Source organism: Schistocerca piceifrons, chromosome 2 (assembly GCF_021461385.2).
Source record: "Schistocerca piceifrons isolate TAMUIC-IGC-003096 chromosome 2, iqSchPice1.1, whole genome shotgun sequence".
Taxonomy (NCBI): domain Eukaryota; kingdom Metazoa; phylum Arthropoda; class Insecta; order Orthoptera; family Acrididae; genus Schistocerca; species Schistocerca piceifrons.
In genome coordinates this window covers 704,515,025-705,668,457 of record NC_060139.1, presented here as the reverse complement: position 1 = coordinate 705,668,457, position 1,153,433 = coordinate 704,515,025, and the positions used below count along the sequence as shown (strand labels likewise).

The 1,153,433-nt window shown below is 40.4% G+C and overlaps 3 protein-coding genes and 3 non-coding genes across 8 annotated transcripts in view; 2 read left to right on the top strand and 4 right to left on the bottom strand.

The window, feature by feature from the left end:
* Window positions 1–24,383: 24,383 nt before the first annotated feature.
* On the top strand, window positions 24,384–24,456 carry Trnam-cau. Its single transcript has one exon. It is a non-coding gene; the product is annotated as a tRNA-Met (tRNA).
* A 168,197-nt stretch (window positions 24,457–192,653) lies between these two features.
* Window positions 192,654–244,367, top strand: LOC124777342 (transcription termination factor 3, mitochondrial). Its single transcript, XM_047252706.1, has 5 exons — window positions 192,654–193,184; window positions 213,495–213,677; window positions 213,776–213,899; window positions 239,360–239,450; window positions 244,032–244,367. Exons 1-5 carry the CDS (start codon window positions 192,700–192,702, stop codon window positions 244,310–244,312), a joined length of 1,164 nt encoding a protein of 387 aa, XP_047108662.1. The 5' UTR covers window positions 192,654–192,699; the 3' UTR covers window positions 244,313–244,367.
* A 33,532-nt stretch (window positions 244,368–277,899) lies between these two features.
* On the bottom strand, window positions 277,900–972,693 carry LOC124774939 (obscurin). Of its 3 annotated transcripts, XM_047249630.1 has the most exons (66): window positions 972,562–972,693; window positions 946,917–946,986; window positions 929,785–929,880; window positions 778,951–779,043; window positions 731,534–731,698; window positions 729,796–729,933; window positions 720,769–720,931; window positions 705,910–706,536; window positions 704,442–705,686; window positions 699,049–699,249; window positions 694,678–694,923; window positions 693,021–693,162; window positions 692,582–692,766; window positions 677,432–677,559; window positions 673,173–673,296; window positions 665,841–665,976; window positions 661,686–661,861; window positions 650,498–650,603; window positions 650,071–650,355; window positions 649,666–649,950; window positions 640,425–640,600; window positions 635,911–636,016; window positions 628,070–628,251; window positions 623,985–624,179; window positions 621,576–621,731; window positions 605,553–606,608; window positions 594,408–594,516; window positions 593,405–593,577; window positions 580,125–580,245; window positions 571,005–571,185; window positions 554,877–554,998; window positions 541,203–541,381; window positions 516,413–516,521; window positions 509,539–509,656; window positions 493,304–493,479; window positions 477,576–477,751; window positions 477,103–477,217; window positions 476,656–476,946; window positions 475,899–476,077; window positions 449,639–449,832; window positions 444,290–444,448; window positions 441,513–441,757; window positions 438,720–439,021; window positions 433,394–433,627; window positions 427,053–427,173; window positions 424,842–424,982; window positions 390,197–390,382; window positions 389,804–390,041; window positions 387,326–387,608; window positions 387,084–387,240; window positions 360,372–360,510; window positions 360,156–360,261; window positions 355,814–356,180; window positions 345,939–346,166; window positions 330,096–330,240; window positions 329,810–330,004; window positions 328,520–328,632; window positions 328,258–328,413; window positions 315,680–315,825; window positions 310,798–310,962; window positions 305,910–306,093; window positions 303,413–303,701; window positions 295,149–295,329; window positions 283,477–283,702; window positions 279,036–279,141; window positions 277,900–278,940 (listed from the first exon to the last, which is right to left on the bottom strand). In XM_047249630.1, the coding sequence occupies exons 1-66, from the start codon at window positions 972,657–972,659 to the stop codon at window positions 278,800–278,802; spliced, it is 13,776 nt and encodes a 4,591-aa protein (XP_047105586.1). In that variant the 5' UTR covers window positions 972,660–972,693; the 3' UTR covers window positions 277,900–278,799. The 3 variants fall into 3 exon arrangements, with proteins under 3 accessions (XP_047105586.1, XP_047105587.1, XP_047105588.1); XM_047249631.1 differs by lacking the exons at window positions 929,785–929,880; window positions 946,917–946,986; window positions 972,562–972,693 and adding an exon at window positions 800,066–800,234; XM_047249632.1 differs by lacking the exons at window positions 605,553–606,608; window positions 621,576–621,731; window positions 623,985–624,179 and having other exon boundaries at window positions 972,562–972,685.
* Trnat-ugu lies at window positions 319,178–319,252 on the bottom strand. Its single transcript has one exon. It is a non-coding gene; the product is annotated as a tRNA-Thr (tRNA).
* Trnat-ugu lies at window positions 319,574–319,648 on the bottom strand. Its single transcript has one exon. It is a non-coding gene; the product is annotated as a tRNA-Thr (tRNA).
* Window positions 972,694–1,139,094: 166,401 nt separating the features above from the next.
* LOC124775041 overlaps window positions 1,139,095–1,153,433 on the bottom strand; it is a 16,935-nt gene continuing 2,596 nt past the window's right edge. Inside the window, exons 1-2 of the mRNA XM_047249819.1 lie at window positions 1,149,535–1,153,433; window positions 1,139,095–1,141,063 (exon numbers count right to left, since the gene is read on the bottom strand). The exon at window positions 1,149,535–1,153,433 is cut by the window's right edge and continues 2,596 nt beyond it. Of these exons, the coding sequence (XP_047105775.1) occupies window positions 1,140,944–1,141,063; window positions 1,149,535–1,153,433 (4,019 nt within the window). The 3' untranslated portion in view covers window positions 1,139,095–1,140,943. The remainder of the gene's footprint in view (window positions 1,141,064–1,149,534) is intronic.

Sequence of the window (1,153,433 nt, the reverse complement as noted above, 5' to 3'; positions counted from 1 at the left end):
CTAACTTAAACTAATTTACGCTAAGGATGACACACACACCCATGCCTGAGGGAGGACTTGAACCTCTGACGGGGGAAGCCGAATGGACCGTGACAAGATGCCTCAGACTGCTCGGCTATCCCGCACGTCTTCGAGGTAAGTGTGGAGAGACAAAAAATGCAAAGGAAGACGAAGGCATGATTACACTAAACAGGTCAGTTGCAGTAGTTGTGCAAGATGAAGAAGCTTGCACACAGTAGACTAGTTAGGGGAGCTGCATCAAACCAATCTTCAGACTGAAGACCAGAACAACAAGCTGTTTTATAACTATTGGCCAATTACAACCCAATGGTCATTTTTATAGGTAAATGTATGTTTGTATAAGAATTCGAAGATATGGAGAAAACGTTGAGGTGTGTTCCATATATATCATCAATCCAATTGAATACCAGCCACACCATAGAACATATCAGCAGGTACCTGTGTTCATACTGTTGTCAACTCAGCTGTTCAGGGAGAATCCGAAAACCGCAAAAAAAAATTTTCGGAGGTTATTGACGAATATTTCCAGAGTATTTCGATGTAAATGGACTACTAGTATCTGGTGGCGTTTACAAAGTAATAGTGTAATACGTTTTATTCTGTTTGTCACCCCCATTTACCTTACTTTCTGCGAAAATACCTTTACGAGAGCAAAAAAACCCTACAGTATGCAACCACAGTGTAATCAAAAACTCCATAGAGATGCGGGAACAGCTCAGCATAGCGTCGTTGCGCTGCTCGTCCACTGCATTCCATGAACCCATACATCAGGTGCCACCACATCATCAGTAAACCCATCCATGCTGCTGTGCATCGCTGTTAACGTTCAATTAACGCTGCTGGAAAAACAAACCCGAAACAGAACACAGCTGTACTGAAAGCAGTTTTGAGGACGAAAAGTAATATGGGCAGTAAGGCTATCAGCCCAAGTACCATACAAGACACACAGCATATACCTCCAAACATTTACGCTGTTGTGCAGGTACATTGTAAAAAAAAAAAAAAAAAAAAAAAAAAAAGGACTCATCATGAAGGAATTATGCGAATGGGACGGAAACGGATAGATGTGATGTACAAGTAAAGACAAACAAAGAATTACTGTTTCAGAAAAGTTGAATGATTTGTTCAAGAGAAAGAGATTCACAAAATGAGCATGTCAGTAATGTGTAGGTCCATCTCTGGCTCTTATGCAAGCAGGTATTCGGTTTGTCATTGATTGATATCCTGAGGGATATTGTTCCAAATTCTGTTCAAGTGGTGCTTTTCATCGTCAAAATCCCAAGAAGGTTAGAGGGCCTGTCTATAATGATCGAAACATTCTCAACTGTGGAGAGATCTGGCGACCTCTGCTGGCTGAGGTAAGGATTGGCAAGTAAAAAGAGAAGAAGGAGAAAATCTCACCATATGCATACGGACACTATCTTCATGAAAAGTAAACTCAGTATGGCTTGGCATGAAGGACAACAAAATGGGGGGTAGAATATTGGCTATGTACTGCTGTCCTGTAAGTGTTCCAACTAAATGGGTCCTGTTATTTAAAAAAAATGGCATCCCAGACCATTGCTCCTGGGTTTCAGGCCGTGTGGCAGGTCACAGTCAGGTTAATATGTCGCTGCTGACCAGGGCATCTCCAGACATATCGTGGCTGGTAATCGGGGCTCAGTTTGAAGTGTGACTCACAACTGAATACAATTCTAATCCAGTCAATGAGATTCCAGGCCCCAATGACCAGTGAAGACATCTCTGGAGACGCCTGCAACATCGGTGGGGTGCCAAATTGACTCTCGTCCTCCCTACAACTTGACAACCAGGAGTGATGGCATGGGGTGCCATTTCATTTCATAGCAGGACCCCTTTGGTTGCCATCTGTGGCACCCTTTCAGCACAGCGGTACGTCGACGACGTTCTACGCCCCATTTTGGTGCTCTTCATAGCAAGCCATCTTGGGCTTTCTTTCAGCAAGATAATGCCCACTCACATATGGTGAGAGTTTCTGCTGCTTGTCTTAGTGCTTGCCAAACCCTTACTTGGCCAGCAGAGATCGCTGGATCTTTTCCCAGTTGGGAACGTTTAGACCATTATAGGCAGGGCGCTCCAACCAGCTTGGGATTTTGATGATCTAATGCATCTTTTGGACATGAGGATATCCAACATCTCTATCAATGCCAAGCAGAATAAGTGCTTGCATAAGGTCCAGAGGTGGATCAACGCATTATCGACTTGCTCAATTTGTGAAGCTCTTTCTCTTGAATAAATCATCCAATTTTTCTGAAACTGCAATTATTTGTTTGTCTGTACATGTACATCATATCTATCGATTTTCGTTCATTTCGGATAATTCCTTTGTGATGCGTCATTTTTGTTTTTTCTTTGAATGTATTTTGAGTTTAGTGCAGATACGAAGGTAGATGAGGTTAAGGAATCAACCCAAATGCAATTGCTCTGTAATGATGTACTAGTGATCACATACTGTCTGATCAAAATGATCCAGACACTTAATAGTGGACGTCAGTAGGGGGTGTGTCCACTCTTCGTCTTTATGACGGCCTGAACTCTGCTGGGGACACTTTCAATAAGATGTGTGAATGTCAGGACAATCTGCCGGAAGAGCCAAAATCGAGAAGGCAATGATGTTGGATGCTGCAGTCCAGGATGAAGCCGACATTATAACACCCTAAAGTTGTTCCTTTGGGTTGAAGTCGAGAAACTATGCATACTCGTACATTTCAGGAACGTTACTGTCCACAAACCTCTGCTTCTCGGATGCTGCTGTATGACTGGATACATTGTCATGCTGATACAGTCAGTTATCATCTCCAAACTGTTCCTGTACCGAACAGAGTACACAATGCTGTAAAAGGTGCCCATGTCCTTCCGCATTTAGCGTTTTCTTAAGAGCAATTAGGGGATCATGATCCACATACGAAATGCATCACCATAACCTAACACCACCGCCTCCATATTGAACTGTTGGCATTATACATGATGGCAAGTAAGGACTTCCACGCATTCACCAAACCCAAACTTTTCCATTGGATTGGCACGGGGTGTAGGTTGTTTCATCACTCGAAATCGCTCATTTCCAGTTATCCACTCTCTAGTGGTGTGTCGCTCTTTACACCACCTCAAGAACTGCGTAGCATTGACTACAGAAACCTATGGCTTATAACGAGCAGTGTGGCAATTGTACCTCATTCTTTTAACGCCCTACACACAGTCATGTATTAGCTGGACTGATGGTAGCAGTTTGGAACACATGAGTAATCCTTTCCGCTGATTTCATGCTAATTTTTGCAATCTCACTTCACAGTGCTCGACAGTCCCTATTCGGCAGCTCCTGAGGTCTGCCTGATCTCGGTTTACCTATAGTTGTCCCTTCACATTTCCATTTCCTAATCACATCACCAATAGCCAAGTTGTGCAGCTTTATAAGGGTGATGTCCACTGACGTAGTATACATTCAAAGTTACTGAGCTCTCTGGACTGAGCCATTCTGCAGTTACTGCCCCTCTACTCATAACACAATACTCCTCGCTTCATTTTACTATACCGGTTCCCTCTTTCTGACATTTAGTGGTCAATTATGCATTATGTAGGGACGTCTGGATACTTTTGATCAAACAGTGTAGGTTCTTTACACCAAAGTATTCAGAAAATACAGGTAAACAACCTCTGAAATTTTGTCAGGAGTTCGTGTTCACCCTATATAGCATAAATAAATTATCCTATAATATTGTGTCGTCATATAGACAGAGACATGCTGAAGGTACGCAGTGCAAATTTCTCGAACACACACTGAGGAGGGAAATTACCGAAGTGTAAGAAATACTCAGTCCTTGCTAATCCAGCACAACTTGTTTCTTTCACTGCAGTATATTCGGAACCCTCACAATACGACGGAAATTGTGTTAATTTGCGAGAAACAGTGATGTCAAGGAGCAGATTGGTGGCAGGCAACTCTGGAGACACATCTTTGCAGCTTTCTTTTCATTGCTTGGAACTCATCTGCCTTCAGCTTCCAAGAGACTGGGACCCCATTTCTTGCTTTGTTACTCATTAGTTAAGTTTTGAATCACATTTTCTAGAAGTAACAACTACCCAATCACACCATTCCCGTTGATTCTTCTTGTCAGTCTACAAAAAATAAAAAATCTGCTTGTCAGTTGGAATATTGTAAATTTTATCTCCGTATCTGTGTAACTGGCTCGAGGCCTTAAGGATTACCCCAGCAGTAAATGGCCACCCTAAGTGGGCGGCCCTGTGGGACAAAATATTGTTTTACCCTGGTGCTTATCAGAATGAGGAGTCGTTAACATCATCCATTTTGTACACCAGTATTGCCAACTGCAAACAAAGCACACACCACATGAAATAAAATCTTGGTTCTGTGAAGTTCTGTCATTTCTGTAGGGTTCTTCCACTGTCAGCTACTTACTTAATAAAAAATTTACCTTGTTGCAAGTTGTATGGCATTATTGGCTGGGAGATATTGAGGGTATATGGTCCTACAAGCACTGATGATTTATGCCGTCACTCTCATCCACCCTTTTATCAGTGATTCACGAACCCCTCCTCTGCACCTGTATCCCATTAAAGCATCCTTATCAATGATTTGTTAGCCTGATCTGTTCTCATATGAAACATCTCAAGTGGCTGCCCCCAGAGTGAATCTTTACGTTTAATTTAAATATAATGTTTGTTGAGTATTTTGTAATATTTTTGGAGGCAATAAGTATCGAGAGTATCTTTGACTTCACATGTCTTCAGCACATAAGCATTGTTGTCAGTGCTGTGCAAGTTGGAAAAGGTGGAGGAGTTGTGATCATGGTATGGAAAGTTGGTGATATTGTTACTGCTTCTGTTGTACAAATTTCTGTGAACAAGAGGTGAACAATAAATATCTTGAGTTGAAATTTAAATTTGAGTTGGATTATATTGCAGTAGTTTTGTATAGAATTTTTTTGCAAATTAATTATGTTAAGTGTAGTTTTCCTGTGAGTTTTGAACTCTGCAAATGGTTCTTCCGTTGCTAAATTCACAATGTGCAGTCCACCCCTTTTACATACAATGTAGCCATCCTTTTTAAGCAGAATCAAATGGAATATATGCTTATAAACAGTTTTTGTGTATCTTTTCATATAGTAAATGTCCTTGAATCCCTCATTTTCTGCAAGCACTACAACATGTAACAACTTACCACTGCTGTTTATAGTAAATGCTGATATTTTGTATTCCCCACCCGTATCCAACTTTCTTTATAAACTGTTTTTAAAGTAATTTGTAGGCCTTGCTTACAGGTCTGCAGTCTGTAGTGACCTGCTCCTTTACCAGTGGCAATTCCTTTGGGGCAACTGATCTTACCAAATGCTCCAGTTTTCTAACTTTGAATTCTTTCATTTTCCCTTTTTCTTCTGCACTTAAAGGTGTAATTCTTTTAATGGACCATAGCTTAAATCTGTTCGATATATTGATTCTTCATCTTAAGACCTGGAGAATAACTTTATTCATGGGGACCAGTCCCAGTTCAGCAACATCTTTACCCGGTGTTGTTGTGAAGAACGGTCAGTATTGAGAAAAATATGGCTGGCCACTGTGGCGAGAGATTCTAGGTGCTTCAGTCTGGAACCGTCGACCGCTACGATCGCAGATTTGAATCCAGTGTTGGGCATGGATGTGTGTCTGATAACCTCAGGTGTTAAGTCCCAAAGTGCTCAGAGCCCTTTGAAACTTTTTTTTGAGAAAAATATGTTCCTTCAGCTTTAATATGATACTTACGTATAATACTTTTCTCGTCTTTGTTCCAGTCTGTATAAAAAATTGCCAAATAGTTTACAGTCAAATAATTGAAGCTATAGACAGAATATTGTTTATAAAATTTCATTGCTTTTGATTGTATGGAAGCTTTACTTGTGCACCAGCCAACATTTGGGCATTCTTATTGGCTCGGTAGACAAATTGTACTAAAACACTGTTAAACACAACATAACAGCTGTTTTGTATGTTGTTCGTTAGTTGACACAAAAGAAGTGACTAGCACAGAGTACAGTGAAGCACATTGGAAATACTGAAGGTTGGTGTTTAATACACCTAGACAGTCCTCCACAGGATCAGGCGGATTCTTTACTCTGTAGCTGTATGTCATAGCTTCCAGTCTATCACTTTCTTTACCTAAGGAAGACATAAAAGCTTCTTAAAGTCCAATCTCTAGATGCTTTATAAAATCGATAAGGTGGTTACTTAAAACTTTGTTCACTATTGGGCTTGTGATGTGACATACAGAGTTTAAAAAAAAGTATAAAATATTTTGGAAGGTGGTAGTATCCACCAAAACACGAAAAAAGTCAGTAAACATGACCTATAAAACGCATAACATAAGAGCTATGAGCACTTGTTCATCTTTGATATTGTGAATCACTTGTCTTCTAAGGCAAGCTCTTTCCTTTCCAAATTTTGGATAGAGGTAGTACAGACTAAAACAAGAAAAATATGTCCAGTAAACACAGGCTCTAAAATTCATACCTTAACAACTGTGAGCACTTATTCAATAGAAAAGATGTATTTCACAGTAGCAAAGTACCCATATCTCTTAAGATATGCGTTTTGGAGCCTATGTATATCAAAATATATGACACTTTAACACCTTGTATAAATTTATTATATGTCTTCATTCCACTTTTTGATCTCAGCTACTTTAAACAATGTTCAAAAATGTGTGTGAATTCCTAAGGGACCAAACTGCTGCGGTCATCAGTCCCTCGATCTACACACTACTTAAACTAACTTCTGCTAAGAACCACACACACACACACCCATTCCTGAGGGAGGATTCGAACCTCCGGCGGGAGGGGCCGCGCAATCCGTGACATGGCGCCTCAAACTGCCTGGCTACTTTAAACAATCTATTCCAACTTTCGCAATAATTTATGTTATCAGGTTCAGTAACAAGACTGTCCACGTTCATCAATAACAACCACAAACCAAAGCGTTCATTTGTTGATCTCATCTTCTTCACTAATAACTGAGGGATGTTAAACAGTTTGAAGAGACCCTTATTGATACTTCCTGCTACCACAGAAGTGGCTACTCCTTATATACTCTAAAGATTCAGAATAGCAGAACTTCCCATCACATGATCATTTGTCACTTCAACTTTTCGTCAAAATTTGATTGAGCTTGCAGTCCAATTGTAGGCTACTTTTGTGTGTATGTGGGGGGGAGGGGGGGGCATGTGTGCATAGCCGTTACCCCCCAAGGTCCTGGGTACAACTTGCAAAACATCTGCTATTCTGTGTTTTGAGTGTTTCACATTTGTCTGGAAGGTTTACCCATACACAAGCACACAATCAAGAACAAGAAAAGATTGTAATCTATGTTCTGTCTGTATATAGTTTTAATTATTTGTCAGTGGACTATAACGAAATTGTTAATACGAACTTCAACAAAGATGATATAAATATCATACACAAGTTTTATAGTGAAGCTGGAGAAATATATTTTTCTCAGTCCAAAAATTGTTTCCCTTAATACTGTCAGATACAGATATTGTCGAATGATGACTTCTTCCCATAAATGACATCATTTCACAGCTCTTAAGAAAAAGAACCAATGTCCCCTATTAAAAAATTATTCGTTTAGGTGCACATAATTTCTCATGAATATGCAAAAGAAAACTGAAAATGGAAGGAAACAAAGTCAGAAAATGGAAACTGGAGTATTTGGTGAGAACAATTGTCACAAAGACTATAAACTGTTACGAGGAAAAGAATGTGCCATTGTAGATATGCAAGCAAAGCTTAAAATTGCTTTAAATGCAGTTTATGGAAGAACATAGATGTGAGTGTGGGATACAAAATATCAGAATTTACTATAAATAGCAAGTGATCATATGTTAGAGTGTTTCCAGAAAATCATGGATTCTAGAACATTTGCTATATAAAAAGAAACACGAAAAATCTATTCATACATCTCCATTCACATTTGGTTCTGCTTACAAAGGATGGCAATAGTGTATTTAAACGTGGTGGACTATACATTGTGCATCTGATAGAAGAGCTGTTTGCAGAGTTTAAAACTTACTTAATGGCTACATTTAACAGTAATTCATTAGTTAGAGATGTAGCCTGGAGTTCTATACAGAAATTCCGGAAGAATGTGAGAGAGAAGAGTTGAAAGTGTAAACACAAGAACATATGGAATGCTATAACAGTAGTGTAATGTTGGAAATAAAAGGCAAAATTAAAATCACTGAATGCACTTAGGTAGAAGAATTGAAAGAAGGTGTGGAGCTAATTGTTATGGCCTTAAAACAGATAGTTTACAGGGACTTAATTATGTACTTATTAGAATTTGGTAACATGAATTAGTGATTTTGCAGTAGCTTTCTATTGCAAGTTAGAAATTTACCTGGATGTTATTAAAACTACACCAAACAAAAATAAAGGAAGAATTATTTTAGGTGTGGGGTAAATGTACACATGTAACTCAATAAGGATTATGTACAAAAATACTTGTTTTTGTATTCTTCATCTTGCCAAAAATCTTAAAAGTACCTTATTATGTGTGTCTTTCAGATCGTGATCTTTAAAAGTTGTTGACAGTGAGTAGTTGGGTGACTGAGAAGTAGATGAAAATAGGTAGCTGAAAATACAGTAGTCTCATTTTTTGCCTATATGAATAGTTACATTTCATAGGAAGTAATAAGGTGTCACTCCAATGCATTTGACGTGTCTGGATATGCAGCTGATAATCCTGTTGGTATAAAGCCTGCCAACAACAAGATTATCAGTCTAATGAAACACAAGGTGAATGTGTCGCAGATTGAGCATTTTGTAGGTCTTACATCGAAAATGTTCACATACCACACAATGAGCCAATCTATCAAACAGACTTAAGCCATTCCTCATTAGGTATGAATGTGCTATATGTGTAGTGAAAATGCGAGCCCGTGGACGTGCATTTTCACCACAAATGCAATAAACTGACTTAAGTTCTGTGGAGTACTGTACAGATTGCACTCAAATCAACAGTATTGTTTGAGTCTGGAGGTATTTGTACAGTTTTCCTATCGCCTGGTCATAGTTTATTATTTGACTCAGTGATGTGAGAAATACTGTTACATGTTTTCAAGTCAATCAATGCAATACTCCATTCATCCTTGCTTAAATCAGCTGGTGGAAAATAATTAAGGCACACAGCTCACAATAGTTTTTTGAAAGTCAGCGAGTATGACATCACACCTAAACCTCAACTGATGCAGTGACTTGTATGGTGCTTATTTTTAGGCAGCTATCAGAAGGAACATGAGACTTAAACGTTTACACAGCTGTGTACTAGTGTTTTTGGTAGTGTAGAAAATTGTAGAACACATGTTTTTTGTGCTGTAAAGGTGCAATTTTGCATGTGGGTAACAAATGAGCGCTACTGTACTTTGTCAGCTATCTACTTTTCATATAGCTGGAAGTGGGTACTTGGGTGACCTGCGAAAATTGCCAAAAGTTTAGAAACTCTCATTTATTATGTGTATAAAAAGTAGCGAAAGTAGGTAGTTGTTACCTTGGAAAGTGGACAAAATAGGTAGCCAAAGGTATAGAAACCCTCATTTGGGGAGCATCATTTCAAAATGTATTAAATGCATCTGAGGTCAAAATACAGTTTGATGAGTTTTCACCCCAAATGTGGTATGCTCTTTAATTCTGTTAAGTCAGATTAGGTCATTTCATAGTCTTTCCCATAGTAATTTAGTGCTGAAAAGCATGAATCAGATCAAAACTGTTATGTACATCACAACTGACAGTTCAAAAGGAATTGTGTTCAAAACATATTTCCTAGTTTGAGTTATTTGCCTGCTGTCTTGTTTCTTCTCCCACTACATTGATCTTGCTGTTCACATCTAGTGTTGATTGCACAACTGTACTCATTCGATCACTATCATTACTTATGACATAAGGATACACATTTTGCTTTAGGTACTTCAACTGAGATCCACATTTAAATAATTTTGACCCTCTCAAAATCACAAAGAAGGTAGATTCATATGTATTCTGCATGGTAAAAGCAAAAAATTAAGTTTACAGCATACCGATCAAAGTGGAACAAGATCACTGACTCAGTTATATGATAAAAGTTACATCTCCAACACCATGAACAGCAAAACATTATACACAAGAGTGCAGTCGAAATTCTATTGTTGTGTCATGTAAGGTAGATTACAGTGTTATTTGTAACACTGCTCTAAAGCATTAAATTGTTATGTTGTTTCTGAGATGTCATCATCATTCTGCAGTAAAGAGGTGAGTAACTCATTACTGTAGAACAGCAAGTGTCTGGCACCTGATCCTTCACTCGCACGAGGAAGAACGACTAAGTGCAATACTGTAACACATCCATCTACCGTCAACAACATGTTAATAATTTCATTTTCTTATGTCATGGCCTACACCAAATAATAAAATCAATGAAAAACTGACATTAACATTTCAAACCACATTATATAGAAATGTGATTGTATCAAAACACATTTATTTACCATATTAGATCAAAACATAGTAAGTGCAACTTAAAAATTAAAGCAGTGCCTTCATGTATTGGAAAATGATTTCAGTCATGACTAATTCTGGAGCATAATCTAAACACCCTGCTCCTACCATCACAAATGTTAACGAATTTTCCTTTTCTAGGAAGCAAAACTTTTTCCACACTTCCTGTAACTTTATGATCTGTAAACTTAATACAATTTGAAACGATGGTTCTCATTTCTTACCTATATGAATAGTTTTGCTCATATCTGTAAGCCCATTCACTTATTTGGTTCTCAGGGTAGCATGCATTAGCTTGTGTGAATGCACCATGCAACTGCATTTCTCCATGAGATGCGATATGCTGACAGTTATGTATTAGTACATCATCTTTAAAAAGAAATTCCTGGAAATTTCTTCTATATCACTCGTAATTCAATTTTCTTGTTCTAACAATAAACAAAAGTTCTGTGTGCAATCCTAGCAATTGGTGCATGTGGTTATAGATTCAATGAGCGTCATTTCAGTTCCTTCATGAGCTTGATAAATGCATTTTAAATTCATATTCTCTTGTTTGAAATTAATAATGTATGTGTTATCCCTCGCCACCAACTTCAGAAACAGAATATATCTGACTCAAATAAAATACGCCAAACCATATATGACGATGAAAACGGAAATAATTCCGTATTTGTTCCTGGTTTTACATAGCAATGTCACCAATTATGAACACAGTGTTTGGCATTTCCCTTTCTGGTGATGCAATACTGTTGCTATTGCTGAATATCATATGTTACACCATTCATGTCAGACAATATCATCTTTAATTGCTGGTATTTGGGTTGCAATGACGTATCTGAAAATAAATACACATGCTCAAAATGAATCCCATCAGGGTGTGTTGGCAGTGACATAGTAAGATTCATCTTGCCACTATCTGATTGTCCAACAATTATCGACTGCATGCTGTCGAGAAGGTTTCAGTAGTATTGCAGAACCAGTCAGTTACTACAAAGCACAGTCTAACATAACCGTCGCGACACGCTCGGCTGCAGAAGTTGTTACCGTTTGACAGCTGGAGAGACACTAGCGCTCCAAGCGGCGAGAAAGGAGAGCGTTAGATGCGTCGTAAGCGTAATGTTTGTTTTGCACCCCTTTGCTACGTAATTTACGAAATATTTGAATTATTTTTTTGTCTCCAAGAGTTTGTGTAATATCAGAAGACAGAAATGTTTCTAAAAATGATTCTAAAATTGGAGCAAGTAGCGATAAAAATCATGAATCTAGTGGGAGGCTACAACACATGCGCGAAAAAACACTTTTGATGTAGGATGGACCTGCAGCTTACCACATTGATATTAAAAGAATGTAAACACACAGATGCACTCGTAAGAAGCACAGACACGTACCTCTAAGTTCAAAAGTTATCAACACCCTATTTGTTGTTCCGTAGGCCTACTATGTTTTGCTCATTGTCGCCTGTTGCCCAAGGACGACCATCATCTTTATATTATTGTTAGTGGGAGAAGCTATGGCCAACAGCATCGACAGGAACTGTCAATGACATGCCTCACCCAGGCCACCCAAGGGTTACTACTGATGTGGGTGACCGCTACCTACAGATTTTCGTGCAGCGACAGGACATCGTGTTACGACGTAAACTGTGCGCAGTAGGCTGCATGATGCGCAACATCACGTCCGACGTCCATGGTGAGGTCCATCTTTGCAACCACGACACCATGCAGCGCGGTACAGATGGGCCCAACAACATGCCAAATGGACTGTTCAGGATTGGCATCACGTCGTCTTCACCAACGAGTGTCGCATATGCCTTCAACCAGACAATCGTCGGAGACGTGTTTGGAGGCAAAGATAAAATTTTTCTTTGACAAGATGACAATTGATAGTTAGGTTTTATCTTTGACAAGGACTATTGTAAGTAGGCTGTTTATGCTTTCTTATTGGCAACGTTACGTAGCGCTCTGTATGAAAATCACTGGCTGTGCTGTGTGCAGTCTGTGGATAGTTTGCATTGTTGTCTGCCATTGTAGTGTTGGGCAGCTGGATGTGAACAGCGCGTAGCGTTGCGCAGTTGGAGGTGAGCCACCAACAGTGCTGGATGTGGGGAGAGAAATGGCAGAGTTTTGAAATTTCTAAGATTGGATGGCATGAACTGCTATATACACTCCTGGAAATTGAAATAAGAACACCGTGAATTCATTGTCCCAGGAAGGGGAAACTTTATTGACACATTCCTGGGGTCACATACTCACACTGACAGAACTACAGGCACATAGACACAGGCAACAGAGCATGCACAATGTAGGCACTAGTACAGTGTATATCCACCTTTCGCAGCAATGCAGGCTGCTATTCTCCCATGGAGACGATCGTAGAGATGCTGGATGTAGTCCTGTGGAACGGCTTGCCATGCCATTTCCACCTGGCGCCTCAGTTGGACCAGCGTTCGTGCTGGACGTGCAGACCGCGTGAGACGACGCTTCATCCAGTCCCAAACATGCTCAATGGGAGACAGATCCGGAGATGTTGCTGGCCAGGGTAGTTGACTTACACCTTCTAGAGCACGTTGGGTGGCACGGGATACATGCGGACGTGCATTGTCCTGTTGGAACAGCAAGTTCCCTTGCCGGTCTAGGAATGGTAGGACGATGGGTTCGATATCGGTTTGGATGTACCGTGCACTATTCAGTGTCCCCTCGACGATCACCAGTGGTGTACGGCCAGTGTAGGAGATCGCTCCCCACACCATGATGCCGGGTGTTGGCCCTGTGTGCCTCGGTCGTATGCAGTCCTGATTGTGGCGCTCACCTGCACGGCGCCAAACACACATACGACCATCATTGGCACCAAGGCAGAAGCGACTCTCATCGCTGAAGACGACACGTCTCCATTCGTCCCTCCATTCACGCCTGTCGCGACACCACTGGAGGCGGGCTTCACGATGTTGGGGCGTGAGCGGAAGACGGCCTAACGGTGTGCGGGACCGTAGCCCAGCTTCATGGAGACGGTTGCGAATGGTCCTCGCCGATACCCCAGGAGCAACAGTGTCCCTAATTTGCTGTGAAGTGGCGGTGCGGTCCCCTACGGCACTGCGTAGGATCCTACGGTCTTGGCGTGCATCCGTGCGTCGCTGCGGTCCGGTCCCAGGTCGACGGGCACGTGCACCTTCCGCCGACCACTGGCGACAACATCGATGTACTGTGGAGACCTCACGCCCCACGTGTTGAGCAATTCGGCGGTACGTCCACCCGGCCTCCCGCATGCCCACTATACGCCCTCGCTCAAAGTCCGTCAACTGCACATACGGTTCACGTCCATGCTGTCGCGGCATGCTACCAGTGTTAAAGACTGCGATGGAGCTCCGTATGCCACGGCAAACTGGCTGACACTGACGGCGGCGGTGCACAAATGCTGCGCAGCTAGCGCCATTCGACGGCCAACACCGCGGTTCCTGGTGTGTCCGCTGTGCCGTGCGTGTGATCATTGCTTGTACAGCCCTCTCGCAGTGTCCGGAGCAAGTATGGTGGGTCTGACACACCGGTGTCAATGTGTTCTTTTTTCCATTTCCAGGAGTGTATATTATGACTATTAAGGTAAATACATTGTTTGTTCTCTATTAAAATCTTTCATTTGCTAACTATACCTATCAGTAGTTAGTGCTTTCTGTAGTTTGAATCTTTTATTTATCTGGCAGTATTGGCGCTCGCTGTATTGCAGTAGTTTAAGTAACGAAGATTTTTGTGAGGTAAGTGATTTGTGAAACATATAGGTTAATTTAGTCAGGGCCATTCTCTTGTAGGGATTAGTGAAAGTCAGATCGCGTTGCGCTAAAAAAATTATTGTGTGTCAGTTTGTAACGACAACTGTACATGTAATAATTTTTTTCTTTATGAATTTAGATAAATTAATGTAAGCAATGGTTTGAACTTCTTTTTCGATTCGTTTCGTTATGTTAAAGAAACTGTGAGCAACTTTTGAAATGAATATTATTATTTATGTTAGATTTCAAATAATGTGGTAATCAAAGGGAAGTGTAATTAATGTTAAAACTATTGTAAGATGCGAAAATTGTAATTTATACACTTGGTCCATACGTAGGTAATGCAGTAGGATATGTGTAGTAGAAAACCTGTGGTGAATACCCTACCTGTAGGGAAGCGGGAAAAGGTGGATGCAGGCGACGCGGGAAAACGCACACTGGGCGCGGTTCGGCACAACGGGCTCAGTATTACAGTCGGAGGCGAGCAACAGTCGGAGTTGTGAATCGGTCAGAGGAGCACGTACTGTACCGAGGCGGCTATCCAGGAAAAGTGTATTCCATTGAGCCTCGGATGAACCGATTCCGACGACTACGTGGCATGGCTATATTCTGAGGCACAAAATTGGAAAGATTACGACGCTAAGAAGATGGAAGGTGCCGATGTAGTGTGAGCCTTAGCCGTGCTTGTATGTGTGCCGTGCTGCCCGCTATCTCGCTGCCCGCCAACCGCCGCACCGACTAGCACAGGTCAAACATTTATTTCATCTTTAGAAGTGTATCTGTGTGGACCAGTGTCGAAATTGTTGCTAACTGTTCAATAATAACGTGACTTTTACCAGAATTGCCTTAGCCGTGACTTATCCTGATCACTGACCTAGACAGGATCCTTACCTCGTATTGTGCAACCCGAGTATCCTGAACTGAAAGTATAAAATTAGTGTCAATAAGAATTATCAGCAGTCAAACCTTTGCTATAAAGAAGTTAACAGTTCTGTGTGTTATTACAAATGTTGGTAAAGAACAAAAGTATGACTAAATTGGAAGAGAGTTTTTTTTTGGATTGAGTTAGCGATGTTATTTAATTAATTTGAGACAGAAATAATGACAGTTAAATTATTCAGAAGTAAGACAAAATAGTAGTTATCCATAGATTGATAATTTTGAGTGTTAATTTGCCTTCAGTACTTAATAGTTTCAGTATAACGACCATAACAGTTTCAGGGCCCCTCCCTTCTCTTGTCCATTTTTTCAAACCTTGAAATGTGCTGATCAGATTTGACCAGTAAAGCTAAATTCTATATTAATCCTAAGTGTATTAGTGTTTTTCCATCCTTAATAGTGACATTGTGTGTGTACTTTCAAGATTGTCGATGCCAGGGCAATCTATGCCCGATTTCAGTCTGATCTATATACAAAATGCAGTTCGTAGTAATCATTGCTGTGTGGTGTTGCGTAAATTCAGCTCGTCCAAATTAGTAAAAAAAGAGAAAACTTTAGTTCAGTGGATTTTTCTGGTTCCAAACTTTGCCATATAACGCACCATTACTACGTGTTACTATGCTTGTACATACACCCACTTGTACAAGGAAAAACTCATTCATTGCCTAAGTAGGCTGGCGACCGAATTATTAATTATAGGTAACATCTACTGTGTGTACTTCTTGTCCATGCGAAAGAATAATTATACTTTACATTTGCTTGATGCATCACTGTAGTTATTGACTGAATATAAGTCCGATCTTGCTTCTATTAGGTACACGCGGTCAACTAATGTACTAAAATCCTTGTTTAGAAGGTGAAGCCCATGAACTTATTACAGTGCAGGCTTTATAGAGCTAATGTACGTCCGAGCAGGGCGGTAGCGTTACAAGTTTTAGCACAGTCATGTATAATTTTTCTAAGGGGACGTTTCATATGTCGACCCTTAGCCGAGAATACCTCACTGGAATCTTCTGATTTTTTTCTTGTAGTTTGTGCAATTAGTGCAGCCTTTGTTTATTGCTAGCGCGTAATTGTAGAGAGAATTTCCTTTGTAGTTGTAGTTTTTCATTATTGTACAGTAAAACAGTTGTGGCATGCATGTAGATTTGCACCAATTATTTCGCAGCTGCGCTTGCAATTAACGAGATATTATTTTCAATGTTATGTTAATGTGTTTTCTTGTTTTCTTCTTCAAATTGTGTTTTTCTGTGTTGTCGTGTGGCAATAATGGCGTGTGAAAAACGTAATACTAGGCTCCAAAGTGAACTGAGAAATGACAGTGAAGACGAAAGCAGTTTGTTAGCGCCGCCGAGTAATGAATTAACTAATGTTCAAAGTAGTAATTTGGTAATTGTGCATAGGGAAATGGAGCGGGCTGCAAATAATGGTGTAGGCAGTGAAACAATTAGTGAACAGGGAAGCATTATCGATCGATCGGTCGGCAACAGCTCGCCTCAGCAATCCGAAATGACAGAACACAATATTGCAAATACTGTAGAATCAGGTTTTGCGTCCTCACCATTTTCTCAAATAAGTCAAGACACATTTTCTGCTTTTCAAAATGCGAATATTGCAGGTTCAAATGCATTGCTGAATAGCACTGAGGAACATGTTTCAGACACCAGTGCATTGTTATGACAATTAATGCAACAAATGGGACAAAAGCTTCAAAAGTTAGACACAATGGAACAACACCAGAGACAAACACAGCAACAGTTAGACACAATGGAATAAAATCTTCAGAAGTTAGACACAATGGAACAACACCAGAGACAAACACAGCAACAGTTAGACAAAATGGAACAAAATCTTCAAAAGTTAGACACAATGGAACAAAATCAGAGACAAACACAGCAAAAGCTTCAAAAGTTAGACACCGCACTTGAACAAACACGTGAAAATTTAACTACTGAGTTACATAACATTGAATCGAAATGTCAAAAAGTCTGTAATGACGTAAAAACACAAATTTGTGAGCATTTTCAACCTATTTTTTTCGCGGCATGAAAATGCATTACAGAATCACGAAGCAGCCATAAAAGAACTGCAAACCATTGTTCATGAAAATCATGAGACCTTGTGGACTAAAATTGACTCAGTTGCATCTACCGATTCGGTTACGCTACTTGCAAAAACACAGGAAAACTTAAAGGACACAGTAGATACGATTTCAACACAAATGGACACTCTGAAACTTGGTTCAGAAAAACACTCTGAGGAAATAAGTACACTATCGGAGAAAGTAGCCGAACTTACCACATTGATATCAAAAGAATATAAACACACAGATGCACACGTAAGAAGCACAGACACGTACCTCTAAGTTCAAAAGGTATCAACACCCTATTTGTTGTTCCATAGGCCTACTGTGTTTTGCTCATTGTCGCCTGTTGCCCAAGGACGACCATCATCTTTATATTACTGTAAGTGGGAGAAGCTATGGCCAACAGCATCGACAGGAACTGTCAATGACATGCCTCACCCAGACCACCCAAGGGTTACTACTGTTGTGGGTGACCGCTACCTACAGATTTTCGTGCAGCCACAGGACATCGTGTTACGACGTAAACTGTGCGCAGTAGGCTGCATGATGCGCAACATCACGTCCAACGTCCATGGTGGGGTCCATCTTTGCAACCACGACACCATGCAGCGCGGTACAGATGGGCCCAACAACATGCCAAATGGACTGTTCAGGATTGGCATCACGTCGTCTTCACCAACGAGTGTCGCATATGCCTTCAACCAGACAATCGTCGGAGACGTGTTTGGAGGCAAAGATAAAATTTTTCTTTGACAAGATGACAATTGATAGTTAGGTTTTATCTTTGACAAGGACTATTGTAAGTAGGCTGTTTATGCTTTCTTATTGGCAACGTTACATAGCGCTCTGTATGAAAATCACTGGCTGTGCTGTGTGCAGTCTGTGGCTAGTTTGCATTGGTGTCTGCCATTGTAGTGTTGGGCAGCTGAATGTGAACTGCGCGTAGCGTTGCGCAGTTGGAGGTGAGCCGCCAGCAGTGGTGGATGTGGGGAGAGAAATGGCGGAGTTTTGAAATTTCTAAGACTGGATGGCATGAACTGCTATATATATTATGACTATTAAGGTAAATACATTGTTTGTTCTCTATTAAAATCTTTCATTTGCTAACTATACCTATCAGTAGTTAGTGCCTTCCGTAGTTTGAATCTTTTATTTATCTCGCAGTATTGGCGCTCGCTGTTTGCAGTAGTTCAAGTAACGAAGATTTTTGTGAGGTAAGTGATTTATGAAACATATAGGTTAATTTAGTCAAGGCCATTCTCTTGTAGGGATTACTGAAAGTCAGATTGCGTTGCGCTAAAAAAATTATTGTGTGTCAGTTTAAGCACAGTCATGTATAATTTTTCTAAGGGGACGTTTCACTATCTCTGCTCATCACGTATTACTTTGACCACGCCTCCATTCCTACAGTACATAAGTCACTCTCGGAAGTACGCTCTCCTCAATGGAGGAGCGCCTAGAGGATGTCCAGCGCAGTCCTTGACGAAACGTCAGGAACAGAAAGCTTTACCAGCAGCTATGTCATCAGGTCGTGAAAGCCTTCATTCTATTATATTGGGTGAGTTCAGTACCATAATTTCACTACAATTTTATTCTTCTGCTCTTACTTCACGTTATAGCATTATTGAAGCATTTTCACATCACTAATATAAAAATATGGATTATTTCTCCGCAGTCTTCCGACTTGTTCTTATTAAACTCCCGATATAATTTTTTTCCATCTGATACCACTGCACTGGCAGCCAATCCACTGTCTTGTTCTGTGAGTGAACTGACACACGGGACATGGCACACTTGGTTATTCACATACTCCTCTTGCTGGTTATATACATGATTGTACTTTGTGTCATGTGTTTCCTTGTAAGTTAGCTTGTGGGCTAAGGTAAGATGAGCAGTGCAAGAAAAATAACTATTTTACCTGTTCTCCTGCATCTAAAAAGCGAAAACTTTCCAATGATACAAGTGTGATCACGTCAGAAATTTCGACTTAGGTACGAATTTCGTTTATGAAAGACAGACATCTTGCTGCTGATACCAAAGGTAAAAGGTACGAAGACAACAGCAGCCATGAACTGCTGACAATTTGGAACCTGTTGTAATGCTAGACAAAGTTAATTACAGTGAAGTTTTATACAAAAGTAAATAATCAGCTATGGTGAAAACTCCAGTAATTGTGGCTGCATTATATTTAGTGTGAGAGTAACCTCAAATATTTGTTTAGAAAAAGAGTAATGCATACAAATATTTAGGAGTAACAGTGTCCACACATATTAAGTAAAGCGACTGCATAGGAGCAGTTTACTTAAATCACATGGAAGGCCACGTTTTACCTGTAACATTGCCGACTTCCTACAAAGGAGACTACATACTTAGCACTTGGATGGACCGTAGTGGAATTTTGATAAAGTGTACTGGACTCAAACTCAGCTGGACTCAGAGGATACGGAATGTATATGAAGAAATCTGCGCGCGTTGTCACAGGCTACTTTGGCGACAGAGTGTGAAAAAGAAAAAGGGTGAAAAACTATAATTGGCCGACTCTCTGAGGCAGACATCGTACGTACGAGAAAAATCCGAGAATCGGCTTTCTGAGCAGAAATACAAATATTATTCAGTCCCCTACATAGCCTGTCTAAACCTTAAAAGCCTTGAGGATAAAATTAGGCAAGAAACAGCGCACAAATCAATCATTTTTCCATGCCTCATTCGTGAATGGAACGGGAAGAAACCTTAACATTTGAATCGGTCTTTTTAAAAGGGCGTAAATCACTACTTTGGATAAGTCGCGTTTTATAGTGGTTTGTGTATTATGAGGGTAGATATATCATTTGTGTTTAAAACGGCGTCTGTAACACACTCGGTTGCCTTGTGACATGGAATTGAAAATCACAGTTTGCTTGAAATGGGCGTAAGTCACTGACAGGAGCCCTTATAAAACTGAGCAATTAGCAAAGGTGCGTTTAAGAGTTGGGTGTTGCGTGTATCGTGTCTTCCGAGTTTGTGGTATGTGTGGTGATGAATGTGTTTCTAATGATGCTGAAAATTAGACCCGAAAAAGAATAAGATGAAATCTACTTTGTTACAAGAGGATGAAAATAATCTCGCTTGAAAGGCGTCTGGACATTTCAAACTTACTTAACAGTATTTCCACTGAGAGGACACAGCTTTCAGCTTCGATAGAATATATGATATTATATTCACTGTTCGCCAAATAACACATAGTCTACATAGCAGTACAAAACCTGGAAAATTTATAGTTACAGAAGTTGACAAATCTGACATTCTAGCTTTTAAATGTTGGTGGATAAAATATTAAAGAAGATGACGGCTTCTGAAAAAACAAGGAACAAGCCACGATGTGACAAATATGACTTTGCAGTTTCTTTCGCTTTGTGTACTCAAATGCCAGAGTCGGGTTCGACGTTTATCTACAGCTTAGTGAGTGACACATTCTTCATGGCCCATTAGCGATAATCTGTTCCCCCACAAACAAACCCCACCTACTCAGCAGGACCTTAAACTGACTGGTGATTCACTCGATTTACTGAAGGCTTTCTGCAAGAGAACTCACGAACAGTACTAACTTAATTTATAACTACTTACTTTAGCACAAGTTACGACAAGTACTGCAGATGATACTCGCTTGCTGCGATGTCCACCTGGCCAAAGGTAGTTTGCCAAATGGGAAGTAGTCAGCAAAGAAATTAGTATTTTATTTTTTATTCTAACCTCATTGGTGGACAGAGATGGACAGTGGAAAATAGATGCGGCCTATGGTTCGCACATATACTGTGACAGGCTACTTTGATATGGAAAACACTCCTGCTCTTCCTTGGATGTGTGATAGATCGCTTTGATGGCCTAGCTAATCAAGTTCCTTGCGACATTTTCGGGAACTTCCCTTTTTTCCTTAAATTTTCACTGGCATTATACTCAGAAATCCATCAGAGCAGGCTGCTCCACTTCATGAATAATTGCTTCATTTGCACTTACATTGTTCATTAATCAATCTCACAGTTCAGTTCATGGGGTTTATCCTTCTTCAGCATGATTAATTCTTCTTACACATAAGAAATAACTGGAAGTTAAAACTATTCAATATACTGTATTCACTAGCATTACTTAGTAAAGACTTAAGTAAATCAATATTTAGTAATAACTCATGCATTTATAATGTGTTATTCTAGAGTCAGCTGAAAAAAAATGGATCATAGCAGTAAATATGTTGACTTGAGAAATGTAACAGATTCTGATTACCCAGTTTTCGTAGCAAAATAATCTTTTGAACTGTACATCAGCAGTGAACACACGCTGAAGTTGCCAGCCAAGACCTATTTTTTAGCCTTGCTTACTTTATTTATTAATTTCGAATGTTATGACTAACATTATAAATAGAAAGGCATGTAATATAAATAAAAACGACAGTACAAATTTACAAAAAAATTATTGATTAACCTACATATAGTCCTCAAGAAAGAACAACAATTTATCCATGAGGTATTTTATTAATTCAGATTTAAATGTGGATAGGACATTAATGTGGACTTTAATATCTGATGGAAGAGAATTAAAAACTTTTAATGTTGTACAGATTCTGATGTCACAAAGAATCAAGAATTTTTATTCACCAGTGATTATTTTACTGTGAAACAGACTTCCTCATTGCTGTATAATACAGGATGTAGTAATACATACAAGTATATAATAATAAACTAAAGCGAACAGCTAGTGTACATAAGTTACACTCTGATGCAGTATGTTACAAAGACTGTGCAATAATAATGGGATAGAAAATACTGGACATAATTATACAAAACGTAGAAGCACAATTGTACAAAAATAAATGCACCATATAATGATACAGTAGAATATAGAAAAATTTGTTAAATGTTGATATGCTCCGCAAGCATCGTAGAGAATTCTTTAACATGTTTAAATGGGTAATCTGATACCCAGCTGTGCCATTTAATTAAAAAAAAAATAGATCGATAGACTGATCATAGAGTGGTAATTTGTTGAAAATTTTGAATGGGTTCACTTTGTGATAATTTCTAATTCTTGCTGACCTGTGCCTCAGTGTATATAAATTAGCTTTAGCTCTGGTGTCGTGTCTGTGAGTTTCTCCCCTAGCAGCAAAATCTGAAATATTATTTTTAATGTAGATCATGGACACACAAGTATAAATTTGTAATTGTGAGTATTTTGAGCCTTGAAAAAAAAGAAGAAAAAAAAAGGACGACAGTGCTCCATGTGTCCTGTTTATCACAATACATGTAGGACTTTTTTCGTATTTTAAAAATATTCTTGATATTAGGGTATTGTGCCCATACTATCAGATCATATGACAAGTGTGACTAAAATAGTCCAAAGTACACCACTCTAAAGTAATACAAGCTCACTAAATCCATTATCTTCAAAATGGTGTTTGACACCCAAGATATTTTTTCACACACACGACTGATACGTTCCTCCCAGCAGACTTTTTTTTGGAGTCAATGTAAATATCTAAAAGTTTAACTGACATATTTTCTATTTTGCTAGAAATTCCCATTAGGAGTGGCTGATTTTTTTCGGGATTACACGGGAGTTGATTAGCTGCAAACCAGTCCAAGGTTGCATCAAGGGTTTCTTTTGTTACCTATTCAGATCAGGGATTCTCCTCTGTGTAGTAAGTAGCGCTGTTTCATCTGCATAACATGGCAGGATGAGCTATGTTATTAGTAAAATCATTGATTGCTGCAATGAAGAAAATGTCTGAGAATAGATCCCTGTTTAACGCCTGTGCTGATTTCCATCAAGGAAGAATTTACGTTTCTGACAGAGAAAAATTGTTTTCTGTTACATCAAATTTCTTAAAGATAAATGTTCAATAGGCTGTGGTGAAAACAGTAGTTCAATAATGAAATGTTGTTCAACTGAACTTAGTAAAACATTGAGTTGCTTAAATAAGAATGCATCATAGCTAATGTGCTTCCATTCACCGAATGAAACTCCAGCTTCCTTTTTAGTATGTCAACAGGAATGAAATCTAATGCTTTGCTTAGGTCACATAACAGCAGTGATACCATGCCTTTGACTTCAAGAGTTGTTAAAGTTTGATCCACAATTTCCGAAATGGCTACTGTTTTTCTCCCCTTGCAAAAAACACACTGATTGTTACTTAGGAGATTGTGTTTTCCAAAGTAGCTGCTTATTTGTATGTAGAAGTGCCTACAATATCTGTGAAAATATTGGCGCAATTGAGAGCACTCCACAGCTTTGTTCCCTTTTTTAAAAAAGTGGAATAACTTGATACCTTGAGTGATTATGGAAATACTGCAGATTCTACACATTTATTACAAATAAAAGCTAGTGATATGGAGACAGAGTGTATTGTCTTTTTAACGATGTAATTCGACAACTAATAGCAGTCCATGTTTAAATAATTTGAAAATTTGGAAACAATTTCCCTATGGAAATTAATCACAAAACTACAATATTGCCTATGCAGGCATTGTACAATAAAGGACCAATGACCTTGGAACATTCAAATATGTCCTTGTGACTTGCGCCTCTGTGTCTGCAATTTCCATGTTAAAAACGTCATATTTAGCAATTCTCGACTTATTCTCCAAGATTTTTTAGCCATTAACTCGTGGTTTCCAATAAACAAATTTACATCTCCATCTGGAAGTTCGGAGAAACTGTCCGTGCAGTTTGTGTGTGTGTGTGTGTGTGTGTGTGTGTGTGTGTGCTAAAATTAGTTTAATGTGTTCTATACGTAATAACTCCTATACAAAGTATGTTTTTTGGTCCAAAGAAAAAACTTACCGACCACTGGGGTGCAATAAAAAAAAACGATTTGCCTTCTTGGGAAAAAATATTGAAGTATACTCAGTATATATCGCCTTATAAACTATGTCCGTAAGTGTGTAAATAGTAACCATAGCTCCCATAAACCAAACATAAACCAGATAATAAATATAATTATTAACAAATACAAAAATAAGAGCTAAGAATGCTTGCTCCGTAATATACATTCAAGAAGCCCTCGTGACGCATAGCCTCGGTAGCGCAGTAGGCAGCGCGTAAGTCTCATAATCTTAAGGTCGTGAGTTCGATCCTCACCCGGGGCATACATTTTTGTTAACGAACGTTATTTTCGTGATATCCGGGACGTAATTCTTTTTCTTAAACATGATGGTATGAAAGGTAAATTTAATTATATGCGTGTGTGTGATATGTTGTAAACTGTTCTTTTAATTTTGATTATTTTTTGGATTTAGTAACACAATCGGCAGCATCAGCCAACTGTAAAGCCATCTTAATATGAAAATGGATTTTCTAAATAATTTTTTCGTGAGTAATTCACTGACGGATGCGGATTAAATGGAACTAAACCGTGGATTGCAGATGTGGTCAGAGTATCATACAAAACCACAAGAAGACTAACTGGCAACAAGGGGTAAGTGATGACACGATTAAATCACATTAGAAACTGTACCGTACCATATTGTAGAATGAAGGCTTTCACGACCGGGTGACATGGCTGAAAATCAGAAAAGTTCTTGGACCACGACCTCACATCCTGGAAAGTATATCAACAGCCATGTACCGTACCATAAATTCAAGCAAAATCGTCAACATATCAAAATGTATGTACTTTCAAGAAAGAATACGCTCCTCCAGCAACGATAGTAAAAAATTAGCTAGGAAAAATTAATCAGGAAAATGAAGAAATTTCTTTAAACAAAACTGGCAGTAGGAGATAATTTAGGTTTGAGTACTTCCTTAGAAGATACTCTACAGTTCTGAAGAAACTCCTTTCGAAGCAAGTTTGAGAAAAAGTAACTACACCCAACAGGAGTTTTCAGTTACCTCAAATTTCTTAAAGATAAATGTTCCACAGGCTGTGATGAAAACAGTAGTTCAATAATGAAATGTTGTTCAACTGAATTTAGTAAAATATTGAGTTACTTCTGTAACGAATCTTTTCACAGCAGAACTTTCTCAAAGGGATATAATACGGTGTTTTCAAGCCACTTCACAAAAAAGGAGACAAAACGTTAGCAGACACAATATTAGTATCGAATTAGCAATCCATCTCATTACGTCAGCATTATTAAAAATTTTCGAGAAGATAAAGCACTTAGCACAGAAAATGTACTAAGTAACAAACATCAGGTGCAAAAAGGGCTGTCAAGTGAAAAGGCTGCGTTAACTTTGATAGACAATATACTGTGTGAACCATGTTACCCTAATACAAAATTTAAAATATTACAGAATGTTAGGCGTAGCAAGTTAGTGGTTTTTATTTTATCTGAATTACACAAAGCAGTCACATAGCGATGCTCAGAATTTGAAGCAATGACATGGAGTACCACAAGGTTAATTTTGGGTCCCCTGCTATTTCTGTGATACTTAAATATGATATTTCACTTGCGGTTTCAGAAGAATGTTGTAGTTTTTGCAGATAAAAATACAGAAAAACTAAAATAGTACCAGTCCCCTTACTGTAAAAGCAGCTATTGAAATATTTGAGAAGTCATAGATGGCATAAGGCAATGGATAATCATTACATTTGGTATGTCCTAGGACGTTAAGTATTTCTCACAGAGCTGCGCAAGTTGTAAATATAAGTTTCTCACTCAATGAAAAACTCGAACATGAAAGTTTTAAATTTTTGGGATTATTGCTATAGAATCGCCTTGTTACACGAATCAAAGAAAATTACTGGATAGACGTTTCCCTTGTGGTCATACTGGATAGACGGTTCCCTTGGGGTCATACTTTTCAGTATCGATTCCTGTATTCCAATAACATGCCAGACTAAACAGAGAAATAGTATAAAGATGAAGAACATTCTCTAAAATCTCTAATTTCTCTTAAATTTTGACAGTACTGGTAATGGTTTTAAGTTTTTCTACATCTTGGAATTTCAGTTCATAAAGCTGCGGGTTGATGAAACTCTCCAATGATTTATTTCTTCCACAAACACCTACTTCTACTTCTGAGACTTTGTTGTCCAAGTTTTGATAACCTCTATCTCTAATTCTTGGATTTTCTCTTTAGCATTACATTCCACTATTTCAATCTCTACATTCACTGACTGGTCAAATGCTGAAAAAACTTCGACTTCATTGGCAGTAAGTTTCTCATTTATGTCTTATTTCACATCGACATGACCTCTAAAGAGTGCAGCCATCCCTCCATATTTTTCATACTACAACTACAGTCTGATAACATAAAACTCCCATCTCACTTAATAAATATGCTAAATTATTTCCTGACAATTGCATTTGAATCTTTTTGCATCTAACTTTCTGACAGTTTCATTTCAGAACTGCGTGGGTCTACTTTACTGTTCCTTGCTAATAGTACTTTCATCAGTTCATAGATTTCACCGTTTGACTCGTTCCCGAAACCGTTTTTGCATTCAGTTCACATTTTTGATCCATTACTGAATTTTCAGTTCCCTTTGATCAAAGTAGTCACTCTCTATTCCTTTGTTAATCTGTAAGCCAACCAGTTTTGTAATTTACGTCTTTGCAGTTTTCTGTACCTCAAAAACCTTTTTGTTGTAGACCTATATCACCAGTTATAATTGTATTTTTCCTATACAGCATACATACATTCTGCCATGCCGCCTCCATTGACGCTATGCCAGACACTATCGTCGCAATCAGTTCATATTTCATATATTTGTCGTTGTGTAAATACACTCCTGGAAATTGAAATAAGAACACCGTGAATTCATTGTACCAGGAAGGGGAAACTTTATTGACACATTCCTGGGGTCAGATACATCACATGATCACACTGACAGAACCACAAGCACATAGACACAGGCAACAGAGCATGCACAATGTCGGCACTAGTACAGTGTATATCCACCTTTCGCAGCAATGCAGGCTGCTATTCTCCCATGGAGACGATCGTAGAGATGCTGGATGTAGTCCTGTGGAACGGCTTGCCATGCCATTTCCACCTGGCGCCTCAGTTGGACCAGCGTTCGTGCTGGACGTGCAGACCGCGTGAGACGACGCTTCATCCAGTCCCAAACATGCTCAATGGGGGACAGATCCGGAGATCTTGCTGGCCAGGGTAGTTGACTTACACCTTCTAGAGCACGTTGGGTGGCACGGGATATATGCGGACGTGCATTGTCCTGTTGGAACAGCAAGTTCCCTTGCCGGTCTAGGAATGGTAGAACGATGGGTTCGATGACGGTTTGGATGTACCGTGCACTATTCAGTGTCCCCTCGACGATCACCAGTGGTGTACGGCCAGTGTAGGAGATCGCTCCCCACACCATGATGCCGGGTGTTGGCCCTGTGTGCCTCGGTCGTATGCAGTCCTGATTGTGGCGCTCACCTGCACGGCGCCAAACACGCATACGACCATCATTGGCACCAAGGCAGAAGCGACTCTCATCGCTGAAGACGACACGTCTCCATTCGTCCCTCCATTCACGCCTGTCGCGACACCACTGGAGGCGGGCTGCACGATGTTGGGGCGTGAGCGGAAGACGGCCTAACGGTGTGCGGGACCGTAGCCCAGCTTCATGGAGACGGTTGCGAATGGTCCTCGCCGATACCCCAGGAGCAACAGTGTCCCTAATTTGCTGGGAAGTGGCGGTGCGGTCCCCTACGGCACTGCGTAGGATCCTACGGTCTTGGCGTGCATCCGTGCGTCGCTGCGGTCCGGTCCCAGGTCGACGGGCACGTGCACCTTCCGCCGACCACTGGCGACAACATCGATGTACTGTGGAGACCTCACGCCCCACGTGTTGAGCAATTCGGCGGTACGTCCACCCGGCCTCCCGCATGCCCACTATACGCCCTCGCTCAAAGTCCGTCAACTGCACATACGGTTCACGTCCACGCTGTCGCGGCATGCTACCAGTGTTAAAGACTGCGATGGAGCTCCGTATGCCACGGCAAACTGGCTGACACTGACGGCGGCGGTGCACAAATGCTGCGCAGCTAGCGCCATTCGACGGCCAACACCGCGGTTCCTGGTGTGTCCGCTGTGCCGTGCGTGTGATCATTGCTTGTACAGCCCTCTCGCAGTGTCCGGAGCAAGTATGGTCGGTCTGACACACCGGTGTCAATGTGTTCTTTTTCCCATTTCCAGGAGTGTACAACAGTAAATTAATTTTTGTGATCTCTATACAGTCACCACTATTTGTAATGTGGCCGTTGGGTTTTTATGTTACTCATCTCCCCTACTAAGCAATGTGGATTGGAGGTCGATGCAAATTTTGCAACTAACATAAATGCAACTGCAAGCAGTAAAAACTGCTCTATTTTAAAAATGGTTCAAATTAGAAAACACGATTCAAGGTTGACTGAAGAGAGATCAAAGATTTTTACTAAGCCTAACAACACTTCCTTTTATGATACAATACATGCAACACGGTAGTATTATGGAACACATTCAAACACATGCACACAAAATATAAGAAGGGGAAGTCCATAAGCAATATAATAATGAAGATATTTTGTAGTCAAAGCGGTCCCAAGAAACGATTGTGCTGGCGTGAAAACACCGATTCTTTGAAAATTAATTTGGTGGCAATAGTTGTAGGCAAACCAAAATTTGAGAACGAGATAATTGTAGAGGAATTTGGTGCATTGTCGATATCCATGACGCAGTTTGTGCTGGCGTACTGATGTGTGTGTTTTGCTAAATGTTAACAAAAAATGTTTATAAATGAATATCGTCTTTAATACTACGCATTTTACTGATTTCATATTATTTAAATCGTTAATAAAATAAAAAAAATGTTCAAATGTGTGTGAAATCTTATGGGACTTAAATGCTAAGGTCATCAGTCCCTAAGCTTACACGCTACTTAACTTAAATTATCCCAAGGACAAACACACACACACACACCCATGCCCGAGGGAGGACTCGAACCTCCGCCGCCACCAGCCGCACAGTCCATGACTGCAGCACCTGAGACCGCTCGGCTAATCCCGCGCGGCCCATTAATACAAAATCGTAAATTTATCATTGACAGGTAATAAAAATTGTAACTTAGCATAGATAATACAAAACTTGGAACAGTTTCAAATGCCACTAACAGGTGGCTTTGACACACACACACACACACACACACACACACACACACACACACAGGCGTTATTAAATTAAATAGGGCTTTCTGCATTGCACAACACACGTTAATCCAAGTTCTTTAGCATCCTTTCTTTCTGTTTCTGTTAATTTTTAACGTCTACCTTATGACTGAAAGTGTTACCCGTCTGCTTGTTACATGTGTCCCATAGTCTTTGAAATTTCATTTCCATGTTCGTTGTGTGTCCTCGTTTCTGAATATAATGACTAATATTTTTTCTTTCGTAAATTTATATTTGTTATTAAAATGTTTTATTATTGCTTGAGCACTGTGATAAAATAAATCTGTGCATTTAAATGGCAATGACAGATCTGAACGGTCTGCCAGCAGCTATTGCTCTGGTCTATGCCCATATATCCGTGTTTTCCGTAAAAAACAAACTGAAGGAGATCACCAATAAACCTAAGTACACATTTAAGTAAGAACATTAATTAGGAGACTGTACAGGAATACCTTAGTGCTACAAGACATTCCTAGTGTGGTTATATGGGGCTGAAGTTTGACGCTGGCGATTTACGAATTCAGCAACAAAACGAAACCATAAGTAGGGTCACAAACCGAATTATTAACCCAGATTTGTATTTGTAGGAGAGCCCTGTTATCAGTAGCAACATTTAATTTGCGTGTGTTACTGAATGTACGAGCATTTGCAATGTGACATGTAAAGACACTCAGAATCTTCAAGAAACTTGCCATAAAAGCTCAAAAGTTGAGAACTACTTTCATAACGCAGTTTGGTGTCACTGTATCTTTCCTTGAGCAACAACAAATAACTGCCACAGTACGATTAAATGGCTACAATGACACTAGTTACGGGATATAGTGCCGACACGCTTTACAAGCCGTCGAACAAAGTAAACATGACTCGAAGTCGAGGTCACGGAGTAATAAACGTTACCAATCACGCTGGACGAAAGAACGCTATCACAAAAAAAATTGGCTGGCAAAAAAAGCACATATGGTGGCACATTGTTCCTGATCACAAGACTGACTCCAGTGTCCTGTGATACATCCCAGATCTTTGCGCTGTGTCTCGCGAAGTGAGGGCGTGTTGTTGAAGGCTATCCATCCATAGTATGGGACATCGGAGCGCTAGGTTTGGCAGCGCCATCGGCGCTGTTCGTGAAGAACAGACTGTGACATGGCGCTGGGTTTTCACCTATTCCTTCCTCTTGTTTTGATAATAGTCTGTATCAGAACAAACACGCCAATGATCTGAACAATAAGAACCGACAACCGTCCTTCATAGGAAATGAACACAAGCTTGACCAGTGATTAACTTATCACATATGTACTTTAACTGATACTGAAAACCCATCTTGGGGCCGTTATTGCATTATGTGGACGGCAATGCCTAAGTTCCGTATAAATGTCATGCTTGAAAGAACTCTGAAACCATTTTTGTGCCGTGCTCTTTGCTTTATTATCGATGGGAATGTTCTAGCTCGAAAAATCGGGACGTAATGATCTTCGAAGCGTGCCCTAAGAATGGTGGACAGTTGCCTAGTAACGGCCGTTCTGCACGAGTCACTATCGACGTTTGCTGCTCTACTCGTTTTGAATTACCTGAGCTAGTTCGAGAAATGTGCATCGTTCGTTGTGTCGCCGAATGTGCGCGGTCTTGCATCAATAAGCAGCACCACGTTGCTCATACAAAATTTTTAATGATAGGACGTTGTCCTATTATTATTCTCACCTATCGGGATTACACCAAGACTGTTACCCGATCTGTGACGAGGATGTAAGCTCTGGGCCAGGTTTCCAGAGCAAGAGGAATTCGCAATACTAGCCACGGCTTTGACCAATGGCGTATGGTAACTGCTGATGTGAGTTCTTTCTTGGTGCGTATTTTGAATTGACATTTCTTATAGTGTTATTGGTTGGCTAATTTTTGTTGGTTTCCGGAATTTTTTTTAAATGTCTGTTGCCTATAAGAAAAATATTATCTCTTCTGTTTCAGAAGAGTGTTTCATCTATTTATCAGTCTTTCCTCTTTGTGTTGAATATTCTTTTTTTTAATTCGTAGTGTTTATAGTGGTCCCTATTAGACTTGTACGCTGCGATATTCGATTTGTCTTCTTTCCTGTAAGTACAACTTATTCTTGTGATTACCATTTCGATTAACTCATGATATACAGATGTATCCATAGCTCTGTTCGTTTTCTTTCCAATAAATAATTAATGATCTTATGGAAATAATTTCGATTTACTGTCGATACATATATTCGTTGCCACGTATCGCAATCTCCATTTGAACTATACAGCTTAAGTGTATTTTATGATACTACATTCGTTTGCTATCCTTTTTTTTTAGTTTGTTCCAGCGTTGCCAGCCTTTCAATGTTACTGGATCGTGCAACTGCATCGAAATTATCGTACATTTCGTTAGGTGATCACATACACAACATAAAAGTAGGCCTGTTCTAATTAATTCACGCAAACTTCTCCGCATTTCAATGTCATCGACATTGAATTAAGAACTAATTTATTAAAATTAAATGTTGTTCATTAAATTATTTTAAAATTACTTCGTTATTTGCTTACCTTGGAAGAAGACTTCAAAATGTAAGCATCATGATCATCATTCCGAGCGTCAGGAACATAAGAACTGGAAGTTGATGGCCGGGAGTACAACTGTGTTTTATTCAAGCTTCTGAGCTTATTTTCAGCACTAACAATATTTTTGCATGAGCTGCTGCTCCTCACACATTGGCTGGCAAGCAAACTTTTGTGGCGGCGTTCGTAGCGACAAACAATTCGCTGTAGAAACGGCTTACGAAGTCACCGCCACACTTTTAATAGCGGGCCGACCGGTCCGCTGGAACAGTGAACAGAAAGATGAAAACCCAAACACTCTGATTAAATAAAAGTCGGTACTTATCTTTATTAACGAAGATAGAGAAACACAATAGTGAACTCCGTGTCTACAGAAATCTGTCTAGTTCGAGTCGGAGCGGCTAGGTCAGCGTCGGCTGACGACAAACAACAACTCTGCTGCGATGAACACACAACTGACTAGCAAGTACACAATTCGGTGTCGAGTATACAACTGAGCGGCGAATACAGAACTGTCCTAGCGCTCGCGACTCCAGCGCTTAAGAAACCAGAAGCCAGCGGTGGCGCGCGCAGACTTGCGGCGATTTCCCGTCTCGCTGGCGCTGCTTATGCGGATGGCGTTCGGACTTTGATGCTGCCAACCTTTTGGCAGCGGGCTCGGGTGGCATTACTGGCTAGGATATAACACAAACATCCATTCACTGTAGTTGTAACAAGCCTATTCCTGTTTCTCACTATCATAAAGATTCATCTTACTATAAGCTCTTTTGCAGTCAGCATTTGAATGCGGAAGGGGTAAACACGAGAGCACAAATTCTGGTAAAGCCGGCAATTCTACCTCCTGCCGGATAAAGTTTTTGTGTTCAATATGTACCCCCAAAATACGCTTACTTCTGAACAGTTCTTAATATTTTCGTCTATTTTTGCATTAGGCAGTTTCCACCACAGATTTGACGTAGGTGATTGTCATCATCGGAAGAGACTATTTTTGGCAACTTTGACGTAAGAACGAGAGAGGGGCTTTTCCCTTTCTTTGTTTGAAAGAGATCTTTTAGGCGTTGAAACTGCAAGCAATGGCAATACTTCATCATCAAAGTTATACCTCTTTCTCAGCTTTGAAAATCCTGCATTCTGAAATCCCTCCATTTGCGGTGAGAGTCTTTCACAGTATCCCGTTTATTATACATATCTGCTTTCTGAATGGCCTTCAGACCTTCAACTGCTTAGGAGCTTTGGCTCTCAGGAAGAAATTTCGACCTGTTGTTGGGGTCAATGTCAATCACTGATTGACATACTGCCGGTCCATGTAGAAAAGCAGCATTTCCTTGTACCCCTCTACCATCTTTTCACGTTGTTGTTGTTGTTGTGGTCTTCAGTCCTGAGACTTGTTTGATGCAGCTCTCCATGCTACTCTATCCTGTGCAAGCTCCTTCATCTCCCAGTACCTACTGCAACCTACATCCTTCTGAATCTGCTTAGTGTATTCATCTCTTGGTCTCCCTCTACGATTTTTACCCTCCACGCTGCCCTCCAATACTAAATTGGCGATCCCTTGATGCCTCAGAACATGTTCTACCAACCGATCCCTTCTTCTGGTCAAGTTGTGCCACAAACTTCTCTTCTCCCCAATCCTATTCAATACTTCCTCATTAGTTATGTGATCTACCCATCTAATCTTCAGCATTCTTCTCTAGCACCACATTTCGAAAGCTTCTATTCTCTTCTTGTCCAAACTATTTATCGTCCATGTTTCACTTCCATACATGGCTACACTCCATACGAATACTTTCAGAAATGATTTCCTGACACTTAAATCAATACTGGATGTTAACAAATTTCTCTTCTTCAGAAACGCTTTCCTTGCCATTGCCAACCTACATTTTATATCCTCTCTACTTCGACCATCATCAGTTATTTTGCTCCCCAAATAGCAAAACTCCTTTACTACTTTAAGTGCCTCATTTCCTAATCTAATTCCCTCAGCATCACCCGACTTAATAGATTACATTCCATTATCCTTGTTTTGCTTTTGTTGATGTTCATCTTATATCCTCCTTTCAAGACACTTTCCATTCCATTCAACTGCTCTTCCAAGTCCTTTGCTGTCTCTGACAGAATTACAATGTCATCGGCGAACCTCAAAGTTTTTATTTCTTCTCCATGAATTTTAATACCTACTCCTAATTTTTCTTTTGTTTCCTTTACTGCTTGCTCAATATACAGATTGAACAACATCGGGGAGAGGCTACAACCCTGTCTTACTCCCTTCCCAACCACTGCTTCCCTTTCATGTCCCTCGACTCTTATAACTGCCATCTGGTTTCTGTACAAATTGTAAATAGCCTTTCGCTCCCTGTATTTTACCCCTGCCACCTTTAGAATTTGAAAGAGAGTATTCCAGTCAACATTCTCAAAAGCTTTCTCTAAGTCTACAAATGCTAGAAACGTAGGTTTGCCTTCCTTAATCTTTCTTGTAAGATAAGTCGTAAGGTCAGTATTGCCTCACGTATTCCAGTGTATCTACGGAATCCAAACTGATCTTCCCCGAGGTTGGCTTCTACTAGTTTTTCCATTCGTCTGTAAAGAATTCGTGTTAGTATTTTGCAGCTGTGACTTATTAAGCTGATAGTTCGGTAATTTTCACATCTGTCAACACCTGCTTTCTTTGGGATTGGAATTATTATATTCTTCTTGAAGTCTGAGGGTATTTCGCCTGTTTCATACATCTTGCTCACCAGATGGTAGAGTTTTGTCAGGACTGGCTCTCCCAAGGCCGTCAGTAGTTCCAATGGAATATTGTCTACTCCGGGGGCCTTGTTTCGACTCAGGTCTTTCAGTGCTCTGTCAAACTCTTCACGGAGTATCATATCTCCCATTTCATCTTCATCTACATCCTCTTCCATTTCCATAATATTGTCCTCAAGTACATCGCCCTTGTATAGACCCTCTATATACTCCTTCCACCTTTCTGCTTTCCCTTCTTTGCTTAGAACTGGGTTTCCATCTGAGCTCTTGATATTCATACAAGTCGTTCTCTTATCTCCAAAGGTCTCTTTAATTTTCCTGTAGGCGGCATCTATCTTACCCCTAGTGAGATAGGCCTCTACATCCTTACATTTGTCCTCTAGCCATCCCTGCTTAGCCATTTTGCACTTCCTGTCGATCTCATTTTTGAGACGTTTGTATTCCTTTTTGCCTGTTTCACTTACTGCATTTTTATATTTTCTCCTTTCATCAATTAAATTCAGTATTTCTTCTGTTACCCAAGGATTTCTACTAGCCCTCGTCTTTTTACCTACTTGATCGTCTGCTGCCTTCACTACTTCATCCCTCAAAGCTATCCATTCTTCTTCTACTGTATTTATTTCCCCCATTCCTGTCAATTGCTCCCTTATGCTCTCCCTGAATCTCTGTACAACCTCTGGTTCTTTTAGTTTATCCAGGTCCCATCTCCTTAAATTCCCACCTTTGTGCAGTTTCTTCAGTTTTAATCTACAGGTCATAACCAATAGATTGTGGTCAGAGTCCACATCTGCCCCTGGAAATGTCTTACAATTTAAAACCTGGTTCCTAAATCTCTGTCTTACCATTATATAATCTATCTGATACCTTTTAGTATCTCCAGGGTTCTTCCATGTATACAACCTTCTTTCATGATTCTTAAACCAAGTGTTAGTTATGATTATGTTGTGCTCTGTGCAAAATTCTACAAGGCGGCTTCCTCTTTCGTTTCTGTCCCCCAATCCATATTCACCTACTATGTTTCCTTCTCTCCCTTTTCCTACACTCGAATTCCAGTCACCCATGACTATTAAATTTTCGTCTCCCTTCACAATCTGAATAATTTCTTTTATTTCATCATACATTTCTTCAATTTCTTCGTCATCTGCAGAGCTAGTTGGCATATAAACTTGTACTACTGTAGTAGGTGTGGGCTTCGTATCTATCTTGGCCACAATAATGCGTTCACTATGCTGTTTGTAGTAGCTTACCCGCATTCCTATTTTCCTATTCATTATTAAACCTACTCCTGCATTACCCCTATTTGATTTTGTGTTTATAACCCTGTAGTCACCTGACCAGAAGTCTTGTTCCTCCTGCCACCGAACTTCACTAATTCCCAGTATATCTAACTTCAACCTATCCATTTCCCTTTTTAAATTTTCCACCCTACCTGCCCGATTAAGGGATCTGACATTCCACGCTCCGATCCGTAGAACGCCAGTTTTCTTTCGCTTGATAACGACATCCTCTTGAGTAGTCCCCGCCCGGAGATCCGAATGGGGGACTATTTTACCTCCGGAATATTTTACCCAAGAGGACGCCATCATCATGTAATCATACAGTAAAGCTGCATGCCCTCGGGAGAAATTACGGCTGTAGTTTCCCCTTGCTTTCAGCCGTCCGCAGTACCAGCACAGCAAGGCCGTTTTGGTTATTGTTACAAGGCCAGATCAGTCAATCATCCAGACTGTTGCCCTTGCAACTACTGAAAAGGCTGCTGCCCCTCTTCAGGAACCACACGTTTGTCTGGCCTCTCAACAGATACCCCTCCGTTGTGGTTGCACCTACGGTACGGCTATCTGTATCGCTGAGGCACGCAAGCCTCCCCACCAACGGCAAGGTCCATGGTTCATGGGGGGATCTTTTCACGTAAGTCAATGATAACAACTTTACCATTCCGGAAATACTTACTTAAATCTATGAATTTAGATAAAATATAGTCAAAAAATAAATAAAATAATTTTAAAACAGTCATTGAGAGATCAGCGAATTTCTGCCGCAACCAGCCTCTCCTCTAGGTACATAAAATAAAAAATCAAAACAGAGACACAAAGTGTTCCAATGTTCCACAATCCCCACTACAACGGTCTGCCAATATAGCCCTGTTGTCTTGGTGCATGCAACGTTTTATGAATTTTGAGGTCTAAAAAAAGTTTGAAATTCATGCAATTGTGTCTCTTAGCGCTAGCTTCGAAATGGTTATAAATGTTCCTAGCCACAGTAGACATTTACGAGCTTCATTGGCACATACGCGAAGCGAGTAACATATGAATTTGAGAGTAATTAATCCAGGACATTTTTCAGTTAACCGAGTAGCAACAGGTTCTTGATCCCCATCACAAAATTAGAACCATCAGAAGCAAATCCTTTAATATTGTTTTCACGAACAATGTACTCAGAAAATGAAAGCATTAGATCTGAGTAAAGGTGTTTGCTAATTTCACCTTCGTAGATTTATCACGTTCAGGAAGATTTCAAAATTTACTTTCAGTTTTGTTTCTTTACCAAAATATCTAATTACGGTATAGGATATTTTGAGAGAACTTATATCTGTTGACTCATCACTAATAACACTGAATTTTGTATGTCTCAGATTTTCTGTGGGTTCGTTCGTTCAGGAAGATTTCAAAATTTACTTTCAGTTTTGTTTCTTTACCAAAATATCTAATTACGGTATAGGATATTTTGAGAGAACTTATATCTGTTGACTCATCACTAATAACACTGAATTTTGTATGTCTCAGATTTTCTGTGGGTTCGTTCTAACGGCTCTCTCCTGTCACGTTCTTTACGATCTGGACACATTTAGTGCGACGCAGATGTACAGCCGGCGATTTTAGAATCAGTAAAGACACTTTTAACTACGCCTCCAGGTGATGAAAAACACTGTCACGAATCCTGGCAATTTAATTTCTGCACTGTGAGCCTGATTATTTGAAGAGGTATCAACAGTAGCTGGTTTCACAAATTTGCTAAGAATATCTAGCTTTTAGATGACACCTCCTACATTTTTTGCCGTGATTTTCACTTTTAGAATGTTGGTAACGCATTCCTGTTCGTACACAGAAGTTATGTTACAGAATCTACATCTAGCTCTTTCAGTGTTCGATTCATCAGCGCGCAACCAACCTTTAGATTCGGAGTTTGTTTCCCAGAATTTTCTACATTGTTTTCGCCTCTTATACTGTATTTAAATACGCCCGCTGTAGATTTCTTGGGAATACTAGGACTGCTATCGCTAATTTCTGTTTCCATTCTCAATATTTTTCACTACTTAACACTTTTATTAACTGCTCACTGCCACTCACTGTCGTCACCTGAGTCAACAAGTTAACTGTAAGACTTTTAACATAACGTATGAGCACTGCGCATGGTTAACGCAGTCTATTCGGTGAATCCCTACGACGATTCATATCGGGGAATAACCCAAGTTGAGTTATGCAGCTGCAGCGTAATGAAACTGGGGAATCCCACAGCTGAACAGGCTGGCATGAAGGCTGCTCAAAATCGTATTTGTGAAATAAATTGCCAAAGTTAAAAAACCATAAAAATTAAAATAATAAGAAAGATGAAGTCTTAATAATAGCAAGCGTTTCATCCGAGGTGTGGATCGTACGTTCGTAAATCATCTTAAATTATCGTACATGTACGATCAGATCATACGGTTGGCCACTCTGGTTCATTCTATGTATCGTGGTAGCTGGATAGCTTTTAATGCAAATCTAGCTATTGAAACAAAGATGGCGACTAGCAATTAACGCCAAATGACATTAAAATGTATTACAGGCTTGGACGTATAAATTTTCAGTATTTCAGCACAACCACACAAAGTAAATAAGAATAAAATCACCTATATTCTGTACACAAGGAAAGATTACACAGCAGGTTTCTTATTCAGAGATCGGATCTGAATGTTGTTCGTTATGCTAATGAGCGCGTGGCAGTTTGCTACATAAGACTGCACCCGCCATCTACCGGCAATATTGCATAACAGGTCCACAGTTGCACATTAGCTACGCTTAATGGCAGCACTACCGTAAAACTCATGGATTTAATTACTTGGTGACTGTTGAGAACAATATTTGAAGCATCGTTCATTTTAATATGGTGCTCTGTACCTTGTAGTAGTAGTTGATAACCCATATTGATACAACTTCATATAGTCGTTAATCAGTCTCAGAAATAAAGTATTAGGGTTGCAATCCCCCAGTTCTGACTAAGGTTCTTCGGGAGGTTTCCCTTGATTGTAAGGCGTATGCCGGGACTGATAAGCCCCTCCCGTTTATTTACAAGCGGGATCCCCAATTTTACCCCACTATCAGTTTGTCTGATAATTGGCTGAACAGAACCGCGACTCTTAATGGGCCGGATTCCCATCAGCCGCTCCTCTCCTAGGAGTGGGAAAAAAAGTTCTTTTTATCCATTCAATGCGTCCCTCTCCTTACTGTTAAGGGCTGGTTTGCCAACCAGCTAGAACGTTTGTTGCTGCCGCATATACTTAATTTGTCTCCACTCTTCCAAGGTGTAGGGAACTTTCCAAATGAGGACCTCATGTTCTGCCTAGACAGAGATAAGGTTCGCTGAAACGACCATCAAGCCGAAAACCCACCCGAGCTTAGGAAGGTAGGTAGCGGGCTGCTGTGGCCAAGCGGTTCTAGGTGCTTCAGTCCGGAACTACACGGCTGCTACGGTAGCAGGTTCGAATCCTGCCTCGGGCATGGGTGTGTGTGATGCACTTAGGTTAGTTAGGTATAAGTAATTCTCAGTCTAGGGGACTGATGACCTCAGATGTTAAGTTCCATAGTGCTTAGAGCCATTTGAACCATCTGAAGGCAGGTCTGAGGACTCGTTGGAGTCACAGGGAGGGGACTCAGCAGAAAACCATCAAATACCACATATGTTACGGAAATCGACATAAAACTACGCGGCAACTAGCAGCTCTTCGAGGTAGCCTGGACTGCTCGCTGCTCTAGCGCGACATAATCATCACACACAACCTGTGAAAAACCAACAGACAAATATTCTCTCAAGTCCGCCACCAGTAGCGACCAAAAGTTATAAAATTCCGCTAGTCATAGCGGAGTTTCTGGAATCGTACAAGGCTCTACATGACCCCGCAAAAATCACGTTGAAAAATAGAGATTTCAGCGCCAAATCAGCTGGGGAGGCAGGACAAAAATCACCCTAAAATCTACCAAGGACTACATCACAGTGAAAAACGCGCTGCAAGAAAAGAGTATTCCATTTTTTCATTTAAACTTGCTATATCTAAGCCAAAGTAGTTTTTAGAGGAATCCCACTGTCAACATCTTGGGAGAAGGTAACTGTGAAGGCAAGCTTTCGACGTAAACATAGTAAGACTAGTGAGAAACAAAGGGCCACTCATCACAGTGATTCTAATAGATACGCCACAAAAGAAGAAGCTTTTGAAGTAAAAAAGAATAATGTCGCTGGAAATTACAGTCGAAAATCTGAGAGAGAAAAACCGTTTTAGGGAACGCTACAATTCTCAAGTGGTATGCAATGTAGCCAGGGACAATACCAGGCATCCACACTGTGTGCACTGTGCAGGGAAACATGCCTCCAAAGACTGTCCCAAAAAGTCGGAAGGGAAGGGGTTGGGGGGGGGGGGGGGGAGCGAAATATTTAAATTGCATGGGGCTCCGTCTAGAAAGCTATCAGGGATGTCCCTCTGACAGAAGGCGATATAGTAGAGCGTCAGCAGCGGCAAAAACCCCAACAAAAGACCTTCAAAAGGGGAAAAGTTATCCAAAATGGTAATAAGGGACAGTATAAACTACCACCAGACAACAGAACAGGCTAGAAGGTAGAAAGAGGCTCTTGAGACAGCAGCACAATGTCACTACAACACAGGTGCGACACACAGCATATCTATGCACAACAGTGACAACCACAACGAGGTACGCCACATAAAAGTCCAGCGCCGACCCATCCAGCCTTGTAACGGACGAATAGCGCCATTCCGCGAACGTGACAGGACCTGCACCCAAAAGCCTGCCAAGAGATGCAGAAGGCGTACAAAGCTGGCCACCAAAACAAGGGCAAACTTGCGTGCTGTGGTCACATATCCACACGCCAGTGCGACATTGCACTGTTAGCAGTTTCGATAAACCAGCTCATGAGGTAGTCAACCACACACTCTCCATGATACAGCAGCTAACAGGGCAATTTACAGAAACTATGCCACTTGTCCTTGCTAATAGCTGCAAGAAATTCCGCATCACCCAACATCCCCCACAATGAATAGATGCCTACACTTACAGGAATTAACCATGTGCATTTTTAATGCAAACATAATCCGCAAACAGGTACAGGAATTCATGGAATTCCTGAAAGACGAGGACACTGGCGTTTTTTTGGTGTCTGACACGCATCTCAAACCAGGAGTGAGGGCCTTAGCACCAAACTACAATAGCTACCTTATAGATAGTCTTACAGCAAGATGCGTGGTTGCAATATTTGTAAAACGAGGCATCCCACACCACCAGGTGAATCCCTGCCAGATGTATTACTGACAGTAATGGTAGCTATTGAAAGACACATGGCTAACGACCCCCTGATGTTTGTGGCAGCGTACAGACCACCCACGAACATCTTAAAGTGAAGATGACGTAACGACACTAGCACAGGTGATAGGTAAGCTCCTAACTGGAGGAGACCTCAGCATTAAACACGTAGACTGGTACTCAAGAATAATCAACAGCAATGGCTGCCAGCTACAAAGCCTTGTGCACACGTCAGTGTGTGGTGGTCAGAAGAATTCACACACTTCCCTCCGGTGGTAGGAGAGTTGATGTGCTAGACATAGTTATAACCAAGCTGATTACAGGCATCGAGGCTGTGAATTCATTAAACAGAACAATACCGTGCTTCTAGAAATAGATGTGGGAGAATGGCTCCCAATCTCCATCAGCACTCCTTGTTCAAACGTATAAATTAGGAGCAATTCCGAAACGAACTAACAGCAGACATCACCCTAACCCCACTACAAATTGAGGGTAATACGGAACAAGCTCTAAAACAGCTGATACAAACAATCCAGTAACCAGCAGAAGAGGCAACACCCAGGCCTCCAGAAAGCGCTCCTCATAGGAGGCAACTCCCACTACATCTGCTTGCACAGACACACTACAAAAATAGGATTGTGAAAGAGTGGAAGTTGATTCGAAATCCAGGAACCAGGAGACTATTCAACAGATTGCTACGGGAGCTGAGAGCAGTACTTGATGAGCACAAAACCTGGAATGGTCTGCTTGTCTGTCTGCCATTAAGGTGGAAGACAACTGCCTGTGGCTTGCGACCAAGCAGTTCATAAGAAGGCATGCATGAATGCCGCCTGTACACGGCGAGTGAGGCTTCACGTTTAGCGTTGCTGAGAAGGCTAATGCACTCGCAGACATCTGTGAAAGAGAATTTCGAATGTCAGGGCCACAGGACAGGGCCCACGAAACCAACACCAGAAGGCAACTCGAGACCTTTCTTGCAGCAGAAGATAATGAACATAATGCATCACCACCATTCACAGCAGAAGACGAAGCAGGCGACACAAAAGCATTACTCACCAAAAAGATGCTAGGCCGTGATGTTATCATCAACGAGATACCAAATAAAATCTGTCACCTGTCGCAACTGAGCACCTTGTGAATACCTTCGATAAGATTACAAGATCATGTAAGTTTCCAAAAGCATGGGAGCATAAAGAAGTTATCGCGATCACCAAACCTGGAAAGGACCCCCTATTCCATAGAATCTATTTCCCACATTGAGCAAATTATTTGAGTGCCTTCTGTTAATCCCCATACAGTAGCACACCAGGAAGGAGCAAATACTACCCAAACAGCAGTCTGACTTCTAGAAATCACTCTGTGACAAGGCAACTAATAGGGGTGATTGAGGCTGCCACCCTAGCATTCAGTTTCAAAGGCTACTGCGGAATGGTACTACTAGACACAGCCAAAGCTCTTGAAGACGACATCTGGCACACAGAACTACTTTACAGGTTATGCATCCAAGACTTCCCAGAGCTGATAGTAAAACTGCTGCAAAGCAACATTTCTGGGAGAAGCGTTGAGGGGAAAGTAGATAGTGCACACTCCACTAAATGATACAAATGTACGGGAGTCCCATGTAGATCAGTTACATGGATCATAGTCTACAACCTTTATACAGCTGACATCCTATAGATGCATATGTAAGAAATGGACAACACACGCAATATCATGTTCTTTGCACTCAGAGGGAATTATAAGATCACTACCCTATTCCTTCAAGGCATCTTAAACCAGACAGAGACATGGGCAGAAAAATGGCGAATAATACTAAATGCAGAGACAACCCAGGCTATCATGTTTACCAAAAAGTTAGGCAAACAACTCCCCTCATCACCAACTACCACCAGTACTGACCTTCCAAAGCAGAAATGAATGAGGGTTGCCCAGAAAGTAATGCACTGCACTTTTTTTTGTCAGCCAAAAACAATGCTACAAATGTGAAACGTTATGTATGTATTATTTGAAGTCTCCTGAGTGAGCACGCCAAGTTTCCGTCACTTCCGACAGATAGCATAGCTGCAGGTCAATTTCAAAATGGCATCTGTAGGTGGCGCACGATACAAGCCGTGTGCCATCATTGAATTTCTCACTGCAGAGAAAGAAACTGTGGGAAATATTCATAAATGTTTCTGCAAAGTCTATGGAGCATCTGCTGTTTACAGAAGTGTAGTTAGTTGCTGGTCATCAGAAGGCAGTTCGGTGGAGCTCCTTGATTTGCAGCAGTTGGGGAGGCGATCCACAGCTGTCACACCTGACACATCTAGCTTACCACCCTCAGACTTCCACTTGTTTGGGTTATTGAAGGATGCCATTTGTGGAAGACATTTTGAGGACAAGGAGGAGATGATTCACACAGTGGAGCACTGGCTCTACCATCAGGACAAGGATTGGTACCGACGGGGCATACAAACACTTGTTTTGCACTGTAGGAAGGATATACAATGGGATGGAGATTATGTAAAAAAAACTAGGGTGTGTAGACAAAACACCATATTTTTGTGTGTGTATTTCTCATTAAGTTCAATAAAGAATTGTTGAAGAAAAAAATGCAGTGCACTACTTTATGGGCAACCCTCGTATAATGGAAGTCAACACTTAAGTATCTAGGTACCACAATGAATAAAACAACCTGCATAGCAGGTCCACATTGTGAATAGAAGAAAAAAAGCTAGTGCAAGGCTGAGCACACTTTATCTTATATTAAATCTGAATAGTGCATTACCTGCTGAAGAAAGAATTAGAGTGTACTGCAGTTTTATACAACCTATGTTAGAGTATGTGTGTATTGTGTGGGGATACACAGCAAGGACAAATATAAAAAGGCTCCAAGCCATACAAAATAGGACCCTACTGACTTCCAACAACTGATTTACATGAAGTCAAAGGAGTAATGAAACTGGAGGAAAAGTTTAAAGCGATATCAAAGGCATGCTATGCACAGGCACATTGATCCCCAGATCAACTGATCAATATGATCCCAAGCAATTCATAAGCAAGTGACCAAAACTGCTCGTCTGGATTAGTAACAAAAACAAAGAAAATAAAACAAAAAATAAAATATAATAAAACAAAATAAAAAATAAAACCAAGAGAGCAGTATAAAAAGTAAATTAATTAAACAGGCACTTTTGCCTGCCAATTTATATAATAACCAACACTTAAATGCCAGGATAATCCAATACAATAACAGCACCAAACAAATTCACCCCATTAGGAAGGAGGAAATATCATTCAGACAATACCATCCACAACACACAGGCACTTTAAAGACAAAGAGCCAAATATTAGTGATCAGCAGCGTCCACAATACCAAAAATTCAGTGAAATGTACAGCTCAAGATATGCACTATTTTCCATTTTTATTTATTTATTTATTTATTTATTTATAATATTTTCATTCCCTACCCCAAAAGATAGAGAGGATTGTCCTAGTAATGACCCACTGAAGAGCCAGGGGCTTTCCAGCCAAATACCAGATGAACTGGTAGTAGGGTGGTGGGAGTCCCAATTGAGAATAGATGGAGGGGCTTATCAGTTCTGCCATATGCCATACAACAAAAGGAAACCTCCCAAAAAACCCTTGGTCAAAATCAGGAGGATTGGAAATATTTTTATCTATTTCTGAAAAATCATCCTTCGCAGTTGACATCATCCCAGCCAAAAATTTAAATGTTGTGGGCGTGAACTGCATATCCACATTGTATATGTGTGTATGTGCTACTCAATGGCATGAAGTGTTGTGATAATGATGAGTTATACATGTCACTAAACGTTCTACATTGTGGAGGGTTTATACTGAGAAGGATCTGGGGTGGTAATTTACATAATGTGTTATACGGTCATGTACTGTTTTTATGCTATTTTGTCTTGACAACAATGAAAGCTTCACTAGTTTATGAACTGCCTATCCAAGAAGTGTGAAATTTATGGCCTTGACAGATGCTGTAAATGAGAAAATATATCAAGCGTTAAGAATGATATTTTGCTTTATTTTGTTGTCAATATCAGTTTTGGAGTTGTGTGATTGAGATCCTCCTGAGGGGCAAGTGGCATGGTGAAATGTGAGCAGTAGAGCACAAATTATGGTTAAATATTTCAGTTTGAGGTGACTACTGCTGGCCACTGACCACACAGATTGACAGTGATAATGAAACAAAGGACCTAGGTGGAAGACTGGGAATACTTTAATGGCTAATTTTTCATGTAAAATAAGTAATTAGTCAGTCATGAGTCATTATACATTGCAGTAGTATGAAACTGAAGAACTTACTTGCTTTTGTAGCATTCTGTGTCTGAACCTATGCTAAGGTTGTACTTCAGTGTGCATGTACCCATAATTTCCATCAGAAAATGCTTAAAGATCTGTTGGTTTAGAATTAAACAGTATTGTAATATGGAAATTATTTGTGAAGTTAAAAAATTCCATCCTAAACCGAACTACCAAAAGGATTGAAAGTGTCACTGGATCAGATTCCTTGTATTCTAGCACAAGGAAAATTTAAAGTTGAATCATTCATAGTACTCTACTATTTTTGTGTCATAATCAACAGGATACTAAACCACAGTGAAAAATTAGACATGTCTCCAGCTTTCATGAACATGAGAAATTTAATGCTTCAAGTGGCAATAAGGTATCAACATGCTGCACAACCTTACAATCATCCTGACACATACCTGAACTAATGTAGGAAAATTTTTGATAATTTAAATCTGCGTGGCCAGACAAGACTTAAAAATAATTTCTCCCAAATGTGACTCCAACCAGCTTTCAGGATAACAGTTTTATTCCCCATAAATTAAAAGAGAAGTTAGGAAGCAATGTTGCATGAGGGAACTTAAATAACAAAGAGAATTTGCTGAGAGAATTTCCAGGTAAAACAGGAAGATAAATAAAAATGTGACAACAGGACTTTTAAGGACAAAGTGGTAAATTATATATGATGAAGACAGAGCAGAGTTCAAAGTTTAGTTGCCCTGAACACAAGCAAATGCATAAAACTTATTTTTATGCACAGGATAAAAGATGAATGAAAAAAAGTAAATCAGAATATTAAGAGGACATAGATTTTAAAAAAGATAAAAATAAACTAGTTTTTCATTTCTGATGCAGACATGGCAGAAAGAAAACACGTGACCTGGTATAAAAGGTGCGGTCGAAAAGTTTCTAGCCCAAGATAGTTACCGTAATGTTTTGCACAAGCACCACCACCTACTTTTGTGGTGACCATTTGTGGATATGCAAGTCAAATTTTGCAGCTTGAACTTTGTTAGGTTTGCCACTAGGATGTGTTGCATACCATAGTGTAAGCAAAGTGGCAAATATGGAGAGAATCAAGAACTGTGTTGTGATTGAATATCTTCATTTGAAGGGAATGACAACCAAGGAAATTGCGGAGGACATGTGGAATACACACAAGGAGAGTGCTCTGTCTTATGCAACAGTGAGTAACTGGGTGTCTGAATTCAAACATGGAAGAATGGGTGTGGAAGACGCGCCAAGGAGTGGAAGGTGTGTCATCATTGCCACTGATGAAACAGTAACTGCAATTCACTATACAATATTGCAGGATTGTCGAACAACATTGCAGCAAATTGAAACTACATTTGGAATCTCCCATGAGTATGCTCATGATATTGTTGTGGATATTTTGGAAATGCAGAAAGTTTCATCTCGGTGGGTTCTGAAGGACTTGAATGCAGATCAGAGTCAGGAGCATGTGCAGTGTTGTGGAGGAATCATCTGCCAATTTGAAGCAGATGAAGATGGTTTTCTCACAAGGTATGTGACATGGATGAAATGTGGGTTCACCACTTTGATCCTGTAATGAAACAGCAGTCACAACAATGGAGACATCCTTCATCCCCTACCCCAAAAAAATTCCGGGTGCAAAAATCAGCTGGTAAAGTGATGGCATCAGTCTTCTGTGATGCAGAAGGGGTAATTACGTTGGATTACTTGCAAAAGGGCATAACTATCAATGCATCATACTATTGCACCCTCCTGCACCGTCTGAGAGAAGAGAGAAAGAAAAAAAAGGTGCAGAAACTTGACACACGAAGTTCTTTTGCATCAGGACAATGCACCCGTACACAAAGCCTTCGCAGCACTGGAAACTCTGTGTGCCCGCAAATGTATTTGTGTACACGGGTAATATATTGAAAAAGAAATTGGTATTATGAAATTTCTGTCATTCTTTATTTGTTAGGCTAGAAACTTTTCAATCCCCCTCGTGTAATCAGAGCCAAACATATCAACAATACTGATAAGGAAAATTTGAATTCCATTAGTGGTAGAGACAGAAATAACTCTTCTAACCATTTTCACAAGTGTTCTCCTCACAATTTTCTGATGATGTATTGAGGCACCATGTGACTCACCTTTATTTAGTATTTATGCTCAGAGAAAAACTAAAGGGCCTCACAGTAGAAAGAGTTCCCCACGCATATGAGTGGGGAAAAGGTTTTTCAGGTATGTAGCATTTTACACTGTCAGTTAATAGCTGTTAAAGTCTCTTTTAAGCAGTATGTTCTACTTGTCACCCACATACACTTCAGTGAGTTCACCATTATTATTTAAAAAATGGTGAAGACTACATGTGCAATATCATGGAAAAACATATTCCTGCTTGCACCAATGGCACTGGTTGCCGCAAAATGTAATGTCTGATGATCTGCTATGATTCACATATTTTAAAAAAATTCTGTAATGGAAATAAAATCCAGACAAAACTTACTTTTATCAAGAATAAACAATCAAAAACAAAACAAATCATAGTCTACAGAGAAGTAACTGCCGAAGGAGATTAAAGAGTAGATTGAAACACAAATACTTTCTAAGTCTGTTAAATCATTTTAATGCTTCTTAAATAACTCATACTACAAAATCAAAAGTTTTGTAAGTAACACAATGTCAGGAATAATAAAAATGTAATATTATTGAACAATACATGGCTGTCATTCTACAGGCAACTGTCAGTGTGTAATGAATCTTACCGTAAAATCTTATGCCCAATATCTGTGAGATAATTCTTTCCATTTTCTTTAGCCCAGCTCCTCATTAATTGTAGTGAGGCAACACCAAGAGGAACAAGAGGAAGTATCATCAAAGTTGTTATGTCAGGGGAGAGGGGGGGGGGGGGAGAGAGAGAGAGAGAGAGAGAGAGAGAGAGAGAGAGAGAGAGAGAGAGAGAGAGAGAGAGAAGGGTGGGGGGGAGGGGTTCTTCTAAATTACTAAGAAGAAGTTTTCATTTTGTTGTTATTCCATCCTTGACTGTTTTCTTTTCAATGACTCATTCGAAACATGCAAATAATGAGTTCCTTAAAAATGGAGATGTACCTCTCTCTGCAAGGCTTCATGAGACTAAGGCTGATGCACCCCTACTTCCCTACTTTACTGGAATTCTTTGGTATGGTAATGTATTTTCCACTCAGAAATTATGGACTATATCAATCTTTTATCTCAGGCTGGATTATGTGTACAATCTTGTCATTCATGTATGCAACATAAATACTTTCTTTCTGTGAATGTGGCCAGAAACTAAATCAACAGGGACTTCAGTAAAAATGTCTGTTAGAGTTCAGTTTTGACAGCACTTGGTCACAACAGTCAAGATTAGGTATTTTGTGTATGATAAATTTATTAAAAGTGCATAACAACATTTTATTCTGACAATGTATTAATTTTGTAAATATTAGCAGTTCCAGGTTACTGTGATGTATTCACCTATTTTGACAATCTCCTGACAATTGATCAGGGAAGTAAGTATTATATTCAAATGTTTTATGTCTCTTATGTTATAATTTCTGACATGTTCCACACACGAGAATCATCTCATTTTGGAGTCTATGGAACAAAAATCTAATCTAATCTAATCTAATCAGTCCGAGAGTCTTCAGAAAAGACATCCTGCATGCACACCATAGTGAAAATAGCAGGAAATGCAGTTTATTAAAGGAACTTTTATTTTTGTGTTCATGTTCAAGACAGAATGAAAAATCACAATCTTCAAATTATATTAGATGCTTGTTTTCTAGGGTCTGTATGATGACTCTCATACTATGGTGTACCTACTTAACTAGTAACACAGACTTTTGAATGGCTGAAAGAAATAAGATGCAGAAGTTGTAATTATACACCAGTCCAGTGATATAAATTTGATTGCTGCAAATTACGAAACCATTCACCTTTGTGGATGTGAAGTGAGATTTCTGGAAATGTGAGACCATGAACCAACAAACAATAGAAGGTAAATGCAATACTGAGTTTGCACTACCATTATTGTGCCCTGAAAGACGAGACATTTCTGCAATGGGACTCTGAAATTTGGAGTCCATGTGATCTTTCGTCCCATCAGTTTAACAATCATTTTACATATTTTTAACTTCAAACATATCAGATCCCACGGGATATGCTGAAGAAATTTAATATTGGCCATATTATTTGTATGTTAAAATGTTCTAAAATATTTTAGGTACTGCACTTTGAAATTACCCATTTGTAACAATGATTAAATTTCCTAGAAATCAAATTTGTGACAAACGAAGTAAACAATATTTTCCAGTGTGTTATATTTTACAGTTATCTACAAAATGCAGAGGACGTACTCAACTTATAAGCTTTCTTAACAATATGATACTTTTTAACAAAAATAAATTCTAGTAAAGCCTTGTTTATATCATTTTTATTCATCTGTGGGGTAACTTCTTCTGATATTGGTCCCCACATCAACTGACTGCTAATCTTAGTTACCTTTAGTTTCTATCAAATTGAGAAGGGGGAAGGAAGCAAGTGCACCCATACCCAGGGGCAAGGGGGCTATGCACCTCCCTACCCCCACGTCCCCCCAATCCCAGCCCCCTCCCCACAGCTCTCAGGGAAAGGAAAAAAATATAGTGTAGCCAGGTGTTTTTCTTTCAAGAAAATGATATAACATCCATGTTTCGGAACTGCATCTATTTTATGGCTGCTTACAAGTCACCATTCATCTTCCAAAATATTAAAAATACTCCATACTACAGTTCGAGCCCCCTTTTGGGGTGGGGGATTCAATTGAATGAGGAAAAAAATGACTTGGAGATTGATCTCACTTCATGATATTTTGAATGGTACCACATGTTAGAGTTTCTTGCCTTTCTAAATGCATATTAAGCACAGAAAGAATGACAACTTAAATGCCTCTGTGCATGGAACAATTAGGCTGATCTTCTCTTCACAATCAACAAGGGAACATTACATCTGAGGCTGCAGAATATCTTTGGATTTTCCAGTTAATACTGGTTCTTGAAACTTTGTAACTAGGCTTACACAGGATAACTGGCATCCGCCTTAATCTACAGCTCAAATTTTTCAGCATTTCCCTTGCACTCCCCCATGGGTTAAACTAATCTTTTCCTGTTCATGCCACCCTTCCTTCTATACATTCAATATCCCCTGTTAGACCTATTTGGTATGAATCCCACACTCTTGAATAATCCAGTCACAAATTTCCTATTGTATTGCATATAATTGTTAATTTTGTTAGTAAATTTTGGTGTGATATTGAGTCAAATGGTTTTTGTAATTCAGGAAATACTGTATCAGTGGACTGAGGATGACTGTGTGGCAAGAAGAATTGTCACTACAACATCACTAGAAGATCATAGCACTGATTGTCTCAGGTGAATGGACAGGTGGCAACAGCTAAAATCTGGGCACGGGTTACAGGTAATATGCCACAACAGACTTTCAGCTGCAGATTACTGGAACCTAGGTTGAGATCGTGCATTGTTTACCACTGACACAACACTGCAGATAATAAAGACAATGCACAGAGCCTAGTCAGGGTCATATGGGATACTGGGTGGCATTCTGTGGTTTTCAGTGATGAGTCTCACTTCAATTTTTGGTGGTCATATTGAGACCCAAGTGTCTGCACAAGAAGGTGCGATGTAAGAGGCAGTGATTCTTGAGAACTGTCTGCACCTTCCCAACATCTGGAATGATGTTATGGGATCCTATTTGATATAATAGGACTGATTTAAAATATAAGAGGAATTCCACCTTATGCAAGATACTTTTGTAGTTTTGTTTTCACCCAGACAGGTTTCAGCACTTTTTGTGCTATCTTCCGTGGGTCTGCTTATTTTACTTCTCACATGGAGCAATTGCGTATTTGTACCAGTAGCTTTGGCCTACTACACAATCTACAGCTTGTCATAGTTTTTTGATGGTATAAAAAACTCTGTGCTTGGCAAGAAATCTTATAAAACGAATGTGTAAGTACAAAAACAAATGAAATACATGTGCTATCTTGACACAAAGAAGTAAAAACACCACAGCATAAAAAAGCTGATAAGTTGTAGATTGCATAGTAGACCTGTTATGTACATAGTTCTGCGTAGTCAGCACATACACAGCTTTCCCACTAGAGCGCACCCCGCTAAGCACAACAGCACAGGTGCAGCGCTCGTCCATCTCCGCACTACGAGATGGCGCTATCTTAGAGACGGACCAAATTCTGCTTCCGCCGATCTGCGTATTAATAAGTAACGCAGCCAATGAGATTGCTGCTAACTTAGAACCTTTTCTCCTCGCGGATCACACTCGCGCAGCGTTACCTGAATGGGTGAGGTATTATAACGACTGTACAGACCTCCAATTACTCGGTCTGCATCAGTCTGCATTAGTCTGTACCAGTCTATAGTTAAGTTTCAGTCTGCGCCTAATAAGATTATCATATTCCTGTACATAGCCATGAAGAGAAATGTATAGACACTTTGTCAAGTATCAGAGATATGTGAGAATAAGATTAACGTACCAAGACCAAAGGAACTTCAGATTGTCACTTGTAAATAGCATCCAGAATCAAGTTAAGTAAGGTTTATGACTGTTATTATTTTAATAAATGTGTGTGAAAATTAATCAAGTTCTGTTTAAAGTTGGTCACCGTCAATCCGCTACTCTAAGCGTGCAAGTGGCATTTCTATCGTCTGACCTAACGGCAGAAGATAAACACGCCACGATAAGACCACGAGACATATTGCTAACACTTGCCTACTTCGTTAGAGTGACAAGTCAAATAATCTGATGGTGTGTGTACCAAAGGTCTTACAGTATGCGCACCACAAGACCTAAAGCTACTAACATACTTACTCCGTAGCTCCATGTGAGAAGGAAAATAAATAATCCCACTGAAGATAGCACAAAAAGAACTGAAACATATCTGAATGAAAACAAAACTACAAAGGTGTCTTGCGTAAGGCAGACTACCTCTTAAATTTTCTTAGTAAGCACAGAAATATGAACTGCAACATTCACACAATGATTAGGACTGATTTAGTAGTTGTCAAAGGGAGGCTGAATGATCACCAGTATTACACATGAATGTTTGTTGTTTGTGATAAGATAGTGTAATGCATCATGTAAGAAGGAGAAACTTCTGTCCCCTGTGTTAGAATTCGACAGTAGCAGGATTGTTGCCTGAAGATATTGCAGTTAGTCCTTCTGTGGCCTTGCTTCTCACATTGATAAGGATCCAGTTACTTCCATGAGAATATGGAATCTAAGAGTCCAAGACGGCCATAGCTAATGCCATATAGGATGAGGGCACAGATGTATTGTTCACTTAGCCATGCAGGATTGTACAGTCAGGAAATGGACTTGTTTACAGCAAGGAAAGTATCCACATAGACAGTTCAATTCGATTCAATCTATTACCATAAATTTTAGACCTGTCATGGAAACTCTAAGCAAGTCACACATATTGATGATAAAATACGTGTTTATATTGTATATATCATTATAAGGTATGTTAACAGTAATTATTGTTATTATTAATGTAGAAATAAAACAAAATCTTGAAAATATAATCAAATAAAAATTCAGTGAAAAATAAAAGGAATTTAACTAAAGTTCTGAGTGAATAAGTTCAGTCCTATATTATTACATCTGTTACTAGCAACCTTGGAAGAGCTTAAGGTTTGCCGTCTAACTATAACTACACTTTACTCTAGACCTATTGCTGCTGCATTATTCTATATTGCCCCCACTGGTATGTTTGTGCCTCAGCAATCGTTGGGTCTACACATACCTATGTTTGTGGTGATCATATTTTCTACTTATTTTTTTAATTTTTATTTTATTGTTTCTCTTAGTAGATTTTATTCACACCTGTCATTATTCTATTAAGGAAGTAACACTTCTTGATAGTCTTCTAAATTTGTTCTTCTGATCTGTTTTTATTTTAATATTCTTAGTGTCCACTTAATCTTAAAGACTAAAAGTTGAAAGGTTTCTTTTTAGATATTCAATGTGCAGTCATACTAAGTATAGCCCATAATTTTTTTTTCATTTACAATTGTTTGCAAATCACAGTCTAATTTTATGCATTACCTCTTTACTTGGAAATGGGAAGAGCTGAAAATGAAATGATCAGCAGAACCTTTTTCTCCACACTGGTGTGTGTGTCCGTCCCACTTGACATAGATGTTTGGGATATGGACCACAATATGTTAATAGGTATATCATATTTTGAGTAGGGTCACTGTCGGGCATACTGAGCCTGTTCTTAATTCTTGGGAATATGCTATGTACCTGCCTTGCAGTGCTTCTAGTGCTCCAATCATACTGCAATTCATCTTACCAGCTGCTTTAGATTTTTTAACTAACATCTGTATCCATAACACCATAGTAAACGTCTGACACATATGTCTGTGTCTTTTTATGTCATATTTGTTATGGATGTTTACAAAAGAGTCACCCAGAAACTTTTTAAGGAATCCGTGTAGCATGGGGGTGGGGCAGGGGGGGTGGGGGGGTGGGTGGGGGGGGGGGGAAGGGAGGGGGAAAATATCAGTGTCAAGTACCGTGTCAATAACATGATGGTCATTCCAAGATTATCATGCACAAATATCCATCACAAATCAGACACGAAGCAATTTACGATAGGTTTCAATATTGGCACCACTTAGCATTTGGTGCTTAAGTCATTGTGGTGAGGCTAAACGAATAAATTACTGGGTTTGGAGCTTCCTGTGCAGTGTCCACCAAGAAAGGAACCATTTCTCATGGGGAATCAATGAACTACTGTTTCTGAACTGTGTTCTTACAGTGTGTCAATTGCATGAAAGTTAATTAACTGAGTCGAGGAGCAGTTTGCTATAACACACTCATATACCCTGCTGGAAGGCACAACTGATGGAACTCCTGTGCAGCCTCACAGAAATGAAAGGCAACGACGTTTTCAGCAGTGGATCTAACAAATGCAAAACAGTGTTTATGCAAATCAATCCTACTTTGAGCTGGGCACAATTAATGAGATACCTTCCTCCTCTTCCTCCTCCTCCTTAAAAATCTACCGACCTACATTACTTCTCTGCTTTTCACTTCCAGCCTCAGACCTCCATTTGGTACAGTCAGCCAACACATTTCCAGACATCGTGCTCTTGGTTGGTCCTTCCTTCATATACAACACAATCTACTTTTCATTATTCATTTGGACATCCAGTCAACTATCATCATCTCCATATGTCCTAATCAACATAGTCTCTGAGATTTTACAGATATCACTATATCTTTTCCATGTACAAGCTGTTGTATTTCATGGTTGAGTCATACTGTCCAACCTTCTCCCTCTGTCACAGGTCCATAGATTTTTCACAGGAGTTTTCTTTCAAATGGCCTTAGGTTCTTTTTATATTCATTTCTGTCATCCTTCATGTTTCCTTATCATATGTACAGCTGGTCATACAAGGGAATATTATACTCACGGAACTACTTTGGTGATTCACAAAACCTCTTTCCTTAGTGTCTTGAAGTCTGCAGCTCGAAGCTTCATATGGTGGCCTGATTTGAATACAGAAATAGAACAAATCACAGCTGTTTGCTGCGGATGTTCTGGAGTGAGTAGGGCACCAGCCAAGGCCCCTTACCACCCATGGGAATGGCCTAGAGAGCCATAATATGGATTTTGCAAGAGTTTTGTGGCCAGAAGTAATCAAGATACCCGTCTGCTTTAGTGGATGCATTAATCGCTTCATTTGCTCAGTTTGGTTTGCCTAAAGTGATTGTGTCAGACAAAGGACCCCGAAACGTAAAGACTTTGCAACATTTTGTGTAAAAAATAGACTTAGACATTTAACAATTGCAGCTTGCAATCCCAGTTCAGATGGCCAAATTGAGAGAAATGTCCAAAGTTTTAAGCAGGCTCTGAAAGCCATTATCATGAAACAGTAAACCTTGATAAATTGTATAAATCGTTACTTGCGTTTCAGAATGCAGAACATGCCTTCAAAGGCCAAAGTCCAGCCATGCTTATGTTTGGGAAGTATCTAAGGACTTCATTAAGCCTAACCAAATCATCTGACATCCAGCTCAAGTTCAGACTCAAATTAATACTTGAGAAGAGTTGTACATTCAGTGTCAGACATTTTGTACGCATGAAAAATGGTATTAACCCTGATACATGGGAAAAGGGCGGGGTTTTTGAAAAGAAAAGGAATTGTTATGTAGTAGTAGTAGTAGTAGTAGTTTATTCATCCAGAGACAATTTACATTGCATGGATTTCCTCAAAAAATACATAGTATATATATACACACATATAGGGTGAACAATACTATACAAAATACAGATGTGCATAGTGGACTACATAACATCAGACCACATTGAAATAGCATGTACAACTTTGATTATTTACATTGATGTATGAGAAAGACTTTTTACATGGAATACACAGTTGACATTTAGATATAACACATACAATTCTAGCACTTTTGTACATATTATTTATTTAGATCATAGCAACAGTCAGATAAAAATTACTATTGGCACAGAGTACATCACTATAATTGTTTAGTATGAAGCTATTCCAGGTATTCTTTTACACTATAATAGCAGTTGGTCATTAAAAATATGAATACTGCTTCTTTAAATGAAGACAATTTTTTTATTTCTTTTATCTTTGCCGGTAGTTTGTTATACAGTCTGCTTTCTTGTATGTTTTTTTGTTTCTGCGCCAAAGCCTTGTTAACTCTTTTTATATGAATGTCATTGCACTTTCTTGTGTTGTATGTATGTAGATCCGAGTTGGATTGGAAATTGTTAATATTTCGTTTTACATTAATTACGCTTTTCTGTATATAGAGGCATGGTAGGGGTAGAATATTCAGCTGTTTAAATAATTGCTTTGAAGGAGTTAGCCTTGAACTGTTGGTAACTATTCTAACAGCTCGTTTTTGTAGAGTGAAGATGGTTTTGAGATTTTTCTTACTATGACCCCAGAATATGAGGCCATAGGTAATAGCAGAATGTATATAAGCAAAGTAAACAGCTCTGCTACATTCCCTACTGCACACAAAGCTAATAACGCGTAAAGCAAAGCAAGCAGAGCTTAACTTATGCGAGAGATACAGGATATGGGATTTCCAGTCTAAATTTTCATCTATATGTAAACCTAAGAATTTTGTAGTAGCAACTCTCACAATTTCCTTATTTTGTATTCTAAGATCTAGATCAGAGTGTGACTTTGCTTTCCTGTAATGGATATAATTAGTTTTAGAGATATTTATGGTTAATTTGTTCACTTCAAACCAATTTTGCAAATATTCTATAACTCTGGTTGCAGATGTTGGCAATACCCGGTTTATGTCAGTTACTACAATGTTTGTGTCATCCACAAACAGGGTTATATGAGTACCATTTACTGGAATCATGATATCATTTATGTAAAGAAGAAATAGGAGAGGTCCTAGAACACTCCCCTGTGGTACCCCTATTGGCACAGTCTGAATATCCGATCTGTAAACAATACTTTGGTTTTTACTGTTTGTTGTTGCAATTTCTACTACCTGTTTCCTATTATGGAGATATGACTGAAACCACTTTTTAGCTACTCCTCGTATACCGACATATTCTAATTTGTCTAGCAGGATATGATGTTGGACAGTATCGAATGCCTTTGAGAGGTCCAAATTTATTCCTATTGTACTGTTGTTCTTATCTACCCCCGTTACAATATTTTCAATGAATTGGGTGATGGCTGACTCTGTACTCATTCCTCTGCGAAAGCCGTGTTGGTTTACAGACAATAGATTGAATTTCTCGAGGTAATTTGTAATTCTGTTTTTCATGACTGTCTCTATTACTTTTGAAAATACCGATAATAAAGCTATTGGTCTATAGTTTCCCACTTCATGTATATTGCCCTTTTTATACAATGGTTTTATTTTTGCAATTTTTAATCGTTGTGGAAAGACACCTTCTGAAAATGATATGTTTATGATGTGTGAGAGTGGGTCTGATAAGACACTAGCACATCTCATCATGAGTGAGCAAGGTATCTCGTCAATCCCTGAGAACATTTTATTCTTCATTGTTTTTATTATTCGATTAACTTCCAATTTGTTTGTGGGAGGTAACAATAATGAATTAATACTTTGTTCTTCTGGGATTGATGTTCTACTAATCTTAGAACAATTTTTATGCAGATTGATGGGACTATTTATGAAGTAGTCATTAATGTAATTTGCTAAAGTACGATCTCTGACTAGCACACCTTGATCATCTTTTAAAACAAAGTCCTCTGGATTTCTAATATTTTTGCTTGTGCCTATTTCTTTTTTTACTACATTCCATATAGCTTTTGATTTGTTTGCTGACCCAGCAATTACACTGTCATTGTGCATTGTCTTGGATTTTTTGATCACCTTCCTGTAAATTTTCTTGTATGTCTTAACATAATCTGTGAAGTGTTCATCTTTGTTATCTTTTTTGAGCTGACTGATATGTTTTAGTGTTTGACTAGATACTCTAATAGCAGGTGTTATCCACTGGCTTGTGTTCCTAGGCATGACATTGATCTTTGTGAGCTTTTTTGGGAAACACATCTCAAATAGGGACATGAATGTACTAGAAAAAGCATTGAAAGATTCCTCGGTTGTTGTTTGTGCAAAGACATCTTCCCAGGTTTCATTAGCTAACAACTGGATGAAACTATTTACTTTTTCTGTATAGAAGTGCCTTTTGTATCCCCACTTATAATTTACTGCCTTGGGGATAGAGTAATTTATGTAAGTTAATAGTGTATTGTGATCCGAAAGACCTAAGTTTACGTTTAGTGGCTCAGTGATACCATTCTCCATATTTGAGAAAATATTGTCTATAAGAGAAGATGACAGTTCTGTTATTCTGGTGGCATCTGTAAAGAGTGGTTTCATGTGGAAGCTGCTGAGTATACTCAAAAGCTGTCTTTCTTCATCACTTTCAATTAAATATCTTAACGGTAATATTTGGAGAAAACATGTGGACCAACTCTTGTCATTCATTTCTAGTGATAAGAGTGGCATTTCTGAAACTAATGAAATGCCAGCAACTGCTGACCAAGTAGCTGATTTCAACTCTGATTCTGAAATCGACAACATTCCTGAGAGTTAAACATTACCAACCTCAATTGTAACTGCACCACCTGTAGGCATGCAGAATAACGAACCTGCTGTGACACCAGCCCAGGACGTCTAATGTTGCGCCGTAGCTCCCAGATTGTTAAAAAAACAAAGAGATTTTATCTTAAGTTGTCCCTGTCTTAGATGGGAGAATTGTTATATCTGCTATTTAAGATGACAATGGTACCTTAGTGTAAGTTCTTTCCTATGTTCTTTGCTACGATATCGTCATGTGTGTCGTAGCCTTTTGTTTGTGTACAATCATTTAGTTATCAAGATAAAACGTGTGGTTTTTATATCTGTGTATTACTCCTAGGTCGGTACGACATGTCCCGCGATAAACACAAGCGCCCTATGACGATCTTCGACGATTAAGTCGAAGAGAAAATCCCAATACCCAATCCCTAATCCAGTTCCTTCCCATACATCACCAATCATCTCGCCTACCTCAGGCAAGTCCCAGACACACTCACAACAATTCATCACATATCACAGACACCAAAAATATATAGAAAAATCACACACACATGTACACAGGGGAGTAAAAGCCAAACGGCTACAGACTCCCCCTTCACACTTCCCCAAAGAGGGGAAAGTATTAGATGAAAGCAGCATCTGTGTATTACTGAACAATCCAGTACAAAACATAACAGTAACAGCGAGGACTGTGCAACGTGCCTACAAGTAATGGTATACTTCTCACAGTCATGAAACCTGGAGTAACAATAGTGCTCGCAAAAATATTCTAATCTACAGGGATCAGAGATGAGTGTCACCCCTTGTCTAAGGCAACTAGTTTCAAAATCGACAAAAATTACTGACGTCAGCGAATGCAGGTCCATTTCAATCAGTTTAGCAACAAACATATGGAAGGGAACTGCATGTAGAGGACATTAGAGGTCGGATACATGGCAAAGGCAATGGGCCATACTATACCGAAATTAAACAGTAGCTGACTGGAAGCGTGAAATATGGTCCCCTTCTCAAATGATGCAAGATCTCAGCTGCACTGACAGCCCAATGAGGTGTTTTACCCATTTTGTGTGCGTGTCTGTGTCTATGTGTGTACATGCGTGGCATAGGAATACGAAATTGATGCCTAGCAAGCTGTAAAGAGGCCAGCACCGGTTCAACATTTCTCTTGTATGTGTGGTGTCTGTTCTTACCGACAGTGCGGCGCTAAGGAAATAAAGTGTGCGACAAAACGGGAATTGTGGGTTGAATGTGAAGCATGTTTGGATACTTAGTTTCTTTGGTCCCTATGGTGACACATGGCATCCAGGAGAACTCGCCATCTATCTCTGTCTTTCGCCATTTCTCTCAGTTCCGCCTACGTCTCCCCGACTCTTCTTGCTTCCCATTTCACAGTCCTCTTCCACGTACCTGTAAGCGTGCCTCTCTTTCTTGTTCTTAGCGGGTTTCCTTTCCAATACCTTCTTTCCGATTGCTCCATTTGGCTTTCTCAATGTGTGCCCCAACCATCTCTACTTTCTCTCATATATCCCTTCTTCTATAGGTATCTGCTTTTTCCCCAGAGATCCTCATTACCTATTTTTTCTGGCCACCAGGTATTCATTATGCGCTGGAGACACCTATGTATGAGACTCTGCAACTGTAATGTTATATTTTTATCTACTTTCCAACTTTCATTGGTGTAGAGAAGAATAGACTTCACATTTGCGTTAAAAACACGAATTCTGTATCTACATTGGAATTTTAGTTTTGAATATGATGTTTCTGTTTCTCGACGCTGGATACAGTTGTATGAAAGCAGCTCAATCATTTTCTGTCACCACACTACCCAATAAAGGAATAAATTGACAATTTACACTTGATGCTCCCATACAAGCTATGGCACTTCCATGTTCCCAGAATTTATTCTCATTTCCTTTGTTTTACCTATATTTATCTTGAGCCCAACAGCCTCTGCTTCTCTTTTCAGAGAGTTTAATTTAGCTTTCATGTAAGTCAGTCTTTGAGCTAGTAAAATTATGTCATTTGCGAAATCCAAATCCTCCAGACGTTCATGGATCCTCTGTTAGATTCCTCATCTCCTGCCTGCGTGGACTCTTCTCATGACTGTGTCAAGGACAAGTAGGAAAAATGTTGGTGACAAAATACAATCCTGATGCACTCCGGTTGTTACCTCTTCTTGTTCTTTGATATTTCCCTTGTGGAGCACACGACTTTTGTAGCCGTCATACAGATTCGTAGCCATTATGCAGCTCTTTGATGATGTTTAGAATCTTCTGTGGTATACCATACTTTCGCAACACATGCCGCCATACTTTGATGTTTCACAGAATGAAGACTTTTTCAATATCAATGAATGTCAGAACATGGTTGCGTGGAATTCTTTGTATTGGTGTAATATGATTCTAAGAGTATTAATAAGATCAACAACTGGGTTGTGCCCAAAAACCAGCCTGCTCTTTATGCAGTCGATTTTCAACAGAATCTTTAATTCTATTTGAAATAATTCTGGTGAGGACCTAACTGGGCACTGACAGCAAAGTAATACCATGCAAGTTGCTACAATTCAATGAATTTTTTTTTCTGGGAGCTTTACCACCATTCTACTTTTCCACTTCTTTGGGGATGTCTCTTCAAGCCAAATATGCTTCAGCAACAGGCGGAGCATTTTAACAGTACTTTTGATATCGGCTGTTAATAGCTCCGGTGTTATGTTGTCTAGGCCTGGAGCCTCTGCGTTTTTTGGGCTTCTCAAAGCACTTCTAATTTCGTCCATTGTGGAGCACTCCAGATGTATACCTTGATCTGCTTCAACTTTGTCTGGAACATCCCTTATCTGTTCCTCTTGGTTCTCTTTCTGGTTTAACAACTTCCTGAAATGTTCCTCCCATTTCTGTATCTGTTCCTGTTAGATTGTAATCATCACCCTGTCCCTGCTGTTAATTGGTCCAAGGGGAGTCGTTTCATGATACTATACATTTACTTTATATTTTTCTGTCTTGCTGTCCGCTCATCTATCCATTTCCTTTTATATCGCCGTACCCCCATTTTGAGTCTTTTGTTTGCATCTTCATATTCCTTATGCATTCCGATCTTCTGCTTGAGGTACACTCAGTGCCCGAGACGTCAATCTATCCGACTTTCCTTGAACCATAACATCTAAAACGAAAGTCGGATGGACGTCTCGGCCACTCAGTGACCGCAAGCCGACGCACACTGATTTATATCTGAGCGCCCAGAGTTTCCACTATTTGGTACAGATGAGGGCGGCTTTAAGTGTACTGGTACAAAGATCAAAAACCGTTTCTGTCAAAGACCAGTTGGATCCCGATATCAATCATCTGAAATACGTGAACCCTAAAAACGGATACGGGTCACGTGTATCAAGTCAGCATTCACCAAGAAACGGAAACATGAAGATGTTGAACATTCACGTGATGAGCCACCGATCGCATTCCTTCCCTTCTGTGGAGCTACATCTAACAATATAGGCAGAGTCCTGGGAAGACGAGGTATCAGATCTGCTTACCGACTTCCTAAAAACATAAAGCAGATGCTGTGCTCTGCTTAGGACAGTCTCGGCCTCGTGATTCCTGGAAGTTACCAGATTCAATGTGAATGCGGAAGCAATAACATCGGGCAGTCCATCCACACCATTTCCGACTGCTGTGCAGAACACCAATGGCACATCAAAATTCGCGAGCTGGAGAAATCCACACTTGCTGAGCACAGCCTCAAAAACAAACATAAAATACTGTTTGACGGAACAAAAGTTTGCACCCACGTACTGGGATTCTATAATTAAAGAGGCTGTAGAAATAAGACTGTGTGGGAAAACCAACTGTGACGGTGGATATAATCTTAGCCGTGCATGGAAGCGAACTATCAATGCAGAGAAGAGCCGTAGATATTTGTCGTAATGTTTACGCTACGGAGGGAGCGATAGCGCCACCAGCGCACACGTTGACAACATCTGCGGAAGCATGACGTAATACCGACCAATCGGAAGCCATCTTTGGTCTATAGAACACCACCATAGCAGCGATGTTGCCAGGCTGTTGCTTCGGACGATGACGGTGGAAATCGTCGGAAGCTTGACGTTCTACCGCAAATTGAAGCGCCAAGAAGCGCGAAAACGTTATATACGAATATTCACTTGTCGCCTTTTAATTATTTCAGTGCCCTCATGCGGCTGACGTCGCTATTTCTTCATCATGTTCAGTATTTACTAACAATAATGCTTTTTAAACCTCACACCATTAATAACCATAATAACCAATAACCATATTGTCAGTTTGCAATGCGATTTTACAAGGGTAAGATGTCGAATACCTAAAAGAAATGCGTGCCGCGTTTATATTAGCTATAACAACAGAAAACAGCGAAAAAGACGAAATTGGTCAGAAAATGACTACAAAAGAGTAGCTTGTCTACATGTTAATTTTCTGACTGAAATCAGAACCGCGTTGTAGCGGTTTAACCCCCCTCACTAAATAATTAATTCAGTTAGGATGAACTACTGAATATACTGCTGTCGGGACCCATTACTGCTTATGAGATGCTAACATCACAAGTTGTCCTTTGTGAATTGTTGCACGTGGAGGGCTACGTTAAGCCATTCATGAGAAAAACTCACGAGGTATCTTGTCGAGGTCTCGTTGCCCCCTAACACGCGTACAATAAACAACGAATGATGAAATGGTTAGTGGGAAAGCCACCGTTACTACAATAAAAGTCTCGAAATAAAAGGGTGCCGCCAAAATTTTTTTATGGTATGAATATCAAAAATCAGGAAAAATTGTCTTGAGCAATCTAACGGCAATACTTCCATCTAAATTCACGGAGTCTAATCTCCATTTATGGAGCACCGTGGCAAGTTCACAACATTATTTCCCCACGACTTTACTGACCATAAGTAATCTTACACGTGAGAGATCGCATATAAAAGTTTTCCGAGGCACTATTATTCACTAACTACTTTTACGTGGAAATAATATCCATCCACAGCAGATAAGTGTTGTCTCTCCAAAACCTAGTGCAAGACTGTGTGATAAACGTTTCCCAAGGCTAGCTAATACTTTCGCTTAATCTAAATAACACTACATAACAGAAACTGTGCGAGCCTATGGTTTCGCGCGTGTCCGCACAGGACACATTTCTAATTGGTCGATTCAGTCGAATGGTTCAAATGGCTCTGAGCACTATGGGACTCAACTGGTGAGGTCATTAGTCCCCTAGAACTTAGAACTAGTTAAACCTAACTAACCTAAGGACATCACAAACATCCATGCCCGAGGCAGGATTCGAACCTGCGACCGTAGCGGTCTCGCGGTTGCAGACTGCAGCGCCTTTAACCGCATGGCTACTTCGGCCGGCTCGGTTCAGTCGGCCAACGACTGACAACATAGCATAAAATTCTAATATTTGAGCTTGATTTTGGAGTTATTTAAATTATGGTTAGAGCGGTGACAGCTGGAAGCATATATAAACATTTAAACAGTAAATTTTAATAAACAAAATTGTGTGTTTGCCGCCAGATGAGTGAATCACATACTGCAGTATCTATACTCACCACTACTGACACGGCTACTACCCACACCTTCGTTCTCACACTTCGTGACGATCTGTCGTTTAGTGGCATGGGGAGTGCTACTGAACTGCTTGATGACTTGCAGTAGCGTGAACCTTTCTATCCTGTATGATGAAACCTGCTTCCAATGTGGCATAAATACCACAACGTTCCCGAAAGGGAACCACTGCTCAGAAAGACTGAAGATTTGAACAGCATCTTATTGACGCCGGGGGAAACGTCATTGAACACAAAAAAATTAAAGCAAATTTGACCAATAGATGGCGCTGTAAGGCAAGATGAGACGCAGCCCCGTGAGGTGACGCAGGGGGGCTCACGCCAAATTCCTCACGGCAGCGTGAGTCACGGCGACAATCATCGCAAGTTGGATCGCAGTTCAATACGCAGTTTGCTGAGGAACTTTGGCTCTGGCAGAGATGGTGACTACTTCTGCTATGTTAATAGATATAAGTTCAGAATCGGATTCCGATTCTGAGGTTGAGTTCGAAACGGTTACATCGCGTTGATGAAACAAAAAGCAGAAAAAAGTGCGTACATGAAGAAATGTACTCAGACGACAGTGTCGATTCTATATTGATATCAAAGATGTAGTTAAATCCATCTATTCCGTTTTCACTGGTAGATATGGAGGGCTACACGCTAGTAAGGAATGATATTGTAAGAAACCTAGGCATCTTTTTTGATAAACATTTAACCAGGACAGAGCACATCACGAAAATTTGCTACAGAGTTTTAACAATGTCAATGCAGAATGTTAATAACGAATTAAAATGCAACTTACCATTTCGTATGTCCGTTTTCTTGGCTACTTCCTCCCACTTCTCAGCTTTCAGCATCGTTTTCAAGTAATCTTCATGGCTTGTATCATACAGAACTTCGCGAACACGGACGGCTTCAATTAGCTTTTCCTCCATTTCGACCTACCAACAGCCAGAACCACCGTGAGCCTCGCAGTAAACTGCATACAGGAGGCTGCAGTCCGCAGGGTCACCAAGCGCAGGAATAAGAGTCAGAATATGTATATCAACAAAGGCACGGCGCACAGGTTTCCTCAGTTTGCGTGCGAGGCGAACAACACGAGTGTCTCCATGAATGATCGTGCTGCTGGTAGAGAACTTTTACAAGAACAGTGACTATGCGTTAGAAGCTCTGCAAGAATTTCAGACATCAAGGGTATGAAAAAAAGGAATTTAGTCCGATATCTGCTAAGGTTCTGGAGAAAGTGATTACAAAATTCGGTAAGACATATTCTTTTGAACCGTAATGTCACAGAGAGAAGAAAGAAGTTGATCCGACGTCTGTCGAAGATTAGGCCACAGCGCTGCAGGAGGGGTCGAACGGTGGTGTGCAAACATGCAATGCACAGGGAGTTGGAGTGAGTTGCTTCCTGCTGACCTGCTAGTAAAGCAAACGTTAGCTCTCGAATCTCTTGCTCGTATGGAAGTGGACAATGAATGGCCATGGAATATTCTGTGAACAGATGAAGTCCATTCCCGTTTCCAAGGACACATCAATTTGAATAATACACTACTGGCCATTAATATCGCTACACTAAGAAGAAATGCAGATGATAAACGGGTATTTATTGGACAAATATATTATACTAGAGCTGATATGTGATTACATTTTCACGCAATTTGGGTGCATAGATCCTGAGAAATCAGTACCCAGAACAACCACATCTGGCCGTAATAACGGCCTTGATACGCATGGGCATTGTGTCAAACAGAGCTTGGATGGCGTGTACAGGTACAGCTGTCCATGCAGCTTCAACACGATACCACAGTTCATCAAGAGTAGTGACGACCAGACGTTTTCAGTTGGTGAGAGATCTGGAGAATGTTCTCGACAAGGCAGCAGTCGAACATTTTCTGTATCCAGAAAGGCCCATACAGGACTTGCAACATGCGGTCGTGCGTTATCCTGCTGAAATGTAGGGTTTCGCAGGGATCGAATGAAGGGTAGAGACACGGGTCGTAACATATCTGAAATGTAACGTCCACTGTTCAAAGTGCCGTCAATGCGAACAAGAGGTGACCGAGACGTGTAACCAATGGTACCCCATACCATCACGCCGGGTAATACGCCAGTATGGCGATGACGAATTCACGCTTCCAATGTGCGTTCACCGCGATGTCGCCAAACACGCATCCGACCATCACGATGCTGTAAACAGAGCCTGGATTCATCCGAAAAAATGACGTTTTGCCATTCGTGCACCCAGGTTCGTCGTTGAGTACACTATCGCAGGCGCTCCTGTCTGTAATGCAGCATCAAGGGTAACCGCAGCCACGTTCTCCGACATGATAGTCCACGCTGCTGCAAACGTCGTCGAACTGTTCGTGCAGATGGTTGGTGTCTTGCAAATGTCCCCATCTGTCGACTCAGGGATCGATGCGTGGCTGCACGATCCGTTACAGCCATGCGGATAAGATGTCTGTCATCTTGACTGCTAGTGATACGAGGGCGTTGGGATCGAGCACGGCGTTCCGTATTACCCTCCTGAACCCACCGATCTATATTCTGATAACAGTAATTGCATCTCGACCAACGCGAGCAGCAGTGTCGCGATACAATAAACCGCAATCGCGATAGGCTACAATCCGACCTTTGTCAAAGTCGGAAACGTGATGGTACGCATTTCTCCTCCTTACACGAGGCATCACAACTACTTTTCACCAGGCAACGGCGGTCAACTGCAGTTTGTGTATCAGAAATCGGTTGGAAACTGTCTTCATGTCGCCGGCCGCGATGGTCTCGTGGTTCTAGGCGCGCAGTCCGGAACCACGCGACTGCTACGGTCGCAGGTTCGAATCCTGCCTCGGGCATGGATGTGTGTGATGTCCTTAGGTTAGTTTGGTTTAAGTAGTTCTAAAGTCTAGGGGACTGATGACCACAGCTGTTAAGTCCCATAGTGCTCAGAGCCATTTGAACCATTTTTTTGTCTTCATGTCAGCACGTTGTAGGTGTCGCCACCGGCGCCAACCTTGTGTGAATTCTCTGAAAAGCTAATCATTTGCATATCACAGCATCTTCTTCCTGTCTGTCAAATTTCGCGTCTGTAGCACGTCATCTTCGTGGTGTAGCAATTTTAATGACCACTAGTGTATATTGTTCGTGCAAGGGGGAAACGTCATGCAAACAAAAGAAAATTAACGAAAATTTGACCAGTAGATGGCGTTGCAAGGGTCAGAATATGCTAAATAAAGGCAACGAAAAGTCTGCACGCACATCAACCGATACCACTTCATTCTGCCAAGGTGACTGTATGGTACGGACTGAAGGCATTGTTTATGGGTGCAGGGCCATAGTTTTTCGGGACGAGTCCCATGGGCCCTGTTACCTGTACCGTCAATGGTGAACGCTGTGACAGTCCGAACCATTTCAATGCAAGATAGTGGCCCTCCGTACATTGTACAACCAGTGAAGCGGCTGCTGCAGAGGCGCTTCGGAAATGCTACGGTTATCAGTCGTCATTTCCCTATAACGTGGCCGTCCAGGTTACCTGACCTTAATCCGTGTGACTTCCGGCTGTGGGGTTATCTAAAACATGTTGCGTCCAGCGCTCCAGTAACAAGCGCAACTGAGCTGAACGCCCCACTGTGCACCGCATTCTGAAAGTAACTCCTGAGACACTCCGATCTGTTGTGGAACACGCTGTTTCTCCATTTCAACTTGTGGCAGGAAACGGTGGGCAACATACTGAACATGTCTTGCGCCAGCCTCACGACAATGAAAGTAGATCTGCCTTTGTCAGCAATACATTTCAACAAATTAAATATATCTAATCACCACACTCTTTCAGGATACTCCTACTTTCGTAATAATACCGATCATTTTTTCATTTGTGTAGCCTGTTGTATAATTAGTTTATTAATGCTGATAATGTGTACGCAACAACTGAAATGCTTTTTCTCAACACGGCGAATCAATTAAAACATTGTTATTTGTGACAACTTTTTGACTGTTTGTAGCTTGCAGTGGAAATGTGATGTTCACATGTACATGTATAATGTCTCTTATTACATCTATATCCAAGTAACGATAGTGAAACTTACGTACTTCATTCCTTGGACCCTTTTTACCAGATGCACAAACGGGTCATATCTGTGGAAATTACGCCTTTTCGACTTTTTGCAACAGATTGTAGAGATACGTCAGCATAACAGGCAGCAAGTAGATAACCTTGTTTTACTCTACTGCCTTGCTTCTAAATCATGTGATTTTATAATATTCCTTACTTCCTTATTCACTACCTTCGCAATGAATCGTCTGTCCCTTCTTACGATCTGAAAACATTGTGGAGGCAGAACATATAATACCAGTGCCTAATGGCTCACCAGTCATTGAACTGTGCATTGTTCTTGACAAAAGAATAAAAAAACAATAGAACTGTACACATATATGTAACTGAAAACTATTATGTACAAACGAAAACAGATGGAGCGCTTAAGTGGTGAAAAACGAAACACTACGCAGTGATAATAAAATTCAGTATACAGTAAGACCGCATTTTTCGGATGGGCAACACTTTCACTGCCCATACGCACCATGCCGAAGTGAACACATGGCAGGGCTGCCTTCCCGCTGCCCGCCTCACCCCTCCCGCAGTGCTCGCGTGGTGCGCGGAGCGAGAAACTGTACCGCAACCACAACGCCGCGCGACCTGGAGCAGGGGCGTGTCGCGTCCCAGTCGCGTCGCGTCGCAATTTGCGCGGTCCCATTTGAACCAGTTACTAATGCGCGCTGCGCTGCGTCGCGCCACACGCGTCTCAATTTGCGCCTAGCCCTTTGGTTGGTATTCCTACGGCAACGGCAGAGGCCATTCAGCGGGCTGTCCTGCCTCCTATGCAACATCCCGCAAGTGCTAGTACCATTGGCAGGCTGCAGCACGGCGCAGGGCTCCCAGCACGCCGATCATTACGATGTCTGCCTCTCATATCCTCGTAATGTTTGGCCGATTCGCCTGGTGTAGGTAATGAAATTACAATGAAATCCAGACCTTTAGTTGCTTATAAGAGTTGATAAATATCAACGGGGACAGTTGAAAATGTGTGCCCCGACCGGGATCTCCTGCTCACATGGTAGACACTCTATCCCTTTGAGCCACAAACGACACAGAGGATAGTGCGACTGCAGGGATTGATATCTGGCACGCTCCCCATGAGACCCACATTTCCAACTTACTGTCCACACACTACATTTGTAGTGCCCCTGCTCACTATACTCATTAATCGCGGCAGTCAGTTATAATATTACTGGATTTCAGATACTTTGTAAATGAGATAATTGCCATAAAAGAAAGGAACAGCCATCGGGCTGTAGTTCGTACAGTTATTAAGCATCACAGCGCATGTGTAAAGAGACGAAATGCTTTATAATGTGCGCCTACACCAAGACGCGCGTCCAGCGTTAAAATATTTCAGATAAACACTATGACCCACTGGGCGCAGATATTTAAATCATTGCCACAGCGCTCGATAGCAATAAGCTCCGAAACATTTGAAAGAACAATCCAACATTTGTTAAGAAATGTTCTAGGGACTTCATTAGCTTTTTACATTTGGTCGCCGACTTGTTAAGACGTGTTGTGCAGCACCGCTACAAGTTATATTTTATTTAGTGTCAAAAACCATGTAAATTACCAAGCAAAACGCTTCGGTAAACCGTATCACGCTAAAAAGTACTTATGCGCACGCCATAACATAGGGTATAAAGATCAGTAGATAGACAGAAAAAAGCAGACGAAAAAGACATTAAACTTGAAATAAATACCATTGTGCCCACTACGTAGGAGGCAGATCATGATATTAACGAAAGGTTCTATTTAGAAATCCTAAAGACACCAGAGGCCAACTGCCTTACCGCAGTGGTAACCGGTTCCCGTCACATCACCGAAGTAAAGCGCTGTCGTGCTGGGCTAACACCTGCATGGGTGACCATCCGGTCTGCCGAGCTCTGTTGGCAAGCGGGGTGGACTCGGCCCTTGTAAGGCAAACTGAGGAGCTACTTGACTGAGAAGTAGCGGCTCCGATCTCGGAAACTGACATACGGCCGGGAGAGCGGTGTGCTGACCACATACCCCTCCATATCAGCATCCAGTGACGCTTGGGGGCTGAGGATGACACGGCGGCCGGTCAGTACATTTGGGTCTTCGTGGCCTGTGCGGGAGGAGTTTACCCATCCTACCAATGCAAGACGGCAGACGGGAGCTGTTGGCGCGAAATCCCAATATGTTAAGTGGTAGAAGCAGTTCGAACTAGGTATTGGGAACGGAGCAATGAAATGCATGTCCCTATCAGTGAACGGACTACCCGCGTTCTGCATAATATGTCTACAATTTTTGCGTGAAGGGAACTGGCCCCTCTCACGGAAAGTGGATTTTGACAATTAATGGCAGAGAAGTCATTGTGGATCTGTTAAAAACGAAAGCGCGGCATGGCAGAAACTGCCATGGTAGTAGGTTGAGAATTATATAGAGGAAATTGCTGTATATTGACGACATCCAGTCTCACGATTTTGATGATGTAAAGTCAGACACAAGTGGTGTGAATGTGGGATGTAACACGAGTCGCATTCATAACTAGATAAAATAATCGCGGTGCCTCGATCAACACAACAAAACGAACTAGTTGATCTGTTCACAAAGTACACCCACATCTTTTCTGTCAAACCCAGGGTTGATAAAGATTATCAACACAAACCCTACTGCTTATTTTCTTGTCCTCAAACCGCGGACGAAACACCATGGTATAAGAGAAGAGATTAAGAGGATATGCGGTGGAGGATCAGAAAGAAGATACGTACAGTAGTGAAAAGAGTTTTATTTTCCTTACGTTGTTTGATATGTTGTCATGTTTGTTGTTCTTTTACTGTAAGCTACAGTTAACGAATCAGATTGGCAGTACTTTTGTGCCTAATGATTTCCCGTGGTAATAATGAGCAAAGGAATGATACAAGCATGGATAGGTATTAGTTACCACGAATAATGAAGAGACATTTTTCAGTTGGAATGATTTACAGTACAAGGGGTACGATACTAAGTTGCAATGTTCAAAGGAACCATTCAAATTAGTCTTGGTAAATAAGTAGTTGAACAGTGAAAGATGAACTATTAAGTGTACAAGAGATCATGAACTATGAGCAAGGACTAAGTTCACTGCGTGTCAAGAAGGAACATCTGGTTCACTAATATCGTAAGTTACCTGTAAATGGAGTAGGACTTTGTTAAGGTATAAGCATAACGACGAACAGCCACCAATAATGTGACGTCAGGACACTAACGGGAGTGGAATCAAAAATCGAACTATATAAGCAGGGAATAACACAAGTGAACCCAATCAGATATTGTCAAGGCAATGGATTATTAAGGACAAGTTAATGGAAGAAGCAATTCTGAGTAACATAAAGCACAGAAAATTAAAAATACACTTATATATAAACTAAGTGGTTGAGTAAGAAAAGAAGACTTTCACAAGTAGCTAATAGGTTGTTTCTTGATTTCTGTTCTCGTGTAAATGCAATTTCGCATACGGACTACGATGGTCACGCTTGTGTTAATGCGGTAGCTTCCGTCTGTGTTTTGCAAGGTGTTTGTTTACGTTTGTCAGTCCCGGGGAAATGAAACCACTTGGGATGTTTTGGAACTAAAAAGGATGCCTTACTAGGATTATATGTAATATAAACAGACAAAGATGTAGATACGTGCATTTAAAACACAATTTAAGAATAAAAAGAACAGTCGAAGACAAAATCTGTATCAAACCCTTGGCTACATACTGAAGACACGAAATTATTGTACAGGTGGTAAATTATCAATGGAAATAATAATGTTACACTAATTAATGTAGAATATTCATGAAAACTTTAATTATTGTAAATAAAAATGAAAATTTCCGATCCGTTGAGGATATAAATTACACAGACCACAATAGCACTAAATCATTAGAACACGACGTGTATACGAATGTAGGAAGGATGTGTCACAGTGTGCACGACAGTACGGTTGAAGTATTCGTGTTAGCACGCGTAGCACAATTGTGGACGCTCATGTGAGTGATAATCATGAATGATAAGTGTACAGTGACACTGTAAATCGAAAAAATATAGTGAAGTGGGTGGTCGCGGACAGTGAACTGTTGAGCAAATCTTATGGCAAATGATGCAGCGCATTGACTCTTCAAATAAAGTACTTCGGAGATCACAACGTTAGTCATTCCGGAGAGGTGAATATCGCGCGCGCGAATGGCAACGCCGGATTGTGGAGAGCGCGAATATCCGCAGCGACAATACGGCTCGCGACGACGGGCAATTGTCATTTTTAAAATGTACGCGAATGAACAGTGCAGTTATGAACTAATTGGTGACCGTGATTAAATCCAGCCATACAAGGATATTATAAAAGTAAGACACTGACTTCTAACATGTTTGCTAATGATCGTAAAGAAAAATAAAAATCCCCAGTAATTAATACGGATCGAACAAAAACAGCTATTTTAGACTATTGTAGAGCAAAAAAAACCTATCAAACTATGTACTGTAGAGAGCTAACACTGGCGTACCAATGTTGCATGAAACCAACTCCGATATGCAATCGTTCAACGTGATGGAGAAGAGCAATCGGAAGATGCAGCAGGGACAGACAGAAGACGGCGCCACCGTACTGAGGCGACGATGCAACACCCGTCCCACCTAGGGTTGTCATATTTAGCTGCGACCTCGTCGGGAAACTCTGAGATGGGGGGCATAGAAAGGAAGTAAAAGAATTAATCGATATGGTTACTTTAGAACACAATTACATTGAACTTGTTGCGGCAGAAGTTGTTGGCACACCATATTTCTCGGAAGATTTAACCTTTTTCAGCAAGTCTTTTTTTTTCCTTTTACGTATTTATAAAACTCCCATACAAGTCAGCATGTAGTTAAACTGGCTCTGTAAGACTGATTCCACACTCCCTGGCAGCAGTCGAATTCTTTCATCAGTCCACTGGGCCGACATCAGCGGAAATACTCTTTCCAAGGTGTCGTTGTGTATGGGAATAGAAAACAAATATTCGCGTAATTTTAGCAGTTGGCATTTGCGTTCAGGATTTTCGGTTTCCTTAAGAAAGTAAATCCACCTTTCTTACACGGAATGTTGAAACTTCCATTATTCCTAGTCACCCTTCGTTTCCAAAAAGCTCTTCAGACACTTATACTCTTAAAAACAATTGTCGCCTGAAATCTTAACGCAATTTTTAGTCAGGTATATAATAGTGTTTTCAGCCGTCACCCAATCTAGGGTTTCAGATAGTGTCACCCAATCAAATACTTGATACTTATTAAACTAAATAGCCCATTTCTCTAAGTAATCAAATGCTATGGTATAGACAGCCATTGTCTCTTCCTCAAATTTCGAAATCAAATTAATTGGTTCTTGGTTAGGGTTCTCAGTACTTAATTTGTTCAAATTCATCTCGGTTTGTATGCCAATAAAACTGGTAGTCTTCCTTTTATTCTTTGCTTTATGCTTTGAGTGTCGATTAATATATTTTTTATTTCGACTATGGAGAGTTTATTCTTCTCAACGCTTTTGTATATTTTCAAAGAGATCCAAATTTGACTACAGAAACACAAGTAAGTTTCACTGGTCTGACAACTGAAAAAATGTAAAATTATATTAGGGGGCCTGTCTTCGGCGTCAAATAAATGTTTTAATGGAATCCAAAGCTTACGAATTCTCTCAACTGCGGCCTTAAAGATAGCCATGTTGTTTTTGAGTGAGATATAAGAGTCTGATGATTGACATCAACGTAGAAGGAGAACTCTTTCAGCTTCCATGTTATTGCCGTGTATATTGAAAAAACATTAAATATTTTCATGACGATTATTTCAATGTCGACAGTTAAGACTACAGCAGCGCTTCTTCTTTAATTTGGTGAAACATATTCCGCTGGCCGCGTCGATGGAGCTCTCCGAAGCTGGTATTGTCTCCACCAAAAGCGATTAATTTATCTAATGGAATTTTCAGTTGTCTTGGAGTGTCTAGACAAAACTTTGCAAATGCCTTCGATGTTTCGTTATTCAAAGAATCAAACTTCAACAGCTTCTGCTGGATTCCTTCAGTTTCAGTAAAGAATTGAAAAACTTAAGGAAACGTCTTTTCAGCCTTTTGGTTCGATGCGTCGGTGCTTTAAGGAACCATTTGCACTCGAGCACAGACAATATTTAATTTAGTTAACTTAGATTATATGTATCGATTTTTTAAGACAAGAGACTGCAAAATAAAGCAATTAACACCGCTCTCTTGTCACAGCCAGTAGGCATCAACACTCTCATGTCATTCGTTGTCCTAGAAGGACTTAATATTTTGTGCGGCTCCACAGTTAGCCATATTGATATTTATTAGCAGAAAAGAGGCGCAGAATTAATAAGTCGCTTTCATTTGTGAATGATCTGCCATTATTTATCTAGAATTTTACGTAAGTGTAATTTATATCGTAATGTATATGTTAAAATGAATATATGTTTTATTTAATCGTATGCTTTTCTTTGTTTTAGTAGTTTTAGTCACTCCATTTTCATGATTGAAGCTGAGGTCAGATATGAGACTTTGTCTACAAAAAAAAAAATGCATAATGAGCCCTGGCTACGTTCCGTACATCTTCGGACGTGCGAAGCTCGATAAATTCACGGTGTAAAATTTTAATCCCTCAATTACTTATCCAAACTAACAATTATTATTATTACAAATTATTATTATATATTTTATTATTATTATATTTTTTATTTGTTACAGTGCCTATGCCGTAAAATGGAACTTCTTGCAATTATTTTGTGCATTCAGCCGCCGAGTGTGGCGAGAGAATATTTTCAACAATCGCTGTAGCCCTGGTCCTGGCTGCAGACTGTTGTGTCAGGATACACTGCGGCATTCAGTTTTACGGTACGCTCAAGAGATCTGAAAGACTGATGACGCTTAACAACTTTATAAGTTGTTGTTAGTTCTGCAGCAGCAACGAGCAATTCTTCCTAGGTATCTTCTTTAATCATGAATGTAGAAATAGGCTTTGATGTCGATACTACCGCGAATCTGTTTCTATGATTCTTCGTAGAAATGTGGTGCCTCACATCTGCCTTACCTCCTTGAGTTAGACAAAAAACCACTCCTTTGTGTAACCATCCGAAAAGCGACACTTTTTCTTTCTATCCTTAGGTGTTTTCATAAGCTGTGATAAGTTTATTAAACGGTAAACAGTTGACAATAACACTTCAGTCATCAAAGTACATTTCATTACACACTTAACGACCTACATACGCGCAGTAAGCACTTAAAATATTACTAATTAGCACTCGTTGTGCGTATTACTTACACCTGGCGCTGCTTAAATAGTTCCAACCCCGTGCTACTGGGGAAGTCTGGTATTTTCTCGAATGACGGCGCTAGGTCTAGAAGGTGCTTTATCGGCGCTATAGCATACGTAACATGCAACGCCATATGTGAGACGACGTTGTCAACATAAACTAGTTAACATAAATAAAACTGAGGCTGCATTTACGTGGGCACTGACAGATGGCGTTACTTCAGGACTTAAGCCAAACTTGGAACAGTATTTTGAAAAATCGGGTCAAAATTGGGAAATGTCGGGAAAAGAAGATCCATAACGGTGACGGACAGCAACCCTAGTCCCACCTCGCTGATGTCACTGCAACCCAGCCATCAACAACGGTCATCTCACAGCCACGACTTGAACTTAACACCACGTCACTACTTTATTTAAGGGCAACGGCCTTGCCGCAGTGGATACACCGGTTCCCGTGAGATCACCGAAGTTCAGCGCTGTTGGGTGTGGCCGGCGCTTGGATGGGTGACCATCCAGCCGCCATGCGCAGTTGCCTTTTTCGGGGTGCACTCAGGCTCGTGATGCCAATTGAGGAGCTACTAGACCGAATAGTAGCGGCTTCGGTCAAGAATACCTTCTTATGACCGGGAGAGCGGTGTGCTGACCCCATGCCCCTCCTATCCGTATCCTCCCCTGAGGATGACACGGCGGTCGGATGGTCTCGGTAGGCCACACGTGGCCTGAAGACGGAGTGCTACTACTTTATCAAAAATTGTGCTACGAAAGTAATATTTATGTAAATAAAAACTAAAAGCAAAGTTACATTATACAGTCAAGTTGGAAAGAAACACCAGTTTGTTAACCTTGCTGATAAAATATTATAAAAACCTTATGCTAGGTACGGACAATATATTAGAAACCGTAAACATTGAAATGCAACGAAATACGTTAAGATACTGTACAAACCAAAGCAAATGTGTCAAAAAGTGCCTCAGTCAAGCTTCCTTTTATTTGTCACAGCCAGAGCGTTTTCTGAAGTGAGAGTGAAAAGGTACTTTAGTTAATGGCTCTGGTTCCTTTACCCAATGTTGCCACACTCGACCATTAGTAACGCTGCAAATTTTTGGGGATACATTAACATATAAGCTCATTTCCTGTGTATAAAACGCACTATGCATCTGATACAATTGCTTCACGTATCTGTAATCTGAACTGTCCATCAAAAAATATATGACTCGTATAAGGTAAAACAGCTTGGTGCAAATACCAAGTATGAGATTTTTAATACATAGTTTAAAAAAATTTTATCTAAAGTTCCGAAAACCACAAAGTAACATCTGTTTTTGGCGAGGAAAAAGGAAGGTGTGAATATGTTGTCCTCACTTACAGGACACTGTGAAAAGAGTCGAGCCTGCAGAATAATGGTGTACTTGAGGTTAGCTAAACAGTTCACATCTGCTCTTAATGAAACGACTTAAAAAGAGTAAAGAAAATGAAAACATCTTAGGCCCTATATTTGACTGTATGTAAAATTTAAGTTTATCGAAGATTCTTGTTTATGAAATTTATTGCTTGAGTGAACTTTTTTTGCATTTTCAACACTAAAACAGGTTTAGCCCATTACTTCATCTACCTCGAAGGGCAGGCCCACAAAGGACCCGTCGAAGCCGCTTCGTTCTTGTTGGACTACATTAAAAACCATGTACAGTTACCGAGTTAAACATGTTTTCAGATAATTGACCTAGTCAAAACAAGAACCATACATTGTCAAGAGTTTGTCTTACCCTAATCGATACGTGCAGTTTTATCCTTTACGTGTACCTAATTGTAGGTCTATGTACATATTTAATTACATAATTTTACCAAAGCACTGTTTAGTAACACACAAGAAAAATTAGTTGTTTTGTTTTTATGAAAACTGTGAAAAGTGACTTAGGTACAACCGTCCTTTCATATACATATAATACGTATTACGTAAAGTACTCTTTATTTTTAACAAACTGAAGAATTATTCTGTATTGTTTATCATTTTCTGTAATTGTATCATTTCTTAAAGAAACTTTGTAATAAAACATTATGGGTAATATGGAAGTCTGAAGCTTCATATGGGGGCTTTCCAGGCCGTTTTCCCGCGATAATTAGATCGAATGGGTTAATGACACAATTTATTCGGCCCACAGCTAATGCAATTCCGGACTTCCTGAGCGAGCCAGTAAACGCTCAAAACTGCTGCACAAAAGTCATTTCTATCAATTTGTGAATCAGAGTGCAACTGAAATAAAACATTCGTATTTGAATTAAACGACTGTGCCTCAGTACTGTTAGTTAACTTCAGTGGTTTTCTGGAAGTGAGATTCCTGCTAACCATAACTTCCAGGATTCAAGAGGGCAATGAAGTGTAAGGAGAATGTAAATTTTTACATTTTTGTTGTTGTAAATTTCAAAGATAAATTTAATGTTAGTGAGAAGCTTATTTAGTTCTTAGATTGTGTGTAGCGAAAACTGGGCAAGGCCATATCTAATCATTTTTCATTAAAAAAAAGGAAGCATGGACCTTCTCATCTTTTCTTCTTGTGATGCAATAGTGAATAGAGGTACTTTTAATTGCTGAATTCACTTTCTTCTCCCTGAAGTTGTGCGTTGACCCAGTCCTCTAATAATACCCCTCGAAGCAACTATAAGCTTTTGAAAGGCTGAAATGAACATTCTGGACCGACAATACCACATGTGCCATAAAAATGCTTATAATGCGAGACAACTCCAGTTACGGGTTAAGCTACTGTTCTTTAGACAGCAGGCCGCAATTTCTGTACTTTTTTGGCTACTTTTGAGAGAATGAGCTATGTGCGTGAACGTGATAGTGCAAGCTGTGAGAAAATATGTGATCGTGCATCAAGAATTCTACGTTAGGGCAGATTTAGTAGTAACGAGAGTATCATTCAAATGTGAGTATAACGCAAACATTTTATGTCATAACTCGTTTCATAGAGTAGCTTTAGCTAGACCTATGACAAAGAGCCCTCTTGCAGCAGGAAACTGAACGTTTCACGTACCCCGTTCTCACACACAGTGCAGTCTGCATTTCAAACAGTTTTTCCAGGCTGCTTGAGGGCAGGCCGTGATTCTATGGAAACTCAAGGAGGTAAGTGAGTAAATTATAAAGTTGCGTGTGAAGGATATACTTCCGGCCTGAGAGTGTTCTGCGATGTTTTGGGGCTATTTTTTGTGTCATAACTAGGCTCCACTCATTGAGGTCACTGCGAATGTGAACCATGATGTTCGTTCCAACATTATTGGTAACCAAATTTTATCCCGTCTTCGACATCTTGACGAAAAGTATATTGTGAACAGTCCAGTCCTCCAAGTTAATGACAACTGTGTTGTCAGGGCTGCGCGCATACGTTGTTGGTTTTACGAAGACGTATCCTATTGTACTTCGACTTCCTCACTCAAAATAACCTGGTCGTAATTCAATATGGTCTACGAGATGTATGAGACATGCGAAATACCCTCAGACTTCAAGAAGAATGTAATAATTCCAATTCCAAAGAAAGCAGTTGCTAACAGGTGTGAAAATTACTGAATTACCAGTTTGATAAGTCATGGTTGCAAAATACTAACACGAATTCTTTACAGAAGAATGGAAAAATAAGTAGAAGCCTACCTCGGGGAAGATCATTTTGGATTCCGCAGACATGTAGGAACACACGAGGAAGAACTGACCCTACGACTTATCTTTGGAGATAGTTCGAGGAAAGGCAAATTTACATTTGTAGCGTTTGTAGACATAGAAAAGTCTTTTGACAATGGTGACCGGAATACTCTCTTTGAATCTCTGAAGATAGCAGTGACAAAAGACAGGCAGCGAAAGGCTATTTACAACTTGTACAGAAACCAGACGGCAGTCATGAGTCTAGGGGAATGAAAGGGAAGCAGTGGTTGAAAAGAGAGTGAGACAGGGTTATAGCCTATTGCCGTTGTTATTCAATATGTACATTGAAAAAGCAGTAGAGGAAACAAAAGAAAAATTAGGAGTAGGAATTAAGGTTGAGGAAGAAAAAACAAAAACTTTGAGGTTTGCCGATGACATTGTAATTCTGTCAGAGACAGCAAAGGACTTGGAAGAGCAGTGTCTTGAAAGGAGGATATAAGATGAACATCAACAAAAGGAAATCAGGGATAATGGAATGTAGTCGAATTAAATCAGAGATGAGATTTGATATTTGGGCAGAAAAATAACTGATGGTGGCCGAAATAGAGAGGATATAAAATGTAGACTAGCGATAAGAAGAAAAGCATTTCTGTAGAAGAGAAATTTGTTAACATCGAGTATAAATTTAAGTGGCAGGAAGTCTTTTGTAAAGGACTGGAGTGTAGCCTCATATGGAAGTGAAACATGGACGACAAACAGTTTAGATAAAAAGAGACTAGAAGCTTTCGAATTGTGGTGCTACAAAAGAATATTGTAGATGGGTAGATCAAGTGGCTAATGACGAGGTACTCAATAGAATTTGGGAGACAAGAAATTTGTCCCACAGCTTGACAAAAGAAGGGATCGGTTGGTAGAAGACGTTCTGTGGCATCAAGGGATCGCCAGTTTAGTATTGGAGGGAAGTGTGGGAAGTAAAAATCGCGGAGGGAGACCAAGAGATGAATACAGTAAGGAGATTCAGGAAAATGTAGATTGCAGTAGTTATTCGGAGATGAAGAGGCCTTGCACGGGATAGAAAAGCATGGCGAACTGTATCAAACCAGTCTTCGGACTGAAGACCGCAACAACAACAATAAAAATAATAATATCACAGAAAATATTTGGGGTTTCTTTGAAGCAGCGGGTGACATATAACAATGACATTCCGGCGTTTTCGTAGATCCACGGGATTTAATCGTCAATGAGTGGCTACAAGTGGATACGGCGTACCCGAAGAAACTTGTGAACTCTCTTCCTCACTTAATTGAGTCCATTATAAAGGCTGTAGGCAGTGTTACACTCTGTTAGTATGATGACTCCTGGAGATGAGGAATTTTCGTCCAACGTACTCAGTTGCTTAATTAAAATGTCAACCATCCTATTTTTCTTAAATTTTTAGACTTCATATGACAATCTTTCATTACACAAGCCGTGAAGAATGTTATTCAGTTTCAGTGCCACTAGAAAATACACAGGGTGAGAAAAAAAGTGAAGCATTCACAAGAAATTCCCGAATGTCAATATAATTTTGCACACATAGACACCATCGACAAGTATATTACAATTCCTTGAGACATGTAGAATGGTTCTAATGGCTCTGATCACTATGGGACTTTAACTTCTGAGGTCATCAGTCCCCTAGAACTTAGAACTACTTAAACCTAACTAACCTAAGGACATCACACACACCCATGCCTGAGGCAGGATTCGAACCTGCGACCGTAGTGGTCGCGTGGTTCCAGACTGTAGCGCCTAGAACCACTCGGTCACCACGGCCGGCGAGACATGTAGAACAGCCACCAAAGTGCATGAGTATTGTTCGTGTTTAGTGTTGTTATTAGGCTTTGTAGCGTATAAAAGTGGCGTGAGTAACGTCACATACTGAGTGATCACTGTGAAGGATACGGAGACGGCACGTACTCACGTGAGACAGCATTATCAGTACCTGACAGAGTTTGAAACAGGTTTGAATGTAAGTCTAGATTTGGTCAGCTGATCGAATCGTGGAATATTCAGATTTGTGGGGCATTCGGATGTGTCAATAGTCCGATGTTGGACAGCCTGGGGACTTGATGATGGGTTCTGGTCGATCATGTCTGGCCACCAGAAGGGAGGATTGCCATGTTGTGCAACATGTACATCATAGATCCTTCATATCTCTGCCCGCAAGCGAAGAAGAATCTATGACTCCCCGCAACATTCTGCGTCATGCCCCATCACTGGTCAGGGCGTAGCAGCATCCACACTTGAGAATTACCGTTCCATGCGTAGGCTGCGTTAACACCACTACACGAACGTCTGCTTTTGAATTGGTGCTGTGACCATGAAGTATGTACTATTGATGAAAGGCGTTGCCCTGTGTTCAGTGATGAGTCGTGATGCTTCACTACCTGGGATGACCATCGTTGGCGAGTATGATGGCGACCTGTGGAGAAGTCCCATTCATCTACTGTTTTGAAGCGACACAACGGTGTACTCCTGGCGTCATGGTATGGGGAGCCATACGGTACGAAACCAGGACACGGCTGCTAGTAACGGAGGGAATTCTGACGGCACAACGGTACGTCACAGTCATCCAGTACTCTCATGCACTGCCTCTCATACGATACTATCTTGATGCCATTTTTGAAAGGCAGTCATATACACATGGCACATGTCTCTATGACCTATCTGCATTACGACGTCCCCAATAGAACTTATTTCGACAATCTTGGACTACAATTCTGTCCTAGCACCAGCATCCAGGATATGAAGGACCCTTTACTACACTTGTCGCTAGTTTGCATCAGAAGAGGATACAGTGGCTTAATGACATCCTTCCCAACCGAATCAGAGCACATCCAGGCCAAAGGGGGTGGAAAATCACACTGATAAGTAGCCTTATACTGGGACAAGCTGTTTGTAAGTTTGACTCGATTTTGTAATCACTGAGATAATGTCACAGACGCTCTCAACCAATAAAGTTTCATTTTGTTTCCTTCTTTCATGTGGTTGCTTCACCTTTTTTGTTAGTCAATGTATATACTCTTAAATGCGATTAGAGTTAATTGCTGTGTTAATATTTTAATATGGATTTCGCCTTATGTTTCCAGCATCCAGCGATTTTGTTCAGTAGAAACCGATATGGTCTTCCTGTCTGAGCAGACATTCGTGAACGTGTATGCAGTCCCTTCTTTGACTGTGTACGTTCTCCAGATCGAGGGGCAAACCACAGTTACCCACCGCCAATGGCACAGGTGACGTATATCTCTTTTTTGTCATTGAAGACTTTGCACTGGCAGAGAGCAGTGTCGTGGACGAGAGTGCAGCCAGCCAGCAGCAGCCGACAGACAGGTGGCCGGGCAGGCGGCCCGCCACGGTCAGAGGTCGACGTCGGTGTAGGAGGAGACGTCGGCGTTGCTGAGCGAGTGCGTCAGCATGACCAGCACCTGCTGGTGCGGCAGCCCGCCGTCGTACAGCGGCCGCTCCAGGCTCATGCTCATGCTGAAGCTGTAGCTCCAGTCCGCCTCTGTAACACACCAGCTGCGCGTCACAGCACTGTGGTGGTTGTCAGTAGTAGCGCAACAAGGGCATCAGCGCACATTGCCAGTTGCCTACATTCAGGAGGAAACCTATTATTCTTCTTTGATTGACAGGTCCTTCAACCACTGTTCTGCTAAGAGGATTATGACCCCCGGGGGACAATCCAACCTTTTGATTGACAGGTCCTTAACCTGTTGTTTGGTTAAGTGGTTTTCTGTGTCACCCCTACCCCTCCCCACCCTCTCGGAAACTTGGCACCACTTTTGAGATCAAATAATTGACTAATTAATGAAATTAATTGAAACAATTGGCGGGAAATGGCTCAGTTGTACCGCTTTCGCTATTCACGAGCTGCTTCAGGTTATTCGAAGCAGCTCGTGAATGGTGAAAGTGGTACAATTGTGCTATTTCCCGCAAATTTTTTCAATCGATTTAATTAATTAGTCAATTACTTTGGTGTTTGTATGAATCTGAATGTGATCACTTCCAAAGAAATGATGAAAAGATAATAGTTTACCATATAAGCTGCAATAAATGACTGCAAGTTTCACAGTCGCACAGTTTTCCCTGTGTTCTATCGAAACATATGTTTTTAAAGGTTTTGTAGTTTTCCACATGTAAACCATCAAATTCTGTCCATGTCCAATCAAATCTGAACATGTCATGGAATTTTGGAGAGTGCAGTTGATTCTGTGTGTGAGCTTGAACTTTGATAACAGACACACGATCACGAAAACAATAGTCCTCTTTGTATCTGTGCATCTCTGCAAAATCTGGCTGCACAACAGGTATACAACCTGTAGGAACAACAGGTATACAACCTGTAGGAATGGAATCACATCCACCCCTACATGAAAACTGTACAATGCCTGATTCTTCTGTCTTGTATATCCTTCAAGGAGTAAATCAAAATCTTTGTTCGCGCAGAAGGATGATAGACATGTCAGTGGCTGGACGGACAGTTCATAACTTTTGAAAAAAAAAAAGAAGATTGGGCATGAGGGAGATTTAAACACGAATCTCCCGCTTTACAGTCTAACGCCGTGGCTCTGCCTATTCACTTGATGTTGTGCATATTGAGCTGGGACCCTTCATTGTTTCCATCTTGCTTCTTTTTTCACAGTTCAGTACACCTTCTTCCTGTTTTTATGCTTGATATGTGTTCAGTTTTTGACGGGCTATCCACTGGGCCATCTTACCACTGAATCTGAGGGAGTGGGAGGGAGGGGGGGAGTTGTGATGAGGAGATTCCCTTGTAAGAGTGTGCTAAAAGACGTTCTGGACCCTACTTGCACATCATTATATCTTTAAAAAGTTTGTTCTTAATAAAAGTCAACAACAGTTATCAAAATTTTGTTTTATTTTTTATTTTTTTGGTTGTCATAAGTATCCTCCCCTGCGTTAATACATATTCTTCAAAATATGTTGGTATTGAGACAGTTAATGCCTAACTAAACTCTGGGATGAAAAAGAATTTTCTTTGAACTCTATTACTATGTAGCACGACAGTTTACTCAAAGTTGTTTTGGAAGGGCAGTCACTTACACATTTACTTTTAGACCTCACCCCCCCCTCCCCTAAAAAAAAACCTGGCTTGAGAACAGGACCCCCTTGGAGACTAATGGTGCAATGCGTTCTCTATATGGCCGACCCATCGTTACAGCAGTTCATTGTTAAGAGATGCTTTTGTTTTTATCTTTGTCTTATTTCGCTGGTAGAGCTTGTACTATATTTATCCGCCAAAAAATCCAAATTTTCATTACATTCGTACTGTGTGGAGAAAATGCATAGATGTATATTTATGAAATTGAAAGCTCAAGCTGTCAAATTATTTCCGCAGTTAATTTTTAACAAACAGTAAGTAAACTAGACATTTTTGTGTTATCAATTCTCTCTGTATCTTAAATTTAACTATTCGTGATACACAGAAATGAAAACATTAGAGGAAAAAACGAGCTGCAGGCTGTAAAATGAAAACCGCTGAAGGGATCGTTATGTCACTACCTACAGGAGAAGGTGTGGTCGCTGAATGAGCGCTGAGGACCCAAACTCGCCACGAGAGGGACGCGGGCGAACACCCACGTGACGCCAGACCGAGCACTGAACGCGTCCATGGTCCACTGCACTCAGTCGTGCTGAAAACAGAGAGACGGAGGCTTCGGAAGATTAGAAAAGGGGTGTAGTACGTTACCTCACAGCGGAAGAAGCGCGGGGAACGTAAATTTATCGAAGGGTGGCACAAATGTGCGGAGAGCACTGCATGTCCGTTGCAAGGGTTTATGCTCAGGCACAAGCAATTTAAGGACGGGTGGATGTCATTGGCAACTGACGAACGATCCCAATATCATAGTCCAGCAGGTGGATGCCTTTATTGTTGAAGACCGGCGAATTACGGGAGCACCCATTACCCCAGACACTGGAATGAGCGTCGGAATCGCACCGGACATTAAGTTTTTTCCCTGTATTTGTGCTATCCTTGAATGAGTTTCCTTTCCCCACACTCCTTCCGCTGTACGGAAATGCATTACGCCCCCATGCTGTTGTTTTTCAAGCCTCAGTTTTCCTGTTTCCAGCCTATTGAGTAAAGTGGACCATCGACGAGTGCAAGTGCTCGTGGTGTTCGCCCGTGTCCCTCTAGCGGAGAATTTGGATCCTCAGCGCTCTTACAGGTACCACACCTTCTCCCGTAGCTAATGGTATTATGATCTCTTCAACCGTTTTCATTTTACAGTCTCCCACTCGTTTCTTTTTGAATGAACTTAATATGAATACTATTAAAAATCACGGATTTTTCCCTATACTCTTAAGGCAATTAATTACTAAAGACATTCGCCTCGATATTCACAGAAATCTACGTGTTGTCGATTATCACTAAATCGAGACGTTGCCTATAGTAATCAAAATGAAAGAATTTGAATGGGGAAGGTGGTATTCTACAATCACCAATGACTACAAAAATTTCAAATCAAATTTGGGACGCGAAAGCAAGATGTAGTTTACATCAGCTTCTGACTCACCACTCACATACAGGAGAAAATATTGATTCTACGTACGTGCAGAGAAAATGAGGTACGGTTAAAACAGTCTAATGACGGTGGAAATCGTTGAGGAGGAGGAGGAGGAGATTACTGTTTAACGTCCCGTCGACAACGAGGTCATTAGAGACGGAGCACAAGCTCGGATTAGGTAAGGATGGGGAAGGAAATCGGCCGTGCCCTTTCTAAGGAACCATCCCGGCATTTGCCTAAAGCGATTTAGGGAAATCACGGAAAACCTAAATCAGGATGGCCGGACGCGTCCTCCCGAATGCGAGTCCAGTGTGCTAACCACTGCGCCACCTCGCTCGGTGGAAATCGTTGATCAGTGCAAGTGAGTCCTCGTAAACCACGGCCTTCTAGAAAATGAAAGGTTGTAATGGTGCATATTATCCACCTTTCGTTTGTTGTAACACGTCCCACATTTCTTGCCATTGATGTTTTCCATGGCGCTACACATCGCGTAAGTAGTCTGTATACGGCAATTTCAAATGGGGGGACAGTTACCGTGGATGCAGCTTGCATCGCTAAGGCAGCAACTCTAATATTATAGCGAATGATAGCGCCAGAATGCACGCGCAGCAGATGGGTTGTCTGCTCTCTCCGTTTACTGCGAACCTATTACAGTACCGCATCCAAAACCTAAATGTTAGTTGTTTTACTCCATCTCCGGTGTCGATTATTTTCATGCACACTCTGGGTGTCGGACACGGTTAATATCTTTAAGAAGGGAGTTACATGCCAGTGCGGCCACGTTCCCTCCTGTTGAAAAATAAAATGTTCGTCGCGTTCTTGCTGTCGAGTGAAGTGCCATATCTCCAACATATCGACGTAAATGATTCCTTTAACTATCTTTTCTGAAAAAAAGAACGTGCTGTAAATGTTTTATCAGGAAGCGGCACAAAACACACGAAGGTTTGAAGAATCTCTCTCTGGCTCGACTGTGACATGAAACTGCTGTGTTCCGCATGTTTTTCACAGTGGCGGTTCAGTTTACCACTTACGTGGAAAGTAGCCTCATCACTGAACAATAAACGGGAAAGGATGTAGTTTCTGCCATCTCCACGTCCAGAATGGATTCACGTTTTGCCGTTTATTACCAGCTTGAAAAACTCGTAACACTTAAATCGTGTATGACTTGAAAGGCAAACGTCACCGGATAGGCATAGTATCTGCTTGAATCTGATTGTACTATTGTCGAATGCTTTGAACTGAGGCGATGCAGTACGATTCTCCCGAGAAAAACACGCCGCACAGGTGTAACGGAATTACACTAGTTGAAACGGAGAACCCAAAACGTTTTTTGTTGCTGTGTTGAGCGGCATCCTAGCTCGATGCACACCCGGCGAGGCCCTACGTGCTGTAGCGGAGAGGTGAGCTAACTGTTCCCGCAATGAACCCGCCATTTGCAGGGACAAATATGAATGTTGGCCTAGTGACTTGAAGGGTATGAGAGACAGCGAAAGGTAACTGAAGAACAAAATAAAATGATGTTTACTTCAAACTCCTATTGAATAATAAAGTCTGTCTTAAATGAATGTAGTTTCCTAGCTTTCGAAGCATGATGAAGGCTTGTTAGACAGATTAAGGCAGAAAAAGCTTCGCAATGCTACCACTGCTCCTGCCTCAGCAGCCAGATACACTTGTGACAATTGCGGCAAGAGATGCCGTGCTGCCATTGGCTTGACAAGCCATATGAAAAAATGCAACCCATAAACACACAGACACTGCAACAATCATCTACCAAGATGTCGTGGCCAATATGTATCACGAGGGCGCGCTGAAGAGTAACGCCTAACAATTTTTTATGTCAAAACACTTACAGCCTTTTTAGAAAAGCAAACATTATTAAAACTCTACATCTTTATTCCTCATGTCTACATATTCACAGCGCTTTGGCGCTAGAGGGCTCCGAATTACAGCTTTTAACATATCGGTGTGTAACGTAACTACATCGGCTCGTGAGAAACAGCGTGCTGTAATAGACATTCGAATTATAAAAGTTCGTTCACACATCGAGCATCCTCTCCTTCAGCATGACAATGGCAGACCACATACGAGCATGGCGACATCTACAACAATTCGCCGTCTTGGGTTCACTGTCATAGATGATCCTCGGTGGTAATGCCGGCACGGTAGCTCAGCGTGCTCGGTCAGAGGGTTAGATGCCTTCTATAACAAAAAACTGAGTGAACGGATCAACGAGGAACCTGAACGGCTGTCATCGGACGTCCGCCCGGAACAAATTCAACGAACAATATAGAACAAAATGAGATCTAACAAAAAAAAAAGGCGGTTCTAGGCGCTTCAGTCCGGAACCGCGCTGCTGCTACGGTCGCAGGTTCGAATCCTGCCTTGGGCATGCATGTATGTGATTTTCTTAGGTTAGTTAGGTTTAAGTCGTTCTAAGTTGTAGGGGACTGATGACCCCAGATGTTAAGTCCCATAGTGCTCAGAGCCATTTGAACCGTTTTTTTGATCATCGTCGGTACTGCCGCAACTTGGTCCCATCCGATTTTCATCTGTTTCTGCATCTTAAAGAACACCTTCGAGGACTTCACATTGACAGAGATGAAGTGATACCAGCAGAGGTGAGGTTGTGGTTCTGTCAACAGTGCCAAATGTTCTACAGTGACTGTATCAACAAACTGGTCTCTCGTCGGAAGAAATGTGTTCGTAGGAAATAAATATGTAGACATGAAAAATAAAGATGTGGAATCTTAACAACGTTTGTTTTATTTGAAAAACTTTAAGAGTTGTCACAAAAAAATTTCGACGGCATTACTTTTCCACATCAAAAGACGGGAAGTTATACTGTAGATATCTACTCAAGATTAAATGAGTCGTTTGTTACAAGTATGAGTCAAAATGCGGCAACTTATCGGTCCTAGATAGTTTCATGAAACTTACGAAATAGCGGATAGTGACTAAGTGTTCCACTTTCGATTCTTCCTTAATATGCCTTTACACTTCCTATTCCTCTTATTTTCCAATTTTATTTTTGTACAGCACAATTTTATCTACCTTCCTTCGCACAACTTTATCATATTTTTCCTTCAACTAGTTTGGACTTGAATAATTGTAATCTCCAATATAATTTAAATTAGCTATTTCATATTCACACTTGTTTCTAACAGGGAAACAAAGTCCTTATGAACTTTGTTTGCATGCTGTGTATGCAACTTTTAATCAGATATTCGACATCATTAACTAAATGCAAACACAGTCTTGCCCTCCAAATGTCGGAGATTGGAAATGCTACACTAGCACCAGTGGGCGGTCTTTTATTTTTAGTAAGTCTATGAGTGGGCAACGAACGAAGGAGCGAACGAGCTGCGCGAGAGAGACCCCTCGTGGCAACTGCATGAACCCGCGACTTGGCGAAGGGAACCAAGATACGCTTATAGTTTCGATACGTAAGCTAAAATTCACCAAAAGTTTCTGTCTTCGTTGGTGTACAAATTGAAAGTATCTTTTTGAAACAGCCTGTATTATTAATGTAGAAACACACACCACTAAGAGGGGACGGAGAAAATTTCTTGCGCTAGTCGTGAAAAGCTGCTTTTTAGCTCACGAAGACCACATTTAGCACTGCGGTCTACTTATCAAACTCCATCTAGAGGGTTGGATCCCCTCCTTCGAAAGCGTCAGATTGCAAAGCCTGGGCTACTCTCAGGGTGGAATCTCCGTCTTCGAAGATTGTGTGTGTCTGTCTGTCTGTCTGCCGCTGCTGTCGCTGTTCGTTCGTTCGTCCGTCCGTCCGTCCGCCTGCTGGCTGTCCATCGCCGTCGTCGCAACCGCTGCCGCCGCCGCCTGCTGTTCGTCCATCTGTTCGCCGCCGACGCCGACGCCGCCTGCTGTTCGCCGCTGCCCATCGCCGACGCCGACGCCGCCTGCTGCACGTCCGTCTGTCCGTCGCCGTTCGTCTGCAATGAGTACTCCCACCTCCACCGTCATCTACACCTCCCCCTCCCCCTCTCCCACAGTCACTTCCTGGAGTGCCGCCTCTGGCCTCCCTCCTTCCACCTCCCCTTCCCTTCCTCCACTTACCCACCCCCCTATCTCCTCCCCTGCTGTATACCCACACCTCTACACCCTTCCTCCAGCCTCCACACCCTCAACAGCTCCCGCTACTACCCCCGCCCTCACGTACGCCTCTGTTGCCGCCTCTGCTGCCGCCCCTCAGGTGGTTGGCTTCCCCTCTCTCACCGACCCCGTCGCGTCGTCTTCTGCATCTCCCGCACGCATCACGTTGCGCCGAGCCACCATCGCCACCACTGAACCAGCTGCTTCTCCCGGTGCCTCCACTACGCCACAGGGATCTGCCACCCGCCACCTCCCTCTCCTCCCCGTCCCTCTCCCCTCCTCCCAGCCTCCAGTCTCCAAAAAACCCCAAAAGCGCGTCCTTACCGACTCTGCTCCCGCCACTTCCCACAAAAAATCAACGTCACCTCCCCCTCCCCCTGCCGTCACCATGGACACCACCCCTCCTCCTGCCACCCCTACCTTGGCCCCCACCCTCCACACCTTTGTCCTGTCAACTCCCGATCCTAAGTTCCTCGACGCTCGTACCCTCACCAAGGAAATACGAAAGTACTTACCTGGTGCTCCCATCTCCCAACTCATTCCCCGCAGGGACTCAGTCCTTATCAAGTCCCCGTCCCCATCATTTCACACAGACCTCCTGCGAAAACTCCCACGAGTTATGTTTGGCCCCCACGCCTCTCTGACACCCTTCCTTTCCGCTTCCACTCCTTGTCAGCCCCAGCCTCCCCGTCGCCCCCCCACCTACACCGCTGTGATCACCAAGCTCAGCCCGGTGATCACAGAGGATGAAGTGTTGGTAGAACTGAACTCCCACCCGGACTTGGAAATCCGCTCTGCCCGCCGTATCCACAATGCCTCCGGTCCCACCTACCTCATGCAGGTATTCTCAGAGTCCGCCCCGTCCATAGACCATCTCCTCACCCAGGGTGCCCTGATATACCACCGTCGCCACCCTGTTGAATCCTCCAAATCCCCTCCCCAATCCTACCGTTGCCAACGGTGCCTGATGTACAATGACCACCTGACTCCCAACTGCAAAAACCCCCCCACCTGTCCCCATTGCAAGGCCTCCCACTTTCTCAAGAACTGCCCCAACCTCGCTGCTCCTCCTTCCTGTAATACCTGCAATGGCCCCCATCCCACATACTCCCACAAGTGTAAAGCTAAACCCCCTCCAGCCACCCCTGAACTTACAGTCCCAGTTCCTCCCGTCGATCCTCCTGTCCATCCTAACAATTCCCTCCATCCACCCCCCACGGCCGAGGACATCATCCGGTTCATTACCGTTGTACTCCAAAACATTCACCCTTTTCAGCGCCCACACACCTTCCAACAAATATCCCTTGCTGCTCGCTCTGTTTTCCACCTGAACACCTTCGCCACTTACTCCCACAACCAAGCCCACTTCACCTTCACCCGCCTCGACACCCTAGTTTAAGTCTCTTCCCTTCCCTCTCTTCCCCCCCTCCTTCCCGTCATGGCGCGGCACGAGTCTCGCATCCTCTTCCAGAACATTCGCTCCTTCCGCTCCAACAAATACCTCCTCATGCACACCCTCTCCCACCACCAGGTCGACACCTTCCTCTTGAACGAAACCTTTCTCCAGCCCCACCATTCTATCCGCACCTCCCCCTATATCCTCCACCGCACTGATGCTCCTGGTCCTCGTGCGCAGGGTGGAGTCGCGATTGGCCACCTTAAGCATATCCCCGTCCGGCCACAACCTCTCCTCAATGACCCCACTGAACACCTTATCCTTAGCGTCTTCTTCCCCTCCCTCACCATTACCTGTGCCACCATCTATGTCCGCTCCACTGCTCCTCTTCCTTATGACTTCATCTCACACATTGACCACACCTTCTCCACCTATGTGATTGCCGCCGACCTCAACATCCATAGCCGCACTCCTGCTGCCCTTCGGCGGTGGCATCAGTTCCTCTCCACAATCCAGGGTGACCTTGTTCCCATTCCCCAGCACACCCGACCCGAAAGTAACACCACCCCCGATGTTGTCATTGCCTCCGCCAACCTCCTTGGGCGTATCACTGTCGCCGTCCTTGACCCCACAGGTAGCGATCACCTCCCTGTCCTTCTCACCATAACGTCTGCAAACCGCCCCCCTCCGGCTCCGCAACCTGCACCCCCTCCCAAGGTCGTCCATGACTATCGCCGTGCCAACTGGGATGCCTACCGGGACTCCATCTCCACCCAGGTCGAAAGCCACCCTCTTACCTATCGCCATCCTGACGACATCATCCGCGCCTCGTCCTTCCTTCAGACGGTAATTACTGACGCCGTGGAGGCCCATGTTCCTACTAAAACCATCCACCCACACCGTCCCACTCTCCCTCTGCGGGCTGTCCTCCTCCTCCGTGAATCCCGCCGCCTCTATCGCTCCTTCCTCCGCACTCGTGACAGGGATACACTCCAACGCCACCGGCAAATACAGCGACATGTATGGAACCTTATTACAGCAACGAAACGCCGGGACTGGCGCCAGACCTGCACACGACTCAATGCCACCCTCCCTATCAACTCCTCCAAGTACTGGTCTGCCTTCCATCGTCTTACTGGTTCCCTTTCCGCTCCCCACTACCCCCTTCTCCATAACGATCGCCCCCTTCCAGACAACCTCAGTAAGGCCAACCACTTCGCTTCCCACCTTTCCGAGGTCTTCTCCATCCCCGATGATCCCCACTTTGATTATTCTCTTTTCCCCACCGTCATGGAACGTGCTGATACCTCAGTCGCTCCACTTGCTCCTAGTCTCCAGTACTTGGGGCAGTTGCCCCCCTCCGACGTCAACACTCCCATCACAGCACAAGACATTAAACTTCTCCTCCAGTCCAAACGCAACACGGCCCCTGGTCACGACTGTGTCACCTACCGTCACCTTCGAGAAAGCCCCTATTCCTTCCTAACTGTCCTCGCCCATCTCTATAATGTCATCCTCTCTACTGGCTTCTATCCTGACCAGTGGAAGACCTCCCGCGTCCTCCTCTTCCTCAAACCCAACAAACCCCCTTCTGCCACCTCTTCCTATCGTCCCATCTGCCTCACCTCCGTCTTCAGTAAGGTCCTTGAATCCATCCTCTCCCACCATATCCATCGGCACCTTGCTCAACACCACCTCCTCCCCCTTACCCAGTGTGGCTTCCGACCCTCCTTCTCTGCTGACGACCAACTCCTCAACCTTGTTCACCTTCTGTCCCTCCAGCTCAACTCCCGTCGCTCTGCCATTTTTGTTTCCCTTGACCTCCAAAATGCCTATGACCGTGTATGGCATCCCGGTCTCCTCTTTAAACTCCAAACCTACGCCTTGCCTATCAATTTTGTCCGTCTGGTCGCTTCCTTCCTCTCGCACCGTCCTTCCTATGTCACCCTCCACAACACCAACTCCCGTATCTTTTATCCCACGGCTGGCGTCCCCCAGGGTTCTGTCCTCTCCCCTCTCCTTTATCTCTTGTATACAGCTGATATGCCCAAACCACCCCCACCAGTTCACCTTCTCCAATATGCTGATGACACCGCCTTCCTGGCTCTCTATCCTACCCTTCAACGGTCTCAACGTACCCTCCAAACCCACCTTAACCAGTTCACCACTTGGTGTAACCAGTGGCTCCTCCGTCTCAACCCCTCCAAAACCCAGGCAATCATCATAGGCCGTACCACTCGCTCCTTTCGCCTCCAAGATTTCTACCTCACCCTTTATGGTCGTCCTATCCAACTCACCCCTACCCTGAAATACCTTGGCCTCACCCTTGACCGACACCTCACCTGGACCCCTCATCTCCTGACCATCCAGCAGAAAGCCCATTCCCGCCTCCGCCTGCTGAAACTCCTGTCCGGCCGGACATGGGGATTGCATCCTTCTACCATCCTCCACACCTACAAATCCCTCATCCGTCCTATCCTCTGTTATGCCAGCGTCGCCTGGATCTCCGCCCCCACCCGCTTTTACAAGGCTCTCCAAATCCTTGAACGCCATGCGCTCCGCCTTGCCTTCCGTATCCGCCTTCCTTCCCCCACACGGCTCCTGTATGAACTGATCCCCTTCCCCCACCTCCTCTTGTTCCTCCAACATCTCCGCATCCTTTACATTGTTCGCAGGGTTGATCCCCCCCACCCTCTGGTTTCCTCCTTCCTCTCCACCCCCCGCCCGTTGCCGCGCCTCTATCGCTGTATCCCTCCCTCTCTCCACCTCCACACCCTCCATCTCCTTCATCAGGGCAATTTCCAACGCCTCCCCCTCCCGGATGACGAACTTCGCCGTGACATATGCCCTTTCTTCCAACTATAACCCGGCCTTGTTCCCCCCCCCCCCCCCTCCTAGGGCCCCCTTCACCTCTTTCCTCCTTCTCCCAGAGCAGATTTTCCTCCATCCCCCCCTCCCCTGAGACCCTGCACCCCATACTTGCCTCTCTCCTTCCCACATCCCTCCCTACCTGGCCCTCTTCCGAGCGCCCCCCATTCCCCTCCCCCATCTCTTCCCCTCCCACCCTTCTTCAGGTCTCCCTCATCTCCTTGAACCTGGCAGATCCTCTGTATTGATCATCATCAGTGTGCCACGTCAGTGTTGTGTTTCGTGCTGTTTCTCGTGTGCATCAAGAGGTGTGATTTTAATTGTGTACTGCCTTGAGGTTCGCCGTCAGTGTTACGTTGTGTGCTATGCCATCCGTCAACACCTTTATGCACCAGTCATACTGTGCCTTGTGTTCTTTTAATCGTCACAGTGTGTGGCTTTTTGTGTGTGCTACTTTTAAACAGTTTTTTATCTCCATTTTACAGTCACCCCGTTTTTTGTATATTGCCTTCCATGATGTTCTCCCTTTTTTATATCTATGTTCGCCTTCTTCTCTCCTTTGCTGTTTTTAAATGTCTTCTATTGTTTTGTTCTATGTCTTTCGGCTGAAGAGCAGCGCATATGCTGCTGCCAGCCCGCCCCGATGGGGAATTGAAATACAATAAAGAAAAAAAAAAAAAAAAAAAATTATCAAACTCCAGACTTACGGAGTTCCAGTTAATTATGACCGCCTTATTGGATCCTTCCTCTGTAATCGCCCATTCGTTGTCACCATTAACAACACCAATTCCCGCACCTTCCATCCCACTACAAGCGTGCCCGAGGCTCCGTCCTCTCTCCTCTCCTCTGCCTCCTCTACACGGCCTGTATGCCTAAACCACCTCCACCAGCCCACTCCTTCTGTACGCTGATGACACCACCTCCCTCGCTCTCTATCCTACACTCAGCAAATACTGCGTGAAGAGTTTGACAGAGCACTGAAAGACCTGAGTCGAAACAAGGCCCCAGGAGTAGACAACATTCCATTAGAACTACTGACAGCCTTGGCAGAGCCAGTCCTGACAAAACTCTACCATCTGGTGAGCAAGATGTACGGGACAGGCGAAATACCCTCAGTCTTCAAGAAGAATATAATAATTCCAATCCCAAAGAAATCAGGTGTTGACAGGAGTGAAAATTACCGAACTATCAGTTTAATAAGTCACAGCTGCAAAATACTAACGCGAATTCTTTACAGACGAATGGAAAAACTGGTAGAAGCCGACCTCGGGGAAGATCAGTTTGGATTCCGCAGAAATGTTGGAACACAGGAGGCAATACTGACCCTACAACTTATCTTAGAAGAAAGATTAAGGAAACGCAAACCTACGTTTCTAGCATCTGTAGACTTAGAGAAAGCTTTTGATAATGTTGACTGGAATACTCCCTTTCAAATTCTAAAGGTGGTAAGGATAAAATACAGGGAGCGAAAGGCTATTCACAATTTGTACAGAAACCAGATGGCAGTTATACGAGTCGAGGGGCATGAAGGGGAAGCAGTGGTTGGGAAGGGAGTGAGACAGGGTTGTAGCCTCTACCTGATGTTATTCAATCTGTATATTCAGCAAATATTCAGCAAGCAATAAAGGAAACAAAAGAAAAATTCGGAGTAGGTATTAAAATCCAAGGAGAAGAAATAAAAACTTAGAGGTTCGCTGATGACATTGTAATTCTGTCAGAGACGGCAAAGGGCTTGGGAGAGCAGTTGAACGGAATGGACAGTGTCTTGAAAGGAGGACATAAGATGAACATCAACAAAAGCAAAACGAGAATAATGGAATGTAGTCGAATTAAGTCGGGTGATGCTGAGGGAATTAGATTAGGAAATGAGACGCTTAAAGTAGTAAAGGAGTTTTGCTATTTCGGGAGCAAAATAACTGATGATGGTCGAAGTAGAGAGGATATAAAATGTAGACTGTCAATGGCAAGGAAAGCGTTTCTGAAGAAGAGAAATTTGTTAACATCGAGTATAGATTTAAGTGTCAGGAAGTCGTTTCTGAAAGTATTTGTATGAAGTGTAGCCATGTATGGAAGTGAAACATGGACGATAAATAGTTTGGACAAGAAGAGAATAGAAGCTTTCGAAATGTGGTGCTACAGAAGAATGTTGAAGATTAGGTGGGTAGATCACGTAACTAATGAGGAGGTATTGAATAGGATTGGGGAGAAGAGAAGTTTGTGGCACAACTTGACTAGAAGAAGGGATCGGTTGGTGGGACATGCTCTGAGGCATCAAGGGATCACAAATTTAGCGTTGGAGGACAGCGTGGTGTGTAAAAATCGTAGAGGGAGACCAAGAGATGAATACACTAAGCAGATTCAGAAGGATGTAGGTTGCAGTAGGTACTGGGAGATGAAGGAGCTTGCACAGGATAGAGTAGCATGGAGAGCTGCATCAAACCAGTCTCAGGACTGAAGACCACAACTACAACATACCTTCCCTTACAAGATCTTTTACCAACTCATCAAATTCCCGCCTGTCTTCACTCACACTGAACAGCTCTGAACCGTCCACAAACTCGACTTCAACAATCCTGCAGTTTCCCCTCTCCTCTCCAATCTTCTCCTGCTGCCGCGCCTTTAGCAACACATCCCATCAACCCTACATCTACATACTCTCCATATACGCTCCCAAAAAAATTTCGACCATCTCTTCCTCCCAGATCATGCACTCCACCCCAGCGTTTCCCCAATCTGCCAGCTATAAGTCCAGCCAACCCATTCCACTTCATCAGGGCTATCTCTCCCTCCACTTCCTACATTTCCCTTTTTGTCCCGATCTGCCTTTCTTTCCCCACCTCATTTCTCCATCAACTATTAGCCTCACCATACCTCTCTCTACTCCATCACCTTTTCTAAGCCAACAGTCATTCCTAACCCATCGATACTAACACCAGCCCTCCATCCTTAAACCACCACATTCCTACCCATCTTACCGCAAACCTTTTTCCCTTCATTAACAGACTCCTTATCCTACGGCATGTCCTCTCAGTTTTAGTGCCAGGAAAGCGCTTCTTTTATATATCGGTTTTTCAGCATCATGTTTTATAATTGCACTACAAATTCAAGAAGTCATATTTCTTTATTATAAAAAAACGTTCATTTTATATTCACCTCAAAGTTTGAAATTCATTGTAAATATCTCACTTTTCTGCTTCTTCTTTTTTTTCTCATTTAGTTTTTGTTGTCATTTGGCTGAACGCTGGTTGACTATACCGCTAACAATGCCTCCCCCCACGCCCATTTGGGGAAGTGGGATGAAATAACAATAAAGGAAAAACATTTTATAAGTCAACGCACTTTGTACAGTCACGATCAAAACTATATGTCGGCGACAAATAGTTCGAATCGCAACTGTGGACTGCCTTTCTGCCTACCTGGCCTTCTCAAGAAACGCGAACTTTGCGGACTAATTACTTGCGACAGTGCGGCGAGAGATTTTCGTAATTATTACGTGAGAGTTGCGAACAGCTACATAAAGACGAAGAAATTATAAACGCCAGGTAGTCTGCACTACCTAAAGAAAGTAAAACACCCAGAAAACAGCCACTAGAGTGCATAAGTGTTGTTTTGTTTAGTGTTGTTACCAGCCTTGGTACAGTGTTTAAGGGGCGTGAACGGCGTCAGATGTCGAGCGATCACTGTGAAGAACACGTACCAATGTAATCCAGTGTTTTTCGCACCTGACAGGAAGGTACATTTCCGTTCCTCTGGATGGTTGAATAGAGTAAAATCCAGACTTGTGAGGCATGCTGTTGTGACAGTGGCCCGATGTCAGACAGTGTGGGAACGTGAGGGCAGGTTCCGGTTGAATGCGTCTCATCACCACAAGGGAGAATTGCCATATTGTGCACCAGGCACATCATAACCCATTCTTATCTGCACCTGCCATGTGAGAACAAGCAAATGGCTCCATTGACTCCATGCAACATTCTGTGACATACAACAACATTGGCCTGGGACTAGCTGCAGCCTGACAGTCCCATGCGTACACTGTCGTTAACACCACAACACAGATGGCTATATTAGGACTGGTGCCGTGAGCGAGAAGCATGGACGGCTGATGAGAGTCGTCACGTCATGTTTGCTCATGAATCACAGTCCTGCGCTTCTTCGGGTGATCATCATTGCCGAGAACAGTGATGGCTTGTGAAAGGTCCCAATTTTCCAATTTTTTGGGGAGTTACAGCGATATTACTCATGGCGTCATGGTGTGGGGAACCATCAGGTATGACTTCAGGTCATGGATGGTAACGATCGAGGGCACTCTAATCGCACAACGGTACGTCACAGACATCCTGCATCCTCAAATGTTACCTCTAATGCGGCGGTATCGTGGTGCCATTTTTCATCAGGATAGTGCTCGTCCACATATGACACATGTCTGTATGGAGTGTCTGCGTGACGATGAGGTACTCCTACGGCCTGCATGATCCATGGATTTGAGTATTTCATGTGAGAAAAGAGCGAGTTGGCATCAATGCTGGTTGGCATGAAGGAGGTCATTCTGTTAAATACGTCATTAAATTTGAGGTCAGAATATGTTCTACGATTTTACATCAAATAGTCATGAAGGACACTGGACAGTAGTCTTGTGGATCACTCTGCTGCTCTTCTTGTAGACAGATGTGACCTATGCTTTCTTCCAACCAATGGGCACGATTTTTTATTCGAGGCATCTGCGGTATACCATGGTTAAAAGAGAGGCTAACTCAGCCACAAATTCGATGATGAATCTAATAGGGATTCCATTGGGCTCCGGAGCTTTGTTCAGTTCTAACGATTTTAAATTTTTCTCAACGCCACTGATACTAATATCTATTTCACTCATCATTGCAGTGGCAAACGGCGAAGTCTGTTGCGCTCATCCCATGGAAGCGCAACTTGCCTGGCTGCAAGTAGAGTGCAGCCTTTCGTTCGCCGCGGCACTAGGATGGGGAGGGTGGCGAGCCCATCGGCCCGGTGGCATTTTATCCCCGAGAAAGATCCCCAGTACACAATCTGATAGCGGTCTGAGTGGATCTTGAGCTGTTCTGGAAGGAGTGGAATGAGAAGAATGCCTGCTCCTACCCGGGATTGAATCGGGGACCATCTTCGCGAGACTCTAGCGCTCTACCCGGTGGATTCTCAAAGGCGAACTATGCAGTGGTGTGAAAATTAAATGAGAGCAATCCACCTGGATGCTCTTTTGTGAAGGAACATTTGAAAGTGTAATTTTTTAAAAATTTTACTATGCTATCATTAATTTCAGTTTCTATCTTGTCCACGAGTGAGTGACCACAAAATTTCGCGCCGCTAACAGTCTTTACATGACCAGAATTTCTTCAGGTTTGTGAAAGATCTATACATTCCTAGTTTGTATCAGAGTATATCGTGGTAGGAAATACTGTATTATTTTTAAAGATAGACTGCCCACTAGTTGCATATTTTTTGTATTGCAGATCTGAAGATGGTCATTACTGACTGAAACCGGTCGTCGTCGAATGACTTTAAATTGTGATCAAAGACTGGAAGAAAAAACGTTTGAAAAATCTATCGATAATACTCCGGTAAGGAAGTCACTGATGGCTTCACGCATTGTCCTCTAACAGCCAAATGGGAAAAGGAATGTAGTTTATTTTCAATTTCTCCTTTTAAATTTTTTATCATTATTTGATAATTTCGAATCATTAAAGTACACCCACGCAAACTATTTTATCTACTCGATTTACTATCATAACTCGAGACATCTCTCAACAACAAAGAAAAATGACACATTTTCTCTTTATAATTGCACACTTCATCTCACTAACTCTAGAAACCATTTGAAAGTTTCTTGGTCCAGTCTACGTTGTACAGGATTATCTAACGTGTAAAACAGGCATTTGATTACTGGAGAAAAATCCAGCAACTAGTCACTTTTAAGAATCCTGTATTTTAAATGCTTTGTCAGTTCTGTGGACTTTTGACTAAAAATGTCTTCTCATTTTCAGAAGTGCTTAAAATTTAAAAAAGTGGATCGAAGAGTCCACGAGTGTACAGCCGGCTCTAACGTCCAACGAGCACAAAATTTCGGCGATCAGACATGGCACCATGGTGAGGTGCACTGACAAGCGTTTGCACATTTGACGATGGCGTCGTGTCTAACTGGTGAAATATTGTGTTCGCTGGACACTGTGAATAGACCGTACACCGTGGAAGGTACATCAACTACTACTACGGGAGAAATTTAAGAATTTAAAAAAGATGTGTATATGAATCATTACAAACATATTTTCATGTTCTTTTTTCAACCCTGTTACGTCATTTTCTCTAAAAATAGTCTAATATAAAACAATGATACATTAAACTATGTACCTGAATTTTTATCTAAAAACTCGTAAAGCTTTTTAAATGAAACAAACGTCAGTTATTATTGTAGCCAAGATAGACACGAAGCCCACGCCTACCACAGTAGTAAACGTTTATATGCCAACTAGCTCCGCAGATGACTAAGAGATTGAAGAAATGTATGATGAGATAAAAGAAATTATTCAGATAGTGAAGGGAGGCGAAAAATTAATAGTCATGAGGGACTGGAATTCGATAGTAGGAAAAGGAAGAGAAGGAAAAGTAGTAGGTGAATATGGAATGGGGGAAAGGAATGAAAGAGGAAGCCCCCTGGTAGAATTTTGCACAGAGAATAACGTAATCATAGCTAACACTTGGTTTAAGTATCATGAAAGAAGTTTGAATACGTGGAAGAGGCCTGGAGACACTGAAAGGTTTTATATAGATTGTATAATGGTAAGACAGAGATTTAGGAACCAGGTTTTAAATTGTAAGACATTTCCAGGGGCAGATGTGAACTCTGACCACAAAATACTGGTTATGAACTGTAGATTAAAACTGAAGAAACTGCAAAAAGGTGGGAGTTTAGGGAGATGGGACCTGCATAAACTGACAGAACCAGAGGTTGTACAGAGTTTCAGGGAGAGCATTAGGGAACGATTGACAAGAATGGGCGAAAGAAATACGGTAGAAGAAGAATGAGTAGCTTTGAGAGATAGAAATAGTGAAGGCAACAGAGGATCAAGTAGGTAAAAAGACGAGAGCTAGTAATAATCCTTGGGTAACAGAAGAAATATTGAATTTAATTGATGAAAGGAGACAAATATAAAACTGCAATAAATGAAGCAAGCAGAAAAGAATACAAACGTCTCAAAAATGAGATCGACAGGAAGTGCAGAGCAGGGATGCCTAGAGGACAAATGTAAGGATGTAGAGGCATATATCACTAATGGCAAGATAGATACTGCCTACAGGAAAATTAAGGAGCCCTTTGGAGAAAAGAGAACCACTTATATGAATATCAAGAGCTCAGATGGAAAACCAATTCCACACAAAGCAGGGAAAGCAGAAAGGTGGGAGTACATAGAGTGTCTACACAAGGGCGATGTACTTGAGGGCAATATTATGGAAATGGAAGAGGACGTGATGAAGATGAAATGGGAGATACGATACTGCGTGAAGAATTTGACAGAACACTGAAAGCCCTAAGTCGAAACAAGGCCCCGGGAGTAGACAACATTCCATTAGAGTTACTGAGAGCCTTGGGAGAGCCAGCCCTGACAAAACTCTACCATCTGGTGAGCAAGATGTATGAGACAGGCGAAATAGCCTCAGACTTCAAGAAGAATGTAATAATTCCAATCCCAAAGAAAGCAGGTGTTGACAGGTGTGAAAAATATCGAACTGTCAGTTTAACAAGTCACTGCTGCAAAATACTAACACGAGTTCTTTACAGACTGGTAGAAGCCGACTTCGGGGAAGATCAGTTTGGATTCCGTAGAAATATTGGAACACGTGAGGCAATACTGACCCTACGAATTATCTTAGAGGAAAGATTAAGGAAAGGCAAACCTACGTTTCTAGACTTAGAGAAAGCTTTTGACAATGTTGACTGGAATACTCTCTTTCAAATTCAGAAGGTAGCAGTGGTAAAATACAGGGAGCGAAAGGCTGTTTACAATTTGTACAGAAACCAGATGGCAGTTATAAGAGTCGAGGGACATGAAAGGGAAGCAGTGGTTGGGAAGGGAGTGATTCAGAGTTGCAGAGTTGTAGCCTCTCGCCGATGTCATTCAATCTGTATATTGAGCAAGCAGTAAAGGAAACAAAACGAAAAATTGGAATAGAAGTTAAAATCCATGGAGAAGAAATGAAAACTTTGAGGTTTGCCGATGACACTGTAATTCTGTCGGAGACAGCAAAGGACTTGGAAGAGCAGCTGAACGGAATGGACAGTGTCTTGAGAGGAGGGTATAAGATGAACATTAACAAAAGCAAAACGAGGATAATGGAATGTAGTCAAATTAAATCAGGTGATCCTGAGGGAATCAGATTAAGAAATGAGACACTGAAAGTAGTAAAGGAGTTTTGCTATTTGGGAAGTAAAATAACTGGTGATGGTCGAAGTAGAAAGGATATAAAATGTAGACTGGCAATGGCAAGGAAACCGTTTCTGAAGAAGAGAAATGCGTTAACATCGAGTATAGATTTAAGTATCAGGAAGTCGTTTCTGAAAGTATTTGTATGGAGTGTAGCCATGTATGGAAGTGAAGCATGGACAATAAATAGTTTAGACAAGAAGAGAATAGAAGCTTTCGAAATGTGGTGCTACAGAAGAATGGGTAGATCACACAACTAATGTGGAGGTACTCAACAGAATTTGGGAGAAGAGAAATTTGTGGCACAACTTGACTAGAAGAGGGGAACGGTTGCTAGGAGACATTCTGAGGCATCAAGGGATCACCAATTTAGTACTGGAGGGCAGCGTGCAGGGTAAAAATCGTAGAGGGAGACCAAGAGATGAAAACACTGAGCAGATTTAGAAGGGTGTAGGTTGCAGTAGTTCCTTGGAGATGAAGAAGCTTGAACAGGATAGAGTAGCATGGAGAGCTGCATCAAACCAGTCTCTCGACTGAAGACCACAACAAAAACAACAGTTACTAACTTTCTTCATCTTAATTCTTCGTGTCTACATACTTATTTCTCAACGTAGCCACAATGACTACGAACACATTTCTCCCAATGAGAGGCCAGTTTGGTTATAGCGTCACTGTAGAATGTTTGACTTTCTTGACGGAGCCACAACATTACTTGTGCTTGCACCGCTTCATCACCATCAAAGTGAAGTCCTCGAAAGCGTTCTTTAAGTTCTGGGAAAATGATGAAATCAGATGGAGCCCAGACCGGACTGTATGGAGCATGATCGGTCACAGTGAACCCATCGCGTCCGATTGTTGCAGATGTTGCAAAGCTCGTATGTGTTCTGGGATTGTCATGATGAAGGAAAGGGTTCTCCAAGTGTAAAAGAACTGGTCGAATTCGTACTTTCGGTTTTCTGAGGGTCCTTCTCGCAGCGACTCTGTTACGTTACACACTGCCATGTTCGACGCTGCCCTGTAGCGGCAGAGGACTGCAAATATGGATATATGAACGTAGAATGTTAAGAACATTTCTTTTATTTATAATTCTTGTAGAGTCTTCACACAGAACATTCGGAGGCATTAATTTTCAGCAAGCCTTCCTATTTTGGAGGGCATTCGCCAGATAACCAAGTAAAACTGTCGAAAACTCCGGTCGGAAGCAGCAAATTAGTATTATTTTACTCTTTTCTGGGGCAATCTTGTCCATTGTCTCAGCCAGCAGATCTGACGGCTGCACATTGCAGTGCACCAAGCCAAATGTGGTTTAGGGGTTGGATTTTTCATAATGAGTAAATACCAACCATGAAATGCTATCCTCGAATATCTGCAAAATCCACGGCACGGTGTGGCCCCTTTCTAGAACGCAAACAAAGTCACAGATTTCTTTAGGAGTGGAAATAAGTGCTTGCAGGTGTCAAACCTAGACAATAGTGTGGTTGTTACAACAACTCATGCTTCAAAGCTCCCAGCTTTCCTATTGCCAAAACACCTTACATTGCCACGAACAAATATGAGTTAGGCGCCAATCGCGTCCTTTTCCATCAGACGACTTCCATAATACTTATCACTTTTTTTTGTACCTTGTGCAAAATAATGTATAAGAAGATTCTATTTTCTATACAAGGAACAACTGGCCGTAGCCATTGCAGCAGCAGATGAAACTGATTTGGCTTTTTCAAGTACTAGTCTTCTACTCGCTGCTTTTATTTAGGAATATATGTAGTTTCACGCCTGAAGGGGTGAATGCACATTTCGTCTACAACAGCAAATCAACGCACAAAACGGTCCAAGTGATGCAGAGTAATTTCCTTTTCTCCTCACTTAAAACTTAGTAGATGCACTGTTGGTACGGAACCTATGTCCAGAAATGTACCGTTTGGATGTAAAACGCCTTTTAGGATCGGATCATTTTCAGACCCTCCACTTCACGGTATGCACGCAGCGGAATGAGCTCTGAGCTATGTCCTGTAGGAGCGCATGCCTCTGGCAATGTTTCGACTGCTTGCCCATGGGATCTCTTCTACTGTACGATGGCGCAGCGCGCCCATTGAGCTCCACAGCGAATTACTCCAGTTTCTCACAGCCGTTGTTGCAGTCTGGTAAAGGTGTTACATGACGTCGTAATTACAACAGGGACTGACGACGGGGCCCTCTTCTCAGCTTGTGTACGTACCGTGAAGTGGGAGATTTGAAAGTGATCCGATCTTCAAACTTATTTTATATCAAACGATACATTCTTTGACATGCGTCCCTCATCAAAACTTCGTGTACTAAGTTTCCTCTACAACTCCTAGAAGCCTGGAAGAAAACTACCCTTCCAGCTGGTCCCAGCTTCCGGTTATGATTCAACAAATTCAGCAGGAAATAGAAGGGGGTCGGCGGAAATAAGCGCTGACACTGAATTTGGTAAGGACTGGACTGGTCATTTTATTTGTTGTGTTTTCGAATGTAATACATGCAACTACACTCCTGGAAATGGAAAAAAGAACACATTGACACCGGTGTGTCAGACCCACCATACTTGCTCCGGACACTGCGAGAGGGCTGTACAAGCAATGATCACACGCACGGCACAGCGGACACACCAGGAACCGCGGTGTTGGCCGTCGAATGGCGCTAGCTGCGCAGCATTTGTGCACCGCCGCCGTCAGTGTCAGCCAGTTTGCCGTGGCATACGGAGCTCCATCGCAGTCTTTAACACTGGTAGCATGCCGCGACAGCGTGGACGTGAACCGTATGTGCAGTTGACGGACTTTGAGCGAGGGCGTATAGTGGGCATGCGGGAGGCCGGGTGGACGTACCGCCGAATTGCTCAACACGTGGGGCGTGAGGTCTCCACAGTACATCGATGTTGTCGCCAGTGGTCGGCGGAAGGTGCACGTGCCCGTCGACCTGGGACCGGACCGCAGCGACGCACGGATGCACGCCAAGACCGTAGGATCCTACGCAGTGCCGTAGGGGACCGCACCGCCACTTCCCAGCAAATTAGGGACACTGTTGCTCCTGGGGTATCGGCGAGGACCATTCGCAACCGTCTCCATGAAGCTGGGCTACGGTCCGGCACACCGTTAGGCCGTCTTCCACTCACGCCCCAACATCGTGCAGCCCGCCTCCAGTGGTGTCGCGACAGGCGTGAATGGAGGGACGAATGGAGACGTGTCGTCTTCAGCGATGAGAGTCGCTTCTGCATTGGTGCCAATGATGGTCGTATGCGTGTTTGGCGCCGTGCAGGTGAGCGCCACAATCAGGACTGCATACGATCGAGGCACACAGGGCCAACACCCGGCATCATGGTGTGGGGAGCGATCTCCTACACTGGCCGTACACCACTGGTGATCGTCGAGGGGACACTGAATAGTGCACGGTACATCCAAACCGTCATCGAATCCATCGTTCTATCATTCCTAGACCGGCAAGGGAACTTGCTGTTCCAACAGGACAATGCACGTCCGCATGTATCCCGTGCCACCCAACGTGCTCTAGAAGGTGTAAGTCAACTACCCTGGCCAGCAAGATCTCCGGATCTGTCCCCCATTGAGCATGTTTGGGACTGGATGAAGCGTCGTCTCACGCTGTCTGCACGTCCAGCACGAACGCTGGTCCAACTGAGGCGCCAGGTGGAAATGGCATGGCAAGCCGTTCCACATGACTACATCCAGCATCTCTACGATCGTCTCCATGGGAGAATAGCAGCCTGCATTGCTGCGAAAGGTGGATATACACTGTACTAGTGCCGACATTGTGCATGCTCTGTTGCCTGTGTCTATGTGCCTGTGGTTCTGTCAGTGTGATCATGTGATGTATCTGACCCCAGGAATGTGTCAATAAAGTTTCCCCTTCCTGGGACAATGAATTCACGGTGTTCTTATTTCAATTTCCAGGAGTGTATACTGTAGTTCCCTGCGTGTCGCTAGAAAGCGCTGTCGAAGAACCAACTCTGATGGAGGTGTAAGAGGCAATAAAAAGGCTAAAAAATGGGAAGGCCCCTGGCGTAGACATGATATCAGCAGTGTGCATCAAGGAAGGGAGATAGAAGATACATGAACGGCTAGCCGAACTGATAAAAGGTGTATGGAGAAAAGAGGTAATGCCGGAGGAATGGAAAACTGCTGCTGTATGTCCCATATACGAGAAAGGAGCGTTACATAGCGCTGTCTGGATACTTGTAATCAGGTTGTGTATATAGCCATGTAGTCAGGTAAATTAGCTCTAAGATATTAATACTTTATTACAAGATGCCTCATTTTTGCAGACATGAAACGCCTCTTAGTAGTAAGACAGTGATAATTTGACTTTTTTTGTACTTGTCTATGTAAAGTAACTGTTCGTCTCTGACGTGCTTCGATTTGCGACTGTGGCAGCAATCATTCTTCATCGTAGCTAAAAAATAACTTTTTAAAAAGAGGAGAAATTCGAGACAGTACACAAGGCGAGTAGGACAAGGTAACCAACGCAGTACAGCCTCCTCGAAGACCTGTGTCTGGTGGTCTGTGCGCTGCGGTGTAGCGTGGCTAACACCAGAGCACTCAGAACGGCCACTGGAGCTGCTGTGTCCGATCAGATTGTAAGGATCGGGTTACGAGAAAGGATCTTAAGACCCAGACGTCCTGCGCGACTACCCCGTTTGACAGAACAACATCTTCGACCTCGCCCTCAGTTCAGCCGTTCCCACCTAAACTGATGACTTCATCACTGGTGAAACGCGTTATCCACAGACGAGTCCAGATTTCCTCTGACGCAAGGTGATGGCCATGTGAGTACTTGGAGACGCTATGGTGAGCGGGACCTGCCAAATGTAGTCCACAAAATCGACAGATTCGGCAGATGTACTGTGATGGTGTAGGGAGGCATCGGTGTTGACAGCTGTACGTATCTTCTGGTTGGCCATGGTCTTCTTGCCGCTAGGCAGGACATCGAACAGATCCTGTGAGACCGTATAGTGGCTGATTTGTACGATGGTGGCCTTCACATGCACAGTAATGCCAGGACCATGTTGCGGGCTCACCAGGGACGTCTTTCGACGTCTGCACATTGAAATAGTGGAATGGTCAGCGGTGGGTCCCGACCCAAATGCCATCGAGCATGTGTGGGGCATGCCTGAAAGTCGCGTTCGTGGCCACTGTGTTCCACTGCAGACTCTCCAAGAACTCTCATAACCTCAATAGACTTATACGGAGCATACCACGATGTGTCAGGCGGTGCTAAACGCTCACGGAAGGCATACACGTTTCTGAAGCTCTCGAAGTCCACTGAAAAGCTCCCAGCATGAGGGGATGAATGGTTGTTCCCACTTTGTTTTCCATACTTGCCTGACAATTCAGCCCTTGTTATGTAAATGGATGAGGGTAGAATGATATTTTGTCGAGTACTTAATTTGTGAAAGATAAAGGTATACTTCGGTAACATACCCAGTCCTCAGTTATTGCTCAGTGGAGTATGGCAGACGTCCAAAGTCATGTTCCTTAGTTCGTTTGAGCAGTGTAAAGCAAAGAAGTTACACAAACGTCACTCTACGATCCTAGCCTGGCGCTGTCGAGAGGTGCAGTACACAGCACTCACTCCACAGGCAGACACAGTACGCACCTGTGGGACAGCTGCTGACGCTGTCCTCCGAACCGGCAGACTGCAAGAGGGTATCTTCGAAGACCCTGTAGGCGCCGTCCATATTGTCGTTGCTACCGCGCAAATACAGGAGGTCGTTGGATGTCTGCACACCGACTTCTTCTGTGTTGGGTTCGTCTCCGGAAACGAGCACTGTGTCGAGCACCACGTCTGACAGCAGGCTGGCCACGACGTCTCTGGCTACGGCGGCGCTCTCGGAGTCAGTGTAGGCGCCGGCGTGGCGAGGGTGCGCCTGCTCGAAGCACGCGATGTCGCCCTGCTCCTGCTGCGAGCGCGTGCTGTCGTCAGACGTGGCGCCGACCGACAGCCAGGAGGCGAACGGGCGCGCGGCCAGCTCCTCGCAGCTGCGGTAGGGGCGCCGGCCCGGCGGGGGCGGCGGGGGCGGCGCCAGCGGCGGCACGTCGCCCGCCAGGTGCTCCAGGTCGAGCGGCAGGTGCAGCCGCGCGTCGCCCTGCAGCTGCACGTCGCAGCAAAGAATCGAACCGTCCCCCTCGCGGCTGCCCTCCCGCGAGAACACCAGCCTGCCGGAGACACCACCTGCCATCTACCACTTGCTCCTACTGCAGCACTTACACGATCTAAGCGGTATTTATTGCATTCTGGAGACTGTTCTCCTATGCCTCTAAAGCAGATCGCACAATACATTCACAACAATGAACATTCTATAGAGGGTGATTCAGTTGCCCCTACCTATGAGTTTTCTGCAACCCACAACACCTTCAAAGCCCACGCTCCAGATTTTCGTATTCTCTCACTCGCTACTTGCAAACGATTAGTCCCATAGAAAAATGAACAGTATATATACTAAGATGGTATCTGTTCTTTTGGACATGTCCGTAAGAACAGATACCATCTTAGTATATATATAGTTAAGGTTCACCAGCCACTTGACCACCTTCTTCTTCCGTGCGAATGCACAAACAGTGCCCGAACTCTTACGGGAATCGACAACGCGCCGCGAGTAATGAGTATAATGGGCGGGGGCACTACGAATGTAGTGCGGGACAATACGATGAGAATGTGGGTTTCGCGGGAGGCGTGCCAGAGATAAATCCCTGCAGTCGCGCTATCCTCTGTGTCCTCGGTGGCTCGGATGGAGCCGGCACGGTAGCTCAGCGTGTTCGGTCAGAGGGCTAGCTGCCCTCTGCAATTAAAAAAACTGAGTGGCTGGATCAATAATGAACTTCAATGGGCGTCAGGGGACGTCCGCCACGAACAATTGCAACGAACTATAGCGAACAAAATGAGATAAAAAAAAGATGGATAGAGCGTCTGCCATGTAAGCAGGAGATGCCGGGTTCGAGTCCTGGTCGGGGCACGCATTTTCACCTGTCCCCGTTGACGTATGTCAACGCCCGTAAGCAGCTAAGGGTGTTCATTTCATTGTAAAAACGAACAGGACATTTTTGTAGGAAATTTAATGTTGTTAAATTTTGTACTGGGATATGTTTTCGCTGGAGGCCATTGTTCTCGAGTTATTGGAGAAAAACGTGATTGAAGGTCATTTTTGGACGTTTTTCTCGAATAATTCGAAAACTACGGCCTCTAGCGAAAACGTATCCCTGTACAAAGTTGGAGTACATTAAATCTGTTACAAAAACATCCCACTAATTTTTCCCGTAGACTAACAGTTTGCATATAGTGTGCAGGAAAATATGAAAATTTTGCACGTGGGTTTTGGAGGTGTTGCAGGGTGTATAGAATCCATTGGTAGGGGCAGCTGAATCATCCTGTATATACTGCCGAATGATTTCACGGTGATATCCATACATATTGTAAAAGTATTTGTATGCATGTATCTTCCACATCTTCTCCTAAACCAGTGGGCCGATTTGAAGCAAAATTGGTACACATATCATTTACTGCCTAGAAAGAATCACTGTGGCGATAAGAAACGCCTGCCTGTCAAAAGAGAGGGGATGAGGGTGAAAAACTAGTGTAGATCACGACGCGCGAATTTCCAGATTTTATTCATCCTGTGATTGAGAATGAGAGCACTTAATGACTTGCAAGAAACTTTAAATATGGTTTCAAACCTTTAAGAAACTTTTTCTTGCGGACACTCTGCACAAAATGATAAAAGAAAAAAAAAACTTTATCACTTACTACATCTTCGCTGTTCATGCAGTAAAACTGCCACATCAGGCACGATGTTTTCATTTCTTTTTCTACTTTTTTTCTGCTAACTGGTGAATGTACCGACAAAATTATATCATTGTATGACACATAGTTCAGGAGCTATGACGTCATAAACAATTCCGAATTGTGGGCAAAACCATGTAAATTTATATACAGTTAATAAATAAGACAATTAAAAAATATAATCTTACAAACTAAATGTTGTAGTTGGCGTATAATCATGTCTACCGATACATACTGCCTTGCTGTTAGTGTGTCTGTCTTGGATAAAATCGTATGCTGATTTTAATTAAAAGGTTTTCAGAGATTAATTACTTATCTTATGTAACAAGAGACTAGCTCAATTAGGTGCATTGATGAGCGCTACAAATTGATAATTCGATCTCTTTTGTGTAATGAAAATTGTAAAAATTATTACTTATTTACATGGATTTCAATTAAACAAATCTGCTCACCTCTTTATCTTCATAAACAAATAATCCGCAAAGAATATCTTCATATCAACAGAAACGTCTTTACTTCATGTTTAACGTGCTTTTCTGTATCCAAAGAGCTTACGCTGTGCATGCGCAAAAGTGAACTACATGAATCTGCTCTTTGTTCTCGCTAGTGGGAGGAGGATCTGACATCATGTCCAGAGGGTTCAAATGTGACGGAAGCACATGGTGTGTGCAAATCAAATGCTGCGTCCAGCCTGAATCGAACGTCAGTATTCAGATATAAGTAGATTGGAACTATTTTAATTTGTTGCTGACACAACGTTCCCCAAGAAAAAAAGTAGGCCCTACATAAAATATTAAGTATTGTTTGTGATTGTGTAGCAGTTTGTGTATGTCAAATTGTAAGATCAGTAACTTGCTCAGCAAGTGCTACAGTGTACCTACCATGCCAGCCAACATCAAAAAGTGAACCTGCGTGTCATTCACTTCAAATGACAGTTTTGGGTGCAGAACACAAATCAGTATGAAAAGACTGGCAAGTGAACTAGCAGAGGGACTAGCTTTGCGTTTGCTTCATGAGCTAGCCTGTGTTAGTGCACTTCGTGAATCGCTGGCTACAGGCTGTATTGTAAATAAAATTAAGTGTTCGTCCTGCTTGCTTCAGTGACCTTGATGCCTTTACCCGAACTCTAGCATCCTACCGGCAGGAGATTATCTAATTACCAAAAGGACGAGATAAATTTTTTTATTTTTTATTTTTTGTACACTACAATCACCTTAGTATTCGACAAAGCTGGTTTCACCAGCCTGTGGTCGTTTTCAGACCATCACTAGATCGAAAGAGGACGCGAAGAACCATTGTAGCGTTCATGAAATCTGCTAAGAAAGTGCTGTGTAATAATATGAAAGTTAATGTGCCAGGCTGGCGTAGTAGTCAGTGCATCTGCTTAGTGAGCAGGAGACCTAGGATGGAATCCCGTCCTTGGGTCAAATTTTCATTTGTTGCTTTAGTCTGCATGTATACATCATAGATGTTTGAGACTTGAAAAGGTCTCTGTGTAAGGTGGCAGAATAAATGAAGGTCAATTTCGCACCTTACATAAGAGTTTTATACATCGTAATGGGAAGGTAAATATGACACCTAACTTACTTTGGCGGTAATGAGCAGATTTGCTTATAAGTATGCAATGCAAAAGGGATGACACTCAGTCGACAGTATTAGCACGCCGCTCCTATATAATGCATGTCAATGAGTACAAGGTGAAACAAGCAGCGAGAGGAAACGTTTTATGTGGAAGCAGGTGCAGGCAGAAGCAGAGGTCGCACCAAGGGAGGCACCACGAAAACCTCTTAGGCGGCGTCCCGCAGCGGGAGGCAGCGACTGGACAGGTGACGCATACTGGAGAGCAAGTAACGGGCCACCAGAAATAGGACAGAAAGAAGCTTTAGAAATCCGCATTTCGGTATTCCAAATGGATAAGAACAAAACCAGTGGCTCAGTCGATCACGTGAACAGCGAGTGGTGCACATGTGATGTACGCATGTAACTTTTAGGCGTCTAGAGCGGGCACAAAATGTCCCATTGGCGGAAACGAACTAGGAACGAGTAAAGTGCCGAGATTTCGATGCAGTTTAATGGTAGAGCCCTTGTGATTGGCAGAGAGAGTTTCCACAAATATGAGGAACTTTCTTATTGGTCGAAAAAAGCTGTGACGTGGAGAACGAAAGAACCCAGGTGGGGAGACAGTTCGGCTACGACAAAGACAAGAGCGAAATTTTTGGGGACTCGTCTCTGAACCGGCGTCAAGTGCAGAATGGGGCGCATAACGCTCTGTACAACGCAGGGGAGAAATTACTGTGAACACTGCGTTCACTGCGGCTGACATTCAGCTAGATATTATCTGGAGCGTCGTTGAGCTCCAACTGTGGAGAAACGAACTAGCCAGTTAGTTAAGTTCTTGCAAGGACCGAGAAGGCATTTTAATATGCTAGCTGCTCAAACCATTCGTGTGCATATCGCCATGTTCCAAGACTAGGGATGAGTACATGTTTTCTCGCATAACAAGAAACATGGGGAGAGTTTCTGCTGGAAAAATCAGCAAAGGCTTAATTAGTTTTTACAGGAATTTCGGAGGATGACAGTAGTCCTGCAGACGACAGCTCATCGCAGCTAAGGCAAATACCGTGGGCAGAGGCATAAACTTGTTGGTTCACCAGCTTGCGTCCACTGTAAACTCGAGCGACCTTGGATAATCTTTTGCTCAACTTGTCACAAAACTAACCATCCTCCATGGACTTGATTGTCATCCTATATAGTACCGAACTTTGAACTGGAATTGTATGATTTGTCATAGCACTGGCCAACATCAAGATGTAGTCGTAAGAATAATTTTGTAAGGAAACTTATAGTAAAAATTTACCATTGTTGTGTTTAGGATTAATTCACTTTCTGAAGATGAGATGCGTTCGTTTGACAACTAAAAAATGGTTCATATGGCTCTGAGCACTATGGGACTTAACTGCTGAGGTCATCAGTCCCTTAGAACTTAGAATTACTTAAACCTAACTAACCTAAGGACATCACACACATCCATGCCCGGGGCAGGATTCGAACCTGCGACCGTAGCGGTCGCGCAGTTCCAGACTGTAGCGCCTTGAACCGCTCGGCCACTCCGGCCGGCGTTTTACAACAGTTGTAACCTTGTCACATTGTAAACTGTATAAATGCGGGTATTTCTGTGATAATATTGCAACATTAAACCAAAAATATTTACAGCTTACGCAGCTGTTGTTCCGTCCTAAAAAGCTTACACCTGGAACCATGTAATTTCATTTGATTGAAAGCACCCAAACCTAGATTTCAGGGAGGATCCCCATTTCGTTCGATGCTCAGGTACTATTCCAATACAGTTGGAGAGCTTCTGCAATGCTGTTCGAGCTTAAGGAGAATACCAAGTGGGATGAGGTGTGACTGGGAATTTGGATAGAGGAGAGAAGTATGCTAGGGTAGTCCATGCAGCACTTCAGTCTGCACACACACACACACACACACACACACACACACACACACACACACACATATATATATATATATATATATATAGCCAAGCCTGATCCGGAATACTTGAAGATAAACAGGGACAAAATTGTTGAAGAGATTAATCGGCGTTCAACAGACAGTTGGACAGACTTCGCGAAGACAATTCAGAAGGCAATGCTTTGGGGGCAACCTCCTAGGAAACGAAAACATAAATGGTGGAACGCGAATTGTGATCTAGTCATTGAAAGAAGAACACAGGCAAGGAAGAAATTCAGCAGTAATAGAACATCAGAAACATGGAAGGAATTTCACGAGATTCAGAAACAACCAACAAAGGAAATCAGAATAGATAAACGGGCATACGACAACAACAGGTTGAAAGAAATTGAGGAAGATTTCAAGAGAAATAACACTAGAAATTTTTACAGAACATTCAACGAAAATGTGAAGGTTTATCAACCTCCTAGCCTCTGCTTCCGAAGAACAGATGATCCCTCGAAACGAACACGAAAGAAAATTGCAAAATCCTCAAACAATACTTTGATGAACTTCTGCATTGAAAGAGACCCACAGAAAAATTAACCTTCCAAAAGGCCACAGACAACCCAAATTCTAATCCACCCACAATAGAAGAGATAGAGAGAATTATCAAATAATGAAAAACAACAGAGCAGCAGAAAAAAAGGTATTACTGACGACATCTGGAAGCTCCAAGATGAAAACATCACGAAGCAAATTTGTAACATTATCTCATAAATTTGGGTGACAGAGAAGTTGCCAGAGAAATGTAAATGTGCTTTGATCTATCCCCTACATGTTGTAGTTGTGGTCTTCAGCCCTGAGACTGGTTTGATGCAGCTCTCCATGCTACCCTATCCTGTGCAAGTTTCTTCATCTCCCAGTACCTACTGCAACCTACATCCTTCTGAATCTGCTTAGTGTATTCATCTCTTGGTCTCCCTCTACGATTTTTACCCTCCACGCTGTCCTCCAATGCTAAATTTGTGATCCCTTGATGCCTCAGGACATGTCCTACCAACCGGTCCCTTCTTCTCGTCAAATTGTGCCACAAACTCCTCTTCTTCCCAATTCTATTCAATACCTCCTCATTAGTTATGTGATTTACCCATCTAATCTTCAGCATTCTTCTGTAGCACCACATTTCGAAAGCTTCTATTCTCTTCTTGTCCAAACTATTTATCGTCCATGTTTCACTTCCATACATGGCTACACTCCATACAAATACTTTCAGAAACGACGCCCTGACACTTGAATCTATACTCGATGTTAACAAATTTCTCTTCTTCAGAAACGCTTTCCTTGCCATTGCCAGTCTACATTTTATATCTTCTCTACTTCGACCATCATCAGTTATTTTGCTCCACAAATAGCAAAACTCCTTTACTACTTTAAGTGTCTCATTTCCTAATCTAATTCCCTCAGCATCGCCCGACTTAATTCGACTATATTCCATTATCCTCGTTTTGCTTTTGTTGATGTTCATCTTATGTCCTCCTTTCAAGACACTGTCCATTCCATTCGACTGCTCTTCCAAGTCCTTTGCTGTCTCTGACAGAATAACAATGTCATCGGCGAATCTCAAAGTTTTTATTTCTTCTCCATGGATTTTAATACCTACTCCGAATTTTGATTTTGTTTCCTTTACTGCTTGCTCAATATACAGATTGAATAACATTGGGGAGAGACTACAACCCTGTCTCACTCCCTTCCCAACCACTGCTTCCCTTTGATGCCCCTCGACTCTTATAACTGCCATCTGGTTTCTGTACAAATTGTAAATAGCCTTTCGCTCCCTGTATTTTACCCTTACCACCTTTAGAATTTGAAAGAGAGTATTCCAGTCAACATTGTCAAAAGCTTTCTCTAAGTCTACAAATGCTAGAAACGTAGGTTTGCCTTTCCTTAATCTTTCTTCTTAGATAAATCGTAAGGTCAGTATTACCTCACGTGTTCCAAGATTTCTACGGAATCCAAACTGATCTTCCCCGAGGTCGGCTTCTACCAGTTTTTCCAATCGTCTGTAAATAATTCGTGTTAGTATTTTGCAGCTGTGTCTTATTAAACAGTTCGGTAATTTTCACATATGTCAACACCTGCTTTCTTTTGGATTGGAATTATTATATTCTTCTTGAAGTCTGAGGGTATTCCGCCTGTCTCATACATCTTGCTCACCAGATGGTAGAGTTTTGTCCGGACTGGATCTCCCAAGGCCGTCAGTAGTTCTAATGGAATGTTGTCTACTCCCGGGGCCTTGTTTCGACTTAGGTATTTCAGTGCTCTGTCAAACTCTTCACGCAGTATCTTATCTCCCATTTCATCTTCATCACGTCCTCTTCCATTTCCATAATATTGCCCTCAAGTACATCGCCCTTGTATAGACCCTCTATATACTCCATCCACCTTTCTGCTTTCCCTTCTTTGCTTAGAACTGGGTTTGCATCCGAGCTCTTGATATTCATACAAGTGGTTCTCTTTTCTCCAAAGATCTCTTTAATTTTCCTGTAGGCAGTATCTATCTTACCCCTCGTGAGATAAGCCTCTACATCCTTACATTTGTCCTCTAGCCATCCCTACTTAGCCATTTTGCACTTCCTGTCGATCTCATTTTTGTATTCCTTTTTGCCTGCTTCATTTACTGCATTCTTATATTTTCTCCTTTTATCAATTAAATTCAATATTTCTTCTGTTACCCAAGGATTTCTACTAGCCCTCGTCTTTTTACCTACTTGATCCTCTGCTGCCTTCACTACTTCATCCCTCAGAGCTACCCATTCTTCTTCTACTGTATTTCTTTCCCCCATTGCTGTCAATTGTTCCCTTATGCTCTCCCTGAAACTCTCTACAACCTCTGGTTTAGTCAGTTTATCCAGGTCCCATATCCTTAAATTCACACCTTTTTGCAGTTTCTTCAGTTTTAATCTACAGTTCATAACCAATAGATTGTGGTCAGAATCCACATCTGCCCCTGGAAATGTCTTACAATTTAATACCTGGTTCCTAAATCTCTGTCTTACCATTATATAATCTATCTGATACCTTTTAGTATCTCCAGGATTCTTCCATGTATACAACCTTCTTTCATGATTCTTGAACTAAGTGTTAGCTATAATTAAGTTATGCTCTGCACAAAATTCTACCAGACGGCTTCCTCTTTTATTTCTTTCCCCCAATCCATATTCACCTACTATGTTTCCTTCTCTCCCTTTTCCTACTATCGAATTCCAGTCACCCATGACTATTAAATTTTCGTCCCCCTTCACTATCTGAATAATTTCTTTTATCTCATCTCTAGTTGGCATATAAACTTGTACTACTGTAGTAGGCGTGGGCTTCGTCATCAGTTAACCATACAGTAAAGCTGTATGCCCTCGGGAAAAATTACGGCTGTAGTTTCCCCTTGCTTTCAGCCATTCGCAGTACCAGCACAGCAAGGCCGTTTTGGTTATTGTTACAGTGCCAGATCAGTCAATCATCCAGACTGTTGCCCCTGCAACTACTGAAAAGGGTAATAAGTCAGATCCAAATAATCACAGAGGTATTTCTCTAGCACCAGTCACATACAAAATTCTCTCAAAGGTGTTATGAAACAGACTAAAACCACAAGCAGATCCGCAAGTAGGGGAATACCAGGTAGGCTTCAGAAGAGGGAGATCAGGCAAAGAACAGATCTGGAACTTGAGAACACTTTTGAAAGTCAGACAGGGAAGAAACACTGTAGTTACCTTTGTTGACTTTAAAAAAGCGTACGACTCCATAGACCGACAAACGCTCTTTGACATACTGGAAGAATTTGGCGTCGACAGAAAAACCAGGGCAATTATACAACAGACGCTCATAGACACTACCTCGAAGATTAAGTTCATGGAAGAAATTTCGGAACCCTTCCAGATACACACAGTCGTCCGACAAGGAGATGGGCTTTCACCAATCCTGTTTAACATAGTCCTAGACAAAATTGTCAAACAATGGGTAGAACAAGTTAAAGGAATACAGCTAGAAAGAACACATGAAACAAGAACAATCATAAAATGTCTGGCATTTGCAGATGACATAGCCATACTTAGTAATAACCCACCTACATAGGTATAAATGATCATCACGGTAAAATTAGAGAAACCAGGGCTCGCACAGAAAAATTTAAGCGCTCGTTTTTCCCGCGTGCCGTTCGAGAGTGAAACTGTAGAGAGACAGCTTGTAGGTGGTTCATTGAACCCTCTGCCAGGTATTTTATTGTGAATAGCAGAGTAATCACGTAGATGTAGATGTAGGAGGAAAAGGAAGCACTGGAACATCTACATGAAATAGCTACCAAAACAGGTCTACAGATATCGTATGAGAAGATTCAATACATGGAACAACAAACCAACAATGTACACATGACGCAAACGATGTATGGATCCGTAAAAAGAGTCGAAAAATTTAAATATTTAGGGGAATACATACAAATAAGAGTATCAAACAAGGCATCCAACATAGAACGAACAGAAAGATTTCAGACTCACATGGTCACATTATAATAAGAAAAGCATATCAAGACAGGCCAAAATTAGACACTACAAAACAGTTGTATTAACGGAACCACTATATGCGTCAGAAACGACCACAATTGGAGCATCAGCCATTATAGAGACAGAAAAAATAGAACGCAAAATTCTCAGGAAAATATTCGGACCAATACACAAAGATGGCATATGGATGAAAAGACCTTCCAATGAGTTATACCAAAACACTGATAGACCCACAGACATGATCAGAAAATGCAGACTAAATTTCTACGGACACATACAGAGAATGGATAGTACCAGACTTACAAAGAGAATCTTTGATGTAGTAAAACATTCAAGCCTTAAAACAAATTGGTATCATGAAATAGAGGAAGACATAAGGCAGTTGGGTATCAACAAACAAATGATAAGAGACAGAAAGGAATTCAGGAACAAAATTAGGAACGCAAAATTTATGGTAAATGGGAAGAGGAAGACGGGAGCATTATGGACGGAACAAAGGAAACAAGAGCATAGTCAAAGGATGAAGAGATTTTGGGAAGAGTAAAGGAAGAAAGGAAAAAAGTGAAAATTGTGTCATCATGAGATATTTGAGTTCAAACACTGTCCATAAGGGCAAAAATGATATGAATGAATGAATGAATATTGAGAGTTCAAAAGGTCTCTGGAGCCATCTAGTTTCATTTAGTTAATAATAAAGTATAAAGTTACGTAATATACAAATTGTGTAGTTTTTATTCTTTTTCATCATTACAATTCACTGATGAACCAAAACATCATGAGACTGAATGGCATTGATGGCATTTCAGACAAATGGAGAAATCCACAGACATTTTTTGGCAAAGGGCAGAATGTTATGGCACAGTGCCTGGGGAAGAGCATCTCGGAACTGAGGCAGCTAGTCAGCTGTTCATATGCTACTGTCATGAGTATCTATGGAAAGTGGTTGAAGGACAGTGAAACCATGAGTTGATGAATAGATGTTAGACGTTCGCAACTTACCACAGAAAGGGAAGTCGGACATTTGACCCATATGTAAAGCAGGATAGGTGCCGATCTGTGACAGATTTGACAATGGAGTACGAAGCTAGGTCAGGCATAACTGGAACATTGCTCAGCTGTCTAAAATACGGAGACCGGCAAGGGTTACCCATACATTTCGCATGTTGGCCCAACGACATCGTCTATTGTGGTTGCAGTGCCACAGGATCATCGAGATTGGGCTGTGCATCAATGAAATGTGCCACTTGCTCGATGAGTCATGTTTCTTGTTACACCAGGTCGTTGGTTGTGTGTGAATACAAAGGCATCTAGGCGAATGGCTGGTCACACAGGCCAGTGTGTGTAATATAATCCTATGGGGGACATTCACCTAGGGTCACACGAGTCCTGTAGTAGTAAACGAAGGCACTATGACATCTGTTGAGTGCATGACCATTATTGCAGACCACCTGCGTACCTTCGTATTTTATGTCTGCCCCAGTGGTGATGGAATCTTCCATCACGATGACCACCCATAGCAAAAGGCCAGAACCGCGCTACAGTGGTTTCCGGAGCGTGATAGTGAACTCATTTTGATGTCTCAGTCACCAAATTCGCCTGATCTGAACCCTATGGAACATCTCTGGGACGTTCAAGGGCGCCAGCCCCATGGTCACAAACGACCAGTCTGTAGACATCTGGTGCCACATACCTCTGGAAACCTAACAAGGAATTATCAAATCCATACTACGGAGAAACGCTCGTGATTTTGTTTCAGTGGTGGGTCGACATACTATCAAGCGGGTTGTCATAATGTTGACTTATCAGTGAAGATGGTTTCATGGCAGATTTTGTGGATTGTATAATTATTTTGATCTCCTCTTTTTAGCAACTGAGAATCTGCAAATGACCACTGACTTGTTGGAACCTGGTACAGCGTTGTAAAACATCATGGGGTTGTGTTACACAAAATTTTTAGTAAGAAAATAATGTAATTAATCTATCACTTATTATCCACGGGCATCGTTAGTTTTATGTATATATGCAGACTGAAGCGACAAATGAAAATTTGTACCAACACATCGATTTCGACACAGGTCTCCTGGTCATTTAATTCAAGCACCTATGCCTGGGTTTCAGGTAGCAGCCCTCGTTTTGTGCGTTGCTTAGGTGCTATTCCAACACAGTTGGGAGAGCTTTTGCAGTACTGTTCGATTCTAGAGGGGATAACAATTGAGCTGAAACGTAAATGAGAATTTGTATTGAGGAGCGAGGCATGCTAGGGTAGTCCGTGCAGGTGTGCAAAGCCACTGTGGTATGGTGATTTACTGGTTAACACATCTACCTAGAGTGCAGGAAATCTGTATTTGAATCCTGGCCTTAGTACAATTTTTTTATTCTCCGCTTCCATTTGCATATATATGTCATAGATGTTTGAGAATTGAAAAGGTTTCTAGAACCATGTAGTTTCGTTTGATTACGTTGGCAAGGGTCTTATCCAACAAACCCCTGCTCTAAGAGCCCTTTCCATTGATTTCTGTCGAGTGCACTCCATTTGGTGTTGAGGTCCATCCTAGCTACGCCTTCCAGATGTTATCTTGCCACCTAATTCTGGGTTTCCTCTGCCTCTCGCTCCGTCTTTTTTTCTGCAGAATGCTAATCTAGGTAGTCCGTTCCCAAAGGACGTCATAACCAGGTAAAACATTTTCTGGGGCAGGGTGCTCTCAGCTTAGACAGGCCGAGTGAGAAATGGCGAGGCTGCCCCCACCTGATGGGCGTTCCTGGCAGAGCGGCGGCCGGGTCGAGCTCCGGCTGCGCCTGCCTGCGGTGCGCCTGGCTGTACGGCGGCAACGGCGCGGGCCTGCTGGCGCCAGCGCCGGTGCCGGTGCCGGCGCTGTTACTGGCGCCAGCCAGCTGCGCCGCGTCCTCGTGGTTCCAGAGCTCGCGCACCGTGCTCAGCACGTCGCCCCAGCCCACGCAGCCGCGCACGTAGCGAGACACCGCCTGCAGCTTGAGCTCCACCGGCGCCGAGCTGCGGCACACCACGGGCGGCGCGTCCCGCACGCAGCTCATCTGGCGCACCACAACACAGGCCGTGCCCCACCGTCTCGCAGCGTACACGCACACATACTCACGTTCTACACCTACGGTAACTGATCAGAGGTATCTGTACACGCGTTAGGTCACATTAATATGGCTTCTTCCGTGCTGGGGACACTGAAGCATCAGAGTGTCTGTGGAGCAATGGCAGGCCACTCTTTCTCAAGAGCTGAACCCAGAAAGGGCAATGATGGGGACCTTCTACATCATCTCAAAAATGTTTCGTTGGACTCAAGTTGGGACTCGGGACAGACCATTCCATTTCAGAAATGTCCATGAACCATTGCTTCACAGGTGCTGCTTATGATAGGCTGCATTGTCATGATGATACAGTCAATCACCATCTCTGAACTGTTCGTCTACTGTACAGAGAACACAGTTATGTATAAAGTGTCCATATCCTATCGCAATTAGAGTTCTCTTTAGCGCAATAAGCGGACCACATACAACGAAAACTACCTTCATACCGTAACACCACCTCCTCCGTGCTTCACTGTTGGCACTACATGTGATGGCAGATAACGTTCTCCAGGCATTTGTGAAACCCAAACCCTTACACCAGCGCCGGCCGGAGTGGCCTTGCGGTTCTAGGCGCTACAGTCCGGAACTGCGACACCGCTACGGTCGCAGGTTCGGACCCTGCCTCTGGCATGGATGTGTGTGATGTCCTTGGGTTAGTTTGGTTAAAGTAGTTCTAAGTTCTAGGGGACTGATGACCTCAGAAGTTGAGTCCCATAGTGCTCAGAGCCATTTGAACCCTTACACCAGCTTTCCACAGCGATAACCTGATTCATCACTCCAAATTACTCGTTTCCAGCCATCCACTATGGAGTTTCGTCGCTCTTTACCCTACCTGGAACGTCTGCTTATCACCGACAGCAGATATGTCTGCCTTGTGTGGAGTTGCTCGGCCATTGTGCCACATTGGTCAACTCCATGCGCACAGTCAGTGTACTAGCTCTTCTGCTGGTAGCAATTTGGAAATCACCACTGATTCCTTCTGCTGATTTCATTTGATTTTGTAGGACCAACAACTGCAATGCTCGACAGTCCCTGTCCACGAGCACATGAGATACGCCTGTTTTTAGTGTAACTCTGGTTGTTGTTCCGCGTTTCCACTTCACAGCTACACCACCAACAGTACACTTGAGCAGCTTTAGAACGGTTGAGATGTTCCTAATGGATTTCTTTCTCACGTGACGTCCCAAAAAATGGTTCAAATGGCTCTAAGCACTATGGGACTTAACATCTGAGGTCATCAGTCCCCTAGAACTTAGAACTACTTAAAGCTAACTAACCTAAGGACATCACACACATCCATGCCCGAGGCAGGATTCGAACCTGCGACCGTAGCGGTCGCGCGGTTCCGGACTGAAGCGCCTAGAACCGCTCGGTCACATCGGCCGGCTGACGTCCCATGGCTAGTCCACGTTGGAAGACACTTCTCTCTCCTGGCCGAACCATTCTTCTGTCACTCCTTCTCCACTGACAACACAGTACTCATCGTCACCTCTTATACCGGCTAGTCTGCGTCACGCGACATCTAGAGCTTAATTTCGCATAACATTCGGGAGTCCGGATACTTTTAATCGGATAGTGTACACACATTGTGAAAAACGCAACTCTGAGGAGGATACACTGATGACAGTGTTACTCTATGTTCAGAAAGTGAGCAGACGCTGAATGAAGTGGAAACGTGACAGCAAGTGACCATCTGCACATCAGTTTCTTTTGTTATTTGAATTCCCCATGAGAGGGCGGACTGGATACGGATAGCGCCACTCTTCAGCCTAAGTATTTTATGTTTTACCTAGCTGTATAATCCGAAACAAACTCTAAAATGGGTTTAATATCCCCAACATCGGACAAACATATGGATTAAGATGAGCTGGAGTGAGTCTCGTAGTAGAGTAGTGTGGAAAGCTATCAGGGACAGCGTAGGAAGAACATAATATGAATAGAATTGTTGATCCAGGAGTTTATTTGCCGGCGGCGGTATGCTGGGCGCAGTCGTCTCTTATACTGAGATCGACTCACATGGACCTAGGTTTCACATCATGCCATACTCTCGGTTCTGCCTGTTAGTCATTTCAGTCATTCGTGCCAGTTGTGTATTGTACTTCTCTCCATGCTTTTCCGTACGCGGTATTCAGTGTCTCTGCTACCCTGTCGACTGCTCCAAATGTTGAGTTTCTCCTCGTCCTGAATCCAGCTCGCCAGATTCCGGGGTCAAGCAGCCACCGTCGGCTACAGTAGTGACATTTGTGCTCATAGAACAGTTTCACGGCGTTGTTGTGTTGATATGGATACAACGCAGAAGCAAAGGAGAAATCAGTTGCTGTACATAGAGATTGCAGGGGCAAGTGAGCTGACATGTGAAATGAGAAAAATTGGCTAAATTTAGTCGGGCATATCCGTAGAATGAGCGACAGAAGATTGTGCTGGAGCATCTAGGAGTACAGGAAGATATGCAATAGCATCATGACATGGATGAAAGAAGTTAGAAAAGACTCAAAAGAAGTAGGCGTAAGCATAGAAGACATGACGGTCAGGAACAGTAATAGACACTGCATAATTTAGGAAACTCGGGAAATAGCGAAGCGCACTAACTGACCAACAGAGGGAGGCTGGAAGTTGGAGTATAATAGGCAGGGAACAGAAAAGCATAAGCTAACCGTGGTCCACAGAAGACTCAAACGAAGAGGAATACTACACTTGTTTCAAACAAATTGGTAATCTTTCCTGTAATCCATTGGAATTCCTTCAATTGTTATTAATTTGCAGGACATCATTCCCGTCCGCGCACATTTGCTCGTCTTGTTAGCTATTGTGGACGCCAGAGCTGTTTTCCGTTATCCAGGTGTGCGGGCTTTTGTCCAGCCTGGAGAGTCAGACATTCAGTAACACTTATAAATGGGCTATGGTTAGGGCTTATTATACTGTTCTTTGGAGAGCCATTCTTCCACAGTGGCCGATATTTTCCGATACCTGTTGGAAAAAAAAATTCTGAAAATAGTGGCAGGAAGCAGTCTTATCAGAGTGGTCCTATTAGAAGCAGCAGGAAATGGTCAATGAAGGTGCTCGCATTCGGCTCTTGAAACTGGTTGGCAGGAAAGCTTCAGTGTTAAATAAATGTCGTGTGACTAGGGCCTCCCGTCGGGTAGACCGTTCGCCGGGTGCAAGTCTTTCGATTTGACGCCACTTCGGCGACTTGCGCGCCGATGTGGATGAAATGATGATGATGATGATGAGGACAACATAACACCCAGTCCCTGAGCGGAGAAAATCTCCGACCCAGCCGGGAATCGAACCCAGGCCCTTAGGATTGACAGTCTGTCACGCTGACCACTCAGCTACCGGGGGCGGACAGCTTCGGTGTTGAAACAGCTTCGTGGAGTAATCAGGAACATACCAAATCATGCCCCCACGAGTTTTAGGAGGAAAATCTTGAGCCCTCTGCGACAGAAGTATGTATTTCTGAAGACAATAGTCAGTGAACCTAGTATTTATATATTTTTCAGGTATGAAAAGCCTACAAGAATCTGAAACTTTGTTCCCGTACGTGGGCACGGAAATGTGATTGAGGCACATGCTGTTTATTGGGTGGGAGTAGTGTGATTTAATGAGCTTTCACGTGCTCTTTAACCAGTTCACGGATCCAGTAGCCAGCTGGATGACGTGTTCAGTGAATGAAGCACGCTTGGCGGGATATAATTGAAACCAATAAACACAATTTGTTTCTCTGTAAACCGGAGTAAGATATTTTTGTGTGTAACTTTTCCCTTACTGACTTAAAACTGTCATGCTGTTTTCTTTTTGTGGGGGACTGTTGGGGAATGCTGCTAGGAGACAGCTGGAGGCGGTGCACTGAACACTGTGTACACGTTGAGGTCCAGCGATGGGATCTCGGAATTTTTCACAGAGCAGTTGGATAGCTACGCTGATTGGATTATTGAGACTGGAGTACTGAGAAGTTTAACCCCGTCTCACTGGTCAAAGTGATGCTGGCGACCCTTGCTTTTACCGATTTAACAGTGTAACAGCACTGAGAATTAATCCGAGTCCGCTAAGAAACGTTTCTGTGCAAATCTGATGAGCTATAAGTCACATATTCATAGCGTGTAGACTCACCTCAGATGATGTTGCCCGCAGTTGGCAACGAAACGTCAGGGAGAAGTATTTCTACTATAGGACCACGGCCTCTTAGCCCGGAAGTTTTAATTACTATAAGTCACATAATTTGTCTCGCACGCCGCACAACGATAAAGCTCCTCCTATGCTATCAGTAATACTGTTTAATAATACCGTACAATATATTAAAGGTTACCTCAGGCAGCGAAATGATACTGCGCAATTTTCATATGTGGGGTATGCAAACATGGCGGATATGGACGCCAGTTGGTATTTGAAACTTGCGCTCATGGAGAGAAAAGAGAATGGTCAGATGGCTGAAGGAATGGTATAGGAAGAGTGGAAGAAGAACGCATGTAACTTTAGTAATTTTTTAAAATGAAATCATCCAGCTTTGGGCTGCTAAAACATTATTCATTGCGACTGCAATTTCGACACGTGGTCATTTTCAATCACTCTCCAAACAATCAGTCGTCAAATGTAACACACGCAATTATGAAATTGACAAATGTTGAACTTGAAAATTTCGAAGCTACCTACGTGAGATATTGTAACGCACTCAATTTTCTAAAGCTGTGATGTACTGTGTGAGAGCTGTTACATGTGATATTGTGGATTTATATGCTTTTCCTTATACCACACACGTTAGAAAGCTGGTGAAATAATGATATAAGCACTTAAGTTCAAATTTCATGTAGTCGATATCACGTGGGCTCTGAAATGCGTGCGCAGAAAGGAGAAAGTGACAGAAACATGTATTAAATAAAAAAGGAATCCACAAATGATACTGAGGTGCCGGCGCTTTCTGAGGGTGACGCTCGCTCATTTCATGTACCCATACAGTTAAGCAAAAAACACCCATTTCCGAGACGGTGTACCTGTAAGAAAGCCCCCGTAATTTTGTTTATGTTATTTGGCTACAGGAAATTCATTTGCACACTTAAAGTATCATTGCTGCCAATAAGCCTAATCGTGATGAAAACGTGTGCAACAACAAAGTTTGAAACAATACACACAAATAAAGAAGGGAGTACATATGTATTTAATGATCAGATTGTAGTTATACTTGAGTCACAATGCATTCCTTGCCTTTGCGGAAAGTTAATGGCAACGAGGCACCATAGTGTTGGCTGCAGCTGCAACTCCTTTTTTAGTAGCACTGGTGCTTTTTCAGTTACTTTCTATAATTTATCTACAATTAATTTAACTTCGTTATTAACTCAAGCTTATCTGCTTCGGGATACATTCCCCTATATTTTTAGCGCGTTGTCAGTTGACACTAGCTGTTTGATGTTCTGTTGTTTATTATTATTTGAGAAACAATTAATAGAAAGTGTATTTGTTTTGCAAACATGGTGGACACATGACCATAAATGGAATGACATTTGCGATTTGTTTGTGAAACGTTTCCCAAACATCCAACCTCCACCTTGACAAGATATTTGCACATTAAATTTAAGATTTGAAGAGCCTGGTTCGGTAGCGAAGATCCTTTTCAGGTAAGCCAAAGTCTGCTACAACAGAAGAGAACATTACCGTTTTCGTGCAATATTTTGTGCAACCGCCGATTAAAAAGTCTACGAAGGATTCAGAGAAAGAAAAAATTCAAACCATACAGGTCTACTTTACTTCAAGGTCTGACTGAAGATTGTCCAGAGAGGTGTATGGATTTCCCTGAGATGTAAACAATCCGACAAGAAGAGATCCCAAGTTTTACAAAAGCATTTTTTGTTGCGACGAAGCGACTTTCAAGGGGAATGGCAGAGTGAACAGACCACAACTGTGTCTACTGGTATTCTACCAATACGCACGTGAGCGTTTGAGAGGGAATTTCGCGGATGGATAATCAGGCCTTATTTTTTTTAAAAGTACTATCGTTCTGTAAATTAATAAGTGTTGTTAGAACAGTAAAAGAGTCCACTTTCTCAGCATATGCTCATATGGCAACAAGATGGAACACCCCTGTATTATGGAGTTATTGTGAGAGCCTTTCTGAACGAAAACTATGAGGAATCCATTGACAGACGGGGTACTATAGAATGGCCTCCACGGTCCCCAGATATCACACACATGGATTGTTCAATCTGGGGTATACTTGAGTGACCGGACAAGCGCGAGGAGGACTCGCAATCTGAGGGTTCCATACAAACTTAACTATGCATGTAGATAGTTCTTCTATAGGTTTTGATGAGTGAATACTCGAGTCTCAAAATATGTGGCTTAAATGGCCGTATCTTCTGATTGCATTGTCTTAGAAGGTTAAATTTCTTACACCGCCAAGGGACCATAGACCCTGTTAGTTGACATAAATTTCAACTCTATACCTCTAACAGTTCCTGAGAAAAAGAGGTCTTAGCAGATAGAGAGACGCAAACTCGGGCGGCGTAACACGTGTCATCATTAGATGGCAAAAGCACCGTTTGCACAACGTCAGCGGACTTGACATCATTGTAGTTCAGCCAGCTAACACGAAATATTTCTAAATTATACACACAATCCTTCCTGAATTTATCTACCTATTGTTGAATACCAGATCATAATCCCTTCAGTAATTACTGAAATTTTAGACGTATTACGAATGCAATGTAAGTCTGTAATGGCAAAATAATAATAATTTTTATGTGATATAAAAACAAATTAACAGTTTTCGGATTTTTTGCTTTTGCTTGTGCTGTGAAACTTTGCTTCTTGCCAAATTTGATGATTTTAGGCCAATGGGAAGTACCCTACGGGTTTAGAAGAGTGAGTGCGCGAGTGCCAATAAATGGCCATATCTTTAGATTGCATTAAATTTTTTGCACGCCCAGGGGAGCGTTGGGGTTAGTATTTCACATAAATTTGAACTTGATACGTCTACCCGTTGCTCATAAAAAGGGGTCTTAACAGTCGGACAGACAGACAGACGGACGACAAAGAGATCCTATAAGGATTCCGTTTGAACCGATTGACTACCGAAACCTAAGAAACAAGGGTTATTCCGTCAAGATTCGTGATGTTGAGCATTTCAAGGAACGAATCCATTCAACATTTGAAAATCTACAGTCCTTGTCGATTTGCGACAAAATTTGGAAGTCAGTTTTGGAAAGATGTAATGTTTGCTTAGAACAGCATGGAAACCACATTGGACATCTTTTGTAGGCTAACTGACCTCTACATGTATTTCTGTCTTGAAAATAAGTTCGTGTTTTCATTTTTTTGTATTATTACACCAATCCCATTTTCAACAACTGACTCATGGTCTTTCCTGCATTGTTGACATTCTAGGGGCCTTTAACTGCTGTGGGCGAGTTAATTCCACTGCAACACAGGTGCTATGGACATGTTTAAATGCAACCCATAGGTTTTTCTGAAGCGCTATTGAAATGTTTACCTATAGCATTCTGCCGATCTCTCATTGCTTCGGACGAGTTACTTCCATATCTCGGCGAATAAAAAAGTTCCGTGTATTTATCATACAACATGCGTGCTACCATTTGCAAAAAACCTCGTTTCGATATCTTGAACTGTTTATGAAATATGACGATTGTTACGACCACACGATTCCCGAAGCGCAGGAATGGAAATCGGCGCATTGTGCACTGTTGCCTGCCAAATACAAAAATCAATAAATCGACAGTGAATTGAGATATCGTTCTGCTCTCAATTTCAAATAAAATTTCAATATCTTATCTACATTTCATGCACAGCAATGTATGAACAAAAAGCAACCACATGGAAAGTTCATGCAATGATTTTTTACCTCCGCAGATCCTTTAAAATTTCGTGCAACGTTTTATTTAACGTTATGCAGCACGGTAACTACGATGTATGACTAAAAGACATCGAATCCTTCATCGATCGAAGGTATCACGCTGTAAGACGTGCAAACCTCAATTTTTTTCAACGAGTAGTTTCCTTAAAATCACATGACAAGTACTGGGTGAATCAAAAAGAAACATCCGAGTTGGCACGTCTATATTTTTGAAACCTATAAACATATACAATGAATTCTGTTTTTTAATTAATGAGAAACTCAAAAAGTTGTTTTTCATACCTTTTCATAGGTCTTCAGTATGATCCCCTTGAGACGCATGGCATATGTCAATGCGGTATTCAAATCGTTCCCACACTGCAGTGAGCATGTCTTGAGTCACAGCTTCCACAGTTGCTGTTATGCGATGTCTCAGTTCATTGATTGCTGTTGGTAACGGTGGCATGTAAACAGTCTTTTATAAACCCCCACAAGAAATAATCACAAAGTCAGGTCCGGTGACCTTGGAGGCCAGTAATGTAAGGCTGAATCATTTGGGCCAGTGCGACCGATCCATCATTCAGTAATCCTTTGATTTAAAAATTCCTGCACTTCCAGATGCCAGCGTGGTGGCGTCGCACTTGTTGGTAAATAAAGTCGTTCGAATCAGTCTCCAACTATGGGAAAAGACAGTTATCAAGCATATTGAGATATGTGCTTTCTTTAACAGTGTTCTCGGCAAAGAAAAATGGACCATACACCTTTTCCGGTAAAACTGCACAAAACACATTAAATTTTCGAGAGTACCTCTCATGTTGTATAACTTCATGTGGTTGTTCCTGCCCCATATTCTCATGTTATGATGGTTCACATTTCCATTTAAATGGAAAGTTGCATGGTCACTAAACACTAAGCGTGGATGAAAACTGTCATCCTCCATCTTGCCGAGAACGAAATTACAGAACTCCACACTTTGTTGTTTGTCACCTTCATGAAGAGCTTGCAGTAGGTGAATTTAGTATGGTTCAAAATGGTTCAAATGGCTCTGAGCACTATGCGACTTAACTTCTGAGGTCACCAGTCGCCTAGAACTTAGAACTAATTAAACCTAACTAACCTAAGGACATCACACACATCCATGCCCGAGGCAGGATTCGAACCTGCGACCGTAGCGGTCACGCGGTTCCAGACTGAAGCGCCTTTAACCGCACGGCCACACGGCCGGCTGAATTTAGTATGGTTTCGTGTGTAAACGTGGACGCAACAGACATCGGGGGTATGTTGAGCTGTCGATTTCTGCAGACTCCTTGTGAAACTGGCGGATGCGTTCGACGTCTGTGTCAGACACTCGGGGACGGCCCGGCGATTTGCCTTTACACAAACTGTTTCTCGGAATTGTTCACGCCATAGTTTAATGCTCTGTGCTGTAGGAGAACCCACACTGTACCTAGTACGAAGGTCACGCTGAACGGTTATTACTGAACCGAACTGCGCAAAACGTAGAACGCAAGACGCTTTCTGTTGTCCCGACACCATTTTTACTAGAACTGAAGTAGACGCTCACTGCTGCTACCTATCGGGAACCATGTAAAATTCGAGAGTTTCCTCTATTCAACAATACGTTGTTCACTCACATATCTCAAATAACATAATATTATGATTTTTTTTTAAATCGGATGGTTCTTTTTGATGCACTCTGTATTTCATAGCGACAAGAACGCCGTCTCTCGGCACAGGCAGTAGCGTTTCGTAAGCAGTACAACCACAAGAAAGCCGTGTCGAGCACAGAATGCTGAGAGCACATATGTAAAGAGGAAACAAGCCAGACACAGGAGCAGGCAATCATCGTAGGTCGTACCACTCACTCCTTCCGGTTCCTGGATTTCTCCTTACCATCTGCGCCCATCCTGTCCGCCTCTCCTCCACCCTCACCTACCTTGGCCTCACCACTGACCGTCACCTCACCTGGATCCCTCATCTCTGCTCCATCCAATCCAAAGCCCACAACCACCTCTGACTCCTCAAACTCCTCTCTGGCCAGACATGGGGGTTGAACCCCTCTACCATCCTCCACACCTACAAATCCTTAATCCATCCCATCCTCTGTTATGCCAATCCCACCTGGATGGATATCTCCGCCCCCCCCCCCCCCAAATTCTATAAGTCCCTCCAGATCCTCGAGCGCCATGCACTCCGCCTCACCTTCCGTATATGCCTCCCGTCCCCACGCGGATCCTCTATGACCTGATTCCTTTCCCCCATCTGCTCCTATTCCTCGAACATATCCACATACTCTACAACTCCCGCCACCTTGATCCCCCTCATACCCTGGTTGCTCTTCTCCTCTCTGACCCCCGTCCTCTGCCGTGCCTTCACTGTTGTGTCCCCCCTACCTTCCATCTGTACATCCTTCATCTCCTTTCCCAAGGTGGCTTCTGTCAACTCCCCCTCCCGGATAATGCCCTCTCTCCCTCCATTTATCCCTCCTATCAACTCCGATCCTCATCTCCCCCTCCTTTCCTCTGTCCTCTCCCTGTGCTCCCTCTTCCTCCCATTCCATCCTGTTTTTTCCCCAGCTACCCTCTCTCTGCTTCCCTTCCCCCCCCCCCCGAATCCTTTTGCAATCCCTTCCTCTGCCTTTCCCCACTCCCTCTCTCGTCTGCCCAGCCCCCTCCCCCCCTCTTAATAGGTCATCATCTGCCATTGGCTCCTTCCCCCCTCCCCCACTTCGTTTTTGCTCTCCTTCTCCCCTTTTTCTTTCCCATCATCTGTCCAGGTCCCCCCCCCCCCCTCCGTCTGCACTCAGCTGTGGTGTGTCATATTTGTGCCAACTTTTTAGTGCAGTGTTCAAGTGAGTGTTCAGTGTCGTGCATCTTTCCGACGTGTTGCGAACAGAAATCGTGCTGTCGCCGGGCGTGATTTTTATATCTCTTGCAAACAGAAACCAGACTGTCGTCGTGTTTTTTAATTCTCTGTCTACTACATTACCTGCCTGCTTCGTGTGTATTTTATTAGCATCACCAACCCTTTGTTTTACGTTTTAAGTTCCACAATTTTCCGCCATTTTACCATTAAGTCACCGATTTTATCGCTTGCTTTTATTATTTATTATCTTCATTTTTTTAAAGTAAATTCTGTAGGCCGAAGAGCGGCGTACTAAGCTGCTGCCAGCCCGCCCCTCCTTCGGGGGTAATCGAAATTCGATAAAGGAAAAAAAAAAGACACGGGAGGAAGTGAAGTTGGTGCGTGTGACGTACCTGGTACCTGCCGGAGAGGAGGAAGAGCGGCTGCCCGGCCTGCCTGGTGAGCACGAGGTGGCAGGCGGCGGTCTGGCTGCAGTCGAGCAGGTCGACCAGCTTGACGCCGAAGGGCGTGCGGCGCGCGGGCAGCGCGGGCTCGACGCGGCTGTCCAGGTGGTCGAGGAAGTCGTGCGCGCGCAGCAGCAGCCGCGCCGCGTCGCCGGGGTCCACGTGCGGCAGCCGCGGGCCGCGCTCCACCGCCAGCGCCAGCAGCGACGACGCCTCGTCCAGCAGCGGGCCCGCGCCCATGCACAGCGGCCACCGCTCGCGCCGCATGTACCTGTGTGCCCGGCACGCCCACACTCAGCACCCCACGTTGCTCCACTGTGACGCGTATTCGACAGCTGAAGCAACTCAAATCGCTTGATACGGGCAAGTCTTCAGGTCCAGATTGTATACCGATTAGGTTCCTTTCAGATTACGCTGATACAATAGCTCCCTACTTAGCAATCATATACAACCGCTCGCTGACCGATAGATCTGTACCTACAGATTGGAAAATTGCGCAGATCGCACCAGTGTTTAAGAAGGGTAGTAGGAGTAATCCATCGAACTACAGACCTATATCATTGACGTCGGTTTGCAGCAGGGTTCTGTAGCATATATTGTATTCAAACATTATGAATCACCTCGAAGGGAACGATCTATTGATACGTAATCAGCATGGTTTCAGAAAACATCGTTCTTGTGCAACGCAGCTAGCTAGCTCTTTATTCGCACGAAGTAATGGCCGCTATTGACAGGGGATCTCAAGTTGATTCCGTATTTATGGATTTCCGGAAAGCTTTTGACACCGTTCCTCACAAGCGACTTCTAATCAAGCTGCGGGCCTATGGGGTATCGTCTCAGTTGTGCGACTGGATTCGTGATTTCCTGTCAGGAAGGTCGCAGTTCGTAGTAATAGACGGCAAATCATCGAGTAAAATTGAAGTGATATCAGGTGTTCCCCAGGGAAGCGTCCTGGGACCTCTGCTGTTCCTGATCTATATAAATGACCTGGGTGACAATCTGAGCAGTTCTCTTAGGTTGTTCGCAGATGATGCTGTAATTTACCGTCTAGTAAGGGCATCCGAAGACCTGTATCAGTTGCAAAGCGATTTAGAAAAGATTGCTGTATGGTGTGGCAGGTGGCAGTTGACGCTAAATAACGAAAAGTGTGACGTGATCCACATGAGTTCCAAAAGAAATCGGTTGGAATTCGATTACTCGATAAATAGTACAATTCTCAAGCATGCCAATTCAACTAAGCACCTGGGTGTTAAAATTACGAACAACTTCAGTTGGAAAGACCACATAGATAATATTGTGGGGAAGGCGAGCCAAAGTTGCGTTTCATTGGCAGTACACTTAGAAGATGCAACAAGTCCACTAAAGAGACAGCTTACACTACACTCGTTCGTCCTCTGTTAGAATATTGCTGCGCGGTGTGGAATCCTTACTAGGTGAGATTGACGGAGGACATCGAAAGGGTGCAAAAAAGGGCAGCTCGTTTTGTATTATCACGTAATAGGGGAGAGAGTGTGGCAGATATGATACGCGAGTTGGGATGGAAGTCATTAAAGCAAAGACGTTTTTCGTCGCGGCGAGATCTATTTACGAAATTTCAGTCACCAACTTTCTCTTCCGAATGCGAAAATATTTTGTTGATCATCAAAATAAAATAAGAGAAATCAGAGCTCGAACAGAAAGGTTTAGGTGTTCGTTCTTCCCGCGCGCTGTTCGGGAGTGGAATGGTAGAGAGATAGTATGATTGTGGTTCGATGAACCCTCTGCCAAGCACTTAAATGTGAATTGCAGAGTAATCATGTAGATGTAGAAGTCCATTTTGCAACGGGCGACTTTCAGGTCAAAATCGACTGCTCGAAGAGCCTGTGTGTAAATCGGCAACCGACAAATGCGAGTGTGTCTGTGGCGTCAGTCACTTATTGACTGTGCTTAATGTGGAGCTCTAAATTTCCGAGTTTGTTACACACTGCGCATGCGTAGAAACGAGGGACTATTGACCGCGTCTTGCAATATTTCTGGCTTAGTCAGCCATCATATTAGGCTCCAAGAAGCTGTTCCCAGAGCAGTGGAGATGTAAGAAGTATATAGATGACGAAATGTGATGTGAGGTACCTGTGACAGATGTTAGATTCGGTACCATTCCCGTGAGAAAGACCGCGTGCATAATGCTACTGCTCTGTGATTGGCTGCTGTGTTCAGAGCAAGGGCGCCAAAACGTTAAAGTATAGTTATTATTAGTAGTTAAAATACTCATTGGAATGACTTCACTTTTTAATATAAATATCTCTCAACAGCTATCAATCAGTCATTTTAGAATTATTAAAAACAATTAAAATAAAAAACAAAAGACTGACGAAATTGCAGACGAAGCACTTTGGAAACGTTCGGGTCACGCCTTTTCTGGTATGGCACGCGAAGTGCTTCGGGCTGTTCGTCACTCTGGATTAGGCAGTAGAGATGTACAGTCATGTTGTCTGTGGCAGGATGTTTTTGCCTGTATTCAGTATTAAAAGATTCGCTCCAGTAGTCATGAGGCACAGACACGCGACACAAATAATGTAAAGATACGTTTTCGTAAACATTGTGTTTGATCATGTAGTTTGCTGTTTCAGAAGGTGTTGTATTAAGATCACGTAGTCTTCTCGTGTGGCTATATTAAAATACGCGAGTGGCATCCCAAAGAAGTGATAAATTATTTCAGAACAGAACCTCCCTAAAAGTCAGTTTCAGCCTCAAGATATAGAACCTACGACCTGCGTGCTGTTTTCTGCGCTGGGGACATCAGCTTGAAGACAGCAGGTTAGTGAACTATAACAGAACCTTCGTATTCCACACAGTGCAGTGGAACCAACTGGGCACCTCACATGTACTGCATGCACAGAACAAATGTGCTCAGTGACACGTCATCTGCAGAGGAGGTAAAGGAGGATGATCGCTATTAGCACCAACAATCAATTCATTCTTCCTTTCTTGCCGTAGTCTGCCAACATCGAAAGTCAACCTTCTCTGGCCGAGCCAATTCCTGTTATAGATATGGATTTCGTGCTTTCGTTTCTTCTTAATCTCTATTGTATTGTTTGCTTTGTCTTCGTGACACACTGAAAAGTTACACAAAATCTTCGTCTTTTCTCCTACTAGTGTACTTCTACAAGAGAGATGAAACCTCTGATAGCAAATGGTACTTACGTTTACAGAGAAAGGCCTCCACTATGCATAACTAAGAATGTAAACAGATACACGTGTTTTAATGAAAGTTATTTAAACAGTGGAAAGTCGGAATTATTTGACGAGAAAAATAATTTTCGATGTGGTTTGGCATTTAGCAAGGAATACACAAAGGATACAGCAAAAAAAAAAAAAAAAAAAAAAAAAAAAAAAAAAAAAAAAAAAAAAAAAAAAAAAAAAAAAAAAAAGAAAAAAAAAAAAAAAAAAAGGGAGGCGCTGTTTACTGCTTTCTGGGTACTGTTTTATGTGTTTGCAGCATATATTTTATCAAACAAATAAATGCATATGTTCTGAAACGTTTGGATTATACTTTTCCTATTCAATCAGATCTGAATAGTGTAAAGAATTCACCACATGGATGACTGCAGTGCATGACCGCTACCTATGGGTTATGGCTCGGAGGAACCCTGACAGCAACGCCACCATGTTGAATAATGCTTCTCGTACAGCTAAAGGACGTCGTGTTACGACTCAAACTGTGCGCAATAGGCTGCATGATGCGCAACTTCATTCCCGACGTCCATGGTGAGGTCCATCTTTGCAACCACGACACCATGCAGTGCGGTACAGATGGGCTCAACAACATGCCAAATGGACCGCTCAGGATTGACATCACGTTCTCTTCACTGATGAGGGTTGCGTATGCCTTCAACCAGACAACCATACTAGACACACTGTGCAGCGAGTGCAGTAAGGTGGAGGTTCCCTGCTGTTTTGAGGTGGCATTATATGGGGCCGATGTACACTGCTGGTGGTCATGGAAGGTGCCATAATGGCTGTATGACTCGTGGATGCCATCCTCTGTCCATTAGTGCAACCATATCGGCAGCATATTGGGGAGGCATTCGTCTTTATGGAAGAAAATTCGCGCCCCCATCGTGCACATCTTGTGAATGACTTCCTTCAGGACAACGACATCGCTGGACTAGAGTGGCCAGCATGTTCTCCAGACTTGAACCCTATCGAACATGCCTGGGATAGATTAAAAAGGGCTGTTTATGGACGACGTGACCCACCAACCATACTGAGGGATCTACGCCGAATCTCCGTTGAGGAGTGGGACAATCTGGACCAACAGTGCCTTCATGAACTTATGGATAGTATGCCATGATGAATACCAGCATGCATCAACGCAAGAGGACGTGCTACTGGATATTAGAGGTACCGGTGCGTTCAGCAGTCTGGACCACCACGACCACCACCTCTGAAGGTCTGGCTGTATCGTGGTACAACATGCAATGTGTGGTTTTCATGAGCAATAAAAAGGGTGGAAATGATGTTTATGTCGATCTCTATGCCAATTTTCGTGCAGGTTCCGGAACTCTCGGAACTGAGGTGGTGCAAAACTTTTTTTGATGTGTGTATGTTGCTTCTGGGGTCGACCAATGGCCGTCTTCTAATGTGCCTGATGTAATGTCATGTCACCAGGGACGCTACGAGGGACACTCTCTGTCCCCCAATCTATTTGCCATCTCTCTCTCACAATCCAGTGGCAACATATTGCCCAGCATTGTGTAATCTTAGGTATAATTCCCTGAGTACTCCCTGTCAACTTAGTCTTTATACAGAGGGAGTGTTTTATATTGTGTATGTCACAAGTCCAGAGTAAGCGATCCTTTTGTTCAGTCAAGCTACTTAGGCAGTGTGGAAGACTGAGAGAAGTGGATGTGTGTACCTGGGAGTGGGCGTGAAATCCTACTTAGCACTTTCCTGTTTCTCTCTGCGAGTATTGCGGTTTAAGGACTGTTTTTTTTAACAGAGGTCTAAGATCCCATCGTGGAGACATTAGCTGGCTTTAGGTGTTTTGATATAACTGATGGACTTGGCTAGGCTTAAATCATACCAATAAATTTCATTTCTTTCTGTCCAAATTTCAACGTGATTTTTTGAGTGACGTTTTCCCTCTTTGACTTCGAACTGTTTACCTGTTTTGTTGTTATGGTAATTGTCAACGACAGTTGGTAATAGCCTGTTAAAGGCGGTGTACTGAACTGTTAACGGTGAACATATTGGAGTCCAGTAGTCGGATGCCAGAATCTTTTCCAAAAGTGTAAGGGGCAGTCAAATAAAAGTCTAACACGCAACACAACGGGACCATGGAATGGTTCCATGCAAGAGTAATCACCATATACGTTAAGATAGTTGTCCGACTGAGAGACAAGACTATCAATTCCTGTTTCGTAGAACGCGTCGGCCGTTGACGGATCCACAACCGCACCCACTCTTGCACTTTCTAGTCCGACTGAAACCGACTTCCACGCGGGCTTTTCTTCAGGTTGCCAAAGATATGAAAGACATACAGTGTAAGATCCGAGCTGTAGAAAGGTGTTGCAAAGTTTCCCAGCCAAATCGCTGAAGCATAGCCTTCGCCCGATTGGCAGTGTCGGGCCGTGCGTTATAGTGCAACAGGATGATTCCATCCGACAGTATTTCTGGACTTTTGACTTTACGGCGCATCACAGTTTCTGCAAAATGTGTTCATAACATTGTGCACTGAAATTGGTTCCACGCTCGAGCAGCTCGAGGAGCAGAAGGCCCCTGCAGTAGAAGAAGAGGATCATCATGAGATTACTGAAACTTGTGTGAACGCCTTTGGATTCCTCTGGCCGGGAGGATGTGGGATGTTCCCACTGTTGGCTTTGTCATTTGTCCTAAGTTTGTCGGAATGCTGTAGGACGGAATCATCCTGTTCCTCAATAAACGCTCAATGATACTACCAATCGGACGAAGGCTATGTTTCAGCGATTTGGTTGGGAAACACTGCAACATACTCCGAGTAGCCTGAAGCTTTGACAGTCTGATCTAAAGAAAGTCATGCGTGGACCTCGGTTTCAGTAGGACAGGGAAGAGCAAGAGTCGGTGATTGTGGATCAGTCAGCGGGCGACGTGATCTACGAAATAGGAAGTGACCATCTCGTCTCCCACCGTGATAAATGTCTTAACGTGTGTGGTGATTACTTTTGAATGGAACCATCCCGTGATCTCATTGTGGTGGCTGTTCCATTTTCATTTGACTGCTCCTCATAGTTAGCTTTTAATTACTGACGTTTAGTGGTGAAGTTTAACCCTGTCTCGTGAGTTGAAGCGACCCTCATTTACATTGAATTGGGAATGTAGGAGTATAGACAATTAATCCGGGTCTGCCAGTAAACGTTTCCAGTTAAATGCGCGGAGCAGTGCGTCGCGTAATTCGCCTCGCGCACTGCACATCGCCAAGAGTACTGTGGGTTGATATCGCAGCCACGAGGGTGACTTCGTGCGACGTTATGGAAGCTCCGAAAGACGGACGAAGGGAACTTTTCAAAATGACGAGATTTTACTTATTCGGCGTATACAGTATCGATGGAAGAATACACGACTAAATCTGTAGTTGATTGGGGGTGGGGGTAAATACATTATGGAATATAGTACACAGAGCTTGCCACCTCTGCCAGCAGCGACGGCTCTGGGCAACGAGTCGAACTGAGCTTTGATGACATCAATCAGTGCTACATCACCTCTATAGCAAAGTTCTTCAATCGTAGTGGCTGGCGGCGACTGGTGGTACAAATCTGATAGTAATTAAACACTTTATTTGCATATTAAAACATTATATTTATTTTGCTGTCAACGGCCTTGCTCCAGTGGTAACATTGCTTTCCGCCAGATCACCGAAGTTAAGCGCTCTCGGTCTTGGCTAGCACTTTGATGGGTGATCGTCCAGGCTACCGAGCGCTGTTGGCAAACTGAAGAACTATTAATTTAGAAGTAGCGGCTCCGGTCTCGTAAACCGAAAGCTGGCAGGAGAGCGGTGTGGTGACCACATACCCCTCCATATCCGCATCCGGTGACTCCTGTAAGCTGAGGATGACACGGCGATAACAATCTGTGATCCCTCCAAGATACGAATCCCTTACCTGTGCCTGTCCAGACCGCTGGCGACTAGTCGCTAATAGAATTCCGTTCGTGGTGACAATGTCAAGTTGCTCTGAACAATGCGACCCTGTACTTTAAAACGTCCAGGTATGTCCTCTAGCATGTGAACAACCGAAAGTTACTTGTAAATGCTACTTCTGCAAAATCCGAAATTTGTAAAAGGCCCCATAAAGTGGACTTCCACAAACGGCTGCCGCAAGTTAATGGGAACAGTTTCTTACATACTGGTACAATTACTTGTCGAACTTGGCGATTGCTAGAAGCTTTTCTCAAATCTGCGGAAGTTATTTTCAGTACTGGTATGAAATTATCAGTGTGGTAAAGTGAGATATACATGTGGACCAATGAAAGAACGCAACTATTAATTCAGAAAGTGCACTGACTTAGCGACACGAAGAATAGGTGATCCACTGGAAAACACTGCGGCAGATTTTGAGACAACACTTGCCTATCCAACGCCGCGAGCATAATGGAAACTTTACGGCAAGTATTTACAGCAAGATACTGAAGTTAAAATTGGACAAGAAACTAATAAAGTGTATGTTGAAAAATTCAATATGCAGGCCTCTACATCCATTTTTCACTTAAATACTTCTTTCTCCTTAACTTCTGGTTTTTAAAAATATTTTCCTTTGATAATAATCAACTGTACCAACTGCTCTATTTCTTAAGAACGATGCTGTAAATTCGCCACTTGCGTGTCTCGCGTTGCGACCCTAGTGGAAGCACTTGAGCAAGAAGTTGTAGCAAGTTCCTCAAAACTAAATTGCCCAACCTCCTTGTCGGAAGCTTTTATTGGACTATAAACTCCTCAGCAAGTACACTACAAAAAGGTATCCGGTCAGGAGAGCACAGTGACTTCGAACGTGAACGAGTCACTGGATGACAGCTGCGTAACAAATATATTGGGGACATTTCAACCTTTCTAAAGTTGCCCAAGTCGACTGCTGGTGATATGATTGTGAAGTGGAAACGAAAAGGGAGAACCACAGCAAAACCAAGACCAAGAATACCTCATGCGCTGACGGACAGGGACCGTCGAACATTCAGAGGGTAGTTGTAAAAAGTCAGATGAAATGCGTGGAAGGAATCAGTCGTGAGTTCCGAAGTGCTACCGGCGATCCAGCTAGCACAATGACTGTGCTTAGGGAGTTATAAAGAATGCTGCACAATGGACGAGCAACCTCTCTTAGCCAAGCTTTTCTGTAGTCAGTGCTAAGCGATGCTAGAGGTGGTGTAAAGAGCGACGCCATTGGACTTAGGATGACTGGAAACGAGTGATTTGGAGCGACGAATCACGCCATATGCCGTGGCAGTCGTATGGATGGGTTCGTGTTTGTGGAACGCCTGTGGAAATTTAGCTGCTATTATGTGTAGCGCCAACAGTCAAGTATGGATGAAGTGGTGTTACGGCATGGTTTTTTTTTTGTTATGGTTTTAGGGCGCAAAACTGCTACGGTCATTAGCGCCCGGTCTGTGACTTAGGAAAAGGTAAAAAAACGAAACTGGAAACCGGCAGCAATGGGAGCGAAACTCAAAAAAGTGGGGAAACCAAAACCAGAAGGAAAGCTTAAAAAACCACTATAGAAGGGAGGTTGTTTGTCCCCAAAAAGAGCTTCAAATGACTGACGTCATCTCATTGGCACTAATAAACTCGAGGACGCGATCAGCTGAGAGCGTGTCATCTGCTAAAATGGAAGATATATCAGGCGACAACTGTAGACGGGCGCGTAACGGAGTAAAATTGAGGCACTCAAGTAAAAGGTGTCTCACCGTCCACAGTTGAGAGCAGTGGGGACAGAGTGGGGGAGGATCGCCGCTTAAAAGATGTCGATGGCTAAAAAGACAGTGCCCTATCCGGAGTCTAGTTAAAATTACCTCCTCCCGACGAGTTCGGGCGGAAGAGGTTCAAGCACAGGGAAGAGCTTTCATGTCCCGCAATTTATTATTGGTAAGTGTTGGCCAATGTGCGTGCCATAAAAGAGCAACACGACGACATAAAACACTCCGTAGATCGGCAAAGGGAATTATGCGAATAGCTGGCTGAAGAAGAGAGACTGCAGCCTTGGCCGCTATATCGGCCGCCTCATTTCCACAGATACTGGGGGTGTTTTTCGTGGTTAAGGTGTGGTCCCCTTAGTGATCTTAACAAAATGCTGTTTGCAGAAGGATACGAACACATTTTATAGCATTGTGTACTGCGTGCAGCAGAGAAACAGTTCGGATGACTACAGCAGAATGACTGTTCGCCCTGTCATAAAGCACCATCTTTGAGGCAATGGTCAGTGGAGGATAACACTCCTGAAATGGAATGGCGTGTACAGAGTTCCGACCTCAGCCCAATGAATCACCTTCGGGATGAGTTCGGTCGTCGATTTCGCTCCAGACCCGAGTGTCCAACATCAGTACCTCCTCTAATTTGGGCTCTTTAGGAAGATTGGGCTGCCATTCCTCCATAGACATTCAGACACCTCACTGAAATTGTCCCCAGCAGAGTCCAAGAGCCGGCCGCTGCGGGCGAGCTGTTCTAGGCGCTTCAGTCCGGAACCGCGCGTCTGCTACGGTCGCAGGTTCGAATCCTCCCTCGGGCATTGATGTGTGTGATGTCCTTAGGTTAGTTAGGTTTAAGTAGTTCTAAGTCTAGGGCACTGATGACCTCAGATGTTAAGTTCCATACTGCTTAGAGCCATTTGAACCGAGACTCCAAGCAAGCGAAGGGTGGGGACACTTGACGATTATGTCCACTAATACTTTTGAGCAGATAGTGTACTAGCGGACGTTTCCTGCTAGTGGACGCACGCTTCGAGACTACGTCGGAGCGAGTGGGGCTCGGCGTACCTCCAGCAGCAGGCGCGGATGACCCTGATGACGGCGAGCAGGAGGCGCAGCACGGAGTGCCGGCGCTGCACGTGCAGCAGGCCGCGGCCCGCCTCGCGCCCGCCGGCCAAAGCCGCCTGCGCCGCGCGCCGCTCCAGCGCCGACATCTCGAGGCGGACGGTGCGGCACAGCCGGCCCAGGCGCGCCCGCAGCGCCGCCGCCGCCGCGCGCCGGAACGCCGCAGACACCGCGCCGCAGCGGCTCAGCTCGGCCGCCGGCAGCTGCTCCAGGATCAGCGCCAGCAGCGGCTGCGGCACAACACACCACTCCCGTCACGGTCGCCAACTGACTCCAGCCTCGTGGACCGTCAACCGAAGCACTACACCTGGGGGCAGTCGCTACGAGCGACAAGCCGCGGTTCCACACCAAACTAAAATGACGTCACAGAAAGTGACGGTTGACATGGCAGTGTCTGAGCAGTACACCCGTGTAAGCAGACAAATAAATTTTTATCCAAAACACCACAACAGTACACAAGAATTACGACTTTTGTAAATCCATACAAATATAAGAATAGATGTATGTACAGTCGTGGACAAAACGAGCGAGACCCCTCGCCTTTTCGTTATGCTGACCCGCACAGCTTTAAAGTCTGCTACACAGCATAACAGGCAAGATGACGAAGTGCTACCAACATACTATGCACAGACGTGAAATGGAAAAACTATCCGAAATTTGTCAGATTGTTTAGAGTCATATGTAAGACTCTATTAATGCTGATTAGTTTGTTAACCACAACACCTAAATATAAGATGTAAATGAAAGAAGAAACGCTAATTAGTACGAACTATACTAATAAAAATGAATTTCAGCTTATCGAAATAGCATAACTGTTTTAGTAAAACGAAGTAACCCAGATTGTTACGAATTAGCTAAATATTATGCGCATTCGGCCGCAAAATGGTCTGTGTCAACGTTCAGACCAGTCATACTGGATTACCGTCGCTGACTTACCAGTGAGCAAATTTAGCAATGCGTGAAGATTCATAAAGAAATTCAGTTAAAAATCATTCAGTGCCACAGTTAAGTCAATTCAATTACTGACAGAAGCAGAAAAACGTAGGCAGTAACAAGTATGAAATTCTACAAGAGTTTCATATCGACATCTACAGGGCGCCGGTACAGAATAAAGGTAGGAATAAAACGTAATGGGGGCGCTAGAATTTCTTAAAACTGCTTTACTGATAGTCTATCTGCCTCCATCGAGATTAGAACCGAAAACGAGCCAGACCTCCCTTGCAGTAGTAAACACCTTTCACTACGCTAGCAGGCAACCCAGGCAAACAGCCCTCTATTATTACCCCAGACGTGAATAAGCCGGCAATTTCGCGATGAAAATGACAAAATGATCTGCAGTTTCTGTTGCATAGAGCTTTCTGGACTCAAAAACATGAATTGTCTACCTTTATGTCACCAGTTATGTGACAATCATTCGAGATGTTTATCGAAATAACAAAAAATTGTTATTAGCGAGTAAATTTAGTAGGATAATTCTGCACCACGCCAAGAAATAAACGGCGAAGTAGCTGTCAAACGTATACTACAATGTTTAGAATTCTCCATTAGACGTGCCACAGCCAGAAAACATTCATTAGCCGAAGTGTTCCTTAAGGTAGCTAGCAATGGGAATGCTCGCACATCTAAAACGTGGTGGCATTCATAGTGAGATCTGAATTACCACGTGTATAGGCAAATGGATTTTATTTGCATTCCTGTAAACGTGATTTGGATCGAAAGCGTAGCAACGATTAATATGCTGATGTATCGACTGCAAGTGGAACATGTCGAATAAAGAGTAGGGGAAATTATTATGCGGCCATCATCTTCAGTAACTGTGGTAGCTATTTTCGTTGTTAGGATTTCGTCACGTAGATCGGTAAAAATGAAACCTTACTAGTCTCACTTTCTTGACCGTCTATTTGTCTACCCAACCCTTAAAACCCGTTTACCTCCAGTACAGGTGGACATAAGAAGCAGGAATGTATCGCACTTCCTGCGGTATACGGTCCCTTGATAGTGTAGAAAAGTGAGCTATGTCAACGTAATCAAAAGATACGGCCGTTTATGTAAAGAAAATTTACGCGAAAGGTCAAAAAATGGCTCTAAGAACTATGCCACCAAACTGCTTAGGTCATCAGTCCCCTAGACCTAGAACTACTTCTACCTACCTAATCTAACACACATCCTTGCCCGGGGGAGGATTCGAACTGACGGCGCAAGGAGCCGCGCGGTCCGCGATATGACGCCGTGGATTGCACGGCTAACCCGCGCCGGCAAGCTGTTAATATCTCAAGGTGTTACTAAAAAGTTATTCACTTCTGGTGAATGATTCTCTGCGCAGTCCATTAAAGAAAGAATAACTATAATATATTTGATGTTACGGAAGAGGAAGGGTGCCTAATTCATTTCCCCTTGTCTTTATTCATGATGTTAGATTTGCAATCTGAGCATACGTACTATCCATAACCACACTTTAGATCCAAGTCATAGTCACATATATGCGAACACAACACATTGACATATACTTGAGGTATTTCGTTTCTCACGAAGTGGTGGCAGACGATGCTGTGGTTTCTTCGAAGCGCGAGTTTCTCCAGCTGAGCGAACTTGCATAGTATGTTGGTAGCACTTCGTCGCCTTGCCTGTTATGCTGTGTAGCAGACTTCAGAGCTGTGCGGATCAGCATAACGAACAGGCGAGGGGTCTCGCCCGTTTTGTCCACGACTGTACATATGTATGTCTCTATGTATGTAAATATATATGTGAATATACAGAGGGGTCCAAAAAAATGTATCCACTGTTTAAAAGTCCATAACTTGCAAACTAACTGACGGAGTTGTCTCATTTTTGGTGAAAGTGTAGCTTAAAGTTCAACTGTAGGTGTTCGAAATGGCCACCATTAACATCCACACACAAACGATGCCGTCGAACTGCAGCACAAACTACTGACTGCAACGTGTTCAGTTGGATATTTGCACATGAATGTACGATGGATTCTCGAAGTTCATCCAATGTGCGTGGCTTTTGTCGATAAACGACGTCCTTTAGTGTTCCCCACAGGTAAAAGTCCAGAGGAGTTAGGTCTGGGGAACGTGGTGGATACTCCACAGCACCTCTACGGCCTGTCCATCTTCCTTGTAGATTTTCGTCGAGATACGCCCTGACACGATTTTGGTAGCGGGCTGGGGCACCATCTTGTTCAAAGTAAACTCTTTCATCTCCATACAAGTCTCGGATGGCAGGTAAAATGGATGTCTGAAGCTTCTGAAGGTACACCTCACCGGTAACTGTGCCGTCAAAGAAGAATGGCCCAATCAAGCCCCGGTAAGACAACCCACACCACACATCTACTCCTGGCAAATTCACGGCTTTGTCTACATGGATGTTCGGATTTCCGGCGGCCCAGTAGATGCAATTGTGGCGATTTACTGTACCATTGATTTTGCACTGTGCCTCATCAGACCACACAATCATCTCTGCAAACTCTTCATCGTTGCGCACCATGTTAGTAAACCACTGGCAGTACTCCCTTCTACAATCTGGGTCGTCCTCGTTCATTGAGTGTAGCAATCGTGGGATGTGGCACTTCCACTTTGCTGTCTTCAAAATTCGCCGAAGACTTGAGCGGCTCACTCCAGTTTCACTGGCACACTGTCTCACAGACTTCTGTGGTGAGCGAGTGAATTGTTGTAACACACGACGGGAGTTAGCTGGACTTGTTACTGGTACAGGTCGTCCAGATCGTTGTTTGTGTACATCTTTAACACAGCCTTCGGCTTCAGATTTGTCTCGAATGCGACGAATCGTTAAACGTGTCGGTGGCTCTGTTTGATACTCATTTCGCCATTGCCGTTGAACCTCATTAATGTTTTCGTACTTAAAATACCACTTAAAAACTGACTTCCTTTCATCGAATGTAAGCCTTGCGCCAGCCATGTTTACCTGAGTAACTAGGTGCAACCAAGAACAAAACACTGACTATGTGGCGACTGTCATCTGACAAAACAAAACAACGCAATACAACGCTTGTGTGGCGATTGCCGGAACTACAAACTATTACACTACCAAAGATGAGACAACTCCGTCAGTTAGTTTGCCAGTTATGGACTTTTAAACAGTGGATACATTTTTTTGGACCCCTCTGTATATGTATGTATAAATTTACACACTGGTGTCCAAAATTAAAGCAAGAAACCACTATCTCCCCATCCTGTGTTTAATTCACATTATAATCATGCAATCCGCGCGGGATTAACCGAGCGGTCTAAGGGGCTGCAGTCATGGACTGTGCGGCTGGTCCCGGCAGAGGTTCGAGTCCTCCCTCGGGCATGGGTGTGTGTGTTTGTCCTTAGGATAATTTAGGCTAAGTAGTGTGTAAGCTTAGGGACTGATGACCTTAGCAGTTAAGTCCCATCAGATTTCACACACATTTAAACAATCATGCGAACTGTCAACAGATGTCTGTACAATTGTGTGTTGCACGGAAGATGGCATTTGGTCAATGGACAACCGTGCTGACGATGGTGTCAGGGCACCTCTCAATCAGGGTAGTGTCTGCCAGATAGTCCCACATCCACAATCGTCGTGAGCACAGTCACAGCCGGTGCAGTATGGCACAGAGAAGACTCCTACCAGACTCTCTGTGGTGGAAGAATGGAAAGAGGACAGTCGCACACTGATGTAACATGATAGCTCAATGTGAATCGTTATGTTGTTTCTCGGATGTGACGACAGTTTAGAGAGACCGAAACTGTATCTCAAAGACCAGGGCAGGGCCGACCACGTGTGACATCAGAAAGAGAGGACCATTATCTGGCTGTAAGGGCATAACGGTACCGCCCTAGTACTGCACAGCAACTGGCATCTGACCTCGCAGCTTCCACTGGATGTGTTGTATCGAGGCAAACCGTGTACAGAAGGCTTCGGCAGAGAGCCCTTTATTGTCAGAGACCGTCTGTAAGGGTACCTCTGATGCGTCTGCATAGAAGAGAACGTCTAGAGCAGAGTCGTCAACATGCCACCTGGATGGTCGAACAGTGGGCCAATATTCTTTTCACGGATGTGTCCCGACTTTGTCTGCAGAATGATTCTCGACAGATTCGCATCTGGAGTGAACGTGGAACGCCATTTCGGGAACCAAACATTATGGTAAAAGACCGATATCGAGGAGGATCCCTAATGGTATGGGCAGAGATTATATTGACCAGACAAACACCTCTTCATGAAATTGTCTGGCTGAATCAGCAAGGTTTTACCGCTGTCAGGTATCGTGACGAGATCTTGGGGCCTCATACGTATATACACTTGTGTCCAAAATTAAAGCAACAAACGGGAAATTTTGCAAGGTTACGTTTATTTTGCCGCAGATCAGTATAAACAGGTTGTTGCGAGGAGCTGACGCCCCAGACTTCGTTCTGATGTATGATAATGCTCGACCTCATAGAGCACAGGTGATTGACGTTTTCTTTGGAAACGGAGGATCTTGCACGGAGTGTGGCCTGCTCGCTCTCCCGATTTGAATCACGTAGAGCATGTCTGGGATGCACTAAGAAGACGCGTTGCACCACGTCAGCATTCACCAACCACTCTCCAAGACTTGCGAACAGCTCTGCAGGAAGAACGGGCGATGTTGCCTCAACATCAGACTGATGACATTATTTACAGCATGCCCCATCGTTGTCAGGCCTGTATTGCTGTCATAGTTGGTCACAACCCACACTGATCACATTAATCAGTTGCCAGAATGTGTGTGCAAATCTGACAAGCTGGAAAAAAACAAAGAACATGATAGTCTACCGTTATGCACGATGGAGTTGTTTACGTTCTGTATTCTTACGTTGTTTTCACTTTACTATCACCTGTTTATACTGATCTGCGGCAAAATAAACGTAACCTTGCAAAATTTTCAGTTTGTTGCTTTAATTTCGGACACAAGTGTATATACGTATGTGTATGTAATTATATACACTACTGGCCATTAAAATTGCTACACCACGAAGATGACGTGTTACAGACGCGAAATTTAACCGACAGGAAGAAGATGCCATGATACGCAAATGATTAGCTTTTCAGAGCATTCACACAAGGTTGGCGCCGGTGACGACACCTACAACGTGCTGACATGAGGAAAGTTTCCAACCGATTTCTCATACACAAACAGCAGTTGACCGGCGTTGCCTGCTGAAACGTTGTCGTGATGCCTCGCGTAAGGAGGAGAAACGCATACCATCACGTTTCCTACTTTGATAAAGGTCGGATTGTAGCCTATCGCTATTGCGGTATTCGTATCGCGACATTGCTGCTCGCGTTGGTTGAAATCCAATGACTGTTAGCAGAATATGCAATAGGTGGGTTCAGGAGGGTAATACGGAACGCCGTGCTGGATCCCGACGGCCTCGTATTACTAGCAGTCGAGATGACAGGCATCTTATCCGCATGGATAACAGTGTGGAGGATCTGTTAGGGCTTCCCAGAGAAACTTGTGCAGTGTTGTCGAAAAAACAGACACGCCAGCTCCTGGAAAGTCATGATGACCGTTTTCTCTGACTGCAATGGCCCTCTGCTCACTGACAAGGCGCCACAATTACCGCACAGGAGCACGTAGACATTTCGCGAAAACTGAAGCCCGCTGTCAACTCCAAACGCCCTGGACTGTTGACGGACGGCGAGCGCACCAACAAGTATGAGCTGTAGCAGTCTCCGACGAATTGCGAATATGTACCTCAAATGCAACGTAAACTATTCTGAACATCCAGAACATCAACTTATCTTCTACGCCCTCCGTGTCCAAAGTACCACATAAAATAAGGTGCATTTAGTTAAGTGTTACTGTTTCAACACGCTCCTGTCAAAATCCTAGTGGCACCGTTTTCAATATAGCGTCAGCTTAGATTATCCGGACGGCCACTAGTCTTGGCATTCAGGTTATGGCATTACAAAGTTAACGACGCCGTTCCTCACAAACTCCTAATGAAATTGCACGCCTATGGAGTATCGTCTCAGAATGGCTATTCGGAAAATAAGGTCCAGTCGGTTACGAAATGGAAACCATAGTGAAAATCCAAAACGTTTTATTACCTACAGATAGCTACGCCTTCCAGCTACTTCTCTTCATAGTCGCCGCTCCGACTGAGACATTTGTCGTAGCATTGTACCAACTTTCCAATACCTTTGTCACAGAAGGCACCCGCCTGTGCTTTTTGTCAATTCTGTACGCTGATCTGCAGCTCCTTGCCTGTGCCAAAATGTTGTCGTCATAGCCAGCGGTTCATGTGAGCAGGGATGAAAATCAGAGGAAGCCTAGTCCAGGCTGTATGGTGGGTGATCAAACAGTTCAATGAGAATCGGCGCAGGGGCGTCTTCATTGCTTCTGCAGTGCGCGGTCAAGAATTGTCATGAAGGAGAAAATACATGACAGCTATGTTATATGGGGTTGCAGGAATCAGGCGAAATCTCTCAGTGGGCACCCATACTTGGCGGGAGACACTATTTTCTAGGCATCTTTATGTGCTCATTGTACACTTTGAACTAAGAAGAGCGACGTGAGGAGATCAACAAGCATACAAATACGCACTCTACACCACATCTATGCAAAGCTTATCCGGATTTTCACTGTGTGTTTCACTTCACAGTCTATCGGATCTTACTTTCTTAATAGCCTTCTAATAGGGGGGGGGGGGGGCTGTGGGAAATGAAAAGTAGACTGAAAAAGAAGGAAAAAGCTTATGTATGCATAAGACCATTTTTTTCATTTTCTTAGTTACTGACTTTTTCGTTGTTACATATTGTTGTGACCAGACGAAATTACAATCGTACGGCCGTAACTGTCGGTTCTTTGACTACTCTTGAAGATGGCTCATTGGAAATACAACATATGAAATATTACTTCACTTTATTACGTGAATGATAAAAAGATTTTCTTAACTTTCCCACAGAGGTGCTTGATAATTTACAACTGATATTGACTATTAAAGCATCACTTGATATGCTAATTAACAAATTTTTCTCTTGAAGTACAATGTTCAACATTCACAAAAGTATACTTCCAACTGAGACTTGACTAACACTAGCGTGTGTCTGGGACAGGACGTGAGTACAACCCCGGTATTTATCTAGTTGGGCGCCGGAGACCGCCCATAAACCAGATCTAGACGGACCGGCTCACTAGCCCTCGTCGTTAATCTGTGAAGTGGATTCTACCCAGGGCAGGCTCGCCATCCCGAATCCCTGAAGCGAAGCGGTTGTGTCCTCGGATACGAAGTCGATTCAGCCACCATCTGTTGGACTCGTTTTTCTCTAATGCAACAAAAGTGAGTTGTGGTAGGATCCTACTAAACTGACCTATGGGCTATTGGTTTCCAGCACCTACTGAAAATAAATTTGTTATGAGCCCTGGCATGAAGCAGCACTTTCCAAACGAATGCAGCAGGCAATAGAGCCAAATGCCCAATGAGAATACTTGTGTCTGCTGAGGCAGATCATCTGAAAAATCTTTGTATCTCCATCCTTGTGATAGATGGTTGCAAGGACTTCGCTTGTTCAATGTGAAATGAAAATTAAAACCTCTGCAGCTCTCTCCTTTTCATATAATTCATTTACTTTACCAGTTCTGGTGTTCCATTACACTATCTCCAGGCCTCTTGACCAACGTCGGTTGGGAGGAGTCCAATCTTGTATGCTGTTACAACGGGAGCCAATATTAAATTAACTGTGTCCGAAGACCTCTGGTTTACACGACACTTCACCTAGCTTATCAACTGACATGAGTTGTCAGTTTATGAACGAAAGGATTTCTACCATTGACTTTTACATTAATCTTAAGCTACCTGTAATACTTTTATATGTTAATTTGTACATGTCTCTATGTGCTTGAGTAGAGTCATTCATTCTTTCTCTCTCTTCCCCTTTCACACACACACACACACACACACACATATATATATATATATATATATATAGGGTGGTCCATTGATCGTGACCGGGCCAAATATCTCACGAAATAAGCGCCAAAGGAAAAATCTACAAAGAACGAAACTTGTCTAGCTTGGAGGAGGAAACCAGATGGCGCCATGGTTGTCCCGCTAGATAGCGCTGCCATAGGTCAAACGGATATCAACTGCATTTTTTAAAAATAGGAACCCTCATTTTCTATGACATATTGGTAAGGACGGCAGCAGACAGCTACTCACTTTTTCACGCAGCAGGACATCTGACGTGTGGGGAGGGGGGACGGGGGGATGGGGGGCGGGGGGAGGGGGTGGATGATTGACTCAATGCTCACGGCGAGTTTGCCTGATTGGCACACCGATTCTCGAATGTACAGCCTTTTTTTTTTGTTCAGCCCTTATAAGTTGAAATCCTCAGCTGAACAATGTTATGATAGCGGATTTTCTGCTTGAAAAGTGTTACACTTTTCTCCTACCTTTCCCATACCTTTTAACGTCGACACCGAGATCATTAGAGATGGAGCACAAGCTTGGAATGTTTCAAGAATGGGGAAGGAAATCAACCGTGACTTTTAAAAGAAACCAACCTGTCATTTGCCTTGAGCAGTTTAGGGCTATCACGGAAAACTTAGATCAGGATGGCCGGAGATGAGTTTTCTCCCGAAAGCGAGTCCAGTACGCTCTCCGAGCAGGACACGTTGACCCATGGGCACAGATCAGTTTTCGTCCAGAGCTCTGAGCTAGTTCTTCCGTTTGTTTAGAATGGGAGGCCGACATTGTCTGTCACTTCTCGGCCGGTTGGCGGCGACAAAATCGAGGCGCATGCCCAGCAGTCTTTCTCAAACGATTTTCGGAAACTATTTGGTAAAAAAATTTAATTTTTTGCTTAACTTGTAGCTGTATATGTCAGGTTCATGATGACGCGCCCATCTCCTAAATCGTCACAGTTATTGTGATATTTACGTTGATGTAAAACGCTGCGCAAAATTAGAAAAAAATTGCAGTGAAAAATAATGGTCGCTACAAATTTGCGTTTGATGCATAGTACATAATATCTTACTACGTATGAAATTTAGCTAAAATATTGAATCTTACTTTAGACTTGGGTGGAGGTCTCTATCTTTCACCAATCTCGAGAAAAATGATTTGATGTAGCACACTCATTTCCAATCGCACCGCGGCAGCGATGATGCCAGAGTGAAATGTCCACAACATTCCTCGTATTTCATAAACGGTTTGAGATATCGAAGTGGGATTTTTCCAAATGGTAGCAGCTGGCCGCTGGTGGCCGACCGGTTCTGGCGCTACAGTCTGGAACCGCGCGACCGCTGCGGTCGCAGGTTCGAATCCTGCCTCGGGCATGGATGTGTGTGTTGTCCTTAGGTTAGTTAGGTTTAAGTAGTTCTAAGTTCTAGGGGACTTATGACCTCAGCAGTTGAGTCCCATAGTGCTCAGAGCCATTTGAACCATTTTTGAACCAAATGGTAGCAGAAGAGGAGAATATTTTGCTGTATGGTTATTATGCAAAACTTCATCATCTGTCGAGTTATTCCACTAACTATCGACTTTTTCGCTGAAAGAATGTAATTTTTAAGGGCCATCGATAGCTGGTGAAATGAGAAATGCTGTGAGTTTTGGAACAACATAAGTGAAGACATTACAAATTTATTTTGTATCGAGGATGTGCTTTTTCATATGATACTGACCATACTTTTCTTCAGTTCCTCACTTAATAAACTTAATAAACCACTGTTTCAGAATTCTCTTGCATTTGCTTCTGCACAAAATGTTGGCGAGGTGAGACTGTATAAACTCCGCTGTGTTTTGGCAAAAGAAGTAAATTTTAACACTGCAACAAGAGATATGTGTAGGTTTTACTCAAAATTCGCCACTTCCAACTCTGAAAGTTACAAATGGTTAACAAGCTAAGGAAATAGTGCGCATATAGTATTAGGAACGGAAAGTTGGTTAAAACCGGAAGTGAACAGTAACGAAATCCTAGACACAGAATGGAATATATACCGCAAGGATAGGATAAACGCCAATGGTGGAGGAGTATTTATAGCAGTAAAGAATTCAATAATATCCAGTGAAGTTATTAGCGAATGCGAATGTGAAATAATCTGGGTTAAGTTAAGTATCAAAGGTGGGTCAGATATGATAGTCGGATGCTTCTATAGACCACCTGCATCAGCAACCGTAGTAGTTGAGCGCCTCAGAGAGAACCTGCAGAACGTCGTGAAGAAGTTTCGTGATCATACTATTGTAATAGGGGGAGACTTCAATCTACCAGGTATAGAATGGGATAGTCACACAATCAGAACTGGAGCCAGGGACAGAGACTCTTGTGACATTATCCTGACTGCCTTGTCCGAGAATTACTTCGAGCAGATAGTTAGAGAACCAACTCGTGAAGCTAACGTTTTAGACCTCATAGCAACAAATAGACAGGAACTTTTCGACTCCGTGAATGTAGAAGAGGGTATCAGTGATCATAAGTCAGTGGTTGCATCAATGACTACAAGTGTAATAAGAAATGCCAAGAAAGGAAGGAAAATATATTTGCTTAACAAGAGTGATAGGGCACAAATCGCAGAATATCTGAGTGACCACCATCAAACGTTCATTTCTGAGGAAGAGGATGTGGAACAAAAATGGAAAAAATTCAGAAACATCGTCCAGTACGCCTTAGATAAGTTCGTACCGACTAAGGTCCAAAGCGAGGGGAAAGATCCACCGTGGTATAACAATCATGTACGATAGGTACTACGGAAACAAAGAAAGCTTCATCATAGGTTTAAGAGTAGTCGAATCATAGCTGATAAGGAAAAGCTGAACGAAGCGAAAAAGAGCGTAAAGAGAGCAATGAGAGAAGCATTCAACGAATTCGAACATAAAACATTGGCAAACAATCTAAACAAGAACCCTAAAAAGTTTTGGTCATATGTAAAATCGGTAAGCGGATCTAAATCCCCTATTCAGTCACTCGTTGACCACGATGGCACCGAAACAGAGGACGACCGAAGAAAGGCAGAAATACTGAATTCAGTGTTCCGAAACTGTTTCACTGCGGAAAATCGTAACACGGTCTCTGACTTCAGCCGTCGCACGGACGCCAAAATGGAAAATATTGAAATAAACGATATCGGAATTGAAAAACAACTGCTATCACTTAGTAGCGGAAAAGCATCCGGACCAGACGAGATACCCTTAAGATTCTACAGTGATTATGCTAAAGAACTTGCCCCCTTTCTATCAGCAATTTATCGTAGATCGCTGGAAGAACGTAAAGTACCTAGCGACTGGAAGAAAGCGCAGGTCGTTCCCATTTTCAAGAAGGGTCATAAATCAGATGCGAATAATTATAGGCCTATTTCGCTTACGTCAATCTGTTGTAGAATAATGGAACATGTTTTGTGTTCTCGTATTATGACGTTCTTAGATAATACAAATCTCCTTCATCATAACCAACATGGATTCCGCAAACAGAGATCATGTGAAACTCAGCTCGCCCTATTTGCCCAAGAAATTCACAGTGCCGTAGACACTGGCGAGCAGATTGATGCCGTATTCCTGGACTTCAGGAAGGCATTTGATACGGTTCCGCACTTACGTTTAGTGAAAAAAATACGAGCTTACGGAATATCGGACCAGGTTTGTGATTGGATTCAGGATTTCCTAGAAGAAAGAACACAACATGTCATTCTTAACGGTTCAAAATCTGCAGATGTAGAGGTAATTTCGGGAGTACCGCAGGGAAGCGTGATAGGACCTTTATTGTTTACAATATACATAAATGACTTAGTTGACAACATCGGTAGCTCCGTGAGGCTATTTGCAGATGACACGGTTGTCTACAAGAAAGTAGCAACATCAGAAGACTCGTACGTACTCCAGGAAGACCTGCAGAGGATTAATGCATGGTGCGACAGCTGGCAGCTTTCCCTAAACGTAGATAAATGTAATATAATGCGCATATATAGGGGCAGAAATCCATTCCAGTACGATTATGCCATAGGTGGTAAATCATTGGAAGCGGTAACGACCGTAAAATACTTAGGAGTTACTATCCGGAGCGATCTGAAGTGGAATGATCACATAAAACAAATAGTGGGAAAAGCAGGCGCCAGGTTGAGATTCATAGGAAGAATTCTAAGAAAATGTGACTCATCGACGAAAGAAGTAGCTTACAAAACGCTTGTTCGTCCGATTCTTGAGTATTGCCCATCAGTATGGGACCCTTACCAGGTTGGATTAATAGAAGAGATAGACATGATCCAGCGAAAAGCAGCGCGATTCGTCATGGGGACATTTAGTCAGCGCGAGAGCGTTACGGAGATGCTGAACAAGCTCCAGTGACGGACACTTCAAGAAAGGCGTTACGCAATACGGAGAGGTTTATTATCGAAATTACGAGAGAGCACATTCCGGGAAGAGATGGGCAACATATTACTACCGCCCACATATATCTCGCGTAATGATCACAACGAAAAGATCCGAGAAATTAGAGCAAATACGGAGACTTACAAGCAGTCGTTCTTCCCACGCACAATTCGTGAATGGAACAGGGAAGGGGGGATCAGATAGTGGTACAATAAGTACCCTCCGCCACACACCGTAAGGTGGCTCGCGGACTATAGATGTAGATGTAGATGTAGAAAATAAATCGCTGCATTTTCGGGCGGAGTTCATTTTAGGTATTAACCAAAGCAGAGGTGACAGGTCTTTTCGAATGGTCACAATGTAAGTGTGGGCATGGAGGGGCCCTGCTTAATATTTATAAAAATTGTGAGCATAGGCTTCAGTTTAGAAAGATACATCCTCTCCAGAGCTCAGCATTTCCCCTACAGTACCTACCCACAGCCCCCACCACTACTGCAGTCTGCGCACCTAACGGCCATGGTATTCTGTACACACAATAACCACTGCACCAACTTGCAAGGTGGTTCAGAATGGAATTCTATATTCTGGTCAAAAGACTATAGCAGACTGCAAGCAGACAACAAAGAGGAAATTGAAATATTTAAACACAAAGTAAAAGAGCAGTTCTTTTACTGATCCTCCTACAATAAGTCAGAATACTTGAACTCATAAATGTAAATTCTACCTAACTGTAATACTTGTGTAACATAGATCCTGATTTTACCATTACACAAGGTGTCCCAGAAGGAGTGGTCAATGTTCAGGGACTGGCTCGAACGATCGTTTGAAGCAAAAAACTTCATCTGGCCATATGCCCTATTCTGACTGGTTTTCGAAACAGAAAACGTTTAAAGTACATTGTTATTTATTTTCTATATTATTCAATACTTTGTCAAGTTTGCACATGTACAGCATTTAGCAAACATTACAACACGCCTATAACAAAGTATCAATTGAAAAAAATACATAATTTTAACACATCACCGCTGTGCATTGTCATACAAGTCACATTACAGCTTTTGAACAATTCACAATAAATGTTCGAATATCCCACCGTCAACTTCAATGCATTTGTGCACTCTTGGAGGAACATGTGTTCCTTGTCTGAGTGCCTCTACACGTTTCCTAGTGAGGTCAGCAGTGTCCATGATGCATCCAAACAGTTCATCTTGCACATTCACCTTTTGTTTGTACACCTCACACTTCATGCAACACCATTAACAGACATCTAGTGGCGTTAAGGTCTGGCGATCTTGGTGGCCAGTTAATTATACTGCGACGACCAATCTAGCGGTTAGGGTAAGTGCGGCCGCGATGTTTTCTCACACGTCTGGTAAAATGTAGAAGGACCCCGTCATGATGAAGGTACATTACAGTCAGCGTTGACAAAGGAACACCCTCTAGATGCCAGCAAATGAAGTTTGCAAAAAATGCAACTAATTCTGGCCTGTCATTCGCTTTCTAAAATGACTCGACCCATCAACATGTTACCGATCACGTAGCACCAAACACTGAGCAAGAAACGAAATTGAAAATTCGGTTCCGCTGTAGTGAGCGCATTTTCCTGCGATCGCCGTTGATTATTACGTATGTTGTTGACTCAATTCTGTGTAAACACGACTTCGTCAGTCAATAGGATTAATTGAAGCAAATGACAGTGTCGTGTAACCACTGACAAAATTGTAGTCGTGTGGCATTGTCGCCAATGTGATGATTGTGGACACGCTGTTTGTCAAATGGGCACAAGTTTTCCGCATTTAATGTTCTCCGTACACATATTCGTGGGACAATAATATATGCAGAAAGTCCCCATATGCAGGCAGTAGGACCACTCTGCACCATTTCAACGATGTGTTGCTGTCCATGAACGGGTCGTCGAGCTACACATTCTGAAGAATGTGGGGACTTGGAACATTGCCTGTTGCACGGAATGCGCTGAAAACTTTTGTATACACTCCACGATCAGGAATTCGGCATGTCGGAAAGCGCCGACGGTATTCTTCGACAGCGGCAGGAGCACTACCACCTCAGAAGCCGTAAACGTACACCATAACTGCATATGCTTCATTAGTATAGATGTGTGACATGTCAGCGAGCGCGTTGTAGAAACCAGTTAACCGATGCTTCTCTTTGACACACTCCCAGTCCCCCGTACTACTTCACTCACAACGCACCGCTGACACCCGCGCGTGCAAGGGCTGGTTTAATGGCAGAAAGACGTTTCCCAGCGAAAAGATTTGAAAGCAATGAGTTACACTGGGCTAGAACAAGACGTCAAAGAGGCTTGGATGGTAATACATATACGCGAGCGTCACTAGCCCAAAAACAAATGTACATCAAATGTGGTCTATCACGGAAACCATTCGGTACGAGGCTTACGTCCATGTAGTTTTTTGCTTCAGATGAGCATCTGATGTCGTATCCCTGAATACTGACAATGCCTTCTGGGACATCCTGTATAGAGAGCTAATATTGTAACATCAGAATGTTTTCGTCGAGGTTTTAAATATTTATGGTAGTTAAGTAGCATAAAACGTGGAGAGGTGGCTCTTTCGAAGTAACTGTTTTTCTCCCAACATGCATATGTTCAGTAATCTAGAAGTAATTACCATAGATATGAGTTTACATTGATTGAAGCAAGTCACTAATTTGATGTTAGCACTCTTTACAGAAGTAGTCAGTAGTGATTGCCTCTGCTTGTTAATATACACTGTCTGACAAAAAAGGTGAAGCGCCCAGAAGTGGAGGAGAAAACAAAGTGAAACTTGACTATTTGAGAGGGTATGTCATTCTATTCCTGCCATCCCGAAGTCAAGTGTAATTTATAAAGAACTTGGCAATATGAACTCACTTATCAGTCTATATTGCACCCCATCTGGTCTGCATGTATGCACTGGCGGTTGGAAAGGGTGTCGTCAAGCCATTGTATTGTGTCAGGAAAACTGTCCTACAGCTTTGTAAGTGGTAACTGCTATCCTGGATACAGATACTGTGACGAAGTTACCGTCGGAGCTCCTCGGACATACGTTCTACGGGTGACTGCTCTGGGGATCTTGCTGGCCATGGAAATATCTCAACTTCTCGGTGACACTTCATAGAGACACGTGCCGTGTGTGGACGAGCATTATCCTGCTGACAAATGGCATTACGATACTGTCGCATGACAGGTAACACATGAGGTCGCAGGATGTCATTGACGTACGGTTATGGCGACAGACTTGCCTCAGTCATTACCAGCCGTGACCTTAAGTCACAGTTGATGGCTTCACACATTAAGACACCAAGAGCAATACTGCTGCATCTCTCCAAAACATTGGAAGAATAGGACCTCTCCCGAAGTCGCCACTTTACTCGCCGACGATAGTCATCCGGCGAATTGTAGAACCGTGATTCATTGTTGTACACACAATGCTGTTCACACGCCATTTAGGCCTATCAGCAGTCGGTGCTTCCGGATAGATGCACCACTTCAAACGCAAACGTTTGTGCTCTCTACACGTGGGAGTGAATTCCTCAGTCCAACTGTTGTTAGTCGTGGACCAATGGCGGGGTGGTGGTAAGTTCCTATGGGACCAAACTGCTAAGGTCATCGGTCCCTAAGCCTACACACTACTTAATCTAACTTAAACTAACTTACGCTAAGGGCAACACACACACCCATGCCCGAGGGAGGACTCGAACCTCCGAAGGGGGGAGCTGCGCAAGGCGCCTCAGACCGTGTGGTTACCCCTCGTGGCCCAATGGTGCGGGATAGCACAGAATGTTGCAGGGGTCCGTCACTTGTTCTCGCATGGCAGGCACGAGTCTGTTACAGTCCTCCCTTGCGGTAGTCAGACATTGTCGAGCAGATACTGTCCTTACGCTGTCATGCAGTCCAACGGGCTACTGTTGCGTTCTAAAGCCCCCAAATCTGGATACTGCACGATTCGACCAGCCAACCAAACGGAAATGAAATGAGCGTTTGGCGTCATTGGTGAGGAGGCCCCTTGCGGGGCAGGTCCGGCCGCCTTGGTGCAGGTCTTATTACATTCGACGCCACATTGGGCGACCTGAGAGCCGGATGGGGATGAAATGATGATGAAGACAACACAACACCCAGTCCCTGAGCGCAGAAAATCTCCGACCCAGCTGGGAATCGAACTCGGGCCCGTAGGACGGCAATCCGTCACTCTGACCACTCAGCTATCGGGGCGGACAGCCAACCAAATGTAGACCCACAACGAGACCCCTTTCAAATTCTGTCTGGCGCTCGTAACGCTCTCACGCGAATGCGTAGCATCTCCGTGCCCTTCACAGCGATCACTCAACACCTGATGCCGTCTGTGCCTCTTGTGTAGTCTGCTTGGTCTGGTAACAGCAGCTGGCCGTGGTGGTCGAGCGGTTCTAGGCGCTCAGTCCGGAACCGCGCGACTGCTACGGTTGCAGGTTCGAATCCTGCCTCGGGCATGGATGTGTGTGATGTCCTTAGGTTAATTAGGTTTAAGTAGTTCTAAGTTCTAGGGGACTGATGACCTCAGATGTTAAGTCCCATAGTGCTCAGAACCATTTCGGTAACAGCACTAAACGCGGCCAGCGCTAATGCACTGTGGTCGCTCTTCTACCTACACTGTGAATTGCAACACTGAACGTATACATACTCACTGATAACGTGTATGTGTACCAAGGTACACGGTCATCCGACCGTGCCTTATGGGCGCTACACTTTTTTGTCAGGCGATGTATAACGTGACTCGCTCCCTATCCGTGAACGCTGTCCTTCTAAGGGGACTGGCGGAACACGATGAGTGAACGACTGAGAGAATGAATGAGTGAGCGCAGCCGTCACCTGTGGCAGCGCCTCGATGGCCGCGAGCTGCTGCGGCGCGCTGGGCTCCTCCTCCATGGCGGACCGCTGCAGCCGCCCGCTCGCAGGCCGGCCTTCGCGCGGTCGCCTAGCAACGAACTCGCGGCGAAACCGCTATTACCGTGACGTAAGTCGAGGCGTCGAGCGATGGGACTACATCTCGTTACAGATTTCTGAAGGAAACGTCGACAGTGATGCGCCTCCGGAACATCTGTGTGAAACAACCTACACGACTTAGTCTGACCGCTAGCAGCCTGGACTGCGCAGAACACAGCGTGTTATTCTGAACTGAGAGAAGTCTTCAGAAATTAAAATAACTTCGGCCGTGCCCCAGGGGAGAGTTACAGGACCATGACTTTTCACAATATACACTCTCAGTCATAAAAAAAAGAACGACGCACCACGAAGAAATTATTCGAATGCGGCGGAAATTGGTAGATGTGATAGGGTCAATCCTAGTGTCCGATACCACCCGTGGGCTTTGACCAATGACGTAATGTGTGATGTTATTTTGTTTGTGCCGCAGATTGCTGTCGATGAACGTTAAATGATTTCTCTGGATTTCAACGTTACGTGCGTATATTAAAAATTCGATGTAGATTGTTTTATATTCATCTCGTAATTTGTTTTAGGCATCTTTTGTTAATGAAAGTAGTCGTGATTTATAAGTAGTCGTGATTTATAAGGTCTTCACGCTGTTCGTTATGGTTGAGTCAGTTGTTTTCACTGCGAAAATTCTGCTTCAGAAAATGAGTGACCGTAAATCAACTATAAAATTTTTGCAATCATTAGGCGTCATTGCTGAATTTTGCAAGTGCAGTGTCTGCGGAAATTATATGGTTTTGACGAAGGTTGCGTTATCACGAACTTCCGACGAATACATGTGGAGGTGCAGAAATAAGAACATATGGAGATCCATACCCAGGGGGACGTGATTCGAAAGATCGAGGCTGAATTTAGAAGTAATTGTCAAGCTAACCTACTATTTTTGCTATGAATATTCTTGCAAATCTGTCATGCAAGACGCATGGGTTTCGTGTGACACTGTAGTCGACTGGTTCTCGTTCTGTAGAGAAGTCCGCAGGGAATTTATAAAGTATAGGAGGTCACTGGTGGGAACCAGGGGCCATAGTTGAAGTAGATGAGTCACATTTTGGAAAGAGAAATTACGAAAGGGGGCACGAGATTGTTGGGCTTTGGGTTTTTGGAGTAGTAGTTTCTGGAGTAGATTATGCTCATGTTGTATTTAGGGTTGTACCAAATTGGACAAAGGCAGTCTTGACATCTTTAATAGAAGAATATGTGTAAGAAGGTTCTATAGTCATATCGGATGGGTTTGGTTCGTACAAGGGGTTATCATCATTTGGCCGTGAATCACAATGTTCATATTAAAGATCATAAGACGGGGGCATGTACTAATACTATCGAGGGGTATTGGGGGGCTGTAAGATCTGTTGTCTGGCGGGGAAAGCGAAGGATTTCAGTGTTGCAAGGCCATTTGGATGAATACCGTTGGAGGAAGAGTATTCCTAACGGTTATTGTTTATTTCTTGCATTTATGAAAGTAGTCAGCAAAATGTAGAAGCCTCGTTTTGTTCATCTACATCTACATGGATACTCTGCAAATCACGTTTAAGTGCCTGGCAGAGGGTTCAATGTTAGTTACGTGTTGGTGGGTTCGATACTTTTTTCTTGTTTTACGTCGCGTTTTTTTATGTTACTGTATTGTGCGTATGCTACTTTTTTGGTTTCAATTGGGGGAGGTTTTTCTGTCGTGTTAATATTTTCTGGTTACAGTTGTGGGCCGCGAGGTACTGCTGTGTCTTTGCCAGAGGGTTTATGTGATTGGCTCGTAGTTTCATTTTTTTAAATTATTGTTTTAAAATTTTGCGTCTGATTGAGGCCGGATGGTAGGGAAGAACTGATTTGGGTGGTACCTCATTCGTGTCTGGCAGTTTGTGTTTTTTATCATTTTTTCATTAGTTATTCTGGATTTTTCTTCTTCCGTTACAATTTGGCCTTCTAACATTATTATTTCTTGTTATGTCCTTATTTCGTTCTTGTCAGCCTCGATCTTTGACTCCTTTGGAAGTTCATATGTGGAAAGTTTCTTTTTATGTAGTCATTTTTATGCTTTTCTTTTCGATGTTTCTGCTACAGTTCTCTTATTTTTACTGTCACTTCTGGTGTATCGATTTTACTGAGTGTTACTTGGAGCTACTGTAGCTGGTGTGACTTTCGTGTAGTTCAGTTATCGGTTACAAGGTTTGGTCATTTTTGTGTTTTATTTCTTTGAGTGTGCAGTAATGTGTGTAAAGATTTTCGTTTTTTGAAAGTCTCGTTGTATTGTGTAGTTCACTAACAAGATCATTTTTAAGCACATTTCTGATATGTTATAAGATTTTTGCGCAACGAACAGTGATATTGGAATCGGTAACTAGAAATGACCTCCTACATAGGTTGCTTCTAGTTACCGATTCCAGCTATTCGACGGTTCATTATTCAGATCGTTTTTGCACTACCTGTGGAAAATATAATATAATATATGCACTCGTAATTGTTCTCGTGTTCTTATTTATTTCAGTCATCTTCAACACGTTTAAATGAAATTCGCGCGTAAATAATAGTCGCCTTAAATGTATTATTTTATGGCATGCTACATTCGTTTATTTACGAGTATGATCCGTTCCATTCGTAGATTGTCCATTGCAGCATGTTTGCCTCACGTATGACGTCATTGGTCAAAGCCGACGGGTGGTATCGGACACTAGAATTTATCCGATGTGATATACACGTACAGACAAGCAAATGGTTACAATTTCAGAACAATTGGACGATTTTTTCGAGAGGAAGAACAATGGTAGAGTTTGGCAAGCACAAAGACAAGCAGTAGAATCTCTCACCGTGTGCAGACCGGCACTATATTGCTGAAATGTAAGCCCAGGATGGCTTGCCACAAGGGCAATGAAGCAGGCGTATAATAATGTCGATGTACCGCTGCGCTGTAGATGTACCGCGGATGTCAACCAAATGGGTACTGCTAAGAAAAAAAAATGGCCCTCCAGACCACCACTCCTGCTTGTTGGGCCGTACAGCGAGCGACAGTCAGGTTGGTGTCCCACCGCTGTCCGAGGCGTCTTCAGACTCGTCTTCTCTGGTCATTGGGGCTCAGTTCGAAGGGGAACGTTGAAGACGATTCTGCTCCAGTCAATGAGACTTCAGGCCGAATGCGCCCGGCACCACTGCAAACGGGCTTGTTGGTGTACAGAGGTGAACGGTAGTCGGCGCAAGGATGCCGCGAGGTCAGCCCCCTTTCTGTGAGCCGCCTGTTGCTGCTCCTTGTGGTCACTGAAGCACCACTTGCACGTTGTGTAACGTAGGACATTATTAAGAGTTGTGTTGAAAACGTAGCTTGCCGTGGAGCCGGGAGTACAGATGTTGGTTCTCACGCTCGCGCAGCTGGCGCTGGCTACTGACCCGAGCGACCTGTGTGCTTGATGAACGCTGCGTGCAATACGTTACACATACTCTCTATGAATCTGAAGAAGTACTATTAAATATTACTAGATATTTTTCATATTTTGTACACAAAATTCTATGGATAACACAATAATGCTATCAAAATTTCTAATAAATAATTTCAATAGTTTTGGAGATATAAATTTTTATCCAAAACACGTAATAACCGGGCTGGCAGTGTAAAACCGAGTTAGGGATTGTAAAGTATTCATCTACGTATCAATTAAAACTGCAGCCAAGAGGATAGGTTCATTCATGTAAGCTAATTTTCTGGAATTTTCTTTAGTTTCATTGCCACAGATTCCTGACATACTGAACAGTACATTGGAAAATTATTATTTCATTGCGTTTTGGTTGTGTGAGTGTTTCGAAGAAACTGATAGAATGAATCGAGGACATAGGTAGAGTAAGAATGTGAGATTTTATTAAAACTATGTAAATGTAAGCACGACAAAGTTGTGTAATTGAGGAATTTGTGACGTATGGTCGAGTGTGCTCGATGTTGTAAAAGGCAGCCAGAAGGGCTTTGCTTATTAAATGTATTAATAATTTATTTTGTGGAAAGGAATCGTATTTTATTTTCATTAAATTTTATATAGCCTAATTGATTGCTTGACGTCAGAAATACCGCGAGTATAGATGTGCTCGAGATGACCTGATTGGCTGCTTAACATACTAGCCAATAGGAAGTCAACGACTGAGTAGGGCTTTGTGCCTCAGCTCTATGATTCGAGATAGTCGCTCGGGCGCCGTCTCCTGGTAGACACTTTTGTTAAATTGCGTTGATCAGATTTGTACCAAAATGAAGAAATTCGCGCGTTTGATCGGTTACTGTGTGGTTGATGAAAAGTGACTACAGTTTTGAGTGTTTTGAGAAAGTTTGAACTTGGTGAGTAGTTTATTTTAGGAGATTTCGCGTGTGAACATTTCAAATCGCGCATAAACTCCACGTACTGTGTTTCGTGCAAATTACGAGACTTTAGGGCGAGCACTTCTTCACAAGAAGGCTACTGAATGTGTTAACTCGCAAGTACTTGTGGATGAGTGACTGTTTAGGACGTTTAAAATATCGTGTCGGACTAAATATCTTCTGGCTGCTTTTGGGTGTGATCTTCAGAGACAGTCAGTAACATTGCGTAATTAGTATCGGAATATTAAATAAGAACTTGATAGCCATTTTCTGTGGTTTAAACACAATGAACCAGCTTACAGGAAATTTTAGACATTTTTCAAACGAGTCATGCAAGAATCCCGAACGTCCGATCGTTTAACTAACTTTCAGATGCTGTCCAAGGACTGGTGTTATGTGGCCTTTGCGTGGTAGATATTTAGTCGAATTTTTGTCAACGCCGCTTTTGTCGTCTAAACCAGTATCTACCACCGCAGAGTGAAGGGGGAGACCAATCTGAAGCCTATCCAAGTAGGTGGACAGATTGTTTAAAGGATAGTGAGAGAGAGACCCGACCCTCTCAGTCGGACCAATGATGATGATGAATCCGAGGCTGTGGAAACCACCCTGACGACTCACATTCTGTCATCTTCTAGGTCGACCTCTTCCTTGTTGACGCTTTGTTCGGCCGTTCTTCATCCACTCCTTCCAATATCGTCGAATAGTGGCATCGCTCCTATTGAAAGGCCGAGTGATTCACCAATTTGTCCAACCGACTTCTTTGGGTCTAACTACACGTCCTGTCTCAAATGCTGACGTCTGGATATATTGTTCACGCTCCTAGCTGCGAGGCATAGTTACTGTCCAACTAAGTACGCGAAATGAAATTCGCAAAGACTTTATGCCCTGGTATCAACGTGTTCCCGTTTACCATCATTGCCAGCTGCGTGGTGAAATCGCGCTGCAGCGTCACACATTCATCCATGGGTCGTCAAAGTTTACAGTTTTGGCAATTCCAGTGGCAGACGCTGCAAAAGAGGCTTTCTGCAACACGGTACGATCTGCTGTTAAAGCTCCGAGAGCGTATATTACTCGAAGAATCAGTAAATATATTGCTTCCTCCGACGAATGTGTCGTGGAAAGATCATCAAGATACAGTAAGAGAGATTGGAGCCCAAGCGGAGGCTTACCAGTAACTTTTCTTTTCGCGAACCATATGGACTGCATCAGGAAAAGGGAGGAAGTGACAGTGGTACCACAATGTGCACTTCACCACACACCGTCAGATGGCTTCTGGACTGTAGATGTAGATGTAGATGTCGGTGTAAAGTGGCACCGTCACCAATACACCAGTGTGCCGGCCGGAGTGGCCGAGCGGTTGTAGACAGTACAGTCTGGAACCGAGCGACCGCTACGGTCGCGGGTTCGAATCCTGTCTCGGGCATGGATGTGTGTGATGTCCTTAGGTTAGTTAGGTTTAAGTAGTTCCAAGTTCTAGGGGACTGATGACCTCAGTAGTCCCATAGTGCTCAGAGCCATTTGAACCAATACACCAGTGAGAGGCTGGCATTGTCGGCTGTCACTGCGTGTCTGGTTCCGCTGTGCAGATTATTGCGCCTGCCAGTTCTCAAGCAGGAACCGAGCGAGGTGGCGCAGTGGTTAGCACACTGGACTCGCATTCGGGAGGACGACGGTTCAATCCCGTCTCCGGCCATCCTGATTTAGGTTTTCCGTGATTTCCCTAAATCGCTTCAGGCAAATGCCGGGATGGTTCCTTTGAAAGGGCACGGCCGATTTCCTTCCCCATCCTTCCCTCACCCGAGCTTGCGCTCCGTCTCTAATGACCTCGTTGTCGACGGGACGTTAAACACTAATATCCTCCTCCTCTCAAGCAGGAAGCTTTACTGCACGCGAAAACTTTTCCCATTTCAAGAAGAAAATAACTCCAGTCCTAATTAAGAGCAGTTTTTTTCATGATTATTTTCGTTATAGAGGTGTAGAGGGGAGAGAGTTGTATCCGTGCAGCTGGAAAGGATAGTAAACAGGAGAAATGACAACGCCAGGGCACAAAGTGTTTGCGAATTTCATTTCGTCCACTCAGGTGGAAGGTAACTACGCCTCGCAGACAGGTGCGTGAACAATATACGCATGTGTCAGCTTTTGAAAGAGGACGTGTAGGTGGGCTCAAAGTAGCCGGTTGGAGTAATCGGCGAATCGCTCGACTTTTGAATAGGAGCGATGCTACTATTTGACGATGTTGGCAGGAAAGTGTGAACCGTGGGCGAGTAGAGCTTCAAGAAGGCAGGGTCGACCTAGGGAGACAACAGAACATGTGGTTCGAGCAGTCCTGAACAACGAATTTATCATTATCATCGATCGAACATGCAGTGACTACAAGGTCCATAATACGCTTCTCACAGGAAGAAGGCTGAGCTCACGGCGTCCTTTGTGACGACTCCCATTGACTTCTGTCCATCATTTGCAGTGGTGTGTAGCACATTCGGCCTGGAGTTGAATTGCTTCGGTGATGAGTACCACTTCGACAGAGTCCCGATGACCAGCGAAAACGTGTCTGAAAACGCCTCGGACAATTGTGGGATCCCAACCAGACTACAGCCCGCCATACGGCCTAACAGCCAGGAATGATGGTCTGGGCCGCCATTTCATTTCATAGCAGGTCCCTTTCGTCGTCATCCGCGGCGTCCTTAGAGCGCATCCGTACGTACGTTTCAGCAAGATAATGCCCACCCGCACGCGATTAGAGTTTCTACTGTCCGTCTTCATGCTTTCCAAAACCTACTATGGCCAGCAAGTTCGCAAGACCTCTCCCCAACTGAGAGCGTTTGGAGCATCATGGGAAGGGCCCTGCATCTAGCTCGGGATTTCGACGATCGAACGCACCAGTTGGACAGAATTTGACACGATATCCCTCAGGAGGACCTCCAACAACTGTAGCAATCAGTGCCGAGCCGAACAGCTGCATGTATAAGAGCCAGAGGTGGACCAAGGCGTCAATGACTTCCTCTTTATTTTGAATAAATTATCCAATTTTTCTGAAATTTTAATCATTTGTTTGTCTGAACACGTACAGCACATCTACCGATTTCCGTCCATTTCGGGTAAGTCCTTCGTGATTCGTCGTTTTTTTTTATTACAGTGTACTTTCTTACTCCACTGTTAAACGGTGATATTCAGTTTTCATGAGCTGCAGTCTTTTCCTGAACTTACAAAAATTACACCGGAGAATTAAGGCTTTTGCAAATGTCAAATGTTCCAAGGTAGACATGGTCATGATGGTTATGTACCTAGAAACAAATATTCCATAGTAATTTTAAAGCGTTGCGATTGAGAAAATCTTCTCGATACTGTAGTTAAGTCTGTTTCTTACATTATTACTCTTCTACACACCAATAATCAGTAAGTAAAATCAAATTAAAAAAAAATCGAAAACCACTTGAAAGTTAAATGCATTTTGAAACAGAACCTATTGAAAACTAACACATATCTCCATTTTCAAGACAGGCGAAATTGTTAGGACGTTGAAGAAACTCAGTTCATCTGCAAGCATCACGCCTTCCATGTTAAACCTTTTTTTTGATTCAAGATAAGAGATGGTGCACAATCGATGAGCTACATGTCACAAAAGCAGTTCTAAAATTATCTAGCATTCTATATATATAAAAGCTGTATAGTATATTAAAGCTATTTAGAATATATTGTTAGTTCCACAGGTCCCGAATTTTATGGTGGATAAAATTATTATTTTATTTATTTTCGTATGAACATGTCAAGAGATGTGAAGTTCCTTGATCATGACAGTTTTGAGCCAAACAAATTTATGTGGACTTCTATGAAGATGAACCAGATTATCACCAAGGAAGAATCATCAACATGAATTCCTTGGGAGGAGTTTTCAATGATGATTCAAGCACTGAATCAAAATCTTTATCAGGTGAACCATTCTACAGATTTGAATACTACAGAGCAAGAATCAATCCTCAATGATTACTTATCATGTGATGAAGACAATAATTCTTTAAGCATCACTCCTGCTCAACAGTTTGTGCCAGGTGTAGACTGATCAGATGTTTCAATTCATGATGTTAACTTCATTTCAAATGCAATAGAGGCCAGTGCATTTGTGAACCACATCATCAAGAGTGATTTGAGGCTATATATGACGAAAACAGATCGATGGTGAAAAATGATACCTGAGACATTGTAAACAGGTCAAGAAATGAAGGGGTAATTAACTGTATGACTGTTTTGAGGAATAAGTGCAGAATTGATGGTCTTGGTGAGCAGAAAATCAAGAATAATTGCACGAACATTGACCTAACGACCTCGGCTTGCCTTTGTGGAAGCATTCTCTCCAGTTGCACGAACCAAATCATTTACATTACTCTTGGCTTTGTCAGTAAAATTTGACTTGCTTATCTCACAACTGAAGATCACAAATGCATTGCTCAATGGTGAAATTGACACGGAACTACTCATGAAACAGCGGAACTCGCTAGTCGAATTCTAACAAAAGACGAAAGATGTGGAGAAAGTTAATTATATAATCAAGAAAGCTAGTGACATGCCCCAGACACTGAAATCCGGTGATAAATTGTTTAAACTTCGAAAAGCCATTTGTGGGATACGCCAATATATTCGACAGTGGTGCGCCAAGTTGAATACAATTCTAACATTAATTGGATTGCAATACACAAATCAGATGCACGTGTTTTTTTGTAGACAGTGTAGGAAAACGCCCAGTCTTCCTACTCGTTTATGTAGATGACATTATAGTCACTTCAGCAGACCAAGAAAGGACAAAACAAAACAATTTGATTATCTGCCAGATTTGATGTCGAGTATCTTTCTTGATGCCTTAAGCTTTTATCTGGGCATCGAGGTAAATCAATCTGTTGACAAAATTAAATTATGTCAAACTGGTTATACCAGAGTAATTTTACTTCGATTCAGAATAGATCACTGTAAACCAGCAAGGATGCCATTGGCATGAGTGGCCAGTTATATGCAACAGCTATGAATACCAGAAAATGGAACTCATTATCCAGTGAGGGAACTGAAGGAGCACTGATGTACATCACCATCGGTACTCAACCCGAGTGTGCTATGCAGTCACTAAACTAAGCCAGTACATTAACAGTCATAATTTGATTCACTGGCAAACTGCTAAACGAATCCTTAGCTGTCTAAAAGGTGCCATAGACAAGAAACTGACCTACATCAAAGATAAGAGAGGAATCTTCAGTTCTGCAGATGCTTTATAGAAAAGTTTCGATGCTAATATTTATCTACAGGCTACAACTTCAGTTTATCCAAATCAGCAATTTCATGATGTATGAAGGCTTTCACGATCAGATGACATATCTTCTGGTAAACCTTCCGGGATGTAAGGTTAGGAGCTGAAGAGTTTCATGGACTGGGATGTAAGGTTAGGAGCTGAAGAGTTTCATGGACCACGACCTTACATCCTGGAAGGTTTACCAGAAGATAATTTCATGATGTTCACTCACATGAAGAGCCGTTGTTCTTTCATCAATTGAAAGAGCTTCACCGATGCAGTTGAGAACGTGATCCACCTGTCAACATTCATGTAGGAGCTGGACTTAGGAGAGCTGTCATACTTCACCTTATTTAATGACAGTAATTCAGCTGCAAAGGTAGCAGGTAGCACATAACCCTGTTTTTGACTCACATGCTCAGAATATTCATATAAAATATCACTTCATACATCAGTCTCTACAAAAGTGTCTGCTGAAACTGGAATAATTGCCAATAGAAGATATTATAACAGATGTTTTGACGAAGGCTCTCCCTGAACCAAAGCATGAGGAATGTATTGAAGGTTGTGGACTTCAGTCCTAGAGCCACGAACTTAGGACACATTTTTTTTTTAAATCTTTACTGTCGATAGATAGCAGTATGCACATACAATTCGAGTCTATTGTTGTTAGCTTTTTCTCATTCTCCACCCAGTGAGTTACAAATAAAGTTGTGCAGTAATTCCAAGTTGTGCCTGTAATTTCAAACCACATCTCAACAGTGTTAATAGGTCCACTCAATATTTTGTTCAATGGAGATTCTTTGATAGTGAAAAAGTAAACATATTGCATTATTACATGCAAAATACAGCTTTCATGTTATCAGTATTATTATGGAAGCAACTCTCTTCAGTTAATAATCTGAAAACACATCCTCACACGATTAAATCTAGTACATCAAATGAGTTAGAAAATAAAGATAGAAAATACTCACAAAAATATTTTACCATATACTAAGAATGTTACTTGCCCAAAAAATTATAAATTTGTAACACAGAAAATCTGAATGGCTGTAAAAATCTTGTTTTATCTCGGTAAAAACAACCAGTAAACCGTTCCATTGATTAATACTGTTTAAAGTATAAATCTCTTCCTCAAATTTGATGTGTTTAATATTGTGCTTGTTTACAAATTTTCGTATTTGATTGTGTAATGGATGAATCTCGTTATTTTCACATCTTCTATTTTTAAAATACTGTCCGGGAGAAAGGATAGACCTATATTAAACATGACGCTAGGTAGGGAGCAGACGGTGTAAAATTTCTAGCACCTGGAAAGTATAACACTGTTCTGAAAAAGTTCGTATCTGCTAGAAATCGCAGCCGCAGCAAGTAAGTGGCTTAGTTTCCAGTGGACAGTCTGACATCCAAACAAACACAAGTTATATAAGTGATCGCTGTTATATAAGTGATCGCTGTAACCTCAATATTTATCGTCGCACTTCACACTAAAACCATAACCGCGGACCTGAAAGATTTCATAAACTGTTTTCAGGCGAGTCTTGCATCTTGCGACAAACTATTTACGTTGATAAGACATAAAACAGAGATGCCAAATACGTCTGTGAAAAAGCAAATCGCATTCGACGAGGAGTTAGATGTATCTGTGAGATTTCTGGCGACAGGCAGGTCATACGAATGCTTGACGTTTGCTACTGTAATATCAGCAAACACAATTAGCAGATTTGTTATTGGGACTTGTTGAAGTAATTATTTTTTCCTGCAATGTTATATATGCAGACAATTAACTTTTTTTTTTAATTTTGTGATAATGCGGTGAGTCTGAAATGTATTTTTCACACACGAAGTATGCTACAGGAAGTGTCACCAGCTCCCAACACTTCCCGCGCCGACGCCGAGCAGTCCACACGATGAATGCAGCGATTTAATATTCCTTTAATGTTAAGTTTACGTTCAAGTTAGTTCATTATTAAACTTAACGGCTTGCCGAAGTGCTGCCAGATAGGCGCAGGACCCATGAAGAGTCGGTTTTGTGTGTGCCTAAAGCGTGCAGCACTGAATGCTCCCGCGATGATGGAGAGCTTCATGGCAACATTACTTAGCACCAACCTGATGGTTTCATGACCTGAGCGTGGAGCATACGGTTCATGGAGCCCTTTAAATGATAGCGAATGCGTTAAGATTCAACTTCCTTTTGTGAACTAAAAGCAAGCCATTGCGGCGTCTCGTGTGCGGCCGGTAGGGATTGAAATCCCCAAGTGCGTTAGATCAGCTTCACCTACGATGTCTCAAGTTCTTTTATTTTTATTTTATATTTGCTGTAGCCACCATGCTAGATTAGCTTCACCTATGGTACCTCAAATACGTTTCTTTGTATTTTATATTTATTTCAGTCACTGTACTAGTTTAGCTCCACTTACGATACCCCAAGTTTGTATATTTGTATATTGTATTTTACAATGATCGTCCGCAGCTCGTGGTCATGCGGTAGCGTTCTCGCTTCCCACGCCCGGGTTCCCGGGTTCGATTCCCGGCGGGGTCAGGGATTTTCTCTGCCTCGTGATGACTGGGTGTTGTGTGATGTCCTTAGGTTAGTTAGGTTTAAGTAGTTCTAAGTTCTAGGGGACTGATTACCATAGATGTTAAGTCCCATATTGTTCAGAGCCATTTTGCTATGATCACTGTGTTAGATTAGCTTCACTCAAGGTACGTCACATTCGTTTATTTGTAATTGTATTTTGCTTTGGTCACTGTGTTAGATTAGATACACTCAGAGCACCTCCAAGTTCATTTATATTTATTTGCGTATTTTCTTGATCACTGTGGTAGATTAGCCTCATTTACTATACGTCAAAGACATTAACGATGTTCCTCATGCTGTCTTAAAAAAGCTGTGTAAACTGATTCTCCACAAACAAACGATGGCCACCCCTAGAGTGTACTTGCAATGCCTTCATGAGTGGTGGGATTACCAGGCTGACTCGACTGAGAGTTTTTGTTCATTGACATTTTTATAGCAACTTGCCTTTGTGAATGCTTTATGCATTTAATTGTGCCTGTTAATGTTCCAATAAAGGAACTGTTTTGTATTTGGACATCTTTTTGTACACCGTTTCCATGCTTTATCCATTCCTTTTACCCTCCAACCACGGTATCCACCTATTGCGTTCAGTGAGGAACACAGTTCCCACAACTGCATATATACGATGTGCTTTTCGAAGTACAAGCCCTTTTCTACACTGTTTTGTAGTGCAAGAAGCTAATAGGCCTCCTATGTTTTCAAATTAATAAAGAAATCAGTGCCATAGTGAGTCCTCCTTTGGACACCCTAAAGTAGTAAACACAACGACTACCCCCATATAGACCAATTAAAACTCTTTAACGTTAAAAGATTACTTAGAAAACTGAATCGGAAGAATGATGAGCACAAAGAGGAATTGAAAACTAAACAGTGCACGCTGACGCTGTGGTATCCGTGTCACGAAGCTCTGTTGAGATCTGAATGGTCAGTGTTGTCAAACTGTCAATTCTCGACATCAAACGCTCAGTACGTATTGACACAATTGAGAATATTTTTAGGGCCAGTAATCATCATCATCATCTTGGACAGTTTCCAGCCACTGGCTGGGTCTGTCGGGAACACAAGCCTCTCCACCGTGTTCTGTCTTTCCACCATTCCCCCTCTTCCACCTTCGTCCAGTTCTCTCCTCTTCTCACCACACATTCCTTCACTCCCTTCACCCATCTATCTCTTGGTCTTCCTCTGGGCCTCTTCCCCTCCAGTTGCAGATCAAACATCCTCTTTGGAATTCTTCCCTCATCCATTCTCTTCATGTGTCCATACCACTGCAGTCTTGATTTTTCTATCCTGTCCTGTACTGGTTCCTCCTTTAGTCTTTCCCTCACATACAAATTTCGCAATCTGTCTCGTCTTGTTACACCCAACCTGCTCCTCTGGAACTTCATTTCACTAGCCTGTATTCTACTTTTGTCGCTTTTGTGCATTACCCATGTCTCACTTCCGTATGTCAATATGGGGACAAAGTAGGTTCGGTATATAATTCCCTTGGATTTCTGTGGCACCTCCTTGCTCCAAATAAGCCCCCTAATGCATTTGTAGAACTGCCCTGCTTTTCTGCATCTTTCATTTATTTCCATTGCGTTTCCCCCCTTACTTTCAATCACGCTTCCCAGGTACTTGAAGTTCTCTACCACTTGTAGTTTTTCCCCTCCACAAGTTATATCCACATTTGGCCTATTCTTCTTCCTTGTTGTGACGATTATTTCACTTTTCTTTGCAGAGAAATGCATTCCATATTGTGCTGCCGTTGCCTCCCATGCATCTAACTGCTCTTGCACCTCCTTCACGCAATTTCCCCATAACATCAGGTCATCGGCAAAAAGCACTGCTTTCATTTTATGATCTCCAATTGCATCTGATACTTGCTGTAGGATTTCATCCATAACAATAATAAACAATAAAGGCGAAAGTGCACTTCCCTGTCGCAGCCCATTTTCCAGCTTGAACCATGCAGTACGTTCCCTCCCCACTTTCACACAACTCTCACTTCCCTCATACATTTTTCTGACTTTTCGTGTAATCTCTTCATCTATCCCTTTTGCGTTCAGCACATCCCAGAGCTTGTCCCTACAGATACTATCATACGCCTTCTCAATATCCAAAAAGGCCATGATTAAGTCCTTCCCGTACTCATAGTGCCTTTCCTGCAGTTGCCTTACCGCAAATATGAGGTCCGTTGTTGATCTTCCCGGTCTGAAACCGTACTGCTCCTCTTGCAGTCTACTTTCAATACTGCTTCTTATTCTCTTCTCCAGCATCTTTTCATAGATTTTTCCACAGTGGCATAGCAGGGTGATTCCTCTGTAGTTCTCACATCTCCTTTTATCCCCTTTCTTGAAGATCGGGACTATAATTCCTTTCTTCCAATCCTCAGGAATTCTGTTCTCCTTCCACACCACCCTCAGCACTCTGTATAGCCACTGGGTTCCTACTTCTCCTGCTGCTCGTATCATATCCACTGTTACTTCATCCCAACCTGGTGCCTTGCCCCCTTTCATCCTCTTTATGGCTTCTTCCACTTCATTCCAAGTTAGATCATCAATTTCCCCACTATTATAATCGTCTGCTGCCTTAGGCTCTCCATCGCTGTTAGTTACCTGCTTGGCAGCATTCAACAGATCTTCAAAGTACTCCTTCCAAATCTTTTTGAGCTCATGCATTTCCTCCACAACTCTTCCATTATTATCCATGATCCTCAGGCACTCGCTTCTGTCATTCCTCTTATTTCTTACCATGGTGTAAAGTACTTTTTTGTTCCCTTCACTGTCCTCTTCTAACATTCTTGTCCATTTTTCCATCCACTTCTTCTTCTCCGCCCTTACTATGGTCTGTGCCGCTTTCTTGCTTTCCTTATATTTTACCCTAGCTTCCTCTGTTCGGGTCTGGAACCATTCTCTGAAGGCTTTGTTCTTTCGAAGTACTGCCTCTTTACATATGTTGTTCCACCATGGGGTTTCCCTACTTCTCCTCTTTGTGCTAGTTCTTCCGCACACAGTCTCAGCTGCCTCAACTAGAGCCCTCTTAAAATCGCCCCATTCTTCTTCCACTGTTCTCTGATCTTCCTTTGGCAGCTTCTTCCTGATCAGTGTCTGGTACTGGGTCCTCCGTTCATCCTCTTTCAGCATCCATGTCTTCAACCTTTTCTCCTGTATATCTGTTGCCCTCCTATCTTTTTTCTCTCTTAGGGTGGCTACCAACAGCCGATGGTCGCTGTCTAAGGCCTCAGATGGTATGACCTTAACATCTGTGAGGCTGCTCATCATCTGCCTATCCACTAGTACATAGTCTACTACTGAAGTTTGGGACCAGTCCCCACTGTACCAAGTTATTTTGTGACTACTCCTCTTCTTGTACCACGAATTTGCGATCGCCAGCCCATTCCTCTTGCAGAATTCCAGCAACAATTTTCCTTCTCTATTTCGGTTCCCCCAGCCCTCTGGTCCCATTATCTCCTCGAATCCTTTCCTGTCTGTGCCAACATGTGCATTGAGGTCCCCTATTATAATCTGATTTCCTCCATTTAGCTGCTTTTGCATGTCATCTTCAAATTCCTCCTTCTCCTTTTTTGTACACCCCACCTGTGGGGCATATGCTTGGATGATTTCATTGCTTTTTCCTTTCACCCGTACTCTGGCTTTTATCATTCGATCATTGATACCTTCCACCTCCTCCTGCAGACCCTCTCTGACCACTATTGCCACTCCATTTCTTCCCCTCTCATTCCCTATCCAGTACAGTTTACATCCTTTACTTAGTGGTTTTTCACCAACTCCTCTCCACCTAGTCTCAGCAAGTCCCAAGATGTCCAATTTCCTCCTTTCCATCATTTCTACAATTTCTTCTAACTTCCCAGTTAGAGTCCTTATGTTTAAGGTGCCCAGCCGTAAACCATCTCGTAATCCTTTTCCATTGCTTGGTCCGTTTCCTTTAAATCCGTTCCGTGATCCGAGGCATGTTCCCTTTTTGAAAGCAGTTGATTTATCCACTACTGGCTTGCTAGGCCTATCGCAGCTTCACCAGAGCCCCGTTAGCCGTCACGTTTCAGGGTTCCCATAGGGCCTTCTCAGCTACCGTAGCGGTCCTGGGGCACACGAAGTCCCCGCTGTACATCGCCCCTAAAGGCAATCCCCTACTTTGTGCCGTTGCCCATCTCCCACGACTTGGACGAGGGGTTGGACTTATGGGAGACTTAGGGCCAGTAATATTGCTCGTTAATATTTCTAGTACTGACAGTACATCAATATGTGCCAACAGATGGCCAGTATATTGAAGGTTTGACAGTATTATTCAGAATGTGAGGACGTCTTGTCACTTCTTCTTTTGACATAGTTGTATTTCAATTGACCACTGCTCTTACTAATAAATAATGCTTACACAGCTTTCTCTTCTTTCAAGACTAGTTTTGAAATAAGTTTCCAGAGAAACTGGACTGGGACCATTCATGTAGGACCACTAAACATAATACCAGCATTACATCTGGCATTAAGATTTCCTGTAGGACTCTAAACAGTCTCAGTTCTCAAATAAAAAGTTCCGAATATCTCCAGTTCATAGAATATGTAAAGACTTACAGGGGAGCGACATGAAGAGCAGGAAATTACGCTTATAAGTGCTGATAACAGTAATATTGGTAAAAAAGACCTGCCTTATTAAATAAATGATTCCCAAATACAAAATTTAAATCTCACCAATCAGGCTAAACTGAACTATCGTGCACTGTCATACAGCATGAGATTAGCTCCTATTAGTGAACATGAAGTACGATGGTAATCCCAAAAGTAAGGTCTCCTATTTTTTTATAAGTACAGAACTTTGTTTGTGTGGCATTTGGTCACACTGTTATGAAGAGTGCTTCACGCGTTATGTGTAAACATGCGCACGCCGCGCCGAGGCGCTCAACCTTTGCCTGGTAGCCGTTGAGAATGGAGCTGCCGTTTGATGTTACCATCAAGTGCGAATTGCGCGCAGTTAGTCGGTTTCTGAACGCAAAAGGGCACTGCGCCGATTGAAATCCATCTCCAATTGACGGAAGTGTATGGTGAGTCGTGCATGAATGTCAAAAATGTTCGTCAGTGGTGAGAGAGTTTGCAGCTGGTCGGACCGAAATTCACGACGAACAAAGGAGCGGAAGAACGTCAATTTCTGAGGAGACAGTGTTGAAGGCTGAGCAAAGCATGCGTGTAGATAGGCGGATCACCCTGGATGATCTCTGCACGTCGGTTCCTGAGGTTTCCCGAAGCACCGCTCACAGCATTTTAACGGAAACATTGAACTACCGGAAGGTGTGTGCAAGATGCGTGTCATGCAAGCTGACTGAAGACCACATGCGGCAACTAGTTTCTTCACCGACTTGCAGCCTAACAGGACAACTTTCTGGACTCAATTGTCACGGGTGACGAAACCTGGGCATACCACTTTACACCTGAGACCGAGCAACAATCACGCCAGTGGCAGTATCCTTCTTAAGCCGCGGAAATTCAAACAAAAATGGTCTGCGGGTAAAGTCATGACAACGGTTTTTTGGGATCGGAAAGGGATATTGTTGGTCGACTTTATGCCCACTCAGACCATTATTAACGCTGACAGATACTGTGAGACTCTGAAAAAACTCAAACGGGCAATTCAGAACCGGAGAAGAAGAATGTTGAGCAAGGGCTTACACATTCTGCATGACAGCGCTCGCCCACACATCGCTCGGCAAACCGTTGTTCTCCTGCAACAGTTTCAGTGGAACATAATCACACACACACACTATAGTCCTGACTTGGCGCCCAGTGACTATCACCTGTTCCCCAGGTTAAAAGAACATTTGGCCGGAAAGCGATTCAGCTCCGATGACGAGGTGAAAGAAGAGGTTCATAACTTTCTGAACAGCATGGCGGCGAGCTCGTATGACATGGGCACACAATAACTGCCACAGCATCTACAAAAATACATCGACAGAAATGGTGATTATGTCGAAAAATGGCTAAATGTTCAAGTTGTAAACTGATGTAAACCATTGTAGAAATAAACAGGACTATGTACTTATAAAAAAAAATTGGAGACCTTACTTTTGAGATTACCTTCGTAATAAAGACGATAAAAAGCGTCAAATTCAAAATGTCGGCAGTTGTAAATGAAGTACCAGTGTCAATTGTAATCTGTACTGTTTCACAAATTGTAAAGCCCTTGGCACACACTGTCACTTTATCGTTAACTGATGGAGTGTTCTCTGACTGATTAAATATTTCAAAAGAGATATCTCTATTCGATAGTGGTAATAGGCATAAAACTGAATACTATACACCCATATAACTTCTCTCAATACCCTTAATGAAACAACAAATCGCCAAGTACTTAAACATGAGTTGCTGTATAGTAGTTAACTTTGTTTTCGAACAGGTAGAAGTACAAAAACATTGATAATGGATTACACAGATGACGTATTTAGAATCTAGATAGCAGCAATAGCCTTGTAAGAGTTAATTTAAGTCTTCCTAAGGCTTTTGATTCTGTTAGCCATGAAGTTCTGTCAGTTAAGTTTTAAGCAGTCGGGGAGAAATGGGTTGTAGACAAGTAGTTTAAATCATATTTGCAAAATAGATCATACGATGTGGAGCTTAGTTCAGCTCATTTTAATCACAACTCAGATTAGTATGATGCACAGAAAGTCGAAATAGGTATATTACAGGGTAGGATGTTAAGTCACTTCTGCTCCTTACTTATGTAAATGACACAAAGAACTCAGAAAATTGATCTCAGATCATATTGTTTGTAGACAGTACTAGTACAATAGTGTGTGACATTAAAGAACATCTGTGTGTAGCAACTAATCCAGTCCTCATCTATAATTCACTGCCTGAATGCTGACTGTAATATGAAGAAAATAAATTAGATTCGATTTGGAAAAATGAATCAAAACCAAGATCTCCAACTGGTATTGAGTGGAAATGGCTTAGAAAGGATGTAACAAACAAACATTTTAGTAATGTATGTTGGCCAAGGCTTAAACTCGATGATCATATAACAAAATTGTCCCAGAGACTCTATTCTACATGTTTTGCTCTGAGAATCATTTCTAAAGTTATGTTCCTCAGAGGGTGCTAGAATAGTTACTTTCGTTACTCCTTGTCCCTTGTAGCTTATAGAATAGTTTTTGTTGGGTAAAACTAATAGCCATTTAAATGAAATCATTACATTACAGAAAAGGGCTATTCGAATATTGTCACATAGCTTTTCAATGACTCACTGCAAGTCCACATTTAACAAGTTGTGTGTCATTAACTCATTACAGTACCTCCCTATACATATACAAATGAGTATTTATGACAAGAGCTACCCCGGGGACCTGCAAACTAATAGTGGCTACTATAGCTTGTAACACCATAGCTCTAATGCTGTACTGATTTATTTTGCTTTTGTTTAATTTAATGTTACATTGCTGTGCTTTTTCTGCTACTTTCCAATGCCTCGGATGGAGGGATAAATAGCTGGAACTATTCTGGAATTTGTATCTATATTCGCCACCAAGAAATGACAGAGTCCACCAATTCTACCTACCAACATGCAGTTGCCATCACATTGCGCAATCATTGCATCAGAATACTACAATGATGTACAGTGAAGGATCAGCTTAATGGATGTGTTAGTGTGCTCAAATATAAGGTAATTTATATCTGAATTTATGTAACTACCCTGATTTTTCTCCTCATCATAACACCTCTCAGGTTCCTCTCCATTTGAGCTAAAGTGATATCCGAGTGTCCTTACTAAAAGAACATTAAAGCCCAGTATTTTGCTCATTAATGCCTCTTGAACATAGTAAAAAGAAAGTTAAAGTTAATGTAGCTTGCTGAAAATAATTTTCCCAGTAAAACTGCTTATTAATGTGCTGATGCCAACTTCAAAATTAAAAGTTCTTAAGATTGAGGCTTATAAAGTTTTGCTTGATGAATGATCACATTACTGCCTGTTGTAAATTCTAAAAGGTGAGTCAGTTTCTTGCAATTTTGTCAACATTGTGTTTCGTTGTAGTAAAAGTGGGAAACTGCAATAGTAGAAAATTATATGTTCATGATTGCTAAGTGTTTGTCTCTCTTGTGTATTGGAAGTGCATATTAATAGTATAACAAGATACATAGTTTGTCTATTGTATTAATGCTGGGTAACAAGTAATGGGAAGACCACTAATTATAAAAACCATAATTTCTTTAAAGCCTGAAAGTAATAGGGTGATTCGGTATCTCTTATAATTTTGCAAATAGTTTGTGCTGCTCCAGTTGTTAGCTTCAATCTTAAAACATATGTATGTGTCAGAGTTCATTGCACTCGCGTGTGGCCAAGTATAGGTTGTGTTTATCCATTAGACTTACTAATAACTACTTTCTTAAACGAGAATGTTAATCATTCCCTTGCCTAGTTAGGCTGGCGACCGTTTTCTTTATCCATTAAACAGTGCAGATAGGCAAAATTTCGTTTGTTACTGTTCAAATATTTACGTAATTCTGACTTTCATTTCCGATAAGCCACCTCCGTTAGGTACAACACGGTCAACATAACAAAATTCCTCTCAGAGGGTAACACTGCTCTGTTGCTTTATACCATAATTGCTTTAACAAAATAGTTTTATTTCACAACCTGTTCCCAGCTTTAAGGTTATGGTGTAGCAGTAGCAGACGGTAGTGTTATACGTGGCTTTTCCGTGACAAGACTGATTTGTTCTGTTGGGGCATGGTATGCACTAAACCAAACTTTGTATTTGATCGAATAAGCTACGTAAATGCTGTTGTAGTGTTATAAGCTATAATACATGCAGTTGTGGATCCCTCCATTTAGAGTGAGCAAAAACAACTCACTTTCAAGGACATGTGAAACACTTTGGTGTTTTTTGTATAGTGCATTGTCAACATACATAAAGAGGTAGGAGAAGGAAGCAGATTTTAGAGCAGAGTTAAAATAATTTCTTGTTGAGAAGTGTTTTTACAGAAACACTAAGTTCCTGTTTATTTGAGTACTTTTTAATCTGTGTACAGATGTACTATCTCAGCTGTGTTTGTCTTTACACAAGAAAGCTTCTGCTATTTGTTTGCTGTTTTCTCCTTTTCAAGTCTGATGCAATACATCTCTTCAGGGAAGATTAGTTGTGATGGAAATGATGTTGGCAGATGTTCATGTGTTACACTTTTCAGCAGTGCTATGTAATGTGTTCATGTGTTTCCATTATTCAGAAGTGTATTATATCTGAGTTCATGTTATAGTTATAACAATGATTTGATTTCCCATTCACTATGTATGAGGGGGGTTTGAAAAGTCCATGCAAAAATAAAAACTACTTACGTGTTTGGGGTAAACCTTTTTTATTTTTCTACGTAGTCTCGTTTTAGACTTATACACTTCGTCCAATGCTGTTGTAATTTGTTGCTTCCTTCCGAATAAGTGGAATTGTCCAAGTCTGCAAAATAGCTATTAGTTGCTGCAATCACTCTTCAAATTGAGGAACAAATGGTAGTCCAAGGGACCCAGTCTGGAGAATAGGGGGGATGTGAAACGAGTTGGAATCCTATTTCCATTTATTTTGTGACCACAACTGCTGAGGTGTGCTGGTGCACTGTTGTGATGGAAAAGGACTTTTTTGCGGTCCAATCGCGGCGTTTTTCTTGCAGCTCGGTTTTCAAACGGTCCGTTCATGATGAATAATATGCGCCTGTAATAGTTTTACCCTATTCCAGTTAGTTGATGAGCATTATCCCTCGCGAATCTCAAAAGACAGTCGCCATAGCCTTTACAGCCAAAGGAATGATCTTCGCCTTTTTTGGTGCAGATTCTCCCTTGGTAACCCACTGTTTAGATTGTCTCAGGAGTATAGTAATGTATCCATGTTTCATCACAGTGACAAAACGACGCTTAAAGTCTTGCGGACTCTTCCTGAACAGCTGCAAGCCATCTTTGCAACACTTCACACGATTCCGTTTCTGGTCAAGTGTGAGCAATCATGGAACCTACCTTGCGGATTGGTTTCTCATGTCTAAATGTTTATGCAAAATATTATGTACCAGTTCATTCGAGATGCATGTAGCACTAACAATCTCACGCGCCTTAACTCTTCTGTCATCCAAACCATATCACGGATTTTATCAGTGATTTCTGGAGTCGTAACCTCCACAGGGCGTCCAGAATATTCAGCATCACTTGTGCCCATATGGCCATTCCAAAAATTTTGAAACCACTTATAAACTGCTCTAATCGAAGGTGCAGAGTCACTGTAATGTTCATCAAGCTTCTCTTTAGTCTCCTGAGGAGTTCTGCCTTTCATGAAGTAATGTTTAATCACCACACGAAATTCTTTTTCGTCCATTGTCTGACAATCACTCGACTTCCTTGATTCACTCGAATGCCAAACACAAAGAAATAGACCAATATGGCTGAAACTTGGTGTGCATTCTTTACAAAGAAGCTGCTAACTAAACATGACCTCGATCCACACCGGTGGTGCCATCTCTCGGACTTTGACGGACTTTTCAAACGCCCCTCGTATTTCTGGTCTTCCTTCGTATCATGTACCAAGAGAGGCAGTTAAGCCAATGTTAGTGAACCAGACCTGCATTTGGGAGAATGAGGGTTTGTACATTGTCCAGACTTCCTATCCTACTTTTCATTCATTTACATATATACATACTATTTTTGTAATTTCTCTGACATGTTCGATGTTGTTGTGCCAAATAGTCTAAGGGCGAATAAGTAACTAAAAAATGATAAAATAAATGAATGTACAAAAACATTGTTGGTAAGTGTAACATTAAAGTTTCCGTATTAGTGTAAAATGTAAGCAAACCATGTTTAATGAAGTTTGATGTTGGTCCAAGGAGAGTTTTGCCTCCTTGTGTTGGTCACATGCATAGCAGAGAGCACTGGCAGTGTGTTTAACTTATCGTGTAGATCAGTAGAGGTCCTTGGATAGCGACCAAAAAATTGGAATTGTGTGCGAAATTTAGAAGATAGAAAAGAGAAGAGAAAATTACTTTTATCTTGATCTTTAAAGGACTATAGTGCTCACTCTGTTAAGGATAGTGGAGACTACCCGAAAATCGTAAAACATCATCGACTGTTGCCAACATTGCACAAAAGGAGGTTAGAATAAAAGGAGCTGAACATTTTAATTTTTAGTCGAATTATTAGCTGTAATAGTCAACAGTACAAATGGCACAAGATTATTCTGATAATTTCACTATCAGAATGTACAATTTTCGTAATTTAAGCACTGACATAATGTTTATTAATCAGGGGAACATTACAATATTGTACAAAAATTATTGACTGAACTTAGGTTCAATTAAGCATTGCCACTAAAATTAAAAGCTTACACTTAATGTCAGGTAAAAATTATCTTTGCCTCTTTCAGACATTTTCCCTCCCTTCCAAGAATGTTTAGGTCATTCTACACACTGTCAGTTTCGTTTGATATTTTTAAGCAACTGGGAAAATATATTTCAGTCATGGTTTTAACTTACTGTTGCAATCACTAGTGCACATATATTCAGTTATGATGTCTGTAAAAAGGAGTCTTACGACAAATGGGCTATGCACATAGAAGAGCAATTTTTATTCAACAGAACAAAGGTTATTCTTTTATTCAACAAAAACAATACTCCAGTGCTTAGTGAAATTACCTTTTTTCACTTTCACAGATAAAACGAACTTGCAACTCATCAACCAGTGAATTTTATCAAAAATCTAGTTTACTGTCATCCAAAGGTAATTGGATTACTTTATTTGCATTCACTTTTATTTATGTGAGAATAAGACTTTCAGAATTCTCATTGCATGAGTCATATTAGAGTGTAACATCAAGTAAACATTGATGTCTCACGTGAGCACTGAAGTTCATAAATAAAGTGATGATATGATTCTGAAATCAACTTACAATGCAGGCAATTCGGAGGAATCAATAATCAACAAACTAACCTTGACCCATTAACATTAATTTTACTGAAGTTAGCAGAGAATGAAGGATGGGAAAAACGCAAAGCCAAGGAAAGGGAAGAATGGAGAAAACTTAGGGAATGAGAGAAGGAAGAGCAGAGGAAACAGAAAGATAAGAAAAGGGAAGAATGAGATCAGAAAATCTTGGATGATCTAGCATATATGAACCAAAAGTTAGATGACATCAATAAAAAATATGAAAATCTGCCTAATCTAGTAAGTCAAACAAATATGTCAGTAGATGAGATAACAATGAAAGAATCTAGTCTAAGTAAGACTATAGAGTCATTGACTGAAAGAATCGACGATATAGGGTTAACGGATCGGAACCAGATTGAGGAACACATAACGAAACAAGCTCAAAAGTGGGAAGAAGAAGTTTCTGATTGGTTGGAGGCAAAGAGTGGCGCAATAAATGAAAGAGTAGACTCTATAGTTTCAGAATCAGTGAATAAAGTGTCCAGTGCTAAACCATCAGACAATGTCGATGCCTGTAAAGAGGAATTTTGTAAGATTAAAGACAAAGTAATTTCAGAACTACCAAAGTGGCAGAAGGAAGTTAATCAAAAATTAGACTCGTTGGCAGACTAAACATCCATTAGAAGTGAAAGAGGTGTTAGCTTTAAGAATAGAGAGAACAACATTAATGATTCAGTGGGGGTTTGTGAATCAGCTGAAGGGAAAAGTAGTAGACATTATGTAGAAAATGATTCGATACATATTTGTCCAGCATTACCTGTTCTAAAAATAGAAAAAAAGTATTATTAAGAACCAACAGTTTCAAATGTACTCTTCAGAAAAAGATTTACCATACCCAGTAGTCTTTATTAAAAGCTTTAGGAATATATTTCCAAGAACATAGAACGAAAGGCACAAAATTCAGATTGTGATTTCTCACATTGTAGGAAAGACAGCTTTGTGGGCAAATTACACTGCTGTTTTCTGTGGTTCTTGTCAGGAGTTTGAGTATAAATTCATTAATAAATTTAGGTCGTTTAGCAAATGAGACAAATTATGTAAAGAAGTTAGTAATCCAGAGCATTATGATCCTAAAAAGACTACTTTGGGAAACTGTTAATAAAACTAGGTACTGGGATGAATCCATTGCACCTAGAGAGTTCATTCGTATTTTAAAACCTAAATTACCCCCTTGGTATTAGAGATAAGTTAATTTATATACCAGAGAGTGATTTGGAATACTTTCTGTCCGTAATAGATTCTATTGATCTTATACAGGAAGATATAAATCAGTTTAGCAAAAAAGGGAATGGGAATGGTTCGAAAGGGAATCAGTATGGAAATGGGTATTATATTAATGGGAATGCCTATCACTGATTTAACGGTAACAACGCGAAAAGAATTGGAAATGGGAACGTTTATGGTAATGGGAATGGTAATAATAGTTATACCACCAAGCCAAATAATCCTGAAAACTTTGTTAATAGCATGAGAAACGATAATGGTCAATATCAACCTAATTATGTACCACATAACAATAATAGTAATCATAAAAGAAAATATAATAATAACCATATGGATCTAATAATAATTCTCAAAGTAATTGGCAATCCCAAAGTAACAAAAGAAATAACACAAATAATTGGCAGAATAATAGCCAGAGTGCTTGGCAGCCTTCTGCTGCAGTTATTAATAATGAACAGTATCCTCAGATGTCCAACACCATTAATAGTCAGTGTGATTCAATCAGGTATGACCAACTTATCATATCAAAGGCGTGGTCAGGACAAAATCATTCTATTAGGATAATAGATGTTACCAATGAACCACCTAATGGGACTAACAATTCAGAAAACTTATAACGACCAAGCTTAGCCTTCTGAGGCTGGGCACACAGCAGGAGAGAGACAATTCACAAAACCTGTTGCTTTGCTAAGATATAATGACGGCAAAAAGATTGAAGACGAATTAGGTAAAGAGAATGTTGAGGATAAATCTGATAATAACATAATCCAAGATGTAGTTAAAGCTCATATATATGATATACCTGTTCACATTACTGTTGATGCCAGTGCTACTATATCTTTGCTAGATTATGAACTATATAAGCAATTGAATATGCTAAGAAAGATTCCAAAATTGCCTGTTCAGAAATGTAATGTTACAGGCGCATTTCTAGGGCAGATTCAATTCACTAAGTTCCAGATCATGCTCAGCAATAAAGTCCAGAAGTATGACATACAGTGCAACTTCTTGGTCATGAATAAATTATCAGTACCATGTATGTGGGGATGGGAATTTTTATGTAAAAATGCAAGCTATGATAGACCTAGGTGTAGGTACTATTACATTAGCTAATTGTGGTAATGTAATTACATTAAATCTGGTGAGCAATGTGGATTGTCTTTTAAAGTATGGTAATGGTATAAATATAAGATATATTGTACCTAATATTGTAAATTGGTACAATGAAATGCATACTCAGTCCATAAATACAATGGACATAGAGATTAGTGAACTTATGAAATGCATACTCAGTCCATAAATACAATGGGCATATAGATCAGTGAACTTATTAATGAAAAAATAGCTGAGTTTACTGATCTTATGGACACAACAGATTGAGTTAAGGCATTCATTACAGTGGTATATCAAGATTTTTTAAAGTAAACCAGGCACAATATGAGGCTGTGTCTGTTATCTGGAAATATATCCTCATAAAACTTTTTATATGTCATCATATTTGATACCTTGGTCTAAGAAAAGAGCCATATCTAAAAAACTTCCTAAGGTATTGGAACAATATTATGGAACCTTCAAATCACCACCTATAGGAGACCTTCGTTAGCTGTTAGCAAACCAGACGGCAGCATTAGACTCGTATTGGATGCTCGAGATATAAATTAAAATTATTGTGCCTGTTACAACCCAACCAGAGAACTTAGAAGAGTTGTTAAAAAAATTTTATGGTATAAAACATTTTACTTCCATAGACTTAGGACAGGGTTCTGGCAAATAAATTTTGATAAGGAATCCAGAAAATATAGAGCTTTTATATTTTCTAGAAGAAGCTGCCAGTTTCTGGTAATGCCTTTTGGGCTAAATATAAGTGGTGGAGTGTTTATAGCAGCCTTGGATACAGTGCTAGGACCTGAATTACTAGACAGAGTTATGTTATATGTAGATGATATTTTAGTCACTACAGAAACATGGGAAGAACATATCGAAGTCTTAGAAAAGGTATATAAGACGTTCAATGATTATAGTGTAACAGCAAATTTAAAAAGTCTAAGTTTGGTAAGAATCAAATTAAATTTTTAGGTCACATTATATCAACTATGGGAATCAAACCAGATGTGAAGAAACTGGACACATTGAGAAATATGCCATATCCAACAAACAAATAGCAATTAAAATCGTTCCTAGCTTTGGCCTCATTTTTTAGAAAATTCGCACCCAACCATCTATTGGATAACGATCATTTGCTAAATTTGATGTGGAAAAATACTCCTTGATACTGTCATTTATTTGAATAATTTCACTGACTATGTTGCAGCCACCTCTCTGACTTTCAGCATGTAATCTGACCAGAAAACTTAATAATGACGAATACAAAGACTTGTGAATAAACAATTTACCACGATATCAAGCTACATTACATCTGCTATTACTGTTTCAAGAGATTTTAATGAAGTTTGTGAATCATCCCACCTGTTTAAATAAAAATAAATGCAACACGAGCCTGGAAAGCGAAGACATCATCACGCGCCAACTTAATAAACTAAAATTTAGCACCCACGAAAGACTACAAGAAGGAGGAGGAACCACACCATGTAATTTTGAGGTTTTGCTTCACAGCTGATACATCCACATTGTCATATGCTCCACTAACATCAAGGAAGGCTACTGTTAGATATCTTTGTACTATAAATGTGCGTTTGATGTCCAGTGTTACAACATGAGATTTACCATGATTCATCTTCATTTCCATAAACCATATCATCTCTGTAGTAAGAGGGCATATTTTTCTAGCCACCATTCCAAGAGAGTGTTGATAATCCATTGAAACGTCTTACATACGCAAAATAACAAGGAAATCGATTGACAGAAAGAAGCCATATATGGATCCCTTCCCAGTTTCAGGACAGGAATAGCTAAAAGTGTGCTCCACCCCATAGGAAATGTAGCAGTACTCCACAATGCATCACATATTTCGGTAAGCAGTTTTTTAGCAGGTCGCAGTAATCTAAGGATCACTGAATATGTCAGGTGATCGATCACTGGTGGGGCATTATTCCTTTGCTTCAATGTTTGTTTGACCTCTGCTGTAGTGAATGATGTTTCCAATATTTGTGCTGGTTCTCTGTGAGTATTAAATAACTGAAATGTAGGCATCCTATAGTCAGTCATTGTGAGTGCAAGTCCGTCAATGAATTCCTCTCTACAATAGCTTAACAACGATGCTTATTTGATTTCTACTTCTTTGTTTGACTATAGACTGGATGTCAGACAAAGGAGTGTCTTTATTGATCTTCTGTGTGTAATCATGCAAACTATTTCTCTTTAGCTGCTAAAATGTGTGTTTCGCTTTAGTATGTCATTGTTTATACCTCATGAATATGAGGTTAGAATATTTTAACAGCTACTTCCCACTTTCTAGGAACAAAGTGTCACTCTTTTTCCGCCTGGGTGCTGATGTTCCTCTTTGTATGTGGGGTGGATTAATTGTAGGAAATTATGCAATCAGTGCATCACTGATAATACTAAACAATTTTTAATAACCTTCCACTAGTGAGGACAATGTTGTTAGCATCTTAATCTGGTTCTCTATTAATTCTTGATATTTTACCCATTCTACTTTCTTAACCTTCCACATTCTTGAAGGGCTAGTGGGAGCTGACTGATACTCTTGAGGTGTGTGTATTTCTGTAGCATACTTTTCTGGTCCCAAAGGATAGCTGATGATATACCATTGGTAAAATGGAAATGAGCGTTTGGCGTCATTGGCTGAGAGGCCCCGTATGGGGCAGGTCCGGCTGCCTTGGTGCAGGTCTTATTATATTCGATCCCACATTGGGAGACCTGTGAGCCGGATGGGGATGAAATGATGATGAAGACAGCACAACACCCAGTCCCTGAGAGGAGAAAATCCCCGATCCAGCTGGGAATCGAACCCTGGCCCATAGGACAGCAATCCGTCACGCAGACTGCTCAGCTATTGGGGTGGACATATACCACTGGTGATCAGTAACGAGATTTGAAGAGCACAAACCTATGTCAACTGAAGACAGTCGTTTATCTAGTTTCAAAATGAATGTTGGTGATCCACCATAATGACTAAACACTGCAACATAAAGACTAAATTCATCTAAAATTTCAGGTAAAGCTGCTCTGTAGTCGCATGCAAGGCTGGGGCATTCAATTGACGGTTGTATCTGGCTCAATAGATTGAGCCATTCCCTTTCTGAAACAACAGATCTCAGTGTCAATACAATGATACCATTGATATTTTTTGTCGATTATTTTGGCCCTAACAGCAACCTCCTGCAGACCATTAAGGCCATCACACCATCATTTCACAACATGTCAAAACGTTCCACAGTGCATTTCAAATGGCGCTGTTCACACTGGCCATAATGTCGCATCACAGCACTGTAAGAGTTTCTTGGGAACAAAGTTTTTGTGGGTGAATCATGGTCCATTGTTGATAATGTAATTCTCAAACACATTTCCACCCGATACACAGCCATGCTCTATACCTCATACTTCATTGTGGCATTTACATTTCTTGGTTCATCTGTGCATAATCCTGACGCCATGCAATGTTGTAGCTATGTGACTTAGGCTGGTTTTTAGAGTTGCTGACAGTCTCACTCACATCATTTGCCGGTCTCTACACTGTTGTTGCTCTAGGTGTTGTAGACTGTGCTGTATTTGCTGCTGTTGTTGCCATTGTTGTTGTGTTATTGGCTGGATTACGCAGCCAATAGATCTTGAGCTACTAGACTGCCATGCCAGTGATTTTAGGGATGGGAATTTCGTGTAACTGTTAAATGCAAACGGCTTATTTAAGATTTCAGCTTATGTGGTCTGTTGTTGTAATGAATTTCTCACTACTTCTGCGATCTTAGCCTGGGCCACTTTGTGTTTTATGTCTTATTGGTGTTTGCAAGCTTGGAATCATTAGTTGGTGGGGAGATGTGGGGTGCAACAATATAAACGACACTGAGACTCTTCCATACAAAAATCCATTCAATGTGGCCCACCACATTTATTGTGCCTGACATGGCATCTCCACTGCTAGGTCGATGGTTATATTTTAACCAATTCCTGCATTGTATTCCTAGAGTAATATATGGTTCTACAGACCATCTTGTACTCAAGATTATTAGGTGAAGGAGTAATATTTGCGACCTAAATGCGGTGCTGCCTACCAGTGTTGGGACACCCCTTTCTGGGTTTGTACCAACTTTTCGTGTGTATTGTTTGATACTAATATCTGGGTTTCATTCTGTATTTCTGTGTAGATTTCTTTATCTGTCAAAACTGTATCAACATCATCTATGATCCCATATTATGTAATGAGAAATTGGTGCTGTACACATCTAGCTTTTTTTCTTTAAATATAGTTAATTCCAGTAAACTGTCACTATGATTACTGACTTCAGTTTCTATTTTCACTCTCTTCCTGTCTAACTGACTTTTATTCATACCCTTTTTAAGGTGGACACTGTACAAATACATGAATTACCTGTAATCATGAGATGTAACTTTCCGATAGTTTTGTCTAGAGTTTTCAGAAAAACAAGGAAAGGACCCAGATCTGTCCTGCTATATCTGATACTACTTTTGAATTAATACATATTTTACACTGGGGAAGGTCGCTAATCCCTCATCCGGTTAGTTACTTCTTGAGTGGGTTCAGCGGAATGTGTATCAGTTATCTCCACTTGCCGTTTTTCTCCAGATTTTTTATTTGATATCCTTTTGTCGCTTTAAAGTTTTATTTCAAAGTTTTCTATCATCTACTGTAAGTTTATAACGCCTGTTTTATTCATTGGATTAGAAGAAGTCTTCTCGCGCTGTGAATGGCCGATATCGTGTGCTTATCTGGTACAAACTTTTTCGACTATCTTTATGTTCCTTGATGTTAACGGATACTGTGTTTCCATATTGAGGTTACCTTTGCAGAATCTGTACTACATTAGTAACAGTGGCCAATGTTTTAAGATTTTGTGATAAGTCACGTTGGTTTCCCTTGCTGTAGACACCGCTATGCATAGTGAAGTGTCCGCTGTAAACCATTAGATGCCAAAACATAAGTAATTTCACCTTTTCTAGCTACTAAATTTCACCCACACTTCGATTTATCGGTTGCTAACCAAAGATGATACCTACTCTATGTTCGGTACTGTGTATTGTATTGTGTAGTGTTGAATATCTCTACGGTGCAAGGCACGTAGAAATCTGTGATGTAAATATTATTATTGTACATGTTGAAAATGAAAGGCGTAACTGGTTTGTATAGGAAAGTATATAAATGTATAGTGGAACAAAGTCGGTGTTCAGTTTGCTGTTCGCAAAATAATGACCTATGTTTACAAGTTCCTAAGTACACTCTCCCATTTTTATCAAGGAACATCAAGTGCTTTTCCTCAGCTGAAGTCGAACAACATACAACTTATGATGTTTTGAATGTGTGTGATAGAAGAGATGGGGACACTGGCGCTGAAGATTCTCCGTCTGAAGTAAATGGAGAAACTAGGTACCCACTTTCGAATTCGTGTACAGAAGATCTCTCAACCTACGCACCATATTTCAAGCCAGCGTTTAACTTCGCTGCTTATGTCAACAAATCGCCGACGTTGCAGCAGTTAGTCAAACTCGGTGTCGATTTACATCGTATTGAGAAAAGCAGAAACAGCCCGGAGTACATACTGCAACTGGATTTTGAGAGAGATATGAGTAAGCATATAAGGTACAATGTTGAAATTTTTTTATGCCTTCTCCCTTCAGTAAAAGTTACTTCTGTGGGTCTCTGTCCAAGATATTTTCTATGTTTTGATTCTGAGTAAATTGTCAGTGAATTTCGAGTGGGTATTTTTTATGAATGTATTTTCATTAACAATAGTAGGTGGGGCTATGGTGCTGAATCAGAAGCCTAACTATTGACTTGGACAGCTGAAAACGTAATATAACTCTGTAGGATCAGTTCTCGTGCCTTTATTTAAGTGACCTGTATCAATTTCCAGTCACGGCAACGATTTGTTCCCTGAAACTTCTGTAGTGAACCGAGATTTAGCTGCTGATCTGTCTCACTGTAATTATCTCATCAGTGTTTCAGTTCTATTGGCACTGACATTTACCGTAATGGAATGTGTACTGTATGCGTGGATTGTTCGTTTAAGGAACAAATTTCCCAAATAGCATGTGACTCAAAGTATTGTTGGTTTAGTGTGATTAGGGTATGTCGATTTTAAGCTGATTAATTCCCGGCACATGGGCAGAATGTTAGTCAATTCCATTAAATAGTGTTAATTGAGGTGTGTACAGCTCTGTGTTGACATGTTGAATTAGTGTAACGGAAACGTCCGATTCCACCCGTCTGCTTTGACCAGTGACGTCACCAATATGTCGGAAACGACCATTCACAACTACTCCCATGTCGCGACTATGGTGTCATAACGTAAACAGGGCAACAAACACAAAAATAGATCGAAAAACCAAGTACATATTCCTCCAAAAATATAATGAAAGTAACGGAACAAGCGAGTGAAATTGGGGGTAAAAATAAACACAAGCCAGTAAACCAAACGACAAAAACGATAAAAGAAAAAGACCACAACCTTCCCAAAATCAACTAAAAACAATATCCACTGGAATCGAACACTTCCCTTGACCTATATAGGTCAAACTGTTGACCTTGTCAGTCATATCCACACCTACCAAAGACATAAACAAACCGATTTACCAAAATTCACACACGATGAACAGAAAAAAAAAACTTGAATAACGTCGACATAACAAAACCAAAATCGTTGACTCACTGAAAAATATTCCACTGAAAGCACAGTAACCACCGATACCACACACGTGCAACGCTACCACGCAAATGAACCCCATACGCTACATAACATGCTAACCATGGACACACCACCAGAGAGAACCACCGACCACAACAATACACCACTTATAAACACGCCACACGCGCAAACTAAACCAACATCACCTAACACACCACCAGAGAGCACCACCAGTCATATCAAAATGACAACCAGAAATACGCCACTCTCGCACACTAAGCTCCGCACCATCGTGATGTCACACACCACAACAGTCTTACGTCACGGGACTAAGCCGATTGTTGGAATCGGACGCTTTGGTTATCTCCAGTTGCGTGGATGGGTCAAAGGGAATGTTCAAAGCAAGTCATCAGCTGCACTGGCCTCACATTTTGATTCATATATTCACAGCCTTGTAGTTAGATGGCTGTTGTTGTTATGGTCTTCAGACCAGAGACTGGTTTGATGCAGCTCTCCATGCTATTCTATCCTGTGCAAGCTTCTTCATCTCCCAGTACCTACTACAACCTATGTTCTTCTGAATCTGCTTGGTGTATTCATCTCTTGGTCTCCCGGTTCAATTTTTACCCTCCATGCTGCCTTCCAATACTAAATTGGTGACCCCTTGGTGCCTCAGAACATGTCTTACCAACCAATCCCTTCTTCTAGTCAAGTTGAGCCACACACACTTCTTCTCCCCAATTCTATTCAGTACCTCCTCATTAGTTATGTGATCTACCCATCTAATCTTCAGCATTCTTCTGTAGCACCACATTTCGAAAGCTTCTATTCTCTTCTTGTCCAAACTATGTATCGTACACGTTTCACTTCCATACATGGGTACACTCATTGCAAATACTTTCAGAAACAACTTCCTGACACTTAAATCTATACTCGATGTTAACAAATTTCTCTTCTTCAGAAATGCTTTCCTTGCCATTGCCAATCTACACTTTATATCTTCGCCTGTCTCATACATCTTGCTCACCAGACGGTAGAGTTTTTTCAGGACTGGCTCTCCCAAGGCCGTCAGTAGTTCTAATGGAATGTTGTCTACTCCCGGGGCCTTCTTTCAGCTTAGGTCTTTCAGTGCTCTGTCAAACTCTTCACGCAGTATCGTATCTCCCATTTCATCTTCATCTACATCCTCTTCCATTTCCATAATATTGTCCTCGAGTACATCACCCGTGTACAGACCCTCTATATACTCCTTCCACCTTTCTGCTTTCTCTTCTTTGCTCAGAACTGGGTTTCCATCCGAACTCTTGATATTCATACAAGTGGTTCTCTTTTCTCCAAAGGTCTCTTTAATTTTCCTGTTGGCAGTATGTATCTTACCCCTAGTGAGATAAGCCTCTACATCCTTATATTTCTCCTCTAGCCATCCCTGCTTAGCCATTTTGCACTTCGTGTCAGTCTCATTTTTTAGATTTTTGTATTCCTTTCTGCCTGCTTCATTTATTGCATTTTTATATTTTCTCCTTTCATCAATTAAATTCAATATTTCTTCTGTTCCCAAGGATTTCTACTAGCCCCCATCTTTTTACCCACTTGATCCTCTGCTGCCTTCACTACTTCATCCCTCAGAGGTACCCATTCTTCTTCTACTGTATTTCTTTCCCCCATTACTGTCTGATACCTTCTAGTATCTCCAGGATTCTTCCATGTATACAACCTTCTTTCATGATTCTTGAACTAAGTGTTAGCTATGATTAAGTTATGCTCTGTGCTAAATTCTACGAGATGGCTTTCTCTTTCATTTCTTACCCCCAATCCATATTCACCTACTATGTTTCCTTCTCTCCCTTTTCCTACTCTTGAATTCCAGTCACCTATGAGTATTAAATTTTCGTCTCTCTTCACTGCCTGAATAATTTATTTTATCTCATCATACATTTCATCAATTTCTTCATCATCTGCAGAGCTAGTTGGCATATAAACTTGTACTACTGTAGTGGGCATGGGCTTCATGTCTAACTTGGTCACAATAATGCGTTCACTATGCTGTTTGTAGTAGCTTACCCGCATTCCTATTTTCCTATTCATTATTAAGCCTACTCCTGCATTACGCCTATTTGATTTTGTATTTATAACCTGTATTCACCAGACCAAAAGTCTTGTTCCTCCTGCCACCGAACTTCACTAATTCCCACTATATCTAACTTTAATTTATCCATTTCCCTTTTTAAATTTTCTAACCTACCTGCCCGATTAAGGGATCCGACATTCCACGCTCCGATCCTTAGAATGCCAGTTTACTATCTTCTGATAACGACGTCCTCTTGAGTAGTCCCTGCCCGGAGATCCGAACGAGGGACTATTTTACCTCCAAAATATTTTACCCAAGAGGATGCCATCATCATTTAGCCATACAGTAAAGCTGCATGCCGTCGGGGGAAAATTACGGCTCTAGTTTCCCCTTGCTTTCAGCCATTCACAGTACCAGCACAGCAAGGCCGTTTTGGTTAGTGTTACAAGACCAGATTAGTCAATCATCCAGACTGTTGCTCCTGCAACTACTGAAAAGGCTGCTGCCCCTCTTCAGGAACCACACGTTTGTCTGGCCTCTCAACAGATACCCCTCCGTTGTGGTTGCACCTACGGTACGGCTGTATTGCTGAGGCACGCAAGCCTCCCCACCATCAGCAAGGTCCATGGTTCATGGTTAGATGGCTAAGGCATTGAATGTGGAAAAAAAAAAGAACTGGTCATGGTCGCAGACTGATCTGTAGGTTAGCCTGTGGTTTAGCTTGTTGGAAGGTGACAGTTTCCGTGGGGGTTGGCAAAGCCAATGAATGTGAATTTAAGAAAGTGTGGTTGTTGTGGCTGAGTGATCTGTAGCTTTGTCCATTTGAAAACATTGATGCTGATATCAGGTTATAGTTCCCATGTTGTTTATGCTGCTCCTCACATTTCCTATATTCATGTAGAATATTCCTCTGTAGCCAAGTGTTGTTGTTGATGTAGTGTGAAGATGTAGTGTAGGTAATAATTACTGAGCCCCCTTTAACCAGGGTAGATATAGGGCCCATTTTGCAATTGACTTAACTATGTGCATACAGGTACTGAGTGAGTTCATGTATTGTGATCAAGATTTACTGACACAAGCTGCTGTTGATAGGCGGCAGTTCTGCAGGCATTTAAGTTTGTCTCAGGATGAGGAAGTTTTGATGGAGAACCCTGAGTTGTGGTTTGATAAGATGAATTTTGGATGCAGAATCAAAGAGACTGGGAGATGAGTGTTTGCAGTCATGGAGAAAGTTATGTATAAATACTTTTCTTAGGTTGTGTCTAGTTGGGCAAAGCTGTTCTGTATTATCCACCAACACAACAGTAATTTTAAAATATTGTGCAAGTGTCACTCCAATGTAGGTTTCTTATATGAGTGAGAACAATAAAATTACATTTAAAGATGCTGTCGTAGGTGCTCTCATGGACACCATAGAGAGCACTTGAACAGTCACTAAAAGATCACTACACTGCACATAACAGCCTGAATGCTTTTGGGAGAACATATTTCCAAAATGAAACAGATGTATCCACGTATTTTGTGAAGGCTGCTGGCTCTGTTTGTAATCATACTGAATAAAATTGCTTTCACCGTCATTATTTCTTCCCTCATATATTGTAAACTGGTATTTCTAACAAAGATAGCCCAAGTTGTGTTGATTTTGTGTCACGAATGTTCACTTTAACTTGCTACTGCCACAGTTTTCATGATATTTATACTGTAGTCCTTTTACCGAATAAATGTTGAATGTATGTGTGAAAAATTTGAGTAACATAGGGCATTCAGTACCACCTGTTGGCTTTGATCAGCGACATTACCCAAAGCCTCAGAGACAACGTGAACATGATTTCATAAATGTAACCATGATGGGAAAATATAAACATAAAACAACAGAATCACACAAATTCTTAGTAATAAATATTGGAGTTAATGGGACTATCTCTGGAAAGTGGGGTTTTGGATGGAGACAAACTAAAATATAGCTTAATGGCACCAAAACCACATTAACAAAACAATAGTTTTAAAAAACACAGTAAGGCAAATCGAAAACATCTGTTGACCTGTGTACCTCAACTTGAAATACTGGTGCCACTACAGAAATATTAAAACAGACTGCACTACAAAAAAACAAGATGATTCGCATAACAAAAAATCTTGAAAACTATGAAAGATAGATCAGCAAGGTAAATTCACCTATATAGCTTAACATGAAAGACCAATACTAATAGAAATATCGTACAGTGTGTAACAGTACATAAAGCCCATAGGCGAGACCAACACACATAGCTGAAATTAAGAAAAAGGCAGCATCGAGATCAGTTAACTTATCCACAGTACTACAAAACCAAAACGTGCTTGTATACCTAATATTGAAAACTTAACCTTACCAATGTAGTAAAACGAGCTCCACAATACCTGCCAATCACAATTCTACATAATTACCAACAACACAAAGCAAAAATTCATAAATAAATTTCATTAACACCAGTTTTGATATATAAGAAAAGCTCAATTGTGCACATAAACCTGCAGGTTATGTACTACAGTAAAACAACATAATCATAAAAAAACATGCTAACCAAACAAAGTCAGCTGACACATAAATCTAGCAATCACAAGAATATAATGTCATCAATGCAATCTCGTGAATAACAAACCAAGAACTGGTCCAAATAGAACGCCATTTGTGGTCATGCCACCATCCTCTGGCTTTTCTGAGATGCAGCACCTTTGCTTAGTGTCGTATCTTCTACACAAATGCAACACTCATATTCTCAGCAATAAAAACAAATAACTGTTGGACTTTAATTGTGCTCAATGTGTTGTCACCTACAGCAGCATGCAGGTACCTGTGTGTGAACTTTGAAGTCACATACATAACTAACAAAAAATGAAAGAAAGTTAAATATCTGACCATAAACAAAACATCTCACTAATAATATCAAACCCAAAAGTTAATCTCAATTCAAATACAACGTACAACCGTTATGTCTGGCATCACACAACACAGTTATGTCATGCGTCATTGTGGTGTGTGATATCAAACACTGGACTTCACCTCAAAGTTCTGCATGCTTTAAATCCCCAAAAAACACAAATTTAATAATGTATTCTTTCTACTATACTGTGTAAGTACTACAACTTAAATTTCATTTCTATCATTGCTGCTGTTGCAGTTTTAACGACCATTAGTGTATTAAAGAAAACCCCAGCAAATTGACCTAAGTCATTCTCTGCTGCTCAGAGATTCTTTTTTTTTTATGTCTGGTGTGAACTTTGCAGCAGATTGAGCAGTTTGTAATCCAGAAATAAGAACTAGAAAATGAACTAAACATTGTGGCTCCCAGGGACTTGCACTACTTTGTCGAGGTCAGTTAATCAGGAGCACAGAGAGATTAATTGTCAGAATAGAGGCCTCCAAACATTCTCTGATATAGAAAGAATACACAATTAAATACGTATGTGATTTGAGGGTATACGGGGGTGAGCAATTTAGTACACAGGCCTGCAACCTCTTTTGTCATTCCGGTATCCAGTATCGTTGTTGGGTGCACCACTACAGCCATGTCAATGGAAGCCCAACTATAGTTGCCATGCTAATGGTCTGTGATGCCCTAGACGTTGTCACATTGTCCGCGTGTATACTTGTCTTGCTGCGACCAAGTCAGTTTCCTGATTCGAGGTACATGACATTACTGTTCAATCCTGCACAGCTGAGTGAACAATGTCTATCCTCTCATGTGCTAGTTATGCTGGGCTGACGAAATCATGAACAGTATTGAGTGTGGCCATCCTGAAACTATTGATTCGTTACTCTCATCACAGTTGTAAGATCCTGAACAGTGCTAGCAGTCATATTGAGAGGCCATGATCCTGCCGCATTTGAATCCAGACTGGTGCTGGTGAATGTTTCCCCTTCTTACATGAGGCATAACACAATCTTCTCTCGCTATGCAATCTGTCTGTAAATACCAAAATGTGTGATACTGTGTGTCAGCTTTGATCTGTGAATACCACCATTTCACACTTATACAGTATGGTGACCATGACAACACATTTTACAGATGCGAACAAACAAAAATTATACCAAATATAATCAAAATAATGTGAAAAAGAACATGAATCTAATGGGACAACCACAGTAATTAGTAGGTTCTGAGCAAAGACAAACAATGATGTTAAAAATACACTAAAAAAAACCTTACTAAAGAATCTAGCAAAGGAAATCCAAAAAAACACAATAAACATAAATAAAAGAAATGAATTCTACAATACTAACAAAATTAACCTGCAAAGACCTGAGATCAGAATAATGTTCACGAACCACACATCATTCCAAAAGCTGGTATCAGAAATTTCACATTGCTTATATTGCTCAAATGAAGTCTAAAATACCTAGAAACCAGAACTCCACATCCAGCTATCATTAAAAATCTAATCTGATTGAAATAGGTATAACAAACTCCACGGTATCCTCCAGTCACAACAGTTGGTAGTAACTTCAACTAACAATACAACCCAAAGATTCATAAGGAATTACATTAACATCAGTTTTGATATATAAGTAAAACACGGTTATGCACATAAAAACATATACTATACAAAAAAGAACAAATAAAAACATACTCACCAAACAAAGTCAGCCAATACACAAATCTGAGGTGATTCAGAGACAAACACACAACAATCACCTCCAGTACCTGTCCCCAACATAATATCCAAAAAAACAGATAATTAACAAAAATTATTCATTTCTTTGGGAGAGGAGGGAGGGGAAGCTATCCAAACAAAATAAACTAGTGCAATCCCCCCTCCTCCCCCCCCCCCCCCCCAAACCTTCTCCACTCCCCACAACAGAAACAACATCTACATGACATCCGAAAATTAAGCCTAAAAAAATAATGTGAACCGAATTAAACACTCTACCCTCCACACATAAATTCAGCTCAGAACCTTTGGTCCATACATGTTCCAAGTAATTTCTTCTTCTTCTTCGTCTTCTTCTTGCATTACAGCCTCTGTAGGACCATGGGTAGCCCCTTCGTGGACTGCATTTTCCTCTCTTCTCCCAGAACCTCTTCATTCTCTCTCTTCTTCTCTCCCGCTTTTCTTCCGAGATCTTCAGTTTCTGTTTCTCCTGTCAGCTCCACTGGTGACACTCTAATCTTTTCCTGTATTCTTCTGTCATTGATATCCGGCATATTGGTCAGTGTATATTTGTTCCTCCAGTTTTCCTTTCCTTCGACCTTGATCCCCAATTCTAACCAATCCTTCCGAAATTCAACAACCTGCTTGGTTCCTGTCTTTCTCCTTGTCCTCCCTGTTGTTTCCCACACTCTCTTTGTCATTCTGACCATACTCATCCTAACTACATGTCCGGCAAACCTTGCCCTTTTGAGTCTATTTTCCCTGTGTATTGTTCTCATGTTCTGGTACAATTCTTCCCTAGGTCTTCGCATCACCTCTCTCCATCTCTTTTTGGACCTAGTATTTTTCTCTCTCCTTTCTCCAGTTGTTCTGCCCCATTTCTTCCTAGTGTCATCGTCTCAGCAGCATATAATACTGCATTCCTCACTGTTGCCTTGTAGTGGCTTATCTTTGCCTCTGTGGATATATTCTTTTTATTGTATATCTTTCTCATCGTGCAGAAGGCTGACCTCATCTTCTTTATCCTCTCTGTTATTCCCTCCTTGCCCCTGTTCCTTCCTGTTATAAATGCTCCCAGGTATTTAAATTTGTCCACCACTTGCACAGTGCCTTCCGGTGTTTCCCGGTCTGCAGTGATATTTAATGTCTTTGTCTTGTTATAGGCGATCCTCAGTCCCACCTTTCTGGCTACCTTACTTAAGTTGTTGAGTTGTGTCTTTGCATCTTCTTCCGTCTCACTTACTATTGCTATGTCATCTGCAAAGGCTAGGCAGTCCACTTGAGCCCTGTTGTCCTTTTTGTCCCCCACACGGGTCTTTGGTATTCCCATTTCCTCGTTTATTGCTCTCCACTGCCTGATCACTTCATCCAGTGCTATATTGAACAACAATGGTGACAATCCATCTCCCTGTTTAACACCAGTCTTGATCTCAAATTCTTCTGACAGTGCTCCTCTGAATCTCACCCTTGCTTTTGTGTCTGTCAGAATTTCTTTTATGAGTTCTTGTGTAGTTCCATCAAGTCCTCTGTTCTTCAGGATCCTAACAAGAGTGTGTCTGCCGATGGAGTCATATGCCTTTGTGAAGTCCACGAAGGTTATTACTGTCTTTTTGTTTTTTAAGGCCCTATGTTCTATCAGTTGCTTCAGGATAAATATCTGTTCTATACAACCTCTTCCCTTCCTGAATACCACTTGGTAGTCGCCAACTGTACTTTCTACCTGTTCTTCTACTCTCTTGAGCAATAGTTTTGACAGCACTTTGTATCCGACCTCTAGTAGCGATATTCCTCTGTAGTTGTTGTATCTCTCTTGTCCTCCTTCGTATGTATTGATACTACAATTGCATTCTTCCATCCTTCTGGCAACTTCTTTGTTCTCCAGATCTGTTGAATTATGTTCGTCATGTTGTCTATTGCTTTGTTGCCTCTCCACTTTATCATCTTGGCTGCTATACCATCTTCTCCAGTTGCCTTATTATTCTTTAGATCGCTTATGACATGTGCGACTTCATCCCTGGTTGGAGGGCATGGCTCTCTCTCTTCCATGTCAGTCCCCAGTTCCAGCTCTCCTCCAGGTGGTTCACAGTTCAGCAGGTTGTGAAAGTACTCTGCAAAAATCCGACAGTTCTCCTTCGCACTGACAGCCAGCTCCCCTTTCTTATCTCTTATAAATAGTTCTCTACCCTTGTATCCAATCAGAGTCTTTTTGAATTTCCTGAAAAAGTGTCTGCTGTTGTTTTTCCTGAAGTTGGTCTCAATCTCATACAGTTCCTGCTTCATCTTCTGTCTTCTGGTCCATCTTATTGTTCGGGCCGCTTCCTTTCTTGCTCCTATGAAAACTTGCCATTTTTCCGGGTCGTTCTTGCTACTCCAGTCTCTCCAGGCTTTCCTGTGAGTCTCTACTGCTTCCTCACATTCCTTGTTCCACCACCAGTGCTTCCATTTATTTTCTTCCTTTCCCCATAGTTCAGCCTGTTTCATCATATTTCGCTTCATGTTGTCCCATTCATTGAATGATTCAATTCCTTCCTCATATCTGGATCGATTGTGTCTTAATTTTTCTCTGTCTACCTTTATGTTTTCTGTTCTTCTATTCGTCTGTGGCAATCTGTCCCTGTTTGGAATCCAAAGGCACTTAATTTCTGTAAGATAGTGATCCGATTCTATTCTTGTGTTCTTCCTGACCTTTGTGTTCATGATCTCTTTAGCATTTGTCCAACTGATTGCTATGTGGTCAATTTGAAATTCCCCAAGGCAGGTGCATGGGTTTGCCCATGTCTTTTTCTTACACGGTTTGGCCCTGAAGTGTGTTGTCATCTATCTCATTTTGTGTTTTCAACACCGTTCAGTTAGTCTTTCTCCATTTTTGTTTGTCCGCTGGTGTGCAGGGTACTCGCCCACTACTCCTTTATATTGCTTCTCTCTTCCAATCTGTGCATTATAATCTCCTACAAGTATCTTTACATGTCTATATGGTATGTTTTTTGTGTATCATCTAGCTCTTCCCAGAAACTATCTGCAACTTTCTTGTCTTTTCTATTCTTGTAATTTGTAGGTGCATGTCCATTTATTATTGTATACTTTTTGTTCCCTGCTTGAAAGGTCAGTGTTGATATCCTTTCTGACCTGCTCTTCATTTCAGTTATGCCATCCTCGTATCTCTTGTCTACTATGAACTCCATACCAAAGCATCTAGGTGCATGTTTTTCCTTTCCCACTTTAACTCCTGGTTTCCCCTTCAGTATTATGAAGCCTTCTGACTCCACTGTATCTTCGTCAGTGTATCTTGTTTCCTGCATCGCTAATATCGCAATGCTTCTCTCTTTCATCTTATCTATTACCTGTTTAAGTTTACTAGTCTTAATCATTGTCTGTACATTTATGGTTCCAATTCTGAAAGTCTTTTTAGTTTTAATCTTCTTTGAGGTTCTTGGGAGCTCCGACAGGCAGGTCCCCCAGAATCCGAATGCCTGCTTGCGTCGACCTTGGTCAACAGGGTATTGTCTCCCTGGGGTAATCTGGATTCTATAGTGCGATCCATTCCACGAGCTAAAAAAAATTTTGATGGGATGGCTCATGTCCGTTCAGTTATACAACTGAAGTTGTTAGCCCCAGAAGACGTGTTCAGGCCGCCCCTGACATGGGGACACAGACGCCTTTGGTAGCCGCCCCTAACATGGAGTTTAGCCGCTACCTGATATGTTTCAGTGGCTCTTCCACTCTCTCTGCCATTGGGAAGCGACGTTCCTCTTCCACCTTCGAGATCGTTGGCCAGGCTTCGCCTGTAACCCTAGGTAGGAGCCCTGACTTGGTGCTACCATCTGGAGCCAGATGGACCCAGGTCTTTTTACGAGGTTGTTACTCCTCCTCCTCCTCCTTCTTCCCCATGACTTGCGAGATGGGGCCCTGGGCTTGGAACTGGCAATGATGGAGTTATGTTCCGTAACCTATAATGAACTGTGATTCAGACAAAAACTGTCTGGTAAACTCTTCCTCCAACGGTACCCATCTAAAGAAGAATGCAAGGTGGACATTTCAATCAAGACATGCAAAAGTTAGGTATTTGTAAGATAAAGTAGGATTGTCAGATGCAGCTATAATTAGGACTGTCCAAAATTGATAAGTGTGTATTTACTAAGCTAAGTGGTAGTGTTTGAAATATCACCCTCAAGATCTGTGAAATGAAGAAACTTTATTTATTGGAATAAACACACTCAAATGCATAACTCAATGCAATGAACAGTTTAGGAGACACTATATGTGTTTAACATTAGCTCGTAACAGGGAAAGCTCTGTAACTATGTGCACATTACAATACAGGAAGAACATAAAATGAAAAGTCAAAGAATAAACTGTCAGTGCTTGTGCTGCATACATCATCACTGGTTGGTGCATAATTAAATCTGACAGCCACAACAACGTACGTAGCAGGTGATCTGACACTAAATCAGCCTCCTTGGTGAAACGGAATGTTGTTGAGAAAACACGCAAGGAAATTCATGTGATGTCCGTATCGAGTCATGCACCCTAGTTGCAGTTCTGCATTGGGCAGTGGTTGCAGTTGTGTCTGTGGTGCTGATAGTGAGAGACGAGGATGCTGGTAGTGCATCCTGGAAGATGTACATTGGCTTGATGTGATTGAAATAAATGGTTGTGCTCTTGCCATTCGCTGCAGTGTCCGGCCTCCATGCATCTCGTCTTAAAACGTGGTATGGACCAGTATAAGGAGGTTGTAATGAAGATTTCACATCATCCATATGTAGCATTAAGCAAGACAGTTGCCCAAATTGTGATGCACAAAACTGGGAGGTGTGCCACATCTGGAAGCTTTGCAAGGATAATATGAGCAATGTTGTCCCCTAGATGAGGTATGAAGTATGGTTGGTCATGAGTGTATGACTGCAGAGAACTGGCATCAATAAAATCTCCTGGGAGATATAATGTTTCATCATAACCAAGTTCCACTGATAAGGAATCTGTCTCGCTTGTACGTGTTCTGCAGACTAATTAGCGATCATCCAGTTGTATGTCATGACACATGAGTACAGCTTTAAGGGAATGATTACCATCACTTGATCATGCCATTGCTCACCGGATGATGGCTGGTAGTCTTATGGTGCACATATCCATAGAACTTGGTGAGCTGACAAAATCAAAGCCAGATTAGCAGCTGCAGTTGGTAGTAATGTGCAGTGGGCAATCAAAGCCAGATAACCATGCCAACACAAAAGTGAAGGCTATCTTCACCACCAGGCAAAACGTTGGATGGGCCCCAGTGTGACACGAGTTATGTAGGGTATTGGAGGTTTGTCTATGAAATGCAGCTGGTATGAAAGGATGAGATGTTCCCTGAGAGACATTGGTGTACAGCTTGACACCTTCACCACAAATGTTGAAGAGCCTCAACGGTAATGCATATGTAGCATCTTTAGGAACCTATGGAGCTCCTGGTTATCTTGTTGTGCCATGCGAGTTCTGTGAAAGGACTCGATACATTGTTTATGCATGAAAGCCATTCAGCAACTACATTGTCAGTTCTGGAAATGTGCTTGATGTTGGTGCTAAATTGAGCTATAAGTTCTAGGTGATTATACTGACAAGGTGAGCAGTTGATGCTGTTCTACTTGAAGGCGTAAATCAATGCTTATGATTTGTGTAGATGATAAATTCGTTTGCTTCTATCTGCGGCCAAAAGTTCTCAGCTGCTATGTACACAGTAAGAAGTTCACAGTCATAGATACTCCACTTCTGCTGTGACAGTAACAGTATGTGAGAATAGTAAACAAGTGGTTACCATGAGACATCTGAAGATTGGTGTAACACGGCACCAATAGCTGTCTGACTTACACACACCACTAATGCTAAGGGTGCGTCAAGCTTATGGTATGTGAGAAGTGCAGCATTCACCGTACTCTCTTTTGTGGCACCAAAAGCAGAGGACATCACAATAGTCCACTGTATTGGAGTATTGCCTCTAACCTTCAGGCCAGTAAGTGCTGCAGTTAGTGGTTCCTGCAGTTTTACTTAATGTTGTACATGGCACCAATAGAAATTCAGCATTCCTAGGAACTGGTGTAGTTCTTTAATGGTGTTCTGCTCCAGTATCTGCAGAATGGCTTCAACCTTTTCTGATAATGGGAGGGGATGTGCAGAAGATATCTGATGACTAAGGAAAGTAATCTCAGATTGCCTGAACACACATTTATCCATCCTCGTTTGAGACCACACCATTCTGCTCTAAGCCTCTGAGTGCTTCAGTAAGATGTTGTCGGTGTTGCTTCTCAGTGACCAAAAAGATAAGAATATCATTGAGGTATGCAGTACAAAGTGGCAGGCTTTGCAGAAGTGAATCAGTTAATCACTGCCATGTCTGAGCAGCATTGCATAAGCCAAAGGTCATGTACATAACCACAGATAACCCAAATTGTTGTCTTTCCTTACTTCTGGGATCTAGGTATAAGCTTTAGCACAATCGACTACACTGTATAAGGTTGCACCTCGCAAGTCATAATTATAGTCCCACAACAGTGGCATCGAGTAGCGGTCTGGCACAGTTCTGGCATTAATCATACGATAATCTCTACAAGGATACCACGCTTCGTCCTTATTACACACTAGGTATAGATGAGATGACTTGGAGGCACCTGATGGTCGGATAATGCCTCTTTGAGCATGGTGTCAAACTTAGCTTTAGTGATAGCCATGTGATCAGGTGCCAAATGCGTAGGCATGTTTTATATTAGTGGGGCATCAATAGTTTTAATATGGTGCACTGCATTATGTAGCACTTGTTTTGGAGTGCCTGGAGGTCTTGTCAAAGTTGGGAATTGCTGTAACAAAGAGGTGAACTTCCAGTCAGTCGCTTGTGTTTGCTGTCACTGCTGTGCTGCGATAAGATCCTGTAGTAGTCAGGCTGGTGCCGCAGTTGTAACACTGGTTCCAGTCAGATCACAGAAGTTAAGCACTGTCCAGCTGGGCTAGCACTTGGGTGGGTAATCATCCAGTCTGCTGAGTGCTGTTGGCAAGTAAGGTGCACTCAGCCCTTGTGAGGCAAACTGAGGAGCTACTTGATCGAGTAGTAGTGGCTCCAGTCTTGTAAATTGACATACTGCCAGGAGAGCGGTGAGCTGACCTCATGCCCCTCTATATCAGCATCCAGTGACACCTGTGGGCTGAGAATGACATAGTGGTTAGTCAGTACTGTTGGGCCGTCATGGCCTGTTCCGACAGAGAGTAGTTTTTTAGTCAGGCTGGTAGTGCTGTTGACAAGTCGAGTGTTCGCCACCTCTGGCAGTAAATTGTTATAAGCCAGAAGATTAGCAGCTATTACTGCTTCCAAGATGTCCCATACGAAGAAGCAACACAGTCCTAAATCCAGTTCCATTCATTGGGTTCCGTAGTTAGATATCAAAGACTTGTTCATTGCTGACAAACGAAATGCTGTCGGCATCTGCATTAATTCGCTGAAGTTGGTGGCAATATACTTTAATCAGAACAAGTGTCCACCAAATATTGGTCTGATTTTCTATCGCTTAGAAACAGGCACTGCAGCGTTGACAGGCAGTCGGTTGTGCCTGTGACTGATGGTCGCTGGTGTTTGGGAAGGAACACAATGCATTACAGTTTTACACCTGCCTGCCAAACTTGCAATGGTACTAGCATATGGAATGCTCTGCATTAGCAGATATAGTATTAGTCAATAAATGACTCCTTGATCGTCTATGGTATTGCCCTCTTATCATTGCTGGTGCTCTTTTGAGGCAACAGCTTGCTTAATTTGTGTACACAGTAAATCGACCTTTTTGCCATTGTAGCGTCATAATCAACACACAAAAATGGTGCTGTCACTGTTGTACTGCTGCACAGCTCTGTTACTGTGCTAATGTGAGAAGGAGAAATGGCTTTTTGAATTCTGTCTGCAAGGGCATCACGCTACTATTGCCTTGGCTTGTGGTGGCAGGCAGCTGCTCCAAATGGTGCATAGCAAATTATCTGGAACAGTACCAGTCTCTACCTTGTTGCTTAAGTTCTGTGACAGCTTGTGGTCTTCAATATCCTCCTCCATCAGCACTTGACAAATTCTGTCTTCCTGTGAGGCTATGACCCTTAGAATTAATTCTGTCTTGATCTTGTCAAAAAAATTTGCTGGTGGTGGTGCAGTTGTGATGTCCTGTACTTCCACAGTGATCGAGCTGGATCACTACTAGGGCAAACTTTGTTGAATAAGCCACGATGGCAACATAGAAGAAGCTCTCTTAAACCACAGTACAGAGTTGAGCGGCCAGAAAGGAGGTAAATGTATTACTAATCTTGATACAGCTGGTTTGTCTTGGTTCTTGTGAATTTTTTTCAAATTATGGTTGTGCTTAAAATCAAGTTGTGGTCACCTCTTGTCAGGCACAACTAGAATAAGGGCTGTTTGAATTTTAATAAGCATGTATTTATTAAGCTGAGTGGTAGTAAGCCGAGTGGTAGTGCTTGAAATATTACACTCGAAATCTATGAAATGGAAACTTTATTTATCAGAATAAACACACTCAAATACATAACAGCTCTGAGCAATGAACAGATTAGGAGATGTTAACTGTGTGCACATTACAGTACAAGAAGTATGTAATGCAGGAAGTCAAAGAACAAACAGTCATTGCTGCTGCATACAGCATCATTGGCTGGCACTTAATTTAATCTGACAGCTGTGACAGCAACACACAACACATGTAGTGGATAACAGCAGTCTGACACCACAGGCCTCTTAAAAGCAGGTGCACAGTGAATTCCGTGCAAATGTGGCATGTGAAAAGACTTTTAAAGGTCAGTGAGAGGTGCAATAAGCAACAGTAACATACCCATCTGATACAACCAATAAGTCAGCTGTCTCTCAACATTGCTATTAAAAAATCCTGCATTTTGTGGTTTGCTTTTAAATCAATTCAGTAAGAAATGTATGTGCATCTGATTCATTTTGTGAACATCAACAGACAATTGTGACTCTAACTAGACTGACGTGTTGTTTGTGTTGTATTGCTATTTGTATTATATCGGTGGTTCAGTTCAGGTACCCATCAAATCCTTTGAAATAATTTGTACATCTGCATTCCATGAGATACAACCCTGTGCAACATGTATCGTTATTGATATTAGAGATGAATTAAGTGTCAAGTGTAAAGCATTGCTTTATTTGACCTGTTTACCAAATACTTTGACAGTCTTATTCAGTAGACCCATTGATTATGCTGTCAAAGAGGCTTGGAATCTGCACTTTGTTGCTAATCTTGTTACTTCGTGATAATACTTCAGGCAGTGTTTGGAGACAGCTGGTTTATAGACTGTATCAGTTGTATATGTAATTACTGTTTAATGCACCACTCATTGACTTTTATAATAGTGTGTTTACTTAAAACAAGATACTTGACATGGAAAGCAGTATGTACTTGCTTTTAGGAGGCTTGTTCATCTTAAACATAACTAATTTTCAATTTCTTTACAATATGTTGACTGACAGACATTTCAGGTAACAAAAGGCAATGCCACTAGTGACCAGAAGTCCCTTAACAATGGCTTTCATTGGACTAATATCCTAGTCAACTGGACATATACTTCAAAGGCAATTGCCTGGCTTGTAACAAACATCCTCAGTACCTTGGAGTTATACTTGGTTGAACACTGTCAGTTAAGCAGCATCTAATAAAGATGGCAACTAAACTGATTTCAATAAATGATATGCAAAAATTGCTTGTTACAACATGGGACTCTGCAGCTTCAACCCTACGATCAGCAGCTCTTGGCCTTGTCTACTCAGGGGCAGAATAGTGCAGCCCTGTCTGGATAAACAGCAGCCACACAAAGATGGTGACACAACTTAATCAAACAATGCAGACTGTTAGCAGTACACTTAAGACCACTCCGGTATTCTGGTTACCAACCCTGAGCTGTACTGCACCACCTAACCATTTTGAAGAGATATAGGAAAATCTATAACCACCTCAGCTACCAGTTCATAAGACTCCACTCCAGGCATCCAGAACAGCTAGCAACCGGGTGAACCATAACTTCAGCCTTTGTGTTTGCTAGCTTGGATGTAATAAGCTTCATAGATTTCTCCCACTCAACAACAAACCATAGCAACGTGATCTTCCCCGTAGAACATGGAGTGCACCTAGTGGGGTCCATACTAACTATGGCACATGCAGTGATCTACTATACAGATGGGGAAAGGTTAGCACTGTGGAGTGCACCTGTGCTGTTCTAAGGTGGGTTGACAGACATATTGCTGAAGAATGCCCTCAAAATTCATATCCTGGAAGCCCCTTGGCCTTCTTGGACATTACAGCAGATGTGATCAATTATGTTTATTAAACATTGGTAAATTTGTAACTTATGTACATATTTTATTTTCATTTCTAAAGTGAAGTGTAAATTACCATATGATTAATAACAGTAACAACAATAATAATAACAACAACAACAACTAACTTTTCCCTTTGTTGGTGGGAATGAACTGTATTGGATGGTGTGTTTCTGTAGGAATTAAAAGTAAATTGTTGGATATTGACCAGCATAGGACAGTTAACCAATCAAGTTCTGTGTTAGGAATTATGCCTTCCATCTGGTGCTGTAGATTTTAGCTGCAACATTTTTATTGATTTATTGCTCTAGTACCAGTTTCTCTTGAAAACAATTTATGTCACAATTTTTGAGTGTAGCTCTATAAGTTTGATATAAAAAAGGCAGTTCAAATGCACAAAATACAGCTGACAAAAATTTTATATTTCTCAAGTCACATGACATCAGTGTGTTATTCCAACAGTGGAAATGTATTGGCATGAACTTAATAGGATCTACTGCCTTTGCCTCAGGATATTCCATGTATAGCATTACCATACTTTCAGGATTAGACTGAGCAGTCCTGGTTTTTTAGTTCTATCCAGGGTAATGTCTGGAGTTGCAAAAATGTGCAAGGTTTAAGAATTTTATGACTGGTGAGGATTTTTTTTTTTAAATTTCTGACTTGTATATTCAACTTCATGCTTTTAAACATTCTCTTTCAGCTGTGCTTGTCTCGGTTGACCTTGCAGCAAGTGATGATGTCAATGAAGAGGTATAGCTGCAGGTTTCATCATAACTTTCTACTTAGTCAGTTCACAACACAACAGGTGCATTGTGTTTACATTGTTTTTGTGTGAGAAGTAACTCATCTACATGTTTTTCATGATTTTATCTCTATTTCTTTCCTGTCTCACCATTCTGCAGTGGGCAAAAGAAAGTGTTTATGTGTATAAAGTGTTAACCTGGAACAGGAATATAACTTTCTTGTTGTGAATTGTATGATGTAATTAAAGGAAACAAACCATTTTTGAAGAGAGTCACGTCTAGTGAAAAGTATATCTGTTTAAATAAAGTTAATGTTTGAACAAACTGTTAAGACTTTTAAGTAATTTCAAAAATATGCCCTGGGTTGGACCCAAAAAAATATGGTAATATGTTCTGTGTTGGACGTAAAAAAAATTTGGTAAGCCTATCCATGTATAAGTTCTTGTAACTGGCGGTAACAGCCTGTTCATTGCTTCTCCACTGATTTGTTCATAAAATGTTCCATTAAACAGAAAATAAGCTTGTTTCAGGCACTGTGTGAAGAGTTCGGTAAAATATTTGTCTAATTTCTCTCTTAGCCTAGAACTCAAAAAGTGGGACTCCCGACAATGTCAGAACTGACCATAATATCCACGCCGTAGAAGCACAATTGATTGAAGCAGTGTACAAAGTCAGTGGAGTTGTGCATATCATGTTTCAACTTTCCCCACTTGTTGGCTCTGAGACTGCTCTTAATGTGATGCCAATTGTAAATACTGAAAGTTACTATGAAGTGAAGCAATGCTGCATGTGAAAATTCCAAGCTGTTCATAAGTGCTGTACCAACATTACAAACAACTGTATTCTACACTCAGTTTTAATGAAATTAAAACTTGTCTCTCTTTATTTCTGTTTTACATCTCTGTTTTATTTCACTTGCATAGGTTTCAAGCATTCTTTGATAGCAGCAGATAATCCTAAGGAATTCTAGCTCACTCTTGTTGCACTCATAAGGAAAACACAAATTTTGAGACTTCTCACTTTAATCACCACAGGACTCAAAAGTTTGTAAAGGTTTTCCTAGTTACAGTGTGCATTGGTCACAGTCCTTTAGCTCCAGTGATTTCATTTGAATTTTTGTTGTTGTAAAGGCCGTTTACTATGCTATCTAACAGTAATATGTTAATGTTCATGTGATTGGAAACCTTTCCAAAACTGAAAGCCAACAATAAATTAAATATCTGAAGTGTGCTTGTGTAATAGAAAAAAATATGTTAAAAACATAAAATATCCAGCTTTTCAACAAAGCCTTTAGTAACAGGTTTTGCCTACAGAAATTAGTGCTGCCAATTACAGTTTGAAAATGTGCATTATAGTTAGTACCACAAATAAAATAATAATTACTTTCCAGAAGAACAGTGAAATTAATTTTTCAGAATTGCTGTTAAGAATTCTTTTTTGTTTGTTATATCTTAGATAAAGCAGTTTCATTCCACAGGTTTCTGCATGATGTGGGTGTGCCACCAGATGCACTTGGTGCATTCATAACAAAGAATCCATACATATTTAAAGAAAATCTTGATGATTTGTCAACAAGACTAAATTATCTGCAGTATAAAAAGTTTACTGCTGATGGCATAGCCAGAATAGTAACTGCAAATCCATATTGGCTTATGTTTAGGTAATTTATGAAGATAATTTTCCTTCTTGACACACATTGTTCTGTATAAGTGTAACATTCCTACTGAAGCTGTTTGTAACATTGTTTTCTTTCCAAAGCACCAAAAGAATTGATCGTCGACTTGGCCACTTCCAGAAGACGTATAATTTGAGTGGATCAGAACTACGCATGCTTGCTCAGAAACAGCCAAAATTAATCACGTACAACTTGCACAAAGTGAAGGTAATATTTATGTTGTTTTCCCTGCATTTCAAGACTTTGTACATTATTATGTTAGTTTGTGTGAGTTGATCCTGGTATGTCTAATGGGTTCATTATTCAGATCTTTTATCAGTGTACTTCAGTATCTTGTCAGGAAACCAGCTGGATTCCTAAAATGTGACAGAAATCCACAGATATGAGTGATATAGTTGTTCCCCTGAGACAAGAGATGAGACTTGTAACAGTGCATTGTTCACAGTGAGAGCAATGCATGAAAGTGCGTTGTTGATACTAGGAGATAACAAAGGATTGTGCTCAGTACATCACATTGTGTAGAAGTCATTAATGGTATGGGCAATATATCCTCACTGATACTCGTGTAGTCTTGGATCACAGGGGCAGCATTACATCATTTACATTTGTGGATTGATTTGGTGTATTAAGTGGCAAAAACAAATGGTAATATTGCCAGGAGCTTGGATTTTTATAACAATTTGATATGACAAGCTTGTCAAGAATATTCAGGACAAAAAATTCATTGTTATAGTTTCAAAACTAGGCACCTGATTTCATTGTGTTGTAAGCAACAGGTGCATGTGACAAAGGTATCATTTGAGTGCTATCTTGCCATTCTGTTTTTGACGTAAAACATGTGTCATATTCATATATACCTACTCCTCTGTTAACTTTATACTTACATGCAATGCATTGGTGATATTTGGACAGGGCATCATGAATGAGTGAACCACACAGAAAACACATTACCTGTCATTTTGACTCTTCAAAGAGAAGTGCATATATTTGTGTCAGACAATTGCTAAGCTGTGGCACTAGCAGTAAGCAGGACTTGTGGGCTTAGGTGTAAGCTCTCTACACAATAATGGCACTTCACTTAAAAATTTCTCTTTTCCAGCTTTTCCAAAACAGGTACAGTCCGATTTTCACAGGGTAGTGGAAAAAAAATCATGGTATACAGTAATTCCTGATACATAGAAAGAAAATATCAGCACTTTTGATATTGTTCTGTTCATATTTGTTCTTGCAACCAAGTGAACAACAAGAAACACAGCACCAATCTTTTTTTTTCTGACTGGTTTGATGCGGCCCACCACGGATTTGTCTCCTGTGCCAACCTCTTCATCTCAGAGTATTCCTTGCAACCTACGTCCTCTCAAGTATTTGCTGGATGTTTTCCAATCTCTCCTCTACAGTTTGTACCCTTTGCAGCACAGTGTAATACCATGGAAGTTACTCTGTGGTGTCTTAACAGATGTCCTGCCGTCCTGTCCCTAATTCTTGTCAGTGTTTTCCATATACTCCTTTCCTCACCAATTCTCCAGAAAACCATCCCATTCATTACTTTCTCTGTCCACCTAATTTTCAACATTCTTCTGTAGTGCCAGTTTTCCCATAGTCCATGTTTGACAACCATACAATGCTGTGCTTCAAACATACATTGTCAGAAATTTCTTTCTCAAATTCAGGCCTATGTTCGATAGTAACAGACTTCTCTTGGCCAGGAATGCCCTTTTTGCCAGTGCCAGACTGCTTTTTATGTTCTCCTTGCTCTGACAGTCATGAGTTATTTTGCTGCCTGGGTAGCAGAATTCCTTAGCTTCATGTCCTTTGTGATCGCCAATCCTGATGCTAAGTTTCTTGCTGTTCTCATTTCTACTACTTCTCATTACTTTTGTTTTTCTTCAGTTTACAAGTCAGTCCATATTCTGTACTCACGAGACTGTTCATTCCAATCAGTGAATGCTGTAATTCTTATTCACTTTCACTGGGGATGGCAATATCATCAGTGAATCTTATCATTGATATCCTTTCACCTTGAATTTTAATCCCACTCCTGAACCTTTCTTTTATTTCTGTTATTGCTTCTTCAGTGTCTTGATTGAACAGAGTGGCTGAAAGACAACATCCCTGTCTTACAACATTTTTAATCCAAGTACTTCATTATTGGTCTTCTAGTCTTCTTGTACGTACCATGTATTACACATCTTTCCCTATAACTTACCCCTATTTCACTCAGAATTTTGAACATCTTGCACCATTGTACATCGCTGAACACTTTCCAGGTTGATAAATCTTGTGAACATTTCTTGATTTTTCTGTGGTCTTGCTTCAATTATCAACCACAATGTCAGCACTGCCTCTCTGCTGCCTTTATCTTTCCTAAAACCAAACTGCTTGTCATCTAACACATCCTCAATTTTCTTTTCCATTCTTCTGTATATTATTCTTGTCAGTAACTTGGATGCATGAAGTGTTAAGCTGATTGTGCAATAATTCCTACACTTGTTGGCTCTTGCAATCTTCGAATGGTGTGGATGATGTTTTTCCAAAAGTCTGATGGTGTATCACCAGGCTCATACATTCTACATATCAGCTTGAATAGCCATTTTATTGCTAATTCCCCCAGTGATTTTAAAAATTCTGATGGAATGTTACCTAACCCTCATTCATTATTCAATTTTAAGTCTTCCAAAGCTCCTTTAAATTCTGATTCTAATACTGGATCCCTTATCTGTTCTCTATTGATTCCTGTTTCTTCTTCTGTCTCATCATCAGACAAGTCTTCCCCCTCATAGAGGCCTTCAGTGTACTCCTTCCATCTATCCACTCTCTCCTCTACATGTAACAGTGAAATTCCTGTTTCACTATTAAGAGTTATCACTCTTGCTTTTAATATCACTGAAGGTCCTTTTGACTTTTCTACATGCTGAATCAGTCCTTCCAACAGTCATTTCTTTTTTGATTTCTTCACATTTGTGCCAACAAGTACACCGTAGCTTCCCTGTACTTCCTATTTGTTTTGTTCTTAAGTGACTTGTATTTCTGTATTCCTGAATTTCCCTGGACATTTTCCTACTTTCTTCTTTCATCATTCAACTGAAGTATTTCTTCTGTTACCTTTTTCGTACCTATGTTTTTCTTTCCAACTTCTATGATTGCCGTTTTTTTGCAGATGTCCATTCCCATTCAATGGAACTGCCTACTGAACTGTTCCATATCGCACCATCTATAGCCTCAGAGAACTTAAAGCATATCTCTTCATTCCTCAGCACTTTTGTATCCCACTTCCCTGTGCATTGATTCTTTGTGACTAGTCTCTTAAATTTGAACCTACTCTTTATCACCACTAAATTGTGATCTGAGTCTATATCTGTTCTTGAGTACACTTTATAATCCAGTGTGTGATTTCGGAATCTCTGCCTGACCATGATGTAATCTACCTGAAATTTTTCTGTATTTTCCAGGCTTTTCCAAATATACCTCCTCCTCTTGTGAGTCTTGGACTGAATATTCACTATTACTAACTAAAATTTATTACAGAACTCAATTAGTCTTTCTTCTCTCTCATTCTTAGTACCAAGCCCATATTCTGATGTAAATCTTTCTTTTGCTCCTTTCCCTAAAGCTGAATTCCTGTCCCCCATGGCTATTAGACTTTTGTCCCCCCTTATGTACTGAATTACCTGTTCAGTATTCTCATATCCTTTCTCTCTCCATCTTCAGCTTGCAACATCGCCATGTTTACCTGAACTATCATTGTTGGTGTTGGTTTTCTGTCAAACTTGATGAGAACAACCCTATCACTGAACCGTTCACAGCAATACACTCTCTCTCCCCTACTTTCTTATTCATAACAAATTCTACTATTGTTATACCATTTTCTGCTGCTGTTGATATATAATCTATACTCATCTGATCAGAAATCCTTTTCTTTCAATTTCACTTCACTGACCCCCACTGTATCTAGATTGAGCCTTAGCATTTCCATTTCCAGATTTTCTAACTTCCTTACCATGTTGAGATTTCTGACTTTCCATGCATTCAGCTGCCATTACTGATAATTTTTATTCAAAATTTAAGTAGTGACAGGATTTGAACTAGAGACCGAGCACATTTTCATTCTTAATCAAAATGCTACACCTGTACCATGGGTACAACAATTTTATATGAGTTATATGAAACTAGTTGACCAACAGCTGAAGAGTTTAAGTGCTTCTTGTCAACACATTGCAACTTATGGAATGAACAGCAATACTGGATTTATAGTCGTGCTTCTGCAGAGAGACTTTCCTGCAACTGCTGTCCCCTCAGATGCTGTCACAAACCAAAGCAGTTTACTATGTATTAAGTTCAGCAATTGAGGTGAACAGACACCTACAAAAAGGTAACTCATTAATAAATTTATGTACAATACATACACTTCAAGACTGGGCTATATACAATTTGATTTGCTGTGAGTTCTTCAGCAGTGTTGAGTTATATACAAGGAGAGCAATATTCTTGATGGAATCAAATAGTCTTGAATGCCGATAGAATCTAAGAAATTATTGACAAGTAATAATGCTTAGTTGCGTCATGCTACATTGATGTACTTTTTCACTGCATTCTTTACATTAAGGTAGATACAGGTCTGAAGATACATTGACTCTTCTGGCAAAGCTCTGAGTGTGGCTGCTTAAAAAGACGTGCCAGCCAGTCAGAGCACCGAGATAATTTGAATTCAGCAATGTCCATTACTGCAGTTCTTGATGACAGTGGATATGCAGGCAGGCAGGTTTGAGCTCTCCAGCAGAGGCATTGGAAGACCCATGCACCAGGATACTAAGTGCCAGCAAGGGCTGCTGAGGGACAGCATGTTGGGTTACAGGCAATGTGTCTGAAAAGTGAAAATCTTCAGTGGGATCACTTTAATCATGGAAGCAAAGTTGCTTATGATGCTGTCAATGGGTGCCTGACACACTACAATTGGTGTAATGAGCAAGGCCAGATGTCTTGAATGACTACACCAGATAACCAGTTATCAGGCTTGTTGTAGACACAACCTCATCCCTCACGTGGAACTTGGTTGCAAAGTTAGCATCCGAAATAGAGTGGCGAAGGTGAAAGAGATGCAGCAAGTGCAATGGTGATGACCATGTAAGAGTTCTGCTGGTAAAATGGCGTGTGCAGGCATTGTACGGAACATGCTAAGGAACTACAATGAAGCATTTCCCTTGTATGCAAAGCACTAAGTTTGGATATCTGAGCCATAAAAGTGTGAACGGTGCCATACGGATACATTGAATTCTGTTTTGTTGGCAAAATTGCTAAAATCTCAACAAAGAAAACTGAGGACCATTGTCCAAAGCAATTGTTTATGGCAAAACTTCAAAGCAAACAACAGAAGCAAGTGCTTTGGTAGTGGTAGCACTAGCAGTCAAATGCATTGAAATAACAAAAATATATTTGCTGCATGCACTGACAATAATGGGCCATCATGTTTCCATAAAGGACCTGCAAAATCAGTATCAATATGTTACCAAGGACATCAGGTGGAGGCCATTTGTGAATTTCTTGGCCTGGTTATCTGCACAGGTCTGGCAGCAGGTAGTCATTTCTTCTGTCTGTTTATCAAGCCCAAGCTACGAACAATGTTGGTGCACTAGCTGCTTAGTTTGAACGATTCCCCATTGTTCTCTTTGAAATAGTTTCAACACATGTTGTTGCAAAGATGTGGGAATCAGGACTCATATTTGTTCATTAGGGACATGGAATAAAATTACTCTCTTCTGAAGAGAAAGGCTGTTGCATTGTGCGTGGTATTTGGGAACTGCTGCACTCGAGATTGATTTTGGATTATGAAGCCAACCCAAATGATTGTAGTACTTGAGCAATTATACTGATTGATCATGTGTTATCCACCAAAAATCAGTGGAAAAAGCTTGCAGTGCGTGCAAAGCAGAACGATCAGTTTGGAGGCAAGAAACTTCTGATGTGTCGAAATCCAGATCATTTCCCATAGGTAAGTGAGACAGAGTGTCTGATTTGCATGCCGTGTCGTAGGATGATAAAGAGCTTAACTTTGATAATTGGAAACAAGTAATGATCAAAGTTGCTGCTTCTGTACTGTATGATCAGGTATCTCTACTGCTGGATGAAAAAGAGCAGCCAGCAGCTTATTATCAGTCAGGGTTTGTGTTTTTGTTAGTTTCTTTCTTTTTTCTTTTTCTCCCCCCCCCCCCCCCCCACACACACACACATACACACAGATATTCATGAAACCTGGTGACACTATAAATTATGGCTTTTCCACCTGACTGTAGTTGACATGGGCCTTGTTCAACGTCTTAGATGTAAATGCTACACGTTGTTCCATGTTGCCAACCTTGTGAGATAAAACTGCCTCTGTTCCATGTGTGATGATGCACCTGCTGCAAGCAGTACGTTTTTGTGGACGAAAATGGGTAAAATATGGGTAACTAAACAGCTAAACAGTGCTTATTTCAATTTCTGAAAAGATTGTTCGCATCCTCTAGTCCATTTGGAAGGAACAGTTTTACTCCAGAAGCAATGTGAAGGAGCAGTTATTTGTGCTGCATTTGGAATAAATCTTATGTAGTATGTCAGTTGCCTAAAAACAACTTGGAGTTCTCATACATTTGTAGGAGAACATAATCTCCTTATGACCTCTAAATGCTTAGTCAAGGGATGAGCACAGTGGGCACCAATGACACTTCCCAAATATTCAATTTCGGCATTGAAAAATGAACATTTCTCTAAGCTACACTTGACCCTTGCATCAGGTAAATCTTGAAAAAGAGACTCCAAAGTTTTGAGGAGCTGTTGTGGTGTTTCTCCAGATACAGTGACATCATCTGAAATCATTTGAACAGGGCAGAACATCAGATATCACATGTTCAAGAAAGTGTTGAAATAATGCAGAAGCAGGGACACTTCCTATGGGAAGGTGCTGGTAATGATACAAGTTGATTTGCGTGTTAAACACCAAAAATGTTTTTTGTTACTCATCCAGGGAAAGCTGGAGATATACATTAACCAAATCAATTTTTGTAAAGAATCACCCACCTGCTAGGCAATCCAGAAGTTTGTCAGTACTTGGAAGCGGGAAAGAATCAGTCGCTGTTTGAGCATTAGCTGTAGCTTTAAAGTTAGCACAAAGCCTGATCTTCCTGTTTGCTTTTCCTGTGATCATAAGGGGAGATGCCTATCGACTTGCAGAAACAGGCTGTAAAACGCCAATTTCTTCTAACCTGTTGAATGAAGAGGCTACTTCATTGCGAGTGGTCTGGTGTACTGGATGGGTGTTGTTAAGCTTATGTTTTGATTGTCCTTGAGTAACATATGCGTGAAAATTTGCCACATGTCCCAGTGTGCTGCTCAACAAGTGTCCACATTTTTCACGTGGCTGATGAACAGTGGCATGGAAAAGTTGCATATCAATGGCATGCACAGTGCTCTGAATATCTAAATCAAATAAATCAAAAGCATACATGCTAAAAACAATGGGACTACAACATGACTGACCTACTGTTAAAGGCACTCATGTAGTCGAATTTCTTTATTTTGCTTGCAAAGTGCATGTTCCAAGAACAGAGATATTTTAACTGTTGTAGGTTGTGAGGTCCAGGCATCATCTTTGTAGTTGAGGGTGTTCCAATTGCTCATAAGTATTTTGCTTAATCAGTGTGACTGAAGCACCATTATCTGACTGAAAAGGTACATATTGATTGAAAATCTGCTGAGAGATGAACAGTTTGCTGTTCATCCTCAGAATGTATTTATTTGTTCTGACTTGTGCAAGACTGTCTTTGTCTGAATTGTGATTAACAAAGTGTTTAGCTGTACATCTATTAGAGGAGAGCTGGTGAAAAGGTAAGTTTTGGACTGTGTGATATGTTGTGCGATTCTGTTGCTTTTGGTGGTGATTCCAGTGTGGATTGCCAGGAGGAATGGGTACAGAGTTAGACTGATAAATCATACAGGGTGTATCTAGAATGAATCTAGAAAATGAGAGGGCTGGTAGAGTGGGTCATAACAAGCATATTTCATGTAGCAGCCCATGTCCGCATCCCTTAGCATATGGTGCCATCGTGGTAGCAGGTCTGCAGGGCAATGATTTCAATGTATTTGTGACATAAGGTAAAAAGAAACATCGGGTTGAAGTTTTACGACCTTTATTTGCAAGTGCTGCTGTCAACAAAGTTGCAGATATTCCAGATGGAACAACACTTTGGGTTTTCTCCCTCTTACTGGGATATAAATGGATTGCTTTTGGCTGTGTAAATGCCTGTTTGATAGGTGTTGCATAGAGGGCAGCACCTGTCCACACTGCGGAGTCTAGTTTGCCCTGTGTCAGTTTGTCTGCAAAAGGGAACAATATTGTGTTTGTGCGGATAGAAAATATACCGCTGTTCTTGGGGGGAGAGGGGATACATGCACTGTAGAAGGCAGATGGAAATGCTCATGCTGCACAAAGTTTGTTCTTCCAGTAGTTTCCGAATCATTGAGTGCCAGTTCCATGCACATTTACTACCATCCACAGGTCCCTATGAGAGACAGGTTCACTTGAGGTACATTTTCCACTGCAAATCTCTTGTAATGGAACATGTGCGTTTGAGGCCTTCTTTAAAACCTGGTGTATGCGTTTTGTGTTGCATGGAAAATAGGTGTAAATCATTCCTCAATTTGGTGTGTGTGTGTGGTGGTGGTGGGGGGGGGGGGGGGGGGGGCAGGAAGGTGATTTGCATCCCTACCACCTACAGAAGGTTCACGCCCTTAACCCAGATGATTTTCCACATCGAATTGGGTTCTGCCACTAGTTTTGGCAAAGGTGTGCCATTCAACCACACTTTCTGAACTGTGTACTTTCTATGGATGGGGCATCCTTTACACGAGAGGGTATGATCAACAGTCACAATCAGCTCATGTGGGCATTGGAAAATCTGCACACTGCCTTCGTTCATGGTCACCAAGATTGCTTCACTGTCAACTTTTGGTCTGGCTTTGTAGGCGATAACCTGGTTCGTCCATACATGTTTCCCCAGTGACTGAACGCAAACAAATACTTAATATTTTTATGAGAAACTGTGCCAGAGTTGTTGGAACATGTTCCAATCAGTGTCTTTTGATGGCGAATGTGGTACCAATTTGATAGTGCACCTTTGCACTTTGCACATGCAACCTTTTGTGGGAACTGACTAGGGTGCTGTGGGCCAGGTGGGGCCATCTGAAATCTGTTGTCTGTGAATCACCCATTGAGAATGATAATGAGCTGATAGCGTGCATTATGGCAGCCTTTGTTGCAATTTCCAATTTGCCAGGAGCATTTGAAAGAATGCAACATCACTCCAACATCATTGCGCAGCATGCGTACAAGTTGGAGGGCATAATTTTAAGCACTTCTTGTAACTGTTTTCAAAGAAAGGATGCAAAACTTCAGCCCACTTCCCATTTACTTTGATGCCACAAATACATTGAAATGTTGCCATGCAGACCTGCTACCATGATGGTTCGGATGGCATGATGTGTGCCTACCCTCCTGGTGGCGCGTGACGTTGTTCAATGACATTTAGTGCTGTATGCTAAGGGATGCAGACATGGTTTCAATAACACCTAACCCGTATACTAAGGGATGCGGTGCGGACATGTGTTGCTACGTGAAATATGCTTGTTATGGCCCATTCTATCAGCCTCTCATTTTGTACATTCATTTCAGATACACTTTATATTTATTTCCATTTTATGATATCCATATGCATTTCTTTTGCATGCACACTTAATGTGTTTGTCCTGATTTATGGGGTTATCGGCATTGCACATGGTGGAGAAAGCAGTTTTTGCAGTCAAGTGCTACATAACTTTTTCATACAAGACTTCGGAAAGTTTAAACTAGCTGAGGAAGTGGTGGAAGTGTTACGCTGTGTTTGTGCTGTTGCCTGTGGTTGCAGTTGTCTCAGGCCACATGACTCAGGGGCCACTCTCAGCTATTCATGGTCATTGTTGCAACAACAGCCATATTAAAATTAAGTTCAGTGAATACTTACTCTTCCTGAATTTCGGTTACTTTAAGCATGTCCTTGAGACCAGGTTTGCGATGCTTTAAAATGTTAGCCCATATTCTGTTATCAGCAGGTGTTTGAATAACGGGATCACAAAACATTTCATCTTGAAATGAGGCTGCACAAGAGTAGTTAAATTTACAGTTCGTAGTCATGACATTGAGTTAAGCAATCTATTCCTTGTAAGACTGATTATTACGATGACTCATACAAAAAAATTGAAACAAACAGCAGCTCTATGAATCTGAGCTTTGAAGAAATAACCCAGTTTGCTAACAATGTCTTCATATGGCTGACACTCCTCCCTAAGAAAAAAAGAAAGAGCATCATAAATCACCTGATATGTTGTACGCTGCTCAAGCTTGAGGTGGTAATCTGTTCATTCCTCTTGTTTTGGATCAAAACAATGGAAGGGAGGAGGTGGGACCTGGCTGCTGTCATTCTGTGCTTCTGTGATTCTTGTTTGCTGGATGTGTTGTGCGACCCTCAATCTCCAGTAGTTGTTATCAAGGAGTTAAATTGTAGGCTCTGAAACTAAATAAGTGCAGTGAGTGAGTGCTCTCCAGAAATTACCATTGCATACACAAATTAAGAAGAAGTAAAATATATTCCACATAAAAATTATGAAAATTTAACATGTTTCCAAGTGCCACACTCAAAAAAGCACCAGATGTATCACCAATGTCTGATGTGTCAGTAATTCAGGTGGCCAAGAAAGGCAATCGGACATCTGCAAAGAAGTAACACATTAATAAGTTTATTTACAATAACTACAGTTAATAATTGAGATATACATAACTTTGACTTGGTGAATGTTTTTCGGTGGTGCTGAGGTGTATAGGCTGTTTCGAAAGTGATAGTCAGTGTTCAGGGATATGACAGGAATGATCATTCGAAACAAAGTCGAGTGAACGTGTGCTCTAAAATGCATATCTTATGAGCTGCGAGTACTTGTCCATTAGAAGAGTTGTGTTTTAAAGTAGCAAGTGTTCAAAAGTAGCAAAGGTGAAAAGTGCTCATAGCTCTTAAGGGAAGCATTTTAGAGCACATGTTTACCAGACCATTTTTTTTTTTTTTTTTTTTTCTTCTTTTGGTCCATACTGCCACTTCCCAAAATTTGGAAAGCAAAGAGCTTGCAGTAGAAGAGATTTGTTTCATAGTATAAAAGATCAAAAATTGCTGATAGCTCTTAAGGTATGCATTTTAGAGCCCATGTTTAGCTGACTTTTTTGTTTCGAGTGGTCATTCCTGTCCTATCCCTGAATACTCACCATCACTTCTGAAATACCCTGTGTACAATGAGACTAACATTCTTGATAGAAACAAGTAGTCTTGAATGATGATGCAATTCAACAAGTCACCAGCCAGTAGTCATGGTTCTTCAAAGTATTTTCCCACTCCAGCCTTCCACGCTAATGTTGATACAAGTTTGAAGATACACTGATTTTGCAGGCAAAGCTCTGAACTTGCCTGCTTAAAAAGATACGCTGACCAATTAGAGTCGCAGGCAGTGAGGTCATGTGAATTCAGCATCCTCTGTCTGGTGGTGTGTGTATATGAAGCCTGTTTTCAGACTGCCGCAATGTCTTGTAGGACTGTCAGGCAGTCTGTTTTATATGGGCCCTAATCAAAGGAATGTCCATTTCTTGATGCAAGGCTGTAGTTGGGTAATTTTGTGGAAGGCTCTAGACGAGTAGCTGGGCTCTATCTTGCGTACCTTGGAGCCAACATATGTGGCAGTTGGCTGCATTTCCACAATCTGTGGATGCATATTCTAACACTGAACGGATCAGTGGTAGATATAATGTGATCCCACAGTATGATGCAAGCATCTATTCTGGATTAAGTAAGGGGCAAAGTGCTTTTAAGTGGGTATATGCTTTTTCTTATATCTCTTGCATATCTGGCTTCCACATGAGAAGCCTATCGAGGTTTACCCCGAGGTGTTTCACCATGCAAGACCAACGAATGGGGACTACCATAATTTGCAGCAGCTGAAGGTCCCAGGGCACTCTACGTTGCATGATTATGGCAGCCTGGCTTTTCACAGCATTAAACTTAAGATGCCATTTTGTGGCCTAGGCTCCTAAGATATCACATGCTGTCTGCAGATGGTAATGAATAACAACAATACTTCGGGAGCATGCGTAGAGTACGGTGTCATCTCTCTGACTTAGCTACGTCGGGAGTACAGAGGGAGTGCAACAGAGGGCCGAGAACAGACCCCTGCAGCACTCCCACTCATATAGGCCTCACAATTGAAATGCCATCATCACCACAAACATGGAAAATCCACTCTCAGAGGTAGGATATGATGATTCTGATGTGTGGTCTTGAAAGCCCCAGTACACAGAGTTTGTAGAGGAGGCTCTCATGGCACACAAAGTCAAAGGCGTAGGTGACGTCAAGGAGTACTGCTCCAGCATACTCCTTATTCTCCAAGGCTCCCATTCGCATCCTCAGCAACGTGCAGCAGCTGGTGTTGTGTGCTGTGGTTGTGCTGGGAACCGAATTGCTCTGGTGGTAGTAGACCCTCTCTGTCCCCATGCTCCATGAGCCTTTGTGTGTGTGTGTGTGTGTGTGTGTGTGTGTGTGTGTGTAGGCCTTGCATTTTTTCCTTCTTTCAGGATATGTTTCCATGCAGAGAGGTAGTTGCCAGTCCTCAAGACATGTCTAAAAATGTCTATAATGGGCCATAGTGCATCAGGTGGAGTTGCTTCAGCATAAGAGCCTCCACCTGGTCGCAGCCACCAGCCTTCCTGGCATTGAGAGAGCGAAGTTGGAGTCAACTTTTTCCTCTGTGATTGGTGTGATAACAGCTCCTGCATCATCCACAAAGAGGACGGACAACTTTTGTCGTACCGTTTGCATGTGTTGTTCATCAGTGTCATCTGCTATCAGCAGTCACTCCGCTGACTTGCAGAGGAGGGAAAATGTTGCCCTTTCCTCAGTAGTCTTCTTGTGAGTTTCCGTGCAGAGCCATCTTCAACATGAAGCATGGCTTCCTTGCCTGCCTAGTCCTCATTCCGATGGTTTTCCACTGCCACCTTTATTTCAAGGTGTAGCCGGTTTAGATGGCACTTGGTGGCAGGATGTCACATAATTTCCCACTCACAGAAAGTCCTATTTTTCTCAGTGATAGCCTGTAAAATCTGTCTGTAGGCCTTTGTGCTCCTCTAGGAGTGGCAGCATCTACAGCTCATAGTGTTTCTGCTGTGAGCTGCCACAACGATTCATCTGTGCCGATGGCATTGGGATCTGGAGTAACAGCAAGAGTGTCTCGTAGACCGTCTCTTAACTGTTCCCAGTTCACCTGTCCTAACTGTCAACATCTTTTAGGTGGCTCCGCATCTTAAAAATCCATGTCAAAAAGACCAGTAGATTGTCAGATGAAAGAGCCTCTCTACTCATTGCAGCAGTAGTGACGTGTATTGACCCCCATAATTACTATGATATTGAGCACATCAGGACAGCAGTGGACATATTAGGGTAATGTGTGAGGTCACACGGTCCCAGTAGGAGCAGCTGAAACTCTCCGACTTAGGGGCATATGGTGTATACATTCTATGTGCATACTGTTAATCTGTGGATTGCATTAAGAATGGCACATTGGTGTTGCCTTTTGGTAATTGGCCACACTGGCCAATGCACTGCTATCCCAAGCACATGCAGAAGATTTTGGAGCAATTCTCTGATGATTTCAGTAGAGGGCAGAGCTCATCTGTGAAATCATCTACATTTGCACCAATTATTCGTTTACAGAGATGTTTGCATGACAAGGGCGTTCTGTCGTCGGTCCGCTCCTGTGAATGTCTACTGCAGCTTTATGTCAGCATGCGACCCGTGACCGCTAGCTCACTTTTCCACGTACAGCTGTACCAGTTTAGTATGAGGGGCGGACACAGCAGCCCTTCCTCTCGCTACATTACTAAAACCAGACTGGGTGTTATACATGTCGCCAGAGTATTATTGGTATGCTGTTTAGTGTCAGCCTTTCAGAATACTTCACAGCCATGATAGCTGGCAAAATGTTTTTGCGTACAGTTACAGCATTTGAGCATCTCTTCTTGTTTTGTGCTGTAAGTATGACTTCCATGCAGCCCTGCACATTTCATGCATTTGAGTGGCGTGGTGCAAAATCTCATGAAATGGTTTAAGCCTAAGGTGTTACATGGACAGACGCATGTAATTTCATATAAACTTTATGTCACAAAAACCACAGAAAGCACGAAAATGCACACTCATCTATTTATTTACTGTAAATAAATTCAGACCTGAATAACTTATGTAAATTAATTTTGTGGAATGTAATTATTATTTCCTAGATAATATTTCAAAAATATAGTGACAGTCAGCCTGTGACTGATTGCAATCCATTGTAATATGTTTTTTCTTTTTGGTTTTAGAAAGGAAGTGAAGAGCATTCCTGGTCGGATCTCTCTCTCTCTTGTTGTTAGCCTCTATTGATAGGATGCACTATAGCTGCACTCCTTTCGTATCATTAATTAATCTTTCTTTCGCATAGACAAATGTGATGTAAGTGTCATGTATTAGTTTTAGAACCATTTGCAATTAAAGTAATTTAAATTAATTAAAAATCTCATGAGTTCTGATTTTAATAGTTCTCCTGGTAGATACGTGATACATAAAATGTTTTAATGCTTTATTGTTATGACCATTGACTATTACAAGCTTAACGGATCGTGACGTGGAGACACAATGGCCAAATACAATTAGTATTCTGCCATTTATCCATTCGCAACTTGCTACTGCATTCCTGAGATTAATTGCCAATCATCACAAATCATTTTGCAAACTTCAGTGCAACCGTAGGACCTTAAATGATCTGGACACAGTCTCCTAGCTATGATTCCATTTCACCCATAAATAACAGATACTGACCTTGCAAAACTAATGGGGGTATTTCTAAATCTTGTGGTATTATTCTGGAAGTCAATTTGGCCACTAACAAAGGTGCGTCCATCATGAACAATGGCCATCTGCTCCAGTTAATTTTAACAGTTTTCTTTCCAGTGATTAATTTACATTTAAAGTCAAATTACCACACATTTTAATAATCTTGTGTGAGCAGATGCATCAGGCCCTGGCACCAGAAACATTGTGCCTGTTGGCCCTTACTGCGAAACTTTTGTACTTGAATACTGGTAAAACTCACAATGCCTTTCAGCTGGATTATTTTCCTATTCTCCACATTATCCACTAGTATCACCATAAATAGTGGAGTTTGCTTGTTTTTGGGGCTTCTGCATATGAGAGACCACCCTGAAGCCAAATCCCAGGCCCTCAAGCTCTTCTTTGAAGTGACCTGGGTCCATTTGGAAAGGTAGTTTTTCAGAGAACTGCCTTGAGTAATTTTAGTGGCTCGGATGAGTGTGTGTTGTACGGTAGACCGTGGTCATGTGTCACACCCATTACTGCATCATATTCCTCTTTCAGTTTTACTGCAGTCTCGTATGTGTCTTATCCAACTGTTTTAATTGCAACAGAAGACTTTGACTGTACCCTACAATTTAAGAGTTTCTGGAAACACTTTTAAAATCACTTGACCAGTGTATGACAATGAATGTAGGTGTGGCCATCTCTAGTCTACTTAACTGTATATTACTGTCATCTGGCAGCACATCTGTGATGCTGATGAAGCTGTTGGCTGTCAGTTGTGACTGAGCCTGAGCAAGCGCAGTTGCCCTGACAGTGTGCTTCTTGTTAGGCACTAGGAAGCCATTCCCACTGGGCAGCTCACACACGGAGGCCTTTTTCTATGTGCACACCCTCAGTGCCTTGCCTGTTGAGGCAGCTGGTTTATTGGTGGAAACCTCACTGTAAGACACCGCTGGGTGCTTCCTAGATGTTTCCATGTCAGGTTGACCCCTCGCAGTCGCACCCCTATTTCTGTCTGGTTCCCAGCCAGGATTAACCCCTTCAGGAAAACTGGACTTTCCTGACCACAGCTATGGTCGTAGCTGCCTCAGGAACACCAGTGCAGCTAGTAACTGCGCCTTTCGCATGCAAAATAGGTGTTTCGCTGTGACGCAGCTTTTGCTCGCACTAGCGGCACAGGTGGCAGGTACCACTGGAAAATTGCAGGGTATGTCAGTGGCCTCCCCCCCCCCCCCCCCCCCTACATCAAAAGCGCATACTACAGTGTTTGGGAGCAAGCCCGGACCCACCACTCTCGCTGAGTTATGGTTCATGTCATTGGATGTGCACAACTGAAGCTGTGTCCGTCGACATAATGCCCCCCTCATTTGAATCCATAACTCACACTGTGTGTGTGTGTGTGTGTGTGTGTGTGTGTGCAAGTGGGAGGGGGGGGGGGGTCTGATATGCTTGTGAGACTCTTCTAACACGTACTTATATCCATTATTTACTATTCAGTGGGGAATAACACGAAGAAACTGACAGTGTAGTTATAGGCCATCCTTTGTCATCCTTGGTTGTCAATCTACTCATGGAGCACACTGAGATGTCTGCTCGAAAATTGTTGGCATTGAAACCAGCTTTTTGCTGCAAATAAAAAGGGTGAAAAGTGAGTCATCTTGTTTTACAGGTTCTCACCTTTTTCACCCTTTTTTTGCTCTTTTTAAGAAGAAAATAAGTTATTTACTTTTGTTTCCAAGTTTCTTATTCATGAATTTTGCTCTAGTAACAAAACTGCTGCTGTGATACTCTGTTCTGTTTCATAAATAAACTTTTTGAGATGGAAAAATGCAAATTCCGAAGTGATTGGCATGAAAAGAGAGTGAGTTTGAAAAGTAAAGTTTCTGCAAATGAGTGAAAGTGAACTATTTTGCAGTGTTTGTTCTTGCTCTGTTAGTTTTGAGACTAAAGGTTGTAGTTAATTTTTAATCAGTCACTTTCAACAAAATATCAGTACAATTTTGAAATTAAATGTGTGCCACATACGTTACAGTTAGAACTTTCAGATCAGGTACAACCTTCAAGCTTGGTGCCAGCAGTAAGAATGTTAATTACCAAAGATAGTTCAATAACCACTGAATTGCCTGATTTTAGGCCCAAAACAAAGAATAAGGAGCAGAAGCTGCAGTGAAATATTAAAGATTTGCAAAAATTATGCTTTTTGATGTCTGGCAAGATACTTATTAGACGAGTGGGAGGTTCTACAGTTTGAAAAAGATGATCCAGCTTTAGGTAACAAAGGTATTGACAATTACTGGCAGCAGCACATCACAGCAAAAGACTCATCAGCTATACAACTGATGCACCCAAATGTTTCAAGACTTGTTAAAGCTTCTTTTACATTGCCTTGATGGAAATATGAAAATAGAGAGAAGGTATTCATTCCATTTTGAAGCACACATTAGGAGAAGACTAGGCAGGAATGACAAAAAGATTTTTAAACAGTATTTTGACTGTGAGGGATGCTTTGGGAAAATACTCCCATTTTCTTTCTGTATCCATTGCCTCACATTGCTTAGGGATGGACAGCAAACACATAAAATTTATACTGCTTATACAGAAGAATGTAAAAGGAAAAGAAAACCTGAATTAGAAGAAAAACAAACACATGAAACAAACGAAAGGCATCTTGAAGAGGAGATTGAAAGATGAACAACAACAACAACAACAAAAAAAAAAATCAGTTTACTATGAGACAAGTGTCCAAAACTGTTTTGTGATCTTTTCCCAGTATTGAAATTTACAATGTTATTAGCTGCAAAAATGTGATGTAAATTTTGTATGTGAATTATGATTACCAATACCGAAATACCGTTAGTGATGTGGGTTGAGTGGGGCCACTGTGGTGTAGAGGTGTGTGGAGTGACGCGTTGTGGAAGTGGTGGTGCTGGCCAGAGGTGGCTAGGAAAGCCCTGCTGCAAGACACAGTATATTTTATTTCATCTTGAGGTTCAATTTTGAAGAGCTGCAGTGGCCCTGCACTGGCCCTGCATACGTGCCTGCAGGCAAATAGTCCACTGGCAGGGCCGATGATGTCAGAAGATCGCAGCGGCAGAATGGCTGTTTGTTGTCCACGCCCTGCTTGGCTGACACTGTTTGCCCCACTCAGCAGCATGTGCCCTGAGGGAGCAGTGCCAACAATGTGTATATCCACTGAATTCTTGTCGGTATCTCTTGCTACTGTGTTAGAAACTTGACCTGGTGTGGAAGGATGGTGGAGTACCATCCTGACTGCAGTCCCCTGCCATCCAAGGCAGACGTTTGGTGCTGCCATGGAGCCTGGGGAACAGCTCATCCATTGTGTCGTTCATTTTAAGTCCTTAGGTGTGGACTTAGAACAGTGAGCTGTTCTGGTGGAGCTGGCTGTTCAGACCGTTGTTGGCTGCTGGCTGGCCCGTAGCATGATGGAGACTCATCTTGACACACTGTCACATAGGGTGCTGCCAGAGTATGCATAATTGTGCTAGAATCAGAGGGTATTTATAGTGCTTAATAGCACACTTGTTGTGCCGACACATTGCTTACAGACATGTACAAATCAGCTCCCCTGTGTCTCCATGCTGTGAAAAGACTCTGCAGGTTGGCTCGTAGTTGCACAGCACTTCTGCAGTGTCACCATCATTGTGTGGCTTGGCTCATCTGCCTTGCAGTGTAAAACTAGACTTGTGTGTGAAATTTTATGTCAGTGTATCTGTGTCTGCCTACTTGCTTCACACATGGATGCAGTGGAGTTGATTTTACGAGGGTTGCCTAGAAAGTAATGTACTGCATTTTTTTTCTTCAACAATTCTTTATTGAACATAATGAAAATTACACACGCAAAATAATGGTGTTTTATCTATACACCTTGTTTTTCCATGTAATCTCCAGCGCGAATCACTTCAGGCAAATGCCGGGATGGTTCCTTTGAAAGGGCACGGCCGATTTCCTTCCCCATCCTTTCCTAACTCGAGCTTGTGCTCCGTCTCTAATGACCTTGTTGTCGACGGGACGTTAAACACTAACTTCCTCCTCCTCCTCCTCCAGCGCGAAACAAGGGTATGTACACCCTGTCAATACCAGTCCTTGTCCTGGTGGTGGAGCCAGTGCATCACTGTATGAACTTCCTTTTCTGATTGACAGTTGCAGCGCCACCTGCTGAGTTGTAATGCATCTGTCCTCACGAATGACAACAGCACCTTGCTGCAACATGTCAAGTGTGACAGCCGTGGATGGTCTCCCTGACCACTGCAAATTGTGGAGCTCCGCCGAACCGCCTTCTGATGTCCTCACTCTCCATGCCCAGTGACCAACTGTACTTCTGCAGATGCTCCATAGACTTTGCACAAGTGTTTGTGAATATTCTCCACAGTTTCTTTCTCTGCAGTGAGAAATTCAATGACGGCACATTGCTTGTAATGTACATCACCTATAGACGCCAGTTGACACCAGTTTGAACTGTCCTGCAGCTATGCTACCTGTCAGGAGTGACAGAAACTTGGTGCACTCACTCAGGAGACTTCAAATAATACATATGTAATGTTTCACATTCGTAGCATTGTTTTCGGCTGAGGAAAAAAATGCAGTGGATTACTTTCTGGGCAACCCTCATAATTAAGTAACACCCAAAATTTAGCAGTGGACCTACATAGCTGTCCTCTGAACGCATGATCAGTTTGCAACAGAAGATGTCACATACAGAGCTACGGCATAGATTATTCACAATTTTCCTCTAACGTTAACCAAACATGGGGCACATACCCTCTACAACTCTCAGCCCATCAGCTTGTTCATCCATCCTTACATAACTACAAAAACCTCCATTCTCATTTGAGCTACCTCTTAACATTAACCCCTCAAAAACACTAAACAACTGTTTGTATAAATATCCCTTCATCGTGCCCTTATGGTGTCTCGTAGTGTCAACAACAGTGCTCGTTTAAACACCGCTCGAGGTTCTTTCACATCACAATTAATTATATACTACAATACACTTTCTTATTACTATATCAAGTGTCTTGCATGCTTCATACCTTCTCATGTATCAGATGTACTGGAGAATCACATTGATGAGTGGCCATCCACTTAAGGCTGCGCAAAATGAAGTCAACACCGGCCTGGTGCTTATGATCTTAATCATGTGCTGCCACTCCTCCCAGCATTTCTGTACATATGAAAGCATTTGCTCTACCAAAACATGTCCCTCTTGCATGTCTGTTAGCAGGTTTAAAGATAGGACTAGATTAGGATCTTGTGTTTCATTCAGGTAGGTCAGATTTCTCACTGGAAGGATTGCTAGTGACTTCTCTGGCCAGTCCAACATTGGTTGCATAGTGTTCACTTATAGGAGAGGCTTATAGGTGAAAGGTCTGCTCTGTTATATCACAGTCTTCCATGTTAATAAGTATTTGATTATCATGGAGTTCCAAAAGTTTTGCTCCCACGAGCTTCCTTGCTTGTAGCAGTTCACTACTGTACTATTAATAGAACAAACCCCCTTACATCCCTACTTTCTGAAAATATGATCATAGCTCCAGGACATCATGTGGACAATCCTGGCCTACTTTACCTAAATATAATTGCATTCGCATGGGCCAGTACCTGTATGTTGTCCAGTATCCCTTGTTCCACACTAGTTAACTGTGTAGTGTGCTGTTCCATGATATCTTTTTCCTCCTTGCTCATCTATCCACTTGCTCTATCATACCATTCTGTTCCCAGATGTCACCAGCATCTGGAGTCCCAAAAACTGTTTTCAGTAACCTACCCTCCTACATCCAACGAACCTCGCTTACATCACTATACCCTTGTGGCACTACTTCCACTATCTGCCACATTTGCCCTTGCAGTTGCTCGTATGACGGATTTGAACCCGTAAATGGGTAAAAGTTGGAACAGTTCATGCTGTATCTCCTTCCGCTGCCAAGCTCTACTTGATGTGCCTTATGGGAGCAACTAGGTGCATTCAAGTAAAGATATCATGACCAATCAAAACCATTTCCAAACTGTCTGTACTGTGCATATGTAGTTTTGTGGTTTTTGTGATCATTGTGACACCTTTGTCAAACCATATTTAGTGTATTTTGTTGTTTGGCCACTAGTAGAGCTAATTGACACCTTCACTCACTTTGCACCACTCAAATGTTTTTGCTCTAAATACAGTGCAAAATACGTAGTTTTTTCATGCTGATCAAAATGTATTTCAAGTATTTAGTCTCGTTCTGAAGTGCAGTATTTACATATGTACATTTTGTAATGTTTACAAACAATGTGCACAATAGTTTGTTTGTGTGTGTGTGTGTGTGTGTGTGTGTGTGTGTGTGTGTGTGTGGAGAGGGGGGGGGGGGGCGCTTTCTATGTAACTCAGGAGGCACCATTACCTGATAATCTCAAGAAGATGAGTGCAGTGCAAGAGATGCAGAACTACACATATGCAAACACCACACAAAATACTTACGTAAATATTTGCGCTCAATAATGTGCAAAATTCTCTAAGCACGTAGTGCTAAACATGGAAAAATACGTAACTGGTGCAATGTGTCATTACTTAAATAATGAATGAGAGCTGCAGGCTTTTGAAAAATATTAATTATGATGTATGAAATTCAGTCAAACGTTTCTATTTCCCAGACAGTTCCAGTTAAATCAGCTGTTTTTATTAGATAATAATCCTTATTAGATAACAAACAAGTCTCTGACAAGTATTTTGTTGGCTATTAAGTACATATCTAATACATGAATTGTGAAAATGCAAGGGGGTATCCCATATGTAACTTTTACAGCTAAAAATGTTATTGCCCACATTGTACACCACTTTTTGAAGTCCCTTGAAAATTGTAAAAGCGAGGTTTCACCGTACGTAATTTCTTGCAATGCAAAGTGACATTTTTCCATGCTTAGTGCTAAATTTGCTGCTTGTAATCTTCTAAAAGCATCTGATATGGTCTGTCACACACAAAAAAATAAAAAAATAAATAAAAAAATAAAAAAATGTAGTATCTAAATATACCATGCACATGTGAAGTTTCAGTCTCCTCAACATTCCATCCAGCAAATGCCGAAATATTGCCAGAGCATTCCAAACAGCAACCTGTAACACTGGAAATGGTCCCAGGGGACCAAGAAACCTGTTTTGAGATGGTCTTCGATGTATACCTTTATCTGCTGGTACCCTCTCCTCAGGTCTAAGGTAGAGAAGTACTTACACTGCCCCACATTGTCTTTGGTTTCAGTGATGTTTGGGATTGGATATGCATTGGTTATGGTTTTGTTGTTAAGATGTCTGTAGTCACAACAGACTCTACAGTGCTTTCCTCTGTTACCCCATCCCCCATCCACTAGCTGTTGATGAATGAGCTCTTCTAATACTGGTTGCAAATATTGTGGTGTACAGTAAGGTCTAGAATATACCAGTGACATAGTTCCTGTAGGGATACAATACTGTATTATAGGTGTTTCTGGTAAATGCCTTCATGGATAAAACTAAGTCTCAAATTCAAACAACAATTTCTCCATTCCCAATCTATCTCTACCTCTAAGATGCTCCAACTTCCTATGCAGTGCCCTGGTGCACACTGGCTTTTTCCTTGTGTCCCTAGCCACATCACCCAGGTCTTACAAATTAGCTACCAACTTTCATTGTGCCCAATAAAAACTTCTGCTTTTTACCCTTCACTTTTCCCACTATACTACATTCCACCTCTACATCTTCATCAATTGCATCAACATTTATTGAGAGCTCCGCACGGCAATCCTGGGGTTCCACTTTGCTTTTAACACCTGCTTAATTATCCCTGTTTGCCTTACCATTTCTATATTCAAGTTGGTGGTTTCCAGCCACACCACATCTATCACACTGAGCTTAGCAACATTGTCTCTGCTATGTCCCTTCCTCCCACACTTCATGTTAGCAAAGAATACTCCTCTTGTCTTGTATTCCTCTTAGTATATTGATCTCTTCATACTCCATGGCTAATCTGTCTGCAGATTATAAATACTCTGGGTTACCCATTCTCACTCTTCCATAGATATCAGATGGCAACCCCTTAAAAATGTGTCCACTGCCCAGTCCTGGTTGGGGACAATTTTTCATATGTTGCGTTAGGTAGTACAACTGTACCTATTAGAGTTGAATTTCCAGAATAAATTTCAGTATTTCATTTCATCTTGTGTTACAATATTGGAGTTCTATGATGCCCCTGGATATGACCTCTGCAGGTGTAGTCCACGGACAGTGCTGATGACGTTAGAAAGTCGTGGCGTCGGGATGACAGTTTGACGTACATGTCCTACTTTGCTGTCACTGTTTATCTAGCTCAGCAATGCATACTTCTGCTGAGTTCTCTTAGGCGGCTACTGATACAGGACTAGAAGTTTGCCCTGGTGTGGAAGAATGGTGACAGCATCGCCCTGGCCGTGAAACGCTGCCCTCCAAAGCAGAAGTTTGGTGCTGCCACAGAGCCTGAGTGATGGCTCATCCAGTGTGTCATTCTAAGTCGATGGGTGTGAGGCTGCTGGCAGACTGTGCATAACTGTGCTAGAATCGGAGGTTATTTATTGTAGTTAGTAACACATTTGTGCCAATAAATTGCTTCTAGTCATGTTCAAATCAACTTTCCTGTGTTTCCATTTTGAGAAATATTCCACAGACTGACTTGTAGTTGCACAGCTTTTTTGCAGTGTCATTATGATTGTGTGACTTGGCTCAGCCACCTTGTGGTGTACAAACAGGATTGCTTGTGAAATTAGATATTGGCACCTCTGTGCCTCTATGCACACGGTTGCAGTGGAGCTGATTTTAATTTATCAACACCCAAAATTTATTGCCGATGTTACATACCATACCCTATCCAGGATCATAATAGAGAAATTTCTTTGGTCTTAACTGGCCATTTTGGTAGAGGATAATCAAAAATTAAAACAATTCATTTTTTGATAGCTGTTTATTGAAATAATTTGTAACCTTTTAAAATACACCTTTTCAGAACGCTTTATCACCTTTTTCACAATTTTAAAGTGCCACCATGGCTCCTCAGCCTGCAAAGTGAAGTGGAACCACGTAAATTTTTTGGGTCATCATTACTCTATACATTCTAAATCAGGTTCGCCATGGAGTATGGTAAAGACAGTCAACTACCATTTGTGGACATTCTGGTCACACACTGATCCGGCAACAAAAAACCATGTATGTAGCATACATCATGCTCAGGACCTATGTATGTTGTGACAAAAAAGTCTCTATCCAACATGAGTTGCAACATCTCAAAACTGTGTTTGAGAAAAACTGGTGTAGCAATCGCCAGTTAAGAGGAACAGTCCTTTCCGGATCAAGGTGTCAAAATAGTGTGTCACCACAGGATCAACCCATCACACCACATCCTTGCTACCATATGTCAGCCCTACATCACAAGAATATCAAATGTGTGTGTCCTCTGGTCCCTTTCAGACAATACTAATAGTAGCCTCAACCTTTTGAAAACACATCAGTTTTTTATAATTAAATGCTGTCTGAAAAAAGTGCACAAATATTCAGTCCTATTTTGATAAGATTTTAAACATGTTCAGAGATTGGCAACCTGCTTTAAATATTCGTAAATCCAAAATTTTGTATTTCTCTTAACAGAAAAAAACTTAGTATGCTGTGACTACAATACGAATGAGCCACAATTGGAAACAGTAAATTTATTCAAATATTTAAATGAAACAATTTGTAGTGCTATAGAATCTGTTGTGGGTAAAGCAGGAGACAGACTTCAGTTCATGGGAAGAATACTACGTAAATGCAGTCAGTGTACAAAGTAGATTGCTGACAAAACACTCATGCAATACATCATAGAATATTGCTCAAGTGTGCAGGACCTATGTTGAATAGCACCAGCAGTGGACATTTTGTACGCAGAGAAGAGCAGTTAAAATGTTTACAGATTTGTTTAACCCATGGAAGAGTTTATGGAGACACTTAAGAAATGAACTGGCAAATGCTTGAATACAGAATGTGAACTGTTCAGTGAAAACCTATTTCCAAAGTTTCAAGAACCAAATTTAAATGACGAACCTAAGAATTTACTATGGCCTTCAACATATCAATCCCACATTGATTGCAAAGACAAAGCTTAGACTAATTACAGTGCACACAGAGATGTTTAGGCAGTCATTTCTCCCACGCTCCATATGTGAATGAAACAGGAACAACACTTGTTGACTGGTACAGTGGGAAGTATCCCCTGCCATGCATTTCACAGTGGTTTTCCATATTATGGATGTAGATCCAGGTGTGCTCCTTGCCACAGTTAAAGATGATCTAAAACTCCTTGCAGACAGACAATAAGAATAGTGTAAGAGAGGCTGGATGAAAAACATGCACCATAATGGGCTGCCCCTGTCCAACGGATCAGCTGTTTCCAAACAAACACTCCCATTAAACACACTATACAGTCCCATGATGAAAATTCAAGGCACGTGTGTTATGCTATTATGTCAATGTCCTCAGGGAGGCTGTGGAATTCTGCCTTTCACAAAAACTAATGACCCTGGCCAATGGTGATCACTAATAGCAATTTAACGTTATTTTTGTCAGCTTATAAACCCATATACTCCTGCCCCCTCCCCCCTTTCCCAAAGCCATATGACAACACTTAAAACATGTAGTTACATTGTTTTTATAATGTCTCTCATTTGTGGTACTTTCACTAACAATTTGTTTTCTAGGAGAGTACATTTGCGATTAAGGAAGAAATGGGGTTCAGTGATGAAGAATTAAAGAAAATGTTGCTTTCAACACCCAGGCTCTGGATTATAAGTAAGTTACTTGGCTTTCTCTTAACCCAGTTGTGTAATTATTAATATTCCTATTCAAGAAGTTATACAATTTTAATTTTAATGTTATTCTTCTCGTGTAATATTAAACACAAGAAATAGTTTTCCTCAGAAGTGTGCCTATAAGAAAAGGGTAGGTTCTCTGCAGAATCAGTGAAGAAAGCAACATACGGAAAACAGTGATGAGGAGGAGGGACAGGATGACAGGGCTTCTGTTAAGGCACCCAGGAATAACTTCCATGGTAGTGGAGGGCACTGCAGAGGGTAAAAACTGTAGGGAAAGACAAGATTGGAATATATCCAGCAAATAACTGAGGACGTAGGTTGCAAGTGCTACTCTGGGATAAAAAGGTTGGTACAAGAGACGAGTTGATGGTGGGCCACATCAGATCAGTCAGAAGGCTGATGATTTAAATGTAAGGAGGGGGAGGAGGAGGAAGAGGAGGAGGAGGAGGAGAAGAAGAAGAAGAAGAAGAAGAAGAAATTGACCTCCAAAGAAGTTTCTAGAAAGATAAATATAATGTTTTACTTACAAAGGAGCCACAGATTTGGGCACAAACATCAGCTTTTATGATGGAATTAGTTCCTCTGCAGACAAAAGGTAGGTTAGGAAGCAATTTAACTATTAGGGATTAAATACTATGGTCACATTTAACTCTGGCTCAAAAGTGGCAATGCAGGGCGGAGTGAGAGAGAAGTCATCAGTCATATGCTATTGTGGAAAACACGTTATTTGATAAAATGAGATGCTGAAAGTGACATTGAAGGCAGTTCACAGGTCAGAGAGATATAAAAAAGATTGAAAAAAAAAAAGAATCGGTTAAGAGATGGGGAACAGCAATGATAAAGAATGGTGTAAAAGCAGCACCTGAGAAAAGAAAAGACAATGCAGGCTGCCTTATGACAACAGAGAGACAAAAAAAGAAGAAAAGTATGAATGGAGAACTTTGAAATTGATGGCAGAAATAAAAGGAAGGATACACAAAACAAGAGTTACCCACTGGTAAGAGTAATAAATACAATTTTAGTCTAGGTGGGTGCCAGGAAACTATCTCTCTCTCTCTCTCTCTCTCTCTCTCTCTCTCTCTCACTCACTCACTCACTCTGTGTGTGTGTGTGTGTGTGTGTGTGTGTGTGTGTCTGTTTTTAATTTCAACTGATAGGGAGTTATGTCAGAATCTGTCTGCCTAAGGGCAACTTGGTCGCAGCTATTAAGTTGCAAAGTGTGAAACTTTTTTCATTTCATTCCAGAGTTGGTACAGCAACCAGTATGTATGATATGAAGAAACAAGCAGTCTTGGTTGCAGTGTTGAATTTTTTTTATTTATTTACTAATTGGGACATAATAAATTTAACACTGCAGCCAGTATTTCTTGTTTCTTCATATTGCTGCAAAATGTGCTCTATGACAGGGTACTGTATGCTACCAGAAGAGCTGCCTCTATGTTTCTGTTCATTGTCACTGATAGCCTTTGTTGAAAGGAGGTATTTGACATGAGTTGTGTTTCAGTCTCACCGTGTGAAAAGTTTGTCCTATCTTAATTGGAGCAGTATGTTGTTGAAGGATGAATAAAATATATTTACTACTAGTGGATACCAATGGATTTTGCTGTTGTAGATGGTAGCTACCTTGAGAGTTTTTCAGTGTTGTATTTAGTTAATATTGTTGCAATTTTGCTCAACTGCACTTGTGTCACGTGACAAGATGGATTTATTGCAGCATGTATAGTTGAAGGTGTGGCTCGGTGGCGGACTACGGATACGCATGTCTCAGGTTTGATTCTCGGCCCATTCTAGGATTTTTATTCACTGCTTATCACTTCTTTCCCCTCTGCCAATATTAGCTAATGTGAAAAATGCTGAGCCACATCTTGGTTTAGATTCCAAGATAAACTGTAAGTCACACTGTAGCTAACTGGGTAAGTCAGTTCGAAGGAAGGCACGGGTGAACCACCTCCAATTATAGTGATGTGATGTTCAAACAGTTTTACCTTTTTACCTTATATGGCTGAGAGTAATTGTCAGAACTTTGGCTTGTGCAGCTTTAAATCCAAGATTACAAACCCATGTTAGTTCAGTATAAGAATACTTAAGTTTTCCTTCAAATGATGACAGATGATCAATTACTAAATGAAGTAGTACAGTTAACATTGTGGGACTAGCAGAAAGATTTTGCAGTTCCTAATGCAACTGTTGCCTCTAGTGACAGTTCAAATGCATCTGAATAGTTAGTAATTTAAAATCCAAGACACTAATTGTTATCTGATGTAGTTTACAAGTTGATATGCCATTCTCAGTGAAGAGTACTAATCCAATGTTGAGTGATGGTGACTAATGGAGTTGCTGACAAGGTAGGTGTTCAGTAATGACTGAGGTGAGCTGCAGAATAGAGTGCTTTTTGATCGGTGGTTGGCAACTGGAACAGAATCTCGTGATTGGTGTTGAATGTATTATTCGGTTATGTTGTGTTGCATCTCTAGGATTTGTTGCACAGTGACATTAAATACATTTGGTGTGTGCAGTATGAGTCCAGAAAATGTTAGTTGTGTGCTCTGTGTGAATGTTGCATTTCTCTTCAGCAAGTCCCAAGTTGAATGCTTCAGGGACCTCTCTATTGTTGATATATAGCCTTCATCAATTCCACCGTCACTGAAATTTCATGTAATTGCTTGCTTCGCAGTGGAGCAAATAGTCTTGAACTGAATGTGAACAACAAGGCCAAGCAGGACTTGCCAGAACATAATGTGGACAGTAATGGAACATTGAACTGACCAACATCCTAGTCAGAAAGAAGTCTCGTTATCTTATTAGATTTATAGATATACTTGTACTGCATACAGTTTTTAAACACGTGTTTTATAGAAGTTTATATTGTTGGATCTAAACAGGAATACATTGCTGCTCTGTTTTACTTCTTGAAAGTTATTTCAAGACACACTTACCTAGAGAACTTGTAGTTTTTACAACAAATGATGAGATCTTTAGAAAAATGTAGTAGATGAGATGCATGTACCACAGGACAACTTTCTCCACCTGTAGAGGTATGGAAAGGCTGTGTCATTCTGCTGGATACCATGACTTCTGGAAATCACCTCACTGTTCAGGCAGAGGCACATACATGTATGGAAAGGGCATTGGCAGAGGTTGATTAACAAAAAGCAGGCTAGGTGAAGCAAATGATTCCTCTATAGTGTTCATCTTACTGGCATCTGAGGTGACAAAATAATTCTTACTTGCCTATGGACATACCATAGTTCTACAAGACGTGTTCCTGCTGCACCCAGAGGTTTTATTAGCATACAATATATTTGTGATGTACAGTTATCTTTATACATTTTATATAATGACAAGTGCAGCAAGTAGATTACCAGCTGCTCTAACCTCTATTTTTGGTGATAAAAAATATGGTATGGATTTTAGTATTTTGTTTTTGGTTTGGCTATCTACCTAAGTTATTAGGTAAAAGAGTGTAATGTGTTTTCTAAGTTATTGCCTCATCCTTTTTTACCCAATGATCAGCTAACTATAGTACATGTTACGGAATTTTAGCTCTCTCTCTCTCTCTCTCTCTCTCTCTCTCTCTCTCTCTCTCTCTCTCTCTGTGTGTGTGTGTGTGTGTGTGTGTGTGTGTGTGTGTGTGTGCGCGTGTGCGTGCATGCGTGTGTGCACATGCGAGCATGACTGCATGTTAGAGTTTTATGGAAGGGGATCAGACATCAAATAGGGATTTTATATCTTACTCTTGAGTATAAATTATCATAATCATATTCCTCTCAAAATATTTTAGTAAGGGTGCTTATATGCTATCAGCTTTGATTGTCTTAATCATAACATCATTGTACCTCTGCTACCACATATTTGTGCTATACAGAACTAATGTGTGCCTGGTCAAGGCAAATATGGCATAGCATGGAAACATACCCAGTCTGCCTGAGAATCCAATGTATTATTTGAACAGTGGAATAATGACAACATTATGAAAAGGGTAGACTGCTACTCACCATATAGTGGAGATGTTGAGTCACAAACAGGCACAACAAAAGAATGCTAAGCATGTAAGCTTTTGGCCAAAAGGCAAAAGGCCTTCTTCTTGCCACACCCCCCCCCCCCCCCCCCTGCCCCACCAAACAAACATATATCCAGGCCAGAGTCTGGCCTCAGTAACCAGAGTCAATGTTTTACTTCAGAAGACAGGAGAAGGCCTTTTGGCCAAAGCTTACTTGTTTAGCAGTCTTTTTGTTGTGCCTGTCTGGGACTCAACATCTCAGCTATAAGATAAATAGCAATCTAATCTTTTCATAATAATGACAAAGTATTATTCAGTTTTTATGAATTATCCACTAAGGACTATCACAGTAAAGTGGCTGGTAGTATTTATATGACTCCATGGATTTGGGGAGGGGGGTAAATCTTTGCACTTATGGAATAACTCTTATTACAGGCTAATAAGTATTATATGTATAATACTTCAATAATATCCTGAAACAAGACAGTAATCAACCTAATATTTGTCGTAAATGTGAAACAACTGTTTGTGTAAACAGTAGCTTTTGTTTCATTTCAGGTCAAAAATCTTTACTTTCAAGATTCCATTTTGTACATAACGTGATGAAGGTTCCGCATGAACAGATTGCTGCCTCTTCAAAAATACTGACATGTCGTGAATTTAGAGTACGGCAGAGGCACCTATTTTTAGTGGCTCTAAATCGGGCTCAGTACAACCCTAAAAAAGAAAGTTATGTTTCTTTGGAGAAACTAGTCTCAGGCACTGATACTGAATTCTGTGATACTGTAGCAAAGGCATCTATACAAACATATAATGAATTTTTGAAAACATTGTGTTAGCAGAATTTTTTGTAATACACTTTTACTGTCTTTGTGAATAAAGTACATATCTTTGTTTTGTTGCAAATGTGATTTTCCTTCCCATTGTTTTAGAAGTTGACAGTGTTATTTTACTTTTTAATTTGTGCATTACTGTTACTTATTTTGCATATAAAGCATGTTTAGATATTTTACAATGTGGAGGCAACTAGGCTTTCAAACATGTTTCATTTTTTAAAATTCAAAACATAGAATACTGGTACACAATTTTTGACACTATCAAGAAAGACAGTTTGGTACACAGAGATGAATCATGTCAATTTAATGTGCTAAAAGAAAATAAATAATGACTGTCTTCTTTGCCTTCAAAAAGTGAACTAAGATATTATAGGGACTGACTTCCATATCACTCTTAATGTGCACCTATTTTGCATTTGGGGGTAATGCTTACTGCATCCACATTGTTCATTAAGTTACACAAGTCCCTTGGATCATAGAAAACTGGGAGCTCTTCAGGGAGTTCTGTCATTTTTGGCTGGGTACTGGTTTGGTTCAGTGGGAACATGAGAAATTAATATTTGTAATTGTATGTGTCTGCAGAATGTTTGCCATGGTGATGCTGGCATAATAGCATTATCATCCTTGGCATTTAACAAAAAAAAAGAAAGTTGTTACTCTTTTGTTGTAATTCAGTTTTCGTTGTGTGTGAGATAAATTATAAACAATTGGAAAGGTACACATGAAATTGAGTCTTTAATGAACTAAGTGTTTAACAAATTGGTGACCATGATGTGACTGGCAAGACGACAACATTTGCAACATAATTTGTGGCAAAATTTTAAACGTAATTTTTATTTGATTTGAATTTTTCGTGTAGTGTGTTTAAAAATGCAAAGTGTGTCAACAGACAATGAACTGGAAAGGAATAATGAAAGGTTTAAACTGGAAATTGGTAAGGTAAGTGTTAATCTGCCATCATTTTGGATTGAAAAGCGAGACATATGGTTTTGTCAAGCCAAAGTGCAGTTTACAGACACAGAGTTGACTACATTTAACTATTTGCTTGCCCAGCTGGAGCCAAAATTAGTTGAGAATGTATGGAATTTAGTGATGAGAACAATAAATATTATTTTGCGAAAGGCTGTTTTTTTTAACTGTATTTAAAGAAAGTGAAGAGTGTCAAAAACTTTTGAGTGGTTGAGAACGTGATGCTGTGAATCCTAGCCAATTAAAATGGCTTGAAAAATTTCCTAGTAATATTCAAAGTATTTTAGTTATATCTGATGAAACAGTGGATAAGATAGCTCAAATGGCAATTGTATAGTCAAAATTAACTCTGTTGAGGAGGTTCAAATTGCATCACTTCATTCCATTCCATCAATATCATTGTCACCGTCTGTGTAAAACCTCCTAAGAATTGTAAAATGAGGTTAAGATGCTTTGAAAACCAAGTGGGTGAAAATCGCAGAGTAGAAGTAGAAGCAGAGCAAAATTCGATAAAAATGGTAAATATTGCTATTATCTTTCAAAATTTGTCACATGATGTAAGCCTGAAAAATGTGTTTAGCATTGACAATGGCAAAATAAAAGTTGAAATGCCAGACATATACAATTCTGAATGACCAGCCATTGTAGTAGATGTATCAAGAGGCATATTGCGGGCTGATTATCTTCATCATTATGGTTTACTCATTGGTCTCAAAAATATAAAGTTGTTAGACAACATCACCAAATTACAAATTTCAGCACAAATAATCACTGTAAATGCCAAAGAGTAAGTAAATGTGCTCTATGCAACATGCCAGTTTTCCAGTCTCTTGGAGAAATTTCCTGAACTAACAAAATCATCCATAGTACCAAAAGTGTTGAAGCATAAAGTGCTGCATTGTATCACTATGTCTAGTGGTCCACCAATATATAGTTAAGGCTCATAGAGTGGACCCAAAAAAATTGCAAAATGACTGAAAATGAGTTGGTAAATAATGTTATTATACATCAATCACAATCGCAAGTTTGTGGAGATTATCACTGTTTGAATGACAGGATTCTCCCTGATTGATCTCCAGTTCCACGAGGTGATTTAAATTTTATGCTTGAAAATAAAAATGTATTCGCAAAGACCTATTACCAAATTCCATTAGGCAAAGAAGGTAAACCAAAATCAGCTATTACTACATCTTTTAGTCTTTATAAATTTAATTTATGCCCTTCAAGACTTTCCAATGCACCTAGCACATTTCAGAGGTTTATAAAGAGAATTAAATTTATGTTTCCCATATTTAGATGGTTTTTTTAATAGCATTTGGATCTCCAGAGCAGCTTGTTGAGCATCTGAATTTACTCTTTGAACTGTTGAATAAGTATGGCCTTATATTAAATGTTAGAAAATCAGTATTTGTTCTACAACAGCTAACAGTCATAGGACATTTAATTACACTTGCAGGAACAAAGCTGCCAGATCCAGGAAGGGTTGCAGCAATAATGAATTACAAATGACCCAAAACAGTTTGTGAACTTGGAGCATTCTAAGGAATCATCAGTTTTTATCATTGGCATTTGGAACATGCTTCTGAAATCCAAGCTTTGCTGATGATTGTTTAAAAGACACACTAAACATGACTGAAGACATATTGACAGGACAGAAGAAACAATCGATCAGTTCCAAAAATGCAAAAAAGGTATTGCAGTTACCATGATTTTGACATTTCCTGGTTTGTACAGCCAGCTCACATTATTTCTGCTTGCACATTATTTTGCTGCAGGTGCTGCATTGCAACAGCGGCAAGGTAAACAATGGAGACTGACTGACTGTATATTTTTTTTCCAAAAAAAAGCTCGCATCAACATAGTGGTTGTATCCCATATAGGATAGAGAGCTCTTAATTTATACATGGCTGTCAAATATTTCAGGTATCTGTTAGAAGGAAGAGACTTCATTATTTATACCAAACATTCTCCCTCTAAAATACGCATTTAAGCACAAGATGAGAAAGCAATGACAAACCATTGATGTTAACTCGAGTATAGTTCACAATTTACTACAGATCTGCAACATGTATCTGTTAAAAAAGATAATGTTGCTGATAGCTTATCAAGGCTTAAAGAATTAGTTCATATTAACTATGAAGATACAGCCGAACAGAAGAAGATGACAAAGAGCTTCATCACCTACTGTCCAGTGGTCACACAGCACTTAAATTAAAATTCCATTTGACACATGGAGGAAAACAGTATTGTGATGTGATGTGTAAACACAAACTATATGTTCTTATATTGCTGAATCATTTAGATATCCCATTTTCCAACACTATCATAATTTGGCTCATCCAAGCATTAAGATGACTGGGAACATGATCTCATCAATGTTTGTCAGTATAGAAAAGGATGTCCCATATTGGATGAAAATGTGTAATGCTTGTGAGAAAAACAACATATCATTATACATTTGTTGAAGCGACATTAGCACACTTTCCTATTAATGGTGAACCCATCGAATAATTCACATTGACTTGATAGGGCCAATGCTGATGTGGTAATGTTGACATTATCTTTATTATGTTATTATCTTGAGAATTTTACAGAAAAAGGAGGTTGTTACTCTGTTATTGTTGTTGTTGCAATTCAGTTTTCATTGTGAGCAAGATAAAGCATGAACAAATGGAGAGCTACATGTTAAATTGAGTTTAATGACCTTAGTGTACAACAGTGCTTTGCTTTATCTGCTGTGTTGAAATGTTTGTAGTTGCTGGCTGCTGACTTGTAGGAAGCCAGTTCAGGTAAGACAAAGTAATGGCCATAACAGATCGTCTGATATTGCGCATTAATAGCATGAGATACTTCTACAGAATTTGCCTGTATTGCAGAAACTTGATGAAATAATGTAAACGGATGGATAAAAAATCTACTAACCAAGCAGTGGCAGGAAAACATGCACACAAAAGTGTTCGACTTTTACAAGCTTTCAGAGTCAGTGGCTCCTTCTTCTGGCAGAAGAGTTGAAGGGGAATGAAGAGGGATGAAGGAAAAGGACTGGAGAGGTTTAGGGAAAGGTGAACAGTTCTGAAAGTTCACCCAGAACCCCTGGCCAGGGGAGACTTACCGGACAGGATGAGAAGGAAAGTCTTTCCTTCACATCCCAGCTGGTAAGTTTACACTGACCCGGGGTTCTGGGGGACTTTTCTGAACTGTACCCCTTTCCCTAAACCTTTCCAGTCCTGTGCATTTTCGACTTCTTGCGGCGTACTGAATAGTCCATTAAATTACAGGCATGCAACTGCACAAATAAAATTTCCTCCACTGATATTTCGGCCACGTATCGTCCGGCCATCCTCAGAGGGAGTCACAAGACTGACGACAAGATGTCAAACATTTGGCAGAAAAATACGCAGGTGAAAATATTTAGCTTCCTTATTGAAACCATTGGTAGGAAAATGTAGTCACCACATTCGTAATTCTATGGATTTTATTCAGAGACTTAGCAATGTCTGGCTAAATAGTACAGATGTGCGTGTTAGTTTTGATGTGGTATCATTATACACTAAGGTACCTTTAAAGGACTCTTTATCTCTTATCGGTCAACATTTTGATAAGAACATTACGGCCTTATTTGAACATGTGCTTTTATTATCTTATTTTCAGTATAATGGTGAATTTTGTGAGCAAATTGACAGTGTTGCCATGGGAAGTCCCCCCTCCCCTCTGGTAGCTAATTTATTCATGGAAGACTTTGAGGACAAGGCACTGGACTCAGCAAGTTTTAAACCAACGGTCTTCTGGAGGTACGTGAACAACACATTTGTGTTATGGCCCCATGGGATGGATGAGTTACATCACTTTCTTGAGCAATTGAATTCCATCCATGCTAGCATTAAACTTACTATGGAAATAGAAAAAGACGGCTGCTTCCCCTTTTTGGATGTTGCCTTTCGCCATAAAGGTGATGGCACATTAGGACATGCCGTATATTGGAAACCAACACACACAAATCTGTATCTTCATGCCAGTAGCTGCCATCACCCTTCACAGACCATAGGTGTCCTTAAGACCTTAGTGCATCAGGGGCACTGTATATCCAATAAAGACAATTTGCAAGAAGAGTTCACATACCTCAAGAGCATTTTTAAATTGAATGGATTTCCTCCGCAACAAATTCGTAGAGCGTTCAATGCAAAACCTAAAATGCAGGTATGTGATGGGGAAGAAGAAAGTAATTTCTTCAGATCTAGTGCGTTTTTGCCCTATGTGGGTGCTCTTTCCTCGAAGATAGGCCGTATTCTTGAGAAACACTGTGTTAAGGTGATCTTCCTGCCCCCCACGAAGACTGCAGCTTTACTCGGCTCTGTGAAGGACAATTTACAGCTTCGTAAAGTGGGTGTGTATCAGATTCCTTGCAGAAATTGTGAGAAGTCGTAGATAGGTCAAACAACAAGCACCGCTCCTGAGGGGTGTGTGGAGCATTGAAGATACACATTCTTATTACAGCCAGACAAGTCAGCTGTGGCCAAACATTGTATTGATACAGGGCATTCCATGAATTACAGTGCTGTGAAGATTTTAACATCCACATCTTCTTTTTGGGAATCTGTCTTAAAGGAAGCTATAGAGATTAGGTTAGCTAATAATTTAATAAATAGAGACAATGGTTTTAATTTGGACAAAGCAAGAGACAATGGTTTTAATTTGGACAAAGCATGTAATCCGGCTCTTGGGGTAATTAAACTGCAGAGAAGTTGTCATGGTGTCACTGCCACACCAATCATACATCAATAAGCAAATAGAATGTCTGTACGCCTTTGCCACAGGTGGTGCATGTGTAAACATATTTCTCTGCTGCCGACCAGCATCCGTAACCCGCATGCGCAGTACCACCACGGTGGAGCATATAAGGCCGCGCTTGGCATCTTGTCATCAGTCTTGTGACTCACTCTGAGGATGGCCAGATGATACGTGGCTGAAATATCGTTGGAGGAAATTTTATTTGCTCGGCTGCATGCCTGAAATTTAATGGACTCTCCAGTCCTTTTTCTTCACCCCTATTCCTTCCCTTTTAACTCTTCTGCCAGAAGAAGGAGCCACTTGTGATGAAGCAAGCTGGGATATATTTACGTTCCCTCTTGTTTTGTCATCTAACTCCTTAAAATTCATTTTTTCATGATTGATTAATTACCATTAATATACGTGAGGATAATCTGCATTTTCATAAAAGAGAAAGATTGGCCCTCAGTTTTAAAGAATATAGCACCAGATCTAATTTTATGCATAGTTTTGTGTGTGTCAGCAATTTCCTAATTTATTTTGACTATTTCTAGTTAATACTTTTGTTAGAGGTTGAAATCCATAATCGTTTCGTAACTTAACTTCTATTGTTGACTTATAAACAAATATAAGTTCTGTACTAATTATAAACATTTTGAAGAACAACTAATAGGATTCTTAAAGTATTTATTTGGCTCTATTTGAAAACATATTAGCAAAGACAGCTCTTCATGAAATCCAAAGTAATTACTAGTTTTGTCAAAAGTATTTTTTGCGTAACTATATCGGTTAATTTCATCATTTAAACAAATAATTGGGCCTAACTCATGTAGTAGAAAAAAACTGTTAAAAGACGCAATTTTTTTTATGTATTCAGTTAATTTAATGAGTGAAATTTTAATTGTAGTTTGTGTAAATTAAACATCAAACAATGTGTAGTTTCAACGCCTATTATTGTGATGATATATAAGGGCCTCATTTTTGGTCCTGAGACAGTCAGTCCATGGCCGAGTTTCAGACATGAAACCTGTGTTGGTTAGAACAACAACAATGCATCGTCTTAACCATGAAATTAATGTAACAAAAATAGGCCGTATGTTAAAACAGTGACAGTGACTGTTAAATTTATTTGAAAGACTGTGAACTGTGTGGTTTTGTTTTACTGCTCATAGATGTTCAACAGCAAACTATTGTAGTAGTATGTTGATGTTTGCTTGCAACCTATTAATGAGACTATTGAAAGTTAAACAATAGTGCACTGCTCATATAACTGTGTATTACTGGAGGGCTGTGAAGAGTGAAAGTAAAAAACTGTGAAACACAACTGTGTACCTGTCGGCTGCATCATTTAATGTAGTCAGTGTTGAACTTCTATCCCCCCTATTTTTCAGCCAGTGTAGCAACGCAGTACATAGACACTGAGGACAATCACTGAGGAAATAAAACAGATGGATATCACAAGCTCACCCTTCTCTCAAACGATACACTGCAAATTATGGATGAAGGGCAACAGGTACATTCCATAGTCCTATATTTCTGAAATGCATTTCAGATGCCTGCTGCAGCCTTTTAACAAAGGTACAAGCATACATAATAGGTTCCCAGATATGTCAGCCTCTCGAAGCCTTCTTAAGTAATAAGACCTGGTACGTTCTCCTCAATGGCGACTGTTCATCAGACTTTAATTTTACTTTTCCATGTCCAGAAACCAGGTCACAATCTTTCAGCCCAGTATAGGGCCACGTCTAAGGCTTCTTGCTTGCCCAGCCATAAATCATTGGGGTTGCACCTATAAGGGCTGTTTGGGCAGGCGAGCAGATGCTCCATATCCTGCACAGTGCCACAGTCACATTTATCATCCATGGTTCCAAGCCCCCACCTAATCATATTTGTCTTCACTGGGGCCACCACTGTCCTTATTCGGCTCAGTGTCTTCCTCCACGCCTTCCAGTTTGTGCTGAATCCGCTGGGCACTTTCTGTACAGGTGAGCAATTAGCTGGTGGTTCTTCTATTACCGTGGCTAAGAAACTTTTAAGGGATTTCAATCACCAGGGGTTTACACTCAGTGCCAAAGGGCGATGCCGATCATCAATAGTTTGGCTGAGCCTGTCTGTGAAGTCATGTGATGTTCTCTGAGAGTTGGGATTTGCAAATCTGGCAGCTCTGTATAGTTTTGATAGGGAAGTAGGTTTCCTGCATCCCATTGTTAATCGACATGTTTCATTAACACTTATGCTGACCTCCTTTGCAATGGTTGATCTGAACCATACTGGGCAGGCATATTCGGCTGTAGAGAAGCATAAGGCTTGTGCGGTGGTTCTTAATATGGAATGTTTAGCGCCCCATTTGCTGTTAGCGAGTTTCCACAGAATATTATTTCTGCCAGTTACCTTTTGTCGCATCTTTTCGCAATGGTACCTGTATGTTAGAGATCTATTGAGCACCATACCCAGGTAAGTTGGTTTGTCGGTATGCTCCAGTATGGTATAATTCCAAGAGACATTAAGTTTATGGTTAGCTTGCCAGGATCGAAGGTGGAAGGTGCTGAGTTGTGTTTTGGACGGGTTTGGCTTAAGAAAGTTGTTTTTATAGTACTCTGACTTTTCCCTAAGAGCTTTCTCCAGCTTCTGTTCTACATCCTCAAAGGTCCTCCCCTGTGTTGTAATTGCCAGGGCATCTGCATACAGAAAATGTTTTGTATGCTTAGGCATTGGTTGGTCATTGGTGTACAGATTAAATAAGGGGGGCACCAAAATGCTTCCTTGAGCCAGACCACTTTCCTGGTTTGTCCACCTGCTCTTTTTCCCATTGAGGACAACATAAAATTATCTATTTTGTAATAGGGACTTGATAATCTTAACAAATCAATAGTCTCTTAGTTCATTATACAGCTTCTGGAGCAGCAGCCTGTGGTTAATTTTATCATATGCAGAGCTAAGGTCAACCAGGGCTAGCCCTGTTATCTTTTTATTTTCTTATCCTTCCTCTTTGTGTTCTGTTAAGCACAGAATTTGGCTAGTACATGATTTTCCAGGTCTAAAACCAGCTTGTTGAGGATTAAGTTTCATCTCAATAGATTCTGTCATACGATTTAAAGTAAGTCTCTTATACAGTTTGTAAAGATAACACAGAAGAGATATTGGGTGATGGTTCTTTGGCGAATCAGATGCCTTCCCAGGTTTCAAGAGTGCCACTATCCTTGCCTTCCCCCACAACTTGGGGATGTTTCATGACATTGATTGAAAAGTTGCAGGATCCAGTTCTTTCTGCCCGGTCCTAAGCATTTGATCTGCTCCCTGCACATCATCCCCCCCCCCCCCTCCCCCCAGCTGCTTTGCCACTTTTTGTATTGCTGAGACACTTGTTGAATTCCTTCATTGTAAAGGGTGTTAAAAACCTATTAGTTTCTGACTGTAAAATCGTGTTAATTTTTACTTTCTGTTGTTTTGTATTAGTCTTTCCATTCAGGAGCAGTTGACGAGCCACTTGATTAGGTGTTACCTCAGCACACTGTTCATCAGAGACTGAGGTATTATCAGGAGTGCTCCAGGGAAGATAGGACCACTATTATTTTCTATTTATATAAATGATCTGACAGATGGGGTGGTCAGCAATCTGGGGTTGTTTGCTGATGATGCTGTGGTGTACAGGAGGGCGTCATTATTGAATGACTCTAGGAAGATGCAAGGTGATTTATACAATATTTCTAGCTCATGTGATGCATGGCAGCTAGCTCTAAATGTACAAATATGAAAGTTAATGTGGATGAGTAGGAAAACAATCTTGTATCGCTTGAATAGAGCATTAGGAATGTGCTGCTTGGTTGGGTATTGATTAAATATCTAAGCGTATCATTGCAAAGCAATACAAAATGGAGTGAGCACATCATGTGGGGAAGCTGAATGCATGTGTTTATTCTACACTCCTGGAAATTGAAATAAGAACACCGTGAATTCATTGTCCCAGGAAGGGGAAACTTTATTGACACATTCCTGGGGTCAGATACATCACATGATCACACTGACAGAACCACAGGCACATAGACACAGGCAACAGAGCATGCACAATGTCGGCACTAGTACAGTGTATATCCACCTTTCGCAGCAATGCAGGCTGCTATTCTCCCATGGAGACGATCGTAGAGATGCCGGATGTAGTCCTGTGGAACGGCTTGCCATGCCATTTCCACCTGGCGCCGCGGTTGGACCAGCGTTCGTGCTGGACGTGCAGACCGCGTGAGACGACGCTTCATCCAGTCCCAAATATGCTCAATGGGGGACAGATCCGGAGATCTTGCTGGCCTGGGTAGTTGACTTACACCTTCTAGAGCACGTTGGGTGGCACGGGATACATGCGGACGTGCATTGTCCTGTTGGAACAGCAAGTTCCCTTGCCGGTCTAGGAATGGTAGAACGATGGGTTCGATGACGGTTTGGATGTACTGTGCAGTATTCAGTGTCCCCTCGACGATCACCAGTGGTGTACGGCCAGTGTAGGAGATCGCTCCCCACACCATGATGCCGGGTGTTGGCCCTGTGTGCCTCGGTCGTATGCAGTCCTGATTGTGGCGCTCACCTGCACGGCGCCAAACACGCATACGACCATCATTGGCACCAAGGCAGAAGCGACTCTCATCGCTGAAGACGACACGTCTCCATTCGTCCCTCCATTCACGCCTGTCGCGACACCACTGGAGGCGGGCTGCACGATGTTGGGGCGTGAGCGGAGGACGGCTTAACGGTGTGCGGGACCGTAGCCCAGCTTCATGGAGACGGTTGCGAATGGTCCTCGCCGATACCCCAGGAGCAACAGTGTCCCTAATTTGCTGGGAAGTGGCGGTGCGGTCCCCTACGGCACTGCGTAGGATCCTACGGTCTTGGCGTGCATCCGTGCGTCGCTTCGGTCCGGTCCCAGGTCGACGGGCACGTGCACCTTCCGCCGACCACTGGCGACAACATCGATGTACTGTCGAGACCTCACGCCCCACATGTTGAGCAATTCGGCGGTACGTCCACCCGGCCTCCCGCATGCCCACTATACGCCCTCGCTCAAAGTCCGTCAACTGCACATACGGTTCACGTCCACGCTGTCGCGGCATGCTACCAGTGTTAAAGACTGCGATGGAGCTCCGTATGCCACGGCAAACTGGCTGACACTGACGGCGGCGGTGCACAAATGCTGCGCAGCTAGCGCCATTCGACGGCCAACACCGCGGTTCCTGGTGTGTCCGCTGTGCTGTGCGTGTGATCATTGCTTGTACAGCCCTCTCGCAGTGTCCGGAGCAAGTATGGTGGATCTGACACACCGGTGTCAATGTGTTCTTTTTTCCATTTCCAGGAGTGTATTTGGAGAATTTTGGGAAAGTGTAGCTCACCTATAAAGAACGTGGCATATAGACGGCTAGTGCGACCTATTCTTGTGTAGTGCTCACGTGTTTGGAACCTTCACCATGTCAGATTAAAGGAAGACATTAAAGAAGTTCAGAGGCTTGAAGTTATATTTGTCACCAGTTGATTTGATCAGCATGCAAGTAATATGGAAATGCTTAAAGAACTCAAATGGGGATGCCTGAAGGGAAGATGACGCTCTTTTTGTGAGGCACTATTGCAGAATTGTATCAAACCAGCATTTGAAAATGACTGCAGATGAATTCTACTGCCACCAATGTACATTTCGCATAATGACCACAAAGATAAGATGAGAAAAATTAGGGCTCATATGGATGCACTGAAAATCAATGAAAGGGGACATTCTATGAGTTGGGGTGTGGAATTTCAGAAGTTTGAACTAGATACGAAATATAGAAAATATGAAAAGGGAAATGCAGAGGCTCAATATAGATACAGTTGGGTCAGTGAAGTGAAATGGAAAGTTGGTTGGTTGGTTTGGGGGAGGGGACCAAACAGTGAGGTCATCAGTCCCATTGGATTAGGGAAGGATGGGTAAGGAAGTCGGCCATGCCCTTTCAAAGGAACCATTTCGGTGTTTGCCCGAAGTGATGTAGGGAAATCATAGAAGACCTAAATCAGGATGGCCAAATGTGGGTTTGAACCATTGTACTCCCATATGTGAGTCCAGTGTACTAACCACTGTGCCACCTTGCTTGGTGAAATGGAAAGAAGACAAGGATTTCTGGTCAGATGAGTACAGAGTAATGTGAACAGCAGCAGAAAATGGTGTAACAAGAGTAGGTTTCATTATGAATAGGAAGGTAGGGCAGAAAGTGAGTTACTGCTAACAGTTCAGTGACAGCATTACTCTCATCAGAATCAACAGCAAACCATCACCAACAACAATAGTTCAGATAGACATGCCGATGTCGCAATCTGAAGATGAAGAGACAGATAAGGTATATAAGGATATTGAACAGGTAATTCAGCATGTAAAGAGAGACGAAAATGTAATAGTAATGGGGGACTGGAATGCGGTCATAGGGAAAGGAGTGAAGAAAGGGTTAGGGCACAATATGGGCTCGGTAGTAGGAATGAGAGAGCAGAAAGATTAATTGAGTTCTACAATATATTTCAGTAAGTAATTGTGAATACTTCGTTCAAAACTCATAAGAAGAGGAGGTACACTTGGAAAAGGCTGGGAGATATGGGAAGATTTCAATTAGATTACACCATGATCAGGCAGATATTCCTAAATCAGATACTGGATTGTAAGGCATGTCCAGGAACAGATAGACTCATATCACAGTTGGTAGCAATCAAGAATAGGCTGAAGTTTAAGAGATGAGTGAGGAAGAATCAGAATGCAGTGAAGTGGGAAATGGAAGTACTAAGGAATGAAGAGATATGCTTTAAGTTCTCTGTAGCTATAGATAGTGCAATAAGGAATAGCTCAGCAGGCAATTCAGTTGAAGAGGAATGGACATTGCCAAAAAGTGCAATCACAGAAGTTGGAAAGAAAAACAGAGGTACAAAGAAGGTGACAGTGGGTAACAGAAGAAATACTTCAGTAGAGCAATGTAAGAAGGAAGTACAAAAATGTTCAGGGAATTTGAGGAGTATGGAAATACAAAGTCTTTTAGGAAGGAAACAAATAGGGAGCGCAGGAAAGCTACGACTGCATGAAAAATGTGAAGGAATCATAAAACAAATCATTGTCAGACGGACTGACTTAGCAAATAGAAAAGTCAAAATCACCTTTGCTTGGGAATTCGTGTTAAAAGCAAAGGAGAGAGCAGGTAGGTGGAAAAAGTACATTGAGGGTCTCTATGAGGGGAACTACTTGTCAGATGATGTGACAGCAGATAGAAGAACAAACATGGCTGGATATAGAAGAGATAGGGGATCCAGTATTAGGGCCATAATTTAAAAGAGCATTGGAAGACTTAAGATCAAATAAGGCAGAAGGGACAGATAACATTCGATCAGAACTTCTAAAATCATTGGGGGATTGACAATAAAACAACTGTTTATGTTGGTATATAGAACGTACGAGTCTGGCAACATATTTTTGGAAAAAAAGCATCATCCAAACAATTCTGAAGATTGAAAGAACTGACAGTCTCCCATAAGTCCAACCCCTCGTCCAAGTCGTGGGAGATGGGCAACGGCACAAAGTAGGGGATTGCCTTTAGGGGCGATGTACAGCGGGGACTTCGTGTGCCCCAGGACCGCTACGGTAGCTGAGAAGGCCCTATGGGAACCCTGAAACGTGACGGCTAACGGGGCTCTGGTGAAGCTGCGATAGGCCTAGCAAGCCAGTAGTGGATAAATCAACTGCTTTCAAAAAGGGAACATGCCTCGGATCACGGAACGGATTTAAAGGAAACGGACCAAGCAATGGAAAAGGATTACGAGATGGTTTACGGCTGGGCACCTTAAACATAAGGACTCTAACTGGGAAGTTAGAAGAAATTGTAGAAATGATGGAAAGGAGGAAATTGGACATCTTGGGACTTGCTGAGACTAGGTGGAGAGGAGTTGGTGAAAAACCACTAAGTAAAGGATGTAAATTGTACTGGATAGGGAATGAGAGGGGAAGAAATGGAGTGGCAATAGTGGTCAGAGAGGGTCTGCAGGAGGAGGTGGAAGGTATCAATGATCGAATGATAAAAGCCAGAGTACGGGTGAAAGGAAAAAGCATTGAAATCATCCAAGCATATGCCCCACAGGTGGGGTGTACAAAAAAGGAGAAGGAGGAATTTGAAGATGACATGCAAAAGCAGCTAAATGGAGGAAATCAGATTATAATAGGGGACCTCAATGCACATGTTGGCACAGACAGGAAAGGATTCGAGGAGATAATGGGACCAGAGGGCTGGGGGAACCGAAATAGAGAAGGAAAATTGTTGCTGGAATTCTGCAAGAGGAATGGGCTGGCGATCGCAAATTCGTGGTACAAGAAGAGGAGTAGTCACAAAATAACTTGGTACAGTGGGGACTGGTCCCAAACTTCAGTAGTAGACTATGTACTAGTGGATAGGCAGATGATGAGCAGCCTCACAGATGTTAAGGTCATACCATCTGAGGCCTTAGACAGCGACCATCGGCTGTTGGTAGCCACCCTAAGAGAGAAAAAAGATAGGAGGGCAACAGATATACAGGAGAAAAGGTTGAAGACATGGATGCTGAAAGAGGATGAACGGAGGACCCAGTACCAGACACTGATCAGGAAGAAGCTGCCAAAGGAAGATCAGAGAACAGTGGAAGAAGAATGGGGCGATTTTAAGAGGGCTCTAGTTGAGGCAGCTGAGACTGTGTGCGGAAGAACTAGCACAAAGAGGAGAAGTAGGGAAACCCCATGGTGGAACAACATATGTAAAGAGGCAGTACTTCGAAAGAACAAAGCCTTCAGAGAATGGTTCCAGACCCGAACAGAGGAAGCTAGGGTAAAATATAAGGAAAGCAAGAAAGCGGCACAGACCATAGTAAGGGCGGAGAAGAAGAAGTGGATGGAAAAATGGACAAGAATGTTAGAAGAGGACAGTGAAGGGAACAAAAAAGTACTTTACACCATGGTAAGAAATAAGAGGAATGACAGAAGCGAGTGCCTGAGGATCATGGATAATAATGGAAGAGTTGTGGAGGAAATGCATGAGCTCAAAAAGATTTGGAAGGAGTACTTTGAAGATCTGTTGAATGCTGCCAAGCAGGTAACTAACAGCGATGGAGAGCCTAAGGCAGCAGACGATTATAATAGTGGGGAAATTGATGATCTAACTTGGAATGAAGTGGAAGAAGCCATAAAGAGGATGAAAGGGGGCAAGGCACCAGGTTGGGACGAAGTAACAGTGGATATGATACGAGCAGCAGGAGAAGTAGGAACCCAGTGGCTATACAGAGTGCTGAGGGTGGTGTGGAAGGAGAACAGAATTCCTGAGGATTGGAAGAAAGGAATTATAGTCCCGATCTTCAAGAAAGGGGATAAAAGGAGATGTGAGAACTACAGAGGAATCACCCTGCTATGCCACTGTGGAAAAATCTATGAAAAGATGCTGGAGAAGAGAATAAGAAGCAGTATTGAAAGTAGACTGCAAGAGGAGCAGTACGGTTTCAGACCGGGAAGATCAACAACGGACCTCATATTTGCGGTAAGGCAACTGCAGGAAAGGCACTATGAGTACGGGAAGGACTTAATCATGGCCTTTTTGGATATTGAGAAGGCGTATGATAGTATCTGTAGGGACAAGCTCTGGGATGTGCTGAACGCAAAAGGGATAGATGAAGAGATTACACGAAAAGTCAGAAAAATGTATGAGGGAAGTGAGAGTTGTGTGAAAGTGGGGAGGGAACGTACTGCATGGTTCAAGCTGGAAAATGGGCTGCGACAGGGAAGTGCACTTTCGCCTTTATTGTTTATTATTGTTATGGATGAAATCCTACAGCAAGTATCAGATGCAATTGGAGATCATAAAATGAAAGCAGTGCTTTTTGCCGATGACCTGATGTTATGGGGAAATTGCGTGAAGGAGGTGCAAGAGCAGTTAGATGCATGGGAGGCAACGGCAGCACAATATGGAATGCATTTCTCTGCAAAGAAAAGTGAAATAATCGTCACAACAAGGAAGAAGAATAGGCCAAATGTGGATATAACTTGTGGAGGGGAAAAACTACAAGTGGTAGAGAACTTCAAGTACCTGGGAAGCGTGATTGAAAGTAAGGGGGGAAACGCAATGGAAATAAATGAAAGATGCAGAAAAGCAGGGCAGTTCTACAAATGCATTAGGGGGCTTATTTGGAGCAAGGAGGTGCCACAGAAATCCAAGGGAATTATATACCGAACCTACTTTGTCCCCATATTGACATACGGAAGTGAGACATGGGTAATGCACAAAAGCGACAAAAGTAGAATACAGGCTAGTGAAATGAAGTTCCAGAGGAGCAGGTTGGGTGTAACAAGACGAGACAGATTGCGAAATTTGTATGTGAGGGAAAGACTAAAGGAGGAACCAGTACAGGACAGGATAGAAAAATCAAGACTGCAGTGGTATGGACACATGAAGAGAATGGATGAGGGAAGAATTCCAAAGAGGATGTTTGATCTGCAACTGGAGGGGAAGAGGCCCAGAGGAAGACCAAGAGATAGATGGGTGAAGGGAGTGAAGGAATGTGTGGTGAGAAGAGGAGAGAACTGGACGAAGGTGGAAGAGGGGGAATGGTGGAAAGACAGAACACGGTGGAGAGGCTTGTGTTCCCGACAGACCCAGCCAGTGGCTGGAAACTGTCCAAGATGATGATGATGAAAGAACTGACAAGTGTGAGAATTATTGCACCATCAGTATTACAACTCATACATCAAAGCTGCTGACAAGAATAACACACAGAAGAATGGAAAAGAAGTCTGAGGATGTGTTAGGTGATGACCAGTTTTGCTTTGCAAAAGGTAAAGGCACCAGAGAAGCAATTTTGAAGATGTGGTTGATAATGGAAGCAACACTAAAGAAAAATGCAGATGTGGTCATAGGATTTGTCAACCTGAAAAAAGTGTTCGACAGTGTCAAATGGTGCAAGATGTTCAAAGTTCTAAGAAAAACAGGGGTAAGCTATAGGGAAAGGTGGGTAATATACAACATGTCTGAGAGCCAAGAGGCTACAACAAGAGTGGAAGACCAAGAATGAAGAGTTATGGTTGAAAAGGGTGTGAGACAGTGGGAAAACCAGAAAAGGAGAGAATCAGAGTGTTTGAGATGTGGTACTACAGAAGAATTTTAAAAATTAGGTGGGCTGATAAGGTAAAGAATAAAGAGTTTATCTGGAGAATTGGAAAGGAAAGGAACATGAGGAAAACACTACCAAGAAGAAGAGACAGGATGTTAGGACATCACAGAATAACTTCTATGGTACTAGAGGAGCTATAGAGGGTAAAAGCAGTACAGGAAAACAGAGACTGGAATACATCCAATAAATAACTGAGGACATAGGTTGCAAATGGTACTCTGAGATGAAGAGGCTGACACAGGAGAGGGATTCATTAAAAAAGAAAAAAATAGTGAATTTTACCTCTCTCTATTTGCAAGTGGAACAGGGAAAGGAAATGACTAGCACTGGTACCCTATGCCATGCACATTACAGTGCTTGCAGGATAGGTAAATAAATGTAGACAATTACAGTTCTTACATGATATATCCAATTTAAATATCATGCTGCTAAAACATTGTAAGAATTTAGAATGTATTTTAACTGATGTTGATTCTGTTGACATAAATGAGGTATGATTAGTCAGGGAAATTTCAGCACTGTCTGCACTTTTTGCCCAAGTAATGTATTGAGCTTAATTACAAAGTTATATTTTGCCCCAAATCTTACTACTGATTTAAGAATATTGCATATGATAATGTTAGCAAGTGGTAAAAGGAGTTTGTCAAAGTTAAAATTAATTAAGAACCTTTTGCATTCAACTACTAAACAAAATTGTTTAATGGTTGGCCATTTTTACAATTGAGCACCACATTGCTCATCAAGAACATTTAAAAGATGTAATAAATAATTTGCAAAACTGAAAGTAGAAAAAAAAGTATTTTATAGCAATGAAAACAACCAATTATTGACAAAATTATTTAACTGGATAGATAAAAAATCTACTCACCAAGCAGCAGCAGAACACACACATAAAAGACTGTTGTGATAGGCAAGCTTTCGGAGCCAGTGGCTCCTTCAGGCAGAAGGGTTGAAGGAGAAGGAAGAAGGATGGAGGAAAAGGACTGGAGAGGTCTAGGAAAAGGGGTAGATTTTGGGAAAGTCACTCAGAACCGCAGGTCAGGGAAGACTTACCATATGGGACGAGAAGGAAAGACTGATTGTTGGGGACTGCACTGCATGAGATTTGAAAACCTGAGAGCTTAAAGGTGGAAGACAGAGTAGTATGCAAGACAGAGATTTTACTAAAATATGGTGCACGAGATAACAAATGTGAGAGGCTAAGTGCATTGTACGTAACAAGAGTTGGTAGGGGGCAGTGAAAAACTAAAACAGAGTGAGGCAAAGAGTAGTAACAGTGAAGAAAAGCTGAGATGGAAGAAATTAACGTAAATTAAGGCCAGGTGGGTGGTGAGAATCAAGGACATGTTGTAGTGTTAGTTCCCGCCTGCAGAGTTCTGAGAAACTTGTTCTGGGGGAAGAATCCAGATGGTGCATGTGGTGAAACAGGCGCTGAGGTCTCGAATGTCATGTTGTAAAGCATGCTCTACAACTTGATATTGCGAGTTGCCAGTATATACCCTCTGCCTATGCCCATTCATCCTAATTATAATTTGGTGGTTGTCATGTCGATGTAGAAGGCTGAACAGTGTTTACATAATAGCTGGTATATGATGTTTTGTTTCACAGGTGGCTCTCCCTTTGATAGTATATGTTTTGCCAGTTACAGGGCTGTTATAAGTGGTGGAAGGGGGGGGGGGGGGGTGCATAGGGCAAGTCTTACAGCGGTGATGGTCACAGGGATAGGAGCCATAGGGTAGTGAGATTGGTACAGAAGGAGCATAGGGTCTGACAAGAATATTGCAGAGATTGGGAGGGTGATGGAAAGCTATTATAGGTGTGGTGGGCAAAATTTCAGATAGAATGGATCTCCTTTTAGGGCATGATTTTAGGAAGTCATGGCCCTGATGGAGTAGCTGATTAACACATTCCAGACCAGGATAATACTGAGTCACCAAGTGTGTGCTCTGAAGCTGTTTTGTGGAGGGAACAGCAGTACCAGTATTGGATGGGATGGCCCGGGAAATCTGCTTTTTAACTAGGCTGGTAATTACGTGCAGTGAAGGCTGATGTGAGAATGGTGGTGTATTGCTGTAAAGAGTCTGCATCACAACAAATACATTTGCCTTGGATGCCAAGGCTGTATGGGAGGGAACGTTTGACATGGAAAGGATGGCAACTGTTGTTTGTTGGTAGGTTTAATGTGGACAGAAGTGTGTAGCTGGCCTTTGGTGAGGACGAGATCAACATCAAGGAAAGTGGCATGGGATTCGGAATAGGACCATGTGAAATTTAACTGGGAGAAGGTATTCATAGATTCCAGAAATTTTAGCAGGTCAACCTCACAATGAGTTCATATGGTAAAGATGTCATCAATGTATCTAAATCAAACCAGGGGCTGAAGACTTATGGATACCAGGAAAGCCCTTTCCAAGCAACCCATGAAAAGGTTGGCATAGGAAGGAGCCATCCTGGTTCCAATGGCTGCACCCCTGATCTGTTTGTATATCTGCCCCTCAAAGGTGAAGTAGTTGTTGGTAAGTACGAAGTTGATTAAGATGAGTAGGAAGGATGTCATAGGTTTGGGTGGGTTGAGAATTTCTATGGATTGAGGTGTTAGTCCTTGTGCGGCACCTGAGGTTTTAAGGAGGGACTGCAGGTCAGTTTGAATCACAGGGATGGGATCTTGATGACAGATGCTGTATGTAGAGGTGTCAGACAGCTGGCGTAGACCTTCACTAACATACTCCTTTCAGTCAAGTACTACAGTGGTAGATCCTTTGTCTGCTGGGAGGATAATGATGGAGTCATCAACTTTTAGGGAACATAGAACCTGGAGTTATGCAGAGGACAGGTTAGGGTCATGTTGTAGGGACCTGAAGAAGGGTTGTGAGGCAATGCTGGATGCGAAGAATTCTTGGAAGGCTTGGAAGGGATGATTTTGAGGTAGTGGTGGTGGATCAAGTTGGGATCATGGTCAGAACTGTTTAAGGCAAGGTTCAATGTCAGGTTTGCTATTGGAAAGGTTTTGGGGTTGGGTTGCAAAGTGATATTTACAATGGATATTATGTGCGAAGGAAAGAAGGCCCTTTACCAAAGCAGCATGATCAAATGCAGGTTTAGGACTGAAAGTGGGGCCCTTAGATAATATAGATAATGCCAGAGGGGAGAGTGCTTTAGGTGAGAGGTTAAGGACACTGTGCTGTTGTGACTGGTTCATGGGATTATGGGTTGTTCTTGGTCTGGGAGGCAGTGGTGAAGGCTGTGGGATGTTGATGAGAGTTGCCATGCTGAGTTTGTAGGAGAAGAGTGGTGGTTGATGGTGTGGCTGTTTGGGGATCCGCAGAGGGGCAGGAAGGGAAATACCACTGTTAAGGTAGTTTAGGAGAAGGTGGGGTAGCTTTTTGAGGTGAAGTCTGGCATGTTGTTGCAGTTTGAGGTTGGCTTGGTGGATGATACCATTCAACGAACTGTACGATTTTGGGAGAGAAGTTTGGTAGAGTGTAAATTTGCTGATGAGGCATATAGGTCATAGATTAGTCAGGTAAGAGCAAGAGACTGCTGTATTTGAAACTGTAAAAGAGCCTGTTGTAGGATAGGATTGAATCCAGAAACGGGGACTTTAATGTTCAGCCTTTTGGAGTAACTCCAAGGGACAAGCATGTTTCAATAAACAGAATGTGGGACCTTAGTTTTGATAGTGAAAAGGTTTTCGAAAGGAATGGATGTAATATGAGATGAGATTCATCATGGCAAGAGAGGACAATTTGGAGAGTTAAAAATCGTGAGAGTGGCAAATAAATAAACAAGCAGAGGGTGGAAAAGATAGAAAAATGGAAGAAAAGCAACGAAAAAAGTCGGAAAAATTAGAAAAATTCGTACTGAATCGTTAATAAGACGTAATGAATGGGCGATATATACTGATACGAAAAAAAAGATAAGAGGAAAAAAAGTATAAAATCGATCAGGAGAGTCGTGAAAACAGCCAAAATTTCAGAAAATGGGTAAATGGAAAGCAAAGTCATACTACTTAGCTTGGCAATTAAAGTGACGTAAGAGAAGGCAAAAAAATGGATCAGAGCGATTTGCCGAAAGGCGAAAGCACAAAAACTTGAAAGAATTACGTATAAACAAGATCAGTGGATGGTGGAAAAGAAAACAGCTGTCAAATATGCGAATAAATCAGTGAAAGATGATCGGAAGAAGGCCATTCTGTGTAATGAACCGTAAATTGTTGTACGCAAGTTCGTAAATAAAAATGGAATTGTTGTATGCAAATAAAAATGAAAATGAACCTGTCTACTATGAGTGTAATCCCAAAGGTAAGGTCTCCTATCTTTTTTATAAGTACAGAGCTCGGTTTGTGTGGCAGTTGGTCAAACTGTTGTGAAGAGTGCTCCACACGCTCTGTGTAAACATGCGCACGCCGCGCTGAGGCACTCAGTCTTGGCCTAGCAGCCGTTGAGAAAGGAGCCATCGTTGGATGTTAACCGACAAGTGCGAATTGTGCACAGTTATTCAGTTTTTGAACGCAAAGGGCACTGCGCCGATTGAAATCCATCGCCAATTGACGGAAGTGTATGGTGAGTCATACACTGATGTCAAAAATGTTTGTAAGTGGTGTAGAGAGTTTGCAGCTGGTCGGACTGAAATTCACGACAAACAAAAGAGCGGGAGACCGTTAATTTCTGAGGAGACAGTGTTGAAGGTTGAGCAAAGCATGCGTGAAGATCAGTGGATTACGGTGGATGATCTCTGCACATTGGTTCCTGAGGTTTCCTGAAGAACCGCTCACAGAATTTTAATGGAAACAGTGAACTACCGGAAGATGTGCGCAAGATGGGTGCCACAAATGCTGACTGAGGAGCACATGTGGCAACGAGTTGATGTTTCTCGCGCATTTCTTCACCGCCTTGCAGCCGAACAGGACAACTTTCTGGACTCAATTGTCACGGGTGACGAAACCTGGGAATACCGCTTTACACCTGAGTCCAAGCAACAGTCATACCAGTGGTGGCATCCTTCTTCGCCAAAGCCACGGAAATTCAAACAAACACAGTCTGCCGGTAAAGTCATGACAACCGTTTATTGGGATCGGAAAGGGGTATCGTTGGTCGACTTTATGCCCACTGGGACCACAATTAATGCTGACAAGTACTGTGAGACTCTGAAAAAACTCAAACGGACAATTCAGAACCAGAAAAGAGGAATGTTGAGCAAGGGCGTACACATTCTCCATGACAACGCTTGCCCACACATCGTTCGGCAAACTGTTGCTCTCCTGCAACAGTTTCAGTGGAACATAATCACCCACCCATCCTATAGTCCTGACTTGGCACCCAGTGACTATCATCTGTTCCCTAGGTTAAAAGAACATTTGGCTGGAAAGCGATTCAGCTCTGACAACGAGGTGAAGAAAGAGGTTCATAACTTTCTGAACAGCATGGTGGCGAGCTGGTATGACATGGACATACAAAAACTGCCACAGCATCTACAAAAATGCATTGACAGAAATGGTGATTATGTCAAAAAATAGCTAAATGTTCAAGCTGTAAACTGATGTAAACCATTGTAGAAATAAACAGGTCTATGTACTTATAAAAAAGTGGGAGACCTTACTTTCGGGATTACCTCATAGCACGGAAGTCGATGTTAGAAAGTATGTAGGGGTAAAGTGCTGATTAATCTTGGCGATATTGATAAATAAACGAATGGATTAGCACATAAGGTAGAAAACAGATGACAGTTTGAACAAGACAGATGACAACAAAGACTGACAAGACGGTTAAATAAGAAGCAATGATGAACTCATAGGCTAAAATAACAACAAAAACAATCAGTTATTGATAAAATTATTTACTTGGATAGATAAAAAAGCTACTCACCAACTGGTGGCAGAACACACACATAAAAGACTGTTGTGATAGGAAAGCTTTCGGAGCCAGTGGCTCCTTCTTCAGGCAGAAGGGTTGAAGGAGAAGGAAGAAAGGTGAAGCAAAAGGACTGGAGAGGTCTAGGAAAATGGGTAGATTTTGGGAAAGTCTTTGTGATATTAGTGTAATTGATGTTAAGTTGTTTTCTTTTGAAAATAATGGCATTTAAAAATGTGAAAAATTATATAGTTAAAAATTTGTGGTTAATTATAGATATTTTTAATTAATTTTTACTATTTTGTATTGCTTGATCATCAGTTTTATCTTATGTTTTATGTTTCTTTCTAAATATATGATTTTATTAAAATTTAAATAAAATTATTTTAAATATTATTGAAAATAAAAAATATATATCCATGTATGTATGTATGTGGTGTCTCGTTGGAAGATAACATCATAGACATCTTGAGTACAGGGCACAACCACTTGTCTTACCAAGCCAGAAACATAACAGCTGCTGTCAAAATTACTGGCTATGTGAACTAGAGGCGAACGTATTGTGTACTCAATGGCACCACACACCATCACACCAGGAAATCTCGCAATGTTTGTTCTTCTTGGAGCCTCCACATATAGATATGTCATAACCTGACATTAATCACGACATACATTAGAAGCTCACTCTCACATCAGAGGTGACATGGGATTTTGAGATCATTCATTCCTTAGTATAAAAACAGCTGTGTACACAAGTGAATTGGGCATGGGGTCAGCTAGAGATTTTTCATGTCTCTGTGGTTGGAGACAATACTGAAAGAATTGGATGTCAGGCTATAGGAGGTAGATATGGTGTTGATAGTGGAATGAGACATTGGGTTGACTTACTGCTCTGCTTTTTAATGCTTCTTTATGTGTTAGCAATCAACACGCAAAAGAGCACAGACATTGGTTTATGAAAAAACAGGCTTACTACATTCTCCAAGCCCTTACCAGAACAAATGGCCACCCTGCCCAACAATTTTGCTAAGATTCTGGTATACACAATAAGGTATGGTAATACAGACCATAAACCATGAAAGTGCCTGATTCTATTGTTCCTTAGACTCAAGTACCCATCATAATGAAAGTGACACAAAGACCAGGTACATGAAGACAAATGTGTGATGGAAACCAGTAACCCCAGTCCAGAGGTATGTACAGGCAAGTTCTTTGCAAGTCTTTCTTAGTGCACAAAGTTGATTGATTATACTGCTTACTCACATAGCAATGACTATAGGCTCATTCATCCGAGGCTACTGTCACTGGATCTCTTCTGTTCACTGACCTCTGCCTTGCTTAGCATACTAGGCCTCTCTATATATGGCATTTGATGCTGTTTGCTTATAGATGATACATGACTGGAATCACTTTTCACCTTCAATTTGCAGTCAGTGAGCATTATATCAGTGGTTTCTCAATGTTTGGATAAAATGACTTCATAAATCAGCAAATATATTACTCATATTACTCCAACAGATTCAATCATTTTTTATAATTATGTAACAATATAGGTTGCAATGTATTCCAAACACATTTTAACAAAAGAATAAGAGCGGCAAATAGCTTACTACCTAAACCAATAAATATCATTTAACTTAAAATAGGCGTCTTATTATTTATTAATACACATCTTTTACCCTGAACTCCAAAACAGTTACCAAAAACTACTGTAAGCAACACCAAATTTTACCAATTTGTTGGTAGAGGACCCCAACTCTGCTTTTGTTAAGTGATATTCCATTCCCCCCCTCCCCTTAACCGACTTCTAGAATTGCCCCTATATGAAACTTGTTTTCCACACACACATTTTCATCTATCCTCAGTGTTAACATCACGAGTATACTTGTCTCTATTGCTTCATTAATGATCCTTTTAAGTTCTATTGTTTTGTTGCAGTTATTGCCCATCATAATCTTCAATGCTTATTCCTTTATTACATTCACTTGGGTGGCACTGTCTACAATGAAACTCATGGTTCCCACACTTCCCTGCATGCATCTTATGTTTATAAAACTATTCCAGCTCTCACAGTGTACTGAATACAAATTTGCAGTATGTGTCAACAACATAATCATGCCATTTCTTCAGTACCCAGTTTCTGAGTCTCCATATTTACTACCCTAACAATGGCATTACATTTTCGGGCTAAGTCTTCTGGTTCCTTACAAACATAACATATCACAGATCTCACTTGGTCACATGACTTTGGATGCCATTGAAATGTAATCCAAAGTCCGTTTTGATTTATAGTTCTCCAGTAAAATTCCTTTCACATCTGCCCAAGTGGTGAAATTGTGTACATGTAATTCACTTTGAGCTGTACCCACAATCTTAGTTTTAACAAATTTTAATAGCACACAGTTGCGTATGAATTATCTAAGATCATCTTTATTTCCATCAAAAGCTCTCAGGATTAACTGAAATGCATCAGATGAGACTATATTCTGAGAGGGGACCTCATTATCTTCCCGATTCATATTAGGTAATTTTTTTCGTCCTTTTTCACAGCTGTAGACCTTGTTTCCATACTATGTTGTGATACCTGCCTCTGAGGCTAAGGTTGCTAATTCATTCTAGTGTGGTGGTGCTTGACCCAGGGGTAAGCAGGTTCGAATCCTGCTGGTGGAAAAAAACTGCACTGCCAGTATTTGGCCAGCAAGGGGAGGAGAGGTGGTAGTGTAAAGTTCTTGATCACCAGACTCTTATGCCAATGTCCTGGTTTAAATACCAACACACACACACACACACACACACACACACACACACACAGACATAGTATTACAAATATTGTAATTCAGCATGTTGTAAATACATAAACAAAAACAGACTGTTGTAACCCATTTACCTCATTTCTCAATCAAGTAGCGGTGCTGTGTTGACATCTCATGTAGGTGTAAGTTTGTGCTTTCAGCACACACATACCCTGCTCTGTCTTGTTAACTGTTGTAGGCTGATCCCCGTGGTCTCATAATTCTTTGACATGAGACAGTGTTTGCTTCTTCTTTCTTGCTTCTCTCTACTGACCACTAAAGGGGACTGGTCTGCCTGTGCACTACACCTGATCTACCTTGAAAGATCAAGTGGGTCCATCCTAAGATGAGGCTTACAAGTTTTCCTAAGAGAAAATCCTATCTTCCGTACTCTAAGGCACATTACCTCTTAATAAAGATACTCAGCCAGGAATCAAAGCCCGGACCTCACATCAGTCACCAGTTTTATAGGCTGTAACCTGATGATGGTCGCAACATACTCACTTTAAAAGCTCACTCTCAGATTAGAGACGGCATTGGATTTTGAGGTCATTCATTTCTTGCTGGATTAATAGCTGTGTGCATGAATGAAATGGCAATGGGGTCAAACTGAGATTTTTCAGGTCTCTGCGGTTGGAGACAGTACAGAAAGACTTGAATATCAGGCTAAAGGAAGTGGATATGGTGATGATAATGAAATGAGACTCAAGATTCGCTTACTGGTCATCTTTTTAATGCTTCTTCATGTGTTAGCAATGAACATGCAGAAGAGTGCAAACACTGATTTATAAAAACATAGTTCCTATGCTCTTCAGTCATTTACCAGAGCATATGGCCACACTGGCCTATAATTTTGTTAAGATTTGGATACACACCGTAATGTATGGTACTACAGATCATGAATTGTGGAAGTGACAGATTCTATTGTTCCAATCGAGTCCTTAGGCTCAAGTACTCACCACAATAAAAGTGACACAGAGACACAGATCATGAAGACAAATGTACGATGGAAAACAGTAACCGTAGTCCAGAGGTATGTACAGGCAAGTCTTTTGCAGTTCTCTTAGTGCACAAAGTTAATTGACTATACTGCATAGCATCAGCTATAGGGTCATTCATCAGAGGTTGCTGTTGAAGGATCTCTTCTGTTTGCTGTAACTCTTGAATTCTGTGTTGCATGGCTTTGTAGCTCTCTATATATGGCATTTGGGACTGTTTGCTTGTAGATGATAATGACTGCATCACTTTTACCTCCAATTTGCAGTCAGTGAGCATGAAATTAACTGTTTCTGAATGTGTATGACCTGTTAATGGGCTGACAAAAGTGGCGTGCACTGCGTGTCTACGTTACAAGGCTTACAGCTAATATTCATACTTAGATGATTTTTCTCTTTTTTCTGATTCTGTCATTACAGAAATATCAATTGTGATGCTGTTTGCAGGGAAAGGCTTCTTTTAGAAAGATGCAATGGTAGCACTCTTGTCTCCAGTGTTGTTGTTGCATGCACTGCTGTTTGTGAGCCTTTCCCTATCGCTACATTTGGGAAGCTACAAGAATGATTTTTATGTCGACGCCCTGATGCTCCAGTGTTGCACTATCCATGTCATACTTCTCTTGCTGCAAACAATCCCATTTCCTGACTCAAGGTACATGACAGTAGGTGTACACCATTGCATGGCCAAGTGAACAACAGGTCTGTCCTCTTGGGAGCTAGTCAATTGCGGCCTTTGAGATCTTGCACAATTTTGGGTAAGGCCCTCCTGAACCATATCAACATGAGTGTCATGGGATCCAAAATAAAGCATGTAGTAATATCAAAGAACTGTAAAGGGTGGTATCAATAGGTCATGATCCTGCTGCTGTAGAATTCCAACACATGCTTCCTACAGTGTGCATAACGAGATCTCACAACCATCAATGCTCAAATGCAATTTCTGAATGAAATATCCATTAAGTAATCTTTCCTTACGTACAAAATGTAGATCTTGCTACTCCTACCTGCACTGTGTGGTTAAGCTGCTATGCTAACCATTTGCATATTGAATCGTGTAGTACACTTTATACTAATTTAACATTTCTTACATGCCACCACCTACATGATGTCACAATTTTAATGACCAGCATGGTCTTAGGTCTAAATGAGTAAAGTGAATGGACATGGGAACTTCCTTGAACGCTATATAATTCAAGCAAAGTATCTGAATAAAAAACTTAATGAATTCTTGACTTATCCATAAACTACTAATGGAGTGCCCCTTGCCTATTATCCTCATTACTCGTGGCCTTTCGCCGATTCTTGTAAGAGTTGAAGTCTGATGGCCACCCACACTGAAGAGATTATTGGGTGTCCTTGCCTGAATTATGTATACGTGTTGTCTGTTCTTTTGGACATATCAAAGAGAACTCCTTTGTGTCTTAATTCATAGTGGCTGCTGGATAAAAACGGTGTCTGTTCTTTCGGACATGTCTGAAAGAACAAATACCACATATATCTAATTCAGGCCCGTACGGCCAGTGAACTTCTCCGTGCAGATGCACACCAGGCTCAAACTCTTACAGGAATTGGCAAAATTCCATGAGTTATAATGATAGTGGGCAAGGGGCACTACGTTAGCAGTGTGTGTATAAGTTGAGAATTTGGGTCTGACAGAAGAAGGTCTAGGGTAGAACACGCAGTTGTGTCGACCACTGTGTCTGGACGGCTTAGTGGTCAGATCTTCTGCCTAGTATGCAGGAGATCCAGGTCTAAATCCCAATTTGGCACAAATTATCAACTTTTCTGTCCGAAAGAGGAGGTGCCAGATATATATAATTCAGGTGAGGACAGCCAATGATCTCTTCAGTGTGGATGCACACCAGGCTCGAACCCTTATGGCAATCGGTGAAATGCTGTGAATAGTGAGGATAATGGGCAAAATGAACTACATTGGTAGTATATGTCGATAAACAGAGATCTTGGGTTTGATGAGAGCCATGCTAGGGCAGTCCAGCAGGTGTGATGACCACTGAAACAGGACAAAAGATGTTGTACCTTAGTGTAATGGGTGGTAGCAGTAGTTCACCACAACAAAGTAGATTTCACTGCCCAGTTGTAAGTACAGCTAATAAATAAGTTATCTTTACCAAGGCAAAGTGCAAAGAAAAACAGATATGAAATTCTGTGTTTGTGTAATATAAGGAGGACAGTTTAAGAAATAAGCATTTGGAAGAGGGGAGCAATGTTAGTCACATTGATTAGAATTTCTGGGAGAGATTAATGGACTGAAAGTGGATGATAACGGCTTACAAGGAACCCTTTGAGTGCGAGGTCGCAAGTTCAGTCTTTAGTAAAGCTCATTTGAAAATTTTGTGTTACCAATTATTAAAGGAAAAATATAAGCTACTAATGACTCATCATGTGCATTAGGAAAGGACAGAAGGTACAGAGATCAATCTCCTATGGGATACATGTATTACACTTCACAAAATTGACATTGTCAACATTCAAGAAATGTTCTAAACAAACCATTAACTTGCACCATGAACACTGAACAAAAACTGTCACACCACAGTGATCAAAAGGTACATACCATTAAGATCGAAAGTGAGCTCCTTGTAAGCTACGAACTGTGCAGGACTTCGGCTCGGTATCCACCCTTAAGGAATTCATATAGAATTATATTGGTGTAACAAGGTGATGAGAAATGATGTAATGTGATGACATGCACCCAAATGTGAAACAGCCTGTCGTGGAGCTTATCATGAAACTGGCTATTCTTTAAGGCATAGCTGCAAATAGTTGGTTAGTATGTTTTATAGGCATGGGAAAAACTAAAACGCAGAGGCTGAATTTGTCCAGTGGTTCCAAGTGGTATGAAATGCAATGTCACACTTTTGAGGAGGGATATTTGATCTAAAGGAGTATGATTTTTATGCACAGATTAGGAATCAAGCAAAAGCAAGTTATTTTGAACAGATATTGGCTAAAAGCAGTACTTCTATCATAGTTGTAGTTATCTTATGCCCATTTTCTCACTCTTGCTTGCTGCGATGTGAATATTCCCTACTGTAAATGCACACATGGGAAAGACTCACATGAGGTTGAGCTCCTCCAACTTCTCACAGCACAATGAATAATTTTCCAGCCAATTTACCATCAAGATTAGCAGTTGGCATAATTGTATACAAATTTGTTGAGGCACTGATGTTAGTTGATTTTGATACAAATCTCTTGGAACCTCTAATTTCCAGGCATTCCTTCATATGCATTTCCTGTTCAAATCCTTGTTGGTCTGAGTTGAAAACAAATTCCTTACTGGATGACAAGATAAGTTTATACATATCATCTACAAATTTTTGAGCTGATTTCACAGTATTGTCAAGTTGACGCTTTGTTTGAAATTTTGTTATCTTAAGTCTTCCCATTCTGTAGCACTGTTTGAAGTTATGCATCCATCCATTGCTTCCCTTGAAATCACTGTAATCTGTGTCATGAAATTTAATGTGCATCACATAGTAGGTAGCTATCACGCAAATCCTGTAAACTGTACCAAGCATCCTTGAAATGCATACACACCAGTTGTCGTAACAAGTGCGCCTTATCCCTCCTTGAATATCCATAGTTTTTCTTGTGCACTACATGATCATATTGCTGCAGACTTATTCGAAATCTGTTCATAATTTTTTTTTATTTTTATTTATTTATTTATTTATTTTTTTTTTTTTACTAAGTTCTTGTTGATCTTCCATGCATGTAATTGTGTTTCAACCTGCTCATTGGACAACGATTGTCCTTTCCTACATTTCACTGGAGACAGGATTTGTGGCTCCCTGTGTGACAAGGATGATGTACTACATGGCTTGACACCTGTTTCAAAAGCACTTTCACTTGTTAAGCATGTATTGTCATCACAGTACTCCTCATGTACATTATCCACATAGTTGAGCTTATATGACACCACACATTCTACTGACTCATCTTGCAGAAATGCTAACATTTCACTTGCCACTTCTTTTTCACTATGTGAAATTCGTTGGGTTCCTTTCTGATGAAATGTCAATATTGGAAACTGTTGTTGTCAATATAAGGCAATGCTTGCTTTGTTTATTGTAGCCATTGCTCTGCTTTGTATCAACACCACTAGCACTGTATCACTGATGTGGGTTACTTGTCGACTAAGTAGCACAATTGCATTCCATACCCTCATGCTATGCTCACCGTTGGATACCTCACCCCATGCTGCAACTAGGAGCCAATTTTGTTGTTGCTTGGTAGACAATATGTGGAGCCTTGAATGGCATGAACATTATTGGCCTTTCGCAGTCTTACACTCAAGTGGTTGCTGTGTGGGTAGAAACATATACGAGCTAGGGCTCATGAATTTTCAAACAGAGGATATGGGATTCTAACAACTCATGTATGTGTAGCTAAAATTAGGTACAACTAATTTTCTAGGCTTAGACTGATTCAAAAATGAAAGGTGAGTATAAATTGTGAGTGGTGGGGGAAGTAAAACAATGCACCAACTCTCTGCAGAGCATTCCAGTCAACAAACTGGGACACTGTCCTGAATGGATAATAACAATCACATAAAACAATAATAATTGTTACTACTGAACATATGTAATCTAAACAGATGAGAACACATAAAATTGACATAATTTTCAACATGAAAGTAATTATTATTGCAGATATTTGCATTGGCATGGGCTTTTATCAGCAAAGTAGATTTTACTGCAGCCCAGGTTACCCGGTTAAGAAATACACCTTTTCTCAGGTGAAAATACATTTTCCCCGTGTTAAGTGACAGTATACATTCCCATGGAGCTGTAAAACTTATCACTCCTGAGCATGGTTAATGTTTTTATGCACCAGCGTAGGCATTTTAGAAAACTGAGCCCAGCAAGAAAAATGTGTTTTGGGAAGATCTTTGATGCATGGCAATGTGTACACTGCATTTTTTTTGTATTATGAAAGCATAAATTCGACTTCCACCAAACACAGCACGTTAGTTTCCGAAGGATTGAAATCAATTTTTTTCCCTTTATTGTGTTTCAATGCCCCATTTGGGGCAGACTGGTGGCAGCAGAGCTGCTCTTCAGCTGAAAGACAGTAAGTATTCAAAGAAGACATTTAAAATAACAGAATGGAAAAAATAGGGTGTACACAGATATGAAAAATGGGGGCGACTGTAAAATGGGGATAAAAACAGTAAAAAAGTAGTGCACACAAAAAAAACCACACACTGGGACAATTAAAGAACACAAAGTGACATATGACTGGAGCAGAAGAGCATTGACGGACGGCGTAGCACATAACAATCACTGACAGTAACACTATGTACAAGACCAACACACAATTAAAATCACAACTCTTGACGCATGGGAGAACAGCAACAAACACAAAACTGACATAGCACACTGGGTACGATGAGCATACTGAGAGGATCTGCCAGGGGCATAAAGATGAGGGAGGAGGGTAGAAGGGTGGGAAGGGTGGAGAGGGAGGGAGAAGGGAAGAAGGGACGGTGGGGAGACGGTCGGGGGGCATGTCATAAAGGGCCGGGGAGAGAAATGTGTGCGTGTGTGTGTGTGTGCGTGTGTGTGTGTGTGTGTGTGTGTGTGTGTGTTTTAGAGAGAGAGAGAGAGAGAGAGAGAGAGAGAGAGAGAGGGGGGGGGGGGCTTTAATTACCGGATAACTACTACCATTAGCTCATTCCACCATTGCTGTATTTTGGTTCACAACTATCACTCAGTATCCCTTCAAAATGGAAAAGGGGCATCTAGAATACAGTGAGAATGAGCAGACATGGTGGTACTTTCTTAGTGGTAGATGTAAGTAAAATCTTCTTGGCTTTCTAAATAAAATTCTCACATTTTTTTATTTGTAGAGGCAGCTGACAAATGCTCAAGAATTTTACCTGAAATGATGCAGCTAGAAAACTGATAATATTTTATTCACAAACAAGTGCTATTCTTATCTGAAACATAAACAGGATTGAAGAGGTAAACAAAGAATGCGCACAATCATTAACAAGCTAATAGGGCTGTTGACCCAGTGTTAGGTGGAAGTAATGGGGCCTCCTTGTTCTTTCACAATTTTCACAGCTGACTCACTTCTACGTGATGATGACATATAGGCAATCTCTCATTTAGTTTCATCTCTAAGTGCTAGTGGGATTAAGAATTTGAATAAAATTATTGACATGATTTGGATATATCTTGACATGGATCAGCAATTAAAGTTTACCTACCAGTTTCTGTTCATTCACAATGTTATCTTCCTCACTTGCCACTGTCAAAAAATCACAATAATTAATGTAAAATTCTGTTTTATGACTTAGTGCACAAATTCTCTAAAATATGCATACTCTCATCATCAGGAAGTTTATGCTGCTAATAGACTTACATATTCGAGTCATTCTTACACAAAATAAAACACCGTAACACTCGTACATGCAGTGTAACTAATCACAACTATGTTGAATGAACAGTTTAAATTTCCATAATGAGCTTGATGTCTAATACCAGTCTCAAAAGATGGCTTTGATTTCTTGTGCAAATTTTATATCATTATTTAAAATGGAGCAGATCTCTAATTGATTGTTTGGCACCATATTCAGTTGTGAGATGGATTTCTCATTGTTATATTTCTATAGAGCTGTGGAATTCTCAAGCTATCATGGATTCTATAATGAAATATATGGCCCTTGTAAAACCACAGTAAACGACTTTTGTCTGTGTATGGTTCCTAATTGCTGCCACTTCACTACAGGATTATCCAATGCAATTAACATTTTAGTTACTTACCATAAGATAATATTTTTTTGTGATTGTATTCAGAGAAGTGCCGACTGACACATTCTGTCATTACAAATTGCCACAAGTCATTGTAAGAAAGTCGAAGAATAAAGAAAATCCATGTAAATCATTATATATAACTAAAGTGCTACAGCCATTACTGACATAAAAATGTATATTAGGATTCAGTATGATGTCTTCTGATGTTCTAGTATTGATGTGGCCAAAAATATTTTTGTGGAGAAAAATGAGAAAAAGAGACTGTTTTATTACACAAATATTTTATTTAAATAACTTTATACATGATTATGAAGCATTAGTGAATGCATTATCACAGTCATTTACCTAATTGCATCAGTAAACTATGAATATTGATTTACACTTTACATGTATAAAATTGTTCTTTCTATACAAATTTCTTTAGCTGTTACTTTTAGTGTTCCCCTTGAAATACATATTTATGACAATATGTAGATAAGTAATAGATTTATTTGCCCATTTCCACTCATCAGCATGGAGTGTAATGAACAAATCTTTGTGAATTGCTAGCACCATTTGATGTGTTTTATTATGTGATGGATTCTGTGAAGGATCCAAGGAACGCACAATACAAATTGAACCAAAAATTCCCTACTGATGAGAGCAGTAGGAAACTTTGGCACTATGTCCTTATGCGCATGATTAAACAAAAGGAAAATTTTGTGCACTTAAAACTAAGAGGGATGAAAATTAAATACTCAGTTTTCCCAGTACATGCTATCACAGACTTGCACTTATCAAGGATGTGCTGAGATAACCAGCACTAGTATCGAGGGTCACATTCCTGAATGGCACATTTGGCAAATGAATATGAATTAGTACATCCCAGCAAGTCAGATTTGATGATGTGGAATGTACAGATAAAACAGTAATGCACACGAGTCTCACACTGCCACTTCGGCTCACAGTGACTACTGATGAAGGCTGCTTCATGAAGCCTCTATTTGTGTCTTACAAATGATTTTCATTATAAAAATATGACTATATTTCCCACAAAATGTCAAATACAATTTGCACATTCTGTTTAATTATTGTATATCAAAGGCAGAATAAGGGATGGTCACTCTCAAGTGTCTATCCCACTTCTCCAGAAATTTGTCCAAAAAACTGTAGCACTTGATGTATTTAAAAGGTGGTATACAATTCTTCTTGGATGCTGCTTGAACGAGTTAGGGCAGCTTTCCCACTGCCTCCAAATGCTCCTGTCAGGGAGTCTGACTTTATGGAGTCCTGAGTTTTCTTTGAATGATAAGCTTCCGAAAATTCCTGTGAAAAGTGCCAATGAAAATAATTATGAAAGTTTTTAAAAATGGATAAACAGATACATAACACATAATAATTAAACAAACATGGGAGATTACCTTTAATCTGTTTCCAAGAAACACAGCTCTCTCTCGCTTCTTGATTGTTATTTCGGAAGGTAAAAGCCAACGATGCTCGTGACATTCCTCTGCTGTTGGTCGTTTGCTGCAGAGACAAGAGATTTTTTTTTAATTTGAGTGATTACATTATTTGGCTCCAAAGTATAAGGAAGAACCATGGACTAAAATGCTTTACATTGCATAAAATGAGAAATGCCTTTTTTTTAAAAAAAGTGAATAATGTATGGGGACTACACTCCTGCAACCAGTGCTCAATAAATAAGGTCTACTGTATACCTTGGGAAGTACAGAGATGAAAGAAGTCTGAATGGATGCATAGAACCAGAAATTTACAAAGATGACCTACCTGTTGCATATTACCAATAGTATATAAGCTGTTACTAACCACTTCTAGTATAAAACCAATACTGTTGCCTTATATGGGGAATGTACCAGATGGTTTGAGCATAACAAAAAATAGTGTAAACATTGTGATCCTGCTTGCCTATCAGTCAGATGTAACTGTAACTGGATGGAGAATGGCTGTAGGGAACATTACAACAAATTCAAAGAGACTGCTATAAGGTACAAGGCAAAAATCACAAAAAGTTCTGAGGAGAATCATGAAAAAATTAGAATTCACTTGAAATTGAAAGTGAACAAGATGATAACTGAGAGTATATACAAATATTACATTCAAACAAGAAAATTCAGCAATGAAGTTAAAAGCAAGATTTAGGTATATAAAAATACATCACTCACTCACACAAGGATCAAGCTCTGGCATCCAGCGCTAGAAACTAATGTAATGTATGAAGAAAGTGAACATGGTATATGCAAGTGAAAGCACTCAGATATCTAACTTAATATATTATTTTGTGGAATGTCAACAACATACTATGATTCAGTTCTCACAACTCCAGTTACAAATAGGAAAAAAAGAGAAAATATCCTATCAATGTAAAACATTAATGGTCAAGAATTTGTTAACAGAAAAGTTCAGATAATTACAGTGGTTTCTGTGTTTTCTGGTTCAAGGATTTTGATTCATCAGATCATCAGGGAGGGGAGCACATGTAGGAAGATTTAGTGACGTAAGAATTCTGTATTAAAAGGGATAACTCATGAAACAGTAGAAAAACGCAAGCAATGTAATGTAACAGACAACATTATAGATACACGATATTAATGCTAAACTGTAAATAAGATTTTTTACCACAAAATAAATACCAGTCATGTAAATTGGATATTTAGGTAAATATAAAGAAAATCATGATTAAAATAACTGAAGTCAAACTGACCAGAAAATGTGTATTGCTGGAAGAAAATAAATAAAATAAATAAAAGATAGCTAAGATATATGCTTTGGAGCTGTTGATGGCAGAAACTCTTGTGTACTGATCTCCAATGATATAAGCAGCAGTAATTTATCTGCTGTTGCGTTGATTGCCAGATTAGCAAGAGCATATTGAGTATGAATATCAAATATTATTTATTTGTATCCATTCACTCTCAGAGTTCTGTGGTGGTTACCAGTAATAACAATGCTTGCACTGGCATTGACTTGAAGATAAGGAATATTATTCCTACCATTATACAGGAAATTAGCAATCTGGCAGAAAGCTGGTACATAAACTTTACCACAGGATATTGGTGGATCTTGAAGAGACTCTTCTTCTGACTCTTGGGTTATGATCTGTTCCAGTGATGTAGTGTCAAGATTATGCAAGAAATATAACCTCATCAGACAAAATATCAATCACCCATTAAAATAACATACATGTCACTTTGGAGCACTGTAGATGGTGTGGAACTGGTACCAGGCAGTCATACGACCATTCACCACTGAAAAAAGGCAGGGCAATGAAGTGGAGTAAACTGTATGTGCCAATTGGTTGTATGGAACCAGCGCAGTAATTTAGATTGACATGAAAGTGTGACAGAATAGCAAAAAGGAGGTGTTTTCTTTGAATGTGCTCATGACCAGGGCATGAATGAAGTTGCCCGGCTTGCTGCCTACAAAGAATGGTGTACCACTTGCCACATAATACAGCCTGAAAACAATGCTTGTAAAAAGATCTTAACTGACAGGAACTGGAGGTGAGTGTCATCACACCTTGTCAACAACAATTGGTTTCAAATCTGACAAGAATTACTGCTCTCGGTGAATGCAGCTCAGTCACAACCAGCTTATGAGAGCACATTGAAAATGAAACTGAATACAATGGACATTTGCAGCACCTTGCAAAAGACCATTGCTCACAGCGACACATAAAGCTGCTTGTGTTTTACTGGACCGAATGACACAGAAACATGGCAGTAGCTGACTGGAGATGTGTATTATGGTCCTACAAGTCACAATTTTGCTTCTTTTCAAATGATGCAAGGCACTGAGTGCACTGATGTCCCAATGAGGCATTTAACTCACATTCTGTGGAGAGTATAGTTCAGGCCAGAGGTGGTTGGATGATGGGTTTTTTGCACTATGACTTACGCCTGTTCATTCAGTTACCATGAACCTGAGTGAAGATGTTTATTTCCACATTCTCAGTCACAAGTGTTGCCTTTCTTCTACATTGTCATTACATGGACTCTCCCACCTTCCAAGGAGATTAGGGCCACTTTCATTAGTGTGATGTCTCCTGTAGGTGACTATGTCTGGAATGCTCATGCACAGTACATTTAATAATTACTAGAGAGTGAGTGCCAGATCAACTGCAAGTGATTGCATAGCACATGGTACAGGTACCGTAAGTCAACATTAGACATTACCTCTCCTATGCTATTCACACATGGAGCAAGAAAAACATGACTGTGTGTGCCCTAACGCTGTTGCCATCTGAAGTAGTGCACAGTGTTTGTTTTACAAAAGCGCTGATACTGACAAAGAATTGGGGCAAAGTTATTTACCTGGCAATGACAAAATAAACATTAAAGTTTCTGAGGTTGCTAATTTCTGCTAGCAAATAAGATATTCATGACCACCTTAAAATACTATTCGTCTGGGGCATTAAAGGTGTAAGTGCTGCAATAACTGGCAAAAACTACCACAAGACTATATAAATTAAAATAATTAGATGTCTGAAATGCTACACAATGCATGACCAGGGCATGAATGAAGTTGCCCGGCTTGCTGCCTACAAAGAATGGTGTACCACTTGCCACATAATACAGCCTGAAAACAATGCTTGTAAAAAGATCTTAACTGACAGGAACTGGAGGTGAGTGTCATCACACCTTGTCAACAACAATTGGTTTCAAATCTGACAAGAATTACTGCTCTCGGTGAATGCAGCTCAGTCACAACCAGCTTATGAGAGCACATTGAAAATGAAACTGAATACAATGGACATTTGCAGCACCTTGCAAAAGACCATTGCTCACAGCGACACATAAAGCTGCTTGTGTTTTACTGGACCGAATGACACAGAAACATGGCAGTAGCTGACTGGAGATGTGTATTATGGTCCTACAAGTCACAATTTTGCTTCTTTTCAAATGATGCAAGGCACTGAGTGCACTGATGTCCCAATGAGGCATTTAACTCACATTCTGTGGAGAGTATAGTTCAGGCCAGAGGTGGTTGGATGATGGGTTTTTTGCACTATGACTTACGCCTGTTCATTCAGTTACCATGAACCTGAGTGAAGATGTTTATTTCCACATTCTCAGTCACAAGTGTTGCCTTTCTTCTACATTGTCATTACATGGACTCTCCCACCTTCCAAGGAGATTAGGGCCACTTTCATTAGTGTGATGTCTCCTGTAGGTGACTATGTCTGGAATGCTCATGCACAGTACATTTAATAATTACTAGAGAGTGAGTGCCAGATCAACTGCAAGTGATTGCATAGCACATGGTACAGGTACCGTAAGTCAACATTAGACATTACCTCTCCTATGCTATTCACACATGGAGCAAGAAAAACATGACTGTGTGTGCCCTAACGCTGTTGCCATCTGAAGTAGTGCACAGTGTTTGTTTTACAAAAGCGCTGATACTGACAAAGAATTGGGGCAAAGTTATTTACCTGGCAATGACAAAATAAACATTAAAGTTTCTGAGGTTGCTAATTTCTGCTAGCAAATAAGATATTCATGACCACCTTAAAATACTATTCGTCTGGGGCATTAAAGGTGTAAGTGCTGCAATAACTGGCAAAAACTACCACAAGACTATATAAATTAAAATAATTAGATGTCTGAAATGCTACACAATGCATGATATAAGTTAAATATTAATAACAATAGTACAAATGATGATAATAAACATTCCATACAAGATTTTGACAACAAAAAACTGAACAAATTATTTATTGTTTCCAGAAGATCACTAGAAATAATTTATGATGTGTAAAGTTGTTTCCTCTTATTAGGGGAGAAGGTAGTTAGATAACAAGGTAGTTAGTAACTATGTATGCTATTCACTTTCAATTGTTACCTTGGTGTCCGTTTGAAGATAAGCATAAGAAATCTTGTGGCCTCTTGAGTAATTTCCTTATATAAGTGTTCAAATCGATATCGTACAAATGTGACATTTTGACGAGTCTCTTCAGCATCTTTACCCACAAATGGTGATACTCCAGATAAAAGAATGTAAGTAATTACACCCACACTCCAGATGTCGGACTGTGGATATGCTGGTTCATCATTGAGTATTTCAGGAGCTAAAATGACAAAAAGAATCATTACAGGTACATTTCAGGTACCAATATCAATGTGCAAGGAAATACAGTAGAAATTAACAGTAGAGAAAGTTGACATCACAGTTATGAATGAAATGCCTAAGATGTAAATCTCAGCTGTTAATATTCATAGTTATTCTTATATTTTCATTTGCATGTGCGCCTATGTTTTGTGTCCACTGTCTTGTACTGCTGAGATCCAACTGAGACATTCCTTTATTAATACCAAACAGCTTGATGTATTATCATAATACAGTTCATCAACCATAGCCTTGTGGAAATAGTCTTTACATGTGTGTCAGATTTTGTACTTACTCTTTAGAGATGTCCATATAAAAATACAAAGCTACATACACAAATATGAAAGCTTCAATGGCACACATGCTAACCAGGAAAGGGGCATCTTCAGGGCAGCGATTTACTTCATACTATGGTAGATTACCTATTGTACAAAAACCAGTCTGCACCTAGCTCATGATCTGGTCAGGCAGGAGTTCCAACCACTATTCTCTATATAAATTAAACTATCTACTGCCAAATATCATCCTAAATCTATTTGTACCCAAAAAGTGGTGACCTCAGTGTGAGAACAGAGACAAGACAGTACACATGAAAGTACCAAAAATCTGCAAGACATGAGTACTGAAAATCCGCAATACACGAATACCGACAAGCTGCAAATCCACACATTCAAAATACCAACACTCTACAAGATGTTAACATTGAGAACCCATGATACATGAATGTAGATAGCCTGCCATCATCAAACACAAATTTGGAGCAGCTGAGGGCACAGCCACAACAGTTACATCAGTGCCAGAGCTACAAGTGCAGAAACAGCTACTGTACTAACAGCGAGAATTCTTCTGGGATAAAGTGTGACTACTCTAGCTGGAGGCTGCTGTTTATATAAGAAATACCACAAATGGCAACAGATGTCACTAGGACACGGTAAAATTTTTACAGTCCAGTAAACCTGGTTGCATCTAAGGAAACAATGCATTGTGATAATTGCAAGACTAGTTGATATAACAATTGTCCACTTGATTAAGCTGCTGCTTGCCTGCAACAGTAATGCCAGTCAACTTTTTGGGGCATACAGATGCAGGGGTTTGCTGTGTAGTTTTCAAAGCATCACTGCTGTAAGATAACTGCCCAATAATTTCATTGCTGCTGAATAACATTTCTTTACATTAATACTTGTTGCATAGACCATGACTACAACATTTCGTAATTATGTGGTACATGTCATTTTAATATAAGGTAAGAAACAATAGGTATAATCACCCTGTGGCACTTTCAAGTCAGCTGAAACACCCTCAATGTGAGTGATGTGGTCCTGAAACCCATAGTGGCAGACTTATATGAATGTCTGAAAGAAGAGATCATTGGCAACTATCACTTAAACATAAGCAACAACCGCAGCAGCTGCTGTACCAGGAGGGCCTGGGAGACAGAAAACCATCTCAATTCCTATGCTACCTCCACCTATTTATGAGTTACAACTTGCTGATGAATTTCTTAATTTCATATGGAAGTTACACTAAATGGAAATGCACCACACATTATTGCAAATGGCACAAAAACTGGAGCTGAACAAGATTTTAGAGAACACAGACACAAATTCAGAGGTTTCGTACCAACATTTGTTTACCAGGTGCAGTGATTTCCCTGGCAAGTATGGGGTAGAGGGGGTTCTGATTGTTAAGTCCTGGTGCTGCCTGTCTATTCCATCTGCTGCATCCATCACTTCCACATTAAAGTGTTCCTGATGGATTTTTGCCTGTGCCACATCTCAAGCAAACTCAGTTGGAATCCGCTGTCCCAGTTGACGAGATTGTCATACACTCTTATTTCCACTACCTCTTTGATGACTGAATCCCAGAACCCATTGTTGGAGTGCAGCACCTTCGTCTGTTCAAATACAGAAGCAGAAACCAAGCACTTGAAATTTCTTCCTACATAGGACTGCCCACAGCCAAGATTGCACAGATAATGGACAAATGCAACACAAAAACCCTCTTCCATTCAATGATTAAAATAAAGCATATTCTTGGGTCTGAGCATTCACCTCAGCCCAACTTACAAGTCTGCAGTGTCAGAGCATAGTATCAATGAAGGAGACATGTTTGTTTTTTTAATAGATAAGGTGCTATGACACACCAATAGGTTCTGAGATTTGATCATCAAAGAGGCTGTAGAAATAAGATTATATGACGATCTTGTGAACTAGGACAATGGTTTCAAACTGAGCTCTGCATGGGATGTGGTATTACCAAAAATGCATTAGGAAGACTGTGACATGAAAGCAGCAGAGGCAGTAGGTGGCATAGACAGAGAGCAAAAGGACTCAACACCTGGACTCCCCTCAAATGCACTGGGTGGGGTGGGGGGTGGGGGGCATCACTGGCTGCAACATTTCTTCCAGAGGAATGTAACTGGCCTACCTGGTGGGCATTTAAGTACAGGAGTTTGTGGTCCAGTGGCTATATAGCAATGGAATGGTTATGAACCTCACACTTTGTCTGCAGATGATGAATAGGAAACTCGTGGAAACATTGCCACAACATGATGCCATGGTTCAGCTGATAACCCTACAAGATCTCATTAATATACAAAACATTTATCACTATGCAGTTTGACCTATTTGAAACCCAATAAATGTTGTATGAGCTGCACAACACTGAACACACTGTCCAAAGACTTATCGATGACGTGCTAAGTGGCCTAGACTTCTGTTTCACCTACATTAATGATGTGCTGGTGGCATCTTCACAAGACAAACATGAACGTCATCCACAAGAAGTTTTTCACCACTTTGCTGACTACAGATTACTACTGAAACATGGCAATTGTGTTATCAGCACAATGGAAGTAATATTCATCAGATTCAAGATATCAGTGGCCAATGTACACCCGCACAGAGCAGATTGCCACCCTGAGAGAGTATCCAGTGCTGATAACAGTGCAAGAAATGTTTCGATAACTATGCATGATAAACTTCTATTTCTGTTTTACACCTTCTGCTGAGGTCCAAGTGCCACTTCATGTATTCCTAGCTGACCACACATGTGTGGTTCCACATTTCCCACACAGACTAATGACCTAAAGGAGGTGTTCCAAACATTTCAGGTGAGCCTCGTGCTGGTTGCACTGCTTGCACATCCTGTTGCTGAAGCCACTTCAATAATATTTTCAGATGGCTCAGTCCTAATCTGTGGGTGTGATTCTACACAACATATCAATGGAGCCTGGGAAGCTTGGGATTGTTCTCCACAAATCTGACAGAAAAAACAATGCTCTTGGCCCCCAATCTATACAGAGCTTCTTGCTGCCTATACTTCAGATTTATGGTCAAAGGCCATGTCTTCAGCGTATATACCAAGCAATGCTGCCAGTTGCTCACATTTTCACTTCTCTGGAGCAACTATATGGCACTACAACTAAACCATCAGAAATTCACTGCCTAGTTCATGACTGACATATGGCACATCACTGGTGTCAAAACTGTCCAGAGTTGCAGCATATCGCAAACATCAGATTTCAATGAGTTGGCAACAGGTCAAAATAATGACACACCTAAAGGACCACCTGCAAGGAACATCCGCCCTCCAATTGTGGTGTTGTACGAGGGTGGTCCCATAAGTACTAGACCCCTCCCCCCCCCTGCTACCCCAAAAAAAGTATTTATTTATCATCATAATCTTCTTTCAGATCTGTACACTTTTCCCATCGATGTTCAATAAGTTCAATATCCTTTTTATAATAAGAATTGTCGAACTCCTCAAAATGGCCATTAACTGTCGACATCACGTCTCCATTTGTTGAAAAGCTTCGACCACTGAGCCACTGTTTTCAAGTTTGGGAACAGAAAATAATCCGAGGGGGCTAAGTCTGGTGAATAGGGTGCATGAGGTAGCAATGCAAACTTTAATTCATTAAAATGCATTGTCCTGAAGAAACAACACATTCTTCTTGGCCAAATGTGGCAGTTTTTGCTTGATTTTTCCACCCAAACATTGCAATAGGTTCACATAATACTTGCCATTGTTAGTTTTTTCTTTTTCAAGGTACTCAATGAAAATTATCCCACGTGCATCCCAAAAAACCGACAACATGATGTTATTTGCAGATGAAACGATCTTCACCTTATTTGGAGTCGTTTCTATAATTTGTTTTCATTGTTTTGATTGTTCTTTTGTCTCAGGAGTGAAGTGGTGGACCCATGTTTCATCCATGGTTATGAAATGGCACAAACAATCAGCTTTGTTGCTGCAAAACTTCGCTAAAATCTCAATTGAAACACCTTCATGACACTGGTTTTGCTTGAATGCGAGGAAACACAGCACAAACCTTGCACACAGTTTTCCCATGTCCAAATTTTCAGATAATATGCAATGTACCACACTTTTTGAAATGGGTACTATGTCTTCTGGCTCATGCACTTTCAGTCGACTATTATACAGTACCGCTTTGTGGATTTTCTTCAACATTTCTGGAGTCATCACCTCATTTGGTTGACCACTGCGATGCTCATCTTGGCAGCTCGTACAGCCTCATTTAAACTCAGCTACCCAATATTTTACTGTTGTCAATGAAGGACCATTTGCACAAGTTCACTATTGATGGCTGCCAAACAAATACTAAACAATGTGGCGGCTTCAAACTTGAAACATATGCTTCATAGATAATATACTTTCTAATTCAGTGATATTTCAACAACAACTGCCATCTCTCGGTCAGGTCTGGTACTTGTGGGACCACCTTCATAAGGTTACAATGTTTCCCTTACATATGTCGATTTTATATCCATGTTGTGCAGCTTCAAATAAATGAACAAGCAGAACGAGTTGAGAGTTAGAATATTTCTTGCTAAGGAGATAACTATCTTTACTTTATTTTTTTAATTGTTTCATTTTTGTAGTCTGTGGTTGTTGTATTCTTGTCTGAAGTATTCCTTTTGAGCTACATGTAGCACCAAGAGCATTCGGGCTGCCCGTGATGTCATCATTATTAGCAGCAAAGAGACCCCAGGCTGTGTGCAGCTCCCAAGGAATACTGAAGACCAGAATGTAGAGCTGACAAGAAAGTCAATGAAAAATTCAATTGTTTCTGGTTTGAGAACAAGACTGGTCAGTCTTGCTTGTCTGTATTTATCCACGTTTGTGAAGAAATAATAAATTGTTATTCTGTATTTGAGGAATGGTGAAGTAGTGTTATACAAAATAAAAAAGGATTTTGTCAAGAGTTAGTCAACGTTGATCCACTAAAGATGCAAGACAGTTGAAGACCCTTGACTGTGGCAATCATGACACGACTTTGTACCAGATGCCGTATCAAGACTACCTATTGGCTTACAATCAAACCAGGATGTAAAGGACAGAGGAACATTTGCTATATATTTCTTGACAATTAATAAATACGAAAAAGATCCTGAAACACTCTGTCATACATTAACAACTCTACAGCAGCAAGATAGTTGTTTAAATACACAGGTTTGAAGTATACAATAAAACAACTCGATGAGGTTGAAAACTGGAAGATACACAAAGCAATTTTGTTTCATGAGAACAACAAAACAGGTAAATGGTTACTATGCATCCCTAAAAGACAGCACAGAATCACTTATGTGGTATGTACACTTAGATCATGCACACTTTGGACCAAAGAAATTTATCATGCATATGAAACAGTACTACCACTTTGAAAACATGAATTGACAGCTAAACAAAATATTATGCTCCTGTGAGAATATTAGTCAAAGTTGGTAAAGTTATACCCTCTAAGAAAAGCTACAACCAATAGCATAGTAAATAAATTATGAGATCAATATTATGAAAAGGAAAGTTGCTACTCACCATATAGCAGAGATGTTGAGTCACAGATAGACACGACAAAAAGACTGTCACAAATAAGCTTTTGGCTGCACTGAGTGTGGCTTCAGTTGCCAGTGACTGCCTATTTTTGACAAAGGCCATATTGGCCAAAAGCTTATTTGTGACAGTCTCTTTGTTGTGTGACTCAGCATCTCTGCTATATGGTAAGTAACAACTTCCCTTTTCATAATATTGTTACATTCCATCCAGGGTTTTCTGTTGTTTGAAATTATAAGGTCACTGTTTTAAACAGGTTGGTAGACCTAAGAACCAGTTAATGGATAGCGGGAGCCAATTTATATAACTTCAGAATTTTTTGCATAACAGAATGTAAACTATACTTTAATTTTGTGGGTTAAGTGGCCAGAAGAAAATTCTGCGCTCCAGCCAACATCAACAAGGAATATTAAAGAAGAGATGACTAGGGAATCAGAAAAACAGAAAAAAAGATGGGAAAAAGGCACCCCTATATTATACAGAGTGGGAGATGTAGTCTTGTTCAAAAGTCACAAGAGAAATGACAAGTGTGGAAAGACAACAAGCAAGTTGTACCCACTGTATGAGGGGCCATTCATGATAACCAGGATTCCACATGCAAAGGCAGTAATACTAACTGAGTCAACAACTGGCAAAGAAAGGGGCATGTATAATACCCAGGATTTATTATCATCCATAGAAATTAAAGAGCGATTAAGTAACAGTCAATTTTTTTCCAAAATTGTTGAGTGTAAGAAGCTTATTAGGCAGTTACTAACAAATTAAATAATTCAGAAACAGTTTGCAGTTAGTGCTCAGCATGATTGATGTAATGATGGTAACCCACCATTTATAATATTGGGGGTAAGAGGTAAGGCTAATGTATGCTAACACTACTATGGTTTTAATAAAATGATGTATATTGTTTCAAGTCCCCTCATTGAGGGGCAGCAAGAAGAAGGTGATTACATCGTGAGTGGTGATGTTGAGAATGTTAGGATTGAACTGGTGATGTTGAGAATGTTGGGGTTGAATTCAACATGAGATATTAAGTTGGGCAGTGAACCCTTCAAGAAAAACAAAAATTTTTTTGTTCCCCATAAGTGTTTCCACACTGATAAAGGTATTTGATATTGCTGCACGTAAAGAGTTAAGTAGCAGCTCCAAGATAAGGAGTCTGTTCTTGATAATGCTATGGGTATGCCAAAGGTGTACATTATAATGAAAAAGATGTAGAATGTCTACATTAGTATGAATACTGACTGCATTATGATTGAGCAGAACTTAAACCTTTCCTCAGTTCCTCCACTTATAACCATGTTACAAGCCATTAAATATTATATTATCTTTCCTTCTCATCCTGTCTGGCAAGTCTCCCCTGACCTGCGGTTCTGGATGACTTTCCTGAAATCTACCCCTTTTCCTAGCCTCTCCAATCGTTTTCCTTCATCCCTCTTTGTTCCCATTCAACCCTTCTGCCTGAAGAAGAGAGCCACAGGCTCCAAAAGCTTGCCTAATTATAACTTCCTATTTGTGTGTGTTCTGCTGCTGCTTGGTGAGTAGATTTTTATCTATCAACTGTATTAATTATTATACCTGATGTAGAGAAGTTTATTGGGAATGGATTATGAGAAATTAATATTCACATAACTTAAACTGTTTATGACACATTGTTCCCTTTTGTACATGACATTTTATTTGGTTTTGGTTGGGATTATAGTAGATCTTATAATGGAAACTAAGCTTCATAATGACACCCCAAAAAGTGTTATATAAATGAGTCTTTGCATACAAATACAAACTGAGGTCCTTGGGTTCTGACATTTGTTTAATGGGTTTATAATGGTAATTGTCATGACTGCTGTACTATGCAACTATTTTAAGTGATATACTGATTGATCAACTTACATTGTAAATGTAAAAACATTTCAGACCGCAACTGCAGCAGTTTGTTACTACTTTAAGGCATAAAAAAGTAAAACACATAAATAAAAGGTTGACTTATCGTCTTTGAAGACAAACTGAAAAGTAGTTAAAGAAGAATCTATGGTGTTCATAACTTGATTTATTGTTTTACAATATTGTAAAAGTATTCTCTTTTATATATGTTTGTTTGTTTTTTTCTTTACTTCCTTTCCTGCTTGTTCATTTATAAGGGGCTGCCTGCATATGTGAGGGTATAAAGTCTCCCTTACATATGTTGATTTTATATCCATGTTGTGAACCTTCAAATAAATGAACAAGCAGAACGAGTTGAGAGTTAGGGTGTTTCTTGTTAAGGAGATAATTATCTTAATATCATTTTTTGAACTGTTTTGTTTTTGTAGTCTGTGGTTGTTGTATTATTGTCCTGCCTCCTTTTTCTTCAATTGGCACCTTCTCCTGTCTGTTTCTCCTACTGTCACCGTCTTCATTCCTTTCTCTCCCTCTTCCTTACCACTGTCTCCTTCTCTGCCACTTCCACTGTCTCTCTGTCTCACTGCCATTGTCTTTGTCTTCATCTCATTCTTTTTCTTTCCCATTGCCACTGTCTCTTTCTTTCTCACTTACAGTCTGCTGTCTTTCTCTTCAACCATCATTGTTTTCTCTCCCTACATGTACTTGGAGATGGTTTGTTTCAGATTTTGACCCTCAGGCTGATAAACTTAGGTATAGAGAATGGGGGAAAGTGGACAAAATTTTTTATGTTGTACTTTGCTGGCCAGGGGCATGGAGAGTGGTGGGTGTGGGTTGCTGGGATCCAGACCCCAAAGGCAATGTACAGCCTCTACACATCTCTCTTTTTCATTTCCAGTGTCTTCTCTCTCTTCTTTTCTCCCACTGGCACTGTCTCCCCTCTGTTCCAGCACCACTGTCTCTCTGCTCCTCCCTTTCAACACAAAATAGTGCATATATGTTTGCACACTAAAATATTTGGCAAGAAAGGCAGAATAAAGACTGAGGCAGCAGGTACTCCCACTTTCTGTCAGAGTCTTTTAACGAGGAGCATATTTGCCTTTTTTGTGCTTCAACAGGAGCGTTTTTCAGCTGGTTTCCTTGTTTTCCCTGTTATAGATGGATGTACTACTTACATAAAATGAATTCTGTAGGTCAATAAAGTTCTGACAACTTATTTGTATACTTTGACACTCATACTTTTACACAAAATCATCTCTCATCCAATACTAATTCTCTTCACACTATTTTACATAAATATGCATAGCATTTTTGGGTTGCACCTACAGTTAATCAAAAAATATAATATATGATTTAAAAGTACAAATAATTTCTTATGACAAAATAACATGCTTATACTGCAAGGTGGCATCGTCAAGATGGTCTGATAGACGCAAAGTGCCCACTGCAGAGAGAGTACCCCATAAAGTTTTATTGGTAGGAAAATGGTGATTAAGAACATAGTTTGAAGATCTCAGAACCCTTGTGATGACCCCAGAAACCTTGCCATGTGTTCATTATGAGAGTTAAAACTGCATGTATGCCTCAGAGGGGATATTAAATGCATATTTTACATGCATAAGTACAGTAAGTTTGAATCTCTAGATCTCAGTAATGGATAATGTTATTGAAAACATTTTCAAACTTCCCTTGGAAAATCATCTTAAGAACAAACAGTAAACATTTCGATGTTTTACCATGAATGGAAATTACAGAAGTGGTTTTCATGGCTTTTCCAAGAACCACTCATGAAGAAATGGTGCTTTCATAAACCTTAGACCACACTTAATGTGAAACAACCAACCAATCTGCTTAATTTGATTGGGCTGGAGGAGGTCTGTAACATATAAATTTTGCATGTACCAAAGGATAACTACAGTATTCCCATTCTCTCGGTACATTTACAAATGATCACTACACCAAAGGCTGGACTGATCATTAATTTACTAATGGAGGAAGTGGGGGGAATAAAAATTTTAGGGGAGAGCAAAGCTTCACTACAGTAAAAATGTTCAAACAGATGGAAGTTAAGTTGCAGCAGTTATGCACAGGTGAAGAGACTTGCTCAGGATAGATGAATGTGAAAAGCTGCATCAAATCAGTCTTTGAAATGAAGACCACAACAATAACATCCCCTCTAGCTTCTGCACCTAATAAATCAACAGCTAGTTCTGCCTGTAAAATACAAGAATGCTTTTTATGAGCCATAGCTGATAAGTTATGACCTTTTTCACAAGTTTTTTGGAGCAAATCTGTATAAATAAACATGTAAATGTTGATTTGTTCAGGGTCTCAAATCTCCAAATGTACTTTGCCAATTGTTTTGCAATTTTGATACAACTTTGCATTCAGATTTGCATGTGTTGTTATACACCTACAGGAGTGCTTTTTATAATATGTAAAGAGGAAATATTGTTTTCAGAATGAGATTTTCACTCTGCAGCGGAGTGTGCACTGATGTGAAAGTTCCTGGCAGATTAAAACTGTGTGCCGAGATGAGGTACTGGCAGAAGTAAAGCTCTGAGGATGGGGTGTGAGTCGTGCTTGGGTAGCTCAGTTGGTAGAGCACTTGCCCGCGAAAGGCAAAGGTCCCGAGTTCGAGTCACGGTCCGGCACACAGTTTTAATCTGCCAGGAAGTTTCAGGAAATATTGTTAGCAAAAATCTTGAAAATGTCTTGACTGATTTACTTCAAATTCTTACACAACACACTAATAAACATTTGGGAGGACATAGCCTGTATACTTTTAATATAAATAATATATGACTATGTACACCAAATACAATAGAAAAAAAAAATAGAAAAAACAAAAAAGGTTCTTGAGCAAATTAATTAAAATTTTTGCCTGATATTCTAATAAAAATTCAGACTGACATTGGCTATATATTTTTTAAGCAACAATGTACAAATTTTGTGTTAAAACCAATTGAGAAAAAGAAAATGCTGTGCCGTAAAAATGTGCTGTTTTTTTTTCCCCCCTTGCAATTGGGTTCCACAGGAAACACGAATATTGTATTTATGGCTTCTCAGCATATGATTAGAATACTAGTACAGGATCTGAATTGACTGAAACTTTGTAATTCTACCTGTTCACAGATTAAAATTATATGAAATACCGTCACTAAGCTACTACCCTCAAAGATCCAGCTGCAGGGGAGTTCTCTCACACCCTGCATACAAATGATCCCAACTGATTTACCTATTCATTTTAAGCTGCTTCAATTCCCAACTGAGGTTTTGTTGGCAATAACAAGGCTCAATCAAGATCAAAGTGATGGGTTGTGACAAATAGGCAGGGGGTGGGGGCAAATGGACATACAGAGGAGATAGATAGAGAGAGGGGGAAGAGGAGGTTGAGAGAGAGAGGAGGGGGGAGGATATGAACAAAGAGAGGGAGGGAGGAGGTGATGGACAGAGAGAGAGGGGAGGAGGAGATGGACAGTGAGAAGTGGGAGAAGGCGAGTAGAATGTATATCCAGTTCCTACACATATTTAACAACTGCAAACCATTGCCTGGTGCACTAGAACAATTAATAAATTTAATTCATGTATTCCTTTTAACTGTAAAGTTAAGAACAGCTGGAAACAGATAATAGTACAAACAACTTTGTTAATATGTGGCACTGAATTTAAACATTTACCTGTATATTCTGTCTCACCAACTCTTTGAATAACAGTTCCCAATTTACTGACTCTCTGAGCTGATCCAAGGTCAACCAGCTTCACCTGTACACTTCTTACTGAAGCCATGACTATATTGTCAGGCTGGAGATCAAGATGACAGTATCCTCTCCAATGGAGATACTGAAGTCCATCCAACACCTGGTCACAAAAAAATTCAGCAGTGTTAAGACACTGGACAAATTACATAAAAATCGTTATAATCAGTTTGCAAGTCCATGGAAGATCAGTCCTCTACCACACATAAAGTTAAAAATGTACAGTGTATATATAAATGACAGTACACACAAAAGTTGTATATTGGGTTCTACTCAAATACTGTCATTCAGACACTGCTGGTCTACCTTCCACATTTGAATGTGAGATGCCCCTAATGAAATATCTCATATATTACGTAAGAAGCAGTGCTGAACAAGTGTATAATACTTTAATAAATATCATAATTAATAACATGGAAATTTAAATTTTATGGCAAAGAAGTGACTATGAATGTCATCAAGGTAGTAATCAGATTAACTAATTTGTAAAGTGATCACAAGTTCGAAGCTGTTTCAATGATTTGTGAGTTTACTGGCACACAACTAACAGAACTATCTTGGGTTATATGTTGTGAATGCTAAAGTATTTTGTATGGATGGGGATTTGGGTGGTATATTATAGCGCTCACTCATCTGCAATAAGATCCAGTGACAAATTCACTGATACTGAGTGAGGTGACACACTGGTTAGCACACTGGATTTGCATTTGAGAGGATGATGGTTCAAATCCCTGACTGGCCATCCAGATGTATGTTTTCCTTGATTTCCCTGAATTGTTCCAGGCAAATTCCAGGATGGTTCCTTTGAAAAGGGCACAGCTAATTCCTTCCCCATCCTTTAGCAATCTAGAGCCTGTGCTCCCTCTTTAATCACCACCCTGTCGATGAGAGATTACAATCCCATCTCCCTTCAGTTTTAAATTGCTTAGAAGAAATAAATTATCAAGTGAATTCAGAGAAGATGCTTAAGTTGATATAAAGATCAAAACATTATTACATACATCAGCTAAGCACTATTTAAGGAACCTTGTCCTATATATTGAGAAAGTTATCTGTAATTAAATAAAGAAATGCAGAATATATACCTGATGGCATTTATGGATGTTGTTGTTGTTGTGGTCTTCAGTCCTGAGACTGGTTTGATGCAGCTCTCCATGCTACTCTATCCTGTGCAAGCTTCTTCATCTCCCAGTACCTATTGCAACTTACATCCTTCTGAATCTGCTTAGTGTATTCATCTCTTGGTCTCCCTCTATGACTTTTACCCTCCACGCTGCCCTCCAGTACTAAATTGGTGATCCCTTGATGCCTCAGAACATGTCCTACCAACCGATCCCTTCTTCTGGTCAAGTTGTGCCACAAACATCTCTTCTCCCCAATCCTATTCAATACCTCCTCATTAGTTATGTGATCTACCCATCTAATCTTCAGCATTCTTCTGTAGCACCACATTTCGAAAGCTTCTATTCTCTTCTTGTCCAAACTATTTATCGTCCATGTTTCACTTCCATACATGGCTACACACCATACAAATACTTTCAGAAATGACTTCCTGACACTTAACTCTATACTCGATCTTAACAAATTTCTCTTCTTCAGAAACGCTTTCCTTGCCATTGCCAGTCTCCATTTTATATCCTCTCTACTTCAACCATCATCAATTATTTTGCTCCCCAAATAGCAAAATTCCTTTACTACTTTAAGTGTCTCATTTCCTAATCTAATTCCCTCAGCATCACTCGACTTAATTAGACTACATTCCATTATCCTCATTTTGCTTTTGTTGATGTTCATCTTATATCCATTCCGATCAACTGCTCTTCCAAGTCCTTTGCTGTCCCTGACAGAATTACGATTTCATCGGCGAACCTCAAAGTTTTTATTTCTTCTCCATGGATTTTAACACCTACTCCGAATTTTTCTTTTGTTTCCTTCACTGCTTGCTCAATATACAGATTGAATAACATCGGGGAGAGACTACAACCCTGTCTCACTCCCTTCCCAACCACTGCTTCCCTTTCATGTCCCTCGACTCTTATAACTGCCATCTGGTTTCTGTACAAATTGTAAATAGCCTTTCGCTCCCTGTATTTTACCCCTGCCACCTTCAGAGTTTGAAAGAGAGTATTCCAGTCAACATTGTCAAAAGCTTTCTCTAAGTCTACAAATGCTAGAAATGTAGGTTTGCCCTTCCTTAATCTAGCTTCTAAGATAAGTCGTAGGGTCAGTATTGCCTCACGTGTTCCAACATTTCTACGGAATCCAAACTGATCTTCCCCGAGGTTGGCTTCCACTAGTTTTTCCATTTGTCTGTAAAGAATTCGCGTTAGTATTTTGCAGCTGTGACTTATTAAACTGATAGTTCGGTAATTTTCACATCTGTCAACACCTGCTTTCTTTGGGATTGGAATTAGTATATTCTTCTTGAAGTCTCAGGGTATTTCGCCTGTTTCATACATCTTGCTCACCAGATGGTAGAGTTTTGTCAGGACTGGCTCTCCCAAGGCTGTCAGTAGTTCCAATGGAATGTTGTCTACTCCAGGGGCCTTGTTTCAACTCAGGTCTTTCAGTGCTCTGTCAAACTCTTCACGCAGTATCGGATCTCCCATTTCATCTTCATCTACATCCTCTTCCATTTCCATAATATTGTCCTCAAGGACATCGCCCTTGTATAGACCCTCTATAGACTCCTTCCACCTTTCTGCTTTCCCTTCTTTGCTTAGAACTGGGTTTCCATCTGAGCTCTTGATGTTCATACAAGTGGTTCTCTTATCTCCAAAGGTCTCTTTAATTTCCCTGTAGGCAGTATCTATCTTACACCTAGTGAGGTAAGCCTCTACATCCTTATATTTGTCCTCTAGCCATCCCTGCTTAGCCTTTTTGCACTCCCTGTCGATCTCATTTTTGAGATGTTTGTATTCCTTTTTGCCTGCTTCATTTACTGCATTTTTATATTTTCTCCTTTCATCAATTAAATTCAATATTTCTTCTGTTACCCAAGGATTTCTACTAGCCCTCGTCTTTTTACCTACTTGATCCTCTGCTGCCTTCACTACTTCATTCCTCAAAGCTACCCATTCTTCTTCTACCGTATTTTTTCCCCCATTCCTGTCAATTGTTCCCTTATGCTCTCCCTGAAACTCTGTACAACCTCTGGTTTAGTCAGTTTATCCAGGTCCCATTTCCTTAAATTCCCACCTTTTTGCAGTTTCTTCAGTTTTAATCTACAGTTCATAACCAATAGATTGTGATCAGAGTCCACATCTGCCCCTGGAAATGTCTTACAATTTAAAACCTGGTTCCTAAATCTCTGTCTTACCATTATATAATCTATCTGAAACCTGTCAGTATCTCCAGGCTTCTTCCATGTATACAGCCTTCTTTTATGATTCTTGAACCAAGTTATGCTCTGTGCAAAATTCTACCAGGCAGCTTCCTCTTTCATTTCTTAGTCCCAATCCATATTCACCTACTACGTTTCCTTCTCTCCCTTTTCCTACTACCGAATTCCAGTCACCCATGACTATTAAATTTTCGTCACCCTTCACTATCTGAATAATTTCTTTTACTTCATCATACATTTCTTCAATTTCTTTGCCATCTGCAGAGCTAGTTGGCATATAAACTTGTACTACTGTAGTAGGTGTGGGCTTCGTATCTATCTTGGCCACAATAATGCGTTGACTATGCTGTTTGTAGTAGCTTACCCGCATTCCTATTTTCCTATTCATTATTAAACCTACTCCTGCATTACCCCTATTTGATTTTGTGTTTAAAACCCTGTAGTCACCTGACCAGAAGTCTTGTTCTTCCTGCCACTGAACTTCACTAATTCCCACTATATCTAACTTTAACCTATCCATTTCCCTTTTTAAATTTTCTAACCTACCTGCCCGATTAAGGGATCTGACATTCCACGCTCCGATCCGTAGAACGCCAGTTTTCTTTCTCCTGATAACGACATCCTCTTGGTTAGTGTTACAAGACCAGATTAGTCAATCATCCAGACTGTTGCCCCTGCAACTACTGAAAAGGCTGCTGCCCCTCTTCAGGAACCACACGTTTGTCTGGCCTCTCAACAGATACACCTCCGTTGTGGTTGCACCTACGTTACGGCCATCTGTATCGCTGAGGCACGCAAGCCTCCTTACCAACGGCAAGGTCCATGGTTCATGGGGGGGCATTTTTGGAAGTACATCCATTTATGGATGTACTGTATAATACTTGAAAACACAAATTATTATTTACTTCAGTTGTTGTGTATTAAATGGTGATAACTATATAGTTTCATAATGAAACTAACTCATGTGGGTACTGAGGAAGTCAACATTTGGTATATGCAAATGGAAGTTTAGTTGAGATATCAATGGAATAATTTTTTCCTGTATCTTTCTACATCAGTTCATACTGTAACCATGATATTTTGAAAGGTGTATACTCTGATCCCACCTTCAGGTGAAGTACCAAAAGTCCGTGGAAATTTTTAATATTTAGTGTGTTCTGGTTATGGGATATCCCATAAGAAGCACTACTGCTGCTGCAACACATTTTAAGGCAAATTATGAAAATAAATGATCATGAATGAAGTCAGTTCAGCCATGAATAAGAAAGTTCATGATAAAATTATTAATTTTTAAGACTGAGAGGAAAGAAAGCGTCCCTTTATTTTACCCTGTGAAACAGTGTTTCATGAAGATAACAACATTAATTGCTCAAGACATTACTCTGCATGAGGTGAAACATAATGTAACAATAGTGCCAAATAATGTACCGATTGGTGTCAGGTAAATAACAGTGAACAGAGGAGATTATATTTGTTTTAAATACTGTCAAACATGTCAGTAAATCAGTGAATCTCCTTAGGTACTATGTTGACCACTGACTTAGATGGAATATTTATACAGATCAATGATGCACTAGATAATCTCTCATGTGATTGATTTATCCTCCAAACTGAGGGCTCATTTGAGGGAAATATTCTTCCTGCAGGGATAGTTTGCTTTCTTCAATTCCTTTATAGATTGTGTAATTCTACTGCAGGGGAAGCTCCACTTGATCAAAAATTGTGTTTCAATGCAAGAAAAAATAAAATAAAATAAAATAAAAAAGCTAAATGAAAGGAAGAGGATGGTAGGGGAAATAAAAGCTTACCGGACTCACACCATGAGTGTGTTATATGCAATACTCTAAGGAAATGAATATGGCAACAGTCTTTAGCTTTCAGGTTTATAATTGTCAATGCATTAAAGAAAATCTTAATAACTTTGAACTTGGGACGTAATACGCCAGCAAAACACAAGAAATGGACATTCAATAAAAAACTGTATGAAAGGCCAGCAATGATTCACAGTAATTGTAAATATCTTAGTCCCATGTATTATGGCAAACATCTAGCTTTGCATAACAAAATATTATTTATAAATATCATATTTTGACATTTGTTTTATAATACATACACACATTGGTTGTCCTCACAATGAGCTATCAGGTGCATTTTCTCTCATGTTTCAGCAGATATTTGCAATTTCAATTTTGCAATGAACAACTGCATTTAGCTCGAACAAATACTGCTCATCACATCTTTCATGTGATGCTCAGTGTCACTGGCAAGTGTTTGTTTGTTTCCTCTTACAAACAAAATAATTTTTAAAGCAGAATTTTATGGTGCATTTGAAACAGAATCCCCAAATTAATCTAGTGTGATATTCGTTTAATCGGTATGTATTAACAGGGACAATACAGCATGAAGAATAATCAGCACTCCAGCAGTGATTGAGCAGCGCGTGGTGGTACCAGTCAGTACAGGCCAGGATGGTGCTGTCGTTGCTACAGTACAGGTTATTCTTCACGTTTTACTGTCTCTGCTAATACACATCGATAAAACAAATATCATGCTAGACTAATTTGGGAGTACTATGTCAAATTGGCAGATAAAATTCTGCTTTAAAAAAGTTTTGTTTGTAGTGGGAAGCAAACTGATAAGGCATTGACACTTGGCATCACATGAAAGACATGATGAGCAGTAATTGTTTGGGCTGACTCCATCTATACACCGCAAAAACAAATTTGCAAATATCTGTTGAAGCACCAGAGAAAAGTACCTGATGCTCCTTAGGAGGGACACCCTGCATGTGTAACTACTGTTACTAAAAAAAAAAAAATATATATATATATATATATATATATATATATATTTACTGGAAAATTGTCTCTGACTGAAACCAGCCACACAACTAAGAGTAAATTATGTAGCATCTTCAAGTGTTACAATATGTCATTTGTAACATAAAAGTGCACACCTGGTGCCCTCTGAATAAGTTAAGAAGTGAACTGTCAAAATGGATGAATAAAACAGTTTACACATTGTTAGGATATCTAGATCACATAACAAATTATCTACAATGCTGGTGCTGAACGACATAAAAGTGAAATATTGAACAGTATTATTAACTGTAATATCTTTATCTAAATAATGTGACACAACACATAATGTTTGTATATAAAAGAGACTGTAGCGTCACACTACATTCTTTCACATGTTTCCAACAGTAGAACACAATGCACTAACACTGACACTGTGATCACTGGTAATGTCAATGGTAATCTGATTTTACCTTTAGTTAGATATGATGCCATGTAGGCTAATATTATCATGGTATTGTCACAGTCATACACAGCTGTGTAGGAAATTTGCATGATAACACCAATTAAATGTAAAATGTTTGAAGATTGTTAAATTTTACATGGGAGTACAAAATACCTAAAGAAACAGCTATTTTAATACACACACTTTTTGCCAGTCATTTGCATGTGCAAATGATCATAACTGACAAAATTGTTCATCAATAAGTTAATTATATGAAAGTAATTGCTTTTAAGTCTTAAAGTCAAATGAAAAATGAGTAGGCATTAAGTTATTAATGATATTTACAATATAAATAAAAAATATTTATTGTAGTGTGGTTGTTTTTTGACCAGGGTACAATACTAAGAAAGAAAGGGTGAACATAATTAACAAGACAATAGGTTAATCAAAAATCTCAGTGTTATGTGAGGGGATATTAAATACAGCACCAAAAGAGAAATGGTGTCACCTAAAGCATGTATGTGTGACTGAGTCCTCTCATTCTGTTAAAAAAAAAAGAGAAATATGGAAGTGGACACACAGATGCCAAGCATTGCTGCCACATTTTAGCCACATGAACTAGAAGTAGTTGTAACCCTTCCCCAAAATGGGAGTTACTTCCAACTGCACTTGCGTATATGAACAGATGAGCACTGAATTACGGTATTTCAAAACTAGATTATTGGCAGGGAGAATGCTGCCCCAAGAAATTTGTGATTAAAGCATATTACAGTGGTTTGGTGTAATGCTGAAGGTATTATTTAACAGAACAAGTATTTTAAGTACAGTAACATTGCAAGATGGAAGTAATCTCACAAATGTTACATCTTATTTAGAGTGAGAGTAAAGAGCAATTGGATATTTTGCATGCTGTTAGGACTGAATGCCTTTTTTATTTTATTTCACCTACAGCATAAAGAATAACAACAAATTGTGAACAAGGTAAAAACATGAAAATCTTTTGTGGAAAAGAGAAATGTGGTGACAGCTTATATAAATTTAATGTTAGGATCTTTTAAATGAAGATATCTGTTTCAAAAGTAGCCTTATAAGTAAGTGAAATGTGGATGATAAACAATACAGATGAGAACCTTTTGAAGTATGGTGCAATAGAAGAAAACTGAAGATTAGGTAGGGCAACTGATGAAGAGGCACTGCAATGAATGAGAGGAAAAATAAATTATGGCAGAAAGTGACTACAAGAAAGTATGGGTTGACAGGAAGCATTCTGAGGCATCATGAATATTTAAGTAAATGTGGGAAGGGGATGAAAATTGTAGACAGAGACCAAAGCTTGACTTCAGAATGCACAATCAAATGAACTTCATCAGGATAGACTAACGTGGAGAGCTGCAAGCAGGGTGTTCAGTTATGAGCTCCAGTACAGTACAAATCCAATAACTTTTGTTCTCCTGGAGGTGCACATGTTCAATGTTTTAACAAAATAGCACACTTCACAAGAAAGGTAATAAGTGACAAAAGTAATAACATTAGTATGTAATGTTACTATTAGTTTGATATCTAATCTATAACTGCAATTTCATGTCACTCTGAAACTTACTTGTGTTATTATTGTAGCAACTTGCTGCTCAGTATATTCATGTTTACTTGAGAGATATGTCAACACATCTGCTCCCTGAAGCTTTTCTTCAACAAGTGCAGCCACACCAGATCCTGAGATCTTGTACGCTGTTTCCAAACAAGCAATGCGTTCATGCCTCAATGATCTCAAAGCTTCAAATTCCCTGTTCACCTGCTCTTCTGTCTCAGGCTTTAATTCTAAAAGTTTTGCAACAACTACCCTGTCAGAACTTTTCTCAATTCCCTTGACAACAATGGAGAAGCGCCCCCTGTCAAATTTTAGAACACAAAAAATAGAAATTGTCTAACATTCTCTCTGTAATAAATCATCAGATTCTAATCTGACTATAAGTAAAATATCCATTAATTAAAAACTCACATTAGGTTTTAAGAAATGAAAGCAAGAACTTACCAGTCATAATATACAGTGTTGTCAAAAACAGCTTGAAAAGCTTTAAGGGTGCTACAAGATAAGTTGTGCTGAGAAATAATAGTTAAGAAAAAATTTCAATACACTGTGCCATTTCAAAGTTAATTAACACTGAAGTTAACAACTGGGCCACTGAGTACATAAATTCAAGGGGTCCAACACAGATAATGTCACCAGACATATTCTTCATTTGGCTTCCTCAAACTGAAGGAACAAACCCAAGCAAAAGGGTGAGCAGTGTTGTGTGGTATCATCTATGCTGTGAAAACCACTGACACTAAGCGTATTTGACAGGCTGTTTGAATTTGCGCATGCAACAGCCTGACTGACTAGCTACAGTGCTAATTAACTTGGACCTGGAGCAACTTACAGAATTTTTTTCTTAACATTTCTCAGCATAACCTATCTTGCAACATCCTTATAAGCTTTTCAGGCTGTTTCTGATCACCGTGTATATCTACTCCACCATTATAAAAAAACTCAGCCATATGTATATTCTCATTAAAAAATTTACTTCACTACGAATAAAGTAGTACAGAATGAAACACTGTGGTTCATTAATTTCTGCCCACATTAAATTTTTAGAATCATACACACTGCAGAGACAAGAAAATAACAAGACATATGACAAAGCACAGGCTGCAAATAAAGCAGCGAATCATGAATGTAATAATAACAATGTTATGTATCACATGTGATTCAAATTCTATGACACACTGGATACTCTTTCTTCTTACTCTTAAATAGTTGAATGGAAGCTCAAGTTTTAAAGCTCATGATTTGTTAACTTTTATGTCCTCTCTGTGATGTTTCATAATGCGAAATTCACCACATACCTGTCTTTATAAGTTAATTTAAATACCTACTGTCAAGGGTACTTTATTTTTAAACAACAGAAAGTACAGGCTGGAACATCAACAATGTTATGAAAAGGATAGACAGCTATTCACTGTTAAGTTGACATGGTGACTTGCAGACAGGCATGATGATGCTAAAAAGGCTGTTACAAATAAGCTTGCAGCCAAAGACTTCTTTAGAAAAGAAAAATGCATACACAATGACACAAACAAGCATGCCTCACACACAAAGGACTGATATCTCTGGCTGTTGTTGTGTGTGAGGTGTGCTTGCATGAACGTGTGTGCATTTTTCTGTTTTGAAGAAGGATTTGGCCATAAGCTCAGTGTGTAATAGTCTTTCCATCATTCCTGTGCGCAACTCAGTGTGTTATTTTTATGCTGGGTAGCAATTTATCCTTTTCATAATATTAAGCAATGGAAAACCCAGGATGGAACAATGACAATATTATGGAAAGGACAGATTACTACTCACCATGTAGTAGAGACTGAGTCACTGACAGGCACAACAAAAAGGCTGCTAAACAAGAAATAGAGAAAATACACACACACACACACACACACACACACACACACACACACACACACAGTGGTCATGTGTGTGTGTGTTTCAGAAGAAGGCCTTTCGGCTGAAAGCTTACTTGTTTAGCAGTCTTTTTGTTGTGCCTTTCTGCGACTCAACATCTCCACTATGTGGTGAGTAGCAATCTATCCTTTTCATAATATTGTTGATTTAATTTTTGTTATTAATATGATATATATCTGGTTGGTAGAAGTAGCTTGAAAGTAAGCAAGAGAATAAAATATTTTTTGTTGACTGTGCTCCCTAACTTTTATAATTTGTAGAAATGACATTATGTAGCACCTTAAGCCAGTCTTCAATTTATTCTTTATTGAGCTACTTAAGGAATAACAGCAGCTTATGGTGTTACATAATGTGATATCTACAATAAGCAAAATAAGACTGTGTTTCATGTCATGACACATTGTGTGTACATAATACATTACTCAAACTACAGAGAATGAAAACATGCTAGTACTCATCAAATCATTTAACAACCATCAATTTTCTTTCAGTTGTAATTTCTGTCTCAGTTTTGATTTTTTCAAGAAGTATCTATGCTGGCATGCTCTGTTCACCACAGATGAGAAATAAATGACATAAAAAAAGCATGCCCTTGCTTTCTTACCGGGCAAGTTCTGAGACAAAACTGTATTTCTCAGTCAGTGATCCCTCAGTGGTCCACTCGACAGGATTCTTTTCAATTGAGTAGTCAAGTTTTGGCTTAGAATCTTCAATTGTGATGGCCTGTCCTGATTCTGTGATTTGCTGAAGATGCTTCATTGCACGTGTGACTTGAACCTTTGGTGACCCTGCAATGGATTAGGAAATTAACACTGGTTGTCAATATAAGTATGTATCACATTAGTAGTCACAGTAACATCCTTTTTTATTTCTAAATCCACATCATACTAACTTGATAAACTTATCTAAAAACAAAGATGATGTGACTTACCAAACGAAAGCGCTGGCACGTCGATAGACACACAAACAAACACAAACATACACACAAAATTCAAGCTTTCGCAACAAACTGTTGCCTCATCAGGAAAGAGGGAAGGAGAGGGAAAGACGAAAGGAAGTGGGTTTTAAGGGAGAGGGTAAGGAGTCATTCCAATCCCGTGTGCGAGTGTATACCCGTCCTTTTTTCCCCCTAAGGTAAGTCTTTCCGCTCCCGGGATTGGAATGACTCCTTACCCTCTCCCTTAAAACCCACTTCCTTTCGTCTTTCCCTCTCCTTCCCTCTTTCCTGATGAGGCAACAGTTTGTTGCGAAAGCTTGAATTTTGTGTGTATGTTTGTGTTTGTTTGTGTGTCTATCGACGTGCCAGCGCTTTCGTTTGGTAAGTCACATCATCTTTGTTTTTAGATATATTTTTCCCATGTGGAATGTTTCCCTCTATTAATTCATAACTTGATAAACTGGGAGATTGAGAGATACTAAGCTAATGGTTGAAAAATAAAGTATCCCATTGTGTTAACAATGGGATACTGATAGAAATTTCTTTAATGTTTGGCTAGTGAAAATAACTATCATTGTTACAGAGCTCTTTTTTGATAAAGTCTGACAATTAATAGGTAAAATTAACTGATGCCTGGACAGATTATTAAAGCAGAAAGTTCAAATATACAGCTTTGCAATAACTATGTTACAGTGGCTCCCACATGGAAGCTTTGACAGTGCAGGTGTCGATCAATGTAACACCTCTGCACCTTTGAAATATATACATATGAAATTAGAATAATGTTCACATGCAACAGATCACTTTTATTGCCTCAAGTGTAGCATTAATATTTTCTTGCCCAGTTTTTTCTCTATGGTGAACACGAAGAAACAAATGAGCTGTCTAAAAAACCTACTGAATTACATTACAATTTAACAAATACTATCTTTAATATTGTCATTTTGTATAAACATACCAGACAAAAATTTAGTCATCTGCAGGAGACATAACACTAATACCATGAGGCACCACCTCTGGCCTTTATACTGGCCGCAGTTTGGTGAGGAAAAGAGTCCACAACTGTTTTACTTACGCCAAATCCAGCTGCACCCACCCATCGATGACTACATCCAGCAGTGCTAAGTAGGGGATGTTTTGATGGCTAAATTTCACCTGATGGTCCAAATAGTTCCATGTATTTTCTATGGGATTAAATTCAGGTAAGTTAGTGTGTCAGTCAAGTTGGAATATGTTGCCTGTGTGTTCATCAAATCAGGAATGTATGCATGCTGCCCTGTGAATATGACTGTTGTCATCTTAGAAGATGGAAGTTCCCACAGTATACCCCAAAAGAAGATGCAGAATAAAGGACAAAATCTGATTGCCAAAAATAGTTAAATATACTTCCTGGTTCACGTTCACGATAACATGAATGAATGGACCCATGTCATGTTACAAAACTCATCTCCAAAACATGCACAACTGATTCAAGCCAGAACTGTACTCTCCAAGTATTGCAGTTTAAACACCCCACAGGGCCATCAGTTCACTGGATGCCTTGCTGTGTCATTTGAAAGGAAGATATAATTGTACACTACATGCCTACAGTCAACTACTGTCCAGTTTGTGTTGTTTGATGCACTGAAGATCTGCCACTTTATATGCCACTGTGAGCAAAGGCGTTTTGCAGCGTTCCCAGATCCAAAGGTCTATTACAAGCAGTTCTCATCCACATGTTAGCTTGGAAGCTGGATGAGATGGGCCATCATTCACTGGCTGCAGCAATTCTTGTGTGGTTTGAAATTGACTGTCATTGGCACTCTATGACACTTGTCTCTGGTCCCTGTTGGCTAGGATCTTTACGCAAACATTGTTCTCCTGCCATGTTACATGGGTGCAAAAAGTACACCGTTCCTTGTAGACTTGCTGTACAGTCAACACTGATACAGCAGCAAATTGTGACACTTCATTCAGATGAGTGTATTAGCTTATTATAAAAGCCAGATATGATTAACACTAAATGATATCTAATTGTCTACCTCAATTCTGTTTTTGATGCCTAATTTCATACAAAACATATAGTAGCAAACAACATTTTTATCTTCGGTGCCTGAATTTTGCATTTCACATTGTTATTTGTTTCTCACTGTTGGGATTTACTACACTGCCAACACATAATTTTCCATTCCGTACATATACTGTTTTGTTTTGTCTTACAATAATGTGTGTTTGTATTTTATTTATTTGAAACAAATTAATGCAGGACACTATATAAACTGCAATATGCCTCAAATATCAGTGTGATGAAGAGTACCTTTAACATTTAATTATGACCCAGTTGTAATTTAGAAATAATGAAGTTAAAAAACCTTTTCCATTTTTAAGGTTTGTTGTCATAATGAATGCTGTCAGATATCAAGCAAAGTCAAGGCATGAGAAGTCTTGGACCAATAAATAAATGTGAAATACAAATTGTGATTTTGAAGATCAGTGTGTGTCATAAGGAATAAGGGATTTCATGGCACAGGAAAGTCAAAACAAAAAATATTTTCAACTGGCAGCTGTTCGATTAAAAAAGTATCATCTGTAACTATATTTAATAGAATACTTTAGTATTCAGCTGTGGCTTTGTTTCCCCTTTTTAACACACTGTTAAGCATCAGTACATATAGCACACCAATGATCATTTGTTCTAAGATCATCCTACACATCTTGCAAACACTAATGATTTTTAGATATTTAAACCATATTCTTTGTTCACACCTGTAATATATTTTAGTAAAAGTGATTTATGTGCCTCTTTCTTACACAGTATTATCTCTGTTTCTTATTTACATATTGTGCCAGAAGCAAACAACAACATGGATATAAAACACTGCTCAGCCCCACATCAGTTGTCTTGAGGAAACTGTTGCTCAGCTTCAGTTGTGAATGTGCTTGCTAGCAGCTAAACAGAAGATGAGCTTCTGAAATTGCTTAATCTTCTTTTACTGGCTACTATTTCTCATCAAATATCGGAAAGTATGGGTCTAGAGTAACAATGAAGCTTTCCTGTAGGAGTGGACTGCAGACAACCTTTACTGTTGCAACATATCTGATTATTAGTCACTCCTACAACTTTGGTATGGTGGGATCTGTACCATACAGGGCATTTGTATTCACTTGTAGAGTAGAACAAAATTAGTGAAGAAGTCCTTACAGTTTCTGTTTGTGCTCTCCAGCTTGTTTCTATTGACTTGCACTCAACATTATTTTTAGCAGATACTTTAAAATTGGTATCTGGACAATGCTGCTTAAAACACAAGGCACAGTCCAGTGTAAACCACAGGTATTTTGGAATTGCACAGTGTTCCTGTGTTATCTTCTAAGTAGATTTTTAAACTATTTTATGCCCTCCCAGGTCCTCAAATGAACACATTAGCTCACATTTTAGTGGGTTCAGTTTGAGTTGATTCTCATCACAATATGTGTAGCAGGTGTAAAAGGTTCTACTGTTTCGAATTTCCTGCCTTGTGCAGTGACAAATTAGTATGGGTGCTAAACAAAAATGGTGCTAGCACACTTCCTTCATCTGCTTCTCTGGCCCTTGAATTCCATGCAGAAGATTCTATTCTTGGAGAGATTTGAGATAGTTCAGGTTCATAAATAAACTTTTGTGATGATATAAACATTTTCCAATAAAAAACAATGGTTCACATGATTGTAAACTACTGTAAGCTTCTGTAGCAAATACAAATACACTACAATAGTAAAGAAACTTCCTCGCAGATTAAAACTGTTTGCCGGACCGAGACTCGAACTCAGGAACTTTTGCCTTTTGCGAGCAGGTGCTCTACCATCTGAGCTACCAAAGCATGACTCACAACCAATCCTCACAGCTTTACATCCACCAGTACCTCGTCTCCTACCTTTCAAACTTCACAGAAGCTCTCCTGCAAAACCTGCAGAACTAGCACTCCTGGAAGAAAGAATATTGTGGAGACATAGCTTTGCCACAGCTTGGGGGATGTTTCTAGAATGAAATTATCACTCTGCAGTGGAGTGTGCACTGATATGAAACTTCCTGGCAGATTAAAACTGTGTGCCAGACCAAGATGGTAGGTCTCTTGCCTGTGAAAGGCAAAAGGTCCCGAGTTTCAGTCTTGATCCAGCACACAGTTTTAATCTGTCAGGAAGTTTCACACTCCACTAATCACTGCATCACCTGTTCTGATCAAAATTGAGTTTCACATCAATGTGACAAGATTAATTTTGGTGCACTATTATCTGCACAGTTTATTAGAGAGAGAGAGAGAGAGAGAGAGAGAGAGAGAGAGAGAGAGAGAGAGAACAAAAACCCTTTTATGTAAAGGCCACACTCAGTATAATATTCTGAACATCGCTGACATTTATTAACTACTGCAATAACATGTGCAGAAAGGATACATTCTCTTCTTTTTTAGGATAAACATTGCAGTTGTATTTATTAACCATGTGGCCTCTAAATGAGAATTGTTTTTTAACCACGCAGCGTCACATGTTTGTACGGCATTTGTTGCCTTAATTTTTCTAATACTGTTTACACTACATTTACCTGATTCCTTTGTTTTAATTAGCTCTGTAGGAATGCCCTTTTCACTCCAACCAATGCGATTTCGAGCAGAGAGCCTAAATTGATAATTTGTTGTTGGTTTTAAGTCATGCACAAGGAAAAATTCATGATCAATGTTGTTTGCAACATCCAGCCACTCAACATTATCTGTAAAAGAATACACTGATGAAAACATATAAAACATCTTGTGTATAGAAAATAAAAAAAAAACGACAAAACATTTTCCATAAAATTCTTCTGATATGTTGTCTGTGTCATATTGTAAAATTATGAACAGGTTTGGCCACTATTGTAAGTATACTACTGAGGCAAGTAACTCTGATATACTGTTGCCACTCTTGCCCATTTAAAAGAAGCACAAATAAAATTCATTATATGATTGAAAGATATAGGAAGTGATTGAGATAGTTAAGTGACCCTCAAACATGAACTGCAAAGATGGTTACAAGCTTCCTTCATCTTTGCTGCCAGTGGTAGCCACTATATCTTTAGCCACCATAAGGCCAGACTAGATTCGTGAGACTGCCCCAACAAATGTGGCTGTAAACACTTCTATGGAAGGCACACAACACACTGACACATCCTAATTGTGATCAAACTCCATGGCATCATCTACACATCATGAAAGCAATTGCTCTTGATGGGCCAATAAAAATCTTTCTCATCTTAGACACAATAAAACAATCAGCTTGCTTCATCTCCACTTGTGACATTCATTTATGTGATTACTCTTATCCATATTTCTTTTAAGGAATTAAATAGGGTCACAGGTGAAGATAGTACATTAGAGCTGAAAGTTTCATTTCTTTAGTAGTATTACATATCGTGATGAAGGCTAGTTGCAGTAGTGGTAGAAAGGTAGAGTCTCATTTTACGTAATGTCACAGAATACAACCTACAAGAATTTTATGGAAACTGATTTCAGCCATGAAAAGCTATGAACATACATGAGAGAGCTTACAAGGAAGAAAATACTTTTGGGAACAAGGTAAGAATTGAATATACTATGTGAAGCAACACATGCCATAAACTTTCCGATATGAAACTATTTCCCATAAGCAAAGCATAAAAAATATTTTTTTAAAAATCTATAGTATGAAACATGTCAAACAGTCATGTCTCAATAACATACAGTGTGACCCAAAAGTCTGTTAACATTTGAAAATTCAATACTTCATGGAATAATGTAGGCAGAGCGATAAAAATTGATATGGGGTTTTGTTGAAACAAAACAAAGTTAAAAAATGATCAACAGATGGCACTTCATATGATACGAAAGCAATAATTAGCCTAACAACTGATTTTTAGCAAAAATGATGTGGGACAGTGTTGTGAACAGCTCTGTGTAGCGTATCAGTAGGTATGGTGAGAAATTGCCTTCTTATGTTGCCTTTTATCATACCTAATGATGTCAAACGATCATGGTATACTTGTGACTTCAGGATAAGTCCACAAACAAATGGATTGTGATCTGTGGATCTGGGAGGCCAAGCATGATGGAAGTGGCAGCTCAGCACATGATCCTCACCAAACATGTGCACAAGAGATCTTTCATATGTGTAGCAATATGGGGTGGAGTGCCATCCTGCATAAAATTTGTACCTTTCAGCAGATGCTCATCAGCCAGGTTAGGAATGATGCAATTCTGTATCTTGTCATGTATTTTGCTTCTGTCACACTGATATTTTGAAAAGGAGCACCCCACATTTCCTTGGAGAAAAAGGGTCCAATAATGAATGATGTGGTAAGTCCACACCACACCATGACTTTCTTGTCATGCAATGGTGGTTTCCATGAAGGTTTTAGGATTCTTGGTAGCCAAAATTCAGCAGTTGTGGCTGTTGACAGATCGTAGGCATGTGAAATGGTCTTTAGTGGTCCACATTATGTTAGCCAACCAATTGTTATTTTCCCCCATTTTTTGAAGTGCCCACATCGCAAATGTTGTGTATCATAAAATTGGTGACTACCAGTTACCTTATGCTCTCCAAATGGTAGTGCCTGGAATGCGGAGCAATGTGCAACTTCACTATATGGAGATGAACCTACTTATGTCTCCATTTCTATCCAAGCAGCAGGAGCACTTGTGTCTGATTGCCCACTATGGGGCCAATTGCATTATCAAACCTTAACTTCAAATTTCATCATCATTTTCTTCACAGCGACACTTGTCACAGGATCTTTAGCTGTTGAAATACCTTTCTTATGGTGATGGGATCATAAAGCTGCACCAGCGGATTCTCTATTCTTATAGTAAAGCTTCACTAATAATGACTTTTGTGGTAAAGTCAAGTTGTGATGATTTTGCTCGCACATTTGACTCTCACTACAGCTCATTTTATGCATAATTCTTATGTGGCATCACCGATGTGTTACTGTCCAGCACCATCTGTTGGCCAGTTTTTGCAGTCATTTTGATTTCAATAAAACTTCATGTCATTTCAGGCTTGTGTGTCAATTTTCACCTCTCTACTTACATTATTCCATGAATTAGTGCATTTTCAAATGTTAATAGTCTTTTGAGTCATCTTGTCTTCTTAAAAATTATTTATGAACTAAATGCACTCTCCTTATAATTCAGTCTACAATATTACATACAACTAACAAAAACAAACAAAAATGTTATTAAAAGGAAGCAATGTTATATTACTATTTCAGGAAATAACTAAAAATGCTTACACATGAACATTCACACTTCTGGGCCAATCTAGTGATGGCTTTGAAAACTGCAGTAAAGAGGTAGTTCAAAATTAAACAGAAAATGATATACTGTGAATGGTGAGCATCTCAGAGAATTTTGTAGGTGTGGGATTTGAGTAGTTTATACTGGAATGTTCCCAGAATGATCTTTCGGTTAAAAACCGCAAGCACTATCTATTACACTCAAATGTGCTATACATTATTCCTTTTTAAGTGATTGTCATTTTCTCTGGTGCCTATTCTTCAACCTGTTTCTCGTTGTTGCCACACCTATCACTGTCAGAGAATGGAACAGTGTGTAGCTACTATGTTTTGCTCTAATATGGGAAAAGTGTTTTGGAAATATTTGAAATGATGAAGAGGAAAATAGTGATGACTGTTTGTTGTGGTGTAAAAATAATTTTGTGAGGGACCACAGCTGTTCATATTGGCCTAAGGAGTGGTCATCAACCCACAAAGAACAAGAACACGCACTTCTGAAATGTGCAGGATCTTACTTGGCAGGACTAAAAATTGGCATTCCACATAATAGAAAATCAGTACAACATTAAGAAAACTTGTTAATGCCATTTTTCTTGACATCCTAGGGAAGCAAAATATATATGTGAAAAATTTGAACAACATTTCCTCACCAATGAACAGAGACAATTATGGATGAAGGTGTGTGCAAATTTTATTGAAACGTAAATATGATGAATCCACAAAATGTCAAACGAATAGCAAAGTTGAATGAATAAAAGTTTTTGAAGATTTACATGTGCATTTTATTCACCTATTCCAGAAAATTCCTGATCACACTGTGTATGAACATTAAGATTGCTTTAATCATTTTTACTTCAGACTTTATTTTTTACTCCAGACTTTTGATGCCAAAAGAGTGCTTGAAAAGACTTGGTAAGGACGTGGGCTTTGCATTTGGGCAAAGGAGTTCACTTGCACTCTCTGAATGATTTATGAAAACAAAAGGAAATACATGAAAGCGCAACATCAGATCCTCTCTGTGTGGCATATACTTTTATCATAGCAGAGCAAGATGGCAGTGTTTGAGGAAAGACAGAATATCTTAGTTCTGGAGATACTTACAGAAATTGCAGGAAGGAAAGCAAAAATAAATTAGATTGCCCATGTCACACATAAAAATAATATATATTTGGTTTAGTAAATCGATTTACAGAAGTCTTTTCAGTTCTGGGTTGTGTAAGATCCCTTTACTTGTCATTTTGACACAAATCTCTTTTCCCTCAATTGCTTACCAACTTATGGATAGAAATTTGATTAGTATGAAGATGAATCAAATATAAATGGGATCTTATTAAAAAACATATTGTAGAAGAAAAGGCAGTTACAATTTATTTTTTGACATAGTGCCTCATTTTAGAAACACATTTTCCCTATGAGAAGGAAGGTTTTCAATCACAGCATCATAGATTGAAGCTGGTTGCACCAAGAGCCAACTACGCAAGAATTCCTCCATGCCCTCATCATCTTCAAATCAGTGCCCTCCTAGAGCTTCTTCAAGTAGACCAAACAAATGGAAATTGCAGTGAGATAGGTCCAGGATGATCAAGTTGAGTCCATCTGGAACACATTTTAGGGAACTGCAGTTCATTTGTGATAATAGCTTGACAGCTTCCATAACTTGCACTGACTTGTTCTGCAATGTCTGATATTCTCACCCATTGATCACCTTCAAGAATGTCTCGAACCACATCAATGTTTTTGTCTGTAATGCTAGTCTCAGTATGGTGATCATACTGCTGATTTTCCACACATTCTCACCCTTCCTTGAACTCTTTATGCTATGTAAACTCACACATCCTTGACAATGTATGGTCACCGACCTGTGTAGGCAATCTCTGGAAAATTTCCATGGCTTCAACTCCTTCATGAGCAGGACATTTTATAATTATGCATTGCATAGTGGAGAGGTGCACCTGTTGCTCCAACATTGTGAGGGTTTCTGACGAAGCTGATGGACGTATGTAACAGCTGGCTCTCCCCACTTCTAACAGGCCCACCCAACAATACTAGAAGCAAATGTCGAGCCCTACCAACTGTTGATGCTCAGGAACAAAAATCCCATTTATATTTGTTTCACCTTCGTATTTGATGATTTCCATCTTTTATACTTTTGTGATAAATCTGGAGAGTATGGCCATCTCACCTGCTTCTTTGTACTGTAGGCTGTAACATAAAACAGCAGAATTTCCATCATCTTTCGGCTGTTTCCACCTCAGCAATACCTCTGTGTCAGATACTTCTGATGCTTCAGGAGAATCTGGAGAGGATGGTATGCTCGCCAGAACAATTCTGCAATAATAAATTTACAGTTTATATAACAAATGTCATCATGATTGTATACATTGTTGGCTTTAGTAACATGTGCACTTAATTATACTTTCTACTGCATTACATTGTATTTCTTTGTCTGTTACTCTTACATGCCTGCAACGCATGTGTGTTCCAGGTGAATCAAGCATCTATGCTGGACAACGTGTCCAGCATTGCAATAATAAATTACATGCACAACCCTTCCTTGTGAATTTACATATTAGTGAAAAACATATCAGAATCCCTACAGTAGTTTCTGAAGTTAGCCTGAATGTATAGACAAAAAAATGCCATGGGGAACTTTGTGGCATGATGGCCTGAAGCAAGTCTTTCAATGGAATGCCACATCAGCAACCTGCCCCAGTTATCCAACCAGGGAAGGGGAACCTACAGTTTAACAAGGAATAGGAACCATGTACTGCTTCTGGCAATCTTCACATCATTGAAAGATGAATGCAAGTTAAAAGACAGACTAAAACCCATGGTCCAACTGGGATTCAATCATCAAACTTTCAATTTCCAGGCATGTGCTTTACTGATAGGCCACCAGGCCTGACACAGACTCATCAAGTTTCACTGCTCTCTGAACTTATGACAACTGTTTACTACTTTTCCTGACAGATACCATTTGTAGCTGACCAGCTCATAGCTCTCATCATTACCACAAGATGTCACTACAAGTGCCAATTACATATGGAAAACATAACAATACCAATATTACATCCTCATCATTATTTAGGAATAAAAATTACACACAAAAACTTTCATTGTGAATCAGTCTACCAACTAGAAAAAAAACTACATCAAAATCCCCACAGTAGTTCCTGAAATTAGCCTGAACATACAGACTGAAACTGCGGTAGATGGCTTTAATTTATGATACATAAAGCTGCTTGTTTTCTTTATCACTGGATTTCTGAGATGGGCTGTCTGTTACTAATTGTGGTGGACATGGGGATGCAAGGAAATAGTTGGGCAGGAGTAGAGTAAATGAAAGAATTTTAGTCGAGGACAGAGCAATTTAATATACTGTACTGTAGTTTCTTTACAGTAGAAAAGATCTGATAGAATGTAAATACTTTAGGAGTAAAGTAGACCACTTACCGAAAAGCACAAGTGCTGAGTCACTGACAAGCAAACACAAAAAAGAAAGAAAACCTGCTAGTTTTTGGAACGAACCTTTTCTTGAGCTAGAGTACAAATGTGAACTAGGGTAGGTTGGGATAAGGTGGATTTTATGGGGTGAGGTGTGTAGAGGTAGTGACAGGCAGGAGGAAAGGAGAGGGGTGGGGGTGGGGAGCTAGCATTTCAGAGAGAGACAGCTGATTTGCTGGATACGAATGCAGAAGGGAGAGGTGGCAGGCGCACAGGCTAGGCATGTGATACATGGATGTCTGAGCCAGTCAGGAGCAGACCACGATGAATGTAACATGGAGACATGAATTGGGAGGGGGTGCCAGGACAGAGGAAGGTGAAACTGTTATGTGGAGAGTGTGGCACAGTTGGTTAATGGAGACTGAGGCCAGGAGGGTTGTGGGAGCAAAGAATGTGTTGCAGGGATAATTCCCATCTGTGTAGTTCAGAAAAGGCGGTGGTGAAGGGAAGGCACCAGATGGCCTAGGTTGTGAAAGAGACACTGAAATCAAGCATATTTGTGCTCAGCTGCATGTTATGCCACCAGGTGGTCTATTTATTCTTGTCCATAGTTTGGTGGTGACCATTCATTCTGGTAGACAGCAGGTCAGTTATTATGCTGACATACAAAGCTGTGCAGTGATTGCACCAGAAGGGATATATGACGTGACTGCTTTCATAGGTGGCCCTGCCTCTCATGGAGTAGGATAAGCTTGTGACAGGACTGGAGTATGGAAGTGCTGTGTGGGTCGATTGGGCAGGCCTTGCACCTGAGTCTTTGACAAGGATATGTCTCCTGTGGCAAGGGGTTAGGGGTAGGTGTGGTTCACGGATGGACTAGGATGTCAGGTAGTAAGTCCCTCATATCAGGGCATGATGATAGATGACCAAAGCCCTGGCAAAGAATATGGTTCACTCATTTCAGTCCAGGGTGATGAGGGGTTGCTCCTCTTGGGGGTTGCATGAGGAATTGTGGGGTTATGCCTGTCTATGAAGGCCCTCATAAGACCTTCAGCATACTGGGCAAGGGAATTTCTGTCACTGCAAATACGTCATCCAGAGGTGGCTAATCTGAATGGGAGGGATTTTTTTTTCAGCACTGAAGAGATTACAGTTTCATGATATAGGTACTGTTGTTGGTTAGTGGATTTAAATGTGGATAAATGTATGGATGGAACCATCAGAGAGCTGGAGGTCAATGTCCAGGAAGGTGACACGTTGGGTTGAGGAGGACCATGTGAAGCGAATGGGAGAGAAGGTGTTGGGTTGCGAAGCAGTGCAGACAGATTGTCCTGTCCATGAGTCAACATGATGAAGTTATCATTAATGAACCTCAACCAGACAAGGGGTTTTGGGTTTTGGTAGGCTAGGAAGGTTTTCTCTAAATGACCTCATTAAAAAGTTGGCATAGGAGGGTGCTATGTGGGTGCCCATAACGGCTCTGCAGATTCGCTTTAACAAGCGATGTTGATGCATCCAGTCTGCTTGATCCTAAGGAGAGAAGCCCAGAAAGTTGTGGCACTGGCTGTAGGGTGTGCCCACAATTCAAAACAAATCTTGTATTTGTATATGGAGTGCAAACAAATTTCTTACTGCTGCTTAATGCTTATGGTAATCTTATTGTTATACCAGATGGTCCCATTTTTTATTTTTCCTTACTGATTCATGTTTTTTTGTGTTATTAAGGAATCAGTTTGAATAATCAAAGGACTGGTTCTTTGTTCTAGTGGTTACATAATTCTTATGTATATGCAGCAGTTGTCACATTTTTTTCAGCACCTCTGTTTAAATTGGAGCGTTGGTGCCAGTCTCTCATTAATCTATATTGAATTCATTTTAATAGTTTTCCAATGAGTTAATTGTTTGTATCAAATAGGTACCTTATATAAATGTGTATCTAAACCTGTGTGTCAACTTACATTCACGTGTCACCACAAGTACATATCACCAAGCATTTTCTGCATTTACTCAAGTATCCTTTTATATTATTCCTGTATCATGGACAGGTTTGCTTATGAAAATAAATGGATAACTGAAGTAAAAAGATGCTTAAAATATTTTATTTTTACGGCAGGTTCCTTTGATGATTTTCCAATTGCCGAAGTGAGATGCTTCTTTTTTCGAAATTAGAATTATATTAATACCATCAGCTGTGCATGGGCATTCATATAGAGCAACGGGGACAGGTGAAAATGTGTGCCCCGACCAGGACTCGAACCCGGGATCTCCTGCTTACATGGCAGACGCTCTATCCATCTGAGCCACCGAGGGCACAGATAATAGTGCGACTGCAGGGACTATCTCGCGCACACGTCCCGCGGGACTCACGTTCTCACCTTATATGTCCACACACTACATTCGTAGTGTCCCACCCCAACACACTCATTACTCATGGAAGACATTGTTCCAAGTCCCGTAAGAGTTTTGGGAATTTGTGTGCATCCGCACAGAAGAAGAAGGTCATGGCCGGTATCACCAGAACTATATACTTATGTGATGACCTGGAGCCGTCTAGAACAAAATTAGAATTATATTAATACCATCAGCTGCGCACGGGTGTTGATATAGAACAACGGGGACAGGTGAAAATGAGTGCCCCGACCGGGACTCGAACCCAGGATCTCCTGCTTACATGGCAGATGCCCTATCCATCTGAGCCACCGAGGGCACAGATGATAGTGCAACTGCAGGGACTATCTCATGCACGCCTCTCACGAGACTCACATTCTCACCTTGTATGTCCACACACTCATTACTCGTGGAAGACATTCTTCCAAGTCCCGTAAGAGTTCGGGGCATATGTGTGCATCCACACAGAAGAAGAAGGTCATGGCTGGTATCGCCAGAACTATATACTTATGTGGATGTGGTGTCTGTTCTTTCGGACATGTCCGAAAGAGCAGACACCATATCCACATAAGCTACTTTATTCATCCTATTCCAGAAACAGAATTTGTCAAATTCTGCAAATACACTCTGTTCTAGTGTCAGCTCCTTCTCCTATGAAGTAAATTTCTTTCCAGCAAGCATGACATACAGAATAACTGTGTATTATTAGAAGAAGGTGAATGAAAGATCAAACTAAATTTCAGTGGATACACTGTTACAATTATCAATGATGATGTGTTGTTTAGGATATCTTCTTCATGAAAGAAAGCTTTTCTTGTACTACTCCTTGACATTTTGCACCCTACTTCCAAATAAAACTATTTATTATGGACAGCAACACGGAACAGTTATCATTTTGTCCACGTAATCTTTGAGGTTTGTACTCAGAGTGTCTGGCAAAACAGTGACCATGAGTTTCCAACAAATGAAACTGTTCTTTGGTGAACACTCAATCATCTTTGCCCATGATTTTGATTACTGTTTGTGTTTGGACTTTCGCGTGATGTGATGGCACCCATCAAAATGGAAAACTAAATATATGTGATGTAAATGATGTTTTACATAGTAATAAGTGTAGGAATTGCAAAAAAAGACGATGAAAAGATTGAAGTGTTCACAGTGCAGCGTTTGGCTGCATGAAAAATGTGCAGGAGTCAACCTTAAATACCTGGAAGAAACAACAACCTGGCTATGTGCTTTGTGCACCATGGAAGCCACATTGGTGCAAACTAGACTTAGAATGGAGAAGTTAAATAATTAAAGACATTCAAATGCAGTCGCACCTTCAAAAACAAACACATGATCAAACCAACGAGCACTTATTGAGTATTGGCATGAGTGATGATCTGGTGGTGTCATCAGATTTGAATGAAATGAATTCTCAAAATGACAAGTCTGATTTTGTGTTTCCTAAAAAAATATGGCAGAGTCAAATCCCAGGAACATAACAATATCTTACTTTCAAATAAATTTGAGGTGCTAGTCTTTGCTGAAAATGGCAAAAACAGCAAAAGTCTGTTCCAGGAAATGTGTGTTGTGGATAACAGACATACAAGTATACAATCTAAAAGTGGTAAGAATTGTGAACAGAGGACTAAATGAGTGCAATGGCAGATGGTCATGGTTGTGGAATTACTCATCTTCTCAGTGAACAACCCACAGTAAATGCAAGCACCTTCATAAAGCCTGGTGCATCTATGTCCGAAATATGTAAACACACATGGTTCACCGATGTAGTAAGTTTTTCCTCACAGGATTATGTTGTGCTCTGCGGTGGATCAAATGATGTAAACAAAAACACAATGCAAAAAGCAAAACTGGAATTAAAAAAGTGCTTAGCACAGCTGACGCACACAAATGTTTCATGCTGAACATCGCACACCAACATGCCTTACTAGCGTGGTCAGGGTTAAACAAGGAAATTAATGCTGTCAATGAACAAATATCAGCATTATGAAAATATTTCAAAAATGTAAAAATCCTGGATGTTAGCAACATCAGCTGCAGATTCCACACCACACATGGGATACACCGTAATAGCCAAGGGAAAAAACTGATCATTAAAAATATAAATGATAATATCAACAACACGAATCAAATAACCAAAAGCACAACCCTCTTAAGCTGGCACCCTCACAGCACAGCTGAGACAACACCAACATTTTTACTACGAAGAAACCTCAGAATTTTTATGGTGAATCACACAAGGGATGTGCAGCATAAATCATCTGATTCATTTTACCTGGGGCAGCCAGATGAAAGTAGTCAAGAATTGTGTGTGTCCAACCAGCCAGGCATCAAAACAAAAAGAGTGTTTTTCTTGCATATTAATATAGAGTCAATGAAAAATTAACTTGAAGAAATTGAACACTGGTTGGAAGAATTAAATTGTGATTTTTTGCTAGTAAATGAACACTGGGTAATTCATAGTGAACTTTAATTAAGTGTACCTTATTGATACCAATCAGCAACATATTACTGTAGAACAAATTTGAAGCATGTTGGTGTTTCAATCTATATGCGAGAAACAAATAATTTGGAATCTGAAGCGATACATATAATTTTTCTATGTGTAGAAGCAGTTTTTGAAATTTCATCAATATTGACAGCAAGTCAAGAACTAATAGCTGTATCAGTGTACCACTCCCCAAGTAATAATGAAGAATTATTCATAGAAAATATTGAAAAACTGATAATAATGCTCTTAAAATATAAAAATTGCAGAGTTCTGATATTTGATGATATAAAATAGACATTAGGTAAAAGACCACAAGCATCTATTACACACATTAAGATCACGTAACTTCTGTTGTCTAAATGATACACCCATCAGGCTCAATGCATGCTTAGATAATATAATCTGCAACTTTCAGCTACATAAAACTGAATTTGGTACTGTAAACTTCATATATCAGATCACGCAGAACTGTAGCTTAGGCAGCCTCTAATCAACAAACCACACAGTTCTTCAGCTGAACTAGGAAGAGTAATCAGGCCACTCAATTAACATAAACTGAATCAGTTAAAAACAAATCTTAATCACATAAACTGGGATACAGTACCCACTTATGATGTGTCTGCTAATGAATCAACGAAGAAATTTCTAGAGTTGCTAGTAGAAAACCTTGACCCAGATTGTCCCAAATATAAAAAAATACATAAGGCAGCACCAGAGTAATAAACCACAGAAAGCAACAAATCAAGCTGAGAAAAAAACTTACACAGCAGTGAGGAGATAGTATTGATCTGAAATTAGAGCAGCCAAGAGGTAACCCAATGCCAGTTACATAACAAACTCGACAAATAAGTGTAAAGCAGCACAGAAAGTTATCAAAGCAGAGATAAGCTTTGAAAATATGTATAACAACATTCCAATTCAACCAAACATCTTGAGTGCACACTTTACCAGTTCTGGCTCAAATTACAAACTCACTGAAGATGCAAATAAAACTGAATTTTTGCGTTCTGCTCTAGATAGTAAGCAACATGACAACTTCTGCTGGTCTCATGTAACCTACAGACAAGTTAGAGAAGCAACTGCTAAACTTAGCAACCCAACAGCAGAAGACTTCTATGAACTTTCAAGTTATGTAATAAAAAAATTTAAAGAAAGACATTATAGTGCCACTAACTAAAAACATCAACCAAATGCTACATGAAGAAATCTTCCCAAATTGCCTAAAAATTACTATTGTAAAACCTATCCATAAGAAAGAAGATGAAACATCTCCTGATGTCATCTTTGGTTTTGGAGGAGAAGTAACTGGGGTCGCATTCCTGGATCTCAGTGCTGCATATGACACAGTTAACCATAAGTTGCTTACCCAGAAAGTGTATAATGTCACTAAGGACTACACCCTTTCTATGTTCGTGCAATGTCTGCTACAAAACAGACGCTACTATGTAACCTTACAATCTAAAAACAGCCGTTGGAGGACACAGAAAAATGGACTTGCACAGGGTAGTGTCTTGGCTCCAATATTATTTAACATCTATACCAATGATCTTCCCATCAGCCGCCGGACACGAATGTTCATATATGCTGATGATGCAGCAGTGGCCACACAGGATAAAACCTTTGAACAAGTGGAGGAGAATCTCACAGGAGCCTTAACAGAACTTGCTACCTATTACGACGGCAATAATCTCAAACCAAACCCTAGTAAGTCTCAAGTATCCGCCTTCCATCTTAGGAACAAACAAGCCAAACGGAAACTCCGAGTCATGTGGCAAGGGGAAGAGCTGAAACATACAAACAGCCCAAAATACCTGGGAGTAACATTGGACAGAGCACTTACTTTTAAGCAGCACTGTCACAACACTAAAAAAAAGGTCTGTGCCAGGAACAACATACTGCGGAAGCTAACAGGTTCATCGTGGGGAGCTCAACCACATGTTTTGCGCACCACGGGTCTGGTGCTGAGTATCTCAGCAGCGGAATATGCGGCGCCAGTTTGGAGGAACTCTGCTCACACTAAGCAAGTTGACGTCGCCGTAAACGAAACTGTACGTATTGCCACAGGATGCCTCAAACCAACTCCCACAGACATCATTTACCCCATCATAGGCATAGCACCACCCACTATCCGCAGACAAGTAGCCGCCGAGATCGAAAGATCAAAACAAAAGAATGATCCTCGACACCCGTTGCATATGCACCGAAAACAACGTGTCTGGCTGAAATCCCGCAGGAGTTTCATTGAAACTACTGAAGAGCTCGTCACCAAACCCGCCGCAAGGCGGCTATCTCTTTGGGAAGAAATGGTGCCACACTCCACAATGGATCTACTTGAGGAGGGATCTGCAGGATTTCAACTACCTTTTACAACTTGGAGGTCATTAAACCGGCTGCGCACTGGAGTAACTGGGTGCAAATCAAACCTATTTAAATGGGGTTACAGTGATGGCGACAGGTGTGAATGCGGAGCAATACAGGACTTGGACCACCTACTGATCTGCCCAGATATGTCTATGACATGCACTAAAGATGATATTTTGAAAGTCAATGACAAAGCAATCTACGTTGCTAATTTCTGGGAAGGGAAGATATAATTGGTGCATCCGGACACGGAAGAAGAAGAAGAATCTCCTGATAACTATATCCCAGTTCACTCATACCAATCATATAAAAAATAATAGAATATTGTATGCACAAACAGATTAACCAGCTCTTTGAGAAAAATAATCTACTTAGCTCCTCACAATATGGTTTCAGACCTCATCTTTCCATTGTCAAAGCAGTTGAGACTCTCATCACAAAAGTATATGATTCTTTAGTGGCTAAGAAAACAACCTGTACAAATTTTCTAGATTTGAGGAAAGCTTTTGATATTGTCTCCCATAGTATACTTATCAAAAAGCTCCAGTACTACGGAGTTGGAAAAAATGTTCGTCACCTTATTGCACCATACCTAAGCAACAGAAAGCAGATGGTAACTATAAACAACCAAAGATCAGACTTATTACCCATTACAAAGGCATTGCATAGGCTCAGTAGGGGGTCCATTCCCATTAATTGTACATATAAATGTCTTACCCTTGCCATGTCGGGTAGTATTATATGCAGATGAAACAACTCTAAATCACACAAGTTGATGATCTAGAGGAGCTGTGACATAATGTAAATGTAATAATGAACCAATGCACTAACTGGTTCCAGGCAAATTATTTACAAACTAATAACAATAAAACTGAACACATTATTTTTGATTTAAGTGTTTCCAATGAAGATAAATTCCAAGATTCTCTTGGAGTAAGTGCTGCTATACACTGATTAGCCAGAACATTATGACCACTGACCTGCTATCAGTGTAAACCCATCCAGGTGATGGCAGCGTTATCTGGCAAGGAATGACTGCTAGTCAGACACAAACACGGTGCACGTAGTATCAATGAGTTTGGTGTCCGTGTGTAGAATGGGAAAGGCATGTGATGTATGTGAGTCCGATCAAAGGTGATTGTGATGGCCCAGAGACCTGGCATTAGTGTTTCAGAAACTGCACAGCTTGTCAGGTGTTCCAGGAGTGCTGTGGTGGGTATCTTCGGCACGTGGCAAAACCGAGATGGAACCACGTCCAGACATTGTGGGGTCGGGTGCCCACCCATCATTACAGATGTTGGACATTGTAGGCTGGGCAGACTGGTTAAACAGGACAGGCTGTGAACTGTGGCAGAATTAACATTAGACTTTAATGCTGGGTAATGATGGGCCTCCACAGCCAATGAGCCATGTGTGTGCTAATATTAACACTATGACATCAGCAACTATGACTGAAATGGGCACCTGACCATTGGCACTGGGTGTTGGTGCAGTGGTACAGTGTTGCATTGTCTGATGAATAATCCAGATACCCTCCTCATCATGTCGATGGGAGGATGCGAACCCATCATCTTGCATGGGAACAGCTTCTTGACACCTGTGCTGTGGGATGGAGACAAGCTGGCAGCAGTTCCATTGTGCTATGGGGAACATTCTGATGGGTATCTATGGATACAGTGGAGCTCATGTAGTGTACCATGATGGCCAAGGAGGATACACTTGCTCCTACCAAGGCTTCTTTGCTTCTATGCCATGACATGTCACCACTGTTATCCATGCCAAAGGTGTACATACCGACTACTACTTAGGGGTCATAATGTTCTGGCTGATTAGTGTACATCTGATAGCCATTTTTTTGCCATTTCAATACAATGTTTGAGCTGGGGCACTTACCCCATAGAAGAGTTCCATAGGTAAGGTGGGAGTTGAAAAATGCAAAATGTGCATATACTAACAGGGTTTTGCTTACATTATTCCTAGGTTTGTACAGCAAATAAATCACTAAAGACAGTTTTGAGCACAAATCTTCTGTGTGACCCATCCAGCCCATTACACCAATAACATTTAAAACATTTGAAGATGAATAAATTGCATTCTATTCTACTTTATTCTACTCAGGTTTCATTCACATTCACAAACTGCACAAAAAATCCTACAGGCTGCACCTAAATATCTGTTTGTCAAAAGCCTGTAATTTCATTTCTCAGCATATGCAAGTTTTTTTCATGTGCAATTTCTTCTTCTTCAAAAACAATCACATGATCAAACCAACGAGCACTTATTGAGTATTGGCATGAGTGATGATCTGGTGGTGTCATCATATTTGAATGAAATGAATTCTCAAAATGACAAGTCTGATTTTGTGTTTCCTAAAAAAAAAATATGGCAGAGTCAAATCCCAGGAACATAACAATATCTTACTTTCAAATAAATTTGTTTAAATGAAGTGAACTCATTCCACTGTGATGTCTACAATATCAGCACAGTGCATACATTCATTCTATGATCTTCTATTAGTACATCATGTTGATCTCTTAATGGTGTCATTAATAGCAGAACAGAGATTACATCAACTTGTGAGATAGTGCACCCATGTTTAAAATCATTAACTCAGAAGTACATATTTTGCAGTATCAGAGCAACATTTGTATGAAATTGATTTAATTTGGTTTTGATTTGCACAGCTACTAAATCCTTCAATGAAAATGTTTAATTACTACATGACACTCAATTTCCTCTGTTTTGTGTGTTATCAATCACACTAAAAACTTCAGATTCTTTCCTCTTGAAACTTTCAATACAAGCATTACAAGAGATGAGGTTACTAACTCTGAGATGCAGTTTAAGAAAATTTCCACATTTGCTTAGTAATTTACTTCATTTATCTATTTGTACTTGTAAGCGAGTAAAAATGCTTACATGTTATAGTATACATGATGATTATGAGTGAAAGTACCACCAAATACAATTGTTATGCAATTATAACATATAAACAGTAAAATAAACTTGAAGGGTTTGGACCAGAAAATCCCAATGAGATATTTCAGTGCAATGGGCTCCCCAAAATTAAAACCTTGTATGTAATATTCTGATGAAAAGTTGACTACTTGTTACTCTTCACTGAAGAAACAGTGAGCAGAATGATTCATTTAGGTATGTTACAATTGTGATTCCCCGCCCAAGTTGAACCAGAGAACATCATTTGTAACAAGATGGTGCATCTTCTTAATGGTATAATTCTGCACATCACTCAGTACATGAAATTTTTTCCTGTTACTAAGTTTGCCATAATGAACAGGCTAATCTGTTGGCTCACAAATATATAGTTGACTAAAACACACACAGTTACAGATAACCATTTGTATATGGAGCTACAATGCAAACGCTCATACCAAGATACACTTTCTTATTGTGGGTAACTGTCTGTTTGTGATTAACTGGTTTCATCCAGCATGCAACATGTGAAATGCTCTTAGAGCTTCATCTGTTGTTAATGAAGGAGTCGGCACTTCTGTCTATCAAACACAAGATACATCTTGAGAATGACTAAGCACCCCATTTTGGACACCTCTTATTCCACAATTCTCTCCCAGCAGTTACAATGATATCTGCACCAAACACAGGACTCCCAGATTTCCTTCCACAGTGTGAGAATACTAGATGTAATTGATATCTCTGATCAATGTCCATAAATCCCTAGACTTCTACCACTTTCCTGGTAAATTTGTTCATCATTATCCCTTACACATTGCCTTCTTCTGTTTTGCAGGCACATGCTTTTATTGATGGCGATTCAGGTTTTTCACATGGTTATGAGTTTGTATCTCCTCATTCACTATCATTTTGGCCTTTTACCTGACATCTTTTGTGATGCCTTGATATTTATATATTCCGATTTTTATTTTTAGTATTTCTTACTATGTTGTATACCAACACTCAAGCTATGAATATTTAAAACTGAGTAACATACAAGGTTTTTTGACATTTTTTTTAAAAGCCAGCAACAAGTACAGGAAGCAGTATTACGAACATGTGCCAACAGCAGAGAAATATTATGATCTAATACCAACCGTGTCCTGCTGATAGCTTGTCCTACTCTGTTACGAGCAACAACTTTGTAGATTCCCACGTCAATATGTAATGCAGGTTCTAATCGCAAAAATGAACGTCCTTCTTCATCTTCTCTCACCTTAACACGGTTGCTCTCTAATACCACCTGATCATTCCTGGTAACAAAACATAAAAATCAAATTGTACAATGATTCTACAACTACTACTAAAATTTTTATAATATTTTCAATGAAAATAATTAATAACAAGCAGGTGACATACTTGAACCACTGAACAACTGGTTTTGGTTCGCCAACTACAAGGCATGATAATTCAGCTGGCTGATCCTCAAGAATTGGCAGAGGAGTCTGTGGTTTTTCTCGGAAGAATGGAGGCTGCAAGACATACCAAAATTACCATTACTTTAAAATACTTACTTAAGTTAGTAAGTGTTATAAAGTAAAATTGTTCTATGGCTGTCGTAAATCTCTCACCAAATCCAGTAAAATATACATATGACAATGGAAAGTCCTAGGTGGAACACAAATAATAGGAATGAAGCTCACAACTTGCTGTATAGCTGAGGTGTTGAATGTTCGGTAGGTACACAAATAAGACTGAAATTCAGTTTTGTGTATGTGCTTATCAACCACTCAATGTCTCATTTACATGGTACATTGTTACTTTTATTTCTTGCATTCGTTATATTTCACCACTACAATCTACTTCATTTTAAATAACCAGAGAATTATTTTTCTTACTCCTAAGACTTCATAAAGACATTATCAATTGGTGAAATCAAACAATAGAAAGTGTAGGATCAAATATCAACAATATTATGAACAGGATAGATTGCTACTCACAAGACATGTTGAGTTGCAGACAGGTACTATGAAAAGACTGTCATATTTATGGTAATATTAATCTATCCTTTTCATAATATTATTTACTGGTGAATTATTTCCAAGTGAAAATAAGGATATCCTGGGGACTACTGGGCAAAAGTAGTAAGTAATGTTGGTATTTCAGTTGCTGCAACTTAGGGAAACTTGGGAGTCAGAAAAAGATGGAAAAACTTGAAGCCACATAAATGTTTCCTTAGTTACTTGGCATAATGAGAATGTTGTAAGAAAAATATATGAAGCTGAAAGATTCTACCTACAGCTCTAACTTGCGCAAAGCAGTTAGTCTGTTAGGAGAAGGAATCAGGATGTAAGTAAAATGAGCAAGAAAATTTTGCTAAATATAAACCTCGAGAACATACAAACAAATCTTCTGTAGAAAAAGTATTTATTCATTTTTCAGGAAAGCAGTTCTTCAGAAAAGATAGGTAAAAAGTTCCTTTCACTTTCAAAATGAATCTGAAGCATTTGCCACCTGATGAAATGGTAAAAAAGGATTTTTAAACAATTATGGAGAGTTTTAGAGAACAGACCACTTAGTGCAAGAGATAATGGAAAATATGTACACAATGAACAAGGAATATTTTTCCTATCCCTTTTAAGCTAACAGTCACTAACTTCTCTAATTATTAAGCAAAAGCATGCTAAAGGTAGTACTTGTTTTAGCTACCTGTCCTTCTCTCTTGTATTCAATTATGGCCTCTGCTTCTGCATGCCCATCCAACCTAGTTCCAAGCTCATGTCTTAAACGCCGAAGTGAATACACTTCCCCTGAGCCATATTTATTTATGCGTTCTTTTCTTTCATCATCTATTTCTTCATCCATAACATCAGTGAAACGACGCCGTTCTCGTATTACAGGTGTCTGTGAACAAAGTTTATTTTTTTTATTGTTAACAAATATGAATATAAAGGGACTCTTTTTCTTACACATCTATAAGAATGTAGACACTGACCCTCCAGTCATATGGAGCAGTTTCTGTCAAGTGTGCTGAATAACCAGGAGCCCTGTTTGCTGCAACTTTCATGTATTCTCGCAATCGCACGGGAAAGTCGACATCACGCAACTGAAGCAGATATGTATCAGGACCATACTGGTAGCTGTAACAGACAATGTACATAAGCAGGAATGCAGAAAATGATGCAATTTATGTATGAGTATGAAAGTGAAGCAAAATGAAGGTACACATGGCCCAGTAATATTCATATGTAGGTGTTCTTGGTGAGTTGTAACTTTAGATTTATTGACGCATTACTTTTTGTACAAGAATGCACAAAAGCAATTCTTATTTGGAAATCTAATACAGAAGCGAAACACTAAGCCATTTGCAAAATGTCCCCATAGTCTGACACTTTGCATTGCCATCTAAATCAGTAAACACCATGGAATATCAAAATTTACAATGACATGCTTAAAATGCCACAGGTATTGACAGTCAACATGAAGTGTGAGGCCTAAAGGATGATGGTTACTTTTTTCAGTGATGCTGCATATGGAGAGAAGTCAAGCTTTTAAATGTGCACAAAATTCCATTCTCTTTGGTGTTAGTCACCCCCATGCGTATGTGCATTTGTCGTGCTTTACATTTCACATTGTTTTTGTGTGATACAGTGAAGTTGCAGGGTTCAGTTTTAGCATGATAGTGCAATGGGAGGTACAAAATTAGCTAAATTGCAAAACCTGCACATTTCTCATGTTTATACTTATACTTATGTATATAAGGTGACTCCCAGCATTTCCTTCGTCATCGAGTAAAATCAAGTGCATCACATAAATTCATTTTGAAAACTTAGGTACAAAAACTTCACACAAAACTTAAACATGTTTTTCATGTTATGTGATAGATTGTGTAGTATTGAATAGTCAGTTGTCAACATAGCCTGTGCTTTTCAGGAATGTGATAATTATATTGTGTACTGTAGTATTATATCACAAATTGTAAACTTAACTGTGCTTTTCAGAAACTACGGCTGTAGTATTCTCATTTACAACTAGCAGTTCCCAAATTTTGTAATATATTTATCTGAGAAAGGTATATTTTTTAGAAGTTTCAGACACTTGCAAAAATTTTGGTAAGTTATGAGTGTTTTGCATAACTCTTTTGTAGTAAATTTGTGTTTGTGATTTACAGTTACTGAAAATAAGTAACATCTCATGTCACACCAGTTCTCTCTTTTAATAGGAGAGTATATTGTCTGCATTTGATGTAAATTAATGCTACTGTTGAATTTTGCTAGTGAACATAATCTGAAAATCATTTCAGAGAAACAGTAAAATTTGTACTCATCTGGACCCACTGAGTTTATACCTCATATCGAAATACTATACCAAACTTTTTACCTTCCAGAGATAACCTGAAGATGGCAATCACACTGAAAGAGGTCTATTGTAATAAACAATATAATTGAACACGTTAGTGTCTTGATCTCATAGCGTAATGGTAAAAGCACCCACCCAACTAACCAATAGGTTCACAGTGCTGTCTTCCACCAAAACTGAAACTGGGCCAGCGAGACTCGCTTCACCTGTTAGGAACACTTGCTGTGTTCTGTGTCAAGGGGCAGTGAACATAAAGGGGTTTGGGTCTATTAATAGTTGGTAGTTAAAACGTTTGTTGAATAGTTGTATGTCTTAGGGAAATGATAGCAAGGAATGGGAAAGAACACTGGCTGCACTTAGTGAGTGTGCCTGTGGACCTCATTCAGCATTTTGAAAAGGATATTTCAGTAGTCATTGAAAGAACAGGGTGCAACCAACTGCAGACTGTGTTGCATCTTGGAAAAAATGATGCCTGTTGTCTGGGCTCTGAGGTCACACTTGGATCATTCCAGCAACTAGCAGAGAAGGTTGAGAAACCCAGTCTTCCTCATGGAATTTCAATAAAGTTCACATTCTGTGGTACTGTCCCCAAAACAGACTGTGGCCCTTTGGTTCTGAGTGGAGGGGAATGCTTTAACCACAAACACCAAAAGTTCTGTGTCAAGCTAGGCTGTGACTTCTTAGACTTGTGCAACAAGGTTAAGAGTTGGAGGGTCCCCCTAAATAGTTCAGGCATGCAATGCTCATCAGAGGCAACTCAACTACCTGGAGGGGGGGGGGGGGGGGGGGGGGGGGAAGGGTGCATACAAGACTTTTTTTTTAGATTAGCAGACTCTTCATCCAATCCAGATAAAAACAACTATAGGAAAACTTAGAAGTATTAGGGTAAGACCAAATGAAATGCCTCCCACAGATCAGAGTATCAAAATCCTAGTGCTTAACTGCTAAAGCATTTACAATGAAGTGGCAGAGTTTGAACTACTCATAAAAAGCATTGAAACTCATATAATACCAGGCACAGAAAGGTTCTTAAAACCTAAAGTTGACAGTAGTGAGATCTTTGGGGAAAATTTAAGCATACACTGAAGAAAAGGGGAATGGGGAGATGGAGGTTATATTTGCCACAGTAAACAAGACATTGAAATACATAGAGAAAGCAATTAAAGCTGCATGTGACACGGTTGGGTCAAGCCTCGGCATCAAGAATGGGCATACAATAATAACAGGATCCTTCTATTAACCACCAGACTCACCTCCTGATGTAAGCAAGAACTTCAGAAAAACCTCATTTTGTTTGTACATAAATTCCCTAATCATACTGTAATCACTGGAAGAGACTTTAATCATCCAATGATCAATTGGGATAATTATAGTTGTGTTAAAGGTGGGTGTGACAAGACATCCTGCCATGCTCAGCACATGTCACACCTGTCTACAAGAAGGTTACTAGAAGTGGTCCACAAAACCACCCTCCATTACCCTTGACATCCATTTCTCGTAGAATCTTAGACCATCTTCTGAGCTCAAAAATAATGAGGTTTCTTGAATGGAACAACCTCCTCCCTGGCAATCAGCATGGATCTTGAAAACACAGATCATGTGAAACCCAGCTCGCACTTTTCTCATGACATTCTGTAGCCAAGGATCACAGCAGTCAGGTACATGCAGTATTTCTTGATTTCAGAGAAAAATTTGACTCAGTACCATATATACACTTATTGTGTAAAGTACAATTGCATAGGGCATCAGGTGAAACTTGTGTCTGGATTGAGGATTTCTTGGTAGAGAGGACACAGAGTATTATCTTGGATGGAGAGTCATCGACAGATGTAGAAGTGACTGAAGGAAGTGCATAGGGTCCCTTGGTGTTCATGTTTCATATTAATGTCCTTGCAGACAATATTAATAGTAACCTCAGCCTTTTTGCAGATGATGCAGTTATCCACAATACAGTACTATCTGAATGAAGCTGCACAAATATTCACTTAGACTTTGATAAGATTTCAAATGGTGCAGTGTTTGGCAACTTGCTTTAATTGTTCAGAAATGTAAAATTCAGCAGTTCACAGAATGAAAAAAAACATGGTATCCCATGAATACAAAATAAGTGAGTCACAGTTGGAGCCATTAAACTCTCCAAAGAGCTGGGTGTAACATTTTGTAGGAATGTGAAATGGAATGATCACATAGTCTCCACCATGGCTAAAGCATGCAGCACACTTTGGTTGATCAGAAGAATACTTGGGAAATGAAATCAGCCTACAAAGGAGATTGCTTACATATCATTACATATCATATTCTATAATATTGCTTAACTGTTTGGAGCGTGTTATCAGATAAAAGTGATGGGGGATACTGAACATATATAGAAAAGGGGAGCACAAATGGTAACAGGTTTGTTTGACCTGAGGGAGAGTGACACACAGATGTTCTCTCAAAACTGAACTGGCAGACTATCTCAAGAATCTCAAGACAGCCTTCTTACAAAGTTTTGGGAACTGACTTTGAATGATGACATTAGGAATATACTACAGCTCTCTACGTATTGCTCCCATAGAGATTGTGAGGAAAAGATAATACTAATTACAGAATGCATAGAGGCATTTAAACAATGATTCTTCCCACATTCCATAAGTGAATGGATCAAGAAAAAGGTCTAATAACTGGTATGTTGGTGTGCACTCTCTGACATGCACTTCACAGTCATTTGCAAAGTATAGATATAGATAGGTAAATTTGTCTTAGAGGGAATGAGAGATTACCAACAGCCAGCCAGAGTGGCCGTGCGGTTCTAGGCGCTACAGTCTGGAACCACGAGACTTCTACGGTCGCAGGTTCAAATCCTGCCTCGGGCATGGATGTGTGTGATGTCCTTAGGTTAGTTAGGTTTACGTAGTTCTAAGTCCTAGGGGACTGATGACCTCAGTAGTTAAGTCCCATAGTGCTCAGAGCCATTTGAACCAACATTACCAACACTTACTTCCTTATGTAGTTTAAGGGGTATAATTAAAATTATTTAAATGAATACGGATGAAAATAATCATTCAGAGATTACACAGCAGTTGCAATCAAATCTTTATCAAAGATCGGTTTTAAAAATTTAAGCAAATAAAACTTGAGATGATGTCAAAAACAATACCATAAATACACATGGCTGATTGATTGCACACAATATAGATTAATTACACACAATGTACTCACATCAAAAAAAAGTTTTGCATCACCCCGGTTCCCAGAACTCCTGAAGATAGACGATGACTATGGATATTGTATCACAGACACAGTCCCTTTGACTGTTCAGAGACATCACTAAACCTGCCCAAAGACGTAAACAACCATGCATAAGCAGCACCTATTAGATGAAGGGGGTGAGACAGCCGATCAGTCCCATTCATTCCACCAGGAAGGAGGTACATCGCTCATGTTGGCTGTTGTTCAACCATGCCTAGACAGTCAATACCACGGTTCGATCACGTCCACACTGATACTTTGTGCCAGGAAGGGCTCTCAACAAGGGAAGCATCTCGGAGTGAACCAAAGTGATGTTGTTTGGACATGGAGGAGATACAGGGAGACAGGAAATGTTGATGAGATGCCTCACTCAGGCCACCCAAAGGCTACTACTTAAGTGGATGACTGCTACCTATGGATTATGGCTCCAAGGAACCGTGACAGCAATGCCACCATGTTGAATAATGCTTTTCATGCAGTCACAGGACATTATGCTATGACTCAAACTGTGCGCAATAGGTTGCATGATGCGCAACTTCACTCCCAACATCCATGGCAAGGTCCATCTTTGCAACCACGACACCATGCAGCGCAGTACAGATGGGCCCAACAACATGCCGAATGAACCACTCAGGATTGGCATCATGTTCTCTTCACCAATGAGTGTCGCATATGCCTTCAACCAGAGAACCATTGGAGTTGTGTTTGGGGGCAACCCGGTCAGGCTGAACACCTTAGACACAGACACACTGTCCATAGAGTGCAGGAAGGTGGAGGTTCCCTGCAGCTTTGGGGTGGCATTATGTGGGGCCAATGTCCACCGCTGGTAGTCATGGAAGGCGCTGTAATAGCTGTAAGGTATGTGAATGCCATCCTCCAACCAACAGCACAACCATATCGGCAGCATATTGACAAGGCATTCATCTTCATGAACGACAATTCATGCCCCCATCATGCACATTTTGTGACATACTTTCTTCACAATAATGAAATCACTCGATAAGAATGGCTAGACATGTTCTCCAGAAAGGAACCCTATTGAGCATACCTGGGATAGATTGAAAAGGGCTGTTTATGGACAATGTGACCCACCGACCACTCTGAGGGATCTATGCCGAATTGCCATTGAGGAGTGGGACAATCTGGAACAACAGTGCCTTGATGATCTGGTGGATAGAATGCCACAACGAATACAGGAATGCATCAATGCAAGAGGACGTGCTACTGGGTATTAGAGGTACCGGTGTTTACAGCAATCTGGACCACCACCTCTGAAGGTCTCGCTCTATGGTGGTACAATGTGCAATGTGTGGTTTTCATGAGCAATAAAAAAGGTGGAAATGATGTTTATGTTGATTTCTATTCCAATTTTGTGTACAGGTTCCAGAACTCTTGGAACAAGGTGTTGCAAAACTTTTTTTGATGGGAGTAGAATGAATAATCACCCATAAAACATATTTAACAGTTCTATACAATCAAATTAGGAGCCAACCCTAGTAACAAAGAAGTTTTAAAAACTCATGTAATCAAACACAGTGGATACACTCTTTGTTATGGTAAAGGTTTTCCTCTTCTCAGTACAAACATGATTACAATGTTAAAATGTGATGTACTAAGTGTGCTTGTTGCACTACATGTAATATTTTCTGACAGGTCCCCTTTTTAGAATAGATATATGTCTGTCAATGGACTGTTTTTTTTTTTTTCCACCTCCTCTCCCAATGCTTAAGATTAGGTGGGCAGTGGAATACCATTTCAGGAAGACCAGGAGACACTGTGGGTAGGATGTTCCTCATTTCCAGGCATGATGAAAAATGGGCAAAGCTCTGGCAAGGTATGAAACCAATTGTTCCACTCCTAGACTAGTAAAATTTATTCATGTTCTTGTGAGTCTTCTGACTATTTATCATTGTACCCAGAAATGAGGAACATCCTACCCACAATTCTTCTACCCTTCTTCAATTAGTATTCCATTGCTCAACTAATTTACACAATATCCTGGTCCCTTATTATGCCACACTCCATGCCAATCCCTTTCCACATGGATAATTTCCCTGTGGAAGAGCCCTGTCCAATTCACCCACCCAGCACACCCTACTCCAGTCTCATTACAGGCTTATCCTATCCACTGTACTCTGCTATGCATTTTATGGTGGTTTGCACAGTACAGATGTAGATAGGTGAATTTGCATTACAGGGAATGAGAGATTACCAGTGCTGGCAAACTGGGAAAGCAGTCATGTCACGTATCAGCTATGCTACAATTTCTGCACTGCATTTTATGTGGGTTTGACCACCAAATAGCTGTCCACTTGAATGAAGGGTCACTGTCAAACTGTGGCCAAGAACAAAGCTGACCACCCAGTGATGGAACACACTGCTGGGCAGAATATGCTTGATTTCAAAGGCTGCTTCACAAACCACGCCATCGGGATCCTTTCCAGAACACCTGGATCCTTTCCAGAACACCTGGTTATTTGAACTATGTAGGTATGAGTTGTCCTTGCAACACATCTTTCGTTCCCATAACCCTTACAGCCTCAATCTCCGCTGACCCCCTGCCCACATTCAACTTTACCTTGCCCAAGGGCGCTAATTTCAATCATCATGCATCCAAATACATCTCCCTGTAGTTTCCATCCCAATTCACTCATCCACATCATCATCATGTTGAGTACACTTGGAGGTGCTGGTGGTGGTATAGTAGTCCTATCCTGAAAACCTGCACCCTCTCCCTCCTGCATTCTTATCCCCTGAACCTGCTGCCTCCCTCCCAGGCATTAAACCCATCAGCTGCCCATCTCCAACCTTCCTTCCCACTCCCTGCCTTCTTTCTGCTCTCAACCACCCCACCCGACACAACCCCACACGCCAGTCACGCTACAGAATTGCAGTCACAAGACGAGTTCTGTAACACAGCAGCAGATTATGGCACAAGTCAGTGTACTGAGAGATAGTGTCTTCTTTAATTGAGAGCTGTGCAGCTGGTGCTATTCTGACCACATTACCATGTCTGTAATTTCAGCATAGACAGCAAGTTAGAACAAAAAATGAATGAGACATTTCATGTGAAACTGGGGAAGCCCTCCATAGTGACACTTGATGTGATTCAACAAGTGTACAGAAATGCTGCAATTAGTTGTGTGTGAAGTGTTTTGAGTGGCATGCAAGCTTCAAGAACAGAAGAACATCCCTGAAAGAAATGAGACGTCAGGACGAACTTCTCCATGCAAAACAACTGAAAATGATGAAATAATTCAGCAACTTGTTCATGAGGATCATTTGAGAACAATCCACAACATTGCTGCCAGTGTCAGTGTGTTGTATGGAACAGTTTTAAGCAATCCTCATGTGTGATTTCAACGTGGAGCATGTTGCTGCCAAGTCCGTGCCCAGGCTGCTGATACAGGAACAGAAGTCTGCCACAGACTCTGTCAGCGTGCTTCAGATGACCTGTCTTTCATATCAAGGATCATTATGACTGATGAAATGTGGATGTACAGCTATGACACTGAGACAAAGTAACAGCTTTCACAGTCAAAGAGTTCATCATCTCTGTGACCAAAAATAATGAGGCAAGGCCGCAATGCAACTAAGTGCACACTTATCATCCTTTCCAATATTTGCAGCATTCTGCATCGCAAATTTGCCCCTATGGATCAGACCACCAGTAGCGAGTTCTACTCCAAGATTTTAAGGTGTTTGAGGAAAACCATACAGTGAAAGCGGTCAGACCTGTGGTGCATGAAAAACTCACCACTCTGTGTCAACAACATAGCCTGTCACCACATTTTATTCACATATGAGTGTCACTCCAAAAACAAAATTATTGTGCTTCAGCACCCAACTTATTTGCCAGAATTTGCTCCTCTGAGCTTTGCCATCTTCCTGAAGATGGAGATCCAGCTCAGAGGTTGCCTTTTTGCCAACACTGCAGAGATCACGAGTGAATCGCATAAGGTGCTCGACATTATTTGAAAAGAAGACTTCCAGGGTGCATTTCAGCAGTGGAAGAAATGCAGGAAGCACTGATTGCCTTACAAGGTGACTATTTCGAATGTGATAAAATGTACATGTAGGTAAGTAAATACAGAACTTTCTCGTAAACACAGCTAGTCTCAAAACTTTTTGATGCCTCCTTGTAGCTCACAAAGGGTTTCATGCAAAACCTAGCAAAATTATCAGTCTTGTTTATACGCCTGTCGGTGACTCAGTTCCCTTACTATTTAGTGACTTGTTACCTTTCATCCTGCATTATTTACATTAATTACTTTAAATGCTTTAAGGAGTAAAGATAACAACTCACAAAACAGTTGTAGTCTGAGTTGTCATGAGGCAAATAAATAAGACTGAAAGTTTTTCTAGCTTTTGGACAAATCCTTCTTCAGAGCAAGTGTTATTTTCCACACCTCCATTAACCATTTTAAGGCAGCTAGCAGCTTTTGTTGGAGAAATAGATATTGTCTAGGCTTCTGAATTCTTGTAGTGCCTCAAGAGATTGTAAGGCAACAGAAGAATTAAATTACATGAATGAAGAAAGTGAGTGTGAGACATGTTCAGATAATTAAATGGTCTGAATACTCTGTGCATATAAACCTACAGAATTCCTGGAAGTACTATAACAAAACTGTGCTTATGTAAGTTACAGTGTCTCATAGAAAATTCACAAAGATGGTAAGAAAATAAAATGATGTGATGGATCATACTTTGACTTGAATGTGTTAGCTGAAAGAAGTGGATCTGAAAAATGTCATGATTTAATTTGTGAATTGACTTTCATGCTAATTTTTCTGAATGTACTAAAGAAAACAGCAGATTGGTGATCTGCGTTGGTAACATTATTACAGACATCAAATGCAAATATCTATCTACTGCTTACACCACAGTATTTCTGCTGACTCAACTACCAAAAGTAGACAAAGTCTCAAGAAAAGTACATAAAAAGAACTTTCAGAAAGGGTAAGTTGGACTTTTTCCACAGTTAACTGAATACTCTAAGCTGATCTCTAGACTACTACTGGTCAAGCAGCAGAAACTATAACTTATTAAATTGCTTTTCAAACAGATTTAATGAATATTTTCTACCCAAAACTTGACAAAGAAAGTAAACAGTGAACTGAAATGAATTATACAAGCAATAAAAAATCTCTTGAGCTAGAAGACATGTTTCCTTAATGAGCTAAAATCTAACAAGAGCTCTGATTTTCTTATTTATGTATATACATATGGGAAAGTTATGTTGGTAGCTAAAAATTTGGTAAATACAATAGAACTCCAATTGCCTGGATGATTTGGGACCAGATGTGACCCAGATAATCAAATCTCTGGACCATTTCAATCAAATCAACTGTGGGTTCTTGGTAGAACATTGTAAATTATCTAAACAAACACTGTTTTTTGCTTTGCTTCACAAATTTTATTACGATCACTGCACATCCTAGGTTTTTGGCTATAAACCCATTTTCAAGCGCATTACTGATTCCAAAGGTGATAAAGCAAAGATAAACATGACGATACGGCAAAGATAAACATCTCAACTTCTTAATGTATTGATCCTTGGTTTAATGTAAAATTACTTCAGTGACCGTTTTCTGACATGTTACATATGGAATTACACCATTCTTCAATTACACTAACATGACTAACATACCAAGGAATAAAGTTACGCATCAGGCTAGAACTTTTTATCTACTTGTAGACTGAGGCCCAAAGTTTTACTTCTCTACACACACACACACACACACACGCACACACACACACACACACACACACACACACACACACACCTGTTATTTTTTTTTAATTTCTAGAATTTCTAGCTGGCTGAGTTTTCCTAATCCTCCTCTGTGTCTAAGATTTCTACTCTTTAATGTATTTGTGGTTTTTGTTAAGGCAGTGTTCGGTGCAGATTGACCTCCCAGTCTGTCCATTGTAGCAAGATTGATACTCTTGGCATATCATCCCATAAACTCCACTTTTTGTGATGGCTGGTAGTTTGTCTTTTGTATTGAACAGGCAACTACCTATTGTCTGAGGGACATAGAAAAGTATGGAGAATCCTTTGCCTTCAGAATGTTGCTTATCCTGCTTGACATTTCCCCTATAAAAGGTAATCTGCACCATTTCTTTTCCAGTTTGTCTGTGGTGTTCATTGGGGACAGTACAGACCTGGCTTGCAGAAACAAGCTGGCTTGTTGCTTAGAGTTTTGTCAATGATGTTGGGGTCGAATTCATTATTTGTGGCCATTCAAAGTCATCCTGGGACACAGGGACAGAAACCAGATGGTTGATCATGTGGTGGAATGCTGCATGTTTATAGGCTATTGGTAAGAAGCTGGGACAAATGCATCAGTGAAGTGACTTTTTGATAAACTTTGAATTTATGGTCATTGTCTTCTGTCTTTAAGGTAATGACCAGGAAATTTATGCTTGGTACCCTTAACTCCATGCTGACCTTTATGTTAGTGTGCCACTGATTCATATTCAGAAGGTTGAAATGCATTTCAGTTTATTCCAAGCTCTTTTTAATGTGGCTATCTTCACTAAATTTCATGCTTCTGCCAATTTGTAAGAGCAGTCTTTTAAATTTAACTTTTAATGAAGAGCCACAAACACCTTTTTAATTTCCATCTTCTACCAAAAGCTTCCTCAACAACTGCCTTCTGTAATGTCACTTCATAGTGTCGATAAATGATTAGTCCATTGTCTGCAGGAAGAGTGTTTTGAAATGTCTATTTTCTCCACAAAGAAGGATTTCTATGGAGTGTGTGAGTGTGTTGTCCAGAATTGACAAAACTTTACTGCTTTGTTCTCCTGTGGCTTTATGGTACTTTTAATTTCAGGTATGAAACTTGAATCATGCCATTTGAAAAGAGAAAAAAAAGAAAAAGAAGAAGAAAGAAAGAAAGAAAGAAAGTAGCTGTCACTAAGACCTTTGAGCCTATAAAAGATGGAAAGTTTTGTAATAGTTTTGAAAGCCTGAGGTTTTTGTGGCTTTCCTACCAACATAAGAGGGTTTCCTGTAGAGTTAGCACATTTAAGTAAGGTAACATGGTCTTTCCTAACCTTATGGCCAGAAGCACTAGTTTCCATTTCAGAAGCTAAAGTTGTTTCAGGTAAAACCTTCCAAAGAAAGCCGAAGAACTAGTTTCCATTTCAGAAGCTAAAGTTGTTTCAGGTAAAACCTTCCAAAGAAAGCCTGTCTCTTTTGTGTTGGATAAAAATTCATGTTCATAAGGCTATGCTTCAAGTTTGAAATTCTCAATAAATTTTCTGCTCCTTTTGGGTGTGCTGACAGGTTATTACCACCTAACTCCAGCTAACGAATACTGTGGCCTGGCTTGAAATTATGTAGCTGGAGATTGCTTGGTTTAAATGAAGACAAACTTTCGATTTTCTTGGCTAAAAAATTTGCTTTTTCGCAATAAATCAGTTCTAAAAGGGGGTTTCCCAATGCTTGCTGTTGCAAAAACCTCTTGAATATGGGCTCTGCAAGCTCTTTGTTTACTGATTTTTTTAATGCCTGAAATTGTTGATATTCCCATGCTAAACATCTAAACTAACTGCTTACACTCACTATAACTATTGAACAAAACCAACATTTTTTTAGCATACAGTACAAATATCTTTTTTCTCCAAGCAATCCAGGTAATTGCTGAACCGGGTAGTTGGAGTTTAGTTAACTGGAGTTCTAGTTTTATACATTGTTCTCTTGTACAGTAAATGATTTGAAAGTTGTATTTTGCATCATCATGAATGCCAATAAAATATGATACCAGAATGTGAATCATTAAAATACACATAAACAACATTTTTCTGTATAGAACTTTATGCTGCTTAGGTGGTAGCTGATACATGTGAGACAACTGGCTATATGAATTAGAGTAGCATCTATGAATAAAAATTTCACTGGCACTGATCTGGAAGAGCAATAGGCCTAATATGAAAAATAGCTACACTTTGCACACAGTAGAAAATAAAAGAATTGTAATTCAGCGGGTCAAGCACTATTAGTGTTGTGAGAAATGGCCTGGCATGTGCCAAACTACAAGACTTGACCCTACTTCAGTTAAGAAAAACACAGCTTAGTGGTGTGTTCTGATTGGTATGACACTATATGGCTGTAACCAGTGGTATGTCATCTCACTGCCAGGCAACTGTTCCATGCTCCACATATTCCAAATGTCGGGTCTGTTCTCCTTTAATTGTGTGAGTGTATCTGTGCTAGGAAGATGAGAACATATGCTGAGTTCAACACCGATTTCATTCATATTGTGGAGAAATACACCTGTATTTATGATAATAAGAATGCTGAATACAGCAATAGAAATGCTTCACACAAAGAAGATGAGTGACTGCTGGTGAAATACCTGAGACAGATATTTTAATATATTTGCACAAGAGAAAGAAGGATTAGAAATAACTAGAAATATTATTCCGGAGGCTACAGAAAACAGGCCCCACCTTTGCGCAGCATCATCTGGAAATTACACACAATTATGTAGTTGTTGTTGTTGTTGTGGTCTTCAGTCCTGAGACTGGTTTGATGCAGCTCTCCATGCTACTCTATCCTGTGCAATCTTCTTCATCTCCCAGTACCTACTGCAGCCTACATCCTTCTGAATCTGCTTAGTGTATTCATCTCGTGGTCTACCTCTACGATTTTTACCCTCCACACTGCCCTCCAATGCTAAATTTGTGATCCCTTGATGCCTCAAAACATGTGCTACCAACTGATCCCTTCTTCTAGTCAAGTTGTGCCACAAACTTCTCTTCTCCCCAATCCTATTCAATACCTCCTCATTAGTTACGTGATCTACCCACCTTATCTTCAGCATTCTTCTGTAGCACCACATTTCGAAAGCTTCTATTCTCTTCTTGTCCAAACTATTTATCGTCCATGTTTCACTTCCATACATGGCTACACTCCATACAAATACTTTCAGAAACGACTTCCTGACACTTAAATCTATACCCGATGTTAACAAATTTCTCTTCTTCAGAAACAATTTCCTTGCCATTGCCAGTCTACATTTTATATCCTCTCTACTTCGACCATCATCAGTTATTTTACTCCCTAAATAGCAAAACTCCTTTACTACTTTAAGTGTCTCATTTCCTAATCTAATTCCCTCAGCATCACCCGATTTAATTTGACTACATTCCATTATCCTCGTTTTGCTTTTGTTGATGTTCATCTTACAGCTTCCTTTCAAGACACTGTCCATTCTGTTCAACTGCTCTTCCAAGTCCTTTGCTGTCTCTGACAGAATTACAATGTCATTGGCGAACCTCAAAGTTTTTACTTCTTCTCCATGAATTTTAATACCTACTCCGAATTTTTCTTTTGTTTCCTTTACTGCTTGCTCAATATACAGATTGAATAACATCGGGGAGAGACTACAACCCTGTCTCACTCCTTTCCCAACCACTGCTTCCCTTTCATGCCCCTCGACTCTTATAACTGCCATCTGGTTTCTGTTATGTAGTAGGTGCACAAATACAGAAATCTTGCTACAATGGGCACAAACTGTCACCATTTGAAATACTGGATCTCATGAGGCACTATAAAAACCATCCTGAAGAGATATTGAATGTACAAACAGGCTACACTTACTCTTCACTTACTGACACTGCTCAATCTGACTAATTACCAATTCAAATTTTAAGTTGTGTCCCAGTTTACCAATTATTTATTTATTTTAGCGTCCTGTAATTATGAAAGTATTATTTTGTATACATGGTATTAAAAATTAATTTCTTTTATTAATGCAAATTCTTTCCTGTTGATGTTTGTGCCGTTATGTGCAACAGTATCTTTGTCAGCAGCACTAGACAATGGGCTAATAACCTCAAAACTTGATTTATTTTAAAGGGAAAGAAAGAAACAACAAGGTGGCAAAAAAGTGTGGTTTTCCATATAATAGTGTTTCAAGAAGTACACAGAGTGAAATCAACAGAAATTATAATTAATGATAGCCAGGAAACTCTCATTGTGTTATATAAAAGAAATATCTATTTTCTCTGTTAAACAATGTTGGAAAAAGTTTACAGATTTCTGTGATTTAGTGCTATTTCAGATCATTTCAGTATGTAATTACGCATTTAGTTCAGGTGGTTCTTCACTTCAACTATGAAAAGCATTGTATACCTGACTCCTTAACTTCACTGTCTCAGCTGGTTTCCTGGATTTTGATGCGAGTTCATAATAGGGTGCTTTACATGGGTCTACATCACTCGCATTCCAGGGATGTGCAAGAGAAAAGCACAGTGAGAAACAGAACAGAAATTATTGTCTCTCTATCTCATGTGTTTTTCACTTGTCTTTTGAGTAGGGTGCTGTAATATTTACAAGAAATATCATAGCTGGAACAGTAGCATACTGCATGCGTTCACTAACATTTCATATACCACAAGTGATAACATTAAGTAATAATTTATTACTTACACTTCTAAATGAAGTTCAAATGAAATTCATATTCTGCACATTAGGGGGGCCTATGAGTAGGATTTAAAATGCCAAATATGAATAAATTTTAATATTTTAATTATGAAAATATAGACAACACTGTAAGCTAACCTTTTTCCCATGGTTCAAATAGCATCAAACTAAGGAGAATGCAGCATCTGTAATAAATTTTGAAGTCTCTTTTCCATTTACATGCTTTAATGTGACCAGAAGAGTACATAAATTGCTGTGATTGTATTTGATACGGACGGTGTATGTTCGATGAGCATCACCAGTCACTGTTCTGTGAGTGCCAACAAAGGTGCTGCACTCTGCTGCAACTATACTTCGGGTCAACTGCCACTGCCCAAACTGCAATGCCCCATAAAGATGATCCAGTAAGCTTTCTTCAGCCAGGTGCTATCTGAATGCCATTAGTAAACCATTCTTACTGTGACTATTGCCATGGAATTGTTTACAAACTGGACATTGATTCTGGCTGGACATGCTCATTGAATCTGTTGATGACCTGGCTATTGTATGGATATCAGTGTTGGTATACTTTAACCAAAACCTTCAAATGAATTTTTTCTTGTGTTCAACAAATTGTGTTACACTGGCACCACTACAGCATAATTAACTGTTTTAAGAGAATGGATGGTGAACATAATTTGCCATATATCATCAAGGCAACTCATCTTTTTGTGATACCAGGCCATTTAGATACAACAAAGCTCCACGAAGAGCATTAAAATCAATTCTGAAGAACAGACATAAAAATATTGTCGCCCTCATACTTACTGACTCTCTGACTTGGGCATTCCAATCTCATAATCAATTGGCTCTCTTGACGGTACATGGTCTTCCCACGTTCGGCGCTCCTTGGATTCTCTACGCTGCGGTTCTGGGGTTGGTTCTGGTGTGTATATGTGCCCTGGAGGATACACCATACGTGATGGATGTGAGAAAGCACCAGCCAAAGGTTTGCGCCGGTACCAAGTACGGCAAGAAGCATTGTTGTACCAATCCCTGAAACACCAACCGTATTTTATGATACAATTGGACTGATAAAAAATTACTCACCAAGTGGCAGTGGCAGAAAACACATACAAAAGTTAAGAAAACATGCAAGATTTCAGTGCTTGTGGCTCATTTTGTGACGTAAGAATTGAAGGGGAAGGAAGAGGGATGAGGGGAAAGTACTGGTCAGATTTAGGAAATGGGGAGGATCACGGGAAAAATCAACCCCAACGTCGCATCAGGGGAGACTTACCAGGCAGGGTGAGAAGGAAAGTTCTGAAAATCCTTGACACTTTGTCCACACACCTTGCAATATAATTACAGAAAAAATTACTTTACATATAGACAATTTACTTAAAATGACAAACATTGTACTGATGATTATAAGGGCAGTTTCCCGTTTATGAATACTGTGTCATTTATGATTATGAATTTTGTATTGGTATCACAGAAGCAGAATTTTAGTGGGATAGAAAATAAAAATTAATGACAGATATACATAACAGAGGAGAAAACTGCATAAAAGCAATTCCTGCAATTATAACAAAGGCAGGTGGGCTAACAGAGATGAATGGCAAAAATCAGGCAAGTGTGAGTAGGACTTGTGCTTTGTGTGCTCCCTAGAAACTTAAGTACATACACAGAAATTAATAATAATTTTATGTGACTCAATGACATAGTGAAAGTCTTTTTACTGGATGTCACTTTTTGACCTGTCCCCTCCCCCCAACTTACCCCAATTATCCAAATGGGGAAAATGGACCTACACTTTAGCATGAAATCTGAACCATGTGTTGTTTATGGCAGCTCCTCACATTGTTCAGAGACGAAGGCAAGGTTAGAACAAAGACTGAAAAAACCGCAGTCCAACTGAGGTTTGATCTTACAACCTCTGTTTCCAGGCATGTACTTTATTGTTGCACCACATGGGCCAACAGGTATAGAAATACTTAATCTTGTGAAAAGGAAAGTAGCTGCTCACCATATAGCGGAGATGCTGAATTGCAGATAGGCACAACAAAAAGACTGTCACAAATACAGCTTTCAGCCAGGATGGCCTTCGTGAAAATTAGTTGCCTGAGACTGCAACTATTTGTAAGCGAAAGAACTATGTATAATGATGATATCGACAGACTGAACTGCATGTGAACATACATACCATGGTTTGAGAATGACAGCTTTTCTTATGATAGTTTTGCTGCTGACTTCCAACTACTCTTGTGATGCCACATACCCAGTTGGAGCCACAAAAGTTAAACAAATAAAAAAATTTAAACAAAAGCATCTGGGTAAATAATGGGGTCGCAGAATCACGGGAAAAATTAAAACTACACCTTAGTGCAATGTTAAGTAATAGAGAAAACTTCAAGCTAAAGAAGGCCTTCAAAATTTATCAAGAATACTATCAAGATTTATTGATACAGATCAGGAGCAACTATGTTGCGAAAAGCTTCAGGCTTCACACAATGTTACATCTGGTGTATGGGGAGTGATAAACAGTTTTAGAACATGCAGAGACAAATCGTGTATGGACATTACTACTGACATAGTGGGATGTTCATAAAAGACCAACTTGAAGTTTCAAATATTTTCAATTAATATTTTTCCTCAGTAGGGGAAGCTATCAATGACAAACACAATAACATACAGTATAATTTTAAAGGCAATCTATCTGGGCATAGCATGTATCCAGCCCCCACAAACTGCAAAGAAATAATAAACATAATTAGCTCTTTAAACTCTTCCAGTTCTGCAGGGCATGATGGCCTCAGTACTAAAGTATTAAAAGTGTGTAGACAAAATGTCTATGCACCTTTGCCTGTAACAGTAAATAATATAATAGACTCAGGCACCTTTCCAGGAGGACTAAAAATAGCTCAGGTAACGTTGATCTTTAAAAGAGGTGACAAATACAAAATTGAAAACTACAGACCAAGCTCAATAAATCCTGTCTTTTTCAAAATAGTTGAAAAAGTCATGTATAATAGAATTATAACCTTTCTCAATAAGCATAATGTAATGTTTGAAAATCAAAATGGATTCTTAAAATGTAACTCAACTAGCATAGCAGCTGTTCAGTTAATTGAAGAGATAATAAGTGGCATCAAGAACAAGCAACCTCGACCTCAAGAAAGCTTTTGACTGTGCAAATGCTACTATCTTATTATATAAGCTATGACACATTGGCATCAGAAGCGCTGATCATGACCAAGTCTTACATGAGTAACCAAAGACAGTTTGCACTGCTTAAAACTGAAAATGGTTTTCACAAATCCAAGATCACTTATATAAAATACGGAGTACCCCAGGGCTTGGCATTGGGTCCTCTTTTCTTTTTGATTTCTGTAAATGACATAAAATGATGCACTCAAAGTTCCAAATTAGTTCTGTATGCAGATGATATGTCCATTGTGTGTAAAATGGAATCATTTAATGAACTAGAGACCCATTGTAATAACGCAACAAGTGAAACTGTTCAATACTTTAATGAAAGCCAGTTAAATGTAAGCATCAGTAGAATATGTCTTATGGAGTTTAACAATAGTAGTTTTAATGATGAAAGTAAACTATACATTGGCAATGAATTAGCAAAAACAGAGTTTAAAGTAAAATTCCTAGATTTAACAATTCAAAGCAATCTCAAATGAGACACACATGTTGACACTCTAGCATGTAGGAAAATGATGAGAAAGGAGGACAACACTTTTAATTGCATGGAACTATGTAAGATAGAGCAACAAAGCAGAAAGGAGAGAGGCTAAGTGGTAGAAGCATCACATGCAGCTTCCTCCACACCATTATGCAATGAATCAGCAACCTCAGTGGAATAAATAAAGGAGTCTGTTAATTTTTCTGTTACTTCATGTGATGGGGGCAGTGATGCAGTATTCAGAACCGCTGAGAAGGAGATGCAAAAATGGGATACAGGAAACTAAGATGCCAAACAGTGGAAAGTACAGGATGGAAGAATAACAATATGGAAATGAGAGACTGCTGTTCATCACTTAGAGGAAGTGCTCAGCCACACACAGGCATAATGAAAAAGAATGACAGCATTCTTCTTCACTGGCTTGCCTGCGACTAAATGCCTCCTCTGTATGGCAAGTAGAAATTTATGCATTCTGTTCTTGTCATTTTTTTTAAAGAAGCAAAGGTTTCATACTGTGTGTTTCCTGTGCTTTCAGCAAAACTATGAAAGAAATTTAAAGGAAAAAACAACACAAACATAGTATATTGTCATTTTCAAAAGTTTGAAATTACGTAAATGGTATGTTGGAAATCAGAAAAACCTAAAAGAAAGTATGGAAACATCTGTAAACGGAATCATAGTTCAAAGAAATGATGTAATCCTTGAAGTTCACTTTCTGACAGTCTTTTTGTTGTGCCTACCTGCAACTCAGCATCTCCACTATATGGTGGGTAGCAACTATCCTTTTCATAATAATCACTATAGATAATGTCTTCAGTATATGATAAATTACAAAATACTGTAATTTAATTTAATTGCTTAAATAAAAAATCTACTCACCACGTAGCCACTGGTTGGTGAATAGATTTTCTTGTCTATCCAATTACATTACTTTGTCAAAAATTGTTTACTTTTGTTGTTATAAAATACTGTAACCCCCCCCCCCCCCCTCCCCCAAAAGAACCATGGACCTTGCCGTTGGTGAGGAGGCTTGCATGCCTCAGCGATACAGATAGCCGTACCGTAGGTGCAAGCACAACAGAGGGGTATCTGTTGAGAGGCCAGACAAACGTGTGGTTCCTGAAGAGGGGCAGCAGCCTTTTCAGTAGTTGCAGGCGCAACAGTCTGGATGATTGACTGATCTGGCCTTGTAACACTAACCAAATCGGCCATGCTGTGCTGGTACTGCGAACGGCTGAAAGCAAGGGGAAACTACAGCTGTCATTTTTCCCTAGGGCATGCAGCTTTACTGTATGGTTAAATGATGATGGCGTCCTCTTGGGTAAAATATTCTGGAGGTAAAATAGTCCCCCATTCGGATCTCCAGGCGGGGACTACTCAGAAGGATGTCGTTATCAGGAGACTGGCGTTCTACGGATCGGAGCGTGGAATTTCAGATCCCTAAATCGAGCAGATAGGTTAGAAAATTTAAAAAAGGGAAATGGATAGGTTAAAGTTAGATATAGTGGGAACTAGTGAAGTTCAGTGGCAGGAGGAACAAGACTTTTGGTCAGTCGAATACAGGGTTATAAATATAAAATCAAATAGGGGTAATGCAGGAGTAGGTTTAATAATGAATAAAAAATAGGAGTGCGGGTAAGCTACTACAAACAGCATAGTGAACACATTATTGTGGCCAAGATAGACACGAAGCCCACACCTACTACAGTAGTACAAGTTTATATGTCAACTAGCTCTGCAGATGACAATGAAATTGAAGAAATGTATGATGAAATAAAAGAAATTATTCAGATAGTGAAAGGAGACGAAAATTTAATAGTCATGGGTGACTGGAATTCGGTAGTAGCAAAAGGGAGAGAAGGAAACATAGTAGGTGAATATGGATTGAGGCTAAGAAATGAAAGAGGAAGCCGCCTGATAGAATTTTGCACAGAGCACAACTTAATCATAGCTAACACTTGGTTCAAGACTCATAAAAGAAGGTTGTATACATGGAATAAGCCTGGAGATACTGACAGGTTTCAGATAGATTATATAATGGTAAGACAGAGATTCAGGAACCAGGTTTTAAATTGTAAGACATTTCCAGGAACAGATGTAGACTCTGACCACAATCTATGGGTTATGAACTGTAGGTTAAAACTGAAGAAACTGCAAAAAGGTGGGAATTTAAGGAGATGGGACCTGGATAAACTGACTAAACCAGAGGTTGTACAGAGTTTCAGGGAGAGCATAAGGGAACAATTGACAGGAATGGGGGAAAGAAATACAGTAGAAGAAGAATGGGTAGCTTTGAGAGATGAAGTAGTGAAGGCAGCAGAGGATCTAGTAGGTAAAAAGACGAGGGCTAGTAGAAATCCTTGGGTAACAGAAGAAATATTGAATATAATTGATGAAAGGAGAAAATATAAAAATGCAGTAAATGAAGCAGGCAAAAAGGAATACAAACATCTCAAAAATGAGATCGACAGGGAGTGCAAAAAGGCTAAGCAGGGATGGCTAGAGGACAAATGTAAGGATGTAGAGGCTTACCTCACTAGGTGTAAGATAGATACTGACTACAGGAAAATTAAAGAGACCTGTGGAGATAAGAGAACTACTTGTATGAACATCAAGAGCTCAGATGGAAACCCAGTTCTAAGCAAAGAAGGGAAAGCAGAAAGGTGGAAGGAGTCTATAGAGGGTCTATACAAGGGCGATGTCCTTGAGGACAATATTATGGAAATGGAAGAGGATGTAGATGAAGATGAAATGGGAGATCCGATACTGCGTGAAGAGTTTGACAGAGCACTGAAGGACCTGAGTTGAAACAAGGCCCCCGGAGTAGACAACATTCCATTGGAACTACTGACAGCCTTGGGAGAGCCAGTCCTGACAAAACTCTACCATCTGGTGAGCAAGATGTATGAAACAGGCGAAATACCCTCAGACTTCAAGAAGAATATACTAATTCCAATCCCAAAGAAAGCAGGTGTTGACAGATGTGAAAATTACTGAACTATCAGTTTAATAAGTCACAGGTGCAAAATACTAGCGCGAATTCTTTACAGACAAATGGAAAAACTTGTGGAAGCCAACCTCGGCGAAGATCAGTTTGGATTCCGTAGAAATGTTGGAACACGTGAGGCAATACTGACCCTACGACTTATCTTAGAAGCTAGATTAAGGGAGGGCAAACCTACGTTTCTAGCATTTGTAGACTTAGAGAAAGCTTTTGACAATGTTGACTGGAATACTCTCTTTCAAATTCAAGGAGCGAAAGGCTATTTACAATTTGTACAGAAACCAGATGGCAGTTATAAGAGTTGAGGGGCATGAAAGGGAAGCAGTTGTTGGGAAGGGAGTGATACAAGGTTGTAGTGTATCCCCGATGCTATTCAATCTGTATATTGAGCAAGCAGTGAAGGAAACAAAAGAAAAATTCAGAGTAGGTATTAAAATCCATGGAGAAGAAATAAAAACTTTGAGGTTGGCCGATGACATTGTAATTCTGTCAGAGACAGCAAAGGACTTGGAAGAGCAGTTGAATGGAATGTACAGTGTCTTGAAGGGACGATAAAAGATGAACATCAAAAAAAGCAAAACAAGGATAATGGAATGTAGTCAAATTAAATCAGGTGACGCTGAGGGGATTAGATTAGGAAATGAGACACTTAAAGTAGCAAAGGAGTTTTGCTATTTGGGGAGCAAAATAACTGATGATGGTCGAAGTAGAGAGGATATCAAACGTAGACTGGCAATGGCAAGGAAAGCGTTTCTGAAGAAGAAAAATTTGTTAACACCGAGTATAGATTTAAGTGTCATTAAGTCGTTTTTGAAAGTATTTGTATGGAGCGTAGCCATGTATGGAACAGAAGAATGCTGAAGATTAGATGGGTAGATCATATAACTAATGAGGAGGTATTGAATAGGATTGGGGAGAAGAGAAATTTGTGGCACAACTTGACTAGAAGAAGGGATTGGTTGGTAGGACATGTTCTGAGGCATCAAGGGATCGCAATTTAGTATTGGAGGGCAGCATGGAGGGTAAAAATCATAGAGGGAGACCAAGAGATGAATACACTTAACAGATTCAGAAGAATGTAGGTTGCAGTAGGTACTGGGAGATGAAGAAGCTTGCACAGGACAGAGTAGCATGGAGAGCTGCATCAAACCAGTCTCAGGACTGATGACCACAACAACAACAACAAAATACTATAATGGGGACATATATGTGCGTGCATGATCAAAATGCCATGATTACTTGGGTGACAGTTTATTTTGACTGTCACAGGGGATTCTTTGCGATTTTTCTTAAAAATTTTCAGAAGTTGGGGATTTGTTTCAAGGTTCTGTATAAGCAGGCATTGAGTATGATGAGCCACTATCAGCAAGTTTCAAAGCTGGTTAGTTGGCACACGACATGAGTTTGCATCCTACAGCTGTCTGAACTGGGGAAGATTATGTTAGATTGTGAATCAAAAATTTTGACAGGGAGAACATTAAAACATAAAATGTTAGTTGAGATTGTTCAAGTTGCAAAAGGTAAAAACAAAATGTCCAATAAAAACTTAAATTTCACCAGTTTTCCATTATGGTACACTGTAAGAATGTTAGCCTAAACATGGTCTACCCAGAAGTGGAACTATCTTTTTTGAAAATGTTTAATGTGTCTTAGGTTTTTGGTGTCACCCATACAGAATAAATTTTGATCAGCTGCTGCACCATGGGGCTACAAACATTCATTCCACTTGGGTTATTCCAGCCCTGTTACACAGCAATGCAGGTATGTGGGGCTTGCAATTCACAGAAGAGGGACCACATGAACATCTTTTAATTGGTATCTTGAACCAAGACCAGCAGTAGTTAAATGGTTGCGTATGAGTGTTAACCACAAGTTTCAATTCAACTGACATTGCCAATTATGGACACAATTATTAGTGATATAAATTTATTTATGAATGTCTAATGTGAAGCAAAATCTACATACAACCTGAAATATTCAGTAAATGAATCGTGGAACAATGACTTGTGATTTTTGAAAGGAATGTTGGAACAGTGGAATATTCTTAACTTATCTGATTTTAGAGAACACCCTACTTTCATTTTTGAATGGCAAGACATAACTCTTCTATTATTTTTGTTGAGGCACATTGCTTTTTGAGTAATTCAATGAGTTTATTAGAGCAGGTTTCTCATATTTAAAACTGAAAACAAAAACTGTTTGATATAATGCAAACGCAGGTCAAATTCAGGAACTGAAGGCTTAAGTGAGCAAAGTTTTAAGTATTAAAATGGATGAGTGCTTCAATCAAGTAAGTGGCTTGGTGGATAGGAATTGTTAAGAGTTGCTTGAAAGGGGTTTTAGGCAAGTGGAACAACCAAATGACTGAATATATGTTACAGGAACAAGGTTCTTTAAGAGCTACAGATGTTGCACAGGAATACAGAAACACCAACACAAATATGTGTGCGAACATAAATGTAGATGCTAACAAAGCCTGAATATATGTTATAGCAACAAGGTTCTTTAGGAGCTACAGATGTTGCACAGGAATACAGAAACACAAACACAAAGACATGCTCAAACATAAATGCAGAGGCTAACCGAGCCTGCAGGTGGCACTGTTGTATTTCCCACTCCACTCTACTATTTGCTCCACCCCATCCCCCTCCATGCATCACTTCCCATACCTCCTCGTTACCACAACTACCAACCTGCTGCTCCTATTAGGCACAGTTATAACTCAGGTGCAGTGATCAGAGACAGTAATGTGCATGTTGGATGTGTGTGTAAGATCAGTTTAATGCTCCTCCACACATTGCACAGCCAGTGAAGCAGCTACTGCAGAGGTAGAAATGCCAGACTGATTAGCTGTCATTTCCCTGCAGCCTGGCTGTCCAGATCACCTGATCTTAATCTGTGTGGCTTCTGGATGTGGCATTATCTGAGAGATGTTGTGTTTAGTGAATTGAATCAACACATTCTGAACGTGATTGCGAGGCACGTGCTGTTTCTCAATTTCAACTTGCGCCAGAAAATGACGGACAGCACATTGAACATGTCTTGTACTAGAACCATCACAATTAGAAACTGATCTCATTTTACTTTTTATGTGGTTTTTGGCCCCAGGACAATAAAAAACCAATTTTATTTTTTATGCTGTTTTTGGTTTGAGGACAATTGCTTTTTATGTTGTTTCTGGCCTCAGGACAATTAAAAAAAGATTTTTCCCATCAAGTGTGAGTGGGTTTACCTAACTAACAGTGCCACAATGGTTGACTTCCAAAATTGTGCAGTTATGCTCATTGAATGGTACAGATGGTGTAATGTGCAACTCAAATCATAGTCACAGTATCGCAATTCAGCTGTCATTTGTGGCAAGCCCATTTACGTTACAATGCCATCTACTGGATTTTTTTTTTTTTTTTTTTTTTTTTTTTTTTCATGACATTTCCCACCGAGTCAATAACATGCTGTTCAATTTTGACACCATTCTGAGCAGTGGTTCTCTTTCTACAGTGTTTTGCAACTGGATTTTAATTCTGGACACCCTATAAGAATCAGTCTCTATCATATGCGCAAATGGAGGGAGGTGGGAGGAGGAGGAGGAGGAGGAGGACGAGGAGAGATGTGGGGTGAGGTCTTAATCTATTATTATTTTGTCATTTCTTTGCATGCATCCACCAAAATGCTGTTTTCAAATGTCTTTCTGATTTATATCCAGTTACTTTTTTGTTTTTTACTATCTGCAATTCATTATTATTACTGTGTTATGGGAAACTTATAAGTTACATATGTAGCTACTTCAGTCCTAGTATACATAGTTTTTGTGTTTGTGACTGACTTTAATTCTTTTCACCAGTTATCCCCATTTTCTTAATCTTTTCCTCTCTTTCTATTTTGCATTTTGCTGTCTTTCCTTTTGTGTTTCTGCCCTACTCCAGATACTTCAGTTTTAACACTGATGGTTAAATTTGTCATTAGTAATCAATTAAAAATTACGAAGTAGGTTGTAAAGTCTACCTGTAGCTGTCATAATATATTTTGAGACGGTCTGTTGTTATCTGATATTCATCTGCTGGCATTTTATCAGCACGCAAAAGCCATGGATGCTTGAGAGCAGCTTTGACGTCCATTCTCCCATCAGCTTGATAAACTAGCAGCTTGCTGATGAAATCTCTAGCTTCCATGGATAACTTGGAAAACCACTCTTCAATAAATTCCCATTTTCCTTCTTTTATACGTGTCAGAGTCTCCCGATCATTAACACCTCTGAATGGAGATATTCCAGAAAGCAGAATGTATGTGATAATACCAACAGACCACATATCAGCACTAGTACTGACACCATCACCATTCACAACCTCTGGTGCAACAAATTCTGGCATTCCTGGAATTGAAAGAAACAACTATTGCAGAAAAAAGAAAGAAAAAGTAGATCTTACATTTATTAGCTTTTCATATACTGGTGACATACACTGCATAACATTTTGTATAATATTACTACAGCAGTATAACAGAATACTTATGTAACATAACTATAATAACCAGCTGTGTGAATCCCTGTTCAGCTTGCAAATGTCACAATAAATGGGGGGCATAAGAACTTTTATATTTTGGTTCAAAAATAAATTGTGTGTGAATATTCAGCAATAATTTCCAGTAATTATTTTATTATGATGTAACTGAAATTATAAAAATATTATCTCCAAAAGTTGGATGCTGCTCTCACAAATTATCAGACACACATAACTCAAGCAGTTAGAGATCATAAGAACAAAAGACAGTTTTCCACAAGGAAGGCTTTCGGGCCGTAAGGCGTTTGTCAAAAATAGATGACACACACACACATCACACATGCATGACTGCAGACTCAGACAACTGTAGCCACACTGCGAGCAGCAGCACCAGTGGATGATGGGAGAGGTGACTGGGAGGGGTTAAAGAGAGGCTGGGGCAGGGAACTGGAGGATAGTAGGGTAGGGGTGGTGGGCAGTGCAGTGCTGCTAGGGAGTGCACAGGGATGAGGTGGAGAGAGGGTAGGACAGCTATGTGCAGTCTGGAGGATAGACCGAGTGCAGGGGACAGATCTTTTTTTTTTTGAGGGGGGCGGGGGTTCAGAAAAGGAGAAGAGTAAAAACATTAGGTGCGATGGTAGAATGAGGACTGTATAGTGCTGGAATGGAAACAGGGAGACTGGATGGGTGAGGGCAATGACTTATGAAGGTTGAGGCCAGGATGGTTATCGGAATGTAGGATATATTGCAGGGAAAGTTCCCGCCTTCACAGTTCGGAAAACCTGGTGTTGGTGGGAAGCATCCATATGGCACAGGCTATGAAGCAGTCATTGAAATGAAGGATGTCATGTTTGTCAGTGTGCTCAGCAACCAGGTGGTCCACTTGATTCTTGGCCACTGTTTGTTGGTGACCATTCATGCGGACAGACAACTTGTTGATTGTCATGCCCACATAGAATGCAGCGCAGTGGTTGCAGATTAGCTTGTAGATCACATGACTCATTTCAAAGGTAGCCTGCCTCTGTTGGGATAGGTAATTTTTGCAATCGGACTGGAGTAGGTGGTGGTGGAAGGATGTATGGGACAGGCCTTGCATCTACGTCTGTTATGGGAGTATGAGCCATGAGGTAAGGGGTTGGGAGCAGGGTATGTGTAGGGATGAATGAGTATATTGTGTAGGTTCAGTGGACAGTGGAATATCACTGTGGGAGGGGTAGGAAGGATAGTGTGCAGGACACTTCTCTTTTTGTTGTGCCTATCTGCGACTCAGCATCTCTGCAATATGGTGAGTGGTAACTTTCCTTTTCATAATATTGTTACATTCCATCCTGGATTTTTCATTTTTTGATTTCAAAAGACAGTTCTGAGAGATCTGTGAAGTATATCACAGTGCAACATTAGTACAGTTTCCTAGCTGAAGAGAGCATGTCCAATGAGCTGGGAAACATGTCAGCAACATGAGATAACCCTCCATCAGCAGGATATTACTGACTAGGATTGCAGAATTATTGTGAAAGAGAGCACTGCCGCCACAATTTGAATCAGATACAACACGTGAAAATCATGCAGCTGTAATGGAATCACCCACAAGTAGTGAATGCCAACGGCGACAGATCATAAAATTTTCACATCGTCTATTGAATCTGATTACCAACCAATGATCAAGATTCTTTTAGTGCAGTGCAAAGAATTTCTGCTGGAAGTTGGTTCTCCTTACCCTTGCAACCTGGAATCTGATTGATCTTTCCCTCATTTCAAACCTTCCCCAACCAATCCCTCTTTCATCCCTACAGAAGAAACATGTAAGTTCCGAAAGCAGTGTTTTTTCATTGTCAGTTCTTGGAATTTTGCCTCCTGAAGGCAAGAAATGGACAGCCACTCTATTTCCCTACAATTTATGGTATAGATTTCTCAACTGTATTTCATTTTCATTACAAACTATTCTGTATGTGTGCTTACCCCTTAAGAAAATATTGTCAATGAAGACAAACTATTGCAGATAAAGGAAATATTAAATTTTTTAGTGAGCACAAAGAATCAAGAAATATGGCAAACAGTAAAACACAATATTCCACCAGCTTATTTCAGTCTCTGCTTTCCACATAAATCTGTGTAAAAAATTATGCTTTTTGTTTCACTAGTGCATTTTCTTCAACATAATCTGAATAATTCCTCACTTCCACACGGCTCTGACTGTGGAACTCTTACTAATGTTTCTTTTACAGTTGTTCATGGCTGAACTCTTGTTCAATAGCAAACCACTTAGTTATTTATGTTTAATTCTTCCCACTATTACCCATCTCCTGTCACTTCTAAGAATAGTTCTCTAAATACCAGTCTACAAAAATGTGTTGGTATTCGAGACTATAAAGACAAAAGATGCACAAGTAACACAATGGTCATCAGATTACCCTCCTGTGACTGTAAATAATCCAGATAAACAACAAAATAAATGTAATAATCATGATTTTCAATTTATGTAGCTATGTTACAGAAATATTCAGTGAGATGAAAAAGCAGATGATAAATGGTGATCAATAGCTTGTAAAAAGCTGCTTACAAAATGTTTAAATATTCAGTTGCTGATGAGGAAGCAATATTACATCAGTCTCAGTAATTATGTTGAGAATGATGATTATAGAAAACTGTGAGGACAGAAACATGTTGTTTATAATGCCTGTGCTATAACTGAAATAGGAAGCTTAGTATTCACTCAATAAGAACTACTTAATTCTGTGGTGCCCACAGTGAATTATGCAGCAGCAGTGCAGACAGATTCAGATATAAATATCAAACAGAATCATCTATCTTTAAAGAAATCATCTCTGCAGGTAAATAAGTCATTAACTCAAAATACAAGAAAAAATAATTTCTTTCTGGAAATCACAATGGTGACAGCAACATATCAGATGACTACACAAGTGTTTATGTCATGTGAGCCAGATTTTGCATACAGATACATAACCCCAATTATGAGTGATGTGGATAGTTCATCAGTGTATGTAGTCTTCTGTCATGTGTTTGTCAATGACTGCCTTGTTGAAGGAGCTTTTACCCCCTAAGTTATGTATCCATCAATGTGTGCTTAACTTTGCTGTTATCACAATTTTTTGTAATGCTGAACCAGTCAAAACATAAAGACAAAGATAATCTGATAAACTGTTGGAAGATGAACAACGTTACCAATCATGGTTTGTTTCAGTATTTTGTGTAAGTTTGGGTTATTGTGAGGCATGGGGACACAGCTTCTATTAAAGTAATGGATCCTAAGGATAAAGTAATAGAGGAGTTTGAGTACCTCATCAGCATGTGATTGTTTTTGTCACTTATCAGTGTGCAACAAATGATGTCAATCAGTGAGAAACACTGCTAAACACCACCAAAAATAACTGATTCATTGCAATAAAAAATGAAGGTGATGCATACTAATCAGAAGTGTCAATTACATCCAACTAATGGTTTGAATATATAGGACAAATAAACAAATAAAATAAATGTATGTGATTGTGATGTTACCCAGTAAGATAGAAATACAGTATCTTGGAATCATACCAAAGAGGTTGTAAATTTTACCAAGTACATCAACAGTTGAAAATTAACATTGGTAGCCGGTGGTGTCACATAGGTGCCAAAATTTATCATATTTTATTTAATTCAATTTTAAAAATCATTTGCATCATTCATAACAAGAATTAACAAAAACATAGACTGCTGCTCAATGCTATCTTTGTAACAAACCCAATTCTATTTCACACAATAGTAATTATTAGTGCAAGAAAAAAAGGAAATCTAGTACAAGTATTTAATATAATTAATATGGTGATTGATATACCACCATTTCATCTTACCATAATCAAGAGATGCTAGTTTTCCAAAGTTTATTCTCCTGCTCAAACCAAAATCACAAATTTTTAAATCATCTCCACCTTGATGTGATATAAGGAGATCACCCACCTGAAAAATCAGAAATTTTCTAGGTGATAAAATACATTGTAAAATTGTACATAAAGGTATAAAAGAAGAATTTGGATTTTAAGATGTAGAAAGTACTATCCTGTACTTACAGTCAGCCCAAGATGTGCAATGTTTTGGTCATGCATATGTTCAAGCCCCCATAGCAACTGTCGAATATAGCCAGCTATGTCTGATTCTGTTATATATCTTTCCTTTGTTAAGTTTGTCAGTAGTTCTCCTCCTCCTGCTCTGTGTATTTAGTTAAGGGAAGTACAAGAGGAATTTAATATTTACATTATATTATCAGCCACTTAAATGAAAGGTAAGACATTCAAAATTAATAATAATGTTGCTCAAAAGTACAGAAGTTGTTGACAGCACTGAGCTTGTTGTATTGAGTTTTTTTTTTTTTTAGTGGTTTCATTTTCAGTTTTCATGGTGTGAGTGTGCCAGATATTTATGTTCATTCTGTGTGTGGCCATGTTCCATGACATTACAAAATTATATCTTTGTTTTCTGTTTTTTTGTTACAGTAACGGTGTAACTTTTGGTATTTTGCTCTGTGATTTTCTGCCAAACATAATGAAAGACCTCAGTTTATTGGACAATGCAAAAGCATACATACGGTATCTGTTTCTGTTCTGTAAATTCATTGCTTTTGATCAGAGTTTTATTCATGTGAACCATGAGCTCAAGTTCTGGAACCATCGCATTTTACTGGTCTATTGTGGAAAACCTTTGTTTTTGTTTTGAACTGAGTATTGTTAAGTTTGACTTACATTCAGCCTACACAAAGATGGATAAACTGAAAATGTATAGTATCCACAAATTTGATGGTAAAAATTTCCAACTGTGGAAATATCAGTTGCAAATTATTTTTGTACTGAAAAAGTGCTCCATATTGTTGAGGGGAAACCAAGGCCAAATGAAGCTGGTGAGAATCAAACTGCTTGGGATGACTTAAATGCGAAGGCAATGCTCATTCTATCTACTGTGATGGAATTTGACAAACTGCAATTTGTTATGATGTGCACAAATGTGGCGGAAATGTGGGCCAGACTAAAGACTATTCATGAACAGCGATCTGTAGTTAATAAAATGGCCTTGAAGCAGAAATTTTTTGATTACAGAATGTCGTTAACAGACACAATTGCACAGCACATCAGTCAAGTTGAGTCCTGGGTACAATCATTAGCTGATATTGGGGAACCTGTTACAGAAGTTGACAAAATAGCTAAAATTTTGGAAAGTCTGCCAGCAAAGTTTGCAATTTTTTCAACTGCCTGGGACTCATGTCCTGAAGATCAACAAACATTTGATAATTTGACTTTAAGGTTACTGAAAGGAGAACAAAAACTCTTACAATGTTATGAAAAATCAACAGCCTTCACAGCAATTAATGTAGATAAAACATGCAAGTTCAGTTCAAATACTGGTAACAACAGAGCATCTAACATGATCAGTAGAAAAAACGTTGAATGTTATTACTGTCACCCAAAGGGACTTTTCAATCTGAGTGCAAGAAAACTTTTAGCAAAACTTAATACAAAAACTGATACATCTGAGCACCAAGCTTTGAGAGTGAAACATGCTTATGTTTTTGCTCCAGGTTGTGAAAACATCTGGTTAGTTGGCAGCGCTGTGTCAAAACGTGTGATGATCCACACAGAGTGATTCAACACATTTAAGCCAATTCAGTCGGATGACACATTTGTTCAAATTGGAGACAATTTGATAATCAAAGCAGAAGACATTGGATTAACTGAAGTACTGTCACTAGTTGAGGGCAAATGGCGACCTCACACTTTGGAAAACATATTACATATTCCTAAGTTAAAGAAAAATTTATTTTGAGTGGGAGCAGTCACAAAAAGGGGAATGAAAGTTATTTTTGATGACAAGAGAATGGAAGTTCACAGTTCAGGTCTAATTGCAGCACAAATTAAGATGGGCAATCAGTGTTATCAAATGTTTTTTAAATGTCCAGACGGACTACAAGGCAAATCTTGCTTCCCTGAATTGCACCATGATCTGGCATGAGAGACTTGGGCATATTCATTTCAGTGGTTTCAAGAATATGGCTGATCTGAACTTAATACCTGGTTTCAATATGAAGAAAGTTGAAAATCTTCATTATGATCCATGTCAGTATGGAAAGATGAAAAGAAAAGCTTTTAATTCAAATTTGGAATCGAGATCAAAAATTCCTGGCAAATTTATTCATGTAGATTTGAGTGGATGGATGAGAAAACCATCTCTTGAGGTGCACATTTGTACATAGTTTTCAAAGATGATTGCACCTCATACAGGTTCACGTCTTTTCCTAAAAGTAAGCATGATACTTTCTCCTTGTTTTTAGAATTTCAGGGACTGATTGAAAGACAAACTGGAAACAACATCAGAGTTCTGAGAAGTGATTATGGAACCGAATTCATAAATAAGCAATTTGAAGATTATTTCAAGCAAAGTGGTACAATACTGAGAAAACAAGTCCCTATACACCATAGCAGAATGGCTGAATTGAACGAGAAAATAGGTCAATTGCTGAGTGTGAATGCACTATGTTATTAAGTACTGACTTGTCTCTCAAATTGTTGGCAGAGGTAGTAAATTGTGCTGCATATATCTTAAATCGCTAACCACATAAAGCAAACGACAATGTTATGCCACATGAAAAGTGATTTGGAAAACCTCCTTCTTTAGGACACATGAGGAAGTTTGGATCAGCAGCATATGTATTCCTGATAAGTTTAGATGAAAATAGGATAGTAAATCAAATAAGTTGATGATGGTTGGCTATGATGGGTATAGTACCAATTATCGCCTCTACGGTCCTGTCATCAAAGAAAATGACAATCTCCTGCAATGTCTCTTTCAATGAAGAACAAATCCATAGCTTAGACATAGAACAAAGATATACTGAATTTTACCTGGGAGACCATGCTGCAGAAGATGTTCAAGAGGAATCTGAAGAGGATAATACTGGTTAACAAATGAAATAAAATCAAAAACATGTTCAAGAGGAATCTCTAGAGGATGATACTGGTGCACAACAAATGAGAGAAAAACAAAGGATGAATCTGAGAGATAGGTCAAATTTGTGAGCACCTGCTTGTTTTTGGGACCAAGATATAGCTTGTTCTGCCATTATCTTTGAACCTCAAACTTTTGAAGAAGCAATGGCATCGAGAGAGTCATCAAAGTGGAAACAAGCAATGGAAGAGGAAATGACATCATTGAAGAAGAACAAAACTTGGGATCTAGTACCATTACCACACAACCACAAGTCAATTGGATGTAAGTGGGTGTATCATGTGAGGCGGAATTCTGAGGGAAAAATTGACCACTTTAAAACTAGATTATGTGCAAAACGTTATTCACAACAAGAAGGTGTTGATTTTGAAGAGACCTTCTCTCCTGTGGTCCAATATGATTCAACCAGAGTCTTAATAGCCATAGCAGCTTCAAGAGATATAGAAATTAGGCAGTTTGATGTTAAGGCTGCATTTTGAAAGAAGAAGTTTATGTGGAGCAACCAAAAGGCTCAAATAATGTTTGCAAACTGAAGAGTCTACATGGAGTCAAACAATCACCACGTTGTTGGAACCAAACATTTGTTCAGTTTCTGACAATGTTTGGCTTTATGCAACTGAATGAAGAAAAATGTGTTTCCCATGCTTTAACAGATGACACTGATGTTTACCTGTCACTTCATGTGGATGATGGCTTGCTTATTTGTAAGTCTCCAAAAATACTGGAAAATGTTTTGACAACACTGGGATCAAAGTTTGAAATTACTGTGGGCAATGGAAAATACTTCTGTGGATTGGAAATTGAACAAAGTCCTTCTACATTTGTTGTTGTGGTCTTCAGTCCTGAGACTGGTTTGATGCAGCTCTCCATGCTACTCTATCCTGTGCAAGCTGCTTCATCTCCCAGTATCTACTGCAGCCTACATCCTTCTTAATCTGCTTAGTGCATTCATCTCTTGGTCTCCCTCTATGATTTTTACCCTCCATGCTGCCCTCCAGTACTAAATTAGTGATCCCTTGATGCCTCAGAACATGTCCTACCAACTGATCCCTTCTTCTGGTCAAATTGTGCCACAAACTCCTCTTCTCCCCAATACTATTCAATACCTCCTCATTAGTTATGTGATCTACCCATCTAATCTTCAGCATTCTTCTGTAGCACCACATTTCGAAAGCTTCTATTCTCTTCTTGTCTAAACTATTTATCATCCATGTTTCACTTCCATACATAGCTACACTCCATACAAATACTTTCAGAAACGACTTCCTGACACTTAAATCTATACTCGATGTTAACAAATTTCTCTTCTTCATAAACGCTTTCCTTGCCATTGCCAGTCTGCATTTTATATCCTCTCTGCTTCAACATAATCAGTTATTTTGCTCCCCAAATAGCAAAACTCCTTTACTACTTTAAGTGTCTCATTTCCTAATCTAGTTTCCTCAGCATCACCCGACTTAATTCGACTACATTCCATTATCCCTACATTCCATTCTATAAAAATAATCTATATAGGCCAGTAAAGATACATCAATTGTTTACTTCAGAAATTGAACATGGATGATTCAAAGCTGAACTTCACTCCTATTGATGTTGGAACCATGTTGCACAGCAGGCAGTCTCCTGCAAACCAACATGAGGTAAAGGAGATGGAAAGCAAACCGTATTGGTAGGCAGTCAGCACCTTAATGTTTGCAGCAACGGTCTCACGGCCAGACATCATGTTCACTGTGAGCATGGTGAGTAGGTTTTTACATAATCTGGGTCTTGATCCTGGCATTCTGTTAAAAGGATTATTAAGTATCGACAAGGGACCAGGGTCCTGACCATAAGGTACAAAGCTGACTCTACTGGACTGGTGGTCTCCTCAGATGCCAACTTTGTTGGTGACTGTGACACTCTTCGGTCAACAACAGGCTATATGAGCTTGTTAGCAGGTGGGTCTGTGCCACGGTGTTCACATCGGCAGTAATTTGTAAGCAGATCAACAACGGAGGCCGAATACATAGCAGCTTCAGGTGCTGCTACTGAAGTTGTTTGGTAGTGTGGTTTCCTCAGTGAACTTGGTTTTCAGTTAGACATACCAACAATACTCCATTTTGACAATCAAAGTGATATTTGCCTGATTAAAAACAGAACATCACGAACATACCAAGCACATTGACATCAAATATCACTATATACATGAACATATTGAAAATAATGAGATAGAAGCTTATTATGTTTATTCTGATAAAAAGTTGGCAGATTTATTCACAAAACCTTTAACTAGAGACAAATTCATATCAAACAGGAAAGCTCTGTCAATGATCTAAAAACTGAAGTATTGTACTATGTATGTTAGCCCAGTACTTAGCCATATCTGTAACTTTGCCTTTAGGAGTGGTTGGTTTCCTGACCGATTAAAGTACTCGGTAGTGAAGCCACTTTATAAAAAGCGAGACAGAGATAATGTTGACAATTATAGACCTATTTTTATGCCATCGGTGTTTGCTAAAGTTATCGAGAGGGTTGTATATACAACGTTACTGGAGCATTTAAATTCACATAATTTGCTGTCAAATGTACAGTTTGGATTTAGAAATGGCTTAACAACTGAAAATCCTATATTCTCTTTTCTCTGTGATGTTTTGGATGGATTAAATAATAGGTTGTGAACGTTAGGTGTTTTCTTTGATTTAACGAAGGCTTTTGACTGTGTTGACCACAAAATATTACTGCAGACGTTGGACCATTATGGAGTAAGGTGAGTAGCTTACAATTGGTTCGCCTCTTACTTTAAGAACAAAAAGCAGAAGCTAATTCTCCGCAATATTGAGAGTGGTAGTGATGTTCAGTCCCAATGGGGCACTGTTAAGTGGGGCGTTCCCCAAGGGTCAGTGCTGGGGCCACTGCTGTTTCTTATTTATATAAACGATATGCCTTCTAGTATTACAGGTGATTCAAAAATATTTCTGTTTGCTGATGACACCAGCTTGGTAGTGAAGGATCTTGTGTGTAATATTGAAACATTATCAAATAATGTAGTTGATGAAATAAGTTCGTGGCTTGTGGAAAATAATTTGATGCTAAATCACATTAAGACTCACTCACAATTCAACAAGAACTGATATTTTGATCAGACAGAATGGGCATATTATAAGCAAGATGGAACGGTTCAAGTTCCTAGGCATTCGGATAGATAGTAAGCTGTTGTGGAAAGCCCATGTTCAGGATCTTGTTCAGAAACTAAATGCTGCTTTAGTTACCATTAGAACAGTATCTGAAATAAGTGACATTTCAACATGAAAAGTAGTCTACTTCGCATATTTTCATAGGCTTATGTCATATGGTATTATTTTTTGGGGTAATTCTTCTGATTCAAAAAGGGTATTTTTGGCTCAAAAATGGGCTGTTTGAGCTATGTGTGGTGTAGGTTCGAAAACCTCTTGTCGACACCTATTCTATAGACTGGGAATTTTGACATTGCCCTCACAGTATATATTTTCTTTAATGTCGTTTGTTGTTAGCAATATTAGCTTATTCCCAAGAGTTAGCAGCTTTCACTCAGTTCATACTAGGCAGAAATCAAATCTGCATGTGGAATGCACTTCCGTGACTCTTGTGCAGAAAGGAGTGCAGTATTGTGCTGCATCCATTTTCAATAAGCTACCACAAGAACTCAAAAATCTTAGCAGTAGCCCAAACACTTTTAAGTATAACCTGAAGAGTTTCCTCATGGCTCACTCCTTCTATTCTGTCGAGGAGCTCCTGGAAGAGCTAAAAAATTAAGCAAATTCCAGTGTTACATTGTTGATTTTATTTATTTAAACTTACGACTTGCTGCCTGAATATGTTTCTTATATTTCATTTTATTTGTTTCTACAATCGTGTTATATTTTCATGTATTGACTTGTTCCATGACCACGGAGACTTCTCCTTAATGTGGTCCCACGGAACAATAAATAAATGAATAAATAAATAAAATAAACAAACTCAATAAAACAAGAGTGGGAGTGTTGACAGCAGTGAGCTTATTGTATTGAGTTTTTTTTTTACTGTTTTCATTTTCAGTTTTCATGGTGTGTGTGTGCCGGATATTTATGTTCATTCTGTGTGTGGCTGTGTTCCATTGTTGTTGTCTTCAGTCCTGAGACTGGTTTTATGCAGCTCTCCATGCTAATCTATCCTGTGCAAGCTTCTTCATCTCCCAGTACTTATTGCAACCTACATCCTTCTGAATCTGCTTAGTGTATTCATCTCTTGGCCTCCCTCTACGATTTTTACCCTCCACGCTGCCCTCCAATGCTAAATTTGTGAGCCCTTGATGCCTCAGGACATCTAGTCAAGTTGTGCCACAAACTTCTCTTCTCCCTAATCCTATTCAATACCTCCTCATTAGTTATGTGATCTACCCACCTAATCGTCAACATTCTTCTGTAGCACCACATTTCGAAAGCTTCTATTCTCTTCTTGTCTAAACTATTTACTGTCCATGTTTCACTTCCATACATGGCTACACTCCACACAAATATTTTCAGAAACGACTTCCTGACACTTAAATCTATACTAGATGTTAACAAATTTCTCTTCTTCAGAAACGCTTTCCTTGGCATTGCCAGTCTACATTTTATATCCTCTCTACTTCGACCATCATCAGTTATTTTGCTCCCCAAATAGCAAAACTCCTTTACTACTTTAAGTGTCTCATTTCCTAATCTAATTCCCTCAGCATCACCCGACTTAATTTGACTACATTCCATTATCATCGTTTTGCTTTTGTTGATGTTCATCTTATATCCTCCTTTCAAGTCACTGTCCATTCCGTTCAACTGCTCTTCCAAGTCCTTTGCTGTCTCTGACAGAATTACAATGTCATCGGCCAACCTCAAAGTTTTTATTTCTTCTCCATGGATTTTAATACCTACTCCAAACTTTTCTTTTGTTTCCTTTACTGCTTGCTCAATATACAGATTAAATAACATCGGGGAGAGGCTACAACCCTGTCTCACTCCCTTCCCAACCACTGATTCCCTTTCATGCCCCTCGACTCTTATAACTGCCATCTGGTTTCTGTACAGATTGTAAATAGCCTTTCGCTCCCTGTATTTCACCCCTGCCCCCTTTAGAATTTGAAAGAGAGTATTCCAGTCAACATTGTCAAAAGCTTTCTCTAAGTCAACAAATGCTAGAAACGTAGGTTTGCCTTTCCTTAATCTTTCTTCTAAGATAAGTCGTAAGGCCTCACGTGTTCCAACATTTCTATGGAATCCAAACTGATCTTCGCCGAGGTCAGCTTCTACCAGTTTTTCCATTCGTCTGTAAATAATTCGTGTTCGTATTTTGCAGCTGTGACTTATTAAACTGATAGTTCGGTAATTTTCACATCTGTCAACACCTGCTTTGTTTGGGATTGGAATTATTATATTCTTCTTGAAGTCAGAGGGTATTTCGCCTGTCTCATACATCTTGCTCACCAGATGGTAGAGTTTTGTCAGGACTGGCTCTCCCAAGATGGTCAGTAGTTCTAATGGAATGTTGTCTACTCCCGGGGCCTTGTTTCAACTCAGGTCTTTTAGTGCTCTGTCAAACTCTTCACGCAGTATCGTATCTCCCATTTCATCTTCATCTACATCCTCTTCCATTTCCATAATATTGTCCTCAAGTACATTGCCCTTGTATAGACCCTCTATATACTCCTTCCACCTTTCTGCTTTCCCCTCTTTGCTTAGAACTGGGTTTCCATCTGAGCTCTTGATATTCATACAAGTGGCTCTCTTTTCTCCAAAGGTCTCTTTAATTTTCCTGTAGGCAGTATCTATCTTACCCCTAGTGAGATAAGCCTCTACATCCTTACATTTGTCCTCTAACCATGCCTGCTTAGCCATTTTGCACTTCCTGTCGATCTCATTTTTGAGACGTTTGTATTCCTTTTTGCCTGCTTCATTTACTGCATTTTTATATTTTCTCCTTTCAACAATTAAATTCAATATTTCTTCTGTTACTCAAGGATTTCTACTAGCCCTCGTCTTTTTACCTACTTGATCCTCTGCTGCCTTCACTACTTCATCCCTCAAAGCTACCCATTCTTCTTCTACTGTATTTATTTCCCCCATTCCTGTCAATTGCTCCCTTATGCTCTCCCTGAATTTCTGTACAACCTCTGGTTCTTTTAGTTTATCCAGGTCCCATCTCCTTAAATTCCCACCTTTTTGCAGTTTCTTCAGTTTTAATCTACAGGTCATAACCAATAGATTGTGGTCAGAGTCCACATCTGCCCCTGGAAATGTCTTACAATTTAAAACCTGGTTCCTAAATCTCTGTCTTACCATTATATAATCTATCTGATACCTTTTAGTATCTCCAGGGTTCTTCCATGTATACAACCTTCTTTCATGATTCTTAAACCAAGTGTTAGTTATGATTATGTTGTGCTCTGTGCAAAATTCTACCAGGCGGCTTCCTCTTTCATTTCTGTCCCCCAATCCATATTCACCTACTATGTTTCCTTCTCTCCCTTTTCCTACACTCGAATTCCAGTCACCCATGACTATTAAATTTTCGTCTCCCTTCACAATCTGAATAATTTCTTTTATTTCATCATACATTTCTTCAATTTCTTCGTCATCTGCAGAGCTAGTTGGCATATAAACTTGTACTACTGTAGTAGGTGTGGGCTTCGTATCTATCTTGGCCACAATAATGCGTTCACTATGCTGTTTGTAGTAGCTTACCCGCATTCCTATTTTCCTATTCATTATTAAACCTACTCCTGCATTACCCCTATTTGATTTTGTGTTTATAACCCTGTAGTCACCTGACCAGAAGTCTTGTTCCTCCTGCCACCGAACTTCACTAATTCCCACTATATCTAACTTCAACCTATCCATTTCCCTTTTTAAATTTTCTAACCTACCTGCCCGATTAAGGGATCTGACATTCCACACTCCGATCCGTAGAACGCCAGTTTTCTTTCTCCTGATAACGACATCCTCTTGAGTAGTCCCCGCCCGGAGATCCGAATGGGGGACTATTTTACCTCCGGAATATTTTACCCAAGAGGACGCCATCATCATGTAATCATACAGTAAAGCTGCATGCCCTCGGGAGAAATTACGGCTGTAGTTTCCCCTTGCTTTCAGCCATCCGCAGTACCAGCACAGCAAGGCCGTTTTGGTTATTGTTACAAGGCCAGATCGGTCAATCATCCAGACTGTTGCCCTTGCAACTACTGAAAAGGCTGCTGCCCCTCTTCAGGAACCACACGTTTGTCTGGCCTCTCAACAGATACCCCTCCGTTGTGGTTGCACCTACGGTACGGCTATCTGTATCGCTGAGGCACGCAAGCCTCCCCACCAACGGCAAGGTCCATGGTTCATGGGGGGGGGGGGTCCAAACACTACGAACCGATAATACAGTTGACCATGACCCAACATGCTGACAATGAAAATCTTGCTTACCACAGTAATGGTATGTTAATTGATCAGTAACTGTGTGTATAGTCTGCATTTTCTGCTTTGTTCCAAGGCTGGCTTTGAGCAGGAATATGGTGCAATTTTTGCAGAAATCTGTATGAAAGTAAATGTTACAAGTCGTGATAATGTCAAAGAAAACTTAAAATGTGGGAAATGTTGTAACACAGACTCATAAATGATGGGAAATCAGAATATTGAGATATTAGGACTTGTGTTGGGTCCAGCAAAAATGAATGTAAAAAGTGGGAAAATGTAAAAAAAAGGGGGTTTTACTGTAGTTGCAGTGTATCATGAAATTGTGTTTGTGAATGGTAAGAGGATCTACAATGTTGAAGTTTACAGTTTTTTAGTTCTCCAGCAAGTAACTGCAGTAGATTCGGCAGTTGTAATGAACTTGATACAGCTGCTTCATGTATCTACCTCAACCAGTCAAGTAAGCAGTTGTAAGCTGTCAATAGTGCTACTAGCTGTCAGGGTCTTTCTTTCCCCGATCAACTATAGTAAGTATGTAATTCAACCCAATACTTGGTGGCTAAGCTGGGAAGCTGGGAGTCAGATAAATATTGAGAAAGACAGTAAGTAGAGAGTACTATTCTTTAGTGAATACTCTATTTGGTGAATAGTGCTTTTCCAGTTGAATTAATCCATTCTTCATCTCTACCCTCACTCTTTTCTTCCACTACCCATTCTGCAGATATAAGGGAAATGAATTTCCTTCCTCTCTCCTCAATTAAGATGTAACCATAGTTTTAATAAAATGGAAGCAAATATTATTTCAGTGAAGTTAAACAAAATGTTTTATTTTGTCTTTTGATATTTAGTAAAAATGAAATTTTGCATAGATTAAAGAATCCTTTCAGGTGAAAATAATACAAATTGGAGGAAAGCCCAAAGAAGAAAGAATGTAAAGTTTATTGAAAATATAACTGGAACATTAAAGAATCTGTAAGTATGCAAAATCCCTAGAAATTTATATAACCATACTAGAAAAATTTTTCAATAATTGATTCCAGTGTCAGTTGTATTTGAGAATACTGATGATAGTTCAGATGCCTGTGGTAATGCGTATCACTGAAAAATAAATAACATTGCATGAAATATGATTATGATTAACTTTTTGTTTGTTTTGTCTGTTATGCAAATAAAAGTAAGGCTTGGTCAGCAACGGTTATTATTATTTGTACCTGTGAAGTGTTACTCTTTAAAGTAATGTTTTGTGAATAAGTGGAGATTCGATGTTTAATGATTACATGAGTTTTTCATGAAATTATGAGGGATATGAAGTAATGAAGACAACTGAATATTATGTGGTAGGGAGCCCAGTCTTTGTATTAATTAATTTGTGGGAACATGGGAGTAGCCAGGGATGCATGCTTCATTTACTCCATGCAAGTGCAGTGAACATTAGAGTTAAGATTTTACTCTTTGACTGTAAGTCAAGAGTAGTTTTCTTTTACAAGTCAGAAAAATAAAGTATTTTGTGCAAAGCTGTATGTGGGTTTAATTTAATGCCTACATAACTGGTGAGCTCAGGAGAAATAAGAAAAGCTCTCGCAACTTAATATTGTGCAGTAGTTTCGCCAAAGATGGGAGAAGCTAACAAAATTCTACAAGCATCAAACGACGAGATACGATGGCTAAAGCAAGAGACTGGGCTTTTGGAGCTTGCAACACTGAAGAACGATAGCAAAACAGAATCCATGAATTTTCAAAATCTGGTAGTAGCAGCCACACCACGAGCATACTCACATGCTGAAGATTTTTCATGGACGAATGCGCCGTTATCAACCGCACCACGGTTGCAGTTAAGAGTGCCTCCATTCATGCCTACACAACTATGCGTACGGTTTGCGATAACAGAGAATATCTTTGAGCAGCAATGCATAACCGAAGACAGTGAAAAATTCACTCTTGCAATTAGCAACCTGGATCACAGGGCAGCAGTAATAGTTTCTGATATGATCATACATCTGCTGCTCCAACTATCATAAACTACACTTAAAATGGCGTTGATTGCTTGCTGCATGAAATTACCTGAACAGCGTCTTTCCCAGGTGATGTAGCAGGAGAAATGCGGGGACATATGTCCATCTGAATTTTAGAGACATTTACGCATTGTAGTTGACACAAGCATGATATCCAATGAATTATTACTGCACTGGCACATGGCATCCCCGTGGCGACTGCTGCCAACTGAACATGAGAACAATCCCAGACAAATACCCCATACCAAACATTTAAGAGTTTACCTATGCTCTAGCGGGAGTGAAAGTATTCTCAGTACCGGACTGTTGTAAGTCATACAATCAGATTCCTGAAGGTCTGGCTGACATGGCACAGACAGTGGTGATCACACCCTTTGAGCTATTCAAAATGCTGTATATGCCATTTGGACCAAAAAATGCAGCCCAATCCTGGCAAAGATTCTTGATGAAGTGCTCCACAGATTACCTTTATGTTATGCATATCTGAATGGTATCAAAATATTCTCTGAGGATATGCATTCATATGATAGACATATTCAGAAGGTATGAGAGAGGTTTGATAAATAGTAGTGTTAAATGAGTACAAATGTGTCATGGGCAAGAGTCAAGTAACTTTTCTCACCTATGTAGTCTTAGCCGACAGTATACAGCCATTACTGGAGAAGATCGACATGTTGCACAACCTACCCAAACCTACAGACTATGAACAACTTAGGCATTATCTCGGTATGGTAAAATTTTACCAGCGTCATTTACCAGTTACCGCTGAAACACAGGCCCCGTTTACAAATCCACTGGCTGGCAATAATACCACAGGAAATCAAAAACTGCAATGGACACCAGAATTGACCAAAGCTTTAGACGACTTACAAAGAAGCTTAAAGGAGGCAGTGTTACTCACGCACCCCATACCTGCAGCACTGTTGAGTATTGTTGTAGATGCCAGCCAGGTTGCAATTGGTGCAGCTTTGCAACAAAAAGTCGATGGACATTGGCAACCTCTTAGTTTCTTCTCAAAGAAGCTACAACTCCGACAGACAAAATGGAGTGCGTATGGCACAAGTTGCTGGCAATATATGAAAGCGTCAAACATTTCTGCCCATATATTGAAACCAGGCCAGTAACAATTTTCACTGATGATAAACCTGTAGTGTCAGCTTTCAGCAACATCAGTGATAAGTGCTCACCAAGGCAGTTCCGGCACATAGAGTTTGTTCACCATGGATATAAGGCACATCAGAGGTGTGGAGAATCTTGTTGCAGATTACTTTGCTTGTGTTTGTGGTGTGACCAGCACAATAAACTATGAAGAACTCACAACACTGCAGGAAGTGGATCTGGATCTACAGAAGCTATTGACGGATGACACAACAGGGTTACACTTACAGACAATACTCATGCCAGGAAGAAAGCTTAAGTTATGGTGTGATATATCATGGCAGAAGCTGTGTCCATACATTCCACAACAATTTCGTAAAGTGGCAGTGGCATTTTACAGTGTTCATGGCCTGGCACACCTAGTGGCAAATGCCATGATCAAGTTACCGACAGCATGTTTTGTCTGGCCATCAATTAAAAAGAATGCCGGGGAAGGGGCTTGCACATGCCTGCAATGTCAGCACTGCAAAGTAGGATGACACGTTTGCACGGAAATTGGAAATTTCACAGATCACCAGCAAGATTTTCCCATATCCATCTTGACTTAGTGGGTCCACTCCCAGTTTTGGATGGCTATAAATACTTGTTAACAGTCGTAGACAGATGCATGAGATGGGCGAAGGCCATTCCAATCACTGACATAGCAGCAGAAACAGTTGCAAAGGCATTTGTCTCTCAATGGATAGCTCACTTTGGGTGCCCCCTTCATATCACAACAGATCAAGGATGCCAGTTCAAGTGTAGTCTGTTCAACAAGCTAGCTAATTTATGTGGGTTCCAGCACCACCATACAACAAGGCATCATACAGCAGCAATGACACGGTGGAGAGGTGGCACAGGACATTGAAGGCAGCTCTCATGTGTCATTAGAGAAGCTGGACATAAGCATTACCATTGGTTCTCCTTGGATTATGGACTGCCTACAAGACAGACATTGGTGCCCCAGTGGCAGAATTGGTGTATGGGGAACTACTGAGAATCCCGGCAGATTACCTAACTGCTGCAGCATCACCGATGCCAACAAACCTCGCATCACTGATACGTGAAATCCGTCAGCATGTGGAAACAATGAGAAGTCCTACAGTATCTAGACATGGTGACTGACCAGTTTCTGTGCATAAGGTGCTGATGGTGATAGACCAGTTTCTGTGCATAAGGTGATGGCAGGCTGTACACGTCATGCTCCACACAGATTCAGTCAGAGCGCCACTACAATCTCCATATACTGGAATTAATCAAATAGTACAACGCAACACCCATTCTATGGACATCTCACAGAATGACAAAACTATTAGAGTGCTCACAGAGAGGGTAAAACCAACATGGGTCTTACCAGAACTGGAGTATGATGACAGTCAACAGGATGAGAAGGACCAAAATTTGGAACTCACTACGCATGACATGGCAGAAGAGCCCATGGCAAGAGGACAAGGAACCACAACGCAACAGCCCACACCCGCTCCCTCCCTCATACTCACAGCAAGAAGTCATCCACACGAGAGCGAGGAGACAAGTCAAATTTAAGAACACATTTGTCCCAGATGTTCCACATTTTAAGGGGGAGAGGGGGGGGGGGTGTTGTGTTTACTGTGTGGAAACACGTTATTGCACAATAGGGGTGAGTGTGTCACTGATGTAATACGTGAGGTGGGGTGGCAGTCATTAAAACAAAGGCAGTTTTCTTTATGGCGAGATCTATTTACAAAATTTCAATCACCAACTTTCTCTTCCGAATGCGAAAATATTTTGTTGACACCCGCCTACGTAGGGTGAAATGATCATCATAATAAAATAAGAGAAATCAGTGTTCAAAGGGAAGGTGTTTCTTTTTCCCAAGTGCCATTCCAGAGTAGAATGGCAGAGAAGTAGTATGAAAATGGTTCGATGAACCCTCTGCCAGGCATTAAGTGTGAATTGCAGAGTAACCATATAGATGTAGATGTAGATGTAGTTGCCAGTGATGCATGCTTTGTTTACTCCATCCACGTGCAGTGAATGTAAGATTTAAGTCTTTACTCTTTGACTGTAAGTTAAGTTTAATTTTCTTTTCTGAGTTGGAAAAATAAAGTGTTCTGAGCAAACCTGTATTTAATTTGTTGCCTACATATTAATTAACTGCATCCATAAAATTATAAATAAAGTAATCAAAAAAAGTAAAGAGACAATGTCTTTGGCAAAACAGATATTAGTAAATGTCAAGATACTGTTGTGTAATTTGACACAACATTTGGTTTATTTATGTAAAAGACGACAGTCAAGTTAAAATACTGTTCCGCTATTTTTCTAAGATGTAATGAATTTGTGAGTAACCTAAGAAAATCATTACAGACAGAGTGTGAAATAATGCAGGTGTGTCAGTTAATAGAGTGATAATGAACTATGAAAATGTTTGTGCCTGTCATCAAGCTGATTGGACAGAAAAATGAAAAGAAACTTGACACACATTAATAACAGATTTCAATAACTTTAAAAGTATTAGGCTTTTGAAAATTAATTAATTGCTCTGCTTTTGATGTTATCTGTGTGAGAATTTATAATCTATGTCTCACTAATGTAAATACCTTTGCATTGCTACAAAAGCTTTATGTCTTTATTCCATGTACTGGACTATACAAGAGTCCTTGTAACAGTTTTTAATTTGTTAATACCATTCCAATGAGCTACCACCAGCAAATTAAGTCTGCTAACAGGTTACCAGGCCCAGGTAATATAATTTAGTGCAACATTCTAAAAAATACAAAAACACTGCCTAATAGAAATTGGCAGCAGCACACAGCAATTTGGGATGATGTAATAGCCAATATAATAGTTTCTTTAAATACCAATTCACTGTTTCCAACTGAAACACTGATGAGATGAGAAAAGTATAGTCTGTGGCAGTTAATTATGCAAACATATCTAGAACATTAACAATTCTGGGATTGCATCAGTGGCTAAATAACCGACGTAACTAAAGTGTGCACAGTGAAAACCAAAATTATACTCTCCATCTGTCCATCCATCTATCCATCAGTGGGTGTTCTTTTGCAAGATACATCTACAGATAAAGAAGCATGGGACAAGCTAAAGCAAGGCTATGAAGTTTGTGGCCCCTTCTGATGAATAGGTCCACTAAAGACACTACTGGCAACCAGACTATAAAACTGTTAATTAGTAGAAGAATACACACCAAAGATAATTTTTGCTTTGAAGTTAAAGAAGAATGGATTGTGTGTATTTTCCTAGCAGAACCACCAGAGGAAAATAAACCTATGGTATGAGTTAAGAAAATTCAAACTTGCCAGTCGCAGGAGATGCAATAAAAAATAAATTATTGTAAGAAATAAATGACAATGCCTGTAATAAACCATTGGGGAATGACATTGCTCTGCAAAATGACAAGAAGAAGAATGAAATTACATTCAAAAGTGGTCCTAGCTGCTATAACTTCAACAAGTTTGAGCATCTGGCTAAAAACTCTTGCAGGAAGAGGAAAAACAACGGAAAAGCTTTGGCAAAGACAGCAAGCTATCAGACGTTCTTTTCAAACACTGCTACAGGTAATGATACGCGGACAGAATGATATGTAGACTCAAGCGTGTCAATGCATGTATCTAAAAATCCACATGTTGAAAATAATGTTAAAACAGTGATAGGCTCCCAAGTTATAATGGTAAATAACGACAACCTATCTGTGAAAGCAATAGGATCTTCATTTGCAGTCATTCACATGGGTAACAAGAAAGGTAAAATTAAAGTTCAATGCCTCAACTAAGCACAAATCCACTACGTGTTAGCAAAATAGTAGATAATGGCCATTTGATTTTATTTCACAGGCAAGGCTGTTGTAATTATGAGACAACCAAAAATGTGGTTGCTGGTATGTCATTAGTAAAAGCAATATACAGACTATAAACCAACAACATGATTGAAATTTTTAAGCAAAGTCAATATTATACTCAAATAGCACAGACTTGTGGCATAAAAGACTACATCATCTGCATTCTGAAGATAAGCATGCACTTTGCAAAGGGCTGGCTTGTAGAAATTCATATGTAGGAGCAGTTAATACTGCATGTGCATTTTGCTCAGAAGCAAACAAACAACACTTCATTTTTCAAGATATAGCTAAGTCACAGAAATTCTTCAGCAAGTTCAGTCAGATTTGTGTGAACCGATGCAAACTAGGTCAAGTGGAGGAACCGAATACATTACTACTTTACTTGATGATTAGAGGTAGGATTTTTTGAAACTTTCATCATACTGGACATAAATGTATATGTGCATATTTAGCTAATTTGTGAATGTTTATGTACATACATTATTCTTTCAGCAATGATTCTTGAAATTCAAAATTTCTCTAAAGTAATTTAAGAAGAAGAGAAAGACCCGAGCAAATTTCTCTTTCATTGCTCTGTTTTTGTAGAATGGGTGTTATCTACCACATTTCTCAATGCATAAAAATGGAAACATAGCCATAAACAATGAGCAGTTCCTGATACAGAATGAAAAATATGCTCCTCAACAGCTTAATATAAACTAAATAGTGTTCAATAATAATGCAGCAAATCTTTGAAGTTTGGTGCAACAATTGCATCACAAAACTAGATATGTTTTGTACTATGTTACAACAGAAGCTGTCTGCCACAATGATAATATTTCCAAGAATTAAAAAGTACCATTTTCTGTTAACTTTAAAATTTTTAACTAGCTTGCTGTTTAGTTTGAGTAGAATGAGAGAGGATATTACAATACTGAAGGAGAAGAGCAGTAAAGCTTATTTGCTTCAGCAGTGGACTGATGGAAATCCTACTCTAACAACAGATGGAAATATAATGCAAAGGTACTGTGCAAAGTGTGTGAAAAACATGTAAGTTTTATTTCTGTATTATTAGAACATATTAAAAATCAATGCAATTTTTGAGTTACTTATTGTTGTTTTCATTTAACTAAAATAAACTCACATTATTTTTATACCACTGTTACAGGTGGCCTGCAACAAAAAATTCCATATTACACAACATTTATGAACAGCTACTCACAGAAATGTTGTTAACAAGAATGGCTCCAAGATCCAAACAGCTCCACCAGCAGCGTTTTCTGTGAGCAGACATGGAAATGATGGCAGCAATAATTTTTTGTAAGGTATCTGCACAGCATCAGTATCAGACAATGTCCTTTGATTGTACTAAATAACATAGAATTTCAAAAGTTCCTGGGAAAATATTCCAAAAGAAAAGGTCCTGATGAAACTACAATGGGAAAAACTACCTTGGCAAAGTTTATGAAGAGGTAAATTTATCTAATTAAATTAGTTTTGTGTCAACTAACCGCTAATATTTTGAATTTGATAAAACTTGTCATTTAATTAAAACTTTAAAACATATTATACAATAATATGTTGAAATGGGAACACAAAATCATTTATGGCTTGCAGAGCCACGAGGTTTGATTTAGATCAAGAAACATGTTTTCCATAAATTTTTTAAACTTGTTCCTCACTAAAGTGAGACCTCAAAACAATTACACCACTGATTTTTACTAATTTTCAATAAAATAAATCTTTTCAAGTAAAGCAAGAAATAAGAGAAGACATCGGCGACTCAAACTTGTGGTTATTGGTGGATCAAAAAACTGACCTGTGTGGGAGATTTATTGACAATGTCATTGTAGGAAAACTGATGGAATCCGAACAGGAAACACCCCATCTTTGTCTCCAGGGTACTAGAAGAAACAAACCATTCAACGATTGTTAGGATTGTTCTCGATGCATTATGTGTTTTGTGGCCTGCTAAACAAAATTAGGAAAAACTCTTGGTGGTAGTTTACAGGTGCAACAACATAGATTATTAAGGGTGCTAAAGCTTTGCAGGTATTTTATCCTAATGCTGTTCAAATGAATTATTTAGAACATGCTCTTCACTGATTGGAGGAAATTTGAGTGAATTTTCCATAAGTTGAAGCCTTAATTTCCTCTGCGAAAAAAGTGTTTGTGAAGGCAACATCAAGATAGAAATTACTTACTGATATGACACAAAATACTCGCACCCCCCCCCCCCCCCCCCCCCCCCCCCCGAGCTAATCTTCATGAGGTAGCGAACACTGAAGCAGTTCTATATTACAGTAATCATATAGAAGATGTGAAAAAGGAACGAGAAGCATCTCCAGAGAAAGTTAGCATTTAATAAGACTTATTTTTGTGATCTCTCAGGTGCAATCACACATTTGGTTGGAAAAGGGATACTTCTATTTTCTGTCCTGCAAGTATATGACACACCTGTTGCTGAAGACATTACAGGAAAAATAGGGAAGTATCTTCATCACAAAATTGAGAAAATAGATGCAAGGAATACAGGTATAATGTTTCTTCTGGATATGAATAAGGTGCTACAAGGACAAACTGAAAAACAACTTAATGGTTACTCTGTAAGTCACACAGCCTCTTTTCAGTACTGTCCTGTGACTTTGTGTGATGTAGATCTCTCTCTCTCTCTCTTTTCATAAAGAAAAAAGAAAGAAAGAAAAAAATTAAGTGATAGAAGGAAATTGTTTCTTCCAGAAAGCTATGAAAAATATTTAACTGTTTACTGCAATAAAAACAATGAATGATGAAATGATGAAACAGAGAAAGGGGGGGGGGGAAGGGAGGGAGAGAGAGAGAGAGAGAGAGAGAGAGAGAGAGAGAGAGAGAGAGAGAGAGAGAGAGATAGTAATGAATCTAATTTTGTTGATGACTTAATTAAAAATAAATTTACATTTAGATTACGCCAACAAAATTAATAAATGTGAGAATGTTAAAAATACTTTTCATTTTTATGCATATCTGAAAGTTTTTAGAGCATATTTATCACATTATTTTATAGCATATTTTATAGTGTATATAAATGAGCTCTACTGATGACTACTCCAGTAAAGTATTTATATGTTGTTGTTGTTGTTGTTGTTGTTGTTGTTATCTTCAATCCAAATACTGGTTTGTGGTTTGATGCAGCTCTCTATGCTACTCTATCCTGTGCAAGAATCTTCACCTGTGAATAGCTGCTGCAACTTACATTCTTCTGGACTTGCTTACTGTATTCATCTCTTGGTCTCTCTCTACAATTTTTACCCCCCCCCCTCCCCCCCCCCACACACACACTTTCCTCCAATACTAAACTGATAATCCCTTGATGTCTCAAAATGTATCCCATTAACTGACCCCTTCATCTAGTCAGGTTGTGCCACGAATTTCTTTTCTTCCCAGTTCTGTTCAGTACCTCCTCATCAATTAAAAGGTCTGTCCATATAATCTTCAGCTTTCTTCTGTAGCACAACATTTCAAAAGCTACTATTCTCTTCTTGTCCCGTCTGTCATCTATTATTCACTTCCACAAATGGCCCCACTCCATACAAGTAATTTCATAAAAGACTTCGTAACACTTAAATCTATATTTGATGTTAACAAATTTTATTTCTTAAACAAGTTTCTTGCCATTGACTGACTACATTTTATATCCTCTCTACATTGGGCATCATCAGTTATTCTGTTGCCCAAATAACGAAACTCATCTACTACTGTAAGAGTCTCATTTCTTAATATAATTCCCTCTTAGAGATCATCTGATTTAGTCTGACTACATTACATTAACTTTGTTTTGCTTTTGTTGATGTTCATGTTATATCCTTCTGTCAAGACACTGCCAATTCTGTTCAACTGTTCTTCCAAGTCCTTTCTTGTCTTTGACAAAATTGCATTACTGACAAACCTTGAAGTTTTTATTTCTTCTCTCTGAACTTTAACATCTACTCCAAATTTTTCTTTTTTTTTCCTTTACTGCTTGCTCAAAGTACAGATTGAATAACATTGGTGATGAGCTACAGCTCTGTCTCACTGCCTTCTCAATCACTGCTTCCCTTTCATGCCCCTTGACTCTTATAACTCAATATTGTCTCTCATGTTCCTACAACTCTCCAGAACCCAAACTGACCTTTCCCAAGGTCAGTTTCTACCAGTTTTTCCATTCTTCTATACACAATTGGTGTCAGTGTTTTGCAACCACGACTTATTAAACTGACAGTTCGATTATATTCACACCTGTTAGCACCTACTTTCTTTGGAACTGGAATTATTACATTCTTTTTGAAGTCTTATGGTATTTTGCCTGTCTCCTACATCTTGCACATCAGATGGAAGAGTTTTATCATAGCTGGCTCTCTCAAGGCTGTCAATGGTTCTGACAGAATGTCATCTACTCCTGGAGCCTTGCTTGGACTTCAGTGTTCTGTCAAATTCTTCTTGCAGTATCATATCTCCGATTTCATCTTCATTTATGTCCTCTTCCCTCTCCATAATATTACTTTCAGGTTCATCTCCCTTGTATGGACCCTCTATATACTTCACTTTTCAACTTTTTCTTCTTTGCTTAGGGCTGGTTTTCATTTGAGCTCTTGATACTGATACACCTGCTTCTCTTTTCTCCAAAGGCTTCTTTAATTTGTGTATACTCTCAAAAATAAAAAATCAAGTACCACAGCTGATTCAAGAATTTAAAAATCTAGGTGAAAGAATTGGAAAAAGGGTCTACACTCTAAGAACAGATAATGACACATAATACGTGAACATATTCTAATAATTTTTTCAGACAAGAAGGGATCTGACAACACACTACAGTGCCTTATACACAAGAACAAAATGGAATAGCTGAGTGTTTTAACTGTACAATAGTAGATGCCTACTCTTCAAAGCAAATAAATCCTGGGGAGAAGCAATCTACTTCATCAAAAGCTCTCTGACTACAGCACTTAAAAGCAAGACTCCAGAATCAGCTTGGACAAACAAGAAGCCAGATCTTCGACATCTTATAGTCAAGTGACTCTGAGCCTTTGTCACTGGAATAGGCAATGATGTATGATAGTGCTGAAAACTGGTCGAAAGCAATAAAAGAAGAGTTACACTCTCACAGAGAAACATACAACCACGCATGGGAGTCTGCTGCTTTACCTTCAGATGCGAAGGCAATAAATGTGAAATGGGAGTTTAAAATGAAGAAAGATTTGAAATGCCATACTGTACACTATAAAGCATAGCTAGTAATGAAAGGTTGTGTTCAGAATCAAGGTCTTAATTCTGATTATTTATTAACATATTTACTTGCCATGTCTGCAAAATGTGATCTTGACACTGTTCATCTAAATGTTGTCACAGCTTTATTACAAAGTCACTTACATGAAGCGATTGGTGTGAAAGTTCCAGAAGTAGACCCAGTGGCAAAGATTAAAACAGGCATTAAAAGATGGAAACAGGCAGTATATGGACTGAAGCAAGGTGGTTGCTGCTGGAACTTGAAATTAGACACTACACTGTTGAATCTAAATTTGAAATGGTCACCAGCTGACACAAATACAGGTACAGACATTTTAATGGTCACTGTTTATCTGGATGATACATTAATTTTCAGTAAAATTTTATGAGAGAGAGATATTTTCACAAACAGACCAAGAGAAAAATTCAGTCCGAAAGATCTTGGTGAATGTACAAACTGTTTAGGTATCCAAATTACTAGGAATTTCAAAGAAGGCTATTTGTGGGTGGACCAGACATACCATGTGAAACAAATTTTCTACAATTTAATATGAAAGAATGTAGCCTGATATCTTTGCCCCTGGACAATAACCAAGTGTGTACTTATGATATGAGTCCAAAAACAGAATAAGAGCGAAGAAGGTATGAAGAATATACCATGTTATGAAGCAACATAAAGTTTAATGTATGTTTTAGAAAAAAGCTGGACTTAGCTAATCTGATAGGTATTGTCAGATGTTTTTGTAATTATCTGGGCATCCACCTCTGGCAAGCAGTCAAAAGGATCTTTAGATGTCTAAAAGGTACCAAGGACATGACGCTTGGTTTAGGCTTGAAAGCAGTATATATCTGCTCAGCTGCTGACTTGCTAGGCCTAACATAGGTGTGGATTTTCTTTCAGGATTTACTCCATTAACTTTTGAAGATCTCTCTTCTCCACAAGGCAGTGACTTTATCTTCTAATTATCCCCAGGGAGGACTGGTTGCCTCATTTGCCATTTTGAAGGTCTACTCTGCTGAAGGTGCTGTTAAGGTCTTCACCCGTAACCCTAAGTATGGGTTCCACATTATCCTCTGTGAAGGAGCCTTCACCGCTCTGTTCAAAAAGGGCAATTGATGAAAATTTGGGAATTATAAGAGTCATCATTCTGCTGTCACACACACTGAAGCTGTTAGGAAAGCTCACAGAAATGGGACTTAGAATGACAGTAGAACCTTTGCTTGAGGAAGAACAACATGAATTCAGGAAAGGCTGACATACTGTGGTTCTTATTTTTGCAGTAAGAATACAGACAGAAAAGTATTTGGAATATGGAATAAATCCTGTGATTGTATTTGTGGACATTGAAAAAGCACATGACAGAGTTCCTCGAAACATAGATTGCAAACCAAATGTCCTGGTTTTTGCTGATGATTTGATACTATGGGGAAAGACAGGTTGTAACCACATGACTAACGACATAAGGAGGTTTGGGTTTGGCCACGGGTAGTGCTCAGATAGCCTGATGGTAAGGCGACCACTTGTGCTAAGTGGAAGATCTGGGTTTGAGTCCTGGTCTGGCACAAATTTTGATCATCATCAGTCCATTATAAAGCTAATGGTTGTCCATATTTACAACTGTGAATACATTTCATGCATGTCCAGAGGAACATTGTATTGTAATGGGGAATCACAAGGGCACTGCAATATCATATTTACACATTGACACCGTACAAGTGACTTTCAAGTAAAATGTCTCGCCTGTATTGGAATATACATAATGGATGTATGAGTACAGGACGACATATGGAAGTACGGGACTGGCCATGAGTCATGCTCAGATAGCCTAATGCTAAGGCGACTGCGCAATAAGTGGGAAATCTGGGTTCTAGTGGCCCCCGTACAAATATTCACTCCATTATACAGTTGATGGTTGCCCATATTTGCAATTGTGTATACATTTCATGTAATCAAAAATGGTTTGCACTACTGTTCTACAAGTATATAAACTCCCCTTTACAGATGAAACATACTTTTCTAAAATTCATCCAGTAAGCAAAGTCGACCATTCACCTTCCCCACTACAATCCTTATATGCTTGTTCTATTTCATATTGCTTTGCATCATTACATCTAGATATGTAATTGATGTCACTGTATCAAGTAGCACATTACTAATGCTTTATTCAAACATTATGGGTTTGTTTTCCCTACTGATCTGCATAACTTACATTTTTCTACATTTAGAACTAGCTGTCATTCATCACCCCAACCAGAAATTTTATAGCATATTTTATGCATATTTTATAGTGTATATAAGTCTGAGCTCTACTGATGACTACTCCAGTAAAGTATCACTCAATGATGACACTTTCCAGTAAACCACAGCATCATCAGCAAACAATTGCAAGTTGCTGCCTACCCTGTCCATCAGATCATTTATGTATATAGGAAATAAGAGTCAGCCTATAACACTTCCTCGAGGCACTCCTGATGATACTCGTGTCTCTGATGAACACTTGCCATCCAGGATAACATACTGGGTTCTATTACTTTGTAAGTCCTTGAGCCACTCAAGTATTGGCAAACTTATTCTGAATGCTCTCACCTTTTCTAACAGCCTTTAATGGGGTCTTTTAGGAAAACTACGAATATGGAATCTGCTTGTTGTCCTTCAGCCATAGTTTGCAGGATATTATGTGAGAAAAGGGAAAACCGAGTGTTGCACGAGCAGTGCTTTCTAAAACCATGTAGATTTGAGGACAAAAGATTTTCTGTCTCAAGGAAATTTACTATATTCAAATTGAGAATATGTTCAAGAATTCTGTTTAAATTTCAAGTAGCAGTGATATCCTGGCAGAGTAAGAAACACCGACAGTATCCTTATCCACAACTGAGGCAGAATTTATGGTCCTGTCCTCATGAGGCTCCATGGTTTCAAAGGTTGGGAAGTGAAATATCTTCAAACCCAAAGAAAGATTCTATCAGACTATTATGTGACTACGAAGCAGCAGTTGAATTGTCTAAGACTAGTGGTTACAAGAGTCAAGCCAACCACATAGACATAGACGTCATTTTGTAAGAGAAAAAATAGAGTCAGCCTAAGTTACTTCGGAGCATGTACCTTCAGATCAAATGCTGACAGACATGAAGACAGACCTTAGGCAAAGTGTCTCCATTGTCTGATGCTACAAGTTATTGGACTGAAAATTTAGTTTTTTTTGTGTATGTTTGTTTTTACATGCATAATTTAATGAGTGTGATGGAATTTAGAATCTATACTTTGCTTGTGTAAATATCTTTTGCATTGCTATGGATGCTATATGCCTTTATTGTGAGTACTGAATTGTACAAGTGTTCATGTAACAGTTTTTAACTTGCAAATCTGTATACTAAATCTTATTGTTCTAATCAGATACTGCCAGCAAATTACTGTGCTAACAATTGCTGTCTACAGCATAGTTTCCATTGGCTTAATTCAAATTTCATGGTTCAAATGGCTCTGAGCACTATGGCACTTAACATCTGAGGTCATCAGTCCCCTAGAACTTAGAACTACTTAAACCTAACTAACCTAAGGACAGCACACACATCCATGCCCGAGGCAGGATTCAAACCTGCGACCATAGCAGTCACGCGGTTCCAGACTGAAGTGCCTAGAACCGCTCAACCACAGCGGCCGGCCAAATTTCATGATTCTGAATTACAAAATATACTGCAGATATTCATTACATATTGTTAGGTACACTCTTAATTAAGGTACTTTACATCCTTTCATGAAAATATGTACAACTATAATGTGAAAGTGAGTAGCATTATAGTTGAAGTATGAGTATAGTTCCTACTGTAGATTTTTCTATTATATTTTCCTTGTGTGACAGAGAAAATGAACACTTGCATATGTTAATTTTGTTAAATATTTGCATAGCAAGTGCACGAAACTAACAGAATATCAGTTCACGTTGTAAACCTTTGTCATCAACCATCTAAAAAAACATTCAGTAAAACAGTAATCATTATAAGTGTTAAATATATCTATGAGTATATGAGGTGGTTGAATTATGTTAACTAAAAACATACTTGGCTGCAAGGCAACTTTCTAAACTGATTTTTCTTGATAAATAACAAGATGAACTACAATAGCAGAAACAGCTTGTCTTAATGAAAGGATACAACTCTGTCACCAGAGTCAAGGAATTCCTTGTTTCATAAGCATCGTGCAACCGAATTATCTTTGGATGATTTAACACATTCAGTATATCAAGCTCATTGTTCATAAATGGACGAAGGTCAGACTTTCCGTGCATTATTTTGGCAGCGTAATTTCGACCTGAGAAGTATATTCAAAAGATGCATTAGAACCACCAAAAGCAAGAGCTGTTATTAGAGTGCTGAATTAAGTAACTGGTTATTACCTGTCAATCGCTCAACTGCATGATATGTAACACCTTGAGTGCCTCTTCCAAGCTCATTCCCAATGTCATACAGATCCTCAAATGGTTTTGCCTTTGGCTTGATGTTCCTACCTTTGCTATACGTGAGGTAACCATATTCTTGTTCACTTTCCTCTATGCGTATCATGGCAGAGCTTGACACACTTCCTGCTACATTACGAGCACTGATTGAATACAGCCCCTCATCTTTGTTGATGGCATCATTAATAACAAGTATGCATGTATCTGGTTCGCGGAACTGTATCTGTTAGAATCAACAACATAAATTATAAGGTACATGAGATTGATGTCAATAAACAAATTTTCTATATATGTTTAACATGCTATATTACAGAGCAAAAAATACAACCATAAATTTAAGCTATTTAGTGTGAGTTCCTAACAGGAACATATTCAGTTGTAAACACTTGAAATGCATTCCATGTGAACTGCATTTTTATTTCTAGCCTTCAGTTTTAACTTTTTTGCAACAACCATCGAGTAGTAAACAAAAACTAATTTTTAATCATATACAACACCTGCATTTTTGGAATTACCTATTTTTAATACAAAAAATATGAGTCTTTGCATATATGCAGCATATCCTCAAAAAGAAACATTTCAGAATGCATGTTATTTGTCTTGGGTAGTTAGAATTGAATGCAAAGTATGCTGATAACAAAATATTTCTATCTAAAATGTTTGGTTGATGGTTGTCAATAATTCTTTAATTATTTCAAAATGCCACAGGAAAGAACAACAGCAAACCTAGGATGAGTACTAATATCTAAAATTCCTTTTCTTATGCTATGTCAAAACATGCTCAATATCCAGGATGACTGTGCAGAGACAGAATTCATCTGAAGAGTGTATAATTCAGGATGTAAATCTGGTTATGTAATGATATGCAGTACTTGAATGTCAAAACTAAGTTGATTTTTTAATATCTACATTGAACAGAATATTTTCATAACACTATATATTTTTTTCTACAGCATAATATTGTAAGTTAGACTCCTCATCTCTATGTAACATTACTGATCAACCAGAGCTCTCAACACAAACAACAAAAATTTCTCGTTAACCCAAAACTTTTATATTTAATGTATTCTTTCACTGGAAGCAACAGTAGCTAATGCACAGGAAACGTATCCATGCATGGGAAACAAATTTCGCGAACTGTAACTACATTTTTAACACTTAAAAATAAATGCTGAAACCAGAAATGAATCTTATTCTTTATACACAATCACAAATCATGCAAAATTCTTTAGTTGGAGTATTATATGAAAAACATGTGAATATGACTGAAACACAAAGTGTCCATAAAATGGTTCAAATTTCAAAAATGCTGCAGAAAGACACCATGACCAGAGTGATATAAAAGTTTAACAGCATATTATTGATTCAATAGAAAGATGATGTTCCAAAACAGAAAAGCTGAACAAGTGCTCATAGCTCTTAAGGTACACAAAGCACATGTTTACTGAACAATTTCCCCTGTTTTGGTCCATACTACCTCCTCCCAAAACATGGAAAGCAAAGAGCTTACAGTAGAATAGATGTGTTTCACAGTAATGAAAATGAACAAGTGCTTATAGCTCTTCAGTATGCATTTTAGAGCCCATGTTTATTGATCTTTTTTTCTTGTTTAGATTGTTGCTAACAGCAAAACTCAAATTATTTGCCACTTTTTAAAACATCCTGTATGTATACATTTCTGTAAAATAATGACTGGTTTTCTTTCATGCAGTTCCCATGTCCTAAATGTAATTATTTAAGGATAACCACTTTGCACAGCCACTTAAAACAAGAAATGAAGATAAGGTTATGCTCTCTTCATTTAAGTTATATACTCACATCCTCAAATAAATATCAATGAAAATCTATAACAAATTAAAATGTAAGAAAGAATATTCAAAGCTAGGTGCATAGAAAAATGCTACATAACATCATGCTTTAAAGATGCTACTACTCAATAAGAGTTCGAGCATGATCTAGTTCATCATTATTTTCTGTTGCTGAGGTAACAAAAAAGTCACACTTATTAAAATACTGCTGCCTAACATTAGCTATAGTTTTATACTAATGAACTTTGTTACACATTTAATGCATCTCCTGTACCCTGATCATATGATCAGTAAATTTACATTATGAGACAAATAAACAAATAATAAAATATCACTGCCTTGCCCCTTACCACTCATCTGTATTCACTTATTCACTATTGAGACATTTTGCTAATGTTGGTACCTAAATGATGTATCACCATCTTCATTCTTATCATATATTTGTGACATAATTTCATTCACAGCAATGAACATTTTTCATGTAGTCTATGATACATCTCTGTAAGTTTAACTGAGCAGAACTTCCATGTGATGAACGAATATGCCTATCATTCAAATATCTGTTTGGTATCAAACACAGAGACTTGTCACTTTTCTAACATCACTTTACCTTAATTCTGCTGGAAGCTGTGAGAGGTTGCCAATCTTTGTACCACTTTATTTCAGGATATGGTACTCCAGTGACCCTTGCTTCCAATCGACCACTTTTCCTTAACATAACAATTGTTTCCTCTGGACGTTTTATGAATGTAGGATATTCTGCAATATCAAGCCGAACTCGCTGTCTTGCTTCACCATGTTCATTTGTGGCTACAGCTTCATACATCCCTACATCACGATCTAACATCCTTCAATCAAAGAAATAAAATAATAATTAATGTTAAAAAATTTCAAGTGCAATCACTTTTAATGGAATTAATCTCATTACAATATTAACTGATATAATAACCTTTAATATGTAACAAAATTTGAGAGGAATAATTAAAAATACACTTTCATTTACCGATTAATGAAAAGCGTAGCTTGTCCATTCCGTGTGTAGCTGCTGTCGTACCGTCCCCCCATCTCTATTATTTCATCATTGAAGTAGTATGTCATTTTGGGCTTAGGATAACCATATACAAACCAAAATAAATTGGAGTTATGATTTTTGATACCATATTGGGTATCATGCTCTTGTCGAAGGAATCTGTAATTTTGAACCGTAATCGTTAATTAATTTTCTATTTAAAATAAAATGAATGACTGCAATATTTGAACTATAATTGATTTCATGGTATCTGTAACTTGTAATTACATCACAATGAGAATTTTCAAGCACTACTAACAAAGTCATTGCTTAAAAGTAAAATAAATGTTGTCCTTTGTTTGGTACAGAAGAATATATCTTTTGGTTAACAAGGAAGGTGTGGTGTGTGGGATAAAGAAGATCAGAATTCAACAATCAAGATTTAATCACCAGAGTTAGAAAAGTCTTTCCAGAGAATAAATTCAGAAATTTCAGTGACATTTGTGAGCCAGAATAGTTAAGCCAAAAAACTGACAAAAATACTGCAGTACTGCGAAGACTATATTAACTCACTTGGACCAGTAATAATAAAAACATGTCTATCTCAGAAGGCTAAACCATGACAAAATTACTTGAATATATTGAAATTAATTAATACATCTGCAAATAGACAGCTGATAGTAGATATTAAATCAAAAACATCAACAAAACAAGAAAGAATAATTCTGGAAAATGAAGTTCATTGGAGAAGAAATAAAAGCAAATCTACCAAGTTGTAGAAAATATCACAGTTACAATAATGAAGCAACAATTACAATTTTATGGTTTATTTAGAAAATATCACAGATACCATAATGAAGCAACAATTAAAATTTTATGGTGCTTAAATAGAAGGACTATACCAAGAGACTCACAAAGATATTTAATTATAAGAAAATCAGACTTATAAAAACATAAAAGTTATAAATTTAACAAATTTGTTGGAACCCCATCAACAAGCTAAGGGTGGACATAAAAATGGAGGATACATGGTTAATGGATCAAGAAGTAGTGAGAGGGACAGAGAGAGAGAGAGAGAGAGAGAGAGAGAGAGAGAGAGAGAGAGAGAGAGAGAGAGAGTTCAAATGTGCTCCTGGGTTGGGCACAACGAATAAAAAAACAAAAACAAAATCACAAGGTGGACTGATGCAGATGCCAAAAATTGTACAAAACTGTCTTGGGATGGAACATTTTCTAAATGTACTTACCTGGAAAACATAAATCAAAATAACAGTAAAATCTTTAGTGAAAGGAGGGTTGGCGGAAAACTCAAGGTGAAATAATTAGGTCAAGGTCACAGACTGAATCTTACAATCCTCTGTTCACAAAGCCAGTATCAGTTATTAGCAAATAATGACCACAATGTTGTTTGTATAAGAATCCATGGCCAAAGAAGTAGGTCAAGGTCATTGACTGAATCTTTGGCGTTTCCCAAATGATCAGACATATACTGAGGAACAGTCCAAATATCTGGAGGCATGTAATGAAGATGTCATTATTGACATAAATAGCATGTTTATGTCAATAATCTGTTTAATATGATAGGAATTTATTTTTGAAGTGATTCTGAACCTAGTGTCTTTCAAAGAAACCTTGTGAAAATCATTTTTCAGTTCAGAGGCAGTAATGATATCAACACATTAGATGAGTAGATTGTTGGCTTCCTAAATGATCATACCACACCAATAGAATGTTTAAAGTTATATGCAGGCAATTTTCAGTACTACATTTATGGTATGTATGAATCCTGTAACGCTCATGCAAATATACAAACGCGATTTTTCTCAAGCAAAATAAAATAGAATCTATATTTCTATCATCTAGATATGCTACCAAGTGAGAGGGCAAATTGCTCCAGCCTTAAACAAGGATGTGATGGGTCTTTGTCAAATTTGAGTAATTTTTCTACTGTCCTTGGCTACACTAAAATCTGGAAATTAAATCCAGATAAAATTATTTAGCATGGGAAGACAGTTCCCTAAATCATCAAGAAGAATTATAATGAACTGAAATATGACTATATCCCAAAATCTATATTCATAAGACTTTATAAATCGGTAACTGGTGGCTCTGATCACAATAACATTCAGTCAAACAATAAGATAATTATTTTTTCACAGAATATTGGACCCAAATGAAAGACTGTGTCCTTTGTTGAATGCTCTCCCTAAGATGGGTTAGGCAGAGAGCTTTGTTCATTAAACCACAAACTTCTGCTGATTCCAGGAATGAATTTGTAACTTTTGCTGATTCCAAGGGTGATGCTATAAATATCATACTGGTACACATAAGGAATACACTGTAAGTGATCCAGTATTACAAAAAGGAGGATGTTCTGGTATTCTTTGTAGTCTTATATTGAGAACATTGCCCCATTGCTTTTAAGTCTCAAAGATTCCGCACTTATCAGTCAGGAGGTTAGTTTGGGCAAGAGTGGTGCTACTTAAAATTCTTGGCTCATGAACATTAACCTGAGTACAGAACAGAAACTGATTTTATAGCACAATTTTCTTAAATAGCTAGAGAAATGATGTGAAATGGATATTTACAAAATTTTATGAGGAAACTTAGGGTTGGTTTTTGATTCATGGGAAAAAACTATGAACTAATTGTGGTTTATCTACAGGTGTCATCTCACTTTAGTACCATATCTTTTATATAACTGACTGAATGAGTGTAAGGTAGGAGAGCACCTTTCCTTAGATAACTCTCACTGATAGATTTTTCTATAATTTTATTCCATAACTATAAATATACATCCAACAAAAGATTTAACTGAATCAGAAGTTTTGCCATGTCTGAATTTCATAAGTCACTATATGAATTTAGATGAGGTAACATGATTAAGTCTGGATGCAAAATCAGGCAACATTTGAAAATCAATGCTTAATCACAAATGATGTGATACCATCTGAAGTTGATTAAACAGTGCCTTAGGCTAAGGGTATGTCACATGCTCAGTTATGGGGCCACAGGATTCCATGATTGTGTGTTGACACTAGCAACATGTAGGCAAGAACATCCGTGAAGTTGACAAGTATTTGCTTTCTGAGTAAGAGCATGTACATTACTTTCCCCACCAACTATCTCTGAATCCTGACAGTTAGTTGATTGGTTGATCTAAGCACTGTGGATGGTGTAGTGAGTAACTGCTACATCAGGATATAAAATGCTGTAATAAATATACAGTTATCACAGATCATCATCTTTAGTGGCACTGTCCCTACATTGACCCAAGGGTGCGTCAGTGTCAATGCAAAAAAGTCAGGTGTAGCCTCTTAAGTATCTTCTGCTAATGTTAACTAAGACCTGCATGAAAGTATACATTTTGTTTCTGGTCTAATATGTATGCTATATTAAACAAACTGAAATCTAATTGTGTCATGGATTAACAAATCCTGGAGGAGCATGTATTATGAAGATTAGAGACACCCTACAATATATGAGAACTTCAACACTTTAGCAGAAAAATGTAAATGACACGAGACATACAAGAAGAACTTAACATCATGTATCACTACAAGTGTTTAATATCTTAAGAGAGCTGATACCAAATATCAATACTGAATTGCATCTATTGCCCATGTGATCAGGTCTGAACAAGAATTAATAACCGTACTTCACAAATCAAACAGTGGAAACTCCAGGTTGGAATATCAACAAATATTAGCAAAAGTATAGGTTGCTACTCACCATAAAGATTGAGTTACAGACAGGCACAATGAATAGACTGTTACACATTATATCTCTCGGCCACAGCCTCCTTGAGGAAAGAAAACACACACATTTTCACACAAGTAAGCACACCTCACACACACACATGGCCACTACCACCAGCAGTTAAATCAGAATCTGTTTGGAGGTTTTGGTGGTGGCAGCCATGTATGTGTGAGGTGTGCTTGGTTGTGTGAATGTGTGTGTGTGTGTGTTTTTATTAGGGAATTTTGGTTGTTGTGAAGCACAAGTATTCTCAACAATCACATTTCATGATGCAGTTGTAGAAACTAAATCAGTATGCTTCCTTCACGCTTGCATTTGTGCTCTAACTGGATAGTGATAATCTACATTCTGCAAGGGACACAGTCATGTGCTGTTTGATTTTATGTGTTGATGTGTAGAGAGTGTATTTATCAGACAGTAGGAGAAAAGTGGTTGTATCCTGTTAAGTTGTCATGATTGCAAAGAAATAAGTATTGTCCAAGTATAATCAGATAACAGCATCACTTGTCTGTTGCGCTAAATGACATTTTCAGAAGAGATGAAGAGTTTCCATGCACATTCCGTGAAGAAGATTTATCACCATGCAGTAATTCTGACAAAGCTCCGCACTTTTGTGTAGAATGGTGGATTTAATTCTTGAACAATGTTTGCAATTAAAAATAGATATTAGTGTAGGACACTGTATAAAATCTGCACTTTTATCAAAATGTTAAAATATTTTTTCTGAATGGTGTTCTGTACCCTAGACAATCTTTTAAAACAGCTGTTTGCCATTAGATAAATATAAGAAAGGAAACTTGGTATGTTTGACATTAAGTTAAAGCAGTACTCTTTAAATATTTCACCTAAGATAAATCTGAAGTTTTGAAAATTGGAATGATAATATCCTAGTAGAGCTTCCTTCTACCATTTGAATGTGTGAAATGCGTTTAATGAGTGTCTAGAAGCAAGAACATTCACCCTTAGCTTCCTTACATATCAATGTGTGAAATACACTGATGAGCCAAAACATTAGGACTACTGCCCATTGTGAGACTGTTGGGATCACTGGCAGGTGATGCAGTAAGAAAAGTATAAGTGGAACTGAGGCAAGTGGGAAATCATTCTAGCAATGATATGGTTCACAAATGGGGAAATTCACTGACATAATGGAGTTTGACAAAGGCCAGACTGCTGTGCCCTGGAGTCTGTGAAAAACCATTTCAGAAATGGTGAAGCTGGCGAGGTGCTTGCGTGCTACTCTCACGAGCATCTATGGAAAGTGGTTAAAGGACAATGAAACACAAGTAGGCGATGGGGTGTTGAACATTCACACCTCATCAGAGAATGTGGATATCAGAGGCTTGCTTGCTCTGAAAAGCAGGTTACGTAGGAATTTGGGTCAAATTTGAAGGCAGAGTACAATGCTGATGCAGGTAAAAGGGTTTGGGAATGCACTGTTGAACATAAGGCTCTGCAACAGACAACCCCTATGTTGACCCAATGACATTATCAATTATATCTGCAGTGGGCATGGGGTCATTGATATTGGACCACGAATCAATGAAAACGTGTCACTTAGTCAAGTGAATCATGTTTCCTGTTACACCAAATCGATAGTTGTGTCCACATATGACACCATCCAGGTGAATGGCTGCTCAAAAATTCTCCACGAAAATACAATGAAAAACAAGTTCTGAATACATCAAAGTATAAGATAAAGAAGGCTACACAAAGTAAAACACACTAAGTTTTATTTCTGTTAAATACTGGATAATACACTAACAGTGTTGATTAAACTAAGTATCACGCATTTCAGTCAATTCTATACCTTTTATATGTCCTTTTATCCTGCCCTTCCTCTCCCCTATCCACTCCATCAAATAAATCTGGATTTTTCTGGTGATTTCTGTTTAACTAGCTTTAGGCAGAAAAATTATGTCGTACTTACATTTTCATTGTCTTACAGTAGGCTTGGTTATTTCAGTAAAAAATGGTATGTTCTCCAACAATAGCTTCCCGTTAACAATTATAATGCTGAATGAACAGTTCATGGGTGTACTGCTAGTTGAACACATAGAACCAACAGTACACCTGCAAACTGTCCAATCAACTAATAAACCGAGATAAAATGAAGAACCGCAATTATCATTTTTATTTATATGGTTAAAACATGATTTTTTACACTTGGTATCACATTATATTTTGTTAATTTTTTCATGTGAATAATCCTAATTACTTTTCCTTGACCAATGAGTACAATTTACTTAATGTATAACAACTATTCTGGAATCGCATCTGTGTACAATATTAGATTTATATGCTCCATTTGTAGTCTACAAAGGCATTTTCCACATTATTTTGACTAAAATTGTGCAAGTAATCTATGGAACGTGGAGTTAGCTGGTGAACTACAATATTCTGGCATGTCTTTGGATGTAATAAGTCCTTGGCTGACACTTCCACTCTGCCAGAGTGGTCTAGTGCACATCCAGTATACCAACAATATGTTGGATTAGTGTCAATATTAAGTTCTAGATCCTTTATATTCTGTGAATGAAAGTTAAAGAAAATACATCACACCAAGGGAATGAGAAAGTGCCTTTGCCAATATTGTGTCCAGACCAAAAGTGTTTAAATGGGGCAATTATTATGGCTCTTAACATTCATTAAATAGGCATTGAATCAAACCTGTATCTTCACGTTGAAGAGTAACATGAAAAACTGGCATAAATAAGTGTGACTTTGTAACAGACTCCTTGTGTAGCCTTCGTAACTTCTCAAAGTTCCTGTTCATTCCTCACTACTGTGACAGAAGACACAGCATATTTAGCATTATTGTCAATTTCTTTATTTGGGAGGAATTAATCAAGTACTGTTTCATGTTTTGTTGGGAATGTTTTTACTGCTAGTAGTAACAGTATTTTGCAATTATCTTAGCTCTCTGTTGACTGATAGCAACCACTCAGATATAGTAAGGCAGTACCATGATAAGGCAAAGAACTTAAACTCAGGAGAACAGCAGATCAAATCCCTATCGAACCATCCAGATTTACGTTTTGCATGATTTGCTTAAACTGGTCAAACAAATAGTGGGATGGTTGTTATGAAAGGCTTTTGCTGATTTCCTTCCTAATCCTTCCCTAATGCGAGTTTGTGATGGGTCTCTAATGGTGTCACTGTCAACGGGATGCTAAACCCCAATTGTCCAATGTTAAGTCCCAATCTTCCTTTCTATTTATATATGATATTTTCAATCCTTAAAGTAAAGTCAGTTGAAATCTATACAGGAGCATCTACTTACCAACTGCTGAAACAGAAACAAGTGGTGAAGCAAGCCAGTCTTCAGGGTAACCTTCCCTATACTCCAGTACCAGTACATAGTTTATTCATTTTTACATTGTTTTTATTCAATTCTTAGATGAAGAAACTTCTTAAAAAGTTTTAAAATCTTGAGAGAAAAAAACCAGTCTCTTCATGTGTGTAATCCCTAGCTATTGTCCAGTTGTTCTTATTTTGGCATTGGATAAGTAGATGCTCTGTCCTAATTCCATATAGAAAGTTAAATATCTAAAATGTATGAGAAGCAAATTGATATGAATGTTAGTTACATCTACATAAAATTGGAGGTAAATACAGCAACAGCCCAGTACTGTTGAGTTGCTGAAATCTGGCACTGGGCATCAGCAGTAGATTGACTGTCAAACAGTTTGTTTAAAATTAATTTGCAGTCAAAGAGAAACTCAGTTTTCCAGCATAAATCTGAACACTTGCACTGGAAATGCATCAGTGATAACCTTATCTGTGTGTTTCCATGAAGAGTGACTATCAAGATAAATTTTTTTAGGTGAGGGCTCTAATAGTTTAGTTCAGTCATTACCATTGTTAAGTATCTCAAACCCCCTGGACAAACCTGATAATTTTCACTATAGTTAAGAATGCACCATTACCATGCAATTCAAGGTTTATATAAACTTTCAGACACCTCCATTGTTTAGTCTGCTCCTATTTCCACGAGAAAGTCTTATATGAACAAATAACACCAAATACTTTAATGTTGATGAAGTCATATGTGTGTGTTTGGCGCTTATGGGCACTCAACGGTGAAGTTATCAGTATCCTCACACTCATTAAAACAAACAAATGTGGCTAAAATACTGAAAATTGTTCCACACTCATGCACTCAAATCGGCCACACAAGTACTCTATCTCATATGCTCCAAAACAATGGAGAAAGAGTAAAAGTAGCTGTGCATGAGATTAAAACACAAGTAAAACGACAAAGGAGGTAAAAGGAAGATACAGGCAAATGTCACTGGCTGACTACTTACAAAAAAATATGGGCGAGCCAGTCACCCTGTTAACACATTAAAACCATCTCCCTGAAATCTTGGGAAAAATGTTGGACAATTCACAAAACTTTAAAACTCTAACCACATTCATTTGAAAGTTACTTATAATAGAGGACAGATCCACTGCTAAATTTGCCAGAACCCACTGGTCAGAAAATAAAACACAGTCCAATAAAATGTGATAAGCAGTGGTCTGAACACCACAAGCACAACACACTGGAGGGTGCTCTTGATGGAGCAAGAAACCATGCTTCCTAGGGCTGTGGTCTATGGGAAGACAAGTAAGGAGGGCCTTCTCCCTTTAATGTGGCTGGAAAGAGGTACACAATGGTCATGCTGTGGGCTTTACTATATGGAGCTTACAGCCTGTTACTTCCAGCCATTCATACTCCCATCGATGCATGACTTTGGAGCCCAAAAGCGAGACTATAGCATGCAGTGGGATGACACACTGAAATATCGGCAGAGCACAACATGCCTCACTGGCTGCTAGACCTGCCCTTTTATCCCCTGCAATACCCATGTGTCCTGGTACACAGCAGAAAGACATCCCATTCCCCAGTCATTGTAGTTGGAGGAAGGCATCCTGGGTATTTTGGACTACTTTATCTGCCGGGTACAATGGTTCTAGAGAGTGAAGGGCACCCAGAGAATTGGAACAGACAAGAGATTTAGCATAGGGAAAATGCCTCGTCTGCTCCAGAGCATACGAGATTGCATATAATTCTGCATCGAAGATGGTAAAGTCTTGAGGCAGTCGAACCTTGAAGACACAATCTGGGAAAACAAAAGAGCAGCCAACAGAGTTCCCTTATTCTATTCTTCTATTCTATTCTTCTATCACAAGATTTTTTAAATTTATTCTGAGAGGCGCCTATTTGAAACTCCAGTAAATAGCTCCACTGAATATGACATCTACCATGTCGACCACTATAGGTTAAATGTATAACAAAATCATCAGGAAGAAACAATGTGTAAAGAAGTAGGGTACAGAAATATTGAGGGGTGGTGAAGTGCTTTTAAAACTCTCTGAGGCTGAAGACACTGTGATGATGAATACTACAGTAGGCAGTGCACCTGAAGGGAATGGACATCCTTAAAAAGGGCAATCGCTGAAGTTGGCCTGACAAATACAAGTAAAAGTAAGCAGCTGCGAAGTAACATTGGGTAACAAAATAAATACTTCAATTGATCAAAAAGAATAAAACATAATTAAATGTTCAATAAAAGAAAGAAATACAGCAATATAAATATTTGAGAATGAAATAAATAGAAAGAGCAAAGATTATAAATTGAAATGACACATGCAAAATGTGCAGCAATCCAAAAGAAAATGGTTAGTCAAAATGATTTTTGATGGAACTAGAAGCAAAAACATCAGCATTGAGTGTTAAAGGAATTCCACTGGTAAACAATGAAAAAGGAACAGAGAGATAAAAAGAACATTGAAAGCTATTGCAAGGAGGAGAAACTGTCTGCTGATGTGATACAAGAAGAAATGACTGGCAGTTTGGAAGTGATAGGGGATTCAGTTTTAGAGTAAAAGTTTGGCATAGGTTTGGAAGACTTGTAATGAAAAAAAGCAGAAGGAATAGATAACACTTCTTCAGAACTTCTAAAATTATTGGAGGAAGAGGTAAACAAATAATTATTCAAGTTAGTTTGTACAATATTTGACACTGGAGACACAACATCGGACTTTTGGAAGTATGTGATCCACACAATCCTAAAGATAACAAACATAGATATACAGTAACTATCACAAAATCAACTAAAAGTTCTTACATCTGAGGTTCTAACAAGAGTAATATGACAAATAGTGGAAAGGTAAAATGTGGATCAGTTTGGCTTGAATAAGGGTAAAGGTACCAGAGGCAGTGCGGCTGTTGTGCTTGATAACAGAGGCAAGATTCAGAGAAAATCAAGAAGCTTTCATAGAAACTGACAATGTGTAAAGGTGCAAGTTGTTCAAAATTCCCAGAAAAATAGGTGTGAATTATAAGAAATGATGGGTAGTATACAAAATTTTCAAGAACCAGGAGGGAAGAATAATAAAAGAAGGCCAAAAGAGAAGATCTTGGATTAAACTAGACGTAAGGTGGGACTCCAGTCTTTCCCCCACATTGTTAAACTTGCACATCAAAAGAAGCAATAATGAAAATAAAGGAAGATTCAGGAATGGAATTAAAAATCAGGGTGAAAGGATACTGATGATAAGATTCACTTATGGCATTGGTACCCTCAGTGACAGTGAGGAAGAATTACAGGGCATGTTGAAGGGAATGGCACATTCCGAGCACAGAATATGGATTCACAATAAACCAACAAAGGTTAAACTAATAAAGAGTAGCAGAAATGATAATGACAATAAAGTTAACATCAATACTGGAAACCTTGTAGTAGAAAAAATGAATGAATTATGCTATTTTGGAAGCAAAATAATGCATGATGGATGAAGCAAGGAGGATATAAGAAGCAGACTAGTGCAGGAAAAAAGAGATTTCCTTAGTAAAAGACGTCTTCTAACGTGAAACAAAGGCCCTTAACTCGAGGAAGAAATTTCTGAGAGTGTACATTTAGAACACAGGATTGTATGGATGTGGATAATGGACTGTATGGAAATGGTAAAAGAAGAGATTTGAACATTTGATGTGTGATGTCACAGAAGAATGTTAAAAATTAAGTGCTCTGATACGTTACAACAAATCCATATAAGAGCAAGTAGGACTGATGCATCAAGAGTTCTGTACACATTTAATTAAGTGTATAGATAGTGCATCCATCCTTAGAATTGAGAATCTCTATGATTGTTGCCTATTATCGATATTTATACTGGTCAGATATCAGTCTCAGGTATTCCAATACTTTACAGAATGTTTTAATTTTTAAGTTTAAATTTTTTGTGTGATTTTGCATTTGCTATTGTAATTTTTCATACACTTTATTTATTTTGGAGTTGTGCAATTCTGCATCAGTTACCAGTATTATTCTGATTTGAAACATTACAGATGATGTATGTGCAGTAGATACAGACTGTCAGAGCGGTAGTTGGGCTGCCTTTTGCATAACACAGCTAGATGGAAAAGGTATGGTTTTCACAGCAGTTGGGGATTTTGCTATATGATTCTACATACTAATGAAAACTAGATCACAATCCTTACACTAGTGCCTGAGATTTTTGACAAGTTATGACTGCAATGTAAATTTTGAATAGCAAAAAAATATTTTTTTATGTGATATAATTACAAATTAACTATTTTCGGATTTTTCCTTTAATTGTACTGTGAAACCTAGCTTCTTGCCAAATTTCATGACTAAGTCAATGGGAAGTATCCTATAGGTGTTGATGTGTGTTTGCAAGTAAGAAAAAAATTGCTTTATCTTTTGATTACATTGAGTTAGAAGCTTAAACATTTTACACCACCAAGGGGTGACAGACCTTGACATAAGTTTTAACTTGACACCTCTTCCTGTTTGTAATATAAAAGAATCTGAACAGTCAGACACATAGACTCACTGTGAAGTGATCCTATAAGGGTCTCTTTCTCACCAACTGACATACAGAACCATAAAAATGAGGAGTTTTGACCAAAAAATTGGTGAGGAAAGGAATATGTGGAAATCACTGACTAGAACAAGAGACAGTATTTAGGACACATGTTAAGACATCGGGGAATAATTTCCATGGTACTATAAGGAGCTCTAAAGGGTAAAAACTACACAGGGAGACGGTGATTGGGACATATGTAACAAACAATTGTGGATGTTGAGTGAAGTGCTACTCTGAGATGTCAGAAAGATGGTAATGGAATTCAGAAAAACTGAAGTAACTGGAATACTCTTCAAGCTCAAAGACACAAAATAACCTGACCTGGTGGAAATCCCAAACACTTGAGCAGGACTAAAGAATGTGTCCTATTAGTCATCTTAATGTGGTCTACTTTACAGGTGAACCACACTTCCCTAAAATTTGCATCATAACTGGAATTGACCATTTGCCTTCCCTACTACCATCCTTACATGCTCATTCCATTCCGTATCACTTTGCAGTGTTACATTTAGCTATTTAATCTATGAGCCTGTGTCAAGCAGTACATACTAAATGCTGTATTCGCACATTACAGGGTTGGTTTTTGCACTCATCAGCACTAACTTATGTTTTTCTACATTTGGAGCAAGCTGACACCAACTAGAAATTTTGTCTAAGTCATCTTTTATCTTCCTACAGTCAATCAATGATGACATATTCATGTACACCACAGTATCATCAGCGAACAGCTACAGATTGTTAGACAACCTGTCCATATGGTCATTTACATATTCAAAGAGTAAGAGTGATCCTATCACATCTCCCTGGGGCAGTATTGATGACAGCCTTGCCTCTGGTGAGCACTCACCATTGACAACATACTTCTATTACTCAAGACCTCTTTGAGCCACTCACATATTGGGGAATATAATCAGTATGCTCGTACCTTCGTTAACTGTCTACAGTGAGGCACCATTTCAAATGCTTTCTGGAAACCTAGGAATATATAACCCAGACACTGCTCTTCATATATGGTTTGCAGGATGTCATGTGAGAAAAGGGCAAGCTGAGATTCACACAAGTGATGGTTTCTAAATCCATGCTGATTTATGGGCAGAAGCTTTTTCTGTCTCAAGGTAATTTGTTATATTTGAACTGAGGATATCTCCTAGAAATCGGGAGTAAAGCAACGTTAAGAATATTGATCTGCAATTCTGTGAGTCCATTCTTTTAATCTTCTAACATAAAGGAGTCACTTGTACTTTTTCCAGTCACATGGAACCCTGCACTGGGTGAGAAATTCACGAAACATGTGATATACATCCATCCTAATTCCACTTACTCAGCATATAATTCTCCAGAGTGCAATTTACAATCCATTTAAAACTGGCCCATAATTGCTCTACATCCATCACATTGGAACTGCATGATATTCATTCACTGTGTAAATGGGATGCCAACAAAAGCTTATACCGTATTTACTCGAATCTAAGCCGCCCTTTTTTTCCAGTTTTTGTAATCCAAAAAACCACCTGCGGCTTAGAATCGAGTGCGAAGCCAGCGAAAATTCGGAAAAAAGTTGGTGGGTGCCGCCACAACTTACTTCTGCCGTCGAATATATGTAGCGCTACACAGGCATGCTATGTACGCACAAAGATAAATACTGGCGCCAAAACCTGTGCGTCAGTAAATAAATTTAAAAAGAAAGGTGGAAGACGAACTATTTTCTCCGCCCCGAGTTTCGACCACTGCATTTTCATACATTATCCAACGAAGTAAATACAAATTCCGCATGGTTCATCTTCGAACGTAGCAGCATTTCAATATACTACGAAAATCCGACTGGAAAGACCGTTTGGGATGTTTGTCAATATGGCCAACTCGTTCTGAATTTTTTCCTATCTGTGAGAAGAGATGGTTGCTATAATAGGAACTTTTATAAATTGTGAATCACATGCAGTATTCTCGTCACCATAAGAATAATACGCAAATAAACATTTTGCCATGTATTGTTTCATGTTTGTTGCTATCTCATTTAAATCCGGTCTGCCTAATAAACTGCGAAACTAGAGTGAGACAACAGCAAACGCGGAAGAATATACATATCATGTCATGTTTATATTCGTAATATTCTTATGCTTAATAGTGATACAGTCAGAAATGAAGCACGGTAATTGACTTGATTTTTAAATCTAAGATGACTCTAATTTCTGTGTAGAATGTAATATACTAAAGAGGGGCCTGCAAAGATTTTCAAACGGAGAAAAATTGTCGCTAAACTCTCGTTCAGAACATCTTCTATCATACGCAGTCTATTATTTGGTTCTTGTTGATCATTATCAAAGAAAGCAGCAGTGTAAAAAAAAAAAAAAAAAAAAAGCGGCGGTAGCGCGTACAAAAGCAAGCCATGCCGCGAGCGGCGACAGGTCGTAAACACGCACTATCAGAATGCGACAAACAATGCATGACACAGTACCGTAACGCATTTTCAGCTTAGAGTGACGGAAACACCTTTAACAAAGAAAACTGCGCTTATCAGATCAAAGAAAAATAAGCTATCAATTCAAACCAGACGAAGCACGTGGAAAAGGAAGGGTACCCGTATAAATACGGACGGAGCGCCTGACGCATAGCAATGGCTACCTGGTAAAGCTTAACGGCTAACTTACGACTCGAACCAAACTACTGTGGCTGTATCGTCATTCATTCGACCTAAATTGTGTCTCATATTACAATGGACCAACTTTGTTTCGATTTGGAGATGCGGCCTATAATTTTTCTCTCCCCTTGAATTTCGATTCTCAAATTTCAGGTGCGGCTTAGATTCGGGAAAATATTTTTTCCTTGATTTCGAGTCTCATTTTTCAGGTGCGGCTTAGATTCGAGTGCGGCTTAAATTCGAGTAAATACGGTATGCTCTTTCCAGCAAAAATATTCTCCTACCCTTCTTGATGCATTTATTAACTGTAGTATCAATCATTACTATAATGATATCATCATCACTAATCCCTGTGTCTATACTGACACCATCAATAGGTCTGTTTGGAGCTCGAAGGTCCAGAACATTTCCATTTCAAGTGGGCTTTTGAAGTAGCTGATCAGGACACCCAGCTGAGTTCCTGTAACTTATTTGAAGATGTTCAAAAGTACTTCACAAGACTGGCTGTTTATACCACCTGCAATGAATCCACAGACATCCCAGGTTGAAGTCATCTCCTACTACTTTGCATGAACTAGGTATTTCCATGCTACTGAGTGTAGACTTTATTTGAATGATTCTAAAACTGTCATGGAAGAATCAGGTGGCTAATAAAACATCCAATAATTAATTTAAGCCCAACTAGATCTATTATATGTGTCCAAATCACTTCAAAGTCAGACTCAGTATCGATCTCAACAGACACAATATTTTTGTCGACTGTCATCAACACTCACCTTCCTAAAGCATCTAATCTCTCTTTTTGACATGATTCATGCTTCACTAAATATTTCAGAGCTTTCTACTTAAGGATTTCCAGCCAGCTACCAGTTCCATAAATAATTTGAGTGCAGCAGCTTTCCTGGAGGGCAGTAAATTCAGAACTTCATTACAAATACTTTGACAATTTACTGTTAAAATTTTGACTGTCAAAGCGTTTTTAGTTTTTATGCAGTCTGATTTTGCTCTCTGTATATCAACTGGTAAGTGTTCGTCAGAGGACCTCAAAATACTGTTTAGTCTAAAAAAAAACCACGTGCACTTCTGAAATACTCTGCTAACCATGTAACTGTTCCTTTGTGTAGTGCATCCCTGACCTATCGAGGGGAATGTTGCAGTTCTTCACATCCATAAAGCAGGTCCAGAAATCTGCAACCAACAGTGTCACAGAACTGACAGAGCCTCCAGTTGAGACCTACCACTTGGCTCCAAAGCAAAAGACTGATTCTGGGAATGATGCTACAAAACGTGAGTTCTGCTTGTACCACATGCACGTGGCCAGCTGTCTTTACCACTTATGCCAGCCACCTGCATGAACTAAGGATGGCCTCAGCACCCAAGCAACATTCATCATTGGTGTATGGATGAGGCCCAACAGCCAGGTCCACATACACACTCTATTTCTAGTGACGTGAACATATTAAAACCCATGTTAACCCTATGGTGAGGGCGGATACACAGCATCAGGTACACTGAAAAGTGCTTCAAAAGCAAAGTCCAAAGATGAGGAAAAGCAACACCTGAGGTATCCCATGCGACAGGCCAGAGTATTTCCACCACTATACCCTGAGGCAGTGGCCTGAAGATGGCTGACAATGGCCAATACTGTCTTCAGCTGTTTGTGAACTGTGGCCAGATCATCCTCCAGATTACTGTATTCTGTCCAGAATGTGTGTGTGGTCTTCAGTCCAGAGACTGGTTTGATGTATCTCTCCATGCTACTCTATCCTGTCCAAGCTTCTTCATTTCCCAGTACCTACTGCAACCTACATTCTTCTGAATCTGTTTAGTGTCTTCATCTCTTGGTCTCCCTCTCTGATTTTTACCCTCCACACTGCCCTCCAATACTAAATTGGTGATCCCTTGATGCCTCAGAATATGTCCTACCAACTGATCCTCTCTTCTAATCAAGTTGTGCCACAAATTTCTCTTCTCTCCAATTCTATTCAATACCTCCTCATTAGCTATGTGATCTACCCATCTAAACTTCAGCATTCTTCTGTAGCACCACATTTTGAAAGCTTCTATTCTCTTCTTGTCTAAACTATTTATTGTCCACGTCTCACTTCCATACATGGCTTCACTCCATACAAATACTTTCAGAAACGACTTCCTGACACTTAAATCTATACTCGATGTTAACAAATTTCTCTTCTTCAGAAACGCTTTCCTTGCCATTGCTAGTCTACATTTTATATCCTCTCTACTTCGACCACCATCAGTTATTTTGCTCCCCAAATAGCAAAACTCATTTACTACTTAAAGCGTCTCATTTCCTAATCTAATTCCCGCAGCATCACCAGATTTAATTCAACTACATTCCATTATCCTCGTTTTGCTTTTGTTGATGTTAATCTTATATCCTCCTTTCAAGACACTGTCCATTCCTTTCAGCTGCTCTTCCAGATCTTTTGCTGTCTCTGACAGAATTACAATGTCATAGGTGAAGCTCAAACTTTTTATTTCTTCTCCATGGATTTTAATACCTACTCCAAATTTTTCTTTTGTTTCCTTTACTGCTTGCTCAAAATACAGATTGAATAACATCAGGGATAGGCTACAACCCTGTATCACTCCCTTCCCAACCACTGCTTTTCTTTCATGCCCCTCGACTCTTATAACTGCCATGTGCTTTCTGTACAAATTGTAAATAGCCTTTCACTCCCTGTATTTTACCCCTGCCACCTTCAGAATTTGAAAGAGAGTATTCCAGTCAACGTTGTCAAAAGCTTTCTCTAAGTCTACAAATACTAGAAATGTAGGTTTGCCTTTCCTTAATCTGATGTCTAAGATAATTTGTAGGGTCAGTACTGCCTCACGTGTTCCAACATTTCTACAGAATCCAAACGATCTTCCCTGAGGTCGGCTTCTACCAGTTTTTCCATTCATTTGTAAAGAATTCGTGTTAATATTTCACAGCTGTGGCTTATTAAACTGATAGTTCGGTAATTTTCACATCTGTCAACACCTGCTTTCTTTGGGATTGGAATTATTATATTCTTCTTGAAGTCTGACAGTATTTCGTCTGTCCAGAATATCTTATGAATATGATGTTCGTTTTAAAACATCTTGCAGACATATCTTGAAAAGGTTTGGTATTTTGACAGCTGATTAATACTAAACAAATACGCTACTGGTCATTAAAATTGCTACACCATGAAGACGACATGCTACAGATGCGAAATTTAACTGACAGGAAGAAGATGCTGTGATATGCAAATGATTAGCTTTTCAGAGCATTCACACAAAGTTGGCGCTGGTGGTGACACCTACAACGTGCTGACATGAGGAAAGTTTCCAACTGATTTCTCATACACAAACAGCAGTTGACTGGCGTTGCCTGGTGAAACATTGTTGTGATGCCTCGTGTAAGGAGGAGAAATGCATACTATCACGTTTCCGACTTTGATAAAGGTTGGATTGTAGACTATCGTGATTGCGGTTTATCGTATCGTGACATTGCTGCTCGCACTGGTCGAGATCCAATGACCGTTAGCAGAATATGGAATCGGTGGGTTCAGGAGGGTAATACGGAATGCTGTGCTGGATCTCAATGGCCTCGTATCACTAGCAGTCAAGATGAAAGGCATTTTATCTGCATGGCTGTAATGGATTGTGCAGCCACGTTTCCATCCCTGAGTCAACAGATGGGGACGTTTGCAAGACAACAACCATGTGCATGAACAGTTTGACGACGTTTGCAGCAGCATGGACTATCAGCTCAGAGACCATGGCTGCAGTTACCCTTGATGCTGCATCACAGATGCTGCATCAATGGCGAACCTGGGTGCACGAATGGCAAAACATCATTTTTTCGGATGAATCCAGGTTCTGTTTACAGCATCATGATGGTCGCATCCATGTTTGGCGACATCATGGTGAACGCGCATTGGAAGCGTGTATTCGTCATCGCCATACTGGTGTATCACCCGGCGTGATGGTATGGGGTGCCATTGGTTACATGTCTCGGTCACCTCTTGTTCGCATTGACGGCACTTTGAACAGTGGACATTACATTTCAGATGTGTTATGACCTGTGGCTCTACCCTTCATTTGATCCCTGCGAAACCCTACATTTCAGCTGGATAATGCATGAGAGTTTCAGGGAGAGCGTAAGGGAACAATTGACAGGAATGGGGGAAAGAAATACAGTAGAAGAAGAATGGGTAGCTCTGAGAGATGAAGTAGTGAAGGCAGCAGACGATCAAGTAGGTAAAAAGGCGAGGGCTAATAGAAATCCTTGGGTAACAGAAGAAATATTGAATTTAATTGATGAAAGGAGAAAATACAAAAATGCAGTAAATGAAGCAGGCAAAAAGGAATACAAACGTCTCAAAAATGAGATCGACAGGAAGTGCAAAATGGCTAAGCAGGGATGGCTAGAGGACAAATGTAAGGATGTAGAGGCTTGTCTCACTAGGGGTAAGATAGATACTGCCTACAGGAAAATTAAAGAGACCTTTGGAGAGAAGAGAACCACTTGTATGAATATCAAGAGCTCAGGTGGCAACCCAGTTCTAAGCAAAGAAGGGAAGGCAGAAAGGTGGAAGGAGTATATAGAGGGTTTATACAAGGGCGATGTGCTTGAGGACAATATTATGGAAATGGAAGAGGATGTAGATGAAGACGAAATGGGAGATAAGAAACTGCGTGAAGAGTTTGACAGAGCACTGAAAGACCTGAGTCGAAACAAGGCCCCGGGAGTAGACAACATTCCATTAGAACTACCCTCAGTCTTCAAGAAGAATATAATAATTCCAATCCCAAAGAAAGCAGGTGTTGACAGATGTGAAAATTACCAAACTATCAGTTTAATAAGTCACAGCTGCAAAATACTAACGTGAATTCTTTACAGACAAATGGAAAAACTAGTGGAAGCCAACCTCGGGGAAGATCAGTTTGGATTCCGTAGAAAAGTTGGAACACGTGAGGCAATACTGACCCTACGACTTATCTTAGAAGCTAGATTAAGGAAGGGCAAACCTACATTTCTAGCATTTGTAGACTTAGAGAAAGCTTTTGACAATGTTGACTGGAATACTCTCTTTCAAACTCTGAAGGTGGCAGGTATAAAATACAGGGAGCGAAAGGCTATTTACAATTTGTACAGAAATCAGATGGCAGTTATAAGAGTCGAGGGGCATGAAAGGGAAGCAGTGATTGGGAAAGGAGTGAGACAGGTTGTAGCCTCTCCCCAATGTTATTCAATCTGTATATTGAGCAAGCAGTAAAGGAAACAAAAGAAAAATTCGGAGTAGGTATTAAAATTCATGGAGAAGAAGCAAAAACTTTGAGGTTCGCCGATGACATTGTAATTCTGTCAGAGACAGCAAAGGACTTGGAAGAGCAGTTGAACGGAATGGACAGTGTCTTGAAAGGAGGATATAAGATGAACATCAACAAAAGCAAAACGAGGATAATGGAATGTAGTCAAATTAAATCGGGTGATGCTGCGGGAATTAGATTAGGAAATGAGACACTTAAAGTAGTAAAGGAGTTTTGCTATTTAGGGAGTAAAATAACTGATAATGGTCGAAGTAGAGAGGATATAAAATGTAGACTGGCAATGGCAAGGAAAGCGCTTCTGAAGAAGAGAAATTTGTTAACATCGAGTATAGATTTAAGTGTCAGGAAGTCGTTTCTGAAGGTATTTGTATGGAGTGTAGCCATGTATGGAAGTGAAACATGGACGATAACTAGTTTGGACAAGAAGAGAATAGAAGCTTTTGAAATGTGGTGCTACAGAAGAATGCTGAAGATAAGGTGGGTAGATCACGTAACTAATGAGGAGGTATTGAATAGGATTGGGGAGAATAGAAGTTTGTGGCACAACTTGACTAGAAGAAGGGATTGGTTGGTAGGACATGTTCTGAGGCATCAAGGGATCACCAATTTAGTATTGGAGGGCAGCGTGGAGGGTAAAAATCGTAGAGGGAGACCGAGAGATGAATACACTAAACAGATTCAGAAGGATGTAGGTTGCAGTAGGTACTGGGAGATGAAGAAGCTTGCACAGGATAGAGTAGCATGGAGAGCTGCATCAAACCAGTCTCAGGACTGAAGACCACAACAACAACAACAACAACAATGCATGACTGCATGTTGCAAGTCCTGTACGGGTCTTTCTGGATACAGAAAATGTTCGACTACTGCCCTGGCCAGCACATTCTCCAGATCTCTCACTAACTGAAAACATCTGGTCAATGGTGGCCGAGCAACTGGCTTGTCACAATACACCAGTCACTACTCTTGATGAACTGTGGTATTTTGTTGAAGTTGCATGGGCAGCTGTACCTGTACACGCCATCCAAGCTCTGTTTGACTCAATGCCCAGGCGTATTAAGGCCGTTATTATGGGCACAGGTGGTTGTTCTGGGTACTGATTTCTCAGGATCTATGCACCCAAATTGCGTGAAAATGTTATCACACGTCAGTTCTAGTATAATATATTTGTCCAATGAATACCCGTTTATCATCTGCATTTCTTCTTGGTGTAGCAATTTTAATGGTCAGTAGTGTATACTCCTTATAATAGTATCAATTTCAAGTGGCTCAATGGTATGGTGCACGACCTTCAACTGGATGCCACTTCAGCAGCTTGCTTGCCCCTAACATACCACAGTCGTCCCACTGAGAAAAGGGGACCTACAGTTTAACACTGACTCTCAACCAGGTGTTGTTTCTGGTGAATCCACTCATCATCATTGAGAGGTGAGTGCTAGGTTAAAAGCAAACTGAAAAATCCTTGGTATGACCAGAATTCCTTCCTGCAACCCTTCAGTTTCCAGGCATGTGCTTTATCACTAGATTACCAAGCCCAACTATTAATGAACTTTGTCAATTTTTATTTAAACTATAATAAATTTTGCCCATTTTTATTCACACTATTTTAAACATTACATACCTATAATGCAGAGTATGTAGAAGAAGAGGAACAGATTTGTGTCATGGAGTGCATAAACCAACTGGGCAGACTTACTGTACAGGGTTACTTAACATGACCTTTGACACAAGTTCCTAATGTCTGTCATCATCAACACCACCTCTGTCTGTGAGCTCTAACATGTTGTGCAAGGCCTCATAAAGTGAAGCAACGATATTTTTGTTGATGACTGTATTTTGAAGTTTTGAAGGATCTCAAAAAATGCAAATGGAAATCTCAAAAAGATATAGACACACACAGAGAGAGTGCTGTAATTTTAGCTTTCATATAATCTTTACAAATGCCCATGCTCTTCATAGTGAATGGACAAAAGATGTAGAGAATGAAAACCGTCATGATGTAAAGCTACTGACTGAGAGTGAAGGCAATAACAATGAATCATAGTTCTATGTTCAAACCAGAAAGTACCTCATCACCTTACGTAGGTGGGGAAAGAAATTTGAAAACTAATAAATCTGTTGTCATGAGAAGATATAGATAAATACAAGTACATCTTCCAGTAGACAGTCACTGCTAAGATATTGTAGATTACCGAGCCTGATCACAGAGCAGGAATTGGAAACCAGGAGTAGAACTTTCTAGGCTTACAATGATGATAAGAAGTGAGAATGTATAATTCTAAAAGGACAATTATGCCATGAATTATTCACACAAATGACAAAGACAAGACAGACTCACCAAGCAATGTTCCTTGGAAGGTTTTCAAACACACCCAGCAAGTGAAATGTTGTCGAAAAGGGTTTAAAAATAGAGTCCTAAACTGGTTTCATAACAACTTAAATTCAATTACAAGTGATCATTTTTGTGTTGTGCACTATATTAAGAAAACCAATATATCCCATTTCATGATTTATTGCAACACTATGATTGTTAATATAGAAATTTCTGATACATGTAATATGTTGCAGCATGTAAAAGTAAGTACTAAAAAAATTGTGTAAGCAGAATTTAGCAGTTCTAAAATGAATTTTCACTCTGCAGTCGAGTGTGTGCCAATTTGATACTTCCTGACACACTAAAGCTATGTGCAAGACTGAGATACCCAGACTGGGAATTAGAATTTAATACTCTCTTCAGCTATCCAGCAAAAGTCATACTTTATAATTGAATTCTGAAAAAAGCCTTTGACAAACAGGAATTTAACACCACTCATTCTTCTTCCGTGTGGCTCATTTGTCAAATCACACAAATAAAATAACTAAACTTCTAGATTTTGATTTAAGTTGATAAGAATATGAAATAAAAGCTCTTCACAGAGATTTTGTTTTATTACTGAGTTATTTGTAATAGTGAAAACTGGATTCTCTGTTTCTCTCTGTTTGGGGAAGTTCTCTTTTTCAGTCAAATTTTTGGCTCAAAAGGCAAAAATATGTTTTTTTCATGCTTCTAAATTTTTTAGAATAACTGTTTTTCATTTTATTCATGGTATTCCCCAAATGAAAAGCCCCAGCTTTCATGCTGACAACCAGTTGCCTATATTTCTGTGATGTCTAATCATATAGTAGTGGCTTGATATTACAGAACAGTTTTTTGTATGAGGTTTAGTACACCCAAGCTCAAAATAATGGAAATTGCAAAAATTTGAAAAGTTAGCTGCAGCGAGAATGTGATGACAGCAGCAATTAATAAAAAAATATGAGCAGAAGATAACTGAGGATTTAGAACAGTAACACTGAAGCAGGTAATTTGTATAACAACAACACACAGTCACAAAATAAGAATACAAAGAAAAAAAATCATTAAATAGTAATTATTATTACGAGGGTCAGTTTTAAAGTAAGATCCAATTTGTAATGGAGTAAGAGAAACTTTATATATGAACATAAGTTGTATCACAAACTACAATATGCATATTTTTTCACTTTTCAACATAGTTGCCATGAATACTTAAACATTTATCAAGTCATGGTACCAGCTTTTGGATCCCAGCATCAAAGAACTCTGCCACCTGACCATCAAACCTGTTAGTAACAGTTTCTTTCGGCATGTCATCATTTTACAAGCGCTTTCCACAAAGAAATTCCTTCAGTTTTGGAAACAGATGAAAGTCTAATGGATGTAAGTCAGGGCTGTATGGTGGATGATCCAGTCATTCCCAATGAAACTTGCCCAGTTGCATCTTTGTTCTTGCCGCAATGTGAGGCAGAGCACTGTCATGAAGTACAATGATGCTGCTAGACAGCAGTTCCCGTCAGCGATTTTGAATAGCACACCTAAGCTTTAATAATGTTTCACAGCACCTCTCAGTATTTATTGTCATTCCTCTTGGAAAAAATTCTAATAGAAGAATGCCTTTCTTATCCCAAAAAACCGTGGCTATGATTTTCCATGCTGAAAGTTCTTGTTTGAATTTTTGTGGTTTTGTTTCGGGATTTTGAATTATGCTACTCAGACTGATGTTTATTCTCTGGAGTGTACTGTGTAATCCATGTTTCATCACCAGTCACAGTGCTACTCAAGAACTCATCACCATCCTTGTGATAATGCTCCAAAAAGAATGTGCCATTCGCTTCGTTCAGTGTTCGTCTGTCAACGTTTCCAGCACCCATCTCACACACAATTATTTTGTTGTTGTTGTTGTGAAGTTTGTCAGAAACAATGTGAAAAACCACTGATCTTGAAATTTGTGGAAATTTCTCATTGAGCTCGTCAATAGTGAAGCGCCTGTTTCGGCGAATTGCCTCTTCAACTTTTTGTGTAAAGTCTTCATTCATGATAGTAGGCTGCCTAGATAATTCTTCATAGTGAACATTTATCCTTCTTTCATTAACAGCCACTACCATTTATGCATATTTCCATCATTCATTACACCTGTACCATAAACTTCAACTAGCTGCCATTGAATTCAGTAGGACAAAATTGTTTTGCATTTAAGAATCGAGTAATCGAGTATGCTTCACAATCAGCATGATTACTGAGTAACATGGTGATAAACGAAGCATCAAACATAATGACGGTGAAGTGAGAGACTGACCAAGAGTGGCCGACCATGAATGGACGTCACGTGACAGGATGCACAGAAATGATGCGCTATCGATTCTTACTTTAAAAATGACCCTCATATGTAAGTAAGGGATACTGCAAGCCTGAGGTACATTCACAGGCCAGATAGAAAATTATGTTAATAGCAGGTAGAATGTCTCAAAACATATTAATAGACAGAAAAAATCAGAGAGAGAATATACACAACAGAATAAATACATGTAATAATAATAATAGTAATAATTGAGGGAATATCTGTAATAAGTTGGTTGCACACTAGAAAGACTAAAGTGTTCAACCAAATGATGGAGAATGTTTGAAGTTGGCCCTGAAATGAAAATAAGACAATTATCCTGAAAAGATTAAAAACCTAGAATTATTGTAAGATTTAGTTGTTTGTTGTATAGAAGACCATAAAAATAAAATCAACACTGTCAAGAAATTTGAAAGGGTGGGATTGTGCAAAAAAGGTGAATTTTTTAAAATTAAGAAACCAAAAGAAAGGTTGCAAATATTATAGAAACAATTTTTTATTAATTCTGCATAACAACAGTATGGAAAGGATAGATTGCTACACACCAGATAGGGGATGCAATGAGTTGCTGATAAGCACCATGAAAAAAATGCTAGAAATATTCAGGTTTTGGACAAAGTCCTTCTTAAGAAGTTCAAAATTCTCACACATTCACACAAGCACAGCTCATACACACATGGCCACTGTCACCTTCAGTTACTAAGGCTTGACTGCAACAGCATCTGAGATGAACAGCAATCTAGTGAGGTGGGCAGTGAGGGAATGGAACAAGTATGGCACAGGGAAGAGAAGGGATAGCAGGTAGTGGTGGGGGAAGATGATGATGATGATGATGATGATGATGATGATGTTTGGTTTGTGGGGCACCCAACTGTGTGGTTATCAGTACCCATACAAATTCCCAATCTTTGCTCAGCCCAGTCTCTCTGCTTTCGTGAATGATGATGAAATGATGAGGACAACACAAACACCCAGTCATCTCGAGGCAGGTGAAAATCTCTGACCCCACCGAGAATCGAACCCAGGACCCTGTGCTCGGGAAGCGAGAATGCGACCACAAGCTGCGGATGTGGGGGAAGAGTTAATACTGCCTGTGGGAGTGTGCAGCACATGGTGGATCATGATAGGGCTGCTAATAGGTGCAGCATCAATAGCAGTGATGCAGGGGGGGGGGGGGGGGTGAGGGAAAGGGGGGAGGGAGGAAAGAGGTAGAAAGGAAAGAGAAGATCAGTAGAGATAGGGGGGGATTAAGTAGATGCATTGGCAAAATAGAAGGTTATGTGTAGTTCTGGAGTGGAAGCAGGGAAGTGGTAGGCAGGTGGAGGTCAGGAGCTATCGAAGGTTGAAGCCGGGGGCATTAGGGAAACAAAGGATATGTTGCATGGAGAATTCCCACCTGTATAATCCACCACATAAAAACTGATCAGACCTTATAATCCTACCTGGCAATAGAGGCTCCACTACTGTGCTAATGAACTGCAGCAATTAACTGGTGAAGGTACTATGCCAGCTGTCAGATGTGTCCATCAACAAACTCTGCCTGGTGACTCTGTTCCAGAAATTCACCTGGTCCTCCAGTCCCTCCTGACATCCTTAGGTCCTCCCAGAGTCTCTTTCTTGAGTCTCTCTCTCTTCTTACCTCCATCACTCTTTGCACACCAACTTCCCACATGCTTCCTGAAGCAAATAACCCAACCACACAGGACGCAACATTGTGACTCTTTCCTGTGCCACCCACAAAGAGTATCACTGTCCTTGAGGATCAACAAGCTTCAGTCTATCACCTGTAACATATCCTTCTATATAAAAGACACCAACCATTCCCTCCAGTGACTTCACAGTTCCTGGTTCTTTACCACCTGCTGCCTTAGTTGAAGCTGTCAGTGTCAGCTCCCTCTTCACTAACACACCCAATGACCATGAGCTTGCTGCTAGTGAACACCACTGTTCCAAACACTTGACTGACTGCAATCCTACAACCATCTTCCTGGTCATCATGACCAGCTAAATCCTCACATACAATTATTTCACCTCTGAAGGCATCACCTGCAAACAAATCTGCAGTATACCAAAGGCACCCCATGGCACTATCATATGGTGACTAATTCATTGGCTACCGAGAGGAGTCCTTCCTAATCACCTAGAATCCCAAACTCCTCTCCTGGTGCAGATTCACTGATGACATATTCACGATCTGGACCAAAGGTGAACACATCCTAGCCACATTCCTCCAAAATCTCAAACTTGCTCCCCCATTTGCTTCACCTGGTACTCCTCAGCCCAAAAGTCATTTCCTCAATGTCAACCTCTACCTCAAGGACAGCTACATCACTACCCCTGTCAAAATAAAGCCTACCAACCACCAACAATATCTCCACTTTGACAGCTGCCACCTATTCCATACAAGAAGTTGCCACATCTGTAGTGACAAGCAGTCCCTCTACAAATATGCCATGAGTCTCACCAATGCCTTCACAGACCAAAATAAACCTCTTAAACTTGTCCAGGGCCTTGTCTCCCCACTCATCTATCATCTCCACATACCCACTGTCCGGCCACAAATGAACATTCCTCTTGTAACTCGGTACCATCCAGGACCAACAGAATCACATTCTCCATTAAGTTATTGACATCCTATCATTGTACTCTTAGTCGACCTGCTTAACTGGGTAGTAATGTGCTTGCCTCCCATGCACTGGGCCCAGGTTTGATTCCCAGTTGGGTTGGAGATTTTCTCCACTCAAGGACTGGGTGTTGTGTTGTCCTCATCATCATTTCATCCTCATCATCGGCCGCAAGTCACCTGATGGGGCGCTCACTGAAATAAGACTTGCACTTGGTGGCCGAACCTGAGTCAGACCTCCCAGCCAACAATGCCAAATGGTTGTTTCATTTTATTTCATTGTGCTCTTAAATTAAAAATATCTGCCCCCCACCCCCACCCCCATACACACACACTGGTATTCCATTGTCCACCCTACCTAAACAATATTCTTGTCTATCCCTACTCCACACCTATCCCAACCACTTGCCTCATGGCTCCTATCTCTTCAATAGACCTAGATGGAAGACCTGTCCAATACCATCTACTCCTAGCACATTAAAGACAGCACCACCTGTGATACATGCCATGTGATCTACCAACTTAACTGCTACCACTATGCAGCATTTAACGTGGCCATGACAACTGACAAGCTGTCTATCTGCATGAATGGCCACTGCCTTTCCCACCAATTTTTCTGAACTGCACAGGTGAGAGCCCTCCCTGCAACATATCCTTCATTCCCGTAACTCCTTGGTCTCAACCGTCAACAGCTTCTGTCCTCCACCTGCCTACCACTTCCCTGCTCCAACTCCAGTACTACACATGCCTTCTATCCCACCAATACATTTACACTTTCGCCTTCTCTACTTTTGTCCTCTCTTCTTTTCCCCCAAACCTTCCTCCTTCCTCCAGCACAGCCTCCAAATGCTGCACCTAGCAGCCCTATCATGTCTTCAACATGCCGTTGCATGCTTCTACAGGTAGCAGTAATTTTTCTCCCACCCCTACCCTGGTATCATTTACCTTCTCCACCCCAGGCCTGTTCTGTACCCCACCTACCCGTAACAGCTAGATTGTTGAAGAAGTAGTCTTGTGTGTGTGTAAATTGTGCTTGTGTGAATGTGTGTGTGTTTTCTACTTCAGATGAAGGAATTTGTGCAGAAGCTGAATATTTGTTACATCTTCTTCATCGTGCCTGTCTGCCACTAATCTATCCTTTCCATATTGTTGTTACTCCATCATGGACTACATTATGAAACAAGTGAATCAAATTAATTTTAGAAATAATGACTGGAAGAAGAGTACATTGGAAACTAAAAATGGTATACGAGGGTCATCCAAAAAGTAAGTTCCATTTCTATTTCTATCCATGGCAGTGCTATGATTGCAGTTCTGAGCATGTACAGCAGTTACTCTGACTCAAGAAGAAGATATGTATGCCATTTTCAGATCACTGCTCCAACGTTTGCTTTGTAGTGCTTCTTTATAATGTCAGCTGTAATTCAAAATGCCACCGTGTGTGAAATAAGATCTGTGATCCATTTCCTAAATGCAAAGAAAATTAAACCAAAGGAAACTCATCAACAAATCTGCAAGGTTTATGGACAAAATGCTATGAGTGATTCAATGGTTAGAAGATGGGTCAGACTGTTCAACGAAGGACGTGATCAAGTAAACGATGAAGAACAAAGTGGATGCCCGTCTGTGGTTACTGATGAACTGGTTCATACAATTGAAGAGAAGATTAAAGCACAACCACAAATTTACATTTAGTGCCATTGCTATGGAAGTTCCGCAACTCTCACGATCACTAATTCATGAAATTGTTACTGAAAAACTGAAATTTCAAAAGCTTTGCTCATGTTGGGTACCCAAAATTCTTACTGAACAATACAAAAAACAACGGATGGATGGTGCACTTCAGTTTTTGACACGCTACAATGAATAAGGTGATGGTTTTCTTTCTCAGGTAGTCACAGGGATGAAACCTGGGTATCCTACGACACCCCTGAAACAAAATGGCAATCAATGGATTCGAGGTACACTTTATTCCCAACAAAGGTCAAGCCTAAGCAAATCTTGACACCTTAAAAAGTCATGTGCACCATTTTTTGGGACAGACAAAGCATTTTGCTGATTGATTTCTTACTGCGAGGCCAAACAATCAGTGCCCACGGTTACTGTCAGACCATTAAGAAATTGCCCCATGCAATACAGAACAAGCACCGAGGATTACTGTTTTTTTCCACGATAATGCATGACCTCACACGGTGAATGTGACCAAACAACTCTTACAGAAATTTCACTGGGACACATTTTATCATCCTCCGTACAGCCTGGACCTCTCTCCTAGTGACTTTCATCTCTTCTTACACCTAAAATCTGTCCTTGGTGGTCAACACTTCAACGATGATGATGAGCTGAAAGAACATTTTATCACATGGTTGAATACGCAGGCGACAACCTTCTATGAAGAAGGCATACAAAAACATGTGCCACACTATGACAAATGCCTACAAAATTTTGGAAGCTATGTAGAAAAGTAGTTTAAAAGTTGTAGATTTTTGTACAATAAATATTTTTTCTGTATCTGTACATGTTTGTTTTATATAACCAAATGGAACGTACTTTGTGGACATACCTCATATATTGCAAGAGGTTATGTAAAGAAAGACTGTAATTTTATACAACCATGGCCTTCATAAAATTTATCTAAATACTCTATATTTTTTCATAGGACTTAGCTTTTGCCAAGAATAATAAGTAATAGTTATCCTAATAATATTATAATGACCATAAACAAAGTGCATGGATACAAGTATCACAACTGACACCGGCAAGAGTTTTGAAAATATAGGACAAAAGGAACAGCCTTCGCGGCTAGATTCAGTCTAAAATATGTAGATTTATATAACTTGTTTTCAGATCATTTATAATTACCCATCTACTTGGATTACTAACCAATAGAAATAATGAACCAGAGACTAAACTTTTCTGATGTGGGCATACATGTGGTATCACTATATAATACAGAATCTATCAGACTAGATGCTAGAATAAAGTTCTATAGAACAATTATTCTCTTAACATACTTAACTCAATATACAGGGTGTCCTACTTATCTTGACCAACATAAATAACTGTTTCTCCAGATGCAAACTAAAATGTTTCAAGCAAATGTTCTTTAGCCATCAGGGGGACATCAATCAGCATGATTGCCTTCATTGTAGCTTTTACAAAGATATGAACAGCGGTATGACTTTTTTAAATGGCACCCTGTATTTTTCATTCAGTAATTCATTTTCTCTCCTAAATACCTATCCAAAAATGTATCACAGTGTACCATTCACTGAAAGTTATTAATTATATAACACAACTTTGATGTTGACATTCCCATGGCTTAGTGCATGTACTCAGGGTTATGGAACACATCCACGTGCTGGTGTTGACAGACGACAAATACAAACATAAGTAGAATACACACCCGTCATTTCGTCAACTATCGTCAGTTGAAGAGTTGTGCAAGTAGAATGTACACCGACGAAGATACTCATCTATGGGAAATGTAAGAACAGTAATTGCAGTACTGTTTTCTTATGTATGGGTACATTTAGTACACTAGTTTAGTCCTTTTAAATACTGTTGTGTACAGTAGGCATACAGTAAAGGCTGTCCTTCCTACAATCTACATCGATATAACGTTCCATTTATTGTTGTCGTTGAAGGCAGGCGAAATGCTACACAGGCAGCGGAACAGAACAGAGAGTGATATCCTGATGAGAACCCACCTCCCCAACGGATGTTTTCTCATCTTGTTGCAACAGCTCAGGAAGCGGGAAGTTTCAACCCACGACAACGCAATTGTCATAGCACTCGCACAGTCGAAGCTGCCGAAGTTACTGTTTTTTCTTCCGTTGCTATGAATCCACATGTGAGCATACCAGAGCTTGAAGACCAGATGGGCATTCCTAAAACCACTGTACATCATATTCTTACACATCACTGGTTCCATCCTTACCATGTACACCTACATGAAGAATTGCACAGGAATGATTTCCAGAATCGTGTACAGTTCTGTCAGTGGGCACAGCAGCAAATCCTTGCCAACCCGAACTTCTTCCCCAATGTTCTATTCACTAATGAATGTTCCTTCTCAAACAAAGGACAGGTAAATACAAGGAACATGCATTATTGGTCCAGTGACAACCCACAATGGCTCAGACAGGTGGAACATCAGCATCAATGGAGAGTTAATGTCTGGTGAGCAATGCTTGGCACTACAACTATCGGCCCTTATTTCATCAATGGTAGTCTAAATGGCACAGCGTATGCCAACTTCTTCAGATAAATTCTTCCTCCTCTGTTGAATGAAGTGCCGCTAAGAATCAGAATGCTTATGTGGTATCAACACGGTGGATGTCCAGCACATAATGCCTTGTGTGCACATAGTGTTCTGAACCGAAGCTATCCTGCCAGATGAATCGGTCAAGGAGGAACAGTTAATCGGCCTGCTAGGTCTCCTGATTTAAATCCTCTGGACTTTTTTCTTTGGGGATGCATTAAAGATGTTGTCTATCGCAATATTCCAACAACCCCAGAGGACATGCGGGAACGTATCATGCTTGCTTGTAATTCCCTTCAGCAGGCGACACTGGAAGCAGTAAATAATTCTTTCTTTCAATGAGTGCACCCATGTATCAGTAACCAGGGTCACCACTTTGAGCACCTTTGAATTTTCTATCCAGATGCAAATTTTGTAATTTTTATCTGGACAAACAGTTATTTATGGTGGTCAAGATAAATGGGACACCCTATATAAGCTAGGAGGCAACAAGAGTGCTTTATGGTGAATACAGAGTGCAGATATTGAATCTCTGAAAAGAAATAAGAATTATCTTACAATGTATCAAATGTGAAATACAAAAATGTGAAAAACTGGAGGATGAAGCTACTGAAATTATAATGGTTTGTATCATAAGCACTGCTATGAAAATACACAAAGGAGAAAATGTAGGCAATTTGAGCCCTGTATCTCAACAACAGAAACAGGATTTCAACTCTGAGATTTCAAATTGTTTCAACAAATATCAAGTGAAAAGTTAAGATTTGGTAACCTAGCACAGCACACACATTTTAACAATTTTGTTGGTGAAATTACAGCAACATGAATATGACACAACACTGTCACTGAATAAAGCTGAAGAATTAATGTATTAAAACCAGTCTTTGTAAGAGGAAAAATTGTTACACTATAATGATAATTCATGAAATAAAAAAGTTAATTCAAGCATCCAAGTTATCATTACATACAAGCAAAGCTGGAAAGCTGGATTATATAGGAACATGCTTTTGAGATATCTGTGATTTAAAACACAATATTTGGAAGGAAGTCTTTATGTTGTTATAAGAATGTGAGAAACAGTGCACCCCCCCCCCCCCCCTCCTGATCAAGTGCAATACAAATAAATTTCACTGTTAGTTAGCAAGAAATTCTTTCTAGACAAATGAATGATCATGATTCCAGTTCCAAGTGGTATAGTGATTTTAAACATATGAAAATTGTACAGTGCAAATTAGTCTTTACAGCAGGAAATATCCTCTCTCATTGGTTCACAAACAGATTTCCCATGCTATTTCTTCTCATGATACAAACGAACTCATTGCCACTGTGAACCAGTCCCCAGTCCCATAGCAGTACCCCCCCCCCCTCCCCCCTTTTTCGCCCTCCTCAAAACACCAATGTCTTGGAAAACATAACCACATTCTTTGCCAATCTGTGATTGCCTCATGTCATCTAAGATCAATGATATTTTACACAAAATCCTTCAGTCTTCCCGTAACACAGAACTTGGTCATCCACTGCACCTATGCAATATCCTAGTCTATCCATAAACCCTTACTGATTCCAGCCCTACACCCACAAGTCATTTATCTTTGATTGACTCAGGTGTGAAACCTGACCTATGTAATGATCTATTACCTCCTACTGCATTTCCAAGTGGCACTTCCTACTGAGTCAAAGTTAGTGCCACATGTGGAAATCGCCATGTCACACATCAGCTGTGTTGCAGTTACTGTGCAGCAATCTATGTGGCTATGACCACTAACCAGCAGTTTATCCACATGACTGGCCATTGCCAGACCTTGGCTAACTGCATATTCAGTCACTATATTGCAGAAGAGGCAAACAAAAACACTGGCACCTCCTTCAATATCTACACCATTTGGTCCTCCTGCCCAGCAAGAGCTCCTCTGCACTATACAAGGAACTGTTCTTCAAGCACATATTATATTTTTACAATTCCCCTGGCCTAAACTTTTACAAATTTCAATTGTCACGTCCCCATTTCCACACTCTTTCTACTCCATTACTCTGTCACTTCCACATTGCAAGGCCTTTTCCCTTGTATCTCTTTCTTTCATACTCAAGCTGCAAATCAACAGCTTTGCTATTGTTAATATAATTAATCCTAATTTTGCCACTGTCAATGACAGCCACTAGTACAACCATCTCCTGTCTTGCAGTATTTTCTATAGTCCTTTCCTCTTCCTTGTCACACACCCATCAGTCCGGGAAAAGAGTCACTGCCTTTTCTAATTTTGTTCGTTGAAAATGTATATTAAATCAGACATAATTATTTTGCTGCAAGTAATAGAGTTAAAACTATTTTCCAAAACAATCACAGAGAAAATTAGTGTGAATGATTATTAAGAAAATTGGAATGGAGAATTTACAGACAGACTGACCACTAGTTCTCTTCAATGATGATGATCCAGCTGAATGTAAATACTCTAATAGCTCATCTGAGCATGTTCAGCTGATTTTTTTTTTACATCTAGTTACAAAAATGTTAGTGTATGACAATAAAAAATAGACGAAAGAACTATAATCAAGGTAATAGCATATGATTTGGTTCAGCATAGTAACACTGTACGTCCAATAGAAGGATAGGGAATTTTGAATATCAGACCAAGATTTCTGGAATAAAGGACTGCTGCTCAATATTTTTTTTTTTTAAATTAAATGCTGTGGAGTACTACTGACATTGGTCCAACCCTTTCATATCATGTCTGTCATATTAAATACATATGTGGGGAGATATTAAAGTTTATGTACAGTGGTATGTTACACTTCTTCAAAAAATCCTAGCTCTATATAAGTAGAGTGATATGATATATTTACTCCTGAAATAACCAGGGTATGTTATTGCATACAGCTGTTGATAAAGGCTGAAAGTGAACAAAAACACAAAACCAAAAGACAAAAATAAAAAAGTAAATTCAAAATATGCACAAAAATCAAAATGATTGATAAAAGCAAAAAAATTATGCATATTTACAACTACAAAAATCAAACATTAAGGAACAAATAATTAATTTGTTAGTCCCAACAATCAAGAGCACTATTAAATCTTTTCTGTGGTGCTGGAGCTCTCTAATAGAATAAATTTATTTCTTGACTTATATGAGTCTGCAGATATCACTTTCAATCTAATTTTCTTCACGTGAAAGAGTATAACCAAATAATAATACTGTTAAATCATTAGTGTTATACCAGAGCACGAAGAGACAAATCTACAATACTGAAATCTTTGTGAAATATTTCATATGTATGTTCTAGAGCTGTGTATATTTTCGTGATTGGACTTTTACCATGCAAGAGAACATTTAATAATTATTTGTTCCTCTTATTGCAATAATGTGTATTGTGTGAGATCTTTTATATGAGATATGAGTGAAGAGCTATTGAGTCTTTTACAAATGGTCACATTACGTGTCTACAGAAATGTGCTCTTTATTACAGGCTTTTTGTCGCACCTTGGGGCTTGAGCATATCCATCATGCGGTGGCTTCTCAATGTCAAAGTCCTTTGGAAAGTAGGGGGACGTCTCAGGACGGAAGTCGATTCCCGGCTCCAAGTATGGGAAGAACTTCGGGGGTTCCGGTTCAAGACGTGCTCTGGGAAAAACAATCAGCAGTAAAAGTTTTCAAGTTTATTAGCTAATAAGTTTACATTCACCTGAACTTCAATTACATGTTGTAAAACACCATACAGCTGCTTTGAGGCTATCTAACTTACAGTTTATGACTCTCCTTGGGATACAAATTTTCATCTACTTAAGAAACAATTTTATATATGTTGGCATATACAAATTACTTAAGGATTTTATAAACATGATAACTCAGTTTATAAAGCTATGTATAAGCCTTTCCTTCACATGTAACACACTTGACAGCCACAAATACAACACAGTGACAGACAAAAACCAATGACAGGTAACATATAACATCTTGAAGCAAGACTTTTGGGGGCAAAATACAGCAGTTGCCATGTGTGTTTGTGTACATAGAACATTAATTATCTGTATGAATAATTTTCAGCACATCATATTTGCAGACGTAATCTGACCATTCAGTCAGTTTTGTAATGTAGTAGAGATGACATACAAGTGTAAACTGAGGTCAAATTTACATTTTCTACAAATGATTTTCACTTTTCTTAACACAGAAGAGTTTACATAAGTTTTAGTTTCTCCCAAAACTCTCTCAGAATGATAGACGAAGTACAATATTTATCAATGACTGTTGCCCCACAGTATATCTTAAATTTTGTCTTTCAAGAGAGCTTCTATGGAATGCTAGTCTTCATACACTTTAATTTATTTCACATACGGTATTTCAAAATACCACTTGGTTACTAAATGAATTCAATGATAACTTTGAAGTTACAGTGTTTCTTTCTGTAATTATGACATATTTAAAAAAACATAAGAACAACTAAAAAATAAATACAACAGCATCAATTGCTTTCTCAATAACTGCTACAGGCAGCTTTTAACTACATACTAGCTGACAAAGCAAAAATGGTAGTTTGTAGTATTTATCTAGTTTTATCCATCTGCATACAAATTATTTTTGTTGAAATGTACATTATGTATAATAATGTTAAATTTTTTACACAAATGAAAGACATCACATAGAGTATACAGCAACTAGATAAATAATAGTTAAAGAAAGAAGCAATGTTACTGAGAAAAGAGCTAAATGCAGTGTCACACAGTAGATCTTTGAGTATCTTGAAGCAGTTACAACTCAGGAATTAGCAGTATCTACAGATATAATAATATTCCATTAGGAATTTCCTGTGTTACAGCAGATATACATAACAGAAATAATGGAAGAATACAACTCACAACAATATACAGCAAGTATATGTCTTTTGTGCTTCTATCATTGCTAACAATATATTGTTAAACTCTACTCCAAGCACTCTACAGCACAAAAATTTTAAAAAAGATTACAACAGCAAAAAGTGCATGCTCCTTTGTAATTCTCAAATGTTCTATGTTTTGTGATTATTATTGCTAATAATTACATCTACAGCAGAAAATTACTGTACTTTACTTATATGTTTGCAATTTCATTTAGAAATTTTACACTGTGACATTGATATTTTGTTTCACACTCTTACACAAAAGTCTAAAAGTTGCTTGAAAGATAACAAATCTACTATGCATGAATCTCCTTTAATAATTAAATCAATTAATAAAATGACACGACGAGGAAGAATATGCATGTAATGTATCCTATTAGTTATTCAGGATTGTGGTAGGCATGGAAACAGGCAAAGGAAATGAGAAAGCAAACATAAGCTATTGCCAAGGTTGTAGCAGCAGTGCCTTAAGTGTAACTTACCTCCTTTCATCATCACACTCAAAAATAATTTAATATGGATATTGTGATCAAAACTGATACTATTTTTTTATACTGTGAGCACATCTTTCAAATTTTAAGCATGTGTAACTATAACTATTACTTCAAATGCTGCTGAACTTTATCTTGATGTACACTACAATAAAAGAAACTTCAATGTCATACATGAATGACAATAATATCATTTATGTGTCCTAAATTTTATGTTTTTATTTGTAATAACTAAATCTAAAACTTTAAAAATTCGCTTAGATGACCACTGAATTTTCTGTAGAGATTTTCAGCTTCTGTCACCTGCACAACTACTCATCATACCTGTAAGTTACAGCATATGGTGAAGGATCACTGATGCCATATCTGTTCTCCACCCGAATTCTGAATTTATAATCTTGGAATGGTTGCAAATTGTGAATGTCACAAGCACACCCAAGAATACCTAAAACAGATTGACAAACAAGTTTTAGTCTGCCACGTATGTTACCTGAGAATTAAAATTTTTGAAATTATGCAACTCTATATTTACTGAAATATTGAAAACAAATACAGAAATTGTATTCCAACATCTAGTAATTCCAAGAAGTATGCATCTATTTAAGAGTCAACTGATGTGTAAGTAATAATATCAGCAAGTAATGACTCTGTCAGTCATGCATTTTAAACTATATTGTATTTACTTGATCATCAGATTCATTACTTCGGGACTTATAATATTTGTCTAACTGAAACATTAATACAATCTGCAGGCAGATGCTGTTGTAAACTGGGAACACAAACAAAACAACAGCTCAGATAACAGTATGTACCATGACCATTGAGAAACAAATTTTTGTATGTATCACACTTTACTTTGCTTCTGCTAAATCACTTCATTTTGATGACAAGGAATGTTACAGTAAAACATAACTGTTTCAAAATATCATGATTCAGTATTACTCTAGTGTTTAACACATAATGATACTGGTTTAGATTGCACTGTGGTCTTGCCTTTCCTTCCTTACTCTGGAAATTTTTACCTTCACAGACAAAACATTTATTCAGGAAGCTGATGATAACCAGAAACTGAATTCTAGTGATCATTCCAAAAATAAGACTTTAAGTGTATATTCTTTCAGGGGAAGTTAAGAGTCTTATATCCGTGTTAAAAATATTATGATAGCAGAACATTTGCAATTGTGACCATAAACAAAGATCACTCTGTAGCTCCCCTTTTAATTGGCACATGAATGACAAAATGACAGATATCAAAATAAGAGACCAAGAAATAGAAAAGCAACTGAAATTGCTCAACAGAGGAAAGGCCACTGGATCTGATGGGATACCAGTTCAATACTACATCAGGTATGCAAAACAACTGTCTCTCTTCTAGCAGCAGATTACTGTAGATCTCTGGAGGAGTGAAGCATTCCAAATGATTGGAAAAAAGCATTGGTTATTCCCATTTTGAGAAACAGACATCAATCAGATGCATATACTATAGGCCTATACCTCTGACTTCGGTCTGTTGTAGAATTTTGGAACAAGTTTTATGCTAGCATATTATGACATGTTTGGAGGCCAAAAATCTTGTCTCAAAGCAACAAGTACTCGAAACTTAGCTTGCGCTCTTTGTTCATGATAGCAGTAGATACAGGCACCCACGGAGATGTCGTGACCCTTGATTTCGAAAATGCATTCGATGCAGTTACGTATGGGGGATTTACTCTTGGTGTAGGGAGAGGCAATTGAGGTCAACACAAACAAATGTAACATACTCATATTACGAATACATAGACAGAAAAACCCTTTATCGTATGGTTGTATGATTGCAGAACGATCACTGGAGGCTGTTACTTCCATAAATTATCTTGGAGAATGTGTACAGAGCAATCTGGAGTCAAATGACCACATAATCAAGGGCAAGGCAAGTGTGAGGTTGGTGTCACTGGAACCAACCACAGGAAATGTAGTCCATCAAGAAAGGAAATAGGTTACAAAACGCTAATTCAACCAATACTTGAATATTGCTCATCAGTCTGGGATCCATAGCAGAAGATCCAAAGAAGAGCAACACATTTCATAGCAGCTTCATTTAGTAACCACAAAAGCTTCAAGGAGATGCTCAGCAGATTTGAGAGGCAGATGCTGCAAGAGAGGCATTCTGCATCATGGTGTAGTCTACTGTTAAAGTTCCGAGAGCATATGTTCCTAGAAGAGTCAACCAAATGTACTACTTCCTCCTCATGAAAAGACCCTGAAGATAAAATTAGAGAGATGCAAGCCCACACAGAGGCTTATGGGTAATTGTTCTTTCCCTGAACCATTTGTGAGTTGAACAGGAAAATGGGGGAGTAACACTGGTATATGAAGTAGCCTCCCCCACACACCATAAGATGGCTTGCAGAGTATAGATGTACATGCAGGTGAAATTAGGAAAGGCTATGACTTCCACACAGCTGACTTATGAACGCTGTACAGACACACCTAACACATTTTCAGCTGTAGGAAAATTGCTGGCTATTCTCTTTTTTTGTCTGTTTACTGTTCAAAGTGATTTTTAAAAGGTGGTAACCAAATTAAATTGTGTATACACATTCTTCTCTATAGATCTGACCACTCTTGGGACATTTCAACTATCCAGACGTGTTACACAGTTTTCACACATCAGTCAAGAGAATTAAAAACATATTTAACTCCCAAATCATTATGATGTAACACTGACAAAATTCAAGTTACAATTCCCCCTCCCCCCTTAAAAGATGTGTTCTTATAATTTTCTAAATTTTGTTTAATATGTATTAATTAAATTATGAATGTAGTAATGTTCAGTTCATTGTTCTTTACGCAGCTGCATGGTTCAGAATAACTTCTTCCTATTTGTATCCTTACTGCTGTGCTGATAAAAACAGTGTTTTTTTCCTTACTTTCAACTGAATTTTAAATGATAAAAAGAGGCCTCTTACAAATTTGTGCTTTCTGGAAATGCTACAAATTCAGGCATCCCTTTGCTGGCAGTGATCTTTAATTTTTGCTGACGGTGTTTTTCATTCTTCAGATTCAAACTATTTAAATCCATTTATCATCTAATCTAGTAATTGCAATCAACTTGCTTCATTGTAAGTTTCTCCCTTGAAAGTATCTGTATTATATCAGTGGACAAATGCAATAAATCAAATTTATTTTTCTAATTTAGTTCCTTCGATATGGTCAACAACTACAAAAACACAATCAGTTTTTTAACTTTTTATTTAGATGTGAATGTTTGTTTTCCTGATTGAGGAGCTTTTTTGAGCTTTTTTTCAAAACTCAATAAAAGCAATAAACACAGTTTTTAATAAAATGAGTTTTTCTATTTTCACATAGATAGATATGTTTCAGCATTTCAATTTTTACATGATTACTACATCTCATGACATTAGTAAAGCATTTTATGGAAATGTATTAAAATTTAATTTTTATAACAGTATATTAAGGTGTGATTACTTCAGACTTTTTCAGAAGTTGATAAATGCTTATATTTATTGCTGTTATCAGTTGCACTGGCTTCTTTAATTCTGTGTATTTTTTCCACAACTAATTTTCTTATGTGCTGTAGTGTTTATTACATGTCTCCATTGTTGCAAAATGCATATTTTTGCTTGTATTATTATTCTACAGAATTTTTTAAATTTATCGTTTTTGACTTTATTGAGAATAAAAAATAAAAATACAGTGACATAATATAATGATGATGATTTATGGAGGAGGGTACTTAACATCAAGGTCATCAGCACCCCATAATATAACAATAGCAATGATAGTATTATGAAAAGGATAGTTGCTACTTAAGATATAGTGGAGATACTGAGTCGCAGATAGAGACAACAAAAGAACTGTCAAACGTAGCTTTCAACCAGACAGGTTTTCATCAGAATAGACAATGGATTTTCCATTATTTGAATAGCAATGAGCTGACTATTTTAACACAATCATCGAGCTTGTATCATTATCAATACCAGATGAAGAATGAAATGAATAATACAAAAAGTATTTCAAGTTACAATCACACTATTATTATCAACGTATTCCACTTACATTTATACATTATTTATCTAGGACATCTTTGTAAAACTCCTTTGCATCATCTGGAATTTCAAAATACTTTAGCAAGGCAGACACATCTTTTTTTCTTTTCTTTGATTGCCATATTGTGTTTTGGTAAAGGGCTAGCATAGTTTCTTTTGTCTCAGGATGTCAACTTGTGCTCGATCTCCAGAGAATATATCATTTACTAACACACTAATAATTTTCTTTGCTTTGTTGTGATTGCTGGCTTTTCATTTTGAATGGTAGCTTGGATTTTAATACTTTCTGTGCACTATATTTTAGATTTTTAACAGTCCAGCCTATGTTTAGAACTTTGAGAGTACTATGCTCTTCTAAAATATGATAATATTCTTTATGAGACAAGATGCTTTCTTTTTCTCTGTAAGACATCACAATTCTACCACTTGGTCTGGAGGCTTATAGCTATGGCCACGAACAGGGAAGAAGTGATGAATATTATTGAATTTTGTGCTCTTTTACAAGAACACTGTAAGCATAGCCATCATACAACTGTTTTTATTTTGGCTGCTGCAATAATCTGACAAGAGCTGTACAGTATTGGTGCTGTCATTTGGTTGTTTTTATGTAAGTCAGAAAGAAAGTCCTGCAAAGCTGTCTCCAACCAGGTGTAGAAAATGATGTTTTACTTTTTTTGCTCCTTAGCACAGATTACTATGCACGGACTGTATATCAATATTTGTCTAGCACAGAAAACCTTACTTATAGGCTTGGAATAAGCTGGTTCTGCTGCATGTCGAAACAAATCTTAATGACAGTTGGATTACCTTCCTTCATTATATCAGTATGAGGTATCCCAGATGATAGAATTGTTTCTAAAATATGTGCTTGTATCTTGATAAGGAGCATTGTTTCAGTCCTAAAATTTTTCTTTCTTCACAGAATCTCTTGAACATTTTACTGACTATGAGATCTGAAAGCAAATAAGCTCTCATAGCTTTCCCCCTTCCATGGTGGCTTCCTCTCTGCATTTATATTTTTATATCATTCTTAATGACAAAAGTTACCTCCTTATGATCCTTTCCTGACCTCCTTATGATCCTTTCCTGTTGTGTTGCCTTCTCTCCTTTCCTTTGGCAAAGTTCCTTACTCATGGAGCCTGCTTGTTAAATAGAGTAACTTATTCTCTGCCATGCCAGATACTCCTTGGAAACTGGCAGCACAAACAGGCACTACTTCACTGTTCCTTTTTCTGGTAGTATACTTCACTGTCACTGTTTTCTTCCTTTTTGCATTCTGAGTATCTACTACTCTGCACTGGAGTGAAGAAATATTAGGAAATTAACAGAAACTTATCTCGATCCATTTTATTTGATAATGTCTCGTGGTGATGAATGTGGGAAATATCTTTGTAGCAGAGTTCAGCAGCTTTGGATTCTTTCGCACATTTAGCTTCTGAAGCTGAAACCTCAAATCCGTGATTACATTTAATGACAGGTTCCCTTTAACACTTTTTTGCTTTGCATTTCAGGTCAATGTAATGTCTTCTTGAATCAGGATTTTCTCCCATTGGAACATTCCTTGACCTGTATGCCATTTTCAGAATCACAAGAATCATCACCCATTCTGCTTCTGCTTGCAGCACTTCTTTGTAGACGCAAATGAGAGCATCACAAGTAAATACTTGTCTAATAGTAAACTGCAAATATTCTAACAATGAAATCTGGTAGAAATACTATTTCCACCACTAAATATTATTACAACAATGATTAACACCACTTACATCAACCGGTATACTCCTTTATTGTTAACTGCTTGCTGCAGAAAGAGAGCTGAGGCACTAGAGGGTAATTATATTTCATTTGTCAACTTTTGCTGTAACTGTAAGAATGCATGTATCATGCTTTGCTGCAACACTGTGACATGGAGTATTCATACACACAGCAGCAGTTGACTTTTGCTAAAACTTGTTTAAGGAATTGTTGCAAAATGTCACCATTATGCCAATACTATTTCTGACTCAATTTTGAAATATTCTGCACATATCGAGTTTTGAAAAAAATGCTACTAAATTACTCTACTGATACTGTGTTAATTTCACTCTGTAGATCTTTTGTCTGTGAACTTTAATTTCATCTATTTTTTAAATACTAGTTGCATAGAGCTGTAGATGAGTTCTGATATATTCTTGTCAGTCTCTATACAAATAGATTTTGTTACACTGTTGACAATAGTTATCAGTAAAAACTGAGAAAAATATACTACACAGTACAGTAATGTGTTTTGAAAATAAGTCTTCCTACTAGAACTCCTTTCCTTCCCAAAGTTAAAAATCTTTTTATTCTGAAAACAGCCTTCTCCAATCATTGTCACTATTACCCTTGATAAATGACAATAAATTAAAAGAAATAGGTTCAGATCTTCCAGAATACTCAGTGTAATGTATTCTGAAGATTTTTGCTTTCAAAGATGCTTGTTAGTAAGAGAATTTTCTCTTTGATCTGCTTTGTTTTTATTGTAAATGCTATCTGCTTATTTTTCTGAATTTATTGGGATTTGAAGACTAGTTCACTTGACTGAATAATACCATTAATTTATAATATTAACAAAAGTATATGACATTAAATTTCACAAACCTGTTCTGGCAGTAAACCATTCTCCATCAGGTTGTTCACTCATTTCAACACGATATGTGACTGGCAATGTCGGACCTATGGGTATCGATGGTCGCCACGACAGTGTCAGTCTCCTGTCACTCATTCTACAAATAATGGGTTTATCTGGCAATGGAAGAGGTGCTGCAGAACTTTGATATTTATCAAAGTCAGTGTACAAGTAGCCCAGTGGACGCTTTGGATGTGTATCCAGTGCTGAAACAATTGTACAGTTTATAACAAACAAAATAATTTAAATCTCACTATACATTTACAAATCTGCAGTCTGTTACATAGAAAGGTTGTGCTCAGAAGCCTTCAGTAGAAATGACCCCAGATGGACTTGAGTAACTACTGCAGATGTCACACTTCATTACATTATCAGAGATCTGAGAGGCCACTAATAGTTGAGTCACTATCATCAGCTCTCCTAATAGCAGTCATTTGGAATTCTGCAAATGGGAATAATTCATTAAAAGGTATTCTAATTTCAGTGAGTCCTATTTCCATACTTACAGAATTTTCTTCCTTGATGCACACCTTCATTATCATTTACCTTCTTTTCATTAATTCACTTCCAAATACTTTCCACTGTGCTATAGCTGTTTTCACCTTAGCGTTTCCCAAGTCTGACACCTTTCTACACCCTGTTATGTGCAGTTTTTATATTGGTTTCTAACAGTGAAATGGATAATAATAGCCATTCATAAGCTATGATGGCTCTTGATTATGGATAGGCATATTAACAAGGACTGGGATGTAGTAACAAATCTTAAAAATATTTGTTCTTTTCCTAAAACCCACTAATTATACACAAGAAAGTACACTGTTTTGTTCTTAAGATCAAACTGAGATGAGAACTTTTAGTGAGTGGAGGGAGTAAATAGAATAAGAAGTACAGGAACGAGAGGAGGAGGAGCAAGAGCTAAGAGAAGGAGGGGACAGTCAGGGAAAGAGCTAAGAATACAGAATTAAAGGAAGCTCAGACTGGTGCAAATAGGGGCAGTAGAGTGAGGCACATAATAGTATAAGTGATAGGGTTGAGAGACAAGTGGAAGACCATAGTGGAGGAGATTGGAAGGGTGTAAAGAATGATAATATTCATTTCAGGTGCAGATGAAAGGAATGTGAAGCTCATAGAGGATGTGATTTGGCTAGAGGATGTGATTTGGCTGTTTTCTTGAAGAATGATATTGTATTGTAAGGGAAGTAGGGAGTAGGCCTTCATGGTTAAGTAGTGTGTGGGTGGAGTATTAACAGTATGGTGTGGTTGATATACTTGCGAACAAAATTTTGGCATTAGATCCCATCTGTGAAAGTCTGTTCATTCAATTTTAATTTTTCATGCCTGGATTAATCATGAATTTGTAATTTAATGTCTAACTAGAGACTGGTCAGATTTGTCATGCTGAAACACATTTTGATTTTTTTACCTGTGTTAGTTATTTGTGAAAAAGGTCTGCACACAAAACTGTAGCTGTCGACATGCACTAAAAGTCACCTACATAAAATCACAAAAATGGCTGTTTTTCTTGCTTGATTCTTGCAGTGAAGGGTGACCACCCATGGAAATCATGAATCACAAGCTATTGGTATGGTGAGCATTTCGTGCATGTTAGGGAAGTGCAGCGATCTTAGTGCAGCATTTGCTAAAGAGGAACATCATTGCAAGGTTTTGGTGAAAAAGGGAAGCTAATATTTATTTCTTTGGGATGCGCGTTCTTTGGATTTCTGGTACATATTTAAAAAGGTATTATCCTGATGCTAATTTGAGTTGTGAAAGATATTCTGCACATTTACATCTATACTGCAGAAGCCACTTTATGCTGAACATTCAGTCTGCCCTCACATATGATGGCAAACCCCGTAAATGTTTTGCTGCTTGCTGTGGAGATGTACAACAGATGCCAAATGAAGATACAAACAGAAAACATGTGTAAAGACTATGTGATGTGTGAAATGGTAGTTAAGCTTCTGCACAAGCATGTAAATAATGCAGACATGTGGCTAGAAATTACTAAAACATTTGATATTGCGTGTTGCAAATCCACAAACAATGAAGAAACGGAAGAAAGTTGTATCTGTGAAGACTCTTCAAGTGATACTGCCAACGTATAATTATCAATTATCTCCAAAAGCAACACCAGGAACTGAAATTACCCTATCAGCCAAAGAAAAAGCAGTGATGTATTGGCTCAATGAAAGTGGTAAGAAATGCCTGTGTTAATACTGCTCGAAATAAATATCACTTTCTCTGTTCTGAATGTTAATTGTATAGATGGAAAAAGGAAGTTGCTGGATGACACAAGAGATGATTGGATTTTGAGTTAAATGCATGTTTTATGAGCTATTTATCAAAGCCAGACAAAAATCATTTAGTGTCAGTGATATAACTTTATGTGATTGGCCATTAGATATTGCCATCACAATAGGTGCTGCAGAATTTACAACTTCTCAAAGTTTGATCAGTCACTTCAAAAGCTCACATAAAATTGTGGCACGAAAAATAACAAAATTTGTATTGAGAAACAGATAAGTAAATGAAGTGATTCAAACAGATCAGTAAATGAAGTGATTCGAACAGATTTGTAAATGAAGTGATTCAAACAAACATGATAGAACCTTTTACTACGAATGTGAAGCATAAGATCACTAGTTTTAGTGAATCTTACATTTACAATGCATATCAGTCTAGTTTTCAAAAAGAAATGTGTGCTAAGAGAAGACTGTCATTCAAAGGGGAAAAACATACAGAGGCGACTGCACAGTCCATGACTGCACCCGCACACTCATATAAAAAAGAAGTGTGTGCCAAGAGAAAACTGTCATTCAAAGGGGAGAAACATATAGAGGTGACTGCGCAGTCCATGACTGCACCCGCACACTCATACACTCTTGCCCATAATTAGTCTGGATGGTTCACTGCTGCTTGAACTGTATGTGTTTTCAAGGATCAATTGAATGTTTTGGACCACTTGTCAAAAGAACAATGTTCTACACAGACAATCTTGTGGTAGATGCATCGAGGGCAGGAAAAATAGGAAATGAAACATTATGGGTTCATGCATCGTGCTTTCTTCTGTTCTGTGGCAACAAGTCTCTTCTCCTTCTAGATTCATGGTCAGTTAACAAAAGTTCTGATCCATTGAAAGCTGTATTTTGAGCTCACCCTGACAAAGAAGTAGAGATGCTTCAGATTACACCTGGCATCATGACTGTAATTGAACTGTTAGACAGAGAATTTTTATGTCAGTGGAAAACATTTTACAGAAAACTTAACAGAGAAAATTATTGTGTGCAGATCACTGCTGTTTCTGGTCTGCCACTGTGACAACATTCTCATGCTGCAATAAGACAGGGGATCTGGGTAAAGAGACCAACAAAGGAATTGTACAAACAGGCAGAGACAATTACAGACAATATCAGAAAAAGAAGGGCAAAATTCTATGGGCACATTCGTAGGGTGAATGAAAATAGGCTGACCAAGAAGATTTTTAACATAGTGGTGATGAATAAGGTGAAAACTAACTGGGTAAAGGAAACCATGGAAGACCTCAAAAATCTAAACATCTCCACAGAAGAAATATCAAACAGAGGAAAATACAGAGAAAAAATCAACAAACAGAAATTTGAAGAAACACCAAAAGAGAAGAAATCAGGAAAGAAGTGGACAGAAGAGAGGAAGAAGAAACACAGTGAATTTATGAGAGGTTTTTGGGAAGAGAAAAGAAAGAGACAGAAAAAAGTGCCATAAATTTGAAATGTACCAATTTATGTACCATATTGTCATTGTGAATATTGATTGTGTTTTAACACTCTCCTTAATGGGGAATTAACGATAATAATAATAATAATAATATATTATCAGTTTTCCTGTACATGGTTTCAAAATATGATTAAATATGTGTGACAATCCTTGAAATATACTTATATTAGGCCTCACCCTGTTTTACCTTAGGATGTCTAATAATGTCTGTAGCTCGTAGGACTGTCATACATTGTCATTACCTGTATGTTCTTGGTGCACAAAAATGTATGTTTATTGTTTCAATATTTTGCATTTTTGCAGTGGTTACAACAAATAAAATTAATTTTGACATGTTCTAAACCATGTATTTAATTGTGTCTATTCCATAGCAATTTGGAAAGAATTCTGTAGATACATATCAGTTGTACTTCTCAATGATTTTAATTACCCTACAATCGCTGTGACTGGGTGAATCAGCTCTCTCATTATTGTGCCAAGAAAGCAGCACATAGATAACATCACCTTGTCCCAAGATGGCACTGGAATATCGTAGCAAAAAAGAGGCCAAGGCTGTGCAATAGGCAGTTACAAGCACTGAAACCATGCGGCAAATGTCTTACTTCATAAAGTTTTTGTAATGACTTTCAGGTTGTTCTCACAGCTAAAATATTGTGAAAGGACTTTTTTCAATATTAACTCACAGTGGTAGAAAAAGCAACACAGATTTCGACATGATAAGTGTGACCATTCCTTTGTAAGTGAAAATTATGTTGGACTACTTGATGTATATATTTGAATTTTTTGCTAGGAACCTCAAGTTATTTCTCAACATGTGCAGAAGTTATGTGCCCTAGTGTTATCTATATATTTATATCTTGATGTCTACAATTGCATAACAATTTTAACTCATATTGAAAGATGGGACAGAGCATTCAAAAAATTGTAATTATCTGTTTTCTCTAATATTATAGATGGACCAATAAAATACTAGCTAAACTTCACTGAAGACCAGCACTGCAAGATGTAAGGTTCACATTTCTGACAGACCAGCTTCTTACTACACTTTTCTATTTTACATATACTCCAAGATTACATGTTTTATGTTACTGATTATGATCATTGATGATGTACATAAGCAAATTGATTCACTCTTTTCCATTTATACAGTTAATTCTGCAGGTATGGTTTCAAAGGCTCAAGATTTCAAATTAGTATAGCATATATCTGCACAGCATTTTAATGAGACTTAATGTTCAGCTCAATTTTGTTAACACCTTCATTGTGCTATTACATAATACAATGTGTCTTCTACAACAACATCCCACTAAAGGCTTCTTATAGTATAAATATTCTTGGAGATGTTTAAAAAGATTACACTGACAATTTTAATAACAAATGGCTTTAAAAATTTAAGCTGCCTATTTGGCAAATAGAAATATGTTGTCTAGCTTTTTGAACTGACTGTAAAGGTTCTAAAATAAACTCCTGATAGAGAGCTACAACAAAACTCTTTCTGTTCCTTATAGATTGTCTTCATAATGACAGAAAAATACCACTTACAATCAAATGCAAGTTCCGCTTCACAGCTTGCTTCACCATGGGGGTTGAAAATTTTAAGACGGTAGCGTCCTATGTCAACAGGATCAACAGAGTCTATAATAAGTCTCAGGAGTCCAGAACCTTCTCGCTCCATTCTAATGCGGTCACTTGGAAATAGACGCTCATTGTTGCGATACCATTCAAAATCAGGTTCTGGAATGCCAGCAGCACATGCAGTAAACTTTGCTGTCATGCCTTTGTATACTTCAGTGTCACCTATTTTCTTCATGAAAGAAGGTGGTTCTGTTCTCTGTGTTTCTCCACTAGAATATAAAGTATTTTACAAAGTTAGTGATACACATATCATCATAGGTGAAGAATTACCTGAAAATATCAACACAATCATCATATAAAAGATCACCTTAGGAGTGCAACTACTTAACTACCATAAAGGGAATTATCAGAAGAGGAGATGCTGAGCTGCATACAGGCACAACAAAGAGAATGTTAGCAGGTAAGCTTTCAGGCAAAAAGTCCTTCATTGGAAGTAGACATACACTCAGCAGCCAGAGACTGTGGTCTCGTGTGTGTGTGTGTGTGTGTGTGTGTGTGTGTGTGTGTGTGTGTGTGTGCGCGTGCGTGCGTGCGTGGGTGTGTGGGCGCATGTGCGCATGCATGGGTGCATGTGTGTGTGCATTATTCCATCCAGGATTTTCCATTGTTTAATTATCAGAAGGGGAAACACAGGTGTAAAAATAGTGAGGGAAACACTAACATTGAAAACCGACAAAATTATTGAGACTGTCATGGCCACTTGTTGACACATTGCCTGCTGACTTCTGTCTCAGGTTCTTCTGTTGGTATCTGTATGACAATTTTTCTGATGTTTTGCCAATATGATTGGCATTGTTGAAGCTTCACCCTTTACTGTTGGTGGCAGACTGGACTCTAGCCCATGCCCAATTTCTGAGGGCTTCTCCCCAGTCATTTCCACTGACTCGGAATGGTCATTTACCACAGTATGAGAACCCAATCCATTCAGCTTGGGGCTTTCCTGCTTCCTATTGAAGCTGTTGTCATGTTTGAGGACTTGTGTGGCTTCCTCAAATAAGCAATGATGATAGCTCTTCTCCACAGCATGTCAGCGAATTTTATTTTGGCGATGTTATAATGCAGATCTCCATAAGTTTAACATTGTTAACAACATTCACATAGGAGAGTTTTAAAACAAAGGTTTTTGAATAAGTACTAGTCCAAAAATTCAGCTCATAAGTCTGTCGTCTTGTATACATTCTCTACTGCTCAATGACTTGTTTATTCAGTGAGCAGTGGTTTATTTTCATGTAAATGTTTATTTTTCATCCAGTTTTCCACTGTTTTTATGTATACAGTATAGTGTTTCCTTATAATTAGAGAGTAGATTATTGCATGTGGGGATATATGCAATGTGTCAAGCAAATGAAAGTCCAGGATAGAATAAATAACAACAATGTGAAGAGGCTAGATTGCTATGCTAGAATAAATAACAATAATATCATGAAGAGGATAGACTGCTATGCTCCACACAGGGAGGTGCTAAGTCACATACAGGCACACACGGCCACTGTCTCCATCTCAGACCACACCAGCCAGAGACAGTCGCCATTTTTGTGTGAGTTGTGCTTATGTGAATGTGTGTTTATGTTTTCTATTTTTGGAGAAGGTTTTTTTGTCTAAAAGCTTAAATGTTTAGCAGTCTTTTCATTGTGCCTGTCTGTGAATTAACACATCCTCTAAGTAGTCAGTAGCAATCTAACCTTTTCATAAAACTGTTGGGTGCAATATTTTAAAATCTATACTTTTAAGGGCTTATCATTTCTTATCAATGCACAAATTGCAAATTTTACCAAATTTGTCTCATTTTCATAGAGAACATGGAAACAGGCATTGTGTATGAAAGGAAACTAGCTACAAAATGCCCTTGATGTGGACGCAAGAGTGAGCTACTGCCATATTTAGTTATATGAAAAGAACCTGTTCAAAACTGGAAAAAGTTTTGGCAAATGGAAGGAAGTCATTTATTCCACAGAATTTGGACACACATTTAGAAGTATATAGACACAGGCACAAATAATAACAGCCAGCAACAAAAACTGTTGATGGTAGAAATTTCTAACTGTCTAGCTCTGTAAGGAGTTCCTATTTTGCCTTGGTTTGTTCCTTTTAGGTGTAAAACTGATGTAATTTTAGTGCATATTTCTGTAACTTCTAGTTCATAAATGCATGCACACTTTGATTGTTTTTAGTGCATATCAATCTGGCACATACTGATAGCCTACAATTTAAACCCTTCCAGAGAACAATGTTACATTAACAAACAAATAACAAATAAAATAGTCATGTGCATTGTTATCTTAGGAATCCACAAATAAATTTTTTTCAGCTGAAAATTCAATTTAAAAAACTATTAAAACTACAAGCAGACAGAATGATTCACCACTATTGATCTCCAGGAGATAATATTTCTGAAGTTAAATGCCTTTGTTTCCTGTCACTCACAGTAAATAGATCTCTCTCAACCCTTTTACAATTTTCCCCAATCAGCCCCTTCTTCCTAGATAAAAAAAAGGCAAATATAAGCTCTGAAATTTAGAATTACTGTCTTCCAGCTCTGAAAGCTAGGGCAAATCTTTTCTATTTTAAATGTTCCTATTATTTGTAGTGGGGATTTCACTTTGTGAAAGTAAGTATAGGGTTACCACTTTGCCACCTCTTAATGTTAATAGAATCTTCTAGCAGGTAATTCATAAATTATAAGTGTTGTTAAATGCTTACATCTTCTCGACTACATCCAAATTTGCTTCACATGAGTCTTCACCATCTCTGTTTATTGCCTTGCATTTGTATCGGCCAGAGTCAGTAGGCTGACAATCTTTCACAAACAGACAACACGTTTCACCATCCCTTTTAATTTTATATTTATCTGATTCTTGGATTGGTTTATCATTAAAATACCATGTAATATCTGGTTTAGGAATACCTGTAACCCGTGCAGGAAATCTCGCATCAAACGTTGGTCTCTGCAATGTAAAAGTAAAACAATTTTAATTTTCAAAGGAATAACATGCAAAAAAATTATCAAGGTAATAAGTTCACGAATGGTAATTATGAACAGCCTCCCAGAGCATCACTTATGATGAAATCACAGAAATGCAATGCAGAAATGATCTATTTCTTAAAATAGGACTTGTAAATTAAGAATCTAAATAATGAAATTTATCTGGGAGTGAAAACTTATAACAATAGTATAGTTAGTTCACTTTCTTTAAAGAAATATTCATGGTATACTGTGTATGCAAGCCACATGAATGTGAAATTTTCATTGAGCTAAACGTTGTTTGTTTCAATATTGGTTGTGTGTTTGTTGCTGTGTTTTTCAGTCCGAAGACTGGTTTGATGCAACTCTCCATGCTACTCTATCCTGTGCTAGGCTCTTTATCTCTGAATAACTACTGAAACCCACATCCATTTTCCCACTTACTATATTCATCTCCTGGTCTCCCTCTACAATTTTTACTCCCTACACTTCCCTCCAACAATAAACTGATGATTCCTTTATTTCTCAGAATGTGTTGTATCAACTGATCCCCTTTTCAATCAAGTAATGCCACAAAATTTATTTCTTCCCCAACTGCAGTCAGTGCTCTCTCATAAGTTACACATTCTATCCATCTAATCTTCAGCCCCCTTGTTGCATCCCATTTCAAAGGCTTCCTGTTGCTTCTTATCTGAACTGATTATTGTGCACATTTCACTTCCACACAATTCTTCATTCCAGACAAATACCTCCAGAAAAGACTTCTTAACACTCAAATTTATGTTCAGTGTTAACAAATTCCTCCTCTTCACAAACACTTTTCTTGCCAGTACCAGTCTACAATTTATATCCTCTCTACTTTGGCCACCATCAGTGTTATTTTACCGCCCAAATAACAAAACTCATCACTTAGTTTTAGTGCCTCATTTCCTAATCTAATACCCTCAGCACAGTCATTTGACAAAAGTCCATTACACTTATTTTGCTTTTGTTGATGTTCATCATATCTTCCTCTTAAACTGCTCTTCCAAGTTCGTTGCTGTCTCTAACAGAATTACAAAGTCATCATCAAACTTCTAAATTTTTTATTTCTAAAAGTGGATGATGACGCATGGTCTGCACTGTGTCATAAACTGGTTCTGTAATACATACTTCTGTTCAGCCTGTCTGGTCTCTCTGTACCTGGCTTGTGGTAACTGGCCCATCACATCACCCTACTAATATGATGCCCCCCACCTCTTACCCATGCTCAATTGCATGTAGAAACAAGTGTGTAAAACCCATGTATGATGCACAATTAGATTAAAAAGAAATAGTGAACAAGGAAAAAGGAATGTTTCCCAAAAACTTGTTTGATCACCAGTAAACTAGTTCTCAAAGATAAACATGTCTGCCCATCTCTAATTCCCTTTCAAATGCTTCATTGCTGTATTTTTACATTTTTTCATTAATTAAATTCAGTATCCAGAGTTATTCTGTTAGTATTGAATGGACATCTTCATATTTATGAATTTTCACTTTGTGCACAGTTGTCATGAATATTGTTCACTCTTTCATACCAAGATGTTGGTTTATGACCAGAACTGCTAGTAATAACAAATGAATACATTGCAACTCTGTGTAATGCATTTCTTAAAACACATTACTGCTGTTGGCAATTGTCTGAAGAATATGTTTCAAAATTTAATAGTCACTTTTGCCACATCCACTATAGAGCTCATATCTAGTAACATTTGATTTAATCTCTTGTGGCCATTTTGGAGTAAACACTTCTGAAATAGTAAGCTGTTTAAGTTCATAATACACTAGTGGCAGAAGAAGCAGAACTTTCATCGTGCCACAGCCTAGTAGATAATAGAATGTGATTACTTGATGTCATGCACTCAAAAACAAAGTTCCCACCACATTTTATGTAAATTTTGCTTACACTTCTTGTAAGTTAAAAAATATAAAAATGGCACAATACTTTTTAACCAATGCTAAAACAGTGGCATCGTTGTAAGGTCTTTCTTCTAAGAAAACAGTGTTACTTTAAAATCTCCTCTTTTCTTGGTAGATGATATGACCTGTTGTCTTCTAATACCATATAACAAAACCTGTCTCTTTACATTTCAAGCAGGATTTTGCAGTCTGGTTATCTTCTTGTGGTGTACACTCAAAATAAAGCAGCATCTGTTGTCATTGTGATATGAAATAATGGGACAAAATAACTAAACAAAATTTCTATGCAAGTTAATGAGTCAAATTTCACTATTTCTGCATCCTAGAAATGTCATCACTTACATTTCAGTGCAAACTGGTCAGTGGGCTGCAACATAACCAATGCAACTTTCTGAGATACACTCAAAGCTGCTTTGTTTCAAGTGCCAGAAGTAAATTAAAAGTTCTTAAAATATAGGTAAAACTGTGTAGTCGACTTTGAAACAATTAGACAGCGGCATTTTGTTGAACTGCACGAAATATAACTGGTTATTAATAGTAAGTACAACAATAAAAAAATATGTCTCGTAATTACCTGTTGGAGATCTGTGAATCGCTGAGTGAAATTTGGCTTTTTATAGATCTTTCTAATTGTTGCAGTGCCTGTAGTTTCATCTTCACCCAAAGGATTTACTAGTTTGCATGTATATTTACCACTATCATCAAGGGATGCTGGATTTATTTCCAAACCAACCTATGCAGATCAAAGAATGCACTAAATATGTGTATGTATTAATCATCATCTATATTATAAAGGCTGATCAAAAAGTTTCCATTTGAGGGCATTGCTGCAGCATATATACAATGTACTGCAGTTCCAATACAGGTATATAAGCAATGACACTTAGCCACGGGATAAGTGTGGTGTTCGTGTCTTCCTGATGAGCATGCACTTAATGCGGAAATGTGAACTATGGCGACGTTATAACCAAATTGGGTGAAACAGGACCAACAGGCTGTTCTCTTTACTTGGCTGAAGAAAGACAAATAGTTGAAGACATCCATCAGAGAATGAAGAATGGGTATGGGGCAGCATGTCTGTCAAAAACACCACCATTGTGGAATGGTGCAACAGGGGAGTTGCTGCTTCATAATAATGCAAGTCTCCATATCAAAAATGTAATGCAGAAGTCACACAAACCCAAGAAAGAGACACTTGAGTGCCTGGTCTAAGGTCCTGATCTCTCCCTGGATGATTATCATGCATTCCGTTCCTTAAAAGAAGCCTTGAAGTGTCAATCATTCCTGTCAGATGAGAATGTGCAGCAGACAGTTACAGACTTCTTCACACAACAGGACATAGTGTTTTACCAAACAGGTGTCTTCAAACTAGTTCATCGATGGGATGATTATCTCAATGCTCAATCCAGTTTTGCCTAATTGGTATACTGATTCTGGACTGCATGGCCTTCAAATGAAAACTTCTTGAATGCACCTTATAAATGTACCACATACACAGTACATGACCATTTATAATCTTGTTAAGGTGCCAGTTCTTTACATGCTGGTCACTCAAATGGCCTTTTGTTAATTTTTATAAAGATAGCATATCAATATAAGAGCTCTGCACTTAGAAAACTGGATTTACACATGAATATTATTAAATAATTATTCCGTATAACATAATGCTTCTGGTCGCTTACCTTTCTTCTAATGACAGCTACAACTTTAAGAGCAGCAACATATAATTTCTGAAGATTTATACAGATACTTTACATTGATTTGAAACTTAGAGCCCTATAATATCAAAAGTTTAATAGTGGTTTTAATGACAGGTGTTAATACTTGATACTAAAAATCAGTGGCAGCCAATAATTATCCCATTAGTATTATACAGTCCTACCTTTATTACAAAGTGTTCAGCATTCTATGTCACCATTAGTTGTCTCTCAATACCTCAAAAGCAATTTATTCTGGATGCATCGCTCCTGCAGTCTTCTGATAACATTTACAACAAAATTTCACCTTTGCTTGGAGTTCCTGAAACCTGATTTCATATTTTGTCAGATTCATTTCATTTTATCTCATGTTGTAGCATCAGGTTTCAAATGCACCTGACATGAATTTTTTGGGTTCAGTTTTCTCCATATTTCATTTCATATATCGTTCTTCCAGTTGCAGGGATTCACAACCTTGCTAACACTGTCTCTCTCCCATCCTGCCATCACAAACCCAGAACACTGTCTATCCTATGAAGTGTCACTGCAGTCTATGGTGCCAGTGAACTTAAATTGAAAGTGATTTGTATTATCAGTAACAGTAGATTATTTTTGTTACTAGCTAGTTTTATAATGGAAAAAATAAAAGGTATTTACATGACATGGGCTATAAATTGAAGGTAACAGCATATGTAGAAGAACATGGAAACAGAACAACTGAGTGGTATTTCGGACCTCCACCAACAGAAAAAGCCATTGGCAATTGGTGGGCTAGTAAAGAAGAACTGAAAGAAATGAGGATGACTAAATATGAAAATAGAGGACTGAATGCAAAATGGCCAAAACTAGAAGAAGATGTATTGAAATGGATTCAAGGACACTGTCAAAATAGCTTTGAAATTAATACAAAAATGATTCAAATACATGCTCGTAAGCTAGTGCTACAGTGGAATTTAACAGACTAAGGGTGGAGTTGGTTGGTGCTACAGGTTTATGAAGCGTCACTGATTTAGTATGCCAACCAAAACCAAAATATCTCAGAAAATGTCACAAGAGTATGAAGAGAAAATATTATATTTCCAGCACTTTATTATTCAATATAGAAAGAAAACCAGTTTGGAACTAAGCCAAGTATAGAATATGGACAAAAGTCCTCTGACATTTGATGTGCCGAGTAATAGAGCTATTGCCATGAAAGGTGCTAAAACTGTAACTATAAAAAAAAAGTGGACATGAGAAAATGCACTACAATGCTGTCCTTTCATGTTGGGCCAGTTATCATTTTCAAGCACAAAACAATACCAAATCCTTCAGAAATACTGCCAGGTGATGTTGTTCATGTACATGATAAGGGTTGGATGGATGAGGCTGGAATGAAATTATGGATTAACAGAGTGTGGGGGAGAAGTAAAGGTGCTTTATTGAAAAAGAGTTCTCTTCTTGTGCTAGCTCAATTTAATAGTTATATCAAAAATTCTGTGAAAGAGAAACTGAGACAGGGAAACATAGAGCTTGCTGTTAAAACTGAGACAGGGAAACGTAAAGCTTGCTGTTATTCTGGGATGACTTACTTCACACTTGCAAACTCTTGATCTCATGATAAATAAACCATTTAAAGCGTCTATGAGAGAGGAATGGAACAAATGGATGACGGATGAAACTCGACATGAATTCACACTGAAGGGAGCTTTAAAACGATCTACCATCAAACAAGTGTGTCAGTGGATAACACAGTCGTGATCTAGAGTGAGAAAAGAGATTATTGTCAAATCTTTCAGGAAGTGAGGCATAAGTAATGCTCTCAATGACCATTTTATATATGGAGAGGAAAACAATGATGACAAAGAAGAAGAAGAAAGTTCAGGGATTTCAAAGGTCAGTTCAGTTTTATATAAAAAAAAATAAAAATAAAAAAAATTGCAAGGATTTACAATCTAATAATAAAAATGGTAAAAAATGTTATTTAAAAAATGCTTAAAAATTAAGTTGCATCTTCAGAGTTGCTACTAGTTTCCCCAAATGAAATTTCTTGATATTTTCCTGATTTCCAGACAAGTTTTAGCACTTTTCCCTGACACGTTTGAGGTCTCAAGGGTGAATAAAGACTTTTGTTGACAAAAAATTAGAGGGACTCTTGTATAAATGAAAGATGTAGAAAACTAAAATGGAGTGAAGAGAGGGATAACTACTGTGAAGAAATTCTGAGCTCAAAGAAATCAATGTAAATTAAGCCCATATGGGTGCCGAGAAGCAAGGACATGTTGTAGCACGAGTTCTGAGAAACTGGTGTCTGGTGGAAGAATCCTGATGGCATGTGTGGTGCAACAGGCACCAAGGTCATAGCTGTCATGCTGTAGCACATCCTCTGCAACAGGATATTGTGTTGCCAGTTGCCCTCTGCCTACACCCATTCATCCCAATTGACAATTTGGTGGTAATCATGCCGATGGCCATTAAATTTTCCCTTCAGTAGTAAATCATAAGATTCTTTTCCTTCGTCTTCCACATTAGAAAGCTGCTGTCACTATACTGCAATAGGGCATGAAATTTCCATGAAGATATTAGCAATAGTGCTACATTACTCCTGCCCACACCTGTTTCTCTAATCAGCCAATTGCACATTTCTTCATTAGCATATTACATTATGCATAATTAATGATTAACACAAAATGTATTGTTTATTGTTCAAATTGTTCCTTCTCATAAGATCAATTCAAGCCACACTTTGACTCAGTAAAATCCTGTATGCCCCAACATACAATGAATTTGAAACTTCCTGGCACATTAAAACTGTGAGCCGGACTGGGATTTAAATCTTTTATCTTTCACATGTAAAAGCTCTACCAACTGAGCTATCCAAGTGCGATTCAATACCCAAACTCACAGCTTCACTTCCATCAGTACCTCATTTCCTACCTCCCAAAATTCACAGAACTTCTCCTGCATGTCTTACAGGACTAGCCCTCTTGTAAGAAAGAGTATTGTGGAGACATGGCTGATCCACAGCCTGGAGTATAGTTTACAGAGTGAATTCTCATTCTGCAGTGGAGTATGTTCCAATTTGAAACTTCCTAGCAGATTAAAATTGTGTGCTGGACCAGTAATCGAACCTGGCATCCTTGCTTTTCATGGGTAAATGCTCTGTGGATTGAATTACTCAAGCATGACTCATGACTGATCCTCAGAGCTTCACTTCTGCCAGTACCTCAATTCCTTGCTAGGTATTCTAGATACCTTCTGTTAAGTTTGGAAGGTATGAAATGAGGTACTGTCAAAGGAGAAGCTGTTAGGGTGAGTTGTGAGTCTTGCTGGGGCAGCTCAGTCGGTAGACTATTTTCCGTGAAAGGCTAAGGTCCTACATTCAAGTACATGTCCAGCAGACAGTTTTAATCTGCCAGAAAGATTCAAATCAGCACACACTTTGCTGCAGTATGAAAATTCATTCTGGGCATAATGAATTTCTTCACAGTGAAACTTCAGGTATATTATAAACATGGCACAAATGATTAAACATACCATAATCTCAAGATGGGTGCAATTTCATCCCTATTATATTTCCTTCTCATCCCATCTGGTAAGTCTCCCCTGACTAGGGGTTCTGGATGACTTTTTCAAACTCTACCCCTTTTCCTTAACTTATCCAGTCATTTTCCTTCATCCTTCTCCCTTCCCCTTCAACTCTTCCGCTGGGAGAAGGAGCCACTGGCTCTGAAAGCTTTATATGTGTCCTCCTGCTGCGACTTGGTGAGTAGATTTTTTATCTGTCTGCTTATATCCTATTTTATTGAAACGCATACATCACAGAATCTGCATCTCAGAGCACTGTTGACCAAATGGGTGTGTTAGTTTAACTAGCTTTTTGGTGCGTAACTATTAATACCCAATATGGAGCCAAACTAAAAAAAATAAGCCTAGAAAATACTAAATACAGTAAATAATATGATGTGTGAAAATACAGATCCTCACAAAGCAATGGTCCTATACGTGACTGGTCTAATAAATCACATCTTACCTGGATTAAAAAAATAATAAAAAATAAAAATAAAAAATAAATAAATCTTGTTTCTGCATCTTACAGCAATCTTTTCACATTAACACAATGATCATAAGTGAGAGAACATGAAAATGTATGTTGTTTTCATGAACTGAGTTTAATGTACAGCATTTTATAATACGCAGTTTTTCCAAGTGCGGGATGATATAGTTGGATCAAAAGTTCTAATTACCTTTCTTCCATCACATGTTAACAGAATGCGATCAGATGGTGAAAGAGACGTTCCATCTTTGCTCCACGACACATCTGGTATTGGATTTCCAATAAATGGAGCAGTCAAAGTGAGACTGTCACCTTCCTCAACTGTAACATCTCTCAGACCGTGTAGGAATGCTGGTTTTTCTTCAGGTGCATCTCTTGCCCTTGCTACAAATAATAAAGCCCAAAATTGGTTAATTCTTTGCATGACATGTCTTCCAAAATGGAAAAGAGGATAAATATATATACAATTGAATGTTACATCATATTTGACTTTATCTATAGGTTTTTGGGGAACTGAATCTTCATATTGTTTTGTAATGAAGGTACATACATTATACTCACATCTATTTTCTATTTTAAAGCGCTGACAAAAGGATGTGGATGTGCACATATACTGATGGAACATATGGCATTAATATTTCTGAGAGGTACCTCATACCTTGTAAGCTGCACATAAATACTTAATTTCTGCACTAGTTTTGATGAAGATATCTGAACATGTTTGTAACTGCTTAGCTTCCTGAGTGTGGCATTTTTGCACACTCTGTCAAATGACTGACTTATTATAGCGTCATATTTTGTGAAACACAGTAAATAATTGCATTAGAATATCAATAAACTGGATTACATACAAAATTGAAATTAATAATATCAATAAAGAAAACTGTATCCCTACTGACTGTGATACATCCAATGAATAATTTATGAATATTGCCAGGACTACCACTCCACTCAATCATTCTGCATTAGATGCTCAAGCCCTGTTAACTTATGCAAAACAAACAACTGAGAAATTTACATAGACCCCAATCACTTTAAATGACATTCATAAATCGATGCACAAACTAAGCAATTCCAAAACAGAAGATTATTTTGGACTCAGTAATTTCATCATAAAGTGTATAGCAAAGGAAAACAAAATGCCACTTCTTTCACTGTCTAACAGCGTACTAGATGAAGGAATTTTCCCAGAATGTCTCAAGCTCACAGTTGTATTATCTGTAAATAAAAATTGTGATAAAAACTTCCCAAATAACTGCAGACCCATTTCAATACTACCAATCACATCCAAGATACTAAAAAATTATATGCATAAACATCTATCAACCATGAAAGCAGTCGAAGCTTTGGTAAATAATGTTTATGAAGTGTATGAAAAAAATCTATATATATTTTGAGCACTTACTGATTTAAGCAAAATATTTGACTCAGTGTCACATGTCATAATCATCAGAACGTCTGAATATTATGGCACAGAAGGTAAATCACTCAGTTTATTCAAATCTTATTTAGCTAATAGATTATAGATTGTATATGCGAGTAAGCAGAGGTCAGAAATACTCCCAATAAAAAGAGGAATACCCCAAGGCTCTGTTCTTGGGCCTTTCCTGTTTGTTGCCTACATTAATGACTTTTCAAATAATATACCATGTAAAAACGTACTATGTGCTGATGACATGACATTAATATCAAAAGGAGAGACTTTACTAAGTGTACTAGCTGAGAACACGAAAATGATGCAAATGACTAATCACTGGTGCCATGCCAATCAGCTGCGGAAAAAAACCCCTCCCTCTCAGACACACATACACACAGAAGAAATAATTTTTAATTTAAACATAGCTGAAAATGAAAATAAAACAGTAAAACTTCTAAGACTAACTGTTTGATGTATCACAGAGAAAATCTGGAAAAATTCAACATAAGATGGGATGTGCATGTACACAATACCAGAAATAAACATTTATTGGATTTGCCTTCCTCAAGACTTGCTGTAGTCCATACTAACTATAAATACTTGAGTATAAGGTTTTTCAATAAGCTGCCATACTCAGCTCATACAGTACTATCAAATAAATATAAGAGTGTATTACAAACTTGGCTCAACACTTACAGCACAGCGCCCGTACGCCATACGGGCGCGGCCGCCCTGACGTTGGCGACGGCGCCCGTATACCGTACGGGCGAGCCTTTATTTGGCTCCGCAAGCGCGTTTAGCGCGTCTCCGAAGCCGTTTCGTCAACTAATGTGGAGGTAGTTTTTTCTTCTTCCGCAAGAGGTTACCATTTATCGGCTATCTCATCGTGGGAGCCGTTGTGAGCACTGCAAAGACGAAGTTATCTGCAGTTCATTGACAGGTGTTTACGATCGTGAAAATGGCGCGCAGCGAGTTGACGGAGGCCGAGATCTTAGTTATACTATATGGAGATGCAGGATCTGAAATTGGTGATTCTGACAAAGAGGATTCGTACTCTCCAGACGAAAGTACAAGTGATGATTGAGGTATGTATGTGTCTCAATTGCTTATAAAGTGAAGATTTTATTACCGCATTTTGTATTGTGAGTAGTGTTCATTACTTCACTTGAAGTTAGTACCTCTTAGTGCCAAACTTAGCTTTATTTTTTTCTATGCAGACAGTGGTACAGTCCATCAGTCACCATCTGTGCTACCTGGTCGTATGTGCCTCACTGAGCACAAAGAGCAACATTGGTCGGAACTAGACTGTCAGCTAGCACTGCCGGATTTCAAGGAAGTAGTCGGCGTAGAATCGCATTTTTCAGATGCCACTGAGGAGCTTCAATATTTTAGTTATTTCTTTGATGACGACGTTATTCGGCTCATCAAAAGTGAAACGAATTGGCACGCTGGTAACGTTATTGGTCTTGGCGTTTCTTGATCACTAAGAAAGACAAGCAGATCAAAATACCATAACGTTGGCTGGTATACTTGATCTACTCCTACACCAGATCTTCTAGATTTCTCAACTTTGGATAACTCTTTTCGGTAAACAATTCGCTGACAGACTTAATTTACTTGACTTGCCTTGATGAACTCATCCTTCAGGAAAGCGTAAATAGCTTCACATCTGTTGGGTATTATTTCACTCAATGCTTGTTTCGACATTGCAGATGAAAATTCCAAATCCTTGTAGCTCCTTCCTGTTGCTAGGAATCTTAATGATACCGCCAGCCGTTCATGAGGAGAAATTGCCCTTCTCATACAAGTATTTTTTTCTTATAATATGAGGGGTTACAAGCTTTAAGAGATAATTTTAAGTTTCGACATCCATCCGCAAATAATTTCGCCAGTTCGCAACGAATTTTTTTATTTTTTATTACCGTTTCTCTGTTTGCCGAGACGTCAACTGCTCGCAATTTTTCAATTAGAGCATTGTATGCGGCTGTCTTTTTGTCTCGGTCACTATGTTCTTTACTTTTAATCTTCCACAAACCTGGGTGGTTTCTATATATTTCAATGACGAGTACCAGCCATTTTAATGCCCTGTGCGCCCAAATATAAACACTAGACTGAGCAAACAGCTGTTTCTCGCCAGTTTTGCGGCGATCTCCTGTCCACACGCTCCAACTTGTCTGCGCAGATGTGGTTTGAACCCACAGATTTGAGAGGTTTCGCTCAAACCTCCAACTCCAACTTCCAGGTTTGCACACACCTCAGGTTGGTGCAAATCTTCTGTCCACACGCAACGATCTGTCTGCGCACATGTGATGTGCGCAGACATTTGCGCAGACAGATCGTTGCGTGTGGACCAGCCTTTACGGCAATGAAACGCCTAGGTAGCCTGAAAATAAACTCTATTTGGCATAAGTGGTCTGCAGTAAAATTGCAAGAAATTTACTGGTTTTTCAGTATTATTTTGCATATGTGCGTCGTCAAATTGCCGAAAATCAGTGATTATTGGTCAACAGACCCGCTTTTACAGACAGGATTTGCGAGTAAATCGTTGAGTCGCGATCGATTTTTCGCTATGTTGTCGATGTTACACTTGAATGACAATGCTACGTTCATTAGCAAAGGCAAAGAAAAACATGACCCACTTCACAAAGTGAGGCCTTTTTTTTATTTCTTTGTGAATAAAAGCAAAAGTAGTTTTCATCCAGGCTTGAATCTGACAATAGATGAGGCAATCTGTCCCTTTCGTGGTAGAATGGGTAGCATTCATTTCACGCTGGGTGAGGAGAGCCCTACGTCATAGTGACGTAGGTTCGCGTCATCGTGACGTAATTAACCTAATTCGTTTCACGCTGGGTGAGGAGAGCCCTACGTCATAGTGACGTAGTTCGCGTCATCGTGACGTAATTAACCTAAATCGACTACATGAGCATGTATCGATCTCTGCAGTTGTATCGATAACATCGAAGGTAAATGTAAATACATGTGTGATGTCATCTTCAACTTTGGTAGTCCTGTCTTCCTCAGTTGCTTGTAATATTACGGTATATTGATAATTTTTACTTATGGACCTTAAAACAAGCGTTCAGTGCATAGTGCTGTGGAATGTGGAAAAAACCGCAAATTGGCGTTCATAAGAAGTAGAGACCTTTGGAGATAAGAGAACGACTTGTATGAATATCAAGAGCTCAGATGGAAACCCAGTTCCAAGCAAAGAAGGGAAAGCAGAAAGGTGGAAGGAGTATATAGAGGGTCTATACAAGGGCGATGTACTTGAGGACAATATTATGGAAATGGAAGAGGATGTAGATGAAGATGAAATGGGAGATATGATACTGCGTGAAGAGTTTGACAGAGCACTGAAAGACCTGAGTCGAAACAAGGCCCCCGGAGTAGACAATATTCCATTGGAACTACTGACGGCCGTGGGAGAGCCAGTCCTGACAAAACTCTACCATCTGTGAGCAAGATGTATGAAACAGGCGAAATACCCTCAGACTTCAAGAAGAATATAATAATTCCAATCCCAAAGAAAGCAGGTGTTGACAGATGTGAAAATTACCGAACTATTAGCTTAATAAGTCACAGCTGCAAAATACTAACACGAATTCTTTACAGACGAATGGAAAAACTGGTAGAAGCCAACCTCGGGGAAGATCAGTTTGGATTCCGTAGAAACACTGGAACACGTGAGGCAATACTGACCTTACGACTTATCTTAGAAGAAAGATTAAGGAAAGGCAAACCTATGTTTCTAGCATTTGTAGACTTAGAGAAAGCTTTTGACAATGTTGACTGGAATACTCTCTTTCAAATTCTAAAGGTGGCAGGGGTAAAATACAGGGAGCGAAAGGCTATTTACAATTTGTACAGAAACCAGATGGCAGTTATAAGAGTCGGGGGACATGAAAGGGAAGCAGTGGTTGGGAAGGGACTAAGACAGGGTTGTAGCCTCTCCCCGATGTTGTTCAATCTGTATATTGAGCAAGCAGTAAAGGAAACAAAAGAAAAATTAGGAGTAGGTATTAAAATTCATGGAGAAGAAATAAAAACTTTGAGGTTCGCCGATGACATTGTAATTCTGTCAGAGACAGCAAAGGACTTGGAAGAGCAGTTGAATGGAATGGACAGTGTCTTGAAAGGAGGATATAAGATGAACATCAACAAAAGCAAAACAAGGATAATGGAATGTAGTCTAATTAAGTCGGGTGATGCTGAGGGAATTAGATTAGGAAATGAGGCACTTAAAGTAGTAAAGGAGTTTTGCTATTTGGGGAGCAAAATAACTGATGATGGTCGAAGTAGAGAGGATATAAAATGTAGGCTGGCAATGGCAAGGAAAGCGTTTCAGAAGAAGAGAAATTTGTTAACATCCAGTATTGATTTAAGTGTCAGGAAGTCATTTCTGAAAGTATTCGTATGGAGTGTAGCCATGTATGGAAGTGAAACATGGACGATAAATAGTTTAGACAAGAAGAGAATAGAAGCTTTCGAAATGTGGTGCTACAGAAGAATGCTGAAGATTAGATGGGTAGATCACATAACTAATGAGGAAGTATTGAATAGGATTGGGGAGAAGAGAAGTTTGTGGCACAACGTGACCAGAAGAAGGGATCGGTTGGTAGGACATGTTCTGAGGCATCAAGGGATCACCAATTTAGTATTGGAGGGCAGCGTGGAGGGTAAAAATCATAGAGGGAGACCAAGAGATGAATACACTAAGCAGATTCAGAAGGATGTAGGTTGCAGTAGGTACTGGGAGATGAAGAAGCTTGCACAGGATAGAGTAGCATGGAGAGCTGCATCAAACCAGTCTCAGGACTGAAGACCACAACAACAACAACAAAGAAGTAGAACAACACCAAAAATGCAACCGGAGCGTAATATGTAAGAAATTGTCCACGCAACCTGCCACTGATGATGCCTTGCAGAAAATAAAGGCGAAACGCGTATGGCACTAAAATTGTGTTTTATTCAGTTGCTGTCAGACGGTCCATAAGTAAAAATTATCAATATACCGTAACATGTGTGATGTGTACAATCAAAGTGACAGGAGTTGTGTGATATGCATATCCTAGCTGAATGAATGTCTGAACGAAGGAACCATAACGAAAGTATAAAAATCGTGTGTTGTGAAACGTGTGTGTTTCATGAACATAACGAATGTCTGAAGGAAGGAACCATAACGTAAAAAAAACTTTTTTTTTAATCCGATAAATCGTGCATAAATCGTGTGGACAGAAACGTGAAATAATTATTAAGCTGCAATCCAAATAAACTGGAATTTTATTGTGTTTCATGAACACAACGAATATCTGAATGAAGGAATCATAACCACAACGAAAGTTAAGAAAAGTGTCTAGTCATTTTTAAAAATCCGATTAATCGTAAGTAAATCACGTGGATAAAAACGTGAAAGAGGGAGAAAGTAAAGTGTTTCGTATTTTTTAGAAAAGCCAATGAATTGTACACAATTCATGTGGGCAGAAACATTAAACTGAAAAATTGTGGTGGTTCCGATGTTGGTGGAAATATTACACCATCTAGTTCCATTTAATTTTGTCTTCATGTTGTAAATCAACTAAGAAAATTTTGCTCTCCAGAAATAAATGTTTGCTGCTGATCATAATGTACTGACCTTTTACAACATACATCATTATTTTTGTTTGTAAGCTGTATATTGTGAAAAAACAACGACAAGTAAGTCTCATTCATCAGCATTTTAAGCATCTGAAAGCAGTGAGTACTGTGCCATTTTTAGCTACTTTTTGTATGACTTTCACTCAGCATGGAAGTAGCTACAGTAATCATGCCATACACCCACAAAATGTATGCCATGTCTATTGAGAATAAACACAGTATGCCACCATCACATATGAAATATCACATAGTACAAGAATCATTCACAAGCACTCTTTGGACACAAACTTTCTTTAAAAGGAACTTCTTCCTTTGTGTATTGATAAACAAATGTGCAGTTACTCATAAATTTTCCTATTAGGTGTATGACTGACATTCATATGCTTCTAAGAAAATTCTTAATGCCTCTGCACATTATCACATTCATCCATACTACAAACAATCGGAAATTTTTTAATGGGAAAAGTGTGACTGAAGCTGAGAAGGTTCAAGGAAACTTTGGGTGTTGTGCCATTTATTTGGTTAAAGATGCAGTGGGTACCTGATGCTTAAAGGTGACAGACATCTCAGTATTTGGATCTAGCAAGTGGACCTATCCTCTAGGTGATTCTCAGGCAAGTCAACAATGGTACCTTGATACTTTTGTTTTTGGCTTTCAGATACTGTGATAAAAATGGCATTGCAACAGAAACTTGACCTTATCTCTGATTTCCTGGGGAAGTTTGTAATAAAATGATAATATATCTGCTTGCTCTGAGTACTTGGGGAAACGCCATATACCTGCACATCGAACAAACTTCCATAACATGTATTGTAAGTGGTGTAGAGCCAGATCTGCCATGATATAGGTATCACAAAGGCAGTACACCGTGTGAATTGCTTTAAATTTTAGTCTGGATTTTATACTTCAGGGAAACATACCAAACACAATGGAAAATTGAACAGTGAGTAAGAAAAGTGTGAGGGCCACACTCATAAACGTTAATTCAGCGCCTCGCCTACCAGAATGCTATCTCAATAAATTATATCCCATGATATACCTTTTCAAGAGCACATACAGATCACCACTCATGAAACCTATCAAAATTAGCACTAGAATACAGGAAAACTTGTTTGGCAAAATCTGTTATGTCAAACATACAAACTCTGACCTCAGCCAATTGGGAAATATGAAAGTCACATGACACGAAAACAGCGCATTTGTTGCAGAAAATACGGAACTGCCAAGACACCTAAGTGAAATTTTCATACTTTCTGCGTTATGATTGGCGCTCTCACACCTCATTTGTGTTTATGAGACAATATTTATACAGTAGACACCCAGTATGATATAATGTGTAGGCCTATACAATTATAAAACACAAACTGTTTCACTGTTTCGAAACATTATATCGTACTGTCTCATTTGTTTCGAAACAGTTGTGTGTTTCAGTTTGCCTATGTCTAACACAAACAAATAGCAATGCATATCGAAAAGGCACACAACAGTCGATCGGACATCTCGTGAAACATCATGACGCGTGCCCACGTCACTATGACACAGGGCTCTGCTCACTTAGCGTGAAATGAATGCTATCCTGGTAGAATTCGCTTCAGAGTATACATGAAAAACAAACCCAATAAATATGGGATAAAATTTTATGCTGCCTGCGATTCATCAACTGATTATATGTTGAACTGTGATGTATATACATGTTCTGCAGGGAATGTTGGCAATAGTATCCAGGGCTTTGCAAAAAGGTTGTGTTCACAGTACTTCGGCAAAGGACATTGCATTTATATGGATGTCTTTTGGGCATATTGTGGGAAAATAAAACTCTTGGAGTGGGAACTGTAATGAAAAACAGGAAAGGTTTGCCGCGAATATTCAAAACACTAAAACTAAAAAAAGGTCAGATAGTTCTTCAAAGGAAACACCATCTCTTGGCAGTGAAGTCGAAGTCAAAACGAGATGTTTTTTGTCTTTCCACAAAGCATAAGTCTACCAGCACTAGTATTCAAGTGCAGGCCAAAGGTGGAATAGCAGAAATTGTAAAGCCAGACATTATTATTGATTACAATAAGAATAAAGCTGGGGTTGACAGAGCAGATCAGTTCTCCAGCTATTATCCGTTTGCCCGAAAAACTTTGAAGTGGCGAAAAAAGCTGATTTTCCATTTGTTTATTATGTCAACTGTCAACAGTTTTATTTTATATAAAGAGAAGACTAGGAAGAATGTATCCCTAGTAGACTTTGTTCACAAAGTGGGGAAGTGGCTGAGAAGGGCGGAAATATTTTTCAGCAACAAGCCGCTTCATCCTCACAAATTGAGAGGACATTTGCAAGGCCCTTACAGAGAAGGTCCCACCCACTGCGAAAACAAGGTGAATACTACTAGGTATTGCTAAGTATGTTCAGACACGGGGAAGAAAAAGACGGGTAAGCACCTCAGGAAGAAAAGTAGATGGTGGTGCAAGGACTGTGGCGTTAGCCTTTGCGTCCCACAGTGTTTCCAGGGTTTTCACACAAAGGCAAACTACATCTGAACTATTAAAATACTCTATACAGGTACCTGCAGTTAGACATCCCAGTGATATTTTTAAAAAAATTTAGATTCAGTATAATGGCATTACTCAAGAGAAAGATCATGTAAAACTTTTTGTTCACGACATTTTTGTGTTTCCTTTCTTTAATTATAACACCTATTTGTATTTTATATTGTAAAATAAACTCACATTCATGTAAAGCTCTTATTTTTTCCTTTTAAATAATGCAAGAACCGTATTCCTATTATTTTTCTGTTCTTTGCCATCTAATTTCAGACATCCATTAAATATGCCAGTTCACAGCCAAGTTCCGAGTGTAAAGAGGGCAGTGCTGAAAGTGTTAAATACAGTGAATTCTATTCAACTGAAGAATCCCTACAAACTAATCACTGAAGTATACGTTTTCCCTGACTGACGAAGAAAATCTTTCAGTTCTTAAATAAGCTTGCTATTTTCTGTATATGTAATTGATTATTGCATAAAACTTGACACCACCCTGAATTTTGATAAAGCCAGTTGTGTGAAAAATACTAAAAGGCAAATAGAAATATTATCCTCTATTCTATTTTTTGCCCTGAAAAGACTAATGGCTTGATCCATTTCATGCTACAACTACTATGAACAGCAAGTTAAAATTTACTGGGTTGAAATACTCCAATGTGAAACAAAAAGCAACACAGCTTCTAAAAGGCCATTAAGGCCTTTGTCAGCAGTAGCCACGGTTCTCTTGTTGCCTTACAAACTGCACTGCACTCTCTACTTATGAGCCACACCGTATCAACCGTCTCGGCCGTGCGCAGCAGACAGCTTCAAGACCACACTGATTGTTAGTGCAGCATCTTAGGTCCCACAATACTTCTGCCGATATAATGAAGCCTATACCTTCAAACTGATCATGCTCCCTGTGTTAATTACCGAATTTTTGCGTGTTATCTCCTGCACTTTTCCAGTGCCACACGATCTTACATCTCTGCCTACGAACCTCTCCCCATCCCCCACACTTTCCCCATTCTATCCCTGTCTGCACCCACTAAATCCACGACATCCAGTCACATCTGCCGTCCCCCTTACACTTATCGGCCCTCAAACCTGATACCCACAGTAATATACATAAATTTATTATTGATTAGTAACTCTCTACTTTGACCCTTGTGACTCCTCGCCAATTTTAGTGAGTTTTTGCTTTCCACTATCGTCGTCTTCCTCAGATTTCATCTCGTTTTTTCCCCCTTGTGCATCCATTTCGTCCTTTTTGTACTTTTCACATATATTTGGGTGTATTTTTGCGTAATTTTTTGGACGTAATTCTACTTTCTTACGTAATTTTTTGTTGCACCACCATGGATCCTTGCTCCTTCCATCTGCGTCAATACAGAAAAGTTTCCTTATCCCTAGCCAGATCCCAGTCCCACATACTGTTCCTGCATTGTTGCTTGGCTCACGAAAGCCCCCCCTAATGGCGTTACCATCAAATTACCTATCTCTGGTTGCCACCCCTCCTTCAGCAATGACCTCCACCTGTTCATATTCCGCCAATCCTTAGCCCTCATCAACGTAATCCTCAAAACCATGTCAACCAAGCCCAATCCTTCTTTCAGTACCTTCTCTCCATCCACAAAATTCTCCTGCTGTTGTTGTTGTTGTGGTCTTCAGTCCTGAGACTGGTTTGATGCAGCTCTCCATGCTACTCTATCCTGTGCAAGCTTCTTCATCTCCCAGTACCTACTGCAACCTACATCCTTCTGAATCTGCTTAGTGTATTCATCTCTTGGTCTCCCTCTACGATTTTTACCCTCCACGCTGCCCTCCAATGATAAATTTGTGATCCCTTGATGCCTCAAAACATGTCCTACCAACCGATCCCTTCTTCTAGTCAAGTTGTGCCACAAACTTCTCTTCTCCCCAATCCTATTCAATACCTCCTCATTAGTTACGTGATCTACCCACCTTATCTTCAGCATTCTTCTGTAGCACCACATTTCGAAAGCTTCTATTCTCTTCTTGTCCAAACTGGTTATCGTCCATGTTTCACTTCCATACATGGCTACACTCCATACAAATACTTTCAGAAATGACTTCCTGATGCTTAAATCTATACTCGATGTTAACAAATTTCTCTTCTTCAGAAACGATTTCCTTGCCATTGCCAGTCTACATTTTATATCCTCTCTACTTCGACCATCATCAGTTATTTTACTCCCTCAATAGCAAAACTCCTTTACTACTTTAAGTGTCTCATTTCCTAATCTAATCCACTCAGCATCACCCGATTTAATTTGACTACATTCCATTATCCTCGTTTTGCTTTTGTTGATGTTCATCTTATATCCTCCTTTCACGACACTGTCCATTCCGTTCAACTGCTCTTCCAAGTCCTTTGCTGTCTCTGACAGAATTACAATGTCATCGGCCAACCTCAAAGTTTTTACTTCTTCTCCATGAATTTTAATACCTACTCCGAATTTTTCTTTTGTTTCCTTTACTGCTTGCTCAATATACAGATTGAATAACACCGGGGAGAGGCTACAACCCTGTCTCACTCCTTTCCCAACCACTGCTTCCCTTTCATTCCCCTCGACTCTTATAACTGCCATCTGGTTTCTGTACAAATTGTAAATAGCCTTTCGCTCCCAGTATTTTACCCCTGTCACCTTCAGAATTTGAAAGAGAGTATTCCAGTTAACGTTGTCGAAAGCTTTCTCTAAGTCTACAAATGCTAGAAACGTAGGTTTGCCTTTTCTTAATCTTTCTTCTAAGATAAGTCGTAAGGTTAGTATTGCCTCACGTGTTCCAACATTTCTACGGAATCCAAACTGATCTTCCCCGAGGTCCGCTTCTACCAGTTTTTCCATTCGTCTGTAAAGAATTCACGTTAGTATTTTGCAGCTGTGACTTATTAAACTGATAGTTCTGTAATTTTCACATCTGTCAACACCTGCTTTCTTTGGGATTGGAATTATTATATTCTTCTTGAAGTCTGTGGATATTTCGCCTGTCTCATACATCTTGCTCACCAGATGGTAGAGTTTTGTCATGACTGGTTCTCCGAAGGCCATCAGTAGTTCTAATGGAATGTTGTCTACTCCCAGGGCCTTGTTTTGACTCAGGTCTTTCAGTGCTCTGTCAAACTCTTCACGCAGTAGCGTATCTCCCATTTCATCTTCATCTACATCCTCTTCCATTTCCATAATATTGCCCTCAAGTACATCGCCCTTGTTTAGACCCTCTTTACTCCTTCCACCTTTCTGCTTTCCCTTCTTTGCTTAGAACTGGGTTTCCATCTGAGCTCTTGATGTTCATACAAGTGGCTCTCTTATCTCCAAAGGTCTCTTTAATTTTCCTGTAGGCAGTATCTATCTTACCCCTAGTGAGATAAGCTTCTACATCCTTACATTTGTCCTCCAGCCATCCCTGCTTAGCCATTTTGCACTTACTGTCGATCTCATTTTTGAGACGTTTGTATTCCTTTTTGCCTGCTTCATTTACTGCATTTTTATATTTTCTCCTTTCATCAATTAAATTCAATATTTCTTCTGTTACCCAAGGATTTCTACTAGCCCTCGTCTTTTTACCTACCTGATCCTCTGCTGCCTTCACTACTTCATCCCTCAGAGCTACCCATTCTTCTTCTATTGTATTTCTTTCCCCCATTCCTGTCAATTGTTCCCTTATGCTCTTCCTGAAACTCTCTACAACCTCTGGTTTTTTCAGTTTATCCAGGTCCCATCTCCTTAAATTCCCACCTTTTTGCAGTTTCTTCAGTTTCAATCTGCAGTTCATATCCAATAGATTGTGGTCAGAATCCACATCTGCCCCTGGAAATGTCTTACAATTTAAAACCTGGTTCCTAAATCTTTGTCTTACCATTATATAATCTATCTGATACCTTTTAGTATCTCCAGCATTCTTCCAGGTATGCAACCTTCTTTTATGATTCTTGAACCAAGTGTTAGCTATGATTAAGTTAAGCTCTGTGCAAAATTCTACAAGGCGGCTACCTCTTTCATTTCTTCCCCCCAATACATATTCACCTACTATGTTTCCTTCTCTCCCTTTTCCTACTGACGAATTCCAGTCACCCATAACTATTAAATTTTCGTCTCCCTTCACTACCTGAATAATTTATTTTATCTCGTCATACATTTCATCAATTTCTTCATCATCTGCAGAGCTAGTTGGCATATAAACTTGTACTACTGTAGTAGGCGTGGGCTTCTTGTCTATCTTGGCCACAATAATGCGTTCACTATGCTGTTTGTAGTAGCTAACCCGCACTCCTATTTTTTTATTCATTATTAAACCTACTCCTGCATTACCCCTATTTGATTTTGTATTTATAACCCTGTAATCACCTGACCAAAAGTCTTGTTCCTCCTGCCACCGAACTTCACTGATTCCCACTATATCTAACTTTAACCTATCCATTTCCCTTTTTAAATTTTCTAACCTACCTGCCCGATTAAAGGATCTGACATTCCACGCTCCGATCCGTAGAACGCCAGTTTTTTTTCTCCTGGTAACGATGTCCTCTTGAGTAGTCCCCACCCGGAGATCCGAATGGGGGACTATTTTACCTCCAGAATATTTTACCCAAGAGGACGCCATCATCATTTAATTATAAAGTAAAGCTGCATGTCCTCGGGAAAATTTACGGCTGTAGTTTCCCCTTGCTTTCAGCCGTTCGCAGTACCAGCACAGCAAGGTCGTTTTGGTTAATGTTACAAGGCCAGATCAGTCAACCATCCAGACTGTTGCCCCTGCAACTACTGAAAAGGCTGCTGCCCCTCTTCAGGAACCACATGTTTGTCTGGTCTCTCAACAGCTACCCCTCCGTTGTGGTTGCACCTACGGTACGGCCATCTGTATCGCTGAGGCACGCAAGCCTCCCCACCAACGGCAAGGTTCATGGTTCTGCTATGTAATCCCAAATTCCTGGAACCCATAACACATTGAAACTCTTGCACTGCAGGAACTTGAGCAACATGCACAACGCCACCTCAAAAAGCTCTCCATCCTATTCACTTCCTATTCCCACCTTGGAGTACCACTGTCCACCACTTCTACAACAACCTCCCCCATGCCCCCTCATAGCTGACAAACCCTGTCTTGTAGACCTACTACACTTACCTCACCCTCCAAAACTCCCTCCCAACACCACACAGAACCAAGAACCTAAACAGACCCGCAACACTGTTATGAACCTTTCCTCCAGAAGCCTTAGTCCCACAGAAATATCAGTCCTTTCCAAATGCCTCACCTTTTGCCCCACTCCCAAATTCAACCACGCAGGACTAGTTAAAGACCTTCTCTCCTTCTCCCGGTCCCTACAGTGGAAACACTTATTCACCAGATGCCCGACCAATCAGGCTCAACCAAAGACCAATATTGAACCTTGCCTAACTCAGTTCACTCCTCTATCCAACTGTGATCCACCCCCACTGCCTCTAAACCACTGCCTGTTAACTTTCCAGAATTTCTTAACCTCCAACTTTGCCTTAACATCATTCCCCAAATCCCCCAATATGCAAACTAACCTTTCATCCACAGTCCACCATCTAAAAACTGATCCTGACCATATAATCTTACCTACTGACAAAGGCTTCACCACTGATGTTTTGAACTGCAAGGATTACGAGACAGAAGACCCCATCAGCTGTCAGATACTTCCATCTACAAACTATGCCACAGTGATCCCAGTCCAGTAACACAGCAGGATCTCCGGTCACTACTCAAATCCTTAGGCCCATCCCAGAACCTCTCCCCCGAGTTCATCTCTCTACTTACCCCTACCACTCCCCACACTCCCACCTGCTACGTGCTTTCTAAAGTCCATGAAACCAATCACCCAGGACGCCCCATTGTGGCCGGTTACTGTGCCCCCACTGAGAGAATCTCTGCTCTCATAGACCAACACCTTCAACCTATTACCCGGAACCTATCCTCCTATATAAAAGATACCAACCATTTTCTTGACCAACTGTCCACAGTTCCTGTCCCTTTACCACATGGAGCCCTGCTCATCACTATTGATGCCACCTGCCTGTACATTAACATTTCTAATGCCCATGGCCTGACTGCTGTCGAACACTATCTTTCCAGACACCCTATGGATTCCAAACCAACAAACTCCTTCCCAGTCTCCATGACCAACTATATCCTCACCCACAATTACTTCTCCCTTGAAGGCATTACCTACAAACAAATCCACAGTATGGCTATAGGCACCCGCATGGCACCATCCTATGCTAACCTATTCATGGGGCACCTGGAGGAATCCTTCCTAAAAGCCCAGAATCCTAAACGCCTCACCTGGTTCTGATTCATTGATGACATCTTTGCTATCTGGATTGAAGGTGAAGACACCTTATTCACATTCCCTCAGAACCTACAGAGAAGTTGCAGCATTAGAAAATTGTAGCGAAATGCAGGAAGACCTGCAGCGGATAGGCACTTGGTGCAGGGAGTGGCAACTGACCCTTAATATAGACAAATGTAATGTATTGCGAATACATAGAAAGAAGGCTCCTTTATTGTATGATTATATGATAGTGGAACAAACACTGGTAGCAGTTACTTCTGTAAAATATCTGGGAATATGCGTGCAGAACGATTTGAAGTGGAATGATCATATAAAATTAATTGTTGGTAAGGTGGGTACTAGGTTGAGATTCATTGGGAGAGTCCTTAGAAAATGTAGTCCATCAACAATGGAGGTGACTTACAAAACACTCGTTCGACCTATACTTGAGTATTGCTCATCAGTGTGGGATCCATACCAGATCAGGTTGACGGAGGAGATAGACAAGATCCAAAGAAGAGCGGCGCGTTTTGTCACAGGGTTATTTGGTAATCGTGATAGTGTTACGGAGATGTTTAACAAACTCAAGTGGCAGACTCTGCAAGAGAGGCGCTCTGCATCACGGTGTAGCTTGCTCACCAGGTTTCGAGAGGGTGCGTTTCTGGATGAGGTATCGAATATATTGCTTCCCCCTACTTATACCTCCCAAGGAGATCACAAATGTAAAATTAGAGAGATTAGAGCGTGCACGGAGGCTTTCAGACAGTCGTTCTTCCCGCGAACCATACACGACTGGAACAGGAAAGGGACGTAATGACAGTGGCACGTAAAGTGCCCTCCGCCACACACCGTTGGGTGGCTTGCGGAGTATAAATGTAGATGTAGATGTAGATGAACCTCAACAACTTCTCCCCCATTTGCTTCACCTGGTCCTACTCAACCCAACAAAAAAATGGCTCTGAGCACTACGGGACTTAACATCTGTGGTCATCAGTCCCCTAGAACTTAGAACTACTTAAACCTAACTAACCTAAGGACATCACACGCATCCATGCCTGAGGCAGGATTTGAACCTGCGACCGTAGTGGTCACGCGGTTCCAGACTAAAGCACCTAGAACCGCTTGGTCATCTCGGCCGGCCAACCCAACAAACCACCTTCCCAGATGTTGACCTTCACCTCAGAGATGGCTACATCATTACCTACATCCATATCGAACCTACTAACCACCAGCAATACCTCCACTTCAACAGCTGCCACCCATTCCATACCAAGAAATCCCTTTCGTGCACCCTAGCCACCAATGGTCGTTGCATCTGCAGTGACGAGCAGTCCCTCTCAAAATATACCGAGAGTCTCACAGAAGCCTTCACTGACTGTAATTATCCTCCCATCCTTGTACAAAAACAAATCTCCCGTGCCTTATCTTTCCAGTTTTCCAACATCTCCTGAAGTCCCACAGTCCGGCCACAGAGGAGCATTCCCCTCATAACTCAGTACCATCCAGGACTGGAGCAACTGAATTACATTCTCCGCCAGGGTTTTGATTACCTCTCGTTGTGCCCTGAAATGAGAAATGTCCTGCCCACTATCCTTCCCACTCCTCCTACCGTGGTATTCCACCATCCACCAAACCTACACAATATACTCGTCCATCTTTACACAACCCCTGTTCCCAATCCCTTACCTCGTGGCTCATACCCCTGTAATAGACCTAGATGTAAGACCTGTCCCGTACATCCTCCTACCACCATCTACTCCAGTCTGGTCACTAACATCACCTATCCCATCAAAGGCAGGGCTACCTGTGAAACCAGTCGTATGATTTACAAGCTAAGCTGCAACCACTGTGCTGCATTCTATGTAGGCATGACAACCAACAAGCTGTCTGTCCGCATGAATGGCTACTGACAAACTGTGACCAAAAAACAAGTGGACCAACCTGTTGCTGAAGACGCTGCCAAACATGATATCCCTCATCTCAATGTCTGCTTCACAGCCTGTGCCATATGGATTCTTCCCACCAACACCAGCTTTTCTGAATTGTGCAATGGGAACTGTCCCTGCAATACGTCCTATGTTCCCGTAACCCTCCTGGCCTCAACATTCATTAGTCACTGTCCTCACCCATCCAGCCCCCTCCCTGTTCCCATTCCAGCACTACACAGCCGTCATTTCACCGCCACACCCAGTCTTTTAATTTCTTTTTATTTCTCTCCTTTCCATTACTTTTCCCCTCCCCCCTCTGCACCTTCTCTCCTGCCCTCCATCTAAACTGCAACACTTTACTGTTCGCTACTCCCACTATACTATCCCTCCCCCTCCCCACCCCAGCCTCCTCCTTGCACCCACCCAGTCGCCACTTCCATCATGCACTGGTGCTGCTGCTCACAGTGTGGTTTCAGCTCTGTGAGACTGCAGAAGTGTGTGAAAGTTGTGTGTGTGTGTGTGTGTGTGTGTGTGTGTGGGTGTGTGTGTGTGTATGTGTGTCTGCTGCTGACAAAGGCCTTAATGGCTGAAAGCTATAATTGTGTGAATCTTTTTGTTGTGCCTATTGCGACTCAGCATCTCTGCTACATGGTGAGTAACAACTTTCCTTCTGTGGTATTGTTAAGTTTCAAACAATGGAAACTCCAGGCTGGAATATCAATGACATTAGAAAAAGAATAGATTGCTACTCACTGTAAAGATGGCACACTGAGTTGAAGACAGGTACAACAAAAAGACTGTAACACACTTAACTATTGGCTAAGGCCTTCTTCAGAAAAGGAAGCAAACACACATTCACAAAAGCAAGCACATTCCAGTCCGAGCTACCGGAGGTGGCAGTCACATTTGCATGAGGTGTGCTTTCTTGTGTGAATTTGTGTTTTTCTATGTTTTGCCTTTTCTGAAGAAGGCTTTGTCCAAAAGCCATCTGCAACGCTTATGTGTCATCTTTCCTAAAAATTACAATTTAAAAGCTATGGGTATCACTGAGAAGTACATTTCTGAAATGTTTCTCCAGAAGTATTGTGATCTTCTCTTGTCATGAGAAGAAAGAAAACTTGTTTGTCCACATTCATATTAACTGGCCCTAGAAAGACTAAGAATACCTGCAAGTTCAATGTCTTCAGAATGGAAATGTGCAAAGACAATACAATTTTGTAGAATGTGACCATCAAAACTTTGACAAGTAATATTCATCAAAGTCAGTGTTTAAGTTTGTACCCATATATTCTAAGAGTTCTTACAAAATAATATTTTAAAATGCAATTAAATAAATTTATTTAATTAGCTCCCTGCATGAATTTCACTTCTCAGCTTATGAGGCACACGTGGTAATTCTTTGGAGGGATTACTGAGCAATTGGACACTCTTTTTTAAATGGAGTATGCATTACAATAGAAAGAATTATTGTTACAAACATTTTACAAATATTGAGTTTAAAATTTTTTTGCTAATATTTTTATCAATATTTTAAAACGTGGTTGTCAAAGCGCACGAATGTACCTGGGGTGCAGCAAGAGGGATGGGTGGGTGGTGGAGGCTGCAGATGCCAATCCCCAAGAAAAAAATTATCTTCAGAAACCAGACTTACATCATGCCCTACCACACACTCAGACATATCAATCCAGTATCAGTTTGAAGAAAGGCAGAACATGTAATGGATACTAATTAATGGCAAGTGTATTCAGAGTCATTTGTCACGAAATCTCAATACTGTCTCGTCTTTCAACATGAAACTAATGTGGTGCCCCCCCCCCCCCCCCCTCTCCCCTCCCCTACCTCTAGCTCATACCTGGGGTATGCTCTTATTATTAGGTATAGTACTTTTGATTTTCATCTTTATTTTTAAGCTCATCCAGCATTACACAATTAGATCGAAAATGGGGAATTGTGAGCAAGCAAAAATGAAAGGGTCTCAAAAAGAACTGATCACCACACAATTTGTTGCCAAAGCTGTATGAGTTTGCCAATCTCTTGTCTACATTTGCACACCATAAGCTACCTTACAGGGTGTTATGAAGTGTACTTTGGTTACCACTGACATTTCTCCTTTACTCTTCCACTGAATGAGTATTTCCAATTTCCATTGTATGACATTGAATTTTTCTGGTTTTCCTGACATACTTAATTTGCTTGATGCATGTAGCAAGACAAAATACAACCACTCAAATGATACTGCTTAGTAGCAGATGCTAACTGTTGGGTTCCACAATATTTTGCACAGTCATGGAGAACTAGCAGTTAATGTAAATGTAGGTACAGAAGAAGGCAGACATGTATTGTTAATGAATGCTAGTTGCAGCAGTTGAATTTTGCTACAGTGCTCAAAAACTTTGGTTACTTTTTGCTGTTTCACATTTCTCTCTGTGGAATGAGAGAACAGAAATTAGAATAATGTAATAAATTCAACATTACAACATGAACTTTCACTACAAATTGGAATTAATTTGTTTAATGTATAATAGCTTCTAAGACTGTTACATCCCAAGATGTATATTTTAATGCTGTAAGCTATTATGATTCAGGTCATAGGATAGAACTGAATATGTACTGTTGTAAATGAAGCATGCAGCAATAAGTCTTCTACAAGTACAAAGTGTGAATAAGGGTAAACTTCTTTGTACAGGGTGAAGCAGAGGAAACACATGTTTTTTGAACCGATAGTATGCAGCAATGAGAGGGGGTATTGACCTAGAATTAATGTTGGCAGACTACCCATACAATGCAGTTCAGTCACTATGGAGCGTTGGAGCATAGAGCATCATGTGTTCGTTGTCGAGCAGTACTTTAGAAACAATGATTCCGTAGTCACAGTGCAACGTAGTTTCCGTCAAAATTTTAGAGTTGGATGTTGAAGTGCAGTGCTTGATCAAAATACTGTACTCTGATGGGTTGCACCGTTTAGAACTACTAGATCTGTGATGAAAAAGAAACTACCAGGTCTTCCCCATTCAGTTCGTAGACCGAGTGAGAATGGCAGTTTTTGCTAGTCTTAAACTATCGGCTAGACGACAGGCTGTAGCGCTGAGTATGTCACGTTGTTCACTTCACTGCATCTTATATGATGATCTTAAGTTTCACCCGTACAGGGTCATGATCGTCCAGCAGCTTAGTGAAGGGGATTTTGTGCAGTGCAGACAGTTTTGTCGCATAATGGACGAAATTTTTACAGAAGATACAGATGCTACCGTCTTCATGAGTGATGAAGCACATTTTTATGTAGACAGTTAGGTCAATGTTCAAAATTGTCGGTACTGGGTGCTGGAGAACCCACATGAATTACACCAAAGACCTCTCCACCGTTTAAATGTAACAGTGTGGTGCTGCATTTCAAAGATGGGGATTGCTGGACCCTATTTTTTTTGAAGAGGAAGGAACTGCAGTTACTGTGACATAAGCACGCTATATTAAAATGTTAAACAACTTTCTTTGTCCAGAACTTGAGAGGCGTCAAGTGAACATGAGAGAAATATGGTTTCAGCAGGACAGTGCCACAGCGCACATGGGAGAGCATTCATGGAAGTGCTTCAACAAATGTTCCCAGGACATGTTATTTCGAGATATGGTGATGTTTACTGGCCCCCTCACTCACCCGATTTGTCGATATGCGACTTCTTTTTGTGGGGATGTTTAAAATCAAAAGTCTACATGAACAAGCCTCACACAATCAATGACCTAAAGAATTCCATTTGTCAGGAAAGTGAAGCCGTGGCAAATGAAACCAAGATATTATTTTTTGAACCTAATTAAAGTATGTTTACTTCAAAACTGCATTAAAAATCTATCACTTAATGATTGTTTTTATTGTTTTTATCAAACCAAGTCCCAGTCATTCAATAGTGAAAAACATGCGTTTCCTCTGCTCTATCCTGTACATAAAGACTAATGAGGCCCAATTTCCTTTGGATACATGATATGAGTAAAAGGGATGGCATAATGATTTTTTAAAAAAATCTGGTATATGGGCAATATTTGTGCCTTTGCTGAAGTTATTATATTGAAATATCACATAAGAAAATTCTGTAAAGCTACTAAAATGCCACACATATCAAACAGCACAGTTCATGAAATCATTCCATGTCCAAATATGTAAAAACCAACCTATATGATAATTATGAAACTCAGGATCACTGTTGACATATAAATGCAGAATTTAACAGACGGCCATGAAAATCCCTTTCAAAGGACTCACCTTCAATCCCTCACTCAAATTCTATCATGCTGTACTACTCAAGAATATACTCTCTCCCACCTGTTCCCTACAGTGATAACACCACCTATCTCATTTCACATTTAGTATACTACCAGTATACCAAATAATTGTTTTTATCTACCATGGCCCAAAATATTGTTGAAGCATGTAACCTCTTTAAAACAAGTCAAAGGAGCTATTTCTACAGAAACAGAACAGCATTATGTTTCCTTTTACAGTTTCACTATAAAACATGTATAGATAAAACAGAAATGTACACAGGAAAGACCACATAGAAAATATTGTGGGCAAGGTGAAACAAAGACTGCATTTAATTGGCAGAACTGTCAGAATATGCAAAAAATCTACTAAACAGACTGCCTACATTACACTTGTCCATCCTCCTACAGATTACTGCTGTGTGGTGTGGGATCCTTGGCAAACTGTATCGATAGGGACACTGAAAAAGAGCAAAGAAGAGCAACTTGTTTTGTGCTACCACAAAATAGGGAAGAGAGTGTCACAGACATGACACACAAGTTGAGGTGGAAATCATGAAAACAAAGGCATTTCTCAAAATCTTGTACATGGCTGCACGTTCAGAGACCGTGAATAGTCACAATTGAAAGAAAATCAGCCCTCGGTCACTATTTTTAACAAATTAACCTGGTTTCGACACTGCTAGGAGGGTCTTCCTCAGAATTTAAAACAAGGACTTGTCTATATTCTATAACATGGTCACAGAATTATGACTAAAAATGAATGATAGAGTATAAGTACGGAATCGTCGTGAAAGACTGGCAGTACTTATATGTCATTTATAAAATAATAATTATGCCAAAAGGGCATTAATCACAAAGATATTTAAGATAAAGAAAACTGTGATGGCGAGCCACTAAGGGCTGCTCGTTACTTGCGTGGTGCAGGTTGCGAAATGGACTCTTAGAGAATGAAATTTTCACTCTACAGCAGAGTGTGCACTGATATGAAACTTCCTGGCAGATTAAAACTGTGTGCCAGACTGAGACTCAAACTCAGGACCTTTGCCTTTCGTGGGCAAGTGCTCTACCGACTGAGCTACCCAAGCACGACTCACGCCCCATCCTCACAGTTTTCATTCCGCCAGTACCTTGTCTCCTACCTTCCAAACTTCACAGAAGCTCTCCTGTGAGAAGAGCTGTGAGGACGGGGCGTGAGTCGTGCTTGGGTAGCTCAGTCGGTAGAACACTTGCCCGCGAAAGGCAAAGGTCCCAAGTTCGAGTCTCGGTCCAGCACACAGTTTTAATCTGCCAGGAAATTTCATATCAGTGTACACTCTGCTGTAGAGTGAAAATTTCATTCTAGAAACATCCCCCAGGCTGTGGCTAAGCCATGCCTCCGCAATATCCTTTCTTCCAGGAGTGCTGGTTCGCAGGAGAGCTTCTGTGAAGTTTGGAAGGTAGGAGACGAGGTACTGGGGGAATTAAAGCTGTGAGGATGGGGCGTGAGTCGTGCTTGGGTAGCTCAGTCGGTAGAGCACTTGCCCGTGAAAGGCAAAGGTCCCGGTGGACTCTTACAAGGGGAGGCCGCCAATTGTGAAATTCAGATCCGATTCATACTGTGCATAATAAAAGCTCATGGCCAGAGGTGTAATGTGGCAAAGCACCAAGATGCACTTCTCAGCCGTTCTCGAGAAAATCGACAGTTAAAAGAAACCGTTGCGGTGAAATACTCTCTACGATTAGTAATTTTCTACAGCGTGGTGGTGCAGCGGTAAGCGCTCGGGTTCGTAATCTGAAGGTCGCCGGATCGAAGCTCGCTCATATATATATATATATATATATATATATATAAAAAAAATTCCCGGCAATCAGTTGCAACAATTATGCATATAATAAGTTGTTGAAAGTCGTTTGTCGTGGAAAAACTGGCGACTTCGAACATCATTATGTTTTCCGCAAACAAAGTTGTATTTCACAAATGTTACTAATTGTCTTCATAATGTTAACCACATATAGTTAACGGAAGATGTAGAAACGAATACGTATAGCGTAAGTCAAACGTTCGAATTAGAATAGAGACCCCACGAACACAAACTTGCTGTGGCAGGTATCACATATAAACTCCGTTACTCGCGCGTTACACTTGGAGGACAGATGTTGAATGGGCCGAAACGAGCTGTCCCATAACAGCGTAGTTGCCTGCGAACTTCGAAAGAAGGTAGATGCGGTCCCTAGCGCAACTTATAACATCGTCGAAAATCAGTGCGGACGGGGCAGCTTTGGTACACCCTGTTAAACAAACGGAAAAATGGAGGCGGTAACAAAGATGATGTGACTTACCATACGAAATCGCTGGCAGGTCAATAGAAACACAAACAGACACATACATACACACAAAATACTAGCTTTCACAACAAACTGTTGCCTCATCAGGAAAGAGGGAAGGAGAGGGAAAGACGAAAGGAAGTGGGTTTTAAGGGAGAGGGTAAGGAGTCATTCCAATCCCAGGAACGGAAAGACTTACCTTAGGGGGAAAAAAGGACGGGTATACACTCGCACACACACACATATCCATCCACACATATACAGACACAAGCAGACATATTTAAAGACAAAGAGTTTGGGCAGAGATGTCAGTCGAGGCGGAAGTGCAGAGGCAAATATGATGTTGAATGACAGGTGAGGTATGAGTGGCGGCAACTTGAAATTAGCGGAGATTGAGGCCTGGTGGGTAACGGGAAGAGAGGATATATTGAAGAGCAAGTTCCCATCTCCGGAGTTCGGATAGGTTGGTGTTGGTGGGAAGTATCCAGATAACCCGGACGGTGTAACACCGTGCCAAGATGTGCTGGCCGTGCACCAAGGCATGTTTAGCCACAGGGTGATCCTCATTACCAACAAACACTGTCTGCCTGTGTCCATTCATGTGAATGGATAGTTTGTTGCTGGTCATTCCCACATAGAATGCATCACAGTGTAGGCAGGTCAGTTGGTAAATCATGTGGGTGCTTTCACATGTGGCTCTGCCTTTGATCGTGTACACCTTCGGGGTTACAGGACTGGAGTAGGTGGTGGTGGGAGGGTGCATGGGACAGGTTTTTTTTAATATATATATAAGAGGGAAACATTCCGCGTGGGAAAAATATATCTAAAAACACAGATGATGTGACTTACTGAACGAAAGTGCTGGCAGGTCGATAGACACACAAACAAACACAAACATACACACAAAATTCAAGCTTTCGCAACAAACTGTTGCCTCATCAGGAAAGAGGGAAGGAGAGGGAAAGACGAAAGGATGTGGGTTTTAAGGGAGAGGGTAAGGAGTCATTCCAATCCCGGGAGCGGAAAGACTTACCTTAGGGGAAAAATAGGACAGGTATACACTCTCACACACACACATATCCATCTGCACATACACAGACACAAGCAGACATTTCAAAATTTAAAAAAAAAAAAAAAAATATATATATATATATATATATATATATATATATATATATATATATATATTTTAATTGCAAAAAACTAATAATAAAAAAAATATTGCATGGCGCGAGATTCGATCCGGCGACCTTCGGATTACGAACCCCAGTGCTTACCGCTGCACTATGACGCTGTAGAAAAATCATTAATCGTAGAGAGTATTTCACCGCAACGGTTTCTTTTAACTGTCGATTTTCTCGAGAACGGCTGAGAAGTGCATCTTGGTGCTTTGCCACATTACACCCCTGGCCATGAGCTTTTATTATGCGCAGTATGAATCGAATCTGAATTTCACAATTGGCGGCCTCCCCTTGTTAGAGTCTGTTTCACAAACTACACCATGCAAGTAATGAGCAGTCCTTAGTGGCTTGCCAACACAGTTTTCTTTTATCTTAAATATCTTTGTGACTAATGCATATTTATTATTTTATAAATGACATATGAGTACTGCCAGTCTGTCACAACAATTCCATAGTTATACTCTATCATACATTTTTAGTCATAATTCTGTGACCATGTTATAGAATATAGACCTGTGTCTGTTTTAAATCCTAAGGAAGACACTCCTAGCATTGTTGAAACCAGTTTAATTTGTTAAAAATAGTGACCGAGGGCTGATTTTCTTTCAATTGAAAGGCATTTCTTGTTGCGACAAGATCTTTCCACAAAGTTTTAGTCGCCACGAAAATACTTTGTTGAGTCCCACTCACTTACAGAGAAAAGGCCATCATAATACAAAGTAAAAGAAAAGAAAACAAAGCTTGTATGGAATGATTTAACTGTTTGTTTTTTCCACAAACCATTCAAGAATGGAATGAAGGGAAACAGTCTCAAAGCAGTAGAATGAACCCTCTGCCAAGTACTTAAGTGTGAATTGCAGAGTAGTCATGTAGATGTAGATGTAATATACACATGCTTCAGTACATACCAGTAACATCTAACTGAGCTTTTGATGGGACAGATCCTTTCTCATTCGTTGCTATTACTTCATATTCTCCAGCATCTTCTGGTTTAGCTTTGTCAATAATTAGAGCACTTGTTCCATCAGGCAGCTGCATTATTTTTGCATGTTGTCCATCAGGTACAAATTCTTTCCCATTGTGAGTCCTATAAAACATGCAAAAACAATTATCTTTAGAAACAGTGTTAAACTGTACCTCTTAAATAATACCTAATACACAGCTGAAGGTTATATGACAGGCTGAGACCAAAATTTTGTGGAAAAAAAAAGATGTGTCTATCATGTTCCCGTACAATGACTGGCTATAACGCAATGATCAGAAAACCTGTCTAATATTTATAAAGCTTAGTACTAAATGGTCCAACCTTTTCTGAATTCAACATATGAATTATTGAAAGTGAATGCTGCCTCAGTTCTAAGGATGGTGAAAGAGTACAATAATTACAGTACACCAATGCCTGCAACAATATATATGAGCATTTGTGTAATGTATATCGTGTGTGTAGATCTCTAGTGTCACAAAACTGTCTATTAAGAATCTAAATTTAACGTTATTCCCAGAAATATGTATGAATAATTTTATACATTGATGAGTAATGTGTTGTATTTAACAGTTGCTGTGTTTTAGAATTATATTTAACAGTTCCCAAATTAGTTGTTACTGTGTGAATGTGAAATATAAATATATGGTGATATTCAAAGACATTCACACTTCATTCCTTACCATTTCAATGTAGCAGGTGGATGTCCAACCACTTTAACTTCAAATCTAGCAGGAAAACCTTCAACAACAGTTGCTGGCAGCAGAGGTACTTGGAATGTTGGCTTTTTCTCACGTGGTTCAACTTCAACCTTGGCAGAGCCCGTTATATCACCAAGCCTATTACTTACACTGACAGTGTAAACACCAGCATCTTCAGGTTTTACAGAATCTATATGTAATCCAATTATACCACCAGGTTGGTTCACGAAATTAACTGCCTGAGATGGACGAACTGGCTGACCATCTTTGAACCTAAAAATTAAATATTTTCACATTAGACAGTCCCATTGCTTCTCATCCTGAACGCATCATTTCTGTGGTTCTAATCCACTATAAGTCTTACAAATGGAGACATATAAAAATTAATATTATATCTGCAATTAATGAAGAAGTAAAATCCAGACTTACCATTTAACCTCAGGTGCTGGAAATGCTGCTACTTGAGCTTCCAGCTTCAGTGGCTCACCAACTACACATTTAGCACCTTCAAGTGGCTTTGAGAAACTAGGCTTGCGGTTATTTGCTGTAAAAAATAAACAAAGGGGTACTGCTAAACCTCAAAACTTCAGTAACATTTCTTGGCTGAAAGAAATTAACATCTGAAATAAAGCATTGAAATATAATCCAAACTAAGATTTATGAGATGAGTAGTGCTGTTTTCAGCCTACTGGATGTAATGTTCCACAAGAAAACATTAATTAATTTCATCTGTTGCATATCTGCCTTACTTTTTATTTATTTTAGTATCAAGGAAGGGAAATGAAGCAAACTAAATAACCAAATAATAAATCAGATTTAAATTGTAGTAGTACATCTCACGAACTAAAATTGAATTTAGTGTTCATAGTGTCATTACATACAGAGGTGGGAGGGAGACTTACGTTTAACAGCAACAGCACATAATGCAGCATGTTCTCCATTCTTATTTTTGGCTACAAGTTTGTAAGCACCACAGTCAGTAGGCTTTACACCTTCAATGAGTAACCGCACAGTCCCATCAGGAAGAGCTGTCAATTTCACATGATCATCTGCATGTAGAGGCTGACCGTCTTTGAACCTAGGTAAAGACAGAGTACGTTTTTATAAATTTATAGATGGTATAATGAAACATACATCGATAATAAGTGGAAGACCCTCATGGCAAATTCTCTTATGAAAATACAATATATGTAGCCAGAATATATAATAATTCAATTAGGCAACTATTTACATTCTACCCGCCTGAGGGCATTTTGGGTAAGACATTATAACACACAGTAAATACACACATGAAGTATTGTGCAGCTAGTTGAGTATGTATCTTGGTACTTTGTGCAGATTACATACATTATTACTGCTGATTGAATATGTGTAACAGAGCAAACAAACTTGGCAGCAAACAATAATGTGAAGTAAGTCAAAATTTGAAGAAATTTACTGCATAACAATGAAAAAGAAACCCTGACATTGTTGAACACCATAAGCCTTGCCCAAGTAAAGATTTCTGATGATGACCACAACAAGTTAGCTGGCTGGCTGGACGGTTGGTTTCAGTCATCTTCTGTAATCTTTTAACGTTTGATTCCTCTTTATCTATTTTGTCTCAAATAAAATGTGATACATCTTATACTTAATCCATTAACTTAGATTAATTTTGTCAAGTTAATGTTCATACAACCAGTAAATAAGTAGGACAATGAGCCAACAATCACTTAAAATCGTGAACTTTGACCTGAGAGAGGTTGGCTTGAACATTGTTGGTGAAATATTTTTCATCAATGGCTAAGGTCACAGAAGAGAAGGTGTTATGTGGCACAGTCCCCAAATATTATATTATCTACAAAATCTTTCAGTCACTCATGAAATCTTTTTGCAGTATCAGGCAATGAGGGCATGAGAACTACTGTTTTCCAGTGAGAGGTGGTGTTAAGCCTAGTGATCCTCTGGAATTTCTGAAATGCCTTGACTTTCCTTCTCTTCCCTCTTGTTTCCATATTCACAGACACTATACTAATTTTATACGTACTTATGGCAGCCATCAAAACAGTCAACAACATACTATACGCAATCATTACAGCTGTCAAAACAATGAAGTTATTACTTTATGCAATCAGGTTAGAGGAAGGTACTGACAAATCATTAAACTACCACTGTGCCATGATAGTAGTATGCCACAATCAACAATGATCTTGGACAAATTAAGTAAATAATATAATACTGGTACTGCTTAATTGTAATGGTAAGAGAAATATTTTCTAAAATCTACTGGACTGTGCAACATATAATAAAAACAGGCAGAATAGAAAAAAAATCAGATTATTCAAATGTATAATTTTTGAAGAGTGAAAAGCTACTTTTTCAATTATGACTCTCATTCTGGGAAAGTTATTTTTTCACACATATTTGGGACAGATATAAAGAAAAATTAAAATGTAGAAAATTTGATGCCAAGCCCACCTGGGTGGATGGAGGGAGGAAGTATTTTCCATATGCTTTTCATAAAGCTGTTAAACAGATTACTTTTCCTATCCTAGTGAGTATGATGTAAAAACGTTAGTGCTCCACTTAATTGTGCTATGGAGTTCCCCAGCTCCACCTTGGCTATGAAATACTTTTAAAAATTGAATCACTAGTGTATTTTCTCCTCAGTGCCATTTGTGTGTCACAAACCAAGTTATTTTTACCAGTTTAAGGAACTCTTTCTCAAAACAACTGAAGCAATGAACATAATTTAGATCAGAGTTCAGTAAAATATGACTAATGTTACAGGTGAGGAAAATTGCAGAAGTTTAAATGAATCAGCTAGTTGTGTGCACACATGCATTCTGTAGGTGTGCACTAACAATTCGATGAGAACACCACTACTGCTGCCACCAACAACAACAATAGTAATATTAATAATAATAAGTGTAAGCTGTTATCCAACATCAACAATGGCCAGTTCAAAAGTTTTGCACACTGTAACACAGAACTGAAGAAAATAATTTATTTTACAAAATACTTTACAGGCCTTCAATGTAATCTCCATTCTTGCTTGTGACAGCTTCCCAATGCTTTGGTAACTTCCGTATTCTAGACAACGTAACTCCATTGCAGAGTTGCCTGATTTACTCACGCCACCTCACTGGAAACTTCAACAATTGTATCAAAATGTTTTCCTCGGGGTTGTTCCTTTAATTTGGGAAATGAATCAAAGTCTGATGGCCTCATATCAGGACTGTATGCTGTGTGGAGAAGTATTTCCCATCCATATTTGTTGAGTGTTTCTCTCACTGGGAGGACAGTATGCATTCTTGCATTATCATGCAAAATGAGATCACTAGCTGCAAGCATGTCAAGCCATCTTTGATTAAATTTCAGGTACAAAACATTCTGCAGAAACAGCTTGTAATATGCACCTGTTACGAATGTCCTCTGGGGCACTGTATTTGCAGCTATGACTCCATTTATGTCATACCAAAGACCATCATCAGTTTTACCTGTGATTGTTGGTGGTGGAATTTTTTCAGGCACAAAGAGTCGGAACTTTTAAATTGTGATGACTGAGACTTCAGTTCTGGTTCAAAATCTCGTATCGAGGTTTCCTCAGGTACAACAATCTTTTTCAGAAAATGTAGCCCTTCTGTTTGATAATATAGCGAAGAGCCAAAGAAACTGGTACACCTGCCTAATATCATGTAGGGCCCCTGCGAGCATGCAGAAGTGCCGCAGCATGGTGTAGCATGGACTCAACTAATGTCTGAAGTAGTACTGAAGGGAACTGACACCATGAATCCTGGAGGGCTGTCCATAAATCTGTAAGAATGTGAAGGGATGGAGATCTCTTCTGAACCACACATTGCAAAGCATCCTAGATATGCTCGATAATGTCTGGGGAGTTTGGTGGCCAGCGGAACAGTTTAAAATCAGGAGAGTGTTCCTGGAGCCACTCTGTAGCAATTCTGGATGTATGGAGTGTTGCATTGTTCTGCTGGAATTGCCCAAGTCCATCAGAATGCACAATGGACACGAATGGATGCAGGTGATCAGACAGGATGCCTACGTATGTGTCACCTGTCGGAGTTGTATCTAGACATATCATGGGTCCTATACCACTCCAACAGCACACACCCTACACTATTGCAGAGCCTCCACCACCTCGAACAGTCATCTGCTGACATCCAGGGTCCACAGATTCATGAGGTTGTCTCCATACCCATACACGTCCATCCACTCAATACAATTTGAAACAAGACTTGTCTGACCAGGCAACATGTTTCCAGTCATCAACAGTCCAATGTCGATGTTGACGAGCCCGGCGAGGCATAAAGCTTTGTGTCATGCAATCATCAAGGGTACACGAGTGGACCTTCGGCTCCAAACGCCCATATAAATTATGTTTTGTTGAATGGTTCGCACATTGAGACCAGCATTGAAATCCACAGCAATTTGCAGAAGGGTTGAACTTTTATCACACTGAACAATTCTCTTCAGCCATCGCTGGCCCTGTTCTTGCAGTATCTTTCTCTGGTCACAGCGATGTCAGAGATTTGATGTTTTACTGAATTCCTGACATTCACGGTACACTCATGAAATGGTTGTATGGGGAAATCCCCATTTCATCACTACCTCGGAAATGCTGTGTCCCATTGCTTGTGTACAGACTATAACAACACATTTAAACCAACTTAAATCTTGATAACCTGCCATTGTAGCAGCAGTACCTGATCTAACAACTGTGCCAGACACTTGTTGTCTTATATAGGCACTGCTGAAATTTATTGTCAAGAACAGAGACATATTGCAGACACAATTCAGGAATGAAGACCAGGAAGACTGTGTGAAGTGATGCTACCTGATGATAATGCTTGCCCACATTCTGCTAGACTTACAGAAAACACTATACAGCAGTTGTGTTGGGATGTCATTCCATACCCAGTTTATTCACCTGATTTTGTACACTCAGATTTTCACACTTTCCAGTCTTTTTCAAACAACTTTCAAGGAACTTCATTTCTGGATGAAAATGCACCCCAAAAAATAGCTCAACAAGTTCTTTCCCTCAAAACCACATTATTTCTACAGTTGTAAAATTGAAAGGTTACCCCAGCCCTGGCAAACTGTTGTAGATACTGAAGGAGAATATATTATTGTTGACTACAGTTTCTGTTATGTGTATCTCTTGCATCCATTAAATCTATGGAAAAATGCTATGAACTTATGCACCAACCCAATTTATGGGGTTTCAATTCACCATAGAATCGGGTGTGAGTAAGTTACTGGTAATAATATAAGTGATGAAAACTCCTGTCTTATTGTACACATGTAATACATAAACAGAGTTGACATGGGAGTGGTATCCTCTTAAAAGGATTGATGCATTGAATACATTAAAATGCACTGATACCCTCATTGGTGAACTTCTACAGCCATTTGAGTTAAAAAAAGATTTCCAATAAATGGTATGGTCATACATTCAGAGCAGCATTAACAGTTGGACAATGCACTGTATTGTACAGCCAGCACATATGTACTGATCACACCATTCTGGCACCAGACGAGGGTTACACTCTGAACAGTTAAAAAGTTGTGTCCCGTAATTGGCATGTACCTCCTAGCTGACAGCAACAACATCAGTAAAGAAGAGATCAGAAACTGAAATATAGTGAACTGAGTACTGAGGTTAGCTGAGGTCATCCTTGTTATAACTTTGAACTTGGGAACAGAATCCCATAACCGCAAGTATTATCTGCCACAGCAACACTAGGAGCATGGTAGTATCTGGAACAGCTCAGAGTTACTAAAAAGAATTAATGAAATCGCCTCATGCACAGGACAAGAGCTGCAGTAGAACACAACTGAATCCAACAAATCAGAGTAATAATGATAATAATAATAATAAGGATGAAATAATAATAACAATAATATGCATAGGTATCAAGAAAGATAAAAGCTCCAGTCAAGATAAGAACTTATGGAACCAAGGATAAATGATGATAAGGTGTTTTACAGGGAAATTAGACAGCAAAATTATCATCTGTAGCTGCAACATTCTTAAACCCTTGAGACTCTGCATATTTAAACATGTTGAACTACACGTAATTTTCATTGAGTCATCAATAGACACACACAAAAGGAGAAATTGCTAGCTTTAGGACATATCCTTTGACAAACTGGAGCACGTGTTCACACGTGCACACGCACCCCCCCCCCCCCCCTTCCCCTCCCCCACACGTGCAAGTGCGCATGCGCGCACAAACACATAGATGTGCCTATACCGCTACATTGTGCCTTTAAGACAACAATGAAAACTGAAAGATGCAAAGTAGTATAGTGGTACCAATACATCAGTGACAATTTTCTTGTAGATAAATAACATGTCCATATATGATAGTTACTCAGACATGTCAACAAAGCCTAATTTTCTGATAGAAGTTTTACATGAGGGCACCTATGTGTTATAAAGCACTCTGCATTTATTGTAGATCTGTGACTGAACTGGATACAGTCTTACAAACAACACAATGTAGTCTAATGGTAATACACAATCAACAAACATAATGTAAGCATAAAATGATTTAAATGTCTTGAAATAAAATGAATGGACCAATGGGGATGAAGTTAATGGCTACACAATGACATGAAATGATATCAGGATGAAGCAAACAAACAAATAAACAAACAAACAAACAAACAAACACACACACACACACACACACAGACTGCTACAATGGTAGTGAAATATATTTGAATACATTTGTCTACTGCTAGGAGATGAATCCTGTTGATCATACACAGTCTTACAAAGATCTAAAAATATGCCTGTGACACACCCATCTTTGTGAAGAGCATCAAGTACTGCTTTTGTTAATTCTACTATGGCTGACTCAATATTTCTACCACCTTGGAAACCATGCTGTGATTCAGTTAAAAATTTGCATTTATTCAAGTAATTCATTAATCTGTCTTTCATGACCAATTCATTTAGTTTTGAGAATGGTTACAGCAGAGAAAATGACTGGTAATTTTCTATGTCTTCTATATTACCTTGCTTTAGAAGGGGTACAACTCTTACATGTTTCAAATACTCTGGAAATTTCTCTGACTTGAAGGATTCATTTTATTACGTTTGTTAAGGAAGCTCGTATACTATCTATGCATTGCTTCAGTATACACACTGGTACTTTATTTAAGCATTGTGACTTTTCATTTTTTTTAGTTTTTGACAGTTTTATTGACTTTATGCTCTGTGGTTGATAGTAACACTGTTGTATTTAGTGCATAATAATTTACAGGTGTCATATTTGTTTTTGGGAACTTTTGTTGTTGTAAGTTATCTGCAGTACTTGAAACTGCTCACTCACAAAATTGGCTAGGTGGTGTGGATGATTTACTACTTTATCCTCCTTCCCGTATGAGTATGTTATTATGCCTTTGTTTTTCTCTCCCCATTTTCTTTTTTATGACATCCCTGACTGCTTTACTTTTATTCTCTGCATTGTGTATTAGTTTTTCTTTAAAAGACTTTTTTTGCAGCAATTAGTACCTTCCTATAAATCTTTTTGTACCTATGACATAAATTAAGAACTCTGGCTAATTATGACTCTCTTTTATGGAACTGCAGTACTTGAGGGTACAGGAGGACTTCTTAATACCTTCTGTCATCCACTTGTTTTGGTGAGACATTGCTTCTGATATGAATACTTTTGGAAAAGTATTTCAAAAGTTCAGTTTAAAGAATGTTAAGAATCTGAGATACTTAATGGTTCAGGAGGACTTCTTATTATTTGCTGTTATCCACGTCTTTTGTGTGACATTGATACTGATGTGGTACTTCCGGAAACATATTTTCAAAGCTCAACATTAATAAGGCACATAATTTAGAAAATTTCAAATTTACATCTAAACACTTCATCCCAGCTGTAGTTCGGTAACTGTTTTGAAAAATCTTCCATTTTGATTTCTGATAAATGTCTTTTGTAGTCCTGCAGATTAGGGAATTTTTCCATACGCAATTTTACTGTTATTATTTTCCAGAAATGATCTGACAGTCCGAGACCTTTCACAGTTACATCACACTTTTCCCTGTCTACAGATGTGGTCACATGGTCAATTACTGATGCAATAATTGTAGTAACACTTGTTGCACTATTGAGTATGCCAAAACTCTGAAGGATACTTATGAGTGTGCTATTACTTCATTTGCGATATTTATGCTTATGTCCATGTCTCCACTCAAAATTATGTTGGTTTTTGTACTTGACACTTTATCTAGAACTTCTGTTTATTTATACTGGGAGACTGATACACACACAAACTGATTAATTTCTTGGTGATATCATGCCCTGTTATCTCAACAGTTAGTATTTCATAGTGTTTGTCTTCAATTACTGAACTAGGGTCATGTACTGATTTGAACTGCATTCCTTTTCTGATATAAGTGCATTTTCTTCTATCCTTCGAAGTAGTATAACAGTAAGAGTGTCCTGTTTCATACAGCGATAATACTACATGTTGATTTCTATGTCTATACTCCAACACTCAGTGACACAAACTACTGTGCAGTTCAAATATTAGAGCTCAACTTTAAGTTGCTGTATTTTATTTTTTATTGATTGCATATTTTGATGACAGACTGCCAAGTGTGTCAAATGTCTCATGACACTTTTTCTGATGGTTTCTTTTTCTATATGACATGTAGTATATGTGTAAATTGGTATGTTAGAATCTATCTTATGAGTGATTGTTTCAGAATTTTTTAAACAGCTGAAGATATCCTTTAGACAGGGGATCCCATTGTCTGGGTTTGTCCCATAGAAACCTACTTCTCCCACCATTGACACCAGGTTTTTGAACATGCCTGGCCCAAGATCCATCCCTGATACTTTCATGAATCAACTGTACCAATCCTCCTTTTCAGTCCTGTTTAGGTTTAGGCCTTGCCTAGAGAGACTCCACCTACTGACAGTCCCAACAGGTGGCACAGCAACAATGGCTCTGAGCACTATGGGACTTGCACAGCAACATGTGCAAAGCCAGTTGCCATTAGTGCCATCTCTAACCCCATATCAGTTCACCTCACAATTCTATTAAGATGTGGCTGATCATGACTCTGAAACAGCTCAACAAAGTGCACAATGGTGCCATGAGTCAGGGAAGCTATCTTGTCCAGGTCACCTCCTATGTCATATGTCCCACCCCCATTAAAGCTGTTTCCTGCCCCACCCACTATATTACATGGTCCTGTTTTGAAAAATACACTAAGTCCTCTATCACTTGACTTAGTCCGGCATTTGACTTGAAAATACTGTTGACCTGGTACGCTGTACTTAAGTTTTCCTGTAATTGGAAACCTACACATCACTCATGGCTACTACCTAGGAGCAGCACCTTCTTCTTCCTAATACTTTGCACATTCCTTGGCTTCCTGATCTCACTTGGAATGTGCTGCTCATTTCCTGCTCCTAGTCGTATGTGAGGCTTTTCTCCACTTAACCACTTAACTCTGGCAGTGGTATATACTTATTTTTAGTGTTGATAATAAAAATATCAGACCATGTTCTCTTTCTCCTTATCTTCCTACCAACTCCCAGGTTCCAACTACCTCCTCCCCTCTATCTCACTTGATCCTGATTTATTCCTTACTTGTTTCCTCCAGCTGCCCTGAATGACACCCCCCTCCCCCTGCCACCTCTCCCCCAGTGAAAATATTTCCTGCAAGACTGGCAACAAATTCCACTACACACTATCCTATAACAACTCTCACATATCTAAATCATAGCTTTGAATGGAATAATAAGTTTAACATTACAAAATGTATCAAGTTTGTCAGAAATACAAGGTTAGCCATAGGTAAAAAAAAAAAAAAAAAAAAAAAAAAATGACATGTTCTGGGCTGTTGCTGTTGTTTTGGTGCTGATTCAGAGTTACAGTGACAGAATAATGGATTGGTAGTCATTTTGTTTTTGGAGAATTTGTGTTACCAATATGGTCTGTCTACGTTTCTAACCATTTATAACTTGGAAAATTTAGGCCTAGATCACAGCTATCTGACTAGTAACCAATATGAATCAGCTGCCTTGTTTCAATGAAATTTATGCTATTAAGAAAATTTAAACAAATTTTCAATGTTCATATCATGCAAAATTTCAAACAAGAGTTTTATTTTGAGAAAAAGCACAATAAGAATGTTACATATACAGTTGTGTAACAAGAACAGACACTACAGCAAGTATACAAAACAAAATAAACTTAAATTTATCACTATTTACTCTTAAATAAGTACTTTATATGGAAGAAATATACCTGTGTACCTCACTTGGTAGCTCTTTTGAATTGTGGGAAAGGTTTTGAGTCAGGAGTGGTATCAAAGCTAATTTCGTGTTGCAATCTACTCACAGGATGACAGCTGCCTACCACCCACAGAAGGATGGCCTCACACAATGCATTAATAAGACACTGGCAGCTATTCTCTCAATGTATGTAGATATAAAACAGAGAGACTGGGATATAATACTGCCTGTTGTGACATTTTCATCCAACACTGGGATGCAAGACATTATATACCTCACTCTCTTCTTCCAGCTCCATGGTCAAGGGGTTGAAATGAAAATGAATACGCTACTGGTTTTTCAGACAGATGATACTCAGGATGACTTTGAAACACGTCATTACCAGAATCAAAGTAGCAAGACATCTGGCTCATATATGGATCCTGGAGCCCAAGAGCAAGACTGAGAGCACTATAACACCAAGTGCCAGCTAGTGAGATACATTATGGGAGACTTGGTACGGATTTTTGCACCTGTGCAGAAAGTGGGACTAATGGAAGAGTTACTAAAGTGCTCTGTGGGCCATATTGTACCCTTCAACACTTGTTGGACATCACTTAAGAAGTTAAGCATTCATCCATGATCTCCCTACGAAACCCTATAACAGACCTGAGGTGCAGATCAATGATGTGGGCTGCTCAATCAACAAAACCAAATACCAGTTCAATGACTGTGAATCTCTGATGGGAGCGGTCATCTTCAATGCAAACCATAGTGAAGAGGATGTGACAATATGATCAGACTACAAAGATCTGCTAGCACTGTCATACAAATGACCACTGACAAGATCTAGATCCAGGATGCTGCAAGCAACTCCAATGAGAACTTACGAAAGAGCAGATCACTGTTTTCCAGGAGAAGGAGCAATTTCACGAGCTGTGGTGCATGCAGTATGGCAAACGGGTTAGTGTCACTGTCTGGTGTGCTGTGTTTTGACAGTTCAGACCTGACCACCATCAATAATTTGTTATTTATTATTTATAATTTCTGGAAGTTTCTTGAAACTTCTTATGTTTGTGATGTTTTTGCACTCTGGAATACTTGATGTATGTATAAATAGCAGTACTCTCCATCCAGGAATTCAGTTCTGTTCTGGCTGTATGTTAGTCTTCGTAATAAACTTGCTTTCAGTGTTAAGTGTTGTACTTCACTGATGACCCTACTTACAGATCTGGACTTAAGTGTGGTTGCGGTGTGACAATATGTTCCTTTAAACTGTGGGTTTCTGGAGGAATTTTAGGATTCTTTGTGTAATCTGATGTTCTTAGATTTTTGTACCACTAAACATGCCCAATTAAGACTCTGGTTAAATATTTCATAAAAATGGTCCCTTTTTATTAATACCATATGATTTGTGTGCCTGCTGCCAGTCTCTGTGTGCAAAGTGCTCCTAAAGCCTATAATGGTAAATTTTTCCTTTATGAGTGAGTATGCCACTACATGGAACTATTTTGTGATTTGTGTTAATCTCTACGGATAGAGAGAGCTCTATGGTTCAAGGGACAGTTTTCTATATGTCTTACCACAAATTCTTCTCCATTATAACCTGTAACAACATGATCAATGCAAGACTGTGAGTTTAGTGTTGTTCTGGTCGGTAAATAATTTATTTAAATGTGACTACAGCATTGTAACAAGTCAGAATAGTTAAGATATTTACATTATATCTCAGAGAATGTTCACATTTCCATAATTGTAACATATCTTTTGTTTCTTGGTGGTTTATCCAGATATTCTTGTAAAATAGAAGAATTCATCTCTCTCATTATTTGGGGATATACTCAATGTTGAAAATATCATTCATGTATAAGTACTTTTAAGTCTGCTTGTTGTGGCAAACTGTTCCATGCAATGTAAACATCATTTCAGCAGAAATACCATGACAACTTCCCCTTTCATACATTACATCAATTTTTGTAATATTATGCAATTTCTTATTTTGTATGTTTATTTTATGGTTATTTTCAACATTGTGATATTTTATATTGTTTCTCTCCTTTTAAAAAGTTAAGAATATACAATAATTTTATAATCCTATTTCCTGACACAGAGGCTGAAACAATAAATAAACAGATAAATGTGTCCCCTGGGAAAAATGCTAATGAAAGCCAAGGACCTGTGTTCGATTTCTGGTTTGATACAGATTTAATCAAATCTTTGGAGTGGAATGAAAAAGGAAGATAGGGTTTAATGACAATGAGTTCATTATCATAATCTCAGATTTTTGCAAGGATGGGGAAGGAAATTGGCCATATTCTTTCGAAGGACTCTTCCTGGCATTTTCCTGGAAAAATATGAAAAACAGAAATCAGTATGATCGGATGTGAATATACATATAAATTCAGAGTGTTCAGCATTGATGTCTGCAGGACTGACAACAATGATCAAAGGTTCTAAGCACAGTATACGGAGTATGTGACCGACATCCAACATCAAATGGAAACATGCATGTGATGCTAGTATGACACTGTTGTTGCATTTTGCACTATGACACGAACATTAATATTCCACATATTTACTCTGTTTTCACATAAGTGCTTGTTAGTAACAGCAACTGAGCTGAATTGTTGTTATTACTGATGCAATTCAAAATTTGTCAAAGGAGGATAAGATATTTATCAAAAGTTAATATTGTGCCACAAAATTCTCAGTCCAGTTATCATACTAATATGAGCAACTTTATGTGCTGATTAATATTGAGACATGGTGTAATAAAGAGCTAAAACCATAAGGCTAACTTATGTGACCACATGGCCACAGATTTAAGAGACAAAAGCTAGATCAATTCTGTAGTGTGGGATTGTGTACCAGTCAATCTGTTGAACATATACACATTTTCAATAATTTTTACTGCAGGTAAAAATAACATGAGTCTGAACCTCCAGGTTATAGTGGTATCCAAACCACTGTGCTTCTTTTAAAGTAGTCACAATAGGGAAATGTAGTACTGGTGCCTATGGCACGGAGAAGGAATATATACCATTAACATTTTAGTTTTCCTATGACTGAAGGAAGACTAAAGATGTAAAAACACATAGAGAGTAAAAACGGAGCAATCTGCTGAACATCATAACTCCAAAGTTGATGTTTTCAGGACAAATAAAGATGGTGTTTAAAAATGCTGCTGCAGCATAACTGATCAAAACAGATGCACATTAATATGATAAAGTGTAGTGCAAATCTAAGAGTAATTGGCTCTCCCTTCCTTTCTTATAACAAAAAAATAGTGACACTTGTAAACTCTGACCTGGGACACTTGTCACAAGCAAGCAAAATGTTCTTGCATTTATCTCTTAAATGCACAACACTTAGTCCATTACAAATATCAAATGTGAGTTATTAAGATGCCAATGACCCATAGGTAGAAAATAGAAGGTACTTCTGAGCAGGATCTGTATGTACTAGTGATATACACTGATCAGCCAGAACATTATGATAACCTAGCTAATACCTGGTACGTCCACCTCCGGCATGGTTAACAGTGGCGATGCATCATGGCATGGAAGCAATGAGGCCTATACACTGATCAGCCAGAACATTATAATCACCTAGCAATACTTGGTATGTCCACCTTCAGCATGGTTAACAGTGGCGATGTGTCATGGCATGGAAGCACTGAGGCCTTGTTAGGTTGCTAGTGGAAGTTGCCACCACATCTGCACACACAGGACACCTAATTCCCATAAATTCCAGGGAGGAGGGCAATGAGCTCTGACGCCACATTGAACCGCATCCCAGATGTGTTCGATCAGGTTCATATCTCTGATTTGGGGGGCCAGCACATCAATTGGAACTCACCAATGTGTTCCTCAAACCCATCCATCACACTCCTGATCTTGTGTCATGGCAGATTATCTTGCTGAAAAATATCACTGCTGTTGGGAAACATGATCATCATGAAGGGGTGTACATGGTCTGCAACCACTGTATGATACTCCTTAGCTGTCATGGTGCCTTGGAAGCCCATGGAAGCCCACGTAAATGGTCCCCACAGCATAATGGAGCTGCTGCTGGCCTGTCTCTGTAGTTCAGTGCCATCCATGTGTTTCTCCACAAGTGCAGTAGACCATTTTAATGAAAACTTATTATACTTTAATTTTTGACAGTGCTTGGTTGTAACAGCCAAGTAACTACATACTGTGTGAATGTTGGATGTATGGAGAGCAGATGTAAGTCTTAAGTCTGTAAATAGTGGAAGTTTAATTTTAAATCTTGTACATAACCTGACTGTTCTTAACTGAGGATCACTGGAATGAATAATTTAATTTTTGACAATACTTGGTTGTAATAGTCAAGAAACTAGCAAATATCTGAATGATGGACTTAATGAAAGCAGATGTAAGTACTAAACCTGCAAATATTAGAACTTTAAATTTAATTCATGTACATAATTTTACTGTTTATTGACTGAGGATCATTAAAATTAATGAAAATCAAGTTTTTCTAATTACATTTTTGTAATGTGTTTATCTGACATGTTCCACACCCAGGATGATTCCCTCTTTTAAAGGTCTATGGAATGAATAATTAATCTAATCTAATCTAATCTAATCTAATCTAATGGTCACAGGCCCATTTCAGTCATAGTTGCTGTTGTGGTGGTGTTAACATTGGTACATGCATGGGTCATCAGCTATGGAGGCCACCATTAGGAGTGTTTGGTGCACTGTGTGTTCAGACAAGTACTCTGCCAAACTTTAAAGACTGATGTTAGTTCTACCACAGTTTCCCACCCGTCTTGTTTTACCAGTCTGCCCAGCTTATGACGTCTGACATCTGTAATGAGGGATAGCCAGCCCATGATGTCTGGACATGGTTTCACTTTGGTTTCACCAAGTTTTGAAGATACTCCTCAAACACCTGACAAGTCATGCAGTTTCCAAAATGCTCATGCCAGGCCTTGGGGCCATCACAATCTGCCCTCGGTCACACTCAGATAGATCGATAACTTCCCCATTCTACACATGGAAAGTATGCTCACTGATACTACATGCACCATGTGTGTATCTCATTAGCAATTATTCCTCACCAAGTGACACTGCTATCACCTGCACACATTTATATTGAAAGCAGGTCAGTGGTCATAATGTTCTGACTAATCAGTGAATTCACATTCAGAAACTGAAGAGCACTTACAGGCAACACTTATGACACACCATGATCACATGAGTGTTGAGGTCAATGCATGTTAGTGAAGACAGTTCTTTTCCTGCAGAGCTGAATGCTCACTCCACATATATCCTTATTATATGGTACTAGTTATTGTGTTTAAGTAATTCAGTATGTAAATACTGAATGAGTAATAGTTGCAAATGAAACAAATAAGTGTTAGTATGATGTTTTGCCAAGAAGTTGTACTAGAGAAGTATTGAGAGACAAGATAACAGCAGAGTATTTAAAGTATTGTAACTACAACTGATTATTAAGCAGAGAGGCGCATTAGTACTTAAATATTTATTTTCTGAAGTATTACTATTAAGTGATAGAAGATATTAAATACATGGTCTTTTAGTAAAGCATCTTTGGCTGAATAGTAAACTGATTTGCTTCTTAGACTTAATCCTACAAGACAGTTCCATGTACTGTGCTCAGTACTGATCCATGTGTTATAACTAACCACATTTGTTTAATGGAGCTAGACAAATCAGTGAAACACCTATATTTTCAAATAGTATTGCAAATCAACTACATAGCATAAATAGTTACTCCCATTATTAAAAATGTTGTTGTGACATATTTCAACAGTGGGTGAGAGCAGCAACTATTTTTTCATGTTGCAGTGAAGCTGTAACCTACCTTTTCTAATTTCATCTGCTAAATTATCATAATTAAATGAACTATATCATATGGAAAAAAATAAGAACACAGACACAAGCTAAGTTTAAGATAATACATAGAACAGATAAATTTATATTGCATATGTCCTATAACAGTCCCTCTATTCCATGTTCTTACTGATTAATTGCTAAATTCAATTTAGAGAAAGTAAGTATTATTGTATTGTACATATGTAGTTGCTGGCCGCTGTGGCCGAGCGGTTCTAGGCACTTCAGTCCAGAACCGCGCTGCTGCTACGGTCGCAGGTTGGAATCCTGCCTTGGGCATGGATGTGTGTGATGTCCTTAGGTTAGTTAGGTTTAAGTAATTCTGAGTCTAGGGGACTGATGACCTCAGATGTTAAGTCCCATAGTGCTTAGAGCTATTTGAACCAATATGTAGTAATTACTAAATCAAAGTGTGTAAAGAGTTACTTAAATTCACAATTCACGTAGTTACTTTATGCAGCAACCATTCTGTGTATAATTTCTAATGATACTCACCACTGGACACTTGGAATTGGACTACCATCAAGTTTGCACTTCAAGTCTAGAATGTCTCCCTCATCCACTTCAGCAGCTCTATCAAGAGGACGAGCAAATGATGGTGGTAGCTGTGTCATTGAAAGTTTGGAGCTGCTTTCTGCTTCTCCAACAAGGTTTGCAGCTTTCACTTTGTACTGAAAAATTAAGTATATGCTTTATATACAGAACAACATAACAGAAAACAATGTTTGAAACTGAACAGTTCATTACATAACAATGAAATGTTTTAAAATTAGTGAGATGCACAGGCATGTGCATTTGGGAATCTGTGCAGTTGTGTGTGTACATGTCAACTAAAGAAAGAACAAGAGCTCAAAAGCCAGTATAAATACTGTTCTGTTGCATGTTTCTAATGCCACAGTCAGCTACTGGTGAGCGGTTACCGTTCCATTATTTCACATGTTATTCCATCCAAGAATTCCACTGTTGTTAAACCACAGAGTAAGATACTCAAAAATAAACATTTCTTGTTAAAATTGGCCTAAGTATGTATTTGATTACATACTAAATCAATACTAAACAAATAAGACTACTCAAATTACTAAATATCTTTTTATCATGGTATTGTAGCGACAAAGATCATCAGTCACTGTTGGCGGCTGTGTTTAAGTGTAACTGTCAAAGAGATCATGCTCCAGCTGCCAGAGGTGCTGGATTTTGGTTTGTTCACTGTGAGCAGTGTGAAGTTTCAAGAATGTTACAGAGGACAGTAATTTTTTGGTGATTATAGACAGATTTTTCAAGCTCTTCTCTAGCACTAACCAGTCTCAAGTATTCGCAAGTATCTTTTCTGTGTTTATTAGCTGATAAATGTTATTTGTTCCTGGTACACTGGAGTTAATATTTCATACAATTGCCTCAGAATATCAAATGCACAGTTACAGTTGTTTGGGTTGCTAACACCTAGTTGTGCTGACATTGGTGGCCCAAACATGATCTCAGCCTATGTGATCAGTCTACATAATCAGAAGAAGCAGGCCTAACTTTCAGGATTGAATAAAGAATACTCACAAAACGACAGACAGACCAGATGTTAAAGTATTATCAGTATTATGACTCACTGCGCAACTGCCTTATTCTGGCTTCATAAACTTGTCTTATGACCCATACAGGTAGAGGTAAGCTTTCATGACACTACTCAGTCAAATCTGCCTTGTGGTCAGCCAGGTCATCATTACGTAGCTGAAGCCAAAGATATAACTGCATCTCCTGGGTGAGATACCTGTGACAAACTCAAGGCGAAATTAATTTGCAGGGTTTTCACCTAACAAGGAGGGCATTTATGCCAAGTCCTAATGGAAGAAAATGTTGGTGACAGAAAACTGTCACAATATCTCAGGCACTTATGCAGTAAAGTAGACACAGGCACTGCATCTGATACCTTACTATGTACATTGTGGAGCAGCCATCTTCCAGCCCAAGTGAAGGCTGCAATAGTGTGTCAGATGGAAATGCCATTAGATGCTACCACTGATCTGGCCTATAGGATACAAGACACAATGATGCTGACTTTGATCAATACAGTGGCAGCACCAAGCAATAGTACTTTGTTATCAGTGATAACTAACTCAGATTATAATTACCTTGCAGATAGGTTTGACAGTCTGACCAAACAGACTCGACAACTATTGTCTCATCACAACTGCAGCAACAGCAGGGGACACTACTGCAAGAGACCGTGTAGTCATTCCTCATCAAACTTCCTGCCCTGAGTGATGCAGAGCGGCCCCCTTCCATTTGCTAGCACCACAGGAAGTTTGAATATCAGGTGCTGAAGTGCATCTCACCTTGTGCTTACCCAAATCCCAGCAGCAATTGCCAATCACAATCTCAGTCATTCATTATCAGCAATAGGAAGACGGGACCAAAATTTGTTGTTTAATCTGGTTCAGACTTGTTTACTTATCAACGTACCTTAAAGTACAACTGCTGGCCACAACCTTCATTCTGCCTCACTGTAGCAAACAATTAACCATGGAGACTTACAGCATTCACCAATTTGTGTTGGACAAAGGACTGTGCTGTGCCCTCCTCTGGATTGTCATTGCCACTGATGTCACAGAACCCATTATTGGAGCAGATATCCCGGTGTATTATCATTTGCTACCGGATTTGGTGAATGTAAGACACATCGACAGTGTAATAGCCCTTACAACTGCTGGCTTTTGATGCAGTGCAGCGATACATGGTGTCGAGCTCATACTGTCCATTCCATTAAAATGACTGACGGCCCACCATTTTCATGCAGACATAAGTGATTAGCTCCTGACAGTCTGACTATTGCAGTAGACTCTATGGTCAAAGAAAATATATTTTACCTTCTAGCAGTCTGTGGTCATCAACTCTCCATCTAATACCCAAGAAGTATTACATGTGGCACCTATCTGGTGATTACCATGCACTTAATGCAAGGACAGTGCCATATAGATACTCAATCTATACAATGCTACCCAGTCTTGCTGAAGGTATACTTAGTACATGCCACTGCAGAACAGCACCAGCACCAGAAGTCTTTAAACGCTTTGAGCAACAAGGTGTGATTTGAATAATGCTAAGTGCATATTTGGCCAACCACAGATTATCTTTTTGGGCTATATGATTTTGTCAGCAGGGTCACTACCACTTCCTGAGAAAGCAGAATCTCTAACAAGATTTCATGGCCTGAAACTATCAGGGAACTACATTGTTTCCTAGGAATGCTAATTTTTATTGGTGTCATCTGCCCCTCTTGGCCAAGATGCGAGAACCACTGACTGAAGCACTTCCTAGACTTAAAATTAAGGAAAATTCATTTATCCAGTGGAAAGATGCTGGAAAGCAAAGCACAGAAAATACCACACTTTTGGCACACACTGCACTGGACGCATCTATTCCATTTGTGGTAGATGCTAGCCAGACTGCCACTGGTGCAGCATTGCGACAGTTAGTTGATGTTTGCTTGACAACCACTTGTCTGTTTTTCATACTAACTCACACCTATGCAGCAAAAATGGAGAGCTTACGATTGAGGACTTCTTACTGTTTATGAATCTATCAAATGCTTTTGCACCTAGCTGGAAGCCAGAGAGTTCACAATTTTTACCATTCACAATCCATTTGTCTATTCTTTTGGATACAACAACAACAAATGCTCATCACATTAGTACAATCATTACAAATGCTCATCACATCAGTAAAATCATTTTAGAGTTCATTGCCCAACTCAGCACTGACATCAGTCAAATTTCAGGCATTGACAATGTGTTAGCAGAATATCCATCTCGAGTTAGCAATGTAAACAATGTTACTGACTTTGCACAACTTGCAAAGGCACCAAAATTTAACCAGATTCTCCAGTATCTACTGAAAGATTTATCACCCAACCTGGTTGATATTCCTGGTGCAGATATGAAGCTGTATTGTGATATTTGTAGTCGAAGGCCTTGTCTTTTTCTGCCACCCACATTCTGCAGCCATGCTTTTGATAGCCTGCAGAATTTGTGTCACCTTGGTTTAGATCATCAACTCACCTGATATCAAAATGTTTTGCATGGAGCTGCACATGCTTTCAGTATCAGCACAGCAAGATATCTTGTCATGTGCATGCACTAGTGGGAGATTTTTCCATTATGAACACATGATTTGTGCATGTGCACATCAATATAGTAGCTCTGCTACCTCTGTAAAAATGGTTGGCACTATTCGTTTACAATCAACTGTTCACTAGATGGCTGGAAGCAATATAAGCTGACAATATTTTTGCAGAAACCCTAGCCTTTGACTTTGTGTCGAATGGGATTTCACACTTAGGTTGTCTGCTGCATATCACCACAGACCATCGCTAACAGTCTGAATCAGAGCTATTTGTGTCATATGTGTCATCACACTGGCTGGTCAATAATCTTACCCATGGTCCTGCTTGGTTCGGTGAAAACATTTAAACCAGACTGATTCTTCATCGGTGGAGCTCATGAATGGTGAAGCACTACGACTCCTGACAATAACCAAACAGACTTTGTTTGTCACATGAAGGAACATATTGTTTGCATTCACCCTCATGAAGCATCATGGCATGGCATGAGACTAACTTATTTGCGTCATAATTTACAAACACATACACGTCACACTACACACAGATGTTGTAAGACCAATACCGGACAGCACTGTGTCATCAAAACAGGAGCACTTACTAAGAAAATTCTGGTGAATTACAAAACTACCACAAGACATTATATGAAGTAGAATCATCTTACAAGTCCACAGAAATACCAGAAACACATTTACCACAGAATCAGCCTCAACCACATGCTCAAACACAACTGCACAAATGCAGAACATGCTCCGGACATCATGTCCATTTTCCAGCAAGATTTCTGGATGACATTCTGCTTCCCCAAAGGGAGTTGATGTAGTGACCAAGATCATCAGTTACTATCAGCTGCTGTGTTTAAATGAGCTGTCAAAGAGTTCGCACTCCAGCCGCCAGAGGCACTGGGTTTCGGTTTGTTCTCCGTGTGCTGTGTGATGTTCCATGAATGTTACAGAGGACAATAATTTCTTAGTAATTATAAACAGTGTCGTTGAGCTCTTCTCTAGTGATAACTGGTCTCAAGTATTATCTAGTATCTTTTCTATGTTTATTAGCTAATAAATAACTGGCTGCAATTATAGTTGTTCAGACAGCTAACACCTAGTTATGCTGACAGTATGTTACCTACCAGCAAATAGAAGTTATACATTACTGGAATTTGCTGACAAAAACAGTATGTTTCCCTTCATCCAATAAGTGCCTATGCTGTTATTTTGTGTATAAAACTTAAGTAATTTTTTGATCATTATAATCATACATAGTTATAAATACATTGGCATTCTGTCTAGTTATGTGACTGAAGTTTTTAGCATCTGATCCGTATATTTTAAAATACTGTGTGACATTTGTATTGTGTGTATACATTTATGACAATTTTTTTCTCTACAAACAGCTAAAAATTTTCATGTAACAGAATTTAATCTGTCCTGACACTATTGACTGTACAGGCAACATATCATATAAATTAAATGTTTTTTGTGATCTGTTGTACATAAAGATTAGTTTCAATTAACTGGCTCAGATTTCAACATTGCTTATAAAGAAATAATATTGTGAAGCATTTTAGCTGTCATGGAGAAGGTAGTTCTGGAGTGATATTCAGTTGTGATAGATGGCTTCATTGTGATGGATGAAGTGACAAGGGGAAGAATGAATAAAATGAGACTCTTCCAAAGCACTGCAGAGTTTGTTAACAGGTGAACAGCAAGGCGGAACTGATGGTTCTAGGATTTAGCAATAAAAGTATTTGTGAAAAGAAGGGTAGAGAGAAGTGAGAAATGTCAGCAGGAAATAGATGCCACAGAAATTTGACAATTTTGTCATTGGCACAAAATATGGCTTTGCCACATTCCCTCAATTAGATACAAAAATGTCTCAGGTAGATGTAGTTGCACCCAAGGCTCAACATGCATTCAATAAGGAACCACTGCTTTCAGAGGAAATAAGAGCAAAGTTCTACTGTCAAATAGTAGCCACAGAAGATGTGCCTGACAGCAAATGCAAGCAGAATGAGGAAATAAATATGGTGAAGAAACACTCCTTAATTTCCTCCATAACCTCAACTCCTTTTCGAATCTGAATTTCACCTGGTCCTTCTCAAAAACCCAAGCCACCTTCCTGGATGTTGACCTTCATCTTGTTGAAGCTCACATCCACACCTCTGTCCATATCAAACCCACAAACAAACAACAGTACCTTCACTTTGATAGCTGCCATCCATTCCACATCAAACGCTCCAGAGATGTCCAATACCCAGTAGCGGAGCATGCCCTCCAGCATAATTCTAGGGACCTAGGAACCTGCTACACTGTATGTGCCATTTGGCTTCTCCCACCCAACACCAGTCCCTCTGAACTGCGGAGATGGGAACTTGCACTCCAACACATCCTTTCATCCTGCCATCCCCCTGGACTGAACCTACGTTAAACCACCTCACTCCCATTTACTCTTCAGTCTTCTCCTCTTTCCCTTTCCCCTTTAGCCATTCAACGCATCTTTTCATCCTACATAGTTGTGTTTATATTTATACTATATACCTCTTTACTTCTGTATGCATCCTCTTTGGTTTGAAGCTGGCACAGTACTTACAGTAGAATATCTTCGGCTTCCCTCTGACAACCATGCCTCCATCCTTGCTACCCTCCCTGTTTTCCTTTCCCTGTTGGTTCATAACCTGGGTTGTGAGTAACTGAATCTACTTTCCCTTCTTCCCTTTCTTTCCCCTCCCTCCTCCCTGATGAAGGAACATTTGTTCCGAAAGCTAGGAACGTAAATTTTTGGTTCTGTTCTTTGTGTATCTGTCGGCTGTACTGAGCTGAGGTAAGTACTGGCCAGCCCCTCTATCTCCTTGTTAGTATTTGTTTCACATCTTTATATGAGATTTTCCATTAATCATTTAGAAATAAATATCAGGTCACAAACTTCAAATCAAGTGCATGTCTTGGTCAAATGGAAAATGGAATAGGCTCTTTGTGCAAGGATTTTGGAAAGGAAGCTCATGTTGTGGTAATAGGTGAGGCAGGAAATAATATTGATAGAATTGGAGCTACAATATTCAGTTATACATTGATCATTACACACAGATTAACAGGTATTTACATACAGGTGTTAAAACTATTAAATATGAAAAAAAAACTGAATGAAAAGCCCAATAATCTGTTGTAGCTGCATTTATTTAAGTCAATTGGAGACTCATACAACCAGTTTCACAACTTTTAAGTTGCATCTTCTGGTGCATATAAATGGTAAGTCATATGGTACAGGAAGTTGTTGCAGAATACCACAGAGTAGCAGTTGGTGTGGCTAGATCATGTTCTCATCCTCAATTAAAATATGTTTCTGTGGGCTGTACTGGCTGCTCTGGGGAGAACAATGTTTATTCATACGGAATTATGAACAGTGCAATGAATTAAGACTTTTATGATTCTTGAAGAATGTACATAAAAATGTACAGAAGAAACATTTATCATTCAATATAACTGTATTTAAAAACAATATTTACTTATTGTGTATATTACTCTTTGTTATATGTTAAAAATATTAATAACTGTGAAATAGTTGAATGATTTTATGTAATTACTTACTATGGTCTTGATCTTGGATGAGGATAGATGTGAGAGTGTTGTAAGTGTACTTATGTTGCATTTTGGTTAAATAGGTGTGTTCATTTCCTCTGAAAACCTTTATTGGTCCACCTTTAGTATCCCTACATGTTAGGAAACTAATGACTTTTTTTCAGAGTATCAGAACACGCAATACAGTGTGAGCTTATGCTTGATTATTGTCGGGAATTTGCACAACCGCAACACTTTAATTGAATATTGCCGATATTAAATGGCACAGAGCCAGAGAAATAATTTACAAAGTTTGCACTTCAATTATATTATCTAACTTCAATGTCATTTTGATTTATTTGCACAGATTAATAGCAGTTTCATTTAATTCTTGTGGTTGCCGCATAACTGCTATCTTCTGTTGCAGCTAAGTAAATTCACAGAAATTAACTTAATCACAAATTATCTGTGATAAATATGCCACACAATGATATTTCTCTCTGTGTACCCATGATATTAAACCAGTATTAATTTCAACTTAATTGCAATGCAAAAGCTACCCGAGAGATTTTGTTAACAAATGAGCTAGTACGGTGGTTCACACTGCTCTTTGTGTGTGTCATATTGTGGGCATAAAAACCTTCAAATAATATTTCCATAACAAAAATTACTGTAATTTGCCAGTGATAAGTTATGTTGTTACTTTAGTGTGTGTGGCATCATTTGATGTTTTCTTTCATGTACCACATCAACTACAATAACGAGATAAATACTGATTGGGAAGGATTCTACAAGAGAGGAGGAGGCATTACTAATCCATTTCTGAGAAAATTCAAGATAGGAAGATGGTTGTATGCCCACCAAGCTTCAAGGATACATGCATCTAGTGTCTTGGGGGCATGCAATAAGTGATTTGTGTTTGTACATTTTTTCTAAAAATGTTTCTTGTTGCTGGACATACTGCAGTGCTGTGGGAGATAATTTAATTCATGGATTTGTTCCAATAGATTATAGTAAACAGGTTTAGTAAGGGGGGAAACAATTTTTATTCAGTTTATTGTAACATTTTCAGTGTCATACAATTTTTTGTGTTTTGTTTGTTATATTTGAGTGTATCTAGTGCATAGTTTGTACTTAGTCATCAAAGATGGAGGAAGGTGACAGTATTACAGATTTAAAGGAGACTGAGAATATCAGAGAGTTACTGTGTACTGATACAGATGATATTAGCCTGGAATTCCAAGCTTTGGAAACCGAAGAGCCAGAATTTGGGAAATTAACATTTGGTTCTAAAGTGGAGACTTTAGAACCACTGACAGGTGCCAGATCAGCTGACTCCAAGGTCAATACTGAACACACAGTAAGGCAGGAAATGTGATACGGTCATAGGAAATGACACTCTCTCTCTCTCTCCCTCTCCCTCTCTCTCTCTCTCTCTCTCTCTCTCTCTCTCTCTATGGTAACCCATTCTGTAAAGGAAATGCTAGCTGACAAGGAGCTAGAACACAAGGAGAAAGAGAAGGCAAAAGAAATGGAAAGAGAAGAAAGGGAAAGGATTAAGGAGATATAAACCATGAGGAATTTTTAATAAAACAATGCCAGTTACAAACCTTCTCAGAAAAGAAGAAAACTGTGCATTTCATGATATTTATTAAGAATTTCTGGAATGTACTGCCTACACATGGACTGAAAGGCAAAAGATCAAATTCTTGATATCATTTATGCCTGGCAATGCAGCTCTGTGGGTGATGGAGATTGCTGATACCTGCCAAATATTTTTCGAATTTGAGAAGGCATTCATGTGTCACTTCTGGTCGAAGTGTGCACAAGAACACTTACGAAAACAAGTTTATAAACCTGAGCCATACAACCTAAAGCAATTAAACCTGTGCAAGGACTCTGAAAAGCACTTGAACAAAATGCGGTACTGCGATGAACCCATGTCTTTATGTGACATGTTAAGAACTTTGAAAGGTAGATTGCTGACTGCTATATGCGAGAAACTATTCCACGTTGCTCGACATGGAGCTGGAATTTTTTATGGCCACAGTTGACTTGCTCAATCTTATCCAAGAGGATGCAAAGCAGAGTGAAGCAATGAACAGTGGTCAAAACAACCACAATAAAAACAAAAACCAAAATGGCAATAGCCTAAATAAGAATGGTCAAAAGGGGAGTAATGATTACTGTAAATGGAATAACAGTAATCAACCAAACGGACCTGTAAATCAGCCTAATTATAATGACAATCATAACAACCATTCGAATGGTAATCAGTTTTGCAATTAAAAGGTGATATTAAATGAAAAGGGTGGAATGGAGATGGTTATAAAGTTCAATTTCAACCTAAAAACATGCATGAGATGAATGACTCTGGACAAAGAACAGGCCCAATCAACTGGCAGTCAAATCCATCATGGGACAGAAACCATCATGTAAATGATGTCAATGTGATACCAAAGCCACCTCCTAACCAGTAAAAACAGTGGATACAGTCACAAACTGAGATGCCACTGCACATGCGGCAGCAATCTCATAGCATTAGGATTGTTAAGGTTGTTGACGAACCCCAGCCCAGCATGTCACAAGCATTAAACTCCACACAACCCATGTAATCTCTGTGCATGTGGTTGTGGGGGCACAAAGGGAGTGGCAGTTGTCAAATAAATTTTTACATGCTCTGGTACAACAAGTGGTTGGACCTGAAGGAGGAATTGTGTGCTGATACACTTAAGTATGTTCAGCAGAATACTGAATTGGTGCAGGCTGCGATTAAGGGAACTATTCATGGAATGCCCATGAATATCATTATTGACACTAGTTCAAGTGTATCTGTGATGGATTATGACTAATTCATATGCATAAACCAGGTAAATAAGTTACTGTCATTGCCTGAACAGAACTCAAAATTGTTGGAGGCATACGTGGACAAATGTGAGAACCCAGAACCAGGTGCAGGCCATTACACAACTGGAAAATGAAGCAATTAAATACTCATTCCTAGTTGTAAGGAATTTGGTGGTTCCCTGTATCCTGGGGTGAGGATTTTTGAGAGAGAGATATACAAAAATAGATCTTTGTCGGGCTGTCTGTTCACTAAGGAATAAAGGCAGAATTGTAGACCTGGCAATGATAAAGACAACCATCCTGCGTGGACAATATTTTAGGGGGTTAAATGTTACTTACGACCAGCCAAAGTTATCATACATCACCTGTGAGTATATGTAGAAAGACAACCCACATATATGTAGGAATGGCGAGAGTGAGATAAACATCATAAAAACAGAGATCGATACGAAGATCACAGAGTCAAATTGTCTCAATGAAAATCAGTAGTAACAACTCACACACCTGCTAAAAAATTATGCAGCAGTATTCTCAGAGCAGGCATAATAACAGAATACATTTATGACAGCAAGTTAAACTGCATGAGACATATTACCAAGCTACCTACTCTGTTCCTTGGAGCAAGAAAGAGAGTCTATTCAAAGGTGTCACAGTAAATCTTAAAAAGTCAAAAATTGAACATGAGGAAATGAAGTTTTTAGAACACATTGTCACACCTATCGGGATCAGGCATGACCCAGGGAAGTGGGACGCAATAAGACATGTGCCTTGTCCCAGCACGAGAAGCAATTAAAAGTCTTCTTAGGCCTGGCATAATTTTTCAGATGCTTCATGCCAGCACCAATGTTAAACAGCGACGCATTACTGAGCCTGTTGTGGAAAAACACGTCATAGTTTTTATCACAGGAATTAAAAAATGCATTTGACAACCTCAGGGAAGCACTAGTCAATTCCGGGATACTGCACCATCCTGATACGAACACAGACTTTTACCTTGCCACCAATGCTTCAACCTGTGGGTTGGGTGCATGTTTGTTCCAAATTGACAGTTCATTGGGACAGACAGAAGTAAAGATCATCGGATTCAATAGCCATGCGACTTATGGCCACGAGTGTGCTTACTTGGTATCGGAACTGGAAATATTAGCAGTAGTGTGAGCTATAAACAAGTATCACTATTTTGTCTGTGGCAGGCATGTAGTGGTCCTCTGTGATAATCAAGATCTCAGCTTCATTTTGACATGCCAATTATTGCATATTAGATTGACCCGGTGGATTTTAGCATTGCAAGATTACGATTTTGAGGTAAGGCATGTGAAGGGTGAAGATAATGTAGTGGCTAACGCACTGTCATACTTGCCATGCTTTCTGTAAGCCATAGAACTGGTTGAATGGTCAGTGGAGCACTAAATTCTGTTATTACAAGATGCAGGGTGCAGACAAACATATCTGTGTATGTGTAAAAATATTTGGGACCTGCAAGAAGCAGATCCCCACCACAAAAGACTAATAGACTTATTAAAGAGTGGTATGGTCAGTGACCCGAGAAAACAATATCCAATACAAAACGGTATCCTCTTCCATAGACAATAACTGGATACATAGATAGGTGTGTACGCATTCCTACATAGTGCACAGACAACATTATCTGTTACACACACCACACCTGGGGGCATTTTTTTTTTAAAGAAATGTGCGAACAAAACTGCAACATATCGTTATTTTCCTCACTTGGAGAAGTGGGTTAGGAAGCTAAAAAGAACCTGCATGATTAGCCAGAGGATAGAGCCCACAAACTGTAGCATATTCAATGAATTTCATGCCATCATCCCTCCAAAACCCCTACAATTAGCAGCAAAAGATGTTAGGGTACCCCTTCCAACAGTTGGGAGGGGGCTACCAAGTATTTAGTAGCTGTGTATGATGGATATTCCAAATTTATAAAAATCTATTCTGTCAGAAACTCCACTTCTGCTTCCACAGTAAGAAAACTTGTGAGTAATTACACACTGCAGGTGGGGAAACCTGCCACCTTTCTGTCAGATAATGCCACCTATTTCAGATGTAATAGATGGAAAACAAGAAGTAAAACACATTTTGATATCAATGTTCAACCCCTGAGCCAACCCAGTGAATGAATCTTCCAAGAGCTTTACTGGTTTGTTCAAACATATGCATCAACTCAGCATACTAAATGGATACGGTATGTTCAGCTGCTCGAGAACATCTATAACAAACCTGTCTCATGAGTCAACAGGCTTTATACCCACTGAACTCATGTCACCAAACCTGAGTCAAATTAATGACTTAAACAATTACTGCAGATACCAAGACAGACGACAATAGAGGAAAAGTTTGAGTAAGCTTTAATACCTTTAGGCAAGCAGGCATAAATCAGAAGACACCAATGTAACAAACAACAAAAGGCTATTCATGAGTACCGAGAGAGCAATCTTGTCTTGCTGAGGACTAACCAAAACCTCTAGTCTAAAAAGAGCCAATAAAAGGTGGCAATTGTTATACACAGGGCCACACTTGATTGTAAAGATACTGCATGAAGGTTGAAACCTTTCATTACTGCAGAACAAATGAACATTAATGTGTCATGGTGTATGAAAGAAGAAACAAAAGTTTTATTTGTGTAAATACTAGTTTAAGTATGATTTCTGTGCTTTATTAATTGCTATCTATGTATGTATGTCAGCAGTTTTAATTTTTTCCTATGTTTGTAATTGTATGTATGTAATGAATGTTTTGCTTGACTTTGAGGTGGTAACTAAAGCCCCAGAAATTTCAATGTTTTTGACATAGGAGTCACAATGGTATGATAATCATATTAACAATTTTAAGCAAAATGAGCCCTCCGTAAGCAACCATAACAAGCTACATGGGAATTTTTTGCTTTTATGATTTTGACTTACTAATCAGGCTGATGTGATCATAAGTAACGAAAGCTCAAACCATTATAAATGAAAAATGTAACATGTAAATGTAAGTCACATTTTGTGTATAAGCTCATGAACTACAGAAAATTATGTACTTATAGTGCTTCCTTTTCATCATGTACACTGTACTGACTGAATAATGTGAAAGACATTTTAAGTATGAATTTGTGAATATAAATTGTGCTTTAAAGGCAAGAATGCTCTATTTGAGTGCTGCACTGTGTGTGCAAAAACAGACAAAATCTGTGTAATCACAGAAATCAAGTGACTGATTTAATTATCAGTGAGTTCAATTATTCAGTTGAGTAATGCTTCACGTCACATGCATGTATCCTTAGAATTGTTCATTATGAAAAAGAGACAGGCACTGTGTCACGTGAGTGGAAATGAGATATGTTTACTCACGAGGCAGACAGTATCAGATAAAAATAATGCACCTGAATGCTGTAATGCCAGGTGCACCAACCATGAAAACTAAAAGCACTGCAACCCGACAAGCCTGTGGTGAATACTCATCACAATGCCTACAGACGATGCGGGATGTTAGAAATGCTGTGCCACAATAAAAAGTGATGCTTTATGTAGGTTCTTGAAAACAATGAGTGCCTACAACCAAAATATGTTCAAAAACTGGACTGGCATATAGCTTCATATTACATACAAGAAAATTCACATACAAGGATAAATGTGGAATGAATGCAAACTAACAAAGCTTCTTTACAGCTAAACTGCCATTGCTGTAACACATTAATCCTGTATTTGGTGCTATTTCATGTACTCGCGGTAATCATCATGGTAACAAAGTGAGCATGCAGGACCAGACCAGCTGACCGCCTGTGGGGTGGAGCCAGATGCAACAGCTGATTGCCGAGGGAGGCATGCACCTGACCTTGAGCCAATGCACTGCACCAACCAACCACATGTTGAACCATGGACTTCTGTTGCAGTGTACCACACCCACATTGCCACCACCAACACAACTAATGAAGAATTAGTTATGTATTCACAAACTAAGACTGTGAAAACTTTGTACTTCTGCAAACATTATCAGCATGAACTGTTTATCAAACCTTTTTTTGGCAAAGACTTTTGAATTAATTCATGTTTCTGATATACAAAAAACAATCTTTCAAACGAATGCCGTAATGTCCTTTATGTAACAAATATGTTTTTGTCAAAAATTATTTAATTGGATGGATAAAACCTTCACCCCTCTTTCTTCCCCTCCAACACTTCTGCCTGAACACGGAGCCACTGGTTCCAAAAGATTGCCAATAATAGCCGTCTTTTATATGTGTGTTCTGCCACCGCTTGGTGAACAGATTGTTTATCTATCCAATTAAATAAATACATTTTTGTGAATTTCATAATCATAACACAATAATTTTGATTACTAACTACATTCTTTGTAAGTGGAGCAACGTAATCCGTAAAGGACTTGGTAACAGTCTTAATACTCTGGGCTTGGTTTTTAGGAGTATCTGGTTTTTCCCATTTGTGGGCCAATGATCCCTGGAGGCCATTGGACTGTTTGCCATGGGGAGAACAATATTCATATACAATTATGAACAGAGCAATGAATTAAATCTTTTATGATTCTTGAAAGACACATGTAAAAATGTACAGGAAAAATATTTATCATTCAACTTAATTGTATTTAAAAAGGATATTGCTTTATTATGTATATTATTCATTGTTGTATGTTAAAAATATTAATAACTGTGAAACAGCCAAATGATTTTATGCAATTACTTATTCTGGTCTTGATCTTGGATGAGGATAGACGTGAGAGACATTGTAAGTGTACCTATATTCCACTTTGGTTAAATAATGTGTTTATTTGCTCTTAAAATGTTTATTCATGTATATTTAGCATCACTATATGTTACGAAACTAATGACTTATTTTTCCAGAGTATCAGAACATGCAATACAGCATGAGGTTATAATTTATTGTTGTCAGCCATTTGCATGACCACAATATTTTATTTGAATATTGCCAATATTAAAGGGCACAGAGCTGTGAAAATAATTTACAAAGTTTGCATTTTAATTACATTATCTAACTTCATCATCATTTTAATTTATATGCAAAGATGAGAAGCAGTTTCCATTAAATTCTTGTGGTTGCCGCATAGCAGCTCTTTTGTCTCAGTTACATGGATTCACAGAAATTAACTTACCCTGAAATGATCAGTGATAAATGTACCACACAATAATATTTCTCTACGTGAACCCACATATTAGTTTCTATGAAATTGCAATGCAAAAAGAACCTGAGATATTTTGTTAACATATGTCTTATTATGGTGCTTCACACTGCTCTTTATGTGTTTAATATTGGGGGCATGAAACCTTCAAATAATATTTCCATTTTAAAAGAGACCGTGTAATTTGTCTGTGATAAGTAGTGTTGTCACTTCAGCGTGCGTGTGGTGTAATTTGATGTGTAATCATATGTTATGTGCCTAAAATCATACAATTTAATGAACTGCACATGTACACAAAATTAGAACACACCACTTGACACACAGAACAGAACACAACAACATACATATTGAAAACAACACAGGGCCTATGTCAAGCAAGAGACGACACTTGTGTTATCAGCTGCTATGATTACTATTATGTTCGTGACAAACACACATAAGCGTGCTGGCTTCTGGACCCAATAGTTTCCTGGGTAAAATTTACATTGGGCATCATCTGTTGCCTGACATAGTACCACAGGAACATGTAAAGAGGCCAGAATGATTCAAGCCTAAGCCACAAGAAGGAAATTTTGCAGGACAGCAAGATAAAGCTTTGGAAAAATCTATAAATCAAGTTAATAAATAAATCATCTGTACAGTATTGAGAGTGACTTGAGAAAGACTTCCTCAAGAACAAGCAATACAAATGTTGAGCTTGTTCTCTCCTCAGGCATTATGATTGGCCCAAGTTGAGTAGCTCCATGAATAAGTTAAAAAAAGAGTAGGTAGATTATAGCAAAATCTTTAAGTGGAGACAATGTCTCTTAACGAAGTGCCCCTGTAATGATTTAGTGTGAGGGCATCAACTGTTTAGACAAATTTAGATTTCTTGTTACACGTTATGTAATTCATTTTCCAGTTGTAGTAAGAATGTGTACTGTATAAAAATAATGTAACAGACATGCTCCAAATCAGTTTTCCAGAAACATTTTAAGTGTCGTAAGTTTCTGGAGTCACATGCAATGTATGTAGAAATATGAAAAAAAGACCTGGTTCTAACAAAAAGATGCTGAAGCATATTAACTTACCACACCAACATCAGATTCCTGAAAATGCTGAATACTGAGACTGCTTACTACCAAAGCCTCTGAATCTGTTTCTATCACAATATGTTCACCACTTTGCAGTTCCTTTCCATCTTTGTACCTGGAACACAAGTAACTTATACATGGAAACACAGCTGTAAGAGAGAAGATTATGTATATAAAGTTTAACTTACAAGTGTAGGGCAATTTTTGTTGTAATATGTGTAGCAAAAAATCAGTATTTAGCATTTTTTTAAAAAATCTTCAAAAGTTCTAACACAATCTAAAAGTAGACAAATCACTTTTAAATTCTGAGAGTTTAAAATCTTTTGTTAAAGTGTCTTTTTGGTTGCTTTGGTGTAACTATGAGCACTTGGTGTTTTTTTTTTACTCAATGTTATAATTTGAAATAGAATTTTCATGTAATAGTTTTATCTTGTTAACATCTGAGCAATAAATGTCTGTTCCAATCAGATACCATCTGTAAAATTCTCTGCTAACAGATAATGGGCCCAGACTATGTACTTCAGTATAATATTCCAAAATCCTATTAGCTGCTGGAGGAAATTAGTGGTAGGATGTGGCACTTTGATATAACATAATTCCTAAAACAATGGTTTCTCTGAATACCAGTTCATTGCTTCCTCAGCAGAAGAACTATAGTACATGCCAGTTTGCTGTGGAATTGTGCCAATGGCAAAATAATGGATGTAACTAAAGTGTGCACAGGAAGAGCCAGAATTGCAATCTCCACGCATCTGTTGATATGTGCTCATTTGCAAGATATGTCTATGGGACAATACACTGTGAATCATCAACTGATTAAAAATATTGCTATCTCAAGAAGTTTGAAAATATGCATTATAAAGAGATACGTTGCACAGGACTATTATAACAGGCAATTTGAATGTGGCTTGAGAGAATACTATTTTGAATTTGTTGGAGAATAAATGCCACACATGCTGAAAGGGATATGTGGTTTCATTTTCCAGAAAAAATTAGACAATGGATTTTAGAAGATTAGTTAGCGATAGTATAACAACTGAAAAAGCTGAAACTTGCTTTTTTATGACTGTTCCAGAGTACTTGCACAGAAAGGAGGGAATCTCTTGTTATGTTAGCATTTAACAAGGGTTGTCACATACAAAAGAACAATATCTGGCTAGGAGAAAGGGCTAACTATTTATTGCCTTATAAAGGAACTTTCCTATCATTCAAATAAAGCAGCTTATGCAAACCATACAAAGTCTCAGCAGCATGTTCAAAATCCAGAACGTGAATCAGTTAATATTGGTTTCGAACAACAAACAGGACTAACCAATATTAGTATTTTATAGCTTTGATTACAAAAATAGTGATTGGAAATATGCCGAGAGTCTCACAACTGCAACACTATACAGATAAATTATGTGTATTCTGAAATATACATGAGAGGCCATCTGTTTTCTTAATTATGCTGAAAAAAAAAATAACAACAAAATTTATGGAAGGTATCGCAAATCACTTCTCCACCGTAAAGGAAACACTTTAATTCTTAGTTTAACACAGCAGCTATTTCATTAAATAAAAAATTAATGAAGTTCTGAAGAAAGAAGTAAGAAGGCTAAGAATCAAAGTGTTAGGTAATGAGAATAATTAATTAGAAACAAAGACTGGCATAAGTTAGCTACCAGTGATCAAAAGCATGAACATTATTAAGAGCATATGTTCATTGCAGAGGGAAAAGTAAATGAAATATGAAGAGGTGAATGCTTCAACTGGTATAATCTGTATCACTTCAGGCAGAGAGGTTGCTTCATAGTCTCGGATGTTATTGAATTTAGCATATGTTAAAATTCGGGAGTAACACATATTTTTTTGTTTTCTCTAAAAAAATTCCTGCCCCGAGATACAGGCCTCCAAAGATGACACAGCGAACACCATTTTGAAGATGTGAATTAAATGCTGTATAACTGTAACAGTTCTAGATATTTTGTTAGAGTTTTTTTTATTTGAAAGATAATTGCTTCATCATTACAATGGTAGCCTCCTTTTGGACAAATCTTTCAAAGTTCTTTTACTGTTACTTTTTTATAATTTACAGAATTTTTTTTTTCAGGATGCCAATCCAGAAAAGTTAGATTATTATCTGTTAATTAGTACCATGTAGTACTATATTCTCTGTAAAGGAGAGCTTCCACTTTTACATTTTTTATTTAAAAAAATAATTTTTTTTTAACTTTCAGTGGTAATGTATGTTTTCACTGAAGTTGTTTCTTACTCATTTCTTTGTTATAATGTTTATTTCTATTGTCTTTGTTGCTGTTATTTCTTGTCACTTCCTTTGTTACAGTTATTTCTTTTCACTTTCATTGTTGCAGATATTTCTTACACTTTGTTGTAGTTTCTTCTCAGTTTCTTTGTCATGGTTGTTCATTGCAGGTTTCTGTATAGTACTTGTTCAGTGCTAATTTGTTTACTGAAGAGGCTTCTAAGAAATCTGAGAACACCGAGTGAGTTCTGTGTTCTTGTGAGGAATTTGCCAGTTGACACAGTTGCAGAGTGTTTTGTGAAAAGGACTGTTTGGAATGTCTTCTGACTGGGGCCACAGGAGAGTGAAGTGTGCTGACTATTTGCATATCCATAATAGAGTGATGTATAAGACAAACAAAAAAACAGACTTTGTTCAGGTTGGGAATGACTGTTCTTATTTGAAGATGCTGTTTCAAAGTAAAACTGTTTCCAGTGATGACTTTTTGTGTTCTATATGTTTTGACAGAATAACCACAATGATAGTATCTGAACAAGGTGAAGCCTTCCTTGGTGCAAATGATGCAGATTTTGCATCAATAGAGGAAGAATTAAATACCTTGAATCAGTCAGCTACAGAGGTAGGTGTTAGTCCTGTTAAGAAACCACAGTCAGTGAAGTCCAGTCATAATATCTATGCATCAAGAAAGTGCAGAGAAATTACTAAAGCTATGGATGAATACACTATAGCAAAACTGACCACACTTTCAAAGTAAAAATTAAATCTTCAGAGGAAAATGAACCAAAGTATTCTCACACCTCTTGCCAGGAATTTTTCACGAATATTAACTCAGCTGCTGAATACTGTGCAGTGAAGAGGTGCAAGATTTAACTATTATTCCACAGAAATTTTCAGAGAAAACAATTTTGAACCATGCTCCATCACTATCAAAGTACATAGTAGACAAATCAAGAAATGTGAGGTCTGTTAAACGAGTCTTTGGAAGACCAGATCCCTATTATGGCCATCCTGTAGAAGCAGCTCAAGTTCAAATATCACAGTCATTTCATCTGGAAGATAAATGGGACTGTTCTCACCAGAGTGTCAACAAAAAAGACACTATAACTGTAACAGTTGAAGGTCAAAAATTTGTGAAAGTGAAGAGGTACATGACTCGAGCATTAAAGAAACTTTTGCAATTTGTAAGAGCAACTACGGTATACAACTTCACATATTGGAAGATCAAAATTTTATACACTGCGACCTAAGTGGATAGTTCCACACCCACCTAGAGATGTCTCTTTATGTGTCTACTGCATGAATTTTGAACTTTGCATGGTAACTTTGAAGAACTTACTGTAGCATGCAACATATGAAACCTCCATTGGTCATGTGAAGTCATTAGTAGTCTGTGACATAAAGCGAGAGACTTGTTTGTTTCAAGAATATGGTGACTGCCCTGGAAAGGGAGGACTGTCTTTGCAGACATTTGGCCTGGAAGATGTAGCAGATAACTCTGCAGAAATTATATACATGACATGGGAGGAAAACAAACTAATTATGAAAACTGTTCCCTTTAACAGTTTCATTGATGAACTTGGTGAACGGTCAGTGAAAGCAATAACACCAACATCTGAATAAATTGCAACAACAACACATTGCACAAGTGACAGGTTGTATACAGGCCAAAGAACTATGCTTAGTGCTTCACTGTGATTTGCTGAGAACTGGTCTGTAATTGTCCCACAAGAAGTACAAGGGCATCATTGGAGTAATGACTAGGTTTCAAATTTTACAAGAGTGACATATTTTCAAAAAAAGATCACAAGTGTTGCAGTTATAAGTGATGACACGGGACATGACTCAGCACATGCTTTGCTAGCAATGTGCAAAATTCTTCAACTGCAAACAGGGGCAGAGAAGATCATCATTATTTCTGATGGTGCCCCTGCTCATTTTAAAAATTGTTACCAGATGTTTGAATTGAACAAGTCACTAGTGCCAACTGAATGGGTATACAGTGCTACCAGTCATGGGAAGGAGCCTTGTGTTGGTGTAGGAGGCCTGCTGAAACACCATGCTACAAAACATAATCTTTCCAGACCAAATTCAGCTGCGATTCAGAATGCTGGGGATTTTATGAGAGTCATGAAACTTACACATCCACAGCCCTCATTCTTTTGTTCGAAGAGAAAGTTTTGTTCGAAGAGAAAGTAGAAGAATTCAGTGAGCAGAAAAGAGAAGAATGGTCCAAACAACTACTCCTGTGAGGGCATTCAGAAGACACATTTTTGGACTCAAAGTGATGGGCGAACTCAAATTACATGCACTTTAAAGAGCAAGAAAGAAGAAATTTTGTTCGTTTGGCCAACACCTCAGAAACAGCAGGATAATATTCAGATTCACAACTTGAGAAGGGGGATGTTTGTGGCATGCATGTATGACTGACTGGTGCATTGCAGAGATTATAGACAACAGTTATGAGTTAAATGAAATTGCAGTGAACTTTATGCTACCACAGGGACCAGGTGCTGGATATAGATTTCCAGCTGAAGGACAGCAACAAAGCCATCAGTGCTCACTTCCTGTTCACAATGTTTTGAAGACTGTAAGTGCTCCAGTTCCTGTTGGTCAACAGGAAGGCATCACTCTATATCAAAGGAAGATACTGAAGCAGTGGAACACATTTTTACTTCACTGAATGGCTAATTTCAGTACAAAACAGAGAGCACAGAAGTTGTGTAAATTGAAGCCTTTAAGTCTTTGGACCTTTCACATACTTTTGGAACCATTTAAAATGCTTGAAAAATGGGTCTCTTACTCATCTTTCAAAACTAAAATGATTTTAAATAGGCTAGGTTTTAATTTTTATGTGCCTGTTATGTGATAATGTGGTAATAAAACATATTTTATATATGGCAAAAATTTCAATTGTTCATAAAACCTGTTAAACCTAAAAGTGAAAGCTCTCCTTTTCAGGGAATGTAGACCTACATGGTATTAATCAACAGAAAAAAAATCAAAATTTTATGGCTTGACATTTTTAAAAAAAATTTTTTTCCATAAATTATAAAAAAGTTCAGAGTGCTATAGTAAAAGAACTTTGACAGATAAGTCCAAATGGAGGATTTCTTTGTAATCATAAAGCAATTATCTTTTAAATAAAAAAACAAAAAATATCTAGAACTGTTCTAAAGGTACAGCATTTTAAATTTTTTTCCAAAATTCGCATCTTCAAAATGGTATGCACAGTGCAATCTTTGGAGGGCTGTATCTCGGAGCAGAAATTTTTTTGGAGAAAACAAAAAAAGTACTTGTTCCTTACTTGGTCCTTCATTTTAACATATGCTAGATTCAATATCATCCAAGACTATGAAGGTAAGATTGTTTCCTAGCCTGTCTGAATTAATATGGACTATGCCAACACAATATGCCACTTAAGGCATTAGTAATAACAAGAATACTGTAAGTACAAGTGCAGTTGCACAACGAAGTGTACCACCAATTGGACACACAGTGACCACATTGCAACAAAATTCTTTTATTATATTTCTGAGCCTCAGATTGCACAAACTGTTCCATTATTGGTTTCACCTTGGTACTGGGTCACCATTGGGTGAGCTGTTTAAAAAGAAAGAAAAATCAGGATAGTAAATTACTAGGATATGATTTATGTGACCCCAGACAATGAAAGAATTTAGACAGAGCAAATAATGATATACAGAGCATCATTTTCTGTGTTTAAAACTCACAAGTTTTAATGAAACAGAAGATCCAGAAAAGTTAATGCTAAAGGAATGAGTTGACTTAATGCAATAAAATATTCTGCTCTGTAACACCCTGTGATGTGTTTTACATAAATTATTTTAAAAAAATCAATATTATAGAACAGAGTTTTAGAACATCCTTCATTTTCACTTTGAATATCCTAAAGTCTGTTAAACATGAAAATACCTAAATGTTTTGGAAATGTGAGAAAAACCAAACTGTCAGAATGTTAAATGGCTGCTTGCTCAGGACTGTTTGACATTATAACACAATATCATCATTATCAGCTCATTACATTTTGTCCAAGTAACTGTAAAGTTCTCAGCATATCCTTTTAACCATACAACTAACATTACTGAAATTAATGTCACACAGATAGTCAACATTACATATATGGACAATACCATTATTCTTGTGGGAAAAAGCTAAGTAACCTTACTGTTCTTGTAGTAGAAAGCTAAGTAACTTTACTATCAATAGAAAGTGATAAAACATGAGTGAAGGTAAGTGAAAAGTTGGTCTCATCAAAATGAATAGTTTAACAAATGTGTTGAATCTTCATCAGTCAGACTGAAGTTTACTTCTTCAGTAGCTACAGAGAAAACCAGGAAGTCATATCCCATGTAAAGAAGCACAATATGTAGAAAGTGAAGCTACATTTCTTTTCAACTGAAAGCAAAGAAGCTACAATCATTTTTAAGCAAATGCGAACGAAAATAGGAAAGCCAATTATGATGGAGAATGTATTGCACACCTTTGTAATCTATGTTAGTAGTAAGATCAGTGCAACATTAATATAAATTTTAAGGACAAAGCTTCTTATTACATAGTCCATCATCAACTTCTTAAGACTATAAACTTGATTTTGCAGATACTTACCACGTTATCTTTGGTTTTGGTACACCATTCACTCTGACTCTATATTCAATTTCTTCATAGTCTTTAACTGAACGATCTTCAAGATTTTTAACAAGGGATGGAGGCTCCGCTGCAGGAGAAACAAGACAAATGCAATCATGAAGAAATTGTAAAAAAATGAAGAAATCCTGGAATGCACTATCAATGGTGCTTTATACTGATGGTGATAGGTTTGTGTAATGTAATTCAGTTTTTTCATGTTCAAAGTTACTTTAACTGTATTTTAACCTACTCTAATGTTTTTGGAAATCCTCCAAAATGGTAGAAAACCAAACCATGATAGAACTATGGCTCCAATTTGCAATGTAATGCATGATACTAATATTTTCATATCTTTCTGTACAATTTATTAAGACAGTTGACACACTTATCTGTCATTTGCTAGTGGGCCATCCTTTCGCAGTATTGCTGCCTGCTACCATCATAGACCAATACAGTTAAAATACTGAATTACGAGCAAGTTAAACAGAAGTGCCCTATGATGGTGACAGGTAACAGTGCACACACACACACACAAACGCGCGTGCGCGTGTGCGCGTGCATGCGCACTTCGGTAATACTGTGCAGATGACACACACTACCAACTGATTTGATACATTAACAACCTTGATTTTAATAGATCTGAAGAAGCTCTCCCAAAAGGTGCCATGAAATGATAAATAAATTTATTTTGGTAATCAAGACGAGTGTATTACCATTTACCAGCTACGTGGTTGCAGATCTTGTTAACAGTTTTTGTCTAAAGTTGCAACAATCATGTTTCATTTAGGATGTTATTAAAATTTTACTGAATTTTGTTTTCATGACTAATGATTGTGCAAGGTGGTAATACATAAGCCAATCTTTGTTGTGGGTTTGGTGGGATGTCCAAGAGGTGGAATGTTTCACAGAGCCAACTTTTGGCGGAGGCAGTGATTAGGGCAACTGGAAATTTGAATGTAAAGCTTACAGGGAATAGAAAAAGGATTTGGAAGAATTGAACTAAAAAGTAAATTAAAAAGAGACTGTTAAATTATACAAATTATTTGTATAACATATGCCAAGATTATTTAGATAGCATAGAACAATACCTACTGAAAAAAAAAGTTAGAAGCATGCCAGAGGCAGTGAAAGCAACAGCCAACAGCTGAAGGGCCTCGTGGCATGGCAGACAGAAGTGGAGAAAAGGGATCTTGGGAGATGGTGGTGGACCACAATGAGTGTCAGAGGTGTTGCCTCACAAGGTAATGGAACAGCATCATGGCATAAACTTAATTAATTTTTCTGCCAATCAATGTGAGACTTGATACAAGTGTTGTAATTCACAAACATGCACACAACATACCTTTGTAAACACTAGGAAAATAGCGAACAGCGGAAAATGTTCAACTAACTGTAAGTCGGGAATCTATGCACTGAAGTGGTATGGCAAATGTTAGAAGAGTGACTAAATTCTATAGCTTGTGACTGGGGATGTGAGTAATGAAGTGTCACACTTTCGAAAGTGCACAAGATTAATATTGACTTTGTGTATCAATGAAATGAGCTTAACAAGGATGGGCTTGAGTGGTTATTACAATAGTCATGAATTTCCAGAATGAATTTTTCAGCATACAGTGGAGCATGAACTGATATGAAATGTCTGGGCAAATCAAAACTGGGATCTATGCCTTTTGCAGGCAAGCATTCTGCCAACTGAGCTACCTAAGAATGAATGACAATCCTCCTCACAGCTTTAATTCTATCAGAACCTCTGCAAGAATAGGTTGTGAGTCATGCTTGGGTAGCTCAGTTGGCAGAACACTTACCCAGCAAAGGGAAAGTTCTCATTTTGAGCTGTGGTCTGATGTACAGTTTTCATTTACCAGGATGTTTCAGTCATGAACTGTATCACAGCTGTGGTATGTGGCAAACAACTGCATGAAGGAATTCAATGAAAACAATGTGTAGCTTGCTTCATCACACTGATCAATGAGATGATTCTGTATAAATGGTGAACTGTACAATTGAAGCAATATGTTCAGTTCAAGACTTGATTTAATTCTTTGCTTGCCACAAACATTACTCTTTAGTCATCTGAGAACATACACTGTTTTTCTATTTCCAAACTAGCTCAAAGCATTTTTTAGTAAGCAGGGGATGTATAGTAAGCAGGGGATGTAGAAGTCAAAAAGTAAGGATTAAAAAGTACACCACCCACTGTAGATGCTCACATCGAAAAGATGTCACATGTGTAGATTATTTAGAAGTGGTTAATCTACAAATAACAATCCAAAACCCAGTAAGCCCATACATAGTGCATCACATAAACAGGCAGGCATTTCAATAAAACTAATCCAATTTCTGTTCTAAAACACAAACTTTAACAGAATAATATTTCAAAAACAGAAACTCAAATTCTATTCTAAACTATACCCTCAGCTTTTACTGTTATTTTTGGAGCCTCATGACCACTGCAACAGTTTGTAGTTTATTTTAGCATTGTAGCTATAGTACAAATGCATATATATGGATCCACACTCTCCAAGTTTGGAGTCATCTTTCACTGCTGTTACCCCACAGGAGAATATAAGTCACTGTAAGAGCATGGTGACATCACTACTCCACCTACACACATCAAAAAAATTTTGCATCACCCCAGTTCTCAGAACTCCTGAAGATAGATGTTGACTGTGGATACTGTATCACAGAAACAGTCTCTTTGATTGTTCAGAGATGTCACTAAATCCGACCAAAGATGTAACAAACCATGCATGAGTAGCACCTATTAGACGGAGGGGGCCCAATGGCCAATCAGTTCCAGTCATTCCACCAGGAAGGAGGTATACGGCTCATGTTGTCTTTAGTTCAACCATGCCTAGACGATCAGTACTGTGGTTCGACCGTGTCTGTATTGTTACTTTGTGCCAGGTAGATCTCTCAACAATGGAAGTGTCCAGGCATCTCGGAGTGAAGCAAAGTGATGTTGTTCGGACATTGAGGAGATACAGAGAGACAGGAAGTGTCAATGACATGCATCGCTCAGGCTGCCCAAGGGCTACTACTGCAGTGGATGACTGCTACCTACGGATTATGCCTCAGAGGAGCACTGACAGCAACACCACCATGTTGAATAATGTTTCTTGTGCAGCCACAGGCCTTCATGTTATGACTCACACTGTGTGCAATAGGCTGCATGATGTGGAACTTCACTCCCGGCGTCCATGGCGAGTTCCATCTTTGCAACCACAACACCATGCAGTGCAGAACAGATGGGCTCAACAACATGCCGTATGGACCATCAGGATTGGCATCACGTTCTCTTCACTGATGAGTGTCACATACACATTCACCCAGACAATCGTCAGAGACGTGTTTGGAGGTACCCAGTCAGGCTGAATGTCTTAGACACACTGTCCAGTAAGTGCAGCAAGGTGGAAGTTCCCTGCTGTTTTGGGGTGGCATTATGTGGGGTTGATGTACACCACTGGTGGTCACGGAAGGCACCGTAATGGCTGTACGATACGTGAATCCCATCCTCCGACCGATAGTGGTACGTTATAGGCGGTACACGGGGCATTCATCTCCATGGATGACAATTTGTGCCCAGATCATGCACATCTTGTGAATGACTTTCTTCAGGATCACAACATCACTTGACTAGAGTGGTCAGCATGTTCTCCAGACATGAACTCTATCGAACATGCCTGGGATAGATTGAAAAGGGCTGTTTATGGATGATGTGACCCACCAACCACTCTGAGGGATCTACGCCGAATCGCCATTGAGGAGTGGGACAATCTGGACCAGCAGTGCCTTGATGAACTTGTGGATAGTGTGCCATGATGAATAGAAGCATGCATCAATGCAAGAGAATGTCCTACTGGGTATTAGAGGTACCGGAGTTTACAGCAATCTGGACCACCACCTCTGAAGGTCTCGCTGAATGGTGGTACAATGTGCAATGTGTGTTTTTCATGAGCAATAAAAAGGGTGAAAATGATGTTTATGTTGATCTCTACTCCAATTTTCTGTACAGGTTCCAGAGCTCTTGGAAGCAAGATGATGCATATCTTTTTTTGATGTGTGTAGTGTGGGAGAGTATTAACTCTCAATAGTTAAATGCCTAAAGAGACAGCCATGCCTGCAGATCACATGGAGGTCACATTGCATGGATGAAAAAATATGATGCAGGCCAGTGGCGGTGTGGGATTACGCAGTAGCCCAGAGCAGCAAAAGTAAAATGGCCAGTCATAAGCCACAACAGGGCCACATGCCGGCAAACAGAATAGCAAGGGGTCGGTCAGAAGCAACTGAATTGTTGTTTCATGAGGAGGCATATAATTATTCGAAAAAGAATTAACTAGTACGTTAATCGATTATTTAACTAATATTGTTCACAATGTTTGCCACAGAGCAGCAGCAGCACTTGTGTGATAAACTGTAAATTAATTTAGCCTTTGTTTTTTGTTCATGTACTTCTGCAAAGAAGTGTAATGTATGTGTGTATTTTACTGTGAAGACTAGAGGTTAGAAAATTAATTGTAGTTTTTGTTGTTGCATATGTCTTCTGAATATCCTTGTGTAGGGCAGCTTCCTAGTGTAAATTTTCCGTGTAGAGAAATTTATTTCTGTTTAATAGCTTGCAGTCTCAGAGTACAGTGAGAAATCTTCACACCAACTTTTAGTGCTACATTATTCTCCTTTGATATATTTTCAAACTCAGTAGTGCCATTTGAGACCTTATATCTATTTTATACACAGTATGATATGGCTACTAGGGACTGTGCTTGTTGTGAGCAGACACAAGGAGAGTTGGCCGCTGTCCATAAACAGCTGGAAGCTGTGTTGGCTACTGTTGACAAGCTTCTAGCTAATGCTCAAAGTTGTGGTAACGTCAGGGTGCCAGTGCAAGACCTGCGATAACACTGGTGCCACTTGTATCCCCTGGTGATCTGGACATCGCTGCAGCTTCTGATATGCAACATCTGACCGGTCCGTCCTCACTCCAGAGTGGGTGGCAGACAGTGGTGGGTTCACGTGTCACTGGGCGGAAGGGAAAAGAGGCAGCAGGCTGTGTGGCTGGTTCCATACATCTTAGCAATGGGTAGGAGGTGCTTCCCAGTGTTGATAATAACTATGAGCCAGCATGGGATGCCTCTCCTGTTGGGCCAGCAGTCAATTTTCCTGCCCAATCTGGAAAAAAATAAGTACAGAGGGTGGGTGTGCTAGTCATTGGGAGCTCCAATGTTAGGTGGGTGATGGCGCCCCTCAGGGAGACAGCACACAAGTCAGGAAACAATTCCAGGGTGCATTCAGTATGTTTGCTGGGAGGTCTCATCCATGATGTGGAGGAGGCCCTGCCAGTGGCTGTCAAGTGCACTGGGTTCAACTGACTGCATGTAGTGGCACATGTTGGCATGAATGATGCCTGCTGCTTGGGTTCTGAGGCAATCTTTGTCTCCTTCCAGTGGCTGGCTGATTTCGTGAAGGCAACTAGCAATTCACGCAGGGTGCAGGCTAAGCTGTCTATTTGTAGCATCGTACCCAGGGTTTGATCACAGTCCTCTGGTTTGGAGCATAGTCAAAGATCTAAACCAGAGGCTCAGACAGCTCTGTGAGAGTATCGCATGCAAATTTCTCTACCTCCACTATCGGGTGCAGAATTGTAGGTTTCCCTTTAATAGGTCAGGCATGCACTACATGCAGGATGCGGCTACTAGGGTAATGGAGCACTTGTGGTGTGCAGATGGGTCTTTCTTAGGTTAGAGGACCTCTCCCTTGGGAGCAAAGATGAGTTGCCTGATCAATCAGCCACAGTGATCTCAGAGGATCTTGGTCCTCACAGATCAGAGACAGAAAAGATTAATATGATATAAGTAAACTGCAGGAGCATCCAAGGAAAGGTCCCAGATTATTATCACTTACTGCAAGTTATAATGCATACATAGTATTGGGAACAGAAAGCTGGTTGAAGCCAGACGTCAATGACAACGAAATCCTAAGTTCAAACTGCAATGTCTGTCGTATGGATAGGTTAGTCACCAATGGTGGCGGCATGTTAATTGCAGTAAAAAATTCTATAAAATCTAGTGAGGTCATCACAGATTCTGAATGTGAATTAATCTGGGTGAATTTGAGTATCAAAGAATGGTCAAAAATGGTGATCTCATGCTTTTATAGACCACTTGGGTCAGGATCTGTAGTTGTAGAGCACTTCAGACAGAACTTGCAGAATATCATTAGTAATTTTCCTGACCATGCCGTTGTAATATGGGGTGACATCAACTTGCCAGGTATAGATTGGGTGTGTTATGCCATAAAAACTGTGGCATTGTTCTGGATGTCTTGTCCAAAAATTACCTTGAGCAGATAGAGAACCAACTTGTGAGGGTAAAGTCTTAGACCTCTTGGCAACAAACAGACCTGAACTTATCGACTCAGTTAATGTAGAAGAAGGTATCAGTGATCATGAGACTGTGACATCATTTATGATGATGGGTACTATAAGTAATGTTAAGAAAGGTTGGGAGATATATTTGCTCAGCAAGGGTGACAGGATACAAATTTCAAAATATCTCAGCAGTCAGCATCAAACATTTAGTGATAAGATGAAGATGAGGAGAACAAATGGAAAAAATTCAAAGGCATTGTTCAATATGCCCTACACAATTATGTTCTGAGTAAGGTTTTAAGGGATGGGAAAGATCCACCATGATTTAATAGTTGTGTTAGAAAAGCACTAAGTAAACAAAGAGCACTTGATATCAGATTCAAGAGAAGTAAAAACCTAGCTGACAAACTAAAGATGAACGAAGCCAAAATGAGCATAAGGAGAGCAATGAGAGAAGCGTTCAATGATTTTGAAAGTAAGACGTTGTCAACCAACCTGAGTAAAAACCCTAAGAGATTTTGGTATATGTAAAATGAATAACTGGGTCAAAATCATCTATTCAGTCTGTCAGTGACTACACTGGCATGGAAATGGGAGATAACAGAGAGAAGGCCGAAATACTGAATTCAGTCTTCTGAAGTTGTTTCACTGCAGAAGATCGTAACACTGTCCCTCCTTTCAGGTGTTGTGCAAATGTTGAATTGGCAGATATTGACATTACCGATCATGGAATTGAAAAGCGGCTCTAATTGCTTAGTAGTGGAAAGGCTTCAGGACCAAATGAGATACCTATAAGATTATGCTAAAGAACTTGCTGCCCTTGTAGCAACGAAAGGTACCTAACAACTCGAAAAAAGTGTAGGTCATTCCCGTTTTTAAGAAAGGCCATAAGACATATCCACACAATTATAGACCTATATTGTTGACGTCAATCTGTTGTAGAATTATGGAACATGCTTTATGCTCAAGAATTATGACGTTCTTGGAAAATGAACATCTCCCCTATAAAAATCAACATGGATTCCGGAAACAGAGATCCCGTGAAACTTAGCTCACTCTGTTCCTCCATGAGATACACAGCTCAATGGACAATGATATACAGGTTAATGCCATGTTCCATGATTTCAGTAAGGCATTTTACACTGTTCCACATTGCCGTTTTTAAAAAAAAAAAAAAAAAAAAAAAAAGAGAGAGAGCTTATGGAGTATCAGAGCATACCTGCAATTGGATTCAAAACTTTCTTGCAGACAGGACACAACACGTTGCTCTTAACAGAACTAAATTGACAGATGTAAAGGTAATATCTGGAGTACCACAGTGAAGTGTGATAGGAACTTTGCTGTTTACAATATATATAAAAGATCTATTGAAATTTCGGGACAGCACTCTTCAGGGGGAGTCAGACAACATATTACTTCCCCCCACATACGTCTTGTGTATTGACCATGAGGAGAAAATTCGAGAAATTAGAGCCAGTACAGAGGTTTACCAACAATAATTCTTCCCATACACTATTCATGAGTGGAACAGGATTGGAGGGATCAGACAGTGGTACTGAAAGTACCCTCTGCCACACACCATTAGGTGGCTTGTGGAGTATGATGTAGGAGTTGATGTCTGTCAGGTAATTTGCAATGTGACAGATTATGCTATATAAATGGGAAAATTACTGGTCTCTTGGCTGATAATACTTTACCATAAATGAGGTCTGACTAGCTAAAATAAATATGGATAGACTGAGGGGACCTCACAGAGTGATAAGGTATTAAAACAATGTCAAAAAGTAACATGTCTCCAACTGAGTTGTAGAGAATTTCAGATGATATCCTATAAAATAAATGTCTATGACAGGACATAAATGGCTATGAAAACTAAACTCCACGAACGCATCAGAGATATCTAATTGTCTTACTTTTTTCTGCAATTCTGAAGACTGATAAGCAACTACATCTGAATTTTTCCAACTGAAATTGCTTGTTGCTTTCATTATTATGTATAAATTGTGTAACCACCTTGAACACCTTGCGTACTTCACTACTGCTCCCAACACCTTGTCTCATGGCTCATGTCCCTGCAACAGACATAGATGCAAGATATGTCCCCTACATCCTCCCGGCACCACCTTCTCCAGACCAGTCTCATGCATCTCCTATCCCATAAAAGGCAGAGCTACCTATGAAAGCAGCCATGTGATCTACAAACGAAGCTGCAACCATTGTGCTGCAATCTGATATGTGCATATCAACTGGACCCTTCTGTCAGCCGTGTAGTTGTATTGATGTGTCTTAAGTCAGAGTCATACTTGTTCCGAGCATAGCAAAAGCCCTCTGTCCATGCGCTTGAACAGTGAGCTGTGAGCTGTCAACAGGAGAGGTTCCTTGTGACAAAGTTTGACGGAATCACATGAGGTGGACGTGACCGCACCTTGGCAGTCAGTATTTGGCAGCTGTTTTGATGTACTGGAGAGCAGTGGAAGGGGACAATGACATGTTTATGTTTGACTGTGAGCACACCATGAGTGCTTGAGTTATTACTGTGTTCTACTTTGATCCATCGCATTAACTGCATGTCGAAAATTTTGTTTGCTCATGCTTTGAGAAGTGTGGTGGATGTTGTCTTTCATGCTCCAGTGTGGATTAACATTCCTTTCTGTTATCTCTTGCAGAACTGGGAACTTTACATGTAATCAACAAAATGTCCTGAATGTGATACTTGCTTAACATTATCAGCTGATGGCTTGTGTTTACCAATGGCTGGTTTCTATGCTGACAGCAAAACGCACTGTAAACTGACTGCAATGGAATGGGTAATATAATTTTGATTCCCTAGTGCTGAAAAGGTGACCATCGGCTCAAGGTATAGTAAATGATCATGTTTTCTTGTTTCATCATTTCCTAGAGTAAAGTTGTTGATTATTCTTTGGATGACAAGTACATAAAGCTCAAACTTACGTGGTTAAAATTTAAAAGGAAGAAACAGTTGTCAGTTGCTTCATTGTGTTGTTGAGTTCATACTGTAAGATCCTTCTCTTTAATGACAAATAATGAAATCACCAATTTAAGTGTTAAATTTTAAGGGAACTGACAGTTGTCATGTTGCTCAATTGTGTTGTTGATTTCAAACTGAAAGTATCTTTACTCTTGTTACATATGTAATAGCACTTAAGGAAAATTGGTCTATTAACCTGTAGTTCAAACTGGCCAGTGCCAGAGTTTGAATAACCACATTGTGCCATAGATCTGGGCTACTTTGGGTAAAATTTCAAGAAGGGCTAGAGCCTGCATCTAAATCTGTGTGTTGCAATTTGTCCTGGTTCAGTATGGGTCATGTATCTTGTAATTTTAAAAGGGTTGGATCCCAAGTCATTTTGGAAAAACTTGCTAAATTTGAGATTTAAATTTTAGGTTTTTAATTTCCAAGGACTAGTGCCAATGTTCGTGTAATTTTGGTATACAAATTTTATTTGCTATAAGCAAATTGTCTTTTTGCTTTCTATGCTTTGTTGAAGGGGCTAGTACCCATGTTGTGTAGTCTACAGATTTTGCTCAGTTAAATAATAAGTTTTAAAGGGGGTTAAAGTTTGGCATTGTGCAACCATTATAACACATAATTATTATCTAGTCGAATGCACTCATGGCTGTTGGTTTTGTCTTAAGTTGAAGATAATACACTTCATAAATCTAACTCTGTACCATTTGGCTTTAGTTCAAGATGCCATTGTATGTTGTTATTACCTCATTTCTTTTACTTTTTTAAAAAATATGTGTTATTAGTGCCTCAAAGTAATTAAAGAAATCTTGCTAGTTTTGCTAAGAACCTTCTACGTGGCTTTGTACCACCTATCAGCAACGTTAACTGTTTTTTTTCCTTTATTTTTGTTGAGTAAAACAAGTTATGATTTGGAATCACAATATAAGTAATCCTGTTGGATACTCTTAAGTTCCAATGTATGTTCATTAAATGAAGTTAATAAATTTTATAAATCTATCATCAAGTGGCTTTACACTCAAGGATTACTGTATCCAAGCCATCCCACCTAAAGCTAATGATCGTTAGTTGCAAAGTATTTCCATCTAACTTCACCAGCCTCAACCCACCCCTCCTCCTTTCCTACCAATCATAGGAGTTAGTATGGTTTTTGTTGAATGGCTGCATACCTAGGTAGTGGCATTCAAAATCTGATTTTAATTAAATATTTATGCTAGTGAAGTACTTGTATATTTTATGTATTATATACTGGTGTGTTTTCAGTGTTCTCAACCATGATAACCAGCCCACTATTCAGTCTTAAGTATTTACGCAAGGACATCTTACAGTATGAGCTACACATACGCAGAGAGATGGAGGAGGGCAGCAGCATGCTTGAATTGTGTCATTGGTTACATGGCACGTTAGATAAATCTGTCACTGTCATGACTCAAACTGTGGGAGAGGTGAATACCACTTCCACTGCAGGTACGGTCCTGCTTGGTGTAGAGACAGAGGGTGTTGAATTATTAGAAGGTACTTCGCCATCTCAGGCTCAGTTACTGCATCTGCACACGATGATGGACCATGTTGCCAGGGCGAAGTCATTTCTGTGCGAAGGCAATTAACAGCCCTGAAGTGGCAGGAAGGAAGTGAAGGTGATGGAGAGGTAATACCTACAGAGCAAATAGTCACAAGCAGAGTAGATAATTTGTCAAGTCAGTCTAATATCCAAATCCTCTGCTGGCTGTAATTCTAGGTATTAGTGTTCTGTCAGTTAAAGACACTGTACATATTAAAGAAATGTTGTGGCTCACCATTCGATTGTGAGAACAAGCCCATGAGTTGGAAGTGTCATATGAGCTGACAGGCAATTAAGAAGGTTAATTATCGAAGTAATAGAGGGAGAAAGGGCCTATTTTTTGTGTAAGAGAGTGTATTTTAAGTGAATGTTTGGGTCAACTGAGGCAGAGAGATTTGGTTGAGGAAGGCTTTTATAGGGTGCAGAATGAACATGTTGAGCAAGTAAGGATAGCTATGTTAGCTTTATGCATGGATATTTCTGAAAAAGGGGGGGGGGGGGCAATGGTTATCATGCTTGAAGGAATGCGTCTGCAAGACCAATCATGGGTCATGTTTATGTATAAGCCAAAGTCAATTGCTGATCTTTACCATTTGACAGTCAGTGTAGAAAACATTATGCAATGAAATGAATTAAGACACAGGGTTTGCTTGTGCACAAAGCTTAATCAAAGCATGGTGACTAACCAGGCTGATCATGGTGGGAAGTGAGGCACGTGCTTTTGGTGTGGGAGTGGGCACTATTTTGTTACGGATTGTAAGGGACCATATGCAAATGGTACAGATAGCTGATGCCGAGGCCACTCGCGGGAACAGAGGGCTCACTTGTCACCTCACGGCTGCTGAAAGGTATGTGCAGTTAACAAAGGTCCACTGCAATTCGTATGCGCCGCCATAGGAACAGAACTGTGTGTGGATTGGTTGATTCCGGCAGTAGTGTGTCATTGCTTGACTATGACTGGTATCATAAGCATAAGGGTATTGCCAGCCTGCTGCCACTGCAAAATGTTAAAGAGGAGTGTCATTCTGTCACAGGTGATATGTTGGAGGCCAAAGGTCAGTCCAGGGCAAATTAAGGGTTGGAGAATACATTTGGCCATGGAAATTTGGGTCAGTAAGAACCTCATGGTGTAATTGTTGTTGGGGTGTGATATTTTGGTTCACAGTCACTGTGTTTTACATTACTCTAAAGGAGAACTGTGTTTTAAGTTTTCTCCTTGGGTCAAGGTAATATTCTGTTGCCACCTGGTTTTTCCCAGTGTTGGTCATGGTGAGAATTGTGATGGAGATTTGTTGTTAAGCAGTTGTCAGTGGATAAGGCTAAGCCAATAATGAATTTGTTGCAACAATTTCCTTGAGGTTCTAACTGAAAAGTGTGTAATGGACATCTCAGGGAGGTTTTGACTCAGCTAATCAAAGCAGGTCTCACTGTCAAGCATAGCAAGGTAACATTAACCAGGCAGGAAACATCCTTTTTAGGGCACTTAGTGTCTGAGCATGGAATAAAAATCGACCAATCAAGGACTAGTGGTTTACCTAACTTTCCTGTATCTTGTAAGAAAAAGGCTGTGGCTCATTTTGTCAGTACGGCAATTTTTTTTAGAAATTTATTTTTAGAAAATTTGTGCTGAATTAGCCTTGTCCCTTAACCAGCTGAGATATAAATGAGTGAAGTTCAAGTGAGGTGAGAGCCAACAGGCAACTTTTGACTCAATTAAAGAGACTTTTTGTAAGGCACCAGTGCTGGGAATTTACGATTTTAAGTCTCCCTTTGTTGTCCAGACTGATGTGTCAAACTTGGGCACAAGAACAACATAGGGAATGTAGATCTTTGGCCTATATTTATAGGGCAATAGCAAGTCCTGAATTGAGGTAGTCTGTGTATGAAATGGAGGCATTGGCTGTGCTATTTTTATTAGAAAGGTTCAAATCCTATCTGTAACATCAACAGCTTTTGTTAGAAACTGATAATCAGGCCCTTAGTTGGGTACTGAGGCCTTGTATAACTGGTAGAACAGCGTATTGGGCGGTACGTATATCAGCCTTTAAGTCTGACTTAAAATAGATTGGGGGTACACAGAACCAGGTGGCACATGAGTTAAACCGTATGCCCGAGCAAGGAGCTGAACAACCATCTCATGTCAATCTGGAGGCACTGGGAGCTATTGAGGATGAGGAAGTTCTTCCTAGTTATGTGGCATTGGCTGCCTTAGGGAAAATACAGGCATTATTTTCAGTCATTAAATAAGATCAGGAAAAGGATGATGATCTCTGGGACATCCTGAAGGAGTTGAAAGAAGAGTGACAGGTAAAGGCATATTTTATCAAAATAGGGGTACTGTGCTATCGAACCAGGTATGAAGAAAGATTAAAATCTGTTTGCCTCACAGTATAGCGCTGGCAGATTTAAATATTTCCATCAATCACTATGCTGAGATCACCTGGGGGTGCATAAGACCTATGTGAAAATCGAAAAACAAATTGACATAGAAGGGAATGGTTATGGAAATCAGGCAATGGTGGGCGAATGCCAGGAGTGTAAGTGGTGTAAGCCCAACACAACCATGAAAAAGGAACTGTTGCATTCCATCGGGGAGTTCGGCCATTAAATAAGCTGTTCATTGATTTTATTGGCCTCCAACTGTGCATTAGAGAAGGCAACTGATTTTATTTGGTAGGGGTGGTGGACACTTTCATGCATTTTAATTGGTTGATTATGAGTAAAGGAATCACTACTGAAATAAGCAAATGGTTGTACTCATCAATATTCATGAGTTTTGGTCCCTCTCAGGAAATGAAATGTGATAATGGTCCAGGATTTACTTCCCGAGAAATTCTGCAGATTTTGTTTTAATCAGGGCATAAAACATGTGACCACTTCACCATACCATACAAAGCCATCATTTTCTGAATGCATTATTCATTATCTGAAGTTGGCTCTCATTAAATATCACTCCAGGGATCAGAGGAGGTGGGATCAATCCCTCAGCTGAATGTCTTTAGCATTTAATATGGCCTTACATGAGGCTCATAAGACAATGCCAGCTAAGTTCATGCTAAATTACCAAATTAATACCCCATCGAGCAATGCATGGTCCATGAATGATCTATTGCCTGAGGGCTTAAATGTGGATGATCTCAAGTACAAGTGGAGGGCTGCACAAAAGAATATCATCCATGTGCCCATCAATGGGAAGCTCAGAGGTACAATGACGGGAGACACGAAGTATCCTTGACAGTGGGTGATATGGTGTATGTTCAGAATGTTTGGGGCCAGAGCAAGAAGTAACAGGGGATGACAGAAAAATTACTGCCACGGTATGTAGGTCCATATGCTGTTGTCAGAGTTCCCTCCCATGTCAATTTCTTGGTTTAGGACTTGCAGTTGCAGCGGCGGATTAGACCTCATTTAAACCAGATTAAGCTTAATGGAAATCAAAAGGTGGGAGGCAGCAGGTGAGTAATGCCATGGGTGGTTCTTACACCTTCCCCGCCCCTTCCAGGGCTTTGTTTTTCAGAGGGAGGGGGGGGGGGGGCAGACTGATACGTGCATATCAAATGGATCTGTCATTCAGCCATGTAGTTGCACCCACCTGGCTAAAGTCAGAGGTCATACTTGTTCTGAGCATAGAAAAAGCCCTCTGCCCATGTGCTTGAACAGTGAACTGTGTGCCATCAATATGAGATGTTCCTTGTAAGAAAGTCTGATGGAATCATGTGCGGTGGATGCAGCCACACCTTGGCTGCTAGTATTCAGCAGTTGTTTCAATGTACTGGAGGTGGAGGAAGTGATCTAGTGAGGTGCCTGTGTTGGACTGGGAGTGCACCAGGAGTGTTTGAGATATTACTGTGCTCTACTTTGATCCACCACATTGACTGAAAGTTGAAAGTTTTGTTTGCTCATGCTTTGGGAAGTGAGGCAGGTGCTATCTTTCATGCTCCAGGGTGGATTAATGTTTCTTCCTGTTATCTTTTGTAGAAGCAGGAAGGTTTATATGTTGTTGTTGTTGTTGTTGTTGTTGTCGTCTTCAGTCCTAAGACTGGTTTGATGCAGCTCTACATGCTACTCTATCCTGTGCAAGATTCTTCATCTCCCAGTACCTACTGCAGCCTACATCCTTCTGAATCTGCTTAGTGTATTCATCTCTTGGAATCCCTCTACAATTTTTACCCTCCACGCTGCCCTCCAGTACTAAATTAGTGATCCCTTGATGCCTCAAAACATGTCCTACCAACCGATCCCTTCTTCTGGTCACGTTGTGCCACAAACTCCTCTTCTCCCCAATTCTATTCAATACCTATTCATTAGTTATGTGACTACCCATCTAATCTTCAGCATTCTTCTGTAGCACCACATTTCGAAAGCTTCTATTCTCTTCTAGTCTAAACTATTTATCGTCCATGTTTCACTTCCATACATGGCTACACTCCATACAAATACTTTCAGAAATGACTTCCTGACACTTAAATCTATGCTCGATGTTAATAAATTTCTCTTCTTCAGAAACGCTTTCCTCGCCATTGCCAGTCTACATTTTATATCCTCTCTACTTCGACCATCATCAGTTATTTTGCTCCCCAAATAGCAAATCCCCTTTACTACTTTAAGTGTCTCATTTCCTAATCTAATTCCGCCAGCATCACCCGATTTAATTTGACTACATTCCAATATCCTTGTTTTGCTTTTGTTGATGTTCATCTTATACCCTCCTTTCAAGACTCTGTCCATTCCATTCAACTGCTCTTCCAAGTCCTTTGCTGTCTCTGACAGAATTACAATGTCATCGGCGAACCTCAAAGTTTTTATTTCTTCTCCATGAATTTTAATACCTACTCTGAACTTTTCTTTTGTTTCTTTTACTGCTTGCTCAATATACAGATTGATTAACATTTGGCAGAGGCTACAACCCTGTCTCACTCCCTTCCCAACCACTGCTTCCCTTTCATGTCCCTCGACTCTTATAACTGCCATCTGCTTTCTGCACAAATTGTAAATAGCCTTTTGCTCCCTGTATTTCACCCCTGCCACCTTCAGAATTTGAAAGAGAGTATTCCAGTCAACATTGTCAAAAGCTTTCTCTAAGTCTACAAAGGCTAGAAACGTAGGTTTGCCTTTCCTTAATCTTTCTTCTAAGATAGGTCGTAGGGTCAGTGTTGCCTCATGTGTTCCAACATTTCTACGGAATCCAAACTGATCTTCCCCGAGGTTGGCTTCTACCAGTTTTTCCATTCGTCTGTAAATAATTCGTGTTAGTATTTTGCAGCTGTGACTTATTAAACAGATAGTTTGGTAATTTTCACATCTGTCAACTCCTGCTTTCTTTGGGATTGGAATTATTATATTCTTCTTGAAGTCTGAGGGTATTTCGCCTGTCTCGTACATCTTGCTCACCAGATGGTAGAGTTTTGTCAGGACTGACTCTCCCAAGGCCGTCAGTAGTTCTAATGGAATGTTGTCTACTCCCGGGGACTTGTTTCGACTCAGGTCATTCAGTGCTCTGTCAAACTCTTCACGCAGTATCGTATCTCCCATTTCATCTTCATCTACATCCTCTTCCATTTCCAGAATATTGTCCTCAAGTACATCACCCTCGTATAGACCCTCTATATACTCCTTCCACCTTTCTGCTTTCCCTTCTTTGCTTAGAACTGATTTTCCATCTGAGTTCTTGATATTCATGCAAGTGGTTCTCTTTTCTCCAGAGGTCTCTCTAATTTTCCTGTAGGCAGTATCTATCTTACCCCTAGTGAGATAAGCTTCTACATCCTTACATTTGTCCTCTAGCCATCCCTGCTTAGCCATTTTGCACTTCCTTTCGATCTCATTTTTGAGACGTTTGTATTTCTTTTTGCCTGCTTCACTTACTGCATTTTTGTATTTCCTCCTTTCATCAGTTAAATTCAATATTTCTTCTGTTACCCAAGGATTTTTACTAGCCCTAGTCTTTTTACCTACCTGATCCTCTGCTGCCTTCACTACATCATCCCTCAGAGCTACCCATTCTTCTTCTATTGTATTTCTTTCCCCCATTCCTGTCAATTGTTCCCTTATGCTCTCCCTGAATCTCTGTACCACCTCTGGCTCTTTCAGTTTATCCAGGTCCCATCTCCTTAAATTCCCACCTTTTTGCAGTTTCTTCAGTTTTAATCTACAGTTGATAACCAATAGATTGTGGTCAGAGTCCACATCTGCCCCTGGAAATGTCTTACAATTTAAAACCTGGTTCCTAAATCTTTGTCTTACCATTATATAATCTATCTGATACCTTCTAGTATCTCCAGGGTTCTTCCATGTATACAACCTTCTTTCATGATTCTTGAACCAAGTGTTAGCTATGATTAGGTTATGCTCTGTGCAAAATTCTACCAGGCGGCTTCCTCTTGCAATTCTTAGCCCCAATCCATATTCACCTACTACGTGTCCTTTTCTTCGTTTTCCTACTGTCAAATTCCAGTCACCCATGACTATTAAATTTTCATCTCCCTTCACTGCCTGAATAATTTCTATTATCTCATCATACATTTCATGAATTGCTTCATCATCTGCAGAGCTAGTTGGCATATAAACTTGTACTACTGTAGTAGGCGTGGGCTTCATGTCTATCTTGGCCAAATAATGTGTTCACTATGCTGTTTGTAGTAACTGTATATAGGTCCCCATCAGGAAATTTTCATCTATTTCTGAAAAATTTGGACTCCTTGTTGTGCTATCTGTCAGACAGGGGGAAGCAAATTATTATTTGTGGGGACTTCAATGTAGATTCTCTGAAAGAGGGTAATAGGAAAAATGACCTTGAAGTATTACTCGGTTCTTTCAATTTGACACCCGTTATTGATTTTCCTACTCGGGTGGTAAAGGATAGCAGCTCACTGATAGATAACTTCTTTATAGACCAAGATAAGTTTAACCAGATAAATGCTCAGCCTGTTGAGAATGGTCTTTCTGATCATGGTGCACAGCTAGTTACAATATATGACATAGCTCCATTCAGCAATACTAAACAGTCCTCCAAAGTAGTACGTTCAGTCAACAATTTAACAATTGCAAATTTCAGGGAAAGCCTACAGCAGTTAGACTTGGATGAGGTATACCGTGAACCTGATGCCAATTTAAAATATAATTTATTTCATGACATTTTTGTAAATGCATTTGAAAACTGCTTCCCCAAGAAAATAGTTAAATATACTCGTAAGAAACCTTGTAACAAACCATGGCTTACTAAGGGTATAAAAATATCTTGTAACCGGAAAAGGGAAATGTATCTGACAGCAAGAAAGAGTAGTGACCCAGAAACCATCAAAAATTATAAAAACTACTGTGTTATATTAAGAAAAGTTATTAAAAAATCCAGGAGTATGTGTATCATGTCTGAAATCAGCAACTCTGATAATAAAATTAAAACAATTTGGAATATTATTAAAAGAGAAACAGGTCAACCAAGAGCAGAGGAAGACAGTATTACCATCAAATTGAATGAAAACTTTACGAACAAAAAGTCAGAAGTTGAAAATATTTTTAATAATCATTTTCTAAATGTTGTGGATATAGTAGGATCCAGGTGTTCATTAGAAGATGCTAGGCTGTTAATGGAAGAGGCCACTTCTCCCTCTGAAATTAGGAAAATAATAAACTTGCTTAAAAGCAAAAACTCACATGGAATTGATGGCATTTCCAGCAAAATACTAAAAGCTTGTTCTCAACAGATAAGTAAGATTCTCAGCCACCTGTGTAATAGCTCTCTGGAACAGGGCATTTTCCCTGATAGACTGAAATATGCTATTGTTATACCTTTGCATAAAAAGGGGGATAGATCTGATGTCAACAATTACCGTCCAATCTCCCTTCTAACAGCTTTATCCAAAATTTTTGAGAAAGTAATGTATTCAAGAGTAGCTTCACATATCTGTAAAAATGAAGTACTAACAAAATGTCAGTTTGGTTTCCAGAAAGGTTTTTCAACAGAAAATGCCATATATGCTTTCACCAGTCAAATTTTGAATGATCTGAATAACCGAACACCACCCATTGGGATTTTTTGTGATCTCTCAAAGGCTTTTGATTGTGTAAATCATGAAATTCTGCTAGACAAGCTCAAGTATTGCGGCATGAGTGGGACAGTGCACAAATGGTTTAATTCGTACCTAACTGGAAGAGTGCAGAAAGTTGAAATAAATAGTTCTCGTAACATGCAAAGATTAGCACATTCCTCAAACTGGGGAACTATCAAGAATGGGGTTCCACAAGGGTCAGTCTTGGGTCCTTTGTTGTTCTTATTATATATTAATGACTTGCCATTCTATATTCATGAAGAGGCAAAGTTAGTTCTCTTCGCGGATGATACAAGTATAGTAATCACACCTGAGAAACAAGAATTAACTGATGAAATTGTCAATACTGTCTTTCAGAAAATTACTAAGTGGTTCCTTGTAAACGGACTCTCACTGAATTTTGATAAGACACAGTACATACAGTTCCGTACAGTGAATGGTATGACGCCATTAATAAATATAGACCTTAATCAGAAGCATATAGCTAAGGTAGAATATTCCAAATTTTTAGGTATGTCCATTGATGAGAGATTAAATTGGAAGAAACACATTGATGATCTGCTGAAACGTTTGAGTTCAGCTACTTATGCAATAAGGGTCATTGCAAATTTTGGTGATAAACATCTTAGTAAATTAGCTTACTACGCCTATTTTCACTCATTGCTTTCATATGGCATCATATTTTGGGGTAATTCATCACTGAGGAATAAAGTATTTATTGCACAAAAGCGTGTAATCAGAATAATAGCTGGAGTCCACCCAAGATCATCCTGCAGACATTTATTTAAGGATCTAGGGATATTCACAGTAGCTTCTCAGTATATATACTCTCTTATGAAATTTGTTATTAACAACCAAACCCAATTCAAAAGTAATAGCAGTGTGCATAACTACAATACTAGGAGAAAGGACGATCTTCACTATTCAAGATTAAATCTAACTTTGACACAGAAAGGGGTGAATTATACTGGCACTAAAGTCTTTGGTCACTTACCAAATAGTATCAAAAGTCTGACAGATAACCAACAAGTATTTAAGAAGAAATTAAAAGAATTTCTGAATGACAACTCCTTCTACTCCATAGAGGAATTTTTAGATATAAATTAAGGAAAAAAAAACCAAAAATATTTAAAAAAAATAAAAAAATAAAATAAAAAATAAATAAAAAATAAAGAAAAACAAAAAAAAACACAAAAAAAATAAAGTTGTTATATTAACTTAAGTATGTTGTTAAATTAACCTAATTATGTCATGTATTGGAAAATTCGACTCGTTCCACATCATTACGAAATATCGTATTCATGATCCATGGAACTAGTATTAATCTAATCTAATCTAATCTAATCTACTCCTATTTTTTTATTCATTATTAAACCTACTCCTTCATTACCCCTATTTGATTTTGTATTTATAACCCTGTATTCACCTGACTAAAAGTCTTGTTCCTCCTGCCACCGAACTTCACTAATTCCCATTATATCTATCTTTAACCTATCCATTTCCCTTTTTAAATTTTCTAACCTGCCTGCCCGATTAAGGAATCTGACATTCCATGCTCCGATCCGTAGAACACCAGTTTTCTTTCTCCTGATAACGATGTCCTCCTGAGTAGTCCTCACCCGGAGATCTGAATGAGGGACTATTTTACCTCCGGAATATTTTACCCAAGAGGATGGCATCATCATTTAACCACACAGTAAAGCTGCATGCCCTCGGGAAAAATTACGGCCGTAGTTTACCCTTGCTTTCAGTCGTTTGCAGTACCAGCACAGCAAGGCTGTTTTGGTTAGTGTTACAGGGCCAGATCAGTCAATCATCCAGACTGTTGCCCCTGCAACTACTGAAAAGGCTGCTGCCCCTCTTCAGGAACCACTTGGTTGTCTGGCCTCTCAACAGATACCCCTCCGTTGTGGTTGCACCTACGGTACAGCTATCTGTATCGTTGAGGCAAGGTCCATGGTTAATGTAAGCAACAAAATGTGCTGAGTGTGGTGCTTGCTTAACATTATCAGCTGATGGATTGTGTTTACCAACTCTCTAAGTGGCTTAGTACCACCAATCAATAGCGTTAATTGTTCTTTTTTATTTGAGTAAAACATGTCATGATTTGAAATCGGGATATAAGTAATCTTGTTGAATGCTCTAAGTACCAATGTATGATCCTTAAATGATTTGTAAATTTATCGTCCAGTGGCTTTTCACGCAAGGATCACTGTATCCAAGCTATCTGACTGTACAGGTTTTAAAAGGGTCATTAGCTCCAAAGTAATTCCATCTATCCCCCAGTCCCCATCCTACTACTTTCTACAGGGACGTGGTAGCTAACAGGCTATCTGTTCGTATGAATGGCCACTGACAAACTGTGGCCAATGGGTGCCTGAACTACCCAATTGCTGAACATATTGCACAACTTGATGTACTTCACATCAATAATTGCTTCACAGCCTGTGCTGCTTCACAGCCTGTGCCATCTTCCTACAACACAAGCTTTTCTGAATTGCACAGGTGGGAACATACCTTCCAATATACCCTATGTTCCCATAACCTTACTGGCCTCAACCTTTGCTACTCCCAGTCCTCCACCTATTTATCACCATCCCTGCACCCATTCCAACACTATACAGTCTCCAATTCCACTAGTGAACTCACTAGTTTTTTCTCCCCTTCTCTACTTCTCTCTATTCCCACACCCCCTCCCTGCTTCCCTTCCCCACCCAACCAAACCTCCTGACTGCACTTAGCAGCGCTACACTGACCACACCACTTGCCTGCACATTCCCATGAGCAGCACCACATTTCCCTCCACCCTACCCTGCCTTCGCTTCCTCTTTAAACCTCCTCCTTACCCCCAACACCCACATGAGATTGCTGATCATGTCAGGTACAGCTGCAGTCCACAGGTCAATCAGAGCCAGTGGTTATGCATAAGTGAGTTGTGCTTGCGTGAATGTGTGTATGTTTTCTATTTCAGAAGGCCTTTTGGCTGAAAGCTTAAATGTATAGCAGTCTTTCCTTTGTGCCCATCTGTGACTCAGTGCCTCATCTGTATAGTGAATGGCAATCTACCCTTTTCATAATATTACTGGAATTTCATCCTGGACTTGTTGTCAACTTTGAGTGATTTCTCACATGCTGTGAATGTTCCTTGATTTTCTTAATAACTTTTCTTTGCAGTTTTGAGGAGTTTTTGCAGTGTGCACCTACTGTAGGATCTTTATTTGTTCTTGTCAACAGATATATTTCCCTTTTCCTTTCACAAGATAGTTTTATCCTTCTTATGATCCATGGTTTTTTTTACATGGGTGTTTAATTTCCTTTCTGATTAGTAAATCTGGTACACTCTACTTAAATTAAGATTTGAATTTATCATGGAATATATTAAATTTCACATCAGCATTTGGTTCATTACAAGTTTCATCACAGGTCAACAGCCTTGCTGCTATTGAACACTTCTTTACCAATGCCTGACAGATTCCAGATCTACAACCTCTTTCCTGGTCACCATGAGAAACTTTATACTCGCCCACAATTAATTCTCATTTGGAGGCATCGCCTATAAACAAATCTGGGGTATGGCAATGGGCACTCACATGGTGCTGTCCTACGATATCCTTCTCATGCATCGCCTACAGGAATCCTTCCTAACCATCCAGAGTCCCATACCCCTCACCTGGTTCATATTCACTGGTGACACCTTCATGATCTGGATCGAGGGTAGTGACACCCTATCCACATTCCCCTAAAACCTCAACATCTTCTCCCCCATTCTCTTCACCTGGTCCTCCTCAACCCTACAAGATATCTTCCTTGATGTTGACCTCCACCTCGAAGATGGCTATCTCAGTACCTCCATCCATATCAAACTTAGCAACCACCAGCAATACCTCCACTTTGACAGCTGTGACCCATTTCATACCAAAAAGTCTCTTCTATGCAGCCTAGCCACCCATGGCTGTTGCTCTCTGTAGTGATGAATAGTCCCTCTCAGAATATATGAAGGGTCTCATTGAGGCCTTCACAGAGCGAAATTAACCTTCCAACTTTGTAGAGAAACAGATCTTTCATGCCCCATCTTCCAGCCACCCAGGACCTACCAAAGTCCCATCGTCCAGCCACAGAGGGGTACTCCTCTCATTGCCCCAGTCTGGAGCAACTGTCCACCAGGGTTTTTTGACTACCACTTGTCATGTCCTGAAATGATGAATGTCCTACCCATTATCCTTCCCACCCTTTCTACAGTGGTACTCTGCCACCCACCAAACCTGCACAATATTCTTGTCCATCCCTACTCTACTCCTGTCTCCACCCCCTTGCCTGATGGCTCATATCACTATAATACACCTATGTGCAAGACCTGTCCCATGTATCCTCCCACCACTACTTACTCCAGTCTGGTAACAAGTATCACTGGTCCCATAAAAGGCAAGGCTACTTATAAAAGCAGTCATGTGATCTAGAAAGCTAAGCTGCAACCACTGTGCAGCATTCTACATGGGCATGACAGGGGCAAGGCAACCAACACCCCAGATTGCTTCTCTCATCAAGTGCTTTTGCTCGCAGTCTGACCTCAGTAGCCAGAGTCAGTGGTCATGTGTGTGTGAGTTGTGTTTGCATAAATGTGTGTGTTATGTTGTCTAATTCAGAGAGAGGCCTTTCAGCTGAAAATTTACTTGATTAGCTGTCTTTTTGTTGTGCTTGTCTGCAACTCAACATCGCCACTATATGGCAAGTAGCATTCTCATAATATTGCCATTATTCCATCCTGGGTTTTCCATTGTATGATTGTGTAATCTTAAAAATATTTGCCTTGGAGCTTCATCAAAGAAAACCTTGGTTAGGATCCTACTGTGTTTTTATATAGAGGTGGGTCGGAGAGAGAGAGACTGGATGGCAGCAAAAAAAAAAATCAACAGAAGAATAAAAATGACATGGATTGCTTTCTTGTAAACTAAATAAGGTTTTCAAAATGAAGCATCCAATGTGCCTGAAAAGGAAAATTTACAGTCAATGTGTATCACAAGCTTTTGACTTAGGGTAGTGACATAGGGACTGTTAATGCAAAAATCATTCAATGAGCAACAGTGAGACGTTGGGAATTACTAAAACAGACACAAAAAGTCCATGAAAATGGGCAGTAGATGGCCTAAATGTGTTCTTCATTGGGTTCCAAGTGATAAGAAAAGGCCCAGATGATGACCCAATGGGAGGCGGGTAGATGACATTTTGGGAACGAGTAAGAGCTACATGGATCCACAGGATACACCTGAATACCAAACTTTCTGAAATTTCTGCAGGACACCTTTGCCCAGCACTGGATGTCAAATTGCTGATGAACCCCACAAAATTACTTCTCCCAAAATGTGGACTGGAAACTACAGAAAATAATTTTACATGTAACTCCAAGTAAATGGGGACATATTGAAACACATTACCATATATCATTAATATGTGTCTGAAAGAAAATGATGAAGTTTCACATGTGAATGGAGACACAAGTAATGTGCTCACTGAATATTTTTTTTTTTTTTACTGAGGACAAAACAGTGTCTTTACAATTTCTATATAATTTCTTGTTTTTTTTTTTTTTTTTTTTAATTTTTATTTTTATTATTTATGTCTCTTTATAAGCTGTAAATTTAATGGGGGAATAGAGTCTTTCATGCTGTAACTAAATGAACTTCTGTAGTCTACCAACTTGTACAACAAGATTTATCAATAACTCTATTAAGTTTCCGTGAACATTTAAAATTATAAAAACTTCATAGAGTTTAATTATTTTATTTTATATAGCACATACTTACTGTGCACTGTCAGTTTGGCCTGCTGACTACGTTCACCTTGGCTGTTACTTGCAGTAACCACATACACACCATCATCACCAAGGCCAATATTCTTGATTTCTAGTTTATAAACTTCTTTTTCCACATTCTCGGAAATAGTTGTGTGATCTGAACTGGATAGCTTTTCACCATTTCTTGTCCTACAGAAAATACAAAATTTTAGACACACAGTTCTTAGAATAACCTGTTATAAATACCATACAAAACAATATCTTTGTTTTACTAGGCTAAAGGGCCTGGATGCTGATGTCTTACATAATTATTGTGCAGTCCAAAGCATGAAAACATGCAGTATAGTAAGACTACAATGCTCATGAGATACAACTGGAATCATTCAACTTTTACAAATACCTGGTTTTAGCAGTGGGCAGTTATCTGAAATGGAATGATCACAAAGGCTCATTCATAGGTAAAACATGTGGCAGACTTTGGTTCATTGGCAGAGTACTAGGGAAATGCCGTCAGTCTACAAAGGAGATTGCTTATGAAACATTCATACAACCCATCCTAGAATATTGTTCAAATGTATGAGACCAATACCAAACAGCACTAAGAGACCATACTGAATGTATACAAAGGAGGAGAGCATGAATGGCCACAGATTTGTTTTGCTATGGGAAAGGATAATTGAGCTGATGAAGAAACTGAATTGCTAGGCAGCTGAAGATAGATACAAACTATCCTGAGAAAGCTTACTTATATTGTTTCAAGAACCACCTTTAAGTGATGATTCTAGGCATATATTACAACCCTTATGATCAGTCCCATAAGCATCACAAGGACAAGATTAGACTAATTGCAATGCACATATATACATTGAAGCAATAATCCTTTCCCCCATACATGAATAGAAAAGGCAAGAAGTACTAATAAGTGGTACAATGGGTAATACCCTCCCCTACACATTTCACAGTGTTTGCAGATTTGGATATACATGTACACATAGTCAACAATTGTTGGAGATAAAGCTTTTCATGTTAATCCATTTGTCATCTTTTGCCTTCCATATATAATTATCAAGGAAAGTAAATCAGAAGACATATTCAATACATCCAAATTACGTTTTTCTTTCTTATTTCAATCAGTCAGCATAATTTATCAGTTGCATGAAGGAAAGTACTGGGTGGTTATAATTAAACTTTCTCTATTTAACTCTTTATAATACAGAAACTAGTTATTGTACAAGTACCAAACTTGGTAGCATTAATGTCTAGACTATAGGGTGCATGATTTGCATGCATCACAGTGCCACCGTCCAGTTCCAACTAGGGCCACAGGTGCCATGGTCAGTCAATGTGATTCATAGTGTCATACACCTTACCAGTCACAGTGCACTTGTTGATGTGTCAACATGAGCTTGGACAAAAGGAGGACAGCATTACTGGTGAATCTCTATTATCAAAACAACAGTAATGCTGCAGCTGCAGTTCGAGAATATTGCTGACTGAAAGGATTATGGAAGGGTTCTCTTTCTCCACCTGCTGTGCCAAGCATGAAGAAGTAGTTCGAATCAACAGGAGAACTGGGTGTCACTCTGGGAAGAGGCCAATGACCAGTTACACCACAGGTGGTTGATGAAATGGCTGTTGCTATGGCAGACAACGCAGCACACAATTCACGATCATCAGGTAGTGTGAGTACTATGTCCCGACAGTTGAACATCCCGTGGCCACTGTATGGAAGGTGATTCAAACAATTCTCAAGTGATATCCATACAGGATCCTTATCATGCAGCAGCTTGCACCAAAGGACGCAGAATGATGTGCTGACTTTGCTCTCCACTTTCTCGCAAGGACTGAAGTTGACAAGGGCAGTCCCTAAACCGTCCTATGAAGCTCGGTTTCCTTGACAAGTGAGGTGAACATACAGAATTGCCAAGTGTGGGGATCTTCACCTCCAGTCACTGTGCATTAAGTTCCTCTGTATGCTGAATGTGATACCGTATGGTGTGGCTTCACAGCTATGCTAATCATTGGCCCATTCTTTTTTGAACAGGTCAGCACTCAAAGCCCAAAGATGTGCAACATGACTGGCCAGCGTTACTTGATATGCTTTGCCAGCAGGCCATACCCACACTACAGGAGAGAGACGCACTGAACTCAACAGTTTTAATGCAAGATGGGGCCCAACCGTACATCGCTCATGAAGTTCACCTGCTTCTCGGAAACACATCTGGAAATGATCAAATAATCAGCTGATCATTTCCAAATTCTTGGCCGGCATGATCACCTGACCTCACTCCCTGTGATTTCTGGTTGTGGGACTACCTGAAGCACACGGTTTACGAGGGGAACTTTCACACATGTGAAGAGAGGTAGCCAGCATACCTACAGATATGCTTCATTCTGCTGTGCAGAATGCAATCCTGCACTTTCAGACTCGTCTGGACACTGGTCGATGCTGTACTGAGCCCCTCTTGTAGCAGTAATGGTACTGATATGTAATTGTATGATGTACTGTAGCAAGTGAATTGATTCCGCGTTATTTCTCTTCCCCATGTTCTTGACATTAATGCTACCAAGTTCGGTACTCATATGGTAATTAGTTTCCATGTTATAATGTGTTAAATAGGGAAAGTTCAATTATAACCACCTGGTATTTCTTCTGCAACAGTCACCATCCATGTTCTTGTCATTCGTTCAAATGATGTTTAGTCTCACAAATACACACACACACACACACACCAATGGCAGACAGAATAGGCAAATAGGCAAGGGAGGTCAGGCCTCCTAACTTTTCAGTAGTGGTGGTGGTGGTGGTGGTGGCGGTGGTGACAGTAGTAATAGTAGTAGTAATAATGATTTTTAAAATAAACCTTTATGCACCTTTGTCAATGAGCATGAAGGACATTAGCTTGTGTTACTTCCTCTAAACCTCCAGCAGTAGACAGTGGCATGAAACATTTGATGAGGAGGCCACACACATACCAGACCACCTGTAAATATTCTGTTGCTGAGGTAATCATGACATCACTACTAGGAACAGAAATGGGGGTACAGGCTGTTGTAGCCATGTTTCCATGCACTTCCATGGCAAGGGAGACCAGTAGTTGTGGTGCCATCTCTCTACGCTTCCTGACATTATTTGCCCAAAGTGCAATGAATAGGGATGAAGCCCAGCCTTGTACCGATATGGATGAAACAATTTTGACTGAGGACATCATTACTCCCTTGCAGGAACTTTCATTTTCATAGAGATGTGAAACTGAACAACATTACATCTTGAAGAAAGGACATCCAACTCCAGCACTACACTATGCATTCCTAAGTTTGTTGTATGAGCAGCACAGGTGTTCATGGGCTTACTCTGCAAAACGAGAATTTTTCTGCTGGACATGTTTGCTCTTAAGCACAACAAAATTTGTATAATCTGCTAACACTTTCAGCAGTCTCAAGAATCTGTTAGAGGTGTAGCACAGCATGCTTCTACTAAAGATCATCTAAGTAGTTTTATTTTGTATAAAGAACTATTCAAATAATTGTTTCGTATTTCAGAGCTACTTAATGAACATTACAAACTGATGAAAATCAGACACAATAATGAAGTGAACCCTAACAAAGACATCATTAAAAATTTAAATGAGATCACAAATATTTTATGCAAGCAGGAGGTCATGATGAGACAGAATCCTGGAAATTTTAGAACCATTTTCAAACGTGTGCTGAACAAAGATGAAGATCTGAAAGTACGCTGGAAGAAAATGTGCTATTTTCAAGGATTCTCAAAAACTATACAGAATGAACTGATTGAATATATCAATTAGGAGATTTGTGAATATATACCTTCAAATGTGTATAGAATCTCATTTTATGCCTGTAGTGTGGACAAAGCAACAGATGTTTCAGACGATCACAATACACTAGTGCTGTGAGACTAGTGGACTCCAGTGGCAACATTCAAGAACATTTTCTTGGTTTACATGATGTTGCTGCTATATTCACTGGGCTGAGTGGTGTGCTTTGAAATTATGACGTGAACAACAAACTAGTCACCCAAAGCCTGCTCTGGTAGGAAAATTAAATGCCCTCCAGGCAAAGGTTCATGAAATTCTCTCCTCCTAAGTTCCTTTTACTCACTGTTTTATTCATTGTTTGAATTTAATTTTGCAGCAGAGAAGTTCTTGCATAAAACTGTTTGGGACTTTTTTTTCCTCCACCCTTCAGGGCATTTCTGTTTTCTTCCACGAATCTTCCATACACGCAGCAGTTCTTGACAGTATTGTTGGTAAACACATTCCTTTGAACAGTGAAATGAGATAGAACTGTAATACCAGAATGATACCTAGCATTCACAAAAACTGTCTAGGGCTAACTGATGTTTTAAATGAAACAACTGACAGTGCAGACTCTAGTGCAACAACCACAAGAAAGGCCTATGGTTTCAAATATACCCTCCTAGACTCTGACTTTGTTTTTCTCTTTCTCAATTTTCAATGCATATTTTTAAAGACTGAACTGCTTTTCAATGTTCTTCAGAAAAAAACCAATGATGCGCAGTTTTGCAACAATGCTGTCTTAGAATGTATAGCTTCCATGAAAAACTTAAGAAATGAAGATAAAGTGATTGACTTTTTACGTTCTATGAAGTGCTTGACTAACTTTCAAGCTGAAGCTTCCACGAATAGAGCTGAAATTATGGATGAATACATTGGCAATCCACTGATGGTAAAATGCAAGCAGATGTAATTCCAGATACTGGATAATATTGTAAAACAACTGGAAACAATATTTTCACATTGTGATAAACTGCTCTTCCTTAAATTAGGCAATACTACACAAGCTGTGAATAAGGAAGTGGAGCAGACCAACAAGGAGTACAAAGCTATCTGTAAGCACCTTAAGAACGTTTCCTTAATTAACACCAGTAGCTGTAGCAGAGAATGGCATAGCAAGCAGGGTCAACATTTCAGTAATCTAGGTAAATGTGTTTTAAGTGATACAATTCTCGGAATAGTATTGGATAAGCTAGAGAATCAAAAAGGACAAGTAATGTGTTTGGATTATGTTTCAACTGAGATTACAAAAAACTTGTGTGTATAGACCAGGCTGGGTGTTGTAGTAACATAAGGACACAACGTACTCAACTTTCATGTGGTAACTAAGGTCATGTCAACTAAGAGAATATGCAAAAAAAGAAATGCCTAAAGTAGAGTTTAAAATATGCTACCTCAATATTCAGGGTATGGCAGATAAAAACTTAATAGTCAACAAATTTTCAAATGAAAACGTGGTAGATATTCTATGTTTAAGTGAACATTGGTGTAAAGAGGATGAGCTTGATTACAAAGTATTGGATGATTACACACTACTTAGTTGCTATTGCAGAAAACAGCACTTACGTGGTGGGGTAGCAATATATGCAAAAACACCTCTTGCACCAAACTGTGGCAGGATGGATCTCAATACCCTTTGTGATGAAATGCATTTTGAAATATCAGGTCTAGTAATTGAGAACCTTAAGCTAATGATAGTAGTAGTGTACAGGCCACCTAGTGGTGACCCCCATATCTTTCTGGAGACACTTGAGGAACTCTTAATGTACATATGTATAGAGAAATGGACAAAAATACAATATTGTCATTGGTGGAGGTATTAATTCAAGTTTTGATGTCCTGAAGGACAGAAAAATCGTGACAGAGCTCAAAAATGTGCTTCAACAATTTAACCTGTACTATGTTAACTGCAAACCTACCAGAGGCTCATCCTGTCTAGACAATATATTTACAAATATTAAGAGAACTTGTATGTCCACTGATGTAATTAGTTTCCTTTACTCAGACCATGATGCAGTATATCTTAGTGTTAATAATGTAACTTCAGACTGCGCCAAACCAGAATCTAAAATTGTGATTACTAGACCTGTGAGCAGAGAGAGGATGGATAGTTTCAGACATGCCCTCACTTATTTCAGTTGGGACACACATTTTATTAGGCTTCAACACTGTTCACCAAGTTTTTCTCTATATTTTTAAATACATTTAAAAATAACATCCCTCTGAAAAAATGTACAGTGAATATTAGTAGTAATTACAAGAAAAGGAAAACGAAGGAATGGTATACTCCACAGTTAGGGCAACTGAAAAATACTGTTATGCTGTGTTCTAGTCTGTACAAAACCAGAAAACCAGAACTGTATAAAGAATTGTATGCTCAAGCCATATACAAGTATAGGAAGGAAATAAATGAAGCAAAGAAACTGCATAACATAGTAAACATTGAAAAATCTAACAATAAATGCAAAAAGGCCTGTAGTGTAATAAACTCCATTGCTCACACTAAACACAAGCAGGAAATCGCCATTACTCCAGAAGAATTTAATAAATATTGCATAAGTGCATTGAAGAAATCAGTAGCTCAATACACAAACCCCCTGAAAATACACTTAGTATTATGGACAGCTGCTTTGAAAAGTTTCCCCCAAGCACCTTCACTTTCACAGAAGTGAGCCCAAATAATATCCTAAAAAAAGTGAAAAATTTCAAACCTTCAGTTAGTGTTGATTATTATGATATATCATGTAATTTGTTGAAAGATGTTATTGATTGTGTGATTTATCCCTTAACTTTTTGTATGAACAAATGCCTAGTTGAAAGTAAGTTCCCTGACATTAAAAATTTTTTGAGTTGTGTCCATATATAAAAAAGTGGAAAAGAACAGTCCCATTAGTTACAGACCTATATCTATAACCTCAGTTTTTTCAAAAATTTTAGAATCAATTATGTATGAGCAAGTTAGTGTCTACTTGGGCAATCTAAATATAATTAGTGATAAACATTTTGGATTTAGGAAAGGTAAATCCACAACAGATGCAATGGACTCCCTCGTAAAATTAGTATTAGATGTCTTCAAGGCTAGGGACTACACCCAGGCTACATTTTGTGACCTTAGCAGAGCCTTTGACTGCGTAGAGCATGACACTGTGCTGAATAAGCTAATATGCTATGGTTTTGATGACAACAGTATAAATATGTTCAGGTATTTTCTAGAGAACCATCAACAAGTTGTGTGCATTGGTAGGGAGAATTCAAATTTGGTTAATGTTAGGTATGGAGTGCCTCAAGGGTCAGTGCTTGGACCTTTGCTGTTTATACTAATGATTAATGACCTGCCCTTGTTCATAAATTCTCACACAATATTGTATGCTGATGACACAACTTTTATACATAAAAACTCTGATCTAGGTACACTGAAAACACTGACTGAAAATACCCTTGCTCAGTCCTCATTATGGTTCAAAGCTAATAGCTTCTTACTAAATGAAAACAAACACCAGACATCTTACTTTAGCCTCAAAGAGATTCCTAATGACCAAGAACTAGAAACTGTCAAATTTTTAGGTGTTATTATTGACAATAAATTGACATGGGAACCACACATTAAAAATATATTGGCTAGGCTTTCAAGAGTTATTTATCTAATTAGAAATTTAAAAAGATATGTTCCCAATGACTGTGTGAGATCAGCATATTTTGCCTTCTTCCATAGCATCATTTCTTATGGAATCTTAGTGTGAGGTAGTAGCTGTCATGTAAATGGCATTTTACTTTTACAGAAGAAAGTAATAAGAATAATAACAGATTCTGATAAAATAGTACATTGTAAACCTCTGTTTATTAAATTGCAGTGTCTTACAGTAGTAAAATTATTCATCTACAATGTTTTATTGTACATTAGAAACAATGTCTCTAATTTTGTGTTGCGAAGTGATATTCATAGCCACAATACTAGAAACAGAACATCTGTAGACATGCCATATCATAGATTATCAAAATCGCAGAATTCCTACCTAGTTCTTGGACTAAGGATGTTTAATAGACAAAGTGCTGACTTTAAAGAACTGCCTGTAAATATGTTTAAAGCTAAATTATACAAGCTACTAGTGAACAATCCGTTTTACACCACTGATGAATTTTTTGAAGATGAAAATACTGCATTCTAATGTGTACCTATTTTATATAAACCAGTTTACATAAATATTGTAGTTTATGTAGAAATATATGCTCTTGACTTCGTCTATTACTGTAATCAGCCGAATGACAATAAAATTTTATTATTATTATTAATACACCAATTATGGTCAGTATTTCCTTCAAGACAGTGTGGATTCATCGTTACAAATGTATGATGCACCCTTCAGCCACTTGCAATTGGTTATAGAACTGGAGACCATATTTCCTCCCCAGCATAAAGAGACATTTCACTCTGTCAGTTTAGGTCACGTTATCAAAGAATGATTCAGAATGGAACAAACCAACTTCCTCCACAAGCTTTCAGACTATTTTGTCTAATTTTTACCATTCCTGCAACAAGTGCTTCATTTGAAAGGAGTTTTTCTTGTCTTAAATGCATTTTAGAAAAAGTATGCATGGATTGCTTTTCAGCTATTGCTTGTACCTCAACTGAGAAACCAGTATGTAAACACTTGAAAGCCGAGGCACATGATGCCATCAAGAGATTGAGGAAGAAGAAGGATCATTGAGTTAAACTTGTTTTACAAGTAACAACGCTGAAATGACTATCTTCTAATTCATTTGTAAATCAAAGTAAGTGTCTTTAATATTATGATTATTACTGTTATTATTATTATTATTATTATTATTATTATTAGTAGTAGTAGTAGTCTCCATCGTCGTCGTTAACATCATGTTAGTTGAAGGATTAGTGATGGTCATTAGGAACACTAGGTATGTGTACATTAAAATGGATTTTCCAATATGTTTCCTGGCATCCACAGAATTTAGGCCCATGACCCACCACTGACATATGCACACATTGTGCATATGTCACTTGAAAATGGGTAAGCCTAAAATTGGCAAAGAGTAAAAAATGAAAGCAATGCATATACAGTGGGGACATGGAGATATCATTTTATTACTGACAACTGACTTAAATCATAGTCCCATATACTGTTAATGTTGCTGTTTCCAACATTGTGGTAACATTACGTAAGGCTGTGGATAAGACAACATTAGCAAAACAGAAAAATATAATAAAAAATAAATGCTACTCTAAAAATAAATATTTACTTGCAAAGCTAAGGATAAAAATTTTCTGAAGTTGTCTTACAAAACATGTTAATAACTTTTATATTTTTATTTCCTTCGATCATGCTCATCTCACAGTAGAAATCAAGGTATTAGCAATATAATATAATGCAACTTAATCTTGAATAACACATCTAAAAAGGCACTGCTGTTCCCCATACTTACTTTGCACAAGAAACTCAAGTGAATTCTAAATATGGAAATTGTGTAGAAGAAGGTAAATGATCCAATCGACTTTAAACAAGGATGTTCAATACTTACATAAAGTTTTCTGGTGGCATGTCATATTGCACAATAACTATCACTGTATGGCATTAATGCCAAGTTGTGGGGCATGATTTAATCTCAATATAGTTACACCCACTGCTACAGCTGCGCATGTTAGAGTAGACAGACAAGTTACCACTCCACTATGACATATGGTCAAGACACCTAGACCAAGATTGTGGGAATGTTTCAGTCTGTAGGAGACATTGTCTTTGAGCTACTGCAGATCACAGAAACTCCTGTAGAAAATTGGTGGCACTATGCAGAACTTCAGATGATAATAATTAATAAATAACTTATTAAAATACCAAGTTGGCCACACTGGAATCCTTACCCATATTGATGTTTAATTATTTATTAAAAATTATTTTCAAGAGATAAATAAAATCAGATTAACATAACGAATGTTGGCAGAAATGGCTGATCTATGACCATAATGCACCCTGCACAGGGAGTTGAGAAATGGTTATGAGTGGTCATGAAGCAGTGCAGCTCGGTGCACAATGATGTGAACATGTAACATGTTATCCAATCAATCACTTATACTTTTGTAGTTCAAAGTAAAGTAAATGTTAAAAGTGCCTCAGGTTATGTTTGATTCAATGTTAAATTACTCTTAAGAAAAGACTGTGACATTAAACATAATAGCTGCAGTGCTCAGTCTTGACATTAGGCACTGTGATCATAACATTGCCTTATGGGTTTTTGTTGGTACTTACATGGCATTTATTCTACCACATCTCATCAGATATAAGTCTTTTCTTATTTTCAGTCAACTGCACAAATAAGAAAGGTGATTCTCCCCCACTCATTCGAAAAACTAAAAATAGTGATAAAAAATAATTCTAAGTGTTATTGTAGTGACAATACTACAATCCCATTGACCCCCCTTCATTCACTGTTGTCAGAAATGACAAACTATGGTGAATAATTCCAACCAGAAAAATGAGATGTTTTGAGAAGACATGAGGTAAGTAGGCCTCTCTTCCAATAATCAGTGAACTACGGAGTGCAGTCTGCTAGGATTTATTTTTACAGGTTACCCAATGCAGCCGTCCAAATACAACTTTAAAAAGGGGACAACTTACAGAGTTAGCGTGTTCAAATGCAGAATTACATTGTGGCAGAGATTCCATTTTCTTTTTACAAGAACAAGGAATTGCTACAACTGCATAAACTGATGTTTCAGCCACAATTACAGTGGCCTCCTTCTGTGCCTATTGACATATTTTGCTGTTCATGATACATTATATTTCACCATTATTGATCTATTAAGCATATTGAGACACAATTTTAAAACCATTGATACATTGGCCTCTTGTGCCACAAGAAGTGGTAAACTACTCTGAAGAACCAAAGAAACTGGAAAACCTGCCTAATATCATGTAGGGCACTTGTGAGTATGCAGAAGTGCCACAACACAACATGGTATAGATTTGACTAATGTCTGAAGTAGTGCTGGAGGGAATTGACATCATGAATCCTGCAGGGCTGTCTGTAAATCCACAAGAGTGTGATGGGTGGAGATCTCTTCTGAACAGCACATTGCAAGGATTCCATGATATGCTCAATAATGTCCATGCCAGGGGAGTCTGATGGCCAGTGGAACAGTTTAAACTCAGAAGAGTGTTAGTGGAGCCACTTTGTAGTAATTCTGGAAAGCTGGTGGAGACTCTGTAATGGTGTGGGGCATGTGCAGTTGGCAGGGTCCATGGATTCATGAGGTTGTCTCCATACACATACACGTCCATCCACTCGATACAATTTGAAACGAGACCCATCTGACCAGGCAACATGTTTCCAGTCATCAACAGTTCAATGTCAGTGTTGATGGGCCCAGGTGAGTCATGTAGCTTTGTGTAATGCCATCATCAGGGGTACACGAGTGGGCCTTCAGCTCTGAAAGCCCATATTGATGATGTTTTGCTGAATGATTTATACCCTGACACTTGTTGATGGCCCAGCACTGAAATCTGCAGCAATTTTCAGAAGGGCTGCATTTCTGTCACACTGAGTTATTGTCTTCAGTCACTGTTAGTCCTGTCCTTGCGGGATCTTTTTCTGGCAGCAGCAATGTCAGAGATTAGTTTTTTTACTGGATTCCTGATATTCACGGTACACTCATAAAATGGTTGTATGCGAAAATCCCCACTTCACTGCTACCTCGGAGATGTTGTGTCCCATCGCTCGTGTACCAACAGTAACACCATGTTCAAACTCACTTAAATCTTGATAACCTGCCAGTGTAGCAGCAGTAACTGATCTAACAACCATGCCTGACACTTGTTGTCTTATATAGGCATTGCTGACTGCAGCACTGTGTTCTTCCGGTTTACGCATCTCTGTATTTGAATACACATGCCTACACCAGTTTCTTTGGCGCTTCAGTGTATATTGTAATTTGTTTCCTGTGGTGCGTGGGGAGGGAATGGGGATCTGCTTTTGCCTACTGTCCATGCAATATGTGTTACCACTGGTAGCCTTTGGCAAATGTGGTTGTGACCTTTATTTTTCCTTATGAAGGGCTGGGGCCAAACAGCTTCCATTTCTCAAAGGTAGCACTTGCATCTCAAGTTATTTGTGTGGTCTATTGGGTTATGATGGCTGGCAGCCAAGATGGTGCAAGGCCAATACCATCCTCTCTATTCATGTTATTAAGATGTTTTAATATTTCAGTGGCCTCTCTGAACTTGCGTTTCACCACACCTATATTGCTGATGTTTAGCTTCTGTTGATTTGATGTGCCACCGAAGTTGATTGTAGCACTCAAGCTCCTGGGTGAATGTTGCAACTTGTCTGCAGGTTTTGCTGATGTGTACTTCTCACTCGAAGTCCACCTTGTATGTGCCCACAGTGTGCTGAGCATCTACTGTGGCCTTGTTGCAGCTTAACACATCCTGAATCTTGTGGGTGCTATAGACGTTGGGCTGGACACCAGTCCAGTGTAGGTATTACCATTTCAGTCAGCGACAATCTTCACATAGGGTAAGAGTGCTGCTGGCTGTGGTTTCTCAATATCCTGCTTGTCTCACATTCATTTAGTCATTGCCATGGCTGTGAGGATCAATATGTGGTGGTAAACATTGGCCAAGAATGTTGTTCACAAACTTTCAAGATCATATGTTGTACTGTGAGCATCACTTACATGTTGCATGTGAACAGTCACTGAATGGCTGATGGATCTCTTCTGCACTGGTTGATGGAGGTATTTGGCATGTAAATATCTGTCCATTGTGTGCTCACTTCTGATATACTCTGTGTCCTTGTGTGCCATCCTTTGTTGTATACACTTCCATGTCTAGAAATGGAATTTCCCCATTCTTCTCCACTTCGAGTGTGAACTGGATCTGCATATGCATCTTATTGAAATATTTGTGAAATGTGTGTAGGTCTGTCTCACCACATAGCCACACAGCAAATGTCTCATCTACATCTGCCCCAGCAGTGTAGGCATAAAGAATCTGAACAAAGTGCAGTTGCTTCAAAGATATCCATGACTATGTGGGCTGCTAACAGGAATATGTGAGAACCCATTACTATGTCATCTATCATTCCATAGTCTTTTTCCTGTCATTCTAAGTATTTAGTTGACAAACACAGATCAATAAGGTTGCATATGTCTGACAGGACAGTCTCCTGGAAGATGTGAACAGTTTAATTTAATGGCACATTTGTAAATAATGACTTTAAGTCAAAATTGACTGTAGTACGTAAAACTGACTCTCCCTTCTGCAGTCCATAGAGTGGCAGAATAACCATGGCCAAAATGTTATTTTTATCAACTGACACTTATAATGTGACACCTTACCCAGGAAACTTTTTCCTAACTTAGTTGGGTTGGGTTGTTTAAGGGAAGAGACCAAACAGCAAGGTCATCGGTCTCATCGGATTAGGGAAGGATGGGGAAGGAAGTCGGCCGTGCACTTTCAAAGGAACCATCCCAGAAACTGCCTGGAGTGATTTAGGGAAATCACGGAAAACCTAAATCAGGACGGGCAGACACAGGATTGAACCATTGTCTTCCCAAATGTGAGTCCAGTGTGCTAACCACTGCACCACCACACTCGCTTTTCCTAACTGACTCTGGCTGCAAAAGCCTACACAGTTATTTCATGTTTAACATTTTTTTTTGAGCAGACATTCTAACACAATGGTAAATCTCACATAAATTATGACCTCTTACTTTCAGAAATATAGGCACTCTTCTAGGAAACAGCCACTGACCCGTATAATCTTCTGGGGAATGTGAATGCATTATGCAAAAAGTAAACATTGATATTTGAGTTGTGTTATTTCTTGATTTATATGGTACCAAAGTGGCTTACCAAGTTACTTTTGGCTTTGGATTTGCCAGTATTTGAACTTCAAAGACGGTGTCTTCATATGGAATCTTGGTAATATCACTCAAAGCATCAATTTCAGGAATCAGCAGGATATCCAAGCGAGCCTGAAAACAAATGAGTTGTGTGAATTAAATCACTAGTATAAGAAGGCATAAAAAAGGAACTCTGTCAAAATCACATTCATTCTTTTATTTTATTTTTTAAAAAAAGGTAATTAATTGGGAACTCTGTTAAAATTACATTCACTGTTTTCCACATTTACTTCGAGTCACATGTACAATCATACTATCAGTCTGACTGTAAACATAGTCTCTTTTGCAAAAGCTGTTAAAGACCCAGGCAGGACAACAAAGACAAGGCTAAAATAAGAAAGATAAATGTATTTTAACAGAGGGCAATTCATTCTGGAATCTAATTTCTGCACTTTTCATCAAATATAAAGTACAGTCAATTAATGCTTTGTGTCCTGAGCTCTAGTAAAAGAACTTATACTTAAAAAGGTGGGTGTTTTTACCATAATTTAAAAAAACTGGAAATTTTTGAAAAGAATATTTTTGTAGTCTAAAGTGGTAGGTAATAATTAGTTCTTTAATTAATACAAAATTTCATAAAGTGATTTATTATAACTGTGTTCTAGGTATGAGGGAAAAATTGGGCAAGGATTTATGTACAACTTCAGAATTCAATTTTATTTTTACAGGGAGAATTATCCAGTGATGAAGTGCACAGTGATCTTTTTGGAGAGCTTTACCACACAATTTTCTGCTTTGTGAGATACATTTGAAGCACTTTAATTTTCACATTGCTATTGTGTTCACTGTATTGGTAGCTCATGACTTTGTGCCACTCTTCTATAAACTCCTTATTGCCTCTATAAAAGAACACAATATATATTTTTGTTTCTCTTTCAGCCCTGTTACTATCTCAGCAGCTTTCAGGTGAGATGGTTTCCAATCAATAACCTCGAGAGTTCAAATACAACAGTGATGGTTTGTGATTTTTGATTTCTGCAAGATCTCCACAGATGCTTGCCACTAACTGAAAAGTATCTGGATATTTAACTGTTACCTTATAATAAATCATGCTGTAGTTTATCAGTACTGGATAATTATTTGGAAAACCAACTTCCACCACTTCATAGTTTGCTGCTTCAGTGCACTGTAGGAAAGCTGCTCATCATGCGAACCCGACACCCAGCTTTCATATACAAGGTCTCTCCCTACATCGGCTATATACCGGCCTTAATTGCCGGGAACGTTCACATTCACTGTGAGGATCTTGCTTCAATTTTACTAGTATCCATGCAGATGAAAGAGAATTCATACAATATAATGTTTTCTGTTTCTAGAAACATACTGTCATGTGTATATTCCTTCCTCAGTCAAAGACCAAAACTTTGTAAAGTCCTTAATATTCACATAATATAGCCAAAAGTCACATTAAATTTGGTTTAATACAACTGGTTTTGCTCATAATGTATGAGCATCATCAAATAATCATTACTCCGGTGACAATGTTTAGCCCATTAACAGTATTACTAAGTACCAGTGTCAAACACAATACCATGAAGCTGTACCTCGTCCATCCTGAAGACAGAGAAAGCAACTGAGGGTCAAAGTTCACGCTCCAAAAGTGCATTTCTCCTTGCACTTTGCCAATGCATCTGCCACTAGTCTCTAAAATGCCCAGTGTGAGGGCACAGATATATAATTATAAATACAACAGTTTTCTGCATAAATCACTTATTTATTTTGTCAGTATTCATTTTCATGTATCACACCATCATCTTCACATGGATAATTGTTCAGTTACATAGTTGGTGTCAGTGAAGACCACAGATGCCTTTCCACAAAAGCAGACCAAATGCACGACACATTATGCATCTTTTGAAAGAAAGTAGAGTGAAAAACTGGATGCATGCTGCTACTTGTTGCATGTGCCCTCCAAACATTACGTTATGTTTACCTAAACATCAATGTCAGGCTGGTTGTGTTAAAAGTTTCATCTACATCTATATTCTGTGCATCACTGTGAAGTGCATGACATAGGGCACTTCCCAGTGTACCATTTATTGAGTCTCTATCTTTTCTATTCACATATAGAACACAAGTACATGGGAAGGATGACTACTTAAAAGCCTCTCTATGTACTATAATTAGTCTAATATTGTCTTCATGTGCCCTACAAGAGATATACATAGGGGTTTTAGTCTATTCTTAGATTTATCACTTAATACTGGCTTTTAATGGATGGCTGGTAACTCTCTTCAAGTAACTGCCAGTTCAGGTATGACAGCATCTCCTAGATGCTCACATATGAGTTGAACACACCTGTGACCATAAGAGCTGTCTTCCCTTGTATGGGTTCGATATTCCCTGTTGGTCCTAATTGATATGGGTCCCAGTCAATTGAGGATTATTCTAGGATGAATAGTGTGTTGTAAGCAATCACCTTTGTAGACTAACTGATAAACTACAAAGGTCTGCCACCTGTTTTACCTATGTCTAAGACTATGTGATCGCTGCATTTTATGGTATAAACCCACAAACTATAACATTCAAATACTTGTATGAGTTAACTACACTCCTGGAAATAGAAATAAGAACACCGTGAATTCATTGTCCCAGGAAGGGGAAACTTTATTGACACATTCCTGGGGTCAGATACATCACATGATCACACTGACAGAACCACAGGCACATAGACACAGGCAACAGAGCATGCACAATGTCGGCACTAGTACAGTGTATATCCACCTTTCGCAGCAATGCAGGCTGCTATTCTCCCATGGAGACGATCGTAGAGATGCTGGATGTAGTCCTGTGGAACGGCTTGCCATGCCATTTCCACCTGGCGCCTCAGTTGGACCAGCATCGTGCTGGACGTGCAGACCGCGTGAGACGACGCTTCATCCAGTCCCAAACATGCTCAATGGGGGACAGATCCGGAGATCTTGCTGGCCAGGGTAGTTGACTTACACCTTCTAGAGCACGTTGGGTGGCACGGGATACATGCGGACGTGCATTGTCCTGTTGGAACAGCAAGTTCCCTTGCCGGTCTAGGAATGGTAGAACGATGGGTTCGATGACGGTTTGGATGTACCGTGCACTATTCAGTGTCCCCTCGACGATCACCAGTGGTGTACGGCCAGTGTAGGAGATCGCTCCCCACACCATGATGCCGGGTGTTGGCCCTGTGTGCCTCGGTCGTATGCAGTCCTGATTGTGGCGCTCACCTGCACGGCGCCAAACACGCATACGACCATCATTGGCACCAAGGCAGAAGCGACTCTCATCGCTGAAGACGACACGTCTCCATTCGTCCCTCCATTCACGCCTGTCGCGACACCAGTGGAGGCGGGCTGCACGATGTTGGGGCGTGAGCAGAAGACGGCCTAACGATGTGCGGGACCGTAGCCCAGCTTCATGGAGACGGTTGCGAATGGTCCTCGCCGATACCCCAGGAGCAACAGTGTCCCTAATTTGCTGGGAAGTGGTGGTGCGGTCCCCTACGGCAGTGCGTAGATCCTACGGTCTTGGCGTGCATCCGTGTATCGCTGCGGTCCGGTCCCAGGTCGACGGGCACGTGCACCTTCCGCCGACCACTGGCGACAACATCGATGTACTGTGGAGACCTCATGCCCCACGTGTTGAGCAATTCGGCGGTACGTCCACCCGGCCTCCCGCATGCCCACTATACGCCCTCGCTCAAAGTCCGTCAACTGCACATACGGTTCACGTCCACGCTGTCGCGGCATGCTACCAGTGTTAAAGACTGCGATGGAGCTCCGTATGCCTTGGCAAACTGGCTGACACTGACGGCGGCGGTGTACAAATGCTGCGCAGCTAGCGCCATTCGATGGCCAACACCACGGTTCCTGGTGTGTCCGCTGTGCCGTGCGTGTGATCATTGCTTGTACAGCCCTCTCGCAGTGTCCGGAGCAAGTATGGTGGGTCTGACACACCGGTGTCAATGTGTTCTTTTTTCCATTTCCAGGAGTGTAATTTCAAAAATGTCTCACTAATATTGTAGCCATAGGATACCAATTTTTTTCATTTTGTTAAGTGCACAGCTTTACATTTCTGAACATTTAAAGCAAGTTGCCAATCTTTTCACCACGTCTGAATATTTGTGTAGATTTTTACAAACATTACTTCATTAAAGATAACTGCATCATCTACAAAAATCTTAAGTTGCTATCAATATTGTCTACCAGGTCATTAATATACAACATGGATAGTAAGTATCCCAACACACCTCCCCGGGACCATCTGACTTAATTTCTACTTCTACTAATTACTAACCACCTAAGATAACATGCTCTGTCTTCCCTAATAAAAATTCCTCATCCTATCACAAATTTATTTTGATTTCCATATGCTCATACCTTCAGAAATATGTACTAATATGATACTGAATTAAAGGGTTTTTATAAATGAAGAAATTATGTATCTACTTGTCTTGATTCATGGCTTTCAGCAAGACACGTGACAAAAATTTAAGCTGGGTTTTGCATAACCATTGTTTTCAGAATCCAAGGTGGTTGGTGTGCAGGAGGTCATTATGTTCATGATACTTCCTTACACTTCAGCTCAGGATATATTCCAGGATTCTATAACAAATGGATGTCAAGGAAATTGGTTGGTAGTTTTGTGGATCACCTCCACTACCCTTGCCGGCCGAAGTGGCCGCACGGTTCTGGCGCTGCAGTCTGGAACCGCGGGACCGCTACGGTCGCAGGTTCGAATCCTGCCTCGGGCATGGATGTGTGTGATGTCCTTAGGTTAGTTAGGTTTAACTAGTTCTAAGTTCTAGGGGACTAATGACCTCAGCAGTTGAGTCCCATAGTGCTCAGAGCCATTTGAACCATTTTCCACTACCCTTCTTGTAGATAGGTGTAACATATGCTTTCTTCCATCTATTGGGCACTGTAATAGTTCAAACACCTTCCCCCACAGCAGTAGGAATCAGTTTGTTATAATTTTATTATTATTGGGAGACTTAGTTTCATTCAGTGTATCATCTGAATAATTTTAAAATCCCTGGCTTCCTCTGATGAAACAAATGATATAATATCTGATTGCACATTTCTTCTTTATCTGTTGTTAAGTGATGTAGAAGCGTCTTGTAATGTAAAAAAAAATATTTGGGAAGCAATAATGATAAACCAATGTTTGTAAAAGAAAACTAATAATAAAAAATGAGTGTGTTCAAAAAGGCTGTCTCAGCTAAATTATGCGTCTATTTTATGTTTAAGGCACCACCCACCTAGTATTGGTAATGTAACACAATTGTAGGAAGAAGCTGTGATCCTATAAAAAAAAGAGTCATAGTTGTTTAAACCAGAAAGGAATAGAACAGCAATCCTGGAATGTGAAGTTTTGTGCAAGTTATTTATACATATATACAATACTTGTATGCATACTCTGATGAGGATGGAAAAAAACTGTAGAAGGCCACAAGGTAAAAGGAAGTAACCAGAAAACCAAATGCACTATAGAGAGTGGCACCACCAAAAAACACGCAAGTGATGATAACTTTACTTTCATAATATAGGCTTTCACAGGGCAGTACTTATTTGGTATTTTATTAGTAGTTTAGTTTTTTTCTTTTGATTTATCTCTGGAGTATGATTAATGCCTGGAAAGCACAACCTTATTTATTTATTTAAGTTTATGTAAATGCATAATGATGTACCTGTTATACTAGCAAGCATGTGTAGGAGAGCACTATTGGATTGTCTGTCATAGTATAGCATCGGACTGGTCAAGTGAGCACTTATGTACAGTTGGTAGCTGCTAGACTAGCCAGTGTAGTATTGTTTCTATGCCCATAATTTCTTAACCAGGTGGTGTATATTTGGTTTATTAAGTATTATAGATTTTTTATATTGTAAACTTTTGGTGTGTCTGTAATAATGGTCCATAGCAGTTATCAAACAAAATCTAAATAACTGACCATCAAACCAAGCTGAAAAATACAATCATAAATTTAAAGAACAAGGGGATAAGCTTTTGTTGATGAAAGATTAATTGTCAAGTTGTCAAACCTGGAGTTAATGAAGGTTAATGTAATCAAAGGTGTAGCTGGTGAAGTATCTAAGGTTCAGTGCCAAGCACAAAGTGAACTGCACACTACGCAAATTGACGTTAACAAAATGAAATTACAATATGAAGATGTTGGAGGAGATAATACCCCCATTGTCGGATCTGTAGTGAGAAATCTGCATACAGAATTCACTGATCTTTGCGCTCAAGGTGAGTGAGCAAATTCCATGCATGCCAATATCATCACGCCACTACAAATAAATAAGGGGTGCAGTTAGCTGGAGAGGTCCTTGTAGAAGATAGCGTCTTATGCCACCAGCAATTCCCTTTCTTCATGCCTAGGGGGAGGATAACCACCCAGCAGTTTTTGTCAAGTCGTTCATTGTGTTCGTCTACCCGCTGGAGTGAGGAGCAATGAATCCAGTCTCTGCAGGTCCATTCCAAAGCAACACCCCTCTGTGGGTGGCAGATGCTGCACAAAGAATGGAAGATGCTGCACAAAGATACCAAGATTTTGCAACCTTTCAACAAGAATTATCGGCTAAATATTGGTTGGCAGGAATGCAGATGTGTCTCTTCAATCGAGTATTACATATAAAGAAATATAATAGTTGGATTGGTAGTTTTTGAAGGTACTTTGAGCAATATCTGAATAAAACAAAGTGCGGGGACCACGAGACATTTTTCAGAACGTATGAAGCAAATTACCAATCGACTTTTGTAAGACATTGCTCACAGTACCAAACAATGACGTTGAGAAATTTCTGGCTGTAGCAAACAAACTCAATTTGTTATTAGAGAACTGATAATTGGTGCAAAACATGCACCCACCTGACAGAAACAGTGACAGCTGATGTAACTGAGGCTGTAGGACACCTGTTCATGAATACAACAGAAATACCACAGAGGTGAATGACACTTTGCACTTTGGGTGCAATTACTGATGTAATGAGCAGTGGTGTAACAATTGATTTGATGTGACCCATTGAGGCAAGAGGTGCGATGGATACTGCAGTAACTCTGATTGATTGAGAGCAAGAACTGAAAGTGCAGCTGACACAGATGGAGCACCAGCTAATCAAACAAATGAGATCCAGTCAAACTGACACAACCATTGGATGTTCAGAACAATTGGCCAGTGGTGAGAGAAGGGGTGGCTCCAAACAGATTCGATTTGTGCAATACCAGCATAGGACTAATCTAAGTGAACAGCTAGTCAATGAGACTGAATGAATAAATAATTTATCACTATACATATTGAAGGAATATCAATGGAAGCAGTAACTGACGTGGGCACAGACCTTATGTTAAGTGTTATGTTGCCAGAATTGTGCAGCAAAGTAAAGGAGAGCCAAAAGATTTTAATGCTTTTCATAAGTGGTTTGAAGGTGTTAGGCACACTGGGGGTGCACAGCTAACTTGTGAAGGAGCTGGTTCACCTAGAAATGGTTGTAGGCATAGCTAATGTGATGCATACTTTATTGTGGTCCAAGGGTTTGATAGCATATTGCGCTGTGTCCAGCTACTAGTGCCTGTGAATATGAATGCATTGAGTGTAATGTTGCCATGCATGTGTACCGAAATCAACTGCTAATTGTATCAGCATGGGCCAGCCACTAGAGGCCACCTGTAGGAAGTGGGCACATGGCACGGTCTCTGCTGCATTGTACTCATGCCTATACATGTACAGAGCAATGCAGACTCACTCCTGCCATGTTTTTTACCTTGTACCACTCACATAAATTGTACTGTGTATTGTTTATGTTGTGCCTGCTGTACGATTCTTTGCTCTTGCTAAGTGTGGAGTCATGAGAGGCTTATTTCAGTTATTGTTCAGAGGTTTATGACAAAAGTCAAATTTGTGTTATTTGGATCGGTTTCATGTATTACTTAGTTAGTACATGATTGGTGACAAGTTTGGACTGGTTCCAACGTGTCTTCTTTAAGTGTGGTTTCATCAGGTTTAGTCATTATGGATGCTGTGCTACCAGCCCTGGTTGAACAGCTTACTTTGCCACTGACCACTTTATCGGCTACCATTAACAGAGAGGGTACTGTTCCACTGGTCTATCCACACACTTTCTCCCATATAATGATTCAGCTGAGGATTGGGAAGCTCATGAAAAAAGACTCAGACAGAATTTTTTGGCTTTTGGTGTGACCGCATCGAATTTGTGCAAAGCCTTATTCTTCTCGTGGATTTCACATAAGGTGTATCAACTACTGTGTCATTATACAAGAACTGGCAGCTCTTACTTTTGATCATATGTGCAGTTTATTATCCACCTCCCATTCCAAAGGAATGCATGTCATGGAGGCACAAGTGGAATTCTACTGATGCCGCAAGAAACCAAACCAATCATACAGGGCCTAGGCAGCCGAATTTCATGGCTTTAGCCGTAAGTGTCAGTTCATTACCTATGCTCATAATGACTCCTGGAGCATGACACAATTACCTTTTAAGCTCCAGACAAGGAAGTGCACCAGTACGCTTTACTCTGTGAAAACATCCCATTGGCAGAAGTTTTGCAAATAGCACAATATTCTGAAGTTTCTCTGGCAACAGATGATAAAATTGCAACATGGAAAAATGTGGCAATAGTGTTACAAGATGTGCCCTCTAGGGCAACAGATAGCTTGCATGAGGAAGGGGCAGTTTTGGTGGAAAACAAGCAGTCCCAGAGCCGAGGAGAACAAGGCTGGTCCTAGCAGTCATGACTGCTTCAGCACTAGTGTCAGCATTCTCTGTTTCTGCCTCGACCTTTTTTTTTTTCCTCAGCTATTTGTAATGCTTGCCAGAAGAAAGTCCATATCATCTCCATCTGTCATTCACCAAGGGCTGCTTAGGGTATGGATATGGACACAAAGTGTGTCATTCCAACACTTGTGACTTCTCCCAAGTTGTTTATTGAGTTAAATGTTTTTTGCCAAGTGCTCCAACTACAGGTCAACACAGGTACTGCAGTCACATCCTCAAATCTATGTGAGTTTAGACTCACAACCACTGCCACTGGTCATGCGGAAGCTGGTGTTAGTTATAACAGACTGAACATTGTGCTGTTGGGACAATTTACGGCATCTGCCTCTTACAAGTCAGTGGTTCATTCCATTACATTTCTGTTGGTTGCTGATGCTGGTGTTGAGAACTTGTTCTGGATGGATACATTTCAGGCATCTGGATTTTCTATCACCAACGCAGTTCATCTTGTGTCCAATCAGGTGCTTTCAATTGGAAACAGCATGTGAGAAGGTTTTGGACTTGATATCAGAAGGTAAAGGGTGTGCTACAAATTTTTCTGCTCATATTTGTTTGAAATCCATGGCTCGGCCTTGTTTTTGTCCTGCACATCCTATTCCTGTCAACCTGACAGATCAAGTGAAAGCAGGATTGGACAGACTTCAATCTCTCCGTGTGGTAATACCTGTTATGGCTAGTGAGTGGTCATCTCTGCCGGCTGTAGTTGGGAAGCCATCGGGTAAATTTTGCCTCTGTAGCACCTTTGGTACTACTGTCAATGAACAGTCAATCTTGGTTAATTATCTCCTCCCATGCCAGGAGGAACTGTTGGCAAAAATATCAGGTGGACAATACTTTTCTAAAACTGATTGTCTGAAGCAGATCTGCAGGTTCGTGTGGATGAAGAGTCTCAGTGAGTTCTGGTTTAGAATACTCCCTCTGGTCTCTATCAATATTTGTGCCTTCCTTTTGGTGTGTCTAGTGCCCCTGCTATTTTCCAGAAATTTTTAGAGCTACTGGCTATGCCTGTCCTGGGTTGCATTAATTATTTGGATGATATTGCTCTCATGAGCTCCTCCACAGATGATCACTTGAAAAATTTGTGCACTTTGTTTTTTGTTTTACAGTCCACAAGCTAACGGTGTAACGTCGCAAAATCTCAATTTTTTCAACCTTCTATTGCTTATTTGGGATTTGAGGTCTTGCAGGACAAGGTTCATCCACTGCCAGACCACACCTCTGCTGTCACATCTGTGCCTGACTCCTCATCCACAAAGGAGCTTCATGCTTTTTAAGGGAAGATAGCCAGTTATCAAAAATTCCTGCCAGGGTTGCCGCATTGGCCAACCTGTCACTTGCCTGGTATACAAGAATGTACCTTTTTGCTGGTGCTCAGATTGCAAACGTGCTTTTGAAAAGAAATCCAAACTGCTCTTGGTCACTTGTTTAGTTACATTCTCTTCAGACCAGCACATAGTTTTGGCAACTGACACCTCACACTACGGCCTTGGTGCAGTCCTAGTCCACTGATATCCTGACAGCTCTGAATGACCTCTTTCTTTCACCCCTCAGTCTCACAGTCTGGCCCAGCAGTGTTACTCTTAGGTAGCCTCATTGTCCATCAGGTGGTGGTTTGTTCAACAGGGATGGCCACATAAACCACTAGAGGCTCTTGCCACAGTCTATGCTCTCCAGAAATTTCATGTTTCTTTGTATGGCTCGAATTTTCACCTTATTGACCATAAACCCTGGGTTTCCTTGGTTAACCCTCACACTTCCTTGCATGACAAAGCAGCATGCTGCCTCCAATGCTGGGTACTGTTCTTGTCTTGATACAATTACAAAATCCATTTTTGACCTATGTCCAAATGTGCCAATGTGAACACCTTGTTCCACCTTCATGTGTGTCCTGATCTCAACTTTGATTGCCTTGCTTCCATCTTCATACAGAAACACAGGCCGCAATTGAGGGTTTCACAATTATTAGCTCGTACTTAGCGGCTGCCGTTACCACCAACCTGGTTCTCCGCCAGGTGGTTCAGTTTGTTCAACAGGGCTGGCCAGATAAATCACTAGCTAAACTTTGGACTCCCTGTGCAAATATTTTTCCTTATGTATTGCCTCTCTGTTTTTTGCAATATTTGTTACTGTCCATGGAAGACCTCTCCCCCAGAGTAGACATTCATCCAGCATTACAGCACGAGGGTCTATGCCTACTCCACCAGGGCCATTGGGAAGTTTCACGAACTCAACTGTTAGCTAGGAGACATATGTTTTGGCCACAGACTGAAGGCTCATGAGCAGTGTGCCCAACAACATGCAGCTTCCAGAGCATTTCTGTCCCCCTGGCCCACTCCACATCAATCATGAGAATGCATTCATGTTGCCTTGTACCTTAGTTTCCGATAATGGGACCAGTTCATTTCTGATATTTTTCAATTCTTCTCTTCCCGTCATGGCATTCATCATGTTATGGATATGCCATTCCATCTTCAATCAAATGGCAGGGCAGAATCACTAGTCCAAATGTTCCAGTCCCAAATGAAAAAGTTTGTTGTGGATTCTTTGCTGGTCGATGGGTCTCTATTTTGTGAGTATCTATCACTTCACGCCAACAGGGAAGCAGAGCCCGGTTGAATTGCTTCACGACCAGCAGGCACGCATACACCTCCACCTTCTGCAACCTGTGTTGCACCTGTCGTGATTGGGTTCATCTGGCCATTTCACAATGGGATTGTTGGTGTGGGCACAAGGTTTTGGTTGCTGTACCAAATGGATTATGGCCACTGTTGTCTGCCACCGGGGTTGCCATCTTTGTGACATTTGTATAGGCGACAGGCTGGTGGGGCGTCACTTTGATCAGTTGCGCTCCCATTGCCGGCACAACCCTGTCGCTGCAGCCCACCCTGCCCTCCTCCACATCGAGCCCATCATTGTCTGCTGTGGCCGCCTCCTCCATTTGCAGCATCCTGGGGTTCCAGCACTCTGGTGCTGGTCACTGAACCATCTCTGGTCCGTTGCTGCAGCCTCCTGTTCTGGTTGAGCTGCCTCCACCAGTTCCCTCGCTATCATCACCTCAGCCATCATCACAGATGGGTCAAGTCCCATCTCCTCCACCGATGGACCTGCCTGCTGATGACGATGCAGAAATGGCGATAGCACCCTCCTCCTTGGTGTTGTCGTCGGGCACCACATCCAGCCCTATGCTGCAGTGCCACCCCGGCACATCATACCACCCCTGTGGTCGGCACTGGCTGCTCCAGCTCTGGATCCAATGGATGTGTCTCTTGTTGGGCCACTGATGTCTCCTCCATTGCCTGAGCACCCTCTTTGCATGAGGGAGAAAAATGCTATATCCTGAGACTAAAATGTGTTGTGAGAGTGAGTGCACTGAGTGTAGTGTTACCACTTGTGTGTACTTACATTAATCACCAACTTTAATGGTGGAGGCCAGCCACTAGAGGTCACCTGTAGAAAGGATGCACATGGCACAGTCTCTGCTGCACTGTCCACCAGCAACTTGTGCCTATATACATATGCTCTTTTAGTTTGTATTGCTCACATCAGTTGTTTTGTGTATCACTTACGTTGCACCTTCTGTATAATTCTTTGGTCTTGTTACATGTGGAATCACGCAAGACCTATTTCTGTTGTTGTTCAGAGCTTTACGAATAAAGCTATATTTGTGTTACTTGGATCAGTTTCATGTATTACTTACTTATTGCAGATTGTATCTTTGATACTGATTTTGTGTGGGAGGTGGATGGAATAACCGACTTCCCCAGGTGTAGATTTTTGACACAGGTAGAGGGCTATGAGGTCACAACAAAATTAATTATGTCACCACTTAGGTACTATCAATTTTATTGACAATTAGAAGTACGTATGGTAGGTACCAAGTATGGGCCACCACAAGAGATAGGCAGCACATGTTCCATGAATTTGACACAAGCAATTGTCAACAAGATAGAGTAATATAGTAGCCCTTCAGTACCACACAGAGTTGAGATTCTGCAGTATACTGATGTATTTGAAGAAAACTTGGAATCACGAAAAATTCTGGTTGCAAGTTGCAAGTGAAGTTTCATTGACCATTTTGTTTAAACCATAAAGCATAGCACTGGATAAAAGCTCAGAAGTCGACAAGAAATAAAACAAAACCTCGACTCAGGTGTCACTGAGGTGTCCACCATTGATGAAAGACATTATGCAATACATATATACATATTTTTAAAAACAAAGATGATGTGACTTACCAAAAGAAAGCCCTGGCAGGTCGATAGACACACAAACAAACACAAACATACACACAAAATTCAAGCTTTTGCAACCAACGGTAGCTTCTTCAGGAAATAGGGAAAGAGAGGAAAAGACGAAAGGATGTGGGTTTTAAGGGAGAGGGTAAGGAGTCATTCCAATCCCGAGAGCAGAAAGACTTACCTTAGGGGGAAAAAGGATGGGTATACACTCGCACACACACACATATCCATCCACACATATACAGACACAAGCAGACATATTTAAAGGCAAAGAGTTTTCAAACTCCTTACCCTCTCCCTTAAAACCCACATCCTTTCATCTTTCCCTCTCTTTCCCTATTTCCTGAAGAAGCTACCATTGGTTGCAAAAGCTTGAATTTTGTGTGTATGTTTGTGTTTGTTTGTGTGTCTATGGACCTGCCAGCACTTTATTTTGAATAAGTCACATCATCTTTGTTTTTAGATATATTTTTCCCACCTGGAATGTTTCCCTCTATTATATTTATATACATACTTTGGTAGATATAGGTATTTGTTTGACTGTTGGTCATATGTTTGAATTGTTGTAAAGGGAATTACGTTAACAAACAATGAGTAAAATGGGTAGTGATTCAATAGTATGTAAAGTGCTAACTATTTGCATAAATCACATTCACCGTAATCATGTTAAATCAACAACAAACACATACAAGCACAAAGATGGAAAATCATTAATATGGGAATGTCCTGGAAATTTACAGTTTTTATCTGTAAAAATGGATAATTATTTCTGTTCAAGAATTCCTCTTTGGTACAAAAGAAGTTGTTAACGAGAGACATCTGTTTCTTAGATAAGCACGAAACTAGGTATGAGATGCACTATATATTCTATAAAAACTTACCTTCTCTAATAGAATATTACGACTGAAAAAATCAAATTTCTTTAATAACTCACACAGGCTCCCAACTGCAGATATCATTTAAAGATTTTATTATGTGCTCAGTAAATGTATAAATAACTAACTCAGTAGTGTGGCCATTCTGGAACCAAAATTGTGATTGGCTAAGTATTTAATTACTATGTGCGTGTATTACAATCTGGAGTACACTAACTTTTCAAAAATTTTTCAAAATTGTGTAAGGAGTGACGCTGGATTGTAGTTATTGACATCTGAAGAGTCATCCTTCTTATAGAGGAGCCTAACAACGCCCTACAAAAGCGATTAAGAACATGACATATGACAGGGTCACAACTTTTCAGTATCGCGTTAGCGATAGTGTCCACCCAACTCTGGCACCCCACATGAATTTTTACTGTTTAGACTAGAGGTAGTGAACCTTTTTTACCTATCACTCACTTTTATATCTCTGGTAGTAGTAAAATTTTCTAACCGCCCACCAGTTCCATAGTAATGGTGATTTATAAAGTAGGGAAGTAAATTTACTTCATAAAATTTATACAGCAGGGTTAAAGCATGTAATAATATATCCTTACCAAATACTTCACATCAAAATTTCATGAAAACACAATGAAAATGTTTCAAAACACTTACCACCTATGGGCAGAAGGGACCATGTTGATTAACTCTGGTTTAGAATCATGAAAATCTCCCTTACTTCAGGTGGGGATGGGAGACTAATTTTTATTACACTGAATGTCCTCCATATGGCTTCTTCAGTGAATTGTTTTATTGTATTTTCTGAATTATTTGCACAAAATTTTATCTACTTTTTAAAGTAGTAATTAAAAATATCTGCTACAGCGTTTACACTGCTTCTATTCGGCTCAGCAGAAAGAATATCATTTTCTATAGCTTCTTTAACTGCCTCTCTTTTGACAATATTCCATATTGATTTTATTTTACTATCTGATATGTCAATTTCAGATTATTATGAGCAAACTCCTGTATTTTTTAAAAAACTTTTCTTAATATTTTACAGTATATACAGTTTATAATATAGAAGTATGTCTGGTTTATTACTTGTTGTGGCTCTTTTGTACAAGTCCTTTTCTCATTGTGAAGGGATTCTAATATCCGTAGTGTTTACAAGTTTCTTTAATGACTTCCCATTAAGACAGATAATTATATTTTCAGGACAGTTACTTTCAAAAATGGATACAAACTCTTTCATAACACAGAGGGGATCTTAATTTATAATGTATATGGATGATTCCAACAAGGAGTTGTGTGTTTCACCACTAGATGACAATGGCATCATTTTCACAGAAGTAGGGGGACTTTAATTCATCATATTTCAGCCAATTTGCACAAAATATTTTTATGTTATGCACAGAAACCTTTCTTGTGAATCAATCATTTCTATTTGTGGAAACCATATCAAAATCCCTGCAGTGGTTCCTGAGATTAGCCAAATACACTGAGGTGACAAAAGTCAGGGCAAACCACCTAATATCATTTCGAACTTCCTTTTGCCTGGTGTATGCAGCAACTCGATGTCACACAGACTCAACAAGTCACTAGAAGATCCTGCAGAAATAATGAGCCATGTTGCGTCTACAGCTGTCCATAATTGCAAAAGTACTGCTGGTTCAGGTTTCTGTGCACAAACTGACCTTGCTGTTGTGTCTCATAAATGTGCATTGGGATTCACATCAGGCAATCTGACCAGGCCATGGTCATCTAGGATCCAAACAATATGGGCACAAGCCCAGGAGAGGCACTGCAGGTGATGCTGTGCTGTTACCAAAGGCATTCATGCCAGTTGTCTGCTGTCATAGCCAATTACTACCAAATTTTACCACACTGTCCTAATCGATATTCACTGTATGCCCCACATTAATTCCTGTGGTAATATCAGGGAGTGTTGCTTGTCTGTTAGCACTGACAACTCTACAAAAACATGCTGCTCTAAGTTATTAAGTGAAGGCCATCAGCCACTATGTTTTCCATGGTGAGAGGTAATGCCTGAAATTTTGTATTCTTGGCACACTCTTGTCACTGTGGAGCTTGGAATGTTGAATTCCCTCACAATATCTGAAATGTAATGTATCATGTATCTAGCTCCAATGCCCATTCCCCAGTCAAAGTGCTGTGTATCTACATATTAACAAAACATTAATACTTACACTGCTTTCATCTTCTCCAAATTTGTTTGTAGCCTTGATTTTATATTGGCCTGTGTCACCATGTTGGCCAGATGGAATTTTAAGGGTAAATGTAGTCTCTTTTAATCCATCTCCAATGTCTTTTGTTGCAGCAGTAAATACGTGCCTCTCATCTTCTTTTACTTTTTCTCCATTATGGAACCTACAATAATGGAAAATTCAATTTAGAAAACCACTATAACTTTAGTTTCCCAAGTCCCTACAATGATGTGTAACAAAGTATTTCTACTACCTCCATTTTATGTCCAGTGACTAATTTTTAAAACTTAAATTTTAATAATACTAACATTCCTATTATTAAACTGTAATGGAGACACTGAGGTTCATCATGTGCTCATTCGATTGATATTTCTGTCAGTAGCTATTCCTTACAACTTAAACCTCATGTAATAAAGACACGAAAACTTTTTAAAAAATTGATGTTATGGGTTATGACAAGGTATCTCATTCATAAATGGGAAAATAGAGAAAAATGATTACATTGCACAGTGTACCAGTATCTGCCATATGCCACACTGCAGCTTGCAGAGTACAGACTTAGAGAGGGGGAGAGAGAGAGAGAGAGAGAGAGAGAGAGAGAGAGAGAGAGAGAGAGAGAGAGAGAGGATGTGATCATTTAAATATGTTCAGTATATTAAGTAAATTCAGTTTTAGTTTAGCTGCACTGTTTTCATGTAGAGGTGAATACAGCCTGAAGCACAGAGAATCAATAATTTGTAAAGTTTGAATAAACCATATTATCTCACCTTTCTGTGAAGGCACCTTATGTTTACATTGTGCACTACATATGCAGTAGTTACTTATTTTCTGCCTCAAGATAGATACGTTTGGAAAGTATGTTCATAAAAAGATGAGTATTAATTTATCTGAAATAATACAAACATTGAATATTCTTTTCCAGCTAAAAATTTGAAAAGGTTTTGTTGAATAGTAGGTTATACTGCCCAATATTATATGCACGCAATCTCTGATAATATGTGGTTTTATTTGGATAACCATGAATGGCCTGAAACTATTTTGTAAGCGACTTCAAACTCCTGTTCTCCTTTGAACTAACTTTACGAGAAGCGGAAATTTACTTTTATTGTGTTCACTGGTTTTTGGGTTACAAGGCCATCTTCAGACATTGGTTAAGTAAAAAGGGGGAATTTATTTTCAACATAAACTCAGTTTTATAAAAACTATTTTATTGTATTTTTCCGTCTTTGGTCACACACATTATGTCATAACTGGAGTTGACATCTTAAAAAACCATCATTAGACTGTCTCTTTCAAAATAATGAATTGTACAATATTAAGAAATTTACTTAATAATGCAAACTAACATCTGTATACACCTAATTGTAACTGAAACATGTAACTGACTGTAGACATTAGTCTAGGCTGTATGCCTATGCCAGAGACATATTAAATTGTATGGCCTAAAGAGAGCACCATGACTGTCTTGTGAATAAAAGTCTTGTGTGTGTGTGTGTGTGTGTGTGTGTGTGTGTGTGTGTGTGTGTGTGTGTGTGTGTGTCTGTGTGTGTGTGTGCGTGTGTGTTAAAACCAGGACAATAGGATTAGTAAAACGCAAAAAAACTAAATTATAAACTCAAATCAACATCTGTATACACCTAATTGTAACTGAAACATGTAACTGACTATAGACATTAGTTTGCATTTGTAAGTAAAATTAAATATGTTCAGTATATTAAGTAAACTCAGTTTTAGTTTAGCTGCACTATTTTCATGTAGATATTGTGCTAAATAAGTGAATACAACTTGAAGCACAGAGAAAATATAAAAATGAATGAACATGGCAATTACTGAATCATTCACAAATGTTTACTACCTATTAACAATATCTTAACAAATCCTCTCATTGCATTATTCTGTGAAATGCTATTAGTGAAACTGATATATATGTTTTAAAATCTCTATACTGTTGCACAGACACCAGTTTCTTCGAATGTATTGAAACTAAAATATATGATCTTCAGTATGAAAATTTACTTGAATAATTCAACTTCAGGTGTATTTAATTTTTCTTATCACAATTTTCCAAAGTTTACATCTTTTTTTTCCAGTAGAACACACAACTGTAGCTTTTAGCAACCTTGTAATACTCTGACCTATAATTAAACATAAAACACACTGACCTGCAAATAGAATTATTCTATCAATTGATTTGGTGAATAATCAAATGTTGGTGGTGTTTATCATTAATATAATAAATGTTTTACTAGTGTCTTCATTCTTCAAGGGTCTCCAAGTATTTAACTGTTTGGAAAGGTAAGAATCACACGATTTTTGACAACATACTGTGCCACAATGATTAATGTGATAACAGTCATTGACATACAATATGTGTTCACATATTTCCATAATGTGTATCAACCACAATGGTGATCAACCCATTATCAAGACCTGTTACTCAATTTCATTCTTCTATATTGCTAATTTTCAAGTCACGGGATGTGTTTACTGACTACATTACAAGCCTTCCAATACACATCTTGAGTAAATGATGACTGTCATTCACGATACACTGTTGGTAGCCCCTTGGTTCATCTGGGCCAATGGTTCCCAACAGGTGGTCCATGGATCCCCAGGGGTCCACAAACTATGCCAGAGGGGGTCCGCAAGATGCTATTAGAATAAAAAATATATTTCATATGATAACAGATTTTTTGTTTTGGCCGCTTTTTGCATGAGCAGAGCTTTAGCGAATGCTAACTTCTGTGTCTAGCATCTTCCTAGAGCCAACTGACACTAGTACACTCTAGTGGAAAACTAGAATTAGGTAGAGACAAATAGTTCCGCTGTATGCTGTTAGACTACGCTTGCTGCCTCTTTGTAACTGATTTTTCAATAATGAATATGTCAATGTTTTTTCTAAGTACCAGAAATAGAAAACGTATAAAAAGACTCTTAATTTGGCTTTTTTTAGGACCTTGATACTGTGATATGACAAGGTACCAATCATGCTCGATGAGGGGGTCCTCAAGAAAATTTTGCTGGGAACCCCTGATCTGGGCAGTCTGTTGTTCAACAGTTGCATGTACATTTGCCCGTATACAGCTTCGCAGCCATTGTTCACCCCTATCATCTATTGACCAATGTGCACCATAGTCGTCCCAGCACTAGCTTCGGATAGCACTATTTTGCCATGCACAATATACCTTAACTATGGCAGCACGCAAACAGTTTATGAACTATGCCATTTTGGAAATGCTTCCACCCTTGACCCAGAAGCCAACAATCATACCCTTTTGGACGTCAGATAAACTGATCTCTTTCTGCATTATGACAATTACTGCACTGTTTTCCATGTCCCCCAAACACACTTTACATACCCTTCACTACCATCTGTGAGAGGTTATTGCGTGTTAAAGTCAAACACAGGTGGTGGTCACATTAATGAGACTGGACTGCGCATCTCAGCTAGCATAGTCACTCATCTGTCTAGTGAGACTAACGTTATGTATTGTGTCCTTTTTCAGTTTTGTCAAATTATTTATCGTCTTGCAAACGAGGAACACAAACTTCAAATGCCACTAATTCAAGAGTGATATTTCTCATATTACATTAAGTTTGTTGTTTTGTTCCCTCCATCAGGCATGCTTTTTAACCTGTTATTAAACTGTTCTATGATATCTTCTTTAATGTAAAGTTTTTTAAACTTATTTGAGTCAATAACTAGACTGAATGTAACTTAACACTGTGCATAAAGGCCTGCCATTGCAACAGTTGGCACTTAAATAATAAAATAAAGTAACAGATCATGTACTATACTGCAAATCACCAACAAATACAATGAAATTGAACTAATTATTAAAGCAATGTGAAACAATAAAAAAAATTAAATGAAATGATCATGTGGCATTATCAGGTGGGAGGTCCCACCCAGCGAAGTTTGGCTGCCGGGCTGCAAGTCTTATTTCAGGTGATGCCACATTGGGCGACTTGCATGTCAGTGACGATATGAAATGAAATGATCGTATGGCATTGTTGGCCTGGAGGCCCCATTTGGGGAAGTTCAGCCACCGTATTGCAAGTTGTTTTTAGTTGACGCCATTTCGGCGAGTTGTGAGTCAATGATAATGAAAATGATGATGAAGGACACACAACACCCAGTCCCCTGCTGGGAATCGAACCCGGGCCCCCTGCGTTGTAGGCAGTAACGCTACCGCTACACTACGGAGGCGGACATCAGTGATGATGAAATGAGGACAACACAACATCCAGCCCACAAGTGGAGAAAATCTCCAACCTGGCTGGGAACTGAACCCGGGCCTGCTGCATGGTAGACAAACACTTTACCATTCAGCTAAGCAGGCAGACTTGTGAAACAATAGTTTATTAAAATTAAGACCATTAAACTGGAAGCTCTCAAAATGGGTAATGATGAAATTAAACAGTTATCAAGACAACAAGGGGCACAGCAAATATGTGTTTGCAAATAATTAAAACTCTAGATTTTAAAATGGAGCTTGCTTCCTTCAGTCTCTTTCATACTTCTTTGGCATAGTTCACCAAGACTGAGTTAATAGGTCTTTCTCACCATCACACATCAGAAATTCTGTATGTTTTTAGATGAGATGGGTTACAAAAATTACAGAAATTCTAAGACATTCTGCAAAGACTCTGGTATACATGAGAGACAATACCACAATAAATATGTGTAAAGACACAATGTACCTGGAAGGCTGGTGTCAAAAACACTACATATTTCCAAAAATTATACACAAACTTCATTTTATTTGACCATCAAATGAGAAAAATACTGACTTCACGAAAGAAAAGCAGAAAATATGAACTTTGTAAGCACGAAAACTTTTGGCAACATAAGTTTGAAGGGTCACACCTATCCTCTATGAGTCTTTTGGGGTGCAAGGAAGAAAAAAATCCTGGGTTTTTCCGGGATATCTCGGCTAAAAAATACACTTTTAAGTAACAGTAGATTTTCACTTGGAACTGTAAAACTTATCAATCCATTGAATGTTAACATTTTGCACACTTGCACTTTAGGAAATGGGAGAAAAATGACAATCCAGAAAGACCTTTTATGTGCAGCAACATATTTGCTCCATATTTTCGTATTACGAAAGTTAAAATTAGAATTCCACCAAACACAGCTTGTTAGTTTCTGGAGTATTGAAATCAAGATTGCCCTTTTGTAAGCCAATCATACATCATGTCACATGATCTCCCCAGCCGATGACAGCAGATATTCAGAGAATAGGACATGTGATGTACTCAGCCAATAGCAAGATCACTGTTAAGTAGTGTGAATAAACAAAGAGGAAAGTTAATGGTTTACATTGTTATGCATAGTGTAGCAACAGAAAAGCTAAGCTTTTACATATAATATTGGTCTTGAAGATTAGTAAGCTACAAGGGAACCTAAGCTTTCTCATGCAATATTGATCCTTTTATTTTTGCATGTGTTGCACTTTAAGATACATCCCACAAATGTGCCAGTAAACTTTAAAATAATGACATAAATGTCTGGTCTTTGGGCTCGAAAGTCTTCTGAGTGGCTGGTCCTCACAGTGTGAAGTTCTAAACAAGAGTCAAATGCTTTGTGATTTAAGAAATTCATCCCACATTCTCACACATAACATAATTCATCTCACATAAAACGAAATTTACTCTGAAAGTCACTCTTCTCGAACCACCATTCACAATATTTTCCTGAGACCTGTTAGAAATAGGTCCATTTCAGCAGTTGCCAGAGAATGCCAGAAAACAGGCGTTATTGTGAATGCACAGCTGCGATGATGTAGGAAGCCTGTATGTTTCATATATATGTTACTGTGAATGACCGAAATTGGAGAATGTCGACTTTCACCGGTGAATGTCAACAGATACCAAATACGTCGGTGAAAGAACAAATATTTCATTACATTGTTGTACATTTGGACCCTCTCCAGTGTGTGTCGACAATCACAGATATGCTCTGGTGGAGGTCCAAAACAGAAGAGTCAAAAAACAAGCGACTGGCTCTCTCCTGCCAAATCCTTTGTTCTGCTTGGAGTCAATCAGCTTTGTCAGTCTTATGCAACCTTTGATAAAGAGAGCAACGTTTTCTTAATTTTTTTTCCGATACCCTAATTTATACTAAATGGATACTGCAGTAAAGCGTGATCTTTTTCATGAAAAGTTAAATGCATTAATTGCGGGTAAACGAGGAGACAATTGTTTTTATTTTTCTCAATAAAAGTATTCTAAAATACTTTCTGAAGTGGTTTCTGCTAAAATTAAATGCAACACACCTTTGGATTACAGACGATTAAAACATTTTGTTGTTTTAAAAATTGATGATGAAAAGAAGTTAATTGTACCATTAAAACCAGAGGTTGAAATGGCTCTGAGCACTATGGGACTCAACTGCTGAGGTCATTAGTCCCCTAGAACTTAGAACTAGTTAAACCTAACTAACCTAAGGACATCACAAACATCCATGCCCGAGGCAGGATTCGAACCTGCGACCGTAGCGGTCTTGCGGTTCCAGACTGCAGCGCCTTTAACCGCACGGCCACTTCGGCCGGCAAAACCAGGGGAAACGAACATACAGTATTATGTTACCAATGAAGAATTGTACAGTATACTATATGAAACTCACATCAGAATAGGCCACGGAGGAAGAACACGTTTGCTTAAAGAGTTGCAAGTTAAATACAAAAATATTACATATTAAATTGTAATGTTGTATTTCAATTTATGCAAACAGTGTCAAATGAAACACAGTGCACCTAAGAAAGGTACTGCTGTGAAGCCAATGGTTAGTTCTGAATTAAACTCAAGATGTCAAGTTGATCTGATAGATCTGCAGTCAAACAGAGATGGCGAATATAAGTTCATAATGGTGTATCAAGATCATTTAACTAAGCTTGTCCAGCTATGACCTTTGAAAACTAAAAGAGCTGAAGAAGTAGAGCATCACATTCTTTCATGCACCAGCAATATTGCAATCAGATAATGGTAGAGAATTTAGTAATCAAGTCATATCCGAAATATGCACTATGTGGAAAGATGTTATAATAGTCCATGGAAAGCCTCGTCACAGTCAAACACAAGGCTCAATTGAAAGGGCCAATCAGGATATACAGAATATGCTAACTGCATGGATGAACGATATCGATACAAATAAATGGTCAGATGGTTTACCCTTTGTTCAATTTGCCAAGAACACTACATACCATGAAGGAATACACCAAAGTCCTTATTAAAACATGTTTGGTGTTAAAGGAAAAAGAGGCATAGCATCATCTTTTTTGCCTGGCTTACAAATTGCAAATATTGAAACTGAAGAACAACTCAAAGAAATTGCCAATACTTCCGAAACTGAAGAACAGCTTGAAGAAACTGTTAACGCTTATAAAAAAATTTGAGCAGTGGTCGTACCAAAAACCATTTTCCAAAGAAAAATATTGAAGAGGGCCTACAACTTACAATGTCTTCACATCAAATTCTGTCTGAAAAACATGAGTTGATTTCTGCAAAAAGAGCGGCCACAAAAGAAAATTTTCTACTGCAAGCAACAAAGATGTTACAAATCTCACAAAAACAACTTCCTTCTTCTCAAATTGGTGATAATGTACGAATACAAGTCCCTGATGTCGAGCGTGGTCGTACAGGTAGCTGAAATGTGTTAGCGGTTGTTGTTGAAATAGAAGACTCTGACTTCTATAAACTGGCAAATAAAAATGGTACCTTCAAGCAGCTTTACACACCTAATTAATAAAAGCCAAATTCCTTTAGCAAAGTGACAAAAATAATTTCATTGTTCTGCACGGTGATTATTGCCTAACTGGCAAAAAGGTGGAAATAAAATAAGAAAACTGAAACTAATAATATATTTTTGCCTTCTGTAATTATCTGAATGTAATATAATGCACTTGATAGCTCCCAGCCACAGAAATATGTTTTATTTTCATTTGATGTGGGAGCCATAAATGAAGAGGAAACAGCAAAATCACTAAACATACACATGGGTCTATCCCTCTGCCCACTGCAACTCGTAAAACTCTGTCGTGCAAGCACGAATCTGGCAGCTAGGGCATGCCAAAAAAATTTTGCTCTTTAGCATCTGGATTCTTGCTGCTACTACCGATACACCTAATAGCCACACTTCAATTAGTTGGGAATGAGAGAAGATGCTGCTCATACACAAATCAACTGCGCATGTGCCTCAGTGCACTGGCAACTGCTCAAATGAACCTAATGTAAACAGTTCTGATGTAACGATCATAGAAACCAGTTTATTGCTGCAAAGTATTGCATAGTCTTCGTCCTAAGGCCTTTGACACATTTTGCTGTTGGCAGACTCTAGTGGGTGCACCGTGTTTTGTTGTTGTAAATGGTGCATTGCCTTTGCAACTTAAGTTTTATTTTGTGTTTTTTTCTCTTGTTTATGTTTTATTGCTGCAGTAATATTCAGCAGTAGTGGGATACAGTAATATCCCTTGTTAGAGTATCAGTTTTTACCAGTCAAAATTACAAAAATTTAACTGAAAACTACAATAATGAAAACTTAAATTCCTATTTCTTTTTTTTTTTCTTTTTTTTTTTTTATTTGCTTTCTCCCGGATGAAAAAATTTCCAGGTTTTTCCCAGCTGTCCTGGGGCATATAAACCCTGTTGCAAACAGAACTTGAATATATGAAGTTACTAGCAGTGGGAAATCCTACGCTACCTTAAAGGGGAGATCGGAACAAAAATATATCAGCTATGCCAGAGAAGCTGGTTGCATCCGACAGAGGGTTAAGTGACTTTTAAATTGAATTGTAAATAATATAATATTGATTCTTCTGATGCACCACTGGACCACATTTTGATCCATATTAAGAGTGTCTCATCCTAGTCTCTAGAAGCTATTCAAGTGTAATAAAGATTATTATATTTTTAATAGCTCAACCTTTTTATGCCTTGTAAGCAAATCACTCACTGAATGACAAACAAAAACTGAATTTCAGTTTAAATGAAAATATTACCCATAGCAACTCTGCTTAACACTATTCCTTTCATCATTAAATACTGTAGTTTGAGAAAGAATAGTTTCATACTTTTTCTAAGTATAAAAGTGGAAATTACCAGGTCACTGTTGGTACAGGATCACCTATAAATACACATGTTAGTTCAGAGTCTTCATTCTTGCACACTGCTACATCTTTGAGTGGAATCTTAATCTTTGGCTTTCGGAATTCATTCACAGCTGAAAAAATTAAGACACAGACAGTTTTAATTTATGTGATTACAAGTTTTATAAACCACATAAAAATAACCTCACTGAAAAATTAAAGGAATTAAAAGCATATTGACCTGTAATCTATTACACAAAGAAGTTTACACGTATATCATAAAGTACTCAAATATTGAATAAAATGCTATCTTAAAATCAAATAGTGGTATGAATTTTAAAATGGGTAACATTCTATAAGCAATATCATTTAACCAGATCATTGTTGTCTGATAAAGAAAAGATTTAGTTCATCTCATAATTGAAATATTCCAAAACTCAATACTTAAGATATAGAATAAACTAAGCCAGGAAGTGGTTGTGACATTATTCATGTATTAAGTAATGTATGGGTAAAGGAAACAACCTGTTGAGCAGCAGAAGCGAGAGGCATACACAAAACTTGCTAGGTTTTGGAATAAATTCCTTGTCATATATATAAAACCATGAACCTACATTGCGCTGGCTGGACACAAAATTCCAGATTTGCTTTTCTGGTTTTATAGGGTGGTGTGGGGCTTGTGTCATTTGGGGTTTGTAGAGGGATGATGGCATAGACTGGGAATGTGAGACAGGACAGAGGAAACGGTTGAGTAGAGACAAACAGATTTCCTCTGCAGTGTCCTCTAACAAGCAATATTACCCCTGATGCTTTTACCACCTCCAAGAACCAACTACAAAGGAGCAGCACCACTCTCCTCCTTCATCATCTAATATCACATTGCACTGAAACAACTGATCTCTATTCTTTGCTAGGGCTTTGAATATCCATCATCATGGTCCGACATAAGGGACATCCTACCCAAAATCCTCCTCATCCCTTTTTAAGTGTTATTCTGATCCCACCACGATAAAATAAGGGAAATCAGAGCTTGTACAGAAAGATATAGTGCTCATTCTTTCCGCGTGCTATACGAGATTGGAATAACAGATAATAATAGAGGTGGTTCAATGAAACCTCTGCCAGGCACTTACATGTAATTTGCAGAGTTTCCATTAGATGTAGATGTAGATGTAGATGTAGAACCCCTTGGCACAGTGATCACATCCCTGTGGAAGATCCAGGTGCAATATCTGTCAAACCCACCCACACAGCACATCCTACTCTAGTCCTGCCACAGGCTTGTACTCACCTGTCAGAAGCAGGGCCACCTGTAAAAGCAGCCATATCATATACCAACTCTGCTGCAATAACTGCACAGCTTTTTATGTCGGTATGGCATCCAACCAGGTGTCCACTAGAATGAATTAGTATCAGCAAACTGTGACTAAGAACAAAGCTGACCACCCAGTGGCACAACATGCACAGGTGAGTACAACATATTTGAGTTCAAGAGGTGCTCCACAACCCAGGCCACCTCAATCCTTCTCTCCAGAGCCAGCTTTTGTGAACTACGCAGATAGGAGTTATCCTTACAACATATCCTTTGCTCCCGTAATCCTCCTGGGCTCAATCTTCATCAACCCACCATCCTCATGCCCTCTACCCCACAGTTTTCCCTTCCTCTGTTCTGTCTGAAGGGGGTCCTTCCAATCCATGCCTCCATGTGACCTTCATTGTGCGCTGTATCTCATCAGCTGCGGTACCTGTGTATCATATGCCTAGCCCATGCAACTGCCAGCCCTCCCTCCTGCATTCCTAGGCAGCAAACCTGCTACCTCCCTCCATGCCACTAACTGTCCATCTCAGCCTCTCTTCCTGTCTCCTGCCTCTTCTCCCTCCCTATCCGAAACAACTTCCGCCCTGATCTAGTCCACCTGCCAAAATGCAATTCTGACATTGTATGTCCAGCTCACACAGTGTAGAGACATATGTGTGTGTGTGTGTGTGTGTGTGTGTGTGTGTGTGTGTGTCTATTTTTGTACTAGTATGTATGTTTTGTACTCTAGCTCGACAAAGAATTTATTCTGAAAGCTAGCAAATTTTCTTTCTCTATAGTGTTTGCCTGTCAACAGCACAATACTTCTGCTACTTGGTGAGTGGTCTCCTCCATTATATCCTTATATATTACCTAATGAAGACATTTAAGGATGAATTGCACAACACTTTGTTCCATGTACCAGGATTATGCAGGTGACTACACATCATCATCATCTTGAAGAGTTTCCAGCCCCAGGCTGTGTCTGTTTGGAACATAAGTCTCACCATCTAGTCCTTTTTCCCACACCATCTAGCTGTGTTCACTCTGGTACAGTTCTTGCCTCCTTTTTTCTACACAATCCTCCAAACTTCTCAGCCATCTACCCCCTGGTCTTCCACTTGGTTGTTTCCTTTGCATCTCCATTTTGTGTATCTTCTTGGGAATCCACTTATTTCTGTACTCTTTAAGTACCCATACCATCTTAGCCTTGATGTTTCTACTCTGCTCTGTCAGTGTCACTCTTTCAGTATTTCCTTTTATCTTTCATCCCTCATCCTATGTTTTCTTGTTACTCCAACCTGCTTCTGTGGAACTACATTTCACATGCCTGTAATTTTCTTACATATCTTTTCTTTATTAACCATGTTTCGGGGGCATAGGTGAATATTGGAATGTACAACTTTTATATATTACTTATTTGTTTGAATTCAGATGCCTCTGTTCCAAACCTAGCTTCTAACATTTCACAGGAGTGCTCCTGCCTGCCTGCCACATTCACTGACTGATGACCATAGATGTTAAGTCCCATAGTGCTCAGAGCCATTTGAACCACATTTACTGATTTCTTTCTCATTTCTTCCATTTCCCTCTGCCACACTTCTCAAGCACTTGATACTTTCCATCTTCTTCAATGGTTCACCTCGAGTCCTTATTCCACTAGTTGGTCTATCTTTCTTTATAGGTGCACTGGATGATTTCACATTTGTTGACATTTAAATTTCGTTCTGTACTGTCTCACAGTTCCTTCCAAAGCATCCACCTGTTCCTGAATCTCCTCCTCCCTATTTTCCAAGATCATCAAGGAGAAGGAGAAGATTATTGTTTAACTTCCCACTGAAAATGAGGTCATTAGAGATGGAGCACAAGCTCGGACTGGGGAAGGAAACTGGCAGTGCCCTTTTAAAGTAAACACCGCAGCATTTACGTGAAGTGATTTAGGGAAATCATGGAAAAATTAAATCACAGTGGCTGGACACAGATTTGAACTATCATCATCCTGAATGCAATTCCAGTGTGCTAACTATTGTGCCTCCTACCTCAGTCCAGATTGTCACCAAGTCATCCACGAATGCTATGCTTTTGTCTTATCTTCCTCAGTTTTATCTGCTGCATTAGTCATCTGCCGCCCAAGACCATAATGAAAAAGAGAGGTGATAATGCACTGCCCAGTTGGAAACCACTTGTTTTTTTGCTTGAACCAACCCATTCTTTCATTTCCCACTTTCCACAGGTCATGCTTCCACAGTACATCTCCTCCACTCTGTTTATTGTCTCTTTTTCCACTCCCTTCTTTTTAGTGCTTTTCAGACCTTTCTTCTACAGACACTATCAAATGCCTTCTCTGTATTGATAATGGCCATCATAAAGTCTTCCACAAATCTGTAGTAGTACTGCAAAGATGAAGTCAACAGTTAACCTCCCATGTCTGAAGCCACACTGTTACTCTCTCAATTTGTTCTTGACCCTTGTACAGATTCTGCTCATCAGGATCTTTTCATATACCTTGGCACAGTATGGTATCAGTGTGATTCCCCTGTAGTTTCTAGAATCCTACCTACTCCCTTTCTTGAATGCAGGGACAATATGTACCCTTCCAATGTTCTGGAGTCTTCTTCTCATTCCACACCACCCTCGTCACAGGATACAGCCACTGTTTCCCACATCCCCTGCTGGCTTTGCCATTTCAACACTTACTTCATCCATACCTGGCACCTTTCCTCCTTTCATCTTGTCCAGTGTCATTTCCATTTCTTTCCATGTCAGGTGCTACCCCCACACCCTCCTGAGATTACTTCTACGTCCTGTAGTCTGTTATCCACATCTCCAAGTCCATTTAGATTTAGCAAATGCTCAAAGTACTCCTTCCACATACCTTGAGGATCTCTTTGTTATTAACCTCATTACCGTTTCTATCCATCAAGTTTGCTCTCACAAACCCCTCCTCTTACTTCTGACCATTCCACATAGCACTTTCTTACTTCCTCTGCTGTTTTCCTCCATCAAACTCTCTAATTTCACCATGGTATCTCCTTCCACTGTTTTTTGCCCCTTGTCCTTCCACATAAAGCTACTGCAGCTTCTACCATAGCATTTTCAAATTGTCCACATTCTTCTTCTCCTTTTTTTTTTTGGTTTATCCTTTGATAACTTTTACCTTGTAATCTCCTAGTATTCTTCTTTGATTTCCTATTCCTTGAGTTTCCATATTCTAATTTTCCTCTACTGGTTTTCTGTTTTCTCCCATTTCTTAGTGGTTCTTGTACTCATCACCAAAGCTTTCTGCACTAGATTCCTGCTGTGCCATGTTACTTTGTGGCTCTCTTTCTTCGAGTAACCTATCACTGAACCATTTTTCTTGAAGAATTCTGGCAGTCTCTTTCCTTCTTCATTTCTACTTCCCCATCCTCCATCTCCCAGTACATTTTCATACCCTTGTCCTTCACTCAGTACTTCTGCATTCAAGGCTACCACTTTTATTATCCTTCGTTCATTTAATTGCTTTTGTAGTTCTTCCTCAAAGTCCTCCATCTCCTGAAACGTACAGCCCAATTTAGGAGCATACACCAGAACCACCTCTATATTTCTTCACATTGTCATTATTCTGACTTCCATCAGCCCATCGCTTATCCTCTGTAGCTCTTCTTTTAGACCATCCCACACAAATTATGGAATTGTTGAATAAATGAAGATGTGATCGGAGGAGTTGGTGGGGAAGGTGTGGGTGAGGGAGAGGGGGAGGAGGGGAAGAGAAAAAGAAAGAGAGAGAGATGGAAAAGTAAGAGAAGATGGTGTCAATGATGAGTGTCATTAACTTTATTTACTTCAGTTGCACTCATAGTTGTGGCCTGTTATATAGCAAGCATATTGCAGTGAAAACAAAGTGCAGTTATCACCTTGGATATCTTCAAATAAAAATCAGTAGTACCAGAATGTACACAAGACAAAATGTACTAATCCATCAAGATAATAAAATGAAAATTATAATCACCAAGTAAAATTAACAAAAGGAATAATGATTATGTAAAAAACAATGCTGACATTACAGCACTTTTATTTACACTGCAATCTAGTATAATGAATGTTACAATTGTTTATATTTCCTGGGGCTATCAGAGATTAATATGACACTATGAACATATTTCACTGACCTAGGTCTCACATTATGTTCGACAAGCTAATAGGTAAGGAATGGCAACAGACTACTTCATTTTTGTGGATGATGATGTGCGACTGTAACAAACAGAGCATGTGCAGGACCTCTTGGAATGAGAGGATATTCGGCAAATGGACTGGCCTGCTAGTTCTCCGAATTAAATCCCATCAAGCATGTGTGAAGTGCATTGGGGAGATGCACTGCAGCATGTCCACATGCACCAATGACCATCCAACAGTTGTCAACTGCACTGGTGGATGGATGGACCACCCTACCACAAGGACACCTTACCAGCCCTGTGGCCAGCTTTGGAGCACATTACAGAGCATGCACTGGCATTTGTAGTGATCACACAGCATATTAACAATGATCTACCACCATTTCTAACGTCCAGAAGACCACGATGAATTGCAGTGACTTCTGCGTAATTATTGTCTTTGAACAAAAGTGTCATTGAGTATTTCTATACTATCTGTAGCATTTCTTCTGTGCATGGTCCAAGTTTCATTGAGCTATGTTGTTTGGTAGTGCCACACCATGCAAAAGTTGATTTCATCCTTAAGTTTTATGTCTCTTTGTGTGTGTGTGTGTGTGTGTGTGTGTGTGTGTGTGTGTGTGTGTGTGTGTGTGTGTGTGTGTGTGCATTTATGTATATGTGTGTGTGTGTGTGTGTGTGTCTGCAGAAGACTATAACGAGAATTCTGAAGCTTGTGACTAGATATGGCAAGTGTTTAAATGAAGGTGGTGATTACGTGGAGAAGTGGAAGAAGCTTTACATATGTAACTGAACTGTTTTTCCAATAAATACACTTTTTTCGCTTTATATAACTAAAAAATCTTTATTTTCTGGATGAACCTCTTATATATGTTTTATACCCCCACATGAACTATGGATATTGCCAAGATGGGGTGGATTGTGTGCCTCAGTGGGACAGTCTGTTTTGTAGGTACAATCATAACAGAGGGATGTCTATGGAGGGTCCAGACAAACATGTCACTCCTGAAAAGCAGTCACAGTCTTTTCAGTAGCTGCAATGGCAACAGTCTGGATGATGGACTGATCTGACCAATGCCAACCTGGCATTGCTGTGCTGGTACTGCAGATGGCTGAAAGCAAGGGAAAACTACAGCCACAGTCTTTCCCAGGGCATGCTGCTCTACGGTAGGTTTGTATGATAAGGGTGTCCTCTTGGGTAAAATATTCTGGGGGTAAAATAGCTCCCTAATTCAGATCTCTGAGCAGGGACTACTCAGCAACATATCATCACCACGAAAAACAAAACTGGCATTCTATGGGTTGGTGCATGTAATGTCACAATCCCTAGTCAGGTAGCAGGGTGAGAAAGTTAAAAAAAAAAAAAAAAAAAAAAAAGGAAATGGATAGATTGGAGTTATATATGGCGAAATAGTTAAGGGGGATGGTAGGAAGAACAGAGCTTCTGGTCAGATGAGTACAGGGTTATCAACAAAAAACGTAATAGGGATAATGCAGAAGTAGGTCTAATAATGAATAAGAAAATAGAAAATCTAGGTAATATGCAATGAACAGCACAGTGAACACATTGTTGGAGCCAAAATACACACGAAGTCAATACTGTAGTGATTCGAGAATTTCTGTGTAAATTCTAGAACCACTCAACCTTCTACCACTTCAAACACGTGAAATTATGGATATGAGTGTGGGATGATAGAATCCTACCTACTACTCATCACTTTTGTGTGTGCAGGTCTAAAATCAATTGCGAGAAGAAAGTAAACGCAGCGGTCGGACGGCACCGACGAGTACCTCGGGCAATCCATAGATGTTTTAGTGAGTAAGGAAGAACCATGGAGTTTATATGCAGCTCTGTGCTTATTGTGTCATTGACTTTTGTTATTAAAACAAGAACAGTTGAAAAAAGGTACTCTTGTAGACTCTTGATGCAACCTTGTTAGAGGAATGACTCATTTTATAATTCATGTTAAGAAAGGTCATGGTATCCAAAGCAACTTTCTTTTAACTGTAACTCAATTTGTTTCTAATATCCGACTGTACAAGATATGTGCAGGAAGTTACATATTCACGTGGAAAGTGAAATTTTTATTGTGTACGGAGATCAAATACATCGTTAGTTGACAAAAAGTAAAGTTTGTATGTCTACTTATTTCATAAGTAGAAAGAGTCTAAAAATTCCCGTACCTAGTGTTATTCGATGGAGAAGCTGGCTATTCAGTAATGAAGAGTGGCTGCAAATTCCAAGTAAATCATCTCGTAAAGAAGTGGAAGGTGGTTTGGAGGAATAAGCCGATATAACCCAGATCCATTCTCACACTTCAAGTCATCAGAACATTAGAATACCCACCACAATGCTACAAGTTTATATGCCAACAAGACATAGATTGCGGAAACAGATTTTGAACTGTAAGATGTTTTCAGGAGCAGATGTGGACTCTGATAATAATTTACTGCTTATTAACTGTAGGTTAAAACTGAAGAAATTGTGAAGATGTAGTAAATTGAGGAGACGAGATCTGGATATGTTGAAAGAATCTGACATTACTGAGAGTTTCAAAGGGAACTTTAGGCACCATTTGGGTGAAAAGTTGAAAGGAAGACACTAAAAGATGAATGGGTCATTTTGAGAGATGAAATAGTGAAGTAAACACAGGGTCAAATATGTAAAAATACAAGAGCTAGTATACATCCTTGGAAATCATAGCATACACTGAATTTAGCTAACAAAAGGAGAAGATATAAAAATGCAACAAATGTAGTAGGAACAATGAAATACAGGAATCTACAAAATTTGATTGACAGAAAGTGCAAAACGGTTAAGCAGTAATGGCTAGACGACAAATGCATGGCTGTAGAAGCATGTATAACGAAGGAAAAGATAGACCACCTATAGGAAAATTAAAGATATCTTTGGAGAAAAGAGAAGCTGCATTACGAATATCTATAGCTCAGATGTAAAGCAATAATAAGCATAGAAGGAAGAGCTGAAAGGTGGAAGGAATATATAGAGGGAATATACAAGGGAAATGAACTTTAAAGTTATATTACAGAAAGAGAAGAATTTGAAAGATCTTGAAGATTTGATTCAAAGTAAGGCCTCTGGAGTACATAAAATTCCCACAGAATTAATGACATCCTTGAGAGATCCAGCCATGACAAAATTATTCCACCTGGTGTGCAAGAAATATGAATGAGTGAGGTATTCTCAGACTTCAACAAGACCGTAACAGAATGTAATAATTCAAATGCCGAAAATGGCAAATTCTGACAGTTGCAAATGTTATCAAACTATCAGTTTAATAAGTCATGGTTGCACAAAATTGAGATGAATTATTTACAGAGGAATGGACAAACTGACAGATGCCTGACCTTGAAGAAGATCAATTCAATTTGGATTTTGAAGAAATGTAGTAACGTGAGACAATACTGGTCCTACAAATTACCTGAGAAGATAGGTTAATGCCAGACAAACTTATATTTATAATATTTGCAGATTTACAGAAAGTTTTGGACAATACTGAATGCATTCACCTTTTGAAATTCTGAAGATAACAGGAATAAAATACAGAGGGCAAAAGTAGTTTACAATTTGTGTAGAAACGATATTGCAGTTACAGAGAGTTGAAAGACATGAAAGGCAATAAGTAGCTGAGCAGGGAGTGAGACCATGTTGCAGCCTATCCATGATGTTATTCAATCTGTATATTAGTAAATGAGAAATTTGAAAAGGGAATTAAAATTAAGGGACAAGAAATAAAAACTTTGTGGTTTGCCAATGGAGTTCTAATTATAATAGCAGCTGACTGGAATTAATAGTGTCCTGAAAGGAGATAATATGATGAACATCAAAAAAAGTAAAACAAGGGTTAATGGAAAGTAGTCAAATTCAATTAGGTGTCACTGTGGGAATGGGATTAGGAAATGAGACACTAAAAGTAGTTGACAAGCTTTTTATTTGGATGGTAAAATAAATTTTTGGAGAAAAAACCAAGGTGGCTGTTCAAAAACTGAATCTTGAGGCTCATCAAATATCCTATCTTCTTAAACTCGGAGTAAAATGGAAATAAATAGAGTCCTTTCTGTTGTCCAAGGACTTAGCAACAAAGTCTTTGAACAGTATTCAAGGGTCTCTCTCATTTACAGTCATTTTTGATTCAGAGTTGGATTTGAACAAGGACAGATGAGGAAACATCTTACATGAATACTCGGAACTTTCTTCATCTGTAGGTATGGTATTCTCAAACTGTTTCATTGGACCCAATTTAATATGTAGAAGTGGTAACATAATTTTTTTCTGATTCACAAGGTTTCTGGGAAAAAAGAAGAAAATTCAAAGATATTATCATAATATTTATGATGTATACTAACCAGTGAACCACTGCTGCCAAAATTTCAACTTTGTATTATTATTCATTGAAATAATGTATAAAACATGTTGCTGTGCTTTTCAGTCTGATGACTGATTTGATGCAGCACTCCATGCTAGTCAATGCTGCGCCAGCCCCTTCATCTCCATATCAGTACAGCAACTAACATCCATTTGATTCTGATACTATGTTCACCCCTTGGTCTCACTCTATAGTTTTTAGTCCCCCACTCCCATCACCCGCTTCCCTCAAATACCAATTGTATCCTATCAACTGATCTCTACTTTTTGTCAAATTTTGCCATAAATTCTCTTTCTTCCCACTTCCATACAGCACCTCCTTATTAGTTATGTGATTTACCAATTTAATCTTGAGCATTCTTCCAAATAGAGAGGATATAAAATGTAGACTTGCACTTGAAAGAAGAGCATTTCTGAACAACTGGAATTTATAAAGACTAAGCATAAATTTAAAAGTTACGAAGTCTTTTCTGAAGGTATTTATCTGGAGTGTGACATTGTTTGGAAGTGAAATGTGGACAACAAGCAGTTCAGACAAGGAGAAACAAGAAGTCTTTGCAATGTGGTACTATAGAAGAATGCTCAGTGGCACAATTTGACCAAAAGTAGAGATTGGTTGATAGGATACAGTTGGTATTGGAGGTAAGTGGGGGATGGAGGTTGTGGGCTACAAATTATGGAGTGAGACCAAGGGATGAACACAGTAAGCAGATACAAATGGATGTAGGTTGCAGTACTTATACGGAGATTAAGGGGCTGGTGCAGCATAGACTAGCATGGAGTGCAGCATCAAATCAGTCTTCAGACTGAAAAGCACAACAGCATTTTATATATAATATTTCGATCAATAATAATACAAAGTTGAAATTTTGGCAGCAGTGGTTCACTGGTTAGTATGCGTCATAAATATTATGACAAGATCTGTGAATTTTATTCTTTTTTCCCAAAAACCTTGTGAAACAGAAAAAATTATATTACTGCTTTTACATAGAAAATTGGGTCAGTGAAACAGTTTGAAAACACCTTACCTAAAGATGAAGAAAGTTCCAAGTATCGCTGTAAGATGTTTTCTCTTCTGTCCTTGTTCAAATCCAACTCTGAATCAAAAATGACTGTAAATGAGAGAGACCCTTGAATACTGTTCAAAGACTTTGTTGCTAAGTCCTTGGGCAGCTAAAAGGACTCAATTTTATTTCCATTTTACCCAAGATGCTGGAAAAGTTAAAGAAGATAGGATGCTTGATGAGCCACAAGATTCAATTTTTGAGCAACCACCTTCGCTTTTTTCCAAAAATTTGGTGCTGTCAGTGAAGAACACAGTAAATACAGGGTGTTTCAAAATGAATATACCAGTTTCATCACTTTGTAGCATTTGTTATATTCAACTTACAACTATAAATTGTACATCAAATGAAAGAGCAACTCAAACAGTTTTGTTTGTATATCTTCACAGAAAGGGAAGAGTATGGAATAACCAAGAGTAACTGAAGAACACATTGAACGAGTGAGAGTCTTTGACGCGGAGACACAACACACCTCTTCGGAAGGCTACTCATGAATTAGCAATTCCAGTGAGTCTGTGTGGGAACTTTTAATGAGATGTTTAAACTACATCATTACCATTTTCAGTTCTTACAAGTTCTAAAGCCTACAGATTATAGCTTACATGACAACTTTTCAAACGAAATGTTGCTGCATGATGATGAAGATCTTCTGGATTGTGTCGTCTTCAGTGATGAATCGACACTTCACCAAACTTGAGTTAGAGAAACATACACAATGTGTGCAACTGGATGAATTGCTAATTGACGACTAGCCTTCCAAAGGGGTTTCTTGAGTCCCCACATCAAAGACTCTCACTCGTTCAACACGTTCTTCAGTTACTCTTGGTTATTCCATATTCTTTCCTTTGTGCAAAGATATACAAACAAAACTGTTTGAGTTGCTCTTTCATTTGATGTACAATTTATAGTTGTAAGATGAATATAATAAATGCTACAAAGTGGTGAAACACCTTGTACTTTCATCAAGACATGAAACTGATGAAAATATCATGTTAGGGCTGTTTGAATACTGATATGGCTGGAAAGTAGCATTGGTATCCTCATAGATATGAACAACAAGCAATTACTTGGATAAAAAGCTACATAAGATGATCTAACGATATGAGTGAAAGGAATTAAAAGCCAATTGGCACATAAAGCTTATGTAAAAGGAGGTGTTTTCATGTTTATACTTCAATAAAATCTTTGTTTATACCAAAATAATTAAATTACCTTTCATTTCAATTACATTTGCAGTGTTACTTTTCTACTTCATAGTGAAATCAAATTGAGCCAAAACTGTACATAATAGAAGAACAACTGAATTCAGATATGGATTCAGTGTTCAGAAATCACAAGATTAAGCTATTACTGAACAAAAAATATTCAAAAATAATATTTGATTGGCCTGCATAATTTAGTTACACAGTTGCAGTATGTGCTGTACCTTCAGAAATGCAATTAGAGATTATTACATAATTACACTCTGCTGATATACCACAGTGGAACAATCTCGTTATTGTGGTATTGTGGCATACACGTAGAAGAGTTTAACAAAGTATGTAGAAACATGGTCAAGCTCATGTTTCAGTTAACTTTTAGTTCTGAACAACTTTTTCTGTCAAGAAAAGCATAATAACCATAAAATGGTCCCAGCTTCATAATCATACAATGGAGACCATCTAGAGTTTTGTGGCAACTTGGAATATAACACAAAATAGTTCATCACTTGCAAATAATAAAAATTTTATGTTCTACAAATGCAATAAATGTTAGTATTTTTTACCTGTATCAAATGTTTCTTTCAAACACATTCTTTTAAAATCAACTATGCTTAGTCATAGCCTGCTCACTAGTGCTGTTAGTGCAAGCACATTATTACCTGACTGCATGTGCACCTGACATGGATAACTTTGTTCGTGATACGATTGACATAATTCTGAATCAATGTCAGTCCACACATATTTTGTGAAGTCCAGTTAATCTCACTGCTCTTCTTTCAGGTTCCCCTGTTGCATTCTCTAACATAATAATAATAATAATAATAATAATAATAATAATAATAATAATAATAATAATAATAATTCTGTGTGGCCAAATCTTTCAACTGGACATTACTTTGGCAACTAGTGTGCGCTGAACCTACCACAGTAATCTTACTGGGGAAAGAGGACCTATAGTTCAATGTGGGATCCAAACTAAATGTTGTCCCTGGCATATCTACATTTCATTGAAAAGTGAATGCTATGTTAAATGCAGACTGAAAAATTGTGTGTTCTTCCTGGGATTCATCAACACAACCTTTTGATTTCCTGGCACACACTTTACCAGCAGAGAGTCAGGCTCAACTAAGGTTCTAGAACATAATGAAACACTTGTTTTACAAGTGAACACTGATCTGGATCTGTAACTCACGTTTCAAGCTGAGCTTCGCTTCTTGTGTTTTCTCTCCGAGCCTGTTCGTAACCTTCACTTTATAAACACCTGCATCACTTGTCTGTGCATCCTTTAACTCTAATTTGTATGTGTCTCCATCTTCAGAAATGGTTATTCTGTTTGATGACTTTAATTCTTCCCCATCTTTGTACCTGTGATAAAATCAGACAATTGTTTTTGAATAAAAATACTCTAAATATGAATTCTTTTGTAAATTACACAGAAATTGTACAGCCTGTGCCAGCCATATAGAAGAGGGAAGTGCTATTACTGTAGCTTAGTGCTACAACTCATCAGTTTATATATAGAGAAAATATATTGAAAGAAAACGAAGGGTAGAAATAAATTTTATAAATGTGTCACCTTATAATAGGACCTTAAATCATCCATCACAAACAACAATTATATTTATTAAATGATTAGTTGTTGCAGAATATTAGCATCTAACTCTAGAACTTGAAAACAGATGTACTTTAAATGTGGCTGTCAACCGCTCAACACATCCCCTATGTGACAAGCTGCTATTCCGTCCCAGACTTTCCTTCATACATGTCAAAACATTGAGAGAAGTGTAGCAAGTCCCGAACCTCTGACACACACACACACACACACACACACACACACACACACACACACACAGAGAGAGAGAGAGAGAGAGAGAGAGAGAGAGAGAGAGAGAGAGAGAGAGAGAGAGAGAGTGAGAGAGAGAGAAAGGGGGGAGGGGGAGGAAGCAGGGTTGGGAGGTGAGAGAAACAGAAGAAAAATTTAATATAATGAAACAAAATATTTGTGCATGTGTATTGCAAACATAGTATGGATGTGTCACTGTTGGTGTTGGTGTGTGTGTGTGTGTGTGTGTGTGTGTGTGTGTGTGTGTGTGTGTATGTGTGTGTTTGTTTGTTTGTTTGTTTTAATTATGAGTAAATACATTATTTGTAGACAAGATACTATCAATAATTTGCAAAGAAACTGAGCAACTCACCATTTCACATCTGGTTTCGGAATTCCACTTGCCTTTACTTCAAACACAGTTCCAAGTGACTCATATATTTCTCTGTCTTCCAAATTTGACGAATTTATCTCTGGTGGAGCTATAAGGAATAGTACAATTGCTATAGGAATTACTTAAAAAAACTGTAAAATATGGTAACTAACAATCAAAATTAGCCAAAAAATTAGTGACAATATATAACTGGATATGACTTATATTCAAATTATGTATTGTGTAATTTTGTAAAAAGAAGTACATAGCTTTGGGACACTTTAGCACAATTTTTTCATTCTGTATTTCATAATGCACATTGTAGGTCAGATGTCTATGTTTCATAAATCAAAGACATTTAATACAGAAATTAGCTTAGAAATAAAAAATGTTTCTGACTGTTTTCCACAAAAATATATAATGAAACCTGATGAGATTTTGTATACCATATATTAACATATTGCTCATGGTTCACACTTAGCATTTTTCAACAGTGCTTGTCTTTATTATTTTCAAACATGTGTTCATGTAACTCTAACAAAAGATGTATTCCTAAGTATTTGCAATTTTCTCCTTTTGTAGTTTTCACCTTATAAAGGAAGAAGACATACAAATGTGGAACCAGATGACTGTGAATAGTATTTTATTATCTCAGATTTGTGTTATGTGCTGAATGTCTCACACAAGGATTGATTTGCTGTTCAAGGGCAAAAGAGTGGCTTTAATATGAGCTGATGTTTCACCTCACTGTTTAAAACACAAAGCAATACTTCTCAAAGTTTTCTAGATAATGTGTAAGGAGTTCCTGATAATTTCCAGATGAGCCACCATTATTTATAATACTGTCCATTTGGAAACAATAATTCAATGAGTACTAGATAAAAATATATATTAGCCATACAGCAAGGAAATCTCCACGTTGAATTAATGATCAACAATATCACATACTGGTAACTCTGGTGGTGATTTTTGTGTAGAACCTACAAAGTCTGGTCTGTTTGCCCATTTGTATCCTGCATGCCTGTAATCTGAAAAATATAACACAAATAATATGTTACAGCACGCATGAGAAGAGAGAGGGAGAAATGGACGAACCCTGAAACTTCTACGTAACAGCCATTCAGAACTGTAAAACAATATTTATATTTTTACGTACTACTTTCAGGAAATATAAAGACAGCCAGTTAAAAAGTCTCTCCTTCTTAATTTCAATGCATAGTATGGTCATTAGATTCTCTAAATAACACCCATTACAAACACTATAGGGGTACTTCCTACAGTTTTCACCAGATACACCTTTCTACCTAGGTGACTGTCCTAAGATAAATCACCTTTCAACCCCTGTGCCCCAAGATCTAAAAATTAACAGTCCTTCAGATTGCAGTAGATTTTCATCACACACACAATTGCTTCTCATTTTGCAAATTTCTTTTAATATGTTGTCTCAATTCTGAAAATTACCCAGACAGTTTGGAAACTTACCAATGACAGAAACATATTACATGGGAGATACAATTATCTTGAATTTACTGCTCATCAATAATGGAATGTTAGTAACAAGCATTCAGGCAATATTGAACTGATTGTTTCTAACTGAACCTTGTTTGTTTCTGTACCCTAAATTTTCAGATATTAATAGCTGGCGATAATGCAATATAATTAACTTCAAATACAACATAAAACTGGTTGAAATTTCCTGTTTCTTTTGATACCAATCATTTTACAGAAACTTACATTATCACTTTTCATTGTATGATTCAGATTTTCTTATGCTTATGTTGTTAATATTAAATGAAAGTCACGACCACTTGATTCTAGGCACTTCCCACAATCATTACCTTGCAGCCAGTTTCTCACAAAAGAATTAATTGCACTTTGTTGAAATGGCATGTATCTGATTTCAGATTTATAATCCCAGATCATATGTTACTGATTACTATATGAAACAATACGATTCCATTAAATTTTTATTTTGGTAATTTTTGTGGTAATTATTTTTAGCACTTTCATCTTCATGTCAATGTTGTTCAATTGGTAATTATACATATGATTTGTGGCATTCTATGGGAGGCTCTCATTTCTATTACAATACACATATACATACAGAAAACATTTTTTACAGTTTACATCAACTGTATTTAGAATATATAATGAATAACAGAGTTATCATCATTATGACACATGGCTCCCTGAATGCTCTGACAATGACCTAATGAGTCATTATGTTAAAAAAAAAAAAAGTCCCAGAGCTGAAGATGATCAGTTATGTGTCAGTCACGACTAGGCTGACATATAATGTGTGCCACATGTGCTACATCAGCACATTTGTTTGAGATAATTTTTTAGTGGCAACACAGATTTCAGATATCTTAATTTTCAGCCACTGTCCGTGTCATCATAGTTTTGATCTAGCACAGAGGTCAGAAAGATAAGTGTATCACTTTTCAACTCTTCATGCTTACATTTATAAGAAGCTGTATTGCTTGCCAAATAAGTTTTAGGAACCTCACAACTTATTGGAAATAAGCACACATGACCTCTTTGATGATGTTCATGCACAGAAGGTTCAGTAAAATGGATAGTGTTACCCATTTCTCACATGAGATAAAATCATTTCATTTAGGCAATATAGAGAGTTGTTTAAGTTGGGAGGAATGGTCTGTCACACAAATTTGAAGTACATAACAAGCATAATGATTATAGATGAGAGAGAGCCTATGTCCCAACTACCCTTGGCACACAAACAATATCAAAAATAAAAATGAAGTAGAGGTGTTGGTGATCAAAATACATCCTTCCAAAAGTACATCTGGGCTGTGTTACATATTATATAAAATGGAATAGAGCATAACAGAATAGAATAGAATATTGGAGTTCAGAAGTAGCTGAAATCACTAAAACTCCAACATGGGAACATTGGAGTTCAGCAGTAGCTGAAATCACTAAAACTAAACATGGGACCTTAGTCCCAATGAAATTCTATTTACTTTTGTATAGCAACTATAATAGATTTAGTTCCACTGTAGACTCTTAATTTACTGAAGATCCCTTGAGCAGGTAAATAAATAAATAAAAAAGGAATTAGAATTGTTTCACAGAGCAGACATCCTATAACACTCATATCTGGTTGTAACAAAAATCCTATAGCATAATCCAATTTTAAACATACCTAATAGCTTACCTGGTACAACATGTCTTCCATGGAAATTTTAAGAATAAATGGCCTACTTAGAACAAAATGAGTTCCTTGGACATTTTAAACATAACAGTCTATTTAGAACAAAAGTACTACCTAGAAAACCAGTATTCTGAGTGCCATGGATAAAGATAACTAAATTCTATCAGTTATTTCTAGACCTTCAATTTTGATCCACTACCATAATAATGTATAGCAAAAAGTTTGTAATTGAGTGAAAACTTTCTTGGCAGTCAAAAAGGGCTATGTAATTCTCACTGGAGAGTCACAGGCTGAGACAAAAGTTTTAATTGCTACACCCTGGGAAGGAGTATAAGCACCACTATCACTCATCTGGTATACTATTTACTTGAGAGATAGTATTATCTGTATTTTCAGAATTTTTGCCAATGATCCAGTTATCAATATTAACAAATAATATCTCATAAAACTTTCATAAATATCCAATTATATATATATATATATATAATGCTGCCTGGTGCAAAGACTAGCATTTAGTCTCCACAGAGAGAAATGTGAAGTAGTACACTTAATGAAACGTAAAAGTTTGGCACTCTTTGACAACAGGCTTAATGACTCATAACTAGCTCTAGTCTCATCAAAAATAATTGGGAATCACAATCTGTAAACACATGAATTGGAAGTCACATAGGCTCAACTGTACAGAAAGCAAATAGCAAGCTTCAACTTATTGGTAGGGCAGTGGGAAATTGGAGAGTCTCTACAGAAGAGATTGCGTACAAAAAAATCTGTATGCTCCATACTTGGCTGCTGCAAGTGTTTGAGACACATATCATGTCAGACTAACAGGGGGTATGGAGTGTACACAAAGAATGTCAGTGTAAAATGATAATATGTTTCTTTGACTGGTGAGAGAGAGTTCACATGAAATTTTGAAAAATTTTAAATGCCAGATGCTTAAAGGATGACACTTCCTCTGAAGATCTGCTACAAAAATTAAAAGATCTGGTTCCTGTTCAGCAGACTTGTAGGTAAACCAAATAGCAGGCAGAGAGTTATTGGTATGGTATTCAGAAACTACTGTTTTGTCTACAAGACTGCTTGCAAAACATCTGTAAAGTTCTTATTGGAATTATTGCACTTGTTTGTTGGGCTCATATTAGATCTGATTACCACACTGATTGCCACGAGGCATCCAGCGGTTACAGCAGAGCTTCACACTTGATGCTGTGTACCTTCTGGTGGTTACATGCTCTGCTCTATTTATTGAAATAGGTACTGCAATACCATGCATTAATTTTTTTTGAATTAGCTAAGCCTGTGAACAGGAAATCAGGTAAAAAACCTTGTTCAACAATTTTAATTTTGTTTTTTGCACATTACTTTCAACAGAGTTCTTATTACTAATTTTTACAAAATTTCAGCAATGTACTACATTCATATAAAGTAATTGTTAATTTATATTATGGAATAAACAGTGAGACTTTCTTTACCATACATCAGGTATAAGGAAATAAGAGTGAATTGAATGGTCAGACTTCTTTGACTGATAAGAGGGCAAATTAGAAATGCACTCTAAGAAAGACCCTGCACACCTTGTGGAAAAACTACCTGGACACAACCAGGAACTGGACATTAAGGCAGACACTACACATAAATTCACTAGAGAATATGAAGGTACTAATGAGTCTGATAGGATTGTTGGCCAGTACTTAGCTTTAGGAGGCTAAATAAATAGTACTGCTGATAGACACATATAAAAGTGACACACCATCTAGCTTTCAGAAAACGTAGTTGCTTCGTTGGGGAGGAGAAATGCCTCCATGTTCACCTTCGTCTACCATCACTCTCACAACATACAAGTATCCCTCTGAGCAAACTGCCCTTCCTTTTTTCCCCTCTCTCTTCCTTGATGAAGGAATGATTATTTCTGAGACACAAGGCAGTGTGCCCCTTTTACCTTTACATGCATCCATTGGCAGTACTACGTATCTTGCCTCCTGAAAGTAGTACTGGGAAACAATTCTGTCTCTTAATTAATCTGTTTTCTTTATTGAATTTGTCTTTGATTCAACAGGCTCTCTTCTTTCATATTTAAACAAATGGCTCTTTTTTCTTGTTGTTCTTTCATCTTTATAGGTTATTTGTTCTTTCAAGTCTCTCTTCTCTCCTTGTTCTTTCTCTACATGGGGAACTGCCCTCATATTAATTTGCTACGCATTTATACTCTTTGCTACATTCCACCATATTCCTCATCCCTATTCTATTTGCCTTATACCTCCACATTTCTATTCCCTCATTCCAATTAATACAAAGATGTGGCCATACATGCACAGATTTGTGTTAAAATTCTTGCCGCTGAAAATAACAGTATTTCGAAAGGCAGAGAATATTAACAGCTCCAAATTTTAGGTACAGATTTACCATTCACCACTTCATTTTAATGAAAGCCGCAATCTATCTTCTAGAGCATTGCTCTTCAAGTTATACATATTTTGAAATGAAACAAGTAAAATTTACGGTAAGGAGCTGACATGGCACTGTCGAGGCATCCCATTCACTGGCCAAAATTTTATGTTATAACTATTAAGTGATCCACTTTTATTGCAATAATATACATTTCTTACAGCTTTAGAATTATGATTATTAAACATGAGGTCTAATTATGTTCCATGGTGTTTAAAGTAAAATTTACTTCTGCTCCCTTTTGCACTATAGATTACCAAATTACAGGCTACTAAAGTTAACATAAACTGATTAAAATTAAATTTCTAAACAATATTGACAGAACTTACCATGTATCATACCTGCTTCCAGAAAATATGCTTGTCTCCATCACTGAACAGTCAATAAAAATGAAAGGCAAACTGTTAGAACATGCACTCCAAATACATGAGTCTGTTAGTATCAAGCATTCAAGGAAATTAAATGATGTCAAAAAAACATTCACTACACATTATGATACACAATTTCATTCTTTTGCATTTTTGGATGGGAACATTACAAACACAAAAAATTCATGGTAGTGATATATTAAAAATTGATGATTCATTTCAAAATAAAAACTACAGGAAAAATACAAACACAAAAAATAGACTTTTCTTTCATTATGGATGGAAAACAAATTAGCTTCTGATTTTAAGTGAAATATCCTATTTGTTTCATAAAGAATGGCAAACATATATTTTACCAGATCTTTTGATAGGTCAGACCTGAAGCATTATTATTAATGGCATTAAAAAGTCCATTTTTGATTACTTCAGTGCTCTATTGCAATATAAGTACTGCATGAATACATTTAAAAACGAAAAAACCGCTGCAAAACAGCTCTTGTTCTCCTGAAGTATTCCCTTTATTAGTAGAAATGAAGTGTAACATCACCCCATACACCAAAAAACTGAAACTGCAGAAAACTAAAAAGAGAAATATAGACATTAAAATCTGTTTGTTTAAAACAATAGAGATAATATTTATTTCACACAGAAAAAATAAAAACTACTAAACCCTTACAAATATATGTGTTAAATAATGCTGGTTAAATGTATAAATGAAATAAAAGCACAGCATAAAAAGCAAAATAATAATAATAATAATAATAAAATAGCACTTGCATTATTAGATCTTTACTAATTTTCTAACATGTCTAATAATTCTGAGAACATGTTAGTGGATAGCACAGCTGGTAAATAAAACAGAATTATATTCACGAGTAACTCACTTTACAACTATTAATCAGTTATTTCAAATATTTTAAAGTATCTGAAGCAGGAAATATACTTGTATAAGAGTAAATTTAGAAGAGTATAATTAGACCACAAATCACATACAGCTCTTATATTATCTGATTCCAGCCTCTTCAAAGTCAGACTACTTGGATGCCGTATTTAAACATATCAGTAGTTTTTGTATCAACTTACACATTTTGAAATATATGAGACAATACTTTATAATTAATCACCTTTTATAAATCAATCAGTAAATTAAAACCCGTACAGATTTCCTAGTAGTGCAATGTTAAAAAAATAGACCTGTTTCATTACATGAAAACATAACATCTAATTATAAATGTAAAAAATAGATGTCTTCTGCATGTTAGTATCAATCTACCAAACACATGAGATTTTTTTATCGTTTTCACTAGAGTTTCAAATCCTATTGATAACAAGTGTATTAAGAAGGAATTTGTAGCTCAGTTTCAGTAAGGATCAGGGAGTGAAGTGCTTCTAGTTTCGTTGAAGAGCTCAACTAATTATTTGTTTACTTGAAAAAAGAGACAGCATTGGTCGTATATTTTTTACTATTGCAAAATCGATTTTCTGTCATTGAGTGACCATCTTCAGTGCTATATTGTTAAGTTTAGTGACAACAGTGCATCCCAATTTAAGTTATACAATATAGCACTGAAGATGGTCACTCAGTGACAGAAAATCGATTTTGCAATAGTAAAAAATATACGACCAATGCTGTCTCTTTTTTCAAGTATACCTGTTACCTGGTCGTAGTGCACAAGACAACATGGAGTCGCCAATTAATAAATTATTTGTTTATATGACTGGAGCAAAGATATAAATCTTGATCTTTAACATATATCATCTTAATGTTTTAAGGACTCTATTAACTGATTTAGAAGTTTTCAGGAATGAACTATCAAACCTGAAATAATTCTTTCTCCGGAAGAAGCTGTTCCCTTGTTTGAGACAGATTTTCTGTTTACTTTTGCATTCTGTGTATTCTGCCTCACTTCCCTTCTGTACAAATTTAACTTGAAATATATAAGTACACTTTAGTTTTCTGGAACACAGTGCTAATAATTCATCAGCGTTCAAAATCTTTGTTTTTTTTTTAATTAGTTGCAAAAAATGGTGACTGTAAATTTGAAAACATAGAAGGGAACATGCATTTTCTTGTAGCTCCCAGTAGTATGATATATTTTCATAAATGGTTGTGATTCACATTTAAATTATGATTTTACAGACACAGATCATCGGAAGATATGACTTTAATGTTTTGCACATTTGCAATGGTGGTTTTCAAATCACCATACCTTTTCATTCTTGTAGTTTTTACAAGAAAAAAAAACGTTTTAAACAGAAACTATAAATGAAACAACACACATCCTATGCAAGTTTAAGGAAGGATTCTATGTTATGATGGTAGTACAGATGAGAATTTTTGTGCTTTGGAAAACTGCATCATATGCATTGTATGGGACAGAGAAGCAGAGCTTATTACAGCATTACTCAAGAGAAACTGATATAAATTAGTCTACTCCAGAAACTTGAAGCTACTGATCTTATTACATAAAACACTTACTTATTTAAATAGGTATCAACTTTTCATTATGACAGATCTCCTTTTTTAAGGCTATAGTGAAGGACTACACAACAGCATTAAATTAAGAATCCACACGGAAACTAACTGAAGACTCTACAGAGGGAGCTAACAGACAAACTGACAAAAAGTGTGAGAAATTCTTAGAAAGAAGTAATGCAGATATAAAGTAAAAACATAAACAATGAAGTGAATTTGCCATTTCTTGCTTTTAATGGTTATGGGAGAAAGAAATGAATTACTGTTGTTGTTGTTATGGACTTCAGTCTGATGAAAGGTTTGATGCACCTCTCCCCAATGATTTATCTATTTTAAGTCTTTCCATATATGCATGGAAACTGCAGTCTATATCCATTAGAACTGGCTTACCATATTTAAATGTTGGTCTCTGTCCACAATTTTTATCCCTTGCACTTCTCTCCATTGCCACATTAACTGTTCCTTGATGCCTATCAACCTTTTAGTCAAGCTGTTCCACAACATTTTTTATTTCTCTTAATTTTTGCAGTAATTCTTCACTTCTTATCTGATTTGCATATCAAATCTTCAGCATTCTTCAGTAACATCACATTACAAAAACTTCTATTCCAGTGCTCCTTGTGTTGTTTGTCAAACACATCTCACTTCCATTTAATGCTAACTCTCCACACAAATACTTTCAAATACTTTTTGTTGGCACAGAGTGGGAAGTATGATATTCTTTAAAATGTTTTAATTGACAGCAACACTCATTTTGCCATCCCTACCCTCTCATTTTACAACACTCCCAGCTAAATACTACTTGCTGGGGATCAAGCCCAAACATGACCATTTGAGTGACACATCATTACTGTGACTCATTTCTCCATAAAACTGCCTTTAATTTCTCTGTTGACTTATGATGGTATTGCTTGCATCACTATGAATCACAAAACATATTTGAATCTGTGACCAATGACTTCTGGGCAGCAAGATGATTCAGAATGTCAAGCTCTAACACCCATTAATGATTCATTGCGACTGATCTCTGTACATGAACAGCAATAGATTTTCTCTCTCTCTCTCTACTTTTCCAATAGTTGCCAAGGATATTGGACAATTAATTTCTACTGTATATAACAGAGTATGACACTTCTTAGGTTACTCAGAGAGATGATTTGATTTAGTTTTTCCATGACACTTCCAACTGTGAGGGGTCCACATCTCTCCTCTTGACTTCACAAAACATCACTAACAGTGGAGTGAAGCACATGTATCTGCTATGGAATCTCTGTGACAGAATACTGAACTCATAAAAGTCAAGCCCTGTTGCAACTAAGTCAATAATATGAATTATTTCTGCACTAAGATATGTCTATGAAGATGACACATTGTGCCTGTGCTTACACAACCTCGGCTAAGAAGCCTGACATCACAATGGGTACAGCCAGTGGCTTGTCTTGAGGCTTTTGATATCATAGTACACTATATATTACTTTATATACATTACCATATGAGAGAGAAGTATGGAGAAAGTAGTGCAATTCACTGTGGTGAGACTGTCAAATGAATTTCCACCTAATAATAAATAAAAATCAGCCAAAGACACTCATTTGTATACACTCAATGTAACCTCATGACTCTGTAGCAAGACAGTAAAACAATCCAAATAATAAGCAGTCCAGTGAATTATCCAATCAGTATGTCTTGCAGACTACATCAACCTCCCCAAAATTCTGCCAGTTTTGATATGCACGTCAATTTCTTGCTAAAAATGTAACAGGCCTCTGCCTTCCTATCATCAACATATATTTATGAAAACAGTTATTTTTCAAGTATAAACATACATCATTGATATTTTGATGCTAGCCAATGATGAATATTTAAATATATTAATTATTAACATGGTGATGGGTACCAGTTCAGATGGTAGATCACATGCAATCAGCTGTCACTGTTGTAAATACTTCCAAGCCAATTACATAAGTTTGAATATCACTATAAGGCATACGAGTTGAAATTAATGTCTGTTATTAAAATAATAATAATAAAAAAAATGATAACTGAATTTAGATGGCTTTCAAAGCAGAAAAAAAAGAAATCAAGAAGAAAGAAAAATCAACATGGAGATAAGGTGAAGGAGTTTTGGTAAAACAGGAAGCATGGAAAAAAAAAAAAAAAGAAAAAAAAAAGAAAAAAAAGATGATGTACTGAAGTTATGTGGTCCGAGCTGTCAATATTAAGATACAATAATAATAATAATAATGATAATAATAATGAGAGATGCTTCCACTAAACCTGTGTCAGACAGTTAAAACAGAAACCACAAACAATGCCCACTTTCAGTGATACACTCCAACCCAGCATTACATGTGTCTTGTGTATTATATGACCTCTACTTTCACTTTCCTTTGGTCTAATTGTGCAAATGAAAGAAAACACCGCAGCCACATGTGGTTATGTATTGAATCATAAAAGTGTAATTGTCAACAAGTCTTTCATTGTTGTACCTGTCATAAAAATTTCATAAGGAAAAATGCCTTTTAAAAGATTCAGGGTTTTTGTGGGAACATGTGCAAAAAACAAGATATATTTTTATATGAAACACACACTTAAATATCTATGAGGTATTAAAATTTATCTACCAATTTTGCCTGAGGAGTGCAAATCTATTTGCAATTCGAGCATTAATACTGTACCTTCAGTTTTTCGCTCTCCTTCTTTATCCAAGATTTCTTCCAAAACACTGCGCTGCTTTTGAATACGTTTCAGGAGTGCTTCTACTTCTGGATCATCCTCACACACTGCTTTTTGAGCCTTTTCCTCTGACACAGTCCTATGAAACTGATTTTCTGGAACACCATTTACAATGTCTTCTTTGATGCCTGAGATAATTTCTTTACCTGTCTGTGATTTTGGCATCTCATTTATCAGATGCGGCTCTGTCGCCTGCAGTGAATATATACCATCTATTTTATCAGAATCCAAAAGCTGACCTTTCTTTAGAGCATTTTTTTCTGGTGTGTCTTCATTGCCTGTAACATCTTTTGGTTTGCTTTCAATTATACCTATATCTTGTTTTTCATACATTTTTCCTTTATCTTTCTCTGAACCAACATCAGAAATTAAAGTTTCCTCCTGAGAGTTAGGAACTTCAACCGCACCTTCTGTTTCCAACAGTTTTCCTTTCTTAGTTTCGTTTGGAATATCCTTTACATCACCCTGAAACACGCTGCCAATTTCAATTCTGTGTACTTCCAAGGTTTCTTCACTGATAGCCCCTGGTGACAAACTAGCTCTGCTGGTAGCCTCATCTTCAGAAAGTGACACAATGGACACACCTCTACTGACATCTATCTTCAATCGTTTCACGTGCTGTTCTTCACTCTCAGGTTCTTCAACTGTTGCTGTTCCTCCCCTGTGACTAATATCGTGAATATCAGGTGTGTTTGGCGAGCTGTCTTCTATTTCCTCAAATGTAACACCTGACATTGGTCCTTCCCTTTTTAACTCTGTAGGATGGATCTTTTCTTTAGAAAATTCATATCTTTCAGCGGATTTCTCTTCCAACAGTTTCCCCTTGTCTGCATTTTTTTGTTGATCATTTACAAATGGTGACTGAGATCCTTGTATTTCTTCATGTGTAACGCTACGCTTCTTAAGGAAAACACCTCTCTCACTTTCAGGGCCATCTGATTCTTCGCAGACAACTCTGGTGGATTTTGTTTCAGAAATAGAGTGTACTGCAAATGGACCTGTAAGAAAAATATGATTCATTTAAAAATATACTGTGTAATTAATAGATGAACTCAAGCAAGTTATTACAAAATTAAGAGAAGCATAGATTTAAAAAAATTCCTTTGCCTATTTCGTCTTTCACGTGCAATTATTATTATTATAAGGGAAAACATTCAGTTAAACACTTATAAGAACCAAAACACATTTGTGTAGAAGTTCCTTATGATGACATTTTGGGACTAATACTGGTCATGATATAAAGGGTGATTATAATTAATCTTTCAAAACGTTGGAGAAATACCACCACTGGTCCGAATGATGTCAAATTGCAATGGAATATCATCAGAGAAGGGGGAAAACGTATGCCAGAAGAAAAAAAAGTAGTGTGAAAATTGATCAATAGATGGTGCTGTATGTGTCAGAAGATGTAAATGAAAACAGCTGTCCTGCACAACCCATTGAAGTTGGTATAAACATGCTGGATACATGGCTTTGCCCCCTATCGCATCTGTGATGTTCGCCATGACTGTCTCAAAGCAGGATCACGCTCTGCTTGTATAAAGCTGTATTACAAGAATGATGACTGTGCCCACATTGCTCTGCACAAGTTCCAGATACTGAAGGGTTTGAAAATAGGTGTTGGTCTGATGACTGACATTGGTCTGGAGAAAATGATTCAGAAATTCGAAAAGACCGGTTCTTTTGGTGTGCAACATGGTAGAGGGAGAAAACAAATTAATTCGACATCAGTGGAAACAGTGGCCACAGCAATGCAGGAGGAGACAAGTGGTGGTGTGCAAATATGTAATACATGGGGAATTGCCGGAACATTTGACATACCCATGAGCACGGTGCATAAAATTCTATGAAACATCCTTCTTTGCTATCCATTCAAAACTACCCATGTGCACGAATTGCTTCCTGTTGACCTGCCAGCAAGAGAGACCTTTGCTTTAGAATTTCTTGCTTGCATGAAGGTGGACAAAGATTGGCTGTGGAAGATTTTGTGGACAGTTGAAGGCCACTTCCATCTAACAGGATATGTCAACAAATAGAATTGTCGAATACGAGCAACAGAAAATCCACACGCAAATCAACCAGTACCACTTCATCCTGAAAAGGTCACTGTGTGGTGCAGGTTTATGATATCATTTATCAAAGGGCCATATCTTTTCGAAGAAAGAAGTGCTTCTGGTCCTCTTACCTGTACCGTCAAGGGTAAGCACTGTGAGTGTCTTTTGCACTACCATGTCATTCCAGCTCTCCAACAGCATGGGTGTGTGGGTAGGATCATTTTTATGCAAGATGGTGCACCTCCACACATTGCAAATCCAGTTAAGCAGCTGCTAAAGTGACATTTTGGAAATGCTAGAACTATCAGCCGCCATTTCCCTACAGTCTGGCTGTCCCGATCACCTGATCTTAATCCAAGTAACTTCTGGCTGTGGGGCTATCTGAAAGATGTTGCGTTCAGTGTTTGTAACGGAACATATTAAAGGCTTTACTTTAATGAAGTAAGTGATACCCTCCAAATTCAACCAGTTTAACGAGTATTTATGATTATAGAAGAGTTATTGTGTATGTTAACAATGATTGCACAACATGTCTCCATAAACAGTCAACCCATTAAATTATACTGAATAACTGACCCACACAAAAGTTAATATCACTTGATCACTGATACAGCAAATGTCATCATGTAAAAACACTAAGTTTATCTTAAATAATTAATATGAAGTACGAAAAATAGTAGCCAACTTAGGTATTTTGGATCTCCTTAAATAAAAATCACCCAGTGAAACCCATTCGTTCACTAGGAGCGTTTTCACTCAGTATTCACGTAATCAATCCTATTTTAGACGAAAACCAATGTAATTCTTAATAATTCATGTTAATTACTTATTTATGCAAATTAGAGAAGTCAATTGACAAACTTCTAAAAAACGGCCTTTTTGTAACAAAGAATTATTCTGTCAAGTCTACAAATCTGTCTGTCATTTTAATAACATGTTAAATTATGTCACTCGATGCAAATTAATAACTTTTCTGCACAAATTATGATAACAGATGTACATGTGACTTGTAAACTATATCTCTTTTTAGTAGTTCTTTGACAATGTTATAAATACAAGCAGCAAGAACGGTCGGGAGGCAGTCGGAATGTCACTTTGGTAAAGTGTGTTTGTGTGTTATTGTTTGAGGTGGATAAACAATGCAAAGATCATGTAATGGAAGTACTACTTTGTGTTGTGTCATGGTCTTTGGTGGACAGTGGAATTAAGATGGCCACCAAAGTAATAAATATTTGAAGGTTACATATTTGTTGGTTTCGCTCATTCTTTATCATCAAATGCACATAAAAAACACGGGACCTCATGTTTTTAACCCTAGACAACCAGATTTAGAGCCAGCATCAGCATCGAGACACAGCAGCGATCCAGCAAGCAGCAGCGATTACTACAACGCATTTTAATGGCGCCAACCAAACATCAAGTGCTAACAAGCTCCATAAACGGGAGTGAAATAGTGTGATTACAGCAATTAGCTATATCAACGACTAGGCGACCATTACATGTTCCAATTGCAAATATAGCTGCACTGAAGGCACACAATGGGCAACACATTTTGAACATGACCCCAGAAACACTTCGTACAGTTGTGGAACATGCTGTTTCTCGATTTCAACTTGTTGCAGAGAATGGTGGACAGCATATTGAACATGTTTTGGGCCAGTCACACAGAAATTAGTAATCTGATTAGATTTTTATTGATGCTTTTTTGTGATTTTTGTCCTCAGGATAATTAAAAACTGATGTGAATGATGCTTTTTATGCGGTTTTTGGCTTCAGGACAATTAAAAACTGATTTTTCCCAGCTGATGTGACATGACCTTGTTGTGATTGATGGGCTTACGTAACTAACACCCATACACAGTGAGTACTACACTTTGTTTAATGTCAAACGTACATCTTAGGCATTGTTGTATGATTCATTTGTTGTCGACCACTATTAAATTATGATGCTTACAGCACCATCTATCCTTATATTTTGTAACTATTTATTTTTCTTCTGCCATAGATTTTCCCACTTCCCCAATAATATTCCATTGCAATTTGACATCATTCTGACCAGTGGTGTCATTTCAACAATGGTTTGGAAGTTTAACTTTAATTATAAACACCCCGTACATCGATGACCTGCCAACATAGTTAGTCACAAAAAAATCTTTATGCTGATTACAACAACATTGAAGTCACTAAAAAACAAGATAACAAGCAAATTAAGAAAGTTTACAATTTCTCTATATGTGATACAGCTGAATTCAACATAAAGAAAACAAATGCCATCAATTTCAGTTCGAAGAGGTAAAGTGACACTTTTACATTTAATGTAGCTGTGTAATGAACATAAAATCTCTAGGAATGAAAATTTATTCTCAGCTGAAGTGGTGTGAACAAACAAAGATACTCTGAACAGAATGACATCAGCATGTTATGTCCTTAGAGACATCTCAGCTTGCAATAGCCAATTCCTTTTAGTTTCATACTATTTACGCATACATTTATTTCTTAGCTATAACTTTTTGTCTGGGATGAATGCACGAAATATGTCATAGTTTTTGAGCTACAAAAATGGGCTGTAAGAATTATAACCAAAAATAGTTGTTGAGCTCCTAATAAAGTCTGCTGAAAATATTGAAGATTTACCAGTCAAGAACATAAGAATACCCTCAAGCAGTGCAGCATGAACAGCTTTATCCATGACCATGGAATTAGATCTACAATGAATTAACTTTAGAAGAAGGAGTGAATGTAAAACTCGTAACAGCACTTCCTACCAAGGAATAAAACTGTACAATCAACTGCCTAAAATGTTAAACAGATTTCTAAAACAAAATTATTTTAAAAAGCTTGTTAATCAACATATTTTATATGGCATTCGTCCATCGTTGAAGGATGATGGTGTAGCATAGTTGGTTCAAGCTCTGCGACATCTGCTATGGCTGAAAAGCCCCACTCAAGAGTGGCAGTCTCTACTGCAGGTTGGGCAATTGAAATGTGAAGGACTTCCACCAGAGGCCATTCTCTCCTTCCGTCTTACCCTCTTCCTGATGTCCTCTTGCATGTGTTCATTCTCTGCAGGCTCAACCCCATTGCGCACAGCTTGTCACCACTTGACATGGTCACCAGCTGAATTTTCCCACTGACTTGGATCGATGCTGGCCTTTATTAGATCTCTCTTGCAGACATCCCTGAAGCGAAGGTGAGATCTTCCTACTGACCTCACACTCTCCTCCTGAAGTTCTCCATATAGCACTTATTTCTGGATTCGCTCAGGATCCATGCATCTGACCATGTCCCAACCACCTTATTGGTGGCTCAGGAGTGCATGAATGCTGGTTGTGCTTGCGAGCCGTAATACTTTGGTGTTGAATACTCCTTCCAAGAGATCTGAAAGATCCTCTGGAGACAATGGAGATGGAAGCTGTTCAGTTGGGTTTCGTGTTTATCAAGAGCTGTTCACATTTCACAGCTATACAAAATCGAAGAAATTGAAGAAATGTATGATGAAATAAAAGAAATTATTCAGATAGTGAAGGGTGATGAAAATTTAATAGTCATGGGTGACTGGAATCCGGTAGTAGGAAAAGGGAGAGAAGGAAACGTAGTAGGTGAATATGGACTGGGGCTAAGAAATGAAAGAGGAAGCCGCCTGGTAGAATTTTGCACAGAGCACAACTTAATCATAGCTAACACTTGGTTCAAGAATCATAAAAGAAGGCTGTATACATGGAAGAAGCCTGGAGATACTGACAGGTTTCAGATAGATTATATAATGGTAAGACAGAGATTTAGGAACCAGGTTTTAAATTGTAAGACATTTCCAGGGGCAGATGTGGACTCTGACCACAATCTATTGGTTATGACCTGTAGATTAAAACTGAAGAAACTGTAAAAAGGTGGGAATTTAAGGAGATGGCACCTAGATAAACTGACTAAACCAGAGGTTGTACAGAGTTTCAGGGAGAGCATGAGGGAACAATTGACAGGAATGGGGGAAAGAAATACAGTAGAAGAAGAACGGGTAGCTTTGAGGGATGAAGTAGTGAAGGCAGCAGAGGATCTAGTAGGTAAAAAGACGAGGGCTAGTAGAAATCCTTGGGTAACAGAAGAAATATTGAATTTAATTGATGAAAGGAGAAAATATAAAAATGCAGTAAATGAAGCAGGCAAAATGGAATACAAATGTCTCAAAATGAGATTGACAGGAAGTGCAAAATGGCTAAGTAGGGATGGCTAGAGGACAAATGTAAGGATGTAGAGGCTTATCTCACTAGGGTTAAGATAGATACTGCCTACAGGAAAATAAAAGAGACCTTTGGAGATAAGAGAACCACTTGCATGAACATCAAGAGCTCAGATGGAAACCCAGTTCTAGCAAAGAAGGGAAAGCAGAAAGGTGGAAGGAGTATATAGAGGGTCAATACAAGGGTGATGTACTTGAGGACAATATTATGGAAATGGAAGAGGATGTAGATGAAGATGAAATGGGAGATACAATACTGCGTGAAGAGTTTGACAGAGCACTGAAAGACCTGAGTCGAAACAAGGCCCCCGGAGTAGACAACATTCCATTGGAACTACTGACGGCCTTGGGAGAGCCAGTCCTGACAAAACTCTACCATCTGGTGAGCAAGATGTATGAAACAGGTGAAATACCCGCAGACTTCAAGAAGAATATAATAATTCCAATCCCAAAGAAAGCAGGGGTTGACAGATGTGAAAATTACCAAACTATCTGTTTAATAAGTCACAGCTGCAAAATACTAACATGAATTATTTACAGACGAATGGAAAAACTGGTAGAAGCGGACCTCGGGGAAGATCAGTTTGGATTCCGTAGAAATGTTGGAACACATGAGGCAATACTGACCCTACGACTTATCTTAGAAGCTAGATTAAGAAAGGGAAAACCTACGTTTCTAGCATTTGTAGACTTAGAGAAAGCTTTTGATAATGTTGACTGGAATACTCTCTTTCAAATTCTGAAGGTGGCAGGGGTAAAATACAGGGAGCGATAGGCTATTTACAATTTGTACAGAAACCAGACTGCAGTTATAAGAGTCGAGGGACATGAAAGGGAGGCAGTGGTTGGGAAGGGGGTGAGACAGGGTTGTGGTCTCTCCCTGATGTTATTCAATCTGTATACTGAGCAAGCAGTGAAGGAACAAAAGAAAAATATGGAGTAGGTATTAAAATCCATGGAGAAGAAATAAAAACTTTGAGGTTCGCCGATGACATTGTAATTCTGTCAGAGACAGCAAAGGACTTGGAAGAGCAGTTGAATGGAATGGATAGTGTCTTGAAAGGAGGATATAAGATGAACATCAACAAAAGCAAAACAAGGATAATGGAATGCAGTCGAATTAAGTCAGGTGATGCTGAGGGAATTAGATTAGGAAATGAGACACTTAAAGTAGTAAAGGAGTTTTGCTATTTTAGGAGCAAAATAACTGATGATGGTCGAAGTAGAGAGGATATAAAACGTAGACTGGCAATGGCAAGCAAAGCGTTTCTGAAGAAGAGAAATTTGTTAACATCAAGTATAGATTTAAGTGTCAGGAAGTCATTTCTGAAAGTATTTGTGTGGAGTGTAGCCATGTATGGAAGTGAAACATGGACGATAAATAGTTTGGACAAGAAGAGAATAAAAGCTTTTGAAATGTGGTGCTACAGAAGAATGCTGAAGATTAGATTGGTAGATCACATAACTAATGAGGAAGTATTGAATAGGATTGGGGAGAAGAGAAGTTTGTGGCACAACACAACCAGAAGAAGGGATCGGTTGGTAGGACATGTTCTGAGGCATCAAGGGAGTAGGGCAGCGTGGAGGGTAAAAATCATAGAGGGAGACCAAGAGATGAATACACTAAGCAGATTCAGAAGGATGTAGGTTTCAGTAGGTACTGGGAGATGAAGAATCTTGCACAGGATAGAGTAGCGTGGAGAGCTGCATCAAACCAGTCTCAGGACTGAAGACCACAACAACAACAACAACAACAAAAGGGTGCTGATAACATAAGCTTTATATACTTGCAATTTAGTTTTTAATGTGAGTAGTCAATTTTTTTATACTCTGTTTTTCTATCTACCCATGACAGCCGATGTTCTTGCAATTCTGTTTGTATTCTCAGTGTTCACAGAAACGTTGCTACATATTGTCGATCCCAAGTAGGTAAAGTCATCAACTACCTGGAGAGGATTGCCGTCAATGCTGATGGATAGAAGGTTGGTGGTTCCCTGCACCATGATCTTTTGGAGGCTGATGGTAAGACCAAATTTTCCACTTCATATAGTAACTGAGTTTGCAACCAGAGCTGCATCATATGCATATAACAACTCATGAATAACAACCGTATTGGCTTTGGTCTTGGTCTTGAATGGGCAATGTTGAAGAGATTTCCATCAGGCTTCGTAGGTAAATACACTCCCTCCTCACAGTCTTCAAAAGCAAATCTCAGCAGAAGGGAAAAGAAAATGCCAAACAGAGTAGGAGCTAACACACACCCCTGCTTTACAGCACTATTTACAGGGAATGATTCCTATGTTTTGCCATTGAAACAGTTTGTTGCTTGCATTTTCTCACGGAAAGAGACAGCAGAGATAGCAGAACACATTTTATACAGCTGAGAATTCCTAACACAGTGTAGTTCCACCATGTTTTGAGATATTTAACAGAACATGCCCCATATTTTTGATCTACCATTCACAAATATATAATAGATTTAAAAACAAAGATGATGTGACTTACCATACGAAAGCGCTGGCAGGTCGATAGATACACAAACAAACACATACATACACACAAAATTCAAACTTTTGCAACCAATGGTTGCTTCGTCAGCAAAGAGGGAAGGAGAGGGAAAGATGAAAGGATGTGGGTTTTAAGGGAGAGGGTAAGGAGTCATTCCAATCCCCGGAGCAGAAAGATTTACCTTAGGGGGAATAAACGACAGGTCTGCAGAAATGTCTGCTTGTGTCTGTGTATGTGCGGATGGATATGTGTGTGTGTGCAAGTGTATACCTGTCCTTTTTTCCCCCTAAGGTAAGTCTTTTCACTCCCGGGATTGGAATGACTCCTTATCCTCTTCCTTAAAACCCACATCCTTTCATCTTTCCCTCTTCTTCCCTCTTTCCTGACGAAGCAACCATTGATTGCGAAAGCTTGAATTTTGTGTGTATGTATGTGTTTGTTTGTGTATCTATCGACCTGCCAGCGCTTTCGTATGGTAAGTCACATCATCTTTGTTTTTAAATATATTTTTCCCACGTGGAATGTTTCCCTCTGTTATATTCAAATATATAATAGTATTTATATGACTGGTGCCATGTTGATCAATTGTGTGCATCTTAATAAGCAGGGTACCATAAACGCCAACAAGCAGATTGTGTCCATTAAGGGACCTATTTATTGTAACATGACCGACAACTGAGTAGACTCCATGTCATATGCTATATGGTGTTTGTGTTTCTATGAATTTGGCAAACTTTTAAGATCAGGGAGCAGATTTGAATCAGTAGCAATTTGTCACAAGCTCCTCTCACATGACCTTATCAGTTCAATGATCTTTATGTCCCCAGAGGTCACCATGTGTAAGTGGAACTTACTTTCACTCTGCAACACAGTACAGTTAAACATATATAAAGTAATCTAGAAGTAGATCAGCAGTCTTACTGAAATTACTTTATAGTTGACACTTCACACATTGGGGATGCCTTCCTCCAATCAGAGCACTCAACATCACACCCAAACTGCTTGCCACTGGCAAACTTCCATATCAAATGCTCATTTCACTTTCATTGTATGGCTAGTGCTGTATAAAAAATGCATGGATATCAGCAATGAAAGCTTGGCAAGGAAATTGTGAAAACTTGTGTGCGATGTGTGGGAATTCTTTGAGAGGGAGGCAGAAAATGGGAAACCTGTCGTAATGATTTTCAAAGCAGTTGCGTGAACCGCAGATGTGGCTAAGGTTAGTGAACCACCACACTTCATATTGGTAAAGAAAAATACGAGAAGCAAAATACGAACTGAATCCTCTTGTCTTCATACACTGGGCAAGAACAGAAACATTCAAAAATGTGAAACAAATCTGACCTCTTTTGCACAAGAAGCAATTCCTTTTCACAGATACAATTAGTATCATAACAGAGATCAGTCTACATTAGATAAGCTTTGTATGACATTGCACAAAGCCAAACTTTTAGAAGGAAGCAAATCACTGTTGTGAGTGGTTCTGAAGTACAAAAATATTTCAGGCCATGAAATGTTGATGAAACCAGAAGACACAGTCAATGGTCATGCAGTTTTTCATGTGAAATTAAAGACCTTAATTTCGAGAAGGTTGTTTGGTCCTATGAAATCTGGAAGAATACGGGTTATCCTGTTACAAAAAACTAGAGTGATGACAAAGGAGAAGGAAAGGTGGCAGAATTATTCTTTTTGGATGCTGATGCTGGTACCTACCATAGCTTTATTGCTGACTGTCCACTGCTTTTCAGATGAAAGAAGCGACAGAATACCATTAGAATATAAATCACGAAAATTTTTAAATTAGTTTGAAAATACATTGTTACCAAGTTTAGAAAATTCAACAGTAATCACTCTTCACAATGCTCCATGCCATTCAGTTTTAGAGAATAAGACTCTAGCCCACTCCTATTGAAAGAAAGACATTATTCAGGTGTTGCAACACAAAGATAATATGGATGACACACTGAAAAAAGTAGAATTATTAGAACTCACTTCATAAGCAACAATTTCCAACATATGTTGTTGATGAAGTAGTTCATAAATACAGACATAAAGTTGTAAGACCTTATCACTGCCACTTTAAGACAACTGCACTTACTTGGGAGCAAATGGAGTAATATGTTGCTCGCAAACATAAAAAGTGTACTGGGAATAACACTGAGAAACTGACTAATCAGGGCCTTGGAAATGTCACTGAAATGGACTGGATGGCTGTTATAATAATTACAAAGTGAGTAATTGATGAAGCATGGAATAACGAAGGTCTTCTTGGACCTTATTGCTGCTTCCAGCTGTTCATTCACTTCAAAAAGTTCCAGTGACTCTGAAATGAGTGATATTTACCCTCTTCTGGATACTGCAGCTGCCTGCAGCTTCCTTATTTTTAAGCAGTATACTTTACTTCAATGTGCTGTGCATGTGTCACTTATAACCTGTAACCTGTACCGTATCAGCTCCTGATGCCTGTGTGAGAATAGTTTCATGTCACCAACGTGAAATTACAGTTTGCTATTAGGCCTGTTTTCTCAGACAATTGGCACATCTTGAGATTGTGATTAAGTTAGCAGTTCCATCATTAGTCATTTCAAATAAGCTGTCAAGAAATCATCTCATGTTTCTGTCATATCTCACAGTGGCTTCTGTCAAAATTGCTCTGCAGTACACATAAGTAAAGGGGACCCTCACACATTCAATAATATTATTAATCTGGCAGTATATTCACTGCCTGTGGGCATGTGTTGATGTACTGTCAGTGCTAGAAATGTCGACAAGCAGCACTATTGCTCCCAAAAATATTCTTCATACTGTCAATATGTACTGTGTGAAGTTGAGCATTGATGGTTTGACAATATTCACCACTTAGAAGCTGGCAGAGCTTTGTAAACCAGCCACACAATATTAGTGTGCACTGTTTATGCTTTCAGTTCGTCTTTGAGTAAAACATCTCCCAGATTGAATTTTTCAAGTAGTTCTTCAGCACAAAACAGTTTTAATTTAACAATGCAGTAGCAGTTGTATTTATCACTTTATGGTGGTCAATAAAGGATTTACTATGGCACGGCTTTCTTTATTAATTTGGAACATGGAAGCCTCATCATACATATATACAATGACTGCAAAATATATGTCAGCCTCACCCCACTATCATAAAATGTTGAAAGAGTTAATTACCTGAGTAGATATAATTACTTCACAGAATCAAAAACATGTTTGCTAACTGTGTATGCTGATTTTAGAGCGCTAAACTTCCAGCCTGTTGCCAGATTTCTCAGTTACATCTCATCTCTCATCGACTGTGGCTGCCTCTCCCATTAGCGAATTTTGCTTCTCAATTTTATGTTGTGTCAACTTTAATAATTTGTCATAAGATGTAAGACTGCTCAGAAAATAATTTATGACATCTTTCATTTTGTGGTTATGATTCTTGTCAGCAAATAAACATATGACAAGCTGTTTCTTTTTTTAGTCACTCTCGTACTTATTTCTTCTTTTCCATTGTTTTCCATTCTTTATGAGCTATAGCTACAATAACTGTGGCACATGCTTTCTTCAAGGCATTTGACATCTTCACTTTGTAAAACTGTGTTGCCAACTGACAATATTTTTGATGGTGTGAAGGTAATTTCAACATACTGAAGGTATGGCAAACTAGTATGGTCAATAAAAATTAAATATGTGAAGGCCACTTAACAGCACTTGTGAAGCGACCGGCTGTGTGTCACCTATACTCAAGCAGCAGCCAATGTGGCAAAACTGTAGTGATAGACATCAACTACTAAGTAATTTTAATCAGCCTGTATTCATGACTTATTGTTAGTATGCTTTACAGATGTTTCTAGTAATAGCTACTTTTCCCTGGCAATGCATAACTTGACTTTTTCCACATTGCTGAAGGCTCTCCTTCATGATGGGATTTACAGTGAATGAAAAGTGTGTGAATGAAACAATCAATGTGCTCTAAAGTCACATTGTTCTCCTTTGGGCAAGATGAGACATGACAAAGAGCTTATAAAAGAGCTTCTTGTTGCAGCCTACTACTTCAAATGAAGGTGATAAGCAGGAGTCTTCTCAAAACAGTGGTTAAAATTCACACAAATTTTATGTAACAAGTTCTATACTTGGTGTGTGTAAATCCAATGTACAATGTAAACAGGATTCTTGCTTCATTTTTGTTTTTTGTTTTTTTATAAATTTATGTCCTTTGGAGTTTTATAAAATTTACCTTTAATGATTTTTAAAAAGAGTGCTTATAATGTGGAGATGAAAAACTTAAAATCAGTGGTAATCAAATTTGAAGTTTTAAACCTTAGCATCTAAAAATTTTATTCATTTTCTTATGCTCTTTGGCATCATTCACATTTTACTGTAATTGTTCAATTACATATTCCTAGTAAAATTTCAAAAGAACACTTCAGTTATTTAACATAATGGAGTATTGCAACTGAATTAAATTTTCCCCATATTTACTTGTCTCCAAAAAGAATATGGTGATCAAAATTTTGTGCGTCCACTAAAGGTCTTCGATTACTTAGCTATAATACACAGATGCAGCTAAGGTGATTTACACATATAATTATATTGAATATAATTGGCAGATGTGAAAAGTGCAATTGTTGTGACCATCATTAATGTAGATTAGGGTACCATGAATTGTGGAACCAGCACTGATTTTTACTGACAACAAAGACAAAAGAAGAACATATCACAAAGGTAGGCAAATTCACATAGAATGTTTGCTACAAATGTGTGAAAGTTATGTCACTAAGAGGGCTACCTCTTGCAATGGCACATATTAGTACTAATGTGCATCAGAGCTTGTGCAGTTGGGTGACTGTGGAAGGTAAGTCTTGTATTCATGTAAAAATCTTCATTAAAAATGAACAGGCATATTCTGTACAGTGATGACAGAGAATGCCCTGGACACTTGTGTGTTTTTCAGGACAACAGTGTAAAACTGGATGTCAATGTGATTTTTTCAGTGTTCCTGATCCATTATTATGTATTTTGACTCTTGCTATTATAATAATTTTTGTTATGAAATGCTAAGCTAGATGTGTTGGGAAACTGAAATACATACAATTTCTAGCCACCAGGTTATGAAGAAAGTCACTGCTATTCAATTTACACCACTCAGTTGCTGTTTTTATTTATTATTTTATACTATGTATTTATGCAACTTCACTGACCTCAGAGTCTATGTGGTGGAAAAGATAAAACTTATTTAATATGAATAAAGTGTTAACTGGAACTTACATTACAAATATTCTACTAAATTATTGAAGGTGTAGCTAATAAAATGTTCTTTTACTTTGTTCTGAATGTTTTGGGGTTTCCTATTTCTGGCGCGATGTCTACCAGCAACCTATTTAAGACTTCTGCTGCAGAATATAAAACTTCATTTTGAACTCTAGACAGGAATGCATAGTCTAAATGAAAATTATTTTTACTCCTAGTATTACAGTAGTGAATTCCACAATTTGTCCTAAATTCGCTCTAATTATTATGTACATTTATGGAGCATATGTATTGGCATGTAAATGTAAGAATCCCAAGATCCATGGAGACACTTCTGTATGATGCTCATTTATCAGTTTTCATAATAATCTTTACGGCAAACTACTCTATAATAAATACAGTAGTGTCGTTGACTTCAGCTGCACTGCTCCCAAATGGCAGTATCAAATGAAAATACATAAAGTAAGCTAGAAATCCTGTCTGCAAGTTAACACAGTGAGAGAAATTTCCATGTTTGTTTAGTTAACGAAGTGCTGGTGCCACCTCAGTTTGTCAATCATATGCATACCTAGAAATGTTAACATAGTGTTCAATTTGGTGAGTGGCCACTGATCTGTAGTTGTGATACCCGTAAGTCATTCTTATTTGTTTGGAACTGCCTAATACAAGTCTCCATAATATCAAGGGTTGAGCTGTTCACTGTGAACCAGTTGTGATACTGTTGTGAATCACATCACCATTTCTGAACAGTCCTCTAATGTCTCTGGTAGATCATTTATGTAGGCCATGCACTGAACCTTGTACAAAAACATATTTAATGTTTGCCTTCTTTCAATTCAGTTTTATTCCTGTGATACCATTTGTCAATGTGACCCCTTGCTTTCTGCTGTTAATATATGACCACATCCATGCAAAGGGAATGTCTATAATGCCACAAAACTTTAGCCCCGGTAGTGTAGGTTTATGATCTACACATTCAAAGGCCATGCAAAGATCACAAAAATGCCAAAAAGGAAATGTTTCTTGTTCAGTTCTAACAGGATGAAGTGTCCTATCCAGTCGTGATACATGTGTAGTGGAGGGATAAAACACTGACTCCTGGTGCAGCCGCTTCATACTGTCTGGTGCCTATGTCACTCTCAAATAGATGTGTTTCTGTTAAATCTGCGATGATGGAGTGTGAACTCATGAGGAAATTGAGGCCAGCTTGTCAAGCTCATCATTTACCTCCATTGCTACCAGCTCTTTTATCACAGAGTCCCTAAACACAATGACATAGCCCTTTGTCTGTTCAAAACAGAACATGTGTTCTTTGTTGATGCTATGTTCTGCCAGTCCAGACTTGCACTTCTGATGCACTCCATACATTGCTGTTTAATGACTTAATGTATTTGTTGTCACACTTGTTACTAGGTATTAGTAATCCTAGTGAGTTTTTGACAGAGATCAGCATGTCTTAATCTTGTGTTTTGGATGGTCTACAGTTTTAAATAATAGGCAATAAATACGTGTCAGCCTTTTGAATATTCATTTCAAGCATTTACTACCAGACAGTTAGTGAAAATTTGTTTTCTGCAACTAACTCTAGTCATGTTGTTCTTAATATCATAATTCTTGAATTTCCCAAACTTCATTTTAAAATCTGTGTTGCACAAGGTCCCTTGTTAAACACAGGTGTAAAATGTTCCCTTTCACCTTAACCTGACATCTAGCGTCATTTTTTGACTTTCCATTGGAAGATCTTATGTAAGGAAATATACATGATAAAAGAATCATTGGGTTTAATTCTTCGCATCTCCTAGTGACAATTTTATATCAGAACACCTTGAAACTGCTGTTCTCAATGATACACTACAACATTTCACATTCTGCTTCATTACAGTATTTTAACTTCCCTTTTTTAACATAACGTAAAGTGAGAGCAGTAGTCATACCTTCCAAGCCATTATCTGAAATTGTTGCTACTTCATGATGTGTTGTAGATGCTACAGATATTGTTACAGTATCCCCGTCACCACGAGAATATGTAATGCTCTGTCTCTCTAACGTCACCAATTTTCCACTGTCATCTGGAACACTGTCCCCTGCACCTGTACAGAGTAAAATTATTGTACCAAACAACTAATTATTTCTTAGTAGACAACAAACAGTAAAAGGAAGTTAATTACTCTACATTATATGGATCATTTACACAATTTCTATAAAAACAATGTGGATTGAGTCAGTTTATTAGCTATGTAGGCCCCTATATGTGATTTGTTAGTCTTCCTAGAGCAACAAATTGGCCATTTACAGATTACAAAATATTAAATTTACTACCAACATCAGCTTTCCTGAATTATGCAGGTAGGCCTCTCCTTGCAAAATATCCTACGTTCCTGTAACAACTCTGGCATCACCATCATTAGTCCTTGTGTTTTACCTACCTATCTCCTTTCCTGCTCCCATTCCAGCACTACACAGCCTTCTTTTCCATGAATGCACCCACCCCACCAGCCTTTTCACCCATCTTTACCCCCCCCCCCGGAAAAAAAATAAAATGAAAACTCCCTTCTGCACCTGGTGGCCATACCCTGTTCCTGTATGCTCCCACAAACAGCACTACATGTTCCCGTGTCTGTATCCTGCTATCCCTCCCCCTCTCCCTCTCCCTCTCCCTCTCCGTCACAGCCACCTCCTTAACCCCATCACCAGGCACATCAGATTGTTTCTCCCATGAGGCTCTGTTGCAGTCCACAGTCCAGCTTCTGTGGGCTAAGACAGTGGTCTTTTGTGTGTAAGTTGTGCTCTTGTAAATGTGTGTGTGTTTCCTAATCAGAAGAAGTCCTTTTGGCCAGAAGCTTAAGAGTATATCAGTCTTTTAGTTATGACAGTCTGTAACTCAACATCTTCTCTATATGATGAGCAGCAGCTTATCCTTTTCATAAGAAATTTGTCTACAGAACAGCAGTTTCAAAAAAATAAAAAATTTTAAAAAAATTTTAAAAATTATATACTGGATTTAAAATTTACTGTGTACATTATTAAATATTTTTGTCGCTCCATATTTCTGAGGCAGTGATTTAGTAATGGATACTGAAGGCAATTTTTTTTCACCTAATACTGTAGTTGTGGACATAACAATGGTTAGATAGCATGGAAACAATGAGGGAAACAATTTTTCTCAGCATGCCTACGAAAATATTATGAATCAGAGTCTTACTATTGTGCTGAACATTAGTTGTAAAACCCATTACTGAAGTTCTACTGTAACAGGTGAATAGCTGTTAAAACTAATTTTTTCTGTTGAAAACTTTTTTTATTTTATTTATTTTTTTAAACTGCATTGAAATGTCCACATCTATCTCTTCAGAATTATGCAAATTATATGGACAGACAAGAATCACACCTGCTTGTTTTTCAATCCCTCTACATTTTGAAGGAATAAACTAACTTTACTTTTCTGAATACAGACTGCCTGCCTGCAACATTAATCCAGGAGAAAGAGATAGAAAACATGTATAAAACAATGCTTGATCAGGAAATTCAACATATTAATTGGATCAGTGTATAATTTCAAACAAAAAGGTTTTTGTTGCTTCTGGTGATGCACTAAGCTTACTAAGGCACCTACCTGTAAATCCGTGTGGCACAATAAATTATCACAAATGAGCATCTCCTAACTGTGAACCCAGGGAAAGAACAATGTATACAACCTAGCACAAGCCTGCAGGCACAATACATATGCTGTGAGCAGATAGTGTGAGTTCAAAAAATTCAGTGATTTGTGTGTGCAACTTGGGACAGTATGTGACTTCACCCAAATACTGACAACTGTGAGCCAAAACAGGCAAACAATGAATTCTGTATGTCTCATCAGCACTTCTGGCTGGTTTGTATGGGGGTGAGGGGAATAAATGAAATAAAAACAACAAATGGACAGCCATTGCACCGTGTTTCTGAAAAGTGACTGTAGGCCTAGGAAGATTTATATGAGGTATCCACAATATGGCTGTACTAAAATGCCTGATATCATGTGTATTGCTCACCCTACACTTAACTACCATGCTGTCAGCCACTAAAAGGTTTTAGCAAACTCCCTGTCACACAGCCATGTGAAATGCTGAACTATTCCCTTTGCTGTGGTGACAATAGCACTTTCTCTCCAGTACACCAACTAATTTTTATTCAGTTGCTCATGACTGTACACCATTAGGATTTCAAAGGGAACATTCACATTTAACATTTGCATTATAAGAATTTTTTTCACTTCATTTTCAATGAAGATGTTATTCTCCAACATATTTCAGAAAGCAGTCTCAAATTTCACATTTAAATACACAAAATTTATGTTCTGCCATTACCTTTGCTGTGTACAGCATTCAATGGTGTTCCCCTTTCTTCAAAAATTTCTTTTGTTTTAATTGATTCTGGGGAGAAGTGCTCCTCTATTATTTCCTCTTCAATCTTCAGTTTGTATTTCTCCTCAAGAGTACCACCTTTAGTTTCTTGAGTTTCTTCTTGAGACTTATCCTTGTAAAATTCTTCTTCCTTTTTTTCTAAGTTAGAATTTTCATATATAATACAAGTTGAAACAAGTGTACTTGAATTACAACTAAATAATGGACTAACACATGGCAAATTCATTATTATCTACATGATACTACTCCATTCCTAGAAATTACATGGTGTTAAAACAGTAACACAAAGGGGAAAAAAACTGCCATTCACAGTCCACAAACTTCACGAATCAAAACCTTCCATTGGTTGCAGCAAGCAAAGTGCAATTTAACAGGCACATGTGAATATAAAACATTTTGGTAAAGCCATGGCAATTACTAACATCCTTTTCAAAACGTGAAGCATACAAACAAATTGAGGTGAAGTAAAACTCTGTTCTTTGTCTCAGATATCAAAATGTTGAAATACAGATTCCACTTCACTGAAGAAACTACCGTTTATCATTAAAACTTTAAACAATTATTTTGACATATAATATCTGGACAGTTTTCAGTATATAGCTTTACCAAAGAAAGTCATAATTCTCTGTTTAACAAATAAATGATGCAGTCGTGCCCGTAATAAAATTCCAGCAGTTCATAACAAGGAAGATACTACATAACAATCAAGACACATAAAACAATGACAGGTAACTCTAAAAGGAAGAAACCAGTTCTTGTGGCTTTCATTATTTTGTAAGACATCTAGAAATGCAATATGCAGTTACTCCTGTGTTCTCCAGTTTACCAAATACACATCTACAGTGTAAAACATCAACAAAAATTTCAACTTATTAGACTAGGTCACATAAGTGTCTAATATCACAATTATTCCCTTTGTAAACAGTAATTAATATTTTGGAAAACACAGGAATAAGATAAGTATTTCCATGCTTAAGTGATTTCATTCCATAACATCTATAAAATGTTTCAGTCACTTTCAGCATTCATTGGTGTCTTTTAATCTGCCATTCATGACATCAGGACAACATTTAACATAGTCATTACAACAACATTACTTACTGAATGATTACTGAGGACAGAGCGTTGCCTGGTATACTTCTTACTATTTTCACACAAAAAAATTAAATTATTAAATATGTTAAAGTAAGATTAAACTGATATTAACACCTATGTCTTTAATTAAAAATTATTTGTTAATGTATTTATGTGGTAGCGATCCTCAAGTAATAAAGGGTACCACATCTGCCTGCAAGTCAAAAAAATGAATGCATTATTACAGTACCAACTGTTCAACATGGTCTAAGTGCGCCTGTCAAAGTACTCAAAGGTGGTCCACTTCTAAATGCCAATATTATGAAAAGGATAGATTACTACTCACCACATATAGTGGTGATGTTGAGTTGCAGACAAGCACAACAAAAAGACTGCTAAACATGTCAGCATTTGACCAGAAGGCCTTCTTTGATGTGTACACACACACATTCATGCAAACGCAGCTCACACACACATAACCACTGTCTACAGCTTGCGTTGGCAGCCAGAGACAGTGATCATGTATGTGTAAGCTGTGTGTGTGTGTGTGTGTGTGTGTGTGTGTGTGTGTGTGTGTGTGTGTGTTTTGTCTGTATCAGAAGAAGGTTTTTTTTTTTTTGTGCCTGTCTGTGGTTCAATCAACATCTCCACTAGATGGTGAGCAGTTGTCTATTCTTTTCATAACATTGCCATTATTCCATCTAAATGCATCAAAACATACAAGTACTGTAATAACATAGCATTTTCAGGCATATGTATCTGATATTTCTTACTGATGTGTAACAAGAATGATATAATCATTCATATGATAAAATCCAAGAATTTATCATCTAAAAATTAAAAATAACATTCTCCCTTATAAAATCAGAGAATTCAACTTCATGAATCATAATACTAACTTCCAGTAATTTCTCTTTCATTTGTCACGATCATGCTACCTTGATCAGTGGAACAATAGATCTTGTTGCATGAATGGTATAGTTGCATTCCAACTCCATGGATGAGGTGCCAAAGATACATAGTGATGTAATATAATTCAATGTCTAATATACTTCACTTTCTTGACTTGGTGTAGACACCTTGTTCTGTTGCTGGTATTTGTTTACCACATTTTTGCACTAAATAATCCCAAATGTCATAATATTGCATTTAAGTATTCTACAAGGAAGTTATTTCAATTGACCAGAGCTGGTGCATATGTTTCATTTCATAGAAACCACTCACACCTCAAATATATAATACCTAGTTTCTGTCTTTGATACTAGAATAGAAGTACTCACATCCTTTCCTCCATTTGTTTTCTCTACACTGTATTTTCCCTTGTGCCTTTATGTCCTCTGTATCAAGTAATTTTGCTTTCTCCATGTGTTGCTTGTTTGCAGCTCTTTATTCCCTCCTCCCCAAATCAGACCGTACCCCCACCCATCCATCCATCCTCTCTCTCTCTCTCTCTCTCTCTCATCTCATCGATCAATTACCCCCCCCCCTACCCAACTGCCCATATCTCTCCCTGTCTTATACACCTAATCTACGTCCACATCCTTTGGGGATGAGGGATGGGGTGTAGAGCACTAAAGCTGGCAATAGAATAAAAGCTTGTAAGCTACTGTAATATTTTAAATCTTTTTATTATGGTTATGTTACAAACATGGTTTGTATGGTCGTCTGTTCATGTTTTTGTTTGTTTCTTGTTTACATTCTTGAACGCCCATTATAAAAATACTGGTTTCCTGTCCACAAAACTAAAGAAGGGCAAACACAGCCACAGATTACCAGAGATTGAGCTGTTGGTAACTGAAAGTTAAACTAAAAATAAATCACAGGCTGCCAATGGGAATAAATGGACTTGTGAATCCTGGGTTACTTATGAATACCTTTCTGTATTTCATATGCCTTCTGATTGAAAACAAGGAGCTATTTTCATTTACAAAACTGAACTGCTCTGTCTGTTTATTGATTTCTGATGTGTACTTATTTGCATTGAGTCATGGTAAACACAATTTCATTCATGATGATATCCACAGTTTGCATATCTTTCACTGATGTCCTGAATAAAATACAAATATCATTCCTGAGATAAATGTACATCACTCATTTGTAATTTTGTGGTGTAGTTTCACTGATTGCCACTGAATTGATCTGGCTTTCTTCTTAGCAGTCTCACAAGGATCATGTCCATAATCTTCCTACAAAATGGTCAAGGCTAAAGGGTACAAAGTGGGACATTATCTTTAACAAGCATATTTCATAACTGGGTGACAGCTGTAATTATCAGCATTTTTACTAAATGAGGTTTTTATATGTTCTGATGCATGAAAAATAAATCCTGCAGTGTACAACTAAATACAAGACAATAATTGGTCAGATGAATTACGAACACTGTTCTGCTTATAAAAGATCTAGAAGACTTCAAGAGAGGTTCTTGAGCAAATGCACAGAAACAAAAAAGATCACTGGATTGGACTCTGGTTTTCCCCTTGAAGGTTCAATGTAAGGTTTCAGAAAGTTTTCAGATGTTCCTTAACAAATAATGCTGCTCATGTAAAAACTAATTTCACTTGAAAAACTGTGCATTGTAACATATGACCGAGCTACACAAAAAGCACAAAAAGATTGAACTACTTTATGAGGGATGTTCTGATGTATGACAAAGATTATTTTGTGTGTATGAGGGATGCTAAGAACGTATGTGCTATCAGAAATAACTATCTTAATAATGAAAATGTTTGCAGGAACTGTTTCAAAATTGTAAGCAACTGGTGTCAGCATACTCTAGGGGATCATTCACTGCAAAAGCAGCTTGCAATAACTTTGAACGAATAGTTTTTGGTAATGTATGTTTCCTTGACATAAGTTCAGAATCAGAAATCCTTATATCATCTCTTGTGTGTCCCAAGTATAGTTTCATTTTCCTTAAGAGGCGAAAATACATAAATAACATGTTTTATACTTACTGCTCACTTTTACAGTACTCTTTGTTGAAGAAGTTCCCATTTTATTCTCTGCTCTGGCTTCATATTCTCCTGCATCTGAGCTCTTGACCAATGTGAAACTCATACTGTAACTTTCTTTTCTTGTGGAATCCCTTGTGATTTTTATTCGTGCATCAGCACTTACTTCATTGCCATCCTTATACCTGCAATACCAGTGTTTCATATTATGTATTTAATGTATCTATGTAGGTCACACACATTTTTCTGTTAAACTATGTGTTTCTGAAACATGAATAACTTTAGGTGATGTCTAGCATAACTGGTCCTATCAGAGTGCATCATGACTTGTATTCATATACAACACTATTAAGCCACAGAAATGCACTTAGAAATCTACAGTCTGTGAATGTAACAACACACTTTGGTTTGTGAACACTGAGAAGTGCATCTGTAAAGTCATGGTGCAGTTATGAACGTTTGTTACAGCTAAAAAGAAATGAAAGAAAAGGTGGAAAATTGTGCTACACTGGCCAGTATTGCAAAGAGTTTCTGTAGTATGGTGTTCAATGGTGTGAGTGCACAGGTGATGACACAACACAACAAATTGTGTAGCAGCAGCAGATTAGGCCATGTCAGTCAAGATGTGGATGGTACAGAGGAAAGTTCATTGTGTTCTGTGGCTTCTAAATTCAAATCCGAGACAAATGTTCAATGTGAATATTATAGTGTGTGCAGCTAGGACCCACTACGTAGAAATAACATTAATAAGTTGGATAAGCAGTTACAGAATACTGGCAGTTTATTGGAAAAACCCAATTCTGGCAGGCCTTTGGTAAGTGACAAGCCTGTAGAAGCTATACGGAATAGCTACCTAAGGAGACCCAAAAAATCAGTGAGCATATGTGCTCGAGGATTAGGTCTATAAAAGACTGCAGCTGATAAGGTTTTAAACAATGTCTCCATTTTTGAGATACAAATTGAGTTGTTGCATGCTACAAAAGTGACTGATAAGACTCAAGGAATGCACGTTTGTTACAACTTTGCTTAATGAGGTCAACTTCGATGAACGATTTAAGAAGAAGATTGCATTTAGGAATGAAGCCACATTCCATGTCAGTGGTCACGTTCATAACATCAGAATAAGGGCTTCTGAAAATCCTTGTGCCCATGTTGAAAATGAATGTAACACCACTGAGCATCCTTGTGAATCAGCCTTTCTTGTAAAAGAACTACCTTGACATGTTGCAACTGTATGAGGTGCCACAATTTCCAGGTGTCATGTTTCAACAAGATGACTCTTGAAGTCATTGTCTCTCCATACCTTTAAAGCAGGTGCATGTCTCTCAGCCTGGGGACTGACTGACCTGCCCTGTCTTTCCAACAATACCCACCTCCTCAGTCCTTATCCCTCAAGGAAGGAACTATCAGTTGCAAAAACGAGAAAATTTGTTCTACTTATATATATGATTGTACGCAGTATTTAGAATTTTGTCCTCTGGAGATAAGTAGTTGATACGAATTCTGTCTTCTTATAACTTTACAGACACACACACACACACACACACACACACAGATATATATATATATATATATATATATATATATATAAATATAATAGAGGGAAACATTCCACGTGGGAAAAATATATCTAAAAAGAAAGATGATGAAACTTACCAAACAAAAGCGCTGGCAGGTCGATAGACACACAAACAAGCAGACATTTTCTTGTCTGCTTGTGTCTGTGTATGTGTGGATGGATATGTGTGTGTGTGCGAGTGTATACCTGTCCTTTTTTCCCCCTAAGGTAAGTCTTTCCGCTCCCGGGATTGGAATGACTCCTTACCCTCTCCCTTAAAACCCATATCCTTTTGTCTTTCCTTCTCCTTCCCTCTTTCCTGACGAGGCAACCATTGGTTGCGAAAGCTAGAATTTTGTGTGTATGTTTGTGTTTGTTTGTGTGTCTATCGACCTGCCAGCGCTTTTGTTTGGTAAGTTTCATCATCTTTCTTTTTAGATATATATATATATATATATATATATATATATATATATATATATATATATATATATATATATATATATATATAATGGTAGGAAACATTCCACGTGGGAAAAATTATATATAAATACAAAGATGAGGTGACTTACCGAACAAAAACGCTGGCAGGTCGATAGACACACAAACAAACACAAACATACACACAAAATTCAAGCTTTCGCAACAAATTGTTGCCTCATCAGGAAAGAGGGAAGGAGAGGGGAAGACGAAAGGAAGTGGGTTTTAAAGGAGAGGGTAAGGAGTCATTCCAATCCCGGGAGCGGAAAGACTTACCTTAGGTAAGGTAAGTCTTTCCGCTCCCGGGATTGGAATGACTCCTTACCCTCTCCTTTAAAACCCACTTCCTTTCGTCTTCCCCTCTCCTTCCCTCTTTCCTGATGAGGCAACAATTTGTTGCGAAAGCTTGAATTTTGTGTGTATGTTTGTGTTTGTTTGTGTGTCTATCGACCTGCCAGCGTTTTTGTTCAGTAAGTCACCTCATTTTTGTATTTATATATATATATATCTAAAAAGAAAGATGATGAAACTTACCAAACAAAAGCGCTGGCAGGTCGATAGACACACAAACAAACACAAACATACACACAAAATTCTAGCTTTCGCAACCAATGGTTGCCTCGTCAGGAAAGAGGGAAGGAGAAGGAAAGACAAAAGGATATGGGTTTTAAGGGAGAGGGTAAGGAGTCATTCCAATCCCGGGAGCGGAAAGACTTACCTTAGGGGGAAAAAAGGACAGGTATACACTCGCGCACACACACACATATCCATCCACACATACACAGACACAAGCAGACATTTACAAATGTCTGCTTGTGTCTGTGTATGTGTGGATGGATATGTGTGTGTGTGCGCGAGTGTATACCTGTCCTTTTTTCCCCCTAAGGTAAGTCTTTCCGCTCCCGGGATTGGAATGACTCCTTACCCTCTCCCTTAAAACCCATATCCTTTTGTCTTTCCTTCTCCTTCCCTCTTTCCTGACGAGGCAACCATTGGTTGCGAAAGCTAGAATTTTGTGTGTATGTTTGTGTTTGTTTGTGTGTCTATCGACCTGCCAGCGCTTTTGTTTGGTAAGTTTCATCATCTTTCTTTTTAGATATATATATATATATATATATATATATATATATATATATATATATATATATAATGGTAGGAAACATTCCACGTGGGAAAAATTATATATAAAAACAAAGATGAGGTGACTTACCGAACTTACCGAACAAAAGCGCTGGCAGGTCGATAGACACACAAACAAACACAAACATACACACAAAATTCAAGCTTTCGCAACAAACTGTTGCCTCATCAGGAAAGAGGGAAGGAGAGGGGAAGACGAAAGGAAGTGAGTTTTAAGGGAGAGGGTAAGGAGTCATTCCAATCCCGGGAGCGGAAAGACTTACCTTAGGGGGAAAAAAGGATGTCTGCTTGTGTCTGTATGTGTGGATGGATATGTGCGTGTGTGCGAGTGTATACCTGTCCTTTTTTCCCCCTAAGGTAAGTCTTTCCACTCCCGGGATTGGAATGACTCCTTACCCTCTCCCTTAAAACCCACTTCCTTTCGTCTTCCCCTCTCCTTCCCTGTTTCCTGATGAGGCAACAGTTTGTTGCGAAAGCTTGAATTTTGTGTGTATGTTTGTGTTTGTTTGTGTGTCTATCGACCTGCCAGCGCTTTCGTTCGGTAAGTCACCTCATCTTTGTTATATATATATACACACATAAAATTCAAGCTTTCGCAACAAACTGTTGCCTCATTAGGAAAGAGGGAAGGAGAGGGAAAGACGAAAGGAAGTGGGTTTTAAGGGAGAGGGTAAGGAGTCATTCCAATCCGGGAGCGGAAAGACTTACCTTAGGGGGAAAAAAGGACAGGTATACACTCGCACACACACACATATCCATCCACACATACAGACACAAGCAGACATATATTCGTCTTTAAATATGTCTGCTTGTGTCTGTATGTGTCCGCTGTGCCGTGCGTGTGATCATTGCTTGTACAGCCCTCTCGCAGTGTCCGGAGCAAGTATGGTGGGTCTGACACACCGGTGTCAATGTGTTCTTTTTTCCATTTCCAGGAGTGTATATATATATATATATATATATATATATATATATATATATATATATATAAGCCAGATTACGCTCGCATATTTTATTTTCTCAGGCTTGTCTGACATTTGGCATTACCCCCAAAGGCATCACACTTAAAGTTCCCATCTCTGGCTGCAACCCTTCTTTCCATCAGTCCCTATACCAGTTCCAAACTGAACAATCCATTGCCCTCACCCACCTAATCCTTCACCTACACATCAACTCAGCCAATGAACACACCCGTCAACTCCTATCCTTAATAAAAGTCCTCAATCTTTCCTCTCCCACATCCACACCGGCTGTTCAGAGCATCCTCCTACAGGCCAACCACAAATTAGAACAGCATGCCACCCTCACCTCAAAAAACTATCCAATCTCCTGGTTTCCCACCTCCGGAAAGGCAACTCACTCACCCTTCACAACCTTTCCAGCAAACCTCAACCTCCTCTCATTGCACACAAACCCAGTCTCTCCCATCTACTCAATCTCCCACTTCCAGCTCCACTCCCTCCAAATCCTCAAAATTCCAATCAACACAATCTGGTACCACAACACCCCAATTCAGTAGTTAACCTTTCCTCCAAACCTCTCTCCCAATCCCAAACCTCTGTCCTATCCAAAGGCCTCACCTTCAGCCCCACTCCCAGATTCAACCAAACAGCCCTCGTCAAAGATTTACTGTCCTACACTCGTACTCTCTGCTGGAAGTATCACTTTGCCATGGAGAAAAATGATCCTAATCCTACCCCTAATGATCCAACTCCCCAAGACACTATCCAAATTGAACCCTGCCTGGAACAGTTCCGTCCTCCGTCACAGCGGGACCCACCTCCTCTTCCTCAAAATCACCCTCTACAAACCTTCCAGGAATTTCTGACTTCCAGCCTTGCCTCTCAATCCTCCTTAAAAAACCTTAATCCTACTCCCAACATCACCACTGCTGAATTCCAGGCTATCCGTGATCTGAAGGCTGACCGGTCCATCGTCATTCTCCCGGCGGACAAGGTTTCCACGACCGTGGTACTTGATCGTCGGGAGTATGTGGCTGAGGGACTGCGTCAGCTTTCAGACAACACCACATACAAAGTTTGCCAAGGTAATCCCGTTCCTGATGTCCAGGCGGAGCTTCAAGGAATCCTCAGAACCTTAGGCCCCCTACAAAACCTTTCACCGACTCCATCAACCTCCTGACCCCACCGACACCCCGCACCCCTACCTTCTACCTTCTTCCTAAAATTCACAAACCCAATCATCCCGGCCGCCCCATTGTAGCTGGTTACCAAGCCCCACAGAACGTATCTCTGCCTACGTAGATCAACACCTTCCACCCATTACATGCAGTCTCCCATCCTTCATCAAAGACACCAACCACTTTCTCGAACGCCTGGAATCCTTACCCAATCCGTTACCCCCGGAAACCATCCTTGTATCCATTGATGCCACTTCCTTATACACAAATATCCCGCACGTCCAGGGCCTCGCTGTGATGGAGCACTTCCTTTCACGCCGATCACCTGCCACCCTACCTAAAACCTCTTTCCTCATTACCTTAGCCAGCTTCATCCTGACCCACAACTTCTTCACTTTTGAAGACCAGACATACCAACAATTAAAGGGAACAGCCATGGGTACCAGGATGGCCCCTTCGTACGCCAACCTATTCATGGGTCGCTTAGAGGAAGCCTTCTTGGTTACCCAGGCCTGCCAACCCAAAGTTTGGTACAGATTTATTGATGACATCTTCATGATCTGGACTCACAGTGAAGAACAACCCCAGAATTTCCTCTCCAACCTCAACTCCTTTGGTTCCATCAGATTCACCTGGTCCTACTCCAAATCCCATGCCAGTTTCCTTGATGTTGACCTCCACCTGTCCAATGGCCAGGTTCACACGTCCGTCCACATCAAACCCACCAACAAGCAACAGCACCTCCGTTATGACAGCTGCCACCCATTCCACATCAAACGGTCCCTTCCCTACAGCCTAGGTCTTCGTGGCAAACGAATCTACTCCAGTCCGGAATCCATGAACCATTACACCAACAACCTGATAACAGCTTTCGCATCCCGCAACTACCCTCCCGACCTGGTACAGAAGCAAATAACAAGAGCTACTTCCTCATCCTCTCAAACCCAGAACCTCCCACAGAAGAACCACAAAAGTGCCCCACTTGTGACAGGGTACTTTCCGGGACTGGACCAGACTCTGAATGTGGCTCTCCAGCAGGGATACGACTTCCTCAAATCCTGCCCTGAAATGAGATCCATCCTTCATGAAATCCTCCCCACTCCACCAAGAGTGTCTTTCCGCTGTCCACCTAACCTTCGTAACCTCTTAGTTCATCCCTGTGAAATCCCCAAACCACCTTCCCTACCTTCTGGCTCCTACCCTTGTAACCGCCCCCGGTGTAAAACCTGTCCCATGCACCCTCCCACCACCACCTACTCCAGTCCTGTAACCCGGAGGGTGTACACGATCAAAGGCAGAGCCACGTGTGAAAGCACCCACGTGGTTTACCAACTGACCTGCCTACACTGTGATGCATTCTATGTGGGAATGACCAGCAACAAGCTGTCCATTCGCATGAATGGACACAGGCAGACAGTGTTTGTTGGTAATGAGGATCACCCTGTGGCTAAACATGTCTTGATGCACGGCCAGCACATCTTGGCACAGTGTTACACCGTCCAGGTTATCTGGATACTTCCCACTAACACCAACCTGTCAGAACTCTGGAGATGGGAACTTCCCCTTCAGTATCCGCTAATTTCAAGTTGCCGCCGCTCATACCTCACCTGTCTTTCAACAACATCTTTGCCTCTTTACTTCCGCCTCGACTGACATCTCTGCCCAAACTCTTTGTCTTTAAATATGTCTGCTTGTGTCTGTGTATGTGCGGATGGATATATGTGTGTGTGCGAGTGTATACCTGTCCTTTCTTCCCCCTAAGGTAAGTCTTTCCGCTCCCGGGATTGAAATGACTCCTTACCCTCTCCCTTAAAACCCACATCCTTTCGTCTTTCCCTCTCCTACCCTCTTTCCTGATGAGGCAACAGTTTGTTGCAAAAGCTTGAATTTCGTGTGTACGTTTGTGTTTGTTTGTGTGTCTATCGACCTGCCAGCTCTTTCGTTCGGTAAGTCACATCATCTGTGTTTTTAGATATATACAAAAATTCACTGTTTTAACATTCTCAAGTTCAGAAGGTAAAACTGGGCTTGAATTAATTTACTGTTGTTCAGATACCATCTGCTACCCAAAGTGGGAAAATGATATTCTTTGGTTTCAAGCTACCACTTAATGATATTCTGCTTAACCAATGTATCATATGAAACTAATGAAAACCTGATTTGTGCTTACATAAAAAAGGCCATATCAGCTTCACACCATTTTACAAACAATTGGATGCATCAAATGTGAAGCACTTATTACAAATCTGTCAGAAGTTGGTATTGTTAAGAAATTAAATTACAGTTGGGAATCTTTTAAGGTTAGCATAAAATACAACAGGAGATTAGTACGATGTATTTTTTCACTTATTTTACATACAAAGTTTTGTATTCTTGTGCCACTATTTGGTAAAATAATTTTGTATTCATCAATGAAAACACAAACTATAAATGTTCTGCAATAGTCAAGAAGGTAATATAGAGGTAATATTAATTGCTCAAAACTTTGACTTAAATAATTATATTATAGCTATAGTAGTAACTCACCATTTCACATTTGGCTCAGGATAAGCATCACATTCTATTGTCAGAGTCAAGCTGTCTCCTTCATCCACTTCAACATCTTTCAGAGGTTTTTTAAATTTTGGCTTGACTGAAAGAAGGAGATGATTTATCAATTAACCCTTTCATATTATGTAAATAAGGAAGATGTGCCTTATTTGAGTACTTAAAATAAAATCACTACAAGACAATATAATGTTGTTGTGGATATTCTGCAGTGATTTATATATTCAAATTGTCTGAATGACACAGTCTAGATCACAATGTTATTTATTTTCAGTTATCAGATTCAGACAGTAAAAACCATCTTCAGATCTACAAATTAATATTCAAAATTAAAAATAGCAATATGCTACATATGTACTATAAATATGTCACACATCAAACTAAATACAATATACTATAAGTAAATCACAAGGTTACCTAAAAAATGATCACAGCAACTGTTGGCATCGTCAATTGAACTATTAGCAGTACCTGAATGATGATGTACAACAGTTATTGCCATGAGTCATTAGATAACCAGATGCATTCACTTATAGTCTATTGTATTTACTTTGCTGATTAATGTATATGTTGTATGTAGCATATACCTAATTTTAATTTTTAACACTAATTTGTGGACCTTAAGACAGCCTACAAAGTTTGTGTGGAAAGTTATGTACAGTGCTAATCTCATGCTCCTATTGGTCAGAGAGAAATCTAACAAACCAGACTGGGTAATGGGCTGTTAGCTTCCCAACATGACCAACCCATGTTTCCTCCTAGTTCCCAGAGAGTCTGGCTGTGTCTCTATGTAAACCCATGTTGTGTGGTCTGGTTGCAACTGCAATGCAGCATTCACTCTAACATTAGTATGCAACCAAATTGTGTGTGACTCTTGGAAAATCTACTGGAGAAATAACTGCAATGTTGAACAGCCATTTGGAAATGAATGTGTCAAAACAGCAGGTGATTCAGTGGCAAAAGGCTTTCTTGGAAGGCTGGATGCTGATGATGAAACTCACTCTGGATGCTCTTCAGCATCGATAGGTGAAGACAGTGTGATACATGTGCGTGATTTTTTGGACACAGACATTAGAATTAGTGTTCATCCGATAGCTCAGTAACTGGATTTTTTTTATAAAAAAAAAAAAAAAAAAAAAAAAACGGGGGGGAGGGGGTCACAGTTGTCATACCACACATTGCCAGTTCTTGGAAACTCCACCAAGACAATGCACTCAGCCACATCACATTCTTGGTTAGCCAATACGTGGTAAAAAGAACAGAGTGCCAGTGTTGCCCCAGCCCACCTATGGTCTTGATCTCACTCCACTGCTCGATACACCCTTCGAAGGACGTCATTTCAAGACCATCAACAACATGAAAATTCCTGTTATGCTAGCCCTAAAGAACATTCCAACTCTGGGTTCCAGGATGTCAAAAATGCTTAGGAATCTCGCTGGTATAAATGTATTGAAGCAGGAGGGTCACACTACGAAGAATTTTGATTTTTGTACCATTCTAATAAATAAATTAGTTTTTATGTACTTGGTGACATTGCTTCCAAGACAGTTCTTGAATACTGGCTGAAACTGGAAATAATAAATAAAATTGTGATGGGCAAATGGCAATTAAAAGAAATAATAATAAATAAATAAAATTGTGATCCAGACTGTGTTATTTGGACAATTGTCATGTAATTGTTGGAAAGCTTAAAAATCACTCTTAACCCTTTCGATGCTATGGGCATGTATACATGTCCTGCTACACCATTCCTCAGTTGCTGGGGTTTTCCTACAGTGCAATGGATGTCTGTAGGCATTCTGAGCTGCCAACCTCTCACTGATGTAGACAAGTTACTTTCATATCTCGGTGAAAAAAAAAAAAGTTTCATGTGTTTATCATACAACACATGTGCCTCATTTCATCCTATAATTTGAAAAAAAACCTGTTTTAATATCTTGAATCATTTATGAGATATGATGATTGCTATGACCATATGATTTGTGATGCACAAGTAGGCTAATGGTCAGGTCACACATGACCGTCCTTTGGATATAACTTGAGACAGAAATGAGATTCATCCTCCTCTCAATTTTAAATAAAATTTTAATACCTTATCTACAGATCATTCACTGCAATGTATAAGCTAAAATCAACGATATGTGAAGTTTACACAATGAATTTTTACCTCTGCTAACTCTTTAAAATTTCATATAATGTTTTACTTAATTTGATGCAGCACAGTAAGTATGACAGATAATTAAAACAAATTCAGTTCTTTATTGAGTGAAGATATCAGACTGTAAGTTGTACAGAAATACAATTTTTTCACCTGATAGCTTTTGAAAAATTGGATAAGTATTTCATATTAGCTGGAATGCCGTCTCTCAGCACAGGTCCCAGCATTTGGCAAGCAGTCAGCCATAACAAAATCCACCTCAGCATAGAATGCAGAGAGTGCATCTGTAGCAGTGAAAGGGTTAAGCAACCTATGGATTAATAAATGAAGAAAAATTAAGAGGTGATGAATTCTTAAATATGCTGCCTGATGTGCACTCCATCAGTGGGCGTGTATAAAAGAATAGCCACCAGAGAGTATTAGTGTTGTTTGTGTTTAGTGTTGTTACCAGGCCTGCTAAAGGATACAAGAGGCATGAAGAACTTCAGATTTTGAGTGGCCACTGTGAAGGAGACAGAGATTCTCTGTGCTCATGTGATACAATGCAATCAAAACTTAAGAGAGAATGAAAGGGATCTCACTGTGGGTCTCCGTTTGACCAGCTGGTCAAATCATGCAATACCCAGATTTGAGGGGCACCTGAATGTGATTGTGGCCCAATGTTGGACTGCAAGTTCAAAAGTAATAGCAGTGGGCATAGCTATAACACCAGGAGAAAGGATGATCTTCACTATGCAGGGTTGAATCTGACTTTGGCACTGCCACAAAAGTCTTTGGTCACCTACCAAACAGCGTCAAAAGCCTGACAGATAGCCAACTAACAAATTAATTTGTAAATATGATGGCAGCATGCTGCACATTTATGAAGTTAGTTTCAAAAAATAAATTAATTAACAATATTATGAGATGGAAAGTTGCCACTCACCATATAGCGGAGATGCTGAGTCACAGACAGCCACAACAAAAAGACTCTCACAATTAAAGCTTTCAGCCATTAAGGTCTTCATCATCAACAACACACACACACACACACACACACACACACACACACACACACACACACACACACACACACACCATTTGCCTGAGACTGCAGGTGTGTGTGTGAGTTGCGTTTGCATGAATGTGTTTGTATGTGTATGCGTATATATATCTATTGTTGATGAAGGCCTTAATGGCCAAAAGCTTTAATTGTGAGAGTCTTTTCATTGTTCCTATCTGTGACTCAGCATCTCTGCTATATGGTGAGTGGCCTTCTCATAATACTGTTACATTCCATCCTGGATTTTCCATTGTTTGACAAATAAATAAATTAGGCAGATATAGGTTAGTAATGCCTATCTATCATTTCCCACACATTACAATAACAGAAATTCTTCTACACAATAGAAGGAGTTGTCAAAGAGAAACTTTATCAGTTCGTTTTCAAATTTTACTTTGCTGTCTGACACACAGTTTATATCACTGGCTAAGTTATCAAAAATTTTAGTTGCAGCATTGTACATCCCTTTTTTTGCTAAAGAATCTTAATGTAGTGTAATGAATGTCATTTTTGCTTCTGGTATTGTAATTACATACATGTTTTTGTGAACTACAGCAGAGGGTGAAAATGTTTATAAACAGTATCTTATAGCAACCATCAACTGACACATGTAAGAAGATCACCAGACCTAATCTAAGCACATGAAGTCACAGAACATCTGTAAAGAACCATCAAAATCGCCCAATGTACCCTGATAATTCGTTGTGGATATAGTTTCTGCTGCATCTGAATCTCATCAGGACTTTGAAACAATTGGTAATATGTTTTAATTTCTCTGAGGTCAACTATGTGACACTAGGGACTGTTAATCAGCTCTCACTTATGCTTTATTTGGAAAGGTACATCAAATATTAAATTCCACTCCCTTCTCCATTCCCCCTCCCCCTCTCTCTTTTGCTTCTCCTGTACAACCTGTACACATCAGGAGCTAATGAGTGCTTCACCATCCAGTCAAGTGGCAGCTACTGATTTGATATGTTGCATATAAGTAGCACACATCTACAAAAATTAATTCATAGGTACCATGTAACTTAATGCATATTGATATGGCTAGCTAGATAGCATCACTCAGTGTAAAGAAACAGGTGAAACATGTATTTAGATTTACAAACCACTGCGCCAAGTATAGATCTGATGGCACTGTCTTCGGGTTGTTATTCAATGAATTTGTCCACTCTGTGTAATCTAGTTTGACACAAAATATTCGTCTAAAAGTATGCATAAAATGAACTACTATTGTTCTTACTGAATAACTAAAAATGCATTAAATGGTATTATAAAACAGTAACTTACAATTGACAGTTAAATTAGAGCTTGATTCACTGGTGCCTAGATCATTAACCACTTTACATGTGTACTTTCCAGACAACTCTGTTGTAACTTCCTTTATAACAAGTTTATAAGTGCCTTCCTCTTCAGTACAAGTGAACTCATTTTTCTTTTCTGTTATATCTATATCACCAAGAAACCTAAAAAAAAAAAAGAAATGTAAACAAGTCTTTTATACAGAAAAAAAGATAATGCGCAGAACAGAAACGCTGCAAAAAAATCATGCGAGTCATGTTCATACTACAAAGGATGTTGGAATGAACATTCCTATAAGATATTTAGTATGTGGCATTGCTGTGCAGGCCGCAAAGAACTGACCAGTAGTGCATCATGTTTATAAGAAACAACATATGTGTCTATGGACAGCAAGTAGTTGGTTATACACTGAAGCACCAAAGAAACTGGTATAGGCCTGTGTGTTCAAATACAGAGATATGTAAACAGGCAGAAGATGGCACTGCAGTTGGCAACACCTATATAAGAGAAAAAGTGTCTAGCGCAACAGTTAGATAGGTTACTGGTGCTACAATGGCAGGTTATAGAGATTTAAGTGAAGTGAATGGAGTGTTATAGTCAGCGGATGAGCTATGGAGGCAGCAATGAAGTAGGTATCTTCCCATACAACCATTTCACCAGTGTATTGTGTTATCAGGTAAAACATCAAATCTCTGACATCACTGCAGCCAGAAAAGGATCCTGCAAGAACAGGACCAATAAAAACTGTAGAGAATTGTTCAACATGACAAAAATGCAATCCTTCCACAAATTGCTGCAGATTTCAATGCTGGGCCATCAACAAGTGTCAGTGTGCAAACCATTCTATGAATCATCACTGATATGGGCTTTTGGAGCCAAAGGCCTGCTTGTGTACCGTTGATGAGTGCACAACACGAAGTTTTATGCTTTGCCTGGGCCCATCAACCCAGACATTGGACTGTTGACGACAGGAAACGTGTTACCTGGTCAGCTGAGTCTTCTTTCAAATTGTATCGAGCAGATGGATGTGAAGGGATATGGAGACAACCTCATAAATCCATGGACCCTACAAGTCAGAAGGAGACTGTTCAAGCTGGTGGAGGCTCAGTAATGGTGTGAGATATGTGCAGTTGGAATAATATGGGATCCACGATACATCTAGATGTGACCCTGGCAGGTTACACATACGTAAGCATCCTGTCTGATCAGCTGCACCCATTCATGTCCTTTGTGCATTCTGACAGACTTGGGCATTTCCAGCAGCACAATGTGACACCCCACCACATCCAGGATTACTACAGAGTGGCTCCAGAAACAATCTTCTGAGATTAAACAGTTTTGCTGGCCACCAGACTCCCCAAACATGAACATTATTGAGCATATCAGGATGCTTTCCAACGAGCTGTTTGGAAGAGATCTCCACACACTCATATTCTTATGGATGTATGGATAGCCCTGCAGTATTCATCGTGTCAATTCCCTCCAGCACTACTTCAGACATTAGTCGAGTCCAGACCATGTCGTGCTGTGGCTCTTCTGCATGCACACGGGGCCTTACTCAATATTAGGCAGGTGTACCAGTTTCTTTCGCTCTTCATTGTATTTCTTGTGCTGGGTATATTATTTGATTATGTGTGCTGTCTGTTCACTTCAAACATTTGAATTATATATAAATGTTCTTTGCAGTCTACTATGAGATGTAATAAAATACTTTATGTAGTATTAAGCAAATAGTGTTTTCATATGATCAGGGAGATAATAGTTTTCATAAAAAGTTAGTCTGGCCTTTGCAAAGGGAAACATCCAGTTCAGCTGTCAATAGCCAGAAAAACTGTGCAAAATTGAATATTTTTAGCTTCATTTCACAATAATTTATTGACGATATGCTGCCAGAATGGACGTGCAGTAACATTTCTAAAAGACATGGTCCTAAGCAACCGCTCCCTCCAAAATACGAAAACACATCACAATTTATATACAGCAGTGATCAGTATCTCACTGGTACTACAGAGCTGCCCATATACAAACATCACAGTAAAACCACTGATCAGAATGAAAACATAAAATATACAACGTACTAGCCATGGAGACTGAACAATGCTGTGAGACATCATAACTAAAACTGTTATTTTAAAAGGTATGCGTAGGACCAACACCATAGGAAACTGGACTTCATATTACAATTATATGACAGCATCTGAAGCTATATGACTGAACAACGATTAAAACTCACTATTGTGAAAAAATCAAAGTTTCTGCAAAGTGAATGACTGTTGTCAGAAAATGGTGCTATAAATCTGGCAAAACATGAATAAAGAAAATCTTGACCTAATTGGGTTAATTTGTCAAAGTGTGAAGGGCGTAGCTACACCTCTACAAATCTTTCATAATTTACTCTTCAAATAATTTTATAAAAATATACATGATGGACAGTAATTACAGGCACATAAGGGACTTAAAAACTAATTCCAACAGCACTGGAGCCACTAAGTTCCCAGAAATAAGCTACAGCTGCAGAGGATGTAACAGGCATCAAGTGGTTGTTAATGCGTAAGTACATATACCTAATGATATCCGTTTTGGATTGTCAGAACCATTTGATGACGCTGTAACAGCTGTCTACAGAAATAAGACTAATGTTAAATGATGTAGTAGTACACACTAGAGTACCTATGGCATCAATTAGTCATATTTGCAATGAAATAAGAGATTTCTATCTATTCCACTGCTAATTATACAGAGTGAAGTGAAATTCATTTTCTTGGGATTCGCAGTGCGACTCCTCACATGCAGCGATAAAAAAATGTCTCCCACAAAATTTCGTCTAGCAAGTACATCAAGCAGAAAAAAGGACATAAAAGAGTGGCAATCTGGCAGCTTAGAAAGAAGCCCTTCCCACATCGTGGGTATGAATTTATTCACACCATTGGTCAGCTTTGAAAGAAGCCCTTTACTTGTTGTGGACGTGAATTCATTCGTACCACTTCATCTACTAGATGCAAAACCTGTTTTTCTTGTACCCTCCTCCAACAGTCCCATAGATTAGTACCAACCATTATTCTTGCCTCATTCAGGCCCACTACATTTCATTAGGGTCTTATGTTACCAGTAGGACTAGCAACATGCTTTGCGAATAATGTCTGAACTTGGTTACTATTTGAATATGTTATCACCATTGTCCAACTAATTATGCCTTTCAACATTGCTTCAGGTAATCACATGCTGTTTAGTACATATCTAAATGCATTATTATTATTATTGTTATTATTATTATTATTATTATTATTATTACTCTACCAACGGGATTAAGGAAACATTATGTCTATTACCTTTAGGGAAATGGTGCAATTCAAAACCGAACATTTCACAATAAGCGGTGCTGGGATGAATAATGCACAACAATATCTGTCAAAGGGGTAATGCATGTTAGGTGGAACAGCATGCAGGACTGACAGCATGTTTATACTGTAGGTGCTGTCCACCAGACAGGGACTAGCTGTGGGTGGAGTAATGCACCCATGACAGACTCCAATGTACATGTGTACACATATCGAATTTTCTCATTGTAAACCTCTAAACCAATGTGGCAGACAAATGGCATACACAAATGATGAATATGTGGATATGCTTCTGGTTCCTGGTGCATCTAATACCCAGGTTGGTGATGCCGCTCATGAATCTGCTGCTAGATATCCTTGTTGACGCAATCCACATACAAATGTGTTTTGTCATCTGGAGCTGCAGCTTTGGGAATCATGTTCTCTCCTTCCACCATGACGTGGCAGAGGTTGTCCACAGACTTGCCGTACTTCAGCTACTGTGGAAGCTATTCTGGAGATTATACACCAAGAACCTCAGAAAGTACAAGTATCATAGCAAGGTAGCTACTTGTCTCAAAACGCACGGTCGTTAACATGCTGCATGAGCATGGGCTCCACCCCTCTCATCATGCTTTCACACAACACCTGCATACTGCAGATTGCCATCAGTGGATGCAATTCTGTGAATGGTTCTAACAACAACAGGAAGCCAATAATGATTTTGTGGACACTGTAATATGGTTGGATGAAGCAGCATTCACTTGTGAGGATGTCTTCAATATGCACCATGCCCACCACTGGTGTGAGGTTAACCTGGACAACACCTGCAACCATGGATATCAAGTTCGCTTTGGTATCAACGTCTGGCCCGGAATATTTGGCGACAGGTGCTTGGGCCCCTACATGTTGCCTGACAAGTTGACTCTATGAAGGTATCATGCATTCCTCTCAAACTATTTGCTTGATGCGAAATGTTGCACTACATGCTTGGCAGAGGGTATGGTTCCAACATGATGGTGCATCTCCACACTCTGGAATTAATGTGCGATAGTTATTTGGACAGAACATTTCCAGGGAAATGGCTCAGACATGGAGGTCCAGTTGTGTGGCCACTGCGTTCACCTGACCTAAATCCCCTGGATTTCTTCCTATGGGGACACCTGAAGGAGCATGTCTACTCTACTCTGCCGATGAATGTGGAAGAACTGATAGCACGTGTTTGTGCTGCTCTTGTTACTGTGGGCATGGCTTTGCTGTGAAGAGTCCAGAGCTGTATGATTCGGCAAGTTGCACAATGTCTGGATGTGTAGGGAGGTTGCTTTGAGAATCTGTTGTTCTGAAGACAATGTATTCTATTGTGAAGGTCATGCAGTCATTAATATAGGCATTATTATTGTCACTGGTTGCTAATGTTATGCAATGTTTGGACATGCAGGGGTTTGAACAACCTGTTGTTCTGAGGATAATGTATTCTGTTGTGACAGTCAGGCAGTCATTAATTTGGACATTATTATTGTCACTGGTTGCTAATGTGCTCATATTACATGTAATATAAATGACAAGTAGATGTTGTGTTATTTTACTGTGCTATCATCTGTAGCATCTCAAAATTGGTATTGTTTTTGTAGTTAATCTCTCCTATGACAGGCCATTTGTTTCAACTGTTTATTTCTTATTTGTCAAACCACGTATTTGTTACATTCAGCATTACAAAATGTTGTTAATTTAGGATACATGTGAGCTAAGAAACAGTGTATATTACAGGATGAAATGTCAGAATGGAATCAGCAAATAAAAAAAATGCGTCCCAACCAAGGATCAAACCCTCGACCTCCTGCATGCTAACCCAAAACTATCCAGTGCATCAACTGTACTGCATGACTAATATGTGCTGACAGAGGTAGTTACCATACATGAGGTTACAGTGTTGCCAAATTGCCACTCTTTAACACCCTTTTTCTGCAGGATGTAGTCGCTGGATGACATTTTGTGACAGACATTTTTTTATTGTTGGCATGTGAGGAGTCGTGGTGCGAAGCCCAAGTGCGCAAATTTCAATTCACCCTGTATTTAGCTTAAGTCTCATCTTCCCACTGAATAGCTCTTAACCACATACAGCATTATGGGACTTCTGGAGTTTACCATTCCAATTACACAGGATTATTACAAATTACTGAAATTGTTTCATTAATGTGCCATGACTGTGATGCTTTTCCATGGGGTTATGAGAAAGATTGTTTTTGTGCCAACAGATCTACCAGAACTTCAATCTCACATCAATAATATATTTGAATACACTGATATGAACAGGTTTGCTCAATGTGAAATAAATAATAATAATTAAATTACAAAGAGACAACACTTTACTTCAAGATGCAAATATTCCAGTACCACTACTAGGCTGATACACACACTTAAAACAGAAAAACCTGTCCAAGGTTTTGGAACCTTCATGTTCTTTATCAGGGAGGAAAAAGGTACTGATTGGAGAAGGTTGAAAAGGAGGGATGGATTGCTTGAATCCCACTTTGAAAGAAATCCACCTGTCATGGAGGGACAGAGTGCGATGTAATGATAAATTAAAGAGGAAGAGAAATGAAAAATGGAAAACAATTAAGAACAAGGTGAAAAATGTGAAAATGAATGGGGGCAGAGAGAGAGAGAGAGGGGGGGGGGGGAGAGGGGGGAGTGGCGGATGGAGACAGAAGAGCAATTAAGTAAATAAAATTCAACCACAGGAGAAGGGAAAAAAATAAAAGTGGGAGGGGGAGGTTGTTAACAGTTGTTAAGATCAGGAAGGTGACAGGATGCAAGGCAATGTGGGAAAGCAACATCCCATTGCCTCAGCCCTGGAAAATTGCCCATGAGGTGATATCTCAAATCATGCTGTACAGCAGGCTTAGCAACTGGAAACTGGTTATGTCAAGGTGGAGAGATCCTCTGTGTCCATTCACATACCCAGTTTAATGGTGGTCATTCCAACGTAAAAAAACCTATAAAAACAGTAGATACATGTATATTTGAAAACAAGACATATTGTTTCGCATATTGCTCTTCTTCCTATGATACAGGATTTTTGACTGGTGGAGTTGCACTAGGTTGTAGTGGGTTGGTGAATTGGGTAGGTTTTATAGCAGGCACAACTGCAGGGGGAAGGAGTCTTGGTGTATGTATAATGGTCTGGGAATGTCATATAGTTTGACAAGCATATTAAAGAGAATGGCAGAAGGTGACAGTTAATGATATGTGAAGGATATCAGGGAGACAATCTCATTACAGGGCTAGACTATTACTAGTCACAACACTGATTGAATAATGAACTGACGCACTTGAAGTTTAGGTGGTACGCAATGATAACAATGATGATGACTCCAAGTCTTTTGGAAGCAAGAGCTGTGTTCACTGAAAGATGAGAAGTGAAGAAGACTTTCAGAGATTTCTTTGTGGTTAAATTCTGTGGTGTAGTTGCAGGAGAAGAAAGACTGAGAGAGGCCTTCGATATATATGTCAAGGGATTTGGTGTTGCTGTCTTATGTAGGAGGAGCGGCTGTTTGTGGTGGGTCAGAGGTCCTTGTCTACCAAAACTGGCACACTTTTGATAGGAATGTTCTCATCTGCTACAATGTAACGGGCATGCTGATCATTTTTCTGAATTTTGGAAAGTCGTAGAAGATTGGGATGTGGGTCAGATGGAGTAAACAGTTCTACAGAAACACCAGTGAGACTTTTTGAGGGGCCTAGGGTTTTAAGGATTATCTACACCTCAGTCTGGATGGAAAGAAAGGGGTCTTTACGAACAGTTACTGTATGTATGTTGTGGCATATGTAACTTAATGGCACATACTGTCCACAGTCATGTACCACATTAGTGGAGCCTTTGTCTCCAGTGTGGATGGCAATATATCAATCTGCCACTAGATCACAGGTAACTTGGAACTCACCTTGAATACATTTTTCAAGTTTTGCTGATATTCTTCAGGAATCTCTTTGTGATTTGTGCCTGAACTGTTCTAAGCAAAGATTGTTGCTCATTATATTGATTGTTGGGTGGAACTGAGGTTAGGGGTGAATGAGAGAAGGTCTTTCACAAGGGCAGTTAGACTGAATTTGGGGTGTGACTGGCCATTGCGCTATTCAAAAGAGCAGTATAAGAGGCATCTGAATGAGAGATTTGGGACTAAATGTGGGCTGGGATTGTGAGGTGTGAAGAGTGAGATTATGGCTATAGTTGGGCTTCAATAGGAGATAAATAAAGATTCAGTGTTTCACTAAGAAGGCCAGGTTGGCTAGTTGCCGAAGGGATGGGGAGGTGATGGCTTGTTGGATGCAGTGTTGCGAATGTTGATGGACAGTTTCCTCAGGCAGTGTGAGGTGTTTTGTTCCAAGTTTCTGGCAGGTTTCTTCTAGGTGTGTTTGCAAACATAGGACCTAAAAGGTGAAGCATTTTAACCAGGAGTAGTACACAGCAATACAGACACTTTCCTGACGGTTTAGGTTATGTCATAAGAAATCAAAATTGATTGAAAATTAGACGTTAATAACTAACTCAGTCTCATATGAATCATGTAGAATTCAACACAGGAGATATTTTGTAAAGAATACTCTTCCTCATTATGCAACAGAATTATTACATAGCCTGTAAATAACACCATGCACCATGTGGCTGAACAGCAGAGAGCATGAAAACAAACAAACAAAGATTTGTGTAAGGTCTGCCATAAAAAAATTAAGAGAAAATATGAAAACAATGAGAAACAATTACAAAAATGTTAGTGAACCAGATAATTCAGGAAGGGACATAAATATGAAATAGCAAGAAATGTTAACAATAAATAGCAACAGCATATCTTAAAATATTTATCTGGTGCAATATATTATACTGACTGTAAAATATGGGTGACGTATAAAAGGTAATGCAGTATATTTTTTTGTCTTGTCCAATATCGGTTTAAAAATACAGAACTTGTGGGACATTGTGGAATATTCCTGCTTCAGCCCCTACAGTTTCATGAAGTTCCAATTGGTGGTGCCACTATATGTAGCCCTCAAAGTGGCATCTGTAATAGAGGAGCATTCCCGGCAGTAAACAAAAGCACAGTGAGGTGTCTGTCATAATCACAACAAGGTCGCGCAAACCTGTCTGATCTCAAAGTTGGCACACATATCTGTGACTCCTGCAATGTTGTTACATGCAGATGACTCCTGCACTGTTGTTACGAGCAGGCATTCTCATTCAAGGTCATCAACAGTCACAATCAAACACATCACTGCACAACTAGACTTTGTCATCGGTAGTGCAACAGTCATGTGCTACCCTCAGGAGACTGAAGAAATAACTCAGCATGTTCATCAACACAAAAATGCAAATGAACTTCTCCTTTTGCATGACAATGTAATGCCTCACACATGTCTGTACAACCAAGAGGAACTCATAAAACTTCATTGGACTGTTCTTCCTCATCCACCATACAGCCCAGATCTCACACCTTCTGACTTCCATCCATTTGGTCCAATGAAGGTTGCACCTACAAGAAGCAATACATGGATGATGGGGACGTTACTGATACAGCAAGATGCTGGCTATGATGTCAGCCAGTAGAATGGTACCATGTGGATATACTGGCACTCCCAATAAGCTGGCGTAAGGCCACAGCATTTAATGGAGATTATGTTGAAAAACAGGATTTTGCAGCCACAAGAGTGGGGAATAATAGTGTATTGTAAAGCTGAACAAAACCAACATGATTTCAGAAAAACATATGATGCATTGCTTATTGTATGCCACTTGTACAAACATACCTCACATTTACATAGTATTCTATCTCCTCCTTACAGCTAACACACACACACAACAACAACAACAACAACAACAACAATAATAATCTTACTGATTTTATTATATAACTTACCATTTCACTTTAGGCTTGGGGTACGCATCAACCTTAACATTAAACTCAATATTTGTATCGCCTTCATTTGCTTGAAGGTCAGACAGATCTCTCTTGAACTCAGGAGCACAACGGACATTTAATACTCCTTCATCTTTTTTCCAGCCATGATCATTTATCACTTCACAACTGTAAGTTCCTGAATCATTTCTTGTAGTGCCTTTGATTGTTAAAGTGTGTGTTGGGCCATCAACTTCAGTTATAATGTGCTTTCCATCTGCTTTGAGCTCTTCCCCATTCTTAAGCCTGTAATATAACAAAATAAATAACAAAACATTCCATTAATCTGCACATGTTCATGGAAGTAAACTAAAAATCTAGAACAGAAATAAGCAATTAAATTGCATAAATGAGCACAGTGATTACCATTTCACATCTGGTTTAGGATCACCCTGAACCTTGACTTCAAATGTTATTGTATCATCTTCCCTTGCTTCCACTGACTTGTTCATTGTTTTAAGGAACTGTGGGCCAGAGTGGACAACAAATTTCCAAAATTCAGAAGTCTGGCTCATTTCATTGGTTGCCACAATTGAGTAGGACCCAGAATCCTCTAATTTTGTGCTTGTAATGGAGAGGGTGTATGTCTCTGAAGTTTCCTTGATTATTTTTATACGATCTGTCTGTACAATTTGTTGGCCATCTTTGTACCTGTTAACCAGAAGTAACATTGTATTTAATTTTTGAAATAGGGCAGGCAGAAATATAAATAAATATAGTTCCTCTCTAAAGATTTTGCTACTGACAAATTTTTTTGAAGACTGAAATAGAATTGTCTTTTATTTTCCCTTACCATTTTATTTCAGGTTCTGGAACTCCTTCCACTTCAACAGTCATCTTAAATGGTTGATCTGTCATGCATGATGCATCCTGCATTTTGGTCTTAATTTTTGGTGGTGCTGGAATAAAAAATTCACACAATTTTTGTATGTGATTAGAAACCAATTCATATTAAAAATAACTAGGCCCTACTTAGGAATGTACTTGATAATTATGAATACACAGTAACAATTTCTTTTAGGCCTATTTAATGTTTATAAATAGAAACTAGTATCAACTTGATAAGCTTCTGCAAGATAAGCCACCATCAATTATTTTTGAAACATTAAATACTGATAAAAATCACCACATCGCACCGCAGCCCACTGAGTCACTGCTCACTTGATAATAAAAGAGGAAAGCAACAAACAGCACCCAGTACATTCTGATGGAAAAGTGAAAAGAAAACAAATGGGTTGCTGCCAACAGACAGTTGAGTGATTAAAAATTTCAGTTATTTCTGAATTTAATATGAGAGCAATGAAAAACTTTCATTATGTTTGTGTCTTGTGCACAATACATGAGTCAAGTGTGAACATGATGTGTGAAATAGTTTTGTTTGTATAGCTACTTCCAATTGTGCATTTTGATGAAATAGATAAACGAGAATTTTGAGCCACCACAAATGTCTATCTTGAAAAGTTTTTCTGCAGGAGAAATTTGTCCAAAGTTGGAGAAGTTTTACAGAAAGCCAACTTTTTCATTTGAAACAGTTAAGAAATGAGTGACTGATACAAATTTGATTCTACTTCTCTTGAAGATTATTCACATGAGGGGATGTTACGAAATTATATTTAAAAATTTAAATATCAAGAAACTGGACAATAAAAGGTACAGGTCATAGTTTACACCAAAAGCATATTAGAAGAAAGAGTAAGGTGGTATATTTTACATTAAGAATTAATTTTGTGCAAAGATGGGTGCATTAGTGGATTTACTAACAAATAAATTTATAAAGGAAACCATGATGGTGTTTAAAACACATATTTATGTCATATTCTGGCCTGGTGTATTATTCAATATTTTCAGTTGATTGTAGTTTTTGCTATATTAATAACAAAACTGGAAAACCACCATACCTGTCTGTTTGAACATACTAATCTCTGAAACTTCATGACAAAATTTCATGGGACTTCCACAGGTAACTTGAGTGTAGCTTGGAGCTACATAGATGCTTTATTTCATAAAAATTGAACAAACAGAAAAATTATAATTTAAAGCTGTACTTAAATTTGTCTGCTCAGCTTAGTAGTATGTTGACCAACAGATAGTCACAACAAAAAGTCTGCTACGCATTTGAGCTTTTGGACAAAAGGCTTTCTAATGTAGAAAACATGTGATCACACAAACAGAAGTACTCACACACACCAGACCAATGTCTCTGGTCACAGAGGCCAGACTGCATACAGTAACTGCACCTTATAGGAGAAGCAATATGTGGATCCCAGGGCAGGGAGGGGGAGCGATAGCGGTGTAGGGGTGGAGCAAGGTCTAGTGCTGCTTGGAGGAGCATGCAGCAACACTGTGGAGAAAGGGTAGAGCTACTAGGTGCAGTTACAAACTTTGGCAAGAGGGGGAAGAGGGCAGAGAAGGACTGAAGTTGAGGAGAGAAAAAAGATTAGTGGCCACATTGTGAAACTTAACAGGTTAGAATGGAAAGCAACTTGAACACATGGTTACCACAACTCTTAGTTCACTGAGGGCTAGCCACTATCCAGTTTCCAATACTGTAATGGCCTATTTTGTATATTTTCTTACTACACTAATTATATCATAAGCAACCATTCCAAATTAGACAAATAACGAGATAATGTCGGAAACATAAACAAAGTAGTAATCTCTACATAGTAGGTAATGTAATATGTAAACGATGATAAAGTACTAATGTACCAAACCCATAAAGTTCAATCAATTGGTACGAACATCTAAAACTGTTACATTCAGTTTTAATTAACATATAATGAAAACATGTTATACTAAGTTGCTCATTTTTGTTTATCGCTAGTCTTATTCCTTCATCCCTCTTCCTTTCCCTTCAAACCTTCTGCCAGAAGGAGTCACTGGCTCTGAAAGCTTAGGCATTTCCATATATTTTATATGTATTTGCTCCTGCTGCCACATGATGTGCAGATTTTTCACCTATATTTTCAAATACTGATTATTTTCACTGATATAACTCAAAAGCTCTGAATGGCGTGATTTGTTGTCTATTTTCCATTTATTATCTAGCCAGGTTTTTTTAGAAACTCCTAAATATGAAATACGACACTAAACACAGTTTGTGTTTCTGTCACCCTCACTCTGCCCACTCTAATAGCAACTGGAAAACAAATTATGTTATACATCAATATCTGCTGAGCTGCTTTCTCCCCATGGATGAGATGAGCATTACTGGTAATCTTCTTATTGATCACAAGGAAAAGATGCAACTTATATACAAGCCAATGTTTGTAGAATTGAGAAATAGATTCCACAAATCAACAAGTTCAGACCTTAATAAACTACACCAAAATGGGAGAAATTAAATCATAAAAACCTGTGTCCAAAGTATAACAGTACAAGCTTAGGCTAGAAACACACGTGGATTGTCATCACAGAAGCATCCACACTGAGACAGAATCACAGGCCAAGGTCATAGGAAATGATGATGGTGACAGTAATAGAAATTGATGATGACAATAGTCTTGTATGGAAGATGCCTGAGATCCAGATCTATCATATTTAATACGGATTTTTTATAGAATTGTGCCAGAAAAAGGAGACACACAGAATAATGTGGACCAACTCTACTACCTGATCCTCATTGTTACTGTAAAGATACTTTGCAAATTTAAGCACCTGGAATGTGAACGACTCAAAATGTTTGCTGGCAACAAATGGAAGTGAGACATGACAGAGACCAGAGACACAGAAAACTGATTAATGCATTTCACACAAACAAAATCAAATTAAAAATAAGTTCAACATGCAAATATTAGTCACATCGCAAGTGATCGCTGTAGGTGGTGCAGAACTGGACCAGGTGTAATGTGACCCTGCAGCACTGAGAGGAACTATTGCGTTTGATGTGTAATGATGATCTTACTGTGAGTGAAGTTGCCCAATTTGTTGGTGTATCAATGCAGACTGTCCAATGTGTCTACAAGCAATAGTGCACCACTCACAGCCATGGAACACAGCATAAGAACAGTGGTGTCTAAATAAAAGGTGGTGAGCACCAATCAGGAGTGAGTGAACTAAAGTAGAAAGTTACTAAGGAGAAGAAAATCAGTGACTTCCAGTCAATAGCACTGAACTAAAGGAGTGAATTACTCCAGGAGTAAATTTTTCATTTACTTCTGAAGTAAATTTATTTCCTCCATTACTGGTGGAGAGAACCATTGAAGAGTATGCTACTATGTTAGTAACATCAGTGGGAAACAAAGCCAAAATTTACTCCTAGGCAGTAGTAGGAGTAAAGTAACACAGTAAGGTGCGATTCTTGAGTTCTGTGTTTTAAGTGCTGAATTCTATGGATTACCTGGACTACAAAGAATATGTGGAGATGGAGGAAGAGGTGAACATCCCAAGAATGAGGGTTGTACTGGAGAGAAGAGACACTTTTGTAATGTTTAGTGACAGTGATTTCAAAGAGTGGTTTGGATCTCGTAAGGAATATTTTGAGTTGCTGCTTGGTATGCTGAAGCCATTACTGCAGCATAATTCTGACTGGAACTGTGCCTTGTCTCCAAGACTGCAACTTCTTTGTGGATGCAAATCTTTCATACAGGTACTTGTCAAATCGTAGCAGGGGATCTCATTAATATCCATCGTACTACTGCTGGAAGAACTTTCAACAGTGTGATAAAAAGTTTAATTGCCTTAAAGCCACTGTATGTGTCCATGCCACAGAGCCAAGAAAATATATCAAAGAAAAAAAGGCAATTCCATCGAAATGGTAGATTCCCAAATGTCACAGGCGCCATAGATTCTGTACATATACCCATACTTTGTCCTTCTGGAGCACAAGCAGAACTATACAGAAAATGCAGGAATTTCTTTTCTATCAATACATAAATCATCTATGATGCCAATATGAAGATTCTGAACATGGTAAGCCATTGGCCACATTCCATGCATGACGTACATATTTGGGACAATAGTAGAGTTGCTGCAGAGTTCGAAAATGGACAACATGATGGGTCGCTTGTTGAAGATAGTGGATATTCTCTCTAAAACATCTTATTATGCCTGTATTCTGAGCTCACACAGGAGTCAAACGGTGCTACAATAGAGCCCATATTGCTACCAGATGTGTAACAGAGTGAGCATTTGGTGTTTTAAAGAAACGTTGCCAAATTCTCACTAAAACAATGTGATTTAAACCAAACAAGTGTGGGAATGTTATTGTGGCTGCTGCAGTTCTACACAACATTCTTATTCAGTCACAAAAACCCACATTTCTTGAGCACATTGGCTGAAGAACTGGAACCTGAAGTTTGCTCCATTATGTTCTTCAACTTATTCATAATTTCCATTTAAGGTTATGCTCTTCTTCCATGATTTTTCTTCATCTTTCTATTAATAACATTTTTGCATCATATTCCTCTCATATTAAATGAATTTGTTAAGGAAAGAAGCCTGTCTGCTTTTTCAACAACTCTCGGATCTTCACCACAACCACAGGTTGTCTCCCTCTTTTGCTGGGTGCATCTTCTGATAAGCTCCCACCAAAGAATGCAGGGCGAGGTTCATGAATATGGGATCAAGTTCCACCTACAGCAGTTATAATAGTCAAAGTTGCTGGAAAGTATCACATTATTTTCAGATGCGTCATTGTCGTGAACTCCTGCTATGCCTTCGAAAACTTGTGAGATCATATCAACAACCATTTGGCTTATATCATTGATCTTCGTCTCACCTACTCCACCACCAGTTTGAAATTGTTCTCAATTACATTTAGCTTTTATTTTCTTTGCTTTTGTTTTCATCTCCTTCCAAATTACTTTAAGCTGCTCTTGTGATTTTTGCATAAGAACTTCTGCGTTGTATTCAACGTGTAATTTTTTTTCCTTTTTTTTCTTTTTTTTTCCAAGTATTCTTTTTCCTTTTTAGCATGTTGATATCATGCTTTTTAGATTTAATAGCAGTTATGTACATTTTCATTACTTCAGCAATTCGTACTTTTTCATTTTCTGGTATGTTTTTTGAACGTTTCCTAGCTACCTCCATGTTGCTGCGAGCTCGTATCTCAAATTGGCGCATATGTTAATAAGTGTCACCAACCAACAATGGATGTTGGTAGCTTTAGATGGTGGGGTTAACAACAGATTCATCCATTAATAGCACATTTCTTTTTCATAATACAGGGATCTTATCATTAATTAATATGACAGGATTTATATTTTCCAATTTTAATAATTCAATTTAATAATCCTTTTTAGCTTCTACAATTATAGTGATGAACATAAATCATGCAATAAGTGATGCAATAATGTCTGCCAGAAGTCAATATTTTCTGGGAGGGAATGTAATGCACATGCCAGCAGTCCGCAGAAATGGCTTACTTCTTTAGTAAAAAGGCATTACTACATTAGAAACAACTAAGGAATTAAATAGTAATCGAGCTCTCCAACAGTTACTAAAGGAGTATATTACTGCAGAAGTAGCTTAATAAAGTAGTCCAGAGTAAAGAAGTAAGTGTTACTGCAAAAATAATTTATACTAGTTTGGTGCTTGCCACACAAAATTTTGTGATGGAAGTAACTCTTCTTCCAAATTCTTTAAAAGAGGGGAATTTGGCTCCCCTGGCAGGCATTCCCATGATGTCCCACTGACATCAACTGCACAAGGCTTGAGATCATTCAGATTAGTATGTGAATCAATGGAAACATGTCACCTGGTTGGCAGAATCAGATTCTTGTTACACTAGGTTCAATGGTTGGGTGTGGATATGCCAACATCCAAAAAACAGTTGCTCAGAATGTGGCAGTGGGGGGAGTACTATGTTATGTGGATGTTCTCCTTGGTTTCCATGGGACCTGAGGTAGTAATCAAAGGCACCAGGATATCTGTAGACTATATGAACATTACTGTGGACTAATTTCACTCCTTTATTCCTGATGTATTCCCCAAAAGTGATGGCATCTTCCAACAGGATAACTGCCTATGTCACAAGGCCATAATCATGCTACAGTAGTTAACAGAAAGCATGGCAGTAAACTCGCATTAATATCTTGGCCGCCAAATTCACTTTATCCTAGTCCAGTAGAACACATCTGGGATACTAGCAGGTATCAGTTCCGAGCCCACAACCCACTGGCCAATAATTTAGGGGAACTGTGTGACCTGTGAAAAAACATCTGATGCCACATAACTCCAGAAACCTACCAAGGACTTTCAAAACCCATACCACGTACAATCACTGATGTATTGCATTCCAAAGTTGGACCAACACGTAATATAAAGAGGTAGATTTGTTAGAAATGTATCCAAGGCTTAAGTATGACCTTCAACAAATTTTTATAGTATACACCTGTATCTCATGTGCAATACTCTAAAATGGAAATTATCACAAAAAGTGCATATCGAAAGTGTGGTGTCACCGCCAGACACCACACTTGCTAGGTGGTAGCTTTAAATCGGCCGCGGTCGCTTAGTATATGTCGGACCCGCGTGTCGCCACTGTGTGATCACAGACCAAGCGCCACCACAAGGCAGGTCTCGAGATACGGACTAGCACTCGCCCCAGTTGTACGGACGACGTAGCTAGCGATGCACACTGACGAAGCCTCGCTCATTTGCAGAGCAGGTAGTTAGAATAGCCTTCAGCTAAGTCCATGGCTACGACCTAGCAAGGCGCCATTAGTAACATTGCATGTATCTAAAGAGTCTCACTTGTATCGCCACAATCTCCAGATGTACCAAAAGGATGGATTAAAGTTAAGTATTCCAGAAGCTACGTACTTTTCTTTATAGCATTCATTACGTATCCTGTTTCAGACCTCACGCCATCCTGCTTTAACTTAGCACGTGCCTTTTGGCTTCCTCTCATTGTGTCTAGGCTGTCTTGTCTAGACACAACATTTTTGGCGACGAGTCAACGGAAAGGGTCTTGTTCTTTCTAATTGCTTACATTTACTTGTGTCATGGCTTCGCCAGATGTACTGTCCGAATTTTATCGCTTGCAGAATCAGCAGACGCAGGCGTTATTGGATGCCCTTGGACGGCTCGTCCAGGGTCAACGTGCGCTGCAAAAAGATGCGGCAGCCGCTGCTCCACCGCTACCGCAGCCACAACTCGCAGTTGCACTGCCTTTTAGGCCGTTTGACCCAGCTAAGGAAACATGGACAGAGTGGTCACGCCAGTTTGGATTTCATCTCGCCACCTACAGAATTCAAGGTAACGAGCGGCAGCCTCATTTATTGGCGTGTGTAGGGGTGCAAACGTACCGTGTGATAGTGAAATTGTTTCCCCGACGCGATGTAGCAACTCTGTCCTACAACGAAATTTTGTCTGCTTTAGATGCCTATTTCAAGGAAACGGTTAATGTAGTTGCAAAAAGGTATACTTTCTTTCGTACGAAACGTACGGCCGGTCAAACTAATAGGGAGTGGGTTGCAACATTGCAAGACCTTACTCGGGATTGTGCTTTTGAGTGTGAATGTGGACTCCCTTATTCAGATACTATGGTATGTGATGCAATAGCACAGAACATTTCTGATGTTCGCATACGGGAACAGATTTTGATACTCGTCAATCCCTCCCTTCAACAAGTGATAGACATATTGGATAGACAAGACACGCTTGACTTTGCTCAGGAATCATTTGCAACTTCGCCAGCCGTGTGTAACATTAACCGGCCCGCCGGGCGCGCTGCACGGCCCGGTAAATGGCCCTCGCACACGTCCGCGCAGCTGCTGCCACGCTCTAAACCAGGTGTGCCACGCCAGCACACAAATGCAGTGAAATCATGCCCGCAGTGTGCTACTAGACATTCGCGTGAAAATTGCCCGTCACGCCAAGCTATTTGCTTTTTCTGTAATAAGAAAGGACATGTTCAAAGTGTTTGCCAGAAAAAGCTCAGATCAGACACTCTTAATCATTCCAGGCCCTTTGCTTCGCGCCGGAATCGAACCAAGAATACTCAGGCTCATGAACCTTCGCCCATGGACATTCATGTAGTTAATTCCACTTCGTCCAGTGCCACTGTCTCTGACAGTGACTGTGTTCGTCCCACAAAAAGTGTGCGTCGCCGTCGCCGGAAATCACGTCAATTAGCAAGTGATGCTGTACCTGTATCAGTTCAAATTGCACGAGACAGTCGCTCTTGTCGTCAGCAGGACAATAAACTTTTTGTAGATTTGGACTTTAATGGGAAGGTCATACAATTCCAGCTCGATACTGGAGCTGCAGTTTCATTGCTCAATCACGACACGTACAAACAACTGGGCAAACCTCCATTGCGTGCCGCAAATGTTAAGTTAAATAGTTATTCAGGTCAGAATATGCCTGTGTTAGGACAGTGCAGCCTTCTTGCAACATATAAGGGACAAACAAAACTTGTGTCATTTTACGTTCTTCGTTCTTCTACTGCAGTGAGCTTGTTTGGTTTAGATTTATTTCAGTTGTTTAACATGTCTATAGTAAATCAGGTCCTATCAGTGAATCACACTGTGCCTTCAGACAGTGTTTCTCGTCTGTGTGAAGAATTTGCAGACATTTTTGCACCGGGCTTAGGTTGCGCTCAGAATTATGAAGCACATTTGGAACGGGAAGTCAACGCGCAACCGAAATTTTTCAGAGCGCGCAATGTTCCTCACGCATTGCGTGATGAGGTCACAAGAACATTACACGATTTAGAATCACAAGGTGTGATTGAACGTGTGCAGACTATTGTTTCCGACAATGGCCCACAATTCATGTCCGCAGAATTTCAGTCATTCTGCCAGGCCAATGGTATTCAACATCTGACATCCGCGCCGTTTTCGCCTCAGTCAAACGGTGCAGCTGAACGATTGGTCCAGACTTTCAAGTCACAGATGTTGAAGTTGAAAGAGTTGCATTCTCGGGAGGACGCGTTGTTGCTCTTTTTGTCATCGTATCGCTCTCAGCCCCGAGATGGTCGCTCGCCGGCTGAGTTGCTCCACGGTCATCCTCATCGGACCTTGATGTCTTTGCTGCACCCACCGCATCAGGTTCCTGTGCAGCGGCAGACTTCTGCTTTTGCTCCAGGCGACGTGGTATTCTATCGCAACTATCGAGGTTCACGGCGTTGGCTCACAGGGCGCATTCTTCGCTGCCTCGGCCGCGTGATGTATTTGGTTTTGGGGGCCTCTGGTGAGGTGCGTCGGCATCTCAATCAGCTGCGCCTCTGTCGTCGCACGGGTTCTGCCGCTCCCCGTCTGCTTTCAGCGACGGTGCCGTCCGGTCAGTGCCCTGGGGAACCATCTACTGGCTTGCCTCATCCCCAGGTGTTACCGACGATGCCTTCCATTTTGCCCCATGGCGACGCGCCACCGCCTCCGCCGCCCGTCCTCCAGCCGGCCCCGCTCGCAGTGGACGCTTCGCTGCAGCCGCCAAGCACCTCCCTGGGTCACGCGCCGCCGATCGCTTCCTGTGACCAGCCGTCCTCTGCCATGGAACTCTTGCCTGCTCCGGACCACATGGCGTCTTCGCGCGTCGGGTACCCCGACGCAATGGAGGTCGACCCTTCGGCCCCTCCTGTCTCTTTACGGGCGCAAACATCGCATGTTGATGTGCACCCTGGACTAGGTTTTCAGGTGTTTCCTAGATCCCCTCAGACCGAATGGCCGGGTGCGGGTGGCACAGCCTCGCCTGTTGTTAGGCTCCCCACCTCATCGCATACGTCAACATGGGGTCCTCCCCATGGCGGGCGGAAGCCTTATAACACGACCGTTCGCCGATTTGCAGGGGAGGAATGTGGTGTCACCGCCAGACACCACACTTGCTAGGTGGTAGCTTTAAATCGGCCGCGGTCCATTAGTATATGTCGGACCCGCGTGTCGCCACTGTGTGATCGCAAACCAAGCGCCACCACAAGGCAGGTCTTGAGATACGGACTAGCACTCGCCCCAGTTGTACGGACGACGTAGCTAGCGATGCACACTGACGAAGCCTCGCTCATTTGCAGAGCAGGTAGTTAGAATAGCCTTCAGCTAAGTCCATGGCTACGACCTAGCAAGGCGCCATTAGTAACATTGCATGTATCTAAAGAGTCTCACTTGTATCGCCACAATCTCCAGATGTACCAAAAGGATGGATTAAAGTTAAGTATTCCAGAAGCTACGTACTTTTCTTTATAGCATTCATTACGTATCCTGTTTCAGACCTCACGCCATCCTGCTTTAGCTTAGCGCGTGCCTTTCGGCTTCCTCTCATTGTGTCTAGGCTGTCTTGTCTAGACACAACAGAAAGTATAAATGAAGAATTTTATTCTTATGAAGCATCTGATACTTCTGAGAACTAAACTGCACATGTCTTTTTCTGTTAGTCTTCCAATCAGCTCTACTCCAGTTGTTCCTCTTTCAGCAACTGGCAAATCAGTGCATCATTTTTGTCTCTCATATTATTATATTTGTTATAATGATAACAATAATGAATATTATTATAATAATAATTGACAACAGAAGATACAAAGTATAATATCCTATGGCATTATCTTGTGGGGTAACTGCAGTCATATACATGACATCTGATTATTGCAGAAGAAAGCAATTAGGATAATTACAAATTCTTCACATAAGGCTCACTGCAAACCCTTACATATACACCACTTACCACAGATTATCAAAATCAATAAATAGCTATGAAGTCACAGGGCACAAACTATTTAATAAGCCGCCACGTGCTATACAGGATCTTCCTGAACATACATTCAAAGAAAGGCTGCATGAATGGTTTATTGCCCACCCATTCTATGATATCAATGAATTCTTCAACTGTAAAATGCAGTAATCCAACAGATGACCCACTGCACATTTATTGTAATATAAGCTAAAATATTTCAGTAGTCAATACCTTATCACAATGTATTATAAATTGTATCTTCATTTGACGTTGTCAATTGCTGTAATGGCCTAAAGACAATAAAATCTTTATTATTATTATCACTAATTATATGAAAACCATATGATTTGAAAATATGTGTAGTATAAACTAACCTTTGACCATCAGATCTACTTCAGCAGAATCTTCTCCCAGATCATTCTTTGCTACTATCTTGTATTTTCCAGCATCATCTGGTGTAACACCTTTAATAATAAGGGAGATACTTTCATCATCTTCATAAAGAAAACGAACCCTGCCCCCTGCTGTTACTTCCTTGTTGTCCTTGTACCTGGATATGGCAAAGTGATCAAAATGCATGTTTCTTACAGTATGACATTTGCCACAGAAACAATAAATATTGTTTCATAAATTCATTTCATATATTAAGAATGTTAAATAAAACTAATGACATCAAAAATATGTGTTGTACAAGTCACTGATAAACATACACTAGAACAGCACAGGAAATTAATGGTTGGTATTGGATAATTCTTTAATTTTGGATTTAATCAGATAACTGCACCAGATAGACCTCCCACTGAATTATACACGGACAAAATAAATCTATTATTATTATAGTTAAGCTTGTAGAATCAAAAGTAGTGGCTAGGCATTTAATAAAATTGACGTAAAATTTGACATCAGATGAAAATTATTACTAGGAGGTGAAATGACTTCACAACAATTGTCATCTAGGACATGAGCTCCAAAGTGTGTGCGTGTGTGAGAGACAAAAACAACGTTCTTCTGGAAATGCCCAGGTCTAGCCTTCATGTAACTAAGTTCTAACCATTTCTTCAACAGTTAGTAGCCCTCAGTAAGGTGTAATAATGTATACTGAATGGAAGAAGCACCTTCAAATTCTGAAAATGTATGATTTTGTTGTACAAAAGTGGTATTGATTTGGCATTCAAAAATAGCAACATTACTTGAACAAGCCCCTTCCCCGCCCTTATGAACAGGCTGATATTCATAAAAACTAACTGTGCTGCAAACAGCACACTATCTTATCATACTGCAAAAGATGTGGCAGTACTCTACAAGTATGTTTTATCTGGTATTTATTTTAATACAGTATTCTGTGTTTTAAAATGTGGATTTCTTTGTAACAAAATAATTTATGCTAAGTATAATTCACTGTATTTAACTGAGAAGATAACGTAAGTGTCTCAAGTCGTGGTTACTGGTATTTTCATGGCTTTCATTATGAAGCACCACATAGAGCCACAAAATACTAACAGAAATATGTCACGATAAATGGGAAATCTGCATTCAAGTCCCAGTCCAGCACAAATTTTTGTGTGCCACTAATATATTGTATATCTATAAGCCCCGCCTAGTAAATCTGACATCAAATGAATTCAGAAGCTGTGATTAAGTTTCATATTCATGAAATACACTGACAGAAAAGAAAATTGCAACACCAAGAAGGAGTTTTGTGTCATAAATGAAAGTTGATAGGCATGTTGCTACAGCTGAAAGATTATATCCATCGAAAATGCGTGCCAGTCACATAAGAGAGGCTCTAGTAGTGTCACTATGAGGATGCGAAGCAGGTTTGCTCTAAATATGTGCGACAACGGTCTTGAACTTTAGTTACCTTTGAGATCGGACATGGTGAGTTGATGTTAGTCAAGAATGCCTTTAAGGTGACAAAGACATCATTATCAATATGTCACTGAGTTTGAACGAGGTCATGTATTAGGGCAGTGAGAAGCTGGATGATCCTTCTGCGATGTTACAGAAAGACTTGGCAAGAATGTAGCCACCATACACAATTGCTAATAGTGGTGGTCACGGGAATGTGTGGTCACACAAAGACTGGGTTATAGATGACCATGTGGTACTACTCAAAGGGACAATTATAATGTTTAGCATATGGCTCTTGTACATCATACTGCATCTGCAGCAGCAATCTGAGCAGTAGTTACCAGCACAGTGACACAACAACTTGTTAAAAATTAGTTACTTCAAGGACAACTTTGAGCCAGATATCCTGTAGCGTGCATTCCACTGACCCCAAACCACCACCATCTGGTGTTAAATGAGAGCTCATTGGAAAGCAGGTTAGAAGTCTGTTGTGTTTTCTGATGAAGACTGGTTCTGGTTCAGTGCCACCAATGGCTGTGTGTTGGTTACAAGGAGGACAGTTGTGAGCCTGCAACCGACATGTCTGCATGCTACATACAATGGACCTATGCCTGGAGTTATGGTCTGGTCTGCAATTTTGTATGACAGCAGGAGCACCCTCTTGGTTATCCCATGCACCCAGACTGCAAACTGGTACATTAATCTCATGTGCCAACATTTATAAACAGTATTTCAGGGGGTGTTTTGCAACAGGATAACGCTTGCCCACATTCCGCTGTTGGAATCCAATACGCTGTACAGGGTGTCGACATTTTGCCTTGGTCTGCTCAATCATCAGATCTGTCTTCAACCGAGCACATAAGAGATATCATTGAGAGACAAATCCAATAACATCCACAAACAGTATTAACTGCTCATGTTTATTTATTTTCTTTATTTATTTATTGTTCTGTGGGACCAAATTAAGAAGAAGTCTACATGGTCATGGAACGAGTCAATATATGAAATTATAACACGATAGTAGAAACAGATGAAATGAAATATAAAAAACATATTCAGGCAACAAGTCGTAAGTTTAAATAAAGAAAATCAACAATGTCACACTGGAATTTGCTTAATTTTTTAGCTCTTCCAGGAGCTCCTCAACAGAATAGGAGTAGTGAGCCATGAGGAAACTCTTCAGTTTACACTTAAAAGCGTTTGGGCTACTGCTAAGATTTTGAGTTCTTGTGGTAGCTTATTGAAAATGGATGCAGCAGAATACTGCACTCCTTTCTGCACAAGAGTCAAGGAAGTGCATTCCACATGCAGATTTGATTTCTGCCTAGTATTAACTGAGTGAAAGCTGCAAACTCTTGGGAATATTGTATTGACCGACCAACAGCAACAGGCACAGAATTCCATTCCACAAACTGATATCCAGCACTTGTACAACATTACGCATGCTTCTTTGCAAGCTTGCTTTCAACATTCTGATTTTATTTTTTATGTTGTGATTTTCTTTCCGCCAGTTTGATTTTTATTGAACCTAAAAATCGTGCTTATACTTAGAAAATCAACAGTTACAACACTGAAATTAAATTTATCAGCTAAAAACACATGGTATATAAAAAGCCATTTACTAGTATTAAGAGAAGGAAAGTTGCTACTCACCATAAAACAGAGATGCTGAGACTCAGATACACACAACAAAAACACTCTCACAATTGTCACACACACACACACACACACACACACACACACACACACACACTAGCACACGCAAGTCACACACACAACTGCAATCTCAGGCAACTGAAACCACACTGTAGGCAGCAGCACCAGTGCATGATGGGAGTGGCGACTGGGTTGGGGTAAGGAGGAGGCTGGAGGGGGGATAGTATGGTGGGGATGCCGGGCAGCGAAGTGCTGCATGTTAAACTGAGCCTCCTTCTTACTGCCCGCCAGTTGCCACTCCAATCATTCCACTGGTGCTGCTGCTTGGAGTGTGGTTTCAGTTGCCTGAGACTACAGTTGTGTGAGTGAGTTGCGTTTGCATGAGTGAGTGTGCGTGCATGTGTATGTCTGCTATTGCTGACAAAGGCCTTAACAGCTGAAAGCTATAATTGTGAGAGTCTTTTTGTTGTGCCTATCTGTGACTCATAATCTCTGCTATATGCTGAGTAGCAACTTTCCTTCTCATAATATTGTTACATTCCATCCTGTATTTTCCATTATTTGATTTAAAACCATTTACTATGTTATTTTAAACCAAAGTAACAATAAAATAATAAGAAAACAACTAACATGGATATTTTAGACAATTATTTATACAACAGTTACATCTGTACAATGAACTACAACTTGGCGTATAGAAGGAAACAATTAACTTGGCTATTTTACACTGGTATTCATAAATTTTTGCTATTGTATAGAAGCAGTTCCTCTAAAATAAAGTTTTCATTTCTGCTTTCAATCTTTTAATGACTCAAAGCTTTAAGGTATCCTTAATGACAGTGCAAATACTGGATGGTTTTAGAATAGTGTCAAGAGACTAAAAGAAAAGAGAAAGGGAATAAACTGATATAAGATTAGGAAAATTGAGAAATTTTTTTTTTTTAAATTGGTACATGGGGTATACTTTCAACTATGGCTTTAGCCTAAAAGTACATCTGTTTTGTTCTCAGCTGCATGCTCACCATTTTACATCTGGTTTAGGGAAACCATTTATTTTGAGTTCCAACATAGCTGATCCACCAACACTCACTTCTGTTGCTTTAGTTTCAGTCACAATTTTAGGGGCTTCTGGTTCCTTCAGGAGCTGGTTTACAGAACCTAAAAACAATGAAAGCTTGCAAATATAATTTTCTTCATACATTTCAAATACATGAAAATGATAGCATATACGAACATTACAAATAAAAATGAAAGTATCAGACATGAACACAGCTGTCATGGCAAATACTCATGACTATGCTCAGACCAAATGGAGAAGTTACGACTGAATGTTGGATCTGAATTGTTAGAGAGAGAAACATATGAGGAGACAAATAAAAGGTAGGCTAAGGTGTTTAAGATGCTATGCCAAGAAACATATATCAAATGAGAGTCAGAAATGGAATGCAAGCAATGGCAGTAATTATTAGCAAAAACAGATGTAATTATGAAGAGTGATGATTGTAATCAAACAGAGACTGTTTTTCCAGAAAAATGGGAAATGCTACTTCTTGGATATTATAATTTATACAGCATATGAAATATACACTGTATAACAATGAGATAAAATCAATCTATAAAAATAATATTTGCATCAGTGGATGCTACAACCAATAAATGAAAATGCAAGTCTAGAATCCGCAAAAGGGAAGTGCAAGGATTCGTTATGATACTGATTTACACTGTAGTAGCATTTGCTTGGTTTATGATGTTCTGACTCATATCCATAACCATGTGAAGGCCCATTATTCATTTTTCAAATGAACATCCATCACTACTTTTCATCTGTTTATAACAACTCATTTTGCATGGCTGTCACTGCAGTAGTTGTTGTTCGGGTTTAGGCTGCTCAAAGTAGTTCTGCACAGTGTGCAATTATCAGTCTTGACAGTGCCTTGTATCAGGCAAAATTTACTTGTTGCTATTAAGCTGTACACGAAGTTACAAAATGCAATGGTCATTTAATCACATCAGTACACAATGTTCAATTCTGCTGTAGAAAAAAAAATGACTAACAGCACTTCATTTCTGTATTGTGTCCCAAGTTGTACTGTATAGCTTGAAAGTAATATTTCTCATAAATATCTGTGCAGTTGTGCTCTGTAGTCATATTTTGAATAAAAGTAACATTAAGTGAATAAATATGAGTTGCACACACAACTTGTATGTCACTCAGATTTTTAAAAAAAAGTAATCAGATTTACTAGCAGTGGCAGATATCAGTCTCTAAGTTTGTAGTATGATTCTGATTTTTCACACCTTTGGTTGAAAGTTTTCCTGTGTTAACCAGTGACTTAGGATTTGCAGTAACAGTCAAGTCATTAACTGAGATAAATATGTGTGATATTACTGGAGATACCATGCAGTGCTGGAACATCAAACTGAATATGATGTTCTCAACAGGCTGTAACATCTTCACATGCTGCACCCTTGTGTAATAAGAAAAAAAAGATTGTTGTTTTGCCTAATTCACATCTTTTGATGTGTCAGATTTTATTTCAGAGCATTGAACAGAAATGTCTGCTTCACAGAGCTTTAAAAAAATTTTGGAGTATGTTATGGATTTAAATGTGGCTGCTGCTATGTAACAGACAGCAGCACTAATACAATGCCTGCTTTTTATGCCTTTTGCACCTTTTTGTTTGTTCTGTTCCTTGATGTGATATTACGACTTAATAAATATCAGAATTAAATTGAATTAACTTTGATTTCTCTAGAATATGCAGAAGCCATTTCTTTAACTTTATTAGTCATTCTGTAATTATCTCTGAGGAGTTTTAACATAGGACATAATTCATTAGACCCTTTCATTATATTTGCAAGTAGGATGTTTTGTGGTAACAGTGAATTTTGCACTCTCTCTCTCTCTCTCTCTCTCTCTCTCTCTCTCTCTCTCTCTCTCTCTCTCTCTCTCCCTCCCTCTCTCTCTCTCTCTCTCAAAACAGAACACTATATTCTGCAAGCATCCATGAGAGTCATTTATATGATACAATTGTACATCTTACACAATTTTCCCAGGTTACACAAAGACAGTGGCAATGCACATCCACTAGGATACCACCAAGGGAAATATTAGCATTATCTTCAGTTATTACTACAGATCTGAGTTAGTCATCACATTCAGACAACCCATACAGAGGTTATAACCTTATCTCTTTGTGACTTGACCATAGCAATTATTAATTGCAGTAAAGATGGGTTGCTTTTGCCACATTTTCCTTCAGAAGTCTGCACCTTGCATTTGTGCTCACTTCAGTTGGTTGGCACATGTGCTGGGAAATTCCAACAGATGAAAAGCAACTATGTCTGACTTTGTCATGCTTGTTTGGGCATTGAGTGTTCAAATGATCAGTCTGAGTAATTACTCAATTGCTGATCAGGTACTCACTGCAGACTCATATCACAAGAACATGAGACCAAAGGATGTGTAAAAATGAAACTAGATTCCAAAGAATATGTACTTAGTGTGGTAGACTGTGATCATAGCAGTACTTGGAAAGATCTTCATTAGTGAATATTCAGGACATAAAACATGTTGATTATGTGTACTGCAGCATGTGCTTTGCTCTTCTCTTCATTCAGTTTCACAACAATGCATGTGATGGCACATGTTAGCAGAATACACCAAAATATAAGTCCTAAAGCATTACCAGCTTCCATAGTTAATACTATCAGTAAAAGGTATGCAGAAATGGAGGCCAAAGATCTACATGCATATACACCAGTATCAGATGGAAGGTTTTAAGGGGTCAGTGGAAGAAATTGCTAACCCTCAATTTTGTAAAATAAGTCTGGCCACATTATCTCTTGTGATTTCAGCTACATGTTGATAACGTTTCTACAGCTGGAAAGAGCTGATAACTATATGTATTGTTTTGTCTTATCATATTTTAGTTCTCATCTTTGGATGAAAACAGTGTCATCCAACATGTTACACATAGCAGTTATGTTGAAATCTTGTAATCAAATAAAAAGATGGTTGTTTAACAATAATATTAATTATGGCTGTGATTCATTTAGGATGACAGTCATGCAAATACTAATTACATGTGTGGAAATATATCAGTTGTTGAAAATACTGTAAGTTTGGCTTAGCAGTATATTTTCCATCAGTCTAACTTCAAATAGTTTGGCATAGCATTTATTAAAATTTTGGGGAATTCATTAATGATTTGAATGCATACATTTAATGCAAAATATATCAGTGAATTCTTACAAAGTTGAAACTTTTTCATTTCGCTTTTTAGTAACAGAAAACCTGTTACACACATATTTGAGGGTTAGCATTATTTCAGTCCTAACATTAAAGATATTCTTATCCAGCTTCAGTTCTCTACAATAAATTGTGCATTTTTATTTATAGAAAGAATCAAAATTTACATCCAGTAACAGAGAAGAAGGAAGGAGCAGGTCACCACATCCTACATCGAATAGGCTACAACACATCAGAAAAGAAGTACTACTAAGAAAGTAAGAAAGAAGCAAAAAACAAATGAAGGCAGGCTTTATAGAACCTATAAATGAGAAGCAGTTCCTGGACACACCATTAGGCAACTGTGTAGCTGTCTTCTTAAGTGTGCAGAAAAACTGCCAAATGCCAATAACAATATTTCTAACTGCTACTGGAATCTGGCTGACTTTGACAAACAAAATTTATATTTATTGGTTTTATAAAATCATATCCTGTAGAAAGGAGTGATCAAACCTCTCCACAATCTTACCGCAAGCAAAAGCCCTATAATTTTAACATTTAAATACAGATGGACAATGCAGAATGTGTACAGAAAATCTTTTTTGGTGGTCCATATTAAAACAAGTGGAAAACATGAAAAACATGTAAATTGTATTCCTGAAGACAGAATCCAGGATTTCCACAATTATATCTGAAACATATCTCCATGCCACACAAATTATAGCCTAAAGCAAAACTCGTATAAAGTGTATTTTAACAGTGATTTGAATACCGCAGCATTATATCATGATTAGCTTGTTAAGTACAGTGAAGAAAGGAACATTCAGTCTGACTGTGAAGACAATACAGGCAGTTTCTTTGTCATTCATTTAATACTTGATTTCAGTCACCAAAGTCAGATACTGGCAAGACTTGTGATGAGCTGCACGTTATACTCAGATTAGTACCATACTGAATGAGAAATAACAGAGGTCCTTAAAGAAAAACAGCTGCATCTGAGAACTGCAAAGAGCTGCAGCTTTGAGAAAGAAACCTGAAGAATTCAGTTGCAAAGCAAATGAAAGCCCAGAAATCTGACTTGCAACAAAGGTTACCCACACCAAAACATTCCTCTGGTCCTGCTTTTATTTGCGCAAGATTTGGATATAAAATTTGAGCATTCATGACTACACTACAGATGTTGGTTCTATGTTCATGAAGGATAAGAGTGTTGCTACTGAAGGCAGTGATGAGGTAAGTAGTTGTTTATTGAAGTATGTCTGCTATATGAAGATAAAAAGTAGGAAGTTGGTCATATTTTCAGAAAACGTTGGTGGCCAAAATAAAAATTGCAACATGGATACATTACCTATTCTCCGTATGTATCTCTGAGGAAATGTAACATTATTTTATGATACCTGGCTACAATTTTTTTGCATCTGAATTGTGAATGTTTTAAGGTTATTACAATAACAGTTTCACTTTCTAAGTTTGGCAAGTACTTTTTGATGAAGATAACAATAAACCATATAAGTATTAACAATGTTACAAATATAAAAAGTTATGGGACTGTCCAACAATTTCTAATGGATATACAATATTACTTAGCTAAACATATGGTGGAACAATTTGTAGAAAAAGTTACAAATAAGTCTATTACAGTTTAAGATTTATGGATTTAACCAAATGTACAAAACAAAATAGCTTAAAACTATGCTCTTGTGTGTCAGCACTTTCTTCCATTGACCTCTTTGTTTCACACTTCATGTAAGAAGTCAGTTTATAATTTGCGGAGCTTGACACTGTGAACATTTTGTCACATATTACAGTAGTGTTAAGCAATATCAAAAGACAGAACAATGTCCAGCATCGTCCAGGCTACATGAATGAATATTTCAAAAAGCAAGTTACACGATTTTCTAATTGAACAATGCTACTACTCTGTGGAAGATTTCATGAAGAACAAAGTGATACTTTGAGCTGGATCCCTAAAATTGAATAAACATTTATGGTAGTTGTAGTAGATGTAAATACTGTAAGTTTGACAAATTGCAAGTAAGTAAATGCTCCATAAAGTATTATTGTAAGTGTGACAAAATTTTAAATAAGCAAATTATAACCCTAACATGTCTCCAGTACATCATACATATGTTCTGAAATTGTGTACATTATGAGATGAATAAAACACACATCACACACACATAGCAGATATGTTGACCTACCTGTCTCACAAAACGTTTTATCTCTCTATAACTACACAGATTGTTGACAAAAATTGAACACTATTGGAGGAATTCATAACAAAAATTTGGGTTCATTATTAAGACGCATACTGTTGAAACATTCTGCAATTTAGAAATAAATCCTCAGCATATTAATTAGATTTTATTTGTTCCTGACTCAGGTACTAGTATATACAAGGCACTGTTGCCATTTTGCCATCATACATTACACATGTTTTGAATACTGTCTCTGAACCCATTTTTGGTGGTAGTTACACAAAAAATGAGCCTGCAATGATTTTTTCCATGATTTTTGCTGTTAATGATGTGGTCCACTTCATGAAGAAGATAGGCGACTTGAATTTGTTTGTGCCAAGCTTGAACCAAGAAATGGAAAGTAGATGGAATAGCCTATTTATGGTGATGGAATCTATGATTCAGTAGTATGACAAAGTTGTGGAAATATTTGCAAAGAAGAGGTTCACTGAAAACTTCATGGTTAAATAGTGACTCTGGACAAGAACTCACGGCATATTTTGAGCCATTCAGAAATGCAACAAACCTCTGAAGGCTAAAAATATCCAGTTACTCAATTTGTTTTGTTGTGGATGCATAAACTGAAAAGTCACTGCGCCACAAGGGCCTGATGATATAGGGGTATGTTCCTTTGAATTAATTTAGGTGTAGATTTTTATTTAATACCCACTGTGCACCCTACAAAGGTAAATTTTGATTTGTTTCAAAATGTCAGTTTCAATGTCACTGGCATTTGGCAGTGCTGTCATCTCTTAGCTCTTGATAACATGAGTATTGAAAAAAGACTTGTCTCTTAGCACTGACTCCGACTCATGGAGGAGAAACAATAGCAACACTTCTGTGGCCATCCATCCAAGACTAAAAACAGGAATATCAGAAGTATCACCAAGATACAGGCACAGAGTTATGGTTACAACAAGAAAGTAGCGAGTGTGCAAGACCAGGTGGCTTTGTCCATGAGATATTGCCCAGCTCGATCTAGGGATGGGTGCTCTCAAGCAAATCTCCTATTTGAAGACTTCTAATAATGTCCATTGTTGACGAGTTTCAGAAGATTAATCTTCCATATTCAGGCCTTTGACTTTATAATTATGGCATAGGATGAGCTACCCACTAACTGGCCAAGTTTGGGTAGAGTTATTGTTTTTGCGAGGTCATACAGAATGTGGCACAACAAGCCTTGTGTATAATCTCATAACATTCTTATTGATGCCACAGCCCATATTATTTGAGGTTGGTAATTCATTCTATACCTTTAAGTTATAGCTGTCCATGTTTAAATTCCTGAAAACAGAAAGTTAATAACCAAAACAATTGCCCTTAATATACGACACTGTGGCATGGGTGAACTATATTTACAGTAAACAGAAGTTGTTGGGGGCAGGAACAGTTATGTGAACAATTATTATGCGCTTTTCAGTAAATGGCTGAGTACAGTCCAAAAATGATAAGGAATTTGCTATGGACCTTTTCTGTATTCGGGTATGAAGGAATTGTTAAATTTCAGTGTTATTTAATTCCAGGTAGAGTCTAGTTGTTTACATAGCCCGCAAGGTCAGTCTGTTAGTCCTATTCCAGTTGTTCCAACTGTAGCTGGTAAGCAGAGGTTTCTCTTGGGTCTGAAAAACATTATTAATATTCAGTTTTAGTTATCATCATCAGTCAGTAAACAGCAGCTCCAAACTGAACTAAATGTACTGAAAAGCCATGTACATTTCATAGTTCTCTCATCACCATCCCATAATAGCTACCATCTCTCTCTGCATGACAACTGTTTGCTTCTCTCTCACTTGCTAGGTCAATATAAGCCACACCAAGCACTAAGTGAACAGTTTAAACAAACCAGTGTGTTACTTAGAAGATGGGCTATACTGTATGTTACGTACCTTGAACAGTCAGCTCAGCACTGCAGGATATTTTTCCTGATGTAGTAGAGGCCACACATGTGTATAAACCTGCATCCTCTGGTTTCACATGTTGAAAAACAAGTGCCAGGGAATCCTCTTCATCCTTGAGAAAATGACAAGAATCACTGACATTAAGACAAGAATTCTAACAAAAATATCAATATAATATGCTTATAAATCTCTGCTGCATCATATACAGCATGCTGTTCCATCTTTTCCCCATATGGTTTGGGCTCTGTGAGTCATTGTCAGCTCGCCCATAGGCAAGCACAGCTTGTATAGGCTACCTGCCAGGCAGCCCTACTTCACTATATTCACAGTCTCTTCTGTCACACAGGTCACTTGCCCACTCTTGCCAGTAAGCACTTGGTCAAGCCAAACAGTTGTGCAGGCTACGGCTTGCCTGCATCTGCTTGCTTGTGCCCATAAGCACTTGGCTTTAGTTAGTACTACAAGTCATCACTTATTTTGTGTGTGCGTGTGTTTGTGATTGTGAGAGAGAGAGTTCTGTAAACTGTCTTCCTCTAGCATTTAAGTGAATGCTAAATAGTTTCATCTTTTCACCTCATAAACAAGGTGTCTAAGCAATAGAAAGAAAAGACTACACTAACAATCCATTGAAAACACTTTCAAAAGGAATAAAACAAATCAATAATTTAAAACAAAATCAAAAGACACAAAATTAAACACCTATCTACTTCTGGATGCACTGAACTCTCCTAACAATTCAGCCATCTGAAATGTTTCTGCTACAGAATCTCTGAAATAATGTAGATAAATCAGAAAATCTTGATGAAAATGACATATTTTCAAATTTGAGTATTAAAAAAACTAACAGCAACTAAACCTAAACTTTCAAATCACTACCCTTATTGAAAATTGAATTGAAATACCTCATATGAAATCAGTGTTTCTTTTCTGTCAAGTAATAGTGAGAAACAAGTGCAGCATAAAGAGTAAACTTGTCATTCATTACATATTCTGCACCAGGAGCATTATTGGAGTGGACCTCACTTTCTAAATTTTTATTTTTTGATATGAATGCTTTGTCATTTCGTAACCATATTTTCTATTGTATTTGAAAATTTTAAATTCATTCTGTGATACTCAATTTTTGTAACTAATGAACTACTCTCTTTATTCCATATATATTATTGTTAAATGTTTAATATTTATTGATCAAAACTTCTTTTGTATAGTTTCCTTTCTTGGTACTAATACTCTATAATTGTGGTAACTCTGATCATATTCCTCATGTCTGTGATCTCCAATTCAAATTTTTTATACGTTCACATAAATTTAATGGAGGCATGAATATTTCACTTATTTTCACTGTAAAGTTATAACAGACACTGTACCCAATGGTGATTGGTGCATGCCACTGAGTTCTTAGGCTATTTATTCTCACCAGTGATAGTTGCAGCACTGGATGTATGACAAGAGGGCATGCGAGGTCATGAGGATGGGGTTTTAAGGTGGAGATTGGTACACAATAGTGAGAGGAGAAGCAGACATGTCAGTACACCGCATGTGATACGCTGCAGTGGAGACGGGTTGTGGACTCATGGAGGGCATGAGCGAACCTAAATCGAGAGCAGCAGTGCCTCGCACTGTGCTGTTTAGTGAGGATGAAACAAGCCACTGTGGCTGGCATCTCAAATATTTGGGAGTGCAGAGCAGGAACTACTACTCCTAGATTCATGATAACATCATCGTTAAGTACGTTCCTGGAGAGTTTATCAGCTATTTTTCGTAAAACTCAAGTTGTTGTGTGCTGAAAAACTTGGGTTGTGCGAAATCTTGTGTGTGTTTGGCTAGAAAGTGGCAGTCTTGGGGATATGCTCCAGGGTTGTGTCTTAGTGGGCAACTGTAAAGCATTGTGATTAAAATTAACAGGTGTTGTATATCTGGGTTATTACTTAAAAGCCACTTGCTATGTACTTAAACTTACGTGTGTTTAAAAGCATCTAAAGTGCAGATTGGCTCAAGGCCCTTAAACTGTCTGTTGTGTGGCTGTAGTAGTAGCCCAGTGGTTGTTATATCTGATATTTCTCAAGTTAAACATTTGGGACCAACACAGGCTAGTGAACTATCTTACCAAAGGAAATTCTGCATATGAGCTATTGGTTGATATGTGAATGGCTAGAACCCCCTAGTTCAAATATTCGCTGTTGCTATTATTCTTACTGCCATCTTTAACACGTTCTGGCTGTATTGCCATATGCATTGTCTTAGAGTAATTTGTGGTAATAAAATGGTTTACGTCTTGCCTCCAATTGTACCATTATGTTTCTATGTTTAAGTTGTCATCACAGAATAATTTTAAAACCTTCCACCTGTTATATTGCATGATTAGAGGGCTTATTCATTGACAAGTTGTAAACTTACGTCTGATTAAGTATCAAGCAGCTAGTGCCCACATAATTTCATGTGACTGGCTGTACTTACGTGTAATCGTGTGCATTCTCAGCACTGAAGACACCTGTCAATGCAAGTACTATTTTCGTGTTCTGTGTCGATCGAGGCCTATGTTTGAGAATGTCCTGTTAGACAATTAGCTTCATTAGTCCCTTAAACTGAAACTCACAAGTACCCGTCATTGCTCAGGAAAATTGTTAACCTGCTTAGTTTAGTGGCAGCTAGAGCTGTGAAGCTGTTTAAATTTTTTTTTTTTTTTGGTGTTATGTGAGGCCAAGAGCTGGATTCAAAAATTTTCTGGTGTATTCCTGAAGTTAAAACGACTAGTGCCAATTCAAATTGCTGAATTTATTTGAGAATTTAAAGAAGGGTAAGCACAAAGCTAAACTTCAAATCTAATTGGTTTGTGTAAGCTATTAAAATGGTTAGCACCGTGGGCATTTCAATATTTAACTGTTTGTGTAGTTTGAAAATTAAAACAGCTAGTGCTGATTCAAACTGATTCATTCGTTTGAGAATTTAAAGACAGCTAAGTGCAACTTAAACATAAAATTTAATCTGTTTGCGTGAGCTGCTCGTGTAGTTTCAAAACTTAAATGGTTAGTGCCGATTCAAATTGATTCAATCCATTTAAGAACTTAAAGACAGCCAAGTTAAACTTAAAATTTAATTTGTTTGTGTCAGCTGTTAAAACAGTTGTTGCTGCAGGTATTTCAATATTCAAAAGCTTGTTTAGTTTGAAAATTTAAATGACTAAGTGCCAAATCAAACTGTGAATTCAAAGTGGCCAAGCACCAAGTTAAACTCCATGTTTTGTGTGTCTGTGCAATCTTTATACCATTGGTAAATTTATCTTATTTTATATTGTATATTCACAATTTAAGGGGCTACTGTCGTTTCAAGCAGGGAAGTTGAGTTAACTTTTTAAGACCACTACATGCCAATTAAAATTTTAGTATTCTGAGTGCTGTGCAATCATATGTATATGGTTAGAGCCAATGCTGATCTGAATGATACTATGGCTTGTATGGTTATTCTGATAGAGCAGCTAGTGCCAACAGAAACCAAGAATCATAAATGATTCTTTTAGGTGAAACTGTTGAGAACCACGAGGAATATTAAGTTCTTGTAACAATTTAGCAATGAAAGGGCTTTTGAATTTGGGTTACATGTTAGCTTGTGTCATTTGTTTTAAAGGCAGGTTGGGCTAGTTGAAACTTAAGAATCTTAACTGGTTGGGCCTTGTTGAATTAAATTGAAAACTGGATGTGTTGTTATGTAATGAGGCCAATCCCAGTGGTGTTTTGTTTTTCTTAATAAGTGTGTGCATTACATAATTGCTGAAGTACAATTTTGTCAATAACACAATAAGATTGATATCCATAAAAAGTAAATTTCATTTTCTGTGCCTAGTACCTTTTACTTCAGGACCCTTTAGTCCTAGCTACCCCTGCTCCAAAGGGTATCCTCATTCCTTGTTTCCGTGGTAGGGCAAAGGTTGCGGGGAGATTTCAGTAATGACAACAGTTTCATTAGAAACTCAAATCTTAGATATACACTACATTAACAGGAAAAGAAATCACTATGAAAGCAAAAGGCGTTTCTCTAAAAGGATTATAATTGTCTGTGACAATGGCTTACAAAGAAGATTACAGTTCGTCCAGTAACACCACGCAAAATATGGTTATAATAAACACAGCACCAGCAGTCATGACATGTATTTTCTGCAGCAAAAGTTATCAAACACTGAAAGGAAGGATAAAATTATTCAGTGAGGTATTTTGTGAACATTTAGCTAATAAATAAACTACATTCATTACCTTGAACAACACTTTAAATCGCTCTTCAGGATCAAATGGTTTTCCATCTCGTAACCATGTAAATTTTGGTTCTTCTCCAGGCTGTAAAAGGCCTGCTGTTTCTAATCCAGCAAAAATTTTCTTCTCAGCTATTGGAAAAAATATATATTTTTATTAATTTCTCTTTTTTCCTTGAAAATGATAGAATTTTACTATGAAAAATTTAGCAGCAGCATACGTTAGTGCAAATAGCTGTTGATTCTGTATCCATTGATCCTTACGTACATCTCTAGAATGTAGAGTTCAACAGGGTAGGATAAGTTCTTCAGATGGGGTAGTTCAATTATGCAACCAGGAAATGGCTTGACATAGGTACAGAATGTAACCTGATGAAATATACGTCCCTATTTACTTATTTCACTTTACTATGATTCACAATGCCATAATGTCTCCCATAATGGTATCTGTCTAGATGAATTTCTAAACAACACTAACTTCATTACTACTAATACAACTTATGTCACTGAAGAGAGAGTAGCCTATGACACAGTCCATGCTATTTACCTTATGAGACTGAACTAAAACCTGTCAACTCTTTTCTAGAGCATTCATTGCTACAGTCCTGAAATGGAGTTCCAGGTGGTAGTGTTTTTTGCTGACCCATTTGTGACCTTAGTGACTGAACAATACTGTGTGAAGCATACAAGGAGGCAAATCTGTTTCATAAAAATAATTTCCCAAGATTTACTAGTTTTTCCAGGTTGAAATTTCAGATTTCCCTCAAACAATATTTGTTCTGTGAGAACAAGTTTTACTTTAATAGTTTTCATAATTGAAAATAAATTTTATTTTTGTTGTCAAATCACTTTTTAGTGGTTACTCCATGTTCAGCTATGATTTACAGATTTATCAACAATTCTAGTAGTAGTAGTAGTAGCTATATTTGTCCATAGATCTCTTTTTACAAGGATATAGGACATGTCAAAGTATTTACAAGTTTACACCAATTTAAAATAAGGTAATTTGTATACATATACATTTACAGACTTCTAGTTAGAGACAATCATTAGATTTACTCCTGGTATACATGAAGAGGTGTTAGTATTGTGCTATGCATAGCTTAGGGATAAGTTTTTCTAGAAAAGGAAAAAAGAAGGAAAAAAACATAGTGTGAATGTGTTATGTGGAATGTTGGATGTTTTATAATCATTGTTATTATTTATACGTACAACATTTTTTTTTTACCAAACCCCTACTCTGTTTTATCTAAGTAATCCTTCAGTGTCATACTACATAACAGGTACTGTTTAGCTGCCTTTTTAAAGAAGTGTATTTTTATAGTTTATTTAATCTCTTCTGGTAATTTATTGTACACTTTTATTCCTTGATAGAAAATGCTGTTTTGAGTTTTATGTTTATTTTTTCTTGGTAAATGTAAGTTGAGTCTAGAGCTTGTTCCATGATCATGGACAGAGCTGTTTGTTATTTTTGATGTGTGCAACTGACTGGTAAATGTATTTACAAAGAGCAGTTAAAACCCCCAGCATTTTGAACAGATCTTTATAATGAGCTTGAGTACTATTTTTGGTTATTACTCTTATGGCTCTCTTCTGGAGTTTAAAAATTGTGTTTATATTTTGTGCATTTGTTCTCCAAAAAAGAATGCCATAGCTAAGAACTGAGGGTATATATGAAGACTATGTAACTAAAAGACACTGTAGGTTATAAGATCATGTTTCCCTGGACATTCCAGGGTTTTGCTATGGTCAATCTACAATCAAAACAGTGTAAGATATTACATAGCCAGACTTACAGTTTTAACTGAATCAGCAAACACATGTCACACTGGTGCTACATCTTCATCTATGGGTACTTTCCACTGTACAACATATTAGGGCTTTTTCTGTTTCATTCACATATTGAGTGTGGGAAGAATTATTGTTTAAATGCCTATGTGCGTGCGTAATTAAACTAATCTTATTCTCAAAATCCCTATGAGAGTGATATTTAGGGGGTTCTTGTATATTCCCAGAGTCATCATTTAAAGCTGGTTCTTGGAACTTTGTTAGTAGACTTTCTCACAATAGATTCCATCTACCTTCAAGTCTGCCTGTTCAGTTCTTTCAACAACTCTGCGACATTCTTCTGTGAGTCAAACAAATCTGTAAGCAGCATATTTTGGTAAGGGTTGCACAGATGATTTGTAAGCAATCTCCTTCCATACTGGTTGAATTTTCTTAGTGTTCTACCAATAATCCAAGTCTGCTCCTGCTTTACCCAAGACGGAGACTATGCGATCATTCCATTTCATGTCCCTACTAAGTGTTACACCAAGGTATCTGTTTGAGTTAACCAATTCCACCTGTGATTCAGTGGTATTATATCCACTGAATATCATGTGTTTTCATTCTGTGAGGTGCACGGTTTTAAATTTCCGAACATATACAGCAAGATGACCATTTTTGCAATCTTAAATTAGTCTTTCCACACAAAATAATATATTATGTATTTTCATAGGTTTTATTGCTGCACAGCTAGATACCTCCAGGAGGCACTCAAGTTCTATTAATATACTGTTGTAAAAACTTTTATGTGTAGGACAAATGGAAAATCTTTGTGAGAAATGTGTTACAATTGATTTGTGATAGGATACAATGATTGTTTTTTTCAAGTGTCACTATGTGATGCACTCCTCTGCATGAAATAATAAAATTAAATGAAACCTAATGTACTACGTTCCACTGCACAACAGAACGAAGGAAATATCGCATGAAACTTCAACACTATTGTTGCAATATGGCTATATCTTATAACTCTGTCAAGTTATGAAATATTGTATGGAAAGCAATAATATAGCTATTGATTAAGACACAATGAATCCAGTTACGTTTGTCAAGTACTTCCTTTCCTTTGACCATGTCCTTGCTGGATAATTTTGGTATTTAGGAAAACTTGAGAACACCAACCGTGATTTATAGAATTTACAAAGAATAAAAAATCAGTTCACTGGAATGGAATATGAAGTGACAGCTTCCCAAATTAAATAGTATTTTTTTTCTTGGAACCTGAAGAAAAGTATTATACAGGGCTAGTGACGTGCACCAGCTTCACATGGTTAGCACTAAGTATCTATGGTTGAACAACTTGTTTGGCATAGCAATAACAGATTACACAAACAAACCCTCCTCGTGAATCAGTCTATCTATTTTTGAAAAACTTATCAAAATCCGTACAATGTTCCTGAGATTAGCCTTCAGATAGAGACAGAAAAACATGGCTAGGAATTTAACTTCATCATAATTCACCCAATTTGCATGAAATATTTATATATTTTATTCACAATCCTTTCTCGCGAATCAGTCTATCTATTTTAGAAAATTGTATCAAAATACCTCAGTAGTTCCTGACAATAGCCTTCATATGCAGACAGAAAAATGTGGCAGTGAATTGTAGTTTAGTAATATTCATAGATGTATCAGGAATACTTCTGTAAACTTTGGAGGCATATTTCTCACATCAAAATAAGAATGAAAGTTCATATTAATGTATGCTTGAAAATTATTTTATACTTTAAGAACATTTGCCAAAATTCTCAAGTCAGAAGCCAATAACAAACGTTTGGAATGTCCTACCTTTGCCTCCACAGGTGTATACACCAGTTGGATTATGCTCTCTCACACCCTTTCAAACCTATCCAGATAGTGATGCAGGGTTCACAGGGTTCTGTCACACAGCGATGAAACATACCTGCATTAGGAATGTCTCTTGTATGACACTATTCCTTATGTAGTGCCCACAGATAACCATTCAAAGCACTGAGGCCGGGGAAATGTGCAAGCCACAGTACTGGTCCTCCTCTCCCTACCTGTAAGTCATGGTAGACAGTATCCACTGTATCACAAACAGTGTGACTGAAATGTGTTGGAGGCCCATCATGCGTAAACCATTTGCCTCCTGTGGGAGTTCATCATTTAGCAACTATGGAAAAGTGTTCTGAATAAGGTACTCATAGGCAGCATCTGTGAAATGAGCTAGTCATAGGCAGCATCTGTGAATGGTGTTAGCAGGACATATAGATCTATCAGGTGGTCACCTATTGTCACAGCTGAGAATAATGTGCACAACATGAATGCATCAGCAACCATTAAAATGTGTTCTATTATCACAATATGGTTCATTTTATTCATTTAAAACATTGCCGATGGTAGTGTTTTCTCACCTGTTTATTATTTACAATGGGAATACCATGCATATTTCACTAGAATTTTCCACTTTGGCACTGGTGCAATACATACAAAAGAAAATAAACCAGGAGACTGTAAAACAGTGAACAATGAAGTCTATTGGTATGGCAATATTGTGTCTTGAATGAATTTTAACATACATATTTTCATTCACACACACATTTTTTGAAGCACATGCATATGCAGAGACATGTGTTCTGAACACTGCAAACTTTGCAAAATGTCCTTTCATTAATAATTCAAAATCCAACACTCATTCACACATATTTATAAGATATGTTTTACTTATTTTGTTGTTATGAATCTGCCTCAAAGATAGTTACTTATTTATAAAATGCCCTACACAATCTTTATTTCACTAGGCCAACTCTAATTAACTTAAAGGACATATTACTCTGCTGTTATGTCAGAACTGTGAAGGTTTTCCCTTGTGACTGGATCAGCAGAACACAATATATAAATGAAATAATGAATAGGAATAGCAGATCATCTGGATAGTTAGATCATTCACTACTACTACACATCTACTGTACAGTAACAATGCAATAATGTTGAACCAATGTCCATAAGCAAATTTCAGTGACTGGTTTGTACAGGGGATAAGTGTTCCTGATTTTGTTTTCAATGTCATTAAATTTTACAGTGTCACACACACACACACACACACACACACACACACACACACATATATATATATATATATATATATATATATATATATATAAAAAATACAAAGATGAGGTGACTTACCGAACAAAAACGCTGGCAGGTCGATAGACACACAAACAAACACAAACATACACACAAAATTCAAGCTTTCGCAACAAATTGTTGCCTCATCAGGAAAGAGGGAAGGAGAGGGGAAGACGAAAGGAAGTGGGTTTTAAAGGAGAGGGTAAGGAGTCATTCCAATCCCGGGAGCGGAAAGACTTACCTTAGGGGGAAAAAAGGACAGGTATACACTCGCACACACGCACATATCCATCCACACATACAGACACAAGCAGACATATTTAAAGACAAAGAGTTTGGGCAGAGATGTCAGTTGAGGCAGAAGTGTAGAGGCAAAGAAGTTGTTGAAAGACAGGTGAGGTATGAGTGGCGGCAACTTGAAATTAGCGGAGATTGAGGCCTGGCGGATGACGAGAAGAGAGGATATACTGAAGGGCAAGTTCCCATCTCCGGAGTTCGGATAGGTTGGTGTTGGTGGGAAGTATCCAGATAACCCGGACGGTGTAACACTGTGCCAAGATGTGCTGGCCGTGCACCAAGGCATGTTTAGCCACAGGGTGATCCTCATTACCAACAAACACTGTCTGCCTGTGTCCATTCATGCGAATGGACAGTTTGTTGCTGGTCATTCCCACATAGAATGCGTCACAGTGTAGACAGGTCAGTTGGTAAATCACGTGGGTGCTTTCACACGTGGCTCTGCCAGCGTTTTTGTTCGGTAAGTCACCTCATCTTTGTATTTATATATAATTTTTCCCACGTGGAATGTTTCCTTCCATTATATATATATATATATATATATATATATATATATATATATATATATAGTTATAATAGAGGGAAACATTCCACATAGGAAATATATATCTAAAAACAAAGATGATGTGACTTACCAAATGAAAGTGCTGGCAGGTCGACAGACACAAACAAACACAAACATACACACAAAATTCAAGCTTTCGCAACAAACTGTTGCCTCATCAGGAAAGAGGGAAGGAAAGGGAAAGACGAAAGGAAGTGGGTTTTAAGGGAGAGGGTAAGGAGTCATTCCAATCCCGGGAGCGGAAAGACTTACCTTAGGGGGAAAAAAGGACGGGTATACACTCGCACACACACACATATCCATCCACACATATACAGACACAAGCAGACATATTTAAAGACAAAGAGTTTGGGCAGAGATGTCAGTCAAGGCAGAAGTATAGAGGCAAAGAAGTTGTTGAAAAACAGGTGAGGTATGAGTGGCTGCAACTTGAAATTAGCGGAGATTGAGGCCTGGCGGATGACGAGAAGAGAGGATATACTGAAGGGCAAGTTCCCATCTCCGGAGTTCGGATAGGTTGGTGTTGGTGGGAAGTATCCAGATAACCCGGACGGTGTAACACTGTGCCAAGATGTGCTGGCTGTGCACCAAGGCATGTTTAGCCACAGGGTGATCCTCATTACCAACAAACACTGTCTGCCTGTGTCCATTCATGCGAATGGACAGTTTGTTGCTGGTCATTCCCACATAGAATGCATCACAGTGTAGGCAGGTCAGTTGGTAAATCTCGTGGGTGCTTTCACACGTGGCTCTGCCTTTGATCGTGTACACCTTCCGGGTTACAGGACTGGAGTAGGTGGTGGTGGGAGGGTGCATGGGACAGGTTTTGCATCGGGGGCGGTTACAAGGATAGGAGCCAGAGGGTAGGGAAGGTGGTTTGGGGATTTCATAGGGATGAACTAACAGGTTACGAAGGTTAGGTGGACGGCGGAAAGACACTCTTGGCGGAGTGGGGAGGATTTCATGAAGGACGGATCTCATTTCAGGGCAGGATTTGAGGAAGTCGTATCCCTGCTGGAGAGCCACATTCAGAGTCTGGTCCAGTACTGGAAAGAATCCTGTCACAAGTGGGGCACTTTTGTGGTTCTTCTGTGGGAGGTTCTGGGTTTGAGGGGATGAGGAAGTGGCTCTGGTTATTTGCTTCTGTACCAGGTCGGGAGGGTAGTTGCGGGATGTGAAAGCTGTTTTCAGGTTGTTGGTGTAATGGTTCAGGGATTCCGGACTGGAGCAGATTCATTTGCCACGAAGACCTAGGCTGTAGGGAAGGGACCGTTTGATGTGGAATGGGTGGCAGCTGTCATAATGGAGGTACTGTTGCTTGTTGGTAGATTTGATGTGGATGGACATGTGAAGCTGGCCATTGGACAGATGGAGGTCAACGTCAAGGAAAGTGGCATGGGATTTGGAGTAGGACCAAGTGAATCTGATGGAACCAAAGGAGTTGAGGTTGGAGAGGAAATTCTGGAGTTCTTCTTCACTGTGAGTCCAGATCATGAAGATGTCATCAATAAATCTGTACCAAACTTTGGGTTCGCAGGCGCGGGGAACCAAGAAGACTTCCTCTAAGCGACCCATGAATAGGTTGGCGTACGAGGGGGCCATCCTGGTACCCATGGTTGTTACCTTGAATTGTTGGTATGTCTGGCCTTCGAAAGTGAAGAAGTTGTGGGTCAGGATGAAGCTGGCTAAGGTAATGAGGAAAGAGGTTTTAGGTAGGGTGGCAGGTGATAGGCGTGAAAGGAAGTGGTCCATTGCAGCGACGCCCTGGACGTGCGGAATATTTGTGTATAAGGAAGTGGCATCAATGTTTACAAGGATGGTTTCCGGGGGTAATAGATTGGGTAAGGATTCCAAGCGTTCGAGAAAGTGGTTGGTGTCTTTGATGAAGGATGGGAGACTGCATGTAATGGGTTAAAGGTGTTGATCTATGCAGGCAGAGATACGTTCTGTGGAGGCTTGGTAACCAGCTGCAATGGGGCGGCCGTGATGATTGGGTTTGTGAATTTTAGGAAGAAGGTAGAAGGTAGGGGTGCGGGGTGTCGGTGGGGTCAGGAGGTTGATGGAGTCAGGTGAAAGGTTTTGTGGGGGCCTAAGGTTCTGAGGATTCCTTGAAGCTCCGCCTGGACATCAGGAATGGGATTACCTTGGCAAACTTTGTATGTGGTGTTGTCTGAAAGCTGACGCAGTCCCTCAGCCACATACTCCTGACGATCAAGTACCACGGTCGTGGAACCCTTGTCCGCCGGAAGAATGATGATGGATCGGTCAGCCTTCAGATCACGGATAACTTGGGCTTCAGCAGTGGTGATGTTGGGAGTCGGATTAAGGTTTTTTAAGAAGGATTGAGAAGCAAGGCTGGAAGTCAGAAATTCCTGGAAGGTTTGGAGAGGGTGATTTTGAGGAAGAGGAGGTGGGTCCTGCTGTGACGGAGGACGGAACTGTTCCAGGCAGGGCTCAATTTGGATAGTGTCTTGGGGAGTTGGATCATTAGGAGTAGGATTAGTATAATTTTTCTTCGTGGCAAAGCGATATTTCCAGCAGAGAGTACGAGTGTAGGACAGTAAATCTTTGACGAGGGCTGTTTGGTTGAATCTGGGAGTGGGGCAGAGGATGAGGCCTTTGGATAGGGCAGAGGTTTCGGATTGGGAGAGAGGTTTGGAAGAAATGTTAACTACTGAATTGGGGTGTTGTGGTTCCAGATTGCTTTGATTGGAATTTTGAGGTTTTGGAGGGAGTGGAGCTGGAAGTGGGAGATTGAGTAGATGGGAGAGACTGGGTTTGTGTGCAATGAGAGGAGGTTGAGGTTTGCTGGAAAGGTTGTGAAGGGTGAGTGAGTTGCCTTTCCGGAGGTGGGAAACCAGGAGATAGGATAATTTTTTGAGGTGGAAGGTGGCATGCTGTTCTAATTTGAGGTTGGCCTGTAGGAGGATGCTTTGGACAGCCGGCGTGGATCAAGGAGAGGAAAGATTGAGGACCTTTATTAAGGATAGGAGTTGACGGGTGTGTTCATTGGCTGAGTTGACGTGTAGGTGAAGGATTAGGTGGGTGAGGGCAATGGATTGTTCAGTTTGGAACTGGTATAGGGACTTTTCATCAGTCCCTCTCTCTGGAACCACAACACCCCAATTCAGTAGTTAACCTTTCCTCCAAACCTCTCTCCCAATCCGAAACCTCTGTCTTATCCAAAGGCCTCACCTTCAGCCCCACTCCCAGATTCAACCAAACAGCCCTCGTCAAAGATTTACTGTCCTACACTCGTACTCTCTGCTGCAAATATCACTTTGCCACGAAGAAAAATTATCCTAATCTTACTCCTAAAGATCCAACTCCCCAAAACATTATCCAAATTGAACCTGTCTGGAACAGTTCCGTCCTCCGTCACAGCGGGACCCATCTCCTCTTCCTCAAAATCACCCTCTCCAAACCTTCCAGGAATTTCTGACTTCCAGCCTTGCTTCTAAGTCCTTCTTAAAAAACCTTAATCCTACTCCCAACATCACCACTGCTGAAGCCCAAGCCATCCGTGATCTGAAGGCTGACCGATCCATCGTCATTCTTCCGGCAGACAAGGGTTCCACGACCGTGGTACTTGATCGTCGGGAGTATGTGGCTGAGGGACTGCGTCAGCTTTCAGACAACACCACATACATAGTTTGCCAAGGTAATGCCATTCCTGATGTCCAGGCGGAGCTTCAAGGAATCCTCAGAACCTTAAGCCCCCACAAAACCTTTCACCTGACTCCATCAACCTCCTGACCCCACTGATACCCCGCACATACCCCGCACCCCTACCTTCTACCTTCTTCCTAAAATTCACAAACCCAATCATCACGGCCGCCCCATTGTAGCTGGTTACCAAGCCCCCACAGAACGTATCTCTGCCTACATAGATCAACACCTTCAACCCATTACATGCAGTCTCCCATCCTTCATCAAAGACACCAACCACTTTCTCGAACGCTTGGAATCCTTACCCAATCTATTACCCCCGGAAACCATCCTTGTAACCATTGATGCCACTTCCTTATACACAAATATTCCGCACGTCCACGGCCTCGCTGCGATGGAGCACTTCCTTTCACGCCGATCACCTGCCACCCTACCTAAAACCTCTTTCCTCATTACCTTAGCCAGCTTCATCCTGACCCACAACTTCTTCACATTTGAAGGCCAGACATATCAACAATTAAAGGGAACAGCCATGGGTACCAGGATGACCCCCTCGTATGCCAACCTATTCATGGGTCGCTTAGAGGAAGCCTTCTTGGTTACCCAGGCCTGCCAACCCAAAGTTTGGTACAGATTTATTGATGACATCTTCATGATCTGGACTCACAGTGAAGAACAACTCCACAATTTCCTCTCCAACCTTAACTCCTTTGGTTCCATCAGATTCACTTGGTCCTACTCCAAATCCCATGCCACTTTCCTTGACGTTGACCTCCATCTGTCCAATGGCCAGCTTCACACGTCCATCCACATCAAATCCACCAACAAGCAACTGTACCTCCATTATGACAGCTGCCACCCATTCCACATCAAACGGTCCCTTCCCTACAGCCTAGGTCTTCGTGGCAAATGAATCTGCTCCAGTCCGGAATCCTTGAACCATTACACCAACAACCTGAAAACAGCTTTCACATCCCGCAACTACCCTCCCGACCTGGTACAGAAGCAAATAACCAGAGCCACTTCCTCATCCCCTCAAACCCAGAACCTCCCACAGAAGAACCACAAAAGTGCCCCACTTGTGACAGGGTACTTTCCGGGACTGGACCAGACTCTGAATGTGGCTCTCCAGCAGGGATACAACTTCCTCAAATCCTGCCCTGAAATGAGATCCATCCTTCATGAAATCCTCCCCACTCCGCCAAGAGTGTCTTTCCGCCGTCCACCTAACCTTCGTAACCTCTTAGTTCATTCCTATGAAATCCCCAAACCACCTTCCTTACCCTCTGGCTCCTACCCTTGTAACTGCCCCCGGTGTAAAACCTGTCCCATGCACCCTCCCACCACCACCTACTCCAGTCCTGTAACCCGGAAGGTGTACACAATCAAAGGCAGAGCCACGTGTGAAAGCACCCACGTGATTTACCAACTGATCTGCCTACACTGTGAAGCTTTCTATGTGGGAATGACCAGCAACAAACTGTCCATTCGCATGAATGGACACAGGCAGACAGTGTTTGTTGGTAATGAGGATCACCCTGTGGCTAAACATGCCTTGGTGCACGGCCAGCACATCTTGGCACAGTGTTACCCCGTCCGGGTTATCTGGATACTTCCCACTAACACCAACCTGTCAGAACTCTGGAGATGGGAACTTCCCCTTCAGTATCCGCTAATTTCAAGTTGCCGCCGCTCATACCTCACCTGTTTTTCAACAACATCTTTGCCTCTTTACTTCCGCCTCGACTGACATCTCTGCCCAAACTCTTTGCCTTTACAAATGTCTGCTTGTGTCTGTGTATGTGCGGATGGATATATGTGTGTGTGTGTGTGTGTGTGTGTGTGTGTGTGTGTGTGTGTGTGTTTGAGTGTATACCTGTCCTTTTTTCCCCCTAAGGTAAGTCTTTCCGCTCCCGGGATTGGAATGACTCCTTACCCTCTCCCTTAAAACCCACATCCTTTCGTCTTTCCCTCTCCTTCCCTCTTTCCTGACGAAGCAACCATTGGTTGCGAAAGCTAGAATTTTGCGTGTGTGTACGTGTTTGTTTGTGTTCTATCGACCTGCCAGCGTTTTCGTATGGTAAGTCACATCATCTTTGTTTTTTTATATATATATATATATATATATATATATATATATATATATATATATATATATATATATATATATATATAATAGAAGGAAACATTCCACGTGGGAAAAATTATATATAAAAACAAAGATGAGGTGACTTACCGAACGAAAGCGCTGGCAGGTCCATAGACACACAAACAAACACAAACATACACACAAAATTCAAGCTTTCGCAACAAACTGTTGCCTCATCAGGAAAGAGGGAAGGAGAGGGGAAGACGAAAGGAAGTGGGTTTTAAGGGAGAGGGTAAGGAGTCATTCCAATCCCGGGAGCGGAAAGACTCACCTTAGGGGGAAAAAAGGACAGGTATACACTCGCACACACACACATATCCATCCACACATACACAGACACAAGCAGACATTTGTAAAGGCAAAGAGTTTGGGCAGAGATGTCAGTCGGGGCGGATGTACAGAGGCAAAGATGAAGTTGAAAGACAGGTGAGGTATGAGCGGCGGCAAATTGAAATTAGAAATTAGCGGAGATTGAGGCCTGGCGGATAGCGAGAAGAAAGGATATGCTGAAGGGCAAGTTCCCATCTCCGGAGTTCTGACAGGTTGGTGTTAGTGGGAAGTATCCAGATAACCCGGACAGTGTAACACTGTGCCAAGATGTGCTGGCCGTGCACCAAGGCATGTTTAGCCACAGGGTGATCCTCATTACCAACAAACACTGTCTGCCTGTGTCCATTCATGCGAATGGACAGTTTGTTGCTGGTCATTCCCACATAGAACGCTTCACAGTGTAGGCAGGTCAGTTGGTAAATCACGTGGGTGGTTTCACACGTGGCTCTGCCTTTGAACGTGTACACCTTCCGGGTTACAGGACTGGAATAGGTGGTGGTGGGAGGGTGCATGGGACAGGTTTTACACCAGGGGCGGTTACAGGGGTAGGAGCCAGAGGGTAGGGAAGGTGGTTTGGGGATTTCATAGGGATGAACTAAGAGGTTGCGAAGGTTAGGTGGATGGCGGAAAGACACTCTTGGTGGAGTGGGGAGGATTTCATGAAGGATGGATCTCATTTCAGGGCAGGATTTGAGGAAGTCGTATCCCTGCTGGAGAGCCACATTCAGAATCTGATCCAGTCCCGGAAAGTACCCTGTCACAAGTGGGGCACTTTTAGGGTTCTTCTGTGGAAGGTTCCGGGTGTGAGGAGATGAGGATGTGGCTCTGGTTATTTGCTTCTGTACCAGGTCGGGAGGGTAGTTACGGGATGCAAAAGCTGTTTTCAGGTTGTTGGTGTAATGGTTCAAGGATTCCGGACTGGAGCAGATTCGTTTGCCACGAAGACCTAGGCTGTAGGGAAGGGACCGTTTGATGTGGAATGGGTGGCAGCTGTCATCATGGAGGTACTGTTGCTTGTTGGTGGGTTTAATGTGGACGGATGTGTGAAGCTGGCCATTGGACAGGTGGAGGTCAACGTCAAGGAAAGTGGCATGGGATTTGGAGTAGGACCAGGTGAATCTGATGGAACCAAAGGAGTTAAGGTTGGAGAGGAAATTCTGGAATTCTTCTTCACTGTGAGTCCAGATCACGAAAATGTCATCAATAAATCTGTACCAAACTTCGGGTTGGCAGGCCTGGGTAACCAGGAAGGCTTCCTCTAAGCGACCCATGAATAGGTTGGCATACGAGGGGGCCATCCTGGTACCCATGGCTGTTCCCTTTAATTGTTGGTATGTCTGGCCTTCAAAAGTGAAGAAGTTGTGGGTCAGGATGAAGCTGGCTAAGGTAATGAGGAAAGAGGTTTTAGGTAGGGCGGCAGGTGATCGGCGTGAAAGGAAGTGCTCCATCGCAGCGAGGCCCTGGACATGCGGAATATTTGTGTATAAGGAAGTGGCATCAATGGTTACAAGGATGGTTTCCGGGGGTAACAGACTGGGTAGGGATTCCAGGCGTTTGAGAAAGTGGTTGGTGTCTTTGATGAAGGATGGGAGACTGCATGTAATGGGTTGAAGGTGTTGATCTACGTAGGCAGAGATGCGTTCGGTGGGGGCTTGGTAACCAGCTACAATGGGACGGCCGGGATGATTGGGTTTGTGAATTTTGGGAAGAAGGTAGAAGGTAGGGGTGCGGGGTGTTGGTGGGGTCAGGAGGTTGATGGAGTCGGGTGAAAGGTTTTGTAGGGGGCCTAAGGTTCTGAGGATTCCTTGAAGCTCCGCCTGGACATCAGGAATGGGATTGCCTTGGCAAACTTTGTAAGTAGTGTTGTCTGAAAGCTGACGCAGTCCCTCAGCCACATACTCCCGGCGATCAAGTACCACAGTTGTGGAACCCTTGTCCGCCGGGAGAATGACGATGGATCGGTCAGCCTTCAGATCACGGATAGCCTGGGCTTCAGCAGTGGTGATGTTGGGAGTAGGATTAAGGTTTTTTAAGAAGGATTGAGAGGCAAGGCTGGAAGTCAGAAATTCCTGGAAGGTTAGGAGAGGGTGATTTTGAGGAAGAGGAGGTGGGTCCCGCTGTGACGGAGGACGGAACTGTTCCAGGCATGGTTCAATTTGGATAGTGTCTTGGGGAGTTGGATCATTAGGAGTAGGATTAGGATCATTTTTCTTCGTGGCAAAGTGATATTTCCAGCAGAGAGTACGGGTGTAGGACAGTAAATCTTTGACAAGGGCTGTTTGGTTAAATCTGGGAGTGGGGCTGAAGGTGAGGCCTTTGGATAGGACAGAGGTTTCGGATTGGGAGAGAGGTTTGGAGGAAAGGTTAACTACTGAATTGGGGTGTTGTGGTTCCAGATTGCGTTGATTGGAATTTTGAGGTTTTGGAGGGAGTGGAGCTGGAAGTGGGAGATTAAGTAGATGGGAGAGACTGGGTTTGTGTGCAATGAGAGGAGGTTGAGGTTTGCTGGAAAGGTTGTGTAGGGTGAGTGAGTTGCCTTTCCGGAGGTGGGAAACCAGGAGATTGGATAGTTTTTTAAGGTGGAGGGTGGCATGCTGCTCTAATTTGCGGTTGGCCTGTAGGAGGATGCTCTGAACAACAGGTGTGGATGTGGGAGAGGAAAGATTGAGGATTTTTATAAAGGATAGGAGTTGATGGGCGTGTTGATTGGCTGAGTGGATGTGTAGGTGAAGGATTAGGTGGGTGAGGGCAATGGATTGTTTGGTTTGGAACTGGTATAGGGACTGATGGAAAGAAGGGTTGCAGCCAGAGATGGGAACTTTAAGTGTGAGGCCTTTGGGGGTGATGCCAAATGTCATATATATATATATATATATATATATATATATATATATATATATATATATAGAGAGAGAGAGAGAGAGAGAGAGAGAGAGAGAGATGATGATGAGACTTACCAAACAAAAGCGCTGGCAGGTCGATAGACACACAAACAAACACAAACATACGAACAAAATTTTGCAACAAACAGTTGCTTCATCAGGAAAGAGGGAAAGACGAAAGGATGTGGGTTTTAAGGGAGAGGGTAAGGAGTCATAACAGTCACAAGGATAATTTACAACACTGAAATGGACATGCTTTACCTCTGTGGTCTTTTTTCTATGAATACTTATGGAAAGAAATGTTGTGAAGTTATCACAACACAAAATACATCTCCAACTTACTTGTAACTGTTACAGTTGCTTCACTTGACACTTCTCCATATTTGTTTTTAGCAGTACATGAATATTTTCCTGCATCATTTTGGTGGACATCAGTAATAACAAGTTCATAATATCCAGACTCGGCTTTATCTCTTACAACTTGAATGTGGTCACTTCCTTTTTCTATAGGTTTCCCATCCTTATAGCTGAAATGTATGAAAGGAATAATATCTTTAAAAGGTAAGTAGTGTGCATATATGCAGACATAAAGGTAGAGCAAGAGGGATACCTGAAACAAAGTCTACAATCTATTTGGTACTTGCTCAAAATATACGTATCTGTGTTTAATTGCTAACAAATTATTAATTATAAAATATAAATGCACAATCATACATTAGAAATTAAATTACTTATATGTTTTCAGCATCTTTAATAAATATTCTAACAAAAATATACTTACAATGTTACTTCTGGGTTCGGTGTACCTTGAACTTTTACCATAAATCGCAAATATGTATTTTCTAGCAGTTCTGTGTCCTTAAGCCGAATTAAGAAACTCGGACTATTTGCTGCAGCACGTCGTGCCCTTTCTTCTTCACTAACTGTGAAACAGAAATGAGTTTAATTTCAGATAAACTGTTTCCACAAAACTTAAAAAACCTATAGCTAAGAAGAGTTACTGCCAGTAATAACAGTTGCAAATAATTCTGAAAATTACTGTATAATTATTACATTTATGAAGAGAACATATTTGCATTGTAATTTTCCAGGTTATGTTTAAATGTATCTTGTATAATCTTAATTAAGTTAATGTATCCTCTGTTATGTTAATTAAGTTATACAGCCTAAGCATTCATAAAATGTTCTCATTCATATAACTATCTATCTCTCTATCTACCTATCTGTCTCATATCTATAAAACTTGAAAAGTACATAATAACTGTGACTAGGTTGAGATATCACATATTTCTTTTGACATTAAAACTTAAAATTTTTCTCTGCAAACTTGATATATATTTGCTCTTTATGCATATTATAACCTGACTTAGGTTATTATCTCTGATATATATAGTCTGCAATACTTGTTTGCATATGTTATAAGTGTAATCTGTTTTTATAATATGTAAAAGCATTTGACTCTGTGAAGCACAGTTAGCAGTTGCCAATACAAGTCTAAGCTATCCCTGAATGGTGTCTACAACTTTTTATGTAATCATGGCTCCTGTTATCCAACATTTGTTTTTGGGCAACTGTGTGTTATTTTTTGTTTGTAATAATTTGTCTGTCATGAGCTAGTGGGATGCATATACATCTCTGCAAATTATTGTGTTCACGAGCATACTATCAATGTCTTGCATAAAATTATTTTGGGTATTGAGACATGTCATTGTTAACAACTGAAGCAACTAATTTCTCCAAGTTGGTCAAAACATTAGTAATTTCCAAACAAATTTCAGACTTACAGCTGGTTGTCATTTAATTCATTGCACAATATTTTGACTGGGCACCTGCCAGTCACCTTCAGGTGAGCCATCAAAGGCTAACTGTTAGTATTCGATGACTCACCTGGAAATGACTGGCAGGTGCCCAGTCAAAACATCGTGCAATGAATTAATTGATGACTGGTTGCAAACCCAAAATTTGTTTGAAAATTCAGTTCACTTGGAAAATTTTAAATGTCACATGTCTGCAATTTGCTGCTGTAGTAGTTTGCAGTGACATGTCTCAATGCTCAAAATTATTTTATTCAAAATCACACTGGCTATGAAAGCCTACTAACTTATATCGATATCTTTACCACTGAGAGCACAAGTTTCTAACAGATTTGATATTTGTACTATATTCTTGTTGGCAACATACCTATACATTACTTTCAAACTAAATTACTATGTGCAGTTTTCATTCAATTTCAGAAATTTGATCTATAACTGAGAAGAAATGTTTCCTTTCACAAAATCTGAGCTCCAATCAATACATTGCTCTTAACATTACCACACGTCCTTCATGGAAAATGTTATTCTACATGAAACTCACAATGTTTCTTTATGAGAGTTGCAAGTGAGAAAAGGTATTATTGAATGTGCAAATAATAAATTTTGCATTTTTTAAAAACTTACTGTCCTGAACAACTAGTTGTGCAGTACATGTGGAGCTTCCGATGACATTGGATGCTTTAGCTGTATATATACCAGTGTCCGACTCACGACAGTGTTGAATTTCCAGTTTGAAACTGCTGCTATCTTTAGATTCCATTTTAACTCTGTCTGCTAGCTTATCATCCATTGGCCGATTATCTTTCAGCCATGTCATATTAGTTGGTGAATCAGAGGCAACTTTGCATTGAAATATAGCATTCTGTCCAGCTGAAACAGTTTAAACATCAATTATTATTTACACTGTATTTACCATAAAAACATTAACCTTAGCTCCAAAGGGCATTCAAGTGAAATAAATGTTTGTCCTGAGTGACACCTCATGTAATATTAACTGAATACTCTTGCTGCAAATTCAACATTTACTATGCTACAGTAGCTTCAAATCTGAGTACAAGCATTTTAATTTCTATAATAAAATGACATTTTGTGTCACTTTTATTCATACAAAGAATAAACAGCTACAAAAAATTATAAATTACATTTAAGTTTTTGTCTGAATAAAATTTACCACCAAACCATCAGCAAAAAGAAATGCCATAAACATATCAAAATGACACCATGATATAAATGCAACTCATGGGGATATTTCTATTTGAATTGAACTGTGCATGATTTAATTCAAATACTTTTCTCAAGACTAATGAATATTTCTGCTCAATTTTTTGGTAATATACACATTAAGCCAAAATAGCCACCAGATTACTACTGCTGGTCGCACAAATGCTGGTTCAGCAACAAAAAGAATGCCAAGCCCTATATTTCCTTTATAGGAACGTCCTTTGGGTCAGTCTTCACAAAAAGGGGAATAAGCTGGCAATAAAATTTGTTTCCATTTTTCCTGTAGCATAATCACAATGTGACCGACTGTTGTAATAAATATCACTCATTTGTGACAACAGTGAGTAATATAACATACCACAATCTGATATCATAGCATCCAATACATGCAACTAATAAAGAATAAGATACACTTGTATATTTCACTTTTTGCAGTTAATCTTTCAATACTTATAGTGCTTCATAGTATTATCTGAGTATGCTCACTTTTCTGTAATTTTCCTTTTATTTATACTCGTTATTCTATAAATGAAGTCAAATAACAATAAGCATATATAAAAGGCTGTGAGACCTGACCAGATAGATGTGCAATGCTAGCACATCCCTTCCCAGATTTGGGGGCATATGTCAGCCCCAGATCGGATCCGCTTGGTGAGTTAACGGTGAAGGCCAGTATGCCAGCCAGCCCGGACGTGAACTTTAGGTGGTTTCCACATCCGACTAAATGAAAATCAGGCTGGTATCCACATACAACCTCAGTTATATGATTTGCAAACACTTCAGAAACATTCTCATACTTTCCTGTGTGGCAACACTATATGCAGACAGATGGGGTGGTTACATAAATCCGGCCTGCGGGGCAAGGGGTGACGACAGGAAGGGCATCTGACCACCCTCTGCCACTCACATTTTGAAATCCAGATTAACATGCTGACCCCCTGACAATATGGGATAAGGCCAGGAGAAAGAAAGGTACATAAAACAGTGAATTGGTAATAACAAGTAATTCCTGTAAATTCGAGATAGACACATACATTTTGTGGAGTTATATTTACTGGAAAGATGACCATATTAATTAATGTTCTAGTTCTTGTGGGAAAATGTTAAAGCCCAAAGTAAATAACAAAAAAAGTTAAAATAATGCAGATATGAAAAGTCTGGTAATTGCATCACAAAAAGGAAAAAATTGATACAAATAGTCACTGTAATTGTGCAAGTCTAAATTGCTGAGCAAATTTTAATGTCAATCTTCAAGGGAAATCATTTTGGTTATAAAACTGCAATTGTATCAAAGTCATAACAAAGAATTAAACACTAAGCTCACTGTTAAAAGGCTATATAAGTGGAAGTGGCTGTGACTATGACTCAGTAAACAGTACAGATACATCTCAGTTTTGGCATAGTCATTAGCAATGTCTGCTCAGTCTAAGGAAATGAACAGTTTGTAATGGAAGAGTGAATGGTGAAGAAATTTTAAATAAATTATGACTTTAAAAAATTGGTTCTGAGAAAAATATTTCCAATGATGTAAGACTGCAGCATATTCCAGGAGAAATCACTCCAATGCTCATGGCAGCAAATGAAAATGAACATGCTAGTAGGATCAACAATCGTCGGCACTTCCAAATCAGCAAGATAAGAATTTAAAATATTAATGAATCATTTTCTGCTCCAAAACCTTTTATCTTTTAGAAGAATCACTGTAAAGTAATGGGAAGTTTCCATCTTAATTGGTAGTGGAAACACGCTACATCATTTCTCAATATGTTTGCAAAACTCTCTACTGGATGGCAGTTCTGTTGTTTCCACGCCCAAGGAACTTAGTACTGTGTTTAGTGGTAACAATGTGAAAGCGAAGCATAAAGGGAGGAAATATAACATCTAAATATTCATAATTTATACACCACTGAGAAGTGTGGCTGTGAGTACCATAAGTTAGGATTTCTTCTCATTCCAATTATGTATGGAGCATGAGAATAACAACTGATTAAAAAAAAAAAAAAAATCTTGCCTTCGCAATCATTATGGGAGTGGTATGTGGGAGGCTTAGGCATATTTCTAGATCATTCACTTAAAGCTGCTCCTTGAAACTTTGTAAGTAGCCTTTTATGGTATAAATGGTCTACATCTTGAAGCGTCTGCCAGTTCAGTTTTTTTCAGCATTTCTGTGATACTCTCCGGCGAGTCAAACAAACCTGTAATCAGTGGTGCCCTTCTTTGAATACATTCAATATCTTCTATTAGTCCTATTCTGAGAGGGTTCTGCACATTTGACCACTACTGACACATGTTTCTGTACATTTAAAATAAATGTCTGCCAAGTCATTAATAAACAACATGAGCAGCATGGGTCCCAATACACTTCCCTAGGACTCAGAAGTCAAAGAGTACTGTAGCCATTAGATGGCCTTGATTCATGGCTTTCAGGATGCCAGGTGAGAAAAGCATAAGCTGAGTTTTACATGACCATTGTTTTCAGAATCAGTGCCACTTGGCTTGGAAACAAGATTAAAAGTAAAGGAGATCTGTGAGACCTAAAATGATGGAGGTTGAGAACATAGAAAACAGTACATATCAGACTGCAAAGTTCTGAAGATCTGGTTCTGGAAAAGAATTGAGCTGAATTTTGCACTGTGTTGCATATTTTACAATAGAACACTCTTCATCAACTGCGTGTGGTGTTTATGGTTTTCATTTTGTATTAAGCCTTGTTCACCTGCCACCTTAAACTATTGCCAACTGTAACAGTAAACAGATAGCTTTTTTTTGGAGCATCACCTGTGACCAGCTTTGCGAAAGAAGCGGCAACACTTTCTACGCAACCCACCCATCATTTTGCACGACAATGTGTGGGCACAAACAGCGCAAGCTGTGGCTGCTCTGTTCGGTTGATGGGACTGGGAAGAACTGTATCATCCACCATACACCCCGGACTTAAGTCTTTGTGACTGATTTGATTCTGAAGATGAAGGAAACACTTTGTGGCATTTGCTTCAGAACTGTTCCAGAGATTCAACAGGCAGTAGATCGGTCCATTCACACCATCAACAGAACAGACTCTGCCAACGGTACACTATGCCTTCCAAATCACTGGCAACGGGTTCTGCACAATGCTGGTGACTACATTGAGGGACAGTAACAGGTGCAAATATGTAACTCTTTTGTATCTGTTGTGAATAAATAGTTGCCACTATTGAAGTTCCAACCCTCATATGTTACCATCTTCTTTGTTGATCTGCTTCATCTTCTTGATATGAACTGTTTACCTTTATAGATACAGTTATTGGCAGCACATCCTCCTGTCATTTTATCACACATTCATAGTGCCAACTACTGAACAATAACAATGTTCCAAAACTTCTGAGGTTATTTTTATCTTTATTGGCCAGATACTGGAGGTACCTCATTTAACAACTTAAAAGTAAGTAAATATAGAGAAAATAATCTGGGCTGAAACTTCACAAACTGGATCAGATTGATAACAATAAAAAGAAGCAGCAAGTTTCATAGCATGTATTCTGGGAATTAGTCTAGAGAAAGTAATCAAGGCAATTTAAATGTAGAAGATATTGGAGAGACATCAAGAGAGGTACAAAATGCAGGAGAAAATTGAATTCAAACAACAAGATGCTTTAATTAAGATGTACTTACATTTTTTGTTATTACAATGAAGTATTTCAAAATAATATTGGTGTAAAATATGTTTCCTTTCAAAATCCATCTATCAAATTTTTTTCTTCTGACTTCTTTTTATGAAAAATTAGATCAACTTACGTTCTACATTGCAGCCTTCAATAGTTTCAGTGAATACTGGACGACCATCACTGGAAGTCAGAGCAAGTCTGACTACTGTATCACCACCACCAACAGATTGTGTTGTACTTGATGCTACCCTCATGGACTCAGAAGATGATATATTGCTTGACTCCACGTAGATCTCCTCACTGAGATGACTACTTGACACTGAAGAATATTCTGAGGGACAGACACAACATATAACAGCAAAAAGGTAAAGTCTTACCAGAGAGATGCCACCCTTCGTGTTCTTGCCACAATGACTGCGAATAGATCAGCTGTCAGCATTATTAAAAGTATGTTTAGAGAAGAGCATTATTAAGATATGATTAATATTTCCATGTTACTGCATGTTTTAGAAAAATAAATAATTAAGTTAATTTAAGCAAAGCTCAGTAATATGAGAACTACTCTGGAAATTAGATACTAGATTAACTTCAAATTACAGCACAGTTTATCGTATATGGTAATCTGGTACTAGTACTATTGTTTAATGCTATGCTACTGTTTAATGGAAGGAACAGAAACATAAAACTTCATTTAGCTATGATTTTCATTTTTTGGAAGTTTTGGGTAATATGAGAGCTATCTCCTGAATTGTCATTGACAACATTTTATACATCTGCTCATGTTGTGACTGAAAGACTGAGTGTACCAAAACTAAAATAAATATTCAGACTTTATTTCAAATAAAATTAAGTAGTCAGAAAAGTGATACTGATATGCGATTTCTCACAGTAGCTTCTTGACAGATTAAAATGGTACACTGGACTGGGGCTCAAATTGAACCCTTGCTTTCTGTGGGCAATGTCCCTACCGACTGAGCTACCATGGGACAGTTTGCTGTCCACCTCACCATTTCAGTGTGCATATACTTCCCTTCTACTGTCCAAACGTCAAAGAGATTTTTCTACAAGCCTTGTTTCACTAGCATTTAAGGGGAGCCACTGTTGGAAAGTAGGATGGAGGTACTGGCTAACAGAAATGATGCAGGTTGTAAGGCAAGCCTGGGTAATCCATAGGAGGACTGCCCATAACAGCTGAAGGTTAAAGTTTGAGTTCCAGTCTAGTACACTGTTTCAACAGTTCAGGAACTTTTGTAACAGCACCCCACTGTAGAATGAATTATTCATCCTGTATGTCTTATGGATTTTCCGTTATCTCTGGTAACCTATTTATATTCAACAAACAAAGGAGTGGACAAAGGATTATATTCAAATCAATGACACTGACAGTCAGACAAGGCAATATGCTGTGATGCATGTTTTATTCACCTTTGTCATATCACTCTTTTATTTCAGACAATATTTACCACATTCAATTGCAGACAAAGCTTGATTTCAGTAATCTAACTGTTGTGATTTATTTTCACTGTGTGGTTTGTTTCTCTGTATGGCATGTTTATTGTTCATTACAGACTGTCAGAATAAAACAGTGAAAGTGTGCAAAAAATGATGAACCTAATACAGTCCTGAAAAATGAACTAAGTACTGCACTTCAACAGACAGTATGTGAATACATGGACTACCACAGCCATTGTTGTTACAATCAATCCATAGAACAGACAAAGTTGCACATGAGTGCCTGCTACTTTGTTAATTTGATTCAGATATAGTGCTGACAATATAACATTGCAGTTGGCTGTGAACAAACAAGAACCCTGGACAACAGAGGAGCAGTAGAGCCAACGGAGGAGCAGATAGGAGCTGTAGGGGAACAAGCCCCACCTCCCTCTCACATAGCTGGCAATCTACACTAATGATTTATGCTTTTGCAAAAGCAGAACTGACACACTGTCATACGCATTGCAGAGCCCTCCTAGTGTTTCGAGAATCCTACTTGAGACTCAATATAGACCCGAATTAGCCTCCTAGAATAGAATGAGCTATTAGCAACCCAAAGCAAAGCACACAACATGAAGTATTTGGTAACAGCTACCATGCCTTTTCTTGCTTAGGTTGGCAGTGTTGTAAACATGGTAGTTCAGGTGCAACCCATACTGGTATCTTACCTAACCATAGTCCAAAACACCCCTCCCCTAAAACTGCCATGTTAAAGTGTCCATGTTATACACTGCTGTTGTTTGAGATCTCATTTATGCATTACTACTATTTTTACTGTCAGTTTTCCATTTATCAGATGTTTGTAAAATCGTAAAATCTGATAGAGTGTTTTGCATCTGAATCATTAAGCATTAGGAGTCGACAAGTACCACATCAAGACTTTAGTCATAGCTTCTAGTGAATTTGCATGAGTTCAAAAGCTTGGCTGGAAGCCATACCCATCAGGTCTATGTCACAATAACAATTTGAGTTCCCAGTATTGCCAACATAAACAGTGACTGAATATGAAACATAGATTTCTAACATCATTCACTTTGTGAGGAAGGAAAGGTAGAAATATAGAGTTCTGAAACTAATAACATTAATGAAACTTCAGCATGAATGAACTGATCAGATGTAGCAGAAACAGTGTAGTAGTTATGTTCCTAAATGACAAAAAACAAGAATCCTGACCAAGATAGTCTCAGAGTGTATAAACATATATTATCATTGTGCAACAAGGAAATGCATACTCTGCACATGCATCTGTATGTATGCATGTAAGTGAATAGACAGTCACAAAGTGTGTGCCTTCTTTTCTCTGCCAGTTTTCTGCTAGAATTAATCAATTTTGTAAATATACATCAAACAAGAAAAAACTACTTATGTGAGAACTATTACTTATTGCAGCAATCACAATGATATGCATTTGAGGTGACAACTGAAAATTTTTGTTAACAGCAGTATTCAATCCTGGATTTCCTGCCTTTTATGAGCAATTGACTTAGCACTGTCCATCCAAGCATGTATCCTAGTCCAACCCAAATCTGCCTCAGCTTCCTTTCCTTTGTCATTTACTATCAGTGGAGAAACCCTGTATCTGCATCCCATATACAGAAACATTGCTCATACTAAAAATTTGTCTGCTAGTAGGTGTGCTTGGATAGCCTAATGGGAAGGTGACGGCTTACGAAAAGCTGAAAATACAGGTTTGTGTCTTAATCCTAACAGGAATTTTCTGCAGTCACCTGTGGTGACTAATTAATCTCTTTTTCATAAAACTAAAGTGTAAATGAAATTAAATAATAGATTAATCACAAATTTAAAGTTATTTTAATTTTCTTTTTATTCAGGGACTCAGAAAGACTGTTAATTTCAGTGATTATTATTTATTTAATCATGAAATTAGAAAGTGCTCTTTTACCAGTGTGTTGCACCAAACATAGTGCTAATCCATAAATCATGTTTGTAAGACAAGATGTGAGTAAATTATTAAACAAATAAATTAAACAATGAAGCTGAAGACACTATTTTGATTTTGATGAAGGATGAAACTGGATACCATATTAAAGCCAAAATTGTAGTCATAGCTACAGGAACTTCATTCTGTTCTTAGCTTCCCCCTCCCTCCACCACAACACTCAAACAGCAACATAACAGTATTATTTATAAACCTCTGCAGTAAGTTCAGAGATACAGCTACTCCGAAGATAAAGGGATTTGCACCATAAAAATACCAGAATTTACATAGGAAAAGCTCAGCAATAGTTCAGAACTTAAAAGAATATGTGAATGACAGTAAATATAAAGCACATATTTGGTTCTAATAATACCAGTGAAGACAACAATTGAAAATATTATTGTGTATAGAGATATAGACAGTAAATTCTCAAATTTGACACGAAACTCAGTAAGTCATTGTGCAAGCATTTCAACATGCTTCCATCACATAAATTATTAATTGTGGATTCCAGATAGACACTCAGAAGATACAAATGTGCTGAACCCATTACTATCTGTTAGTGAAATCAGGCTATTCTGGCAATGATTGAAAACTGCCAGTACAGCTTAAGCAATTTCAGAGATGCTAAGTTGCAGATAGACACAACAAAAAGAGTCTCACAATTATAGTTTTCAGGCCTTTGTCAACAATGACACACACACACACACACACACACACACACAGGGGACAGATTTTTTTTTTGGGGGGGGGGGGGGGGGAGTATTTCTCTCCTTTCCCACTACATCCCCCCCCTCCCCATCTCACCCCTTCCCACTATCTAACCTGCAGCACTTCGCTGTCCACCAGCCCCACCATACTATCCCTCCCAACCCCACTCATACCTCCTCCTTAACCCAACCAGTCGCCACTGCCATCATGCACTGGTACTGCTCGCAGTGTGGGTTCAGCTGCCTGAGACTGCAGTTGTGTGAGTGAGTTGCGTTTGCTTTTGTGTGTGTGTGTGTGTGTGTGTGTGTGTGTGTGTGTGTGTGTGTGTGTGTGTGTGTGTCTATCTATTGTTGACAAAGGCTTTAATGGCCGAAAGCTGTGATTGTGAGAGTCTTTTTGTTGTGCATATCTGCGATTCAGTATCTCGGCTATATGGTGAGTAGCAACTTTCCTTCTCATAATATTGTAACATTCCATCCTGGATTTTCCATTATTTAAGTAATTTCAGTTTATATCAATACAGCTAGCACCCCTCCAAATTAGACTGCTGAATGCTTCAAGGAATAATGCCACATCAGAAGTGGGAGGGGGCGAGGGCACATCCTAAATATCTAAGGCAAGGGCACAATTACTGGTGTTATACAGGAGGAATTTCACAAACAAATGTGGAAATAACAAAATGCATATATGTGTTCAGATTTGTTTTCATTTATAACAATATATATTAACTTTTTACTTTTTCCTTGCCTTTATTCTGTAGCTTCTTTTAAGGTAGTAATTTTATTGGCTTAAACCAGAATTTATAAAGATATTTTAAAACCATTTGTTAAAAGCAGATGTAAAAGTTTTGTTCATGGAACGTTTAAAAGGCATTTTAACACATTGTAATTATTAAGACAATGTTTAGTTGAAGAAATGACCACTGATTATTTCAAATACACAGATGTGACTTGAACATAATTCAACAAAGAGTGGCACTACACTGTTTGTCATTAAAATGAGACATGATAGCACAACCACACAACTTTGAAGTTTTAAGAAAAGACAAATTTACAATGACAAATACAACAAATACTCAAAAGACAATAGAAAGAAATACTATTAGTTAGCTATGTATGGAAATGTTTAAGAGGCTCAAGAAGAACAGCTACAAAAGTTAGACTGCTTACAGAGCACACAGCAAAATAAAACTGCAAAATCTTAAACTTCATACTACAGTGTTAATGTAACAGACCTTCAAGGTATTTTTATTCTATCAGTTTAACAGTAGTTCAGATACTAGCAAAATTTCGGAAACAGGTCCTATACAAAAGCTGAATGCTTTATGGAAAAATTTTTGAAGATAACCTCCATATTTTATGCATAATATATTTCTTTACCATGAACACTTCTTGAAGATGAGGAGATACGTTTTGATTCAAAACTCATATATTGATCCATGTCGTCTTCTTTGTTTTCAGAAGCCTCTTTCTTTAATTTTGAAACTTCAGCTGTTTCTAATGTCTTTTCTTCTTGTGAAGCAGACTTTTTAGTGGCAGATTCCGCAGAGATGGAGTCTTCTATATGTCTGGTTTCTGTAGTAAGATCAATGGGTTCTTCAGTTTTTTCTGAGGCAGGACTTCTAACACTCGTGTCAAAAGTTGTCCCTGATTTATTTGTAGGCTGGGCAATGGAATCTGTTGACTTTCTCTCTGTTTCTGGCTTCTTTTCTTCAGATTTCCCTAATGCAGTCCTTCCTGGTAAAACACTTACAGGAGCTACAGTAGACTGTTCTTCTTCCTTATTTTCAGATACTGTGACAAGTGTTGTGGGCTTGTCGTCTGTTTCTGCCTTCTTCTGTTCAGACTTCTCTATCACAGATGCTTCTGATGCACTGCCTTTGCTAACTGTATCTGAGATTCCCTCTTTTCTATCTGATTTATTTGTAGACTCGGCAAGAGAATCGGTTGATTTTCTTTCTGTTTCTGGCTTCTTTTCTTCAGACTTCTCAAATGCAGTCCTTGCTGATAAAGCACTTACAGGTGCTACAGTAAGCTGCTCCTCTTTCTTATTTGCAGAATCTGTGACAAGTGTTGTAGGCTTGTCCTCTGTTTCTGACTTCTTCTCTTCAGATTGCTCTATCACAGATCCCGCTGATGCACTGTCTTTCCTAACTGTATCTAAACTTTCCTCTTTTCTACCTAATTTATTTGTAGACTCGGTAAGAGAATCTGTTGATTTTCTTTCTGTTTCTGGCTTCTTTTCTTCAGACTTCTCTAATGCAGCCCTTCCTGGTATAGCACTTACAGGTAATGCAGTAGGTTGATCTTCTTTCTTATTTGCAGATTCTGTGAGAACAGTAATGGACTTGTCCTCTGTTTCAGCCTTCTTCTGTTCAGACTTCTCTATTGCAGACCCTGCTGATGTACTGCCTTTGCTGACTGTATCTGAGCTTCCCTCTTTTCTATTTGTGGGTTCTGTATGAGGAACTGTGGGTTTTTCTTCTGCCTCTACTTTATTTTTCTCGTTCTGTCTGTCCAATAAAGTATTTGCTGATGTTGTTTTATTAGTTTCCACTAACTGTTTCTCTGCCTTTTCTAATTCTTCTGCAGTCTTAAGTATGTTGTGGCTATTAATTCCTTTATCTGTAACAAAATATTCAAAGTTATTTTTTTTCTTTTCTATAATTGGAGAAATTTAATAAAACAATTGATTTAGAACAACAAATATTAGTAGAACAAAATAAAATCTGTTTGCTTTTCACTTTCAAATATGAAATTGTTCTAACAAGAAAATAAGATTTAGAAGATTTGGAAACTTATTCAAGAATAAAAATGAAATGAACTCTCAATTTTGTAAGTTTCTTACCTTTTGTGGAAACAGAATTGGTAATATTATTTACTTTCTCTGAGCTTTTCACAATACCAATATCAGACTTGAATTCTGTTTTGCAGGTTTCTGTGTTTTCTGGCAACTGTTCCTGGTCTTGTTTGACTTGACTTATGTTATTTGCTTTATGAGAATCTGCTACTTTTTCTGTTTCAGATATTTTTTTGATCTCAGTTTCATGAAGCAGTTCTGGACCATTAGTCACTGGTCGTGAATCTTTCAATTTTTGTGTCACTTGTGATTCTTGTTTTGTTGGTTCTTCTCTCTCCTTTTTTTCAAAAGACTGGTGTTGCTGGTCTGTTTTGCTCTCCTCCGCTAAACTATTTGTAGTTTTTTGCTTTTTTGGTGGCCCCCTGTTGTCTTGGTCTGCAGAATCTAATGGCTTCTTTACTGTTTCTTTTCCTTTCTTATCTGGTTCACCTCGATTTTCTTGTGGCAACTCTTTCGTGTGTTCCTTTATGATGCCATTCACTACTTTTGATTTTTCTGAAACAAGTTCTGTTACAGATGTCTTTTTAACTGTTTGTTCTTGGCTTGTGGTATCAACTGTATCTTCAGTATGACTCTTTAACTGCAGGTCATCAGCAGCATGCTCAGCAAGAGCAACTGTAAAGTAAAACAACAAAATAAATAAATAAAATTGAGTAAATTACCTGAAAAATAAGGAATAGTCAACATCAACTCGTCATAAAAATAAGAACAATGACAATTAGCATGACGCATGTAATTTAATAATATTTTCATCCATTGTGTACTATATAACATTTTTCATTGTCATTCAAATAAAAGTAAAGTTTACCTTCATATTTTATAGCAGCATAAGTATCATATAAAATGGAAAACTAGACGGATAAGAAGCATATGTAAGCACATAAATTTTCTGATTATTAAAACATATAGGAAATGTCAGATGGTTGATAGAAATTTATGTAAGATTACACAGGCCAATGAAAAATTTATTTTAATTTTTTTTTTTATTTTGAAAGCTGATATTTATAGATTTTTATGAGCTGAATCCAAATCTAGCCTTAGTTTTTTGTATCAGCCACAGTTTTTGAGCACTATGCTTTTTATTATATAGTATAAAAATCCTATGCTATATGGTAAATGGGGAAATTAATGAAAAGCTTCGTTACAACATAAGCATGGTTTTTATTTACAGTAAGCTACTTAAAACAATGATACGTGTTAATAGAGGTTTCACTTGTCAGCTGGAATTGATTTGTATTTTCTTTCTCTTTTTTCTTAGTAGCTTCTTGTGTAGCTTTTCCTGCGATGAGTCGCTTGCTGAACTTCTCGGTGAAGTGACCAACAGTAGTCCCCCACCATGTTCGTGTTCCCAGTGGCCTTGGTAGTGGTTTTCCATCACTTTAATATCCTGGTGAAAATGCCCTCTTTGTTCCTCACTAACATCTCCCAAATTGTCCGGGAAGTGACTGTTCAAAAAGTGAACTTTCAGGCTCATTACACATCCTAAAGTTTTAAACTTCTTTAACATTGTAGCTATAATAGAAACATATTCTGGGTCTTTTACATGCCCTAAGAACTTTGTAACGACTTGCTTGAATCACATCCATGCTTCTTTCTCATTTAAGGTCATTGTGGATTCAAAGTTAACATCAAACATCAATTTTCTAATATCATGTTTGCCAAAGACACCTTCATTTAGTTTAGCTTCTGGAAGGTGTGGGAACGTTTGGCAGAGATACTTAAAACATGGTCTATCTTTAGGTAAAGCCTTTACAAACTGTTTCATTAGGCCTAACTTTATATGTAGAGGTGGGAGGAATACGTTTTTTGGATCTACAAGGTTTTTCCGTAAAATGTTCTTCTCACCAGGTTTTAAAGACTCTCTCGCTGGCCAGTTCTTTCTGCACCAATGTTGATCCACAGCCCTACTGTCCCATGCGCACAAGAAACATGGAAATTTAGTAAAGCCACCTTGCTGACAAAGGAGCATGCATGTTACTTTTAGATTGCCACATATCTTCCAACCATGAGCAGAATAGCCTATTTTATTTAGCACTAATTCTAGGTTTTAATAGCTTTCTTTCGTATGTACAGAATGTCCAACAGGTATAGGTGCACACATGGTACCATTGTGTAACAAAATAGCCTTTAAACTAGTTTTGGATGAATCAATAAACAGCCACCAGTCTTCCTTTTTGTATTCAATATCAAGCTCATTCATCAGACCAGGAATGTCTGAGTAGTACACTAAATCACCTTCTTGTTGAAAAAACTTGGAAAATTGCTGCTCTCTCTTTCTATACAAGTATATTCTGGTTCCAACTGCCTATAAGTTATTTTCTTTTAATCTACAGACAAGCAATTCAGCTTTTTGTTTTGTTAAGCCCAGATCTCTAACCAAATAAGCTTGGTCTGAGTAAACAATCTGGGCTCTAGACTTTCTGTATTACAATGGAATTCATCATCATCTGGTTCATCTAAATCAGATTGCACATGAGAAAATACTTCTGTTGGAATAGAATTTAAATCATCTGGTGGTTCAGGAACTGGCAAATCTACACCATGCCCTACTGGTCGGATGGCAGACGGAAGGTTAGGGTAGCTTATTACCTTCTTGTTTTTCAAATTGTGACCAGAAATACCAACACTGCAAAAGTAGTAATCATCAGAATTATTTATTGGGTTCCTCCATATCGTAGGCACAGCAAATCTAAAGGCTTTTTTTTCTCCTTTTTGGATCAGTTTCTCAGATCTTCAACACACACATAACATACCTTATGCAACACCCAAGATTTATCTTGATCACCAAGTTTAGATCCAAAGTATGATAGATAAACCTTTTTCACAAAGTCTGTAATGTTTCTTTGGTGTTTTTAAATCACAAATTTAGCACAAATATAGCAAATACAGCAATATAGCAATATGGTTTTTACCACCACGATTAGACATTGTACTGAGCACATGTACAGGAAAGTGAGGTTAGATTGACAGTAAACAAAACACCATCTGTTAACACAAAAATAGAATCGACCTTTTTTTGCCAGCAAATGTTTTTCAGTAGTGCTACCAGCATCATCTACATTCATCAAGCCTCCTTTTTAAATTATTTTAACCATATAAAAGCTGTTAAATTCTTTAAAAAATCACATAATTTAATAAATTCAACTGTAAAATGTGAAGAAATGGTGGGTGATACAGTTTTTTAAGTATCATATTTGGATTTCCACCCTAAAAAACATAAGATAAGGTACTTCCAGGAAAAAAGTTTTTCCATCACTCGTCTGTGTTATTAAAAGGAAGTTGTAACATGGCAAATACATCAACACTCAAAACTAATGAGAAGAAAGCAGAATTAAAATGAAACAAAAGATGTAACATATACTTTATTCTCAGCCTAATTACTTAATGTAGATGGAGACAAGAGCTCAGATTGTGCGGTTGGGGTATTAAATAGATGCCAATAAACTGGTCAAGTGTAGATGAACCAAAGCAAATAAGTAATTAATTTTAGCTGCAAATGAGAAAAAAATTGAATATTAAAGCAGGTTACCTGTATCAATACTAATACTAAGTATTTAGTATTGGAGGGAAGCGTGGAGGGTAAAAATTGTAGAGGGAGACCAAGTAATGAATACACTTAACATATTCAGAAGGATGTAAGTTGCAATAGGTATTGGGAGATGAAGAAGCTCGCACAGGATAGAGTAGCATGGAGAGCTGCATCAAACCAGTCTCAGGACTGAAGACCACAACAACATCTGTATCAAAGTGGTATAGTTATAAATATGAAATACATGAAAAGTATTCACAGTTGTGAATATAAACAACCTTCATCCGTATAATGGAATGATGACTCTGAAAATTTTTGCTGGACTGGGACTCAAACCCAAATTTCCCAATTGTCACCAGTAGTTGCCTCAACTGTAATATCATATTTATCTGCCGACATTGGGAAAGCAACTTTCAATTAACATGTCTCCTCTGTATGGGAATGTGCACAATTAATGTAGGATTCGGGTTGTAGACAAATGGATGACAACGTATGAAAGTTTGGGTCTGGCCATGAAGTATGCTCGGATAGCCAAAGTTGTTGAGGCAACTCTCGCAACAAATGGGAAATGTGGCTTCGAGTCCTGTCTGGAAGTAATTTTCAATGTCATCATTCCATTATCCAGCTGAAGGTAGTTCATATTCTCAGCTGCGAATACATTTTATGTATATCATTACACTAGAGGTTGAAAATACTGCTTTAGTTGTAAATTTGTTTTATTATCATACCGGTTTCAGGCTCTCATAAGCTGTTCTGAGCTCAAGGCGGCAGGAGTGGCTGTGCAGTTCTGGGCGCTACAGTCTGGAACCGAGAGACCGCTATGGTCGTAAGTTCGAATCCTGCCTCGGGCATGGATGTGTGTGACGTCCTTAGGTTAGTTAGATTTAATTAGTTCTAAGTTCTAGGCGACTGATGACCTCAGAAGTTGAGTCGCATAGTGCTCAGAGCCATTTGTTCTGAGCTCATAGGTAGCAAACATGCCTAGTACACAACCACTGCGGCACTTGGGGACCACAGCACAGTTGTGACACCTGAGGATGGGCTTATGAGAGCCTGAAACCGGTCGTGATAATAAAACAAATTTACAACTGAAGTGGTATTTTCAACCTCTAGTATAATGATCAGTTGCGGATGTTCACCCAACAGGGTTGTTTGTGTATCATAACAGCTGTAGTTGCCACAGTGCATGTTCCTTTTGACATACATGCACTGCAATATCATAAAAAACCATCTGGTAATATTACTTGCACATGCTGTTTTGATACAGGAATTTACTTTCCTAGAACAACCCTGTACATTCAATGTGCATCTGAAAGTTCTTGCAACAAGTTAAACTCCAACCTTTCATGAACTATAAACAGTAGTGAAGTCCATTATGGACACATCACAGGTCATTGTGTATCGTATTTAGAGGTGGCACCATCAACGCTGATGCAGTAGAGTGTTGTTTACTATTAAATTCAAACAGATTAAAAACATGTGCCTCAGCTGCCTTGCTTATTCAAGGCCTTCATTTCTAATCACTGGTACCTTCCAGATTGTATTTTCACCGTGTAACAGAGTGTGTAGATGTGGAACTCCCTGGCTGATTGAAACTGTGTATTACACTGGGACTTGAACTGTGGACCTTTGTGTTTAGCAGGCAAGAACTCTACCAACTGAGCTATCCAAATATGACTCATGATTTGTCCTCCCATCTAGTTCAGGCAGTATCTCATCTCTTACCTACCAAAGTTCACAGAAATTCTCCTGCAATATCCTTTCTTCCAGAAAAGCTAGTTACACAGGAAAACTTTGAAATCTGGAAGGTAGGAAATGAAGTACTGAAGGAAGTAAAGCTGTGAGGATGGATCTTGAGTAATGCTCAGGCACCTCAGCTGGTAGAGTACTTGCCCGTGATAGACGAAGGTCCTGACCCTGAGTTGCAATCCAGCACACAGTTTTAATTTGCCAGGAAATTTCATATCAGTGCACGCTACACTGCAGAATGAAAATTCACTCTGTAAACAATCCTCCAGGCTCCGGCTAAGCCACATCTCCACAAGATCATTTCTTCCAAGAGTTGTCTGTCCCGAAAGATATGCAGGAGAACTTCTGTGAAGTTTTGAAGGTAGGAGATGAGGCACTGGTAGAATTCAAGCTGTGAGTATGGGTCATGAGTCATGCTGAAGTAGCTCAGTTGTAGAGCACTTAGCTGTGAAAGGCAAAGGTCCTGTGTTTGAGCTCTGCTCTGGTATGCAGTTTAATCTGTGAGGAAGTTTCACTGGTTCCTTATGTCAAACAGTTTATGATTTTCTACTGTCTACATAATTTTGACCCAGATGTTTTGAAACAAGGTTTATACACAGCCTGACAATAAAAATATAGCACCCAGAAGCAGAGGAGTAAATGAAATGAATCTTCACAGGTTGAGAGGATATGTGATGTTATTGCATTTATTACTAAATCAAGTCAAATTTACAAAGAACTTTGCAGTATGAGCCAATATATGAATATGACTTTGCATCATCTCTGGTCCAATGCAGGCACAGATTTCACTGGGAAGTGTGTCACAAAGCCATTATATCCTCTCCTGAGGCATGCTGGCCCATAACTGTTGTGTCAGGTCCTTGATACATGGATACTGTTCCCATCATGCATGTATAGACAATTTTGCTGCTAGGATTAAACCTGTAGCTCTCTCGTGAGATTACAGACAATTTGACATTTTGAAAGGTGAACAGTACAAATAGCGACACAAAATACTGTCATGTGCATTCAGTCTTCAAAATCCATTTCCTGCTGAAACTTTCTTCTGTATTTCCACTTTGAAAATACAATATAAAAAAAAAAAAACATAAATTCTTATCAAATGAGAAAGTCATTGCTACCATGAAGGAATATTTTTTAGGTTCTGACACTGTGCACATTACTTTAAGTTGTAACACAATCACACAATTCACACAGAACTTGATGAAGAGGGCACCTAAAAAGAAGTTATATTTTTTAGATGGTTAGATGTCTAATTTTCAATTTTCAAACATATAAAAATACTTACACTGTAGAGAAGTAGACAATTATATCAGCAGATTTTTTAAAATATGCTAAAATGTACCTCATAGAAAATTATTCTGATATTCACGCTTTTGTTTCTTTTTATCCTCCAATGATTCTACAGGTGATAATACATGTTTAATTTCAGTATCTAGTCCATTTCATTATTTTTTTTACAGATATGTGCTTATAAATCAATGACATAAATCTAATCCACTGAACTTTCCAGATGAGAGAAACTCTGATTGCGCTGACCAAGTACCAAGACAGAAATCCACAGACATACAAAATACTGTAATATTGCAAAGAGATAGCATTTATTAATTGGGGACATTGTCAATACATCTTCATATTTTAAGGAGAAAAAAGCAAACTTGCAAGATATCAACACTGACACTCAATCTTGTGCCAAAATATGGGCCATAATACTGAAATTTCACTGTTATGACCATCTGAAAGTAAAGCTTTTTAAACCTTCACACATGTTGGATGTTTGTCATTCGCTCTGCCCCACTGTAACTGATTAATGCCTAATTGTGAAGTAGTGCTCAGAGAAGAGACAACCAGAATCCTCATATTTCCAGGATGTTGATGAGGAGAGAAGAGGATGTGGGAGGTGGACACACCTGCCCAAGGTGTTTTCAAATCTTGTTTGAGAACACATTACTCTACGCATCATAAGTAATATGAGTACATAATATGTCAACCTCACGCACATTTATGTTCAATATTATTTTAACAATATTCTCGTACTGATGTCCTGCAGCTATATATATATATATATATATGTATATGCCTCACAATCAAAATTAATAAAATTAAGCAGTTCAAGAATTATTATGAAAACAAGTTTGTGATTTCCAGTTTACAATTTAATCATGCCAATCACATAAAAGAATACCATATATATTGCAAATGTACTTCATTTTAATGACGTCAGCTTTAAAATTCAAACCAAGTCTTGCACAACAGCAATGTTAATGATCAAACAGTGCTATGCTACTTCTTTAATAACACACTCATTCATTTCATTAATTTACATTGCATTAGTGAATTGCAACATAACAATGTTCAAAGCAAAAATATCTCTAGGATCAACTACAAGTTAGAAACTGTGGACTTCGACATAATGAACAAAGCACTCACTCCACTGTACAGTACTTTGCACTTGGCCATTAAGTGAATGCAGTGGGGCACAGCAACTGACAAACCACTTGTGTGTGTGAGAGTTTGAAAGCTGTACTTTTAAAAGATTATAGCTGCATACTATCAGTACTATGACCAAAATTCTCATGCAGGACCTTTGGGGTTGATATATTGCACATTTTCTTTTTTCTCCTTAAAATATGCAGCCGAGATGGTGATCATTCCCTCTTAGACAAGACATTACAAGTAGTAAACATTACTACTAAACCCTGTAATAAGTTTCAAATGGAAAATACTATAGATAAATGTCAACAGTGTCTCCCCTTCTCATCAAAATAGGTGTCTCTCTCTCATCTTGGAATTTCAGTGGCCTGCGCTTTTTTTTGAACCTCCGCAACCTATCCCTCTCCACTCTGAGGAAGGAACTAACAGTTCTAAGAGCTGGAATAGTGTTGTGCACATTCATATGTGCCTATTGATAGCACTAACATTTCACCTCCTGAAGGTAAGTACTGATCAGTAATTCTATTTCATAACTTTATAATAAACAGCTGATAAGCACACGATACATATTATGTAACAAGCACAAATGACCACACAATAATTTATACGTCAAAGCTATAATTACAGAATATGAGGCAATGTACCAGCAAAGAATTGTCAGGCAACAAAATGAAATCTACTTTGTGGCTTGACATCTACATTACAAATCTTTCATGTATGATAGAGATTACATGACTGGTAACAGTACAGGGTTATTACAAATGATTGAAGTGATTTCATAAATTCACTGTAGCTCCATTCATTGACATATGGTCACGACACACTACAGATACATAGCAAAACTCATAAAGTTTTGTTCGGCTGAAGCCACACTTTAGGTTTCTGCCACCAGAGCGCTCGAGAGCGCAGTGAGACAAAATGGCGACAGGAGCCGAGAAAGCGTATGTCGTGCTTGAAATGCACTCACATCAGTCAGTCATAACAGTGCAACGACACTTCAGGACGAAGTTCAACAAAGATCCACCAACTGCTAACTCCATTCAGCGATGGTATGCGCAGTTTAAAGCTTCTGGATGCCTCTGTAAGGGGAAATCAACGGGTCAGCCTGCAGTGAGCGAAGAAACGGTTGAATGCGTGCGGGCAAGTTTCACGCGTAGCCCGCGGAAGTCGACGAATAAAGCAAGCAGGGAGCTAAACGTACCACAGCCGACGGTTTGGAAAATCTTACGGAAAAGGCTAAAGCAGAAGCCTTACCATTTACAATTGCTACAAGCCCTGACACCCGATGACAAAGTCAAACGCTTTGAATTTTCGGCACGGTTGCAACAGCTCATGGAAGAGGATGTGTTCAGTGCGAAACTTGTTTTCAGTGATGAAGCAACATTTTTTCTTAATGGTGAAGTGAACAGACACAATGTGCAAATCTGGGTGGTAGAGAATCCTCATGCATTCGTGCAGCAAATTCGCAATTCACCAAAAATTAACGTGTTTTGTGCAATATCACGGTTTAAAGTTTACGGCCCCTTTTTCTTCTGCGAAAAAAAACGTTACAGGACACGTGTATCTGGACATGCTGGAAAATTGGCTCATGCCACAACTGGAGACCGACAGCGCCGACTTCATCTTTCAACAGGATGGTGCTCCACCGCACTTCCATCATGATGTTCGGCATTTCTTAAACAGGAGATTGGAAAACCGATGGATCGGTCGTGGTGGAGATCATGATCAGCAATTCATGTCATGGCCTCCACGCTCTCCTGACTTAATCCCATGCGATTTCTTTCTGTGGCGTTATGTGAAAGATTCAGTGTTTAAACCTCCTCTACCAAGAAACGTGCCAGAACTGCGAGCTGGCATCAATGATGCTTTCGAACTCATTGATGGGGACATGCTGCGCCGAGTGTGGGAGGAACTTGATTATCGGCTTGATGTCTGCCGAATCACTAAAGGGGCACATATCGAACATTTGTGAATGCCTAAAAAAACTTTTTGAGTTTTTGTACGTGTGTGCAAAGCATTGTGAAAATATCTCAAATAATAAAGTTATTGTAGAGCTGTGAAATTGCTTCAATCATTTGTAATAACCCTGTATTTTGTGATGCTGACAATGGATGAATTCGCAGTTTTTATTATTCTGGAATAAGTTTTAGTAATAATGTTACAGCCTTCATCTGTTGACATCACAAAACAACAAACAATAGAAAACACACAAATAAACCAAAAAGTTTCAGTCCCAAGCATCTTTAATAAAAGATTTCTTACAAGTGATAAATCAGAGTAAGTTTTGATCGAAGATACTCAAAAGCCAGCACCAAAAGAGGTGCAGTAGAGGAATTACATGAAAATACACAATTCTTGTCTCAGGGTAAAAATACAGCTTCATTGTAATTGTAATTTATTAATCATGTAGATCATATATCATGTGCAGAGAACCACATGATGATATAGGACGAGTTAAAAATGGAGATGAGATGATACATGGATAAAATGATTATGGCAGCAATCTTATAATGATAGAAGTGTTCATATAATACATGTGTAATGCCAAGATACAGGAAAGTGCATAGGTGGATATTTTGTGAAAAATTCAGAATTGCCCACTATTTCTAAATGAGTTCACATTATTAAGACAAAGAAACATAAATAACTTGGAAATTAAAAGTACCATACCCATTACTAAAGTAAAACAGTAAAGGTGACACACCTCTGAATTAACGTGTTCAGATTTACATACAAAGTACAGAACATGGTCAGAACCAATTTTTGTAAAAAAATAGTGAAAGATTTGTTTAGTTAGTCTGTCAGGTTTCATTCAAAGTATGTGTCCACAGAAATCAATCCTCCTTTTCCTTATGGTTTCTGAGAGTCTCTCCAACTTTGCATAGAGGGCTTCATTTCTACATAAAACTTGTTTGCTATTTTGGAATTTTGGACCCATGATCTTCCTCAAAATTTTCCTCTCCTTGAGTTCCAATTTTTCCATTTGCCCTTTCCTCTCCATAGTCTCTTCTGCATACAGTGCTTCCAACTTGAGTTATAATGCCTTATTTTGGTGTTCCAAGAGAGGGCTTTCTAATTGTATGTGTTTTTGGTTTTCTGGAAAGCTAGTTCCATTTTGGTCCTTCTTGCTTCCATTGCTTTCCCTTCAAGGTTGATCCATTCAATCCATTCTCCTAGATACTTGAAACTCCTGACCACCTCTATGTGTTGAGCTCCTACTTTAATTCTCTTACGAGTGTCTAGTAAATTCGTCCTAATCTTCGTTTTTTTGTAAGAAATCTGAAGTCCTATCTCCCCGACCTGCTCTTGTAACTCGGCAATTTGTTCTTTAGCTTCCTCCCACATTTCCATGAGCAGTGTCAAGTCATCAGCAAATGCTAAACACTTAATCATGATTCCTTTGTTTTTTGTTCCAAATCTTATTCCTCCTCTCGTTCTTGCATTCTATATACTCACAACTCTTTCGAGTGCACAGTTAAACAGCAGGGGTGAGAGACTTTTATAATGGAGTTTTTCAGTTATTTTGGAAAAACCAGATAGTAGCAAAATTGGCCTGTAGTTTGATACCTCTGTTTTTATCCCGTTTTGAACAGAGGTTTTACTTTTGTGGTCTTCAATTTTTCTGGAAACACCCCTTCTGATAGAGAACAGTTACAGATTTCAGCAAGTCACCTGGGTATGAGGGGAGCATGTTTCTTCGAGATGTAGACAGGGATATTGTCAGTACCAGCAGAGAATTTGAGCTTCAGTTCTTTCATTATAGCAAGTATTTCCTTTTTCATTGATGGGGTATAGAAAAATAGATTTATTATTTATACAAAGGTGAGTCAAATGAAAACCTTAAATTTGTAATAACAAATCGAAATTTTGCCCCATTATCCCGTAAGTTGGTAAGCGTGCTACAAACAGCATACAGAATGGCCTGTAGGTGGCAGCATGGTGCTGATGCACACATACCGTTGCAGTATCAGTATAAAGATGGCCACCCCACTTGCGACTTGCACCAGGGAAGAACAGCGTTCTGTTATTCAGTTTTTGCATAGTGATGGTGTGAAACCTATTGAAATTCATTGACAAATGAAGGTTCAGTATGGTGATGCATGTTTGTCACAGCAGCAAGTCTACAAATGGAGTAGGAAGTTTGCAAATGATGTGACTTCAGTGAAAGATGCTCTTTGTCCAGGTCAGGCACAACAAATTGTGACTCCACAGAACATTGCAGCATTTGAAGCCATAGTGAAGGAAAACCACCGAGTAACACTGAATGACATTGCAGCATGTTTACAGATTAGTAACGGGTCAGCACACCACATTATGCATGATGTGGTCCAGTTTCACAAATTGTCTGCAAGATCGATGCCAACTCCAAAAATGAGAGAATGACGTGTTGATGCTCATAAAGAACTTCTTCGGCACTCTTGAACAAGAAGGTGATGGCTTCCTTGCAAGAATTGTTACTGGGGACGAAACTTGGGTTCACTTCCACCAACCGGAAATGAAGAGAGCGAGCAAGGAATGGCACCATTCCTCATCACCAAAACCAAAAAAGTTTCGAACAGAACCATCAGCAGGGAAGGTTATGCTGACTCACTTTTGGGATGAAAAAGGCGTCATTTTGGACCATTACATGCCTAGAGGGACCACTGTCACCAAAGTGCATCATACACAGATCTCCTAAAAAATCATCTGCAGCCTGCAATTAAATCAAAGCGACATGGAATGCTGTCAGCAGGTGTCCTTTTGCAACATAACAATGCAACGCCCCACACTGCCTGTAAAACAGTTGCAACAATCACAGACCTGCATTTTGAGTGTCTTCCTCGTCCACCATACTCACCAGACCTTGCCCCAAGTGATTTCCATATGTTTGAACCACTCAGAGATGCAATGGGAGGAAAGAAGTTCCATTCTGATGAAGAGGTACACCAAGCGGTGCATGAGTGATTGCGCAGCAGATTACCAAAAGAATTTTTTTCTAAAGGAACTTATGCACTTTGTAAGTGCTGGAGGACTTGCATTGAGCATGGGGGAGATTATGTTGAAAAGTGATACAGCTTTGTACTACTACTGCAAAATAAATAATATTTTTAAAAATATTGAAGGTTTTCATTTGACTCACCCTTGTAGCACATCTGGATTGATTTCTGGGAGTACACTGTAATTTTGATTTATAATATGTTCAGCTATGTGTGTAAAGTAGGAATTAAATTTATTTGCCATTTTTGTAGGTTCAGTTATTACAGCTAACTTCGCCATTAGGCAGTTAATATTATAGAAATCTGTTCTGCTGCAGTTTTCTTCCATATGGAATTTATCTTACTGCTGGAATTTTTTGTGTATGTGTCATTTGCAATTATTTTTACTTTGTTTGACAACATTTTTGAAAATCTTTTTATATGTTTTGTAATAAGTATCAGATTCAGGTTGTAGTGCTTCAAGAATTTCAGAGTAAATTCTAGAACCACTTGGCTTTCCACCATTTTGAACACCCGATCTTTTAGAGGTGAGTGGGAGAAATGAATACACCCTACTGTGCATCGCCTATTTATATGTGCAGGTCAAAAAACATTTATGAGAAAAAGATGGACCCTGTGGCCGAACGGCAGCAGACAAGTACTTGCTGTATGGTGCACAGATTTTTGTGAACGGGTAGAGAAGAACAAGAAACGTTTATGAAGTATTCTGTGTTCTTCAGTGTCTGTGTTGATTGTAAAAACACTAATGAACAATTGAATATAGTTTTCTATGTACATTCATGTATTGGGCTCGCTTGAGCCGAAGAATATTAGAAGGTGATGTGAGCTGTTTGGACAGTCTGTGTAGTAATCTTTTTTTGTTTGAGGATACCAGAGTCCCACAAGTCATCCATTTATTTTTTGTTTTCCTTGTGCATATTTTCCTCTGTGTTGAAAGGAAGCACAATTCAAAACAGTGGGAAAAATTACTGATAAATTCATTATATTTTCCATCTGTGTGTTTGCAGTTATAAATCTCTTTCCAGTTTTCTTTGCTCAAGTAATGGAGAAAGTGATTTATATTTTCATTACTGTATTTTCTACAGGTGGTAGTTAGGCAGTGTTTAAATTGCAGCTCAGTTTTTGTACTCAGGGAGAGTTTTTGAGCTGTGTGATCCCCAAAGCCTGTGTTAAGTGCTTTGATTTTCTAGTTCATTTCTACATTTACAAATATCTGATCACTGGTGGTAGATGAAGTCTTTGTGATATGGGTTGCTGTTTCTACAGTAGATTTCATCTTAAATGTTTGCAAGAGATTCAGTATTTCATTCTTTTCTTTGGTGTCCTTTGCAAAGTCAATATTAAAATCACCACAGCGAATAACTCTTTTTGTTTATTTGTGTTAGCCTGTTAAGTGAATATTCTAAACTTTTTAGGAAAGTATTTATGTCACCAGTTGGAGCTCGGTATAAACAAATAATATCAGTTTAGTGTCCACTAACTCAACTCCCGATAGCTCTACATATTTTTTCTTCATTTTTTCAACAGGAACTATATTATGAAGAAAGGGGCAGGAACACTACAACTGTAGTTTTAACTTATGGCAGTGAGATAAGGACTTTAAAAACAAGGAACACTCCTCACCTGAGGGTTGATCAAAGCTCAATAGATATGAGAATCATGTGGATGGGAAAACAAATAGTGGAACAGAATGGGAACAGACTAAAGAAGAAGGTATAAATATAACTGTAATAAAATGGAATGAAGGTGTCTGGTGCAGTTGGTCTAGTGCGTGGATCACACATGGATCATGTTCTTCACTGGATTCCACAAAATAAGATACAACAGAGACCACAACACAATGAAAAGTGGATAGATGTAATGAGCAAATATATAACAGCATGCGTACATATTGCTGAAGACATAATGCTCAGGGAAGTCTAGGGGAGGCTAGTATCCAGCAACTGATGTGAAATGGTTGGTTCATAATCAAACAAAGAAGATGGTATTTACTGTAGTTCACAAAGAAACAAATAAGTGAGCAAATTTATCTGTAAATGGATGAATGAAATAGTTATTTATGAAATTTCATTGAATGTCAGAATGTCTTTTCATAACTGAGGGTTTTCACAAATTTCTAAATACTTCCCTTTTGGTAATGTGAGAAAATGCTACACTTACATTTATCTGTAGAATATTGTCTTATTTCCTTTAACCAGATGTCCTTAACAATGTCTGAATGTGCAGCAATAGTTAGTGGAAAATTTCCAAAACCACTGGATTTATGATGTAGTTCAAACACTCTTAAATTATCCTTATGGTCTTCGACTTCTACGTCGGGTAACTGCAAATCATAATATTCATATTAGTTCATCTTTTTACAGCTAAATAAAATAATTAAACAATGATTGAACAAACAATAAAGCACTCTTCCTAATTAGAGGCATACTCAGTTATAACTGATGTCATTTATGAAGACAAGTTGTTAACTTATGCAGGTGTATCTTCCATTTGGATTTGGGTTTAATGTCCCATAAGTATTAAGATGATGCCAATGAGGCACTAGAATTTGTAGCTACATAACATTATTAAATAAAATGACAGCTGTTCATATCTATTTTCTTAAAGTTTTTGACCAGCTGGAGTCCCATTCCATCCACAAGATGAATTGCAGAAAATTGTTATAAAGAGTTTTCACATACAATTTCTGTATACACTTAATGCTCATGGTGGGACAATTTTTCCATAATTCATATATAGATGAGCCTGTGCTTGTTATCTCATCTCAGACAAGACTCAAACAATGTGTTACATACAGAAAAGATTTTGTCATTTCTGGGCAAACATTTGTTGTTGACATTTCCCATAAGTAGACTCCTTATTTTGCAAGTGCAGATGACTGGCAATGATGTTGTGTCCAAGCATTCAAAAAGAAATTCACTACAGATAACAACAGGGGCTAGTTTAATTATTTTCATTTCCAGTGGATGATATTTGTGACAACTCACTAAGATGTGGTATGTGTCAGCAGGGTCACAAATGTTATGCAGTTTCTTTGTGAAGAAACAGGTATATGTTCACCAATTAAATAATTAGCTTTCATTATAATCTTAATGTATGAAACAACCTTAATAAACATAGCCCAATTATATGCATATCTATTCATAATTTCACCTGTACAGTAGAAATTATTTCAATTTGTTCTTAAAACTGTCCTCATGTTTTGTCACTATCTTTAATTCACAATAGAGGTAGTCACATATTTTTATGGCTGCACATTCTTTCCCTTCTAGTGCAAATGTCACATAAAGTTCTTGACAGAGGTGGTCTTTTTTGTTCCTAGTGGTGCATTTATGAATTTTTATCTTCAAATTGTGATTTGTTCTTCACAGCAAACTTCATACAATATTAAATGTACCGTGAGGTTGTTTGAAACATGGCAAGGTGGAGCAGATCTACTTGTTGCAATTACAGTCCTTAAATAAGGTTTTTCTTCTTTTCCTTTTCAGTTTTTATTGTACATGTAATGCATATTACCAAAAATACTTAAAACTGCATGTATAGTTTTCACACCTCTGTAGTAACAGTATAATAAGTCAAGAGTAGCCATATATTCATAGTAAGATTTAATAGCAATCCTAGAAATATTTATTTTGTTATAAATTCAGCCATGAATCACAAAAAATTATTAACTAGGTAATTAATTTGGGTCTTCACACCTAAGTGAATCCAGTATATTATACAATCTGTGTCACTCCATATATAGATAGTACAGTCACATTAACCAGCCACACAAATTTCGTCACAAAATCTTTCAAGCCAGACATGTTTACATTATAAAGACATGAGGTATGTAATTATCTGGTTAATAAATTTTTGTGATCAATGACCGGATTTAAAACAAAACAAGTATGATCAGATCTTGAGGAAAAGTTTTTTTCATTATTTTTTTTTTCATGAAATAATCAAAACTTAGAATTCACTAAAACCATGAGCTTGTTATGGAAAGCTCATTTAGTAAGTCAGTTGGCATTTAGTAAGCACCAGCTAATGTTCCATGTTAGTTGTCATTAAACATTCAGAGAGTGAAGTTACAATGTTAGGTATCCACAGGCAAAATGAGTTGCTGGCCTATGTTATACTATCTCTCAAAGGTACTAACTACAAGCTAATCATCACAGGTTCCAAACAATAAATATAAATGAATTAAACAAATAAACTCGACTCTGTTGAAGTGAATCATTATTAACTGTTTAAGTTACTCAATAATCACTGGAAGAAGACCAGTAAATATGAACATCTGTGAGATTTAATAGGCATCCAAAACAAGACAGTAACATTAAATGTTGTTAGTGTGACTATCCTTACATAATGTTTCTGTACAATGAATACTTTCTTTCAGAGAGGGAAATTGTCTCAGAAAATTATACCATGTGAGATGAATGAATGGTACTATGCAAAGTAAGCTAATTTTCTGATACTCTTACCACCAAAATCAATAACCACAAATAAGAATGTCGCTGAATTCAATCAATTGAGACCTTAAAAGGTGATTTTCAATTCTAGTTTTGATCAATGTGCACATCTAGGAATTTTGAACACTACAGAAGGGAAGTTGCTACTCACCATATAGCGGAGATGCTGAATCGCGATAGGCTCAATAAAAAGATACCAACCATTTCCTCAACTGACTCTCCACAGTTCCTTTCCCTTTACCACATGGTGCCCTGCTCGTCACTATTGATGCCACCTCCACTAACATTCCTAATGCCCATGGCCTTACTGCTATCTAACACAGACACCCTATGGATTCCAAACCAACAACCTCCTTCCTAGTCTCCATGACCAACTATATCCTCACCCACAATTTCTTCTCCTTTGAAGGTATTACCTACAAACAAATCCGTGGTACAGTTATGAGCATCTGCATGGCATCATCCTATGTTAACCTATTCATGGGCCATCTAGAGGAATCCTTCCAAAATCCTAGAATCCTAAACCCTTCGCCTGGTTCAGATTCACTGATGACATCTTTGCTATCTGGATTTAAGGCGAGGACACCTTATTCACATTCCTCCAGAACCTCATCAACTTCACCCCATTTGCTTCACCTGGTCCTATTCAACCCAACAAGCCACCTTCCTAGATGTTGACCTCCACCTCAGAGATGGCTACATCAGTACCTTCATCCATATCAAACCTACTAACCACCAGCAATACCTCCACTTCGACAGCTGCCATCCATTCCATACCAAGAAGCCCCTTCCATGCGGCCAAGCCATCCATGGTCGTCACATCTGCAGTGATGATCAGTCCCTCTCGAAATATGTTGAGGGTCTCACAGAAGCCTTCACTGACTGTAATTATCCTCCCATCCTTGTACAAAAACAAATCTCTCGTGCCTTATCTTTCCAGTCTCCCACCACTTCCCGAAGTCCCACAGTCCAGCCACAGAGGAGCATTCGCCATGTAACTCAATACCATCTGGGACTGGAGCAGCTGAATTACATTCTCCACCAGGGTTTTGATTACCTCTTGTTGTGCCCTGAAATGTGAAATGTCCTATCCACTATCCTTCCCACTCCTCCTACCATGGTATTCCACTGTCCACCAAACCTACACAATATACTTGTCCATCATTACACAACTCCTGCTCCCAATCCCTTACCTCATGGCTCATACCCCTGTAATAGACCTAGATGCAAGACCTGTCCCATACATCCTCCTACCACCACCTACTCCAGTCTGGTCACTAACATCACCTATCCCATCAAAGGCAGGGCTACCTGTGAAATCAGTCATGGAATCTACAAGCTAAGCTGCAACCACTGTGCTGCATTCTATGTAGACATGACAACCAACAAGCTATCTGTCTGCATGAATGGCCACCGACAAACTGTGGTCACGAAACAAGTGGACCACCCTGCTGCTGAATACGCTGCCAAACATGATACCCTTCATTTCAGTGACTGCTTCACTGCCTGTGCTATATGGATTCTTCCCACGAACACCAACTTTTCTGAATTGCGTAGGTGGGAAATTTCCTTGCAAAATATCCTACATTCATTCCCATAACCCTCCTGGCCTCAACCATCATTAGTCAATGTCCTCACCCACCCAGCCCCTTCCCTATTCCCATTCCAGCACTACACAGCCATCATTCTGTCATCACACCCAGTCTTTCTATTTCTCTCCCTTTCCACTACTCCCCCCCCCCCCTGGTCCCCTGTCCAGCATCACCATACTATCCCTCCCCCTCCCTGCCCTAGACTCCTCCTTACCTCCACCTAGTCGCCACTCCCATCATGCACTAGTGCTGCTGCTCACAATGTGGTTTCAGTTGCCTGAGACTGCAGTTGTGTGTGCGAGTTGTGTTTGCAAGTGTGTGTGTGTGTGTGTGTGTGTGTGTGTGTGTGTGTGTGTGTGTGTGCGCGTGTGTGCAACTCAGCATCTCCGCTACATGGTGAGTTGTTTCGAGTGAAAAAGGTTGATAAATATTAATAACTTTTCTAATACAAAAATATTAATTATATCAATTATTTTATTTAGCATATGGCTAATACAGACATATCATGAAATTAAATTACATATACATATGTACATATTGACACACAAAAAACTTAAGTTTGTCTTTACAACTGAATATCCAGTCCTTCAATCCAGCGCACTGCATCTGGAGTTGTTAGCAGGAAGTCCTCTTCGGTGCCATGATAGGCTTGAATCCTGCATTCACTGACAATGTGGTGAACAGTCTGGTATGGAGCCCCACAGTCGCAGGCTGGATCAGGCAGCTTCTTCCACTTGGCCATGGCCAGTACGGATTCTGTTGAGAGTAGTCCAGGTCTTGCATGGTAGGTTGAATCCACTTGGAAGTTTAGCACCAGAGAAGATGTTATGCAGGTGCAAATCCGTCACTGCTTCCCACCGACCTTTCCATTCATCAAGAGGTTTGAAATCCTTAGCAACCATGTCAGCTGCATCACACAGAATTGGATGGCATGATTTCAGTCTCTTACGATTTAAAAGTAGCAGGTCACTATGCACATGTAGGTTAGAATTCCTGGAGATCTTGTGGAATTCTCTCATAAGGGCAGTACATCTGCATAGATCAGGAGGCATTATACCGGTTAACAGTGGAAGCCAATAAACTGGAGTAGACCTGATTGTGCCAGATATTATGCACATTGTCATATTCAGCTGGGTATCAACAAGTCTTGTATGATGACTGTTCATCCAAACAGGTGAACAGTACTCACCACTTGAGTACTCCAAGCCCAGAGCTGAAGATCACAGGGTGGTTGCTGAAGATCCCCAGGTTGTTCCACATAGCTTATGGAGGATGTTGTTTCGCCTCCTAAACTTTTGAGCTAAGTTAAGAAGGTGTTGTTTGAAGCATAGTGTACGATCCAGGATTACACCAAGATATTTTGGGTTCCAAATATGACGAAGAATTGTGCCTCTGAAACTTACTTCCAGTTTTACGTTCACCAACTGATTATTTAGATGGAAGCAACACACTTTTATTTTGGGTTGGAGTCTCCAGATTTTGAAGTAATTATCTAATATAGATTAATATTGATTAGAATCTCTTCTGTTGTCTTCATTTCCTCGTGTTTTACTGTTAGGGCCAGGTCATTGGCATAGCACTATTTTCTGGACGAAGTGTCAGGTAGATCAGATAGATATAGGTTGAACAGTAATGGTTAGAGGACTGATCCTTGAGGCAATCCATTGTTCAGCTTCCTCTCCTTACTTATGTTGCTTTCAGTGATTACCTGGAACTTCCAATCACTTAGCATGCTGTTAATCAGTAGAGCCATTGTTCTGCAGGGTATGATGCGGACAAATTTGTAGATAAGGCCTCCCCTCCACACAGTGTTGCTCACGTCCGTAGGTTTAACCTTAAAATACCCTTCACGTGCCTCCTGGGTGGTGCTAATAGAGCAACAGTGATTACAGGCAGCCAGACTATCCATAGGATCTCCTGGCAATGACATCTCAACTAAATAGCAGAAACAGTTCTTTTCAGAGGCCATTAACAAGAAACAATGGACCAACTATAAGACTCCTTCAACTAAATATCAAAAGCACTAGCAGGGCAAAGTGTGACTACCTGTCAAAATTTTTGCTAGACAACAATATTAATGTTGTCGCCATTCAGGAAACTCATGTTTCCAGCGAAGGAAATTCCAAAGCCGAGGTCAAATTCCTGGATTTTCTGCACTTGGTGTAACTTACCACGAGGTGTATGGAATTGCTACGTATGTCTGTAACAACATAAACGTAGCTTCACTGATTTCTGTAAGTGTGGAGGCAGATATACATACAGTTGTCATACAATTGCACGGTATTACTATTACAAATGTTTACAAACCATCCAAAACAACATGGCCCAATTTTGTCCTACACACAGCAGAATATCCTGCAATTTACACAGGAGACTTCAATAGTCACCATGAACTTTGGAAGTACTCTCAAAATGATGAAAATGGAGCATGTTTGCAGAATGGGTTGAAGAGAATAATCTGCATCTAGTGTTTGATGCCAAAGATCAAGGCACTTTCAGGTCAGCTGCTTGGGACAAGGATTCAAATCCTGACTTATGCTTTGTTAGCTGCAACGAGAGTGGCTTTCCCATCAACGCCACAAATAAAGTGATAGATGCCTTTCCTCACAGCCAACACATACCTGTAATAATACAAATTGGCTGCACGGTTCCTGTCATACGATCAACCCCGCATGCTTGATGGAATTTCCAGAAAGCTGACTGGATGAAGTTTTCAACAGAACTGGATAAGACCATTTGCTGGATACCTCCATCACATAAGAACTATCAATGCTTCATTGGTGCAGTAACAGCAACAGCTAAAAAGTGTATGCCAAGAGGATACCGAAAAGAATATGTTCCAGGATGGAATGATGAAAGTGAAACACTGTACTACCACTTCCAGCAAAGTGGTGACCCAGAGATAGCTACAGAACTATTGCCCAGCTTGGACATGTCTCAGAGGCAGAAATGGGCAGAAACAGCCGAAAATATGGACTTTACCCACTCGAGCAGGAAAGCATGGAGTCTTCTGAGAAAACTAGGAGGAAGTGCACCAGCATGCACAAAAAATTATGAAGTAACACCAGACCAAATTGCTTCCCATATCATTACTACCTCAAGAGTGCCTCCTGACAAGAAACATACAAGACATATCAGACGACAGCTTCGTGACCTGAAAAAGAAGGCATCTCCCTCATCTGAGTATGCCCATCCCTTCACAATTTCAGACATTGTCTCTGGACTGAAGGACCTCAAACCTATTAAGGCACCTGGATTCGGTGGTATCCATCCAGAATTCCTGATCCATATGGGAGGAAAAGCTAAGAAATGGCTGGCAGAATTCTTCACTAACATCCTGCTGACTGGTCAATTTCCATTGGAGTTTAAAAAGGCGAAGATAATATCTATTCTGAAACATGGCAAACCCAGCAACATGGTAGAAAGCTATCGCCCCACTGTTCTACTTAGCTGCTGCTACAAGGCTTTTTTTTTTAATTACATCAATAGTGGGACACCTAACAGACATAAAAGTCTTCTGTCATTACATTGAAAGCTATTACATGTCATTGATTTGATGTTATCATCTACTGAACTGAGAGTGAACACAACCTTGTTCACTGCCCTTTTGAGAAAAAGCAAAACCAATTTTTCCAAGCACACATTTAAAAGTAGTCATCTTAATAGCTTTCAAGATCTATATTTCTTCTGATTCTTGTGTAAGGTATTTTATACCAGATCCTCACAGGCATGGTCCTCCATGTCAGCACATGCAATGAGAATTGTGGTTAAAAATATTCTGCTACTTTTTTCCCTTGACTATGCAGAATAAACTCAGACAAATGTGGAAGAACATGATAATTAACCTATGTAACATACTCTGATAACTTTGAGTATTCACATGAGATTTTCCAAGGTTTTGACACAACAAACTTCCTATAGGTTAGTTTATGAGTTAAAAAAAGAGGAATGATAAGAGTGAGATCTAACTGAGTGGCATGATTGCCATATGTTTCTGAACTGTCTTATTGTGACGATTATGCTATATTTTTGTGTTCACTGAATGACTGTACATCATATATATCACTCGTCACCAATAGTCTGTCATGTATTCTCCGTTATTTAGATTTACAAATATGCAGTGTCTTTGTACAATAATTAATTGTAAGTTTTTGGCAATTAGTAAACTTTGAGCCACATGGTAGAAGAACAGTTAGTTTTGAACCTTACCAAGTATTTTTACATCACGATTTTGTAGTAATGCAACTCTGCTAATTAGTTTCTTCCTGTTGTGATTGTACATTTTGAATTCTTAATTAAGGTATACATATCGCAGTTCCATCCATAGACCTTGGGTTGACCACAAAAAAATGCTGAAATTGGGTCCATTGCTTTCCAGCACATTAGGTTAAAAAGCATTATACAGCACACTTGCCAATGATGACTTATTTTTAAATTTCTATAGGCATCATTTGTAATTTATATGGAATTCTGTTTCCAGTTAACCATAGAATAAGGGTATAATTTAAGAATATCATAAGCTGGATGCCCAGTTATAGCCAGATGCTGTGGTCCTGAATATAAATGTACTGGTTACCAGAAAGTGAAATATACTTTACTGGTAACGTTAGTTCTATTTAGATAATTATTAAGACCATCTCCACCATTGAATTATAAAACAACAGAACAGCAAGCTAGCACTCACTTTCAGGAGGAAAAATGCTAGTACTGCCAACAGAAATATAAAAAAGTCAACAACCTATTCCTAGCTTTCAGGACTATTAGTTCCTTCCTCAGAGAGGGAAGAAGGATACAACGGGGAAGCCTAGAAAAAAAGGGACAGAATGAGAGGAGATAGTCTTCACAACAGATGTCCCCCTCTCATCATGGACTCTGAATGATTTGCCTCTCATTTTCTCCTATCCCTCTTCCATCCTGTAGCAAGGAACTAATAGTTTCAAAAACTAGGAATATGTTTTTCACCTCTATATGCACTAGTCGGCAGTACTGGAATTATATCTATGATGGTAAATGCTGACAAGCTGATTGTCTCTCTGTAATATTATTATTTTCTCAAGTCATCTTTCCTTAATTACTGTTTATTTCAAACTTTTATTCCTAATCTTCTTTGTAACACACACATAACATATTATTTTACTTACTTTGACAATATCCTTCAGAACAAAAACAGACCGGTCTTCAGATATCCGCCGAACCTTACAGACCAAAATGCGCGCCTTGAACAAAAATAAGTACCTCTCTTTATGCTTTCCTTCTTTATCTGTTACTGTGAACCAGTCCTATAATGAAAACAATATGAATAACAATTAACAATTTTTTTGAAAAATTGACTCTCAAATTACTAAACTAATTAGCATATTTGGATTTCCACTAACTACTAATTAAACATGGAAAATCCAGGATGGAATGTAACAATATTATGAAAAGGTAAGTTGATACTCGCCATATAGCGGAAATGCTGAGTCACAGATAGGCACAACAACAGGACTCTCTCAATTAAAGCTTTTGGCCATTAAGGCCTTCATCAAAAATAGATGACACACACACACACAAATGTAACTTCCACACAAGATTGTAGTGTCAGACAACTGAAACCACACTGAGAGCAGCAACACCAGTGCATGATGGGAGTGGTGACTGGATGGGGATAAGGAGGAGGCTGGGGTGGGGAGGGGAGGGGAGGGATAGTATTGAGGGTACCACCCTGGACTGGAGTAATTGAATTACATTCTCTGCCAGGGTTTCGATTACCTCTCATCCTGCCCTGAAATAGGAAATGTCCTGCCCACTATCCTTCCCACCCCTTCCACAGTGGTATTCCACTGTCCATCAAACTTACACAATATACTCATCCATCCTTACACAACCCCTGCTACGAATACCTTACCTCTTGTCTCATACTTCTGTAACAGACTTAGTTGCAAGACCTGTCCCACACATCCCCCACCACCACCTATTCCAGTCCAGTCACTAACATCACCTATCCCATCAAAGGCAGGGCTACCTGTGAAACATGTCATGTTATCTACAAGCTAAGCTGCAACTATTGTGCTGCATTGTATATAGGCATGACAACCAACAAGCTGTCTGTTCGCACGAATGGCCACTGACAAACTGTGGCCAAGAAACAAGTGGACCACTCTGTTGCTGAACACACTGTAAAACATGGTATCCTTCATTTCAATGACTGCTTCACAGCCTGTGCCATATGGATCCTTTCCATCAACACCAGCTTTTCTGAATTACGCAGGTGGGAACTTTCCCTGCAATACAACCTAACCTCCTGACCTCAACCTTTGTTAGTCACTGTCCTCACCCATCTGGCCCCTTTCCTGCTCCCATTCCAGCACTACACAACCGTCAATCCACCATCAAACCCAGTCTTTTTATTTCTCTTCTTCTTCACTACTCCCCCCACCTCTCCCCTTCCCTCCATCTAACCTGCAGCAATTCACTGTCCGCCATCCCCACCATACTATCCCTACCCCTCCCTGCCCCAGCCTCCTCCTTACCCCCACCTAGTCACCACTCTCATCATGCACTGGTGCTGCTGCTCACAGTGTGGTTTCAGTTGTCTGACACTACAATCGTGTGTGGAAGCTACATTTGTGTGTGTGTGTGTGTGTGTGTGTGTGTGTGTGTGTGTGTGTGTGTGTGTGTGTGTGTGTGTTTGTGTGTCATCTATTGTTGATGAAGGCCTTAATGGCTGAAAGCTTTAATTGTGAGAGTGTTTTTGTTGTGTCTGTCTGTGACTCAGCATCTCTGCTTTATAATGAGTAGCAACTTTCCTTTTCATAATATAGCCACTAATTAATTCATTTGAATACATTTTGCAGGACTATGAATGAAAAATAATATATTTAATTTTGCTGTACTCACGTGTTTTAATAGCCTACCAAGCTTATGGATGTTACCGTGATACCCTTCAATGTTACTAATAAACTTGATGTCGTCTGCCCGATGGGGCACAGCTAGCATCAAATCAAGAGCTTTTTGGAGGTCGCTAGTGTCTTCGCCAAGTCGAGAAGAATACTTCACCAGCTCCTGCAAGAAACAAAAACACAACTGAGACTGCAAAGTGCAACAAAAGTAAATTGACTCTATAAGTACATAATTTTGCAATAATAAAACTGCTTCACTGTCATTTTAATTATCTGAGTATGTGGTTAAAAGGGGTGTGGAACTGGATATGTACAGTTCTGAAAGTTGTTGAACAAAGAAACTGTATGAGATATGTACGTGACTGATGTTGCAGAAAATGAAAAGTTATTGAATGAAGATAAAAGAAATGGCAGAACACATGAAGAACTAGTGTAAAATTAATTTGAAGACAATGTCAGAGTGATGGGCCTCAGAAACAGAACGGTGGAGGTTTTTAGATGAAAGAGAGTATATTGTTCAGAAAAGATGCCTACTGTAAGATATAACTGACTGGAGATATACTCCAGAACAACTTGTGCAAAAGACCAGATATTGTGTAAAGGAGTTAGGGGAAACTCGTCAGTTTGTATTTTCTCAAATGATCAATAAGCAACATGTTATTAGCAGAGTACAGGAAACAACATGCATACATGGCTGGGAGTGAAATCATCTATTGAAGGTCTCCACTGTTTATTAGGAAAGATAGGATTAAATTTTTTTAAGTGTAGCAATAATGAGGACTCAGGGACAAGGAAGTTTCATATCAAGGTCTACTGCACTCGAGCAAAAGAATGAACTTAAGTATTTCTATGACTCAGTAGCCAGTGCATATGATATACAGGGTGTTTCAGTAAGAGTGTGTAAAAATGTAACAGGACACAGAGAATGGTGACTGGAATTGTGAATTGTGTTTTATTCATCTCATGATGTACATTTGCAATCCATTTGATTTGCATACAGGAGACATGTCAAAAATTTATAAAACAGTTACAATGATTTTTACATTAGTAAATAATGGCACTATAATAAATAATAACACTATAAGGATATTTCTTGAAATGTGTAACACATTGTATCCAGCTCAAATTTCCAGTTTGTCCCACATGAATTCATCCACTGAGTAATAACATTTCAGTGTGAGTACCTCATATAGTTTTCTTTTAAGTGAATCTAAATTCATCTTCCCTTTTAATTTATTACAAATTTCCATTCCCATATAGTGAGGTCACTAGGAATTTGAGGTAGGGAACTTGGGGCTGGAGAAACCAGCTGAAGGAGATAGGGAAGTAAACTTGTCTATTGCTTTGTCAAACATTACTGTTTTCCAGCTTATTTACAACTAACATGCCTATAAGTTTGTAAATATTGTGCTGTTTATTTACATGTACATTCTTTATTTCCTGCAAGGAAACAAGGAGGATGAGCCTGAGTATCAGTAAGTCAAGACTTCTCTGTAAGGTGGTCTGTTATATCGTATTCACATCGTCCCATGACTGAATGTGCTATGAATCAATGACAGACCCATTCATTACTCAGTGCCATGGAGAGACATACAGTACAATACGATGGAGCAGTACTGGTACAGTTTCACAGAACTCACTGACATGCATCTTGTGTATGGGGAAGTACATTGCAATGCTCCCGGTGCTGAAAGGCTCTACAGGGAACGATTCCCTAAGAGGCATCATCCATCACAACGAGTGTTTATTTCTTCCAATCGATAAATGCAGCAGAATGGTTCATTGGAAGATAGAAACAATGGACCTGGCAATATGAGGACCACTCACACACCTCATCTCGAAGGAGAGGCCTGCGAGGTCACCTGACCTGAATCTCCTTGATTATTTCCTGTGGGGTTATCTAAAGTTACTTGTGTATGAGACCCCACAGAATACAGATGTGGAATTAGTTGCCAGAATTGTAGCTGCCTGTGATGTGATTCGAAACATGCCAGGGATATTTCTCAGTGTGTGTCAGAATCTTGTTTGCCAATGTCATGCTTGCATTGAGGTTAATGGCCGCCAGTTTCAGCACATTTTGTGCGATGCAGCACACATGGTATGTTCACTGTGTCATTGATGGTATTTACAGTTAACTGTAATTAATGTAAATAAAAATGTAGACAGTAACGTGATTTTATTCCAATTATTTAGCTGGCTTCTCTGACCCCAGGTTCCCTACCTCAAATTGCTCAGTGGATCAGCCACTATGTCCTGTTAAATTTTTGCACGTTCTTACAGAAACACCCTGTATATGACATCAAAATCTGGAAGAATTTCCATAAAAGGTGAGTACTTAATGGGCAGTATAAATTTTTACGACAATCATGTTTTAGACCTCATTCACTGTGATTCCTCTGCCAAAATATGTAAATTAGTGCCAGCCAGAGTGGCCGTGCGGTTCTAGGCGCTACAGTCTGGAACTGAGCGACTGCTACGGTCACAGGTTCGAATCCTGCCTTGGGCATGGATGTGTGTGATGTCCTTAGGTTAGTTAGGTTTAATTAGTTGTAAGTTCTAGGCGACTGATGACCTCAGAAGTTAAGTCGCATAGTGCTCAGGGCCATTTGAACCATTTTTTTGTAAATTAATAAAGCAAAGTTTGAAATATTGGGTGGACTGGGTGATACAGATGCCTATAGTCATGTCCATACGGGTCCCCAGGAATTATAAAAATCATGGCAAATGGAGCTACTGAACGGTGAGGATAAAAGTTTTCGAAAATGACAGCTAGCAGATGCCTTCTGTGATAACAGAATTTTATTTTCCCATTATTGGTTTCAAGTCACCTAGTGACTCATCATAAGCTGCTCAGGTATATACAAATATTTCACTAACATACAACAATGATAAATATGATAAGAAGACAGATGAAAGTCTTGAGTCATATCCTATCAGCTCACTGACATTCCATTTCCCTCTCACCAGTTTGTGTGACATATTATTTGTATGTTTTATAATTTCACACATGATAAATCCTGGTGCAGTCATTAAACTTAATCTTGCACTTCAACTTTCATAAACACCACATATCCTAATGATGGACTGTTTGCTCTGACTGTATAGATTTGTAGAAAGCTCACAGTTCAAGACATATTAACACTGTACATTGTATATTGTCTCCAATGATTTCTGTTAAATAACAGGAATAAAGCTAGAGAAGTAGATATATCCAGAAATATAATAACCAAAAACATAACTGCAACACACAAAAAAAGATTTCTGCTGACGGAAGACTGTTGTTGTTGTTGTTGTGGTCTTCAGTCCTGAGACTGGTTTGATGCAGCTCTCCATGCTAATCTATCCTGTGCAAGCTCCTTCATCTCCCAGTACCTACTACAACCTACATCCTTCTGAATCTGCTTAATGTATTCATCTCTTGGTCTCCCTCTACGATTTTTACCCTCCACACTGCCCCCCAATGCTAAATTTGTGATCCCCTGATGCCTCAGGACATGTCCTACCAATCGATCCGTTCTTCTAGTCAAGTTGTGCCACAAACTTCTCTTCTCCCCAATCCTATTAAATACCTCCTCATTAGTTACATGATCTACCCACCTAATCTTCAACATTCTTCTGTAGCACCACATTTCGAAAGCTTCTATTCTCTTCTTGTCTAAACTATTTATTGTCCACGTTTCACTTCCATACATGGCTACACTCCATACAAATACTTTCAGAAACGACTTACTGACATTTAAATCTATACTCGATGTTAACAAATTTCTCTTCTTCAGAAACGCTTTCCTTGCCATTGCCAGTCTACATTTTATATCCTCTCTATTTCGACCATCATCAGTTATTTTGCTCCCCAAATAGCAAAACTCCTTTACTACTTTAAGTGTCGCATTTCCTAATCTAATTCCCTCAGCATCACCCGACTTAATTCGACTACATTCCATTATCCTCGTTTTGCTTTTGTTGATGTTCATCTTATATCCTCCTTTCAAGACACTGTCCATTCTGTTCAACAACTCTTCCAAGTCCTTTGCTGTCTCTGACAGAATTACAATGTCATCGGCGAACCTCAAAGATTTTATTTCTTCTCCCTGGATTTTAATACCTAATCCAAATTTTTCTTTTGTTTCTTTTACTGCTTGCTCAATATACAGATTAAATAACTTTGGGGAGAGGCTACAACCCTGTCTCACTCCCTTCCCAACCACTGCTTCCCTTTCATGCCCCTCGACTCGTATAACTGACGTCTGGCTTCTGCACAAATTGTAAATAGCCTTTTGCTTCCTGTATTTTACCCCTGCCACCTTTAGAATTTGAAAGAGAGTATTCCAGTCAACAATGTCAAAAGCTTTCTCTAAGTCTACAAATGCTAGAAACATAGGTTTGCCTTTCCTTAATCTTTCTTCTAAGATAAGTCGTAAGGTCAGTATTGCCTCACGTGTTCCAGTGTTTCTACGGAATCCAAACTGATCTTCCCCGAGGTTGGCTTCTACTAGTTTTTCCATTCGTCTGTAAATAATTCATGTTAGTATTTTGCAGCTGTGACTTATTAAACTGATAGTTCAGTAATTTTCACATGTGTCAACACCTGCTTTCTTTGGGATTGGAATTATTATATTCTTCTTGAAGTCTGAGGGTATTTTGCCTGTCTCGTACATCTTGCTCACCAGATGGTAGAGTTTTGTCAGGACTGGCTCTCCCAAGGCCGCTAGTAGTTCTAATGGAATGTTGTCTACTCCTGGGGCCTTGTTTCGACTCAGGTCTTTCAGTGCTCTGTCAAACTCTTCACGCAGTATCGTATCTCCCATTTCAATTTCATCTACATCCTCTTCCATTTCCATAATATTGTCGTCAAGTACATCACCCTTGTATAGACCCTCTATATACTCCTTCCACCTTTCTGCTTTCCCCTCTTTGCTTAGAACTGGGTTTCCATCTGAGCTCTTGATATTCATACAAGTGGCTCTCTTTTCTCCAAAGGTCTCTTTAATTTTCCTGTAGACAGTACCTATCTTACACCTAGTGAGGTAAGCCTCTACATCCTTACATTTGTCCTCTAGCCATCCCTGCTTAGCCATTTTGCACTTCCTGTCGATCTCATTTTTGAGACGTTTGTATTCCTTTTTGCCTGCTTCATTTACTGCACTTTTATATTTTCTCCTTTCATCAATTAAATTCAATATTTCTTCTGTTACCCAAGGATTTCTACTAGCCCTCATCTTTTTACCTACTTGATCCTCTGCTGCCTTCACTACTTCATCCCTCAGAGCTACCCATTCATCTTCTACTGTATTTCGTTCCCCCATTCCTGTCAATTGTTCACTTATGCTGTCCCTGAAACTCTTTACAACCTCTGGTTCTGTCAGTTTTTCCCAGGTCCCACCTCCTTAAATTCCCACCTTTTTGCAATTTCTTCAGTTTTAATCTACAGTTCATATCCATTAGATTCTGGTCAGAGTCCACATCTGCCCCTGGAAATGTCCTACAATTTAAAACCTGGTTCCTAAATCTGTGTCTTAGCATTATACAATCTATCTGATACCTTTTAGTATCTCCAGGATTCTACCATGTATACAACCTTCTTTTATGATTCTTGAACCAAGTGTTAGCTATGATTAAGTTATGCTCTGTGCAAAATTCTACCAGACGGCTTCATCTTTCATTTCTTAGCCCCAATCCATATTCACCTACTATGTTTCCTTCTCTCCCTTTTCCCACTGTCAAACTCCAGTCACCCATGACTATTAAATTTCGTCTCCCTTCACTACCTGAATAATTTCTTTCATCTCATCATACATTTCTTCAATTTCTTCATCATCTGCAGAGCTAGTTGGCATATAAACTTGTACTACTGTAGTAGGCATGGGCTTCATGTCTATCTTGGACACTATAATACGTTCACTATGCTGTTTGTAGTAGCTTACCCACAATCCTATTTTTTTATTCATTATTAAACCTACTCCTGCATTACTCCTATTTGATTTTGTATTGATATCCCTGTATTCACCTGACCAGAAGTCTTGTTCCTCCTGCCACCGAACTTCACTAATTCCCACTATATCTAACTTTAACCTATCCATTTCCCTTTTTAAATTTTCTAACCTACCTGCCCGATTAAGGGATCTGACATTCCACGCTCCGATCCGTAGAATGCCAGTTTTCTTTCTCCTGATGACGACATCCTCTTGAGTAGTCCCCGCCTGGAGATCCAAATGGGGGACTATTTTACCTCCGGAATATTTTACCCAATAGGAAACCATCATCATTTAACCATACAGTAAAGCTGCATGCCATCGGGAAAAATTATGGCTGTAGTTTCCCCTTGCTTTCAGCCGTTCGCAGTACCACAACAGCAAGACCGTTTTGGTTAGTGTTACAAGGCCAGATCAGTCAATCATCCAGACTGTTGCCCCTGCAACTACTGAAAAGGCTGCTGCCCCTCTTCAGGAACCACACATTTGTCTGGCCTCTCAACAGATACCCCTCCGTTGTGGTTGCACCTACGGTACAGCTATCTGTATCGTTGAGGCACGCAAGCCTCCCCACCAACGGTAAGGTCCATGGTTCATGGGGGGAGGGACAGAAGACTGATAAAGACATAATGGAGGTGAAGCACTGGCATTCTTTTGGAATTAGATGTTCCATTATATGGAAAGAGAGAGAGAGAGCAAAGTATTAGAAAGTCATCTAAGATTTAAGGAGCGGTGAAACAGAGCTGAAATGGACAGTTTGTAAACTGACATTTGAGGTGCGTGATTTTCCTGTCTAACACTCCAAATATTCAGGAACCGACTGATATTTTTGAAAAGTATGTCTTTTCACATGCGTTTCAATGACATCTAAGGATAATGTCTTCCACAAACGTCTCCATGTCTACAAGGCAAGCATGCCAAAATTAAATTGTTCACTGAAGTGTGGCTGCAGAAGGTGTGTGGGCCAAAACATTGGAAAATGGAGCAGTAACAATGTATTATTAGATCAAAGAATTATATATTGAATCAATAGAGTCAGTGCAAGTTTGGTCTCAAATACTTATGTATTGTATAATTTAAAGTAGTATTTTATTATAAATAAAGGTGGAATAATGAAGTTATTAATTATTTAAATAACAAAATACTACATCACTTATGTTTTTTTTTTTTTTTTTGCATGGTGCTGTGTATGGAAAAAATGTAACTAGTGCACTGTTTTATTACTTAAAATGACACATTGGTAGGTTTTCTAAAAACATAAATTTGATGAATGACATTAAGTCCAAATATTGTTAGATTTTATGGAACAGGGCACCGTAAAAAAGAAATCTGAGCTTGTAGTTATAAAATCATCAATTGAGATTACATTTCAAGTGACTGAATACCTTCAGTTATGTAAAGAGAAAAAACAACTTCTGCAGCGTTTGAGAATGTGTGTTTTTATTAGCTCTGATGGAGGACTGTATTTTAAAACTAAGCAAGATACTGTCTGTTGTCTGTTGCTCACGACCTCTATTATTCGGAGTAGTGATTTTTCTTTGTACACATACTATTAAGACATATTGACATACAGGTGTTTTTAAAAACAGATCACTATTTGACTTAAAGAAGTACACTGTCTTACCAGAAACACTTAGACATTCATCTCAATGAACGAAAATGAGAAAGACTACCATTCATCTGTAACTAACTGTCATGTGACATGTAGATTCACACAACAGCATGCGCACACACACAAATATCCAAATGCACCCACCTGTGACAACACTATCTACCCTACACTGCCACAACTGTGGATGAGTATGTTGTTTTATGTGTGAAAGTATGTACTAAACTACAAAAACAATCGTAATTTACAAGTTAGTAACTTCTCTGTACAGTTATGTGGTTCTATATGGTAAGGATCAAAAGACAGAGATTGGGGATGTCTTTATTATTTTTGTTGTCTTCATCATGGAATTGCTGTTATTGTAATATTTAGACAGTCTTGTTGACATTTAAAACAGTCATTATTTTTTATTTTCTAATTTCAACACAATACTCTTTAACAAGTTAGTTTGACAAGTTAGAAAAGGAACTGTGGAATTGATGAACATTTGTAAGCTATTTGGTTTGCATACAGGAGACATATCAAAAATTTATAATACAGTTACAACGATTTTTACACTAATAAATAATAGCACTAAAATAAATAATAACACTATAGTGATATTCCATGGAATATGTAACACATTGTATCCAGCTCAAATTTTCAGCTCATCCATTGAGTCATTTCAGTGTCAGTGCCTCATACAACTTTCTTATAAGTGGACCTATATTTATCTGCATTAACTTGTTCCCTTTTAATTTATTACAAATTTTCGTTCCCATGTATTGATTTCCCTGGGCATACAGTCTGAGGCAGTGGGTGGCGAAAATAAAATTTTCTTTGTTTCTAGTTCCATGTGAATGGACAAAATGGTTGCCCTCAAATAATTCATGTCTGGTGTACAAGAAGATAATAGTCTCATACATATATAAGGATGGCAGAGTTGATGTTTTAAATTTTCTAAGTAATGGATGATATGGTTCTTTATCATTTGCAGTGCACATATTTCAAATAATTTTTTCTGGTTTTTTAGTACTCGCACTATGTTTGTCAAGTTACCCCAAAAAAACAATACCATACCTAATAACAGATTCAAAGTAGCTTGTGAATGCTACTTTTCATGTTGTTGTAGTTGATAATATCTGCATTGCAAATGCAAAGCTGCTCAGTTTGTTTGCTAGGTATTCAATGTGTGCCGGCGAGCTCAAATTTTTATCTACATTTAAACCTAAGACTTTGATTCACTCAACTTCTTATTTATCTTTGTTGTTGTGAACAGCCTTAATCTGGTGACATTTTGACTGTTTTGTTTTGAATTGCATCATTTGAGTCTTAGATGTGTTTAGATTCAAACCCATTTATCTGATAACAGGTTTCTAAGGTACTGACGGTACCAGTCACCGATTTGGGAATTTTCTTCCAAATCCCGGTTTTCAACTAAGACAGAAGTATCATCTGCTGTCAGAACTGATGGGAAGCTGATATTTAATGGTACACCATTAACATAGAAGAGAAATAGGATTAGGCCTAATAAGGAGCCTTGTGGGACACCCTGAGATTATTTTTTTTCCAGACAGAAAAATAATTTGTGCCACTTAAAGAGATGCTAAATCTTTGCTTTCTGTCTGATAAGTTGGATTTAAGCCATTGTAGGGCACTGCCGCTATATTCGTACTTTTCATGTCTGTAAATAAGCAATGCAACCTTATTCCTCTTGCCTAATGATGCACTTATTTTCTCTATGAAACTGTTCACTGCATCTATGGCATTTTTCCCCTGCTGGAAACTAAAGTGATGGTTTAGAATAATTGAATATTTTGTAATGAAGTTTTGGATATGGGCGACAGCAAGTTTTTCAAATATTTTAGATACGACTGGGAAAATTGAGATAGTACAATAATTTACCATGATCTCTCTTGATTCCTTCTTGAAGTGTGGTTTGACTTCAGCACATTTCAGTACCTGTTGGAAACAGCCCTCTTCAAAACATTGATTTATTATTTGAGCTAGTGGGCTTGCAATTTTATTGTGTACCGCTTTAATAACTTTGGTGAGTATTCCATCTCAACCTGCAGATTTTTTCGTTTTTTAATGTTAAGATAGCATTTTCTACACCCTCCACAGAAACTTTTAAAAATTTTGTAAAGTTTTCAGAGTTTTCATTTAGGCGAAAGGGATTTACTTTATTGTGATAATCTGTTACATCTACATCACACTTTGCTACATCTATTTGAGTTAGACTGACAATAGTATTTCCTTCAATGTCAATTTTTGAAATTTCTTTACTGTAGGCTTTAACACCTAACTCAGATTTGATGAGTGACCATACAGCTTTTGTCTTATTTATGTGGCTTAAAATTTGCCTGTTATTTGCCAGTTGTTTTGTTGCCTTGACAGCTCTTTTAAATATGTTTTTATAGAGCCTAATATTTTCATTGAAATCAATATCTGCATTATACTTTCATTCTCTATGCATTTTTGGAAAGGTGAGTACAGGGTTATCAACATAACACTGATAATGTCCACCAATGTTAAGGTTTTTTTCCCTCAAATCAACAAACAAGATTGGATGACAGCCTGAGTTCTAATGCTTTCTGAAAGCTTGCAAGTTATCACATGATTCTAAGTAAGAATGGGCAAACTATTAATTACAAGTAACAGTTTACAACATTCCAGTTCCTGACAGGTAACAGGTTCCAGAAACCAGTTATTTATTAAACAGTTTCAACATAGGCCATGAAGTATACTGAAATCCTTGAAAAAGTTCATGTTACTTTAGCAATATCTTCTAAATGTTCTATGTAGTTGAGGAAATTATTTTTAATTTTAGTTATTATGATCATGCAATCACACTTTGTTCTTGAAACAAGAATTCAAATTTTAAAAAATCTTGTCCTGGTGAAATTTTTTTCTTTCATGTCTTGTTGATCCCAAATCGTAAGCACTTCAAGTGGGATCAGGGTTGAGTTAAACACAAAGATATTTATAAAAAAATCATGGTTTACATTATTGATCTTTGTTTCTTAAAAAGTTAAACATTACATGTATTACATCTTTTCTGTCCTGGAGATATGACTGCAGCAAATTACCTGCAACGTCCCTTATTCCAACTAACTTGGCTTTCTGTGTGAGAATAAGGTAACTGAGAGAATCAAAAAGCTTTTGATAACTCACAGAAGACACCAATTGCATTCATTTTTTCATTTAGAGACTCAAGAACTTCATCTGCATGGGTACAAATTACATCATCATCTGTTGAACAGCCTCTTTAAAAGACAACCTGAATCTTGTTGATACCTCTGTTCCTCTTGAGGTGTTCAGTAATTCAAGCATGCATTAATTTTTCTAGAATTTTAGAGAAAACTATTAATAACGAAATAGGATAGTAGTTAATGAGCTCAGCTTTGACACTCTTCTTGTAGAGGGGCTTCACAATGAATACTCGAGTCTTTTGGGTACACTGTCTTGTTTAATTGAAGCATGAAAAATATGGCACAAAATATCACTTATCCATACACCTAAATTATTTCAATAAATTATTAGACAGATTATCCACCCTTGCAGAATCCTTACTTTTTTGAGACAAGATAACTATTCAAATTTCTTCTACAGTGACAGGATCAAGGCACAATTCAGAGATTATGTTGGAGTATGCAGCTTGACATAAAATCATGGCTTCATCAACAGAGAAATTACAGCCACTTTCTTGAGTAACTGACAGGAAGTGTTTGTTAAAAATTTCAGCTAAACTTTTTGGAATGCAGGTGTACAAGCAACACCCTGACTGCACAGAGCTATCTGTTCCCCAATAAGACAAACAATGGAAATTCTAGGAAGGAATCTAACAATATTATCAAAAGCCTAGCTGCTACTCACCATACACTGGAGACGCTGAATCACAGAAAAGCACAATAAAAGAGTGTCGTAAACTTAGCTTTTGTCCAACAAGGCCTTTGCCAAAAATAGACAACACACACACACACACACACACACACATACAAACACGCAAAAGCAAGGCGCATACACACATGATGACAGCTGGAGCCAGACTGCGAGCAGCAGTGCATTATGGGAGAGGCAACCAGGTGGGGGTAAGGGTTAAGAAGGAGCCTGGGGCAGGAAGGGGGAGAGACAGCAGGGTAGGGGTGGGGGACAGTTAAGTCGTGCTGGGACTATACAGGGATGAGGTAGAGAGTAGGGCAGCTAGGTGCAGTCGGAAGGTTAGACAGAAGGTGGGGGAGTGAGGGGGGTGGGGGTAGCGGAAAAGGAGAGTAGTAAAAAGACTAGGTGCATTGGTGGAATACAGAGCTGTGAAGTGCTGGAATGGGAACACGGAAGGGGCTAGATGGGTAAGGACAACGGCTAACAAAGGATGAGGCCAGGAGAGTTGCGGGAATGTAGGATATATTGCAGAGAGAGTTCTCAAATGTGCAATTCAGAAAAGCTGGTGTTGGTGGGGAGGATCCAGATGGCACAGGCTGTGAAGCAGTCATTGAAACGAAGAATGTCGTACTGTGCGACATGCTCAGCAATAGGGTGGTCCAGATGTTTCTTGGCCACAGTTTGTCACTGAACATTCATGTGGGCAGAGCACTTGTTGGCTGTCATGCCCACGTAGAATGCAGCACAGTGGTTGCAGCTTAGCTTGTAGATCACATGACTGGTTTCACAGGTAGCCTTGCCTTTGACAGTATAGGTGAGGTTTGTGACTGGACTGGAGTAGGTGGTGCTGGGAGGCTAGGTCTTGCATTGAGGTTTGTTACAGGAATATGAGCCATAAGGCAAGGAGCTGGGAGCAGGGGTTGTGTTGGGATGGACGAGGTAATTGTCTAGGCTAAGTGGGCAGTGGAATACCACTGTAGGGAGGGTAGGAAGAATAGTGGGTAGGACATTTCTTATTTCAGTGTATGTCGAGAGGAAGTGGAAACCCTGGTGGAAAATGTAATTCACTTGCCCCAGTCCTGGGTGGTACTCAGTCAGGAAAGGAATGCTCCACTGTGGCCGGATGGTAGGGCTTTGGGGGATGTTGGGCGAATGGAAAGATAAGGCAAAAGATGGCTCTGAGCACTGTCTAGAACTTAGAACTAATTAAACCTAACTAACCTAAGGACACCACACACATCCATGCCTGAAGCAGGATTCAAATCTGCAACCGTAGCGGTCACTCAGCTCTAGACTGTAGTGCCTAGAACCACACGGCCACTCCGGCTGGCGAAAGATAAGGCACAGGAGATCTGTTTTTGTATGAGGTTGGGAGGGTAATTACGATCTGTAATGGCCTCAGTGAGAGTCTTAGTTTATTTCAAGAGGGACCTCTTGTCACAACAGATGTGATGGCTATAGGTGGCTAGGGTGATGGAATGGACTTCTTGGCATGGAATGGGTGGCAGCCGTCGAAATGGAGGTATTGCTGGTGATTGTTAGGTATGATATGGACAGAGGTACTGATATACCCATCTTAGAGGTGGAGGTCAACATTGAGGAAGGTGGCTTGATGGGTTGAGTAGGCCCAGGTGAAGTGAATGGGGGAGAAGGTGTTGAGGTTCTGGAGGAACATGAATAGGGGGTCTTCACCCTCGATCCAGATCATGAAGCTGTCATCCATGAATCTGAACTAGATGAGGGGTTTGGGATTCTGGGTGTCTGGGAAGGATTCCTCTAGAGGGTCCACAAATAGGTTGGCATAGAATGGTGCCATGCAAGTGCCCATAGTAGTACCATGGATTTGTTTGTAGGTAATGCCTTCAATGGAGAAGTAACTGTGAGTGAGGATATAGTTGGTCATGGCAACTAGGAAGGAGGTGGTTGGTATGGAATCCGTTGGGCTTTGGGAAAGGTAGTGTTCAGTAGCAGTAAGACCATGGGCATTAGGGATGTTAGTGTAAAGGGAGGTGGCATCAATAGTGATGAACAGGGCACAGTGTGGTGAAGGAGCAGAAACTGTGGAGAGTCTGTGGAGGAAATGATTGTTATATTTTATATAGGAGGGCAGGTTGCACATAATAGGCTGAAGGTGTTGGTCTACGAGAGCAGATATTCTCTCAGTGGGAGCACAGTAACTAGCCACAATGGACTCTGGGGAGAAGTTGTGGGATGGGCCTAAGGATTTGAGGAGAGACTGGAGATCCTGCTTGATTTCTGGAATGGGGTCACTGTAGCAGGGTTTGTAGGTGGATGAATCTGACAGTTGGTGGAATCCTTCTGCCAGGTAATCCTTACAGTTCAAAACAACAGTGGTGGAGCCTCTATCTTCATGAAGGATCAAAAGGTCAGGACTACTTTTTATATGGTGGGCTGTGGTTCTTTCTGTGGATATAAAGTTAGTTTGCATGTTGATGGATCTGGGGACTGATGGTGAGGCAAGGTTTGAGGTTAAGAAATTCTGGAAAGTTAACAGGGCATGATTTGGGGGCAGTGTGGATGGGTCACGGGTGAATGGAGGAGCGAACTGAATCAGGCAAGGTTCAACATTGGTCTTCAGTTGAGCCTGGTTGGTAGGGTTAGTGACAAAAAAGTGTTTCCACTGTAAGGGCCGGGAGAAGGAGAGAAGCTCTTTTATAAGTCCTGCATGACTGAATTTGGGAGTGGGGCAAAAGGTGAGGCCTTTCGAAAGGACTGATACTTCTGTGGGGCTAAGGCTTTTTGTGTGGGAGTTACATTTGCATGTGTGTGTGTGTGTCTGTGTGTGTGTGTGTGTGTGTGTGTGTGTGTGTGCGAGTATGTTTTCTATCTTTGGCAAAGGCCTTGTTGGCCAAAAGCTAACTTTCCAACAGTCTTTATGTTGTGCCTTTCTGCAACTCAGCATCTCCACTATATGGTGAGAAGCAACTGTCCTTTTCATAATGTTGTTACATTTCATCATGGGTTTTTTTCATTGTTTGCTTTTGCCTGACAGCTTATCGCCCATCTAACCCAGCGCTGTTTTCCTTTGTTACTATTTTCTGATGCAGTACTATACTCAGTGATCGTCCTTCTTTCGCTTCTTTCCTGTGTTTCTCATAACCTTACAAACCTCACTGCATGCTCTACTTATGAGCCACACTGTATCAACTGTCCAGGCCATGCACAACAGATGGCTGCAAGACTATGCTGATTGTTGGTGAGCACCTGCACCTTTCCTGTGACACATGAACTTGTATTTCATCCTATCAACCCCTACCCACCCTCCATGCCTTCCAGTTCGCAGTTACTCATTTCATCTAATCAGTCATGGCTGATGTGCCCCTTCCTTATGTTTATCCACCTACAGACCTGCAACACACTTTACAAACATTTTTATTTTTTCTTTAATCTCATTGTGACTTCACACCAATTTCAGTTTGTTTTCACCTTTCACTATCTGCCTACTCCCTCAGATTTCATGTAGCTTCCCTTTATTTCATCCATTTCATCCTTTTTGTTTTTCCCCCTTGTTTGAGTGCATTTTTGCGAATTTTTTCGGATGTAATTCTGTGTTATTAATGCATTTTTATGAGTTTTTTCCACCACCATGGATCCTTGCTCCTTCCATCTCCATTAATGGGCAACCACTGCCCGCCACCTCTACAAAAACTCCAAACCTCCCCCATACCACATCATAGCTGGCAAACCCTGTCACACAGACCTATTACATTTACTCCACCCTCCAAAACTTCCTCCCAGCACCACACAGAACCCGGAACACAAACAGACATAAAACACAGTTGCAAACCTTTCCTCCAAAATCCTTAGCCCTGCAGAAGTATCAGTCCTTTCCAAAGGCCTCACCTTTTGCCTCACTCCCACATTCAATCATGCAGGACTTGTTAAACACCTTCTCTTCTTCTCCTGGTCCCTACAGTGGAAACACTTTTTCGCCACCAACACTATTAATCAGACTCAACCAAGGACCAATGTTTGCCTAACTCAGTTCACTCCTCAATCCAATTGTGATCCACCCCACTGCCCCCAAATAACCCCCTGTCAACTTTCCAGAATTTATTAACCTTAAACCATACCTCACCATCATTCCTCAAATCCCTCAACATGCAAACTAACCTTACATCCACAGAAAGATCCACAATCCACCACGTAAAAGCTGATTCTGACATTATAATCCTATCTGCTGACAAAGGCTCCTTTGAAAGCAATACCTACAAACAAATCCAGGTTACAGCTATGGGCACCTGCATGGCACCATCCTACACCAACCTATTCATGGGCCATCTAGAAGAATCCTTCCTAGACAGCCATAATTCCAAATTCCTCATCTGGTTCCAAATCACTGATGACATTTTTGTGATCTGGATCGAGGGTGAGGACACCCTATCCACATTCCTCCAGAACCTCAACACCTTCTCTCCCATTCACTTCACCTGGTCCTACTCAACCCATCAAACCACCTTCCTCAATGTTGAATCTGTTTCAAAGATGGCTATATCAGTACCTCTGTCCATATCAAGCCTACCAATCACCAAAAATACCACCACTTCGACAACTGCCGCCCATTCCATACCAAGAAGCATAATACTGTTACCTAGTAAGTTGTGATACAGAAGTCAGAGGCTTCAGCAACACGGCATGTATGGTACTGATTTTCTTAAAATTACTGCAATTGTAACAGCAAGAGAAAAAAACATTATCATAAAAACTAAATGTTTTCTCATTGCTGTCCCAAAACAAGTAAAACCATGAAAACTCACTTTTTTGTTAGTGAATGCTATTCCATTAAAAATGTCATATGGTCCAGCATGCAACATACATTTTGTTTAATATGTGCATCTCAGTTACCAGTACAGTAATATTTCAACAGTTAATCTGACTATTGCCCATCCCTATTTTAAGGTATCTACATCAGATTCATTATGCTGATTGACATGTCTTCTGCAAAGGCATCATGAGGAAAACAGAGGAGTAAGTGCCTTTAAGTTAGAGTTGATTCAGACAGTTGGTAAGCCAGACAGTGAGCAGTCAAAGTGAACACCCCTTCAGCTAACAAACACTTAGAGCTCAGCTATCGAGCACTTAGAGTTGCAGCAGTCCAACCTATGGATAATGCGAACAATATAAATCACAATCCTGAAAGAAGAAACTTCCAGTCCCCTCTGAAATTTTTCCAAAGTCTATAATGTTTGCAGAGCCCACAGCATTTCAATGACAGCTACACATTTTTCATTTGATTCATAATGTTTCCAATTACAAATTTCTTTAGATGTGGGAGTAGGTGGAAATCAGAGGATGTCAAATGTGGTGATTGAAGTGAATGTTTCAGTTCATACTTCAAATCCTTCATTATTCGCACTGCCAATGCATCTTTGAACGCTAGTGGATCGTCTTGATGAAAGATGAATTATTAGCCATTTTCAACCTGGGCCTCACCTCATGTACTTTTCCAATACCTCTGGGGACTTTTTTAATATCTGATCTTTATTGTTTTACTCTTTCAAAGGCAATCAATAACAATAATTTTTCTTAATGTCATAAAAATCTGGTCAAAACCTCTGATTTCAAATAATCAACTTTGTCTTTTACTGTGCATGGCCACAGCAAGCTCCCACACATTGATTTCATTCACTGAAGTGGAGAAGGGTAGACTCATTCTAGACACTTCTTCAACTGCACCAAATCAAGCTACAAAATCAGTTGGATTCTTTAGAAAACAACTTAAATTTCTCTGACAATATTTGTTTTTGGCCATCTTTCAATAAAGGCTTGTACCAAGCTTTCTTGTGGTTAATTCTTAATGCAAAATGTATCATACTCCTTTTTGGATGTGTTGTACCATACTCTTTCTTTCTGTATGTCTATGTCATCATCTATTCCATACTTATAAATGGTCAGTCATCTGATACTGTGTTGGTACTTTTCAGACATTTTCATTTGTGATTGGAGTTTTGCAATGTCCTTCAACTAGAGCATCTTGAAGAGACATGGGGTTATGTTAGTAGGTATTAAGAATTGACAACAGAGCAGCAATTGCTTTATAAATCTTCACCAATGTAGGATGAATTTCCTTTGGCAATCCAAATTTTATAATAGCACAGTATTCCACATTATTCATTTGATCAAAAGACACAGAATATGATTAGTCTGAAAACAAACCCTACATGCAGATCATGCATGACTCACTTTATTAAATAACATGTACCAAAATAACAATACCAAAATTTAATTTATATTAATGTGATCTCTGTTTCAAGCTGAAAACATTTTACTGTTCCCCCAGGGGATATTTGCATCCAGTTCATGGGTCAATGCCTGCCAATGACTTTTTAATAAATTCTGATGGAATTTTATGCATATAATTTGCAGCCAGCACCATGTGACATCTGGTACATACAGAGTTCTCTGGGGAAATACGCTCAGTTATTTAATAAGTAAATCTGTCCTCAAACTGAAAGTTGGTGTGAATGTCACAGCGCTTTACTAAACATAGTTTTACTGGATGTGGTATTAATCTACAGAACTGACTAATCAAATCAGTTATAGGAGGTTCTACCATTGAACATGAAGTCCGAACCACAGTGCAACTTACCATTTTCAACATTATAAGCTCATTTTCAGAGGTCAAAGCAGCATTAATTAACAGAGAAAATCTTGAGAATGACCAGGGATTTAACCTGTGTCTAAGGCTTTTCACTGGTGCCAGAAACAACATGCCACAAAACTGCACTAATTACACACAGCTGGCCATTAAAATTGCAGGACCACAACAGATAGCAAATAACAACACTTTACTTATTGTGTGTTTACTATATAGTAGGAAGAAGGCATGATTCCATTTGTAGGTGAATTAGGGTACACAGAGTGTGAAGCTGAGTACACAGATTTGCCACCTCCGGTAGCACCAACGGCTCTAACACAGTCGGGCACCAAGTCAAATTGAGCATGGAGGGCAGATCCAGATATGTCATTCCATGCTGCTTCAATTCTTTACTAGATGTCATCAGTCAGAGTTCCTAGTGAGTGGTGGCTTACCAGTCTTTCAACATCCTATGACCAGTTGTTTTCAACAGGTGAGAAATCTGGTATACGTTCTGGCCACAGCAACAATAAAAAACCTGTTGTATCTATGCATGTGAGAACAGCATGAGCAACATGTAACCTTGCATTATCTGGCCTGGGCACAGCCAACAGCTTTAAAAAATCAGAAATGTAATGCCTGCTGTGAAAATTACCTGCTATGTGAATCAGAGGTGATCATGTTATATATCCAATAGCAACCAGTATCATCACACCCTGTGCTGGGCCTGTATGATGATAATGAAATCGATCTGGCAACATTCATTTTTTTTCAGTGACTCCACACCCAGTTACATCCGTCATGAAGCTGTATGCAGAAAAGACCTGAAAAGATGTCACAGCATCCATTGTTGTTGGGCACATCATTGTTTGCATGCTTCTTTGCTGCCATGTCGAGGGAAGCTGCAACAATGATTGCTACACTGACGTGGCCTCACAGTCTGTGTGGATATTTGTGTCACTGCAGACAAACTGCAGCCAACCACATTTCCTGACAAAGTACACTACTTGACTGTATGACCCTTCATGGCCAAACAAACAATATGGTTGTCCTCTTGGCACTAGTCACACAGTGCTGCTGGGATCCTGCATGGTATTGAGCAAGGCCCTCCTGAACTCACTGACTGCGTACTGATCGGCCACAATACCACTGCTGTCAAGTTCTGACACAACCTGGTAGACACTTCTTATTACACGAGGCATAACATGATCTTGCCACAAATAACCAACATTCAAATGCTATTCTTGAATGAAAAAGTGATGCATAATTTTTCCTTAAATAGAGAATGTTACTCTTATCTGTTTTATGGGGTTGGGCTGAAATGCAAAACGTCTGCATATCCAAGGTTTGTGGTTTGTGGGATTAAAGGGACCAGACTGCAACGGTCATCAGTCCATATCCAAGCATTTAGTACACTTCATGCCAACTTGACATTTGTTTTTTGCCTTCTTCATGGTGTTGCAGTTGTAATGGCCCATTACTGTCAACAGTTATAAGAGTCGAGGGACATGAAAGGGAAGCAGTGGTTGGGAAGGGAGTAAGACAGGGTTGTAGCCTCTCCCCGATGTTGTTCAATCTGTATATTGAGCAAGCAGTAAAGGAAACAAAAGAAAAATTAGGAGTAGGTATTAAAATTCATGGAGAAGAAATAAAAACTTTGAGGTTCGCCGATGACATTGTAATTCTGTCAGAGACAGCAAAGGACTTGGAAGAGCAGTTGAATGGAATGGACAGTGTCTTGAAAGGAGGATATAAGATGAACATCAACAAAAGCAAAACGAGGATAATGGAATGTAGTCTAATTAAGTCGGGTGATGCTGAGGGAATTAGATTAGGAAATGAGGCACTTAAAGTAGTAAAGGAGTTTTGCTTTTTGGGGAGCAAAATAACTGATGATGGTCAAAGTAGAGAGGATATAAAATGTAGGCTGGCAATGGCAAGGAAAGCGTTTCTGAAGAAGAGAAATTTGTTAACATCCAGTATTGATTTAAGTGTCAGGAAGTCATTTCTGAAAGTATTCGTATGGAGTGTAGCCATGTATGGAAGTGAAACATGGACGATAAATAGTTTGGACAAGAAGAGAATAGAAGCTTTCGAAATGTGGTGCTACAGAAGAATGCTGAAGATTAGATGGGTAGATCACATAACTAATGAGGAAGTATTGAATAGGATTGGGGAGAAGAGAAGTTTGTGGCACAACCTGACCAGAAGAAGGGATCGGTTGGTAGGACATGTTCTGAGGCATCAACGGATCACCAATTTAGTATTGGAGGGCAGCGTGGAGGGTAAAAATCGTAGGGGGAGACCAAGAGATGAATACACTAAGCAGATTCAGAAGGATGTAGGTTGCAGTAGGTACTGGGAGATGAAAAAGCTTGCACAGGATAGAGTAGCATGGAGAGCTGCATCAAACCAGTCTCAGGACTGAAGACCACAACAACAACAACAACTGTCAACATATTGACATTCTGATTTGGCCTAGGTCTATCACTGATAAGCAGAACTCATCAATGTTGTAATGCTTAAGCACTAATTGTGAACATTAATGAGTATTAGATTGTGCATTACTTCAGTTGTACCCTTCTGATACGTGTGTCATTATGACAGTAAATCTGTTGCAAGACTCCAAGAAATTCTGAAACTGAATACAACGATTTTCTTAAAAAGAAAAATATTGTCTGCTAAAACTGGGAAAGACTAAGGAAGGCTCACTGAGGTCAAACACAACTTGTGTTTTCCACGTACAATACCTGACACTTTTATGGGTGTAGGCTTGTATACAGACTACATATGCCTGAAAATCCATTCAATATTGTCTGGGCAAGACTCATTATCAAGGAAGGGCATAAGCATATAAATTAATCCTTAAATCAACCACCTAACTCACCAACAGATGTAACCAAAAACTTTAGAGAAAACCCACGTTCACTTGTACGTGTGGTTCCCCAATGACACTGCTATCACTGGGGAGAATTAAGTCATCCAACAATCAATTGAAAAATTATAGTTTTGTATTTGGCAGGCATGACAAGATGTCCTGCAAAACATTACTAAATAAATTCTCCGAGAACTACCTATAACAGACTGTCTGGAAGTCCACTCATGGTGGATATATATTGGATCTAATAGCAACAAACATACCTGACTTCTTTGAGGATGTCCACAGAGGAACTGGTATCAGAGACCATGGGGCCATAGTAAAAATGATTACCAAAGTACAAAGAGAAGCTAAAAAAAATAGAAGAATTTGTATTTTCAGAATACTTGATAAAGAGGCAGTAGTGTCTGTGGCACAGGTTTAAAAAAAATAGTTGGCCATGCACTTGATTGATATGACCTAGTAGAACAGTTCAGTTCATGATGACAGAGACCCTCCATGCTACACATTCAATGTATAAGAAACTTCTAAAAAAACAGATACTACTGCATAATATGTGTAAAACAAAACATACAGCCATAGATAGGGAGATGCTAAATGAAACATGTTTGGTTGTCAACAGAGCAATGCACGAAGCCTTTAACAACTACCACAGCAGAATATTAACGAATGATCTCTCACAAAACTCAAAGAAATTCAGTTCATATATAAAGGCTGTTAATGGTACCAGAGCTAATGTCCAGATGAGTCAGGGATTAAAACTGAGGGATGCAGTGGAAAAGGAGAAATGCTGCACTCAGTTTTCAAATGTTCCTTTACAAAGGAAAATCTGGGGGTATTGCCCTAGTTTAATTCTTGCACCATTGCAAATATGAGTGATTACTGTCAATGGTGTTGAGAAACTGCTGAAATCGGTAAAACTGAACAAAGCTCCAGGGTCAAGACTGTCCCCAATAGTTGGGAGAAAGCACATATCACACCAGTCTACAAGATGGTAGAAGTCATCCACAAAACTAAAGACCAATATCCTTGACATTCATTTATTGTAGAATCGTTGACATATTTTGAGGTCAAACGTTATGGGGTATCTCGAACAGAATGACTTCCCTGTGACAACCAGCACATTTCTGAAAACAATGACCATGTGAAATGCAACATTGATCATGTGAAACACAAGTTGTAGTTTTCTCACATGACATACTGAAGTCATGGAACAAGGCAGTCAAACAGACACAGCATTTCCCGATTTCTAGAAATCATTTAACTCAGTACCCACATATGCTCATTACCAAAGGCATGATGGAAAAGAGTACCAAGAGAAATTTGTAAATGGTTTGAGGTTTTCTTGGTAAGGAGGACGCAGCTTGCTATCTTGAATGGAGAGTCACCGAAGTATGTAGAAGTAACTTAGGGTGTATCCCAAGGAACTGTGTTGGAATCTTTGATGTTCATGTTGCATATTAAAGATCTTGCAGAAAATATCAAGAGGAGACTTCGAATTTTTGCAGATGACGCACTTTTTTATAATGAAGTACTGTCTGAAAAAAGCTGCACAAACATTCAATCGGTTCGTGATAAGATTTCAAAGTTGTGCAAAGATTTGCAATTTGCTTTAAATCGGGGCTTAATTTTGGCTGGAATGTGCCGGAGCGGTTTTTCAACAACTCACAGGGATTTTTTTAACTCACTGGAATGAATCGACACCAGGTATTTAAAACCAGTATGTGTATTAATTGCTTATTTAGATTTAGTGTAGTTATAAGTAATGACTACAATACAATACTCCTTTTCCCAAGATACTGATGTTTAAAAAAAATTAATTTCAGAACAGTGCTTTTCAGAAAATAATTTAGTTTTATCAAAATTTTTAAAAAAATCGAAATGTGGTTTTTTTTGGTTGCGCACGTGTGTGTGTGTGTGTGTGTGTGTGTGTGTGTGTGTGTGTGTGTGTGTGTGTGCACGCGTAAAGGAAGGGGGTGTATTGTATGGTTGATGAGGTGTGTTCGGACACCTAAAATTTTAGAAGTTAAGCATTGATTTAAATGTTTAGGAATGTAAAATTTTGCACTTAACACAATGGAAAAACCATGATATTCTATGACTACCATATCGACGTGTTGTATCGCAACCCACAGAAACATGTTTATCTCGTGACATGGCACAACAGGTTGTCCCACCTCACCGGTCAGGGTAGCTGAGTGGTTCTGGAACCGCGCGCCGCTATCAAATCCTGCCTCGGGAATGGATGTGTGTGATGTTCTTAGGTTAGTTAGCTTTAAGTAGTTCTAAGTTCTAGGGGACTGATGACCTCAGTAGTTAGGTCCCTTAGTGCTCGGAGTCATTTTTTGTCCCACTTTGCTCCTTGTCTGTGCGCAGGGCAGAGACACGTATTATGCTTCCCACCACGCAACTTCATCACGTCATGGAGAGAAGCTGAACCGCACTACGGTGCCAAACCAGTGCCGATTGAAAGGGTTTCCGCAAGATGTGGGAAGAGCATTCGGTACCGATAGCACATGGAGATAGACATTCTCCTTCTTATTCAAGGCACAACACGACTTTCTTACAACTAAAAATATTCGACTGCGATTTCTGAACGAGAAACCCGCTACGTAATCTTTCTTTATAAACAATTAATGTAGATGGTATTATTCCGACCTCCTTCAAGAGGTTGCTCTGAAATGCTGGTTATTAGCATATCCAACCCTGTAGCACACTTCATGCCAATGGTACAGTACCTTTGTTGTGTACCGACTTCATGATGCTGCAACTTTAATTTCCAGTGGTGTATGTACAGGTATCTTAAACAGCCCATGATAATTTTGTAAGTTATTCTATTATGTGATGTACTGAATTATTTCTATGGCTACAAACGAAGACTCTTGGTAACCAATAGACAGATACATGGCAATCAAATTATGTGTTTCACAGGAGAACAGTGCCAAAAGAAAAACTAGACACTTTCAATGGCTCACTGTCTGGTATAAACTGGCAGCAATTAATTACAGAAGCAAAACCCAATGATGCCTTAAATGTTCTTTTCCAGATGCTAAAAACCAAATTTGATGAGATGTTCCCACTGATACCAATGAAAAGCCACACAGGTAAAGCACAAGGAAAACAGAAAATAGTAAATGCAAGAACATGGTACACACCTGAACTAGCCAATCTAAAAAACATTGTTCTAATGTGGAATGACTGTGCCAAAGCAGCCACAGATCCAAATAGCAAACAATTGTTACACAGCAGTTACTTAGAGGTCAAGAGATTTTACAGAAAAAAAAGTAGAGGAAGCTAAAAGGAGGATGAATGATAGATGCAAAAGAGAAGCCTATAATCCGTGCAAAGCAGCCTGGACTCTAGTAAATGAACATAGAAAGAAGCCTACTTCCTCTTCTAATGCCTGCAGTCCTGATGACTTCAATCACTAATTTATCAAAGTTATAGAAAACACTGATGCTAAAATCCCTGACTCGGTTATAGATCCTGCTGTTTACTTACCAATTAAAACTCACAGCAAATTTGAAACATGGAAAAAAGTACATGCAAATGACATAGTGAAAATAGGAAATCTTACAAAACTTTGGAGTGTCAAGATACCTACAGGATGCCCTGTACTGTCCCAAAGAAAATTATTGGACAAATAGCACAGCCATTAGCAACAGCTATAAACAACTGTCTATCTGCAGGAGTTTTCCCAGATTCCTTGAAACTTGCAAGGACAGTACCAGTTTACAAAAAAGGAAACCCAGATAATGTGTCACGTTTTAGGCCAATATCAATCATTCCTATACTAGCAAAAGTGATTGAATCCATCATGAAAGATCAGATCCTAACTTATTTTGAAGAAAACAATCTCTTCAAGGATGCACAACATGGGTTCCGGAAGTGAAAGTCCTGTACCACTGCAGCATTAGACTTATTAAGAAAAGTAATGCGGGCATTCAAGGAGAGAGAGTTTTTGGCACTCACATTGTGCGATCTAAGCAAAGCTTTCGACTGCATTCCCCACAAGATCTTGTTCAAACAACTAAAATGCTACAGTGTGGGAGGTACAGCCCTAGCTAAACTTCACTTGGAAAACAGAAGGCAAATTGTTTCAATCCAAGGAGCAACACCCCAGGAACAGAAGGTAGAACATGGCTTGCCACAAGGTTCGGACATAGCCACTCTCCTCTTTTTCATTTTTGTAAATGATCTGAGTGAAGTTGGTGAGACACTACAATTTGTAGACGACACCACTCCTATTGGCAAAGGAGAGAATTCTGCCCAAGCACTCATGAAGTCTAATGTACAGTTCGAAAACGCTAAAAATGGTTCATCACCAACAAGATGAAAGTAAAGAAGAAAAAACCCAACGTATGGTATGTAGCCTCGGAAAAAAAACACATACTCTGATCATATTGAATCTGTGAAACTGTTAGGCTTCACCATAGACCACACACTGGAATGGGATGGACACACTGTGCATGTATGCAAGTAACTCTCTCGTGTAATATACCTCCTACTGAGGTTTAAAAAAGTGATTACAGACCAGTTTCTAATAACTGTCTACTATGCTTTGTTCCATAGCCGCATTTTGTATGGATTACAGCTATGGGGTCATTCCGCAGGCTGCAAGGATGTGCTACCACTGCAAAAGAAGGCAATAAGAATTATTACATCGAGCAGCATCCAGGAACACTGGAGACCGTTATTCAGAACATTGGGAATAATGACTGTTTATAGCCACTATGTATTATTATGCCTCATCCACATAAGGGAAAACCTAGACAACTACAGCAAGAGGCATAACATCCATAAACACAATATCCACAGCAAAGAAGACATAAATCTACCAACCTGCCGACCGTCCAAAACAAGAGACGGTTTTTCGGTGATCGCTGTGGGATGTTCAAGAAACTACCTGTCGAATTGCAGACCCTGCCGCTGGACAACTTCAAGAAACAAATTGCGGAAGGCCTAAAACAATGCCCGCTATACTCGGTCCACAAATTCTTTGACTGTGAAGAAAGCGAATGGACACAGTGAACATGACATAGTCTACATACATTCCCTGTATAAAGTTTAGATGTTATTCTGTAATTCATTATGTTATAAATCATTTGACTGTAACTTTGACGCAGTCTGTCCAACCATGGCTGGTGAATGACGAAGGCCTGATAATAAATGGTATTACGCTAACTCGCTAATTTTCAATGCACAATTTTGCATTACGAAGTGAAGGCGAGCTGCCTGTTCCGGAGGTACGGTGGTTAATACCAGGAGACCGTCTACCCGACGGGAGGCCCTAGCCACATATTTCATTTCACCTCTGAACGATCGGCAATTAAGTGCGGAGCACTATTTTATTTATTTTTTAAATTTATTATCCATCTTTAGCCATTAAAAATGCAACTGATGTCGTCATTTGTGTACATATACAGTTTACATAACTAACAGAAATAGTGTAATATATTGTAGATCATTATTGTCTAATAAGATACAAAAATTTGTCCTTGATGCTGCACAAGGTATTTGCATTATATTTACATATATAAGTTTAATCTAAGTGAAACTATATTAGTACCGGTACTTAAGATCATCTTTAGTGCACATTATAAACTCTAAGATCATCTTTAGTGCACATTATAAACTCTTCTATTGTATAAAAAGCTTTTTCTCTAAGCCATTTCTTTGTGACACTTTTAAACTAATTCAGTGAAACATTATGTGCCTCTATTGCCAACATGTTAAATAGTTTTACTCCCATGTACCTGTAACTATCTTGAGTTTTCTTTAGTCTAGCAACTGGGATGTCAATTTGCTGTTTTATACGTGTGTCATGGTGATGGATAGATTGTCGTAGTTTGTGACTGTGTTGGTTTTCTTTTGTCTGTATCAGACAACTTAGTAAAAAGAGGGCTGCAACTGTTAGTACTTTTAGATTTTTGAAATATGGTCTACAAGACTCGTTATTTCTGACTCCATGGATGCATCTGACTGCCTTCTTTTGCCAAATGAAAATTTGTTTTGCTCTGGGTGAGTTTCCCCACAACGAAGTGGCATATGTTAAATGGGTGTGGAAAAAGGCATAGTAATGCATTGAGTAATAACTTACCACTAACGCATGACCTTAGTTTACCTAATAAATTGGTCACACGTGCTAACTTAGCACAAATATAATTGGTATGACTCTTCCACGTTAATTTTTAGTCAAGATGGATCCCAAGTAGTTTAGCTGAGACACAATCAATCTTATCACTCTTAACACACAAGCTAAAGAGAATATTTACAGTTTTATCATGATTTATATGCAAGTCATTGAGTTGGAACCACTTGATGGCTGCTCTGAGATGAGCCTCACTTTCCTCGTTTAATTTTCCTATGTCTTTCCCTGCTGTAACAGAAGTTGTATCAATTGCATAGAGTGTGGATTTACATAACATGGTGCTGGGCAAGTCATTTACATATATTATAAAAAGTAAAGGTCCAAAAACAGAGCCTTGTGGTACACCCTGCATGATATCCAAGACATTTGACCTCATATTGTTAAAAGGCACAATTTGTTTTCTGTCGCTCAGATAGGAACTGATCAGAGATAGTTCTGAGCCTCTACTACCATAGCAGTGCAGTGATGATGTGGACGGTAATGGATTAAAAATATAGCGACTAGGGCCTTTCCAAGAACTCAAAGAGGCATTTGCATCTAGTGATTACATAAACCACTGCTAACAGCATTATCAAACAGGGATCTGAACCGAGTGCGAGGTCCTCTCGAGTAGAGGTCCAGCATGCCGCCTGTGTTGCTTACAAGCTGCTATTTATCTCGCAAATACGAGGGTGGTTTGAAAAGTTTTGGGAATCATCGCGAGAGGTCAGCGCTAGTGCAAAGAGTTGTTCACGTGATATTAATTGGGCTGTTGCTTGTAAACAGCTGTGGCGGTGGCGTGGTTCTGTTGTTCCCGCGTAGTGATTTGCGAAGATGAAAAAATATATATTATGATTAAGTATTTCGTGAAGAAAGGTATGAAAGCAAAGGACATTCATTCCGATTTCCAAAATACACTGGGGAACTCTACTCTTTCATAATTCAACTGTTGCCAAGTGGACAAATGAATTTAAATTTGGTCGGGAGATGATGATGATCCGCGCAGTGATCGGTCAAGATGTGTCACTACTCCAGAAATCATTGCAAAAGTGCACAAAGTGGTCATGGAGGATAGCCGATTGAAAGTGCGTGAAATTGCCAGATGCCATCTGAAAGGGAATATCACATTTTAACTGAAGAATTAGAAATAAATGAAAAATATTTGCAAGATGGGTGCCGCGACTTTTGAAGCTGGATCAAAAACATGTGCCGTCGCCGTGGCAAAATTACGCGAACTAAGGAATAATTGTTGCCACATACGCCTTATTCACCTGATATGGTTCCGTCAGACTCCCATCTTTTCCCAAAGCTGAAAATTTTTCTTGGTGGACGAAGCTTCACTTCAAATGAAATACTGATAGCCGGGGTTGACAATTATTTTGCTGGCGTGGAAGAAACTCACTTTCGAGATGGCATCAAGGATCAAGGCATTAATCTACAAGGAGACTACATTGAAAAATAAAAAAAAGTTTCAGTGGTGTAAGTACTTTTTTTCTATTCCGTTCTGCGAACTTTTCAAACCACCCTCGTATATTCCACCTTCATCGCCACTCGCTCCCGACTGCTATGTCAATAGGGCGAAAGACAAAATGAACGAGTATTATAATTAACAGTGAAATAATAGAGATCAAACAACTTCAAATATTTGCGATGTGACATAACGTAGACTACAGCACAGACGTCGAACTAAAAATAACGCAAAATAAATAAATTCAATTAAATATGTGGAACAGTTACTAAAAACGCACGAAACAAAGGTGGGAGTAAAGGATAATGATATTCTATAAGATGATGGTTGACTCCACGATCATATACAGAAGCGAATAGTGGGTTTTTACTACGAAAAAGAAAAAAAGAGAGAGAATACACCTACATCTATATCTGTACTCTGCAAGCCACGTTACGGTGTGTGGCGGAGGCTATTTCTAGTATCAGTATCTACTAATCTACTACACCCCCACCACCACCTTCCTGTTTCATTCATGAATGACGCGTGGGAAAAATGATCGTCGGTGAAGCTCCGTTTGACTTATAATTTCCGTAATTTCTCTCATCGTTATCATTTCGCAATATGTATGTGAGAAGAAGTAATATGTTGCCCGATACTTCTTGGCATTTCAATACTAACCTCTCCATGATGCACTACGCCTCTCTTGCAGGGTCTGCCAATGAATTTTGTTGAGCATCGCCGTAACGCTCTTCAGCCAAGTAAACGATCCCTTGACGAAACGTGCCGCTGTTCATTGAATCTTGTCTATTTCTTCTATTAATCCAAATTGGTAAGGGTTCCAGACTGATGAACAGTACTTAAGAGTCGGTCGCACGAGTGTTTTGAAAGCCACTTCTTTCGGGGATGAATTACATTTCAATATGATTCTCCTAATGAATCTCGATCTATCATCTGCTTTTCCTACTATTTGTTTTACGTGGTCATTCCACTTTAGGTCGCTCCGGATCGTTATTCCTAGGTATTTTACTGTAGTTGCTGTTTGCAATGACGTTTTCTCCTGTAGTATAATCGAAAAACACTGGCTCTCTTCACCTATTTATGCCCAATACGTTAGTTACATTTATTTGCGTTCAGGGTCAATTGCCAGCCTGCACCAATCATCTGCAGGTCTTCCTGCATTTCGCTGCAGCATTTTGGCGTTGCAACATTCCTAAACACTACAGCACCGTCCGTGAAGTCTCAAGGACCCTCCAACGTTATCCTCTTGATCATTAGTATCAGCTGTAAATAGTAGCGACCCCTGGGGTGCTCCCGAGATTACCTTTGTATTTGCTGATTTTATTCCGTTAAGAACGACGTGTTGAGTTCTCTTTGCAAGGAAGTCCTGTATCCAGTCACAATCTGGTCCAATATTCGATAAGCTCTTATGTTTTTTCACTACACGGCATTGCGGAATTGTATCGAATGCCTTCCGAAAATCAAGGAACATCGCATCAACATGAGCGCCTTTTTCTAGGACGCTCTGGATGTCATGGGCGCACAGAGCGAGTTGAGTTTCGCAACATCACTGTTTGTGGAATCCATGTTGATTTTTATAGAGGAGATTTTCGTTCTCCGAGAACATTAAATACTTCTCGCATAGCTGTCCCCACGGACATTTTGGCTTCATTCAGCTTCTGCTTATCTACCAGGCTTTGACATCGTTTAAAGCGGAGCTGAATCTCTCTTTGCTTTCGCAGCAATCTTCCACGGCTATTGAACAACATTGGATCAAGCACAAGGAATGATATTCCCAAGAGTGAAATGCTGTATAGAATATATAGATTTAGAAATAAATCAGCAAGAGAAAAGCTACACATGTATAACCTCAAATAAAAGAGCAGACGAGAATCATCTGAAGCAGAATGAATATCTGAAAAGAATGTACTCTGAAAAATTACCGCAAAAAGCTACGAATTATAAAAGACGACACAGAAAAAGAAAGGGAAGCCTGCGCAACAGCTAATTTATATTGCCTAGTACTTCAAGTGTCACGTAGTTGATACTATACATCTCACCTTAGTACGTTGAAATCCCTAAACATCAAGTCTGTGTAGCTACAGTATTATAATAATACTTTCTACTACTTTGGGAAAGACAGAAATCTTAGTTAACGATAAAGAAAACAGTGTCAAGCAGTCGTCAAAATATAAGTTTATACAGAACATTCCAGAACTAACATAAAAATAAGCCTTACAATACATTTATGTATCCTCAAAATGTTAACTCTCTGCGTGGCGATTTCGCAGGAAAGATCACTATGGAAATATACTTTATTGACAAACTTCTAAGGAAAACAAAGCGAGCCGTTCAAATGTTCCATTATGTACGGAAGCACACTCTATGCATCACAAGTGAACCATCATTTGTGATTTTTCTTCATTTGAAGCAATGTCAAGCAGCCTGAAATTTATGGTCAATATGTTCGCTAGAACAAGGATTCACCGTTGGATACATTTCGCATCTAATGTAAGCAGTAGAATTCCTGCAAATACTACTGCACGATGCCTTCCAATTCCGCTGGAAGTCTATCGCAAGTTGCTGATGCATAATACCTGGATGGTAGCAAGATGGCCGCCGAGTAAGTGACGCCAGAAACCATTTCCAGAAAGTTAAGTGATTTAGACAGGAATATAATTTAGTTTAACGCCGACAACAAATTAAATACGTGCATTAGTGTATCGTTTAGTCTTGCCGTTAAAGGTTTGACTTTTCTTTGCGTATTTTTTCAGAAAACACGAAAAGATCGTAACTTCGCGAAGTCGCGCTTAGGCTTAAATTTTGTAAACGTGTTTATTTCTTGTTTGACGGTAATTTAACTAGTTTCTCGGTAACAAATAAGTAAACTATCGTAAATAGCGAATAACTTCATTGTTTTAATACAGATTTCAGAAAAACAGCGTAACTTTATATCAGAAACTTGCTTATATACATTTGTTTATAGGCCTAATTCTCGTAACGTTTTCGGAGAATCAGAGTTAAAGTATCTCGTTTAATTGTCCTTTTTTTTCATTCCATCGAGTGAAATATATAATAAATAGCGTATACCTTCATTGTTTTAATACAGATCTCAGAAAAACAGCGGAATTTTAAATCAGAACCTTGCTTATATACATTTGTGAATAGGCTTAATTCTTGTAACGTCTTTTTTTATTTTCGGTAATTTAATTGATTTATTCTAGCTAAAGTATTATTTTTGCCATGAGTGAGAAGTGCCTGACTTGCCGTAGAATTGTTAGTTCCGGGGTTTGGTGTGATGGATGCAGTAGTTTTTTTCACTGGGGGGACTGCAGTGGCGTGGGTGTTGGGAAAGTGGATCAGGCTCATCAGTGGTTATGTAGGATTTGCAGCAGAGATAGGAAGATAGCGGAACAGGAGGGGAAAATTGCTGCCCTTCAGGCTGAGCTAGATCAGGCTAGGGAAGATCTGGACAGGTTAAGGAGGGAGAAGGGCAAAGAGAGGTGGGAAGTGGCAACAGGTAGCAGAAGGAACAGGCCTAGAACTAAGTCTGACAGTTTTGTGGTGAATGTCTAAAATAAGTTTGACCTGTTGCTTCAGTTAGAAACTGATGAGCCTCAAGCAGAGGTAGGTGTAGACAGGACACAACAAACTTTCAATAGGAAATTGAAAAAGAATGTAGGAAAGTCATCGAAAAGGAAGAAAGTTTTGTTGTTAGGCAGTTCTCATGCCAGAGGTGTAGGCCAACTTCTGCAGGAGGAATTAGGACCAGAATACCAGGTCACAAATTTTTTCAAACCAAGTGCTAGTCTGGATCAGGTGACAAAGGATTTAGGTTCACTCAGTAAAGGATTTACCAGGGAAGACACCGTGGTTATTGTGGGAGGGCCAGGGAACAGGATCGACAGAGATCCTGGGTACAGTATAGAGTATGACCTGGTAAAGATTGCGTCGGCATCGAGACATACCAATGTTGAATTTGTATCTGTCCTGAGACGCCATGACCGGCCTCATTTGAACTCTTCTGTTGGGAGAGTTAATTTGGAGTTGGAATGGCTGCTTGGGTCGGGTGCAGGGGCTCATATTGGTGTGGTTCCTGTTGATTATCTCAGTAGGTGGGACTATACCAGGCACGGCCTACATCTCAACAGGAAAGGGAAGGGGAAACTGGCTGGGGTAATAGCAGGAAATTTAAGGGGAGGAGGCACTGCCATGAATGGTAAAATACCAGTGGTTACAGGTGTTGGAGCAGCACCTTTTTTAGGATAAGTAAGACAGAAAGATGTCAAGTTCTACGAGAGGTTAGGATTGAAACAAATCTTCAGTTTAGGAAAGAAATTCAACAGCACAATTCTAGCACATTGGATCACCAATCACAGCTGTCAATTATAAATTTTCACCAATCACCAGAAATTTTATCTCCACCAAGTTGTATCTCAGTCCTAGGTAATTGCATTGATGAAATAAAGTCACCCAACCCAGTTGACATAATCTGCCTCTCTGAACACCATGTGACCACTGGTATAGGAACTAGGCCTAAGCACAATGAGAAACTCAGACAGGAGAGTACTGCAAATGTTAGAATAAGGAAAGGTTCTCATAAAAGTATAATTAAAAATAGTGTAAGTATATTTCATCAAAATATTGGGAGTTTAAAGAATAAAGTAGATGAGCTTCTGGTTTGTTTAGAAGATTTAGAAGCTGAGAATGAAATAGATATACTATGCCTGTCTGAGCATCACATTGTTACTGATATGGATAAGGTAAATGTAAGTGGATATAAGCTCTCTGCACATGTAATGAGAGAAAATATCGAGAAAGGAGGAGTTGCCATATATGTCAAAAGTTATCATTGTGCAAAAAGTATAGAAACAAAAAAGTTTTGTGTAGAGAAACATATAGAAGCATGTGCCTGTGAGCTTAAATTAAATAAAGGTACATTTATAATTGTAACTGTATATAGGTCCCCATCAGGAAATTTTCATCTATTTCTGAAAAATTTGGACTCCTTGTTTTGCTATCTGTCAGACAGAGGGACTTCAATGTAGATTCTCTTAAAGAGGGTAATAGGAAAAATGACCTTGAAGTATTACTTGGTTCTTTCAATTTGACACCCGTTATTGATTTTCCTACTCGGGTGGTAAAGGATAGCAGTTCACTGATAGATAACTTCTTTATAGACCAAGATAAGTTTAACCAGATAAATACTCAGCCTGTTGAGAATCGTCTTTCTGATCATGGTGCACAGCTAGTTACAATATATGACATAGCTCCATTCAGCAATACTAAACAGTCCTCCAAAGTAGCACGTTCAATCAACGATTTAACTATTGCACATTTCAGGGAAAGCCTACAGCAGTTAGACTGGGATGAGGTGTACCGTGAACCTGATGCCAATTTAAAATATAATTTATTTCATGACATTTTTGTAAATGCATTTGAAAACTGCTTCCCCAAGAAAATAGTTAAATATACTCATAAGAAACCTTGTAACAAACCATGGCTTACTAAGGGTATAAAAATATCTTGTAACCGGAAAAGGGTAATTTATCTGACAGCAAGAAAGAGTAGTGACCCAGAAACTATCAAACATTATAAAAACTACTGTGTTATATTAAGAAAAGTTATTAAAAATCCAGGAGTATGTGTATCATGTCTGAAATCAGCAACTCTGATAATAAAATTAAAACAATTTGGAATATTATTAAACGAGAAACAGGTCAACCAAGAGCAGAGGAAGACAGTATTACCATCAAATTGAATGAAAACTTTACGAACAAAAAGTCAGAAGTTGAAAATATTTTTAATAATTATTTTCTAAATGTTGTGGATATAGTAGGATCCAGGTGTTCATTAGAAGATGCTAGGCTGTTGATGGAAGAGGCCATACCTATGCAATTTGATACAATTGAAATCTCACCCACTTCTCTCTCTGAAATTAGGAAAATAATAAACTTTGCTTAAAAGCAAAAACTCACACGGAATTGATGGCGTTTCCAGCTAAATACTAAAAGCTTGTTCTCAACAGATAAGTAAGATTCTCAGCCACCTGTGTAATAGCTCTCTGGAACAGGGCATTTTCCCTGATAGACTGAAATATGCTATTGTTATACCTTTGCATAAAAGGGGGGATAGATCTGATGTCAACAATTACTGTCCAATCTCCCTTCTAACAGCTCTATCCAAAATTTTTGAGAAAGTGATGTATTCAAGAGTAGCTTCACATATCTGTAAAAATGAAGTACTAACAAAATGTCAGTTTGGTTTCCAGAAAGGTTTTTCAACAGAAAATGCCATATATGCTCTCACCAGTCAAATTTTGAATGATATGAATAACCGAACACCACCCATTGGGATTTTTTGTGATCTCTCAAAGGCTTTTGATTGTGTAAATCATGAAATTCTGCTAGACAAGCTCAAGTATTGTGGCATGAGTGGGACAGTGCACAAATGGTTTAATTCGTACCTAACTGGAAGAGTGCAGAAAGTTGAAATAAGTAGTTCTCATAACATGCAAAGATCAGCACATTCCTCAAACTGGGGAACTATCAAGAATGGGGTTCCACAAGGGTCAGTCTTGGGTCCTTTGTTGTTCTTATTATATATTAATGACTTGCCATTCTATATTCATGAAGAGGCAAAGTTAGTTCTCTTTGCTGATGATACAAGTATAGTAATCACACCTGACAAACAAGAATTAACTGATGAAATTGTCAATACGGTCTTTCAGAAAATTACTAAGTGGTTCCTTATAAACGGACTCTCACTGAATTTTGATAAGACACAGTACATACAGTTCCGTACAGTGAATGGTATGACGCCATTAATACATATAGACCTTAATCAGAAGCATATAGCTAAGGTAGAATATTCCAAATTTTTAGGTGTGTCCATTGATGAGAGATTAAATTGGAAGAAACACACTGATGATCTGCTGAAACGTTTGAGTTCAGCTACTTATGCAATAAGGGTCATTGCAAATTTTGGTGATAAACATCTTAGTAAATTAGCTTACTACGCCTATTTTCACTCATTGCTTTCATATGGCATCATATTTTGGGGTAATTCATCACTGAGGAATAAAGTATTTATTGCACAAAAGCGTGTAATCAGAATAATAGCTGGAGTCCACCCAAGATCATCCTGCAGACATTTATTTAAAGATCTAGGGATATTCACAGTAGCTTCTCAATATATATACTCTCTTATGAAATTTGTTATTAACAACCAAACCCAATTCAAAAGTAATAGCAGTGTGCATAACTACAATACTAGCAGAAAGGATGATCTTCACTATTCAAGATTAAATCTAACTTTGGCACAGAAAGGGGTGAATTATACTGGCACTAAAGTCTTTGGTCACTTACCAAATAGTATCAAAAGTCTGACAGATAACCAACAAGTATTTAAGAAGAAATTAAAAGAATTTCTGAATGACAACTCCTTCTACTCCATAGAGGAATTTTTAGATATAAATTAAGGAAAAAAAATAAAATAAAATAAATAAAAAAATAAAAATAAAAAAAAGAAAAACAAAAAAACACAAAAAAATAAAGTTGTTATATTGACTTAAGTATGTTGTTAAATTAACCTAATTATGTCATGTATTGAAAAATTCGACTCGTTCCACATCATTACGAAATATCGTATTCATTATCCATGGAACTTGTATTAATCTAATCTAATCTAATCTATTAGTTCTGTAACAAGTCACCTATACTTCGTGGTAAGTGATTTGCGAGTAGGCCATTCACCCCAGTCGAATGAGATAACCGTGCTGTGGTTATTATCAAAAATATTTGTCCTTTTCAAGTGTGACTCTTACAGATATACAGTTATGAACGAAACTGTAGTCAGTATCAATCTTTCTTGATCAACTCTCGTATGCTACCTGATTATAAAACTTCTTGTTATACTGGGCTAAAGTTAATGGTTGTATGCCATTAACGGATTAGGAACAGCAGAATCAATCGTAGTTGACATGGCTGACAAAAATATGTTTGATGTTCTTTCAGATATGACACATTTCCTCGCTATTGACTATTCCTGTGACGTCACTAGATGATAATAGAGGAGACTGTTATACCCAGGGGGCAGTGTACCTAGGAACACACCATTTTTTGTTGGTCGGTATTTCAGTCTAGCGACTGATTTTAGACTCACATGAACGAATGCGCACTAGAACCCGTCACAAGCAGTTTCCGCCATTTTCTAGTTTTCGTTGTTGCTAGACAAGAGGTTGTGTTTTGTATAGCATCTGTAAGTACTTCGCGTCTAAATGCTGTATAAAAACAGTGTGTTCCAAAATAATGTTTACACTCTTTGAAACAGAATATCTCTTTAATTAAAGGAGACAGAAATACAATTTTTATGGGTAATAATTTAGAAGGCGGTGAAAAACATAACAATTCTTTCTTTTGTTTCAAGATTGTCAGGAAACATGACGTTATCGTTTGAACAACGGAAGTGGTTGCTAACGTTTTACTGGAAAAAGAGAATGTGAGTGCAGTACACTGACGTTGGGGAGTTGAATTTGGAACACTACCACCGACAAGAGTAACAATTACAAGAATCAGAGATAAGTCTGAAGTCGAAGGAACGGTGCACGATATGAAGAAGGGACATAGAGGACGAAAACAAGTTCAACAGATTATGAGAGTGTTGATGCAGTAATCCAGGCATACACACGACCCCCAAGAAATTTGTGAAGCAATGCTCCCCTGAGAGTGGGGTCTGCAGAAGCAGTGTTCATAGAATTTTGCGGTCTCAGAACTTTAAGCCTTACATTTCAAGACTTCTCCATGCTCTTAATGAGGATGATCCTGATAGGCGAAGCGAATTTTGTGAGTGGTTCATTAGCAGATGTAAAGAAGAGCAACGTTTCCAAGATCGAATTCATTAGATGAAGCGACGTTTAAACTTGATGCAACAATTAACCGCCATAATTGCGTGTACTGGGCCAGGGATAATCCATACGTAACCGAGCAAAAGCATGTTAATCTACCAGGAGTAACAATCTGATGTGGTCTGTCTTCTAGAGGGTTAATCGGGCCGCACTTCTTTGACAACACTGTCACGGGTGACTTGTACTTGGAAATGTTGGAAATGGTAACTTCTGGTCTTAGCGTTGGGTTTGGAAATGAACACGATAGGGTGCCACCTCACTTTCACCTGGATGTGAGGACATATCTCATCCCTGTCAGACGGATAGGACAAAGAAGGAGTGTGGAGTATCCTGTTCAATCTCCAGATTTAACTGCTCTGGCTTCTTTCTGTGGAGTACTCTCCAGAACAGTTCACGCTGAGAGACAACACACACTGGATGTTCTTAGACAGCAAACTGAGTAAGCCTGTGATGCTATTCCGTTGGAAACAATAAAGTTGGCATGTCGCTTAGTCGTAAGCCGTTGTTGACGGTGTATTGCTATGGACGGACAACAGTTTTAACATTTACCACCTTAATTCGGATAATAAGGCACCTAACACCACTAAAATTGTATTTCTAACCCCTTTCATTAAAGAGATGTTCAATTTCAAAGAGTGTATACATTATTTTGGAACACTGTATTTGTACAGCATTTAGACGCGAAGTACTTACAGATGCTATACAAAACACAACCTCTTGTCTAACAACAACGAAAACTAGAAAATGGCGGAAACTGCTTGTGACGGGTTTTAGTGCGCATTCGTTCATGAAAGTCTAAAATCATTCGCTAGACTGAAATATCGACCCTGTATATTGCAGCTACTTGGAATATGTTATTGATTCTTCAGGTACAGAGTTTCATGGCGAATAAAATGCTATGGATTGTACCGTGAAACGGGAGGTCTTTTACCATGGAACATGTTATGCAAGTGAACTGACTTCCTTTAATGTAGTTACTGTCGTGCCTGTATTTGACAGTGTCTGTACAGTTCGACGCAAATGTGCTTCAGGCGTGTATCCGTGTCTGAAGGAATAGACAGTGCTCACGATCTACAGCTGTATTTCACGCCAAAGCAAGGCAAACTGACGAGAAAAACATTCTCTCTCGCTATGCAGGAATCACAAGAACGGCGTGCGAGCACTATGAGACGTAGACATTGTAAAATATGGAAGTTTCTTTAAGTCCAAGAGGCGTGTATGGATAGCCGACATGATTAAGGCGACCTCTCGCGATAAACGAGAAATACGCGTTCGAGTCCCGGTTCGGCACAAATTTTCATGTGTCTATAGTAAACCATATATCTGATGTAATACCATATTCGCAATTTGCAAGTAAATTTCATAATTTCTTTAACGTCTTAACAATTTCATCTGTCTTAAAAATGGAAATTTGTGTTAGTTTCCAATACATTTTATTTAACTTGTAAGTGGTTTTGATAACACTTCTGCTCAATTTGTTTGTAGTTATTAATTATTGGTGTGTAGTAGAGTAATAATGTAACAGACAGACTATTAAATACAGTACTGACAAGATTTTCTCAATTGCAACGCTTTAAAATTTCCTAGATACATGACCATGTTGTACCTTGGAACATGTTTTCACATTTGGAAAAACCTTAATTTCCCGGAACAATTTTTATAATTACGGAAAACGACTGAAGCACTTAAACGTGAGTGCTACCATTTAAAAATGGAATAAGAAGTTATATTAAACTCCTATTGCACGGTTACGGGCGAATGTCTGAAAAGCGTACGAAGGTACAACACTGTCCACGACCGTAGCAGTCGCGCGATTCCGGACTGAAGCACCTACTACCACTCGGCCACCGCGGCCGGCTAAAAACAGGTTTAACTATATACGGTCCAGTCACATGATTGTGACCATCGTCTATGTTCGACGTTAACGTGCGATAACCACTTACAGAGGGCAGGTGGCACTAGCAGTGTCGGCATAGAAACTCTGTCGGACAGACGAGAAAAACAGTGCAGCTATTATCGCAATATTGAAACAGATCGATTAATCTGACTTCCAAAGGGGATTAACATTGGCATTCGGGCCAAGGATGAAAGCATTTCCGAAGCGGTTATGTCTGAAAACAGTTTGCATGCCACTGTGGTTAAAGTATACCGTGCACGGCAAAACGGTGTAACCAAAAACCAACGCCGAGCCAACTGTGGTTCACCACATGCCGCAGACGACGGGGTGAATGGCGGCTACTGTGATGTGCAACGGACGAATAAACGTACAACTGTTGAGCACGCAGCAACCGACCACTCATATGAACCAAGGGGATACCAACAGCGTCTCCTCAACGGTGGTTGAGCGAATGTTGCTGCATTTTACATTCCGCAGGAGAGGCCTGGTTCATGCACCCATGCTGACTGTTGTTCACCAGCAACGAAGGCTGGAATTTGCACGCCAATACGGCAACTGGATGTCCACCGAGTGGCAACAGGTGATTTTTTCATATGAATCCCATTTCACGCTCCAATGGACAAACTGCCACTGTCGTGTTTGGCTCTGCAACGATCACTGTAAGGGCCCAGGCCAGATGAGGGAGCGTTATGGTCTGGGGAATGTTTTTGTGGCATGTTCTCGTCATTCTGGAAAGCACAATGGATCGACAGAAGTATGCATCTATCCTTGGGGACCATGTCCACCCCTAGATGCAGTTTGATTTGCCTCGGCACGAAGGCATCTACCAGCAGGACAATGCTACATGTCACACAGCTCACAGTGTACCTGTGTGGTTCGAAGACCATCAGGATAAGTTTCCCACACTGTACCGGCCAACAAACTCCCCGGATTTAAACCTAATCGACAGTGTGTCTGTCTGTGTGTGTGTGTGTGTGTGTGTGTGTGTGTGTGTGTGTGTGTGTGTGTGTGTGAGAGTGTGTGTGTATGTGTGTGTGTGTGTGTGTGAGAGAGAGAGAGAGAGAGAGAGAGAGAGAGAGAAATCTTATGGGACTTAACTGCTAAGGTCATCAGTCCCTAAGCTTACACACTACTTAACGAAAATTATCCTAAGGACGAACACACACATCCATGCCCGAGGGAGGACTCGAACCTCCGCCGGGATCAGCGCACAGTCCATGACTGCTCACCTGAGACCGCTCGGCTAATCCCGCGCGGACCTAATCGACAGTCTGCGGGACTACCTAGATCGGGCTGTTCGCACCATGGGTCCTCAACCGAGAAACCTACAGCAGCTGGTCACGGCGGTAGAATTAGCATGGCTCCGCAACCCCATCAGTACCTTTCTGAACCTCAATGACTCTCTTCCCAAATGTTTGGTCTTTTGAGAGGTGGTCACAACATTAATGTGTCTGGAAAGTGTATACATATGGTGTGACCCCCCTAAGAGTCGACAGGCGCATTTTTTTCTGGTGATTCAGGAGATATCTGCTAGTAGCTGTAGTCAGCCCAAAAAAATACTGCTTATCGTATCTCACATACGATGCCTAGTGTCGAGGGAAAGCATCGGTTTGTTTCTCGTTACAAACAAAATAACTTTTAAAGACGAAGTTCACGTGTTCTTTCGATAGAGTGGTCGCATCTTAGTCTAGTGTGATATTAGTTTAACTTATATATATCAACAGACACAGTAAAACACGAAGAATAATCAGTACTCCATCAGCGCTGACTGGTATTGCCATACAGCGGTGCTGCTCAGTTGCTGATGGAGTGCTGATTATTCTTTATGTCTTACGGTTCAGAAACCGTCAATACAGACCGATAAAAAAATATCGCTGGAGACTAATTTTAGACCGCTTTATAGAAGGGGCATATAAAATCCCGATTAAAAAGTCATTTGGGACCGCTCTTTCGAAAGGCTACGTAAAGTCATTTTGTTTGCAACGGAAAACAAATTGACGCTTTCTGTCGACAATGGGCATCACATGATGTTATGAGCAACATTTGTTTTGGGCTGTCTCCACCAACACATTGCGCAAACGAAACTGCAAGTATCTGCTGAAATATCAAGGAAAATGCGCCTGGCAACTCTTAGGAGGTACACTACATATGTAACATTTTCACCCTGTATATAACCGCTCTATAGAGGGGGAATATAAAATCCCGATTAAAAAGTCATTTGGGACCGATATACAGGGTGTTACAAAAAGGTACGGCCAAACTTTCAGGAAACATTCCTCACACACAAAGAAAGAATATATGTTATGTGGACATGTGTCCGGAAACGCTTATTTTCCATGTTAGAGCTCATTTTATTACTTCTCTTCAAATCACATTAATCATAGAATGGAAACACACAGCAACAGAACGTACCAGCGTGACTTCAAACACTTTGTTACAGGAAATGTTCAAAATGTCCTCCGTTAGCGAGGATACATGCATCCACCCTCCGTCGCATGGAATCCCTGATGTGCTGATGCAGCCCTGGAGAATGGCGTATTGTATCACAGCCGTCCACAATACAAGCACGAAGAGTCTCTACATTTGGTACCGGGGTTGCGTAGACAAGAGCTTTCAAATGCCCCCATAAATGAAAGTCAAGAGGGTTGAGGTCAGGAGAGCGTGGAGGCCATGGAATTGGTCCGCCTCTACCAATCCATCGGTCACCGAATCTGTTGTTGAGAAGCGTACGAACACTTCGACTGAAATGTGCAGGAGCTCCATCGTGCATGAACCACATGTTGTGTCGTACTTGTAAAGGCACATGTTCTAGCAGCACAGGTAGAGTATCCCGTATGAAATCATGATAACGTGCTCCATTGAGCGTAGGTGGAAGAACATGGGGCCCAATCAAGACATCACCAACAATGCCTGCCCAAACGTTCACAGAAAATCTGTGTTGATGACGTGATTGCACAATTGCGTGCGGATTCTCGTCAGCCCACAGATGTTGATTGTGAAAATTTACAATTTGATCACGTTAGAATGAAGCCTCATCCGTAAAGAGAACATTTGCACTGGAATGAGGATTGATACATTGTTGGATGAACCATTCGCAGAAGTGTACCCGTGGAGGCCAATCAGCTGCTGATAGTGCCTGCACACGCTGTACATGGTACGGAAACAATTGGTTCTCCCGTAGCACTCTCCATACAGTGACGTGGTCAACGTTACCTTGTACAGCAGCAACTTGTCTGACGCTGACATTAGGGTTATCGTCAACTGCACGAAGAATTGCCTCGTCCATTGCAGGTGTCCTCGTCGTTCTAGGTCTTCCCCAGTCGCGAGTCATAGGCTGGAATGTTCCGTGCTCCCTAAGACACCGATCAATTGCTTCGAACGTCTTCTTGTCGGGACACCTTCGTTCTGAAAATCTGTCTCGATACAAACGTACCGCGCCACGGCTATTGCCCCGTGCTAATCCATACATCAAATAGGCATCGCCAACTCCGCATTTGTAAACATTGCACTGACTGCAAAACCACGTTCGTGATGAACACTAACCTGTTGATGCTACGTACTGATGTGCTTGATGCTAGTACTGTAGAGCAATGAGTCGCATGTCAACACAAGCACCGAAATCAACATTACCTTCCTTCAATTGGGCCAACTGGCGGTGAATCGAGGAAGTACAGTACATACTGACGAAACTAAAATGAGCTCTAACATCGAAATTAAGCGTTTCCGGACACATGTCCACGTAACATCTTTTCTTTATTTGTGTGTGAGGAATGTTTCCTGAAAGTTTGGCCGTACCTTTTTGTAACACCCTGTATATGACCCATACAACGAGCAAGGGCGAACAAGGGAGATCGCAGTGGTGGCCGGTTATCGCGTGCTAATGTGCTACAGCACACTGTAAATTTCACACTGAAATTAAACTATGCCACTCTGTATGCGAGTCAGAAATCGCAGTAAAATTACACCATTTATCTTTGAATGCGAGCCAGACATCTGACCAAAATTACGCCATTTCTCTTAGATGCGTGCTGGTATGCAAACAAAACGGATCGACACATGTTTTGTAACTCTCACTCCATGATAACTAGAAACTAGTGTCGAGCGCTGAAATGTCGTCAGCCACACTAAGATCAACTGACAGGAAGTGGCCGGCAGCAGTGGCCGTGCGGTTCTAGGCGCTGCAGTCTGGAACCGCGTGACCCCTACGGTCGCAGGTTCGAATCCTGCCTCGGGCATGGATGTGTGTGATGTCCTTAGGTTAGTTAGGTTTAAGTAGTTCTAAGTTCTAGGAGACTAATGACCTCAGCAGTTGAGTCCCATAGTGCTCAGAGCTATTTGAACCATTTGACAGGAAGTGGTCCAATAAGACGTCTTACCCAGAAATTTTTTACACAGGAAGAAGGCAACGAAAGAAATGCACTGTCAAAATTTTAGCTGCTAAGAGACACTGCAAGTATTTAAATAATAGCTGAAAATTGCCAAATTCGTAGAGCGCTAGGCGGCGATACATTAAGTAGTAGTAGTAGTAGCTTTATTCATCAGTAGATCTCTTTTTACAAGGATATAGGACATTTCAAAGTATTACAAGTTTAGATCAATTTAAAATAAGCTAATTCGTATACACATATATTTACAGACTTCTAGTTAGAGATTATCACTAGCTTTACTTCTGGTATACAACACTTTTTTTACAAATAACTTATTAAACTATGTAATACCACACTGTTCACTCATATCTCACTATCAGTCACTGCACACACTATACACACATTGTTTCGAAACACTTCACTCACCATACACACACACACACACACACACACACACACACACACACACACACACACACCTCACTGCACACTCATACCATTTCACTCACTACACACTCACACACACACACACACACACACACACACACACCTGCTGATCTCTGGGCCATTTTCTGTACCGAAACTTCCCATTTGATATCCTTAAAACATGCATCAGCATCCCTCCGTAATGCGTGAGATGTTGAGCTCAGAAAGAGGAAGAGGTGTTTGTTAGTATTGTGCTATGTATAGCTTGGGGATAAGTGTTTCTACAAAGGAAAAAAGAAGGAAAAAACATATTGTGAAGGTGTTATGTGGAATGTTGGACGTTTTATAATCATGATTATTATTATTAGTTATTCGTATAACATTTTTGCCAAACCTCTACTCTGTTTTATCTAAGTAATCCTTCGATGTATAAAATGTATTTCATAACAGGTACTTTTTACCTGCCTTTTTAAATAAGTGTATTTTTGCAATTTCTTCAATCTCTTTTGGTAATTTATTGTACAGTTTTATTCATTGGTAGAAAATGCTGTTTTGAGTTTTATGTTTATTTTTTCTTGGTAAATGTAAGTTGAGTCTATCTCTTGTTGCATGGTCATGGACAGAGCTGTTTGTGCAGTAATTACCAATGTTATTTTCGATGCATACAACTGACTGGAAAATGTATTCGCATGGAGCAGTTAAAATCCCCAGTGCTTTGAACAGATCCTTACAATGAGCTCGACTAGTACTTTTGATTATTATTCTTATGGCTCTTTTCTGAAGTTTGAAAACTGTGTTCATATTTTGTGCGTTTGTTCCACAAAAATAATGCCATAGCTAAGAACTGAGTGTACATATGAATAATATGTAACTAAAAGACACTGCATGTTACACACTGATGATAGGATTCTAAGGGCATAACATGCTGATGACATTCTATTTGGATGTACCTTTGTGTGTTCACTCCACTTCAACTGAGAATCAATATTCATTCCTAGAAATTTTGAATTTGTTACATGGCCTATAGAGGTGCCATCTACATTTAATTTAACATTGTCATTTTTCCTCTTCAAACTGAAATTCATGGCTTTAGTTTTCTTTACGTTCAATGTCACTTTATTGCTTATTGGCCAATCATAAACTTCCTTGAGAGATTCATTTGCTTTCTCGGCAAGGAGTTCTCTGTTTTCTCGGTGACTATAATACTGCTATCATCAGCGAAGAGAATTTTTTCACCATGAGTGACACTTCTGGAGAACTCATTGATGTGTGTCAGAAACAGTATTGGTCCTAATATGCCACCTTGCGGAACCCCTATATTAATGTATTTTGATTCTGATAAGTGTTTTACTAAACGTTTAGATCTATTTGAAGTACGTGTTATCTCTACTCTTTGTACCCTATCTGTTAGGTATTATCGAAACCAGTCATTAGCTACTCCTCTTATTCCTAACGCTTCTAATTTATTTAATAGAATTTTGTGGTCGACTGTATCAAACTCCTTAGAAAGATCCAAAAATATTCCTGTGACACACTCATCTTTATCAAGAGTACAAAGTACAAAAATGGCTCTGAGCACTATGGGACTTAACTGCTGAGGTCATCAGTCCCCTACAACTTAGAACTACTTAAACCTAACTAACCTAAGGACATCACACACATCCATGCCCAAGGCAGGATTCGAACCTGCGACCGTAGCGGACGCGCGGTTCCAGACTGAAGCGCCTAGAACCGCTCGACCACTCCGGCCGGCGCATGAAGTACAACTTTTGTGATTCCACTATGGCTGACTCCGTATTTTTGCCACTTCGGAAACCAAACTGTTATTCGCTTAAAAGATTGTATTTATTCAGGTAATTCATTAATCTTTCATAATTGCTTCTATTATTTTTGAGAACGCTGTTAGCAGGGAAATGGGTCGGTGATTTTCTGTGTCTTCTGCATTACCTTTCATAAGCAAAGGTACAGCTCTTGCCTGTTTTAACTGCTCATGAAATGTCCCTGATGTAAAGGATTCATTTACTATATTTGTTAAGGGGTCTTGTATAATCCCTATGCATTGTTTCAGTACACACAGGAAATACGACACAACCCAATCGTAATTTGTAAGGGACGTTTCAGGTTACCGTTAGTTGATAGTTTCTCTGACAATACAGTTCACAGTTTCTATCCTCTCGAATTAGCCACTCCAGTAACATCTCTTACAAATTATCCGTTGCTTTTTGCAGCATTGGTAAGTATTTACGATACAGATAATGCTGAATTAATATTTATTGTGTTTTCGTAAGGCATGCCTGCTAATAGTACCTTTTTTTCGTCCAGTTTCACAGTAATGTGGAAACCAATTAACGTTCTCAATTTAGCAATGATGAAATATGAAGAACGTGGTTTCCAGCCGAAATCACCTTCTTCTCCTAAGGACATAGTCACGATAGTTCATAGGCGAAGTACTGATGCTAAGTTGTGTTCGCATTGACCCTCTGTCCATAATCATGTTGTATAAATGGAGATGATGTTTTAACTATTGACGACGCCTTTGGCACAATTGTTTTATTAATCTCCATTGCAGGATGTAATTTTAGGTATTTTACTTCTGATGAAGGTATATTTATATATACCGAAACCGTGGTAAAGAATTTTTATAAATCTTTATCCTGCAACTGTTTTGGCTGTCATCATTTACTGTGTAACATATAAGTGGAGACGCTTTTGTTATGTCAAGAGCTGAATTGTCAGACAATTGCCACAGAGATACTTCCACTGAAAATTACGTTCATGATGGTTAAAGAAGTTCTCAACCAACCTGCAAAAGTTGTTCTTATTGTAGTTACATATACTGCCGAATGTTATCAAGCAGTTTGTAAAGTGGTGGAAGTACATAAGGTGGAAAGGTTTGGAGGGGGGGGGGGGGGGTTGAGGGAGGAATGGCGGAGTTGTGGGGAGGAGAACGAGAATGCGAAAAACGGAGACTAGAGGGAAGGGCATTTCAGTTTTGTAAGAGAGGCGATTCTGTAGAACATGTTTCAATGCCATGGTTAATGGTATAGTGTGGTAGGTACGGATAACTGTTAGTACTAACACTCACACAACAGGTAAATAGATGTGTACGACTGTTGCATAATAGTAAAAATCTTTAATGACCTCGCCATCGAATGGACAAAACCGAAATATTTATCCCTTCCATGCACAATAGCAGCTACTTAATTCTTTAGGCTGTTCTTACAATATCCACTAGCGGAACAGGATCTTAATAATCTACCTCCTATGATATTATTTCTCTTTTCGACGAGGTAAATAATAGAAATGACTATAGCAAATAATTCCTTACCTTTAGTAGGAGTTGGTAGTCGTTAATTCGCTGGATTGGAAGCTTCAGATGCTCCGACAAGCTCTTGTCGTCACCAAGTTGCTGGCTAAGCTCCTGCAAGGACAATAATACACATCGTAAGCATAAGAATAAACAGTGCAGTGATAAGCTCTATAATTAGGTTTGTCATCCGTCCCGATATATCAGGACCGTCACCGTTATGAACCCTCTTGTCCCAACATCCCGACAAGACCCAATTTTGTCCCGAATTTGCAAAATCCTGTTAAGAATTTGGCTCAAGTACAGAAGTAACTCCATCTGTTAGCGCAACATGTAAATGCAGCTTCAGCTAGTTTTATTAAAGTCAACAAGTTTATGTTGACACGGTCGTGTCTCAGATGGCTTTGCATGTCGCGGATCCTGTATCGACGATGCTAGCACCTTCTACATCTAGCGCCATCTTTCGAGAAAACCCCGTATTTCTCCAGCATAACGGGACTGGAACTATGAAGCAGCACCACAAGGAAGAATCGGGCAGTTCCCATTTGAATAGCGATCTCATAAGACTTGCTGAAAAAGGTGAAATATTCCGAAAAATATGGTGTAACAACTACTTCTGCCGCAACAAGTTCCATGTGGGGCAGGGGAATGAAATTACAATAAAGAAAATTATTATATATATATATATATATATATATATATATATATATATATATATATATATATATATATATATATATATATATACAGTGGCGGTCGAAATAATAGAGCCATCTCTATTGACGAGATTAAGAACTAGGATATCTATTAGTTCGCGAAATCGCCACGAGTGCCGTGTTGTCAGTCCCTTGTAGACAACATCAGGGAAGACGTTGCTGCTATCTTTAGTCGTCCGAAAGGAAGCGTTTGAGCTAGACGTGTGAAAAGAGGCATAAAGGTAAGAATCTTATGGGTCAAAATAATAGAGCCGCTTTACACATGTGCCTTTAAATTGATTTTTATGCAGTTGTTTTGTATGTAAATTGACGTGTGGTTTTGTTTACATTCGTCTAGATGGGCAGAGCAAAGCATACCAGTGAAGATGAGCGTATAGTAATGTTCCGGATGTTCAAAAGTGGGATGTCCATGAATAAAATAGCCAATGTCTTGCACGTTTCGCGTAAACGAGTCCAGAACGCCATGAGACGGTCAAAACAAACAAAGCCGCAGGTGGAGAACAGGGGGCGACCTCGTGTAACTACTCCTCGCGTAGACAGACTCATCACTAGGGAAGTGAAGAAAGACCCATTTTTGTCAACACCACGACTGAAAGCCATTTTGTTTAGCGACGAACATGATGTTCGACCATCAACCTCAACGATTCAAAGACGACTGAGATCTGCAAAATTGAATGGGCGCATTGCAAGAAAGAAGCCACATGTTTCACAAGCTAATGTTCGGAAAAGGTTAGCCTTTGCCCGGAGAAATGAACAAAAACCTAATACTTGGTGGAGGAACATCCTTTGGTCCGATGAATCCAAGTTTAATAGGTTTGCCTCAGACGGAAAAGTCTATGTGCGCCGCCCACCAAACCAGGAATTTAATCCCAAGTACACTTTAAAAACTGTGAAATACGGTGGCGGAAGTGTTATGGTATGGGGATGTTTTTCGTGGTACGGCATTGGTCCAATACACCGTATCAACGGCATAATGAACGCAGAAATGTACAAAGACATCTTGGCAAATGTGATGCTGCCTTATGCTGAAGAGGAAATGCCGCTGAAATGGAAATTTCAGCACGATAACGATCCAAAGCATACTGCAAGGATCATAAGGCAGTTTGTTCAAGAGCACAATATCGAAGTATTAGAGTGGCCACCTCAGTCCCCTGACGCATCACCCATTGAGAACTTATGGGAGATCTTAGACAAGAGAATTGACCGCTCAAAAGCTACATCGTCAGAAAAACTGTGGGAAGAAATCCAGAGAGCCTGGTATGCGATCAGTAGTGACGAATGCAGGCGTTTAGTAGACTCTATGGGTAAGAGGTGCAGGGCAGTCCTCAAAAATAAGGGTTACCCCACGAAGTACTAATGCAGTCCTATGCAAAAAAGACTGTTCCTGTACGTTTCATAAGACTGAGATCAAGTACAATATATTTGTTTCAATTGGCTCTATTTTTTTGACCCTGTGGTCTGGTATTCTTTTGAATATTATCGATTATTACTGATTATTTTGTGTTGTGTTATCGATATAACTGACTATAGTACAATGTGACTCGGTTGTAATGGTTTCCATCATAGTTCAAACATGTCAAGTAATAAATGTGCACTTTATTCCAAACCTTTGCCAGGTGGCTCTATTATTTTGACCGCCACTGTATATATATGTATACACACACACAGTAAAACTTCGTTAACACGAATCCGAAGGGACCGAAAAATCAGGAGTTCGTGTTAAGTGAAAAACACAGATTTTAATAAGTATACATGTACAGCAGTACACTAATGTGTAATACACTGCACTATCAATCACGTTATTGTAGACTTATAACACTATAAAGTGATTGTAAAATCCAAGTACTCACAAATTATGTACGTTACTTTCTTGGAAAAAATTCGGTTATGGTTCGCTGACGTCCATGGGAACGATAATATTTTGTAATTTCACAACCAATTGTAATGATAGGTCCGTAAACCCAGCAATGACGTCGGATGTTGAAGCGAACCGTTCTAAACAGTGCAAGGCTGTAAACATCTCCTGACGGGTAGGTGGAATGGTATCTGTATTCTCTTCCTCTTCACTTTCATCTGATGGCCCTTCTTGCACCTCGTTCACAGCTTCTGGCACATCCGATTCCACAGAAGCACATACGGCAACATCGTCGTCTACACTAATGAATTCTTCGAAACTACTCCCAGGGTTCGCAACGTCCTGCAGAACTGACCATTCATCAGGTGAAGTGGCATCTTCTAACTCGTGGACGTCTTCAGTGTTGCTATGTCTCCAAGCTCTGTTAAAGCACTTCCCTATATGATGTGGCGATACTGAGTTCCAGGCTGCTGCGATGGCTTTTATTGCGTCAAGCACATTCCAATTTGGGGTTCCACTATTGTTTTCAGCAGCACTAATTGCAGCTCTCACAAGTCGCTTACGATAAGCTCTGTTTATGAGGGAGATTATGCCTTGGTCCAAAGGCTGAAGGCGGCTAATGGCGTTGGGTGGAAAAAAACTGAACCTTTATGTTGGTAAGGTTCAGATCATGAACGTTGTGGGCAGTACATCTGTCCAGTGTAAGAAGAACATGTCTATTTTGAGCAGCCATTCAACTGTTGAAACGAAGAATCCACTTGCGAAATGATGTGACATCGATGCAAGCTTTCTTGTGGTGAAAGTAGATGCAAGGTAAAGTGTCCATATTTATGTTTTTAAAATAACGTGGTTTCTCGGATTTACCGATAACCCAGGGACGGAACTTCTCACTGTCGTCAGCATTACAGCACAGTACAACAGTCACACGTTGTTTGCTTCGTGTTCCACCGTGACACTTACCAACTTTTATCCCCAGGGTGTGATTTGGAAAAAGATTGTAGAAAAATCCAGTTTCATCCCTGTTAAACACATCACACGAGGCATGCTTTTTCCTCACTCGGTTGAATTCATGCAACCAGCTGTTCGCACTTTCTTCATCGACTTCATTTGCTTCACCACAAATTTGTACAGATGAAATTGAATGTCTCTTTTGGAACCGATACTGCCCATATTTTTAGCAATATCGTTTGCTTTTGACTGAATCGCAGGGCCAGTTAAAGGTATGTTAGATGCTCGCATATGATTGAACCATTCTAGCAGTAACGTCTCGATGTCTTCATACTTGGCGGTACGAAGTCGTTTAGATTTGTTCCCAGAACCTGAGGCTGCAGCGTTAATAATTTTTTTCTCGATTCTTAATAATCGTAGGTAAAGTAGATTTAGGTATTCCAAACTGCTCTGCAATTGCTGTTTTCTTGGTACCACAGCCCACTTAATCTAGAACCTTAAGCTTTAACTGTACATTAGAGTTGTCTGTTTCCTCTTTGCCATTTTCGCGTGCTACGGTACCGGTTGTAACTGTAGTTTTTATTCAGTATTGCAACTCGAGACGGCTACGACTAACAGAACACCTGTCAAATCTGGCACTGAGTACATTCCTAAATGCTGCTGCACACATTATTGAATGTCTTACAATGTACAGCATACGCTGATTGTTGAGGTGATAATCGCGGCTACCGACTACAATACGTTAAAAACGAGTCAACAATAAGTATAATTAGCTTTGCAGCTACATTTCCTACATTCATTTCGGAAAAAAATCACGCTTTAGAATACTCTAAGGTCGGAAGTTTGTGTTACAGTGAAATTTAATTAGGCTAGGAACAGAAACGGAGTTCGTAATTCGCCTTAACCGAAATTCGTGTTAACCGATAAAACATACCATAAGAAATAATGTATTCCTGGTAGGACAAATATTTTTTTCGCGTTAACGGCGAGTTCGTCTTACGCGAGATCGCGCTAACGAGGTTTTACTGTATAATGGATTGTATGTTTTGTATTTGACTACAGCTAATTCTCAAATGAACACTGCTGCTCGTGATTGCTTTTCAATTTATAGATCATTTCAGGAGACGCTACGTCAGTTCCCTTCTAAGTCGCAATTCATCTACATCTTAGTCTCACCTTAACTGTCGAATTTATCTGCTTCTTAACTTACATAGTAAACGTGAATCATAGGCAGAATACGTTACATATACTCACAACAAGCATACATTGGTATCGACTGAAACTGGAGTTTCTAGGTTATAGCAAACTTTTTTAAAAAAATATGTACTTCACTCGCGTTTTGTACAACATTACGTAAGTTTAACCTGATGTTCTTCCCTTCATGCTCCTATCCAGATGAAAGAAGAATAATCATACACTTTATAATTATGAAAACATCCGATGAAAAAATATGTATTCCTTCATGGGAGTGGGTGGGGTAATTTTGTCCATACCCACGAATGGGTGGATGAGGATCTCATCGTAAACGGAGGTAGGATCTGAAGAGGGTGTGTTTCCTGTTACATTCATGTAAGAGCAGTAAAACATTTAGACGATGATATGCTGCTATCTGCGGAACAAAAAGGTACACTATTTGTGAGGATGCACTTGAATAGGAAGAAAAATATTTCGTATCTTACAGCCATCCTGATTTATGCTTTCCATATTTCCCCTAACTCACACGAGAAAGAAGTTTGCGCTATTCCTTCAATTAACAACTACTGTCTATCAGAGTAAGAGCCCCATCTACAATGGTTTTGCCGCCGATGGCACAGTAAATACCAACACAAGAGAGAAAAAGTTCAGGGAGAGAACTATCGACAAAGTTTTGCCGAAATATTCTAGATCTGTGCACCTTGTGTGGTTGTCTCTCTGTCATTCATTCATTTTCTCCCCCCCCCCCCCCCTCCTCTCTCTCTCTCTTTCAGCCGAGAGGCAGCCGGAAAAGTATAATTAAAAGCGGAAAAAGATGCCCTGGTTGGCTAAACGGAAACCCGCAGCATTGAGTGACAGCTGGGTGCAACACAGCGGATGAAATAATTTGATACGGAAGCGCAATTAGGAAAGGATGCTCTGTGAATGCCTTGCGGAAGAAACAGAAGGCAGCGGTGCATTTGGGAGAAAGAATGATTATGCTGACATAATGAGTCATTTGTCACGGAAAATACTGGACACCTTACCTAACTGGAGATACAGTTCTGGAATTCCAAATGACATAATTTTTCGTGCTAGTTAGCGTGATTTTATTTTGAGTGTGCTTAGACCAAACTGTATTATATGTTCATCACGAAATCAAATTAAAAAAAAATGGCTTTTAGCACTATGGGACTTAACATCAGAGGTCATCAGTCCCCTAGAACTTAGAACTACTTAAACCTAGCTAACTTAAGGACATCACACACATACATGCCCGAGGCAGGATTCGAACCTGCGACCGTAGCGGTCGCGCGGTTCCAGACTGAAGCGCCTAGAACCGCTCGGCCACCCCGGCCGGCGAAATCCAAAGAACAGAGTAAATAATTGTTCATTCTGCATAACCAACAACTATCCTGTTGAGAAGAAAACCAAAAATAGGAATATTTCGTATTACGCATATCTGCAGTTCCGCCCTGATAAGAGGAATTAGTCTCCCCCCCCCCCCCCCCCCCGTACCATTCAGCTCCGTATTCTGCTGCTGCTCTCCCAAATCTCTCCCCGCAATAGGCGTTGAAAACTGAACGTTTCCACGTCATTTACATGACAACTGATATTAGGCGAAAATCCACTAATTGAGCTAACTTATCTCTAACCATAATTCAAATTAATGTTACACTTAGCAGCCTACGTGGTGCGGGAGTATATCAGCAAATCATTTTTAGGCAGGCCTTGTTGACAAAGTACAGCAAACAATCTTTGTCGACAATACAATAACGCAAAGCATACCAGAATGGAACAGTTAAATAAACTCTTGTTCCTATCTGTAATACCCGAAATATAGTTTAACAGAGTAAAACTGCGACAAATATACTCTTTAAAAGTTTGAAAACACATGTAATTTTACCTCAGTTACCTATTACTTCTATTGCTTTAAAAATACCGTACTATTATGCTCACATGATAAGGTGGGTGAGACAGGAGAGGTGAGCGAAGTGTGTACGGCGGATGAGGTGGATCACACATGTGATGTTACTGGGGTGGGTGACGTGGTTGAGATGGGCGGCGCGGATAAGATGGTGTTGTAGAAGTATATTGAGTCGTTCATTCGTCAATGCCAACATCATTATTATAAACAAATCATAAACCGTTTGAAACAAGTTTATAATGTGCTGTGCTACAGGTGGCATATCCCAGAAACAACTAAAGCAGGTACAGTTCTTCCCTCTGACAGATATACTCCTATGAAGAACGAATTCTTGTTGGACTAAAATTGAAGAAGCAGGATGCTGAACGCACGCACAAGATAAAGCATCTCTATAGCTGTTGTAATGTGTCTTTAATGGAGCCTTAAATCCCACTCTTTCTTTTCATGTTTTATTATTTTAAAATAGAGTTTAGAGGAAGGTCGCTTATTTCCTTCCTTTCGCAACAGCCGATGTTCCATTCAAATTAGTGTGAACATTATGCAATGCGACAGCACCAAAGACTGTCTTACGTGCTTTTAGGAGTTACCAACTCAGGGATTGTGTATAGTGGTTTCCGAAGGGAAATAAACAGCGTTGTTAATGTTAAACATGGATGTCTTGTGTTACAAAACAAGGTTTGCTAGCGTGCTCCCGTTTCTTCAGTATGATCTGTATTCGCTGTTCGTGGCTTCCATTCCTACAGTGTTGCCACATCTCGTACTTTACCAAACGTTTTCTCATAAACAGTGGATCGTTCGGCATTTTGATTAATAGTATTTTTGTTTTAAAATAGAGTGCTCCATAGCTTAAGTTCTTCATCTTAAGCCTGAACTTCGAGTCATCCTAAATAAACCTTTATTGTAACACAATGCCAGTCCTGAAGTCATTCATGCTAGACTGTTGTTAGAAAACTGCGACTGTTTATAACAATACAAGATAATTTAAAACAATTATCTGTGTCAGTCATTTTTTTATTTACTCCCAAGAACGCGTTTCGGGACTTAGACCCTCTTCAGGTGTATAAGTGAATTACATTACATTTTTGTTTGCTGGATATGGCCAGTTGTCTGTTTTGAGTTTCATTTCGAATATGCTCCTGCAGAACTTTAAGGTTCGTTATAAATATGTTGTATTTTATGTTATTGGTTCATGTTTGAGTGACATTTAATGATGAAAATGTGTATTTATAACGAACCTCGCGGTTCTTTCTGCTGGAACATATTCTAAGTCAAACTCAAAGCAGATAACTTGCTACAGCAAATAAAAAAAAAAAGTAAAGTAATCCACCGATCCACACGAAGATGAGGACATAAGTCCACGATACGCATCATTAAAAGTATACAGGGAGTAAATAAAAAATGAATGGTGCAGACAGTTGTTTTAAGTTATCTTATTATTATCGCTGTGTAGTTGTTTCTTCATTTTGAAGAACGATTCGTTGCAGCTCTACGCAACACCGTGCTCCACAAAATATTTCATAAATACTTCCAACACTCAATATTATGTTGAATGTTAATAAACTTCTCTTTTTCAGAAACACTTCAACAAATACTGCTGGGCTGTATTTTATAGCCTCTTCTCTTTGGCCGTCGTCAGTTATTTTGCTGCCCAAACTCGTCTAGTGTTTCATAATGTCAATCTAATTTCCTCAGTACCAAAGAATTTAATTAGAATACACTTAATTTACCTTTTTTCAGTTTTGCCGATTTTTCATCTTATAACCTATTTTTAAACATTTTTCATTCCGTTAAACTTATCTTCCCAGAAATTTGCCGTCGTCTGACTTAATGACAATGTCATCGGCAAATACAGTTACTATTTCTTCCATCTAAACTTTAAGTCCCTCTCCACACTTCTCTGTAGCTTCCTTTACCGCTTGCTCGGCGCACAGAATTAATAACCTGGGGAACAGACTCCAATCCTTTCTCACTGGCTTCACATCTATTGGCGCACTTTCATGGCCTTAGCCTCTTACAAGTGCAGTCTTGGTTATGTACAAGCTGTAGATGGGCTTTCACTCCTGTATTTTCTCCAAATAACTTCAGAATTTGGAGGTAGCCGGAGGAGGAGTGGTGACCTTAAGTCTTCAATAAACTGACTGAGCCCATGTCCCCAGTTTAACTGCAAACCTTTCAGCAGCACCACAGAACAAGTGAAGACATGTGACGCTGTTGATGGAACTCATCCGTCGGATGGGGACGTTAAGCTTAGTGGCCTTTTTGTGCTATTAGAGAAGAACGCTGGTACCCTCTTCGTACACTCTCATCGTCATAATGAACAACGCAAACAAGTCCAAAAAAATCTACCGCACTCATTACGTCATCTTTGCTCAATACAAAGCCACAGTTATGACAACGCTCTTGCACCGTGGTTGTGAGGAACAGAACATATCCAAATAGATGACTGAATCTCTCCTACAGGTTTTCCTGTCAACATTGACAAACCACTTTATCTTTATAGGTCGTGATATTGAGTTAAAAACTCTTTCCCTCCAGGGCATGCCTACCACACATCAATTCGAGTACGTTTTTCATTGGTAGTGAAATCTAGAAGACGACAACGGGTGTAGTGAGAAGTACTCATATCGTGCGTTCGTGCTGCCGGTGACAATTCACACCAACGTTAACCATGTTGCAGTGAAGGCTTCCATAGTGTCTACGGCGTCTACAGGACGATGTCCTCTTGAAATCTGCTGCAAAAAGAACGCCATGAACAAGCGGTTGGACAACGGCCTCTATAGCGTCTGCTCTCGAGGGTGTCAGAGAAAATTTTGGTCCTACGTAAAATCACAAAACAGGTCGAAAGAAGACTTCTATACAATCGTTCGTTGACAAGTCTGGTGCGACAATACAAAAGCAAAAGGAAAGATGAAGTTTTAAACTTCAGATTTAAGAAACCATTCACCCACGAGGATCGTACGAACATACCAGCATTTACCCGTCGTGCAGATCCCGTACGGAGGGCCTAGTAAAAGACATCCCTGATGTAGAGAAGGTTCAAAACAAATAAATTGCCAGGTCCGGATGGAACCCCAATTCACTTTCACAAAGAGTATTGTACATCTACATCTAAATCTATATCAATACTCTTTGAATCACTGTGAAATGCATGGCACAGTACGTCCCACTGTACCACTTATTAAGACGGTTCCCCGTCCCACTCACGTATGGAGTTCCGGAAGAATGATTGTTTGAATGTCACTGTGTGTGTTGTAAATAACCTAATCTTGTCCTCACGATCCCTTTCGGAGCGATATGCAGGAGATTGCAGCATATTCCTTGAGAGTCTCCATTTAAAGCCAGTTCTTAAAACTTTATAAGTAGGCTTTCTCGGGATAGTTTCCGTCTATCTTCAAGTGCCTGACAGTTTAGTTTCTTCATCTCTTTGTACTCTCCTTCGAGGCAAACAAGTCTGAGACCATTCGTGCTGCCTTTCTCTGTATACATTTAATATCCCCTGTCAGTCTCTCTTTTTACGGGTCCACGGATCCCTCACGCTTGAGCAATACTCTGGAATGGATCGCGCGAGTGACTGGTGGGGGGTATCCTTTATAGAATGATTGCAATAATACCTGTAGTATCCTACCAATAAACCGAAGTCTGCTACCTGCTTTACCCACGTCTGAATCTATGTGCTCGTTCCATTTCATGTCCCTACGAAGTGTTAAAACGTGGTATTTATATGACTTTAATGATTCCAACTGTGACTCATTGGTATTATATCCATAGGATACCATGTTCTCTCGTTTTGTGAATTGCGCAGTTTTACATTCCTGAGCATTTCAAGCAAGCTGCCATTCTTTGCACCACTCTGAAAAATCTTATCAAGGTTTGACTCAATATTAGTGTAGCAGTGTTCAGACTGTACTTCATTGTTGCATAATACTATCCCTTACTTGGCCTGCGTTTATCGCGAATCTCTTTCCCAGTGCAAGGTCCCAATCGACTGAAAAAAAAAACGCTGGTGACTTCTGTATACAAGAGGGTTACAAGGATGGACACGCAAAATTACAGGCCACTATCCTTAACACCGTTTTGTTGCAGAATTATTGAATATATTCTCACTTCTTATATAATCAATTTCCTTGAGACGTGAAAGCTTTTGTCCGCGAATCAGTATGGTTTTAGAAAGCATCGCTCGCGCGAAACTCAGCTTGCCCTTTTCTCACATGATATCCTGCGAACCATCGATGAAGGACTACAGGAAGATTCCATATTCCTAGATTTCTGGAAAGCGTTTGACACAGTGTCCCACTGAAGACTGTTGACAAAGATACGAGGATACGGAATAGATTTCCAGATATGTGAGTGGCTCGGAGATCCAGTATGTTGTTCTCGAAGGCGAGTGTTCAGAGACAAAGGTATCGTCAGGAGTGCCCTGGGGAAGTGTAATAGGGCCACTGTTATTTTCAACATACATAAATGACCTGGCAGATACGGTGGGCAGTAATCTGCGGTTCTTTGCTGATGATGCTGTGGTGTACAGTAAGGTGTCGAAGATGGATGAGGGTAGCAAGATACAAGAAGACAGGCAAAATTTCTACTTGTGATGAAGAGCATCTAGCCCTAACATGTGGAAATATGTAATTTAATGTGAATGAGTAGGATAAACAAACCCATAATGTTCGTATACAGCATTCATGGTGTCCTGCTTGACACAGACACGTCATTTAAATTTCTGGGCGTAACGCTGCAAAGCGATGTGAATTGGAATGAGCATGTCCGATTGGTAGTGGGATAGGCGAGTGGTCGACTCGGTTTATCGGGAGAATTTTAGAAAAGTTTGTTTTTTTGTGAAGGAGACCGCGTATAATAGACAAGTGCCACCCATTCTTGAGTACTGCTCGAGTGTTTGGAATCCCCAATATGTCGGATTGAAGAACAACATCGAAGCAATTCAGAGGCGGTCTACTAGATTTCTTACCGGTATTACGGATATGCTTTGTGAATTCATATGGGAATCCCTAGAAGGAAGACGACATCCTTTTTGCGAAACACAATTGAGAAAACTGGCGTTTTAAGTTGCCTTCGGAACGCTCTATAGCAGCCAAAGTACATTTCGCGTAAAGATCACGAAGATAAGAGAAATTAGAGCTTGTACGGAGGGGTATAAACAGTAATTTTTCTGTCGCTCTATTTGAAAGTGGAACAGGAAAAGAAATGACTACAATGTACCCGCCGCCTGACACCGTACGGTGCCTTGCGGAGTATGTATGTAGACGTAAGTGTGGTGTTCAATTACAGAGGGTCACTAGCTGAAGATGGATGGTGCAGCTGAACGAATTATTACTTGAACTGATTACGCAAAACATATTAGATTGGTCCTTAAGTTCGTAGCGTCTTCGTTTTGCATGTTGGTACTCCGGTTGCTATGGGTTTATGTATCAACTGTATTTTTTAATTGAAGTTCACTGTTGGTCTTTGGAGACACTGGACGGAGCTGCGGACGCTAGAAAATGGAATGTGAACAGGAGATATCGGAACATTTCCGACAAACTATGTTTGCGTTCAATAGAGGGGTGAAGCAGCGGAGGCCACCAGAAAAAATTGCGCCATATATGAGGATAATGCCACTGGACGAAGCACGACAAGAAAATTGTTTTCTCGTTTTAATAAGGACGTTTTTGACATTAATGGCTCTCCACGTTCAGAAAGACCTTCGGGGTTTCGTGAAGATCGTTTAAATGCATTAATCCACAATGATTCAAGTCAGTGTACTCGATGACTGGCAAATGTGATGAACTGTGATCATTCTACATTCGTGCGACATTTGCATGCAATGGGGAAGGTTAAAAAAATCGGTGGAAGTGTACCACATGCTCTAAGCCAAAATCACAAAAATTAGTAGGTGGAAATATGTGCATCTCTGCTTGTTTGCAATCAAGTGGCTGGTGAACAGCCGCGCGGGATTAGCCGAGCGGTCTGGGGCGCTGCAATCATGGACTGTGCGACTGGTCCCGGCGGAGGTTCGAGGCCTTCCTCGGGCATGGGTGTGTGTGTTTGTCCTTAGGATAATGTAGGTTAAGCAGTGCGTAAGCTTAGGGACTGATGCCCTTAGTAGTTAAGTCCCATAAGATTTCACACACGTTTAAACGTTTTTTGCTGGTGAACAACAGCGACCATTCCTATCCTGTATCGTTACTGGCGACGATAAATTGTGTCTTCATGTTAACATAAGGAGTGGATAAGCCTAAACAAAGCAGCAACTCCCCATACAAAGACCTACGCGCATCCACGAAAGATAATGTTGTGCTTCTAGTGGAACAGCGACGGTTTGGTGTACTACGAATTGTTTCCCCGAGGTGTAACCATCTCTAATGGTATTTATTGTCAACAACTGAGACGTCTTGCAGACGCAGTTCACGAACAGCAACCAGGAAGACTGCGTTAAGTGCTGCTTCTCCACGATAACGCCAGCCCGCATTCTGCTAGACTGACACAATACGCTACGCAGGAGCTGGGTTGGGAAGTCATTCCGCACCCACCTTATTCAACTGATCTTGTGCCCTCAGATTGTCATCTTTTCTGCTATCTAGTGAAACCTTCAAAGAACTCCCTTTCCGGATGAAAATGCGCTCCGAACATGGGTCGACGAATTCTTCGCCTCAAGACCACGTGACTTCTACAGTCGTGGAATGGAAAAGTCACCCCAGCATTGGTAGACATAGAAGCAGAATAAATTATTTATGACTATAGTTTCTGTTATGTGTATCTGTTGTGTTTATTAAACTTACAGAAAAACTTTACGAACTTATGCACTAACACAATGATTTAACATCATCGGATGGTAATGGAAGACACACACATCCCTCTAACTAGATCTCAGTTTGCAACGATCTAGATCGTCAATAATAGGCAATAGTGATTTACGTTACTTCACCTGCGATATATACAAGGAATGTTGGATCACAACACCCATAACGTTATAATCCTATATGCGAACGACTGGAGCTGCAAGAAACAGTGTGAGCAACACTGAAGTGAAAAATGAAATACAAAGTACATTCGACACAGTCACGATACACTTTCAGACTTAGCCTAAGAGTAAACTCGTGCTACTTAGGCCAATGTATGGTGTGTCAGAGCACACTCTGTTAACTGTGTGATAGTCCGTCTTTCCTATTGCATTCACAAACAATGTACTATGCGTGGGACGAGCTGCTGTCGATGCAGCTTCGTACACTATAATTGTCGATTGATCTTGAGGTACCTGCTTTTGGAATTTCTAGACTGAAGACTTCTGTGATGCTCTTATCCTTCCTAAAGTTTTTTCAGCATTTCTTTCGCACAAAGCAGTGATGATCGGAGTAGTTCTTATTTGAATATCTTCTATCACCTCCTGAACTAGCGAAATGCTCCAGTCTGACGGACACAACTAAGAACTGGGTGGATGAGAGTTTTGTGAGCGACATCCATCATGAATAAATACACTTTCTTAGGAAAATTTGAATGAATCTCAATCTACTGACAGCCTTCCTCACAAAATAAAATGGTTGTTCTACTTCAAAGGATTATAGAAATGTTTCCATAGATAGTTAATAGCTATGACGTCTGCAGATGATGGAATCAAGCAAAACCGCATCTGTACGTGTTTTCCGCGCATTCCATTACTTTTCTTACACTGAGGGTGCTGTGTGCCGGGCCTAAAGCCCGGTCCACACGCAACGATGTGTCTGCGCAGACATCGGCGCAGATATCTGTACATGCAAAAGATCGCTGCAAATGTGGTGTGTTCACACGACACAAACCCCAATCTACTAATCGCCCGCCATCTGTCGGTGTAGAAAAGAAATATCAGTGGCAAGCGACTACGCTCCCCGTAAACCTCAAAAATTTAATTCAATTATTTTGAAATATAGAAATGGAGGAAGTTCTGTTGTGGTCTGTGTTCGCAACTTGTGTTGCAAAAAATATTCAGACCAACCAACAGAGAAAGCGGTCAAAATGGTGTAGACAGTGGCTGCTAAAACGAAAGCAGTTTTCCCACGTAAATTTACTGCGAGATTTGCAGGGCGAACCTTAAGAAAGCCAAGCAGGTCAAAATACCATAACGTTGGCTGGTATACTTGATCTACTCTTACACCAGATCTTCTAGATTTCTGAACTTTGGATAACTCTTTTCGGTAAACAGCTCGCAACGAATTTATTTATTTTATTACTGTTTCTCTGTTTGCCGAGGAGTCAACTGCCCGCAATTTTTCAAAAATGGCTCAAATGGCTCTGAGCACTATGGGACTTAACAGCTATGGTCATCAGTCCCCTAGAACTTAGAACTACTTAAACCTAACTAACCTAAGGACATCACACAACACCCAGTCATCACGAGGCAGAGAAAATCCCTGACCCCGCCGGGAATCGAACCCGGGAACCCAGGCGCGGGAAGCGAGAACGCTACCACACGACCACGAGCTGCGGACGCAGTTTTTCAATTAGAGCATTGTATGGTGCTGTCTTTTTGTCTCGGTCACTATATTCTTTACTTTTAATCTTCCAGAAACATGGGTGGTTTCTATATATTTCAATGAATTCACTAACAAGCTCTCGAGAACACTGACGAGTATCAGCCATTTTAATGCCCTGTGCGCACAAATACAAACACTAGACTGAGCAAACAGCTGTTTCGCGCCAGATTTGCGGCGATCTCCTGTCCACACATTCCAACTTGTCTGCGCAGATGTGGTTTGAACCCACAGATTTGAGAGGTTTCGCTCAAACCTCCAACTCCAACTTCCAGGTTTGCACACATCTCAGGTTGGTGCAAATCTTCTGCCCACACCCAACGATCTGTCTGCGCAGATGTGATGTGCGCAGACATTTGCGCAGACACATCGTTGCGTGTGGACGGGCCTTAACGGCACACAATAAATACCAGGAGAGATCACCAACTCACAGGCACAGTCACTCTCCTGGAAACTCTGTTCCGAGCAGGAGCCTTCAGATGGCCCTCACAAATTGAGGCCCCTTCCTGCTTCCGCACCACTTCCACCTGCATATCTAAAGCCGGCCTTCGTGGCCGAGCGGTTCTAGGCGCTTCAGTCTGGAGCCGCGCGACCGCTGCGGTCGCAGGTTCGAATCCTGCCTCGGGCATGTATGTGTGTGATGTCCTTAGGTTAGTTAGGTTTAAGTAGTTCTAAGTTCTAGGGGACTGATGACCTCAGACGTTGAGTCCCATAGTGCTCAGAGCCATTTTTTGCGTATCTAACTTGTCCGCCGATAGTGTTGCCAGCCACTAAATGGAGCGCTGTCAACCGGAGATGAAAATTCATCAGTTGATAGGCATAAAACGCGACGCGCTGCAGATTTACGTAACTGCTCTAAGAGATCCACTGAGAAGACAATTTTCCAACATAGTAGTTACTATTTACTGAATAATAGGACGATCACGAGTGTTTGCATAAGTACTTGTATGGTCATTGATAGTGACGATATCATGAATTGCCAAGAGATAGCAAGGTTATTTGGATTTCACTGTATCAGGTGTAGGACCTCAAGTGCCACACATAAAATTGTGCCAAAGTTAATTACTATATTGTACCATAACTCTTAATCAATATTATTGGTTATTTCTAATTGTGTTGCCAAATTTGTGTTCCAGTACCGCCCTGTCAAGCAAGTGTTTAATTAGTAAGCGTGCATTCTGCCACCTAATTTATTGGATCATAGCAGGAATTCAGTTTCCTGCTGCTGAGGATGTTTGGGCTGACCTAATAGTAACATGCAGTTACAACATTCTCGACAGAGGCTCAGACGCCAGCCTCTGTAACAACCGTTAATCACCAGAAAGTCATCCTTCATTTCACAGCAACTGTCTACTAACTCCAACTCCAAGTCTTTATCACACTATGGCCTATAAGCTTTGCGTTAGGTAAGTGACTGGAATGTAGTTCTCTAGTAAGTATGTGGAATGTAGTTGGCTGTTTAAATGGGTAGCATTTCTTGGGGGGGGGGGGGGGGGCGAAGTTTTGGCCCAGGTAATTGCAGGCATGATGCAGGCATTTTGTGACCTGCTTTGGCTGAGGGAGCTTGCGTACGTCGGAAGAGCAACGAGTTGGAAGTACTTAATCGAAACACTTTTTAACAAGATTCAGTGCTAGCGGAAGGTTCAAAAATGGTTCAAATGGTTCTAAGCACTATGGGACTTAACATCAGTCCCCTAGACTTAGAACTACTTAAACCTAACTAACCTAAGGACATCACACACATCCATGCCCGAGGCAGAATTCGAACCTGCGACCGTAGCAGCAGCGCCGTTGCGGACTGAAGCGCCTAGAACCACTCGGTCACAGCGGCCGGCAGCGGTAGGTTCGTTTTAAATTGTTACATGTAGACTGCGATGTTGGTAAGAGGCGTAGTCATAACGTTTTTATTATTACCTCGACAGAAGGAAGTTAAATAATTAATTTTTTGTTTACTTTTAGGTAGATCTCTGCAGTTCTGATACACATTGAAAACTCCACAATACAATATCGTGGCATGCCGCTAGGGCAGATAAACAAAATGTCGCAGCTTATTTATAAAACATCATGCCCTACATATCGTGCTGTTTCTGGCAGCATCGGAAATGTTCAAGGTGTTTCATGCCAATCCAAAAGGCTAAAAATGAAGTCTGGATCGTCTTGAAACCACTGCAGCATTTCCACTGCTGCTGGAAACTAATTACAGCAATACAACTCGTTTAATCAACTGTCTGCGCCAGTTTGTTTTGGCTTCTCTAGCAGTGTGCTACAGTAAAGCTGCGCGATGATTTCAATGCATGCCAGGAGTACAGAGATACAACGAAACGCCGAAGTAACTGGTATAGGCATGAGTATTAAAATACATAGATATGCAAACAGGCAGAACACGGCGCTGCGGTCGGCAACGCCTATATAAGACAACAAGTGTCAGTCCCAGCTGTTAGATCGGTTACTACCGTTACAATGGCAGGTTATCAAGATTTAATTGAGTCAGAACGTGGTGTTATAGCCGGCGCACGAGCGATCCAAAAAATCCAATAAAACATCAAATCTCGGACATCGCTGCGGCCGGAAAAAGATGCTGCAAGAACGGAACCAACAATGATTGAAGATAATTGTTCAGCGTGACAGAAGTGCAACGCTTCCGCAAACTGCTGCAGATTTCAATGCTGCGCCATCAAAAAGTGTCAGCGTGCAAACTATTCAACGAAACATCGACATGGGCTTTCGGATCTGAAGGCCCACTCGTCTACCCTTGAGACTGCACGACTCAATGCTTTACGCCTCGCCTGGGACTGTCAACAACGACATTGGACTGTTGATGACTGGAACCATGTTACCTGGTCTGAGAGTCTTATTTCAAATTGTACCGAGCGGATGGAAGTGTACGGGTATGGAGACAACCTCATGAATCCATGGACCTGCATGTCTGCAGGGGACTGTTCAAACTGGTGGAGGAACTGTACTGGTGTGTGGCGTGTGCAGTTGGCGTGATATGGGACCCCTGATACGTGTAGATACGACTCTGATAGGTGACATGTTCGTAAACATTCTGTCTGATCACCAGCATCCATTCATGTCCATTGTGCATTCCGACGGACTTGGGCAATTCCAGCAGGACAGTGCGACACCCCACATGTGCAGAATTGCTACAAAGTGGCTCCAGGAACACTCTTTTGAATTTAAACACTTCCGCTGAACATTATTAAGCATACCTGGGATGCCTTGCAACGTGCTGTTCAGAAGAGATCCCCAACCTCTCGTATTCCTACGGATGTATGGACAGTCCTGCAGGATTCATGGTGTCAGTTCCATCCAGCATTACTTCGGACATTAGTCGAGTCTATTCCACGTCGTGTTGCGGCACTTCTGCTTGCTCGCGTGCTACACGATATTAAGCAGCTTTACCACTTTCTTTGACTCTTCAGTGTATATCTACTTACAGAAATCAATTAATTACGTAACTTTCTTTAGTCGAGGTAATAACAAAAATTTTATGACTACCCCACGTACTGTATAATGTCTGCACGAGTTTGAGCACTTTGTTCTATGTTCCAATCGGTAGATTAACATTACTCTGAGAGTGCAAGAAACGATTGTCTAAGCTCACAAAATTGTGTTCGTCTACGTTAATTGGTAGCTGAGTCCGCCTGAAACAGTTTCATCTGCGTTATATTGTAGACGAAGCAGATGGTCGTGAGGTTTTTGGACTCGTTGCGAGGAACCGTGTTAAATTCTAGGCGGCTGGTCCGTCAAGCCCTTCAAAGCTATCTACGAAGTCATTTACATATAAAGTGCCCAAAAAATCTTTCGCACCACTCTCATGGCTTACATGCTTCATATTTTAATTATTTACCTTTCATCGGAAACCTCTCCCTCAGTATTCTATTGACCGTAGTAAATCACTATGTACAGTCACTTTCGTAAAGGAAGTAATAGTAAACCTACATTCTCAATGCAGTTCAGTTCAGTCATCAATATGACTCGAAGGGTCTTTTTAAGATCACATTTTATGAGCATATTCACTTTACGGCAAAAAGAGTTGTCGGCACGGAATGTTACCCAGAGCATTGACGTACACCACAGCGTCATCATTCTAACACCGTCTCCAGAATATCAAATTGACTTCTAAGCGACCATTGGGGAACGACAGTGCAACCTTCTCAATACTGGGGTGCGCAAAGTAGATGTGATTAATGTCGACGGATTCTCTGTCTGAAGCCTAAAGACCGCGGAAGAGTGTAGATGCGGCCTGGTATCAATGCTCATCTGAAGCATATATTCAACAGTGAGATGGATCAGTCATATTTTCGGCCTATAAATCGGAGGCAACTCACCGCCATTGAGGTGATTTGAAAAATGTTTAGCATCGGGATAGCCTATTGTCCGGCACTACAATCAACATTTCGGCGATGGGTGCATTCTTTAAAACTACAAAGCACGAGAACACAACACCCACCTAGTAAACAGCTTCCTGTAAGGTTCAGGGATCAACAGGATGCAATGGCGTGTGGTACATGCTGACAAAAATCCGATCGAGCGTGCTTGGAGCCATTTGAAACTTGCAGATTGTCGTAGCAGGAGTCGTCCTCACACACTGGATGTCCTCATGAGGGTCGTTACCGAACTTTAGCAGCAATGTCTCGACCACTTTGTGGGTAGCGTGGCAAGGAGGGTCGAAAGGATCAACGCATGATATAGTGCAGGGGATAAAGCAATGCAGCACTGAATGTTACTCAGCACTAGATTTGTATTTTACAGATACATAAAGATGTGTACTTCGAAGAGATTGCTTGTGTTTTGGTTATTGTCTGTTTTTATCTCACAGTACAGTCTTTTAATTCTGAGGTTGATGTGGCTTATTATTTCATTGCTTGCAGGTGGTGCAACATTTTTCGAGCAGTTTATACATAATATGTACCAAATGAGGTACATCCGACGCTACACTAGCTTATGGAAACGTGTCACCTCCTTTTATACAATCTCTTTAACGTAATCTCATACGCGAACTGACATTCCATAAAACATGTGTTTTGTTGACAAAGTGGCAGTGAAGTGAAGACCTCCATCAAAACCTTCTGGAAGCCTACAAGCACAGCATCAACGAGGACACTGTCCTCCACACAAAATATGCACGCTGACAGACTACGTTTTTAGGTGAAAACTGTAGATGAAGCCCGATTTAGATTATTCTCTTTCCACTCCTTTCATCGTTTACTCAGTGAGTAGCTTCCATACCTGAAACACGATTCTGGATGGTCAACTGAAAACCGATCTACTGCTATAACACTATCAACGATTGTCATAACCTCATCATTTGCATGAAAACGGTGTTCGACTTGAAATTCTTCAGATATGTAAATAGGTGAAATCAGCAGCTGCCAAATTCAGTGCATCGGATGGATGTTTTAACGATTAGTACTTCAAATTCTGTGACGTTACTTGAACTTTTCTCGTGATGTTAAGAGGGATATTTTTAATCCAGTTGGTTCAAAAGATTGTAGTAGTATTCAACAGTTTTCAAGATAATCACAAAGAAAACTCCTTTTACTATCCTACAAAACACTGGCCATAATGTATGTGGCAAATGAAACCGGTTTCGCCCTTTTTAAGTGTAAGGAAACTGCCTTCTATCCACTGTTTTGATTGCTGTTTCCTTTTTGATGTGATCGCTGTTTCCTTTTTGATGGGAAGTAGTGGACCTACGTCTTGTGCACAGTAACAAACCGGCGCATAAATTCACTTGGACTGTTAAGTAAAAAAATCAGTTTCCTTTTTGCCTTCGCTTATCTGTTTGGCCGAAACAGACACCTGATGGCAACTTCAATAAGGTGGATGAATAAAATTAATGCGCAAATCAGGTTGACACTTTCCGCTATTGCGTACCAACGACACGAATTTCATTCATTATCTGTACCAGGTTGGGGAATTTAGTCTTTCCCCTCATAAACGGAAACAGAAGGTGCAGCAGAGAACGTGACATGACGTAAAACTACTGAGACGAGCGTCGCACTTCACTTACAGGAGAGCTCACTTCACTGCACTGTTGGTCGCGCTCCAAAGAGCGCAGTCCCCGGACTGGTCTGCTTGCTGGGAAGGCTGCGGTGTGCTTTCGGCTGGCAGTAGAACCGAAGACGCGCTACGGCCGGCACGAGAGGGATGCGGAAGACGGCACACGTAGCCGGGCAGTGCGCTGCGAGCGAGCGAGGCGAGACACTGGGAGTCGGCGGTTCGGACGGAGGCTGAGTGCTCTCCTGGCGACGGCGAGGTCTAAGCGCAACTGGCCGGCCCCTTCTCCAAAATTAGCCGCCACTGGCCCGGTCTCCGTTCCCCTCGGCGCAGGCGCACGCACCGAGGTCGGCCACAGGCGCCTATTACACCCCCAACAGGTGGCTGCCCAGTCGTCACAGCCGTACGCTACACTGCGCAACACTGGCTGTATGTCTGGAGTAGTGAATCAGTGTGTGCGACGCCACGAGGAATGAAACCTTCACATAACAGCCACGTCTCACTATTACGATATTTAGTATATTGTGGGCTATTCGTTGCAGAGAGACGTGTTGAAAGTGACTCACGCGGCTGCTGATACGTATCCATTGGCGTCTGGTGACATCTGTAGTGCTTACCACTATTGTTGAAAGTTGCGTCAGGCATAGCTCAAGAAATTTCATCTGATCGTTACAATTCACAATATGTACAAATGACTTGACCAAGCAGCGTTTGTATCTTTCAGACTGTTCGTAGACGATGCCGTTACGTTAATGGAGGCAACGTCGTTAAAATATTGTTACGGTACGCAGAAATGCTTGCAGAAAATCGTTATTTGCTGTACAGATTGTTGGTTCACCCTCAACACAATTAACATAAATGCAACGCGCAGATTGTTTACACGATCGCTGGCCAGTCTCTGGAATCGGGTACGATTGCCAAGTATCTAGCAGTATCTATCCGTGATGATTTAAAACTCAACTATCACATATACCTAACTACCTAACTGTGTGTGTGGAGGGGGGGGGGGGGGCAATGTGGACGAAGATGGCAGATATATTTGTCGGAACAACCCTGAGGATGCCTCGGGCATGGATGTGTGTGATGTCCTTAGGTTACTTAGGTTTAAGTAGTTCTAAGTTCTAGGGGACTGATGACCACAGCAGTTAAGTCCCATAGTGCTCAGAGCCATTTGAACCAACCCTGAGGAAGTGCAGTTCACTCACGAAGACGGCTAGTTCCAAGAGTTTCTGAATATTGTTAGTTTGTATGTAACCCATACTAAGTTGTATCAGAGAAAGAAATAGAGTATACTTGAAAAACAGCTACAGAATTTGTCAATGATATATTTTGGCAGTGCGGAGGCGCCACAGAAATGTCTAAAGATCTCCAATGGGAGCCTCTACAAGTAGTCGCTGAACAAATGGGTGAGTGTTAATAGAAAAACTGAGAGCGCTTATGTTCCAGTAAGAGTGAAGACGCACACTACATTCTGCAACTCGCTTACTGACCGCGTGAGCACAATTAGAGAAATCCTAGCAATACAGTACACAAGGCCAATTGTAGCTGGAGGGCAGTGCAGTGTAGTGCAGTGCAAGCATGCATGCGAACAACCCACTTCTATGAGCAGCCCGAGCAGTCTAATATTTTACGCTCTTAAAAGAAAAATATAAATGTCAATCAGTTAGTTTTACCAATAGAGCGATGACCGATTCGATGGCTAACTTGGCAATATTAAGAAATGTTAGTGTACCAGTAACTATCCTTCACCTTTAATCGTATGCGTCTGATAAAGCGGTTAGTAAATGTAAAAAGCGTATGTAACCAGCCCATCGTTTGTGAGGCTGCCGCAGTTGCTTAAGTCAATGAAAGTTTATTAAATCAAAACAAACTACTATTTTAAGCCTGTTCAGGTTTTGTAATCGCTACTCACGCCCTGTCGCACACATTCTCTCGCCATACTGTTACTAAAGCAGCTGTCGTATAACAAAGGGTAGCAACCATGAAGAAAGCATTGCGCATCTAGCACGAAAAAAAACAACTAAAAATGATGTTCTCGAATTGAGAGTCCGAATGAGCTACCCAGTTTCTAGATTGAGAAGGCGTTTTGGTTCAACTGAACCTACTTGAATGTTGTGTTATGATGATGCTGTGGCACGTAACATCATGTGCGTGCAAACAGAAAGAGAACATAACACTGACAATATTTCTGTTGCATCTGTAAGAGTGTTTGGAACGTAGGCTCCGGCGACAGACTCATCTGTAGCGTAGGCCGAGGTTAGCTTAGATTGGAAAGTGAAAGTATGCTTATTGGCACTGGCGCAGCGCTATCGAACGCTTCATTTCATTCAGTTTTTCCTCTCGTTATTACTAAATTTTTAATACTGTGGTGGCTCTACACCGGAGGGGGGGGGGGGGGGGGGGAGACTAGAAGTCATGGTGTACTTATTGGATCTCGTAAGTCTTATACGAAACCATACACAGTGGAAGGCTGATCTTCTGGCATCTGGCAGAGTATTTGAACCCTCTATGGGCATTAGGGTGAGAGGTGGGATGGTACCGGCAGAAACTCAATGCCTACAGTACTTTTTATAAACAATGAGTCTGTCAGGATGAAAGCCCATGCTGGGTAATGAGAGAGAGAGAGAGAGACGGACGGAGGGGGGAGAAAATATTTTACATACTCTAAAGTAAATGGTAAGTTTTAAATCACGAACACTTAGAAATGATAGCAGCTTGATACTTCAGTTTTTACACTGAAGCGCCAAAGAAACTGGTATAGGCATGCATATTAAAATACAGAGACACGTAAACAGGCAGAATATAGCGCTGCGGTCGGCAACGCCTATATAAGACAAGCGTCTGGCGCAGTTGCGAGATCGGTTACTTCTGCTACAATGTCAGGTTATTACGATTTTGGTGAGTTTGAACGTGATGTTATAGTCGGGGCACGAGCGATGGGGCACAGCATGTCCGAGGTAGCGATGAAGTGGGGATTTCCCCGTAGGACCATTTCACGAGTGTACCGTGAATATCAAAAATCAAATCTCGGACATAGCTGTGGCCGGAAAAAGATGCTGCAAGAACGGGACCAACAATGACTGTTCAGCGTGACATAATGCAACCCTTCCGTAAATTGCTGCAGATTTCAATGCTAGGCAATCAGCAAGTGTCAGCGTGAGAAACATTCAACGAAACATCATCGACATGAGGTTTCGAAGCTGAAGGCCCAGTCGTCTACCCTTGATGACTGCACGACACAAAGCTTCACGCATCGCCTGGGCCCGTCAACACCGACATCGGACTGTTGATAACTGGAAACACGTTGCCTGGTCGGTCGAGTTTCGTTTCAAATTGTATCGAGCGGATGGAAGAGTACGGGTATGGAAACAACCTCATGAATCCCTGGACCCTGCATGTCAGCAGGTGACTGTTCAAGATGATGGAGATTCTGTACTGGTGTGTGGCGTGTGCGGTTGGACTGATATGGGACCCCTGACACGTCTAGATACGAGTCTAACAGGTGACACGTACGTAAGCATCCTGTCTGATCACCAGCATCCATTCATGTCCATTGTGCATACCGATGGACTTGGGCAATTCCAGCAGGGCAGTGAGACACCCCACATGTCCAGAACTGCTACAGTGTGGCTCTAGAAACACTCTTCTGAGTTTAAGCACTTTCGCTGAACATTATTGAGCATATCTGGGATGCCTTACGACGTGCTGTTCAGAAGAAATCTCCACTCCCTCGTACTCTTACGGATTTACGGACAGCCCTGCAGGATTCATGGAGTCAGTTCCCTCTAGCACTACTTCAGACATTAGTCGAGTCCATGCCACGTCGTGTTGCGTCACTTCTGTGTGCTCGCGGGGGCCCTAAACGATATTAGGCAGGTGTACCAATTTCTTTGTCCGAATCACTGGTCGCTGACATGAGGGCCATGGGAGTATCATACCGACATATTACACAGACAACAGACTGTAGTGCAATAACTGCGGAATGAATGGTAGCGAAGTGGACTCAGTTAAACAGTGTGACAAGAAACGTTGTCTCCGACTCTTGCTGAAGGAATACATTACGAAAAGCGCGTAGGAATGTTTCACTGGCTTTGACGAGCGGACAGTAGACGACATATGGGCAAAGATTACAGGCAGAAACTGATGGAAATCATTATTGGAAGCTACGTTGAGATCTCGAGTTCCCTTGCGTCGTTTACCGATGACACCATACCACTGAAAAAGAGACTTGCATGGTGTAGAGCCATAGTCCAACTGCAACACTGTCTGGTATTCTTTGGCGTCCAGCGATGAGTCTGCCTTCTGTAGTGGTCAGATCGGTGCCAATGTGTCCACAGACGTCCTGGTGAAAAGTCACAGTAAGTAGCTATTTTCGAGACTCATACCTGTCCGCAACGTGGAATCAGGGTGTGGGAAGCAACTGGATATGGCACCAGGACTGATTTAATAGGATGACTGAATGCTCACAGGAATGTACAGAGAATCGTAAACACTCTCTATAACCAGAGAACCAAAAAGGCATATTTCAGCAGATTATGCGAGAGCGTACACTGCAGCTCACATCGCAAACGCTTTGAGGAATGTATGGATCCTACACGAGCCTCACCGATCCCCCGATTAGCCAATCAAGGCATGTCTGGGAAGTGATGATATGACGTTAACTTTTATATCAGCCTCCTGCCAGTAGTCTTCATGAACTGACACAGGATGCATTTTAGGCATCGCAAGAAATTACTCAGGACGAAAATCGGACTCTACTTGCTTCCATGCCGTAACGAATACAAGACGGTGTTCGTGCCCTTGGGGGACCATACCTCGTGTTCGTGTCGATGATGAACAGCAGTTCCGAACTGAAGGAAGCTAAAATCATCTAACACCCATTATGTGATGAACATTTTGAACGTTTCCACAAAACTGGATAGATATACAACTTCTGTTCCATGAAGTAGCTCCGTCCATTTCCTTAATGTGTTTTTTTTCGTCTTCACTTTTGAAATGCGGCTTAGCTCGAGACGTTGGTCATGAGCAGTTATGCAAGGGTTTATCTCCTAGATCCACACGCCGCTGACAAGTGTTGCGTAAGACGTTGCCATATCCAGGCTTGGCCATCTGTGGTTGACGTTCGCCAACATCGCGTCGATGATGTATTGCGCCCGCTTTGTTGACGTGCATTCTACGGCATCACTCCCTCCCAATGACGGTAAAAATGCACTAGTGCCCACAATTATAATGGCCTGACTTAGTCTCAAACTGAAAAAAAAAAAAAATCACTATAAGACACCTAGTTCAGGAGATATGTCGTCATGAACATGAGATGAGCGAAAACGAAACTGATGGCCGAAATTCGCTAGATACAGGTGAAATACATGTACAAATATATGTGAAATATGATAAATATACGTGAAATATTAGTAACGTGTGTCTACAGGGGCAAAGACATGGGTAAAGAGTTCCTCATAAGCCCCTAGATCGATTTCAACCACGAGATAGAGCGGTGAGGAGGAGATAGAAGGAGGGAGGTGATGGAGAAAGGGGTAAGGAGCAAATGGACTAAGGGGGGCAGCAGATGGACAGAGAGGCACATGAGCAGATGGTTAGTGAGTGGGGGATGGAGGAAGTGGAGAGAGAGAGGGAGGGGGCATGTGTAGGTGGGCAGAGAGAGGGGGAGGTGGGGATAGACAGAGGGGAGGGAGAGGGAGGGTACCGACAGCAAGAGAGGGATGGAGATTGATAAACTAATAGAAGAAATGGATCTTGATACCCGGACAGTGCTGAGAATTCAGCTAGTGAAGTATAAAGGCCATCAATTTAACACTTTGCCGTCCGAACGCCTCTTACTTGGCTTGCCGCCGGCCCTTCTTGACATTATCGGGAAATTATAAATTGTTAAGTTCTACTAATCTCGTCGTTAGTTCTCATAAGTTCACAACCCTATTCCCCTACTTTCATAAACTTTCGAAGATGTACACACGCAAATAAATACAAAATTTGTTTGTTTCATATATTTGTTTATTTGCATTATCTTTGGTACTTCGTACCTCTCTTTCGTATGATATGCAGCAAAACAGTCTCCATGATGTAACGCAACTCAACAAGACTTGAACATTAAGTTTATTGTTCTCCTTTTTTGTTTTTGGAACATACACGGCAGTTCCTTCGTTTTCGTTTATTCGTTTCGTAAATAAGTATTAGCTGGTGCTGATTTATGTGACCGGAAAGTCTGTCAACCGGATCATGATGAGACGTACGCGATGTAGTGGCAACCCCCACGTTTTGATCAGAAGCAGGCACATGGTCTTTTATCCACGAATCAGACACTTTCAATAAAAAATCCTGAAATCGGAGACTCTTGTCTGTATTGAAATGTTGCCATGTACGTAACGCATTAAATAATGAGCAATTAAAGAGGTACAGACAAACCTTTTTTGACTATTTTATAGTTTTTCTGCATATAGGGTAATAACTTAAATATTGGTCTGCCCGATTCACTCCTTTCATGTATTTGTTGTAGTCTACTACACTTTCAGGTTTTTTAATTGTATAATTGGTTTCTCTACATTTTGAGTTTCAGTCAAAGTGGCATTGTGTATTGTAGAGATCATTCGTATCATTTTAGTTTTCGAAGTTCCCCACACCTGTGCGAATACTTCACCTTTCCGTTGATGACAAGCTTCAAACACATTTACTTTTGCGCGCTTTAATTTTTCCGAAAATCCTGTATTTTCCCGTATCGTTCCAGGAACTCGAATTTTGTTTTCAGGTAACTTCTCTGCAAGTTCTTCATTGTTATAATAATGATCCATGTAGAGGTGATGCCACTTTCCATAAGAAGGTATCAACAGTTCCAGCACTGTTTTGCTAAACGGTGTCCAGCGCCGCTATATATTTTTAATGAGGAAATGTATCCCGTACTCGAATCTCACTGCATCCGAATGAGCATGCCATATTTCGTAATTTTCGACGGATTTTAAACTTTAAAATTTAACCGTCTACACCACGGTATCATTCCTTCATCAATTGAGCTACTTTGACTTGGATTAAAGGTTTCTTTAAACTTTTTGGAAAAATAATCAATTACGAATTGAACTTTGAAAAGCTGGTAGGTATTATCCGGTTTACTGTTGTTGTCGGAAAAATGTAAAAATGATAATATGTGCCTCAATCGGTTGCGGGACATCGTTTTGCTAAATGGGGTGTGTCTATCAACGGATTCGTTGACCAATGAATCCTTGTTTTTTTTACAATTCCCATAAGGATAGCAAGCCCGAATCGTTTTCTAAGTTCGGGTCCCGTAACGTCCACAAATTTGGCATTTTTTGTATCCAGTTTCCTTCTAATGAAATTTTGACTGTAGTACTTGTTGGTTTCGTTGCTAATATATTCAAATAGATCGTTCCCAATATACAATTCTAAGATATCCTCGATGCTCTGCTTATCCTTGGGAAATATGTCTGGACCGGGAGATCCTTCAAATTTATTATTGGTCCTCGGCAAATCAAAGTCTGACTACTGTGCACTGTCGTCTTCTTCTGATTCATCCGAATCAGTTGACAACCTAGCGTTCGCCGAATTCTCTTGGACGTATTTTACTATCTCCCGACGATTCTACTTCACTTTCATATTTTTGATATTCAATGTCTTCTTCCCACTCGGCCAAGTCGTCCGAAACGTCAGACAAGACGTCCGCGCATTCATCGTAAATCATCGTATCGTCTCTTTCGTCTGCCATGATGAAAGGGCACGTACTTGTTGACGCGTGTAGCTTATTGTTACCTAATTAAACACCAACAGAATGCAAAAGATATTAAAATTCTGTCGCCGGCCACTGAGCGATATTATGCACACGACACCACCGTGGTGTCGCCGGCCGTTGACCGCTATTTCGCGCACGAGACCACTGTGGTGTCGTCGGACGGCATAGTGTTAACAGAACATCGATTTATTTTTAAAAAAGTTTCTTCACCTGTTGTTTTAGTAGAGTACCTGTGTTTCTTAAGTTTGGAATGAGTAACAGAAGTTTTAGATGTGACCCAAAATAAATGTCACACATTGTTGTTGTTGTGGTCTTCAGTTCTGAGACTGGTTTGATGCAGCTCTCCATGCTACTCTATCCTGTGCAAGCTTTTTCATCTCCCAGTACCTACTGCAACCTACATCCTTCTGAATCTGCTTAGTGTATTCATCTCTTGGTCTCCCTCTACGATTTTTACCCTCCACGCTGCCCTCCAATACTAAATTGGTGATCCCTTGATGCCTCAGAACATGTCCTACCAACCGATCCCTTCTTCTGGTCAAGTAGTGCCACAAACTTCTCTTCTCCCCAATCCTATTCAATACTTCCTCATTAGTTATGTGATCTACCCATCTAATCTTCACACATTAAGTATTATCAAATATAGCCGGTACCTGTGTTCGATTTCTGGAGTGCAAGAGCTCATCCTTTAAAACATCAGTGGCTACCGTCGTACTCCTGATCACATATTTCGTAGTTAATTACTCATTACTAAATCTAAATATTTAATATGTAACCTTCCTCACAACAAAGCCTGCCAGGGTGCTATATCGGGTAAGTGTACACGACTTCGATTACTGCACAGTGGTATCACGTGCGTTGTTGCAGCGAGAAACTCAGCGCTGGTACACAGAGGCTTACTCTCGAATAGCACTAACGGTGGTCATCGGCCTTACTATTCCTAGTCGGTTGACAGCTCACTATCAACAGTGTCACATGCTTTCACTGTACGAGATCCTGGACAGCTTTAGGGTTTAACACAAGCCATCAGTGTCCAGTATAGCAGTCGGGACGCTTGGGTCAACACCTATTACTCCCAGGCATGCCAGTTTCTGGTGATGAAAATTTCTTCCACCGGCAAGATTCGAATGACTATCTCCCAGTTGAGTGTCACCACAATAGCGTGCATTGGTGAGATGGCTGTTACAGTGGGAGAGGCTTGATCACTTGTCCTTGGAAGAATTAGTGTGGAGGTGAGATTTAAAAGGGTTCGTGCACAGAGGACAAACTTCATTCACTGGTAGCTGTGCTCCGTAACAGTCCTGACACACCTGCAGTAGCATAACATTTTCTTTTTGCTTCATGGACGTCGTTACTACAGAGGTGTTTATTACTGATGCCAAAATGTCTAGCAATAAAACATGTTTCTTATTTGGATTCCTGCTAACACCAGGGGAAGCACACCATTCACAGATGATGACAACGTAAGTACCGCAGGTGGTGGACGTTTGCCATTGAGTAAGCAAGTACCTTGTTAGCAAGTCAGTACTTTGCCGTCCACAGTAATTGACTCACGTGCCACAGTTCTGTCCCACGTCATTTGGAGCACCGTGAGGTCATCACTAAAATAGGATTGTGAGGCCTTAACCACATTCTTCAGTACGTTTAGCACACGCAGTAGTGACTGTAATAGCGTAAAGACATTATTACGAGTGCCAAGTAGGTTCTGGATCCGTATCAAGAAATGTAAAATATGTCGTAGAGACCTATGACTTGATGCAACATCTTCGTGAATATTTTGTTTGTGGATCGACTGACTAACGAATGAATGCAAGATCTTAAAGATTTTTCGTACATCACACATCAGCGACAGAGTTAATTCGGTAGTACACAAAAAGAAATAAATTGAACAATACAAGGAGTAACATTGACGGTAAACCCTAACTCAGACAAGATTACTGCAGATATGTGATCGGTTTCTCTTGATCAAGCAGGTGACCCTTGTACTAACGAAAAGAATGGCTTTGTAGTAGTCACAAAAATATGAAGCGCTGCTAAGGAACAGTAATGATCCTCGCGGTAAGATTTTTCCCACAGGAAGAAATTGTGCACTACGAGTTCACCACTATCGGAATCGAGTACAGACGATAAAATGCGTATATCGGAGGTTACAGTTTGGGAAAAATACTGGCACTTCAGTAGCCAGTGTGCTGAGTATTTTATATGTTTTGACGATACCATTACGGCCTTATCACTTTAGGACATGGTGTAGAAAAGAATTGAGGATGGTCATTACTGACTGAAACCAGTCATCGTCAAAAGAATTGATATTGTGATCAAAGACTGGAATAAAAAACATTTGAGTTGCACTACTGATGTTGAGCAAACGGGGACTGGTCAGTTGAAGCATTAACATTACTTTGAATGGGTTCGGTTTGCTATGCTCTTTGGTCTGATGCTAAATGGCGCAATGATTTTCTCAGTTTTCTTTCCAAAGCTGCTCCTGAATTTGCCCAAATCGGTACAGCCAATACGCCACCGGTTACAGCCCGAGGAACGTACCTGATCGTATGCGGCGATCGGAGCCTGCTTCGCCGGATCCCTTGCAAAGCCGGATATAGTTCTGCATCATACGTGAAATAGGCTGCAAATCAGATTTGGAGCGACAACGCGAGCTGGGTGAGTCAACGGGGTGCGGGCCCGCAAATAACAGCCACCGGACAGCGAGAGCTGCCCGACAGGGAAGGCAGCCGCGAGTTTCGGCCTTGCCTATTCAGCCAGTATTTATAACCGGCGCGCCGCAGCTTCCCAACGGAGTCCACGCCCGCCGTAAACAATGCTGGCTGGCATACCTGTCTCGCGTCCCAGAACCCACACATGAAGGTACGGCCTCTGTTCTGGGCGAGACTACGGCTTCCAAAGCGGCGGCCCTGAGTAAGGTACATTTCAGACGAAAGGAAGATATAAATTTTGTTGTAGAGCGAAAGGCTTTCAGGCGTCCCCAATAGCTGACCAAGCATTTATTTGTAATGGTGTAAAGTGGAATCCTGTGAAATGCTGAGCACGAGGCAGCGGTTGGCGCAGCGCAAAGGGTGCAAAATCGTAATTCGACGGTTGTGGGATCGAGGCCCTACCTGGAAACTTTTTATTTTCAGCTTTTACTTTACTTACATTGCACATCAACCGCTCAGTATATTGTAATCATTAATACTTTCATAAAGGCATGGAAATGAATGGTCAACTAAAAATCTGCGATCATGAACAAATTTCCAGGAAGAGATTGTAAAGAGGACACGAGAATTAATACATACTTCTCAAGGTATGAATTTCACAATAAGTTTTGCCATGTGTGATTGGGGGAATTCGAAGGTGCTCTGTTAGATATGCAACTGCTACATATTCCTGTATGAGAGCGTTATACAGATTATTATTGCTCCCACATGGGAATGAACGTGAGGCGGCAGTCTTGGGAAAGCGTGTTGGCGATTTCTGTGTAGCATTATCTGAGTGACACTGTACGATAATACGAATCCCGGTGCGTTCTGATTCATCGAGATATTTAGTTTCTAATCATTCTCTTCCTGGAGTGGAAGCGAAAATCGTGTGAACTCCATTGTACTGAGTACACATCTGCTTTCGCCAAAGACTGGCTCGTAAATTAGTATGCGGATGTTAATAATGAACAGCTGCGGTAGAAAGTTTTAGTATTTACTTTTAGAATTGATTTAGCGCTGAAATAGTTATATACCGTAAAAGCCAAGTTACTGAAAGTAAGCATGAGGACAGACTTCTTAAAAATCGAACAGAGGCCTGCAGTGCGATAGGAACGCAAAGTGCTGCTCGGGGCCTGTTATAAGCTTGTACCTCGGCAAGCGAGCTGGTGCGTCACGTTCCTTAGTTCACGTCTCCGAAATAAAGTAGGAAGCGCGCGCACACGACCGCGGCGACCACAGCGGCCGCCTGCCGAGAACTAATTTCGGTCCGCGTAAACGGATCTCTGTTGGTCCCTCTCTGCCGTTCCAGTGTATAGCCCCACATCCCTCGTTACGCAAAGCAGTAAACGCACAAAGAACAAACTGCGCCTGTACTGCTCTGACGGTCTATGAACAGCTGCCTTGGCCAAGTGCAGATACTGCCCTCGTCCTCCCCCTCCCCCTCCCACGAACCATAAACTTAGCCGTGGTGGGGCGGCCTGCATGCCTCAACCACATCGGAGTGGTATCCATACAGAGGCCAGACCAATATATGGTTCCTGAAGCAGTTTGGTTAACTTAGTGATAGAACTATCGCAACAAAAAAAATCGTTTTTGGAAACGAAGAACATTGCTTATGATAAATTATTAATTTGGAAAGAAAATTAAGGCACACCAAAACAAGATGAAGAGTATGGGATGACATTAAAAAAAATCAAGCCGTCATTTTTTACTATTACGCGCACAAATGAAAGTGGAGAGTAGAGACAAATGAAACAACCAAATAATCCTAATAAACATACGCCGGAAACCAATGATTTCCCCGATACGACCTATGACGACTGAATACATGAACACCTTATAGCAGAACACCCGAGGATCCAAACTGCAGATAAATGCACTTAAGGCCAAACAAAATACAACATGTGTTCCATGGTCACCGTTCACGTGAAGTCAGGCTGTATCACATCTCGTCGATGCCCGCATACGCTCAAAAGTCCTTGGGAGGTACCGAATACAATGATAGTCATCCGCAAAGAGTTTTCGTAGTTCATCGGCGCTATCAACAGGGCTGAAATACACTAAAGCTTTTAAATATATCCACACGAAAAAAAAAGAAATCCGACGGGGGGCGGGGGGGTGGCGGCAGGGGAGGAAGACCTGGGCATCCATGGTACTGACAAGTCACCACCGGATACATTTGTTGTCGAAGATACGTGCTACGTCACTTACGAGTATCCCCTAACAGACAGATAAAGACTGTCCGTGCACCAGTGGCATGACCACATACGCATCCATTCACTGTAAGGAACACCATCCAAATTGATTTCTTTTACAAGGTGTCATGTACTTAGTCATGATACGTGGTATCGGGGAAATCACATTGGTTTCTGAACCTATGTATGTTACGATTATTTGCTTGTTTCACTGCCCTTACTCGCCCCTTTCCTTTGTATCTTAATAGTCAAATATCCTGTATAAGATACGGTTTCAACATAAAATACGTATCACTTATTTAAATACAAATACATTTCTGAAGACAGATACAACTGCATCTGTACTTCACAAGCCTCTGTACAGTGTGTAGCGAAGGGGACGTCACATATAAATAGCAGCGATTTTCTGTCTTATTCCATTCAAGGACTGATGGTTGTTGGTTGTTTTTGGGGAAGGAGACCAGACAGCGAGGTCATCGGTCTCATCGGATTAGGGAAGGACGGGGAAGGAAGTCGGCCGTGCCCTTTGAAAGGAACCATCCCGGCATTTGCCTGGTGCGATTTACGGAAATCATGGAAAACCTAAATCAGGATGGCCGGACGCGGGATTGAACCGTCGTCCTCCCGAATGCGAGTCCAGTGTCTAACCACTGCGCCACCTCGCTCGATTTTCAAGGACTGAGTGATAGAAAGAAAGTCTTGTGTTTTGTGAGGTTGGATACGTTGCCACTAGTTCGTCTATGACCTATCCTTTTTTGTAGTTAATTGTATGTGTGTTATTCTGTTTAATTATTTTGCTATGTGTTTAGATACTGTGTATGAGTAATGAAGGAGTAGTGGTGGGGTGTTTTGTGTGTGTGTGTGTGTGTGCTGAATTGGTAGGGGATGGAGAAGCAAAGATGAGGAAGTAAGTGCATAGTAGTATGATGAAGAGTTGCAAGAAACTGTGAGGAGCAAGACGTGACATAAAATGGGGTGGGAGGGAGGAGAGAGGAGAGGGTGAAGGATGGGAAAGGCTCTTTCCTTTTTCATGTGATTTTTCAATTATTTTATATAGTTTCTGGTTCCCCAATATTTATATGGTCACAGAGCTACTGTTTTATTTAACAAAAAAAATCACATGAAAAAGAAGAGCCTTTTCCACCCTTCGCCCTCTCCCACCCAACGTCCATCCCCTAATTCCATTTCACATCTTGATCCTCGCCTTTTCCTCCATCTCACTCCCCATCACACTACTAAGCTTATATAACAACTCATCTTTGCTTTTCCTTCCCCCACATATTCACCACACACACAAATACCTCCATCACTATTCCTTGATTACTCTTACACAGTATACAAATACGCAGCAACATAACTAAATAGGATAACACACGTGTAATGAACTACAAAAAAAGTATGCGTCAAAGACGAACTATTGGCAACGTTGGCAAACCAACAAAACACAATAAACACTGAGAAGTATACAATAAACAGTAGTCAGTGACGTACGAAAACGTGTGCTCTGTAAAACGTAAGAAATGCATAGTTCTGCAAAGCAGAGGAAAATTAGACGACAAGAATCTGTGTCTAATAAAGAAAGAAACGAAGTGCGTGCTAGCAGATGGTATTTCCTGCTGTAGGCGAGAAACCAATCAGAAATTACATTAAGTAAAAACCTACAAATCGTTAATTGTTTTTCGATGTTAAAAACAAATCAAATTGTAGATACCTTTAATTACAGATCACGGATGAAGTGATGATGCTTTACCTCAATAGAGCGAAACGCGTCTGGTGAGAAAAACACGCATTTTCTTGTAGTTGTAAGGGGACAAAATACCCTCAGGAATCTAAAGCAACTACGGACAATGTGGCAACATAAATGAAGAATTTAGACTCAGGAATTGTACCAGGCTGACTTGGTTCTGTAAGACAGAGGTGTGACGAACAGAAACAACACGCTTTTCATACCAAAGATTCGATTTTGAGTTCAATTCATTGTACATTACTGTAACAGTAGTTTTCTATTAGAAATCAAATATGTAAAGATGCCCCAACAATACATCTCCAATGGAGACAATCTGTCACCCAATAGCAGCATCGCAATCGTACCTTACAAAACCCGATAGGTGTAGCGATTTTAAAGTGCAAAATTTCTTGGCCAGGCCGTGAAGATTGCTTTTTATATCTTTTTAAGTCGAAAACCGCACATAGCTGTTCGGTGTATTCTAGGTCAATGCATGTTGGCCATCGTTCTTCCGATGAGAAGCTCTAGTTCCTGAGGGGCTATTCCGGAAAGTCTGTGACCATATAACTACAGTTGCAGTAACCGCTACAACAGACTCTGAACGTTTAGCGGTCAATAACTTTCTTTATACGTGGGAGTAGATGGCAGTCGTGCCAAACCTGGCAAATAGCATGGACTTCTCTTGCACTTTAGTTCTCGTCGCCTTTTTGTTCCACTTGGTCCAAGAGGATTGCGTTTTGCAGTGTAACTAATAAGGAAAATTTCTTTTACATACCAGAAAACAGCAGCTTACACCTTCTAACAGATAAAATCGACTTCCGCTTTTTCGGTATACCGGGTAGTCGTTACCACACATTACTTTGAGCACTGTTTCGCGTCTAGCGTGAAATGGTTGACCCAAAATCTGTTGTCAGTAATAAAACCACGCACAAAGTCAGCTGAATTAAAAAGTGAAGTGTCCAAAATTACTATGTAAAAAACTTCATATTTTCTTTTCTCATTATTCAGAAACTGCACCACCCGTATTATATGAGGACTTCTTATAGTTGTTTTTTATATGCATAAAAAACAGCGTATTAAAATTAAATACCAGTGGCACCCACCAACTTTCTACATTTTTCGTGGTTACGTGACAACTCACTTCATGGCCCTGCACTAGAACAACTGCAACACGATTTGTACAAATGAGTTTGCACGTCTTAACCACATAATGTACGAGATACTTACCTCTCCCTTTCACTCACAAAACTGTTCGTCGAATGCCACATATTAAAAATAAACAGAATGAGGAAAAATAATACTGCTCACGAGAAACAAGGAACGCTGAACAGCATTCGTACTCCGCAGGTTCTGAAAAGTGTTTAATTGTAGAGCGACGACGAGGGCCAAATGGAAACCGCAGGAACTTTGCTTCCTTGTGCCAAGTCTATTGTTCGGTGATCTACGTCTCATTTGCCTCCGTCTTTCACTCGCGGCTTCGGTGTAAACAAGGACACAGCGTAAACGATGGAGAACTAATCTCAATTTTTCAGTCGAACCTTCACTGCGCTCAATGTACTTGCTGATTCAAACAGAAAATCTACATTTCAAACTTTCAGACTTGCTTTCTTTGTTTACAAGTTCTTGACATACCGATTGTCGGTATTTTGCGAATGACTATTCCGTTATCGAACCATCATCTTGGTACTGCCTTCAGTTTGCTAATAGAAAACTCTCCTAATTGTCCACAAAGCTGCGCCTCCTTTCTTTATTCTGGAAACATTTAGTGGAAAGATGTAGAATGTGTCAAAATACTCTAGTATTGTTGTCATGCGTGTAGCACGATTAACATATATGATATGCTTGCATATTTTTTCAGAGTGAACCTCAGATGGTTACAAACTATTTTGAATTGGTTTTACCAGTTTGTCGTGAGAAACAAAAGAATCTTACACGTTTCCGATATTGGCAGCACCTTACACGTTTCCGATATTGGCAGCACATCACTGATATTATTGAGGTATAATAAGAAACAGTTTCTCAGTTAACGATCCGTGAGAACGAAATGTTACACTACGTGTAATGGTCGTTTTAGAAATAGTACATGTTTCGTTTTGCGAAACTGTTCAATAACTCACGGCGTTCTTCTCGGTGCCGGGAACATCCGAAAGTATAGACTTTAGGAAGTACACGCCAGACTGAAAATAATTTCATGATTGCAAATTTATTTTATGCTGTGGCTAACATACGTTTACGTCTATACACTGCAATCAAGTCCAAAATATGTAACAGAAATTCCCTGTCAGTGAATTACTTTGTCGCTGCACGCTTCACAGAACACAAAAAAGGAAGGAAGGTTACATCTTAACGTTTCGTCGGCTTTGAGGTCTATAGTGACGGTGCATTAGCTTTACATACATAGTACCACTTGGGCAAAAAAATGATAGAAGAAAGCGATAATGTTCGCAATGAAGTTTATGTATATGCTGTTCGCAATGAAGTTTATGTATATATGATGTACGACAACATTGCGTGTTCTATATGAAGTATGAAGGAGTTGTAGGGGAATGGTATGTTGCCATGACGCCAGCTAACTGAATGTTTTCTGCAGTTTTGTTACTGAGGAGAAGAACGGAAATGCTCTTGAGCTAAGAACAACAGAGACGAGCAGAAGAGGCAGATTTCGTTGTATGCAGCTTATGTTGCCTCGTACCAATATTGGCAGAGAAACGATAGCAGAAAGCAAGAACAAAATTGCTGTAGCTAGAGCTCGCAGCTAAGTTTCTCTAGAATATTATGCGTCAGTAGATGCATCTCTAAAACAGCGAAATACAAAAATACGCTACTAAAAATATTTTGGGACTTGAGCGATTTCTATTTCAACGTCAGTAGATCGCTACTACAGTTACCTTACTCATACTCGGCCACGTGAGAACTGAACGACGAAAGGTTCAAATGGTCAAATGTGTGTGAATTCCTATGGGACCAAACTACTGAGGTCATCGATCGCTAGACTTACACACTACTTAAACTAACTTATGCGAAGAAGAATATACATACACACACACCCATGCCCGAGGGAGGAATCGAACCTCCGGCGGGACAACGACGAAAGGAGAGGGTGTAAACACAGGGGAGGGTGTAAATGTGTTGGCGCTGCAAACATCGCACGAGCTACCTGTCTCATTTATAAAATGGTTTTAATGTTGCCTGTAACGTTTCTACATTTAGTAAATTTAACAGTAAACTTAAAATTGTAGAGAAAACCACTCCACAGACGAGAGAGAGAGAGAGAGAGAGAGAGCAATTAGGGACGGAGACTTTCGGAATCTATGGAAAATAGTATACATCGGAAAAAAATTTTCCAAGTTTCTAAAATCTGACATACACATTATGTTAACAAGGTGCGTTAACGCCTATCAGCTACTTACTAAACATCTATAATTCTTGGGCGTAAAAACAGCAGGTGTTGCAAGATCCAATGGGATTAAACAGAAACCCCAATGACGAGTTATGCACCTGCAGGGTGAGGCAGTTGAAAAAGGTGACAAAATATATGAAAAACGTGATAAAATATTTTAAAATCGTGAATAAAATGTGACAAATTATTTCAGTAAACACTTCGGCACAAATCAAGTATTTTCATTTTTGATAATACCACACCAAAAACGCCGGTTAAGACTATAATAAATTTCGTTGTTATGTTTCTGGATGGGCTATGACCAATTTTTCCCTTCATAAAATTTATTAACATACGGAGGTACACCGGTAATTCGATATTGGCAGCTACTTGTAATTCACAAACAAAATCTACATCACATTTTTACAACCACAGACACTCTACAGTTCAATATTGAGAAAAGATCAACTTTTTTTAATACTATTTCTTGTGAATCTTAGCAAAAAATGAAATACTCGAACCAGATTTCCTTTCCCCAAAATTTTTCTGAATTGTTTACACCTCTTTTCCTTTCGCTCCTTCTTGTAAATCCATGATTTGTGCAGTCCCGAGCATACCCTGGGATCATTTTGCTGCCTTTAAATCACTTTTTCACGTGTTTTCTTCAGTTTAACTGAAGCATGAAGACAAGTTCTTAACGTGCCTCGTTAGACAGTTGCTGTTATTTCCTTCTTTCTTTCAGAACAGCTATCGCGTCTCCTCTTAAAGACGTTTTTCTTTTTTATCCTCTTTTTGCTTTTCTTCTACGTTTCTTTTCCTTTCACATTCTCCCGTACAAGCAGCACAATCACCGTCCATACCTAACGGGCTGTGAGTCTATGGGCACAGAAGGAGAATGAGGGTGTTGTTCTAAAGCATCCCTGACAATCAAAAAACTGTTTAAAAATCTTTCGATCACCGCTGCCTTATCTTCTCCTAACGTGTGCTTCGAAATTGAATATATCCTCTCATGTCCGCATTTCCAAGGGACAATACAAGAGAAGCCTCAACAAGTTCTGAAACATGTGGATACTTTAAGTCTATGGATAAAGAGTCTGCTTTTGAGAAGTCCTGCTGCCAGTAATTGTCAATAACTTTGTTTTCTTAAGCTGGCTCCTCTTTGACGAACTGTAGAATCTTACACTCTTCTAATAAGTGTTACTGGCGGATATCAAAAGGACTTCATTTTTGCAGCCTTTTAACATTTCACCTCAGCTTCTGCTCTTTAGTCTTTCATTGGCGTCTAAAAACCTAAAACTTTTTAGTGGTGCACTTCATAAGCAAGTCTTTACCATCACGTTTACAAACTGTGATGTACTGTTTTTGAGCATTCTTTAGAAACTACAACTTGTCACGTTCTTCTAGTTTACTAAACTCTTCGGTCACTTGTGCACTAACATCTAGTTGTTCAGGAGGAAGAACATTATCAAATGTAAAGATTTCATTACGAAGAACTTCAGAAATACTTTCAACTTTTCTCAAAGCAGAAGTCTTCAAAACAAGAGATAAAAAGATTTGAAGTATTTCTATTCTGTTTTCAACTTGTGGATCAAACGTGTTTGGCTTTGAGAACGTTCGTGAACTTACTGAATGGTTTTGCAGATGAAATTATGAAATGAAGTTCTAATTTCCTTGACGGTTTTTTAAAGTATTCACAATAGTACTATGCGTTTGGAGTGAACAGTAGCACAATTTTTTAGAGGTATATGCCTAAGAAAGTAATACTGAATACCCTCTCACTGTTCCAAATCCTGTTGGCTGAAGATCTTAAAGTAAGATAACTTGTGACTGTATGCCTCAAAATTTGTGATGCGGAATTTTAGACTGAATTCATTCAAATTTATCCCAGTGAACAGGTCTAGCGTCAAAATAATTGTAAATACTGGCCAGAAATTCTGTTTCTTATTAACCTAAATGCTCCAAAACCTATACATAAGCATTATGCAATGTTTGAATGTTGTAAGTTCCGATGTTTTAAGTTGTCTGCCTCGGGTCTTCTCGACATCACTGTCTAAAAGACTAAACACTTTTTCTACGACGTTAGGTCCGTATGATCCCAGAATAAAGCGTTTATTTAGGGACAATTTGTCTTCAGAAAGTGCTTATCATAATATCTGATGTAACGTTTCAGCTTCCGCTTTGCCGATAAATAAAATTCTTAGGCGACGCGTTGTTGCGCAACGCTTATTGGCTGACCAATATGATATGGTTTGTCCGTAATTCTTTTTTTTTAATCTTTAACACTGGTAGTTTCACCGAAACTCAAAGTGTAATATGTTGAACATGCTTCTTCTAGCATGTTGTTGTTGTTGTTGTTGTGGTCTTCAGTCCTGAGACTGGTTTGATGCAGCTCTCCATGCTGCTCTACCCTGTGCAAGCTTCTTCATCTCCCGTATCTACTGCAACCTACATCCTTCTGAATCTGATTAGTGTATTCATCTCTTAGTCTCCCTCTATGATTTTTACTCTCCACGCTGCCCTCCAATACCAAATTGGTGATCTCTTGATGCTTCAGAACATGTCCTACCAACCGATCCCTTCTTCTAGTCAAGTTGTGCCACAAATTTCTCTTCTCCCCAATTCTATTCAATACCTCCTCATCTACCTCTCCTATACCCATCCAATCTTCAGCATTTTTCTATAGCACCACATTTCGAAAGCTTCTATTCTCTTTTTGTCGAAACTATTTATCGTCCACGTTTCGCTTCCATACATGGCTACATTCCATACAAATACTTTCAAAAATGACTTTCTGACACTTAAATCTATACTCGATGTTAACAAATTTCTCTTCGTCAGAAACGCTTTCCTTGCCATTGCCAGTCTACATTTTATATCCTCTCTACTTCGACCATCAGCAGTTATTTTGCTCCCCAAATAACAAAACTCATTTGCTACTTTAAGCGCCTCATTTCCTAATATAATTCCCTCAACATCGCCCGATTTAATTCGACTACATTCCATTATCCTCGTTTTGCTTTTGTTGGTGTTTATCTTATATCCTCCTTTCAAGACATTGTCCATTCCGTTCAACTGCTCTTCAGGGTCCTTTGCTGTCTCTGACAGAATTACAATGTCATCGGCGAACCTCAAAGTTTTTACTTCTTCTCCATGAATTTCAATTCCTACTCCGAATTTTTCTTTTTGTTTCCTTTACTCGAGCGGTGTAAGGCGCTGCAGTCATGGACTGTGTGGCTGGTTCCGGGGGAGGTTCGAGTCCTCCATCGAGCATGAGTGTGTGTTTGTCCATAGGATAATTTAGGTTAAGTAGTGTGTAAGCTTAGGGACTGATGACCTTAGCAGTTAAGTCCCATAAGATTTCACACACATTTGAACATTTTCCTTTACGGCTTGCTCAATATACAGACTTAATAACATCGGGGATTGGCTAAAACCCTGTCTCATTCCCTTCCCAACCACTGCTTCCCTTTCATGCCCCTCGACTCTTATAACTGCCATCTGGTTTCTGTACAAATTGTAAATAGCCTTTCGCTCCCTGTATTTTACCCCTGCCAGCTTCAGAATTTGAAAGAGAGTATTCCAGTCAACATTGTCAAAAGTTTTCTCTAAGTCTACAAATGCTAGGAACGTAAATTTGCCTTTCTTTAATCTATTTTCTAAGATAAGTCGTAGGGTCAGTATTGCCTCACGAGTTCCAACATTTCTACGGAATCCAAACCGATCTTCCCCGAGGTTGGCTTCTACCAGTTTTTCCATTCGTCTGTACAGAATTCGTGTTAGTATTTTGCAGCCGTGGCTTATTACACTGATAGTTCGTTAATATTCACGTCTGTCAACACCTGCTTTCTTTGGTATTGGAATTATTATATTCTTCTTTCTAGCTTATGCTCCCGCAAATACGAGGGAACTCTGTTTCGGTCGAAAAAAATGCGTAATTTGTTATGTGCCATCGTGGAACATTCCCGCTTCAGCCCCTGTGGTTTCAAGAAGTTCCGATAGGTGGCGGCGCTATACGTAGCCTTCAAAATAGCGTCAGTGAAGGAGATGCTTTCCAAGCAGAGAGCTGTCATTCAGTTTCTTTTGGCACAAAACCAGAGCACCGAATATGTTCACAGGCGACTGCACAGTGTCTACGGAAACCTGGCAGTGAATAAATGCACCGTGAATCGTTGGGAGGGGCGTCTGTCATCATCGCGACAAGGTCGCGCAAACCTGTCCCATCTCCCGCGTGCTGGCCGTACGCACACCAGTTGTGACTCCAGCAATGTTGGACACTCTCATTCGAGGGGATCCACGGATCACAAACAAACACCACTGCTCAACTGGACGTCTCTTGGTTGTGCTGACACACTCGTCCACCAGTTAGGGTACTCACGTGTGTCCGCCTGCTGGGTTTCCTGCCGCCTAACGGAGACCATTAAAAGCAACGAAAGGCCATCTGTACGGAACTGTTGCGCAGTACGAGGCTGATGTGACAATTTTTTGCCGAACACCGTCACGGGCGATGAAACATGGGTTCATTACATAGAACCGGAAACAAAACGGCAACCCATGTAAGGCGCAGCGCCGCATACCGATCCTGCCTTGGAGGCGGTTAAGTGGAAGATGTGTCTCAGAGCTGGATAGTGACAGATGGTGGCGCGAGACTGGACGCGCACGTAGTTTATGTATCAGGCGATAGAGGACAGCACTGGATAGGGGACTGTGATTTAGTTTCAATCGTGCCCACTAGAGTGCACTAAAGTAATAGCATGGTTTTCATAAACTGTTCCAGTATTTTCATAAAGTGTTATTATGTCTTTTTGTGTATGTAAACAGTTATAAATGTGTTTTAGCAGTATGAATGATGCGTGAGTGTGGTTTAAGCTTAATATGAAGATAATTGTTTAACGAGTTATGTAGTGGGATTTAGTGTGGGAATATTTCGAAGAAGTATGGATGTGGACAAAGGGGATTTTAGTAGAATAGGTTTGTAAAGTAAGTTTGAGGTAAAGGGAAAGTTAATTCAGGTATAAAAAACAATAGTAAATAACTTCATGCATAAACAAAACTTCAGCATATTAGATAATTACATCGGTTAAAAGTGCAGTCGTTAGGTTTACTATTTTGCGATTGGTTATTGATGGAAAGCGCGGGCTGAAGCGGGAGAATGTTGTTTTGCTATTGGCTGTTGAGTAAACTGACCAATGGGAAAGCAATATTCTTCGCGCGCCTTTCTCTGCTGGTAGAGAAGACTTAGAGTATTCTAGGGAGGAGTCGGAGCCTAGCCATTACACAGTTCGGACGTGTGTAGTAGTAGTTCCGATGGAAACGATAAGTTGCCGGATCTAGCAGTGTTTCATACATCAAAAGTTTTGTAAAGTGACGGCATAATTATTCTGATCAAGAAAAGACATACATTCCGCGTGGCGTATTGAGCAGGTCGGTGGCTAAAAACTGTGACTGCATTAGGTACCGACAGACTTAATATTTGTCGAGCATTCTCAATCAAAAACAATCCGTATTTTGGTAGCTATTACGTTTTCGGGAAATGCAACACCAAAAACTTGCTAACGTGAGTGAAACGGGTTGTGAGTGACTGTATTAAGACTAGCACGGGCTTGGCAGTGATACTTGTTGACGTAAGTTTCAGAATATTTTAATTAAGGACAAAATTTCCAAACTTTCATTTCGTGTGAAAACTTTCTCCCAAAACGTAGATTAATGACTTCAATTGCAGCCTGGTTCACGTCGAAGTACAGTAGGTTTCGCTCGGCTTCCCTACTGATGATCTGCTGAAGCAATGTTCACAGGTAGGTGCAGGTTCGTCGTAAAAGGGACAGAAGGAACCGCGCCGCCGCACATGGAGTGGCTCCACGCCACTAATCCTCCGAACAAAACGTTTAAAGCTGCAGCCGGTAAAGTCAAGGCGACGGTCTTCTGGGACTCTGAAGGGGCTATTCTGTTTGATGTCCTCTCTCATGGTGTAACGATTAACTCGGAAGTCTACTGTGCTCCTCTCAGAAAACTGAAGAAACGAGTTCAGCGTGTTCGTCGCCACAAAAGCGCAAATGAGCTTCTTCTTCTCCATGAAAAAGCAGGGCTGGACAGAATTCTGCGCACCCGAGAGCAGCTCACAAAACTTCAAGGACTGTTCTTCCTTATCCACCCTACAGCCCAAATCTTGCACTTTCCCACTTCCATCTGTTTAGCTCAATGCAGCATGAACTCCGCGGGTAGTAGTAAGTGGATGATGGGGAGGTTATTAACGCAACAAGACGTTGGCTCCGACGTCGAACAGTAGAATTGTGCCTTGCGGGCATACAGGCCCTCCCAGTAAGGTGGCGTAAGGCTGTCGTACTGAACGGAGATACACTACTGGCCATTAAAATTGCTACACCACGAAGATGACGTGCTACAGACGCGAAATTTAACCGACACGAAGAAGATGCTGTGATATGCAAATGATTAGCGTTTCAGAGCATACACACAAGGTTGGCGCCGGTGGCGACACCTACAACGTGCTGACACGAGGAAAGTTTCCAACCGATTTCTCATACACAAACAGCAGTTCACCTGCGTTGCCTGGTAAAACGTTGTTGTGATGCCTCGTGTAAGGAGGAGAAATGCGTACCATCACGTTTCCGACTTTGATAAAGGTCGGATTGTAGCCTTCGCGATTGCAGGTTTATCGTATCGCGACACTGCTGCTCGCGTTGGTCGAGATCCAATGACTGTTAGCAGAATATGGAATCGGTGGGTTCAGGAGGGTAATACGGAACGCCGTGCTGGATCCCAACGGCCTCGTATCACTAGCAGTCGAGATGACAGGCATCTCATCCGCATGGCTGTAACGGATCGTGCAGCCACGTCTTGATCCCTGAGTCAACAGATGGGGACGTTTGCAAGACAACAACCATCTGCACGAACAGTTCGACGACGTTTGCAGCAGCATGGACTATCAGCTCGGAGACCATGGCTGCGGTTACCCTAGACGCTGCACCACAGACAGGAGCGCCTGCGATGGTGTACTCAACGACGAATCTGGGTGCACGAATGGATGAATCCGGATTCTGTTTACAGCGTCATGATGGTCGCATCCGTGTTTGGCGACATCGCGGTGAACGCAAATTGGGAGCGTGTATTCGTCATCTCCATACTGTCGTATCACTTGGTGTGGTGGTATGGCTTGCCATTGGTTACACGTCTGGGTCACCTCTGGTTCGCATTGACGGCACTTTGAACAGTGGATGCTACATTTCAGATATGTTACGACCCGTGGCTCTACCCTTCATTCGATCTCTGCGAAACCCTACATTTCAGCAGGATAATGCACGACCGCATGTTGCAGGTCCTGTGCGGGCATTTCTGCATACAGAAAAAGTTCGACTACTGACCTGGTCAGCACATTCTCCAGATCACTCACCAATTGAAAACGTCTGGTCAATGGTGGCCGAGCAACTGGCTCGTCACAATACGCCAGTCACCACTCTTGATAAACTGTGGTATCGTGTTGAAGCTGCATGGGCAGCTGTACCTGTACACGCCAAACTAGCTCTGCTTGACTCAATGCCCAGGCGTATCAAGGCCGTTATTACGGCCAGAGGTGGTTCTTCTGGGTACTGATTTCTCAGGATCTATGCACCCAAATTGCGTGAAAATGTAATCACATGTCAGTTCTAGTATAAAATATTTGTCCAATGAATACCCGTTTATCATGTGCATTTCTTCTTGGTGTAGCAATCTTAATGGCCAGTAGGGTATGTTGTAAAATAGAGTTTTGCAATCAAAATAGTGGGAGATAATATGTTGCATCCCAAATAAAACCCGCCTGCTTTCAGGAGAAAAGGTGTTGTGTTACTTATTGTACAACACTCGCAGTAAAACAGCAGAAGAGGGCAATGGTTCGATAACGTTATTACTGATGTATCGAAATAGTAACGCTATTTTTTTAAAAAAAAGTGACTCGACGAGACAGCAGCTATGTAAATATGCAAGTTAATTTATAAAAAAAGCAAAAACAGCAATTAGCTATTGGTAATAATGCTATTATTTAAAATAAAATAGCAGCGAAAGGTGTTTCGGGATTTGCTGAAGAGAACCACCACCTCGAGGAACCGTCGTTACTGTTAAATACAGCCAACATCTCTTGTTCAGCATAAGTTAAATCTAATTACAAACGTTTACAGCCATCTGACGATAAAACATGTTAGTTCGTTCCGGTAACGGCACTATTTGCACCTAATAAACAGCGCTATTAACGGTGGCTGAGGGGTGATTTTACTTTTTGTAAGTATTAATCTCTAGAGATGTAGGGTTAAGAAAACGGAAAACTTTCGTATAAAGTTAATACCAAGGCCATGACTGAAATGGTGCTAAGATGGTGAACAGTTAACCACCAGTAAAGTTAATTTTTAAAGTCGACATTTTTTTTTGCCAGATTTTGTGGCGACAGATTGAGATACTTTCGGCTTTTAGCGTTTCACACACATGTCTGGATTTTGTGAGACTTCTAGTACCTTTAGAAATAGACACTAGGCACCTGTACACAAGCTAACACATCTACATCTAGGTGGGGACTTCAAAAAATTAGCTACACATTAGTATGCCACGCCAAGTAACTTTCATTGAATCTTGCACTACATATACAATTGACGCAGGGCTTTATTTTTCAACATAGTAATCAAGTCTCTATAAACAATGATCGGAACGTTTTTCCAATCATTCAATTCCTCAACGATGGAAATCCGCTACATGTCATAGAGCCGTTCGAGAACCGCTGTGTGAATACCCTCATCCTTGGAAAATCTCATTGCCCTGGATGTTTTTTCAGTTCGCGGAAAAAATGGAAATCGCATCGCGTAAGATCTGGACTTCCCGATCAGCACACCCAAGTCCGTGCGGCCTTGCTCAAGTCGCTGGGTGTATTCCACTACGGTTGGAGTCGACATTGCATTTGATCCCTACTTCGCCAGAATTTCACTGTGAATCTGTGTGCAATTTAGACTGTTTGCCCACAGGAATCGTACTGTTTTGCGTACTTCAACTTCGGAGTACGTTTCTACTTGCCGCGCCATTTCATTCCCAAACTGTGATGCACCCGTTATCCGAACCGCAACAGAACGGTGTCTGCAGTAATGGGATATGTGTAACTTACTTGCTGAAGTCCCTACGTACATACTCGTATTTACTCCGGAAGCTACATTACAGTATGTGGTGGAGGGTACTTCTGTGGTCACTATCACTTTCCTCTTCCCTATTACCGAGCAAGGTGGCGCAGTGGTTAGCACACTGGGCTCGCATTCGGGGTTCAAACCCGCGTCCAGTCATCCTGATTTAGTTTTGCGTGATTTTCCTAAATAGCTTCAGGCAAATGCCGTGATGTTTCCTTTGAAAGGGCAAAGCCGATTTTCTTCCCCATCCTTCCCGAATTCGAACTTGTGTTCCGTCTCTAATGATCTGGTTGTCGACTGGACGTTCAACACGGATTTCTTCCTCCTCCTTTCCAATTCCCTTCGCCAATTGCTAGTGGGAGCCCTAATTTCGTTCATTTTTCCTGTTTTTCGTGGTCATTTCGAGAGACATTTATGGGAGGAAGTAATATGTTGCCCGACTCCAGATGGAATGTACGCTCGTGACATTTCAACAGCTAACTTCTCTGTAGAACACAACGCCTCACGCGCATCGTCTGCCATTGGAGTTTGTTGCGAACCTCCGTTACTAAATGGTCTCGGGACGAAACGTGGTGTTCTTCGTTGGGGCTTTCTGTCTTATTAATCCAACCTGGTATATAGGTCACAGACTGATGAGCAATACTGAACTATTGCTCTTACAAGTCTTTTGTCAGCCACTTCTCTCGTGGATGGCTTACATTTCCTTATTGTTCTTCCAATGACTCAACCTGGTATCTGCTTCATCTGCAATTACTTTTATGATTCACTGGGCTTTAGGTCGCTGCGAACGGTTATTCCTAGATATCTTACTATTGTTACTGTTTCGAATGGTATATCACCAACAGCATAATCGAACAGAACGGATATCTTCGCCTGTTTAGGCACAATACGTTAAATTTAAGACGGGTTAGAGCTACAAGTAAGATAAGATATGGAAACGAAGTGGTAATTGGACATAGTGTCCCAATTACGGATATATGTGAGGGGATGACTAGTTTCGTCATTCGCCTTACAACCGAGGGAAACTTGATCGGTATTAGTTGATTGCTGCGATTTTTAATTTATTTCTACGTTCAAATGGTTGAAATGGCTCTGAGCACTATGGGACTCAACTGCTGTGGTCATCAGTCCCCTAGAACTTAGAACTACTTAAACCTAACTAACCTAAGGACATCACACACTTCCATGCCCGAGGCAGGATTCGAACCTGCAACCGTAGCAGTCGCACGGTTCCGGACTGCGCGCCTAGAACCTCGGGACCACCGCGGCCGGCTATTTCTACGTCCCAAATGAAAGTATTGATGCCTTACGTACTAGGAGTGTTCAAATGAAAAGGTACGAAACTTCGTAACAACGAAGCGGTTGAAATTTGCACGGGCGCTTTGGGATAACGTTGTAAGACATTTAGCGACGCGAAGCATACGTAGTCGTCTCTCCCCCCCACCCCATCCCCCCAAAAAATTCGAACATGTGCCACCAGCAGGCAAGGTGATACCCACCGTCGTCTTCGGCGTCCGAGATCCGATATTCACAGAATTCCTCGAGCACGGAGAAACCGTTAACCGTGACGTTTACAAGAGCAAGCGGCCTGGACTGCTCACGGAAGGAGCGAGTCTGCTCCACGATAACGCATGTTGCCCTGCAAGTTTCACGTGTTTGGTCTGCTTAAAAAAAACAAAAAAAGAGAGAGAGAGAGAGACGAAGTGAAGGACACAGTGGAGAAATTATGGAAACAGGGAATCTTTCGGCTGGCGAAAAGTGAGACAGTTGTGCTCAGGACTCTGATGATTAAAAGTAAATAAAGATTTCACTTATACCTTTTCTTTTCAACGCCCCTCATACTGTGATGCACCTGTTGCGTCTATTTGTATGTATGTACAATGATTAACTCGATTACTTGCTCGGCATAACAATGGTATCTAAAGCCAATATGGAAATAACATTTTCTGTTCTTGTTTTTGTTACTTTTCGTTTACTACTTCAGGGAGTAGCGGGCCATTTGATTTCCGGCCTGTTATAAGGAATCAGTCTTCTCGGCCAAAAACCGGGCGAGACTGCAGTGTGTGTGTGTCGCAGTTTACAGATGAAAGATTGATAGAACAACTGCGAGAAAACCCTTAAAGATATCCACAGCAGATGTGGAAGAAACATGAGGATGAAGTAATCTCTATGACCATTGCCAGTAAGTCTGGAAAGTATTTCCTGTTCAGACAAATAAACAAACCAACACTTACGCAAACACAGGAAGGCACTAAGCTTCAAGAGTCTTCAAAACCATTAGTGGAAAAGTGAATTACGTGTGATAGAGGAACGGTGCCGCGGCGCACCCTAATGCTGTGTAACACCTCGTTTCTCAACTGCGCTTTGGCTCTGGCAATGCCGCTGGCAGACGGCCGCACTCACTGTCACAACAAACCGCTGCTAGAGTCATGGCGGATTTGCGAGAACGCGTTTGCTGGACACCGCGACAGAAATACGTTGGCAGTTCTGAAAAGCAGCGCCGCTGTAATTGAGAAGTTGGACACAGAATTTTGCGCTCACCTGTGGCAACCTGCTCAGGTGAACAACTTTATCGCCACGTTTCTACATTTTCATATCTCAAGTAAATAAAGAGCCCAGAGTCAAATATAGGCGCCGTCTTATTTGTCCTAAGAGAAATGCAAAGAAAGAAAAGAGGTATAGACCGGACCTCTAAAATCTTGCCAGACACATTGCTGCCCGTAGAGTTGGAGCTATTTGATGTGGTACCGGATTAGTCTGTGGACGCAGGGCATCTGGAGAAATATTGAGGGATGTCGTTCCAGCGTATCCTACATTTGGTCGGAATTTGTATCTGGGTGGTCTTGATTCTAACCGGTTTCTCCTACACGTCCATAATTCTTGAAATGAGTTCGTATTGCAGGAAGGTAGAGGTTAATCCACTGTTTGGAATTTTTCCAGAACGCTCAACAACTATGGATATTTGCTGTTCCATGCGCATGGTATTTAATCTGCTAAGAAACGATGTTTTTTGGAGTTCTAACTGCGAGAATTTTTTGTCACCATTTGATAGCCTCACCATCTCGCAAATGGATGATATTACAGTAAGTTTTTCAATAGGAACCAGAAAGAATTCAGAGGCAGAACACAGGCTGCTAGGTCCTGAGAAATTCTTTTTTTTAATTTAGTCACTTACTCTGCTCAAATTAATTGAGAATCTGTCGTGAACTGGCTGGGAAAGAAAGCAAGTCTCTCCCATTTATAAGAATAATAACAGAATTGGCGCACAGGTTAACACATTTATATCTGTAGCGTCTCTTTGTTTCAGTACGCTAGAGCCTTACTCCAAGTTCGAATGTTACGGTACACTTCAAGGCAAAGCTGCTTCTCTCTAAAATTCGGGTGGATCTTCCGTAATACCACTCACGTGAAACACAACTCTCTCTTGTTATTTTCTGTACCTTGCCAATAGCAGACGCACGCAGATAGGTACATTCCATCTTCCTTGCTTTCTAAAAGGAGTCCTTCACTATGTCACAGTACCCAGCGATAACGAAGAAACTATCATGCGGAGTATATTCATGCATATATGATTGGCTCGAAGAAATGTTGACCAACAGGACATTCTCCTTGACCACAAATGCTCAACAGAAATGAATGAACATCGGGCGTGTCACAAGGACGCAAATTTATCAGACTATTAGCAGCAATCAAATCGTCCGCTAACTGTGCTGTAATCCACAGGGAAGTCTCATCGCCGAAAGATTATATGGAGATGCAAAACGACAGTTACTCCCTTAAATGTATATGGATACACGATAGTGCCAACACACAAGAGAGGGAACCTGACAGAACTGCTGGATTACAGCATTAGTGGTAAATGGCTGGAGCGTATTATATTGTCTAGATACCTGCTAGTAACACCATTTAACGATTTGCAATGAAAGGGCAAATGATATCACTAGGAGGCAATTCGCAGCCAATATTTAGATGGTTTGGGGGGATTCCAGACTAGTGGCAGGAAACTGTCTAAGGATTTATGAAGTGGACATAACTGACTACGTCGATGAAATTCAGAAGCATGCTATAAGATCATAACAGGTCGGCACAACCTGCATGTGGCGTTAACGGGGATTTTTGGGGGAACTGAATGAGAACCGTGTGAGAAAAGATGACGTTCTTGCAAGACTTTCCTTCACTTAAATGCAAGGAAGTAGAAATAGATAATTTACAATGATGATGATGATGAATGGATTGTGGTGCGCTCAACTGCGCGGTTATCAGCTCCCGAGATGATTAAGAGACTCACTCTTCTTTACTAATGAAAGAGTATAGGGTATCAAAAATGCACACACAGCTCGAACAAGTGTGAGGCTCTCTTAAAACTAATCGCTTCTGTGTCATTTCAAAGGAGAGTCTTATTGAGCTGTTTGTCTTTCTAGAGCCTATGGTTAAAGGATAATTTTCTAGGATGAGTTGAAAACTTGGCTGATGTCACAACTGAATGTCTGCTTTGGGCACTGACGGCTCTCTGGCTCACTACCACAGACATGTCAGAGGATATCGCAATAGCGATTTGTCACAGAACATAACAGACCGCAGATGACAGGCGGATGTCGCACTGTGTACTAGCCGCTCCAGTCCGCCGACTTAGCTCTTTGAATCTTCTTGCTCTGGGACTACGTGAGAGACGATGTCTTCGTGACGAAGCTGTTCGCAATTTTGAAGACTCTTGCAACCGTGCCATTGCTTATGTGGCCGCGATACAATACGACGTGTCTGTTTACAAATGATTCCCGCTAGGATGTAAAACCAAACAGGAACCCAATGAACATTTGTAAAACATGTTACAATACATTACGATTATTTTCTATTTACTTATGTCCATAGTAATTTCGTTATTAAATATGTTTATTAACAATCGCGACTTTGTCTGTCGTTCCAGTCTCAATTGACAGCTCTCTATGAAGTGCACCAATACGCTTTTGTTTCCCTTAAGAGTATTAAGAATAGGTCATATTCGTAATAACGTAAGATTCTACATCGTTATTACGCAAAGTGTAACTGTGTCTTATTGTTCACATGAAATGTGTAAAAACGGTTCACACGAGCACAATGTCCTCTTAAGAGAAATTATCAACAAATAATACCTGTATAACAAAAGTGTCGATTAGCACGTGAAGTCATGAGGACGAGATGGAACAATGAGGACCTGATTATCAGTAATATTATGAAAAATAAATAAAAAGGGATGTCCTGTCAACAAAAAGGTACTCATACATGGTTTAGTCATATCAATGTGACCACCGCCTATGTTCGTCGTCCAAGTCCAATAACCATTCGTAGACAGCAGGTGGCGCTACTGGCAGTGAAGGGTATATAAAGCGTTTAGGGGGTTTGCGGAAAACAGTGCAGTCGTTGTCGCAATGCGGAAATGTGGAGATTTTTCTTACGTCCAAAAGGGTGTGACCGTTGGCTTTCGAGCCAAGGATAGAAGCATTTCCGAAAGGGCTAAGTTTGCAAACTGTTCGCGAGCTGGCGTCACTGAAGTACACTGTGCATGGTAAAATAGCGCTACGCAAAACCAGCACCGACGTAACTTTGGTGGACCACAGGTCACAGATGACAGGGGTGAACGACAGTTGTGGCGATGTGTACGGACGAATGGACGTGCAATTGTTTAGCAACTGACCGCCCAGATCACCCAAGTGTCTACCAACAGCGCCTCCTCAAGGACAGTTCGGCTGTGTATGGGCCTCCGCAGCAGACGCATGGTTCATGCACCCATGCTGATTGCTGTTCATCGGCGACGAAGGCTGGAATTTGCACGCCAGTACCGGAAATAATCGTCCACTACGTGGCGACACTAGCTTTTTCAGACGAATCACGTTTTATACTCCATCAGACGGATGGTTGTTTTGGCGTTCACAACCTGAAATATCTGGGTCCAGGCCGATGGAGGGAGCGTTACGGCGTTCCCTGCGTGATCTCATCTTTCTGGAAGGCACATTTGATCAACACTAGTATGCATCTATCCTTGGGGACCACGTTCACACCCACATGAAGTTTGTTTTTCCTCTCCACTATGGCCTCTACCAGCAGGACAATGCAGTGTGCCACACGGCTCCCAGTGCACGCGCGTGATTTGTACAGAACCAGGACGAGTTTACCGTGCTCCCCTTGTCACCCAACACCGTCGATTTAAACTCAGTCAAGAATATGTGGGAGCACCCTCGATCGTGCTGTTCGCGCCACGTAGGTGTATCCTCAATGGAGAAATCTATGGCAGCTAGCCACGGCGCAGTATCAGCAGGGCTTCAGCTCCTTGCCAGTGCTTTCTAGAACCTCATTGACTCTTCCTGCACGTCTCGCAGTGGTCCGCACTGCAGAAGGTGGTTATTCAGGTTTCTGACTGGTGGTCACGTTGATGTGCCTAGACTGTGGAAATGCTTCTCTCCAAAACGAACAATACTCTGCAACGACCGTTCTCGAAACATTGAAGTGGACTCACATCTTCAGCTTGAACAGACGACTGATGACTTATCTCCTGAAAAAGGATTTATGCATTTTCATGATACTGAATGCGATCATTACGCCATTACATCTGATTGCCTTCCTTCACCACCTAGCTTCCGATATATACTAATGACTGTCAGCGTTTTTCTTTCTTGCAACTCATTAATATCTTAACAGTATTACTTTAGTAACCTTCCATATGTTGACTTTCTTATTTTCAACAGTTATTGTCATAATTATTATTATTATTTCTTTTTCCATTTATTATTATAAGTACTATCAGTTATTGATCTGTCAATGGAATTAGTGCAGTTGTTTCTGTGACAGAGATTCTCAAGCTGACCTACATAACATTTACCGTGCAATTATTATAAGTAATCACTGTGATTAGAAAAAGAGAAGTACGTCTTAACGTTCCATAGACGACGTGGCTATTAAAGACCTAGCAAAACCTCAGTTTGGACAGAGTTGCCGGAGGATATCGGAAAAGTTAGATTCAAAGGAATCAACCCGTGAAATCACGAAAATCTGACTAGACGAAAATTTCAAAGCCGCTTTCCTGAATGCAAGACTGTTTTAACTAGTCATTCGATTTATGATTTTATAATCATGATCTTTCGTTGGCAAGATCGTCATGTACGCTCATGTCTACTACTTCTTTCATGACCGAATCCTAGAACCTGCTGCATAGCGCCTTTGTCTGTTCAAAAACAATCATGTGACCTTCGTTGATGCTGCGCTCTATCGTTGTAGACTTGTCGGTTTGGCCGAAACAAAGGCTGCGTACATGTTCTGAACAGTATTGCGAAATGCATCACTGAGTCTGGTCGATGCAATGCGTGCCACACTCACAACTGATGCTATGGACGCCACGTGCCTCTCGCCGCACTGTTTACCGCATCCCCCTGACCTGCTTTATATACCCTTCACTGCTAGTGCTACCACCTGCTGTGTCTGAGTGGTTATTGCACGTTGACGTAGAACATAGGCGGTCACATTAATGTCATTGGACAGTGTAAAGAGACGGTGCGCGATGGAGCGGGATAGAAAGGCTTTGGTTTCATGAAAACGAGTATCATACAATGCTGCAATGCTGTTCAAATTAGTGTATTAAGACAGAAACAAATACCTTAAGGGCAGACAAAGAGGACGTTTTTATAGGACTGCAGGATAACATGACTGCAGTCAACAATGATAAGTACAGGCGTTTTTTTATCTAGTTAGTTTTATGTATTTTTGCAGTGTGTGGAAACCGTATGTTGCCTTCTTACAAATTGTAGCAGAGTGTTCATCCTACATTATGTTTTTATTCAGTACTACTGCTAGATTTTTAGCTGTAATACAGTATGTCCCAATTAAAACTAAAGATAGTGATTCCCTAAATGTCTGATTGACAAGTCAAGAGTGATTTACCACAGCCGTTTGGGTTTAGGATGGATTGAGTTTTTACCCTATCTACTGAGATAATATTCAGTTTCAGTATATTATCGCAAGCTAAAGACGCAGATTTCGATCACAAAAAGACCTTTCTTTATTGTTAATATATTTGTTTAATCATAATAACAGGCCAGAATATGAGGAACAGCTATTTTATAGGGAGCAAATTATCTATACATCGTTTCTGCTGTACATTTCATTTATTATCTCTTGGATTAATGACAATGAGGCCTCCTTTACAACAAGACAAGTATTTTCATTACAAGGGGTCTTCAAAACATAAATTACACATTACTGTGGCAGGCCAAGTAACTTGTACTGGACGCTGCACTACACTTCATAGTGACACAGATACATGGCACCGTATTTCAACAAAATCAAGAAAAGTCGAACACCCTACCTACCTACAGTTCAATTTTTCGACGATATAAATCCGCTCCTTGGTCACGGAGCCATTAGACAACCGATGTATGAACGTCATCATCGTTGGAGAATATGCGATTGCTGCGAATTACTTCCTCGACTGCATGGAGATTACCGCCTCTGGTCGATGTCGACGGTCTTTTTTCTGGTTTCCTAATTATTTTCACTATGAAAACTGCACTTTTCAACTAGCACTGCGTCGCTGTTTAACAAGTGACAATTTACAAGTTTAAGGTTAAAAACCGCAGCATTACGTAACAAAAAGGAAAATTTTGAAAACCACATAACGCTGTAACTTCAGGGAATCACATCTGGGCAAGAACAAGTTGTGTTTTTCAAGCAGGATCCTATCCCAAAACAAATTTATGAGGAGTTTGATTTTGGACATCTTTCATATGAGATAATCATTATCATCGCCGAATTAATGCCATTATAGAGGCGGTGTTTAATGGTGTTATAGTCATGCCCCAGGAGGTCTTTACTACTTTGTCCAGTGTGCATATTTTTGCCTTGTGGACTTACTGTTTAATAGATAAAATTGATAATGGATCCTATCGCCTGGTACCGGCCAATGTTTTTGGGGAGCATCCCTGGGTTGTATGGGAAAGCCCGTAACTGGATATTCCTAAGGCTTCCATTTGGAAACTATGCCTACTGCTCTACTACTAGTATTTTGCTGGAAGGAGCTGGCCTCTGCAATGGTTCGGATCTCGAACAAACCGCAATACTCTTCCGAGTGAAGAATGAACTTATTTAAAAAGAAAAAAAGGAAAAATGTGACGTATTAGTTCTGATGCAGATGACAGGGAGAAAGAACCTCACCGCGTCTTTTTCCCGTGGAGCAATAGCGGCGCTGGCCTGACTTTCCCAGAATGGATGGACGAGGATGTCAACTCTACCTTTTTCCAGAATGCGAGTTAATGGTGGTGCATGAAAATGGCACGCAACTTGAACAGGGAACCAAAAATTCGATGGGAGTGGAACTAGTTCAGACTTTGTCTTGATAAACTGATGTTGACACGGGAATTGATGCAAGTCACGTGTTCTGTCAGCCAAGATGTACCTCGGGATTTCATAGAGTAGGGTTATAATCTATGCGGCTGCGGAGGGTAGTGTGTTAACTCACCCCTCCCCTCTCTACCGCTTGTCCTCAGAGAAGTTATGACATCTCTACTAGTGGGAGACGACGCGACGAGAGAATAAATACACAGAGGAGAAAGTCAGTGAAGCGCTCACTGCCACCAGCTTGTGGCTAGGTGGTCAGCTAGCGTGTGAAATGTGAGAAGTGTCCCAAGTTGGCAACGTTCAAGGTCGCGCCGGCCCGCTAAAAGCGGCGCTGTCTATTTGCGGCCGCAGCCACAGCCACTGCCTACGGCGACGACGCGGGCGCCACCGCCGCCATTCAGCGCGCACTCCCCGCGACGCGATAATTTCCTGAGACGGTCGGCGGTGTGGAGGGCTCCGCGAGCACTTCTGCGCAACCGCCACGTAAGATGCTTCTCCGAAGTCATGAACAGTTGATAAATCACTGTAGTTTCAGAAGGCGCAAAATATTAACTTTTCCCTCAAGAGACCACAATGGTCGCTTTAGAGTGCTGTAGACGATATACACCACCGTCCATTGAAATTGCTACACCAAGAAGAAATGCACATGATAAACGGGTATTCATTGGACAAATATTTTATACTAGAACTGACATGTGATTACATTTTCACGCAATTTGGGTGTATAGATCCTGAGAAATAAGTACCCAGATCAACCACCTCTGGCCGTAACAACGGCCTTGATACGCCTGGGCATTGAGTCAAACAGAGCTCGGATGGCGTGTACAGTTACAGCTGCCCCTGCAGCTTCAACACGATTCCACAGTTCATCAGGAGTAGTGACTGGCGTATTGTGACGAGCCAGTTGCTCGGCCACCATTGACCAGACATTTTCTATTGGTGAGAGATCTGGAGAATGTGCTGGCCAGGGCAGCAGTCAACATTTTCTGTACCCAGAAATGCCCGTACGGGACCTGCAACATGCGGTCGTGCATTATACTGCTGAAATGTAGGGTTTCGCAGGGATCGAATGAAGGGTAGAGCCACGGGTTGTAACACATCTTAAATGTAACGTCCACTGTTCAAAATGCCGTCAGTGCGAACAACAGGTGACCGAGACGTGTAACCAATGGCAACCCACACCATCACGCCGGGTGATAAGCCAGTATGGCGATGACGAATACACGCTCCCAATTTGCGTTCACCGCGATGTCGCCAAACACGGATGTAAACAGAACCTGGATTCATCCGAAAAAATGACGTTTTGCCATTCGTGCACCCAGGTTCGTCGTTGAGTACACCATAGCAGGCGCTACTGTCTGTGATGCAGCGTCAAGGGTAACTGCAGCCATGGTCTTCCAGCTGATAGTCCATGCTGCTGCAAACGTCGTCGAACTGTTCGTGCAGATGGTTTTTGTCTGTTGACTCAGGGATCGAGACGTGGCTACAAGATCCGTTACAGCCATGCGGGTAAAATGCCTGCCATCTCGACTGCTAGTGATACGAGGCCGTTGGGATCCAGCACGGCGTTCCGTATTACCCCCCTGAACCCATCGTTTCCATATTCTGCTAACAGTAATTGGATCTCGACCAACGCGATGTAGCGATACCATAAACCGCAATCGCGATAGGCTACAATCCGATCTTTATCAAAGAGGAAACGTGATGGTACGCATTTCTCCCCCTTACACGAGGCATCACAACAACGTTTCACCAGGCAACGCCGGTCAACTGCTGTTTTACATGAGAAATCGGTTGGAAACTTTCCTCATGTCAGCACGTTGTAGGTGTCCCCACCGTTGACAACCTTGTGTGAATGCTCTGAAAAGCTAATCATTTGCATATCACAGCATCTTCTTCCTGTCGGTTAAATTTCGCGTCTGTAGGACGTCATCTTCGTGGTGTAGCAATTTTAATCTCCAGTAGTGTAGAACTGGCACCAGGCAGTCATGTGACTCTCCACCGCTGACGTAACTCACGGCAGTGAAGTGGTGTATATGTATCAGTCGGTTGTATTGAATCAGTGTAGTAAGTTCGTTCGGTTCGTGGTGTTGCTTGGACACGTGGCAAGACGGCAGAAAGGACCTACCGCGTTTAGACGTGCCAATGCCACACCGTGAATAGTTGCCGAGTTTTTTGATGTATCAACGAGGACTCTCCATCGACTCTACAAAGAATGATATACTACTCCCAGCCGTGTAACAATGCTTAATAAGAGCGAACGTAAATATATCCTAACCGACAGGGACCGGAAGCAAGTGTCACATCTTGCCAATGTTAATCGGTTTTAGTGGACCCACTGCTTTCAAAGGACTCAGGTCCAGCTCAACCAGTTTCCGACAGAACATTGCGGACGGAACGGCATGTAATAGACATCTGGAGTCGGGTATGTTGCAAAAGGCCGTTGTTCACAGTAGTACATAAAACAACGAGTTTTCGAAGGGCCAAGAAACACGACAGTAGCCTATTGGAGGCGTGTAGAGTGCTCCGACGAATCACGGTTCTTCCCCCAAGTCATGCATGTCGTTTAGTGCCCTGACTGCCCAATGCCCAATGAGGCGTTTAACCCGTGGTTTTTGGAGATTGTAGTTCAGGACGGAGATGGTTCTGCTGTGTCGAGGGGAGTTTTTCCTTTCATGACTCTGGCCCATTCCGTCACACATAACGTCTCATTCGACAGCAGCATCAATAACTACAGCATCTCAGACTCTCATTCCCGTGAAAGTGCGAAATGACTTGTGACTGAAATACAAAATCACTAGTTCTACATCTTCTCCTTCCCGGCAGGTTGACAGTTTCACCTAGCGCGAGCACACTTAAAATGGTTCAAATGGCTCTCAGCACTATGGGACGTAACATCTGAGGTCATCAGTCCCCTAGACTTAGAACTACTTAAAACTAACTACCCTAAGGACATCACACACATCCATGCCCGAGGCAGGATTCGAACCTGCGGCCGTAGAAGCAGCGCGGTTCCGGACTGAAGCGCCTAGAACCGCTCGGCCACAGCGGCCGGCTGCGAGCACTCTGACAGCAATCTCAGCGTTCAACGTCACGACACTAACAAGTCTAAGCTACCTCAAACAAGGAAAGAAAGACAAAGGTTTGACGTCATGTCGACGACGACGGCATTAGCGATATATGGGAAGATCGATCTGGGGAAATAAATTGGCCATGCTCTTTTCAGTTAACCTATTCAGGCATTTGCATTAAGCGATTTAGGATAATCACGGAAAACATGATTCTGCATCGTCGGACGGGGATATGAACCGACGTAAACCCAAATGCGAGTGCAGTGACCTAGCGATATGCCATCTCGCTTCATTCAACTAAGGAGCAGGATGCAAATAATTATCGGCAAGCTCATTATGAAATAAATAAATTAAAATAATTACTCGTAAGATGTCCTCAATATCTCCGAGACATTATCGACTTTGTGCACTCCTTTGTTAGTGTACGTCCAGAAGAAAAACGAACTGTCGTCCCTCTCAGTAATTTTGTGTCCGTGGTCAACGTAAAAGATATTATGTGTTAAGATCCCACTTTTACCTGTGTCGTGTTTCGGTTCTCAAATTAAAAGAAACCAACGAAACACTAAATGAATATCTTTTGTTGTACGGGATTATGATGAGACACCGAAAGTCGTCTGCTGACTAGATGTATTTTCACTTTAACGAAGTTTAGAGCAAAGAAGCTTGATTTTTTGTGGAATACGAGACCCTAGTCATTTGTGCATGAAAATAAACCCGCTTTTCTAGGGCGATGAAGGAAATGCTCTAATAGTGAATCAAACAGTTTTACTTGCAACGATTTCTGCGGGCCTGTGGGCAAAGAAGTATCATTTGGGTAGAGAGTTCATGGTTTCTGCAAGAAGGTGCCACCTGTCACATAGCAGTCGAGACATTAGCTTTTAACCATGATACGGTCTAGGCCCAACATATCTGTCTAGCTTGAATTCCAGATTAACACCTTGCAATCTTTATTTCTTTGACCGGACGTTAAATCGCAGTTACCTGGCAACAATACTCGACCACTGAGTAAACCTAATTAGGATACTCGATAAGTGATCAGTGAAACCGAAGTACTGGTGTGGAGGCAAACTTCACGCACAGTGCGCTTGCGTAGGGATGGTGGAGACCACAGTAACGTTACCTCCTTTTCCTATTATGTGCAACTGCCTGAGATGGGGAAAACAACGTGAAAGCCATATGTCACGGAATTGTGCAAATATTCTTCAATGTGTGCAGCAGATACGTTTTTTTTTTTTGTCTTAAATGTATCAGAGTTAGAGGTAGGAGGATGCATCTTCATTCGACTGAAAGCACGGTGACTGAGCGTGAAAAGCGCACGGATCCGATACACAACTGGTGCACTACGTAGGAAAACGGAAGCGCCCTGAGCATTAGTGAAGTTGTTATGTTGCACAGTACACTTATGAGCAATTGACGTGTTTGGTATGTTATGCATAAATGACACTGTGATTCCTGTAATCTTCCATCATACTGTTTGGGAGTAACTTTACCGAAGCCTCGTAGTTTCTTATGTGTTGTGGACACACTCCGTTTCCAGAATGTTTGAGACTACACAGTATCTAAACAACTGCCAAACGATCTCAGCATCTTGTATGTAAAAAGAGTTCTCACATTTCATCAAAGTAAATTAGTGCTTTCTCTATCACATTAATTTAAAAAAAAGTTCACAGTTGCTAACTCAAAAATACTTTTCTCTTTACATATTTCTAAAGTTGCTAAACAAATGAACACCATAGAATTCTATTTCTGTTGATTTCTAAGCCACCAAATAGTGACTGGGATGGTGGCGTGTCTCCATTTGTTTTCACTATGTAGTTTATCTTACGGCTAAGTAATCCATTAAGTTCTGGTAAACAACAAGGAGCAGTTTATTTCCAATGACCTGTAGCAGAGAAAGTAACTGACGTTTAATTCTTGCCTGGTGTTTGGCAAGCAACTCGAGAACCATCTCATCCCACAAATTTTCTGCTAAGTCGAACTGTTTTCTAGCTACACCATAGTGGCTTATGGGAGCGAGCAGGAACTCCTTATATATAAATGATCAAGAAGAAAACGTCGGATGCTCTTTAAGGCTGTTCGCAGATGATGCGGTCGTCTACAACAAAGTAGCAACGCCAGAAGATAATAACGATTTGCAGAATGAGCTCCAGAGAATTGATGAATGGCACAGGCTCTGGCAGTTGACCGTGAACGTATATAAATGCAACATATCGCGTATCTATAGGAAAAGCAATCCGCTACTGTACAGCTACACTATTGATGACAAACCGCTGGAAATAATATCTACCGCAAAATATCTCCGAGTAACTATCTAGAGCGACCTTACGTGGAATGACCACACACAGCAGATTGTGGGAAAAGCGAATGCTAGACTCAAATTCATAGGAAGAGTCTTAAGCAAATGTAACTCATTCACGTAGAAAGTAGCTCATAACGCGCTTGTTCGACCTATTCTTGAGTACTGTTCATCTATGTGGGACTCCTACCAAGTAGGACTGATTGAAGAGATAGAGAAGATACAAAAAGAGCGGCGTGTTTCGTCATGGGATCGTTTAGTCGGCGCGAGAGCGAGAGCTTCAACTCCATTGGCAGACGTTACAAGATGGGCGTTGTGCATCACGCAGAGATTTACAACTGAAATTTCGAGCGAGCACTTTCCGGAAGAGTCGGACATCATACTAATTCCCTCTCCCCCCCTACATCCGTCTCGCCTAATGACCGCGAGGAGAAAATTCGAGAAAGTAGAGCCAACACTGAGGCTTACCGACAATCATTCTTCCCCACGCTATTCGCGAGTAGCGGGCGGGGGTGGCCGAGCGGTTCTAGGCGCTACAGTCTGGAACCGCACGACCGCTACGGTCGCAGGTTCGAATCCTGCCTCGTGTATGGATGTGTGTGATGTCCTTAGGTTAGTTGGGTTTAAGTACTTCTAAGTTCTAGGGGACTGATGACCTCAGAAGTTAAGTTCAAAAATGTTCAAATATGTGTGAAATATTATGGGACTTACTGCTAAGGTCATCAGTCCCTAAGCTTACACACCGCTTAAACAAAATTATCCTAAGGACAAACACACACACCCATGCCCGAGGGAGGACTCGAAGCTCCGCCGGGCCCAGCTGCACGGTTCATGACTGCAGCGCCTGAGACCGCTCGGCTCATCCCGCGCGGCAGAAGTTAAGTCCCATAGTTCTCAGAGCCATTTGAACCATTTTTTTATTCGCGAGTAGAACAGGGATGAAGGGCTCACAGGGTTGCCAGAGGTTTCCCTAAGTGTAAATTCCTTGACATTTCGCCTATTTCCAGACAAGTTTTAGCACTTTTTCCTGAAAAATTTTGAGATCTCAAGGTTAAGTTAAGACGTGAGCGACAGTCTATCTTTGTAGCTACGGTACAAGAAACAACAATTCAAACGAGGAAATACCTAAAAAAAATTGCAAGCAGATGGCGTTTCCTGATGTGAACAAAAATCTTAAGTACTACGATCAGCATCTTTTGCAATGAACTGTTTTTGGTGGAGAAAGTAAGCCAAATGGTATATATTTTACATTAAGACCACTGATGTTATTTAATTTCAATAAAACTAAACACATTTGGTCGCCAAAATATGCGTTTCCTTGGAGTCACAAGACAGATTTATAAACTTCCACTTATTTCATAAATAAAATCAGAAAAAGTAGGCATCTATAAAGAAGTGTACTAGGGTGGGAACTTAAATAGTTGCAACTATTTATTCAAAACCGATACATGTTTGCACCTATTACTGTCCTTCAAAGCAGTCACCAGCGTTCTGTAGAACCCGTTGCCAGCGATGTGGAAGGTGTAGTATACCGTTAGCAGAGCCTGTTCTGTTGATGGTGCAAATGGAGCGGTCTAAAGTTATCGTGATTCTTGTGTACGACTGTGATGGTGTTATCCTAAAGCATTACTTTCCCCCACGGCAAACAGTAAATGCACAGTACTACTGTTCGTTTTTGGAGCACCATCTGCGACCAGCTTCGCGAAAGTAGCGGCGACACTTTCTGCGCAACCCACCCATAATTTTGCACGACAATGGGCGGGCGCATACAGCGCAAGCTGTGGCTGCTCTGTTCGGTCGATGGGAATTGGAAGTACTGTACCATCACCATACCCCCCCCCCCCACCCGGGGATTTATGTCCTTGTGACTTTGATTTGATTCCAAAGATGAAGGAACCACTTCGTGGCATTCGCTTCAGAACTGTTCCAGAGATTCGACACGCAGTAGACCGCTCCATTCGCACCATCAACAGAACTGGATCTGCTAACGGTATACTACACCTTCCAAATCGCTGGCAACGGGTTCTACACAACGCTGGTGACTACTTTGAAGGAAAGTAACGAGTGCAAATATGTAACTGTTTTGTAGCCGTTGTAAATATAGTTGCCACTATTTCAGTTCCAACTCTCGTATAAGGCGGCGAAGAACTGTGTAAAGCAACACATAGGTGACCAACAATAAAATGTTGGTTCTACTATGCTCATTAATGTTAGTTATTACCCACTGTGTCATTTCCATTATTTTACAGGTATTTTGTGATTTTTCTTTCGAGAAATATATGAGTACATTAGCATACGCACGGTCAGCGACTAACACAATTTTCTTCTGCTTACTGTCCATACTTTCTAACATACAAACTACTATTGAAGTGCCAAAATGTACTAGAACAAATTAAACGTTTATAAAACTCCACGCTGTACAATGTACTTGCGGTGAGACTGTTGCGATTCCTGAAACCCACCATGGCCTCTGGCCTGCTGAAGAGCACCGCAGTCCTGGGCCCATGGATAAACCACTAGAACCTGGTGCAGTACCCACACACAAACAGACACGGCAGATCGGTGAGAGAAGATCCGACGAGCAGGACGTGCACATCAGCGGGAACCGAATGGCTTCAGATCGGCAGCCTCGATCCACTGCAGATACCCGCAGAAACGGCGTGCGGTTTCAGTCCGTTGCGAAAATAAACTCGTGTCGCCAGCTCTTCACGAGGCACAGACAACATGTTGATGAAATAAAAACACGGTGATCAATCTATGCAACAGATAACTTGTTCAAATACTCTGAGAATTAATAATAATGAGGACACGTAGCAACTCACCGTAGCCGGACGAGGTGGACGAGCGGTTCTAGGCGCCACAGTCTGGAACCGCGTGACCGCAACGGTCGCGGGTTCGAATCCTGTCTCGGGCATGGATGTGTGTGATGTCCTTAGGTTAGTGAGGTATAAGTAATTCTAAGTTCTAGGGGACTGATGACCTCAGAAGTTAAGTCCCTTAGTGCTCAGAGCCATTTGAACCATTTTTGAACTCACCGTAAAGGTAATTACTGAGCCGCAGACAGGCTCGTAGAAAAGACAATGACATTCTAACAACTAAATTTTCATTCATAGCTTTTGTCAGAAAACGAGAGCACAAACACATAGTCACACAATCACTCAGACACAACTCACGCACAAAACGACCGTCTCTGGCCGCTGCGTCTACAGTCTCTGAGAATCAGATCCAAACAAACCATTCACCATTCCCCATGCCTCCCTGCCTCTCGTCGGCAGCTGCTAGGCTAGCGGTGGCAGCACTGACTGCAAGCTGAGATGAGTGGCACGTGGGAGAGAAGGAGTAGTAATGAGGGAGCAAGGAAGTGGCGCACGTACTCAGCTGCACCCAACCAGCAGTGATGCATGCCACCTCTGTAAACAAATCGTTTCATCTACTGAAGCAAAACCGAGATTTTTAAGTGTTTTTTTTTTTCAGATTTCCCTGACGTCTTTGAAATTCCCTGATTTCCAGAGCCTGTGGTAACCCTGGCTCTGTCAGAGGTACAAGAAGTACCCTCAGTTAGAGATACAAGCAGTACACTCCGCCACACACCATTACATAGCTTGCGGAGTATGATAGAGATGTAAATGCACTGTACTCATCTTCATACCTAAAGTCGCCCAACCACGTTAGCGCAGTTGTACTCGGCGAGGAATTCACCTAGTTCGGATGCCAAGAAAACAGTTCAACTCGGCAGAACATTTGTGGCACGATGTGGTCGCGATTTACTTGCAAAATCCACCCGCACAACGAATTACTCAGTCTGCTAGTGAAATTTTTCACCTCTAGTCTTTAGCCTCACATGAGAGGATGAATAGCTAGACTACGTGACTATGTCTTGGATTCTATCACGAACTTCACACCACAGCGTCTCATAAAGTGAAGTTAAGGGGCACTGTTGATGATAGTTCGACCGTCATGTGGGACATTAAGCTTGGTGTCTCTCTTGCAGACTATCATCGTAGTCATCAACACGAAACTGTCAAATATACTTGCATATACATGGGCATCTCAATCTTTTTGCCTGGGACGTATTGTCCCAGCATTAAAACAGCCTTGATTAATTCCTACAAAAAAGTAAAAAGAGCAACCAGCCACTGTCAAAATGCTATCTGTTAAAAAACAAGAGTACCGTTACCGGTTTCGAACCAACACGTTAATCCTCCTCAAGCAGCAGGTCACATTTCAACTGCATTTAGCTTGCGCTCTACATGCGATTTGGGTTCATTTACGTTACAGCGAAAGTTCCTTAGGCTGAGAGTGCCATATAGCAAAAAATATGTAAGATAAAGGACTACTTTACTGTGTATAGACCTGAAGTTAGAGACAAGAAAAGACTGGAGACGCAGAAGCTTGTGAAGAGAGGGTAAAAAACGTATAAGAATTAGCCAATTGATGCGAAGAATGGAGGAAGCTTAGAGCTCAATGTAACGTATGTACTGAAGTTGTATGGACTTCGACCATACCATAGTTGAATGAACCATTTACAGTCAACTCATGTGATTTAGAAAGATACTACTGTCTCTAATGTCCGTGATTTCAACGGATAGTTTACCTGTGGCTTGGCTTTTGTATTACAACGTAAAACAGACTGTCATCCACACGAAATACACTGATGTGCCAAAACATTGTAACGACGTGCTTAATAGTTTGTTGGCCCACCTATGGAACGCAATGCAACAACGATTCTGCGCTGTCTGTATTGGACATGTCCTTAGTAGATTTCCGGAGGTTTGTAGCACCAGAGGTCTAAGGCACGCTTCACACGATTACCGTAAATTAATGGCCTGCGGTTTTTGGGAGTATTGTTGGTGACAGATAGCGTTCCATCGAGTGTATATCTGGCGAATCTGATGGCCAAAGAATCAACGAGGGTCAACTATTATGTTCCTCAAACCTAAGTAGCACGATTCTGGCTTTATGATAAGGACAATTAGCCTACTGGAAAATGGCATTTTCATTGGGAAAGATATAAAGCATGAAAGTATACTGGTGGTCCACAATAATATTCATGTAGTCCACAGCTATTATTGTGCCTCTGTTACTACCACAGGTCCCATGAAAGCCCAAGTGAATGTCCACAACCACTCTTAACATTATATACTGACCCCGCCGTTTCTCTGAATGAGACCGTTCCCTGACATGGTCATCGAGGGGGTGTAAAGCGAAACGTGATTCATCTGGTCATGTGACAGGTTTCCACTGTTCCACGGTCCTGTCTCGACGATCAGTGCACACTGCAATTTTAATTGACGATGTCGTTGGGTCAACACCGGAACACACAGGGTTTGCTGCAGACCGTCTTGTTCAGCAATGTGCACTGAACGAGTTCACCGAAGCACTTGCGCCTGCATGAGCATTGTACTCTGTCGGCATATTTGACACAGACCGCCGCCCATCCTGACTTACAGAGTGGGCAAGCTTTCGGCGTCCACGTTCTGTGACGAAACGTTGTCGTCCAACACCTTGTCGCCTACTCGTATTTCCACCGTCGTTTCACTACTTTACATTGATGCCCACGACAGCAGCACACGAATAGCCGAGCAGCTTCACCGTTTCCGAAATGATCGTTCCAAGGCGCCGCATCATAACAATCTGCCTTTTGCTTAAGTAACTTATGACTTTACGTACATTTCCTACCATTTCATAAGCGTTCGATGCCACAGTGGTCATTAGTGTCATCCTATTTGAATATTTCGCACTGGCTAACAAACACATATGGAATAGTGTGAAATTATTCTAAAGACGTTATCCGAAAACTACATTAAGCAGAGAACCGACTCGAGAAAGTAACATCTTAAATCTCCTGGTTACCATCAAGAGCGAAATTTGCGACTCAGTTGCCACAGAACAGTGTTTCAGTTATCATGAAACCGTAGCCGCATCACTGAATACTGCATGCAAAGAAAGGTAGAAAGATATTCCTGCTTAGCAAGTGCGACAAGAAACAAATTACCAGAGCAATCAATATGAAACATTCACCTCAAGAACTGAAACTGTTGGGCCAAAATAGACCAAATTCAACAGTATTGTACAATATGCCTGAGACAGGTATGTGCCCAGTAAAATTATGAAAGATGAGAATGACCAGCTGGATTTCTACAGCCTGCAACGGAAGCATAGAGAGCTTCATTGCCAAAGCCTCACAGACAAATAAATACTGAATGAAGCGAAAATCAGCTATGCGTGAAGCATTCAACGAATCTGTAAGTATAATTCTGTAGTTACGACAGAAAATCCTACGTTCTGGTGCTGCATTAAATCAGAAAACGTATCGAAGTCATCTGTCCATACACATTGCAAGTACAATGATACTTCAACAGAGGATGACAGAGAAAGATCGAAATACTAAACTACTTTCTCCAATGCTGCTTTACTCACGAAGATCGTACAGCAGCTCCTCCTTTATATCGTCGCACGAACGTCAAAATGATATCTAAGTGACCATGGGATAGAAATTAAACGAAATCGCTCAACAGACGATAGGCCTCTGGACCTGACGTGATATCAGTATTATTCTACATAAAGAATGCGAAAGGAATTGGGCCAGCCGGAGTGGCCGAGCGGTTCTAGGCGCTTCAGTCTGGATCCGCGCGACCGCTACGGTCGCACGCTCGAATCCTGCCTCGGGCATGGATGTGTGTGATGTCCTTAGGTTAGTTAGGTTTAAGTAGTTCTAAGTTCTAGAGGACTGATGACACCAGAAGTTAAGTCCCATAGTACTCAGAGCCATTTGAACCATTTGAAAGAAATTGCTCCTCTTCTAGCATCATACGTCGCTCGAGGAACGAAGGGTCCATAGAGACTGGTTATTTCCTTTCACTATAGGCCTACATCGCTGATGTCGGCCTGTTGTAGAATTATGGATTATGTTTTATGGTAGCGCCTTATGTCATTTTTGGATCCGATGAATCTGTGTAGGGCACAGAAAGCTGTAGATATCAACGGCTATGTTGATGCCGTGCTCCTTGACTTCCAGAAGGCATTCGATGCAAATTCGCACAACAGCTTACTGAGAAAAATACAAGCGGTCGGAACATCAGACCACTATGTCATTGGATTGAAAAGTTCCTACCAAACAGAACATAGGTTGTCATCTTTAACGGAGAGAAGTCGTCAGACGTCGGGCGTATGTCAAGGGAGTGTTGTAGGATCATTACTTTTCACAATAAACCGGTTGTCTCTCCTAAGAGACGTCAGGCGCATTTTCTCTGATGTTTCGGCAGATATTTGTAATGTCGTTATTGCAATGTGGAGCTTCGTATGTCCCAAACAAATACTGGCTCATCATATGTTTCATGTGACGCGAAGTGTCGTCGGAAACTGTTGGTTCGTTTCCCGTTACTAACAAAATAATTTTTAAAGCGTAATTCCACACGCCCATTCTATAGAGCGGTCCAAAATTAGTCTCGTCCGATATTCGTTTTGTCGATATATACTGACGGCGACATAAAAACACGAAGATTAACCAGTATTCAAGCAGCGACAGGTGTGTGTGTGTGTGTGTGTGTGTGTGTGTGTGTGTGTGTGTGGTTTGAGGTTTTCGGGCGCTAAGCAGCGACAGCAGCGCAATGGCCCTCTCTGAATGCTGCCGCCATGCAGGAGCGCCGCTCAGTCGCTGGTGGAATACTGATTATTCTTCGTGTTTTTCTCTCCCCGTTAATACGTACCGACAAAACGAATATCGCATTAGACTAATTTTACATCGCTCTGTAGAATGGGCACAAAAAATTCCGCTTTTAAAATCATTTTGTTTGTAGGGAGAAACAAACCGATACTTAGCGTCGCATCAAAAGCGTAATGAGCAATATTAGTTAGGATTGATTCTATCTACGTTTCTGAAAAACGTCGAAAGTACCATGAGGTTTCTTGAGCATGATCTATTGTATACAAAGAAATCGCAACGCTAGAAAATGGTAGCAAAATGAAGGAAGACCTGCAGAAGACCGACACTTGTTGCTGGGATTGGCATTTGGTTCTCACATGAATGTAACGTAATGCGCGTATATAGGCTGGAGACCCGTTACTATGCTGATTACATGACTGCAGAACGATCACTGAAAGCAGTTACAGCCATAAAATATCTAGGAGTATGCGCACGGAGCAATTTAAAGAGGAACGATCGCATAAAACTAACGACAGGTAAGGCAGATGTCAGACTGAGATTCATTGGCAGAACCGCTTGGAAATGTAGACCAGTTTCAAAGAACGTAGCTTACAAAACCCACATTTGGACTTGAATGTTGGTCAGCCTGGGATCCGAACCAGATAGGAGTGATAGACGAAACAGAGAAGGTCGAAAGATCAGCTTATTTCGCCAGAAGATCGCTTAGAAAGCGCGAAAGCGTCACGGAGATACTGAGTGATCTCCAGTGGCAGACGATTCAAGAGACGTGTTGGGCATCATGGTATACTGTTAAAACTCCGAGAGCTTAAGACTTGGAAGAGTCAACCAGTATATTGCTTTCCAGGCAGGCCTGGTGGATTGGTGTGGAGGTCCGGTGTACTGGCGTGCCGGCCAGTCTGTGGATGGTTTTTAAGGCGGTTTTCCATGTGCCTCGGCGAATGCGAGCTGTTTCCCCTTATTCTCCCTCGGTTACACTACGTCGACGATTGCTGCGCAAACACTTTGTCCACGTACGCGTACACCATACTTACTCTACCACGCAAACATTGGGGTTACACTCGTCTGGTGTGAGTGGTGTGAGACGTCGGGGGGGCGGGGGGGGGGGGGGGGCACTGGGCCCCGAACCGCACAATAACCCTGGGTTCGGTGTGGGACGGCGGTGGGGCGAGTGGACTGCTGTAGTCTGTTGTGTACTACTGCGGTCTACGGCGGGGAAGAAGCCTCTCCGTTGTTCCTAGGCCCCAGTTCCACACAATACAATACAATACAACCAGTATATTGCTTCCTCTAACGTATATCTCGCGGGAAGACTGTAAAGGTAAAATTAGAGAGGTTAGAGCTCATAGGAAGTTCTACCAACAGTCGCTCTTCCCGCATATCATTCGGGACTGGGACAGGAAAGGAACGAAGTAACAATAGTACGCAAAGTACTCTCCGCCATACATTACTATGTGGAGCCGGCCTGAGTGGCCGAGTGGAACCGCGCGACCACTACGGTCGCAGGTTCGAATCCTGCTTCGGGCATGGATGTGTGTGATGTTCTTAGGTTAGTTAGGTTTAAGTAGTTCTTAGTTCTAGGGGACTGATGACCTCAGAAGTTAAATCCCATAGTGCTCAGAGCCATTTGAACCATTTTTTTTACAAAATAGCTGAGTAAAATGGTCGAACAACACATTTCTGTAGTCAATGATAAGCGACACTAGAAGTGAAGTAAAGAGTGGCACCATTGGACAATGGATGTCTCGTAACGAGTGATTCAGAGTGGCGAATCGCCCTTTATCCTGCGGCAAGCAGATGGAAAGGTTTCGGTTTGACAAACTCTTGGAGAACGTTATTTATCATCTGCACTGCCAACAGTGAAGTACGGAGGGGGTGGTGTTACGGTATGGAGCTGTTTTTCGTGGCCGGCCGCGGTGGCCGTGCGGTTCTGGCGCTGCAGTCCGGAACCGCGGGACTGCTACGGTCGCAGGTTCGAATCCTGCTTCGGGCATGGGTGTGTGTGATGTCCTTAGGTTAGTTAGGTTTAAGTAGTTCTACGTTCTAGGGGACTTATGACCTAAGATGTTGAGTCCCATAGTGCTCAGAGCCATTTGAACCATTTTGTTTTTCGTGGTTTTAATGTGGTCCCCTTATTGCGCTTAAGAAAAAGGTGTATGCGGAAGAATATGAACAAATTTTACAGTATTGTGTACTACGTACAGAGGAGGAGCATTTTTAAGACGATGCTTGATTATATCAGCAAGACAACGCACCCTTTCTAAAAACAGCATATATAAGTCAGTGGTTTGTCGACAATTACATTCCTGAAATGGTCTGGCCTGCCAAGAGTTCCGACCTGAATGTAACAGAATACCTTTGGTATGAGTTAGAAAGTAGACTTTGATCCACACTCCAACAGCCGGCATCACTGCTTGCGTTGATTTCAGCTCTTGAGGAAGAATGGGCTGTCATTCCTAAACATCTCTGTGAAAGTGTCCCCAGTAAAGTTCAAGCATTCATAAAGGCAAATGATGGGCGCATCCCATATTATGTCTACTAATAGGTGTCCGGATTCTATTGCTCAGAAAGTGTAACTGACCCAACTCCTGACTGAACGCGTGGAACTGCATGCATAACTCGTGCACTGCTACCTGACCGCGTCCACACTCGTCTACGAAGGTGGTCAGATATACCATAAATCCAAAGTCACTGATTTCTATGACACACCGCATGTTCCCTTACAGACCTTCATTGAGCACAACCGTGCTGACGGATTTGCATTGTTGATCGCAATGGATACGTATAGGCCAAACTGATCGTGTAGAGACGGTGACTGCCGAAACAATTGCCTCCGTTAAGGTTCACCCAGTTCTGTTACATTCCTCTCGGGTTACATGCGAGCTATAATTCGTAGGTACTGGTCATCAGATGGTTGTGGCGATCGCAGGTGACGACTGCGAGTCTTACCTGAAATGTTTTGCGTCCCACGACAGCGTTTGAAAGTTAGAATGACGTTTTTGTGCTGTACATCGATTCGGGGGCAACTTCCACTGCTGGTAACACATTTTCCGTAACCTGACAATAACCGCTGGGCAACATCTTTCAAAACTATCCCTTGGAGACATGCTGACAGAATGAACAGTTTACGCAAGCCGCAGAGTTCTGTTCCCGCTTGGAAAAGTGCGCGCTCTGCCGAACTACACTGAGAACCCAGCTTTACTTTTGCTCCCGTTGCGTAAATAGTGATTTCGCTTGGTCAAAAGTGTTGGGAAACAGAAATTCTATATAACATATACATATTACCCAATTCGCGTGAGTGGTGCGAAACTTTTTATGAGCACTTTGTATTATATGCGTACTGAATAACAAACGATGTAATTCACGATACAACGTACTGCGTACTTCCACGTGTTACTGGTGGATTTTATTCGACTCTCTCTGACGACACGAACCACATACCCAGTTTAAATTCTGGTATAAGTTAAAAATCTGCTGTTTGGCACAGAAGTGCAGCGATAATGTTACAGCAGAATCCGGTACTCGAAGGGACTGCCAGCAACGATTTGCGTAACAGCAGGGAGATTTCACGGAACGTACGTAACCAAGTTCAGGCGGAATAAATATGCGTGCTCCGTCCACATTTAAACACCGGGCAAGCCCTGTGCTAAAATTAATCGGACGGAAAAATCTTTGGCGCCTGCGTATGGGCGGACGCCGGTTTCACCAACGAGGTCTCAGTGTTGTCAAAAATCTGTAGCTCCCGCATGTAAGATTCAAAAATATCCATATTTTGTTCCATTTTTTACGTTGCTCATACTAGCGAGGTTATAACAGGTGTCATTCGCTCACTCACAACTTCTTATAAGACTTGCAAAAGAACCAATTATCTCCAAAAGTCTTGTCTTTGCTACTGGATGATAAGGCGATATGATTACATACTGAACGATTTCTTAGTTGATGCGAAACTGGTTTACAGTCTGCATACAATGTTCAAAACTTATTAAGTTAAGCAGATCAGTTGCACCAGTATTACTTGTTATTTCACTCGTTCTACATTGGACGAAAATTATGTTCTGTTTCCTTCCCTTGTGCGGGGAAAATATTGCCAAGTATATGGGTACACCAAGGGAATCCTTGTTAGATATTAATAACTATAGCTCTCCAAGATATGTTTTATGTTCGGTTTCGAGACACAGCCCTCTAGGGAAGTTAATAAACAAATAATGTATCACAGCAGTAATTTCTGAAAACGTTACCTTGACAGATGAGGTCAATTTGCTAACTCTCTGTTGAGGAATAGTACTCCTATCTTTTGCTTGTTTCTCTGTCATAATCATGCTGCTATTACGCACAAATATTAAAACAAATTCTGACGGGTTCCTCCAATGCGCTCTGAAAATTCAATAAGCAATCTGTCTGAAGCCTTTAGTACATGCTGTGATTGTAAAACTAGCTATAGTTATGGTTCTTTCCCAACCTATCTTTCTTACAGTTTTTCTAATATTTTGAGTGCCTAATAATTTACTGGCTATTCAGCCATTTACTGCTTTGTGAAAAGATCTGTCTCTCAGCTAGGCAGAACAATATATGTTCTGTTATACGCTAACTGTCTAGTCTGCATTGTTGTGTCCTAATGACAAGTGGGTTGACAGGTTTGTATTTACTTACTTCGCATAGATCCGGACGCGTACGCGGCTCAGTGCCAGCAAAGAAGTTTACTACGGGGACGTAATTTATGAGTAACTTCGAATCGCCATTTTGTCAATTCGAGACAACGGCGCGTATTTATAAAAGACGTCACCATAACAGATGTTGAAACATTGAGAATGCCAACACAATTAATTTTTCAAAAGCTTAAAAGACTATAACAAAAATGGAAAGTAAAGATATGACTAGTAAGTCGAAGATTTCGGAGACAGATCGAGGAGGCAAGATGCAGTTGACATCACAACGAAGTACATCTAGCCGTCTTACAAATATTTTAGCCTGCCAGTACAAAACGAAGAGAGTTGTGGGCGCTGTGACGAATATTATATTATTGCACGACGAGACATTTGACTGAAGGGCTTGAAGTTCGAAGCAAAAATGAAAATTCATTTTGTTAATATAGCCATAATAGCGATACAAGTTAACGTGCACTCATTGTAGCTTCGATGGCGATGTGTTGCTATGAAGACATTTTATATTGGACTGTTAATGGTAACTTCAGGATAACCTGAACTCAAATGTACATAAATGTCAAACGTAAACATGTCTTCATAGCAACCACATCGCCATCGGCGCTACAATGACTGCACGAATAGAGTGGTTTGTACTCGCCATTATCACTCCATTATTTAACAAAATGAATATTAATTTTTGCTTGAATACTTTGAGCTCAAAAGACAAATCTGAAATACAGTCCGATATTTTCGCAGCCAACCCCATGAAAGAATTTGTAGTACATAGTGAGTATAGCGACAACCCGTCAATTCCTATCCCCCAGTATGGCGTCAGAACAGGAGTACGAGCGGCTTTCTCACCACGTTAGTACGACCTAAATGAGAAGCAGGTTCTGCGGGCTTTTGCAGCTCACTAAATGTTTTTGCTGAGATGGACATGAAATTTGCGAACAATGCTTCAGCTGCGTTTTCACTGTGAAATACTTGGTTAAAGAGCGGCGACAAAGAAATCGGTGACGTTAAGGTTGAAAAATGGTTCAAATGGCTCTGAGCACTATGGGACTTAACTTCTGAGGTCATCAGTCCCCTGGAACTTAGAACTGCTTAAACCTAACTAACCTAAAGAGATCACATACATCCAGGGCCGAGGCAGGATTCGAACCTGCGACCGCAGCGGTCGCGCGGTCCCAGACTGTAGCTCCTAGAACCGCTCGGCCACTCTGGCAGGCTGTTAAGGTTGATTTCCGAGATCTGTGTGACTTAAGAGTGAAGTGAACGACTGACCTGGACTAAACTGAAGTGCCTCACCATTTCTTGTGGCACTACAGCAATAAGAAATGAATTTACGAAACTGAATATGGGTGGCTAAGTACGTAATTAATTATCCCGTGCTATAAGACGTAACATTATGTGGATGTATTAAATTTACGAAATTACTTTCATTTTCAAGCCAAGGTATGCCATCACTTTTGATGTACCGAATTGTACAATTTTTATAATCATGATATGCCCAGTTTTTCTAAGGTATCGTTGAGCATATCGCTTTTAAATTCACTCGACTTGTAATCATTTGATGTTGCTACACAACAACACAATGTACGATTTAAATTTTTCTGTACTACACTGTACATGTTAATATCGTATATAATATCGCGTCCTATTATCTAAAATGTTTATATCTTCATATTAAGCATTAACAGTGGTAGGTTCAGACCCACTTGAAAATGACCTAGATGCGACAACTGAAAACTGGTCGTGGACTTAAATAAAGTATACATTAGCAACTGAAGCGGTCTTTCATTAACTGAATGTGCAGTTGCGGAACAACAGAAATTTCCGAGTATGGAGAAACTAAATAATAGGTATGTAATGGAATGCGCGCCAGAAAAACTGAAGGTAGGTTAGGAGAGGCTCGTCATCAGTGTCAGCAGTGTCCCAATAATCCGCTGGCGAGCGGGTGCACAGTGAGTAAGAGGACGGTGTGGGTGGGGGGCAGCTTGAAGAGGGGGAAGCGTTCTCGCCGTCGCTTAACGCAGCTGTTGCTCGTCAGTCGTAGGACGTGGAGCTGCATGCTCTCTGCACTCTAGCCAGACTAGTAGCTGAATGGTCAAAGGGGCTGGCTTCTCCTTGGATCTATACTGCACAAAAATCAAGACAAGGAACGTGGCACGCTTATAAAAATACATCGCACTGTAATGGGTAGTACAGGCCCATCTCTAAAGTTACGTTTACGTTGATCATAAAAACTGCATACTGCCGCCTATAGAGGGTGGTCGGAAACAGACTGAAAAGCTCGTGAACGTGTTGCATGGCAGGTTGTGCTGAGAAATAACTCTTAATGGAAAAGTTCGATAAGCTGCACCGTTTCCGAGTTAATTAGCACGGAAGTTAGCCAATCAGGCCGTTGCGCGCCGGATTCAAGCGGCCCACCAGAGATGGTGTGCCAAATGTGTTCTTCGTTTGGTTTCCTACAACCGAACAAGAGAGCGATACAAAAATTAACTTAGCTGCTAATTGATTCGGAAACGGCGCAAACAGTTATTTTGTAGCACAACCTACCCTGCAACATTCTATAAACTTTTCAGACTTCCTGACCACCCTGAATATACCGATAACGTTGTTCCGCAACATTGTAGCCACACAGATGCACCCAAATGTTCAGCCACTATTGCCCAGCAACGTTTACCGCGATACATTCCCGGGCCAGAAGGTTTTACAAGAGGCCAAACTACTGCCCCAAAATGGACGAGGGCGAGCTAGTGGAAGTAAGTGCAGCTCTAATGCTTTTACATCACACAAGAAATTGAGTTAGAAAGAACTAGAGAAATCTAGCTTTGTGAATGCGTTTTTTTTAACTAACCGGTATGCTTCAGAAAAATTTAAGTACTAAACTGATGTCTGATACATATTCGTTCCAGAATTTTACCACAATGATGGAACACGATTGCGAATACCTCGTACAAGTAACTGGAGAGAGTATGTACCAGTTAAAACCCCACTGGCGATCATCCTTCGGTTTTTAGCTACTGGTGATTTGAAAGGAAATTTCAAGTACCTTTTTAAAGTACAGTATTTATCACTAAGCCTCATGGTATTAGAAATTTGAAATGTTTTTATAGAAGGACTGAAAGATATCATTACGGGAATTGTGAAATAAGAATACAATTTTGATTTTATTTTTGTTCACAAGCACACACTCCTGCTTCATGTACGTCTCAAGGTAATATGAAAATCACATCAAATCTAAATCATATGGATGAAGAGGCGCCAGCACTTCCACACTTCCTATGCAACGTTTTTTAACCGGGTTTTTGCATAGGTTCTAATACTTCATTTTTTCCGAGTGCGTTCTTTATATGCATTAACTTCTAAGTCCCATGGCTCTGGCCGTATATAAAATGCACTTATAAAATACATAGTTATCTCGTTTGTCCCCGTCTCTACTGCCGTACGCAACAAACATGTGGCTATACAAAGTCCGAAAACTTTCGAACAGAAGCGAAACAATATTGTTTTCGCCCAGACACGTGACTTCAGCGCTTTCGGTGAGAGAAGTAGGGGAAAAAAATGTGAAAGCAAAAGGGAAGCATTTACAGACAAGGACAGACAGAGATATTGTCCTGCAATGCGAAATATTTTCCACCCTTAGTGAAAACACCGCCAACCCTTCGCAATATGTCGGCAACTACGCGCGGGGCAGCCTGCAATATCAGCCAGCTATACCACTAAGTTGCCTTTTATTACAGCAATGTTGACGGCGGCCCCTTTGCTGCCAAATATAGCCCATCTAAACGCATCTCAATGATCTCGTTGTCAAGACGGAGTTTAACTCTTCTTCCTTTTTCGAATAGCTTACGGCAGGAAAGAAAAGCGACTGTCCCGCGCTGTAACTCTGTGCGCGTGGTAGCAGACCTTCAAGGCGCATTCATGTTTCCCTCAACACGTTAGCTCGATTAGATGCAAACGTTCTAGAGCGCGCGCGCACACACACACACACACACACACACACACACACACACAGACACACACAATTTATTCCAGTGACGCTACACAAGAGGACGATTACGTTACTTTATGGTCAATGTTCCTACCTTTTATCCCTCCTGACATGTTGAAGTACCCACTGTTTGAAACATGAAAGTATGTGCGTTCCTAATGGCATCTGAAACACCTTAAATAGAGCAGTACTGTTGTAACAGGGTTGTTATGGCACTGCATCGACACCCTTTGCTAATATTAATAAATACATTTCAGTTAAATGCTCACATAAATTCTTTAATGACTGAAAGGTTTGTATTGAGTTATAGTGGCACTGGGTTGGAGTCGACGTTCCTTTCTGGTGATAATTAGTATGTGATTAAATTAATTAAAAATACTAATTACGGAATATGAAAATGATGTGGATGATATAGACATTCTGTAACTAATCCTAAATGAGCACCAGGGAAGTTACCATTCTATTCTGGTGGTCTATCACGATGTATTACGCCGAGGCCAGCTCCAACGTCGGCACAGAGTTCTGGCAGTTGATGTAACACCATCCCTTGGTGTCAGAAATGGCTACGCAGTTCCACAACTTACTTCATCTCACAAGTAAGCTAGCGCTTCGTGTTTGCACTTCTTAAGGACAGTTACTTATTGCTGATACCCGCTGGGTCGCGATTAAGTTGTCAGGGGAGACTGAGATATACAAAAATTTACTCCAAATGGATAGTGTAAAGGTGAGCGTGTCTGGAAAGGTACGCACTCGGCATTATTTGGGTCAATTTGGCGCTCCTTACCTCTACCACGCCCAGCTGTAATTGGGGAAGCGCTTTGTTCTTTATGTACTGTTTTTAGGAACCCAACACGCTTTTTTTTAGGAATCCAACACGCTTGTAAGTAGGTTGCGTTTCATTTTAAATGATAAATCTCTTCTGACTGCCCCACAGATAATAGTCACTCCTTAACGAAGCAACTGGCTTTTCCTTATTGACAAATGTAATGGGCAGTATATTAGGCACGCTCGCTTTTGCAAACAACAAGAAGCAGGTATGTGTGTTGCAGAACTCCCACCTCAAGCCAGTGGGGCGACACGCAATGTCAAAATAAGAACGTTTAAGAGGGGATTCACTGGCACACTATCTGGGCACAGGGAAAAGGTCGGGTGTCTTAACCACTCGCCCTACCTCAAGGGACAAAGCACGCTACGATGCAGACTGACCAGTCCATACCAACAGCCCGTAAATAGTTCTTGGCTGCTGGCTGCGTCAGAACATGCTAGGAGTCGACATTTCCATGAAGCTGTTATTACAGAACTCGGCCGTCGGCCAAGAGGTATTTATGGACTATTGATAGTGATTAGTCAGTCAATACCGGTTTAGACATTAAAGAATATACGTTATCTTTTGACTGAAATAGAATTTACTGTCAAAACCAATGAGGTCGCTGAAGCTCTGCCGATAACATGACAAACAGGAATATTCTTCGCTAAATCTAAAGACCACGACTGTCCACATAGCGCAGTTTTGCTTGGTTTTCCACGTGAACATCAGATAATGGGCCGACATTTTGTTAGATATAAACGTCGGAAGAACTGATTTTACATCAAATTATTCGATTCTTTACGTACTTCGACCTTATTTCGATATATGGATCTCGAACTTCCTTTCATAGATTCAACTTAGCATTGTGATAGTATGGATACATAAAAGACATTTAACTGTAATGTTATACGTACAAAATTCCTCGCTTTAAACGAGATAAATTCAGGCGAAAATAAAGTAAAATTAGTTTTTTTGATAAAATCAATATTTCTTTCGTCAGCTTGGCATGGTTTACAAGGAGAACAATGTAAAGCTCTACCCAGCGGAAAAATGATATGTTGAACCTACCTGGCAGATTAAAACTGTGTGCCGGACCGAGACTCGAACTCGGGACCTTTGCCTTTCGCGGGCGAGTGTTCTAACAACTGAGCTACCCAAGCACGACTCACGCCCCAAAAAGCGGTTCAAATGGTTCTGAGCACTATGGGGTCATCAGTCCCCTAGAACTTAGAACTAGTTAAACCTAACTAACCTAAGGACATCACACACATCCATGCCTGAGGCAGGATTCGAACCTGCGACCGTAGCAGTCGCGGGGTTCCGGACTGAAGCGCCTAGAACCGCTCGGTCACTGCGGCCGGCTACTCACGCCCCGTATTCACAGCTTTACTTCTGCCAGTACTCGTCTCCTACCTTCAAACTTTACAGAAGCTCTCCTGCGAACCTCGCAGGAAAGCTTCTGTAAAGCTATGCAGTCACTTTAGCCGCCGTAGTTTTGTGTTGTTTTGACACAATTTATTTTAGCATACGAAGGTCTCTGTCATTTATTTTGATTTGGGCTCACTATTACGTTTACGCAATGACGTCTTTCCGTGTTTTGTGTATGCTGTCATGACTGTTGAAACAGTTGCTCTTGAAACATTCAGTAAGTTGGCGGTCTTGGTTACTGATGCTCCAGCTAATCAGGCCCGCTGGCCGGTGTGGCCAAGCGGTTAAAGGCGCTACAGACTGGAACCGCGTGACCGCTACGGTCGCAGGTTCGAATCCTGCCTCGGGCATGGATGTGTGTGATGTCCTTGTTAAGTCCCATAGTGCTCAGAGCCATTTGAACCATAATCAGGCCCTCACAATCCGTCCTCTTTGGTACTCTGTTAGGTCTTTCATTGCACGTCGACTTCGGCCTCTGAATGCTAATAAGAAGTGTGCACTATTCGTAAACAACATGCACTGATGCACAGTCCAGCGCGACACATACCTTTCTTGCATTGTTGACCGTCAAACACAACCATCCCATTACTACCACTGTTCACATTGTTTTGCCTCTCCCCTGTGCAGACGTGCTATGTGTCTCTGCACAAACAGAGCTGACACATTGTCATAGGGATCGCCGAACGAATCTGGTGTTGCGAGAGTCGAACTCCATTCCCGTGACGGACCAGGATTAGTCTCTTCACTCTTTTCAGAATAAGAAAACAACGAGCAACAGACAACACTTAACAAAACACAGTGCACAAATCATTCGGTAATGACTACCAGTAGTGAATGCTCAAGTTGTCAGTGTCGCAATTCAGGTAGTTCAGCGCCGATCACTGTTAGTGTCTGAGACAAACCATACTTCAACCCCCACCGCCGCGCCAACCTCATCTAAAACGGTCACGATAAACTTTCCTCATAGTACCAAAACTCTTTATTTTGCTTATAAATTCCTATCCAGTAGCAGCCGATCCGAGTTGAAGGGGTAATATGTTTCACTGACAGTGCCAGAACGACGCTGTGGATTCTCGTCTAGGAGCTTAATTGGACCAGTCCTTTTGGAAAACAGAGTAAGTAGTCATATCTATGTGAACGTATTAAACATTAGTACATACTATATGAATACGGAATTTCACATTCTGCATGATGGCGCATCACATTACCACCATGAATAACTTTCCCCGATATCAGTGTTCCAAAGGACTGAAAAGGGCAAGGGGATGTGACTGATTTTCCTCCAAATTCAGTACGGTTGTACTAGGAACCAACACTAAAAAGCAGGTACTGGCAAGCCGTAAGAAAAAAAACCAAAAGCCGTGTGAAGCTATTTTGCAGTTGACCGGCAACATTTGTTACAGTAGATCAAAAACAGATCTGTCCAGACTGCAATGGTAATGGCTATTAGCAATTATAATAACCGTGAAAAACCAGAGAATAGGAATAGCTATGACTGTGCATGCCTCCAAAATCAAATCAGAACTGGCGGATGACTTGGATATAATGCTGTTTGTCTACATCTTGCTCTATGACGAAACTTTAAAATTACACTTGTCAGCCCTGTTTTTATACAGTTATTTATTATTAACAGCAATGATCTACAGATGCAAATCGCAATATGTCACAGGAAGGAACATTATTTTTCGTACGTTCGTAATACAAAGGTCTAATTATCATTTAGCAAGGGGCGCTTGATTCTTTTAAACACAACGAGGCACGTGTAAAGAGTTAATAAAGTAGGGCTGATTTCTCTGACTGCATCGTCATGTATTTTTGAGAGAAGTGTCAGATAAACTCGGTGCTGTGGGAGCGTGTTGCCAGTCAGCCTGTAGAATGCACACACATTTCAATCAATTTTCAATTACAGATAACTTTTATATATGGCAGCCTGAGTTTTTACCCCCTCTCTCCTCCTCAGATTATAGAAATCACCAAATAATTTTGCTTATTTTAAAGTAATGAAAATAGAAAACATTCTGACATGGAGAATGAATAGCACTGATTAATATTTCAATTTCCATGAGGATGGAAGGCGATTAAGCACATGACAACTGAAAGTAAAAGAAGAGGAATTTTGTACCTAAAATTATTTCAGAATGCGATAAATCACTAATTTTCTGCACGTCGTAGCTACAAATTCGATGTTTCACGAGACACTTTTACTCATAAGGTAGAGGCAACGTATGGTGGCGACAAAACTTCTGTTCTGCCCATATGAATGCTCACTCCATAGATATTATTACTCTACCAGAAGAAACGATTACTCTATCAAATTCGTACTACTGCACAGAGTTTAGACAGCTTTTTAATATTCCTAACTTTCCGATAGTCACACGACATAACGGGAACGGTACATTGTGAATCAAAACCGATGTTGTCGCTAGAGCGGTAGCGTGCGCGCCCCTTGTCCCGGTTGGCGCAGCGAGTGTTGTGACTGGCGGCCCGCCCACCACAGCCTGCAGCCGGCATCATGTCGCAATGTTTACGTCGCACCCTGCCCCACCCAGCCGCATGGCACATTCTGTGTCCCCTGTCCAACAGGCTGCGCATTCCTCTCGTACGTGCTCGAGAGAGCGACCGTCCCTAATGATCTCGTCATCAACGGGATGTCAAACCCTGGTTAGCTCCCAAAATGGAGTGTGATATGCTTTCTACTGCCCATTTACTGAAACAAATGACAGGTATGCTCTTCCTCAGGAAGCCTCCGATTATACACCTGTTGTTTTGGCACTAAGACTGTTATAAAATACGAAATGTAAAGTTTTAGACACTTCTACTGGTGAAATACCGTAAAGGTGAGTTACAAAAACTGGAACATCGCAACAACTAGACAAAAAATAAATATTTAATAGTTATTTTTAATGCCATCTGGACTGCCAAAGTCAAACACAGAGATGACACTTTAACATGAATTTAGGCTCACACTGCGACCAATCGTAAAGAAACAGTGGATGCTTTAGCGAAGCACAGTACTCCAAAAGGTAGATCCCAAAGCATTGTTCTACCATATATTGATTCATTTCTTACCCGTGAAACGTACTCAAGGGGAATGGCCCGCAGCTGGGTGTTTACACAGACAAATGGTTCAAATAGCTCTGAGCACAATGTCGCTTAACATCTGAGGTCATCAGTCCCCTAGAATGTAGAACTAATTAAACCTAACCAACCTAAGGACATCACACACATTCATACCCGAGGCAGGATTCGAACCTGCGACCAGACTGAAACGCCTAGAATCGCACGGCCACATCGGCCGGCGCCTACACAGACAGATGGAACAAGATTTTATACCCAGTCCAACTTATCCTAAGACAACCATGGTTCTTTTTAACTGAGTCTCATACTACATTCATCATTTGGATGTGCCTAGGACATGCATGTTATCGGAACCATCTCAACAGCATAAAATTTAAGGGCGATACATATTGTTTCCAGGAACCTTCCAAATAGTATCATTCTGGCACGCAAAAAGTACAGGAAGAGTGAGAAGACTGATACAAAGAACTCTGAAAACAAAGAGTGGCATCCTTCACTTGAGCATCTCCTTTATTGCATGCAAACAATGACATCATTTACAAAACTTTGGCTTCCTATTTATCTCAGGGAAATGTTGTTTTATAAAATAATAAATACTCTAGCATTACTCGAATATTAATCCATGTAAAAATGAACGCAAAAAAACTGCAGTGATTACCGTTGCTAAAGTAACACTATGTTTCGACACTTCTCTGGACTACTGTACTTTGGTAAGTGTATTCCATTTAACCATTGCTATAATTTTTGTTTACTGCATCAAAAATTATTTAAGACGTCGCCTGTATAGTTTTATTGACAAAGAAAACAAGTAAGCATGTAAACTCTATTTCTCCTTCCTTTTCGAAAGACCGAGGTATCCTACCATCAGTAGCTACTTTCGCTGCAGTGTTGACGCTCCAGAGTGCAAAACCAGCACGGTTTGCTGTTTCTCGCTTCTTATGGGAGTGAGATTCTGTAAACATTCACCAGAGATTGCATACTAAATAATTTGCTTTTATTTACAGTCTTTCTGTCCCACGAAAATTACCTCGACAAATTTAGTTCTACCGTCATGTCAGTGGGAACATCTATTATAACGCGCAGCCGTGAAGGAATGAGTAGAAATTTCGAAAAAAAAACGAGTCCTTAGTGACCTAAGAACATATTTTAGTGGAACAGTATACTGATGAGGCGTGAACTATAAAGGCCAAACTGAACCAACCCTCACGTACGACATTTTATCAAATTACAAAAAAAAATGGTTCAAATGGCTCTGAGCACTATGGGACTTAACATCTGTGGTCATCAGTCCCCTAGAACTTAGAACTAATTAAACCTAACTAACCTAAGGACATCACACACATCCATGCCCGAGGCAGTATTATATATATATATATATATATATATATATGTGTATATATATATATATATATATATATATATATATATATATATATATATATATACCTTCATTTAATTGCTAACACCGTGTAGTAACATTCTTTAAGTACGAAAAGAAAATTATAAAATGACACTTGTCTCTAAATAAGTCTTAATGATTGATGCGTATGTTTAGTGTTACGAAACTTTGAGCGTAACAGACTCCAATCCATTTTCATCAGGTCGACTTAGAATGCTCGTCTCGTCACTGTATGTAATAGTTTAAGAACGCAGCAGACCGAACACCGTGTGCTGAAACGCACAACTCTGAGCGATCAAATCAACAGATTTGAGATGACACATCTGCGTAATTGCAAAGTGATAAAATGTCGAATGTGGTACCTGAACCAGAAACTAAGTGTTCGTTACTCATTATGGACTTGATTATATTCCAGATACTTACTTCACGGTTTATAGCGAATTATAATCACCATTTATGCACAAAACAAATGAATCTGCCCTCTAACAGACTTATAACGTCACAAGTTACACAAACAGAACTGTAGTCACAAGCCATGAATGCAATATCAATATTCTGTGGTGCCATGCTTGTCCTTAGCGTAAGTTAGTTTCAGTTAGATTAAGAAGTGCCTAAGCCTAGGGACCGATGACCTCAGCAGTTTGGTGCCATAGTCCTTACCACAAATTTCCTACATACGTGTGAGAAGCTGTAAACAGTCATTTCGTTTCTTTATGTCTTTATAGTCGCCATAAGTGACAAGTGACAATCACAAACAAGGAAATGCATAATAATACACCACAAATTCCACGTGTTTCTCATCACACCACTCAGCCAAAGTACTAATGCATAGTTAAATTTGTATGCAAGCAAAACACAGAGTCTTTTAAGAGTGACAAGTAGTCCAACAAAGGAACAGAGCCGTGTACAGGGGCACGGCTGCCGCACTTTTCCGCCCGGCTTGGAACTGGGAAACTCCTGAGCTTATACACGGGGCACATGCGCACGAACTAGATGCATGCGTGACTTTGCATCGTTGTATGCGCCCCCTTGTCTCTTCGTGCAACAGTCGCATGAACCTAGTGCACCCGACAAGTTGCACAGGCATAAATGTACCTCTGTCAAACGCCTTGCAGACAAATTGTGGCACGACTTATAGTATTTCTGCTTTGCATTTAACAATTAGTTAACTTCTGGTTGAAGAAAACACGTCCAAACGGCAAAGTACTTCGCAGTGATAAGAAAAACGTGGAACTCGTGTAAAGTGGAGAATATGTTGGGACGTGGCTGTGGAGGGCAAGAGGCAGGTGGCCCCGGCTGGCTGTCGTATTCTTAGCCGCCAGCGCCGCGCTCTGTCTGAGGACTAACAGCCTTTCAGCACCGGGAATGGGACGACACCTACCATCAGTAATATAGTCCTTGGAACAAGTACCACTGTCAGTAATTCGACAGTTTATTATTGGAAAGCTATTTGAAACTCTCTCCTACAATGAAACAGCACAACCAGTAATTTCGAATGACATGTTACATAACTGGATGCCGATCTCGCAAACGAGTTATGTTATTGTCGACTTATGGATTTACTAAAGAGTGGAAGGCATTCTTTGTAGTGTCAAGCAAAAATTAACGCATAGAAACTTATTGATCACTTGAAAACAGTTCTTTACGAGCAAGCTTTTTCAGATTTTCTCGTGATTCCATACAATGAGACCTGGGATGCAGGTGTTTCCTAGTTTCTTCGATCCCGGCTAATGATGTTAGGGGATGAATTGTTTCTTGTTGAGTTCTGTAATGACCTACCGCTCCCATACCACAAATGCTACGGAGATCACGTGACCAATGGATCGCTAGACAGGAGGCAATATCAATGGCACTTACTGCTATTAGTTTCAAAATTATTAATTAAATGTCTGTTTTCCTCCACCTATTTTTTGTTATTTGCAAATGAAGTATTAGCAATTCTCTCCTTTTTGTTGCAGTACCGTTTAAAAACGTAGTGACTGACTAAGAAGGAGCGATGTCAGCAGGCTCTGCACTAATACGTGCGCTAATTGCGATGCCTCGTTTATACGTTACTTACGTATCACTTTCAGACTGTAGCATCGTTTAAATTCTGCATGATAACGTCGCTTATTCCGGTACCCGGTACCAGTCACGAGATGGCGACTTGGTGGCTAGTCCTTACTGTTCGAGCCGCTCACATGCCAATCACAAAGTTGTCTTAAGGAGACTATAACAAATTTTAGGTATTTGCTGCAAAAATTATTGCACATACTACCAAATTAGATCACGTCCCTACCTGGAGTGATCCTGTTAGACAGATTCACCAGATTTTTACAGTTTTAAGAAAACGATAAATGCGGAAGGACAGAACACAGTTTACAGCATTTTGTACTGCGCACAGTAGACAGACAGTTCGGGGACGGTGACTGTTTCTATCCGCATGTCACCGCGTCCTGTCATAAAGCAGCATCTGTGGGACAATGGTTTATGGACAATAACAATCCAGAAATAGACTGAACTGCCCAGAGTCCCGACGTGAACCAGAAAGGAACACCTTTCGGAGGAGTTCGAACGTCGACTGAGCTCCGGACTTCAGCGTAAAGCATCACTACCTTCTCTGGTTTCGGCTGTTGAGGGAAAATAGTCTGCCATTTACCCATAGACATTCAGACATATCTGTCAAAGTGTACTCAATAAAGTTCAAGCCTTCATAAAAGAGAAGGGTACATACGTCCCATATTAAAGTCCATAAATAGGTGTCCGGATACTTTTGATCAGATAGTGTTCCTCGTTCTGCGGGTCGGAGAGTGGAACGTTAGATCCTTAAAGGGTAGGTATGTTAGCGAATTTAAAAAGAGAAATGGATAAGTAGAAGATGGATATAATGAGAATCAGTGAAATGAGGCGACAACAAGAATAGGACTCATGATCAACTGAGTTCACGGTTATAAATACAGACTCAAATATCGGCAATGCATGAGTACGTCTATTGATGAATAAGAAAATAAGAATACCTGTAGGTTACTACGAACAACATAGTGAAGGCATTATCGTAGACATGAAGCAAACACATACTACTGTAGAAAAAATGTATATGCCTACTACCTCCGCAGATGAGGAAGAGACTGAAATAACGTATAATGGAAAAAAAAAAGTTATTCAGATAGTTAACGGAGGTAAAAATTTAACTGTGACGGGAGACTGGAATTCGATAGAAGGAAAAGGAAGAAGGAAAAATAAAGTTCAAGCCTTCATAAAAGCGAAGGGTACATACGTAGGGAAAGGAATAAAAGTGGAAGTCGCTTGGTATAATTTTGCACGGAATGTGATATAACCATATGTAACACTTCGCTTAGGAATCATGAAATAAGGTCGTAAACGTGGAAGAGGCCTAGAGTCACCGGAAGGTTTCAGATAGATTATGTAACAGTTAAAACGGAGATTTCGAAAACATATTTTATATTGCGAGACATTTCCAAGGGCAGATGAGTCTGACCGTAGTTCACTGATTATGAACTTCATATTACAAGCGAAGAAATTGCAGAAATGTACGAAATTAAGAGGTGGGACGTGGGAAAATTGAAAGCACCAGGGGTTTTGAGAGTTTCAAACGAGGCTTTAGGAAACCATCGACTAAAACAAAGGAAAGAAGTAGAATAAAAGACAAATGTGTTTGAGAAATGAAAAAGACATTGGAGGATCAAATAGGCAAAAAGATAAGGTCCGGTGGAAATCCTTGGCTAACACACGAGATACTGAGTCTAACTGATGATAGGAAAAAATAAAAAAGTTCAGTATCATGAAGCAGGCAGAAGGGAATACAGACTTCTAAAACATGGAACTGATAGAAAGCGCAAAATAAGTACGCAGGTATAAAGCTGTAGAAGCATGCATTACTCGAGGAAACATAGATGCCGCCTACAGAAAAACTGAAGAGACCTTGTAGGAAACAGAAAAAGATTTACTAATACTGAAAGCTCAGTTGGCATGCCAATATTAACCACAGAAGAAAAAGTTGAAATGTTGGAAGAATATGTACTGATAGAAGGGCAGCATAAAGGGAAATGAACACAATGTTATAGAAAGGGAATTGGAAACAAATGAAGAGTAGACGACATTCCATCAGATGTGTCAAGATCCTTGGCAGTATATACAGTACTATGAAAAAATTATTTCGACGGGTCCGCAAGCCATATGAGACTGGCGTTAATAGCCTCATACTCCAAGAAGGCTGTAATAATTCCGATATCAAAAAAAGGTGCCTGCTGACAGGTGCGAGTATTATCGAACTATCGGTTTAATAAGTCATGGTTACGAAGTACTGATACGAAAGATTTAGGAATGAATGGAAAAACTGGCGAAGACCAAACCCGGAGAAGATCAGTTTGGGTTCAGGAGAAATGGAGGAACATAGGCAACACTGGTCCTACGAGTTATCTTAAGATGGGTTAAAGAAACGCAGACCCACATTTACAGTGTTTACCGATTTAGAGAAAGTTTTTGACAGTACGGACTAGACTGCACAATTTGGAATACTGAAGGTAACAGAGATAAAATAAAATACAGAGAGCGAAAAGTTTTTAAAAACTTGTACAGAAATTACGCTTCAGTTATAAGAGTCGAATAACATGAAAGGGAAATGTCTCCCCCGTTATTCAGTCTGCACATTGAGCAAGCAACGAAGGAAGCCAAGGACAAAGGAACAAATTTGTCAACATCGAAAATAAATTTAAATATTAGGAAGTCTTTTCTCAAAGTATTTGACAGGCATGTAGCCTTGTACGGAACTGATTCATGGGCGAAAAACAATTCTGACAATAAGAGAATGCAAGCTTTTGAATTTTGGTGCTATAAAAGAATGCTGGAGATTAGATGGACAAATCGTATAAATAATGCGAAGGTACTGAATCGAATTGGAAAACAAAGAGATTTATGATACAACCTGACTACAAGAAAGAAACTATGAATTTGGTAACGGAGGGAAGTGTGAGAGGTCAAAAACGTAGAGGGAAACAAAGGCTTAAACACAGCAAGCAGCTTCAAATGGACGTAGGTTCAGTGGATATACAGAGATGAAGAGGCTTGCAAATTATAGACTAGCGTGCAGAGCCGCATCATCCAAATCACCCAACTATACATCAGTAACAACATACACAGAAGGGAAAATCGCAACACCAAAAGTAATTAATGTAGAGTAATGAATTTCGGGAATACATTTGTCTAGGTAACATTTTTAAGTGATTAACACTGCAAGACCACAGGTTAATGTAAGCGAGAGATAAGCCATTGCAAATGTGAAATGTTGGTACATTAACTACCGGTGTAACCGCTAGAACGTTGAATTCAAGTATGCATTGTGATGTACAGGCGCTGGATGTCAGTTCGCTGGATGGAATTCCATACCTGTTACAGTTGGTCAGTAAATACAGAGACGGTTAATGCTGTTTGTGGGTGACGCCGGCGTAGTCAGATAACGTCCCATATGTGCTCGATTGGAGACATTTCTGGTGATCGAGCAGGCCAAGGCAACACGTCGACATTCTGTAGAGAATGTTGGGCTACAACAAGGTATGTTGGCGAGCGTTATCCTGCTGGCACTGTAATGCTGTTCATGAATGGTTGCGTAACAGGTCGAATCAGCAGACTGACGGACAAATTTATAGTCAGAGTGCGTGGGATAACCACGAGAGTGCTCCTACTATCATACGAAATCGCACATCAGACAATAACTCCACGTGTAGGTCCAATAGGTGTAACATGCAGAAAGGTTAGTTACAGGTCCTCAACTGGCCTCCTTCTAACCAACACACGGCCTTTATTGGCATCACAGCAGAACTAGCCTTCATCAGAAAAAAACAGCAGACCTCCACCCTGACCTCCAATGAGCTCTCGTTTGACATTACTGAAGTCGGAAAAGGTGATGTTTTGGACTCGGTGCGATGTACGGTACAGACCGCCTGCCTTGGAGTTGTCCTTGAAGTATTCGATTTGTAACAGTTGGTTTTGTCACTGTGGTGCCAACTGCTGCTCAGATTGCTGCTGGAGATGCATTACCATGCGCCAGTCATACGCTGAGCACGATGGATTTCCCTCTGCGTAGCGTCCATGTGGCCAACCGAAGGCCAATCTTCTTGCGACCGTACATTCTCGTGAACCGCTGCCAGCATTCGCGTACAGTGCCTTAAAGGCATTATTGACTAACATCAACTCACTACATCCAATCTCAAAGATAACTAAAGCTAACAACCATTACAGCGTGTATTTAAAGCAAACTTGATACGCATCCTGATAGTGGCGCTAGCAGTACCACTTTTTTCGATTGGTGCGAAATTTGAATAGACGTCTTTCAGATGAAGAAACACACCTACCAACTTCCATTTATGCTGCACACCTCCTCCTTGATGTTTCGATTTTCTTTCCGTCAGTGTATAAGTATTATCATTATCGTAGTGTTAAACAAAGGATCTTTTTAAATGTGGAAGATATATTTTCTCCAATAACGTGGTCAGCTGGGGACCCATATCAATTTTCTCGACAAAAATGGTGAAGCTGGTGAAGGGTGTGCAATACTAGATGTAACACATTTTGCGCCCTGCTTTATAACTGCTCAGCTGTATATAGATGATGATGAGTAGCTGATGACCAGGCTTTATCCTCGTAACTGTTTACGGTAAAAAAAACTAATATACAGGCGTGGAAGGTTCATTTTTTGAAGTAAAAACAAAGGCATTCTTGTTAACTATTGTCACAGCATTTATTTCTTCTTCTTTCTCCACGATACTTCACCATTCCCTCATTTCAGACTTGTGCTACCAAAACCGTCCGTCGTGAGTCTTAATCTGTAACTTCCCGACGAAACTGACAAAAATGGTCTCGGACCATCAGTATAAAATAATCGCACTACGCCATCGGGAACCCATTTTGCCGTTTCCTTAAGTTACACATGTCAACCAAACGAATAGAATATGTACAGCAACAACTGTACCACTATTGTACGGGAAATGGTGGAGTTGCCAGTGTCGAACGAATCTACCACTGTCTTCTGCTGGAATGATTAATTACCTGCTCCAGAACGGGTTGGAATTCTATATACCGTCAACACTTGGAAATATAAGTAATGTCAAAATACACAAAGTAGAATCATTCATTGTTCTCTTTGTACTGCTAATAGTTAGAACTGTTAAATCACTGACTGGATTAACTTTGTCAATAAGCCACAGAATGCACTACGTTTAATTCTGTAAGACTGGAGGTTTCGATCACCGGATTTACAGATACCTAGTAATTTCGAAGAAAAATGTGAGATCGATAACGTTCGAAAAACGAGCATTCAATTGTGAACAGAATCGTAGAAATTTTGTGGATACACACTACATACGTTTGAATCTCGCAAATCTGTCCACTGAATCACTCTGACACTTAAATTTACACTACCGCCCAAAAATTTCCGAGACTGATTTTATTCCTGGCGCATAAGCGATGCCAGCGCAGTAACTTCTGTGGCAGGTTTAACTACCAACTGCAAACAGATGTGCATTCGACCAGCCAGTTGTGATTAAGCAATGTTAAGTAGTGAACGGGCGACCGTAGTATGCCAACGATGTAGTGTCGCAAATCGCAATGGAGCAACATCTCTAAATCAGTGTTCAAGACGCTCTCCAGAATATTTGCGACAAAAAAAAAAGTGTTCGCAAAGGTTGCCTCGCATACATTGACCCCAGAACAAAAACAACGACGCGTGGACATCTGCCGCGACTTTATTGAGATGCAAAACTCAGACAATTATTTTCTGGAAAAATAATCATCACCGGTGACAAGACTTATAAAAATGTTATCAATACGAACCTACCACAAACCGACAAAGTGCAGAAATTCACATGAAGAGGCAAAGCTTTGACGGCATAACCGACATTCATGTGTAATGTTACTAAGGCAATGTGTTCTCTTTTACGTCTTCAGTCCAGTGCTTTTACTCACCAGTTAAATCACCTTTCAAACAAGAGATCTATGGATATGGAAAACTTATTCATCTGCACAAAGATTAAGATTGCGAAATGGCAGTGGTGTTGCTAAGGATAATTCTTTATTTACCTAAAATGGCATTAGGCGATCAAAGTAACTACATCATCTGACATTATAGTGATGAAAGGGAGGTTTGGAACATGACGTCTCTCAAACGCTAGCCTATTGCTCACACCACTTATAATCTGTCATGGTTACTGGCCAAGCGGCATAATTATCTTAAAAATGGACGTCCACTGAAACGTTATCCATTGAAATACATCCTACAGTTCCACTAACGTTCTTCCTATGCCAAGTTTTTACTCACAGACAGCAGTTCTTTTCATAATTGAAGAATTTCCTGTATGAGGACAATTAAACTGCTCAAAAAGGGTTTTGCGTAACCTGTAATACCCGTGAACGAGTGTGCTCTCAAATTTAGGGAGAGCAGCTAATGGTAAAGAATAGGCCATCTGAAACTTAAAAAAAAAAAAAAATACTGGGTATCAAAGCCTTAACAACAACAAACATCAAGTCACTCTGAAACTTCCTGGCAGATTAAAACTGCCAGGAAGTTTCATATCAGCGCACACTCCGCTGCAGAGTGAAAATCTCATTCATCAAGTCACTCTGTTCGAAAATGCACATCCATGCACATTTGTGAAATCAAAATCATCTTATGGTTAAGTCCCAAGACTATGTATTTCCGTCTCGTGAAGTGTAACATGCTTAGATCCTCCTTGGTATGTTTTCCACGTAATGGATGAGACGTTGGTCCTAAGTCTGTTCCACTCTTCGACGGTGGCCCTCCTGAGTCCATATAGTGTGTTATGTAGGTTCCTGCGACGACTCGCTGAAAGTTTCAGTTCTCTTCAAACATGCTCAGCCGGATTCGTATCACCAGATACTGCAGGCCGTTCCATTCGGTTATTCTGGCCACCTGGCAGAAGGTATTCACGAGTTGGCGCGACACGCTAGTGTATTATCGCTTTCAAACACGACATCTCCAACGCTGACAGCTGGGCTGATATGGAGTTGGAGGCTACAGTCCTGAAACGGCACAGATCTCAGATTACCCTTGACAGAATGAGAAGCGTCCAACGCCGGTAAGCGATACCAGTCCTCAATTCACTGCCTTACAAAAGTGTAAGGCCCGGAAAACATGATCGGAAGTCAGTACAGCTTCGTACACGGATGTATCATCGGCAGATATCTAAATTGACAGAGTTGCAATTCTCTGTGACAGGCACAGAGGCTACCAGACTGCATTAGTGCAACATTGAGCAATCACTGTGAAGAACATGGAGATGTCCAGAACTTGTGTGAGACAACGTTATCAGCACCGGACAGAGTTTGAAAAGGGCCTCATTGTGTGTCCCTATTTGGCCAGCTGGCTGAATAGTTCAGTATTCAGATTTATGGGGCATTTGGTTGTGACAATGGTCCGATGCTAGACTATATGGGCACGTGAGGGCAGGTGTACGTCTCGTCAAGATTCCTATCGACTACACCTTGTCATCACACGGAAGGATCGTCATACTGTGCATTAAGCATATCGTACCTCCTTCACATATGCGCCTGACGTCCGAGAACAAGAAAAGGACTCCCTGCAACATTTTATGTCACCCAGCACCACTGGTCGGAGACAAGCAGCAGCTGCACTAAGGAATTACTGCCCCACACGCAAACTGCCGTTAACACTACAACCCAAACGGCTGCATTTGGAGTTGTGCAGCGACCGGGAAGCATGAACTGCTCATGAATGTCGTTCCACTGTTTTCAGCGACGAATCGCGGTTCTGCACTACCCAGAATGGCCATCGTCGGCCAAAATGGCGGCTACCTAGGGAGAGGTCCATCCTTCCAATGTTTTGCAGAGGAATAGTGGTGTTACCCCCAGCATACCGACGTGGGACTTCAGGTCGGGGCTGGTAGTGACTAAGACGCCTCTGATGGCACAGTGGTTAAGTCAGTGTCTACGTCAAGGTCATTCTCCGTCTTTTAAGTGTTATATGTCATGCAAACGGCATCAAGGTTCCATATTTTAACAGAATATCGCTCGTCCACCTATGGCACGTGTCTACGAACTGTTAGCATGATTCCCAGATCTGTCTCCAACAGAACGTGTATGGGACAAGCTTGGACATCAACACAGTCCCAGTGGGAGTATCCGCGATATCGAGGACCAGTTACAATAGCTGTGGGGCAATTTGCTTCAAGAGAGTGAAAGGTCTCTGTTAGATTCCTTTCATGTTAATTTCTTAAATCTGTTGTCATTTACGGCATAAATTCCTCTTCTAAATTTACTATGGTGTTTCTGACAATCTGGGAGGCGACTGAACAGTGAAACGTGTTACTTTTACACATCAACAAGAACGATCTGTCACACTACTACACTTTAAAACACAGTTTATATGCAATTCATGTCACACAGTCTCATACGGAACCTACATCCGCTTTCTTTTATATACTGTATGTGATAAGATACTGTCATCCCCCTTCCCTTCTGTGTGAGAGGATGAATGAGCAAATTTATTTCTAGTTGCATGCTTGATGGTAGCAGACAAGCCTGTCTGCTAGAGAACAGTAGGACCAACGTCGGAACAGGTAGCTACGCTTTCTAAAAGCAGAGAGGTTTCTATTCTTAGTATGGTCCTGTCCGTCCCTTGTCATGTTGGAATAGGAAGCTGCCTCTCTGGTCACTTCCGTTTGTATCTGTTAAGCACGCTCGGTAGGAGCCCAGGTCAGTCTGTCCGCGGCGACCGTCTGAAGTGGTAAGATCTCCGGCTAAGTGCGTGTCTACTAAGTCCGTAGGACAATGGATATCTAATGTTATCTTAAATTGCAATGCAGTGTAATTCGAGTGTGAAGTTCAGAATGTCTTCCGGTAGTTGCTTTGTTACTACTTTGTGAGTAAAGTGGAACCACGTGTTGATCAGTAACTCTAACTAAGATCATCAATCTTACATGCGAATGTGCGTGAGATTATAATGTCTCGTCTTGACAATATTTTTCAATATAGCAACTTTTCTTTATGTTCAACCCACGTGGGGTGTACTTTGTGAGACCAGTACCACGTGCTTATACAATTGTTTGACCCATCAGGTTAATAGTAAGACGATAGAAACCAGTTCGAGGTTTTTCTTTTGTAAATTGCATTTCGATGTAATTTATTTTAATTATCAAAATTATTGTGGAGTTACACTCTTTGTGTAAACCAAGTTGACCACGTGAAGCATGTGGTGTAAGCATCAAAGTAGCCCTCAGCTATTCTTTTCGGGAAGGTTTCACAGAGAGTATGAATTTAGTATACCAGTGTGTGGTAATTTCATGACGGACAGGGTTGCGCTATGAACGTAGCTTCTTTGGGTGAAAATTGAATCGGTTGGTTGTGGTTAATTTCCTCTTGCATATGTTTCAACGTTCTTCGTGTGTTATTTTATGAATGCAGTGTTGTATGCAGTCTCCCAATCTTGGCTCCATATTTGATGTGTTCCGTAAGATTACAAACTCACATTTTCACAATCCTAATTAAGGCACCAGTTTAGTTCTGAATCAAGTGTAACATGCTGAAATTTTAACGGAACAATGATCAATGTTAAAATAAATGTCCAAATGTAAACTGATTTATTTCTTTTTATTTAAATTCTCTTTATATATATATATATATATATATATATATATATATATATATATATATATATATCACCGGTTGTCGGAAGATGACCATTAAGAGATTATAATTAATGTTAGTCTGGTTGGAAATTTGGTAAGCTAGACTGGATACCTGGTGAAACAGTTACTCAGTAATGCAAGGTTAACTTCCCCAGATAGCTCACGGCTTTTAACCCACTTTTATGGTCTTGAATATCAGCACCGCTTTCATAACAAATTAAGGCAACAATATTACAAGAGTATACAACTGCTTTATTACCCGCTTTCCAACCGAATCAGCCACGCATCCAGGCCAGAGCTGGTGATAAGTGGACTAATACCAGTAAGTTCTTTGTAAGTTTGATATTATTCTGTAATTCCTAAAATATTACACACCCTATCAACCCGAGAAGTTTCATTTGTTTCCTTTTCCCCTTCTGGATGCTGCACGTCACCCAGTGCATGACTTGCTGAATCCGAGGGACTAGCATTCCTAAGAGACCTGTTTCGGCACCTGGCCGCCTGCACTCCTCTTCTATGACGATCGTCGAGCGTCAAAGAAATCCTCCACTCGTCGGTGAAGATAACCTGACACCACTGATCTAGGTTCCTTTCTAAGTACTCGCTTGACACTTGAGAGTTTGCGCTATCGTTCGTGGCGGGACGCCTAGAGTGTAGACTGATCGTGTGGAGGAGGTTGCGTACTGTCTGGATTGACACATTACTCGCAGCTAGCTCCAAAAAAGTAGCAAGCGGTGGTGTTGCGTTGTTCTCAGAGTATCTGAGAGGCACAATTTGAACTTAGCAGCCCTCACTTGGTGGTGCTGACAGCAGGTGATCACTACGAATCAGATCTTCAGAAAAGCATTTAAATGTCAGAATGACGGTTTTGTAATGTATACCAATTCGGGGGCAACTTCTACTGCTGATAACCCTACTTGTTGTCACGCCTGCATTTGAAATGGTCACTGTATTCGCACGCTGACAGACTGAACAGTGTATCCAAGAGGAGTATACTTGGTTGTAGGATACCAGCCGTCTGCTTTGACCCGTGACATAGTTGCGCTGTGCCGTGACGTGTTGTGTGGCGTAATCAAGCCGTGGTGTGCATGTTTTGGAATGAAGTGAAGTTCTATTGTGGAGGGCGCAGTGAGTGAAGAGGTAGCGTGCTCTAGCGGTTTAATTATGTGATTGCAATGTGTTTGTGAGGTATGTTATCATTTAGCGTGATACAGTCGTCATGATGTCGAGTATATGAAATTATGTGGTGGCACAATGGAATATATTGTGCAGAAAGTTGCCATATAAAACAGAATATGTTGTAAAATTTAAACTGTTCTCTTAGGTGCCTGTGTAACCACTGAGTAAGTGGATCAATGTTTTTAGTTAAATCATGAGAGTAGGTAATTGTATCAACGTTTATTAATATGTCGAACGTTCGACTCTATTATTAATAAACATTGATCCACCTACCTTCTCCCATGATTTAATTAAAAACACTGATCCAATTACGAAGTTAATCGAAAATAATGTTTTTCCTGGATTTCGCCATCTTGTCGTATCCGATTCATGATTCACCGCGTATGCAGCTACCAACTGTAACACGCAACAGAAAAGCCGCTTACACCGTAAGTGCGCTTTTACTCTAGGATTGAGGTGTGTGGGTGAACTGCAGACTGGGATACCGGCCTTTGCAGTTATAGATGGGGTACTGGTATCCTGCTCTAGGGCTGGCCTCTCAAAAGTCATTGCCCCACTAACTGTTGGAAACACGGGGCGCTCTGCTGAACTTCACTGAGAACTCATTTCCACATCTACCTTTAATACACACGTCGCTCTCACAGCGATTTTCTGGTCAAAAGAGTACTGAGAAAGAGCTTTGCGATAAAAGAAAACTATGCAAATCACGAAAACGGTTCAAAACTGTTTTTGAGCAGTTTATTTCACCGAGATGCCTACTCTGGGTCTCAGCAAAACACACACACACACATTTTGGTCTTATTTTTATCGCTGGAGAATATGTTTCGCTACAACATGATGCAGCGTGGAATCAGATGTTATTAGCCCTCAACCATCATGCGATTGTGTCGAAAGACATGGAGAGAGCTCCCTGATGCTTCCGGTCTGGAATTAGAGCAGAGGTTCGCAGGTCCTGCTGCTGGACAGCCCGCCATTGTGTGAGTGACGGGAATACCGCTGGCAGGCGCGGGGCTCGCCTCTGGGCGGAATCCGGCCGGCTAAAGCGGGACCTGACTAAGCCGCGTGGGCGGCCGCGCTCCGTGGTTCGGGTGACCACCGTGTGTGAGGAAACGCAACGCTCGCAGCTTTCTCAACGCTCACCGCTTCCAACCGACGTGCGGCGCAATCAGTGACGGCAGTCGCCACTACGAATGGAATGACTGACTCACCGCGCGAAATGTGACACTGAAAACACGCTACTCACATGTTAGGGCTGTCCTGTTTGCGTATTGCTGCAGCTGTTTAGATCTATAAAGAACAACGTGTCTAATTCCTCCTGATAACTGGCCCACAGAGGCTCGTGTGCGTTTGTAATTAGTTTTCTTGCATGCAGTAGCAAAAGTACAGTCTAACCGAATTGTTTGCTACGAGGCTCCTGAGCGGACGACCAATTAGCAAACCGAGAAAAATTTCTTTCTACAAGCAAATTGTGAATCTTGCGTTTGGTTTCTAAGTTGTTACTTACTATTGCATGTAGAATATGTTGTCACATTTGTGGTATTACACCAATGAGTTACGATTTTTCCAATAACCAAGGTACCATGGAAAAATCCAACATTAAGATTTAATGTCCGTGAGATATCACGTATAAAATATGACTGAACACAGGTGATACTGGAAACGGGCAGCGGCATGTTTAAGAAATCATCTAGGTATGCGCCCGAAATAATTTAGGTTGGCGGCGAAAAGCTGTCAGGATGTAGGGGTTGAGATGCTATCTCAACTCCTTGCAACCGAGGAGGTGTTGATCGACGAACCAGTCCGTTAGGCGCTTCCTCCAGGTCGAGTGTCATTACATTAGTATGCGTCACCGACCTCGAGAGGCTGCAGTCTCTGTAGATTGGAAATTTGTGGTAAGGTCTCATGGGACCAATCTGCTAAGGTCGTCGGTCCCTAAGCCTACGCACTACTTAACGCTAAGGACAACTCACACACCCATGCCCGAAGGAGGACTCGAACCTCCGACGGAGGCAGCCGCGCGGACCGTGACAAGACGCTCTAGACCGCGCGGCTACCCCGCGCGGCTCTTTGTAGATTCCCTCTGGGCAGATTTTGTCCACGAAAATGAGAAATTCGCAAAAGTAATAGCAGAGGAGGAGGAGGCGGCAGAGGAGGAGATCAGTGTTTAACGTCCCGTCGACAACGAGGTTATTAGAGAGAGAGCACAAGCTCAAATTAGGGAAGGATCGGGAAGTAAATCGGCTGCGCCCTTTCAAAGGAACCATCCCGGCATTTGCCTGGGGCGATTTACCTAAACCAAAGTGGCCGGACGCGGGTTTGAACCGTTGTATTCCCGAATGCAAGTCCTGTGTGCTAACTACGGCGCCACCTCACTCGTTAGTAATAGCAGCCTAGCAGAAGCAGAATGAGTCTCACTCCATTACCAAATAAGGAAGGAACTTAACCATTCGAGACCAGAGGTATAAATCACATTACAACGCTAGCAAGAAACTTTACCACTTGAAACCAGCGGTATAATAGTCAGCCGGTGTGGCCGAGCGGTTCTAGGCGCTACAGTCTGCAACCGCGCGACCGCTACGGTCGCAAGTTCGAATCCTACCTCGGGAATGGATGTGTGTGATGTCCTTAGGTTAGTTAGGTTTAAGTAGTTCTAAGTTCTACGGGACTGATGACCTCAGAAGTTAAGTACCATAGTGCTCAGAGACATTTGAACCAGCGGTATAAATGAAACACAAATTGTAAAACAGAAAGGCCTGTAGTAAAAGTAGGACAAACAAAACAAGTTGCAAGAATCATTTCACGAAAATTGTTTTTAGAATTTGTAGCAGAAGACCAGAGTGTGCTGGAGGAGTTCTTTTCATCAGGAATAGTACAGACATGCACCAGTGAAGTTCTAAACTACATCTGACTCGGATAAATAACAAATATTTTAATAGTTCTGACGATAGGTGGATGCTACCGGACAAAATCCTGGCAGAGGCTGCAAACAGTGTGTCCTTACAAATACACCGGTGTCGAAAATTAAAGCAACAAACGGAAATTTTGCAAGGTTGCGTTTATTTTGCCACAAAAACAGTATAAGCAGGTGATAGTAAAGTAGAAACAATGTAAATAATACAGAACGTAGGCAACTGCATCACGCATAACGGTAGACAAAAGTATTATTCGTTTTTCCAACTTAGCGGATTTTCACACACATTCTGACAATTGGTTAACGTGCTCAGTTTGATGTGTGAGCACCTCTGACAGAAATACAGGCCTGGCGAACGACGGGGCATGCTGTGAATGATGTCATCGACCCCATGTTGAGGCATTAATGCCCATAACTCGTCTTCGAGAGTGGTTGATGGACGCTGACGTGATGCAACCCGTGTCCCCGTGCATCCCAGATATGCTCTATGGGATTGAAATCGGGAGAGCGAGCAGGCCATGCCATGGTTGCAATATCTTTCGTTTCCAAGAGAACATCAACCACTCGTGCTCTATGACATCGAGCATTATCGTCCATCAATACGAAATCTGGGCCCACAGCACCTCGCAACAACAGCACAAGAGGTTCCGAGATCTCGTAACGATACCTGACAGCAGTTAAACCTTGCCGATTCACCCTTACAATTGCGTGAACAGGTGTTCGTGAGGTTAACGTAATTGCTGCCCACAGTATTAGGGATCCTCCTCGATATCGGTCTCTTTCCGTAGTGTTTGGATCCCGAAATCGAGTTCCACGTTCCCTCCAGACGCGAATCCGTCGATAATAACAGTCCAAACCACACCGGGACTCACCTGTGAAAAGAACATAAGCCCACTGTTCGACCGTCCAGGTGGCATGCTGACGACTGCACTCTGGGCGTTCGCTTGTGTGAAGACGCGTCAGAGGTACGCACACAACAGGTCTTCGACAGTGAAGACCACTCTGCCAAAGCCTTCTGTAGATCATTTGCCTCGTTATAACACGTCGAGTGGATGCTGCGGGGTCAGATGTCACTAATACTAAGGCGGTACTGTCGTGCACTTACAGCCAAATAACCGTCCTCTCTTTTTGATGCCACAAATGGTCGGCCTTGCGCTTGTCTTCGGAATACAGTTTCGGTCTCTATAAACTGTTGCCACATCCGAAAAACATTGTGCCATCAGTTTGCGACTGTCCTGCTTCCATTCTTCCTACGGCTCTCTGTCGCAGAGTGTCCAGTAGGCGTCTTCTCAGTTCCATGCTGCACCGTCCATGACCGTGTACACATCAACTGTTGTTGATGGACTACCCTGCCAACACTACCCCGTTTGATACGTGCCCTGACGTCATCGTTGGCGTGGTTGTCCACTGACCGGAATGCCACCTTCCGTGCAAAACACGACAATACCTACATCTGTTGACAGTTTGTATTAATACATCGTGAATTAGACACAGAACGGAGCAGTAGCGGTTTGTTGCTTTAATTTTGGACACCAATGTAGTTGGGAAAAGTTTACTGCTATCTGCGTTAAGATCTCGACTGGCCATAGGTTGTCTATTGCTGACACCAATGTCTTGCATACAGTAGGGCCAAGTCAACTGGGACACTAGTGGCGACTGTGATGTCCAGTGTTCAGTCTACGACGGTCAGAGCGACCTCAATGTATCCGTAGACGCCTTGGTGGAAGACCACACGAGCAGCGATTCTAAAGATGCAGACCTCGTCAACTGCTTCACTCGTGATGAGAGGAGCTATTGGATATGACAACAGGACTAATTTGGTAATGGTTGAAGGGAGGATGACTGTATGACAAGACTGGTGAACACTCTTATTACACTACTGGCCATTAATATTGCTACACTAAGAAGAAATGCAGATGATAAACGGGTATTCATTGGACAAATATATTATACTAGAATTGACACGTGATTACATTTTCACGCAATTTGGGTGCATAGATCCTGAGAAATCAGTACCAAGAACAACTACCTCTGGCCATAATAACGGCCTTGATACGCATGGGTATTGAGTCAAACATAGCTTGGACGGCGTGTACAGGTACAGCTGCCATGCAACTTCAACACGATACCACATTTCATCAAGAGTAGTGACTGGCCTATTGTGACGAGCCAGTTGCTCGGCCACCACTGACCAGACGTTTTAAGTTGGTGAGAGATCTGGAGAATGTGCTGGCCAGGCCAGCAGTCGAACATTTTCTGTATCCAGAAAGGCCCGCACAGGACCTGCAACATGCGGGGTAGAGCCACGGGTCGTAACACATCTGAAATGTAAAGTCCACTGTTCAAAGTGCCGTCAATGCGAACAAGAGGTGACCGAGACATCTAACCAATGGCACCCCATACCATCACGCCGGGTGATACGCCAGTATGGCGATGACGAATACACGCTTCCAATGTGCGTACACCGCGATGTCGCCAAACACGGATGTGACACATCATGATGCTGTAAACAGAGCCTGGATTCATCCGAAAAAGTGACGTTTTGCCGTTCGTGCACCCAGGTTCGTCGTTAAGTACACCATCGCATGCGGTCCTGTGTGTGATGCAGCGTCAAGGATAACTGCAGCCATGGTCTCCGAGCTGATAGTCCATGCTGCTGCAAACGTCGTCGAATTGTTCGTGCAGATAGTTGTTGTCTTGCAAACGTCCCCATCTGTTGACGCAGGGATCGAGACGTGGCTGCAAGATCCGTTACAGCCATGCGGGTAAGATGCCTGTCATCTCGACTACTAGTGATACGAGGCCGTTGGGATCCAGCACGGCGTCCCTCCTGAACCCACTGATTCCATATTCTGCTTACAGTCATTGGATCTCGACCAACGCGAGCAGCAATGTCGCGATACGATAAACCGCAATCGCTATAGGCTACAATCCGACCTTTATCAAAGTCGGAAACTTGATGGTACTCATTTCTCCTCCTTACACGAGGCATCACAACAACGTTTCAGCAGGCAACGCTGGTCAATTGCTGTTGTGTGTATGAGAAATCGGTTGGAAACTTTCCTGATGTCAGCACGTTGTAGGTGTCGCCACCGGCGCCAACCTTGAGTGAATGCTCTGAAAAGCTAATCATTTGCATATCACAGCATCTTTTTCCTGTCGGTTAAATTTCGCGTCATCTTCGTGGTGTAGCAATTTTAATGGCCAGTAATGTATATCCTTTGTAAACAGGGCACCAAAAGACACATTCCAGCAAAAACTGTAAGACCTCACACTGCAATTCATACATCAAATACCTCGAGTAATTTACTAATCCTAGAGTCACTGCCCAGACTTCTGATTCTTTATACCAGAACATGGCTGAGATGCCGTGGGAAGAATGATACTTTTATACCAATCTCCAGCCAGCAATCTTTATGAAATGATACGCCATGTGTGTCAGGCAAGAAAAAAATTCCTCGATATATTTTGAGGGTGTTTAATTTCACGCCACAATGAATACAGTAGTGTGTTCAGGCCCTTAGGTGGACATCAGTTGCGAATGGAATGAAAGTTTAATCATTTAATATCCGTTATGTGACCGGTATTTTTCTAAAGCTCGGACTGGTGCTTCGTGATGTAACATTTTCCATTTCCGTCAGTGTACGAAAAGAGAAGTGAGGCGCTGTCGGAGTTTTTGTTTGTCCCTCCACAGGTGGGAGTGAAGAGACGAGCGACGCTAAAGAGAGAAGTGGCAGAGGAAGGCGAGCGTACCTGCGGGTTGCGGGGCGAGACGCGGCGGTGCGTGCAAGCCGGGCGCGCGGGTCCAGCCAACTGGCGGCGCCGCCCCGGCCAGCCGGCCAGCCCGGGACGCCGGCGCACGCCGCCTGCCCGCCCGAAAAAAAAGCCGCCGGCCGCGACGTGACGACGCGCCAAACTGCCGGGCCGACGACCCCTCCCCGGGCACTGTATCCCGTCGGCTTTCCTACTCATTCACACCGTCCACTATGTGGTACGTTTACATGGACCGTAAAAATTGCCTATTGCCGATAATATCGTCTGGCAACATTGTGGCCACATGTAAGACATTACCGGCAACTCTTGCCCAGCAACGTTTGCGGCTGTGCATTTGGGGCCAGAAGAGTTCACACGGGGACCACTATTGTCACAACAAGGACGAATGTGAACTCAAAAAATGGTTCAAATGGCTCTGAGCACTATGGAACTTAACTTCTGAGGTCATCAGTCCCCTAGAACTTAGAACTACTTAAACGTAACTAACCTAAGGACATCACACACATCCATGCCCGAGGCAGGATTCGAACCTGCGACCGCAGCGGTCACGCGGTTCCAGACTGAAGCGCCTAGAACCACACGGCCACACCGGCCGGCGAATGTGAACTAATGGATGTGAGGGCGGCTCCAGACGGGAAACGAAGTTAAAAAGAAAACGAAATTGCTAAAGCCGATACAAATGAGTGTATATCAATTACAACTGGCAATCACTCTTCGGCTTGCAGAATGAGATTTTCACTCTGCAGCGGAGTGTGCGCTGATATGAAACTCCCTGTCAGATTAAAACCGTGTGCCCGACCGAGACTCGAACTCGGGACCTTTGCGTTTCGCGGGCAAGTGCTCTACCAACTTTTTTTTTTTTTTAATCTCATTTTGTTCGTTTTCGTTCGTTGTATCTGCTCGGGGCGGACGTCGGAAAATACCCGATTCAGTTCGTGGTTGATCCATTAACTCAGTTTTTTTTATTACAGAGGGCAGCTAATCCTCTGACCGAACACGCTGAGTTACCGTGCCGGCATTTTTTTTTTCGGTAGCTCAGATGGTAGCGCACTCTTCGGCTTTTTTGACTATTGCTGATTCGTAGTATAGAAGCTGAATGTATACCTATTGGCATTACTCATCAATAAGAACATTGGTACAAGATGTATTCAATGCTTTGCCTAAAGACTGAAGGGGTTCATTAAGGTAAGTTTCAAATATGAGGGTGAGTAAAATGAAAACCTTAAATTTGTAATAACAAATCGAAATTTCGCGCCGTTATTCTGTAAGTTGGTAAGAGTACTACAAATATCGCGCAGAATGGCCTGTAGGTGGCAGCATAGTGCAGATTGCACACACACCGTCGCAGTATCAGTATAAAGATGGCCGCCCCAATTGTGACTTGCACCAGGGAAGAACAGCGTTCTGTTATTCGTTTTTTACGTAGAGAAGGTGTGCAACCTACTGAAATTCATCGACGAATGAAGGTTCAGTACGGTGATGCATGTTTGTCACAGCAGCAAGTCTACGAATGGAGTAGGAAGTTCGCAAATGGTGTGACTTCAGCGGAAGATGCTCCTCGTCCAGGTCAGGCACAACGAGTTGTGACTCCACAGAACATTGCAGCAGTTGAAGCCATCATCATTATCATCATTTAACTCTGATTATGCCTTTCAGCGTTCAGTCTGGAGCATAGTCCCCCTTATAAAATTCCTCCATGATCCCCTATTCAGTGCTAACATTGGTGCCTCTTCTGATGTTAAGCCAATTACTTCAAGATCATTCTTAACCGAATCCAGGTACCTTCTCCTTGGTCTACCCCGACTCCTACTCTCTACTGCTGAACCCATGAGTCTCTTGGGTAACCTTGCTTCTCCCATGTGTGTAACATGACCCCACCATCTAAGCCTGTTCGCCCTGACTGTTACATCTATAGAGTTCATTCCCAGTTTTTCTTTGATTTCCTCATTGTGGACACCCTCCTGCCATTGTTCCCATCTACTAGTACCTGCAATCATCCTAGCTACTTTCATATGCGTAACCTCAACCTTATTGATAAGGTAACCTGAATCCACCCAGCTTTCGCTCCTATACCACAAAGTTGGTCGAAAGATTGAACGGTGAAGCCATAGTGAAGGAAAACCGCCGAGTGACACTGAACGACATTGCAGATGTTTACAGATTAGTCATGGGTCAGCACACCACATTGTGCATGATGTGCTCCAGTTTCACAAAGTGTCTGCAACATGCGTGACACGGCACGACGTGTTGATGCCCGTGAAGAACTTCTTCGGCGCTTTGAACGAGAAGGTGATGGCTTCCTTCGAAGAATTGTTACTGGGGACTAAACCTGGGTTCACTTCCACCAACCGGAAATCATACTCACCAGACCTTGCCGCAAGTGATTTCCATATGTTTGGACCACTCAAAGACGCAATGGGAGGAAAGAAGTTCCGTTCTGATGAAGAGGTACGCCACGCGGTGTATGAGTGGTTGCGCGGACTACCAAAAGAATTTTTTTCTAAAGGAATTTAGGCGCTTTGTAAGCGCTGGAGGACTTGCATTGAGCTTGGGAGAGATTATGTTGATAAGTGATACAGTTTTGTACCACTCCTGCACGACAAATAATATTGTAAAAAATATTTAAGATTTTCATTTGACTGACCCTCGTAATAATACAATTTTTATTTATATTCTATTTTTGTTCACCAGTATACACCACTGTTTACACGAACAATTCCTGCTTCAGAAATATCTCGAGATAGTGTGATATTCATGGTACCAAATGCAAACCACGTCGATGAAGAGCCGCCTGCACTACCGCTCTTTCTGGCTCCTTGCGCCGTTTTCCCTATGTATCTGACACAAGCTCAAAGACTTCGCAATTTTTTGTATGCTTCATCAAGAACGACTGAGAATTCATCGTCAACAATTTGCCAACTGTTTTCTTTCAGATAGCGATTTTCGATACATTATTTTCGACGTTCCATCCTCGCGACATAGATGAACCGCATTTATGAAATTCATAGTTCTCTCATTTGTCCGCTTCTGCATCGCTGTGAACAACAAACTCACACCTTTAACAAAAGAGGTAGCTATATATATGCGCACAAACTTTCGAACAAAAGTGAAAACGATATTGTTTTCGATCTGACACGTTAATGCAGAGGTGTCGGTGAGAAAAGTAGGAAACTAAGATGAGAACGAGAAAGAAGCTTCCACAGACAAGGACAGAGATAGATGTTACCCTGCAATAAGAAACATTCTCCACTGTTGGTGTCACGCAGGGCAGCCGTGCGGTTCGCGCGGCTACCCCCGTCAGAGATTCGAGTCCCCCCTTGGACATGGGTGCGTGTGTGTGTATGTGTATGTGTATGTGTGTGTGTGTGTATGTGCGTGTGTGTGTGTGTGTGTGTGTGTGTGTGTTGCCCTTTGCGTAAGTTAGGTTAAGTAGTGTGTAAGCCTAGGGACTGATGACCTCACAAGTTTGGTCCCATAGAACTTACCACAAATTTCCAAATTTTTTCCACCCTTGGTAGAAAACAGCGGCAACCCCTCAGCATTACGTCGGGAACTACCGCCAACATCAGTAATACCTCCCGGCCATATGTCAGAATTGCCACGTATTGCAAACGCAATTCAGCAATGTTGCCGGCAACGTAACTGCAGACAAATATTGCCGTAAAACATGGCCCATATAAACGCACTTTTTCAGTGTAAGCCATCTGAAAGTTTTCTATGATGCTGAGCCACAGTCACGCAGTATTTTTTGAAAGACTACACCGCCATGTGAATGTATATTTAATTATATTTCCTGTGTACAATCTAAATTTTGGCTTTCACGCCATTATCGAGTACAATGTTTTTAGAACATTAATTTCATTTTGCTGTGTACTGTGTAGGATGTCAAATACACAATTCAACACATCTGCTTAACGTGATACAAATGGTGAAAAATTTACGCCTTGTAGGAATGCAGCATATTATCTTACAAGCACATCAATCTGGGAAAGTCAGCCCAGTGTAGGTAAACACAAGACTAGCACATGCCTTTAAGACGTAACGATCACATTACCTCTTAAAGGTATGTGCTAGACTTGCGTTTACCTATGACGTTACCTCTTAAAGGTATGTGCTAGACTTGTGTTTACCTAACTATCACGTTACCTCTTAAAGGTAAATGCTAGACTTGTGTTTGCCTTCCTTCCCCGTCCTTCCCTAATCCGATGAGACCGATGATCTCGCTGTCTGTTCTCCTTCCCAAAAACAGCCCAACCCTAGACTTGTGTTTACCTATCACTTTATGTCTTACAGGATTGTGCTAGTCTTCTGTTTACCTGCTTCAAAATGGTTCAAATGGCTCTGAGCGCTATGGGACTTAACTTCGGAGGTCATCAGTCCCCTAGAACTTAGAATTACTTAAACCTAGCTAACCTAAGGACATCACACACATCCATGCCCGAGGCAGGATTCGAACCTGCGACCGTAGCAGTCACGCGGTTCCAAACTGAAGCGCTTAGAACCGCACGGCCACACCGGCCGGCACCTGCTTTGGGCTAACTTTCCCAGATATGGTGTGCTTGTACGATAAACGTGCTGCATCCCTATAAGACGTTACTATTGCACCATTTATATCAACTTAAGCAAATATGTTAAACTGTATATTCGTCATTCTGCAGAGTACACAGTAAAATGATGTAAATGTTCTAAGAACATTGTACTCGGTAATGGCGTGAAAGCTGAGCTCTAGATTGCACACAGGAAATATAGTGAAATACACAGCCAAATGGCGGTGTATTATTTTAAAAAATAAGCCATTGAAATTGCAGCACAATAAAGGACAGCAAAAAACGAAAGCCCATTTACTGTGCGTGTAACTTTAGTTAGAAGAATACATGATTCAACTGGCAGGTGATTTGGGAGTATACAAGGCTTGAAAGACAGATGAGAGTGGTACGTCATCCCATCCTGCTTCAACGCTATGTCAGAGTCCATCAATCGTAGTGGCAGGCGAGTGGATGCGCGCCAATGCCTCGGCATCCCTTGGCCCGATGTTTTTCAGTGGTTTAGAGATTTGGAGAATGTGCTGTCCAGGGCAACTGTCGAACGCCCTCTGTATCGAGGTATGTCAGGAAAGCGTGAGCAACGCGCAGTCTTGCGTCATCTTGTTGAAGATAACGTCAAAGTGAGCTCGAAGGGAAGGCACAGCTACTGACATTAAGACGTTTGAAATGTAGCGGCTGCTGTCCAAATTACCGATTATGAGAGTGAGATGTGATCGTGTTGTATATCCAATGCCAAGCCACACCAACATACCACATGTTGAACAACCAAAATTCAAGTGCCATTTCTGAATGAGAAATACATTGCGTAATCTTTCCTTACACACTGAATGTAGATGGACTTACTACTAACTACTTTGTGCGATCGCACTGAAATGCTAATCATTTGCGTGTCCAAACACGTAGACACCCCACGTCTACTTGACTTTCAGTGTACGGTGTCTTCATCGTATTGCAGTTTTAATACGCAGCTGCTTTATCTCTGAAGTATTGCGTCATCACGAGAACGGCAACATCACGTCACCAGTGTTGTAATTTTCAGCCATTAATTATGAACGTAAAAGGCATTAGATCTTGAGTTACCTTATGGGTACAAACAGCCGCACGGCGTAAATGTCAGGATGAGAGATTCAAATCTACTCTCAGTAATTTCCCGAATCATCACCAAAATATAATCCACATCTGTACTCCATAAGCCACTTTGCGGGCAATTTCGGAAGGTACTTTGGGTACCACAGTCATTTCCCTCCTTTCGCGGTCCATTTCCTAGCAAAGCGCGAGAAGAACTACTGTACGTAAGCCTTCTCATAAGCTCAAATTTCTGCCAATGCACGGTCATTATTACTTTGTGAGAAGAGTATGGGAGAAAGTAACACTCGCGTGTTGCTAAAGTCTGGTTGGAAACAACAGTCTCCGAATTTTAACAATAAACCTCTCCATGATACGAAAGTCCTCTTCTGCAGCCTATTTCACTGTAAATAAGGGCTCTCCTCAATTCTTAAAAATCTCGTTTTGCAACCCATAGATATGTGTGTCCCTGAAGGCACTCGTGACACCACAGAGCACGCTATCCCACCTCTGCCATATTATGTGTAGGGTCACTCATCGCTCTCACAGAGGATGCGCGTGACCTCTAACGCTCATACGCTATGAAAATGTGCTCATACATCCAAAAATCACTGTTGTCAACTATTCACGTGCAAAGCTAGACGTCGCACAATGAAAGACATTATAATCACAAATTCAAGGTCTACTAGATAAAGTCTGCTAACGCGAAGAAACAATACATCGAGAGTTCTAGATCACGTACTTCCGTTGTCAGTTGCTGCACCGGCGGAGGCATGTTCTAGACTGTCCGCCAAGAAATTTCGTTACGTCATAATGGTAGAGAATGTACAGCGACAGGGTGTCAAATCAGCGCCAACACAACAGGTTTTGGTAAGACGTGTGGATATCACATGCTGAAATACCTTACCAGAGAGCGAGAAGATGACCTATTAAACAGCGCAGTTCGCGACATACTCTTTACGAGCCGGGAAACCGTCGCACTTTTTTTCATTTTTTCACATGAGACAACAGAGTATCGAGACAAAATTTCACGTCATGTGTAGTATACAATATAAAATTATTTAGTATTCTGTTCCTCATGAAAAGCAAAAGGAAGTAACTGATTAAAAATATACTCTACCACTGGCAGCTAGTAAAGCACTATAAATTTGCTACGATGATATCGTGATGAACCTGTGGAATAATTTTCCAGTCTACACAGAAGTGTGATCGAAAGGATGTATGTGGGTTAAAATTTCTTGCCATGAAAATAATAAAAATGCAGAGAGATCCAAAGTCACTATCCAACGATGAAGAGAATTGTTTTTGCAGCAGTTCGTGATCTGATCGAAATATATTCTCATTTGGAAACAGATTGTGTCACGTTTCAGAAATGTATTTTAATAATTGCCTTTTCCACTTAGTTTGAATTTTTGTTGAATGGTTCAAATGGCTCTGAACACTATGAGACTTAACATCTGAGGTCATCAGTCCCCTAGAACTTAGAACTACTTAAACCTAACTAACCTAAGGACATCACACACATCCATGCCCGAGGCAGGATTCGAACTTGCGACCGTAGCGGTCGCGCGGTTCCAGACTGACGCGCCTAGAACCGCTCGGCCACATCGGCCGGCGCGAATTTTTGTTGAACACAGCGTGTTGCGACATTTACTCTGTTGCTGTTCTGCTGCTGCTGCTGTTGTTGTGGTCTCCAGTCCGAAGTCTAGTTTGATGTAGCTCTCCATGTCACTCTATCCTGTGCAAGCCTCTTCATCTCCGAATAAGTACTGCAATCTACATCCTTCTGAAGCTGTTTACTGTATTCCTCTCTTGGTCTCCCTCTACGATTTTTATCCCCTGCACTTCCCTCCCGTACTAAAGTGGTGAAATCTGCCTCAGAATGCGTCCTATCAACCGGTCCTTTCTTTTAGTCAAGCTGTGCAACCAATTTCTTTTCTTTCCAATTCCATTCAGTAGCTCCACATTAGTTACATGATCCACTAACCTACCTGCAGCATTTTTCTGTAGCACAACATTTCAAACGCTTCCATTCTTTTCTTATCTGAACTCCTTACCGTCCACGTTTCACTTTCATATAAGGCTACACTCCAGACAAATACCTTCAGAAACGACATCCTAGCACTTAACTCTATGTTCGATGTCAACGAATTTCTCTTCTTCCGAAACGCTTTTCTTGCGGTTGCCAGTCTACATTTTATATTCTACATACTTCAGACATCATCATTTATTTTACTGCTCTACAGATTTAAGTGCCTCGTTTCCTTATATAATTCCCTCAGCATAACCAGATTTAATTCTTCTACATTCCACCCTTTCTTTGCTTTTGTCGATGCTCATCTTATATCCTCTTTTCAAGACAATGACCATTCCGTCAACTGCTCTTCCAAGTCTTTTGCTGTCTCTGATGGAATTACGATTTCATCGGCAAACCTCAAAGTCTTTGATTCTTCCCTGAACTTTTTAATTCCTTCGCCAAATTTTTCTTTGGTTTCCTGCACTGCTTGCTCAATTCACACGTTAAATAACATCGGGGGTAGGCTACAACGCTGTCTCACTCCTTCCTCAATCAATGCTTCCCTTTCATGCCCCTCGCCTTTTATAAAACTGCCACCTGGTTTCTGTACAAGTTGTATTAATCCCTGTTACCTTCTTCAGAATTTCAAACACAGTACTTCAGTCAACACTGTCAAAAGCTTTCTCTGTGTCCGCAAATGTATAAACGTAGGTCTGCTGTTCCTTAATCTGTTTTCTAAGATACGTCGTAGAATGAATATTGTCTCACGTGTTCCAGCATTTCTCCGGAACCCAAACTGATCTTCCCCGCGGGCGGTTTCTACCAGTTTCTCCATTATTTTGTAAAGTATTCGTGTTAGTATTTTGCAAACATGACTTATTAAACTGATAGTTCGGTAATACTCTCGCCCGTCAACACCTGCTTTCTTTGGAATTGGAATTATTACATTCTCCTTGAAGCTGGGGGTATTTCGCCTGCCCCATACATCTTGAGCACCAGGTGGAATAAGTCTATTGGATGACGTCTACATTTCCTTAGCAACCGATATCTAGCGTACAGCTAGAATGATCTCTTGTCGCGCGTGGTCTGCTCATTATCTGCCCTCCTAGAACAGGGGGGGGGGGGGGGGGGGAGGGCGGGGGGTAGCGGTTATTTCCTTCTTTACTTTTTATGCACTGTGCAGAAAGTCTCAGCAGAGAACAATGTTCTTTGTACCTCGGTCATTGCCATTAATAACAGCGAGTCTACGTGATTTGATACGGTGGACACGTACCTTCCTTTTTGATCCTCCCACAAGTTGTGTCTTAACACTACCCATATATGACGGTAGTGCGTGTATGAAAGGGAGCTTCTGTGAAGTTTGGGTGGTGGGAGAGAGGCACTGGTGGAAATAAAGCTGTGATAGTGGGTCATATGTCAGTACGAAAATTGCCTGCAGAAAGAGAAGTTTCTGGGTTAGACTCCCGGTCCAGCATCAAATTCCATCAGCTACGAAGATTAAAATTCAGCGCACTGCAGAGTGAAAGATTCAGTCTGGACTAAATTTTATGTTTGTAGAATTAGTCACATAGGTTGAAATAATTCCATTTCACACAAACTTTTGCTGCAGTCAAACTTTGATACTAATCCGAAAGATAAAAGATAAGAAACAGCCTTATGACACTGTCGGATGGGAGGGGCCCAGGCATTGTTCAGTTACGTAACTGCAAATCCCTTTCCCTTGGGCTAAAATTACATCCTTCTTTCATTACACGTGAGCGTCATCTCTTAAGCCTGCCTATCCACAGAAAGTAGACGGCGTGTTAATGATTGTACTGTCCAGGAGGGAAATGATAAGTTGAAAGCAGATTAAGCACACAGTACACATTTCTAGAAAAACCAAATGGCGTGCCGAGCTTCAAATCCCCATACCACAGGTGGATCACCACTAACGTGCTCTCACTCCACGTGACACTGCAATGAGATTTGGAATCTAATACAGGTTATTACTGCACGGTGTAATGACCAGGACCATAAGCAACCACCAATTCTTTCTTTGTCGGCCAGATATCAAGTCAATGAAAAGTTCTTGGATCACCTTGTTCCTAACCGGTTATATCCCATCCTAAATGAGAGCCAGTGCATTATAGTGTGTTGGCAGTCTAGTTGAGGAGGCAGATTTATCTGCAAGTGGTTATGCACCGCATTTCTATTTTCGAAACGCGTCATAGTTTTCTGTAACACAGCTCTTCTTGTTTTCTTGCTGCGGATAAAAAAAATCCTGGTAACTACCGTGGTGCTGTCGTCAAGCGTCTAAGAAACTGACTACAATAACAGAACCAAGGAAAAAATGTTCAAATGTATGTGAAATCTTATGGGACTTAACTGCTACGGTCATCAGTCCCTAAGCTTACACACTACTTAACCTAAATTATCCTAAGGAGAAACACACACACCCATGACCGAGGGAGGACTCGAACCTCCGCCGGGACCAGCCGCACAGTCCATGACTGCAGCGCCCTAGACCGCTCGGCTAATCCCGCGCGGCACAGAACCAAGAAAATCCCCTTAAAGTGATGTGTTAATTGGAAATTAAAGATTTTTAAACGTTCTTTTCACGTATACAGTCCTTCAAAGTATTATGTAATATACGTGATAATCTAACGAAAGAAGGGTAGGAGAAAAGAGGCATCCGGTAAGTAAACAAACTGTAAAACTGAAACAACATGGGGTATTTCTCACACACACAGTCAAACGCTTCCATACATATGCTTATACAATATACGACGCACGCTTCTACCTGTACGGGTGGTCAAACGCTTGAAATCTGGTATCAGACATCTATTTAAAAAGCTAGATGAAGATTATTGTTACTGCACAGTGAATTTTAAATGATACATCCAATTACTCGTTGCCCAGGAGACTGGTTGCTTTTCTATAGAATGACATTCGACCGTAGCATGTCAAAAGTTGTTTGAAAAGTACAGATACTTGTCCAATAGAAATGGAAGAACATTAATTTTTTTACGCTGAAGGCATTTGTTATTTCCCTCAATTGTGCACGAAGTGGTCTAATTCGCCGCACCTTCACTGCAACATTACTGAGGTCGAAAATTGAATTCAAAATTGCCATCTGAATTCCGAGACATTAGTAGGAAAATACCACGCAAAAATCTGAGTGAAAGCCAATTTAATCAATATTCATAACCGTCCTAAGCAAAACTATTCACTGCCCCTACTATAAATTGATATGATGGAATCCAGAATGCTCTCTTGGCTTTTGCATAAAGAAGTTGAGCATAGACAGCAGCCCCCACAGGTAATATGCATAAAACACAAATGGTGCGACACCACGGTGAAGCGATTCTTGAAATAATGCAAATGTGATGCCAAGCAGTCCTTCTGTGCCTCGATGACGTACGATGTTAATGTGAATGACATGGTGGAACGTCAAGAAATTAAAGAACAGAAAATATGACGCACTAAATTTTTCCACTGGCAGTATATCATTCGCACATCTTCAGAATGAGTTGACAGACAATTGGCAACGTAACTGGCCGACAGTCTGTCGACTCACTCTGAAAATCCCTAAAATTGAATAAATCAGTCATTGCGCCGCGAAAACTGTGTCCTCAATCACTGGCGATACAGCCAAAAGCTTGATACACGATTTGGCAGACACAATCGCCCCAACATTTGTTAACCCTTAACGCTTTTCATTTGATCTCGAGTTAACTTCAACTGGCAATCAAGCGAACTTCTAGCATTGCCGCTCGCAGCGAGACATTCGTCAGCCGATAATCCCATATTCGTCGCCAGAGGCATTAAAATATCTGCTACGACAACACACAAGCTCTCAGTATTACAATGCTCCAGAACATCGTGATTTATATAATGACGATGTGGCAGCCTATGCCTAACGGCAATAATAGGGGTGTGCTTCCATCACGGAAATTGCCCCCGACGCTTCCACAGGATAGAAATTAGCGATGCACCAACTTGTTCGGGCGACTCAACACCAGAAACAGATTTGAAATATAAACCCTTTTTTTATTATAATGGCATACAACAAGTAATTTGTGCAAGAGATAGGTACCTGAAGCACCACTTCCTCACTAATATATCACCACTATCCTTGCATCGTAAAATGCCAAAGTTTACTTAATAATCACGGACCTTTAAGAAATTGCAGCCTAGACATAGAATTATCACCTACTGCGTGCTCTGTATGGACTAACATAAATTTGTTGTAACCATCAGACGTTCCTCTAGCGTAATACGGTGTTGGCAGCACGGTACGTACACACACACACACACACACACACAAAAAAAAAAAAAAAAAAAAAAAAAAAAAAAAAAAATTAAGAAAATATTTCACCATGACAATACCTGATGGTACCCCTATTTGACAACAAAATAAGAGATTGGAAAATGTGTTAGTCCGTGGTCCTCCGTCGATCATACAGTACGGATGTGACATCCTCAGACCACACACGGAGACAATGAAGAAATTATTACCTCTTTTACATTAATTTTTGTACAGGTCTTGTAATACATCTCCCTGATGTTCGTAGTCGGCGTAATACAATATCATCGAGCTACAGTGAACCACACTGGAGAACCAGTTACCTTCTCCAAGAAGTTACTTTCTCAAATAAATGTAACTTCTTCTCTGAGAGAAATGGTCTCAAATCCCACCCCATTGACCATCCAGGTAGCATTCAAGGTTCTAAAACGGCAAAAGCTACGCTAGTGCGTTTTAGGGAAGTGTTCATATTACTTCGTCCCACCCCTGTGCCTGGCGGACGATCAGAACTGCACCAGACCTGCTACAACCTAGACCGCTGGGGCTGTGCCTGGTGGGCGCACAGTTGGCATACCGCTCAAGGCCGGCCCTGCAGCCGCTTGTTTTCGCACCTGCAGCCGCGCCGTAAATACACGCCGCCTCGGCGTCACCTTGCTGTTCCACGAGCGTACTTTCTAATTACACTTGCCCCATTGGGACGTTTTCCAGCGCACACTTGCTCACCACACCAGCGCCGCCCCTGCCATGTCTCGCGAAAGGAAGGCCAAAGCGACCCGCGCGACGCCGCCTGCCTACATCTGTTATTGAACAAAAGTGAGAAACTAAATGTCGCACACAGCTGTCGTCCACTCATTAAGAGTGCAGACAGCGCGTGGAAGACTGTTCCTCGGTCCATTTCCTTCAAATAAACGACAGTGATCTCTTGTCTGACTGGTCTGTGGTACGCAATAACACTTGTTAACTACCAGTGGTTACCAAACTACACAAGCAAAAGGGTCTTTCAAAGTGTTCATAAAATAAAAACAAATAGCTTAAATATAGAACAAGAATTAAAAGGGCTCGTAACGTATAGAACTTCTAACAGTATACGATGACTCAATGGCTTCTGGCTACTGCGCCAATCCTTACGGCCACCTGGTGCCAGCAGATATACAAACATTACGTCGGCCATGTCCGTTAGTGTGCTTCTACGTCAGAACGAACGGTATTTATCACAACTGTCGCTTCAATGCGGGGCCATGTTCGTCTCCACAACTTCCCATATCTCTTAATTGTTATTAAGCGTGGATGGGATGGTCGTAGAACTGTGATAACTAAGCAAAATACCGAGCTTACGTGTTTTTGAACTGTGCTGAAAAGGTACAAGTTGCCCACCTTTCCACCTAAAATAAAGTTACTTTAATGGTTTATGTACAGCATTTTGTCATTCCTCTTCAAAAGGCTCCAATATTAGAGAAATCAAACTTTGAACTCTGCTGGTTGTATCACGACCGCAAATATTTTTCGTCGAAACCACAACACAGAATTTATGAAAGTATTGTAATTTTTTGTGCTCTTCTTCGATCTTGGAGCAAAAGGTTTGGCCTTATCTTCGCCGTTTTCTAACATAATTTACCTATATGAATGTAGGTAAATAAAATGGTGCTTAACAGCGCCGGCCGGTATGACCGAGCTGTTCTTGGCGCTTCAGTCTGGAACCGCGCAACCACTACGGTCGCAAGTTCGAATCCTGCCTCGGGCATGGATGTGTGTGATGTCCCTAGGTTAGCTAGGTTTAAGTAGCTCTAAGTTATGGGGAACTGATGACCTCCGATGTTAAGTCCCATAGAGTTCAGAGCCATTTGAACCAGCTCAATAGCGTTATTCATTGTATACTTCGATATTTCAGGAGAACTCAGTAATAATTTCAAATTCGTTAACTGTGCGTTCCGATATAAACAAGACTAGTGCCTTGTGACAAGATTACTTCAACTTAATGAATCTGTCATTATATGATATCGACCCTAGGAAGGAAGACTAACATTTAAACGTTTGTAACTCGTTGGTTCGTGCCAGCTTACAAATCCAAAAGTACAAAGTTTCCCTAATAAGTCAATCAATCCTACGATTTTTTTCTGACACTTATAGTTTACTTCGCCTCTGACAGTGATTAGTACATGTGAAAAACAACAGTGCCAAGAAGCACACTGGTTTGGAAACCACGTTAAACAGTGTACCCCACTATAACTTGCACGGCTAAGTCAGTTCAAACATGGAAGGCAACGGCATACCACCTCCAACAGGACCACGCCTAGTGAAGCTGTGCAGTGTGCAAACAAAATATCGGCTGATGACAGTTTTACCGTACTTCCCCGCCAGCAGCCGAGGCCGAGTCTCATTGAAACTAGCTGTAATAGCATAGGCAGTACGCGTCTGCCACTCTCGTTTAGACAGCATTATTCGTACGAGTACTGTAAGGGTAGCTGTGGACCAACCTCGTATCTGTGAGTCAGTGGTTTCCACCTCGTAATTAACCAAAACAGAGAGCAACTTCTAGGCCACGCGCCAATCAAAGGTTACACTCGTGTTCTATGGTTCAAATGGCTCTGAGCACTATGGGACTTAACATCTGAGGTCATCAGTCCCCTAGAACTTAGAACTACTTAAACATAACCAACCTAAGGACATCACACACATCCATGCCCGAGGCAGGATTCGAACGTGCGACCGTAGCAGCCGCGCGGTTCCAGACTGAAGCGCCTAGAACCGCTCGGCCACTCCGGCCGGCACTCGTGTTTTATTAATGAGTAATGGGGCATTTGGTTATGACGTGAACAACAATGCAAATCCTCATCCGACCAGTCAGATTTACTTTGTCTGCGGTTTTCCAAAATCGCTTAAGATAAATGCCGGGATGTTTCCATTGAAAACGGTATGACCATTTATTTCCGCAATGTTTCTAATGACCTCGTCGTCGACGGAACTTTAAACCCCAATCTTCCTTCCCCCGTTCGTCCTCTTATCATTCACAATCTATCACGTGCATGAAACTCGCGCTACAGTAAGTGCGAAGGATTCAGTGTATGCGAAGAACCACCAGACAAACCAAAGCAAACACAAATTTGGCAGAGCATTTCATCTTTGGATTTTATTGCGTTCAAATGTAAGCGTAGGCTTTCGCGGCCATTGTCACAGTCAATAAAATTCTGGGTATTTGACTGCATTGTCAATGTGTAAAACTTCCGACGTTTCCGCCACTATTGCAAATTGTCTTCCTCAGGGTGTTCTCGCTAACTGCTGAATGAGAGCCTCTTCCTTCTGTAAATTAGAACCAAAACTTTTCTCATTCAGCAGTTAGCGAAAACACCCTGAGGAAGGCCATTTGCAATAGTAGCCGAAACGTCGGAAGTTCCACACATCGACAATGTGGTCACTTATTCAGAAGGCTTTTACTGACTAGTTGTTAAAAGCTTGTTTGACTTATAACTTCAAGAAATAGGTGTTTGCATAATAATTGTAGGGCAAATCGTTGGGACCACCGGAAGTTCTCCCACAATTTTCTCGATCATTCGTATTTATACATAAGCGCATATCTTAAAGCGTCATCTTTCATTTTTTATTGTTATGAAAATGAATAAGAAAGATGCCCCCATACACAATTTTCGAAGTAGCACAAACAGTATTGTACGACTAATAGCGATTGGTATATCTTTTTATGTTCGCAACTTAGAGAAAGCCGGTTTACTAGAAGGTTACTTCTGCTGCATATTGTTTCCCAAGGAACTTGGAAGAATTCGCCGATGTCATCTAAAAAAACTTTCGAATGGTTTGACACACAGTAGCAATACCTTTCACAATCGCAGGGATCATACTGAATTTACTCTTTGTAAACAAAGCTAAACCTTTTAAGCACTCGCTAAAATTTTCTTTTGTAAGGTGGTCTGTCACATTAGTCAGTTCTGACAGCTCGTATCGAAGCGAGCACAACTTCTGGTTGTAACTGTCGCTTGAACGTGTAATGTGGCGCAGATTCAATTCTATATGGTCTGTAGCACGTTAGTGTTATCGTTGTGCTGTGTCTGTCTCAAAAACGAAGAAATCTCCTACTTGATAGACAACACAGACACCATCAGACATTTTGATGATGAGCCCAACATGCATGGTACACGCCGTGTACGCAAGATGTGCTGTGAACAATGTACTGGGTAAACGTTTTAGTAGCAGAATAAAATCGTCTCAGTATACAAATAATAGGAGGAAGTTGGTATTCAGAAACTGTTACGCCACAGCTTCAAAAGCGAGCATACGGTACCAGACATGTAGATAAGAAAGTCGTTTTGCTGAATCCATCCGGCAAATGAGTGGCACTTTGAGCCCTATCTCAGTTCGCAGTTACTCTAAGTATCTTAATTCAGTTAAGTCCATGTTTTTCGACAAGTAGCGTGTTCAGTCATATACGAGGGAAGATCAGAGAGTAATGCACAATAATTTTATTACCAAAAAATCACAAGTGAACTTACATCTTTTCCCTATTTTTCTACATAGTCACCAACGTTCTCAACACATTTCTCCCGTCGTTTCAATATGCCCTGTTCGTTAGAAGTTCGTTTGGAGGATTGCCATATGCAGACAGCTGATTTCACTTCCATATCTGTTGCAAAGTGTTGGCCGCCCAGGAATTTCTTCAAGGAACCAAACAGATGGAAGTCCAATGGTGAAAGTTTCGGACTGAATGGTGGATGCTGAAGGACTTCCCACCAAATTTGGCGATTTTCTCACGAACTGGAGCAGCAACGTGAGGGGCGAGCATTGTCATGAAGAAGTCTGACACCGTCAACATTAATGTTGTGGCGTTTGTCATAAAGAGTATGAGGCAAATAAACCAAATTTTTAATGTAGGCTGCAACATTCACAGTGGTCCCATCTTCTGCTAAGTCCACTAATAACACACCATGCATATCCCAGAACAATGTCACAAGCACTTTCCTAGCAGACTGAGTCACTTTGAATTTTTTTCGTACTGGAGAGTCAGCGCATTTCTACTCCATAGAGGCCTGTTCGGTTTCCGTTATGTAGTGGTACGCCTATGACTCATCGCCAGTCACTCATCAAAAAGTCACGCCCTTTTGCGGCGTAACGCGTGAAGTGATCAAAGTTTGTCATCATTTTATTGCCGTTGTCTGTCAGTTTCTTAGTCACCCAGTGAGCACTAACTTTACGAAATTTCAACATGTCAAGAATAATATCGTACACTGCATCATATGAAATGTTACACTGCTGCGATAAGGTACGCAGTTGCCCATGCCGGTCGTTCAAAATTGCTGTCTCAACGACTCCGACATTCTGCGGGCTTGCAGCTGTTACCGGCCGCCCCGAGAATGGCGAATCACTAACGTTCACACGGCCTTCTTGAAAGAATACGCACCACCTGGAGACATTGCTACAGTCCATACAGACGACATTATACACGCTGCACATTCACCTGTGAATTTCATTCGATTTATTTCCTTTGGCTCACAAATATCGAACTACACATCGCCGTTCTTCTTCACAAGTTGACAACAGTAATATGGGCACCAATTTTGTTTCGTAGTTCAGGGTTCCCTCGTTAGATTTGCACATGAAAACAAAATACCCTCAGCAGCTCAAACTTCGAATTACATCGTCGTGAAATATCAAGATTACAGCTGCAATGCCAGGGAAGAGAAAAATTATTGTGCGTAGGTTTCCGTTCGGATACCAATTACAGAATTATGTAATAAATAGCTTGATTTTAATAACCTATAACGCAGTTCCGTTCAGATACGAATTAGATCATCATGTAATAGCTTGAAATAAATAAGTCCTCCCTCGTACTTGTCGCTGTATCCATACCAAAATTATAAGAGAATTTCCTGATACTCAAAACCACTGCAGCCAAATTGTACGTGAGAGGCGATACTGTGGTGTCCTTGCGCACCCGGCTGACGCCTGAAAGTTCGCGAATATCGACAGCGCCGTGGCAGAGGCGCCAGAGAATTACACGGCCGGGCAGGGCGACGCATTAATGATGGAATGCAGCCAGCACCGGCCGATAGAAACGGGTCTAATCTTAGCGGCGAGCGCGAGGGGCCGCGCTGACGAAACTAGCCCACATTCTCGCAGCTGCAATAGCCCCACGCTGAAAACGCAGTATTTACAACACCTCTGGGAATAGCAGCCAGATGGCCTCTGCCTGACACAGTCTCCATCGAAACAGAAGTAATGCCGCCACGGCCGGGCCCGGCGTTCATATCCCCAACCAGAATTAAGTTTTCTGTGATTTTCTAAATCACTTCAGGAATACCGAAATATTTATTTAGAAAAGGCCGAACTGTCACTTCTTTTCTGGAGCAAGTGCTCTGTCTCCAACTACTTTGGCCTCAACGTGATGTTATACTCTAAACTTCCTTTTGTATGCGCATCCTTCCATTCAAGTCTGCAAGGCGTCTCTCGTGCTCTTGTATGGACGTACAAACAGCAGTCTTTTGCAAACTCCATGAATTATCCTCAAAATTTGTTTTATCAATCCTTGTCTGTCCATAAGCTATTTTTATCACCTACAGTGTTGGAAACTGGGTCGTTTCATACCTTGTCAAGTTAACATTATGTAAATGTCTATAGGAACACGTTTAAAAAGATGCTCTTGACGCAGTTCTTAATTTTCCTATCTGTCTAAGACAGTCAACAAGTCTAATGCTCTATGTATTGAAAATTTCTATTAACAATCATCAGCATTCAGCAAAAGTAAGTTTCTTCTATCTGAAAACACGTTCTTTTCACTCTTTCATTCCATTACTTCGCTTGAAGACACTTACATGTTATTGTACTGTTAATGACTATGCTCTACTTTCACATTTCATTGGTTTTAATTCAACAATTTCCACTAGTTTTTTTCCCCTTTTTCAAGTGTGTTTATAACACATCACCACCATTTAGTTTCTTATGTGCCTATAAAAAACTGAATCTATCAGTGACATCCTGTACTGTATTGCAAAACGTTCTCTAATTCTCCTTTGTTAAGAGTTGCCCTTTCTGATTTTATACAATCTTCATAAATTCCTCATTTTCTGTATCACATAGTTACCCTGAACAAACTATCCTTTTAACATTATAATCTCATCACCGAATTCAATCTCTAGCTCTCCCATATAACTTGACATTATGGAGCCACACTGACAGGTTGTCTCCTGTAGTCACCTCAACATTTACCATATTCTCACCCACTTTAACCCTGGAACAGGTAGAGACCGTGCTTCTTAGAACACTATGCACAATGAAACGGTTATGTGGAGTACAGAAACCACCTAAATGACTGGCCCTCTGTCTATCGTATCCGGTGGTACAAACAAATGGAGTTCACATATATTGCTGATGACACATAAACTCCAGGAGTGAATGTAATGTGGTAGTGTGTGTGAAAGGGGAGGTGATATGTCTTGTACTAATGAATACTTCCACTTCTTCCTTGTTTTCTTCATCAATTAAATAATTTTGTATTTTTTTCTTGTCTATTGTTAAAAAAACCAATAACTAACCCATATTTTACAAAAAGCTATATTTCTTGCATCACTTTCCCTCCCTCAGTTCTGACCAAATAGGGTTATTTCTGCTCTTGGAGCACTTAATTGCCTCTTACACCTCTTTCATGCCACAATTTACCTAAAATGCTTTGAGATGACTGGATTATTGGTTCATCTTTGCTAGGATCTGCATGATATTCATTCCCAGAGCTTGAAGCAGCCTTAGAAAGCAATGGACCTCATACACAGTAGATACAGAAAGCTGGCTAAAACCCAAAATTTACAGATGTAAGACTTTTGTAGTAAATTTAATTGTATGTCAAAAAGGATATGCTAATGGGAATTGGAGGTCTCATATTTGTCACAGTAGACTAGAAACTCAAATCCATCAAATTATAAATTGAAGCTCCATGCAATACTGTTTGAGCAAGACAAAATATCAAAGATGAGGATAAACTTGGATTTTTCTATTGACCACTAGATTTATCTGGGATGTAACAAAAAATTTGAGAGAAAACCTCAGTTCACCAGTACAAATATTCCCCAATCATACTGCTATCACTGGAGAAGAAATTAACAATCCAACAATCTACTGGGAAAATTACAGTTTTTTTAAGTGGTGGGGGTGACAAGACATCTTGCAAAACATTACGAAATGCCTTTTAAGAAAACTGTTTGAAAACTGTTTATAACAGATAGTTAATGGAAAGGTATTAGACGTTAATTGCAACAAACAGACCCGACGTCTTTGAGGATGACCATATCAAAACTAGTATTGGCAACCATAATGCAGTTGTAATAACAACGATTACTAAAGTATTAATGACAACTAAAACATGTAGGAAGATTTACACACACTAAATTAGACAAAGAGGTACCAGTGACGCACCATAGAGGATTCAATGTTTACCTTGTGGAAGAAGCATGTAGAAGATATGTGCTCAGATATAAAAGAATAACTGACCAAACACTGGATAGATATGTACCTAGTAGAACAGTTCATAATGGGATGAACACTCCATGGAATATGTTGTTGCAAAAGGTGCATAAAATTACCTGCAACTCGCTAAACTCTAATTTACCATCAGAAATGGACGGTGAACCTTTGACAATGCCAGCCACTCCTGCTGGCAAAATGTCAGAAAAATCATTAAACAAACATCAGCTGAAGATCCTATGACATAAACTAACAGGCAATATGTCAACAAGTGGTCATGAACGCCTCAACAATTTTGTTATACTGTCATAGTAAAGAAACTTCTAAAGAAACAGTGACTTCTGCACAATACATGTAAAAGAAAGTACAAAGCCATCGATAGATGCTGACTAAAACACATCTGACTGTCAAGAGGGCAACACACATAGCCTTGACTCACTACTATAGTAGAATCTTACTGGAAGATTTTGGTCATATGTAAAGTCACCATAGTTAGTGTTCAAACACTCATGGATGATATAGAAACAGAAACTGAGAACAGCAAAGCAAAAGCAGTAATACTGAACTCTGTTTTCTGTTGTTCTTTTACTAACGCAAATACAGAGGCACCACCCCAATTAACTTCTCAGACCACCGCAAAGATGAGTTATACTGGTACAGATACCGTATTTACTCGAATCTAAGCCGCACTTTCTTTCCGGTTTTTGTAATCCAAAAAACCGCTTGCAGCTTAGAATCGAGTGCAAAGTAAGCGGAAGTTCTGAAAAATGTTGGTACGTGCCGCCACAACTTGCCATCGAATATATGTAGCGCTATACAGGCATGCTTTGCAGGCACAAAGATAAATAGTGGCGCCAAAACTTCTGCGTCAATAAATAAATAAAAAAAAAGTGGAAGACGAGCTTTGTTTCCTCCGCACCGAGTTTCGACCACTGCATTTTCATACATTATCCATCGAAGTAAATACAAATTCTGTATTGTTCATCTTTGAATGTTGCAACGTTTCAATGTACTACGAAAATCCGACTGGCAAGACTGTTAGGGATGTTTGTCAATATGGCCAACTCTACGTTCTGAATTTTTTCCTACCTGTGAGAAGAGACGGTTGCCAATAGGAACTTTTAAGAATTTTGAATCACATGCAGTATTCTCTTCACCATAAGAATAATACGAATATAAACATTTTGCCATGTATTCTTTCGTGTTTGCTGCTATCTCATTTAAATTCTGTCCGTCTAATAAACTACGAACCTAGAGTGAGACAACAGCAAACGCGGAAGAATATACATGTCATGTTTATATTTGTATTATTCTTATGCGTAATAGTGATACAGTCAGAAATGAAGCACGGCAATTGACTACATTTTTAAATCTAAGATGACTCTAATTTCTGTGCAGAATGTAATGTACTAAAGAGGCATCTGCAAAGATTTTCAAACGGAGAATTTTCGCTAAACTCTCGTTCAGATCTTCTATCTATCATATGCAGTCTATTATTTGGTTCTTGTTGATCATTATCAAAGAACGCAGCAGTGTAAGTAACAACAAATAGCAGTCTCTTGCCATTGTTTACCTAATGAGACGATTCCACAAAAAAAAAAAAAAAAAAAGAAAGAAAGCAGCGGTAGCACGCACAAAAGCAAGCCATGACGCGAGCGGCGACAGGCCGTAAACATTATCAGAATACGATAAAGCATCTTCAGCTTAGAGTGACGTCAACACCTATAACAAAGAGAACGGCACTTATCAGATCAAAGAAAAATAAGCAATCAATTCAAACCAGACAAAGCACGTGAAAAAGGAAGGATACCCGTATAAATACAGGCGGAGCGGCTGACACATAGCAGTGGCTACCTGGGAAAGCTTAGCTGCTAAGCTTACAACTCGAACCAAACTACTGTAGCTGTATCGTCATTCATTCGACCCAAATTGTGTCTCATATTACAATGGACCAACATTGTTTCGATTTGAAGGTGCGGCCTAAAACTTTTCTCCCCCCTTTAATTTCGAGTCTCAAATTTCAGGTGCGGCTTAGATTTGGGAAAATTTTTTTTCCTTGATTTCAGTCTCATTTTTCAGGTGCGGCTTAGATTCGAGTGCGGCTTAGATTCGAGTAAATACGGTATTAGTGTAAGTGGGGGGTTGAGAAACAGCTAAGCTCACTAAAACTAAAGATGACTCCAGAGCATGATGGGATCCCTCTCAGTTTCTACACAGAATCTGAAGCTGATTTAGCTCCCGTTTTAACCATAATATACCATAGATCACTTGAACAAACACCTGTGCCCAGTCACTGGAAAAAAGTGCAGTTCACAGAAATAATCTGCAAAAATTAGAATCCAATCTCTTTGACATCCGAGTGTTGTAGAATGTTTTCTGGGCTCAAACATAATGACAATAATCTCAAATCCTTACCTTCTCTATAACAAGTAGCATAAATTGTGGAAACATCAGTCATGTGAAACCCAGCCTGCACTTTTCTCACATGATATCCTGAAAGCCATGGATCCAGGAATGAAGGTAGATGCAATATACCTCGATTTCTGAAAAGCATTTGGTGCAGTACCACACCAACAAAAGTACACTATATGGCAATACCAAGCAAAGTGGCTGGACTGAGGATTTCTTGGTTGGCAGAACGGACCATGTTACCTTGTACTGAGAGACATCAACAGATGCAGAATTAACTTAAATCATATCCCAGGGAAGTGTGTTTGAACCCATGTTGTTCAATATTAAAAGTAACTTCACACTACTTGCAGATGATGCAGTAACCCCCTATAATGAAGTACTGTCTTTAAGCCCCTGCAGAAATATTCAATTAGATCTTGAGAAGCTTTCAAAGCAGTGCAAATTGTATTGAGAGACATCAACAGATGAAGAATTAACTTAAATCATGTCCAAGGGAAGTGTGTTTGCACCCCTGTTGTTCAATATTAAAAGTAACTTTACACTTTTTGCAGATAATGCAGTAACCCCCTACAATGAAGTACTGTCTTTAAGGCCATGCATAAATATTCAATTAGATCTTGAGAAGCTTTCAAAGAAGTGCAAAGATTGGTAACTTGATTTTAAATGTACATAAATGTAAAATTTTGCACTTAAGAAAATGGATAATAACAATATAATAATAATAAAAGCAATTTATTATTATATAACTGCAGTATCGTTGATTCATGATTGGAATCGGTCAATACATATAAATACCTGGGTGTAACAGTTTGCAGGGTTATGAAATGGATTGATCATAGTCTCAGTCTTAAGTAAGGCAGGTGGTAGACTGATGCATTTGCAGGATACTGGGAAAATGCAGAAGTCAACAAAGGAGACTACTGGTACTTACAAAACTCTTTCGCACCCCATATCAGAATACTGCTTAAGTGTGTGGGATCCCACCAAAAAGGACTAACAGAAAACATTGAGCAAATAAAAAGAAGGATGGTACAAATAGTAACAGGTTTATTTGATTCGCAGGAGTGTGTCACAATAAATGTTGGAAAACACGAATTGGCAGACCCTTGAAGGTAGATGCCAACTATCTTACAAAAACCTACTTATAAAATTTCAAGAAACAGTACTAAGTGAAGAATCTAGAGATATTCTTTGGGTCCTGTTGTCACTCCTATAGGGGCAATAAAGGTAAGATTAATCGAATTACAGCATGCACAGAGCCATTTAAGTAGTCATTCTTTCTGTGCTCCACATACAATCAGATCGGAAAGAAATCCTCCATGCAGTTCATAGTGGTTTCCAGAGTATGCATGTACGAGGGTTGGAACTTAAATAGTGACAACTTTTTATTGACAACTGATACAAAAGACTTACATGTTTGTACATGTTACTGTCTTTCAAAGTAGTACCAGCATTGTTAGAACCTGTTGCCAGCGATGTGGAAGGTGTAGCATACCGTTAGCAGAGCCTGTTCTGTTGATGGTGCAAATGGAACAGTCTGCTGCCTGTCGAATCTCTAGAACAGTTCTGAAGTGATTGCCATGAAGTGGTTCCTTCATCTTTGGAATCAAATCAAAGTCACAAGGACTTAAGTCACCTGTGTCCAGCATTGCGAAAAAAGTGGTGACACTTTCTGTGAAACCCAACTATCATTTTGCGTGACAATGTGCTGGCGCATACAGCGCAAGCTGTGGCTGCTCTGTTCGGTTGATGGGAATGGGAAGTACTGTACCATCCACCATAATTCCTTGTGACTTTGATTTGATTCTGAAGATGAAGGAACCACTTCATGGCATTCACTGCAGAACTGTTCCAGAGATTTGACAGGCAGTAGACTGTTCCATTCACACCATCAACAGAACAGGGTCTGCTAACAGTATATTACACCTTCCACATAGCTGGCAATGGGTTCTACTGGTGACTACTTTGAAGGACAATAACAGGTACAAACATGTAACTCTTTTGTATCGGTTGTGAATAAATAGTTGCCACTTTTTAAGGTTCCAAATTTTTCCACTCGCTTCTGACAGAGACAATTGCATAAAAATAAGGAATCAATTAACAAAATCAAGTTATGGGAACTTCTATTTGGCAGGTAATTCTACTCTGATGAGTTTACTAATTTGAACTTATAATTTACTAATTTGAACTTATAAATGACTAATTTGAACTTATAAATTACTAATTTGAATTTATAAATTAAACAACTGTTATAAGCAATTGTGTGTTTTTCACTATCATAATTTAAGTAATAATTATGTATGGTTATCATCAATTCTGATCACTGATGTGATTTGTGTAGATACATACAACAACACTGACTTAACTAGCTTCCGAAGTACTACTCTTCTTTAGTATACACATCAAAAGAAGTTTTTCATCATCCCAGTTCCCAGAACTCCTGAAGATAGATGTTGACTGTGGATATTGTATCACAGACACAGTCCCTCTGACTGTTCAGAGATGTCACTAAACCCGCCAAAAGATGTAAACAGCCATGCATGAGCAGCGTTGATTAGTTGGAAGGGGTCCGACAGCCAATCAGTTCCAGTCATTCCACCAGGAAGTAGGTACATGCTTCGTGTTGTCTGTAGTTCAACCATGTCTAGATGGTGAATACTGTGGTTTGATCGCATCTGTATTCTTACTTTGTTCCAGGAAGGGCTCTCAACAAGAGAAGTATCTCGGCATCCCAGGATGAACCAAAGCAATGTTATTTGGACATGGAGGAGATAGAGAGAGACAGGAACTGTCGATGACATGCCTCACTCAGGCCACCCAAGGGCTACTACTGCAGTGGATGATCACTACCTGTGGATTATGACTTGGAGGACTCCTGACAGCAATGCCACCATGTTGAATAATGCTTTTTGTGCAGCCACATGATGTGGGGGTTACGACTCAAACTGTGCGCAATAGGCTGCTTGATGTGCAACTTCACTCCCGACGTCCACGATGAGATCCATCTTTGCAACCATGAGACCATGGCACACGGTAGAGATGAGCCCAACAACATGCCGAATGGACCACTCAGGATTAGCATACGTTCTCTTCACTGATGAGTTTCGCATATGGCTTCAACCAGACAATAATCGGAGACGTGTTTGGAACCAACCTGGTCAGGCTGAATGCCTTAGACACACTGTTCAGTGAGTGCAGCAATGTCGAGGTTCCCTGCTGTTTTGGCATGGCATTATGTAGGGCCGACGTATGCCACTGGTGGTAATGTAAGGCACCGTAACAGCTGTACAATATGTGAACGCTATCCTGCGACTGATAGTGTAACCATATAAGCAGGATACTGCTGAGGCATTCATCTTCATGGACGAAAATTCACGCCCCTGTCATGCACATCTTGTGAATGACTTCCTTCAGGATAACAACATCACTCTGTTAGAATGGCCAGCATGTTCTCAAGACATTGAACCCTATTGAACATGCCTGATAGGTTGAAAAGGGCTGTTTAGGGATGACGTGACCCACCAACCACTCTGAGGGATCTACGCCGAACTGCCATTGAGGAGTAGGACAATCTGGACCTACACTGCCTTGATGAACTTGTGGATGTATGCCATGACGAATACAGGCATGCATCAATGCAAGAGGATGTGCTACTGGGTATTAGAGGTACCGGTGTGTACAGCAATCTGGACCACCACCTCTGAAGGTCTTGCTATATGGTGGTACAGCATGCAATTTGTGGTTTTCATGAGCAATAAAAAGGGCAGAAATGATGCTTATGTTGATCTCTATTCCAATTTTCTGTACAGGCTCCAGAACTCGTGAGGTGATGTAAAACTTTTTTTGACATGTGTACATGTACATACTTGAATACTTGAAAACCAGTCACTGATCAAGTTTGGTAATTCCTCTGCTGATGTGTGTGTGTGTGTGTGTGTGTGTGTGTGTGTGTTAATGTTCCATCCTGGAATTTGAATTCTGAAGTAAATTAAAGATCAACCATTTTTTAAACAATCTTCAGGATTATTTCCCAGATGAGGCTTAGAAGACACATTAGTGTTCACAAATTTAAGGATATCATCTTAAAAGAAGTACAAAACTTAAAATGTGTGAAAATAAAAGTTTGGAGAAAAGAGGGACCGAAAGTATATGTGTTGATGTAATTTTTATGCTGTGACAACAATCACCCAGTCAGATTAATTGTTAACATGTTTTCTGATTTTTTAATCAATGCCTTCCCCTCAGTAACTCCTGCTCTTGACTAACATTGTTAATGGGTGAATACTGAACATTCTGCTTCCTTTACATTTCCAGTCTCATCCCTGAAAAAACATCTGATGATCTTGGGAGCCTTCTAAAGTAAAATCTCTGAAAACACATCTGATGATCTCAGGACCATCCTAAAGTAAATCTTCAATGCACTTGCTGCGCACATGACAAAAATCATTGTTCTGCATAGAAATCTACTTACGTACTCTGCAAATCAGTGTGAATTGTAAGGCTGAGGACCCTTAGCATGGTACCATCTATTATAGTTTCTTCCCACTAGAACTGCGTAAGGCAAGTGCGGAGAATGTCTGATGAAATGCCTCTTTGCATGTTACAACCAGTCTAATGTTCTCTTCAAAATCCCTAGTGGAGTGATATGCAGGTGTCTGAGGTACATCCCTAGAGTCTTCTCTTAATACCTCATCTTGAAATTTTGTGACTAGGCTTTCATGGAATAATTTGCATCTGTCTTCAAGAGTCTGCTAGTTCACGTTCTTCAAAATTTCTGTGATAGTCTCCCTTGAGTCAAACAACCCAATGCCCACTCCTGCCATCCTCCTTAGTGTATGTTGAATATCTGTCATTAGTACTATGTGGTATGGGTTGCACACATTTGGGCCCTAAGAAGGGACGCACAAGTGATTATTTAGCAGTCTAAATTGTAGACTAAGTGTATTTTCCCAGTTTTCTCCAATGGAGTTTGCCAGTTGCCTTATCTATCGTCCCACTTAACATTCTTACTAACTGTTACACAAATACAAATACTATGTTTTTTCATTTACTGATGAGGATAATTTTACTTTTCTCAACATTCCAGGCAAGATGTCAATCTTTGCAGCACTCTGAAATCTTATCGGGATCTAATTGAATACTACTGATGAATTTTTCAGAGTGTACTTTATTAAAAGTAACTTTATCATCCTTGAAAAACCTCAGGTTGCTATTAATAATGGCTGTCAGGTGATTAATATCCAATAAGAACAACAAGTGCCCCAATACACTGCTCTGGGGCATGCCTTAAATTACTTTTACTTCTGTCAATGACTCTCCATCCAACAAACTCTCAGCCCAGTCACAAATTTGTTTGATACCCCAAATACTCATACTTTTGTTAACAAATGTTGGTGTGGTACTGAGTCAAATGCTTGTCAGAAGTCGAGACATACTGAATCTACTCAGTTTGCTTGATCCATGGCTTTCAGAATATCATGAGAGAAAAGTAAACCTTCCTTTCATTTCCATTCTCGATACAGAGTGCCGACTGGATCAGGTGTTTTTTTTTAACAAAAATGTTGGGCTACACACATAAGAGTCACTAGTACCTGAGAATCCATTGGGGCTAAGACAAAGCCTCTTGGCAGAACATGATTTGACCAACTTAGAGCTGGGTACTCTCTCAGTGCAATGCATGGATATTTTGCTGTCACCAGCAGTGTATGGTTCCCCTTTGTGGCCTGTCAGTAGTTTTATAAGTGCTGGGTGATGGCTAAAAGTGCTCTACTTTAAAATATCTGACCCTTTAGCATAGACTGTTTCAACGCAGCCTCATCGAGCAAGGGTGCTCTCAGACTCCCATCAGTTCACCCATGGGTAGGCACAGGTTGGATAGGCAACTTACCAGGCAGTCCTACTGCCCTGTGATGGTGTACTGCTCCTGCTGCGTGCATATCTGACACTTGGCATCACATGATTTATTACTGCTTCACATTTCTTAATGAACACAGCTACAACAATGACTTCTTGAAATAGCTCACTGCCATTTTCCACTTGTTGGGTAGATCAGTTCTTGTTTGTTGAAGAAATAAATGCAAGCAACACATTGCCACACTGAAGGGCAAAATACAGCAATTGGTAATTTTGAGGCAGAAAAGAGTCATGACATAGACTGTCTCTGTGTTCTTCAAATGCATCAGTTCCAATTATTACTAATTTTAGATCACCGACATGGAAGAACAGTTGACTGATACTGCCTTACGAGCAATGTACAAACTGGCACGTCATTGCAACAAGTGGTGGGCCATATTCAGCGGGGTCTCTGTTCAAATTGTGGCTGTCACAGAGGGCTTAACACAAAGAGATGTAAAGAAATATAAAGGAGTTTGACAGTTTCTCATCTTATCTGAGATGTGGGCACTGGTTTGGGAAACCAACTGAAGGAGATTACACATGTTTGACATTGTGTCAACTGCTCGGGGCAACCTGAGTTGTTAGATTATTCTGAAATATCAGGTACACAATAATCACTTGTAAGACATTTTATTGATTACTGAGTTTGACAGATCTGTGCTGTCATCATTGGCTCTTATAACACATTAGCAGAAGTTCACAATCTTTACACACTTGCAATTCACATAGTGATGCTGCGTTGCTTCACAATGAGAGGTAGCAAGGAACATCAGCATTTCAAATGTAAACTACCACAAATGTAAAACACACATCATGTTGTGCTGATGTCCTAGCACGTTGTTAACACCACAAGAGTTGCTATTGTGGTGTTAAGTGAATGAGCTGGCTAAGAAATCGGCTCAACATGATGTATGGTATATATTTGTGGTATTTTACATCTGACATGTTTGTGTCCTTGCTACCTTTCATTGTAAAATGATGCAGAATCACTATGTGACTTGTTGGCTAGTAAAGACCAAGAACTTCTGTTAACACATTGCAAGATTTGATGATGACACAGCAGATCTGTCAAAACCGGTAATCACTGAGCGAGGTGGCGCAGTTGTTAGCACACTGGACTCGCATTCGGGAGTATGACGGTTCAATCCCTCGTCCGGCCATCCTAATTTAGGTTTTCCGTGATTTCCCTAGATCGCTTCAGGGAAAAGCTGGGATGGTTCCTTTGAAAGGGCATGGCCGATTACCTTCCCTGTCCTTCCCTAATCCGAGCTTGTGCTCTGTCTCTAATAACCTCATTGTCGACGGGACGTTTAACACTAATTTCCTCCTCCTCCTCCTCCTCAAAAACTGGTAATCAATAAAAAGGGTTACATGTGATGTCAGTGTACCTGGTATTTCAGAATAATGTAACTGAAGGAGGGCAAGATGCACTCCAGAAAAAAGATGGAAAATCTTCAAGAGACACATCGTATATAGACAAGTTCTCAATGCATTATCTCGAGACAGCAGCTTACTATGGTACATTTCTATTGTGACTGGCATATAGTGTGCTCATAGACTACAAAGAATAGCTGAAGAATCATGTGGGACTGCACTTTTTAGACATCCACATGAGGTAGCAATAGCATTAAATTTAATACATTGCTAGTGCGGTTAAAATTTATAAGATTTCACAGAAATTAATTGTAGTGTTTTATGTTTTTACAAACCATTGTAAAACTACAGTGCTGAACAATGCTTGCCTACGATAGTGATGTTTGAAATTAGTTTTACTATCTTAATTCTTTCAAATACATTTCTATGTACCTTGTATGTCATGTCAGTCTTGAGCTTCACATAATTTTCTCTGGAAGAATATGCTTATGAACAAAATAGAATAGTTTTGAACACTACCAGTCTGCACTCATCAGAAATTCAGATAAATGTAAACCGAGTTTTAGCAAAGTTATTAGTAACAATACATACTCTGCAGCTCACTGCAAATACTACAAAATAATCACTGTCAAAACATTTGTCTACAACATAATTTTACTTTTCTCTATGTTATTGTTTTATGCTGTCAAAAGCTTGCTTCTGATATTAATTGATTAGTTTTCTTCCTCCTTGTCTTCTGCACATTGTACAACCTCTCTGTAATTTTCACTTAATTAATGATTTCAATTTTCTCTACAGTGATTTCAAATAGGTATCTGTTGTGCCCTCTGTTGTGTTGAGATTACGATATAATTTCATACCAAGAACACAACACTTTTAGGAACAACGGAACAAGAAGTTGAGAAAGAATTTCACAAAATCCCTAGCAGATGTGGAAACACTTAGAACATTATTGGTGGAAATAGAAGCAGCCGTCAACTCATGACTAATTACACAGGGTGACTTGGAAATACTGACATCAGGCCAGTTCTTAACTGGAGAGTAGCTAACTACATTATCAACTGGTCTCCAACCCAGAAGGATATTCTGAGAGAGGCAAAGTAGAGAGAACATCTGTGAAATGACTTCATGAGGAGGTGGAAGAAAGAATACCTTCTGGAGCTCTGAAATTATCAGTAAATCTAGTGCCCTAACAGGAAACCTGTCAAATGCAAGTGATATATTGCACTATTACAGGAAGAAACACTGCCCAAGCACTGCTGAAAGAGGGCTGCGGAGAGACAGAATAGTGCTCAGTCGATTTGTGCAACTGGTCACATCACTTGAGACTGAACAAAGAGGTGAGGATGTTGAGGAGTGTAAATAAATACTGTTGTTTTTCATCTCCGTATATAAAATATCTTTGACCACTGTACATAATATCTTTGACCACAGAAGTAATAATAAATGTAATGAAATATATGCTGTGTCTTGTGCATTACTCCATGACATATAACAATATGTACAAAATCAGCAAAAGTTACAATTACGGCTACACAAAGCAATAATACAGTCTTCTGAATACACCTTAGATTAAAATCTGATAAGGTTCCCACAAATTGTTTGCTTCTTATTTATATCTTTTTTCTCACAAACACTTCTTATTCTACATATGTTTATGAGATTTCTCTAATGTGTAAGAATGATTTTGTAGAAGCAATCTCTTGAGCTGAAACTTAAGCTTTGTTTTGGGAAGAGTCAAAACTATCCTGGACAGAACATATGCTTCTTTGAATCCTGTGTACTGCAAGTTCTTTTCACAGAGTGCTGTTCTGTGGCTGCTGATGAAAAATTTTTCTTAATATCTAGTACGATACAGATTCAAATCAGAATGTGTGTTAGGATCAATCTTTTAACAAGCAACATATCTTTTACAATATACATGATTATTATGGTCAGCACAACAGTATTTGAACACATGGCATGACATGAAACAATTCCTTATATTATCTCCACACAATTCATATAGGTTTTTTGAAGAACCAGTAGCTTGCGGAGATTTACTTTGGTTGTTGCTCCCCAAATTTCTTACCATAGTTCAGGTGTGAGAAAAGTAAAGCATGGTATGCAGTCTTTAGGGCAACAATATCTTCGTAAAACTTAGTAATCACATTGACTGCAAATATACTACATATTCATATATAACCTACATGCTACAGAGTCAAAATGCATGTCTCATTTTCCTTGAATGGTTAAAACAACAAATTTTACACTAAACTCTTATTTTACCATTCAACTACCTGTGTACACTTTAATTTCATCTTTGTGTCTACTGTTATTGCACTCCATGAGACATGTCTTATTGGAGCTTACATTTAGGTCACTTTCATTAAATGATTGAGCGATTTCATTTTTCACATTATTGTAATGGGTCTCTAGTTTATTAAATGACTCCTTTTAAGACGCAAAGGACATATGATCTGTATACAGAAATACGTTGGAGCTTAGATAGCAATACTGAATGACATTCACACAAATCAAATAGAGAGAGAGCCAAATACAGGGCCCTGTGGGCCTCCCTTGTTTTATATCAGCAATTTTAGATTTGTGAACACCACCTTCCATTTTAAGTAGCACAAACTCTTTCAGTTACTCATAGGAATTGATTAGGTCATAAGCAGTGTCTCTTATACTGATGGTCCATTGCTTTTCTAATAGGAAAATAATTTTCACAAATTCAAAAGCTTTCTAAGGCCTATGTCTATATCTGCAACATGTCCCTTGTTCTCGATAACTTATCAGCTCTTTACTTAGCTGCACTGCTAGTTTAGAAATACATTATGGTTTTCAAACATAAGATTGCATTTGTTGAGATATTTTATAACGTTATTATAAATGACTTTTTCAGGAGATACAAAGTACAGAGATTGGTCCATAATTTTCAGTTTTGTATTTGTCACCTTTTTTAATGATTGGAGACACCAAGGTTATTTTAATCTATTTGGAGGATGTCTGACTCTATTATATGATTTACTGCTTCAGAAAGTGGTAAGGAGACAATTTCTCTACATGCTTTTAGAAAGCTAACATTGGAAGATTTTAGAGAGCCAATGATGTTTATTATTTCTTTGCAATTTGTAGGAAATAGGTATATGATAAGCTTAGATGAAGTGTCTTTAAAATTATACTGTACCTTTTTAAGTTTGTGTCTGATGGCTTGCCCAACCAAAGAAAAGGATTCAGTGAAGATGTCTGCAATTTCAAGTTGGTCTTTTATGTAAACCTCACTGTAGTTAATAATAAGTCCATACAGGACTTCTCTCTGCAATTTCTAAAATTGTTTATCTCTACCATGACACTGGTAACATCGTGTGAAGCTTAAAGCTGGCTTAAAGCTGCCCCTGGTCTATGTTAGTAAATCTTTGCAGTACTGTTGATGAAATCTTCTCATGTTATCATCCAAGACGTAGTATCATCTTGTCACAACATTTAGACACGTTTCCTACGTCTCATTTACAGCTGAAGTGTCAGGTTCATGTCCTGTTCAGACATCCTTTATGGCCTTTGGACCACAGACTACTCTGTCATGGGCTCAAAGGGTTAAACCAACTGCGTGACTCCCTAAGAGATGTCTCAGCTGATGGTGGGATGATGTTACCTGGTAGGGTGGAGGGGTGTCTGCACATCCAGTCTTCGTCCGCCCGTCTATTCCACCAGCTGCCTCCACTGCTTTCACATCAGAGTGTTCCTGACGTATTTTTGCTAATGCACCTTGAGTTCCTTCTGTATGCTGGCTGGTTCACATCCAAGGTTGCCATGATAATGAAGAACCACAGCATAAAAATAGTTTTTTGCTCGAAGGTTAAAATAAAAAAACTGCTTGGGTCAGTCAACGATCAACTAGGACTAAAGACACCTGGCATCTGCAGTAGCATCAATTGTGAGTGTGACATGCAGTACATTGGCCTGATACAGCAATGCTTCTCAAATTACTGCTCAGACCTGGTGAGTAGCATTCATCTCAGCCAAACAGACAAGTCTGCTGTGACAGAACACAGCATCAACAAATGACGTGTTTGTTTTGGGAAAAAAATGGTGCTGTACCACACCAACAGGTTCTGGGATTCAGTCAGCAAAGAGGCAGAGGAAACAAGTATACATAAAAAACTTGTCACTGGGACAGCAGTTCCCAACTAAGCTCCACATAGGATGTGGCATTAATAAAAATACATCAGGAATGTTCTGATCTGAAAGTGGGTGGAATAGAAAGGTGGGACAAGGACTCAATGCCTCAACCCTCAGCATGGTGAGGGGGTGAGAGGGGGAATGGCAATACTGGTCATAATATCTCTTCTGTAGGCATGCATATGGCCCACTCATTGGATCATCAACTAAGAAGTTATGGTACAGCAGTTATAAAGGAACAAACTGGACAAAAAAAAACCCAACACTTTGACTGGAGATGACAAGCAAAAAACACATCAAAATATTCAACAAGACAACACCATTACTTGCTCGATGACATGAGATCCTTTCATTAATAAAATTTGGCAGGAAAGCATGAATTCCCTTTACAGTAACCACGATAAATTTTTGAAGGCTTCATATAGCTTGAAACATCCATTACACAACAGAATAATTTTAATTTTCCACCGTGTTACTATTTATCCACATACTTTTATATGTTTATTGCACATTTAACTTTTGTGATTACAACTGGGCATATGGCATCAAAATAGCAATAGAAGTCAGCAGAAAAGCTATCACAAGAAAAGCTATCCCTTCAACATCAGAATAAGTGTGCTAAAATGCATTTCAATCTATTGATTTTATCTTCAAGCATGATTCTTTTGCTTACCTTTTGTTTCTTTTAATGACAAGGAGTGTCAATGGCTAGCTTTAGAATCAATACAGTTCCAACTGAGCTCAGCTGATACACAAATTACTAAGTGAAAACAAATAGTGGAGATACTGAGCTGCAGATAGGCACAACAAAAAGATTTTTTTGTTGTGCCTATCTGCGACTCAGCATCTCCACTATATGGTGAATAGCAACTTTCCTTCTCATAATATTGTTACATTCCATCCTGGATTTTCTATCGTTTGATAAGTGAAAACAAATACTCTTTTGGATAAGAAAGCCATAGCACTCATAAGGGTAGTGGTGGAGATAGGGAGAGGGTGTATTCAGGAGGATGGCAGTTTCAATCCCCATGTGGCTTTTCAAATTTAGGTTTCCCGCGAATTCTTAAATTGCTTAAGGTAAATGCTAGGATGGGTTCTTTGAAAGAGCATGGCTAATTTCTTTCCTCGCCTTTCCCAAATCCAAGCATGTGCTCATTCTCTCTCAAATGACCTCATCATCTACAGAATGATAACTCCTAATCTTCTTTCCTTCCTTACTAGACAGTGATATGTATGACAGATGCTAATGTCAAATTCATAATATTCAGAGTTGCTATGCTTACTGGTGACAGTTTTAATGACTGGTTCAAGTTCGATCAGAAAGAATAATTAGAACAGTCTGTAATTTTTTAGATGGCCTAAACGTGTGAGAAATTATTTTCTGATGAACTTATGTTTTAAGAAATTTGGATGAGTGAGCAACATTGGGTAATCAGTGACTCTTGTGTAAACTAGAAAATATAATGTAGCCACTAGGTTTTATAGGTGTTAAATATTTCAATGGTCAGTCTTCCATGTACAAAAATAACTAACATATTTCTATCCACATTTCAAAGTCTCTTACAGAAACTAAGAAGAGGATAGCTGCAAATTTAAGTACCTTGATCCTATGTGGCATCAGAATCTATCGACTCTAACCAAGAAGATGGTTCCAAGTTAATTTGCACAGATGTCACTAGAGAGGAAAACGGAAACAGCTACCTGTATCTACAGCATTTTGATGAATTACAGACACAATACAAGAAAGTTCTGCTTTCATTTTGGAATATCTGACCATACTGTCACACTTCCTGCATCATCAAAAATAAATGAAATAGGCAGCAAACCAATGAGTATTGAAAGGCAGTTCTGCTGTGTAGTAAAAGACAAAGTCTTTCAAATTTCTGTGTAATTTTCAACTGAACTTTTCCCCCTGCATTTTGCCATAAAAAATTACAAGTAAACTGAGGTAGATAACTGCTGACATAAAAGTGTAAAATATTAAAAAACAGCTAGACATTGAACAGGAATGAAAGAAATATCTGGAATATTCGTACCATGTTACATGACACAAAAACATATTTAGAAGATAGCATGGGCAGGAAAAGACATGGTAAAAAAATGTTCATTCCTGATTCATAAAAACCAAAGGCAGAAAGATCAACTGTGGCCCTTGAAGTCAATATTTCAACTGGGACCACAAAAACTTTATAATCAAAATTGGTGAAAAATATTGTAAACCCTTCCAAAATATTAAAATATGCCAACAAATTCCTCATTACCACTGGATGTTAATATTAGTTGCCTCCAGTTTCAGTTCAAACAAGCTACAAAATTTGGAAGAGTGACAGAAAACGGTGATGAAAAATAATATTATCACTGAAAAATTAAAATTTTACTGGCCAGAATATGAAAAAAAAACAATAAGCAGTTTTTAATATAATATCAGTGTCCTGTTCACAACAATTATTTTAAGTAGGATCATTTTCCAGATTTTCTGAATATATGCAGAGGTAAAGATATTATTAAAAAAAGTCTCAAAGGAAGTCTGGACAGCAATCATTCTAGTATTCTTCTTGCAAGGTTTCCAGAGGTGTTTGAATTCAAATTATCATACAAAGATTTAATAGTATCACAGTTATCAGTTTGACTTCCAGAAATACAACCATTTAATATCTGCCACTGATGAGTTTGCAGAAAAACTTAGCTTTTCTTTAGCTGACTCAAAATGTCCCAGGAATCTGCTGCGACATTACAAAGCTGTCTGATTGCATGAACTACTCTAGCATTCTGCATGAGAAGATGCAGAAACTGAACAATGTTTCGGCATGGTTCATATCATATTTTTATTTATTTACATAAGCTGACCATATCTGGGTCCTCAGACTCTTCTTGCACCACATCAAGATTTCACACATAGTGTTTTTGAACAAAATTTCTTAACCCATAATTTCCCGACGTGTCCATATGGACACAATTGTTGGCTAGTTTTGTTTTTACTTCATTGTTGGCTTACAATTATTTTTAGCGTTGGCGGTCACATATTATTTTCAGGGAGGGTTTGAATTTTACGTACATTGTGTTAACACCTTATTGTTACCATTTACACTGTGATTGTGACAGCCTGTATTTCAGGGAGTGCTTTGACGTCCACAATGGAGCATGGTGACGTAAAGTAAGTAATGTTTCGTAAAGAACTTGTTCATTCTGGCATGTGAAACTGTTTGCAGTATATCTAAATATGTTTATAGAGATTTTCATTTGAGAAAAGTTATTATCCATCGATTCACTTTCTGTTTATGAAGTGATTATTTCAGCAGTGTCCATATGGACATGCTGGGCAGTTGCAGGGTCAAAAATTATTTCGTTTCTTTTTATCTTTTCATATCATAACAGAGGTCTGGCAGAATCTTTAGAGCCTGGTTTGACTGTGCAGGATGTTTTAGACATCCTGTTTGAGGATTCAAATAAATGCTCCTCAGGCTGATGGAATTTACATCACGCTCCCTGATCCAGCAGTCCTCACGGATGAGGATTCGGGTGATGAGGATGAAGGAGGAATAGCAGATAATCTCAAACCTAGACAACTCCGGGCTGAAGCTGAAATAAGATTAACAGACACACACACACAAAAACAGATTTTAGAAATATAGATTACAGGAACAGAAATATGCAAAAAAACCAGGGTTCATGGTGCACTATTTTCAAATTTGAAGTCTTTTCCTGATCCATTCTTTGATACGTATGTTGATAAGTCTGCAGCGGAAATTTTCAAATTATTCTTTGATGACGATCTGATACAATTCCTAGTTGATGAGTCAAAGAACTACGCACTTTTCAAGAACTTTCCAAATCCTAATATAACTTCTGAAGAAATGAGGTGTTTTCTGGGGATCCTCATTCTAAGTAGTTATAACTCTCTCCCTAATAGGAGGTTATACTGGGATTCCAATTTAGACACACGAAACGATTTTGTATGCAATGCCATGAGGAGAAATTGTTTTGAACAAATTCTTAGATTTCTACAGTGTAACGACAATAACAAATTTGATGAAAAGGACAAGATGTGGAAAATTAGACCCTTTATTGAAATAATAAGAGACAAATGTAATAAGCTGTTTGTTCTTCAGCAACATGTCTTACGATGAACCAATGATAAAATATTTTGGGAGACACTCTTGCAAGCAATTTATCAGGGGGAAACCGATACGATTTGGATATAAAGAATAGTGTTTATGCACTACTTCTCGATATCTGGTAAATTTTTCCTTTTATCAAGGAAAATCACCCAATCCAAATATAGTATATGAAGCACAGTTTGGTAAGCCCCACTCGTTCAGATGATAGATGATTTGACACTGGATTTAAAGCTACTGCCATTCCACTTTTTCTTTGACAACCTATGTACGGGTTTTTCTGTTCTGTCATATCTGAGAGAAAAGGGCTATGGAGCAGCAGGCACTATCAGAGAAAACAAGTTCCCAAATCATGCCCAGTTTCCTCAAAGAAAGCGCTAGTAAAAAAGGAAAGGGTGTATTTTGATTCCTCACTTTCCAAGGATGATTGTGTTATAGTCACAAAATGAGTGGACAATTCAGTGGTTACTGTAGCTTCTACCTGTGAAGGAGTTGAACCTGCATCATTTGTAAAAAGATATTTCGCAAAGGAGAAGAAGACAGTTCACGTACAATGTCCTGAAATTATCACAGCCTATAATAAACACATGGGAGGATTAGATAGGATGGATGAAAACATTGCCATATGCAGAATAAACATTCGAAACAAGAAGTGGTACTGGGCTTTACTTTCTTGGCTGATTGACGTATCTGTACATAATGCATGGCAGCTGAAGAAAGAAACGGTAGCTAGGACTACTCAACCTGAATTCAGAAGAGAAATTGTACAAGTTTACCTAAAAAGATATATGAATCCCGTAAAAGGAGCAGGCAGGCCGTCTATCAGTCCTATGTGTGGATACAAATCGCGTGTTCCAAGTCATATCAGATATGACGGCATAAAGCACTATATCAAGAAAACTGAGAAGAAGAGAGGATGTGTAGGTTTGTACTGCAAACAGAAATCATCAGTTGTTCACTCAAGATGTGGGAAATGTGATGTAGGACTGTGTCTAGAATTCTTTGAAGTGTACCATGAAAGTCAGTAAAACAAATGATTGTGAATTGTTTTGTGTATGGTGTTATAAATTGGTTTGTAAGAGTTATTTTGTTCAAATTTTGCCTACTTGTATTAAAACTCTGATTAATAAAACATATCTTCAAATGTATTTCAATATCACAGAAAATATTTCAAATATGCACCTGAGTGCCCAGCGTGTCCATATGGACACGTTATGTTACAGACAAACTAAGACAGAGAAGAGTCAAATAATGGCTTATATGCTCTACTTAGATGCACAATAAGCCAAAAAGTTGAAAATAAATTTAAATATCCAATTTTGAAAAATTCAGGCAGTTAAGGGTTAAGAAATGACGAGAATTTTAATATGATAAATAGTAACAAAATGGTATTAACAGATTAAAAATGGTTTCGATGTTGACAATGTGAATAACAATACTGACTTGTAAGAACTAATAACATAATGCTAGCAGTACTGTTACTGTTGCTTCTGACACTAACAATGACAACAACAATGACAATAACAATAAAAATAATAAACAATCAACATCTACAGCTACACACATAACCCACAGCCACTGTGATGTGCATGGCAGATGATACTTTGTATAGCACCACATTTTAGAGTTTCTTCCTGTTCCAACTGCATATGGTACACAGAAGAGTGATTGCTTAAATTCCTCTTTACATGCTACAATTAGTCTAATTTTCTCTTCACAGTAATAGATGGCAATCTGAAGTACAAGGTGAGCACAAAGTCTTGCCCTGATTATAACAATTTATTGCAGAGTAACTGTTTGACACAATATTTAAACAAAAAAAAGTCAAGGGGTGTAATGTCTGGAGTGCAGGGTGGCCAGGGTTTTGGACCATTCCTTCCAGTCACCAATCTGGACATTACTCCCCTCTCCAGACATTACACTCCTCGACTTTTTTTCTGGGGCTATATCAAGAACAGAGTCTTCGTCACACCAGTTGCTGACATTGACGAACTGAAGGCTAGGATACAAGCTGCTGTGGGTACTGTGACAGAACACATGTTACGAAACACCTGGCAGGAACTGGAATACCATTTCGACATTCTCCAAGCTACCAAGGGAGCACATGTTGAGGTTTACTAACGTAAGTGGTCTTAAAAAAAACTAGTAACACTAACCTATGTAACGGCATCAAATGCCACTTATTATGTCAAATGGTTATTCTGTTATAAATTTTTATAATCAGGGCAAGACATTGTGCTTACCCTGTATATCTCTGCATTGTTCTCTTAATACCAGGTCTTGAAATTTGGTAACTAGGCTTTACGGAATACTTTGCATCTATCTTCATAAGTCTGCTAATTCATATTCTTTAAAATTTCTGTGACTGTCTCCCAAGAGTCAAACAAATCTTTGTCCATTCCTGCTCTCCTCCTTTGTATTCATTCAACATCTTGTTGGTACTAATTGTTATAGGTTATTCATATATGAGCAATATTCTATGATGAGATGCACAAGTGACTCGTAAGCAATCTAATTTTTAGACTGACTGCATTTTCCCAGTTTCATCCACTGAACCAAAGTCTGCCATCTGCCTTACCAAGAATTGAATCTACATGATCGTTTCAATTCATATTCCAACAAACTGTTACCCCCCCCCCCCTTCCCCCCCAAATATTTGTGTAGATGACTGATTCTAATCTGAATCATTGCTGTTGTAGTCAGAGAATACTACTTTTCCTTCATTTAGTGAAGTGGATAATTTTACTTTTCTGAACATTTAAAGGAAGTTTTCAATCTTCACAGCTCTTGAAATCTTACTGAGATCTGAATGAATATTACTGCGGCATTTATCTGAGAGTACTTGATTACCAATAACTGCATCATCTGTGAACATTCTGAGGTTGTTATTAATAATGTCTTGTCTTGTGATTAACATATAATATGAATAACAAGGGTCCCAGCACACTTTCCTGGGACATGTCTTAAATTACTTCTACTTCTGTCAATGACTTTTCATCCAAAATAATGTACTGTGGTTTACCTACCAATAAATCTTCACTGAAGTAAGAATTTTGTTTGGTACCCAAACTCATACTATTGTTAATAAACACTGGTGTGGTATTGAGTTAAATGCTTTTCAGATATCAAGAAATACTACATTTACCTGACTGCCTTGATCCATAGCTTTCAGGATATCATGAGAGGAAAGCACCGTTGGATTTTGGAATAACCAATTTTTTCAGAATCTATGCTGTCTGGCATGAAGGAAATCATTGTGTTCAAGATAACTCATTAAGTCTAAGCTCAGAGTATGTTCTAGGATTCTGCAACAGATGAATATAAATGAGATTGGATAACAGTTTTGTGGTTCACTTCTGTTATTCTTTTTGTAGACAGGTAAATGCCATACAATCACTTCTTTTTTTAATTTTTTTGTATCACTCATTTTGTTGTGGTGAGAGAAGTAAACAATGGCAGTACATCCATATGATCTGAACATTGGATGAGAGCAGTATCTCTGCTTTTGATTTGCTATCCTCAGTTTCAATTCCTGTGTCCCCCCATGAGTGTCTAGCCACTAATTATAGCGACACTGACAGCCTTTGTATGTCTAGATATTGTTAAGGTTTTGTGAAAAATCTTTCAATAATATTCTGGTATTGTCATTGAAGTCACTGACAGCCTCACATCTCACTCTCCTGATAGCCAGATGCATTTCATTTAGCAATAGGTGTACAAAAGTGTGTGTTTATAGCTGTACAAAAGTGATAATTTTCTGAGATATCGAGTGATGAGGCAAGAAATTTAGGCACACTGTTCTAGTTGAGAGGTTTATGAAACAAGAAAAATCTGGTTGAAAACAAGAATTCTTAATTTAATGGGATAATAAGTGTATATTGTTGTGGTCTTCAGTCTAAAGATTGGTTTGATGCAGCTCTCCATGCTACTCTATCCTGTGTAAGCCTCTTCATCTCCAAGTAACTACTGCAACCCACATCCATCTGAATCTGTTTACTTGTGTTCATCTCTTGATCACCCTCTACGATTTTTACCTCCCACACTTCCCTCCAGCACAAAATTGGTGATCCCTTGATGCCTCAGAATATGTCCTACCAACCAATCCCGTCTTCTAGTCAGATTATGCCACAAACTTTTTCTCCCCCCCCCCCCCCCCCCAATTCTATACAGTAGCTCCTCATTAAGTACATGATCTACACATCTAATCTCAGCATTCTTCTATAGCACCACATTTCAAAGCATCTATTCTCTTCTTGTCTAAACTGTTTATCATCCATGTTTCACTTCAGTGCATAGCTACACTCCATACAAATACTTTCTGAAAACACTTCCTGACACGTTAATAAATGTCTCTTTTCTTGCCATTGCCAGTCTACATTTCATATCCTCTCTACTTCGGCCATCATCAGTTATTTTGCTGCCCAAATAGCAAAACTCATCTACTACTTTAAGTGTCCCATTTCCTAATCTAATTCCCTCAGCATCTTGTGATTTAATTTGACTACATTCCATTATCCTTGTTTTGCTTTTGTTGATGTTCATCTTATATCCTCCTTTCAAGACACTGTCCATTCCAATCAACTGCTCTTCCAAGTCCTTTGCTGTCTCTGACAGAATTGCAATGTAACTGGCGTACATTGAAATTTTTATTTCTTCACCATGGATTTTAATTGCTACTCCAATTTTTTCTTTTGTTTCCTTTACTGCTTGCCCTATATACAGACTGAATAACATTGAGGATAGGCTAAAGCCCTGTCTCACTCCCTTCTCAACCACTGCTTGCCTTTCATGTCACTCAACTTTTATGACTGCTATCTGGTTTCTGTATAAATTGTAAATAGCCTTTCACTCCCTGTACGTTAGCCCTTGCCACCTTTTGAATTTGAAAGAGAGTATCAGAGTCAACACTGTCAAAAGCCTTCTCTAAGTCTACAAAAGGTCTAAATGTAGGTTTGACTTTCCTTCAGCTACCTTCTAAGAGAAGTCGTCTTATGATCAGTATTGCCTTGTGTGTTTCTACATTTCTCTGGAATCAAAACTGATCTTCCATGAGGTTGGCTTCTACCAGTTTTTCCATTCTTCTGTAAAGAATTCTTGTTAGTATTTTAAACAGTGACTTATTAAACTGATAGTTCAGTAATTTTTACACCTGGCAACTCCCGCCTTCCTTGGAATTGGAATTATTATACTCTTCATGAAGTCCAAGGGTATTTCATCTGTCTCATACGTCTAGCTCAGGAAAGAGTTTTGTCATGGCTGGCTCTCCCAAGGCTATCAGTAGTTGTAATGGGACATTGGCTACTCCTTGGGCCTTGTTTCGACCTAGGTCTTTCAGTGCTCTGTCAAATTCTTTATGCTGTATCATAGCTCCCATCTCACCTTCATCTACATCCTCTTCCATTTCCACCTTTCTGGTGACTTGTCTTTGCTTACGACTGGTTTTTCATCTGAGCTCTTGATGCTCATACAGGTGGTCTTCTTTTCTTCAAACACCTCTTTAATTTTCCTGTAGGCAGCGTCTATCTTATGTCTCATTATATATGCTTCCACGTCCTTATATTTGTCCTCTAGCCAAGTGCACACATGAAGAAATTTTTGTTGCTTTAGTAGGTATGTCATTAACTAGTAGTTGATTATCTGGTCATGGACTATTTATTCTAAAGCTTTGGAAAGTGCCAGAAGAATGCAAATAGGTTGGTAATCAGAGAGTGCTGTGGCAAAATTCTTCTTTGGTAGTGGCTTCACAAGTCTCTGTTACCAGGCCTCAGGGAAAACACTAGGGGTCAAGGAGTGATTGAAAGTATGAATTATTGTGGGCAGTACAGAGTCAATAATAAGCTTCATTATCTGTACTTTGATGCCATCATCTGTAGTAGATGCTGATCTCTAAAATCATGTAGAGGACTAGATGGAAGCTTTCTAGGGTACCCCATGTTCTTCCAGGTCCAATCATGCTTTATTTCATAAAAATACTTTGTCCCCAAATATAATATTCACTTTATACAACAATGATGGAAATTCAGGATTGAAGCAATTAACAAAACTGAGAAAAGGAAACAACTCATCTGTACGCAGATACACTTAACAGCACAGAGACAGAATAGTTACTCAATTTAATCTACAGTTATTTTCTAGTGTAGGCTCTCTTTTTCTCTTTCTTTAAGAATAATGTGGAAAATTTGTGATGGAGACTGTAAATTAAGGGTCACCTACATATTTAAAGTTTATGTATTATGTCATATTAATGAGTGCTTCCATCACTCTTGGCAGAAAAATTTTGTTTTCATTTCAACCCTGAAACTTACCTTCAGTTATTTAAATTCATCATTGAAATAGTAAAATACTGATTCTGTTTGCATTGCTCCACTTAAAAACTGAAATCCACATTGTCTTCAGTTTGTTCTACATACTCGGAAACTAACATTGTCCAGTTATGATTCAAGCAGAAACCACTTTAGTATCTTGTTTAAAAAAATAAGCAGTTAATTTAAACTTTTTAGGTAAACATTTTTTACCCACGGACCACGAGGTTTAAAACCAAAAAATTGCATGAAACATGAGAAAAGTTTAAATCTGTAAAGGCTAAAGATCTTATGAAATGTTCCCTTCAGAGTGATTGACAGATGCTTACATTAAGATCAAAAACCCATTGCCTTATCAATTGCAACTAGTTTGGCATTTATGACTGTGTCAATATAGTGATAATTTAGGCTAAGATCAGTAAGAAAAAGAAGGTACATGTACGAGTTAAACAAACCTCGAATCACGTGATTGTCTAACTCATTATCATTTCATGACAATCCTCACTTAGTCTGCATACTACAACATTTATTAACATGTTTTCATGAGTTTCAGTTAAACATTTCACAGTTACTTCTATGACAGCAGAAGGTATGCCATCATTTCACACATAACAAGCAACAAGTAACAAAAAAGACAAGGGAAGAATGATACAACTACACAGGAAGCAAGGGAATATGCCATCATTTATTCTTTGTTCTAAAGTATTTTAAAATGAACTGTAATTTACTGCTCTCTGCTCAGTCAATTACTTTGTGCCAAGAGCTTATCAGAGACTCCAAAACACAGACATATAACACAGAAGAGCACAGTTTACATAACCTTAGTTGTAAAAAAATTCTTTTCACATTATTAACAAGTGGACTAAAAGTATTGGAACTGATGAATGATTCTGCTTCTTATTAAAGCAGAAAGTAATTAATTTTTATAATGAGTACTTACATCAAAATAATCTCGGACTTCATCATTTTCTTGCAGTAGTTCTTGTGCAGCTGGCTCATCACGGCAGTAGGCAACATGCTTGTCAAAGTCACGTTCCTGAAATAAAATTACAGAATGAACAGCTTTTATTTATTTTTTTGTATGTTACTATTTGTGGAGGAAGGACTAAGTAAGAATTTTAACTACTACGTAAATAATATAAAGCTCTGTTTTCCACTCGACTGATGTCACTGAAATGTCATACCATTCTGATGAACATACTCAGTTGAAAACCTGAGAGCTTCATATTAGTTCAACTTTCTGAGAAAGAAAATATGATCATTTTTTTATCTCAAGCATGTTGCATTGCACCACTTCTGAATATTTAGTAACTCCTATGGTTCATGATGGGCTAAGTTTTTCTAAATAATTAAATGCACTAAGAGAACATAAATTACCTTGAATAATATGGTGTCTAACTTTGGACAAGAGGACAATTTTTCAATTTTAGATAATGGAAGAGCTTATCCTCTACTTTAATTTCTACAGCACACCCCTTAGATGAAAATTTCATGGTATTCAAAAAAGGGCAAAGGCTTTCCTAAAATGCTGAAAACTAACCAGTATTCTGTGATTGCCATTACATGATTTTCTCTGTGACACAGGCAAACAGCAGACAGACTTCAGTTACTATTTTAAAGCTTATTTGTGTTAATATTTTCTGTAAAAATAAATTGTTAGTGCATTTTCACTAATCTCAGTCTTTCTTCCTGTGTTATTTACTCAAGTGGTCTGTTATTCGTGAGTGTGCTTACGTTGTTCGTCTAAGCCTCATGCCTCAGTAGTGTGCTTACATTTTGTGGCATGCACTGCAGCTTTAGCGGTTATAAAGCTAAGTACTGACAAACTTATTTGTGCACTGTTATACAGCTATTAAATTTAATAGTTTTCAGTGGTGTTTCACACTGTTTGTGGCAAAATAGCGATTTAATAAACTTTTAGAAATGTTTGATTGCTGTGTTTTTTAGAGTTTTCTGTGTGTTGAAGTCATTTAGCAAATTTTGTGCTTTAGTTTTCTGCTGATGTTTCTTATTGTTTCTAGTGAATAATTCAGTCAAAGTTTCATTCAGTGTTTTAACTTTGTTGAGTGTTCCAGTGGCTGTTTGAATTTTAGGATTTAGTTAATAGTTTTGTGAAGTTTTGTTGGTATTGGTATTAGCTATGGTGTAGTAGTATTAATACAAGTTGTTGCTTTCTTAGTAGATAGAGAATTTCGAGACCACTATTGTTAGTTCTATAAACAGTTCTACTGGTGTAACTGAACTTCGGTAACATAGAGGTATAGTTTTTTTCAGTAACTGTAAAATTTTACCACAAGTGAGAAGTGTGGGTTCTGTCATAGGTTTGTGAGTAGTGGGTTATGGTGTGGGATTTGTTCAAAGTATTTTCATTGGTTGGGGGGGGGGGAGGGGGGGGGGGAGTGCAGTGGTGAAGCCAGTGGGCGTTCTAGGAAGACCTCTCCTGGGAATGAAGAATCTTTAGTAGAAATCTTTAGTAGAAATAAGTTGATAGAGGAGCAGGAGTGTAAGATCTGTGCCCTTCAGGTGCAGTTACAATGCACAAAAGAGGAACTAGATAGGGTGAGGGGGGTGAAAAGTGGTGGGGAATGGGAACTGGCAGTTGGCAAGAAGACAGCTCAAAGAGGAGGTATTCAGACAGTTATGCTTTGTGTATATGCTATAGATTTGACTAACTGTCAGCGTTGAGTGGAGAGGAGCCTCGCGCAGCTGTAGATGTAGGCAACACACAGCAATCCTCAGCAGTTAGGAGCCTAGGTCAGCTGCAAAGTCTAACAGAAGAAAGGTTCTGCTGCTAGGTAGTTTGCATGGTAGAGGAGTGGGCCAGCAGTTGCAGGAAGTGTTCGGGAGTGAGTACCAGGTCACCAGCATTGTGAAGCCTAGTGCAGGGTTGGCTCAAGTGACTGACATTATAGGGGAGTTATGTCGAAATTTTACGGAGGAGGATCAGGTAGTGATAATGGGTGGAGCAGGTAACAGTCTTGATAGGGACAGGGAGTATGATGTAGGTGGTGACCTGGTAAAGGTAGCTATTCAAACTGGTGGCACTAATGTGCATTTTGTGCAACTGTTTCAGCATCACGATCAGCCTCATCTTCACGCGGCTGTTAGGCACATTAACATGGTGCAGGAGAGGGCGCTGATGGCAGAAAGCATGGGTCACATCTCAGTAGTGCCTGTTGGGTCTGTCAGTAGACTGGGATTCACTGGGAAGGGGAGACTGGTAAAGCTTATAGGTGATAGTGTAGTGGGTGGTGGTGGTGATGTGATCATTCATGGAAAAATTCCTAGTAGTTGGTGTTAGAGCTGCACCTTTTTTAGACTGAAGTCAGCTGATAGGTATACCTGCTTAAAGGAAGTCCCTCTAACTAAATACAGAAGGAATTAGCATATTTCATCAAAATATAAGAGGTATTAGAAATAAATTTAGTGAAATGCTTATAGATGTTGACTCAGAAATTATTGGTATATCAGAACACCACTTAATTATCTGGCAATTCAGAGGCTTCCTTTACCAAGATACAGATTAGCTGGCTGTTTTTCGAGGAGTTCCTTGCGGGGTGGACGAGTGGCTATGTACGTAAAAAACAGTATTCATTTGAGTCTATAGATGTATCACAGCACTGCACTGAACAGATATTTGAATGTTGTGCAGGGGCAGTTGAATTTAGTGAAACTAAACTTCTAATTGTTGTTGTTTATAGGTCCCCTAACTCTGACTTCAGAACATTTCTGCTCAAACTAGTGAGGGTTCTTGATTCACTTTGTAGGAAGTATCAGAATTTAGTCATATGTGGTGACTTCAATATAAATTTTCTATATGATGGTGCAAGAAAAAGGATGTTGGTAGATCTCTCAAATTCATACGATCTTATGCAGACTCTGTTTTTTCCAACTAGGGTGCAGTGGAACAGTAGCACAGCCATAGACAATATTTTTATTCAATCTTCATTACTAGTTGGGCATTCTATTAGTAGAAGGGTGAATGGCCTTTGAGACCATGATGCACAAATTTTAACACTACAAGGCTTTAGTACTCAAGCAAATGTCATATTTAATTACAAACTATATAGGAAAGTTAATCCAACAGCAATAGAGAGTTTTTTAAACCTTGTCAGGAAACAAGAATGGTAGGATGTTTATAGTGCAGATAATATAGATGATGAATATAATGCTTTCCTTAACACATTTCTCATGCTCTTTGAGAGTTGTTTTCCATTACAACATTCTCGACAGGGTACTAGTAGTAATAGGCAGCCCGGGTGGCTGACTAGTGGGATAACGATATCTTGTAGAACAAAGTGGGAAGTATATCAAAATGTTAGAAGAAGTCACAATCAAGCTACAGTAGCCGATTACAAGCAGTATTGTAAGGTGCTTAAAAATGTTATTAGGGTGGCAAAGAGTATGTGGTATGCAAATAGAATAGCTAATTCACAGGATAAAATTAAAACCATATGGTCAGTTGTGAAGAAGTGTCTGGTCAGCAGCACAAGGTCAACAATATAAAGTCAGTTCAAAGTAAAAATATTTCTGTTACTGATAAATCAGATATATGTAGAGTATTTAACAATCATTTTCTGAGTATTGCTGGTGAATTAAATAAAAATTTAGTTTCTACAGGGAAACATATAAATTTCTTGGCAAAAGCCTTTCTGAGACTGATGTTTGAAATACTCCTCTGTGATACAGACAAGAGGGAGACTGAGTCAATAATTAAATCACTGAAGACTAAGGACTCTCATGGTTACAATGGAGTGCCTAGCAGAATATTAAAGTACTTTGCTGCACTTGTTAGCCTTGTTTTTAGCCATATTTGTAATTTTTCCTTGAGGAATAGTCAGTTTCCTGAATGATTAAAGTACTCAGTAGTAAAGCCACTTTATAAAAGAGGAAAAAGGGATAATGTAGACAATTTTAGATCTATTTCTATGCCATCAGTGTTTGTAAAATTTATCAAAAAGGCTATGTATGAAGGGATAAGTGATCATTTTAAATGACACAATTTGCTATCAAAGGTCCAGTTCGGCTTAAGAAGTCGTTTAACAACTGAAAATGCTATATTCTCCTCTCTCTGTGAGGTACTGGATGGGTTAAACAAAAGGTTTCAAACACTTGGCATATTTTCTTTATTTAACTTAAGCATTTGATTGTGTTGATCACAAAATATTGCTCCAGAAGTTGGACCATTACAGAATATGGGGAGTAGCTCAAGTAGCTCATGATTGGTTCACCTTGTGCTTTAGCAACAGACAGCAAAAGGTCATTATTCACAATGTTGAGAAGGCTGTGATGTGGAGTCTGAGTGGGGTACGTTCAAATGGGTTGTGCCCCGTGGATCAGTGCTGGGGCCACTCCCGTTCCTTATTTATATAAATGATATGCCCTCTAGTATTACAAGTAACTCGAAAATATTTTTGCTTACTGAGGACACTAGCTTGGTAGTAAAGTATGTTGTGTGCCACAATGGATTGGTTTCAAATAGTGCAGTTCATGACCTAAGTTCATGGCTTGTAGAAAATAAACTAACACTAAATCACAGTAAGACTCAGTTTTTACAGTTTCCAACACAAAATTCAACAAAGCCTGAAGTTTTACTTTCACAGAATGGGCCTATGATTAGTGGAACTGAAAAATTCAAATTTCTAGGTTTTCAGAAGGTTAGTAAGCTGTCGTGGAAAGCCCACATTCAGGATCTTGTTCCAAGACTTAATGCTGCCTTTTTACTATTCGAACGGTATCTGAAGTGAGTGATCGTTTGACATGAAAATTATCCTACTTTGCTTATTTTCATCGCTTATGTCATATGGAATTATATTTAGGGGTAACTCTTCCCATTCTAAAAGGATATTTTTGGCTCACAAGCAGGCGATTTGGGCAATTAGTGATGTAAGTTCACAAACCTCTTGTCGACCCCTGTTCACGAGTCTGGATATTTTGACATTGGCCTCTCAATGTACAAGGGTTGGAACTTAAATAATGGCAACTTTTGGTCCACAACTGATACAAATGAGGTACATGTTTGCACCTGTTACTGTTCTTCAAAGTAGTCACCAGCATTGTGTAGAACCCATTGCCAGCCATGTGGAAGGCTTAGTACACCGTTAGCAGAGCCTTTTCTGTTGATGGTGCAAATGGGGTGGTCTAAAGTTATGGTGATTCTCATGTATGACTGTAATGGTGTTATCCTAATGCATTACGTTCCGCCACAGCAGACTGACAATGCACAGTACTACTGTTTGTTTTTGGAGCATCACCTGCGACCAATTTTGGGAAAGAATTGGCAACACTTTCTGCGCAACCCACCCATCATTTTGTACGACAATGCACGGGCACACACAGCGCAAGTTGCGGCTGCTCTGTTCGGTCGATGGGACTGGGAAGTACTGTACCATCCACCATACTCCCCAGACTTAAGTCCTTGTGACTTTGATTTGATTCCGAAGATGAAGGAACCACTTTGTGACATTCGCTTCAGAACTGTTCCAAAGATTCCACAGGCAGTAGACTGCTCCATTTGCACCATCAGCAGAACAGGCCTTGCCAATGGTATACTACAGCTTCCACATCGCTGGCAATGGGTTCTACACAATGCTGGTGACTACTTTGAAGGACAGTAACAGGTGCAAACATGTAACTCTTTTGCATCGGTTGTGAATAAATAGTTGCCACTATTTAAGTTTCAACCTTCATATATATTCCTTACTGTCATTTCTTGTTCACGATATTAACTTATTCCCAAGAATAAGCAGCTTTCACTCAGTTGATATTTGGCAGAAATCAAACTATCATGTGGATCGGACTTCCTAAAATCTTGTGCAGAAAGGTGTGCCGTCTACCGCTGCATCCATTTTCAATAAGCTACCATGTGAATTCAAAAATCTTAACAGTAATCCATGCACTTTCAAATTGAAACTGAAGAGTTTCCTCATGGGTCACTCCTTCTATTCTGTTGAGGAGTTCCTTGAAAAATTAAGCTCATTCTTGTTGTATTGTAGATCGCGTTTACTTAAACTTATGGACTGAAGTTTTTTGGGTTCATAAACATTTATTTTTATCTGTTATTACTTTTATGTTGTAATTTCATGTACTGACACATTCCATGACCATGGAGATTTGCTCCTCAATTTGGTCCTACGGAACTTGACGTATACATAAAAATAAAAATAAAACCATTCTGCCAGTATTCCTTACATGTAAAAAGAGCAATTTCCTATGACCCAATATTTTATGGGATTACTAGCTTAATTCTTGTCAAAGGGAGAGTATGGTATCAGTCTCTGAGAATTCCAACATATGTAATATTGTCAAGATGATTAACAAGTGCATGTAGATAATATTGTACCTTTGTGTTTGTGATGTCAGTGATGCATGGAGTGGATCAAATCTGGTAAAAATATATAAGATGCAGCTAATTATACAAATTTATTCTTACAATTTGATAACTTTTATATAGACCTATGGCACTGATTCTGAAAAAAGTACTACTGTACACACAGAATGATATCTGCTATAAATAGTTACTCTTATTTTTTGTGAAGAGTACCTTGAGAAGAAAACTGTATGCAGTCAAAAATCCTTATTTCATCAAGGACTTTCCATTTCTTTAAATGAATATATCATATATGTTAAGAAAAGCAACTCTTCAAACTTAATATGAAAACTGTACTTACAACAAACAATTATTATCCTGTTACATACTACCTGTGCATACATTAGCTAAATGTAAGCTAGTAAATTTGTAAGACAGTCACTACTTTGAAAAGTGCTGCTGCTTCTTCAGTTATATTAAATAGCAACTGTTTAGTTCCTACTGGTAGCTTAATATTCATCATCGTATGTAGATCCTATCAAAGTGAGAACCTACAGAGATGTGGAATGAATCAGGTTGTTACCATAAAGCCTTCTTCTTCTCAATTTGACTCTGTACTTCTTCATTAATTACTTTGACAAGCCAGAATGTGCTTAAATTGCATAAATATGTATGCCTCAGCTGGAGGAAAATAATGTGCCTGAGGCACGTTTGAGGAAACATTTATGTAACACATGCTGCCATATTTACCCGAGTACAAGATGACATGAAATATAAGACAATGCCGCACCCCCCCCCCCCCCCCCACTAGAGTTCTTAAAAAAATTTTTTTAACAGAATCTGACTAATCAGAATTACAAACTGTTCTTTTGATACAGTATAACGTACCTGCTTAAAGAAGCTAACATTTTACCTATTGTAAACTTATGCTGTTTACTCATTTTTCTACATTCTGATAATACCAGAAGAAATAAAAAACAAAAAGAAATGGTTTACATTTATTTCTATTTTCATTTCCTTTTTTGCTTACTATCTATCCCAGTCGTATCTGTGATACCAATCTGTGGTATCACTATTTTTAATTACTATCACCACCACCATCAACACCACTGGTATTACTAACTGGAATGATAGTTTCATTTATTCCAAGAGATGGGAGGGAAGAGACAATGTGTTTCTATAAACAAGCAGCAATGCAAAGAATAATTTTGAATGTCACAAATATTTGCCTGTTCCTTCTGCATGTATCACAATTTCCAAAGTGGAGGTTAGGGTAGGACCTAATAGCACAGCTTGGAATTCTGTGAGTGAAATGGACATCAATAAAAATTTTGAATCTTGGTTATCATAAATATTTGGCTGTTTCTTCTGAATGTGTTGTGATTCCCAAGGTCATGGATACAGAAGGACCTGAGAACAGCTGTTTTTCCTGAATACATAGAGGATTTCACATATATATTAATGCAAGAATGTGACAAATTCCTTTACCTCTTGTTCCAAACATGCCATCTGCCTGCTGCTCTCTCTCATTGTGTGCATAGAAACAACAGCTGACACACCCCCTCTCATTCTCATCATAGCTCATCTAGTGAGCTTTGACAACACTGGTGTGAAAAACATGTAGATATGCCACTGGTGCCCATCTAGACTTTTTCTGTCTCCTGCAGAAATAAATTCTGTTGCTGTGTACTTGCCCACTTTTAAAATCACTTCAGTTTTGACTGCAATGGATTCAAGCAAACTGCATTTTAAACATGGTAGATCTTTACAAAAAGCCAATGTACATGGTATCCATTCACTTCCGTGGTTGGCAGCACAACAACATTTGCTGTTGTCATTGTTCCCCCTTTAATCCCTCTGAATTCTGCAAAATAAATCTGCATGAGACCTCAGTTGTCAATGTTTCACCAGTAAATGTGAGACACCGCCTATATTAATCTACTACAGAATGTAAAAATGTTAGCCTCAGCAGCAATACAACCCTGTATTTCTCAAGTGATGAATTTTGGAAAAAATAACTGGGCAAATACAGTATACAAACACATGATGGATAGATTGAATACCTGGTGGAGTAGTGAAGAGTCACTGAATCAAACTGGGCACAATTTGGCTGAAAAAAAAAGTAGGCTGATAGGACACATCCTGAAGCATCTATGAGCAGTTAATTTGGTAATGAAGTGAAGTGAGGAGGATAGAAACTGTAGAGGGACAGCAACACTTGAATACAATAATCTGATCCAAATGAATGTAGGATGCATAATTATGCGTCTATGAAAAGACTTACACAAGATAAGTTTAGCATGGAAAGGTGCAGCAAACCAGTGTAACATATTACAATGGTCTTTCTGACTTTAGGAAAAATTTTGTACCGTGGAAGAACAATGTACAAAAGTAAATGAAGCTGGAGGTTTAAAATACTACATGAAAACTTGATGCCCTATATGGCAGTTCAACAGAGTATTGCATGGACAAACTATGTGATACATTGAGGTGTCATAATACTACAAATATACAATGCTGTAGAGCATTGTACTGTATCCATTGAGAATTGTACAAATATGATGAAACATTATTGAAGATGCAGTTATGAACAGCACAAACTGACCAGGTAAGTATTAAAGCAGTTGGTTAAGGCAAAAAGATAGCATAATGAAGACAACTGGAGTTTCTCAGCTTTGATAGACTACTCACGGCAGTTCCCAACAATAATAGAATTATAAAGTGCAGGAGTACCTGATAATACATTTACAGATGCAATTACATTTAATAGTTGGACGTAAAACCAGTATTAAATGGTTTATATGACAATGGCAATAACATATTTAAAATAAAATGTATTAATTAGTAAAGTTTATATGGTAAAAAAGCATGAATTTATAATAAATAAATAAGTGATGATTCAGTCAAAATGCTTATAAGGTTTGACATATTTATGAAGTTAAAAATGTAGATGAGGTATTTAGCCCCCCCCCCCCCTTCTTCTTTTTTTTTTTAAATAGCCAGAGCTCGAAGCTGGTTAATACTGTTATCCGGTTACGTGCTTCTTTGAGTGACACATCAGTCTGCTAAAGATGAGTGGTTGCCTTTCTTTTATTTTGCATATAAGTTTACTTATTATTTTATAGAGTGCTTCATTATAATACAATCATGGAATATGACATTACATTGTGTGTGTATTAATCAAAAATATTTAGAAACAATAATATTACAGTGGGAACATGATGAAGACTGGAAACAAATTACAGCACCAGCTACAATTTTATTTTTGTTGTGGTGTTAAGAATTAAAATTACAGCCAGGTGCTATAATTTGTTTCCAATTAATTGTCTGTTTAAGATACTGTGAATCCTCACAGTTAACACACTGCAGGAAAAAAGTCATTTGTTGAAAATTTATTGGCTCTGGTAATAGCCTTGATATTTTCATATAAAAGCAATCTACCATAAATTTTATTAATTTGGTGTGCTACAGTTAAACTTATTTTGGAAGCTTCTATTCTCTGCAAAATATCCTAAGAGAGAAATCTTCAAATTGTATGTGAAAACATGTAGTTTTCCTTTAAAGGTCTTCAAAGTCTTGCTTAAATCCATAGAAAATGAAGAAGCTCATGCTTATGATGCAGAGATTTTTTGCCACTGTATGGATGCAGCTGGTTCTTTTAAATAAGAATAGGTTGTCAACAACAAATCTTATGAGGGGGTAGTTGAACTGCATCAGTGAAAGAGTCTTCAGCTTGTACAATAGTAGCTTATAGGAAATATGCAAATTAACACCATGTTATGATTGCAGGAGAAAAATATCCTTTGTGCATGAACTGAGCTGTCCCAGAATATTACTCCACAAGACATCTTGGAACAAAAGTAAATCAGTTTAAATGCATAACTAGCATTGAGAGTGGACTATTTTTTGTTTGTAAAGACAGCTGTATTTAACTTTCTGAAGAAATTATAAATATCTGTCTTCTGAAAGTGCTTATCATCCAAACAATTCTCCAGAACTCTTATGTCTTCTATTTCGCATGTTACTATTGCAAGACTGAGTGAGGTGGCACAGCTGCTAGCACACTGGACTCTCGTTCAGGAGGATGACAGTTCAAACCCACATCCGGCCATCCTGGGTTCGGCTTTATGAAAAGGAAAGTTGCCAGTCACAATATAGCGGAGATATAGAGTCACAGATAGGCACAATAAAAAGACTGTCACAAATAAAGCTTTTGGCCAGTAAGGCCTTCGTCAAAAATAGATGACAGAAACACACACACACACACACACACACACACACACACACACACACACACACACACCCCTCTCTCTCTCTCTCTCTCTCTCTCTCTCTCTCTCTCTCTCTCTCTCTCTCTCATCCAGTGTCTGTCAAGCAAAAACGATGGAGTAACCATTTTCATTACTTGCTCCTCCAGCTGTCAGTTTTGCAGTTTTGATGTGTGGCTCAGCTGAAGGAAAGGAAGTGACTAAGGCATGTGTGAGGAACCATGTTGGAATGGATGTTTAGACTGAGGGTAACCACAGGAAAACAAAATCAGGATGTTCAGAAGAGAATCGCTGTCCTTACAAATACAAGGCAAGTGTTTTGATCACCACACTACTTCTAGTATTACTGCAGTGTACTTGATTCTTTTGTAATCTGTGTTAATTTGCTGGTTCCAAAACTTCCCTTCTGATATTCTTAACTTTAGTTTCATAAAATTTATGTTATTAAATTTACATGACTTTCATTTATTACTTTTACATATATTTTACATTTTATAAAATTCTTTGAATTTTATCACCTGTACTTACCTCACATCTTACTATATTTTTATGTCATAAGTGACCTTTGAATTCAGTTAATATTGTCAACTTAATGGTCCGTATTTCATTTTCACCCTTGGTTGCTACTTTACAGATTTTATGACTGTTGCATTCTATGAGTAACTGCTCTCAAAACATGTTTAGGCAGTGAGGGAAAGGAAATATTACTGTTTTCATGAAACATAAAAGATAGAAACAATAAAACAAACATGAACAAAAACACACAGTATATTATGATCATTATAGAAGATACACAAAGAAGATAATTTGAGACAATATGAAAACTGAAAAATATTATGAAAAGAACAGGTTGCTACTCACTGTAGAGCAGAGATGCTGAGTCACAGATAGGCACAACAAAAAAGACTGTTGAACAAGCAAGCTTTTGGCTCAATAACATCTTAATCGAAATGAAATTAGGTAACACAATCCCCCCCCCACCACACACACACACACACACACACACGACCACAGTCTCTTGCAGATGAGGCAAGACTTCCTACTTTTTTATTATTATTTTTTTACATTTATATAGTCTCCAGCTACTGAGGCCAGACTGCGAGCAGAGTGCATGACGGAAGAAGCAGTCTGGGTGGTGGGAGTAAGGAGGAGGCTGGAGCAGGGAGGGAGAGGAACAGCAGGGTAAGGGTTGGGAGACTGGCCTCGGCAGCCAGAGACTGTGGTCATGTGTGTGTGAGTTGCATTTGTGTGAGTGTGTGGGTGCATATTACCTAATTCCAATGAAGGCATTTTTGGGCTAAAAGCTTACTTGTTTGACAAATTTTTTTGCTGTGCCTATCTGCGAGTTACCATCTTCATCTGCATGGTGAGTAGCAATCTATCCTTTTCATAATATCACCCTTATTCCATCCTGGATTTCCCATTGTTTGAAAACTGGGAGAAAGAGCCAAAGCTTAACAGCACAAATACCTCAAGAACAACTCAAGAAATTTTCAAAAATATATTTTAAAATGAGCCAAAGCCATTGCTCACAGCCTTAGCATTCCAATTGCCATTGGAATTAATGAGAGCCATGTTACCAGCTGATAATGAAAGTGAAGATATACAGTTCATTTTATTACATTCTTACACAATTCAACAAAATTATTCCTCTAAAGGTTTTCAGAAGTGAGCACTGTGTGTGCCACAAAGAAACAGAAGCATTACAGAAATTTCTTACAATACACAACAGGTGTTACAAAAATGAATGTGTGTTTCTGACAAATTCTTGTTTTTAATAACAATATTATGAAAAGAATAGTTGGTTACTCACCATATAGAGATGATGCCAAGTCACAAATGGGCACAATGAGAAGACTGCTACACAGTTTAGCTTTTGGCCAAAAGGCCATCTACACACACGTTTACACAAGCATAACAAACACACACACACACACACACACACACACACACACACACACACACACACACACAAACAAACAAACACACACACACACACACACACACACTCATTCATGGCCACTGTCTCTGACTGCTGTGGCCAGAGACAATGGTCATGTGTGCATACGATTTGAGTTTGTGTGTTTTTTACTTCCGAAGAAGGCCTTCCAGCTGAAAGCTAAAATGTATAGCAGTAGGTTGTGTCAAATATTTCAAAAAAAAAATTTGTTTCGAATGAAGAGGGGCATGAAGTTGTGTTTTGGTTATCAATTCCCAATTATACTTACCAAAATAGCAATTGCATTCTCTTGCTTGGTAAAAAGCTACTTAAATTTTGTGATATTCAGATGTTTCATATAAAATTTGCAGCAAACTGTCTTCTTCTGAGATGTGGCTTCTTATCATTATTTCTGTCTGTACTTCTGCTTTATAGTTAAGAATACACTATAAAATCAGTTAACTTTTTTATACCATTCATAAAAGCATCTTTTGATTAATATCATACAAATAGCAACTTTTTCCTGGAACAAATAGTTTCTACCACTTGCAAAATCAGAAAATTGGCAACTGTGGCTAGTAAAAGGAAGACAAGAATGACGACTACCACTCACATGAGTGACTTCAATGGAACTGATTGAGAAATACTGCATTCTGAACTCCCAGCTCTGTATGGTGTTCTGAAATACGAGCTTCTGCTAAGAGACCAAGTGAGGTGGTGAAGTGGTAAGCACACTGGGCTTGCAATTGGGAGGATGATGGTTCAAACTTGCACCTGACCATCCTGAGTTAGATTTTCCATGATTTCTCTAAATCGAGTCACGCAAATGACAGGATGTTTCTTTTGAAAGGGCACTGCAGATTTTCTATCCCATTCTTCCCTTACCCAATGGGACCGATGATCTCGCTGATTGGCCACTTCCCACAAATCAGCCAACCAAGCAATCTGCCAAAAGAGCAGAGTGGAGAGATCGTCAGAAATTATCCAGTAGCCACTCTTGCAAAGGACATTCATCCAAAAGTTCTTCAAAAATAGGAGTTAGTAAACAGTTGTTTTGTGGTGCCAGTTTTAAATTCGAGAGTCACAGTACTGAAGAAGATAGAAGAAACCTGGGAAAAGACCAAAAACATATCACTTGGCATGGGAAAACAAGAAGTGAAAGAGACTTTCATACCAACGTCAGACAAGCTCTTTGACATCCTCAGTTGCAAGTCTGAGGTTAAGCTAAGTTCAGAATTTGGTGGTGCTGACTGCAAATATAAAATGCACATCTCCTGCTCTTGATCAAAAGATATGAAGATCACTATCAAAAACTAGTGTTTATTAAAGATCAAGGAGAGAAGGTCCGATCTGTTGAACTGCATCAAACTGGGTTGCCAGGTATAACTGAATGGAAGACAAATTAAAAAGCAGAAGAGGCAAAAAGATGAATTAAGAAGAATTTCTGAATATAAGCAGCAAAGGAAGGAATAGTTAATATTACAACCAAATAAAATTCTTTTCTCCAAAGGAGACACAGGGACAACTGATGTTAAAGATGAAAATTCTGGAGATCCTTTGCTTATACCATGTGATGATTCTGATATACCTTCTATGTCCAGTGCAAGTCATTATAGTACATTATGAGCAATGTTACATTGCAAAGTATTAGGATGGCGTCAGTCTACATGCTACAGCTGTCATTACAATAGCTGCATATTTGGATGCCAGATTACTTGCTGAAGTAGAGACAGAAGATTTCTGTTTGTTCACAATAAAGTAAGAAGGGCACAAGAAAAAGTCATGAGATCATTTGATGAATAATTTCATGCTCAATGTAGGATATGCAATATTAAATGCATCTTTTGTGATGGACTCCAAGATTAGACAGACAAGAGTTCTGTTACAAACAGATAACTAAGGTCATCAATTTCCAAGTATTGTGACAGGAGAGCGTTACACTGTTTGCATTGAGCCAGCTGAAATGTATCTTTGCCATTTTACTCCAGAGAAAGACAATCTCATGGATTTTTTAAAGAAAAACAGTGCTGATAAAAGTTTGCAAGCTATTGGTGGTGACTCAATGAATATAACAATGGTTGGGAAGGAGGACTCTTGCATTGGGCCAAGACAAAGCTGAATTGTAAACTCATCCAGTTGATTTGTGCTCTTTGTATACTAATGAGCCACCTTTGCACCACTTAATCAAACAGTTGGAAGGGAAAACTTTGTCTAACAAGAAACAAATTGATGAATGAAGATGATGACAGACCAGGAGACCTGTCTATTTGACCTAGAAAAACACCTGGAGTAAATCCAAATGCAACTTCACTTTTGGAATTAACCCTTTGGTTCCACTGAGTGACACAGTTGTCAAAGATAAGGTTTATGATTACAGAATGACTAAGGCTAGGACATGTGCACTTCCAACTGATCGGGCATTGTTAGAGGATGGTGCTGTAAGCCACTCTCAGTAGTTAACAGCTGTAAATAGGATTTGTTACACAGAGGCTTCAAAACATGGCCTTAAAGGCAACAACTTGAAGTGTTACAAATTCTTGTGGAGTACAGTGTTGGCATTCACTAACCCAGCTGGCTTACAATAAAATCTAAATTCTCTTGTGTGGAAGGATACTGCCACATACTTTATCAACTGAAGCTCCTAAAATCCCAGAAGAAATTAATAGCAGACATTGTTTTGCCAACAATCCAACATTCATTGTGGTTTGCATTTGGTGAAATGATGCTCTGAATACTTTTATGCTCAAAAGACCAAGGAGAAAGGAAATCAGGGGTGCAGAAGACACTGAAGTGAGGACTGCAGATGATGATACACCACATGACCTGTCTGATCAGCCTAGGAAAACATCTGCAGTAAATCCAAACACAACTTCACTTTCAGAATTGATAGACAAGTCAGAAAAAGTAAATGAACTGTCACTTACTTTTAAACCAAATATATCAGGAATAAGAAAGTTTGATTAAGAGCCAATGCAGATTCCAAAATGACCATGTGATGGACGGTCCATAGAGAGGGGTGTGAAACAAGTAACAGAGGCTTATGGCAAAGTGTATACTCAAGAGAAACAAGAAGGACACATTAGAGGCCAGGAAGCAAGCAGGAGAATGATGTCTAAAAATGAACTGAAATAAGATTTGATGAAAATTGTTGGCTGAAGCATTTTACATTTTTTATAAATTGTTTTCAGTGTGTCATAGTCAGAGAGAGGTTATAAAGAAAATTGTTTCAGTTCATTAAATCATTTTTTGAGATAATTTTGGTGGCGTTTATATTAGTTTATGTACTTTTGTCAGAAATTTCATTATACATTATAATCAAGTGTGAATTTACCAAGCTAAATGCTTATCAACAAAGAAAAACCTTACAAATTAGGATATTACACATAAAAACACGCATTTTCAGGCCCTCTCTCACAAAATTTTAGCTTTGTCCTCCAAATTGACACATTCTAGTATAGCAGTATTTCCACTGTGCCTGTCTGTAACTTAGCATTTTATCTATATGTTGAGCAGTAATATTGTTGTTATTCCATCCTGGACTTTCCATTCTTTGATAAAGGCTTGTTCTTAGAATTTTGAGGCTGTGTAATCCAACATAAGTAAAAAATATATAACTCAAATTTATCCATTTTGGAATTGGGTAAGGTAAGGGACTGTAATGAAAATACAATATATTACTTACTACAAAGTTTCTGGAAGTATTATGATCATAAATTCAGTAAAATTCATCCTTACAAGTATATGGATTGGTGTTGTCTTCCCATGCAACACTGGTGGATAGAATATTTGTCTCCATGCAATACCAATGGGTAGAATAATATAAGAGTGAAGATGAAACTGGTGCATTTTTTATCTGCCATCTAACCACCATAAAGTAGTTTTAAGTGTACAGATAGCTTGGCTAGTCTAACTTACCCTTCTTAAATTATGTTATTCCAATTATTTCAAAGCATGAAAACTTCTGGAAGTTTGGAAGGCAATTTGATCATGTGACAGGATTCAAGAATCGTACATCTGAGATTCCTATCTGGTACTTTACAATGGTGATAATGAAAAACCAGACAACTACGTGTAGGGTTCACACTCTGTGTACAAATAGTTCTCTGTAGTTTTAGATGAGAAAGTTTGTGAGTATCAAAATATGTGACATAAATGGTCACATCTTTTGATTGCACTGGCCTAGAAGCATAAATCTTTCACATCACCAAGGGACACTAGATCTTAGCATTTGACACACATTTCAACTTGAAACATCTACTTGTTCCTGAGAAAAAGGCATCTTAACAGAGGGACTGAGACACACACAGGTAAGAAAGTGATCCTGTAAGAGTTTTATTTTTATTGGTTGAAGTACAGATTCCAAAAGCCAGAAACAAACAATTTTAGAATTATTTCCACATCACAATTAGACTCTTCTGGCTGATGAATTAATATTATTCATCATAAAATTTATCTCAAGGGATCATCTGTTGATATGTTTTATTAATCAGACATATAATAGAGAAAATCAGACCAATCCAATACTAAATAAAAAGTATTATTTTTATCGTACTTACTAATCTCAGGAATGTACGTCCCAACATTGTTGGCTCACTTGCATAGTACTTCACACCTTCAATGAGGATGCTGAAAAATCAAAAGGAAGATTTCAGTCCTTTGACAATAACTACGATTATAATGTGAAATTAAATAACAACTACTTCTCAAATCACATGTCATCAAAATTTACATCAGAAATTTCTGTTTTTGCTAATGTCACAGTACATACATAAAACCAGTGATAAGAAGCAATAAAGATGAAATTTATTTCTTACATCAGTTGGTTTTGTATTACCTGGCTCAGGAAAACCATTCTATCTTAGATCAGGGTAATGTTTGTTGTGTACAACACAAGTTTAAAAATTTGTTGATGGTATGGAAAAAGGCCTGCTGAATTAAAGACTATGGCTATATCTGAGAGAGTGGTCCTCTTACCACAGAGAATAGAATATCACATGCATCAATGGATGAAATTCTAAAGCATTCTACATTATGCTTTAGACATTTGTTTTAGGAAGTCCCATATTTGTCAACTTCAAACTTGGTTATCAGTGAAGGTTAACCTGTGATGCGTTCAATGTCAACATGTTCAGACATGATGCACATTCTGCATTCATACCTGGTCTGCATGTTCTGTGAGTCAGTGTATTAGAGACTTTTAATCATGTTACATGTATCTGCAAATGGTAACAGCACACTGCATAATACTATGTAGTGCCAAGGAAAGTACATTCATAGTGGAGGAAACTTCATGACAATGCAAAAAAATCTAACTATGTTTCCAGATGCGTTCAACAAGAATTTAGAAAGAACAGAGTATTATATTTTGCAAAAATGCACCATTTTTGTAATTTTAGTGTTCTGCTTGTTCAAACAGATACCACAATGACGAGCTATGCCCAAAACTAGTCAAACAAAATAAATACTCATACCTTTGTGATTAGTATCTGATGGTGATTTGCTTTTCCTGCCTAGCACAAGTATTGATAAGGAGAACATGTCAGAGATACTTTGGCTCCAGGTGATAATTATGGCTTGTGCCCATGCAAGGTGCAGCAGCCGCAGTGAGCATGTCAGGTGCAAGTGTTTACCATTAAATTCCACAGGCCGGCTATTGCTAGCCAGTGTCTCATAGTCATTGAAGCCTTTAGTTACACATCATTGAACAGTAAAGTTTTGTTCTTGCCTGGTTTTCATTTGTGGTTAGGATTGCTCGCTGGATTGCTTTATATGTTTAAGATGACTCTGCTATGCTCTGGATTTGTTTTGGTTATTTGTTCACTTTGTGATCTCCACTGTCATTTACCTCTGGAACCACCTGTTTCATTCCATCAGTCTCTATATCACCTAGTTACCATAAACTGTGTTCTACGTGCGCAGCGTAAGATAGAAGGGCATCAGTGAGAACTTCCTCACCATGCAAGTACTCCAGTGTGATGTGGATCTCAAATTTCTCAAGTTGTAGCAGTAACAGCTACAACAATAAATGCAGCCACAATAACAGCTAGAAGAACAATGAGAATTCCACAAGCAACGGCAGACACAGCTGTTATAGGTTCTTTAAAACCAACAACAGTCAGCAGCTGCAGTTTGCTCGCATCCCCCTCTCCCATTCGCTTATTTCGACATGGCAAATGAGATCTGGGAGGTCCATTTACATTGTTTTGTTCTTCACTGTAAGGCAAGTCAAATAACTCATCATGAATGTCAGTGAGTGCCGCTGCTGTCTTCTAATAGTAAACTGTCAAAATTCTGCAAAAATTACTTTCACACTTGGAGCCTATTTGTTTGACTTTTTCTGATGTTTGTTGTTTGCTAACTGACTATTACAGTCACCAAGCTCACGATGTTGCAGGTAGGCTAAAGTCTAATCAGTGTGTAAAGCAACATAAGCAATCCTACACAGCATGGACTGCCAACTTACAGGGCTTGGCATGCAAGTGTGATTTTTGCTGTAAACAGTGTGACACATTGTGGGTTGATTCATTTATCTGTGATGTTATTATCTGTCTTGTTCCTGATCGAGAAATTAATCTGCAGATATCAGAGGTGTCTAATCCCACCCTGAGTGCCACATTAAAACTTACCAAAGCTTACGAAGTAACTGCATCAGCGCAAGATACGTTTCACAATTCCTCTGGTGATGACATTGTGTTAGTCACAGATGTGCTCCACAATCAGCTGATGACTTCCACTGAATATAATCATCCAATTTACTGAACACCTCTTCACTCAGTAGTCTGGCGACACGGGATACAATAGTTCGTGCAGTAGTTAGCAAACCCCCATGTGCACAAATGAAAGTGTTTTATTCATTGTTAGCATTTCCAAATTGAAAACACAGGCTCAAGAGCACTTTCTTTCCCAGCACTGTTGAAAGGCATTTTAAAAAATTTCCGAAATTCACATCTCCAAAATAGTGTTCGCAGTGTCATCTTTGGAGACCTGTATCTTGGGGTAGGAATTTTTTTGGAGAAAACAAAAAAGTACATGTTTCCTACTTACTCCTGAATTTTAACATGTGCTAAATTCAATAACATCTGAGACTGTGAAGCTAGCCCCCCAGCCTGAGGCGATACTGATTACGCTAAACATATAATGAAATATTTCACTGGCACCCTTGTTGAAGGAGGTTTAATAAACATGCATTACTGTGGCTTGATGTTTACATTCCACAGTAAGTTTTCATCAAGTACAATCAACACTCTTCCACTGGAGTTGCCTCACAGTACAAAAAGGTATATCGAATGCCACTTCTGGTAACAATAAATATGTCTCTGTACCTTATTCACAGAGTGCTGCATCTTATTTGTATGCCACTGTTGTCAAGAATTAACCCCACTGTCTATCTACAGATGTATGCTTTCATTGGTTTTCTAGGCCTGTACACTGTAATTTTGTTACATGCTTCCTCTATCATGAGATTCAATTTCAAAGCAAGTGGTATCTCTAGGAAACTAGCATCATTGTGATGTATTACGATTAATTCCGGAAATATTGCAGTTTTTCACAAGAACTGCAAAAACTGTATTCTCATCACAGTAATCTATTACCCAGTTTCACTGTCATGCACGATAATCCCTTTTTCGATACATTTATTGATTTTTATGGTACAGGTCAGTGCACTTCACATCTGATATTTACGTATGATAAATATTTGATAAAGCTGATGTTTTTTCTTTGTAGTGGAAATGAAAGTGTTCCATTTCTGCTATATAGTTCTCAGGTTCAGATTCACCACTGCCTCAACTGTTAATTCATAACTTGGTCACATTCTGTATCTAATGCACACTGGCAGACTATCAATGAATGCAACATTAGGAATAATTCCTTATTCTGTTTCATTTCCCATATTACTTTAATAGTGACTAAGCAATTTTATAACACTTAAATGGTAAATAGTTAACAGATACATAACTACATGTCATCGTGATCCAGCATTGTCATGTTGAAAAATTACATTGTAGAAAATATTTCTCGAACCAATTATTGTTCACGACATTAAGCACAAAATCAGTAAATCTCTTGGTAATTGAAGTGTACATGCCAAGGCCCGTGAATCTGGCCATGAACTGGAGATCACTTATGAAAATCTAAGAGATTTGGTGTTTTGGAAAGTGAAAGATCTAGTCAATAATAATTGTGTTATAGGAGATCAAATGGTAAATTAAATTGTGCAATTTTTTGGATTAGGGACAAGAAATGAATGAGAGAAGACACATGTTAGCTTCTATAATCAAATTGTTTTGGTACTGGTGAATGCTTCGTTCAATACATGCAAAATAAAACTGTAATCATGGAAAAGTCCTGGCAATGTAATCACTTTCAATATGATTACAGACAGTACTGATCAGAGGTTCAGGAACAGCAAATCTGATGGGGAAAACACCACCAGCAACAGATAAATTAAACCACAATCTCATAATGACAGAGGAATACACAATATTGGAATCAATCAACACACTGGGGTTAAAAAAAATGGAATTTGGAGTAACTAAGAAATAAGAATGAAGTTTAACAAATAATGTAAAATTAAATCTAAAGAGATACACAGTACAAAAGATACTGGGAAAATCTTTTAGAGAAAATTAGGAGGCTCCTCTCTCATATGCTCAACAATAAGATGCAGAAGATAAATAGGACCCAAAGTTACAAGCAATGCTTGATAAAGTTGAAGAAAGGAGATAGGACAAAAAAAAATGGGATCTTAAAGAATGTTGGCTAAATAATGAATTAAGAAGAGAAATGGACAAAACCAGGACAAAACACATAAACAAGGTATGCAGAGAAATACCAGAACTTCAGAAACAAGAAAGGTATGACATGATATACCAAGAAGCCAAACAACCAGATGAGAAATTTGAAAGAAATAAGTGCAGTGGCATAAGAAATGAATAAGGTCAGTTAATCACTGATGAGCAAAATAACTTTAAAACTCGGGTAGAAATACATTTATCACAATCTATATGGCTGAACGATTTATTAGAAAAAAAAAAAAAAAAAAAAAAAAAAGCAATGGCAAAATAATGCAGTAATTACACGAATATCAGTCTTATTTCACACAAAGGGAAAACTGTTGCATACATAATTTCTAAAGGCTTGGTAAATAAAATAGAACAGGTTGTGGAGATAGACTGATTTATAAAAGGTGCATTTTCACCACTTGGGGCGCAGTGACTCACCCGCAGCATTGTGCCACATTTATTCCTAGAAGAGCTGAGCAACTACTGATGTTTGAGACATTCTATTATTCTTATTAAAAACAATGCATGTGGTTTTGAGACTTAATAAATCTGTTGAAGTTCCATCTTGATTTGATTGAAAGGAAGTTCAAGTGCAGGATACTCTCATATAATCATACATCATGTCAAGATGTTTGTCTTTAATGCTGTGGTAAAATGTTTTCGATCAAGTCTATTGGATGACACTCCAGAAAAAGTAAAGCAAACTGGAGTAGACAGGTGACCAATTCACAACATACTCTTGGAGCAAAACTCAAAATTATGTCTGAAGGTTGGAGATATCATCAGTTTTAAAAGTGGAAGTGAGGAAACAGTTGATCCTTGCATTCTGAAGTATTCACTATTTATGGAAAGAATTTGATGCAAGACTCATAGGAGGCTGTATTGTAGGAAGGCAAATTATTATTAACATGAAATATGCAGATGCATGAAGTGATAGATGGGGTATATGACATTTGGATAGAATATGTAATGGATATCGTAAATGTAAAAATAAAGGACATGAGAAGACCTAACTAAGACATGGCCTTTAAAAGTAGTGGGATTTGCTGATCTGGATGTTGAAAAACTCGCTCGACGTGCATGCGCTGTAGCTTATATAGTTTTTGTAGGCCAATTTGAGGTAGTTTCCCTACTTGATAGACCACAAGTGTCCCATATCAAACTGTTCATCTCTACTTGCTGCCTTAATATTCTACCTCAAATTGTCCTACAAAAACTACACAAACTATAGAGCATCCGCGTCAAGTAAGTTTTTCAATATTCTCACGCTCTCTTTGCACAAACCATCAGTTCTAGAAAAAAAATTGAATAGGCCATTTTTTCTAGGAAATTTATTTTAGTTTAATTTTGTACTTCAACACATTTTCACTGGAGAGTGTGGTTTTCAAGTTATTTAAAAAAATGTACAAAAGTGATATTAAATGTGTTCTATCTCAGAAACCATTTAGAATAGGGTGTATGTTTATATGAAGTTTTTTATTCCGAATCACTAATATTATCATGCCTCAAAGCACGTACCTTTCCTTCTGACTCACCCTGTATCTGGAATGTATAAATGTTTATTACTGGAGAGGTCAGAAGTGCACTGAGTGTGATACAAAAAATTGAATCATGAACACACTGCTATTATAAGATAAGCTGAGTACATTTACTTTCAGGTATCAAAAACTGGTTTGAAAACATCAAAAGCAGTAATAATAATAATTAATATGATTTTATCACACCAATCAACTGAGAAAATCACCTAATTTATGATAAAGATCGTAGTAACCCTGCCAGATACTCAGATGGATTATACAGCGATATCAATATACATAACATTGCGCCAATACAGTGAGGGCACCAGTTGCAATAACATGGTTGATATCAAATGCACTTCTGTAGCAAGCCAAATGTAAGTTACCTAACTCACTTCTACAAGTGGTCTCTGCAGTGCTGACTGTTTACTGTGGTTTTATTGTGATGAATCATGAACTTGTGCTGTCCATCATCGCTTGTCTATATGGAAGCTTTGACTGCAAAATCTGGCTAACTAATGCATGACTTAGACTTTACTCTTCTACCCTAGAACAATCTCTAAACAATTTCTACAGTGGCTCAGATGAATACTTTATCAAGAACTGTTTTTGCTTAGTTCATGGACTAACTGGTCATTTCTAATGTTGCTACAGAAATGTCAACAAATGTTGTGGCTTGAAGTGAAAGATACTCCACTAGTGATGAGGAGGTTGCAATTTTGCTTCACGATGTGCTACCATGGATGCCAGATTTTTTGAGCTTTGCCTACAGGAACAACAGTAACAGCAGCAGCTAAAACTGCAGCATGACCAGCAGCAGTATCAACAGCACAGGAATTGTTCTATCACTTAACCAATTCAACACAACAGCAGTCACAGGTGCTGCCAGCCAATCCACATTTCAGCCATTTAAAGAGGCTCAAGCAGACTGGAGAGTGGATCAAAACTGCATTGCACTAAATTTCCAAGCAAGTGATAACAGGGACATGACTCTTATTTCACATAAATGGAAAACTATTGCATATATAATTTCTAATGGTTTGGAAAATGAAATAGAAGAGCCTATGGGAGTAGATTAATTTGATTTAGAAAAGTGACAAGAGAAACTTTTTGATTGCTGAGTGGGTGGAGGTTACTGTAAGTGAGATTAAATGTCCAGATTATAATGGGCCTTTTTGTTGTCTGTGAATCCTCTCAGTTATAATCCTTGGTTCAAAAGTAAGCCTTGTTGTCTGAGCCATCAGTTTTACCATTGTGTGAAATATTCTCTTTATTGTCTGAGGATTTTTCCAACAAAATGCATGTAATAATGGTAAGAATGGAATTCTTACATCAACAACACATTATGCACTTTGTACTGCAGAATTGCAAGGATTGGGTGGAAAACGTAAATTTACATGTAAGTGTGGCAAATCATTCATAGAAGTAGGTGATTTGCTTAGCCACAGATAAGAAGATCTGGACACAAGCTTTAAAGTAATCTGACCCCTTCCTGCTTTGAGTGTTGCGAATCATGCTTAGAGATGTAATATCGAACAGGTTGCAACAAAATTTTTAGACAGAGTTTGTCACTTTACATGTGATCAAGAGCTGTAGCAATACAGTACGGCAAGTTTCCATCAAAGATCCTAAAGTGTTAAGCAAGTCCCAGTCAGTAACAGCTATCTGGTTGCTATCTCCAAAATTGGTCTAGTACTAAATGTCATTCATGGTGATACATTTTGTCTCCCAATTATCCAGACAAGTTTTCCTTGCATCCCATACAGGAATGTCCACATTATGAGGGCAAGTGTTTATGTAACATTTCCTCCAATGCGGAACAATGCCGTAGCATGGTGGGCACAAGGCAATGGCTTCACTCTATGCAAATAAATAACATTTCACACAGTTATCAGGTTTTGGTGCCATTTAAGAGTAAAATCTTGTTGCATGCAACTTGGCAAAACATTACAGTGAATTTCCTTTCCAGTACTGGCACATCACACCAATATGTTAACCAGTCGATGTACTCTAGTTTGGATGCTCCCTCCATCAGTGTAGAACAGGGGTAGTCAATCTCTTTTACCTACCAGCCAATTTTGTGTCTTTGTTACAAGTAAAACTTCCTAATTTCCACAATAATGATCACTTATAAAGTAGGGAAATATCTTTACTTTATAAAATTTGTGAAGCAGAGCTACAGCAAGTTGAAGCGTACAATAATAGTTACTTACAAAATTATTTATGTCAAAATTTTATGAAAACATGATGAAAATGTTTTTACAACTCTTATCGCCTATCGCCCAACATGACACAGCTCGAACGCCTGCTACTGGGCAGTAGGGACCAGGTGGATTGCCTCTGGTGTAGAACAATCAAAATTGTTAGTGTACAGCCACCACCATTTGTCACTTCTAGATCATATGCAACTGATGGCCACTTATAATCAGGTGTCTTGAATACTGTCACATCTGATTGAGGCAGATCCACTGGTCTAGAGTATATTTTCTCTCAATGCATATTCTGGTTCTGAATTTTTAGAGTATCATATAGTACACCCTCTCAGCTCATCAGTAACAGTTGCTATCACTGACATGCTTCATAACCACTGTGCCACCATTTGAAAATGGTTTGGGGGAAAGCAATGGACTTTCAGAACCACATTGTCTTCCTGACAGCAAATCAAAGATTTGAGTTGAATTGAACAGCAATAAGTTATGTTCCCCAACCCCTACAGTCAGTGGGCTTCACTGCTAGTGGCGGTCAGGATACATGGCAGCTCTCTTCTTTTGTACGGAAAATTTAAGCCAACCCTAATGCTCAGGCAGACATACATCCTTATCCCTTGCCTTCTTTGGATGAACCCTTTTACTATATTTCCAGGTGGTAAACTGTTCTCCAAAATCAACCTTGAAGAGGTGTATCTTGAGATTCCCATTGACAAAGACTCGAAGATTGCACCATTTGGACTGCATCAATAAAACAGGTTTCCTTTTGACGTCACTAGTGCCGCTGCCATCTTCCAGGGGTTCTTTCAACAGACTATTGCCAGCCTTCCATATCGTGTAAATTGCCTTGATGAAGGTAGACCTAGCACAAACTGGTATTGTAGTTGCAAATTGTCATAACTGTGTTGGGAAAGAACAGAGCTCCAAGCACAAATAGAAAGCACTGAAGCTCAAATCATAATAGCTGCAGAAAGCTGCCTAAAGCCAGAAATAGGTTGAGCCAAAATTTTTACAAAAGACCTAACCATGTTCAGTAAGGATAGAATAAATACAGTTGGTGGTGGTGTTTATTGCTGTCAAAAGCAGTGTACCTAGAAGTGAAAGTGAAGTAGATAGTTTCTATGGGTTGGTATGAGTAGAGGATATACTTGACAACTGGAATAAATTAATAATTGATTCATTTTACTAACCCACTGAAATAGATGATACAGTTGCTGAACAGTCCAAGCAAAGCTTGAGTCTTATTTAAATAGGTACGCCACTTATACAATTGTTGGTTGTGGTGACTACAATCTACTCTCCGTATATTGGTAAAAATACATGTTTAAAGTTACCAGTAGACACAAAACACTGTCTCAATGTACTGAATGTTTTCTCAGAAAATTGTTTTGAACAATTAGCTCAGCAGACCACTCAACATATAATGGTTGTGAAACCATATTTATCCTGTTAGCAACAAATAATCTTGAGCAAATAGGGAGCATCATGAGGGATACTGAGATTAGTGACCATAAGACTGTTGTAGTGAGACTGAATACCAAACATCCAAACCTACCAAAAATAAATAAAAAAGCAGATAAAAAGTAGCTTGACATTTTTCTAAGAGACAGTCTACTCCTTCCGATCTGACTATGGAAGCATAGACCAAATGTGGTTTGAATTCAAAGAAATAGTATTGATGGCAACTGACAGATACCCCCTTTGTCTGAAAAGTTCCGTAACAGGTTAAAAAAATAAAAAAAATAAAAATAAAAATTGCAATTACCAAGTAATGATTCTAGCTCATATCGAAGTAGTCCCCTGGGCTATCTATAGACAGTTATGAAAGTTTCTGGAGGTGTTGGAAACAAGCATGGAAATTTTCAGCTTTGAAGCTTGTAAGCTCATTTGACACAGCCGGTTGGATGACTGTGATATCTTGATGAAGCTTTTCTTTCAGTCACCTTTTCACTCACAGAAACAAGAAAAAATCTCAAGGTGAAAGATCAGGCAAAGTATGATGTATGTGGGATGGCAACAACAGAACATCTGACCATATACTCAGTAACAGATAAAGCACTACCGGTATGTGGCTTTGCACTGTCATGCAGTAAGAACCAGTTCTGAGAATGCTACAAATCAGGGAGGTTATGTCAAATTGCTTGTCACAAACATTTCAAGACTTCAATGTAAAGAGTCAGGTTCACTGTTTTACATGCGGGTACATACTCATGATGAACTATCCTTTACTATAAAAGAATATGGTCAATACTGTCTTTGTTTTCGATGATTGTCATTTGACTTTTTATGAGGCTGGTGATTTAGGACTCCGCGATTCAGAACTTCGATGCCTCATGTGAGGGTCATACTTGTAGCACCATCTTTCATCCCCAGCAATAATCTTTGACAGAAAATTGGCATCATGTCTGGCTCGATCCAGTTGTTCAACAGAAATTCTTCATCTTTCCTCATTCCATTCATCTGTTAGGGTGTGAGGGAGAAGTTGTGCATTAAAGTTTCCATTTCCCTAAATGTCCACACAAAATCTTATGGCACACATTATGAGTCAAATTAAGCTCTTCTGACATCGCATGCACAGGTACATGACTGTCTTCTTGCAATAACTGTCTTACATGCTCCAAGTCTGCATCAGTATGTGCTGAAGAAGGGTGACCAGCTCTGGGATCATCTTGCACTGAATCTCTACCTTCACAAAACCTGTTGTGCCACTTGAAAACATCACTCCTTGAAAGTGCCTGGCCTGCATATGCTTACTTAATCATTGTCCATGTTTCACTAGGGGTCTTCTTGAGCTTAACACAAAACTTAATGTTCACTCTTTGTTCATAATCAGCATCCGTTGTTTCACCGTAACTAATGTGCCAAGGACCTAAACAGTGTGTTGCTAAGCACAGCTCTGCCACATAGTGAGTCAGCACAGAAACACAGCCAAGGTCTTTTCAAGGATGTGCAAATAACAGGTAACATGACAACATTTGTTCCTTTTTACTATTGCAAACTCAGAAATTAAAAAAAAAAAAAAACCACCCTGGAGCTTTTCTAACAAAGGGAGTACATACCACATAAATTAATAAGCGATGGCACTGATCCCCCATGTCACACAAAATAGGTCAGAACGATGTTGCAGAGGGAATTAGCCAAATTTAAAAGGACACAAACTCTCCAAGACTGACAAAGTTTTACAGAACTAAAAATTTAGGATGAACTTCAATGCAAGATGTTTTTATGTTTCCATAACAAAACTCTGTCTTGAAATCTGGAAGAAAACCCAAAGAGATTCTGGTCATATGTGAAGCATAACAGCAGCAAGAAGCAGTCAATAACTTCACTGTGTGATAGAAATGGTGATGTCACTGTTGACAGTGCCACAAAAGCAGAGTTACTAAACGCTGTTTTCTGAAACTCTACACCAAAAATGATAAAGTAAATATTCCAGAATTCAACCTAGAACAGTTGCCTGCATAAAAAACTTACAAGTAGTCATCCTTGGTGTAGCTAAGCAGATTAAATCACTTAATAAAGGCAAGGCCTCCAGTCCAGATTGTATGCCAGTCAGCTTCCTTTCAGAGTATGCAGATACAATAGCTCCATCAGGAGTTATCTATCCCTTATTCCTGCTTCTGTTATGTTTCCTTTGGAGCAAATCGTGACCCAAAGCACTGTAGTAACATTTTTATGAAAGAGTTAAGTTTTCCACTTAGAGAGTCTGCTTTACAAATCTTTTATGAGCATTCTCTCCATAATTTCTCTACAAAAACAATAAGTCACTGCTAATGATTACAATGATCAGTATATTTTACTGATAACACACGACCACCATGGCCAGATAATCCACTGACTGCTGATTTTATATTTAGAGCACTAAAAATTGTTAGGTTTAAAAACAAACTGCGAATGGCTGCTGCATTATGTGTTTCTATACTCATAAGGAATTTTGCTATGGTGCATAGTCCACAGGTGGGCGTCAACAACTGCCGGTGTCTTTGATCAGTAGTGTTGTAACAGAAAATCAACATTAAAGTCTCCACAAAGATTTGCATAACCTTCCTAAACCTACTACTAACAGCTTTATGATATTTCCTGCTGGTAGCCCATAAACTGTCAGTACTACAAGCTCATGTAATTCCTGATCCACTAACATGCCAAACATTCAAAGAGCTGTTCAACACAATATTAATTGATCTAAAGGGACCAGGATTTAATTTCATTTTTTGCATAAATTGCCACACACCCTTTCTTGTTACTGGTTCTACAGTAGTGTGACTTTAGCTTGAATCCATGAAAATAACTATGTTGAATTTTAGTAATATCCATTAGATGTTCAGATTTGCACAACACATTTGCACACATTCCATCAAGCCATCTATGAATATGAGATGGCTGGTTGGCTGGTGAGTGGGAGGGGAGAGAAAGGGATCAAATAGCGATGTCATCAGTCACTCGATCCAAGAGTATCGATATGAGATGTTCATCCATTTTATTAATGAAGCTTCAGATATTTTTATGGAAGACATTACATGTGTTTTCTTCATGATCTTCAAACTAGTATGAGAAGCATTCATCATACAGAATACCATCAGATCAGAAAATGAGGAGTTTCATGACAAGTGCAATAGTTTGAAACAGCTGCTTGGAAGCAATGACAACATTTGATCATCAAACACCTTACAAGGAAGCTTGCAGAAATTCAAACAAAGCAAATCTGGTTAAACAAGATGGAAAAAAATTGTGCCTAAAACTGAAAGTTCTTTTACTAAGTGACACTCATGGTAGATAGTCCACAAAGTTTCTGAATAATATTCTAGAAAAGAATTAAATCATAACTAAAATAAGGAAAAGTAACCACTCACTTACAGTGGATCAATGCATGGAGCCCAGAAACACGTAACAGAAGACAGGAGTCACACTAGCTTTTGAGTCCTACAGGAAAGGGCATTTGGGTGTCAGTGTTGTTATCTTTGAAAATGTGTACTTTTGCTAGAAAAAGAGTCAGTGCTCAAAAGATAGTGAGAAAGCTGTTTTCTATTATGTGTTTCTGTGCTCCATGCATCAATCTGTTATAGGTGAGTGGCTACCTTCCCTAATTGTACATACTGCTCCATCCAGCAATTTCCATCATTATTCCAACATAATGTCACTGCACATTATTCCAAAAGTAACACAAACTGTTAATGAAAAAACAATACTGGAGTAAAAATTAACAGCCATATTGTGATTGCCAGAACAAATGACAGCTACAATGAAGAAAAATCACACTTATTTTGAAAAACTGTTTATGAAATAACACACAATACAGTTCTGACGAAATTAATGTTGTGTACAATCCCATACAGATATGACATTCCAGCCAAAAACAAATACATTTATAGATTAAATAGCTAAATAATGAAAGCAGCAGATAGGCAGAATCTCCTACAGTAATGAACATAAACACCTTCCTCAGCAGAAATGATTTTAAAAGGCATGGACTGCAACTGGTGTCTAAAGGAAAAACAGCTTTGTGTACAGACTGAAAGCAGAGCTGGTAAGTGAGACAGAAAAAAAAATCATCATTAAGAATAAAACATATCTACAGAAACCAAAACAGTTACTCAAAATTTATCTGAGAACAATTAGTTGAATGAGATCTCCAGAGCAGTAATGACAAAATCAAATCAGAATCCAAAATCAGCTCCAGAAGAAGAACTAATACCACTGCAAATCAATCCAAAATGAAAAACCAGTGATGAAGACAGCAACATATACTAGACCTAATGAGACTGAGCTGAGCTGTAATACCTCCACAACAGAAATGAAAAAAATAAACAAAAATCCAAAATCCACTGCAGAAGAAGAGGAACTGGAACTGAGCCCAATTAAGTGAATGAGAAGCACCAAGCAACAGTTGTATAAAAGAAAAAAAGAAAAACCAAATGGAAAAATGCCTACGAGAACTTCAGTAAGGAAAAAGACAGAATGTCAATACCTGGCTGGTGATTTTTTTATGATACAGTCAAAGAAGGAAAAAAAACCTGGAAGTTATGTATTAATGGCAAGAAATAAAAACATGATAATCAAATAGGGACTGAGAATTGTAACATAAAGAAAAATCAATTAAGCTCAGAATTCTGTATCAAAATGTGTAATACATGGGCAACAAAAATTAGAAGCAGAAGACATACAAATGAAACATGCCCTGACATAGTGTGTAAGTGAACATGGATTAAAAGACAATGAAATATGAATTTTTTACCATAAATTGTTATATTCTTGCAAACTATTTCTGCAGATCAGAATTTAACAGTGGAGGAGACGCAATATTTGTTAAAACAGCTGAGAATTATGATAGCATTATGAATGATACGTAAAAAAGTGTACCCAAAAGTGAAGAAAAAGACTTTGAAATTACAGGTATTGTGTACAATGATTTAAGAGTATTCAACGTGTAAATGTCACCAAGTGGTAAAATAAATAAAAAAAATTCAGAAAAACAAACAAACTGAAAGACTATGTAATATGTGGTGATTTTAATACTGATATGGGAACAGAGACACAAAGAAAGCAAAAATTTGAGGAGCTGCTAATGCAATATGAAAGCTACTGAACTGGAACCAAAATGAGTGAATTTGGAAACTGAGTCTGTTACTGATAACATTATACTAACATAATTAGCAACACATATACAACAAAGGTTCTACAAACAAGACTTTCTTATCATTTTGGGCAGCAATGTGAAGTATATGGAAGCCTGAACTCAAAACAGAAGATAAAAATGAAGAAATCAATGAAACACCAACATATTTAAAGTTATGTTGAGAAAAGAACAGTGGCCATATACTCTTCAAGAAACATTAATATATTACTTTAACAAAGCTTTTCCAAATACAAAATTGAAAAGAAAAATTCTTCAAAGCAAGCAGTGTATCATAAAATAAATAATAGAACTGAAGGCTACCTAAAGATTAATAAAACAGAGGTGAATTACTGAGACCTATAAACAGCACCAGACAATTGGTAAGATAAGCAAATGGCAAATCAATTAATGAGATTATTTCAAAATCATCAAGAAAATGACAACAGCATGAGATATAATTAACTCTGGGAGAGGTAACAAAAATATGCACAAAAAATAAATGAAACAGAAGAAGTATGAAAGTGAGTAACAAAATTGTGACAGGTAAAACAGAAATAGCCAACATCCTGAAGAATAACTACATAGATACTGTAGAAAACCTAATGCATGATTGTAATAACCAAGGAAATCACCAGACCAAGGTAACAGATCTTCTGCCCTATCCTCACCTAATTCTACCCTGCTTTATTTTTGTTTTATTTATATTTGTTTCCTTTATATTATTTCTGTAATGACATGCCCAATACTATTGTAGCAAATGGTCTATGTTCCTGAAATCATCATCTGAGGAGGAAGAGACAAGCGTTATAAAAAAGCTAAAGGCAAAGAAGTCTGCTGGACATGATGAAATGTGAAACCACCAAATCAAGCAGGTGGCAGCATAAATAATTATACCACTACTGGATATTGTCAACTGATCATTCCAAGAAGGAGTATTTCCTGATAAACTTGAATTAATAAAAGTAGTGCCTATGCATAAATTACAATTACCTTTAGTATCAGACTCTTCAAAAAATAAACAAATAAATAAATAAAAATAGAAATGTCCATAGTCAACAGAGTAACTGATTACCTGAAAAAGTGCAATGTAATACCTCCAGCAGAGCCTGGATAACAGATAGGGAAATCAACAGAAACAGCAGCTGAATCATAAACAGAATTTATCCTAAAGGCCTTGGATAACAGGATGGTAGTGTCTGGAGTTTCTTGACTTATCCGAGGTGTTCCGGCCCGAGATGCTGGAGTTGACCATCTGTGCATGAGGTGTGTTTGCTTGTATGTATGAATGGTGTGTGTTTCTCTTTTGCTAATGAAGGTTGTGACTGAAAACTAAGTGATGTTTTTTAATTGTGCCTGTCTGCAACTTAATGTGTCTTCTTTACAGTAAGCAGCAATCTGTCTTTTCGTACATTGTTCACATAGACTACAGATTTTTCAGAAAACAACTAGATATTCTGGTATCATGTAAACACATGCATTGCCAAAAGAATTACAAAACTTCAAAACTGAGATGCTCCCTGCAACCTTAAAAATATTTCTAACAGAAGAAGAATAGAGTGTGGCTGAGAATATGAGTAAACAGTGGGCAAAAGTTCACGCTGTTAGTGACAAAATTTATGTATCATGTTAAGAGAAACTGGCCTTAAGAATTAGAGTTAGAAAGTAACATAGAATTAGAACCACTTATTTATCATCATACAACACAAAATTGTATTTTTTTAAACTCTGGTATTGTAAATAATTATGAATTGCACATCATTGTGTGTTATGTAGCATTACTTATATACTGTGCAACCTATTACATGTACTCACTTTGTCTGCTTTTATATGTATATGCATAATGACATGTCCTCTGTTACAAGTACATAGCTGTATGAAAGGTAATTTACTTGATGAATAAAAATCACAATCACATCCTCAACAGAATGCTAACTGATGCCTGCACCCACTACTATTATTGCACAATCTTTTCAATGTTCATTCTCTGAAGAGCCTAAATCATAGATGACATCTCTTATTACATTTCTACACACTTTTTGTGATCCTTGCTCTGATATTGATGGAAGCCGTATGGTACAGCAAGATCCCACATACCTGGAAGTTTTAGGCACTGTTTGGTATGAGGGCACATTCTTTTAAAAGTAATTCTACAACCAGCCTCAGTGGTGAGGCATATTAGCATTCAGTTTACATCTTGCACCAAGCAAGGTGATGCAGTAGATAGCGCACTGGACTCTCATTTTGGAGGACAGTGGTTCAAACCTGCGTCCATCGATCCACATTTAGGTTTTCCGTGATTTCCCTAAATTGCTCCATGCCAATGCCGACATGGTTCCTTTGAAAGGCCATGGTCAGTTTCCTTCTCCATCCTTGACATGATCCAAGCTTGTGCTCCAGCTTTAATGACCTCGATGTCAGTGGGACATTCAACGCAAGCTTCCTTCCTTCATTAAATACTGCAGTAAATCTTGACTGCATGCCACGCAAACAGTGTACTGCTTGTTCCACAAGTGACAAGCATTCCATATTGCTGCTGACCTTCCATGAGCAATGAGGTAGGTATTTATGATCCACACAAAAACTGACATCACCAACACATTCACTGAAACAAATGCACACTCATCTTCAAACAAAAGACATCACAGAACTATGTGCAGCAATTAGCAACACTAGGAAGATGGAACAGCATAATGACAAAACTAAACCAACCGGGAAAAAATGGGATATTCTCCTCAATTAATTCACATATTTCAATACAACAGCGGACCTCGGGGAAGATCAGTTTGGATTCCGTAGAAATGTTGGAACACGTGAGGCAATATTAACCTTACGACTTTTCTTAGAAGAAAGATTAAGAAAAGGCAAACCTACGTTTCTAGCATTTGTAGACTTAGAGAAAGCTTTTGACAACATTAACTGGAATACTCTCTTTCAAATTCTGAAGGTGGCAGGGGTAAAATACAGGGAGCGAAAGGCTATTTACAATTTGTACAGAAACCAGATGGCAGTTATAAGAGTCGAGGGGCATGAAAGGGAAGCAGTGGTTGGGAAAGGAGTGAGACAGGGTTGTAGCCTCTCCCCGATGTTATTCAATCTGTATATTGAGCAAGCAGTAAAGGAAACAAAGGAAAAATTCGGAGTAGGTATTAAAATTCATGGAGAAGAAGTAAAAACTTTGAGGTTCGCCGATGACATTGTAATTCTGTCAGAGACAGCAAAGGACTTGGAAGAGCAGTTGAACGGAATGGACAGTGTCTTGAAAGGATATAAGATGAACATCAACAAAAGCAAAACGAGGATAATGGAACATAGTCAAATTAAATCGGGTGATGCTCAGGGGATTAGATTAGGAAATGAGACACTTAAAGTAGTAAAGGAGTTTTGCTATTTGGGGAGTAAAATAACTGATGATGGTCGAAGTAGAGAGGATATAAAATGTAGACTGGCAATGGCAAGGAAATCGTTTCTGAAGAAGAGAAATTTGTTAACATCGAGTATAGATTTAAGTGTCCGGAAGTCGTTTCTTAAAGTATTTGTATGGAGTGTAGCCATGTATGGAAGTGAAACATGGACGATAACCAGTTTGGAGAAGAAGAGAATAGAAGCTTTCAAAATGTGGTGCTACAGAAGAATGCTGAAGATAAGGTGGGTAGATCACGTAACTAATGAGGAGGTATTGAATAGGATTGGGGAGAAGAGAAGTTTGTGGCACAACTTGACTAGAAGAAGGGATCGGTTGGTAGGACATGTTTTGAGGCATCAAGGGATCACAAATTTAGCATTGGAGGGCAGCATGGAGGGTAAAAATCGTAGAGGGAGACCAAGAGATCAATACACTAAGCAGATTCAGAAGGATGTAGGTTGCAGTAAGTACTGGGAGATGAAGAAGCTTGCACAGGATAGAGTAGCATGGAGAGCTGCATCAAACCAGTCTCAGGACTGAAGACCACAACAACAACAACAGGTGATGTGTAACTGCAACACGGTAACACACTTGTGAAATAGGAGCACTGTAAGTAATAAAATCACAGCAAAACATAGGGATTTGCTGCATAGTGCAACTATTTTTAAGGTACAAACACAATATGCTGATTCAAAGAGTCTGAATATGTAAATGAAATAGAGTAAATTTCTGGAAATAATTTCAGCTAACTTTTGATAATTTGAAATAATAAACAAAACATTCACATTGGGGAAATTTCTAGAGTATTTAGAACAGGCAACTGCTAAAGAAAGGTAATGCAGAGGACAGAAAATTACTGACCCATTTTCCTGCTGACACCATTCTCAAAAATAATACAATCAATTATGAAAGACAGATCAGTAAATTACTTGATTAAATACAACCTTTTAAGTGAATCACAGTTTGGTTTCCAAAGTGGCAGAAGCAGGAATCAGCCATAGCAGAAATCACAAAAGTGGTACTTGATGCCATTGACAACGATGAGTGTATCACAGACATATTTGTAGATCTTTCTACAGCTATCAATGTCACTGACCATAATATTCTACTAAATAAGTAAGAAGCATTAGCAATAAGAGGAGTAGCTAATAACTGATTCCTATCATACCTAGCAGATAAGGTACAAAGAGTATAGACAACACACACCTGAAAGACGTCTAAACTTTTACTAAAACACGTACCAGAAGCAAAATACATTAACATAGGAGTTCATCAAGGTAGCATATTAGGACCAACGCCATTTCTAATATTCTCAATGACTTCCCCAGTAGTGTTAGCAACGGGGAACAAATTGTTTTCAGTGATGACAGCAATGTTATAGTAACTTAGAAAACAAGAGAACTCGTTGCAGAGAAAGAAAATGAAACCATCAGGGAAGCTTATAATTGGTCAATAAGCAATAAAGTCACCACACAACATAAAAAAAAACAAATACCCTGTATTTCAGTTTGAAGAGGGAAAATGATGCTGTTATATTTACAGACGTTGTAACAAATGCAAAAGTTCTATGAATGAATATTGTTTCTCAGTTGAAATGGTGTGAATACAGAAAGACACTTGCAAACATATTGTCATCAGCATGTTATCCCCTTTGCATCCTATCATCAGTGTGTCAACAACCAGTCTCTTTTCAATTACGTACTATTCATATATACACTCATTTTTTAGCTATGACGTTATTTTCTGGGGAACATGTGCACGAAATATGAACCCAGTTTTCAAAATACAGAAAAGGACCACAATAATAATAACCAAAAATAGTACCCAACTCTTTATAAAGAACTGTTCAAGCACTGGGGATTTTAACTGCACAATGTGAATACAGCTACCAATTAGTTTTACACATCAAAGACGACACTGATAATTACTGTAGAGACAGCAATATCCATTACTATGGTACAAGATCTAAATTGGATTTACATTTACCAAGAACGAATAAACATAAAACTCAAAAGAGCATTTTCTATCAAGGAATAAAACTGTACAGTAAATTACCAGTGGAGATTAAAGAACTTGCAAAAATAAACTTAGTTAAAAAGCACCTCTTAACACATAAATTCAAGAGTTATTTAGGCAACAAAGACTGTGGTTTGGTAAAATAATGTAATACAAATAATAATAACAATAATGAAACATCTAAATCTCCACCTGGCACATGCACATCAAATTTATTCTTCTTCTTTCTCCTTTTCTGAAAAAAAAAACATTCTCCTAAATCTATACAATGATTAACCCTAACACCTAATCCCCTTTCTGGGCTCAACACCTCATTCATTAATTCATTATAGAGGAATGCTGATTCAGGCTAGCGAATGGGAAGTTACAGTGCACGACATGTTCCTGACATCAGCTGACGGTGTTGTAGTGTCATGAAACAATGTATGTATAATAAATACTAACAAAGAGATAGAGGGGCTGGCCAGTACTTACCTCAGCTCAGTACAGCCGATAGATACACATAAAACAGAACTGAAAATTTACATTCCTAGCTTTCGGAACTTTGTTCCTTCATCAGGGAGGAGAGAGGGGGAAAAAGGGAAGAAGGGAAAGTGGATTCAGTTACTCACAACCCAGGTTATGAAGCAACAGGGAAAGGTAAACAGGGAGGGTAGCAAGGATGGAGGCATGGTTGTCAGAGGGAAGCCAAAGATATTCTACTGTAAGTACTGTGCCAGCTTCAAACCAAAGAGGATGCATACAGAAGTAAAGAGGTATATAGTATAAAGATAAACACAACTATGTAGGATGAAAAGATGCATGAATGGCTAAAGAGGAAAGGGAAAGAGGAGAAGACTGAAGAGTGAATGGGAGTGAGGTGGTTTAACGTAGGTTCAGTCCAGAGGGATGGCGGGATGAAAGGATGTGTTGGAGTGCAAGTTCCCATCTCCGCAGTTCAGAGGGACTGGTGTTGGGTGGGAGAAGCCAAATGGCACATACGGTGTAGCAGGTTCCTAGGTCCCTAGAATTATGCTGGAGGGCATGCTCCGCTACTGGGTATTGGGCATCTCCTAGGCGGACAGTTCGTCTGTGTCCGTTCATGCGCTCAGCCAATTTGGTTGTTGTCATGCCGATGTAAAAGGCTGTGCAGTGCAGGCATGTCAGTTGATAAATGACATGTGTAGTTTCACACGTAGCCCTGCCTTGAATTGTGTATGTTTTACCAGTAGCGGGGCTGGAGTAGGTGGTTATGGGGGGATGCATGGGGCAGGTTTTGCAGCGGGGTCAGTTACAGGGGTAGGAACTGCTGGGTAGAGAAGGTAGTCTGGGAATATTGTAGGGTTTAACAAGGATGTTACGGAGGTTAGGGGGGCGACGAAAGGCAACTCTGGGTGGTGTGGGGAGAATTTTGTCAAGGGATGATCTCATTTCAGGGGTTGACTTGAGAAAGTCATATCCCTGGCAGAGTAATTTGTTGATGTTTTTGAGGCCAGGATAATTTGGGTGACAAGGGGGGTGCTTCTGTGTGGTCTGGGGGTAGGAACATTGTTGTTGGACGGGGAGGAATGTATTGCTCGGGAAATCTGTTTGTGGACAAGGTCTGCAGGATAGTTGCGGGAGAGGAAAGCACTGGTCAGGTTATTGGTGTAGTTGTTGAGGGATTCGTCACTGGAGCAGATACGTTTGCCACGAATACCTAGGCTGTAGGGAAGGGAGCGTTTGATGTGGAAAGGATGGCAGCTATCAAAGTGAAGATACTGTTGTTTGTTTGTGGGTTTGATATGGACAGAGGTGTGGATGTGAGCTTCAACAAGATGATGGTCAACATCCAGGAAGGTGGCTTGGGTTTTGGAGAAGGACCAGGTGAAATTCAGATTCGAAAAGGAGTTGAGGTTATGGAGGAAATTAAGGAGTGTTTCTTCACCATGAGTCCAGACCACAAAGATGTCATCTATAAACCTATACCAGGCCAGGGGAAGCAGCTGTTGGGTCTTCAGGAAAGCCTCCTCCATGCGGCCCATGAAGAGGTTGGCATAGGAGGGAGCCATCCTGGTTCCCATGGCCGTTCCCCTGATTTGTTTGTAGGTCTGGCCTTCAAAAGTGAAGTAATTATGGGTGAGGATGAAGTTGGTAAGTGTGATAAGGAATGAGGTTTTTGGAAGATCTTCGGGTGGGTGTTGGGAGAGGTAGTGCTCAAGGGCAGAGAGACCATGGGTATGTGGGATGTTTTGTGTAAAGGGATGTAGCATCTATGGTGACAAGAAAGGTTTCAGGTGGGAGAGGAGTGGGAATGGATTTGAGGCGTTCTAGGAAGTGGTTTGTGTCTTTGATGTAGGATGGGAGTCTGCGGGTGATAGGTTGTAGGTGCTGGTCTACCAGAGCTGAGATACGTTCGGTTGGGGATTTGAAGCCTGCTACAATGGGACGGCCAGGATGGTTCTCTTTGTGGATTTTGGGTAATAGGTAGAAGGTAGGGGTACGTGGCTCAGGTGGAGTGAGTAAGTCTATGGAAGCCGTTGTGAGGCCTTGTGAGGGACCTTGGATTTTTAGGATTTTTTGCAGCTCAGTCTGGATGGAGGGAATGGGATCCTGGGTAACAGCTTTGTAGGTTGAGGTGTCAGAGAGTTGACACAGTCCTTCTGCCACATACTCCACCTGGTCAAGTACGACAGTTGTGGAGCCTTTATCCGCCGGGAGGATGACAATAGAGCGGTCTATTTTCAGCTCCTTAATGGCACGGGATTCAGCTGGGGTGATGTTGGGGGTTGTTGAGATGTTCTTCAAGAAGGACTGGGAGGCAACACTGGATGTGAGGAATTCCTGAAATGTCTGCAAGGGATGGTTTTGGGGGAGGGGAGGAGGATCCCTTTGAGAAGGCAGTCGGAACTGTTCTAGACAGGGTTCAACACTGGGTCTAGTACTTGGGGGCTGTGTTTGGGTAGTGAAGTGATATTTCCCGTTGAGGTTCCGAGTGAATGAGAGGAGATCTTTAACCAGGGCAGTGTGGTTGAATTTAGGTGTGGGGCTAAAGGTTAAGCCTTTTGATAGAACAGATGTCTCTGGAGGAGAGAGGGATCTGGATGAGAGGTTTAGGACTGAATTGGGACTGGTGATATGTGGCATTTGACTGTGGTTATAGTTGAGATTTGGTCTGTGTGGGGTATGTGCTGGGATGGGGAGATTGAGTAGGGTGGCTAGGCTAGGTTTGTTGGCTATGAGGGGGGTTTGTTGAAGGTTCTGTTGTGGTTGGTGTTTGTGAGGGATAGGGAGAGGGACCCCACTTCTTAGGTGTTGCACTAGCACTGTGGATAGTTTTTTCAGGTGGTGTGTGGCATGGAACTCAAGTTTACAGCTGGCTTCTAGGATGATCTTCCTCAGTGTGTTCTCCAAGCAAGGGTTTGAGAGGTGGAGGACTTTGAAGAGAGATAGGAGCTGTTGGGTATGTGCTGGGATGGGGAGATGCATGCTTCCGGAATGAATGTAAATAATGTGGTATAGGATTAGGGTACATAGTGGGTAACTGGTGGGTAGGGAAATTAAATAACTAAAGTTCATGGGCTGCATGGAGGAGGCTTTCCTGAAGACCCAACAGCTGCTTCCCCTGGCCTGGTATAGGTTTATAGATGACATCTTTGTGGTCTGGACTCATGGTGAAGAAACACTCCTTAATTTCCTCCATAACCTCAACTCCTTTTCGAATCTGAATTTCACCTGGTCCTTCTCCAAAACCCAAGCCACCTTCCTGGATGTTGACCTTCATCTTGTTGAAGCTCACATCCACACCTCTGTCCATATCAAACCCACAAACAAACAACAGTACCTTCACTTTGATAGCTGCCATCCTTTCCACATCAAACGCTCCCTTCCCTACAGCCTAGGTATTCGTGGCAAACGTATCTGCTCCAGTGACGAATCCCTCAACAACTACACCAATAACCTGACCAGTGCTTTCCTCTCCCGCAACTATCCTGCAGACCTTGTCCACAAACAGATTTCCCGAGCAATACATTCCTCCCCATCCAACAACAATGTTCCTACCCCCAGACCACACAGAAGCATCCCCCTTGTCACCCAATATTATCCTGGCCTCGAAAACATCAACAAATTACTCCGCCAGGGATATGACTTTCTCAAGTCAACCCCTGAAATGAGATCATCCCTTGACAAAATTCTCCCCACACCACCCAGAGTTGCCTTTCGTCGCCCCCCTAACCTCCGTAACATCCTTGTTAAACCCTACAATATTCCCAGACTACCTTCTTTACCCAGCAGTTCCTACCCCTGTAACTGACCCCGCTGCAAAACCTGCCCCATGCATCCCCCCACAACCACCTACTCCAGCTTCGCTACTGGTAAAACATACACAATTCAAGGCAGGGCTACGTGTGAAACTACACATGTCATTTATCAACTGACATGCCTGCACTGCACAGCCTTTTACATCGGCATGACAACAACCAAATTGGCTGAGCGCATGAACGGACACAGACGAACTGTCCGCCTAGGAGATGCCCAATACCCAGTAGCGGAGCATGCCCTCCAGCATAATTCTAGGGACCTAGGAACCTGCTACACCGTATGTGCCATTTGGCTTCTCCCACCCAACACCAGTCCCTCTGAACTGCGGAGATGGGAACTTGCACTCCAACACATCCTTTCATCCCGCCATCCCTCTGGACTGAACCTACGTTAAACAACCTCACTCCCATTCACTCTTCAGTCTTCTCCTCTTTCCCTTTCCTCTTTAGCCATTCATGCATCTTTTCATCCTACATAGTTGTGTTTATCTTTATACTATATACCTCTTTACTTCTGTATGCATCCTCTTTGGTTTGAAGCTGGCACAGTACTTACAGTAGAATATCTTTGGCTTCCCTCTGACAACCATGCCTCCATCCTTGCTACCCTCCCTGTTTACCTTTCCCTGTTGCTTCATAACCTGGGTTGTGAGTAACTGAATCCACTTTCCCTTCTTCCCTTTTTTCCCCTCTCTCCTCCCTGATGAAGGAACAAAGTTCCGAAAGCTAGGAATGTAAATTTTCAGTTCTGTTTTATGTGTATCTATCGGCTGTACTGAGCTGAGGTAAGTACTGGCCAGCCCCTCTATCTCTTTGTTAGTATTTGTTTCACCTCTTATATGAGATTTTCCATTAATGTATGTATAATGCATGTCTACAGTAACAAGGAGTGAGATATGAATTAATAGTTCATCAGTGGCCTTTCTCATTATTAAAAAACTTATACGTAAAACAGTGTTGTACACTAGAGGTAAATCGAATGAGGTAGTGCTGTTTTAAACAGAGTGGCCTTGTATTAGGGAAGGTGGAGGCTCCAATCTTCACCCAGGCATCCTGATTTAAGTTTTCTGTTGTTAATCTGAATTATTTCAGGCACATGCTGGGACGGTTCCTACTATATGGCCATGGCCAATGCCAAAACCAACAATACAGGCTCCGATGCTTTTGAAGTCTGTGTGTGTCACAGAGGACTTCACAAAGGACGGACAAAGTCAATCTGGTGTACTGTGTTGCCAAATAACAACATACAAGGGGAAAATTAATCTTTAAGGAAAAGCTGGAGTGTTAATATGAGCATTTAGGGCTCTCACACAAGCTGTATTCACACTAAACATTAATGCAGCTGGACACTGGAAGATTGAAAAATTAAATGCACAACTTACGTGTTGTGGAAATCAGCAATTTGCTTAAGGTTGCTGAAGAGGACATCTTTGTTATCCCGCACAACTCGTGGCACAGCAGGGTTGTCGAGTGGTTGCATGTATCGTTCCACTACTTGTCTTAGGTCTCGGCCAAATTCCTCTTCTGTCTCCACCAACTCTCGAACAACTGCCCTGAAAGGAAATGTAGAATTGTGTATATGAGTTGTTTGTACAAACCTTTCCTAGACTCTAAGAAATGCAAGGCTGCTACAAATGCAAAAATCAAACTAAGATGAGTTATTCATGGGCAATTTTATAAAACTGTTTTATTATTTTAGCATTACTAATGTGATTAAAATTTCCTTTCTATTACTTATCCTTCTAAAACAAACCCAACATCATTGTTGCACATTAACTGTATAACAAAAAAAGAATATAACACTTGTTCATGCTCTTAGTTTACTTTTTTTAGGTCATTATTCACACTATCTATTCAATTACCCAGTACAAATCTTGCATACTTATATGGCAAATGGCAAAGTCAAAGAAATTACAAATTACCATGGCTGTGTATAGACAACTTGTCGAGTCAATCAGTGGAAGCAATAGAAGTTGAGGTATCGCCAGAAGATGAGAAAACAACATAAGGTGAAATGTGTAGCAAAAAAAGGACAGAAAAACAGTGACTCCATCCCATGTGAAGCAGTTTTTAATCCCAAGCACAAAGAGGAGGAGGCCATCATGATACAGGCAACTAAATGTTTAACAGAGTTCCACCAAAACATACAATCTATAAAAACATAGTTCAGCAACTAGAAGTAGACATGCAAACACTAGACAGTTCAACTGTACTTCTTACTGAATACTTGTGTGAAAGGAATGAAATTTTGTATATAGCTTTAACGTCATATGAACTTGTTTGTTTCTACAGTAGACACTCCATGAAAGGTGAGGGTTCATGTATTTATGTAAAAAGTGGTATCATTTGAAGTCAGAAATGGCCTTATTACATTAAGTGTAGATAAATATTTTGAACTATTAGCTGCTAAAGTAAGAGAAAGTAAATAAGCAAAGCAGTTGTCAATCTGAAGATTGTTTTGGACACCACAGTGCTTTACTAAACATGGTCCTGTTGGAGTGGTAAGCTGTTGCCTTCCTCTGACTTTTGGACTTCCTTACCTAGCCAGTTATAGGGGACCTACAGTTGAATGTGGACTCCATACCATGGTGCAAGTTGGAATTTTTCACATCAACGAACATTGCCAAAGATGAAAGAAGTGATGGATGACATACAAAAATCCTAGGATTGTCTGGGGATCAAACTCAAGGTCTTTGGATTTGTAGACTAGCACTTCACCACCGAGATACAGTAGAACATAGCTCATAGGCTAAAAAGTTAAATGCAGTCTTTGTGTACCGGTTCTCCAGACCTGATATGGACATTTTTTTCTGAAGTCTAAATCAGACTTTAGATAAGGTATTGTTTTCAAAAACAATCATCTTGTGGGGATTCAAATATTAATACAGTGAAGTCAGCAATGCCTACTTAAATATTTTGTACAATTATGGTGTGTATGCACTTCTTAAGTTGTCCTAGTGGAGTAATCAGTCTTCAACATTGATAGACCTTGTATCAACAAATATAGAGAGGAAAAAATGCTGTATGAAGGCTAAAAATCTCGGCCTATCCATTCATCTATCTCAGATATTAAAAGTAAATATTTGTGTAGAAAAGCCCCTAAATTAAATATTTACAAAAGGGTCTTCTCATTGCAGGAATTAATTTGAAGAATCATTTGGCAAAACAATGCATTCTTTCAGAGATTAAAAAATCCTCTAAAACTCTTAGGCGTCTCAATTCAACCAAAAATAGGCTAACACATTCTTTTTGCAATTTTATAAAAACTGTTAAAGAATTTACAGAAAGTACTGCTAGCAGCTAAAACCTTACAAACCATAAAATACTACTGATGGCACAAAACGAAAGCAAAGCAGCCTGGAATATAATCAAACAACAGACAGTACATAGCACAAAAACACTAAAATTCATAACTGTAAAACGAAGACAGTCAAATAATCCATCCAAAAGGAATGGCGAACTTCCTGAATGTTTACTTTAATAACATTGTTAAGGAGTTACAACAGAAATTTCCAGACACATGTCTTACTGAACCAACACCAGCCACTAAACTCAACTATCCAGCGAAAGAGAGAGAGAGAGAGAGAAAGAGAAAGAGAGAGAGAGAGAGAGAGAGAGAGTGTGTAGGCACAAGTTATATGCCTATTTAAACATTGACCAGTCTACATGAAATACCAGTTTGTGTCCTTAAAGCATGTGGTTGTTCTTCTGAATACCTAATGTGAGCATACCTTAAAATGGTGATGTAAGAAATGTGGAAAACAACATACCAATCTCTTTACTGTCCCCCACTTCCATAATTATTGAAATGCTAATGAAAAATAGATTAACAAAGTACTTAAATAAGTTTAACCTTCTTTACAATGAACCCAGACCCAGAAGAGATACAGAATCTTCTACAGCACTGTTCACAAAAACCATTCTTGAGGCACTGAACAAAGGTGATCATGTGAATGGATTTTACACCATTGACCACAAAATTTTATTGTATAAATTAGAGTTACTAGGAACAAAAGGTTAAAGTCATACCTAGAAAACTGGGTGCAGTGAGTTGAGATCTCACATACTTCAAAAGGATTTTTAGTGAATCAGACCCAAAATATTTTACATAGGCATCCTACAACTGGTTATCGAAAAACAAAGTAAGCCTAAACATAAAGAAAACGAACTTTATGTACTTCCATTGGGATAAAACACATTATAATGCTAGATTAAAAATTAACACTGAGGGTATTAGAATGCGTAACAGACACCATCTTCTTGAAATTGAATGTAGACTGCCAGCTGAAATGGACAGAACATGTACAGGCTTTGTCAAAGGGACTATCTACAGCATGTTATGGTCTGCAAATCCTTGCACCAATGTGCAATAGTGACCTTGTTGTGATATAATCATGTTTTGGAGAAAAGTTTTGTCACTGTACTGATTTATGCAAAAGCTAGAAATTCTGATTGTCCCATGGGAATGCATTTTCCAGATTATAATGTACACAAGAAAAAGAAGTCTTTGTCGGTATACTACAAACAGTGCAATATATACCCATGAGACTAGATCCAGTCAATACTTACATACCTGAATGGGGGGAGGGGGTGAAACAAGTAAAACAAAAACAAAACAAAAATAGTGTGCCATAAATATATAAAACTGTACAATAGGCTGCCACAGGAAATTATAAGTCTAAATGAACACCATACCTTTAGTCAGGGGCTAAAAACATATTTAGTAAGTAAACGTTTTTAAACTGCAAATGATTGCCATGTTTAAAATAATTACAGATTGCCACTTAATATTTGTAATACCGGTACTCTATGTTTTAAACATTACAGTATAAGCGTTAAGCGTTGCAGTGGATGACATACTGTAATTATAAATATTGCAAGACTAATTATAAGAATTGTAAAAGCTGTAAGAATTTAATAAGGAATATTGTACCAACAATTGACAACATCCATGCAATTTGTATTGTTCCACGGATGAATAAATGTATCTTCTTCTATCCCGTCTTTTTCTGATTGTTAACTATCCAACAATAAGATGCCGCAATTCAGGTCACGGCGTATTATAACTGTAAATTTCAAAATTCTGAAATAACAGTCGTTCTTCTGAGGGCTTAAGTATTAAGTGCCATCTTGAATGATACTGCAAATACACGATCCCCTAACGGCATCTTCTGTCCTTCGACAGAGAGTCTGTGGGAATTATGATGTCAATCGACGAGAGCTGAAAATCCATCTCCAGAGACAACTACTGCAGAATTGGGCACTTTGCAGCCAATCGCTTGCCTCTTTTTGCTACTGGATAGAGGAATGGGATAAGAAGCGCCCCGCACGTGCAGTGATGCCGACAGAGCACTGGAAGTCTGGAAATCACTTTTTGTACTTTATGAGCAGCATCTACCGATGTGAGGACTGAAATATCGGGCGTTATAAATTGCTATAAAATAAATATCAATCGCATAAAAGCAATAAATCAAAAACAAAAATGACTGGCGTTGATGCTTGGCTTCTTCTGAAATACTGTTTGTGCTAGTGATCCAGGTACGGAATTTGGCCATTGTTATCAAACTTTACAATTGAAAAATGCTCAGTCACAAATATAAGAAAGTTTCAATAGTAAGCATTGCGTTATCTTTCTGGTTCAACCGAATATTACTCAAATGATTTGGTTTCCTCTCGAAACTCGTACCTTATGGAAAATGCTCTTTCTTCTATGAAGTGTCAGTGTAATTGCTAAATAAAGAAAAGACCTTTTTTACTTCAAACGAGTCGTTAACTCCAGAATATGACGAACTGCCAGTCGGTAGGTAATTGACCTTCATTTGCCTTTAATACTGAACACACTCCTTTCTGGATACTGGTACTGGTATCAATAATTTCACGTTGCGAACAATTATTAATAAGCATGAATTTTGTCAGGTCCTCTTCAAACAGGTCAAAAGAGAGAACTGAAGCTATGGGATGTTTTCCTGAAAAGATTATACGATTACGCTATTTGCACGTTTATTTCCGGCCCTGCTGATCTAATTCATCTTTTTGTTTGGCGCTTATAATACTTGCACTGCACATACATGAAAGCTTTATAAGAAACTTATGTGTACACCGTACAATACGAAGCCATTCAGTATTCCTAAGCTAGGCAGTTAATATTGGGAATGTATAACAGTCAGACGAAAATATCGCAAAATTGCAGTTTTCTTCTGATAAGTGAGAGGTGTGACGGAAGCGGGCGCTGCGTGTACCGGTGTATCCTGGGTTGCTGCAGCATTATATTCAGAAGTTGCTCCCGCTGCATTTGCAGGAAAGACAAAAATTATATTTTCACTATCGATACTTATTGTAACACAAATTTACAACTTCCTATGTGATGGACGAGCGTACCACTTCTTAACATTTAATTATTTACAACTAGTACAGGATGATTCAAGAATAACGGACTCATTTATGAAACACTACGACAGTATTGTCCGTCTTGTTACATTTAAAACTGAAGTTCTCTTGAATATATCTCTTAAGAGAAGCTTGATTATTGAATTTCTTTGTTCCTGTTGTTCTTTTGTCATCAAATGGTTCAAATGGCTCTGAGCACTATGGGACTTAACAGCTGTGGTCATCAGTCCCCTAGAACTTATAACTACTTAAACCTAACTAACCTAAGGACATCACACACATCCATGCCCGAGGCAGGATTCGAACCTGCGACCGTAGCAGTCGCGCGGTTCCGGACTGCGCGCCTAGAACCGCGAGACCACCGCGGCCGGCCTTTTGTCATCACGAATCACATTATCTTGCTGATACACATCGCATGTGAAACAGTTTCGTTATGCTGAATTGTAAAGAGTTTTGGTGACCCAAAAAGTTCGAGTCGTCTTTCAGGCTTTAACGTGAAACCGTGTCTCTTTATCATACTGCATTCCGGCAGCCTGGTTATGTGTCTAACGAAAAAATACCTCGAGGACCTCACTTGAAACAATGAATTGGTGAAGGCAACCTTGCAGTGAATTCTGAGTTAGTTCAGTCGAAGGTTTTCATTATATCGCCATACAAATCGCAGAATATTAAGATCTGCTGAGTGATTATGCTTGGTAATGATACATAGTGCGTAGGGTATGTTGTAAATGTATAGCAATTGGTTTCACTCGAATGAACGTAGCGGTGAAAAAGTGTGGAATCTAGCGAAGCCCTCTCCCGGAGATGCAGTACATGTAGGAACAGATTAATAACGCAGCGGGAAGTGAGAATATGTGCCCTTCTGGAACAGCTAACCAGTGCTGCTTGCGTCTAGTCGCCATGAGCCTGTGCTTGCACTCCAAGCAAGAAAGGCACTCATACAGGTGCGTGTCTCTTTCTCAACATGTGTGCATGAGTGATTCCATTCACAATAGCGGCGCGCACGCTACTCCAGTGATGAAGCTGCAGGTTCATTGCGTCTCCGTGGCTGGTCAGCGGCCTGTTGTCTGTGTATGCTGGCGATGTGAACCAGCGAGGCTGCAGTATAAACGTACCCTCTAAAGACAGTTTGAAGACTAGCTACCATTAATTATAAAGCACATGCTAGATTCTTAACATTACAATGAATGAGGCCAAGAATATGCAAGTAAGTGTACTTTAACATATGTTTTTGGATGGGGTCCGCCTTTAGCACAACACAATTTTGTTTTTCGTCCCAGACACGTTTCACTGCAGTTGCAGCATCATCAATGTTTTATTATTGTTATTATTATTATGGCTTTTCCTGCTGTATTGTGTTTTTACAGTGTCTGTTTTTATTTACAGTTCGTCAGCTGCAAGGTTTCATTTTTCGCCATCTTCTTCATTGTCAAGTTCTGTTTATTGAGTTGTAACTGTGACTGTCTTTGTTTACCAGCTGGTGATCTTGCGATAGCGTTCTCGCTTCCAGGTTCGATTACCGGCGTGGTCAGGGATTTTCCCTGCCTCTAGATGACTGGGTCTTGTGTCGTCTTCACCATCATCATTCATCCTCACTACGGTCGGAGGAAGGCAATGGCAAACCACCTCCGCTCGGGCCTCGCATAGTATGGCGGTGCGGGTCTCCCGCATATGATAAAACGTTCCTTCTTCCCTGTGAAGAACATGCTGTATTCCCATGTCAAGTGTCCATAAAATTTTCCTATGTCTCTTTTCAGGTCAAGCATGTTTTATCATATCTATTTAACAATAGCCTTTAACATAAGAGGCGATAATTCTCTTTTGTAGCGCGTAGTGAAATTGACCTCTGTCGGTCGATAAAGTATAAGCGCGATGAAAGGGCGTTGCACGTCCGTTTAAGCAATCACCATACTTTTACACGTAAAACATAATTTGACCTATGCTGGTCATTTGCTATTACATGGCGATGAAGTGGCGTTGTTCGTTCACTCACGCGTTAGTTTTAGTAATAAGATAAAAAATTAATCTTGATAATATTCTTCATTCAGTGCGTGTCATCAATAAGAAGTATATCTACATCAACTGATAAAAACACCTACTCGACCATCTGTGTACAGGTTCACCGAGATTATTATGACGTTTACATACTACAGTTTCGCTGTTTTATGTTCTATGTCATCTTTCATTAATAACGATGGGTGCGTTATGCAGCATTCGTTGTGAAAGGGCCGATATATTCTAATAGTGTAAATCGGGGTAGTGTGTTCGAAGTTACATAAATCCATGCATAGTTTGCTACATTTTAGCCATAACTTGGTGCAGAGGCTTTATGTTTAAGATTTTCAACCTTTCTATAAGTTATTTGTTTTATGATATAACTGCGTTGGTCTTTTATCTTTGACAGTCATGGTCTCAGTTAGACATGCGCAATGTTCCCCGCCATGGTGATTTGCAGCGCGTTATCTAGTCCTATTTAGTATCACGTGAGCTCCCGAGGCTCACCTCACGGCGTCCATGGAGACGAGGCGCACGCCGGGTTCAAGTTAAGTCTTGGTGTTGACTTAGTACTTATGCACCGCATTTTAAAAATGTGACTACCCCTATTCAGGCCGTTTTAGTTTTATTTCTACACCATGTCCTCTTAGACAAATTATAGATTCAGGTACATCTGAAGAAGGCTCAATTATTTGGGCTGAAACCTAGGTAAGGGTTGGTTTCATTACCGCAATCGTGGCTGATAGTTTCTTATATATCTCAAATTATTATTAACTTTTCACTTTGCCATCATTTTTCCAAGATGAACATATGCTAGGCGTGTTTTTTTTTTTAAGTAAGTACCGTTCTGAAATTTAAAAAAAAAGACGTGCTAAGATATCTCAATAATTTTATTTTTATGTGAAAACCTGTACCTTAATCTACTTTTCTACATAATTTCCGTCAATACTGAGGCACTTGTCATAACATTGTACCAGTTTTTGAATACCCTCCCCATAGAAGTCTGCCGCCTGACTTGTTAACCACTGCATCACCACTGTTTTGACTTCGTCATCGTCTTGAAGACGCTGACCGCCCAGGTGTTTCTTCAAGGGCAGGAACAGATGGTAGTCACTGGGCGAAAGATCTGGGCTGTACGGAGGATGATCTAGAGTTTCCCATCGAAAAGATGCGATGATATCTTTGGTCTGATTCGCCACATGCGGACGGGCATTGTCTTGCAGCAAAACGATGCCCTTGCTCAACTTCCACGGACTGTTGCTTTGATTCTGGTGTGACGTAGGCCATCCATGTTTCAATCGCCCATAACAATTTGGCTTAAGAAATCATCACCGTCGTTGTGGTACCGCTCAAGGAAAGTCAATGCACTGTGTAAACGTTTGGTTTTGTGCACATCCGTCAACATTTTCGGTACCCAACGTGCACACAATTTTCGGTAATTCAAGTGCTCGGTCACAATGCCATACAAAACGCTACGAGAAACATTAGGAAAGTCATCCCGCAAGGAGGAAATCGTAAAGCGTCTGTTTTCTCTCACCTTATTGTCGTCCACTTCCCGCACCAAACTTTCATTAACGCCAGAAGGACGCCCACTCCGTTGTTCATCATGCACATTTGTGCGGCCATCTTTAAATGCTCTCACCCACTTTCTTACCATTCCATCACTCATAACGTTTTCTCCGTAAACTGCACAGATCTAACGATGAATATCTATCGCTTTTAGGCCTTTAGCACTAAGAAATCTTATAACAGCCCGTACCTCACAGTCGGTGGGACTCACGATTATCGGAGGCATCTTAAACACTCAGAACACAACGTAAACAAGGAAGAATCAGACTGTAATGGCGTCAGTGCGTAGATTAAGGTACAGGCTTTCATGTAAAAATAAAATTATTGAGATATCTTAGCACGTCTTTTTTAAATTTCAAAACGGTACTTCTTAAAAAAACACGCCTCGTATCAGAGATTCGTATGCAGCGGTGTGAATATGATGAACAAAAATACCTAATTGTACTGAACTGAGGTTTAAAAAGTTGCAATTATTAATTCCTTTTTTTCCAAATTTGTAAATATGAAAACTGTGTAACTCTATTAAAGCATCACAGAACAACTCCTATTATCAGAAAAGGTTTGTAGAGACATAAGGGGGAAAAGGCGGTAATCGTGGTCTTAAGACGGCTAGTGGCCTTCCACCTGCAAGCCCGCCTACTCACTCCCTCCTCCGGCAGGCGACCTCGGCGCGCAGCTGGCTCTCTGGGCCGACGTCGTCCGTGGCGCGCACCAGGAACTTGGCGGCCACCCAGCCCTGCGTCGAAGGATCGTCGCATCGTCGCACGAGCCACCTGCACAACGCGCACAAATAGAGTTATTATCGGGGCCGTTCTCGGCCCGCAGCACTGACCAACAGTACAGCTTTATTCAGATATGTTTCCTCAAAATTTGTTTGGAATGTATTGTTTTGCGTCCATATAATAGGTTAAGATAAAGACTGAAATTCTTTCACTAATTTAAGCTCTAACAAATGCTATGAATCTTGAATTTTTATACATTATCAGTACAACACAATCAATATTACTCAGTACATTAAAACTATACGTCTCAGTTGATTCTATTTACCTTTATGCATATAGCTAGGAAAAAAACACCGTTTATGAGCAGTAAGTCTGTCCGTCACACATCTGAAATAAAATGTTTTGACCTACTTCGTTTCATTGTATACACAGCCTGAAAATGAACAGAGCGCTCTTGCTCTTGTTTCCACTACACGGGAAGAGTAACGTAAGCACTAAATATATAAAGTGTAGTTGCATGAATAGGACTAAAAATAATAATGTGTTCATTAATGATGAAACTAATCATGTATACATATCCTGCAAACTGACTCGTTCCTCATAATTTCGTATGATCCGGCGGGCCGAGGTGGCCGAGCGGTTATAGGCGCTACAGTCTGGAACCGCACGACCGCTACGGTCGCAGGTATGAATCCTGCCTCGGGCATGGATGTGTGTGATGTCCTTAGGTTAGTTAGGTTTAAGTAGTTCTAAGTTCTAGGGGACTGATGACCTTAGAAGTTAAGTCCCATAGTGCTCAGAGCCATGTGAACCATTAGATCAAATGATCTATGCAAAATGTAACTAACTGACCCATATTTATACCATCGCTCGAATTACCGTCAACTAGGCCCGCAAAACTAATGACTCCAATGTAAACTCTATGTGTTTCGTAATATCGAGCCATCTACCCGTTACAAAGTATTTCTTGCTTGTTACTTTCATTAATAAGAACTGGCAATACACATGCCAGATATGATTTCATAGTTCAAATCTACGTACTGACTTTTTACCATCTTAAATAAATACTCTCCTGCGAATTCCTACATTGAGGAGAAGCATCAAAGACAGCGCCAAATTTAACGACGATTTCCGTTGCGTAAATGCCCATTACTTTCATCCAAAACATCTCCTTCTTTATATGCTGCATATGTTAATTGTTGAATCAAACAGGTACATTAAGACCTCTGACTTAAAAAAATCATATTACCACTACTGTATAAACACTGTTGCAACAATTTGCAAGTGGCAGGAAAGAAATAAGATTGGAAGTTAGGGACAATTTTTTGCTGTATGATATACGCACTTTAACCGGTATTTCGCCAGATGCGTGCATCGTCGGAGCGAATTCACGGGAGTAAAGTGTAATAAAGTGGGATAAGTACGGGGGGGGGGGCGTTTGAAAAGTCCGTGCAAAGTCCGAGAGATGGCACCACCGGCGCGTATCGAGCTCATGTTTAGTTAGTAGCATCTTTGGAAATAACGCACACCAAGTTTCAGCCATATTGGTCTATTTCTCTGTGTTTGGCATTCGTGTGAGTCAAGGAAGTCGAGTGATTGTCAACAAATGGACGAAAAGGAATTTCGTGTGGTGATTAAACATTACTTTATGAAAGGCAAAATGCCTCAGGACACTAAAGAGAAGCTTGATGAACATTACGGTGACTCTGCACCTTCGATGAGAACAGTTTACAAATGGTTTCAAAATTTTCGGAGTGGCCATATGTGCACAAGTGATGCTGAAAGTTCTGGACGCCCTGTGGAGGTTACGACTCCAGAAATCATTGATAAAATCCATGTTATGGTGATGTATGACAGAAGAGTTAAGGTGTGTGAGATTGCTAGTGCTGTGGAGATCTTGAATGGACAGGTACATAATATTTTGCATAAACATTTGGACACGAGAAAGCTATGCGCAAGATGGTTTCCGCGATTGCTCGCGATTGGCCAAAAACGAAATCGTGTGAAGTGTTGCAAGGATGGTTTGCAGCTGTTCAGGAAGAATCCGCAGGACTTTAAGTGTCGTTTCGTCACTGTGGATGAAACATGGATACATTACTATACTCCTGAGACCAAACAACAATCTAAACAATGGGTTACCAAAGGAGAATCTCTGCCAAATAAGAAGAAGACTATTCCTTCGACCTGAAAGTTATGGCGAATGTCTTTTGGGATTCGCAAGGGATAATCCTCATCGATATGTGGAAAAGGCTAAAACTGTTACAGGTGCATGTTGTTCATCGTTATTGGACCGTTTGAAAACCGAGCTGCAAGAAAAACGCTGGCGATTGGACCGCAAAAAAATCCTTTTCCATCACGACAGTGCACCAGCACACATCTCAGTAGTTGTGGTCGCAAAATTAGTGGAAACAGGATTCCAACTCATTTCAAATCTCCCCCTCCCCCTCCCTACTCTCCAGACTTGGCTCCCGTGGACTAATATTTGTTCCCCAATTTGAAGAAATGTCTGGTGGGACAAAGATTTTATTCAAAAGAGGAGGTGATTGCAATTCCTATTATTCGGAAGGGATCGCCAAATTACAACAGCATTGACGAAGTGTATAAGTCGAACAATAAAAAATGTTTACCCCAAACACGTAAGTAGTTTTTATTTTTGTACATATTCGTTACTCCGTGTCGCTACCAGCGTGGCCAGAGTCGGGCAAGAACAGCGTGCTTTGCGCCATCACTCTTTTTCACCTACTCGTCCCGCTGAGACGATGTGGTGTAATACGAAGACTACTAATTCGAACCGATTTAGGCATGAAATATGTGCGCGAAAGACCAAATGCGAATTAGCAAGAAACAAATTCGTATTTCAAGTCGCGCATATTATTTGTCACTCAGTAACGATTACTTGCGGTTTGCACCCTGTCTACCGTCAAACAAAACTGATAGTTGCCCGCCGTTGTAGGCATTGACATGTGTAGACATGTTTCCAAGCGGATTATAATCTTATATAGTTTACATCTCTGATAGAACAAAATTTCACGACTCGAACAATGGCACAGGTAAAAATTCACAACACGCCAGTTAGCAAAGTCTGAACAAAGTTGCGCTTACCAATGGGAGCTGCGACATTACCAGGCGAGGTGGCACAGTGGTTAGCACACTGGATTTACATTCGGCAGGACGACGGTTCAAACCCGCGTCCGTTCATCTTGATTTAGATTTTCCGTGATTTAGTTAAATCGCTTCAGGCAAATGTCAGGATGGTTACTGTGAAAGAGCACGACCGACTTCCTTCCCCATCCTTCCCTAATTGATGGGACCGATGGCATCGCTGTTTGGTCCCTTCCCCTAAATCAACCAACCATTCAGTTGGAGAGAACGAGCAAAGTGGTGTATCGGGATGGGTTAAACATTAAAACACGCGAGAAAACAGAAATTTGATGAAACATCGTAGACAAAAATACTACACACACACAGTGTACCTCAAATAAAATTTACTGTACGGAACATTAAAAATAAATCGCAGAACAGTTCAAAGTGGGATAAATTGTCACTAACCTTAACTAAAACGAATAGCTGTCAGACTTTGATCTTATTCTGGTTGTTCGACTGTTTCGCAGAGCGGCGCACGTAGTTTGGTGCAAGGGTACATTAACAATTGATTTGTAGGCGAGCCTTGAGAAAAATGTGAAGCAAATAACCTCTGTCGACAATATTCAGGTGTAAGGTCGTAGTAATGCACAGTAGACAAGTGCGGAACAGAATATGTAATTCAAACTCTTGTGCCAATTTGTAATACGTAAAATGTTAAATAAAATAGGGCCATGTCGAATGTATTCTTCCAACATTCGAAAATATACGCTAATTCTACCATTATGTTACTGTTCCACTGCTTTAAAAAGCTGCCTACCTTTCGCTCACAATCGTAAACAGCGTTAACACTTTCAGTTCAAAACTGCGGTTAATTTTCCCCCGAAAAAATTGGACATAGTGATGCGACGCCCCTGACAGCGAATGGCCCGCAGCGTGTGCTACATGGATAAACCGCCTCCGGTTAAAACACGACTGCAGTGCTGATCTTGGGAGAGGGCTGTCATATTTTGTGCTGACACCATTTTCGTTTTCAGTAATTACGAAAGGGTGGTTCCTTTTTTATTGCTCAATCACTAATAAGTTCTCTTTAGAATAAATTAGCAACTCTAAAGAGTGAGTCGTAAATACACACACACAAACTTTGAGGGCAGGTTAATTACATCGAGAAAAACGAGAAACGTTTGTAGATATGCGTCCAGAAGTATTTGATGTGTAAGCTAGATGTGTAGTCGTGTCGCAACAACGGTACTACTGATGCCGCGCGGGATTAGCCGAGCGGTCTTAGGCGCTGCAGTCATGGACTGTGCGGCTGGTCTCGGCGGAGGTTCGAGTCCTCTCTCGGGCATGGGTGTGTGTGTTTATCCTTAGGATAACTTCGGTTACGTAGTGTGTAAGCATAGGGACTGATGACCTTAGAAGTTAACTTCCATAAGATTTCACACACATTTGAACATTTTTTTGGTACTACTGATGGGATATACATTGGTGTCCACAATTAAAGCAACAAACCGAAACTTTGCAAGGCTGAGTTTATTTTGCCACAGAACAATATAAACAGGTGATAGTAAAGTAGAAACAATATAAAGAATACAGAACGTTAACAACTGCAACATGCATATCGATAGACAAAAATGTTCTTCTTTTTTTCCAACTTAACGGATTTACACACACTTTCCGACAGCTGGTTAATACGCTAAGTATGGGGTGTGACCACCCCTGGCAGCAATACAGGCCTTACAAACGACAGGGCATGTTGTGAATGATGCCATCAACCTCATGTTGGGGCCATAACGCCCATTCATTCAGCAGCGCTTCTCGCAAGGCGTGGAGAGTGGCTGGTGGATGCTGACGTGATGCAACACGTGTCCCTAGTGCATCCCAGACGTGCTCTATGGGATTCAAATTAGCAGAGCGAGTAGGTCACGCCACGCATGCAATATCTTCCGTTTCAAGAAAACATCAACTGCGCGTGCTCTATGAGGTCGAGCATTATCGTCCAGTATGTAGGTAGGCGGTTTATGTGTTTGTATGTTGGCAGCGCTATGTAGCGCTCTGCATTGATAACTCTGACAGCGCTTTGTGCACTCTGTAAGAGACTCTGTGGCGGGTCGGACTAACAATTGGAAGTTAACAGTCAGCGGTGATGGCAGTTGGATGTTGGAAGTGAGTAGTTAGCATTAATGGAGGTTAGAGGTTTGAAGAGTTAGCGAAAGCGGATGATCTGGACGTGTCCGACTTGGAGATTGAATATTATTAACGATTACATCATTTTTGAAACTGGATGTCACGGACGATTATATATTTTTTTGAACTGGTTGTCACATTATTAAGGTAAATACATTGATGGCTCTGTAACAAAATCTTTCCTTTGCGAACCACATACCTATCAGTAGTTAGAGCCTTCAGTAGTTAGAATCTTTTATTTAGCTGGCAGTATTGGCGCTTGCTGCATTGCAGTAGTTCGTGTAATGAAGATTTTTGTGAAGCAAATGACTTATGAAATGTGTATGTTATTGTCAGGATTTCTTCTAATTCAGGGCCATTCTTTTGAGTTAATTTTAAAGCAGGCAGAACGCGTTATCCTTGAATATTGTGAGTAATTAATTAATAGGAGAACTTTGAGTTGTGTTTGTGTGGGCTAATTCTATAGGTTAGTGTTGAAATGATTAAGACTAGCAAAATGACACTTGCATTCAATTTCACTCAGCAATATAAGCAGAAAAGTAAATAAAGCAGTTTCATTTCCCAGTTATTTCAGTTTAAGTAAAAAAATCTTTATTAAGAAGTTTCAAGTAATACGTCGTCTAGACCCACAGCACCTCGCAACAACAGCACGCGCGGGGTTAGCCGATCGGTTTACGGTGCTGCAGTCATGGACTGTGTGGCTGGTCCCGGCGGAGGTTCGAGTCCTCCCTCGGGCATGGTTGTGTGTGTTTGTCCTTAGGATAATTTAGGTTAAGTAGTGTGTAAGCTTAGGGACTGATTACCTTAGCAGTTAAGTCCCATAAGATTTCACACACATTTGAATATTTTTGAACAACAGCACACGAGGTCAAAAGATGCCGTCACGATACCTGACAGCAGTTAAACCTTGTAGAATTAACCGCACAGTTTCATCCTTCCCGACACCGCCAGAAATTCTCCTCGATATAGGTCTCTTTCCACAATTTTTGGGTTCCGAAATCGTGTTTCACGTTCCATCCACATGCGAATCCATCGAGAATCACTGTCCAGACCAAATCGGGACACATCCGTGAAAAGAACATCGGCCCCACTGTTCGACCATCCAGATGGCATGTTGACGGCTCCACTCCAGACGTTCCCTTCCGCGAAGATGCATCAAAGATGCACATACAACAGATCTCCGACAATAAAGGCCACTCTGTCGAAGCCTTCTGTACACCGTTTGCCTCCGTAGAACAGTGGATGCTGCGAGGCCAGTTGCCGTGCAGAACTAAGGCGGTACCGTCGTGCCCTTACAGCCAAATAACGGCCCTCTCTTTCTGATGTTACACCTGGTCGACCACGCACTGGTCTTCGGGATACAGTTTCGACCTCGATAAATTCTCGCCACATCCGAAAAACAACAGAACGATTCACATTAAGCCATCGGTCCCCTCGCAGAGAGCTCGGTAGGCGTCTTGCACAATCTGTGTGCACAGCGACTGTAGACGTGGGACTCCCGACAAATACTATACCGTTTGATAGGTGCTCTGACGTCACCGTTGGCGTGGTGGTCCGTTGACCGGAATGCCATTCTCCGTGCAGGACGTGATCGTACGGACATCTGTTGACAGTCTGTATGCTTATATCATGAATTAGACGGAGGACGGGGAAGTAGTCGTTTGGACATCAGTGTATTTGTGGAAGACAGTGACTGTTGAGATAGTCAGTCTCTTCGATTTCGGTGGCGAAATGTAAAATTATTCAGAATGCCTTTCACCTGCTTCAAGGCATTTTCAGACACTTCAGACGATGGATTCACGCGTTCTTACAAATATTCCAGGCCCGTTGCGAATCGTTTTGCAGGCATTCATGTAATATTTTTGAAGTCTGTATTTATTTCCACGCCATTTACACAAACTGAGGACCTTAAATTTCATCTTAAATGAAAATCTATTAGGAAGTGTGTTGATCTTGCAGGCCATGAAAATGGTTCGCCTGAACCTGTGATGATAAATCACAGTTAACACAAATGAAGCATCAAGAAACAGTTTCGTTTGGAGAGAAGGAGGACAAGAATGCAGTTCAAACATGGCGGTCGGAATGAGCCGGAGTTCCATCATGCATAAGCCACGTTATTGATGTTCGCATGAACATCGTATAGAAAACCCTGAAGAAGATCCTATACAAATTACTGCAGGACTGCTTAGAATATATGGCCCTATAAAGCAGTCACCAGCAGTACCAAACCACACGTTAACGACGAATCGTTGCTGATGTCTTGTTTAGATAGGTATCATGTGATTTCTCATCTGCCCGCAGGCATTAATGGTTTGTGATACCGTCTCTGCCCAACGTTGCCTAATCTGTGAAGAGCAGGGGGTAAACAAACAGTGGGTCAGCACCTTGTGGACGAAAGCTTAGACAAAAGCGATTAATAATTAGGCATGAGACCCTGGACACATTGGAGGTACTATGAGTGGGGAGACGGTAATTTCCAAGAATGATTGCCTATCGAAGTCTCTGGGTCCAAACGATCATGCAACCCCGGTGGCGGGCGTTGTGATCAATTGTTTGTGATCGTCATTTTTATCTGTATTCCGTCGTTCCCTTACTTGTACCTCCACGAATTATTTGTGATTTGCTAGGGAAACCCAGAAGATTTATGTCGTTACTGAGTGATATGTCTGGTGTCCTTGACGTTTCTTCGGCGGATTCTCTCACGTGGAAGAATCTAATTCCATGTTTATGCAGCGTAGACAATTGTTCGACTTTTTGTAGTAAATATGGAGCACTACCAGACAAGGAAAGAAGGGACTGTGTAGACTGTGGTGGTGCGAAGTGTGTAAAACTCCGTAAGAACAGTTTCGATGCTGAAATAACGTTACAATTTCATTGGGGACAGTGCGGAAAACGAACGAGTATCAGGAAGATTACATGGTTCGACTCTTCCAAATTATCCATCCAGATCATCGTAATGGCCTTTCAGATGACGACAACACCGACTTCGAGTAAGGTAAGTCGCCTCCTTTGCAATTAAATTGTTGTAAAGCTCTTCTTATGTCGTTGTTGTAGTGACCAGCGTAAACATACTCATAACGCCCGCCAGAGTCGCATGATCGATTTACGATCGCACGTTCGATATGTATCGTTTGGACCCAGCGACTTTGATAGGCAATCATTCTTGGAAATTACCGGGGAAACTGTCCACCGCGTTTCCTCAATGCGGTATTTCGACTGACTGGAAGTTCTGCAGCTAATGATCTTTTATTGCGCCCTGGGTCATTGGCAATACATTACAAAATCTACTCCAGGTTCAGTATTCAGATGATTTTTGTTGTCCTTTCCCACAAGCCGCCTGTAAACGGCCGCGGATGTTGCTTCGCGTGTCGTTGGTCTAAGAAGGCCGTTCGACACAGCTGCGCTGCCAGCGTTCAGTGCCACCAGCACGACCGTACATTTAACGTCCGCCCACTCGCCAACGTGAAACCCATCACGGTCCGACACTCCAGTGTCGTTGCACTCGAGCGCTGCACATGTTGCTCGTACACAAGAAACTAAACATGTCGAGAATAAAGCGGATGCACACATCGGTACACGGAATACCATCGTTGTCTTTGAGTAAACGTCTTTGCCTGTACCCGGTGGACCAGACAATTCCGTATGTATGTGTATATGTGTGAAAGGTAAAGTTTCTCATTTTCCTGATGTGAGCAGATATGAACAAAGTTTGCTCACGTATTTCAGATTCAGCCTATGGAATTCAACTTACTGTAGTTATCCATTTCGTAACAGGTACACTGCGTATCTATTTGTATCAATTCTGGACGTGAATAGGTATGACAGCAGTCGTAAATGTGGTCTGTAGCCGAAATGGTAGAATCATCTTAATTTCTAGTGGCACGCGTAGATGAAAATTTGAAGTGAAAGAGACACATTCCGAAACTTATTAAACAGCTAGGTTCTACAGCGTTTGCATTAACCGACCAAAGGGAGATCAGAGACAAATAAATCGATAAGCAGTTGCCATGTGGCTCCCAGCGTGTTCCAGATTTTTCGCCCTGATTTCGCTTCGGCGGCTTGCGCATTTTTTCGTTACTTGTATACATAAACTGCTCCTTATTTACCATTGTGTAGCCGCGTGTAACTTGTTCAAGACCTTTGCGGGATAGAAAACTCCGATAAATAATGACTTTTTTCCCACAACTAATTAAGGCACACAGTAACTGCGTTGCAGCAACCAGCCACTTTTCGTATTATCAAGTTTATTTTATTACAATTTTGACAATATGAATAGTGACTGTTGGCTGAATTTCTTCATCAGTACGAGGCCCATTCAATAATGAAACATAAAAAAATGGCTGATTAAATCAGTATACATTTTGTTTATTTTTCCACGAAATTCCTAACAATTTCTACGAAACGAATCGTCTTATCCTCTCAACAAGGTCGAGAGGTCGAGATTCGTCTTGAAAAAACACGCCTACCACTCCAATCCAGGATATTTCCTTTTCATCGCGCCCTCGATAACATTCTCTATAATGCACGAGTAGTATACGCTGTTGACAGTGCGTGGCTTTTCCAAAAAATCACACAAAATCGGACCACGGACAAGCCAAATGATGGTTGACATGACTTTTTTTACCATCCGATAGCTGCGTTTTGAATTTCTTACGGACAACCGATTCAGGGTGTCCACACTGCATGCTTTGGTTCTTGGACTCCGGCTCAAAATGATGTAGCTAAGTTTCATCACAGGTTAAAATCCTATCCAAAAATATGTTACCTTCGCTAGTGCAACCATTTTTGAGGTCGATGCAAATGCGAAATTTCTGTTCGTTTTCATAAACGGTAAGCTCTCTCGGAACTACTTTACACAAGTCTTATCGTAGTTCAATTTATTTCGAATGATGTAAAGTGTTGTGCCAACGTCATCGATCTTCTTGAATAAGTGAATCAATACAACCTTGCAACGCCGGGGTCGATTTCTGATGCCGGACTCCCCGTGAAAGCTCGCACAGTTCATGCAACTGCTACTGCATTGTTTGCTTATGCAAGAGAAAATCTCTGATGATTGACTGTACACTTTCCGGAGGTAAAACTTGTATAACAGAATGTTATTCTTCAAAAGTTACACTCGCCATCGTAACGAAGAGCTTAGACGTTAAGTTAATATTCATCGAATAAATGACTAACACTCTTCGCAAAGTTGTCAAGTAACCAAAACTTTCAGCTTCCTGTTTTGTGTGCTGCCTTCCCTGTTTACTTATTAACTCTACCTCGTAAATATGACTGTTGAGTTAGCATTTACTGATAGGTAATCAGCCAAAATAGCAGCCTTATAAATTGCTGATTATATTGTCATATTCGTTATGTTTTGTTCAGGGACGAGGCTCTAATGATCCAAATGGATCTGAAGCTAGTGTAAAAGTTTTCATTTTCTGTTTCCAACTACTTTGTAGAGTGCGGGTTGCATTTTTAATACTACTTCCTTCATTCTTCCAGAATCTTCTCATTTCCTAGTCGAACTTTTTTCAAGTTATTCGGCCCAGATTTTATATTCAGTTTTCCGTAACTGTCAGCGAGAGGAAGAGTATACAGCTTCTTTTGATCTGTCTAGATTTGTTCACTCAAATAACGTGGACATCAAATTCCAGTCGTCCTGAGTGTCAGAAATTTTCTCAAAAATTTGATTTAATGCGTGCCGTTTTCTCTTCTTCAGCTTCCCTCAAGGCAGACTGGGACAATTTTTTTTTCTTTTTTTGCTTTTCTGTACCTATCTGTAGTAATGCTCCAGGCTTAATGCTGTAATGCTTTAATTGTGCATCACACAACAGTTTTTATCGTACTTGCTCCAAATGATTTGTTTTTTGTAATTTAGATGTTCTCTCTCCATTTGCTACACGAATTATACATGGTGATTGAACGCTTTCTCCTAGGTACTTGAAGCTAAATACTTGAAGTATCTTTCTAAATTCGGTTAATACAAGTTACCTACCGTGTCGTAGTGGGGATACATCTGTGTTTTGAGCGTTGAGATGTGGAGCTTGCTTTTAATTTGATGCTACTATCAGGGGACTGTATCGTGTCTTGTGTGCTGTTGAAAAGTTTGCCAAATCATCTGCAAAGGCCAAGCAGTGCGAATGACTTTTAGTTTCCGGAAGTCTCTCAATGACAATTCCTTTTACCTGTTTTTCTAGTAAAAGATTAAACAACACGGGAAACGCCTATCTCCTTGTCGTTCTCCGTTGTGCGTTTATGACAGCAAACTTCACGAGACCTCGCTAGAAAATTATAACTAATGCTATATTCCAGAATCCAGAGCTGCAGTGGGTGCGATATACAAGACGTTCATATATTTCTCTTAGTAATTCAAATTTTGGAATGGTGTTGGTTAATGTTTGTTTCATCATTTCTCTTGATATTGAATTATTCTAATATACTAGAAACTGTCTGTCCTATTGAATCGTGTGCTTTGTTAAGGTGAATGAATGTGCTCAGTATGTATCTGCCTTTAGGAATTGAATGCATGCTCTTACTACTTAGGATCTACTGCGCACATGATATCAAAAAAATGGTTCAAATGGCTCTGAGCAATATGGGACTTTACGTCTGAGGTGATCAGTCCCTTAGAACTTAGAACTACTTGAACCTAACTAACCTAAGGACATCAAACACTTCCCTGCCCGAGGCAGGATTCGAACCTGCGACCGTAGCGGTCGCGCGGTTCCAGACTGAAGCGCCTAGTACCGCTCGGCCACACCGACCGGCACACATGATATAGATTCACATGTTACTTGCCTGATAATTTTCAGTTGATTGATCTGCCTGTACTTCATATCTGTTGAGTAATAGCTCCAGAGAATTTTATAAAAATACTGCTATCAGACATGCTTGTATTCATACGGGGTGGTCAGAAACAGTTTGAAAAGTTTGTAAGGGTGTTGCAGGGTAGGATGAGCTGAGCAAAAACTTTAAGAAAAACCTCTATACGTTGCGCTTTTTCCCATTTTATTAACAGTGAAGTTAGCCAATCAGGCCGTTGCGCGCGCAAATTCAAACGGCCCGCCAGAGACGGTGTTGCCAAAAATTGGACATGGGGCTGTAGTAAGGAACGAATCCAAGCCAAAGTGTGAGCAGTCTCGTGCTTGAATTTGGGCACACGACGGCCTGACTGGCTAACTTCAACGTTAATTAACTCGGAAACGGTTAATTTATCGAAATGATTTCTTCTCGATTGTTTATCAGCACAATGAACCCTGCGACATCTTTACAAGCTTTTCAGACAGTTTCTGACCACCCTGTATATCAGTTCTATCCTATTTTTATGTCGTGATGAATTGCAGCAAGTTGTCAGTCTTCAGGATTTTTTTCACTCCATTCTAATTGGCAGTGAATAAGCAAAATACGCGATTGTACGTTGTGTAATCCTTCTTTGGCAATAAGATTTGAACATATGTACCGTAAAACACTTTTTATATCAAGTTTTTTTTATTTGCGTCAGGATATGTTTCTGAGATAGAAAAAAGATACAACAACCGGAAGAATTCGACTTTTGGGTTGAGTGTTAACGAGAAATGTCTCAACAGTTCTATATTCATTTATGACTCCAATAACCTGCTTGAAAAATATACTAAGGGCTATTTTCCTGAATTCAGCGTTGGAACGGTCCACGGTATAAATTAATGGGATTCGCTGTAGACGTAAAATTAACTGTATCAGAGCACCACTTTAGTGCGAGGCGCTATATTTAATAGCAGGGCTACACTCGCCTGCGGAAGACCCTAAGCATTCATAAAACTGCAGCCACCACTTCTCTATTTCCATCAGAATTTGCAAATTGTAGGTGATATTTTTGGAACGATAAAATTAATTTTGACGTTTTGACGATCTTTTCGTGATGGAGGTGTCACCTGAATGTATCGATGGAAACAGGATTAAACGAAATAAGGGACACTTTTCCTAAAGCGTTTATTAACGATTCTGTCAACTGTTGCTTTCTCGCTTCCCACGCCCGGGTTCCCGGGTTCGATTCCCTGCGGGGTCAGAGATTTTCTCTGCCTCGTGATGACTGGGTGTTGTGTGATGTCCTTAGGTTAGTTAGGTTTAAGTAGTTCTAAGTTCTAGGGGACTGATGACCATAGATATTAAGTCCCATAGTGCTCAGAGCCATTTGAACCATTTTTGAACTCTTGCTTATTTATATTAGGCGACTAGTTTCGAGCCTTACAGGTTCATTTTCAAACCCCGCACATTGAGGCTGCAGTGACAGTGCCTTATCCTATTAACTAACATCAAAGTGGCAACACATGCTTTATAAACGTTTGCAGAATGAACGCCGCAACCTTAGGTTCCTCTTATCAAGTTAGTTGAGTTTGATTTTGACTTGGTAAAAGGCACAAGTGGATTGTGGCACTCATTTTTCAAACATTTACAAAGCATGTGTTGCCACTTTGATGTTTGTTATTGAGATCAGGCACTGTCAGTGCAGCCTCAATAGGCCAGGCTTCAAAATTAGTCGTCTAATATAAATAATGCATCTGTTGACAGAAACGTTAATAAACGCTTTAAGAAATTTAATAAAGTTGCTCGTTCCCTGTGAACAAAATGTTGAAACTGAAAAAAATAATGTTTTATCCTGTCATATGGTAACCCCGCGTGCTGAAGTTCGAGACGATCCTTAAGTTACTCAGTTCAAATAGCAGTCTAATTGCTGGTTTCGTGCTAGAGCGTGATCACTTGAACCATATTCTTGAGAACAGAGTTTACCCATTTGATTTGCAAAGAAGAGCTTCATTCTCATCATTTAGCTGGTTACTTAATTATTTGTCGTCCCAGGTACATATAACAAAGAATTGCTCCCGCTTAGGGGTTTTAGGAATTAAAAAATCATACGTTTGCAATGTACGGGAACGAGCTATTCACATTACAGGTCATCAACACGTCTGCCAATATATGTGTGTCTTCGTGCTCCATCCTTCTTGTGTATGGGCAGTTCTATGCAACGTGCACCCCGTATGTCGCAAGAGGCGCAGACAATCGTAGCAAACACCTCCTCAGCTTGTACACGGCAACCTGGCCGTCTCGGAGTGCAAGTCGAAACCTAGTGCCCCAGTCATATACCTAAGTGAAATGAAATGCATCATGTAAAGAGAAGCAGGACCTATCACATTCCCGCCAGATCATCGGAGTTAAGCGCTGTCGGGCTGGGCTAGCAATTGGATGGGTGACCATCCGCTTTGCCGAGCGCTGTTGGCAAGCAGGGTGGACTCAGCTCTTGTGAGGCGAAATGAGGAGCTACTTGATTGAGAAGTAGCTGATCCGGTCTCGTAAACCGACATACGATCGGGAGAGCGGTGAGTTGACCACATTCCCATCCACATCCAGTGACGCCTGTACGCTGAGAATGACACGGCGACCAATCAGTACCGTTAGGTCTTCATGGCCTGTTCGGACGGAGTTTAGTTTTTAGGATCTCTCACAACTGGCACGAAGTACCGACACATGGCAACAGAGCTTGACACGTGAAAAAAAAAAAAAAAAAACACTGACAGGTGAAGGCCATTAGATTATCCCTGCGTCCAGTAAATCACCCGCAGAAAGAGAGAGAATACGCATTCTGGCCTGCTACGTTGCTCTGCAGCGCGTGTGGCGCGAAGAACCCACACAGAATTCCTCCGCCGCCCTTCGCCACTGACGCCATTGGCGGAGGGGGAGGGGGCTGTCTGTATGTACGAAGCGAGAGGCGTGGGAGCGGCCTCCCTTTGCCTCCAGGAATAGCCGCGTGGGCGCAGACAGAGCGCCTGCGCCTGCGATAATAATAACCCCGTGATTCAGGAGCGGACCGCCTCTTCTTTCACGTCCCCTCCCATTCCTCATACCGGGGCGATCCCGGAAGGTACAAGCGTGTCATAAGGCCACTTGTCTGTCATGCTGGGTGTTTCAACCCTACTGTGCTATTCCTTTTCCTCCAAAAGAGTGCTTTCCAATTTTTCCTGAAAAAATTGCCTCTTATGGAAAAGAAAATGAGGATTTATTAGACGACGATGTTTTGCTTTAGGAAAGGTAAAGGCACAAGAGAGGCAGTTCTGACGCTGCGATTCACAGTGGAAGCAAGACTGAAGAAAAATCGAGACACGTTCAAATGGCTCTGAGCACTATGGGACTTAACAGCTGAGGTCATCAGTCCCCTAGAACTCGGAACTACTGAAACCTAAATAACCTAAGGACATCACACACATCCATGCCCGAGGCAGGATTCGAACCTCCGACCGTAGCGGTCGTCGAGACTCGTCCATAGGACTTGTCGAACTGGAGAAAGCGTTCGACAATGTAAAGTGGTGGAAGGTGTTCGAAATTCAGAGAAAAATAGGAGTAAACTGTAGGGAAAGAAGGGCAATATGCATCATGCACAAGAGCCAAAAGGGAACTGTAAGAGTGGAAGAGGGAGACCAAGAACGAAGTACGCGGATTAAAAAGGGTGTAAGACAGCGATGTAGTCTTTCACTTCTGCTGTTCTATCAGTATATCAAAGAAGCAATGTCGGAAACAAAAGAAAGGTTCAAGAGTGTTGTTAAAATTCAGAGTGAAAGGATATCAATGGTAAGATTCGCTGATGACATTGCTATCCTCAGTGAGAGTGAAGAAGAGCTATAGGACCTGCTGAATGGAATGAACAGTCTAATGAGTACAGAATATGGATTGAGAGTTAATCGAAGAAAGACCAAAGTAATGAGAAGTGGCAGAAATGAGAACAGCGAGAAACTTAACATCAGAATTGATGGTCACGAAGTAGATGAAGTTAAGGAATTCTGCTACCTAGGAAAGTTAAAGAATTCTGCTACCTAGGCAGCAAAATGACAGACGGAGCAAGGAGAACATCAAAAGCAGACTAGAACTGTCAAAATGGACATTCCTGGCCAAGAGAAGTCTACTAGTATCAAACCTCGGCCTTAATTTGAGGAAAAAAATTCTGAGAATGTATGTTTGGAGCAAAGCATTGTATGGTAATGAAACATGGACTGTGTGAAAACCGGCCAAGAAGAGAATCGAAGCATTTGAGATATTGTACTACACAATAATGTTGAAAGTTAGGTAGACTGATAAGGTAAGGAATGACGAGGTTCTCTGGAGAATAGAAGAGGAAAGGAATGTATGGAAAACAATGACAAGAGTAAAGAATAGGATGATAGGAAACCTATTAAGACATCAGGAAATAACTTCCATGGTACTAGAGGGAGCTGTAGAGGGTAAAAAATATAGAAGAAGACAGAGATGGCAATACTTCCAGCAAATAATTGTGGACGTAGATGGAGAGGTTGGCACACGAGAGAAATTCGTGGCGAGCCGCATCAAACCAGTAAGAAGACTGATGAAAAAAAAATAATGGAAATCCTTAAGGACAGATTGAACTGTAAAAGTTACATTACTTCGAAACTGGAGTACACGAGGTCAGCATCAGAATTTGGAATGGGAATATGGACAAAGCCATACACTTGATTAAAATTCGAATATGTCACCAAAACAATATTCTTAATCTGACGCGTTGAGTAATGCCGAAGGAAAATAACATGAGCTATGTAGGATGAAGGAGGTTTCATCTTTGCGTAATCGAAGCTCACTGCTTACGAAGTTCGAACTAGTGTTGGTTGATGTCTACTTCCGGCGTGCGTACATGTCTGACCACTCTACTGGCCTCTCGGTTCATCGTGATAATTTATCAACACCGGTGGTTTCAAAACAACGCCACTGTCGCTCCAGGCCCTACACCTCTAGAGAGCCTGTGTGAATGGAGGGAGAAAGACCAACGGCAATACTGGCGCTGATTGGTTGAGAGCTCAGGACGCCCTTTTCTACCTATCTTTAGTTTAATGTGGCTGGAGTTGTAGAGTGCGCGGTGCTATTTCTAAGTTTCAAAGCCTTATTCCATGGTAAATAGTTTGCTGGTAGAATCATAGTAAGTCTTTCACAGATCTTCTGTCAGGTCATTTTACGTAATTTCACATCGATAAAAGAATCAGGGAAGTCGAAAATGAGCCGGTATTCTTCGGCTTACATTTTCACATCGATTTTCGTAGACTAAATTTTAATTGATAGTGATTTACTGTGTGTGACTAATATGGCTTACGTGATTATACAGGACAGTCGGGAGCAAGGTCATGTTGTTCGTCTATTGACTGTAAAAGTTGTGGCGAAGACAGCTTGATGTCAGTAATACTTCCAAAAAATGAAAACAGACACAAACAATGGGCAATGAAAGACCGAGGAGACAGAAATTACATAGGGGACTTTTGGAAACAGACAAAATATTCCTTCTGTACGAAGTGTGTATTTTGTGCTGTAATGTCATTATTATATTAGTAGTGTCTAACATTTCGTTGTATCCACAGTTGTTCAAGGCACTGTTGCAGCGTACAATTTCTATGTTGCTGGCACTAGACGAAAAGAAAGTAACATTTTTATAACCAAACAGTTATCACCCTATTATTGCAGCTGTAGGACTACACTCATCATTAAAAATTACTCATTTGGTGCATCACACACTGCACCTCATGACTAACTAATACTATATTTTAAAATGTGCATTAGTGGCTAGGTGGCCACATGCTAGATTATCGATCTAAAAATCTCGGGTTTAATTCACAGTCAAGTTCACTTTTTTCTTCAGCTATCCCCTACCTTCACTTCTGCTGATACTTTCTTTGTGTGAAACAATTGACTTTCGACTTGTGAGATACGTTCGTTGAAATACACTCAGTTTAGGGGCTCGACATTTTTATTTATAGACATTTCTTAAACTGCTGTCTATCCACATTCACAGGGCAAGTCAGTTACAGAAAATGAGGTACAAGGAACATAAATCTGCTAGTACTGATAATCATTTAGCTGCTATGCAATACTGTTACTTTGCCAGATAGAAACTATAGATGTTTCGTTTTCGAAAACCCCTACTGTGAAATTGTTTGTCTAATTTTTTACGTCTTAGCTTTTCTTAAAGTGAGTACAGCAATTAAGTTTTCTGGATTTCCCCGACGTAAGAGAAACGCATTAAATTCGCAATGTTTCATCGAAAGTATACTATGCACGGAATAAGAAAGACTTTTAATGCTTATATTTCAGCAACTTCAGCGATGAATAGCTCAGCAGAAGAAAATGAAATTGTTTCAGGGCCGCTGAAATACAACAAATGGCACTTTCTCCTGATCTATTCTTATTATCTCTAGGGCCCAAGGAAATTTTTAAAAATGGCTAATATTTCACTACAACCAGCGTTCATCAGACGTATACACCACTTCATAGCGGATTGTTCGGTTCACATCACATTAAATGTATAGACATACAGGAATGGTATTTGTTTCAGCTACATACCAAATAACAAGTTAGAAGCGCTTCTTTGGTGGCACTTGTCAGATAGATGTCTTGTTGTTGTCGTCTAAACGTGATTGCATTTTCCCTTGTGAAGCTACCTAATTGTAAGCCCTCATAAAGGCTACCTGAGGATTGTTTATGCCCTCCACTCATAGCTGGTTACTGCAACCGAGCTATCTTTCCTTTATCCTCCCATCAATCCCCTTTGTCGCTCATACCGTGACGTCGAATCTGTCTGTGGTACGTTAATATTAATAAGAGTCTAGACTGCGGCCAAGGTAGTGTTTTAGAATACATGGGAGCGACAAGTTTCCGTGTCTGCGCACATGTCCTCTACAAAAAACCAAAAGAGAGCAAAAGGCGAGTTTTTGTTTTCCATTCAGATGGGGTACGTCACTTCCTATTCTGTACCCGTGTGACTATCAGGTGGTTTTCCGCACTCATTCGGACTGACAACGGGCTTGTTTCCAACTTTCCTGTCATCTAAAGTTACGAGGGTTACTCTAAAAGATATGCACACTATTTTTGTAAAAATACAGTTTTCATTCTGCATGTCTGAAAGTTTTACAGTGTGTAGATACATCCTTCCCGCTTGTTTTCAAACTTAGTTCAACCTGTTCCCGTGAGTGGCGCCGTCACAGCATGTCTTCAAAGTGGTTGCTACACTTGACGTTCGTCAGAAACAACGTGCTGTCATAGAATTCCTGTGCTGTGAAATCGAGACAGTGGGAAACATCCACAAGAGATTGAAAAAGGTGTATGGAGATGCTGCTGTCGATCGCAGTACAGTTAGTCGGTGGGCAAGCAGGTTACGTGATGAAAGCGGGCACGGCAATATTGAGGATTGTCCTCGCAGCGGCAGGCCTCGTACTGCACACACTCCAGACAATGTGCAGAGATTTAACGAATTGGTGACTGCTGACAGACGCGTCACAGTGAACGAATTGTCACGCTGCGTTGGGATAGGGGAAGGAAGTTTTTGCAGAATACTGGAAGTGTTTGCGTTAAAAAAGGTTTGTGCCTGGTGGGTTCCCAGGATGATGACAGTGGCTCACAAAGAAACAAGAAAAACGGTATGCAGCGAACTTTTGGAACATTACGAGAATGGTGGAGATGAATTTCTTGGAAGAACTATGACAGGTCATGCCAAGTGGAGCCACCATAAATTCTGATGCATATGTGACGACACTGAAGAAACTTCAAGCTCGACTGAGTCGTGTTCGACCACATCGGCAAAAGCAGGATGTTTTGCTGTTGCACGACAACATGTTAGTCAAAAAACCATGGAAGCGATCACAAAACTCGGATGGACAACACTGAAACACCCACCTTACAGTCCTGACCTGGCTCCATGTGACTATCATCTCTTTGGGAAACTGAAAGGCTCCCTTCGTGGAACAGGGTTTGAAGATGATGACTCCCTTGTGCACGCTGCCAAACAGTGGCTCCCACAGGTTGGTCCAGAATTTTACCGTGCGGGTATACAGGTGCTGGTTCCAAGATGGCGTAAGGCAGTTGAGAGGAATGGAAATTATGAGGAGAAATGAGAGTATTGTTCCTAAAGGATGTATCTACGCACTGTAAAGCTTTCAAACAAGAAGAATAAAAGCTGGATTTAAAAAAAATAGTGTGCATTTCTTTTGGAGTGACCCTCGTATTAAAAAATCCTTACTCAAGCGGTAACATATTTTCCATCTTTAGCAACTTGCATTACTTTTTCATCAATCTCCTAGACTTATTATAATAACGACAACAGTGAACTTTTGCGAGTTTATGAAATTTCCTGCTCTCACAGGTGGGTATAATTCATATCGTTCTGTTTCTTGGCACTAGTCATATTCTCATCCTCACGATGTTTGCTTAAACTCCACGATGTGCTATATTTGGAAAATGATTTTGCGCTTTCAACCTTAGGCAGTGGCCGCGCGGGGTAGCCGCGTGATTTTAGGCGTCTTGTGACGGTCTGCGCGGCTCCCCCCGTCGGTGGTTCGAGTCCTCCCTCGGGCATAGGCGTGTGTGTCGTCCTTAGCGTAAGTTAGTTTAAGTTAGATTAAGTAGTGTGTAAGCTTAGGGACTGGTGACCTCAGCAGTTTGGTCCCATAAGACCTTACCACAAATTTCCTTATGCAGTGTCAACGTCTACTTAAGGTTTTCGGAAATTTTTGCCCACGACGAATAATTTCTTACAATTACAGTGTGACTTGTCGCTAATTTTTTCTGTGTCCACGCGCAGTAGTAAATGCGGTAGACGTAATTAGTATGGGATCGGCCCACCTCGAATTCATAGTCAGATAGTCGATATCCACGGAGAAATGATTACAAGAATTGGCATCGGCGAAACTCAAGGTTTTCCAAGTTTCCGAATAGACGTGCGTATAGGCAATCGTTATTAAAATATTAATATCTTTTTTTTATATTTTATTATCGTTTTGTTCCAAATGCTGTAGTGGTGCGTGCAGTTCATGTTTTGTGTAAATTTGCGTGCTACAGTTAAGTACTCTTCAGATAACGTGTCCAACTGGGTAAGAGTGAATGTGGGAACTTAGTACTCAGTCACTCATGAAGGGTGTTTAGCTGTACAGATGGCATAACATACCGGGTATTTGGAATTTTGTTTAATTTTTAATTTGTATGCCTATTATTGCTGTAAAGATTACAATACAATTGCAGCGGTGACGTACAACAACGACACGCCATAGCTTCCCAGACAGCAATGTCGACTATGCAACAGTAATGAAAAATATAGTCGGCCGGAGTTGCAGATGGGTTCTAGGCGCTTCAGTCTGGAACCGCGCGACCGCTACGGTCGCAGGTTCGAATCCTGCTTCGGACATGGCCGTGTGTGCTGTCCTTAGGTTAGTTAGGAGAAGTAGTTCGAAGTTCTAATTTGTTTGTTTGCCATTTACTTCGTCTTTTCTGCTTTTACGTGTTGGTGATACAGTTTTTAGCGAATATTACTCAAACCGTGAGCAAATACGGCAGACAAGAAATATAATTAACCGTATTCGAGAGTAGGAGTCGATCATAGCTCGTCCAGCGAGGTGGGATGCTTCAGATAGACAGCGTCTTTCAATGTGCCCCACAAGAAGTAGTCACAAGGAATCAAATCGGGCGAATGCTGAGGCCAATCCAGCTCTGTACTAATAAATTTGCAATAATCCAACGCAATGATTCTACTTCCCGAAGTATTAATCAAGAAAGCGAAACACCTGTTCGGTGCGATGTCTGTCCCCAGAATTCATGAATCATTCGATGCCTGGTCTTTTCTCCAACGATAGCTGTGTGACGACTAGTTGTTCCAAAATTCCAATGTAACGTTCGCTAGTGGTCGTTGCTGTCATGAACAAACGGCCAATAGTGCCTCTTCGGCATACCACAGTCCAAACAGTAACTTAGAGAGAATACTGTGGCATCGCTTTGCACACAAGGTGATTTTCGAAAAGTGAAAATCGCCAGTTTTGTTTATTCGCGACTCCGTTCAGGTTGAAGTGTGCTTCATCTGTGAACCGGATGCAGCCAACATCAAATCTTCCATTTAATATGTGGTGCGCAAAGTCAGCTCTCTGTCCCACAGTCAGCATTGTGACGTAGGCTCCGTTTCTGTATTTTTTGCCTGCTGGAACGCTTCAAACCAGTCTCTGCTGCAATTATTGCTTGAATTTTGCTAAATAATTCCAGAAACCACTGCGACATTTTCGGGAGTGACTGTAATTTCCCCGGGACCAACATTCCCCACTAGATTATCAGCCACACTGCTGTCCGTTGGAATTTTGCGAAGAGCTAGCGAATGCTTTTCTCACAGTGACCGTTTGGTACATTAAATCTTATTTGAAAACTGTGCTTTTTTGCCGTAGTACTGTGTTCTACCTTTGGTGTTCCATTGACATAAAAAAATTCTTCAGTGGAGTACCTGATTTCAATCTATTCCTTCGGTACGCTAACCTCCCTTCATGTTTCATCGATGGAACTGATCGCTGTGAGCTGCGACACACTATTTATAGGCACTAAGTATTGCGATTACGGCGCCATCTGTTAGCAGCTTTTCGGAATATTTCGAAACTTATACATAAAATTCCCACCCCCATGAACCATGGACCTTGCCGTTGTTGGGAGGCTTGCGTGCCTCAGCGATACAGATGGCCGTACCGTAGGTGCAACCACAACGGAGGGGTATCTGTTGAGAGGCCAGACAAACGTGTGGTTCCTGAAGAGGGGCAGCAGCCTTTTCAGTAGTTGCAGGGGCAACAGTCTAGATGATTGACTGATCTGGCCTTGTAACATTAACCAAAACGGCTTTGCTGTGCTGGTACTGCGAACGGCTGAAAGCAAGGGGAAACTACAGCCGTAATTTTTCCCGAGGACATGCAGCTTTACTGTATGTGCATGGAGAGCTGCATCAAACCAGTCGCAGGACTGAAGACCACAACAACAACAACAACAACAACATAAAATTCTTACAGCTTTCAGAATAAATTTATGGTTTGTTGCACTTGTCTGTAGATCTTAGTTTACGAGATATTTAATTCTGAAATCAGGGACTCCTTCGCTGGACACCCTTTATGAGAGACGTTGGATGATAAACGGTAAAACGGTGTTTATTTGTACATCCTTTTTTATGCAAGGTATAGTATAATTAATAGCAGAAGTTGCAACGATATACGATTCCAGAAGCTAAAACGATCAAGTAAACCTCTATATGGAAATAGCTGTGTTATATTGGAGTCAGTAGTGGCTCGTAGTACTGATGGCGGTTATCGCTGAAACAACGAACTTTCCGATATATTGTCTCTTTCCCACGCCAGTTTAACCTGACTGTTAAAACTGTTCAAAATAACCGGTTCCTGAAATAAACTATTTTCGGCTTTTTTATTCAAATGGTTCAAATGGCTCTAAGCACTATGGGACTTAACATCTGAGGTCATCAGTCCCTTAGAACTTAGAACTACTTAAACCTAACTAACCTAAGGACATCACAAACGTCCATGCCCGAGGCAGGATTCGAACCTGCGACCGCAGCAGCAGCGCGATTCCGGACTGAAGCGCCTAGAACCACTCGGTCACAGCGGCCGTCTTTTTTATTCCCATTATTTATTACAATAAACATAGAATTGGAACAAAAATTGAAAAATGTCGACCGTTTCAGTTTAAAAATAAATTGAACCGATATATTAAACTAAACAGCTAAATAGAAAAAATTGGTCCGTCCACTGTTCTCTGCTTTTCTCGAAAAGTGATAAGTTGTTGAATGCGGACTACTAGGAAAAAATCACCATTATTCTCCTAATGATTCTAATTTTTTTGAAACTCTGCTCAAAAATCATGTTGCAAACGGGGATCATAAAGCTGTTTGGGTACCACGAATAGTCAGTATTAAAGGGTGAACACTGAGGTTGAAGACTATTTTCCATATTAATTTGTCCGTTTTCAAGATCTACAACGAGATAAAGGTGTGTTATATAGACACAGGCAGCAGATCAGCAACTTTTGTTTATTGTATACTATGTATGAATTGTTATGGAGTTTTTAGTTTATTACTGTTACCATTATTTCCTTTATATTTTATTATTTCGTAGAAATGGCATACAAGTCTTTAATCTTAGGAAGCAAAAGAAGCGTTGAACTTTATTGCTACGTCTCTTCGTAAAAATATTTCCAGACTAGGGTTGGTGCTATTTTGCAATATAACGGGTATCTGGCGACAACGGCGAGAAACTGCCGTGTATACCAGGCGGAGAGAATTCTTGCACACTGCGCGTAGACTCATAGCTTAAGCCAAGACACACGGCAACAGGGACATTATTGTGTCAGCAATGTTGTACTAAGTCTTATGCCATGTTTTTGTTGCTCGTTTCTGTCGGCATTGTTACTAAAATACCACTGATCGCTTTCCTCATTTTCTATAATAACACAATGTTTCAAACCAATGCAAATTTTGCAAATAAAAACTACTCATCTCATAAAAAAAGGTTTATTTAAAAACGAAAAATTTTAGTGTTGCTACTTTGGCTGACTGATATTTCGTTTTTTTACTCGGGTATATAAAAAACGCCTGTTTTAACCGAGACCAAACAAATATCGAAAAATACTGGTTATTCAGAACTAAAATACCGGTATCAGTTTTGACCGGTCGGTTTTTCCCATCTCTAGCTCGTAGACACATGTTCGCAGTTATCTCGAAATCGCCTTGTTTGCCGACTCATGTTTACTGGTAAGACCTTACTTAGATCTTTTTCTTACATTTACGAATACTCCCATTTGTCTCAGTTTTCTTTATTACTTATGATACACCTTGTATACTGACACGCCGGCCGGAGTGGCCGTGCGGTTCTACGCGCTATAGTCTGGAGCCGAGCGACCGCTGCGGTCGCAGGTTCGAATCCTGCCTCGGGCATGGATGTGTGTGATGTCCTTAGGTTAGTTAGGTTTAAATAGTTCTCTAAGTTCTAGGCGACTGATGACCTCAGAAGTTAAGTCGCATAGTGCTCCCAGCGCAACGCTGCTTTTGTCACACTAAAATGAAACACATATTCGCCAAGAAAGTTCCTCCCTGAAAAAATTTCTTCGTTATGGTGAGATTCGTTTTATCCAAATACCCCGTTGACGTGTCCATTTGTCAGCTCTGTCCCGGAAGCTTTTGTTATTGAGCAAATGTCTACATCCCCGTAACTCCAAATGCAGTTTTACGATAGAGCATCGGTGTGGAGGCACTCACTCCTATAGCCGCTTTCTCGATTTCTGGTTCCAGGCAGCTATAATTTTCTTCAGTCTCGGAGTCAATACATTTCACACATTACATTACACACCCCACTATTTATTTTTTCAAAACATGTTGAAATGTAAGTTAAAAGTATTTTTTTCAGTCCTGTGGTGGTAGAAATAAAATCTCGCACTACCTCCTCGACTACATCTGAGTGAAAATATTCTCTTACCAAGTCAGTGAAGTGTTATTACGTTTGGCTCGGTATCGCATGGGCGATTGTGATGTTGTTTATGCGGCGTATTGTTGTGGAATGAAATAAAGAGGGAGGGCGAAAGCCGGTGTCGGAACATATTCTCTTGAATAACAACTAGAGAGGAACCTGCGTTATTTTCTTATCGATTGACATACAGCATAAACATCTCCACGAGACCGACGACAGGTCTACGGTGTAACCTGTGATACTGGTGAAAAGTCTGATACTCAGGAATCATGTGCCATCAGCACTCTACCCGTACAAAATTTACTGAAAAAAATTTCTTACGCCACTAAAATTTGAATCGTCGTACTCCCGTTACTGTGCCTTAGCGGCGTCGAAGAGGAGACTAAGTGCAAGTGTTTCGAAACAATATACGTTCTGCATTTCCTGAATATCTGGTCAGGAACCGCAGCCTTTGATTAACATTAAATACGAACGAACGACTAGCAGTGGTATAAATGCCGTGATTGCGACGCTGAATATGCGTACTTTGACCAGGATATGAAACACAAGTGACACATTTGTAAACTCATTCGTCCATAAACTACTAAATTCAGTAAACCATATTAAAGAATTACACATGACTTACTGTGGAAGTTTTTTCTAAAATTAAAATAAAAAGAAATAGCTAGATGAAGTCCTCATACATTTAAGCTGCTCAGGAAGCCTGCGATCATTGTATGAATTCTGAGAACGTTCTTACCACCGCTTTTTGACAGGTATTAACAAGAGTCTTTCTCTAAAAAGGTGGTGCTAAGGACACGCTCGGTACCTCCACTATGTGATCAGAAGTATCCGGACACCTGGCTGAAAGTGACTTTCAAGTTCGTGGCGCCCTCCGTCGGTAATGCTGGAATTCAGTATGGTGTTGCCTCACCCTTAGCCTTGATGACAGCTTCCACTCTCGCAGGCATACATTCAGTCAGGCACTGGAAGGTTTCTTGGGAAATGGCAGCCCATTCTTCGCGGAGTGCAGCACTGAGGAGAGGTATCGATGTCGGTCGATGAGGCCTGGCACGAAGTCGGCGTTCCGAAACATCACAAATGTCTCCTAAAGAATTCTGTGCAGGCCGGTCCATTACAGGATGTTATTGTCGTGTAACCACTCCGCCACAGCCCCTGCGTTATGAACAGGTGATCGATCGTGGTGAAAGATGCAATCACCTTCCCCGAATTGCTCTTTAACAGTGGGAAGCAAGAGGGTGCTTAAAACATCAGTGTAGGTCTGTGCTGTGATATGACCACGCAAAACACTAAGGAGTGCAAGCCCCCTCCATGAAAAGCACGAACACAGCATAACACCACGGCATCCGAATTTTACTGTTGGCACTACGCACGCTGACAGACGACGTTCCCCGGGCATTCGCCATACCCACACCCTACCATCGGACTACCACATTGTGTACCGTGATTCATAACTCCACACAACGATTTACCACTGTTCAGTCTTCCAGTGTTTACGCTCCTTAACACCTAGCGAGGCGTCGTTTGGCATTAACCGGCGTGATGTGTGGCTTATGAGTTGCCGCTCGACCATGAAATCCAAGCTTTCTCACCTCCCGCTTAACTGTCATAGTACTTGCAGTGGATCCTAATGCAGTATGGAATTTCAGTGTGATGGTCTGGATAGATGTCTGCCTATTACACATTACGACCCTCAGCAACTGTCGGCGGTCTCTGCCAGTCAACAGACGAGGTCGGCCTGTACGCTTTTGTGCTTTACGTGACCCTTCACGTTTCCACTTCACTATCACGTCAGAAACAGTGGACGTAGGGGTGTTCAGGAGTGTGGAAATCTCGCCTACAGACGTATGGCACAAGTGACACCCAATCAGCTGACCACGTTCGAAGCCTGTGAGTTCCGCGGAACGCCCCATTCTGCTCTCTCACTATGTCTAATGACTCCTGCGGTCGCTGATATGGAGTACTTGGCAGTAGGTGGCAGCGCAATGCACCTAGTACAAAAAACGTATGTTTTTGGGGGTGTACGGATACTTTTGATCACATAGTGTAGGTCATAGAGTTATATTCTGAGCCGTAACTTGATTATGTTTAGCCATAACGAAGTGCTATGTTCCTACGAACTTCTTTTATTTCCGATAGCTTTTACTGTGACGTTAAAATGTGAATCAGAATGAGCTATTTTAAGTCTATGAGATATACCACGATTATATTAGTGCGTGTGTTATTTGGCACAACCCATAATCTCTAGCGAGCGGGTAGTGGTTATTTATTGTGCAAACATCAAAGCCGAGCGATTAGGGATAACAGATAGCGCGGTAACCGGCAGGCAGCCAACAGCAGCGGTTACAAAGAGCAATTGCCGCTAGCAACTGGCCGCACAAAGGTGAATTAGACGGAACCGCACGCGAGAGTTAATGAATAGTTTAAGATATTCACCTGAAGTAATTGGTTTCAACAATTAAACTGCCGTTAACATATTTTCCGCAGTCAAGTGCCTAATTCGTTCGGTCTAAGTCGTTATCATTTCATCTCTGCTTCACTTATACTATCATCAAGTCTTCCTTAATCTAAAAAAAATAGCCGTTATATGCTGCCTACTCCACTTCACCAAACGAACCTGGTACAGCTGATAGCAATTCCTTTTTCTGTAGGTCACTTACATGTGATAAAGTAAGGACGTGAAATGAGGCAGTTTAAAAGTTATTAACATGATTTATTTTTAAATGTGGCTGTATGGTGGCCATTTGCAGATGAGATGACACAGTAGAAAAGAAGATTTAGTTTAGTAACAGAAATAATGATGTAATACGTTTGTACTAAATAAGCTACAAGTTTCTAAATAATAACTTCTATGGAACAAGAGTTGCCCAGAAGCGGTTTATTTAGCGTTCTTTCAAATATAGCATTGTCATGGATGTCATTATTTCTTCTAAATTGAAGCGGATTGTTGGTAACCAGTTTCATGACAGGAAATACATACTGCGATGGCAGTGTTAATATTTCTATTTCTTTTAATCAATTATTTTCAAGACAACTCTGCATGAGCACACGATTCAAGATGCTCCAAATCCTTATCGTCACAATTATACACATGGAAGAAGACCGTAAACTACATACTTTGATATCTGGAGCTAATTGTCATAAACTGATATTTAGTTTTTTATTCAAATAACCCACTCACACCTTGTGGCAAATACTTTGAGCTGATTGCAGCTGTTGGAAGCGACAATTGCGTCTCAAAGCATATGTCAAAACGCAGCATAAAATTTTGCCACACCCTCTAAAATATCTTCTATGTTTGTTGTAGAATGAGACAGATAGATAAAACCCTACCAACAAAGCCTCCTTCAGTTTTAATGGGGTTTTATACGCCTGCTGCTTTATGTAACTCCATGAGTGTCCGAGAGGTGCAGAGATCAACCTTCTATGGGATATACTTATTACACTTCATAAAATGGACATTACCGACATTCAAAAAATGTTCAAAACAAACCATTAACGTGCACCATGAACACCAACCGTAAAACGGCACGCCACTGTGATCACAAACTTTAACACCATTAAGATTAAAGGCAAACTTCTTGGGAGGTAAAAACCGTGCAGGACCTTCGGCTAGGTATCAGCTCTTAAAGAATGCGTATTGGCGTAACGGGCTGATGAGAACTGATGGAATGTGACGACATGCAGCCGAATGCGCGACGATCTGTCGTGGAGCTTATTTCGCGAAAGGCGTAAATGCAGATACCGCAATGATACGTTTAATAGGCGCGGCGGAAAAAAAAAACTGACATCAAGAGGATGAATTTGTCCAGTGGTTCCAGGTGGTATGAACTGCAATATCACACATTTTTCAGGAGAAGCAGCTTACAATCACTGTTCATACCATAGTTGCAATTCTCTTACGCCCATTTTCCCATTCTTGCTTGCTGTAATTTAAGCCTAAGCTCCTACTGATGTTGACAGAAACACAGTTACTATGGAGGGTGTTCTCAGACGACGTTTTTGTTTTTTACATATAAAATCACTGTTTTGGTGAACATATATTTTCGTGACTTCGTGTTTGTTACTCTTCTTGGAAACAGACTTTTAGGGAATTTGAATTTTTTAAACAATCCAGAATTTAAAACATTCTGAAAACTAAAACATAGCAAAATTTTCAGTTTATTTTTATTTTATATACTACTAAAATAACAGCATATAGTTACCTTCCTACTCACCCACAGATTCTCATCAGAGAGATAGTATTACAGATTTTCTACATAACTGTATGGATAAAAGCATTTGAGTTATGACAAATTGTATTTGGAACCAGCTTTGAGTTTACTACTCCTCACTTCAGCCTTAGAGCGATTATTCCACCCCATAATTCTGTCAAGGGAGAAATTTTGCCAAATTTTTATGTTAAAAATCAAGAAGGGAGTAATGACTTTATGTATTCTTCTGAGGCCCTGAATAAAATTTTAATTGCTTTCAGCGTGCATGCATTTCTCGCAGACTCTCCTGCAATTATCTAGCCAAATAGGAGCAGCACGCTGATAACACGGGTATCTTGTTTTCCACTTGAAACAAGGACAAAAGGCTGAAGTTTTTCGTTTTTTAAAACATTATTTCTGTAATCGAGGCACATATCTCCAAAACAGTAAGTTTTCTCTGAGACTTTCCGGTATCTGTTGCAGTCCAGGCAGCTGAAAGACAATATTGAGTTCCCTTGGTTTTACGTTAGTTAGCGGCTTCTGTTTTCTCCAGCTTCTGTTTTCTGCATCGAAAACATCTTTCTGTTCTTACTGAAGAAGTATGCTTCTCCATCGTCACCACCTGTCACATCTTCATCACGTTCAGTTTCCTTCTCTGAATTAGTACTATGATCACTAAATGCTCGAAATCAGGATAATTATCACTGTCATCAAAGTTTCCATCTGAGAATTCACTGAGGCATTTTTGAACATCCACATTCCTGTCATATAGAAAACGTTGCAGAGAAGGTCTAGCTTTCCTCACCACGGAGAAACGGAAATGTTCAACAAAAACACGACAAGCAAACGCTATGGAACACCTGTGAGACCTTCCATGGCAGAAAAATAAGAAATAAATTGCAGTAACAATGCCAGATTCCTGCAAGTGTGGCTTGCCATCCGATAGGAAGGTACACAGAAGAGTCAACTTCACCTGACAGGGGCGTGTGAAATATCAGAAGACAAAAAACTGGGGCGGTCTGAGAGACCATCCGTAGTAGTTCATGGTTAAATATTCGCTACTCCCCTTGCTGGATCTGCACACGAGAAAGAATCGTAGGGGGGCAGAGCACCTCCAACTTCTCCCAGCATAATAAATAACTTTCCAGCCAATTTAATATCCAGATCGACTGTTGGCGTAGTAGTATATGAATGCCTTAAGGCATTAATGTTAGTTGATTTTGATACAACTCTCTTGATGCCTATAATTTCCAGTGTTCCTTTCACATCCATTTCCTCTTCAAATCCCGTTTGGTCGGAGTTGAAAAACAATTCGTTGCTGAACGATAAGATATATTTGTTTACCTCATCTACAATTTTTCAGGCCGATTCCTTGGATTGCTGTGGATAGTCAAGTTGACGCTGTGTTTGAAATTTCGTTATCTTACGTCTCATAATTATGTAGTACTGTTTGAAGTTATGCAACATCCACTGCTTCCCTTGTAATCACGGCAATCCATATCGCGCAGAGTTTGATGTGCATAATGTTGTAGGTCACTATCAAGCACATCCTGTAAATTGTATCGAGCATCCTTGAAACGCGCAGACACGTTTTTGTGACAAGTGTGCCTTGTCCTCCCTTGAATATCGGTAGTTTTTCATATGCACTATACGGTCATATTGCTGCAAACTCATTCTAAATCTGTTCATAATTGTTTTTCCACTATACTGCGGATGATGAAGCATGTACGTAATTATGTTTAATGCCCGATCCTTGGATAATACTTGTTCTTTACTACGTTGCACTGGAGACGGGATTTGTGGCTCCCTGTCCGACAAGGATGGTGAACTACATGGTTCGATACCTGCTTCAGTATCACTTTCACTTGTCAAGCACTTATCGTCATTATTGTTGTCCTCATACACATTGTCCGCACAATCGAGCGTCTACGACGCCACACATTCCACTGACTCATCTTGCAGAAACTCTAATATTTCATCTGCCACTTCTTTCTTACTCTGCAAAATTCCTTGTGTTCGTTACTGTCATGTTGCAGGTATTAGTCATATACAGTGCCACACTATAGTAACTGTATTACAGCTTGTATATCACTTTTGCGGCAATGTGGCCGAAGCATTGGTTCACCTTTTTACTATATGCCACAGTCTACAAACCATGGGAAGTTAGTATTCTTGCACATGGCACTCCCTCTTCAGATGTACACACGGCTAGTGGCGAGGGTGGATTAGATGGTGGTAGCTCGATTCTTGTTGGTCGGGAAACATCGTCTGGTGAGTGGGACACACTTAGTATCACTTCCCTCGCATACGTCTCCTTCCTACAGCGTCTCCCTCCCCTGTTCAGAATCGGCGGCGGCCAGACAGAAAGGGAACAATGGCGGCGACGTTGAGTAAGAGCACCTGGACGTGTTTGTGGAGCGTGCCAGAGGCTGGCAAGCGGCCGCGTATCGGGGAGTGCGGCGACGCACCGGCTGGCAAGCGTCATAACGAGGCACAGAGGCAGGCCGCTCCTTACGCGGCCCGGCCCAGTTGGCAAACACGGCAGCGGCGCACTGGGAGCACAGATCTTAGTCACGGCCGTCGTACCTCCATTTATATTGCAGCAATGCCAGCCTTCGGTGGATCCCAACTTTCTCTCTTCTAGAAATTGCGCACATTTGTGTACATGCACAGACCACATCAGTGGCAACAAGCCAAAGATAAGCACAAGAAATATGTTTTTAAAGAAACACGAGAGTAATTAATTCAAGTATTTTTTGTAATATTATCGATAATATCTTCACTAGTCTGATAGCTATGTAATATTCTTGAATTAACCTAAGTGATCTGTTGCAACGGTTAAGCCACTCTACACACACAGTGTCTGGAATTCTGTGAGCTGTGATATCCATTCGGCAATTTTTATTTAGGCTATCCGTGATAATTACCATAAATAACTCAAAAGAACCTGGCACTGGTCCTCATTGTCCACTAAAACGTCTGTTTCGGGACTAAAGACCGCGAAACTGACAGGACATTAGACTCTATAGTTCGGGTCTTCCTTTATAAAACAGATTCCTGTCTAGTTATTAGCATAGTTCGTTCATCTTAATTGGGGCCCCTCATACGGGACGCGTCAGTTTTACAATTAGTGGACACATACTCAGTGAAAAATGGCAACATGATGACCATTTACATGATTAACTTAAACTGTGCCTTTTTTCATTCAGAGGTTTCTAGTTAACTACTCCTCTCTCTCACTCTCTGTTAATTCACATATACACACACAAACACACAAATATTACTACACTTTCACGAATTCTTCTATGCCTCAGGAATAGTTCTCATACAGATATTATTGCAGTTTTCTTTATCTATTAAATTCCTAGTGTTTGACAAATTATTCTTTCTTCCGAAGAAGATGTTTTGGGAGTTTCGCGTAGTGTGTTGGGATTTTAATTACCCTATCACTTATTGAACCGTCGTGCGCATTCCATCTCTACTATAAGGACATTTACACGAGGCATAAACCATCCTCTCACAAACAAAGAACATTCAACTATGACTTATGAATGAGAAACACGCCGCGTGATCTTTCCATTCATACAAAATGTGAATGGTTTTACCTACTTTATGGGAGTTTGCTGAAACAGGATTTCTTTGGGATTTGTGAAAGGTCTTTCGATAAGATTCCCTTACACTAGTAGTTATAGTCTCCATGCATTGCCCCTTTTGACGCCCAAAAGTGTTTCATTTAACATCTCTCTATCTGTAGAATATGGTTTGTTTACGGTGCGTTCCCCGGCTACCCCTACCGCACAGCATCTTTGTGTTCCGGGTTGCATGAACTGCAGGCGAGGCCGAGAGCAGCACAAGCCTCGGCAGCTGTACACAGAGGTCACCTACAACGGATGGGACTACTTTGCATGCACACCATGGATGCTAACCAGAGGTGTTGAAAGTTCTTCTGTAAGCATTAGACAACGCTGGACTGAAACAGGGGACAGGAGTACAATAGAAGACGAATATGTAGCTCTGGAAGATGAAGTAGTGAAAGCAGCATACTTAAAAAGACAAGGCCTAGTGGAAATCATTGGATAACACAGGAAATACTGAACTTAAATAACGAAACGAGAAAATATAGAAATTCAGCACATGAAGCAGGCGAAGGGGATTAGATAACAGGAAATACTGAACTTAAATAACGAAACGAGAAAATATAGAAATTCAGCACATGAAACAGGCGAAGGGGTCTTACAGACGTCCAAAAAAAATTAGAGAGACAGAAAATGCAACACTGCTAAACAAGATTAGTAAGAGGATAAGTTTAAGGCTGTAGAAACATGCTTGAATAGGGCCAAAATGAAGAGACCTTTGGTGAAGAGACAAGTACTTGTATGAATATCAAGAGCTCAGATGGTAAACCAGTACTAAGCGAGGAGGGGAAGGCTGAAAGATGAAGGACTATATCGAAGGACTCTACAAAGAGAACAAAATGAAGATGAAAAAGGAAGAGAAAGTAAATGAAGATGAGGTGATGCTGCGAGAAGAATTTGACAGAGACTAATGTCGATACAAGGCACTTAGATTAGACGACGTTCCTTCAGAATTATTAAGATCTTGTGGAGAATCAGCTATGACAAAATTATTCCATCTTCTATGGGGACAGGCGAAATACCCTCAGACTTCAAGAAGAATGTTATAATTCAAATTCCAAATAAGGCAGGTGCGAATATGTGTGAACATTACAGAACCAACAGTTTAATAATTCCTTGTTGCAAAATACTAACAGGAATTATTTATAGAAGAATGAAAAAACTGGAAGAGGTCGAAACGTAGGAATGCACAAGTTCTGCCCAACATTTACAGCATTTATAGATTTAGAGACATCTTTTTACAGTGTTGTCTGGAATGCAATCTATTGTTGTGAAGTAACAAAGATAAAATACAGGAACCGAAGGGTTATATACAATTTTTCCTGAAATCAGAAGTGAAGCAAGGAATTATTCGAAGGAGAAACGGTAGTTGAGCAAGGATTGACGGCGAAGTTATTTAATCTGTACATTGATAAAGAATTAAAGGAAACCAAGGATAAATTTGGAAAGTGGAATTAAATTTTAGGAGGAAGAAACTGAAATTTTAAGGTTTGCCGATGACACTGAAATGCCCCCAGAGATTAACAGTGCTTTAGAGATCATTTGAATAGAAAGGTTAGTCTTGAAAAGAGGTTAGAACATGAACATCAACATTAATAAAACCAAGGGAATAGAATTTAATTTAATCATAGCAGACTATGTTGAGAGGATTAGATTGGAAAAGGAGAGACTAAAAGTAGTAAATGGCTTTTGTGATATTTCGGACCAAAATATGTAACAGTGGCGAAGTAGAGAGGTTATAAAATGCAGACTGGCAGTAACAATAACATTATTTCTGAAAAAATACATATTTGATAACTTAGCGTATAAATATTAAGTGTTAGGAAATATATTCTGAAGTACTGTGTATGGATTATAGCCTTATGCGGAAATGAAACATGTGCTACGAAAAGTACAAAAAAGACTTGAATAGAAGGTTTTGCAATGTGTTACTACATAAAAATTCTTTGTTTTAGATGGTTAGATCAGACAACTAATGAAGGGGCACTGAATCAAATTGGGGAGACAAGGAATTTATGGCACAGCTTGACTATAAGAAAGGACTGATTGACATCAGACGTTTTGAGGCATCAAGAAATCGTCAGTATGGAAATAAAGGGAAATGTAGGGGGTAAAAATTGTAGACTGAGATCAAGGTTTCTGTATAGCAAGTGATTTAAATAGACGTTGGATATAACATTGTTGTTATGCAGAGATGAAGAGTCCTGCACAGGCCAGACCAACTTGGAGAGCTGCATCAAACCAGTCTTTGGACTGAAGACCACAACAACAACATCAACAAGTTTCAATACTGGTGCAGGTCTAGGGAGTTGCAAACTACCTCGTCATAGAACTATCAAAGCCTTTGGTACAAATCTTCCAGTTGACTCATAAACAGGGGGCCAGGGTCAGTCTGGGGACAATGCTGCAGATTGTGACAGTATCGTTGGTTACAACATGCGCCATAGTCTACAGCTGTTTTCTCGCTATTCCCTCAATGGTGGCGGAAGCAGCTTTTTCAGTATATTGAATTAGGTCATCAAGCATAAACAATGAGTACACACCATGATCCTTCTTATCCCTTGCTGTTGTTTCCTGATGAGGAAACTAGAAAAACATTAGGAGAGCTATTGGCATAGTGACATCGTCGTAATGGAGTTCGGCCATCTAACAATATGTGTACAGGAGACAAACTTCCGTAGCTTGTAAAATGTTTTAACAGACAAAAGAATGGTATTTACCCCAGAGAACTTGGGAAAATAATAATAAAGTTTGATAATGAGTCTTTGTGCCTGTAAGGAGGTCATATTTTGTATTGGTTAGCTCTTTTAGTGTGGTTATATGTATTTACACTGCATATTTGATATCAAATGCATTAATAAGTGGAAATATACAGAATATGTTAAGATTTTGCCTAAAATGTCAGCACCAGTTGCACTTTTCTTTTTATTTTAGAAACGACTCGTTTCGTGTTCCTTCAGGACGCCTGACATACCACTGGACAAAAGGCCTGAGAGGCCGAAATCGCTCGTGGTTTTTAAAATAAAATGGCAATTCAGAATCAATACTACAGTTGTGGAACCTGCATAAAGAAGCTTCATATGCTGGACAAGAAATTATGTTGACTACCTTTTTCAGAAACTAGCAATTATGCAAGAAGCACAAGCTTATGCAAGAAGCACTTAATTTTTTGAGAATCTCAAAATATGTTTCTTACGGTTCAAATTTTTATCATTATGTGCGAAAGAAGGCACCTATCCACTCAGATTACTAGCTAGGTCACGCAGTAATTCCAATTGATAATTATTTTAACGTGGTGTCGCACGATAGTGCTACGTTTGATTAGGAATATGCAATAGCTAATTAATGTGTGACATTTTTTGGTAAACCGTAATGAAGATTTCAGATCTGAAACAGATACAATAAGAGCTATTTCCTCTTCTTGCCTGGTACAGCCTTAACCGCAATGCCGACGAAGTTTCAGGAAATGGATGGAGCGTTAACTAGAAGCGTTTCGGTGCAGTGCATCTATCTTCTTTCATTTGTTTTTAATGGGTCGTAGAAGGCAGCAGTCATCGAGCGTAGTTAGGAGCAAGGTTGTGAAGGATAGCCATTACAGTGCACGCGCACACGTGTTGCCGGAAACGAACTTGTCTTTGGGTACTAGGAGCAGCTGTGACGTCTAACGAACCGAGACTGGAGATTAGCCGACAGAAGCCTCTAAACCCATCAGCGGGTTACAGCTTGCTTTGAAGTAAAGCGATAAAGCTTTTTACGTACGAAGCTCTCAAGATTCGAAATAACTTTAGTGCTTCAGTCTGCCAGCATCCTAAGGAAATATGTGCTTGTCAGAGTCAGCGGTAAGTGCGTAAGCTCACAATACACACGCAGATGGAGATTATAAGTAATTACCCCTTCAGAAACCTAAACAGAGCAGCTGATTTGAATCAGTTTACGAACGACGGTGAAAATGAGGCAGCGTAAACCACGTGTCTGACAAGGTCCAGCAGAAAGAAATTACACCCGGTGAAGGGGTGGAGGTAATGACTGACCGATTCATTTAATTGGCAGTCTTAAATTTAGGTTCTCCAGGATCTTCGTATGTCATTATGGTGGAGTCCTGTATTCTGGACAATGAAATCCTGTTGTTCCTTCTCCGCTGTGGATTGTGGCATCAAGAAACATTCCAGCATGTCTCTATGAAAGTTCTCCAGGCAAATAGCAATAGAGGAAGCACGTTTCGTTTCGATCAAGTACAAAACACTGGTCTGCGTTATTTTGATTGATTTTGGTAACGACGCAGGGTTCTACTGATTCTCCGAGATTTGGGTCACTGATCATGGGTCGTGACACACCCTCATCACGATTGATGATAGTCATAAAATTAGAAAAAACTCTTCTCTGTACGGCGTCATTAGGGTGCAGATTGTGTACTGCTTGGAATATGAATGGGATCCGTAACTGCTGGTTGCCTTTCAGTAACATACAGTATACCGTCTCCACAATCCTCGTTAAATTCCAACGAAAACTGTTCAAACTGGAGGTTTAATAACGCTTACTACTTTAGGAAATTTACAATTCGGAGCATCAATTTCATTACGTGCTCCTTGCCTGCAAATTTATCACAAAGTAAATTTTAATGTACAAACCAGTGAATCCTGCACAAATCATCTGTTAATCTTTGTAATTCTTTGATCTTTCATCGCCAAATAAAGCTTTAAATTTTTTCCCATGGTGTTGCAATGCCGCTCTATAGCGAATATGCGATATCCGTCGATTATGTGACTGCGTAACAGATAATAAGAATTCTTATCCTTCTCTTCGAAAGAGAACTATGATTCTCATTCATTTTAAAAGCTTGTGATGACAGTTCGGTAGACAGCCTCTTTTTGTGCAAAAAGCCGCTGTGCTTTTGAACATCACGAGTAAAGAGCGAGGGAAAACAGCGTTGTCACTACAATACTGCCGAACAGAAGAAATTCGCACCGACCGAAATATTATATACCAAATGACGGAAAACACAGTGTCGCATCGCACTGCTGAGTGAAATGTTGCGCTGTTCTGAGAAATGCCGAGAAGGTCCGAGCCCTGGACCACAGGCGTGTAGCACAATGTGGACGCCTGACGCTTTGCACGGCGTGCCTGAGTCTGGCCTCTACGGGTTAGAGAAAGACCAAGCCATCAGAGGATGAATTTGTGGCGCGACTGAGAATGGCAAGTTACGTCATATTTAATGTGCTGTCCACATACAGAAAGTAATTTTCTTTGTTGCTGAAGCCTGCGTCCACAGCTAGGTAGTGTGTAAAAATAGCGCATTGGTAACACGCTTAATTTTTGACCTAATTCGTTTCCCGTCACATCATTGGTAGCCGGTGGGGGTTGGGGACGTCGTAGCCAGGCCTCGGGTTGTGATCTCTGCCCGCTTCGCCCTCTTACCCTCCCCGCCACTACTCTTTATTTTTTTGTGGTCAGGCAAAGAAAAAAGTGGCCAGCGCGGCAGAATGCCATGCTAGGGGCATGGGTTCGATTCCCGCTTGGGGACTAGATGTTATGTTGCCTTCACCATCATTTCATCCTAATCGACAAGCAAGTCTCCGAAATGGCATCATCCAAAACGACTTGCAACAGGCAACCAAGTTACCCGATGGGAGGTCCTAGCCACACGCACATTTCATTTCATATTGCTTCTCATTCCTAATTGTTTAGTTTAAGTTATATCTCAACATCGCCTTAGATGCTGTTAGTCGGTGCTACATAAAACACTGCCTTTCGCTGCTGATCCCAGCCGGTTGTCGTTACTCCACTTGGTCACTGCAGGGAACATCACAGCCGGCCGGAGTGGCCGAGCGGTTCTAGGCGCTACAGTCCGGAACCGCGCGACCGCTACAGTCGCAGCTTCGAATCCTGCCTCCGGCATGGATGTGTGTGATGTCCTTAGATTAGTTAGGTTTACGTAGTTCTAAGTTCTAGGGGACTGATGACCTCAGAAGTTAAGTCCCATAGTGCTCAGAGCCATTTGAACCAACCAGGGAACATCACAGCTATTTCAACTTCCGATAGGACGCTCGCTGTTCTGCTAATTAGCTAAGAAAGCGAGTTGCCGTCTCCGTTTATCATGTATATGAGTATGACGACGAACTAATGTTAATAACTGTTCCCTTATTAATATAAGAAATAAATATATTTTAGTGTTCCGACTGACTTCATATTTTAAGAGACGGAAATATATGTCATCTATCCGGAAACTTCATGGGTAACGCGCGTACGTCATAACACGGAGGGGTCTCTACACAGATATCGCATTGAAAGAGAAAAAAGTATCTAAAGCAGCAACTCACTGTTGCGTTTAATCCTATACTAGATACACCCGGAGCAAGGGGAATGAGCGAAAAGAAATTTGCATCACTCTGACGTCTGCGAGGCTGCAATCTTCTGTCGAGTAGTAGTTCTGAGTCCTACACCGCAGACTTAAGCTTTCTGATTTGTCTGAGACTAAACAGAACTTCGTAGATTACGCTGGTTTTTGGGAATAATAGTGTGTGTAACTTTCTACAACACGTCGAGGGAAGTCATTCTCTTACGTAGGACTTTTTTTATAATCACTTTATTTCATACTGTAGCTATTAGCTAATTTCGTCCTCTTAGGTATTTTCGATCTACCTGTGTTAGTTATTTTGTAAACCCTCGTCGCCAGTTTTGTAAACACTCGTCGCTACTGCTGTGGAGGCTGTGTTGTCACTGTCGTTACGGCAGGCCGAGTGTGTGAGTTCGTGAAACGGCTTAAAGTGCAGTCCACCGCTAAGACAATTTCTCCCTGCCATTATTACACAGTTATGCGCCAGGGTCAGGTAAAAGTATAGGAGAACAAAGAATATAACACAAAAAAGGCCCTCATTGGCTAAGTGCAAATAATCGTAGGTAAACTTCACAATACATAGCGAATGCAGTTTACAACTGCCTGTTCACTTCTAAGAGTTCACTAAACGACGTACCCTGTCTAAGTCAGCCCTGGACGATGATCTATAACCAAGAGGGCGAGAGCTGCTCTTCTGTCTTCCGAGTAGGCCTCTGTCCGTTGTCGCCCGGTAATTGGCCGATTGTACTTGGCCGGCAATTGGGCGAGGCGAAGTCGTATCTTCATCCTCAGCGCCGTCCGTGGCGCTGGCGGAACCCGTGCAAATGGCGGGTCTCTGTGGCATTGGCACCACCTCGCATCTTTGCGTCTGTGGAGCTTTTGCCCTGGCTGCGTATGGTTGGGACGACACAGCAAGTTGCGTCACAGGGAAAAATTCCAATCGTATAACGTCTTGTATTTCACACATCTCTGTGCAGCAAGCTACATCTGACGACGTCTTCAATAAAGATGTCTTCGATCAAGGTAGTTATGAGTACAGTTATCTCAGGCGTGAATTCCATGTGCAAAAAGAGAAAACTACGACACTTATGCGGGTTTTCTCACTGTGCCAGCATACAACACATTAAAAAACGTTAGTATCACATCTGGAACGCTGCTTGCTACTAGCCACAACCGGCACCTGGTCCGCTGCCGTTCTCTTTGGAAGACATCATGTATTAAAAATGTTCCTGTTAAATTATCATTCTAAGACTCCGCGCCTGGCGCGACACTGAGGATTCCATACCACAACTTCCGCACAGGCAGATCTGGAGCCAGAACCCCAGAACGGCCAGCCCTTAACACCATTAATAGGTGGAGTGGTTACAGAAGATTACAAATTAGCCAGCAACGCAAAGGATCGGGTTCTTATCTAGCAGTTAGACTTCATCAGCATAGAAAATTTGTAAGCATTTCTACCTAGTAAAGGAAGTTAATAACTTCCTGATTGCTCTTTTTATTTCAGTCCACATAAAATCATTTCGTTCACGTTAACTAATTTTAAAAAAGTAAGTAGCATCCTGACAACCCAATCACGATTCAGTAGTAGTAGAGCGTTTACATGGATGGAAGATCGACTGTGTGAGCTGAAATCCATTATCTAAACACGGGATAGGATCGCTGTTATTTTCTATATGCTGTACATAAATGATCTGGCGGACAGGTGGCAGCAATCTGGGGTCGTTTGCTGATGATGCTGTGATGTACGGCAACTTAGCGAAAATGAGTGACTTTAGGACGATACAGAATGAGTTAGACAAACTTTCTAGTTTGTGCGGCTAATGACAACTAGCTCTAAAATGTAGACAAATGAAAGTTAATGGGGATGAGTAAGAAAAACAAACCGGTAATGTTCGGATACAAGGTTAGCAGTGTTCTGCTTGACGCAATCACGTTTTTAAATGGCTCTAAGCACTATGGGACTTAACATCTGAGGTCATCAGTCCTCTAGACGTTGAACTAATTAAACCTAACTAACCTAAGGACATCACACACGTCCATGCCCGAGGCAGGATTCGAACCTGCGACCGTAGCCGGCTCGTGGTTCCGGACTGAAGGGCCTAGAACCACTCGGCCACAGTGGCCGGCCGTTGTTTAAATATCTGGGCATAACGTTGCATAGCGATATGAATGAGCATGTGAGGATTGTGTTACGGATTGGGACAATTTTGGGAAAGTGTGATTCGTCGGTAAAGGAGACCGCATAAAGGACGCCGGCGTGACCTGTTCTTGAGTACCGCTTAGATGTTTGGGATCCACATCGGCTCGGATTAAAGGAAGACATCGAAGCAATTCAGAGGCGGGCTGCTAGATTTATTACTGATAAGTACGAACAGTACGCTAGTGTTACTGAGATGATTTAGGAACTCAAATGGGAATCCTTGGAGGGAAGGCGATGTTCTTTTCGAGGAACTATAAAGGAAATTTAGAGAAACGGCATTTGAAGCTGACTGCGGAACGATCCTACTGCCGACGACATACATTTCGAGGGAAGACCACGAAGAGAGATACGAGAAATTATGGATCATACGGAGGCATATAGGCAGTCGTTTTTCCTTCGCTCTATCTGGGAGGGAATAGGGATGGAAACGACTATTAGTGGCACTGGCTACTGTCGGCCACGCGACGTACGGTGGCTTGTGGAGTATATATGTAGATGTAATTGTACTTCCAGAACCGATATTGTGTTGTTTGTATTCAGAAGCAACATTGGAAATAGTTTTTTTTCTTTTTAAAAAAATTCTTTATTCATAATAATGTTCACCATACAAAACAAACCCATCACCTAAATAATTAGTGAGTCCTACAGTTTAATACAATTTCACATGCTTCTTAGTACACAGTAGTGTGTCTTATTTCTAATGGTGTTCCGAAAGGATAGGCTAAACACGGTTGGCGGTGGCTTGTTTGTTGCTGTCAGAAGTAGTTTATCTTGTCGCCAAATTGAAGTAGAAACTTCCTGTGAGTTAGTATGGGCAGGATTCGAATCTGCGACCGTAGCGGTCGCGCGGTTCCAGACTGAAGCGCCTAGAACCGCTTGGCCCCACCGGCCGGCTTGGTAAAAGGATTCAATTATTATTTTATTCCGGTTGCCAACAATGACCATACTTAACGGTCATATACAACTGTTCGCTCGCCGAAAGATCCGTATCCAAAGGCTGGAAAGTTGCACAGGTCACACCAATATTCAAGAAAGGTAGCAGGAGTAATCCACTAAATTACAGGCCCATATCGTTAACGTCGATATTCAGCTGGATTCTAGAAGATATATTTTGATCGAACATAATGAATTACCTCGAAGAAAATGGTCTATTGACACAGCGTCAACATGGGTTTAGAAAGCATCGTTCCTGTGAAACACAGCTAATTCTTTATTCACATGAAGTGTTGAGTGCTATTGACAAGGGATCGATTCCGTATTTCTGGATTTCCAGAAGGCTTTTGACACTGTACCACACAAGCGGCTCACAGTGAAATTGCGTGCTTATGGAATATCGTCTCAGTTATGTGACTGGATTTGTGATTTCCTGTCAGAGAGGTCACAGTTCGTAGTTATTGACGGAAAGTCATCGAATGAAACAGAAGTGATTTCTGGCGTTCCCCAAGGTAGTGGTACAGGCCCTTTGCGGTTACTTATCTATATAAACGATTTTGGAGACAATCTGAGCAGCCGTCTTCGGTTGTTTGCACATGACACTGTCGTTTATCGACTAATAAAATCATCAGAAGAACAAAACAAACTGCAAAACGATTTAGAAAACATATCTGAATGGTGCGAAAAGTGGCAATAGACTCTAAATAACGAAAAGTATGAAGTCATCCACATGAGTACTAAAAGGAATTCGTTAAACTTCGGTTGCACAGAGAATGTTGTGGGGAAGGCTAACCAAAGATTTCGTTTCATTGGAAGGACACTTAGAAAATGTAACAGATCTACTAAGGATACTGCCTACACTACGCTTGTCCGTGCTCTTTTAGAATACTGCTGCGCAGTGTGGGATTCTTACCAGGTAGGACTGACGGAGTACGTCGAAAAAGTTCAAAGAAAGGCAGCACGTTTTGTATTATCGCGAAATATAGGAGAGAGTGTCACAGAAATGATACAGGATTTGGGCTGGAAATCATTAAAAGAAAGGCGTTTTTCGTTGCGACGGAATCTTCTCACGAAATTCCAATCACCAACTTTCTCCTCCGAATGCGAAAATACAGTATTTTGTTGACACCGACCTACATAGGGAGGAACGATCACCACGATAAAATAAGGGAAATCTGAGCTCGTACAGAAAGATATAGGTGTTCATTCTTTTCACGGTCTATACGAGATTGGAATAATAGAGAACTGTGAAGATGGTTCGATGAACCTTCTGCCAGGCACTTGAATATGATTTGCAGAGTATCCATGTAGATGTAGATGTACGTTATTGTTCTGCCAGAAACTACAAGTGATTTTTATTATTTTACTGTACTACACACTACTGCAGGATTTCAGATGCGCCAGCACAAGTATAAACTTACTTTTCTGGCCGTGCCCACCGAGTTAACCCCAATGGGCATGCCCCTGGCACTGGTCTGGCCCTCGAAACTGTGGAAAATCGGTTTGCGGAAAACGGAATTTTGGCGTCCATATGAAGGTAGCGTTGGTGCTTACCTGGCCTCCGGGTCGGTGGGTGAGGTGGGCTCGTCGCGGTCCCTCTGGCGGGGGTCGGCGTGCTTCCTGCGCGGCCGCACCGACAGCTTGTGGCGCGCCGCCGAGCTGTCCAGCAGCCCGCCCGCCTCGCCCACCGACAGCTCGGGGTCCAGCCGCGGCCGTCTGCAACAAACCACGCGTACCGTGGTCACACTGCCACTCTCTTCTAGCCAGGCGCATGTATACTACAAGACACTGCCTGACATATAAACAGTCGATAAATCTTTGGGACAGCAAATACGCGATGCTCTGTCGTGAAAGCTAACAATAATAATCGATCTTGACTTGAGCAGGGCATTCGATACTGTCGTCTAATGAGCAATATACCAATCTACGGAACAATACAGCAATTTGCGGTTGATATTGAAATCGCCTTCCCGACCATTTACACTACTGGCCATTAAAATTGCTACACCACGAAGATGACGTGCTACAGACGCGAAATTTAGCCGACAGGAAGAAGATGTTGGGATATGCAAATGATTAGCTTTTCGGAGCATTCACACTAGGTTGACGCCGGTGGCGACACTTACAACGTGCTGATGTGAGGAAAGTTTCCAACCGATTTCTCATACACAAACAGCAGTTGACCGGTGTTGCCTTGTGAAACGTTGTTGTGATGCCTCGTGTAAGGAGGACAAATGAGTACCATCACGTTTCCGACTTTGATAAAGGTCGGATTGTAGCCTATCGCGATTGCGGTTTATCGTATCGCGACATTGCTGCTCGCGTTGGTCGAGATCCAATGACTGTTAGCAGAATATGGAATCGGTGGGTTCAGAAGGGTAAAACGGAACGCCGTACTGGATCCCAACGGCCTCGTATCACTAGCAGTCGAGATGACAGGCATCTTATCCGCATGGCTGTAACGGATCGTGCAGCCACTTCTCGATCCATGAGTTAACAGATGGGGACGTTTGCAAGACAACAACCATCTGCACGAACAGTTCGACGACGTTTGCAGCAGCATGGACTATCAGCTTGGAGCACGTGGCTGCGGTTACCCTTGACGCTGTATCACAGACGGGAGCGCCTGCGATGGTGTACTCAACGACGAACCTGGGTGCACGAATGGCAAAACGTCATTTTTTCGGATGAATCCAGGTTCTCTTTACAGCATCATGATGGTCGCATCCGTGTTTGGCTACATAGCGGTGAACGCACATTGGAAGCGTGTATTCGTCATCGCCATACTGGTGTATCACCCGGCGTGATGGTATGGGGTGCCATTGGTTACACGTCTCCATCACCTCTTGTTCGCATTGACGGCACTTTGAACAGTGGACGTTACATTTCAGATGTGTTACGACTCGTGGCTCTACCCTTCATTCGATCCCTGCAAAACCCTACATTTCTGCAGGATAATGCGCGACCGCATATTGCAGGTCCTGTACGGGCCTTTCTGGATACAGAAAATGTTCGACTGCTGCCCTGGCCAGCACATTCTTCGGATCTCTCACCAATTGAAAACGTCTGGTCAATGGTGGCCGAGCAACTGGCTCGTCACAATACGCCAGTCACTACTCTTGATGAACTGTGGTATCGTGCTGAAGCTGCGTGGGCAGCTGTACCTGTGCACACCATCCAAGCTCTGTTTGACTCAATGCCCAGGCATATCAAGGCCGTTATTACGGCCAGAGGTGGTTGTTCTAGGTACTGATTTCTCAGGATCTATGCACCCAAATTGCGTGAAAATAATCACATGGTGCAAAGGTCGCACACATCTCTGTAGTCAGTGCTAGCGGCGTTTAAAATGGTATAAAGACCGACGCCAGTGAGCGGTGGGTGTCTGGAAAAAGTTATTTGGAATGGTGAATCTCTCATGCTCTGTGGCAGTCCGATGGAATGGAAGTACGATATTGGGGTATCTTTCAAAGTTAAGAAGGGAATCCCTTATTGCGTTTAAGAAAACACTAAATGCGGAAGGATATGAAACATTTTACAGCATGTGTACCGCGTACAGTAGAACAGTTAGGACACAATGCTCGACTGTACCAGCATTGAAAAGGCAGCCTGTCATAAAAGCATCTGGAAGGAAATGATTTGTGGACAATAACCTTCCAGAAATGGACTGGCCTGGCCAGAGTCTCAACCTCAGCGCATTTGGAATGAGTTACAATATCGACTTCGCTCCAAACCCCAGCGTCCAAAATAGCTACCACCTCCTCAGTCATTCAGGCACGTCAGTGAAAGGCTACCCACCCAGATATCATAAAGCCGAAGTGCGGTCACACCACCAGCAGGTGTCCGGATACTTTTCAATTCGTGGTGCATTATTCCCTATGATTCATTTAGACGCAAGTTTTAAATCAGATTTAGAATTTCATAGGATCTTTTGTTGACACAGTTATTTAAGGAATTATTTAAGTAAACCCAGTACATAATTTTAACACATTGTGTTGTTCAGTCTCACTGGCAAACTAGATAAGTAAATGAAATGCAGTGTCGTAGAATGATATCACTGAACTCTACTCAGAAATACTGAAACTACAATTTAATGATGTATCGTGACACGTGAAGATGTGTGTGAGGCAAGGATTCGAGCTGCAGTCCCCTGTTTGTCACAGAAACCTATACTAAAATGTGTGTTTACATAATCTATGTGCTACGCACCTAGCAATACCCACATTGCAAGCTACTGTATAGTTGCATTGTTAGCTACCTCCTACAGAAGATGGGCTTTGTTTTGTTCCCCGATTTTCTTTGTTTTAGATGGACTAAACGGTAGCTATACTGCACATATTTGGCACGCTGTGTAAAAGGTGACAAGTAAGGAACCTAGTGAGAACTGTGCATTTCGCCTGCTCATTTGTATACATAGTATTTTCTTTGTGTACGTCAGATCACGTGTATCAGACAAATTCCCTTTCAAAACCTAGATCCAAAATTTTTACGTAAACTTTAAAAGTACTTTACATGTTGATTTTATCAAATTACGTGCGTTTGTCCTGCCATAGTCGTGATGGAAAAGGACTCTCGAAGTATACAGACTCTGAAAAAGCAACGTCACAAGAGGTACAATGACTGCCGCACGAAAGTATATATAAAAATAGGATGGGGCTATGGGTATGGAAACGCTAAATGAAAGGCAACACTTGAAACTTTCGACTGCTGTAGCATAATCTTATCGAAAGACCTCTCGAAAAACCCAGACAAATAATTATGTCGTATGTGAATGCTGTCAGTGGCAGCAAAGCTGCTTTCAACTGTTCCTTTGCAAGGGAAAGGAATTCTGCCTCAGTTTAAGTGTCGCATTATCGCAAAGATGGTTGCTGTAGATATTAGTATCAACGCTGTTGGAAAAAAGCAAAAATCCCTGAAATTGAATAAATCACCAAGCCCCATTGAATTATTGTCAGATTCTATAAATAATTGTCATTTGAATTTGACAATATTTTAACCTTAATATACTGTAGATTTCTCTAACAAAACTTTGTCCAGTAGTTAGAGTTCTGATGTTTTGCGGTTACTAGTAGAGGATTGCGTTATGTTCATAGTTTTTATGATTTATAATAACCACAGAGTATTACGGAGATGCTAATCCCACTTCATTGGCACACACTGCTAGAGATGCGGTGTTCATTTAGGTGTGCCGACCGGAGTGGCCGTGCGGATCTAGGCGCTACTGTCTGAAACCGCGCGACCAGTACGGTCGCAGGTTCGAATCCTGCCTCGGGCATGGATGTGTGTGATGTCCTTAGGTTAGTTAGGTTTAAGTAGTTCTCAGTTCTAGGGGACTGATGACCTCTGATGTTAAGTCTCATAGTGCTCAGAGCCATTTGAACCATTTTTCAAGTGTGGTCTGCTCTGTAAATTCTAAGAGCATACATTCTTAGGGCAATCAAAATATTGCCCACTTCTACATATATCTCAAGAAAAGACCACGAAGGGAAAATTACACAGATTCGACCTCTCCGTAGTGCGCGGAAAAATGTCTCAGACATTACCTATAGGTTTAACATGGGGAGATTTAGCGGGCCAGCACAGAGTGCCTGAGTGTTCGTCAAACCACGAACGTGTGTGTGGAGCCCTGTGAACAATGCTGTGGTCAACTTGGTCACCTTGGAAATCGGGATTGTAGACACCTTGGTTACCACGAAGTTGCAGAAATAGGGCTACGCTTGGCCACCCGTAACGTTATAAAAAACATCGTTATTCGAGTTTGCGTTAACGTGAATGAGTGTGCCCAAGTCAAGGAACGAAAAACATCCCCAGAACATCAAAGAACCACATACTGCGGGCTAAACCCGTTGGGGCTCTCGACGCATTACACTACATTGCGCTTCACGCCTCCAGTCAGCTGCTGTCAGTTACTGTGTGTTTGACCCACTGAAGTCGTGCAACCTTATGAGCCTATCTAACTAACATCCTTTTTCCGAGGTAACCGAGACACTATCTCCAATAAGTTTCCTTTTCAGTATTCGATCGGAACTAACTGAGATTCACCTACATTCACTGGCATTAGCAATTCCTGTCGGGTTTCAAACAAATTGTCATTGGCTAAATGTGACACTTGTCACCGCTCTCTGTCGGTTATTGTACAGGGTGTCCGAAAAGTCTTTTCTTGATTACGTAGACTGGGTGTTGTGTGCTGTCCTTAGGTTAGTTAGATTTAAGTAGTTCTAAGTTCTAGGGGACTGATGACCATAGATGTTAAGTCCCATAGTGCTCAGAGCCATTTTTGAACCTGATTACATAAATTGATAACTCCGGCTGGAAGTAAGATACAAATATGAAACTGGTGTCCAATTGTTTACAAACTATCCAAGTTTTTTTCACACATCAGTAAACTTCCACATGCGCACCCTTGGTAGCTCGTAGCACATATAGGCGATATTCAATTTCCGTCTACACATTAGCCAACATCACTGGAGGGATCGATTCAACGACTGTTGTTATCCGTTACCGCAGGGTTTCAAGATCTGGTACACGTGTTCGGTAGACCTCGTCCTTGACATAACCCCACAAAAAGAAGTCTAATGGGGTTAAGTCAGAAGAGCGTGGAGGCCAAACCGTAGGCCCATCACAACCAATCCATCGCCCAGGAAAGGTCATATCGAGATAGGCACGGACGTCCAAACCCCAATGAGGCGGTGGACCGGCTTGCTGAAACAAGACATCGGGGTGATACTGAAGCAGCTGAGGAACAGCATACAGTTGCAACATGTCCAGATACACTGCAGATGTGATGGTAGCCTGAGCGAAGAAGAATGGCCCGATAATTCGATGGTGCAATAGCGCGTACCAAACATTCACCTTTGGAGTACCTCTGGTGCACTCCATGACCTCGCCAGGGGGTTGTGAACCCCAAATGCGCACATTATGGCGATTCACTACTCCATTGACAAAAACGATCGCTTGGTCGGAAAAGGCAATTCGTCTGAGATAACCATCATCGTCCTCAATACGTGATAGCATTTCGACCGCAAAGTCATATCGACGTGTACTGTCATTGGGCAACAATGGAAGTGGAAGTTTACTGATGTGTGAAAAAAAAAACTTTGATAGTTTGTAAACAATTATACACCAATCATAGCGTGTAGGCTTTCACGGCCGGCGTCTTCCAGAAAAATGGGTACGCTGGAAAGGAGATAGATCGAGCACTCCATCCCAGAAGAAAAATGTCCGAAAACGTGCAACAACAACAACCATCAGTGGGGAAAGTTTTTCTTCCATTCATCAACAATATTACGGACCGTATCGGGAAAGTGCTGGCCAAAGTCAGAGTTGAAACAATCTTCAGACCCACCAAGAAGATTAGTGAATGCTTAAGATCGGCGAAAGATGGACGACACCCTTTAGCTACTCCTGGTGTGTATAAGATTCCGTGTAGTTGCGGGAAGGTTTACATTGGAACCACAAAAAGAAGTATCAATACTCGCCTAACTGAACATAAAAGGAACTGTCGACTGGGACACACGGACAAATCGGCTCTAGCGGAACATGTTTTTGAAACGGGTGACCACGAAATAAAATTTAGTGAGACGAGCGTGCTAGCTAAGACATCGCATTTTTATGTACGTATGTATAGAGTGGCTGTAGAGATTTTTAAACACCACAATAATTTTAACAGGAAAGAAGAAGGCTTGAAGTTAGATAAGATATGGCGATCGACTTTGTACCAAAGATGTGACAATCGATTACCTTCGATCGAGAGTAATGACGCCAGCCAGAGATAGTTTTACTGTTGACAACACGTGACGAGTGGTGGCGCCCTCTACACGCTCTATATAAACAGGACCTCCACGGCCTAGCAGTCAGTCGTAGACTCACCTCAGATGATGTTGCCCGCAGCTGGCAACGAAACCTCAGGGAGAAGTATTTTTACTATTGGACCACGGCCTCTTAGCCCGGAAGTTTTAATTACTGAATTAGACACCAGTTTCATATTTGTATCTTACTTCTAGCCTGAGTTATCAATTTATGTAATCAGGAAAAGACTTTTCGGACACTCTGTATTTTTGAGGCCACTGTTGTTAGGCCGTGGTATGTGGCTGAGAGTTGTATACCGTTCCTTGCGGTCGCCTTTGGCAGTCCGTGTTTATACACGTAGAAAGCAGGCTATTTCATTCACGGTGTGGTCATCGGCACAGCCAAACACGATAGTTCTTTTCCGTCACGCTGAAGTGAAATCAAGCGACCGACTGGCACATACAGACCATTTCAGTGCCACGATTTACGTCATCAGTTGACGGCCACGTGACCACGTGGTGCCAGGTGTACACTACACACAGTGCAAGAAAGCGACCAGCGTGCTCGTTTAAGGACGTGAGTGATATTTAGCTTGGTGAGCTTACAGTGGCGTGCACCCTGTGCGAGCAGCGTGCCATTTGCGCGCCGCCCCGCACTATTAGTAGCGGCGCTCGCCCTGGCAGGCATTCCCCACGGCCGCGCGGATGCCGCCGCCCTGAATCAGCCGCAGCCTGGACCACTGTGCCAGCCGCTGCGTCACCGCCTATACTCTGAGCGCCGCCGAGCACAGCTGGGCAATACCTACCTGTACGTCACCCTAATGTCGCAAGTGTCGATGGCAAAATCGTCCGACGGAGAATGGGCGAGTTTCGCGTCGACAATGGAGAGATGTCTACAGACGTTAAAGTAACCTCTGGCGTGCCACAGGGGAGTGTTATGGGACCATTGCTTTTCACAATATACACTCCTGGAAATGGAAAAAAGAACACATTGACACCGGTGTGTCAGACCCACCATACTTGCTCCGGACACTGCGAGAGGGCTGTACAACCAATGATCACACGCACGGCACAGCGGACACACCAGGAACCGCGGTGTTGGCCGTCGAATGGCGCTAGCTGCGCAGCATTTGTGCACCGCGGCCGTCAGTCTCAGCCAGTTTGCCGTGGCATACGGACCTCCATCGCAGTCTTTAACACTGGTAGCATGCAGCGACAGCGTGGACGTGAACCGTATGTGCAGTTGACGGACTTTGAGCGAGGGCGTATAGTGGGCATGCGGGAGGCCGGGTGGACGTACCGCCGAATTGCTCAACACGTGGGGCGTGAGGTCTCCACAGTACATCGATGTTGTCGCCAGTGGTCGGCGGAAGGTGCAGGTGCCCGTCGACCTGGGACCGGACCGCAGCGACGCACGGATGCACGCCAAGACCGTAGGATACTACGCAGTGCCGTAGGGGACCGCACCGCCACTTCCCAGCAAATTAGGGACACTGTTGCTCCTGAGGTATCGGCGAGGACCATTCGCAACCGTCTCCATGAAGCTGGGCTACGGTCCCGCACACCGTTAGGCCGTCTTCCGCTCACGCCCCAACATCGTGCAGCCCGCCTCCAATGGTGTCGCGACAGGCGTGAATGGAGGGACGAATGGAGACGTGTCGTCTTCAGCGATGAGAGTCGCTTCTGCCTTGGTGCCAATGATGGTCGTATGCGTGTTTGGCGCCGTGCAGGTGAGCGCCACAATCAGGACTGCATACGACCGAGGCACACAGGGCCAACACCCGGCATCATGGTGTGGGGAACGATCTCCTACACTGGCCGTACACCACTGGTGATCGTCGAGGGGACACTGAATAGTGCACGGTACATCCAAACCGTCATCGAACCCATCGTTCTACCATTCCTAGACCGGCAAGGGACTTGCTGTTCAAACAGGACAATGCACGTCCGCGTGTATCCCGTGCCACCCAACGTGCTCTAGAAGGTGTAAGTCAACTACCCTGGCCAGAAAGATCTCCGGATCTGTCCCCCATTGAGCATGTTTGGGACTGGATGAAGCGTCGTCTCACGCGGTCTGCACGTCCAACACGAACGCTGGTCCAACTGAGGCGCCAGGTGGAAATGGCATGGCAAGCCGTTCCACAGGACTACATCCAGCATCTCTACGATCGTCTCCATGGGAGAATAGCAGCCTGCATTGCTGCGAAAGGTGGATATACACTGTACTAGTGCCGACATTGTGCATGCTCTGTTGCCTGTGTCTATGTGCCTGTGGTTCTGTCAGTGTGATCATGTGATGTATCTGACCCCAGGAATGTGTCAATAAAGTTTCCCCTTCCTGGGACAATGAATTCACGGTGTTCTTATTTCAATTTCCAGGAGTGTATATAAATGACCTAGTAGATAGTGTCGGAAGTTCCATGCGGCTTTTCGCGGATGATGCTGTAGTATACAGAGAAGTTGCAGCATTAGAAAATTGTAGAGAAATGCAGGAAGATCTGCAGCGGATAGGCACTTGGTGCAGGAAGTGGCAACTGACCCTTATCACAGACAAATGTAATGTATTGCGAATACATAGAAAGAAGGATCCGTTATTGTATGATTATATGATAGCGGAAGAAACATTGGTAGCAGTTACTTCTGTAAAATATCTGGGAGTATGCGTACGGAACGATCTGAAGTGGAATGATCATATAAAATTAATTGTTGGTAAGGCGGGTGCCAGGTTGAGATTCATTGGGAGAGTCCTTAGAAAATGTAGTCCGTTAACAAAGGAGGTGGCTTACAAATCACTCGTTCGACCAATACTTGAGTATTGCTCATCAGTGTCGGATCCGTGCCAGGTCGGGTTGACGGAGGAAATAGAGAAGATCCCAAGAAGAGCGGCGCGTTTCGTCACAGGGTTATTTGGTAAGCGTGATAGCATTACGGAGATGTTTAGCAAACTCAAGTGGCAGACTCTGCAAGACTGCAAGAGAGGCGCTCTGCATCGCGGTATAGCTTGCTGTCCAGAGGGTGCGTTTCTGGATGAGGTATCGAATATATTGCTTCCCCCTACTTATACCTCCCGAGGAAATCACGAATGTAAAATTGGAGAGATTCGAGCGCGCACGGAGACTTTCCGGCAGTCGTTCTTCCCGCGAAACATACGCGACTGGAACAGCAAAGGGAGGCAATGGCTGTGGCACGTAAAGTGCCCTCCGCCACACACCGTTGGGTGGCTTGCGAAGTATAAATGTAGATGTAGACAAGTGACACGTCTCTGTTTGGCACGCCAGGATTACCGTTTGCTATATCATCACCCTTTATTGCAGTCATGAACGCTGTGTGTGCTCTTCTGTTACACCGATTGTCGATAAGTAAAACGTTTACAAGCATACGCACTGTAGTGTGCGTGTGATATAATAGTTGTAAGAGGCACCTCCCTGAACATCGATACTGCATGGTCTAAGGGGAGCTGATGTGTGTTCAGACAGACCACATAGGCACCCAGTGCACATTGTCTTCTGTTCAAAAATGGCTCTGAGCACTGTAGGATTCAACATCTTAGGTCATAAGTCCCCTAGAACTTAGAACTACTTAAACCTAGCTAACCTAAGGACATCACACACACCCATGCCCGAGGCAGGATTCGAACCTGCGACCGTAGCAGTCCCGCGGTTCCGGACTGCAGCGCCAGAACCGCTAGACCACCGCGGCCGGCTGTCTTCTGTAGTTCAAGTATTCACAGGAGGAACCTGACAAATGGCTGATAAAAAAGGATACGGGGTTTTGTAGTATCGGCTAGGAACCTGACAAATGGCTGACAAAAAAGGGCACGGAGTTTTGTAGTATCGGCTAGGAACCTGACATGGTTGACAAAAGAGGACACGGATTTTTGTAATATTGGCTAACTTAAGATTGCTCAAGATTATACAGGTATGCTATTACAAGGAACATTTTTGTGTGACTTGCTTTTAGTTCGGGAAAAAGAGGACATTACGCAGCAACAACAAAAATTTCTAACTAATAATTCAGTTGGCGAGATGAAGAATCCGAGTTGTTTCCTGTAGTTGACACAGTTCTTCATTTCATTTGCGCCGCATCTAGGTACGACTTTATAACTATGATTAACGTGAAATAAATTCATATCGTGCAGGTAAACAGTGAACCCCACCACTACAATAACAGTCGGTTTCCAGAATGTTGTGGAATATTGTGAGCGTACCTTCAACCCCCCCCCCCCCTCCCTCGTACCCTCCTCTCCCTAGATCGCGCCGTCACCAAACAAAAGCGTACTCACAAGTAAACTTACGTCATTTTACTCAAGAGCTACAAGTGTGCTCCTGGTCATTCCAAACACTAAATCTCGCTTGGTAATGGAACCAATCGAGACACGTTCATAGGATTTGTCAACGTAGAGGAAGCATTCGACAGTGTAAGGTGGTGAAAAGTTCGAAAAATAGGTTTAAGATATAGGGAAAGGCAGGTAATACATTGCATGTACATAAACTTAGACGGAATAATAAGACCGGAAGACAAAAAACGAAGTGATCGAATAAAAAAAAGTGCCCCTAATGTGCAAACGAAGAAACAATGACGGAAATAAAACAAAAGTTCAGGAATGAGATCAAAATTCAGAGCGAAATGATATCAGTGATAAAATTCGCTGTCCATATTGCTAGCCTCCGTAAAAGTAAGGAAGGATTGCCGGACGTTTTAAGAAAAATGACCAGTCTAATGAGCACATACTACAGAGTGAGCGTAAACCGTAGAAAGACGAAAGTAATGATGAGTAGCAGAAATGAGCTTAGCGAGAAACTTAACATCAAAATTGGGGCCTTCGAAATAGAAGGAATGGAAATGCCGTGTGGCTAAGGCCTCCCGTCGGGTAGACCATTGGCCTGGTGCAAGTCTTTCGAGTTGACGCCACTTCGGCGACTTGCGTGTCGATGGGGATGAAATGATGATGATAAGGACAATACAATACCCAGTCCCTGAGCGGAGACAATCTCCGACGCAGCTGGGAATCGAACCCGGGCCGTTAGTTATGACATTCCGTCGCGCTGCCCACTCTGCTACCAAGGGTTTCGAAGTAGATGAAGTGAAGATATTCTGCTACCTTGGGAAAAAAAATCACATGATGGACGAAGGAAGGACGGCACAAGAAGAAGACTGGCAAATAGGACGTTCCAGGGCAAAGGAAGTCTACTAGTACCTAGCTTGGCCTTCATTTGCGGAATAAATTTTTAAGACTGCACTTTTGGAGCATAGTATAGAAGTGGATCGTGGATTGTGTGCACAACCGGAGAAGAAGAGAAATTAACCATTTTACACGTGGAACTACTGAAGGATGTTGGAATTAGGTGAAGTTATAAGGTACCAAATGAGTAAGTTCTCTGTAGACTCGTTGAGGAAACGAACTTCACAGAACACAAGTTGTGCATAGTCACGAAAAAGTTTCCAGAGATCCACTCTTGGATCAGGTTATTAGTTTCGGTCGGCAATGACCATCTTCAGACATGAGTAAAAACGTGTTGCATTATGCATATCACTCTGTTACATGTGATAGTGTAATGCAACACTTTTTTACTCAGGTCTGAAGATGGTCATTCCGAGCGAAATTAACCTGAATACAAATAAACATTGTGATCCAAAGCTGCAGTTATGACGAAGCAAATATAAAGAACACTTCGAAGGAGGACAGGATGCTAGGTCATATGTTAAGATATGTAGGAATAACTTCCATCGTACTGGAGGGACTGTAGAGCGTAAAAACTTCACGAGGAGACTGGAATCTATGCAACAAAGCTATGCCGAAAATGATTTCATGGACTGACTTGACTGCTTGCTTTTAATTTATTTAGTTCGCTAACAATCGAAATAACAAAGAGATCCTGTCAATGGGAAAGCTAATTTGATATCCTTTCAAGCGCTGTCAGTTGACTGTGTGTTAAATATGCAGTGAAGGAAACGTTGCAATGAAGAATGAAATAGAAATTTGTATAGATATTTGTACTCCAGAGTAGAAGAAGAAAGTTTTTTCACTGCTGTAGAGACGACTTTCATAAATGTGAAACGAAACAAGGGCTTCATCGAAACTCTTTATGCACAAGGAAATATCAACTGGTAGAAAATTCCGACCACGAACTAGGCTTTTGAAAGAGAAAGTAAATAAACAGAAAACTTATTTTCTATATTGCTTTCTCTTTTTAAAGGTTCTAGGTTAAACAAATTTCCTAGTACTAACACAACGAGATAAAAACAAAATACAATTTTTACCAAAAAGTAAGTGGAAGCATTGGAATCGAAATACCCGTGAGTGTTGAGATGAAACATTGACTCACGCCACACGGTGAGCCAGTGCTGGCAAAGCGACAGTCGTTGATGACATTGCAAAACAGTGGCAGCTATAGTTTTAGTTGTAATGCTTTTTTCTGTACACAAAATTCCGGAAAAAATCCTTATTCCTCTCCGGATATGCTCTGCTCGGTAGATTTTCAGAGCAGTTAAATAATGTTAGAAATAAAGCACAAGATAAGTCCTACAAACTCTTGCGTTAATAATATGAAAGAGAGCGATTACATTTCATAAGTACAACTTTGCTAGAGATAGTTTCATCTCTCTGTACACTCAAGTGCCAAAGAAACTGGTATAGGCATGCGTATTCAAATACAGAGATGTGCAAACAGGCAGAATACGGCGCTGCGGTCGGCAACGCCTATGTATAAGACAACAAGGGTCTGGCGCAGTTGTTAGATCGGTTACTGCTGCTGCAATGGCAGTTTATCAAGATTTAAGTGAGTTTGAACGTGGTGTTACAGCGCGGCCCTTCCTGCCGGAGGTTCGAGTCCTCCTTCGGGCATGGGTGCGTGTGTTATTCTTAGCATAATTTAGTTTAAGTAGTGTGTAAATCTAGGGACCGATGACCTCAGCAGTTTGATCCCTTAGGAATTCACATACACATTTGAACATTTCAATACTGGGCCATCAACAAAGTCTCAGCGTGAGAACCATTCAACGAAATATCATCGAAATGGGCTTTCGGACTCCGAAGGTCCATTCGTGTACCTTTGATGAGTGCACAACACAGAGCTTTACGCCTCGCCTGGGCCCGCCAACAGCGACATTGGACTGTTGATGACTAGAAACAAGTTGCGTGGTGGGACGAATCTCCTTTCAAATTATATCGAGCGGATGGACATGTACGGGTATGGAGACAACCTCGTGAATCCATGGACCTTGCATGTGCAGCAGGAGACTGTTCAAGCTGGTGGAGGCTGTGTGATAGTGGGGGGCGTGTGCAGTTAAGAGTGACATGGGACCCCTAATATGTCTAGATACGACTCTGGTGGGTGACACGTACGCAAGCATTCTGTCTGATCACCAGCATCCATTCATGTCCATTGTGCTTTCGAACGGACTTGGGCAATTCTAGCAGGACAATGCGACACCCTACACGCCCAGAATTGCTACCGAGTGCCTCCAGGAACACTCTTCTGAGTTTAAACACTTCTACCGGCTACCAAACTCCCCAGACATGAACGTTATTGAGCAACGTGCTGTTCAGAAGAGATCTCCACCACCGCGTACTCTTACGGATTTGTCGACAGCCGTGCAGGATTCATGGCGTCAGTTCCCTCCAATATTACTTCAGACGTTAGTCGAGTCCATGCCACGTAGCGTTGCGGCACTTCCGCGTGCTCGCGAGGGCCCCACACGATATTAGGCAGGTGTACCAGTTTCTTCGGCTCTTCACTGTTTAAAAGGAAATGTCCTCACTGGTCGCTGACTCATTACCGTCCAACCCAAACCGCTAAGGATAGGAACTTGAAATTTGCAGAGGGTGTTGATCTTAGGCTTTAGGCATCGTTTAAGAAGCGATTTTTCAAAATTTCACCCAAAAGATAGTGAAATATGGCATGAAAATTTTTTTGAAAATATTTTGCTATTAAGACAATTTTGAATCTAGAACTATGAAAAATTGTATTTGATTTTAAAAAAACGCATTTTTGGAAACTCAATCCGTAAAACGGTGAAATAGTGAGTAACTCTAACAGCGCACATTTTCTCTTTAAACCTTGCACTAGTACAAGAAGTGCTGCCTATCAAAATTTTCAGTGTGTCGTTCAAATTGAAGAAGATCACAATGCTGAACAATTGACTTGCGAGTAACATATTTTGCCACTTAGTGTAAGATTACATGATTTTACGAACATAACTGAATAAGTTGTTGTTGTTGTGGTCTTCAGTCCTGAGACTGGTTTGATGCAGCTCTCCATGCTACTCTATCCTGTGCAAGGTTCTTCATCTCCCAGTACCTACTGCAACCTACATCCTTCTAAATCTGCTTAGTGTATTCATCTCTTGGCCTCCCTCTACGATTTTTACCCTCCATGCTGCCCTCAAATACTAAATTGGTGATCCCTTGATGCCTCAGAACATGTCCTACCAACCGATCCCTTCTTCTGGTCAAGTTGTGCCACAAACTTCTCTTCTCCCCAATCCTATTCAATACTTCCTCATTAGTTATGTGATCTATCCATCTAATCTTCAGCATTTTTCTGTAGCACCACATTTCGAAAGCTTCTATTCTCTTCTTGTCCAAACTATTTATCGTCCATGTTTCACTTCCATACATGGCTACACTCCATACAAATACTTTCAGAAAAGACTTCCTGACACTAAAATCTATACTCGATGTTAACAAATTTCTCTTCTTCAGAAACGCTTTCCTTGCCATTGGCAGTCTGCATTTTATATCCTCTCTACTTCGACCATCATCAGTTATTTTGCTCCCCAAATAGCAAAACTCCTTTACTACTTTAAGTGTCTCATTTCCTAATCAAATTCCCTCACCATCACCCGACTTAATTCTACTACATTCCATTATCCTCGTTTTGCTTTTGTTGATGTTCATCTTATATACTCCTCCCAAGACACTGTCCATTCCATTCAACTGCTCTTCCAAGTCCTTTGCTGTCTCTGACAGAATTACAATGTCATCGGTGAACCTCAAAGTTTTTATTTCTTCTCCATGGATGTTAATACCTACTCCGAATTTTTCTTTTGTTTCCTTTACTGCTTGCTCAATATACAGATTGAATAACATCGGGGAGAGGCTACAACCCTGTCTTACTCCCTTCCCAACCACTGCTTCCCTTTCATGCCCCTCGACTCTTATAACTGCTATCTGGTTTCTGTACAAATTGTAAATAGCCTTTCGCTCCCTGTATTTTACCCCTGCCACCTTTAGAATTTGAAAGAGAGTATTGCAGTCAAAATTGTCAAAAGCTTTCTCCAAGTCTACAAATGCTAGAAATGTAGGTTTGCCTTTCCTTAATCTTTCTTCTAAGATAAGTCGTAAGGTCAGTATTGCCTCACGTGTTCCAGTATTTCTACGAAATCCAAACTGATCTTCCCCGAGGTCGGCTTCTACTAGTTTTTCCATTCGTCTGTAAAGAATTTGTGTTAGTATTTTGCAGCTGTGGCTTATTAAACTGATTGTTCGGTAATTTTCACATCTGGCAACACCTGCTTTCTTTGGGATTGGAATTATTATATTCTTCTTGAAGTCTGAAGGTATTTCGCCTGTTTCATACATCTTGCTCACCAGATGGTAGAGTTTTGTCAGGACTGGGTCTCCCAAGGCCGTCAGTAGTTCCAATGGAATGTTGTCTACTCCGGGGGCCTTGTTTCGACTCAGGTCTTTCAGTGCTCTGTCAAACTCTTCACGCACTATCGTATCTCCCATTTCATCTTCATCTACATCCTCTTCCATTTCCATAATATTGTCCTCAAGTACATAGCCCTTGCAAAGATCCTCTATATACTCCTTCCACCTTTCTGCTTTCCCTTCTTTGCTTAGAACTGGGTTTCCATCTGAGCTCTTGATGTTCATACAAGTGGTTCTCTTGTCTCCAAAGGTCTCTTTAATTTTCCTGTAGGCAGTATCTATCTTACCCCTAGTGAGATAAGCCTCTACATCCTTACATTTGTCCTCTAGCCATCCCTGCTTAGCCATTTTGCACTTCCTGTCGATCTCATTTTTGAGACGTTTGTATTCCTTTTTGCCTGCTTCATTTATTGCATTTTTATATTTTCTCCTTTCATCAATTAAATTCAATATTTCTTGTGTTACCCAAGGATTTCTACTAGCCCTCGTCTTTTTACCTACTGTATCCTCTACTGCCTTCACTACTTCATCCCTCAAAGCTACCCATTCTTCTTCTACTGTATTTCTTTCCCCCATTCCTGTCAATTGTTCCCTTATGCTCTCCCTGAAACTCTGTACAACCTCTGGTTTAGTCAGTTTATCCAGGTCCCATCTCCTTAAATTCCCAGCTTTTTGCAGTTTCTTCAGTTTTAATCTACAGTTCATAACCAATAGATTGTGGTCAGAGTCCACATCTGCCCCTGGAAATGTCTTACAATTTAAAACCCGGTTCCTAAGTCTCTGTCTTACCATTATATAATCTATCTGATACCTTTTAGTATCTCCAGGATTCTTCCATGTATACAACCTTCTTTCATGATTCTTAAACCAAGTGTTAGCTATGATTAAGTTATGCCCTGTGCAAAATTCTACCAGGCGGGTTCCTCTTTCATTTCTTAGCCCCAATCCATATTCACCTACTACGTTTCCTTCTCTCCCTTTTCCTACACTCGAATTCCAGTCACCCATGACTATTAAATTTTCGTCTCCCTTCACTATCTGAATAATTTCTTTTATTTCATCATACATATCTTCAATTTCTTCGTCATCTGCAGAGCTAGTTGGCATGTAAACTTGTACTACTGTAGTAGGTGTGGGCTTCGTATCTATCTTGGCCACAATAATGCGTTCACTATGCTGTTTGTAGTAGCTTACCCGCATTCCTATTTTCCTATTCATTATTAAACCTACTCCTGCATTACCCCTATTTGATGTTGTGTTTATAACCCTGTAGTCATCTGACCAGAAGTCTTGTTCCTCCTGCCACCGAACTTCACTAATTCCCACTATATCTAACTTTAACCTATCCATTTCCCTTTTTAAATTTTCTAACCTACCTGCCCGATTAAGGGATCTGACATTCCACTCTCCGATCCGTAGAACGCCAGTTTTCTTTCTCCTGATAACGACATCCTCTTGAGTAATCCCCGCCCGGAGATCCGAATGGGGGACTATTTTACATCCGGAATATTTTACCCAAGAGGACGCCATCATCATTTAATCATACAGTAAAGCTGCATGCCCTCGGGAAAAATTAGGGCCGTAGTTTCCCCTTGCTTTCAGCCGTTCGCAGTACCAGCACAGCAAGGCCGTTTTGGTTATTGTTACAAGGCCAGATCAGTCAATCATCCAGACTGTTGCCCTTGCAACTACTGAAAAGGCTGCTGCCCCTCTTCAGGAACCATACGTTTGTCTGGCCTCTGAACAGATACCCCTCCGTTGTGGTTGTACCTACGGTACGGCTATCGCTGAGGCACGCAAGCCTCCCCAACCAACGGCAAGGTCCATGGTTCATGGGGGGGACTGAATAAGTATGAACAATTAAATAATAAATGCTATGTTAATTGCATTGTAAATTTTTCCAGCAACTTTGTTATATACAACTGTGAGTTGTGTAATTTAATGATCTACAAAATTCCTTGGAAACTAATCTAAATTAGGCAGTATCGTTAGAAATGATAGCAGAGGTAGCAGCCGGGTCAGGAGAGTCAACGGGTACGAGTCGGGAGTGCCTGCTGTTATCTTGTGGAAGCTGTATCCAGATTTATGTTTCGTAAATCTAATCGCTGCGGAGGTGAAGCAGCGACTATTATACCAACTCCTATTAGCATTGGGATAGCCTGTACCGCCTTCCCCAAAACAAACGACAAAAATATACAATTCATTGTCGACACATTTCTAGATTTCCAGAAAGCATTTGACACCGTGCCCCACTGCAGACTGTTAACGAAAAACTAACCCGTAATGTTCGGTTACAGCATTAGTAGTGTCCTGCCTGGCACAGCCACGTCGTTTAAATATCGGGGCTTACCGTTGCACAGCGATATGAAATGAAATGAGGATGTGAGACTGTGGTAGGGAAGACGAATGGTCGACTTCGGTTTATTACGAAAATTTTGGGAAAGTAGTTCATCTGTAAAGGAGACAGCATGTGGGAAGCTAGTGCGACCTGCTCTTGCGTACTGCTAGAGTATTTGGGAACCGTACCAGGTCGGATTAGAGGAAGACATCGAAGCAATTCATAGGCAGGCTGCTAGATTTGTTACCGGTAGGTTCGAACAACAGGCACGTGCTGCAGAGATGCTTCGGCAATTCAAATTAGGAATCCTCGGAGGAAACGCTACGTTCTTTTCGAGGAACTCTATTGAGGAACTTTAGAGGACCGGCATTTGCTGACTGCAGAGCGATTTTACTGCCGCCAACATACATTTCGCTGAAGGACCACGAAGATAAGACACGGGAAATTAGGGCTCATACGGAGGCATATAGCTAGTTGTTTTTATCTCACTGTATTTCCGAGTGGGACAGGAAAGTAAATGTGTAAGGTACCCTCCGTCACTTACCGTACAGTGGCTTGTGGAGAATGTATGTAGATGTAGTATTCGTCATTCCAGTTTTTCTAGTTTGTCAATTGGAAATCCACAGTGCCACTTTTTAAGTCTGAATTATTTAGTAACTGCCAACAACTGTAACTTTACAACTAGCTCACAGCATGAACGGTGGCTGCGTAATAAAATAGTTAATAGTGGTTATTTGCTGCGAAAATATTGGAATATTCGTGACTCATAACTCTTAGTCGTGTTTAATACATTTCTATTGATCACAGTATCTTCTTGTTGTATGGGATCGCTGTATGAAACTGCTGAGACTGATGTACATGTAAATGTGATTTAGTCTCAGCCTTTGCATGTCTTGTTCATGGATGTCATTACGACAGTTAGCGTTTCAAGATTTTATTACAGAAATAATTATTAAAAAACTCATTTTTAACATACTACGTTTTTAATCGGATTAAAAATTATATAGTAATTTCTCCTAATTCCAAGAAAATTCCTGTTTCCATAAAGATATTCCCGAAAATTTATGATTGTCACCTTTTAGTAGCTATGAAAATACGTGTTAGATATAAAACGATAAACATGAGGCGCATGCAATAGATAATAGTAATGAGATGAGCCATTCATGTGTCAATTATGTATTTCGTATTAAATTGTGTAAGTATTTTCACACCTGTTAAAAATTCACAGTCACAAGTTTTCAGGACTATCTGTGTCTGGTTAAAAATTTGTATTTGGCTAGGAGAAACTTTTTTATACTTTCTAGTACAATTTAAAAACATGTATATGAAACATTCATTTTTGTTTAAATGATTTTCTGCTTTTATTCTTGAGTGTGTGAAATTTTCCATCGAACAATTTCAGGTTTTTCAGTTCCTCTTCACATAATCACCCAGTATATTGCTTCCACCTCCGTAGATGTATCAGGAAGATCGTGGAGATAAAAATTCGAGAGTTTCGAGATTACAGGAAGCTTACCAGCAGTCGTGTTTCCTACGAAGTATTCGCGACTGAAACAGGAAAAGGAGGAAATAGCAGTGGTACACAAAGCACGCTCCGCCACACACCTGACAAGTAGGCGAATTAATAATACATTGCCTTTTAGTATTGAGTTACGCTGAAAATTTCAAGTTCAAATGGCTCTGAGCACTATGGGACTTAACATCTGTGGTCATCAGTCCCCTAGAACTTAGAACTACTTAAACCTAACTAACCTAAGGACATCACACACATCCATGCCCGAGGCAGGATTCGAACCTGCGACCGTAGCAGTCCCGCAGTTCTGGACTGAACGCCTAGAACCGCTAGACAAATTTCAAGTCTCTAGTCATCACGAAATGACAGCGATAAACGAAGCACCTGCCGCCACACATTAGACAAGAAATTCAATTAATACTGCATTGTCATCCGGTTCTAAGTTATGCTGAAGGTTTCAGATCGCTAACTCATCGGCAAGTTAGTTTAAAATCAGTTGCAAAATATGTGCCGAACAGGCAAACATACAGACAAGAAAGCGACTTAAGAAAAACTTGTTTAAGAGAACAATGAGACAATACTTAGTGAATTTATGCATAGTAATTCTAATGGGTAATCAGACTTAGTACTATAGTTTAGTTTTAGTATATCTTTTCAGGTATATGATCACAGTTCGAAGATTGTTTGGCAAAGAATCGAGACTAACAAACATAGTCATGACATTAATGCCTCAATCAAAAACGAACACCGATGCTGATAGAGAAGAGATTTAGCTGCTTTAACGCGATGCCTATATTCATGACAGGATTTGTCTACTTAAAAGCCAAGTAGACTCCAGTTTTTCATGCTGTTGCTTTTTAGACAGCAGATATAGCTCGATCGGGCTACTACAGATAAGTGAATTAATAGCAACACCAGTTTAGGTCCCATACGTTATATTAATACCGGAACCATTATGAACATTGTTCAAGAATAGATTGCAGAAGAATCTTGTTCTCCGTTTTAACGAATGCCTGCACTCGTGCAGAATTCTACCAGTAAATCGAAATGAAAGAAGGAAGATAGATTAGGATTTAAAGTCCCGTCTACGACGCACTCATTAGAGACGGAGCAGAATCTAGGATTGGGCAAGAATGATGAAGAAAAATAAGCTGTGTCCCCTTTAAAGGAATCATCCGGCGTTTGCCTTATGCATGCAGGGAAACTATGGAAAACTGAGGTCGTTTTATATGTTTGTTTCTCTTCTCTACGTTAAGTCTAAACATTTAATTATTTTAATGGTGTCCAGCAGCACATCAGTAATCCCGTTGACAAAAGCAGCAATATTTTTTTCTCCTGTTCTACGTCTACTCTGTAAACCACTGTGAAGTGCATGGCAGAGGCTGCTCCACATTATACGACATATTAGATCTTTTTCCTCCTTACATTCGCTTTTGAAGAGCGGATATAATGACTGCTTAAATGCCCGTGTGCGCACTGTAATTAATCTGATATTGTGTTCGTGGTCACTAAGAGAGCGATACATGGAGAGCTGTGGTACAGTCCTCGATTTCGCAAGTAATATTGGGTCTTTAAAACTATATAAGAAGGATTTCGCGGTATAGTTGAGACCTGTATTCAATCTTTGTTCAGTTCAGATTTTTGTGTTCCCACAATCCTCTTTTGTAAGTAAAAATGTGCGTTCCATTCAGGCTGCTCTTCTGTGTATAAATTCAGTATACTCTGTCAAACGTATATGGCATGGGTCACACACACTCCACTAATATTCTAGGCAGGACCTCCCGGCCAACGATGCCATACGCTCAGTGTTGTACGAGTGTTTTGTAAGCAATATTCTCTGTTTTCTGAATACACCCTTGGAAATCTCTTCGTTACGGATATGTGGGAAAAAGCAATACCTAATTTAAAAGTGCATTTTTCCGGTTTCTTACCGCCAAAATCTGCCACCTGCTTTCCCCACGAGATCTTACCACCTCACATCCGCACAAACTGTTACACGCAGGTATTTGAACGAGTTAACTTATTCCAGTTGTGACCCACCGATGGTGTCGCCGTAGTATACTATGTTATCGCATTTTGTGAAGTTCACAGCTATGAACATTTAAAGCAAATCACCAGCCTTTACACTACTTTTTAATCTTTTCAAGATCTGAGTGAACAGCTGGTTTCATATAGTAATTCATTACAGATAACCAATTGTCTGCAAAAAGTGTGATTGATTGCCATGATACTAGTATAAACATGAACAGCAAGGTTCCCAACGCACTTTCTTGGGAATCTTTGAAGTTGCTTCTAGATCTTCGAACACTCTCCATCCAAGATACTATGCTACGTCTTCTCTTCCACGAAATCCCCAATCTATTCAGAAATTTCATTTGATACCTCGTAAGATCGTACTCTTGTTAACAAGCGTAGGTGTGATACTGCGGCAAATGTTTTCCGGAAGTCAAGAAATACGGTAGCAACCCGACTGTGTTGATCAGCGGTCTTCGGGATGTCACGTGAGTAAAGCGCGGATTTGGTTTCGGATGATCGATGTTTTCTGTTCGAAGTACCTCATTACGTTTGAGCTCAGAAATCTTATAAGATTCTACGACTAATGGATGTTAGTGGTATTGGACGGTAGTTTTGTGAATCATTTCTGACACCTTTCTTGTAGACAGGTGTTACCTGTGCTTTTTTCCAAACACTGGGCATTCTTTTTGTTCACAAGTTTACGTTGTATCACGGCTGAGAGGAACTAACTCGGCCGAAAATTCTGCATAGAATATGACATGGATTGTATTGGGTCCTGAAGCCTTATTTAATTTTAGCGTATTTCCCTGTTCCTCAAAACCGGTCGACATTAATATTTGTGTGAGGATTAATCAGGGGAAGAACGCCTTGGCCTTTCTTTTTAAAGGAACGTCTGAAAACTGGAGTTCGGCATTTCTGTTTTTGCTTTACTGCACTCAAGTTTCTGTGTTATCCGTGAGTGTCAGAGCACTAACTTTGGTACCTCTGACAGCCTTAACAATTGACTCGTATCTCTCTAAGTTTTGTGAAAAGTTTTTCAATAAGATTCTCTTCCAGTAATATATGAAGGCTTCACACATTGACCCTTTTATAGCGAAACTCGTTTCATTTAGCATCTCGCTAGGTATAGCCCCATATTTTATTTTGCATCCATTGTAACTTCGTAATCATTATTGCAACAATTCACACTGAAACCAGTTTTTGTAATTTTCAGATAAAGTACTTAGGATTGTTAGGCAGGCTGTCTTGTCATTCCAGCCATTTAGATAACTGTAGTTTTTCCAATCGATTGTGGTATTCGTAAACTCTTCTCAAGTGATGGCGATGTGATAGGGGAACATATGAATGAGCGACCTAATGTATTCTCTAAAACTTTTCTGTTATAGTAGGAGCTGAGTCTGGTGGTCGATAGAAGGACCTGACTATAAGTTTATGAACCCTCACCCCCCCCCCCCCCCTTCCCCGCCCAACCCCTTTCGACGAAGGCTTATCGATCGGGCTGGCACGCAACTTAAATCTCGGTGGCTTCAGGTTTCTCGTCTATTGTGGCGCATACACCATCTCTATTTCCCATTAAACTATCCTTTCGATACATGTAGATTTACGCGAAAAATACCACTGGTATCAATTTCAGATTTTATTTAGTTTCTGTACATAGTATTCTGTCATGTAAACTGTTTTTAAGTGTAATTTACACTGTGGTACTTAGTTACAAATGCTTCGACAGTTGTCTACTAAAATTTTAATAGTCTCGTCTGTGTGCGTGGGAAGATGCATTTCTTTGCATCTTACGATAATATACCGGGCCATCTCACAGCTATCGTAATGTGGACTGGATGGAAAATCGCCTAATCCAACAAAAACTCCTTGTGTGAACCTCATACATAGTCATCTACCTGGGTGCAGCCGTTGATGTGTATTGCTCCTACTAAACGTTTAGTGCGGATATGAATTACCTCGTACCTATCCACACAGAACGGAAGCTTTCATTTTAATTCATCCACCGTTTTCCCTCTAAGTCGGTTTGATTTCCGTGCACATGTTCGAGTATGACTCTCTGTTGTGCATAGCTGCGTTTTAAGTAAATAATGTAAGAACGACGAACATACTGCCTGCACGCTAGTTTAATTACAGCCTGTTCTGCTTAACTGGAATGCAGCTAATTCTTCGTAGATAGCTGATAATATCGAAACAATGTGTCTAGCAAATGAAAATATGCAAATTTTTAAGTGATCTGCCGTATAGTAGAAATTCTTCTGCCAATCGGGATACTGAAGCAACTACGGTTTTCTGAAGTATACTTGTTACAACGCCATTCTACAGCTCGTGAAAGGGGTTACAGTCAAATAACATATCCTAAGTTTTGTAATGGAACTTTCCGCCAGAATCCAAGCGACAATTTCACTGGGGATCTATATCGTAATGACAACCGCTATGGTAAGGTATGTCTCGAGCGTATGTTTCTAAAATATGTGAAAGACAAGGACAACAATAGTAGGTAGAATGAAACTGATCTGGGAACTCGAGCTGAAAGGTGTAGCTTTCCTCACTTACGCCATTTGACTTTAAATATTTGTACTCTAAGGATCCTATAATTTCGAGGAATTATTAATGTATTTACTTTTATTATAGGAATATTTATTATTATTTATGTGTATCCTTGTATGGATTGCATCAATACGTTTGATACACAGGAAAGGAATTGATAGACCTTGACTACAGGTTCGTTAATGATTGCGGTACCTTGTACATCTGAGGCACAGCATTATTTTTTTGTATTCAGCTTGTGCATTCTCTGTCATTACTGTAAAGTTAATTTTAGATACGGCAAGCGGAAATAAAAAATACATACAGAGTAGAAGGTGGCGATTTTCTGGAAAGCAGCATTTATCACTCTACAAAGAGAAGAAGTAGGCACCATGAAAGTGCAACTTTCCATCTGCTAGACGTTTAAACGTCCAAACAATTGGCGAAATTGCTCGTTCGGACTCTCCCAGACGCCATAGAAACCAGAGACCACCGTGAATTTTGTAAATGTGGCGGCATGCCACGCTGTGTGCCAAGATTCAGCAAGTCGAGCTGGCTCTTTTCACCACCTCCGTTGATGGCGAATGGAATCGAGCTTTGTTTGTGAAACTCGTCGAGAGACATCGTTAACACTGACGACGAGGAACTGCCTACAGCTAGATGTGTCTGTGGTATTATCGGTAGCGGAAATAGCGAATCCAAGCGCATCAACAAATCTGCTGTGTCGTGATTTATCTGTTGACAGTTGTGTAGCTGGGATATCAATCATTTACATTGCCTCATATTTCCTTCTCTGTACAAGTCCCGAAAATGAGATAAGCCGTTACCAACAAGACTTAACTACATTTACGTGGGAAACACATCTAAGGTAAAACGAAAATCTACTTACAAGACTCCAAGAACTATTTTTCGGCATAATATAAGAATATTTTTCAGTCTCGTTCTTATCTGTAGGTAAAATGAGGATAACAAGAGCTCGGATAAGGGCATGTAATCTCATTTTGCTCCCGGACTCCATCCGTCAACAGAGCTGGACGGAGCCTTAATATACGGCGAAACAGAAAGTACTCTCTGCTGCTCACTTTGAGATGACTACAGAGTGTAGATGGAGATGTAATTATGGTACTAAGTTTAGCCGTACAAATTTCTGCAATTTTGCACGTTACTGAGAGTAATAATAAAAATAATTGTTACCTTGACGGTTCCAGGCGCTTCAGTCTGGAACCGCGCGACCGCTATTGTCGCAGGCTAGAATCCTGCCTCTGGCATGAATGTGTGTGATGTCCTTAGGTTAGTTAGGTTTAAGTAGTTCTAAATTCTAGGTGGCTGATGACCTCAGCTGTTAAGTCCCGTAGTGCTCAGAGCCATTTGAACCATTTGGTTACCTTGACGTATAAAGTGCGAATGTACAGAAAAGTATGGATACTTTAGCATGCAGTCAATGATCTGAGACCAACGTTCCAGTCAGCAGACGAGATAATGAAACATTTGTACACCTTCTCTGATTTTAAAAATGGGGTTTTGTAAATGGTTAGTAAATTTTTCCCGTATTTCGGTGAGTCAGCTATAGATTAGTGCCTCTTCATTCAGTGTTATTCCATACGATTGATCTATCTAAAGTGAAAGCAGCTGACGTAGATCATTCGTGAGCCACGAACTCAAGTAACATCCACATACTGTACAATGTAACGACATCAACTGTGCGACGCCGGCCGCTGTGGTCGAGCGATTCTGGGCGCTTCAGTCCGGAACCACGAGGCTACTACGGTCGCAGGTTCGAATCCTGCCTCGGGCATTGATGTGTTTGATGTCCTTAAGTTAGTTAGGTTTAAGTAGTTCTAAGTCTAGGAGACTGATGACCTCAGATGTTAAGTGCCATAGTGCTAAGAGCCATTTGCACCATTTTCAACTGTGCGACGGATACCATTCTTAGTCGTGGATGAAATCGAATAGAACTGCGTCTACTGAAGAGGCCCAGTTCTTAGTATATAATATCTGAAATGGACATCTTAAATGTACGGCAGTATTGATAGATGCTGATGGATCTAATAAGGAAGGCGACCAAGACTGGTCTTTACTTTTCAAGGACACTGAGCCCTATGACGCGTATTCGTGCAACGAAATTCACAGCTCCCCCGTCACGTTGAGTGGCCATCAAGCTATCCGTCGAACTTACCCCTCAAAGAAATAAATAGAGTTTACATTCTGTTTCACTTTTTCAGTCTATAAATTATAGAAAAAGCGATATCACACTTCTGGGTACGGACGCGTGAAGATAAGGGATGTGAATTAGCAAATGCACCGAAAAATTACGGAGTAACGTCCTCTTGGGTAAAATATTCCGGAGATAAAATAGTCCCCCATTCGGATCTCCGGGCGGGGACTACTCAAGAGGACGTCGTTATCAGTAGAAAGAAAACTGGCGTTCTACGGATCGGAGCTTGGAATGTCAGATCCCTTAATCGGGCAGGTAGGTTAGAAAATTTAAAAAGGGAAATGGATAGGTTAAAGTTAGATACAGTGGGAATTAGTGAAGTTCGGTGGCAGGAGGAACAAGACTTTTGGTCAGGTGAATACAGGGTTATAAATACAAAATCAAATAGGGGTAATTCTGGAGTAGGTTTAATAATGAATAAGAAAATAGGAGTACGGGTAAGCTATTACAAACAGCATAGTGAACGCATTATTGTGGCCAAGATAGATACGAAGCCCACGCCTACTACAGTAGTACAAGTTTATATGCCAACTAGCTCTGCAGATGACAAAGAAATTGATGAAATGTGTCATGAGATAAAAGAAATCATTCAGGTAGTGAAGGGAGACGAAAATTTAATAGTCATGGGTGACTGGAATTCGAGAGTAGGAAAAGGGAGAGAAGGAAACATAGTAGGTGAATATGGATTGGGGCTAAGAAATGAAAGAGGAAGCCGCCTGTAGAATTTTGCACAGAGCATAACTTAATCATAGCTAACACTTGGTTCAAGAATCATGAAAGAAGGTTGTATTCATGGAAGAACCCTGGAGATACTAAAAGGTCTCAGATAGATTATATAATGGTAAGACAGAGATTTAGAAACCAGGTTATAAATTGTGAGACATTTCCAGGGGCAGATGTTGACTCTGCCCACAATCTATTGGTTATGAACTGTAGATTAAAACTGAAGAAACTGCAAAAAGCTGGGAATTTAAGGAGATGGGACCTGGATAATCTGACTAAACCAGAGGTTGTACAGAGTTTCAGAGAGAGCATAAGGGAACAATTGACAGGAATGGGGGAAAGAAACACAGTAGAAGAAGAATGGGTAGCTTTGAGGGATGAAATAATGAAGGCAGCACAGGATCAAATAGGTAAAAAGACGAGGGCTAGTAGAAACCCTTGGGTAACAGAAGAAATATTGAATTTAATTGATGAAAGGAGAAAATATAAAAATGCAGTAAATGAAGCAGGCAAAAAGGAATACAAACGTCTCAAAAATGAGATCGACAGGAAGTGCAAAATGGCTAAGCAGGTATGGCTAGAGGACAAATGTAAGGATGTAGAGGCTTATCTCACTAGGGTTAAGATAGATACTGCCTACCGGAATATTAAAGAGACCTTTGGAGAAAGGAGAATCACTTGCATGAATATCAAGAGCTTTGATGGAAACCCAGTTCTAATCAAAGAAGGGAAAGCAGAAAGGTGGAAGGAGTATATAGAAGGTCTATACAAGGGCTATGTACTTGAGGACAATATTATGGAAATGGAAGAGGATGTAGATGAAGATGAAATGGGAGATATGATACTGCGTGAAGAGTTTGACAGAGCACTGAAAGACCTGAATCGAAACAAGGCCCCCGGAGTAGACAACATTCCATTAGAACTACTGACAGCCTTGGGAGAGCCAGTCTTGACAAAACTCTACCATCTGGTGAGCAAGATGTATGAGACAGGCGAAATACCTTCAGACTTCAAGAAGAATATAATAATTCCAATCCCAAAGAAAGCAGGTGTTGAAAGATGTGAAAATTACCGAACTATCAGTTTAATAAGTCACAGCTGCAAAATACTAGCGCGAATTCTTTACAGACGAATGGAAAAACTGATAGATGCCGACCTCGGGGAAGATCAATTTGGATTCCGAAGAAATGTTGGAACACGTGAGGCAATACTGACCCTACGACTTATCTTAGAAGAAAGATTAAGGAATAGCAAACCTACGTTTCTAGCATTTGTAGACTTAGAGAAAGCTTTTGACAATGTTGATTGGAATACTCTCATTCAAATTCTGAAGGTGCCAGAGGTAAAATACAGGGAGCGAAGGGCTATTTACAATTTGTACAGAAACCAGATGGCAGTTATAAGAGTCGAGGGGCATGAAAGGGAAGCAGTGGTGGGGAAGGGAGTGAGACAGGGTTGTAGCCTATCCCCGATGTTATTCAATCTGTATATTGAGCAAGCAATAAAGGAAACAAAAGGGAGTAGGTATTAAAATCCATGGAGAAGAAATGAAAACTTTGAGGTTGGCCGATGACATTGTAATTCTGTCAGAGACAGCAAAGGACTTGGAAGAGCAGTTGAACGGAATGGACAGTGTCTTGAAAGGAGGATATAAGATGAACATCAACAAAAGCAAAACGAGGATAATGGAATGTAGTCGAATTATGTCGGGTGATGCTGAGGGAATTAGATTAAGAAATGAGGCACTTAAAGTAGTAAAGGAGTTTTGCTATTTGGGGAGCAAAATAACTGCTGACGGTCGAAGTTGAGAGGATATAAAATGTAGACCGGCAATGGCAAGGAAAGCATTTCTGAAGAAGAGAAATTTGTTAACATCGAGTATAGATTTAAGTGTCAGGAAGTCGTTTCTGAAAGTATTTGTATGGAGTGTAGCCATGTATGGAAGTGAAACATGGACGATAAATAGTTTGGACAAGAAGAGAATAGAAGCTTTCGAAATGTGGTGCTACAGAAGAATGCTGAAGATTAGATGGGTAGATCACATAACTAATGAGGAGGTATTGAATAGAATTGGGGAGGAGTTTGTGGCACAACTTGACTAAAAGAAGGGATCGGTTGGTAGGACATGTTCTGAGACATCGAGGGATCACCAGTTTAGTATTGGAGGGCAGCGTAGGGTAAAAATCGTAGAGGGAGATCAAGAGATGAATACACTAAGCAGATTGAGAAGGATTTAGGCTGCAGTAGGTACTGGGAGATGAAGCAGCTTGCACAGGATAGAGTAGCATGGAGAGCTGCATCAAACCAGTCTCAGGACTGAAGACCACAACAACAACAACAACGTCCCATTGTCGACTAAGTAAACAGAGAAGAAGTACAAGCTGAAATTGAGAAGAATGGGAAAGGAAACTGATGCTGTCATTTTCAAAGTCACAATCCTAGCATTTAGTTTAAGAAATTTACGGGAGCCACGGAATGCCTTAATCAAGATGACATGAGGGGGTTTTGAACCCCACTATTGCCTATTGCGAGTGTACTACACTACCTCCCCTGACAGCGCTGTTGAGTGTCAGGTTCTTATTTGAAGTCACAGGGGTTATCAAAAATATCGAAACACAGCGACAGATGCGTGCTTCAGTATAAATGCAGATGTTAGCCAAGACTACAGGCTGGGCTGTTGTATTTAAGCACGAACGGCACCTTTGCAGTGTCCTCAATACGTTGTAAGTGTCAATCGTGGTCAGGGAAATGTTCTGTATAGTTGTGAGTGAATTATGTCGGAGCAGTGTTAATTTGAACATGGGCACCGAGGATGCGCAGTGGTTAGTACAATGGACTCGCATTCGGGAAGACTACGATTCAAACAATCGCTTCAAGTAAATGCCGGGATGGTTCCTTTGAAAGGACGCGGTCCATTTCCTTCCCCACGATTCTCTAATCAGAGCTCGTACTCCGTCTCTAATGACCTCGTTGTCGACAGGACGTTAAACACCAATCTCATGGTCTTCCTCTTCTTCGAACATGGACAAGTTGTTGGTACTCGTTTGGTGAATGCTTGCGTAACCGAGGTAACGGAAGTGATTGGTGTTTCAAGAGGTACCGTATCAAAGATACGGAAAAGCGGAGAAATATCGTCCACTACGTCACAATGCGGACGATAGTGTGTGTCGGGTGATTGTGACACTCCATCATTGAAGAGGACCGTGACGAAAGATAAAAGGAATGCAGCTGCAAAAGTCACTGTAGAATTGAATGTAGCACTGGCGAGCCCTATCAGTACCAAAATAACACGAAAGGAGCTTCAGAAGTAGGTAATTGAAAGGCGAGCTGGAATTCCAAAACCAATCAGTGACGCAAATGTCCGTAACAGGAAAACGTGGTACTGAAGCCATAAAACCTGGATTTTGGAGCAATGAAAAAAAGTCACTTGTTCGGCTGAATCTTGTTTCACACTGTTTACAACTTCTGGTCGTGTTTACGATCAAAGAGTGAAGCACGGTGGAGGTCCGGTGATGAATCTGGGTGGCCACATCGTGGTATTCCGCATTACTGCCAAGGATAATGTGACCATACTGGCTAATAAAGTACATCCCATGGTACAACGTTTGTTTCCCAGTAGTGATGATGTGGTCGAAGATGATAGGGTCCTGTTCACACACCTTGAAACGTCCTGGATTGGTTTTGTGAGGAAGAGGATGAACTGTCGCATATCCCGTGGTTACAACGATCGCCAGATATAAATATTTTTGAGCCTTTGTGGTCTGCTTTGGAGAGAATGGAGCGTGAATACTTCCATCATCGTTGCCTTGAACTGTCACAATTTTTCAAGAAGAATGGTATAAGATTCCCTTGAAAACCGTACAGGACCTGTATTAATCCATTCTGAGACGACTGGAAGCTGTTTTGAGTGCCAACGATTTTCCTGCATCATATTAAGCATGGTTGTGTTCTGTTGTGCTTCCATTTGTTCGTCGATCCCTTGTATAAATAAACGTCACGCCAGCTGCTGTTAAGAAACACTTTAACTTTCAGTAGTGACTAGATTCACTGGACATTTTCGGGCGAAAAGTGCCTTGCCCCTTCCGGAGTGCTTGTCATGTGTTAAAAAAGACGGTCCTTGCAGCTATATCCTGAATCTGTTCAATGAACGTAAGTGGTAGTGAAAATTAAAACGTTTCTTAACAGCAACTGAGGTGTTGTATTACGTATGTCTTAAATTATCGACATCTGCGGTAGTACAATGCAGAAGATAAATAAAATTATTACATGTTCATGTGCCAATGGAATGTGAGTTAGTGTGAGTGAAAGGCAACAGCTGCGACTGGTGAAGTCAGCTATCCTGTTGGGACGCACCTACTTCTAGTTACTTATGTGAAATTCAGTGTTGCTAACAAGCGTCCAAATAGAGCCACCGAACGAGATTTCTCAATCGTATCACGACTCGGACGCGGGAGGATGGCGGTTCAAATCTCCGTCCGGACAATCCGATTTAGGGTTTCGGTTGCTTCCGTAAATTTTTTAGGCATCTGCTAGAGCTATTACGTCGGAAAGTTACGGCCGATCTTCCCCGTTCTTCCCTAATCCGGCTTTGTGCTCCGTTTATAATAATCCCGTCGTCAACGGAATATTAAACCGTGGTCTTCGTTTCTTACGTCTAATTAGGGCCACGATTTTTAACACATTGGCTGCATCCCAACTACCAGAAGACGTAACTTGTGGCGTATGCACATTAATACACTCCTGGAAATTGAAATAAGAACACCGTGAATTCATTGTCCCAGGAAGGGGAAACTTTATTGACACATTCCTGGGGTCAGATACATCACTTGATCACACTGACAGAACCACAGGCACATAGACACAGGCAACAGAGCATGCACAATGTCGGCACTAGTACAGTGTATATCCACCTTTAGCAGCAATGCAGGCTGCTATTCTCCCATGGAGACGATCGTAGAGATGCTGGATGTAGTCCTGTGGAACGGCTTGCCATGCCATTTCCACCTGGCGCCTCAGTTGGACCAGCGTTCGTGCTGGACGTGCAGACCGCGTGAGACGACGCTTCATCCAGTCCCAAACATGCTCAATGGGGGACAGATCCGGAGATCTTGCTGGCCAGGGTAGTTGACTTACACCTTCTAGAGCACGTTGGGTGGCACGGGATACATGCGGACGTGCATTGTCTTGTTGGAACAGCAAGTTCCCTTGCCGGTCTAGGAATGGTAGAACGATGGGTTCGATGACGGTTTGGATGTACCGTGCACTATTCAGTGTCCCCTCGACGATCACCAGTGGTGTACGGCCAGTGTAGGAGATCGCTCCCCACACCATGATGCCGGGTGTTGGCCCTGTGTGCCTCGGTCGTATGCAGTCCTGATTGTGGCGCTCACCTGCACGGCGCCAAACACGCATACGACCATCATTGGCACCAAGGCAGAAGCGACTCTCATCGCTGAAGACGACACGTCTCCATTCGTCCCTCCATTCACGCCTGTCGCGACACCACTGGAGGCGGGCTGCACGATGTTGGGGCGTGAGCGGAAGACGGCCTAACGGTGTGCGGGACCGTAGCCCAGCTTCATGGAGACAGTTGCGAACGGTCCTCGCCGATACCCCAGGAGCAACAGTGTTCCTAATTTGCTGGGAAGTGGCGGTGCGGTCCCCTACGGCACTGCGTAGGATCCTACGGTCTTGGCGTGCATCCGTGCGTCGCTGCGGTCCGGTCCCAGGTCGACGGGCACGTGCACCTACCGCCGACCACTGGCGACAACATCGATGTACTGTGGAGACCTCACGCCCCACGTGTTGAGCAATTCGGCGGTACGTCCACCCGGCCTCCCGCATGCCCACTATACGCCCTCGCTCAAAGTCCGTCAACTGCACATACGGTTCACGTCCACGCTGTCGCGGCATGCTACCAGTGTTAAAGACTGCGATGGAGGTCCGTATGCCACGGCAAACTGGCTGACACTGACTGCGGCGGTGCACAAATGCTGCGCAGCTAGCGCCATTCGACGGCCAACACCGCGGTTCCTGGTGTGTCCGCTGTGCCGTGCGTGTGATCATTGCTTGTACAGCCCTCTCGCAGTGTCCGGAGCAAGTATGGTGGGTCTGACACACCGGTGTCAATGTGTTCTTTTTTCCATTTCCAGGAGTGTATGAGACACTTTTTGGAGTGGGTTTACTGATGGAGGACCTATGTGGGAACTTCGCAACAGATCGAAACTTTGTACCAGATTGCATGCAGAGTATAGTGCCGCGCTAGTCTTTATGTTCACGAAGGCGTCAAGTAGAAATGTAGCGCAACGTAATAAAATCTCTCGAATAGCAGCAAATGTGTTCCCGAGAGGGTTCTGTTCCGACAGACATACTCACAAACGGTCCCTCCGTCAGGCACTGCAATGAGTGGAATTTAACCCAAGAAATCTGCTCACGTTCCGGTGATAAGGGGGCGAAGCCCCCATCGCTCCTCCACTTCCTGGGTTAATAACGGCAACGGAAATTCCATTCATAACCTGGATTCGAGCCTGCTATCTCTGCGTCTAACGGCGTGCAATTATCGTGCATTACTAGCTGCAGTTATGCGTGCTCACCAGTTTTCCTGTAAATTTTTCCTGCTCCCGTAAAGCAAGATATCAGTGTCGTCTACGCAGTATCGAGAAGCGTTTCTAATTCCGCTTTTCACGATTAGAAATGTGATCCACGAACACCTTGCAATCGGCATCCTACACTACTGGCCATTAAAATTGCTATACCAAGAAGAAATGCAGATGATAAACGAGTATTCATTGGACAAATATATTATACTAGAACTGACATGTGATTATATTTTCACGCAATTTGGGTGCATAGATCCTGAGAAATCAGTAACCAGAACAACCACCTCTGGCCGTAATAACGGACTTGATGTGCCTGGGCATTGAGTCAAACAGAGCTTGAATGGCGTGTACAGGTACGGCTACCCATGCAGCTTCAACACGATACCACAGTTCATCAAGAGTAGTGACTGGCGTATTGTGACGAGCCAGTTGCTCGGCCACCATTGACCAGATGTTTTCAATTGCTGAGAGATATGGAGAATGTGTTGGCCAGGGCAACAATCGAACATTTTCTGTATCCAAAAAGGCCCGTACAGGACCTACAACATGCGGTCGTGCATTATCCTGCTGAAATGTAGGGTTTCGCAGGGATCGAATGAAGGGTAGAGCCACGGGTCGTAACACATCTGAAATGGGTAACGTTCACTGTTCAAAGCGCCGTCAGTGCGAACAAGAGGTGACTGAGACGTGTAACCGGTGGCACCCCATACCATCACGCTGGGTGATACGCCAGTATGGCGATGGCGAATACACGCTTCCAATGTGCGTTCACCGCGATGTCGTCAAACACGGATGCGACCATCGTAATGCTGTAAAGAGAACCTGGATTCATCCGAAAAAATGACGTTTTGCCATTCGTGCACCCAGGTTCGTCGTTGAGCAGGCGCTCCTATCTGTGATTCAGCGTCAAGGGTAACCGCAGCCATGGTCTCCGAGCTGATAGTTCATGCTGCTGCAAACGTCGTCGAACTGTTCGTGCAGATGGTTGTGGTCTTTCAAACGTCCCCATCTGTTGACTCAGGGATCGAGAAGTGGCTGCACAATCCGTTACAACCATGCGGATAAGATGCCTGTCATCTCGACTGCTAGTGATACGAGGTCGTTGGGATCCAGCACGGCGTTCCGTATTACCCTCATGAACCCACGGATTCCATATTCTGCTAACAGTCATTGGATCTCGAGCAGTAATGTCGCGATACGATAAACCGCAATCGCGATAGGCTACAATCCGACCTTTATCAAAGTCGGAAACGCGATGGTATGCATTTCTCCTCCTTACACGAGGCATCACAACAACGTTTCACCAGGCAACGGCGGTCAACTGCTGTTTGTGTATGAGAAATAGGTTGGAAAATTTCCTCATGTCAGCACGTTGTAGGTGTCGCCACCGGCGCCAACCTTGTGTGAATGCTCTGAAAAGCTAATCATTTGCATATCACTGCATCTTCTTCCTGTCGGTTAAATTTCGCGTCTGTAGCACGTCGTCTTCGTGGTGTAGCGATTTTAATGGCCAGTAGTGTATTAGAGAAGTCAACACTCGAGGTGTTTATCCCGGTAGGTAGTGCCCTACTAACGGAGTCAGCAGTAGTGAACTTTGCATTTCAACAAAGGCAAATTAGTAGGTTCCTCGTCGTTTGGGTTGGAACAAAGTACACGCAGATTCGCGTCCGACACACGCTGTTATAAAATGAATCTTTCATCCACGTTTAAGACCCTAAAAGACAATCTCTAAGGCGATATTCTCTTCCTTATAATTAATTTTTTAAATTTTTTAACCGACCTTTATTTTTGGTGATGGAGGGTACATCACAAATCCCTTTACTTTGCACATTTCGTGTGTTTGATACCAGAAGACAATGTTTTGTCGTAGTGGTGGGAGCCCTGGGACGGCGGCGCTGATTGGCTTGTCTTTAATTAGCCGGCCGTACCTACCGCCAGCGGAATGTGATAGGCTGTCGGTGGCCCGCGGCGCGCCAGCCCCGGCAAAAATAACAGCGCTTCCACCACACCACAGCTCACCGCGCTGGCTGCATCACCTGGGCGCCTAACACCTCAGCCGCGATAAAAGGGACACCGACAGTTTCGCTACTCAGGTGTTCTTCAACTGACAGAAATCTGTCGCAGCTTCAAAACGTGGCAACAGTTCGATATTGGATGATTCCAACTTCGCATTCACTCCGAAAAACGCCTTTTCAAAACTTTCCGTATCTTAGGGCAAGTGCTCCCGTCACGTGTGCTTCTCCTTCGCGGTTCTCCATCTCATAACTTTGAGGCCTCTACGTTAATTTTGCAAGAAGAACGGAACTGACGTCTACGACAGAGATATAATTATTAAAAGCGTTGTTCATCGTGTACAGTGCTACTAGGGGTAGCGACATTGTGCGCCACATTACGTGTGCTACGCTAAACGACAGTGATTTCGTATTATGAGAACGAAGTCTTTCGCGACGGCACTTATATGTAAAACGTTCTCGGTTTTCTTGCCGCGTCAATTCGGGATAAAATCTCGAGCTTTCGACGATAGCCTCCATCGTCATCGTCAGGAGCGTCTGACTGTCTTCACTGCTCTCTCTTCTCACCTTTCACTTCCGTGGGGAAGTGTATGGAGGAGTTTGTAGCCTGTTGGCTTTTACTCCACAATGTGTGTTGTGAGTGTGTGATTGTCTTTGACTGTTTGGGCTGTCTGTGTATTGTGGTGGATTTGGCGGTGTTCTGGTGGTGTCTAGTATTTGCCTGAGGTCGGCGAGTTTTGAGTATTTAAAGGATTAAGGATTGGTATTATGATTTGTAGATGTTTGGGATTTTCCTCTCCGACTTAGTCGTCGAAGATCGTCATGGGGCGTTTGTGCTTATCGCGGGACATGTCATATCGACCTAAGGAGTGGATGAGGTTATTTACAGATCTGGAAGGGCTCTCGTAGAAAGCCCTCGCCAGATCTTGGAATCTTTCTTTGAGGAGTGGGATTTCGGCAGCGGCGTGGAGATCGTCGGTAGGGAATCCCATGGGTAGGTGCAGTGCCGTCCTGAGGGCGCGGTTCTTCAGCCTCTGGAGTTTGTCCAGGTGCTGCTTTGCCGCATATCCCCAGACAGGGCATGCATACTCTATTACTGGCCGTATCAGGGCCTGAAAGACGTTTAGTCCTATAGAGCAGGGAAGGGAGCTGGTTGTGTTGAGGACTGGGTATAGGATGGACATTCTGGCGCAGACTTTCCTGTGTATCTCGTCTGTATGGGGTTTCCACGTTAGTCTCGAGTCTAAGGTTACGCCGATGTGTGTTCTACGAATTGTTCGAGAGCTTCTGCCCCGTATGGCCAGAGCATAAATGTATCGTCAACATAACGATAAAATAAGGATGGATGGAGAGGAACCGAATTTAATGCACATTCCTCAAAATTCTCCATAAGAAAGTTAGCAAGTGATGGAAACAACGTAGAGGCCATCGCCACCCGTTCTTCATTTCATAAAATTTATTGCCATACAAGAAGTAAGTGGTCGTCATCACATGCCGGAACAACTTTATAGTTTCAGGAAGAAAAAGATCCGCCAGCATTTTCAAAGTGTCCTTCACAGGAACCTTCGTGAACAGCGATACCACATCCAGGCTGACTAAAATGTCATGTGGACCAACTCTAATCTCATTTTCTCAATGAACATCTGGGAGTTTTTGATGTGATGTTCACACCGGTCGACTATAGGATTCATCAACTTTGTTAGGTGTTCGGCCAGCTTGTAGGTAGGAGAAACAATTGTACTGACAAAAGGCCTCAAGGGAACATTATCCTTGTGGATCTTCGGTAGTCCGTACAACCTGGAAGGTCTAGGAGCTCTGACTCTGAGGTTTTTCGTAACATCATCTGGCAGACTGGAATTCTTCAGTAGCTCCACGGTTTTTCTGCTGTACGTCAAAGCTGGGTCCCGTTTAAGACATTTGTACGTACTGTCCTCCAACAGCGATGTCATTTTCTATGACATTCGGTAGTATTAAGAACAACGGTGGCATTTCCTTTGTCAGCCGGTAATACGACAAGATCTACATCTTTCCGAAGTAAGCGGATCCCCTCCCTCTCCGCTCTACTGATATTAGTTCTGGAAGGCTTAGCAGAGGCCAAAAAGCGACTGGTAGTAAGTCTCACTTCGTCGGCGTCGTCCTGTGCAAGATGCCGCACCGCCTGTTCTACTCCACCGATAAGATCCACGATGGGTATAGTACGTGATGTAGGAGCAAAATTCAAACCTTTCTTAGGGCCGAGATGGCTCCTTTGTCCAGGTTCTTGTCCGACAAGTTGACGACAGTGCGTGCTGTTTCATACGATGACTCCGATCTTTGCATAGCTGCAAGACGCTCAGATTTCTTTGCTTGTTCAACCGATGTATTGCTAAGATGAGCTCTTTTATGAGCATCCGTCGTCATATCGACCCACTCCCATTCAAACGGCGAGAAAACTGTAGATAATAAGAGATGGAAACTATGTAAACTTCGTGCATTAAAATCCAGTTCGTACCTCGTGTGTCGCAACCTTTCTTTGACGATCGCCCGGCTTGTCTTCTGTAATATATTCTTCATTCCAACCGACTTGATATGGTGTTTAACCACAGTAAACTTGGGCACAATCTCTTTACCGCGGCAGCGTTGCAGAAATGCCAAATTACTCCGCAAATGTGCATATTTGAGGCTCAGCTTCTCTAGTTGACGAACCTGGCGTGCGATGTCCTCCCCGTAGAGGAAAGTAATATGAGAACGAAGTCTTTCGCGGCGACTCTTACGTATATGTAAAACATTCTCGGTTTTCTTGCCGCGTCAATTCGGGATAAAATCTCCAGCTTTCGACGATAGACTCCATCGTCATCGTCAGGAGCAACTGACTGTCTTCACTGCTGCTGAGGTGGCCTTATAAAGCCCGTGGACGGCTTCTGATTGGCCGGCGATTACGTACTGCTGTCGCAGATGGTGTCAGTGTGTGCGCTGGCAGTGAAGACAGTCAGTTGCTCCTGACGATGACGATGGAGGCTATCGTCGAAAGCTAGAGATTTTATCCCGAATTGACTCGGCAAGAAAACCGAGAATGTTTTACATATAGTGATTTCGTATGTTGATAACATTTAATAAGTCCCGTTATCAATATTCTCTCTGGCGCTAATTTGTTCAAATACTCAGTCTTGTTGTAGGACAACCCGAAACCTGAGAAGTTCTCTATTGCAACGTTTTCTCGAGAACTGCAATTGATTATTCGAATACCATGTAACATTTCCCATTTTACTTTGCGGTTCACCTCCTGTCGGCAGAATAGTTGTTTCCAGTTGCCTCTTACTATCTGTTGCCTTAAAATCACATGAGAGAGACTGTGCAGCAAAAACCTCGAGCGATTTTTATAATTTTATGGAAAAAGTAAGGTACTATCAGGAAAAGTTATCTTCAGAGAAATTTGTAGCTTTGCTTCGTTTGCATAATAATACTTTCTTTAGAGGTGCGACAGACGTCATTAAATACCACATTATGGATTCGGGAGCGCTAAATAGACATTCTAGGGCCGAGTACCTATAGCCGGTTGCATGGCTGAATTCTACGGTACCATTATCAGCTGGCTTTGCTTGTAGCATTTCTGCGTTCTCAGATGAGTATTCGATTACATTTGGTTCTTGAGAACAGATGTATAGGTTCATTCAAGTTCTCAGTGTAGACCATCAGTACTGTGTCATGCAGATAGAAATATCAGTTACTTCCCCCTAATTTTTTACTTCGAGATTATGTTGTTCCCTCAAAAAGAGCAACAGATCGCTGATATACGTAATGAGTCGTGTGATTAACAGATTGTCACCTTGCTGCGAAGTTGCAGTTAATGAAAACAGTTCAGTGTGAAACAGAATAATGAGGAGATAGTGGTGATGTGGGAGTCACATAACTAGAGTGAATATGTGTATGCAGTCATTCTACACTGATGAAACGTAAAAAAATTATCATCTCTAAAGAAAGATAAACAACATATTTTCATTCGATGCTAGAGATGGTCAATAAAGGAAATGATCCGTAGTATACATGGATGTGTACTTTCAGTAATTATATATTTGTGATTTAGATTAATTGTATATTTGTCGTTGGTAGTTATAAACAGTTGATGTTCTCCCTCCTGTCATAATACAGTTCATTTGCTAACGCCAGAGATGCTTTGCACAAGACTGCCACAAGCGATAGTGAAGTCGTGTCGAGCTTTGCATTGGCCTCTGTCTTGATTCTAGGGCACAGAGGTACTGATTATGATTAATAACGTGTTGTAAGCTACAGCGGTGGAAGAAGAAGTGAAGCCATTTGTGATGAACAGAGAGAGTGATTATTTACATTTGTGTGTTAGCAACGTACTATCGAAGGAAGTAAACACCCTCTCAAACGTATTATCCTTCTCTCCCTCTGTAGCAGTTCTCAACAGAGGCAAAAAATGCTACATTTAGATCTACTTGTATTCGTGCTAAATGTTATTGTATTATATTTGCTTAATGATGCCCTAGACTGATGACCATAGATGTTAAGTCCCATAGTGCTCAGAGCCAATGATGCCCTATCCCGAAACAAAAGATCTGAACATGTCAACAAATAATTTTTATTCATACAGATTTCTGAAAAAAATCTGTTGATGAATTCAGTCAGTTCCTTGTATAGTATGATCTTCAGCATGGCCAACTACTGGTCATTTGTGGGATGTGATGGGATGGAATCTGAGTATGCAGACTTTTGCTTAACCAGTTGCGACAGGTGAAAACTGAGCATTACAATATTTCCGAATTGTTTATGATCACCACCGTGGTTCTTATTCCATTGCATCTGAGTGTTCATTTTTTCTTCTCCACTAGCGTAATTATGAAATGATGTCAACAATACACTCCACGCGCAACTATCCCAATTGTCTACACCAAACAGATGCAATGTAGATGCAACAGTGAGTCGTCGCGAAGCAAAGGTGTCTGTTTCTTGGCTTCGTTTTATCATTGGACAATGCTGTTACTTCAAGACAACTTTTCTCATAAAGGGATACTTTTATAGACGGGAACAGAATATAATTAAAAATTTATGGATATCTGAAATGATAATTACAGTGGGGATATTCCGGAGAGCCTTTTAATTGGGAAGATGGGTAGTGAAATAGTAATGTAAACAACCCTCTTCCCTTCAACCGTCCATTACCCGAATGGTGAGTCATATGCACACAGCCGTAGACTGCATCGCCATGAGAGCGTAGAAAGCCACCGTAGCATGGGATGGGTGGGCTATTTATAATGACGGCACTCTGGCAGATATAGGTCGCAGCGCTTTCGAGATTTTGACGGACGCCAGCAGATTAAGAGTGTGTGTCGATGTTGTTACGAGTCGCAGGCGCTCTACTGTAGCAGCTAACGAAAATAGCGGAAAGCAACCCAAGATTTAATTCTTCATAGGCACCAGTACGGACGTATCTGCATACCGACGCCGCCGGATTCTTCCCTATAAAATGAACACAAAGTACTTCTTGCTTCTTAGGGACAAGCAGTTATTGTAATCACTACAACCGTGTTCAATTACGATATATCAATAAATTAATCAGGACACCATCCGAATAGCGTTGCAAATACGGTGACATATCTGAGACTGAGAGTATAAGAATAGCTTTTGTTGCCGCTGTAAAAGAGCACGAGAAGCCATTGGGGTTCGAGTATCGAAAATAAACTTCGTAGTTTAATGTAGGTCAACGTCGGAGTTACTATCCAGGAAACACTTACTTAACTGGAGAATTAGAGGGAAGGAATTAGTTATTTCAGGCACTGCAATCATGGACTGTGCGGCTGGTCCCGGCGGAGGTTCGAGTCCTCCCTCGGGCATGGGCGTGTGTGTTCGTCCTTAGGATAATTTAGGTTAAGCAGTGTGTAAGCTTAGGGACGGATGACCTTAGCAGTTAAGTCCCATAAGATTTCACAAACAAACAATTAGTCATTTGTAATGACAGCTACAGTCCTTTCTATAGTGCACAGAACTGAGTGAGGTACCATTACCTGACAATCTTTCTACTTAAAATGAGAATTTGCAGCAATTGCTAGGTGTTCATAGGGCCTTATTTAATGATTTTGGAGATCCTGCTCACCTATAGTAGTGATACGCAATGTCTTCTCTTAACGCTACGTCTTTGCAATCGGAGATCAAATTCTTTACATAATTAAACGGCTATGCTCATCAGTGAGCTGATAAATTTAGTATAGTTGTGGCATCCATAGTTGTCGTATCTAAATTCTGTTGTCGGAGCCATGCAAGTGCAAGTTCTGTATCAGTATGAACGAAACAACCTGAAAATAATGGGAAACGGCTGGGCGACTATCGACAAATGTTCGCTAACAGAAGAAAGGAATTGACAGTTGATTATAAAGCAAAATCACGATTCTGAGCGCCACATAAAAGTTCTTTTTTATTGGAAGCCATAATGCACTTTTCAGGTACCGAAAATGGTAATAACTTCAGTAAACACGCTCTTTTAGCGAAATTTATATTGATTTTTCTGAACTAGTGAACAAGGGGCCCCACCAAAAGAATTTGCCCAGTTCGAAGAAAAACGCGAAAGTGCAATGGAGTCCCCAAGTGAATTTTGTTTTTCCTTTTCACTCTTAATTTACTGCCTAGCAATATCGGGGGGTCATAAACTATTCACGCATGCACGATATGAGTCAGTCAACCCTGTAACATCAGTAATGAAGGAGACAATTTGTCACCCATTCTAAAGCTTTTGCCATTTTATAAAGTATTGATTATGTGGTATGTCCATAATGACTTTTAGTATAACATTTTTTCCTCTTACTACCGTTGGCCCTCTGGAAGCTTTGAATCATTTGGAGTAAAGTGTGAGACGCTGCCTGTACCTCGCACACGAGCGGTGTGAAGGACGGCGATGGTAGAGGAACCACGAGGAAGACAAAATGAAAGACCACGCTTCTGCAACACGGCCGGGCGGGCAGCGCTGCATTGCGCCTAATTGCAGGCTGGCTGCCTCTATTTCGGCGCCGTCTGCATTCGAACACCGGTCACCGACCTCGTCTCGCTAACCGTATCTCCAGATACCACCGCCCGTTGCAGCCATGCCGTCTGTAACAACTAACTGCAGCTCTACAGTATTACCCTACAAAATTAATAGCATTTCTCGTTGTTTTGTTGGGCAAAAGCTGACGGCTATCACTAAAAGGAACGATACGTTTCATTTATTTCCTACTAATATTTCTTTTTTCATACATCAGCTCTCCGTTTCAGATCATCGTAAAATGAGAAATAACTTCATACCGTAGTTGACGGAGGTAATACGGTACCAGAAATTATGAAGCATTGAAAACAGTGTTAGTTATCATCGCTGCAAGTGTTTTTCAGTATAATAAACATGGATATAAGTGTTTAATGAAAAGCGAGTGAGTAATGGGACTATCTAAAAGTAGCAGAGAAAGCGAAAAATAAGTAAACCAGAACATATTACCTGTAGCCCGATGTGGGTGTGACATGTATGCACAGTCATTGGACTTTTCTTTTAATAATGAACGGTATGTTATTACCTGAGTCTATACCTTTTTCGTTGGCAGATGCGCCGTAATGTTGAAAGAAGTGTGATGGTACGAATGGAAAATTAATACGGACTGGCTCTAAGTGAACTGTTAGCGGGCTAGGTGTTTTTTCACTTACCAATGAAAACTTGAACTTTTCTGGGAAAAGATATATTCCGTTATTGAAAAGAGCTCTGTATATTTCTGTATATTTAAGCAGAATTTACATCAATCTAGTGGCAACACTACTTGGCTTGTGAAGTCCAGTCTTTCTGTTTCTATTGAATGAAGCGGCTCTATGTGCAATAGCCTACGATGTTTTTTGAATAACCAGGATATAACAAGATCATCTATAAACCTGTGCTGAGCACATCACTAAGATGTGATTAATTTCGTGAAAAGCAAGAAAATAATGAAAGTTCGTTTTTAGGTCATAAGTACATTAAACAAATTAGCACTTTCACCTTAGGAGCATAGATTGTCAATTCACCGCTGCTTCATGCTCTTTCAAAGACAGTCCTGCTGAAGAGGCATGTGGTCATCACCCTGTTCTGTGTTCTTTAACCCAAACACTGCGGTCAGGAGACTGTCCGTCACATTCTGCAGCTGGTTAGTTGATTCGTGGGAGGGGACTAAATAGCAAGGTCACCGGTCCATCGGATTAGGGGTGGATGGGGAAGGAAGTCGGCCGTGCCCTTTCAAAGGAACCATCCCGGCATTTGCCTGAAGCGGTTTAGGGAAATCACGCAAAATATAAATCAGTACGGCTGGACGCGGGTTTGAACGGTCGTCCTCTCGAAAGCGGGTCCAGTGCGCTAACCACTGCCCCACGTCGCTCTGTTTTTGCAGTTCTTATTAGTATTCTTTACTTACGGCAGGGAGGTCTGTGTCGCCCATAAATTCAATCTTTGCAGTAGGAATTATTTGTCTTACAATGTTATTCCTGGTTTAAACTTAGTTTCACTTCATTCACTGAGTCTTCGACATGGAGGTTAAACAAAAGTGGCGATTAACTGGAATGATCCGCACTGGCCGTAAAAACTCTTTATTAAAACGGTTTCGCGTTAATTGAAGACGCATCCTCAAGTGACCTGAACCAAATTAATAAAGAATTTGTTTTTACAAAGACAACTTAAAAAGGGTTTGAAGAATAGAGTGGTACTACCAAGTAGTATTATGTAGCAGTACTTGAAGAGTTCTCAACTTCCTGCTCGTTGCACCGTTCTGCTGTCTCCATCATTTTAACTGTGACTACAGCTTTTAGCGAGCTATTTATTTATAACCTGACGTGAATAATGGGGAGTGGCTCTAAGGCAGTTAACTTTCCGCTGTGACCTGTTAAAAAGAATCTGTGAGTACTCTTCAAATGTTATAACATAGGAGGCCTACTAACTTTTAGTATTCCTCTATTCTTGAGACTATTGTTAAGTATTCTCTGTGAAATGATTTTTCCTTGTTAATTTACAGGTCATCTGAGGATGCGTCTTCAGTTGACGCGAGACCAGTCGCGATTTTTAGTAAAAAGTATTTTATAGCCAGCGCGGTTGCTCGCAATTTAAAATATCGTTATTAAGTGGAACCCTGCCTTAAACACCACTTGACGCCAATCTGACTATCGTTTTTGACTGTTTTACATTTTAATATTCCTGAAATCTGTTCTGAGAGGGAGATCGGAACCGACCAAGCATTCGCACATTTGCTCTGATGCGAGTGCAGAGCGATGTGGCAATGCGTCCACCGTCCAGCCCTTCTGCTGGCAGGCGTGCCAGACCCGGTGATTTAGAACTGTGGGCTCTGGCTCACTTCCCTGCGTGCACAATCAACTAATTGATGCAATCGGCCAGAAAACTCATGCGTCAGTGGCCTTTCTGCTCCATCTAAAAAATTCATTAGAATTATATACTTCATTAGTGTTTTCACAGCAACACTGTATCTCAATTAGTTTCCTACTTATATATGCATAAAGATACACGCGGTCGACCAAATGGAATTTATCTGCATGCGTGCCGTATTGTATAGAAGGAGAGAAAAGATGGGGTGTTTACAATGAAATGAACGGTGTGTCCAAATTACTGTAGCACTGCGTGATCGTAGTGGAGTTTCTAGAAGTGCAGGCTGACGTGTATCTCACTAGACTATGCAAACGAACAAACGACAGCAACAACGGTGAATATCGCTGGAAAAGTTCTGCGTCCCGAACATTCCCGCTTCGTCGTCAATTAAAATTGTACTGTCTGTGTTGTAGTAGCGAAAACTGACACCAGTAGAAGTATACTATAATACACGGTCCTGTCATTAATGTGAGCACCGCTTACGTTCGACGTCAACGTGCAATTACCATAGACGGCAGGTGGCAGCACGAGCGGTTCAGGGTGTATAAAGGGTGTCGGGGGGGGGGGGGGGGGGGGCGTGGAAAACGGTTCAGGCATTATCGAAATGAGGAAACGGAGCCACTTATCTGACGACCAAAAGGTCATGATCACTGGATTTCCGGTGAAGCCTAGAAGCATATCTGAACCGGCTAAACTATTCGCGTGGTGCCGTGTTTGATGTATGCAGAGGTGACCTCCTTTTGCCCGAAGTAGTGCAGCAACGCGACGTGGCATACACTCAACAAATTTTTGGAAGTCCCCTGCAGAAATATTGAGTCACGCTGCATCTATAAACGTCCATAATTGCGGGAGTGTTGCCGTTGGTGCAGGATTTTGTGCACGAACTGACCTCTCCATTATGTCCTGTAAATGTTGGATGGGATTCATGTCGGCCGATCTGTGTAGCCAAAGCATTCTCTCGAGTTACCCATTATGTTCTTCAAACCAAACGCGAACATGATGGGTCGGTTACATGACGCATTGTCATGTATAAAAATTCCATCGTTGTTTGGAAACCCATGAATGGCTGCAAATGGTCTCCTTGTAGCCGAACATAACCATTTACAGTCAATGATCGGTTCAGTTGGACCAGAAGACCCAATCTATTCCAAGTAAACAGAGCCCACACCAGTATGAGGCCAACATCAACTTCAACAGTGCCTTGTTGACGACTTGGGTCCATGGCTCCGTGGGGTCTGCGCCACACTCGAACCTTTCCATCAGCTCTTATCAACTAAGACTCTGACCAGCCACGGTTTTCCCGTCGTCTAGGGTGCAACCGACATGGTAACGAGCCCGGGAGAGGCGTTGCAGCCGATGTGCTGTTAGCAAAGGCACTCGCGTCGGTTGTCTGCTGCCATAGCCCATTAACGCCAAATTTCGCTGCATTGTGGTAACGGATGCGTTCGTCGTACGTTCCACGTTGATTTCTAGAGTTATTTCGTGCAGTGTTACTTGTCTGTTAGCACTGACAACTACGCAAACACCGCTGCGCTCGGTAGTTTAAGTAAAGGCCGTCGGCCACTGTGTTGTCTGTGGTAAGAGGTAATGCCTGAAATGTGTTCTCGGCACACTCTTGATACTGTGGGTCTCGGAATATTGAATTTACTAACGTATTCCGAAATAGAAGAGTCCCATGCGTCTAGCTGCAGGTATCATTCCAGTTCGTAGTCTGTTGATTCCTGTCGTGCAACTATAATCACGTCGGACACTTTTCCACATGAATCATCAGAGTACAAATGAGAGCTCTGCCTTCTATACCTTGAATATGCGGTACTACCGTCATCTGTATATGTGCATGTCGCTATCCAATTTTGTCACCTCAGTGTATACCGTGCATGGCAAATTGGCATGACAAAATGGCGCTGACGTAACTGGTGCAACACGGGCCAAAGGCGACAGAGCTGAACGACCACTTCGGAAACGTGTACTAGAGAATAGACGTGAAACTGTTGAGCAACTGACTGTCCAGATGAGTCAAGGGGCTGCCAGCAATGTCTTCTCAACGACCATTCAGCGAAAGTTGGTGCGTATGGGTCTCCACAGCAGGCACCTGGTTCATGCATCCATGCTGTCTGCTGTTCATCGGCAACTGAGGCTGAATTTTGCACTCTAGTATCACAACTGGACACCCTCCGATTGCGACAGATAGTCTTCATAGATGAATCACGTTTTATGCTCCATCTGACAAGTCACCATTATCGTGTGTGGCCCTGCAACAATCGTCGTAAGCTCCCAACCCGGAGGAGGGACCGTTATGGTTAGGGAAATGTTTTCGTGGCATTCCCTGGGTGACCTCGTCATTCTGGAAGGCACAATGGATCAACACAAGTATGCATTTTTCTTTGAGGACCATGTCCACTCCTACATGCAGTCTGCTTTTTTCTTCAGCACGATGGCATCTACGAGCAGGACAGTGCAATGTGCCACACAGATCGCAGTGTATGTACGTAGTTCAGACAGCACCAGTATGAGTTTACCGTACTCCCCTGACCAAGAAACTTACCGAATTTAAACTCAATCGAGACTCTGTGGGAAGCCGGCCGTGGTGGCCGAGCGGTTGTAGGCGCTTCAGTCAGGAATCGCGTCAGTGCTACGGTCGCAGGTTCGAATCCTGCCTTTGGCATGGATATGTGTGATGTCCTTAGGTTAGTTAGGTTTAAGTAGTTCTAAGTTCTAGGGGACTGATGACCTCAGATGTTAAGTCACATAGTGCTCAGAGCCATTTGAACCATTTGAATCTGTGGGACCACCTTGATCGGGCTGCTCTCGCCATGGATTCTCAACCGATGTAGCTAGCGCAACTGGCTTCGGCACTGAAGATGGTGCGTGGGCTTCGAGTTGGTGTGACTTCTCATCCCTGTCGGTACCTTCTACAACTTCACTGTCTTCCTGCCCGTCCACCCTGCAAAATGTGGTTAATCAGGCAGTTGAAGGGTAGTCACATTAAAGTGACTGGACAGTATAGAAAGAAAAATGTTCTGTTACATATGTGTCGCAAACGTGCTATTTCCGAGATAATTCCAAATCTGTGGTCATGAGGCGGCATTGACTTCAGTATGAAATATTGTCAAATGTAAGATTACCTTTTAAGTCCCCATGATGCAGCAGCGGCACGTTTTGCAACTGACGTAAGACGACATCTAACGCGCCAGCATGATACAAGATTGGCAGCTCGAGCAAAGCCTGTGCATTGGCCTCTAAGATCACTTGACGTCAATTCTCAGGATTTTTCTTAGTAGGATCAACTGAGGAGGGATGTTTACAGTACTCCCGTTGATATGACTAAAGAACTAGATCAGCGAACTGTATGTTCGTGTCATGATTTGCGAGATGGTTCGGGATTGTTTGAAAGAGTTCGTACCCCACTGCAGAGATCAACAAACGAGAGACGACACTTGCAACACGTTTTACAGGAACGAATAAACTGAATGTCTAACCTCCTACGGAAGTGTTGTATTTGCTGCTAAGGAAGGGTACAGGTGATATATGAGCCCAATTCTAAATGGACGATCTAAAAGTTCCCATTTTAGGGCATTGTTTCAGCGTATATAAAACGAAGAGCGACTCTGATGCGGTTATATAAACACCATCATGTAGGCAAGGGATTTGTGTGGCTTTCGTATCTTTCCGACGTATGTACGGTGAATGTGGACACGTGAACTATGGCGACGTTATTGCCACATGTGTCCAAACAAGACCAATGTGCTGTTATTCTTTTCTTGGCTGCCAAAGGACAAACATCGGTAGACATTCATCGGAAAACCAAGAATGTGTGCAGGGCAGTATGTCGGAAATCCCCATTGTGGAATAGTGCACCAAGTTCCATGCTGATCACAGTTAAATCCAAGACGTTTGTCTATCTGAAAGGCCAGTCTCATCCAACTCAAGTGGGAGATTCTCGCCCTGTAATTCTGATCTCTCCCCATGCGATTATCACGCCTTGCGCCCCTTAAAAAAAAGCAGCTCTAAGCACTATGGGACTTAACATCTGAGGTCATCAATCCCCTAGACTTAGAACTACTTACACATAATTAACCGTAGGACATCACGCACATCCATGCTCGAGGCAGGATTCGAACCTACGACCGTAGCAGCAGCGCGATTCCGGATTGAAGCACCTAGAACCGCTCGTGCGTCCCTTGAAAAAGGCCTTGAAGGATCGACGGTTCCTATCGGACGAGGATGTGCAGCAGGCAGTTAGGGACTCCTTCACACAAAAGGACACAGTGGTTTACTAAATGAGAATATTCAACCTGTTGCGTCGGCGGTATGATTGGCTCAGTGATCACGGCTATTTTGCCCGACTGGCATACATATTCTGGACTGTAAGGCCTTTGAACGGAAACTTTTGATCGCCCCTTATAGACTGCGACTTATCGAAGAATTACGTTTTAGATACATTCGTACTAACTAGGACGATATTTCAAGCTGAAGTGAATAGCGGCTCGTAGCTACACATTAGCAATTATCTCTCAAACAGTTCGTTTGTGGACCAATATTTAATATAATGCTCGTGCCTGTATTACCTTTATTTTTATCGGTGTAAGTTTCTAGTATTAATTATGAAGCACGATGTGTAACGCTATTACTAAACATCTTCGAACGTGTACTGTTTTTATCGCGTCTCCGATCCTTTGCGTTTGTCAAGGATCTACATAGATAGTAATATACGATTAGCTGTGGTAATTAAGAATGTGCAAAAAGGAAGGGGAAGCCAAAAAATAAATTAGCAACATGTGATGCGTTGTTAACATGAGATGGATGCAATTTTGTATTGCGGCAGTGGATGATCCGCTGAGCGAGGGACAGAATATGGGCTTCAAATACGATTTATAGCTATACCCTCGAAAGCACGGACTTTTTTCAACTGCACTCACAATGATATTCATAGATCATGTAAGAGCTGAAAACAGTTATTGATCACAAAATATTTTCTTTTAATTTGTGATCGGTTCCGTTCCACACGATCATCGTCAGGTATGTACAGAAAACACAAAAAGAATGTATAGATTTATCAGCGAAAATATAAATGGTATGTCTTTATCTTTTCTTGACATGTCGGATGATGATGACAGCTACGGACCGAAATAGGTCATACAATTAAAGAAAAAAACTTTGCGATCAAAGATTGTTTTTACTTATACAAATTTTAAACAACAGATTGTTGTGTTCTTCAATGTGACTATGTCGCACTTCGTTCACAGATCATTTTGCTCTTCAACCTCATGTCGAAGGAACAGGCTGTCATCTCCGTTTACTTCGTTCTGATTCATGCCAAGTTAACAAAACAGAGACGCAGAGTTTCGGTAAAAGAATCTGTAACCAGTCACTGATTGCTCGTTTACAGAAACTAATCTACGCCAACGATAGAAGCTGTTCGAACCACTTGCTGCTACGCTCAAACTCCTGAGGTTTTGGCAAACGGAAGCTACAGTTCCCATACCACTATCAAAGAATAATAGTCAATACATCGACATAAATTTGAATGCTCTTCCTTCATTTCCATTATCAAAATGGTTCAAATGGCTCTGAGCACTATGGGACTTAACATCTGAGGTCATCAGTCCCCTAGATCTTAGAACTACTTAAACCTAACTAACCTAAGGACATCACACACATCCATGCCCGAGGCAGGATTTGAACCTGCGACCGTAGCGGTCGCGCGGTTCCAGACTGACGCGCCTAGAACCGCTCGGCCACACCGGCCGGCTTCCATTATCATTCGTGAATATATTTATAATGAGATGACGAAAGTCATGGTATAGCGATGTGCATATATACAGATGATGGTAGTAATCACACAAGGTATAAAAGGGCAGGGCACTGGCGAAGCTGCCATTTGTACTCAGGCGACACACGTGAAAGGGTTTCCGACGTGATCGTGGCCACAAGACGGGAATTAACAGACGTTGAAAGCGGAATGGTAATTAGAGCTAGACGTATGGGACATTCCATTTGCCGGCCGGAGTGGCCGAGCGGTTCTAGGCGCTACAGTCTGGAACCGCGCGACCGCTGCGGTCGCAGGTTCGAATCCTGCCTCGGGCATGGATGTGTGTGATGTCCTTAGGTTAGTTAGGTTTAAGTAGTTCTAAGTTCTAGGGGACTGATGACCTCAGAAGTTAAGTCCCATAGTGCTCAGAGCCATTTGAACCAACCATTCCATTTCCGAAGTTGTTAGGGAATTCAATATTCCGAGATCCACAGTGTCAAGAGTGTACCGAGAATAGCAACTTTCAAGTATTACCTCTCATCACGGACAACACAGTGGCCGATGACCTTCACTTAATGACCGAGAGATTACAAAAATCAGCAGGTGACCATATATACTTCTCTGCTTGCTCGTCGTCAGTCGGCTCTTGAACAGCACCGACCATTCCTATCCTGTATGGTTACTGGTGACGAGAAATGGTGTCTTTATGTTAACATAAGGAAAGCAAAGGAATGGTTAAGCACAAACGTAGCAGCGACTGTGTGATGTACTACGAATTGCTTCCCAGTGTCTAATCATCACTGCCGACATTTTTAGTCAACAACTGAGATGTCTTGCAGACGCAATCGAAGTACGGGTACAACGACCAGAAAGACTGCGTGAAGTGTTGCTACCCCACGATAACACCCGCCAGCATTCTGCTAGACTGACAATAAACATTACACAGGAGTTGGGTTGGGAACTCATTCTGCACCCAACTTATTCACCTGATCTTGTACCCTTAGATATCCACCTTTTCAGCTCTCTATCGAACAACCTTCAAGAACTTCTTTTCCAGATGAAAATGCGCTGCGAACATGGCTCAACGCGTTCTTTATCACCTGTTTTCTTATTGTTGTATCTCCTCATTATGTTTTTAACTCTGCTGTAGGCTGCAGAGCAGCATAGTACGCTGCTACTCCCGCCTCCCCCCACCTCCCTCGGGGAGGTGGAGATCGAAATCCAAATAAGGAAAAAAAAACGCGTTGTTTATCTCAAAACCATGTGATTGTTACATTCGCGAAATTGAAAAGTTACCCCTGTGTTGGCAGTCTGTTGTAAATAGTGAATGAGAATATATCACTGATGACTAAAGTCTCTGTGTGTCTACTAAACTTATGGAGAAACACTACGAACTTATGCGCCAAACCAACAGATTACTACGTTGTTTCGAATAGTCCCAGACTATTTACTAAACTTATGAAAAACCGCAACAAACTTATGCGCCAACCCAATAGATTACTACGTTATTTCAAATAGCCCCAGACATTTTCTACGGTATTAAGATAGGATGATTTAATGCGTTATTCGAGGTACGACAGGGTACCCGAGTCGTTATCAAACCAGGAACAGATGCTTGTAGCTCTGCGAACAGAATTGTTCTTAGCGACAAAGATGAGTATTTCTATAGTATATTCGTCACGAAAATGTAGAATAAAGTGTAACACTTCATCACTGAGAATGGTGAAAGAAATTTTGTGGTTCGTCTTCACGGTAACCTGAATGTTGGAATAAACTTCTTGCTTCATCCTTATGGTAACTTGAACGAGTGGTCCCACATTATAACACTAAATACATCCACAAAACATGACAGAATCTCATCCGACATGAACTACGCCCCCACACACTGTCGGTTATACGTCTAATTGGACCGTCGGTGCACTCGACACCTCGCATCGTTGAAAAGAGGCATAATAACGACTTGGAGTACCACACCGCACCACTCGAGTCACCTAGTGTCCAGTTTGTGTACTGAAGGCATACAGCTTCTCCTGCCGCTATGAACAGTGGCTGTTTCTTCCGTTGTAGCTGTGGACAATACTATTCAGCAAAAATCAGGTAAAGTTAGATTTCCGTACTTATATGTTTACTCTGGCTCAGATTTTCGGTACTAAATACCGAAATTTAGTATTCAGTTACTGTAAAAACATTATAAACAATTTCTTCTGTTGCTGAGAATACACAGGATTAATTATGATCCTTCTATCATTTACAAAATATGCTTACCATGCCTGATGTATGTTAAGTGGTGGAAGGTCATTTACATAATTATGAAGAATAGGAATGAGCCAAAAATTTAACCTTACAGAGCTCCTTTGTGATTGCTGATTAGCAGACAGAAAAAGCAGGAAATATACCAACAGAAATATGCGCTGCGAGAAAAATTAACGTCAAATTGTGACAGAGAACTGAGCTGCGCAAGATTGTCACATGAAGCCAACGTCCCGCGAACGTCACGACAGAACATTCTCCCCAAAAATCGTTGACACCACATAAGGTTGACGTTCTATGTCGTTCCATTGGCGACAGGACCAAATTCCGTCACTTGTAAGATGAGGAATGTTTTGGCTTTGATATGTTACTTGTAATTATTTAATCACATGTTATGTGTCATAATGTCATTCGTGATAGTACTACAAGTACTGAAAGGCTTTTTTAATGACATTAATGTAAGTATATATATATATATATATATATATATATATATATATATATATATATATATATATATATATATATATATATATATGAAGCAACACGTTGTCTACTTGGAAGGATAGGTTTTGTTTTACACGAAATATGTTTTATCAAAATGGTTCAAATGGCTCTGAGCACTATGGGACTCAACTGCTGAGGTCATTAGTCCCATAGAACTTAGAACTAGTTAAACCTAACTAACCTAAGGACATCACAAACATCCATGCCCGAGGCAGGATTCGAACCTGCGACCGTAGCGGTCTTGCGGTTCCAGACTGCAGCGCCTTTAACCGCACGGCCACTTCGGCCGGCAAATATGTTTTATCACCTGACTAAAATCGACACATGGGCGGCCGGATGTACCAAGTTAAAAGCGTGCAACCATCAGTCGATGGTGTCTTGCTTCAGTTTTTTTCTATCAGCTGGATTTTTCGAGCGTTCAACTACACTACTGGCCACTAAAATTGCTACACCACGAAGATGGCGTGCTACAGACGCGAAATTTAACTGACGGGAAGAAGATGCTGTGATATGCAAATGCTTAGCTTTTGAGAGCATTCACACAAGGTTGGCGCCGGTGACGACACCTGCAAGGTGCTGACATGAGGAAAGTTTCCAACCGATTTCTCTTACACAAACAGCAGTTGACCGGCGCTGCCTGGTGAAACGTCGTTGTGATGCCTCGTGTAAGGAGGAGAAATGTGTACCATCACGTTTGCGACTTGATAAAGGTCGGATTGTAGCCTATCGCGATTGCGGTTTATCGTATCGCGACACTGCTGCTCGCGTTGGTCGAGATCCAATGACTGTTGGCAGAATATGGTATCGGTGGGTTCAGGAGGGTAATACGGAACGCCGTGCTGGATCCCAACGGCCTCGTATCACTAGCAGTCGAGATAACAGGCATCTTATCCGCATGGTTGTAACGGATCGTGCAGCCACGTCTCGATCGCGGAGTCAACAGATGGGGACGTTTGCAAGACAACAACTATCTGCACGAACAGTTCGACCACGTTTGCAGCAGCATGGACTATCAGCTCGGAGACCATGGCTGCGGTTACCTTTGACGCTCCATCACAGACAGGAGCGCCTGCGATGGTGTACTCAACGACGAACCTGGGTGCACGAATGGTAAAACGTGATCTTTTCGGATGAATTCAGGTCCTGTTTACAGCATCATGATGGTTGCATCCGTGTTTGACGACATCGCGGTGAACGCACACTGGAAGCGTGTATTCGTCATCGGCATACTGGCATATCACCCATCGTGATAGTATGGGGTGCCATTGGTTACACGTCTCGGTCACCTCTTGTTCGCATTGACGGCATTTTGAACAGTGGACGTTGCATTTCAGATGTGTTACGACCCGTGGCTCTACCCTTCATTCGATCCCCGCGAAACCCTACATTTCAGCAGGATACTGCACGACCGCACGTTGCAGGTCCTGTACGGGCCTTTCTCGATACAGAAAGTGTTCGACTGCTGCCCTGGCCAGCACATTCTCCAGATCTCTCACCAATTGAAAACGTTTGGTCAATGGTGGCCGAGCAACTGGCTCGGCTCAATACCCCAGTCACTACTCTTGATGCCGACCGAAGTGGCCGTGCGGTTAAAGGCGCTGCAGTCTGGAACCGCAAGACCGCTACGGTCGCAGGTTCGAATCCTGCCTCGGGCATGGATGTTTGTGATGTCCTTAGGTTAGTTAGGTTTAACTAGTTCTAAGTTCTAGGGGACTAATGACCTCAGCAGTTGAGTCCCATAGTGCTCAGAGCCATTTGAACTACTCTTGATGAACTGCGGTATCGTGTTTTCGCTGCATGTGCAGCTGTACCTGTACACGCCATCCAAGCTCTGTTTGACTCAATGCCCAGGCGTATCAAGGCCGTTATTACGGTCAGAGGTGGTTGTTCTGGGTACTGATATCTCAGGATCTATGCACCCAGATTGCGTGAAAATGTAATCACATGTCAGTTCTAGTATAATATATTTGTCCAATGAATACCCGTTTATCATCTGCATTTCTACTTGGTGTAGTAATTTTAATGGCCAGTAGTGTATTCTTACCGTGCCTGATGTATGTGAAGTGGTGGAAGGTCATTTACATAATTGTGAAGAATAGGAATGAACCAAAAATTTAACCGTACAGCGCTCCTCTCGTGATTGCTGATTAGTTATCAAATATTACGAGACAGAAAAGGCCCAAAATATACCAATAGATATATGCTCTGCGAGAAAAATTAACGTCAAATTAGTGACAGAGAACTGAGCTGCACATGATTGTCACGTGAAGCCAATGTCCCGCGAACGTCACGTCAAAAGATTCTCCCCAAAAATCGTTGGCACCACGTGAAGTTGACGTTCTATGTCGTTCCATTGACGATAGGGTCAAATTCTGCCACTTTTAAGGTGAGGAATGTTTTGGCTTTGATATGTTACTTGTAGTATTATCATGACGTTATGACACATAACATGTGATTAAATAATTACAAGTACTGAAAGGCTTTTTTATTGACATTGATGTAAGTGTATATATATATATATATATATATATATATATATATATATATATATATATATATATATATATATATATATATGATGTAGGTATATACCGGGTGATCAAAAAGTCAATATAAATTTGAAAACTGAATAAATCACGGAATAATGAAGTTAGAGAGGTACAAATTGACACACCTGCTTGGAATGACGTGGGGTTTTATTAGAACCGAAAAAATGCAAAAGTTCAAAAAATGTCCGACAGATGGCGCTTCACCTAATCAGAATAGCAATAATTAGCATAAAAAAGTAAGACAAAGCAAAGATGATGTTCTTTACAGGAAATTCTCAATATGTCCACCATCATTCCTCAACAATAGCTGTAGTCGAGAAATAATGCTGTGAACAGCACTGCAAAGCATGTTCGGAGTTATGGTGAGGCATTGGCGTCGGATGTTGCCTTTCAGCATCCCTAGAGATGTCGGTCGATCACGATTCACTTGCAACTTCAGGTAACCCCAAAGCCAATAATCGCACGGAGTGAGGTCTGGGGACCTGGGAGGCCAAGCATGACGAAAGTGGCGGCTGAGCACACGATCATCACCAAACGACGCGCGCAAGAGATCTTTCACGCGTTTAGCAAAATTTTTTTTGTTCTAATTAAACCCCATGTCAGTCCAAGCATGTGTGTCAATTTTTATCTCTCTATCTACATTATTTCGTGGTTTATTAAGTTTTCAAATTTATTCTGACTTTTTGATCACCTGGTATATATGAAGCACGTTGTCCATTTGGAGGGGTAGGGTTGTTTTGTTTTGTTTTGTTTTTTACACGATATATATTTTATCACCTGACTAAAATCGACACATGGGCGGCCGGATGTACCAAGTTAAAAGCGTGCTACCCTCAGCCGATGGTGTCTTGCTTCAGTTTTTTTCTATCAGCTGGATTTTTCGTGCCTTCAACCATGTAAGTCCGTATAACGTCATCGTCGTAACAAACGATATTGTGATCGATCGACTAAAAAATCGTTCGTGCGCCCCTAGGCTTAGGGTACACGTATGGTGTATCTGGGCTACTTCCTGGAATGACAAGATTAACCGAGGAGATGGCACCGAGTCCTAAGCGACTGCCTCCTCGTGTCCAGGAAGAAGCTGTCGCTTGACACACTTGGCTCAACACGGCCGGCGTTAACGCGGTGACGGAAGTGTCGTGCGCTGCCAACGACCTGTGACGTTGTCGCGGAAGCGCGCTATAGTTCAGCGACACGAACGGCGATAGGGCCGAAATGAGCGATGGCCGGGCTGCCGGGCTGCCAGCTGGCTGGCAGGCGAGATGCGGCGGGGGCGGGCCTGACGTGCGGAGAGGAACGACCGCGCCAGCGCCACATGGGTAAACACGGCTGAGGCCGCGTGGCAGCGTCCGCGGCTGCCAGTTCGCGGCCAGAAAGACTTCTCTGTTCCCGCAGGGCAGGCGGGGCTGCAGCTGGGATTTATTTGCATAGCTCGAACAACTGTACACATCGTTCTTGTGCTTATACATAGTTTTCAGATTTTTCTGCGGATCCTGTTATGGGCCTTTTGGCCTGTCTGAGTCGTACTACATTGTGATCAAAAGTATCTTGATCCCCCTGCATAATGCGGAGTTGACCACTAGATGTCACGAGAAGCGAGCGAACCACCCGCTATAAAAGGAGGTGGGCGAGGGGGGAGGGGGAGGATTTTTTGTTATGTTATGTTATGGTTTTAGGTCGCAAAACTGCTACGGCCATTAGCGCCCGGTCTGTGACTTAGGTAAAAAAAACAAAAAAACAAAAAAAAAAACTGGAAACCAGCAGCAATGGGAGCGAAACTCAAAAAAAGTGGGGAAACTAAAAACAGAAAGAAAGCTTAAAAAACCACTATAGAAGGGGGGTTGTTTGTCCCCAAAAAGAGCTTCAAATGACTGCCGTCATCTCACTAATAAACTCGACAACGCGATCGGCTGAGCGCGTGTCATCTGCTAAAATGGACGATATATCAGGCGACAGCTGTAGACGGGCGCGTAACAGAGTAAAACAGGGGCACTCAAGTAAAAGGTGTCTCACCGTCCACAGTTGAGATCAGTGGGGACAAAACGGGGGAGGATCGCCACTTAAAAGATGTCGAGCGCTAAAAAGACAGTGCCCTATCCGAAGTCTAGTTAAAATTACTTCCTCCCGACGGCGAGTTCTGGAGGAAGAGGTCCAAGCACAGGGAAGAGCTTTCACGTCCCGCAATTTATTACTGGGAAGTGTCGACCAATGTGCGTGCCATAAAAGAGCAACACGTCGACATAAAACACTCCGTAGATCGGCGAAGGGAACCATGCGAACAGCGGGCTGAAGAAGAGAGACTGCAGCCTTGGCCGCCTCGTTTCCACAGATACCAACATGTCCTGGGATGCAGAGGAACGCCCCCCAAGTGGAGCAAGGGGAGGCAGTGGTGAATCAGGTGGACCAGAGGGTGGACAGGGTAGAGAGCTTGGAAATTGAGGAGAGAGCTGAGCGAATTTGAGCATATAATATACTGTATCCGCTGATGGCGACGGATGTATTGGACAACCTGGAGAACAGCGTAAAGCTCCGCAGTAAAAACCGAACACTGGTCTGGCAGCTGAAATCGATTAGGGGTGTCACCAACAATATAGGCACTCCCAACACTAAATGATGTTTTTGTGCCATCAGTGTAAATAAATGTGGCATCCTTCATTTGTGCGCGTAGAGCAGCAAATGCCCGACGATACACAAGAGAAGGGGTACCATCCTTAGGAAACTTTCAAAGGTCACGGAGCAGGCAGGTCCGGGGCCGGAGCCAAGGCGGTGCTGTACCCCAAGTCGTCGAGGGGGAGGAGTTGTGTGGTCAGTAGACAAGCAGTAACATCAGAATGGTTCGGTTGACTAGTCGCTGGGTGTCACCTGAGTGACAGAGCCATCAGGGACATTCAACCTTCTCAAACTGGTCAAGTCCATTGTTGGTGATGTGGTTCTGAAGCAGAAACGCTAAGGAACAATCCCAGTTAGAGTAAGACCAGGCAGCCCTCGTATAAGTTACTGGCGGATTGAGACCGTCGAGCATTGCGAAGGGCGGTTGTAGAAAATCTCATGAAATTGGCGGAAGGAATCGCTTGTAAGCTCCAAAGTGCTTTTAGCAGTCCAGTTAGCGCAATGAGTGAGCGAGGGGAGTTAAAAAGAACGGGGTACGTTGGTCGAGCAGCTCCTCGTAAGCCACACATTTCCGTCGTCAGTGCTAAGCGACTCTAGACGTGGTGTAAATGACGACGCCACAAGAACAGTGGATGCCTCGAAATAATTTATTTGGAGTGATGAATTACGCTACATCCTGTGACAGTCAAATGGAAGTGACTGGTTTTGGGGCATGCGTGTAGAACGTTATATGCCGTCACCTGCAGGGCCAACAGTGAAGTATGAAAGAGATGGTGTTAGTGTGGGGATGTTTTTGGTGGTTATGATGTGATTCCATTATGGCGCTAAGAAAACACTAAATGCGGAAAGATATGAAGACATTTTACAGCACGGTGTGGTGCATACAGTAGAGGAACAGTTTGGAGGCGTACCAGGATGACAATGCACCGTGTCATAAAGAAGCGTCTGTGTGACAATGGTTTGTGGTCAACAGCATTTCTAGCAGCTCTGTGCTGCGGGCATCTGCAGCTGTGGCAGTACATCTTGCAAAAAGAACACCGCATACAGCTGTATGATAATCCTTAATGGTACACGACCGGTTTGGTGGCATATGGTCACATCTTCAGGTGTTCATGTAAATATAAAGAATCTGAATGACTACGCATATGGTCTAGCAGACCAACGTCATAGTATTACAATCGTAAAACCCTACCAATAACAATCACGCTGTACTCACAAGTACAGTGAATAATGACATCGATGTAGGAAAGAAGTGAGACACAGCCTTTTCTGGGCAAATGGCATTACTCGAAAATTGGAGGTAGTCATTTAGGTAAGGGGTAGAATGGTGCATACATCATCGTCTATAAAAGCTAGGAAGAACCTATAACCAATTATGATAAAAACGTGTAATGGAGGGACCTACACAATAGCACGTACCAGACGAATAGTTCGAATACTTCAAGATTGTTCAGTAGATTCTGATGGCATCCCCCGCGAACACGAAGAACACACCAGCCACACTAAGCAGGCAGCAAAGTATTGGTACTCAAAGTGTAGACCTTGCTTCGCTGGGAGCCCCACCGCGAGATGGGATGGCCGGCCGCGGTGGTATAGCGGTTCTAGGCGCGCAGTCCGGAACCGCGCGACTGCTGCGGTCGCAGGTTCGAATCCTGCCTCGGGCATGGATGTGTGTGATGTCCTTAGGTTAGTTAGGTTTAAGTAGTTCTAAGTTCTAGGGGACTGATAACCACAGATGTTAAGTCCCATAGTGCTCAGAGCCATTTGAACCATTTTTGAGATGGGATGAGCAGTACATTAACCATATCCAGTGTGCTTGTCCGCAACCATGAAAGGTTGGGGCCCTCCGTTACAGGCAAGCAATAAACATTAACAACCACAGTATATATCGTTACATATCACATAATAAAGCATACGTGGCCCCAGACGCAAAATGTGTATACTTTTCTGGGCTTACTTCTTATCTCTTGCGTCTGGGACAGTGCATGCTTTGTTGTGTGACATGCAATGTTTTCTGTGGTCGCAACGGGAGGCCTTAACCTTTCCTGGTCGCGTATAAGCACGCGAGATGTTAATCTACTGATCTACTGTTCGTCTCACCTCCCAAATGTGTCTCAGCTGAGCAAGCTCTACACTTTGAATACCAACGCTTTCCTTCGCGCTTAGCGTGGCTAGTGTGTTGTTGTTGGCTGTTTGTGGGGCATGCCACTAGGAGGTGCTGGATAATCTACCAGTACTCATACTATTTGGTTGTAGATTCTTCCTCTCCTTTATAGAGGATGAGGTATGCACCATTCGACCTCTTTTCTAAATGGATAACTGCATTTGGCAGGCAATGCCGTTTTATCGGTGAATGTTGAGTCTCCCTTCTTTCCTACATCGGTGTCTTTAATGGCTTAAAGCATTGTATGTTTAGCGATTGTTATAATTAAGATTTTGACACTTTAATGTTGTAACATGGGTCTGCTGGAGCTGGACCACATTGATAGTTATTCAGGTTCTTTATATTCAAATGTACACCTGAGGATGTGCCTATAGCCATGAAACTGGTCGCGTCTCATTAAAGATAATCATACAGCTGCACGCAGTGTTCTTTTTGCAAGAATTATTTTTCTGAAATGAACCAGACTACCCAGAATCACAACCTGAAACCAATGGAACATCCTTTGGATGAGTCAAAATGTCGACTTCGCTCCAGACCCCATCGTCCAACTTTACTGTATTATCTCGTTTCGGCTCTTGAGCAAGAGTGGGCTGCTCTTCCTCTACACCTCTCAGAATGTGTCCCCAGCACAGTTCAAGTAGTCATAAAAGCGAAGAGCGGACACACCCCATATTAATGTCCTTTAATAGGTACTTTTGATTAGTTAGTGTAAACTGCTTGGCATTAAAATTGCAACAACAGCAAGAGTTGAAAATAATGAACTTTTAACTTAACGCGCGTATACTGCATAACAGGAAGAATTTAAGATTTGGGGTTGCACAGGTTTCCAAATTTAGTGTACATAGCCGCCACCTCTGGCAGCATAAGTGGCACTATCTCGACTGGACACTGAGTCAACATGAGGTTGGATAACAGCTTCGGGCCGGCCGTTGTGACCGAGCGGCTCTAGGCGCTTCAGTCCAGAACCGCGCAGCTGCTACGGTCGCAGGTTTGAATCCTGCTTTGGGCGTGGATGTGTGTGATGTCCTTACGTAAGCTGGGTTTAAGTAGTTCTAAATCTAGGGGACTAATGACCTCAGATGTTAAGTCCCATAGTGCTCAGAATCATTTGAACCATTTGAACAGATTCGGTTCGTCATTCCATGCTGCTTCAAGCCTATGCCGGACTTCATAAGTCTTAGTGCTTGGCGAGTGATGGCGTATCAGTCCATCATTAACCTATGGCCAGGTGTTTTCACTGAGTGAGAGGTCTAGCCAGGGAAAAACTCCAACACCCTCTGTATCGAGGTAGGCAGGAGATTCCGGGTAACATGCAGTCTTGTGGTATCTACACAGATAAGCCAAAACCTTATGACCAGTGCCCAACATGATGCTGGACGCCACCTGGTGGCTTTGCGGGCACATGACGCGGTAACAAAAGTATGTAATCGGAGCAGACACGGGCAGGGGATCACCCTAGCGAAGATATGGGCTGCAAATGGGGAAATCCAGTGAGATAAGCTACTTTGACACAGGGCAGATCATTGTTACGCAGAGTCTGTTAACAAACATCTCGTAAACGGCGAGGCTGTTCACCTGCTACTGTCGTGAGGATCTACGGACAGAAGTAGGAGGACACTGAAACTACCGCTAGGCGCTCAGTGGTTGGACCTTCATGATTCTTCACAGAACGCGAGGCTCGGAAGCTTGTCTGCTCTGTCAAGTAGGATAGATGATGAATTGTGACATCTCTGCCAAAAGAGCACAATGCTGGTGCACGCACAAGTGTTTCGGAGGACACCGTTCACCGTGCATTGTTGAACATGGAGCTCCGCAGCAGACCACCCCTACGTGTTCTCATCGTCAATTACTATGCCAGTGGGCACGGGACCATCGGGATTCGACCGTTGATCGATGGAAGTTTGTCGGCTCTTCAGGTGAATCACATTTTTGCTACACTAGGTCGCTGGTCGTCTCCACAAACGCCGTCATCGATGTGAAAGGCGGCTCGAAACGTGCATCGCGCCACAGACGCAGGCTGATGGGAGCAGTATTATGCTATGGGAAGTACTCTTCTCCGCTTGCATGGGATCTGTGGTAGTAATCGAAGACACGCTAATAGCTGCGAACCACATGCATCCCTTCATGCATGATATCTTCCCCGACGGCGATGTCATCTTCCAGCAGTATAACTGTCCGCGTCTCGTAGCCAGAACCATGCTACAATGGTTTGAGGTACATTATATGGAACACATTTTGATGTTTTGGCGACGAAAGTCGTCTGCTGTAAATCCTATGGAACCTAACTGGATCGCCATCGGGCTCCATTACCGCGTACGCAAATCAGCGGCCCGTTATTTAGGCGAAATACATGACCTCTGCGTAGACATCTAACGCCACATACCTCCAGAAACTTACCAACTAACTGTTGGATCCCTGATACACAGTATCAGTGATGTATTTCGCTCCGAAGAAGGACAAACAAGCTATTAAGAAGGTGGTGATAATATTTTGGCTCATCAGGGTAGTTGCAAGATAATGTCACGGAGACATCGAAGATAGATCAAAGTTACCGGACTAACACGTCAGAAATCATATGCCTATAGTCCAAATTACCAGCTGTGCGAACCATGGATGGTCGTGTTGTGTAGCCAGTGGTACCCCATACCATAGCGCCGGTTTTTGGGCCCATATGGCAGTGATGAACGCAATCTGGCAATGCTCGTTTTCCTCGGATCCTTCACGCACGGATGCGTCCATCACGATGCTATATGAAGAATCGGAACTCGTCTGAAAATATACGTAATGCCACTCAAAATCGTTGGCGCACCACTGTCGGCGCTCCTCTCTCTTGTGCTGCATCAAAGAAGGATGCAACAGCGGTCGCGGAGCTGATGACAAACCTTGGTGCCAGAGACGCAGCCGCACAGTCCATGTGCACACTTACCTTGCTGCAAACAAGCAAGAGTGACATGGCCGTATGATCCTGCAGGCCGACCGAACTGTAGGTCTGGCATCTCGGGCGCTAGCTGCATGGGGCCATGGAGGGCCTGAATGGCGTTGCCATGGAGGGCCTGAATAGCGTTGAATGAGGCCCTCCGGAACACATCGATATCCTTTCGCAACACAGTCGTGGGATCCCGACTAACGCGAGCAGCAGTATCGCGAAGCGATAAACCACAGTTCCGATAGGCAACTTTCTGCCGCTGTGGAGTTTCAGGAGCGTGGTACACTTCGCTCCTTGTTATATGAGGCTTAACACGATCTTGCCACAAGTACACAGCATTCAAATGCGCTTAATGATGAAAAACCCGCTACGAAATCCTTCCTTATGCAGTCGGCTTTACTCCTATTTTGTGCGGTTGCACTGAAATCATAAACTATGTGATCAAAAGTATCCGGACACGTGGCTGAAAATGACTTACAAGTTCATGGGACCCTCCGTCGGTAATGCTGGAATTCAATATGGTGTTGGTCCACCCTTAGCCTTGATGACAGCTTCCACTCTCGCAGGCATTCGTTCAATCAGGTGCTGGAAGGTTTCTTGGGGAATGGCAGCCCACTCTTCACGGAGTGCTCTACTGAGGAGAGGTATCGATGTAGGTCGGTGAGGCCTGGCGCGAAGTCGGCGTTCCAAAACATCCCAAAAGTGTTCTGTAGGCTTCAGGCCACAGGACTCTGTGCAGGACAGTCCATTACAGAGATGTTACTGTCGTGTAACCACTCCGCAACAGGCCGTCCATTATGAACTGGTGCTCGACCGTGCTGAAAGATGCAATCGCCATCCCCGAACTGCTCTTCAACAGTGGGAAGCAAGAAGGTGCTTAAAACATCATTGTGGGCCAGTACTGTGATAGTACTACGCAAAACAACAAGGGGTGCAAGCCCCCTCCATGAAAAAGACGAACAGACCATAACACCACCGCCTCCGAATTTTACTGTTGGCACTACACGCGCTGGCAGATGACATTCCCCGGGCATTCGCCATACCCACACCCTGCCATCGGATCGCCACATTGTGTAGCGTAATTCGTCATACCACACAAAGTTTTTCCACTGTTCAATCGTCCTATGTTTACGCTCCTTACACCAAGCGAGGCGTCGTTTGGCATTTGCCGGCGTGATGTGTGGCTTATGAGCAGCCGCTCGTCCATGAAAACATAGTTTTCTCACTTCCCGCCCAACTATCATAGTACTTGCAGTGGATCCTGATGCAGTTCGGAATTCCTGTGTGATGGTCTGGGTAGACGTCTGCATATTACACATTACAACCCTCTTCAACTGTCGGCGATCTCTGTCAGTCAACAGCCGAGATCATCCTATATGCTTTTGTGCTGTACGTGTCCCTTCACGTTTTCACTTCACGATCACATCGGAAATAGTGGACCTATGGATGTCCAGCAGTGTGGAAATCTCGCGTACAGGCGTATGACACAAGTGACACGAAATCACCTGGCCACGTTCGAAGTTCGTGAGTTCCGCGGAGCGTCCCATTCTGCTCTATCACGATGTCTAATGACTACTGAGGTCTCTGATACGGAGTAACTGACAGTAGGTGGCAGCACAATGCATCTAATAGGAAAAACGTATATTTTTGGGGGTTTCCGGGTACTTTTGATCACATAGTGTATATCCAAGAATGTAGTACAGTTCATATGGCCAGCAGTGTAATTGTGTCCACCATATTTTCACATTATCGGCCGTTGAAACGTTACTAGACAACTGACATTCATACGAGGTAGTCTAGGATGTTCGGTGAACTGTATCAGAACAGTGACGAACAGAGCCTTACAACTAATCTTTTCAGTACTATTCGCATTTGTCACTAGCAACGCCTGTCTCTCGAGTAAACTTTTTACTGAAATTCAGCCACTCGACGTCAGTAAAAGTTCATGTACATACAAATTATCTCTTGAAGAAGAAAATGACGCCGTCACCTCTAAACAAATAACTATAGAAGACAGCTGTCCCACAATGTCGCGAAGTCTCTTAGCATAAAGATGTGATCACCATAAACTACCTCCACCCGACTATTAAGGATACCGTAAACAATAATTAACGATACGAAGAAAACATATGATAAATCTTCAGACAGAAGGATACTGGAATAGTCCGACACGCGTGATAGTTTAACAGGCGACAGTGGAATGGATGTCCATACCTAACAGGACCAACCAAACCTCTCACAAATCAACTCCCAAACGTCGCAGCTACTTCACGTTTGACGGATTATGTAGGTACGTCTGTATAATACGAGGTGCATTCAAGTTCTAAGGCCTCCGATTTTTTTTCTAATTAACTACTCACCCGAAATCAATGAAACTGGCGTTACTTCTCGACGTAATCGCCCTGCAGACGTACACATTTTTCACAACGCTGACGCCATGATTCCATGGCAGCGGCGAAGGCTTCTTTAGGAGTCTGTTTTGACCACTGGAAAATCGCTGAGGCAATAGCAGCACGGCTGGTGAATGTGCGGGCACGGAGAGCGTCTTTCATTGTTGGAAAAAGCCAAAAGTCACTAGGAGCCACGTTAGGTGAGTAGGTAGCATGAGGAATCACTTCAAAGTTGTTATCACGAAGAAACTGTTGCGTAACGTTAGCTCGATGTGCGGGTGCGTTGTCTTGGTGAAACAGCACATGCACAGCCCTTCCCGGACGTTTTTGTTGCAGTGCAGGAAGGAATTTGTTCTTCAAAACATTTTCGTAGGATGCACCTGTTAACGTAGTGCCCTCTGGAACGCAATGGGTAAGGATTACGCCCTCACTGTCCCAGAACATGGACACCATCATTTTTTCAGCACTGGCGGTTACCCGAAATTTTTTTGGTGGCGGTGAATCTGTGTGCTTCCATTGAGCTGACTGGCGCTTTGTTTCTGGATTGAAAAATGGCATCCACGTCTCATCCATTGTCACAGCCGACGAAAAGAAAGTCCCATTCATGCTGTCATTGCGCGTCAACATTGCTAGGCAACATGCCACACGGGCAGCCACCTGGATGACACTTTTCGCATTTTCAGGTCGTCATGCAGGATTGTGTGCACAGAACCCACAGAAATGCTATCTCTGGAGGCGATCTGTTCAACAGTCATTCGGCGATCCCCCAAAACAGTTCTCTCCACTTTCTCGATCGTGTCGTCAGACCGGCTTGTGCGAGCCCGAGGTTGTTTCGGTTTGTTGTCACACGATGTTGTGCCTTCATTAAACTGTCGGACCCACGAACGCACTTTCGACACATCCATAACTCCATCACCACATATCTCCTTCCACTGTCGATGAATTTCAATTGGTTTTACACCACGCAAATTCAGAAAACGAATGATTGCACGCTTTTCCAGTAAGGAAAACGTCACCATTTTAAGTATTTAAAACAGTTCTCATTCTCGCCGCTGGTGCTAAAATTCCATCTGCCATACTGTGCTGCCATCTCTGGGACGTATTGACAATGAACGCAGCCTCATTTTAAAACAATGCGCATGTCTCTATCTCTTTCCAGTCCGGAGAAAACATCGGTGGCCTTAGAACTTGAATGCACCTCGTATGGAACCATCTACAAGACTACTCTGCAAATCACACTTAAGTGCCGGACAGAGGGTCCATCGAACCACCTTCACGATAATTCTCTACAATTTCACTCTTGAACAGCGTGCCGAAAAAACGAACACCTGTATCTTTCCGTGCGAGCTCTCTTTCCCTCATTTTATTGTGACGATCATTTCTCCCTATGTAGGTCTGTGTCGGCAAAATATTTTCGCAATTGCGGAAGAAAGTTGGTGATTGAAATTTCGTGAGAAGAGCCCACCGTAACGAGAAACGTCTTTGTTTTAATTATGTCCACCAAAATCCAGTATCATGTCCGTGCACACTCTCATCTATTTCTCGATAACTTTCTCTTTGAACTTCCTCGATTTACTCCATTAATCGTGTCTGGTAAGGACTCCACACCGCGCGGTAGTATTCTAAAAGCGGACGGACAAGGGTAATGCAGGCATTCTCTTTAGTAGACTGTTGCATCTTCTAAGTGTTCTGCCAGTAAAACACAGTCTTTGGTTCTCTTTCCCCACAACATTTTTTTTGTGTTCTTTCCAAGTTGTCCATAATTGTGATTTCTAGGTATTTAGTTGAAATTACGGCCTTTAGATTTGACTGATTTATCGTTTAACCGAAGTTTAACGGATTCCTTTTAGCAGTCATGTGGATGACCTCACATTTTCCATTATTTGGGGTCAATTGCCAATTTTCGCACCATGCAAATATCTATTCTAAGCCGTTTTGCAATTGGTTTTGAGCTCTGATGACTTTAGTAGACGATAAAGGACAGTATCATCTACAGACAACGTAAGACGGTTGCTCAGAGATGCTCAGATAGTCTCCTAAATCATTGATATATATATAAGGAATAGCAGAGGGTCTATTGCATTTCCTTGGGGAATGCGCGAAATCACTTCTGTTTTACTCGTTGACTTTCCTTCAGTTATTACGAATTGTGACCTCTCTGACAGGAAATGACGAATCCAGTCGCATAACTAAGACGGTATTCCATAAGCACACAATTCAATCACAAGCTGCTTGTGAGGTATGGTGTCAAATGCCTTCTTGAAATCTAGAGATAGGAAATAAATTTTAAATCCCTTGTGGATAGCACTCAGCACTTCGGAAGAGTCAAGAGCTAATTGTGTTTCACAAGAACGTGTTTTTTAAAGCCGTGTTGACTCTGTGTCAATACACCGGTTTCCTCGAGGTAATTCATAATGTTCGAACGCAATGTATGCTTCAAAATCCTACTGCATGTCGACGTTAATATATGGGTCTGTAATTTAATGGATTATTCTTACTACCTTTCGTGAATATTGGTGTGACCTGTGCAACTTTCCAGTCTTTGGGTACGCATCTTTCGTTGAGCGAGCGGTTGTATATGATTGTTAAGTTTGGTGGTATTGCATCTACTCTGAAAGGAACCTAATTGGTATACAGTCTGGACCAGAAGACTTGCTTTTATTGAGCGATTTGAGTTACTTCACTACTCCGAGCACATCGACTTCTAAGTTGCTTATGTTGGCAAGCGTTCTTGATTCAAATCCTGAAATATTTACTTTGGAGAGGTGTGTTCAGTAACTCTGCTTTAGCAGCACTGTCATTGATAGTATTTCCATGGCTATGTGCACAGAAGACATTGATTGTGTCTTTCCGCTAGCATATCTTACATACGAGCAGCATCCGGATTTTGTGCCAGGTTTCGAGACAAAGCTTCGTGGTGGAAACTATTATAAGCATTCCGCATTGAAGTTGGTGCTAAGTTTCGAGCTTCTGTAATAGATCATCAGTCTTGGCGATTACGAGTTCCTTTAAATTTGGTGGACTTTCTTCGTTGTTTCTACAAAAGTTCTCTCACCTGTTTTGTGTACCATGCGAAATCAGCGCCGTCTATTGTTAATTTATTTGGTATAAGTCTCTCAATTGCTGTCCATGCTATTTCTCTGAATTGGAGCCACATCTGGTATACACCTATATTGTTATTTTGGGAAGAGTGGAGATTGTCTCTGAGGAAGCCATCAAGCGAATTTTTATCTGCTTTTTTAAAATAGATATATTTTTCATTCTCTCGCTTTTTGAATTTGATATGATTTATTGTACCATTAATAAGTTTTAGAGCCACTGCAGACTAATCATCAGACGGTGTTGACGATGGTAGCTTGCAGTGGCTCGATAACTATTTAATGGTACAGTAAGTCTCAACAAATTCAAACAGCAACAGTAAGTCTCATCAAATTAAAACAGCGACTAGTTGTGTATGATATCTCCAGTAACTGCCAATCTAAACCACAGCTGCAGTCGTCATTACCAGTTGATATAATGGATTTACTTTAATTTTGTGAATTGGCTCTCATTTAACTTTACAACGTGAATGGATTCAGGGGTCATGACTGAAGCATGTACTGTTTGCATATGCTTTCAAGGAATACATTTTAATCTTATGTCCCCTTATTAATGGACTACAACCTCCACATAAAGGACGATCATACAATGAAAAAAGATAAGGCAGGTGTGGCGACGGTCGTCACAGAAGAATGCCAAATCCTTCCCGTTTCCCCCATCGCAAATTTACTAGCAATTGCCATGACGACATTTGTCAAAAGAATGCTAACGTTGTGTTCCAGTTATCTTCCACTAGGAGATTTATTTACGCTGAGGCTCTTAAGTATCTCCTTCGCAAACTCCTGCAGTAATAATCATTTTTGGAGATTTAAACGCACTTAATGTACTGTGGTATTCCGTTACTACTTACCCTAGGTTCGAGTCGTGGAGACTGTCATTCAGTTATAACTATAATGGCTTTTCCATATTGGATGCGGGCACATTCATCAGCGCTTCAGGATCGTTGATCCTATTAATCTGTACCCCTCTTCCAATCGCAGCTACAGTTCAGAGGAAAGCTATTGATGATCTCCACTAGAGTCGCTATTTCCCCACCGGCACCCATCCAACAGACAGAGCAGCCTGCGCTAGGAATCTCTCAAAATGGATGCTCAATAACATGAACTACCTGCTGGTCAGCATAAGAGGCAGCTTGTCCTTTGATGGATTGACGAGTGTCCCTCAGCAATTAGGGATCACCTAACGCTGCGAATGTTCATGTGTCGATCTATAGTAGATGACCTCGCAGCTTTCGCAATAATGCTAAAATATGTATATATTTTATAATTTTAATTTTTTTAAAAACTATACTTAAAAACTTTACAAGTGCACTCAACTGAAGAAAGACATGTATCGCAGGCAATCCGCCTTCCCCCTTTCGAGCGAGGGAATGATGTATTAATAAAGGGTAATACCATAACCCGCTATGAACCAAGAGTTCTCGGTTTGGCATATCCATTTCGCAGAGACCGGTTGTTTTTCGTCCTTACAAGAAACATATGTGATGGTATTATGTTGTTTGACGGCGACGAAGGATTAAAACATTTGTTTTCAAGTTTCCGCTTCAGCTGATTTCCTTTCATTGACTAAGCTTGGCGTGACAACGAACTTTTTGTGACATACGAGAGGGTACTGCTGGATCTACGTGACCGCCATCTCTGTGCCATTTCAATAACTTACCTGAAAAACAATACTTTTTACAGACTGCAAATTACTTCTACGTCACTACGTCATAGTAATTGACGGAAAGTCTTCTAGTTAAACAGAAGTGATTTCAGGCGTTCCCCAAGGTAGTGTTGTAGGGCCTTTGCTGTTCCTTATCTATATAAATGATTTGGGAGACAATCTGAGCAGCCGTCTTCAGTTGTTTATCGACTAATAAAATCGTCAGAAGATCAAAACAAACCGCAAAACGATTTAGAAAAAATATCTGAATGGTGCGAAAAGTGGCAGTTGACCCTAAATAACGAAAAGTGTGAGGTCATCCACATGACTGCTAAAAGGAACTCGTTAAACTTCGGTTGCACGATAAATCAGTCTAATCTAATAACCGTAAATTCAACTAAATACCTAGGTATTACAATTGCGAACAACTTAAATTGGAAAGATCAAATAGAAAATGTTGCGGGGAAGGCTAACCAAAGGCTGCGTTTTGTTGGCAGGACACTTAGAAAATGTAACAGACCTACTAAGGAGACTGCCTAAACTACGCTTGTCTGTCCTGTTTTAGAATACTGCTGCGCGGTGTGGGATCCTTACCAGATACGACTGACGGATACATCGAAAAAGTTCAAAGAAAGGCAGCACGTTTTGTATTATCGCGAAATATGGGAGAGAGTGTCACAGAAATGATACAGGATTTGGACTGGAAATCATTAAAAGAAAGGCGTTTTTCGTTGCGACGGAATCTTCTCACGAAATTCGAATCACCAACTTTCTCCTCACAATGCGAAAATATTTTGTTGACACCGACCTACATAGGGAGGAACGGTCACCACGATAAAATAAGGGAAATCAGAACTCGTACTGAAAGATATAGGTGTTCATTCTTTCCGCGCGCTATACGAGATGGGAATAATAGAGAATTATGAAGGGGGTCCGATGAACCCTTTGCCAGGTACTTAAATGTGATTTGCAGAGTATCCATGCAGATGTAGACGTAGATGTACTCCGCAAGTCAAGTACGGTGTGTGGTGGAGGGTACATCTGGTACCACTAACTGATCTCCCTTCACTGTTCCACCCGCGAATTGCATGTGGGAAGAATGATTGTCGGAAATCCTCTGTATTTACTTTAATTTCTCGAATTTACTCGTTGCAATGATTTCATGAGATGTAGGAGGAAGTAATATATTGTCCGGCTCTTCAGGGAAAGTGCTCTCTCGGGGAAGTTCGGCCGCCAAGTGCAAGTCTTATTTCATTCGACGCCACACTGGGCGGCTTGCACGCCGGTGATGAGGATGAAATGATGATGAGGACAACACAACACCCAGTCCCTGAGGGGAGAAAATCTCCAACCTGGCCAGTAATCGAAACCGGGCCCGGTTGCATGGGAGGCGAGTACGTTACCACCTTTTTTTCTCATTTTGTTCGATATTGTTCGTTGCATTTGTTCGGATCGGATGTCCCATGACATCCGTTCAAGTTCAGTATTAAGCCGTTGACTCAGTTTTTTTTTTTATTGCAGAGGGCAGCTAAACCTCTGACCGAACACGCTGAGCTACCGTGCCGGCACATCCAGCTAAGCAGACGAATGTTGTCTCGTAACTTCGACAGGAAACTTCTCCGTGATGCACAGCGCCTCTCTCGTAGCGTATGACACTGGAGTTTGTTGAGCATCTCTTTAACGCTCTCGTGGGAGCCAAACGATCCCGTGACGAAACGCGCCGCTCTTCGTTGGATCTTCTTTATCACTTCTATCAGTCCGACCGGCGGAACAAACACTGGTAGCAGTTACTTCTGTAAAATATCTGGAAGTATGCGTACGGAACGATTTGAAGTGGAATGATCATATAAAATTAATTGTTGGTAAGGCGGGTGCCAGGTTGAGATTCATTGGGAGAGTCCTTAGAAAATGTAGTCCATCAACAAAGAGGGTGGCTTACAAAACACTCGTTCTACCTCTACTTGAGTATTGCTCATCAGTGTGGGATCCGTACCAGGTCGGGTTAACTGAGGAGATAGAGAAGATCCAAAGAAGAGCGGCGCGTTTCGTCACAGGGTTATTTGGTAAGCGTGATAGCGTTATGGAGATGTTTATCAAACTCAAGTGGCAGACTCTGCAAGAGAGGCGCTCTGCATCGCGGTGTAGCTTGTCCAGGTTTCTAGAGGGTGCGTTTCTGGATGAGGTATCGAATATATTGCTTCCCCCTACTTATACCTCCCGAGGAGATCACGAATGTAAAATCAGAGAGATTATTGCGCGCACGGAGGTTTTCCGGCAGTCGTTATTCCCGCGAACCATACGCAACTGGAACAGCAAAGGGACAGTGGCACGTAAAGTGCCCTCCGCCACACACCGTTGGGTGGCTTGCGGAGTATAAATGTAGATTCAGATGTAAGGATCGCAAATTGGTTAACAATATTCATTGACACCTTTTCTTTTTGCATGTTCCTATTTTCGCGTTCTGGTGTATTTGAGGACGAATAACTTCTTGTAATTTCCCTTTGCAACAAGATAAACGTAGTTTCCGACGGATACCTAGAATGCGTCGTAAGCAGTTCTTTAGAAGCGCTTCTGCCAGTGGACAAGGCGGCAGACGAGGTGCGAGCAGACAGTGGGAGGCCTAGTGGGACCGTTCCAGAAATATGCCACAACTTGACGTCTGGAGGCTACCAGTAAGCTAGCGAGTCGATGGGCCCGTTTACGTCTCCTGCAACGCGCGAAGTCTCCCACGCTTAACGTGAGAAAGCAGATCTGCAAACAAACAGAACTACAGGCGGCGTGTGGCTATCCCGGGGCCCCTCCTAGGAACACAGTGTTTGTTTCTGCGAGCACCACCTGGGCGGCTCATCAGCGCAAATATGTGGCCTGCTGGCAAGCACAGCCGCTAAATGTGACCGCCGAATTGCTGCAAGTGGCGGGAGACGTTGTCGCGACGGCATGCTTGTCTAGCGAGGAAAAGAGGCCAGCACACACATTCAAAGAAACTTGCAAAACCGATAATAGCCTCGCTAAAGCATGAAAACACTTTAACATGGCATGAGCGTACACAAAACCCACTAAGTGTGGCAGTTGCCTTGTAGATCGAATTTTTAGCACACTCGAAATTAAGAGTATCCTTTGCTGCTGTTGCTTCCGCACATTATTATATTCCTGCGGCGTATTTCAGAGATTGAATTTCCATGATCTGGAATGCCATTTAATTTATTTAGTGCAAGAGCTAGAATTCTACAGCGTGGGTGCGCGCTATTTCTTCATACATTAACAGGATTCAGCAACTTTTTAAAAGACTGTCTTGCTACCTCACTTTTGTAGATGTCATTTTTAAGCGGATTAAAGAGAAAGCTCTCAAAACTACGTACTGCAAACCGAATGTTTTGAAAATCCTTACTGTGTAAATTATATCCAACCAGTCTCTTCAAAAAAGAAGTAATCTGCGATTGGGGGCAAAGATTGAGTTGCGTTCAGCACGAGGAAAATGAGAGGCAGAAATTATATCTGTACAAGCATAATGTTGTTAATGATGACGACCTTGATATGGTATAAACAAAATAAGCGTCTACCATATTACAGACAGTTCGTCTATTGGAAACGAATCCTCTCTCTGTCGCCTGCTCTCTTCTCCATCCCTCCCACCGCCCACACCACCCCATACACACACAAATTTGATCATAACAATTCAGATTCCTTATGCAACCTCTAATAAAATATTTCTTGGAATAAAAGCTAAAATAACTTCACTGCCTAACCGTCACTAGAAGAATCGGAAGAGTTAACATTAAAATCTACCCTCTAACACTTCAGGGGCTTAAAGCGCTGGTTCGGTTGTCTTCTGTAATAGGCAAGAGATTTCCATATGATATGAGGATTGTTTACAAATAAAACGCAAATGTTCAAAATTCGCTGTACGAAAAGTGGTATTCCACGATCTTTACATCTGAGTTTCAGCATCTCAAGTTCCCACTGACACATGGTTCTGTACATCGGTAGGGAGATGGGTGAAGGTCTTGGATTTTGCTTATGACGACAATGTACAGGGGGTCGAACGGTCAGGACTTCTGAGCGGGCATCCAGGGCTGCCGTTAAATGACAGAACAGAAAATTAAGTTAAATAAAATGAATGTATTTCGGGTTACGGAACACAAGGGGCACGCCTGGAGTGGAAGTTACAAGGTGTAGCCCAGTCTAAGAGGACAACAACTAAATATGCGAGCAATGGAAGGGGAGGCGGTTCATGTTAATTTATGTTGGTGGCCGGTCTTGGAACGCAGAGTCGGAGACTCTGACACATAAGAAAGACGACTCTGCTGCTCGAAATCTGGATCAGAAGACGGTCAGGCAAATGTGTTGCGCACTGCAGAATCCTCCAGCGTTCAACGTGACCTGTATCCCACGCACGCAGCACCTTCAACTGCACATAACTGCCTCTGTTCTGAAAGGCAGGCAAGTTGTGTCACGTAGGAACAGCGGAACTTCTTCTGGGAGAATAATTGTAAAGATTTTTAAACCAGTTCCCTAAAATGTTTCGTGACTGGATGCTATCTTGTACAATTCTTCTGTTCGACTTTGAGATGAAAATGTGGTGGTGGAGGGTACTATGAATCGCAGGGCTTGCTCTGCAAGTTTTCCTAGCCATTTCAGCCTTATATGAATGAACAGGATATGTGTAATCTACTACACAATTGTTTTCGTTTGTGATGGTGTGACGTTACGCGTACGTAGGCGAGCGATTTGACAGCCTGGGAGTAGTATGAGGGGAGGTGAAATTGTTGTATGGCTGAACGATAGCGGGCCCAGGGCTAGGGGACCGGTACGGACGAAAATGGTTCAAATGGCTCTGAGCACTATGTGACTTAACTTCGGAAGTCATCAGCCCCCTAGAACTTAGAACTACTTAAACCTAACTAACCTAAGGACATCACACACATCCATGCCCGAGGCTTGATTCGAACCTGCGACCGTAGCGGTCGCGCGGTTCCAGACTGTAGCGTCTAGAACCGCTCGGCCACTCCGGCCAGCCCGGTACTGACGAATCCAGGTACAAAGATGAGCAGCGTCGCCGGAAATGCGTAAATCCCAAAGCTGAGAATTTGGACGGCTGTAGCACACTTGGCTTTTATACCAAAAATGGCGGCTATCAGATAAGCTGAAAGATGGCTTCGAACAGCTCTTTCAGAATCTATAATAATTCACAATCAAATATTAAAGCAAACCTGCATACAGCTGAGATCTCATAAAAGTGAGACGTACCTAATGACACAACAATACTTCAATACGTTTATAACTACCGAAGTTAATATTTCACAGCGAGTAAACCTCTGAATTTACAGCTATTAAACACCTTCATGCAGTTTAAACATACAATATGCCAGATGATAGCGTTGCACTATGGCTATCATCCCTGAAAGCCACTCATCTGTATCCACTTTATGTATTGATTTATGACGTCTTTTATATCTTTTTTATTATTCAAATATTTGTTCAAAAAATGGTTCAAATGGCTCTGAGCACTATGGGACTTAACTTCTGAGGTCATCAGTCCCCTAGAACTTTGAACTACTTAAACCTAACTAACCTAAGGACATCACACATATCCATGCCCGAGGCAGGATTCGAACCTGCGACCGTAGCGGTCGCGCGGTTCCAAACTGTAGCGCCTAGAAGCGCTCGGTCGCCCCGGTCGGCCAAATGTTTGTCAGAACATCATATCCCCTACAGTTACATAGTAAATACCTCACATGTTGTCGTACTTCTGTATTTATTTAATGAACAGTTTACTATTTTGCCAGTAATTTTATTTAAATATTAATTAGAAGTGGTTATATAAAATAGTTGTAATTTAAGAAGTGGTCACTCGCTTGTGTTAGCTGACACCATCTTTGCAAAATAGTGCCAAAAGATGCTTCTGACTAGTAACCCTCAATAATTATTTAAACAATATTTGACGACAATGTGTTGTCATTTATAATGTGTGCTGTTGTGCAAGAATACTGGCTCCTTTATTTATCTATAACTCTGTATTTATATTTACTGTCAATGGTCTGAGTGTGACCGAATGTTTATACCATTTCTTTATTTAAATGCTGTTGTAATATACACTCCTGGAAATTGAAATAAGAACACCGTGAATTCATTGTCCCAGGAAGGGGAAACTTTATTGACACATTCCTGGGGTCAGATACATCACATGATCACACTGACAGAACCACAGGCACATAAACACAGGCAACAGAGCATGCACAATGTCGGCACTAGTACAGTGTATATCCACCTTTCGCAGCAATGCAGGCTGCTATTCTCCCATGGAGACGATCGTAGAGATGCTGGATGTAGTCCTGTGGAACGGCTTGCCATGCCATTTCCACCTGGCGCCTCAGTTGGACCAGCGTTCGTGCTGGACGTGCAGACCGCGTGAGACGACGCTTCATCCAGTCCCAAACATGCTCAATGGGGGACAGATCCGGAGATCTTGCTGGCCAGGGTAGTTGACTTACACCTTCTAGAGCACGTTGGGTGGCACGGGATACATCCGAACGTGCATTGTCCTGTTGGAACAGCAAGGTCCCTTGCCGGTCTAGGAATGGTAGAACGATGGGTTCGATGACGGTTTGGATGTACCGTGCACTATTCAGTGGCCCCTCGACGATCACCAGTGGTGTACGGCCAGTGTAGGAGATCGCTCCCCACACCATGATGCCGGGTGTTGGCCCTGTGTGCCTCGGTCATATGCAGTCCTGATTGTGGCGCTCACCTGCACGGCGCCAAACACGCATACGACCATCATTGGCACCAAGGCAGAAGCGACTCTCATCGCTGAAGACGACACGTCTCCATTCGTCCCTCCATTCACGCCTGTCGCGACACCACTGGAGGCGGGCTGCACGATGTTGGGGCGTGAGCGGAAGACGGCCTAACGGTGTGCGGGACCGTAGCCCAGCTTCATGGAGACGGTTGCGAATGGTCCTCGCCGATACCCCAGGAGCAACAGTGTCCCTAATTTGCTGGGAAGTGGCGGTGCGGTCCCCTACGGCACTGCGTAGGATCCTACGGTCTTGGCGTGCATCCGTGCGTCGCTGCGGTCCGGTCCCAGGTCGACGGGCACGTGCACCTTCCGCCGACCACTGGCGACAACGTCGATGTACTGTGGAGACCTCACGCCCCACGTGTTGAGCAATTCGGCGGTACGTCCACCCGGCCTCCCGCATGCCCACTATACGCCTTCGCTCAAAGTCCGTCAACTGCACATACGGTTCACGTCCACGCTGTCGCGGCATGCTACCAGTGTTAAAGACTGCGATGGAGCTCCGTATGCCACGGCAAACTGGCTGACACTGACGGCGGCGGTGCACAAATGCTGCGCAGCTAGCGCCATTCGACGGCCAACACCGCGGTTCCTGGTGTGTCCGCTGTGCCGTGCGTGTGATCATTGCTTGTACAGCCCTCTCGCAGTGTCCGGAGCAAGTATGGTGGGTCTGACACACCGGTGTCAATGTGTTCTTTTTTCCATTTCCAGGAGTGTATAAGCTTAGTCCAGGAAGTGATCATGTTGAGGAATACCATGTCTGTACAGCGTAAGAACGATGATTCGATCGTGGAGGTGTTTGATTCTGGGCAGTAAACGGCCGCTACCACTTTTGAAAGGACTTTATATTTCGAGAGGACTGAATGTGCTTCAGAGTAGGACTCTTAATTTTTTCCGCTTGTATTACGGAACTGAGGGTAGAAAGAGTATGCGTTACGATTCTTTGTATTGTGTGTGATAATTTGTAACTGATCATGTTGAACCCTGAACTGTTTTGAGCTGGTGATTATTTCATATATTGTGATTATGGAATGGACTGAGTTTTTTTTTTGTATCTTTGACGACTATGTAGTTTGGGGATTTTGCTACCATTCTCGTAACGCTCTCAATGTAATTTTACTGCATTTGATAAGGATTCTTTCTGTTTGTATTTTGAGTTTTCTTCAATTAAAGACGTTATAATAGAACCTTTGTTATTAAATTATTTAACTTTTATATTTCTTGGTACTTTATTAACTAGCCAATGCATAGACTATTTGACTTTAGGATCACGGCTACAGATTTTTACCAGCTAGTTAGTTGCGGGGCATGGAAGGAGATGTGCTCGGCTCGACCCTATGACTACATCGAGCTGCTCTTTTTAATCAGAGACGTGCACAGCCCAGACACCTAAAGTACGAGTAACTGCAGGCGAGGACTCTACTGGTTTGCTCGTATGGGATGATGTTTGGAAGAGCAACTACACAAGCAGTAACTGTTAGGTGCCGTCGTAGTACAATATACACAATTGTGCCAGAGTAACAAGACATAAAAAATTTCTGATAGATTCGTCCCACCTAGCCCAGAAGAAATAACTTTCACTAAATTGTAGGAAATAAAAACAGTCGCTACACTCCCAGAAAAACTGTATGTTTACAGTACTACGTCACCATTTATTAGTTTAATAGACAGTTTACGTCATTAAACCCGTTTTCCAAAGTCTCTGCTGAAAGAAACAGCAACAGCAGATAAATAGCATATTGTAAGTCCATTTCACTTCACTTCTTCCGCAGTATGGGAAATCGATAAGAAAAGCGGTATAACGCGAATATGAGACGGCACTTTGTGGAATCATCTATCTGAGAAGTGTCCGCAGGACTACCCATTATAATGAGACGCTTGCATTATTAACCGTGTAAAATATAGTAGTGAAATCCAAATTCCTTTTTGCCAACAAAGAAGTAATACTACGAGACCTCACCACCGTCGTCTACACATTAAGAATCAGATAGCTAATACGTCTAAGATTTAATTATGCCCCCTATTATTTTGTCAAGAAACTATGTTTGTTTGGTTTTAAATTTATTAAAAGACCGAAGAGCGGGAGAGTGATTAATCCCAATTCGCTTCCGAGGAATGCAATGTAAATAACCGCATCAAAATGAAGCTAAATAGGAAAACAACGCTCGCCTCACCTCGAGGAAGACTGGACGGCTACCAGGATGGCCAGCAGCATGTGCGTTTTATTTCTCTACGTACGGTACTTGTGACATTGAAGAACCAGCTCGACATTTGCTTAAACGGGCGCTGGAAACTACCCGACAACCTCTCTGCCGCTAGATAATAGTTGTCAATCGTAAGCACGGGTTCAGTCCTGGTCTGGTTCGTCTTTATATCAACTGCTGTACCTAAGGGTAGGTCACATGGCACGCGTTCCTTTATCATGTCACAGAAACTCAGAGTAAAGTCTCAGCAGATATTAATTCCATGTTGCTTCAAGTTCGCCATGTGTGCTACCATCTTGCTCGATTGTTGAAATCAATCTTTGAGATATTCAATAGTGATGGAAATGTGAACGGCTGTCCACAGAAACCACACCTTGAAAAAAATTAGTAAACTGTAGTCTTGAAAGTGCCGCCGAGCAATAAATTCAACGACGGCCAGTGTGGCCGAGCGGTTCTAGACGCTTCAGTCTGGAACCGCGCGACCACTACGGTCGCAGGTTCGAATCCTGCCTCGGGAACGGATGTGTGTGACGTCCTTAGGTTAGTTAGGTTTAAGTAGTTCTAAGTTCTAGGGGACTGATGACCTCAGCTGTTAAATCCCATAGTGCTCAGAGCCATTTGAACCAATAAATTCAACCATAAGTAAGAAGTAACTGTCACTTTTAGTGAATTAATCTTGGTATCGGATTTTGGCACTCGTTTTTCTAACAATTTCGTACAGAAAGGTGCTCAGCATCGGAACATTCTGTGCTTTGTTGAAGATAGTGGAAAAGCATAGGATCGAGAGGGAACGGCTGCAGCGAAGGTAGGACGACTGTGCAGCAACGAAATGGCGGACAGTTTGGTGTGCGACCGGAGTTATTGATGAGATTTAAACTGCGTGAGACGGCTCGCACGTGGCCACGCGGCTGGCCGGTTATTACTCACAGCCAGCCAGCCGCAGCTGCACCGCACACCACGCTCGCTGCTTCCTAATTGCGGTATCGCAGAAGCTAGTTCATAGTTCGTGGCGGCGTCGCGTCGCCGGCATGTGCTACGTGCAATTTCCAAATAATCCACCGATCGGATCTCCGGGCGGTAAATACTCAGGAAAAACAAATCTGGTATTCTACGGATCGGAGCGTGGAATGTTACATCGCTTATTCGAGCAGATACGTTAGAAAATTCGTAGGTTGAAGTTGGATACAGTGGTGATTAATTAAGTTTTGTGGCAGGGCGAACAGAACTTCTGGTCAAACAGAGAGTAGGTCTAGTAATGAATAAGGAAATGGGAATGCGGGTAAGCTACTATGAGCAGCATAGTGAACACATTATTGTAGCCGAGATACACTGACAAGGGGAGGCCACGACGTTTGGAACGCGGATAATACTGCAGACTTCGTGCACTCGTAGTACTCCATTAGGACAACAAAATGTATAAGCAATAGCGCGTACTTCTGAATCGTTATTGAGAAAATCGCAAGATAATTTCGATCGGCATATATATACACCTGTGCGTGGCCAGGAAGCGCTGGCAGGTGAGTGGTTAGCGTTCAAGCCCTGTAATCGCTGGGTCGCTGGATCGAGTCCCGCTCGTCAGTGTCTTTTTTTTAATTTCTAACACAGTCATTTTCTTTACTATTTATAATACAATTGATGTAATGGGAACAATACGTGCAATCGGGTGAACTTTTATTATATTTACAATGTTATTTGGCAGTCTACAAATTTTTATTATCACAAATAATGTAATATTCATAACTGCCGACTAGTAAACGACCAAACGCATAAAGTGATACTGAAAATGTATGCTTGTCCGTACCTTCAAAATTGTTCGTATTTAACCGAAAGAGAACGAGAAATTGCTTCTCGTGAAGACGCTATTACAATACACTCGATACTGCATGACCAATGATGAGCGCCGATATTTAAGGAAATGCTGCGTTAATGTATGGTTTGCTTCCAAATTATCGGCTGAAAGAGAGGTTTTTGAAAATGTTAATGAGGTTTGTTTTTCCACGGAAAACCTCAAAAGACCTTGCGTGTGCGGAAACATAGCTTTTATTCAATGCAGCTGATGCCGTTTAACTTTGTTTTTCATGTTTTTACGAAAAATACCATCCCGCAACTTGTAATCGTTATGTCGAAAGCGACGATTAATTGTACATCTTTCGAAAGCCGTCTGTGCCGGTCAAAACTTGGAGGTAACAAGTCGTTTCGGGCTCCTTCCAGGTATAAGGGATTTCTCAAATCACGGACAAGCATACATTTTCAGTATCACTTTATGCGTTTGGCCGTTTACTAGTCGGTAGTTATGAATATTATATTATTCGTGATAATAAAAATTTGTAGACTGCCAAATAACATTGTAAATTTAATAAAAGTTCATCCGATTACACGTATTTTTCCCATTAAATCAACTGTAATATAGATATTAAAGAAAATGACACTGTTAGAAATAAAAAAAACTGACGAGCGGGACTCGATCCAACAACCCAGCGACTACGGGGCTTGAACGCTAATCACTCGCCTGCCGGCGCTTCCTGGTAAAAACGTGCACGCACAGGTGTATATATATGCCGATCGAAATTATCTTGCGATATTCTCAATAACGATTGAGAAGTACGCGCTACTACTTACACATTTTGTTGTCGTAATGGAGTACTACGAGTGTACGAAGTTTGCAATAGATCCGCGTTCCAAACGTCGTGGCCTCCCCTTGTGAGTCGAAAAAAGTAACGGGATAGTGATATGCATATATACAGATGGCATTACTATCGCGTGCACAACGTATAAAAGAGCAGAGCATTGGTAGAACTTTCATTTGCACTCAGATGATTCACGTGAGAAAATTTCCGACGTGATTATGTCCGCACGACGGAAATTAAGACTCTGAACGCGGAAAGGCAGTTGGAGCTAGACGTGTGGGACATTCTGTTTCGGAAATCGTTAGGGAATTCAATATTCCGAGATCCACAGTGTCAAGAGTGTGCGCAAGGATACCAAATGTCACACATTACGTCTCACCACGGATAACGCAGTGGCCGTCGGCCCTTACTTAACAACCTAGAGCAGCGACGTTTGCGTAGAGTTGTCGGTGCTAACAGAGAACCAATACTGCGTGAAATAACCGCAGAAGTCAATGTGGGACTTACAGTGAAACTATCTGTTAGGACAGTGCGGCGGGATTTGGTCTTAATGGGCTATGTCAGCAGTCGACTGATGCGAGTGTCTTTGCTAACAGCACGACATTGCCTGTAGCACCTCTCCTGGGCTCGTCACTGTATCGGTTCGAACCTAGACGACTGGAAAACTGTGGCCTAATCAGATGAGTCCCGATTACAGGTGGTAAGAGCTGATGGAAGGGTTAGAATGTGGTGAAGACTCCACGAAGCCATGGCCCCAAGTTGTCAACCAGGCACTGTGCAAGCTGGTGGTGGCTCCATAATCCTGTGGGCTGTGTTCAAATGGAATGGACTGGGTCCTCTAGATGTTCGGCTACTTGGAAATCGTTTGCGGCCTTTCATGGGCTTCATTTCCAAACAAAGATGCAATTTTTATGGATGACGATGAGTCATGTCACCGGGACTCAGTTGTTCGCGATTGGTTTTAAGAACATTCTAGACGATTCGAGCAAATGATTTGGCCACCCACATCGCCCTACCTGGATTCCATCAAGTTGCTGCACTACGCCCAGCAAAATGAGGACCGACACGATATTAGGAGGTGTCTCATGACTTTTGTCACCTGAGTGTATTTTTCCGAGATGCAATAGGCTTATCCTGAGCGCCGATGTAAAAAAGTTATTATTATTGTTATTTTAATTTCTTACATATTTTGTTGTTCTTATTAAAATCCTAGGCGGTTGTTAGACATTAAAAGTGGAGCGACTGCAAGTTCTATTTGGGTTAGAAGGAAGTTACAGCAGTAAACTGTAACATCCCCCCCCTCACCACCGCCCCCCCACTCCCTTCCTGCCGGTATCACACCATGAATCCGCATATGAAATGACAGTGATCATCATAGTACGCGAAAGAAAGGAAGGGAGGGAGGAAGATCGGGGCTTAACGTCCCATCGTCAACGAGGTCGCTAGAGACTGAGCAGAAGCTCTGAATGAGGAAGGAAATCGAACTTGCCCTTTGAAAGGAACAATCCCGGCATTTGCCCACAACAATTTAGGGTAATCACGGAAAACTTAAATCAATGTGGTCGGATGCAAGTTTTAACGGCCGTCCCCATGAATGCGAGTCCAGTGTGCCAACCACTGCGCCACACCGATCGGTTCAGTACGCCGAATATTTTACTTTCGTCGTACTCACTGCATCGGTCATCTTCCCCTCTCTCTGCCACCCTTATATCCATTACTGCCAGCGTCACCACTTTTGGAAGCAGGGATGACAAATTGAACACATCCGCAGGACAAGGGACGTTAGCACTTTGTGACTTAATGGACGAGGTGTAACTTGCCAAGCGAGGTAATACCTTCTAGAAATAACTTGTTTCGTGGTTGTGTTAGACGTTCTACCACGAGAATTTTGGCCTGTAGGCAACGCTTAAGAATGTTATTGAAAAAATGATCTGATTGTCCAGAAAAATTATATGAGCTGTCCAATCGGGTGGATGGTCAAGCACATGGAGATATCTGCAGAACGCTAGGTGAGAAATCTTCGTGATGTAGGGGATTTAGCTTAGAGACATTAACCGGCGTGACTCGACAGTAGAAATGTCACTGTAAAACGCCAGAACAGGGATGTCGGTGATGGCCTTGATGAGACCTGGCTTCTGAGCATCAGTGCCGCTGGCGCTCTACACCCAGCTCTGGCCGCAGCTGAAACGCCCGCGTTACCCACGCTGCCACCGGGAGACACCAGAGCGCATTCAGCTGCGCCGCCAGCAGCCCACCCGGTAACTGAGTAGCACTACACCTTTCATCAAACTCTGTCTGCGAGTTTCGTTTGTCTCTTAGCAAACACGAGTGAACCTGATAGTTTTTTGTTGATAAGGTGCACATTATTCTTTTATTTGCAGTTAAGTGCTTTGGATCACGCTACAAAAACTTTGCGAATCACTATTACAAACAACTTGACTTAGGCCAAGTAATAGTGATTTGCAAAGTTTTTGTAGCGTGATCCAAAGCACTTTTATTTCTCAGAATAAATGTTACTGAGAGTCTAATTATGTTCTTTCGGCTGGTCTTCCCAATTTACATCTACATCCACATTTATACTCCGCAAGCCACCTAACGGTGTGTGGCGAAGGACACTTTACGTGCCACTGTCATTACCTCCATTTTCTGTTCCAGTCGCGTATGGTTCGCGGGAAGAACGACTGCCGGAGAGCCTCCGTGCGCGCTCGAATCTCCCTAATTTTACACTCGTGATCTCCTCGGGAGGTACAAGTAGGAGACAGCAATATATTCCATACCTCATCCAGAAACGCACCCTCTCGAAACCTGGACAGCAAGCTACACCCCGATGCAGAGCGCCTCTCTTGCAGAGTCTGCCACTTGAGTTTGCTAAACATCTCCGTAACGCTGTCACGCTTACCAAATAACCCTGTGACGAAACGCGCCGCTCTTCTTTGGATCTTCTGTATCTCCTCTGTCAACCCAACCTGGTACGGATCCCACACTGATGAGCAATACTCAAGTATAGGTCGAACGAGTGTTCTGCAAGCCACCTCCTTTGTTGATGGACTACATTTTCTAAGGACTCTCCCAATGAATCTCAACCTGGTACCCGCATTACCAACAATTAATTTTATATGATCATTCCACTTCAAACCGTTCCGCACGCATACTCCCAGATATTTTACAGAAGTAACTGCTACCAGTGTTTGTTTTGCTCTCATATAAACTCACAATAAAGGATCCTTCTTTCTATGTATTCGCAATACATTACATTTGTCTATGTTAAGGGTCAGTTGCCACTCCCTGCACCAAATGCCTATCCGCTGTAGATCTTCCTGCATTTCGCTGCAATTTTCTAATGCTGCAACTTCTCTGTATAGTACAGCATCATCCGCGAAAAGCTGCATGGAACTTCCGCCACTATCTATTAGGTCATTTATATATATTGTGGAAAGCAATGGTCCCGTAACACTCCCCTGTGGCACGCCAGAGGTTACTTTAACGTCTGTAGATTTCTCTCCATTGAGAACAACACGCTGTATTCTGTTTGCTAAAAACTCTTCAATCCAGCCACACAGCTGGTCTGATATTCCGTAGGCTCTTACTTTGTTTATCAGGCGACAGTGCGGAACTGTATCGAACGCCTTCCGGAAGTCAAGGAAAATGGCATCTACCTGGGAGCATGTATCTAATATTTTCTGGGTCTCATGAACAAATAAAGCGAGTTGGGACTCACACGATCGCTGTTTCCGGAATCCATGTTGACTCCTACAGAGTAGATTCTGGGTTTCCAGAAATAACATGATACGCGAGCAAAAAACATTTTCTAAAATTCTACAACAGATCGATGTCAGAGATACGGGCCTATAGTTTTGTGCATCTGCTCGACGACCCTTCTTGAAAACTGGAACTACCTGTGCTCTTTTCCAATCATTTGGAACCTTCCGTTTCTCTAGAGACTACTTATCGCGCAAAATGTCCCACTCAGGTGCAAATAGAAATATGATTATTAAGAAATGCTAACAGAAAAGTCAAGTAATTACAATGCAAAAGAGTCTTTTTGTTTGACGCAGCCTCTTATGGCGAGAGGGAATGCAACCAAGTACATGTCAAAGATAATCGTTTTAGTTGTGCGTGTGTTATGGTGTGGGGAGGCGTGATGTTGCGTACGTCTTTGAACGCGGTACACTCACTAATCGACTGTACGGCGACACTGTGGAACTTTTCAGCTCATTTTTATGGATGACAATGCGCGACCGCATCGAACACTGTAGGTGGAGTAGCTCTTGGAACGAGAGGATGTTCTGCGAATGGACTGTCCTGCACGTTTCCCCGACTTAAATCCCATCGTGTGTGTGTGTGTGTGTGTGTGTGTGTGTGTGTTATGCGGGGAGGGACATATCGCAGCACGCCCACATGCACCAACGGCCATCCAGCAATCGTCAACTGCCATGATGGGGGAACTGAACGCCCTACCACAAGAATTCCATACCAACCTTGTGTTCTGCATGGGAGCACTTTGCAGGGCATACATTGACGCCCGCGGTGATCGCAAACTCTATTAAGAACATCCCGTCTTTTGTAAGTCGCAGTGACTTCAGTGTAATAAAAGTGTCTTTCGTGTTGTCTCATTGCATATTTCTGTCAGTTACCTTCTTTTCTATACTGTAGAAGTTCCTCCTACGTGTAGTCTAGGTTTCATCGAGCTGTGTCACTTGGCAGCGATACATCATGCCAAAGTTACTTTCGTCCTTAAATTTTGCGTGGTCGGAAATAGTCTGAACAGCTTGTAAGGATGGTGCAGGACAGGTTAGTGCTGAGAAAAAGATGTTAAGAAAACAATTCGATAGACTGCACAGTTTCCGATTTAATTAGCTTTGAAGTTAGCTAATCAGGTTGCTGCGCGCGCAAATTCAAGCAGCCTGCCGCAGAAAGTTCCACCACACGTGTTCTTCTTTTGACTTCCTAACTTAAATTTATCGGTACCGAAAAAGGCGCATTTTAGCAGGTAATGAGCGTTTAAACGGGTGGAAATTCACGGAATCACAGACGTCGTTGCATTACCGCATTTTAGTACGTGCAAGTGCTTTCTCAATAATTATTTCTCTCTACAACCTCCCGTGCAACAGACTTACAAGCTTTTCAGAGTGTTTTGACCAACATGTATACAAAGAAGCAACCACAAATGACCAAGAAGTCATCCTCATGGAGACTGTCTACAATAGTGTTCGAAACGTTTTATTGTATCAGGACGAGGTCACACCCCCAGATGACTCTTGCCGGAATGGATTATGGGCGCAAAGACCCCCCGCTCATAAATTTTCGCTCCATCATCCGTGACTGTATATCACTTAAGTGCATTGCAAATGATGCAGCCACAAAAATATACGACCTTAATTAGATAGCAGAATCTTATTAAAAATAAAGGAACATGCAATCAGAGCAATACTAACGAATCGTTCGCTGTACTACATTAGAAAAATGTGAGATCTGCGCGGGAGCGACAAACTGTGAATCAAATTTTCAGAGTGCATTTAACTGAAACGTGTACCTTCGCAAAAAGCATGGTTTGGGAGACAGGGGAGGGAGCAACGTTGAGGGTAGGGTCTGGTGCCCAGAATGTTTTAGGGCAGTGACGAAACTGGTTGCAGCGGATCGTGTTGCAACGATGTTGCGGAAGCACTGACATGTTAATGTCACAGCCTTGCTTAGCTCCGAAACGTAGCGCGTATATTAGTGCGGGTGGTCACAGGGCAGGAGTGAGTTATAGTAAATCTGAGGCTGACGGACGACAACTGGGTCTTGCCAGCGCTGTATAAGTAGCACCTGCTTTATGCGTATGAAATATTTATCCACTCTGTGGTTGGCAGATGTGAGAAACGAACAGGAGGCCACGAAAAATAGAGGTGGCATACCTGGCAGACGGCAGCCATAATCTTGACCGGGAGTAGAGTGATTAAATTTATTTTGTATATTACGACACACAGTGGTGCAAATGACGCAATTGGTACATAATGGGCCCAAAGTGAATTTTCACTCGTTACTGCAATTGGCGGAAAGAGTAAAGTTGCTTATTGGACACAGCTCATCTATGATAAAAAAAAGCAGATGTAATTATGAATAGCAGACAGTAAAAGTGGGGAAGTACTTGTATCAGGCATTACTCATGTCAGTGAGCGTAGGCTATAAGTAGATGGAAATGAGCAGACAGGTAGACTTGAACGAATTCACTGAAATATGTACTGTATAGGGTGTTAAAAAACTGTGGAATATTTTAAGAGTTGGTAACACTGATCGAAACAAGAAAAGCAAGTCCAATAGTCATGGGTACGGAAATCCATACTTCCTGAGATATGAATCCTATATCTAGGGAGGGACTCAACGTGACGTGCATTCACGTTACTTGTTCGTAGGCTCACCCAGTCTGAAGTTGTACATGCTGGCATGCATTGATGAAGCGATCACACAGGGTGTCCCGAGAACAATGATCAGTCAGTTTTTAGGGATGTGACGGGAACGATCATTTGAAGTAAACAAGCCTATTCAATATGTGCTCTGAAATGCGTACCTTAAGAGGTACGCTCACTTCTTCATCTTCGATACTGTGGAACAAATCTCTTCTACAGCAAGCTCTTTGTTTTTCATATTTTAAGAGATAGTAGTATGGACCAAAAGAAGAAAAAATATCCAGTAAACGTGGACTCTAAAATGCTTACCTTCAGAACTATGAGAGCTTATTCAGTAGAAGAAATGTGTTTAACAGTACCGAAGATGAACAAGTGCCCATAATTCTTCAGCTATGTATTTTAGAGATTTGCTTCAAATGATCATTCCTATCACATCTGGGACAAACTGTATATTGTCTCCACATCGCTAAATGGATTGGCTTCGTTCAATTCCTTCATGTTTCTCCAAAGCCGAAAGTCTAGAGGTTTTAGGTCTGGAAAACAAAAAGGCCAAAATACATGGCGTCCACAATCCAGTGTCCTGAAACGTCAGCGTTCGCGCACAGTACTGCGAAGATATGTTATTACGCCTACCCTAACAGGGTAGGTAATTCGTACATTAATAAGTCCTGCTGAGCAGCCTCATTTAATCTCTATAGCAGTATATATAGCCCTATTAATCTGTTGCCAAGAACGTCGATCCTTACCTTGAATGAGATACGGTGCTGATGCCTTCTTTTGGGATTGGGAATAATCAGGTCACATAATTATGCTGATCATGAAAATTCACAGTACCATCTCATATGAACCCCGCCTCACCAGTAAATAAGATATTACTTGTAAAGAGTTGATCTGACCAAAATTTCACACGAGCCGTTGACAGAACTATCAACTGCCACGTTGGTCTCAGGACCTGAGCGCGCTGAATTGTTCGCGAAGCACTCCCGAGACGAGAGGATAATTCACGCCTTCCGCTGGTGCTAAGCATCGCCAACTGGTTCGGAGATTTTCGTCCTGTAACTGTAGCATGCGCTCCTCCATCTTAAGTGTGAGGACACAGTGATACCTCTTAATGTTTACCTTTCGCATTTTAATGAATGTGTGTCCATGAAACACTGGAAACGTCAGCCGAACAGCTTCTCGTATGGTTCTCTGGGACATGGATATTTTTGAGTGCAGAGGCATTGCCCGCAGACTACTTCCGTTTGTTGAGCCATTAGAAGAAAACGCTATCCTCCATATCACTTCTGAAGTAGTAAAACACCACTGCTAAACAGCATAATCACAGTAAACACAAAATTGAAGCCATTTGTGTAAGTAAGTGAGACAGGACCGCTATCTCGAGTGATCACAGCTCGAATTACTAATGCTACCTAATGTTCGGACTAATATATATGTAGACATCAAAACCATCTGTTGATAATGATGACGCAGCGTCATTGTAACTACTGTGCTCACTTTCGGGATCAAATGTCTTTCAGCTCCGTCAATGAATAAGTATCATGGCCTCAGAAAGTATGCGTTTCCGGACCTGTTTAGTGGAATATATTTCTTGTTTCGATATGTACGAGCACCTCCCAAAACATACGACAATTTTTTGACACCCTGTAGGTTGTAGGTCTACCAGACGAGGTCGCAAGTTTAAGCAAATCGTGCGGTATGTTTTCCGAAGATAGGGTGTAGTCGCCATACGTTTGTGGTTAGGTCTTTAGCTTTCTTCGGAAGATCGGAACTCGACCATCAACGGAAAGAAAAAGATCTGGTTTATGGAGTTCCTGTTCGACTTCCGTCGAGTGTGTGGGCAGTGAGCTGCCTGCGGCTATCGCTTAATGAATGCAAGGTCCGGTTACCAAGGTAGAGTAACCGAAGCATTTATTGTGCGTTAGACGTAGGAAACAAACTGGCGACGTTTCGGCGTACTCTCTCTCTTTCGCCCCCTTTCTTTCCCTCCATAGGAGGGAACCCACCGATTCCATATTCTGCCAACAGAACGCATCAGTCATACGCCTTTGAAGATCCACAGAAACCCAGTACGGGTGCAGATATAATCTGTCTTCTCTACAGTTTCGTATTCGAAGGGGAGGGGCATGGGTTTAGCTGAACTGTCACGAGTCTGTGCACACCCTGGCTTATAAGGACGGCAGTTGTAGCATACCAGCACGTCGGTTTGCCTTCATACATCGTTGCAGCTGGCCTTCACCTTCTAGATGAATGGGATGTGGAGCTTTTTAAATTCTACATCTATATCTACATACATACTCCGCAATCCACCATGCGGTGCGTGGTGGAGGGTACCTCGTACCACAACTAGCATCTTCTCTCCCTGTTCCACTCCCAAACAGAACGAGGATAAAATGACTGCCTGTATGCCTCTATACGAGCCCTAATCCCTCTTATCTTATCTCTGTGGTCTTTCCGCGAAATGTAAGTTGGCAGCAGTAAAATTGTACTGCAGTCGGCCTCAAATGCTGGTTCACTAAATTTCCTCAGTAGCGATTCACGAAAAGAACGCCTCCTTTCCTCTAGAGACTCCCACCCGAGTTCCTAAAGCATTTCCGTAACACTCGCGTGGTGATCAAACCTACCGGTAACAAATCTAGCAGCCCGCCTCTGAATTGCTTCTATGTCCTCCCTCAATCCGACCTGTTAGGGATCCCAAACGCTCGAGCAGTACTCAAGAATAGGACATATTAGTGTTTTATAAGCGGTCTCCTTCACAGATGAACCACATCTTCCCAAAATTCTACCAATGAACCGAAGACGACTATCCGCCTTCCCCACAAGTGCCATTACATGCTTGTCCCACTTCATATCGCTCTGCAGTGTTACGCCCAAATATTTAAACGACGTGACTGTGTCAAGCGCTACACTACTAATGGAGTATTCAAGCATTACGGGATTCTTTTTCCTATTCATCTGCATTAATTTACATTTATCTATATTTAGAGTCAGCTGCCATTCCTTACACCAATCACAAATCCTGTCCAAGTCATCTTGTATCCTCCTACAGTCACTCAACGACGACACCTTCCCGTACACCACAGTATCATCAGCAAACAGCCGCACATTGCTATCCGCCCTATCCAAAAGATCATTTATGTAGATAGAAAACGACAGCGGACCTACCACACTTCCCTGGGGCACTCCAGATGATACCCTCATCTCAGATGAACACTCACCATCGAGGACAACGTACTAGGTTCTATTACTTAAGAAGTTTTCGAGCAACTCACATATTTGGGAACCAATCCCATATGTTCTCCGCCACACCCTTCACAGCAGGTCTGAGAAGCACTGCAGACTAGGTACTATGTCAGCAGCAAATGTCGGTTACTGCATATAGTTGCAAGTGATCGTAATAATGGAACTCGCAGTGAAAACACGTATGATACACAGGCAGCCTACCAGTCCGTGTAGCAAATCAGTAATTTCCTTTCCTTCCCAACCACTGGGCCATGATTTTTGAGAAGCCGTGTATTTTAACATCAACAAACAGCCTGGACAAACAGTCTTCACTCGGGTCGTAAACTGAAGACAGGCGGTCGTAAATCAGGAAGCGCCTTGTGTGGGACAATGGCGTGGGCAGGTATGCGGGGTGTATTTGCGGCGGCGGCGGCGGCTCAACGCCGGTGGGGTTGAGCGGAGCGAGGTACGCGGCCGACGCTCCTGCCGCGCGCCTCCAGAAATAACTGAAGCGCAACGCCACCCTGGCGGCTGCCCAGCCAGGCTGCACCTGAGCGCCGAACCCTCTGGAGCACCAGGTGGCCTCTGTCTGCTGGCTCCTTTCTTGTCGGCTACTTGCTCGATACGTATGGAGCGGCAGAACCCCGATTTATGGCACAAAGAGAATAAGCATCCCGAGGGACCATACGACGAGGGAGCGGCGGCTTCACGTAAATATTGTACAGGTTTGTAAACTAAATGGTCATAAGCACAAGATCATACATATTTAATCAGATTAATTTTTTTACTCCCTTTTCTGAAAAAAAAACAATGTTTTCATTTCATTTTTATCTATCCAGAACCACCACCTCTGGCCGTAATAGCGGCATTGATACGCCTGGCCATTGAGTCAAACAGAGCTTGGATGACGTGTACAGGCACAGCTGCCTATGCAGCTTCAACACGATACCACAGTTCATCAAGAGTAGTAACTGGGGTATTGTGACGAGCCAGTTGCTCGGCCACCATTGACCAGACGTTTTAAATTGGTGAGAGATCTGGAGAATGTGCTGGCCAGGGCAGCAGTCGAACTTTTTCTGTATCCAGAAAGGCCCGTACAGGACCTGCAACATGCGGTCGTGCATTATCCTGATGAAATGTAGGATTTGACAGGGATCGAATGAAGGGTAGAGCCACGGGTCGTAACACATCTGAAATGCAACGTCCACTGTTCAAAGTGCCGTCAATGCGAACAAGAGGTGACCGAGACCCCATACCATCACGCCGGGTGATACGCCAGTATAGCGATGACGAATACATGCTTCCAATGTGCGTACACTGCGATGTCGCCAAACACAGATGCGACCATCATGATGCTGTAAACAGAACCTGAATTCATCCGAAAAAATGACGTTTTGCCATTCGTGCACCCAGGTTCGTCGTTGAGTATACCATCGCAGGCGCTCCTGTCTGTGATGCAGCGTCAAGGGTAACCGCTGATAGTCCATGCTGCTGCAAATGTCGTCGAACTGCCGTGCAGATGGTTGTTGTCTTGCAAACGTCCCCATCTGTTGACTCAGGGATCGAGACGTGGCTGCACGATCCGTTACAGCCATGCGGATAAGATGCCTGTTATCTCGACTGCTAGTGATACGAGGCCGTTGGGATCCAGCACGGCGTTCCGTATTACCCTCCTGAACCCACCGATTCCATATTCTGCCAACAGTCATTGGATCTGGACCAACGTGAGCAGCAATGTCGCGGCACAATAAACCGCAATCGCGATAGGCTACAATCCGACGTTTATCAAAGTCGGAAACGTGATGGTACGCATTTATCCTCCTTGCACGAGGCATCACAACAACGTTTCACCAGGCAACGCCGGTCAGCTGCTGTTTGTGTATGAGAAATCGGTTGGAAACTTCCCTCATGTCAGCACGGTGTAAGTGTCGCCACCGGCGCCAACCTTGTGTGAATGCTATGAAAAGCTAATCATTTACATATCACAGCATCTTCTTCCTGTCGGTTAAATTTCGCATCTGTAGCACGTCATCTTCGTGGTGTAGCAATTTTAATGGCCAGTAGTGTACATGCTTCGAAAGGTATGTGTCACTTTCTGCGGATCTCGAGTTTATTTTTGTCATAATTTCATACAGACTTCCGTTTGTTTTTCTGTTTTAGACCTAAAACTACAGTATGCGCGGTTATTCTGTAGTGATTGGTCACCTGAAGCTCAATTATTTAATGCATGAGTTATACAAGGTGGCCAGCTTTTATGCATTTTATGACTTAACAGCATGTGATCTGCGACGACGTCGGAAAAACTAATTGTTTTTTCCCCTGATATTAACAATTATGATGTTCTGTATTCAACGTTTTTTGTTACCACAAAATACAGAACATCTACTACTATTAGTCTGGGAAAAAATTATACAAAAATAAGTATTTTGACTGAAAAAGTACAGTTTTTCCCGAAAACTTGGCAGATGATATGCTGTTAGTTATAAAATGTACAACAGCTGGCCAATCCTGTAAAGCTTTAAAGCAGCTTTAGGTGACCAGTCACAACGAAACAGATGCTCACGCTGTATTTTTCGGCATGAAATAGAGAACAAATGAAACGTTTACAAAATAGTTGCAGAAACAAAAACTAGACCTCCAGAAAATGACACCTACGTATGAACAGTAATTATAGGAAGGCGGAGTTCTTAAAAGACAAATGTAAGTCACAACCACGGAAAAAATGACTGCAGGAACTTGTAACGTCAGCAATTTGATGAGATAATTTCAGACAAAAATTTAATTGCTGTGTGTAGCCTCCTACAGCTATAATGCGGTCCTAAAATATTACATGTAGATACGACAAAGGAATGGAATGTAATATTGAGACATAGTGTTCTGTGGTACTTCTAACAGTTGGGCAATTGAGACGTCAAAGGATATTTTAGGTAATACATACCACACCACGTCTGTCCCATCATGCCCCACGTATGCTCAATCGACGACAGGACCTGTGATTTTCCTGGCGAGAATGTTGGCGAACGTTTTGGAGAGCGTGTGTGTAAAGTGCGCAGTGATGTATATGCATTAGCCTGTAGGAAGAGTACGTTTCTCTCTTTGTGTAGTAACGGCAACAACTGGGTAGGGTGATGTTCTCGATTCCGGTATTATTCTCAGTTCCTAAATAAATACCAGACACGTACACTCATTATAGACTATGGCCCTTAACACCATTTCCTCAGAGTTGGTCCTGCATGTCGCTGCCTATTACATTCCTTTCTCGTTGCCGACGTACCACTAGCAACCAATCATTACAGAACACAAAGAAACTAGTCTCTTCACTCCATAAAACTTTGCAACATTTGGACCCCACCTGCATCTCTCTTTATACCACAGGTTCAAAAATGGCTCTGAGCACTATGGGACTCAACTGCTGAGGTCATTAGTCCCCTAGAACTTAGAACTAGTTAAACCTAACTAACCTAAGGACATCACAAACATCCATGCCCGAGGCAGGACTCGAACCTGCGACCGTAGTGGTCTTGCTGTTCCAGACTGCAGCGCCGTTAACCGCACGGCCACTTCGGCCGGCAATATACCACAGGTAGTTGGCTTCATGTTGATGACTCACGAGAGGATTTCTCTGCTGATCAGCTTCCAAAAAATAGTTCTTGATGGTTCTAATTGACGCTTTGGACCATCTGACGAATCGCGCAGTTCTCCTTCCTCTCCCACTGCGTATCATTGGCTCTCCTAATCCTTGGCTTCGGTTTGACACTAACAGCGAACAGTAACGGTAGTTAATTGCTTACTTGGTTGGGTTTGAAATACGACGGCGTGCTGAAAATTAATGCCTCCGAATTTTTTTATTCTGTTCTCAATATCGGTCGACTTTCCCGCTTCGCTGACGCAAGTTGCAACCCTCTAGAGGGACCCGAATTGTTTCGTGTAACATGACAGTTAGTAACGTGACAATGTCGGTGCCAGAGAAACAACGTGCTGTAATCGAATTTCGAATTCGAACAGTTCGTCTACACATGGAGCTCCCTTTAATGCCAGACCACACACGAGCACTGCGACATCTACAGCAATTCGACGCCATGGGTTCTCTGCCATCGATCATCCTCCACACAGTGTAGACTTGTCCCCATCCGATTTTCATCTGTTTCCATAACTAAGGAACGACTCCGAAGACCACTTTGTGATGAACCGGTGTCAGCAGAGGTAAGAACATTCTAGAGTCAACTAACTGATCGCTCGTTGGGAGAAATTTGTTCGTCGGCAGGGTGACTAACGTTCACAAATATATAATTGGTGTTACAAAAAGGTACGGCCAAACTTTCAGGAAACATTCCTCACACACAAAGAAAGAAAATATGTTATGTGGACATGTGTCCGGAAACGCTTACCTTCCATGTTACAGCTCATTTGATTACTTCTCTTCAAATCACATTAATCATGGAGTGGAAACACGCAGCAACAGAACGTACCAGCGTGACTTCAAACACTTTGTTACAGGAAATGTTCAAAATGTCCTCCGTTAGGGAGGATACATGCATCCACCCTCCGTCGCATGGAATCCCTGATGCGCTGGTGCAGCCCTGGAGAATGGCGTATCACAGCCGTCCACGATACGAGCACGAAGAGTCTCTACATTTGGTACCGGGGTTGCGTAGACAAGAGCTTTCAAATGCCCCCATAAATGAAAGTCAAGAGGGTTGAGGTCAGGAGAGCGTGGAGGCCATGGAATTGGTCCGCCTCTACCAATCCATCGGTCACCGAGTCTGTTGTTGAGAGGCGTACGAACACTTCGACTAAAATGTGCAGGAGCTCCATCGTGCATGAACCACATGTTGTGTCGTACTTGTAAAGGCACGTGTTCTAGCAGCACAGGTAGAGTATCCCGTATGAAATCATGATAACGTGCTCCATTGAGCGTAGGTGGACGAAACTAAAATGAGCTCTAACATGGAAATTAAGCGTTTCCGGACACATGTCCACGTAACATATTTTCTTTATTTGTGTGTGAGGAATGTTTCCTGAAAGTTTGGCCGTACCTTTTTGTAACACCCTGTATATAGGCATGAAGAATAAAGATGTGAAATGTTTAAGTTTTTATTTTAGGAAGTTTTTAGAGTTTTCACATTAAAAATTCGTATGGATTATTTTCAGCATATCCTCGTATATAACATAGTGAACGATCCTGAATAGCGCGAAGTTCGTAGTTGAATATAAAAGAAGTCCGTTCTATCGAATTTTACAGGTAACCGAAAGTTTGAAGATGGTTTAATGGGAGACGAACGAATAATGATGTTGAAGAACGACCAGTCCGTCCTTTAGTTGTGACTGGTGAACTACGAGTATATTCAGTGGCTGAGGGAAACATTCAGCAGCAGAGATTTTCATCATTGATGGATTAAGCATGTGCTGAAAAGTACATCATAATTTTTTAGTAGTGATTTACATTATATAAAGTGTGTACCAGGTGGGTTCCTCGAATTTCGACCACAGAACACAGAAGACAACGAATTGGAACTGCAATTGGAACTGCACTATCTTTTCTCACTCGGCACGACGAGGGTAGCGAAGAGTTTGTGAACCACATTGCTACTGGTGACAGGACCTGGACTTCGTATAACAGTCGGGAAACAAAGCATCAGTTAATGGAATGGCGTTATTCACGGTCCTAAAAAAATCCATACAAATACTGAGCAAAAGAAAGGTTATGACCACAGTTCGGGGATCAAAAGGGCGCTCTGCTCATCTATAGGGCAGAGCAGAGGCGATAAAATGCAGCGATCTACTGTCAGACCCTTCATCGACTACACTTGTTGTTGTTGTCTTCAGTCCTGAGACTGGTTTGATGCAGCTCTCCATGCTACTCTATCCTGTGCAAGCTTCTTCATCTTCCAGTACCTACTGCAGCGTACACCCTTCTGAATCTGCTTAGTGTATTCATCTCTTGGTCTCCCTCTACGATTTTTACCCTCCACGCTGCCCTCCAGTACTAAATTGGTGATCTCTTGATGTCTCAGAACATGTTCTGCCAACCGATCCCTTCTTCTAGTCAAGTTGTGCCACAAACTCCTTTTCTCCCCAATTCTGTTCAAAACCTCCTCATTAGTTATGTGATCTACCCATCTAATCTTCAGCATTCTTCTGTAGCACCACATTTCGAAAGCTTCTATTCTCTTCTTGTCTAAACTATTTATCGTCCATGTTTCACTTCCATACATGGCTACACTCCATACAAATACTTTCAGAAACGACTTCCTGACACTTAAATCTATACTCGATGTTAACAAATTTCTCTTCTTCAGAAACACTTTTCTTGCCATTGCCAGTCTACATTTTATATCCTCTCTACTTCGACCATCATCAGTTATTTTGCTCCCCAAATAGCAAAACTCCTTTACTACTTTAAGTGTCTCATTTCCTAATGTAATTCCCTCAGCATCACCCGACTTAATTCGACTACATTCCATTATCCTCGTTTTGCTTTTGTTGATGTTCATCTTATACCCTCTTTCCAAGACACTGTCCATTCCGTTGAACTGTTCTTCCAAGTCCTTTGCTGTCTCTGACAGAATTATAATGTCATCAACGAACCTCAAAATTTTTATTTCTTCTCCATGGATTTTAATACCTACACCGAAGTTTTCTTTTGTTTCCTTTACTGCTTGCTCAATATACAGATTGAATAGCATCGGGGAGAGGCTACAACCCTGTCTCACTCCCTTCCCAACCGCTGCTTTCCTTTCATGTCCCTCTGCTCTTATAACTGCCATCTGGTTTCTGTACAAATTGTAAATAGCCTTTCGCTCCCTGTATATTACCCCTGCCACCTTCAGAATTTGAAAGAGAGTATTCCAGTCAACATTGTCAAAAGCTTTCTCTAAGTCTACAAATGCTAGAAACGTAGGTTTGCCTCTCCTTAATCTTTCTTCTAAGATAAGTCTTAGGGTCAGTATTGCCTCACGTGTTCCAGCATTTCTACGGAAATCCAAACCGATCTTCCCCGAGGTCGGCTTCTACCAGTTTTTCCATTCATCTGTAAAGAATTCGCGTTTATATTTTGCAGCTGTGACTTATTAAACTGATAGTTCGGTAATTTTCACATGTCAACACGTGCTTTTTTTGTGATTGGAATTATTATATTCTTCTTGAAGTCTGAGGGAATTTCGCCTGTTTCATACATCTTGCTCACCAGATGGTAGAGTTTTGTCAGGACTGGCTCTCCCAAGGCTGTCAGTAGTTCTAATGGAATGTTGTCTTCTCCCGGGGCCTTGTTTCGACCTAGGTATTTCAGTGCTCTAACTCTTCACGCAGTATCATATCTCCCATTTCATCTTCATCTACCTCCTCTTCCATTTCCATAATATTGTCCTCAAGAACATCGCCCTTGTATAGACCCTCTATATACTCCTTCCACCTTTCTGCTTTCCCTTCTTTGCTTAGAACTGGGTTTCCATCTGAGCTCTTGATATTCATGCAAGTGGTTCTCTTTTCTCCAAAGGTCTCTAATTTTCCTGTAGGCAGTATCTATCTTACCCCTCGTGAGATAAGCCTCTACATCCTTACATTTTTCCTCTAGCCATCCCTGCTTAGCCATTTTGCACTTCCTGTCGATCTCATTTTTGAGACGTTTGTATTCCTTTTTTCCTGCTTCACTTACTGCATTTTTGTATTTTCTCCTTTCATCAGTTAAATTCAGTATCTCTTCTGTTACCCAAGGATTTCTGCTAGCCCTCGTCTTTTTACCTACTTGATCCTCTGCTGCCTTCAGTATTTCATTCCTCAAAGCTACCCATTCTTCTTCTACTGTATTTCTTTCCCCCATTCCTGTCAATTGTTCCCTTATGCTCTCCCTGAAACGTTGTACAACCTCTGGTTCTTTCAGTTTATCCAGGTCCCATCTCTTTAAATTTCCACCTACACTACGCCGTCCATAACAAACGGCGCGGATTGTTCTGCAGCTACACTGTGCTTCTTCATGATGACGCTCGTTACAATGCAGCTGCCGTGATTAATGATTTGCTTCGGCAGTTTAAATAGGAAATTTTTGAGCATTCATCTTACATGATTTTTTGGGCAGCCACTATACAAATGACAACGAACTGAAAGAGGACATTAATGAACAATTAAATGATTGGTGGCAACTGAACATGCAGAAGGTATAGGAAACCTTCTGGATAGCTTCGAGAGATGTTTAAATTCGAACACCGACTACATAGAAAAATATCTAAGAAACCAAAGTCCATTCAAGGGGGAGGGAAATCGTTAGATATTTTGTACATGTTCGGCCAAACAAATGGTTAGAATTTCAGAAAAGTTGGGATTATTTATTCAACAAAAAGAGCTTCTCAAATTGCGAATGTCGGTATCGCGTTGGTCCACCTCTGCTCTTTTTGCTGGCCGTCATTCGACTTGGCACTGACTGACAGTGTTGTTAGACGTCCTCCTGAGAGATATCGTCTCAAATTGTATCCAACTGGCGCATTATATCGTCAAAACACCCAGATGGTTGGAGAGCCCTGCCCATAATGCTCTAAACTTTCTCAGTGTGGAAGACATCCCGCGACCTTGCTAGCCAAGGTAAGATTCGACAAAACACGGAGACAAGTTGTAGAAACCCGGGCATCGTCTTGCTGAAATGTAAGCCCAGGATGGCTTACCATGAATGGCAACAAAATGGGGCGTAGAATATCGTCGTACCGCTGTGCTGCATGGATGCTGCGGATGACAAGTAAAAAATTCCCTCGTCCAAGTCGTGGGAGATGGGCAACGGCACAAAGTAGGGGACTGCCTATAGGGGCAATGTACAGCGGGGACTTCGTGTGCCCCAGGACCGCTACGGTAGCTGGGAAGGCCCTATGGGAACCCTGAAACGTGACGGCTAACGGGGCTCTGGTGAAGCTGCGATAGGCCTAGCAAGCCAGTAGTGGATAAATCAACTGCTTTTAAAAAGGGAACATGCCTCGGATCACGGAACGGATTTAAAGGAAACCGACCAAGCAATGAAAAAGGATTACGAGATGGTTTACGACTGGGCACCTTAAACGTAAGGACTCTAACTGGGAAGTTAGAAGAAATTGTAGAAATGATGGAAAGGAGGAAATTGGACATCTTGGGACTTGCTGAGACTAGGTGGAGAGGAGTTGGTGAAAAACCACTAAGTAAATGATGTAAACTGTACTGGATAGGGAATGAGAGGGGAAGAAATGGAGTGCCAATAGTGGTCAGAGAGGGTCTGCAGGAGGAGGTGGAAGGTATCAATGATCGAATGATAAAAGCCAGAGTACGAGTGAAAGGAAAAAGCATTGAAATCATCCAAGCATATGCATCACAGGTGGGGTGTACAAAAAAGGAGAAGGAGAAATTTGAAGATGACATGCAAAAGCAGCTAAATGGAGGTAATCAGATTATAATAGGGGACCTCAATGCACATGTTGGCACAGACAGGAAAGGATTCGAGGAGATAATGGGACCAGAGGGCTGGGGGAACCGAAATAGAGAAGGAAAATTGTTGCTGGAATTCTGCAAGAGGAATGGGCTGGCGATCGCAAATTCCTGGTACAAGAAGAGAAGTAGCCACAAAATAACTTGGTACAGTGGAGACTGGTCCCAAACTTCAGTAGTAGACTATGTACTAGTGGATAGGCAGATGATGAGCAGCCTCACAGATGTTAAGGTCATTCCATCTGAGGCCTTAGACAGTGACCATCGGCTGTTGGTAGCCAGCCTGAGAGAGAAAAAAGATAGGAGGGCAACAGATATACAGGAGAAAAGGTTGAAGACATGGATGCTGAAAGAGGATGAACAGAGGACCCAGTACCAGACACTGATCAGGAAGAAGCCGCCAAAGGAAGATCAGAGAACAGTGGAAGAAGAATGGGGTGATTTTAAGAGGGCTCTAGTTGAGGCAGCTGAGACTGTGTGCGGAAGAACTAGCACAAAGAGGAGAAGAAAGGAAACCCCATGGTGGAACAACATATGTAAAGAGGCAGTACTTCGAAAGAACAGAGCCTTCAGAGAATGGTTCCAGACCCGAACAGATGAAGCTAGGGTAAAATATAAGGAAAGCAAGAAAGCGGCACAGACCATAGTAAGGGCGGAGAAGCAGAAGTGGATGGAAAAATGAACAAGAATATAAGAAGAGGACAGTGAAGGGAACAAAAAAGTACTTTACACCATGGTAAGAAATAAGAGGAACGACAGAAGCGAGTGCCTGAGGATCATGGATAATAATGGAAGAGTTGTGGAGGAAATGCATGAGCTCAAAAAGATTTGGAAGGAGTACTTTGAAGATCTGTTGAATGCCGCCAAGCAGGTAACTAACAGCGATGGAGAGCCTAAGGCAGCAGACGATTATAATAGTGGGGAAATTGATGATCTAACTTGGAATGAAGTGGAAGAAGCCATAAAGAGGATGAAAGGGGGCAAGGCACCAGGTTGGGACGAAACAACAGTGGATATGATACGAGCAGCAGGAGAAGTAGGAACCCAGTGGCTATACAGAGTGCTGAGGGTGGTGTGGAAGGAGAACAGAATTCCTAAGGATTGGAAGAAAGGAATTATAGTCCCGATCTTCAAGAAAGGGGATAAAAGGAGATGTGAGAACTACAGAGGAATCACCCTGCTATGCCACTGTGGAAAAATCTATGAAAAGATCCTGGAGAAGAGAATAAGAAGCAGTATTGAAAGTAGACTGCAAGAGGAGCAGTACGGTTTCAGACCGGGAAGATCAACAACGGACCTCATATTTGCGGTAAGGCAACTGCAGGAAAGGCACTATGAGTACGGGAAGGACTTAATCATGGCCTTTTTAGATATTGAGAAGGCGTATGACAGTATCTGTAGGGACAAGCTCTGGGATGTGCTGAACGCAAAAGGGATAGATGAAGAGATAACACGAAAAGTCAGAAAAATGTATGAGGGAAGTGAGAGTTGTGTGAAAGTGGGGAGGGAACGTACTGCATGGTTCAAGCTGGAAAATGGGCTGCGACAGGGAAGTGCACTTTCGCCTTTATTGTTTATTATTGTTATGGATGAAATCCTACAGCAAGTATCAGATGCAATTAGAGATCATAAAATGAAAGTAGTGCTTTTTGCCGATGACCTGATATTATGGGGAAATTGCGAGAAGGAGGTGCAAGAACAGTTAGATGTATGGGAGGCAACGGCAGCACAATATGGAATGCATTTCTCTGCAAAGAAAAGTGAAATAATTGTCACAACAAGGAAGAAGAATAGGCCAAATGTGGATATAACTTGTGGAGGGGAAAAACTACAAGTGGTAGAGAACTTCAAGCACCTGGGAAGCATGATTGAAAGTAAGGGGGGAAACGCAATGGAAATAAATGAAAGGTGCAGAAAAGCAGGGCAGTTCTACAAATGCATTAGGGGGCTTATTTGGAGGAAGGAGGTGCCACAGAAATCCAAGGGAATTATATACCGAACCTACTTTGTCCCCATATTGGCATACGGAAGTGAGACATGGGTAATGCACAAAAGCGACAAAAGTAGAATACAGGCTAGTGAAATGAAGTTCCTGAGGAGCAGGTTGAGTGTAACAAGACGAGACATTGCGAAATGTGTATGTGAGGGAAAGACTAAAGGAGGAACCAGTACAGGACAGGATAGAAAAATCAAGACTGCAGTGGTATGGACACATGAAGAGAATGGATGAGGGAAGAATTCCAAAGAGGATGTTTGATCTGCAACTGGAGGGGAAGAGGCCCAGAGGAAGACCAAGAGATAGATGGGTGAAGGGAGTGAAGGAATGTGTGACGAGAAGAGGAGAGAACTGGACGAAGGTGGAAGAGGGGGAATGGTGGAAAGACAGAACACGATGGAGAGGCTTGTGTTCCCGACAGACCCAGCCAGTGGCTGGAAACAGTCCAAGATGATGATGATGATGATGATGAAAAGAAATGGCACCCCCGACTACCACTTGTGGTTGTCGGGCCATACGGCGGGTGACAGTCTGGTATTCCACCGCTGTCCGGTGCGTCTCCAGACGCGTCTTTGGCCTGGAATCTCATTGACTGGAGTAGAATTGCCTTGAGTGATGAGTCCCGCTTCGAACTGAACTCCGATGACCAGCAAAGACGTGTCTGGAAACGTCCTGGCCAGTAGTGGGATACCAACCTGACTGTTGCCCGTCATATCGCCCGACAACCAGGAGTAATGGTCTGGGATGCCATTTCATTTCATAGTAGGCCTCCTTTGGTTGCCGAGCGATCTAAGGCGCTGCAGTCACGGACTGTGCGGCTGGTCCCGGCGGAGGATCGAGTCCTCCCTCGGGCATCGACGTGTGTGTTTGTCCGTAGGATAATTTAGGTTAAGTAGTGTGTAAGCTTAGGGACTGATGACCTTAGCAGTTAAGTCCCTTAAGATTTCACACACATTTGAACATTTTCCTTTGGTTGTCATCCGCGGCAGCCTTACTGTACAGCGGTACGTCGACGATATTCTCCACCGCCTTTTGTTACCCTTCATGAAAAGCCATACTGGGCTTACATTTAAGCAAGATAGAGCCCGCCCGCACATGGCGAGGGTTTCTGCTGTTTGTCTTTGTGTTTGCCAAAATGGCCAGCAAGGTCGCCGGATGTCTCCCTATCTGAGAGCGTTTGGAGCATTATGGGCAGGGCTCTCCAACCAGCTCAAGATTTTGACGATCTAACGCGCCATTTGGACAGATTTTGGCATGTATCAAGAAGGACAGCCAACAACTCTATCAATCAATGACAAGCCGAACAACTGCTTGCCTAAGAGCCAGAGGTGAACCAACTTATTACTGACTTGCTCAGTTTCTGAACCTCTTCCTTCAGGCAATTTTTCTGAAATTGCAATAATTTGTTTGTCTGAACATGTACAGTACATCATATCTACCGATTTCCATCAGATTCAGATAATTCTTTCGTGATGCATCATTAGTTTCGTCTTAGAGTTATGTTGTAAAAATAGATTTACTTTTATCATCTTGAGTAAAAATTGCTGGAGAATCAGACGTTCTTTATTGTATAACTACTCTCGTGAAAGTTAATACAGCTTTCTGCTGCTTGCTGGAGGGTAGAAGAGAATCAGGAGAGAGTAGTATGTTAATAATAGTATGGACGGTTACGGAAAGCGGGTAAAAGCAAGACAGATACATCGGGGTTAGTTCTCCTTATTTAGTGTTCGAGAAGCAGTGCTAGGTTTTGAGCTATATCCAGAACGATATCGGTATTAGCTTTCCTAAAGAAATCCTCCTGGAATTTGCTGAAGTACTAAATAGAAATGACGGAAGACGTCTCTCGAAATGGCTAAGCAGCCTACTTCGAGTTTTGAACCCTCAAATTAGCAACGTCTCTGCCACACGGTCTCGTGAGCCACTGATATGCAGTATGAAGGGTACTTCAGTAACCGGAATGAAGAAAATCAGGGTTCACATCTTATGCACTTAAAATATGTAAGTCATATATAATTAGGACAAAAGCAATGTTTTTTGTGGAAGTTGAAGACAAAAACTTCAACAGGAGAATCAAAGCAGCAGATAAGAGTCCTTGTGAGACACTCTTGACAATATTACTGCGAAGACTAGTTGTATACGCAACAGGGCCATACTTGAAGATGAAAACTACATGACACTGGCTGTTATTCTAAAGTTTACTTCGGCCTCGTAATGATTGATGGTAGATATTTGCTTCATACCGCAGAGAGAACTTTTTTACCTATCAGTTAGAAAAACAGCATGAGCTATTTCAACTAAACTCCGAATGGCTCTGTGGCATGCGGACGACTTTAAATAACAGCAATTTCCTTTTCTCTTTCTTTGACCCTACATGAAGTACATAGGCTGCCAACTGCAATAAAATGCAACCACAAGTCTTGTTCTATAATACTTCAGGGCATTTCGTGGTTTGTATACCATTCTCATCCCTTAAGCAAACGAAAGTGCTGAATTAATATCAGTACTTCACGAGCATGTACGGTTTCATGCTCCATTTTACAAGAGCCAGAGCTGCAGATATGCGTTAGATGAAAGAAAATGAAAAGACACGTTTAGGAGTTTACATAAATTAGTGGGTGACACGATACGAAAGTACGCCGAATTTCCGTGAAGGGATATTTTACACACACACACACACACACACACACAAGCACACATTGACGGAGATAAGTGCTATGCTAATCCAAATGCAGGCAATCGATCTTTGTCAAACATAATGAAAGGTAGCCTCAATCGGCAGGAAAGGCAGCACCAATTGGCAGCTAAAGTTCCTGAGACTGATAGCGGAGGACTTGAGAAGTAGCAAGGACTGGGTTGACGTCATCATACACAGAATTAATGATGAGTAGAAGATGTGCTCCCGAATTTTTGCTGTACTAATTAAAGAGCAGAAGGCGATAAAATGAGACCTGATGCTAAAGTTAGATTTGGAATATCACGGTAGGCGTGCAAAGATGTCTGTACAACGTTTCCGTGTACGTCTAAAGACGTGTAAAATATCGAATCTATTAATTCGTATAGAAGCTTTGCCAACTGTTGTACAGTGTCTTTCTAAAAGTGCTCAAAAGTGTATTTTGACCAATGTACAATATTTTCCTGCTAAAGCAAAAATGTTTTAAAGAAATACTTCGTTCCAACAAACTGTATTTTAAAATAGTATTTTATTAAGCACTTCTATTTTCGAGCGTTGCTTATTTTGAAGTGCATCTACAATAGGTGTGGGAACATCACGCTCGTCAAATAGAAATCGGATGCCATGTGCAGCTGTGCAGAGCACGGTCGTCATTGTGCACGATCTCATTACGCATAGCCACAAAGCACTCCTACGCACACTTGCTTACAGTACCACCACGTGTGTACAAATGTGCGCGGGATAATTATAATTTTGCTACTGCCTAAAACCGCGTACCTCTGTACGACACCAGACGTAGTTTCTTTAGGAACTGTTGTTGCTGTGGTTAGCTGCATCTTTACCGATAACGATAACAGATATGATGTGCCTATAATTATGTAATGTCGAATTTCCAACGTCAGCTGAAAATGCTAATATTCACTGGACAGAGAGCAACAAACTCTTCAGTAGGTTAATTTAAAGCAGGAATTATTTTACAGTCTATATAGTATATAACATAAACTTATAAACTGAAGAGTGTGTGATTGAGTGCTACCATATAGCCATATAGATACATCTACAATTTCTTTATAGTCACGAACAATTAAACGTTAATATGGCATACTGAGTTGCAAAAGTGTCATATACGAAGCAGGCATAACGCCAAGTGTACGAGTGTCTTTTATTTTTGTTTTTTATTAAAAAAAAACTACTGTTCCATCATAATGACGTTGTTTATTCGTTTTGACATTTTGTTCATTGTGGGTTACGCCATTACCCTTACAGATAAATTTATATGTTTTTGTGGAGTGCCGCAGGGAGAAGATCGGGAGGAGATTTGGATAGCTGAAGGAAAACTGAAATAAGGATGGTGAGACTAGGTGGTAGTTATAAGACGCAACTTTATAAGACCCCCCCCCCCTCCTCCTCTTCTCTTCGGTTTCGTTTTTAAGAGGCAATTTGTTTTCCCACTGCAACATGTGCTTTTTCTGGCTACTACCCGACTCTAATACGTGGAAAGATAGGCATTAAAATACAGCACGCGAGTGTATTTTAAGGTCTATTTATATGTTTTTACGATAGAAATGTTTGAAAACTTTGTGTCACAGGTGGAAAAATTGATAATTTTTTTGTGCTTTATGGTTTCATTATCATCATTTAAAATTAGATTACATTCACAAAATGCAGATGTTAACACTTAACTTTTAAAATTGTTACACTGAAATATAACTTTGTAATGTTACACATATTACGAAGTGACTGCAATTTTACTTAGAAATTTCTCATGTCACTGCCATAACATTCAACAGAAATAAAAATGCTTTCTTTCCATTTTGTGATTAGTTTCACTTTAAAATCCATTCCTTGAAATCCATTATTGTGCGCAGTATTAGGTCTTGCCTGAGAGCCGAAATATTAGACAGTAACCTACCTGCTCCAGTTGTGTGATTAGATACAGATTGTATTTGAAGGTGTGGGTGCGTTGACTGTACCTCTCTGTTCAATACTTACATTTCATTTCGTTATCGAGGAATCTTTTTCATTTTTTTTTTTAGTCTGACATCCAGTAGTGCTAGGTAAGTTCTTTTTCGACTGCAGTGGTGGAAAAATAATTTTAATTGTTAATTTGATTCAGATATGTGTCAGTGTATCCTTCTGGTCGACGTTGGAAAAATTAATTCGTACAGATTCAAATTAACTTATTACTTTGTAGTATTATGAAATTATAGTAAAACAGAGAAACACGCTATCGATTAGCTTGTTATAGTCGATGACATGCAGTTGGTGGAATTTAATTAAGATTTCCCATTACTTCAACGAAATGTTTATGCTGCTTCACTGGAGACCTGATGTGTTTGAATCGTTTCGCCGTACAGTAACTTCTGGCTGCACCAAGAATCACCTGTTTGAGAATAAGTGCCCCAGATTTATTCTTTATAAATAAACCGATTTAATTCTGCGCAAGCTGAATTTCATGCTATTCCTGTCGTCTGCGGGATTGTAATGAAACATATCTATTTCAAATTCTAGCAGTTATTTTGATTTCACTGTGTTTCTTTATTTCGAATAGTCGCAAAAACGTTTTCCAATTATCACAGTTTCCATTACATCCGAAATAGTTAAATTAAAATATTGCATATTACGGGCATTTGGGGACACTAAAATATCATGTTTCACCACAGATAAATTCCTTTTACTTACTGAAAGTTCTAGAGTACGTGTTTCGACTGAAAAGGTAATATATCAATGCAAACAATCGTAAGTGTCATAGGTAAACGGGGAGAAGGTCAAATATTCATGCATTTCTGAAAATAAAAATAATAAATGTATGTCAAACAAGTTAGTTGCCTTTACCGAGCAGAATTCCGTCGATTGATAGCATTTTAACGCGTAACTTTAATTCATCATGCTAATATTTTCCTCAAGTATTGTAGTTTTTTCAGGGCTAGATCTCTAAATATTTTTAATTATAATTTTCGAAATGGGTAGTAAATGATAGATCCATACTTGATATAAAACATATGACTCATAATTTAGTGGAAACTTAAAAATACTCGTGTAGTGTCTTAAATTTTGGACTGCTGTGATTGTTTCATTATGACAGGTTTAGTTTTAGTTAAGTATTACTAGAAACCTGAAGAGACGGTTTATAAATATTATATGAATCCAGTTTGTTATTAGCTATACTCGTTGAGGACAACAACTGATACGAAATTTTCTTCATGTTTACCTCCTGAACCGTTTGCACGTAATCAGTCATACTCAGTAACATTTCAACGAATGTATAACAATTATTTTAACTTTCTTACCTCCATAAATTGTAGCGTTGGCACACAGTTCTTCATTTTTGCACTAATGTTTAGTTGAAAAAGACTGATTTTTATTATTTTGTGATGTACACCAGAAAGATCATGCAGTACATTATATTTCGTGCTGTTAGACAATGAAGGAGCTTTGACACAAATACATTTTTCTATTCCAATACTCTAGACGTTTATATTTAACATTTCAGTTTGATGTTTGTGTAACAGTGCTTTTCGGAGAAATGCTGAGACTCGAGGCCAGTTTGTGTATTTCCAAGGAAAGTACCGACTAATTCCGGGAAACCTAAGGATACTTTCCCGTGTGGGGTTGTGCCGTGGTCTTGGGGGCATTGCCACGGTTCGCAAGGCTCCCCCTGTCGGTGGTTCGAGTCCTCCTTCGGGCATGGGTGTGTGTGTTGTCCTTAACGTAAGTAAGTTTAAATTAAATTAACTAGTGTGCAAGCCTAAGGACCGATGACCTCAGCAGTTTGATCCCATAGAAAATTACCACAAATTTACTGAGGATATTTTATCGCAGAAGTTATGGCAATAAGTTCTACATTTCTACAGGAAACACTGTTTCTCACAAGCATCTAAACCGTTTGTCGACATCTCGCCAGTCCTTCGTCTCCCCTTAGCAGTAGCAGCTCTCTGGTCATTCGCCTGAATACCAGCGTCCGGTGTTAATACGGCGTCACTAAATGTTGCTAGAAGTATCGGGTACATGTCGACACGTTCTTATCCTTGTCTTTTTCGGGGAGGAATGAGGCTAGATTGGGTAGACACTTGTATTGGTGCTAAGCGCGCTGTCAATAGCAGTATAATTAGAAATTAAGCAGAGAAGTGATTATGGCAACGCAACTCAGAGATTTTCGATCGGGGTTAGAAAAAGAAGTGGTTTCCCTGCACAGTTTCGGGCGTTTGCTGGCCTTGATGCTCGATAGGCCACTGCTAATTCCTTCTCCGACCATTCCCAATCCAGTTGGAGTTCCGTTGCCTGCAAATTAAGTCCCGAAAGAATGAAATGGTATCACGGACAAAGAAATTTACAGTTGAGAATGCGCATGACAAGATAACCGACAATAAGCTATCTAAAACGCTACGCGATCCGTTCAGTCTTTAGCTTTCGATAGCTATGGTAAAAATAATTGGATGCGGATCGAAATGTGCACTCCAGATGCGCGAAACTTAACAAGCAAACTGAGACGTTATAACTCATACGAAATGATTCAAATGGTTCAAATGGCTCTGAGCGCTATGGGACTTAACTGCTGAGGTTATCAGTCCCCTAGAACTTAGAACTACCTAAACCTAACTAACCTAAGGACGTCACACACATCCATGCCCGAGGCAGGATTCGAACCTGCGACCGTAGCGGTCGCGCGGCTCCAGACTGTAGCGCCTAGAACGCTCGGCCACTCAGGCCGGCCATACGAAATCACCTACACGTTCTGTGCGAATGGATTACATTTACCTTTTACTGAGCAAAGCATGAAATACTAACGTCCACCTTCCGTATTGTATTGGTTATCACTTATACCGAATGTGGCATATATCTTCTTGGAAATTTTGTATAGGTGATAGCGAGATCCAATATTAAAATCAGCTAGTATTAGTATCCATGAGATGCACCTATAGGCAGCATGAGGGCAGGAACGACACGGCAGTTAGTTACCGCTCCACAATCACTGAAGATCAGTCGGCCGTAGGCTTGCGGATTTATAACCCCTTGTGCGGCTGAAAACACGAGAAAATTTCGTTGTGTTGTGTCGTCACTAGATCACGCATTATCATGGCGGTGGGTTGGTTGCACTACTAACGTCAAAAACCGAAATTAGTAAATACCAATAGAGTATGAGACAAATATCTGAAACTTAAATATCATTTTAGCACCAAGAATTCGGAAGAGCTGTGTCGTGACTAATCATGTGGATCCAGAAATGAATCCAGTCCGCTTGTATCAGTAAATGAAGCGAAACGTAGTTGCTAAGAATAATGCGAGACTGAGTAAGACTCATAAATAAAAGTCGACTATTTATGGCGGACGGCCGAGGATAAATTGCTGTGACAGACGAGCCTTTCTGACCCAAATGCACGCCAAGCGGATGTATGCAGGGGCAACCCCTTGGTAGGCTGCAACCACCGCTACTCAAATAGAGAGCAAGTTGTCCTCACTAGGCGAACATAACAAGCGCAGGCCTGCACTCACCTCGGTGAACCGATAGGACACTGTCACAATGCTACAGGCTACATAGCCACAATTTTTGCAGGTATATCTGGAACCTTAGCTGAGAGGCGTGTCATGTTATTCGTCCAAAGTTATGCTAATTCTGTAAGAGGTTTCACGGAGGGCTTAGTGTTTGAATTGGAGAGACAATAAGTGCCTCAAATATTAATAGCTAATAAATGCATCATTGACCAAGATCAAGTACAAGAACGTGGAAATACAAAGGATAGCCAACGAGAAATTAAAACTGTGAAGCAACCGACGAGACGACATCAGATGGATCCACTGATAAGCACATTGTCAACGAAAGGCAGGCGTCGGGATTTAGAGCCGTTCAGGTACATTGGTTCAACTTATCACCTTTAATCAACGCGGCGTGTAATGGTCAAAGAGTAATCTCAGTGTTTAATATATAATTGGCACCTTTCCGAATTGTCTGCCGCCGAGACGTCCGTCCTCTTATGCAACAGCAGACGATTCAAGTTTGATGTTACTTATTGTTCAGGCACATAACGAAGGACAAATAAACAGTAAAATTTATAGTGCTGACAGCGATTCAAATATACTGTGATGGCTATTATTTATTTACTGTTAATTTATGTATTTAAATCTGTAATCTGTTGGATTAGCCGTGCGCCTGTAGTTGATTGTTTTCTCAGTGTCGCAGGGTCGAGTCCAGCTGAAAACATTGGGAATTAGTGTTAACTCGTATTTGATGATGTGTGTTGTCTTCTGTCGTTGGCTGTACGCAGTGCTGACCGCACTGCCATAGAGAGCAGCTGTTATGTAAGTAGTTAATGTGGTCTACAAAGGCATTGATCAGCCTCGCTGCGAAACTGCAGGAGGCTGTAAAAGTGGGGTTTAACTCAAACACTGGAGTAATGTAAAATTAAGCATTAGTTACATACTTTTTAAAGTATTATGATTTGGGAAAAATTCTTTATTTATTTCTTTGATATTTTAGGTTACAAGTAATAGGCATAAGTTACACACAATTTTTAAACTGGTTGTACATTTTGTTTGTGAATGTTTTGTTAGAGACTGCGGGAAATATATTTATGAATGCTGGTTCAGAAGTAATATACAATATACGGGGAAGTTACAGTCTTATAACTCTAAGCCTCAGCATTACCACAGAATGAACTTTTTTCCCTTGTCGATTATCGACTTCTGTCTGTTTACTTGGAATGGACGCTATAATGTATGATCTCAAGCTATAAAATGAATATTGGTTTAAATACTTCGCTAAAAATATTACAACATAATAGAATGCACAATCAGTTGTTATACACAATATAGCAGGTTTTAAAAAATACAACGCCTTCTCTCTGTCTGTAGAGAACATCTGCTGCAGCAGTTAAAGATGTATCTGTAGTGAAATGGTGCGCTTTGGTGCATTTCTTCGTTATTCGAGAAGGTTTTTCAGACTGTAGCTGACACTACCATGTTACCTGGGGTGGTCAATGCCACTCAAGTCCATTAGTTTCTGCCTTTATATCTTTCTGAAGAGGAAGTTCTATGGCAATGAGGTGAGTGCTTGTGATATCCTGATTGCTTGAAGAATTTCCTCGGAAATAATACATCTATTTGTCACTTTCGTCTCAATATACCCTGTTTAAAAAGAATGCAGCAGATGTCCCAACATCAATTTTTAAAGACATGTACGGAATGTATCACTGATCTCTTTGTATCAGATATGCATTCAGCCTGCTATCAATGTATTTTATTTCCTTTCATTCCTATCATACGTCATGTTTCGTGCCTACGTCTGTAAAGCAGACTGCTCGGCATCAATTTTGCCAGGAACAAAAGTACTGTTACCTCCCCGGATATAGCAGATTTTCCTGAATCACGCTGGTTATACAAGGATACGCTTTTACCTCTGGCTTCAAACAATGTGATGTGTAACATATGCCGACAACACTACTATAGAGCGTCAAGGGACGTATAAAAATTAATACTGAGTACGAAAACTAGTGAGAATTTGTAACAATCACATACGCCGAGGAAAGTCAGAGTTGGAGCAAAATTTTACAGGGCGGCAAATAACATTTACTATGTGCACAACTGAAGCACTAATTTAGTTTAATTCATGAAACTACTGTAAGTCCCAGCACAGTGTCAGAGTTTCTCCAAATCGAAACGTCAAGAGGTTTGTTAAGAGGTGCACTGGTTCAGTGACGCCCCCAAGAGATACCATGCTACTGTGTCTTTCCACTATTTCTGGAACACTGTGTTTTATATCTCTTGGCAGTTAAGAATATTCTAGAAACTTTTTCGACTAATTCAAAATAAATCACTAGCACTAATACTACTACTGATGCTATTATCTCTACTACTATTACTATTGCTATTCTATGATCAGACCAAAAATCACGTTTGGTAGATACGTTCCACTTTTTAGATAGGAGTAAGTATCACACAAGTTTTTAGGACTGGAGACAGTCATATACACCCGCCATAATACTGTTCTGAAAGTTTAAGGAAAGCGATAATAGCTGTAATATGTAGTGAGAAACAATGAAACGCTCCTCACTTCTTCCGTGTTCCGTAAACAATTTGGAACAACGCCATAGCTATCTTCGGAAAGGATCATGCGTTTATCGGGATCGATGGAGGAAGGAGAGAAGGTGCTCCCTCCCTGTTAGGAGTGAGTGAGAGGTCCTTTAACTCAGGACACCACACACACATCTTCTCACAGGAGCGTGTTGCCTCCGCGACGCCTCAGGCCTGTAGAGTTCTGAAACGTGGCGAGCATTCTGCTGGGTGGGTACTCACTTGGCCGACTCCCGGTCGCCGCTGTCGATTATTTCGACGATGTCCCCCTTCTTCAGCGACAGACCATCCGCCTCCTCGGCTGTGAAGTCCTGCGTCGCGACGTACAGGTCCGACAGCTGCAGGCAGAAAGTAATCTGTTCAGTCGTCAAACATCAAGGTGCACACATGGAAAAACAGTATACGCACACGTCTTGGTTGCATATATGCATTCTCCATCTTCTAAAAATTAATTAGGAGTATCCAACATAGTAGCTCTGCGGAAGAAAAAGAAAATGCCACGCAGTATTTCGCTGTCTTTCCTAAAATTAAAATGGAAAGTCAGTCATAAATGTGAGATCGCTGTAAAAATGCGAAAAAAGCTAAGACATTAGTTCAGCTACAGGAAGAATTTTAAAATAACTTTGGCAGGCAATGAGTATTGCGTTATCTCCCAAATTTTCTCTTTCTTTAGCTGTTGGCACAATAAAAGTTATGCTTGCCCAAAGGTATATTTAACGGTAACATACTTCTGATTATATAGCTGCTCCGACCCTCAGTTTCCTGAAATAGGACAGACATTTTCATATTTGAAGTGATTTCAAAGGTGAGGAACGCTTGGTCATCAGCAGTCCTGTAAATACAACTCCAAAATGGAACTATTTAAGTCGCTGTTAGCGGTGGGTTAGTACACTCCTGGAAATGGAAAAAAGAACACATTGACACCGGTGTGTCAGACCCACCATACTTGCTCCAGACACTGCGAGAGGGCTGTACAAGCAATGATCACACGCACGGCACAGCGGACACACCAGGAACCGCGGTGTTGGCCGTCGAATGGCGCTAGCTGCGCAGCATTTGTGCACCGCCGCCGTCAGTGTCAGCCAGTTTGCCGTGGCATACGGAGCTCCATCGTAGTCTTTAACACTGGTAGCATGCCGCGACAGCGTGGACGTGAACCGTATGTGCAGTTGACGGACTTTGAGCGAGGGCGTATAGTGGGCATGCGAGAGGCCGGGTGGACGTACCGCCGAATTGCTCAACACGTGGGGCGTGAGGTCTCCACAGTACATCGATGTTGTCGCCAGTGGTCGGCGGAAGGTGCACGTGCCCGTCGACCTGGGACCGGACCGCAGCGACGCACGGATGCACGCCAAGACCGTAGGATCCTACGCAGTGCCGTAGGGGACCGCACCGCCACTTCCCAGCAAATTAGGGACACTGTTGCTCCTGGGGTATCGGCGAGGACCATTCGCAACCGTCTCCATGAAGCTGGGCTACGGTCCCGCACACCGTTAGGCCGTCTTCCGCTCACGCCCCAACATCGTGCAGCCCGCCTCCAGTGGTGTCGCGACAGGCGTGAATGGAGGGACGAATGGAGACGTGTCGTCTTCAGCGATGAGAGTCGCTTCTGCCTTGGTGCCAATGATGGTCGTATGCGCGTTTGGCGCCGTGCAGGTGAGCGCCACAATCAGGACTGCATACGACTACGACCGAGGCACACAGGGCCAACACCCGGCATCATGGTGTGGGGAGCGATCTCCTACACTGGCAGTACACCACTGGTGATCGTCGAGAGGACACTGAATAGTGCACGGTACATCCAAACCGTCATCGAACCCATCGTTCTACCATTCCTAGACCGGCAAGGGAACTTGCTGTTCCAACAGGACAATGCACGTCCTCATGTATCCCGTGCCACCCAACGTGCTCTAGAAGGTGTAAGTCAACTACCCTGGCCAGCAAGATCTCCGGATCTGTCCCCCATTGAGCATGTTTGGGACTGGATGAAGCGTCTTCTCACGCGGTCTGCACGTCCAGCACGAACGCTGGTCCAACTGAGGCGCCAGGTGGAATTGGCATGGCAAGCCGTTCCACAGGACTACATCCAGCATCTATACGATCGTTTCCATGGGAGAATAGCAGCCTGCATTGCTGCGAAAGGTGGATATACACTGTATTAGTGCCGACATTGTGCATGCTCTGTTGCCTGTGTCTATGTGCCTGTGGTTCTGTCAGTGTGATCATGTGATGTATCTGACCCCAGGAATGTGTCAATAAAGTTTCCCCTTCCTGGGACAATGAATTCACGGTGTTCTTATTTCAATTTCCAGGAGTGTATATATTATTTTCGTGTTTCAGTAAGTGTTTGGATACCAATGAGACACAACAATTGAACACCGTGACGTATAAATTACAATTCTATTGATCTCTGATAGGCAAAGAGGTGAACAGCTGCGGATTCTTCACAAACATAAAATGATTTTATCTTTAATTCAGATTTGTGTTTGGCATCTCCAATACATAAGGCTGATTCTAAACTGAACAAAACAGCTATACTTCGCACAATCTGAACTGACAAAATTCAAAGAGAATGTAGAAATTTTTCAGTGGCTGCTATCTCGTAGGCCACGACCATTAGCGTAATAGCATAAACCAATTTCATCCATCTACTTTTGTCGAATAGGTTTTCACTTTCCATGAGATTGGAACTGCGATACACTGAGTGGAATGTTATGACAGAAGTATTCTGAAGGACTCTGGCTAATTTTTAAGCGATATTCTAATGTTTTTAATTTGTGAAATAAGTCATTAATCAGATGATTCGTTGCGTAAATAAGAAGATCCTTATATGAGAAAAAAATAAATCGTCTCCTGTAACACCGCAGTTGGAAAAAGAAAAGACAATAACATAGAGAAGCGATTGTGGCCATCCATTGTAAGAGGAAACAGTTCTATGTAGTTTGTTGTAGCGATGGTCTGTTAACGGGAACGGTAATTTCTACACCCGTTATATAGACTATGAACACGAAACATCCTCCCTTCCCTTTATTCTCCGACCACTACTGTCGCTACTACAGCAGTCGTACTCACAAACAACCGACCGCTTCAAAAATGAGCTTCTCGAGGCATCGTCCCATTTCTCTTCGTTTTTGTACTATTTTATACCGCATGTTCTACTCCGGTTGCTACGCTCCTTAGGAACTAATTTAACATGTCAGTTTAGAATTTAATGACATGTTAGTGAATCATCATTGGCACATCTCGTATGATTCGTTATATATCTCGGAGGGTAGAGAGAATTCTGACGAGTCACACGTGATGTGCCACGACCAGTATATGCCATACCGTGTAGCGCAGAGTTTCTAATGTAAATCGTTACCGACTCGGCGACATTCGTGTACAAAAATGTTTAAAGAAGAAGTGAAATTGGTTGGGAGTTTCTTTAGCCATGATAGCACAGTAACCTATGGAAACATTAAAAGCCAGTTACCCTTATAAAATTACCAGAATCTGGGCTTTTAGTCCAATTTATAAAATGAGACTTGTCATAAATGACACGGAAGCATAAAAGTGATAACATTGATTAAATTATCGCGCATACAGCTTATCTTGATTTCTTCTTTCGTAGAAGACCCACGTTGGACGTTAACGTGAAAATAAACGGAGGGAGGGAGGGGGGGGGGAGTGAACCCATATGAAGATGTGCCGCATATGACGCCCGAATGTTGCGGCTAGATGTAGTGTATGGCGCGAGTAAAAACACGATATCTGACAAGGGAACCTCCCCATCGCACCCCCCTCAGATTTAGTTATAAGTTGGCACAGTGGATAGGCCTTGTAAAACTGAACACAAATCAATCGAGAAAACAGGAAGAAGTTGTGTGGAGCGATGAAAAAAAATAAGCAAAATATACAAACTGAGTAGTCCATGTGCAAGATAGGCAACATCAGGGTTATTGTGAGCTCGGGAGCGCCGTGATCCCGTGGTTACCATGAACAGCTGCGAAACGAGAGGTCCTTGGTTCAAGTCTTCCCTCGAGTGAAAAGTTTAATTTTTTATTTTCAGACAATTATCAAAGTTTAAGCACTCACATATAATCAACTCGCCTCTCCAAAATTCCAGGACATGTTCAGATTTGCTTGGACATATGCAGGATTTGACGGTCTACACACGGAAAAATTTGAAAACGTTAAAAACGTATGTTTTGACAGAGCACAGGGAAAACTGTGCGACTGTGAAACTGTTGCATTCATTTGTTGCAGTTTATGTGACAAACTCCTATGTTTTCATCACTTTTTTGGGAGTGATTATCACATCCGCAAGAAAACCTAAATCGGGCAATGTAGAAGAATCTTTTTACCCGTTCGCCAAGTGTACAAGTTAGGTGGGTCGACAACATATCCCTGTCATGTGACACACATGCCGTCACCAGTGTCGTACAGAATATATCAGATGTGTTTTCCTGTGGAGGAATCGGTTGACCTACGACCTTGCGATCAAATGATTTCGGTTCCCATTGGAGAGGTACGTCCTTTCGTCTACTAATCGCACGGTTTTGCGGTGCGGTCGCAAAACACAGACACTAAACTTGTTACAGTGAACAGAGACGTCAATGAACGAACGGACAGATCATAACTTTGCGAAAATAAAGAAAGTAAAATTTCACTCAAGGGAAGACTTGAATCAAGTAACTCTTGTTTCGCAGCTGTTCATGCAAAGCACGGTACCACGACGCTCCTGAGCTCACACTATCCTTGATGTTGCCTATCTTTAGCATGGACTACTCAGTTTATATATTTTGCTTATTTTTTTCATAGTTCCACACAACTTCTTCCTGTTTTCTCGATTGATCTGTGTTCAGTTTTTCGAGGCCTACCCACTGTGCCAACTTGTAACTAAATCTGAGGGGGGTGTGATGGGGAGGTTCCCTTGTGAGGAACCCGTCACAGTGAGGTGTGCAGTGAACATGGCAGCACGGCGCGAGTTAACCGACTCTGAACGTGAGAGGATAACAGGTGCAAGACCCATGGGTCATAACACATCGAAGGTTACACAGTAAATTGGGTTTTCGAGGACAACACTGTCTAGGGTGGGATGGGTAACTCGCCGGACAGGATTACAAGCGTTTGAGGAGCTGGGAACGTTCCTGCAAGAATTCTTAACAGTGTCAGGAGATGTGCGCTTATATAAGGATATCGGATACGCTCAATTTTTCTTCTATATAGGCAGTGTTGGAACTAGAGACTGGGTACGGTTTTGGCACTGTACAGATACCAATATTCAAACCACAAGTTTCTGGAGGATCTTCGCTAACTTCCGTATCAAAAAAAGGCAGGAGGCTCATTGCAGCCTTCTCAACGATACACTATTAAAATATAGTATTTGGCTACAAATGACTGATGATGAGAGAAATAATTAATCGAAGTTTCAATCTAATTTAACATTTTTGTTGCTAATTTAACGACAACTTTCACTGCATTAAAAACATTACACTTTTTGTGCATTCGTGATTTGTTTCTGAGCTGTTACTCACTACACTCTTTCTTTCTTGTGGCCTTCAGTGGCTGATATCTGGTGACAGTCCACTTGTGACGTATTTCCGCCTGTTTACGGTTAATAAGGTGCCGTTATCGACAAATCGTGGTCTGACGGAATATGAACCCCGTTCTCCCCGGGTACGGATTCGGTGTTTCAGTCAATGCTCTGCCTCATCTAGTACCTAAGGAAAGAAAACGGCTTTACTCACACAGGGCGAGATGTACCAGTTGCTATTTGGAAAACCCCTAACTGGCCTTAGCCGAAATTGCTTGTAGTTTGAAAGATAGATGCACACCGTAACATCTGCCGCTTGCCTGAAATGACGTTCTGTACTCAAAGCAAAAAAATAATAATTTTGACGAAAAATAACTTTCTACTTGTTGCCCTCTAGTAAGCCTCTGAGTGTATTCGTGAGCATATTTTCTGAGGAAAGGCATCCATGTTCATATTCAGCTTTCAGCATGTGCTTTGGAACGTTGTGCTCGACAAAAAAGCAGGGGTTGTAAATGTGCTTGACGGTTAATACTGTACAAGGCCAGAGTCGCTTTTACGGGCAAGGCTCTTGCAAACTGAAGCTTCTAAGCACGACTCAGAGCTTCGACCTACTAATGTCTCTCTCATGGTAGGTTGAGACTCACTGGAAAAAGGAAAAGAAATGTTATCCATCAGCGAAACAACTGGCTTACCAAACAGTTGTTCTTCCGCCAGATTCTTGCTTATTTCTCGTCAATATGGAACCATTACCAGGTTGCATTGACAGAAAAAATAGAGAATATCCAACGCAGACTGGCACATTTCGTCATACATTTATTTAGTTCAGCGCGAGAGCATAACCCCACTGGCAGACGCTGCAAGAGCACCGTTATGTACCACAGATTGGTTTACTATAGCCGTGCCGAGAGCGTTCTTTTCAAGAAGAGTTGTTCAACATTACATTCTCCCAAAAATGTCTCGCGAAATGACCAAGAGAGGATACGAGCACGAGGAAGCGATATATTGGTTGACTCTTCTAGGAATGTAAGCTCTAGGAATTTTAAAAGCAAACCACATCGTGATGCACAACGCCTCTCTTGTATTAGATGATTTAGCTGAACATCTCCACGACGCTTTCGCGCTCACTAAACAAACCTGTAACGAAACGCGGCGCTCTTCTTTTGATGTTTTATATTTTCTCTATGAACCGAATCTGATATGCATCCCACACTGATGAGAAATATTTAATTTTTGATCTAACGAGGTTTTTCTAAAATACGTCAGCGGTCTTTCCACGAATTTCTGTCCGTCTCCTTTTCCTTTACTATTATGTGGTCGTTCCACTTGGCCGGCCGCGGTGGTCTAGCGGTTCTCGGCGTGCAGTCCGGAACAGCGCGACTGCTACGAAAATGGTTCAAATGGCTCTGAGCACTATGGGGCTTAACATCTATGGTCATCTGTCTCCTATAACTTAGAACTACTTAAACCTAACTAACCTAAGGACAGCACACAACACCCAGTCATCACGAGGCAGAGAAAATCCCTGACCCCGCCGGGAATCGAACCCGGGAACCCGGGCGTGGGAAGCGAGAACGCTACCGCACGACCACGAGCTGCGGGCGCGACTGCTACGGTCGCAGGTTCGAATCCTGCCTCGGGCATGGATGTGTGTGATGTCATTAGGTTAGTTAGGTTTAAGTAGTTCTAAGTTCTAGGGGACTGATGACCACAGATGTGAAGTCCCATAGTGCTCAGAGCCATTTGAACCATTTGAACCATCGTTCCACTTGCAATCGTTTCGTAAGCAGAGTTCCACATATTTAATGGATGTGACTGCTTCCAGTTATAGTTTAAAACTCGTGTAATGAAACAGTAGAGATGATTTGCAACTATCTCTGAGCCATGCGCTACATTTGTTTATATTGAGGATCAACTGCCCAGCCTCTGCAGGTCTTCCTACAATTTGCCACAATTTTGTAGCGTTGTAAACTACATACAACAGCATCTGCATGGAGCTTCCAATAACAGGGTGACTGACGTCTGGCTGTTTACAGAACACGTACCACAGAAACGTCTAATCAGACAAAAAACTTGGTCCGACATTCTCTTATGTTCAGGTTTGCCATAGTACTCAGGTACTACAGATGCGGCTTACAGAGTAGTTGTTGGTGGTACTTACGGTCGATAACCCAGTAATTGTGATTCGTTTTCATTGTTTCACTGTGCGGCACATTTAATTAACGCAGGAGAATGCTGACACTGTCTACGACGCTGGTGCGTAGACAAGGGGAAATTCATGAGAGCCATGACCGCATTTCACCCACCCATAAAACCAGAAGCACCAGTGATGTAAACAAATTATTGCATATATCTTGAAAGATTTTTATTATTGTTATTATTATTATTCTCGGCCCTTCCCAAAGCCAAACACTTGAACTGCATCTGATACGACAACATACAGAAAAATGATAAATCTATTATGATCTCGCAAAGGGGACTCGGTAGTTTACTGTAGCAGATAATCGTGTCAATGCATTTGGTACTAATTTCGCAACTGCTGCTGCAGCTATCATATCGTATGTCTGTATAACGGCGGACTGAGAACATCGACCCTTCCCACGTTCATCTGTCCTCGACTGCTGTTCATTTAATATTTTGATACAATTATAGGTCATTCGAAAATAGTTATTGTCCGATATCATCACAATTATTTCAAACGAAATACTCGTTTCGGGTGGCATCGGCGTTCCTGATATCACGATATACGTGTTGTGGTCCAAACCCACCACTGAAGAAACTACACTGCCCGGCTGAAACGGGAAATTTCGTATTAAATTATTGCTAGGTTGTCAGACAATAAATTATTTTCGAAACGATAAGACACTGTAGTCTCCAGCTCGACTAAAAATGCCGATCTTTCCGAAATTTATTAATTTTGTCGAGAGTAAAAGACTTATGAAACTCGATCGTGGTATTCGCGAAGTTTCTTTAACATCTGGAGAATTCTCTCTGTCCGCAACTCGTGGTCTTGCGGTAGCCGGGTTCGGTTCCCGGCGGGGTCGGAGATTTTCCCTGCCCCGAGATGACTGGGTGTTGTGTGTCTTTCATCATCATTTCATCCTCATTCACTCGCAAGTTGCCGTAGTGGCGTTAAAGAACTTGTGGAGCGGCGGCCGAACCGCCCCGCGAGGGGTCTCCCGGACACCAATGCCATATGCTCATTATTATCATTATTAATTCTCTCTGTCGAGAATGGGAACTTATCAAGATGTGACAGTGTAAGGTGAGACTGAAGGGCGGGCTAGTTCGGCAGACCTCTGTCATCTGCGTGTCGACGCTCCAGATGCTGTCGCCGCAGGAGCCGCGGCGGACGTCCTCACTGGCGGTGTAGAAGGGCCGGCTCGTTGATGTGACGGTGTCGCTGCTGGCCAGGCTGCGCCACGGCACGCCTGCCTGCCCCTGCCCCTGCGCGTGCGGCACGTCGTCCGTCGAGCTGGCGGCCGTCAGCGTCGTCGTCGCCTCCTCCTCCTCGGCGTGGGCGGGCAGCTGCAGCGTGGCGGCCGAGTACATGGAGAAGCGGTGGGCGGCGGCGCGCGCCGGCATCCGCAGCGCCGAGAACACGTTGAGCGGCTCGAAGTGGCTGACGCCCGTCTCGTCCAGCAGCGTGTAGGCCACCTCGCCCGTGAGCACGGCGCGCGCCGCCTCGCGCGGCACCACGGCCTGCAGGCCTTGCTTGATGATCAGGATGGGCGCTCCCGGCCTCGACCACGGCCGCCGCGACACGAAGTCCTCTATGGCGAGCCAGTTGCCGGCCAGCAGCAGCGCGGCCGGCACGTCGTGCGAGGACTGCAGCGGCGGCGCCGCCCTGTCGTCCGTGAGGGCGGCGCTCTGGCGCACCAGCTCGCGCAGGTACGGGTCGCAGCGTGCCGAATCCTCGTCCGCGTCGACGGAAGACTCCTCACCGACGCCCGGCGCCGTCGGCTGCAGGCGGGAAAGGGCGCGCGCGAAGCTCGGCCTCCGCTGGGCCAGCTGCCGCATGACGGTGAGGCGGCGCAGCACGTCCAGCGCAAGGACGTCTCCGGCCAGAGCGTGCGTGATGCGCGGGTCCGACAGGACGGCGGCGAGGGCGGCGGCCGCGTCGTGCATGTCCAGCGCGCGCGCCAGCCCGATCGCCTGCGTCACGAGCGCGCGCAGCTCTCTGTCGTCGCCGGTGTCTGCGTCTCGGATCTGCTGCTGCAGCTGTTGCTCGCTGTTCTCCCGCACCGCCTTCACTATAGCCTTCTGCAGCGTCGCCGTCGCTTCCTGCAACTCGCCCGCGCCCCTCTGCGCCAGACTCTCGGAAACTTTGTCCAGCACTTGGCCGACGAGCTCCGGATTGCCGTGCGATATCTGCTTGAACGCGTCGCCTACAATCTGCTGCCTGCTAGTCCCGTCCACCGACCTCAACACTGCGGTGACCTTCTCGACGACTGCGTCCATATTCCGTTCTCGCAGTAGCTCCTCCAAGACGGCGACGTTCGAGTACGCTTCGGCGCCCAGCATTCTGGCGGCGCTCTCTCGGACGCTTCTCACGTTACTCGGCGAAACTAGGTAGTGGTGCAGCGACTCCACGAACGCTTCGGCTGCTTTCTGTCTGCTGTCGGGTTCCAGATCGTAGACGTCCTTGAGTAGCTCGTCGAATACCGGGCCAATTGCCGCTATTATAGCGTCTCTCGAACTCTCTCCGGAAGTTTCTGATTTTTGGGACGCGGTGACGACGACCGCCGAGACGACAGAACGGATGAACTCCTTCACAGTCTCGCTGCCTACGGTTACGGCCCCGGAACTGGCGAGCCTCATGCTTTCGAGCACCTTCTCCGAGAGGCTGGCGGCGTCCAGCGGCGCACCCTTGGCGCTCTCGAGAACGTCCCCGCTGAGTTTGGCGACGCTGGCCAGCACGTCGGCCATTCGGACAGCGGCGGCGCCGGAGAGCGCCAGCTTGTTGGTGATGTGGTGCACGACTTGGGCGCCCGCGCTGTCCTCGCGCACTGCCACCTCGGGCAGCTCTGCGGGCACCTGTCGGCCCACGGCCATTCCCGCGTCCGACAGCTGCCGCAGCATGCGCGCGTCCACTGCCGCCTCGCCGCCCGACACGTGCACGGCGGGCGGCCGCAGCAGCCGCAACTCCTCCGGCGTCACCTCGAAGCCCTGCACCGAGAACTCGAAGCCGCCCTCCGGGGAATGCTGCAGGTCGGGCGCCACGAAGCGCGGGCCGTCCTTCGTCTCCACCACTTGGCCCGGGATGAAGGCCACGTGCTCGTCCGTCTCCACCACTCGGCCGGGCACGAACCTAGGACCGTCTGCCGTGTCCACCACCTGGCCGGGTACGAAGCGCGAACCTTCCTCCGGAGTCGATATGACCTGGCCAGGAATGAAAGTCGGTCCCGCTTTCGTCTCTACTATCTGACCGGGGACGAATCGCGGTCCCTCCGGAGTCTCCACGGTCTGCCCGGGAACGAACTTTGGCCCAGTTCTCGTCTCCACCACTTGGCCGGGTACGAACTTTGGTCCGTCCCTCGTCTCGACAACTTGACCCGGCACAAACTGTTCGCCCTTCTCTGTCAGAACCACCTGACCTGGCACAAACTTTCCTTCTTCTTTCACAAAAATTCCTGGGACAAATCTGACCTCACCATTATCCCCGTGTACAAGTTTTCCAGGCACCACTTTCCCTGCTGGTAGTCCACTGGCATTTCCGGGGAAAAATTCGACTCCACTAGTCGTCTGCACCATGTGTCCATAAATAGATTCTTTCTCTTTCATTGTCAGTGCACCGATAGTACTAGCACTAACTGGCAAACCTTCGAGTATTTTTTCTGAAAGAATCACGTCCTCGACACTCTTAGCCACAGCAAATTGTCGTACAGTCACTCCATCTTCAGAGACGTCTGTCTTTCCCGGAACAAATGTTAATCCTTTTGATGTCTGCAAAACTTGGCCTTCGACGAATTTTGGCCCTTCTGCGGTATCTATTGTTTTTCCTGGCAGAAAAGACAGGGTTCCATCCTCATTCTTCACGCTTATTCCGGGCACAAACTGTAGTGGAGTGTCGTCAGTACCTCCAACGGTTCTTCCGGGAATGAATTTCGGCCCAGTCGGCGTTATTAATGTCTGGCCAGCAACAAACTTTCTCTCGCCTTCAGCCGTTTTTACCGTCTGCCCTGGTACGAATTCCCACTCATTTTCCATTTGAACGCTCTGACCTGGAATAAAGAGTGTCTCGCCTTCTGAAGTAGACACCGTTTGCCCCGGAACGAACTGTGGTCCCTCTGGTGTCATTACAGTCTGTCCAGCGACGAATTTTGTTGCAACAGTTCCATCTGGTTGATTTTCGTGGACCACTTGCCCTGGGACGAATTTGGGTCCGTCAGGAGTGAAAACGGTCTGGCCAGGTACGAACCGTGGGCCCTCGGGTGTGTTCATGACCTGTCCTGCTACAAATTTCTCTCCCTCCCTGGTAGCTAAAGTTTGGCCAGCTACAAACACAGGAGTAAGACTGCCGTCTTCCTCTCTGACGTCAACCTTCTGCCCCGGAACTAGAGCGGGCCCCTCAGGCGTCATGACAGTGAAACCGGGGACGAAGCAACGACCAGCTGGCGTCTGCAGCGTCTGACCCGGTACGAAAACTGGCCCACTCGGGGTGTCCACCTTTTGACCTGCCACGAAACGCTGCGCCGCTGCAATGTCTAACATGAGCCCCTGCACGCGACGGCCACCTTTGTCATCGCAGATGACGGCTTCTACGCCAGAATCGAGACTGGCGACTAGGCCCGGAATTTCCTGCACGCCAGGTAGTAGGTTGGACCTCTCGCCGCCCTCGAATACTTCTTTGATACCGTCAGTGGAGTCCAGCTGTACTGGATCCAGTGCACGGATGGCGTCCTGCAGTTCTGTGGGTGGCTGGTCCAGAAGTGGCCGGAGGGGTGCGACGGCAGCTGTGGGCTCCAGAGGAGCCACGTCTGTGGGGGAGAGTGCCGTGTGTGGTGGCACGATTCCCGGTTGCGACTGACTCAGATCGACCAGTTCCGCCTCGTGCGGTACTGGCCTGGGCAGTGCCACCGTCACCGGAGTGGCACCTTCTGCTGCGGCTTCTTTCAGCGCCGTTTCCATGTCACCGTCGGCTGCCAGGAGTCCCACCGTCTCCCGGCCCTTGCCAGCTGCCAGGTACAGGTGCG

What these genes read in the sequence shown, in the direction of transcription:
- LOC124774939 (XM_047249630.1), bottom strand. Translation starts at nt 972,659, where the DNA reads ATGCAACCACTCGACAACCCTGCTGTGCCACGAGTTGTGCGGGATAAC. An exon ending in CCTGAGCCAAATGTGAAATG is followed by an intron (nt 628,252 to 635,910) that starts GTGAGTTACTAC and finishes CTGGTATTGCAG; the next exon opens with GTATAAGGATGGCAATGAAG. An exon ending in TTTGTCTCAGAACTTGCCCG is followed by an intron (nt 303,702 to 305,909) that starts GTAAGAAAGCAA and finishes AAAATTTGACAG; the next exon opens with GGGGCGCTTCTCCATTGTTG.
- LOC124777342 (XM_047252706.1), top strand. Translation starts at nt 192,700, where the DNA reads ATGTTGAAAATGAAAGGCGTAACTGGTTTGTATAGGAAAGTATATAAA. An exon ending in GATATGAGTAAGCATATAAG is followed by an intron (nt 193,185 to 213,494) that starts GTACAATGTTGA and finishes TTCATTCCACAG; the next exon opens with GTTTCTGCATGATGTGGGTG. An exon ending in CCATATTGGCTTATGTTTAG is followed by an intron (nt 213,678 to 213,775) that starts GTAATTTATGAA and finishes TTCTTTCCAAAG; the next exon opens with CACCAAAAGAATTGATCGTC.